At 42.4% G+C, this 1,107,698-nt stretch overlaps 133 protein-coding genes, 19 long non-coding RNA genes and 12 other non-coding genes across 308 annotated transcripts, besides 8 other annotated features; 85 read left to right on the forward strand and 79 right to left on the reverse strand.

The window, feature by feature from the left end:
- Positions 1-1,223: 1,223 nt before the first annotated feature.
- Positions 1,224-30,257, reverse strand: Sulf1 (Sulfated). Of its 3 annotated transcripts, NM_001275697.1 has the most exons (11): positions 28,527-29,225; positions 21,602-21,638; positions 12,645-12,851; positions 5,047-5,928; positions 4,506-4,832; positions 3,788-4,451; positions 2,855-3,717; positions 2,483-2,793; positions 2,209-2,406; positions 2,043-2,145; positions 1,224-1,974 (listed from the first exon to the last, which is right to left on the reverse strand). In NM_001275697.1, the coding sequence occupies exons 4-11, from the start codon at positions 5,811-5,813 to the stop codon at positions 1,863-1,865; spliced, it is 3,345 nt and encodes a 1,114-aa protein (NP_001262626.1). In that variant the 5' UTR covers positions 5,814-5,928; positions 12,645-12,851; positions 21,602-21,638; positions 28,527-29,225; the 3' UTR covers positions 1,224-1,862. The 3 variants fall into 3 exon arrangements, with proteins under 3 accessions (NP_001262626.1, NP_001262627.1, NP_524987.1); NM_001275698.1 differs by lacking the exons at positions 12,645-12,851; positions 28,527-29,225 and adding an exon at positions 29,993-30,257; NM_080248.3 differs by lacking the exon at positions 12,645-12,851.
- Positions 12,085-12,157, forward strand: tRNA:Phe-GAA-1-8 (transfer RNA:Phenylalanine-GAA 1-8). Its single transcript has one exon. It is a non-coding gene; the product is annotated as a tRNA-Cys (tRNA).
- On the forward strand, positions 12,372-12,444 carry tRNA:Val-AAC-1-1 (transfer RNA:Valine-AAC 1-1). The gene has a single exon. It is a non-coding gene; the product is annotated as a tRNA-Val (tRNA).
- CG44044 (uncharacterized protein) lies at positions 12,520-12,871 on the forward strand. The gene has a single exon (NM_001275699.1). The coding sequence runs from the start codon at positions 12,612-12,614 to the stop codon at positions 12,810-12,812; it is 201 nt and encodes a 66-aa protein (NP_001262628.1). The 5' UTR covers positions 12,520-12,611; the 3' UTR covers positions 12,813-12,871.
- CG6901 (uncharacterized protein) lies at positions 14,097-15,810 on the forward strand. Its single transcript, NM_142274.2, has 3 exons — positions 14,097-14,301; positions 14,362-14,534; positions 14,608-15,810. The coding sequence occupies exons 1-3, from the start codon at positions 14,145-14,147 to the stop codon at positions 15,733-15,735; spliced, it is 1,458 nt and encodes a 485-aa protein (NP_650531.1). The 5' UTR covers positions 14,097-14,144; the 3' UTR covers positions 15,736-15,810.
- CG17929 (uncharacterized protein) lies at positions 16,174-18,013 on the forward strand. Its single transcript, NM_142275.3, has 4 exons — positions 16,174-16,426; positions 16,486-16,658; positions 16,709-16,927; positions 16,989-18,013. The coding sequence occupies exons 1-4, from the start codon at positions 16,255-16,257 to the stop codon at positions 17,898-17,900; spliced, it is 1,476 nt and encodes a 491-aa protein (NP_650532.2). The 5' UTR covers positions 16,174-16,254; the 3' UTR covers positions 17,901-18,013.
- Positions 18,531-20,304, forward strand: CG17930 (uncharacterized protein). Its single transcript, NM_142276.4, has 3 exons — positions 18,531-18,826; positions 18,887-19,059; positions 19,121-20,304. The coding sequence occupies exons 1-3, from the start codon at positions 18,625-18,627 to the stop codon at positions 20,252-20,254; spliced, it is 1,509 nt and encodes a 502-aa protein (NP_650533.1). The 5' UTR covers positions 18,531-18,624; the 3' UTR covers positions 20,255-20,304.
- Positions 20,370-20,411: a mobile genetic element.
- Positions 29,625-32,670, reverse strand: SF2 (Splicing factor 2). 2 transcript variants are annotated; one of them, NM_001260210.2, is made up of 4 exons: positions 32,410-32,670; positions 31,911-32,280; positions 31,504-31,628; positions 29,625-31,444 (listed from the first exon to the last, which is right to left on the reverse strand). In NM_001260210.2, the coding sequence occupies exons 1-4, from the start codon at positions 32,571-32,573 to the stop codon at positions 31,336-31,338; spliced, it is 768 nt and encodes a 255-aa protein (NP_001247139.1). In that variant the 5' UTR covers positions 32,574-32,670; the 3' UTR covers positions 29,625-31,335. The 2 variants fall into 2 exon arrangements, with proteins under 2 accessions (NP_001247139.1, NP_652611.1); NM_144354.3 differs by having other exon boundaries at positions 30,809-31,444.
- A 329-nt stretch (positions 32,671-32,999) lies between these two features.
- Positions 33,000-36,511, forward strand: pad (poils au dos). The gene is made up of 5 exons (NM_142277.3): positions 33,000-33,228; positions 33,288-33,670; positions 33,726-35,546; positions 35,608-35,809; positions 35,871-36,511. The coding sequence occupies exons 1-5, from the start codon at positions 33,076-33,078 to the stop codon at positions 36,084-36,086; spliced, it is 2,775 nt and encodes a 924-aa protein (NP_650534.2). The 5' UTR covers positions 33,000-33,075; the 3' UTR covers positions 36,087-36,511.
- Positions 36,507-39,908, reverse strand: CG14879 (uncharacterized protein). 4 transcript variants are annotated; one of them, NM_001275700.1, is made up of 3 exons: positions 39,463-39,908; positions 37,738-38,210; positions 36,507-36,628 (listed from the first exon to the last, which is right to left on the reverse strand). In NM_001275700.1, the coding sequence occupies exons 1-2, from the start codon at positions 39,564-39,566 to the stop codon at positions 37,775-37,777; spliced, it is 540 nt and encodes a 179-aa protein (NP_001262629.1). In that variant the 5' UTR covers positions 39,567-39,908; the 3' UTR covers positions 36,507-36,628; positions 37,738-37,774. The 4 variants fall into 4 exon arrangements, with proteins under 4 accessions (NP_001262629.1, NP_001287363.1, NP_650535.1 ...); NM_001300434.1 differs by having other exon boundaries at positions 36,507-36,680; NM_142278.3 differs by lacking the exon at positions 36,507-36,628 and having other exon boundaries at positions 36,815-37,962; positions 38,056-38,210.
- Positions 39,909-40,085: 177 nt separating this feature from the next.
- Manf (Mesencephalic astrocyte-derived neurotrophic factor) lies at positions 40,086-41,483 on the forward strand. The gene is made up of 4 exons (NM_058097.6): positions 40,086-40,280; positions 40,357-40,481; positions 40,568-40,709; positions 41,099-41,483. Exons 1-4 carry the CDS (start codon positions 40,193-40,195, stop codon positions 41,263-41,265), a joined length of 522 nt encoding a protein of 173 aa, NP_477445.1. The 5' UTR covers positions 40,086-40,192; the 3' UTR covers positions 41,266-41,483.
- CG10311 (uncharacterized protein) lies at positions 41,468-47,697 on the reverse strand. 2 transcript variants are annotated; one of them, NM_001300435.1, is made up of 4 exons: positions 47,482-47,697; positions 42,771-43,041; positions 42,560-42,713; positions 41,468-41,912 (listed from the first exon to the last, which is right to left on the reverse strand). In NM_001300435.1, the coding sequence occupies exons 2-4, from the start codon at positions 43,011-43,013 to the stop codon at positions 41,812-41,814; spliced, it is 498 nt and encodes a 165-aa protein (NP_001287364.1). In that variant the 5' UTR covers positions 43,014-43,041; positions 47,482-47,697; the 3' UTR covers positions 41,468-41,811. The 2 variants fall into 2 exon arrangements, with proteins under 2 accessions (NP_001287364.1, NP_650536.1); NM_142279.3 differs by having other exon boundaries at positions 41,588-41,912.
- Positions 47,698-48,216: 519 nt separating this feature from the next.
- CG17931 (uncharacterized protein) lies at positions 48,217-50,148 on the reverse strand. Of its 4 annotated transcripts, NM_001275701.1 has the most exons (4): positions 49,817-50,000; positions 49,365-49,470; positions 48,927-49,293; positions 48,292-48,715 (listed from the first exon to the last, which is right to left on the reverse strand). In NM_001275701.1, exons 1-3 carry the CDS (start codon positions 49,821-49,823, stop codon positions 49,224-49,226), a joined length of 183 nt encoding a protein of 60 aa, NP_001262630.1. In that variant the 5' UTR covers positions 49,824-50,000; the 3' UTR covers positions 48,292-48,715; positions 48,927-49,223. The 4 variants fall into 4 exon arrangements, with proteins under 4 accessions (NP_001287365.1, NP_001262630.1, NP_001303489.1 ...); NM_001300436.1 differs by having other exon boundaries at positions 48,217-49,293; NM_001316560.1 differs by lacking the exon at positions 48,292-48,715 and having other exon boundaries at positions 48,822-49,293; positions 49,817-50,148.
- Positions 48,826-50,790, reverse strand: CG42446 (uncharacterized protein; the record flags this gene model as incomplete). Its single annotated transcript, NM_142280.2, has 5 exons — positions 48,826-49,293; positions 49,365-49,470; positions 50,176-50,325; positions 50,380-50,515; positions 50,575-50,790. The coding sequence occupies 3 exons, from the start codon at positions 50,788-50,790 to the stop codon at positions 50,306-50,308; spliced, it is 372 nt and encodes a 123-aa protein (NP_650537.3). The 3' UTR covers positions 48,826-49,293; positions 49,365-49,470; positions 50,176-50,305.
- Positions 50,791-51,010: 220 nt separating this feature from the next.
- On the reverse strand, positions 51,011-58,988 carry js (jiangshi). Of its 2 annotated transcripts, none has more exons than NM_142281.3 (5): positions 58,542-58,988; positions 56,199-56,348; positions 52,863-53,127; positions 52,684-52,805; positions 51,011-52,617 (listed from the first exon to the last, which is right to left on the reverse strand). In NM_142281.3, the coding sequence occupies exons 2-5, from the start codon at positions 56,283-56,285 to the stop codon at positions 51,178-51,180; spliced, it is 1,914 nt and encodes a 637-aa protein (NP_650538.1). In that variant the 5' UTR covers positions 56,286-56,348; positions 58,542-58,988; the 3' UTR covers positions 51,011-51,177. The 2 variants fall into 2 exon arrangements, with proteins under 2 accessions (NP_650538.1, NP_732134.1); NM_169716.2 differs by having other exon boundaries at positions 56,199-56,356.
- Positions 58,989-59,536: 548 nt separating this feature from the next.
- CG10317 (uncharacterized protein) lies at positions 59,537-61,215 on the reverse strand. Of its 2 annotated transcripts, none has more exons than NM_001144587.3 (3): positions 60,685-61,215; positions 60,499-60,626; positions 59,537-60,358 (listed from the first exon to the last, which is right to left on the reverse strand). In NM_001144587.3, the coding sequence occupies exons 1-3, from the start codon at positions 61,011-61,013 to the stop codon at positions 60,168-60,170; spliced, it is 648 nt and encodes a 215-aa protein (NP_001138059.2). In that variant the 5' UTR covers positions 61,014-61,215; the 3' UTR covers positions 59,537-60,167. The 2 variants fall into 2 exon arrangements, with proteins under 2 accessions (NP_001138059.2, NP_650539.2); NM_142282.3 differs by having other exon boundaries at positions 60,053-60,358.
- Positions 61,216-62,259: 1,044 nt separating this feature from the next.
- On the reverse strand, positions 62,260-63,460 carry lncRNA:CR45193 (long non-coding RNA:CR45193). Its single transcript, NR_125183.1, has 2 exons — positions 63,302-63,460; positions 62,260-63,229 (listed from the first exon to the last, which is right to left on the reverse strand). It is a non-coding gene; the product is annotated as a long non-coding RNA:CR45193 (long non-coding RNA).
- Positions 63,461-65,115: 1,655 nt separating this feature from the next.
- Positions 65,116-94,372, reverse strand: ss (spineless). Of its 3 annotated transcripts, none has more exons than NM_001170158.3 (9): positions 94,100-94,372; positions 92,522-93,004; positions 81,396-81,586; positions 74,665-74,789; positions 70,391-70,480; positions 68,763-69,267; positions 67,876-68,696; positions 67,049-67,765; positions 65,966-66,757 (listed from the first exon to the last, which is right to left on the reverse strand). In NM_001170158.3, exons 2-9 carry the CDS (start codon positions 92,575-92,577, stop codon positions 66,215-66,217), a joined length of 3,048 nt encoding a protein of 1,015 aa, NP_001163629.2. In that variant the 5' UTR covers positions 92,578-93,004; positions 94,100-94,372; the 3' UTR covers positions 65,966-66,214. The 3 variants fall into 3 exon arrangements, with proteins under 3 accessions (NP_476748.1, NP_001163629.2, NP_001247140.1); NM_001260211.2 differs by having other exon boundaries at positions 92,522-93,026; NM_057400.4 differs by having other exon boundaries at positions 65,116-67,765; positions 67,867-68,696; positions 92,522-93,026; positions 94,078-94,365.
- A 2,950-nt stretch (positions 94,373-97,322) lies between these two features.
- lncRNA:CR45630 (long non-coding RNA:CR45630) lies at positions 97,323-97,789 on the forward strand. Its single transcript, NR_125184.1, has one exon. It is a non-coding gene; the product is annotated as a long non-coding RNA:CR45630 (long non-coding RNA).
- A 17,879-nt stretch (positions 97,790-115,668) lies between these two features.
- tRNA:Thr-AGT-1-3 (transfer RNA:Threonine-AGT 1-3) lies at positions 115,669-115,742 on the reverse strand. The gene has a single exon. It is a non-coding gene; the product is annotated as a tRNA-Thr (tRNA).
- A 3,243-nt stretch (positions 115,743-118,985) lies between these two features.
- Positions 118,986-119,735, forward strand: lncRNA:CR45631 (long non-coding RNA:CR45631). 2 transcript variants are annotated; one of them, NR_125185.2, is made up of 1 exon: positions 118,986-119,735. It is a non-coding gene; the product is annotated as a long non-coding RNA:CR45631 (long non-coding RNA). The 2 variants fall into 2 exon arrangements; NR_167792.1 differs by having other exon boundaries at positions 119,030-119,735.
- A 1,627-nt stretch (positions 119,736-121,362) lies between these two features.
- CG31279 (uncharacterized protein) lies at positions 121,363-123,579 on the forward strand. 6 transcript variants are annotated; one of them, NM_001275702.1, is made up of 6 exons: positions 121,363-121,424; positions 121,479-121,623; positions 121,680-121,873; positions 121,964-122,389; positions 122,800-123,222; positions 123,305-123,579. In NM_001275702.1, the coding sequence occupies exons 2-6, from the start codon at positions 121,503-121,505 to the stop codon at positions 123,476-123,478; spliced, it is 1,338 nt and encodes a 445-aa protein (NP_001262631.1). In that variant the 5' UTR covers positions 121,363-121,424; positions 121,479-121,502; the 3' UTR covers positions 123,479-123,579. The 6 variants fall into 6 exon arrangements, with proteins under 6 accessions (NP_001262631.1, NP_732136.2, NP_001163630.1 ...); NM_169717.2 differs by lacking the exon at positions 121,363-121,424 and having other exon boundaries at positions 121,487-121,623; positions 122,797-123,222; positions 123,281-123,579; NM_001170159.1 differs by lacking the exon at positions 121,363-121,424 and having other exon boundaries at positions 121,487-121,623; positions 122,800-123,252.
- tRNA:Thr-AGT-1-4 (transfer RNA:Threonine-AGT 1-4) lies at positions 122,622-122,695 on the forward strand. Its single transcript has one exon. It is a non-coding gene; the product is annotated as a tRNA-Thr (tRNA).
- A 100-nt stretch (positions 123,580-123,679) lies between the features above and the next one.
- Positions 123,680-125,422, forward strand: Fntb (Farnesyl transferase beta subunit). The gene is made up of 4 exons (NM_142283.4): positions 123,680-123,863; positions 123,920-124,176; positions 124,239-124,910; positions 124,967-125,422. Exons 1-4 carry the CDS (start codon positions 123,765-123,767, stop codon positions 125,196-125,198), a joined length of 1,260 nt encoding a protein of 419 aa, NP_650540.1. The 5' UTR covers positions 123,680-123,764; the 3' UTR covers positions 125,199-125,422.
- Positions 125,423-125,580: 158 nt separating this feature from the next.
- CG14881 (uncharacterized protein) lies at positions 125,581-126,748 on the forward strand. 2 transcript variants are annotated; one of them, NM_169718.3, is made up of 4 exons: positions 125,581-125,755; positions 125,816-125,983; positions 126,038-126,249; positions 126,338-126,748. In NM_169718.3, exons 1-4 carry the CDS (start codon positions 125,647-125,649, stop codon positions 126,707-126,709), a joined length of 861 nt encoding a protein of 286 aa, NP_732137.1. In that variant the 5' UTR covers positions 125,581-125,646; the 3' UTR covers positions 126,710-126,748. The 2 variants fall into 2 exon arrangements, with proteins under 2 accessions (NP_732137.1, NP_650541.1); NM_142284.4 differs by having other exon boundaries at positions 126,038-126,748.
- On the reverse strand, positions 126,727-127,279 carry mRpS33 (mitochondrial ribosomal protein S33). The gene is made up of 2 exons (NM_079656.4): positions 127,043-127,279; positions 126,727-126,980 (listed from the first exon to the last, which is right to left on the reverse strand). Exons 1-2 carry the CDS (start codon positions 127,160-127,162, stop codon positions 126,759-126,761), a joined length of 342 nt encoding a protein of 113 aa, NP_524380.1. The 5' UTR covers positions 127,163-127,279; the 3' UTR covers positions 126,727-126,758.
- A 282-nt stretch (positions 127,280-127,561) lies between these two features.
- On the reverse strand, positions 127,562-132,343 carry ema (endosomal maturation defective). 3 transcript variants are annotated; one of them, NM_142285.2, is made up of 11 exons: positions 131,895-132,343; positions 131,702-131,841; positions 131,490-131,638; positions 131,290-131,432; positions 131,147-131,233; positions 130,295-131,085; positions 129,923-130,039; positions 129,394-129,855; positions 128,747-129,332; positions 128,475-128,681; positions 127,562-128,020 (listed from the first exon to the last, which is right to left on the reverse strand). In NM_142285.2, exons 1-11 carry the CDS (start codon positions 132,098-132,100, stop codon positions 127,705-127,707), a joined length of 3,204 nt encoding a protein of 1,067 aa, NP_650542.1. In that variant the 5' UTR covers positions 132,101-132,343; the 3' UTR covers positions 127,562-127,704. The 3 variants fall into 3 exon arrangements, with proteins under 3 accessions (NP_650542.1, NP_001262635.1, NP_001034058.1); NM_001275706.1 differs by lacking the exon at positions 129,923-130,039; NM_001038969.2 differs by lacking the exon at positions 128,475-128,681.
- A 181-nt stretch (positions 132,344-132,524) lies between these two features.
- Positions 132,525-133,689, reverse strand: Ttc1 (Tetratricopeptide repeat domain 1). 2 transcript variants are annotated; one of them, NM_001275707.1, is made up of 2 exons: positions 133,085-133,689; positions 132,525-133,030 (listed from the first exon to the last, which is right to left on the reverse strand). In NM_001275707.1, exons 1-2 carry the CDS (start codon positions 133,597-133,599, stop codon positions 132,754-132,756), a joined length of 792 nt encoding a protein of 263 aa, NP_001262636.1. In that variant the 5' UTR covers positions 133,600-133,689; the 3' UTR covers positions 132,525-132,753. The 2 variants fall into 2 exon arrangements, with proteins under 2 accessions (NP_001262636.1, NP_650543.1); NM_142286.3 differs by having other exon boundaries at positions 132,688-133,030.
- A 199-nt stretch (positions 133,690-133,888) lies between these two features.
- Positions 133,889-135,692, forward strand: CG14882 (uncharacterized protein). 2 transcript variants are annotated; one of them, NM_001275708.1, is made up of 2 exons: positions 133,889-134,059; positions 134,110-135,692. In NM_001275708.1, the coding sequence occupies exons 1-2, from the start codon at positions 133,970-133,972 to the stop codon at positions 135,382-135,384; spliced, it is 1,365 nt and encodes a 454-aa protein (NP_001262637.1). In that variant the 5' UTR covers positions 133,889-133,969; the 3' UTR covers positions 135,385-135,692. The 2 variants fall into 2 exon arrangements, with proteins under 2 accessions (NP_001262637.1, NP_650544.1); NM_142287.2 differs by having other exon boundaries at positions 133,926-134,059; positions 134,110-135,486.
- Pak3 lies at positions 135,689-144,503 on the reverse strand. 3 transcript variants are annotated; one of them, NM_001275709.1, is made up of 2 exons: positions 141,649-144,503; positions 135,689-137,816 (listed from the first exon to the last, which is right to left on the reverse strand). In NM_001275709.1, exon 1 carries the CDS (start codon positions 143,590-143,592, stop codon positions 141,841-141,843), a length of 1,752 nt encoding a protein of 583 aa, NP_001262638.1. In that variant the 5' UTR covers positions 143,593-144,503; the 3' UTR covers positions 135,689-137,816; positions 141,649-141,840. The 3 variants fall into 2 exon arrangements, with proteins under 3 accessions (NP_001262638.1, NP_732141.2, NP_650545.2); NM_142288.4 differs by having other exon boundaries at positions 137,428-137,816.
- A 670-nt stretch (positions 144,504-145,173) lies between these two features.
- CG10405 (uncharacterized protein) lies at positions 145,174-146,479 on the forward strand. Its single transcript, NM_001043252.3, has 3 exons — positions 145,174-145,862; positions 146,167-146,207; positions 146,281-146,479. Exons 1-3 carry the CDS (start codon positions 145,249-145,251, stop codon positions 146,430-146,432), a joined length of 807 nt encoding a protein of 268 aa, NP_001036717.1. The 5' UTR covers positions 145,174-145,248; the 3' UTR covers positions 146,433-146,479.
- Positions 146,480-146,733: 254 nt separating this feature from the next.
- CG14883 (uncharacterized protein) lies at positions 146,734-148,915 on the forward strand. Its single transcript, NM_142290.3, has 6 exons — positions 146,734-146,997; positions 147,082-147,401; positions 147,478-147,626; positions 147,684-147,888; positions 147,949-148,124; positions 148,192-148,915. Exons 2-6 carry the CDS (start codon positions 147,093-147,095, stop codon positions 148,343-148,345), a joined length of 993 nt encoding a protein of 330 aa, NP_650547.1. The 5' UTR covers positions 146,734-146,997; positions 147,082-147,092; the 3' UTR covers positions 148,346-148,915.
- Positions 148,916-148,961: 46 nt separating this feature from the next.
- Positions 148,962-160,345, reverse strand: CG42232 (uncharacterized protein). Its single transcript, NM_001144588.2, has 7 exons — positions 159,916-160,345; positions 159,632-159,853; positions 159,515-159,558; positions 157,715-159,357; positions 157,575-157,655; positions 157,145-157,519; positions 148,962-157,067 (listed from the first exon to the last, which is right to left on the reverse strand). The coding sequence occupies exons 1-7, from the start codon at positions 160,087-160,089 to the stop codon at positions 149,281-149,283; spliced, it is 10,326 nt and encodes a 3,441-aa protein (NP_001138060.1). The 5' UTR covers positions 160,090-160,345; the 3' UTR covers positions 148,962-149,280.
- Positions 160,346-160,780: 435 nt separating this feature from the next.
- CSN5 (COP9 signalosome subunit 5) lies at positions 160,781-162,088 on the forward strand. Of its 2 annotated transcripts, none has more exons than NM_058094.5 (3): positions 160,781-161,121; positions 161,175-161,751; positions 161,811-162,088. In NM_058094.5, exons 1-3 carry the CDS (start codon positions 160,861-160,863, stop codon positions 161,954-161,956), a joined length of 984 nt encoding a protein of 327 aa, NP_477442.1. In that variant the 5' UTR covers positions 160,781-160,860; the 3' UTR covers positions 161,957-162,088. The 2 variants fall into 2 exon arrangements, with proteins under 2 accessions (NP_477442.1, NP_001262639.1); NM_001275710.1 differs by having other exon boundaries at positions 161,175-161,745.
- Positions 162,089-163,282: 1,194 nt separating this feature from the next.
- Positions 163,283-166,159, forward strand: Gyc89Da (Guanylyl cyclase at 89Da). 2 transcript variants are annotated; one of them, NM_001043254.2, is made up of 2 exons: positions 163,283-163,437; positions 164,041-166,159. In NM_001043254.2, exon 2 carries the CDS (start codon positions 164,052-164,054, stop codon positions 166,053-166,055), a length of 2,004 nt encoding a protein of 667 aa, NP_001036719.1. In that variant the 5' UTR covers positions 163,283-163,437; positions 164,041-164,051; the 3' UTR covers positions 166,056-166,159. The 2 variants fall into 2 exon arrangements, with proteins under 2 accessions (NP_001036719.1, NP_001036718.1); NM_001043253.1 differs by lacking the exon at positions 163,283-163,437 and adding an exon at positions 163,494-163,713.
- asRNA:CR46029 (antisense RNA:CR46029) lies at positions 163,911-171,532 on the reverse strand. The gene has a single exon (NR_133407.1).
- Gyc89Db (Guanylyl cyclase at 89Db) lies at positions 167,792-171,752 on the forward strand. Its single transcript, NM_142294.4, has 2 exons — positions 167,792-168,255; positions 169,433-171,752. The coding sequence occupies exon 2, from the start codon at positions 169,509-169,511 to the stop codon at positions 171,516-171,518; it is 2,010 nt and encodes a 669-aa protein (NP_650551.1). The 5' UTR covers positions 167,792-168,255; positions 169,433-169,508; the 3' UTR covers positions 171,519-171,752.
- Positions 171,753-171,848: 96 nt separating this feature from the next.
- On the forward strand, positions 171,849-172,560 carry Dhfr (Dihydrofolate reductase). 2 transcript variants are annotated; one of them, NM_001043255.2, is made up of 2 exons: positions 171,849-172,022; positions 172,073-172,560. In NM_001043255.2, the coding sequence occupies exons 1-2, from the start codon at positions 171,943-171,945 to the stop codon at positions 172,539-172,541; spliced, it is 549 nt and encodes a 182-aa protein (NP_001036720.1). In that variant the 5' UTR covers positions 171,849-171,942; the 3' UTR covers positions 172,542-172,560. The 2 variants fall into 2 exon arrangements, with proteins under 2 accessions (NP_001036720.1, NP_732147.1); NM_169721.2 differs by having other exon boundaries at positions 171,916-172,022.
- Sdhaf3 (Succinate dehydrogenase assembly factor 3) lies at positions 172,543-173,134 on the reverse strand. The gene is made up of 3 exons (NM_142295.4): positions 172,962-173,134; positions 172,786-172,895; positions 172,543-172,729 (listed from the first exon to the last, which is right to left on the reverse strand). The coding sequence occupies exons 1-3, from the start codon at positions 173,041-173,043 to the stop codon at positions 172,559-172,561; spliced, it is 363 nt and encodes a 120-aa protein (NP_650552.3). The 5' UTR covers positions 173,044-173,134; the 3' UTR covers positions 172,543-172,558.
- A 241-nt stretch (positions 173,135-173,375) lies between these two features.
- On the reverse strand, positions 173,376-174,905 carry Der-2 (Derlin-2). The gene is made up of 3 exons (NM_142296.3): positions 174,550-174,905; positions 173,945-174,465; positions 173,376-173,888 (listed from the first exon to the last, which is right to left on the reverse strand). Exons 1-3 carry the CDS (start codon positions 174,634-174,636, stop codon positions 173,711-173,713), a joined length of 786 nt encoding a protein of 261 aa, NP_650553.1. The 5' UTR covers positions 174,637-174,905; the 3' UTR covers positions 173,376-173,710.
- Positions 174,906-175,247: 342 nt separating this feature from the next.
- Cad89D (Cadherin 89D) lies at positions 175,248-186,104 on the reverse strand. The gene is made up of 12 exons (NM_142297.4): positions 185,886-186,104; positions 183,399-183,718; positions 182,553-183,262; positions 181,533-182,493; positions 181,293-181,459; positions 178,098-181,208; positions 177,629-177,697; positions 177,279-177,515; positions 176,309-176,614; positions 176,070-176,225; positions 175,770-175,973; positions 175,248-175,705 (listed from the first exon to the last, which is right to left on the reverse strand). Exons 1-12 carry the CDS (start codon positions 186,040-186,042, stop codon positions 175,381-175,383), a joined length of 6,723 nt encoding a protein of 2,240 aa, NP_650554.3. The 5' UTR covers positions 186,043-186,104; the 3' UTR covers positions 175,248-175,380.
- A 2,394-nt stretch (positions 186,105-188,498) lies between these two features.
- Positions 188,499-189,641, reverse strand: Gr89a (Gustatory receptor 89a; the record flags this gene model as incomplete). Its single annotated transcript, NM_142298.2, has 2 exons — positions 188,499-188,675; positions 188,730-189,641. The coding sequence occupies 2 exons, from the start codon at positions 189,639-189,641 to the stop codon at positions 188,499-188,501; spliced, it is 1,089 nt and encodes a 362-aa protein (NP_650555.2).
- Positions 189,642-189,739: 98 nt separating this feature from the next.
- Decay (Death executioner caspase related to Apopain/Yama) lies at positions 189,740-191,732 on the reverse strand. The gene is made up of 3 exons (NM_058114.4): positions 191,355-191,732; positions 190,445-190,777; positions 189,740-190,139 (listed from the first exon to the last, which is right to left on the reverse strand). The coding sequence occupies exons 1-3, from the start codon at positions 191,683-191,685 to the stop codon at positions 189,877-189,879; spliced, it is 927 nt and encodes a 308-aa protein (NP_477462.1). The 5' UTR covers positions 191,686-191,732; the 3' UTR covers positions 189,740-189,876.
- Positions 191,733-193,451: 1,719 nt separating this feature from the next.
- Positions 193,452-262,045, forward strand: CG42342 (uncharacterized protein). 12 transcript variants are annotated; one of them, NM_001202305.2, is made up of 18 exons: positions 193,452-193,853; positions 203,646-204,858; positions 240,889-240,968; positions 241,315-241,422; positions 241,543-241,611; positions 242,296-242,349; positions 242,477-242,647; positions 243,043-243,148; positions 246,909-247,006; positions 255,744-256,106; positions 256,219-256,287; positions 256,353-256,448; positions 256,516-256,560; positions 256,621-256,683; positions 259,717-259,743; positions 259,822-259,875; positions 260,167-260,364; positions 260,926-262,045. In NM_001202305.2, exons 2-18 carry the CDS (start codon positions 204,132-204,134, stop codon positions 261,091-261,093), a joined length of 2,496 nt encoding a protein of 831 aa, NP_001189234.1. In that variant the 5' UTR covers positions 193,452-193,853; positions 203,646-204,131; the 3' UTR covers positions 261,094-262,045. The 12 variants fall into 12 exon arrangements, with proteins under 12 accessions (NP_001189234.1, NP_001138061.1, NP_001262641.1 ...); NM_001144589.3 differs by lacking the exon at positions 259,717-259,743; NM_001275712.1 differs by lacking the exon at positions 242,296-242,349.
- lncRNA:CR46030 (long non-coding RNA:CR46030) lies at positions 217,613-218,098 on the reverse strand. Its single transcript, NR_133408.1, has one exon. It is a non-coding gene; the product is annotated as a long non-coding RNA:CR46030 (long non-coding RNA).
- Positions 262,046-262,196: 151 nt separating the features above from the next.
- Positions 262,197-263,840, forward strand: CG14891 (uncharacterized protein). The gene has a single exon (NM_142303.4). It carries the CDS (start codon positions 262,213-262,215, stop codon positions 263,698-263,700), a length of 1,488 nt encoding a protein of 495 aa, NP_650560.1. The 5' UTR covers positions 262,197-262,212; the 3' UTR covers positions 263,701-263,840.
- Positions 263,841-263,860: 20 nt separating this feature from the next.
- CG14903 (uncharacterized protein) lies at positions 263,861-264,434 on the reverse strand. The gene is made up of 2 exons (NM_142304.2): positions 264,215-264,434; positions 263,861-264,082 (listed from the first exon to the last, which is right to left on the reverse strand). The coding sequence occupies exons 1-2, from the start codon at positions 264,398-264,400 to the stop codon at positions 263,909-263,911; spliced, it is 360 nt and encodes a 119-aa protein (NP_650561.1). The 5' UTR covers positions 264,401-264,434; the 3' UTR covers positions 263,861-263,908.
- Positions 264,435-265,224: 790 nt separating this feature from the next.
- Scp2 (Sarcoplasmic calcium-binding protein 2) lies at positions 265,225-274,345 on the reverse strand. The gene is made up of 5 exons (NM_079657.4): positions 274,246-274,345; positions 269,672-269,829; positions 268,003-268,055; positions 267,605-267,724; positions 265,225-266,076 (listed from the first exon to the last, which is right to left on the reverse strand). The coding sequence occupies exons 2-5, from the start codon at positions 269,727-269,729 to the stop codon at positions 265,753-265,755; spliced, it is 555 nt and encodes a 184-aa protein (NP_524381.1). The 5' UTR covers positions 269,730-269,829; positions 274,246-274,345; the 3' UTR covers positions 265,225-265,752.
- Positions 274,346-285,095: 10,750 nt separating this feature from the next.
- On the forward strand, positions 285,096-287,923 carry CG14892 (uncharacterized protein). The gene is made up of 4 exons (NM_142305.2): positions 285,096-285,984; positions 286,486-286,672; positions 286,734-287,414; positions 287,481-287,923. The coding sequence occupies exons 1-4, from the start codon at positions 285,780-285,782 to the stop codon at positions 287,734-287,736; spliced, it is 1,329 nt and encodes a 442-aa protein (NP_650562.1). The 5' UTR covers positions 285,096-285,779; the 3' UTR covers positions 287,737-287,923.
- Positions 287,755-295,543, reverse strand: CG10345 (uncharacterized protein). Its single transcript, NM_142306.4, has 7 exons — positions 294,970-295,543; positions 290,333-290,424; positions 289,238-289,750; positions 289,020-289,180; positions 288,680-288,960; positions 288,497-288,615; positions 287,755-288,437 (listed from the first exon to the last, which is right to left on the reverse strand). The coding sequence occupies exons 1-7, from the start codon at positions 295,004-295,006 to the stop codon at positions 287,982-287,984; spliced, it is 1,659 nt and encodes a 552-aa protein (NP_650563.2). The 5' UTR covers positions 295,007-295,543; the 3' UTR covers positions 287,755-287,981.
- A 4,358-nt stretch (positions 295,544-299,901) lies between these two features.
- On the forward strand, positions 299,902-302,007 carry NPF (neuropeptide F). Of its 3 annotated transcripts, none has more exons than NM_001275713.1 (3): positions 299,902-299,921; positions 301,457-301,736; positions 301,790-302,007. In NM_001275713.1, exons 2-3 carry the CDS (start codon positions 301,461-301,463, stop codon positions 301,820-301,822), a joined length of 309 nt encoding a protein of 102 aa, NP_001262642.1. In that variant the 5' UTR covers positions 299,902-299,921; positions 301,457-301,460; the 3' UTR covers positions 301,823-302,007. The 3 variants fall into 3 exon arrangements, with proteins under 3 accessions (NP_001262642.1, NP_001262643.1, NP_536741.1); NM_001275714.1 differs by lacking the exon at positions 299,902-299,921 and adding an exon at positions 300,440-300,510 and having other exon boundaries at positions 301,447-301,736; NM_080493.3 differs by lacking the exon at positions 299,902-299,921 and adding an exon at positions 300,440-300,510.
- A 93-nt stretch (positions 302,008-302,100) lies between these two features.
- On the reverse strand, positions 302,101-304,082 carry CG12783 (uncharacterized protein). 2 transcript variants are annotated; one of them, NM_001275715.1, is made up of 6 exons: positions 303,991-304,082; positions 303,608-303,932; positions 303,009-303,545; positions 302,807-302,951; positions 302,331-302,736; positions 302,101-302,266 (listed from the first exon to the last, which is right to left on the reverse strand). In NM_001275715.1, the coding sequence occupies exons 1-6, from the start codon at positions 304,022-304,024 to the stop codon at positions 302,232-302,234; spliced, it is 1,482 nt and encodes a 493-aa protein (NP_001262644.2). In that variant the 5' UTR covers positions 304,025-304,082; the 3' UTR covers positions 302,101-302,231. The 2 variants fall into 2 exon arrangements, with proteins under 2 accessions (NP_001262644.2, NP_650564.2); NM_142307.2 differs by having other exon boundaries at positions 303,608-303,945.
- Positions 304,080-305,073, reverse strand: CG10340 (uncharacterized protein). The gene is made up of 2 exons (NM_142308.2): positions 304,786-305,073; positions 304,080-304,729 (listed from the first exon to the last, which is right to left on the reverse strand). Exons 1-2 carry the CDS (start codon positions 305,028-305,030, stop codon positions 304,138-304,140), a joined length of 837 nt encoding a protein of 278 aa, NP_650565.2. The 5' UTR covers positions 305,031-305,073; the 3' UTR covers positions 304,080-304,137.
- A 917-nt stretch (positions 305,074-305,990) lies between these two features.
- Positions 305,991-307,836, forward strand: CG17562 (uncharacterized protein). Its single transcript, NM_142309.2, has 4 exons — positions 305,991-306,279; positions 306,336-306,846; positions 306,904-307,615; positions 307,675-307,836. The coding sequence occupies exons 1-4, from the start codon at positions 306,091-306,093 to the stop codon at positions 307,760-307,762; spliced, it is 1,500 nt and encodes a 499-aa protein (NP_650566.1). The 5' UTR covers positions 305,991-306,090; the 3' UTR covers positions 307,763-307,836.
- A 795-nt stretch (positions 307,837-308,631) lies between these two features.
- CG17560 (uncharacterized protein) lies at positions 308,632-310,560 on the forward strand. Its single transcript, NM_142310.2, has 5 exons — positions 308,632-308,738; positions 308,789-308,901; positions 308,959-309,469; positions 309,525-310,236; positions 310,292-310,560. Exons 1-5 carry the CDS (start codon positions 308,663-308,665, stop codon positions 310,377-310,379), a joined length of 1,500 nt encoding a protein of 499 aa, NP_650567.1. The 5' UTR covers positions 308,632-308,662; the 3' UTR covers positions 310,380-310,560.
- Positions 309,448-309,564, forward strand: mir-2494 (mir-2494 stem loop). Its single transcript, NR_048409.1, has one exon. It is a non-coding gene; the product is annotated as a mir-2494 precursor RNA (primary transcript).
- Positions 310,561-311,459: 899 nt separating the features above from the next.
- Positions 311,460-313,384, forward strand: CG14893 (uncharacterized protein). The gene is made up of 5 exons (NM_142311.4): positions 311,460-311,619; positions 311,679-311,791; positions 311,851-312,361; positions 312,421-313,132; positions 313,193-313,384. Exons 1-5 carry the CDS (start codon positions 311,511-311,513, stop codon positions 313,278-313,280), a joined length of 1,533 nt encoding a protein of 510 aa, NP_650568.2. The 5' UTR covers positions 311,460-311,510; the 3' UTR covers positions 313,281-313,384.
- A 32-nt stretch (positions 313,385-313,416) lies between these two features.
- On the reverse strand, positions 313,417-315,399 carry Ccdc114 (Coiled-coil domain containing protein 114). Its single transcript, NM_142312.2, has 5 exons — positions 315,078-315,399; positions 314,724-315,019; positions 314,085-314,593; positions 313,837-314,011; positions 313,417-313,774 (listed from the first exon to the last, which is right to left on the reverse strand). Exons 1-5 carry the CDS (start codon positions 315,300-315,302, stop codon positions 313,558-313,560), a joined length of 1,422 nt encoding a protein of 473 aa, NP_650569.1. The 5' UTR covers positions 315,303-315,399; the 3' UTR covers positions 313,417-313,557.
- Positions 315,400-315,919: 520 nt separating this feature from the next.
- Positions 315,920-330,453, forward strand: Fas1 (Fasciclin 1). Of its 7 annotated transcripts, none has more exons than NM_001144594.2 (15): positions 315,920-316,024; positions 316,651-316,898; positions 322,291-322,423; positions 322,505-322,671; positions 322,746-322,976; positions 323,044-323,212; positions 323,290-323,450; positions 326,228-326,382; positions 326,449-326,539; positions 326,604-326,824; positions 326,884-327,046; positions 327,111-327,258; positions 327,457-327,492; positions 327,668-327,793; positions 329,305-330,453. In NM_001144594.2, the coding sequence occupies exons 2-15, from the start codon at positions 316,794-316,796 to the stop codon at positions 329,307-329,309; spliced, it is 1,911 nt and encodes a 636-aa protein (NP_001138066.1). In that variant the 5' UTR covers positions 315,920-316,024; positions 316,651-316,793; the 3' UTR covers positions 329,310-330,453. The 7 variants fall into 7 exon arrangements, with proteins under 7 accessions (NP_001138066.1, NP_732164.1, NP_001262645.1 ...); NM_169724.2 differs by lacking the exons at positions 327,457-327,492; positions 329,305-330,453 and adding exons at positions 325,056-325,064; positions 325,768-325,776 and having other exon boundaries at positions 327,668-328,730; NM_001275716.1 differs by having other exon boundaries at positions 327,668-330,453.
- Positions 330,454-330,886: 433 nt separating this feature from the next.
- nonA-l (nonA-like) lies at positions 330,887-333,794 on the forward strand. 2 transcript variants are annotated; one of them, NM_001275717.1, is made up of 1 exon: positions 330,887-333,794. In NM_001275717.1, the coding sequence occupies exon 1, from the start codon at positions 331,010-331,012 to the stop codon at positions 332,900-332,902; it is 1,893 nt and encodes a 630-aa protein (NP_001262646.1). In that variant the 5' UTR covers positions 330,887-331,009; the 3' UTR covers positions 332,903-333,794. The 2 variants fall into 2 exon arrangements, with proteins under 2 accessions (NP_001262646.1, NP_536740.1); NM_080492.3 differs by having other exon boundaries at positions 330,887-333,455.
- Positions 333,795-334,286: 492 nt separating this feature from the next.
- Arl6IP1 (ADP-ribosylation factor-like 6 interacting protein 1) lies at positions 334,287-335,853 on the forward strand. 2 transcript variants are annotated; one of them, NM_142313.3, is made up of 3 exons: positions 334,287-334,590; positions 334,700-335,065; positions 335,230-335,853. In NM_142313.3, exons 1-3 carry the CDS (start codon positions 334,567-334,569, stop codon positions 335,431-335,433), a joined length of 594 nt encoding a protein of 197 aa, NP_650570.1. In that variant the 5' UTR covers positions 334,287-334,566; the 3' UTR covers positions 335,434-335,853. The 2 variants fall into 2 exon arrangements, with proteins under 2 accessions (NP_650570.1, NP_001262647.1); NM_001275718.1 differs by having other exon boundaries at positions 334,403-334,590.
- CG10324 (uncharacterized protein) lies at positions 335,754-337,686 on the reverse strand. Its single transcript, NM_142314.3, has 3 exons — positions 337,473-337,686; positions 336,702-337,423; positions 335,754-336,628 (listed from the first exon to the last, which is right to left on the reverse strand). Exons 1-3 carry the CDS (start codon positions 337,607-337,609, stop codon positions 335,856-335,858), a joined length of 1,632 nt encoding a protein of 543 aa, NP_650571.2. The 5' UTR covers positions 337,610-337,686; the 3' UTR covers positions 335,754-335,855.
- Positions 337,687-338,286: 600 nt separating this feature from the next.
- CCT3 (Chaperonin containing TCP1 subunit 3) lies at positions 338,287-340,660 on the forward strand. Of its 4 annotated transcripts, none has more exons than NM_001202307.2 (5): positions 338,287-338,438; positions 338,518-338,611; positions 338,670-338,731; positions 338,817-339,316; positions 339,383-340,660. In NM_001202307.2, exons 2-5 carry the CDS (start codon positions 338,578-338,580, stop codon positions 340,419-340,421), a joined length of 1,635 nt encoding a protein of 544 aa, NP_001189236.1. In that variant the 5' UTR covers positions 338,287-338,438; positions 338,518-338,577; the 3' UTR covers positions 340,422-340,660. The 4 variants fall into 4 exon arrangements, with proteins under 4 accessions (NP_001189236.1, NP_001189237.1, NP_650572.2 ...); NM_001202308.2 differs by having other exon boundaries at positions 338,287-338,423; NM_142315.4 differs by having other exon boundaries at positions 338,287-338,379.
- A 2-nt stretch (positions 340,661-340,662) lies between these two features.
- Positions 340,663-341,839, reverse strand: Mettl4 (Methyltransferase like 4). Its single transcript, NM_142316.2, has one exon. It carries the CDS (start codon positions 341,805-341,807, stop codon positions 340,728-340,730), a length of 1,080 nt encoding a protein of 359 aa, NP_650573.1. The 5' UTR covers positions 341,808-341,839; the 3' UTR covers positions 340,663-340,727.
- A 59-nt stretch (positions 341,840-341,898) lies between these two features.
- Positions 341,899-343,001, reverse strand: CG14907 (uncharacterized protein). The gene is given in 1 exon segment (NM_142317.3): positions 341,899-343,001. A coding segment is annotated over 1 exon segment (926 nt). The 5' UTR covers positions 342,942-343,001; the 3' UTR covers positions 341,899-342,015.
- A 126-nt stretch (positions 343,002-343,127) lies between these two features.
- modSP (modular serine protease) lies at positions 343,128-346,344 on the reverse strand. The gene is made up of 6 exons (NM_080515.3): positions 346,122-346,344; positions 345,145-345,448; positions 344,584-345,065; positions 344,213-344,516; positions 343,939-344,160; positions 343,128-343,881 (listed from the first exon to the last, which is right to left on the reverse strand). The coding sequence occupies exons 1-6, from the start codon at positions 346,186-346,188 to the stop codon at positions 343,374-343,376; spliced, it is 1,887 nt and encodes a 628-aa protein (NP_536776.2). The 5' UTR covers positions 346,189-346,344; the 3' UTR covers positions 343,128-343,373.
- Positions 346,345-346,471: 127 nt separating this feature from the next.
- Positions 346,472-346,597: a mobile genetic element.
- A 707-nt stretch (positions 346,598-347,304) lies between these two features.
- Ubx (Ultrabithorax) lies at positions 347,305-425,108 on the reverse strand. Of its 6 annotated transcripts, none has more exons than NM_080504.4 (4): positions 423,380-425,108; positions 415,938-415,988; positions 401,244-401,294; positions 347,305-349,755 (listed from the first exon to the last, which is right to left on the reverse strand). In NM_080504.4, the coding sequence occupies exons 1-4, from the start codon at positions 424,143-424,145 to the stop codon at positions 349,454-349,456; spliced, it is 1,170 nt and encodes a 389-aa protein (NP_536752.1). In that variant the 5' UTR covers positions 424,146-425,108; the 3' UTR covers positions 347,305-349,453. The 6 variants fall into 6 exon arrangements, with proteins under 6 accessions (NP_536752.1, NP_732173.1, NP_996219.1 ...); NM_169729.3 differs by having other exon boundaries at positions 348,443-349,755; positions 423,407-425,108; NM_169730.3 differs by lacking the exon at positions 415,938-415,988.
- Positions 410,809-420,641, forward strand: asRNA:PS4 (antisense RNA:PS4). 2 transcript variants are annotated; one of them, NR_190036.1, is made up of 1 exon: positions 410,809-420,641. The 2 variants fall into 2 exon arrangements; NR_190037.1 differs by having other exon boundaries at positions 410,927-420,641.
- A 7,698-nt stretch (positions 425,109-432,806) lies between the features above and the next one.
- lncRNA:bxd (bithoraxoid) lies at positions 432,807-463,871 on the reverse strand. 4 transcript variants are annotated; one of them, NR_002035.1, is made up of 3 exons: positions 463,537-463,871; positions 444,360-444,481; positions 432,807-433,473 (listed from the first exon to the last, which is right to left on the reverse strand). It is a non-coding gene; the product is annotated as a bithoraxoid (long non-coding RNA). The 4 variants fall into 4 exon arrangements; NR_002034.1 differs by lacking the exon at positions 432,807-433,473 and adding an exon at positions 434,593-435,393; NR_002033.2 differs by lacking the exons at positions 432,807-433,473; positions 444,360-444,481; positions 463,537-463,871 and adding exons at positions 434,593-435,393; positions 436,115-436,291; positions 442,283-442,891.
- CG31275 (uncharacterized protein) lies at positions 441,423-442,016 on the reverse strand. The gene has a single exon (NM_169732.2). It carries the CDS (start codon positions 441,953-441,955, stop codon positions 441,650-441,652), a length of 306 nt encoding a protein of 101 aa, NP_732175.1. The 5' UTR covers positions 441,956-442,016; the 3' UTR covers positions 441,423-441,649.
- Positions 447,057-453,189: a mobile genetic element.
- A 10,307-nt stretch (positions 463,872-474,178) lies between the features above and the next one.
- Positions 474,179-475,354, forward strand: lncRNA:CR44945 (long non-coding RNA:CR44945). The gene is made up of 2 exons (NR_125186.1): positions 474,179-474,422; positions 474,613-475,354. It is a non-coding gene; the product is annotated as a long non-coding RNA:CR44945 (long non-coding RNA).
- A 3,638-nt stretch (positions 475,355-478,992) lies between these two features.
- On the forward strand, positions 478,993-480,703 carry Glut3 (Glucose transporter type 3). The gene has a single exon (NM_080484.3). The coding sequence runs from the start codon at positions 479,030-479,032 to the stop codon at positions 480,551-480,553; it is 1,524 nt and encodes a 507-aa protein (NP_536732.1). The 5' UTR covers positions 478,993-479,029; the 3' UTR covers positions 480,554-480,703.
- Positions 480,704-491,281: 10,578 nt separating this feature from the next.
- Positions 491,282-491,885, forward strand: lncRNA:CR45750 (long non-coding RNA:CR45750). Its single transcript, NR_125187.1, has one exon. It is a non-coding gene; the product is annotated as a long non-coding RNA:CR45750 (long non-coding RNA).
- A 95-nt stretch (positions 491,886-491,980) lies between these two features.
- On the forward strand, positions 491,981-492,559 carry lncRNA:TS16 (long noncoding RNA: testis-specific 16). Its single transcript, NR_125188.1, has one exon. It is a non-coding gene; the product is annotated as a long noncoding RNA: testis-specific 16 (long non-coding RNA).
- A 5,336-nt stretch (positions 492,560-497,895) lies between these two features.
- Positions 497,896-520,731, reverse strand: abd-A (abdominal A). Of its 4 annotated transcripts, NM_057345.5 has the most exons (7): positions 519,603-520,434; positions 518,421-518,579; positions 517,817-518,319; positions 516,733-516,989; positions 513,104-513,151; positions 500,814-501,037; positions 498,309-500,743 (listed from the first exon to the last, which is right to left on the reverse strand). In NM_057345.5, the coding sequence occupies exons 3-7, from the start codon at positions 517,903-517,905 to the stop codon at positions 500,369-500,371; spliced, it is 993 nt and encodes a 330-aa protein (NP_476693.1). In that variant the 5' UTR covers positions 517,906-518,319; positions 518,421-518,579; positions 519,603-520,434; the 3' UTR covers positions 498,309-500,368. The 4 variants fall into 4 exon arrangements, with proteins under 4 accessions (NP_001247145.1, NP_476693.1, NP_001163632.1 ...); NM_001260216.2 differs by having other exon boundaries at positions 497,896-500,743; positions 517,817-518,579; positions 519,603-520,731; NM_001170161.2 differs by having other exon boundaries at positions 517,817-518,579.
- A 1,065-nt stretch (positions 520,732-521,796) lies between these two features.
- Positions 521,797-586,975, reverse strand: MSAmiP (MSA micropeptide). 2 transcript variants are annotated; one of them, NM_001414137.1, is made up of 8 exons: positions 586,833-586,975; positions 580,754-580,809; positions 567,257-567,276; positions 564,991-564,996; positions 549,793-549,830; positions 537,103-537,212; positions 524,450-524,472; positions 521,797-523,154 (listed from the first exon to the last, which is right to left on the reverse strand). In NM_001414137.1, the coding sequence occupies exon 8, from the start codon at positions 522,220-522,222 to the stop codon at positions 522,193-522,195; it is 30 nt and encodes a 9-aa protein (NP_001401044.1). In that variant the 5' UTR covers positions 522,223-523,154; positions 524,450-524,472; positions 537,103-537,212; positions 549,793-549,830; positions 564,991-564,996; positions 567,257-567,276; positions 580,754-580,809; positions 586,833-586,975; the 3' UTR covers positions 521,797-522,192. Both variants share the same exon structure in this region, with proteins under 2 accessions (NP_001401044.1, NP_001401045.1).
- On the reverse strand, positions 521,798-613,913 carry lncRNA:iab8 (long non-coding RNA:iab8). Of its 12 annotated transcripts, none has more exons than NR_048413.2 (8): positions 613,125-613,913; positions 590,305-590,766; positions 580,754-580,809; positions 564,991-564,996; positions 549,793-549,830; positions 537,103-537,212; positions 524,450-524,472; positions 521,798-523,154 (listed from the first exon to the last, which is right to left on the reverse strand). It is a non-coding gene; the product is annotated as a long non-coding RNA:iab8 (long non-coding RNA). The 12 variants fall into 12 exon arrangements; NR_048412.2 differs by having other exon boundaries at positions 613,125-613,809; NR_074018.1 differs by lacking the exon at positions 613,125-613,913 and having other exon boundaries at positions 590,305-590,514.
- lncRNA:iab4 (long non-coding RNA:iab4) lies at positions 540,686-547,179 on the forward strand. Of its 4 annotated transcripts, none has more exons than NR_002037.3 (3): positions 540,686-541,166; positions 541,214-542,158; positions 546,493-547,179. It is a non-coding gene; the product is annotated as a long non-coding RNA:iab4 (long non-coding RNA). The 4 variants fall into 4 exon arrangements; NR_002036.3 differs by having other exon boundaries at positions 546,493-546,873; NR_125190.1 differs by having other exon boundaries at positions 540,920-541,166; positions 541,252-542,158.
- Positions 546,957-547,024, forward strand: mir-iab-4 (mir-iab-4 stem loop). Its single transcript, NR_048416.1, has one exon. It is a non-coding gene; the product is annotated as a mir-iab-4 precursor RNA (primary transcript).
- Positions 546,957-547,024, reverse strand: mir-iab-8 (mir-iab-8 stem loop). Its single transcript, NR_048417.1, has one exon. It is a non-coding gene; the product is annotated as a mir-iab-8 precursor RNA (primary transcript).
- Positions 583,092-588,543, forward strand: lncRNA:CR43617 (long non-coding RNA:CR43617). Its single transcript, NR_048422.1, has 2 exons — positions 583,092-583,837; positions 587,554-588,543. It is a non-coding gene; the product is annotated as a long non-coding RNA:CR43617 (long non-coding RNA).
- A 3,980-nt stretch (positions 613,914-617,893) lies between the features above and the next one.
- On the reverse strand, positions 617,894-662,918 carry Abd-B (Abdominal B). 10 transcript variants are annotated; one of them, NM_169736.2, is made up of 7 exons: positions 634,464-634,955; positions 633,935-633,981; positions 626,609-626,786; positions 622,084-622,295; positions 621,798-621,999; positions 620,320-620,534; positions 618,349-620,262 (listed from the first exon to the last, which is right to left on the reverse strand). In NM_169736.2, the coding sequence occupies exons 4-7, from the start codon at positions 622,285-622,287 to the stop codon at positions 620,071-620,073; spliced, it is 813 nt and encodes a 270-aa protein (NP_732181.1). In that variant the 5' UTR covers positions 622,288-622,295; positions 626,609-626,786; positions 633,935-633,981; positions 634,464-634,955; the 3' UTR covers positions 618,349-620,070. The 10 variants fall into 8 exon arrangements, with proteins under 10 accessions (NP_996220.1, NP_001303474.1, NP_001303472.1 ...); NM_206498.2 differs by lacking the exon at positions 634,464-634,955 and adding an exon at positions 662,441-662,918 and having other exon boundaries at positions 617,894-620,262; NM_001316545.1 differs by having other exon boundaries at positions 617,894-620,262.
- On the forward strand, positions 642,589-644,452 carry lncRNA:CR46267 (long non-coding RNA:CR46267). Its single transcript, NR_133409.1, has 2 exons — positions 642,589-642,651; positions 643,059-644,452. It is a non-coding gene; the product is annotated as a long non-coding RNA:CR46267 (long non-coding RNA).
- Positions 659,362-659,395: a mobile genetic element.
- A 2,967-nt stretch (positions 662,919-665,885) lies between the features above and the next one.
- VhaM9.7-d (Vacuolar H[+] ATPase M9.7 subunit d) lies at positions 665,886-666,379 on the forward strand. Its single transcript, NM_142321.2, has one exon. The coding sequence runs from the start codon at positions 665,900-665,902 to the stop codon at positions 666,164-666,166; it is 267 nt and encodes an 88-aa protein (NP_650578.1). The 5' UTR covers positions 665,886-665,899; the 3' UTR covers positions 666,167-666,379.
- A 187-nt stretch (positions 666,380-666,566) lies between these two features.
- Actn3 (alpha actinin 3) lies at positions 666,567-668,477 on the reverse strand. Its single transcript, NM_080062.2, has 2 exons — positions 668,184-668,477; positions 666,567-668,128 (listed from the first exon to the last, which is right to left on the reverse strand). The coding sequence occupies exons 1-2, from the start codon at positions 668,299-668,301 to the stop codon at positions 666,585-666,587; spliced, it is 1,662 nt and encodes a 553-aa protein (NP_524801.1). The 5' UTR covers positions 668,302-668,477; the 3' UTR covers positions 666,567-666,584.
- Positions 668,478-669,120: 643 nt separating this feature from the next.
- On the reverse strand, positions 669,121-672,840 carry AhcyL2 (Adenosylhomocysteinase like 2). 2 transcript variants are annotated; one of them, NM_206500.2, is made up of 8 exons: positions 672,505-672,717; positions 672,321-672,381; positions 670,976-671,045; positions 670,159-670,825; positions 669,769-670,087; positions 669,462-669,705; positions 669,272-669,392; positions 669,121-669,205 (listed from the first exon to the last, which is right to left on the reverse strand). In NM_206500.2, the coding sequence occupies exons 2-8, from the start codon at positions 672,369-672,371 to the stop codon at positions 669,199-669,201; spliced, it is 1,479 nt and encodes a 492-aa protein (NP_996222.1). In that variant the 5' UTR covers positions 672,372-672,381; positions 672,505-672,717; the 3' UTR covers positions 669,121-669,198. The 2 variants fall into 2 exon arrangements, with proteins under 2 accessions (NP_996222.1, NP_996221.1); NM_206499.2 differs by having other exon boundaries at positions 669,121-669,392; positions 672,505-672,840.
- A 1,351-nt stretch (positions 672,841-674,191) lies between these two features.
- Positions 674,192-678,414, reverse strand: CG18622 (uncharacterized protein). Of its 3 annotated transcripts, none has more exons than NM_142322.2 (3): positions 678,211-678,414; positions 675,253-675,299; positions 674,192-674,777 (listed from the first exon to the last, which is right to left on the reverse strand). In NM_142322.2, exons 2-3 carry the CDS (start codon positions 675,263-675,265, stop codon positions 674,506-674,508), a joined length of 285 nt encoding a protein of 94 aa, NP_650579.1. In that variant the 5' UTR covers positions 675,266-675,299; positions 678,211-678,414; the 3' UTR covers positions 674,192-674,505. The 3 variants fall into 3 exon arrangements, with proteins under 3 accessions (NP_650579.1, NP_001287366.1, NP_001262649.1); NM_001300437.1 differs by lacking the exon at positions 678,211-678,414 and adding an exon at positions 677,217-677,532; NM_001275720.1 differs by lacking the exon at positions 678,211-678,414 and adding an exon at positions 676,809-676,927.
- Positions 678,415-679,271: 857 nt separating this feature from the next.
- Positions 679,272-679,566, reverse strand: lncRNA:CR45592 (long non-coding RNA:CR45592). Its single transcript, NR_125191.1, has one exon. It is a non-coding gene; the product is annotated as a long non-coding RNA:CR45592 (long non-coding RNA).
- On the forward strand, positions 679,496-681,101 carry MESK4 (Misexpression suppressor of KSR 4). Of its 2 annotated transcripts, none has more exons than NM_001275721.1 (3): positions 679,496-679,650; positions 679,705-680,136; positions 680,201-681,101. In NM_001275721.1, exons 1-3 carry the CDS (start codon positions 679,607-679,609, stop codon positions 680,565-680,567), a joined length of 843 nt encoding a protein of 280 aa, NP_001262650.1. In that variant the 5' UTR covers positions 679,496-679,606; the 3' UTR covers positions 680,568-681,101. The 2 variants fall into 2 exon arrangements, with proteins under 2 accessions (NP_001262650.1, NP_525017.1); NM_080278.3 differs by having other exon boundaries at positions 680,201-681,003.
- On the reverse strand, positions 681,016-682,560 carry EMC2B (ER membrane protein complex subunit 2B). 2 transcript variants are annotated; one of them, NM_001275722.1, is made up of 4 exons: positions 682,416-682,560; positions 681,866-682,274; positions 681,583-681,739; positions 681,016-681,520 (listed from the first exon to the last, which is right to left on the reverse strand). In NM_001275722.1, the coding sequence occupies exons 1-4, from the start codon at positions 682,447-682,449 to the stop codon at positions 681,272-681,274; spliced, it is 849 nt and encodes a 282-aa protein (NP_001262651.1). In that variant the 5' UTR covers positions 682,450-682,560; the 3' UTR covers positions 681,016-681,271. The 2 variants fall into 2 exon arrangements, with proteins under 2 accessions (NP_001262651.1, NP_650580.1); NM_142323.2 differs by having other exon boundaries at positions 681,144-681,520.
- A 99-nt stretch (positions 682,561-682,659) lies between these two features.
- Positions 682,660-683,658, forward strand: lncRNA:CR45221 (long non-coding RNA:CR45221). The gene is made up of 3 exons (NR_125192.1): positions 682,660-682,745; positions 683,149-683,185; positions 683,553-683,658. It is a non-coding gene; the product is annotated as a long non-coding RNA:CR45221 (long non-coding RNA).
- Positions 682,718-682,998: a mobile genetic element.
- On the reverse strand, positions 683,460-684,723 carry asRNA:CR45213 (antisense RNA:CR45213). Its single transcript, NR_125193.1, has one exon.
- CG31274 (uncharacterized protein) lies at positions 683,698-685,214 on the forward strand. The gene is made up of 3 exons (NM_169737.3): positions 683,698-683,862; positions 683,917-684,348; positions 684,413-685,214. Exons 1-3 carry the CDS (start codon positions 683,819-683,821, stop codon positions 684,777-684,779), a joined length of 843 nt encoding a protein of 280 aa, NP_732186.1. The 5' UTR covers positions 683,698-683,818; the 3' UTR covers positions 684,780-685,214.
- Positions 685,215-685,223: 9 nt separating this feature from the next.
- EMC2A (ER membrane protein complex subunit 2A) lies at positions 685,224-686,753 on the reverse strand. 2 transcript variants are annotated; one of them, NM_142324.2, is made up of 4 exons: positions 686,608-686,753; positions 686,087-686,495; positions 685,804-685,960; positions 685,224-685,741 (listed from the first exon to the last, which is right to left on the reverse strand). In NM_142324.2, the coding sequence occupies exons 1-4, from the start codon at positions 686,639-686,641 to the stop codon at positions 685,493-685,495; spliced, it is 849 nt and encodes a 282-aa protein (NP_650581.1). In that variant the 5' UTR covers positions 686,642-686,753; the 3' UTR covers positions 685,224-685,492. The 2 variants fall into 2 exon arrangements, with proteins under 2 accessions (NP_650581.1, NP_001262652.1); NM_001275723.1 differs by having other exon boundaries at positions 685,365-685,741.
- Positions 686,754-687,127: 374 nt separating this feature from the next.
- CG3534 (uncharacterized protein) lies at positions 687,128-690,131 on the forward strand. The gene is made up of 6 exons (NM_142325.3): positions 687,128-687,330; positions 687,735-687,856; positions 688,147-688,974; positions 689,033-689,254; positions 689,469-689,658; positions 689,718-690,131. The coding sequence occupies exons 1-6, from the start codon at positions 687,271-687,273 to the stop codon at positions 689,952-689,954; spliced, it is 1,659 nt and encodes a 552-aa protein (NP_650582.1). The 5' UTR covers positions 687,128-687,270; the 3' UTR covers positions 689,955-690,131.
- Positions 690,066-693,037, reverse strand: Sf3a1 (Splicing factor 3a subunit 1). Its single transcript, NM_142326.3, has 7 exons — positions 692,833-693,037; positions 692,546-692,710; positions 692,317-692,488; positions 690,793-692,255; positions 690,564-690,736; positions 690,332-690,502; positions 690,066-690,274 (listed from the first exon to the last, which is right to left on the reverse strand). Exons 1-7 carry the CDS (start codon positions 692,939-692,941, stop codon positions 690,173-690,175), a joined length of 2,355 nt encoding a protein of 784 aa, NP_650583.1. The 5' UTR covers positions 692,942-693,037; the 3' UTR covers positions 690,066-690,172.
- A 519-nt stretch (positions 693,038-693,556) lies between these two features.
- Irc (Immune-regulated catalase) lies at positions 693,557-697,890 on the forward strand. Of its 2 annotated transcripts, none has more exons than NM_001275724.1 (11): positions 693,557-693,833; positions 694,886-694,982; positions 695,150-695,483; positions 695,548-695,734; positions 695,852-696,033; positions 696,106-696,671; positions 696,787-696,958; positions 697,016-697,183; positions 697,258-697,375; positions 697,432-697,594; positions 697,765-697,890. In NM_001275724.1, exons 1-11 carry the CDS (start codon positions 693,758-693,760, stop codon positions 697,793-697,795), a joined length of 2,094 nt encoding a protein of 697 aa, NP_001262653.1. In that variant the 5' UTR covers positions 693,557-693,757; the 3' UTR covers positions 697,796-697,890. The 2 variants fall into 2 exon arrangements, with proteins under 2 accessions (NP_001262653.1, NP_650584.1); NM_142327.3 differs by having other exon boundaries at positions 697,765-697,841.
- Positions 697,891-698,950: 1,060 nt separating this feature from the next.
- Positions 698,951-703,215, forward strand: CG8907 (uncharacterized protein). 2 transcript variants are annotated; one of them, NM_142328.4, is made up of 7 exons: positions 698,951-699,057; positions 700,092-700,485; positions 700,543-700,587; positions 700,649-701,539; positions 702,142-702,514; positions 702,590-702,930; positions 702,999-703,215. In NM_142328.4, exons 2-7 carry the CDS (start codon positions 700,093-700,095, stop codon positions 703,092-703,094), a joined length of 2,139 nt encoding a protein of 712 aa, NP_650585.1. In that variant the 5' UTR covers positions 698,951-699,057; position 700,092; the 3' UTR covers positions 703,095-703,215. The 2 variants fall into 2 exon arrangements, with proteins under 2 accessions (NP_650585.1, NP_001247146.1); NM_001260217.2 differs by lacking the exon at positions 698,951-699,057 and adding an exon at positions 699,512-699,610.
- Positions 703,216-705,257: 2,042 nt separating this feature from the next.
- Pxd (Peroxidase) lies at positions 705,258-718,669 on the forward strand. Of its 3 annotated transcripts, none has more exons than NM_206501.3 (9): positions 705,258-705,656; positions 716,088-716,257; positions 716,315-716,521; positions 716,584-716,795; positions 716,856-717,600; positions 717,663-717,819; positions 717,881-718,250; positions 718,314-718,419; positions 718,478-718,669. In NM_206501.3, exons 2-9 carry the CDS (start codon positions 716,088-716,090, stop codon positions 718,581-718,583), a joined length of 2,073 nt encoding a protein of 690 aa, NP_996223.1. In that variant the 5' UTR covers positions 705,258-705,656; the 3' UTR covers positions 718,584-718,669. The 3 variants fall into 3 exon arrangements, with proteins under 3 accessions (NP_996223.1, NP_001262654.1, NP_001163633.1); NM_001275725.1 differs by having other exon boundaries at positions 716,321-716,521; NM_001170162.2 differs by lacking the exon at positions 705,258-705,656 and adding an exon at positions 707,187-707,258.
- On the reverse strand, positions 709,462-711,802 carry Adsl (Adenylosuccinate lyase). The gene has a single exon (NM_142329.4). The coding sequence runs from the start codon at positions 711,674-711,676 to the stop codon at positions 710,231-710,233; it is 1,446 nt and encodes a 481-aa protein (NP_650586.2). The 5' UTR covers positions 711,677-711,802; the 3' UTR covers positions 709,462-710,230.
- Positions 718,670-719,374: 705 nt separating the features above from the next.
- Positions 719,375-721,383, forward strand: CG5225 (uncharacterized protein). Its single transcript, NM_142330.3, has 3 exons — positions 719,375-719,418; positions 719,481-720,113; positions 720,226-721,383. The coding sequence occupies exons 1-3, from the start codon at positions 719,388-719,390 to the stop codon at positions 721,344-721,346; spliced, it is 1,785 nt and encodes a 594-aa protein (NP_650587.1). The 5' UTR covers positions 719,375-719,387; the 3' UTR covers positions 721,347-721,383.
- Positions 721,384-722,483: 1,100 nt separating this feature from the next.
- On the forward strand, positions 722,484-724,197 carry CG31268 (uncharacterized protein). 2 transcript variants are annotated; one of them, NM_169739.3, is made up of 3 exons: positions 722,484-722,529; positions 722,591-722,980; positions 723,046-724,197. In NM_169739.3, the coding sequence occupies exons 1-3, from the start codon at positions 722,499-722,501 to the stop codon at positions 723,927-723,929; spliced, it is 1,305 nt and encodes a 434-aa protein (NP_732191.1). In that variant the 5' UTR covers positions 722,484-722,498; the 3' UTR covers positions 723,930-724,197. The 2 variants fall into 2 exon arrangements, with proteins under 2 accessions (NP_732191.1, NP_001247147.1); NM_001260218.2 differs by having other exon boundaries at positions 722,591-724,197.
- Positions 724,198-724,269: 72 nt separating this feature from the next.
- Positions 724,270-726,727, reverse strand: CG4009 (uncharacterized protein). Of its 2 annotated transcripts, none has more exons than NM_001275726.1 (5): positions 725,475-726,727; positions 725,070-725,409; positions 724,816-725,011; positions 724,647-724,752; positions 724,270-724,588 (listed from the first exon to the last, which is right to left on the reverse strand). In NM_001275726.1, exons 1-5 carry the CDS (start codon positions 726,698-726,700, stop codon positions 724,507-724,509), a joined length of 1,950 nt encoding a protein of 649 aa, NP_001262655.1. In that variant the 5' UTR covers positions 726,701-726,727; the 3' UTR covers positions 724,270-724,506. The 2 variants fall into 2 exon arrangements, with proteins under 2 accessions (NP_001262655.1, NP_650588.2); NM_142331.2 differs by having other exon boundaries at positions 724,398-724,588.
- Positions 726,728-727,075: 348 nt separating this feature from the next.
- CG18213 (uncharacterized protein) lies at positions 727,076-730,885 on the reverse strand. 3 transcript variants are annotated; one of them, NM_001300439.1, is made up of 13 exons: positions 730,688-730,885; positions 730,420-730,555; positions 730,256-730,357; positions 730,029-730,188; positions 729,942-729,968; positions 729,711-729,876; positions 729,305-729,652; positions 728,413-729,237; positions 728,185-728,356; positions 728,026-728,122; positions 727,825-727,956; positions 727,620-727,761; positions 727,076-727,558 (listed from the first exon to the last, which is right to left on the reverse strand). In NM_001300439.1, the coding sequence occupies exons 1-13, from the start codon at positions 730,780-730,782 to the stop codon at positions 727,330-727,332; spliced, it is 2,631 nt and encodes an 876-aa protein (NP_001287368.1). In that variant the 5' UTR covers positions 730,783-730,885; the 3' UTR covers positions 727,076-727,329. The 3 variants fall into 3 exon arrangements, with proteins under 3 accessions (NP_001287368.1, NP_001287367.1, NP_650589.2); NM_001300438.1 differs by having other exon boundaries at positions 729,942-729,965; positions 730,256-730,366; NM_142332.3 differs by having other exon boundaries at positions 730,256-730,366.
- A 478-nt stretch (positions 730,886-731,363) lies between these two features.
- Positions 731,364-732,577, forward strand: Trm7-32 (tRNA methyltransferase 7-32). The gene is made up of 3 exons (NM_142333.3): positions 731,364-731,649; positions 731,705-732,387; positions 732,445-732,577. Exons 1-3 carry the CDS (start codon positions 731,529-731,531, stop codon positions 732,547-732,549), a joined length of 909 nt encoding a protein of 302 aa, NP_650590.1. The 5' UTR covers positions 731,364-731,528; the 3' UTR covers positions 732,550-732,577.
- bdwf (bedwarfed) lies at positions 732,578-733,818 on the reverse strand. The gene is made up of 2 exons (NM_142334.3): positions 733,352-733,818; positions 732,578-733,295 (listed from the first exon to the last, which is right to left on the reverse strand). The coding sequence occupies exons 1-2, from the start codon at positions 733,742-733,744 to the stop codon at positions 732,720-732,722; spliced, it is 969 nt and encodes a 322-aa protein (NP_650591.1). The 5' UTR covers positions 733,745-733,818; the 3' UTR covers positions 732,578-732,719.
- A 427-nt stretch (positions 733,819-734,245) lies between these two features.
- Patr-1 (Protein associated with topo II related - 1) lies at positions 734,246-739,103 on the forward strand. 2 transcript variants are annotated; one of them, NM_001300440.1, is made up of 5 exons: positions 734,246-734,370; positions 734,541-735,354; positions 735,585-737,113; positions 737,231-737,476; positions 737,533-739,103. In NM_001300440.1, exons 1-5 carry the CDS (start codon positions 734,332-734,334, stop codon positions 737,809-737,811), a joined length of 2,907 nt encoding a protein of 968 aa, NP_001287369.1. In that variant the 5' UTR covers positions 734,246-734,331; the 3' UTR covers positions 737,812-739,103. The 2 variants fall into 2 exon arrangements, with proteins under 2 accessions (NP_001287369.1, NP_650592.1); NM_142335.3 differs by having other exon boundaries at positions 737,533-738,350.
- Positions 739,104-744,688: 5,585 nt separating this feature from the next.
- Positions 744,689-761,090, forward strand: Dad (Daughters against dpp). 4 transcript variants are annotated; one of them, NM_001382177.1, is made up of 8 exons: positions 744,689-745,044; positions 745,734-745,856; positions 748,101-749,386; positions 755,398-755,451; positions 755,518-755,643; positions 759,153-759,368; positions 759,432-759,582; positions 759,652-761,090. In NM_001382177.1, the coding sequence occupies exons 3-8, from the start codon at positions 748,393-748,395 to the stop codon at positions 760,106-760,108; spliced, it is 1,998 nt and encodes a 665-aa protein (NP_001369021.1). In that variant the 5' UTR covers positions 744,689-745,044; positions 745,734-745,856; positions 748,101-748,392; the 3' UTR covers positions 760,109-761,090. The 4 variants fall into 3 exon arrangements, with proteins under 4 accessions (NP_477260.1, NP_001369021.1, NP_001014629.1 ...); NM_057912.4 differs by having other exon boundaries at positions 745,718-745,856; NM_169740.2 differs by lacking the exon at positions 744,689-745,044 and having other exon boundaries at positions 745,579-745,856.
- Positions 761,091-761,204: 114 nt separating this feature from the next.
- Positions 761,205-763,357, reverse strand: Ns1 (Nucleostemin 1). The gene is made up of 5 exons (NM_169742.3): positions 763,264-763,357; positions 762,314-763,199; positions 762,001-762,251; positions 761,527-761,937; positions 761,205-761,457 (listed from the first exon to the last, which is right to left on the reverse strand). The coding sequence occupies exons 1-5, from the start codon at positions 763,283-763,285 to the stop codon at positions 761,282-761,284; spliced, it is 1,746 nt and encodes a 581-aa protein (NP_732199.2). The 5' UTR covers positions 763,286-763,357; the 3' UTR covers positions 761,205-761,281.
- A 56-nt stretch (positions 763,358-763,413) lies between these two features.
- mRpS11 (mitochondrial ribosomal protein S11) lies at positions 763,414-764,477 on the forward strand. Its single transcript, NM_079658.4, has 5 exons — positions 763,414-763,676; positions 763,735-763,865; positions 763,920-764,020; positions 764,184-764,249; positions 764,310-764,477. Exons 1-5 carry the CDS (start codon positions 763,480-763,482, stop codon positions 764,415-764,417), a joined length of 603 nt encoding a protein of 200 aa, NP_524382.1. The 5' UTR covers positions 763,414-763,479; the 3' UTR covers positions 764,418-764,477.
- Positions 764,478-764,623: 146 nt separating this feature from the next.
- On the reverse strand, positions 764,624-770,627 carry Keap1. Of its 3 annotated transcripts, none has more exons than NM_176508.3 (6): positions 770,555-770,627; positions 767,259-767,575; positions 766,927-767,184; positions 766,185-766,867; positions 765,863-766,068; positions 764,624-765,798 (listed from the first exon to the last, which is right to left on the reverse strand). In NM_176508.3, the coding sequence occupies exons 2-6, from the start codon at positions 767,565-767,567 to the stop codon at positions 765,020-765,022; spliced, it is 2,235 nt and encodes a 744-aa protein (NP_788685.1). In that variant the 5' UTR covers positions 767,568-767,575; positions 770,555-770,627; the 3' UTR covers positions 764,624-765,019. The 3 variants fall into 3 exon arrangements, with proteins under 3 accessions (NP_788685.1, NP_650594.1, NP_732202.2); NM_142337.3 differs by having other exon boundaries at positions 770,105-770,627; NM_169744.3 differs by lacking the exon at positions 770,555-770,627 and adding an exon at positions 768,500-768,784.
- Positions 770,628-770,925: 298 nt separating this feature from the next.
- kuk (kugelkern) lies at positions 770,926-775,463 on the forward strand. 3 transcript variants are annotated; one of them, NM_142338.3, is made up of 2 exons: positions 770,926-771,038; positions 773,346-775,463. In NM_142338.3, exon 2 carries the CDS (start codon positions 773,379-773,381, stop codon positions 775,089-775,091), a length of 1,713 nt encoding a protein of 570 aa, NP_650595.1. In that variant the 5' UTR covers positions 770,926-771,038; positions 773,346-773,378; the 3' UTR covers positions 775,092-775,463. The 3 variants fall into 3 exon arrangements, with proteins under 3 accessions (NP_650595.1, NP_001247148.1, NP_732204.1); NM_001260219.1 differs by lacking the exon at positions 770,926-771,038 and adding an exon at positions 772,628-772,709; NM_169745.3 differs by lacking the exon at positions 770,926-771,038 and adding an exon at positions 773,070-773,189.
- Positions 775,464-776,194: 731 nt separating this feature from the next.
- GckIII (Germinal centre kinase III) lies at positions 776,195-778,670 on the forward strand. Its single transcript, NM_142339.3, has one exon. The coding sequence runs from the start codon at positions 776,480-776,482 to the stop codon at positions 778,406-778,408; it is 1,929 nt and encodes a 642-aa protein (NP_650596.1). The 5' UTR covers positions 776,195-776,479; the 3' UTR covers positions 778,409-778,670.
- A 291-nt stretch (positions 778,671-778,961) lies between these two features.
- Positions 778,962-782,620, forward strand: cal1 (chromosome alignment defect 1). Its single transcript, NM_142340.4, has 2 exons — positions 778,962-779,164; positions 779,222-782,620. Exons 1-2 carry the CDS (start codon positions 779,084-779,086, stop codon positions 782,078-782,080), a joined length of 2,940 nt encoding a protein of 979 aa, NP_650597.2. The 5' UTR covers positions 778,962-779,083; the 3' UTR covers positions 782,081-782,620.
- cher (cheerio) lies at positions 782,215-816,071 on the reverse strand. 10 transcript variants are annotated; one of them, NM_001275730.1, is made up of 19 exons: positions 815,895-816,071; positions 809,419-809,836; positions 807,623-807,983; positions 801,292-801,436; positions 800,896-801,231; positions 800,390-800,404; positions 799,430-799,521; positions 798,081-799,373; positions 797,636-798,022; positions 796,962-797,528; positions 795,691-796,495; positions 795,139-795,591; positions 794,938-795,073; positions 792,034-792,114; positions 791,670-791,760; positions 785,291-785,431; positions 785,058-785,227; positions 782,969-785,000; positions 782,215-782,906 (listed from the first exon to the last, which is right to left on the reverse strand). In NM_001275730.1, the coding sequence occupies exons 1-19, from the start codon at positions 815,918-815,920 to the stop codon at positions 782,722-782,724; spliced, it is 7,734 nt and encodes a 2,577-aa protein (NP_001262659.2). In that variant the 5' UTR covers positions 815,921-816,071; the 3' UTR covers positions 782,215-782,721. The 10 variants fall into 10 exon arrangements, with proteins under 10 accessions (NP_001262659.2, NP_001262657.2, NP_001262658.1 ...); NM_001275728.1 differs by lacking the exon at positions 800,390-800,404; NM_001275729.1 differs by lacking the exons at positions 800,390-800,404; positions 809,419-809,836; positions 815,895-816,071 and adding an exon at positions 813,080-813,364.
- On the forward strand, positions 811,147-811,490 carry CG34278 (uncharacterized protein). Its single transcript, NM_001104347.2, has one exon. It carries the CDS (start codon positions 811,161-811,163, stop codon positions 811,434-811,436), a length of 276 nt encoding a protein of 91 aa, NP_001097817.1. The 5' UTR covers positions 811,147-811,160; the 3' UTR covers positions 811,437-811,490.
- Positions 811,597-811,646: a mobile genetic element.
- On the forward strand, positions 812,259-812,769 carry CG42779 (uncharacterized protein). Of its 2 annotated transcripts, none has more exons than NM_001300441.1 (1): positions 812,259-812,769. In NM_001300441.1, exon 1 carries the CDS (start codon positions 812,275-812,277, stop codon positions 812,458-812,460), a length of 186 nt encoding a protein of 61 aa, NP_001287370.1. In that variant the 5' UTR covers positions 812,259-812,274; the 3' UTR covers positions 812,461-812,769. The 2 variants fall into 2 exon arrangements, with proteins under 2 accessions (NP_001287370.1, NP_001189239.1); NM_001202310.2 differs by having other exon boundaries at positions 812,259-812,514.
- CG45079 (uncharacterized protein) lies at positions 815,159-815,468 on the forward strand. The gene has a single exon (NM_001300442.1). It carries the CDS (start codon positions 815,171-815,173, stop codon positions 815,438-815,440), a length of 270 nt encoding a protein of 89 aa, NP_001287371.1. The 5' UTR covers positions 815,159-815,170; the 3' UTR covers positions 815,441-815,468.
- A 698-nt stretch (positions 816,072-816,769) lies between the features above and the next one.
- CG17477 (uncharacterized protein) lies at positions 816,770-817,620 on the reverse strand. Its single transcript, NM_142341.3, has one exon. It carries the CDS (start codon positions 817,610-817,612, stop codon positions 816,809-816,811), a length of 804 nt encoding a protein of 267 aa, NP_650598.1. The 5' UTR covers positions 817,613-817,620; the 3' UTR covers positions 816,770-816,808.
- Positions 817,621-817,665: 45 nt separating this feature from the next.
- Positions 817,666-818,544, reverse strand: asRNA:CR44238 (antisense RNA:CR44238). Its single transcript, NR_074026.1, has one exon.
- Positions 817,808-818,883, forward strand: CG31269 (uncharacterized protein). Its single transcript, NM_001104348.2, has 2 exons — positions 817,808-818,538; positions 818,678-818,883. The coding sequence occupies exons 1-2, from the start codon at positions 817,813-817,815 to the stop codon at positions 818,771-818,773; spliced, it is 822 nt and encodes a 273-aa protein (NP_001097818.1). The 5' UTR covers positions 817,808-817,812; the 3' UTR covers positions 818,774-818,883.
- Positions 818,884-818,893: 10 nt separating this feature from the next.
- Positions 818,894-819,802, forward strand: CG31265 (uncharacterized protein). The gene has a single exon (NM_142342.4). It carries the CDS (start codon positions 818,928-818,930, stop codon positions 819,726-819,728), a length of 801 nt encoding a protein of 266 aa, NP_650599.1. The 5' UTR covers positions 818,894-818,927; the 3' UTR covers positions 819,729-819,802.
- Positions 819,803-820,020: 218 nt separating this feature from the next.
- Positions 820,021-821,108, reverse strand: CG17475 (uncharacterized protein). Of its 2 annotated transcripts, none has more exons than NM_001300443.1 (1): positions 820,021-821,108. In NM_001300443.1, exon 1 carries the CDS (start codon positions 821,063-821,065, stop codon positions 820,199-820,201), a length of 867 nt encoding a protein of 288 aa, NP_001287372.1. In that variant the 5' UTR covers positions 821,066-821,108; the 3' UTR covers positions 820,021-820,198. The 2 variants fall into 2 exon arrangements, with proteins under 2 accessions (NP_001287372.1, NP_650600.2); NM_142343.4 differs by having other exon boundaries at positions 820,097-821,108.
- Positions 821,109-821,892: 784 nt separating this feature from the next.
- Positions 821,893-822,880, reverse strand: CG4053 (uncharacterized protein). The gene is made up of 2 exons (NM_142344.3): positions 822,114-822,880; positions 821,893-822,050 (listed from the first exon to the last, which is right to left on the reverse strand). Exons 1-2 carry the CDS (start codon positions 822,836-822,838, stop codon positions 821,978-821,980), a joined length of 798 nt encoding a protein of 265 aa, NP_650601.2. The 5' UTR covers positions 822,839-822,880; the 3' UTR covers positions 821,893-821,977.
- A 463-nt stretch (positions 822,881-823,343) lies between these two features.
- Positions 823,344-824,401, forward strand: CG31266 (uncharacterized protein). The gene is made up of 2 exons (NM_001144596.3): positions 823,344-824,143; positions 824,209-824,401. Exons 1-2 carry the CDS (start codon positions 823,367-823,369, stop codon positions 824,278-824,280), a joined length of 849 nt encoding a protein of 282 aa, NP_001138068.1. The 5' UTR covers positions 823,344-823,366; the 3' UTR covers positions 824,281-824,401.
- A 477-nt stretch (positions 824,402-824,878) lies between these two features.
- CG31267 (uncharacterized protein) lies at positions 824,879-825,965 on the forward strand. The gene is made up of 2 exons (NM_169751.3): positions 824,879-825,101; positions 825,268-825,965. The coding sequence occupies exons 1-2, from the start codon at positions 824,902-824,904 to the stop codon at positions 825,893-825,895; spliced, it is 828 nt and encodes a 275-aa protein (NP_732214.1). The 5' UTR covers positions 824,879-824,901; the 3' UTR covers positions 825,896-825,965.
- Positions 825,966-826,792: 827 nt separating this feature from the next.
- CG5246 (uncharacterized protein) lies at positions 826,793-827,877 on the forward strand. Its single transcript, NM_142346.3, has one exon. The coding sequence runs from the start codon at positions 826,887-826,889 to the stop codon at positions 827,703-827,705; it is 819 nt and encodes a 272-aa protein (NP_650603.1). The 5' UTR covers positions 826,793-826,886; the 3' UTR covers positions 827,706-827,877.
- A 697-nt stretch (positions 827,878-828,574) lies between these two features.
- On the forward strand, positions 828,575-829,547 carry CG5255 (uncharacterized protein). The gene is made up of 2 exons (NM_142347.3): positions 828,575-829,301; positions 829,361-829,547. The coding sequence occupies exons 1-2, from the start codon at positions 828,593-828,595 to the stop codon at positions 829,471-829,473; spliced, it is 822 nt and encodes a 273-aa protein (NP_650604.1). The 5' UTR covers positions 828,575-828,592; the 3' UTR covers positions 829,474-829,547.
- A 133-nt stretch (positions 829,548-829,680) lies between these two features.
- Positions 829,681-831,850, forward strand: CG5265 (uncharacterized protein). The gene has a single exon (NM_142348.2). It carries the CDS (start codon positions 829,789-829,791, stop codon positions 831,718-831,720), a length of 1,932 nt encoding a protein of 643 aa, NP_650605.1. The 5' UTR covers positions 829,681-829,788; the 3' UTR covers positions 831,721-831,850.
- A 39-nt stretch (positions 831,851-831,889) lies between these two features.
- On the reverse strand, positions 831,890-833,086 carry TwdlW (TweedleW). Its single transcript, NM_142349.3, has 2 exons — positions 832,980-833,086; positions 831,890-832,908 (listed from the first exon to the last, which is right to left on the reverse strand). The coding sequence occupies exons 1-2, from the start codon at positions 832,992-832,994 to the stop codon at positions 831,997-831,999; spliced, it is 927 nt and encodes a 308-aa protein (NP_650606.2). The 5' UTR covers positions 832,995-833,086; the 3' UTR covers positions 831,890-831,996.
- Positions 833,087-835,156: 2,070 nt separating this feature from the next.
- Positions 835,157-840,094, reverse strand: m-cup (mann-cup). 2 transcript variants are annotated; one of them, NM_001275731.1, is made up of 6 exons: positions 839,320-840,094; positions 838,097-838,419; positions 837,403-838,033; positions 836,802-837,345; positions 836,609-836,734; positions 835,157-836,546 (listed from the first exon to the last, which is right to left on the reverse strand). In NM_001275731.1, the coding sequence occupies exons 1-6, from the start codon at positions 839,574-839,576 to the stop codon at positions 836,322-836,324; spliced, it is 2,106 nt and encodes a 701-aa protein (NP_001262660.1). In that variant the 5' UTR covers positions 839,577-840,094; the 3' UTR covers positions 835,157-836,321. The 2 variants fall into 2 exon arrangements, with proteins under 2 accessions (NP_001262660.1, NP_650607.1); NM_142350.2 differs by having other exon boundaries at positions 836,134-836,546; positions 836,609-836,737.
- A 254-nt stretch (positions 840,095-840,348) lies between these two features.
- Positions 840,349-841,137, forward strand: Det (Deterin). Its single transcript, NM_142351.4, has 3 exons — positions 840,349-840,602; positions 840,680-840,859; positions 840,921-841,137. The coding sequence occupies exons 1-3, from the start codon at positions 840,453-840,455 to the stop codon at positions 841,050-841,052; spliced, it is 462 nt and encodes a 153-aa protein (NP_650608.1). The 5' UTR covers positions 840,349-840,452; the 3' UTR covers positions 841,053-841,137.
- A 131-nt stretch (positions 841,138-841,268) lies between these two features.
- Positions 841,269-842,312, forward strand: Smug (Single-strand-selective monofunctional uracil-DNA glycosylase). Its single transcript, NM_142352.2, has 2 exons — positions 841,269-841,649; positions 841,711-842,312. The coding sequence occupies exons 1-2, from the start codon at positions 841,338-841,340 to the stop codon at positions 842,239-842,241; spliced, it is 843 nt and encodes a 280-aa protein (NP_650609.1). The 5' UTR covers positions 841,269-841,337; the 3' UTR covers positions 842,242-842,312.
- Positions 842,313-842,542: 230 nt separating this feature from the next.
- Positions 842,543-844,453, forward strand: CG5292 (uncharacterized protein). 2 transcript variants are annotated; one of them, NM_001275732.1, is made up of 2 exons: positions 842,543-843,176; positions 843,233-844,453. In NM_001275732.1, the coding sequence occupies exon 1, from the start codon at positions 842,656-842,658 to the stop codon at positions 843,136-843,138; it is 483 nt and encodes a 160-aa protein (NP_001262661.1). In that variant the 5' UTR covers positions 842,543-842,655; the 3' UTR covers positions 843,139-843,176; positions 843,233-844,453. The 2 variants fall into 2 exon arrangements, with proteins under 2 accessions (NP_001262661.1, NP_650610.1); NM_142353.3 differs by having other exon boundaries at positions 843,233-843,789.
- Positions 843,677-892,812, reverse strand: Mur89F (Mucin related 89F). 2 transcript variants are annotated; one of them, NM_142354.2, is made up of 6 exons: positions 892,625-892,812; positions 877,769-877,832; positions 871,182-871,223; positions 860,557-860,718; positions 844,569-850,630; positions 843,677-844,489 (listed from the first exon to the last, which is right to left on the reverse strand). In NM_142354.2, exons 4-6 carry the CDS (start codon positions 860,681-860,683, stop codon positions 844,202-844,204), a joined length of 6,477 nt encoding a protein of 2,158 aa, NP_650611.2. In that variant the 5' UTR covers positions 860,684-860,718; positions 871,182-871,223; positions 877,769-877,832; positions 892,625-892,812; the 3' UTR covers positions 843,677-844,201. The 2 variants fall into 2 exon arrangements, with proteins under 2 accessions (NP_650611.2, NP_001262662.1); NM_001275733.1 differs by having other exon boundaries at positions 844,566-850,630.
- A 14,985-nt stretch (positions 892,813-907,797) lies between these two features.
- On the reverse strand, positions 907,798-913,756 carry CG31262 (uncharacterized protein). Of its 4 annotated transcripts, none has more exons than NM_169752.2 (10): positions 913,471-913,756; positions 910,020-910,129; positions 909,843-909,964; positions 909,613-909,773; positions 909,493-909,558; positions 909,385-909,436; positions 909,259-909,326; positions 908,791-909,204; positions 908,043-908,734; positions 907,798-907,989 (listed from the first exon to the last, which is right to left on the reverse strand). In NM_169752.2, exons 2-10 carry the CDS (start codon positions 910,112-910,114, stop codon positions 907,920-907,922), a joined length of 1,740 nt encoding a protein of 579 aa, NP_732222.2. In that variant the 5' UTR covers positions 910,115-910,129; positions 913,471-913,756; the 3' UTR covers positions 907,798-907,919. The 4 variants fall into 4 exon arrangements, with proteins under 4 accessions (NP_732222.2, NP_001138069.2, NP_001189240.1 ...); NM_001144597.2 differs by lacking the exon at positions 913,471-913,756 and adding an exon at positions 910,456-910,566; NM_001202311.1 differs by lacking the exon at positions 913,471-913,756 and adding an exon at positions 910,456-910,566 and having other exon boundaries at positions 909,830-909,964.
- Positions 913,757-922,934: 9,178 nt separating this feature from the next.
- beat-IIb (beaten path IIb) lies at positions 922,935-955,731 on the reverse strand. 2 transcript variants are annotated; one of them, NM_001170164.2, is made up of 7 exons: positions 955,579-955,731; positions 937,953-938,787; positions 930,375-930,589; positions 930,160-930,295; positions 929,595-929,728; positions 923,914-924,229; positions 922,935-923,587 (listed from the first exon to the last, which is right to left on the reverse strand). In NM_001170164.2, exons 2-7 carry the CDS (start codon positions 938,218-938,220, stop codon positions 923,442-923,444), a joined length of 1,215 nt encoding a protein of 404 aa, NP_001163635.2. In that variant the 5' UTR covers positions 938,221-938,787; positions 955,579-955,731; the 3' UTR covers positions 922,935-923,441. The 2 variants fall into 2 exon arrangements, with proteins under 2 accessions (NP_001163635.2, NP_650613.2); NM_142356.3 differs by lacking the exon at positions 955,579-955,731 and having other exon boundaries at positions 923,914-924,224; positions 929,581-929,728; positions 937,953-938,559.
- On the reverse strand, positions 944,263-944,811 carry CG44259 (uncharacterized protein). The gene has a single exon (NM_001300444.1). It carries the CDS (start codon positions 944,751-944,753, stop codon positions 944,556-944,558), a length of 198 nt encoding a protein of 65 aa, NP_001287373.1. The 5' UTR covers positions 944,754-944,811; the 3' UTR covers positions 944,263-944,555.
- Positions 955,732-955,959: 228 nt separating the features above from the next.
- Positions 955,960-956,503, forward strand: CG44257 (uncharacterized protein). Its single transcript, NM_001300445.1, has one exon. It carries the CDS (start codon positions 956,158-956,160, stop codon positions 956,302-956,304), a length of 147 nt encoding a protein of 48 aa, NP_001287374.1. The 5' UTR covers positions 955,960-956,157; the 3' UTR covers positions 956,305-956,503.
- Positions 956,504-960,971: 4,468 nt separating this feature from the next.
- lncRNA:CR44258 (long non-coding RNA:CR44258) lies at positions 960,972-961,709 on the reverse strand. The gene is made up of 2 exons (NR_125194.1): positions 961,432-961,709; positions 960,972-961,313 (listed from the first exon to the last, which is right to left on the reverse strand). It is a non-coding gene; the product is annotated as a long non-coding RNA:CR44258 (long non-coding RNA).
- A 12,767-nt stretch (positions 961,710-974,476) lies between these two features.
- CG31418 (uncharacterized protein) lies at positions 974,477-975,193 on the forward strand. Its single transcript, NM_142358.3, has one exon. The coding sequence runs from the start codon at positions 974,496-974,498 to the stop codon at positions 975,171-975,173; it is 678 nt and encodes a 225-aa protein (NP_650615.2). The 5' UTR covers positions 974,477-974,495; the 3' UTR covers positions 975,174-975,193.
- Positions 975,194-975,329: 136 nt separating this feature from the next.
- CG31419 (uncharacterized protein) lies at positions 975,330-976,103 on the forward strand. Its single transcript, NM_169754.3, has one exon. It carries the CDS (start codon positions 975,349-975,351, stop codon positions 976,063-976,065), a length of 717 nt encoding a protein of 238 aa, NP_732225.2. The 5' UTR covers positions 975,330-975,348; the 3' UTR covers positions 976,066-976,103.
- Positions 976,104-976,923: 820 nt separating this feature from the next.
- Positions 976,924-977,920, reverse strand: lncRNA:CR43489 (long non-coding RNA:CR43489). Its single transcript, NR_048423.1, has 2 exons — positions 977,677-977,920; positions 976,924-977,615 (listed from the first exon to the last, which is right to left on the reverse strand). It is a non-coding gene; the product is annotated as a long non-coding RNA:CR43489 (long non-coding RNA).
- Positions 977,921-978,469: 549 nt separating this feature from the next.
- Positions 978,470-979,500, forward strand: lncRNA:CR43490 (long non-coding RNA:CR43490). Its single transcript, NR_048424.1, has one exon. It is a non-coding gene; the product is annotated as a long non-coding RNA:CR43490 (long non-coding RNA).
- A 5,908-nt stretch (positions 979,501-985,408) lies between these two features.
- Positions 985,409-985,771: a mobile genetic element.
- A 24,914-nt stretch (positions 985,772-1,010,685) lies between these two features.
- Positions 1,010,686-1,056,801, reverse strand: beat-IIa (beaten path IIa). Of its 2 annotated transcripts, NM_079660.4 has the most exons (7): positions 1,056,448-1,056,801; positions 1,036,081-1,036,816; positions 1,023,177-1,023,391; positions 1,021,700-1,021,835; positions 1,017,915-1,018,048; positions 1,011,898-1,012,186; positions 1,010,686-1,011,805 (listed from the first exon to the last, which is right to left on the reverse strand). In NM_079660.4, exons 2-7 carry the CDS (start codon positions 1,036,262-1,036,264, stop codon positions 1,011,468-1,011,470), a joined length of 1,296 nt encoding a protein of 431 aa, NP_524384.3. In that variant the 5' UTR covers positions 1,036,265-1,036,816; positions 1,056,448-1,056,801; the 3' UTR covers positions 1,010,686-1,011,467. The 2 variants fall into 2 exon arrangements, with proteins under 2 accessions (NP_524384.3, NP_001287375.1); NM_001300446.1 differs by lacking the exon at positions 1,056,448-1,056,801 and having other exon boundaries at positions 1,036,081-1,037,015.
- Positions 1,037,426-1,038,917: a mobile genetic element.
- Positions 1,056,802-1,061,952: 5,151 nt separating the features above from the next.
- Positions 1,061,953-1,062,439, reverse strand: lncRNA:CR44256 (long non-coding RNA:CR44256). The gene has a single exon (NR_125195.1). It is a non-coding gene; the product is annotated as a long non-coding RNA:CR44256 (long non-coding RNA).
- Positions 1,062,440-1,065,514: 3,075 nt separating this feature from the next.
- Brf (Brf RNA polymerase III subunit) lies at positions 1,065,515-1,082,019 on the reverse strand. Of its 2 annotated transcripts, none has more exons than NM_142359.3 (7): positions 1,081,772-1,082,019; positions 1,081,342-1,081,710; positions 1,081,178-1,081,282; positions 1,067,799-1,067,948; positions 1,067,509-1,067,735; positions 1,066,526-1,067,453; positions 1,065,515-1,066,462 (listed from the first exon to the last, which is right to left on the reverse strand). In NM_142359.3, the coding sequence occupies exons 1-7, from the start codon at positions 1,081,842-1,081,844 to the stop codon at positions 1,066,326-1,066,328; spliced, it is 1,989 nt and encodes a 662-aa protein (NP_650616.2). In that variant the 5' UTR covers positions 1,081,845-1,082,019; the 3' UTR covers positions 1,065,515-1,066,325. The 2 variants fall into 2 exon arrangements, with proteins under 2 accessions (NP_650616.2, NP_001163636.1); NM_001170165.2 differs by having other exon boundaries at positions 1,066,228-1,066,462.
- lute lies at positions 1,070,626-1,080,947 on the forward strand. 4 transcript variants are annotated; one of them, NM_001260221.1, is made up of 6 exons: positions 1,070,626-1,070,817; positions 1,075,288-1,075,628; positions 1,077,584-1,078,105; positions 1,078,171-1,078,324; positions 1,078,392-1,079,066; positions 1,079,125-1,080,947. In NM_001260221.1, the coding sequence occupies exons 2-6, from the start codon at positions 1,075,334-1,075,336 to the stop codon at positions 1,079,660-1,079,662; spliced, it is 2,184 nt and encodes a 727-aa protein (NP_001247150.1). In that variant the 5' UTR covers positions 1,070,626-1,070,817; positions 1,075,288-1,075,333; the 3' UTR covers positions 1,079,663-1,080,947. The 4 variants fall into 3 exon arrangements, with proteins under 4 accessions (NP_001247150.1, NP_001247149.1, NP_001262663.1 ...); NM_001260220.1 differs by having other exon boundaries at positions 1,070,626-1,070,733; NM_001275734.2 differs by lacking the exons at positions 1,070,626-1,070,817; positions 1,075,288-1,075,628 and adding an exon at positions 1,076,573-1,076,935.
- On the reverse strand, positions 1,072,811-1,073,449 carry lncRNA:CR43196 (long non-coding RNA:CR43196). Its single transcript, NR_125196.1, has 2 exons — positions 1,073,185-1,073,449; positions 1,072,811-1,073,088 (listed from the first exon to the last, which is right to left on the reverse strand). It is a non-coding gene; the product is annotated as a long non-coding RNA:CR43196 (long non-coding RNA).
- A 164-nt stretch (positions 1,082,020-1,082,183) lies between the features above and the next one.
- Positions 1,082,184-1,082,855, reverse strand: asRNA:CR44160 (antisense RNA:CR44160). The gene is made up of 3 exons (NR_074027.1): positions 1,082,642-1,082,855; positions 1,082,439-1,082,567; positions 1,082,184-1,082,375 (listed from the first exon to the last, which is right to left on the reverse strand).
- On the forward strand, positions 1,082,276-1,083,702 carry sds22. Its single transcript, NM_142362.4, has 2 exons — positions 1,082,276-1,082,389; positions 1,082,463-1,083,702. The coding sequence occupies exon 2, from the start codon at positions 1,082,611-1,082,613 to the stop codon at positions 1,083,589-1,083,591; it is 981 nt and encodes a 326-aa protein (NP_650619.1). The 5' UTR covers positions 1,082,276-1,082,389; positions 1,082,463-1,082,610; the 3' UTR covers positions 1,083,592-1,083,702.
- Positions 1,083,703-1,083,953: 251 nt separating this feature from the next.
- On the reverse strand, positions 1,083,954-1,085,322 carry CREG (Cellular Repressor of E1A-stimulated Genes). 4 transcript variants are annotated; one of them, NM_001260223.1, is made up of 4 exons: positions 1,085,218-1,085,322; positions 1,084,498-1,084,943; positions 1,084,355-1,084,436; positions 1,083,954-1,084,282 (listed from the first exon to the last, which is right to left on the reverse strand). In NM_001260223.1, the coding sequence occupies exons 2-4, from the start codon at positions 1,084,939-1,084,941 to the stop codon at positions 1,084,173-1,084,175; spliced, it is 636 nt and encodes a 211-aa protein (NP_001247152.1). In that variant the 5' UTR covers positions 1,084,942-1,084,943; positions 1,085,218-1,085,322; the 3' UTR covers positions 1,083,954-1,084,172. The 4 variants fall into 4 exon arrangements, with proteins under 4 accessions (NP_001247152.1, NP_732229.1, NP_732230.1 ...); NM_169756.2 differs by having other exon boundaries at positions 1,084,498-1,084,948; NM_079661.5 differs by lacking the exon at positions 1,085,218-1,085,322 and having other exon boundaries at positions 1,083,960-1,084,282; positions 1,084,498-1,084,991.
- A 558-nt stretch (positions 1,085,323-1,085,880) lies between these two features.
- On the reverse strand, positions 1,085,881-1,093,197 carry Sur-8. 4 transcript variants are annotated; one of them, NM_169758.4, is made up of 3 exons: positions 1,092,826-1,093,197; positions 1,089,701-1,090,283; positions 1,085,881-1,089,462 (listed from the first exon to the last, which is right to left on the reverse strand). In NM_169758.4, the coding sequence occupies exons 2-3, from the start codon at positions 1,090,179-1,090,181 to the stop codon at positions 1,088,018-1,088,020; spliced, it is 1,926 nt and encodes a 641-aa protein (NP_732231.2). In that variant the 5' UTR covers positions 1,090,182-1,090,283; positions 1,092,826-1,093,197; the 3' UTR covers positions 1,085,881-1,088,017. The 4 variants fall into 3 exon arrangements, with proteins under 4 accessions (NP_732231.2, NP_001262665.1, NP_650620.3 ...); NM_142363.7 differs by lacking the exon at positions 1,092,826-1,093,197 and adding an exon at positions 1,091,993-1,092,136; NM_001275735.1 differs by lacking the exon at positions 1,092,826-1,093,197 and adding an exon at positions 1,091,993-1,092,136 and having other exon boundaries at positions 1,087,348-1,089,462.
- Positions 1,093,044-1,093,970, reverse strand: CG34279 (uncharacterized protein). Of its 2 annotated transcripts, none has more exons than NM_001104349.2 (3): positions 1,093,791-1,093,970; positions 1,093,598-1,093,729; positions 1,093,044-1,093,419 (listed from the first exon to the last, which is right to left on the reverse strand). In NM_001104349.2, exons 1-3 carry the CDS (start codon positions 1,093,885-1,093,887, stop codon positions 1,093,349-1,093,351), a joined length of 300 nt encoding a protein of 99 aa, NP_001097819.1. In that variant the 5' UTR covers positions 1,093,888-1,093,970; the 3' UTR covers positions 1,093,044-1,093,348. The 2 variants fall into 2 exon arrangements, with proteins under 2 accessions (NP_001097819.1, NP_001097820.2); NM_001104350.2 differs by having other exon boundaries at positions 1,093,598-1,093,732.
- On the reverse strand, positions 1,093,954-1,094,400 carry CG34280 (uncharacterized protein). The gene is made up of 2 exons (NM_001104351.2): positions 1,094,194-1,094,400; positions 1,093,954-1,094,122 (listed from the first exon to the last, which is right to left on the reverse strand). Exons 1-2 carry the CDS (start codon positions 1,094,381-1,094,383, stop codon positions 1,094,064-1,094,066), a joined length of 249 nt encoding a protein of 82 aa, NP_001097821.1. The 5' UTR covers positions 1,094,384-1,094,400; the 3' UTR covers positions 1,093,954-1,094,063.
- A 768-nt stretch (positions 1,094,401-1,095,168) lies between these two features.
- Positions 1,095,169-1,095,791, reverse strand: CG42823 (uncharacterized protein). The gene is made up of 3 exons (NM_001104352.3): positions 1,095,556-1,095,791; positions 1,095,312-1,095,497; positions 1,095,169-1,095,254 (listed from the first exon to the last, which is right to left on the reverse strand). The coding sequence occupies exons 1-3, from the start codon at positions 1,095,785-1,095,787 to the stop codon at positions 1,095,217-1,095,219; spliced, it is 456 nt and encodes a 151-aa protein (NP_001097822.2). The 5' UTR covers positions 1,095,788-1,095,791; the 3' UTR covers positions 1,095,169-1,095,216.
- Positions 1,095,792-1,096,729: 938 nt separating this feature from the next.
- Positions 1,096,730-1,097,193, reverse strand: CG42824 (uncharacterized protein; the record flags this gene model as incomplete). The annotated part of the gene is made up of 1 exon (NM_001202312.2): positions 1,096,730-1,097,193. The coding sequence occupies one exon, from the start codon at positions 1,097,191-1,097,193 to the stop codon at positions 1,096,753-1,096,755; it is 441 nt and encodes a 146-aa protein (NP_001189241.1). The 3' UTR covers positions 1,096,730-1,096,752.
- Positions 1,097,194-1,097,359: 166 nt separating this feature from the next.
- Positions 1,097,360-1,098,216, forward strand: CG42798 (uncharacterized protein). 2 transcript variants are annotated; one of them, NM_001275737.1, is made up of 3 exons: positions 1,097,360-1,097,451; positions 1,097,731-1,097,881; positions 1,097,933-1,098,216. In NM_001275737.1, the coding sequence occupies exons 2-3, from the start codon at positions 1,097,803-1,097,805 to the stop codon at positions 1,098,025-1,098,027; spliced, it is 174 nt and encodes a 57-aa protein (NP_001262666.1). In that variant the 5' UTR covers positions 1,097,360-1,097,451; positions 1,097,731-1,097,802; the 3' UTR covers positions 1,098,028-1,098,216. The 2 variants fall into 2 exon arrangements, with proteins under 2 accessions (NP_001262666.1, NP_001189242.1); NM_001202313.1 differs by lacking the exon at positions 1,097,360-1,097,451 and having other exon boundaries at positions 1,097,666-1,097,881.
- Positions 1,098,217-1,098,557: 341 nt separating this feature from the next.
- On the forward strand, positions 1,098,558-1,100,142 carry CG17283 (uncharacterized protein). The gene has a single exon (NM_142364.3). The coding sequence runs from the start codon at positions 1,098,564-1,098,566 to the stop codon at positions 1,099,959-1,099,961; it is 1,398 nt and encodes a 465-aa protein (NP_650621.1). The 5' UTR covers positions 1,098,558-1,098,563; the 3' UTR covers positions 1,099,962-1,100,142.
- Positions 1,100,143-1,100,300: 158 nt separating this feature from the next.
- Positions 1,100,301-1,101,522, forward strand: CG5860 (uncharacterized protein; the record flags this gene model as incomplete). Its single annotated transcript, NM_142365.2, has 1 exon — positions 1,100,301-1,101,522. The coding sequence occupies one exon, from the start codon at positions 1,100,301-1,100,303 to the stop codon at positions 1,101,411-1,101,413; it is 1,113 nt and encodes a 370-aa protein (NP_650622.1). The 3' UTR covers positions 1,101,414-1,101,522.
- Positions 1,101,523-1,101,789: 267 nt separating this feature from the next.
- Positions 1,101,790-1,103,362, forward strand: CG5863 (uncharacterized protein). The gene has a single exon (NM_142366.2). It carries the CDS (start codon positions 1,101,857-1,101,859, stop codon positions 1,103,042-1,103,044), a length of 1,188 nt encoding a protein of 395 aa, NP_650623.1. The 5' UTR covers positions 1,101,790-1,101,856; the 3' UTR covers positions 1,103,045-1,103,362.
- Positions 1,103,363-1,103,758: 396 nt separating this feature from the next.
- Positions 1,103,759-1,104,321, forward strand: CG42821 (uncharacterized protein). Its single transcript, NM_001038971.3, has 3 exons — positions 1,103,759-1,103,944; positions 1,104,003-1,104,155; positions 1,104,213-1,104,321. Exons 1-3 carry the CDS (start codon positions 1,103,770-1,103,772, stop codon positions 1,104,221-1,104,223), a joined length of 339 nt encoding a protein of 112 aa, NP_001034060.2. The 5' UTR covers positions 1,103,759-1,103,769; the 3' UTR covers positions 1,104,224-1,104,321.
- A 261-nt stretch (positions 1,104,322-1,104,582) lies between these two features.
- CG42822 (uncharacterized protein) lies at positions 1,104,583-1,105,289 on the forward strand. Its single transcript, NM_001202314.2, has 3 exons — positions 1,104,583-1,104,788; positions 1,104,856-1,105,008; positions 1,105,071-1,105,289. The coding sequence occupies exons 1-3, from the start codon at positions 1,104,614-1,104,616 to the stop codon at positions 1,105,079-1,105,081; spliced, it is 339 nt and encodes a 112-aa protein (NP_001189243.1). The 5' UTR covers positions 1,104,583-1,104,613; the 3' UTR covers positions 1,105,082-1,105,289.
- Positions 1,105,290-1,106,420: 1,131 nt separating this feature from the next.
- Positions 1,106,421-1,107,187, forward strand: CG5866 (uncharacterized protein). Its single transcript, NM_142367.3, has 2 exons — positions 1,106,421-1,107,037; positions 1,107,095-1,107,187. The coding sequence occupies exons 1-2, from the start codon at positions 1,106,428-1,106,430 to the stop codon at positions 1,107,154-1,107,156; spliced, it is 672 nt and encodes a 223-aa protein (NP_650624.2). The 5' UTR covers positions 1,106,421-1,106,427; the 3' UTR covers positions 1,107,157-1,107,187.
- The last annotated feature ends 511 nt before the right edge of the window (positions 1,107,188-1,107,698 follow it).

A 1,107,698-nucleotide genomic window follows, 5' to 3' on the forward strand; every position in this document is an offset into this window, starting at 1 on the left:
CGAGAATACCCGCTATAAAACGAAATACGTGCCTGGGCATAAAGTTCCACCATCAGATTGCCGGCAGGCCCCGTTTGGGAGTGCGATTCTCGACATTGTGAAATTTCAGCACGATATCTCTCTACTGCTCTACAGTTTGCGAATCGTAAAGTGGCTTGGACTTGTTGACGAGGCCTTGTTGCCAGGTATATATTAATCATGTGATCGTCTTGTTTTGTCGCATAGGCCACAATAAATACAAATTTACAGCTGATAGCTTCGTTGCTTGCGTACATTTTTTACACGATATCTCCACAAAACTCGCTGCAGACCGGTTTCCGAGCTGGCCCCGCTGCTGCTTCTCACCAGACGGACCGCTATCTCTCTGTTTTTTGATAACTGCGATAAGCGCATGTTCTCCGCTCGAGCCGAACTGGAAGCCCAACATCATGCCCCCCCCATCGATCCCCAAATGTCCGGACTGCAGCGGAAATTAGCGCGTCAAGTGTCAAGTGTGAATTTGCGAGGCGGTAAACATGCCTGACAGCCGATGAAAACATCTTGGTGGCTCAATTAGCGCCATCGGGTGATCTTATTTACATCTGTGCTGTTGCCGATGACGATGCCATAGATGCTCAGGTTATTGGGAACTCAACCCCACCCCGTTGTATCCAACGGAACTCACCTTATCAAGTGCGCATCACTCTCTCTTCGCCTTCGCTATCCGTCTACAGATGTTATCAAGACTATCTCAGCGGAGTGCACACACGATGAAGTGTGGCAAAATCGTGGGGCTAAAGGCTTAACGGCAAACGGAACAACTAATCTCTAATATTCTTGGCTGATAGGCAATATTATCATTTGAACTCGAGCTCTTGAACCATATATACCAGAGGAGTGCCGCCAGTAAATCATATAAAACAGTGGTATGCGATAGCCCAAATACAAGATGTGAGCAAAAAAAAAAAAACTTGTTTGTTCTGATTGAGGCTCTGATAACCGGTAGTGAGTAAACGTTATTTCCGAAATTGAACTTTCGTTTTATATGAGTAAGGATCACTCTTTTGAGTTAGAGAGTTGGCCATTAAAAACTAATTTATTTACATCCACTCATTTTTCAAGAACTACAAAGAATACTTGCTTAAAAATTCGTGCATGGAATTCTACAAAAATTATACTGCTATGCCTAAAAGTATGTTCACTTTTCCCAAACACCACAATAAATAATGGTACTAGGTTTGTTCGTGATAAAAGTTAATTCTTTGCAGTTTTATTGGATCGTTTTTTAATAATTATTTTAATATATCAATCTTGAGTGAATTTGATGACATTTATAACGTGGCAAATACAATATATTTGTTCGATTTTAAGCTGGACTGCTACAAAACGTCTTTGGGAATTCGGGTAGGGTACGGGTACTTAACAATTAGAACGTATCTAGTTCGACATAAATATGGTTTTAGTTCTCTAATACGCAATAACATTTTTCCGTTAGCATTGGCCAATAAATACAATTTCATTTGGGTTCGCTTTAATTTATAAAATCTTTACTACGTATGCTCAACTAATTTAACTTTTAACCAATTCGCTAAATAATTTATTTAGTTTACGTAGAATTTCGGTACTAAATTTATTTACAAATTAGGTGGCCTAGAAGCTAGTCAAAAATGTAGCTCTAACTATAAATATTGCAAGCCAAATGTAGCAAGGACTGTACTACACACAGTTTGATAAAAGAAATCTAAACATACGAATATAGATTAAAACACAGTCTTATTTATGTATGAAAACATTAAATGGGGCAAACCAAAGATTAGAAGCGGGCAAGCAAGGTACAAAGGATACGCATTGGATATGTGTGGTGTCTAGGTCCAGCCGAATCTTTAGGCCTGGGCTGGTGTCACAGAATGCGTGCGCAAGAATCTGGGGGACTGCTGAAGGGGCGTCTGCTTCCAGGGACGCCGCTTCATATGCGACTGCTGCGAGCCAGTCAATCTAAATTTTGAATAACAATTTGAATAACAGGATGCACTTGTGTTATGTTAACTGTAGTCTCTACTTACCTGTTGTATTTGGACAGCTTACGCCGCTTAATCGGAGGCAGTGCTTCCATATCCAGTCGTGGGCCTACGAATGCATAGTTGCCAACTGCGCCCGCGAGAGGAGCTGAAACCAGCAGGAATAGGAAATAACAAATGAGTTATCAATTTGTTTAGTTAAGAGGCTTACAGTGCTTTCGTTTGTTGTTGCGGTGCACTTGATTGATGGGCAGCAGTGGAGCACTAGATCCGCCCTCCAGGTGATTCTGGTGTCGCCGGATGCTGCAACTGCGTCCTCGACAGCTCTTCAACTGATCTAAAGCATCGTGCATGTGGGATCTCTCTCCAGGCGTCAGACCCGCTGCACGGTTTATCGTTTCAAAGCGATCTAATTGGGACGATAATAAAAATCCATAAATATTATTCCTTTATTTTTTTGCATTTTTTAAGGGGGGGCCTCTTACCAATGGTCAGGTTATAGAAGGTGATAAGGCCTGTGGTAAACTCGCAGTACAAAAAGTTGTGGGTGCCATTGATGGTCCTTAGGCAGGAGTAGGTGTTATTATTGGCGTTCATACAGAAGCAAAATGGACTGTCGTTCCAAAGGGGAGCCGTTCGCCAGTGCTGATTGTCGTGCGAGAAGCAGTTCATCTTCTCGGACAGACACTCCTTTTCCAGACGAGCCTTCTTAATGCGCTTCCGTTCCTTCTTGCGCTGTCGCTCCTCTTTAAGCTTTCGTCGTGCCTCACGCGCCATTTCCTTAGAGTCTGCATGGCTAAAGATGGAAAATAATATGTGAGATTGGCCGAATTATTCAATTCAATTGCTCTACTTACTTCTCGCCTACATCTGGTTCGCAATAGCATTCTGCTCGCGGTGTAAACCGATGCGACTGCGTTTGCTCCAATGAATCGAATGCGCTTGCACTTCCATATCCTTGGAATACTTCCGTTTGACCTACGACGTTTGATCTTGGCGTGCTGCTGATCTCAGTAAAGTAGCTCATGTTAAACTCTGGTCCGGCTCCACTATCCAGCACACTTTGATCATTACGCCGTCGGTTATCATTTCTTCTACCAGCGGCCAAGGCCTGTTTATTGCTTTCCCTCAACTGCTTCTTCATCTCCTTCAGCTTGCCAATCTTGTCCTTTAGAAGCTTGATCAGCATATCAATTTGAGTACGCGAAGTACGCCACGTCTTTTCGTCGTCGTATATCACATTTGAGCAGTTCACTTTAGCCGTGGTCGCATCCACGAAGCACCGATGGCCACCAGATTTTGTGTACTTTTCTCCCCGCTCATATGAGTTGCCACTAGAGTTGGATGCGTGTAGCTCGTGCTCGTTGAATTTAAGCTCCAAGATCTCCAGGGTGCTTTGTATCTGCTGAATGACCTGGGCAATAGTCTCATTGCTGCTTGCGGGCAAATCACGCTTGCTGCGATGCGTATGATCAACAAGTTGATCTACCACCTGGTGGAGATCTAACAGCTCCTCCATCTCGTCAGGTAACTCAGTATGGAACACCTCCCGCTTGTTTCGACGCCTTCCTGGGCCGTTATGTGTGCGCTTGTTAACGCGATGCAATCCAGCAGATGGGGCTCGAATCTTGGTATAGACTACTCCGTCGGGAGTGAAACAGGCACAATTACGTTGATATTGCTTCCGGGGCATCGCAGCCAACTGATGCTCTAACTGAAGCTGAAACAAATGATACACTTTATTATAAAAAAAAGATCTACCACACAAAATACTTTATATCTATATTTACATGGAATTTGCACTTGTGCTTCCGCCAACGTCCCTCCTCATTGACGCACTTCCATTTTTGCCCAGGTAGACAGTTTTTGAGTAGCGCCGGGTCAGAGCACTCCGAGTTAAGGCGCATCATCTTGGTTATATAAGGAGCCAGTGGAAGATCGTTGTTTTGTTGAAACTCCTGATCAAGCTCTTCATCACCCTCCTCGAAGGCGGCATCGTCGAGGTCATCTTCTTCCAGAGCTGCTGCTGAGCTGTCCATGGCACCATCACCGTCTACATCATCCTCTTCGTTGTCCGTTTCCACTTCCTCTTCCCCATCCTCCGGCTGCTGAGCGGTTGAGCTCATCAATGTGGCAGCGGTGCTGCTGCTCGAAACAATGGTGGTACTTTCGCCTGCTCCTTCAAGGAAATCTTCAAGCAGCGAACTGTTGGCCAGTTTCATGTTTCGCCTTTCAATTTGAAGGCGGGCACGAGATTCGGCTATCTGCTCAGCTGTCTCCCTCCTGCCGGAACTCTCAATGAGGAAGCTATCTGGCCAGTTGTCTCGCACAGCGCGATTTCTGCTCAGAAGCAGTGGCAGTATGCTGCGCCCATCCATATGCTGAGGCGTTGGCACACCACCCATATCCAGGAAAGTGGGGGCCAGGTCCACATTTAAAACAATCTCATTGACCCTGCCGTATAATTTATCATTAGCTTCAAGACCTCGATAAAGTCAAATTACTTACACCTTAGATGCCTGAATCCCTGGACCACGGATAAGGAACGGCACACGGACATCAAACTCAAAGGGAAAACTTTTTCCTTTAATAAGTCCAAACTGACCCAGATGATAACCATGATCGGAAGTGTATACTATATAAGTGTTGTCCAGCTCTCCGAGTTCTTTTAGCTCGTTATAAACCCGCTCCACGGCAACGTCGACACTTTGGAGCGTTTGCAGTCGCTTCGTCATGAGCAGATTGGTGAACCTTTTGTGAACAGGCTGCATGGGTTCCGTGACCCTCAGGATCCATTGCTTGTCCGGATTTGGGGCGTGATCATACGATGGAGTGCTATAAGTGCAAATTAAATGTTAAAAGCTATTGACAAAAAGAAAGAACAATATAATCGATATTCTTAATCATACAGACTGTTTGCATATTTAAAGAAAGAAACTTGCAAAACCGAAATAAATAAAGGAACAAGGATCGTTTCAACCTGTTACTTAATTATTAACGAATTAAGTTCAACTATTATCGGGTGTTAATAGTTAGGGTATTTACTTACTGATGGGTTGTCACATTAAAGAAGAGATGACTATACTGGGGAGCCGAATCCTCAGGGCCATGTGGTGCAGGAAAACTCATGGTGAGCAGCACTGGCTTCCGCTGGTTCTGTTGCTTTGAGGAGCGGAGGAAGGCAATCGAGTCATTGGCTATCAGATCCGGATAGTAGTCTTTAGCGTAGTCAAAACCGTGCTTAATTTTTTGTCCATTCAGGTTGATGCTGTAGTTGTAGTACTTGGAGTTCATGATCAATCCTCCCCACTCCCGCCAACCTGGTGGGATATAGGATCCATTGTACTTGTTTAGATACTTTCCGAAATAGCCGGTGCGATAGCCTGCATTCGAGAGGTATGTGGCATAGGATCGCGTCTCATGAGTGGCCTGCCACTGTGGGCTGGAGCAGTTGTCATTGTTGGTAAACACCATGTGGTTGTGGACGTACATCCCAGTCAGCAGAGACGATCTCGCCGGACAGCACATGGGTGTGGTGGTATAGGCATGTCGGAATTCGGCTCCTCCATCTCTAAGAAGTCGCAACGTGCGCGGCATGAAGTTAAGGGAGCCCAGCTCCACATCCTGGTCATCGGTCAGAATGAGGATTATGTTTGGGCGTCGCTCACGTGCGGAGTTGGAGTCCCGCGAGAATCTCTTCGCCGAATGGCTGCGTTTGTGGGAATGAGATCCCTGTTCCTTGCTGAAGACATTAAGCACAAAGAGGAGGAGTATCAGGCCGCCAATTATAAGGCGCAAACTGGAGTGACGCATCATCGTTTTAGGTGGGAATGAACGTAAGGCTTCAAGTCAAGGGCGCTATTCTAGCGCCTCTGCTGCCGCGCTCAAAACGCCAGCTATTCAACCAAAAGCTGCTTCATGTTGTTGTAACCTGTAAAGAGAATGATAGAATATAACTTTTAACTTCTTTTCGGCTTTTAAGGTGCAACATTTGCATAACCACAGTGTGGAAATAATTTGGCTTCAGAGTTACTCTTCCCCGCGATTCAAGCCAACTCAAGCATCTTTTTTGGACCTGATTTTGGCTGCCGGTTTTGCAGCTGCTTTGCAATCTGCAGCTGCTTTGCCTGCCTCGAAATTTCATGCACCAGTTGACCTCTACCCGAGTGCCCTTGGTACCAAATATTTGCCAAGATTGTTTGTCCAAGAGCGGCAAATCAGAGCGATGCACATTTTGTCCACTTATCACCGAATGTCGGTTACTGCCAGGCCCTTCCAACCACCCACTCACCTTTCGCCTGGTTTCTGGTGAAGTGTATTTTCGTCCTTGGTGAAATTTATGTGCCACTTGCCGTTAAGTGAAAACTGCATTCGCAGTAGCTTTTCCCTTATCCTGCGGTCCTGCGGCACATTCACGGAAATTTTCTTGTGCAGTTTATGCCTGCTTGGCAATGAGCTGCCATCCCAAAATCCAAGCAATCCACCACCCACTCAACCAGCCCAACTCGAAGCAGACTAAGTTGTGCGGGGGAAATAAAGAGGTTTACTGTGGCCGTTTAAGTGTGATTTATGTGGTCGCAGTGCCGCTGTTTGTTGCATTGCCAGTTCCACCAAAGGAACTAGGCTTCCACTTTAGCCGCTTCTTAAAGATTCGAACACCATGAAAGTCAAGACCTTCTGCATTCGGCAGGCCACTTAACGCTTTGACTCGACCTTGATGTGTGCCAAGCGATTCAACAACAAAAGAAAAAGATCGCTCTTCAAGATAGTCATAGCTTTCGAGGCTAAACTTTAAGGTCTGTGAAGAACTATAGGGCTGTTCTCTGTTCACCCTAAGTGTAATGATATAAGCTCAATATATTTCAAGAAATTCTCTCAATTTTGCAAGAACTTTAAGAAATATTCTGCTATACAGATCCAAGTCGCCTGTCCTGTTTTACTTCAAGCTCAGTCCCAACTTAACTATTGCACAACCACAATAACTTCCTGCAAAAAGTTTTCGAAGTAGAGTTTGAATTTGACATGCTCCAAAAAAAAAAAAATATGCAACACAAATAAAGCCACCAGAAAATAAAACTGGCAGCAACGATACGACGCAGGTTGCAACACAAATAGCTGATAGATGGAGATGCCCAACATCCGGCGGTGGATGCAAGATGAATTGGTATATGGATGGCTGGCAGGCAACTCAATGAGCCACTTGAGAGTGGGACAATAGAGAAAGCCCCCCCCACTCTACCGCCTTCTCAATTGCAAATGCAATATTTTGCCAGGCATTTTATTTATTCATGCTCAATTATGTTTCGTTCTTCCCTTTCCAATCGCAATCTAAATGTAGCAGATTTGCCATCGCAATTGCAGCCCAGCTTTTGTAGAACGAAGAAAAAACGAAGGAAAGCCAACTGAAGTGCATTCATTGTGAAAGCAGCTGGAAACCCTCATCCACTTGACTGAAGAAACTTCCTTATTTCTCCGAGGCTGCATTCGGACGGTTTGATGGCTGGCCCATGTGCAGCCCCAAGCAGCCAAGATGGAAACTAGTTTGGGTCAGGCCTGACCCAACAACTTCGGCCCTAAAAAAGGAAACATGTTTCTCGGCAAACAGACGCGGCCGAAAGAGCCCGATTCTCGTTCTTTTTGTGCGGCATCTTCCTGTCGCCTGCTGACAGACGTCACGCATGCTCAGATCGCATCGGTATGGGGATGGGGATGCTTGGAGCAGGAGGCAGGGACAGCCGGTTAAGAGCGGGCGGCCTCTTCGGTCTGGACCACAGTGAACGTGTTCCCGACTTGGCAACACCAGCAAACTTGTCTCACCAAACACAGCCGAAGGAGTCGAGAGATTGGCGGCATGCAGGGAGGATGAAAGCCAACACGATTTCCTGATTCATTCATGAATTTCATGACTTTGGTCTTGTGTCCTTCTCCTTTACTCCCCGAATCTTCAGACCATCCCACCTCAATTCCATTTTCTGCAACCTCAAATCGTGCCTGTTGCTAGGTGATCATAAAATTTTATTACCAACATTTGTAGGCGCAAGTTGATTTGAAAAAAATCTCTGTACATATTAAAAGAAACTGAAAAGCAAGCTCCGCCTTAAAAATGCTAGATCAATAGCTAAAAGAAGTAGCGCATTTTTAAGCGATTCCCAATCTGCATCTTATTATACGCCAGATTTTCAAAGTTGTCTGGTCACGGCAAGTCCAGTCCAATAAACTTAATTAATTTCGAAACCTCTGTAAGACGTGTCAATCCAATTGCATATCAAATAAGGCGAAGTCTCTTATCCAGCGTACAAAATGATTACACAGTCGACGTGAAAAGAAGTCGGGCGGGAAAACCAAAGCAGCCAGGAAAGGGAAAGCCATCAGATAAATCTCCAGATGCGACAAGGAAGCATTCAATTACACAAATCTTAGAGTCGAAACCGATTTGAGAGTGTGGAGTTACAGTAGCTGCAGACTCCTGCTCCTTATGAATATGCAAAAGTAAAGTTGAGTAATCTGACGGCCAGGCAAACAAATTATAAATTCCTCGTTATCAGCCCAGTTCCTGGTAATGACTGCGGATTGGAGCGGCGACTCATTAGCCGGCATGTCAGCGAGTCTCAAGTGGGCCAAAGATGGCGAGCAGGGTAGTCGAGAGTAGGGAGTATGGACTGTAGAGTCTAGAGTCCGGAGACCCGGGCCTACAAATGTGGAGCAGCGGCTGCGTAGGCTGAACCCCTGCCAAGTCCAACTTTGCGCTTAATTATGCAATTAACAAGGCAGCCAGGCGGCTAGGGATTGGGTCTGACATGTGACCAGTTGATGCCTTTTGCCGAGTCAATTTAACGCTTAACTAACTATTTAAAAGCTAACTCATGCTGCGCTGTGGCGAATGCATCATGGAACATGGAACGTGGAACGTGGAGCTTGGAGCAACTCCCACTCGCATCCGAGTGTTGCAGCAGCAGCAGCGTCTTCGTTACTGGCGGCTTTTCCGGTTCGATTTATGCATATTTAATGGGGGCCCCAAAACCTAAACTGAAACGCCTACATTATTTTGTATGTACATCCACAGTCGGGGTAAGAACGTGTGGCAAGTGTCACTCAAAGGGGGCGTGGCTGGGGTCGACTTGCGGTAAGCCAATTTGCGTTTTTGGCTTACTCAACTCCGCAAAAACCCAACATGTTGTGACAGTTTTGTAATGGACTTGAAATATTTAAGTCCGCTTTGGCCTGACACTTGAGCAGGTGATTATGGAGCTTGCATTAAAAGTAAACATCAAGCTAAAGCGGAGAAGTTTATTATTCAGGATGGCTAAAGTGCTCTTCGAATCTATTTGACAAAGTTAAAATATCATTCAGCACTCGGGACGGAAAATTATGAACTTATGCGCACACTTTAATCCATTTAAATAACACTGTCTCATATGAAAATAAAACTCGAGAAAGGCAAAATAATGTGCAAAAAAGAGCACAATGTGAATGAATTTGAGGCACGTTCCGAATTCGGACAGTCAGACGACAAGTGTTAGACGAGGAAGCCGAAAAAAAATAAACAAAATACATGTATATATAAATATACATACATATATGCGAAAGATCCAAACGGATCGGAGTGGGTTAGGAACGATTTGTTAATGGAAACCAAATGTCGTGAGTGAGTGCTTGTAGCGGAACATATTTAAATCGTGTTCCGCCGGCGCAACAATAAATTTCAATGGCAACAAATTGTTTGTGAAACTAAAGCAAATAAATCTTTTTGGCTCCTTTTTTTGGTACTTTTGCATGTCTGTTTGTCATTTTGTCAGAATTATAACAGGGAGAGTGACACCAGGCAAGTGTCGAGATTCACGTTTAGCTCGATTAATGGTTCATTCCCAAGAGGGCAACGCCCTGGGCGGGGCTCCGTTTTAAAGGTTTCAATTGGCTTTATGGCCGTGCCGCATTACCAAATGAATATTTATTCCTTTTTAATAAAGTAGCAGGCAAATTAGTTTTTAACTCAAGCGCACATGTCTGCAGTTATTTTGTAATGGAATCGCTTGCAATTTGTTTTACACACATTTTAGCAACTTATTTTGCAGCTGCTGCTGGCACAAAAAAAAAAAATCATAAAAACAAGAATTTATGCAATTAACTCAATTACAAGTTATGGTCAGAAGGCCCAAACCACTCGGCAAATGCAATTCGAAATCGCCAACAAAGGTTAAAAGCTATTGAACAAGCTCAGCTAGCATTATATGTATGTAAGTGGGTTGAAAATATCATACAATTGCTCTATTAAAGCTGCCACACAACGTCCTGCCCCTTCGCAAGTCAAAGGGTTGAAGGGCTGAAACAAGTCCTGTCGTTGTGGCATAAACAAATCAAATCTAATTGTGACCCACTTAGCCGTGTTCCACTGCAACACACACACACACTGCCAGCAAAAAGTCAGCTAACGGCGGCAACTTCACTCGTCCAAATGCATGGCCATTAGGAGTTTCGCGATGTAAAATTGTTGCCTGACATTTGCATATAAGAGATACCATTTGAGGGTAGCCTTTTTGCACGATGTGCTTGAAAATCGATTTTTTACACTCTGGTTTTCTTATCACAAAAGCTGGTTATCAGTTAAAAGACCTACACATGTACATACATGCCCAAAAACTATTATATTTTCAGCAAATTAAACACGCGAACAATACAAATTTCGCTTTCCCTTCACAATTGCTTTAATCTTCCCAGTTCTTATTGCCGTCAAGGTCTGGTCCCAAAATGAATAGCACCGAAAATAGAAATTCTAGCGAAAATGTTAAACATTCTCTTGACATATCAAAAGAATGTGTTCTCTTGTCGTCGCCGCTTCCCGCGCTTCGATTCGCAAATAGTTTGCAACAGAAAGGCCTCCAGGCCAGCACAAAATTCTAAAGTGATGACACACAGAACAACGAATAATTAAAATAATAATAATGCGGGGGGAAACAAAAAAAAAAAGCGGATCACCTTGGACCAAATGGACAGTGGTCAAAAACACACAAAATATAAGGCTTGTGGTCAGGCGATAAATCATAAACAATGCCAGGGCGGGGCGAAGGCGTGGGGCAAGGCTCTGCTCTGGCTCGGATTCTCATTCAAAGAATCTGCTTTCAAAAATGTGAATCATTACAAAAAAAAAACCCAGGATAGTAGCAGCCAACGATGATGAAGACGACGGCTGACTCAGTCGACTTCAACTGAGGCTCAGCTTTCAGCGCCGGGCGTCAAACGGAAGCCGCATTAGTTGCACACTCCCGAAGGCTCAAGCTGGAAGGTGCTCCTTCACATACATATGTATAAAATATACTTACATATATGTATGTACGTATCATACAGAGGATCAGGTTGTATGCCATCAGCGACACGAGTTCGCTGGACAGCAGATTTCAAATTTGATTGCTAAATAAAAGGAGGCTATTATTATTTAGAGCAAGTTTTCATCTTAATTTTCTATTATCACGAAATGATTTATACATTACGACAAAAGAGCTTTGTCAGCTTATTGCCTTATTTTTTTGTTTCCACATTTTTTATTTTAAACTTGTTAAAAGTTTAAAGATCAAAATATTGCTTCTGAAATTTTGCTAAAATGATGAACGCAAAATAATATAGCCTTGCCATGTGTCGCATACGCCTCGTTGTCATCGTCGCGGTACTAAAACGTATTATTATACTTTTTTGGATTGTCATGTATGTACCATAACGTAATAAAAATTGAAATTCAAAAAGATATTAAGGTAATTATTACACTCTTCTCACTACAACATATATTTTGTATTCAGCACACCTATAGAGAGAAATTTCCGCTGGTCAAACCCGGCAGCTGCAATAAGTCTTTGTAAAATTGATGTGGACTTTAGGACATGCAAGTGTCAACATACATTTTTGCAACTGTCAGTGATTGTGACAGGCTAAAAATGCAAAAGTAAAATGAATTCAGAGATTCATTTGTATGTCTTCATAAATGCGCTTTAAAAAAAAAGGATGTACTGAAAAATAATGTCTGTACTTTTAAACAGGGAAGGTTCAAATATTTTGGCAAGTACGGCAAATTCACAACTTTGATGTGAAGAATCCCGTGGCCGAAATAGCTCAGTTGGGAGAGCGTTAGACTGAAGATCTAAAGGTCCCCGGTTCAATCCCGGGTTTCGGCAATAATAATTTTTGCACAAATTAGGCAGAACTCGCATAAAAAAATAATATAAATTTTGGAATAATTTTAAGGCATAATACAACACATACCGTAAACACTGAACACTTTTTAATATTTGAACGATCTGATAGTTCAATAAGACCGTTATCCAAGTCTTATTTAAAATTATTTAATCACCCTCAAAACCGAAAAGCTGTGAATCCACCCCATCACGTGTTTCCGTGGTGTAGTGGTTATCACATCCGCCTAACACGCGGAAGGCCCCCGGTTCAATCCCGGGCGGAAACATTGGAAATATTTATTTTAATGCATTTCCCAAATTATTTTGCCTGTATAACTTAAATATATATATTTTGTAATGTGATTTATGTGTCACTTTTGTCGGTCACCTGAAGTGCTTAAATTGTATAGTAAGTTTGAGGTCTCCACTGGCAAACCTCCCCTAGATCAGCGGCATGCCAGAATCTTCGTCCTGGACTCGCACCTACCTCAACTGGAAGCGGGTGCTGTTCCTCTCGCTGAAGTGCGTATACTTAATGATGGTGGTGAAGTTCAGCCAGAGGTGCCTCGAGATGGCCTTTAAGAGCCAGTTTGCTCAGAGGCAGACGGAAAATGCACAAGTGGGATCGCAGAGCCGAGGAGAAGCACTCACTTGATGGTCACATGACGATTCCTATATGTCTCATTTGTAGGAGCTGCGAAGAAGCCGATAAATAAACAACAGTTGGAGAATGTCTGTGCGCTGTCTTAATACGTTTTTATTAGCCAAGAGATTCGCGTCAGGCTGTCGGCTATAGTAATTAGACTCCATTAGTGGGCTGGCAGACGTCGCCGCGTTCCACCAGTAAGCAGCAGTACAGAAATTTATGCAAAGTGCTTAGGAGCCATGTGCCACTCCAGATCTATCTCCATCTATAGCCATACCCATACCCCACCCCTACCCACACTCGTACATATATTCGTAGCCACATGTTGGCGCTCATAATTTTTACGCCATTAGACAACTTTGTGCATAAACTCATTAAAATGTACTTGAATCCCTCGAAACGAAATGGAGATGGGAATGCTGATGTGCCTGGATCTGAAGCTGGGATGCCTTGGCGAGGCGTTTGGCTAATTTGTCGAGCAGCGTCAAATGACAGGGAAAAGGCAACAGTCTGTCTCCCCGATGCGCCACCACTCGAATCCGTGGACATGTGGCGCAATTTGACAGCTTGAGGCGCAACAAGATAGATTGAGTCGCAAAGATGCTGGGCTGGCCAGACTGAAGTTGGGTGTGGATGGAAATGGCAATGTCAGTGCAGACATTACGCAATTTGAGACAACTCAAGCAAACACTCGAGTGTGGCCGCCACTGGGATGATTATGATTACGATAATTATTTTAAGCCTGATGAGTTTGTCGCTGTCTTGCTCTCTGGAATTATTATGCCAAACATAATGAAAACGATGTACAGGCGCTGGGGAGTCATCACGCAACATCCAGGTCTGGGAAAGTTTGGAAAAAGTCTGGGGAAAATTTTATTTCGGAGGATAGATCAGTGATTTACTGTCGAAAAATAGCAACGCTTTTTTATGGCATTTCCCACACGTGGGAAATAAAAGAAGCACATTTGTTATCAGTCAACATGATATCAAAAGTACCTTTTTATTGTTAAAGTCTTAAAAACCAATAAAGTCCAATGATATTTAAGAACTATTTTTAGTTTACCCAACCATGTTGACCACTCCAAAAGTTCCCATTTTCACTGATCATGAATCATATTCAAGGCCAAACGCCCAATTGAATTGAATCGAATCGAGTAAAATCGGTGAAGACACTAGTATCTATAAACTGATTATAATGTCATTTACTTATCAGCAAGATATCAGTATCGCCAAGTTCGGACCACCTTTTGTCCGATTTAAGCACGATTGTTGACTTGTAGTTGTCCCCAGTAACGAACGAGCTACCGAACGAAAAATATCGATTTTGTAAGAATGAGTGGTATGCAAACCACAACTGTGGACCCAGTACCCAGCCCCCCACAGGAAACCATCATCATCGCCACCGCGCCACCACCTGAGCCCAGAAAACCGGCTGTGACCACTAATAACCGAGGATACTTTACCCGCATCAATAAACAGAATTATGCGTCCTATACAGGTGAGAAAATTGGACTACATAGTCGAGAAGTGCATGTCTTTATCGACACTCTCTTTCCAGTTTTCTTCCTATTCATCTATGGTGGCATGGACATGGCAGCCAGCTTGGGCTGGAGTCAACCCTACAGCGTCCTCCTATTCACGGAGTACTCGTACTGTTGGTTTGTAGGTGTCATCATTGGAGCGCTGGCCACCACTCTCACCATGTCTTTTCTGCCCAAGCTGGTCTACTATGTAAGTTGAAGACGCGTTATTCTCAGTATGTATAGATATATATTTATATGCGTTTCCTTAAAACATTTTTTAGGTTTTTGGTGCTCTTATGCAACTAACTGGATCCATTATATTTACGGCTGCAGACTATTCCGCCTGCCTGGCGGCCCGCTATTTGGCCGGGTTAGGGATTGGCCTCATTACGGTGCCATTCCTCATTCACAATGCTGAGGTGGCATCTAACAACTTACGAGGAGTCAACGGCGGAATGGAGCAGTGCGGTCTAGCCCTCGGAATTTTCTTTCAAGTGATTTTTACTACGGAGTGGACTTCATTAATTGACTCAAACCCAAACGAGATCCATGGCATCATAGGGATCGTCGTCTCATTGTTTGGTTTGGCGATGACTGCCCTGGTGGTAGAGTCGCCAATCTTCTTTCTACGTCGAAATATGGAGAACAGGGCGCAGCAGAGTCAGGAGAAACTTTTGAGACATAATCCCGGTGGCGTTAGTGCAGCTCTGAAGGAGGCCAGAAGGTATGTGGCGGAGAGCGACAACCGGACCCTGGGGGAGGAACTGGTGGCCTCGGTGATGCCCTTCTTGAAAATGCTACTCTTTCGCTGCTTCGTGGCATTCTCCTTCTCTCTGCCGCTGACCATGTCGATCATCTCGAGCACCGCAGTAGCGGAGAAAGGACTCAGTCTTTGGCCAATCTACCTATTTGGCGTTCTTCGTGTGATTGGAGTAATGGTGGCTTTGATATTCCTGGACACTTTGGGTCGCAAGGCGGTGTCCTTGGTGGGCCTCCTTGTTATGGCCGGACTAATGCTCGGATTGGCGGGTCTATATGCCAACGTGACCAACTTAATTAGCTTTAACTTAATGACCTCAGCCTGCAATATCGCATTGGCCTTCCAGGTATTCGCAGGTCTCTTCGTGTGCAGCTCATCCGCATACATGGGCGAGGCTTTTCCCATGCGGGTCAAGTCGTTCCTGGTCGGAGTGATTGTCATCATTGAGCAGATCGTCCATATCGTGGTAATTGCCTGTGTAAGCTCTGTGCCCAACAAGGACTTCTTCTTCCAGTATTTTTTGGCCGTAGGCATTATAATGCTGGTGGGCATGATCTTCTTTACCGTGTCTATGCCGGAGACAAAGAAGATGACGCTGAGGAAGGCTGGCCACCGTTTTCAGAAGTGGTACGACGTACAGATGTACTAGGTCTAAGACTCCAGACTAATATTTGTTATTTACTCTCTTACTAATTTAAGTTAATAAAATAAGATTCGTAAACATATTTTTAAAGTGTCTTTCTGTGATAGTTATTATAGCAAAAGCATTTAATTCGAATAAGAAATAAAGCATTCACAGACACATATTTTTTCGTAGTTTTGTAAACATAAAAAACCCGAGAAGCTTTCGATAGAGAAACAAATATTTCAATGGAGAAATCCTAGTTCGATTATTTACGACTGTTTCTGGCGGAAAGTTTCAGCAGTTTGTCAAATAAAAAATCAACATTCTTATCGACCCTCATTGGGTTTTACTTTTACTGTCGGAACCACTTTAAAGTGGCATAAGACTATATTTAAAAGCTTATAAAACCGTACTTTAATCCCTTAGAAAATGTGTAAGGCACTACAATTGGTTTTTAGAACTCAATAAGTTCACACTTGTCCATCAAGTTGAGCGGATCGAAGAAAAGCCATCATACCGAAAAGTTACAGGAAGGAAGAAAGCATGACTATCGCATACGTAACGGCTGGTCCGGATCCTTCGCCCACCAAGGACTACGCGGAAGGATACAAACCGAATATACCATCTCGGGAGCCTTCGATCCAAATAAATTCATCCACCAGCAATCCAGGATCCGTACGGCAAATCAACAAGCAAATTAACGTTGCCTGTGCAGGTGGATATTGCAAATGAAGTTTCTGCAATTAAAGGATGTTACTTTCTTCCTTTTGTCAGTGTTCTTTCTGTATGTCTACGGCGGCATGGACTTTGCCCACAGTGCGGGTTGGAACCAGACCTTAAACACCACGGCCACGCAAGTTTTTAAATGCAGTTGGTTCATTGGAGTTCTGGCTGGAGCAGCCTTGGCCTCCTTAACCATGACCTTCCTACCAAAGTTGCCATTTTATGTGAGTGAACCGATAACACTTTATACACATCCAATACGAATATTATGCAGGTTCTTGGAGGTCTAATGCAATTGACTGGATCAATTATATTCACGTGTAAACCCTTTGATTACGGATGTCTTCTGGCCGCTCGTTACGTGGCTGGAGCAGGAATCGGTTTAATCACCGTACCGTTCCTTATCCATAGTGCCGAAGTGGCGACGGACAACCATCGCGGGGTTAGCGGATCAATGGAGCAGTGTGGTCTGGCCTTGGGCATTGCCATCCAGGTTTCTAATTTCTTAGACTTCTTACAAAAGAAATGTATAAAATGTGTTAATAATCTTTCAGGTTATCTATGATACTCAATGGGTGGATGACAAGGAAGCATCAGTTAACGAGGTTCATGGCATAATAGGAATTGTGTTCTCTATTATTGGTCTTGGAATGACAGCCCTCTCGATTGAGTCGCCCATCTACTATTTGCGCATCAAACAGAAGGAGAAGGCTCGCAAATGCCACGCGAAACTATTGGGAAGCTTTAACCACTCAGTGGATCAGGAATTTGAGGAGATTCAGCTTTATGTAGCGGAGAGCCAGAAGAGGACGTTTTGTCAGGAGCTACGGATCTCAGTGGTGCCCTTTATAAAACTACTGCTTTACCGCGGATTCGTCGCCTTCTCATTTTCCCTGCCCCTGTCCGAATCCTTAATCAAGAGTGCTCTTCTGACCGAAGGATTCATTTCCTGTTGGCCAGTGACTGTTTGGGGATTGGTGCGTTTGTTGGGAGCCCTAGTGGCCCAAGGATTCTTGGACAAGTTGGGGCGCAAGTTCGTCTCACTCGTGGGTCTACTCTGCATGGCTATCCTGATGCTCTGCATGGCTGCCTCCTATGCAAATCCGGCAAATGCACTAATGACATACTACATGTACCAGGTTTGGAGACTGGGACTGGCTTTTCAGGCATTCGCAGGACTCTTCGTGTGCAGCTCATCCGTTTATCTGGGCGAGGCCTTTCCCATAAAAGTGAAGCCCTTCTTTGTGGGATACATTATAGGCTTCGAACAAACGATCCACATCATTAATATTGTCGGATACAACAAGGGTTACGAGAATTTTTTCTACCACTACTATCTGTCAGTAGGTATCATTCTCCTTGTTGGCGTGGTTTTCTTTGGGATCGTTATACCAGAAACAAAGAAAACAACACTTCGGGAAGCTACCAAGCTATTCCAGAGATTGCAGAACATACGATTATTCTAGTTAAGGGAAATGAAAATTAAGTTAATAATTATAAAGAATCCCCTTTGATACATAAAAAAAATAAATTGGCAATTAATTTGACTTTGCTTAAACTATTTGTGAGTAAAAACAGGAACCTATATGTCACAAATTTTATTTGTTTACAAATTACATTTTTTTGGTTGGTACAAGACCGAAGAGCACTTTACTCGAAAAGTTATCTTTGACATTTGTTAATCAAATCAATCAATTAAATGGGATTGATAACACATTTCCAAGTATCTCCAACACGTCATCCGCTTATCCAGTGCAAATTAACTAGTTCAGAGGGTTTCTTATTTTTTTTTAGAGGTATATCCCAAAACGATGGCTCATGCTGAACTTTGTGCCCCTCCCCCAACCGACCTATTACAACAAGTCAGCCAGGACACCACAATGGAGTGAGTAACAACATTGGACTCATGGCCCTTGAATATTTCTGTGACTTTATCACGACTTATCGAGGCTTACTTCAAATGAATCACGGCCAGCGACAGGCCTACCGTAAAGCGGAGAACGCGAGTATCTACCAGCTGATAAAATATATCAATTGTCAGATATCTTTTTTGCTGATAGCTACTACTTACGCGGAAATATTTCATAAAAGCTCGCCCAGTCAGCCATTGGCCACCAATCCGAACGAATCAATCCAGCTCCTTGCAAGGCAAGGTAAATTTTGAACGCTGTTTATTATATAAAGCAAACTATGACGACCACATATGTCACTGCGGGTCCAGTGCCCGTCCAGCAAACCACATACATCACCACTGGACCCCAGCAGACCACGTATATCACCAATGGACGCCAACAACAACCACCACCGCCCCCACCACCAACCACGGTGATCATCACCACCCAATCGAACAGCCGATGGGCAACCCCTACTCAAACGCAATCTGGAACAGCAGGTAGGATCAGCAGAACTAAGAAATAATTTTATGAATAACCAAAATATACTTTAAAAACAGCTACCCTTCTCTTTGTGTATGCTGGTATGGACATGGCCCAAGGTCTTGGTTGGAACTTGACTGCCGTTTCCGCCAACACCCTGGAGTTCCAGTACAGTTGGTTTATTGGCGTTATTATCGGAGCTGTGGTGTCCGCCATTACATCAGCATTTCTGCCCAAAATAGTATTTTATGTGAGTCGAAAATGGTTGATTTAAGAAGATTTCCAAGACTAATATCAATGTTAATTCGCAGGGTCTGGGTGGTGTGATGAACCTAATTGACGCCATTATCTTTGTGAGTGCTCCATATGAGTACGAGTCGATCCTGGCCGCCCGATATGTGGGAGGAGTGGGCATTGGGTTAATCACTGTGCCATTCCTAATCCACAGCGCAGAGATCGCTTCGAGTACCAACAGAGGAACCTGCTGTGCATTGGAGCAATATGGTCTGGCATTGGGAGTGGCCATTCAAGTAATCTACGACTCACAGTGGTCTCAGGGATTGGGCATGACCATCAATCGAGTACACGGAATTTTTGGAATCGTTTTTACGGCCATTGCGCTGGGAAGTGTAGCCATCACGATCGACTCGCCGATCTTCTATATCCGCCAGAACCAGGAGCAGAAGGCACGTGCCAGTGTGAAGCAGCTAATGGGATCCTATTGGACTCGAGAGGCTGGAGATCGAGCCTACGACGAGGCAAAGCTATACGTGGTGGAAGGCAGCGCCCAAGGAGTAGGCGAGCAGCTGGGAGAGTCTATGATGCCCTTTCTCAAGCTGCTGCTCTTCCGCTGCTTCGTTGCTTTCACCTTCTCGGTGCCACTGTCATATTCAATACTGACAACCACGGAGCTGGTGGAGGGCACCCTGCACTCCTGGCCCACGATTATATTTGGACTTCTTCGTCTGATCGGTGCCCTGATCACCTTCGCCGTTCTGGACACCGTGGGCCGGAAATTTGTCTCACTACTTGGACTCATGTGCATGGCTGGATTAATGCTGGGCATGGCCGGAGTCTACGGGGACTACGGGCACATCTTCGACGATTACTTTATGTGGCAAGTGTGCCGTCTGGGCATGGCATTCCAGTTCTTCGCCGGTTTCTTCATCTGCAGCTCATCCGCTTATCTGGGCGAGGCTTTTCCGATGAGAGTGAAACCCTTCTTGATTGGCCTGATCGTGTGTTTGGAGCAGGTGATACATATCATTGTGATCGTCAAGTTTGTTCCCACCGCAGAGTTCTATTACACGTACTTTGTCGCTGTCGGAATTATTATGGTAATAGGCCTCGTAGCTTTTGCCGTTCTAATGCCAGAAACCCGAGGATTGACGCTAAGACAGGCAGGCGAACGATTCCGCCGGGTCCACGATGTCATGGCCTACTAGGTGGCTTCTATTTATTGTTTGTCCAATAAACTGTTGACCTTAAATAACTGATGCAGTAGTTTTTAAATATTTCATACACTGTACAAAATTGGAAGGCAATTTGGAGGAGATAGAAGGTATCTGATAGTCGAGGAACTCTACTACAGCTTTCTCTCTTGTTTTCCTACGATTTAACTTCCGCATGAGGAGTAAATGCAGTCGGCGGCTGCATTGCCATTTTTACTAGCCATTGAAACATATTTATGTCTTCTCAAATTTTTAATGCGGTTAATTCCCCCTTCGGTGAGCCACTGGAGACTATTTATATATGCCCTGCGGCTAGCAGACTTTATTTAGAACTTTATTATGGGCTAATTTATGTCTCCGCCAGCTCTGCGCGCTTCTAATCCCCACATGTGTTCCATTTTTGACACTTTGATGGCGCTTTTGTGGTGTTCGCTCGGATGCCGAACATGTTTGTTTAACTTCTCGCCGGCGGTTTATGCGTTTTTAATGCACTTCCTTGGATAAATTTTGTTTCATGCCCAATTAAACATTTTGGCCGAAAGCAGCAGCTGTAATTTGAATTCTTGGTATGAACATACACTTGTGAACAATGTATTCATTTCAATGGCCAACAAATTGAGGCTCGACTGAATTGTGGCAACGTTGCACTCACCAGAAACGAATGTCAGGCACTTACGCCGCCGGTCACAGAGGCCCATCAAGACAACAATACGGCGAATTATACGAATTACAATTCAAATGATCTTACAAGTGACACATCCATCGGCAACGGGGAAGCCGAGTTGTAGGGAATAAGGCCTTTACAGCGCACAAAAATGCGCATAAAAATTGCATTAAAATGCCATACCAGACTCGGCAGCCTAATGAAGGAATGGCAATAAAGGACAATTGCCAGCAGCAAAAGCAGCATGTTCCGCAATCACTGGGAAAAAGCTGGCGATGCCCTTAAATAGACGAAGCGAACCAAGCTGGGAATCCATTGGTTGCCCAATCGCATCGACCAAGTGCGTGCAGAAATGTTGCCACGTCGCTCGAGTGGCTTTCTCGATTCGGCGATTTCCCATGCCCCAAAGTGAATTAAATGCAGACGCGTGATTTTGCACATTAATTACGCGCAACCCCCATTTCATATCAGAATTTCCTGGGGGTGAGAGTTCAAACCGCCAGGCAGTGCATCGGATTCAAGAGCAGCCAGCCAAAAGGAACTCAATGGACAAGGCAACTGCATTCACCGAAGTGCGAAGAAACGGATTTTATGGACCGCAGCTTTGGTTAATTACCTGCTCAAAGGTAAAGCGCGTTGCTGTAAATTAAGCAATTTATTTTTAGCTTAAAACTCACCTTGGTTTTCAATATTTTCTTGCCTCTGCCAGTATTCCTGCAATTCAAAGAAACCAGAATTAAAATATTAACACCTTAAATGAGATGGGAAACATTGTAGCAACGAAGGAAAGACATCTGGAAAGTCTTATCATTTATTCATCTCAATTAAAACCGTCCGTGTTCCCCACTCAAGACCGGCGACACTTTCAAGAAGCCAACTGCAAAGACTGTCGTGAACTTTCTGCTCATTTACAACTGACACATTTGCACCTGCCTCACAGGCAAATGAGCGGAATGATTGATAGTTGGCCCATGGAATGAGTGACGAGTCCGTGACCCGGCCAGGAGTTTTCCTTAGCCGGGCAATTTCCATCTGTCAGCTGTCAGTTTTGAAAGTTGGCAGGCGCTGAACTTGGCATTTTAATTGAGTGCAAAATAAAAATAAGCTCAGGGAAAAAGAGAATGCAGCGGGAATGTAAATGCGGATGAATAGGCTTTCAGCTGATGGGCGAAGCAGGCAAAGTGGCTTTCAAGTAGTGTATAGCCACTTCGTTCAATTCTCTCAAGTTGCTTTCGAGTTAAGGCAAGCTTGTTTGGTTTTTATTGAACAAACAGCTGCCGCTTAACTGACTTGAGGTGAGCAGTTGTTTTCTTGTTTTAACGACTTTACTGCTGCCACGCTGCGTATGCGCAATGCACACCGTCCCCTTAAGAAGTTAACTTTTAACCCAGTTTTTTGTGGTTTGTTTTTTTTTGTGTTATCAGCAAAACCTTTCTGACATGCAACCAGGACCTTTGCGCTAACTTTTTACCTACACAACCTTGATCGCATTTAAATTGAGTCTAATATCGTGCGATCGAACTAACAACTGCACGCATTGCGTATACGCAGTGTTCGCAAATAGGTGGGCAAACAAAGTGCGACAGAAGTGAATGGGGGAAAACATTCTACGGTTTGTTTGCCTGCCTATCCGGTCCGCGTATTTACGGACTTATTTACATGCGAGACAGGCAAACAGAATAAAAGGGAAAAACATAAACTGTTTTGATTGCAGGTAAACAAACCGACCCACTGACTAGCTGGCTAGCCAAGGAAGCACCCAACTCTACGTTATTGATTGCTGTCCATTTATCATGCCGCTTGTTTATCAACAGACCAGAACTTTTGATAAGCGCCCAGAACCCGCTTCGCACCACCAAACTCCGTTTGCTGGTGTCATTGATCTTGGCGACTTCACACTTGGATACTTGTGCCGGACTATTGCGCATTTGCCCCCGGAAACGCACTCAGAAAATCCATATCAATAAAATTCAACAACAATTAGTAGTTTGTAATTGATAATAATAAGAACTTAGTTGAACTTTGAGTGATTGCACCCTTACTTGCCATAAATTATAATTACTTTGAACAAATATTTAAAATAAATTACGAAGTGCTAACAGAATTTTTCCCTGTGCACAGAAATTACGGAAAACAGGTAGTTGCATGGTGATGATTTCATGAAGTCAAATAAACAATGCAAATAGACAATCAATTCGTATTGCAGACAATAATGCTTTTGGTAACGCTTCATTGAATATCAGAGGGAAGAAAGGCTGGAAGTTACGCACCAATTACCATCAGTTGGCAGATTGCGAGAAAGCATTCCACCTGAAGTGAGTAAAAAATGTTTCATATTATCCATGCTAATGGAATTATTCCCATAGCTTTCGAGGCATCTAACAATTATAGACATTAGCACAACCCATTACCAAGCACTATTTCAATTAAAGCCCACCTCAAATGGCCTGTCATAAATCGAATAAAAAATGTTTATATGGCAAAAATAAATAATATTGAACAATAAACAAATCTACAAGCAAACTGACATCATATATTGAATCGCACGCAGAAAAATGTAATAAACGCCCGCGGTCAGAGTTGAGTTTTGATTGAATTTGAAATGGCGCATTCAAATCACAATTAGGAATTATTATTATTGCGATTGCTATTTCATTTTTTTATGTAGCTGTAATAATAATTTTCCATTGCATTCTTGAAAGCGACTTTTAATTGATTACCTCGCAGAGCATTGTAACCGATTCAATTATTCAGCAATTTAACAATTGATTGAGCGTTCTGGGCAGCGAGATTCTTTTATGGAAACTGGAACTGAATTGTTTGACTTATGTATGTTCACTATCCTTTGTTCTGCGCCTGTCAGTTGTCGTTAATTTTCCCGGTAAAGTGTTGGCCCGAAAAAGGGCAAAGAACAAACATGTTTAGGCCAAGAAAGAGCTTTTGGGTCGGACCTTGTTTTTTTTTACCTTTTTCTCTGCCGCGGACTTTGACAATATGGTTGCTATAACATTTGCAGGAAACAATGCCATGATATATTTTTGTCAATTCGTCAATGTAGAAATTTGAACGGAAATGACACGATGGAGTGGTTCCTCATATCGAAGAATGGGTTCACCAGAAAACACTTTCAACGAAACAAAATCCACCGTTGCCAGTGGACTTCTCACACAAACTACCTGATAAATTGAACGCGCATATGTTGACAGCAATACAAATGGCTTGAACAAAAACACACGGAATTCCTGGAAACGTTTTCAATTAGCACTCGATTGCAATTATTAAACATCGAGGAGTTCTGTTAAATGTGAACAAATTATTCATAAACATTAATAAATGCCTTCACCAACGCATCATTAATCATCAGCTGTGGTAGTTTGAACCTCATTTAGCCGGGATATCATTTGGACACATTTTTAACTTCATATTTAGATTTTTGGGCGAAGGGCGATTTGCCAAACCAAAATCGCACAAATTTATTGTTTTTTTTCGCGATTTTAATTGCTTTTCTTCGTATATGTACATGTGCGAGTGGGTGAGTTATTCGATTTTTGTGTTTGGTTTGTGAAAAACCACATGTGATTTTCCATTATTAATTTGTTTTCCACGTAAACAAACACGAACTTTTATTGATGTTATAAATGCGGTTCTTAGCGCCGTCCTTCTTTGGAAACGAAATCGCGAAAATGTGCAAATCGGAATGCTTTTAGAGCTGAGTGGGCCTGTGGATCAGGTGTCCGAAATATTTTCAGCAATTGGTTAATCATAATCGCATGATGTTTCAGTTCTCTTTGAACATTTATGAATTGTAGGCTAATCTAAATTCTTTGAGTATAGATAAAGCATGACAACGGCATTATTATTGTTACTTTGGATACATGTTTAAAAAGTATTTGGTTTTACGTTTGTTTTGAAACTACAACAATGATAGACAGTGTAAATATTGATCTGCATCACTACTATTTCAGAATGTTCACTATGTGTGAATGTGATCTTTTGCGGTGGATTTTCTATCTTGAAAACGATAAAAAATTTTAAATTGTTTACTTTTTCTAGGGTATCATTTCATTCCGTCTAGCAGTTGAAGACAATTTTCTCGTTTTGTTTTCTTTCCTTTGTTTGTTGGTGGTTTGCTCTTCTAGCCACACTGCCTATTCATTGCCCACTTTATCCTTTCTGGCCCGGAGTGGAACCAAGTCTGGGAATTGCACTGGGTTGGTTTTGCTCTCATTTTGCCTTTTTTCACGCTTATTATGTGTTGTTTGTGGTTTTTTGTTGTTGGCTTTATTTTGCACATATTTACTATAGGTTTGTGTACATATATATTTCTTTTCGGTTTAAATGTTGTCAGACAGGATTTTCCACTTTAATGCAGTCGGCGTCGCTGCCTTTTGGCGCATTCCTGCCGCACAGCTCATCATGGATCATGCTCCTTTTTCCGCCGCCTACCTCCTCGTCACCCTTAAGTTTTGGGCTCAGCTCAGCCTGCGTGCACCACTCCACAATCCGTGGCCGCAATCCTTCCTGCAGCTGCTGAAGCTGCTCCTGCTGCCGTTGCCACCATTCAGGTTAATGCAGTCTTTATTCATTTCATATTTCTAAGCGCATTATGTGCTGCGAGCCACGCTCACAATATTAGCAAAAATTATGTTAATCCCTTCGGGCTGGCTGGGTAATGCTTACTGCCCCGTCCTTGCGGCCTTTAGCCAGCAAACGGAGGCGCGTTAAATTATTTTAATAGCCGCTTACAATTACCAGGGCCAACCCTCTCGGTTCAGGGTAATGTTTTTAATGTTTGACGCGATTTGCTGGCTTTTCACTGGCGTTTTTAAACGCGCCTTGCGGCCAGACATGCGGCTAAGTCGTAAAATAGGACTACAAACCGATGGTGCACGATAAGTTAATGGTGCGTCTAGCAGAGCAAAGCTAAAAATAAATACAATTTACTATGCTATGGCTTTGAATTTAGTTATTTTGATGAAAAATATACGATTTAAGAAGTACATAGGATTTAATTTCTTAGACATATGGTCTAGCCGAAAAAACTAATATTAAGCATGCCCTATTTGAATGTCCCACCGCCGACCTGCGTCCGTCCAGCTTCCTATCTCTAATAGTTTCTAAAACTTTTCAATAAAACTTAATTCACTACTCAATTAACCCAAGATAGTGCGAGCTCGTCACCCATTGTCCTTATCAGTTTTCAGAGGGACAAAGAATAATTGAAATTGATGCCCCAGTGCATGTGTTAATTTGCACTTGCCTCACTATTATAGTGACATGCATAACCAACTGCTCCATTGGGCGTTCAATTTTCCATTCATAGAGCGAAGACAGTGAGTATGCAAATGCAAATTGAGGCGTTTAAAAACGCTTGCAAATCGCGCACCGCAATTAAACGGCGCCCCAAACGCGTGCCCCATGGTACACGCCTCCCGGCCGATTTTATGGCTGTATTTAATGCGAGCCATGTTTGACGGGGTATCAGCCCATATAGGCATAGTTTGCGGCTGGCTAATGACTCTGCGTGGGGATGGGGATGGGGAATCGCATGAATCGTCGGGGAATGGGGATGCAAATGGGAAATGTCGGAGACGCCTTTTCCACTCATTAAGTGGTGTTGGTCAACCAGTTCCGAGGACAGCATGATGGATTGCCGGCCAGCTGAATAATTCAGCCACCAATCGCTCATTCAGCTGGGCATTCATTCATTCATCCATTCGGTCGGCCCGTTGACGTATCGTATCGAGCGGACCAAAACCGAAAACTAAAACCGAATCCCAAACCTGATTGCGGTAAAAGGCCAAATTGGATCGTTCTCGTTGCCTGGTCGGTGCCTTGGGGCCAGCGTTAGTCATCGTCATCATCATCATCATGAGCCTTAGCCGCCTTATGCCGCTCCCGCTGAATTGACCGAATTAAAGCTCTGGGATTGCGTGGAGCGGGCAAACCAGTTCCTGGCCGCCACACTCCAGCTCGGACTGCAACTCTAAAAAGACCAGGAGAAATTGCCACAGTCAAAACAATTAGACAGACGGGCCAGACTCGTGTCTTCAACTTGTTGCCGCGGCGGATAAAAGTTGGTGTCTTATGCTGGGAAAAGTAAAAAGTGTCTAATTAAATGCTTGTCCAGACTGGCTTTGGAAAATACAAGGTACTTCAATGCAAACAAATCTGTACGAAACTGAAATACCCTTAAGACATACTATTAAATTTAAATTTTTTAAGCTTGTAGCGCATTTTTCAAGCTTTCGAAATGAATTCCCTGAAACTATGGGACACCATTTTTTGCAGAATTGCAGAGATATTATTTCTTCTATATAAACAAAAAATTATCTTATCTGTTGATGTTGCGACTTAATCATATCATCTAGCAAACAAATCTTTTGTTTTACTTCGAATTGCCAGTTAAGGCAAAAAGTTGTCTTGCTATTGGGTATCTGGTATTATTTAAAAATTCCCACAATTAGTCAGCAATCGGTAAATTTTAAGGGTGGTTTCGTTATACGCATTAAATTAAATTTCCTCCAAGCGATTAGTGAATGGACCCGGTCCAAAAGGCAAGGCACAACAGGCAAACAACAATTAACATAAATTGCTTACGCGATGCGGCCCATTGAGTGCCGGCAACAAGGGGTTAAGGGGTCACAGTTGCCGCCCGTCAATCATTCGGTCAAACGAACAGCGGCACTTGAATGGTCGAGCGAAAAGGGTTTCCCATTTCCACGGCTGCCAGTTGCCAGTTGCCAGTTTCCAGTTGCGGTTCGCTCCAGCGGAAACTTCAGAATGCACCTGTCGCAAGGCGGCGGTAGGTGTGATAAGCATCTCATCACAACAAAAGATTAACACGCCGGGGAGGACAAAGAGCAGAGCCCGGTCATATGGGCAGGTCTCCGATTAGAGACGCACAAGGGATTCAAACGAGCTGCCTGCACACATATGCACTGCTACAAATAACTAGCAAGAAATGTATGGAACCCTAGATACAATGTATACTCATAATACAATTAAACTGGATTCTAAAAATTGCTGCTGAATATGGATGCTTATTTTACACACATAATTGTATATTGATGCTAGGTGTTCCTACAGACAGCTCAAGTTTTCTCACAGTGGTTGCTTAGATGAACAGGAAACCGACGGGGAGGAGACCTTGAAGACCCTACGCAGGTTGTATTGCAAGCAGTTAGTTAGGTAGTAGGTAGCCACAAGGCAACACCTCTGGCTTGACAGATCGAGTTACCAAAGAAGCACCCTACTCCTAAGTGGGTCACATTACCAATGTCAAACGATCGAAGCCAAGCCTTACTTTCACTCAGGAATATTGAGGAAGTGCTGTTGAACAGTCGGTAGAACAAAGACCAAACAAGTTGGGATGCCTGATGAGGACCACAAACGACTAGTATCGCATGATTTGCTTGGATCAGTCGATCTTCCCCCCGTAAAACTAATTTCAAGTTATGATCAATAAAAAAACCTTTTAAGTTTCAAGCGAGAACAATGACTCCTAGGGGGAATTCGCTGATGCTGCGCTTTCAATAGCCAACTTTAATGATCTCAGCAGTTCCGTGGGCATGCAAAACATCCATAAAATGCACTTCTTACCTCAGGCTATATCTAAATATATATATATATCTGTTTAAACTTCCAGTAGTTGTAGTTTTAACACACTATTGCGATTGTGATCATGAGCGCTGTCTACCGATTATTTGGACACTTCAGCTTCTATTTATAGTTCGCGTCGTGCCGAGCGGCTTCGAATTAGGTGATAAACCCGGTAATTGGTTGTACAATCGCGATCGATTAATAGCTTCCTCAGTCCCACTGACTATCCCCAGATGGGTAGTACCGTCCGATCCGGTAGAGTTCAATAAAACTGGAGCCGAACAAGGCGGAGATAAGCTGGATACACCGCCACAAAACACAATTCATAAACGAAGGGCCGGCTATCTGGGCCGATATCTTCTCCTTCAGCTGTCGAAAGACTGCCCACGAAATTGCACTTTCCGAATTATTTGTTATTCATTATTACGTGGGTTAGCAATTTTGACATGCAATTCGTACTTTCAACAGGGTTTCTACGGGTTTTCCGAACTTTTGGCGCACTTTTCTCGTGTCAGATGGTTGGTTTAGAAATTCTACGCTACTTTTATTTTACAGCGCGCGTTAGCTTAGTACGTAAATATAAATTAAAATCCGTATGCGACCAGTTCGTTCCGTTCGAAATTATAAAAAACAACAAACACAGAGCAGTTCCCACGCGCGTCCGAACAGCTGGTGAATATTTTTTGAAAAACCCAACAACAAAATGCGCGTGTTGCTTATATAGTTTGTTTGCCAGTGTGGCCGTGCTGCAAAGTGACCAAAAATCGTTTTTCGCACAGAGAAATCTGGTATTTTGCGTTAAAACAATACGGTCATCATTGCCCTAATAACAGTCCTCTGTAAAAATCCATAAGCGGGAAGTTTAAAATTGATTCGGAATGCAAAGGTTGTGAAATCCAGAACAGAAGTCTTTCCTGCAGATAATACAAGCAAACTTAATTTGTAATCTTCATAAGTACAGGAACATCCCATAAACACAAATACCTGCTACACGAGTCTAGCAGTCTAATTTTAAGCTCATAATCTCAGCAAGATAAATTGCTAAAAGTATTTGATTGCACCCATCTTATAATGTTGTATTAAAAGCATGACATTTTTCTTAATTTTTATGAATATTTATTGTAAATGTGTATTTCATTTCAAAAATATGTTAGAACTATGGCTTATATGTTGATCGATAAGCAAGGAGAACGAGAGAACTGTTCTGTTCCAAAATTGCTGTGGTATTACTTTTTATTAGGTTAACGAAAGTTCATGCAAATGATGCGGGTGTGGGCTATAGTCGGGGCCTATGAATTTTCGCCCTTCTATTCAAAAAAAATGAAAAACAAAACGCACACGCGACAATCGCCACATTTCAGAGGCAACAATATCAATGGAGACGAAAGATTTGGGTAAAGAGTATATAAATTATAAACTAAATAACGCAAATTAAAAGTTAAATTTGATGTGGCAATCTAACATACCACAGAGAGGCGAGACAGAGGGAGACCGGAACGCATCGGATCGGACCAGACCAAGAACCACTATCCACTATCCAGCGTTGGGCGCAAGTCAACGTTGGATGATGCACAGCAAATCCGTGAAATGACAACGACAGGGGCGCGAAGGCCACGAAATACGCGGTTCCCTGGGTGAGCTAGTTTCTGAAGTGCGATCCAAAGAAGGCGACAACAAAGCGTGTGAGCCTGTCCAAGCGAATCCTAATCCCGACCGTTAGGCAGATGCCGAAGAAGGGGCGAGGCTCGAAGAGATGCGGCCGAGTCCGAAACTGTATGATTTAGTCCTGTCCAAGGGCAACGCAAGTGTTCCTCACCGTCAACGATGCCATCGACATTCTCCTCCTCCAAACATCCGTTAACCTGAACACGACCAAAGTTCACACATAAAATCCTTCAACAATGCGAAATTCCTGTCTCCTCCTCCTCCGAGGTGCGAGTTAGCCATGGGACACTGCATCCCACGTTGTCCTAGCGAAGGGCTCAGAACAATCCTAAATCCAAATCCAATCCTGATTACAATCAAATAAATATTTTCATATTTATAAGATCTATAGACAGGTCCTGCCTCCACTAAATTCAATCCAAATTTATCCAATCCACGCCAAAATCAACATCAAAATATCCTCCTCCACATCCATTAATCCTCATCCTCCACATCCTCATCACTCTCCAAACATAAACGCGCAAAATGGGGAAGAGAAGAAAATAAAAATTAAAGTATTAATAGTTTGCTTATCAATGTGGTTGACATTGCGTTGTGTTCGGATTTCTGTTTCTTTTCTTTATCTCATTACAAACATATTTATTCTGTATCGATGTTTCTTGTTTTCGTTAAGGTAGATTCTAATAAATTAGCTTGGAAAACGTGCAGCCAAAATAAGAGTTATAATATAATATGTAGGAAGCAGACTGAGCAAAGGCTCAAAAGATAATCAAAAGCAAATCAAGGAATGCCGAGTGCTTTTGGCCAAAGAGAATTCCTTGGTTTACAGTTGTCATTTTAGAACTGTTTTTGTCAAATTTTGCCCGGTGGATTATAACTTAAGAGAACATTTCTGCTTCTTAGAACGTGTGATAAGTTGGAAAAGCAAGTGTTTTTCTTTTTTAAGTATGTTGGCTTCGGTGAGAGTTCGGAACTTGACTGAACAAACTTGATTGGTCGTTGATTTCATTTTACAAATCAATTTACAATTGGGGTATTTGAGGGGTCTTGAACAAATATTGATTGGTATTTCCTAATATAGCTTGCTTTTCCTGTTTCCTGCTCATTAAAATATTATAGATTAATGGATAATGCTTGGTTGTGTTTAATAGTTAGAACGTGAGCGAGACCTGGAATAAGATTGACGTCGCACTGGGGAGTATGTGGGAGTGCCACGACGGCGCGGCCTCGACGAGAATGAGCGCGAACGGGATCTGTGGAGGGATTCATAGAATAAATATTGAAAAATGAACTGTGGTAATATTTGGTTTACCTGTCGCGGTAGTCACGGCTTCCACCTCCGCCGCTGCCGCCACCACCTCCACCGCTGCCGCCACCACCACCGCCTCTGTCGTTATCACCGCTATCCTCGCGTACGCGAATGTAGGCAACCTCGCCCTAAAGACAATAAAAATATTAATATCATTTGAATAATGTCGCCAAACTATTTTTCAAAATGTAAACAGGAATGTGAACTAGATGTTTATCAAATTGACACATTTAAGGGCGTAAGTGTAAGCATCTACACCAATATAACTTAATGTTATTCCTGAAATCATATTTAATTATTCCAGCCTGTGAATAATGTATGCTGACAAAATAAATGCAAAAGTAAATTCTCTACCTTGAAACCCGAATACATTTGAATTTTACAAAGTTGGAACTGGACAATTTACATACCTCATGCGATCGGAAGCGAGAGTCGTCCAATTTTTTGATTGCGTACTTCATGTCCTCGTGGCGCAGGAACTCAACGACGCCGGAACCATCCTTGTAAGTGTCCGCGAAGCAGACGTCGCCGGCCTCGCGCATGTGATCCTTGAGATCTTGCCACGATCCGGAGGCGGGCAGTCCAGTAACCATGACGCGGTACTGCGAGCGCTTGGCTGGCGGTCCGCGTCCGCCCATCCGTCCCCCACCGTCGCGGCTTCGGTCATTGCGGTTGCCGCCGCGGTAGCTTCCAGGACCACCGCCCCGCGGGAACTCCACGCGCAGACGATACCCATCGTAGTCGTAGCCGTCGCGCGCCTTCACCGCATCGTCGGCATCCCTAAATTGGGCCAAGAGGCAGCCGGAGGATATGGACCATGGTCAAGGAAGGAAGAGAAGCAGTTGTCGCGAATTAGTTGGGTGTCTTAGCCGGGGCGCTGGGCCAGCTGTGTGTATTCGCATTACTCACCGCGCATCTTCGAACTCAACAAAAGCAAATGGCGGCCCACGCCGATTTTTCAGATCGACGAAAGTTACTTTGCCGAACTTGTGGAACAGGTCCTGGATATCCTTGGTGCGTATATCTGGGGGAAGGTTGCCCACATATATACGGCACTCGTTGCGTGATCCCATTTTCTCCAGTTTAAATCAGACGCTTCGATCTATTTCGATTTTCAGAGAACTTATTTTTGTCACGCTCACAATGACAAATGGCCGACGCAGTATGACCGTTAGTTCGAGTTGGGTAAATCCCTTGGGTGCACAGTAGTTATCGATAATTATAACGTTGATACGAAACTATAGGTGGAAGTTTCGTTGCTTATATCGATAGCTACCCTGTAAGTACTTACTTCGCTTAGTTGGGAATTAGAATGAATAAGTTATTAGAATGAAATAAATTAAGAAGTTTGTGGAATTTCCTCGGTTAAAGGTTATAAGGCAGGGTAAACATAATGTCGTTCCTTTCATTTATATTATAATTTACCGATAGTTATTGCCAATCACGCCGAGCTGCAATGTATTCGCGCAGTGTCACCACTAAGCGTCGTTCAGTCGAAGAAAAGACAACAAATATTTGCATGTGCAATACACTAAACATAAATAGCATTTCGAAAACCACTGAGCCACCGGAAAAATGGCTGCGGCCGGAAGCAACGTTCGCTGCATTAACTACTACGACCTGTGTCGCATCTGCACGGACAGCAGCGATCACAAGACGAACATCTACTCACCCGAGGGACGCGCCAAGAATCTGAGCCAAAAGATACTCGAGTGTCTCTCACTGCAGGTCGTGCTAGTGCATCAATCTCCCATTACTTTTGGCTAACAAACCCATACTTCTTGCAGATCGATGAAAAGGATCGCTTGCCCAAAGTGGTGTGCGCCCAGTGTGTGCAGTTGGTGGAGCAAATCCACGGACTTCGCGCCACTTGCCGTAACTCACAGACCATGCTAAACAACTGTCTCAATATTCGCCCGGCGCCAAGCAGCGACAAGCTATACATTCGGGATGCGGTCGATGAAACTGGGAAGAGCCTCAGTGTGGCGCAGTCAGCTCCACCAGTTCCTAATGGAGCTCAGCAGTCCGGAAATCTCTTGAACAGCATAATCCAGGCGGTAAACATGCAGCCCCAGCAGCAGTACACCATAACGATGGACAACGGGGTACAGCAGCAGCAGCAGCAGCATCAAGCTATGCCGGAAGTTCAAATAAAAAGCGAAAGACAGACGTGAGTGGGAATTCACTTTCATGAAAATCATCTCAATAACATTCTATCCACTTAGTGCTTTGGAAGAGTTTATACGCCTCAAGCCTGACATCAAGATAACGCCGCTGGGGAAAAAGGAGCCCATATCGCCTGCCAAGCCCCAGCAGCAACATTCTCTGCAGTCCCAGACAGTAACGCCTACCATAAACCCTACTCAGTTGCAGTTACAACCGCAGCTAGGCGATCAACTGCAGCCTTTGTGGCAGCAGATTCAACAACTTCAGCTTCAGCAACAACTACAGCAACTGACCAACCAGCTGCAGGCTACCACACAGTACTCCGTCGCTCAGGATGATACGTCAAGTTCTGGCGACAGTAAAAAGCCAAAGTTGAACTTTGTGCTCTCTTCGCCTACAGCGCCCCAGTTCACCACTTCAATGCCGCAATTCGGTGGCAGTCAGCCGCAAATACAGCTGCAGTTGATGCCAGGTAGCGGAGGAGTGACAAGTGCAGGGACAGTTCCTGCCCAGACGCAGCTAAATGCTGCTGCCCTGCTCTCCAGCCTGGCGGGTCCGCAGTCGACAACCAACCTGCTGTCACCAAACAAGTGCTTTCTGCCTATCACCATTCGGGACGAGAATTCGGATCAGCAGATCGTGGCGCACATAGACACCAAGAACCTAGTGTTGCCCACGACATACCAAGTACAGATGAAACTTCAGCCTCAGCTGGCCACTGCGGATGGCCAGCCAATCATGCAGCTGACACCAACATCAATTCCGGCTACTCTGCAACTGACACCGCAAACATTGGGCAATCCAGGAAGCGCCTTCCAGGGCACTACGGTGACGCAAAATCAATTTCTGGCGCCGCAACAACCGCTTACCCAACTTCCAAATACGGCACAAGTGACCTCTCAGCAAATTATTAGATCTCCACATACCAGCACCACCAATTCGCAGTTGGTGATACGGAATGTGACCAATATTCCACCGACTCCCACCACGCCCACTAGCAGCAAGAAAGCCCCCACTTTTAAAACGCCTTCTCCAAAGCAAAAACCGATGCCATCGCCAAAGAGCAAAACTACTGTGGGGCCGTCCTCAGGTGGAAGCAATGGCACGTCCACCAACGAGTTCAAGCGATTGATAACCCAGACAAAGCCACAACCGCAGGTGAAGCAACAGCAGACCGCAGGACTCTCTGCGTCAGGCGCCCCGACAGCGACATCAGCAAATCAAGCAGCCATGCAGCGGCTCTCCTCGAATACAACGATCACCAAGGTGCCCAAGCAGCCTGCTTCTTTGCCGGCACCAGCTCCCACATCTAATCCCGCCAAACTGCCCATGCTGAACAAACAGAATATCACAATCAGTCGAATCTCAATGCAGACAGCGCCAAAGGCGCAAAGTAAGCCCTCTACTACATCCCCAACTCCTGCTTCACAGCCGATTCCTGTGTCCGTTCCCGCCCTAAGCCAAGCACAACCACCTCCGCTGGCGGCGCAGCATAAAAAGATCGTACGCAAGCCTCCTGAGAACCAGGACACTTCAGGGCAGAAAGTTAAAGCAGCGCGACCGCCGCAGCAGATCCTTCCTTCTCCACAGCAGGAAGGACAGAACGCGACCCATTCTGGGAGCGAAGCGCCCACAACTTCTGGCCTCATATGCCCCACCTGTAAGCGTGAATTTAAAAAGAAAGAACACCTCACCCAACACGTTAAGCTGCACGCGGGCCTGCGACCCTTTAAGTGTTCGGAAGAGGGTTGCGACAAGACCTTCAGCCGCAAAGAGCACCTGTCCCGGCACTTAGTATCCCATTCTGGACAAAAGATGTACACGTGCGAGGTGTGCAAAAAGCCCTTCTCGCGAAAGGATAACCTGAATAAGCATAGGCGGTCAGCATTTATATACATCTAGTTAAATTCAACAGAGATTCATAAATATCCTTTCTTTCAGAATTCACACGCAGACATCAACCGAAACCTTATACTGTTGCGATGTTTGCAACAAAAACTTTGCCACCAAGTTGCACTACGAGAAGCATCGGGAGATGCATAAGAAAATTCGACCGGAAAGCGCGGCTCCGGGTGCAACTGCATCGCCTGCAGCAGCACCTGCGCTAACTCACGTTCGAAGCAATGGTCAGGTGCCCAATAAGGTGAGTCCGTAATACCATTCATATTTTAAAAGTGCTAATCCGACCTCTCATCGCATCCAAGGCGGTTTTCGAAATCAAACAAGAACGTTCTGCTCAGCAGACGCAAACACAGCAGCCACCGGCCCAGGTAATGCATGTTGTGACTACCCAGGATCTGGCCGGAAACACAATAACGATCACACAAGCTCCCGACTCCAATATGCCCGGATCTCTGGCCAATTACGTCCAGCTGGGCTTTTCTCAGTTCCAGAATCCCAGCGCATCAGTCGCAAAGTAATTAGTCCTTAAGCTCGAAAAGTGAATCCACCTTACCTCGTATCCTAGTCCGCGGTCTATTCCAACATCTGGTCGCCAGTTCCTTGTATTGTATAGTTTTCGGTAAATTTTCCTTTTAATTTTCTTTGTGCAATATTATTTATAGCAAATTTGAAGCGCGTTTTCACGTTTCTTTTATTTCCTTAACTTATTTTAGTGTTATATGTGTTATTCTTTTTATCAGTAAATCGCAAAAGTTTTATTAGCATAAGTCCCTAGAGCGTTTGTGTAAAGATTCCTATTTTAAGGATAATTGTAAGGCATTGTAAATATCTGTGTATCTATTATGTATGTACAAGCTGTAGCTGTAAACAATGGTAAAAATACCTTTTTTGGGTGAAGAAAATGATTCCATTGCAAAAATAAATATAATGTATAATTTATGGCAAAAAAATTAATGTGTATTTCGTTTGGTATTGCATAGGAGCCTTTAGTTTTGTAGCGCTATAAAGCAGATGGCAGGCCCCAATGTTTACGCAAATATTTTTGGTAAGACTCTTCTCGCTGAAAGTATGAATATCAGACGGTTATTTTATTCCAGGGGTCGGCCAGATTTCTGAAAGATTTTCGAAAGAGCACGTAATTCTAAATCTACCATGCGAACAAACGAAAAACAAATGCAAGCATGTTTCCCATCGGTTTCCGAACAAAAATTTATTAGCATTTAAGAATACCAATTCCAATGAATTTGTGTTTACGCATTTAATTTGTGGAAAACGCACTTGTCATGCGATTTTTAATACTTGGCGTGGTCTGTATACATATGTATGTAGGTATTACAGGTAAAGCTAACACTTACATTGTAGGTTTACAATCTGAATGGAAGACTTTAGCAAGCGCGAAACAGAAACTCAAGGTGTATTATACATAAAATTCTTTGGCCTTACAAATACGTTTGCTATCAACTACAAACAAAGAAACAATTAGCAACTGCAAAGGATAGCAATAGGACATAGCAGAGCTAAAGTGACGTCATAAGACAGATAGCACCGAGGTGAGTGATATGTGACTGACATATATATGTATGTATGTAGTCCGTGAATGTGTGTTTGTTAATGCTGATTTGGTTTATCAAACAATGGAATATTATCAAACTCTTACGGCATCATAAAGATATAAGTGGAAAACGCTGCAATCCAGCAATACTATTGAAAATGATATTGCCTTATGTTGCAAGAAATGGGGCATAAAACCTATTCAAATGCCAATTAAAATTTTGAGTACTTTTAAAATTTTAAACAATTTAACATAGAACGTAAAGAAAACAGGTGTTTCAATTAAATTTTTGAGATTTTTGCAAATAAATAAATATTGGTTTAATACTGTTAAAAAACCACAATCATCTTGATGGGAAAATGTTTCTTAAGCCCACGATCAACAAGAACTTGTAGTCAAATTATAATGATACTCAACGCATTAACAAGCGAAGGAGTGAAAGCGTGTTGCTACTGCAGCGAAGTGATTTAGATGGGTGCGGAATCCAACAAACTAATTAAAACTACAGGTGAGGGGATTAAGGTCGTGCGGTGTTAGGACTAAGGACGCCCGCCACCGAACTTGAATCTATGCGATTGAAGAAAGAATGCATTAAATAAGAGAACATTGCGGGCTACCTTGGGGATCATGGGATCTTTGGGATTCTTCTCCCGATCAGTTGTAGCTTAGGGCAAACTGGTTGACCTTCTGTACATCGCCCCACACCTGTACAGCCTGGATGTCGGACAGGGAGAAGAGAGTCTCGTACTCGGTTATGAAATTGTGGCCCGAATCCCTACCCTGGTACACCCGCATCATTGAATTTGCGTAGTCGAAGGCGAACTCAAGGCAAAAGGAGGACTCTGTGGATGAAAGTTGGAGCGCCTCGTCAATTTCGGTTATAATGCGGGCAAAGCTTTCTGTCATATTGGGGTTCTTATCGCTAGCTCCTGTACCGTCGAAGATGTTCAGGTACTTCTCCTGGTGCAGGCTGCTCCACTCGCCGTTCCGCTTATAATTCTCGATAATCGTCTGTGTGGGAATCACCACCTTGAAGTGGTATGTGATGTTGTCCGTGCAGTCCGGACTGTTGACAAAGTTCACCGAGAATCTGTAGCGGAGGTAAACATACAAATGCTTGTTAAAAAAATCAGATGTATATGTCTCACTTAGGTGCTAATGAACTAGCTACTAGCTAAAAATTAACTTAATACGTGCCTAGCGACATAGTCTTCACTATGCATTTGATCAAAGGCGGTAAATAGCAAAGTGTGAATGAAGTAAATATGATATGCATATTTTATATTCAATAAAATCACAAGCACTAGTAGTACCCTCGCTTAAAGCGATATAACTTATCACATATCAGTGCTAATGACGTCGTTATTTGATTGTTTGACCCCCTCAAGCGCTTAGTCATCAGAATTGTTTAAATGGCACATGCTGGTTCGGTGAGTTTTTTTCTTTCGTTTTTGGGGACCGGAGCTCCCAGACATTAATAGTGAGTGTGAGTAGGCGCGAAAACGTGCAGCGCATTCAAGGAACGGAATTGGAATTTTCAGCGATTTATTGTTAAAAATCCGTTAGTCAAGCTATGGAATTTCCAGTAAGTTATGCCCCTTATCGAAATACAAGAGCTACTAGTGTCACGGAATATTATCATGACACATTTAGGTAGCTATCACTAGAACCTTATCGATCTAAAGAACAGATAAGAAATGTATTGTCTTGATTTATCAATTGCGTTGAAATTGTTCAATTAGAAACCCGGATTCTTGAGTGATGTAACTGATGGTTCTGATTAATGGACATCATTTGACCATTCATTCATAAGCTGATTAACAACTTCCCACCCTCAAGCATACATAATTCATGGTATTATTCTTTGCCATCCAACTGGCTTGTTGTTTTCTTCATAGCCGGCATCTTCAGCGCGTGTCTGATTCAATTTTAGTCTGGTGATGTCATATACGATGGACTTGATACAGTAAAACCAGACGACTACGTATACATCTGGCAGAGATTTCTTTATGGTCCCATCACCACCGCCTTATCGCCCTAATAGATCATAAACTCATAAGAGGTCTTTGGAATTTATAAAAAACAAACATCATCTGGCAGAAGAAGTATAAATTATTTAAATTCATGAGCCCATTTGCATGTTTTTTGTGTGCGCCATAAATTGTTCGCGAGTTTGGTGAGTATTTCGTCTAATCGGGTCACATACGTAAACGATTTTAAGAACACTATATTTATATTTTCAGCACGCAAAGAGGCAATTTCTCCACCTCAGTTCGCGGGAAGTGGCTAATCGATTTTCTTAAAGTTCGCGGAATTTAAACGCGAAATATCAAAGGACTCACTGCTGGGGATCCTGGAGCAGGTTGCCGCTGATGGACAGCCGGGTTACTCGATCCGAGGTACTGGCATTGGTGGGCAGCACGGCAAAGAACTTCACATCAGGCATTTTAAACGATTTATTATAATGGGCTGCTTCTTTTCCGTTTTATTTTTAGCAAGGTGTGTAATTGCAAATTTTATCCGGATAATTGTAAATACGTTTGCTGTGGCAGTTGCCAACGGTTACAATAACTCCAAATAGCCGAGGGAGTAGTGAGCACTTGGACGACTTGGTCAATACTGTTGGCGATTACACAGATACGGTGCTATATTAAGGGACTGGAAGAGGATTAAGTCCAAGACTACGTCACGGGCAACGTGCAGTCGAGCATATTTGCTTAGCTTTAACTAATTTAAATAATTCCACGACGCGCAGTTCCGTTCGCATTCGCGCGTGATTGAAAACTGAGCAGGAGTGCCTCTGCGTAAAACGGAGCAGCTGAGCGATCCCCACACCTGTTAGCCAGTAAATTCCGGACCCCGATAGTATGACCATATCGGTTGTTTTCCAATTTGAAAACGTGGCGCTGCCCCGCCGATAAATGAGTACTTTTATCGATGCCTGACCTATCGGTGAACACCCATATCTACGGCCACCTAACGCTAACAATTCGGGGACAAAATCAAATCGCATGCAAAGAATTCAGTACAGTTAATTAAAGTACGCTCAAGCACAGTCGAAGTAATAACAAAATGAAGACGTGGTACATGGTGGTAGTGATCGGCTTCCTGGCGACGTTGGCCCAAACGTCGCTGGCCCTGAAAGAGGAGGACTGCGAAGGTATGTGATTGGCCACGTAAGTGGTTGAGATGTTCTGGAACAGATTTTCACCGGGCTCCATTCTTTCGTTCCGCAGTTTGCGTCAAGACGGTTAGGCGGTTCGCAGATTCGCTGGACGACTCCACCAAGAAGGACTACAAACAGATCGAAACGGCCTTCAAAAAGTTCTGCAAAGCGCAGAAAAACAAGGAACACAGATTCGTGAGTAGCCGGCAAACAAGTGCCGCCCCCTCTCCCTCACTTCCTATTCTCTGGGAAAAATGATACACGTATGCGTTTCTTCGTAGTGTTACTACCTCGGCGGTCTGGAAGAATCCGCCACGGGCATCCTCAACGAGCTGAGCAAACCCCTCAGTTGGTCCATGCCAGCTGAGAAGATCTGCGAGAAGCTGAAGAAGAAGGACGCACAAATCTGCGACCTTCGCTATGGTAAATATTTTAGTTAGGAACTATACATATATAGGAAGTGTGGGTATACAGAATTCAATATGAAGCACCTAGCATTTCTTGGCAAAAGGAAAGAATTCAGGAATACAATTTCGCATGTATGCTTTACTATTATATCATAGCTTGTTAAATTATTTTGTGGTAACTCGCATAAAATTCTACATTTTATGAGATAGGTCTGTTTGTAAAATGAATGTTAATGGTTTAGATTATTAGAAAACGTTAATCGTCATTTACTAAGAGTCAATTAATCTAGGGTGTCTATTAGAAACAAAAACTCTTAACTTGGCTTAACATTTAGCTTTTCTGTCGCTGCTCTTCGCCTTAATATACTTCTATAAACATTTATTTATGTGGATTGTTCATTGCAGAGAAACAAATCGATCTGAACAGCGTGGACCTGAAGAAGCTGAAGGTACGCGACCTGAAGAAAATCCTCAACGACTGGGACGAGAGCTGTGACGGTTGCCTGGAGAAGGGCGACTTCATCAAGCGTATCGAGGAGCTGAAGCCCAAGTACTCGCGCAGCGAGCTGTAGAGCGCAGTCAGTTACTTGTGTAGTTACATGGAACACGCCCACTTAGCTAAAACAACAACCACATGAAACGCCCCCTACACATCCATATTTTTAGTTAATTTACAATTTTGATAGACTTTGAGAGAATTGAATATAACTATATATGCCTAAAGATAAAACCTATATTTTGAAATAAAAAACAACAAACACACAAGACCTCGTCCTCTCAAACGGTTGATAAATAGTTTGTTTTTATTTTTGTTATTAGTTTTCGGTTTTTGAACTCCTCTTTCACAATTACAAGTATTACGTACAAATTACAACAGAAATTCACATAATATCTGGATTAAAGTTTTATTTAAATGTTAAATACATAATTCCATTGCACTTAATGCCACGGGCCGCGTAAATTCGATGTGAGCGAAGGGCTGGCTCGCCTCAACTAAATTATAATTATTAGTTAGACATAATCACTAAAAACGAACATAGGAAGCTAGGATGAAGATGTGTGGGTGGTGGATTCAGCTTCTTGAATGCAATTTCTGATGAATAGTGCTCCTGGAGATTCTAGCGACGGTACGGCTGCTTGTTGTAACGACCGCGCTCGTTCTCCTCGGACAGGTTGGCGTATTCACTATAGACCACGCACCAGCAATAGGTCATAATCGCTGAAAGATGGAGGAGGAACATTGGGTTAGGGCATGTGCGCGCAAAAGAGTGCTGTCATTTTATATTCTACATGAATTGCATCCGATTTTACACGATGTAATGTAAATTGACTTTTAACTCGTATGTGGTTCATTTTCGGTAAGCACTTAATTTTTATCAAATTTAATATGCAAATTTGTAAAACTTGAAAAATATCATTTTTCAAAAGTAAAAAAAAAGCGAGGAATATATGTATAAACCTGAAGCATTCACAATGTGATTCGGTTCTTTAACTTTTATACCGCTGAATTAATACAATTAAATTTGTTTGATTCATTTAATGAGCTTATTTAACAATCGTATAGCTTTCCCAATAAACTCCTATCAAAGTTCTGCAGCTGACATTTCTACAAATGGCCTCAACAAGCCACTTTGCGCCTCATTTGCTTGCACCACCCGGCAAGTTACCTCCAAAATCCTCTAGTCTGCGGCGCCGGGGCACTTCTGTTTTCAGCACACGGGCAATCATGGCATGATAAATGCGTCTATAAATTAAAAACGGCTCGCAATAACCGTCATCCGGTGCTAAAAACCGCACATGGAGAAGTAGCAAGACCCCCCCCCCCCCCTCACCCATTTTTCACCAACCAAGAGGGAGTGCACTTACCGCAGACAATTAGGCCGAAGATCAGCCAGAGGACTCCCGTCAGCACGTAGCCGTCGATGAAGAAGACGATGCCCGTGTAGATGACGGAGATCAGCAGACCGATGGCAATCATAATGCCGAGGACCACCCATGGAACCATCAGGTAGTGGTTCCGCTGGAACATAGATAGATTTTTATTGTATGCATTTAATTAAATTAGCTGAGTACACACCTTCAGGGCACCAATGATCATGAGCAGCGATATCAAGATCGTCATGCACAAATTGATGACTAGAATTATCTTAACAATGTCATTGGGGATGAAGTCAAAGATTATCGTCTTGAAGTGCACCCGCGTCGTGAAGATCACCACGATGGTGATGATCGACAGGACTATCGCCAGTATGCCCGAGATAACGGAGCCATTCCGGGTCGATTGGCACAGACAGCACGAATTTAACAGTGGCTTCGGCATTTTGGCAAATCTATATTGTGATTACCAGCTGAAAATATTAAGAAACACAATCATCAATTTCAAGTACCATTTTGAACACATATAACTTAAAAGAATAAAAACACAGCAATAGAATAGTGAGTAAGTTCTCGATATACTCATGTAAAACTAGACAAAGATATGTTTTGTAACTTAATTGAAATATCCGAACTATTGCAAAAGTAAAGACAACCAATACTACAACATTAAAATTCCACAGTTTTACCAGTTGTGACGTCAAGCACACAAAAAAAATAAATGTTTATTAAACAAATGTGCTTTAAAAATAGAAGAAACAAAGAAAACAATGGACAGAAAGCGTGAAATACTTGAAAGACGTAAGCTTTATATTTATGGAAGCTCTAAAATAAATCAACGACACGAATGACTAATTTAATCGTACTATTCCTTCAGGGATTCGAGCTGGAATGGCAGTAGAGATGGCGAGCTTGGGAAAGTTTATATCATCGGTGCATGCGCACACGATCGGCGGAACTGGTACGAGTATACATATGTGGGTTGCACCCATCTATCCAGATAGCGAAATAGCGCCACCGGGCATTGTCATTAAATTAATCAAACGCTCAACGTGCCTCGGACCGGCTGCAGATTGATGTGGCGCATGTTGGCACTTGCAAATGCCGCTGCAGCTGGTTTGCATCCATTGGATGCGGGCACTTGTGTATCCATGTGATATATCTGATGTATACATGTGGCTCACGGCGGTCTTGGATGAGATAATCACATGCCAAAATATCTTGTCTTACATGGAAACGCTTTGAGTCATTATAGAAAGGCTGGCTGGGAAATGCCTTGGGCAAACAACTAAAGTTTAGCGAACAGATACAGATACATTTACAGATACCATTTGTATGTAAAGCCCATTTCCGCTGAGTTTCACACCTCAAACGACCTACAACAACACAGTGAAGAGATGCGAACAATCTGGGCAACAGAAGTGTTATACAAATTGCGCAATTATCAGGGGCGGCGGTGAGGGTGCGTGCCGAAGATCACATCACATTCTTTAAATTATAGCAGTTCAAAAACTTTTTTTTATAGTTTCGTCACAAACTGGCGGCGGGGCTCATAAACCGGACATATGGCGCATTAACATGCCGTTTACACGCGTTTCGCACGGGTTTTTAACTCAGACGATCTCCACGTTTGCGTCTGTTTATAAATGGTACCTCAATTGGATACAGATCCGAGCAGAAAGCATTTGTCTGGTTTCTACAACTCAGACAAACGTCTTGGGTTACTTTCTGCGGCAATGCGATATCGCTGTTTTGACCTGGTTAGAAGAACAAACCCAAGTAAAGCTAAGATACTTTAGACCTCGGCGAACAATTAGAGACTTCTCCATATCAGTGGAAAGGGGTAGACAACCTCGATATGGAAGCGATCAGCCCACTCATTCGTTTAATGGCGTTAATATTCGCAATGAACTCATCTAATGCTGACGTTGACTTCCGCTCGCCTCACACAAAGTGGTTTTACTATATGTATATATAGGCGTGACTCGCAGCTTTTGGAGTCAAGTTCAAGCCATGGCGTGGGCGACTCTTTCCGAGGAATTCGTGCCTCCACTTGACGTAGGCTTGGAGTCTTGGAAAGTCTTCTGACTTGACAAGTGCAACTGGGCAGTTGGACGTGCACTACGTAGCTGGATGGAGTTGCTTTGGGTCTGAAGTGTGATGGTGTGGGAGTAAAAGTGTGGCGGATGCTGCCGGTTTTGTGAAAGGTAAAGTTTGTCGACAAACAAATTAAAAGGCATTGGGAATGCACTTACTCAAGCATGAATTTTTGACGTTTTTCATGGAATACATCAATATTTTATATTTATTTTAGAAAGTGGCTTTAGAAAATGCAAGCCAAGAAAAGGAAAACAAAAAACATTTACCGCAGGCTGCAAAATTTGTGGGTCAGACCACGAAATAGTAGAATGGTCTCAGAACGTAGTCATATTGTAATTATTGTTATTACTTTATATGAGATAATAACTTTCAATAAAAATTTATAATACAAATTATTTTAACTACAAGTATTTACAATAAAATTCAAATTATAAAAACACAAGTAATCATTTATCGTATCCCATTAACCATAAGCTGACCCATTTGTCTAGTAAAGCGAAGTGAAATAATGCTCATATAAATCATTTCAATTGCCATTGCCTTTATGCTTGTGGAAAATGGGTTCGATCCACAAGTAAATGCTAATTTTCGTGTGCAATGAGCACGTGTCCAGCTTTTAAATATGTATATCTGACAGATACTTTTTTGTGTGCGGCTATTATCTGTTGTCGTGGGCCGCAAAACGGAGCCAAAGCCAATTATTCTCGGCTTTGGCTGTTGTCGACTTTATCGCCATTCGAACTTTTGTGACCCTGCTGCCCGCTGAAGCCCGCAAATCCACTCGGCAATTAGTTTGCGCTTCAACGCGTAATTAAGTTTGACATTTTTCTGCGCTACTTTTTGCGCCAGGCACAAAAGTTATCGAAAAGACAAAGTCATTTTGTATGTGGCTGGAAATTGCTCAATCTACAATCTTCGACAGAAAGTGGGAGCTCACTTGAGTGGCCGGGTCTGTTTTTTTTTTTCATTTATTTAGGTCCATTTGAAACCGGTAGAAATCGTTCTACCAAATTTGACAGGTCCAAAGCACGCCGCATTTTTGTTTTTTTTTTGTTTTTTTTATTTCTGCTATTCCAGCTCCCACTTGACTTTTTGTCTTTGATTTTTTGTCAAATTGGCTTTTTTCCGCGGCTTTTTAAACATTACTCGACTTGCCATATAAATCAATTAAAACCGTTGCAGCTGCAAACTCAATTGCAGCCTTTGAAGTTTCCGTTTGCCGAACAAGATTTTGTAATTACTAGTGGCAGCGGCGTCTTTTAGACGCAAGATACAAATGTGCGCGCATCCATGAGATACTTTTCGTTCTGTCGACACTACATAGTTTTCAGGGTCAATGAAGCCGCGACATTGGACGCGATCAAAAACTCAATTTTCGGGGATCTTTCGGATTTTGGGCTTTTCGTTTTCCCAGCCAAACGAAAGTTAACTCATAAACAGATCGCCCATCAAAATGATTCATATATAAAAACACGAAACACTTATTAATAGATCACAAGGTCGCGAGCAACTAGAAATCTAGAGAGTCGACAAAAGCGGTGGAACTTTTGGAACAGCTCTCACAATCTCTGATCAGTGGCTGTCTGGGGTCAGGAATGGGACTCCACCTTATGATTTTCAACACCTGTTCGTCGAGAATTCTACGCCCATGTGCCATCTCGTATGGCGTAGGTGTGCGAACGCCTTGGCTTGTTCTGCCAGAATATTTTTTGTCAAATAAAATTTGGTGGCGTTATCTGTTGCCTTGTAAATTGAGTAACCTTCACATTGTTCATTTTTCACTGCTTCCAAGTGGATGCGCGTCACTGAACTTTGCCAAATGTGGATGGATTAGAAACAGTTTTGTCTTGAAGACCGTTTATTTCCCTTTATAATTACTTCCCAGGAGGAGTGGCCACTTAAGATTCAATGAACGACGCTTTCATTTGGGGCTTTGATGTGATTTTTATGGTTCGCGACTGAGGCGAATAGCCAAAATGTGGCTCAGTTGAAATGTATGCCAGGCGCGCATATTACGTATACGCCCCCGCACACCTGAACACTGGGCTGGATGGCCCACTTATCCCTAAACTCGCAACGTGTTCAACTTGAGGTCCCCAAAAAGGCAAAGAAGAAGGCTTTCAGGTTGTCGCCGTTCGCAGACTTTCAATGTCAGTTCGCAATTCTGACATCACCGAGTGCATCGACTATATAGATCGCTATGCCTGCAGCAAACAGACTGACTCTGTTTTCATTAAGATGCATTCATTTTCTCTGCCAATTTGGGTCAGCGATCAAACAGTGGCATTATTGTTTTCCAATTATTTATACGCTGCGGTTTTCTCAATTTTACCGCAGCTTTTGCGGGCGCTCAGAAAAGTAAAAAAGTCAGGGGGTTTAGCTATCAGCGATCATTTGAATATTGAAATTACTGGACGGCCAGCCAGCAGCGACAGCTTAATGAAATTGAATATATTTTGTATAAATAAGCACATACAACCGCAAGGCAGACGAGCGCGCCTCAAGTCGGGTAACTGGCTGTATAGTATAGATAGGTATATGAGTATATGGCTACTGGGGGCTACCTACTCCTCCCACTCCTCACGCCGCCCTTCCCCGAGAAACACTTCTGTTTGATCACACATATGCATATGTATCCACCTCCGGGGGCCAGCTGCTCGCCTGTTATTTCAATTTCGAGGCGATCGTTTATCACTCGATTTGCATGCGACGGCGATCGATTGATCTCCCGATCCGCCCAATCGGCTGCCAACTGCCTGCATTTCTCCGCTGATAATGTCAGTCTCCTGGCAGCCAGCCATATATTCACTTACACTTTCTAATTTATTTTTGATTTGATGGTGCAGCACTGCTAAATGCAGTCGAGGGAAATCGATTTGATTCCGCTGATTCGGCTGCCTCCTAACTAATTATTCTCATATATTTGATATTTGCCTCCTCCAAGTGCGTAGCGTTTCGAGGCGATTTGGATCCGACGACTTGCGCGCGATTTCGATGTGAGTGCGACGGGTTTCACGGAGCGACTGAAAACGCGGGCTGCTGCCGCCAACGTGAGAGCCGACTCGCGATCGCGATTTTTCACATCTGCGAGCGTTAGTTGATTTTTCCGCTCGTTCTCGGCTAGCTGGCTGAAAAGTTCTCAAAACTTGGACGCTGTTTTTAGTTAAGACAGCTTTTGCGTGACCGGCAAGAAGCTTTCTCCGAGGCAGAAACAGCAGAAACCAGTTAGGCGTTTCGATGGCCCACGTTGCTCTGCTGTTCCGGCATGAAGATATCAAGCACTTGGTCAAACAATGGTGAGGCGATCTTCTACAGCGCATTGCACTAGCCAAGTCAAACAAATCAGTGGACGTTCTCATTACATCCGTGTTGTTTTCCTCGTTGAAGGAACTCGAGATTTCAGCCGAAGATACATCAGCACGCCATGACCCCATCTGCCTTTATTGGCCATGAATAAGACCGTGCACTGTGGCACAATGTATGAAGATCTATTCGAAAACAGATAGGTATTCCAAAAGATAAAAGTCACAGTATTTAAGTTTCAATGACTTAGTTTACCAGTCTTGCGCAAAATTCGTTGTTGTTTCTTGATATCTTTTCTTATACATAAATAAAATAAAATTAAACTAAAACTGAAATTTTATTTAGCAGCATGTTTTTTGTGTGCATCTGCCAGTCGTTAGTGGCCAGGTTTTTGGTCATTTATTCTGTAAAAGGTAAATGCTAGCAATCGACTTATTGGCATCTAGGCGATAGTTTTGTGGGGCAAGCTTTGGCATGCAGCTACTTTCATATTTATCAAATCGTGCCATTTACAAATATCCATATTCCATTGTATGCAAATTTCAGCATGACTCGAGGCAAATTAAATACCTCATTAGGTCATGCTTAAATCAGACCAGGAAGTTTAGTAGGTCGTATCCAGCGCCCTATTCATACTCCGATTTTAAAGATCTAAGGCTTATATTTAACATTCTTGAGCTATACTTATGGGGATTGCTCTGGGATTATCAATCTTTATATCTCTCTCTTCGGCGACCATATTTGCTAGAAAAGGGATTCATTAGTTAAAGTTAATTTTCGGTAGCAATCGACCGTTATCGAGTGCCATAATCTATATATATATTTTCGTCAAACACAATAACACATAATTGAGTCTTTCTGTCGGCTGCATATTATGTTTTATTTGAAAATTTATATATATACATTACAGTAAATAATTTAGTCAGGTAGGTGGAGAAATAAAATGTAAGATTACTTAATTATCGTACAGCAGCACTGCAAACGAAAATGAACAAAAACCGGAACAGAATCGAAGTCCTTGGGTGGCACTTGCTATTGCTATTGCTATGTCGCGTGCTGTACAGCCCGGTAATATCTATGCGTAGTTGTATACAATTCTCGTGAATTATGTATGTTGCTTCATGTACATTCTAACCAACTATCCTAGGTCCTTGGGCGAATCGGGGTCTTGGCTGACGAACGACTGACTATAAGCCTAACCTGTCCGGAAATGCAACCGGGAGTCCAGATCTCTATCAAGCCAGTGGGTTGACTATTTGCTTGTGCCCGCCGCAGCGGCCTCTTCCTTTTTTTTCTGCTTCTCCCGCATTAACTCAGCGTCCCTGCGTTATGGGTTGGTTTATTAATAATATTATATCTTATACATTATACATTGAAAATGTAAATCACTCACCTGGCCTTCCTTTGCTCCACGGTGAGGTTATCGGTTCGCTTTCCCTTGGTCAAATCCGCCTGCTTCTTCTGGTTCTTCTGGCGGGCCAGGTCTCGTTGGTTGCCGCCTATTAAATTGGTGATATTATAATTGGTTAATACGTGGCAGCTGGTTAGTGGCGCGTGCTAAATGTGATCTACATAATCTATGAGAGGTTAGAGGCGTTCACATGTCCTCTGCTTGTCCATCGATTTTTGCCTGCTCTATACGCGAAAACCCAGGATTACTTTCGGGTCGAAATTCTAATTCTCTTATCATATTTTGGAGATTACGATTTTGCATGACACTGGAGGTAATCCTAGTTAATTTGTTATTTAGACGAATAGATAGATATACATATGTATGTGGATCTACATGCACATTTAATACATTGTGCAGTATTAACAAAATGGCTTCATGATGCCCTTACTTACGTGTCATTTTTAAGGCTCCTTCTTGGTTCTCGACTGAAAATAGCTACAATTTTGATACACTTCTACTTTTGAGAGTAGTAAATTTAAGTTGTTTAGCGTTATATTAAATATTCCTGCTGCTTTTCGAGCATTCGAAGTTGATTTGTTTTTATTGAACGATGTGTCAAAAGTTGGAAGACACTAACGCGTTAGATGCGCACAGGCACTAACGCGTGGTAATCGATGGGCAGCACTGGTGTGCTCAAAATGAGCACAGCTGGTATATTTCCCGGGACTTCGGTTGATATTTAAAATATAATTTCATTGAAAGTAGATTTAAGCTAGTGTGATGTGTTTTGTACAATTTTATGCATGCTTACCATGACAAATTTTAAATGAATATAATATCCAACCGTCCGAGATCGACAATTTTCACCAAATTTATAAATATATATAATTATATATTGAAGTTTGAGATTTATTACACTACAGTAGTAATCCAGGCAGCAATCAAAAGTTGTACATAGAGTCTAATAAAAACAAATCTTATTGATTTTAAATAAATCTATCCATTGCCAACTGACCTCGTTTGTCATTGTTAGTGATAGCATATCGTTCCTCGAGATCTTCGAAAATGGACCTGCTGCTCATTTCATCGTATTCCCTTCTTACAACCCATATTTCCAACGTGCTCAGCAGCACAAATTTTGTATGGGCGCTCTTAAAATAACGAATTGTGCAGATTTAACCACCATATTTATTAACAGTATATATATTACCTCCTTTGGGTGATTTCCAGACCAAAGACCTATAGCATCCAAATATGATTTAATCAGCATTCGCCACACCCAATACATGTGCATGTCGCCAAGTTTCGGTATTGGTGGCACCGTAACTCGACTAACTAATTTTGCATCTGCGCAGTCCCCCATAATACTGTATTTTACTGATCTGAATAAATTTTGAAAAAACCGAAAAATTGATCTAAAAACCATAAAGACAGAAATATCATTACGGTGTGACTGCCCAAATTTCGAGTTCGAAAGTTTCAGTGGTGTCTCAATTTTAACAACTGTGAAAAATTGGCTATCAAGAGTTAATAATCAAATTTTTTAGGTTACCCCATGAAATATCTTAGCCTAACTCATAAAAGATATTCTTTGCATATAAAATTACACAAATGACCCACGACCACAGGCGAAATAAATCATTCACAAACATATTTGTGTAGTTTAATAATTAATCTGCGGATATACAATAAATGCGTGGATGCTTCACTCCGGGACTTCTCAGCGGAAGCTAATACTAGGGCTAGTAGCAGATGCGGATGCGGATAATGGGCGATGGGACGGACGGAGACGGGAATGGATATGGAATCAGGACTATCTGCGCAGGCAGGGCTCGCAGGTGCCCGGCAGAACGAACGAAGGATGGCACTCCGGGCACTTGGGGTTCTCTCCGAACCACTTAGCGCGCTGCTCGGGGATCTTCAGCTGGAACGAGTTATACAGATCGCCGTTGCTGGAGCCGGAGCCCCCAGCCGCTGCTCCTGCACCAGGACCATAACCCGTGCGCCCAATGGTTTCCAGCGGGAAGGCGTACTCCGGAATGAGGAATTGCTTGCGCAGATGGCTTATATCCGTGGAGCTGGCCACCACATCGGATCGCCGCTGTGCCGATTCCTGCTCCTCTTTGGGCTTAATGGATCTCGAGATGGCCAAACGATGGCTTGTGCTCGACTGTTGGAGCGGCGAGGTTATCTGGACTGGCTTCTTTTGATGGCTTCCAATATCGTTTAGTCGGGTGTTGAATACATCCTGCTTGCTGGTGACCCCGTAGTCTCCAGTGGTCTCGGGATACTCACGTCCATCCACACCAATGGGTGGGTCTAATTTGGGAGGCTCAAGACCGTTCGAGGGCACCTTCCATTCGTAATAGATAGGCGGTCCTTGGGTGGTGGCTATATCGTGGGGCACAAAGTCAACGAACGGCGGCAGTAAATCGTTGAAGGGCAACTGTGCCGGGCGCGATGGTGGTGCTGCAGTGCTGGTGGGCGTGGCCAGGCGGAAGCTCTGGGCCGGAGCTGGAGTCCGATTATCGCTGCGTGGCGGTACTCCGACCGTCGTAACCGTAGTTGGGTGTGTGGCAGAGGAGAAGGGTACACCGGCCAAGGTCGTCGGTCGACTCAGTGGTCGTGGAGTTGTGGTGCTGACCTCCTTGCGACTTGGAACAGGACTGAAAGGAGCCGCCGTTGATGTGCGCAGTGTGGTGGCGACTGCCGCGTTCTGGGTCTGGGACTCTTCTAGATTGTAGATGGGGTACACAAAGGGTGGCTCATAGATCTTGGACGGCGGCTTGATGAACTTGGTCAGCTTGGTGCTGGACTGTTTCGTTTCACGGAGCGGCGACTCCGCCGAGTTGAAGTCTGCCGAGGTGTTGTACCGTGTGCTGTGGCTGGTGCCCAAGTCATCCATATCATGCTCCTGGAAATTTGGCCGCCTGTTGTGCAAGGCCTCCTTCGGCCTGGCGGTTACCGGAGGTCTTCGAGTGGTTGTTGTTGTGGTGGTGGCACGAGTTGTGGTTGTTGGTCGGGTGGTGGTGGTCGCTCGAGTGGTTGTGGTGGTGCTAGTGATAATGGGTATCCTGGGCTTGGCCGATTGGGCACTGGGCAGCTCGATTTGCGGTTCATAGGCCGGTGGAAGGATCGTCCGGCTGGGTGGTGGAATGCGCCAACGCGTCTGCGATATCTGGGGATCCGATTTACCCGCACCGGCTCCTTTGACGGACTCATCACGTATCTGATTCTGGTTGGAAGTAAACTGCTGAAAGAACAAGCCAGTACAAATATTTAAGAACATAATCATTTCAAACTATAAAAAAACCGTCACCTTATATTGGCTTCTGAAGGACTCGCCGGAATAGTCGGGCGCATAAGGACGATCCAGAAGATCGGGTCTTGGAGTGCGCAAGCTGTTTTCCTCGTCGTTTACGAAGGGCTTGTCCCGCTGACCTGTGAAATAGATTTTGTAGTCAAATCTAATATGATACGTTAAGATATAATACAAACCAATTAGGAGATTGGCAGCATAGTTGCTCTCCGCCTTGGAGCAGTTCACCATGTACCAGTGGTCGCAGATAAGCATTCGCTGCTGGAAAAGTGTCGTGTTTGGGCAGGTGTAGCTGAACTGGCGACCCAGGCCATCGCACATGTGGTACACCTGGCAGCCCGTCTCCACATCCGCATAATATCCGGCTGGACGTCCGGCGCAGGAGAAGGATGTCTTCTGTATCAGCAGCGAGGCAGGATTCGTTTTTGGGATGGCATTTTGAGCCTGCAGGGAATTATAATAATCATAATTATTTCAATTAAAAAGATAATATTTATATTTAATTACTACAACCTTTAATTAATTTCTTAATTATGAATGCGTTTATAAATACTAAGAATGAAACATTTGATTCACATCTTAAACAAAACATTCTGGTCAGTAAGTCTCAACAGAAACTTCCATTGCGAGTTGTTTTGGATTTCTATTTGGCTTGTCCAATAGACCTTACACAACCTTTTTTGTTGAGAGATCCATGATTTCATAGATTGTTCGGAATGCTGGGAAAATATTTTTCACGGACTGAGCGGAAGCTTCTGCACATGTACATACATAGGTGTAGATCCAGTGGCAGATTTCGATAAGTCATTGGGCTATAATTTGCTACTGTCGACGAGAAATTTTTTCATTATAATTAGACACATCACAGGGAAACAACAACAATTTCCACAAAAACCGACTAAAAATAAAGTTGACATTTCACACAGCAGCACAGGTCGACTGATGCAAGAAGCCGTGGCACCATGTGCCAAGTTATGACATCGCGTCAATTCATCACTTTGGGCCCAAGTCAGGGCAGCATCCGAATCCAACCTGCGGTCTGGGACCCCAACTCCCAGACTGAAGCCCAAAATGTACACCTTATGCTTACAGCATTCACATTCCCATTCACATTCACACATGCTGGGCACGAGTATTCGCCGATATCGATCTTGGTGTCATTTATTTGGCTACTGCGAAAGTCTTGGGACTCCAAAAGCCTCCATCAAAAGTGGCCGATTACAGATTATATTCGGAAGCCTTCTTATCTCCCAATTATATCTCATAGATGCGAGTTCCTTTCACTCTGTCAAAGTTGAGTAACTTATGTTTAAATTTGAATTAAACTTAAGAATGTTTGTTCATAGTAAATAATTATTTAATTATGCAAGTAAAACTGCAAGAGACTGAAATTATAACCATAATATCTAATAAACAAAGCTATTGGCAATAAGATTTCAGGCCTATTCATTTAATTTTCGTTACTCGTAATAGGCTATAAAAAGGGTTTAGGTAATGTGGTCTTTTAAATACACATACGAAGATCGGTAATTGTATTGTCTCTAAATAAATTGAAGTCAATTTAAGTAGTTGGGCTTGAATGGGTTACTTATAAGGAGAGATGGTCCCCTCATACTAGAAGCTCTTTAAACCCAATTGATATTTCCCTTAGATGGAAAGCTCAATAGCTCCACAAATTGCAGGAGCTGGGGGGGAACTATCTGGAGTGTAATCATTCCTAATACGACAGGGAATCACTTAAGGAAACCCGATTGTGCAATCCCCTAGGCAGGCACAAGACACAATCCAAGGCCCCGTCTAGATTTCCATTTCACGAGACGGAGCTGTTTGTGTTTCTCATTTCGGGCAATTTGCCATAATTTGAAACGCTCTTCAATTTCATTTCGGGCATATTTACGGGCCGCACTAAAACACACATTCTGCGCCCAGTTGCCCACTCGTCCGTTACATAACAGCCACAACTTCATCCTCGACTTGGGTTTCGTTTTAATTTCTTGTATGCAAATGGCGAAAACAATCAACACACTATTCTCCCTCAGTTTTTGGTTTTTGTTGTTTGGCTGGCAGTGTGTGTTCCATTTCTGCAAAAGTGTCAGACGAGTCGGAAAAAAGGTCACTTGGTCAGCGGAGTCTTTTGTCTTTGATACACTAGTATTTGTCTCGAGACCTTTGCTTCTCCGAATCATGTGTATCTTTGCCGGCCTGTGTGTGAATTGTGGATTGGATGCACTCGTACACACATAGAATAAATTAAAAATGAAACAAAGCGTAAAGAGCGCAAAATTACAACATTTTCCGCCGTTGCTCAAAGAAGTGACTTGGGAAGTTCGGAAGGTTCGGTGGCAAACACAACGAACATTTGTCGGTGGTGCCTCCACTGGGGATCTTGTGTTGCAGAATGAAAGCCCTCAAATTAAAATCTGGTAAGCGTTAACTTCTTAAGAATAATATTATTACTACCCAGAATGACAGTGTCACAGATAAAAAATTAAACAAATTAATTGACAGTATTTTATGGTAATTTGTACAATGTATTCCATGGCAGCGGCACCCCATTGCTTCGCACTTAAGCATATACGTATGTAAAGATACTTTTCAAGTCGTGTAATTAATTTGTCATCAATCGATTCTATAAGATTTACACATTGTAATCAGATTAACAAGTTAATATACATAAATTTGCATACCTTGATTTTAGATTATAGTCATAATTCCTTTCTTTATGATTAATTTTAATTTTAATCTTTAAGATAAATTTCAAATGATTGTTGGGGTACATTTTCTATTTCATTTATGAATAGGAGTTCTTGTTGAAATAGATTAATGTAAGCTCATCAACGAATCGGTCAAAATATTTTAATTAAAACTGGAAAACAGAAAGCAAGTTTTCTTGACTTGCCTTTTAACTTGCAATTTATTAAGATACATACATATACATTGTATACAAAAATGTGGTATCTATTAAAAAAACGTAATTAGAATTTGATTTAAGAACCAATTTGATTTACCAACCAAGTTCGGTTGATATTCAATATTTTGAAATTGGTAAAGGGTTTTAATGGGCAGGCAATACTAATGGAAAGAATTTCCCAACCACTTTTGGCTAACACTTCTGAGACTCAATTGAAGGGTCACGCTTTGAATGATAATGATAGTCACAGTCTTAACGGATTAACATTTCTGTGGATAGTTTTATTGTTGAGGGGCAGGTGAGAATTTACTGTATATTAAATTTCGCTAAATACACTTCAGAATGATCACTAAGGGGAAGCTTCATTAGCATTGATTGTACGATATGTTTACGATATTTTAGCTATTAATTATTGCAATCTTCGGAAGAAAGATAATAAGCACCTTCCACGCTGAACAAATACGGCGTTTAAATATTTATACAATTCCGCAATTTGCATTTCAATGCTCTCTCACGTGCACATCGCATTCGCCATCGGAATCTCCGCTGGCATATCTTTCGAATTCCCCGATTGAGCCCGGCTAAGGGTATAAGTCGGACTTACCTCACTGGCCAAAAATAAAGCTGAGCAGAATAAAGCCAGGGTCAAAAGTCGCCAAGGCGTTGGGATAATTTGCGTTTGTGCCAACATTTCGACGATTGTTCTCTGTGGCACTGGGGATTGTTGGGAGGGGAGGGAACTCACGATGTTGAGCTAAAAAACTGAAAGTTATTAATATGTTATTGAATGGTCGCTGATCACAATTGATGGGAAAGTGCACGCAGGGCATATAAGTTGGCGCTAATTGCCTTACACAATAGCGGCTCGCATCTTAATACCCATTCCTTTCCGCCATCCACCCATAGCCATATGAAATAGTAATGTGTCTTTTGTTGCCAATCTTTTGCGTAACCGGGCTCTGTTTACTTTAGTAATAACTTTCCCAAAAATATCTCCTCATAGGTAATCACCTATGGGTGATAACAATGTGTCTGCTGGTTGGTTTTTTTATTTTTTGTCACTGCGAAGAGACCAGTTGAAAATTTTCTTCGCCTCCAAGATGTTTGTTCGATTCAACGCTTTCGTAATGAATTGTAAGTGTAATTTAAAAAACATTAACTTCTGCAGTTGGTGCCGCTTTATTGACTGACAGAATTTGCAACGCTGTCGCTGGCTCTTCCCCCGTTTCTGTCGCGACCTCCACCTACAATTCAATTGTGCGACCTTGCCACTTGCCACTCCGCTCCTCGCCAAAAAAAAAAGAAAAATATGTAGTCACACCGATAAAACTGTCAATCGCAGTCGCAAACAAAGCTCCAAAATGGAAATTGCACTTTATGACCGTTTATAGTAACCAAATTGGTCGAAATTGACTTGTCCGGTAAAGGCTCTTAGCTTTATGAATTTCCGCTTGGGTCAAGAACGTCTCCGGTAGTTTCATAACGTTGTTCCAAGTATGGTTAAAGAGTTTTATGCCTAGAACTAATTTGAGTCTCACTTCGAGGCTCGTCTTGCTATGTAGACAAATTCAAAGATTCCCAAGTCTTTGATTTAATGTTGTTTATATTTATAAGCCGCGTCATCACTCGTTTTTGACTCAAGTAAAACATAAGAAATACTGATAATGTCGAAGAGATTATGTAGAAGCATGAACTTGAATTTAATCAACTTAAAAGACTCTGAGGAAGGAATTGGTTATAAAAAGAATTGGATTTTTATGTTGCGCTAATGCGGTATAACGATCAAAACATTAGGCAATAAACTTTACTTTTTATGTCAGGCTTACACATATTTATGACTTCTTTTTGTTTTACTTTTCATGCACCTACATTGTTAACGTTACAAAAAAATGTGGTTTTAAATAAAAACCTACTTAGCTGATTAGAGGAAAATTGGCATAAATGACTTCTCCATGATTACTTTTTTTTCAAAGGAATTATATAGTTTGTAAGTTAACGAAAAAGATATAGCGCTTTCGTAATAAAATAATAATGGACAATATATTTCGCGATTTAAATGCATCAATAAATAAGGTATTAACATTAATAGATTCGCTCCGCCATTTAAACTAACATTTAAGTGTACTTTTGCAATTAAGTTTACGGGTAATTGAAATGTTTTTTTTTTTTTAGAGGCATAAAATGCCTAGCCATAATTTGCCCATAACAGTCGTCGTATAATTTATTAGGTTAGCGGGTCTGAGGAACATCATATCGCCGCCGAGCTGCAAAGTTCAATTGCCCAATAAAATCTCATACTTTTCAGCTAACGAGATCATCTGGCTCAATGCTAACCGCAACATTTGTGGCAAGTTGTGGCCAGCAGTCATTCGAGCCAAGTGCGTGTGGCAGCAGCAGTAGCAGCAGGAAAATGGCTAAAAACCAAAAGCGAACAATACTGAACTGGCATCTAGTTTGGCGGTTTTTCCCTGTCTTGACCTTTTTGACAACGAAAAATATTTACCGCTTTATCCTCCTCGGGTTGAACTCGTGATGCTGGTTGCAGTTTTATTTCTTGGTTGCTTTTTTCGCGGTTTTTTCTTCAATTTTTTCTAAGTTGCCTTGTGGCCAGTAAGGCGAAGCCTATTTGACATTTTTGCCAGCCATTTCCATTGAAAGAGCATTGCGAATCTAACTCGAAGATGCTCAAACGGCAAATAATAGCCGAGATGCAGCAACAATTATGCCAATTAGTTGGCATTACAGGTTGATTACGATTACGGCAGGGCCAGACTGAAGATATTTCGCCCAGCCATAGTTGGCATTTTTCTAATTGTTTTCGATTGGACCCCCCGACTGGATGGAGAAGAGGAAGTTATTAAGATGCAAGCACAAGATCTTAGATGTTGGGCTCGAGATGCCGATGTCGAATCCGATGTCGACTCCAACCGATCGGCGGTGGGCTCACCTTCGCCCGCGTCTTCAGTTGACGGAGTATCTTAAATTGTACAAACTAATTGTCGCCGTAGGTGGTGTGCTAAAATATATTCCATATGGTCGCGGACCTTTTCACACATCCGATGCGAGTTGGTGATTCAGTGCGATGTGATCTTTGCAAAGATCAAATGTCAGCAGCACTCGGAGTGCATCAAGCTCAGATAGCTAATGCAATTGCATTGGCTTGAAAACAAAGTCAAGAGCAATCGCGCAACGCCAGCAACCGAATTGGTTCGCATAAATTATTTGCTTTGATACTATATAGACATGCCATCAACACTTTAGCACATCATTTCACAGTCCTTTTCGAATGGAGCGCGTCTATAAAACTTATCCAAGTTTGTATCTTGTATCTGACGGTTCGCAATTCGCCCGATAAAACACAACCGCTTCGTTCGAAGTCGCGTCTTAAACTGAAGACTCCGAGTGCACCCAGCTCGGTTTAAGATTCCCATTAGGCCGCCCGCTACAGACCAGGTCTCTGCTGGAGAAGCGCCAAGCGGAGCTTCGTCATCGGCGCACAGTGGGCGATCCGGACGCCCACATGCGTGAGAGGAAATTCTGTTCATTTGTAAAGAAATCTACGCAAATACTTTCAGATGCGGGCAAATAATCTTGCCAAATGATGTAAGTTTGGAATTTAGCAGCCGCTTTTAGGTATTAAACCATATTAAAGCACATTATTTATGAGGCTGTATAAGTTGGTTCATTTTATGCCACTGTGCCAAAACTTCTCGGCCAGTTAACGAAGTTCAATCGGGTTTTTTGAGCCCCTCAGCCAGCGAAGCGTTTGCATTGCAGCTTCATTTTCAGTTTTTCAGCTTTTCAGCTAGATTCTCAGTTTCAATTTACCGTTAACTGCTACGTTTTCATTTTCATTGCACGTTATTAGCATTTGCAATGCCACCGTTTAGGGCAACCCTTCACCCACCGGTGTTTATTTGTCTAATTTATTGGAACGTTTACGTTAAAGCCACTTTGGCAGATGGGTAAGGGGGCAACAAAAGAAGTGGGCTAAATAGAGCAATCGAGCACGGCTAAAAGAGATCTGCACCAGATTGGGCGCCAAATTGTGAAATCATTTTCCCCATCTCAGATTTGCTCGATTCGGCTGGCTTTTTTGGCGGCATCGTTGTCAGATTTCTGGCGGCTGGGTTTTGTAAGCGAAGATTTCCATTTTCCATTTTCATCTTCGTTTTTCGATTCAAATCGTTTATTTACTCCTCAAAGCCCTTTTGTCGCGGAAAAGACAGAAAAACAGACAAGGCGGTTTGGGGCACTGAGGTTTTCATCGCAGTCGTGTGTTGCCCCATTCAGTTGCTGGATTTCATTTTCGATGGGCGTTGGGTTTCACCCATCCATTCCCCCTCCTTTCCCCTTCACCTTTACCACTTTAGCCATTTTCATTTTCGTGATGGAACTGAGAGGAAGCTAAAGTCGAGAGTGTCGGGAGTCAATCGATGGTTTTCTTCCTTTTTTTTTGGTTTGTTTTGTACTGTTTTCAAAAATAAAGAAAATAACACATATACATATAAACATTTTGTAGACCTTGTAACCTGGAATTTAGTTAGTTATCTCCTGGATACCTGGGACTAGCCTACGCGGACTTGGGGGTACTCGATCCATCCTGGATCCCCGGCTTTAGCTCCTGGTTCTTCATGTCCAGCGAATGCTGCTGGAAATCGGACAGGATGCGGCTCTCGGGGATGTCCGTCTCCACGCGGCTGCCCACTATGTCTATCTCGCTATCTTTTTTATCAAAAAATATGTCGATGATTATACGCACGCCTTTGAAGGAAACATTATTAATTTTCCGAAAATAATAGAAAAATGTAATTAAAAAAATTGTAAATAAGTTTAAGTTATATATACATTTTCTGTATGGGCTAATCTTATTTTTTATGTAAATTATTTTATAGTTCACCCACCTTTATTAGTGTGTCGAATTGTAGTTTTGCTTTGATAGGACCTTTCTACTGTATTCGGATCAGACGGAAGCTCAGTATTGGCCGATTGGAAGACTGCAGACTCCTTGTTCACTCGGAGGATACTCTCACTGTAGTTAGATTGACTGGTTAGTCGAGGAAGTGTAAAAGGCGCGCCTAAACTATTACTTTTCTTTTTCCTTGTCGTCCGACATGGACATGTTGCAAAGGCTACTACCGCCCTCAAGATCCGTCCTCTGGTTTTCCTCTGACATGGCGCCAAAGTAAAGGGACTTGGCCATCTCCAGTTCCTGGTTCTTTTGAGTGGCAAAGTTGTAAAGGTTGATCATGTCACGTACTCGAATGGGCGTGTCCATCCTTTTGCGCCGCCCTGTCTGCGGTGTTTCCGGTGTCTGGATTTCGGATGATGTCTGGAGCTCCTGGTCCCGATCGATCTCTACATCCTTGTTGGAGATGTTACTACAGTCGTCCTGAGGGTTGATGGTGTTGGTGTTCATGGTGTTGGTGCTTGAAAGTTTCTAGCTCTCCCTAAACAAAAGTAATTACTACAACTGCGTCGAAAGTTTCTAGTTGAGTTCAAGACTTCCGATTTTTCAGTTGTTCGAAAAGTTCTGATAACCTCCCGTGTATGTGGGAAAGTAGTAACTGACTCAAAATTCGATTTAGACAATTTCACTTGAATATGACCTTTACCTCAGGGAGATATTTTGATCGTGTGTTGTGTGTGTATTTGTAATACATCATGTGGGTTCCTGCCTGCAATTCGTTAGCAATTACAGTAACGAAATGTAAATGTAATTCATCTTCGAGCTGCCGAAGACGAATCGATAGAGGGCGACCTTCAGTGCGGCATTCGAAACCCGAATTCGATCGATCGGATGATTGATCCCACAGAGGGGGCAGTGATTGAGGAAGGTTTGGTGATTAGTGAAATTTGAGCCACACGCTGAATGCCAATGGAATTGTCTTAGATCGGATTTAATGCAAGCTTTTTTACTCATATTTTCCCCATTTTTTCGTGCATCAGTGTGTGAGTTATTAATATTTTGAAATTGGGTGAGCAATGACTTGCCGATGCCACAGAAGCAGCATTACCGTACCAGCAGTATCATCACTCGGTAGCTTGCCAGCGGACAGCTGGAGGTCCATTTGACACACCATCCCTACCAAAAAAAAAAAACAAAAAATCCGATTTTAAGGTCAATCTTAGCGCCAACAACACTCGACCACAGCTCAAGACTCGCAATCAGCGCTGATGGCGCGAGCAAGGTTTTCGGCCAAAAATGCAAAAGCTCTTATTTAAATTGTAAATAACGGGCGCCAAATCAAACCATTTTTTATGCTGACAAAACAAAATCAAATCATTGATGAGTTTTTCTGTCACATGTAGTTAATAAAAGCATGTACTGCGCGGCATTTCTAATCAGTTATTTTCTACAAAGAGAATTGTGTGGACCGATGTTAAGTACACATGCAAATGATGAGTTATGGTTAAATTAAAAACCATAATTATTTTTATTAATTTATAATTAAGTATACGGGCTCTACTTAAATTGAAGTTCCAAAAGCTTTATTCTTTTGTTCACTGAACTAAATTGACTAATAAATCTACACGAATTAAAGTTATCAAAACTATACTTTGCTCACAACTAAATTATTAACACAACAATTTTAATAACAACTAAAGTTTTGCAACGCAGAGGTTTTGCAAAACATTGTGACTAACGACGGCTTGATGAGATGATAATTCATTGTGGAGCCGCCAAAAATTAATTTGAAGTCGGTGTGGGAGTTCTGGGTACCCGTGATCGACATTCTTTGACTTATAATTCTTACATATCACGAACTTGGAATTCGATTCTCAGCTGCCCTGATCTGCTCGTTTGTGCAATTAGCCGCGATGTCAAAGGGGTTCACTCCAGTCATGGCAAAAAGAACAGTGAGAAGGTGTGGGACCCACAGCAGAATTTACACACCAAAATACGTATGTACATAGGTGTGTCATCATCATCATCTCGGGCTGTGATTCCATTGAAGGTCGGTGAGCCTCTATAGCGGCTACAAACATTTGTATCTGCCATTTATGCTCACTGAATCTTCTCTGTCTCTCTCTCTCTCTCTCTCTCCCTGTCTCTGTTTGGCTTAAAAACCCCCTGCTTTCCACCCACTCGGGCACTACACATGTTTAATTGCCAAATTGGTGCAATTCCACATAATTCATGCCAATAGTCGGAGTCGTTACTCAGGCAGTTCTCCTCTCGTAGAGCTGATTATTTGACAAGGTCCCCGGTTTTTGGTTCCAGTGAAGAGCTTTACGACTGAGCAAATAAAGGCTGCCCGTGGGGGCAGATTCACACGTTTATTAAAACTTTGTTCGTCGTGCTGCGAATTGAAATCGAAAGTAAAGCAGATTAGCGCTCATAATTGATAACGGGCGAGTCATATGGAAATTATTGCGTATACGTACAAGTTCAACGTGAAAAGTGCTAAAACGAAAGGTAAACATCTGTGTCCCAAACGACCACAGAAGTAATTCGAATGATAGCCGCATCCGGTGGTCACAAGCAAAGTGGAAAACTCGACTGCTAGCTGCTAGTTGCTACAAATTTGTCAAACCAACAATGCAGCAAGGCCAGCGGAGTTCGCAGAGTCTACTGAACGATGATGATCACGTTCGCGTCCGGCGTGCGGTCAGCTCTCCCATATCATTGACCTTAAGTGACGAGTATCAAGAGCAATGAATAAGCCAAGATTATCACCTTTGGCAGCATTTTATTGCACTTACACAGGCAGCCGCCAAATCGGATTTGAAGTTCAATTGCAAGCATTTCTGATGCTCGATGGTCCAGCTTCCTCGACTCCACTCTCCAATCCGATCTCCATCTCGATCTGCGACGGACCTACCAAGACGCCCATGGCACAATGTACAGCACGACAATTAAAGGTCATGCTCCAAAGCCAGCAGTGCAAGCAGTATCGGCAGCACAAAGATGGAACAAACAGAGAAAAAATTAAAAAAACGTTAAGTAAATCAAAGTAAACAAACGGCGCACTTTGTTAATTGTTGAATTTATTTCTATTTCGGTTCGAGTTTCTTTTTCTTCTGTGGCTGCAATCTATTAGAGAATGATCTCAAAAGATGCGTCAATCGAAAGACTCAAGACACGAACTGGACACCAAACAATAAAATGACCGTAACGACCATAGTTAACAAGCAGTATATTTGAATAGTCATTTACCCTGATCGAGGGGGATGGAGGGACTTGGGTTGGCTATTTATGAAATCATATTGACACTTTGGGCGCCTCTTTACATTTCCCAAGCAGAGCATGAGCATCGGCAATTTGTTGGCCAACTGCCATTCACTTGCTGCCTCGACTTCTGTGAGGGCAGGGGTTGTTCTGAAATGCCAAAAAGGTAGCATACACATCCATTGTTTCCCATTGCGGCTGGTAAACTACATAAGCTCGACCTTCACTTGGCAATGGCGGAGGAGCAGCTCCTAGCCTCAGGTTGCCCGGAGGGCACACAAGAAATACAAGTCAAGTGCTCGGCAGCCTCTTCAACAATAAAGCCATCAGATCGACAAATATCTTCAATGTGAATTTGGTTCAACGGTTCAATTGTATCGCACATAGGAACTGTTGTGAGTGATTAATTGGTTTGCTTTCGAGGCCCAAAACACACACTGGATATGTTTGGTCTTGGGATAATGCGAATGAGTATGGCTACAGAATAATTCATTTAATATCGAGCGTAAACAACGCAGCCCACATTGGATTGCTTGGTATTCAAGTCGAGTTTGGGGCGCTCCCGCTTCGCCGGATGATTATGCCTTTGTACTTCTTATTTAGTCTTTAAATCTGCGCCCAGCATCTGTTGAATGCTTTCCATTATCCATATTGCCAGGAAAATATGATTGTTAGGTGTCAATCATAAGTTTTGTGTGTCGCGTGTGTGTGCCACGTTGTCGTCGTCAATTAAAGGCAGTAAAGCCTCCAATTAAGTTTGGAGATGGTAATGGCTTGCGGTTGAATGGCAATTGCTCCATGGAAAATGGTGATTTAGTATTGTTGCGCCTTGGAAAACCAAGTGCTTACAGATCGGGGTGACGTCAGGCATTTATCTACTAAACGGATTATATTGTATTTTACGTAACCGATTACCAATTATTGAGAGCTTTATACTATTAGTGAAAGTTTTCATCAATTCCTGATTGCAGTCATTTTCAATTGACTCAAAAACCTGCTTCGCATTTCCTCTTGCTTTATATATATTTCAATTGTTTTAAATGCAAATAACAAAATTAACACAAAAAGTTACTTTTATGTAATACAAATGCTGCAACAGGAATCAAAATATTATGTTATATTATAGACTTCGATTCCAACGTTATTTCTGTTACCAGACTTTCGTGGCATATTTTTGGGGCTACTTTGCACATGCCATATTTGTGGCATACTCTTGGGCAAAATGGGCAACAGATCTTAATTGTTTGTAATACGCCGGTCTATTCAAATATACGTGTTGTAAAGGTACCTAAAAATTGTTACATGAATAGCGTTGGATCAAGGATGTTGAATTAAAAGACCATTAAGTGATTCGATTATTTTCTAGATTTATTTCGCTCTGATTGTTTTGGATAGGCGCGCTTTACGTGCACTCGGGATTCTTTTATAAATTTATAATTGAGATTTTATTAAATATTTCGTTTATTAGCTGACAGATTATCTACAATTTAAATATATGTTTTTGAATACATGATCAATCATCAATGCTTAAGCTGTAATGTTGGATAGCTCATACATTGCTGGTTACCAATAGTCGGTAGTACAGACTACCTACAGTAATGCCTGCCGAATTGCAAAATATTATACATAAATCTACCATCAATTGGTATCTCTTGTATTTTTTTAGTTTATAAGTAAATGTTTTTATGCGGGCGACTAGAAATTCCAAGAAAACTTTAAACATACAATACAATATATGTATGCGGGTATATCCGCTTACGGATTAATTTAGTTACTTGCTAAACGATAGGAATCATGAAAATTACTTTATCTTGCAATACTCGTTACGTCTAAAGTTCAATTAAATATGGATACAAGCATCTGTTATTCACTTAAATGCTACTTAAGCACTCTTAATCGCAACTGTTTAGGCATTTATTTCTCACTCCGATCACGAGTGTAACTAAAATGTAACTAAAGTTTGGCGCTACAAACCGAAGCCAATTGGATGGATCGTATTATGCTAAAACGATAAGTATAAGTTAGAGAAATCTTTGGTTGTATCTACAACTGAAATTAAATGTCGATGCTAACCGCCATCTACCCATCATGATTGCTTGGGATCAACGGGGATTGGCTTCGTAACTTTGTGCTGATTAAGGTTGCAGTACCCATACCCGATTCCCTGGAAGATTGGATACGGCTGTTTTGGATTTTTTGTTGACGGGCAAACCTAGTTTCACATACAATACAATGTATCTATAAATTATCACAGTAAAATAAATAGAAATTATTTCTGCTGCGGCTGCTGCAGTTTTCTGAGAATCAACCAAGGAGTGGGTGGACGAATGGCGTGCGCTGGCTATATCCATTCGTTGCTGGTTCAGATTATGGAAGATACGATAGTCATAGTCCACATTTTGGCAAAACTGTTGAACGGTTCCCTTCCCCGCCTCCTCCCTGCACATTCACTGGTTCAGTAGCGTGTTGGTCACCTCGGAGAAGGAGAGCAGCGGACTGCCATCGGCATATGCGCCTCCGGCCGTGGGCGGGGCATAAGCCAGCGCGGTGTGCGCCGTAATGTTCGCCGGATAGAGCAGCTGATGATGCGGATGATGCTGCGAGTGGTGATGTTGCTGCTGATAAATTGCATGTTGCTGCTGTTGCAGTGACTGTTGCTGCTGCAGGTGTTGCAGGGACTGTTGCTGCTTGGATGACTTGCGGCCAATGCTGCTGACGCCTCCACCCACCTCCTCGGCGCAAATCACCAGAGGAGCGGACACAATGGCCAATTGCTGGTATGGAATATCCGATGCTCCTCCTGCTGAAGCCGATCCATTCAGCAAGCTGCTGACCGCCGGCAAGGTCGTGGGCGAGCGGGACAATGCGACTGGCGGCTGCGGCGGCGGTGATCCTGATCCAACTCCCACCAGCTGGTGGTGCAGCGGGTAGCCAGCGAGCGATTGCTGCTGCTGCTGCGACTGTTGCTGATGATGGGTGGTGAGAATGATCTAGGGAGGATCGTTATGGTTAGTAGTCAGGCGAGAGAGCACACTTGGGTGCACTGAAGTGGGTTTCTATTGGTTTCAGAAGAAGGTGAGTGGTTGTGGGTGAGTACAGAGAGTGCGGGTGCTTCATTACTGGTGCAATCTATTCGTCTTCTAGCGGTGGCCGTGGTGCAGGTGATGCGACTGGGCCGGAACATGGCCACCGCCGCCAGCCGACGGATGGTGTGGGTGCGGATGCGGATGATGGTACGTGAAGTACTGCGAGTACTGCGTGTAGGAGGCGGGCGTCCATACCTCGCTGCTGTGCTGATGCGCCGTCTCATGGTGATGGTGATGATGGTGGTGATGATGCGAGTGCGGATGCGGGTGGGCGTGATGGTGTTGTTGCTGCTGCTGCTGCTGTTGTTGATGGCAACTGGATGGGTGCACCGCCTGCTGATCTGTGCCCGTGCTAGTGAGTGAGCTGCTGGGAGCGCTAACATTGGAACCAACTCCTCGCTGTGATTGTTGGAGCTGCTGCTGTTGTTGCTGCTGCGGAGAGGTTGTGTGCGAAGAGGCGGAGTAAAGGCCGGAATCATCATGCTGCATCTGGTAGCTCTCCGGCGTACTGGCACTGCCCGACTTGCCCGGCAGCTCCTTTGTTCCGTTCCACTTGGCAGCCGTGGCAGGTTCAAGATCGTTGTTGTTATTATTGGCGCTTGCGTAGCCCAATCCGTTGCCAAGAGGAGTGGATCGCTGTGGTGAGGCAGGGTTTCCGGCTCCAGTTCGACCGCCATGACTATTTAGCGGTACCCCACTCGAGTGCGTGGTGCCCCACATCAGCACCGTTTGACGCTCGTAGGGATCTTGACCCGCTGCTGCTGCCGCCGTTGTTCCGGCCAACTCAACTTTGGGGGTAACGCTTCCGACTCCGTTGGGCGTGGCTCCGCCCACAGGTGATGGACCGTCCGAGGAGCAAGATATCACCTCCATCACCTGGGGTGAAGATTTCGGCGTCTTCAGAGGAATTTGCTGTAAGAGGAAATCGAATTAGTAATGCTTGCAACTTCGTACTCCGATGCAAAATTATTACAATCTTTAAAGTTTTTATCGCTTATTGTAATGTTACTGACTTTTCGTACCTGTGGCGTAGATGTTGGACTTCCATAGCCACTGCTGTAGCCACTGTAGTACTTTCCAGTCTCTTGCCACTTTTCGTCCGCTTTGGAAGCAATGGCGTATCCGTCGTAAGAGAGAAATCCATTAGCTACGTAAGCTGAGGCTGGAGCGCCGGAGTGGGGATAATCCGTGTAGTAGCCACCGACGGCGCCCTGCAGCCGGTACTGATGGAAGAGGTTCTCGCTGACTGGGTAGAAGGCGTTGGCCGGCATGGAGCTACCCATGTATAGATTGTCCGCGGCACTGGCATACGGCGAGGTTGTGTACATGGGATTTAGGTTGGAGTAGGCAGCGGCCACTGCAGCTGCCGGATCGGGCAAGTACTCCACGGCTACAGCCGGAGCAGGGGATCCCACCTGGCCACCAAGTGGTGAGGTTTGCTGCGTCTGTGGTTGGTTCTGCTGCTGGAGCTTGCGTTTGCTGCGACAAGTGGAAAGGAAGTCGCGCAACTGCGTCTTGTAGCGGCGATTTGGACGCGTTGGCGTCACCGGCGGCGGCAGAGCGTGGGCCGTGGGGGAGGTGCTCGGAGGCACTACCAGCTGGTCCGCCTCGGAGAAGTAGGTGGACGCCAGTCCCGTGTCCAGGTAGCTGACCTTAAAGTCCATGGTGCGCTTGCCCAGCAGATCGTGGCCCTCCTCGTCCATCAGCTGGCGGTGCGTACAGATCACAAAGTCCGGCTTGGAGTTCTTGTAGACCAGGCGCGAGCTCGTCTGCAGCCATTGCCACTCGCCATCCTTCTTTTGGTAACGGTAGGCGATCATGCCAGAGGCACCCGTCTTCAAAACTATAGAAAATCAGAAAACAGAAGTTTAATTAAAATTCAACTGACGATGATGATCTGTATACTTACGCTCCTGATGGGCGCTGGCCACATAGGCAAGGTCATCGTAGTGCACCAGATCGTAGCCGCCCATGTTGACCAGCTCGGCGTCCGCGTAGCCCAGGATGTGCTTGCCGCGCTGGTCCATTGATACCAGGGAGAAGTCCAGCTTGTGCTTGGACTTGAACATGTTCTCCTTGTGCGGGATTTCCAGCAGGCTGGGCGGCCCGAAGGGCGTGCAGTAGGCAAAGAGGGCCAGCGGTGGCTCCTCCGTCTTGCGGTTCTGGCCATGCAGGACCTTGATGCGGCCACGGATGTCCAGGCGCAGGAAGCCGCTCGTGTTGTCCAGCAGGCAGCGGAAGCGGACGGTGAAGCTGCGCTCCAGGTAGAGCGCCTTGTCCGGCGCCAGGGTCTCCGCCAGCTGCATGCTGGACATGTCGGCGGGCAGGAAACTGTTCCACAGCAGCTGGCGCTGCAGCTCCTCGCGGTCCTCCGAGTGCACCAGTTCGTACACCGACTGGTGGACGATGTCCGACTGTGGAGTATTGATATATATATATTGGTCAGGGGTCAGTCACCTGGGGATTCTTATTGATTCTGCTCTCGCTCTCACGCCGCTTCTCGATTCTCATGCGCTCTCTTATTCGCCCGGGGTTTTTGGGGCGTATAAATCAAAATGCGCGCAAATTGAAAATGCGCCCCATGTTGGCCACAAATTGAGACATAAATTCTGCACGCGCCAGGAGCAGGAAGGTTCGCCTGACGGGGGCTACAAGGGATTCTCCCCATCCCTCCCATTCTGCTGCCTCCTTTTTTCTGCAAACACCAGAAAAGCAAACAAACCCAACTGATTTTCTCGAACGTTAAGCCGGGCTACGCTTTTAATTGAGCTGCCAAACGGGGCGTGGCATGTGCCGCTTTACACATTTACAACTAAATTCGATGGAAAATAAAAAAAAAGAGAAAACAAACCCGGGCGGATGCTAACTACAATTTCAATTTCCATTCGACAATAAAGTAGGCAAAAAACTACAATGAAGGTGTACCCCAAACATGCTGCCGAAGGAGCCCGAATTCAAATCGGAGTGCCCGCATCGGAATCAATCTGGCCACGCCCCGCTACTGCAGCTGCGGCTTCAAGGGGAGATTCCCAGCGATTGCGCAATCTGATTTTAATTTACGATCTGTCGGTCCCGCGAATCGATTCAGGTCCGTACCCTCTGAGCATGGCCAGCTCAGACAACTTGGCCGAGGACCAAAGTCTCAATTGAAGCTCCGGATTTGGGTCAGGCTGCCCGACAATCAGGTTACCTAACTCCTTTTCAATTTATCTCTTTAAATGAACTTGTTTTGTTTGTTCTTTTTCTGCTCTGATTTTAAGAGAATCATAATATGTTCAGGTGAAATTTACCATTAAACTAATACAACAAATTTGGGTAATGATATCTATTTTTATCCCGCTGGTGATTCTGGGCCAAAGTGTTTTCCTTTTCTCGGACCGCTTCCGCAATTCAGAGATTGACCCAAAAAAAAAAAACAGACGGACAGGGGTCTGTATGAAAAGCGTCGGCAATTAAAATCAATCAAAAAAAAAAAAAAACGGGGGCGAAAGAGAGCGGATAGGATAGTTCGAGGGGCTAGAGGCTGGTGGCACTTACCTGATGAAAACCCAAATAGCTCTCGATGCTGTGCGTGGCAAAGAAGACTTCGCCTTCGCATGTCAGTATCATTAGAAATCCATTTAGGGCCTGCAAAGAAATTCAAAGAGAAATGGTTGACGGGTCAAAATTAAATCAAAACTATGAATTAAATATATGTTTCTTCTTTTTGGTCGATTTACGGTGTGCCACTCAGACAAGTGGATAGATCCAAGAATCAATAGCTAGATGAATGAATCTTGGAGATGATATGTGATGGGTTGGCAAAGGTGTAATTACAGTAGCTGCCACGGCTCGTCATATTTTGTGAATGAAATGTTATTGATCGAGGCAGCCGGAGGCACTTCGATACACTGAGAGCAAACTACCTTCAATATAGAGTGGAATTTTATATAAATTCTTTCTAATAAATACTAAAAATGTGTGAAATACCAGAAATCAGCATTTCAAATGGAGTAAGCAAATATAACTACAGACATCCTTGACTTTAAGGATTGCCATGTATAGTGTAACAATATTATTCTCAGCGTTCTTCCATTGACCTGCACAGGGCCCGCCCCTTTGAATGAACTCTGTTTTGACCACATCAGGAGCTGCTTGAATGGGAGCCACGATGGCGGCGCTTAGTTGCGGCCAAAGTGTAATCAGTGCCTAAGCGGCTTATTTCATCCGAGCCACATGTATGTGTATGCCCAGTCCCGATCCCAGTCGGATCTGAAGTTCCACATCAAACACAACCAGGAAATGGCTTGCAATTAAATCAATGAGTTTCAACTGAACCGAGAGAAAGAGATGGAGTAAGCGAGAGTGGGGAGGGGATGGCGGTGGATTTTGGTGTAATTGCAGGTTTCCATTCCATTTCGCTCCCCTCAAAATCACCAGATGAGCCATTGTCATTATCTATTCGGATATGCGCCTTCAAAGACTTCGCGCTGCTAACAAGAAAATGAAATGTGAAGTAAAAAGCAGCACGAAAATCATGCAAAAGTTTTTAATACGACGCTTCATTGTTTTGTTTATTATTTGGCGCATTATTGTTTTTGATTGCATTTTAAAGTCGCGTTTTATGGACTGCTAATGGCGGCGACGCATGCGATTCTCGTCCGATCTCGACTGGAACTAACCGTTATTTAGACGGCCCAATCAGTCCGAGCAACGTGTGAAGTGAAAATGAGAAGGAAAACTGAAACTGAACCACCACTGGCCGCTCGAAAAGACAAATTTGCAAATGCTCCATTAGTGCCTCCGTGGCGGTGCGGTCGTAATTAATATAACCGAACTAAAAAAAACTAAAAAAAACAACAGCACCGCACATACAACAAATACGGCGCGTAATTAATACGGGCGTATTTAAATATCAATTTGCAGCCACCATATCGAGCTCCATCGAAAGGAAGCAGTCCCCCCATTTTGAGTCGGAGAAAAATGTGCGCGATTGCTGCTAATTACAGAGCAGCAGCAGCAGCAGGCGCAGGATTGACCGCAGAGGAACCGAGCGATCTGGAATCTGGAAACTGGCCAGAGATCGGGCAGAACAGCGGGTAACCAAGCCACTCCTTGCGAGAGTTGGCATTAGCCGACATAAATGCTAAGTGGCGTCATCATTTAAAACGCATCAACAGCCCGCAAGGATGTGGTGCTGCCATGGCATAACATACATATAGATGCTGCATGGATTGTCATCAGGCCACGCGGACTGGTCGGGCATCAATAATCGTCATAAAGATCTCCAACGGTAGCCAGTGAGCGAACAGATATGGATATGGAGAGGTTACTCAGATTCTAAATACTCTATTTCCAAGTGTGGATAGCAAGTTGATTGCTTCTCTTTTTTAACTAAATCCATACTTAAATTTGTTAATTTGTTTGCACAGATACCGCATAAAGGATATTACATTAAATACAATTTTAGTGACATCTTAAAAAAGGGTATCTGAAATATTGTATATGAGTCCTGCTAACGGGTTGTTGTTTTCTTTTTGTACGCTGATTTTTTTTGTGCTCATCTCTTTTCATTTCTTGCGGCATTTTACCTTTTTATACGGCCAAGAAAGATTTCTCCCCACAGTCTAATTGTTTCTGCGCCCCATCCCTTTCCCACCTGACGGCACATCGAGGCCTCTCTGTTGCTCCCGCAGCTACAATTTAGACAAGCTCATCTGCGGCGTCTTCTAATGCGATTTTAATAATACCCGCCCGTCTTTATAGTGGGGGATCCGGAGTATAGAGTCTGTGAGCGCGGGCATATGGTCATGTGTGTGTGTGTGTGTGTGTGTGGGCAAATCTGGCATTTTTGTTGTGAGATTTGATAAGTTGGCAGCGATTATTTTATCATTTCCTAGCCAGATGCAGGAAAGACCTTTGGTAGGGCGGGGGGGTATTTTTCAGAGGGGAGGAGCCTTTCTAGTTTGGCCAATTTGCCCAAGCTTGTCTAGATAATTGCTTAATAAAGCCCACCCCCAGTGGCAGAGGCAAACCCCCGCCAAGTGCCTCGCCAGTTAATATCTTCGGCGAATCTGCCGTCAAACAGTGTTGCATGGAAAGTTCAGTTCATATCATGTTGGCAAGCAAAGTGTTGAAAGTGTTTTACTTTCAGTGAAAACGGAAGACAATTAAATGTTGCGCCAGTGTGTGTGTGTGTGTGTGTGTGCTAGCCCTCAACTAAGCTGCGTGACAAAATGCCATTTTCTAATGATAATATGTGACCCATAATAAACAGGAATAGCAACAGCTGCAGCAAAAAGTAAAACTTCGCGGGCAACAGGTAACAAATACCCGAGGTATTAAAACTAAATATGCACACCTCACGACGGCCCCCTTTTTGGCCAAAAGGACTCTCTCGCTGTGAGACAGACTAAAAATATGCACGGAAATGCACAATTGTGCAGTTTTGAGTTCGACAATTAGCTGCAGCCAGGAAAAGGGTGGTGCAGTCGAGTGTTTTTTTTTTGGCTTGCATTCAAATTCACCGCGGGCCACCCTGCGTATACGTAATGCAGCCGAACACGAAACTGCAACGTGCATTGCCCCACTTGTGCCACATGCATATATATATGTATATGTGGTGCATACCGCATACCCGGGCGGGTGGTTACTTTGGTGGACTTTGACATTGAATTGTGTGTGTAGAGTGCAGCCGAAAAAAGCGGCATGTGCGATAAAAAAGGAGGTTGTTGCCGCTGCAAGTGCATGTTGCACAATTGCGTGTGTCTGTCTGGGCGGAGTGATGTGGTGGTGATGGTGGAGTGCTGGAGTGGTGCTATGGGGGTCAGGGGGCAGTGTCAGCTGTGGCAGCACCACTCGCCCGGTGGCCGCCTGCTCCAATGCCCGGTGAGCTATGTGCGCATTAAATTAAACTGTCATGACTGTGACAAGTGCATATGTTGGCGCCTCGGACAGTGCAACAAACAAATACACACCGAGGCACACATGCACTTTTAATTCAGCAAAAACATGCAACTGCCCCAAGGCGGCGACTATGGAGTGCAGCGGCTAACTGGGGGGAGGAGTGTGCTGTGCGACAATTTAATTGGAGTATTTTGGCGCATAAACTTGAAATGCATAATTTTTTATGTGTGCCCCACTTTGGTGCAGCTGTTGCACTTCAACATGATAACTACTAATTAATTGTACTGAAATCGTAAATCAAAAATTATTCGTATTGTGTTTGCATACGTGGACGTGAAAATGCTCGAATTAATTTAATGAATTGGCCATTACTTTGTTGATTGAATGTGCCGTGTAAACAATTTCGTTTTATTTTATAATTATCTATTTCTTTCTATCTATTGTATTTTATGCCTTCCGTAATTGGTTATTATTTGTAAATATTTAAAATAATTTGAGCAGCTTATACTAGACTGTAGATATAGATCAATTCCATATTGCTAATTTATGAGGGACATTGAAAACATTTCACTTCCTTAAATTGATCTGCTCTCCCGGTAAGAGCATGACCAATTTTCAATTAAGTTAATCAATTCCAGAACTTATTAATTGCAGACAATTACAAATGACAGAATATTAGTGAAGGAAGTGGATTTTCCCAGACCTTCACCACCGACTCTCTATTGCGTGCCCAGTATTTATCAATGGAAACTCTCCCGGCTAACCAGACGCTGATTGATTATTCCCCTTTACCCCCACCCAGTCAGGAAAACACACCACGTATCCTGGCCAATGAAGCCATCAAACAAAACACTGATGAAGACAAATCGGGGTGATTGAGAGGAGTTGATGGGGAAGGGGTTCTTTTAGCTGGACTCGGGACTCACCTGGAGGAACATATCACCATCCAACAGGCCGTGCTCGAAGGCGCCTAGTTCTCGTGTCCTGTAGCCGTCATGTGCGTGTATGTGGGGCAGGACTCCGTTATCCTCCTTATCCTTATGCATAACAACTGCAAGTCGAGAAGTAGAGAGGAATATATATATATTTTACAAACGTCAGCATTCTGGGATATTTTATTAACCATAAATATTTGATATTCACTTAAAAGACGGAATAAATTCGAGGAAATTGCTTGGCCATAAATAAGCCACTCAATTGTTTTACAAACCCACCTTCCTCGAGGAGGAGACGGGCTGGCATAACCATAGTAACTTCATAAAAACCCAATATATCATAGATATATATATATATACAGTGATGGGTATGTGCGCCTGTCTCAGCTCCCCGAAAATTCTCGTACAATAAATATTTACGGCTTTGGCAAAGTACTAAAAATTGTTTATGGTGTCATTGTAATATTTTATGAGAACTTTCGCCCCCCTTTGGACCCCCACTCCGTTGAATCCTTGAACTATTCACCCCTAGGACCGACGACTAGGCCGCCATTTTGCCTAGGAAAATTTCATTTTATTTTCCCCCACCCATTACTTTTGTTTATTTATTTCTTGGCGGCGGAGTTTTATTTTGTGGGAGCCGAGCGGGTTTTTTATAATAAATTTGTCACAAAAATTGATTTATGTACGATAAACGATAAAAGAAATGAAACTTCATATATTTTCACAATATTAGTAAAATGTTTTCGGGCGCGGAGTTCATTTCGGGAAGAGGGTGGTTAAGCTAAGAGTGTTGTCCTGGCCAAAAATTATGCCACGCCAGCTGATGTCATAAATTATGATTTTTATCAACGCAAATGGGTGAAATAAAAAACGTTGAAGAGAAATAAAACAGCGGCTTAAATAAAAACAAAGGCAACGTTAATTTACGCATGGCAAGCTTCGGGGAAAATTTCCCCCGAACTTTCACCCAAGTGCAACCCTTAAGCACATAAAAAAAATACTTGGAGTTTGGCTTCAATTTCAATTAGCAGGTTAGCATTCCAAGCCCCACTCCCCGCACACTGCCAACCACATTTTCCTGGCCATTCTGACCAGGTTTACCCGGCTGACCGCAAACTGGAGCTCCTTGTCGCCTGACTTTAATCTCGGCCTTTTTGACCTTTTTATCAAATTAACAAAAGTGACTCGCTCCCACTCAGGAGAAAGATTGTTCATTTTAGCGAGAGTGCGATAAAACAAATAGAGGCCCCTCCCACCATCGCCTAATGTGACCCAAACAAATTGCATCATGTGCGTGTAATCCTGGCGTGATCCTTTACAGCCACTTGGCCTAGGACGCGGTCGTAATTATTCATAATTTAATTAGGCTCAGTTTACATTCATTTCTTTGCTTGTCGCTGCTTTTTTATTATTTCTGGTGGAATATTTTAATTTTTTTGTACGTGCATAAACTCATTTAATTAATTTCAGCCAGGGGGATGGAGAGAATTGGGTTGGGTTAGCTTTGGCTCACTTTTCCGTCCGGAGTTTCGGGTTACAAAATCTGTCATGGCGCCCTTTATTGCACTAACATTGTATTATTACATGGCGTATAAACCAAATTTACGACAAATTCTCCGCATTTTCCGCAGCTGTTTTCCCCCATTTTCTCTGAGCCGGCGCTTCCATCTTTTAAAGGGACCCACCCCCCAAGAGTCGTTAAACGACCATCCACCGTAAACCACCGGCGGTGGATGAAAATCTTGTGCTGCGAACGACCGGAAAAGCGCAAAATCTCGGCTATCAGGGTGGGGCATGCAGGTCACAAACTCTCCGCACCGCTCGATGATGTACACACATAAAAATGGCGGCGTTGGAAAACCCCACCCAAATGGCCAAAGAGAAAAGCCAGACAGAGAGAAAGACCAATGTGAAAACAAGTTGGGAAATGGCAGAGGAAAAGCGTGCGCAGCGAGCGAAGAAGACCCGAAAGATTCTCGCCCTAATGACGTTGCACTGACGGCACCTCCAACTCTCGGACATTTTCCCCGCATTTCCTTCGCTTTTCCAAAGGTGGCGTCAATTATGCTTAGGCTGGAGCTGGAGATGGAGCTGGAACTGGGCGTGTCCGGCGCTGGTGGCACGGCTTGGCGCAGAATAATAAATAAAGTTTAAATTTTCTGACATTTTGGCAAACATTTTCCGTGCCGACAGAAGCAAATATGTCATGGAAATGTCAAACTCATCAGCGGATTTTATTGGAAAACTGACAGCCACGGTGTTGGTAATTCATATATCCCCAGGTATCCATAGCCATCCACCCGGAGCATCACCAGCGGCACCACCAGCAACCATTGGCAGCTGTCCGGAGTGACAGCGCTTTTTGGATGCACCCCTCCGCCGTTTTGGGTCAAAGGAAAAAGGTTAACTGGTGGGCGGGGATAGTTGGCTCGATACAAGAACTTGGTTTTCAGGTGCAAAGGGTGTGTGAAATATTGTTTGGTAGGGGGAATATTAAATAGGAGCCGATAAATAAGCTGTCTGCTTCGCCAGGATAGATTGGCATAAGGATGTGTAGATGGAAATAATAGACACATTATATGTAATGTGTACCAGGGTTTATTATAGGAAATAAAATGGTCTGCTTTTCCAAACATATTGTAAGCTGTGTTTGAATTTATCAATAAATTTAGTCAGGTTAACACAACATAAGTGACCGGTAATATTTTGGTTATTGCGCTATTGTAATATAGTAACAAATTTGTGTATCGTTCATATTTGTTCAACAGGAACTGATAGGAAAACTTTTATTAAGCTTGGAAAAACCAAAGTCATTAGAATAACTATTTATATCCCATAAAAAATCCATTTCGCCTGCTGAAGGTTTAGGTTTTAAAGAACGTACGTACGCAATTACAGAAAGAACCATTTTAAAGTAGCCACATCGTTTATTGGACTTTAAATTGAACTAGGCCTTTAGACATCGTATCTTTTTACCCGACGGCAAGGAGGAACTAGAGGGGGTGGCGACCTATGTAAGTCACGCAATGTTGTCTCCCCCGAGCAGTGCATATACATTATATACTAGTTTAAGCTACACTTGTGTGGGATATATGGAAACAGCTGAGCATTGGCCGGCGTGACAATGCGACGCCTTAGAGGAAAAACAAGCTAACCAGCCAAACCGAAACCAACAGAAACAACACCTACTTGGAGCTGGTAGGCAAGTGCATCGCCATCACCATCACCATCGCCTGACTGATTGCATGTCCGCCTGCGACCCATTCATTGTCTGGTTTTGAGCCCAGTCGGCAGCAGAGGGTTAAGGGGGCTGGATTGGGCCTTAACTGGAGCAACGCACGAAAGTCATGTTACAATGTACGAAAAATTGGCGAAATGCCGCTGGAACTGGCTTTACTATGTTTATAGGTTAAGAACTGAGCCTTGGCCTCATCCCACCCCCCTCGCATGCACCATGCTGACTTTTTAAGCCAATTGGGAGCAGCTGCCTGTAGGCAATTTTGATAATAACATAAATGCCTTGCTGCAGGAGAAATGGGGCGAAAAGAGACCTACGGGCCAGACGGGCTGACCAAGTGACCTTGTCGTGGCCAATAATCGGTGGGTGACTCGTATGCCTCCGAGCTTAGTTGTCCCATGTTTCAGGTGCCCGAATGCCTGCAATGCAGATTCATTCACAATATGCCCAGCAGGTTTCCACAGCACTGCCGCTTCCCACGAGCCCCCGAGAACCAGTTAAAAGAGCGCCGAAGGCCAAGTCATAAGTAATGGCGACATGATTTGCCAGCAAATCTGTGCGAAGAAATGTGGGATAGAGATACTTTAAGATGATAAAATATTGTGCAAATTTATATTAATAAGTCCTGGTTTATTTTTTTTTTTTATAATATCTGTAAGCGAATGAAAAATTTTTCCAAAGCCCACTAAACCGTGTTTAAAGAATGGCTAAAATCAGTAGCCCTTCCCTATTTATAAAAAATTTAATTCTAATTTTGTTTTGTAAAAGAGGAACTATATTTTTACGAATATTTAGATGGAAACTATTTTCTTCCAGTGCATTTTTAATCGTGTGTGGGAACTCGTTGGCTTGGCGAAACGCCAATGCAAATGTAAACGCGTTCCCATCTCAAGTTACCAAATCTTTGAAGTAGCTGCTCAATGGGATAGCAGAGCACTTGGCGGCGTTTCTTGGGAACTTAATTTGCTTATGGGCCGCTTTTTTACTACCATTTTAATGGCATTAGTACGCCAAGTGGGGGTTCGCTTTGGACAGGAGAAAACTGCGTTTAAAGCTTAGCGTGCTGCGCGCAGAAAATAGAATAGAATGAATAATAATCGTTAAAACAGAAGCAATCAATATCAAAAGGGTCATAAGAACTAATGTTGTTTTAGCAATTGTTTCAACATCTCCCCTTGCCACTTAATTACGCAACTCATCAATTAGGCAGACGTCGAACCCAGAGACAGGAGTCTTAACACCGAGCACCGGGCATTAAAAATGAAGAAATCGCGAGTCTTAACAATTATGGCTAGAAGCCGTAAGGTGGCCCTGGCAATTATGGACAGTTACCCCCTACTAGTTCCATCCCACCCCCTATTGGATTCGGGCCAAGACAATGGCCCATTAGCAGCGCGCTTTAATTATTTAGTTTGCGGCCAAAACCAAACCCAGAGATAGAGGAAAAAGCGCACAGAAAAGCACGAAAATACGGCAGAAAGAAAGAGACTAAATCACCGGGAGTGGGGCGGTCGGGCTGAAGGGGCGTGGTCGCCCAAAAAAATAGTACAACAAATGCAAAAACAAATGCCGCTGTTTTTTTTTCTCCCGTATAGAGAACATTTCCAGTTTGGTTTTGCTGTCTCGCTTTCCGTATTGTTTTCGGTTTCGGGTAGCAAAAGTTTTTTGCGCAAGTCAGGGTCAAGCAACTGCAGATGGGATCCAACACCCCCAAAACAGATATATATATACATACATATACCTATATATGTACATTGTCTGGCGAATACATGGCCAAGACAGCATCCTCCTCCCTCCAACCTAACTAGCTACCATCTAATCAATTTTAATCGTCTTGAGTGCTTCCGCTGGTAATCCATGAGCGGCACACGTCGCATTCGGACATTTGGATGCCCAGCAACCTAAACCGATTCCCATTCCCAGGTCTCAGGGTTCGATGGCAAACAAACACTAATTGTAAATTAAATGATCCCGATAATATCCGAGAACATCTATCTGGGCAAACAAACGAAACCGAAATGGAAACAAAAGCGTTGACCTCGCGCCGTGTTGTGTGACAACCCCTGGCAGGATAATAAACAAGGGTCGGGGGCAGGGTCCACTCACCGGGGCACACGCCGCAACGGTTCTGGTCCATTAACCCGTCGTCGTCGTCGTTGTCGTTGTAGCTACAACTTAGAGTGTCCTGCGAGGTTCCCCGAAAGAGTCCTTTCGGGGGATGCCACCGCTGGCAAAGGAAACTAATGTTTATATTGACTTTTCACAATGCACAATGCGGCACGTGGCCGGCTGGACGGTTGCTCCTTTTTTCTTCGTGTACATGTCCTCTAAGCCAACAGTTTGCCAGTGCAATTAACGCTGAACTCCGCTTGACCGCTAATTGTCAAAATATTTACTAAAGTTCTGGTACCTTTTCCCGGTCACTCTTCGATTTCGATTTTGCCACGTGGGCTTACATTAGACGGGGGCAGGATCAGTGTTTCGGTCTCAGAGGCGCTTCATTTCTGCACTGAAACACCATTAAAGCTGTCGTGCCACACATATGCCCATCTCCCCGCCGCATTTATCGCAAATGAAAGCGAATGAAGCAATTAAATATTTTCCTTATTTTCATTTTTTTGTGTTGGTCATTAAAACAAACGCGAAATGCCAACGAACTCGGACGGACGGACGAATCGTTAATCAAGCCATCAAGGCCCGAGAGTTTATTGCATTTGTTTTAATTAATTTAAATTATCCAAATATGCTGACCCCGCGGAGTCCTCTCTCCAACCCAACTGGTCAACTACCCCTAGGTCAAGTAAGTCTAAAGCACCCCTGAGAGAAGTAGATACATATGCTAGTTCCTACAGCTCCTGGCTTTTTCCTAATTCCGCTCCCGACTGACAAAGCTGCGGACATCAAACGCACTGGAGAAAATAAGTTATGCTTTCTTATAATTTAGGAACTTGTAGTCATTATTAAAAAGAACAATTTGGAAGTACTTATATGGTTTTTTTTATACAAAGTGGCTATGAAGTTCCATGAAAGATTCTGGTTTAAGAAGTGAATGTTGCAAGTTCTGTTTTCCGCACACCTTTGTAGTATGATTTTAAGATCTAAATTTTTCCCAATTTTTCGTGTGCTTTTTAGCCCCTAGTCACTTTGTTCTAGACCGCCCCACGCTGCTGGCTGCTTCCTTCCTGTTCTTTAATCCGTCAACAGCACGTGCGTGTGTTTGTCTGTCTGTCGGTCGGTTGGTCCTTTTCGCCTTTCGGGAGGAGAGGACCTCCTGGCGCGGCGTTGAAATTAGTTTTGAATCATTTATGAGTCATGTTGTTTAGGGTCTGGGCCGCAGTCTGACCAACCAAACCCAGAACGGGGAGTTCCTCAGGCCTGGCATAATCGATTTAATAGGCCGAAATTGCTACGCGCCGTATGTTGAGAGGGTGTTTTCCCCATATACCCAATGTACGTACATATATAGTGGACTAGCACTCACCTTGAAAATAACTTTTGGTTCTTAAATAACTAACAGACAGCCTTAGAATGCTCAGTCGATCCAGTTTGCTCAAGATGTTCTGCTCGAAGGGGAGCAGCGAGGCCAGCAGATCCAGCTCGGCGTTGAGGCGCTCCCGATGCCGCTTTGATGGATTGCTCTTTGTGACGCCATCCTTGGGCGGCGGCTTCAGGCTGGGGGTGAAATGAAAATTGAGGAAGTGAGTGAAAGGGAAATTCAAAACAATTTTCATGCATAAATGGAAAGTGGCTCCCTAAATAGAATTGAAACTAGAGCGTATGAGGCCTCGGCCGCGTCAGCTGGCGACGACGGTGGCGTGAACTTGAAAAGGTCAAAATTATTAATTGCACTTATCAGTTACCCGAAACTACATAATAACAGTCGCACAATGGACCTCAATATATCCTCCCCCAGATGGTACAACGGCCCTCGAGGATTACAACCATAAAACGGACACTCAATCAAGGGTGGGTGGGTTCGATTAGCTATGCCCACTTGGTTCTCTGATTAGTCGATCCGCAAGGAGTGGGTGAATTGCACAATCGATCCCCTTTGTATCTGCAGTGCGTGATAAGGATATCTTTAATGACCGGCACATTGCACTTTTAAATCGCTTTTCGGTTAGTGCGAGAAAATGTGCTGTTGACTCTACTTTTGTTTATTGAATCACAAATGAATGCTCAGTTTAGAAAATATAAAATATTTGTAAATATATATATATATATATATACATTTAAATATTTATACATATTCCTTACTGCATAACGAAAAGTCAATTTTTTCTAAATTAATACCTATATTAAACATAATTGAACTAATCGATCCACTTCTTCCTATGAATTAACTTATTATATTTCCACATTTTAAGTCCCATGCTTTGATTGCGATTCAAGAAAGTTAATCGGGCCTATTACTTGGCTCCACCTCTAACAGTTTCCATGAATCAAATCATAAACGGGAATATGCCCATATAGAGGCACAAACAAATCAGAAGTCGGACCGCAATCAGAAACCACTCCAATTAAATGTCATAAAATGTTCGAGGACCCCGCAAACCCAACCCAAACCGAAGACGAGTCAAAAATACCATTGTAAAGCCAAATGCAGTATGTGATATTATTATCATGGGGTTGTGCGGGACTGGAGCCGCGGAACTCATAAATGCAAAATCCGTTTATGATGGGACACGGGGAATGGAAAATGGGGAATCAAGAATCGGGCTTGAGTGGTGGCAATCTGGATTAGCTCGTGGTTGGACTGGGATTCAAGAGCTTTGCCGCTAATTCATCATTATCTCTGCCCGTAAGCGGATAAGTGGAACAGTTCTGCCGGATTGTCTCTATAAGCTCCATTCTCGGAGTTGCCTCTATCGGGCTCCACTTTATGTGTTGCACTGTGTTCTTTTTTTAATTGTTTTTTGTCTCATCATTTTCATTGACATTATTACATGGGTAATTGCGGTAATTAAATATAATTATTGTTGTAATTTATGAGACGACCCCCTTCATGGCCGTTCCAACCCTTTTCCCTTCGCGTTTGCGTGGCTTTTTTGTCACTGTTTGAAATTTTTTAGATGCTTTGTTTGCCGTTTGAGTTTTTGTGTGTGCTGTTTTTATTTGGAAAACTTTTTGCTCGACTGCACACACACACACACACACTCGGGTGGCGGAAAAAGGACGCGGACTGTTGCAGGATATTGTCGCGTTAAGTTAATTGGCTGACGGACCTCGTCCTGTACTTTTTGTTTGCTGCAGCAGCAGCACGTTCCCGGGTAATTGTCAGTGGCATGTCCGTTTGGTGTCACAAAACTGGACGACGACATGTTGCCTCAAATTGTCGCTGGCCGGATAATCCCCACTGCTGATATCGGAACAGTCCCAATCCCAATCCTATTATCGTGCCACCAAGGTGTTGTCCTGCAGGAGAAGGAATGCCAGCTTGTCGCCCGGCAGCCAAGGATAAAGAGATCGGAGATAGCAATTCCAGCAGGGACCCACTAGGATTCCAGTGGCTACGCAAATCGACGCTAAATGTGGTATTCTTTGACCCGAAGAACTCTCATCAAATCAATTCAAATCGAACGAACGCATTTAATGAAATGGCCAATTACGAAGAAATTTGAAAATGATCAGTGTCTGGGCAAAAAAGGATAAACGAGCGAACTTATAGCTGGACTTCGGCGGCATGATTATATTGATGAACGAAACCGTTAGACGCATCGGAATGCACTGGAGGACGCCAGTCAAGGCTGCGAATTAGCAAAGGGAATCGACATAGAAATAATTTCCAAGCCAGGCCAAATTGAGGCCCCTGCCAAATTGGGGGCAATGCGGTGTATTATTTTTTTGTGCCCCTCTTGCTCTCATGCATAAAATGTATAATTTTCTTATTATCTATATATGGCGAGGGAATGAAAAGGAAGCCAAATGGCAAGGGCAACAACAGAGGCAACGGCAAAGGATCAGAGGTAGGACGGCAAGTACTGGAAATAAAATTAATTCCATAAACAACTTTCCAAAAAGTAAAGAACTTTCGGCGGCGGTGGGTCGGTAAAAGGTGGCTCAACCTTTTGTCTGGGAGCCATAAAAACGTCGAGCAGGAGAAACACAGAGAGAGTTTAGAGAGGAATCCTAGCCAACAAAGGATATCTGCAGAGGTGTGTGTGTGTATCTGTATGCTTCACGTTCCTTGCGAACTTTCAGCCCCAAAAAGCCATTTTTATTCTCCTTCAGCTTTGTCGACATCGTCGTCCTCGTCCTTTCTATACATTTTTCCTCATGTATTATTTTCGCCATTTGCGTTGGTTCTCTGCCTTGCCACCCATCCCACCCATTCGGCATTTTTCTTCACATTTCTTCTTTCCTTTTCCCATTATGAAATGAATTGCTTTTAAAGAAATTACAATGCGGACGACTTTTGGGATTGGGGTTTCGTTTGCCGGATCGGAGGGAGGAGCCCAGGGATTGCGGACCGGGGTGATGGTGGTATATGTGTGTCTCGATTGGGTTGACACAAATTGCAAGGTCCAAGGCTGTCGTCTCGCCCACAAAACGCCAAAGCAAAGTCCAGAGATCTAGCAGATACGATATGAGCCCTAAATCCCGACGCACCACACCCACTGTTGTCCAGAGCGGTGGATATATTAAAAAGCTTGAAGCTAATATATTAGGCATAATCGCAAAAACTAATTAGAAGACTACGGTATTTATAAGAGCTATCTTCAAATCAAAAATTTAATAAATATACATATATAAGTCAGGACATATGTAAATTATATTAACTATAACGAGGTATCGGAATACTTAATAACAATGCCTAAACTATCTTTAGTCCATTGTAGCATATCAACCTCATAGGATGAAATGACCTAGTAACCCTTAATATATATGTATATATTTAAGCCTTGGAGCCAAATGCATTTTACTTAGCATTCGTTTTAAAATGCAAAAAAAAAAATAAGGGAAATCCCAAAACGGATCAACTTACAAATAATACAAAGTTGGGTGTGTTGTTTTAATTTTCAAAATTCTGCAAGTAAACAAAAACTTTCCTTTCGAATATGTTCCCATTTGCATGTGTCGATTGTTGCTTAATCCGCACGACGACCCTCGACCTCTGGCTTGGATTTGCATACGGAAGAGTTCAGCCGGCACCCCCGCTTCAAGAGTCCCACTTCCTCGTGCCTTTGTGATATGTTCATAAACAAATGACACGCAATCCTTTGGGGGGCACGTGAGTTCACGGCATCCAACTCAGCTGTCTACGCCTTCGGTTCGCTTCCTCGGGCGGCTTGCATGCAAAGCATTACGCATACGCAGCGTGTTCAGGTGGCTTTGGCTACCGCTGCTGTTGTTGATCATAACACGCTCAATTTGGCGCCAAAATCGCAGCAAACCGTTAGCAACTGGCACACTCATATACTCACGCAGACCAGACCAGACACTCATTCATTCATTCATCAGTTGGTAGCTCTTTTGACTTTGGCCTATGCGTGTTGGTCGAGAGCTGCGTGCCGCCACTGCACCTGATAGATGTGCCCCCTTGCCACCAAATCGGCGGCAACCCTTTCGGCACCTATAAAAACGCCAAGTAGCGTGTCCAAAACCGAAAAACTCTAAACAACACCAACATATTGTGGGTCATCACAGCTTACTTTTACTGCAACTAATTTGATTTTGCATACTCTTTAACAACCACCCACTTGTTGACAGAGAATATAGAGAATACATCTACATCCAGACTATAAAAATGCCAGACATACTCGTATCTAACCTGTCACAGTGGTATTCCTTGAAAATGTCACATTTAATTGAATTTACATTTCGGCATATAAAAATGTCAAAACAAAGAGGGCCCTATAAGAGCGAGGCTCGAATTTAAGCGCCATTTAGGAAAGCTGTCAACTGAGAAACATGCTACTCTGCTACCGTGCTGCAACTTTGGTCCAGTCACTTAGCCCCAACAGCCAGCAGAATCTGGCCACAAAGGTAGCCTCCTAATCTATGGACCACTTAATGGATCTGCGCCAAATTCACGCATAAATTTCAAGGCTCAGCATCCCAAAGCTGTTAAAATTAACGAGGAGCACACGTAGTCAGGGGTGGGGAGGGGGGAGGGGAGCTTCACAGTTTGGCCAACTCATTAATTTTGTCAACCCGAATGCGAGAAAAGTGAATCGAGAGGCAGTAGCTGAAACCAAAAGCGACTACAAAACGATCGCGCAACTCTGTCAAGATAACAAGGCGGCGAAAAGAGGAGAAAAGGTGGATCGGATTTGGAGGAGACCAAGTCGGAAGAGTGTTACACAGAAAAATATTATAATACTTACTTTAAATAATCTAACCAATAACAATAATACTTACTTATCATTAAACACAAAATCGATTCATGCGCATTAGGATTTCAAACTAATTGCACGAACGTTCAATAATTGAATTAATTAGTCTGAACTTAATATCAATATACAATATACTTTTGTGCGAGCCGTGTCATTTGTTTACAGTGCATCTGAACGAAGGCTGCGACTAAGAATCTCGGAAGAATCGGTCGCAGGCTCAGGTTCACGGCCCTCGCTAATCGTCAGAGGGGCACAAACACTTCTTGAATGGATTGTGAACCGAATTAAGTTGTTAAACGCATTATTTGCATATTTCGAATGCGGTGATGCCACATTAAGATGCCACAAGCAGTACATCTCCTCCACCCCGAGGCACTCGGGGCTCATTTGCATATTAATTGTACAAACAGAGGCGGAGGAATGTTCGTTCCGTTCGCTTAATGAAGTGATAAATGTTATCGATGGCTTTGGAGAGGCCGACAATCGCGTTTGATCTATGGGCCAAAGCGACAGTTTTCCCATCGCCAAAGTTTCGCTTCAGTTCGGTTTTCAGTTTATGATCTACCCGGCCAAAAAGCAATTTGTATCTACCAGATACATTCTTGCAGTGAGTACATAAAACTACGGTTATAACGACGGACAGTGTGAGTGTGCGGCCGTTTTTAGTTTTATGATTACCCCTGTGTCAAGCTCGGTTCCTTTCTTGGTTCTCGGTATACTTTTAGTTGTAGATGTTCTATGGGGCGGCAAAAGTTCCGCACAAGAATAACGTCAACTGTGCCAGCCGGGGGAACAGAAACTACAGGAACAACAGTAGCAACAGTAACAACAAGAGGACCAACAACAGGGGCTAAACTGTGGCAAAGGCAACTCATTTATTTTATCGATTAAACATTTTTGCGATTCGCGCAGCGGAATCTCTTTTGGTCTCTCACCAAAAGGAGCTCCAAAGCCAGGCCATGTGGGCATTTGGGAAAAAATGTATCTACTACTGACACACACACACAAACATACACTTGGGTAGCTAATATACAGATACACACACTCTCACACATACACAATCACTCGGGGGCGACATCAAAGCGCCGGGCAAAGGCAACTTTGAAAACCTTTTGACAGCTGCGAACGCCAAAAAGGAAAGGCGGCCAGGGATGGTGGAAGGGAAGAGGAGTGGTGGTGGGCGAATTAGGAACAGGAAGAAGGAGCGGGAGAAGAATAAGAAGAAGAGGGCAAAGACGAAGGGGCGGGTCCCACCCTGCCCTCTACGGTGGGCGCGGCCTTTGGATTTAGTGGGGCGCAGGATTGGGCCAAGAATGGCAAAAAGGGGCTACTGTGCGCTAATGATGCGCATTTGGCATTTTGGCCTCAATCATTTATCACCCAGTGAAAACGAATAATTATTAAAATTTATATCTGATTTTTGGTTTCCTTGGGCATTCAACCACATAAATAAAATGTAATCAAATAACACATGTCGAACTTCTTAATTAGGCAATAGGAGACGTCACAAATGTTATCTTAAAACATTAGCATTCAGGTTAAAATAATAAATAATTGTATATTTTAGTAAAATATATAACTCCAAAGTTCCAAATCCAAATAACAAATAAGAAAATAATATAATAATAATTCCCTATAAGGAAGAAAAGCTAATAACTTTTTGAGTAACAACGGTACATTTAAGAATACATTTACATATCAACAAATCCAGCCTAGTAAAAACAAATTAACGGTTTAGTTTCATCAATGATAATTTGATTTGTTCGAGCAGCTGAATAAGGCTAACATTTTCGTAAAATTCCGTTCAGCCCCCATTCTCTACAACAAAATGCCTTTTGTAAGCTCACTGCCAGAGTTAAACGATCCCTTTTGGGCCAGGGTTCTGGGTAAGGGAAAAGGTAACTGAAAGTATCACCTGCCCGGGCCAGATACCACCTCCTCGCCGACTGCAGCCCAAGCGACACCCCGCCCAACCCCGCTGCTCCTGGCCAGCCCCTTGGGCGCTCCACTTCAGCGCACACTCGAAAAAGCTGAAAAACACAAAAACTACAGAGAAATATGCAGAAGGCAACAGTGCGTCCTGGTTGTGGTCCTGCTGCTAGTCCTATTCCTCCTGCTGCTGCTGTTGGAACTTTTACTGCCGGCCGCACTTCGGTGGTGGATTTTAATGGAACGCTTTGGGTTAATACAAAATTCTTTTGTTTTGCTTTCGCTGACTAACCTGGGCTAGGCTCGGGGTTGGCCAAATGCAGGTGGTCAGCCGGGTATTATGGATTAGTGGATGGTGGACTAACTTATTGCTTCCCAGCAGTACCCCAGTTCACTGACACTAAGGCGATCCCTTCACGGAGATCCTGATCCGCTGGCCAGACGGAAAGTCCGACAAATCGATGGTTTTAGACCAACTAAATCGCTTGTAAGGCCGTAAGCACTTCAACACCTTCCAACATGACTGATGCGTTGGGATGGGAACTCAGCCCGAATAAATGGCAACAAAGTAGCTGCCCCAAATGAGACAGAAGACAGAAAGAGACACTCGAGGCACTCGTTTAATGGCTGATATCGGCGTACCCCTTTCTCCTGGCCAAATCTTTGGCCCACTGCCGCCCAGTTTGGCATATGGAGCAGCACTATTTAGGCTTCGATACGCTGCATTACGCAATGGTGTTAATTACTAACACACGGACACTAGGCACCCGGCGAGTAGGAGAGCTACAAATACTATAGATATGGATACTTTGATACTTGGATACCCATATACTTAGATACTCGGGTACACACACTGCCAGACGGATAATCGCCGGCAAGCAACTGAAGCGAACTGGCAGTGGAAAACGGTTAACCAAAGACGGTAGCAAAAGCATTTAAAGCCATTTTAGCCACGGCGTCCCCGATAGAAAATCGTCCATAAAAAAGGCAAGGTTTTTGTATTAAATGAATCGGTGAATGGTTATTATTATAAATTCAGACAAGACACTTTAAAAGTATTTTTTAAGGATATCCCCCGGCATATGTCATTCAACCCACATACGCGTATATCTGCCGATCTCCGACACCCCCATTCCTTTGTAATTAACTAAATAGAATAACCCGCCAGTCGGCCGGCTTTCAAGCCGAGATACTTTTTAACCCCATGTGAACCGGGTTTTGTGAGGAGGGCGCAGGCGCAACTAATGAGCAACCCACCACCGTAAGCCATGTGGTGTCTTCCCCACCCACCCATTCATCGCCCGCCGGCTGGTCAGCCCGTTTGACCAACATTAAATTGAGCTGCGACTTCCAAATGAATGTGCCCTACGAGAAAGAGGTCCTGGCCATATGGTCGTCGGATAGGGACCCTGAAACCCGTGCTCCGACTGAAGCGGCCAAAACATATGTCGCAGTGGACTGCGGTTTTCCACTCAACGATCTCCTGGCATGTGGGAACGAAACATTCCATATATATTACGAAGTGTAATTTATCAAAATTTTCACGAATTTAATTTGCCGCAAGGGGAGTGGGAAACTGAATGTGACTGGGCTGAAAGTTCAGTTACACAAAAAAAATAATTAACTTCGGACGGAGGAAGATGTAATAGATCCCTATTAGAAAATAGAAAAGTTAAATTACATATTTATGGACGTATATAAATGTATATAAATGTTAATAAATTTCAGCATGGAATAGTAACATCATGGACCCTTCTGGACATGCTTCGAGTACGAAAATACATTTATTTTACCCCCACTTTAAGCCTACCAGTCTTGCAACTCAATCAAACTGCATGAAAAGCGACTGCTTGAACTTTAAACCGCTGCAACACCAACAATCGCAACTGCAACTTGGCTAATTACCATCGCACCACAACTGCAGCTCAAAGGAGCATTTCAAAGGATACACCAGCTGCAGCAATCAATAACGAGGATATCCTCGCAAACCCCTGTACATAGCTGCAACCAGAACAACAATAAGCTCACATAGAGAGCATAAACAACTAGCTGATAATCAATAAAGCAAAAGCAGGACTGATATATCCATAACAACCAACAAGTGGAACCACCAACGGCGAGGGGCACAGCGATTCTAGGGGGAAGGATGGGGCACCGTTTTAGGGGTTAGGGGCAGCTCAGAACTTTAAATACTTGTAGTAATGGCCAACAACTCTCAGAAACGGATGCAATGGCTTCCAATTAAACTGTGCACTGAAGTCGTAGCAAGAACGGAAGGAAAGTAAAATACCGCGAATTCCTAGATCAGCCAGATAATAAATTGCAGAGCAAATATTAAGGTCGATTGAAATGAAACAGGTATAAACATAGAGAGAATAAACATTGTAATAAATACTAATTAAAAATATTACTTTATTAAAACCCGAACCGAAATCAACCAAGTTGGCATACAAATATATTTATTTTGGAACTTCCTCCTACCTGGCACAAACTTTGTAGTGCTGAAATGCAATTGAATAGATAAGTTCCTAATAAAATAGCTGCACGCAAACAATGAACTTGGCCAAATGTGCAGTAAGTCTATGCGTCGTATGCGTAATATTCGCTAGGACCTAGGGGTGAGAAGCCCAATTCAAAGGGCAGCTGCTTCCCAGCACTTGGGAGCTCAATTAAATTGCACTAAAAAACGGAGCCGCTTGAAGCTAAGGCGAGCACATTTTGATCAGTTCATTAAAGGCATTAAAATATAAAAACTATGATCGAGGGGCAAATGCAACGCTCGGCGCAAAACCCTAAAAGAGTGAGGCTCTCGACCTGCCACTCGAATAATTGCAGGTGTGCATTGCAGCAGGGAGAGGCAAGGTGACAATTTTGCGTCAGTCGAGCGAGTCAGAGTCGGTGTCAGCTTTGAGCCAGGCCCACAACCAGGTCCACGGGGTGGCACTTCGAAGGCCCTGCTGTTTTTTTTTCTTCAGCCAACTGCAGTAAAGCGTAATTGTTTTTTTTTTTTGTCGTTTTTTGTTCTTTATCAGACTAGCAAGAACAGCGAATTACGCGACTGCCTGTCGATGGTGAAACGTATTAAGTTGAAGTTTTACGGCGTAGTCGGGAACTTTAATAAAAACGAAATTCAAGGAGAAGGGGAATTAAATTGCACACAAGGAACTTACTCTGAAGTGCACAACGCCTTGTACAAACAAATGTTTCAGTTTAAGTTGGTAAAGTTTTAATAGAAATAATATCATAATAACATATAAAGTTATTATTATCTATAAGGTCTATATCGAAATCTTTTAAAACATCTAATGTAAAATTTTAATACTAAAGCTAAGCGGTTAATAGTAAATATTCCCCGTAGAGTATCTTTGAAATGGAGCTATACTGTTAATAACTGGTTTACTAATCCGACTACAACTAAGTAGACGAACATTACACGCCATATTAGATGAGTTGGATAACCAATCTATCAACTGCGTGCTTATCCTAAATAGATCCTGGTTCTTCGCTTTTCCGAAGATAATCTACGCAGACCTGAGCTGCCCCGTTCTGCACCCTTTCAAGACTGAGGCGCTGAAGCTGATCAGTGGCTCTTGATTATGGGGGTCGCAACATTAGCGATCGGTGGTCTGCACTTGGCGAGGGGGCGTGGCCGGGCTGCAGTTGCCGCTCCTCGCCTTCTGCATATTTAGCAGTGCTGCTCATGATAATGCGTGAGTTCTCATATATTTATATTGAAAACATTATGCTTTGTGCGGTTGCAGCAGCTAAGTACACAAAATTATCAGAAATTATGTGCACCTTGGGACAGGCAGATTCCGATCTCCCCCAGCGAACAGCCGGAGGGGCCGCCGTCATCGTCATCATCATCAGCATGACCGTTCATCATCATCTCCATCAACTGTTTGGCTACTGTAATTTCACGGTAACCTGCCCCGACATGCATAATGCAAATCAATTTGAGGCTATCGGGCGGCAAAGGGGGAATTCACCGCCCTTCATTTCATCCGAGGGCCAAGTCAAAAGTCAATGGCGATGGCAATTTGTCAACAAAGTGGCCACCGGATCATTAATAATCGAATCTGGGGTATTCAAGACCAGTAGCTACGGAGATTGATGGATCGTCAGCGGGTGGCGCCACAAGGTGGCAAGCTGGTAAGTGGTAAGTGCAGCCAATCGCATTGATTGAAATCTTTCAGTAATAACAGAGCACCCAAGAACCCGCTCCACAAACATTCCGCCTCCCGCTGTGCATTTATATCTGAATCTGTATCCGTATCCGTATCTGTATCTTGGGATTCGGATCGGTATTGGTTTGTGGGATTGGACTGGGGCTTGGACTCACCTCTTGCCGTTGCGTCGCCTTCGCTTGGTGGCGTAGACGGTGCCCAGCTGGCTCATTGCTAGGGCGGAGTTCGTTATGGTCGCCGTCGTGAATGATTTTAACTCTTATTATTTTTCGTATCAATATTTCGTTGTTGTCTTCTGCTGCCTTCTGCTCGTCTGTCGTACAGGTTGTTTCCTCGTCGTGGCTTTCTTATTTCGCTTTTTTTCCTTTTGTAATTGGTTTTTATTTATTGATTTGGCTTGCTCTGGGTACACACTCTCACACACACGGACTCGCACACAGACACAGCCAGGAGCTGAGTGCGATCAGATCCGCTGAGATCCTGCTGCGGTTTTCGGTTTCGGAGTTGTAGCCACGCGTAAATTTCGTTTTTTTCTTCTTTGTATTTATTTTTAATTATCATCACGCTTACATTTTGTTTGCTTTTTCATTTCTCGCGCTCCTTTTGTTTTTGTTTTTTATTTTTTTGTGTATATTGCACTGTAGTTTCAGTTGGTTAGAGCTAAATGAGGGATTTAATGCGAAACTGTGATTCAGCAATTGAGAAAGGCTGGGAATTTTGATTTTTTTTTTCATTCGATTGTGGGTTGTATGATTTTCTAAGGCGATAACTTCGGTTCAACCTAATAGATTTTTTAAGTAATTAGTCCCGACGGAGAATGATTTCAGTTTATCTAAAATAAATCCAATTAGTTTAAGTTGGCAATGTCATGGAGCCGTTGTCTAATACGATTTGATTTTGCCTTGCATTGTAGAATAGTATAATATGATATTAAGGCTTTACTTTATTTTGAAAATTATATTTTGGTAAATTTTGAAAATATATTATTCATAAAAAGAATATATTTAAATTTGTTTCAATTTTTTCTCACAAAGGACTAAAAAAGTATAACAGATTATGTTAGCAAGTTATTAAACATCAGAGTCAACCAATAGTGTTGATTAATTTGAATGGCACATTCTAGTCAGAAAACTGTAAAAATCCCTCAATCCTTTTTCAATTGCTTTCAAAAACGAGTTGTTGTTTGTGTTGTTTTGTTTTGATTCGAGTGGCTGCGATTTGCAGGTTATTGTTTTGGTTCTTTCGTGGCAACACTTTTGCTTTTTCACTTGCACTTTTGCCGTTTGTGTTGGTAGTGTTGTTGCTCGTGGGCTCTGGTTTATCAATGGGCGATGTTTGCGATGACGACGCATGCAACAGAGGAAATCAAAATCGGCACGGAACCAAAAGCGCTAACGCAAGAACGGCACGCAAATCATTTTCATTTTGCGGCACGATCGACGTCGACGTAGGCAGATCCGCCGGCAGAGCAACCAGAGGCGAGTTGTCAAAGTGACATTTTTCAGGCACGCACACACACACGCGCGCGTGGGTGTGTTGGAATAGTAAAATAGATAGAAGTGAATGACCGCCGGCGGTCTGCAATTCGCACACGTGACTCCTCGAAGCCTTTACAGAACCTCCAGTTACAGGGTATCGCGTGCTGCGTTTCGCTTTTGTTTCTGTTTTCGCCTCTATTGTTGTTGTATTGCCTTATTCGGGGGACACTCACGCACACACAAACACGCACGCACCTTTTAGCGGGATTCTGGCGACGGCGAAACAACCGTTAGGAGGGAGCAGCGACTGCAACTGCACGCGAGCGCCAGAAGCGAGTGAATGAATGAACAACAGTGCCAAAAAAACGGACAAACGGGCATTTGAAACGAGGCACAAAGGCGATGGAGCGCGCTCTCTCACTCGCACTCGGCGCGGTGCTCTAAGTCGCTATCTCTCACTCGCACTCTTTCAAACGTGACTCTGCTGCGCTGCGGCCACGTAAACGCTTTGAGATTCCAACAAGAACTGAGCGGCGCCACGAAACGAATGGAAAAACCAGTCCTGGCGGAACACACTGGCCATGGAACACGCGGGCGGCGTGTTTGGGGCCACTTCCAGTCGTCCTGGCAACGAGCGATCGCCAAGCGACGCGGTCGCGTGGGAGTGAGACAGAGCGAACGATGTTCCACTACCAACCGTTCCAGCGTCGCCATACGTGCGACTGGAAGGGAGCGACCAACCAAGTCGGTCTTGGAAGTGCTGCAGCTATCTCGTTCGCACCCTGTAGTTTCGTTATAGGGGGCGTGTTCGCACACACATACTACACTGACAGCCTAGTAGCGCCGACTCTTTCCAGCGCACTACCAACTGGAAATAGAAATTCGGGGCACATCGCTCATCTCTTAATTAATTAGGCGGTAATTAAGAGCTATCAGTGTTATCGCTCAATGGCATCTATCCGCCATACTCTTCTCCTATTTCAAACTTATCTGAGCCGGATTTTACCTCGTTTTGCCACTGAAATGCAAATTTTATTTGGTGTGACCAAAACCATTAAGGCCATAAACATGAGCACTCACTTCGCGCTTATCGCGAATGATTTATTCACATGTGCCACCTGACAACCGCAAAAGAACAAGGAGAACGAAATGCACACCGCTGCCCTGCACAAAACCAGAAATCATATTCCTACACCTAGACGGGCAAAATGTCCGTGCCCAAGAACCCGATTGGACAGTGTACGAGGCCCCTTTATCCCATGGCCCATATGCTGCGTCCGTCTTTGACCGCATGTCACAGATGGCGATGGAGATGCACTCGTCAAAGGTACAGTTGGCACTCATAAAGAAGTTTTTAATAAGTAATTGTAATTAACTTTAATAACAATCTATACAAGCTATTCATTTTGTAATTAATATGATTACTGTGATTTACCAAATAATTTTATGTTTATTTTTAAAAGTTGGCGAAATGTTACGTTATGAACTTTTTCCTTTGAAAACGTGTTGCATACTTGGTGGCGCTGGAAAGCCACAATATTCGAGCCCTTTCAATCATGCAGCCCATTGTAGTTCATTTGTGTGGTTTCCTAATTTGATTACTTACGTCCACTCTAATAAAACATTATTATTGTTATCGAATGACCACTGTAGAATGCCTTCAATTTCGAAAAAGCATTTTTCTTTTATTGTGACGTCAGCCATGTACGAAATTGTTGGCACTGTATTTGTATTGCGTGCAACTATTCAATGCCAAGTCAGAAGGCTGAAGAAAACAATATTTCCTCAGCTAGAATCTCCAGCAGTCTGGTGTCTCACTCAAATCTCGCTGCGTAAACTAAGGACAACAGCAGCTCCGAAGACAGCAGGATCAGAAGAATCGGGAGAATCAGAAGAGGATCCACTCCGAAGAATGAGCAAAACAGAAGGCAGCGCATGTCAATCGGTGGCACTAATAAGTGAGCTGAGTCGAGTGGAGTGGAGTGAAGTGTAGCAAAGTGGAAGGGCTTGCAACCAGTTTTGGTGCGTTGCAACTTTTTCCAGCTTGCAGCTTATCAATTTACGCTTCCACTTCGTAAGAGAAGTGCACAGTGCAGGTGCTTATTCCACCTCCCTCTAAATATTCTTATTTTGCACTGCCTTTCCTCTTCTTGCATTATCGCTTTAAAGTACAGTCATCAATTGATCTTTAAAATTGAGGGCCAATATTATGACCTTACACCTAATACTGTAAAAAATAGCAAAATATATATAAGAACTGAATGGATTTTTTAAATGTGCTTAATAATTATTTTCTCATTATTAACTAAAAAAATACATACAAAATATACACAATCCCACTGTATATGATAAATATTTATTCTGGGGTTTCTTTGCTGACTGCTTGCTCGTCCGACAATTTCGCGATGACGTCGTTTCCCCGATGAGGACTTATGAATGTTTTTCGCCGGCATCCTTAATGCGACTTTCTACTCTGGACCCACACTTCGCAATCTACCCCTCGTTTTGCCTAATTTCGTAACAAGTTTCTTATTAACTTGTTTTTGCTCGCTGCCTTTGCTCAGCAGCTGCCTGGTCACATCAATGTCACTGCTGATCACATCTAGACAAGCACTCTATATGGATCTATATAATTTGCCAATTAAGTAGGGGATAACCCTCCCCGATATATCAGACCGACAACATTAGCGGGACACAAAAGCCGCAAAACGATAAAAAAAAAAGAACCGAACAGAAAAGATACAAATGTTTTTTTTTTGTGCAGCTCCGCTGCTAACCAGCCAAAGGGTCATATACAAAATTCCACAGAAAGAAGGGAAGACCATTATGCATTTCCCCATAATGTTTACTCCGATCCATTGGCGGCGCCAATTAAATATAATTATTCTGTGTACATAAACAACAGCGGTGAGCTTAAAACAAGGTAAAGCCATAAAGTATAAATGTAAACAAAGTGCAATCTGGGCATACCTTTTGATTAGAGTAACGCAGGGAGTATCAGACCACGGAGAGAAGGGAGAATGAAATTGAAGAGGTTTCCCCCTGTTCATTATGTCTTAGCAATTTCAAAAGTATAAGTATTCCCACAACTATATTCATAACTTTCTAAAAGTAAAAAATATCCCTTACAAACGAAAAGATCATCAAAAGTCTCTTGATATCTGAAATAAAGCTATCGAAGAAAATATCTTTATCATTTTTAAGATTCTTATGAGATGAGGATTAAAGCACGGTATTTACCAATTCGTTATATCTGAGCTTGTACCGCCAAAACAATCAGCTTCAACGGGATATAGAACAATGTTTACCTTTTTCGAAAAATGCAACTGACCAACCGTTTCTCCAACCCTTATACCCCCGCCCACCTTGCGCCCGATAAGTAGCCGCAATTATAATTGCCGTTTGTGGCGGCCCAAAAATGGCTGCCTTTATGTGAGCTGAAAAAAACTCGTACACACTATCAACATGACAAACAAACGGGCAGAAACAAAAATGTCATTTTAGACAGAACACAGAACTCACTACACGAAACAACAACAAAAAAAGCTGAAAAATGCAAACAATGGCCGCCAGCAGTAGCAGCGGCTATAACAACCCGCGATCAATTGCGCGAGATAAGTGGACAACTCCGCCACCACCACGACAGCACCACCACCAACATCACCATCACCAACACCACCACCACCACCGGCACCGCTTTGGGAAGGGCGGCCAACCCAAACGACTCCCTGCCACCACCCACTGCACCGCCCCTTCGGTGCCCTTGCATTGCTGACATATTTCAGATTGAGTTTCCCTAAACAACCTTTTGTGGAAAACTGTTGGTGGCTGAAATCAGTAAGCTTGACAAGAAGGAATGACATCCTATATGCAAGGAAGAAGAAAAGGATTTCCGATTAAGTTAAAAAAAATTAATGTGGGAAAATCAATCAAAGCTGACCTCATAAAAAACCAACAAGTGTTGGGCTAAAACTTAATTTTATAATTGTATAATTTGACTTAAGCTATTTTTATTATTTAACGTTGAACTAGTAAAAAGTAAATTTGAAATTATTCACAAAGTTTTTCATTTTCGAAGGATTTCGGAGCATAGGTTATTCATTGTAATACATTTAAAACATTTTAAGCTTGTTTATAATATTTCTTATTGCGATTATTTCAATTATTATAGTGCCTAATTATTAGGTTCTCTTTATAATTACCGCTTCTTATTTGAGTTGACATTTAACGCTTTCGTAGAGTATTTCAATTCAGTAGCTCTCTGAATGGACGATTGCTTGTATAGATACCAAAATGTACATATATGTATATACCATACATATAGCTGTAGTTGATAATGTAAGCTTTTTGTGTGGTGGCTATGAGGGCACATTCGTGTCGCGTATTTGACACTGTCATTAGAGCTAATGCCAAAGCTGTGCCCCATTCCTGACCCATCGTATCGCCAGGTCCTATCCCCCGACTGTCTAATTATGCGAATGTCAATCTTTGTCGGCGTTTTAAGACTTTTACGATTGTACCGGTGCGATTTCCTATTCGACTGCCACAAGAGACCAAACAAAATGTGATTTATGAAGCGATCCGGCTAACGGATACGAGACGGATCCCGGCTGAAGAGCCAGTTCGGTTCAATTCCGCATCGGATGCAATGGATGGCAATGGTATGGTACGGCATGGTTTGGTCAAGCGGTATCTGAAACAGTTAATCGGCAGCAAAATTAATAAATCCGTTGAGTTTAATAGAGTTCAAAAAGCAAGAACGCACAGCGCAAAGCGAAAGGCATCGCCTGCTAGCTGGTCAGTGCCAGATACGCAAGTCGAGTCCCAGTCGCGGACTATACTCGCAGTTTGTGCTTTAGCTGGAGTTGGAGCTGGAGCTAGAGCGGAGCTGCCTTTGGGGTCAACGCCGCCGAGATGTTCCCAGAAAGATCAGCAAATGAAGATCTCAATGGGCTGGCCGAGTTGGCCCGGCTGGCTGCTCCTCGTCTAGGCAATGCGCTCAAATAAATTCAATCTAAATTGTAAGTTTGTTTAGCTGGAGGAGCAGGCCAAGTAAGCGAGTGGTGGATGGAGGGGAGGGGCCAGTGCAATAACAATAATAATAATAATGCAGCGAAAAGAAAGAGAGATGTTCGCAGGCATTGAACAGGCCAAATTAATCGACCGGACTCCGAACTCCAAACTTGAAACTCGAAACTCGAGAGCTCCATTCCAATGCGAAGCGCCTCTTTTGAGCCAAGCACAGCCAAACGGCCACAACTTTGGCTATTTTCGGGGCGCAAATAAGATTGATCTTTTGTAACTTCCATGCTGCTTTTCGAACGCTTCCCCGATCTGCCCTCCGCGCCAACCCTTTTCCAGCATCCAGCAGCGGTAATTTGTTATCGCGATGATTTATGAACCATTGGAGACTGCGACTCGAGCGGAGACGGAGTGCGAGGAGGGCGCGGAACGAGGGGGACTGCAGCTCGATTCTAATACCCCGGACCGCCCCAAGGCTAATCCAAACACTAGATGGCGCTGCCTGCTCCTTGATGGATTTGTTGCTCAAAAATGTGCAGGCGAGTGAGAGCCTTGGGAATAAGGATCGACTTTGGAGTAACCAGGTTTACAAATCAATAATAAATAATAAAGATATTATATCTTTACAGCAATTATAAACTAAACTCTTGGGATCAAAAACAGAATACTTAACATAGAACAAGAAAAAAGACTTAAAAAGACTTAAATCTAAGTCGTAACACAACTCAACAAAGAGTAAAAGTAGGTATATACTCTTTTAACTGAAATCTGCAGGGTATCCCGCGAAATCCCCTATTCAATTCGAGGCAAACACTGAGGAACCGCAGTTCGGAGGGTCCACCGAGTGCGATGTGAATCGCCTGGCACGTTTCCGCATTTTCCTGGCTCTGGATTGTGTGGCTGTTGCTTTAGCCAACATATTTATCCTCCGCCCTGCCCTGCTGCATCCTGATCAATGGCAGCAGCCGCAGGGCCGCAGAATGATATTGTAGCTCTATATTATGGAAGTATTTAAGGTTCTAAACGATTCAATCGTTGCACTGAGAGAAGTATCTCGACAGGACTTGCCCCAAAATCCCTCCACTCGCATGGCATTTCTTTCTGTGCAGTGTGAGCTGTGATGTCTAAATAGCCGTGGAGTAAAGGTACACGATTTTATTTATTCTCCAGATGGGGGCCAATACAAATTGCCTGGGTCCGGAAAACGAGTCGAGAGCAGGCGTGGGCGATAATTGAGAATTTATTCGATGCGTTCTGGGGCGACGTTTATTGGGCCTAAGTATTCTGCTTCCTGTTCGTGGCCCCAATCTCTTGGCCCTCGGCCACCTGTCGCGCCTGAGCGGCAACCATTAATCAGGGCTAACAAAAAGGAAAATACGTATTCAATAAACTGCTCTTAATGATAACCCCAGTTCTGTAATCTGTTTTAGAAGGACCCCGAATTGTCATCAAAATTGCCGCTGATGGAAAACACCAGCAGCCAAAGCGTTGTGGCTAATGGCTCTAAATAACAATGATTAAGTCGCCAAAGGATCCCCGCATCGTATCCCATTCGATTTGATTCGATCCCATCCAATACCATCCCATCGGATTCCGAAAAAAATTGGGAGTGTGAGTCAAGCTCCGCCGGCGGCTGCGTCGCGCGAAACTCGAGATCGTATCGGGAACGCTCCACAACGCATCGCTTCACATCGCCGAGATCCTCGAAAGAAAGAGGCGCTGGCCGGGCAGAAACCTGTTGACATTGATATGGCCATTGATATTGGTTTGGTATGGGTAATGGTATTGATATTGGTATCGCTATTGCTTCTCCCCTCCTTCCAACGCATTCGTATGTAGCCCCTGTTTTTGGCTCGACTGCAGGTGCGTAGTGCGATCGGGGGCAGCTACCGATCAGATAGGCATTTCATAAAGCTGCGATCTGTATGGTGTGCTCTTCTGAATGATTCACTCCTTAATAAGCTGATTATATCAACAAGAGTTGATTCGAAATTGTTATTGATTATAGCTTAAAAGGGTTCCTCTATACAAGTATTTTAATCATCAATGGTTAATTTAAATAAAATTTGGAATAATCTCATTTTAGATTGTTGAAAGAAACTACAAATAAGCTAATTCGTTAAGAAATCATTAAAACATGTCAAGGGGTATCGTAATTGAACTAAGATAAGGATTAATTCCGAAAACTACGCCTCTGCCCCCTCGTTTTTTTTTCGCTCTGAGGCCATGGCACACGTCTAGCAAAAGTCAGGGGCAAGTGGCCCAATGCCTCAACTCGCCGCAAGTGGACTTCACCTGACAGTGGCCGAGGTTCTCACGTTGCGAGGGAGTACGTAACCCGATGACTTGTGCATTCTTTTACGGCTAATTTAACCGATTAGCAACTTGTCCCCCGAGCATTGAATTTTGAGTTGGAGTCGGAGTGCTGCGGTCTGGCTGTCGCCCGCTGTCAGCCACTACATGGTTTCGGATCGTATCGTATCGTATCGTATAGGATCGGTTCGTTTTGGTTTGCTTTGCTTTGGTTTGGCTCAATTTGCTCTGGCTTGGCTGGCTGGGTGCGAAGTAACCCATATATTCGACGCCCACACACGTTGTCATTTGTGAGTGACACACACACAGAGAGAGAGAGAGAGGGTAGGAAGGGGGCAAGGAAAGTGAATCACTTTGCCGCGGGGTTGACTTGAATGCAAAATAGCTGACAAATGGCAAATTGCGAACGATTCCAAAATGGTCGAAGGGTGGCAATGAAGGGTGGTTGGTTGCCCTGATGATGGCCATTAGCCGGCGATTTGAATGCCCCTAATCATGGGGTCTGCTGGCCACCGTCTGTCACGCCTTTTTGGCGCCCACAATCGGACAAAGAAAATCGTTTAGGCAAAAAATGGAGTTACAAAAAAATAAATAGCTAAAAAAAACCGCAGCGAAACGGCAATAGAAAAACCAGAGCGACAGAGAGCGGGAGAGGGAGAGAGAAAAGTACATACAAATGACTGCAATTTTTCAACGCTTAAAAATCACATTAATTAGCGTTCATGTTTTGTGCACTTCAAATTGCGAGCGGCAGCTGAAAAACAACATATGAATTATAAATTATAAATTTATTCTCACTCCAATTATCAACAAAGTTAAGCATACGCCTAGTTGCACTTTCAGCAATAAATAATTGCGCCAAGAAACAGAGGAAAAAATTATATTTAAACACAACTTAAAATGCAAATTTCAGCATGCAAGCCGGGGCGTAGTAGTACGACTTCTTTCCCCTTCTCCATGGTCATCTCATTACCGTTGAAAGCCAAAAGAAAGAAGTATTTTAACTCGCTTAATTGCCAACTCAGCTGCAGGGGAACATGGATGGGAAGTTGGCCGTGGTGGTCAGTCGGCAAATGAAATGGTTTTGCATTTGCAATTGCCAAGTCGAAAAAAATGAATACCCAGAGATAAGCCCAGGCCACTTGGCCCACTTGGTTGATTTTCAACCTAAGCATTTCCAAAACAATATGAGGTCTAATGGAGAAGATGGATTGATGGACCCACTTCAATAACTATAGTTAATAGCCATCTATTTTTTATAGTCAAAATGCAAACTGAATTGCATTTGGATGCGAAGAACTAATAAATAATTTAGAAAGAACTTTATTATTTCAGTGCTTAAGCACCTTTTAATAACTTTGCATAGATTAGGATCATGTTTTCACTATCAAACTCCGACTGAACAGGCTTTGTGCTTTAGACAGGGCTGGGAAACCCTGCTGTCTGCAATTAGTCGGAGCATTTTAAGACAGCTTAATGGTTTGATTATCAGGTTAACCCTTTGCCAAGCCATTGGCCCTCTCTCACAAGCTTCTTTATGCATATCCCATTCAAATGATAATGCCGCTGCGTCGGAGGCATCGAAGCTGGCTAGGCGCTAAGCTCGATCTTATCGCAATGCAAATTTTAAAAGCATAATTCAGCTAATCATAAGAGGCCATGTCGAAATTTAACAAGCTCTCTGGGTAGGAGAATTCACCTTACCCCCTTCCCCAACCGCGGGCAACCCTGCCCTCGGGCAGACAGCAGACGGCATGCGTGTCGGGTTATGCTAATGCCGATCTGAGATCCCCGATTTCCCCCCTTTCACACACCCACCCCCGTCCGCCCGACTGAGAAATGCGAATTGAAGCCAACTCGAACTGGAGCTAAAAATGCAATTCAGCGAAGAAATTAATTTAAAAAGCGTTGCAATAAGAGCGGGCCACAAAAAGAAATTAAATAAAATGTGTAATAATGGAGAGAGACCCTGTTGGGTCCAAAGTCCTCCCCAACCTCCTCTTCACCTGTCTGCTGGCCTGTTCCCCCTCCGCGGTGCAATTCATAAATCATTCCAGAAATTATGACTTTATTTTTAAACATTTTCCCTCCTTTTCTTCTTCTGCTTCTTCATTTTTTTTTTATTTGCGCATTTTTATACGAATATTATTTACTGACGATGAGTGTTAGCCAGAAGAGGTGTGCCTCGAGTTTCAGGTGGGTCTCCCTATAAAAATAATTTAAAATTGTATAATGCATAGTACTTTATTATGTTTTAATTGTCTCACCGAATAGCCGCAATAAATAAGTATATAAGTCACTTCTCTCATTACATATGCAAATGCAAAATGCATGTTAAATAAAATTTTAGTATATACTACCAGAGTTATTACTTAGCTGAAAAGGAAAAGGAAAAGTGTGTTCACAAAAATAGTGAAGTTACTGAAACACCCCTATCCCAGCTTTAGGGCCCTCCCCCCTCTTAACCAAATCAATAAAGCCATTAACTAAACTGTTACCAAAACTGGCACGCAAATTTCCAATTGATCCATAAAACACTTTAGTCTGTTGACCAATTATCTTAAACAAATTATATTAATTAAAATGAAATATTACTTAAACAGTCTGAAGAAAAAACAAGTTCCACGACCTGACAAATTCTCGAAATTACTAAATAAATAAGTGATGGAATTTTTTTTTGAATTAATACTTGTCCGCCCTGGCAATTATATTTTATGATAACTTTGTCTTTCAAGTTTCCCAATTTGAATTGTTTGTCATAAACAATTTCTACGGTTAATGACGAGCAAGGACAATGGGGTTATACTTAGAAAAAAACTAACTTTAGTGTTTAAAAGCATTTACAAATTTATAAGGGTGCTTTTAATTTACATCTTACAGGAGGTAGTTTACTTTCATTTTATAAACCATCATGAATTCAACAGACCTTGTTAAGAATATACACCTAAAGTGAATTTGGCAGCATTCATTTTTGGATCCTGGTATCTTGTGTCCCTTATTATGTGGACACTTATCCTGTGACCCCTCCCATTGTCCCCGTTTTTGTCCAGGTAACACCAGCAATTTGCGCTGCATTAAGCAGCAAGAGCCCAATGTTTCGCAGTGGCATTTTCTTATCAAGATGCAGAGCTTTCGGTTCCCCTATTCCCGTAATAGCCCAAGTTCTCCGGACCCTTTGACGTGGTTAAATGTGTTTACACTCGGAGAGCATTTGTGGGGGAACCAAACTAGAATAATTAATAACTGGGGAACAGGGAACACAGGTACTCACACTCTGTTGTTGCTGTTGATGTGCAATTGCAATTGTTACCTTTGTTCCATTCTTCTGCGATGTCTGCACTTTGCGAGGCGTTGAAGTTGCATTGTTTTGGTCCACTCAACTTCTATGAGTGTGAGTGAGTGCGAGTGTGAGTGGATGGGTTCCACTCAACTTCCAGTGCTTGGAAAAAGTGGGAACTGGAACAACGCCATGTTGTTTCATTCGCTCACTCACTCACTCGCTCACACTTGTAAAAGCAACGACTTTGTGGGCGGAGCATAGCTTTTTCCCTTTGAGGTCGTGTAAAGTACGACTTTTTCACTTTTTTAACCGAAAAAAGTGAAGCCAACCGTTTGTTGTTGCTGCTTAATTACCCGACAATTAAGCGGCCGCCACAGTTCTTCATAATTCAGACACAATTAGTAAATAATTAAAGTTGACAATTGTCGCACACAATTGTTAATCTTCATCATCGACGGTGTTCGTTGCGTTTTTCGCTTTTTGCTTCTCTTTCGGACTTAAGTACACGTCACAACATTAAATAACATTTCATTTCGGGTCCGCACTTTTCACAAGTTCGTAAAAACTTTGAACTTCTATGGGAAAGACACGCATAGTTCAAAATTAACGTGCTGCGTTATGTACTTTCATTTCGGGCGTGGGAATATCGATTGCTATTAAAAATCATGGTATGCGTACTTAAATGAATCATCTACTAATAGCCGAATTTCTTTAAAAACTTTATTACTTAATGGTAAAATTACTTTACAAGTACTCTAAGTGAATTGTGTACATTTCCCGGTCATTTCTTATCTTGCCATGCCAAGTTTCCTACATGATGCAATCCCAAATCCCATATGACTTTGCCAGAATTTTATGGCGCTTATTCTCCTTCAGCTGTCGCTCGTTGGCTGCTCTAATTTGCATTTTGCATTATAAAAGCAACCAGCCCAAGAACAAATTAAGGGACAAAAACAATTGCTTATACGACATTCGCGTGTTTGGCCCTCCAAAGTTTTCCGCCTCCATTATTTTCGTTGCCAAAAAGAAGCCGCCGCCGTCGCCATGCAGACGACTACGATGATGGCAAGTCGGCCCAAACTGAAAAACTCACACTCGAAAACGGCTCTGAGTATGTATGATGGATTACAGCAATAATTAATTGCAATTAGCCGACGCCCGACTGGCAAATCTTACCCAACAGTTTTCCTAATTAGCCAATGGTTGTGCTCCACTTATTAGTTGGAGGCTGGGATAAGCGCGTGGAACGTAGTTATTTAGGTATTCGGTTTTATTGCATCGATATAGTCAGAATAGTCAATAGAATTATTAAAAAATGTAAGAATTCGAGACCATATATAAATTCATAGACCATATTCATAATTTTTATCTTAAACGTGTGGCTTAACTACTAAGTATCCGAATCGTAACTTCATTCGCGTACACCTGCGCTCGTAGGGTATTCCACTAGTCATTATAACACATTTGCTAATTAATTGCGGTTTTTTGCTTTAGTTGCCACCTGAGTTAGTCAAAAAAGAGCTTATAAAATTTGTCTGTTGGCCAAGACAGACTGGGAAGGGGATCAGTGGGATATGAAGAGATGGATCTAATGAAAACCGGTCATGAACATGTTGCCGCCAACTCATTTAAATTAGTTATGTAAATAGTATAATTAATAATTAAACGGCAGCCATCGCAACATTAATGTTTATTAATAAGTCTCTGATTAGGGTTTTACTAGTGGACTTGTTGTGGCGCCAGTAGAAAATATTTCATGGCGGAACTTGTAGAGGTTTCGGCCAGGAATTAAGGGAATTAATGAGCTGAGTTTGAGTGACAGGGCAGCTGACTTTTTAGCCCCCTCATTTTGGCTTCTATAGCGGAAACCGCAAAATATTGACGGTTAAGTCCTATTCGAAAACCCCCCGATAGGACCTCAATTTCGGTGTGGATAATTACACAGAAAATTCGACTTCAGGCCAATCATAATTTTCAATTTTTATTTCGCCTCATTTCGTTTTGTTTCGTTTCCCTTTTCCCTTAACCGAAAATTGAGCAGAACCAAGTTAATCCCCTACTTAGAAAGAGATAGATGGTCGAAGGCCCTTTTATAAATATTATAAAGATAAAAAATAACTTGCACTGCCCACTTTGGTGAGCTTCTCTGTCCTCTTTTTTCCCCTCTTATATAACTTTTGTGCCGCTTGTCTGTAATTTTCTTGTTGAGAGATTTTCTATGTGAAGGTTGTGCGCGGCGCTATCAAACATAAAAAAAAACCAGCCTTACAATGGCAAATATAATTTGCAGTTATGTGTTTATATAGCTCTGACATTGAGTCAGCTGCAAACTGCCGACTTTACCAACTTTGCCGACTTTCGAGGGGAGCACTTAACTTTTGACAATCGCCGACAGCGAAATTGACAGCGAACAGGAGTTGCAATCGCAGGAACTTTCGAGTGGGCCGAGTTGGGCCTCGTTCGCGCTATTTTGCACACTAAAAGGTGCTAATTGAACTGAAATCGATTGATTATTCACTCGGTATATGTACTCAGTCCATTTGGATGGATATGGAATAGATGGTCCGATGGCCCGATGGAAGGTGTGGAAAGGGGAGGGTCTGCTGGGAACGCCTTCGCTGACCGACTCTGCGCCATTAAATCGCGACTGTCACTTTAGACCAACTTGATGACACGCACATGGAACACAGCAGGCCAAGTCGCTGCCCTCGACATATCGATAACTGACTGACAGGGCAGTCGAGGGGGTGACGGGTGGGGGGGGGGGGGGGTATGGAGTCCCCAAGCAAGGGCGGGGGATCGAGGTTGTCGAGGCTGTTGAGGGGGTTTAAGGCAAAAGGCAGCCCGCAGAGGCGCATAAATTGTCCGCTGCCGCCAAGTGACGTCAGGTCAGTCAGCAGTTGCAGTAGGTGCAAGGATTGCGTGCAAAAATGCACTTCTGTCTCCCATCCCTCGACCCCCCTCCCTACCAAGACCCCCTTGGTCGTCCTTGTTCGGGCCTCGCGTCGCATCAAAATGCAAATAAAGCATTTCAAATGCCCACAGATAGGGAGAGTGTCTGGACGGAGTCGAGGTAAAAGGGTGACTGAAGCTTCAGGATCAACCGATTCGGAAATTCTGACTCAGAATATGTACTAAAATACCTAAAATGTAATATGTAACATACATGCATAAATTTCTTATTTATTATCATACAACTTGAGTGACTGTATTTAATGTAAAGTGATGATCTGCTTACAGCTTATTTCAAAATATATCCTAGGGTACTATAACACCGTTACCCGATGCTGTACTTTGAAGAATTCAAGTTGACCTGAGTGGAAAGAATTGCTCTTATAACGGTCCTGTAGTCTTCTTTCTTTCCTTTTAAATCGTTTCTGCAAAACATCAACAGAATGAGAAAAAAAAACATCAATTTGGTATCAATTTTGCTTGTGGAAACAATTTTGCTTTTACTTTTTACAGCGAGCGATTTCACCCGATCCTTCAGGGTTATTTCTGCAGCAAATTATAGCGAACTTGGGGGCTTGGGGTCTTCAGAACGATGCTCTGGCAGAAAAAGCAAAATTCAACTAAAGTTTACCATTAAATTCCCATTTAGGCTGTCAATCATTTGCGCTAATTTTTCTTGGCGGCTTCAATCCAAACGGAGCCCTCATTTCAGCTCCTCCACATCTCTTCCTCCGGCTGTCGATGGCTTCCAATGAAGATTAATTTAGTTTTGAAAGGCATAAGAGTTGTGCTTAAGCGGAATTTCAGCATCGCTTTTGTTTCTTGCCGAACCCAGGAACTAAGCAACGCTTGCGATGGCTAACCGATGGAGATACGGATACGGAGTGGGTCCCCAATATACCTCCTTCACACTCGATGTGTCGTCCTGTTTGACTAGCACAATTTGCCCGAAACGCTTTACACTTGTCTCCTTAGATCCCCCAGATCCCCCGAAACCGTTGGACATGAGTTAAGGTCAGCTGGCGGCTATGTCGATCGTAATCTGAGCCCGGCGTCGTCGTGATGAGCATGCAAATTCCCCTTCGGCCTTTTGTTTTGGCGTAATTTGTTAACAAGCCAAGGGAAAAAGGGAAAGGGGATGAGCATGTGGAAAGGGTGCCAAGATCTGCGATCTAGGGCGAGATAATGTTGGGTTTAATAAATTAAATCTTCAAATTTCAATCGTGAGGGGCACACAAGATCTCCAGGCTAAATAGCCAGTCAATAGCTTACTAATTTGTTCTTCATGCAAGCAAACCATAAGTAAATCAAATTAAAAACGAAATATGTTGCAAGAATTGAGATATAAATGAATAAGTAAATATTACTATTTTATGGTTATCAACAAATCTTACAGAAGTATCTGTAGTTTACCATTGAGAACGCCATTTTCCCGAGACCCTATAAAAGACGACGCTGAAGATCCCCATAATTGCTCCCCAAACAAAAACAGAGGCTGTGTGAAGGAGGGGGCAGGAGCTGCGGGGACCAATCAGCGGTGAAAAGATCAGAGGCTGAGGCAGCAGCATCGGCAGCCGTCGAAGCATCAATCAAATCAATTATTATCGACAATGGAGAGTTCGTGGAAATTATGTGCGGCTGGGACTGAAAGCGGATTCGGGGCGAGTTGGAGCTGGGAATGGATGTGGATGTGGATGTGGATATGGATGGGTACACAGTTGAAGTAGAAGTTGCAGTTTGACGTAGCCGCGTCTCAACCGTTGGCCGCCATTAATAAGCATCTTTGGTGGCGCATTTGTTATTTGATTGGTAAATTGTGATGCCACAGCCAAGATAATGTCCCCCGTTCGGTCTTAGCCATCCACCCGGTCCCAGACGAATGTAAATGGCTCCAGTAGGTAGCCAAGATGGCCGCCGATCGAGCGGCAGCGGCACGAACGGATCGGGCCAAACGCCAGACGGCTAACAATGCCAAATTACAGGGGAAACATCTGCCACATCGGTCGAAAGAGGCCCCCCAGGCTGAGTTTTGTGCGATTCCCGTCCAGGGTTTCCCATCACTTTTTGAGATCCCCTCTAGCATAAGTACTCTTATAGCAAATAGTGGAACTGTAATAATTTCATAACGAAAGGCAAGTAGTACACGTTCACTTAGCACACTGACTACTGCAATATGTTTGTATATATGTGAGTAAAAACTATTACATATTATCAATACCCCTTTTTATAAGCCACATGGATCATTTTTTTATCTCTACCAACTTCCGAATAGATATGCAAACTTCTCTCTCAGTTTAAACTTTTTTTAAAATGAAATTGCACGTAGTCTATTAATTAAATTTTACATTGCAATAGTAAGTGGAATTCTTTTCGTATTTTCCAGGATTACGTACCATCCCATATAGTTTAAAGACTTACAATGACATTCCGCCGGGAAGAAAGAAAGTTTGTCGTTTTTGAGAAACTGGACAAATGTCGCGGCAAATCCAAACAAACAATTCATCAAAAGCGGCGACAATTAAGCAATAAACTGAAATGAAATTCAAATGAAAAAATTTATAAGCGCCAGTTCGAGTGGAGGGGGTGGTGGCAAAAGGGTGGGGGCAAGGAATTGGAAAGGGGCTGGGGAGGTGAGCGATTATGGAAGAAAGAAGCCGACGCTTGATGAGCTTCGTCGCTGCAACTGCGGAAAGATAAATTGACTCGCTGATGTAGGCAAATGCACAGCGATCTGTTGGATCGCTCAGATGCTCTCGCTCGCAACAGGCGGCGACATAAATCATTGTGATTGACAGCTGCTGACCATGATAGTGGCTATGGGATGTTGGATGTTGGATGGTGACCGGTGGATGGCGGGGGTGTGGGATGTGTACTACTACCACTCCTACTGCCCGCAACCAAACTCATTTAAATTCCATTTCAATTGGCCGAAAAAAAAATAAGCAACAATAATGGAGCGAATACATTTCACGCGCTAATTACAGGGTGCCATCGAAAGACGAGGACTGGACACAGATCAATCATATGGGGATCTCCGATGTAATTGAAACAAATGCGCAGATGAACACTGAAATTATTTCATCAACACTGAGCGCCACGAAGATTAACGGGAATATTTGGTAAAATGCTGATCGACTACAAAATGACATGTAATATAATATAGGAATATATAGCTTTCAAACTATAAAATCATGCTAGCAATTGGGTTAAGCCTTGATTCATACATTAAGATTTTAACATGTCCGATAAATGATCGATATAATAAATAAATTGAATCTAATACGTTGAAATCGGGCATATTGATAATAATTACAAAATTCAGCTGTTCTTAGTACAAAATAAATACCAACATTTTGTTAAATTAATAGGCACAACACTTTAAAGATCAGGAGCAGCTCAAAACTTGCGGGAGGCATTCGAGAGGTTGAAGCACGCACACACTCCGATCGCCGGTACGTACAAAACTCGTATGAGTAAATTGTGAATAATTTCGTGTTGTCTCATCAATATAAATAAAATATTTATTAACAATTTGTTAAGAGCTATAAATCGCACTCAGCAGCTTTCGGCCGTTGCAAAAGTCAAATACAGCGAACCGAAAAACACACAGGGATGTGGCAGGGCTCCCCCAGAGTTTGGGATCCAATCGGAGCATTTTCGGAAAGTCGAAGAGTCTCTCACCAGGATTGGGATCCGCAGGCGTCTGCGGGTAACCGTGGGCATATGTGGAGAGAACTGGGGACCTGTGCCCCAGCTGCGGGGGACCTCCTGTGGCGAAGGCGGCGACGGCGGCAGCCTGGGCATATTAATTGTACGCTTGTTCAGCAAGCGGCGATTGCGTCCGGATCGAATCCAGTGCCACAGATCGACCAAATCGTACAGATTGTACTGATCCTCCATATGGGACCCTCTTTCGCAGCGCTATGCCTCTGCTGTTGGTGTCTGGCCAAATTGCTGCTATTTATGTTGGTAACTACCGTATAAACTTAGCAACAACAACATATGCACACGAGACATCGGTGGAACACGGCAAACGCTGAAATCAATATGTTCGCTAATAAATTGTCCCACAATATTCATTAAATTAAAAAGTAACGAAAAGTGTTGTAGCAGCCGATGGCAAACAGGAACGCAGCTGCCAGGGGGCTGAAAAAGCATTTGGGCGCAGGATCAGTTAATTATTTCTTATATTTTAGTTAGTTAGTTACTTAGTTACTACATACGTCAAAAAATTATCTTAAAAATTAAAAAATATATGGTAGCTTATCTAGAAAATAGGTAGAATAAATGGAACAATATTTAACTACAGTTTACTTTTTTCTTGAATAAGAAGAGATTTCTTAATAACGGAGTATAAATTGGCAAGAGTTTTTTAAGGATTATATAGTATATACCCACGTTTCAATATTAATAAATCCGCTCCTGTCTCCTCGCAGGGCGAAAATTTATTTTTAATTACGCAGCCCCAAACATGACACAAACAGCGACCGCCACATTCTGATGCCAATGCCCAGAACGATGCCGATTCTATTCACGAATCCAAGTTTCAATCCTATAGCCTGCAGCCTGTAGCCTGGAAATCTGGAGATCGAGGACGCGGCTGGAGATGAGACTGTGACTGCGCCTGGACAAGAAGACTGCGGATGGTGACGGCGAAGGGGAAGGGGGAGCAGGACTGGAATGCACTGCTGACTTTGGTGCTGACTCCTCGGCCTGAACTGTGCAAAATTATGACATGAACATGAACGAAGTCCACATAATGATGTTATACAATACGCCATCTTAGCGTAAACAAGGCGAAAAGCCGCGCCAGTGTCCCAGGCGCAACTCCACTGGGGACTGGCGCTTGTTGGCCCGGCAATCGTAATCCCATCCCATCAGATACCACTCCAATCCAATAGCAGTACCAATCCCACTGTCCGGAGGCACAGGACATGTGTTGAGTATTTGTTGTTTGCGATGCCCTTAGCACTGCAAATGGGCATCTGAGCTCGGCTTACACACACACTTTGTACACATGTTCGGGCTGTAGATCAATCTTTGCCAAGTTGGTAGTAATAGTAATAGTAGTTGGTAGTAAGTAATATTCAAATTGCTGATAATCAAAGACAGTAAACTAATCTAATTAACTGTTGTGAATGTCCCAAAACCTCAATAATGATACGATAGCAAAATGGCCCAATTAAAAACCTAAAGTGAAAAGCATCCATAACTAAACTTTATTGCATACTTAACCGAGAAAACTTCGAAAAATTTGGAATACGTAAAAATAAAACATAAAGGAGATAGTTTAATTGGTTGACGTTTGGAATAATGTAGAGTATGGAAAATTCGTTTTACCGATTTCTTACCTTCCTTTGTTCTTGCCCAGAAGCTGTTGTCAAGCCTTGAAGGCGCAGCTTTCGAGGGACAGGTTCCTGCGGCCAGTGGATTTGTGTTTTTATACTTTTTTGATACTTTTCTCTGAAAACGTATGGATTTTGGCACAAATATTTGTCGAAGAGTGTGATTTATGGCCAACAGATTCGAGCTTAAACTAGAGGTTAATGGCTGCAGTCGATCCTCATGCGAATGCAAGGAATGTAACCCAGTTTTCCGCTTTAATGATATGAAAACCGAAAGTCTCAAGAGGAAGAGCCCACTTGTTCGTGTGGGCTTCACTGTACGGGTGAGTGTGGGCGGTTTGGCCTTAGATACTTTTTCCGTAATACATAATGCTTGGTTCTTGACTGCCATTACGCTAAATATAGCAATTACAAGCCAATTGCGAATCACAAATGCCATTGAAAATGCATTCAACAAAAGGCAAGATCGCAGGGTTATGGGCGGGGGGCGGTGGGCGGTGGGGTATGGCTCACACGCACATTTAGACTCCATGAATATATGTACATGTGTGTACGTGTGGGCCAATGCATTCGAGTCCGTTGGTGTGCGTGAGTAATTGGCAACAACCGCAATATTCTGTCATTTGCTTCGAAATCAACGCAACAAACTAACGTTAAAAGGTTCTGTTTGAAAAGGGGGGATCCTACCCCCCACCGCTACTTCTCAAGCTCCCCCTCCCCCCCTGGTGACCCCTTTACATTGTAACGCAATGACAATGGCAACCTTCACACAGAAAATCGTTCATTAAGAAAATTATGGAGCTGTTATATGAAAATAAATGGGGGCAGGTCGCCGCGTATGTTATATGATGCGAAAGTGCTGAAAGCAAAACAGAAGAAAGAAAATGATTTAGGCTGCTCAGTTTCAAGATGGGAATAACGAAGGAATTGTTTTCAGGCCTGTGAAATCAAAAGTAATTTGAACTATAAATGTGGGTTGTATAGAATCCATCCTTAAAAAGCAATTATTTATTACTAATATATATACCGTAAGAACGTTTCATTTATCTCCTTAATATCTGTTATACATGTAAAATACAGAATTAAAAATTATTTATTTTTTATAGTTTACTAAAGCTATAAAATACTGAATAGAAAACTTTTCGACGAATTTGCTCCAATTGCTGTGGTATAATTGAACTATTAAATCACCACAATCACTGCACTTTATCTCTTATCAATTGAAAACATTCATTCGCATGTTATCCCACCGAAAAATCAAATGCCTCACATGAAAGACCCATGACTGCAGCCAGTCGCAGTCTCACTCAAATTGCCACTCAAATCCGAAAGCGAGTGGAAGTGAGCCACTGGAATCTGGAATATGGGTGGAGACACCTCGCTGCCTCTCGCTCTGCGCCGTATGGCCATCTCGTTCTTGCGGAGACAAGGAATCTCAGTCACAGCAGGCGGTGGCAGCAACAACAAAAGGCAAGGCGTCGCCCTGGGCAACAACAGAAACAACAAGAATAAACCAAAAATCAACCACGACAATTTATGAAACACAAAAGTGGAAAGCAACAAACAACAACAAAAAATCAAAAAGCAAACTTAAATGGCGACGACGACGAAGTGGCGGCACTGATTTTGAACGACAGAAGGGGTTGAGCCCACAAAGGGGTGGGGGTTTTCAGGGAGAAGGAGCTTGGAAGGGGACAGGACAAGAGTGGCAATGGCTGCGGGCACACACAGGATAATAAATAATTGCCGACATCGGCAGGAGACTTCGCTCAGAACGCTGGCAACATAATTTTTGCAGCCCAAACCTGTCAATGTACCTTCGCATCCGAGAGATGCACATGTTAGGCCCCTCGAGGTGCTTCCGCCCCAGACACTGGGAGAAATGTCGTGCTCTATCGTATTTATTAGAACTTATCGTTATCTATATGTAATGTTTGATGTAATTGTTGATTCTAAAATCTCCAGCTAATTAGTATCGAACTAAGAATGGTTTTCTTTTGCAAAAGGTTACCTTTTTTTCGGTTTTAATTTTTCTTTAGTGCACCTGAGCCGCTTAGCCATGTGCTGGATGCGTGGAAAGTTAATCCTGGATAAGCGACGCCTTTGACACTGACAGGAGGATCAGGGCCAGGAATACAGGGATACGGACAGAGGACCGACAAACAGCTGGCCAAGTGGCCAATTTCATTTTCAGTCATAATTCCCAGGGGCGGGGTGGGAAATGCGGTTGCAAGGTCACCCAACGCTTCTAGGCTAGACGATTGCAGCACCACCACTCCACTCCACTCCATTCCATTCCAGTTGCGTGATCCGGGTAATTATCCTACCCAGAGCAATCGATCCATCGATCGATCGAACGATTGATCTGCACAGGCAGCAGATCCGTGACATTTGATGGACATTTGCCGCCGCTGCCGTTTTCTGTTTGCCGTTTTCAGTTGCACTTCACATTGCGCCGAAGTGGATTGTGGTCAGTTGGGGTCTACTAATCAAATAGCCTGGGAGATCCAGACTTGGGCCTCCGCCCCACTGTAATCTGCTCTTACAGCCTTCAATCAACTCATTAGAATCTCAATTCCACAAGCTGACAACATAGCAAATTGCCATTGACGTTGCAATTGTGAAATCAGAAGCGTTTCAATGTTTAAATGAGACAATTTGTAGCCGCTTAAATGGTCACAATAGGTTGCAATGGAAAAATGTTGTAAATAATATTAAACAAGAATGAAGGCTGTAGATACAATGTATCAACGACGAGGTCAGGCAATAATTTATTTATCAACTGAAAAGTATGAATAGATAGGTTTTTTTAAGAAATGGCCTATATCATTAATATCTATGGGCATCTAAATTTTAAATATTTAATAATGGAAGGATGAAAATAAAAAATATAGCAACCACCGAATTGTGATAGGCCCCGGCGAGATTCGAACTCACGATCTCCTGTTTACTAGACAGGCGCTTTAACCAACTAAGCCACGGCGCCCATATACATTGCCCCTTTCAGAAGTACTTTATGAGGTTCCATATTTTGAAAAGTGGAGTACTATTCATGATTTCCATTTAAGATAATTAAACTTTGTCCATAGATACTTTCAAACTTCAACAAACTTAGTGATAATAGCTGATATGCAACGGAAAAAGGTACTTCCAACTTCCACTTAATAAATTGCCTCCACGCAAGTTTAAAATGTTGATAAGGTCAAATCTAATCTAAATATATTATCATCTATATTTAGATACAATAACTTATTATTTATATGCATAAGTATATTGAAAATGTATTTATTCGGTGTTTTTTAAACAAAGAACGAATTTCAATTAAAAGCATAGTTCTCTTGGATGTTTTTGACTTTTTCTTTAAGTTTGATTTACATGAATTACGTGAGTTTACAACATCGGTCAAACACGGAGAAATAAAATTACTAATGCTGATCTCAAATTCATCGGAATTTATGCACACCTCCGTATGTTTTTCTTGCACCTTTTTACTTTTACTATATCGTCGTAAAACCACAGCGAATCAAAATTTCATTTGCTTGTACGACTTGAATATTTATTCAAAAACGTAAGGATATTTGGGCCAAGTACAGTAAAGACCGCTTATGATAGGTAACGAATAATTCTTAACTGGAGAAATTGAAGAACTTAATAAGAATTAATTGCATAGAACTAGCAAAGAAATGCATCTATATTGTAGGAATTAGTGCTTGCATTTCAGAACGAAATGGGTTTTAAATGGGCTCCACTGCTCATAAGCATGCTCGTGTTTATTTGCGCAGGGTAACAATTTGAAATTTGGCTCAGGCTGCAATTTGGCGGCGTGTTTTGCATATTATCAGCTAATTTCCTTCCGAGATAAGCACTCTTTCTCCTAAACTCGCTGCCCCGCCATGAGTATAATTTATGCCCCACAGTTCTCCATCTTCTAGCCGCATTTCGAGTGAGTGGCTGGTTCTGTGCAACAAAAAATATTTATGCAAATCAAGCTGCGCTTTGTTGCAGCTCCTCCAGCCATATTTTATTGCATTTTCAAATATAATTGCGCCTCGCGTTGGGCATGAATATGGACATGGACATGGGCACATATTTCCACTTGGAGCAGCTTTGCACCGGCGATTTAATCTCGTTTAATTGCTGCGACTAAGTGCGGATATGTCGGCCAGAAGGGGGATTACTTGCAGTCAGCTGCCGGCAATCGAAATTGCATCAATGTCAAGCATGTGGAGCGGCTTTCGAGGCAAAAAAAAAAAAACACGCCGGGTTGCACAAAATGATGGCCTGCTGCACACCTTGTCCCTGTGCTCCGTGCTCCGTGCCCCTGCCCCAAAGATTTTCCGCATTAATATTGCAATTTTATGAAAACAAGAACATCGCTCGCCGAAAGGGCCGCGTCTCCCAGTCGCCGGACTCAATTGCACCTGCCCATTTAGCGCATGCCGCGCTAGTGACAAGTCATTTTGAATATTCCTGTCCAGGGTCCGCATGAAAAGGATACTTTCGAAGGATAATGCGAGCAAGCACTTGCCTTGAAAAGACTAGCCAATACTCTTTTGAAAGTAGGTGTAAAATAATATGGCTATACTTTATTTTAATCGTCATTACAATCTTTACAATTGTTCGGTGGTATATGAAAAATATTTAACTCTGATTAAAAATATACCATGCAATCCCTGATTTAAAAAGGTAAAACCATTTAACATCTAAATCCTAAAGTTTTTTATTAAAAAGATATCGTGGGATCCATCCAATACTCCATATTCTGAGTAGCAACTCCAATTTGAAAGTTTATTTGCATGTAACTCTTGATCATATTTGAGAGGGGAAACTGCTTCACGAAATAGAGTATTTCGAGTGTTTTTATAATTGCAATGTAATATGTAGTTAATTTCACTCCAGGGGTGGCTTTTTAAACTTGGTAACGCTGCCTAGATCATGTGGCCCTTCCGGCAAAGTGCCTGCCCACTTGGCTCGAAATTAATAACGTTATTTTCGCATTAGGAAGCAGCCATGACACGGCCAGTTATGAGCATTTCGCGTAATTACGCTAATTATAGTATTCATTTTCCCCACGACTCCAGCGGCTCTTGAGTACTGGCGATTTTGACAACCCCGACGATCGATGGCATCAAGGGCGATTAGCCAGCCACTTGAAGATACGCGTCGACCTGCAGCGCCCCAAGTTGTTGCAACTTGAGTTCGGGTTGCAATTTCAAAAGCGATTATGCTAATTGACCCAGTGAGCAGTGGCTCTTTGTAAAGGGACTCTTATCCAGCGACAGGGCGCAATTTTATGCAATTAATGCCGCAAATTCGGTGTACTTTTTTGTAACCGAAATGCCATCTAAAATGGACACCCTACGAGCTGCTTGCTCCATATAAAAAAATGTAGGGCCTCGGCCAAATTTGCATGGCAACAAAATATAGAGTACAATAAATATTTAAATTTTATTGCGCCCCTCGGCCAACATCCATCAGCGAAATTAGCAGCGAGACCGGGCGAAAAAAAATAAGAAAGAAATAAAACTTAAAAGCGTTAAATTTACGAGGTCTGCACAAAGTGCTCGACACATTTACGGGCCAAACATGGCCGGGCCAACTCTACGATTGGTCTTCTCTTTTGGAAACTCAAGTAGGTTTTTCATTTTCTTTCTCGTTTTGTGGGAGAGGGAGGAGTGGGGGGGATTCGCTTCCATTTCGCATGCGCGCGCATTTAAATTCACTTCCGTTTTTGCCGCAAATTATTGTGAGTGTGTGTGTGTGTGTCTGGCTTTGAGTGCTTTGTGGGCTGCCATAAATTCATAACTTTGTGGAAAATCATAAAAACAGAATTTATAGCTTAATTATATATGTACACTCTCGTGAGCGCGGAAAGAAGAGCCAAGTGCACAGTTGGCCTCAACTTGGCCATTTCATTTTCTGCATTTCACGCTGATGATTAAGTGCCGCACACCCTCACAGTTGCCTATACCAATACGTACTAATACAATTGCATGCATAGCACACTAAAAATATAAAATCAGCTTACTAATGTTAAAATTATTGAAATAACCATCATAAAACGTTATTTTAACTAACTAGCGTTGAGAATGCAAAGTCCAACAATTATAGTAAAACGAATAAGCCTTTTGGGTTACCGTTTAGTTTTCCCCCAACAACCTTTTCTTTGTAATTCTCAAATGGTTTTAGCCACAAACTTCAGGTGATATTTCTCCGAGTGTGGAAGCGCGGATTTTTCGCTAGCATTTATGCTTAAATGCGCTGCAATTGTTCTTAAAACGCTGCCAACCTGCACGCGATGATGGAAAACCTCAACGATTTCCATTTTATTCTGGCCGTTGTTTTTTTTTTTTTTTTTGTTTTGACTGCGGCGGCTGTTGCTCATAACTTACAATTACGTGCAGCATTTTCTTTTGTTTCTTATTGATTTTTCGTTTTCTTTTTTATTTTTGCACTGAGGCGAAGAAACAAAAAATTGGGTTAAGCTGTTTTGCATTTGCAGTGAGTCCACACGCGCCCAGATAGACGATTCCCACGATTCTTTCAGCCTCGCAGATTGGATATGGCCTGCAGGAGGAGCAGAAGGAGCAGGAGGAACAGGACCTGCAGACAGTTTGTCTATAAAGTTCTCCCCCGACCAGAAAATGAGAACCTCTTGCATAAAGCCAATTAAATTAAGAAATCTGATGCAGTCCGACGACAACAACACAAGCAGCAGCAGCAGCAAAACAACGACACATGGAATGAACAAAAAATCGAAAAGAAAAAACAGAATACAGAAATGAAATGATGCAGAAACGTGAATCACAGAGGAATCTCACTCCCACCTCCAGACGAGCATTTCAGCTCCATCCGTCTCTGTTGCTCCGTGCGGATGAGCCTGGCAATTGGTATTTTACAACAAACAGAGCTCGCGTTCAGCTTATTTAACATAAATCGAATGGCTACTGAAATACACCCGGTCAGCCAGTCAGTTAGCCAGTCGTCTTATCTCCTGACTTTGACTGCAGTTCTCCTGGCTGCCGGGATGTGTGTGATGCACTGCACCCGAAGAAAAGAAGCGGCTATTGCCGAAAACAAGTATACGCCACGTTGGAGGGCGGTATGAAGATATACCAAAACATGAAACATATAGATCAAATCAAATTTTAGATATAAAACAAAGTTATATTCAATTTATATATTATATTTATATAATTGAATACGAGTTTTTTATAAAATATGATATTATTATATAAGTTAAAAATTTTGCCTTTGTATTAACTTTGTTTTAAGCTTCTTGATATACAATACTACATTTTTTCATGTGTTTTGGGACGCTGAGCGAATTTCATTGAGTAAAGGCAAATGCAAAGGTAAAGCAAACGACCTTTAGAAAAATTGTTGAGGTTCGAGGAGTTGTTTGTGTCTTTTGCAGACAAATCACGACCCGCGGAGGAAGCCAGCCGGCCATCTAGTTGAAGGGAACGGTCAAGAGGGGATTGGAACCGATTTCACACCTCCTCCACACAGGAAAAAATCAAAAAAAAAAAAAAAACAAGACGGACTGACCCAACTAATAAGAGTCAGCTTCACAAAAAAAAAACAGAGGAGAAAACAGCAACTGCAACACCTCTCAACGGCGACAACAACAACATGGCATAATAAATAAAAGCCAAGTAGCTGCTGCTGCCTCGGAGTCTGGGTCTGCATTTGGGCCTGGTCTTTTGGAGCTCGCCTTGGAGTATGGCCTGGAGTCCGGACTCCACTCCAGCACAGCCACAGCGGAGAGTCTGCTGGGCCCTGTGATTTTCACAAGTTGATATCGCAAACACAAAATGTTAATGAGCAATTTCGAGATGGTGCGAAGTGATTTCATTATTTAAACTTTTTTTTGTGGTTTGCTTAGTTTTTGCCTTTTCCTCGCTGTCTTTGTCTCCGGGATTGGACAGAGGCTGGGGGTTTCTTTTTTCGGGCTTTGGGTAAGACTTTTATTACTGCTGCTGCATTGGGTAATGAAAGCGAAATAATTTTAATTGGCACTGGCTGGCAGCACTTTTATTTTGGACTCTTTCGATGCCAAATTAATTATTTCCTGTCAAATTAGTTTTGAGTTTCGGCATAAATTACGAGCGGGTCGCTATGAATATGCATTGCACTCAGGTTTCCTTATCGCCGCCAAATGTCACCTGTCGTGCGATGTCACGTTGGGTTACTTCAAAACATTGTTCCGCCGCATAAATTAAGGCCAGCAACGTTGATTAATTGGGTCGCGTTTGATGATTAAAACATAAATTGCAATGGATGCAGTAAACGTGGCCACGGATACTGCGACTACGTGTGCCCAGGACGAGCACAGTGTAAGGATATGGAAAGGAGCCCGTGTTAGGGTTGCCTGGCACTAAAATTACACTTAATTAAACAACAACCCATTAAGGATCCACATCGTGACGAGCCCCTCGCGCAAAAGTGAGTGGAGAAGGGGACTCAAAGGGTTGGAGTATTCGACGAATTTTATATGGGGACTATCAACTTATCCAGGGTCTTGCCACAAAATTGATCAGAATGTCAGAAAAAATTGTGAAAGCTCGTAATTCTAAAAAAGACTTGGCAAAGCTATCACACACATCTTTTGTATCATCTAATGACTCACGAATATCAATCATATGAATAAGTATATGCACATCTGGTTAGATAGGTCGTTATGAATATTATTCAATGCGCTAAAACTCTGTTATTTTAGTAACCAAGCAAATTCAGTCACAAAATGTTACAATACCTGCTGGTTTGCTTCGTTCTACTCATCAGACGCCGCACCGACGGCAGCCTGTGTGCCACAAAGTTCATAGTGCGCGTGCCTCGCGACAAGGACATTGGCTTGATCTTCGGTGAGCTGCAATTGCGATTCGCTATGATTCTTCGATTGAGAATCAGATCCCAACAGATCTGACCGTCACCAATCGCATCAGGAGTGACAAAAGGGAGACGCTGGACTTCAATGTCGTCTCGAATGGGGAATGCACTGTGAACACGACCCATGGGGAGCAGGTGCACGCGATGGGAAGGATCTTTGGCGGGGATTTTGGCTCCGTCGAACCGGGCAAGAGTGAAACTGTCTCCCTGGTCTGGCCCACTGTGGTAGGTCCAATGATCATTGATTCTTATAGATTTACACTTGCATATTGACATATTGGCATATGAAATTGCACATTCCACATTTGCTTACAGTCTCTGTACAACCGTGTGGGCAGCTGCCCCATTCTAATCTCAGCCACAAGTGCCCACGCTACGGATGCAGTGGCAACCGCGAGGCAGGTGCTGCACTTTGACACCCGCTTTGAGACCCTGGATCCGCACGGCAACAAGCTGCGCCGGCGGAAGGATTACAAGGACTGTCGCAACTGGGACAAGGATTACCTGCGCAACTGCACACCGCTGAACTGTGAGGAGCGTTACTTTGGGAAACGGAGCTTTTTCAATAGGGAAACGGAACAGTGCGAACCGGTGACTGATTGCTCGGCCCCAGGCGAGTACTACGACATCTTCAGCAACGAGCGCGTCGATCCTGGCAATTTCGTGTCCGAGGAGGAGCTGGACCTCATTAAGCAAGGAAAGTTCGACTTTAATTTTTTGGATTTGCGGGGGCCACCATCGGTAAATATTGTTAATACCAATAACTTTTTGTTTTTACCTTTTCTAAAATATTGAAAATCTGCGTGCGTTTAAATACCCATATCAACGCATTCTCACAGGCGCCATCTTACGTATTTGGCTTGAAGCTCGTGCACTGCTTGCATCGCAACAATGGGGTCAAGCAGTGCGTGCGTATGTACAAATTTTTTGTTGAGGAAGCACTAAAGTAAAGTCGTGCCACATGCGTGAATATGGCGCCGTGGCTTAGTTGGTTAAAGCGCCTGTCTAGTAAACAGGAGATCGTGAGTTCGAATCTCGCCGGGGCCTATTGGAACACGATTTGAGTGTGCCAGTAATATTTTTTCTATTATATTTTCTATTTCTATCAAGCTATTATTTTTATATACTAAATTAATCTTACCGTTTAGCAGCATGAGCCGAAAGCCAACAAAGCGCTTCCTTACAAGAAAAATACCAGGCCAACAAGGCACTTTGTCCATTCCAAGCATGAGAAGTCAGATGATTGCGACAATTTGCGTAAGCTAACCCTGGCCGATTTTAACGACTGCTTTCAGCATTTGCAGGATGGTCAGTCCGAGCCGGTCGCAGTTGAACCCACAATCGAGAAGAAAATCAAGAAAAAATCGCCATTTGAGGTGCCCATGCTAACGCAGCTCTATTACGACTGGTATCTTCCTTTAAGGAGCGATAGCTGGGGGGAAGGCGGAGAAATCGGTGCCATAGGTGATCCCAGTCCACAAAATGTCTCATCGGGATCGGAACCCCTCATCACGTGGATCGGCAAGCTGGATTGGAAGGGCTGGCTGTTCCTGATTCTCAGAGGAAGCTTTTTCGTGAGTTTGTGATGTCGGTGCCCGAACAATGTAAATTTATATTATACAATTATTGCAGATCTTATTGCTAATTGTGTTTCAGGTTTTCGCCACTCTGACGGCCTATTTTATAGTGTGTCTATTTGTCTATGGATTTATGGAACTGTATGGCTTGTGGACTAGTGACGATGCACCCGAGACATTTATGTTGGACTCCAGTTCTCAATCCACCGCCTACAATCTCGTCACCACAGAAAGTTTGATGTCACATCGATAACCGAGTTTTAAGAATTTTAAATGTGAATTTATGGTCTTTTTATAAATATTTAATTGTATATTACTGGCTTTAATGTTGGAAATAATGAATTATTAAAATGTAAAATTTTTTAATATCTAGCCAAAGGAAAATAAATCGAGTTTTTGTATAGGGAATACCCTAATCAAATAAAAAGCAGTGTTGCAAGTTGAATTTACATCACACAAACAAAAACCATTCGCTTAAAATTCCTGCTCGGCAAATCTTTTTAGTTTATTTAATTTAATTTAACCGGCTCGGAGTAGAAATGGGAACCGAGGAGGAGCTGATGTTCCGCAACTTCCAGCGCCTGAAAAGCTACATCTTCGACGACGAGAAGGTGTCCACCACCACATCCCGCGAGCAAGTGAGTAATCCCCGAATGTCGCCCAGGAAAAGATAAGAGCCGATGAATACTTGCAGCAAAAGACGGAGAGTTCGGTGGAGAAATGCTTCGACCGCTTCGAGCAGATAATGTTCACCGACCCGCGCCTCACCCAGATCTTCCGGCTGGAGCACCAGTACTACCTGGACGCGATGCTGAGGCGGCTGCCGTCCAATTACGAGTGCCTGGACAGCAGTCGCGCGTGGTGCGTTTACTGGATCCTGCAGGCGGCCCAGCTACTTAGCTTTAACTTCGACGACCAGACATTGAACCACGTGGTCCAGTTTCTAAGCAAGTGCGTCTTTGAAGGATATTTCTCTAATAGGCATCCTTAATGCTCCAATCACTCTTTCATAGCTGCCGTTCGCCGACTGGGGGTTTTGGAGGAGGACCTGGACAGTATGCCCATCTGGCGCCCACCTATGCAGCAGTGAACAGTCTGTGCATCATCGGAAGCGAGCAGGCGTACCGTGCCATAGACCGACCGACTTTGGTCCAGTTCCTGTTCAGTGTACGTGACTCAGACGGCTCCTTCCGGCTCCACGTGGATGGTGAGACGGATGTGCGTGGCGCCTACTGCGCAATCTCCTGCGCAAAGCTGCTAAATCTTCCCGAGCCAGTGATCAAGGAGCTATTTGCCGGCACTGGCGACTGGATAGCCCAGTGTCAGACATACGAGGGAGGATTTGGAGGAGCCCCTGGTCTGGAGGCCCATGGTGGCTACACCTTCTGCGGAATCGCGGGCCTGGCGCTGCTCAACGAGGCTGATAAGTGCGACAGGCAGGCTTTGCTCAAATGGACACTGCGCCGTCAGATGACCTACGAAGGCGGCTTCCAAGGGAGGACCAACAAACTGGTTGATGGCTGCTACTCCTTCTGGGTGGGAGCCACCATTCCCATTACGCAGGCAACGCTATCCGGCGTCGATAAGCAAATGGAGCACACCCTTTTCGATGTGGAGGCCCTGCAGGAGTACATCCTGCTCTGCTGCCAAAAGCAGAGCGGCGGGCTTATCGACAAACCCGGAAAGTAAGGGATTAATGCCAACATTGTGATGTTTTTTAATGTAAAACCCATATTTTCAGACCGCAGGATCTCTACCACACATGCTATACTCTTAGTGGCGTTTCCATTGCCCAGCACTCGGAGTGCGCCAGCAGCCCCCAGGTCCTGGGCGACACCATTAACGAGCTACTGCCTACCCACCCACTGTTCAACATCCCACCAAAGTCAGTTGCAGCTGCCAGGAGCCACTTCAGCAATTCCAATGACACAGAGTTCTTGGGGAAAGACAGTCCCAGCAAGGAGGAGAGTTAAGGCTTCAGGTCAGGAGGAGGAGCCTGCGTAATGAGGACGTTTTGCTGGTGGTTTACCTTTAAAGAACTAAACTTGGTTTAATAAATTAATCTTTGAAATATTGTATTTTTCGCTTCTTGTATAAATGTACTTATTGGAAAAGGAATTGATTAAAATGTTTAACGTTTTCTAAAAAATATTTATGTCATATATTATTTCGAAATAAAATTATTATGTTTTCAAATAAATTCATGTGTGATTTTGTACAACAACCCAATTGCTCATTATAAAAAAAAATGAGATGAAACAAATAACTTTTATAAATGTGGCTTTGAATCCGAAAGCTATTATTTTGCCCCCAATGTATTTCAGCACGTTTATATGTGAATGGTAAAACATGAATAGTTTGCGTTGTGAATGGCATTTTGGGACTGATTTCAAATCGCAGCTTTGCCTTCGCATCCTTTTTATGTTCTCCAGCCACAGGACATTGAAGAGGAGGACGCCTGCCCAGGGCATTGACCGCCGGGAGTACATTGGTCACCTGGTCGATGAGTATTATACGACAACCAACATCGGTAAGGTTTTTATTCACGTCATTTTGCCGGTGTGAATTCATTTTTGATTTTCATTATTAGAGGCCCAGCAGCAGGTGACTGCTAATTTGGCCAATTTTGCATACGATCCCATCAACTGGTCGCATCTCCTGGAGGCGGACGCCTTGGATGTATTTGTGGCATCGCTGGAGACACAGGATCAGCTATTAAAAGTGCACGGAATTGCGGCATTGTGTAACCTTTGCCTGGGTAAGCAAACATTTGATTTTCAAACCAACCTTGTTCATCATATTCTTATTGCAGACAAAACGGCTGCCAAATTTATCAGAGAGCAGCTAAAACTGCTAACCGGCCTCTTTGTGCGCACTGATCACCCGGAAATAGTACTTCACAGCCTGGCGCTCTTTTACCAATTACTGGAATTTGGTGAACGGACTGAACGGGATTTACTTCTGAGCCCTGCGGTGCTAAGGACGGTGCAAGAGTGGCGGGTCAAGGCCCACGATGAACGCATCGTTAAACTTTGTCAGTTGCTGCTGCAAGATTTCGCAACACGCACAGAGGTTGTCCAGCTGCAAAAGGCTTCCCCAAACGTTCCGACAGCTGAGCAGCAAAGCAGTGAAGCAGGTGCAAGTGGTTAAGCGGTTTTCCCAAAGCGATTTGGAGCAGTTTGCCCAGTTCACCGGCGACCACAACTACATCCATAGTCTGGAAACGCCCACCGAGGAGCGCCGCGTCCATGGAGCCCTGCTCAACGCGGTGGTGGCTGGTATAATGGGTACCCAGCTCCCTGGTCCGGGCACCGTGGTTCTAGAGCAGAATTTCAAGTTTCTGAAACCCTGTCGTATTGAGACCGACACCGTGGTGACCGTACGTCTGCTACAATCTCGCAAGATTTCCACCGTGGAGTACGATATAAGGCAGAACGACGAGGTGGTGTTCGCCGGCAGCGCCAAGTTGCTGACTCGCAACTAAAAAGACTAGCTTTGGTTCAATAAAAGTGGATGTTAGAATATTTATTTTACTACTTCTTTGAGGCCCGCTTGCCCTCGCCCTTCTTGGGAGGCGCCTTGCCGCGCAGCTTGCGCAGACGCTTCATCTCCTCCTTGAAGTCCTGGTGCTCATCGCGGAACAGTCCGTAGTCGCGAAGGTTCTTCATCAGCAAGTGCGTCTCCACGTGCCGCGGATACCAGTTGATCACGTAGTCCCGTTTGTGAATTGGTTCCTCCGAGAACATGCGAACCACCTGGGGAAGGTCGGATAAAACATGTTTACATTTTAATTAATAAATTTATTTCGAGAACATACCTTCATGGACTTCTCGTTTGTGGTGCGAGCCACTTCGCCGAAAATGCGATTTGAGAGGTAGTTCATCCGGCGAGCATACTGCGTGCCGACCTTAATCAGCTCCGTGTACTTGTGGGACATAGTTAATATTAGTTTGCTATGCTTTTCATGAAATAATTTAAGTTAAGTTTCTAAGTTTTAGTAAATTGCGGTTATGTCACGAAACAAAAACAAGCGACAGCTGATTTCCAAGTGCAGTTGGCATTCACACAAAAGGCCGACAATAGGGACATTCCTCAAATTTTAAACCTGTATTGACCGTTATTTTAAAGATTATTATAGAACATTTACTTGAAAACTGACTACAAAACAGCACTGGCGTCTATAGACAATTCAGTAAAATTAAAAGTAAAACCTTGTTATAAAAATGAACATATGCGAAATATAAGAAACCCACATTTTAGAACAATAATTTGTGGCTTCCATTATCGAAGGTTCAAAAAACATACTTCTTTACTAATATATATATAGACTTGAGCTCAAATTCGTCAAATTAGTTTTTATTTAAAATGAAAAGGAATTAGAGTATGTACCACCTTATTAGTCAACTGGAATAACAAAATTTTAGCAACAATCTAAGCATAAGGCTGCTTCCAATGTAATACTAAAACTTCTAGTCTATCTTAAACCGTCTCTATGGCCCCCCGTCGCCTGCCCTCCGATCCGCCAGTGGCCTCGTTTCCGTCGCTCCCAATAAAAGAAGTCTCCTCGGAGCTCTGCGTTGGGAGCACTTCACGGTTCAGCCCATTTAACTGGCTTAGCAGGGCGTTAGTTCCCCCCAGGGACGCTTCACGTGGTGAGCCGCTATGACCGGACAGCTGATCGTAGTGGAGCACGCGGATGGGTGTGTGTGAGCGGGAGGCAGGCGAGGGGTTTCCCCGAGAGTGCGGACTGTTGTTCCGTGAGTGCTGGAAGTCCTCGAGAGGAATCTCCTCCGACCTAGAATGAAAAAATATTACACATTTATTTATAACTCGATTAGGTGAAAATTAGTAAATTTTATAATTAACAAACACATAGAATAACGAGGACAGATAAAACTGGAGGGCTTAAAGGCATGCTATTCTTTGTTTATTTGTCAAAATAATATGCAAATAAATATAAAAATATAGGACAAACGATATCTTTATACATAATTATACAAGGTGGTATTACAAGCAAACTTAGTCAATCTTAAAGATTTTTTTTTGGCCAAGGAGCCAAAAATGTAGCAAATTTCGAGAATCATGTAAACAGCTCGATAAATTATAAAATAAACTTTTTGATGTCTTGGGCGTAATCCAATTAAAAAAAATAGAAAGACTAGTTTAGAATACTGCAATACTTTACAAATCTCAATTATAACAGAAACCATTCTAAGACTACAGAGCTAACGAAAATGTTTCATTGTTACCGCGGCCTGGGCATTCTAGGGCTGCTCTCCCGCGACCGATTTCCAGTACTTCTGGGCTGGGAGTTTTCCCGAGACTGCGAGGAGCTGTGGCTGCCCATGCTAACACTGGGCGATCGCTCCCGATCCGAGTGATCGGCCCTAAGATTCGAGCCCGAAGTTGAGCTGGGACTGCGGCGTCGGGAGCGGCCAGCGCTTTCATTTCTAATTCTGCGGGAAGACGCACAGATGAGGATGGAAATGAGGAACATGAGGACACACCGACGTGAACTTACCCTTCGATGGATCGATTCGGGGCCATCTGGGTTCGACTAACCCCAGCGCTATTGCTTCCACGCAGCACCGCTGCAAATCCCGGCACTCGATTGGCCGTGGAGAACATGGGACGGTGGTGACTACTGCGCGAACTGCTGCCACTGCTGTTACCACTTCCGCCGCTACTGGATGCGACCATTGTGCCACCAACAGCGTAGACGGGAGAGTCCATCTGTCCAGGAATCTCGATGAGTTGCGCAATCTGGTACATCTTCTTTTGTCGCGCCTTGCTACGACCCTTTGTCAACCTCTGCTTGGCAGCCATGCAACGGATGTGATCGTCGAACAGGAACTTAGCCGAGAGCAACGGAGTGCGGTTGTGAGTGACTCCGCCCCGGTGCACGGTGATGTGCAAGCAGCGCGAGTCATCCTTATCACCCTGCACCTCTACGTCCTGCAGAAAGCCAACGAACTTTGCCACGCCCCAGCCAAGCAGCTTTGCATCCGGCTCGACGAGAATTAGCTGCAATGCGTCAATGACCAGAAAGCGTCTTTGCTTGCTGCTGTCCTTGGCCACAACGGTGCAGGCTATTAGATCACTATTGTCTAGATGGATAATGGTTAGCCTTAATATATACATACATCATCGTAGGAGGAGTATACTTACTCAGATCGAGTACGTTCTCCACCTGAACCAGATTGACTACATTTGTAAGCGGCAATAGCGATTCCTTCTCATTCAAAAACTTTTGGCACGTGCGACGCAGCAGGAAGTAAACGCGAATGGCTCGGCGTGCCTTTTCCACCTCCCCGCAGGGAAGTCGTCGCGTAAAGTTGATTCCAGTAAGTGGCGTTCCCGTGGGAGGCAGTAGAATGGTGGAGTCCATGCACAGGAATTCCACGTTCAGTTGCGCCTTTCGCATCTCGTTGTATTCGTCTTCGAACAGGTCTAGGAAGATGTCCTCCGACTTGTAGAAGTTACGGATCACCACCATCGACTGATTGCGGGCGCTGAAGAGCAGATCCTGTTGTGCGGCGGTTATGCAGCGCGAATCATCCGAGCTGGGACGGGTGAAAGTGACCAGTAACTCCAAGGCAATCTCCACGGTAATCAACCGAATGCGGGACGCTTTAGGGAATTCAAATGGAATTATTAAAGAGCTAATGATAACCGGAGTTCGAACAGTTGTACATACATGGCTGACTGGACTGGGTGATGATGTTTAACAGATGCTCAATCAAGGCTGTCTTATAACTGAAGGCGCCACGGGTTGATTTTGCAAGAACCTGCTCGAACCACTCATTCTTGATGCCTATATGGAAAGGTACATAAAGATATTTATTAAGGAGACTATGATAGATGCATACGATTGATTAGTACGGGCAGTGGACGAGTTACATACCATCTGAACGGATTGGGACATGTACCAGAATGTGACATTTTCATTACACACAAAGAAAGCAATTAGAATGAAGCAAAAATGGGGTGATCAGAGCAATGGAAAGTTACACAACATTAGCCAAAAAAAACGTCAAATTGAGTTAAGGGAAATATCCATGAATATTACCTCTATTGTGCGACATAGCATATATGAGGCACAGCGACAGCAGGGCAAGGTAATCGTTTTCGGTGCAGTCCAAAGCATGCAGGACCGTGTCTAAAAACGGTTTGGCCATCTCAGCAAAGTCAGCCTTCGTTGAGGAAGATGACTTCTGCAGCAGCTGCTTTTCCTCGTCAGTTATGTTGCGCAGTTTAATCTGCTCCGCTTCAACCGCATCTGCTTGAGAGTCCAGTTCTGTGGTGGCTGGGGATGAGGACTCCACGCCACTGTCCTCGCTAAGGGCATAGCTGGACGAGCTGGACTGACCGGTGACTGTATCCAAGGCCTGTTCGAGACTCTCGTCGGGCTCGCCGAAGCCAGGCACAACCACCTCGCGGTGCTCAACGTATGAATTAAGAATCTCGGCTGCACCCTCCTTAAAAACGCTGTGGTCACCATTGAGGATAACCCAGGCCAGAGCGTGCACCAGAGGGGCATGCGAAACCACCAGGAAGACCAATGAGAGCAGGAAAAGGGCCACGATGGAGCTCACTCGCGGATTGTGCATCTCCTGTATGTCGATGTCCACATTGCGATTAAGCACAGCAGCTAGATTCTGGGTAACCACTGCCAGTGAGGGCGGGGGCGGAGCTGGTGTAAGTGAGAATATGTACAGAGGCACGAATAGCTTATGCAGCAAGTGCTCGGTTAACACCGCGTTCAGATCCTTGATTTCCAGTAGAAGAATGTCACTCAAATAATGCAAATGATCCAGATGCTCGGCAACCAAATTGGACAGCTTTTGATTCGATTGATGGCTGCGGATGAATTAAGAAATCAATACTATAAAACGAGGGACTATATTACAATAACTCTTACTCTATATCTGTGCGAACACAAGTGTCTAGTTCAAGAATGTGTTTGCCGATAAACCAGACCAGATTACTGAAATATGGAGCAGCCGTTCTAGGGAGAAAAAAATAGTTTAATGGAGCTCATGGGACTGAAGGCAAAGGTCGTACTTGTCTCGAATAAAACGCAACATGCTTGGATTTTGAACCTTGTAGACATTTAAGGAAATGGTGCGCACTGCAATTCTCACCATTGACTCGGGATGATTAAAGAACTTAATAGCCTCTGTATACAAGGGAAAGTCATTTGTGTGCTGTAAGGAATATGTCACATTAAATGGATGTAAATATGTGTTTTAGGCAATGCAAACCTCATTGTAAAAGAAGTGTATTGTGTGAGTGTTTAACTTTAGACTTAGCGTCTTTAAAAAAAGTATATAATAGCCCATCACATCCTCGTCGGAGAAGTCAAACTTGTGCACCATGATAGAATTTACATGGTTGTTGCTCAACAGATAATCTGCAACGTCATAGGAATGATTACGTCTACTGTATTATAGAAACTGTTGAAAATTGTACTTACACAGGGACGTCTCGTTGCGTATGTTCTCAAAGAGGATGTTGAGAGTCTGAAGGAGCTGCACGCAGACGAAACTCGAGCCTCCACTCTTTTGTCGCATTATGTGCAGGAAATACGATAGCATATTCTTCTCCAAGAAGAAGCTGTTGCAAATAATTAGATTAAGGTTTATTACATTGAGATGCTTAATACTCACTCAAACACCAGCGAGTCATGCTGGTCGCCCCAAATCAGGATCTCTGCGATGCAGCGCAGCGACTCCACCAGCAGGCCACGATTACTTTCCGACACGGTGGTGTTCTTCTCCAGAATGCTGTACAGGTACTTAAGGTGCTCCAGCGACAAGCGGTTTTTGGGCCGCCCACCCCAGGGTCCGCCAAACCAGCTGCGACTCCGGAACATGTTGGCAACTAGGATGGAATCAACTGGCCACGATCCGCCTGACTGCTCTCATATCAGGGTAAGGAGGAGTGCGGGAGCGCTGTTCTCTTGGATCTTTGCATGCACTACTGCTCACGGTCACGCCACTGGGTTGGCCCACAATAAGGGGGCACCTAATGCCTGCGATTGCACGAATCTAATATTGTAATTTGCGAATGGCGATTTTTTCCAACAAATTGCTCTTCTTCTTCACGGGGAACACAAGTGTCACAGTCAGCTGTTGCTTCCGCCCATATTTATGGTTATCGGTATCGAAGTAACAGAGATGACAAGTGGCTATTTTGTTGTGATTGCATGAGAACTGCGACTGGTTCACGACTTTTAAAAACCTCTCAAAAGAACCGTTTGAATTTTGTAAAACCAGACAGTAAAATTTGGAACAAACCTCATATATTAATAGCATATCACACCATGCATTTTACATTAAATATAATTAATGGATTTTTTTGGTACCGTTTGTTATGAAAATGGGTTCACATTTGCATATTCTACAGAGGTGAAAATGTACGAGAACTGAATTTGATACGTTTTGCTACAGTTTGACTATTATTTTACACATCATCCACGAATACGGCTTTATTTGTTGATCTGCAGAGCATTAGCTAGCTAGGTTTTTATTTAAAGTTGATGGAATACGAGCCCGTGTTGGGATCCTGTTGCATTTGGAAATTCTGTGTAGACAGTCCGAACGGTTTGAGTATCATGTTGCCCAGGTCCTTTAAGCTGGACATCATCTCGTTTTTGAGCTTCTCGTTGCGCTCGTTTATAATTGGCGGCAGCCGAATCTGAGCCTCGCGAGCCTCCTGCTGACCGGGATCGATCTCAGTAACTTTTTTGTAGTCCTCCAGAGCCTCGTCGGGCTTGTCTTCTTGCTCATAGAGCTTGGCGCGCCTGTAAGATGTAATTAGACTTTAGAAATTTTAAGGGAGATATTAAAATAAAGACCTTAAAAGCACCCTCACATACTCCGGCCACAGTTCTATAGCCTTTGTGCAGTCGTCGATGGCCGCTTTGTTGGCCTCCAGCTTAATCTTGGCAGCAGCCCTGTTTCCGTAGAGAACTGCTCGCTCCTTGGAGCTGGCCGAGGGGCAAATGTCTAAGGCTTCTGTGTAGGTCTTGGCGGCGCCTTCGGCGTCGTCATTTTTGAACAACTCGTTGCCCTCAACTTTCAGCTTATCGGCCTTTTCTTTGTTAGCTGTCAGCTGCTCTGGGCTGAGATCCTTCTCCCGTTCGCGCAACTCCTCAATGGTTAGCTCAGAGTCCACTGTCGTTGGTGTCGCGATGGAATCTCCACCAGCCGCGCCCTGTTCCGCTTCGTCATCCAACGCCAGCTGGTTTTGCTTCTCCACGATCTCATCCACGTCCTTTTCGCTCTGCCGCGTGCTGGTGGCCTCTTTTTCGGTTATCTCCTCCCCGATCGCATCATGGAATTCGTCGTCACTGTTGGCGTTGCCTGCCATTCTTTTTAAAATTGATCCTTACCGAATTTACTGGAGATTTCGGTTTGTTGTTCAGCAACAAATAAAGCTCCTCATGCTAACGATAACTGTGCATATCGATAACACCGATGTCGTACAGTGTTGACAAAGGTAGGTTTCTGATTAGGTACCTTCCCAAGCTAAGAAATGTTAGGTACAGATAATTTTTAAAACAAATAATTTAAGGATAATCCTTAATGTTGTATTTGGCAAAGATGAAGACCAATTTAAAATAAACATTTAATCTTTTACAGCTTCCCTTGATAAGGGAAGCTGTAAATAAACTCTTTCCAACACTACCGCTTGTTAACGATTTGACTGCTGCCCATGCGAATTGGTAAATACGGGAAAAATGGACTTAGGAGCTTATAAATTGAGTGAATACATCCCCGCCAAGCCGCTGGTCGGTAATCTGGAGTTGTGTTTCACGGACGAAGAGCAGGTGAGTTAGGAGCTACCGTGAGAATAGCCTTTTCAAGCCTATCTTTGTAGAGACCCACCGAAACATGCGGCCAACTTAAATGCTGCGATATTTTAAAGTTCCCATTCGCCCGCCCTGATTTCCAGCCAAGTTCAGTGGAGATAAAGGAGAGCAAGGTGCTCGTGTCTGCTGATAAGGCTACAGAGACAAAACGCGTGGTGGAGCTGACTCTGGAGTCCACGTTCGATTACCAGCCCGGGGATACCATTGGAATTTTGCCTGCTAATAAACTCGAACAAGTGGAAAGTCTGCTCCATCGGCTGGAACTGTTAGACCAGGCCGACACCACTTGCCACTTAAAGTTGGTGTTCAACTGCGCCAATAAGAATGCTAAGCTACCCGCCCACATTCCAGCAACTACTACTCCCCGGGAGATCCTTACCCACTGCCTCTCCCTTAATTTTGTTCCGCAGAAGCAGCTCCTCAGCGCCCTGGCCGGATTTACAAGCGATGACAAAGAGCGTTGTTTCCTGTCCTGTCTGTCCTCTAAACAGGCCACCGAGTACTACCAATCGCTGATATTAGAGCAAGGCCTGCTTTTCATAGACATTCTTGAAGTGTGCGTCAACTGCAGGCCACCACTGGCATTCCTGGCAGAGCACTTGCCACGGCTGCTGCCGCGACCGTACTCCATTGCCAACAGTCCCTTGGAGGCTAGTAATCGCGAACTTCGCGTTATCTACTCGCTGCTCAGCCTCAAACCTGGAGTCACAACCAGCATGTTGGAGGCGGCTGCACAGCAAAGCAGTCCGGAGCATTCCAAAAAAGTAGTTATCTACCCACGAATGAGCAACCTATTCCGTTACACAGAGCGGGATGTGGGCAGAAACCAAATACTTATTGCTGTTGGCACAGGTCTGGCGCCTTTTCTTGGATTCTTAGCCCACAAGGAAGAGCTTATAAAACAGCAGCCGCAACAGCCAAGCGGGCAATCCTGGCTCTACATTGGTGCCAAGACCCCAGAAGCAGTTCTTAAGCGTGAAAAACTAATGGAGTGGCAGGAATCTTCGTTGCTCGAGCGCCTACGGATGTGTTACTCGCGAGGCGAATCCCCCAGCTACGTGCAACATATGTTGGAGGAGGACTGTGAGGATCTGGTCGAGTTCCTGATGAAGTCAGAGACTGTGTTGTACATTTGTGCCGATGGCGCCAAGATTTCGCAGTCCATTGCAGGTGTTTTAAGTCGTTGCTTGCAGAAGGCTATGCATCTCACTGAAGAAGAAGCTTCGCAGCTGTTAAAAAAACTGAGGAAGCAGGACAAATACCGCGAGGATGTTTGGCTGTAATGGACAAGTCTTAGGTGCAGTCAAAATAAAAGCTTCATTAATTAAGCCCTATAAATAAATACCTTAATATATTAGTCGTTTGTAACTCTTACAGAAAATTTGAATTTTTAGTGTGTTTGTTGTTTTTACGTACGGTTAAGGTCGTTTATTTTCATAATTGAAAATAAGTGTAGCAAAGGAACCACTTCCACTGCTCATTTGAGTAGCTAATGTATGCAAGTATTTGCACTCAGATGTTTGTAAATCAATTGCTATTATTTTAACTGCAGCCTCAATGTAAATAATTATAAAACAGAAAGCTTTGGTCGAATAAGTAAATAACGATATATTTAACAACACAAAATAAAAATTACAGTGCAAGGTAAACTAAATACATACAATTGTGAGGGCCATCTTCAATGATCGAAGTGGATGGGGACGACTACGTGTACTAAATGGATTTGGGTCTGTGTATAAAATTGACTTAAGTGGTAAATTGCAAAATATATCTAAATAATGGTAGAATATAGATTACGACTTAGGTTTCAAGCAAATTAAACGTGCACACATAAAACATAAAACGTATAGTAGGGTTTGCTCTTTGAATTTAACCGATTGGTAAAGCGCTAATGTATCGTTATTGTTTCTCCGCTTCTCTAAATATCTAGATCTTTTTATTTATTATACTGTTTACGTTTATTTTGGCAAGTCGTTTTGACCTTGCACAATAATATGCATTTTGTATTTTATCTACGTTTAAGTTTAATTGAAATAGAGCCAATTCTTTTAGTGTATACTAATATAATTACGAATCGATCAAAATTGATGTCAGCTTCTTCTTTCTCCTATTCGTCCCTTTACATTTGCAATAAAAGTTGCGTATAAAAAATTATGCTACTTTATGTTGTTCTTTGTTTGGTTTCAAGACTTAAGTTCCATTTTACATTTACGTTTTTAATTGCAAATTTTGCGTTCGTCTTAAATGCGTTTGCGAATATGTAATGTCGGGTATGTTTCGGTTTCCAAAAAGGCAATCTAACCCCGTTTCTACTGCCCCAAAATACTATCCGTTCGTTGCCTTGCCTAATACTCATTTAAGCTAAACTAAGAAAATCAAGTATATTTTCGATTAATAATTAAGCTCTTTAAAAATTATGAATGCATAATTGTAGGCCAAATATTGGGATTTCATTTCGTATATAAAATTTAACTATGAACCGATCTGCAGCAGCAGCAATCCATTTTCCCTATTAATATCAAAATTGCAAGTAAAATATAATCCCTATCGGTAAGTGTATATATAACAGATAAAAAAGCTAACACCGGCTGGCGAAAGATCCTTGAATGCACTCCTTTTTTCATTCGCCTTCGTTGTGTTTTCGTAAAATATCTGTAGTCTGGCGACTAGCCCACAGATATACTTTTCGAATAGAACTTGTGGTGGTGGGAAATAGCATAAAATATCGAACTGAGAGGATAATGGAAAAATAGGTAGTTTAAACCTTCTTCAATATATTCTCTTCGGCAATTGGCATTGCTTATGATTCCCGTTGGGAGTAGGTTTAGTGTACGTATACCACTTCTATATGATCTATATAGTCTTTCTAGGGACAATATTTCAATATTTCACTTTAGCTTTGACACACACATTACGGCGTTAAATAACATCTCTATTGTGATAGGGGCTTGTATAGAATTACAATTTTCTTTGTGCGTATGGCAAATATCTCCAAGGAAGGAACAAGGGAATCTACTTTAATCTGTTCTTTTGTGGCGTTTGGTTAGTCTTACGTTTGTACTAATTAAAATGGAATATCGAACATTTATCCCTCAATCCCGTCCACACTGCGAATATCAGCTAATATACATACAAGCTCTGTCTAGCTGGCTCTAATTAGTTATCTGTTGCATCGATATCTGTATTCTATGGGAAATGCATAAATTGTGGAGATAATCTTGCTGTGTGTCGCTTGCTGCTGCTAGCTCTAGTCCTAATGGCACTTGTTACACTCATTTCGACTTGCTATATCTATCGCCTTCGTTTTGTTTTGATTTTTTTTTTTTGTTTTTTGGTAATGTACAACAAGTATTGCATGTTCTCTGTTAGGGTTCGTTTGCACTTACTGACTACGACGAATTTTATAAAGAGTCGCATAATGCTGATTTGATAAAATCGCTTAAATCACAATTATGTATATATACGGGTATATAAAGAGTAATCAAACTTATGTCCCTACATTTAATAATACAGTATCTATGTATATCATATGTGCGTGTTTGTGTGCGTTGTTGAAGTAAGCTAATTTGCCATAGGACAATCTAATCTAAGCGATAACCCCGCCCCCCTGCCATCGATGAACTGCTCGAGCGATGCGATATGGATCCACGGTTTGGCGACGGTTTCCTTCGAGTTTTTCGGCCCCTGCTCATCTCTCTGTCCTCGCTGACTCGTGCTGCAAAAAGAAGAGATAAAATCCTATGATTACTTATTGTTGTTAGGTATTCAGCTCGGTTTACTGCACTACAGAAGAGCAAAGGGGCAAACAGGGAACGGGATAGCGAATAATTAACACATCGACCTCTAATAATTGTCATCACCCTGAAATTCGTTTATGGGCCCAAGAATGTACAATTATGTGCACTGAAATATATAAATGGACTTGAAAATTACAGACTTCGATGCTTGCACTAAAATGTGCCACGAATACAAAGTATGTTAATTTAACACATTAAAGTGGTTCTTGCAGTTGGGAATATATAAATATAAGTCCCACAAAATGAATTCATGTAACATCATTAATTTGCATTTATATAAGTGAATACTAGCAAGTTAAGCTCATGGTTTTGATATTGTTAAATGCCATGTTTTTAATATGAGGTCGAGCACACAATTTGTTCGGGAAGCGTAAGTCAAATGAGCTAATCAAACAACTTTTTCCTTATCGGCGGGCCCCTTATCACCGCATTTGATATAACCAGCTGATAGCTGGCCAAAGAAGTCGTTAAAAATAGATCGCTACACTCACGACAGGTGAAAGGACCTTGGGTAAGGGGGTTCGAGGCCAGGTGAACTGCACATTATTAATAATAATGCATTATCAATCCCATTTTATGGCGCCCCTTTGGATGTGTTATATTTGGGGGGCATCTGCATAATCTTTTGGCGTCATTCGCCCGTTTTGTTCGACCGCCTTCCCCGCCCAGATATCTCTGTTGCTGAAAAGAACTATTGTTATGCCATGTGAGAGCGGAGCACGTCAATTATCAGCACAATAATTGGTTATATTTATCAGCATGTGAAGCGGCACCCGCTCCAAAGTCACGCTTCGATTTCAATGAAACACGGACTGTCGAGCTTTTTCAGTTTTCCCCACAATTTTCCTTTAACGAAACCAGAGATGAGAAAATCTTAATGCCCAGATCAAAAATACATTTTAGGTATTAGAAATTTCATATTATAAAATAAAAAATATTTTCAGTAACAGTGATACAACAATCTCTTGCTGTTGTCAGTTGTCTTGTCGAGCTAATAAGAGCGTGTTCCAGATGCAAAGAGGGTCAAAAGAAGTTCACGTGTAGATCGTGTACCATTGCCTGCGAACATTACATTGCAATCCACTGAGTGAGTGGCTCCGCAAAAATATATATAATTTTATTGCGAGTGTACTTGCACCGAGTACGTGTGTGTGAGTGGATGAGTATGTCGCAGGCATTGGAGACTCTGACAAAACATTCGTTGGCAAATGCTACTAAAGCCAGTGGATTCGGATCGGATTCATTATAATACACAACTTTTGCATTGTTGGTTTGCATGATCAGCGCGGGGGGTGGTGGGGTCGTTTACTAAATCATCCCCCCTTAGCGGTCGATGGGAAAAATAAGTCGCTGGCGCAAAGTAATGAATGAATCATCTAAAATTCCGCATAGCTACCAAACAACAACTTGTGTGTGTGGTTCAGTTCAGTAAACGAAACACTTACTCACACACGCAGGGAAACAGCCGAAAAACCTTTCGAGCAAGGTGAAATTATCATTCGACGGCGCCGTTCGAAATCGAACTATATGTGAGTGGTTTAGTCATTATTTCTGGGTCTCGGGGCGTCGCTAGACCATTTTCAAACGACTCTGGGGATTCATGAGGCCCTTTCACTCACTAACGCACAACTGGATGCACAGAGAAAAACCATTACTTTGTCTATTAATGTGGAATAGATAACAGTGGAAACATACTTTCAACGCTAAGGTACAATAAATAGTTATTTGATGTGCTAAATAAGCATATTTTGCAGATACTCATAAGTATTTTTATCAGGGATTATTCACAGGTTAAGCAAGTATTTGTTCAGTGTAGCCAGCTGTACTTTGCCCCAAGATCGAGGTTCCACGCCCAGAAGCCAGAATGGAAAACGAAGAGAATGTTTTAGTTTTTGCGCAAATTCCTGAGCGTATCCCTCCTTTCTCCCTGCTTCCAGTACTTGCAGAATTAAAGATTTCAATATCCGCAAGTGAGAAGAACCATCGCTATCTCTCCCTCACTCTCCCGCAAAACGGAAAGCAAAAGTATGCGCCAGTAATATAAACAAATAGAGAGCCTAGAGATCCGGTAGAAGTTGGAGAAGAAACCAGGGGCGGATCTAGTTGTGGTTTGCAAGGAATATTCCCCTAATGTTTTGGTAATTAAACTTAGCTTCTGAAAGTATCTTTTAATTATACTCTCAGTTGTCACCACATTAAAATATTTAAACCTACTGAAAAACTAGCCTCCAGATCCGCCCCTGGAAAATGCAGAGCCAGTGCATCACAATGCAGGGGAAGATGCAAGCCAAAGTGGGAGTGGGAGAGAGTAAAAATAGCGCAGCCGAGTCGCGACGTCGCCATCCCCCCTCTCGTTTGCTCCTGCCACAGAAGCAATTAAGTTGAGTAAGTGGGAGGGCGACCAAAGATGCAGAAGAACTAAAGAAGAGTGAGAGAGAGAGGAAGAGGCCGAAGAACCGCCATCAGAATCAATTATACACACTCTCATTCTTTGTGTTACACACACTCAGTTTGACTTTGACTCCACTTTCGCTCTCTCGCCACCCCCTCTCTAGCACTCTCTTTCTCGCACTCTCTCGTAGAACTTTCACGATCTATTTTTTAGCTTTGCTTATCACATTGGAAATGGACGAAAATTGTTCTAAGAATTTGATAAATTCCCCTCCGGTTTCTCTACAGCTGGGGGAATTACAATAGCACTTATACAGCATGTTGTACGCGCCTGATAAGGCCAATACAAATGCATTTCGCTGCGCGTAGGTGTTTTCGCTGTCTGTGTGCCTGAATTAAAGTTTTCTTTATTATGATGTATGAATATTTTTTGGCCAGACAAAGCGATATTCCAAACAGGAAATGCGAACGAGCGTGTTAAATTGCGTACTCAGTTGTTGTTTGTTGTTACTGCCGGAGCGGCTTCTTTCTTTTACTTGCTTTTTTGTCCATTGTCGGTTTTCAATGGAATGGTTTGTGCAAAAACCCTATACGTAATAGGTGTCCAAACGAATGAGACATAAACAATTGCAGCGCTAGCCAAGTAACGGTGTGTGCTCTCATGTAGGAAAATCCCAAACTTCATTATTACGGAGAGATGTTCATGGAAATGGCAAAGAATTTTTTTAATTCAGGAAATAATAATATTTTTGCTATACCAGAAAACTAAAAAATGTGTCTTTTATAATAACGCATTAAGTTATCATCATCTGGTTTTTTCAAATCATGTTTGAATCATATGAAACGAAGAAAATTAAATATTTGTTGAATAAAACATGAGTTTTAAGTATAACTGTTTGTAGAAGTGAATCATTTTTGGATTAAATCCAACCCCACTGGTCCCAGTCCATTTCTCTGATGGATGACTTTCTAAATCATATTAAGCTGTCTTGGCACCATAACATATTTGCTCTATAGGGCGTTGCAAGCAATTGACCGCGTTAAAGATTCCCTTTCCCAGGTATACAAGAAATAAAATTAATCAGAGACAAAAGCCTCGTGCACTTCGCAACCTTGATCGAATTTAATCTGTTGTTCGAACCGAAGTGAGTTACTGATTAAAAGTCCCAAGATAGGCAACTATCGCTGTTTTGGGTCTAGGTCTTTGACAAAATTTAGACAGCAAAGAGAAACTAACCCATCGGACAATAAACCGACAGCCTCTGTTTCCACATGTGCGATTGCGAAAAGGTTTCCGTTGAAATGGATATCGTTTCGCTTGAATAATGAGCTTGGCCAAATGGGCTACCTGGGACTTACCTGTTTTCGAAGGGGAGTTGCCGGGTCCTAGTCCTGCTTTCGCCATTTCTACGGTTGTACATACTACAAAGACTACGGTCAGCATTCTATTCCAGTTCCAGTTCCGGTTTCGTCCACACAAAACAAATTTACATTGAAAACTCATTATACACACGGGGCAGATCCCGAACCCGAACCCGATTCCGCTTCCGATCACGCGTAGAGCAGCCTGGCCGTCCGGTGATTGCATAGCAACTATACGTTGCGTCGGAGCACCTTCTTGGCCGCCTTGATGTTGGGCACGAGGGCCTTGACCTCGCTGCAGTCGTTGAGGAACGGATGGCTGAGCAACTCGTCGGCGGTGGCCCTTCGGTCCACCTCCACCTGGAGACAGCGATCGAGAAAGTCTTGAAGGTTGGGACTCAGCTTATCCCAGCTCTTGATATCCGGCCGACCGTTGGCGGCGATCAGGTAGAGGGCGCGGAGTGGAGTCTCGTATAGGTAGGGTGGCTGGCCTTCGATCATCTCGATGGCCATGATGCCGATAGACCAGATGTCCACCTTCTTGCCGTACTTCTTGCGCGTGACCACTTCGGGCGCCATCCAGTACGGCGTTCCCACCATTGTCTGGCGCTTCTCATCGCCCTCGATGTTGGCGCAGAACCCAAAGTCCGTCACCTTAACACTGCCATCCATGCCCAGCAGCACGTTGTCTGACTTGATGTCCCGGTGGATAATGCCCTTAGCGTGCAGAAAACTAATAGCGTAGAGTGTCTCGCGGCAGACGCAGGCAATCTGGCGCTCCTTCATCACAGTCTCGGTAACGACGTCAGTCAATGGGCCGCCATCCATGTACTCCATGACTACCCACAGTTGGTCCTCGGGCTCCAGAAGGTAGGCATCCAGAAAGTTTACCAGATTCTTGTGGTTGAAGTCCTTGAGCACTCGGATTTCTGTGAGTATGAGATCCTTCGAGGACTGGTTCTTCATATCGATGGTCTTGACGGCCACCTGCGATTCGTTCTGCAAATCGGCGGCTATGAAAACTATGCCAGAAGCTCCCTTGCCCACCTCCTGGGTGGTCTTGTAGCGTTCCCTTGGGTCATCTGAATTGCAAATTGCCCGCAGCTCAACGTAGATTTCGGCATCGGTTTTCTGGGCCCTCTTCTCCTTGGAGCGGCGCAGTATCGTCTCGTCGGGATTATCATCCGCTCCAGCATCCTGGGCCCCTACGGCTGGCTTGATGATGATTGTGTCTGTGTTGATCTTGTGCTGGTTGTCGGAGTCCTCATCTCGACGTATATCCGAAGTGCGTGAGAACTTCTGTGTGACACGAGGTTTGGGCTTGATTTGCGGTTTGGGCGGTATGGTGTGGGGCGATTTCTTGGGCGGTACTGGTGGAGGCTCTTGCGGTGCGGCCTTCAGCGTTTCGCGGTGCTCCAGATTGGTCTTGAGCTCCTTGAACACCTCCTCTAGGGCGTCCAGCGGCACCGTCGACTGCTGGCTGCTGTCGTTGATGCTGCTGCTGTTACTATTACCTGCCGAGGAGCCACAACCGCTGCTACTTTCCGTCTCCGTGGCCGTCGAACTGCCATCGTCGTCGGACTTTTCGGGATCCTGAGACTTGTGCTTGTTTTTGTAGTTGACATAGTTTTCTATCTCCTTGGACTCCTCGTGGATCACATCTTCGGTGATGAAGGGCTTGAAGACCTCGTTCTCTTTCTTCTTAATCGAATAGTTGTAGTACTTAACGGCATGGTAGGCAGCATCTGGATTCTTGTCCTGCTCATCGCGAGTGATCTGTGAGTTCATTAGGCGCACCCATGGAGCTGGAAGCCCCTCCAGGTCGCCGGTTTCCTGGTTGCGCGAGACATGGAAGTGCCGTTGGAAGTTTGTGGGTGCACCGATCTCTGAGATCGATCCCCCATCTCCGCCCTTCTTCTTGAACCACTTGGTGAAGCTCATTTTCCAGCGGCTTTCTCTCTCTTTATTGTATAAGAGTGTGTGTGGGTGGGGGGGATTTTCTTCAATGCGTTTAGTAACGCTCGACTTGGGAAATTCTAAACGCTCGGCAGATTTGTTGTTGTTTCGCGTTCGGTATTGTTAATGTTACTGTTACTCAAGCCACCACTCTCGCTCTCTTTCTCTCTCTCACTGAACCAGCCGTGAGTCATAAACACATGCACAAGCACGCACACTCGCTCGTTCGGCCTGCGCTTTGTGTATGTGTGCGAGAGCTCTTCTTATCTCTAACTGTAGCTGTAGTTTCTTTCGCTTTACGAAAACGCAGAAGATTTTCACTTTTTATTGGCCCCACTCGCTTTGCTAATTATTAATTTAGCTACCTTAATTTATTCAGCAATCACCAGTTTTCAATTGCTCAACACACAAAGGCGGACGCGGACACGAACACGCACACATCTCGAAGTCGGACACAAAAGGAGTGGCCGTCGCAGTCTTGTTCTTCCAGTGTCTGTTGTTGTTGCTGTTCTTACGCGGGCCGAAAACTGCCTTCCCGTATAGTTTTTTGTTAGCCCTTCCAGGCTTCCATAACTATACGGAAGTATATTGTTGATTTGGGTATATCTAAGCCGCTTTCAGAGCAACACTCCGAAATTAATAACTTCTTTGGTTTTTCCCTTCGCTTTGCTGCAATCGCACTGCTGCACTCGGCCTGCTATTGTTGTCGCACTCGCACCAATTGTGCCGACAAATGCGAATTGTGTACGATGTACACTCTTTATTTTTACTATTAAGCCTAAAGGTTAATTCGCGATTTTAAGCTGCTCTTTGCGTTGCAATTTTATGTTTCTTAGGATGAACCGAAAAACATCCGCGCGTGTGTAATTCTTGAAAATTGCAGACTAAGTGTGACCGCAGCTAAGTTGGGCGAGTATTCCACTGTGTGGCCTTTTATCGAAACATCGACACTTTTATAGGACTATCGATGCTGGTCAAGTGGTTCAGTATTTTTTCCAACAATTTTGAGTCGGAACACTTTAAAAATATTACAAATAATTTTTTATAAAATAATATAAATATTATTCTAAACGGCCATGCTACTGGATAAATGCCTTTTAGTATTGACTAACAAAAGTTTCTTATAATTTTAAGTATTTATAGACCCTCAACTAGTTTTAGTATATATAGGTTTCCAATTCTTCAAAAATCCGAATCCGGTAATTAATAGAACTCAGTTAAATAAAAGAACATTTAAACATCCATCTTACATTCATTTATATTTGGGTATTTTAAACCTCATATCTTGTGATCTTGTGATATCTATATATATATATCTTCTGATCTTCCCATAAGAATCGATTTTTTAAAAAGATAAAAACTACCTTTTTTTATCAAAATGGTTTAACCATTTCTGCATTTCCCCGATGCTCTTGCGGAAGTTCATTGCCATCGTCACCGCTGTAAACAGTAATAAAATCAGAGAATCTGGCAGATAGGCAACAAAAAAACCCAAGCGACAATGGCTAATTACGGGCAACGGAGCAGCTTCTTCAGAAATCGTGTACCCCACTAGATAACGTCCGTGATTGATAAAGCGCCATTGAATATATCGACTTACGGATTCCCAATGCTGGTTAGTTTCCACTCGTTCGCAGCGTCATGCAAAAGTGCCGAGCTCCAATTCCGTTTCTTCTCATAGCTGGGATCCTTGTGATCCTGGAAGCATCCCGCACAGAGGCTGCCGTCCCTCGGCAGCCGGACAGTCGGATTGTGAACGGACGCGAAGCCACCGAAGGCCAGTTTCCATACCAACTCTCGCTGCGCCGCCAAACGGTACACATCTGCGGCGCCTCGATTCTCTCCAGCAACTGGGCCATTACGGCCGCTCATTGCATCGACGGGCATGAGCAGCAGCCGCGGGAATTCACACTCCGCCAGGGCAGCATCATGCGTACCTCGGGCGGCACTGTTCAGCCGGTGAAAGCCATCTACAAGCATCCGGCCTACGATCGGGCGGACATGAACTTCGACGTGGCCCTTCTACGAACAGCGGACGGAGCACTCAGCCTGCCGTTGGGCAAAGTGGCGCCCATTCGATTGCCCACCGTTGGCGAGGCCATCTCGGAAAGCATGCCCGCCGTCGTCTCCGGCTGGGGACACATGAGCACCTCCAATCCCGTCCTGTCGTCGGTACTCAAAAGCACTACGGTACTGACAGTCAACCAAGAGAAGTGCCACAACGATCTACGCCATCACGGAGGCGTCACCGAAGCGTAAGCAGGGGAATCATACTACTTTTTTAAGTTCTGTTTACCCAAGAGACTATTCCCTACATATTATGCCATGTAGATTGAACAAATTAAGAGTTTATCTCTATACACAACTCTGCCTTTCCAAAAATACTTCTAATTCTAGAAGACAGAAGCCCCAAAAAACTCACGAAGTCACTCACTGCTTGAGCACAATTTAAAAATTTTCAAAAGGGAGTTGGTACTTGAGATACATCTCTATTTATTGTTCTCAAGTGTTTATTGGTAAGACAAAGCCAATTAATTCCCAATTTATATTATCTTTCAGAATGTTCTGCGCGGCCGCCAGAAACACAGACGCATGTCAAGGTGAGCCCAGATAATTACAATTACGTTTAATCGACATGTTGATAATGACACCGTGAACCTCATCATTTTTCAGGCGACAGTGGAGGTCCGATCAGCGCACAGGGAACCCTTATCGGAATCGTATCCTGGGGAGTTGGCTGCGCGGATCCGTACTATCCAGGAGTTTACACCCGCCTGGCCCATCCTACTATACGCCGTTGGATACGCCTGCTCACAAAGTTGTAGATTTTCAGCGGATTAAATGGAACTTATATATTAAAAGATTTCTGCATAAATTGGTTGATGTATTTTGGAATTGCATTTTATTTGCTTTGGCTTTCCTTAATTTTAGGGTTATATATAAATGCCCTATAAGCAATAATAAGTAGTAACATGTTAATATGTAAGTTCTTCTTTTCTTTAGTTCTATAATATATAATACTGCTACTTTATATGCTTTCACTTTCTTAATTTAAAAAAGCGCGCCCTAACCACCAAACTCCATCGATACTCAAACAGCTGATTGGGGTTGAAAGACGATAACGATACGTGATAAGCCCAAGCAGCGATAGAAAACTGGCTGAGAAAATGTACGCTCCTTTTTTGCGAAATTTGATTTGTGTTTTCGACGGCTATTATTGAAAGAATCTATTAGAACAGTGGCCCTTTGATATAAAGAAATCGAAGCAAACTGCGCGGAATAGAAAGTTTCAACACAATCAAAGAAACGGTGCATAATCGAAAGTATCCAAGGAGGGAGTGGCAAGTGGTGCACTAACGGGTGGTGGTGGCGGCACGCATTCTATTTAGGGTAAGTGCAGCTGAGTGGACACATAGACACGAGACACCTTAGACCAGCAACCTTTATGTCCATATATATATTTGCTCCACACAGTTCTCTGCTGAATGTCCTATTGGCGTTTGTTGTGGCTGGCGCTCAAAATGATTTACCAGCTGCTGTGCTGCTCCGTGAGTCTGATCTTCTTCTGCTTCAACGTATTCTGGCTCTTTTGCAACCTGGCCATCCCGTGGTGCACTCTTACCTTGCTCGTTGTGTGCATCGCCTCCAAGTTCGTCAAACTGCAACGAAGTCCCAACGAGAAGCGACTCCTAAGCCTTCTGAGTTCTCCAGAGGAATGGCCCAGTTACTGGCCAATCGCCAACCGGGCAGCCGGCTTTGATGCGCCCGAAAACTCCAAGGCAGCCATTAAGAAGGTGGGTGACGTCACGAGCCGGGTGGTTGGCAACACGAAAATCAATAACATCCCCTTTTCCACCCCCTTAAAAACAGTGCCTCGCACGTGGATATCGGAACGTGCTTCTGGATGCCGGCCTCACGTCCTGTGGTGAAATAGTCGTGGCTAACCCCACAAAAATAAACGTTGCACAGCCGCTTGTGGAGTTGCAAAAGCTAAACATCACGGAGCAACACCCGATGGGGTGAGTCAATCAATCAACTGGAAATTCCTTTAAATCGTTATAAATCATCGCACACAGGTCGCAGTACGAAGCGGAAACGGTGGCTCCCCTCAGGCAATTGTCCGATTTCCTGGAGGCAGAGGCTGCTGAGACCACAGTGTTTTTGCGTCTGCACGACAACAGCGCCAGGATGATAAACGAACTGCAGAAGTTTATGACTGCTGACGAGTCGTTCACCCAGCGCACAATTGTCATCAGTCGATCACCACTAGCGATTTACCAGGTGAAAAAAATTGCTTCGTATTATTCTATACTTGGGTTTTTACTCATTCCTTTCTTTCAGCTCCGAAAACTTAAGCCCGAAATAATTTGTGGCCTTTGGCACGAGACCTATTTGTCACTGGCCATCCTCAAGTCTTCTACACTTATTACCTCAATCTATGGCGCTATTTTTCGCAACATAATTGCACCCGTGATAGGAATAAGCGTAGTTTTTCTCAGCAAAGATGAGATTAACTTGTAAGCAAATATATAATTATTATTAGACATTATTAATTAGAAATTTGGTATCGTGTTTATTTTTCAGCCACATTGCCGATCTTTGGCGCAACGTGGGTGTCCGTCCAATAGTCTATATGGTTAACTCACCCAACGAGAAAAGATACTTCCAAAAGACCATGAAGATCCAGTACCTTACAGACTCGTTGCGGTCAGAGCCGCACCTACTTATGAAAGCCTAAGAGTCCTTCAGGATTTGAACGAACGATAACGACTTAGATCGACGCACACACATACACAAACTGTTTGCATTTAGCTGGCAGAGCTTAGCCCTTAAGACAAACTTAAGTACGCATGTGTTTTTGTAGAAGCTTTAGAAAGTATTATCCCAAGCTTACCGGTACCAGTGAAATGGAAGATATAATTTAGATAGTTTATGTGCTTTACTTTTGTTTACCTGAAGCTTTTATTCATTTTATTGACGTCCTAATTTATTGATGTTGTTATTTATGGTTTTCTTTTGTTTAACGACTCCTGTATTTGATACGAAAATGTTCTCAAATATTTGTATGATGTACTATATTTCTACTATGTACTCAACACAATCATATGCCTTATATGGTGTATGATTTTTGGATGCTATATATACATACAACAAGCTTTCCTCAATTCCCCTTGTTACCCGAATGTATTCCATCAAATCCCTACAAAATGTTTACCAGCATTATATGTATATGTCTATACCAAAAACCAGAATTAAAAACTACTTTTATTGTGATTATAAAAGAAAATAAAGATGATTGCAACGATTGATTTAAGTTCATACACCTGCCTCTTCAATAATGTGTTTTTCTTTTTCCGATTGGTTTACGAAACTTTATTATTTTTGGGGAGTTCTGATAATGTCTTAAGTGATAAACTATGTATATATATTTATTAATATTTTTAAATGCCTTAAATCTATTAAGGTTAGTTTTTGTTCTGAGCGAGGGGAGCCATTCCATTCAACGGTATCCCACCGAAATGGGTTGGATTAACAAGAGAAATTAAAAAATAACACGCCTTCATTAATTGATACATAAATGAATTTTTTTTACACAAGTTAACGTAAAATTAAAAACGAACTCAAAAAATTATACAGATTAGTACAAAGCTTATAAATAAAATAGATGTGATATTACTTTCGTCGTGACCGAGTTGCGCGCTGTGGTGCAACCTCACTGGCAGAGGTCTCCGGCGCGGCCTCGAAGTGTACCTTCCGGGCTCGGCCACCTCGAACTGACGCCGTCGATTTGGAGAAGCTGGCTTCGACTTGGGGATCTTCGGCGGGCTCCTCGGGTTCTACTGCCTTGGTGCCTTTTGCTCGACTGCGAGCGGCAGACTTCTTTACCTGTTCCTCCTCCTGAGGAGCCTCTTCCGATGGTGTTTTGGTGCGTGCTCCGCCTCGCGGCTTTTTGATGGGTGGTTGCTTCTCCGTTTCAGTCTCGACTTTGGTTTTGCCTCCCGCGCCGCGGACGGTCTTTTTGGCTGTTTTGACGTCCGGCTTCTCTAAATCGGTATCGTCGGCCTTTCGACGAGTTCCACGCCCCTTGGTTGCTGGGATCGGCTCATGCTCCGGCCCAGCAGCTTCTGTTGTTGATGGAAACTCTGGGGTGGGCTTCTTTGCCGGTGGCTCCTCAGAGTTCGCTGCCTTGCCCTTCGGCCTTTTCGGAGTCACTGGTCGCGGTGAAGAGTCCACAATTAATTCCAGGGCCTTTGCAGTCAGGTTGCGTACGCGGCGACTACGAGCCGGTGTCGGCATTTCGTCGTCCAGATCCTCCGTGTAGTTCTTGCGCGGCAGGTTTCGTCCTTCGCGTCGCTGCGAGGTTGTGGGCTCCGAAAGAGAAACTGTGTTGTCGGGTGTATCCTCTGATTTCACGGGTGGTTGATTGGTTACGGGCGAAGGTGTAACTGGATCTGGCTCTGGCGCCTTGCTGGCCAAACTCTTGGTTGCCGCTGGCTTGCGTGCCCGTCGCAGTCCTGAATGCGGCTTCTCATCGTCCGGTGCCTCCTCGTAGTTTTTACGTGGCAAGTTGCGTCCCTCTCGGCGGCGTGGAGTAAGTTCTTCGGCATCGGAGGCCTTCGAAGGGGAACCCGATGTGTCCACCAGCGGAGAAGCAATTTCGGTAGGCAAGTCCTGCAAGTCGATATGTCCTCTTTCCTCGTCTTCATGAGCTTCGTTTTTACGACCGCGACGAATTGCCGTTTTCTTGGCCGCTGGCTGTTCCTCATCGACACTCGCGGAAGCCTTGCGCCCTCGTCGAGATGGTGGTTTCTTCTCCGGTATGGTCGCTTCCATGTCTACACTTGGCTTTCTACCGCGGCGCGTTGTCTTGGCCGTTGGCAGTTCCACGACCTCGGAACTAGACTCCGCTGTGAGCTCGTCCTTATGTTCTGGCTCCATGGACGCCCTGCGTCCACGAAGCTTTGTTTTCGGCACAGCCAGATCTGCTGTTGGTAAGACCTCATCCTCGGTGGCTTTGCGTCCACGTCTGCGTGAATGAGAGGGAAGCGGAACTGGTTCCTCTGCTGGTGTCTTTTTAATCGGCCCCTCATCTGTATCCACAGTTGGCTTACGACCGCGTCGCCGAGTCTTGTTCTCCTCGCCCTCTTCTGGAAGTAATTCAGATTGTGCCGGTTCTGATTCTGTTACTGGCTCGGTTGCCTCTTCGATTTGCGCAAGGTGCTCTTCGCCGCTAGTTGAAACGGCTTCAACAGTTTCCGCAGAAGCTTTGCGTGCATTACGCCTGGTCTTTTTCGCAGGCTCTACAACTGGCAAAGATGGCTCCTGCTTTTCATCGCCCAGAGGTTGAGTTTCACGATCTGCTGGTGTTTTTCCCCTTCGCTTTGGTTTTTCTGGAACATCTTGGGAAACATGATCAGTGTCTAGAGAAGGCTTGCGTCCCCTACGCTTCGGTCTTTCAAGGTGATCTTCCTTAGCATGCTCCTCTACATTTGCGAGCATAAGTTCAGCTGATTTTCGTGGTCGCTTTTTCGGCATTTCTTGATCAGCTTGATTTAAGTGATCCTCTTGGACGGAAGCCAAAGCCGTTTCAGGATTATGTGCGTCTATTGCTGCGTTGACTTCTACTATATCTTCGGATGCCTTACGAACTCTTCGCTTTGGTCTCTCCTGCTTCTTTGGCTCCTTAGGCGCCATGTTTTCCGAAGAGACATTTGGCACATTATCGGGATCTTGTTCTTCCTTGGATATATTCAAAGTAGCAACCGGTGCAGGCTCTTGTGGCCCCTTTGATTCCGAGTGATCCGAATTCTTTTTGATGGACAGCGAAGGTTCCACTTCTTTGACTGGTGCTAAAATATCTACAGTCTTCTCCTTTTTGTCCGACGTCGTGTTCGTTTCCTTTGCAGATGCTTTTCGCGCCCGTCTTTTTGGCTTTATCTCTAAGTCGGCTACAATTTCTGTATTTGTGTTATCTATTTCATTGCTTGTAGTTGGTAAAACAACTGCTAACTTTCCATCTGTATTAATGGCCTTCAAATGATCTTCAGCTTTTTCTAATTTCTCGGATGCGTCCTCCGTTTCATTAGCAGATGCCTTTCTCCCGCGTCTCTTGGGTCGTTCTTTAGTGGTGTGTTTCTGGTTGGTTTCCTGCACTTCCATTTCACCTTCTAAATCGGCTTCCACCTCTGACTTAGTTGTCGATACAAAAGGCTCTCGGACATCTCGTTGCTCGCTGTTATTCGAATGAGTACTTTCAGCTTTGTTGGCAACTTCCAAGTCCGTATTAATTTTTTCTTTATTATCCAATAGAGTATCCGATTCCTTTGAAGATGCCTTCCTTAATCGTTTTTTGGGTTTGTCTATGATGATCACCTGTTCTGCATTTGACTCGATTCTTTTCTCAACTTCTGGCTCTGGTTCTTCTTCTAGGATGGGTTTAAGAGCTTCATCAGATTTATGGCCTGCGATTTCTTTCTGTTCGACATTTGCTGTGGTTTCAGAAAGTTCTACGGATGGAGTGCGTACTCGTCCTCTTCTTTTTTCTGTAATAGCTTCCTTTTTGTCCTCATCTACATCTGATGATGGTTTTCTAGCTCGCCCCCTAGATTTAATACTGTGATCATCTTCTTGCTTAGTGTCGCTTCCATGGTCTTCTATTTCCAAAACCTCAGCAGATGGTTTCCTCGACACTCTCTTTGGACGTTCAGCCTCAGTCGCCCCATCAGCGGAAGCAGATCCCTTTTTGTTCACTCTTTTTACTGGTTTAGATTCTTCTTCATGGGTTAACTTTTCTTCTGAGTTTGAAGGCTTGCTGATAAGTCCGGACATCTCTGTGGACTCTGGGAATATTGTTCGTTTGGAAGTTGTAATGTCTGTTCGTTCTTTACTTTTCGAGTCTGTTGAAGTACTATGAATAGACTTCTCAGATGGTTTGTCCTGGCTAGACCCAGCTTCATCTTTAACGGATAACAAATTCTGATCCGAATCAACTGCAGAAGTGGACTCTGTTTTTGTTAGAGATGTATCTCCAGATACTGGCTTGGTAAGTGTTCCGTCTTCTTGCTCTTGATTAGTATCTGGTTCCATTGGAAAATTGCCTTTTCCTTGTAAATTATCCGTAGAGTCTTCACCTTGACTTGTTTTTGTGGAGTCGGCAGATTCTTCAATACTGACTACTTCATGTGGCTCGTTTGCTGAAGGTACAACCAAAGAATTAGTAGAAGAATTGAATGGTGCAGGTTCTATTTTAGCAACGGCATCTTCGTGAGGTAAGACGATAATGGCTTCGACTACTGTTGATTCAGGTCCCTGGCCTGTAGAGCTGGAATTAGCTGGGTCACCTGGCTGTGGTTGCTGCTCTTTGACAATTTCCTCTGACATAATATCAACCTTTTCTACTTCACCGCCATCTTCAGCACATTGAAAATCTGCCATTGCATCAGATACGTCTTCCACTTTCGGAATAGGAAGCTCAATTTCGCGTGCCGAAGAAGCATTAGGTAATTCCCCATTGGGACTTGATGAATTTTTTAATACCGCGGTTTCTACCTGATTTATTTGTTCGTACATTTTTTGTGATTCCACTTGGCGTGGTGAAGAGTTTGCAGCGTTTAAAGTTGATATCTTAGGGCAGATTTCTTTTTCGGATGGCTCTTCAGATATAATTGAAATATGATTTGGTGGTTCAGTGACTTCATTTTGGTTAGATGACTCTTCAGACACACATTCTTTTACATCATTGTCTTCTATTACGATACCCTCTATAATGGAATCATCGTTAGGATCTTCAATTATTGAATCTTTGTTTAGAGGACATTCCTCAGCAATGCTTGAGGAATCTAACGAAATCACCTCATCGTCAGAATGATTTTGATTGCGATTCTCCGTTTCCTTTGTGTTCACCTCCATATCTGAATGTTTTTCGACTAAGACAGATGCTTCTGTGTAACTTTCATCTAAGCTCGAGGCATCTAATTGAATAACTTTATCGTCATTGTCCTTTTCGTCAGAATCCTTTTTGGGTATACATTCTGTGAATTCTTTTTTGTCCATCGAGCTAACATCTTTTATTTGGTCGGCATTAGATTGTTCTTTAAGCATAGAAATTTCTGTGGATTGATCTTTATCCTCTCCAACTGATGTACTTTCATCTAGTGTATCTTTCTCAACAATGATGGAGGCGTCTAAGCGAATCACCTCTGCTTTGAAATCCTGATTTGGTTGGCTGTCCTTAGGTTCCTCTAAAACAACAGCTTCGGATTCTTCCATAATAGAAACCTCTTTATTCTGGTCCGTTAGAGATTGATGAATTAGTGCATTTTCTTCCAGTGAACTTTGTTTAACTCCGCTCAAGGCATCCTCATCTATGTCTTCAAATTTCTCATCACTCTCTTTATGAGCAGCGATTTCATTTGATGATACCTCCATTGCGACGTGTTCTTCGACGTGATCGTTTTCATTCTGTTCATCAACTTGAGCGGCCTCATCTTGTGACATTGATGTCCCACGTAGACGAGTCTTGGGAGATAAATTCGTTGGTTCTTCTAATGAGCTTACATTAGCAAGATCGCACGCTATGTGCTTAACACAAGCGTTGTCATTCGGCAAAGCTTCCATATTTCCCTTTTCTTTACTTATCTCGGAAAGATCTAAGTCTAAAGAAGTCGTCGCGACTTCTTCTGAGTGTTCGATCTCAAATGCTGAACTAGAATTTCTTAAAGAGAACTCATCGATGCATATATCTACCGGCCCGCAATTTGTAATTTCATCCGGAGGAATTAGCTTATCTGTTTGAGGATTAGTTTCCACAACTGCATTATCCATTTTACTAACAGATGAATCCTCTTTAGGACTGGCTTCTATTGGATCTTTCTCCGCGTGTGATGTTTCGATGACTTCCTGGGTAGTCTCATCAGGTTTTGCTTTCTCATGCGGTTCTTCGGCTGGTGATTTTTCAAAAATTAGTTGATCAATTTGACTTAAATCAGGCACTATATCAGTTCCTGCTGTTGATAGTGGTTCGTCACAAGAAGTTTCGATGGTTGGCCTAGTTTCAGCAGATGGTGTTTCGACAATTACTTGATCCTTTTCACTAGAAGAAGGCAACTCATCAGGATGTGCCTCTTCTAAGGGTTCTCTTTCAGGCGATGTTTCGATGATTGGTTTAATAGTATCATCTGTTTTCGTCTCTTTGAATGCTTGAACCATTTCACTAACAGTAGGCAACTCATCAGCTTTAGCTTCTTCTTGAAGTTCCTCGGTTGGATACGTATTGGTGACGGATTGGATAGATTCATCAGTTTTTGTTTCCTTTAAAACTTCCATGACGGGATACGGTTTTACTTCTTGTTTAGTATTATCTAAAGTGTGTACCTCCTCACGTTGGATATTCTCTGAAAGTTCGTTGAGAGGCGAACTTTCGATGCAATGTTGATTAGATTCCGCATCAGTAGAAACATCAGGTTCTTGTTTTTGTTCCACAAAAGGCAAAGTCTCAATGGCTGGTTGAATGAGTTCCCCATCAACGGAAACCTCATTGGAGTTGGTTTCTTTTACAAGTTCATCGGAATGTGATTCAGTCAACGGTTGCTTAGACTCTGCGCCAGGGGCTTTTGGAGTCGGCGAAGTTTCTGTGACTGGTCGATCCGATTCTGCAGCACTCGAAACCTTATCTGGTTTGGTTTCTTCGGAAAGTTCTTCAGAGCGCTCAATATATGGTTTGGAGTTGTCGTTGTCGATGGGGTTACCATCACCAGATTTCGCCTCTTTTGCCAGTTCTTTAGAAGAGGATATTACGATTGGTGGTTCATCAGTATGCAAATCACTTTTATTGGATGGTAATACTTCGCCAACTGAACGATATAAGTCAGTAGAGGATTTTTCATCTGTAACTGAAGTGTCTTGGGCATCGTTTGTGGCCTTGGCATCTTCTTGATTAAGATTATGTTCAGGTATAGTTTTTTCCACACTACTGTCAAGGACATTAGTAGAATTGATCGAACTATCCACTGTTGTGTCTAAAGGAAATATCTCTGACTCTAGGATCGTCAATTCCACTGCAGATTCAATATTTTCATCTGAATTAACTGATGCGATATCTAAACTTTTCTCTTCTTGAAGTTTGCCACCTTTGAGATTTCGGTCAGGTATAGTTTTTTCCACACTACTGTCGAGGACATTAGTAGAATTGATCGAACTATCCGCTGTTGTGTCTAAAGGAAATATCTCTGACTCTAGGATCGTCAATTCCACCACTGCAGATTCGATATTTTCATCTGAATTAACTGAAGCGATATCTACACTTTTCTCTTCTTGAAGTTTGCAGCTTTCGAGATTTTGCTCGCAAGTACTTGCCTCAATTGTGGTATCTTCCACTTCAATTAGTGAAATTTCACTGATAGCACCCGTTTCGACATCATATTTACTTGAATTCTCATCGACAGTTTTGTGTTCCGTCAGATTGACAGATTCTTCAAGCTTGTAGGCTATAGATGGTTCCTGAGCACTGTCAGATTGTTTGGTAGTTCCTTCCGATTTCTTTGGCTCCTCTTCATCATCACTAAATACCAAGGGCTCAGTAAGGCCAACATTTGAGTCTGTATCTGAGCGATCCTCAATGTTATCAATAGGTGGATTGGTCTGGCCTAAAGGCCTCGTCTCATCCACGGTGACTTCGCACGACTCCACGCCCGAAACTACTAGTGCTTCGGAGAACATTGAGTCCGACGACTGGTCCAACAACTGAATTCCACTCATCTCGTTCGGGTTGGGCGAAACAGACCTGAAGTCGCTAAGATTGGGATTGGCATGCATGGTAGCTTTGTAGGTGGTGCTTGTCAGAGGATCCTCTAGGGAAGCGCTCGCTGTGGCTGTATGCCCAACATTCATCAGTGCCTCTGATGCCACTGTTTTATTCTGATTTATTGAATCCAAAGGATCAACTCCAGTCGCTGTGCTGATCGTTGTCACATTAATTTCTTCCGTGTCTTCCATATTGGCCCCAGTCGTTTCGGACATGTCCTCGAAAATCTTGTCCAAATGCAATGTGTTGTTCGTCACATTCAGATCGTATTCCGTGGTTGCCCCCAGAAAATCTTTGCGAGACTTTAACACTGTGCTAGCTGGTTCATTTGGCACCATGATATTCCGGGCGCTGGGCGTCTTCAGAACATTGTCCAGAGGCTTTCCTTGCTCCATGCGAGCTAGTGCAGTGCTTCTTCTATCGTGGTAAGGAGTCCTACCAACAGAGGTTTCTAATAGTTCTGCCATGTTTCCTATAATTGGTGAGGCAGGAATTTTCGGAGTGCGCATCAGTTCCCTTAGCCCTTTAAAGCGGGGTGTGCTGCAGCTTTTTGGTGTTTTCAATAAATCTCTGAGGCCGTGGAAATCTACCTTGTCAATATCATCATTTGGCAGCTCGTTGCCATAATTTTCGTCGTCAGCGATGAAAGATTTGCTATCTGTAAAAAATATAATTTAAATCAAATAAGCCATTATATTTCCATTCCATTTCATAAATGATATTGACTCAACTTACCATCTTCGGAACCAACTTCTTCCAATATGACTCCCATATCGCCCACAGATTCATCCACCTGAAGTTCCCTATTGGGTGTGTTCTTAATACGCAATGATTGGCGCGTTGGCGTGGACATTTCTTGCGTAAATTGCCGCTTGCGCCGGGGAGTAACAGCGACTTGGCTGTCCATTGCTGAACAGGATGCACGACGAGAACGCTTGTTGTCCTTCTCAGGTAATGCCTTACTGCTGGCCTCCATCGAGGATCGCCGAGTGCTTCTCCGTGGCGTTGTTGACACTGCCCTCTGCTCAACAGAATGACGGCGCAAGCTTCTGCGAGCCACGGGGGTTTCTGCACTTGGAGTTGGTTGGTTCTCTTTTTGAGATATCCCTCCTGTCGCAATAAAATAAAAATGTATTTTGGGAATTTTCAAATTTAAATCGCTTACCAGTTGAATTTGAATTACCAGTAGTACTCTCCAATGGCAGCTCTTCGCAAATACTTTCCTCGATTATTTTCTCAGAATTAGCTGTTACGGTTTTGGAACATAAGATTTCATAATATTTATTTCATATTATAGGTACTTACAATTCTTAGTTTGTTGAGGAATATTCGCATGAACCTCTTCGCAAATGTTATCCTCAATAACAGCATCCTCAAGTTGTTTGTCGATTGGAAGTTCACAGTCTTTTTCTTTACATTCGTCTTCATTTTTGCCGGTTTTCAATTCATTTTCGTCACGTTCATTCTGGTCGAGTATGACCGCATCTGGCTTAGGATTCATATCTTCCTGTGCATATTTTAACTCGCCTACCACATCAGATTCTGACCCGATCGACTCAACTTTGTCTTGGATAGGTGCAGGCTCTTCTGAGGTCACTGACGGAAGCCTCTTTTCAATTAGCGAGCTTAGCTGAAAGGATACATCATCGTCTACTTCCCCAGTTATGAGAGCTGTAACCGCTTCGATTGCCAATGCTGCGCCACTCTGATCGTTTCCTTGGGTAGTATCATGCAGTATAGTGAACGTGCGGCTCAGCTCGTCCTTTGAATCGTCCGGTTCTTCCGGAGTGGAGCTCTTGATCTGGGACACATCGATTTTTTTTTGACATGGAGATGACGGTTTAGATGATCCAGGCTTAGGGGAGCCACTTTTCGGCGAGTTAAGCGAACGACGTGCCTTGGCTACGAGCTTGTTGCTCTTGTCAACGCCGGGACTACGCTTGGCAGCCGCAAACGATTTTCTGAGCTGGGAGACCTTGTTCTCTCTGGGAGACTCCATTAGGGATATACGCTTGCGTGGCGAGGTCTTGGGTGCGTTTCCTCTCGTATGTCCTTCTCGCTGGACTGGCGTACGACGATGTGGATGGAATGGCAAACGCCGAGGCGTAGTCAGGCAGTGGCGACGAGCCTCCAGAAGAGATGTCCGCTTGGGGGTGGCTATGGGGGTGGTCTTATCTGGTTGGTTGGAGGCGATCTGCTTTTTAATGCTGGTAAGCAACGCTCGTTTCATCAGTGACTGGGGCGTTCTATTGGGTGTGGTGATTCCAGCCGGACGCTTAGGAGTTTTATACCGTTGCGAAGGGCTTGCTGATGGCGGGGTGTCAGAGTTAGTTATGTCTATGACTAATGGGGATGCATCTGATGATTCGTCGGTGCTGTCTACACTGATAGGCGTCTGTTTGGGTGTGAGCTTGAATCCAAGCGTCTGTTTGGGTGTTTGTCGTAGCTTTGATGGGGTGGTCAGGTCGATCAGGAACATGGACGAATCCCGCTTGGTTTTTTTTGAGGTGGATGGCGTGCTAAAGTCCATTAGATCTCGGCTGCAGCTGTCTTCGTTTAGTTCAGAGAGCACATTGCCCTTGGGGGTGCTGTATACGCTCTTGGGCGTGGAAACAGCCAAAGACGTCGTGGTGTAGCCAGGTTTTCGAACACATGAAAAGGATTTCTCGATCTTCACGCCAGTCTCGCGCGGCGAATAAGAGGTAATAACCACGTCGGAGATGGCGCACAGCCTTAGTAGCTTTTGGTGGCTACCTGGTGGCGTTGCGGTATTCTCCTTATTCTGCGTAGCCTCCAGAAGATTTACTTTGGGGGACTCGTAAGCTGTCTCCTCTGTGCTGCGCTGAATTGATTCATTCAGTGAGACATCCTCCAAGTGAGACTCACTCTGATCACGAGACTCTATAGAAGTATTTCCTTCGTCGTCCGAATTGATGCTGTAGTGAAAACTGAAAAGGTATAAGCAGAGATAAGGTTTTATGAGGACTATTAACAGGCAGACAACACATGCTTGCAGTAGGGACTTTTTCCTATTGTTGTTGCCCAAAGACATTTTAGGGGTTGGCCAGGTAGTCGGTTAGGGGTCTGCCTGCTGTTTTCACTTACTTGTGAACTGTCAGGCGTTTTTCGGCTTGTAGACGATGCGATTGCTAAATCAAATAAAAATGGGGAAATTGTAGGACTTGGAATACTGTACTATCTGGAACAGATGGCGGCTATTACCTTCAATGAAGGGCAGGAGTTTGAGGCCTGTTCGTTGGGCAATAGGCGTTCTGGGGTGCATGGGGCATCCTGCACCTCGGAGGTCTTGGGGAACTCCCACGTGTAGACCTTGTCTCGAATGGTAATCTTGCCACCGTGTAGCAAAGGACGCTTGCCTGCAGCGTGGATGGCCACGTCGTTGAGATGAATGGGGTCTCCGCTGGACTTGTTGTATATGATGACCTAAGGGCGGAAGAAGCAGTATGTTAGGGCGGTTAAGGGGGATTCCTGCCATCCAGACTCACCCTGCCGAAGGCATCGCAGTTTATTTCGCAAATTAGACGCTCCTCCTCTGGCCCCTCCAGGATGAGGTCGCAATTGTAGTAGGAGCCCACCTGGAAGGTGCGCCCTTTGGCTGCCAGAACCACGGTTTTACCATTTTCGTCTTCGTAGCGCAACCTACCGCCATCCAGCGACATTTTCCAAGCGGCGTCGCAAATGCGGCTTGGGTGCGGGGAAAACGAATACCGAAGCGAGCACTTTGAAAAGCCGCAAAGCTATTGGGAATAATACGGTAAATGCACGTACACAAAACACCCACAAACTATTCACTGATTTCTTTCACACTTTTCCACCAGACACTGTTTTTACGGCCCACATCACGAGCTTGCCAAAGTTAATTGTAGCGAAAACTCTGTGCAGGAATTTTTTTGCAATGGACGCGCAAGCCCTGCCAACCTGCTTTTAATGCGCCGGCTTATGCGTTACATTTAAAATTCGGGGTGCAGGAACTGACAACTTACTTGAATTAAAAGTGGTTTATATTATGTGATTATTAATAATGGTTAATCTCAAGAAGTGAAAAGAAAGATACAGATTACAGATACTGCGATGAATCATTTTGTCACTATGAAATAAGGTTTTAAGTTTTTTTTAGTCAAAAATGCTGCAAATTAGAGTGCGTATCGTAAACAGAAAAATTAAATTAAAAAACTTTCCTTGGTAAAAAATTAACGATTAAAAATACATTTTATTTATTAAACAAATAAATTGTTAATATAGATAAATTTTAAATTTTTTAATCAATATTTTAATTTCTTAACTTATAATAATCGATTTATAAAAAATATCGATTGTACCTTCATGAAATTGATTGTACAGATGGTACCGACAAGTTCATCTCTAGAATTGAGCCGGAAAACAAAAACTTGCAACAAAAGACTACAATTTTCGGCATAAGTACAATCACAATGGACTCCGACGCCGCACAAAAGACCTGGGAGCTGGAGAACAACATCCAGACGTTGCCCAGTTGTGACGAGATCTTTCGCTACGACGCCGAACAGCAGCGGCAGATCATCGATGCGAAGCCCTGGGAGAAAGATCCCCACTTCTTTAAGGACATTAAGATCTCGGCTCTGGCGCTCCTAAAGATGGTGATGCACGCTCGCTCTGGCGGTACTTTGGAGGTGATGGGTCTAATGCTTGGCAAGGTAGAGGACAACACAATGGTGAGTTATTGAATGTAAAAAAGGTCCTCAATTTATAAGTCATTCCCGTGCAGATTGTCATGGATGCATTTGCACTGCCAGTGGAGGGCACTGAAACCCGCGTCAATGCCCAGGCACAAGCGTACGAGTACATGACCGCCTACATGGAAGCGGCCAAAGAGGTGGGACGCATGGAACACGCCGTGGGCTGGTATCACAGCCATCCCGGTTACGGTTGCTGGTTGTCCGGCATCGATGTGTCCACCCAGATGCTCAACCAGACATACCAGGAGCCATTCGTGGCCATTGTGGTTGATCCGGTGCGCACTGTTTCCGCTGGCAAGGTGTGTCTGGGTGCATTCCGCACGTATCCAAAAGGTTATAAGCCACCAAACGAGGAGCCCTCGGAGTATCAGACCATCCCGCTGAATAAGATCGAAGACTTTGGAGTCCACTGCAAGCAGTACTATCCCTTGGAAATTAGCTACTTCAAGTCTGCTCTGGACCGCAGGCTCCTCGACTCTCTGTGGAACAAATACTGGGTAAACACACTGGGCAGCTCGGGTCTGCTCACCAACACAGAGTACACCACCGGTCAGATCATGGATCTCTCCGAGAAGCTGGAGCAGAGTGAGAACTTTTTAGGTCGCGGTACATAATGGGTCGATTTAGGAATTGTGCAAATAATTTACCCGCTTTATTATCCACAGGAACCGATGTCAATGAGAAGCGTTCGGAGGATAAGCTGTCCAAGGCCACCCGAGACTGCAGCCGCTCCACCATTGAACTGATACACGGCTTGATGGCTCAGATTGTTAAGGACAAACTTTTCAACAAGGTCGGACTGGGCAAATAGTTCAACACTAAAATTCGCAATGAATTTTAAAATGCATTGTGAATTTTCTTTTCATTTCCCTGGGAAATATTTAAGTAAGTCAAGCTTATCCAAAAGAAAAAGGAAATTATAAAACCGCCTCATAGGCTGATGAAAAAAATCTCAAACGCTTTTACTTTTAAAATGGGTTCTTTTTTGTAGAGAAACTGTTTTCGTTATTTATGTATTAGACGACGGAAGGCATAGTAAAAGTTGAAACTTTTATTCGCCTGGACGAAAAACAGCCGATCCACCATTTATTATATTCTTTCAGATAAACAAACCTTTTTATTGTTAAATAAAAAACGCTTCTGCATTTGACATTTATAGAATATAAAATAATTGGACATGGCGATAAAACATTGTCGAAAATGTGATGCTTGGGTAAATCAATTGGTCTAGAATTATGTAACCCGAGCCGGTCTCAAAGCAACAACTGAAGCCCACCGACTGAAACATTCCCTAATTGCTTCGGGATTTTTAAAGTAAATATTACACAGCCTGGTTAGCTATACAAGCCAAGCCGCGAATGCGTCCCTCTCATCAATCAAATGGTTTCATTATTTTCATCGTTTGGTTTATTTTACAACTTGTATTCCCCGATTGCGTGTTTGCCGATGGGCTCTAGGGTTTCCCTGACAGACCCGTAGTCTACTGTCTGCTCCTGGGAGCGAGAGCTACAAGTGAGATGTCAACGCCCTTCCAGCACGTGGCCCAATCAATTTGAAGGGACAGGAAGGGGGCCGCTTGCGAAGGGCGCTAATTAAATACGCTGTCACGTTTATGGCCGCTGTGAAGTATCAAAAAAAAAAAAGGGGGGAGGGGGCGCCAAGGCAAATACAAGTCCTGTTTAACCGTTATCATCACTCCTGCAAGGAATGCCCATTAAAATGTCAACATTTGTGTGCTTGTGCAGGATTTATTCTGTGGAATTTTTAAATCCTCTTAAATGTAAATGTAAATTGTGGCGCATAACAAGTCCAAAAATGCCACATCAAAAAGGGAGATAAACAAAATAACAAGAAATATTAACGCACTTGGAGTAAGCAAACGAGAACCTTTATAAAGATTTACGTGACAAAACCAACGAGGACTGCGTTTGTGCGTGTAAGTTATTGGTGGTAAGGCAATAAAACTTTCATTTTCAGACATTATATCGAAAAGTAACCGTCAATTGGCATCAACAAGGAGCATTGACATGAAATGTAACACTGCCAAAGGGGGTTAGACCCTCCGCTTGGCGAATGGGAAGGATGAGTCTACAACGATTGCCGAGGTGCTATAAAAGTCCCAGCGACGAACGACAGGCGCTTCATTCGCGTCCTGGATGCCAGTTAGAAAGCTTCCTGGATGCCAGTTAGAAAGCTTCCCATTCGCGATACACACATACAGTCCAAGCCGAGGGACGTCATTCCAGCATCTACAGCATCCTCCTCGTGCGCTTTCGTCCAATAAAAATCAAAGTAATAGCAATGGAAAACCTATTCTCCGAGTGCTATACGTGCGTTTAGTGCCTTGGGAACTTTAGCCAGCATATGTGCTCCTTCATATTGTGTGGGAATCTATTGAATTTTCAGTTGTAAATTTCAAGTTGTAAATAAGTTAGCAGAGTAATAGTGCATATTTAAAGTGAATCACAAGCAACGCGATTAAGGAAATTTAAAAACTTACAAGGCGGCGATTGAATATTAAACGGAGACTTTAAAGTGAAACTTAACCACGGGGACCTGTTGAGCAAAGCAAGTGAAATTTAAAGAAAAGTGTTGAGAAGTGGAATAAATTGAACTACTAAGAGAGATTCTTTTAAAGTCATGTTTTTAATTTGTTTAAATTTTATATGTAATATACTCAAAAAAAAAGGTTAAATTTATTTTATATGCAGATGGTAAATTAATTCTGATAGACACTTCTTATAACTTCTTATAATATATAATTTCTTATAATATATAACTTCTTATAAAGGAACAATCGAACAATAAATTGAGACAATGTATCTCGTTGTTTTTATTGTTTTATCATGTTTTCTTGTTATACATTTAATCGTCCATTGTTTTCCATTTTTTCAGAAACATAAACCATGTATGGAATGCTGTATGAGAGTGTGCAGCACTACGTGCAGGAGGAGTATGGCGTGGACATTTGGCGGAAGGTGTGTCACATCATCGACTGCAAGCACAATAGCTTCAAGACGCACCAGATCTATCCGGACAAGCTGATGCCGGATATCGCCGAGGCTTTGTCCGCCTGCACGGGCGAGTCCTTCGACTTCTGCATGAACTTCTTCGGGCGCTGTTTTGTGCGATTCTTCAGCAACTTCGGCTACGACAAGATGATCCGCTCCACCGGGCGATACTTCTGCGACTTCCTGCAGTCCATCGACAACATTCACTTGATTATGCGTTTCACCTATCCCAAGATGAAGTCGCCCAGCATGCAGTTGACCAATATGGATGATAACGGAGCTGTGATCCTATACAGAAGCAGTCGCACTGGAATGTCCAAGTACCTAATTGGGCAGATGACCGAGGTGGCCCGCGAGTTTTACGGCCTGGAGATCAAGGCTTACGTGATCGAGAGCCAGAATGACATCAGTGGAGGCACTGCTGGTCCCATCAAGCTCACGGATGGTCCCTTGACCGTGATTGTGAAGTATCGTCTGGACTTTGATAACCGGGAGTACATGGCCAAGCGCGTCAATACGGAGGCCCATCCCTCACAGCTCAAAATGCCCACCGTGAAACTGGATGTGTTCCTCGATCTTTTTCCCTTCACATTTGTGCTGAACCACGACATGAAGATCACGCATGCTGGTGAGAAGATCGTTGAGACCTGGATTATGCACAATCCAGGGGCCAATCCAAAGAGCTTCATTGGCACCCACGTAATGGACTTGTTCCAATGCCGTCGTCCGAAAGACACCACTATCGACTGGGATACCCTGATCCAGATGAGAGCCGTGCTCTTTGAGTTCGAGTTGATTCGCACGGGTCACAATCGCGCTGCCTACGATGCTGTCTTAAACATGGACTTTGAGAACTATGACGAGATGGACTTAAACGAAGCCCAAACTATGGCGCTGGCCAAGGCTCAGGAGTTCAGTGAATCCCATCCGGTGGATGATGATGAATCTGCGAGAGAGGATGAGATCGACCCTGCCACTGGGGAACGTCGATCTTCCCAGGGCTTGAGGTCCATCCTTTTGAAGGGACAGATGTTCTACATCAAAGATGTGGACTCGCTGATCTTCCTGTGCAGTCCTCTAATCGAAAATCTCGATGAGCTGCATGGAATCGGTCTCTATTTGAACGATCTTAATCCACATGGACTGAGTAGAGAGCTTGTGATGGCGGGATGGCAGCACTGCTCCAAGCTGGAGATCATGTTTGAAAAGGAGGAGCAGCGATCGGATGAGCTGGAAAAATCGCTGGAGCTGGCAGATTCCTGGAAGCGGCAGGGGGATGAGCTGCTCTACTCCATGATTCCGCGGCCCATTGCCGAAAGAATGCGACTCAGCGAAGAACAGGTTTGCCAGAGTTTCGAGGAAGTGTCCGTCATCTTCCTCGAGGTGATGAACGTCTATGATGAAGGATTGAACAGCATTCAGGGAGCTATGCAGACGGTGAACACTTTGAACAAAGTATTTTCCGCTCTGGATGAGGAGATCATTTCCCCATTCGTTTACAAAGTGGAGACCGTGGGCATGGTTTACATGGCTGTTTCGGGTGCTCCTGATGTGAATCCCCTGCACGCCGAACACGCCTGCGATTTGGCCTTAAGGGTGATGAAAAAGTTCAAGGCTCACGATATGGGGGACGTGGCTATTCGAGTTGGCATCAATTCGGGACCTGTGGTGGCTGGCGTTGTGGGCCAAAAGGTTCCTCGATACTGTCTGTTTGGGGACACCGTTAACACCGCCTCGCGAATGGAGAGCAGCAGTGATCCCTGGAAGATCCAGCTATCGAAGTACACCGGCGATAAAGTGCGCCAAGTGGGCTACAAAGTGGAGTCGCGTGGTACGGTCCAGGTCAAAGGCAAGGGCGACATGGAGACCTACTGGCTGCTGGAGGGTCCCGAGGGCTAGGAATAGAAAAATATTAAATGTATCTTTATTTATAGCACCATGTTCTGATTGTACGGCACCTGTGGCTCTCTTAATTTGTTGCAATAAAAGAGAATTTAGCTCTGCTCCTCTGACTTTTTGTGAAAGTATAAATAATACCTATTTCCTGCTGGTTTTGGGACAAACTTAATTTGTTTAATAATACCAGCTATCTATGTAGACAATAGACTCTTATTGAATACACCCTTTATAAGCTCAAGTTCTTATAATATCCTCCATCCTGCCTTTTCAATTACCAACTCCTGCCATTTCCCGCAGACAACCCTCATTTCGGAAAATCCATTTTTAATAACTTTTATGGGCGGTTTGCGTGTCACTTTGCACACCATCATCTCCAACCCACGACGGACCATCGTAAGCCCATTCAAACATACAGTAACCTCCGTTCGCCTCTTTCTTATATAAATTAAATTAAGTCACTCTGCGTGTCCTTAGCTCGAACGCCTGGACGTTGGACACTTAATTCCGGTGCAATATTGAAAATAACTACACTGAACAAATAATAAGACTTTGAAAATGGTTAAAAAAAAATAAAAATAAGAATTTTGAAAATATTCTTGTATTTTCTTAGTTTAATAAAAAAATATTTTTTGTCACAAAAGTTGATATCAGAACTTTTGTGTGTTGAGGGCCATCGTCATTAGTTTTTACTCCGTTAAGAGCTGTTTTTGTTTGATTATATTGAGTTATTTTCTTCGGGACCCAATGTACATAAATATAATATTTTTGTAGTTATGCAACGCGTGCCTGTCGCATCTGTAATTGATGGCTTTTTGAGTGGTAGAAGTATCTCCTTCTTTTATTCAGCCGGGCATATTATCGTCCTCTTAGTCGAATAATGGTCTGTCCATAAAATTGTCAACGTTTATTTAATAGACTAGCCCTAAAATCCGTTTCGTTTAAGTGGGACAAAGGCTTTTTGTTCGATGCTGTGAAATCCCTTTTAAATTGCTTTAAAACAACACATCAAATATGTGCAGGATTCAGGCTAACATGTGTATGTACATCTTTTTGTATATATAACTGCGTGAAAATGGAAAAGCATTAAGCACAGAGCCACAAAACCATTCCTCCATCGGGGAAATGGCAAACGGCCAAAGCGAAAAACTCTGTTACAATGATACATTTGACAGACGGTTTTCGATACTTCAGGGCTTGGGATATACATTCAAAGTACTCGAGTATTTCTAAATTGTAAGAAATGGTTCAGAAAATTAGAACAGCGTTTTATACAGAGAATACAATTGGAAAGAAATTATCTAAAGGAAACTAAAAGTTTGAAATTTTAACATTTGTATAAGCCACATATCTATTATAACTGACTAACCTAGTCGTCAGTCTATTACTAGGTGTTATTCAGCCCTGGTAAAGACCCAAAGGACAATACTTTCCCAGGACACCGCACACATATATATGTACATCGATGTGGGGGAGTGAGCCCATAAAAGGAAATGAACGGGGAGAAAAATGACTCCTTCGGTTGTGTGACAATGTTTTACTGTTTCGGAAGGAGACAAAGTGGCAATTGTGGCAAAGAGCATTGACTGCCGATGATGATCACGATGGTCAAACAGAGAAGTGCGTGTCGAAGCGCAGGCACGTAGGTCCTAAGTGGGCCGGAAATACAGCTCCAACTGCAACTTGGCTAGTGGGTGGGCTATAAAAGGCCTGACCGCCACAGGGGCACGCTTCAGTCGACCGACATCGTCCCGGCGAAAAGGGAAAGCTCCAGGGGAAACCGACGGTACCGACGGAACCGACGGATGCGAAAGAGCCGACAGACTCACGAAGCTCGTCTGTCAGAGGAAATCATGAAGCAAAAGCAAATCAGGCAGCCAGAAGCCAAGGAAGCAGCGACAGGCGGCAAAACAAATTTAGTGTAACAATAGCAACTGCCGACGACGCAACACGGAGTACGGAAAAGTGAGAGTTTGCCGTGGAGTGCGCGTATATATATGTACCCCGACTTTACGCATCCGGGGATGCTGTGCGTGTGCAGGCGTATATGCCTTCCTTAAATTATAAATAAGCGACTGGCAAATGCCGCGTGGATATAATTAAAACTCTTTCTGAGGCACAGACAAACGACAAGCGGCTCCGATGCTGGAGAACTTCATGCGATTCATCTAGTGGATTGGAACGAGCCGGAAAGCAATATAAGGTAGCAGGGATTGCTGGGGATATAATAAGCTAATTTCACGGTTCACTAATCAAAGAGATATATCGAGAGAAATAAGGGGATTTTCATACATCCTTAAGAAGGCAGTTCTTTAAAGGATTAGGAAGCAATATGAGAAGCAGAGGAACTACATCATTTAAGTTAAAACTTAAAGTTAAAGTTGCAACTGAGTTGGCCACAAATTATTACACTATAGTCCATTTAACTTTAGCATCCAATCCATTATTTATCAATTTATATAGATTAGGGTTCTCCCTGCCACTTTCAAGCTACCATAAATTACGAGCGATTAAATCTACGTATTGTTAACTTGAGTATAAAGGAGCAGAAGTTAAGCATTGCCTTTATGTTCTTTTTGACTACGTGGATTCCCTGACCATTAATCAAACGTTAGCATTTTGAAACAGCATTTTTATCCACTTTTTACGACCTTCGGCTTGTCGGAAATTTGCATGTTTTTTGTCAAAATTAAATACACTAAACTCAGGAAAGATGTTCGAGAATTTGTGGCTCAGTTAGTTAGTCTGAGTAGAAAAAAAATGAAAAACTGGCGTTGCCACCAGCGAATTACCGGCAATAGGAAACGGAAATAAGTTGAGCACAATGAGCTATGTTCCTTTCGCGAAGAACGTGACAGATTTGAAAGACCTTGATGTGGGAAATAGGAGGATTTCCACCGCGTGTCTGCCACATGAACTCAAATTAAACTGTCGGGGCAATAAATCAAATGCTACGGAGGAAAAGCATTGGGTGTTTTTGAAGGCTAGATAAGAGGATATACTCTGACGGCTTAAACATACACCAAATGTATGTCACCTTACATTAATTACGTGTTTAATGGATTTTAAATGCATGTCTCTAAAAATAGGAAACAGATTTCACGCATAAGAACAGCGACTGAATACAATTTAATTTTCACTCTAAGTAGTTACTCAAGACTATATCAGCGCAAGACTTTTTTATGTAGCATCCTAGCCTACTACCAATCACTTAAGTTGTGTACGAGTTTGTTGGCCTAATCCCTGACCCAACGCAACGAAATTGTCCTAAATCCTCCGGGGTACGAACACAGTTTACCTAATTACCAGCTCAGAGCGATGGAAAAACTTTGGCTAACCACACCCCTAAATATGTGACTGCCAACTTTGTTTCGTTACAGGATAAACTTTTACGAAGGCAATTTCGACGATAGGCAGGACTTCACAGGACCAAGGACATTCACATCCTGCCCCATCATGTACGGAATGCTGTACGAGAGCGTGCAGCACTATATCCAGCAGGAGTATGGCATGGAGACCTGGCGAAAGGTCTGCCAGATTGTCGACTGCAAGCATCAGAGCTTCAAGACACATCAGATCTATCCGGACAAGCTGATGCCGGACTTTGCGGCAGCCCTGTCCGCCAGCACGGGCGAGTCCTTCGACTTCTGCATGAACTTCTTCGGGCGCTGTTTTGTGCGATTCTTCAGCAACTTCGGCTACGACAAGATGATCCGCTCCACAGGGCGATACTTCTGCGACTTCCTGCAGTCCATCGACAACATTCACGTGCAGATGCGTTTCACCTATCCCAAGATGAAGTCGCCCAGCATGCAGTTGACCAACATGGATGACGATGGGGCTGTGATCCTGTACCGCAGCGGCCGAACTGGCATGTCCAAGTACCTGATTGGCCAGATGACCGAGGTGGCCAAGGAGTTCTACGGCCTAGACATGACTGCCTATGTCCTGGAGAGCCAAAATGACATATGCGGTGGCACAGCCGGTCCCATCAAGCTTACGGAGGGTCCTCTGACCGTGATTGTCAAGTATCGGCTGGACTTCGATAATCGCGATTATATGGCCAAGCGGGTCAATGTCATCGCGCATCCTTCGCAGCTGAAGATGCCGTCGGTGGACCTGAATGTGTTCCTCGAGCTGTTTCCCTTCACCATTGTGCTGGATCACGACATGAAAATCACACTTGCGGGCGAGAAGATTGTCGAGACGTGGATTCTGCATAATCCTGGAGTGAACCCAAAGACCTTTATTGGCAGTCACATATTGGAGCGGTTCAAGTGCCGTCGTCCCAAGGACACTCAGATCCAATGGGAGACCATTCTGCAAATGCGTACAGTTCTCTTCGAGTTTGAGCTCATCCGTACGGGTCACAATCGTGCCGCCTATGATGCGGCCTTGAACTTTGACTTTGAAAACTTTGATGAAGCCAGCAGCCTGAACGAGGCGCAGGCCATGGCTTTGGCCAGTGCCAAGGAGTTTAGTGCGGAGAACGCCAAGGAAGAGGCAGCAGCGGCAGCCACCTCCAAGGACGAAATCGATCCCGCCACGGGACAGAGACGCCATTCGGTGGGCCTCCGATCTATCCTGTTGAAGGGACAAATGTTCTATATCAAAGATGTGGACTCGCTGATCTTCCTGTGCAGTCCTCTAATCGAAAATCTCGATGAGCTGCATGGAATCGGTCTCTATTTGAACGATCTTAATCCGCATGGACTGAGTAGAGAGCTTGTGATGGCGGGATGGCAGCACTGCTCCAAGCTGGAGATAATGTTTGAGAAGGAGGAGCAGCGATCGGATGAGCTGGAAAAGTCGCTGGAACTGGCAGATTCCTGGAAGCGGCAGGGAGATGAGCTACTGTATTCCATGATACCGCGACCCATTGCCGAGCGAATGAGAAAGAGCGAGGAGCACGTGTGTCAGAGTTTCGAGGAGGTATCCGTCATTTTCATCGAGGTAATGAATATCTATGACAGTGGGTCCAACAACATCCAGGATGCCATGCAGGCGGTGACCACCTTAAACAAAGTGTTTTCGGCATTGGACGAAGAGATCATTTCCCCGTTTGTTTACAAAGTGGAGACCGTGGGCATGGTTTACATGGCTGTTTCGGGTGCTCCTGATGTGAATCCCCTGCATGCCGAACACGCCTGCGATTTGGCCTTAAGGGTGATGAAGAAGGTCAAAGCCCATGCTCTTCCCGGGGTGGCTATACGGGTGGGCATTAACTCGGGACCCGTCGTCGCCGGCGTGGTTGGGATGAAGGTTCCTCGATACTGTCTCTTTGGAGACACCGTTAACACCGCCTCGCGAATGGAGAGCAGCAGCGATCCCTGGATGATCCAGCTGTCCAACTATACTGCGCTGAAGGTGCAAAAGGTGGGCTATAAGGTTGAAGCGCGGGGATTTGTCAAGGTCAAGGGCAAGGGCGAGATGGAGACCTACTGGCTTTTGGAGGGACCAGAGTAGAACTGGAGACTTGTTTGTCTTGGAAAATCCAGGAATATCACCACTATGGTATTGAAATATAAAAAACATATTTTGAGACAGAAAATCTTGTAACCCTTTGGAAATAATCAGGCTCGAAAACCTCTTATATCTAATGTATCTAATAACTTTTTGGTAATAGTTAACGAACTTTTAATCCCCTGTAAAGTATATGTGGATCACTATAAAAATAAATTCAAGACACATTGTATCTAGAAATATTGTTTTCGTGGGAGTGGCGCGAAACCAACCTGAAATCTGACTAAGATCTTCATAAGCGTGTTTCGATAATAGGTAAGTAATCGAAGCTATCGAAATCGGTTCCAGCATTGCCTTGATCAGCTGTTTGAATTTTATAGCTTGGAAGATAATTTTCAAGCTTATGCTTTCTCAGTAAGGATTAAGGATGCTTCGATTCAATTTAATCGTGGCAGTTTGCGAGAATTTCGGAATCGGCATCAGAGGCGATCTACCATGGCGCATTAAGTAAGTTGGTAACAAGGATTGAACCGCAGCTAAAGCTTTTGTACCATCAGATCTGAGCTGAAGTACTTCAGCCGCACCACCAAGCGAACAAGTGATCCCACCAAGCAAAATGCCGTGGTAATGGGCAGGAAAACCTACTTCGGAGTGCCGGAAAGCAAGAGGCCTCTTCCCGATCGGCTGAACATAGTGCTGAGCACCACACTTCAGGAAAGTGATCTGCCCAAGGGAGTACTATTGTGCCCCAATCTCGAGACGGCCATGAAGATCCTTGAGGAGCAGAACGAAGTGGAGAACATTTGGATTGTGGGCGGTAGTGGAGTCTACGAGGAGGCCATGGCCTCGCCAAGGTGTCACCGGCTGTACATTACCAAAATAATGCAGAAGTTCGATTGCGACACCTTTTTCCCCGCGATCCCTGACAGCTTTCGAGAGGTCGCGCCCGATTCCGACATGCCACTGGGTGTGCAGGAGGAGAATGGCATTAAATTCGAGTACAAGATTTTGGAGAAACACTCATAATAAAATAATACACTGATTTATTTGCCTTGCGCATCTTCTACTCCCTTGGCCGCCAGCATCAGCTCGTATAGTTGGACTACTTGGTCGTCTTTCAACATTTCTACAGTCTTGGGGTCAATCTCTTCGCCCAGCTCTCCCTTGGGCTTGCCCCGAATCCCTAGTTGTTGGGTGATTGTGGACGCATATCGCTGCAATGGAAGATTTGCTTAGTATGGCGCCTTTTTGTTTATTACGTAAAACTTACGGCCCACTCTGTCATAAAGAGCTGTGCCTCCATGGGATTGCACTTGAGGTGTCGCCGGAACTCGTCCCGCACATAGTTATCGCCCAGAGCACGAAGTTCCGCTGGAAGTCCTACGGAGTACAGAAGTTTAGTTGAAATGCATGCAATTTATAGTAATAGGGAATTTTTCATCTTACCTCTGTGCAGTCGCAAGATCGTTTTGTACAGCAGTCGGACCCTCTGAGGGTGGGTCAGTTGGCTCATCAAAATTCTGGACATCCTGAGTTCATATCATATAACATACTAATACTATACTATTTAGCAGCCGGCTAAAAACTAAATACGAGCGAATAACAACTGTTTTGTCGCAGCCAGTGTTGGCTAACGTCAAATTGAGTTGGCAGGTGGCAACGTATTAAAAGTTTGGCGCGCATTTGAATTGTCACCTTTAAAAGTTCAATGCTATTTTCATATTATATTTAAGTTAGGCACTTCGAATTGAACCACACTTCCGCAAACCAAATAATGTAAAAAGAAAATGTTTTTTTCAAATGGTTTTTTTTTATCAATCCCCAAGCGATTTCAAGCATTTTAAAACTGCAGGTCTTTTTATATAATGATTTATTTGTGGCATGGTTTGTATATATATAATCATCACATGTGCAGTGTAGGTTCAATCTGTCGTGGATTCATCCCTTGGGGGTAAATTATAAATAAAAGAACATCTCGTATGGAAAATGAGCTCTGTTTCAGAAAACAAACCAATAAATGACATACACACACGCTCTGCACCAACTTTGGCTAACTATTGCACGCCTTTCTCTCACTACTATACGCCTAATTACACCAAGCACCAAACAGAAGGTGGCGGAGGGTACACAACATTGTTGTCATCGTCGTCGTTTTGAACAGAAGAACGTTTTAACAATCAAGTTTTCTAGTTTTGCTATTGCGGCGCGGCAGCAACAGGCGCCGCTCGATTCGCTGGCTCCTCATCCTGTCCATCAGCCGCAATCTCTTCCGGTAGCAGGGGCTGACCCTCTCCGCCCCAAGGAAATCCGCCAGGTCGATCCTCAGCAGCCGCCTGGAAGTTGCGTTCGATGTGCTCATTGAAGAGACGTTTCCTAAGGACAACAAGTCGTTATTGCAAAAGTTATATCCCAATTCAAAGTAAACTCACAAAAAGTAGGGGGTTTTGATCAGTCTGTAGCCGTTGGACAGTGTAGGATAGACGTCCTCCAGCACGTAGTAGATGTGGCCAACACCCATGCCGATGACATCCACCCACACGGTGTTTCCCAGAATCATGGAGCAGCAGAGGAGCACCCACGGAAGGTACGGCGCCTGGAAGTTAAGCACCCCGAAGAAATTCATTGGCACCAGTGGATTGCGTCGTGACCACACATAGACCAGCATTAATGTGAAGGCCTGGCCCAGGAACAACAGGTTGACGAAGATTCCGAAGAAGGTCATTAGCACGCCGCCAAAGATGAACATCATGACAAAGTCGGAGCTGCGTCCGCGGAAAGATCCGTCCTCCAACATTCGACAATATCGATATGTAAACACCATATTGAAAAAGAAACTGATGCCTATTGTGCCAAAGTACAGGAATGTGGTGGCCAAGCGCCAGATCTGGAACTTGCGCACAATCAGCGTGGGATTGAAGTAGAGCTGCAGCGGCGACACCAGGTCCAGGTGCTTAAAAGTTGGCAAAAAATATAATCGAAGATAATACACGTACACGTCATCCGCGATTTAGAACGCACTACGGGATACACTTACCACCGCCAAGGTGGTCAGCACGCAGACCGTGGTGTAGGCTCGTGTGACCACCGGGATCTCCAGGTAGAACTGCCGCAGGGCATTCATGGCGGCTCCTCCTCCAACGTTGGACTCAAAGTGTGCAGCTTGGCAAGTGGGTTGCGATTGTATCCTTTGGACTCTTCGCTTCTTCACTGTTTATTCACCTACAACCAGCGGCGGACTATCTCTTTTTGGTAGTCCTCTCACCGGATGTTGTGCACTCCAGGATTGAGACGTGTTAATGGATAGGGAACAGCGCTCGGGCGATGGAAAATAAATGGAACGCTAGCTTTTATTTTTATGACCAAGGTTAGTGATGGTACAAATACTAGTGACACTGGCGCCAGATATCGATAAGCCGTAATCGTGACACGAAACTTTAAATTAATTTTATTTATGTGGTTAACAGAAGGAAGAACTTAAGATTGTGTCGTCTATCGAAGAGTAGTTCATCCAATATTTGAATGGAAATAATATTTATAATAACAGATAAGTTCAATATGATTTTCACTTTGAAATCCATAAGCTACTATATGATCAGAATGAATTTCTATACTATTATATATTGTATTTCCATATCTTCAATGGGTTTATACTTAAACTGGAAATTAATCAAATTTTCTTTTGAGTTTTTCTACTGCTCAATTGATTTTCCCGGATTTCAAATATATCACTTTCTTTTTCAGAGTTGGGGGCTATATTAATTGTAACATCTCTCAAATTTATTGCACTTGTTTCTTAATATCTAAAGTCTATTCTAGGTTGACTACACTAAAAATTGCACTGCGTTTTGTCTAGCTAAAAAATGAACTAAAACAATGAATTAGATTTGCTAAATTCGAGCGGGCGGCGAAAGGACTGCTCCAGGTTGTGCAGCCGCTGCTCCAGGTCATTCATCGAGTTGCGGAGGGCGTGGCCCCGGGGACGCAGTGAAATCTGCGGTGACTGCTGCATGAGGTCGTCCTTGACCCCGGAGAAGGAGTGGCGCACGCAGGAGCGCTTCTCGAACCGCGTGTTCTGGTAGTGGGGATGGTGACTGGGGTGCTGCTGGTGCTGGCGGTGCTCACAATTGGCACTGCGACAGTTATGCGCCACCAGTGGCTCGTCCGTCTTCAGAGAGTCCTCATAGGTGTCACTGTTGCAATGAGATTTCAAATGTTAAGAAGGCAATCCGAAATAAAGCACACTCTTCTACCCACCTGCTGTCCGTATTTGGCTGGCGCAGCTCCAAGTGGGCCTTCGCATGTCTGGGGCATAAAACTTCCGTGTTGTTGCCGCGCTTAGAGCCTCCGTGCTGAAAGGAATCCGGCGAGGTCTCGTACAGCTCGCGGCTGCTCAGGAACTCCACACCAGAGTCCTGGCCCGTCGAGTGAAGTGAGAACAGCGAGGTTTCGTAATTGTTACTGTTGTGATGATAGGTTGCAGTTTAGTATGTTAAGTCTAGTTCATAACAATTGTGCCAAATTTGAAACCATATTAAATATAATCTATAGACTTACAGATTGTTAACGGGCTGACAGGCATTGTACTTCAGTACGAACGGAGTGCTCCCGACGCCCACAGCTCCATCGCCCCCACTCGTCACCGCCGCAGCCTTGGCAATGGACTTGGGAAGAGGAACGTCTATGTACTCGCGCTTTTGCTGTCGCTGTTGCCTGTTTCGGGGATGATGGCAATTAGTGTCCAGAATGGAAACACGTTTGACTAGACGCGGTCTTGACCACGGCCATTCACTCACTCGTTCAGGTACTGATGATGCTGCTGCTGTGTGGCCATCGCCTGCTGCTGGTGGTGATGGTGCAGCTGCTGCTCCAGTTTCTCGGTGGCGGTGGCCGTAGACTGCGTTTGGGCCGAGGAGCAGACGGACTCGGGCATGAAGGCACTGGTGGGTCGTTGGCTGCCCGTGCTGCCCTTGCTACAGCGCTGTGTGTGCCGCTGCTGCCGCTGACGGCGCTGCTTCTGGCCACGAGGAGATCCGATGCCAGCGATGGTATAGGTGAGACCGGCATCGGAGGCGGAGAAATCACGCTGAGACCAGAGACGTCTGCAAGAGACACGGGAAGAATTTGTAGTAGTTTTAGACGGCTCATATCAATCGTTTAAATCATCATTAAGCTCTAGTATAGTTACTTGTTTTCATTTTCAATATGTAAATTTATAGTTAAACCTGATCGTAGTTTCCTTTCAATATAACAACATAACTTCGAACATATTATTTATTTTTCTCTGTGCAGGATGAGCTGAGCTGATGAGATGACATCCCATTTGATTGGCTTTCCCATTTGGGATGTAGTTGCAGCGATGTCACACGATCTTCATCTAATTGCCTCAAGTTGCTATTGCTGCATTGTTGCATTTGATGTTGTGTTTGTTGCTTTTTACCGTTATAATTTAATCGGACAGGAAAGGCCCAATGCCAGCCGGTTTATGCAGACTCAGTGGCATCAAGCAACTTGGCCACGATCATGGCCATTAGCAGTAGCAGCAGCAGCAGCAGCAGCAGCAGCAACAAACACACCAACAGCAGCAGCGGCAGCAACAACAACGTTTGCAATTGACTTAAGATTTATTATCGGGCCTTTAGCTTAGGCTAAAACTATGGCTAACATGAAATGCATCTATGAGCTACATTTGAGCGCCCAGTAAGCAGTCTTTCGGTTGCAGTTGCAGTTGCACTTGCATGACACTCGTGCACTCGTCATTCATACCGTTTTTGGCGCATGCATACGTAGCAGCAGGCGGCTATCAGTGCACCCAGGCTGATCAGCGCAAGCAGAACCACCGTCACAAACTCCAATCCTCCCATGAAACTGGACGCGGAGGCGTGTGCAGGTCGGGCCAACTGCCCAAACTCGGCCAGCTCGAGGATGCGGGGCATGGGCTTGCCGCCGTCGAGTTTCTGCTGCTGCAGTTGCAGTGCGTCCAGTTGGAGGCCAGCCAGGGCGCTGAAAGAAGCAATTCAAGGCCATTAATTCGCATGGCAGTTCTGGGTCAATCGATTTTAGATGCCGCCCGGGGCCGGGAAGGGAGTCGGTGTGGGGAATGGGAGAAAACTTACTCCTGCAGTTGCTCCATTTCCATAATGGAATTCGTGTGCGGATCGACGGCATAGATATAGGCATTGGTGCTGCAAATGGAGAGGGTAGAGAACCTGTTAGGTGATGACACTGCAGTGTTTTGATGGCAACTAATGGCCAATTATGTTATGCAATGCGGTCAAAAGCTGCACATAATAATCAAATATGAGAGTTTAAACCTATACCTATAACTTGTATCTGTATCTGGTACTTAAAATAATTGGTTAGAAAGCATGAACGGATTGTTGGCAAGTTATCGATCCATTAATCTATATCTAACCATCTATCTAAATTAACATTTAAATTGGTGGTGATTTTATAAAGACGTTTATTGGTAGTAAATCTTCTTATGGTCTAAGCACCATGCCTAAATACTGCTTTTACACTGGCAGACTATCATTACATGGGGTATTGTTTTATTAAGACTACAATCGATATATAGTTACTTACGCAGGCTCTAGCCCTCCAGAATACGGCTCCAATAGTCTGACACGTACATCCTTGCCAATGGCATCGCTTAGTGCCTCCATTAGGCCCTCAATGCGACGCTCCACCTCGACAGGCATTCCGGCCACCACCAGACGCACCTGCTTGGCCTCATTGATGATATAGACGAACACGTTGACGATGCCGCTTCTGCCATCGTCTGCACCCATTCGATCTGTGGCCTTCACATCGAATCCGTAGATGTGTTCGGTGCGGGAAAGTTCTCCAAGCAGGCGAATATTGCCCGATAGCTCGTCGATGCCAAACAGGCGAGCGGGCTCGTTTAGAAGTCGATAGCGTATCTCGGCGTTTAGCCCCTCATCCAGATCGTTGGCCTCCACTCGGGTCACGGGGTATCCAAAGCTGGCACTTTGCGGTAGAACCGCCACAATCGGTTGCCCATTGCCTCGGAACTTGGGTGCATTATCGTTTTCATCCGCAATGTGGACCAAAATTCGACACTCGTTTAGCGACAGACCCTCTATTCGTTCGTCTACCACTGGGTACGAGACCCTGGCGTAGTTCCTAGCTTCCCGACTCAATCGATCCGCTCGAATCCTAAGTTGGTATCGGGATATGTGCTCCCGATCGAAGGGCTTGAGGGCATATAAAAGCATATTCTTGGCATCATATTCAAATGGCGGATGAGCATCCGTTTCATCCAAGCCCTCCTCCAACCACAAAGACCAGCGATAGTTCTCGGGATTAAGACCAGCGCTTAGGTTCAAGCGCATCACCTCAATGGGTGCTTCATTGTTCTCCGTGAGCTTAACCTCATAATAAGCGTGCTGGAATACGGTGACATTTGCTGGAGGTTCTGGTTTGGGAGTCGATTTTGGAGGATCCGTAACTGCCTGCCCCTGGAGGTTCACAATTACAATGGCTGTCGCGGATAAAGCTGGACTGCCCACATCTGAGGCAATCACAGACACATTCAGATGCTCATAGTCGTTATAGCCATTTATACGTGATATTGTGGAGATGGTACCATCCCGGGAATCGATTTGGAAGAGTGGTGCTTGCATTTCCTGATGACGAATGGAGTACAAAACCAGTCCATTGCCATTACCCACATTATCCTTATCGATGGCCGTGAGTTGCCTCACAAATGTGCCAGGCTGAGTACTTCGATCCAGATATGCCTTATACACCGGCAACATCAACGTGCGATCTGCCACACTTGGGATGAACTTCACCGCCTTCGTTTGATCGTCGTAGCCAATGAACTCCGGCCGATTGTCGTTGATGTCTAGGACATTAACTTCCACATCCACGCTGCTGGACATTCGCTGCATCACAGGGGCATTGTCCGTGGCTATCACTTGGAAGCTGTACTTGTCCTTCAGCTCCCGGTCGAGCTGCCCGCCGATCTTCAGAACTCCCGAGGCAGGTTTGATGGTAAATGGCAGATGGGAATCACTGAGCGTATACGTTATATTAGCATTCTCTCCAAAGTCCATGTCTATGGCGGTTAGCTGACCCAGCACACTGTCCTTATACTCCCCTTCTGGGGTATCGAAGCTATACCAGGACTTCTTGAACGTCGGCGCATGATTGTTGACATCCATCACAGTGAATCGCAGACATGTGGAATCCTTTAGACCATCAATATCCGTCACTGTCAGATTTAACATTATTTCGATGTTTGCCGACAGAGGATAGTTGACCGACAGCTCCCCGCTTAGTTTGTCTATTGCAAAATACTTTACTCCATGAACACGTAACATGGGCATTCCGGGTGTCCGCTCCACCTGCTCCCCTTGGAGCTCGTAGTGCAGTAGGGCGTTCTTTCCGAAGTCTTCATCACTTGCGCTCAGTTGTAGGACTTTCGTACCCACTGGAGTGTCCTCATAAATGGCGAACAAAGGACATTTGGTTGTCAAAGCTCGAACCATTCTCCGCCGGGACTTAGCTCTAGCTACCACTCCCAGTCCTGCACCCACAGATCTCTCTCGATCCACGTTGAATCTCGGTGATCCGGGAATGTGATATGGAGGTGGGGCTAGCATCATGGCTGCCGTTGCCTGAGGAGCTGTCATTCCACTTGAACTCTCTACAAAGTAGATCTCCATATCGGTGGTGTACTCACGGATCTCCAAACGCGAGTCCTTGAACACGGAGATGCGTTCAAACATCGGAGCATTGTCATTGACATCTGCCACGAGGACTGTGAGATGGGCATATCCCGAGAGACCTCCAGTATCGGCTGCTATGATCTTCAAGTTGTACAGCTGCTGTTTCTCACGATCCAATCCCCTCTTTCCCGTATAGGAGATACGGAAATACGGACCCGAACTGAGCTTAAAGTTCGTCTGCATAAAAGTGGTGTGCAGCTCCTGGTATTTGAACTCATCGTTCCATTGATCCGTCAGGTTGAAGATATTAAATGCCCCTGTAGTGGATGGCATTTTATGATGAGTAGAGTTTTCCGAGGATGTTCCATTTACGTATTCTATACTGAACTCGTCGCTATAGTCGCCTTGGAGTTGTACTCTGAATTCGGCATTGGGTCCCTCATCAGCATCCTGAATGAGTATGGCATGATTCATGGACAGTTCTGTGCCCACAACACAGTTTTCGTTGATCAAACCCACATAGGTAAGAGCATTGAACTTCGGAGCATTGTCGTTGACATCGTCCACCTTGATGTTCACCTGGTAGATCCCAGCTCCGCTCACCAGTCCTGTGCTGTACTCCACGATCACAGTTAGCTCATAGCTCGGTTGCTGCTCACGATCCAGTCCGGTCAAAGTGAGCAAAGTGCCATCCTCCGTGATGGAGATCTTGTTCACCACCTCTTGCTGGTTGGCAATGATGTAGCGAAGCTTTATATTCGCATCGCCCACCAAACGTCGTGGCAATCGACGCTTCGATTTGGAACTGCGACTCCTGTTTCGGCTGCGGAACCTACTGCCCATGGTAATATTGCGACTAGTTGGCTCCGATGGCATTTCTCGGTAAGTTCCCAGTTCGTTGTTGACCAGATTGATGCCATTCTTGTACAGCAGCTGTCCAATGATGCCACCCACAACGTTCTCCTCCACGTGAAAGTGGATTACGTTCATGTTGATCTCTCTGAAATGATGCAAATATGAAAACAATTATGTGGTGAAAACATTTAAATATTATGGTTTGATAAAAAGTAAAAACAATACTTACTCTATGACAGGTCTTAGGGGCACCTTTTGCTCCGGCTTGTTGACTATGTGGATGGTGAGATTGGTGATGAGTACACCTTCATCGCTGAGTTCAGCCGGCGAGGCTATTGTGGTCAGTGGAGATGAACTTCGCGACATGACAAGTGATTGGGAGGAGTTGGCAAATAGCTGAAAGCAGTAAACAAACAATAATGGAAATTTACAGAAATCCAAGATTTCAATGATAATGAGGTAAACTTACATAATTGGCCACCGCTTCAAATTGGTAGACTTTGCGTTTAAATTCAGATAACTCTCGAATGACAGTGATAATGCCGGATCGCTCCTCGATGGCGAAAGGTACCCCTTCCGAGTAAGTGTGCAGGAGGTCATACATTATTTCATCGCCACCTTCGTAAATCAGAGTGGTTCGCACTTGGCCCACTGAGGTCCCCAACGGAGTGTTCGCTCCCACCCAAAACTCGTATGGAGCACCCACGAAATCAATGGCCTGGTCATCAATGGTGGCATACACTTCAATAGTGATCACTGCCAAGGAGAAACGCCGCTCCGAGGGATTAGTAGGCTGATCAGTGGCCTCCACGAAGACTGCAATGCGACCCCTTCGAAGTGGACCACCCACATAAATAGTGCCATTCTTGTTGTCCAGTCGGAATGGGATATACCCACTACCCTTAGGTCGTTGCAGTTCGTATAGCAGATGGCCATTTGGACCCTCATCTGGATCGTGAGCGACCACCTGACCTATGACATAGCCCGTAGGTGCGTTGATGGGTACCTTAAATTCGTACAGATTTCCATGCTCAAACTTTGGCGTGTTGTCGTTCGTGTCTAGCAGCGTGATTTCTACTTGAACTTTGCTAGGTCCCGGTTTCTTCAGATGCTTATCATCTAGGTACGAAGGATTCCGCTCCAAGGCCTCCACATTCAGCTGAATAGATCTACGCTGTTCGCGATCTAGTAGGCGATCGTCACGCACTGTAATCCATCCAGTTCGGGAGTCGATTCGAAAAGCACCTGCCGCATCCTTGGTCTCAACTAGATTGTACAGAAACTCCGAGTTTTCGCCCTGATCCCGATCGACGGCATTTACCTGTAGTACACTAAAGCCAGTGGGTAGATTTTCCACTATTGAAATATTGTAATAATCGGCCTCAAACTCGGGAACATTGTCATTCAGATCCAAAACCTCTACTTCGATGCTGTTGATATAGTTCAGATAATAAAGATTTATTTGTAATTTGATTACTGTTTCACTAACCGTGCTAGAGCTTTCTTGAGGGGATTGTCCTTTTGTCGTGCCTCTAGCTGAAGGACAAAAGTGTTGCCCGGTAGACTCTCCTCTTCCAGATCAATTTCCTTCTGCAGATACATGACTCCATTGTGGGGATTCACCCGGAAAAGCTGTCGCTCGTTACCCGAAATAATGTCATAAACTAGCGAGGCGTTCAGCGAATCCTGATCGAAGGCCATTATGGGTGGAGCAAAGTATAGAGGTATTCTTATGGGCACTCCCGTCATCGGATAGAACTCATTGATCCTGGTGCGATAGACGCCTTCGGTGAACTTTGGCGGCAAATCGTCCACATCTCGCACGTTTATCGTGATCGTGGTGTTGGCCTGGTTGGCTGGTGTACCTCGATCCCAGGCGAATATTGGCAGCTTGAATTGCCTGATACCATTATCAAAGTCCAGTTCCCTCTTTAAAATCAACAGTGGCCGATGGGGACTCTTGAGGGCAAAGTATGGACTTCCGTCGGCCGAAAGTTGCTCTGGCACCGTGGACATACTGAAGTGCACCTCGGAGTTCGGTGTATTGGGCTTGTCGCGATCGAAGGCCTGGACTCCCTCAAAGATGATGCTCTCAATGGAGGTGTTCTCATCCACATCCACCACGTAGGGTACGTTGAGGAACTCCGGTGCATTGTCGTTCACATCTTCGATATACACAGTGATGGACAGATAGCTACCCTGGAAGCAGAAAGCCAAGTAGGGATGTTAGCTATGTATTAAAAAACTATTTAAAATATTTATGTAAAATATGTCAATGGAAGACTTAAAATATATTTAAGATATAGTTAGCACTATACCCATATGAAGTACCCACCTCCTCGAGCTTCTCCTGTTTGCCGGCGCACAGTATCCGGAACTTTAGTAAGTTTCGCGGCACATCCCGGTCCACCAGTCGTTCCAGCGAGCGCGCCAGGCTGACCACCAGCGTGGTGGCATTGTGCTCCGTTAGGTTGAAGTACTTGTGGTCTCCACTGGCATCGGCGCCTTTGAGGGCGGCCGTGGAACGTGGATAGGCCTGCAGCCGTAGGATCTCCTTGCCCACCTGGGCATCTTCGCGCAGTCGGATGAAGCGCACACCTTCGCTTTCGGCGGCGACGCCGTCGAGCGTGTGAAACGCACAACTGCCGGAGCTGGCTAAAAAGTGGGGCACGAGATTACAGATTACTATATATGTTGTGTGTGGGGCATGTAGAAGAAAAGTAAAACTTTGACAAATTGTCGCTGTTGTTTTTTATTTGGGCATGCAAATTTTTTCGCACACTCTGAGAACCGAAAACGGAAAAGTGCCAGGAAAACACAATTGGAAAATCACCGCACAGCGACGTGCGGACCAAATTGTGGGGCTCCCAAGGGGGCGGCATTTGTGGCAAAGGGGGCGTGGCAGAACTGGCGCCAGCTAACCAAAAACTTTCTACGTTTGTCGCGTGGCCCATTCAGCTGCGGTTTTCATGTGCAGTTGCAACACTTTTCCACATGCATTCAGCTGTCTCCCTGTCTCGGATTCTCGCCATCTCAGATGGAGGGGTCCATGTTGCTCACGGCCTGGCTGCAATCAGCCTTTGCAAATTATTTTCTGCTGCCTTAGTTCCCACCCTCATGACATAATTAAGCATTTTTTGTTTGCCCACGGCTCGGCTGTCTTTTGGCCCAATAGGCATCCCAGCCAAATGCGTTCCGAGTGACAAGAAGACATCGCGCACCACATCGTCGTCTGACTCGCTGACATTTCTCCGCGCTTCATTTTCTTTCTTGTTTTTATTTTTTTGTATTACTATTTTTCGGAAGATCTTCTGCAGCGGGAAATTATCATTGTTGCTTTCAGATGCAGATGCAGTGAAATCTTGGCCATCGTCAAGTATCTTCTACTGCAGCCAGCGACTTTGTCGGTCTTCCCTTGTCGTCGTAGGCATTGCTGTTTTATTGTTTTATTTGTGGCTTAGTTTTATTCCATTTTCGCTGTAACTGCTTCTTGCTATTGCCGCAGTTGTAATTTGAGCTGCAATTTCTATTATTTACTTGCAGTTTCTGGCTCACTTCGGTGTGAATTGTTTGTGTTGCAGGGTTTCACTTGTCAGATATGTGCAGCAGAAGCAGAAATTTGACTAAGAAATTATTAATCAGTGTTGAATTTGTGATTTTTATTAAAATAATAAAGAATGAGTTTCACTACAAATAATACAAAATAAATTGGAAAAAGGTGGTCTCGAATGTTGTGATGCGCCACAACTATACTATAACTATAACAATAAATGTTATCAAATTTCTTATTATGTTTTTATAAGCTGAACTATTTACAATTTCACGCTGTATAAATTCAATGCTTTCAACCTCTTTTCATCAAAATAATGAATTAATTAACAATGTATTCCGAAATAGTGCCACAAGTTCCTTCTTGTTATCCATTAGCTGTCTTTTCTTGTAATATTCCAGTTAAATGAAATATGGAGCCACATTCTATTAATTATGCAGTTCTATTCCGATTGCACTTAACACTTTCAAGACTTTTCGTAACGGTTCTTCAACTCATTTCCCACAACATAAATGTCATTCTCATTGTTCTCATAAAACAGAAATTATATGTAATTCATATCCACCATTCACATGCGGCCCGAACGCTTTAGCACTTGTTGACGACTAGCAACACTTTACCCATTCATACTTGGCTTCGAGTTTAGCCATCATCTAGAACATTAAGCTCAGGCGGTCATTCCAAGTAACACAAACAAATTAAGTTTTAATTAGAACATTGCCACACACTCACTACGCCAGCGACACTTGGGTTCCCAAGTCGGGTTATTGAGTTCACGGTGGGGCGGTCGCGGTCGGAGATTAACTAACTTGGCTGGTGGAAGGTGCAGGAGCAGGTTACCGATATGGGTCAGTTTGGGAGTAGATGCATGAATGGATGGATCGTAAAGTGGGTCAGCTGTCAGTCATTGCATAAACCAATTGACAGGTTGCCGCATGGAGATAATAGCTTAAAAAAAAAACAAATCGATTTCCTTGCACATTTTTCGCCAGCGCCTGAGGAAAAGCTGTCGCACCAGCATTTAAATTCGAAATTTGGGTTATTTAACGGTCTGCAAACGAGCCAAACAAGTTGCATGCGAAGGGGAAGGGGTCGAGCAAACGAAAGACTTAGGCGACAAACTGCGTCCAGCACTTGATTTACGCGAACCAACACATTAGCACTCAGGCAGAGAGATTGAGAGCTGGAGACACACACATTAGCCGGGAGATTTATGAACATATCCCGCCAACTTAAAAAGGCCATAACGGCTTTTGACCACTTGTAACTTGCCTTGCACTTGTCCCGTTTTCGCAGCTTGGCCTATTGCGATTAGCCCAAAAACTGCTAGGGGCATAACCCAAACGCATATGACTGCCATATCCTGACTGGCCTTCTTCTTTTGCGATATTTTCACTGAACTTTTCATTGGATATGCTTCACTATCCATACGCTCGCATCGCGCTTGCAACCGAAACAACCGACAACGCTAACACTTCGCGACCAACTGAAGCTATCTTCCCAACTGCAGGCTGAAAGCCGAGCGCGATGAGACTAGTTTTTCACACACAAGAAAACAAGAAAAGCCACGACAAGTGGCTGAGGAAAAGCGCTGGGAGTGAAATGTGGCAGGGGTGTGGAGTGCCACCGACAAAACTGAATACTGGGTCTGCGTATCCTTGGCTCTGTAGACTCGCTCAGAAACGGTTGCGCTACTATGTACTATTAGTTATTTCTTCAGTGCGTTGCGTGCTGACTGAAAGACAAAAGCCAGGCCCAATGGATGAATGAAAGCCAGCCAGAAAGCGAGAAACAAGGAAGGAAGGTCCAATAGCTCAAAAGCCAGCCGTAAAAGTATAAACAACAAAAGTGATTAACATAAAGCATAAACATGCAGTTCGCTGGGGCCGGTAGCCCTAGGCACTTTTGATGGTGATGATGCCCCATGATGGAGATGGAGATGGAGATGGTGATGTTGATGTTGACCAAGGTGCCGCAATGGAAAGCCCGAGCGAGCCAAAGTCAAAAATCAGACAAAACACGGACACAATATGGACAATATAGTGATAATCCGCAGTGGATCCAATATGAATCGAATGGAAACCGCTGCAGTTGCAATAAAGGCGTCCTAACGGGTCTTGCTTATATCTAAGTTTTAGCCGATGCGCCGCTGCCAAGAACAAAAGAATCAAGGGAGAGCCCATAGGCAGTGGAAAAATGCTAACAAGACTGCCGCGAAGAAAGGCCGACGAAGACGGAGAGGCTGAAAGACTGAGCAGCGTTTGCATTATGCGGTTTAATAGCTTTACATAACACCTGAGTGGAGACGAACGAAGTCGGAGCAAAAGCACTAGCTGCGACTGACCGACAGCCCACAACAACCTACGCAAGCCCATGCACTGGCAAAAAAAAGTGGTTGCCCATGTGGTATGAACAATATCTATTCAATTTAAACTAATTTAATGGAAATTATCCTAGATGAGGCGTTAAGATCGTAACCATTTTTAGAGATCAATTAACAAGTGAATACAGTTGTTACAATTAAAGAGTAATAGATAACTGTTAAGAGAAGTCGGTGTATATTTTTTAGTGCAAATGAAACGCTTTCAAAAAGATTAAAATAAAACATATAAAACGTTCGAACGTATCTCTTGCAGTGTACCAAAACCGATCGAGTCAGCAGCTTGGAAAATTGGCGCGTGCGAATGCTCCTGGTTTCTGGGCCCGGTTGTGGTTAGCCATAGCTCTTCGCTGGAAGAATCAATGCTAATCAGCGAGGGTTGTTCGAGAAGTCGGCGAGTGAAAGCAGGAAGACTAACGGTGGGTAAGTCGATATGCTAATCGTTCAACTCAGCCGACATATCAGATTACACATCAGTCATTCGATTCGAAGTGAGGCAAGCAGCAAATTGGGCATGCATCGTTGGGTTAAAGGGATTTCAAAACATAACAAATTAAATTGTACATTTGCATTTAACATTCCTTCTTTTCTTTTTAAGCCGCTGCCTTACACTACACACGTTATGTAACTTTCTGTTTTTTTGGCCTAAGCCAATGTCAATTAATGATCAATTATAGACATCATAATCTGCAGTTTGGTGGCAGAGATAAACGATTTCATGTTTTTTGACTGCAAATCTATTTTAACTAGTTTTTGGGATTTGCTGGCTCCGACTTTCATTTCCAGTTTACGCAATGGCTAGTCAAGTGACAAAAGCATTTCACAAATATCATATCAAAATTCACAAATGCGTCTGAACGCGCAAGCAAAAGCGACAAAAATGTATTGAATGGAGTTTATGTCCATCAATCTTTGTTTGATAAAATCAAGATTACACCGAATGCTTAGTCAAGACCACCTGCTCTACTTAAATTAAGTTTAAAATGTATGAAAATCGCAAAAAACGTAGTCCACACGCAACTTCAAAAAAATTTCGACGCTTTGATGTATTTTGTCTTTTATTCATGCTATTGCTAAAACCACAACAGATAAAAACAATAATGTATTCATTGAAATCCGATTGGACAAAAGGCACATTTTAAACTGCCCGCCCATAAATTGGTGTCAAAAGCTCCTTCTTCACTGCGTTGTTTGTTTTTGGAACTAAAAAAGCGCCATCTAGCAAAAGACAAGTTACTTCCAGAAACCACCACATTTTCCGTACTTGCTTTTTGGCGCCACTGTTATGTACACTGAGAAATATAATAAAAAATTAATTATATTAATAAGCAAATGGCTCGAATGCCTCAAACACACTAAAACGGAGTTCATGATTTTTAAATTATTTGTTTTAATTCAACAAGCGTAACATATAAGTGTATTAAAATACTATAGGAACTGTATATATATGAGTAGACTTGAGATTCATTTTAGTTTATAAAGCGAACTTATCCTAGGATTTCTTCTTAGATTTCACCATGATTTATATGCTCAAAGCTAGTCTGCAGAATAACCACTATGAAGTTCATCGCATACGAGACCAAGAAAAGCCAAAACGAGTTGTCAAGAATGAAAACGCCCAAAATACGAAACTTGACATTGCCAGTGGGCGTGAGCACAGGAAATGGAGTCGAAGCCATGGCCTGAGAAAATATCAACGAAAATTAGTCCCCTTACATTTTATTAGATTAACCCACCTGCTCCTGTGTCAATCCTTCGGGCACATATTCCAGTTGCAAGCATTTTTTTCTCAATTTAGCAGACCTCACCTGGCAAAGATGAGCAGCCAAAATGACTGCATATAGTTGGATGGCCAGGACTAGGCAGTTATTGGATATGGTCAGGGGAACTCCATGCAGCGATACATAGTAGGACATAAATGCGTATATATTGACCATTATATTAACGAAGCTGCCAAGGACCAGCAGAAAGATGCCCAGCTGAAAGAGCTTTACGAATCTTTGGATCAATCTCAGCCAGCTGTATTCCTTTTGCAAGAGTCTAGCCAGGTTGGTAGGTTCCTCACGCTCCAATTGGTTGTAGCACTCTAGCATTAAAAGAATTCCACCGAATATTCCGTTTCCATAGACACTGGCCACGTGCTGAAAGTAGAGTTGGACTCCATAGGCCACGAGTTGGGACCACGGCAGACGACCGCCGGCTCCTTTGAGAAATGGCACACTACATAACAGGTCGTAGAGGGAGAGTAGCAACTTAAGCCAGAGGAACAATGTGGACCACCAGCTCAGTCTCCTCCGACGATGCAATCTGGCCAAGTCATTTACCAAATTGGCCAACTCCCGGCGATTCCAAAGGTGGTTTCCCAACAGAGCTAGTGAAATGCAGACATCACCCGTCATGGTGGCCAAAGCGATTGTCTTAAAGACCATCGAGTGCCGCACATTAGTGGCCTCATACATGGCAGCACTTTTCCAGAGAACAAAGGGCGCCATTGATGTGAGTAGTAGCCATCTAAAGACCGCAATCAAGGTCATCCATCGCTGGCACCTGGCGACCATTGGCTCGGAAGTCCGAAACGGGGCCAAGGCCAAAATCTGCCAATATTTAAGCAGCAAACAAAGACCGCAGACATGCGGAAATCGCAACATTTTCCGGGCAACTGACCTCCCGGAAACGCGACTTCTATCTATTCACTTGTCAGCCAGTTCGCTATCGCAGTCCCAAAGGCACTAAGCCAATTCTAGATAAGTGCCATCGATATGTATTTCTATTAACAAATTGCAAACATTACGATTAAATGAAAGAGTTGTGGCGTCCCTCGTTCTTGACCCGCGGACTGACTCACAGTCCCGATTGGATTGTCGCTGATTTCGTGACCGGAGCTCAGGTCTTGGGCTTAACACGCAGCTGGAATGTTTTGGTCAGTGTCGACATAAAGTTGGGCATTTCCTTCATCTGGTTGAGGGCCTCGTTCTTCGTATTCGACTGGTACTCGTAGGCCACCTTCCGATTCACTGCGGTCAGCAGGCGGAGTAGCTCGACGCCCTCCGGCGTGGCAGCTTCGTTGGCGGCGGCCTGGTCGAGGACGCGGCACAGGCTCTGGATGAACCAGGAGCCATCGTCAACGTTACGGAATGAGAAGAATTCTGAAAGGAAGAAAGGAAGAAGTTACAATCAGGAAATATTTGAAATGGAAACTTAATAGCAAGATAAATATAGAAATTATATTCATATAGCCAAAAAACTATTTCTTTCTTTTGGACTAAGAACAAGTATCTTCCAAAATAGTGCTTTAAGTATGCATTAAGTATTCTAATTCATTGATAGGAACACAATCCTTTTCAACCCAGAAATAACCCGATTTGATTGACGTTCAAAGCTTTTCGAAGCCTGGACAAGTTTCAATTAATTGTGAAACTAAATATGATTAATACATTTTGCCAACACTCACTGTCGAATGTGGAGTAGAAGACGAGGATGTCCGCCGTGCTGGGAATGGCATAGGTGATGGGCTGAACGGCGGCAGCGGGCTCCGGGACCAGTTCCCTGGTCATCACAGCGAAGCTGGAGAACTCGACTGCCTTTTCCAGGTTGGCTCCGCGACAGGCCTGGATGAAGAAGAGTTTGGGTTTGTTCTTGAGCGTCTTGCAGTTGTCGCCGAGGAAGGGATTCCAAAGGCGCTCCACAGGATATGACATGTCCTTAGCGTAGACCTTGCCTTCGGTGCCGTGTGACATCACCGCCAACACAAAGCAGTCGTTTTGACTGTGATCCTCCCGAGCAACTGAAATGAAGTAGATTCACATCTTTAGTAAGTAGAAAAATAATTATAATAAAAATCGAGACTTGCTTCAAAACACTTTTCTCTTCAAAGAAAACTATACAAAAAGACGCGTTCCAATAATCAATGCACTATACAATTTTCAACATATAAAACGGTTGTTATTTTCTCAAAACAAAAAATATTTTTTTGCTGCCTTCGGATTGATCAGACCAACAGATTACTGTCTTTATCTCATAATTATTGCAGTCGTAAAAATAGTGACTTTGTTTTGATAATGATAAGATATACATATGTGTTTGAAATATGTCACCAGTTTCGATGGACACGATTGAGTGCAGCTAGATTTTGATGACTATCACATTGATTTTTAAGTTGCATATTAAATGTTTTCTCTTTTGTTTAACAAGGGAGTAAATATATTTTACTACTCGTAAAGAAAGACATTACCTCGTATTTACGGTGGAATACGAAAATAAACTTGATTCCGTTGGTAGATAACTTAACTTTGAGTACATATGTATGGTTCTGTGTTTTTGTCTGCCATTTGTTGCAACAATAGAACTCGTGGATAACTCACCCTCTTTGAGCGTGTCGTTGATCTCGGAGAAGGTCAGATCGTCGAAGGTGCGTACATCGAATCCGAATCCCTGCAGCGTCGCCTCCATGTCATCGCGATCCCGTTCGGTGCCCACGCGCTGCTTCTGTCCCTTGACATCCTTGTGGTTCAGGATTAGCGCAATGCCCGCTCGCGCGCAATTCTCGTATGTGTCCTCGTTGGTGGGGCGCGAGATTATGATCCTTTTGAGGTCCAGCTCCGATGTGGGCGTATGGGCGATCTTGGTGGCATCCGCCTTGTCCTTCTTGTGCTTGTTCTTCTGCCCGAAGAGCGAGAAGTCGGTGTCGTCCATTTCTGACCGTCCGCGCGCTTTGGCAGCAACCTGTGACTAAGCGCGATTGGAAGTTTTCACCTATCAAACGACAAAAAAAAGCTCTCGCTCCCGTTCGCCTAACATCTTATCTAATCAATGCAGCCGTCTTATCACCTTGAGCTTGCTGGGGTGGATTCTTCTCTCGCTCGCCGCGGTATTTTTCGGGCTCTTGCCCAACGTTGATTAGCCTGCTCGAGGGGAAGTTACGTTTATTGGTAGCAAAATACAATTCCCTTTGCCATTGCACCAGACAATTTGATTTCCCCGACGGGTTCACGCCCACAAAAGTGGGCGCTCGTCAGGGAAATTGGCAACTTCCGGCGAAAGTGTCGCTGCTACTGGGGATTTCTTAATGTGTTTTCAATAAAATTCAGATGCGCAAAAAAGCGGCAATGGGCGGCAAACTTTGCCACGCAATTCAAAATTTCACGCACACAAAGTAACGGAAACCGGAAATGAGTATGGCGTCCTTAAGTCGAAGGAGTACCGTTATAAAGTGTACCGCAGACTGAGAGAAAGTTCTATACGATTTAGTAATTTATTGTGTAATATTCGAACAGTTAGCTACGGGCATTTTAATGTGATATAAAAACAATATGTCAAAGTTAAGTTAGTTTCAATTTCACTTTAAATTACAACAATATAAAGAAATCTTTTATTGCGGTGCAGCCAAAAAATGTACCTCAGCGCTTAAGAGAGAGAAACATAAGAGAGAGCTGGAAACTTGTGGCGCATAACAACAATTGCGGCTAATTAATAAAGCTGCTCCTACGACCCTGATTGGATGCCAATTATAATTGATATGTAATTACAATTAGCGACATCAATATTTCTGTCAGCTGAAGAGCCAAAAAAAGAAAATGAAGAACAGTGGGTGGGGGAGCAGGAAAGTTGTTTAGCCGGCTTTTCAGAACCAGAACAATCGCCTTTGATTCTCGAGGTGCCTTCCACCGAAAGCAGATGTTGCCCCTCCAGTGACCTGAAATCTGCTCTTATCTTGCAGCTCCAAAAGGTGAAGAGAAAGGAGAGATTTATTGGGGCGGGATTCCGAAAATGCACTTGCTGCTGAATGCTCAAAATGAAATGATTTATCTGACGCACTTTTATGGAATAACAATGCAAAGTTTCACCTGAAATTTATGCATTCCCGTTTCTTATCTTTTTAAATTGTAGGTTCCCGGGGATGTAAATATGTATGTACATACATACATACATTGAAATTTGACACCTAAAGTTTTTTTAATACCTTTGTTATTAACTACATTAAAACAGTTTAATTTACAGAAATAATGTAGTAAACTTATTACATAGGTATATTGAAATCAATCAATTTATTTACAAAACTCGCAATTAGTGCTTCTGCTTATATTTGTAGTAATTAAGTAATTTAAACACTATAACTACGTAATTCTGAGGTCATTTCTGTAAGTGCAGTATACTTACTCCCACCGGTTGATCGTGTTTTTTTGCTGCTTTCTCCGTCTTTCTTCTTTTTTTACCTTACAACAATAATTATTTGTAACAAATTTAGTTGTTTTTTTCAAGAAATGACAAATTACTTTTACTATTTTAATAAATTGCTGCCAATGAATTTCCAATTAGACATATAACATATATAAACAGTTCCTTAAACTCTTAGCCCACTCTTTTAGTTGGCTCTCTTAAGTTCGATACGAACTCGAACTTGCTCGCTTCGAACATGAACCCGCTCGAGCTGAAACCGAATTCAAAACCAAAACAGCGACGCCAAAAGCGTTGTATATGTTGCCCAGTGCGGACGTGTTTACGTGTCGGACAAAAATTCGGGAAATCGGTAAAATTCGCATTTCTGAGGGTCTCGGGCTCCTATCCTCCGGGCGTGTGTTCTTCCCCCGCAACCTTTCCGTTGTCCTTTACATAAGGATAAGCGGGCGATAGAAGAAAATAGAAAGAAGGAGCCAGAATGTTTTGAGCAACAAAAACAACTTCAGTGTTGAATGTGTGCCAAGTGCAAGGAGTTGTAATTTATAGTTGCCGAAATTAAATTATGTTAAGTGCCCCACCAAATCAGTAAGAAGGTGCAGTGAAAAGGAAGCGGCACGAAACAGCAAGCGTGGAAAAGGCGAACATAAAGAGTTAGCGGAGCGCAAAAAGTGGAAAAAAGTATGGTACGTAGAAGGTGAACCAAACAAACTGTTTGATTATAATAAGCGGGGTGCATTAAATCTCATTTAAGACGTGTGCGTGCGCTTTGTATGCAAAAAGGTTGACAAACAAAAAACAACAACAAATTAGGGTGGCTGGTCCGGAGGACAAAAGAAACAAAAACCTTTTTTTTCGGGGCTGCTTCCAAAAGCAAACCACACACACACACGTACATATGTACGTACATGCAGAGAGGGAAAACATAGCCACACTGCGAAATGAAAACGAAATCAAATCAAAAGCAGAAAACCAACAGGCCGCCGAAAGGAACAAAAACACGAAAAAAAATGCTCGGCTAGCTTTTAGGCGAATGCCCTCGCAAAGCGCATAAAAAATAGATTAACAGGCTTGGCAGAAACAAAATAGAACTAAGAAAAAAAACATTGAAATTCTGACGTCGTCACAGGCTAAGCCTCTGCAGCCAAAAAAATAACAGCAGCATAAAAAACCATAACAACAAGTTGGGATGCCAAAAGTTGGGTGCTACGGTTATTGGAATACCGGGTACTTGGATTTCATTAGGCTCTGTGTCAAAAAAAAAACTTTGGGTATTTGGGTGCCATAATATTCAATTAAGTTTTTTAAGTGGATTCCTATGCACCTGTTTGCTGATCTCTTGGATAAAATACCTTTAAAAGGTGTATATGAAATGAAACTTTATTATGAATTTCTATGCAATTTCTATGTTAGCTAATTAAGACTTCTACTTAGGAGTTCTGCGAGTTGTTAACGTGAAACTCGATAACTTAAGACTTAAGCAAGATACAGTCACCAATTGGATTAGCTTATATGTGATAATAACGTGATGTATAAACATCTTCGATAGGTATTCTTCTTTACCGATTTATCTTTGCCCATGTATATAGACTGAAATCCAAGGTATACCGACATTAAGTTGGCAACCAACCAGCTGGCAAGGTAAAAGGCGGCGAAGATTTGTGGCTTCTTTTTTTTGCGCCCCTGCAAATGAAGTTGCAGTGGACATCTAATGAACCCGCAGCTGAATGCGACGCAGGCCCTTAAATTGCGAGCACACCTGAAATATTCAAGATACTTTATGGGAATGCCGCTGGTGGGCCAGAGGCACGCCAGTCATGCCGCACGATGCTCCAGCTGCCCCATCCTCCAAAGTGGAGGTGTAAATTCTGTAGCAGAAACATTCATTTATGAGCGGGCTAAGGTTGCGCTTTTGGCTGCTTATCCCTCGACCCTTTTCCAGTCGGGGCATTCATTCCCCTGGGGCACCTTTTGGCCAAAATCCCTGGAGGGGTGCTCTTACCCGGTTTTATGAACTTCAGCTGAGCAATTATTAAATATGCAAGCTTTTGTAGCTTTAAGATAAGATTGGGTGGCATTTGATGGGTGACTTCTCCTTATTTTTCGGCGAGCCCTTTGATGTTCTTACTTTTCGTCTTCTGTTGAGGGAGGGTGGGTGGCGAAAAATGCGGGAGACAGGCAAACACAAACATTAATTGTAACTGTAAATGGTGTGAAATGAGCGAGTGAGTGAATGGCTGAATGACGACATGAATGGATGCTTAGGAGCGGCTTGAACGAATGAATGAATGACTCTCGAGTGGAGCTGCCAGTGGCAGCAGTGATGCTCTCGCCTCTTTTCAGCACTGAAAATTGCGTTAAGTGGTTGTCATCGTTGGCCAGCGACAATTTTGATGAACTCAACAAAAACACTTGACAGCAGAGCCGAAGATTTTGGAACTGGGGACCAGGCCATGCAATAAACGAAATTATGACGCTAAATTGAACACTAAACGCCCAGTGAGCCGGGGCGAGAGATATATAGTAGAATCAAAGAATAGTCCAGGAAAATACATCAGTAGTTTGGGGGGCGAAAAGGGGTTGGACTGGACTGGAATGGCAACGGGATGGGGCATTCACTTTCAAAAGCATCAGCAGCAGCATCCACTCCGCTTCGAACCGTCCACATTTAACGCGCGAATGAACAGCAATCAGCCGAAATGGGGGATTCGTCGAAAAAAGGGGGCGGGTGAAGGGACTGGTGGGCATGGCTCTGGACCTGGACCGACCGGGAATCGGATGGGCACTCGGACTATTGCTAGCGTGCCAGCCGCCAGTCCGGAGGGTTCATTCAACAATAAAAGTCATGATAGACATGGCAATACGGAAATGCTATTTTTGGGGCTGCCACTGCCTTCACACGGGAATGGTCCACGTCCGCCCTGCGAGCGGAAGGTGAGAATTAAGAAATTAGCGTACACCCAGTATCCACTATCCAGTACCCTCTAACCATTACCCATTACCCATTACCCAGTCGGATGCCCCATTCCCCATCCCCCATCCAGGCATCGAGTGGCGAGTTGGAGCTGCCGGCTGGGAGCCGATGGAGCTGTTCGTAAATTGCCCGCCGCCGCTCACTTTAACTTAATTATATAATTTGTGAGACATCAGCGCTAAAAAAGGGAGACAGGCAGACCAACCAAAAAGGAAACATGACAAAGTTTGTTAGATTCGAAACACTGAAGTTGATATGCCCTTAAAAATGTATATGTTTGTTGTTCAAAATTTAAAACTAGAGAATTTATTGGGTAGAAAGGTTCTTTCAATTATACTGTTTAAAATGTATAAATAACTTGCACGAAAAACTATAGGAAAGTAGCTTATAAACACCTATACTATTTCATTTAGAGATCTATAGATAGATGCAATATTTTATGCATGTTTTGTTTATTTAGTTATTCCATATTTATCATAATTTTCTTACATCTTTAATGCTTCTATTCGGCAGCATATTCATTTATACCGGTTTGGAAATTAGTTCAGGGTAACGATAAATATCGTCTTCATAAGATGAGATGTTCAAATTATTGTTCATGCAAGTAGTCAAACATTTAATCTGTCCAAATATGAAATAATACCTGGAAAATCGGGTTTTGAAATGAGCACAACCTCATTGAAAAGGGATAACTAATTTAGTCATTATTCTAATATTCCTGCTTTAAAACGTATGAAGAAAGACCATAAAAACTCATTTGCAAAGTAAAGATACTTTTTGCTGGTAGAGGAGGGTATACGAATAAGCGGGCTCTGCGGGTTTCTGCGGTGCATTGCAAATTAAATGAGCTGAATGCATTTAAGCCCAAATCAGCGCAAGCCGTCGGCTTAGTGACGAGGACAAACTGTGTCTTAAGTGAGTCAGCAGGCATCCGGGAGCAGAAGCAGCAGGACGAAGCCCGCCGACTCATCGTAATGGGCGTTGCTGGAAAAAAGTAAATAATCCTTTAACCACAAAGCAATTATGCAACGGCAGCGACCACGTCGACGGAAAGGCGACATCTTGTCAGCCAGTGAAAAATTACCAACCAATGACGGCGACAGCAGCCGTATGCAGACGGAAAGAGGAGACGGATTTGGACGTGGACGTGGATGAGGATGAGGATGAGGACGTGAGGGAGGAAAGAAGGAAAAGGGATCCGATGGGTGGCTGGTGGAAGCCCACAGGTTGCAGGCAACAAATTACTTAAATGCCAAGCCGAAAAGTCTGTGCAAAAGCTTATGTGAAAATTTAAATTGACGAGGGACGCAGACGGATGAAGGCGGGAAATGGCGGAAACTCCGTTGGAAACTCTTTCCCTTTGCGGTTACCTTGCACTTTTGGCCGCAACGAACTGGTGGCACATACGATACGAGGCTGGGTGAGAAATGAGACAACATTTTATGGACCATCCAGTTCATTCGGTTCGGCATTACAATTTGCGACATTGTTGTGATGTTAGTTCTCAAAATAGTTAGTTCCTTTTAATGATTGAAAAGGAAACTAATATGTATTAGTTTTTATGTAATGGTGAAAGACCTTTTCAGACTTCTATCAATGGCGCTGTTGCGTCTATCATATAACACTGAATGTGTCCTTTCCGTTATTTAATCGGACGGATTAAAATGGTCAGCTTAATTCCCGGATTATCGATACTTTGAGTCTTGGGACTTATGGGCAGATTATCTCTGCCTGATGAGTAATGGTTGTTTCGGTTCTTAAGTAAATAATTTCTTGAGAAATTTGTTTGAGAATATGAGGTAATTACCAGAAAAATAAGTGCTTTCGATCTAAACAGAATGCTAGAATTCATAGCTCCTTTAAATCTATTTTAGTGTGCACCAGAAGCCAGCTAGATTTATCGACCATCCATCTAACTTATCACATCTCATTCACCTCCATGTACTCTCTGTCTCTTTGCCATTTCCCACGATGTGGGGAATGCTTTTCCAGCTCAGGTTGCATACTCATTGGCAACTCGTGCGCCTTTAGTGCAGAAGTTAAGCGCTTTTCTGTGCCTTCAGAGCCAGATCAGAGCGCAATTGATGGCCAACAGCTCAGAGCCTTTAACCCGCCTTAGCCGCAACATGACAATGCCACACAGAGAATGAAATGGGCAAAACCAGATGAGAAGCGGACTCAAAGAGAAGGAACGGGCATTTGGCCAGACTGAGGAGGAGACGGAGTTGGAGACCAAGAACGGCTGGTCCCCTGGCGAATGTCCAGCTGTGTCTGTTTACATAGCCGCAGCTCTTTAGCAACCCGTCTGGACAACGTTTTATGCTCTCCTCGTCCGAGTTTGTGCTTCAATTTGCGCCTCAGACGAGCGGGTGGAGGCGGTGGTGGCGCTGCGGGCTTGGCCAGTCCATTGGACGACCTTTCAACGGGGTCGCGGATTTACATTTGTTGCTTCTCTCGGCGCCAACTCATTCATAAAAACGCACGCAAAGTCAAGCGTTGCAAGTTGAAGGTTGCCCCGCCTGTGGTTTTTCCTTCACCTCCTCCTGCCCGCCGCACCACACCACCACACCACCAGACCCCATGGTCCACCACCCCACCTTTTATTTTAACCCACCTTGCACTCGCCTTCTGTGCTCCAGCTTTTATGCAGTTAAGTGCTTAGTTGCGTGTAACTTTACACTGTTTAACAAACTCGCTCACTCACCGCACAGTGAGTCAAAGGAGTTTCTGAAAGGAGTACTAGAAAGGGTTAACAACGAAGTGAATATGGAAAATGGGAGGGATCACCGGTTGGCAGTAGGCGACTTTTACCTCACTGAATAAGTGTGACTTTGTCGTGTGTGTGCCAGCTGCAAATATAAAGAGATACACAACAAAAAATTACATTACTATATTGAAATATAACAAATAATGACAAAATTAATTCCACTAACAAACATATTTATTCATTTACTTATTTAATTTAACTAAAATGATAAAAATATTGTTGCAAATGATATATTTCACTTTTATTGCTACTGCATTTTTTCAGTACACGAAAGGACATTTATTAGACTTGGTTAAACAAACCATTTGCAGGAGTGTGTGGGCCAAGAGTTAATTACGATTCCTGTTAAGGTTGTTAAGCACCTAGCTGCGTCAAATGAAATCAAATAAAGTGAATGGTGGCCATAAAAAGGGAATACCTGTGCAATGGAAGAGATGAGGTTAGAAAAAATCCTGAAGTGCGGGCAGTCGAAAAAAAAGGAGTGATGGAAGTCGGGTAGCCAAGTAAACAAAAGCAAACATTGCGTGCCAAAATTCCGGAAATTTTTAAGAGTCACAGCATGTGTAAGCTGGGTTTTTACAAGCAGACACACACACACACTTACTAAACCGCACCACTACATTCTCAGTTCTTGAGCAACGTAACCAACACACACCCACCCCATTGTATTCGTCTTCCGTCTGGGTCCATTCCTTGGTGCCATGTTTCCTGTCTAAGTGCTAAATTGAAATTCCAAAATTAAGTAATTTCTCCCAAGGGCGACTTCAGCTGGAAATCTTTACCAAATGTGAACGGACACACACACACACGCTTTCTGGAGCCGGCCACGCCCAGCAGTGTTGCAAAGAACGCCCCCAAAGAGGCAACAACGTAAACAGTAAAATAAACAATAGCAACAACAAGGCTTGCCAATGAATTGCACTAATAGTTTGTGTGTAAAAGCTGCCTGTTGTAAAAGCAGGCACATAAAAAGAAAATCCCCAAACTGTTTGGAGTAGCAGCAACCGCATCTACATGAGAACAAGCTGTAAAAATTATAGGGAAATAGCAAACGACGCACACATGACTATTTTGTTACGGACATTAAAGCTAACACCAAGATACCCAGTGTATCTGGTGACTCGCATCGTTTAATCCTAAACTAGAGAGCTGACATAAAAAAGTGCAGGAATATCTCAAAAGACCAGTTGAATGGTGGAATGTAGGCAGGACGTAAAATGTTATAAAGTATGCTTGTTTTATGAGGCTCGCAGCTCCGAACTTTTCGAGGATGGCATTCCCAGGAAATATATAGAATTAAATGGTCTTGTGTAGGATAATCTCATTTTCTTAAAACAAGTAAATATCGCTTTCCCCAAAAAAGGTTTATAATTGTTAAAAGTTCATTAACCGCAACTCATTCCTTTTAAATACCCTGCTAAAAATATTCAAATTCCTAACCAACAGCCAGCAGCCTGCTGGCGTGCAACTCTTTTCTTGGGTTCCTGCCAGCGGATCCTTAATCAAAATCGAAATGGTTCAACACTTTCTATGGTAGCTGTCTTCCAAAATCGAAAGTTTGCCAATTCATTCCATCACCATCCCGCACCCACCGCCCACCAGCCACCTTACTTGCAACATTGTCGTCCTTTCTTGGCCCTATTTCAGTTAACTTCAAGAAACTTCCCTACTTCAGCTTCCTCAATATTTTTCAATTTAAATGATGGAGCAGGAAAAAAGGGGCAGCAAGAACGGGAGAGGAAATGACGCTTCACACTGCTGAGCAAAAGGGGTTGGGGGTTACGGGTCCTGGCTGCCAAAAAAAAAAAAAGTGAACAAAAACTAGGAAAGGGAAACGAGGGAACTTAAACACTTCTTGCATTTTTCTTATGGCACGACAACTATTTATTGCCTCGCCCAAAAATCCAGACGAAGCTGTCAGGGATGCCCTGCTGTTGTTGGGCTTCTTGTCGCCTTGTTGTTGTTGCTGTTGCTTACTTCTGTAGTGGCATCAAGAAAGTTCTTTGATATTGCCGGCGGCAGGAACAACTTACACCTCAAGAAATGTATAATATTGCTTTGATTTTTTGGATGCCCATATTTGATAAGAACTAAAATGTATATTTGTATGTTTTAAATGCTAAAATAATTTGAAAAGATAGGAAACGTTTAAAGGTAAGGAGTTTTTACCTAGCAATTGTAAATACTTGCATTTAATTTCATATAGTTTTTCTAAGTGTAATACTTCGAAAGTTGGCTATTATGATGCTGACGTTGTATATTAGGGTTGGTGTTGGCTATGCTGATGGTCATGGTGATGATGATGATGAAAAATGCACATGTGTTGCTAACGGCCCGATTATTTTTATTGTTTATTTACTTTGATTTGGCCCTCTTTGCTCTCAGCTTTGTGTGCTGTTTGCCATCATCATTTCATGTTTTTATTTGCCACGACCGAACCGGACCAGTGGCCATGTTCTTATTCGGGTTATTTGGGTTTGGTTTGCGCATTTGTGCGTAACGAATAAATTTACCCATATAAATAAGGACAATAATCCCTTTGAATGCATTGCAATTGAGCTTTTTACAGCCATTGACTGTAACCCGCCCACCAATAGGGACACAAATCACACGCTCACACACACACACAGGCAGGCACACAAACACACGTATATACATATGTGTGGCACTTAACTTAACATTGTTGGATGGCTTAGAAAGCTTTGCCTCTTGGCCAGGATTCCACTACGTATTAGGAGTTCGGGTAAAACCATTTCAATTCCGTCTTGATTTGCATTTCAATTCCAAATCAAATTTTTCAATTGCCAGCTGGACGCACTCACCGACCCACCCACGCGCTCACACACACGCCTATCAGTATGTGTGTGCTAAGTGGCCGCACACACACCAGTGTAATTCAATTTGGCTTGGCAGGACGCACAAATGCATAGCATACTTTTTAGAGCTGCTTGACCGATTCGAATCTTCAAACTCCCCATGTAATTGACAAAAGCTGCGCTCCATGGAGCTTCTCGAAATTTGAAATCAATTTATTTTAAATTGAGTTAGCTGTCCCCAGAACGGGGAATGCCGGAATAGCATTAACCTTTGGCAGCTACATTGTGTTAAATCGAAATCGATATGGCAGAGATGCTGGGCTGGGTTATTCCAGTAGCCAGCCAATTGCAGTGTCAGCTCGAAAACTCAGCTCAGCCACTGAACGAACAATGAACAACCATATATGCTCTTATTTGTTAAATTAAAAGCTTCTCCATCGCCTTGCAGTTGTTATTGTTGTTTCCCGGCCAGCGGCGTCATCATCATCATCATCATGATGATGATTCTCATCCGCATTCTCATCATCGTCGTCTTCATTTGCCATTATTGGCTCCGGAGCGCACAAGACTTTCAATTAGTTTTATTAGGGTGTTCCAAACATTCCATTGACTCGAAATCAAGGGGTTATTCGGCGGGCGGTGGTGGCTGGCTTTGGCTTTGGATATCCATTGTTGTTTTCGACCCGATGCCGATGCTGCTTCTGTTTGATATTGGCCTTTTGACTTTTATGCTTTTTTCGGGTTTGGCGCAATTTTCGCTTTTTGCGATTGCGGCGGCTCCTGCCTTTTTGGTGATGTTGGTGCGGGGCCTTTTCAATGGCACGATTGTTTTTTGAGTTTTATTGGGGCTCCTCTTATTATTGTTTTGGTTGTTAAGCGCGTGATTGCGCAATGCCAACGCACAGAAAATACGTAATATTAGATGATTAAATATGTATGTATGTATGTGCGAAAGACTGGCCTGTGTGGGTGTGGAAATGTTTAATCAGCAATTTAGGCCGCATAATGAATCAGCTAAATAATAAAAAAATAATTGTACATATCTGCATATGTCTGAGAAAATAAGATTGATAGAAATAGAGCTCAAAATCTTCATTATCCCACCTTTGCTATAGCACTTATGTATCATTAAGAATTCCTTTTAATTATTCTTGAGTTATAGTTTTCAACTTTTTCGAAAACTTCTGCCATGGGCTACCATATTGGTCAACTTTGGCATACTTTTAAGGCTGTTGCATTTTTTTGTTGGTTCTTTTATATGGAAAACTTGTTAAAAAGTTCTCAAGCTCATTTCATTTCTCTAAAGAGCATTACAGTTTCGTTGTCTTCCCCTCCGGCAATCCCCATCGCAATAATTTCCACTTTATGACTTTTGTATTGCCAAACGCCACCATTCCTCGCCGATATCCCCTTCTGCTGGCGTTGGCATGTGGGGCAGAGTTGAAGGCAACAAATGTTTTTGACACGACAAGTCCATGGGTCAAATGCCCCTTCACGTCTTGTTGCTGCTGCTTCGGATGTTTTTTATTTGTTTCATGTTCTTTGCGTATTTCTTTTTTAATGCTCGTCGTCATCGTCTTTTTTTTTCGTATTTTTTGTCAGTGGCTGTTACTGCTACTTGAGCTAGAAAAAAGTTTTGTGCGAAAAGTTTCGGTTGCCCGAGTCTTGCGAGGTGCTTAGAACTGAACTCAGTTGCCGCGTTGGGTTCGCCTGGTTGAACTTCGTTGAAGCCAAGTCGGCGGTGGGTCATCCTCCGGCCGCCGAGCCCGGCTGATTATTGAAAATGTGGCGACACCGTTGACGGTCCAGTTTGCACATAATTCATGGGGTAAAAAATGTATATACGAGTTGCATCGTACCCTTAAGAAAAGTTTCGCCCAACTTTATTTTTCACTTTTCTTCTCATTCCATGTCGTTGCAGTTGAAAAGTGAACGCAGAGCTAAATAAGTTGCAATGTGAAGAGCCCTGAAAGGACAAGTGCGAACCGAGGAACAGGACTTGTCGACGACTGGCAGTACCAGCTGCCACAGCAGCGATTGACAGGACAAAAACAAAGCCCAACTAGCTGAGAGGACTTCGCGCTCGAGTGGCACGAGCAGCAAAAGTTTAGCGTTGTTTTTCCGTTCCATGGCCCACGGAAAACTGCAGCAGCAACGGGGCGCAATGTTCTGGCCAACTACCGCAGTCGAAGAATAGAAAATCACTCGAAGGCCTTGCCCAAATAAAAAGCGTAAAAAAGCAAGTAGAGACGAAAATAAACAAAAAAAAAAAAAAAAGGACAACCACTGCGGTGCAGCATATGTGCTTTTTTTCTGTGATGCCACAAGGACACAAGGACACTTCAAGTGACAGCAACATACGCGAGTTTTTCGTTCGTGGAGAGCCTTCCAACTAAGACGCAGCAGTATGCGCAAGCACAAAGCGCCGCCCAGCGGCAGTCCAAGGACAATGGCCCAGGACAATTCGCAATCGGAGCCATCGGGTGGTAACGGGGAATCACCCGCAGCAACAACAGCGGCAGCCGCATCCGTGGAAGCCCCACAGCAGAGTCTGCTACTGGGCCACAATGCAGCGGATGCCTCCGCAGCAGCAGTAGCTAGTCGCCTGGCCCCGCCCCCCTGTCAGCATCCCATTAACAACAGCAACAACAACAGCAACATCAGCAACAACAGCAGCAACAGCAGCAGCAGCAAGGAGCGACCTCGCCCCACAGTCCGGTTCATATCCCTGCTGCACGTGGCCAGCTACGTGCTGTGCCTGTGCGCCTTCAGCTTCGCCCTCTACGGCAATGTGCGGCAGACGCGGCTGGAGCAACGGATGCAGCGCCTCCAACAGCTGGACGCCCGCATCGTAGAGCTGGAGTTGCGACTGGAGCAGCAGCAGCTGCTCCACTGGCCCGCCGAACAGACCCAGGTCCTGGCCAGTCATCCCAGCGACAGAGACAGTAGCAATAGCAACAACGGCAGCCAGCACCTCGAGTTGCACGTTCGACGGGAGTTGCACCGTCTGCGACGGGATGTTTCGCATCTGCAGCTCACGAGACGCCAGCAGCGACGACAGGCAGCAGAGGCGGCGGCAGCAGCGGCCAGCGGAGAGGGAGGATCCGGAGGTGGGCAGTGCCAGTGTCAGCCAGGTAATATAATATATTCTTGATTAAATAAAAAACATGAAATTCAAATTTGATGCTCATTCCTATTTACAAACTCTTTTCAAATCCTTTAATACAAAAATATCTAGTTAGAACAAAATCTACAGAAGTTAAAGAAAGTAGTAAAATGAGAACAGTTACATATTTCCATTTCCATCAATACATTGATTATCCGCAATCTGTTAGTTGATAACAATTATGCTAGCACTTTACTAAGAATTGATGTAAATCTTAGTTTTTACGTTCAACATTTCGGTTAACCAACTAGTGATTTCTTTAAACGCTTCTACCTCTTTAATAAAGGACCTATCCCTTCACATTGGCGTGTCTTGTCAATATGGCAGCCACAATGTTGGCCATGAACATGAACCGCCTACATTTGCGGTCAGCGCGCAATTGGTCAGAAATGTCAGACACACGCACACTGTCACAGCTACACCCATACAGCCGTAAGTCAACAAGTCGTTGGGCCAGTCTGTGTGAGCCTATTGTGCGTGTTCGTGTGGTCCACGAAATTTAATTATTTGCGTCCGGGCCAAATTTATGGCAGTTTAGAGATTTCATTAATTGGAAAAGTGTTTTCCCCACACACAAACCTTATGGGAAAATTGAGAAGTGGAGGTGGTGGACTTCAGTTTTTCCCAATTTTCTCATCTACATTTTTTCCACAGCTTTTTCCTTTGCCTGCTGCCTGTCTCTGGTGACATTACCGAAACTTTGATTACTCGGGGATTAGCAGAGCACTTCCCGGCACACACACACACACACTCCCAGAGACACACACGCACATACATACATGCATAAATAAGCACTCGGAGAGTGCCAGTTTGCCTTGTGGTTTGCATAAATTTTGCTTAAAATACTTTTTGAAAACTTTTGCGACACTCTCGCGGCGGGATAAGCTCCCTGACCTTCTCTCGATTGTGTGGGGTAGCTGCAGCTCCTTGTTTCCATTCCATTCTGAAACTGCTCTGTGCCAGAAGTCTGCTTGTATTAACGCAATTTGTCTTGACATTCGCACAATTAACTCAGCCGCTAAGCTGCTGGACAAACTTTGTGGCTAATCCCACTGATTCAGATTCCCGCTGCCATGCATTGAGCATATGACGCATACGCAACGTGGGCCGAGAGGGGGCAAGAACCAGAACCAGAACCAGCGACAGGGCCAGGGCCAACAGGCCAGTAAACGCTCGTCGCAATTATTTAACAACTTTGCCAATTCCAGCGAAGGAAGCTGCAGACGAGATAGGACCAAAAGTTTTATAATCGATGCGCTGGCAGGTCGAAAGTTTCGCCCGCCTGGCAACGGTCGAAGTTTCTTTTCAAAGTCACTGCATATAAATAAATTTCACCCACTCAAAGCGAGAGGGCGAGAGCAAGAAAGACAAAGAGGCACTCCTTGCTAAAGAAGGATCCTCGATAAGCGCGTGCCAGGCGCCAGGACACAGCCTTTTCACAACTTTAATCCCCGCACAATAAATCAAAGCAGCTGCGGGAGGGCGGCTGCCAAAGGCTGAAGGACTTGTCACTTGCTTATCTGAGGCGTAGACGATGCGGCAAAGTCATCATCGCTTAAGCCAAGTTGTATCCCTGCATACATGCAGGCCAGGACTACCGAACACCCAATCTGCCGTTCAGGATCTCTCGATTGCCTGCGAAGTTCACGTCAAGGACGTTGCAGTTGCTGGCAAAAAAAAAAAAAAAGATAAGCCAGAGAGACTGCCGCATTCCGATTAAGTCGATTACTTTTGGGTTTCATCGACGTTTTCCTCCTCCGTTTTGCAGGAAAATTGATAAAATTAGTGCGACAGCAGTTGGCAGTCGAGTACCATGGCATTCGAGGAAGCATTAAAAGCAATCCCGCATTTTGGTAAGCGAAACGGAAGTAAGTGAACAGTGGCACACGGCACTCAAAAGATCCAAGGACTTGTATCTTACTGTGCAAAACTAAAGCCGATTACCTAGTTGCTTAAAAGTGCATAACTATTCGCTGACTGTGTCAATAAATTTATAAATCATTTCATATAAGTGTCAGCTGAATATATATCCGATTAACATGCATTGCTATGGAAATTAGAGCTTGAATAAATTAGTAGGAATTATTTTAACATAAAAAAAACATAAATGTAAATGGATGCATTTGTAACAGAGCCAGCTTAAAGCTAATTTCCTGCCACATCGCGCTTTAAAGAGCTAATTCAATTGATTAGCGGGACAGCATAAAAATAATTTAAATTTATTTCCCAGCGGAGTGTGATTTTACTGCGGAAACTGCAGCGAAACCAGCTGAAAGTTGAGCGCTTTGCACTTCTCATTTTTTATGAGCATTCTAAATTTTAGCATTCGAAATTTATGAGGGTCCCATGGTGCCACCACAAACACACAGGGACATGGCTGGCTGGGCTTGTCAAACTGCAAATGACATTTGGCCACTTCTCATCCACTCGCATCCTTAGCTGCCATCCCATTCCCGAAACTGCTGTTGCATCATTCGCTTTCAAGGGGATGAGTATCGAGTTCCAGGTTCCGGGTTCCTCGTGATGGTGGTGCTGGTGGCGAGGTTAAGGGTTGAAGCATCCGAGTTTAGGTAACGATACACGGGTCTACAGTCTGGTCCGGTCCAGTTCGGTTCGGTTCGGTATGCTGCCACTCTCGTTGTCCAGCTGAAAACCCTCAATTTATCATAGCCGAGCGCAAAATCCACTTTAGCAGCTGGGCCAGCGACATCGTTGGCTGCGTGTGACATTTTGCAAAGCCAAAATATGTAGAACATGCCACAGAGACACATCCAGATAGTCGAGGACACACAAATCCAGCCAGGAACAGTCGCACTCACGTAGCTACTCACTCACATGCTCGCTCAAAGCAGCAGTTAGGAAAATGGCATATGAACTATGGAAATTCCCAATTAGGTTTTAATGCGTACAAGTGCTTTTTATTCACTGCAATTTCTCACTGAACCCCCAGACTGCCACAAGCTGAAGGATGAGGCTGTGGATGGGAATGTGAAATCGGGATGGGTTTCTACTCCTGGAATTCAACTCACGATTCAGATTCTGGCTAGCTACTTCCAGCCAGCAACATCCCCTGTGTGTGTCTGTTGCGTTTATTTGCCAGTCATAAATTTCAATCACGTTGCTGGGCATAACACCGAGTGGATATACTCCATATATCAGCTATGCTCTCCTGATTCCCGGCCTTTCTCTGCATATGCTGTTTGGTAGCACCTGCCAACTCCTCCCTCATCGTCTTTCATTTTTTGCTACTGGCTGTCAGTGCACAGAGAAAAAAGAAAAAAAAGAAAAAGATATTAAATGATAAATCATAGTTATACGTGTGCCGTGACACTTGTGTTAAAACTCTGAGATCTTTGCAGATAAAGAGGTAAAGACTAACTAAAGACTAACTAAATGTTGCACTGAAAGTTGCTTAGCAATAACAATGTACAATACGTATTTAGCACACATTATTTGTTGATGGATAAGCCCATTTTTATTGTAACTTTTTAAATAAACCCCTTTCATTGACGAGGTGTGCAAATTTGATACGAGGAAGTGCTTCTTTCTCTGTGCACATGTGCCTGTGTGTGGTTCTTTAGGGCGTGTCGATGTGGCCGAGTGACAAAACCACCCATTGCCAGGTCCTTCGAGCGTGGCCACAGAGGCTTGTGCGGTTTTTGGGCTCAGACCCACCAAGCCATCGCACCACACCTCGATTGAAGCCCACTTCGTCCAGTATCGATTGTCCCTGCACCTCAATTGATTTCCTTCGTTTTCGTTTTCAATTTGCCACGGACATTTCTGTTTGTGCTCCTTGGGCTCGGGTTTGGGTTTACGTTTGGGTTTGCTATTGTATTTTTTGTGTGTTTCGGGTTTGTTTCGGCCGGCTGACTGGCTGACTGGCTGGTAATTTGTGACTTTGCGTGACTTTTGGCTTACCTGCGTTGGCCACCACGCCTTGATTGCCATTTAAATGCTGCGCTAATAGGCCAATAAACCATTTCGCTGCACAAAAGATATCAGCAACACAGCGGCAAACGAAACCAGCGCCAACAACAGCAACATTTATTAATTAGTGAGAAAAAATTAATGCGCAACTGTCATCATTACTCGTGCCCCATCCACAGGATCTGTGGACATTGGTGGCGGATATAGTTTGTTGTGTGTGTTCTTCCTCACACACCACCCAATAAAAACACCCACCCACACACACGCACACAGCAACAACGTTGGCCAGCGGATGCCACATTTGTTGACAAATTTATTTGTCGTGTGCCATGCTGACACGCCCCCGTCCGCAGATTGCCCCCCCACTTTTGTTTTATTTGTGGTCCCAGCCATCTCATCGATGTGCGTTGCTCGGCATTCCTTGGTGGGGAAAAATGCTATTAAAAATATCACAAGAGCCCAGGCGGACAAACTAAAAGAGAAATAAAATAAGGCAAAGTAAATTCATTGGCAAAACCACATACACACACACACACACGCACACACACTAAGAAAGAAGGGAAAAAATGAAAGCACAGGAAAAAAGGAATTTCATAAATTTCATCTGATTGCGCTGCAGATTTACGAGGATGTGGATGTGGTGCGTCTGACTTTTATTTTTGGCACGTAACGCTATTTTTTCCATAGCACTGAGATCATTTTAATGAGCCCAAAATGTAATTTGTCTGCCTGGAATCTTTTAAGCCTGTTAGCTGGGTGAGTTCATTTAAATTCAAGAGCGCTCAAAAGTTATATTTTTATGGCGAACGCGACTGGAAATATTGCTAACGAAATCGGTGTCCAGTGGTATGTAGAAGGTTGTGGGAATTGGTGTTAAATTGTGAAAAGCCATCGAACCGTGGGTGAGAGAGCTAAAGAGTGATTTTTATTGAATTTTATGGAGCACATTTAAACCGAATTCGATAAACTTATTGTATTTAAAACGTACTTTATAGTTTATTTACAGTTAGCAATTTTAATCTGGGGATTTTTAAGTTATTAAAAACGTATTTTGCAATGCTCTTATGCATTTAAAAGATGCTGTCATTGCCCATTTTAAAATCCAATAAATTAAATGCCCAAGAAGCATTTCATGCTGACACAATTTATCAAAGTAAAAATTCACTTCAGTTCTGGATTATCCCCATATAAATTTTATGGCTTTTAAGGCCGAACACTCCACGCTCCACATCTGTCAGTCGAAATTATAAATTTGAAAACGAATTAATTTATTTGAGACTTTATCTGCTTGTTTTCAAATTGGTGATAACTTAATTAAGGGGGCGATAAATTAATTTATTAAATAGGAAAGTGTGGTTGGATGGAAAATTAGGAACATTTACCATGTAATTCAGCAAGCGCAACACACACACAAGTCAGCTTTGTTTTTCATTATTCAACCACTTAGCTTAAATTTCCTCACTAATTGTCTATATCCACACTCTAATTTCCCATTAGCAAGCCACTTTTAGCATCTCAAATTAGTCTTCGAGTAAAGCTGCCACTGGCATTAATTTGACGATTTCACTGGCATTTTTTTTTTTGCGTTGGCTAAAACACACTAGCTGTTGGCCAAAAAATAACTTGCTAATTAGGTAACAAAACTTCGGAAAAGAGCGATTCGATGGGTGGAGCTGCCGCTGCTGGGACATGTCATCAATCACGTGGAATCCCAGCGACGTCCAATCTGACAGTCCATGTCCCTGTCTGTCTTCCTGTTCCTCCACATCTAGTTGTGCGCGATTGAGTTCAATCAACCGTCCAAAATGCTAAGGGTTCAGGTACAGATTCAGATACAGTTACAGATACAGATACAGATGCTTGTGTATAGATACTACTGCCGAAATATAGGTTGTATTTGTATGGCTTTGCAGCTGCGACCGGATCGGCAAGTGTCTGCATTGCTTTTTTGGCTCGACTTTGACTTCGTTTGGTTTATTAGCCAGCCGCATATGCTACAATTTTCCTTGCTGATTCGCTGAAAAGCCAATCCTGCAAAACCCAATTGAGAGCGGCTGCGTAAATATTTCAGCGGCAATCTGAAATTTATTCGACTCTTGGCTGGGCTGGCCAGCGATACAGTGGAGCACTTGGACTGGCAGACAGATTTCATTTTTATACATTTACGTGATTTTCAACGACGATTCAGCGAGTACGGCGACAACGACAACAGCAATGACGACGCACATGCTCCAATTTCAGCCGAAACTCACGTACGCAGCAAGAACTCCACCCGGGAGCCTGGGGATTGGGGATCGGGGATCGGGGATTGGGGATCGGGGAGCTGTGGCTGCTTTATGATTTATTGCCTTGACACTGCCTGCGTGATGCTGCCTCTGTGTTTCCAGAGCGGCCTCCTCATTCCTACTTCTCCGCCTCCTCCTACTCCTCCTCCTTAACCGCCGGCCAACGTTTATTTAAGCCATCTCTTTGTTTGTCCGACTGACTATCCGCAATACAAACAGACACTGGATGGGTGCTGGGAAAACTGGCACTATTCGTAGGCGCCCAGGATTTGTTGGGACATTCCATAGCACGCCATGTCCTCACAGTCCTCACATTTAGCGATAAATACAAGTTTTATGATGGATAATAAATGGCTTCATTCGCGTTGACAAATAGTCTGCCTTCATTTGTTTTTCCCACTGCCATTGTGTCTCCGCTGGCTTTGGCTTTGTCTTTGTCTTTGTTTACGTTTTTCCGCTTTTCCTTTCCATGATGCTGTCGCTGTTGATGAAGCCCCGGCTTCCGCCCGAGGTGGAGCCGGAAAAATAAGGTGGGATAAAGGGGGTGGGGCGGACGGCCGATAACGATGATATATGACGGTTTTGGGCGCTGGCAATCTACAGTCTTCAAGTTCGCGTGGCCAAGTGGGTGGATTATGTTTTCAGTATGGGATTAGCAATTACGCTTATAAATAGAATTTCCCTCGATTTATCATGAATTTTTTTTGCCTTTCTCTACTGCTGAAATCGACTAAAAATCCGCTAGCAATAATGTTAAACGCAAAAGTTTATTGCATCATTTGAAATTTGAATATGCCACCCAAATAATGATAGGCACTCCCTGAATTTATCGTGTATATATCTATGTGTGTGTGTCTGTGTGTCTGTATTGTCCCTGTGGCTTTTATAGCTAAATAATTTGGTTGCCTTTTATGCTGCATTCATTAACATTTTTCCCAGACAACCAGCAACCGAGTTATTCATTTTCAATTTTCGACTATTTATGCAAATGAACCAAAAGAGATCTGTATGCATAAAAGCCGAAAATGTCATCATTTTCTTTTTTTATGCCCGTTGAAGCGCAAAATATCACTCATACGCCCCATGGCGAGGCCCAAGTACGGCTCATTAGGCCGCAAGAGATTTCCACGCCGCATTGGCCCGTCTCGTTTATCTGCGCGCTGTCGTTCGTTTTTGGCTTTATTTTTGATATTTTTAATGTTTCAATCAGATGAGAAATGAAAAGGAAAATCGAAACCCCCATCAATGTCACGGGGTCGCTGGCAAGTCGTTTGCCTCTGCTGGCCCATTTGGAGTGTTTTACAATCTGGTAACACAATCTGCTTGTAATGATTTCCCTCTCCTTCTTCTTCTGGCATGCCAATGGGAAGGCGAAAATCAATCTTGACCGAGAAGCGGTCAATCGTATCCATTTCAAGCGTTTCCCTCAGCTCCATCTTTTCTGGACACTGGTTTTTATTCCCGTTGGCTTAGATCTTCTTCATTGGTGATTCGCCTGCTTAGAAATTAATTGCTCAAACCGATTTGGTGGCGTCGACATTCTTACAAATCACAATCGATCATTGTCGAATGTCCAAACGTAACAACAGAAACCTATATATATTAATCTTTGGAGAAAAGAAACTCACTCGCTCCGTTTTGTGTTCGCCCCGCTTGTGCATGGTCGAATGCTTGTTGGTTATAATTAAATTTTCCTCTGTTCTTGATTTTTTACATCTTTTCCCAGAAAATTCAATAAAATCGACTGAGCATCGATTCCCTGGCCGGGATTTGGTGTGGGGTGCCACAAAGTCAATAACCATTTCAATGCTACTGTGCGTGATGGCTGGGGCATGAGTAATTGGCCATCGGCAAAGGGATGGGGATGGCAATGGCAATGGGAATGGGGCTCTGGAGTAGGGTGACAACCAAAAGGAGCTGGCTGGACTGCATCGAAGTGGACAGGGCGAACTGGTTTCTTGCAGTTGATGTTGATAAATTATGTTCTATAAATAGTGAGGGACGAGGTATTGGTTTCCTTTTTTTTTTTTTTTTTTTTGCATATAGTACATATGCTGGGAACATAACTCCCAAGGTGTCTCGGTCTTTATCTCAAATTTTCATGGTTGCTTTGGCTTCAATTGAAATTCGATCCGGGCAATCTCGGGCAGATAAGACTCCTCCATTGGGATCTAATTTCTGAAGTGAAAGCGGAGAAATAAAACTAGACTTCTGCTGGGGGAATCGATTCGATGGGAAACTCAATTATCTGATGCCTCCTGTTTCGGCTGAGTGAACCGCATCAAAGAGAGGAGCGTTTTCCAATCGCAGTGTCAACCCTTTTCGGATTTTCTAATGGAGTGGCAACAATTACCTTTGGGGTGCTCTTTTGTCATCGCTTCCCGGGCCGAAGGATTCGTGGCGAAACTCAATCAAAAGTGTCGCCGTTTGTCAAAGTGTTGTTGGCCCATCCATTTCCCTTTTTACTCACTTTTGCTGCGCCCTTTTCGCCGGGCTAGTGCAATTAAGTCGAGCTTGGCTCTGTGGGTTTTTCCTTTTTAACTGTCTAGCCCCGTCGCGACGCGCCCTGTCTCGTCTCCATTCGCATTTGCATTTTGGCCCGAAACGCGTTTCTGGCTGGCATGCAACGTGGCTGGCTAGACCACCGCATCCGCGGCCTCTGCCGCACAATTGGAGCGCTTCCAAAGCGTTCCTAAATCTAATCAAAGTGCGCCTGGCTTGTCGTCGCAGTTGCTGTTGTCTCTTGTCGCCTGTTTACCAATCACTGACGCCTTTCTTTCGCACCCGGTCCTCGCCCCTGCCCCGCAGAGTGCCCACTCGTTTAAGCTCTTTTCCACGGGCTCACACCTCGGTCGCGGTTATATACCACTATATATATATATATGTATATACATAGTGGGTACGTAGGCCGATCGGTCGCCTTTTCGCCATTCAAATTACCGACGGCAACAGCAGAAACAACTGCTGCAACACGTTTTTCAAGTGCATGGCAGACAACACCTTTTGACATGCTCGTTGCTGCCGCTTGTCGCTGGAGTCCCTGTCATCCGTGTCGCATTGACCACTGTACAGTGATACTCTTCCTTTGGGAAAAGAGTGGATCTGAAAAGTGCTCATACTAAGCATTCAATGCTCAGAAGTCCCAATTGTATCAAACTTTAAATACTATTGTGCCCTCAGAAAGATCTTAAAATGTAAATTGGAGCTAGTGAGCTTCACATTCAAGAACTATTGTATTACCTTCCCCTAGAGTATTTATTGCCTCGACTTGGTGAAATGCATCCAATCATTCTTGTTTTCGCTGCATTTGCCTAGCGGTGACTGCAGTCAAAACTGCTATTGGGTTCCCTGGTTGGATTTTTGGGCCGTCTGGTTTGGCGGCTCTCCAGGGGCAGAGTCGTTGTCTTTTGGTGGGGCTTTGCGGTTTTGCGTCCGCCTGTCTGGGCCTTTTGTCACACTCATCTTCGTCGGACGTTGTCACGTCAATTTCATTGGAATTGCATTTTGGACGATGGTCGACGCAGAACGCATGCGCAACGCTTTTGGGAGGCGGTTCGGCTTAGGTGGAGCTGTCGGTCTGGAGTCCCCGTAATCCCTTGGCCACTCCTGTTGGATCGATGCCACGACCAGTTTGTCAACCAGTCGCCGGAGCAGCTTACAAATTTAATCAGCTTTAAGCGGCGGCTCTGAATACTTGGGACTTGCACAGCCAAAAACAAATCATATCGCATTCAACCGAATTAACAATATCAATGAATCAATGATCAAATTTAATGGTGCTTTGTTAAGATATAAAAGTGGGAAACACTGAGAAAAAAAATTGTTCCTAAAAAAATATTTTAATTTTTCTTGGCAAAGTAATGAAAATGATTGTCATTGATATTGAAGTCTACACTGATTTTTTGTGATTTGTTTTGAATTAAGCTGTTTTATAGTAAAAAAAAACTATTTTTTTTTTCGAGTGCAGCATTTTCTATGCTCCACTTGACGGAGACATTGTGACGTTGTTGGCAGCGGACCATTCATAACTACATACGCATCGCTTTCGGATTCCAGTTATTCACTCATTTCGTATGCAAGACGAGCGCTGCATTCTGGAGCATCTCGGAGCTGCACAGTGGTAGTGGTGGAAGCGGTGGGAGCGATGTTCCGGCACAGTGGGGCCCATTTGAATGTGCTCAAGTCAATGGGATGGCCGCCTGCTCACTTAACACCTCCGCCCAGTGCACTCATGCATGGCGCTCTCATATTTATTTATTCTTGGCCTTTTCACCTCGCGGCCTTTGTGTGAAGAAGCGTTTTAGCATCTCTCTGAAGAGCTGAGCACACTTTGGGCATAAACAGGGCAGCATTTACATAGTTAAACACATTAAGCATCAGCAAATGCATTTCGTGTAAGTGAAATGTTTATGCAAACAGTAAGAAGAACAGAGAGCGGGTGAGCACACATAGCCGATCTTGATCCACGTTCCACTGTGCGGCTGACTTCGCTCCACTGTGCCAACAACGCCAGAGAGTTGTCAATTAAAGTCAACACTAGAACGTAGCTGCAACAACGGCGATTATGGAGCCATAACAACGACGACATCGATTCCCGCCTTATCAAGAAAACAGAGTTGATTCATCTCTCGGGCGAGGGGGGAATATAAGGGGAAAGCAGGGAGAAAATAGAAAAGAAAAACAAGCGAGAACCTAAAAACAAACACTGAGAATCACATTTATTATGTTTAACAGACCCCCGATGGCGTCAATGCTCCAACACCTTCAACCCGTGAATGTCGGGTTCCAGATTCAGTTACCGAGATACAAAGATACGTTTTTATGGCGCTACGATATGCAGCTTAAAGTTGTCACTACAAATTGGTTGGGACTGCTATATATACATACATACATATTATGGCAAAGGTTCCAGTCTTTTCGGATTAAGATTCGGGGTTCTATTCACACACCCGGCTTGATTAAACGCCATAAATCTAAAGGGTTTGTCCCGAAAAATGGGCGATCTCTTCGAAAACGTTTTGTATCCCGCTTCAGTTCACTGATCTCCCGCCAGCTGCTAGACACATTTAACACTTTATATAATTTATTGTAATTTTTCTCACTCCATCGTTCCATTCAGTTGGCCTTTTTGTGGCGGGCTGTTGTTAACAAAACGTTTTCAACATAAACCTCGCACCTTTTTTCTTAAGACCTAAGACTTAAGACTCTCCGATGCGGCTCAGCATCGTCATTGGTCGGGAAGTGCAACTGCATCTGCATCTGCATCTCTATTGCTGCTTTGCAGGCATCAAACCCACTCAAAATTCAGATAATTTGTATTTAGCCGGGGGCAAACGAGTTGCGCAAGCTGGCAAGTTGCCACTAAGCTCTGGGATTGAGTAAACACTATGTTTATGCGTGGGCCGATCGTGATTAGCAGATAAATCAGGAGTGCTCGGGCGGCATTCGATATCACTTGATTGAATCTTTCGGTGTGTTGACCCTACTGGATGGTGCATACAGTTATAAGGGAGCTAGAAGATTTCGAGTGGGATAACGAATAAACGAATATTTTTAATCAACTTCAACCTGGGATTTCTGTTCTAGAGAGTTAATCAGCCAGCTAATAATATGTAAAATCTTGGTTGTTATCAAATTATATTTGAAATGAAATTGATGTTAAAATATTTTAGTTACTCTTTTTTTCATTCCTGTAGTGGCAGTAATCTTATTGCCAACTGGAGTGCGCTTAATAGTAAATAATTATATCTTTCTGTCCGTGTTTGCGGCTTGAGAAATAATCTTTTGGCAGCCAGATCAATATTTATTAAATGCTGTCATTTTAAGACTAACAGCACGGTCTACTTACTTTAATTCCACATTCAACTTAATCCAGTTGGAAAAGGAGTTAAGTTAATCGACCCGCTGACAGTTGAGCAACTGACCGGAAAATATTTGCCTGTCTGCAACCCTCATCACATGACTAATCCCACGTGTAAACACGTTTTCGCATTGGAACTGCATGGCTCTGCTCCTAATTGCCCCTTGTTCCGAGTAACAAGCTCCTCATGCCCAGCACTCCTCATCTCGTCTCTATGTCCCGTCTCGAATGGTTATTAGAACCTTGTTCGATCTCTATCGGAATCGGTTTGGTGCGGCATTAACTCTGTTTGCCTTTCCTGCTAAGCCGGCTCGCCATATTTTCCTTAGTCGCCCAAACCCTCCGGCTTACCTGTCCCTGTTTTTTCGCCAGTCTTTGTCGATGCTCTTTACATGTCAGCGAGTCTAAGCTGTGAGCAGACGACCGCCCTGCATCTCCAGTCCGCGTCTGCATTCTTTGCACTCGAAGAAAAATCCAAGTGAAATCTCTTAGCTATTTGAACCGAAATCTCAGTTGAGACAAAGAAGTATAACCGAAAAGATGATACTTATTCTTGACCAAAAAAAAAATCATTTCACAATAACTTATTGTATTTTAATTGTTCTTCTTCTTGCACTTTCTTCAATTACACGAAAAAGGTGCATTTTGTTTTTTTTCTGTTACCTGGTAATACCTTTTTATAATCCCCCGAGTCTCAGTTTCTAGAGCAAGATCTTGATTTCGAGTGTGGTTTTTTCCGTGCACCGTCTCCCTTTCGCTGGTAGCGCCTCATAGCTCCTTTCCGGCCAGCCCACCACATTTAACGTGGCTTCGCCTTTCGCCTTTTGTCTGCGATTTGTGTTCCTCCAGCGCCTCCTGTCTGTGCTCCGTTGTGGAACCGCCGCCTTTGTGAAAACTCGTTTGCATATTGTCATAATTTCTGCCCAGGCACACAATTCCATACTCCTCATCCGTTTAGGCGGCTGAGCTCGGGGTTCAGTTCAGTTATTCCCTTTTATTTTGTTGCCATTTGCGGGCAATGCTGCATGTTTATTGTTATTTTGATTGCATTTATTGTATTATTAAGCTGGATTGTTATGAGCTCTAAGCCCGGCTGCCTAGCAGCCAACATTTGCCATTTGTGACCTCCGCCTTTTCACAACCCATCGTCATCGCCATGTGTCAGTTTTGGTTTTTCGAATTCCGCATGTCTGGCTGCAGGGTGTAATCCAGAATCGAAGCAAATATCGATTGGCATATAGTAGCTAGCTAGCTACTCAGTGAGTGTTTTTGTCAATCTTTTTGCCAGTACAACGAGAAGGGGAGAGTGAAGTATGTGGATTACCATTCTGGGAAGAATATCCCGATTTTTGCTGTTCAAACATAATGAAAGTTTGGCATTATCAAAGGACCAATTTCAACGCTATCAAATTTGGCAATATAAAGAGGATAAAAAATGTAAAGCCGATTTTATTGCATGCGTGTGTGCGTGAGCTGAAAGGGTTTTAGTCTAATTTCCGTCTTTTAAAAGTATATTTTTCTGAATATTGCTTTCATATAAAATACATATATAACAAAAACATATCAAGGGCAGTCAGAACTTGTAATATATTTTTTATAAAACTATACATTTAGTTTTCATACAAATTTGTATATCTTTCAAATGCAATATGTGCAGGGATAATATTAATAAAATAAATATTTTACCGAATCTAATTGCTTGAAATTTGATAAAAGCTGTTTAAATTTCCAAACTCAATTTCATGCCTAATTAGCCAATTAGCTTGTGCCTATAAGATTAGAAGAGGTTTAAATAAATGTGTACACACATATGGATTTAAGCCCAAATGATTTCGTTAATACGAACAGTTTACGAATTTACACATATTTTGAGCGTTGGCTGCTTTAATTTTAAGATATTATTTGAAATTAACCGTGGCTAATAGCGTGAAATTGCATAATGGGTGCAGTCATTGTTGCAGCACATTTTCCAGTTTGGTACTCTGGGTCCATTGTGAATGTTTACTCCTCAGTTCCCTTGGTGCTCCATTGTTATCAGCGTTTTTGTTTGACTAACGGCCTCGGGTGTTTTGTTGTCACTTGAAGGAGCGTTTGGCATTGCAGCCTTTGGACCAGTGCACTGGTCCATTAGTGCGATCAGTCGAATGCTGCAAGCCGCAAGTATCTGGGGGGACTGGAAAATGCATCTGCATGTGCGGCAGCAACAGCTCGAGTGTGACGGAACCGAAGGTGTCGGCTTACCAAGAAAACAGAAGCAGGAAAAGAGCAGTTTTCGCTGCCGGAGGCTGTCATAAAAACCCGTTGAGCGTAATTAGGCGTGTTGTGCGCCGCGCTGTCGGCGGCTCCTTCAATGAGTCATGCACTCAACAGAGACAACATATCAATCCGCACGCACTGAAGGCCCATTAGGCATGCCATATGGGCGAGAGTACGGTTTCGAGAGTATGCAAATGTCCTTGGTTTACCATCTGCTAAACGCAAATGCTACGGAGACAGAGTTGCACAGCTAATTATTGATTGCAGCATAGAGAAGATATGCCGAAACTTTGAGGCTCCTCGCCACTGATTAGTGAACCCTAATTAAAACGGAGTTCACGGCAAAACAAACTCTTGTATAACTTTACGGAACGCCCCTGTGGCGCCTTTGAACTTGCAACCTGTTCATGTTTAGGCACTGCGAAAAATATCCTCAATACCCGTCAATGCATGAGTCACAATCGCTGCATGACAAATATTCATAGAAATTTGACAGGATTTATCAATGCAAAAATATTCTAAAGCTAGTACTATCGTTCTATCTATTGGCGGTAAATATTTAATTTTGTTGAATTTATAATGAACGAACTTCAATAAATAGATTATAATTTCCATTAAACCCTATATGTTGGGAATTAAAAATGTAATTGATTTAATTAAACTTGTACGATTGGCACACGGAGTACCACAATAATTTAAATAAAAAATCAAACCATTTTTATACCGTGTGATTCAGTGTGTTATTTGTGGGTGTGGCAAGCGGTTCTGTGTTCGGTTTGCTTTGGCAACTTTTTCCACCGAAAAACTTTTTGCTACCAATTAACGAAAATAAATTTCGCCGACATCAAGGTGAAACTATATTTCAATATTGTTTGTTTGCTGGGGGCTGGCTGTTGGTTTGATTGGAAAACGTCTGAATAATTGAAGTGGAAAAGCACGAACGAGTGGAAGCGATTGCGAATTGATGCATTCAAAAAAGGGGTAAAGTATTGTTTTAAAGCAGGCCGCACTTAAACTTCACCCGACTAGCTGGCAAATTAAGTTAATAACTATAATAGAGCAATTACCTGGCGGATAAGGGAGGTCTTCAACGCTAGAACCCAGAAAACCGCACAAAATCACACACAAAAAGTTGACAAAAAAAGTTTGGCCAACAAAATTGGTTGACTGTTGCATTTTATTTTTTTTTTTTTCTATTTTTCGGTAGAAAAACAAGTTGATAAATATTTAACGTACTTTTCTGGACTTTCTCAACAATCACGTGGCATGGGAAATTCGGAAAACTAGTTAAATATCGCCCAACGGCAAACCAAAGTTAACTTATGGAGGGCGAAGGGCGGGCCAAAATCGTAGTCCTTATTGATTTGCTCTCTGCAATTTGTTTGCACATAGTTATTGTTGTTATTGCACGTGTAACCTAGAAATGAAGACAGTCAACAGCAATAGCAACAATCACAAGACACGGTCATAAATAACGAAATTGTAAGTCGCAGGCGAGCATAAAAATAATGTAAAAAACGAGAGCGAACTGGAAAAGGGAAACGTTCGCCGGAAAACCCCACGAATATCAACTTGCCAGCCCATTGTTGTGGCCTTTGTTGCTGTGGCTGTTGCTGTTGTCATTGTTGTGCCGTTGCTCTTTTTTGGGCCTTGTTGGCCATTGTTGTTGCTGTATTTAAACAACAAACTGCTGCGCCTGCAGGTTTTATTTGGGCAAGAAAGCGAAAGAGGAAAAATAACTTTTAGCTGGCCGAAAAACCAGCACAGAAATTGGACTGACAGCCGGGCATACAGACATACAAACAGACGGACAACGACGATATAACACGAATTGGGGAAAATGCTACAAAAGTGGCTTGCTTTACATTTGAGCAAAAACAGCCCGGAGGTCCCTTTTTGTTTTGGCCTCTTTAATTAATTGCCAAAAAGTGAGTCGGACAAAAAACCGAAAAACACTTGTGGCCCCAGCAACAAAACACGGCCTGTTCGACCGGAAGGAAGTCAGTAAGATTGTGCACAAAAGGCCCAAACGCGCACACAGGCACAAAAACACATACACACTCATACATACGTATAGGCCACACTAAGCACCCACACAACGTAAGCCATTGCCATTTTGTAGCATACTTTTGTGCGCGTCTCTGTTTATGCGACTTGTAAACTTGGTCTTCTGTGCCTGGCCTTGTTTGTCCTTCCTGCGCTGTTGTTGTTCTTTTCTCACTTCCCTGCTGATTGCCGGCAACATATTTCGCAAATTGCTGTCAAAGTGTTAAGGAACTTGACTCGGTTCGGGGCCAAAAGGACCCCGCAATGAAGTCGAGCCCGGCAACTCCGCCCCAATATGAGTACGTTTCGCCTCCTCTAATTGCAGGCAGTCGTGAAGATGAATTGCTAATGGTTTTATGTTCTTCTTTTTTGTGTCTGTGCAAACAACAATAATAATTATAATCATGAGCCGACTGGGTTTTCATAGGCCGCTCTTACCGAGTTTCGAATGTCAGTTTGTAGCACACAATGGTAACCTTGAAGATATATGGCTACTGTGGTATAATGATGATGGAAAGTGTCCAGAATGAATGCTGATGAAGATGAAAGATGTATGTGGCTCGTCAAGTGCTCTTCAATCCGGCCTGAGTGTGAAAGTTTTCTATTACCATTCGGTGTATTTCTCCTACCAGTTGAGCAGTTTTTTTTTTTGCGCCCAGAGCAATCGCTCAAGTTGGATCTACCTGGAGTAGCTTCAATTAGTGGCAAATGCAAGATATTTTTCAATTAGCCGACGCAGGTTAGGGCAAAGTTACTTAGACAACGGTCGGGAATTACTGGGAAACTGGGAAGCGGGAAGACTAAGAAACCAAGAAAGTGGGAACTGCAGAGACAGCGCATTGGGTTTCTGCGGCTTTGGGCGTGCAATTAACAGCATCACGTGACCTGCAACCCAAGGCGGAGCACTCAGTGGCATGAAAAATGAAGTCGAAGCAGTTGAAGCACTCGCTGCAGGGGCCTCATCCTGATTTCCCCCCACCCACGAGCCAGCAACCTTCTCTAACCTTCAGTGCACAAACCACAACCTCCAGCTCAATCACGACCCGAATTGACTTTTGGGCTGCTGTGCATCATTAATTCACTTCAGCTGAAATTTGGGAAATTCGAATTGAAATCGACTTGGGGTTAGGGGAGATCGAGTCTCGATGGGAGAAGGCCGTGCCTTTGCGCCAAAAACCGAATGAAAATAATAAAAATGTAATTAACGCCCAGGCCATAGACAAAGTGTAAGTGGGGCAGGGCCGCATTGCTGTTTTCTTTGGCGTGTTTCCCTCCCTTTTCGGCTTAGGGTTTTGTGGGACCATTTGGCTCATTTCTTATACAATTAAGTGGCCACTGCTTATGGCCAAGGGGTCCGGAACCCCGGCGATGTCTGCCCTTCTTCAACTTTGTCTATGCCTGTCATGAATCTCATTCCGGGGCGTAGGCGGTCGTGGGCGTGGCCGCTTCGTTTCATACCCGCTGCTGTTTTTGTTATTGCTTATCTGATTATGCGGATGGCTGGTCTTGGATTCTGGATTCCGGATTCTGGACCCAGGACTACGGACTGCGGACGGGGTCCCGGGTGACACGTCAATGACAGCTCCGTGGAGAGTTCAAAAGTTTAATTACCAGTCGCAGTAATCAGTGTGTTTGGATAAATAAGTACAACAGCTAAAGCATTAGTAAAAGTTTGGGCAGATATAGCTTCTCTTTGCGGTACCAGTAATTGATAAAAATCTAAAACGAATAAGATATGATATTTAATTTAAACCAACAAATTTCTCGAATTCATCTGCGTATCTTTAGATTTGTACTTCTCTGTGGGGTCATGTTAAAAAAAAAAAATGATTACATACAAAACGCTGTTAAAGAAATGGAAAAAATGGAAACTAAAATATTATTCCTTTTTATTTAAGACTTGATATGGCTATATCTAATAAAATATATTTCCTTTTTATTTGCAGGTATGTTCTTTGGTCGGTGGTAATTTCTAAAAAAACTCCCATTAAATTGAGTAAGTTTTTATTGAAATAAAAGTTTCATTGGGTCATCATTTAACCCCTCTCGTTAATACAACAAGTATCTACCACATAGAGTAGTCTGCCCTTCTGGCAACACAACATTGGAATAAAATTCCATTCGTACCAATTTTTTTTGGCCAAATTACGTTCATGTGGGGGGCAGTGGTGTTGGCTTTCTGATCCCAACGGGCTGTATTGGATAGAAATAACGAAACAACACAAAAAGTTGATGAACAACAAGACAATGAACTATGTAAAACTTCTAGCCGCAGTAAATGGCTACAGCGAAATGGCCCTCAGACAAATTTTTCGCTCAGTGCAGAAGGGGAGAGGAATGAAGTGCAAAGGTAGGGGGAATGGACAAAGGGTCCTTGTTGCCCTCGGGGGAACTGGGCCAACATAACGTCCGCAGCGCCAAAGGAAGCGAACGATGGGGGCTGAGATACCATTCGGCTAATAGGGCAGCCAACAAAATTCGTGATGCGGGGAACATCCGAGGCAACAAACAACAAAGTGGCAACTGTTCGGCACTAGATAAGCTCCGTTGCATTGACCACTTGGATACGATCCGAATAGATTGGAGCTACTTGGCGTCCACTTAAGATACACAAAGCTGAAAAAGATACAAAAGTGGCCAGAGATAATGGAGAAGAGGACCTCAAGCTGCTGCTCAAGACTTTGGCAGGCAAAGAGGCAAGAAACACGGATATCGACAGATGGATGGGGGGAAAAACAAAAATTGATTAATGGATGCCAACGATTGAAAAACGACAAACACAAGAACAACAGAATCAAAGCTAGTTTATGGGAGGTGGGGGAGAAGCGATCCGATCTGTGGCAACATCAAAGTTGAGGTGCATGCCACGCGCCATGTGGCCCGTGGAGGTGGTGACCCCAAAAAATACAAACCAAGAAGAACATGAATTTGGTTGCCAATCAATTGAATGGGCCTTGCAATCTGCTTCAGACAAACGCGGGCAAGAATTTCGTTTTAAAATATGAAGAACATGGAAAATGATTTTAAGAATAGTATTTTCAATCGGAATAAGTAAATTCACACATTATTTTAAATAGTTAAAATATTTTATATCATCTGCTTTGTTCTTATGAGTTTTCTGAAAAAGACACTCCATACCAATTAAATATAGTTGGTATTTTGAAATACCATGTCCAGGAATTACTTAAATAAATAAAATGAAAAAGTTTATAAATGCTGGACATAACTGTGCGTGCCCATAAACCGACTTGCGGTTGCTTTTTATTGCACACTAAAAATGATCCACAACGGCATTGGATTGAATGCGATGCCGTCGTGTTGCAGTCCATCCATCTGTCCATCCAACCGGCTCTCCATCCATCCATCCATCCAGCCAACCATTTGTCCAGCCATCCATCTCGTCTGCTGACCCGACTGCAATTGTTTTGTTTGCTTTCATGTCTGCCCCGCAAAAAACACACACACACCCATCTTTTGCGTGAAGGAATTGTAGCGCAAGAATAACACAAACCAGCGACGACGCCGGCGTACTTAAAGTACGGCAAATGTTTGTGGATTTTATTGTGGCGGTATGGCGGCATGGCCGGGATGAGTTGTATAAGTCAGATGAGTCGGTTGCTGAGGCTGCATCCGAAAGTAAAGCCCATGAGAATGAGACCGAGACGAAGGCCAAGCGTCGTCGATGACGTTGATGAATTTCTATTTACTTTGTTTAATTTCTGTTTTTATTTGCCATTCGACGGAGCCACTCAGCAGTACGGAGAGGCAGAGAGCAGCGGGCATCGAATGCGGATGAAGAGGTCTGCGTGCAATTAACGCAAAGTGCTTCACTGTACTTCGATGACGTGGGTGTAGGCGGGAGGAAATGGGAACGGGTGCCAGTGATGCCAAAATCAATAAATAAATAATAAATATAATATTAATATTATTTATACAAAAATTTTACACAATTCGTGTTGTATTAAAGAAGATATATTTCACCGATTCATAGATTTTTACCTTTACAACGAAATATTTGTAATATTTTATGTAAATTACTTAAGAATTAAATATTTTAAGATGTCGAGTACGATTGGGACTTGCTAGATGTCCAATTAGTTTTACGATGGTGTATATGGCTAAAAAATTTCCCATTGTCCAGCTCCGATGGGAGTTTGTAAGCTGCAATTACCGTTCGCCTGTTGACCATTTAATTGATTTTGACGCCGGTCGTCGAAAAACATTGATGGCTTGGCCCCACCTCCAACTGTCGCCCTCTCGCTCCAACACTTGTTGTCCCTCTCTCTTTTGTGGCTGCAATTAGTGCAGTGAGCTGCAGCGTTTTCGATATGTGCTAAGTAAACCGTTGCAAGCCCTTCTCTATTTTGTTTTTATTCCGGGAAAAGTGACCTCCTCCAGGGTCAGTGGGAAATCTTAGGGCCCAGAGCAACTCTCATTTTTCTTTGGCTTTCTCTGCTTTGCTTACTTTTCGTACTTCCTTCCTGGTTACTTTGTTTGTCCAGTGATTAACTACTGCTAACTGCTTACTCTCACCCCTTTTTTCATTTATCCGGCTTTGATTTTCCGTAAAGAGAAGCTCATCCCACTTCGGTAATTATTTGCGAAACTTTTTATATACGAAGCAATCTGTTTGGGATTCATTTTTTGCTGGTTCCGTAAAATTTGTTTGGCTGTCGAAGTCAAATGAGGTTAAAATACGGATACCATACTACGGGACCGATTGCGGGACCGATTGAAGATATGGCCTAGTGTAACCCAATACAAAAAACAGAAACTAAATATCTCTCTCCGTTTTGATGTTATTAATTTTGGCCACAAAAAGGTACCATTTAGCCTATAGTGCAATGTTGCGCAAGTGAAAGAGCAGTGCGTGTGTGTGTGTGTGTTTGTGTGAGTTGGCCATAAAATATTTCAGCTCAAGCAGATAAAGTTACGTGCTCAAATAGATTTGCTTCTGCTACTGAATTTGCACTACCACATCCATCTTCTGTACGTTGGGAAAATGCCTTAGTTGGATAACCAAGCTGAAAAATGCAAATAGCGAGAAGTTCTAAAAGAAATCAGCTTACATGCGAATGAAAACTATACCAATTCCAAGGATATACATGCCATATTCATCATCCTTTGATGCTTATTAATTATGCTAACAATTTGAATAGCAGCTTTAATCATAAGTCCGCGCAAAATGTGGCATGCGAGCATTTCCCACTAATTAGTTTCTGGAATTTTTCCCCGCAAAGCACAGCAAAATCTACAATAACAAATTGTTGCCGTAAATCAATTGGAACCGAAACAAGGAATTATATGAGCCATATATATGCCCACAAAACGGTCCCATAACTTTCCGCGCCATTGCAAATGACTGCACCGCCCCCGATTCGTGTCTATCTATTGCGGACTACTGGTGAATAACTCACAATTCGAGCGGAGCGATTCATGAGTGTGCCAAATGCTGTTTGTTTTTCCCCTCCAGATTTGTTCGCCTCTTTGTTTTTATTCCGAGCTCGATGAAAATAGAGAGCGAGCGAGAAATGGAAAATATTTCATGGCAGCGATGAAAGCAAAGGCTGGCCTAGTCCTGCTATGGAATAACTAATAAATTGGCGCTTAATCAACTTCTGGGCCAAGCGAAGAGCAAAACAAAACCAAACAAACACTGGCCACATGCACCAGCTGCTACACAAAATGTTGCAAGCTGCACTAGGGATCGGGAAAAAATTGTGTATCAAGTGGAATTAATTTAACTCATGGACCGCAGTCGCACTCGCAGTCGCAGTCGAGGCGCCTCTTTCAGCATCTTTTATTTTAGATATGGAAAAAGTAAATAAAATGCAATCAAATTAAATGCAGCACAAACACATAGCGCCACTAGCAACAACCATCTGAAGTGGCAGCAACTTCAGCGCGCAGCGGCAGCGGCAACAACTGCGAGTGCACTCGAGAACAGGGCCAGAAGTTTGGGGATTGGCGAGCTCTGGCGCTAGTTGAGTCCAAGTGAAGACCACTTCTCCGAGCCCAAGTCCCGGCCAGCTCGCACCATAATCCACCACCACCCCTTTCGGCCTGTTGCTGCTCCTGCTTGCCACAGCGTGGTGCAACATTGTTGTAGTTACTCTACTCTAAACTTTGTGTTTCTTTCTTTTTTTTTTTTTTGCTGTCTGGTAGGCGCAGCGGAAGCAGGAAAAATAATAACAACAAGGCGCATAAATTTCACCAGCTTCCACCGCAGCAACAACAAACAAAAGCTGAAAAAATACAGAAGCCTAGACTAAAGAAATTATAATCACTGTCCCGCTGCCTTGGTAAAAGTTTAAAGTTCTTCGGCAGTGAAAACTATAGTTGTATATCAATTGAAGTGCCAACAAAATGCTGGAAACCATTTGCCAAGAGGATTGCGTGAAACTATTTAATTAAATTTGTCTTATTGTTATGTTAGAAGTTATAGCTGGAAATGAATATATAGAACATTGCTAAGGGGAACCAATGAAATGTTTGATATTGGGTCAGATACATTCATTCTAACACACGTTTATTAAATTTGTTATTTGTTGGTAAAATGACAAGTACATGTGCACTAGATCCCTACTTAAAAATATATATATATATATTTAAAAGATGATATAGGGGACTTTGAACTTCTCGTTTGCCACATCAGTCGACAGCTTCGCGTAGTTTCTGCTGCCTCCGCGGGTCTGAGTTGTATTTATTTTGATTTAGCAGGCTCCTTTTGTTGGCGGCGCTAGTATTTGGTTAATGATGATGAAGCGCAGCATGTTGAAAGGCAAATAAACAGCGGTTGAGCTGCAGCTGCTTCCTCACACACGCGCGCACACACACATACACGCATTCGCTTTAATTAAGCAAACATAGAGAATGTTCAGCGTTGCGGCTAAAAAATTCATTAAAACAAAGTTCTTCCCCCACTTGCTGGCGACTAAAACAGCGCGGAAAACGCTCCGAATTGCTGTGGGGTTCGCTGTTTTTCACCCAGTCGCCTTAGAGCAAACAAAACGCACGCGCGTCAGTCGCAGACATTTAATTTGCATAAAAAGTTTGCCACCCGAGCAGGACTACTCCCAAGTTCGTATCCTAGCCACGGGGATTTGGGTGGCATAGAAGGCCAGGACTTCAAAACATCTTAGGTCTTTGGTCCGTCGATCCTTTGTGGGCGTCGGGATTGTTTGACTGCGGCAGCGACCCGCGACAATGTCGAGTATAATGGCAATTGGCGAAATTTGCATAATGTTAATTTTAATTTGAAATTTGGCCACTCAACGGTGGCCCAGTCATCGGAGGACCAGCGCACCACATTTATCTCTTACAACGTGTTGATGCGGCACATAAAATGTTCAGCAGCTTGGACCCAAAAATAATAGAACTTATTACCCGAGGCCTAGGAGCAGACAGCATTTAAATTCGGATGGTAAAAAAATGCTCTCAATTGTCAAGTCAGTGTCTTGTTCATTTGAAGCTAGTATTACATTTCTTTTCATTCAGTCAATTTTTAGGTATTCTGTGTTATTTAAACAACTTTTTATTTACTCTGAACGAATAAGAGAGAAAAACTACTTGCTTTATGTCTTAAGCCGTTAAGTAAATTCCACACTTTAAATATTTGTTGAAGCATGGCGAGGAAGTATTTACCGAAACAAAATATTTAAGTCAAAGGACTTGAATTCCTTTGGTTGAGAAAATATGTTTTCAAATGTTAAGTCAGTGGCGGTGGTGGCAAATGAGTTTTATTTTCAGACAACAAATAAATTGAAATATTCATATACCAGAGCTGAGCAGAAGATGTTCAATTAAGATCTAATACGTGGGTGTGAAATTTATTCGACATTAAATAATAAAACACTATAAGACAATGAATTCTTAATTAGTGCAAACATTGCCATTGCTTTACTAATTCATTCGAGAAAACATTCAAGACATGAGAATTCAATTTATTCAAAGGCGGCAGCAAAGTCAAGCTTTTCCTAGACTGCACAACTGCAGTCATTCGGTCGGCGGTTGCACATATTTCCTTCCCCAAATTGCTGGTCTGTGGAATGGCCCAAATGCGATCGGTTATCTTTCAGCTGCAACCCATTGTGGCCTGTGGGCACTTTTTATTCGACTTGGCAGGCCTTGTCATAATGCGACTAGCAGTGGCTTGGGGTCATGTCGTGGCCACAGTCGGGATTTATGTGACCCGCTCTGTGGGGCAAGTGTTCCGGGCAGTTATGCCGCTCCGGTCGTACCATAAAGTGCATAATTGGCCTAGTCGGAGATTTATGCAGCTGCTGCTCCTGTTTCGGCACCAGATCCTGCTACTACTACTCCACTGGCCACTTGAAGCTGCATAATTAGCGCACTGGCACTTGTGCCTAATGACCCTGTTAGACACGGCCACATCACATTAGGGCCAGTCAGATGGGCCTTGCCATCTGGCAGGATGCAGGCCGAAAGGTCAACCTCCCCGCACACACACACGCGCGCGCGTTTAACAAGCGCCAATAAATATCATAGGTATGCATTATGTATGTGTGTGCAGTCGCCCATTCAGGCCCAGGTTCATGTTTCCAAGTCGAAGCCAAGTGCATTGCACTCGAGATGCCTAGCCCTGCTGGCAAATCATGCTGTCTAAATTTGTATTTATTAGACAATGCGCCACGGGGCGTATGTGTAATATGCCATGCTATGCCATTAGATGCATTCCAATCCAACATGACAGCCTCAGAGCGTGTGTGTGTGTGTGTGTGTGTGTGTGGTGTACTGGTTGTGTGTTCTCTCTCCAGCCTGTGGTTACAACATGACTAGCTAGCTGTGAGAGCTCGTGTGGGTGCGAGAAAGCCCGGATTAGCCACGAGATGCTCCAAGGAACCGGGAACGGAACAACGGTTCTATTGAACCCGTTTGAAGTGCCCACATTATCATATTCCCCGTTTCTGAGGGCCCGAGGAAAATCCAATAAAAATAATGAAGCCAGAGACAGTCCAGCAACAACAGCAGCAACAATGGCGTCGACGGGTTCAGAGTGTGCCATAAAAAAGGAGCTGAGCAGCGCATGAAAAATATAAAAAAGTTAAAATAATAGAAAGCTGCTGCTGCTGGTGCTTTCGCTGCTGCTACTTTGTGTGCATATTTCGCTGCATATTTTGACTCCAGAATAAATAGACTTTTGCATACGAGACTGGGAATGCGTTTATGTGTCTGCAAATGTGTATGCATGTGGCACATTCTCAATTTATTTACAAAACGGGTACCTCCATTACAGATTCGCTCTGTGGCAGTTGTAGCGAAACATATAAAATTACGAGAAGCCAAGTCAAGGGCGTGGCCCCATCAGGACGAAATATCACTGTATCTGTATTTAAGCAATCACAATCACTGCTGCTCTGCGGAATTCAGCACAGAAAACATCAAACATTTTGCGGTGAAATGGGAATAGAGACAAACACCATCGGCATCCAACCCATTCACACTCGATCACACACTCACTGGCCGTTCAATGGGCAAATAACATGTCAAGTCTCATTATATTTGACAATTCGAGTAACCACTTTCATTGGAACAGTGCTTCGGACAACAAGTTTAGTTAGGAAAATCTAAATAAAAAAAATCAAATTAAACTTCCTTTCAATAGATTGAGATTATTTTTATAAGATTCTTTTTCGACATTTTTTGTTATTGTTAAAAATTTACTACAAAACTGATTGCTTGATGTGCAGTAATGTGCTTAAAAAAGGCCAAAAACATTAAGCCCTTGACCTGAAGAATTTGGTCGAAACAAAGTCAAACCGAATCGTATGTGTGCAGTAATCAGCTTAAAAATATGGCCAGAGTCTTAAATCTGCGTAAAGGAAAACGTAATAACTTCAGTTCGAGTATAAAGCCCATTACAAAACGAGTTTACTGCCTCGTTGTGGCAATTATTTGCATGCTTATCAGCAAATGTGAAGGCATTATTATAAATTGGCGTTTAAACAGCCGTAGGACCACTGTGGCATTCCCAGCTTTCGCTTCATCGGCGGCCGGGGCATCGTTTTTATCAGTCAACCTGCGGCAATGTCCAAGCCATTGTCCCTCCGCCCGAGAATCCATCTACTGGTGGGGCTGTGTGTCTGCTAAAATGGCTGGCAATTTAGAATTTATGGCAGCTGCATGATTTGTATGATACGAACGTAAGCAGTTTGCACTCACGTACCAATGGGGGCATTCATTCACGCACACACACTCGTACATATAGACGAGACCAAAAGAGGAGCAGGATGTGGTGGCACAAAGGGTTGCCGGTATCCGCATCTGTATCTACGTATCTGTATCTGTGCCCCGGGCAGCGGCGCATTTGTCTATTTGAACTTGCGCTGGGCGCAGTGTGATCATTTAATTTGAATTCGCGTCTGACATGGCCGACGGCAAAAAATTAAACAACGCATAACGCGCATACAGATGCGAATGGACCATTTAAATATATATGTAGTCGCGGTATATTTTAGCCGCTGCTCATTTGCATTTGCCAGTGAAATTGGTTAATTTCATTCCCATGTAGCTGCCGCAGAACCGGGCGGCGGTGGTTCGCCTGTAATTTGCTCATTAAAGCGCCAGGACAGCTGCCAAACGGATGCGGCAGGATACTGGATGCAGGATGGATGAGCGTGGATGAGGATATGGATGTGCATGTGGATGCTTCAGCCATCAGGGCATCCGAACATTCAGCTGTTGCTGTCAGTGCATTGCATTATGCGCGTAAGCGTAAAACTTTCAATTATTTAAATTATGCCACACGAACAATGCCACAAGAGCTTCAAGCCGGCACATATGCCACCAAAAGCGTCAGCTGCAGGTTGTCCGTCTTCCTGTTTTGCTGCTCTAGTTGTTGTTGTTGGTGTTGTGGCCGATGCTGCCACTGCAACAATGTTTCCAACATTGTCGCCCATCGTCAGCTGCTCGTCTACAGATTCCATGTTACAAAAGTGCCGCAAGTTAAACGCATGTCGACACAGACCCATCCCTGTACACCCCACAATCCCCACATCCAATGCATCCCATTCCATACCATACCCTACCATGCCGTGCCCATCTCATTCCTGCAACTCTATACCACCCACATAATTCATTCATATCATCAGTGTTCGCGTAACGGAGGAGACATCGTCAGATGAATGATGGCTCCAACATATCGCGCATATCGGCAACATAACCATTGTGTAAATGTCACTTCATCTCATCCCATCGCATCCCCAAGTGGAAGCTGAGGTGTCAGCAAGAGGGACTGTGTTCTCCCTTCTTTTATTTATTGGGAATATTGCACACTCGTCGGGTATAGCTCGTCAAAAGAAGTAACTACTGAAGCGTGATCTGATAGTTTGCTTATGCACTTAAAGAAATTCAGATATTTATTGAGTTATTAAGAAAATAGCTTGTGAAAGTGTCTGAAATAGGGTCTTTTTGTGTTCAATCTCTGCCGAATTATATGCATAGAAATTTTTAGTGCTGTTGATTCATCATGATTGGAAAATTTTATATATATTATGTTATAATGTTTGAGCTTGCTGTAGTATTTTTAGAGTGATGAATAACCGTTGCTAGTTTATCTTCGGTGTAAATGTATTTTGGAATATTTGTCCTTGCTGAGACATGACACTTTGCTGACTGAAATAAAGGGTATACCGCGATCGGTGCAGAGCACAGGAACTGCAATTTGCAGGACTGTCAAACAAGTTGTATGGTTGGTTGGTCAGCCACCTCATCCGCCGACGCTGACATCACAATTAAGCCATAACTCATCGGGCAATGGCAATATGTGAGCTGCATTTTGTATTGTGCCAGTGGCTCGGTTACATTCCATTACGGCCATAAAAAGAGGCTTACCCCCATCGATGGTGTCGGAAAACCAAAAAAACAAAAAAAAAAATAATAAATACACAGCGAAGAACAGTGCAGAAATCCGTACAAATGCCACACACGAGCTGCAACAGGAAAAGGCGGCAGCCGACCAAATAAACCATTCGAAGGCGGTTGACAAAAAATGCACAGATTCAGATACAGATACAGATACGGCTGCCCATGCATACAGATACGGATACATATTGCCATTCATTGCTCCTCTGCCTGTTTCATATTCGCATGTATTTACTTTGTATCACTTGTCACATTTTTTATTGTCATTGCCCGCCGCCGTGGGTGCTGTGATTTTTTTATGGCTCATCTGGAGTAGGGACGGACAGGGATTCAGATCCGCTATTATTATTATTATTGTTATTATATCATTCTTCATCAGCTTGATTCGCCCATTCATTGTTGTGTTTATAAGGAGCTCAGAAATGGGAAAATATCTTTCATTACTTGTTTGGAGCTGTCGCAGCTGCTGAAGGGATTAATTTCTTGATTTACCCGCGGCATATACATTTATATGCGAATACACCCGAGCATCGAGAATGAGTGTTGCTTTGTTCTTTAGCCGTTGTCCCTGGCAGCCGTTGCTCCACCAAGACGGCTCCAATTCCCTTCAGCGGTCTTGCCGTTTTATATCCAACTGTGCAATTGCTTGGAAGCGTATTGAAAGTACCGCATAGCATTGAAGAGCCACTGGGAAAATATGCTAATGCCATTCGATCAGGACGGGACGCTGGTGGGGAGGGGAGCCATCAGTCAACAGCGTGTCAGACGCGCGGAAAGTGAAATGAAATTCTTATTTTCATTTTTTTTTTTTTTTTTGTTCACTTATAAGCGCCAAACACTTTCTATTGTTGAGAGGGCTTTACCATACCCACACCGCCCACGTATTTTTCTAGGGGATTATCGTTCCTCCTTTTCTGTTTTCTGTTTTCCACGGGGTTTTTCGTTTAAATTGTTTTAGATTTTGCCTCTGTTCATTGGATCGCGTTTTGCAGATACTCCATTGCTTATTTTGGACCAGAAATAACAAAACAACAACTTGCTAGGGATTATCCTTTGGATTTTCTATTAGTCCCGTATTTGTTTTCTATTTATTTGTGTGCGAAAATAAAACGCAAACAGAGAAAAAAGTCAAAGTATTAAAATCTCGAGGCCACTGATGGCGAATGCCGGAAAAAAGGGTTGGCATATACAAGTTTACCTTATCCGAAATACCGTTTACCAATTACTTAAACATAAGGTAAAACCCCGGGGGATTTACAAGTGTTTTTCACCGTTCGTGTTTTTCCGTTTTGGTTTTTTTGTCCTTTGGGTTCTTCCTCTTTTTGGTTGCTGTCCGCATCAACAGACCGGAGTTTTTATAAACTGGACTTTAAGGACCTCCGAAAATAAGTGACAACATTACCATCAAATCAAATGACTTAAAGTTTGTGACAAACGTATCAAATCGAGTGATTCCGCAGAGAAAGGACTTCAAATGTGATAAGCCCCTGGTATTTGTTTAATTTAATCAGATATTCGCATTTCAAAGCTATTCTATGATGATTCAAAACAAGTTGACTGCCGGATGTCCTAGTTGTCACAATGCAAATTATAGCCCGACACCCACTCGAAATGTGGTTTAATCAAATTGCATTTAAAATGCAAAGCGAGGAAGAGCCAAGTGTCGCAAAGAGAAGCGAAATGCAAATCTCTGGTTGGGAAATGAAAGCGCGAACGGCAGAGAAAATGAATTATTTTATTAACGCTTAACAAAAGCAGTTCCGAAAAACACTGCGCTCATAAATATCAAAGTGAAGTCAATTCCCCGCTGCTCTATTAAAATCACATTACGCATCGTAAAATGCCATTTAAATCATAAAAATTCCACATAAATTCATATAACAATAAAACATTAATTTTAAGCAAATAAAAAACGATGTGCCGATAAATCAAAGCAGGAACTGCAATAAATTATGCAATTTGCATTAAAAACCAAAAAATAATAAATAACAAACAGTAAAGAACAAAAAGGAGCAATAAGCAATAAGCCGCAAACAACAATATTCCGGTGGCAGCAACAAACCGAAGTGAAATGACAAAAAAATGTGAAGCTAATTTGTCAGCTTGTTGAATTTTATGGAGTGGGTGGCATTGGGATTGGGATTCAGTTTCGGATTCGGACTCGGATTCGAATTTGGATATGGACTGGAACTGGGATTGGGTCAGCCAGATGCCAACGAGACCACAAAGCCATGAAGCCGTCACTCAATCAGATAGCAAAAGCGAATTGAAAACCGTGTGCGGATAGTGATTGCAAATTACAATTAACCAAAGAATGGTTTTTTGCCAGACCCTCTGGTGGCAATTACCTATAATATTTATGGACAAACCGCAAAACATTTGTCGAGCGTTGCATTTACATGTGTAATTGCTGGGCGGGCTGGCTGTGCGAGTAAGTGCGTGGGCGTGGCTGCGCTAATTAATTGCGCCATAAGAGCCACCTGTTGCTGCACTCACACACAAACACACACACTTTAATTACGTATACGCCGTGTTGGCGGTCGTCAGAAGAATCGAAGGATTTGCCACTAATCAGCATTTCGGGCGTTTAATTAGAGAGGAAATAATGGCAAGGACGAGTGGACAAATCGATATGCGAGAGCAGGATTGTACAGGATTGGCAGCATATTGCTGCTATTCCATAATGCAACAGATTTGTCAGACATTTGCCTTCTGGCCATGGCAACAAACACACACGCAAACAGCCAGCTGCCAAACATTTGCACTTGTCATCCGTGTGCGTGTGTGTTTGTGCTTCTGTGTGTGTTGTCTGGTTTTCTCTCTTTGCCAAACCGCCAGGCATTTACCTCGTGCAAATGTGTTTGCCTGTAAATAAAACCAGGACCCAAGTAACTTCTTCCTGTCTTTCTCCTTCCGTTTCCCCTCACTCACACACACACAGACGCAAAGACATACAAGCATGCAGACACGCAGTGCCAATAAAAGTTTGTCATAATGCATTTGTCGAACTTCAGACAAAGCCAGAGGGCAACTAATTTGGTCCTGGCCATTGTTGATTATGTGCCAGCTATAATGATCTGGCCATTTGATGCTGCCATTTGCGGGGCTATGGTTACGCATGTTGCACATAAGACGTACATAAGTCAATTAAGGGGCATTTGTGTCCACTCGGGCGAAATAATTAGTTATGCTCATAGTTACCACTGCCATTGATTTATAGTGTAGAGCGAAGATTGCCCATTAAATTGGGCACCTAAATTTAATTTGACCTGTTGATAGGGAAACTTGTCTCAGTTTCTTGATTTATTGCTTAAACATTTACATACATGTGTACACACAAACTGAATGCAGAACAGGTTTTGCTCCTAATGAGCGGGCATAAATCAGAGAAACCCAAACGGGTTCGCCCATCTGATAATCACCAAATCATATTCAGCCAAGGGATTCTTATCGTTTTTTTTTTTTGTCTGCTGCTCTTCTCGTTGTCTGGGGGATAAAGTAGGTTTCCAGGAAGTAACCGAATCGCTCTACAATTACAGTCGCCCAGAATGGAGAGTGTGTTTGCTCCCGAGTCCCTGGGACAACATGAGACACTTTTGCGAACAAAACACCGCTGGCAAAGAAGACAAGCTGCAGAAAAACAACAACAGAGCAGGGCGATGGAAGAAGAGTTATTTTGCATGGAAAGTATCGCATATCAGCAGACGACAAGGACGAGCATAGCGAGCCAGGACGAGAGTCGCCACCCTTTTTGTTCGGATGTAATGTAGCGCCGCATTTTCCTGGGCTTCCCATGCGCATTCCGCTATTGTCCCTGTGCTGCAAGACGCATTTATTAAAGATTTACAGTGGCAACTCGCAGACAAACAACCAGCAACACAACATTCGGTCCGCCTTTTGGCATTTGAGCAGCTTGCATATTTCCCTCGTCTTTTGTTTCATTGCTTGCCACCACCCATCGCTGCTGGCTACGTAATTTCATTTGCATTGGAAAAGAGGTGGGAAAATGAGAGCGGGGGGTGGGGATGGGGAGCTGGAAAATGCGTGACTCCTTTGGGGAATGGCAGGCTGGTTGGGAAAACTTTTGCAGTTATGTCCGCAACAGGAAGGAGCACATCGAGCAAATGCTTTAAGTATGGTTACCATTTTGTATTTGGCTGCATTCTGCATTCAGCATTCAGCAAACTGCATCCTGAATCCTGCATTTGCCTGTCGCTGACGCACGTACGAAGGACACCGGGGAGCCAAGCCGGCGAGCAGCCGAGCACAAGGACGACACACGTCACGGCAAAAGTTAAAAGTTTGCCATCAATGTTTGCATTTCAAGTTTCACTCCTGGCTGGCAGTTCATTTTGCGCTGCACACAGACGTCCTTGACAGGATGACAGGGATCCTGGATTGCGGGCCAGCTGCACTGGCTGTTTCCGCACTTTTGTGCACTACTTTAAATGAAAATTTAATTTTCCTCTTATGCGTTCGCTTTAAGCACAGCTAATGAAAATGCTGAGTGGCTGTCTTAAAGCTCAGGAATTTGATTTCAGCCCGCAAAACTTTTCGCACAGCTCAAAGACAAGCAGCAGGTGCGCTTATAAATAAAAGTTTCTTGAGATTATTATGGGTAAAATATGCTTCGCAGCACAATATTAATAATAAAGTGTGCGTGAATCATGTCTTAAAATTGAGCTAGATCTAATATGGGAAAACTTTCTGCATTATTAATACTTTAAATTAAAAGAAATCGAAATGAACTTTAACTTGTTAAGAGTCTATACAACCATGTTCATTTCCTGCCTACCTGATCAATCAAATCGCTTGGGCAAATTACAAGTGAATCATTTCAACTCAATCCCTTCCAACGCCCACCCAACGCCAATCAGTCATTCATTCAAATCGAGCCCAATAGATGTACCCTTTCAGTAAAAAATCAATTGAGCTTTGACCACAAGCTAAACCGAGTGAAGTCTTTGAACCCCAAAATGCCAGCTTGCCCTGCTGTTTTTGCAGTCCTGAACTGCAAAACTCAGGCAAGTTGGCAAATTAGATGAATCTCTGGGAGAATGAACAAGCCCCAAGTGTGGCGGCAAAGTTAGTTGATGTTGCAGCCGGCGAAACTTCAATTCCCCGATCAGGTGCGGACCCATTTTGGTTGTCCTGGGAAATGGGGGATGAAGTTGGAGTCCGGATCCTTGAGTTTGCCCATCTTTCTGCTCACTGGGGTGTTTGCCAACTTGTTTAGCCGTTGTTTGCTGTACGTGTTGTCGTGGTGTTGTACGCACGTAAACGATGCCAAGTCGAGTATTTATTACGCTCACAACTTGACATAATTCCCTTTTTCTTGGGCGAAGTGGTTGGCAGGCCGATACTGACTGAGCTGATGCAGCACTTGAACTAATGCCATCGATATAGATTTATAACCCCGTTGTCACGTATGTATGTGGGAGTACGTTCAATTGCCTGCACCATCATCATTATCATCGTCGTCAGGATCAGGAGAGGCGGAAAAATACATTGGAGTCGACAGGACTGCCACCAAGTTGGGCGGAAGAGAACAAGTTGCGACTTAACAACTTCATCAGCTGGCTGCGCACTTAGTTTGGCTGACAGCCTATGTATATATATAAGCGAGTATATATTTTTGTATGTGCTAACAATAAGATTTCTTAGCGCATTAGGCGGCAGTATCAACAGAAGCGGGGAAAACACATCAAATAAATGCCATTAGCAGCCAACAAACTGTAAGCCAAAATGGCGCCATCAACGCGAAAATAATACGGAAAATGCGGCGTTAATGGCAACGATGATAGAATAGGTCGGAGTGGCGAGGAGTGAAAGCCGGGAAACCCGGATAAGAATGAGACAGAGGGCACCCATGTGAAGGCAAACGATGTTATGATTATTATGTTGCTATTAGATTAAGAGCAATTTTAACTTTTTCCGCTCGCTCACAAAGGCCTTCCGCTCGCCCTTTTCCAGGACTCATTTTCCCGCGCACCTCCCGCGCATTTTCCGTTACTTACATTCTTTTTTTTCGTGCGTCAACGCTTTCCGTTTGGCTTTGGCTTACGACACTTGACGCCCAAGTCCCTCCTTTAATCGCCATCCCCATCCCATCTGTGTAACTTCCAACTTTGGCACACCCCGCCGGACAGAGTTACTCCTTCATTGTTTCTGGCCCGGGTCTTAGCCACGCTTAATTGGTTGGCTTTTATTACTTGGCAAGTGCTGCAAGCGCATAATTTGCGACGACGAAGAACAGTGGGCCAACTCGAAGATTAGGCAAATTTCATGGATGGCTTAACGAAGCAGTTCCTGGGGTTTCTTAGCAGATCTATTAATTAGGATAGCACGAGACGACAGACGCTCGACAAAAAGTAATAGTCTATTTATCTTATTTATTTATGCTGAAATTGTGCACTGAAGTGATAAATAATATACGACGGAGTTGTTTAAATAATCTTCGAAATACTTAATAAAAGGGAATTAATTTTATTTAAAATAAAATGTATAATTTTGGGAATCTAGCAGGTATTCTAGAAACATTTACTTTACATTTGTGGTAAATATTCCCTATTATTCTGGGATCTTTTGCTTTTTATTTACCTCCATACTTTCATGTTCTCGGGTGCGTGAACAGAGAAATCTTTTTTTAATTAAATAAGCATCCGTGGATTAGGTGGAGGGGCATCACAGGCACCGGCATCGCAGTCATGCTGGCTGCCTCACTTCGCACCTTCAACATAGTCTGCAACAAGGCCACGCCCACGAGCGCCGCCCCCACCCATGTTACCACCCACCGACAGGAGGCGCGCGTGCCTTTGGTAGTTTGCGGCACCATTTTAGCGCGAAATGAATTTAAATTGTTTGCCGGCGTTTCCTGCATTAAGGGCAGCTTCCTTTCGAAGACCCTGCTGCTCTTGGTCTTTTTCTTCTTCATTTTCAGCGTAGAAGTAGAAAAACGAAATTACTTAATTACAACAATTATTAAATGGAACGGCCCTAAAAACTTCTAAGGGACGGTGGGATGGGGTTTCCTGTAGGCGACCTGCTGTTGCTGTTGTCTGTTAATTTAATTAAACATTTTCACACCTTCCGACTGATACATTGGACCATATAACAGCCATTTGGTGCCTGTGTCTTGGAATTTTAGGTGTTAATTTCCTGTTCCGTGAATGCAAAAAACAACAAGTGCATCGAGTCGGCTCTAATAAAAATAATTGCCATGGGCAGACTGGCAGGCAGCAGCAGTGGAAAATTACAAGACACGAAGGACCTCGGCTCGGAGTTTTATGCCATGGAAAATTGCATGCGAAATAATTGAAAAGCATCGACTGCAGCTTTGTCCTGCTCCTTGCTGCTCCTTTGGATCCTTTGGGTAGATAAAGTTTCCTCGCAGCACCGAAATAATAGCAGCAAAAGTGGTTGTAAATATTTTGTGCCCGCCATTCGCCATTCGCCAGCAGCTTCTCAGCCCGCAGCGTGACAAAATGCTGCGAAAAGTCATTTTTCAGCTAAATGAATTTGCGCCAACTGCGCAAAAAACAACGCCCAAAAAAGTATCTTAACAGCAAATGGGGAAATGGGGGATTCGAGAGGGGCAAAGAGATGTGACCCAAGAAAATGGCTTGCCACTGGTCGTCGCCAACCAGTTTCCTGTGGGTCAGCGGCAAGTTCAATGGGCAACTAATGAGGCGACCTTTAGATTGCTTTTCACTACTAACTTCGAAACTTTCCATTGCAGGTCCTCCAGGTCCGCCGGGTCCACCGGGAAAACGAGGGAAGCGCGGCAAGAAAGGAGATAGCGGCGAGAAGGGCGATCCGGTAAGTAGCAGTTGAGAACAGGAAATGGAGTCCATATGCTCAAGGAACTTCCAATTGGAAGTTGACACTCGGATTGCAAACATATTAACAAATTGTACACGACTAAAAAATGAAGTGTTATCTTCAGATATGGTTTCTTCATGTTGAGACTCCTTCGCGTTAAGTTAATGATTAGTATTTAAAGGCACGATAGGTCGACTAAAAAGAAAGATTTAAAAAAAACACAGCTATTACTTGAAATTGAACTAAAAAAACGTTTTTATGTAACTGGTATGTAACTGGTAGAAACAGAGGCTGGAGATGGTATTATTATTTAAGTTAACATTAAACATTTCTCGTTATCCAGGGCCTGAATGGCATCAGTGGGGAGAAGGGCGCGGCGGGCAAGCCCGGTGACAAGGGACAGAAGGGCGATGTCGGCCACCCCGGAATGGATGTCTTCCAAACCGTGAAGGTAAGTAGGAGTCCCAGCTCCGCCGCCACTTCCAGCTCTCGAAATCCGCTAAGGCTGCTGCAATTTCTGGCTACAAATTAAATAGAGTCTAACCGGATCTAAATTGCTTTGCATTCCTAGGGTCTGAAGAGATCGGTGACAACGCTGCATGGCGGCACGCTGGGCTATGCGGAGATAGTTGCTGTTAAGGTATTGCCACCACCCACTCATCAACCGTACTCTTTGCCACTTGGGCTCCCCTTTCTTTGTTATACTTTAGACGTTGGCATGGTCAAGACCATTTTTCAGGGGCCAAATGCAGATGGCCCAGAGATGGCAGCCCGTAGCATACAACAAATTATTTGCAACTTGTTGTCCTTGGCTGAATCGCTCGGTTTCTGGATTTGTCCTTCTGGTCCAGTCATCGTAGTCCTCTCGTCCTTTTACTTAGTTGTGTAGAGTTGTGTTTATTGTCTCGCTTAATTCTCGTTTGTAATGCTTTTAAGTTGTCTCCTGTCTGTTGTCCTGTTGTGCTGCTGCCTTGGCTCTTTTGTTTAAACTGCGCCATAAATTCGTTGCAACATCGTAGTTTGGTAGACTTTCCCTTCCCACTTTCTTTTCCTTTGGCAGCGGCAAGTTTTCGGACAGATCTCTTGGTAGTTTTTAATGGAATTTCCATCCTATTTGTTTCGTAGTTTTGAGTTACCCTTTAAGAACATTTAATTTGGATTATTTGCTTTTAATTTGGCTAATCTAGCTTTTGCAGCAGCTGAAACTAACTTTATTTTGATGATTTATTAACCATTGTTTTTGAATAACCCATTTGGTTTTTTAATATATTTTTATATTTACATTAAAACTTGTTGTTTTGGTTGGTATGGTTGACGCTGTAAGGACTTGCAAGAAGCAGGCGTCAATGTATCCGCTTCCACAGTCATAAAGCTGAAGGTGAGTTGTCTTGCACCTCCTTTGTCTCAGCATGTCCTGTGTTTAGTTTATATCCTGCACGAGCCCCACCCTCGGTCAACTCGACGAGAGATCCTGAGCTAATAAACATGTTTCCTCGTCCTCACAGGGAGAGCCCGGTGAGCCGGGCCCGCCAGGACCTCCGGGCGAAGCGGGACAGCCGGGTGCGCCGGGCGAGCGAGGACCACCAGGCGAAATCGGAGCGCAAGGACCACAGGGCGAGGCCGGACAGCCAGGAGTCGCAGGACCGCCCGGCGTTGCCGGTGCACCTGGCACGAAGGTGAGTTTTTGCCGGTGATTCACCGAAAATAACGTACATGAGAGAAAAGAAGAAAACCCAAACAAAAGGCGCAGATAAGGACGCACACACCCATAACAATAACGAGATTCTGGGGAGGAAGATGTCACCAGGATTAATGCATTATTTGTATCTGTTGGATAAACACGGCGACGACTTAAGTGACGCCCAGTGATTCGCTGCCATCCTGCCGGGTCGGGTCGTCCTCTTTTGTTCTGTCGACTTTCCCATTTACTTGATGTCGTTATGTTGGGTGCGGGTCTCGGGTTTTCCGCAGTATTTATCGTTTATTTATGCATTAAGGCTGTCTGACTCTCGGTTTTCCACTTAATTTCCACAATGACTCACTCACCCTCTGGCGGCTGACTTCTTTCCAGGGCGACAAGGGCGATCGAGGCGATCGTGGACTAACCACAACCATCAAGGGTGACGAGTTCCCCACTGGCATCATCGAGGGTCCGCCGGGACCAGCGGGACCACCTGGTAAGTGCCAGCTGAAGGCGCGTGTGTTTGTTTGTGCTTGCATCATCCAACAGCCACTTAACGCATTCGGATATACAGATACACAGATTTAGATACAAAGATACTTGTACAGCTCGGGCATCGATTCGATGGATCGTTCGATGAGTTTTTGAAGTGTGGCCACGCGGCTGCGGGTCGCCTAATTTATTGTCATCCGCAACTGGGAAATGCTCTCACAGCTCACACAGAGCATGGTCACATGGAACATGGAACCAATAGACCAAATGCCCCCATCCTCGATTAATAGAGCCATTGACTAGCGTGGTGTCCCATTAGATGTGCCTTTATTTTTGGTAGACTCGCCTAAATGGAAATCAGCGCGGCATCACTCGCTTTTCACATTTTTCCCCCGGTTTTTTATGACCTCACACATATTTTAAATATTTTATTCGATGACTCTGCCATATTTGGAAATTTTAAAATTTCGTTTTCCGCTGCTGCATTTTGCTATAACTTTTACGACCTTTGTTGTTTGCCCAGTTCGGACTTCAACGTCAATTAAATGCGCATAGAAATGTTGGGAGTTTGGAATTTCGCCCACAACAACAATGGAATTTCCATTCGGCTCGCTTTTATGATCCGGCCCCAACACATTTCTGCACTTTATACGAATTTAATACACGAAAATAGCCCCAAAAACATGCCGTTCCAAAATAGTTGAAACGAGCGCGGGAATCAAATACAAATCTAGTGATTCTCGTAAAAATTTGTAGACCCCGAGAACTTGTGGCACTGGCCGCAGTCGTAAAAATGCAACTTTATGTCATTTATGTTGCTTTTAGCGGCTCATTAGCATGACTACCATCGAGTTGGAGTACAACAATATGGGATTGGATGCGATAGAGTGGATTGGATTGGGTTAGTTCCCGACCTCAGTGGGACAGCTTGTACTATTGTTTTACTAGGGGCACTCAGTGCGTCCAATAAATAAGCAATCGTACGAGTTCAGGCTGATGGATGTGGTAGATGGATTGATGGTCCATAAAATTGTTGTCCGGCTGACACTGGAAATTTCTTTAACCAATTGATGGATTGCGGATTGATGGTGTTGATGATCCGTCGCTGAGGTTTTATTGGGAGAATAGAATTTTAATTTAATTTCGGTTCTGGTATTCTCTCTTTAATGCCCCACAATTACGCCCACTTGAAATTACGTTTAACACAACATTGATTGTCCATTAACCAAATTGCCTTTAAAATTAATTTATTTTAAATTACATTTTTATGTCTATGATGTCTTGCATTTAAGGACTTATCCTCGGTGAAATATCTGTTGAGGATAATGGCTTATGTTACTCTAATATACAATAACCAGACCAAAATTATTTTTTTTTTATTTATACAAAAGGTGTGAAAATCCAATGTGAATCGTACTTTATTTATTATTTAAGTTTTCCGTGATTGAGTACCCCTAGTGCCTTTGAGCATTCGTAGGTCAGCAAGCAACGCCATCAATTAAGCGCTTTGCTGCGGTTTGAGCAGCCCGCATCATTACGAGTACCCACGCCCATCTGCCCCTCCGCCCATCCACCCTTCGGTGTCGCCCCCCACCCCCGTGCCACTTACCCCTCGTCCACTGTCCCTCCTTTCCACCAACTTATCAGTGGCTGGCATCAAAGTGCTTCGATGTCGCAGTGGCATTTCGATGTGATTGCGATGACGATGCTCGTGTTGCCGGCCCATTGTTGCTGGAGTTCTTGCTGGAAGATCTGATGCTGCGATATCTGTCAGCAGTAGCAGTTGCAGCTTCAGTTGCATTCGATTACTTCCGCCGAGCTGTAGGCTCGAACTCCATCCACTTTTCCCTGGTGCGTTGATGGACACGAAATTGCAATTTATTTTTCCCCAAATTCAGCGACAAGAACCGGGCTACCCAGGGGACACTACTTCGGCTTGATTTGAATAAATGGAACGTCATTTGTTTCCGGCATTCCCAGCGTCTGGTCTCGACGGCTCTGCTCCGTTTGGCTTGGCCGGGCCATTCCTGGCTTATCTTATCGGGTCCGTAATTAGTTAAGATTTCTTTGTGTGTGGACTTGGCAGCCCATGGCAATTGGATGTGTCGCCTTCAGGCGGAAAATGCCGGTCCATTTCGTCTCGGCAAATCACAGTGCGGGCAGCAGAGCTGGCTGGCAAAAAACAAAAGCAATAGCTCCAGCTGTAATATCAAAAAATTCAATTTATTTCATGATTTATTTGAATTTCATTTCATTTGGTTTTTTGCCTGATTGCATTGCGTCTTCGGGCAGCTTCCGTTCTATGAAATTAAAACTTATCTCGGGCATTTCATCTGCCAGCGCAAACAAAATAAACACTAAGCCGCCCGACCGGCAATCCAATATCCTGTACACTATAAATCCAAAATTCAGCTTGGATCCTGACTGCTCTGGCTGGCTATAGTCTGTGTATATAGTTTTTATAATGTTTGTTGCAATTGTCGACTGAAATGCTTAACGTTGAATTATGCATGCATAAATAGAAAACTTCAGGCCAGACAATAGGGCTTGCGGACAAATGCTTTATAAACAAATGGGAGGCGACATCGGAGGATCTCTCTGTGCTGGCAGGACCGGTAAATTTATGCTCTCCGCAGGACGAGGTCCTTTTGCGTTGAACAGCAATTTTACGAACTTAATAAATTCACTATATCTTTCATGCCCTCGCCCATTTTGACAAGCCGCACAATTGGATTTATCTACGATATGAGACCCCTCCCTTCTCTCTGCTGTTGGCTGCGCAAATGGTCTGGTTTAATGGTCATGCCAAACAAACCAAAAACAAAAAAGGCAATTTCTCATTATTCTAACTAAACAGGTTGGTCGTCGGCCGCACAGTGGGCCAAAGTTCAGAATATAGCCATCGCGGCTTAGGAACAATGCACGCAAATTGAGCGAATAGCCCCGCGTTTAGCTAGATTGTAAATTCTAAGGTTCTTATGATGAGCGCAAATTGGATTTGCTGCAAGCAGGAGCTGGGGTGTTTGCTCCATATACACAGATCCAATTTCTGCCCTACTTCAACGGAGAATGCTAGTCCTTGGCGGTGGAAAAAATAAGGTCTGTTTTTGCAGATGCCAGCAAAAGTGCAGCTTATGCATATTAAATTGTTATTCTGCATCTGTTTGCATTCCAATTTCAATTGCATCGGAGTGACGTCGAAGGGAAAGTTATGGCAATGATAGATATATACATTGGTATATGTACATAGAATACCATTAAATGGGTCAAGTCGTTGACCGTCATTAGCATAGGATGAAGCTGGGGCCTTGAGCAATATTTGCCACCGACCATTTACCATTAATTTGCGACCACTGTGAACTCGGGGCATTTCATTCACTGGCGATAAACAATTTGCATTGCCAACTAAGCCCCGACCATCGTTAAACCATCAAGAGCCTGTCCGTCCCTTATCATCAACCAGTTGAACAAATTGCTGACCAAAACCAACAAAATCAGGCATAAGGGGTGTAGCGGGAAGGCGGCATTATTGAGCTCTCGGTGCTGTATAATTACAAAGACCACGCCCACTGTTTGCACAACACTTGCGGGCGGATCCGAATCTGTATCTGTATCTGTATCTGTATCTGTGTCTGTACTTTATATATATATATAGTGTGTATATCTGTGTATCTGTGTAACCGAATATATTCATGGTATTGTTTGCTCGCATTTTGAAATCTGTCACTAGAAGCGATTCGCTGAAATTAACATTTTGTGAACAGGTCCGCCTGGAGAACCGGGAGCTCGAGGAGAACCGGGACCCATTGGACCTGCAGGACCTCCCGGCGAGAAAGGACCGCGCGGCAAACGGGGCAAGCGGGTGAGTAATCAACACGCCACAAAAAGCTGAACAAAACAGGAAAAAAAAAAAACGAAAAAAAAAACCTGATTCCACTCGATTTTTAATTAGAAACTCAACGGCGCAGGCCGTAAATTGAGTTCGAAAACAAGAAGTGTATTATCATGTAAATTACTTTTGTACAAATGCGTGGGCGTGTGCGTTAATTTTATGCTAATCTGTAAATACTAGTGACGCCGCGGGTGTAAATATCCACATATATATGCCTACATAATATACCAACATAGAAGGGTAAGCCCGAAACTTGTCCTTCCGCATGGTTTCACCTGCATGTTGGCAGTCGGTGTAATGAGCATGTTTACACGGCTGCGGAGAACGTGTTACTTAAACTCATTACAGCAAATGCGAGTCCTGCCTGAGATACAGTTACCAGTTTTGTGTGGAGCGAAACTTTGACGAGCTGCCAAAGGGAGATACGAAAAATAAAAGTATATGGCAGATACTTATACTTCTGCCAACAACACCCCCCCAAAAAACTATGTATTCCGCCTGCTAATCTGGTCTCCAGATTTTTGGCGGCGCCTCCCTGGAAATACTTGTCCCATATCGAAGGCATTTATCTAGTACTATCTCGTCGTTATGGTTCTGCCCCCCAAGAAAATGTCAACAGTTCCTAAGATACTTAACATTTTTATTGGCACTCCAAGTGGCGGCAGCTGTTGCCGCCCTTTTGACGTGTTGATGGATGCGCGATTCTTTGGGGCGATGGCGGATGGAATTCTCATTTCATTTCGCTGCCTTTCTTTTTTGCGCATATATGAATATGTGTGGCCAGCACGTGTTTGTGTGCGCCATGAAAAATGCATAAGCGCCGCCGGCGAAGCTGCTACGCCACGGATGAGTTTCCTCGCATCCAGCTGGGGGTTTGGCTTCGGGTTCCATTCCATTCTGTTCTGTTCTGTCTGCTCCGCTCCGTTATGTGTTTATGTATTATGCTGCTCAACCAGTGCGCAAACATTTGCGCATTTTGCCCATTTTCACGTAGCCAACTGGTAGATGGGGGGTTCCAAGGAAAGCGTTCTGATTATTGTGCAGCAAAGTCAAAGTCACGGCAGCCGCTGTTGCCTTCGTTGTTGCTGCTTTTCTAAAAACGCGTAATGCCAAAAAGAAACGACGGCAGGCATTTGGCCAATACAAACCGACTTCCAATACGCCCAGCAGCGAAACAACAAACGGAAAACGCGGCGGCAACGTGCTGAACTTCTTTTATGGGTTCAAAGCCAGCGAGGGTAGATTCAGCAGTTAATGGCAAAGAAAAGCTTACCAGATAGTATGATGAGAAGCAAAAAGACATTAAAGAATCGAGTTGGAAATGAAAGCATGAGCGTTATCTAGAGAAATAGCTCTGGAAGGAATATTAATTTCATTTATATGAATAAACTCTTTAGACTTAATATATTAAATGTACATTCTGCGTATGAGCAAAATAAACAAATTTCTAAAGTTTTAAACAAAGAAAATCTGCAATAATTCCACCACGTAACAGAAGGCAAAAATGTCAAGCTTTCAAATGAATATAGACAAAATATTTCACTAGCACGTTGGCATTAAATCCATTTAAAGAGTTGAGCACAGGCTTTAGTAAGAATATTTAAATTCCAGTCCAATTGCGAAAGCTACACGTTTGCAGACAAGAATTTGGAATGCATTTTTTGTCCAATGGAAAATAGTTTTCCGAAATAAGAAAACTTATTAAGCATTTCATAAAACTTTTCAATCTTTCCCAGCTGCCAGGCGGCTAGCGAGTTTCAATGAGCCGATTATATTGAGCCCCCCGCACACTGGAAAGTTCCCCAATCCAGCGAGCTGCAGCAACGTGATGTCAAAACAAATGAAAGTCATAAGCAAACGGCTTCTGCCTGTGGGCCGACTTCTTTGGCAAACAAACAAAAGTTTCGGCAACAACAGATATAACTATATATTCGCACTCATGCGCCGCACCGCAGGCAGTGCAAGGCATAAAAAATGATTTGCAACAATTGCCGTCATCTTTGGTGGAAACGTGACGCCCTCCAAGCAGCTAGTTGATTTTTCATCGATCGATTTCCCTGCGAAAAGAAATGCCCCTTTATTCAGGCAGGCCTACGAAAATAATGATAATTATGTGAGTAGCTGGAGCTGCATCGGTGGGAATTGTTTCGCTGCATTTCCCAAATTTGGCCCATTGGGAGGTGAACAACACTACCATAATTAGTTCAGCAAATCGTAAAAAGTGTCTGGCCTATTTTTGAAAAACATATATCCATTGCTCGCTAACAGCATCTGGTTTGGCTAAAACCATTTTCCAATTTTTCTCCTGTTTTTTTTTTTTGTGTTATTGCCTGGCCGTCGGCGTCATAAAAAAAGCATAACGCAATTGCTGGCATTATAAATTTGACATGTTATTTTCGTCGCCTCGTCAGAATAAAATGCTCATATAGATTGCCACATACCAGGGGCGAGGTGTGGTGGTAAGACGAGGGGGGATTCTGATGACGGGTTGGCATATGAAATGAATTCGATGTGTGTAGTGAGGCGTGAGGCAGCATTGTACAAGAAGCCGATGATTTTGTGCCCTATATTCAGAGCGAAAACCAATGGGCAATGGGCAAACTAAGCCCAGTGACAAATGCAAAGTAAGTCAGCTGTCAGAAAAATCCATGAATAATCCGGGCAGCTACGAAAGTTAAATGCCCCTTGGCTATAGGGTATCCAAAAAAGATTTCTGCCCGCAGCACAAACATGAATTTTACGAGCGGGCATCGTATTAAAAATTTAAATTAATATTAAAGCGACTGTATCATGGCTCGATTTAGCAGTTGCAGATTTGCACTTTCCGCATCCATATATCCCGGATTAATAAAGTTGAAACGATAAGTCAGTTGGGGAGTCTGGATGGTGATACGGATGGTGATGTGGATGTAGGTTAGCTGACAGCAATCTCAGCCAGAAGAAACTGTTTGTGAAGCGTTTATGTCAAATTTATGCTAATGTATTTTACAATCGTTGCTCAGCCAAGGCCCATGTCAAGTTTGTTGTCTTTTGGGCCCTTCACATCAGCATAAATTTAACACCCCACCCGCGATGGCTTTCCTTCGCTTTGCTTATCAGCCAAAAAGTTTTCCCAAGCCGGCTGCGACTTTGTCTAAGTAAATGGAGTCATAAAAATTGCGAAAGTCGCAAAAAATAAAAGAGGAAAACTTGTCAATTCGCTACACGTCACACGGTCTCCGCCCCGATGGAAATGCGATCCCAGAAACTGTGCAGAAGAAGAGCTTGGCACACTTTCCTCGGCAAATCAAAGACTTTAGGTTGCTTACACGGAAATCCAAATGGGCCAGGACCTTTTCGTGCAAGTGTGTGTCTGTATTCTGTATGTATGTACATCCGTACACATAACTTCATGTCTGCCACTCAAAGGGTTCATCGCTGTGGCTGCCACTTGGCCAATTCGTTGGTTGTCGGGTGTTGCCTAAACGACGCAATAAGCTTAGCACTTTCACCACCGAACTCCGGATCCTGGGCTCATTGCCTGGATTTTCATTGCTTCAGCTTGAGTGGAGATGACTTTCTCTTTCACCGTTCCTTTGCCGATATTACCCGATTTTCTGATTTTCCGATTTGATAAGAGCCAACCAGCCCAAATGGCTCGCCAGCAATGTGGATGTGTGCTTACGTCATTGTTCATTGAAATATGCGCCGCATGCAAATTTCGCCTTCTTTGTGCCCAATTTTCCAATTTTCCTTGTCTGCGGCAATTATTTGCGGTCAGCGTCCATATATCTTATATTGAATGCGAGAGAAGGCCCGATTGTGTCCGGGCCTGAAAAGCCGGCAAAAAAAAAAAAAAAAACCCGGTCAAGCGTGGGACACGCCGCAGGACACGCGTGGGTGGGTACACATACATGGATGTACTACACATGTACATGCATGCATGTGGGTGTGCGGGTAATGTCCTGGCCCCAAGGGTGTGCGTAACTTTTATTTTATGGCCGCTGATGATGAGAGCGTTGCGGGAGTCACAAGAGCGATTGAATAAAGAAATCCGGGCTCACCCACGGAATCAGGAACGCGACGACAATGCCCTCTGACCCCCAATGCCCCGCCCACTGAACTTCCTTTCCTTTGCCATCCCACTCCCAATTTCAACCGAGTTAGTCGGCCTCATAGAAATTTATAGGCACGCGTGTTACATTGACGTGGGTTTGGGGTCGCCAGCACTGGAAATCCGAGAGGGGGGCTGGATGTGTTTGTGGGGTTTTGGGTGGCTGTTGGGTTAGGGAGTGAAGAATGCGTAATGAGATGGAGAAAGTGGGATGGGGAGCTGTGCATGCAAAAGTAGCAAAATTATACGAAACCAACGCGATCTGCCAACCTAAAAACCAAACAACCAACCACACAAATGCCAACTGCTGCCATCTTGGCATTGATGTGGAACTGTTGTCGTCGAATACGATGGCAAGGAGCAACAGCAACAGCAGCGGCAGCGGAGGCAAAACGACGAAATCTTTAACAACGATTTCCCTAAATACTTCCGAATTTCATACATATTACAATATCACGGCAACCGGAGAAACCGCAGCTACATTGTTAGGGGCGAAACGAAATCACGCGAAATTTTTACAAGAGGACTTGACTTCCTCCTTTTGAGCTTGGCACAGTGGGTGTTGCGAATGGAATTCTACACCCCAATGAATTTTCTATAAATAAAATATCTTCTCAAAAGACGAGAATATATGTAGGGATTTGATTTTGAAAACGACGCTTATAAACTGAAAATTAATGCTTTATGAATGACAAAGGTGGAAGAAAGGTAATTGGGTACTTTACTTTTCATTATGATAGTTTAGTTCATTCTTGTACTTCGAAATGCCAGTTATAAACTCAAAAGTATTCATTTATGAATGTCAAAGGTGAAATGTAATTGGGTATTTTACTTTTCGTGTTGATGGAGTTATGATAGTTTAGCTCATAATTGATCAAATAAAATTGCTTGAGCTGGATTTATTTTTCGGAATAAATAAAGATTTCGTTTCAGTGGGCTATTTAATACTAGTTCCGGAGCTGGAGTAACAAAGTTTATCAGTACTTATTTCATAACTTGGGAATAGAAAAAAAAAAAATGTATTTTTATAGGCCTGGCAGAGTTGGGAGATCGAAATCTGTAATCGCTTCCGTATTTGTAATTTTTATGATAGTTTTACAGTTTATCTACTCTATAAAGACTGTGTTGCATAACGAAAGCAATCTCAGATTGTTTATATTGCAGTTCCGCCTTCTATCGCCCAAATCGCCCATTGTAATCGGTATCAATGCGAGGCGGAACGTATTACGAATTTAATGCGCTCGCGTACTTCCAAAGAACTTCCCCTCGACCACCGTCGAATATTTTGTAAACTTTTGCGGCGAACGCGCAACGCATTACACGCCATGAAGTGCCGGGATTTTGGCCGGAGTTTACGGAGTATACGGAATATGTGGGTGTATGTGAGCCGGAAACGGGCTGCAAAACTTTCACCTCAGGTGGTGGGCGGATGGGATGATGGGCGGAATGGGACGCATAGTCGTTCAGTGCGCTTTTTTCCGCCATTTCCCGCTCCCACTGGCTGTTGTTATGGCTCGGGAAAAATATGAAATTTCTAAAGAGGGAAAAACTGCCGGAGAAAATGAAAAATTGTGAAAAATATGCGCGCACGCAGGGCACCAGCGGCACATGTTGTACTTGAAGGCGAGTATCCCGATGAGGTCCCGTCCTTCTGCCCCCTGGTACTACGACTTGGTCCTTCTGGTCGCCATCCTGCCATTCGCCGTTCTATCTGGTTCGCATTCAGCGACATCCGCAAAAGGTCGCGTCGAGATCAAAATGATTTTCAATTTAACGCGTTTACGTGCGGCCATTTGTCTGTTTTCCTTCTCGGGTTTCCTGCCAGCTTTAAATGTAAAAACTTCACCGGATGCATACTGGGAGAAATCCAGACGTAACGACATACCATCAGAGATGGGGCAATTAATTTACAATTACAATTTACATTGACAACTAAAACGTACGCAAAAAAAAAGGTGCTGCGCCCGATAGCATGCAGTTAAAAAACGCCATGACTGCGGAATTGGAAAATTCATTTGCCTCGTCATTTGTGCGTTAAATTGGAAGGCGTTTGTGCAAATATTTTCGATATTTACGCATAATTTAAGAGGACCTTCCCACTCAAATAGATATATCTACATATACTCGTATGTGACGGTGTTTGGGTGCTTTGAAAATTAAATTCTACCCGAGGCGCTCGCCCGCACAAATATTGATACATTCTAATGGATTTCCTTAGACACACATACTTACGCCCCCGCAAGCCGATTGGTTTTTGGGCTCTCGAAAAGGCAGAGGCTGAAACACAGTGCGTTTTTATTCTGATTTTTTTTTCCATCGGATATCGTAGTTAGACAGCTGCGCCAACATTCGTCCTTGCGAGCCGGGCCCCACAAACATCTGCCCAATTCACTTGCCGCTTTCCACATCTGTATCTGTATCTCTTATTTATGTTATTTATCTGCCTTATCTGCCGGCAGTTGGCTTTAAAAGCCTTTAAACCCCGACTGCGTTTCCTTTGGCGTTACTGGGTTTTGCGATCATCGATTTACTGGCCGGCGGGGAAATGTGGGCACGTAAGCCCTCAAAGTGTCCCTTAATTACAGCAGACGGCAAACGTTAAGCACTCGGCTTTAATTCAAATCGCTTTAATTGCTCTACAAATGGCCAAGGCAGAACGGAGAAGGAAACCCTGGTGGATTCCCCTTATTCCGCATTAGGAACAATGTGCTAAAGTTGCTAACAAAGCGCCAACTGACGCAGAAGCTGGCATCCTTGCACACACACACGCAGGAGGCACACACCTGCTCAGCAGCCACATGCAGATCAGAGCTCCTGGGGCAAAAAGAAAATGGCAAGAGGGAAAAAGTTGAAATTGGGAAGTGCATTTGCGGCGAAAAGGAAGGGACTCCTGCCTTACCGTCCTTAGACCACAGTTATCTTTGCCGCCTCGTCCTTTTGTCTGTCGCCATTTCGCAGGACGAACAACTTGTGCATATGCCAAGCCACATCCTGTCCGTATAAGTGTGCGTTAAGCGCTTACATTGTTATGCCTTCTCGCTGATGCCGTTGTCCTTATGCTGTTTTGCTGTTGTTGCCGGGTTTTAATAACTGTAAGTACGCCACTTCCTGTGACAGAAGAAAATGTAATTGTTGCACATGCCCGGGCATGCCGCAAGGAAATTACACTTCCACAATGACAAAGATATAGACACAGATACATATGCAAGTACAGTTGCAGATACAGATACAGGATCAATTGCGTAATGCCTGGATAGAGGTGAACAACTGAACGTAATGCATATGCACAATCAAAGGACTAACCGGATACTCTCAATCTGATTTCCTGCAGTACTACTAGGAGAGCAATTTTCCTTATTTCCACGAAGGACTCAGCTTTAATGCCAAGCTGAGGCCCATTTTATTTCCAACTGGTTTGGGGCCCAAATGCGATTGAATATTTCAGCAAACGACAAGTGTGTCTATTTACTTGAGCCACATGTGTAAGTGGTTTTCCGTATTTGCCTTTATTCCAGCCATTTTCCATGGCTCCTTAACATATTCCGCTGCACTCGTTGTTTTAGCGGGAGTTTCCCTTTTATGTCGCTTAGCATTCGCCTAATAGGGGTTTTTGTTTGGGTGCAATGCGGTCTGAATGCCCCCGCCTTCCAAAACTTTTGGTAATTTCCCGTCAGCCACAATGCACTGAGGAAAAGCACTTCATAGACAAGAAAGCCTTTACAATGAATGACTTAATAAGGCATAGCTACTATAAGTGTCTTCCTTAGTTATAAAAAATTGTACTAAAATTGCAGCCATTAAACTTATGAAACCTTTACCTTCTGACTATTCAGGCTAAATCCCGATTTAAGACATTAATTTCGAATTGCTTTACCCTGAGCAGTGCACGTTTAAGCCCCATCCAAAACTTTGGACTTTATGTATTTTTTGGGGCTTGCCTGGTTGTCTGTGCCTTGCAAATTTGCCCCGAAGCGTGCACATTAAACCACCAAAAAAACACGGCTAAAAAAAAGAGAATTAATTGTCTTTCGCAATGCACTCACTCACTTACACACACATGCGCGCACACAATGGCAAGGGCCAAAGAGCACCCACACACTCGAACGGGGGGCACTCACACATAGGCACTCGAAGCACGTATAGAAGTCGCTGTCGCTGACTTGACTTTATTTTCGACTCTCGTAAAGCCCCGTACGAGCCTGAGTTCCACGGGTTTAAAGATTTTCTATGCAGCCATTGTCTCAACGGGATGCGAAGTGTGGGCGACGGGGAGATGGTGGTGGTGCGATGGCACGGATGCTCCAACTTGCACTTAACACAATTTCGTGGCACACAAAAGACTTTCGCTGCGGAACAGCCACCAGAACACGCCGCACCACCACGAAAACCACCCCATCCCCATCCGCATCCCAATCCCAATCCTCTCCTGTGGGCGAACTTTTTTTCCTTACCTGCGAATTACGCGCCGCTTTTGTTTTCCCCATCAAAGCGTGTGGAACGAGCGCGTGCAACGCCTCGGGCGGTGCCACGTGGCATAAATTAATCTTCCCACTAAATTTGCCATCTTCTCTTCTCCAACCCTTGCACTCACACACGCACTTGTAATGCGCGCAGATATTCGGACCCGGAGGCACCAAAATAGACGAAGACTACGACGATCCGCCGGTGACACTGTTGCGAGGTCCACCTGGACCGCCAGGAATCGCTGGAAAGGATGGACGCGATGGACGGGACGGCAGTAAGGGAGAACCTGGTGAGCCAGGAGAGCCCGGATCTTTGGGTCCACGAGGATTGGACGGACTGCCCGGTGAGCCGGGCATCGAAGGACCACCGGGACTGCCAGGATACCAGGGTCCACCAGGAGAAAAGGGAGATCGCGGTGATATAGGCCCACCGGGATTAATGGGTCCCCCGGGCTTGCCAGGTCCTCCAGGTTACCCTGGCGTCAAGGGGGACAAGGGAGATCGTGGTGACTCGGTAAGTACTGTCTGAGTTCAGTTCTTGAAGGATGTATGCTATCTAGCTATCGTGACCTTACACCACAATCGGAATCCTATTTTGAGCATGAATAATCCGAATTCCCTTACAGTACCGCAAAATGCGTCGTCGCCAGGATGACGGGATGTCCGATGCCCCCCACATGCCCACCATCGAATACGTAAGCCACAGTATTTCAACCACCACCTTGTGGATTAATCCAAACTGATGTAATTTCCTTCGCAGTTATATGGCCCCCCGGGACCTCCAGGACCCATGGGTCCGCCAGGACACACCGGCAGTCAGGGAGAACGCGGCTTGGACGGTCGCAAGGGGGATCCGGTAAGAGTCAATAGGCCAGATATTTCCAGATTTGCATCTCTACATCTGTTTTAAATCTCGTTGGCAGGGTGAAAAGGGACACAAGGGAGATCAGGGACCTATGGGTCTGCCGGTAAGTGGCAAAATAGCGAAAAGTTTAGCCCGTAATTATAATGAAATAATATAATTGCAGGGTCCGATGGGCATGAGAGGCGAGTCAGGACCTTCTGGACCCTCTGGAAAGGCTGGCATACCGGTAAATTTCAATTGAACACTGGAAACCCGTGTTGTTTGGCTTTTATTTTGTTACATCACCAAAATTGGGGCTATTATCCCGCTTAGCTAATCGTAACCCTCCTGGCTTTTGTTACTTTCGTACTCGTGGATCTCGTTACTAAACGTTTTGACTAACCAAATTATGTGTTCTCATCTCTCTTTCTTTTTCTACTTGAAACAGGTGTGGGGCGACTACTAATACTAGTTAAAAGGCAGTCCCTATTAAAAAATATAACCAGCACTCATTGCGCCAAAGTCGAAATGAAATGCGACTTGAAATAAAACCATTCAAAACTCACGCACACGCACACCCACGCCAGAACACACTCATACACACAATCGAACAGCAAGTCCTTAAGATGAAAAACTCAATTTAATCAAAGCAAAACAATGTTCAAAGTTAAGAGGCCGCGCAACGCTTGTCAAATGTGCTCAGTTAACGTCTATACATAGATATATATAAATTTGTATATGACAGGCGTACTACTATATGTATATCAATTTGTACAAAACGCACCCATGTACAGAAAATCAAATTCGAAATAGCAGCATGTCAGTGCCGTGTAAGCAAATCAATTGGTTGCACAAGGCAAAGAACCGAAAACCCCCTCCACTCAACCCGCATGAGAAAAAAATTAATATTCATATCATTTAAAATGCCCCAAGAGTCAAATAAGTATTTATGTATACAATCAAATAGCGCAAACATACGTGTGTCTACAGAAGCGTATTTACAAACATCAATCAATCGAATCAACTAACACACACTTTGAACCCAAACCCACACTAACATGCATACTCACTCCCACTCCCACACAACCACACACACACACACACATCAAACAGTTGTACAACAAACCAACTAACAAATATGCAATGCAAATATTTTAATTGCATTTCATTCGCCGCCGTTCTATGCGAAGCAATTGCTACAGGAGCAGGAAAGCCGCTTGAAAATGCATAAATCATACGCACCGTGGTACGTGAAAACACCATGCGATGGGATGTACTGAATTTCAAGTGCTTCCCCGAGTGCAAAGCAATAATTTCTGGATTATGACGAAACCAAGTCGCAATCATCGGCAATTAGCCATAAGTGACTTAATTACTTGCTTAATCAGATTATTCTTAACAATTGAACCGAATGACTCCGTGCCACTTATGCTGCGTCTGCTCCTGCTGCATTTTGCATTGTCTTAGGTGCCGTCCATGGGCTATGTCTGAATATTCGAATAGAACTCGTTCATACAAAGCATTATTGCCAAAGCTTCGATGTGAAACACAAGGCTAAGGGCAGAAATCCCATAAGTGTTTGTTTAAATAAGGAATTGTGCTAATTAAAGGTGTCGAAACAAAAGAATTGTAAGATATTTTCATTCAGAACTCTCTTGATGTCTACAATTAATAAGTACAGTTTAGTTACTTATACGCAAGCACACAAAATCCACATAAAAGAGGTTTATACATACACGGTAACGTACTCTAATATCGATAACAAAGAGCTATTCAAACCAATTGTGCATATTTTTCAGTGTTAATGAACACAACTTCAATAAACAAGCAAATGTGCAGAAACTAGTTAGGCGAAAGATGAATTCTATAGTCGATAACTGATGCTTTTCAATTGAAACCCAAGCTTGAAAAAGCTTCGAAACTGGAGATTTTCTCCTGAAATGCGAAATAAAAAAACAATAAATACATAATCTTACCACAAGTATGTATCCTATTGGTTTCATGGACATCTCAAACAATGTAACGCAAAACAATTCTATTTATACAACAACAAAAATGAATGCATAAATTAAAATTTACGAGTAACTGCAGCATTTTCAATTTCAACGCTCAAACTAGGCAAAGGACGAATAAAACGGCCTGAAAATCAAACATAATCAATGCAAATGAAATAATGCCATGGAAATATGATAATAAAAGTATATATACGAGTATATATACTGCCATTTGACGGCCTCAGCCCTGCATATTTTCGCATAAAAGTTGAATGTGAATTATCGAATATGCAAATGGCAAATGGAAATGTTTGCAGCTTTAATGTTTACTCAAACGGCAAACGGCATCGAAAATCAGAAAGAATATGTCAATTTGTTTTCAATTAGATGTGTCTCGTTGTTGTAATAATCCCAAATGGAAAACAAAATACACAAGCAAATTGCATGTCAATTTTCATTTAATCCACTAAATGTCAAACAACCCCAAATGTGTACATAAGCGGTAACGGTAAAGAACGTAACTTAATCGTAATTAATTATTAATTTTTTCTATCCCTTTTGACCTCTCAACGTGTTTACTTGCATCTAGCTATGTCTTTATATAGATACTTGACATCTGTACTATCTCTAGATTCTCTCACTTAATAACTACGAACTCAACTTTCTCGATCAATAGGCTAGAATAATGAATTGTGTTTTTGCGATTAAAACCTAACATTAACTCAATAAATAACTATATCTTATATGGGTAGACGAACGAAAGGTTAAACCCCTAATAAGCCGCTAATTTTAAGTGTAAATTTGTTAATTACCCAATAAACATGAGGAGTTTGCAAACGGACAAAAAATATACAAATAAATATATATTTACGTGTATTTATGTCTATATTCATGCATATACCAAAATGTCGATGTTCGAGTGCATTATCCCACAACAAACAAAAAATGAAATATTTTTATCCGTGCTGCTGCATTTCAAATGTATGATTCGAATGAAATTGAAACGAATGTGAATTCTGGTAATCTGGTACTTTGCCGTGGCATGTGTGCGAACTCAAACGGCGAACGTTCGATGGAATGACTAGAATGACCGAATTGTATAATGGCTAAACGAAACTAACATAATTTTCGAATTAATTATGCATTTCCAATAAAGTGATGGTTTTTTACTAAAACAATGTCCGCAGGACATCTAATGCTTATTTTCGAGGCAGTATTTCCACTTCACGCCGCCGAGCTAACCACACGCTTTTCCCATTCTCTTGTTTTTCTTTCATTTGCTGCAGGGTCCTCCGGGCTTGGATGGCATGAAGGTATTTTCCGCAAAACAGCCGTTGATGTGAAAACAATATGGTAATAACCGATCTGTTTTTTGTTTTCTGTATTCGCAGGGCGCCCAGGGCGAGACGGGACACAAGGGTGAGCGCGGGGATCCGGGACTGCCGGTAAGCAACTGCAGGAATTACCTGCCCGTAGGATATTTCCGTAGAAAGTGCTCTTCTACTCCGTGTGGTCGCTAATTTTAAATAATACGTGTATTCTCTTTCTCCATTTTTATTGTTTTTACCTCTGTTTGCATGCGTATCTCTCTTTCTTGGCGTCGTTCACTACCTATATGCACAACTCTCGAACACCCCTCAACCACTTTCGACCTCTGACCCCCTGACAACACCAACCTCCCACCCCATTCACCCCGTTAAACACTCGAACACACCTCCGGATAATCGAAACAAAAGGGCACGGATGGCATTCCCGGGCAGGAGGGGCCACGCGGGGAGCAGGGCTCCAGAGGGGATGCCGGCCCGCCCGGCAAACGGGGACGGAAAGGAGATCGCGGTGACAAGGGCGAGCAGGGCGTGCCCGGACTGGACGCCCCCTGCCCCCTCGGCGCCGATGGGCTGCCGCTGCCCGGCTGCGGATGGCGGCCGCCAAAGGTTAGCATGCGTTATTCGTTATCGACTAAGAGCCATCGAAAATCCCCATTCCCTAACTCCTATCTTGCACAGAAAAAAACTAATAAATCGGGAATATATCTGTCATAGTCTCGAGTTTTGAATTGTAACTTTAAATCATAAATCCCACGCATATCTTGGTAGTTATTTTAAGAATCGAATTTTCTTTTATAAAAGATTTAAAGTTATTAACATTGGGATATCTACTATATCCTCTCGCCTTAGTGCTTCTTTGAGAAAATAAACTATTGATTTGCCTACTTGAATGGCCTACAATTTAAATAGCTCCTGAAGGATTGACTTGAAGCATTACATAATTTTTTTCTGTGCAACCCCAATTGGCTGTCGGAAAGTTGATCGTTGGAACTATTGCATGCACCACTCGTGGCCTCCATCTACTTGGTAGAGTATCTTGTTGTTGTCCAAGTTGGTTAACTAACTTTTGCTTTCGCACAAACACTCACACTCTCACTAACACCAACACACTGGGATACACACTCGCACAACCACGAACACACAAAAACACACGAATACCTAACACAGGAGCCAATCATCTCGACGCCCGTGCACAAGGATTATTTGCCCGATGTAACGCAGCCGGAAAGCAACACCAGCGATTACGAGCAGGAGGAGGAGGAGGACGACGAACAGGCGGAGGATAATGAAAACGAATATGATGAATATCAGGATAATTTGCATAACAATGAGTGAAAAAAGGAAGCAGTCAGCCAGCCCAGTAAATGGCAAACACAGGCGCATAAAGGCGAACAGACCCTAAGAACCAACGTCCTTCCTACCTACCACCATGCACCATCAACAGCAGAGACACCACCAACACACAGGCACTTGCACTGGTACAGAGACAGGCTCACGCACACCGACACAGACGACTAGTTAAGCATTTCCGATTTCCGCTACGAGTCCTGGCTCTGTTTCGCTCTGTTGACATTTGCAATTAGCGCTAACAAATGCCAAGTGGCTGCTGCGTCTAACGGTTCTGCAAAGTAGATGCTATTAGCATACTCTATCTCTGTCCTTAACCCTATTCCTCACTCACTCCCTCTGCCTTACGCACACGCGCACGCACACAATTATCCTTTGGTTTGGCTAACACACACGCTGGCTTAGTTTGGTGACGGGTCCTGGCTCTCTCTACCATTACAACCATCTCTATCACTCTCGCTGAAATTCGCTCATCCAACTGCGGCCGTTTCTGGCTGAACTTCTGTCTCGCCCCTAGCAGGAAAACTGGCAGGCCTGGCTCAAGGACGAGCTAAATGCGCTGCAGCATCCGCGCTCAAAAAACTAATTGCCAGCGACCACCCCTCGGCGGCTGCAGCAAAGGAGTGGCCCGGCAATATCCACATCCATCTAAGCGCTTTGGTTATAATTTTAGTAACTTGTTATTGTTAAATGTAGACATCGAACCGAGCTATAGCTGCTACATCCATTGCATAAAAACATCCTATCATAAGCACTGTATAATCTGTATCTGCATCTGTGCCAAATTGCTCCAGGTTGCCTCCAGTTCGGCGTTTCCGGCCCCTCGACGTCGCAACCTTTAATTATAGTTTTACCTTACCTACTACTATATAAATTGTATCCACTACAGCTGTATCGAATACTTTAAGCAAGAAATAAAACCAGCTATTTTTACAACAACAAAAAACACTATTTAAAACGAAAATTAAAAAATAAAAACCGATAAAATGAAATGATATTTTTTTTTGGAATGGGTCTTATAAGCACGGCTTTAAAAAACATGATATCTCACAGTAATCGGTGAGTTTCACATCTTTTTGAAATCAAAGTAAGCCCAAATCAAAAGCAATGTTCCGCATGAGGCCAGATATTAAAAATTTTTACATTGAGCGTGGTGTGGCGTACACCGAAGATCGCGAGGTTGTGCGACAGCTGACGATCTCCGGGAGTAGGCGGTTTTTGAAGTACCAGCTCCTGAAGTACTTCTCGATTTTCGGAAAAGTAGAGAAACTCCATTGGAAAAAGAAAAAAAGATCGGGATCGGTTCTTTTTTATGAGGCTACCCATGCGGCAAAGGCTTTGTATTGTACTAAGCACACTATCGATGGACATGATCTTTATTTACAGGCCAGCACCTCCTGGCACCCAACGCCGGTGGAGGAATCAGGAACTCTTTCTGCCTACGATCTACCCATTACCGATGACATTTGGTGGAAAGTGCTCGATTATCTATCACTAAATGAACGTCTCAACTTTGCCGCCAGTTGTGAAAGATTCCAGGCGATCTACGAATTGGATTCGCATCGGATCAATCATGTTCTTAATATGAAGGACGTTTGCACACTGACCCACCGGGTCATTAAAAGATTGATGCTGCTATCAGGAAAACACATTCATTGTGTAACAGGTGGCCCGCTTCATCCGAATTGGCCGTATTTGACCGAGTTTGTGCAGCTGTTGGGTGTAAGCTGTCCCAATCTAACAGAGCTAAGCTTCTTCAAAATTTCTGTCAGCCTAGCCCACATGACTCACCTGTTCGATGGTGCCAATGGGTTGATTAATATTACCAACATATCCTTGAGGCGTTGTAACCTGAAAGATGCTCACATTTACTGCTTGCAGATGCTATCGAAACTAAAGAGTCTGGACATCAGAGAAAACTTTAGTATTAAAGGCGACAGTTTAAAATCTCTGCCAATTTCCTTGGAGATTTTAAATGTTTCAGGATGCGTAGATCTGTCGCCCAAGTGTCTAATCCAACTTGCGGCCCTGTCGCATCTCCGCGAACTGCGCTGCCCTGGCATTGTCAAGTTTGCGAAAGATAATGAGCTGTACGGACGGCTCGCACATTACTGCCCCATGCTCGAGGTTCTCGAGCTTACCGACTTCATGAATGTGATACAGCTGGGCGGTCTGTCTCGTCTCCACACCTTGGTTATTCACTCTTCCGCCCAGCTTGACTACCATGTGAATAACGTGCTGCTTACGTCGATCGCGGAATCGTATTCGCTGCGCCATCTAGAGATTCTGGATTCTTTTGGACCTATGTCGGATACTTCCTTCGATCTGAGTATTTTCTCCCAGCTTAAAGAACTGCGGACCCTGATATTACATAATCAGAACTTTACAACGCTACACCTAATGGGATTGCAAAAACTGTCTACCTTGGAGTTTCTGGACCTGAGTGGCTCGCCCAATCTGTCCAATGAGGTCGTTGCGAAGTTGACCAAATCGCTTAGCGGACTGCGCCGGTTGAAGGTTGATTTCTGTCCTCTTATCACACGACAATTAACCAAGATCCTAGAAGGGAATCCTAAGCTTCAAGTAGACTTTTAGGTTCAGCTGCGGCTCAACAACAATGTTTTTATATCTATCCTGCTTTCTTTGTAAAATGTAAATTTGTATTGGCCTAACTTTATATTGGACCCGTTGAGCTTATGTAATAAAGTGCTCCGGTCATGTTTTTGACAGAATACAAAGCAAAAACAACGCTTTTCTTTTTCTTAAATTTTTAGTGTCAATAAGCATATACAACAATAATGAATTACTCTTTTAAAAGCTTAAGGTGCTTGACATATTTATGAACCGTGTCCTTAACATAAGGTTTCAAGGCGATGCAGGTTGGGATATTTTCGGGCTGTTCGATCCACAACTTGTGTTTAATCTCGTTCTCCTTTAACTTTTCACTGAGCTTGACCAGAGCACTCTCATCTTTGGCCTGAAAAAGTGTAATACTTTAATTCCATCTCTTTGATTGAAAATACACAAATATTAAGATTTTGAAAAGAAAGTAAAGTGTTGTAGAAGTCCTATGATATACATTATTTAAAATATAAACCCATTTCATTACCTCCAGCACCACTTTGTGCATATTATCCAGATCGTTCAAGTAGGCCACAGTGTCGGCGTCCTCGGAATTCAAGTGAATGACGGCGGCTGTGGCATGGCAACTCTGAGCGATCACCGCCCCCAAGGGCCAACTAAGGGCGGAACGCAAGTCGCTGCGAACTACAATATACTGTACAATATTACTCATGTTCTGTGAAATATATGAATTCCGAAATGTGTTTACTTTTTTTGAGTTAGGGATGTGATAAAAATGTAAAAATATCAATACATCGATATTTTTCTACAAATATTTTTATGGGTACGTATCTTACCAATGTATATCAACACTCAAATATTTAGATATTTTAATGCTCACGCTAAAAATAGATATAACCTTGACAAAATGCCGTAAATATATAAGCAACTGGTCGAGTAATTTGAATAGTAGCTTGGAAAATGGTCATCAGTGTGAACACCCCTTACGTAAAATGTAAAAATACGAGTACATTCGCAGCTTCTGCACCAGGTGGCGCCACTTCCGCGCGCGAAACCAAAACAGTTAAAACTGACATAGATGTATAATGTATAAAACACGGCCTTTTGTTTATTATGGGATACTGGTTTATTTTCCGGGAGCTACCGTGCTTTAAAATATACTACGAATAAATATAAAAGGAAATTAATGCATAGTAAATGGCACTTCAACCAGATTTTTCCAAGACTATGATTTTTTGAGGTTATTGTTAGGTAATGCTTCCTTAAAAGCATTCCACTACGCAATGACCTATTTCCACAACTAATTTACTCATTTTGGCATACGGTGTTATCGGTAGAGTATTAAAGTATCTCTCCATGGCGCTGTTCAGCTAAAAGCACTAATCCATAATTTTCATAAATTGTCTGGCATACATACGTTGATTGTATCGCACCTGATGCGAATGTATGGTATGTGTAAGTATGTTGAGCTTCGAGGCGAATTTACACACCCGCCACACCCACTAAAAAAAAGATATTTGAAGTCGAAAATGTTTTGTATAGATACTTTGATTTTATTATTGTAATTTCTTGGAACACTTTACATTTACATTTAAATTTATACGCCATAGATGCGAGACGATAAACGACGACTACACACACATAACAATTTGACAGTTTAATTGATTTAATTTACGCACCACATTGATACGGATCTGTGGGAGATCCTACCTCGTAATTGATATCATCGCTAGATATAGTCGTAGTTCGTAAAGGTACACTTTTGCATATATGTGTTTGTGTAGAGATACTACAGCTTGCACATTACTCGAAGCCTTGGTATATAAAATATAAATAGTTTGCAGACAGATTACGCTACTAAATTAGAACATTGAATTGGGCAAAATTTGAGATTCTTGGAGAGAAAACAACACTCAACTAACAACGACGGATCATCAAGTCGGGAGGGTTGAGATCTGCCTCCCCTGTCGACAATAGATATATAATATTAATTTTAATAATAATTTCACTTGTTGCATTTGTTCAGTATGTCCAGTATCGGAGCTGTTCTTATTTGGCTGGGTCTTAGAAACTGGTCTTTCCAAAAATGTAGTTGCCAGGCGCATTCACATCCTCGGCGGCGAAGTACTCCTTCCACAAGGCGGCGAACTGCTCCCGGGTGACCTCGCTCTGCCCCTGAGACATCTTCGCAAAGGCTTCCTCACACTCGGTCTTCTCCAGGCCATAGCTGGAGCAGACCAGCGTGAATTCGGTCACATCGATGCCTCCATCGTGCGAGGCATCCTCCAGGTCGAACATGAAGTTCATGTAGGCATTCTGCCAGTCCATCACGCTGCTGGGATCCTTGGCATAGGCGTCCCACATGTTGCACCACTCGTCCACGCTGACCTGGAAGAGCCATAATGGGATGAAGCGTCGAGATTGAGGATTAGGCAGTGCTCCCCGGACCCCCAGATTTATGCATGCATCCCTCCCCGTGCTGAAAAGACCATTAGTGGGTATCGCCTCGGGCGGAGATTCCCCATAAAACACGTTATGGTTGCTCTGGGGGCGTAATTTATGCCATCTAGTGATGCGATATTAACATTTTCTGCCTGCCAATACCGAACGAGCCAGGCAATTACCGCAACATCGCCTTGACCAACTTGGCTGACCACCTTCCACGGCGTTGTCCAAAGCCGAACCGAAACCGAAAGCAGTAAGGGTACCAGTTCCCATTCCATTAATTGTGGCCAGCCGTTACGTTTTGGCATGTTTTAATACGGCCATAAATAAACGCGAGGGTTGTGTCTGACCAAGTCCACTTGTTATGCCAATTGGCACTTCACCCCCTACAGAAATGAACTCTAAACAGCAATTCGAACAGACTGCATATTTCAATGTTTATGGCCGCCGACTGAATTTGCCCCAGATCCTTGACCCTCCGCTGTGTCGCCGAAAATAAAAGAGATGCGTCCTCTGGCCTCGACTGCAGCTCCTTTTCCGGCTAATTTGGGGCCGTGTCACGGCACGTGCTCCGACTTGGATTGCTGCGGAAAGTGAACGATAAATCTTAAGCTGACTGCCACAAAGGCGGACCAACAATAGCTGGGGATTTGGCATATTTTGGCAGAAAACTCCATCAAGTTCCCTGGCCGGTGGCCAGAACTTTTGTGGCTTCATAGCAGTCGAAGTTCCACTACCTCCAGTTGACTACATCGAGCTCAGTTGCGTACAAAGTGCCCTTAAACCAGTAAACCAGTAAAACCGTAACCCTTGGAATGCGCCAATAGAAGCCGAGGTTTTGTCGGTCTGACATTTCAATTTCTGTTCGCTTTGTATCGCATTGTTGCGGGTTTTGGTCGTCGTTTGTGTTGATATTGAACTATGTTCCGCCGGCCCGGATTATAATTTAATTTGCTGCACTGGCGATAGTGCGATTATGGCAGGGCCATTGTGGTGCAAAATGGGGAAACCTGCATCACGCAGTCTAGGAGACAGAAAGTTCGTCCTGGTAATGAGAATAAAGTTGGTAGCAAGTCGGCAAGTTCCCGGCTGGAATTCGGATTGGGTTGCTCAAACCATTCACAATTCAATTTCCGCCCGCTGGCAGGGAATTTGTTTACCCCCCTCGGCATTCCGCACCAATAAAAAGGCAAATTTATGAACGGAATTTCTCTTCCGTTTTTTGCGTTTGTCTGTGCAAAGGACATACCCACATCTGTATGCGTGTGTGTGTGTGTGTGTGTGCGTGTGTGTGTGTGTTTCTGGGGTGTCCTGCACAATTGTCAGCTGCTGCCACAATGGCATCGAGTGCAGTCCATGGATTTCAGCACTTTTGGCACTGACAATGGAGCCGCACAAAAACCCGAATCACTTGACATGTAGTTAGTTGCATTGCCTTTGCAACTCAGCGGGTGGAAGGAATGGAACTCACCTGTCCATCGTTGTCCTTGTCGGCCTTGGAGCGCAGGCCAGTCCAGATTTCCATCATCAGGTCGTAGGTCTCCTTGTTCTTCGGCGTGTCCTTCTGCCAGCCGCGCAGTTGGCAAACGCGCTGCAATTGGCAGAAACAATAACAGTCAGCATGGCACCCTCCAAATTGTGTTATCAGTTGATATTGGCAAAAACAGTGCATGCAAATGGGCAAAAAAAAAACAGTAAAAGACAAAAAACTAAACACAAAAACTGGAAAACATTTGCGCAGCTCTTTTGTTGATGTATGAACGAATAGTTCATATGCAAGTACCAGCATTTCTCGCATGCACTCTTCACAATATATTCACATTTTTGGCTTGCTTTCTTTTTTGCTAGCACCATTTCCGCTCCACTTACCTCGATGGCCAGCTCGAAGTCCTTAACGTCGATTTCGCCGCTTTGGTTCACATCTGTTGCGGCACGCATTATGCGGCATTGTTGTTATTTTGGGGGCAGTCAGCGTAAATTGCATGTTGTTGGTCCCGCATTGTTTGCATTGGTCAGTACGGCCCAAAATCCAGATCCAAACAGCGCAGGCGAGAAGAGCCGAAAAGAATGCGAATAGAGGAATGAACAATGTACGTATTTTTTGGCACCCAGCGACAAAGTTCCGGTCGGCGGTAGTGCGAACATCGACAAAATTGAACAGCCCAACTGTCACCCAGCCGCCACACGGAAGTCCTTGCAACACTCAGAGAAAACTATTCCTGGTATTGAGGAATCGCTCAAACAAATAAGATAATTCACTTTACAAAGGCCTTTCAAAAATGTCTTTTTTTATACAGCCTCATTATCTTTATTGGGAGCTGCAAAATGTATTTCTTTTTGTCCTTGTTTATTTACAAAATTAAATTTTTCTGTCAGTGCATTTATAGATTTCTAATTAAACCATACTAATATTTCTCTTACCCATAATTCCCTAATTAGAAAATAAATACCAGTTAATCTTCTTTGTTCACACTATCCTAATTTCAACATAGAAATTCTCATAATGCCTGACTGTCTTCCAATGAACATATTTACTAATGAGTTTCAATAAAACTAAATTTCCCCAATTATATTTAGGAAAGCTTCATTTCGTCTAAGCCATTCAGTTATCTATAGTCTTCGATTAGTGATTTTAACACCTAAGAAACTACTAGCTTTTTATCGCCAAAATAGTCGCTAAAATCATTAAAATAAACCCCCTTAGCCACGCTAGATTAATTTTTTGTTTATTTTAGTGACCATTTCTTTGAGTGCCATTTCCACGAAGCCCTGCGTTTGGCTTTTGGCCATGCGGGCGTACCATTATCATTCGCAACGGTGTGCAAACGGCCACTTCAGTGCCAGTGTCAAGTGTTTGGCGTTTGCGTTTTATGCCCTTTTTTTCGACGCTGCTCTTTTGTTATATCCTGACCAGCTGCCGCCGAAAGGCGGGCAGTGAGCCAAGTTAGCAGAGAACATTTTGTGGATGGGAATCAAGGGATGAGAGAACCGCACCGCACCGGTGAATTAGTCATAATTGAAATGCACTTAAGCTTTATCACACACAGTGTTGCCTACTTTCGTGAGCTCTCCACGAAAGTTGTTCCTTCGACATTTGCATTGCGTTTAAATTAATTTTAAATTGGCAAGTTTTGTTTGACTTCCCTGACAGGCAAACACTCCTGTGCATTAAACATGGAACGGAATACACTCCACGTATTTAAGTGGATTTCAAGCACTTACGTATACGCGATGCAATAGGACCACATTACGTATACGCGTTGTTTTTCACAGCACATATGGTGGTGCTTAAATCGAAAGTGAACGTCACGCTTATGTCTGTCATTCACGTTGCGATTTTATTATAGAAATTCTCATAATATCTTGGCCGTGTTTTACACTCCTATTAAAGCCGACTCCTCCACTTCGGCTCCAACCTAATCAAAGTTTTCCCGTCCCATGACTGGGATTTTCCCCTTAAAATGGACGTCACGTGCGGTTTGCGACTTGCAACTCCTTTTTTCCACATCGGTCATTCTTCATTCTGATAAATACTCACCAAAGAACACATTGAACAGAAAAAGCAGCTTCTTTTTGCGGAAATCGGAGATCGACATTATTGTGTTGGTTTTTTTTTTTGTGTGTTTGATTTACCGCTGGTTGTTTTCTTTATTGAGCTTATATTGGCTCACCACAGTTGCAACCGGAAATGGGGAACTGCAATGACAATGAAAAATACAATTAAACGGACATCGTCGATGGCAGAAAATGGCAAATGAAGAGTATTCGGAAACAAGGCTGCGTTTAAATTTAAAGTTCTTTCTCAATTAGGGGTGGTGCTGCCTCGTAAAAATAACAGTCTAGGAAGAAAAAAAATATTAAAACCAAAACTAGCAGAATAGAACCAGGGGCAGCAGGAAAACGGATTGGGTTAGCTCTAGTTGACTGGCTTGGTTTATGCCAGCTAATTCGGGCAAAGGAAATAAAACAGGACTGTCTAAGGATGCGAAAAGAGCGAAAGCGCTGTTGTGCGCAATGCAAATGCATCCTGGGGGAAAAGAGGCGGGTCGAGTGCCGAGCTAAAAGCGACACAAATGCAATGGCTTTGCCTCAGACAGCCCCCAGCCCCGCCCCCTTTGCGAGCGTGCGAGTGTATGCTTATGTGTGTGTTTGTGGGGCTCATGGCTCATTTAACCTTCAATCAGAAGCCAGTTGCAAGGCAGGGCCATGTGCTAAATTAGACAGAACTATATATGCATGCATGCATTGTGGAATGTATCTTGGCAGTGCAGACGCAGTAAACAGGCCCCCAAACATCAAAAGACCAGACCGGGCCATTGCCAGCGCTCAAAGCTGAAAGCCTGTGAAAGCCTTCGTGTTTGCATTAACTGCCTCTAAAAGAGTACCTCATATTCACAGCGTTTATGGGTGGCGTTACGCGAGTCTCAAGGGACTTTAAATCGAGTGCCGAGTGCTTTGCCAGAACCCTATCGGATTGAAGAAATTGAAAGAAATATAACGTATAAACTATATGTAATAAAATACATCTCCCGAATAGAATTTAAAGGCAGAACAAAACGCATCGTTCATGTTCACTATCTTTATTTGGAAGAGGCTTAAGTCATTGTACAAGCCTAGTAAATATTTGCCTTAGTTCATTTCGGGTATCCCTTACCCCAGAAACTGGTGTTTGTTTCGCTCAGCTAGGAGCCGCTAAGGTAGCCAAAGCATAATTCCACAACAGAGGGAAATTGCAGCGAGGATGTCAAGTGGAAAGTGGAATGCAATGAACATGACAACGGCAACGGTAACGGCAACGAGGATGCCGGGATGGCCAAGACAGCGTCGATGGCCAACGGCTGATGCCTGATGGCTGATGGCTAAAAGCGGACCACTTCCGTTTGGCAAAAATGCAGTTTGTCTCGGAAATGGAATTAAATAGAATTTCTCCGAGTCGAGCTTATCGAATTGGCAAGAGGCAAATTCAAATAAGACATCCGATCTAGGAACGGCGTAAAGGTTTCTGGTCAAGTGCGCGTAAATTTGACTCTTACTAAAGATAATATTATTATATTATTATGGCGAAAAGGTTGCCGTTTGTAAGCCAAGTCAGGGCTGAAACATGCAAGAAAATGGTGGGGAAATTGTTATTCTAATGGAAGAATTATCAATATTGGTTCTATTGCCTTCGGGCATCTGAAGTGCAGGTGAGTGCTGGCTTAAAAGTGGATTAGTTCAATTACAATTTATGAAAAACGGAATAAAATCAACAATATTACCCACATTTTATTTAAAATTATGTCATAGCAAGGTCAAAAGTTAAGAGTCAAAATAAATTAAAAAATAATCTGGCCCAGTATTCATAATGCTGTATATTGCAAAAATTCATAAGCTGCATAAGCCCTCCTTCCATTTTCCCTTAGAACGATTAATCTTGTGCAAAGCTGACTTTGGCAATGTTAATTGAATTCACAAATTTCGCTGTCATAAAGGTTAATTTTGACAATTATTGCAATAGGTTAAATCGCTTGTTTAATTAATAAATTAACGATGGCCTCAAACAATGCGGCAGCCGATGTCAACTTCATTTAGCATTTAATGCACACACATTTGCGCGCAAAAATCAGACTGTCACAGTTCATTAATTTCCCACGTGCGCCTCAATTAACATCAGGTGAAATTGGAGTGGTAGTATGTTGGTTAAAATAAAAAATGAATGCTGAAAAAATAATCCACATCTCAACTGGCTAAAAGTACACAAAAAGTGTAATATTCAATTTGGCGCCCTTTCCATCTCCATTGGCAATTGCAATTCCGTGAGTTTCTTTCCAGAAGGGAATGAAAAGTGCTTTTCAACTGAAATACAATCACGTAGCCAGGGGCATAAGGAAATTAATGTTTTTATACGGGAAAATACAAATCAATATGAGACCACTTGTGAAATTTGTTCGTCGTTTAAGACAAATGAAACCGTTTTCATACAACAGTTTGGAGCCAATAATATTCATCCAAAAATATTCATACTATTTAGTTCTGTTATATTCTGATATATTCTCTCCTAGCATAAATCTTTATATGTTTATAAGTTTATCAATGCAAATAAATATATATAAAAGGTGATATAAATGGTCTGCTTGTTCCAGGTCAATTGGAAACGGGATTAAGTTCGACTGGATAATCTACGAGCCTGCTAGCCAATGCATTGCAATGCAGTGAAATCACATTTCAGTAGCACTTTCGAAATGGCTACGGGAAATGGCCGTGGAAATTTAAAGCCTTTTAATAGCCTGATGTGCGTATTATTTATCCTCGCATTTAATAATTAAATATGCGCGCAAATTGAATTCATCGATGTCATTTGTTTTTCAGTTTTCCGCTGGGTTCCGCTTTGTAGGGCGCCGAGCACATTACGCATACGCCGTGTGGCGCGGAAGTTTGTTTGTCGCTGTGGCACGGTCATTTGTGCCGCCGCCTTCCCATTAATTACCAATACTCATGCGCCAATGCATAAAAGCCACGCGCTGTTTGCCACAAAACTGCGTCGGCTTTTGTGGCACGAGGCAACCACATTAACCAACATCACCGCCGAAGGCTCGTTAATTGGGTTCTGTTTGAGTTTCGCTTTCATTTTTCGGGCCATGCAGCGCAGCAACGAGTTTCTAATAATGGAAATATGGCGGAAATCCCAGACTTTTATCTCCTCTCCGGCAATTAATAGCCATCTGTGAAGTTATAAATTTCAATATGAAGACATCAATGCTTTAATTGCTTTTTTAGTATCGGCGCGCGAGATGCGAAATGGTTTCATTCGATACAGCAATTTATTGGGCAATCAAATTAGAGAACACCCTACCACTCGTTTATCAACACAATTTGATTTGCATAAACTGGTTCTTGTTTTTTGGTTTGGGCTGCAATGTGTTTATTATGCAAAATCTGAATTCCCGACAGGCGAGGGCAGGCAGGAAGCTCATAAATTATTAGAGAATAAAATGTGGGATGGGGTCCGAAAAAAATGCAGATAGCTGACAAATGTTAGGCAGTGCTGAAAAGTATGCTACACTCTGTCAGACATGCGATTGATCGATTTTCTGGACAAATTGTAGTAGTTTTGATTGCATCAGCATGCAAATTGGACAGTGGAATACGTATTTGGCCTGCCATTGGCAGGGAATCTACAACTCGGTTTGCTGATCCCAGCAGCAGCCTAATCCCCCCGATGACCAGATGACCCAATCGCTTTTCCAATTCTCACCCATCTTCATTCTCAATTCGAGTTGGACGATGGCACAGTTTTCAACCGTCGCTAATTACTTTTGCGCTGCCGTAAATTTGCGCAGCCAATTTAAAATAATAGACAATGCAAGTGGCGTCGCCGTTTGCTCTTTATCTGCTGATGCAGCTCCGGGAATTGTCCGTGGTCCGCTGTCCACTGTCCGCCGTATTCCGCGTCCACTATTTGCCTTTTGTTGCATTGTCCGGTTCGCAGTAATTTCGTGTAATTTGCATTAATTTACAGTTTGACAATTTACAGTTTTACAATTTACAATTTGCAGCCACCGAGGAGCTGTGGAGCCAAGGAGCTCACAATGAGCGGCCTAAGGCCACCGACGCATGCCTGGCCAAACAACAGGACCGAAAAAACAGACACAGGCTGGCTGACTGACTGACTGACTGACAGGACGAGGATCCTTAGAGCGGCAGCGTTCGCTTCTCCTTGGCTTGGCCAGAGCAAAACTTTGGCCACGCTTTCAATGAATTCATTATGGCCCTGACCAAGGTGGGGCGAAGTAAGAATATTCTTCCAGTTGTTAAATTGTCGAGAGGTTGGTTGTGTTTTTTGCAAAAGTACCTCCAGCATACCCTACCCCCACCTTTCTTTCACAAACTATCTGCCCACTCAAGGAAAACTGGGGCTCTGGTTCCTGTTGAGCCTCGCAGCTCTTTGAGCCACCCACTTGTGCTCGTTACTTTTGGCTTGTTCTTTTGTCGGTTTTGGAAATGGGCTTTTTCGAAAAATGTTGCGGCATTATTATTCTTGTAGCGGAAACTCTCAGCACAAACACAGGTGCACTAGCACTAGCACTCGCACACACACACACACTCACACACAGAGATAGACGTTAACTTTACCGTTGCTTCTAAACTGACTCTACACTTTCTGATTAAATTTTGGTACCCTCTCGAACTGGACTCGTCTGCTCGGCAGCGCGGTTGGCCGTCTTGTGATGCTCGTTGCCATCGAGTCAGCGGCTTTTATATGCGCTACTCGTCTGCGCCGCCATCTCTGCCAGCGTCGGCAGAACTCGAGCGCTCTGGGTGCTCTATGTCATCGCAGGGGCTTTATCTTATCGCAGTCGCCGTCTCGGTCGACTCTGCCGACGCCTCTGCACTCGTCATGGTGTGAGTGAGTGCTGCACCCGACACGAGCCTGTGTGTGTGTGTGTGTGTGTGTGTGCGTGTGTGAGTAAGTGTATGAGTAGATGTAGTGCATGTAGCGTGCTTTTTGGCCACCACGTGCACTGTTACGAGCCGAACATCGGCATCGCCGTCGTCATCAGCATGCGGCATATTTGCTCGTGGGTTTGTTTTGGGATTTGACACTCGCAGAAAACTCCATGCTGGGCGCTCTGGTAGCCGGAATGCACTTTATATTTTGGTAATTAAATGGCACGTCTTATCGGAGCGGCATTCGCATACAATGTTGGGCTCAGGGGTTACGACGCCTCGGGTGGCCAAAAAGACACTGAGGGATGTGTGCTGGCTTTCTCGTTTAGTTACTACCAAAATTTAGAACTGTTCTAGAGGTTTTCCTAAGCCAACTTTAAACGTTGATCGCCCTTTTATCGCAAAACTTTGTTCCATCGAAGAAGCAAAGTCTAAGCTGCACAAAAACAATGATAAAGCCGAAAAGGAGGCAATCTATTAGTCAACATAAATTACTAATTTACCAATAAACTATAGCACGCTCCCCATAATACAGCAAACGTATACTCGAAGATAAATCAACATAATAATTTCTTCTGGGAAATAATTCAATTAATTACAACTTGGCAAATAAACCCCAAAGGATTTAAAAGAAATTGAGTTTTGCTAACAGCACATTATGATCACGATGATGTAGATGAGACCCAATACAACATAATACTCGTACAGCATCCACCCAAATACATCGACATTGTTTGCAGTGCACCACAACATAACAAATCAAAATGTGCAAATGTTCTGGACAAATTTTTAGCATAGCCTTGACACACACACAATAAACTGAAGCACTCACACAGGCATGCTCTCCCTTAAAAGAAGGCAACACGGACACACACAAACACATAGGCTGGCTGTGGACTCAACTTGGCTAAAGTTAATTTGGCCCAAAGAAGAAGGCAGCCAAAACAGCTGCTGCAAGAGCAGCAGTAGCAGCAATATAAGGCACACTTGGCGGCATAATTTCTGTTGGCGCATTCAATCTTGTCCAAGAGTGGACCACCAACCGACGAAAGTGGCTAGAACCGAAAAAAAAATGAAAGCATTTTGGCCAAGCAATTTCCAGGCTGTCTGCTGGGTTTTTAATTACACAAAGCAGACATATACAGCTCATGTATTTCAGCTGTTAATTGTCAAGTTTCGGCTGAAATGTCGCTACCAATTTATCAAGCGCCTCAGGAGCAGGCTCCCCGTGCCTTTTTGGCCCACATCCTGTGCTTCTCGCCCAGCGGGTGTCCTGCAGCCTCTGCTTGTTCCACTTTCACGCTGTTCCAGCAGCAGCTGATGCTTATTGCAGATGACCGTTTTACCAATGTTTCGTTCCGGCCACCTTGATTTCTTTTTGTAAGTGTGTGTGTGTGTGTGTGGGAGCGACGGTGCGTGTTGGAGTGGGCAAATGTTTAAATTTGTGGCCTTTTTACCTCTTTGCATCTCAAGTGGCCAAAGGCTACGTCCTGTGTGTGTGTGCAGGAAACGGAAGCCGACATTGACACAGTTTGAAATTAACATGAGCCTGGCCAAAGACCCACTAAAATCTTGAATGCCTTCTAGCGTTTGGCCCCATTTCACAACGTTTAGCTGTCCACCTATTTCATGTAGTTTTTTTTTTTTTGTTTTTGGGCTTCCATTCCACGTCTGCTGCATCGCCTCTTCCCTTCATTTTGCTCCGCCGCATAAGTGGGACCACTAAACGTTCCGTTGTGGCTCACACACGAGCGGACGAAGTACACTGAGAAAAGTTGCTCCAAAAACCCAGTCGAGCAACTAGCAAAACAACAGTAAAAGGCTATATGATTATGAATATATAACAGTGGGTCAAATTGTATGGGAGTAAAAATCACAATTGGTACATTGGCAATATGACTTAAGAATCAATAAATTCATCGTTATGTTTTATCCCACTTTTAAATATATTAAATACCCCTCCAAATCAACAGAAAAGTTTCTTTCCTTCCTTTTAGTAGTAAATGTAAAATACGTAAATTAAAACTTGAAAACTAATTAATATTTTTAATGGTAATTGTAAAATCCTTAAAGTGTAGGCACATTAAAGGTGCACGGTAACGGCAAATTATTTGAGTACAGCAGGGCTGCCACCCAGGACCCTCAGCTGCCCTCCTCCCCCGCATATGGTTCAGCTGCTCCAGCTCCCGCTGGCCACCTTTGTGCGGAGGACGTTCCGTGCCAGCCAGCCACACACTCGTCGCTTACCTGCTCGGCAATGGCAACTTGATTAGACCAACATGAAATTAAGTAATTTTGCTGTATTGTTTAGTGTTCCAGCTTGGCAACAAAAGTGGGTGGTGGCAGATGGGTGGCCCTCCTCCGGTAGCAAATGGCAGCAATGGACCCCACAATGGCCACCGAGAACAAAGCGGGTCACAAAAGAAACCACCAAACAAACCGAATTTAATGAAAACATTTGTATCCCAGCCGAGGATGAGTCTCCGGCTCTGGACTCTATGGAAAGAAAAATAGAAGAAAATAAATCATTTATCTTGGAGCAGCGAAAAGTTTGTGAATCATATATGAAATTCCATTTGCACCCAGTGGATGCCACCGAGATAAGCTCCGTAAAAAATCAAGCACACGCTCAGCAGTATTTTCATATAATAGAGCTGGCTGATGCCGAATGCAAATCTCGTGTGCCATCATGGGCAACTTAAACCAAATTGCATTTACCTCCATTGCAGCAGCACTCACTGCCGTTTCGAAGGAATCATCTCATTTGGCATAATCAGAAGCGGAACACTTGTACCATGTGCCATGAATTCTCATATCGCAAATGGCGAGTAAAACAATTTGAGTGTTTCGGCGAAAGAAATTGCATATAATCCACCGAAAGTGGAATTCCCTTTGAATTTAAATGTGCCGCGAAAGGCGAGCAGCCGAAAAAACGTTAGGGCAATACGTTGACCCCTCCTAATTTCCATCTCCCAGCCAAAGGTCCTCCGTCCACTGATTTCACTGGGTGGGGCGTTGCAAATTGCGGCGTTTTGGGCTAGGACAGGTGAGCAAAGCGTTAACCCTTCAACGCCCCCGCCCAACGACCGTCTGGGCCCGAGGTGCTACCGTCCTCGTCCTTGCTGCTTGTGCAGCTCCTGCTGCCCGGGATTAAATCAGCTTGCCCCAAAATAACGCAAGCTTGTCATGCATGGCTGTGTGGCAAAAAGGGGGCGTGTCGTGGCCGGGTACCCGGTGCTTGTCTGTGTAATTTACTATTATTTTTTAAGCACTTTGCTTTTATGCTCGCCGCTGCTGCTACCTACGTACATACAAACATTTTTATTGTTTGTTTCATTTGGCATTTTGTTTGTCTTCAGCTGGGCGTCCTTCTGCCATTTCTCCCCCAATTGTGTGAAGAAGTGGTAAAGTGGCGGGATGGGAATCAACAAAGAGAGAGACCCCGCAGTTGCACGTGAGAAATTACACATGTCCTCCAATGTTTTCAACATTTCTGCATGCGATTGCAGCAGGAGTATCTGGATCCGTGTCTGTATCTGTATCTGTATCCGCCACTGCACCAGTATCTGTATCTGCATCTGTAGTCGCAATCGCATCTCTGACTATTTGTTTGTTCTCTCATTTCACTGTTTGTGTGTTTGTTTTTTGGGGGGAAAGCCATGGCTTTCTTTTTGGGAGGGCACACTTGTGTGTGCTGGCTGCCAGATTTATGTTTTGCCAAACGGAATGTGTCTCGTGTAGTTTAGTCGCAGCACTGGAATGCCCAGACCCAGATCCTTCGCATCCTTGCAGTCATGCCGAATAGCGAATTGATGACCCGAGATTTTCGCTGCAGTTGCAGATTTTCTTTCAGGCGGGCCAAATTCAATTTACCGCCGGCCCGGGAAAACGCTTGCGCAATTATTTCCACCTGCTTTGAGGATCATTGCGGAATTATTACATTTCCCACCCACAAAACAAAGGCTTACATAACGCCCTCAGCTTTCCACTCTTCAGACCGCATAAACTGAATTTTAATTTGACTCGCCAAAAGCCTGTCCACCGCCACTGGGATCACTTTTTTAGCCCAGCTGACCTTCCAAAGGAATTCGAAATTCTTTTTTGCTTACAGCCAGGAAGCAGTGCAAACAAAATACTAAATACATGGGAAATTTAAAATTGGCGCTCAGTGGAACGGCAATGCTCTATAAAAAGAACGATTTTGCTGGGTATCGTAGGCCTATGTAAACATTAAACAATATCTGCTATCTCCCAGTCAGCTGATGTGATATGTACTTGACAATTCGCAAAGATAGTGCAAGATTTATTTGCAGGCCAGTATCTTATGTTTGAGAAGCTATTTATGTCGAAATCTTTGCCATGGAAACAAAGCAACAAATAGTCATTCAAGAATAGCCAATGCTGAAATATATGGTTCAAATATTTTGAAATGGAATTTCTTATAACTAATTGACGGCATAACATATTTTGGAAATTTTTTTAACCAATCGCGTATTTGAAGCTTTTCCAACTATGTTTTTTTTGCAACTAAAATCAACATTGAAACATAATGGATATTTTATTGTCATACTCATAGGCTTATCATGTTTGAACGTTTTTCTCTCATCATGCGACCATTTGCATACTTTCTCTGAAATTGAGAGGCCTCTCGGAGGCTAAAAAAAATTTTGTTACCAAAAGGAATTCGGATCATTATTAGGAATATGTAAACAGTGTAGCAAACAATCCAGAGTAATGACAAGCCCTTCTGCCTAGCGATTTTGCCTAACATTTGGCCAATACCCGTATGCAAGCACATATGCAAAATAAATACCAGACAAACGGATGGTATAATAACAATTATTGCCTCGCCGGCCCAATTTTACAATCCCTACTTGGCTCGAATGTCGGGCGGGACGGGCGCAATGACAGCGGAAGCTGAAAATTTCATTGATTTTGGCAACGACTGTGGCGACGGAAGCCATGAAAAAGCCAGCAGTCAGCAGTGGGTCTCGACTTCTGTGCCAAAAATGTTGCAAGCGGCAGGCCAAACCAGACCGTTCCACTTGACTATGGTAATTTATATCTCCGACGACCTCGCCTGCCACTGAGTGGGTGTCCTTTTTCGGAGGGCAGGGATATGTGGATGAGTGGGTGATTAGGGGATTGGGTGACTGGATGACTGGGTGATGTGTGAGGTCTAGGCTAAGGTTATGACATGGCCTGGCCAAGCATTGCCAAAGAATTTTGGATAAACAAAAACTGCGGTTGTCTTTCTCCGTTTTGGGTTTTTTTTTTTGTACAGCAGGGCAATTGCCGCATTTGTATCTGAGACTGCGTCACTTTCACAACGAAATGTTTGCCAGATAAGAGCAATGGTTGGCCATGGGGGTTTCTTCGCTAACTGGAGTGATAAGTAAAAGGGGGGGGGGGGGTTCTCTTATCAGACCCCCGCGTAAGTGGACGTCATCGAGCGGCTGCTGATCCACTGATTGCAGGCTCATTTGAAAATCAAATTTGATGCAATTGCCTTGGCTTTTGACAGGCCTCAATCTAAAATGCAATTAGTAATTGTGCAGCCTCACTGTTATTGCTTTTCTTTGCCCGTTTTACTTGTTTGTGTGCTGGATAATTGGCTTTATCTGACTGTGCCATCTGCAGTGCGCCATAATCTCGGACCAGCATGACATAATTTTCGTATTTTATATCAACTCACCTTGATATTTGACAATCTCCCGGGGGAGTCGCCGATACGTACTCGCAATTCGCTTTGGGTTCAATCGAGTTCAAGCCGTCCGAATGCCGGTACGAATAATTTTCGACTTGACAAGCATATATCTCCGCTCACACAGTCGAGTCGAGTGGTGGTTCATTTACAGCTATTTCGCATCAGCGCCACATGGAAACCGCAAATTTTGCGCCACATAAAACAACCGCTAGAAGAAAAGCGAAGAAAAACGCGGATAAACCAAATCAAAAAATACAACAAATATCCAGCAAGAAAACCGAAAACAAACAAGAGGCCGCAACTTCCAGGCAGCGTGGATACACACATATATACATTTGTTGCCTTTTTTTCGCCATCCAACTAATTGCTATTAATAAAAAGAAACAGCTTCCAGTGCGACTAATACTGCCGCTGCCTCTGCAGGTGAGACGCTATTAGGCGGCATCTCCACATCTTGGCATCTTGTGTGGCCTGTTGGATGGAAAGCACTCCGGCCGATCGGAATGGCCAAAAACCCGCACCAAGGCCCGTACACAATGGGCCCTTAGCCACTGCTGCAATCTTGTTAGCCCAGATGTGGAAAGTCAGCGCAGTCCGATCCAGTCGCAGTCCCATTGTCTGGCGAAAAGAGAGGAAAGCTGGTTAGCCAAATGGGAGCTCATCTGTGATTATGTTTTTATGGGGCTTCCCACACCTGTTGATCGGACGGCATTCGGTGTTCGGTATTCGGAATTTCGTGGGGCAAGCTCCGCACGATTTGCCTGGATTCCGAACCATATACAGATGCACGTTAATTCAAATTTATTGCATTAACAGCCCACTAATTGTTTAAGTTGCCTGCAATCAAACACGCGCAAACACGGCCAGCGCACAAGCTCATAAAACAACGATTATGTTTGACGAAAGGCAAATACCTTTGCATAAAGGATGAATGTTCCTTTTTTTTAATAGAGCAGCCAAAATTAACTTACTTGTTGTTGAAACCAAAGTGGGCCTACAATGCCCACATTAAATTTTAAATTTTTTTCAATTAACTTTTATTAGTTTACTACATGCTCTTAACAATGCTTTAAGTTTGCCATTGAAGAGTTTTGCTCAATGACTTTAATTGTTGTAATTCCACTTATAAATTGTATACAGTTTATTTACTTTTAGTTAAATTATAGTTTTAAAATCAATCATGACGTATTGTGCTAAATTTCGTTGAAGCAGTATTTAAAACCACACAGTATACTATACCGGACAACAAGTAATTTATACACGTGGTAATTAGACAAAAAGTATAAGTGTATATTTGAAAAGTAAAAACAAACATTACAGCACCTAGTAAAAACTCAACTAGCTTGGCTCGGAATTCGGCAAAAATCAGTTGAGAACTTTCGGTTCCAGATGGGTGGCCAAAGTGAGACCCGCACGACAAGTACATTAACCCTAGACAGACTCCGAAACAGCAACATTTGCTTTCAAAGTTTGTCAAACTAATTACCCTTGAGCTTCTGCTACTGCTTTTGCTTTTGCTTGTGCTGTACTTTGCTGTCGCAAGTTTGTTACGCAAACTTAGGCGAAAATGGCTGATATAGACGTCAATAGCTGTAACCCCTGGCAGTTACTCAAGTCTAGATGAAATAACAATAAAACAATTAATTATATGGGCATCGACAAAGTCAAATTGCCTGACTGCAGAGTCTCTTTGTTTGACAAAAGCCATGCAAAACAGTTTGCAAATGCATGCGGCAAGCGTGTGGCATGCCATTGCCATTGAAGTTGCAATTTCAGTGGCAACAGCGGCATAAAACCCAATGCAACACAGCAACAGCAGCAGCAGCTACATGAGAGCAGCAAACATAAACTTGGAGATACAGGAAACACACAGCAACCAAGCCAAGGCAGTAGATAAATTTCAGCAGCAACAACATTGGTAGGAGCAACATCAGCAGCAGCAGCAGCAGCCGCAGCAGCAACAGCTGGGCAACCACTTGAAGCACTTTCGTTTTCATCTGATCGCCGGTCGGGTGGAAAGCGCCCGTTGGTTGTTGGTAATGTGATGCGCGCATCTTTAAGACATTGTAGTTGCTGCTGCTGCTGCTGCTGGCATGCAAATGCTGCCCGATATTGATCAGTTGAGTTGTCCGGCCTACCTTTTGTCTAATTGTCGAGTTTCTCGAACTCTTGCAGAGCATCCGCCGTTCGAGGGGCACACACGGATGTGTGTGTGTGTGTTGCCAGTGATGATGCAACGGCCAATTGAATAACAAGCGGCAAATGCAGCAGAGAGAGAAAAATTGCGTCCTATGCATCAGCCACATTCAAGGTCCCGAACCGCGATTTCTCCCGACTCCAACGACGACTGCGAATCCAACTCGGTTTCCAGCTGATCTACGTGCCCAGTTTGTCTGGCCTGACCAATTGGTACCGAGCGTTGCCGTCTTGACCCGCAAGGCTTCCGCCGATTGTCATCGCATCGGGGTTCAGAGGCATGCGTAAAAACTTATTTTTTCTGCCGACCGACTGCTTTACGATTTCAATTAAATGCCAAAGCACACAGCCATTATTGTTATTATTTTCGCAACACGGCGGGAAAGTTCCCACCAGACAGTCGCCGAGCGGTGGGGAACTTTTCTTCAAATTGTCTTCGATTGGGCAAGCGATTTTGGGATTTCAAGTTTCTGATTTTGATTATCCGGCGGGTACTGCTTCTGCTGCTGCAAGACAAGTCAGCGCCGTCAAAAGGCGCCTCTTAATTGAACAACAACCGAAAATGCCGAACAAATGCCAACGCCCACCACAACAAATTGACAGGCAGCGCCTTGGCTTAAATGATCAATCGGCTGCACAAACAAAACTTCCCCAGCCGCTGCCGTTGCTGTTGCACTTGGTTGTTGCTGCTGCTGTCAGTGTTGCTGGTGTTGCATTAACAACTTCCCCATTGGCTTTGTGTATGTTGCCGTGGTGCAGCAACAAGCAACATGACTTATGAGTTTGTGCATCAACACGGAATTCGAGTCGTAGTAGTTGCTGCTGCTTTTGAGGTTGCTCTTGCTGCAGATGTTGCTGCTGATGCTGCTGCTGATGCTGCTGCTATTGCTCTTGCTGCTGCTGCTGCTGCTGTTGCTGCCTCCGTCGCGTAATGAAAACGAAAGTAAATCGCTCTCACATAGAGACACTCACTTGCCCACCGGATCGGGCAGCCACACGCCACATCATTCACTCTCTGGCCGGTTGGGGGCAGACCGGAATTATGCGCATATTTTATACTAATCGCAATTAAACTAATCACTTGACATCTTACATTGAAACAGGCGTTGAATAGCTGACCGCTAATTACTCACTTAAATGGCACACATAACCAGCCGGGAGTAGGGAAAAAATGCACTTCGAATGCCGCAATGACACAAAGTGGCATTCGGACGGAAATTAATGGGTAGCAAAACAGATCGATCTGACCGGGCGGGTCCTATATGTAACCTATGTACACGTACATATATCGGAGACAATCCAATGTTGCACGACCTATATGTGCCGCCGTAGTTCGCATTTAAAATAGATTAGATAATTGGTGGAATCGTTCGTGCAGCGTCACGAATGTGAGATCAAATGGTTGCGCTGTCTTATCTAACATACTTATACTCGTATGCATCTTATTCTGATGTCGAAAACGAATTCATAGTCATCAATATTTCTCTCACAGCAGAATCGGCTTGCAAGCATGCTAAAACGAAAATAGAAATAAATAAATAATTATGGTAATGACCCACTTGTATGACTTAATTTAGCAATTACTACAGTTTTACATTTACTTGGCAGATACAATGCCCTGCTCGCATGCAATCAGCACTTCAAACTCGCGACTTGTTTTTGATACTGGGCTAATTTGTTATCCGTTCAAGGGATTGTGATCAACAAAACTGCAAAAACAACTATGGGAACCAGCTTCACAATATGCTAAATGGCGATTATAGCTTACATATAGTCGAAATCACACTAGCAATTATTCATTTAGTTTTTAACTATTCTTCGCATGCTTTTGGCCCCGTATCTTGTGTTCTATAAAATTATCGAATAAATAAATTATGATATTGACCGAGTTGTTTGTCTAAAGTGATAGTTTAGCCACTTCAGACTCTGAATAACAATTAATTAGAATAACTTCCAATTAATCGCCCATTTTTATTAATCACATATCGTGTTTGTTCAACGTTTTTTTTAATGCTAATAAGAATTTACTCAACGAGCAGGCAAAGGTTCAAAAACATTAATCAAATATAAAAGTAGAACATTTTAAATATAAAACCAATGTTAAACTATTGAATATGTTAAAAGCTAGAGCTCAATCAGGAAATAAATATCAAAACTACGTAGTTCATCGCCGTTCATCGTTATTATACACAACCATGGATGAATATGGAAATAAACTTGAAGTTATGAAATCTTCAGGGGTATTCATTATGCTGCATTCATTGCCCAAATAAAGCGAAATAATCACTATTTGCTGCCTAATTTATTCCCTTGTATTGCCGCTTTCCACGGTAAATGATTTCCGTGGGTTGAGCAGGCCCAACTTACCCTTTTTTTCTCCCAACGCCATCTCAGCTGGCCATCATCATCTATGTGGCTTTTGATTGCCCCCCAGCGTCCCGCTGTCTTTTCACTTTCGTTGGCTGCGCTTCTGTTGGCGTTGGTATAGGTGTTGTTGCGGCTGTTGTTGTTGTTGTTGTTGGTGGTGGTGGAGCGGGGGCATGCCACATCGCAGTCGACGGCGACGTTTGCGCCGCTCTGCCGTCGAAACGGTAAATGTTTGCTGGCAAACCCGAGCATAGCACAGTTGCATTTTGGCGCTCGTCCCCAGCGATTCGCACTCGCATATCTGGCGCCAAAGCACAAAAAGCCAAATCAAAAGCCGTCAAAACACCGAACCTTGCTGGTTGTCGCGCATGCGCACGCGCGCTAAACGAAATCGAAAACGAAAAGCAGTCAGTCAGAGTGACCGTTATTATCGTCGAGCCGCAGGCGTAGTCAGCATCTAAAGTCGTTATATAATCGAGAGTGGAAACTGGAGAGCCAGAGTTTCTGGCAAAAAAATAAAAAAAAAATAAAATAAACCGAAAGCACAGCTTCTGCACACTATTCGCCAAGTCGTCGCCGCCCAGCCATCGGACTAATTAATGCGCGTTCGTGGAAGGAAAAGTAAAGTAAAGCGAAGTTGGGAGATCTCGTAAATTATAGTACTTAAGGCCGGAAAAAAGCGCTTGGGCCGAGAGACGCGATCCGCCTCCGATCCCAGTTCCCGATCCCCGAGCCAGTCTCCCCGGAAAAAGAAAAACCCTCGACCGCCCATTTGAATGGCAGCGTGAAAGTGAAAAGCATCTGGTCATCAGCAGCAGGACAAAGCTGCAGATACAGATAGATTTACAGATACTATATAGAGATACGATCCGAAAACGGCCTCTGTGGGTCAGTCATGCGCGCGATGAGCAGCTGAGCTGCGCCAGCTGCCCGAGGAGCGGCCACCAAGATGATGAAGCCATCACAATCGCAATTGCATTCGCAGTCGCAAACACAGTCGCGGCCAAAGTCGCGGCTACAGTCGCGGCCACAGTCGCGGTCACAGTCGCTGTCACAGTCGCAATGCCACTGGCAGATCCCGGCGACAAGTACAGCGACCTTGAGCTGGCTGTGCCTACTCCTGCTGCTGCCCTCTTCCAGGCAGTTCGAAACGGGTGGGTAAAAAACTATAGAACTATAACGAAAATAGAAAAATTTAAATGGGTTTCCAAAGACAAGTTTTAAGAAGTGGATTATGTTATTTAGACTAACTTCTGCAAAATAGCATCTATAATCAAATTTTATATATTTTTATAAATTTTTACCGAATTATGTCATAACACCAAGTTTAATAAATTAATTTAGTTCCATATCTCTTACGCTTATTTTATACAAATGAGTTTTATATCGGAAGAAGTATGCTCATAAAAAAAAAGGAAAATCGTAAACTACAATAGATTGATCGATCACCATTCGTATTTCAACACCTCGTAACTAAGTTATTACTTTGAAAGGTGATGAAACTATTAATCAACTTTTTAGTAGTGTACTCGTACGAGCCAAATAAACCTGTAAAATAATTTTAACGAGACCAAGGGGTATTAATTTCTGAATAATTTGTAATAATCTTACTGACACATATGTAAACGATTATGGTGATTCTAATTTAATCGCAGACTGTGGATGTCGTCCGGCGCGTAGAGGTCCGAGGATCATTGCTGGAGCTGCCACGAATGAGGGCCAGTTCCCCTGGCAGGCCTCGCTGGAGCTGTTGCACCCCTCGCTCGGATTCCTGGGCCACTGGTGCGGGGCGGTGCTGATCCACCAGTACTGGATCCTCTCCGCCGCCCACTGTGTTCACAAGTAAGTTGAATCAACACAAACCCCATAAACTGGATTTTAATATGTGCAATACCTTACCCAGCGATCTCTTTAACCTGCCCATTCCACCGCTGTGGACGGTGGTTTTAGGCGAGCACGATCGCGATGTGGAGTCGGGCAACGAGCAGCGTATTCCCGTCGAGAAGATCGTGATGCACCATCGCTACCACAACTTCAAGCACGACGTGGTGCTGATGAAGCTTTCAAAGCCAGCGGATCTCACCAGGGCCTCCAATATCCGGCGGATCTGTTTGCCCTTTCTCCTAGCCGAATCGCCGGATCAGGCCCAGTCAGAGACAGTGTCTCCACCTTCATCGGCCGATGAGGATGTGCTAATCCAGCAGCTGGAGCTAGAAGATGTGCCCGAAAAGATCGATAACTTTCTGCGCAGCGTCCAGAGTCGTCGGCGCTATCGAAATGTCACGGCCCCCAGCATGAAGGAACTGATGAACATGAAGATCCTCAGCAGGATGCGTCAAGCGCTGGCGCAACGCTCCCCGCGCAGCCACAAGCGTTCGCGAAGACGCAACGATAAGCTAATGAAGCTGGGTCCTCGCCGGGATTCGGATGATTCTGCTGAGCAGAAGCACCCAAAAGTCAGTGATGAGCCAAAGGAGATTGCCTTTGTGGACTGCGTTGCCACGGGATGGGGCAAGGCCAACATTAGTGGTGATCTCTCCAATCAGCTGCTGAAAACACAGGTGCCATTGCACCAGAATGGCAGGTAAGTGACGTCTTAAGCCTGTGTACTCTTTAAATTGGATAATAGTTTACTATTACCTTTTTGCAGGTGTAGAGATGCCTACGGCAGCTTCGTCAACATCCACGGTGGTCACCTGTGCGCCGGCAAGCTGAACGGGGAGGGCGGCACCTGCGTGGGCGACTCCGGCGGACCGCTGCAGTGCCGCTTGAGCCGCGACGGGCCCTGGATTCTGGTGGGAGTCACCTCCTTCGGATCGGGCTGTGCCCTGGAAGGCTTTCCAGACGTCTACACCCGCACCTCGTACTATATGAAGTGGATTGAGGACACGATCGCCACCCACTGAATCAAGGATACGTTGTTTACATAGCTATCGACCTGTATTTATCGAGTGCAAGCTCAGCTGTATATTGCTTATTGTTACCACTCTAACTGTTGCCCTAGCTTATAGTTATCGTTAACTAGTACGTAGGCAAGGACGTTCCCTAAGTTGTTTCCGATGAGCACAATAATTTACACCGAATCTTAAGCCTAAATATCACAGTGTTGCCCCATCTTAATTAGAGGTATGCATTCCGATCCTCCGCTGGGTTACGTCTTGGCCATCTTGGGAATGAAGCTGCCGCCGCCGAGGAGCAGATGGTGCTGCTCCTCAGGGTCCAAATGAATCGATGGTTTTCGAAGTCCGGTGGCCAAACCGAGTCCAACTCCAATCACCTGAACCGCCGTGCCGCGTTCCACTTGATCCACCTTCTGGAACTGCCTGGCTGTTGGCCAAAAGCAAAGCAACAGGGCGCTGCACAGCTGGTAAACGCCGGCCAGCAGCATTCCCAAGGCAGCGCTCCACTGCAGCAGCGGGAAGCCCCACTTGATGCCATGAATGAGCAGACGCAGGGTCAGGCACAGGACATCGATGTTCAGATCCACCCACAGCAGCGGCAGGATCATGTTCTCGAAGGGCGTCATCATCCGATTGAAGTTCACCTTCCCCACCACCTGGTTGGCCTGCAATCGCAGGTGGGTGCCCTGCATCGGAGCTCCCAGTTGCTGAAACCCATAAAGTATTATTGAATTGACAAACTGGGACTACTTTCGATTCAACTCACCGGTTGCACCACGAAGGTGGAGGTGAAGCGCGACACATTCGGCTGCAGTCCATCGAATGGCTCCAGCAGACTGGGATCGGCATGCATGAAATGCGGATACGTAATGGCTAAAGGAATGTCTGGAATTGAGAGAGGGTCTAGTAAATACACAGTCTAATGTTGATTAAGGTCATCGGTACTCACTGTAGTAACAGGGTGACACATTGCCAACACCCTTCTTGAGGCAACGATTGTTCTTGCAGTAGCACGAAGAGTTGGCATTGTCCACCTCGCTGTCGAAGGAGTCCGGCTCCATTACGAACTCAAAGGCATCGAGGCCATTGAAGGTGGTGGTGCGATTGAATTTCACCGGCAACCTGCGGCAGAAGGTTCGCCTGTACAAAAAGAACTCGTCGTTCTCATCCATGTCCAGCGGAAAGAGCGTGGCATCATGACTGCCCCAGATGCGATTGCACATGGTTCCACTAAAAGAAAGATATAGTTATAGAATATTCACTGAAAAGGAAAGGCTTGCAGTAATTACTTGGTCTCCTCATTGTACTGCCAACCCTTGAAACCGCGTTCACCATTGATGCTATCCACGGTATAACCACGCGGAGCATCCGTCATTCTCATTCCATACTTGTCCTTGGGTTCCGGCAAGTTCATGTTGAACACATTGCTCTCATTTCCCTCTCGGAAGAGCTGAATTTATAGATATCAGTTTAAAATGCTTTTAAGACATTTATTATAAGACCTCACCTTCTCCATAATGCCAAAGCTGGAGAAGTCAATCCAATTGGGCACGAACCGAGAGGCCAGCTCTACCAGGTGATCCTCATAGCCCCACATGTAGTCGTGAACGCTCATTTCCAGCATGGGCTGCGAGTTCAGCTGCCTGGTAATGGCACTCAGACCCAGGGCGGCGAACATCGATAGACTTGATGCCAGAGTGGTCACTCCCATCAGTGGGATGTTGGGCGCCCGGATGCGATCGATCTTGGGATCACCCACAGATCTTTCTGGTGCAAAGACATACTCGCGTTTCGGTGAATACGTGATGGTATTGTTGGACTCATTGTAGGTGACATTGTGGTTGCTCAAGACCTCCTTGTAGACATAAGGACCCACCTCCTGGAGCTGCAACTTGGATGCTCTGCCCGACGTGAACTCATCCACATTGGTGTAGTTAAACATGTATACATTGATGTAGACGTCCAACGGTGGCAGAAGCCAAAGTCGATGGAGCAGGGTGCCGGGTTTCAAGCTCAATTGCTGAAAGATAAAAGAAAACAAATATTTATTCTAGATACTTTAAAATGTTGTTCAATATTACTTCTCCTAGAGAACCGTGGCAGTATTGAATTTCCATTGAATGCCAATGTTTGGCCTACAGAAAGACCTATTGTTTAGTTTTCGAACTTGAATTTGGACAATAAATTGGATTCGTCAATGAACACCATTTTCTATTCATAAGACACAAAGCCATATGTTACTTTTGCATTTTAAAGCAGTTTGCAATGGAAAATTTAAAAGAGTAAAAAATTCTATTTCGGAAAAAATACTACAATAAAGAAATCCAAATTAAAAGATATTTTCCTTATGAATCAAAAGATCAACGATTATACCGGATATCTTGAATGTATTTATAGACGCTTGTAGATCGTAGTTTTATTTAAATGATATCTACTAGTATTCATATCGGGGTAGTCAGAATACAAGTTTCATTTTATTGGCACAACGCTTACAATTAAGTGATTAAAGTCACTAATTGACACGACAATAACAAACCGATTTTACTCATATACCCCAGCAGAACTTTACTATTTCAACAGTTCCAAAAGGCATTGTTCTTACCGTGTCCAGGATGCTCTGAAGAGGATCCGAGATTATCACCAGGGAACCGAAGAACAGCAGGGTCATCCCGAGGGCGGCGCTGCGCAACAGCTCTGCAATAAAATAGATCAGCGGATGAGTTATGGTCATGTCAGCTGAAGTTGAACTGGTTTTTGGTGCGGTTCCAGTTTGTCGATAGCGTGCGCCCCCCATCATCGTGTCCATCGTGCCATTGACCTTGGTGGCAGATCGAAGCGGATAGGGTCGGCCGAGATCCGCGACCTGCCTCAATGGCAGGAGCAGGAACAGCGGCTCCAGGCCAAAAATTTTAATAAACAAAACGATGACAACCGGCAGACGACAGCCGGCAGACGATGACGATGCCCGAATTCGGAGAATTGGCGGTTCAATGAACGTTCTTCGATTTTATAATCACAAATGCGTCGGAAGGCGATACATGCTCTCAAAAAAAGAAATCGAATTATAACACACCAAAAATGCCAATAATTCTAGTTAAGTGCCCTTGCTCTGGGACATTTTTTCCGGCAATTTTAATATATTGTCTAAATTTAATGGTCATATTATTCGTTTATAGACGGCATTAGCAAACACCTACAGCTACCAACAGGTTTTTTTTTTTGCACAGCCACCGACTTTTTGGCATAAGGGTAAACAAAAAATATTTGTTTAATTTATGGTTACACCTTAAATAGCTTATTTCCCACTGTCACTGGCTTGCTTTTAATCGTTTTTAAGGCAACGGAATTTACTAGGCTGAAAAGTAAATTGCGACTGATTTTGTGTTTTGTTTACACCAATTGGATAAGAAGGCCGCTCCTAGAAAAGTCGATGAAATCCAGTTCCACTGACCTTGTTTGGAATATTGATTAAAAGTACGGAAGATGGGCAAGGCAATCGAAGCATATCAATCTAGGCTGCAATTCTCCTCATATTCACTTCAAGTGAAATCACTCATTTTACGACCGAAACACGTTTGTTCTCACCTTGCGCTAAGATTATTGTCTTTGCCCCGGTGAAATTCACTTCCGCACTCGAAAAAATGGCCGGAAATTGAAAGGAAATCAGCTAACCCAGTGCGCGTGGCCGCACCCAATTCTCCTGTGACCGATTTCCAGAGATCATGGCCGCTCCATGAAGAATCACATTGGGTATTGTAGGCGGTCATAAATCAAACTCACTATCGTAGCCCATTAATCGGTACAAATCGTTTAGCGAGTTCTCGCAACAAAAACAAAAGTAGAAAAGTCCCCAACTGTTTCTATGGAAGTAGAAGTAGTAGAAACCGAAAGCAGCGACCGATAGATACATAGATAGATAGGTAGATAGATAGGCGCACCTGCCAAGATCAATGAACTGGCTAGCACGCCCCTAACTCGCTCCAAAATGGCACGATCCCACAGCGTCTGCGATCCGCGGCTGAGATCGAAAAGCAAACAGCATAAACTCATTAACAATTTCGCTTTGGTGTCAACTTTGGTGTCATAAATAAGTTCAAGACTTCACAATCAAAACAAACCGCAATGATACATGACAAATTATGCATGGCTCCGATGAAACCAGAAATCCAAACATATTTCCCATTCATAGGAAATACGCATGTGCACAGGAAAAAACTACATTTCAATTAATATAATACAAAATATTATTTTTGGGCCAAAAACAATGACGTGTTCTTCATGGAAAAGGTTCATAAATACATCAAGTTTTTATATCTTGTGCTTATATGACAGTAAGAACAATGTATACTATCTGAAACTATGAACCTTTTCTCCACTCCTTTTGTCGTGTTAATTCCCAGAACTCGTTTTAAATATTGTGTGTACAAATATTGACAGAATATGTTCTTTAAAAGTGATGAGGTTTTGTGTTGTTAAATGTAACGATTTTTTTTTAAAGCCAGGTTGTCAGGTATATATGGGTCTTGCGATCTTTCCGTTCCCACTCAAAAATCAATTATGTGGCCTATATTTTCTCGCAGTGTGCGTTTAGATACTTATGCATATCCTTGCCTTGAATGTGACAGCCGAAATTCCCGAACTTAGGGCCCACCCATAAATTAGGCCGCACACAAAGCGCTCCAAAATTATTCTGCTGCAATGGAATGACCAATGCCAAAATGGACACGCAAAGTGGCCAAACGACACGAAAATCTCCACAAGCTGGCTGGCTAGCTGGATAGCTGGCTAACTGGCTGGCTGGCTGGCAAAAAAAAAAATGAAATGATTAAAATAAAGTGGAGCTTGCATTGCGCAACAATTGCACCGGCGAGGCAAAAGGCAAAGTCCGCTGCCAAATCGTCGATGACGATAGAAAGATTGGCGGGCCAAAACACACAAGACACGGACGGCATCATGAATGAAAGACGCTTGTGCTTGTCTCGATCGCAGCAGCTGATTCAGTGAGCTGTGAACTTGTTTGCGACAGAAAAACAGCAAAGCAGCCAAACAGCAACAGCAATCGGCTCAATATCAGTATCAGGCGGGATCGGATATATCAGTTAGTAAGTATGCGCTTGGCGGCTGGCGACTGCCACCTCTACTGCCTCTGCAGCGGTCTGAAGTTCAAGTTCGGTGCAATTCGCCGGCCAGCATTAAAAACCTGAAAATGAACCCAAGTGCACGATGCGGTGCTGGAAAAAATTATATAAAATACACACACACACATATACATATATACATACATATATATATAATTTTTTTTTGACCAGTAAAAGCGTCACATCGGAGCAGCAGTGCTGACCCACTGAAGTCAAGAATGAATTTGTTTTGTTTCTGACGAAACACCTTCGCCGGTTGACAGGTGTGTGTATCTGTGTGTGTGCGACTTCCGTCAAACGACAATAAATTAGGCAAATAGCCGTATGCTATAGCCGTAAACTATAGCTATAGCTCTGTAGCTCGATGCCGAGATTCGCACTCGGGTTTCCACAAGATACAAATAGAGATACAGATACTCTCCAGCCGCGCCGTGATGTTTCTGCTTAGCAGCATGTGGCGATCGACTAGCTGAATAGTCGAATAGCTGTTATGACGATGTTTGTGTTTGCCTGTGTTTGGCTAGTGATTAATCCCAGATCTGTCGCTATTTGCTTTTAATCATCGCCAAAACCAAAAAACCCAAAACCCTTAAATAGTCGCAGTCAAAGTCTCGCGGCAATTAGATGCCCGCCAATAAGGAAAAGTAAATATGTAGTTCGCCAGGTTTACAACTTCCCCGATTCGCAGGTGATGCGCATATGACGCCTATGTGATGCTGATGCTCATTCTCATTCTCATTCTAATGCTCATAACGATGCTGATCCGATTTGTTTAGCCTGCGAACGGATACTTTACACGAGCGATGTGATATTGTTATTGCTAATGCCCGGACAATGGCTGCTATTTGCATTGTTTAGCGGGCATTGAGCTGTATATCGTATTGATTTATGGCGCACTGCGGCAAATTAGTTGGCTTGGATCGAAGTGTTCTCGGTGATCTCTGCAAGTCATGCCAGCGACTCCGATTCGGCTTGAGATTCGAAGCCAGGGGAATCTGTCAGCATCTTGTCGAGCAATATCGCCTACATTTATCGTGGGGCCAATCTGACCCGGGCTGGGCAATCATCGCGTTCACCTTCAGTTTTCCCAGCGCATATGTATATGCTGATTGAAATCATCGAACTTCATGGTAAGGTAATACGTGACATTTTCAGTCACAACCGATTTCATTTCAAATCTTAATTTATGCAAACTTAATTGCACTACCGCTCAGATCCGTTAATATACACACACACGTATATACGCTTCCGAAGATTTAGCTAGCGGATGACTTTGCCAAAACTGGAGATACGGCGGTACTGGATATGTGGAGCTCCACATTGTACTATGTACACATATAAGCTACAAGCTGCTTACAATTAATCTCGAGTGACCCTACACAACTGACCTACAATGTATAGAACCCTACGCCCTTGGTTTCTCATTTGTCGTTATGCAAATCGGCCGATCCGATGTCTTGCCCCTTTTATTTGGTCTTTGAAAAAATGCTTTGGCCGACAGCCCAGATGTGCTGAGAAAAGAAAAAAAAAAAACAAATAAAGCGAATAACCCTAGAAAGCATTAATTAATACAATCTTAAGTTAAACTCTCTTCTCAGCCCGTATCGTTTTTATTTCGCTGCTAATTTTAGCTCACAGCTGTCGTGCCGCCAAATATCTACGGACTTTAGAACTGGTATCCTATCCCAGATATTTGCAATAAATTAAAACGAATTATTTACGCGTGCCGCCAGCTGTCAGTAATTCGGTAATTAGCATTCTAATTTTCGCCAGGAACGCGAATGGGAAGTTTCGACACCATTTTATATTGCTTTGATTAGCATGCACGAGTGTTTTAAAATCCATTGCACCATTCCTACTACATTTCAGCAATTTAAGCCGACTTTTTGGTCGACTTCGTCGGCTCAGTTTGTGCAAGAGATCTTTGTTGACATTTTTACGATCGCGTGGGGGCAGCAGCTCCCTTGGCGGCAAAACGGCGGTTCGAATTAACTTTTATGGGCCTTTGGCTTTGACCAATGCGGACAATGGTCTCCACATGGCTTAATTAAGCGCACTGGTCGCTTTTGGCCATTTCGGACTGGGCATACTTCATACTCACTTGCATTGCGCTGGTTTTTGTTGGTAAACAGTTTCATTTCAGCACCTAAAAAATTTTAGCTCCGGCGCGATCTGATTTTGATTTTGTATCCCCCTCCTTTCAACGGGTTGCACTTGATTGAACGGCTGGCTAGTTGGTTGGTTAGTTATTTATTGATTTATGACGAAAATCAATTAATTCCTGTGCTGTTATTTATGACAGCAAATTAAACTATTAACAGGTCGGTCGCGGTACGGATTGTGATAGTGATTGAAATTCCGATTACGATGGGATAAATTTGCATGGTAACCGCAGTAGTTTAATTTGTTTTGATATGGGTTTCCATATAAATGAATAGGTCGAGTGCTTGATTCCTGTCGATTGTCCACCCGAGAGTCCCGCTCCGACGTGATCCGATCTGGGCGTTAGCTGATACTATTGCCAGATTCTGATACTGATTCTGATTCTGCTTCTGATTGTGGCTATATCTCTGAGCTGGATCTGATGGCTGGGCTGGAGTCTCGCTGCTTTGTCTCGAATCGTACTGAACTGTCACGCACTTCCTATTCTCACAAATTTTGACAACTTAATGCGGCGATCTCGACTGCAGCGGGGACCTTTATATGGACTCTTGGGCCGTTCCCCGATCTCTCGACCGATCGAGTTCCGAGTGTCTGCCGGAGATCGGATCGGCTAGCAGCTAGCAGTTAGCAGTTAGCAGCTAGCAGCTAGCAGTTGGCTAGCACTAGCATCTCAACCTTTCTACAACCGGTCCATATTCAAGCCTCTGCTCGGGCTTCGGGCTCGGCTAAAGCGCCGCACATTCGCACGCTCGTTGGCCAAAACGAAAACATTGAGCAGCGTTAAGTCACTTTTTTTTTTGGTTCGGGGCTATGAACCCCAACCCTATGAATCCAACATCCAACGCCCAACACTCAACCCTCGAAAAACCCCCCTGGGGTTAGAACGATCATCAGGGGGATCGGCGCAGGTTGAGATGGGTTAGCCATTGTCTACAGGGAACGCTTAGCCGCAATTGTCATCTCATAAATTTAATAGCTCAAATGACTCTATTTAATCCGGCGGTGTGGTCTCTATCTTGGGCACACCAGACACGCACACGTGCTCGTGCCCTTTTCGCTGCCGGCCATAAATATGCATGAAGTTTAGTCGCAATTAAAAGCCATTTCTTGACGCAATTACATCCAGTTCTGATTCTTAGCAGCCAATAACGATTAGCTATTAACTGGCTGTTCTGATAATTGTCCGTCCGTTCGCTATTTAGTTCGATATTTATGACAGATCGGTGGCATGCCCATGCGATTGATCCGATCGCGCTGACTAAGAACAGTTAGCCGGACAATCGAGTTTTCCGATTTTCATATTATAACGTGACCTATTTTGCCCCACAGCATTCTCTCTGACCCTCTTGAAAAATAGCCTTTTCACGTGCTCAGCCCGCCAGACATTTGTCTGAGAATTGCCATTTTGTTAGCTTTATTGCCCGTCATTGTTTGGGGTTCTTCGGACTATTGGCACCGCGCCGACCGCTTAGGTGATCTGATCCCGAATAATAGAGAATGAGCTCCCTCCTAACTACCATATGGCATGTGTGTCGCAATTTGCCACCGATTTGCCGGACGGCTGTTGTTACCCGACTAATTGTTGTTTGTGTTTATGGCATCGCGAGGCACAATTATGGCATTGGGGGTATCCCAAAGTCCCATTTTCCAATGGGCGCTTTAATGCTTTCCCCAAAAGTTCCACGAGTTCTAGGTTTAGTTCGCAATAAAAGCTCATCGGGGAAAACTTTCGAGTCCTGGATAGAGAAAACCGGTCCTTTTCCGCAGGATTGCATAATCAGTTATTTAATAAACCTGTTGGCCCGCAATCTGCGAATACCAATACCCGTCGAAAGAATTGCATAGTCGCTTTATTTAATAATTCTATTGGCCTGTAACCTATTTTAGGTTTCGCCCCTAAGCACCTCCCTCTCATAAATCTAAAATGGACTATATCATAAACTATATCATATATAATCAAGGAAAACAAGTTTCTTATTCAACCTCATAAATACATTTTCCCCACAAAATAGGTGTAAAGAAACCTTTTTTCAGTCAAGAATGTTTATAAGAACTCACTAAGAGCTATTAAGATTTTATCGCGCACGCGTTTTCTTGGACTAATAAATTTTTTTGAAATTTTTAAGCTAGTTTTATTTACAATTTTCTTAAAACACAAGTTCGCTGACCTAAGTATAGACTTTTCAGACTGTCATGCATATTAACTCATAAAAACACGAACTTGCCGAACAAACTAGAATGCACTAATAAATGAATGAACAAATATCTTTTAATGTAAGCAAACCAATTAAATGTAATGTCTTAATAATAAATTCCCATACCTGATGAAAGCAAATTAAAAACGGTGAAAACCGATTCTATTTTAATTTCTTAGAACTCCCTGTGACGCTCGACAACTGACCCCTAATACTCCTCTGTCCCAATGGAAAATTCACGTTGGATACCACGGATCTGACTAACCCTTTGGATGTAGATCAATATTTGCCAGATTAGAAAACCAAACAAAAACATCCATACAAACACACACAAATAGATGCAAACTTTGTTATTAAGCTGCGAAATTTTAGGTACAATTATCATTTGGCTGCCAACGAGACTATTGTTTGGCGACCGTCGAAATGCCAATCTACCCATTGGCGAACATCCTCAAGGCGAGGAAAACCCCAAAAAGCTCGACCCCCATCAGATGTGATCGCTGAGCAGGCGATTTATTTGCCCATACTCCACACTAAAACACTGCCTTGCATACATTAGGCGCTCAATTACCCCCAGTAGTTTCCAACGAGCTGGAAGGGGCTGGTCGGATCATCGGAACGGAATTATTAGCATATACGTCAGGGAACTGACATCTCGGAACTGTTCCTTCAAAATTGGGGGCTGGCGTGCAAAATAATATGTATGTGCGCTGTGCCCACTATAAAACCGACACGAAATGTGCCTGGGAAAGTCGGAAAGTGGGAAGTCCCTACGTCTGAGATGCGAAAAACGCAGGCCACAACTTAAAGATTATAACTGTATAAAACAAGGCACTTTGTCGTAATTGCTGCGCCGCATCAGCCACAAGTTTTGTCTGAGCCACTTACTGGCACAGTGACGCTGGCAATTTAGCACATGGAAGGTGACAAAAGCCCTGCTAAGTCGCATCCAGCAGAACAATGAAGTGCATATAGGCGGTGCTGGGAAAACCCGAAAGACAGCCAGACTCGACTGGCACAGGCGGCTTTCAATGCGGAACATTCGACTGCAGATGTCCTTGAACCAGTGCAGGGGTTCCCCGGCTAACTACAAACTTGCACAGCAGGAAACTGTTGCAGCTACTTACTACGTATAGGTTAACCTATACTAGCTCTTGCTAAGTGTATGTAAATAGGAACACCTAAGTAAATACTGTTTGATGACTAAGCTGTATCTGAAAGTACCCCAAAGGAAAAGATGCGACAAAAATAACGATAATGGTTTTAATCCTTTGAATAACATGCTTAACATGCATTTCTTTAAGGCCTTAGAACTTATATATTGTATAAATCATGTGACACTCGGTCAGCAATTAAAAAATATATCTCAATACTAAGCTGAGTCACAAAACAAATATAATTACACCCAAAATTGCATTTTCAGAACGTTATAAAACTAATTAGTGGTTGTGTAAATGTCGACCTTTTAGATTTTGATCAAACAAGATGTTTATTGCTGTCGCGAGGCCAGAAAGCGAGAATAACTATAAGTGAGGTGTTATCTAAGCAATATTTTGGAAACAAAGTGTTTTAAGAAACGCTTCGAGTGTAAATATCAGATAATTGGTTGAAAAACGTATTTCATAAAACAGGACTATACATTTTAAGCGTTTATTTGGAAATATGCGTTAAATCTAACGACTACTGTGTGCCGTGTTACGAAAAACATTCTAATAAATTATTAATACTCGCAAAGGACAGACAAATTATTATACAATATATATTAATATTAATAATTTATTGCACTTTTCTCCACGTGGAGTAATGATAATCGTAATATAAAAAAAAGTGCAGGAAAGTTCAGGGGACTTCGGCCAGACATTGTCCGCTTCGCGGATGCTGTAATGAATGTCGATCGCAAGGTAAACATACGGCAGAGCTTTTCCAGTAGCCACCGCTACAGTATGTACCGCCTATCTTGGCTCCGATTATTAGCAAAAGGCTAGTGCTCTATATTGGCGGTCGGTAATGGAACTAGAACTGGAGCTAAACTCTCTAGCCGAACAATGAGGAACCAACAATGTTGGATGCCAATTAGATTTAAATATAAAACGCTACCGCCCGTCGCAAATGAATATGAATATCTAACGAGTTTAATTGGAGCGGTAATCACATCGACAGTAGCAGGGAGAGAGAACGGAGACAAAAATGAAAAAGAAAAACGCTGGTAAGTAAGTAATGGCTAGAGCGTTAATTAGTCAGAACGCTTATAACAAATATTAAGTTAATAACCATCCAGAAGAGCCAGAGAACCCGCTTCATGATGTCACGTTGTTGTGATACCACAAGCGAAAGCATATTACGTATACGCACCGTAGCCACTGGCAAGCAGATTACAGCAGTGATTGTCCGATTGAATCTCTATTGAAATGACTTAACCGCCTGACCCCAAATTAAATAGCAATGGGAAGTCGAGCAGCGCACTTAATACCTCATCGGGACGGGTGGGTCGCGTATCGTATCGTATCGCAATCAGCGTCGCCGTCTAAGCCAACAGTTATTAAACAATAATCAAAATACTATAATTAATGACACAGAGCCGCAGCTCGCTGACGCCAGCGAAGGCGGAAGGAGGATTGCAGCTAGGCAGCTAGTCAGCTAGTCGACCCAGGCTGTGAGCACGTAAATCAGAGAACCCAAACGAGAACGAATTCAGGTGGGGTAGTGGCAGGCACTATAATCCTGCTTATCGAAAATTTGTCATTTATTCAGTTATGCGTAATTCTGCTCCTGATAGCCCCGTTTTCAGATATCTCGTTAGCCAACTGTCACTATTTGTTAGCGCCCGCCAATCTCCGTTCTCTGTTCTCCGTTCACCATTTTCCATTCTCCATTCAACGCTCCCATTTCCATACCGCCCACCCACTTCGCTTGCCACTCCCACTCCCGGTGGCTCTTCCGTTCCAGCTGCTGCGAAAGTTTGAACGCGACAGCAGCCACATAATTAGCCTGCATATGAAAACATTTTAGAGGTTTCGCACGGTGTTCGTTTCGTTTCGAATCGTTTGGCCAACTTCCGTTCGCTTCTGCTCGGGATCTGGATGAGGTTGGAGAGTGGGCTGGTCGGCGATGATAAGCCGGGCACATCCTCCAGCCGGGGACTCCTATAAATACCTGTTGCCAATGGCTTTCGGCCAACATTTATTCACGGTCGCGTCCGCTGATTACACAGTCATACAGTCCGACGAACAATTGCATTGTGACACCGTTGCGCTTTCCAATACTCAAACTCCCAGTTGAACCAGGTAAGGGTTTTCTAACGGAACAACACCCAGGCCCGCTGCCCCGTAAATCACTTAGACACTTATGGTAGATAGATATATCAAATAATATAGTCAAACAATGAGCTGTCATTTAGAGCAGGTATGGCAAATAAAAGCGCTTTCTTAGAACTATTTTATGAGCTCTTTAGTACGAATAGGCCCTAAAACTGTGATTCATAGCCACATCCTTTCGGTGGGCGCAAGTCGGGTTTAACTAGAGGCTAAGTGCCTTATAATTCGCGTAATTCTCGTAATTATCGGCTTTATTTGCTTATTTTCCGGGCCGAAGTATGAGCAGCTTGCGTCAGTCCCGCCCAAAAATCATTGAGGGACCATAAGTGACGGCAGTAAGCTTGTACGATCACTTAACCGAGTTATAGCCTAGTTTTAGTCAATTAGCATACTAGATTGCCCGCTATTAAGTGAGGCCCTCCAAAGATCCAGACCCCTAAATAGGTCCCCGAGCGATACGAGATCTAAATTACTTAATATTGGTAGTTAATTCTAAGGTTTTTTTTTACCCTGTCATCGATTATTGTAAATGGAAAAACACCATCTAATTATAAACAAACATTGTTACGCTCACGTGTTTTACTTAACTATTCATTTTTATCGATTCTGTAAACAAAAAACTATTATAAATTACCATCGGTAATATGTGTGTACGTATTTGGTAAAATTATAAATCAAAAAGACTCACAGAAAATAACCGAAGTTTATTGTGTTCGCTTTTATTAGCTATTGCTAATTTTTTGCGACCTTCCCTAACTTTGCGAAGTATCGAAATGTTAGCATGCCTTTCGGATTCTCATGACAAATTACTAAAAGAACAGTGATAATTAAATTAAGCTTAACTGAGTTAAGATATTATATAGCTCTATAATGATACACAAAACATCCTACATAAACATACATTAGCCATTTATAGAACTATGTGCCAAACAATGCGTTGCATCCTGGTTGCCTGTGTGGCCCTTGCCCTCCTAGCCGCCGGCTGCCGAGTGGAGGCGTCCAACTCCAGACCTCCGCGAAAGAACGATGTCAACACTATGGCTGATGCCTACAAGTTCCTGCAGGATCTGGACACCTACTACGGCGACAGAGCCCGCGTTCGGTTCGGAAAGCGCGGATCGCTGATGGATATCCTGAGGAATCACGAGATGGACAACATAAATCTAGGAAAAAATGCCAACAATGGAGGAGAATTTGTAAGCATAGAATAACTGACTTTTGGGCGGAAAATTATAGATTTATGTTACAGGCTCGCGGTTTTAATGAGGAGGAGATATTCTAAATCCATTTTAGACGACCATGGCAACGTCACTAACTCATGATGATAGTTATTAGCATACGCATTTTTATTTAAATTGTTTTTCGGGGCAATAGTTTAACGTGCTGGGAAAGAACAAGTAGTTGCAGCTACAGAAATAAGTATTTACTCTAGTCTTGATGTCGGTTGAATAAATGAATTACCCCAATAATCGATGTTAATACTTAAATAAATGGTGCAAAGATCAAATTATGGTTTTCACTTCAGCAATATAAAAAATGAAATATACAGCTTGCTACCTTGAGTATACTACAAGTCGCTTTAATGAAAACCCAAAGACATGACATACTTGCCTACTTTTGGGCCGCGCTTTAATTTGGATAACATGGCTAAAGAGAGCAATTACTTATTACTTATTACATATTCCCTGAAGTCACAATGGCAAGTACCCCTCCATACAAGCGGCAACTGTAGGTAAAGCAATTAGAAATGGCATAACTTATATTCAAGGATCATTGGCATCGCATCTTACTCAAGGGTAGTATGGAGATCGCCAACAGGAAGAGTTCGCAGTTGTACTGGATCTTGGAGCCCACCAACATGGCCCCAAACGCCGCTCCGCATCGGCACCACATCAGGCTGATACAGAGGGCTTTGCCGCGCAGGTAGGTGGGCACGAATACCAATAGGGAACCACCGAGCAGCCCAATTATGATGCCGGGAAAAGCGATCAGGAACACGAGCGAAAAGAGCTGCAACATGTGGTTGGTGGCAAAGATAAGCAGAAATCCAAATGTCGAGGAGGCCACTAGGGAGAATACGAACATCACCTTCTTGTGCACGCAGAATAGCGATGCCCAGGATATGTTGTACAGCACTACATAGACAAAGCCCAGAACAAAGGAATCGTTGAAGCCCTTAAAGGAGTCACTACAGACCTAGTAAATTATGAATATGTTGATTTTTAAAAACGTTGGCAGACTAGTTAGCGGAGGTTTCTTGGCTTACCACGTCCAAGTCCGATTCAGTTTCAATAAACGGACCCGTTTCTGGAACAAAAAGTACCTGGCAGAAGGTCATGCCATTCGTGTTCCCCTGCCTCATATTGCAACGGTTTCGCATGGCCGTATACCAAATTCCCAGGCCGTGTGTCCTGTGAATTGTTGGAATCAGCAAAAGATAACGACCCTAGCCTTCAACCGATACTTACAGCAGCCCTAGGACGAACATAACCATGCAAACGCACGTGAAATAGCCGCCGTAGGGCTTCCGAACGAGGGGCATAGCATCGTCCAGCATGGAGCGAAAGAAGTTCTGATGCTCCTTCCGCCGCTTGACCTGAACGTGCTCCTGGTAGGCGAGCAAACGTTTCATTTGATCCTCGCTAAGAGTACGTCCGGTGTTCTTGCGGGATATCCACTCCATAGTATCTAAGCCTCTTTTCGTCTCACCAATCATTAGCAAAAACTTGGGGCTTTCCGGCAAAAGGAGCAACAGCAAAAAGGCAACCACACCCGGCAGAATGTACAAACAACCCAAAACCCGCCAAGGTCTTAGTGTCAAGGAGCCCACTAACTTCTCCTCAAACTCTATTAAGCCCGAGCTGAGAAAGAGCGTAGCCCACGCAGGGCACGAGATCATGGCAAAGCCAGTAAACATGTACAAGTGAGTTATGGAACGGACCATAATCCGGTGCGAACAGAACTCACTTAGGTAGGTGGCTGCCACGAAGCTTGGTCCGGCCACACTGAAGGAAAGCGTAAATTTCTAAGTGTACACTGTGGTCTTCGATCTCCTCATGGTACTCACAAAATACATGTGATGAAGCGCATGACAAAGAAGCCAGTGAATGTTACCGTAAACATTGAGGCCAGTGAACACAAGTTGCTTATAGTAATGGTCCGCAAAAGGGTCCAGCGCCGACCTTTCTTGTCAGTGATGTAGCCCCAGAAGTAAGAGGAGCATATAATGCCCATAAAGCCGGCCGCTGTTAACGAGGCCAACTGCGCCTCATTCATGCGGAGATCGCAGACGGCCGCCGGACCAATGATGCCCATGCCCATTGTTTCTTGGATGGTGAGCATCTGCAGGAGACCGAGTGTCACAGTGGCAAAGAGATGGACCCTTCCGAAACCTGTGGGCGTGAGCTATGCTTGTGCATGCAAAGCGTTTCTTGACTTTTGAATATTTACCAATATCTTCCATCACCGAATCAAAGTGCTCCATCTTGTGTGCATTGGCTATTAATTAGGACTTAAAATTTGCAAAACGAATACTGTTTCGTGTTTAATATATCCTTGTCGTGTTTGTTCTATTTATTTTGATTAAAATCGCAGGGCCTAGACCAGCTGTATGTTCTCAACTTCCTTAATTAGATCCATGTGCTTGAACTCGTCCGGCTTACGGGTAAAAGTGTTCAGCAAGCGCAGCTTGCCCTCGTCGGGCTTCAGGTAGAACATCTGCAACTCATTGGCCAGACACTGAGCCTCCTGGGCTGTGAGTACCTTAGTGTCGTATTCACCGCGCATGAGAACTACACCCTTGTCTTGGACCTCGGTATAGTGAACCACTGTGAGACACTCCGGAGCGTTCTCATGGTGCACCTGGTACGCCAAAAGCGGAGTGAAGTGCACGGTGTTGGCTGCGAACTGGAGCATGACAAACTCGAATCCCTCACTGCGGGGCAGTGGCAGCAGAAAGACGGGGTGCTCCTTGGCGCGCGCCATGAGGTTCTCGTACTGAGATGTGCTTAGAGTGGCGGCCAGGACCTCCTTGGTCTTATGGTACTCCAGCCAAATCTGGGAGACCTCTTCGGCGGTCTTGTCCTCAATCAGTTCCAGTTTCATGATATCAGTGAGCTTCTTGTGGGGCAGTTCAGCTGCCTGCTCAGCCTGCAGTTTTTGCTTGGGATTCAGAAGCTCGGAGTAGGACCTGGAATTGGCAAGGGATCAGCTATGGATTGTCTTCTGCCCGAATACTGAGCTTACCTGGCCTGGCTCTGCCCATCTTTGATGGGATTCACCACACGCTCCACGCGATCCAGGAACTCCTCAGCCGACGTCTGCTGCAACTTGGCAATCTTGCTCGCGTACTTGGAGTAGTAGGGATTGTCCTCCTTCAGCTTCTCAATGGCCTCCTCGGCACGTCGCGCGGCGGACATGGTGATTGTGCGGTTCGCCGTCAAAGAGTTATTCAGGAAAACGCGAAAAAGCAATTTCTTGGCGCATGCCATTTCCTCACCTCACATCAAAAATTATACAACTAGACAGCTGATTCTGATTGTCAATAAGAAAATCGATACTATATATATCGATAGTTGGCTCTAGCGATGGGCTATGGGCGCGGGTAAGACTTTTTCTACATCACATGCGCGATGCTCAAAATAATTATTATCTTTTTATTTATTTATTTTATTTTTGTGACACAAAATGTTAAGCTGCAGACCGTATTTCGTCTAGGCTGCCATGACGTTTTAAAACAAATCCAGTTAGCTGCTTATTTCAAAAGTAGGCAATTGCAAACATACATTTTTTACAGTCATTACTACTTTGGCGGAAAAACATAGGAAGTTGATAAATTTGAAATCTTCACAGTTTCAACACAAAGGTAGAGCGTTACATATTTATGTCGACATGTTCGCAAAAATAAGTATTTAAATTACACATTAATATTTTTTAATAAATGTAAATAACCGGTTATCTAATCATGAACTAATCTAAAACCTTCTGGGTATCATTTATTATTTATTTTTCAAAATATTCGTAATTTAATCTTTATATTTAGTTGTTTTCATCACTAAATTAAATGTTTCAATAGGGAACGACACTGACAGCCAATAAATTCTACAAACAAGAAATGGTTCGTATTTCATAATCTTACTTGAAATCCGTACTTAGACCTCCTTTGTAGCGCATTTGGTTAGCAAATAGGCTATACTCGATTAAAAGAATATGGAAATGAACATATAGGGAAATAAGACAGGGGTGCAGTAATAAAGTAAACTGAAGAGTTTATTTAAATAGCAAACAACTTTCACTACTTTTAGGAGCCATTACCCTGGCATACAATAAAATTGGAAACCAGATGCGTAAGTAAGTTCTATAATATTATTCGTGATTACCAGCCCTGGGTCTTCAGTTCACCGCACGGTCGAAAATTTTGTATAAATATCCGCAGTGAAATCAAGGTGATTTTCATTAAAGCCGTTCTTTGTTAAAAACGACTGCAACTTTTGCTTCTATCGGATAGACTTTTTTTCGCCGCCAATTCAAGCGTAAACCATACTTCTAAAAATGGATACGGATATTCAAAGATGCTTCCGGAGCAAAACGGTGTTCCTAACTGGAGCCACCGGCTTTTTGGGTAAAGTCGTTATTGAGAAACTTTTGCGGACCACAGAGGTGAAACGCATCTATGTGCTAATTAGACCAAAGCGCGGAGTTGAGATTAAGGATCGGATTATCACCTGGTCAAAAGATGCGGTAAGTAAGGCGATAGGAAATTTAAAAGAAATACTCACTCGAAAGGTGTGGAAAAGGTATTTGAACTGCTGCTGAAGTCCAAGCCGGAGGCACTTCAAAGAGTATGTCCCATCGCTGGGGATTGCCTCGACTTTGATTTGGGAATCAGCGAGAATGATCGAAGACTTCTGGCCTCCGAGGTGCAGATTGTCATCCATGGAGCTGCCACCGTGCGATTCAATGAGCCGCTTCACGTGGCCCTGGCCATCAACACAAGGGCCACCAAGCTGATGATTCAACTGGCCAAGGAAATGAGGCAGCTGGAGGCCTTCGTTCATGTATCGACCGCCTTCTCCAACTGCGTTATCTACAACATCAAGGAAAATTTCTACCCCGAGCATCTCAACTGCAGTTCCGATAAGGTGCTTGCAATGGCAGAGCTGATGAGTGACGAGCTACTGGACAACATGGAGCAAGCGCTCCTTGGCTCGTTTCCCAACACGTACACGTACACCAAAGCACTGGCGGAGGATGTGATCCTGAAGGAAGCGGGTGGCTTGCCACTTTGCATCTTCCGACCGGCAGTCAGTAAGTAATCCTTATTACGTACTCTGTCTACATCTTGTCATTTCTACCCTTACCCAGTTATTGCGGCCCACAAGGAACCCATCTCCGGCTGGATAGACAACATGTACGGACCAATGGCAATTCTTTTCGGGGTGGCCCGTGGAGTACTGCGCATTGCCACCATCGATCACCATGCCGAGGCAAGCCTGGTGCCCGTGGATTATTGTGCCAATTTGACTCTGGCCTGTACCTGGAAGACCATTGTGGAAGGTAACGAGATGGGAACACAAGAAACTCCTCTCATCTACCAACTGGCGCCCATTGAGCAGAACAAGATCACCCACGGGGAGTTCATTCGACATGCTCTCGATGGACGCACCAACTGCCCGCTGACAAAGATGATATGGTATCCCTTCATCCACTGCATCACAGTGCCGTGGCTCTTCCCCCTGGCAGCTTTCTTCTATCACACCCTGCCAGCCTACTTTTTTGACCTGGCTCTCTGGCTGAGTGGCCGGAAGCCCAGACTAGTAAAGGTTTACCAAAAGATCCACAAGACTCTCGGCATCCTGGGCCCATTCGCCTGCAAAAGCTGGCGCTTTGACATGCGGAATACGGATCACTTGAGGCAGCAGATGTCGGAGGAGGATCGAAGGATATACTACTTTGATATGGTCAGCCTCAACTGGAAGGAATACTTCGTTCAAGCTCTGCGTGGCATGAGACAGTTCTTGGGAAACGAGGCACCCACCCCAGAGTCCATTGCACAGGGCAAGAAGCTCATTAAGCGGTAGTTTCCATTGTCTTTTCTGTTTCTTACAAAGTGTATTACATCTAATTGTATTTTAGTTTAAAGCTGCTCCATCATATCCTGCAAGGTGTCCTTTGCTTTGTGGCACTACTAGCACTGTGGTCGTTGGTAAGGATCCTAGTCTGATTCAGCAGTACATAGGCAACCCACCGACTCACTTTCGTAATTGCGTCATGGAATTAAATAAATATATACAACACATAGACATGTCTTTTATTTAATTACTTGAATGGTGGTAGCTATAAGGTTTTTTCCTCACGAGCCGATCTAAATAGGTGCACTGAGTGACACAATCGATTGCATAAAGTATACGCAACTGGTTACATCAAGAAGTGATATATATACAATAGTATGCACCTATTATAATGTAATAATTTTTTAATTGAAATCGCTCTCTGGTATTCTATTGATCAAACCTTATTGAAATAAATAGGCCATAAATTGGTATATAAAATGTTATGATATAACATATATATGTGTGGTTCCTATACAGAATACAAGGTCTAGCACATATACGGTGTAGTCACGAGGATACTTATATGCGATTACGTAACGACTGATCGGGGACTTCTTACACGTGCCCATACAAAATTTATATACGCGGAAATACAAAGTCATCGCATGCAATTTATCATTTACCATTCTTGTTTACCATTCACACATATACTAATTTGAATTTCACGCAAGAGATGGCAGCTCTATACTAAGTCTCGAATCAACTTTAAAATTTTAAATTAAATGCACCAAGGTTATTTTCATTCGTAAGCAAAAATATAATTAATAAATGCAACTAGGCCTTTAATCGAAGCAACACAAATAATTATCTATACCCAAAAAATAAACTTTCGCTGAGTTTAGAGCACGAGCTCCTCCCTAAAACGGGAGACCATTGGGTGTCTTGAATATGCTGAACTCGACCTTTGTTGGGTGTAACTTATAGATTCCCAAATAAATAGAAGCGCTAGTTTGGAATCACTTTTCAGTTCACTGGCTCGCAACGCGTTCAAGACCCTTACTCGGAACAAAATGGATAGCGAGATACAAGGATTCTTTAAGAACAAGACCGTGTTCCTTACGGGTGGCACCGGATTTCTGGGAAAAGGTACCCCACTCCTCGAATCTTTTCGCAAGCTTATGGAGTGTGCTTTTCAGTGATCATTGAGAAACTACTGAGGACCACGGAAGTCAATCGGATTTACTCCTTAATTAGACCTAAGCGGGGAGTGCCTATCGAGGACCGAATCACAACCTGGGCAAAGGATCCGGTGAGTGATATTCAGTGCTAGAGTGACAGATGTGTCCTGACCGCTCGTGTTTCGAAGGTGTTTGAGGTGCTCCTAAGGACGAAGCCAGATGCCTTGCAGCGAGTTTGTCCCATCGCGGGCGACTGCTTGGATCCGGATCTGGGTATAAGCCAATCGGATCAAAGGATCCTGACCGCCGAGGTGCAGATTGTAATCCATGGAGCTGCAACCGTGCGATTCGACGAGGCTTTACACATCTCCTTGGCCATCAATGTACGAGCCACTCGTCTGATGCTTCAACTGGCCAAGCAGATGACCCAGCTGGTGTCCTTCGTTCACGTATCCACTGCCTACTCCAACTGCGTGGTGCATGACATCGCAGAGCGATTCTATCCGGAGCACTTGAACTGCAGTTCGGATAAGATCCTAGCCGTGGGTGAACTGGTAAGCAATAAATTACTGGACGCGATGGAACCTAGCCTTGTTGGCTCCTTCCCCAACACGTACACCTACACCAAAGCCCTGGCCGAGGATGTGATCCTGCGGGAGGCGGGCAACCTGCCACTGTCCATCTTCCGACCGGCGATCAGTAAGTGCACCAGATTGGGAATAACCTTCAAAAGCTGCAACTTAAATATTCCCAGTAATGTCCACTTACAAGGAGCCCCTGGTTGGATGGGTGGACAACCTATTCGGACCACTGGCCCTCTGCTTCGGCGGAGCTCGCGGTATAATGCGGGTCACCACGGTGGACCCTTCAGCCAAGATCAGCCTAGTTCCCGCTGACTACTGCGTAAATGTGGCATTGGCTTGCGCTTGGAGAACGGCGGAGATATCCGTACAGAATGGAAAGGTCACGACGCCCCCCATTTACGCGTTTGCACCTAGCGAGAATAACCTGATGAGCTACGGAAACTTTATCAAATCATCTATTATCTATCGGGACATCATACCGCTAACCAAGATGCTGTGGTATCCCTTCGTCCTGTGCATCTCCACCACATCCCTATTTCCGCTGGCCGCCTTCTTCTTACACACCCTTCCCGGCTACTTCTTCGATCTGCTGCTGCGCCTCAAGGGCCGGAAGCCCATACTCGTGGATCTGTATCGGAAGATTCACAAGAACATCGCCGTCCTGGGTCCGTTCTCCAGTACCACCTGGAACTTTGACATGACCAACACAATGGAGCTAAGGGAAGCGATGTCCAAGCAGGATCGCAACCTTTACGACTTCGACATGGCCCAGTTGGATTGGAATGACTATTTCAAGGCCGCCATGTATGGAATGCGTCTCTATATTGGCAAGGAGAAACCCACCGCGGAGTCCATTGCCAAGGGTCTGAAGCTGAGGATGCGGTGAGTTTCAAAATGACACTTTCCAATCGCTTTAAGTAACATAAAATGTTTGCAGCCTGAAGGTCCTTCACTATGCATTCGCATCCTCGCTGGTTGCTTTAGCTGGTTACATCCTGTATTCTCTGGCCAGACTTGTAGTTTAGTTTTCGCAGAGGGGCTAGATGTCCTCAACAGACTCAACGGTATGACATATTATTTTGATGCTTAAATTAATTATCAAAAATAAAATATAAAAACGAAAAACCTAGTGTCATTTGCACAGTGACTTGCAAAACAGCAGAGATTTATTTTAGAGACGAAAAATAAATTTGCAATCGACTAAATAAATACAGTTTGTTGTATTTGTAAATTTTTGGTACGGAGCCATCAAAGCCATTGGGATGCGATCCTTTTTGGCTTATTCTTCACCTTTCGATTCCTGGATCACTCGATATGATAAAAAAAAAGAGTAGAGCACATTTGTATGACTTCGTTAGCAACTTTTTACAACTCCTTTTAGGTGGATGCCTAAGAGTATGCTTTGAAATTTATAAACTAATTTCTAAGATATGTCGGGAATTTATAATCTTTTTCTACAAAATTTCTACAAATTTAAAAAGGCTTCCGTTCGTTGAAAATTTATTCAAGGACCCAATTTATTTTTGACAAATTTATTTTAAGCTTTCTACATACATCTATATTTTACATATCTATATTTTTTGTATGTTTCGTACGATCAAGGTATAATCCGTAAAAATGTTCGACTTAAGTTTTTTTCAGCGGTTTTTAAAATATTTAAATTATTTGGAAAAAGAGGGAAAGAGAAATATTCTTGTTTGGATCCCAAAAGCCGATCCTAAATATTACAAAACGAATATTTCCAGTCCCTGTTAACCTTTTCTTCAAATAAAACCAGGAAGAATATTTGTCATAATATCTGCATTTAATTTCTGAGTTACGCTAATCAAAATGGCGTGGAGAACGAACTTTCATTATTTAACAAAATTTCCAATTGTGCTGCAACAGTGTTTAAAGTAAAACAAACGAGCACGGATGACAGTGCAGTTCTCAAATCAGCCGAGAACCGAGAAATGCAATTCAACCGTAGCTGTGACTATTCATTAGGTATTTCAGGTGTATTTCATATAATTTAGCATACGATTGGCCGGGTCACTGTTCAAATGGCACTGCGTCTACCGTCGCAGCAAATATAAAAAGCGCGACCATACCCAATTGATTTCCTATTGAAGTGTGTCTTTAACTCGCAATTATCGCATCGGTGGAATTTGTTCACAATGACGCCGAACAATATCGTATCCAGAACGGAAATGGACAACGGCATCCAAGGATTTTATAAAGACAAGGTGGTGTTCCTAACAGGCGCCACCGGGTTTCTGGGAAAGGGTATGAGCCGAGGAAAGGAACCCACGTGAACTGTTTGTATTTCACCTACATTTTCCTAGTGATTATTGAGAAGCTCTTGCGAACGACGGAAGTAAAACGTATCTACGCTATGATGAGACCCAAAAGGGGAAAGGATATTCAGGAACGTCTTGCCATATGGCAGAAGGACCCAGTAAGTCAAAAGTTACAACAAGGTAGAGCCCCTCATAGGATTTGCTTTCACTTTTCAAGCTTTTTGAAGTCCTGCTAAAGGCAAAGCCAGATGCCCTGAAGAGAATCTTCGTCATCGCTGGCGACTGTCTGGACCCCGATCTGGGCATTAATAGGTCAGATCGCAAGCTCCTAGTTTCTGAGGTGCACATAGTCATCCATGGAGCAGCCACCGTGCGTTTCAATGAGCCACTTCATGTGGCACTGGCCATCAATACACGTGGCACCAGACTCATGCTCCAGTTGGCCAAGGAGATGCTTCAGCTGGAGGCCTATTTGCACATTTCAACGGCGTTCTCCAACTGCGTTATTTTTCGCATCGAGGAGAAATTCTATCCCGAACACCTGACCTGCGACGCGAACTCGGTTCTGGCCATGAGTGAGCTACTGAGTGAGCAAATGATGGACAAACTGGCACCCACTCTAGTTGGGAACTTTCCCAACACCTACACCTACACCAAAGCCTTGGCGGAGGATGTAGTCCTACGAGAGTTCGGCGATCTTCCCCTGAGTATCTTCCGGCCATCAGTCAGTGAGTATTCAATGTGGTTAAAAGGAGAGGATAAACTGATAAACATGGCTTTCTCACAGTAATTGCGACCCATGAGGAGCCTGTTTCCGGTTGGATCGATAATCTCTACGGACCCATTGCTCACATTTATGGCGTGAGCCATGGAGTCCTCCGCCTGACCACCTACGATAAAGATGGCTATGCCAGCTTGGTGCCCGTGGACTACTGTGCAAATGCGGCTCTGGCCAGCATATGGCAAACATCCAAAGACAAATCCCAACGAAATGCTATATCCCAGCCCGCCATCTACACCTTAGCTCCCAGTGAAAAGAATCTACTACTCAACACGGACTTCATAAAGCACTCACTGATCCACCGGAATGATTTTCCACTTACCAAGATGATATGGTACCCGTTCGTGCACAACATCTCAAATCCACGAATTTTCCCCTTAGCCGCCTTCTTCTATCACACTTTACCAGGCTATTTCTATGATCTAGCCCTGAGACTCTCGGGAAGAAAGCCTCGTCTGGTGAAGCTGTACAGAAGTATACATGCCAACATTGCGGTACTAGAGCACTTTATGAACAACAGTTGGCACTTTGAGACGAAAAGCACGGATCGGCTGAGAGTGATGATGTCTCCGGAGGATCGGCGATTGTACAACTTCGATATGGAGACTTTGGACTGGAAAGAGTACTTCCGGAAGGCCCTCTTCGGCATGCGACTTTACCTGACCAAGGAACCTCCAACGCAGGAATCTCTTGAACAGGGTCGGCGACTCTTTTATCGGTATGTTCTTGTGGAAAGATGTTCTATATTTGCATAAAATGATCTCATATACATTATTAGATTGAAGATCCTGCACTACAGCTTTGTGACCCTACTCTGTGTCATAGCTGGCTTCTTATTGTGGACGCTTGTCAGGTTATTTATTTAATCTAATGGCCTCAATCAGAACTCGAACTATTAAAAACCTTGGGTGTTCATTGAATAGACTGTAGTTTATAGGTTTAAGCAATAAACGGACAGTTTAAATTAAACAAATAAGATCGAATTTGAATCGTCCAATCGGATTTCCATTTAACTAGCTTGTTGTAAACTTCGGCAGCATGTATTTCATATATTTATAAGATTAGGATATAAGTTTTATCGGTATGTGTAGATACTTTGGTTATCATTTAATATTTTGGAGAAAAATGAATGCCTACTAATTCTTAGTTTTTAGTTTTCGCCGATTCCCGTATGTTGAATTTGGGAACACGATCCTTTCGGGCCAGTATTTTGTTGGAGTTATCCTCGATATTGATGGCGCTGATGATCAGGTTGACCCGGCGTTCAATGACGCCAATGAAAAGCTTCACATTGTGAACTGTCAAAAAGGTTTTGGTACTGAGCACATTAAGGATAGGAGCATCGTCACAGGCCAATTGTCTAAAATTAAAATGGAATTTGGTAGACAGTCAATAGTAAGGATATATACTCGCAGATTGCACCTGAATATATCCTCGATGCCCTTGAGAAGCTGTTCTAATCTGATGCTCAGGGTTCGCTTCCTTTCTCTGGTCTCCTCCGCCAGCTGCTCGATCCGCTCCTTCTCGGCATTTAGATAGTCAAGTGCCTCGGTCTTAAGCTTCAACTCCTTCTCGGTCTGCTCCGATTTCTGGCGCTCTGTTTGGATTATTATGTACAAATTTTAGTATAAAGACTAGTCTATAGCCTAATTCAGAATCCAACAACACACCTATTTCATCTTGGAGCTCCTGAGTGGAATCGTTGAGTACTTCAACCTCGTGACTCAGTTCGTTTACATAGTTGAAAAGGGCAAAGTTCTCGTCCTCCTGACGCTTGAACTGGGCCACCAGTCGGTCCGCGTCCTCCTCGCCGTAGAGCAACTTGATCTTCTCGATGATCTCCTTGTACTCCAGAAGCTGCCTCTCGTAGGTCTCCTTCTGACTCTGCTTCTTGTCCAGCTCGCGCTGCTCCAGCTCCGGATTGAGGCGCTTTTGTCCCTTGATGTCGAAGAACTTCTGCAACTTGGCGTCGTGCTCCAGGCGGCGCTGCATCTCGCGCATCTCCTGGATGTGCATTACCTTGTCGTTCTCGTTGCGATCCTTTAGGACGGTCAGCTTGTTGCACAGCTCTTCTCTCTGGTCGAAAGCCAGTGTCGACTGGTCTATGAGATCCATGATGAACTTCTTGCCCTCGTTAAACTGGGTTACCATCGACTGCCACATGTCATTGAAGTTTGCCCTGGAGTGGAGTCGAAACGCATTAGCTCAATTCGGTATAAAAACCTAATAATATGGAGAGCACCTAGTTGACTTTTCATAAACCTAGTGTGTATTTTATAGATTGTATATATCTAGCGAGAAATGCTCACCGATCCTGCAACATGTGGTTTATGGCGTCCCTCATCTTGCTGTTTTCAGTGAGCACATCGCTGCATTTTTTGTTGACGACATCCAGGCGGTTCTCCAACTTGACCACGCTCTTCTGCACCTTGCAGATGGTGTCCTTGTAGCAGTTGTCGGGCACTTCGTTGCGCCGCAGGGCATCAATCTCCTTTTCCATTTTCCGGATGTGGCCCTCCAGTTCCCAGAGATTGGTTCGCTCATTCTGGAGCACCCTCTGCAAATCCGCCTGCTGTTCCTGCAAAGTGCCCAGGTGCTTCTCTCTCTGAAACCGATGTAAACCTTTTATATGTGGCTGACTAGTCCATTAAGTGGATATCTACATTGGTGTTCTTTCGCGCATGAGTACCACCTTCTAGAGTCTTGATCTCCTCCTTCAGCTTCTGGTGCTCCACTTGCAGTACGTTGATCATGTGATTCTGCTTCTTCAGGCGCTTGGCCTTCTCCTCGAGGAGACCCCGAAGGTCCAGCTGGAGACCCCGATGCTGGCGTTGCAGCCTCTGCAGCTCGGCAGTTGCCAACTGATCCAGCTCGCTTTGGTCAGTCATCGTTATTGGCTTTCTGAATTCGGTCTTTGCAATGGTATTGTCAAAACTGATAATGATATTAATTTGATTTCAATAGCAAACAAGCGTTGCTGGTGGCAAGTTGCTTAGTAACGGCGTGGTTTATCGAAGACTTTTACCATTTACTTAAAGTAAGAAGAACCAAATAGGTACACTGCTTGTTAAAATTCAATGTTATCTCCTTAGAAAAGTAAAAAAATAAGTGCTTGAAAATTATAACCGGTTCAATTTGGAATAAAATCTTTCAAACAGTAGAGACTCTGCTTAGCGGAGTTATCCACCGCATTCTGTCGTTGCCACATTTTGCGAAACGGTTAAAATGATTATTTATGCTTTTAAACGAAAAATGAGAAAATTTAAAGCAGTCTTCTTGTAATAATAATAAGATTGGATAAACAGACATTATTATAAATCTGACACAGAAGAGCAACGCAGCGCTCGATTTGTACTAATATTTTACCTCTAACAAGATTCGGAAAAGCATAAAAAGCACATAAATAAGAGTCACCGCCAAAGACATGCACAAATAAATATAAATGTTAAGCGATTTATTAACAGTGCACAGTGTTGCGATTTGAAACATCGACAGCTATCGATAACACTCGTTATCGTCACCACACGCTCGGCTTAAACCTGTTCTCCGCTTTTCGTTTTAATTCGAAAAAAACGTTCGAGCGTGGCGCACGTTGCGATTCCTCCGACTGGTACTTGCTCCCCTTATATTGAAACTCTGTGGAAAATCTATACTGTGCATAGGGCATAACTCTAAAATAGCTGCACGGCCCATTTCGCTGCCCTTGCTATTGATTTACCACCGCGCTGCGTTCGTTTGTGTGTGCTACTTAAAGAATTTGTGTGTTTTCCAAGTTTGGTCCGTGGACATTGCATAATTTCTGCGGCGGCCGTTAATGTTAATTCCTGCAGCCCGAGTTTCCGAGAATTACGCAGAATAAAGACCAGAGAGAAAACTATAAAATCGAAAACAGAAAAAAGTGCCGCAGCAGCGAAATGCAAAGGCGCATAATAATTAAACACACAGCGACGGAATGAAGAAAAAATAATACACAATAAGCGCAGCTTTGTTTCTAGTTAAATTGCGTTTGTGTTGTGCTTGCCGATTCCTCGGTGGTCCGTTTTTCGCTTGTTGTTCTATGTGACATAACGGAACTCTGGGCAAAAGCGAACAGGAAGCAGCGATAACCTTGCAAAAACAAAGAAAATACCAAGGAGGACAAAAAGCATGCCAAGCATATATCTGTGAAATAATATTTTCTTTTCCGAGGAAATGCTGTTTGTCGTCGGCTAACTGTTGTTTGCCTTTGAATTGCAGATCTTAATCGTAGAGCAGCACTCACACCAGCACACGCCCCCCGCAAAACAGCACACACAGCCACACTCACAAACGACGTACACTGCCAGCGCATAAACAAGTGCTGTTGTGGTTGTTGTTGCTGCTGCTGCTCGTCCGCTAAAATGCTGAACGCTGCAGCGCTGCTTTTGGCGCTGCTCTGCGCCGCGAACGCAGCCGCCGCCGCCGATTTGGCGGACAAATTGCGCGATGATTCGGAACTCTCTCAGGTGAGTCAGAAGAAGAAGAAGAAGCGAATAACGAGAACGTGGAGGATGAGGAGGTGAAAGGAGGTGGTAGAGTAAGAGCACGAAGAAAAGCAGTAGCAGCAGAAACAGTTGGTGCAAATAACCGAAACACTTGTCCGTAGTCAATTAAGCCCCCAGCACCACCCACCAAACGTCGCCCCCCCTCCCCCCGCTCACCCTTGGGTACAGTAGGGATTGCCTGCCATGAACATTAGTAATCCTTTTCTATCTTTGCAACCGATTAAATTAATGCGAAGAGTTACACTTCGAATATTTGTCAAAAGTATGTTTGTTTAGGTATCCGTACGCGCAACATGTAAAATTTGAACACATTCAGGGGCTTTTATTAGTCTAATATATCATTTCGTTGGAAAAGTATTTCTTAACTGCCTACATTTTATACAGTAATCAGTCGCATTTTTTCTGTAGCCAGGGAAACTGCCAAAATTAAAATAACTTTTGTGTGAGCAAAAAACAAACTATTTTTAGCAGACATTTATGCGTTTAAATAATTTTTTCAGCCTTTTGAATATGTTTCATATATTTCTGTGATGCCTTAATTTCTTCTCATGGTCGGATACCTTATTGCAATGATAAAATCAATTTTTTATTATGCCTGACTTGGCTTTGGCGAAGTCAATAAATTTACCTTGCCACCTAATAGTGGCAACTTATCAAAGTTCGGCTGTAATTGTGCCACCACCCACAAGACGCCGCCCCAATTCGTTGGCCTTGAAAGGAAAAGCCTTGGTGGAGTGTGCGAGGAGGCGGGGCAGATCGGGCGGGAAAAAGGAGCCTGCGCAAGAGGGACGCACCCGCATTTGGGCACAGGTAGCGTAGCCTTCGTTCCGGCAGCATCGTCCTTGACCTTTAGCCATCTCACTTGTTGTTGGACTGCGGAAAATCGATGATGCTGCCTAAAATCCCTGGCGGCAGTTCAGGTCCAGCCGACCGCTAAGCTCCACTTGGCCACATTTCGTATGCATGGCGGAGTTCGTTATGTAAAAATGAAAAGCCACATAAATTAAGCCCAGGTCTGCTGAATTGGCTCTCCCCAGCAAAAGGCAAATGGTAGAAAAAACGCCGGCCGTTGACGTCCACTGCGCATAACAGTTTTATATTTAGTTTTGCCTTTTTACACCTTCACAGGCCAACTCACATACAAAGTACATAGAAAACAAAAACACATTAATGTGTAAAAAACTCAGAAGCCAACAAAGGTGCGCGGCTGAAATAACAAGAACAACATGTGTAATGAATTCAAAGGCGGGGGTTCAGTCACCAGAAGGGGTATTAGCATTACACCAGGAGAAATATATATATATTTTTTTAATATGTTAAGGTTTATGGTAGCCCATTAAGCCACATAACTTATACTCAAAAAATAGAATTGATTTGAGTGGAAAATAGTAACATAGTTCGTCTATTGTAATTGCTTTTATCTTATATAGTAGGTGAAGTAGTAGTTGAATACGCGTTTTTAAGTAACTGACTTGAGTCCCTGCTTAATTTTCTAGTCTGCCTTAACACTGCATTTAACACCCGAAATACACGCTGCTTCAAAAGTAAATTAGACTTCCAAGTAAAAAGAAAGCGTGTGACAGACTGTAATTGTTGCAGCAAGTGTCTCAGGGAAGTAGTTGCATCCACACAGAAAAGGCAACCTTTTCGAGTTACAATAGGCGAAACAGAGCGTACAACTAAAAAAAATTAAAAACAAGAAGGGGGACTCGGCTTGCTCACTTGCACCCTTGCTTTAGGGCATTGTAACTTTGCCCAGAAGTTTGCCACTTTCGGAGCAAAGCATTTCCGGCCTCATATCTGGAGTACTGCTATACATGAGGGTGGGACCATTTGGTCGCCATAAAAAAGTAAGGGCGGAAAGTAATCTTCTGGCATTTATGCAAATTAAGTGCCGTAAAACTAATGGATCAAAAAGTCAGGCTTGGGAAATCCCTTTTAAAGTTACTTCTTAAGACTATGAAATAATCATTTTATTAATAATATGTCGTATTGCAGGTAGCTGCTTTCAATCCAATCCCCTTTTTAAATTTTGCGATTTATATATTTTCTCAGTTGTATTTAAAATGTAGACAAGACTGGTTCAAAAGGGTATCTCCATCTTCTAAAGTCGAAGTCGGGCTTCTTTACTCTGGTGCCTGCACTTCTCATTACATGCTGATGGCTTAGATAAATGTAGGTTGCCTGTTTTGGTTTGCGGCTTACGGCTTACGGCTTGTGGTTTTGCATGGCAAACCACCGAGTTTAGGAGAGAGTTTCGAAATTAGCAGATAATTGAGCCACGCCGATCTGAGTTTTATATTCAACTTCTTGACAGCCGAAATGAAAGTACACTCCGAGGAACGAGCTGACCTCCTGCGTTTGACCCCCACTTCCTGTCGTGCGTCAGCCAACGTCTTGCGCGTTTTATTAATTTTAATTTTTAACCTTTGACTGATGCAATTGCAGTTGGCCGAGTGGGGGTGTGGACAGCTTGGGTTGACAACTGCGGGGCTGGCTGAACTCTGTCTAGGAACACTCACTCGTATGGCTCACGGCACAGAACAGTCCACACTCGCAGCATCATCGAATTCAATTAAATTTAATTTAAGATTTCAATGCGATGCCAAGGCGCGTTATTTGATATGCGACGAGCTCCATTACAGGCGAGGCGATGAATGAGCCACGACTGACCTTAATGGATCCAGATGCTCATAGACGGATCTCTGTCCGACGGAGCACTGAATGTGCACAGTTTTACGATCCATGGCGTGGGGGCGGAATGGCCTCGGAGTGATGCCAGTGTAGAACCCCCCATTTCGATCCCCTTTCCACTGCTGAACCGCCAATTAAAAGAGAAATGCTGTGCCCCAATCTCTCGATTCCGAACCGGAATCCGAAGTCGGGGGTTGAGATCGCTTTCGCTTTTGCTTCTGTTTTCTGTTTCTGCTGCCGCTGCAATTATCGAAAAGAAAATATACTGAACAACCGACATATGCATACATAATTTGTACCAATTAAATTTATTTATACAACATGCACTCGCCCAGAAGGAAACAACCTAACCCTCCTGCTCCGATTTCAGTCCCTAGTCCAAAATACGAAGCTTGGCTCGCTCTCTTGGCTAATTAGTTTTAATGGCTCCATTAGATGATGGAAATTGAATTTCCTCCAAACAGGCTTACCCTCTCATGATTGTTGTTGTTTTTGGTATAGGAATTAGTACAATTTTTGGCTACAAATCGAAAGAAAACAGAACAAATTTGAACTGCCAGCGGTTCTCTCTCTTTCTCTTTCTTTCTTTCTCTCTCTCTATCTCTTTCAGAGCACTGCCAAATCCTTGAGGCGCCTTATGCCAGTTAGGGTAAGCAGCAATTCCAAAAAACCAAACAGAAACACACGAACACAATTAAGCTATTGTAAATTTGGAACAAACTCAAAAGACATTGTAAATGTACAACTCACATGTTTTTGGCTTAATTTAGTTAACCAACCCGTACTCATCGGGCCATTGGCCAAATTATTGTTTGCTCCGCCGTCTGACTCTCACCCCTGATGTTCGTTGTTCGTCTGTGGCCCCAGGGTCATTGGCTTGGCACTCGGGAAAATCAAAATGCGCTTTTGAATAAACCCACCCTCTTGGGAGCACTTTTGGCGGTTGGGCGGCGAGTGGTGTTTGCATAGTAAATGAGACGCCCCAGACCGAAAGGGAAACTGTTTATCGATGACAGCATAATACTCTAACAATTGTATCAAATTTTCGGGCTTCCAAAAAAGGACTCCCCGGGGAAGAGCTGGCCTTATCGCGATGATGTGCCAAAAGAGCCGGAAACTCATTAAGATCTGTTCCCTTCCGGCCCGGCCTTTCATCAAATGCAAAACATTCGATAACGGAAATTTATGAAAGTAATTGCATCTAATTGTCAAAGGCTTCCAGCCAGAACCCAAGGGGGTTGAATTTAGTAAGGATGCTGACAGATGGCCATTGGAAAATGGCGGCCAAGAGAAAGTGTCGCAAACAATATCATTGCCTATTCAATAAAACTTCTCTGTACTCTATTGGCCATTATACCTGAACGTATCCCATATCAACCTGTGACACTGTGACATATGCCACAGCCATTCCCCAGGACCCCACTTAACAGCAGGGCACTCTCTTGGCCAGATAAGCGAAAACATTTCGAGAGCGATATAGACACCAGCAAGCAGTTCTGACCAAGCTGGCCAAGAAGACGGTGTAAGAACAAAGCGCGCTGGCGACTCGAATGTCCACGACCAGGACAACAACAACGCTAACGGCCCCGACAACTGACGGTCTCAAATTACCAAAAAGAAAATGAATGCAGAGCGAGGATAAAGTGTATTTACACTCAGGAAAAGGACGAAAATTCCTCAAAAAAAGAGTATTTCAATTTTAAGGTGTTAAGTTCGTTCGTTGATGTTTGAAAGGAATTCAAAGGCATATCAATATCAGTAAAAGAAATTACAAGTAAGGATCCCACTGGCAATTTAAATTTAAGCATATATTTCCAATTATGAATTGAATGGATTGAATGGACGTGAAGCACCTATTTCTAGGCCTAGCCACTTTTTTTTCGGTGTACATGCGTGTGTATTGGCGATGCCAGAGCATAGATATGTACAGCAGGCAGGGGAAATGGGAATGGAAAAGGGAAAGGACGGACTTTTAAACCCAAATTGCCATGACTCATGCCGGGCAGCAACGAAAACACGAGAGTCACACGACCGTTTTAAAGGAGGGCACGGAAAAAGGTGTTGTCCTCGGCAGGACACGCACCCACACAGGCACACCAAGACACAGATATGTCCGCAGGACCTCATAAAGCCGACTGGGAATGTGCAGCGGGGCGTGGCGGCCAGTGGTTCTCCGCCGGGAAGCCGCAGAGTGTGCGGTTGCATGTGGCCTCATATGGCAGGGGCAGGTGGTCTGGCCCGCCCGAGCAAATGACTCTGGGCCCGGTTTAGGGTCAGTGGCTGGCGTTTTGGGGTGGCTGGAAAATGCATTTTCACATCCCGCTCTCAATTGAATGACACACAATCCACTTGGGCGGCGTAACCCACCCAGAGGCTTACGTAATTGGTTCAATAAACCTTTTTTTTCTAGTACGCCGCCCTGGCATCACCACCAGGACATGCATAAAGTTGTTCCTCATTTTATTAGTTTGTTAGACGTTGCCATGGTGCTGGCCGGTTGCCGTTTTGCCAAAACCGCCCAGCAACCGTCTGCGAACCACCCCTTAAGGCACCCACTCCATCCTAGATCCACCACCCACTACTCCATCCCACTCGGTTCGATAAGATATTGGCAATAGAGCGACGCGAATGAGTGTAACGAACCCGTTTATCTTTGCAGTTCTACAGCCTGCTGGAGAGCAATCAAATTGCCAACTCAACGCTTTCGCTGCGCAGCTGCACGATCTTTGTGCCCACCAATGAAGCCTTCCAGCGCTACAAGAGCAAAACCGCCCATGTGCTCTATCACATTAGTGAGTTCAGTTTCAATCAGGCTGATTAAAAATAATAAAAATCAAAATAACATGACTCTACCCTCTGATTACTCTTTGCAGCCACTGAGGCGTACACCCAGAAACGACTGCCGAATACCGTGTCATCGGACATGGCCGGCAATCCACCGCTGTACATCACAAAGAACTCGAATGGCGACATCTTTGTGAACAATGCCCGGATCATACCCTCGCTCAGTGTGGAGACAAACAGCGATGGCAAGCGGCAGGTCAGTGGCCCCACATATGCATATGTTGCATTTCATAGAGTGATTGAACAACTCTCTTCATTACTTACCGACAGATCATGCACATCATCGACGAGGTACTGGAGCCGCTCACCGTCAAGGCTGGCCATTCGGATACCCCCAACAATCCGAATGCTCTCAAGTTCCTGAAGAACGCCGAGGAGTTCAACGTGGACAACATCGGTGTGCGCACGTACCGCAGCCAGGTGACGATGGCCAAGAAAGAGTCGGTCTATGATGCCGCCGGACAGCACACGTTCCTGGTTCCCGTCGATGAAGGCTTCAAGGTGCTTTTCTAGTTTAATTGCATTATTTGTTACGCATTGTAATCTCACTGTTGCTTTATGACTCCAGCTCTCGGCTCGCAGCAGCCTCGTGGACGGCAAGGTCATCGATGGCCATGTGATACCAAACACTGTCATCTTCACTGCCGCTGCCCAGCATGACGATCCCAAGGCTTCCGCCGCTTTTGAGGACTTACTCAAGGTCACCGTCAGTTTCTTCAAGCAGAAGAACGGCAAAAGTAAGATTGCACTAAAGACATACCATTTTACTAAAGGTTTACGAATGATTGTATGGTTGATATAATTTTACTTGCAGTGTACGTCAAGTCAAACACCATTGTGGGTGATGCCAAACACCGCGTGGGCGTGGTTCTGGCCGAAATCGTGAAGGCGAACATCCCAGTGAGCAACGGAGTAGTCCATCTGATCCACCGCCCGCTGATGATCATCGATACGACGGTCACCCAATTCCTGCAGGTATGTAGGGTGTTGAAGACTAGCATCCAGTGCAATTGTAGACACACAGACACGACACAGACAGTCCAAGAAACAAACACATAGAAACAATGATAGTGCCTGTGGCTTGTGATAAGGCTTGGCATTTTGATTGGCTCGGCACGCACTGAAAGATAGCGCTGGCGGCAGACCCGATGGGACTGGGAAACCAATTAAATCACTTGCCTGCTGCCCCAGCGAATGCTACAAACACATGAGCTAAACACATTGAAACATACACACTGATAAGCGGCTTTTCTTTGCCCTAAGTGAGCAGCTCCTCCAAAGTGGCGCCAAAGGGATAATATTTCCAAGGTTGAAGTTTCGTCGGGGCTCAACTGAGGGCAAAGCCAAAACCAAATAATCTTGCACCCAGAAACCACTGCCTAAACACATACAGTATAAATAAATAAGATCAATGCAGACACTAGTTTTCAGTATCCCCTAGATATATCTAACTAATACAAATGAAAACCCAAAAGACTGATTTTATTTGGAACTGAATTCTTGCTAATCTTGATGCAAAATTCCCCCAAAAAAGGAATTCGCTCAAAAGTCTGTATTCCGATTCGGTTCTATGTAAAATCAAAAGCAAAATTTTATTTTAAAATAATTTTTAAAATATAAATTTTATTTTAAAAAAATTTTGGGTGTAATGTAAGTATTGCCAAAAAGCTGAAAAACAAAAAAAAAAAAAACAAATCTTAAAGCAATGTATTTCATGTAAATTTTTCTATGAATCAGATTTTCGTATCAATATGCATTTCACAAGCAGTTGTTTGCATTGCAATTGCAAAAAACTGACTCAGTAGGGCAACGCGCTCAGAATTGGCCCTCGAAATTCAATACGTGATTTAGTCACCAATTGGCAAACACTAAAAAAAGTTGCTTAGGCTGCGCTTTGCTTGATCTGACCGAAATCGACCAAAACTTCATTCACAAAAACTTCCATTGTTCTATATTGAAATCGACCAAAACTTCATTCACAAAAACTTCCATTTTTCTATATTGAATGTATTGGTACTTTAATGGCGTCATGAACTAAGCAAGTGTATAAATTATTCCCATCATTGATTGGCTAAAGTTCTTCGATCCCTCGACCGCCGTGCATATCCAAAGATCAGTCATCGATCGCTCGCCATCAGCCGGCATGCTTTGATCATCACCGTAACCGTAGATGTATATGTATACACCAAGCATAAACTGATAACAAACCACCCACCCGCTCGATAAATAGTTACCCTCCTCATAGGCATATACATTAGAAACAGTGCGTTTCGAAACTGTGAGGCAAAGTGCGCCGAACAGTTTTGAGTCCGCACTGTAGAACGGCTATATCATTCGACCGCTCGAATCGTAAGCGCCTTCATATCGTGCTATCGTTTTCGAAATTTTCAAACTAGTTTTGTTGTAATTACGTGCGATACTCTCCTTTTGCTATTTACTGATCCATACCTCTATCCTTTGTTTCTCGTCACATGCCGAATAATTGTACTTAAAACTACAAAACACAATCCAACCCAACCACATATCGCTCGAAATTGAATCGGTGCACCCAAATATTGAAACAAAAACCAAAACGTTCAGTCGTTCAAGGTAAACAACAGACTCAAAATCCGATTTTAATTTTAAGTTGTTCGGTTTCTTTTGACTTGCATTTTGTTTTGCATCCCCTGCTATTTTAGCTATGCATGAGTTTATTACAAAAAATGTGTAGACCTTTTTTGTAAAATTAGTCCATTGGTTGTTAAAGTCGCGATGCCTTAGGGTCTAAGAATATTTCTTCTGATTTTTATTCACAAATAGTATTTATAGGATGTACAGCACTAGTTTAAATTTGCAAATGAAGCAAGTGCACATGATACTTTAAAGTTAAAGAGTATTTATCGTATGATGAGTTTACAGAAATTTTACCTAATTACTTAAGATAAACTTCTATTTTTTGTCGGAGCTTTTATATCCTTGTTTTATTTTTTAAATCATAGTAATGGAAATTATTATGATTCGCTGTAAATTGTTGAAAAATGCACGTAACTCAGTAACATTGTACATAATGGAGCCAAACCGTTTGCCTGTTCTTTGAAAAATGTCTAGAACAATGAAAGATTAAATATAATTCCCTTGTGCTTCATTTCAAACGTTCGTTTGTGGCGGAACAACTCGGGCAATCTGCGTGGAACCCAAATCCCATATTAAACAATATTTAAATTCAATTTTATTCGAAACTTGTCTTCACCAAATCACTTCGAATGAATATTGAACTATTTCTGCTAACACTCCGTTTTAAAAACTGATTTAGTTTATGAACGTAAGTAAACATCACACCAGCAGACAAAGAACAAAAACCACAACAGTCATCAGTGCAACGCTTTGCTATCAAATTGCCATCCAACCCAACCACCGTGCAAACAATTCAATGATTCGGTAGATTTTCCGTCATTAAATCGCATAAATTCAGCTGTGTTAAGTGAGTCATTAAGCGAGCATTCCCATTGATTCACAACTTAATTGGCCAGCCATCCATTCCCCCACCCAATATGTGTATAACTGGCTTACATTATAATCGGATATATTTCCAATTGTTGTATTTTTTTTTCCTAATTCTTTGTACTACTCCCAAAAAAAAAAAAACAATTTATAAGCTTATGCATACCCCTCTTCCATTCACCGTTTATTTATTTATATGCATTTTGTTTTAAGTACTTCAAATAGCATTATGATATATGTTCATTGTATTAATTTTGCAATCTATCTTGAAGGAGAATGCTGAGAACGGAGCTCTGCGCAAGTTCTACGAAGTTATAATGGACAATGGTGGAGCAGTTCTGGACGACATCAATAGCCTGACAGAAGTGACCATTTTGGCTCCCAGCAATGAGGCTTGGAACTCCTCGAACATCAACAATGTTTTGCGGTAATGTTGCTCAAATCGGGAAGATAATATTTAATTATCATAATAATAAATAAATACATCTTACAGAGATCGGAATAAGATGAGGCAGATCCTGAACATGCATATCATCAAGGACCGCTTAAATGTGGACAAGATCAGGCAGAAAAATGCAAATTTGGTGAGCTTTACATGAGCTTATAATCAAATGGAAATTTTTTACAAATCACCATTCTTTTCAAAAGATTGCCCAGGTGCCCACTGTCAACAACAACACTTTCCTGTACTTCAACGTTCGCGGTGAGGGATCGGATACCGTGATAACAGTTGAGGGAGGCGGCGTGAATGCCACCGTTATCCAGGCTGATGTGGCCCAGACTAATGGTTATGTTCACATCATCGACCATGTGCTGGGCGTGCCTTACACTACAGTTCTTGGCAAACTTGAATCCGATCCCATGATGAGGTATGTTCAATTTTAAAGCTTTATTAGTACGCTGTTTAAATTTTATCGTATTCCTTAAGTGACACCTATAAGATGGGAAAATTCTCGCACTTTAATGACCAGCTGAACAACACACAACGCCGCTTCACCTACTTTGTGCCCAGGGACAAGGGCTGGCAGAAGACCGAGCTGGATTACCCATCGGCTCACAAGAAGCTTTTTATGGCCGACTTTTCCTATCATGTAGGTTTTTCACCCTAAGCCTATTAGGCTTTTCTATTATACTCAAAATGTTTTGTAACCGCAGTCCAAGTCCATTCTGGAGCGTCATTTGGCTATTTCGGATAAGGAGTACACCATGAAGGATCTGGTTAAGTTTTCGCAAGAATCGGGCAGCGTAATCCTACCCACGTTCCGCGACTCTTTGAGTATCCGCGTGGAGGAGGAAGCTGGACGTAAGTATAACACATTGGATACCAAGGGCTCAGTTGCTTCTCCTTTCAATTCAAGTCGATTCGTTTCACCTAATTTGATTGATTCTATTGGTCTTCCCATACCGTGCTGCATTACTAACCGAACCTGTTTTTTTACAACTCTTAAACTAAATTTTTCGCTTTCTGCTTAACTAAATCTAATCGTTGTCCAATCAAAAGATCTCCATGATGAGTATGCTAGTCACGAATGGACTGGTGAGTGCTGCCGTTTTTCAAACCCACATCGCACCGCCCACAACGAAATCCTTGACCTGGCCATGTCCACCCATAGCTCGCTCATTGGGCAATCCACTAGCATTAACCACCCATCGATTGCATACCAATTTTCTATTGTCTAGTGGCTATTAACAACGATTACTTCCATTTGCAGGCTATGTGATCATTTGGAACTACAAGAAGATCAACGTATACCGGCCCGATGTTGAGTGCACCAACGGAATTATCCACGTCATCGACTACCCACTCCTGGAGGAAAAGGATGTGGTCGTGGCCGGAGGTAGCTATTTGCCAGAATCAAGCATTTGCATCATCTTGGCCAACCTCATAATGATAACAGTAGCAAAGTTCTTGAACTAAATGCATCCGATATGTAAAAACAAATCCAATCCAAAGCAAATGCAAATCAAACACAACAACAACAGTCGTCTACAGAACAAGAACCAACAACACTCAGTATCAGACTAACTTAACATCCACATGGATCTAAATAATCAGCACCAGTTTGTTGATACCGATCGAAAACCACAAGCAACCCAAACAGTATCTGTAATATATACGTCACAAGGAACGATCATCATTCCAACCCAACATGCCCACGTCCACGCCATCTACATACCCACATACACACACTCAGAAAAAAACGCATGCAGAAAACTGCCTGCTAAATTTGCTTTTGCATCGACAGCTTCTCCCAAAATAGCTGGCAAGAGAGACTAAGATAAAGTCGAAGAAACCCCTATGTTTAAGTATTAAACTCGATTTTCCCTCAAACGGCCTTATGTATAATATTGAATATGAAACTTTCTGTAAAACATTTTAATTTTATGTTCGCCCTATACTGGTAGCTTACGTTCATCAGCTCGCTATGTTTTAAGTTTAGACCCACACTGACATTGGTATCGTACCATGTAACAACTGATTGTGTTTATGATTTTAAGTGTACATTTTTTGTGAATTGCTTGTTTTAGTTAATGGTCTAATTTATGATTTATGAAATGAGTTATCTTAAGTAGAATGCGAATCTCATTGTACATCTCGAAAACGAAGAAGCTAAGCATAAGCAATAAGCGCATCACACACTCTCATACTCGAGCGCCCACACATTCCCCCTATTCCTATCCATAAATACATACAACATGTAACGAAACAAAGTCATTGTAAGATTTGAAAGTGTGAAATTTGATAATAAACTGAAAGTTTTTCATTTGAACCTTACTATTAAGAGCGGCAGCAATCTTGTCTCGAACCAATCGCGTGACCCCTGTAGGCCTAGAACTATATCAGTGTCGGACAAGAAATGTGCAACCAACAAACCCAATTATATGATATGCCATCCTGCACTTAGTTACTAGCCCCGCTATGCATGTGAACCCCCAGAAAAACCCATTCGCCCACACACACCAGCCACTTGGAGCGAGAGTAGCCACTGCAACTAGGTTAGTCCAATGTATAAGTTCCGAAACTGCCGACAACTACGAAAACTATACAGCATACATACAACTCCCTGTAATCTAAATCACTCACGGCACACAACTACAACTACAACTACATGTCATCATTGAATGGATTTTGATACCGATTTTAACTTGCATATAAACAAAAACAAGAACTAGACAACGTGAAGAGATTTTAAACAAAATTCTCCCTCGGTCGAGCAGTTGCATTTCAAACTTTGTACGTAGTTTAAAACTAGTTTTTAGTCCGACGTAGAACAACCCAATTGCTAACTATATACCAACTTTCTTTCTATTTCTCTCTGTCTCTCCCCCTAATGCTATGTACTTATAGGTTAGACATTGTAACTATTGTAATCAACCCAGTGCGTTAAACCCGAGTGTTAAGTCGAACAGTAACACAGAATTGTACTATCCCCAAATGAATAACTATCAGCCTACCAGTACACTGTCTCAACTCTCACCACCACCACCACCCACTTAGGAACTCAGTCGAACTTGAACTCGAAATCAAAGATCCAGTTGTGGCAGTCGCTTCACGTAGTTGCTAATTCCCAATTCGAACCGATCCTTTCCGAAAGTCTTATCTTTAGTATAGGTGGTTTAGTTTCATTTGGAGCCGTGCAGTGCCGTAGCAGCTAAGTAAAAATGTATGAAATGAAGATGAACACGAGATCGAAATCGTACGGAATGATCAGAAATCAGAAATAAATAATGAATACGCTAATGAATTGTACAAGTAAGCTTTAAAGAATTGCTGGAGGAGCGCGGATCGGAGAACTTAGAGGAGGGAGAACCGCATTGCAATCGCATTGCAATTTGTGTCGTAGTCAGTAGTTACACGTTAAGCGGCGTCTTAACGTGTAACTAGTGCCTTACTAAAGATAAACGCATTACCTTAACCTTTATACAAATTTACTCAAAACATACTTGTACCCCAAGCATACGTTCCGCTTCGAATGATACCCAGATATATATACGGAGTTACACCCCAAGAATACAAGTATAACTACAAATGATATTGCGCCACACGCTATTTACACCAAATACACCAAACAAATCGAGAAATGCATATTTTTCATATATTTAATTGTCAGAATAATATAACGTATATGTAATATGTAGTTTATTTACTGTAAAACGCAAGAACCTAACAAGTGGAATTTGAATCACATACAATTGATGTATATTAGCTATTGAGTTTCTAAGCAAGCGTTAGACACTGAAATATATGATTCAAATATATACAATATGCGAAACCAAGCAAACTATGGAAAACTGGAGTGCAAAAGAATATTATTCCATTTTATTTTACGACAAGCGCTTTTTACAAATAAACCGAATCCATTTAAATTACTCGTAAAGAACAGACAGATTATATTTAGCATTAGTTAAACTAATTATTACATGTACTAGAAAACCGAATGTCAACCGAGAATCTTCAGCAAGCTTGAGCGAATAATAAAACTTTAAAACTAACTATAAATAAATCGACCGTCCTTTTTTGCACTTAATCATGGGTTATGGGTGTGGAACCTGAATTCGTTTTACTTAAAAAATTTCACAATTACAAAGCCACCTTCCTGAAACATTTTGGAGTATGAATAATAGAAATTATAAAATGAATAACAACTGGAATGTTGCTTATTGGATATATTATTTATAGATCCTTAGTTACAGTATTGACTTTATTCCGCGAATACCCTTCAAAAACGTGAAATTTTTTTAATTTGAAAAATTCCGCTCGATAGTTTACTTACCCAATATTACAACCATTAAAACATCGATAGTTGTGTGAAAAATCGATTTTCCCGTTTTTCCTATTCTAAAAAGTGTTATACCATCAACATTATCGATTAATGTAACTAACTATTTTAAGTTTTATCTTTTCAACCCGGATATTTTAGGGGATTAAGGCAGTTGGAATAAACTCCTTTCTGTGCCTGGTAACATTTTTTTTCATACCTGACAGTTCCTCCAATCGGTGTTTTTTTTTCGCATAGAAAATTGAATTTGGGAAAAAGTATTTTTCGTTTGCCATGGAGGGCGCTGTTAAGAAAAACAGTTTGAACTCTTCGCCATTGCCACAACGCCAGCAGAGGGGCAATTCGACCAATAAGAACCTGGGCAAGCCAACGCCCCCGAAGCTAAATGCTGCCAGCGACGGTAATCCTGCCGAGAAAAAGGCAAGACTTGGAGGAAACACCCAGAACGGTGGTGGAGTAGCTGGTGGCGGCGGCACTGGCGGTGGTGGTGGTGGTGGTGGTGCTACTGGCGGCGTTGAATTTTCCAGAAATCGCAATCGAGGCGGCAACCAAAATGAAAACCGGCAGGGTTTCCAAGTCGCAAATAATTCACATCAAAAGCAGATTAACGAATCGCCGAAGCCGGCTGCGGGCAATGTGCCCGCAAAGAACAATGAACTCTCAGCTGGCGGAGGTGGTCAAAACCAGCCGAACCATAGTAACAAGGGCCAGGGTAACCAAGGCGATCAAGGAGAACAGGGAAACCAAGGACCGAATTTCAGAGGTCGTGGTGGTGGCCCAAATCAGCCGAATCAGAATGCCAACCAGGAGCAAAGCAATGGATATCCCGGCAACCAAGGAGACAATAAAGGAGGACAGGGCCAACGCGGTGCTGGAGGTGGAAAACACCAGCGTGGAAACCGCTCTAGGCGCTCTGGGGGATCTGGAATCATGAACTCATCAATGGGCGGCGGTGGGCAGCGCGGCGAAGACTTTTTCATTGCCCAACGACTGCTCGACATTAGTGGACCCACCCATGAGTTGCCGCCCATTGAGTTACCCACCGATAACAAATTCGTCGGACGCAACCGCTTATATGTTGGCAACCTCACCAGCGACACAACTGATGACGACCTACGGGAGATGTTCAAGCCATATGGCGAGATCGGCGATATATTCTCGAACCCGGAGAAGAACTTTACATTCCTGAGGCTAGACTACTACCAAAATGCTGAGAAGGCCAAACGCGCTTTAGATGGCTCCTTGCGCAAGGGACGAGTGCTGCGTGTCCGCTTTGCGCCCAACGCCATTGTGCGTGTGACTAATCTCAACCAGTTCGTGTCCAACGAGCTGCTGCACCAGTCCTTTGAGATCTTTGGACCCATCGAGCGCGCCGTTATCTGCGTAGACGATCGCGGTAAGCATACCGGCGAAGGCATTGTTGAGTTCGCCAAGAAGTCCTCGGCCAGCGCCTGTCTGCGCCTGTGCAACGAAAAATGCTTCTTCTTGACTGCTTCATTGCGTCCGTGTCTGGTGGAACCGATGGAGGTGAACAACGACAATGACGGCTTGCCGGATAAGACGTTAAACAAAAAGTCGCTGGAATTCAGACATGAGCGTAGTGTCGGACCGCGTTTCGCTTGTTTAAATTCGTTTGAGCACGAGTATGGATCACGCTGGAAGCAATTGCACGATCTCTTCAAGAGCAAACAGGACTCACTCAAGCGTGAGTTGAAAATGGAGGAGGACAAGCTGGAGGCCCAGATGGAGTACGCTCGCTACGAACAGGAGACCGAACTGCTGCGCCAGGAGCTGAAGAAGCGCGAGCTGGACAACGAGCGCATGAAACTGGAGTGGGAGATGCGTGAGAAACAAGCCGAGGAGATTCGAAAGCGGGAAGAGGAATACATGCATCGTTATCAAAACCAATTACTTCGCCATGAGGAGGATATGCGAGCCCGTCAGCAGGAGAACGATTTGCTAATGCAGGCCAAGAAACTCAACATGATCCTCGATCAGCAGGAGGGATTCGGAGGCAGCAACTCTGGATTCGAACACTTTGATTCCCCTTTTGAAGTATTTGGGAACAACAGCAACAATTCAACAATGGCTGGACCTGGAGGTCCAGATAATAGCGACGGAAACCAACACGGACACATTGATTCATGGGGACACCGACGCTTCTAGACACTGAAACCTATATAGATAGCGACGAAAACAATAGTGATCTCATTAGTTACGCATAATATCGGACATTTCGCTCGGCTATGCGTGAACAATAACATAAATAACAAATGGGATCATGCAAGCGAAGATGCATTCATCTCATTATAATATAAATTGAATTTATATAATTAACCAAAAACTGTTAAAAACGGTCTCAACAACAAATCCACCACGAAATATTAACACAAAAATGACAAAATCCAAACACGAATGGCAACTTACAAGATGTGCAGTATTTCGAAGAAAAACACCTGAACATAACCATCCATCATCCATTAGATATATGTAGAGACTACCTCCTAACACGATTAATTTTTGTCTATCATTCAAATTAAATATTGAATGCGACTGAAATTACTGATTATTTGGAGTCGAATATAGATAAAGAGCCTAATTTTTATAATCGTAGATTATACTTTGATTTATGAGTAAATAATCGAAATCGGACTTGCTTTTATTTCAATGTATTTCTCATCCCATCTCTGTCTACTTTTAATAAAAACGGCTCTAACCTAAGGTTTCACTGGGAATTTATGTTGGTAATAAATGTGTTAAAGCGGAAAAGTCGGAAAATGCCATCAGCTCTATTGGGAAATCCGGCAATAAGTTGCAAGGCTGTCCGAAAGGACACATTTCCGCCGGTATCTTCAGTCCCACGACGCTGTCCATATATTAGGTCAAAATGCAATCACTTGTTTAAACAAAAGAATTTATTTGATCAACAGAATGAACTATTGTATGAACCCTCCTCCCATTCACCCAACAATTACACAATTGTATTGTACCGAAGCAATCAAAGATTTCAGTTCAATTACCCGTGGTATAACCATCAATTTGAATTTCCTCGAGATGGAAACAGATGGAAACTCTTCATTTTGTCCAAACGTATATATGTATATATATATATTTTTTTGTAGCTTCGTTAAAGTTCATGATAGTTAAGTACAAATTTCTTTTGAAGTAAATTTTTAGCAATAAACTAAAGCTATTCCGTGCCATTGATATAAGAATTTAAGATCTATATTTACAACATTTTATCTGCATATAATACAAGATGTGGTGGCTTTGAGTTCATTATCTAAGTAAGCCGCTGTTGATTTGCTTGATTAACTAGCAAAAGCCAAAATGATGCTTTGCTTTCCATTTTTGTAGTTTCGAATTGAATAGTACGGCAATTTAATTTTTGATTTATGTATTTATTTTATTAAGCCATTTATGGGCTTTTAGTTCTGCTTATAAAAATCATGATATAGTAAATCAATATTTTATGATAGGATGCTGTCAAGATTTTAAACAAAAATGTAAGCCCAAATGTCAGGTGGCATTAGAATTTAGCATCAGATTTTAGCCAAATCAATACAAGATTTTTAATACAAACTTTTAAAACAGAGTTGTAAAGGGAAAAATTCGATAAGTTCCGATTGAAAGTGCAATCGCTGTTTGAGTGAAACAACCCCTGAATCAGTCATTTCAAAACGTCGATCAACGGTCACACTGCGACTTTGGCGACTTAAAAAACACCCAAGAAAATTGATTTTTCGCTCAAACCGAAAGCAACACCTTTGGGCATCAAATAGATTTCTCGGAATTGAACGCGCACCGCTAGGAAACAAAGAAAAGCCAGCATGGCAGCATCGCAGGTTGACCAGGTGAGCGAAGGGTGGAACTGCCGAAAGCTTTCCGGCCGGAAAACGGCGTCGCCATTGAAGCCCCATTAGTTAATATCATAATGATTCCTCATTTTCCGGCATTTTCCAGAAACGAGCACTTAACAAATTAAAGCACGACTTGGAGCCTTTCCGGACAGCCATCGTGGGAGCGTACGGCGTGCTAACCTGGGAGAAGCAGTACTACGCCGGAGTGGTGTTTGGCGTCATCAGCTGCCTGTACCTGGTGCTGTGGTACCTGGACTTGTCGCTGATTACCCTGCTGTCGCTGCTCGGTGTCATTAGCATTTTGCTGAACTACGCATTCCCCATGGTGTCGCGCCTGATCTTTGGCGGAGTCAACTGGGATGGCGACCAGGAGGCCAAGTTCGAGGACGTGTGCGGCCAGGTGTGCGCCGTCAAGGGCAGCCTGGTGGTCTGGTACGAGTACCTCTTCAACGAGCGGAAGTCCACAGTGGTGAGTAGATGCGGTAGAGACCGTGTGTGTATATGTATATGAAAACAGAGAAGCAGTTTCAGGGCCTAGTATGTGCAGTAGATCTTCTTCTGCAAGCTCAAGTGTAAATAAAAACTTCGGGTTCTATTATTATTTCATCTCACATTTATTCGTTTTGATTCCAGTTTGTAATCGTCATGAGTTTGGGTCTTTTGGCTATGGCCTGGATTGGAGCCATCATTAACAATCTACTGCTTATGTACTTGGCCACCCTACTCATCCTCATGTGGCCAGGACTACAGAACAAGGACATTTTTAAGGCCATCACCCAAAGGGCCTCGAAGATTATTAACGAGAAGATCCAGTGCGGCAAAAGGAAGCTGCAGTAAAGGAAAGCAACCAGATAAACTCATCACCATTTGACCAAAAATATAAAACATGCCTAAGTCATCTACTTGCCATTATGCACACATCGCATCACTAAATCACACATTAGGCGCATTGAATTTGAAACTATAAATATCTTAAAAGATAAGAGCAGCGCATACAGAAAAAAAAAACTCGGAAAACTAGCAAATCCGTGGTTCTGGCCCCATCACATCTCCTACTATAAGTTTGTAACATGTAAGACAGAAGTATTCTCGAAACGAGGCGTACGGAGAGAGAAAAAAACGCGCAACAAAAGACAAGGCATTTTTGTGATTATTTTGTGAGTTAATTGAAATTTATGATAATCCCAAGTAAGATAAAAAAAGGAACTTAAGCGTCTAATGAACTATATTTAAATAAAGATTTCAACTAAATAGATCAATCACTGACGGTCTCTTGACCTTGATCGCGTGCGGGACCTGACATGCTTGCTCCTCTTGGTCTTCTTTTTGTGCTTGCTGTGGTGACGACGATGGTTTTCACCGAGGCTGTCATCGCTCTCTAAGCTGGAGTCGTTGTCCGCCTTTCTCGACTTGTTCTTGGACTTCTTTGAGTGTTTTCTTGACTTGTGGCTGGATGATTTCTTCTTGTGCTTCCTGCGTTCATATGCAGAGTCGGAGTCGCTCTCGGTGGACTCTCCCGTATCGTCTGCCTCGTCTGAACTACTCTTTGTTCTTCTGGTGCTTCGGGGACTTTGCGAACGCTTTTGGTCACGGTCTTCCCGCTTCGACTTAGATGGGCTTCTGCCTCTGGGACTCGGCGAACGACGACGCTCACGTTCCTCGCGTTTAGATACAGAGGAGCTACCACTCCGCACATACTTCTTTTCTCGATCCACCTCCTCTTTGTTAGATTTGGCTTCCTTGTACGATTTTCGCTCGTCTTTGTACGTCCTGCGATGTTCGTCTTTGTACGTTTTTTTGTCTTCATATTTGTAAGACCTTTTATCTTCTTCCTTGCATTTCATGCGATAGTCTTCTTTACTAGATCTCTGGTCCCCTGGCTTCGAACTCTTTTGATTTTGAGCTTCATCCCGGTCTGATCTAATTTCTTCCCTGCGGTCTCTGTCCCTTCTTCCTGACGGATTTTCCTGCTTCACAATAATCTGGCCATGCTCGTTTTCATTTTTTTTGAATTCTTCGTATTTGGCAGTGTCTGAAAGTAAATGTAAAAGAAATATAAAAATGTCACAAATATAAAGGATTTGCATTTTCCAGGCTCCACTTACTTATGCACTTGCCATACTGAGAGTACTCCTTGCGGGATACGGGCTGACAAAGGAACTCGTTGAACGCCTCTTTGGCCCCTCCAATTGCCATTTTGACAATTACTCGCCCTGCATGGTCATCAAAACCTTGGATTTGGCCATACTGATCCTTCTGCTTTCCGCCCAGAATGCGCACGTACGCCTGCTTCTTAATCTCCAGTACCTCGTTCTTCTCCGGCTGGACCAGTAGAGCTTTAGGTTTGAGCGCCTTATCTGCTCCCAGGCCCATGCCTTTGGGTCGCAGAAAGGGGGCATCATCGATGGGTCCTGAGCCCTTCTTTTTTGGCGGTGGATCAACCCAGCCCATGCCGCGCAGCATGGCTAGGCCAAATTGTTGTATCGGTATGTTGTCATAGTCATCTAGTGTTGCCTCCTTGGCACCATCGAGAGGCAGTTCGTCTGCGCTTAGGGCGGGCAGGACAAGTTTCTGGTCATCTAGGCCTTCGGCACCGTTATTTTGGATGGCAGATATCAATTCCCGAGCTGCTCTCTGTTCCAGACTCTCCGTTGGACCGCCTGCGGTGACCTCTGCTATAGACTGAGCCACTGGAGTCACCTCCTCTGGATCCGGTTCCTCCTCGCCCAGCAGAACTGCCCGCCTCCTCATCAGACTCGCCAAAGCGGACGAAGTCTTCTGCATGCCTATCATTTTGATGGTAAGAGGAGCAGCTTCCACCTTTTCGCTAAATATTACATATGAGTATAAAACTATTTCAAGATATTTTAACTTACTCGACTGGCATGATTTCGTTTCCTTCCAAGCATTTTATCAACTCCACCTTGCTTTCCTCTTTCGGCTGCTTGCTGGGCAGAATGTTTGGTTTCTTGGACAATTTACTAAAGCCAAAAGATATCTTCTTGGCCTCCATGTTGTCTAGTTAAAAAATTAATAACTATTAAAAACAAATTGAAGCCGAAATGTATCGTAAACAAACAGGCCACAGCTGACTCGCGGTTTGTTATCGATATCGATAATTTATTTAATTTATGAAACGCTTACACTACACTTTTAAAGTATTTGCAAAACTTATTTGTTTTTCCATTTATATATAAAAACTACCATGAAATCCATTTAATACGTTTTGAGCAGTTTTATTGAATACAGCACAGGATCTTCAAATATTAAAAAGTTCGACGCTGTTTATGTAACTCATCATTCCAAGTAATCACTTTTCCCCCGTTATATTCAGAATATCCTCCAACATTTTCTTTTTCGAAGGTGATACAATTTTCATAAATTATATTTTAACTTCTTTTGAGTTTAGTTGGTTAGGCTTTTTAGGCTTCAAAATTTCCACATTTTAATTATGATGTGATAGAAATATGCTATATAACATAAATTTAAAATCCATTCGTAATATAAATTAATTTCCAGTATCACTTACACCGTAGAAAATATTATTTATTGTTACAAGTTTAATGTTTTGATTTCGCTTAAACCTCAGGGTGGAAAATTTAAAACCAAGTTAGGCGCCTTCAAAAAATCGCAGTTATGACGAATGTAATTCTGTGACATCGATAACAAAAGCTGCATAGTGTAAGTATACTGTTTCTCGATATCGATTCTTAAGAGAGCTGCTGCTTCGAATTGTGGAGAATTTGAATTAAACTTATAAGCGATCGCAAAAGTCAGTTAGCAGTAAGTGAGGAAAGAAAAGAAACTAGAAGAAGGAACTGGCAGAAGTAACTAACAAGCCGGTCCGCTCAATATCCTATCGAACCTTCTCGAATAATGTGTCATCGGCGGTTCTAACCTCACTCATTCTCTTTCAAACAGCGGCAGCGCCAGCACGAGTTCAATTGTTTTCACGCAGAAATAAATTAAACAGCCAGAAAGATGTTCGGTGGACAGCAGCCAATACTCGTGTTGAGTGAGTATGAAATTTGCACGTCGTAGAGCCCAATTGCAATCGAATTACCCGCCGACAGGTCAAAACACAAAGAGAGAATCGGGCCGCAAAGTGCAGTTGGAGAACATCCAAGCCGGAAAGGTATGCGTGACTCACATGTCTGGGTCTTGGGTTTTTGTGTTCTCGCGTTTTCCGACCATCTGTTGATTAAAACGTCTTTTTCCAGGCCATCGCCGATGTGATACGCACATGTCTGGGGCCACAGGCCATGCTGAAGATGCTGATGGACCCAATGGGCGGCATCGTGATGACCAACGATGGCAACGCCATCCTGCGTGAGATCACTGTGCAGCACCCGGCGGCCAAGAGCATGATTGAAATTGCTCGCACACAAGACGAGGAGGTTGGCGATGGTACCACATCGGTCATCGTCCTGGCCGGCGAGATGCTGGCCGCCGCCGAGCCCTTCCTCCAGCAACAGATCCACCCCACTGTTATCATTCGCGCCTATCGCGAGGCCCTCGAGGACATCGTCGGCCACCTGCAGTCCCAGCTTAGCATCCAGTTGGACGTCAAGGATAAGGCCAAGATGGCCGATGTGGTCAAGGCCTGTGTGGGCACCAAGTTCATTGGCAAGTGGTCCGACCTTGCCGTCAAGATTGCCCTGGACGCAGTCGAGACAGTGACGCTAAGTGAGAACGGCCGTCTGGAGGTAGACATTAAACGGTAAGAACGAAATTTGTTATGCATATTATTTTTGAATAAATAATTTTAACTTTGTTACTTTCACAGCTATGCCAAGGTGGAGAAGATCCCGGGTGGCGCCATCGAGGAGTCGTGTGTTCTTAAGGGCGTGATGATCAACAAAGACGTGACGCATCCCAAGATGCGACGCCTCATCGAGAATCCCCGCATCGTGCTGCTTGACTGCTCGCTGGAGTACAAGAAGGGCGAGAGCCAAACCAACGTGGAGATAATCGGGGAGCAAGACTTCACCCGCATGCTGCAGATCGAGGAGGAGTTTGTGCAGCGCATCTGCGCCGACATCATTGCCGTGAAACCGGATTTGGTATTCACTGAGAAGGGTGTCTCCGATCTCGCCCAGCACTATTTGCTGAAGGCTGGCATCACGGCCATCCGTCGGCTGCGTAAGACTGACAATCTGCGCATCGCCCGCGCCTGTGGTGCCACCATCGTGAACCGCACTGAGGAGCTAACCGAGAAGGATGTGGGCACGGGAGCTGGACTGTTCGAAGTCAAAAAGATCGGCGATGAGTACTTCACTTTCGTGACGGAGTGCAAGGAGCCCAAGGCCTGCACCATCCTGCTGCGCGGTGCCAGCAAGGACATCTTGAACGAAACGGAGCGCAACCTGCAGGACGCCCTGCACGTGGCCCGCAACTTGGTGCTGGAGCCACGCCTGGTGGCTGGCGGCGGAGCCGTTGAGATGGCTGCCTCCCAGCTGCTCACGCGCAAGCAGGTTAAGGGACCATACACGGCGGTGGCCCACGCCCTAGAGATCATACCGCGCACACTGGCTCAGAATTGCGGCGCCAACACGATCCGTGCTCTGACTGCTCTCCGCGCCAAGCACGCCTCCCACACCGGCGATGGTGTCTGCGCCTGGGGCATCGACGGCGAGTCCGGCGAAATCGTGGACATGAACGTGAAGAACATCTGGGAGCCGCTGGCCGTCAAGCTTCAGACCTACAAGACCGCCGTGGAGACGGCCATCCTGCTGCTGCGCATCGATGATATCGTCTCTGGATCAAAGAAACGCGGCGGCAACGAGCCCACCAATCCGGCGGCCATGGCCCAGGGTCAGGAGTAGTAGCCTGCGATTAACCACGTGTATTAATAATGCTTACTATCCTTTAATACTTAATTTAACACTCAAAAGAAAAAACAAAACAAAATCCCACACACGCCACCCCAAATGTTTAACATTTAGCTTCAGCCAGGCATCGTTGGCTTCTCTGGAAGAAGGAAACCCATCCGCCGGCCGCCTACACACAAAATTCAAATGCATTTGCTCTCATTAACAGTACACAAATAAAATTGTTAAAACTCATAGCTGCTTATAAATCCCTTATTTAATGAGGTACTTGTAAAAATTAAATACAATAATTAGGCGTAGCTAATTTACCTCCTCCTGGTTGCAATGTTCTACTTTACGGACTTCATATAGCCTTTCGTCCATCAGTTTGAGCACTTCTAAGCCAATTGAAGTGAAGTGGGGATGCAGATATCGGGCAAACAGCTCCAGGCAGTTTGGTTCCAGCTGGTCCTTATCCAACAGGAGGTGCTCCCTCAGCCAAGACAGCAGTGGTGGCTTGTGGGAATGCACAATGCTGGGCACGCTGAAGATCAGCTCGGTCTGTTGGATATCTTTTCCATAGTTTTCAGAAGCATCGGAGCGACAGGCCACGTAGAGCATCTCGTAAGGCTGCTTCTGGGTGAGATCCGACTGCGGGGGAGCAATTAGTTCATGGTCTGTGCTAAGTTTGTACCATCGGAGCTTGTGGAGCAACCGGAGATTCCAACTGGGCAGCAGCTGCTGCTCCAGGGCCAACTGATGCAGCGTCGAATTGGTGCACCAGATGGCCACCAGTGACCGTGGGTGCGTAAGCTTCGAGAGCGGTATGTGCGACAATTGCTCATTGCTCAGCATCGAGTATCCCAGCTCCGGCTTGGCCCGCTTCAGCCTGCGGATGTACTTATTCCGCCACGGAGGATCCAGCACGATGAGATCGTAGGCGGGCAGAAGTTGGTGCAGTAGTGCAGGCAGATTGTCCACATTGTGGTTGAAGAATCGGGATTGATTGGGAATCAAGTACACGCCACGGGATCCATCAACTCTCAGAAACCGCTGCATCCGTCCACTTTCGTTGGCTCCATGCAACTGGGGCACGTTGTAGCCATCCTCCCAGTGCCTCTTCATCGGTGAACTGTCCTCCGGTTCAACGGGCTTGCTCAGAAGCTCTAGATATTCATTCACTAAGTGTAAATCCTCCAAGGACGACGCATCTTCTACGCCGGCTTTCCTTTTGCGCTTCCTGGTCTTGTCTTCCTCAATGCCTTTGTCCGTCTTTTTGGCATGGAACTGGAACAGTTCGGACTTGAGCTTAAATTCGTCATATGCTTCGTTTATAAGTGTCTTGTGATCCAAGAACACTGCGAATTTCGAATCTTCAGTTTTCTTTTGCAATTTCAACATTTCCGATATTGAAATGTCTATCTGAAAATCATCCCTGAGTCTATCGATAGTTTTCCCAGTGCGCGAGATATTACAAAAATATAAAATAATTGAATACCGACTGAGTTATAATTTTACAATTCTCTAAGATGTAAGGTCATTAAAAACAAAGGTCTATATGCACAGTTAAATAAAGATAAATATCAAAGTTTTAATGTTATACCCACTACTAATAACGGGTCTTATTCCTGCTCAAATTAAAATAATCCTTTATATGGATTAACAAATCAGCATGGAGTTTTCGATTTCCACGACGGTTATAGTAGCTAAGCTCCTTGCTAGAATTTTCGGCTACAAATCTCAGCATTGTCCACATGTTCAGCTGATATTTGCACCGCAAGGGATTATGCTTTTGGTTTGCCTGGAGGAAGAAGAAGTCGGGTGGCGACTCTACGAGGAACTTTTTGGGATTCTAGATCCATGTATATCCATCTTGTACAGAAGCACTGACTCCTGTTTCAGTTTATCGGCCAGCCAATCCAGATTTGCCATAAGACTACTATTGACTTCAGCGCCATTTTGCAAGGAGTTGTAGAAGCAAATCGCTATATCATTATCACTGGCGTACATAAGTTCGTTCCAGCTATCAAGGCTTATATTCTCAACCTTGGGATCTCTAGCAGTGGGCTCCTCGGCTATCCCCTTAATCACCTGATCGCAGAAATCCCTTAGACTCTCCAGGTCGGGCAGTTTAGGCCCAGTGAAATCCCCAAAGAAGAATACCTTTCCAGTTGAATTTGCGGCGTATATCAGGGGAAATGAGTCCACTGTACATCCTTCGTCACTCCGAGAGAAGCTGAAGTCATCCTCATTGAAGATGAACGACTGCCACAGATCGTCCACGAAAAAGTCCATCTCGCCGCCAAGAAACCCAGGGGCAGCTAGTCGGTATACCACATCTATCCATTTGTCTAGCGCACCGATATCATCCGCAAACACATGAAGAACCACGAGGGTCGGTCGCCTGTGGATCTCCCACGATGATCGCAATTTTCCAAAATTGGGAAGTCGCTGCAGTCGGTCCTTGTATTTTTCGGGAAAAAAGGTTTTGAAGTTCGGCGGCGGCGGGTTGTAGCCGCAGTAATGTGCAGACATGTTTACATCATTCAATTGGCCAACCAAATGAAATTGCGGTGCGGTTGACTCATAATCAGCTGATTAGTCATAATAGTTGATTAAATACGATTGCAGTGGTGGGCTTGAGTTTCCGACTTATCGATAGGAATTAAGTTCGATTTTTGTTAGCCGGTCAAAATTTGAATCAAATTTCACTTAACCGGTATTGCTCAATAATTTGGTATTTCAAAATTTATGAAGTATCAATAAACATAATGTTGAGGATTAGAGGGTAAATAGCTTAGTGTGGCAATTGGCAATTGTCCTTTACAAAGAACTGACTTGAAATAACCTAATACACAATTGCCCTTTGAGATTCACCCTTCGCAATGTTTCGATAGAAAATAGGTTTGACGACTTAAATAAAATCTCTTAAAATAAATCTATTGTAATCACAATAAGTGCCCGGACTCAGGACCTAGTTTCCACGCTCCTGTTCATCGCATTCAGGATCATATCCTCGAAGTGCTGGATGTTGGTCATCACGGTCAGGCTGTGGGCACACTGATCTGCATTGGGTGCATTGCTGATCACCCCGAAGAGGAAGTGACGGGCGGTGTTCCAGGTGGAGAAGGCGTTGGTCGGCAGCTCGGAGGTGAATCCACCGCCACTGTCACCCTGGCAGGCGAGCGACTTGCCCTGCGTGAAGATGCAGAACTTGTCCGCCTGGATGTCCCGCAGATTCCGACGGCACACGGAATTCGACTTGGACACGGCCGGCACAAACTGGAGTTCGTGCTTGTTCTCGATGTTCCAGCCAGCGAACTTGCCCTGCACATCATCCGTGACGCTCTCCTTCTCTGCAAAGCTGGCGAAGGTAACGCAAATGGGCCGGATTACGTGGCTCAGCTCGAAGGGCTCGTCGAGGGTCAGAAGGGCCAGATCCTGGTAATAGTTTTCCGTCCTTCCTTTGTAGCCACTGCAGGTAATAAACCAGTGCTAAGAAACATGAAGGAGCCAGTTTCTTTTTACTTACGGTGCTATTTCTATGAGCCTCACATCCCGTCGCTTTTCTTCCGGAGTAGTTTCTCCGTAATTGCGATAGAACTTGGCCGCAATCACCCGGAAGGTGTCGTAGCTGTAGGGCAGTCGAGTACCCTCGTCGTATACGCAATGTGCGGCGGTTATGACTAGGTCCGGGGTGAGTAGCGATCCTCCGCACTGAAAGTGGTAGTCCTTCTCGTTGTGCCACACATATCTACACAGGGAATATCAATGAAATCATCGGGATGGATAGTTAGCAGACTTACAGTCCCACATGCCAGGGCACAACCGTGTTGTTGATCGTATAGCCGCCGGACGAGAACTGTTTTATGGGCGTGGCTAGCTGGCCGCAGTCCTGCTCGCATCGCTGGCGTCCGCGGTTCCAGTATCCTCCCTTCATGCACCGCATTTCTGGCAGTGGGCTCAGGGTCTTGAATCCGGTGGAGCAGACAAACTTCACTTCGGTGCCGGGCGGATGGAATGGTTTGCGGCATTCCACTTGCTGTCCATTGTGGGTGCACAAGGCCTTCGTGGAGTAGCCATCGAATTCTCCGGCAGTGCTGCAGTATTCTACGGAAAAGCAAGGAGTACATGTGAGAAATTATTACCAGGGAACGGGCAAAACACAGTCACTCACTCACGCATTTCGGGATTGTGGAAGTACTCCACTTGTTCTTGGCGCAGTAGCTGCTCTCCTCTCCCTCCAGCACATATCCCTGCTTGCAGGAGAATCGCACTGTTCCCCGGGTGATGGGTCCAGTGAGGACGCGGCTGCCGTCACCCGTCAGGATGGGCCTTTCGTCGCCAAGTGGCAAGGGGCATCCGAGCAGCTCCAGCGGAGTCTCAGTCACCACGGGTGTGGTCACCTTTTTGGTGGTGTTGCATAGCAGTGGTGCCTCATCGGATCCGTCATAGCAGTCGTTTTCCCCATTGCATGACAATGACCCCGAGATGCAGCCACCTGTTCCGCACTTGAAGGAGTACGCTGGACACTCCATGTGGCCGCACAGTTCCACCGACTCGTCAAAGCCCGTTCCATCCGCACAGTCGTCCTTGCCGTCGCACAGAAAGTTGCTCTTGTCCAGGCAAATTCCGGATGGGCATTTGAACTCATTTTCCCTAAAGGGGAAGAGAAGCAATTAATGTATCCATTCCTAGTCCTCATCCTGTTATCTACATTCTACATTTCAGTACTCACTTGCAATTGCCTTGAAGCCGTCGGTCGTGCTGCCGTATATCGTCCTCGTTGCCGCATCTCAACCTGGTCTCATCGGAACCATCTGCGCACTCATTGACTCCATTGCACCCAGCTGTCCCGATCACACATGCTCCATAGGTGCACTGGAAATAGGGCTTGGTGCAGTGCTGCCGCTGGGAGACACAGGTCAACGCCGTCTCATCGGATCCATCCGGGCAGTTCTTCTCGCCATTGCAGACATCGTACTGCGAAATGCAGCTGCCGTTGTCGCACTCAAACTGTGAGCTGTCACATGCCGCAAATACTTCAAAAATGATCCTTTCGATTATTATATTATAAGGACAATCGCGTGTTCCTTTACTTAATTGTTCTGATTGCGAAACCACATATATTGGAATCAAGTTTCATTCATTTAGAGCACTTTTACTTTTGGTTCTTAAATTTTTTAAGAGTAAGAGATTTGTTACTCATATATACTTAATATATAAACTACACTTTAAATTTAAGTTTAATGAAAACTTACGTTAAGTAACTTAGTAACTTTTCTCCCTACATTTACAATTTATGCAAATCGGCAGAAAAATTGATAATCCCTATTGCGCTTTTAATATTCTTTATTTTATTTTATTTTTTTCCTCATTTGATTATTGCGATTGTGTAATGTTGTATAGCTATTTTTCTTAGCATTTGAGTGGGTTAAGCTGCCTGTTAAAACTACCGCAGCTTAACTAAATTACCGCGTTTTTTATTATTTATTTCCGTAAACATTCTCTCTCCCTTCACACTTAGTCAGCACCCTGGAGTGTAATAAACAAACTGAAAATCGACAGAGATAAACAGATCGCGATTTCAAGATGAACCGGCTCAAATCGTGTTCTGAGAATCTCTCTTCGAGAACAACGCATTTACATATGTACATATGTACAGAAAGTGTTTATTTTCGTTCCATTTGTATTATCATTTTGAACTTTACTCACTTGTTCTGAATTTCAATAAAAGCGCGCAGAAGAACAATGGATTTGATAAAAACGATATTAGTTGCATAATCCTTATTTCTGATGCACTGTTATGCACTCGATCCAGGTGCACAAGGCAATCACATAGGTATGCCTAAAACAAGTGCGTGCTGATTAAAGTCGTCTGGAAAGCACTTGCCGCCGAGCTAAGAACGACTCCGACCGAGCTTACAAAGCGAACTGAGCTCCAATGTGTTCAAGCCGAATCTCATACCAATCTGAAAACACGTTTTAAGAGCACCTCATCAGTATCGATTGGAGTGCTTAGAGCTGCAGTTCATAATATAAGTCGAGTGAGTGTAGTATTTATATCTCATTTCATTCATCAATATCTATCGATATCGCAGAAAAATAAAATATGAAATTTCGTGTTCGCACTTCCACTAGTTGAGTATTGGGTATCTGATTGTCGGGGAAGTCGACTATAGCATTCTCTCGTGTATTAAACTTTTACCAAATTCATTTTGGAGACTTTTCTCTCAATGGTTTGAGTCCGCGCTAAAAGTGGGCGTTTAGCTAAATTCTTTTGAAAGAATTTAAGGAAATTAATTGAAAAATCAATTTCTTTTATTTTTAAAGAAGTAGTTTTCGAAATGTACCGATATCATTTTTTACATAAAAAGTCAGTCGTAAAAATTTATTCAATTAATAAAAACGCTTAAATAAAAATGACAATCTTATAAACACCAAAAAAAAATTTTACGTTTTTTTTAAATTCTCAATTTTTTTGGAAATTAAATTTTTTGACGCTAGTGCTGCCAGATCTTCGAAATAAGGATTGGCTTCCCCGTAATCTTTTTCAGATCGATATTCATTTCCATCCGTTCTACGCATAGCGTAAGATGTAGAAACTACGAAGTCTACATTACACGTGTGTAAAATATACCTTTACATTTGTATGGTTTGAATTTCCACTGAAAATTTTATTCCTGGATAGCACGGCAAGAAAAACTTAACGTTTTATTGGCTTTCTTGGAACAAGATACTTCCTAAGCCAAGAAAGTATGGCGCCAAATGGAGAATATTGCTATTAAAAATGTAGAACGAAGGACTGCTATTTTAAGAGTACCGCAAAACTATCCTTTCGAATTACCTACAATTCCGAAACCAACTATTTCACATTAATAATCCAAAGGCATCTTTTAAATTATTTAAATCGTTTTGTTTAATTTATTTGTTTCATTTTCCACATTCTCACTGGTTGCTGTTTGTTTTGTGTTTGTTCTTTTTACGTGTAGTTTATATTGATAATTTACAACTTACGGAGCTAACATAGAATGGCATTAAATTAGAGTTACATCGATTAAGTATGAACGGAGCCTGCGGGTCCAATCTTCGATCGCGGGGAGGGGAAATTACAAGTAGAAAATGTAACCGCAAAGTATCTGTAGGTCTGATCTGATCGGATGAAGTAGGTATATAGGAAAAGTAGTAGTCTCTTATGGATAGGCCTGCTCGGCCGAGGGTCAGAGAGTTTAAAGTAAAAGCCACTAGCAAATGTACAAGTAAGTAGCGATTATTTAACTATTTACTACGAATGCACTGGTAAGTAAGTAGTAGGTAAGTGGTCGGATGCAGTACTGTATGCAAGACCTCACCGAATCGTCTTCCTTTTACGTATATCTGTTGCTACGATAATCCACGTTTAAATATTTATGTATTGTATTTTAGCGTCTATTCTTGGTTTGCGGTGGCGGGGACATCCCATTCGATCCACGCATATGCGTTTAAAATCTATAACATTTAACTTATTCTTATTTACGTATTTGCATCTGCCTTCGTTCCGTTCCGCAGAATTACTCTCTTATTGTTTGTCCATTTCGACTCGATCCCCACATACATAAGTACATAAATATATATCAAGATTTATAAATATAATATATCTATAATCGAATCTTAGGCGGTAGTACGTATACATCTTCTGCAGGACCTCGTTACGAACGGCCCCAACTGGGACCACCATGGAAACTCAACTGAAGGATCAATTATCGGGACACACACACGGAGCGCCTTGTGGCTTGAGTCGAGCACAGCTCGTTGGATCCACTAAACTATATATATGGTATTGGTATCGGTATGGTATCGTTATAGCTAATCGGTATGGGTATCTCTATAGAGCGTACAACTCACGATCAATTAACGGCTCAAAACGAGATCAAAAGCAATTTCGCATGCAAGCGGGTAGCCCGCGAAGACTCTCTCAAACAACTCAGGCTCTAATTACACTGGGAGAACGGAAAATCGCAATGGCAGAACTAAAATAATAACACAACAATCGGATTCGATTTCTCATTGTTTTTTTTTTTTGTTTTCTTTAGATTTTTTCAAAACCAATAATTTATTTGCGTTTGCCGGGGCAAACGGTTTGTCGCACTCCTCTTCTCGCCGCTTCTGTCGGATAATCTCATAAACGCTTGTCATTAAACTAAACATAATAATAATAAAATTAGGCATTAATTTAATTTAAAAAGTAAACACACTACACATTACTTAAAGAAACAGCTTCACTCTAGTCGTTTGGGCGAGAACTAAACAAATTCGTTTACAAATAAACAGAGTTAACTAAAATTGCATTATTTTATTTAATAAGCACAAACTATACACATTCAAATATTCGATACTCCCGAAAACGTTTGTTCTTCGTGTCGTAATATGTTTACTTGGCTAACAAATTCTATTTATATTTAAGTTAAAGTTTAATAGTTTTCATTTTGTTTTTGCATCCTTCGTTACGTATCTTAAATTGGTTTAGAACATGTTTTTACCAAAAATTCATATCAACAGAATTTTGCTCGCATTCAACATTATAATGGTATACTTTCATTTTTTGTTTTCTTTGTGTTTCAATTTTTGAGTATTTTTCGCGAAATTAATTTAAACATAGCAGTAAGCAACAAAGGGGCAGGACAGAGGTTTCCATTTCGAGCGAATCCTCTTGAATTTTTTTTTCGTTTGGAACTAAATTAAAATTGTTTGTTTTGCTCATTTAATTCTAAGTAGGTTTATAATCTGCGCTCCTTCCACTACTTTTATTTACTTAGCCTAGTTAATTAGTTTGTAGTTTTGTTTCATTTACGTATTTTCGGTTGCTGCTCAAACGCTTGAAATAATTCCATTAGGTTCGATTTAGGTTAAGTTTCGTATTCGCACAAGTACCATCAAAATATTTAAATATTATTCATTTAAGTAAATAGTTCATTTGTTACAATATAGTTGCTTTGTATCTGTCTCCGCGTCATTTCGCCCAATCCCACATACACCCTACGGATCTAAGGATCTAAGGATCTAAGGATCTACTGATCTAAGTGTCCACCTTGGACCGCCGCCGCCGCAGCCGCTGCCGCCGCCGCCTTCTGGGCCTGCGCCTGCTTCTCCTGTTCGTTCAGCTCCTTGATCGCCTGGATCTCCTTCTTCAGCTTCATTCGCCGGTTCTGGAACCAGATCTTGATCTGCCGCTCCGTCAGGCATAGCGCGTGCGCCATCTCGATTCTCCGTCTGCGGGTCAGATAATGATTCGTGTGGAACTCCTTCTCCAGCTCGAGCGTCTGGTAGCGGGTGTATGTCTGTCGGCCGCGTCTTCGCAGACCATTTGTACCTGTAGATCGGAATGGGAAAGCATTTGTAAGTAACCAGATTATTAAACTTTTAATATTATTCATTTTGGACCTGCATCGACGAAATACATACATTTCATTTTGCAATCAAAAATATGTGTCTCATAACAGCAGCTACAAAATGCAGATATGTGTTAGGAAAACATTGACAAAGTGACTAAGTAGATATATATCTTTATCGATTTATTGGCCTAATTATTTATATAAATCGCCACAAAAGTGATTTAATTGGTTATATTAACGTTTAGGAGAACATGAGGACATCAAAATTTGAGTCATATTGAGCAGCAGTGACAGAGTGTTTTCGGGTATTTATATTTTGGCCTTTCATCGGGCAAATTAAATTGAAAAATTGCAACGAGCAACTCAACATTTGTTTGCTGTTCGCCGTTGTTATTTGGCCAAGTCGTAAATATAAATTCTCCTTTTTGCCAGCGATCATCAAGCAGCTCGAACGTAGGCCGCAATTGCCTGCAAAGGGGCCCAAATCGAAAGGAAAGGGGATCTCAGCGCAAAAAATACATTTCATCTTTACGAGTATCGCCGAGTATTTGCCAGTTTGCCAGTTTGCAGTTGCGGTTTTTGTTTCTGCGGCGCGATCGTTACTTTAAATTGATCGTTTGCCGCTGCACCGCCAATGTTGCTGCCGTGCTGTCATTGCATCCAGATTCGCAGTTCCACAGTTCCTCAGATACAAAGATACACAGATCCGCAGATGCAGCCACATTAAAATGAAAAGGAGAAACGTGCGAGCACTCGGTTGTGGCATTGCACTGGGGATATGGCGAATGTGGCTACTTAAATTGCAGTTATGCCAGATAATGCCCGTTTAATTGGCAACCTGAGAGACGAGATGGGGCAGGAGGAGCAGGGGAATCCAGGGGAATCCGGGGGAAGCCAGGGGAGCCGGGGCAGCCAGAAGTCGCATCAACATGTTGCAACAATGCCGTGTTTAATCTCTGATTTTAAATATTTATGAAGTTTAATTTGCCTTCAAGTGCAATAACTCAATTTCGTGTGTGTGCAAATGCACTGCAGCTGTCTCTGGCCCATCTCCCATCGAAGAAGAGGCCCAGACAATGTCTGATATTATCGAAATCAACCCATACCAAATCATACCACACCATATCAACCAACCAACCCACCCATTCGACCATGTTAACTTGGCATTTTGGAGACCAGGTCTTTCTCCTGGGCCCGAGCACAATGTTAAGTTAAATATTATGAGCATTTATTATGTTATAAATTTGGCCTAAAGGTATTAACAAATTTATGCCGACACGAAAGTCATAAAGTGAAAACGCATTTATCTTTCACTCACACAAGCACACACATGTGCAGCGTACGTAGCGATTGCAATTGTGTGGGTGGTGGAAATAAATGGCGAAAAAATTTTATAGACAATAAAAATGATATGGAAATAAAATGGCCAGGATGCAACAAAGAAATTATCATCTATATGGACTCGCTCATGCATGCTGATAAATTTCCTTAATGTGGCTTTATTTTTAAACTGCCTTGCGAGAATTATAAAGACCCATTTAATGTGCCAGAAAATTGGCCAGTGACAGGTCACAAGATTTGCGATGCGTCAGTTTATGGCAATTTGTCGGCCATATCTCTCAGAAAGTCTTAACGAAATGGTAGCAAAAATACAGGATCCTATTTTGGTAAATCCTCGCAGATTATTTGTTTAAAGTGCTGTTGGAATTTCAATTAAACAAAGAAGCTGACTCGTCGAAGAATTCCCAAGTAATTTCCGCGCCCTTCGCGGCCAAATAAGCAGCGCAAAAGGCTGTATACTCGTAAATAAATTTATTTGGCTCTAAACCTGTTTGCTGATTAACTTAAATCCCCGGCAGTCGTGCCAGCTTCGTGGCCTGGAAAATACATCACGCTGAGGCTTAGCAAAAGTTTCATTTTATTTAGGAGTTGCCGGCGAAGTAGGAGATTTTGCTTGAGGAGTACGTGAGCTTTGCTCGGCAATTCTAAATGGAATTTGTCACTCGGCGACCGACTATTTTATCGCAACTTACCGCCCCACAAAAAAAAAAAGGAGCTACGTACGCGTACGTACATATATGCAAAAATAAACTTTTTACGAAACTTTGCTTTGCCGCGATTTTTTTTCCCGACCACCCCTCCGAGTTTTCCTCACCCGTTTTAGAATTTTTTTTTCCAGTACTGGCCAAGTTTCCAAATTTATTATGCGAAAAAGTGCGAAATTCATTTTGCTGGCTCGCTTCTTTGCTTCTTCTTCTTCATCTGCGTCCTGCTGTGCTGTGCCATTTTCTTTTGTAGACTTTTGGAAAATTTTTGTGTATTTCTAAGTACATAATTTAAATGCTGGTATGTGCGGGCGAGGGGGTGGCACAATAAAACTTGGTATGGCAAGGCGCGAAATTTCTTGTAGATAATTTAAACGAGAGCGGTGGGTGAAGTGGAGTGGAGTGGGGTCGGGGAGTCGGGGTGTGAGTCTAGGAAATCTTTTTTCAGAATATTTATTCGGTTCCAGTCGGTTTTCCATGGGGCCTTTCCATGGCTTTTCCTTGGTCGCCCCGAAGATACATTTTCAAGGTTTTGTCGACTACGTCTTCGTGTGTTTTTTCTTATTTTTGCTTTTTTGGGGCAGCACAGCTGCGCCTGGGTCCCCAGTACGTGTTATATTTTTTAACTTAAATTCCTCAGGGATTTAAAGTTTTGACAGTTTACGTGTTTCCCATTTGCAGCGAACTTTGAACCGAAACGAAACGGAGCGATATCTATGCCCGTCCCGTTTTCGCCGCATATATCCGTCTCTTTCCGCCCAAGGGGAAGTGACTCACCCCCGGAGTAGGAGCGTTGCCAGCGGCCATAAATCTCCAGGTGACGGCGACTCCATGTTGCATGCGGCACATCGTGTGATCTATGCTTCTATTATAACTATTTATATACACAGATGCGGATACACGCCACACTACTACATTCACTACTTATACTTAATTCGATTTGGTTTTTCAGCCTTATCTTACTCTTACTCTTTCTAATTTATGCTTTGTTTTTGTCATCGTCACGTGCTATCTGAGTTGAGATTTTACCAGAAATTGGGGAGCTGTCCTCGGGTCTGATAAGCTGGAACTCGGATGGGGACATTCCTGGTATCTCATCGATACAATACTTAGATTACGGAGAATTGCTGAAGAAATGGGACTCGCTGCTGCCATTTATAACGTCTCAGGCCCAACCGGAAATTAATTGCCTCTATTTTTTCCCAGCAACAAGCCGTAAGGACACGCGGAAGGAACCCTTTTTGGAGGGAAAAATGGCCAAAAGGCGAGAAGAGCCATCGGTTGGCCATCGATTAATTGGATGGCTTGGCACACATGTGTCGCCCGCCCCATCCACTCCGTTCCGTTCTATGGCACGCATTTTATTCGCAATTTAATTAAATCTATTTTCGTGCGTGTTTGTCAGGGGCGTGTTCCACCTTGCTTATATGATGTACGAACCCACACACACAACTCACACACCCACCGACAGCTGCTAGATATATAGGGAGATATATAGGTGGATAGGTGGGTAGGGGGGTTCAGTACATAGATTCTCCCCGGATTCGAATTCGAGTGTCTATAAAACAATTAAATGCGTCTCAGCTCCGGCTGAGGTTGACTGCGAGACGGAAAACTAATTTTCCGCACTGCCAATCGAGGACCACTAAATCTGTCAATTAAATTGGCCGCAGGGAGTACGAGGCTCTGGGGACGGGGCTGGGAATGGGGGCGTGGCTGCCTTGAAACGCTCGGTGTTCAGACGTGATTATGGCCCCCATCGAATGACTACGCCTATGCCACATATTGATGCTTGCGGTGGCAAATGCGCAATTGAGTTGCAATTGCCAGCACAAACACGAACGCAATCCAAGTTGCAAGCAGCAAGTTGCAGGTTGCAGATACTTGCAACTGCAGCTGCCGGTGCGGTGCGGTTATCAAATTTTGAGATACACGTTTAGGGTGTGTGCACCCCCAACTTGGCCCAGTATCTTATGGCTGTCGCAGCCAGGAACTGAATTTTCAATTTTTCCCCAAAAAGCCAAATCCAAACTCACAAGGCAATCAGAGTTTTTAATTGCTTTACGGTGGGTAAGGACAGGCTTGAACCAAAACTGAATCTGCATCTGAAAGTCCTAGTTGCTGGTAATTGAGATTTTCCCTGGGCTCTTGCCGAAAAATGATGTGCCAAGTGCCGTTGGGATCGCTTCGATACGGATCGCGGAATTTGTGGCGCGTACAGCCTACAAAATTGCGATGCCATGGCGTAATTGCGGCCGAAAAGAAAGGGCACCTTTTGGTGAAATTTTTGGCGAACCGCCGATAAAATCCGCTTAAAGCAAGGGCTTATGCCTCACGCACCTTTTTGGTTTTATTTTACCTTTTTCAATTTTTGCTTCATGTGTCTCCCTTTATCTCAGTAATTTTGGCTTGCAAGCGCAACTCTCAATGGCCGCCTGATGATCTGAGAAGTGGAACGGCCTGGGAAACTGGTTCCACTCGCACGGGATCTGGGCATGGCGGCGTATCTTTTTACGCATGCCCAGGATCAAACGAAAGGGGCATCTCTCTCGTCATTAAAATAATTCATTGCAAGTTGCTCGCGGTAGCTGCCGGTGCAACAGGTAGCAGGTCGACTCGACTCAGGGCCACTGACCAGCAATCCATATTCCGATCCCCGAACGCCGGTTATGTGGCATCTTCCAGGTTTTGAGTTACGACTGGCCCTGTTGAGCTTGCAATTTAGCAGTAACAGTCTTACTTTCAGGGGGAAAACGCAGGACAAAGAGGGAGCTTCGAATAGTGACGAATGCTGGTGTTATAAATAACGAATTTGGCTTAGTTTTCTCTATCCATTCAATCCATCTACTAAACTACTGTGTATTTAGAAGAGTCTGAAATTTTCCAATTCTCCCTAATTAGGGCTTTCCCTTTCACGTTTGCGCTAGGCGTTACTTGTGGGCCGGCATGTCATGCCAATTAAAAGCCAATTTGTGTATGAATGAATAAATTCAACTGTTTATTGTCTATATTCAATGTGTTAGTTGTATAATAATGCCATCATCATTGGCACACCGAATCAAACCAAAAGATGGCTGAGTGACCCAGTGCCCCAAGCTCAGCCGTCTGGAGCTCAAAAACCCATGGCGCGTCGAAGCTGAACGCGGAATTTGATGTGGGTTTATCTTAATAGCTCAATTAATGAGCGATGTGAACGCCGCGGCACCCCTGTAGCCCGTTGTCCCTCCAAAAAAGAGGAAAAATATATGTGAACGCGACACGCCATTTCCATATTCACATAGACCCAAACCATCTAGGGTCCGCTAGATATACATATATGTACGTACGTACATATATACCCCAGCCAAGTGTGTGAGTGCGGAACGCCTTCCCATCGTGCTTTAACCTCGGCGTCATCATTAAAATAATCAACGACTCTATTTTGGCTCCGTTTCAAGTTCTATTTCCATTTCCAGTTTCATCTTCATAGACAGACAGATACGGATACAGCCACAGATACAGTCGCAGATACAGATACAAAGCAGCGACAGCTGGCGGAACGCATCGATGGGGATTGAGGAATAGAGATACGGATACTCAGACCAAAGTTTAACAGTTCAAATGCGAAGCACAAGCACAGGCATTTGTGGAAGATGCGAGCAAAGCGTGACCACGAAGATGAAGCTGTTCAATGGGGGATTTCGATTCAGTTTCAGTCCGGCAAAATCCCAAGACAGCCGACAAACAACAGTCTTGGACGTCGGAATAAATAAATAAGTGGCACGATGTCAAGCTGTTTCATATCTGCGGCGAACATCGTTCTGCCGGGCAATATATTCCCGATTTCAGAGCTCATTAGACGGAAACTAAAAACGCACAACTCACAAAATTCGCATAGAGCCACTCATCTGACGTCACCTCGAGTCCCCGATAATTATCGATGGGAGTTATGGCGCTGCTTGTGGAACGGAAATGTGCAACATTTCCGCTACTCACCCGAAAAACGGGCCAATAAAAATCAGCGCCAAGTGTCAAATCTAAATAATGACTCCCAAATAGGGAAAATGGCTGCCAACCCCGATAAGACTCGGATTGTTTATGCTTCGTTTTTTTTTTTTTTTTGGGTGGTGGGGCAGGCGGAAGGTTCTTCAAGATACAAATCGGACGACGGCGGCAGCGCCATTTATGTATCTGAGTATCTTTTAATTGCGCGAGAGTGCGCCATTCTGATCCGACACGCCCTCTCGTTTGCGATTCTGCTTTGGGGCGGCCTCTTTCTTCTTCGATATCGGTTGAGAAATCGACTCGAATGCGTTTTTAATTGCATTTTTTCGTAATCAGTTAGGGGTTTATTTTATGCCCCATTATATATGTCTTGTTGGTTGTGCTCTGTATACAACTGCTTACATAAATTAAAAAACATTGAATTACTGCTAGCTTTCTGTAAAATAAGGATTTGAATGGTGTAACTTACATTTAAAGTTACCAGCACAAAAATCACAGGTAAGAGTGTGTTCATTAAGGATGTCACAAGGTTCGTCTTCGTCTAGTCAAATTTCGCCAGCGTACCTTTGCCTAATTAATTATCGCAGATTCCGGTTTCGCCCAACACCTTTCCGTTTCGCATTACACGCCCAAAATCACGCCCCTTCACCCACTCACGCACACTAACTTACACATATGTGTCTATGAAAGGGGAGAAAGGTCAGGTGGGGCAGAAGAAACTTCATTAAGGGCGCATAAAAGTAAACAAGCGAAAAGTGTCGGAATTTCACACATAATTGGCACTTGAAGTTTTTATTTTTATTTGCCCCCCCTCAACTAAACGACAAACTTATGGTCCAAAAACTGTGCAAGTGAGATGGCTGGATTGGGGGAAGAGAGACGGAGATGAACATGGTGGTGCCATTCGGCGTGGTGTCGAATTCGGGTTTTGGGTTCGGTCTTTTGGGGTCACACCAGCTGCTCCCCGCCTGCTTTTTCTTTCTTTTCCACCGTCTGACAGAAAAAAGTGAAAGTTAAGAGCAACAATTTCTTTCTTTTTGCCCCCCGTACTGTTTGTTGTTTTTCAAGTCCTCGCTGCTAGAACGTGTGAAACTAACAGTTAATTTCAAAGTTGCAGTTGCCCACCAACATCCAACATTCCATATCCCGGAGTCCTGGATCCTTACCCTGCACCTATTCCTATTCCGATTCCGATTTCGATTCCTGCCGCGTCCATTGCGAGAGTTGCACTCTGTTGTATGTGTGTGTGTGTGTGTGTTAGTGGGGGTGTGTGTGTGAGGCTGCGAGTTTGTCGTTGGGAAGATTTATGCTCAAATTGCTTTTGCGCAAAATCGACAAAAACATCCAAAGGTGCAGAGGGCCAGTGAAGTGAAGACAGTGGGTTAAGTAAATATAGTAATACAGTTGACCGTAAGAAAAATCCTAACATTTGAAGATTTTAAAGTTGTGTTGGTTGAATTGAAAACCAGTTTCATATAAGATATTGTCCCAAAATTCTAGGGTGGTATAAAACTTCCTTACAATTTTTTTCTCCCCACTTATCAATTCATCCCATTGTACCTCGCACTGGGGATGCAGTTGGTCGATGCCGGGTGCCGCAGTTGTTGCCGTCCCGTTTCGTAATCAATAACATTTTCGCAAGTGAATTACTCGCCATTGTTTTGCCCATCCCTCAGACAAAGAATTTACGGCCCAACCGGGAGCGGGAAGATGGAAAAGAGGGGGTGGGGTTCAAGTGAAAATGGGAAGGCGCAAAGAAAGAAAGTGCTAAGGTTGAAAATTTTCATTTCCATTGTGAGTCGTCGCCTGGCTCTATGCTCCTTCATAGATTTATGATGGTTTATAATGAACTTGTAAAGTAATTATGCGCTGCGACGCATCCGTGTGTATGCGCCACCTTGCCCCACCGGAGAAACCGGAGAGCCAGCACTTCCTCTTCCACTTTCACCACCACCGCCATAAGTCAGCGCAACCCTTTTCAAAAAATGTCTCCTGTCGTGTGATTTTTGGTCCACCACCCACACAGCGTTTACGCTTGTAATTACACGCTTCATTGTTGAAAGGGCGCAGGTTCAGAAAGGAGCTCCCAAGATGGCCATGGACGTGCGGCGAAATAGTTTTAGGGGGGCTTAGGAAATCATTATAGAATGCAAAGTATTCATACAAAATTTGAAATTGGACACTCTGCTCATAGTTTTCCTTTTTTAAGCTTTAATATTGATTAAAGATAAGGAATAGGAGTATGTAAGTATTCTTTTAATATAGAGTGAATATAATGAATACAATTTATAATGATGCACATCACGTTCTCTGAACGGCCGACTACGCCCCTGGACATGGAAGATGGTTCCGCTGGCATCGAGGGTCTCCATTTTCCGTGTTGTTTCGTCGCCTCGCTCTGGTGTCGTATATCTCCGTTCTAATTGGGTTTCGTTGTGCGCCGTGCCCGCTAATGTCAACCCGGCTTGTTGTTTCCGTCCCAGCCACCCATTCTGTCGTCCTCGCATGCGTGCTCCTCGGAGGAAAGTCCTTGTCCCTGTCCTTTACCCCACTGCCCACCCGATTCTCGTAGCTTGCACATGCAAAAGACGATCCCCAAACTGCCGAAAACTGAACTCAGGGCCATTAAAAGTGGGCGTTGTGTGGGAGGATGTTTGGAGTGCTGTTTGAGGAAACGGAAACGTTGAGCTTCGTCGCTTCTTGGGATTCCTTCCCTATTGCGTGAGTGTGTGTGTGTGTGTGTGAGAGTGTTGGGCTCCAAGGAGCTGGCGTCGGGTGAATTATGTTGCATGCTTTTAGGTGATTTAGCCCACGTTTGTATGCACAAACGTCTGCAGGGTTTTGGTTTATGTTTTGTTTAACTAATATTTTGTGAAATCTTCTTGGGAAATTATGAACTTGGCAGGCTGCTGGATGGCTGACTGGCTGGCCACAACTGCAAACTTTACCCACCCATCCCCCAGTCTGGACAAAAGTTTTTCATTTTGCCCTTTGCCAATTTCACACTCTGCCAAACGCTGCAGGGCGGACCATAACTTTTTTGCCAATAGCCTGCTTAGGAATGAGAGGTGTGCTGAGGGTCCGAATTTGGGGAAAATATTGTGACATTTCTTGCAGTTTATTTAAAGCAGTCGAGGTGAAAAATGCACTCCCCACAAAATTGGCATATGTTTGTGAATAATAGTCCAAGGTGCCTGATTGTTTATGTTGTTTCTTCAAGGCACATATTTGTATTAAATTGGTATTTGAAAAATTACATTTTTTCCCGACTATCCGTCCATTTTATCGCCGATAATAACGGCCTGATAAGCTTTCCTTTCAGAATGAATGGAGCTCCTTCCGCCAGGCACGCTTATTAACTTAAGCGAATGGCGGCCGGCTGTCTGTCGTAAATCAGACCCCCCAGCCCACTTCAATGCGCCTGCTCGCCTGGATTTATCCGCCATCCAAACTGCGACATTTTCCCGGGCGGCGTTTCAAGTCTCTTCTCACATATTAAAAATAAGCAGAGCAAAACCAAAACAGAGAAAAAATCCCAACAACGTTTTGCATAAAAAATAAAGCACCGAGTCATGTGTGTGTGACATCATATCGTATATTGTCGCATGAATTTACGTGACCATATGTTGTCGCCGAAGCGCATAAATTGCAAGTGGGGCGCAGACGGCTTCTGGGCCTCAAGAGCTGCCCTAACCCTTTGCCACGCCCCCAAAGCCCCCATCCAATCTCCTCCAGATGGACCAGGACCGGGGGACCAGGCCAAGTGTTGATATTTCGTTCGATGGTCGTTTGACTTCTGCAAGTGCGAGGCGACAAAAAATGCGGATAAAAAATATGGGTGAAAAATTTATTGAATTTAATTTGAATGCGCCCAATGGCCCCCGCAACAGCTGGCACTTGATGGGGACTCACTATCAGTGTCAGTATCTGTATCTGTATCTAAATGTATATCTGCTACTCCATCCGTATCTGCATCTGCACATCCGCACATCGTATCTCATTCCGCCTTAGAGCCGAAAGCCTGGATCATATGAATATTTAAGCTGGCAGGCAGCCACCGCCTTCAAAATTTACCAGCCGCCATTCGAAATCGCCTAATGAAGCCGCGCAAAATTCGTTTTTAATTGCCATCGCAAAATCCCGAAGATGGCGGCGGGTAGAAAAATTTCGTTTTAATTACTGCCCCGGAATCCCGCCGGATCGCCGAGACCGAGAATCGAGCAGAAATATTGCCACTTGTGTTTTTTAGCCCAAGCTCGAGGAAGTCGAAAAAGAGACGTGAAAGAAAAAACTCGATTTTCCAGCTAATGGATGAAGGCAGAATTGTTGCTTTCGGAAGAGCAGGACCAGACCAGACCAGACCAGGACTGGTACTCGCACTGATACTGCAAAACCGAGAATGGGAATGAGGATAAAGACTGGGCCGGTACTCCGCGCTCGAGAGTTCGACATCGGCACAGCAGCCAATTAAAGGCATGACATAAATCCAGCTGTGACTTGTATTGGGTGTTTCCGCCTGCGGCCCACATTCTCCATTCCCACTGCTCAGTCCCCAGTCTCAGTTCCAGTCCCCAGTTTCCAGCTCCAGCTCCAGCTACCCATACCCAATCCCAATACAATTCTGCAGTTGGGCCGGCAAAAGACAGCGCCAAAATGTTCAAGATTGTTGCAGGCCCAAACAAAACGGAGAGCGGAAAAAAACGTGGCAAAGGAAAACTTTGCCCAACCAACCCATGCCGTTCGCTTTTCCATGCTCACGCCCGTTGTTTCATTTTACAATGTTGCCTCTTTATACCCTTACAAAGGGTGTATTGCGATTGATTCGATGTTTGTAGTCAGAATCATATCTTAACAGCAAACCAAAAGTATATATAACTAAAAACTATTTAGAAGCTGTGTATTTCACATATTTTCCATCATAACATTCCATAACATTTTACAATGGAATTATTGGAGAAATTAATTTAATTTAAGAGCATTTAAATTTCCACTTTTCCCACTTTCTTTTTCAGATGGGTTTGGTTTGCTTTTCAGTGTTTTTGCTGTCTGTTTTTTGTTGTATTATTACATTGTACGAGTATTTTTCTACTTGACTTGGCACCGACGCCCTCGTTGGCGTTTCAATTGTTGTACGCTTTCCTCTGCCAGTGCTTTTCCTTTTGCTTTTCCCCAGGAAAACATGCACTTCGGCACAACTGGCGAAAGAAACCGCAGCTTATGCTACCCCTCTTCCTACCAAAAAATAGGCAAATAAAATGTCAGTTCCCCGCGGGAATCCACATTAAAATTCTTGGGCGAAACACCCGCCAATTGCGAACTGCGAGTCCAAGTTAACTAATTTATGTCGCAGGACTTGGAATTAATGAATAAATGGCTAAGGCCTTAGATGGATGGTGTGGGCTGGAAAAATGCAAATGAGTTTGCAAAAAGCCCACCAAGGTAAATAAAAACAGTAAACATTTCAGAGCGGCGAATCGAATCGAATCGAAACGGAGAAGACAGAAGAAAAAGAAACATTGCCACACGCAATCTTGGGTGGAGGGCAATGAAAACTTTAGCTTACAAAGTGAAAATTCCGCCCCAATTCGTCGTGAGCAGCTGCCAATGCTCGCCCAGAGGCATTGGGCAAAAGCGAAACTTTTCAAAAAAAAAAAAAAAAAAAACTTACGAAAAGTTTTCAAGTTATGAGAGTGATGCCATAGAAGTGACATCATGAATATGGTAAATAGACCATCAAATTAAATATATACTTTTATAATTGGGGGGGTGATTGCCCTGAAGTTGGGGTGGAAATTATTTCCGTATTCATTTAACAAGCAGAGAAAATTAAGCTGGATTTGCTGGTGAATATTTTATAGTCCTCTGTTATCCTTGTCACTTTTTAAAACGAGTGAAATTAGTATTCATATGACAGTTTGAAAAACTGTACACAATAATTCATATTTATATACAGCTATAATGAATGAATACAGCTCTTGAATAGATCTTATAAAAACTCCGGATTAAAGTTATTTAAGAAGATTGGCATGAGCACCCTACTCAGTTGCAGATGGGTAGCCAATAAAATGAACAATCATAATTAATAATCACAATTAATATGATTTGTTTGCCGTTGCGAGGGGCGCAATATTATTTGCTGAGCATTAATCGTGGAGAGGAGGGTTCGGGTTCAGGTTCGGGTTCGGAATTTGGGTTCGAGAGATTCACTGGTTTCTCCAGAGCCCGCATTGGCAGTTCCCGCTCCCCCAAGAAAAGTTGGGCAATTAAAATGGTCCAGCACATGACGCCAATTGAATTGGAGTAGGGGAAAACTCGGTGGCCGATAAACGAAGAGAGAAGAAGCCAGTGGCAGCTTGGCATTATCTTTCGGCAAACAGACATGACAACGAGGAACAAATAAATCGCATAAAATATAATTATGGAATTTGTAGCTCTCAGCGGAGGGAGATTTCCGCACTTGATGGCGCGGGGGTGGCGGTGGTGTGGGCGCCTTTGTGGGTGGTGGCAATGCGGTTGCAGTGCCTTGAGTTAATACGCGAGTGTAATTAACTTGTGATTTATTGGTTTAAGTTTTAAGTAGCGGTCTCTGCCGCGTCTGCTGGTCCGCTTCATTTACTTTTCTTTTATTTTCTATTCATGCCATTGGTTTTATTCTTTCCCAGGAATTTTCCTTTTGCCACTTTATCCTGCACTTGTCCCCCGGTCCGGTGGTTCATTTTGTAAACTTTCTCCTGCCTGCTTTATTCGCAACAAAATGTCTTGGAGAATAAGGCTAATTTATAAGGAGTCCGCCTCTCCGAGTTATTCCGCCCGTCTGGCCACCGCATCCGCCCACCTTTAATATTAAATGTTACACCAGGGACACATTTCGATGAAATATTTCGTAAAAAGTGTCTACGAGAGAAAAATTTGCTCTCTTTCTGCTCCTTTCGCCGCCCGCCCGCCAAAGACTTTCCCATCCCCTTGCCCAACGCCCGTTTTTCCTACGGCTACGACTTCACCTTTTTCGGCCAGAGTTTCCTACCAGAATTTCCCTGGGCCATGCGTCTTGCTCAAGTTGCTGGCACAAAACTTTCTCCTTTCCTTCAGGGCGTCCTGCCACGCCTCTCGCGCCCCCCTTCTCACGCACGTGGCAAGAGGAAGAGGAAGAAGAGAGCAGCAGCCAAAAGATGCTGCCTTTTGTTTTACTCGAAAGGCGGCGCGCCAGTGGGTGGGTTTTTCGGGCCTGGCACACAGGCCAAGAATTATTACCGACCAAATAAGCGATATTTCTCGAGGGATGAATGTGCTTTGGTGCGTGTTTTATTTTATTTCGTTGAGTTACAATCCACCATCTAACGGTACACGCTTTTCCCTTCCGCCCCCTCGAAGGGTGGTGCTCGCCGGTTCAGTGGGCGGGGTTGTTTTGGATGGGGTGGTGCTGTGCGCATGGCCGCCACCGAACGGAGGTGCAAGGGAAAATGTCGAATGCGAAATTAAGAAAACATGGCAGTAAAATTGGGCAATAAATCATTGGGGGGCCTCAAAGTGTTACTTCCACAATGTACACAGTTGGAATTTGTTTAGCTACAAATTGTATAGATTTTGCAACACACTGCGACATATGCCGTTGGAGGAAATGGCGTGGAAAACTGATTGGCTTTATTTATAACCGGGAAAAATTGACTTTGCGGGAAAATGCGGTTCAAACGGCGGTAGTTAATTAAAATCAAAATAATTCATTGTATTTTTTTACAGGTGCTAAAAATGTTATATATGTTGTTGTTTTTTTTTTTAGCTTAACAAGGACTTTTGGCCTTCTCCATTCACAGCTTGTAAGTCTTGTGGCTCCACTGGTCAATCGAAAGGCAATCCCCGTAATCCCATATCGCTCACAGCTTTCCCATCCTCCGATGCGTGTGTGAGTGTGATTAAAATGGCGATATGAATGCATAATAATACGAAAGTTATGACCCAGCCAGACCCCGCCGTCCAGTCCGCTTCCCTGCCCGCCCGCTCGCCTCCTAAATCGGCGCATAAAACTGCAGCAAACTAAAGTCCTTCAGCACCCCCAAAATCCCCCATTCCCGGCCATCATCGCCGGGTGAGTAAGTGTGCTGAACTTTGATGCCGCCACATTCTATTCGCATTTGCGCTCCAACTACCTATAGCCATATATCTTAGTCGGCCGTCCCAGGAATATGTGTGCTGTGCACTGCGAAAAAATGTTGAAAGAACTTTCAAGAAATATTTTGAAAGTGAATGATACTTCAATATATGTAATATGTATAAATAATATTACAAAATTGGGAAAACGTTCCCTAAATCCGGCTCATTGCCAGCCCAATTTCTTTGAGTGTACCACAAGGACTAGGACTAGCAACGACTCGCTTCAGCGCCAGCGGGCCGCCTGATATTTTTTTGTCCGTTTGCATTTTGAGCGAGTCAACGCCGAGTACGAAGCCGAAAAGCCGTAAAGCCTTTGCCTGGAGAGTTTTCCGAGGGGCTGGGCCACGATGGGGTTTAGGCGCAGTGGCAAAGAGTGCCGCCCTGGAAGATTTATGCAGTTCATATTCACATTTTCCAAACGCCGCATACCAGAGACCCAGCATTCGAAACGCACACGGCTGCAGGGTGCCAGGGGCGGCGGGGTTTGGGGCAGTGGCAAGGGCAGGGGCAGGGGCAGGGGCAGGGGCATGGACAGGGTCCACCACGGACACTGCAATGTGCATATGTGTTCGCTAGGCCAGCCTACATGTGTGTGTGTGTGCGTTTAGGGGGAAAGAGTAAGTCCAGCCGCAATTGTTGGTGCTTTTTTGGGCGCAAAATGGGCGCTGAGCATTGCAGTTTGCAGTTTTTGTTGCTGTTAAGGTTTTGGTACAGTGGATGTGAAACGGTTTTGGGGGTCAAATAATTAACTATATAAAAATACCACCGATTAGATGGTAAAACTGTTGAAAATGTCCTTAACCAATCTTCAAGTAGAAAGACTGACAAATAATAACAAAATCCTTCTATTTCGGAGAATTTTAGCAATCAATAATTATATAATAATATAATTATAATAATTAGACAAGATACAATTTTTAATGGCGTAAATAACAATTTTAGATATAGTATCATTAAATAGGTCAAATTTGTTTTTCATTTGGCTCATAAAAAAATAATAAAATACTAAGAAGACACTGGATAGTATGTCCCACAAATGCGTTATTATAGACAGTTTGTTTAAAAAAACAGATAGTAACTTATCTATTGTAGCCTCTGATGCTGTAAATTGATGGCTTCCCAATCGGATGAGTATCCCACAGTGCCTGGTCGAGATCAAAGCCTGGCAGATGGGATGGCGCTTGGCCAGAGGAGTCAGAGTCGGGTCGGAGTCGAAATCGGAGTAGGAGTAGTAGTCTGGATGCCGGCTTTGGCTTTGGTGGATGACTGCAGGCCTGGCCTGGGCCGCCGCTCGTGCAAGTGCCGGAGCACACTGCATATTAAGTTATTGTATATTAGGTGTTAAATCAGATAAATTTTCGCATAATACCGCATACAGCACTCGGATTTTCAAAGATTAACGTGGCGCACACACTCACATGCATGCAGGGAGTCAGTTGTTGTGGCCGCTGGTTGGTGTATGGCGTATTCTGGATACTGGATACTGGATTGTGTATGGTTTCGGCCTGGCCAGAACCAAACCGAGCTAAACTGGGCTGTGGCTGCAGCATTTCGGAGCTGTTTTAATCATTTGAATGCTGCACATTGTTTTCAGGCGGGTTAGAGGGGTGCACTGCAGTGCAGTCTCTAAACAGTGTTGCAGTTTATTTGCATCGTGGACGATGGTTGTTTGTGGGCCTGTGCAGTCATTGATAAACTTTTTGCTCCGACTTTCCACATTTTCCCTGGTTGCATGCGAGCGCATCGGCTTTGTTTTCGTAGTTAACAGATTATTAAAGCGCACATAAATTTATGCAAATTATTAATTGCAAAAATCGCTCGCAAAAAATATACTCGAAAATCGAAGCCCATGAAATTGTCTGTTCGGGCTTCATTAAGGTTGGTTGGTTGTCGATGTTGATGTTGATGTTGTTGCACCCGGCGTTATTTAAAAAAAATAAATCGCAGCGTTATTAAACAAAAGCTATTGTGTTTTATGAAAAGCGCATAAATAAAAAAGGCAAAAGCCAGCTCTAGCTGCACAATTTATTATGACAAGTTGCCCTGGCACTTTTATCTCTGCACACACAAATTTCTGCAGTCAGCTAGCAGCACATACACACAACATATAACATATAAACGTATATATTTTTTGGCATTTATGCTGCTGTTGCTGTTGTTGTTCTTGCCCTCGCTCGTATTATACAAAATATATGCAATATAATGGTCACAAAACAAACCGTGCCCCAAAATGCCGGATGCTTCGGCAGAAAAACTAACTGGAGAACACAAACACACACTTGTGTGTAGATACCACTATCTGGCAGCAGCAAAAACTTGACCATGGCCAAGTGGATTTGACAAATAAGTTGGCAAAAATAATTCGCACGCACAGGCGGCCATTTGAGTTTAGTTTTAATTAGTTGAGCGTTCGAGGCTGCGGGCAAAAGCCATTATTTCAATGGTAGAGATGACTGAGAAAAGCACAGCAATTTATTCGATTTTAAATGTAATGTTCTTTTCAGATCGAGCTTATGTGATAATAAATGGCAAACAGTCTGAATTGAATTTATGGTCCATGCTGATAATCTGTCAGATGTCAAAAGATACCTGCTGGAAAATACTATACGTGCAAGCAACAACATAATTTGCAAATCCTTCAATGAAAGGCAATTCTGAATAAATCTTTAGTTTTGCAAAGATCTTAATACCATTTTTGGCAGCGATACTTAATGGAATTTTATCGGTACTTTTGATTTAGAGGTAGGCGAGCATTTAATTACAAAACTTCTAAACGAAAAACCCACCTTTTATGCGCCTGGCGATTAAATAAATAACCAGATTGAGTGCTTAAAAAGCAGAACGAATTCCGATTGTAAAGTCTTTAACTGAAATGAAATGCTTGTTATTCACCCACCCAAATGGCTAATCCAAAGCCCAGATGATTGAACGCAGCCAGGCAGGAGCGGTGAGGAGGAGGTAGACTTCTATTTATTATAAATTTGCAATTTAAGCAACAAGCACCAGCTACGGCGAATTATGCACGCCGAGAGGCAGCCAAAGTTGATTGGACTTGGCCGGGTATATTCGGTGCGGGGATAGGGATTGGGATTGGCGGTACCTCGGACAATTTACCCCGACATTGCATATTCCCGCTTCCTTCGCATGCGAGCACGGACCATGGCAATGGACGTGGACGTGGACGTGAACGTGGACATGGACAGGCGGCACAGGGACACGCTCCTGGGCGCGTGAAAAAAGGAACGAAACCCGATGACCATCGCAATGCTGACGGACACACGGCGAGAAATCATTATAAATTGTTCACGCTAAAAGAAAATGGTAAGCACTTCATATCGTTGCATTTATTTTTGAATGCCAATTGTTTTATTTTAAGGATTGAGATAGTCTAATGTTTATTCCCTAATATCACTTCTCTTAGGTCTGAGTTGCAATAGTATGAAAGTGGCTCCCTCCTGAAATGCAGGACTTGCATCTTGTTATTTTCCCCAGTGCATTTGGGAAAAGAGGGCGACTGGGACTGGTCAGCAGGTTGCTGTTGCTGTTGATTTGTTTTGGCCGGTTGTAGCCGCTCTTTCGCCGTGTTGCTGTTGCCGTTGTGCGCTTTCAAATTGCTCGTTGCCAGTTTGCCGGGTGAGTAAAACGATTACCCGCCGGCTAGGAGGCTCGCTTTTTGGTATGTGTTGGAACAACTATTATTAACTTGGCCGGCACAATGTGGTTGTTCCTGCTGTTGTCGTTGTTGTTGCTCTCCTTTTTTTTACAAGTGCAACGCTTTGCGGCCATTGTTCTGCTTTGGCTGGAAATTATTATTCGCATGCCAAAATGAATTGAGCAGCCGGCGGACGCAGCAGAAGTTTGTGCGGTGCATGCAACATGTTTAGTTGCCCCCCCTTACACATGCGTTTCAGTTGTAGTTGCAGTGGTCGTACCCTTGCCCCCCTGCCCCCTGGCCAACCCTTCAAATTGCCCGGTTATTAAGTAAATTGATTTTAAGTACGTTTGGAAATTATTTGCTTCTAAATGTTTTGCTGCCGCATTCGTCGCAGCTGCACTTGTCGATTTTGTCGCGATAAGATGGCCAAATTGATTGTTAACATTAAGTGCAATTTGTTGGATTTCTTTCGATTTTCACCGGAGATTACATAAATGCTAAGCGGCTCTATTGCGGATTAGTTAGCTGAAATTGAATCAATTTTCTTTATTTTATAATAATTTTTATCATAAGGCATGGGGTTTCCCATGTTATTTTATGATTGCATTAAAAATAATAATCCATGATACATATTTTCCCAACTGCATTCCATATTAATGCATTGCAACCTCTTAATGCTGCAGAACTTTCTTCAATTTTCCCATTCAGTGCATCCTACTATTTAAGTTAAAGCAGCACTTATTCCCGGCCTTGCCCACCACCGATTCGTATACATTTTCTATTAACTGATGTTAAATTTAATTTAATTTAATACAACATACCCCAAACAACATGATCGCAATGGACGCGCAACATGCGAAATGGTAATAAGCGACCGAGGAACCCAACCTGCTCGACATTGCTCCTCCATAAACAGTGCAATTAAACTAATGACTGTGCTTAGGTCCGATCTTCGGCGGTTCGGCTTTATGGGAGGGGATTCCAGATGCCTCATAGACATGGCCGAGACCACACACAGACTGCAAACAACTGGCCAAACCGGCTGAGATCGGCTTTTGGCACTTGGCGCGCATATGATTAACCTGCCGGCTAAGAAGACCACGTGGATTGGATGGAGGGCGACGCTCTAATGGGTCGCCAAAAGATGCAGTTGATGAATTGCCAGCGAAATGGCTAAATGGTTGCCAGGGCACCGAGTGCCACTAACCGGTTTCCACAGGGCAGGTAAAATAAGAAGCCAAGCCGGCTCGGTGGCGGCTTTAATGGCTTCCGCCAGCGATCATAGGAGTGAAATAAATGGCCAGACGTAGCCAATAAACGTCGCGCGTTATGCCCTGGCTCTTTCATCGCCTGGCCAGGCCAAATGAGTTAAGAACTGTGGACAGTTTCGGCCGATTTACGAGCAGACCAGAAAAAGGAGAAAAACCAGAAATGTTCGGATGCCGTCGAGCCAGAAAGAGCAGCAGAAAGAGTGAGCGGGAGGACATTCCACGCTCGTAATCATACAGTTTGCATTATAATAATATCTGTGCGCAATTTACGAAACATCTACATATATATAGATATGTATATATTTTGCCTAGACAGACACCCATCAATCATGGTGCGATTTTAAAGGAATTGACCTCTGTCCGTGCTCCCTGCCTATCCGAACCGAACCGAGCCCCTCCGGCTGAAAAGTGCAGCGACGTCCATGCTCCGTTGGAATAATAAAAGTAATCGCTCTTTACCCTTTAGGGTTAGCGAGTGCAGCAAATTGCGAGCTGAGTGCGCTTTTCTATAAGCATAAAAATTGCTATAATTTGTTGAAAATTACATTTTATACATAACCGCCGCCCGCTCGCCAGAGCCGCAATTTATTTCCCCTACCTTTAATCAATATGCGACTGGGCAACTGGGGGTACGGACAGTATGGCAGCACTAACTATTATCCAAGATGGATTGCTGTGAAGGGCTACGAAAGTACAGGGGCTATCATGGTGGATGGATGGATGGTCCGAAAGTCCGAAATTGGAGCGTACCAATCAAAAATATTGAAAGCCATTAGATCAAGACATCAAGATTGGTGAGTCTAAGCTTGGACCTGTAATTGCTGGTTGATAGTTCAAGGTTTGGATTTGGAGTCACTTTTGTGACTTTGTCTCCTGAGACTTACAAATAGCATTACTTATCATTGTGATTGCATTCTCCAGGTTCAGTTATCTCACTTTTTGTTTCGTTTTTTTATTATTGTCCAACATTAATTACCCCTTTCAGGCGTTTGTGCAGCATATGGCCATGGAAATTTATGCAAATTACTTAATAAAATGTTGTCAACAACAAAATACATTTTCAATAGACCAATGCGAGACCAGGGGCGTTAGTATTTGGCCATTTATGGTTTCGACAGGGTACACAACCCCTTCGATTGTCCACCCCGAAGTCAGGAAGGGATGGACTTTGGATATGATGGACCTGCTGAGGCAGCTGAAACACATTTTTCCACAACGGATCCAATTAAACTCTAGTTTTTTTTTTTCGTGTGCCCGAATCGTGTTTTTCCTCATAAATTGTGCATTAACCTGATGCGGCGTAGCGCCGTGAAGAATGGCCATAAATCGCGGGAAACTTTGCGAGCCACCCTCGGCCACTCACGTGCCACCCTCATCTACCGAACTGAGCTCCAGCTCGTTCATCCTCCGTGCTGCTCCTGTTTTTGCCTCCTTACGCTTCTGTGCCGATTTCAGCCGAAAGATAAATAATCTGATGCCGCTCCACCCAGACGCAGTCTCATATTTGCGGTTGCTCCTCGCCGAATCCCCGCACGAACCTGACTTCTTCTTGGCATTTTCGCAATAAAATCGTAATAAAACACATTGGTCACGTAATTTCGTTTGTCTGTGGGATTTTATTGCCATTTTTTCGAGCAATTTTAAATTGTTATAAATGTGATGGGCGACGCAGCCCGGACCCGTGTGTTTACTCAGCCAACCGCCTGTGCCGCACTTTGCGTACTTATATATTTATGATGTGGAAAATATCTCGAGAACTGCACGGCCTGGCTGGGAAGGGGGAGGGCGAGTGAAATCGATAATGATGATGGGGATCCGCACCGCATTTATCAGGATAATTACACTCGTCCTTGGTCCGTGGTCCTTGATTGCGGGGCCAAATGAACAGAGCACGCCCACGGACGGACCGACCGACCGACGGATTTTCCAGCCTTTTCAGCCCAACACCCTCTAAACTTTCACTGGCCAAACACCAAAACACCCGCACAAACGACAATTAAGCAACAAAACTTTGATAAATTGCTTCCTTGCTCGCATTTTATGTGGTTCAGAGGTGGCGGGGCTGCTTTACACTAATTAAGGGTCTCGGGGTTTCCTGCAAATATTTGTTATCTGCCTGCCACAAGCCGAAAGCCGTAAGCTGAAAGCCAAACAGGCAGCTTCCCCAACAAAGGGGGACAGTTTTGTGGCGCCACCGGCAACTCGGAATATTTTTGCTCCATTGAGCAAAGTTTGCCATAAACTCCGAATAGTTGAAATTGTTTTCATTTGTTCGAAACTCGAATGGCAAAACAATTTTTGTGAGCAGAAAAATTCGAAATAAGCATTTGTGTTGTTTGCTCAACTTTAACATTCATTTTACTTTCAAATCGGAAATGTCAACCTTCATTTACAGATATAGATACAGATACAGATACAGATTATTATGCCACAAGTCATTTGAATCTTTAAATTTACCATAACTCATCCAATGCATTTCTTATTTATCAAAATATTATATTATAATCTTAAGCTTTTCTATTTTATCCATTTTCTAAAAGCTTATGCATTTTGATGTCCCTTATCCCGCTATAATTTTGCAGCTCTTATGGCCTGTGCAAATATTTATTTATTAATAAATTTATTGGCCCCGCCAGCTATGCAAAATCCTTGCCAACGCATTCTTGACCTCCCCCGACGCTAATCCATGCGATGAGGGGAAAAACTTCGCTCGCCAATAAAAATGATAAAGTTTTTTGCGGAAATATAAAATTGAATTATTGCATGCAATTTAAAAACCAACAAAAGCTGACAGCAGTCGCAGCTAAAAGCCAACCAACAACAACATCGGGATTGCCAAAAAATTTGTCAAAATAATGGCGTCATTCTGCAGTGGTCGCCGCAGTGGATTGCTGCTTGGCTTTCGGATTGGAGCCCAAAATAAGAGGATTGGCATTTCGGGGGCGGTGAGCCGACAAAGACGCCACAAGGATCCGCCAGGACATTGGCACACACACACACACACACACACTCTCCAGCTGGCGACGCTTTGGTTTATCCTTTATCCTTATGCTTTTTTGCACATTATTTGCTTTTGCAATTCAAAGCGATTAAGTGTCTCCAGTCTCGCAACTAGCAACTCGCATCTCGGATCTCGGATCTGGAGACTCCGGGGTCATTAGGGGCGACATAAAACATGTTTTTGTTGCAGCGGCCATGGACTATGGAACCATATAGAATATATGGCCCGGCTAATGGCAAAGCCATCGAATAATTCAGCACAGGCCGAAGGGAAAAGGGCTTTCGCTTTAAGGCCATTAGTGCAGGCTGGCCAGCCCCCGAAAAATCTGAGGAATAAAAAATAAAACGAAAAAAAAAATAACACTGAGCCCATTTAATAGAGCAATTATGAGCAGTTGAGAGTCGTGAACAGTCGACCGATGTCGGCCATATTTCAAAGTGTTTGGCCGTAACTAATTAAGCAATTAATTTCCGAGCAGCGGGACCCGCAGCCGCCGCGGGGAAGTTCAACAAACTTTGGGCTTGAAAAATTATTTACAGGCAGCAATGCCTTGCCACCGTTTGCAGCTTCATGTGGCGTAATTTAGTGAAATTATTTATGTCCCGGGTCCACCAATACCACCAATATCGCGACACAGCATCGTGCGAGCCCGAAAAACCCTTTTTCACATGCGTGCGCCGCGCAGTATGCAACAATTTCTGTTTGGCCAGACATAAAACACGTTAAACGCCCCAAAAGCCCGGGGGTGTGAAAACTGGAATCAAAAAGCAAACCGACGCACACTGAATATTTATGATGCGATTAGCAAGAGTCAGGGGCAGCAGCTCAGGTTGCAAGGAGTTGCGGAACCGGCAAATTTACGTGGCCAAATAAGAAGGCTGCCAATTAAGGCCGGGAGCGCGGAGTGCTCGGCATGAATATGTAAATAAAAAGAGGTAATAAGTGGGTGTTTAATAACCGGATGCCTCCTACTCCGCCCCCTGCTCCACCGGCAGAACCACCGAAAAAGAAGCAGGTTGTAAAAAAGAGAGAGCCCACTTTGTCACCCAGCAAAAGGTAAAAAATCAGTAGGCAAGGCAACAACAAAAAGGACCGACCAAGGACCAAATAAAAAAAGAGAAAAGGTAGCTTGTTTAATTTGCGTGGCATTTGCAGCTGCCTGCGGCAAAAAGATAACGAAAATAAAACGTTTGTCGTCCTCGTCGTTCTTTTTCCTTTTTTCCTTAGGGGGGGTAGGCAGCTTCCGAAAATTTGTAGAGCTGTGTAAACTAATTAAACTAGTGCACAAAATAAATTCCCAACGAAATATTATAAAATTTAATTTAGCAAAAATAATCAAGCGCACTTTGATTAACTCCGACCGAGCATTATGTGTATTTAAATGGCCAGCATAAATACGAAGTGCATGCGGCGCACGGCACATTAAATTCATTAAAATTCAATTAAAAACTGCGAATCAAATGTGGAAAAATCGAATCAAAACTAATAATAATCGAGAGTTAATGGCACCGCCTGGACCGAGCGATAAATATGCTCTGCATGTAGCAGGGATCCGGGGGATTCGGCCGGGCATCCGAGTGGGTGACAATGTGGCCCCGGCATTTATTCATTCATTAAACGCAGACAATTAAGTGTCAGGAATTTTGCAGGACCATAAATTGTGCGGTGGGTTCAGTAGGCCAAAATGGGGCGTGGGCCAGATGGGTTGACATTGCCTTTTGTCAGGTCAGCTGAAAATCTACATATGCACCGACTACTGTCCACTGACCAAACAACTATAAAACTATGTGGAGCACTAGCTCCGCTCAGCACTGGAATGATGGTGGTGGGTTGTATTTCCGGAAATTTTCAATTTAAATTTTCCCTTTGTGGCGGCCATTTTGCAATGGCCGCGACTATTATGGCCTCGCAAAATGGTTCCCACCCCCAAAACGGAGAATCCGTATGAATCGGCAAGGGGGTTGGCTAAGCTGACAAACGGTTAATTGAAAATTCTCCAGAAATCAAATTAGGGAACGCCGGAAAACTATCCCGTTGATACGAGGAAAATATGGTCAAGGGATAAATTCAACCGGCGCACACACATTAATCTTATTTGGCCTCAGTTCGGCCAATGAGTAATTGGAATATTGCGTGGAAATTGAATTTAGCCTGATTTATTTGTCGGTCTGTTTGATCTTGTTACCTAAACAAGATTGTGTTAAATTTCTATTTATTCATCATAAAAGTATTCTCGTTTGAGTTTAATAAATTTCCATGGAAGATTTTACTTGGGACATTTGTATAAATTCTAATTCTATTACGTTTTAGAATTTGGAAAAATTTTAGTAACAAGCAGGGGTGCCGGAATAAATATCCAAATCGGTTTATTTTAATTTGGAAAACCGCTTCTCCTTTTTCAACTGCCAACCGCCGATTTTTCCCGCTTATCGATGACTAGGAAATGTAACTCATGACGTGTCCTACGGTTTATTTGCCACCCACCGTTCTGTTTTTCCGGATGCGGTGTGTGTATGTGTGTGCGAGTGTGTTTTGCTCGCAAGACATCAAATTACTTTCGTATGCAAATCAGCGGCTTTTCTGCGGACTTTTTTCTGTGCCGCTGTGCCACACGGCAGCCGACAGACGCCGTTCGAGGGAAAGAGAGGACAGATGGGCGGGGAAAGGAGCGGAAAAGGGACGGAGACAGACAGTTGATCGGCACCAAATTTATCTCAATGATATGCAGATAAAACTAACAAGTACCAACGTTTCTTTTTCATTCCGTTTGGCTTGAGCTCTTGCTCCTTTTTTATCCCGCCCTCTCTGCTCCGCTGCACTTCTCCGGAGGAAAAAAGCTGAGAAACTACATTAGCAAATAAATTTATTTAGCATTGCAAAAAATGAGGTAGCTAAGTGGCTGGCTGGCAAAAAAAAAAAAAAAAAAAAAAAACCAAGAAACGAGAAACCAGAAGGGATGCCGCATGGATATGGATGGCAGGGGTGTGTGGGTGCTATGAATTTATTTAAGATACTTATTGATTGGATTTGATTTCGGGCTATGGGAAAGTAAACTTGGGCAAATAAATTTAAATGGGGGCGTTGAGTTGAGTTGGCCCGGGGACTTCGAGGGGTTGTTGGAATTTGCAAGTTTTTCTGCTCTTGGGCTTTGCCCAGCACGCATGAGTAATTTTTCCAATTTTTGTTTCACATCTTCTGCTAATCCGGAAAATTGTTTTTCTCCACTCACCGCTGCTTTAACTGGTTGATGCGTTCTTTTTATTATTATACTTATTTACTCACTTTGTCAATGTTTTTGTTTTGGTTTAAGGGTGTATTAAATATTTGACACTTACCTAGAAAAGAGAAGAAAATAGTTTGATTAGTATTAGGCAAACAGTGAGTACAAAAAGTAGACATGCATATTTAAATAAGAAAATCTCAAGTTTTACCGTTTCAATTAGTTGCAAAGCCGTTTTTCAGCAAAGAAGATTTTAAACATAATTATTGCAAGTTTTCATTCGCAACTTTTGTGTAATTGCACAAAATGAAATAATTAAAATGAAAATACGCCCGTGTAAAGGTGTAAAGTAAGTTAAAATACCTTAACGACCTTTCTGTTAATAACGCAAAGTGCAAATGTTGCTGCTGGCCACCTGCAACTGCCCCACGGCGGCAATAACAATGTGCAACTGCAGCAGCAACTGTGCAGCACCGCACGCAATTTTCATTTTCCCTTGTTATTAAGTGATAATTGAATTTTTATGTCCCCAACTCGAGAGCTCCACAATCGGAGTTCCAAGTGTCGCAGCGAAAGGTGCATTCTGTACTGGGTACTCTGAACTGTGACCTACAGTCACCGGAATCAATTTCTCCAGCCATAAATCACAGGGTCATGTGCCAATTTCCTGGCAAATCATGTAACGCACTTTCTAAACATCTCAAAAGAAGTCGGAGGAAAACCTTTTGCCTTTTCCATTGTCTGACGGCTTTTTATCAGTTCGGGCGATATGAAAAATTCGCTGCAGCTGTTTTATGACCGTCCAGAAGTCGACCTTTTTTTTTTTGCCAACCGCAGACTGTGCGAAAATTATGAAAATTCATATTTCCGCACGCACTTGGCCGGGTAATTTTCCGTACCTGCTGTTATAGAATGACAAAAACAAAGCCAGCGGGCGGTGCGCCGTGAAATTTGCATGCGTCAATAGAATTTGGGAAATTTCGCAACAGTTGCCAAAAAATCGAAATTTGATTTACAACTGCCGCATGGACCATAAATCTCGACTCAAATATTTTGGTCGCTGCGATTTCATGCCTGTAAATTGCAATTGCATTTAATTCTGCCGACGATTTTTTCGGACCAACAAACAAAACAAAAAAAAAAAAAGAGAGAAGCAGACGAAACTCACACACATTTCATGCGGCTTCCACAAAAGGTAAGAGCCCAAGAGACCCAAACGACGACAACGAAAAGCAATTTACGAAAAGCACGCAGCGTTTAGATCAAAAGCAAAGTCGACGACGACGACGACAATCGCCATTTGCCAGGGGCGCAGGACCAAGGGGGTGTGGGGGACGGTCGATGGCGGGGGCATCTGCCTTGGACAACGATGCTATACAACGCAAAACACATCATTAAGTATAAAATTCTTAAAATGGAATTTTAAATCATTAAAAGGCAGCGGCGAAAAAAAGCCAGCCACGAGGAATTCGCAATGCGTTTGCTTTATTTGGGAGCTGCAGCAGCAGCAGCAGCAACATGCAATGGCAACAATTCCTGCTGCCCAGTCGCATTGTCCAAAATGCTTGAGGTTGGGGCAACGCAGCAGCAGCAGCATCAGCAGCGCCGGCATGCAGCGTTCTTTTTTGCTGGCCTTTTTACTTTTCCGTATACGTTGTTTTTTTTTTTTGCATTTTTTTATGTACACGCCAAGCCAAACAGCTTGAATGGAAGTAATGATGCTGGCCGAACGTCGCCGAAACAGAGTCTTGAGAAAGGCGCGCAGTTGGGCTGCATTTGCAATGAGTTGCCGCTGCAGCAGCAGCAGCAGCAGCAACAGCAACCCGCAACAGCAACGGCAATGGCAATCAGCAACATGGCCGCCTGAGCAGCAAACGAAGCTGAACTGCCATCGTTGCTTTTATCGGCGTTTTAGCTGCCGCTGCTGTAGCTGCCCCCTCCCAAAAAAAAAGACTCCCCTTGGAAACCCCTTCTCACAACCCCACCACTGCATTCTGCTCCTTTTGGTAACATGTTGCTGCCGTGCATTGCATGTTGCTGCCGCTGCACGAATTCTATGTTGCACTTGGAATTTGAAGTAAATAATTCTTAGCTGTTCGCTTTTGCTTTTGAGCATTTTGCAAGTGCCTGCTCTGCTCGTTAAGCATTTTGGGTGCGAGTTTGTTGCTTTTTATTTGCTGCTGATGTTGCTCATCATGCAGCTCCAAAAAAAAAAAAACGAAACAAAAATAAGGGGTAAAGGGAAAGAAAAGAATGAAAAGTGGTTCCGTTTCGTTTATCTCATGTTTTGGGTGCATTATATAAAACACTTTATGCGGAGATGCTTTTGAATTCTCGAGGAGTGAGTAAGAGATTGATAAAGTCAGATGGAGACGAATAGCAATACATACTGTGCATACTGTGCTAAGTAGCCATTTAAATGAAATATTTATTAATAATATACATATACTTTATACTTTTGCTTCTAGTGAACTGCGAATTTTTTTTCTGTTAGTTAGTTAGTGGTATTGGTAGTTTCAAATCATATCATTCTTTTTGTGCGTGGTTTCCTGAGTGACCTAAGATTTGTACCATTGGGGCCCGCATGGTCGATGTCCGATGATTGACAATTCCCCAGTCGGCGGAGCAGACAATGATCTCGCATTCGATTCGATTCCCCCACATCCTCCAGTTTTTCCCATCGAGCTGCCAGCATCCGCCAAATACTCGACATTGCTGGCAATCAGACAAGCCCAAACCAAACCAAACTAAACCGCTGTAAGCCATAAAAGGCAACCTCTCTTTAGATTTCTTCCCTGCTGTTGTCTGCATTTCGCCTTTTACTTTTTTTGTTACCTTTTCTGTTGTTCCCGTTTTGGCCTTAACTCCATCTTGCGACATTTGCGAGCAAATAAATTCAATTTGCTGCTGGTCAGAGGGGACTGCGACAGGTTTTTGTCGCATTTATCATCGCATCAGCAACGTCGGAGGATGTAGGATGGAGCTCCAAATGAAACGCCATTTACCAATTTATTTATTTATATAAGGCGAATATATTTTATAACCCGGAGCAAATGCAGCCAGCACTGTGGAATCCGTGCGAGCAAAAAATGTTGTATGAAGTGACCAAACTAGTTCGTTAAAATAAATTCGAGAGCCACTAACAATGTTGAGCGGACAGAAGGACGGACCATCGGATGGGATGCTGAATGTTGGATGGACAACATGCAACAGAACAGTAGGGGCAACATCGGAGTCCCCGATACCCGATACCCGATTCCCGGTGCCCAGTTCTCAGTTCTCAGTTTCCCATTCCAAAGTGGCCATGTATCGCCGATGTATGCGGCAGGGCGAAGATGTATTCCTTTTGGGATGTTTTTAATTTTTCTTTAAAGTCGTTAAGCGACGTCGCTCGTTCGTGGATGGTTTTTTCTCCTTCTTTTTTTTTTTTTTTGTATTTTTCGATCCGTCTGCCGTCCTGCTGGCAGTTTTCCCCTCACCAGACTCCTTTGTGTTCGCCTTCGTTAGCTGCCATTTGCTTCCTTTGCCTTTCTAATGGAGTTTCGCAGATAACAGAGCCACAGCGAACGAGGTCTGCTCCTGCATAAGCACACACTTAGGGGTTAAGGGGAGCCCCCCGAGAGGTGGAGGGCCGCAGCCTGAAAACTCGAAATGAAATTAAACCCTTTTCGGCGGCTGCTGCTGCCGCTGACGCTGTTGCAGCAACATGGCAACATGGCGGCTGGCTGCAAGAAATTAACATTATTGCAATTTCTGCAGCTTTAACTAACAAGCGCAGAAAATACACAAAAAAACGAGGGAGAGAGAAAGAGACTCCAACCTGCAGCCGATCTTGAATATAATTGAAGGAGCCTCGCAAGACGTGGCAATAAATTTAAAATCGTTTAGAAAATTAAAGAAATTGCTGGCTCGTATTTCCATTCCAGCTTTCCCATGCCCCATCGAAATGGAAAATGGAAATGCCAACAGTTGCGACTGGGAAAACAACAGCAAGGAGGAGCAAGTGGAGCAAAACAAAACAAAGCTGAAATGCGGAAAACTGAAAACTGAAAACCAAACAAAAGGAGCAGAAATGCTAAGAAGTTTTTGCCTCGACGTCGACAGGCGGCATATGCAAATTTTTTACCAGAATGCAGCTAAACTTGCGAACGGGCCAGAAAAAAGGGTTGGCGGTGCAAATACGGGATAGAGTAATGAAGATACTCCTTAAAGAATATGCTCCGCTGTTCATTGCCTTTACTTGAGCAAATATTTCAGCAAAAGCCTCCCGTTTTGAATAGCCAACATTTACTGACTCGTGATTTAATGTTGCGCTACCGAAAAGTTTTCTTTGTTTATGGTGAAACTTAAATTGGCTAAGTGCCAGAAATATCTTTAAATTATTCACCTACTTACATATTTACGGAAATGTTCCTTGGTGTATTTAAAGACATTTTATAGATCTTTGTTTGTTACATATTTATTATTATATTTATATTTCTGAGGTGTATCTTTATTTCAAACTTTTTGAACTCATTTTTGAACTCTTGATTGCATTCAGAACTCATTTTGCACTTAGTCTGGGCAGATCGGATTGGATCTTTGGGTTCTGTTCCACAGCACTCAATTCGTAACCCATATGCAGTTGATGCTTCTCGGTTTCGCGACTGCAGCTGCCTGCTGTGTTTTTGCTATGATAACAGACGGCTCCCATAGTCTCCACTTGGCGCACCCCACCAACCCCCCTTGGGCACCCCTTAACCCCATGCAGTTCGGTGCTAGTCCGTTTCTAATCTGTCTTCGCGTGCTGTTTGCTGTTGCATGCGAGAATTGCGAAACACGGCGAACATGCAATGCAATGCGATGTCATGTCCGATGTCCAATGTCCGGCTCCCTATGTATGGGACCTATCTGCCACCCAAAAAACCCCCTCACGAATGAACAACATCAACAAGGCTGCCACATGCTGCGTTGTTGTAGACCATATGCCCATCTCTTTCGCACTGCACAGATGCCTTCTCTATCGCGCCACCAAAAACATTTATGCAAATGCCTGCGCGCCATCATAAAATTGGATTTGGCAGCTGATTCTGATTCTGGTTTGGATTGAGATTTTGATTCCGAATCCGATTTGGGGGCTATTTTAGATCCCTCGCGAAAAATTACTTACTTAAAACACACATACACACATACATGTGTGCAAATAAAATTAATTTTTAGAAACGCCTTTCTATTCCTATTTTTAGTTTTAGTTTCCCCCTGGCATTTTCTGCTCACTTTGTGTCGTTATTTGCTTTATTTTTAGTCGCATTTTTGTCGCATTGCGAATCTCGCGCGACCTCCGTTTGGGCCGACTAAATAAATTTTGTTTTAAGCGTTTTCGCCACACTCCATATACAAAAGAAGAGCAGCTGCAGGGTGATACGGGGAAGGGGCTGAGGGGGCGGCACAGCACATGGAGCAGCCAAATAGCCAAAGATAATAAAATAAACAAAAGGTTTGCCGCCAACAGAGGAGCAGAAGAAGAAAACGCAACCAAGAAGCCAAAACACTCAGGCAAAAAAAAGAAGGAAAAGGGGCAAGGAGCATGGGGCAAGGGGCATGAGGCAGGCAAAGGTGAGTCGCAGTTGCTGCAGGTTTGCAAGCTTTATTTGTGTGTTTTATTGTGGGCATATCTCAAAAGCCAATCTTTTGCCAAGTCCGACAGCGATTCGAACTCTGGAATTGAGGGAGAACCAATTGAAGATGGAGCTCACATGTGTGTGTATCTTTTGTTCGTATATATGGGAATATAAAAGGCCGAAACCATGGCCTACATCTTTAACGCTATTGCACTTGAGACTGAAACATTAATTTTGTTACAAAGAGTAACGAGGTATTTTATATATTTGCACTTCTTTCTTTTAAATTAAGATTAAAAGATAGAAAGAGGAAAAGTTTATGCTACATATATCCTTAGTTTTGTTTGTATTTTAGAAGATTGTATTACACGCTATTAGGATTCATAGCTGCAGTTTTAGTTATTAATTATAACTTTAGATATGAAGAGAGTATCTTAATACTTCACTCTAACTCCTTAATGAAACTTGAATTTGCAGCTTCTGGCTGTCTTGTGATTTGCATTCGGCTTGTATTCACCTACCCCCAAAAACAATATCCACCATCTGTCTGCGTCCTCGTATGCAAATAAAGCAACACGCGGCGCAACATGCAACGTGCAACATGCAACATGCGAGTTGGCATTGCACGTTCCGGGAATAGGAATGGAAATGGCTGCGGACTGGGGCTGGGATTGGGAACTGGAATGGTTATGGGGGCATGCAGACCCCAGTTTCACTTCCTTTCAGCTGCCCCGTGTATCGAAAATGAATAAGAAGCTATTTTTACTTTTAAATCTTTGACCATCAGCTCCTCCTTCTTGTGCAACAAACTTGCAGCTTGCCGCGATGTCATCGAACTATGGACAAGTTTCTTTATGGTACATGGTAATTGATCGAAGAGTACTGCAGTGCATATTGCATAACCATGTGAGCAGTCTCTTAATCCTCGACCTAATCTCCCCCTGATGTCTGGACAATCTTTTGGCTCGACTCGTATGCCAAAACCAGGATCACAATGGCAATTTATGGGAGCTTTTGGGTTTTTAGTTGGCCGATGTTTAGCTAATACCTCGAACACTGCCAAAGATACTGTGGGATTTGCTTAGAACTCTCAAAATTTAAGTAACCACACAACGTGTACTTGCCAGACACCGAAATCCTCATGTGATTTAAGGCAATTAGCACATTACCACGTCTGGGTTCCCATTTTAAATGGAATAAAACAATGCAGTGTCAGTTGAATTTCTAGGAAAAATATAGCTCCCAACTGTTCCGTTAATTTTCCGGCGTAACCCCAGAACCGATCGGGTTTTATTTCACCAATTGGTAGGCAATTTTAATGCATATTTCATTTGAATGGGTGTAATGCGTGTTCGGCCACTCTCTATATATATGTATATTTCGGAGTTGGGGGAGTACTCCATATTGAATTATGATTTATGATTGGAACATGTTGTAGCTGGCTCAAGGGTACTTAGTCCATAGCCCTCTGAGTGTGTGTGTGTGTGTGGGAAATGTGCGCATATGCGCTAGTTAGTGAGACATTCAGTGCAGCGGGAGAAAGAGCAGGAGAAAGGCGGAGAAAGCGGAGAAGTGGTGGGAAGTACTCGAACATCGAAATCGACCAAAAATAGCGACATTTGTGTGCGGCCCTTGAGTAATGGCTGCCATGTTTCCCAAAAGACAAGGATCAAGGATGTTTCCATTTTCCTTTTTTAACGAAAAGCAAAGGAGGCAGATAGCAGTGATTGTAATTGGAGTTCGAATGACTCTTATGGCCTGACAATTATCTCCAGCGATAAGACATGGCATTTTCCGAGTCTCTTGAGGTTTATCAGTTTCCCATTGTCAAGAAGAAGCGATCTGCTCCTTGAAGGGGGATACACATTTTAAATCTAGGGGAGCCACGTTGTGTTTAGGAGTTGGTTTGTAACCTAAGATTTGGTTCCCCCTAGGAATATGCTTCGCCGGAAACTTGAAATGTTCAATTAAAATAGGCTTAACGGATATTTTCCCACATCATTTTACAAGAGATTAGTTTTGAATACAGATATATGTAATTAGGCATATTTGGATTTTTTTCGTATTTATAAATCTGAGAATATATTTCCATGCTGAAGCCCAATAAATAACCCCTTCAGTGAGTGCCGTGTATTTTAGCACCTGAGTGACTTTTATCCGCTGCCACTGCATATGAAAGACGAGCTAAAAGCGGAAAGGTGGGAGCCCATTTTAAAATTCCAACCGAGGCGCGACAAAAATTCACACATTTGCGTGGCTAGGACCGAATAAAAATCCCATTTAAATGTGACACTTAAAATGCCAGCGACAAAAATAGTGCCAGACTGCGGTGGATACAAAAACAATGTGAAAAAAAAACTTGGACGGAGGTGGAGATGGGGTATACTTCACGTGGCCAGTGACGAATTCGTGACGTGGAAGGACTAAAAAATGACAAAACCTTACATTTATTTGCATTTTCAAGTCGAGGGAAAGCATGGCTATCGCATTTTCCACCCTTTTCCTATTTTTTTTTCCACATTCACATTCTTCATTTCGTTTCGTTTCGTTTGCCCAGTAGTTCCTTCCTTTCCTTCCGTTTTGCGGTGCAGAAAAACATTTTCCACAAGAATGAGCCAACGAGTTGGCGACATTTACATATGTGCATCTGTGTGTCCGTGTGTTCGTGTATCTGTGTGAACTGTCATCGCGCCATAGAACTGTCAACTTGATGGTAATTTTGAACAAAGCCATGAAAGCGGCAAAGGAGTTGGCTAGCTGGAGGTTTCCTCTTGTTGTCTGGCTTTCCCCTATTTTATTTCGTGCTTTTTTCGGTTTCACATAGTGCTAAACAAGACAAAGGATCGCTGATGGATTCCATACAAATTAAATGCCCTGTTCTGCCGTATTTTCGGCTCAGACAACATTTCATTTCGAATTCATGCAAAACATTGAGTATTTATGAGGTCCCCTTCAAGGACGCAGGACAATTAGCGCCTTGTCTGAAAGCGTTTCCTTTCCATCTCGAGTGCTGTATCCGCTTGGGATGTGCAAATTACTAACTATCTCTGCTTCATCGCCACTGTTAATTAATCTCTTTTCTCTATTTGATGGTTGTTGAAAAAAAATAACAATTTATTTTTCACATGTGAGCACCGCGCATAAATCCACACAATTTATGCTTATTGCCAATTTATTGCGAGATGAAAAAAATGATGGGAAAAACATGCATCGAAGCGCCGGGCAGAGTTCAAACAATCAACGCCATTGTCCGGACCTCTCGCTTTATTTTAAACCGACTCCTTTCGCGTCCTGATATTGGAAAATTTACTATCGGCCACTGTGGCTGCAAAAAGTGCAAAAATCGAAATATTATTAAGTCCCAAAGCTGCACTTCAATTAAAATGCATTTTCGCAGTTTATGGGCTTAATCTCATAAACAATTTCTGCATTGTTGCAAATTCGCTCTCGTTCCTCGACGTTTTGGCATTGTTGATTGTCAGCAGACGGCAGGCAGAATATTTTGTAACCAAATAAAAAACATAGCATCAATGAAAATTGTTTGAGAAAAAACACAGTAGTGTAGAGTAGTAAAGGGACTTTTTGAAACCATAATTTTTGACATACTGTGCATTCATACCATTAATTGACTATTATTTGTTGATCCATTTGCTTCCATCTCTATTGAATTTAGATTTTGTAGCCAACTTTTTGGCTAATTAAGGTGGTCTAACCATCATTAATGCACCTGCCCCATTCTCCCACAAATATTCGCACAACTTTTGGGCCGACCCACCTTATTTTCCTACCTGTTTCACGGCTTGTTTTCGTATCTTTTAGCCGGCTGTGTTCCCTTTTAATAACTTTATAATGGCGTGTTGCATCACGCGCCGCAAACTTCGTGTGGACACGCCCCCTTTAGGGTAGGATGGGATGGGGCATACCCCACATGGCCGGCAAACAATTGCAAAGCGCGTGTTTTTTGCTGCATTTCGTGCGATTCTTTTTCGGTTATCGACGATTTTCAATCTATGCGCATAACTCAAGTGCAGCAACACCAGCGAGCCCGCATCATTGGACCGGGTCCGAGAGGCATATGAGCAACTTCCGATGTTGCTGTTGCTGCTGGGCGCTTAACTGATGCTGGACCCCATCAAACTTGGCAATAGGCATAAACACACACACTCACACACACCTCTCGGCAAACAAAGGAAGGCCAAAACAAGAAAAAAGGGGAAAAATCGGATGAAAAAATAGAACAGCAGCAACAGCGAAATAATATCGGCAACATTTTATTGCCCTCTGACCTAGAGGGGGTGGCCAGGGGGCCACGACCTGCTCAAATTTGACTCCGAACATCCTGCCGGACTATCGCAATCTCTTGCTCCTCCTCTGTTTTCCGCCTTATCGCCGACGTCAATAACCACCCACTGAAGTGCCCCCAAAAACCACCCACTATCCCTACACTCGCCACTCTTGCAGCCCGTTCATATCCTTGTGCGTTGTCTCGTTTTGCTGCAAAATTTACATCCTGTACTGCTGATGGTCATTTTACTGTTTCCGTGTGAGGCGGAGTGGAGTGGTGGCGGAGGGCGGGGTTTGGACCGGCAAGGACTCTTGGCCAGCACAGTGTGCATATGAATATTTTGCAGCAGGCAACAATAAAATCCATGACATCATAAATATCGATGCGTTGCCGTCGTAACGAACATTTTCGGTGCGGGCTTAGTTCCATTCATTCCGAGCGGCCCCGAGGGCTACAAAAGGGGGTGGCGGGCCTGCGACGGGGTCACACGATGGGGTCACGAGGGGATCAGTGGGGGATAGGCACACCCGCAGCAAGGCGCCGCGCGATAACTCGATAATTATGTCCGCTTTTGTTTATTTCGCACATCGATTACAATGCCGGAGTGCGTCCCAGGCCGACAGATTCCGGGGTTTTGGCCATTACGGATATTTCGGCCATTTGCAGAGGTGGCGGGGTCACCATTGGCGGGGGAGGTCTGCTGGTTGGGGCTTGGGCCAACGGCGGGTCAGGTACTGGTGCATACGTCACGGTCCCAACTCCCGTGGAATTTACAAACTTCACTTGCGGCAGGACGAATGGTTGGGGAAAATGCAAACCAAGTACACGGTGAAAACCAATACAGTTAAATAAAACTCATTTGGAGTCTAGTTTTGGTTTTTCATTGTCAACAGTCCTTTCTAATTTCAAGAGGGTCAAAACGACTCGTTTTAAGGACTATTATAATTAAATTATGTATATAAGAATTCCATGATTTCGTTTATTTGTACAGAATTGATTACTCATTCATTTGACTGTGTGGTTCAAACATCTCAGTCATTTTTTCCTTCAGTGCAGGGACTTTTCCCCCGTTTTCGTCCTTTTAGGTGTGGAGTACGTTGTCTGGCGTCGCTCGCTTCTCATAAGTAAAACGCTTGTGAGCAAAGTTTTATAAATTATCCTTGTGAGAATCCTTATTTATGGCGCGTGTGCAATTTTCATTTTATCGCAGTAAAAGCAAAGTTAAGTTAAGCTCCTGCCGCTCCCGTTTTCCAACTTTGGCCCACAGCTTGCAAATGGAGGCGTTGCACCACCGCCACCGCCGCCACCGCCGCCACCACCGCCAACAAAAACAACCATCAGCTGAGTCTCAGCTCGCTCTCTCTCTCTTTCTGCCCCGCTGGATGTATACGTGGATATAAATGTGCATATATCTCTGGCTCTTGCTCACTTTTTATATTTGCGCCGGCGAACTTCAATTGTTCAGCAGCCAACACAAACAATCGGGACACGAGGGGTCAAAGGGGCGGGCCGAGGGGTCGGCTTGGCTCTCAACTCGACTCGACTCTCGTATATTGCACAAATGTCTGCCCAACTATCGAGCGTTGCATTATGAGCCACTATGGGAAAATATTGCTAAAGAGTTCACCAAAACTAAGCCAATCGATTAAAAGAAATCAAATTCGATCTATAATTATGAATAATGTCGACATCTAATTTTTCCATTGTGTTCATTTTGAGTTTCGAATTTTTATGTCCTATATAGTTATAAAATTTTGCGAATTTAAGAATTTTTATTTTTGTTTCTTGCAAAGTATAAGTATAAGTACAAAGTCATCGAAATTTCTTAGATTTAAAGAAATTTTATTTCTTTTTAAGCCCTTGAAGAACCACATTCCCGGATTTTAAAGCCCCACTGTTCGTGTCTCCGAGGGAGGTGAAACCTGGAGGGGGTTGTCGGTACGTCGGAAGAAGATCTCTCGTTGAGCTGCCAAAGTTTTTTATGGCCTGCATATGAATATTATGCGCTCGAGTATAAAATGTTGTTGGCCACACTTCCTACGTTTCACTTCCTGCACTCGACTCGAGCTGAGCTGCATCCTCCTCCTCCACCGGCACACACACACACACACACTCCGCACATACACAATCTCCATACAATCTATAGAGTATGTGCACATCTATCTGCAGTCGTATCTATACATCTCCACAGATACAACAATGCACAATGGCAACAAACACAAGTGGGAATGTATCTTGGAGATGCGAACTGCAAACTTTAAAGCTGCCTTTAACCCGAGATTTCTGGCCCTAAGGCGGCAAGACAAGAAAATGCGAATAACAGGCCAACAACTTGAAGCCAAAAATCCTGTCAGAAGTTTTCTTTGTTTTCCCTGCGGAGGGAGGAAAAGAAAGCCCCACCATCCACTCGATGTTTGTGTATGTGTGCAAAAAATATTTAGCTGGCAAAGTTTTATTGGCAAAATCTGTTTATGGCTTTTGAATTTTAATTAGTTTACATTATGTCGAAATGTTGCCGCTGCCGTCCGTTGTTGCAACAATGGGGCGATACCATGGCGATACGAGCGGAAGAAATAGTGTCCTGGCAGTCGAGAAGAGTTTTCATTACTATTTGTCTGCTGCCTTTCCGCACAGCAGCCGCAGCCGCAATTTTATGCGCAGGATACAAATGTACATGAATAACTAAGCAAGCCGGCAAAAGGATTGCACTGGCACAAGGGGCAGGGTCCTTGTGCTTGTCCTCGTCCTTTTTCTGTGTGCTCCCCAGGATCAGCGGCAGCGGCAAAGTTTGGCGCTCTCGCCGAGACGTGCCTTGTAGCAAATTTTAATTCGACAAAAACATGAAACTCAAAACAGTTATTGGGATGTTGTTTGCCTGCAAGTTTTCATTGAGTTTCGGCTGTGTGTTTGTATTTGCCAATGTTCAAGGATGCGGCTCTTGTGGCTGGGTCCTTATTTTTCAAAGGAATTATAAAATTAGCTGACGCCTGCCAGTATTAATTTGGATGCCCAAACTTTGACTCTGCGTTTCTTCAATGGGCAATCGTAACATAAATTTATAAAGCGATAAGATGAATGATTAGTACTAAAATAAGACCAATTATTTGAATAAAATAAATAATTCATAATATTAATTTTCGTTTGCCACACAAATTTCCTGTTTGAACAGAGGCTTAAATCATTTTTCATTAAAAATCAAGATGTGCGATTCCTTAAGCAATACTTCACTTAAAATCAAGTTGAAATGATTTTAATGCAGCTAGTGTGTCGTTCAGTAGATTTTAAAGTCGAAATCGCCTAAACGGCTGCTGGTAATAGAATTTAATGATGGATTGCTTCACGTATTTGGCGAATCGCTAACGATGTTGCAGCTGCAATGTCGCCAAAAAGGAAAATCTGTAGGCCAAAAATGGAGAATGTGCCTCGCTGACGAATGGCAACCTTTTCTCTTTGCATCGTCAGCCTCCAGATTTGATGCAGTTCAGCCAAGCAAAGGCATGTAAAAAACACAAGAGGAACTGACTGCAAAAAAAAGAAGCGAATTAAATGAGTGCTTTTTGTGGTCGCAGCTTTTGTTTGCATCGGAGTGTTTTTGCTACTGTTTTTCAGTTCATTTTCAAATCGTTTCGTTTGCTTTGTATGCAGTTTTATTTTATTCATTTTTCACGTTTCTTGCTGCTTTTGCTGCTGCTATTGACGTCGTTTGGGGGCTGCAAATGTGCAATTAAAGAAACAGGTTACACGCCCATAAATCTTGAAATGCTGGCGACGTCGTCGCCATCGTCTCAGCAAAATGCAACCACAATGTTGCCGCTGTTGCTGCAGCAAAATGTATTCGTCGTATTCACATGTCTTAATGTTGACAGCATTTTTGTGATTGTCTGACTTATTGCCAGCCGATTGATGACAAATAAATTACGTGCACTCTTTTTCCTTTTTCTCAATTTTTTGTGGTTTTGCTGGCTCTTTTCTTAGCTTTTAGCCGGCGTTTTTCCATTTTAGGTATCTGCGCTGCAGTTGCTGCTGCGTTAATGGCCTGGGTAATTGCTTTTAATTGCCATTGTAAAGTTTTTCGCATCGCAACCAAAAATGGCAGCGGCCCTGACCACTTGACTCAAGTGGCTGCGACAGATTGGCGGCTTTTCGTCGCGATTTTCACTGCTTTTCAGCACTGCCTAACTGGCGCCATGATTTTAGCAGTGACTGCTTCTGATCGATTGGTTGTCTATAAATAGGCTCCACACTGCTCCACTTGCCTTCAGAGAGATCGTTAGGTTAAATGTCTTGCCATGACTGGCAAAATGTCTAATCACACTTGGCTTGTACAGAATAAACAATAATTAATTTAAGCAGATACCTAGCCATTATATATGGGAAAATGCGTCTTTTTTATTACTTCTGAATAACAAAGATCGACAATAATATGCAATATTTTTAAAGAAAATTGCTCGGTTTGTTAGGTATTTAATTTAATTGAAATACTTAATTTATCACAATTTAATTACATTGTTTGAAAATAAAGGAGTATCGGGCTTACTGTTTTATAATTTCTCGTTTAAACTGCTTATCGATACTCAGACATTACCGCGAACAACTCAATTGCCCGATTCCTGCCATGATTATAACGAATAAATTTTAATTATGCGACTCACGATTTTGTACACAATTTGAATTGGGTTGACAGCGACCGACGGACACGAAAAAAACTCGAAATTTTTATCTTATTCAGCTGATGGAGGGTTTCAGGTAGTATCCGAAAACGTGGGCCCCGACAAAATACTTATATACTTGTGTTCCAAAGCATACGGAGATGTATCAAAACAGAAATAAAAATATATAAAAAAAAAAACTTGCAGTCGACATCTTTATAAATCGCTCGACGCATAAATCAAACGAACTTTTGTTTTCGAATTTTTGTGGAAATTCTGCGGGCGTGCAGCGATTGAAATCATCGTTCGTACACTGAGCGAATTTGCATGTTTTTAGTGTTTCTTGTTGTTGTATATGGGTGCCGTTTCTCTGCGGTTCGTTAGTTAACCCGTTTAACATTTTAAACAATCATAGCGAAAATCACGAAGTCCTTACTCCACGGGTTGCCAACTGCGGCAAAGGAAATGATTGCATTTAAAATTCAAACTCGAGCGCGGGTTGAAAAGTAAAAAAAAAAACAGCATAAGGAAAAAAGCGAGACCAAGAAGGAAAAAACAAACAGCTGAAGTCGGCACAAAGCCATGTCGCCATCGTTTCGGCCATCTCCTCGACGTTCTCAGGCCCAAAAGACCCCAAGTCGGCCATTTAGGCCGCGCCAACTCAACGGCGAACGGGAAAAAAGTCAACAACTGAATAAAAAACATTTTCGAATACAAATGTTGGCATTGCATAACAAACGTTTTCTAAATGAGGCTAACTAAGCAGTCGGCAGCGCCGTCGACTGCGGCACAAGCAGAGGCGTGCATATGTTTGAATTGCCGATGACGATGGCTTTTTCCTGCCTCCCTCTTAACTGTTTCGTGTTTGGTTTTAACCAGCTTTTTTCCCCCTCCGTGTCATGGCTTCCAACTGCTGGTGGTCTTTGTATAGTTTTTATCCACTATTTCGTTTCTTTTTTTTTGCATAATACGACCACAAAACTAACGGTTAAATGGCTGGACGGCCGTCCTGGCCAAGGCAAATATTTGATTTGGTCTAAAAGTTTTTCGTTTGTCGCCGTGTATCTCGCCATTCTCCGTTCTCCTTTCGACATTTCTATGACTGATTTAATCAGCAAACTTTGACAAGAGTCAGGAAGTCAACCGTTCGCCGTCCCTCATCCCGCTTCCTACGTCCCCCCACATATTTCCCAGTTTTCCCCCTATTTTTCCCTTTTCCGCCAACTGACCTGTGCGCCGTTTTTGTCGACTCAGGTTTTAGGGGGCGGCAGGGAGTGGTTGGGCCGACGAGGCAGAATTAAATTAATTAGAAATCTGATAAGACTTCCACTCGAATTGCGCCTTAGTTAATTTGCTTTTTTTCGCTAAGCCTCGACTTGTTCTTGGCCACATGATACCTTTTTCGGCCTGTTTTCTATTTTTTTTTTGCTTGCTGGTTATATGTAGAAATTATTTCGTATAATTTGTTAAGTATGTATATATTAATTTAATTCTTGGCTTTCCAAAAGAATACATCGTCGTCATTATTTGAAACCATTAGGATTAGGATTTACTTTGAAAGTCTTAAGATGTACATAACTAAATATAAACAAATTCTCTTCATTTTATATCTTTTAATAATCTCAAAAGTTTGACGAGTTACTTAAGGGGCAACTTACTTTTGAATGTATGGTTATGTTAATTTATGTGAGTTCATTAGGTCGCTGTTTATTTAGCAGGATTATACTGTTATAGTTATTTGACTTCCACCTTTTTATTTAAATACATATAACGACGACTTCCCAATACCGTTAGGGACTGAACCTCCTGTGACTTTGTTTAAATTTTCGAAACTCTCGCCACTCATCAGGTGAACCTCCTGCGACTCTGGATGCAATTTGCCGCATTTACCTGCTGCTATCTACTTTTTGACTTTTCGGCTTCTTGTTATTCTTTTTTTCCACCACTGCGACGGCTGCCAACTGCCGGTGGGCCCATAAAAAACTGCCAAATGCACTGGCCCATCTACCTAAATGGCAGAGGATTGGGCTCCGGATCGCGAGGGCAGAGGTCGCAGGACAGCGTGTGTTCTGGCCATGTCCGCTGGCCTGTCTCGCAGCATCCTGCATCCTGAATTTTCAACGGAAGGCCAAATTAGCAGAGATGCCTCCGCTGCAAGGCGCGCGTTTTGTTTACGACGCCCGGCACTTAACATTGTACTTTTTATGACCTCGTAAAAAAACTGCACACATTTCTCGCCGATTTGAAGGCTGGGTGGAATAATTTTCGGGGAAAAACACCGACCTTGAAGGCGGCGTCAAAAAGTTAATGATCACCATCGGCTCTGGAACGATTTTTTAATGTTTCTCATGTGTTGCTCAGCCGCACACATAAAAAACGGTTCCCTAAAAAAAACCAAACTACCAGAAGACAATGCATAAGTCAAGGATAACTCTAACGATTGTTATTTGCGATTCAGTCGAGTTCGAATTCGTGCCGCCTGAGAATTTACAACGATTTCCCGCCGAAATTCGCAGAGAAATATCGTGTCCCGCGCCACATTTCTCATCCTCCTGCGCGGGCACGAAAATCTTGTCATGATCTCTTCGAGGACACGGAGCCACACGATCGGATGCCCAGCTGGAGCTGCAGAGTTCTCACATGTTGGCCCGAAAGGGTCAGCAAGGTCAGCTGGAAGTTAGCAGTCGTGGTCGTGTCTCCTTTTTTTGATTCCACTTTTTTTTTAAGCCCAAACACTCGACTCTGTCAACCTCCAAAGATAAAAAATGTGGTTCGACGTTTTCCCGAAATGAAAGAAAATATAAGGTACAGGTTATTTAAAAATTAAGCGTGAACATAAACTGAGAAAGAACTTGTAACAACATTTACATTCCACAGGAAACGTTTAAAACTGTTTTAAGCTAATATATTCTACTCTTCACAAAGTAAAAAGTTCACCCGTTCTAATTAAAGCTTATAATGATAATCCCTTATTTCATTCTAACGATGTAGAAAGTTTCTTTCAAGCCTTATGAACTAATACCATTCATCAAACCTTAAATCCATAAATATATTCTCCCGGACCAATTATCACTTCTGGCAGGGCCATGAATAGTATTGGTAATTTATTTTCCCCGCCGGCCACTTCATTAAAGTCTTTGGGAAAACATTGAACAATAAATAAGGGGGCCTAATAAATCAGCGAAATGTGACAGAAATTTGATAAAAACAAAAATTTTGGTTTAACTGATAATGCCGGAGAGGGTAAAACAAAAAAAGCAACGACGTGGGGATAAATGTATAAGGACGGAAGAGAAGAAATACAGCGTTTTAATAAAGACTCATAAATTCCGCTGGCGACGACAACAAAAGCGACAAAACGACTTTGGACTTGCAAGATGAGCGCTAAAAATAAATAAAACTATTAATCAGGGCCAGCACGAAGAGGAAGAGCGAATAAAGATGGAAGTGAGTTTCAGTTTTTCCACACAGCAACAAAAATATCACATTTATAATTATCGCCTTTTTTGAGAGTAAAGTTTCTTACCCTTATTTCGGCTTAATTACCACATTTTTCAGATTGTATTGTATAATCTAAATAAGTATTTCTATTTGGATAGTAATTTAATAATTCTATTAACTATTTAGCTAAATAGCTCAAGATATACAATTTTTACAGTGCACGGGGGAAAATGAACAGCGTCAGCGAAGCGGTCGTAAATAATTTTTAAAACAACTCTTTTTGCCAAGAAAGAGAGAAGGCAGCGGAACCTTGCGCGGTTTTTCAGCTGCTGCCAAGAAGAAAAGCCAAGAGTTTGCCTCTGGAAAACGCCAAGTGCAGTGCAACAGGAAAATCCATGGAAAACAGCAACAAAAACGATAGAGAGAGAGCAAGCAAGAGAAAAAGGGGCGGAAAAGAGGAGCGGAGAGAGACGGCCATAAGAAATGCCACTTTGCGAATATTGTGTGCCAACTATAAACACTTCAGAGCGGCCATTAAAATCACAGTGAGAGAGTGAGAGCGCACTCGCTCAAAGAGCGAGCGCGTCCAGTGAAAATCGGAATGAACACGCAAGAGCGAAAGAGCCAAATGAATAATGGCGGTTGCCGCAAGACAAATAACCCAGCCCCGTTCTCTCTCGCTGGCTGCTGCTGTCTTGCTCTGTCGCGGCGCGCTTATATGCTCGCCTGTTTTGACTTATGTGAAATAAATCAGCAGCCGTTGAGTAGGTGCCGCGTATGTGTTTTTGCGTTTGTGTGAGTGTGTGGAGGGGAAGTGCTCACTCTCTCGTTTCTCGCTCTTTGTCGCTGAGGAATTAATAAATATTATTTTTGATCAACAATTCACAAGTAAATTAGCGCGGTACAGGTAAAGAGTAATACGGCTTTTACCCAAGTTTTTAGATTCACTTCGCTTTTTCAGCGGTGTAGCAACAATAACTCAATACTTTCGGGTCATAAACCATTTCCTTTGTTTGCCAAGTGTCCAGAAATACACATAAAAAGTATTAAGCACGTCTTTAGCTGCGCGATTTATGTGAGAATCGTATTTCTTGGCTGTTTTTTCTCACTTTTTTTCAGTAGTCAGCCTGCTACTTTTAAATATAATAAATTAATTTTATTTTCTACACACGCGACGCGGCGGCTAGTTCTTCTTCTTCTTCTTTATCTTTTCCTATGCTTTTGCGCATGTTCCGCAAAATAAAAACGATGGAAATTACTCAGCTGCAATAGTCGCATGTTTTACGAGGGCTGCACAATTTATGGTCATTAAATTGTTAAAGAGAGAGAGAGAGAGTTTGAAAGAGTCTTTCATACAATAAAAATAAACTAAACTTTATTAACCAGCTGGAATTTCAACAAAAACACTCATTAAGAGGTAAACAAACAAATACAAATGGGGAACAAATCAATAGAATGAAGAATTTAGCAAAAAAAAAAACTCGAGTCCTCATCGATTTATTTATGCGGGAAAACGACTCGAGAAGTGAAAAGAGAGCAACTTGAGTTGCCATAAAGCACTCGTACTCACATTCCATCATTATCAGCTAGGTTTTGGAATTCAAATTCGTATATGGGTCATTCCACTGGGAATAGGCTGCGAAGAGAAGGAGTGTCCAAGGAGAAAGAGCTAGAGAGAGCGAGCATAAGTCAATTATATAATCGGCAATTGAAATTCAGTTTCTGGCCTGTGTTGTTGTTTAAATTACAGCCGACACCTCATCAAAACGAGTGTTTTTCCACCCACGCGTTGCGGCATGCAATGCATTTTAATTCGAAATCCAGAGGATGTGCCCGCGGAACTCGATTTTTGTAGCCCAGTGTCAAGCCAGCGATCCCGTAAGCTCGTCTTTTGAGCCAAAAGCTTTGCCTTTTGCCCTTTCCAGGTACCCGGGATGGCCGACAGATGGCTCGTCGTTCTTAACCCTCTAAATACCGCTGCCCAGGCACTTAGAAAAAATTGGCACCTTGTCTATACTCAAAAAAAAAAAGCATCGAACAAATATTTTACCACAGCAATAATATAAATGGTTTGCAATTAAAAAACGTAATTTTTTTTAAATAAAGGGTTAATTCGTTCATCGCCTTATCTTCCCAGATACCCAAAAGTTGTTTAAGTGTGTTTGTATGTTTGTAGCGACGGCCAAGCCTTAGAAGCTCATTTTGGTTTTTTGGGCTTCCAACACGCACAACAGCGTCATCATCAGCAGTTTGCGAGGCAAGCGGGGCTCAACATGCGTATCACCATACCAATAAGAAAAAACAGAAATCGCATATATCCGCCGACGCTGAAAGTTTATTTATGAGTTCGCTGAGGTGGAACACGCATATAGCATTGGTAATGGGTTATCTTATTGTTTATAAAGATTTAGGAACTGTCACAAGTTGCTGACAATTAATAAAAATCTTTAAAATTGTATATTCATTTAATACAGTTAGCTAGGAAATTTTCAAAATATTGTCATATATATTTATTTATATATATATTTTTTTTTTATAAATATCAAAAATTCTTTACGATCGTTAGTTGCTTCAAATATTTTATAATATGTGGAATTTGATTATATACTATATGTAAGAGTTAGGGAACTCGCTGGTTCCTAATATGATATACTCTTGGTGGGAAATACTAAAAAAAATAATCATTGGCCGCACCTCTCTTGGGGGTTTCACCTATGGGGCTTCGATTCGAAGTCACCGAAAGGCACAAAAACGTAATGGCAATTATGATTAATAAAATATGGTAGATTATAGACTTGAGACTCTTTGGGAAATGTCAAGAGCCCAAAATGGATGCAGAGAAAAGAAGGTCACCGACTATTAACTCGGTGATTTTCGCAAGTGTACAAGTTAGTGGGTGTTACCCTGCAAATGTGTGTGTGTGTGCATTTGAAGGCACAATGATAAATGTACAAAGCAAAAGGCAAAGAAAAAATAGAAATTGGGTGAATAAATAGCACAGATTCCGTTGAGCAAGCAGAAAAAAAGGAACTCGAGGAGAAAGCCGGCGCAAGGCAAGTGGAAACAAACAAAAATTTCGCCGTCGGCGAATGCGAAAAGGACAAATGGCTAAAAGCGCGAGAGCAGAGCATAGAAGGCCCAGAAACCAGAACCCGGAGAGCAATAAAACCAACAAACTCCGAGTAGAAAGCCATTTATCAACTGCGAAAGGAATTCGGTGCGGAAGGCCAAAAACCCAGTTTTTGTTCTGGGAAAAGCTGGGGAAATGGAAATGCGAGCAAACACACGGTCAAGATGCGAGTAAAATTAAATGGACTTTTCAGATCACGGCTTTTAATACATCGAGCTATAATGTGCATTAAAGCTATAATGCTATAATGAGCATTACTTTTATTTGCCCTTTTAAATATACTTTTAGTTTGAAACAACAATAGTAAAACATAGGAATGCAACTCAAACTTAAGTATGTTTTTCATTAAAAAATATTGATTTGAAGTATACTAAGTTCTAGAAAAAATTCCTAAACTCCATTGTAAATATTCGACATTCCTATGCAGTCGCATGAACTCGACGCAAAGGCTGACCGAATTCGAAACCACCCTAGCCGCACGCAATGGAAATAAAAAACTATCTGCCTTAGGCCAGCGACATAAATAAATAATATTTCTTATTTTTTTGCCTGTTTCTGTCGCGTTGTGTATCCTAATGTGTTTGGGTGGCGGGCGGCGAAACAAGGATAACATGACTGATTATGTAAGCGAAAGGAAACGCAGTGAGCCCAAACAAAAGCGTACAGGCAAGCACATTTGGGTCCTGTATCTTTTGGCATTTTCCGGGCTTTTTTTTTGGTTGTTTGCCACAGCAGGTTGAACGCCAGTGGCAAATACGCACACACCCACTTATTGTGCTATGCGTGTTTTTGAGAAAGTGGCACAATTTTTACTTTACGAACGCCTAATGTAATAAAGCCCGCCCTCCCAAAAGCTGGATCCCAGGATTTCCACAAATGGATGGCCTGCGTTTAGCATTCGCAGCGATAAAACCGAAGGAGCAGCATCAGAAGCCATAGAAAATCTGAGGTTGGCTGTCGGATGTTTGCCATGTGTGCGACTAAAGGTGGCCCAAAGCGGGGTCAATGGCCATAAATCAAACCGAAAATTATACGCATTCATCTGCTGAGCTGGCAAAAGAACGAGAAAAATATCTGCCACATTGCCTGCGGCGAGGGTGGAGCTGAAAATGCTCGCATTTCCCATTTTTGGGGGAGTTTTTCGAATGGCGGAAAATATGGGTAACTGTGTGAAAGCTAATGGCCACCAAAAATCGATAAAAGGAGAACAGTCACTTGGTTTTATTTCTGTTTACCTGACGAACGAGTGTTTTAATTGCGCGCGAATCGAGTTGAAAACGAACGGCATTCAAATATTAACTCCGTTGTTAATTGCAAACATTTTTATTCAAATTCGGTGGCCATTTATCATTCATTTAAAGAGATTAGGAGAGACCGATTAAATTAGCATTTGTAGGCTGGCTTTATTAGCCATCAACAAAGTGCGAATGTGCTATTATAAACTTAGATGATTTCATTTTTAATTCTATTGCTTACAAACAAATAATAATAATAAGCATTGATTTTTTATTGGGCATTATTTTGTATTGACACTAACCCTGAAAACTTGTTTTATTTTCTTGTATATTTTGAAATGTCATTCTAGAGTCTCTGAAACCTCTAATATAAGAATATAAATGGACTATAACCAGTAATTACTGTCGAAAAATACACTACTTTAAAGTCAAGAAGAGAAAAAGGTAAGAAAAAGTTCAAATAACCGGTAACAGAAAAAATATACATGTAGGTATACAAATATATATACACAAGTATAATAAGTGTTAATAATAATACGTTGAAAATGCGGCATTATCAAAGGACGTTTGAAGAGAGAGAACAGGAAAGCGATTATTTATTTGTGTTTTCATGTCGAATTTTGGTATTTGACCCTAAGAGAATGGATCTTGTTCAGCGAGATGTATTGTACAAGTTTTTAAACTAATTTAAAAAAAAAAATGTTTCAGAAATCAGTATAACAGAAAATCGTGTATTTTTTCTATATATGTATACTATTTGGCAAATGAATTAAAATGATTTAACGACGTACGTTTATCCCTGTAGAAGTAAGAATTAGAATATATCTGGGGACTTCCACAGTATCTGCATCTCCGAGATACGTTGTTGGCCAGTGGCCGTGGAGCAGTTCAAAGTAAGCTGGCCGCCAATTAACTAATTTGCCAAGTCTCTCTCTGAGGGGCAATTAAGAGGACACGACCAACGACCAGATAGGGAAGTGCACTCATACTGGGCCACCAAACATGTACATATATATACCCACGTGAGGCACTTGCAGATAATTCAACTTGTTGCAGTTGGAATTTGTCCCCATCTCAGAGTTTACCTGCCCCGCTCACCTGGTGTCAGTGTCAGAAGTCAAGCGAACTGATAATTGCAATGGAACGAAGTGGATCGAAATACCGGAAATGACAAAGGGAAAACTTTCTGTTTGTCATGAGGCAAGTAATTGGTGTGGGATAAGCAAACCCAAAGTAAAAGTATTTCCAACCTGCCGAATTACGTTCACCAAATGGAACAGTTCATAGGCGGATTGGGGGCCAGAATTTTCCAATTGCTTCGTTTCATGTTTATCCGCGAAGTGGCGCCAAAGTTTATCAACAATTCAACAAATTAAGATACTTTATTGCACATTATTATGTTATTATTGTGAATTGCGTGCCATTTGCTTTCGTTTCGTGAGGGGGAGGGAGAAGAGGGCGCCGACGCGTCGATCTTGTCGAGACATTAAGACATTTGCTCCATTCATGTTCCCCCCGGTTATAAATAGACCCCGCCCGAATGATAATGAAGCCTACTCCAAAGTGTGTGCAAACATCTGGCCAACAAAACGATCAAAGCCGCACACATCGGGGAATTTACATATCTCGGTAACAAATCTTGTATATTTACTTAGTTACTGGGAATAAAAATGTATCTTTTATAACAATTTACAATATAATTGATCTAATTGATGGGAATTTGTATGGATATCTTAATCAGAGCAATTGAGGATCTACAAAGGTGGTTATTATGATTTTAAATTGTAATTGATTATAAAATAAAAACTGAGGAGAAAGAAAATCTATCTACGGAACATGAATCTTTAATTATTATATATTAATATATCTTCTATAACAAGTGTCCTAATTTAATGCGGCTGACTTGTAAAATTAGTAATTTATCCTGTGTAATAAATAACTAAAATATATCCAACATCTATTAGCTCTCATTTATAAACGTAAACATCCTTAGTGCCCACACTCTGCAACATCTGCCTTGAACTGGTCTAATGGATTATATCCTTAAATGGCTGACAACAACCGCTCCAGAAACTCCTCCCTCCGAAACTCAGACGGAAACATTATCCAGACAAAGAAGCATTATTGTAATCGATTGGATTTTATTCTATTAGCGTCGGCATAATATACATTTGGCCCCTCAAAAAACAGCCACCAATTTTCCCTATATGACAAAAAATAAGTCAGGAAAATGTGGAGTGGGACACAGAGAGAGTGGAAAACCGCATTCGTAGGAATACATTTCCCGCCATAGACTTTATTAATTTTCTAATGGATTTTACGTTTTCTGCAGTTGAAGATTTCAACATTTCAGATAAATATTTATGCGTGGGGTTGGGTTGGCTGGTAGGTTGGTAGGTTGGGTAGCTATGAGGATATAGATACGAACTTGGAAACGTACTTGTTGTTGCCACTGTCGGCGACAGGACTCTCCGGGCTGTGTCCCTGTTTTTTTATGGACAGGAATTGATTACGATTGGCAAATGGCACTCGGTGGAAGGATGTTTTGTTTATGTTTGTGCCGGTAATTTATGCTATTGTATAAATTGCCCATAAACATATAGGAAACTGCAGAGGTTGCTGGTTGGCCGTCTGTCGAGTGTTTGGTTAACATAACTAAAAACAGGAATTAACAGCCTTTCGAGTGCCTAAACGGGCAAAGTAAATTAAATGTGTGTTTAATTGGCTGTGCGGGGGAGGTGCCACTGTACTATACTGTGTGACTGCTGCACCACAGTGCCACTTGGTCTTTCGTGCCCCGGGGCGATTCTTGTCAAGTGCAGCCTGCTGAAAAACTGCTAACAAAATGATACGCTTTGTAAAATTCGCAGTCAGGCATCACCATTTTTCTCGCTGATTTTCTTTGCGTGCCAAGTGATACTTTTACCCGATTTTCCTCATTGGGCGGTGGGTGGCTTTAATTGCACACCAAGAGCAAGGAAATTGTGTCTCTGTGTGTGCAGTGTTTTTGGTTGTTACACTGGTATGTAGTGTACATATGTGTGTGTGTGTGTGTGCTTTGGCCCGAGTTGACAAACTGAATAATTGGCAATTATTTTGGGCAAATTTTACGAGCTGATAATTTCACATATTATATGTACAGAGTTGCATAACTTATTGGACCAACACCTATTTTTCGAGGCATGCACATGCTGAACTATGACAGACACTGAGATACAGATAGGTATGTATGTACATGGGGATTCTAGGGGTATAGTTGGAGGATATGCACACAACACAGAACTTACTAGATTTATTGGAATTTGAAAGTATCGCTTTACCTCTCGAACTCTGGCAGGAGACGCTTCCTTTTGACTGACACGAAATGAAGACAAACGGGATGATCAGGATGATGGTGATGTGATGATGTTGCAACACCAACAACAGCAACAACAACCAAACGCAAAAAATCAACGCAAAATTCAAAGAAGCTCGGTTCAATGGATCCGGAGTTTTTGGAGAATTTTGGAAAAATGCTGGACATTTTGGAGTGGACGGGTTTCGGTTTGGTTTGTTTTGTATGTTTTGTGTGTATGTCGCTTCCGAAAAACATGTTTTTGTATTGGATTTCGGGAATTGCAATCTCAAAATCAAAAGAGAGATGTTCCACAAAAAAGAAAAATGGCTTTGCAACGCATATCGAATAAGTGAATAAATTATGTGAAAATTCAAAATGGGATTTTTCACAAAAAAAATCAAATTAAATCATAGGCAAAACTATAGGCTAAGGGTTTACAAAAAATATAACAAAACTTCGACTTACCTAGCCAGTCTGGTAGAAGTGAGCCCGCAAGAGATTCTGAGTATCTCTTACCTGGAAAAAATAGAGAGAAAACGTTTATAAAGGTCCAGGAACGTCATTATGCCTCACATGTTAGTAAATTAATTTAAGCAGGGTTAATGTAATAAACGTAATAAAAAATAATAATAATTATAATAAAAATATTAAACAAGGACCATTTAAATTAATATTATAATAGATTTAACAAATTTAAATGTATATAAATTAAATTAAATTAAATACTTAAAATATTAAATATCATAATTAGTAGAAAACTTAAAAGACATAGGGAAAGTATTGATTTCAAAACATAAATATAATAGTATTAGGAACACTTTATTAAAACGGAAAGCAAATATGAAAATATTAGCGAACATTTATAGGAATACAACGATATGGCAAAGGTTGAAAACTTCCACTTTGGTTGTAAAATGTAAAAAATAATAATGTTTAAATTGCCGCGCCGAAACTATAAAAGCCACATGACTCGCTAAACAGAGAGTTTTTCATAAATTTGAGGCTGCCGGAGGAATTTCGTTTATGCGCATGTAAATAACCCCAGGTAAATCATAATTCTAAGCTCAGCCCGGGGACTGTTGTCCCATCACGCAGCGCTCTCTAATGCTAATCTAATAACTTTAGCCGTCTCAAGAATTTATTTGCCTCAACAGCAGCGCACAAAATTATGCACGGAGGGCAGACCCTAATCCTCCGGCCCGAGGTAACCGTGTTCCCGGCGGAAGACGTTGGAGCGCGTCAGGTGTGCGCATTAAAAAGGAGACCTCCTTCATCCCTAGCAACCTAGTAAATTCCGTACAAAGTTTTAAATAATCGAAAACGACAAGACGCACTTGGCGAAAAGTTGAAGCATGTAAAATTTGCATAAATAACAACTAAATGCAACTTGGCGCTGGGCAAAATGTTGCCAAATGATGAATTGAGCAGTAGACAGGGAAGGCGAACAAGCAGGGTAATTTTAAGCCAGATAAAGATACAGGAAAAGCTGAAATCTCTTAATAACCAGGTTGTTCTTCAACTTTTTACGATGAGTCATAAAATGAAGGAATAAAATTAAAAGATGCTGCTGCCAGCTTAGTTTAAAATATTTAGTTAAATTATTTATATACTTGAAACCAATTATAAAGCAGTTGAAATATATTTTAATAGAGACCTTTTCATGATATGATCATATGACCATCAAAGTAAAATTATCAAATCTCTTTATTTTATTGCTAAAGGATGTGAACAATGATTTGCTGAATAAGCAATGTGCCATATTTACTGGAGCTCAACAACGTATCATTTTGGGTGCAATGAAACCCATTTGAAAATATGTTCTCTGCCATGGTGACAATCCACCTTCATTGTAGCTTGCTGGCATTTTGGTTTTTGACTTTGAATGGATTTTTCATGAACTCCGTCGGCATCCCACCCAACCCCAATCCCAGCCCCCCCTTTTGCATACCCCTTTGAAAGTTGGCAACTGCAGCCAACTCAATCGGCGCGTCTCTGTTGGCGTCAAAAATGGGCGTAGCTCAGAAAAAATGAGAAATAAAATCAGCCAGGGGAGGAATCAGGCCGAGGAATTTTGTATTTTCGCTCTGTCTGCCGCGCTGTTGTATGCAAATAAATCAGCGGCGCCCCATCATATGTCTCCGGATCGAGGGGGTTGGACGAGGGGGATTGGCCTGCTGCAGTGCGCAAAAACATATCTCACACTATTTGTCATGCTTTTAGATACTTTTATTTTAAAATAAATTGCAAACTCTTTTGCGACAGTCGCCTGTGCCCGTTGCCCGCGCCCTCCGCTATATTTTATAATGAAAATCCGCGACATGTGCATGGTGAATGCAGTGGAAATGCAGCAGCACAATTTTCACATTCGACTAAATTTATCGCGCCAGCAGTTCGGGATTTTCCGAATTGGAATAAATGCGCAGCAGCCAATAAATAAGTTTAATTAATGGCCGAGTGTTGACTAATTTTTTGTTGCCACTTCCCCATTGTCATGTCCTTTGTCGTTGGATCTGCTCCATTGACGGTTAATAAAATTAGCCAAATTTACGTCTCTTTACCCATTCGGCCATTAACAATGACCATCCCCAAAACCAAAAGCCCAGAGCCCGCAGCCCGTAATCCAATCTCATACCATCTCGAACCCTTCCGATTGCATCCCTTAGATGGGCGGCGCAATCTGTTACTGGATGTGCCGCCAAGCGTGAGAGAGTAAAGTCCCTTTGCCCGGATTTATTATTTTTACAAGATAAATGCAACATTTTACATTGGAATTTACGGGCGTGCGCCGAAAAAAGCCACAACAAAAACAATGCCAAAGGCAAAAACAAACAGTGACAAAGTCAAAAGTTGCGGAACAGTGGTACATACATACATGTATTAGTGGGATTAATGATTGAAATATATATAACAAAATATATTGAAACTTTATTAGTTTCAAATAACGATTGCAAACCATTTTAAATAAAACAAAAATAATTTAAAGGAAATGAGATACGATTTGACAATTTATGGCAGTAATATTAATCATAAGTCATTTGTTAACAAAATTATTTAATTTTTTGATTTCGTTCAGAAGATTCTAAATTGACCCACTAATTTTGTAACCACTGTCCGCTGAGAATAAATTTCACGTGCCAACAAGGGACAGGAGTTGAGGCAACAACACCAAAAACAACAGCAGCAATGGCCAGCGGCCTTTTGGCCATTTTCGATAAAGCACATTTAAACAAATGAAAATCCTTTAAACGAGGATAACACACAGAGAGCACGTCCATGGTCGGGTTAACCCCATGACTCCAGGAACCCCTGGCAACACCGGAACACCATAGCCCCCCCCTTTCGAAAACACCCCATTCTCGCAACGAATTCACTTGAGTGTGTAATTGTGTATTTATTTGCGTTATTTGACAAAATATCAACAAGCACAATCAATCCTCAGCAGTCAGTGGAGTCGGCCATCCAGGGAGTGCGACCTCCCATTCATTTGGACCCCCGTTTAGCCCCTTTTAACCCCTCTTCTGCTGCAAATTGCAAATGCTGCCATATGTCTGCCAGGGTTGCCAGCCAGAGAAATCCATTTAAATTAAAGCTGAGTTGAGCTGCATTCGAAAACGCATAAATATCGGTGTGTCTCCCCGAGTGTACATATATACATATGTATATGTATGTATGTATGTACGTTTGTATATTTGAATACCCGCCAGATCTGGCTACAAGTGTATATGTGCGTTGTGAACTTTCAATTTGAGCTGAATTCAAATTTAGACCAAGCCGGGGCAATAAAATGTGAAAAAGAGAGAAATAGAAAGAATCGATTGTTGCTCCTCTTTCAGAGCCAAACTGAACTTTGGCTCAATTTTCGCACAAATTTAGAGACTGCAAAAGGCAAACAGGACTCTGCAGATCCTACAAACGGTCTATGGGGGGCGCACAATTGTATCTTATGCAAATTTACCTAAATTAAACAAAATCTTCGAAAACAGAAAAATAAGTTTCGAATTTATAGGCGAAACTTGTGTATCGAACCTAAGTAATGGACGCAACTTCAGGCCTAGACCTCGCAGGACCTTCTGAAATGCCAGGACCACCCATACAAATACAACCCCTCATCCCGTCCCCTTTGCGAGTGTATTTGCGAGTGGGTATCTGAGTGTGTGTGTGTGTGTGTGTGTGTGTACAATGCGACAAAGACTTATGGTTTCAGTGCCGGAATTAGAAGCTTTCTCTGCCTGCATTTCCACTGAACACCGAACACACTGCACTTGTTGTTGCCGCCGCCGTCGGTGGAACATTTGTCGTCCTTGTTGCTGCTGCTGTTGCCCGTTGCAAAATATATTGCAAATAACTCTCAATATATCGTAAAATGTCTGCTGCTAGTACAGTAAATATGCAAAGCTCGTTTAGCGCAAACAGTTGGGGGTTTATTGGGGGTGGTGTGGAGGGTGGTTCTAGGGGGGTGCTTGGGCGAGTTTTAGCCACTGATTTAGAGTACTGGCAACTTTTGGTGCTGGCCAAAGAAATGGATTCAAAATAAAGCCCCTACGAGTGTATAAGCGTATCATTAATCATGACCATGACAAAAGTACACTGAGCGTTAAAGATCATTAAAATTTAATTTTTTAAAACTGTCATGAAATGATAATGAAAATATTTATTTTAACGACACTAAACAAATGGTTTTAATTTAAATGCATATTGAAATCTGTATTGATATCTTATAGATTTATAATATTTTTTTGTCGCTATTTTCCCCATTTTTATTTTGAATTAATGTTGTTATACCAGTTTTTTATCCCGTAAGCTGACTTTGAATAAATGGGTGGTATTTGCCCCACTACCTCCGAGACCCACACAAACTGAATAGGAAAACATATGGCATTTTGCGAGTACATTGACGATGGGTCGCACACTTTGACAGTTAATTTTGCAATTGTATTTCAATAACAATAAATCTGCACGTACCACATAAAGTGCGCTGGTGTGTGTGAGTTCGGTTCCATGCAATTGTATGCAGCTGATAAAGCCTGTAGGACCAGAACATTTGGCGCAGCAGCTAATACGGAATCTAATTAAATTTTAGCTGCACTACGCACGCCCCAAACATCTGAGTACATGCCAAATGGCACAACTGCACTCCCGTTGCATACACATTGATCAATTAACAGACAATATTTTCATTTCGCCAATGGGTTAATTTATAAGCAACTGCACGGCGTTTCCCCATTTCACCAGTTTTCCAAAGGGCTGGCTGAGGTGCGAAGCTGGTGATTTTCTAGCTAGATAGATTATCTATAAGTTCAAAAAATGCAAAAAATTGGTCACTTGTAATAAGTTTAACATTTAAATAAAAAAAAACCAATACTAATACTTATTAAATATATATGAAGAGGAGACCACCACTTTTGATTTTTAATAATTTTTTTTGATTTCGTTTGATGCAATATATATGTTAAGTAAAGAGTGATCAAAAAGGGGAAGGTTCGAACCAAATTTTTAATGGCGCAAAATCCGGGAAGCAAATAAAGAGACAAGCACGCGACTCAGCCGCATGGCCGACAGGTGCTGCAATGGCCGCCCGTCCGATGCGGACTCGCCCCTCTCTGTCACCAGTCATCTACCCCTCTCTTTTTGCCGGCAGGGGGTGGCTTGGCCCATCCCTTCGCACCCTTGCAACTGTTTCCTTTCGTCCTGCCAGCCTGCACATGTGTGTGTGTGTGAGTGAGCTCGTGTGCTTGTGTGATGGCATTCCCTGGCAGTCGAGGAATGCCAAAAGTGCACTTCCCTTCTCTTTCTCGCCGCAACCACCACTCACGCTCTCTCTCTCTCTCTCTCTCTCATTCTCTCTCCGTTGGACTGCAATTGTTTTGCAAAGAAGTCCCCTCGAACCGTGTGCTAAATGTCAAGTTCAAATGGCAAAGTTCTTCAAATGAAATGATGCTGGGTGCCGGGAACTGGAAACCGGAGTTTGCAGACGGAAGTGCAACTGGAATTGTTGTCCCACCTCGGCTGCACTTTATGATCTGTGAATTTGTTGCCAATTTGCAATTGTTGCTTTAACCGTTTAGTTAATTTGGCTTGAAAGTTTTGCCATCCTGGGGGTAATTTCGGATATGTTGCCTAATGGAGAGTTGGCCACTACAATATGTTTGGAATTTGACATTCTAGATAGTGGGATTTTTAGCCCTTCAAAAGACGGCGTTTTCACTTGGTAATGTTAATGGAAACCGTTTTTGTTTTTATTGGTCTTATAACACAAGCTCAGAGCATTTTAATTTAGTTTGCTTAAGACTTTCGTTTAGTGTCTACCTATATGATACATCTTAATTTATCAGAGCTAATAAATTTCAAGGTAAGATAAGCTACACACCTTTTAGAATGTGCATTCTCGTTGACCTTTGTTGACCCTTTGGGGACACTTTGCACCCTGCGAGTTCCCATTACAACGGTTTTTCTTCTTCCAGAAGTGGAAAAAGTGTTTTTCTGCACACCAAGGCAGGGACTTGCAAGAACGAGTTAGTGTGTGTGTCTTCTACTTGGGCGCGTGTGTTAAGCTTCACTTGAATGTGATTTATGTGATCCGTTGCAAATTTATGGCCCCAAGTTTTGTTGGCTCACACACACCAGCACACTAGACCATGGGCAAAACTCTTTCTGGGCAGAATTGCCGCGTGGTGCGCCTTTTGTCCCCCTTTTACTGTTGTGGCTGCAATTGTTGCCGTTGTCAACGTGCCTCCTCTTTCCCGTCCCCATCGCTTTCGCCATCCCTATTTTCCTTTCATTTCCCCAACCCAGAAGCTGCCAAGTGACACAAACAAACAAAAGAATGGTAAGGAGTGGGAAACCTCTGCAATTGTAGTGCATACAACTAACTATTTTCTATATATTAAGCACCCGGCACTTCCAGCTGCAGTGGCGCCTCCGGGCGGCCAAGAACCCACAATGATTGAATTGTCAACTTTGCTTTCATTTGGGGAAAAAGGAGATACGAACAGGGCTTACATTGCACAAAATATAATATACTATTATATTTATTTCTTGTTGAAAAACTTTTGACATAAAGTTCGAATTTAACCAAAAATATTTATTGCATCCTAAAAATGCGTAATGGTAATATGTAATATTTTTGTATTTTAATAATGATAGATATTTGTATATTCCCAATTATGTGAACATTTTTTTGTGCAGAAATCTTTGCTTCTTGCTGGTCACTTGGCTGCTCAAATGCGCGGTGAATACTAAATATCTGGACTCGCTTTTCGCATGCCCGATTCTCCTGGGCCAATGTCAACTGTTCCAGAGAGCCCCCTCGTTTCTCCACCCAATTATGAAATTGTTAAGCGTCCGACGCGTTTGCAACTCTAAGTGACATTTGTGTGACAGACATGTGCGCGGCGTGCATCCGTGAGTTTGCTGCGTGACACACGTGCTCTGAGCCGCCGGCATACTTGCTCCACATCCACGGTAATCCTATATATTAAACAGATCTGGATTCATCAAAATGTAAAAAAAGCCTGGCGAAATTTCGCCTCACAGGTCAAGTGATTTGTTTATGGGCAAGCCGAACCTCAACGGCTGGCAATTTGTTGTGACATGTGTAAGCGGCACGCCGGCAACGACCAACAACAACTCATTAACCCATGCTGAACTCTGCAGCCCCCTTGGCCAACTGACAGCTACAAAATTGAGTTAGTTAACAGTTTTATACGCCGAGGCGCGCATTTCGCGTGTTTCCGCAGGAATTCAGATACAGATACAGATTCGAAGACGGTCACCGGACGCTCGCCGGTCGTCGAGATGCAACCGCAGCGAAACTGAAGACGGTCGACGGGACAGATAACACCCAAGAGTCTGGCTCGGGATCCGAGTTACCAAGACCACGACCAAAACCCGGGTCCCAGCAACAAAGCAGCCCAAGTGACACTCACAAAATCTGACAGAGGCAGCGGCTTTACCGAGTTGGTGCACTTAGAAAAATGATTTAAATTGGTTTTCCAATATTTCAACTTAATTTTAAAAGCGAAAAAACCGTGTGATGAAGCTTGGAATAATGCATATACCGAATTATGAAAATCAGTTGTGTGTGTTTAAAAAAAGGATTTTATAATTAAATGGTCACTGTACCATTTTTCCGCAGTGCATCGTTGCTGAGTGACTTGCGCGCATGCGCAGCCGTTTTGCTTTATTACAAGGACAAGGACTGGGCCCAAAAGGGGTAAAAGGAGTAAAGAGAGCGGCTCGGAGCGAAGGCCTGCCAAGTGACACATGAAAACGAAACGAAAATGACAGCGGCAAGTGACACTTGGCCGGCAGCAGTAACAGCAGCTCAGAGGATCGCCATGGCGGTGGGCAGGGGCTCAATCTGACCATTGTAATTTCATTTGTAATTAGCTGAATGCTGTACGCGAGCGATCCGCTGAGTGTCGCATGGCACAGTGGGCCAAAAATGCCGGGGGCAATGCCAAAAATATAAAAGGAACAGAACAAAAAAATCGAGGGAGCCTGGTGCGACATTTTGGTGCGCCGAATGCCATATTTTATTTCCATTGCCAAAAGTGTCATGTTACAAAGATTTATGGGCGCTGTCAGTATGCCGTCTCTCTCTGCTGCTCTCTATCTATCCCTCTCTCCCTCTCTCGCTCCTCAATCCAGCTCACGCCCAAAAATTTGGTCATGTTTTGTGTTTGTGTCACAGACACAACACAACAAACTTGCGCATAAATACCTAAAAATACTCTGACCAATTCCAAATGCATCGAGTGCGATAAACAGGGCCCAAAATACTTGGCATACGACTTTTGGCCAGTTATCAGTTTCAGTTTGGATCGGTGATTTACTGCCGAAAGTATTCACAAAACAGAAAACTACCTGTTCTATTGATCTGAGGCCCTAACAGACCCTAACTTTCTCTTCCATCCTCTAGTTCGAATGTTTGGGCTGCTCAGGTGTCAATACACTCGCCACCGGCAGCCGCAGAGGCGTCTTGGTCTCCTACTCGAATCCAATCCCAACCTATCCGATACCATCCCATCCAATCCAATCCGTTCCACTCCCCCTTCTTCCTGACCAAAAACCCAACTGACAATGACATATTTGGCTGGCACTTTCATCGCACGTCCATGTTAATATGCTCAAGATTTATGGCCCCAGCTGACAAAGGAAATGGCATTCTGGCTCAATTGTCGTTGCTGTTGTTGTGCACATCCATTTTGTTGCTGCAGCGGAAAGTTGCATAATTTTTATGGACACTCGTTAATAGATCATCGATTGAGATTACAGGGAAACGCTCGATTCTGGTTCGGTCCTACTGCGGTGGGTCTGTCTCCCTACAAATTTCTCATGAAATCGGGGGAACGTGATTTTGTTGTCAGTTCGGTTTGGATTGGTAAAAGGGTGGGGCGGGATTGGTATATATCCAGTAAAACAAGACAGCAGTAAAAACAAATTAAAACTGTTCCTGTTAATTTGAAAATATATATGCTGAATATATTTTATCAAATTTCCTAACCAACGTTTGAAAATAAAATATTTTAATTTTAAAGCGGCATCATAATTTTTTATAACTTCGGATATCTTACAAAAGCTAACATCTATAAGATATAACACCCATACAGGTAAATCCAACCAAGTCTCTTATCTGAGATTTCCTAACGACTCCAGATAATCTTAACTGGTATAACAATCTTCTTTGCCTCACTAACCTTGGTCTAATCAGAAGAATTATCTCACCTCTGCGGACTCCCATTGACAGCTGCGAATATCGTAAACGGTCTACGATTACCTGTATTGTTCCAATTCGAATAAAGGTGAGATTGAGATTCATTTCGCCGAGAGCAGATAAATTTACTCCCAAAGCAACCACTAAACCGGCTGAGCGAAATGATGATCGATCACCAGGTGAGCGAAAGAGAGGAGCCAGATAAATAGAGAGAACGCGCACAGAGAGCAGATGAATAAGAAGCCGAGAGAAAGAACGATCGCATACCTGTGCAGTGAGCAAGCAACTTATTCTGTGAATCAGGTGAAGATCACTGAAGATTTCCAGCCATCTGACATTTCCAAAATGGGTTCACGCACGCACACCAGCACACTTGTTCCTATGGGCGATCAGTCACTTGTTTCTATGAGCGATCACCACCAGGTTCATTTCATTTGCCCAACGGTCGCGGACATTGTCATGACGTTTGCTCTTTTTTCGGGTCTGCGCGATCAGCTGATCATGATGGCCGCCAAAAGCAGGTTTTCAGCTCAACCGAGCATTATTAATCATAAGCCGAAAGAGAGGGCACCTCCAACAGAGTGAGTGGGAAAGACAACAAACGCTTTTCAAATACCACAAAATTTATGGCTTGAAGCCAAGCCGACGGCAAGCAGTCCGCGACATGCACAAAAGTCATTTATTTCGCGGACTCTGCTTTTTGACCTAGAAAATCATCGGTAGTCGCTGCGATTCCGATTCGTATCTCCCAGATACACACGCACTTCCGCTGCCGCCGAACTCATAAATTATCTGCACTACTTTTCCACAAATTTCAAACGGGAACAGGGGGGGACCAAACTCCTTTAGGGTCTCCGATTTCAAATCCCTAACTCGCTGAAAGTCCTGCAAACTATAGACCCTTCATTTGTACGCTGACCAACGCCTTGAACGGATCTTACAGCTTTCGCAGCCGTGATCTTGACCAAGATCGAGGCCAGTTTACCGCCGGCATTTCGCGATCTTAGCAGCGCGTTCTTTTGTTTTCCTATTCCCCCCGTTCGTATCGTTTCTCGTGTGTTTTTGCTGATCTGGAGCAAATTGGTTTTTGGCGGTTAATAAATTTTCAAATTAATTGACTAATTGCATACCTACAGCGGAGCAAACAGAATGGCAATAAAAGTGAATCGAAAGAGAGCAGCCGAAAAGATACGGATGTAAATTCCGCGATAAGACGGGTTCCAGGATATTTGAAGCCAGTGGCTCATCGCGAGCAAATATGGTCACTACTCCCCAAAGAGGTGATTCCATCTACGATGTATCTGTTTTTCGAGTTCCAACCGTTCATTAAGTGTAGCTAAGCAAACAAACTGCAATTCCAACGTGTGTTCACTTTGGATCAAAGATTCAAATGGACGTTTTAATGACACAATGATATGGTAAATTACGCCAGTGTAAATGCTATTAGCTGTGGCCTGTAATCACGGCTGCTAAAAGGAGCTTAAAGTGTTTTGCTTTGTATGAGTAGTGCTTATTGACTCAATATTAAATACACGGTGTTTTGAAAGATTTTGAAGAAAAGAAATTTGCTCTATTCGAATTTTATCATTGTGATAAACAACATTCTATATTTCTAATAATATAAAATATTATCTTATTTTCTGAGCTTCAGTACCAATAATTAGCACATACTTTGCCAGTTCATTCAGATCTCCCCAAAGTGTTCATTACGGCAATGAGGCCAAAATTACTAATTCATTAATTGAAACCTGCCTCAGTCCGGTGCTGACCAGGCCACGCCAGATGTCCATTGGCTCTTTGCTCGTTGGCGACACACGCCACGATGTCCTTGCCAGGGCCACCCCCCCCCCCTTTCGTCCTGGCCGTCCTGCAGATGCTGCAAATGCCAACGGTAAAAACGAAAGTGCCCTGTTGCCATTTTATGAACTGTTTCTGCTCCGTTGGAAAGAGTACAACACTTACACTTGCCACACACAAAGTGCTCCCCAGTTAATAATTTCGATGTGTGTAAAATCAAATTGCCAGCACGTTGCGAATGCGGATGTGTGAGCGGAGTATCTCTCGGATAACATGAGTGCTGTGTGTTGGGCTAATTTGCCAGTGATTTGAAGCCCATCAAATTAATGGTAGAATTCTTCTTTGAGTTTTGCTTCGGGAATAATTTATGCATAAGCGTGGTGCGACGATTTTTGAACTTTCTTTTTCGTTTCCAGCATATGTGGCATTTTCGCACTCTGCACATTCTTTTATTGTCTATTTTTTTTTTTTGTTGGGTGTGCCAGGACGGACATTTGTCCGTATTGCAGGTGCTGTCGTTTGTTTGTCTGGACTGGGTCTACTACTCTTTCTCGTTCTCCATTTCTCCTTTCTCTACTGGCTGTTATTGTGTAATGTCTATGAATATGAATTATGGAAATTGCAGAGCCACAACGACAAGGACAACGACCAGCGAACAAGAGCCTGAGTATTCAAAATACTCACAGTCGCATTTGGCACAATTTTTTGTTGGCCATTTTTTGTCATTCGCTCGCGAATTTTAAAACTCTCCTGGGAGGGTTTTTTGTTGATTTTTGGGGGCGGTGTTTCCGCATGTTTGCAGGCGATTTTTGAGGTCGTTGGTACAGTGACCGAGTTTGGTTTTTTATGGATTCGATCTATTTTAAAGGTTTGACTGAAGATTTGTTAACTATGTAGGATGATCAGGAATCCTTGCTTGAATGTCTAGCTACCACAACCTTATAAAAAATATAATAAACAAATTCGATCTTTTTCTGCGTTCATCCTGCAACTTGAAAAAATCCCACATAAATTCAATTAAATCGAACACCGGCTCTGGCGATTCCAATATTATACAATCGAATAAAAAATAAGGAGCTCTCGTTTGCCCTCATGTGCCACGCCCACTGCGTCGGACATCCGCCGCTGACATTTACATTTAATGCTTGCAAATTTAACAAATAATATTCAATTAACAATTTGAATATGAATTTATTACAGGGGTGCCGGCCGACGGAGGCCGAACCGCGCGTCCAAAGTGGTAACAACTTCGACATCGCCAATCGACATGTGAGGGGAGGGTTTTTAGCGGGAAGTAACGAGTTGGCCAAGTGGCCGACTTGTTTACCCTGCCACCAGCAAACACACAAGGCGAAAAACAGACCAAAAAAAAAAAACAAAACAAAAACAACCACGCTGAAAACAAAACAAAGCCGGGGAGGCGAAAAAAAGTTATGTGAAAAAGGTGGGAAAATGCAAGCATTGTTAGCCTTTTGGTCAGGCTAAAAGGTAACGAAGCATGCAGCCACTGACGGATAAACGGACAAACGGACAGCTATACGGACATTCAGATGGAGGAAGCCGCGCAGGAAGCACAAGGAGCATGCCACGACTCCTGGCAGGCCGCACATTTCAATAATTATTAACTGCAACATGCTACATGCAACATGGCCACATGGCCACATGCAACCTGCAACGCGCCGCACAGTAGCAATACACACACAAACATATAGAGTAACTAGGGGGACCAGCAATTATCAAAACTTGTCCAAATTGACATTTTTTCCCGGCCAGCCAGGTGGACGCACATGCATTTTAGAGTTGGGGGTGTCAGCCCGTTGGCCATTGCATTTTGGCACGTTGCGGATTTTGAAATGCAAACACGGCATTTAATTCTATTAAGGCCGCTATTTAATTATCTCTTGCGGCCACGGACCCAAATCGCGGCTTTCAATGTCAGAGAAGCCGGAAGAGAGTGGTTCCCCTGTTTCGATCCAAAGACCCCTCCCCCACAAGTTGCCCCTTAAGTGCTGGGCATAATCCACAGCCAGAAGCTGTGGGGCTTATCGGTGCTTATCTGTGAGAGTCAAAAGTGATGCCACACGGTGAAAAGTGGAAATCGAATTCGGCTTTAACTGATCGATTGTTTAATGATTAATTGCTTGAGAAATTGCATTCCCATTTTTGTCATGCAAAATAATGATGTATCAGTGTGGAAAATTTAAAGTTTATGTATTCTTGCAAGCTAATCATTTTCTATTTCACCAGATCAGAACATCTTGTTGAACGACACACTTTTCTCTCCGTGCACAGTTGGTGGATCTTGAATCTGGGATAGTTGATCGCAGATTCCCAAGTAGCTGCCCACTTGTTGCGCCTGTGCCAACATTTAGCTACCGATTTGCGCGAGATTATCAATTGAATATAAATAATAAGTGGGAGCGAAGTAGCTGACTGAGCAGCAATCTGGGTGGCTCAGCTTTACTGATGGCCCCGCAATTTTTCGCCCCAATGCTCCGGTAACAATGTATGTAATTTGAGTGGCCTGCCCGCAAAAAAACCAAAAAAAACTCAAGACCCGCGCTGATCAGAGGGAGGCATCCATCCCCAAGTCCCCGGCTTTTCCCTCGTTCACGTGTGTAATTGGATTTTAAGAAGTAGCTGCGCGAGACAAGACTGATTGATAACCTCGCATCAAAAGGTCCCAAACAACAGGCTGAAATAAACGCCTTCAGTGGCTCTGGGGCTTTGATGTTCGCGTTCGGCAGCGAATATCTTAAGAGGATCAGATATAGACGAATTTGTGATACACTGAACTAAATGGATGGGATGCAAATATTCTAGTAAATTAAATATGAAAAAAGGTATGAAAATTCCATTATAAACTTGCGTTATCTTTAATCGCTGTATGCATTATTTTAAGAACAATTAATACAGCTGTAAACTGCAGTCGATCAGCTTTATAGAATTACATTCTATTAATGAAGAAGGTCGGAATATTTGCTGCATTTTTATATTATAATTAAATTAATAAAAATTCATTAATTCATTTGAATGCTCCAGCAAACTCAGACAATGAATAATGAAACCAAAAAAATATTATTCAAATTCATATTTTATCTGGAAAGCTGTTAATTAACGAAATTAACACTCAAAGTGCAGGGTATGCAGGAAAAACACGCAATTCGGCTACTTGATCGTCGGCGGGAACGAGAGCCGATAGCACGAGGTACGATAGGGAAAAGGGAGCCGCTCGAACAAGGCGTCCAACCGGGCCAAGATCTGGATTTTTTCTCCCCCTGCCCATCCGCCGTGCGTGTTGGTCGCGTTTGTTGGCCAATTGAATTGCCATGTTTAATATTAATTGCCAGCGGAGCAAGCAGCTCGAACATGGCGAGTTCCCTCGACTGGAGCGTAATCATGGGACAGTGAATCAATCATTTCCACACGCGGCCCCCAGGTTTTCCCGGTCCACCCACAGACCCGCCCCATTGATTCATGAATTTAGCACACCTTAAAGACGAATACTACAATATTTTAGCCACCAACACCATAATGGGATTAGTTCTCTACGGTTTGTTAGTGGACCTGCTCTACACTCTATACACTATTTTTCGGAAAACTTAAGAGCGAATAATGTAACGAAATAAAAGTGGAAATTTTCTTACCCATGTCTGTTGATATGCCGCCGTATTGTGTTAAATCAGATCTTATCTTACCTGAAAATGCAAGCAAAGCGGAGAGAAGAAAACGTTTAAAAAATGTGAAATCAAAATTGTTTGCTCTCAAGAGATCTTGAGATGCAGATGGATGGTGTTTGGACCATATGGGGGTACGTGGGGATCTGGTGGTAGGGGATCGTAGGGTTAACCAGCCGCACGTGTTGCGGAGCCGGTTAAGATTTGCCAACCAAAGCTTTGTTGTTGTCGATGGAATATTGGCAACTGACTAGAGAAATATATATATATAAAGGTACAAAAAGATAACTGATAATTGGAATCAATTAGAGGCACGCAGATTATTTGGATCTACATTAAACATTGCTATATTAGATAACAATATTCAATTAAAGTTAATAGATCGATTTTAATTATTTGTATGTAAATATAAATTAAAAAACAATTAATAAGTCATTCTCCCAGGTGTAAACTATAACTACATTCCTTCGAATAACCCATTTAATAATCAGTTTGGCGAAGCAGATAATTCATTTCAAGAAGGGTGTTGTTTCAAAGCCACTCAAAGTGCACTTCATAGCTCATGATATCTCGTCTGGCACTACGAGAGTCTTTCAAAGTTTGAACTAGGGCTATCAATCGCGGCATTATCGCCTGTTTCTATCGCAGTTTGCTGGATGTCTCGCCTTTTTCACGATATTTAGCGTCGCCTCAGCTTTGTTTATGCCATGAAAGTGCAAAATGTAAACAATCCGAAATGCCAACGCCTCGAAATGGGTCGGTGAGGGGGCGTCGGCAGCTTGCCGTGGAGGTAAAAGGTAAAAGTATAAAAATATGATTTAATGGCAGCGATAAAACACGTGTGTATTTAAATATGCGCGCCTGGCGCCTGAGTAAACGTAATTTCCAGCTAACAGACACAGAGACAGCCGAGTGCCGCACACAGATACTGCTACTATGTGGCCATCCAGACGCAAAGAAACAACAAAGAAAATATTAAATTAAAAAAAAAGAACAAGAAAACGGCCAAAAACTATGAGGGGGGGTAAAGGGTATTAAATTTGACAAACGCCTCGCTTTCCGCTCTGTCTTTTTTTTTCATTCTTTCTGTAAATGAAAATGGGAATTATGAAGGAAAAAAAGAGGAAAACGTCCAGCCGCCACTTTAGACAAATTCAAACAAATGGCTGGCAAAAGGGGGGATGCTGAGTGCTGTTTACATGCGACGCGACTTGTAAAAATTAAACATTTAGTTTGCGGTCTTGCCCCCTAAAAACTGAGCTCATGACCCCTCCCCACCAGCAAATTTTCACACCTTTTCAATGGGAGAAACTGATTTTTATGACTCTTTAAGGCGGCGCACGATTCGTTTTTGTGGCGGATTAGCCGCCAGTTGCATAAATGAGCAATAGAGAGAGAGAGAGAGAGAGAGAGATCTCCGGGAAAATGCTCTCATTTTCCGGCTGCAGCTTGCGGCGTCTTTGGCCTTTTATTGCCCATCAAATGGGCTGATATAAATCTTAATTGCCGACCCAAATAAATAGACGCCAAGAGCATGTGGCATGGAGAACTTTGAGCAGACCATCAAATCCAACAGAATGCAACTTGAACATCCGAGCTATTCACTTTCGAGTGGAAAACTCGTTAGCTATTTAGCATAAACACTTTCCCAGTTTGACCAGCAAACTGATAACAACTGGCCGGCAACAACAAGTTCGAGAAGTTGCAGCCAGAAGAAGTCATTAAGGAAACATTAAATTGACATTAATGTGGTTCCAAAAAGAGGAGGCGAAGGACTCAGCAGGAGGAGCCGAAAGTTCTGACCAAAGTTCTAGTTCAGATAAATCAAAATAAAAATCTATAAATTATAGTGTAAAAGCAAATGTTTGGAGAATGCTTCGAACCAATCGATGACCCAACAACGAAAAAATATATTCCAAGCTGCCATAACAGTTACCCACATTTTTGGCCAAGGCATATCTCGTAAATCATGAAGAGCTGGCCAAACAGGCTCTTGAGAAAAGGTATCAACGAATCCGAGATGCCCTAATTTTTTGCTACAGAGTGGGTAGGGGAATCTAGTTTGGAAAACATGGGAGTTTCCTTATTAAAACGTTGTTTGTCTCTGATTAACTTCTTTATTCATATAAAATATTCTTACATATAGCATGAACAGACGAAAGAAGTATTTATGCTTAATGATCGTCAAGCTTGTGAACATGTGGCTTTGTGCCTACACTGGAAAATATAGTTTGTTTCAATATTTGTTTCTTATTTTAAGGGCATAAGTAATGTGTCTTCTTAGGAAAGTAAGTTTTGGTCTTTAATTTATAAAGTTAAATTTTTTCTCTCCAGTTCTATTGGCCGAGCCACCTGAAGCCGCTCGACTGGACAATTGTGAACCTATTAATCTTTGTCTTTTTAGTCTTGGAGATTTCTATCTTAATTGAAGCTCATTATAATATGCGTTTCCTACGATGCGGCGTGTTTGTTTGCTGGTAGTAGCCCAACTTCTGTTACACAACCCGAAGACAGGCGATATTCAAACGAGATGGAGATTGGGCGACTGGGAGACTGGTGGGCAGCTTTTGCACTCGGAGAACTTGGGGCCGTTGGATTGTGGGGATCAGATCGCAATCAGGCCGAAATCCCGGCAAGAGGCCACCACCAATGAATTATTAATAATAAATAAATCATTATTAAAATCAAAATAATACGCAAATATGCATATTATCGGAAACAACATGGAGCGTTTTGTGTACGCGCGTGTGTGTGTGTATTTGTTTCTTTTCATGTTTACGCCACTTTCCCATACAGACACACAAGTGGTTATAATGAATGATTTGTTGTTTTATAATAAACACGGCGAGCGTCGAGCAGCAATGTTGGCGTCTTCCAAGTGGCGATATGGCTATGACGTAGCCACCAAAGGGTTAATGGAGGGGGTCTTCTGCTTCGGTAACTAACGTCTGCTATATGCATGTTCCCATACTCCCCCGTATGTACACATATCACCATATTCTCGTCCCTTGTCCCTTTCCCTTCTGGCATGGCTGCGCTCTATCCATCTCTCTTTCACCCCTTTGCATGTGTTTTTGGCCGGGCCGTGTTGTTGTTTTTATTAGGTATCAAAAACACCTTAAAACATGATTTTGCAACTGCCACGGGAAGACGTCCGCACAGTGGGCCCACAAATATGAATAATAACGGCTTGTTCACATGGCATTTGTATGTCAAAGATGATGATCGATAACGAAAAACTGCCAATGTCACCATACGGAAGAAACTCACTGTACACTATACTCTAACAATTATTGCTTATCTGCAATCGGTTCTACATGTATAATAGTTATTGATCACGAAATTATTTGAAAAATACAGCACCTAATCATTTTTAATGGGATCATTTGTGGGAGAACGAATGATTTTGAATTGATACTTTGAATTGTAATAAGTTTAACAACTTAGCGCCGTAAATTGTGTTGTTAAAATTTATTTCATATTTTTCAGCATTCACACTGACGTTCCAACTAATTGACTTTTTTATAATACAACATATATTATTTTATAATATATATACTTATTTATATATATATTTCCGGTAGTCAATTTTTTAGTAGATTAACTGTTATAGCCTGTAATGTTTTTGTATGTATTTAAATTTTAAAGTGCTTATGGTTTCAATTTTTTTGAATTAAAAATCTTAGCATTTGCCCATTGCAACTTCGAGGGCTTCGAAAAATACGAGGGAAAAGCCAAAATTGCTCCTCGCCCTGCAGCTCCACGTTGTTGCCGTTGTTGTTGCTGCTGTTGTTGTTGGGCCATGTGTCTGGGCCACTTTGTGTTGTCGTCGTTGGCGACGTCGACGTCTTGCAACTTTGGTCTCCTCGACCGCCAGTCGCAGTGCGAGTCCAACGACTTGAGGACTGAGGACCGCCAAGGTGCTTATTAAATTCCTTATTTAAAAATACATTAAAAAATGCAAGAAGCTGCCCCAGAACCCGAAAACCAATCCCCGAAAAAGCAAAATCGATGCTCCAGAAGGGGAGACGACTGGCAAGGGGCATTCGCATCCCTAGCATCCGCCACAGAAATTGCGATGCTCACAGGCGCTTTGATTTGTTTCTGATCTTGCTGAATTTTGCATTCTGCGCTCCGCGAAAAAAATGATTAAAAGCGCGCGTTGAAAGGTTTTCCTGTGTGCGTTCGCTTGCACTTCGCCATTTACATAATCAGCGGCATCATCGACGCACTTCCCCTGGCAATTAATTGCATGTTGCAACGGCAACTGTTGCCCGACATTTGAACTGCACAATTTTGGTGTGTCTCCTGCAGCCCACAGCCCATTAACCTTGCATGGATATGACGTGCCCTCCTCGGCCCTACGTGTTCCATACAATTGCAGGTAGTTGTGTAAGTGTATATGCTGGAATACCAGGCATCCTGATAATTACGTCACAGCGTGAGAGTTCTTTCCTCGGTAACTGCGGCAAATATGAATTATGATTGCACCGAAACGTGTCAATTGACCATCCGCCCAGCTATTCTCAAGGTCATTGTGGGACAAAAAAAAGTAACAAGCCGCAACAAAATCTATTTATGAGTTCGAACTGTGCTTACACTGGGAAAAACTTGAATCAGTATTGAATTCTTCATAAAATCACATTAATAAATTAGCATGCGACTTTATTACACAATGTATGGATTTAATTTTTTCTATTCAAAAGAGAGACTATGAATGATGTTTAAGTTCATAAGTGATATGTAAGTTCAAAATATTTGGCTTTGCTTCGCCAAAATCACACATTGCACATGTTTTTTAATAAATTAAATATATTTGTTGAATTTGTTAAATACAGCTGAAATGATTTTCCCTGTAATTTTTCCCTATAATTTTCTTCCTGTGCCACGTTCGAAATTAGGCGACCGACAAATTTCGGACAGCCGCAGAACTCGGCCATAAACCACTTCGCCGACGTGAACCTCACACACCGGCCCGGGCAAATAAAGCAAATTTACGAATTTATGTTGAAATTTATCGATAATGACTTAAAAGCCTTCAGGACAATGATTTAATGCCCTCCGCCCGCCGCTCGCCGTGTTCGCACATACAACAAAACAGCGGCCCAAGAACAACATAGCAACGCCAACTGCGACTCCAAAGGCCAGAAAACTCTGATGTGGGTTTTTCAAATGTGAAGCCATGTTTAGATACGATAAAATTGAATTTGGTTTGCATTTGGGGCCTCGGATCAGCGGCAAATGATCGATGATCGCTGGAAGTGTGCGCCGATTTATTTATGACTTGATTTTCCGTTGCGATCATCAGATTTAATCAGTTCGCTCAGAGCAAGTCGCTTAAAATTAAATTATATTCGCATTATATGTTTTGGAGTAAATCAAATCGGCGATAACAGTGACAAATGGCAATAATGCGGATCTAGCGGATTAGAGATAAGGCCATATACATATATATTTATATATTTTGAATTCCAGGTCTCAAGTTCGAAAAATTCATTCAGTCTGAATATCGTAACTGCCAGATCGTCTCGTTTTCTTATAAGAAAAAAAATTTAAGATGAAATGTTCAGGTAAACGTGTCCGATCATCTTCAGGTAAGAATGCATTTGAATTTCTTAGAGGGAATGTTCCACTAAAGATGTTATATCTCGCAGAGATTGTCTGACACACTGGAAGTGTTATACAAGACACCCTGTATGAAGGGTTTTCGGCAATGGTGTTTCTTTGGTCTTGGCCTGGCCAATTCATCACCGACACTTCAGACTGGTCAGGCTCGGCGCATAAATTTCATTACCCTGATCATCTTGCAGAACGGATCGATCCGATGGAAAACCTGTCGCAAGGCTCTCGAATTTAGTTCAACTTTAATTGTTTTTTAACCAGCTCTTCGCGTTGGCTATAAGTGAAATTTGATTGATTTTTGAAGGGTATTTTGCAAGCTCCCTTTTATACACAGACAAAAAATATTAGCGGATAATACAAATAATTTTTTGAGTCTTTCGAACAATTAAAAAAAAAGTAATAATTTGTAAGTTAACAATTTATTTAATTTGAAAATAATAACTTGTAAGCCCTCTATTTTCCCTATTTCTTTAGTGCCAGCTTGAGTGCAGTTTACGTTCGATCTTCGAGCACCTAGACCTCCTTCGGCTGACCTACTCTTGGCTTTGTTCTTGGCCCAAACGGCAATCTCGGCCCAGACGCAAGCCGTTCGCCTCGCTCGGCTGGTGACTGAAACCCGTGGAAAAGTCGAGCGGTGAGGGGCTGAACGTAATTACATAATGGCGTAGTTAACCGTAATAAGCGCGACTTCTGCGCGCAGTGTGTGTCCTGAAAGGATTCTTGCCCTTTCTCGCCGACTCCTGTGGCTGCCTTTGCTGCCTTTTGCTATTTCTTGACTTCTCCGTTGCTATTTTGCAGCTCTTTTTAAGCCGCATGCCATAACTCACGCTGCTCGTTGCCGCTCTCTTGTTGCACAAATTGCAGCTCACTTGGGCTGCCAGCGCTGCAACAATTACCGCCGAGCATCATTAAAAGCAAAGGTGACAAAAATTAGTAAACAAAGTGTTGAAAATTATGAGGCAGACGTAGCGCTGCAAGGTGTCGCGGAGCGGAGCAGGTGAAATCGAAGGGTCTGAGCTGGTTTTTTTTATTTTTTTATTTTAGCTACTCATGGCTCTTCACTCGATTTAATCACTCTAAGCGAGATCACAGCCATAAAATCTCGCTTAGAGTGATTAAATCGCTGAAATTGGCGGCCAGCGAATAAACTATGGCCACGCAAATGGGTGCCTTTAAATAGAATTATTGGAAAATAATTTTGAGTTAGCCAAGGGGGTTTTTGCCTTTTTAACACTTAATAAATCTAAAATACTTGTCCTAATTTTTTTCCTCTGAAGAATATAATTTTACTATTTTTTATTAAAATTTTTAATTTTTTTACCAAGTATTATCACATCTTTTTTTCTAAACTTTTCAGCCAATTTGAATATACACAATATTAACTAGGACTGTTTTTTGGCTTCCTATAACCATAATACATTCTTAGTTTTTGTTTTTTTTAAATCGCTTAAAGTTTTTGATTGCCAATAAGGTGTTGTGTCTTTTCCCTAAGAACCTGCCATAAAAAGGTCTGTTCTGCCTGCTTTCATATGTCTTACATTACAAGTTGTTATCTGTTTTTCCCATGATCGATTCGAGCTCTTCATTATATTGCCTTACATGTTGACTTGTCTGTTAATTGGAGCAGAGACGGCAATTAATCACAGGATGACTTTTGTTGCCATAGCTGCAATCTGTTGAGCTTGATAACAACTGGGAAAACAACAAAGCTTTGGCACTGCAGGGATGAGGACAGAAGGGATGGGATTTCGGGGGACTTTCAGTGGACTTGTGCTGCAGTGGACACTCACTTTTGGTCGGATCTTCAGGACACTCACCTGCGATAGCCATCCAGGGGTAGAATGTGTGATTGCTGGCCTGGTGTAAACTGCTGGCGGCCGCCGTTTGGGCAGCGGCGCCCGAGATGGTGCAATTGGCATTCCAGGCAGTGCCCGCTCCGGCCACGCCCACGCCGCTCTGTACGCCTCCGGCGTTGCCGTTGCCGCCGCTGACACTCACATTACCGCCGGCACTGCCGCCGCGATGGCTAACGGGACTGCCGCCCGACGTGTCCAAATAGCCGCCCACTCGGGAATCTGGGGTGCAGGCGGAGGGTCTAACGGGCATACCGCCCGCCGGATTGTTCTGTCCGTTTGCATTGGCCGCATTACCGCCATTGGCATTGCCGGCTCCACCTGTTCCGCCCGCTCCGCCGCCACCACCGCCTCCGCCGCCACCCCCGCCGCCATTCGAGCCGCCCGTGTTCCAAATGTCTTTGTAGCCATTCACCGCATCCGCCTTGATGTTCAGGCAGTCCTGTTTGTAGGCTCCGGCTCCATCGCCGTATATCTTGTTGCAGGCGGCCGTGATGCTGGCATCGTAGGGCGAGTCCTGGGTGGTGCGCTGCAGATGGTGGTTGGCATAGGGACTCATGCCCAGCGAGAGAGGGAATCCTCTGTACGCGGCCGCCGCTGCACTGGCCGTCTGGTCGTGGTGGCCACCGCTGCCCATTGCCATTCCGGTGGCCTGGTGCGGATGGCCATAAAAGCCGGAGGCCTGTTCAAAGTACGAGTTCATTGCGCTGCTGGCGGTAAGAATCTTGGCGGTGCTCCGTCTGAGACGGGCTAAAAGTCGTTGGGGGCTTGACCGATTTCACACGAATTGGTTTCCAGGGATCTGCGATTTTTGGCGGATTTTATTTGAGTGTTTCCTCGCTTTCTGTGCTGTTCCTTTGCCTCCTTTGGATTTAAACAAATTTTGTTAAACTCTTTTTAAAATTTATTTTATATTTTCACTCCAAGTCTTTGTTGATTAAGTTTGGTTTTATATAGTTAAATATGTCTTATTATTTGTAAAATATTCTTGAAATTTTTTCTCCTTTGTTTTAGCACCAATTTGAATTTTCTTTGTTTCAGAGTAACCAATTTGTTTTTCACTTATTTAAATATTTATAAAATATTTTTCTGTTTGGTAAATATTTATTTCAAAAGTTATTCTTTTTATTGCACTCTCCACGCGGGTCGTTTTAAATTTATTTAAGCACTAATGTTTATTGAGACTTCAATCTTAATAATCTTTAAATTTTTTTCCACAATTGTTTGTACGGTTTCACAAGTGTTTCGTATACTTTGTTGCGTTTTGGTTTCGGTTTTTAGCCAATTGCACTTTGCTGTTAATTGAATTCGAATTTGAATACTTGGATTGCGCTTGCCTTGGCACTATCAAAGGCTCGTAAGCGTTACGATTATTACTATGTTTATTGTTATTGCAATTATTATTATTATTTTTATGGTTTTAACGATTTGAACGATTATTAGCCATAGTGCTGACCGAACGGGCGCGAATGCGTCTGCTGACGGATTTCCTCGAATCTGGACGCCAATCTAGTGGAAAGCGACTTTTCCGCGCGGCATTCACGGGCGGACGCGTGGGCGAGCGGTAAAGCGCTGAGGGCCAATAATAACAATAATGCCGCTGATAATGTGGATAATAAAACAAAGCGCGCGCCTGTTATCCAATCCGTTGCCATCGAACGAATGTGGCACCAAATCGCAGTTGCCAGTGTTTTGACTTTGCTCTGCCGACTCAACTCACTCGACTCGGCCTAAAAACGAGTGGAAAACAGAAACAGAGAGCCAGCGAAACGCTCAAAACCAGATTGTTTTTGAGCGCTCTTGCGCTCTCTCTTGAGTGTTCGTTCAGTTTAAGTTTATCGGGGTGGGCGCCTCTCGTTCATTCATTCGCGAGGAAGGAAAATGCGCTCGCCGCGGGAAATTCATCATGGAGGAGGGCTGATTTTCCTTCAACTGAGTGGCGAAAAACGCTCGACGGGCTGCCCGCCAGTTGCCAGTTGCACGCCAAACGATGCGCATCCCGTATTTGCTCGGTTTTAGCGCACTTATGACTACAGTTTCAGTTCCCAATCTTTGTGCTAGAATATGGCTTACGCAAATTATTTGTATCTAATTCTATTCAGTTTAAGCTGGTCATTATTTAATTGTTCAATATTTTGGGGAATAATTTGCACACAACGAAGTGCAAAAAAGTTTTTGTTTTAAAAAATATATTTATTAGAATAGTCGGAATATTGTAATTATTAATTTAATTTCTATGGAAGTAAATATCGTATAAATTGTTTCACAATTTAGAAAAATATTAGTAAATTAATCGTTTTTACCTTTACCTCAAAAACTATAAGCTTAATTCAATGTGGTATGGCATAAAAAGATACTTATCACTTAAAGGCTTTATTAGGCCTTTAAAAACGAATTATAATATATTAATGAAGACATTATTTTTTATTTATTAAAAGTCTCGTGTTTAGCATTAGTTTATTGATAATAAGTCAACCCCAACTCGGCATTGTACGGTAATAGAAGCCAGGGATCCGGAAAATTTGTGTGCTGCGGTTTTCCTTTTCCTATTCAAATTCAAATTCGCATTCGAATCCAAATGTTCAATCCGTTCGCCAATACTTTCAATGGGATATTAATGTCAATGTAAATATGGTGGGAATTGATGCTAATAAATTCATATGCATAATGCAAATAGATCGGGGTCTTGCAGACCGAGAACGCCGCGCCATTCGCGAAAGTTTCGCAAATATTTGTCAAAGTTTCCACATTCGCACAAACGGCTCGTAGATTAAGCCAGAAACCGACGGCGACCAAACAAAGTTGCTTGCCACAAGTGTTTGCAAAATAAACTTATTATAAGAAGAAATTTACTTTTCTACTTTTCCAACCCCTGCTCGCGCCATTTTCCGCCGACCAAATTTTCGGTGCCAAGTCTTAAAAATCAACAACAAGCGAAAGATACAAAAACTTGCACAAAACACAGATACGCACCACCACATACACACACACACACACACACTGACAAACACTTGAATCACATTCGGAGACGCGGCGACATTTTCTAAATATGCGACCAAAAGCCCAAGGAAAAGCGAAGCCAAAAGGCGAGAAGACCCAGAGCAAAGCAAAAGTAAAGTAAAAATCGCAGTCGCAACTGCAAACTAAATATCGTGAGTCGGGAATCCAGGACCCAGAAACTCGCTATCCCGCATTTGGGACCCAGGGGAAGGACACGAGTGCGAAGGACTCGCGGGGATGACAGAGAAATAGCCTCATAACCATTTGAAGCCATTCGAAGGCGCATAAAAGGATCACAACAATCGCCGAAATGAGCCATAATGAGCTCGTAAAAATTTTGCTACCTAATATACTCGGGAATCTTACGGGTACGAGTATATTCAAACTTGCTACGTTATGGTGGGGTATGCAATGGGGCAGCGCCAGTTCCCCTCTGTGGCTTCTGCTCCTCTCGTTGCTCTCGTTACCTCCTGCAGGAGCTCCTCCTCCTGCAGAAAGTTGGAACCCGCAGTTTTGTTTTTGTTCGACATCGATGATTGTTTTTTCCTCCGTTCTGCATTCTCGAGTTTGCTGCTCGAGTTACTGCTCGATTATGAATTGATGTATTTTAGTTCTGAGAAATCTAATTCTTCCAGAAAATGGAAACGTTTTTGTTGTAGAGTTTTCACCAATCCTATTAATTTCAAAATTACGATTAAGATAAAAAGAACTTTTTACTTAGAAACTAGTAACATCTCTCAATAGCAGCAGCATTTATTTATTTCTTTCTTCTGGATGTGTAAACACGTTTTAACAATGGAAGCCCCCACCACCACGCCCACGCAGCCCGAAAAGGGAGGCATCGATTGTCTTGGCATAAAGTCGCAATGAGATTGTACGATTCCCGATTCGCAATTCGATTCCCAGGCATTTGCATACAAAGCGATCTCATTTTCATATGGCCACCACCAGCGCCCCCGCTTCACTGTCATCGGTAGCTTGTTGCAGCAATTTACGAGAGCTTCCGTTTCGCGAAAAGGGGGATTAAATGCAAAGCTCACACCTGTCCAAGTAGCCTGAGGTTGACCAGTTGCCCAGTGGATATGGACAATGCTAAATGTGGCCAATTAGCCCCGAGGCGGCCGAATCCGTGGCCAAAACCTGACTCCTCCTTCACACCAACGCCTTGATTGATGGCCTCCATCTCCGTTCACCATTCGCTGTTGAGAACTGGTGCAGGGCAATTAGACAAGCCGTTTAATTGCCACCTTGGCAGCTCGTTTGCCTTCTCACCCGCTGTTTTATTGGCCACAATCGCTCAAATCGAGCGATGCCATCCGTATGCGTGCGATGGGTGCACCCAATCTAATCATAGTCCAAAACAGATACATTTGCTCCAGGTGGAAAGCAGGAAAATCAGGGGGGAGCCACTTACGCAGCTAATAAAGCAGCAATTTGGCAGCTGGAAGCGCCGGCGCTGACGCCAGTCCAGAAACATCAAACGGCCAGTACCAGAGTATACTAGTTGCCCTCCTCCATTCGAGATCAAAGTTTTCGTGGCCCCGAGGTTTATTTACACAGAAATGTTCAACAAAATACTGCCTGCACTCTCCGACTTGTTTACGTATTGTCTATAAGGATTTCGGCTGTGTCTTTCGGCATTCTTCTGTTCGATGCGGCTCGGCACCTGTTAGATGGTGCACTGGGGAAAAATACTTAAAAATGGCCATAGCTATAAGGAAATAATATTTAAAAATACATTAGTTCTTGCTACATCATGCAGTTATTGAACAAATTCGATTTTAACAAGTGCTTGGAGTTTCCTAAAACTAATAATCCGTTTTAATTGAATAACTTAACTGTTTCTTACTTTTTTCTGTGTGAATTTGGGTGGTAATTTGAAGGGGCCTATCTCAACGCCCTCCAAATTTATCACCCCAATCGTTCAGAATTTTCAAAGTCAATACGCTTCGCTGTCGGATTCTTGGTCTTTGATGAGACCGAAGCCAAATGATCGCGAACCACGTGGTGTCGACAAGTTAATGGGCCAACAAATGGCAGAATTTGATGCATTTGTTATTAAGGAATCTTATGTTGCTACTGATTAGTACCACTTATCAGATTTCGGAACCTTAGTACGTTTTCTTATATCAATATTTTGATGACGTTTTTATAAAATACAATAGGTTTTTTATTAATAAAACAATACAACCTCTAATTTTCTTCGAATTCTTATATGCTATTTTCACTGATATTTTTTTTAATTGGGGTCTAAGAACTTTTGTAAATATTTATGCCAATAATTATTTTTGAAATAAGCCAAACTAAAGCCTGAGAAGTTTGAAATAAAGCCCCGCCCCCAAACAATAATAGCTACCCATATAGTGCGACCTCCCACACCGACGCTTTTCCGAAAAATTTAATGAAAAATGTAATCCACAAAAAAAAAAAAAATGAGCCAGAAACAATGAGTGAACGAAATGGACCAAGGAGCGAACAGAAATGAAACTACCGGGCGCACTTCCTCTGCAAATTTGAATGGCCCCGGCTACAATGGTCATAATGTACGCATGGATTAACCAATTACATTGCAATTTTAATTTGCAGGCTGGCGAAATTTTATTGCGAAATTGGCGGGAGCGCAAAATGAAATCGGCGCGCCGCGAATATGGAACGCATTGATAAGGAAATCCTGAGGGCCACGCAGCGTGTTTTTTGGGCGCGTTTTCGGTTTGGCTTGGGGAGTGGCAGTTGACCCGAAAGCAAGGGCCATGGCAAACAGAGATGCGAATAAGAGCACAAACAGAGGTCCGAATGCGCAATGCAATCCAACGGATTTAAGTTCTTTATTAACACTTAATAAATCATAGGAGGATGGCAGAAGGGGTGGTGCAGGATGGCGCTCCAACCGCTCCTGGAGCTCGTTTTCATTCCATTGACGACGCTTCGTCGGCCTCTGGAGGGGAAATGGTGGCCATAAAACTAGCGCCGGCGGACCGAACCGAGCTAAACCGGGAAAGGGCCGTAAATGCTTGTCCATCCATCCACCCATTCATCCATTCATCCATCTGCTGTCCGACTGTACGGCACTATCTGCCACATTGCGACAGTGTCAAGCATAAATCCTCATCATAATTCAAAGCATTGATCATCGCCTCCGACTCCCATTCGAATGGCAAAAAATGACAAATTGTTTGGCGCTTGCATGTGGCGCCTGCCCTTTTGCACGTGTGTTGCCAGTTGCCAGTTGCAAGTTGCAACTGCAACTGCAGTAGCAGCAGTGGCACAGCCAGCAACAACAGTAGAAATTGCAACGGCAAATGCAACGTGCACAAATAAAATACTCGTAAAATTGAGCCGACCGCTGCAGAAGCAACGGAAAAAATTTTCCTCTTTCATTTTTAAATGAAAGTTTATTATTGTTTTTGCCTGACAAGATAAGGTAAAAGTCGTAAAATTTTATTATGTATTTATGCATTAAACATTCTGCATTATGAATTTAATACGGAATTATAAATATTTGCGGATTTAAACTTAAGGCCTATTTGTGTGCAAGTGTCGTCAAATTCAGGTGAATCGATTGGAGGGAGAAGTGCGGTGCACAAAGTTGAATATTTAGTGCCCATTCATTGTGGGCACAACCATTCATTCTATTTAAGCCCGCTTAAAATTAAACATGTGTCAGTGCAAGTCGAAAATCGAACAGAAAACTACAGTTGAGCTAGCAAAATCAATAGGAATTTGAATTTGGCTCATAGCGTTTGTTTTAATCGAAAGTTCTAAAAAAAAACGTTAACATTTCGTTCACCTTCAGGCCAATTCAATTTTGTTAATATAGATTCTCATCTTGTTATTAATATATTTTCGAAGGGACTTATATATATATATTATAATCTATATTAAAAAGTAATATTAAATCGCATGTAAAATTATGTTATTATTAATTAATGAAATTATAGCAAATGTTTCTTTGCCTTGCGTAGAATTAAACAGATACAAGTTATAGTTTCAGCTGAAATACTGAAGTTAAATATCCTTGAAGCTAGTCATTTAGGCAACCATTAAGTCTCATTTGAATGTCGTTCCACCGTTAGTTGAATTTATAGGACGACTCGCGACCTGGACAGACAACTCGATGCATTTTCCAGCTCGAGTCCGCTGGAAAATCAATGAACGCAAAAAGCCCGGCCTACGGACAAGACATACAAATTTTCCAATTAAGCAGAACACGTTTCCTAACGATTATTTTATACAATCGAATCGAAACGAAGCCAATTAAGACTATCGACGACGACTGCCAAAGCGATTGCGTTAGTACGAATAAATCGTGAGGGGATTCCAAAGCGGGCTCCTTCGATTTGATGAATTAATGAATAAGTTGACGTGCCACCGACTGACGATCCACCGCCGGCTGTCAAATGCGACCCAATGCACACCCAAGGGGCAGTTGCAGGGGCAGCTTCAGCCGCAATGTGCAACAATTGGGCGTGCATATTCGTTAGCGAGTGCCACCAACGTTGGCGGTGCCGGTGGTAATTGAGGCGTGTGTGGGTGGGGGAGTGGCTGCCATTGCCATTGCAGCTTGACGAGCTGCAACGCTTAAAATGTTTGCAGATTGCATTCGCGAGATACCAATGCCAGGACAAACACGCAGAAAAAAGGATTTCAATAGACTAAAGCAAATAAATGTATTCGCAGCACACTTTCTTCATTTCAGATATGTAAGTGTCCTCATGATAAAATAAAATAATCCTTTTTTTTCCAAAGTCGTTGGTTTTAATCGAATTACCAACTTCCTAACATATCCGTACTTATACTCAAACAATATGAATTGTGGCTTGCAAAGTATGATAAGTATCAAGAACAAGACTTTTTTCTGGGTGTACCTGGGATGGCTCAACAATTGCGAAGCGGGCGATTTTCCATTTTTATGCCCAGCATTTCCACAATTCAAATTTGCACACAAAGTGGCAATTGGGCCCAAAACCGTTGCGAGCGCCTTTTATGGTCTATACAATCAGAGACGTACATAGCTGCAGACGGAGCTGCAACCGGCAACAGCCAACTGCCAACTGACGACTTGCAACCGCTCGTTGAGCGGCGAGGCAGCAGCGCATAATTGAATCGAAGCGCTCTTCGCGTTTCTTCAAATGAACGTCAATTAAAAATGCATCATAACCGCCCCCAGCGCCATTCCATAAACGCTGGCTTAATTTATTCCCCATCGGTGGGCCGGGAAAAACGGCCGCAGCGATTCTGGCCATAAAGCAAACCAGTCCCAGGTAATAGTTGCGTATTAGTGTTATGGCACCCCGCCAGCCGGAACCCGATATCCATTACCATCCGATGCTGCAGCCAGGTGGAGTGCCACCCATCTGGTCATCTGTATGCATGTTATGGCCACACTCACGATAGAAACTCGTACAATATGGACTTGATTGGCAGATCGGCCTGATGGATTCGTAACGTGTGTCTAAGAAGTGAATTATCTCGGGGGAAATTGATTGAAATTGATAAGCAGCCATTGATTCGCCAACTTTGAGCATGCAAAATATTTAATCAGATCTCAAAGACGTGATATTAAGGGTCATTTGCTCCGGTCGTTCAAATAAATATAATGTTTTTGGATGAAGAATATGTGCACTTTATTGGTTTCCATAAGCTGTTGTTTACTTTATGGGACTCACAAGTATTTAATGATTGAAAATATAGGTTATCGTTTAATTCCCCAAAATCATTATAAATAAAATATAAATCTACTTACAGCTATATATTATTTTGTTAAAATATAACCTTATATTTCTACTCGAATTGGTTCCTTTTGAAACATAATATTTCTGGCGATGAAGTGCAATTGTAATTTTGATGTTCATATTACTGTCATTGGGTCCGCCCATTCACATTACTTACCACCATCAATATCTATCTGGCAAATGGCTTAATTAGAAAGTTTTCAAGTGTTCAAGTTGTCGTCGTTGAAGACTCCGTTCGCTGGTCTATCCGTAGGACATGGCTGGGTCTGGTGCCTCCGCTCCACCCACACCCTTAAAGTTGGCCAGTCGCTGGATGTGGCCCACTAGTTCGGGCCAAAGGCAGCCGGCTTTTGGCCTTCCTACCCCTGGAGTGCAATCATCGGCGCCTTGGCGTGTTTGTGTGCAAAGCAGTCATAAAAATTACAATAAACAATCATCATTTCGATCCGTTTACACCCACTTTGCACGTTTTCGCAGGCCGTGGAAAGTGAAAAAGGATTTCGCTCAGGCTTACACCGCCCCAGCTAATAATGGTGCACTGAAAAAGAAGCCTTCGATTACTTTACACTACATTCATAGACCCTTTGAATGGGATTATTTTATTATTATAAATATATTAAAAAAAATATATATATTTTTTTTGTAATTTCGTATATTTTTAGGATACAATTAATTGAGAGGCTTTATTTAAAATCAAATATCCTTTCCGCAGTGCATGAGGAAGGAGAGCGATGTTATTGGGCAGCAACTAACAAGTAGGCGAAATCCGCGCAGCACGGCACTCAAACAAAAGTGCTCAATTAGTCGCCCTCAATCCGCAATCCTCAGTCCTCCGGATTAGGATGCAGATACGGGAAAGGGAGTTTTAAAATGAAGAGCTGCCAACCACCGCATGCAAATGGTCGGCCAATTGTTTGATGAATTGCGGCCAAAAGTCAAGGGTTCATTGCCAGGATTAGTAGGTAGTATGGTTCGCAGCAAATGTCTTCATTGTGTCCGACGAATTTCTTTGGCCTGGTCTCTTTCGCTCTCCATTGTTTTGCTCTGTTTGAATGGCATGCTTTGCATAAGCAGTTGGTTCACAGCGATTTCGGACCACAATTGATTTCTGACCCGTAATGAGCCCATACCAGGCACCACTGAGCCACTTTGCGGTGGATTAAGCCATCAAGTCGCAAACAAATTTTTACCGCGGCGCCTTAGCCGTTTGTTTTGGAGGTGGGAATGCGGTCATCAAACCAAAAGAATTATGACCGGAATCGTGCTGGGGATGGCTCGGACATCTTGCCTAAAATATAGCTGAATGGAAAATATAAACAGAATAAATTGGGTATTTGTTTCTTAAATATCAGTGAATTGCAACTTGAGTCATTGAGAATATATATTAATTATATATACAGGGATAGCTTACGCTATCTTTTCTTTCATGTTTACAATTTAAAAACAAATTACCATTTTAATATAGGCTTATGTATAATGATTAGCTTATGTATAAAACTTCGCAAAGTAGAAGTAGATTATATTATCTGAACTATTCAGAACCACCCACAACGAATCATATGTGACTGACATATGTCTGGGATTAGTGAGCCTTAGGGCTGGCTAATAAAAAAGCAAACATTGAAGTAGTGTGACAAGATGCGATAGAACCTGTTGCTGCTTTTAGACCTCGTACCTATGTCGTACCACCAAGTAGAGAATGAAACCATTTAAATTGTCGTAAAATAAATTTTATTGGCTCGTAAAAAGAAAAACCGGCAGTCGGCAATTAAATGCTAAGCAGAACAGAGCGGAACAAGATAGAATGGCATTTTAACAACTATATAAACAAATTGCGGTTAATACCAAAACACAGGCCGAAGTTTTATGTTCTTTTTACGACTTGACGCCACCGCCACTTGAGTGGCTGAAATCCGATGGTAAAAATAGTCTTCTGAAACTCACTCAAAGCGATCCGAACGTCCTCAGTCTCAGCATCCAACCCAGTTGGTTCGAGTGTCCTTTGTGATCCTGAGTGCCTCACTCAAATGCGTTTTCGTTCATTTTCGGCGTGAGTGAGTTTCGAGTTTGAGTCGGCGGACTTTACGACCTTTTTACGATCTGTTAGTGTGACACGATGACAATCAATATAAGAGACATAAAACCCAAGTTCCGTGACGTATGCCATAATTATTGTGATATCCCCTTCGTGTAGATACAAATGCTGATGGCCCATAGACATCATTACTTTTACGAGGTGCCTCGGAAGCTGCCGCCGTTGGTTTGATGTGATGTGATGAGATGCTCCTCATGACGCTGATGATGCCCGAGGAAATGGCGGTAAAATTTTATTCGAATGCATTTGCCTTCGCCGGGGCTCAGTGATTGCATATGGCAACGGCTTTTATGGCCTTTTAACGATTTGTTTTGACGTCGGATTTGGCCAGCATCTTGATGAGCACTTCGGTCAGGTCGCAGCTCGTTGACGCCTAGATTTACGCACTGCCAGAAGTTCATTTTGATGGCTTTTATTTTGTTTAGTTTTATTTGTTTTCAAAACCAATTTCTACCCATATGCCAACCAAATGTAAACAATTTCTCCCCAACTATTCCACTAGTTAACTTGGTTGATAGCTAAGGAAATCGAAATAATGTAATATGAAATTTTTTTGATTTTAACCCAGGAGAAACGATTTATTAAATATTTTCTCGATCATAATATAATGTTAATAAATAGAAGGAAATATTTTAAATTCTAGCCGATCACAATCTATAATTATATTTAAATTACCCTTTAGTTACAGTATTAGTATAGTTAAAAGTATTAACCCATTTGTAAATTGCTTTTTTGTTGAAATATTCAATTGAGTTATCGTCTTGCGGAGCCGCCTCTTAGAGGCGTCTGTTTTCAAGATGGAGGCCCTTTAACAGTCGTCCCGTTTTTCCTCCAAAACGGACGCTTCACTGACAACATGTGTGGGGTGTCTGCCTCTGTTTGTGGGCCAGTTCAACGGGTTCCTGTTTCCAGTGCAGTCGAATACAGTCGAATGCATCTGAAGTGCACTCTGGCCGGGTGTGTGCGTGTTTCTATATCCAGATATGCGGTTATATTAAATCATCTGCTTGTAGTAAATCATGGCAGCGACTTAAGAGGAGCGGGTGGAACCACAAGTACAGCACCGGCACAGGCATATGGCACGAAAATGAAGTCATCTCGGTCCAATGGGAAGTGATAATGTGCTTTAGTGTAAAAGAAAATGGATTAAATAAATGAAGTTAATTTCATACATTTAAATACAAAGAATTCTTTACACAATAAGACACTCAAGAAGGGCAATGCAGATACAGGAAAATAGTTTCAGGCGCCTCTTACTGACAGCCAAACAAACACTACCTCAGCTGGAATATGTTTTTGGGAAATAAATCAAAATTCTCATATTTGGCAAGGATGAATGCGGCCCGAATCGGCTGGCGCAAAAGAGAAAGTTTGTGGCCCTTTTGTTTGTCTGGGCATTTGGCCATGCCGGTGGTTTTGTTATCAGATGCTCGAAGGCGCGATCATCCGAATACGGAACATATACACGTAGTACCTACTGAGGGGCACCACCAATTTTACAGGGGATTTACGAATCCACCGTGTAACGAGGCCCATTCGAGATCTGGGCTGCATCTGAGGCATATTTTTATGATTTATTACCAAGGCGGCTATAATCGAATAGACAATACCTGGGTGTCCTTTTTAGGCTCGTCGGAGATGCGATAACAACGAGTCAAAACAAATCTCCTAAGGTCAGCCAAAAAGTATCTTTCGCTTGGCATTTTTTACGCTCTCGAGGACATGTTGAAAGGAAGCATTACCATTTCCATTCCCATTTATGGCACCAATATTTTTTATGACACATTTTTATGATTTATGAATTGATTTGGTTTCGACTTTGGGTTTCTTCCTTACAATCTATACCTTTTTTGTAGTTTCGGGAAGGCGGCCTTCGAGTCCTGGGAGAGTCTGGCCTCAAAACGATTACCGAAGCATATTGGTGCAATTATTAGGATCACCTTCGGCGGTGCTAGGTCATAATTGTTCTCGTGAAATTGGGCGTTCTAATGTGACATGTTTGTGGCAAAATGTCTGCGAATGCTAATAAGATCGATAATAATTATGCGAGCAAATAACCGAATCAATACATTTCTCGAAGAAAATTTGCAAGTTTTTCTAATAACACATATCCATCAACTGAGGCAATGATTAATACCACAATTTTTGCATGCTAGATAGATTTGGATTGTTCCTTCGAGAGTTGGGTATCCCAACTGTGGTTTCTTATTTTCAGAGCCCCTTGGTCTGAGTCACTCGAACAGTATGCGCTAAATGCAAAACCTCTCTGGCGGAGGGTAATAAAAATTGAAAATTATTTAACCGACAACTCGACATGGTCTGCTTTGGAAATCTCTAGTGTTTACGTTGCGAAAACAATTGAAATCATAACAATAAAATCAAATTCGAAATTTGCGAGCGGTGGGTGGATAGGCTGATAGGGAGTTGGTCGGAACGATGGGGAGTGAAGTGGAGCGGGCCAATCGGCAACCAGTTGCGTCAGAGCGGCGATGTGAGAAAATTTCCAGCACAAGCCCAAATAAGCAAAGGTAAATGGCAAATGGGTGAAATGCTCAAGAAAATGAAGCCAACGAGGAGCAGCGCCAAAAAGCAAAGACAGTGAAACGAACGAAATGGCCATAAACTTAAGCCAAAATGCTCCCTCTGATGGGAATGGTTCCCAGAAGGGGGTGAGAGGACGGAAAGGGGACCTAACCAACCAGTTCGGCAACGCGAACTCCGAACTTAATCGAAACATCAAAGGAAGAAAGCCAGCCAGAGCTACAACAACAATCAGCCAACAGCCAGAAACTTATTAAAAACAACAAGTGCAGCTTGCTTAGCGAGTTGGTCAAAACAGTTGGCAAAGGGGGGAAAGGAAAGACATGGAGGGTATTGGTGATGCCAAGTTAGCTACCTATCCAGATATGTAACTAAAAGGGTTTTGGGTGAAATGTAAAAATTTTTATATTAAGTTGATTACCGTCAACAAACTAATTATGGTTATAACGCATTTAAGAAATTTCAACTTTTCTCATCCCCGTTTTATATTTGTATGGTTTTCATACAAAATAAAGTAAATAATTTGATAATATAACAGTAATACATATGTAGTTTTTTGTTTTATTTTCTTAACGCTATATTGCCGTAGTATTAGTCTTTATAACTTCTCTTAATAATATTTAAATATTTTTAATTTATTAAAAAAAAGTTGACAAATTTAATGCAGAATGCGTTTTGATTATCTTTTTGGAAATAATTTTGATCTGGCTTCGGACTAACACTTGGCTGCACTGGGGGGCATTCGTGCTGTTTGTGCAGTGGCAGCACGTCCCAACCGACATCGACAAGCTGCACTGAGCGAAAATATCAGTTAGAGGGGAAGCGCTCGAAGGGGGGCACTCAAAATGGGCACTTTCGGTCGCAATAACCACGACATTTACGATTATTTTACGGCCACTAAAAATCAAAAGTGTAATTTACGGAACCAAGCCAAACTGAACCGAGACGAACAATGAGACGGAGAAAGGGACATCAACACGAACAGAGACAGAGACGGCAATTGTCGACCGTAGAGCGATGGAACCGTTTCTGTATCGGTGTTGCATCAGCTTAGATGAAGTTGAATCCATGGATATAGGGAGCAGGATTTCGGGGCGGTGGTGGAGGGGTCTGTGTGGAGTGGGTGGTGCTCAATTGCATGATGGGCACTGAGAGGCCCAAAACAAACACAATTCCGTCCTGAATAGTAAATGTGGCATGCAAATTTTAAACATTCACTAATACACGTTCCAGTTAGAATTAAAGAACTGTTAAAATTGAAGAAACATAAAATAAATAAATAGGTGATATACTTATTTCGCATTAGAATCAAGGTTTTAAAAAATATCTGCTTTTATTGGTTTGCACTGCACTTTACCGAGTCTTGGAGCCCTGATGATGGGTCGAGTTTCAAATGATGGGTGCTGGAGATGGGAAGATATGCTCCAAAGAAACCAGTTGGTGCCCGACTGGATGGACATTGCCGGCAGCCAAATGAAAAGCAGTCAATGCCTCCTCTGGTTCCTTTCTCTGCACTTGCTGGCTGTCTCTGTTATGGCTTGGATCTTTCTTTATTTTTTAGTTTATTTTCTGCCCATCACATGTGCAACTCGAAGCCAACAACTTCAGTTTGCAGCCCCACCGCCCACTTCCCCTGATTGCGATTGGTGTTCTGTTTTAGCCGTTTTAGCGGATGGCGATGGCTGTATGCTGCGAATGTCGAAAGCGCATCGCGTTGAAAGATGATTTTCATGTTTTCCCCCCTCAGCGTGTCCAGTGCTCCACCAGTTTTGAGCTGGAATCGTGGCCCTAACGATGCTCAAAGTGATTTTGTTGTCTTAACCGCATTTACTGACATCTTGATGCTTTGATTGCCCCGATTTTGAATGGAATCGTTTGCACTGCAACACCCGCACTTGGCTTTATGCCCCATTGCCATTATCGTCTCTGGCAAGTCGGGGAAATTGAATTGAAGTCTTTGATTGGCAATATGCTCCGTTGACCCCTAAACAAGTTGCCAGTCGATCGTAAACCGGAGCGGAAAATGGGCAAATAGGCAGTATCAAGAAAACACTGGAATGTCTTATTTAAAATTTAATAATTTAATTTAAAAATTAAAAATGGTTGGTTGGAAAGGAAGTAAGTACGAAAACTAAGGTTGGTTGAAAAGGAAGGTAAGTACGAAAATTAAAGTATATTGATTGCCAAATAAATTCATGAAATGGAAATAATTTTATATGAATGAATTGAAGGGTTTCACATTGAAGTTTTCATTGGGGTTAAGTAGTATTACTAAAAAAATAACATGTATGGTGGTTAAAGATATTAGTTAAAGCGAGCGAAATTTAATTTAAGTTTATTTAAACTTAAAAGCAATGCAAATTTATAAAAAAGAAATTATTTAATATTCATTTTTAAAAGGATTATTTATATTTTGGTAATTTTTTTGTGTTTAAGAAAGGACGTAACAAGCTAAAAGCGAAAATATTCGCCCACCTTTTTTAATTCTAACATTTCATTTAACATATTTATGTTATGTAACATAGAACAACTTCAAAGGAGTAACAGTGGCTCTAAAACTGGACCGACAAGATGACTCTAAAACTATGAAAACCGAATCCATAGATGGCGCATGCAACTCAGTGCCGCCATCTGACGTAAGAAATATGCGTTTCCCACCTATTTTCCGTTAATATTTAAACGAATTTATATCTCGTAGCTTTGTAGATTTATCTTCTTCCGGTTCTTTTATATTTTTCAAATCTTCACTGATCTAATTTCGAAATATTTACAATATTTTTTTTTGGCTTGCTAGCCTCTGCTTTTGTTTGTCTTTGGCCTTTTTGTCAGATATCGCTCATCCGCCGCCCCTTAAGCGACGTCTGCGCCGGAGCAAGTCGAAACTGGAAATGTGGCGCGGTGGTTGAACGAGCCAGAAAAAATCCAGCATTTCATCACCACCACCAGCAAGAAAATGGGCTTGGCCTTTTCGTTTGAGTGAGTATTTCGAGGCACTCATTCTCCTCGATTCCGATTCTTCAGGTTCCTCTCACTCTTTTCATTTTGATAGCCCGTCGGCGCAAAATGTAAGAAATGGCACGAGAACTTCAATTCATTTTTACAAAATTGTTCTTTCTTTAATATGAAAAGATTTTTACTTAAAAATCTTATAATTATATCATGCACAATAAGATTTTCCATACATTTCTACGTTTATAAGCTGTTAATCTACTGTTAAGAATGTGTATTTTCATGAAAATGGTAATTGTTAAAAAAGTCGATACAACATATGAAGTGACCGAATTTTTAATGAATTACGTTTGTATATTATATATTGTACTGTTTTACAAATGCAAACCGAGAAAAGATGACTTAAATTTTGTTTCGTAGTTTTCAAATACATCTTTGAATAAAACTCATGACCATAAGTTGATAACAACTTAGTAGATATTCAACAGTAATTGGCAGATGTTGCGCTTGAGTATTCAACACACTCGATGCTTTTGCCGTGTTGCAACTTCACTTTCAGGTGTGCGGCACAACTTAATTGAATTCATAGAGCGTGTTGGCACACCCGTACGGTGAACACCATGATATGGGAACGGTAGCCGCTTGACGACTTCATAAAATGTGATGTATGAGCAGTTGGCCGTGGACATCCTCTTCACGATGGCTTGGAAAACGTTTTATTCGAATTTAATTCAAAGTGTTTCAAATTGGCCCGGGCATTGATAATTTCGCACGAATAAAGTCGTCACCGGGAATAGACCGTGGAGTAATTTCATTTCACGCTGCCTCAAATGAAGTGCGCAGTTCTGGGGGGAAAGCATCGCTCAACCTTGCCACCATCGATGTTGGTCCATTGTGCCCCGAGACATAGTTGAATCAAGTTTCAGTACAAATTTGTACAATTTCATATTTACCCAGCACCACAAAACGACGCCAGACAATGGAAACTGCTTAAAGATAGCTGCCGGGGCACAAAGCACCCCAGGAGCGTCTCGTGGTGATTATGAACTCGGGTTGAAAGCCGGGTAAAAAAGGGCAGATAAGTTATTGTTGCAACCCCTGCAAGGGATCCGTAAAAATAGGACAAGATATAGATACACTCGCACACACATTCATCTGCCCGGAGGGTGCGTCGTAAAAATGAGTTACGAGTCCTGCCATTTTAAATTAAAATAGCAGGCAGCCTCCATTGTGGCAGCAAGATGGTCGAAGCAAAAGGAAAAAGGTCAAAGGCCATACAATTCCACCCTGAAAACCCAATCCAGCGGACAAAATGGTCATGTTGACAGAAGTAAATCTCTTGAATTATCGCATTAGATGCCGCATTCTCACAGATAGATTCCAGGCCCGATGAAGCCATATCATAAATAATCAGGATCGGAAAGTCGCTTGGGCATTATAAAGGATTTTCGAGCAGCCCTGTTGATTTAAGAATTCTTCCTGTGTTTGCTTTGCATTTGAAAGGGTTCAAGATCTTGGCCACCCCATTTTGAATGTTTTAGTGTTGATCGACATTTTACTTTCAAATCCTATTTGTCTGTATATTAATATTAATTTTAGGCGAAGTTTCTTTCCAGCCTGTTTAGGCCCCAATTTTAATAAAAAAAAAAAACAATTTAATGTTAATTCGCTAATATCATCTTATATTTTTGTTTGATATTTTTCTGCTGTCTTCGTAACATTACATTTTACAGATTTTAGGAACCAATTTCCTAAAAACTTGACCCAGTTGTAGGAAATTGTTTCTAAAATTTCTAGTTTAATTTTAGGTTTTGCAGCAATAACTTTGTATTTCTTCCGGAATCGTTCAACTCGCATGAATCGTTTGTAGCATTAGTCAGTATTGTCATTTCATTGAACCACTGTAATGGTGAAGTACTCCTCTGGGGCCACCAGATACTCGAACTTGCGAGTGCCCAGGCGCATGAAGCAGAGTTTGTTGGACGGGTCAATGTCCCGGACTACGCTTTGGCAGGTGCTCACCAGGAGTCCATGTAAGTGCTTCAGGATCGCCTGGGCACTTGTGTTATCGAAGGATGTTTCGGCCACCGCATTGGCTGTGTTATCGGACACCACATACCCAATAGTATGTTCCGATAGAATGCGATCCACGATTGTTCCATTCTGGTGAATCACCTTCTCGAGAATGCGATTCATTATTTTAAGTGTAGATATTAACTATTTTTTTTTAGCTTGCGACTGTTATTAAGATGACTTCCCTGTTGAATTTTTAATACAGAAATGAATATTTTTGAGATGATCGATTCAAATATAAAAGTTTGGTTTGACTTTTAAGTCTCAGCACTCTTTAGAAATTAACTAACACATTCCCGCACTCATAAGTTGATATATACTTGCATTATTAATTATGCAAGCTGTATTAAAAGAAATTCATGCAGGCTTTTTAATTTTCCAATAATGTTTTTGAGTACATCAATTAGGTCCCGTATAAAATGAAAATACCCTTTTTCGCTTTTCATTTACCTCATTTTGAATTGAGCCTCCATGTTCGATGGTTTTTAATCCGATCTATAATTACAGCACGAGCCTATTCCTATCGCGTTGATTAAATAAGTGTTGGTTATATCGCAACAGATGGCAGTGGGGTCGAATAAATTAAACTTATCGAAGTTCCCTTATCTCGCTGCGGCCCTCGATCCCCACTCCCCCTGGAATCCCCAATGCCATTGAACTTGCCCTCCAATTGGATCTGAATGCTCGACGAGGTCAGTTCGAATTACTGCACACAAATACTGATATTCCCGCCCAAGTTCAAGTGGTCGCGTGGCTGCTACGAGTTCCTCCTCCCGCAGGCAACCTCATCATCAAGCCGTTTTCATTTAATTTTCATGCACATTTAATGGCGTCTGTTATTGGCTTTTAACGAGATTTTCACTCCACCCGCTGTTGTATTTTTAGGTATCCGTATAATTGACTTTTTGACTTTGAACTGCACTGTCGCAGGTCGTTGACTTGCCGCCGGCTACTTAAACTAATTCCAATTGCTAGCTTAGCTTAAAGCCCACTTAAAACCCTATTCGACTCCCATAAATCAGTGCTAACTGTGGTGCAAAACTGAATTCTGGCGGGTGTTTAGTATTTAGTACAACACTCATCAGAGCCACGCTCATCTGCATTCAGGGCCCCTGTCTGCTCAACTCCTCATCTGCCCATCTCCTCGGGAAGAAGTGCTTGTCGGACAAGTCCAGAGTGCATGTGGGTGCCCGGGTATATACCCATATTCCCGGATCGACCCAAAATGGCCACTCGAGCGCCCACAACGGCCATAAAACACTTTTGGACATGCTGTTGGCCCAGCAAACAGCTCTCAACTCTGGTCCGCTTTTTCCCTCTGAGCTGGTCAATAAAATGTGCATAAATCCGGATGCCGTTCAACGGCAACCCAAATCTGGACGTTTCTCGCCGTCCAGGAGAAGCCTTTGCATTTATCGGGTCAAACTCAAAGTACAGTGGGTACATTTTATCGCATGCACTAACCATATATGCTATAATATTCTATATAATATAAAACCTACCGCACATTTTGTAAGTGAATTTATCACAGTTTTTCTAAATTTTGAGATTTTTTCCACTACGATTGCAAAGAATTAAATTTTTAAACAGCATTTCCCCCAAACCTACTCCCCTTTTAGTCATGATTAATGGCCGCCAAATGCAAAACGAGAGATTTGTGGCCCGGAAAATGAATTGTGTCCAAGTTGTGCCTGGAGCCATTTCAAACTATGCAAAATGCATGCTCGTAAATCCCCTGAGCCCAAGTCGGACTATTTCACTATCTGTGGGGCCGATTTGGGCTTTGGGTTTTGGCCACGGGCGGGATTAGGCGGCAAACGCTTATCCGAAAGCCAGATACTCGGCACTATGCCGGCACCATAACTCATTTAATTAGATGACTATCGCTGTTTGGGCATAATTCATCCACCAATGGACGATACTCGTCCAACCCCCGCGAATAGCGATGAGGTCAAAAGGTCGGGCGGTATCAAAAACGATAAATAACACCCAAAGAGAATGAAACTTACGAAATGGTAAAATTCTTTCGTTAATTAGAAAAACCAGCAAACCAACTGGCAAACTGAAATTAAAAAAAAAAACTCACAAAGACCAAAATACAGGACATACGGGGACAATTTGAAAACACTTTCTCTGCCTTCGCTCCGGAAAATGCAAATGAGCTACTCGAGCTGGAATTCAGGCCCTTTTAGAGTCCGGTCATTGGCCGGCGGTCAGTTCGGTCAGTTCTGGAACGGTGTATCTCGATATCTGGTTTTTTTGCCGTCTGCTTTGGCCCCTTTCATTTGTGCCACTCGAGCGGCGAAAGGGACACGTCGCACACACATGGCACAAATTGGCCGAGGGCTTTGCCTTTGTCCAACTGGCCCAAATGTATCCTTTAGCCACCCTTTCCTTTACAGGCCCACTGACACAATTTCTCGGCTCGCATATCACCAGCATCTGAAACCCAGTTTTGATTACGGACTCCGAAGCTCCCATAAATAATGTACAACACACATATAATACATGCTACATGTGGACTCACCTCAACGCGTTCTGAATTTTAAATGTGCCCAAAATGGAGAACAGTCCTCTGGAGTTGTGTAATATTTGGTATCCTGGAGTGGCAATCTGGCGGCCGGACTGGTTATTGGCTGTGTGAGTGCTCTGTAATTGAAAATTAAATGGAAAGTGTTAAATGGGCTCGGAAATTAATGAACCTATTCTAAGTGAACTAAATTCACATTCCATAAATATATTTATGTTTGGTTCAAGAAGACATTAGAAAATATTCCTTAGAAAAATTACAGTTTTCGGTAAATTTAAAACTACTTCTCTATAATGTAAATTAAAATTTATCAATATATATATAACTCAAAAAGCGACAACCCACTCACAAAATGCATATAAAATAAGGGATTACTCATTAACACATGATTGCAATATGTTTAACGACAAATTGTCGAATCGATTCATTTGAGATGCGCAGAGAACAATAAAACTGTGAACTTATTGCAGCCCCAAATTCGTAATCCCATTGATAAATGACATTATTTGCTTTTCGAATTTATGTTATGGACTTCTAAATAACAACCAATTTAAGGTATTTATCTTTAAGAAGCGTAATTTCATATGCTAATTCCCATGGCAGTTGCCTTGCTAATTTATGAAAGCGGCAGGCATGGCCACAACCGATCTGGTTTCGACCAACAGAATCGAAAATATACTACCCGGCCGAACAATGCAAATTTTTATTAGCCATGAAGTCAGCCATAAAAGCCATTTCAAACCGCTCAAAATTGTTGCCCTGCACACGAGTACAAATTGTTAGAAGAGGTGCAAAACGGCGCGATTTAATATATCTCCCAGACTAATTTTAATAACTTCATGAGACTCGTTTTCAGCGCAAATAAATTTAGAATTTAATAAAAAAAAAACCAACAACGTATTGAATATCAAATTTCAGCAATCTTAGAAGTCGAAGCGAATACGCTTGCCAAAACAAAGGAATTGAATTCATTTAATTTTATGATCTCAAAAAGGTGGGAGATGCTGGAAAAAATTACTTTGGGCCAACAACAAAGGCGCACACACACAAAGGCCATTGAAAAGATAAATTTCTTAATTTAAATTCAGAGTCAGAGTGAATTGAGTTTTGTTCGTTTCCACCCTCAAACGATTTTCATTTCCGTTACAAATGCTTTTCAATTTCGCCCGTACCAAATTCAATTTTCAAACGTTTTATTTCGACAACGTTTTGATTTAGTCGCGCTCGCTTTGAATATTTTACGAATTGGCCGCATCTTCTGAATCTGAATCGAAATTGGGTTTGAGCCACCATTTTCTGGCTTTGTGCGCTTGTGTAACTATGGAATATTTATTATTTAAATTTTTCGACAGCGAGTCGGTGGCCCTAAATCATGCGACAGGCTCATTCAAAAACAACCAACTCTCGCGCCCAAAACACTCGCATATATTCGTAACTTGTGTTGTTTTTTCGACGCATGATTTAGGTGCAGCCATAAATTCAATTTTAAGCTTTTTGGTATTTCATTTCGGTCTGGCCGGGGATCTGGTTTTTGGGTTCCGACTTTGGGGATACGGGTCGACACTGGGGATGTGGTATTGGCGCTGGGTCTCGGGTCCGAGGCCAAGATAAACACTTGACAACGTGCTAAGGCCAGCACTGGCAACGCGATAAGCGCATAAATATAGCCCCCCGTAATAAATTCAGCGTCACATTTGACGCCACGCCATCGCATCTGTGGACCAATGGACTACACTTGGGGGTTTTCGGGGGCACCACTGACACTTGGTCCTCCAGAGCCATTCTCGACCTCTTGGCTTAACTGTACCATGCATCATCCGTGGCACTTTGAAGGCAGCATTAAGCTCTTCTCTAGCCCTTCTCAAGACAACTTCTGGCGACTTTTGTGTGACATTTTAGCATGTTATGTGAAAATTTATAGGGCAAAGGCAATATCGTAGATCTAGCAGTTACATAGTTTATGTCCTAATATATAAAGTTATTAAAGGAATTCTATTGATTTCAGAAGAGAAATTTTTGAAGCTTGTTTAAGATTATGTTTTCGCTTAGTGTGCAAAAAAACGTAGAAACATATCAATTCTATTTTTGGCTGTAGCAACAAAAAAGAAAATATTATTTATGTGAATAAGCCAAAAAAAAAAAAACTGTAAATTAGCGGCACCCATTACAGGAAATTTAAATTAAAAAAACATATTTTAATCCTAAGAATCGATTGTGAGAACAAAACTCACTTAAAATTTCTTTCAGTTCGACCGTAAGAGGTCTCCCAGCTGGTCAACTGTTGTACGAGTGCTTTTACCATGCCATAATTGCTTGAAAGGACTACGCGAAATATATGACATCTGCGTTGATGGAACAAAGGGCGGTGAGGAAGAGAAAGAAAAGGATCGGAATCCTGCAGCCAGCTATTCACGGCAATCAAACAGCGCGGCACACGCGGCGAAAGGATGCAAGGCAGTGTGAGAGTGCAGAGTCCATTAAAAGGACATTCCACGCCGGCGATCCACATGTGTCCGGTCGAAAGGACGTGTCGTGCCAAAGGGACACCTCGGCTCCTTGTTTGTTTTTCCTCCGCCGTACGTCTCATATTTTCTTTTTATTTTTAATTTTTGTAAATTGAAAATTGTGTGCGGATGCGGATGCAGCATTGCGTGGCAATTACACAAGCCCTCTCCCAGAGTCATAAATTCAGTCTGAATAGTTGTGATGCCTCACTGCTTTGACATCATTGTAATGGGGTTCGCAAATAAGAATCATATATACACTATTTAACTTCATTTATTTTTTCATATACAAAAATCACGTCTGATCGCTATGACCGCAAAATTACAAGAGCGAAAGAAAGAATACAGTTCAGTTCAATTAGCATCGATATATAAAATGTTAATCCGCTGTTAAGACAGCTGAAGCACCGGGTGACTCCGCTCATAATCCGTACATGCCGCCCGCCAATGCGTCGTCCAGCATGAAGGCTCCTTGTGATTCTTGATCCGTGTGTTGATCATAATTATGTTGAAATCGGAAGTGGACAAAGCTTTGTGATTGACCTCTTTTGAATGCCAGATTTCGTCTTTAATGTAACCACTCTGACTAGCGAGTCCGATCCAGGGTGCAGTTCGACGACTCGGCCTATAGTCCATTTAGCTGGTGGTAGATTATCATCCTTTATAATGACTAAGTCGTTGATGTTAAGATTATCTTTGATTTGGCACCACTTTGGCCGAGTTTGCAAGTGTGATAACCAATCACGAGACCATTGAGACCAGAATTGTCGCGTCATGTGTTGTTGTGCGAGAAATAGTTCACGCAAAGGCTTATTATTCGGCCGACCTTGTGGCGGTGCCAGTAGTGCGTCACCAATTAAGAAATGTGCTGGAGTTAGTACTTCTAAATCGTCAGGGTCGGCGGTTAGCGGGCAAAGTGGACGTGAGTTCAAACATGCTTCAATCCTGATCAAAACTGTAGTAAGCTCCTCATACGTCTGCTTGTGGCTGCCGACGATCCGTTTAAGATGATGCTTCATTGCTTTCACGTTTGCCTCCCAGATGCCACCAAAATTGGGAGAATATGGAGGTGTGAAATGCCACCTTGTCCCATGTTGACATGTCGATTCGTTTAGGGCTGCCTTGCAAGTGATGGGCTGGTTAAGCGATGTACTCGCGCCAACAAAATTTGTGCCGTTATCACTATACATATGTTGAACTTGTCCTCGACGTCCGGTGAATCGCGTAAATGCTTGCAGGAAGTGCTCTGTTGAAAGTCCAGTGACGGCTTCCAAGTGGACCGCCTTGGTTGCTAAGCATATAAAAATGGCTACATAGCCTTTGTAGGTGGTTGATCCTCGTACACGCGCGGCTTGAAGTTCAATCGCACCAGTGTAGTCAACTCCTGTTGTAATGAACGGACGAGTTGGGGGGTTGACTCGATGTAATGGCAAGTCACCCATCAATTGCTTCGCTACGACTGGAGCTACCTTAAAACATGTGACGCATTTCCGGATGATTCGCCTGACTGCTTGTCTGCCTCTGGGAATCCAGAATTTGTAGCGTATGTGAGCCAGTGTTAATTGAGCGCCGCCATGTAGAGTGAGCTGATGAGAGTGTTGAATTACCAAATCTGTAAATAGGTGACAATGAGGTAATATAATTGGATGTTTTCGAGAAAAAGAGAGATTTGAATGCTTGAGACGGCCACGAATCCTCAAGATATTGTTGTCAAGAAACGGTGTAAGATTTGAAAGTGTGCTACGGGGTGGTAACGGCTTGTTCCTTTTAAGCGCTTGGATGTCGGCGTGAAATGTATCGGATTGTGCAAGGCGAGCTATGCAGCACAGGGCCTCATCCAGCTCGTCAGGAGAGAGTGATCCGTGACTTCGTTGTGCTCGAGCATGAGCATTGTGGCAGAATCGTAACATGTATGCCGTGACACGTAGCAGTTTTGTATACGACGAGAATCGGTCAATAATAGAATCCTTTGTGTCTGACAAGGTAGTGAAGGCTCTAATTTTTATGGATTTGGCCTCCAGATCCCGTTCTTCTGGATTGAGCAATTGTGATTGCGTGTTTGGCCAAATATTGTGTGGTTTGCATAGCCAGGATGGGCCATGCCACCAAATATCAGGTATTTGGCTCGGTGGTAAGCCTCTGGTTGCGCAATCTGCTGGGTTTTCCGATGTGTCTATGTGGTGCCACTGAGCCGCTGAGGTGTGGTCGAGAATGTAAGACACTCGGTTGGCTACAAACGTTTTCCACCTAGTAATGTCTCCTTTAATCCAGTGCAGAACAATGGTAGCATCGGTCCAGTAAAAGGTAGATATATGTGCATTGGTCCATCGGTTATTCTCCAGCACCCATTTGGTGAGTTTGGTAGCTAATACTGCACCGCATAGCTCAGTGCGCGGTATTGTTAACGGCTTGGTTGGCGAAATTTTTGATTTTGCGACGATGAGCGTTGTATAGAAAGTCCCATCAGACTGTTGGGTGCGTGCATACACTGCTGCTGCGTAAGCACTGGAGGATCCATCGCAAAAGGTGTGCAGTTGTATCTCACTACTAAATAGTGGCGTAAATTTGACGCTGCGTGGTATTTTGATCGTCTTAACCTTCATTAGTTGCTGTCGAAATTGTTGCCATTTGACGGCAATGGTGTTGGGAACTGGCTCATCCCAATCCAGTGAGGTACTCGATCCGTCCTCGCGATATTGCTTCGCTAGTGTGATTTCTTTCAATATAATCTTTGCTGAAATTACAACTGGAGCGATTAATCCAAGAGGATCAAATAAACGTGCTATGGTCGATAGGATTTCTCGTTTTGTTATACCGGCTGGAGTATTTGCTAGTAATTTATAAGTGAAGCAATCTTGCTTGGGCAACCAGTACATACCCAGTGTTTTGATGGTGTCCGCATTGTCCCAACTGAGGGATGTCTGCTTGCATCGATGCTCGAGAGGTATCGTTGCCATCAGATCCTGGTCATTACTAGCCCATTTTCGTAGCTCCATGCCAGAGGATTTTAAAGCTAGCATAGTTTGCAAACTTTTCCGTATTGCTGCCTCTTGTGAATGATCGCCTGAGAGAATGTCGTCGACATATATCTCATTTTTGAGAACGTTGGATGCCATAGGATATTTTGTCTGTGTGTCTTCAGCTATTTGATGGATGACTCTTATAGCTGTATAAGGTGCAGACGCTGTTCCAAACGTGACGGTAGTTAAGCAATGCTGTTTGATGACTCCATCCGCCGCCCGCCATAAAATCCTCTGGTACTGCGTGTCATCAGGGTGGACATTGATACAGCGATACATTCGTTGTATATCGGCAGTGAAAACAAACTGATATTGTCTCCAATTCAAGAGAACGGCTGGCAGATCATTTTGCAGCGTGGGACCTACACATAGTACATCGTTTAACGATCTGCCATTTGAGGTCCGGGCCGATGCGTCAAAAACGATACGTTGTTTTGTGGTGAGGCTTTCTTCTTTGAAAACTGCATGATGTGGTAGCACGCATGATGCAACATGCCGACCGTAGGAATCCGTGGTTATGGTTGAGTTTTCGCTCGTCTCTGCCAACGTGATTTGACCTAGTTGAAAATATTCTTCAATTCCTTTGCAGTATCTGATCCATTTGTCTGGGTCCCTTTGAAGGCGCCTTTCGAGTTGAAGATATCTGTTCAGGGCGATCTGATGAGATTTTCCGAGCGTCATACTGGGGTCAAAGTTCCTCTTGAATGGCAAACGGACTTGATAACTGCCGTCTGGTTGACGTTGATGGGTCTGCTTAAAGAAAGACTCGCACCATTGATCTTCTTTGGAGAGCTTTGGGCGTTCTGGAACTGATTCTACCTCGCAAAATACCTTAAGCAGCTCTTCGGAGTTTATTATGGCATGATTACATCGAATGTGGCGTGTAATATGCGTGTTGCCAACATTGCCTAACAGAACCCATCCGAGTTGAGTATTCTGCGCTATGGGTTCGTTTGGCAAGCCAATCTTAGTTCCAGGTAACAAGAGTTGTGCCATAAGGTCGGCTCCAAAAATGATATCGATTCGCTTGGATCTATAATAATAGGGGTCTGCGAGCATGAGACCATGGATATGACTCCAGTTTCCTGCTGGAAAACTTTGACTTGGCATGTGTGATGTCAACGTGTTCAAAACATAAGCATCGTCGACCTTTAACGAGAAATTTGGGTTAGTTGCTGTTTGCACCGAACAACTTACGATGAATTTGCAGCGTCGTCCTGAATCTTGACCGACTCCGGTGATTGAAGTGCGAGTTGTGCTTCGGGAGAGCTGGAGAGACTGTACAGCATGCTCCGAAATGATAGTTGCTTCCGATCCTTGGTCAAGAAGCGCGTTTACCGTGGCCTGGCATCCTGTCTGTGTGTTACTGAGTACAACCCGAGCTGTTGCTAGTAGTACCTTTCGATGAGTCATAGATGAAGTTGTAGTTGACATGCACTGTAGAGTCGGCTTGGCATCTGAACTGGCTGCTGAACTTTGGCATGATGTCGAGGAGGGTATCAGCGTTGGCTGTGTTGCTGGAAAATGTAACATCGTGTGATGACGTTGACCACAATGAAGACAATTCTTGTTGCTGGGGCAGCTTGCTTGTGTGTGCGATTTTCCCAGGCAATTGAGACACAATTTTGCCTTGCTGGCCACTTCCTTCCGTTGGTAGCAATCCATTGAAAGAAATTGCGGACATCTTCGAAGTATGTGTAAGTTGCCACAATGATAGCAAGCGGACGCGGAAGCACCCGACCTGGTGTGGGCGCTGTGCACACGCACGCGTTTAGTACCGTCTGAAGTTTCATTTGACTGTTTCATGCCGCTGCACGCGTTACGGCTTTCAATAGCGTCTAACGTAACAAGTCGATCATTGAGGAACTGTTGCAGATCTTTGTATGAAGGAACGTCAATCTTGCTGCCCAGATGATGCTCCCAAGCTGTGTGAGTGTCTTTGGGTAGTTTGGTTGTTAGATAATGAGTCAACCAAAAATCTCCTCCCTGTAGTGGCGCCTTGACGGTATTGCAAGCGGCAATGCAGACGTTGACTGTACTAACCATAGACCGTATGTCAGCAGATTTTTCTTTCGAAAGATTCGGTAAGTTGTAGAGCATGTTCATGTGGCTGGCGAACACAATTCGTGGGTTGTTATATCGTTGTAGAAGTGTGGTCCAAGCGACTTCATAGTTTGCTTCAGTTAAAGCGATTTGGCGAATGTCGTTGTCCAGGCCTACTGGTAATGCTTCCTTTAAAAAATGGAACCTTTGAATCTTATCCAGACGCTCATTATTGTGAATTAAGCGTAAAAATGCATCATGAAAACTTGGCCAGTCCGCGCAGTTGCCAGAGAATTTCGGAACTGGTAATTTTGGCAGTGGTATCCGTACTTCCTCTACATGTGTTGTTATTGTAGAGTTAGCTGATTCGTTGTGCGTCACTGTGCCTGGATAAATTCGTTTCTTTTCTTCGGCCACGAAACAGTAAACTTCCATGCCCAGGTCTTCGAATTGGCTGATTGTATTTTGTTGCTTATACACACTTTCTTCGTAGTCTGCCATGCATATAAGTGTGTGATGCGCCTGATGAAATTCTTTGTTAAACTCGTCGATTTGATTCAAACGTTTTTCGAAATATATTTCCGTTTTCCGCGCACTCGAGTCTTTTTTCACATTACTGAACAAGCGCTTCAAAGACTCAATGCGGTCAGTTTGAACTCGCACCAGTTGATCAAATTTCGACATTGTTTATACTGACGTTGCTCCACTGTATGTAATATGCACAAATGCTCGTATGTTATCGGTGTTCTTCTTTGACGTCTTGTTTTTTTGAGTTGGCAGAGATTCCGGCAAATCTAACGGAATCGAAGGGCAACGGGACTTAGCTCTGTCGTGATGAGAGCGAGCGCGAATGTTTGCGTATACTGCTCTGTCGTGATGAGAGCGAGCGCGATAGAAAACGTAGGCACGGTGATTTATCTGGATGAAGCCGACCACGAAGATAAAATTGCCAAACAGCTTTTAGCAATTATTAATTATGATTCTTATGAGCAAGGTTCCCCTCATGGGCCACCAATGAATAGTTGTGATGCCTCACTGCTTTGACATCATTGTAATGGGGTTCGCAAATAAGAATCATATATACACTATTTAACTTCATTTATTTTTTCATATACAAAAATCACGTCTGATCGCTATGACCGCAAAATTACAAGAGCGAAAGAAAGAATACAGTTCAGTTCAATTAGCATCGATATATAAAATGTTAATCCGCTGTTAAGACAGCTGAAGCACCGGGTGACTCCGCTCATAATCCGTACACAGTCCTTTGCCGGGAAAAGCAAAAGGAGTAGCGTGCTACGGGGGGTCTGAGCCTCCATTCGAGCCACTCCGAGGTGGCCAAGTGGCCGTGCAACATTTCATGTCGTGTTTACACTCACTTCCCAATCGCTCCCTCCCAAGCCCCTTAAAAAATCCAGCAAAGAGGGTCAGGATATTAAAAACTGCAATTAAGTACGGCCAGTGCCTCCAGTTTGCCAATTACCGCGAGAGTTGTGAGTCGATGCGACAGGTTGCGGCCCCGCTTATTTATATTATTAAGTTTCTTTTTTATAATTAATCATTTTACCTTTCCCGCGTCCGCAAAACTAGCAAGTGCATTATTTTAACCGGGCTCTTGAAAACAATAATTAGGGTAATACGTAAGCTGCTTTTTCATTATGGTACCCTTCGTTCGATAAATTATGGTAAATTTCAATGTATTCGGTTATTAAGGGAAATATAATGAAACGAAAAAGTAACGTTAAAACTAGATTTAAATATTTTAAATATTTTATTAAAAAATTAAACATAAATAAACTTCCAATTCACTAAAGAAATATAATTATTTTAATTTATATATTTTAAGCAGCGTCGAAAAGTAAACCCCAAACAGGACCACCCAAGTATCGAGGCGCTAAGAAGGAACCCAATCATATTTCGAGTTCTTTGACCCAATTCGAATGCATGTGGCCGATGGAAATTTAAAATGGGCAAGTTGGCAATTTCAATTTTGAATTTGCCAATTAAATGTTTATCTCTAGCTAATTACCGACGCCTTTAAGCTACAGAAACAACAAACAACCGATGCCGGCATTATTCAATTAAAAATTGTTGCTGTTGTGGGGGCTTGGTTTTTTTTCCCTTGTTTTTGGCACGCACTAAACCCCATAAAAGTCATAAAAACCCGCATAAAAACCATAAAAACCATAAAACGAAAATGAAAAGAATCTTAAAAAGCAGCGAGCAACAAGAAGCGATGAATTTCGAGAGAGAGGAAGAGGAGGTGGAAAACAAGTTTAAGGTGATTCCTCATTGATATGGAAAAGCACTCGCAACATGTTTGCTGCTCTGGCTTTTCCACTCGCTTTTCCGTTGGCTTTCCCTTTGAGTGGAAGTTCGCCTGTTGCCTTGGCGCTCTCTTTCGTTTTCCGCTTCTTCTCCCGTGTTCTTTTTTTTCAATCAGTGCCCGAGCACAATGATTTTTATTTTTATGCGCCAACGTAACGATCTCGTTTCCACTTACTTAAATCTACATTTTAACTGCCTGGCACATTTTATGTCCCCTTCTAACAGCCGTGCGGTATGGAGAGATGCGCACGCTCTTTTTACGCTGCTCTCTCGCTCTAGCAACAAAAATACGAGTTAGAGAGAGTCCCAAGCGAGAGCTTTTCATAGCCGCTTTTGCAAGCTGCCAAATTTTCACTGGGCAATTAAATCAATACTAATTAATAAGCAAACATGGGCAAACACAACCAGCGAGAGAAGAAAGAGCAAGGCGAAAGAGAGCACCAAACAATTGAGACAAACCATTCAGATTCAGCAAACGATTATGAGGCCATCTCAGTCGCACTTAAAACGGCCATTACGAACGACAGTTATGGCGACGGAGCTGCAGAGGCAGCGACTGCGCCGCGACTGCGGAGAGAGGGAGAGATACGGTTAGCCTTCTCGCTCGGATCGCTCTCGCTTTACGGCGCAGCCATTATGGTGCGCGTAGTCTTATCTGTATCTCGCTCTTACGCACGTCAGACTTGGAATAGCCCTCTCTCTTTTTGAGTTATCGGCACTTTGGTTCTGCCGTTATGGCTTCCGTGTGAAGGGGGCGTGGCCTAGAGAGCAGTAGCATTTCGCACTGGGGTTTTATGGCTCATTTTCGGATTTTGAGTGCGTTCTTCCGCCGCTTCTTCTTCTTTTTCGGGCTTGTATTCGTGTTTTGTATTTTCTAGGGTTCCTTCTTTGACATTTGCCGTCGCTTGTTTGGATAATTACTTGGATTGTTATTAGATTGTTGCAACATCTATAAAAGGGCCGTAAAAAATATTTTTATTTCGCTTTAAGTGATTTTTAGTGGCCTTGCGGTGACAAATTGCTCCGGCAACAGAAGATTATGGACCTTATCACCGCACTTATATTGTTGTTCTTAACTTTGGATGCACTCATAAAAAAACTTGGTCATGTATAAAGGCTCATGAAAGTCTCGTTTTAAATATTAATTTAGGGACAATAATAAAACAAGTTTTTGTTGAAAAAGATATTTTTATCTTGGGTTGCATATGCAACAAATAAAACCTGATATTTTTAAAAGTCATATTATATTTTAATAAAATAATATATTATATTAAAATATAATGTATCTATGAGTCAGTTCTTTTTTTATCTTAATCTTTTTTCATCTTTATATTTTTTTTTAAAATTTATTAGTTTTACGTTGCCACATATTTATAAAAATAATTATTTTAAATATTCAACCTGCAAGTTTTTTAAGAAATTTTCGAGTTACTCTTATGAGATAATTCACGATAATAATTTCCACAAACTGCTTATAAAAGCTAATCGGCATATTGAAAAACACCATAAATTGTGCGATTCAGTTTCAGTTTCATTGCGATGGTATTGATATACCTTTCGCATACAAAAATAGTTTATTTATTTCGTTTTCATAAGACAAACATAATTCTTTTTGAATTCGACAAGCGGGCAGCATAAAACCGAAAGGAGAGGAATACGTCAGATAAAGAAAAAGCATTTAACGAAACTGTCACGGTTTGGGGACGTGAGTTCCGTGATTGGATTGCCCAATAAATGTTTATTGAACGTCGGACAAATGCGTATCTATCCTCTGAATGTTTGGCGCTTTATTTTGTTTTGGTGTTCTTTTTGTGAAAACAACAGTTGGGTCTTTTTTTGGGGTATTTTTTTTGGGACCCAGCTGGCGGGAAAACAAACAAAAGACACGTTTTGAAAGAGAGACAATAATGAACAGAAGCAGCAGAAAGAATGGCGGCAAAGTTATTTTTATGAAATTAATATTGAGTGCTGCGGGACCATCCAAGTCCGAAATGGGTAATTAAAATAATAAAAGCATTTTTTGACGTTGAATGCACTCGGAATTTTAATTAAAAAGTCGCATGGGGAACGCCGATTGTAAATTCAGCAAGGCGACATTTCAGAATCTCTTTGTAAACAAATATTAAGAAAATATTTTCTTTCGGGCAAATGCGTTTTTAAGTAGCAGCTCCGCCATAAGCGATCCGATATATTCCGTTTGCATGGCATCCCATTTGATTTAATTGACTCGCCCGGTTTGACTAATTTTGTATATTTTTCCTTTCATTTCTCGGCCCTCCATCAACGCTTCTCCAATCGCTATCCCATTTTACCCCGGCAGCTGTTCGGTTCTCCAGATACTCCTCCATTCTGGTCCGCTTGTGGATGTGTCCCGGTAAATTTATGAGACTTTTTCAATGTTTTCTTTCTTGTCTATTCCCATTTTTTCGTTGGTAATTTCTTTGAAAATGTGCGACTTGTCATTCGGCAGCATTATTTCCACCCCCTCCTTTTCTCAGGTCAGACATCCCGTTTCCACTTGCCCCTCTGCCTCCTTTCCTTAATTATCTGTTTTCCCAATGCCACTTTTTATGCTGCACCTTTTGATTTGTGTAACCGTGTGACGGCGTTCCATGTATTTTTTGGCCATACCTGTGTTCTTTATGTCTTTTTTACGAATTGCCATTTACGCTGAATAGACTCTGTCCGCTTCAATGGATTTTTTTTGTTGCCTCAAGGTCAAACGCGTCGAAGTGAATAACGTGTACCGGTGCTATCTGTTGGCAAAATCAAATGTCAAGGATATAATAAAGAAGTTGAGTAAAGCGATTTATTAAGATTTTTAAATGGCTTCGTTCAAATTTTAAGCAAGGGCCTAATAGCATTATATCAAGAAAAAATCGAGTACTTTATAGAAAATATGTGAAAGTCAACAAAAATCTTAAGTTGCGACAATTTCCATTATAATTTAATTGCAAAGTAAGACATTCATTCAATTAGATAGATAAACCCTTACAATAACGTATTTGTATTTGTACTTCGATGCACACATTCCGAACGTGGCCACAATAAAATTTTCTGAAGCAAGAAATTTATGTTTGTGTATTTTGGCAAGTATAATTTATATTAAAAAAAGTGCTATCAACTCGCTTTCTTGACTAAAATATATATCTTTTTTTTATATTTTGCGAGAAAGTCCAGCGAAAATATCATGGCTTTTAATTTTTAAAACCATGGAGAAAACCCATGGATTTAATTGCATTCATTTAATTTTGGATCACTTTGCAACTGCTCATTGCACTTATTTGGTCCGCAGTCGAGTGCATTTTAAAGAGGAACAACAATTACAAATTATATACATTTCGCATTGGCATCCAGGATGTGCATGTGGATCTCACCGGCGGCCATCTACTTTCGTCAATTACGAAGGAGCAGTTCGGACGCAAATGGAGATGGAGATGAAGTCCGGGCAGCTGCCCGGAGGCCAAATTATCCGAACGCCATTAAAGTCATTAAAGCCATTATTCGTCGAGTAAAACGTTTAAGTGAAAATACATCTTCTGGATGTGCATGTGCATGAGGATGATGCTGGGGATCCGCTTGGGAAGCGGATGGGATGTAGATGAAGATGGGTTGGGTTCAGATGAGTTGGCGGCACCGACATCCACCAGCGACAAACGCACTCGGCAGTGAGAGAATGCCCGATTCCCGGATTCCCAGATCCCGATCCCTCGGGTGACTCTGTTATTAGCAGCGTTTTGGTAAAATGAGTTGATTTTAAAGAAACTTGGGCATTTTTTTAATTCATACTCGGTACAGAGGCCACACACATATAATTTGGCCGATTCTGGTGCTCAGCGCGAACATTTGCTTAAATGGAATTATCGATCAATAACCCATTGGTACACTTTGGAAAAACTAAACTTTAAAGCATGTCACTGAAGCACACACTGAATTCAAGATAAAAATATTTTTAATGTTTACATTACATAACATTGCATTACCATTAAATAAAACAATTTAAAAGTCTTTGAACTTTTCAAGTCACCTGCAATTTTTTTTAAAAGTGTGATTTTGTTTTGCTGCTGCGTCAGGCTTCATCGATAATGGTGGACCACGTACTGCCCGTCCAGACCTCCGCACCCCTCCGATTGTAATATAATCCATTTGACTAAAGAGAAACTAGAGCCCCACCACATCACGAAAGGAAGCTGCTGCTTTTGTACGGACTGGAGTGTCAGGTGTTCGTGTTAAAATGCCAACTAATTTCAGTGTTTTGGGCCAAGAGCTGATAGCCAGGTTGGCCGGCCAATCGATTCACTTAATCAATGGGGCCCGAGCACTGTGCTTACATTTTTTGGGTCGCAAAATGAAAACAGAACCATTATATGCTCATACTTAATACTTAATACGAGTATTTAAGCACAAAAAGTTGTCGCAGGAAATGGCCCTGAGCTGCAGGGCCAGGTCCGATGGGTGGGCGTGGTCAGCGTTTTGTGGCTATCGCTCTTGTCCATCTTGGCCAGGTTTGCACACGTCCTCGGCCTTTTGGTTGCTTAGTCAGCGCGCAGCGAATGTCAACGAATTTTATTATTCGCAACCTCTGTCAGTATGTATGCCTCTTTGTTAGCGGAGGCAGTGTGGGTGGAACGGCTGCCTAAATTATGATGCACGGCCATGATAAAGTGCCAACAAACGTCACCAGTCCACTCGCAATTTCCATGCCATGGAGCACTCTGGGTTGAACGCCTTCGTCGGGGCAATGTCTCTCGATCTGGCAGGAACTACCATATCTAAATACTCGACACTGTAGACACCAGCCCACGAAGGACGTGAGCCGACGATTCTGCATTCAGTGAAACGACTATGATGGCGTCAGCCAAAAGTGGCCATAATTTATAATGATAAACTAGGGACATATATTGGCTGAAAAGAAGTGGGATATCGAAAAACTCGTAAGGTTGATTAATTCGATTTACAGGTATTAGTTTGATGATGACAATAAAAGCTTTGTCATTTTTATAAAATTACGAATTGATTGCCTTACGAATAGCTAGGTTTATTTATGCAATGGTAAAAGCACCGCTATTTTCAGTGTGGAAAGTGTTTTTCAGTTAAGAAAAACCAGTGACGTTCTATGAAGCTACACATACTACACAATATTTTAATTTTTAATGTATTGCTTTCATAGTTTTTAGTAATAAATATTCTTAGAATTGGTGTAATGTAAAATTAGTTATAAGTCACGCACTATTCCTATTCAATCAGCTTAATTTATTCGCCAATATCTCTGCAATCTGAAGTTAATCCAATTGAACACCTCCGATTCTTCTATTCACTATTCAAACCAGCTGTAAAAGATTGAAACCGATTGAGGGGACGTTCGACGCATTAAAGTGGTATCAATGGGCCATCAAAACTGTCTGTCGTGTCAAATCACAAGTCATTCGGTTCAACTAGTTTCTGCCCCCTGACTCGGGAATTATGAAATATTACGTATACGCCCACGACAGCCAAGCCATAAATAATACGAAAAACTTTATAAAAACTTTTCGTTGCGGCTTCGCTTTTATCTTTTCAAAACACACAAAAATGTGGAAGTGTTTTTGTTGGTGAAGAACACAAACATCCGAAAAAAACAAACAAAGAAGCCAATAAAGCTCCCCCTAAAGTAGCTCCCCAGTGGAGAGGCATTCGTCTAATAAATTATTTGACAGTAAATTTGAAATTATCTTTTGAAATTTGAATTGCAGCGCATTACTTAAGCTTGCATAAATAAACAATAACACAATTGAGTAAGTCTGCAGCAACAATAAGCGAATAAAAAGAGACTAAAACAGAGGAAAATAAAGCCGCAACACAGAGGACCGAATAAAAGGCCAAATAAAAAGCAACATTAACGAGCGATTCAATAGGCCCATTAAATTGGAAGAGTCGAGCCGCCGTCTGGACGGGATCGAGTAAATATGCACAGAAAAAAATTAATTATTAGCAGAAGTGCAAAAAGTCATGATAAATGCGTTGTATAGAAAATAAATACAATAGTTCAGAAAAATGTCTCCTTTCTTAAAAGCTAAGCAGATCATTCCCACGTCTCAAAATAGTAATACCTTTTTTTTTGTGTGTGTTGGAATTGGGGAAACACACTTGAAATCGTATTCGAAATAAGAAACTCAAGGAGGAGACATCACGATCACGGATCATTCCGCCCTTTCAGTGCTCTTTGCATATCATTTGGACCGAAAATTTATAATTTCATTGAGTGGTTACCGTCCCATCGGTTCGTTTCATTATTGAAATTAAGCAATTTGGCGTAATTTAACAACACTTTCGATGCATAAGTTTGGCCGTTGCCATTTCGAATGATAACAATGAACCACTGCCAGACGGGCACTTTTGTGGGACGGGCTGGTTGGGAATGGTCATCCAAATCGAAATGGGTCTGCTTTTTTTCGGTTGCCAAATGACCGACCAGAGCACCGAGTGTCCATAGTCACGTCATTAGCTCAATTGTTCGCTTTTCATTGTCCGTGGGCCTCTGTCTTTGGCTTCGCATTGTCCGAACCGTCTGAAATGACTGAAGTGTCTGGTTCCTGGCCCAGTGCATCAACACGTCTTCTGTTGGCTTAATAATGGATACCACGCACGATATGGATAAGCCATACAGCGCGGGTAATGGGGCCCTTTGTTGTCTTTAGCTGACTTCAATTAGCCGCAAGTGCACTTGGTTTTTTTTCGGTTTTCAGATAAGGATCCGCGACCAAATGAATGCACATACATCTGTTGAAAGTTGAAACAATAGAAAGCAATATAAAATGCTTTTAATTTATTATTTAATGCATATTTTCTCTGCTTTTTTCTGTAATTCTAAAAATAATTAACAAGTAAATAATTTATTCATTAAGCTAAGCTTATTGCCCGACAAACTTTACTAACTATAAAACAAATTTTGGTATCTTTTATATAGGATTAGTCCAATTTAAGAACTTTGTTAATTTCCTGTCCTAAATAGACCAATTACTGGGCATACGCTCCTTCCGCCTTCTTCGCTTGATTGTCTTTTTATGGCGATCAGACATAATTATCCTTATCAAATCAGAATCGAATCGCTCGCACAATCCGCCCGGATAACGACACGTAAGTCTGGCCAACCTGCGGTGTCTCCTGCGGCGCCACTTTTGTTTATAGCCCTTTTACGGCTCTTTCAAGTAGTCACGGGAGTACGGAGGAAGTTTTTACGACGCTGCACTTGAACCACATCCGATGCGATCCAGTCCGGCCCAAATAGCGGTGTCGTAGAACATCTCGTCCTGGTGGCATTTCAACACGTCGTAAAATCATCTGGCCGGCTGTTAGAGCGGCTTTTACGATCTATAAAACGACCGTAAATCGCTGGGGTGCTGACTGCACTTTCGCCTTCGAATCAACTCGATGATGATGGCGTTTAATTGCCGAAGAGCTGATTCAAGTCCACGGACACCAAGCCATAAAACCTGAGCGTTTGCCAGGGGCCAAAAGAAGAGGAGGGCTTCGAGCAAATCGACGCTTTGTTTTGTTTACGGCATTTGTCGAGTAGTAAAAATGTCGTAAACGAAATTGTTATGAATTGCGGCAAATTAAATAAACATCAAATGCCAAACGCTTCTGTTCGAGCTTGTTGTCTGTGGTTTTTATGTCTTGGCTGTTCATTGAATCTTTATGTCGGACCCTGATTTCCCGGGTGTTTAAAATGTCGTTAACCAGTTCTGGGATGATTTACGGTCTCAAATATTAAGTGGTTACTTCCCAAGTCAAAGTCTCGTTGAGCTTTAGCTTAAAGTTGAATTTTTAGCAGACACTTGATATCCAAGCTATGGGTATGGATTCCGCAAAGGAATCTCGAACGACAACGACCAACACGAAAGAAAAGGCTTTTCGTTTGCTTCTCTTACCTGCAAAGCATGAAAATGTGACCCCAAAGAAAAAATTATATAAAAAGCAATGAAAAATCCGACTGCAATCGGAGATAGCGATAAAGGGTACGAGAAGAAGCCATAAAGGAGACAAACAACAAACAGGCCAAGCGGCCAAAAAGACTCAACGCGAAGCCAAAAGGCCAACTGCTGACTTGGTCCAAGCCAATGCTTTTACAGTGGAACACAATAAGTGGGCAAAAATGGTCTTGAACTGAAAAAAATAATAATTTTAAAATATATAAATTACCAGATAGTGGTGAAGCGCGGGAGAACTTTCAAAACTTGGGTGTGTAATTAGTTGTAATTTATTAATAAATAAATATTTTTTAAAGGTCTAACATTTTAGTGTTTTATTTTCCGCACATTAGACATCGACACAAGACTCTTCCTACGTGACCCATAGTATTTTGTATTGGGAGCAGGGGTGCCTTGGCTTTTTCTACCTAGCTATGTGCCGTATCGGGCCAGAACAGGCCAAGCCTTTTGATCGGCCTGAACCCTGCTCCGTTGCCGTTGGCGGTGCTGCTGTTGTTGCATTCCGGCATAGCAATGACCGCAACATTTACTGGGTCTGAATCTGAAAACTGGCATTGGGATTGCGATAGTGTTGGTCGTTTGGAAAAGAAGCGAGCCAAGAAAAACAACACAAAGGAGGCAAGAAAAAAAAACAGGAGGTTTCATAATGGCTGCGACATTCATTCGCATTCGTATCTGTGCGGTTGTATCCGTATCTGTCTGTATCTGTATCTGTGTGGGATGGCCTGCAAGTCGCAAGATTTAAGATTGTCAACCATGTTGTTTATTGGTCTCTCAAGATTTGTCGCAGCCCGATCTCGTTGTTTTTATACCTGGAGCGGGTTTAATTTTCAGTATTTTTGTTTTTCAGGGGTTGGGGCCATCCAGACGGAGCTGAGTTGCTTATTCCGCGGAATTACTCAAAACGCTGAGAAAAATCTGGGGAGCGATAGGGACGCGAGAAATGCTACCCAGATGAGATGCCCTGGCATGTCTGTGGTTTCGTCGTCTGTGATTTATCTCCACCGTTTCTTAGTCCCTTCTTAAGTTGTTTTTGTGTATTAAGAATGCTTGTGAGCTTCCTTCGAATACAATTAATTGAAAGATGGACGCGAAGAAATATAGTTTGAAATGACTTTTGAATAGCAAAATGGCCGTTCTAATCATAGCGGTTACAAGCGGTAAAAAAATTAGAAGCTTATATGAGTATAACCACAAAATAAATGCCTTAGAAAATATATTAGAAAATAAATGCTTTTTAATGGACCAAGGGACATACATCTAAGGAAAGGAATATATTCAATGGAGAGGCCGTTATAGAGGTACTTACATGTTGTTCTGAAAATATGTGCAGAAATATTACCGTAGAATCCTTTATTCAATTCATTTGCTGAATTATTGTTAACCCCCTCTACTTTTCGGTTTTTTTTACTTGGCAAGCACATCTTTAACACATGGACCCATTTCGTTGCATAGGATACACTACACTTAACACTTTTTCATGGATAGCAGCCCATATGCCATTTATGGCATATATTTTTATCATATTTTGCACACATTTTAACTCATTTCGAATTGCTGGCAAACAGAATATTCTCGCTTCCGATGCGTTTTTTAAGCCGATCCGCAACGTCCAAGCACCCGGGAACTGGAACTCATACTGAGTGTTTACAAAACATCAGCCGCCGATCCCTGGAGATCCTAAAACATGCACGGATCCTGGACCGCATGCAAAAGGGTCACGGATGTGGGCATTCGGACGGATTTGGACACGGCCAGCGTCATAAATCATAAATTTCCAAAGGCTGTTGGTAAAAAACCAAATCCGAAACGGTTCGCCACGCAACGGGAATGCGCCATAAAAAATGTGTGTTGCCTTTTTCCGCTTAAAAATTCGCACCAAGGTCAAAACAGCCGTCGGCCATTAAAAAAGGTGCCTTCGCTCACCTTTATGAGGGCTAAAAGAGACAGGAATAGATACCGCGGTAAAAGATCGCTCATTAGCAGCAGCTGCACTTGTGTGTTTTCAATGAGGAACCTGACGACCTGACCTTGGACGCAGTTTTTTATTAGCCATGGCAAAAAATTATGATTGTTTCATATTTTCTTAGATCCTGTAAAATGACGCAACCTGCTAAATCATTTTTAAGGGAAAAATCCTATATTACCTTGAGCATTCACCAAGGTTTTTCATTTAATTTGTTTAGACCCCCCTTAACTTGGCTCAATCCCAGCTGCATTTAGACCCTCCACAGATTTTAACAACCTCCCCTATGTCGTCCTGCGAAATTCGGGATGTCTGCCATTCCGAACAGGCGTTGCACGAACACGAATATTTACACGGACATGAAAACATTTGCGTAATTAAATTTATTTTATGTAGTGTCATGTTTAATGGAAAGGGGGAACATCTACAATAGCTTGTGCGCAAATTCATTGACAACAAATTTGGCAGAAATGTATAAGAGAATTTAAGCCTTTACTTTGGTCTTTGGTTCCGATACGTTTATCTAAAACTGATTAAATAACAGAATAGCGCTTCTTAATAGTGTTTTCTACTGTGCACAGGGATGCAAGAAAATTAAATATTTTTGTTCCCAATTTGGCTAATAAACACGGCTTTAAAACTCCCAAAACCATTTCATGTCGCCAACACTTTAAATCTAATAAAACAAGGCGGTTTACATTAAATTCCAAACACGCACACCCATTTTCACATATGGTGACTGCATTATTTAGGTGCGTGGTATTAACTTTAATGCGATAACCTATCCGATGGCCACCAATCAAAGCTCATTTAGAGCGACGGCGCATAATTTTAAAATGTGTTTTTTGCACTTCGGCCCGCTTTATTAGCCTATTCATATCATAATTAATCCTAAACACGCAATTTGTGCCAAATAATTACATTTAATACGACTCCTCCCCGGTCTGCGCTGCATTGCCGGGCAATTTGCATTGAAATGCTCAAAGTGAAATATATGGCGGCTAATTAAAATGCATTTTACATTCACGTGCTGCTTTTCGCCCAGTGGTCGGCCATAATGGCGAGTGCATTAACAATTAGCTGACCGCATCCATTGGGCTCCTCTGCAGCGTGACCTCCCATCTCGTATTCCGCACCCCCATCCATCCCCGGTAACCTGATCCTCTTAGGCAGCCTCGTATCTCCGGCAGTCCGCCCACAATTCCACAGTTACAAGTTCCACTCCTTTCCAATTCCCTTCTGGCCGGCAGCAGGACAACTGAGTGGACAGATTTATGCGGCCCGGCTGCCTGGCCTGTAAATCTCTGGCCCCCGGCTGCAGGGCAATAAACACGCATTGGCCCACGACAGCGCCCCACCCACCGACGGACGCACCACAGACAACACCCGGAGCACCACCAACAACCACGACGCCCACCTTGAAGCCCCGTTTGACCAGCTTCAGATTTGGCCCGCCAAAATCTCTGGCCTTAGATCCACAGGGAAAAATTTAAGACCCAATTCCAGAAAAATGAAAAACTGAAGTTCGCGTAGCGACAAAGCGCAAATCGATCTGTTGCGAAGGCACAGAATGTAGGCGCCTTCGTAAACGATCGTGGTGAAATATTTTCCCTAAAAAAAGAAATAATAGATCTATTTGACGTTTAACGTGTTTAGGGAGTGCTTTTGCTTGTTGCCAAAAATTAATCTCTATTTACTTTTCATTTTTTTTTCTCCGTGTGCTGGCCAAACGGCGCAACCAACTCCATTACATGAATACGAAAAAAATATACCTACATATAAATAAAAATATATGTATACATGGTGTTGTAGGCTGTTGTTGTTACAAGATTTAATTTCGTAAAAAAGTTACTCACGAAATTTACGAGGAGTACATGGCGTGTGGTTGCCGACTTTTCCGCTGGTGTGGTTGTGAGTTCGCATAAAGTGTTGCCGCCGAGATTTATGCGTCATGAATAAACCCCAGGGGGGTGGTGGTGGCCAAGGAACAGCTCCAACAATACCGCCAGCACCAACAAAAACAATGTCGCCACAGACTGGCCCGCCACAACTTTGGCAAAAAAAAAGTTTCTCCGCTCCTTGGGGCAACTCAAATGTTCCCAATAAATGAATTCCGTTTACATAAGGAAATACTTTGGGCCTAAAACAAAAGCAAATATCGATTAACTCATACATTTATTTATTAGAAGGCACATAAATAAACGCCTTAACTTGTTTTAAGTTGATTGAAATAGAAATCCGTTTGGGGGCTACTTTCAAACAGAAAGTAAATATTAATTCGTTTTATAATATTGAGAAGTGCGCTGTAAGGAATCCTTTCATGGTATGTCTATATATAAATATATATATTAAAGTGGGTTCCAGTTTTTGCTAACCAAATAAATATAGGAAAGCGTAAGGCAATTGATTGGAAACAAGTGCAGCTGATACTTAGCCAGAGATTTATCCACGAGATCCCTTAATTTTCCGCACTTCATCTTGAGCATCGAACGATCAAATATTTGCAACACGTTTTGCGAATGGTACAAGCCGAGTACTTTGGTAATTGAAGAGAGGCCTTAAGATGGAGAAACAATTGTATGTGGGGCAAGCAATTTATTGGCCTGGCTAAATCAAAAGGATCTGGGGATTGGCCCGGACTCTAGGGCTTGGCCTGGACCGACTCGTTGGCAATAATCCAGTAGAACGCCATAAAAGCTGTTTATGGTTTCGCGCTCCTTGTACGCCATAAATCGAGCGGGAAAAGGAGGAGACGCCCTGGTTGCCAAGCTCTGGAGCTGAGATTCTGAACATGGTCCTCTGGTTCCGACTCGATTCTGTTTCTGGGCCAGGAAGCAAGGGGCGCGGAGCTAGTGGCCGTGGGCTGCCAAGACAGGCGTATATAATTTAGTTATAAAAATAACTGCAACAGCGCTGTAAGATGAGATCGCCTGTAATGGCAGGATCCCCAGGTTTTGGCTAGAACTCGCTCCGGGCTCCGACATGAAGCGGCGTCATAGTAAATTAAAAATAAATGAAGTGCGTGCTTTCCATTTTCCATTTTCGCTCCTATCGCGCTGCACTGCACTGTGTCTGCGCCGTTGAAAAATTTCGATTAAATTATTTATCAGACTCTTTGCATCGCCGCATCCGCGATTTATGCGCGGTAGCAAAAATGCGATTCGGATTCGATTTTTCAGCTGCAGCGGCTGCCGTGCGAGTAAAAGCCAATTAAATATTTTTATCAGTAGATTGCAATGCGGATGAGTAATTTTATTATTTATGGCCTTTTCGACGCAAAAAAAAATAAAGGGCGAAAAATAACTGAAATTAAAACCAAAGTGGAGTTTCCATTTGCCAGACCCACATGCTGCACAGAAAAAAGAGCAAATAGCTGGATTAAATAATATCTTTAAAATATTTTTCAAGTGTGTCGCTTTGTCGAAATGCAAAACAAGAAACGGAATACAACATGATCTTTCAATAATCACAACAATTTATTAAATGAAAATTTAGATATATATTTTTTAAATTATTTCTGTTTATTTTCTGCCTGTGTGAAATGTTTGATGCGCCACTTATAAATAATCCTTGACACAAATGCAGTAGCGAATTGAGGGGTGTGGGGTATTCAAACCAGCCATGAGTGTTGAATAAACTCTGTCAGACAAATTAAAAACGCAAATGTTCCGCCACCTCTTGTACCATTTGGATATCCATTTCCATATTGCACTTCTTTCCCGTGCAGCTGATGCTTTAGCCTCCTTTATATCCGTCTGGGCGACTATTATTAGAAACATTTTGCAGATATTTATGCGGCGCGTGACGCGTTGTCTCCCCCTAGTGGTGGGCTCTTCTGGTTCCCCCAGTCAGTGAAAAAATCGCCACCCATGGCCATGGCGTTCGCGTTCCCATTTGCATAATCGCTTTCGATTCCTCGCACGGCCCGCGCCTTAAATGAGTTATTTGCGAGGGGGTCGCCAGTCGCCCGCCATTCCGCCCGCCATTGCCGATTCGATTAGTGAATCAATAAGGATCTGCTCTGCATTCTAATGCGATTTATGGTCGAACGGATCCCAGAACCTGGGCAGATTGTCGCATAATTTTATTCCAATTCTGATTCGTTTTTTATTTCGCTGAATGGGAATAAAAGAATTTAAAATTGGGAAACCAGGGGAGCGACGGAAGTGTTATGGGATTGGTAATTTATCCGAAATCAGGGTGAAATATTGCTGAACCATGGTAAATGATACTGCCATTTTTTTAGCTATAAGCAGTTGTGGTCCTTATTTTTCCTGAAAGTCGGTGGAAAACAAAACAATAATAATTGAGGGGTAAGAACAGGCACAACCTTGTGATATTTTAGGTGTAAATCTCTACTTCTTAAATTGATTTCGCAGATAATAATAGATCAGACAGAGTAACCGGCCATCTTACTTCCAAAGCTAACTCATACATACAAATGTATGTACTTATGCAATTCTGCGATTGCGATTGCGATTGCTTAAGGCATTACTGCCATCTGTTATTACTCATGAGCACACGATGATTGCATCTAAAAGTGCAACTGATGCTATCTGATTACTAATTTGCAAGTATTATTGCACAGACTCAGTTAATAATTAAGTGTGGATGATGTGGTAAGGATGCCAATAATTGACAGAGTGATGCAGGCCGTTTTCTTGTTTCAGCCTATGAATCTATAAATAAATATTTTCTTAAGTTCAAATCAAATAAGTTAAGCACATTCAAACAGAATATTTTCAAGAATGCATGTTAAAGCTCGTTATTGAAACGCCTCATCCAAACGAATATTAAGATGCTGATGTTTTCCATTGTTAAGCCAGGCAGAAATGTCATTTCGCCTCTGAGATAAATATTCATTACATTATTTTTAAGGCCAACTCCCACACGGAGAGATGACAATCCAGGAATGAATGCCCGGCGCATCGGCACAGCGGATATTTAATTAAAACATTTTCGAGCTGATGGCGGATGGTGGTGAATTTACGATGCCGTTGAGGCGGGATCATCTGGGGATCGGTTGCCGGATTGAAGCTGGCTGAAAAACGAGCTGCGTTACAATTTTGCTGATTGCGCACAATTGCAAGAGATACAGATGCGATTTACATGCAGCCATACGGAAAAACAACAATAGCAATCAGAGGAGCCTCGCGAATTTATAGTTCACTCGCAGCGCAAAGCCAAAGTTCATAAAGTTTCATCAGACTAAGGCAGAAAGGCAGGAAAGGTTTTAGGCCGGGTCCACACAAGGCGCATGAATATCGGAAAGTCGAAAAGACGACGGCGGCGAAGATGGCGAAAAATATATTTCGCAGAGAGCTCCTTAAAATATGCAAATGAAGAAATAAATTTGCATCCCTTTTTGAGCTCATCACACACTCGCACACCGATGCAGCATTGGCGTTTCTATGTGTGCTGCAATCAGCTTATACACAGAAAAAAATGTTTGATGCATTGTTCATAAGTTGTTTATATTATTCTAATATTTAAAGATTAAATATGTTGTATAAGTGCTGCTACTTATGTTAAGCATCTATAAAAGATCATATTTTATATAAACACTTATTTTGCCCATTAAGAAAGTCTGGAAAACACTTTAATCAGAAGTATTGAAAAATGTATATATATATTAATAAAGTAGTCATAGGTTTCTTCTGATATGGTATATTCAGAACGCTGTGATTATTTTCGTGCTTTTTTCACTCTGCACAAATACATTTTCATGGAAGGAGTTCGGACTCACGTCTCGGGCATAAATAGCACTAGCATATTCAAAGCCTCCAGAGGCTGCCGTGCTCGCCGCAGAGTCAAAAGATTAAGACACAAAATTCTTTATACGCTAAAGCGCAAATAACATTAAATTAAGCAACTTTTTGTGCTCTCCCCAGAGGAGCAGTTCCTCTGTCCGCCTGCGAGGCTGTGGACGAGGATGAGCATGGAGATGACGGTGGAGGGGCAGGAAACGAAGCTGGGAACCTGGAGTCGAGCCAAGGCTAAAGTTTCTTGCGGTTAACGGTAATTTATGCATTTCGGGTTTTAATTCTAAAATTGTGACTCACAACAGGCGGAGGCACTTCTTCTGCGGACCGGAGTGTGTTCACCTAATGGCTTTGGCTTTGTTCCGGACCGGCATATACCATTTCATACGTGTAGCAATTACGGAATTTGAGTTTAAAACTTTTACTTTGCCTGCAGAATGGCCAATTGGATGAGCAAAACTTGAGCTCACTTTACACGTATGCAGATTGCGGTTGCTGCAGAAAGAGGACATTTTCAAATCCTATTGTTCCGGCTGAGGTTAAGAAACACTAGAGGATTAAATCGTAGCTGGTTCCGTGGATTCGAGCATTATCAAACTTCTGCAATACTGAACCACCGGAAAATATAAAATATATTATTATATTATATTATATTAAATTATGAGAAACAAATAAATTCTATTGTACGTGGATATTGTAGCACACCACAAAAGGGTGTTGTTTATTTGATTTTCCCCCTACAATTTAATGAATCTCTAACTTACGACTGATTGGTTTGCACTCACCTAACCGATTACCTATTTATCAGCCGATTTCAGTCCGTTTAGTAATGTCGATATTCATTACGTCATTGAACTCCTGACGCGAGGCACATTGCCGGGCAATAGCAGCTCATTAAATGGCTGAAACCTCGCGGGGAACACCGGCAATTCACTTAAGAGGAACAGAAACAATGGAGCATCTCCGCCGCCAACTCTCGACAGGCCATAAATGGCAGCTAAGCAGCAGAGTTATGGCCATCGAGGCTGCCTCCAATTTGCCACCAAGGATGCGAAAGACCATTAATGGAAACATGTGCAGTGGCCGGGTCGAGGTTGGGATGCTGCAGTGGGATCCACGTTTTGAAGTGCACAGAAAAAAAATTATAGATGAAACTTTCAAATTGCTTGTTAGTAGTAGTAGCTGGAGGATTTGGGATAATAAAATATTTTATTGTTATCTTCTCATCAGTCTTCCAATTAGGCCTAAGCCCAAACTGATCTTAGGCTATGCGCTACTCATAACTATTTTTCGCTGTGTTACCATTCCAGTTCCCAAATGGCGTGTTGATGCCCTGCCAAATTGGCCGGCGACTGTAGAATGCGTGTGAGACGGTCCGAGATGCATTAAATCATGCATTAACCATGAGCCTGGAACCCGCTTTCTGCTGCTCAAGACCAATTTGGCAGCAATCCTTTGTTGCCGCAGTGCAGACAATGTTTTAAACATCGTCTGGTTGGAATGAATTTTTATTGGCTAGCAGGTTTTCTCTGGCATTTGTCAGGGAGTCATGAATTTTGCTCTGTCGGTGGGTGGAAGTATCATATCTACCATCCCGATAATAACTTAATATGAGTTTTTAATCCCGGTCTGTTGTCCTGCACACGGCGACAACCCCAAATCCACTCTGATGATTAAAAATGATAAAATTGTTTAGTGCCGCTGGCAATGGGTCTCACGGGTGCCCTAAGCTGCTATACACACATTATAAAATGGTCGCCGGGATCAGCGAAAAGGGACAGGACGTGTGTCTGATTACGGACCCAGTTGTCCTTTCGTCCGTCCATTTCGTTCTTAGGTCCTTGGTCCTTGGTCCTTGGCCCATACCCATCCGCATCCGTAAGCAAACAGGAAAATGTCAAAATTTAAGCTCACCAGTAGCCATGAATGCTTAATTGTGTCGCATGTTTCTGGTGCGAGTAGTCCAGGAGTGGGTTCAGTGGCTCGGTGGAACGTAATTAAAGCCGGCTTACGGTGGCCATATATGACTTGATGGGCTGCTGAAAAAGGGTTCAAGTCGCAGGGTTGCGTGCCGGCGCTTTATCAACCTGATTTGCGAGATTGGATTTCAGCCTCACCAGCCCGTGGCTTATGTGGCTTTATTGCGGTCTTAGCGGTCCTGTGGTTGTGCTCCAGCTCAATGCGTTTGTCCTCTGAACGAATACATATTTCAACAGAGTTTAACAAATTAATTCAGTTCAAAGTTTCGCAACTTTGCACGATTTGGCCCGGCTCCAGAAATGGAAAAGAGGCGGTTTCTGACCGAAGAGTATGGGACGCACATTTGGCCAAATATCATTTTCTTGGCCAAGTTTCCGCCATAAATTTACATGTCCAGAGCAAGAGAACACTAAAAATTAACGAAATTGGCAAAGAAATTTGGGAACTTTTCCCTAGATAAAATAATTTGCCATTAAAGTCATTACCATTTTAAAAAAGTGTATTGTTTAGTGGATTATACTCAGTTTCTGAGCACATTAATTAGGACTTTACCGTAACCGTTAAAGCTCAACTGGCTGGCTTAAAGCCTAACCCTCCGATGACTCCATCTCTGCGCCAATTCACATTCCCCGTCTATCGATCTCTGCCCTCCTGAAATCCCAGTTCCGAATCCTTTTGTTCGCCGGCAGAAACGAAATGACTAACGGCAGGCCAAAAATAAAAGGAGCCCGTTTCGTGATTCGTCTGCGTTAATCAACTGGCTGGAAAGGTGAGTCCGGTGCTGTTAGCCGTATGGGAACAAAAAGCCGAAAACAAGAGGTGGAGAAATGGGAATGCGAAACCAAACACGAAAGTTGACATCACGGAGTAACGAATATGTATGTGCTTTTGGCCTTTTGTTTCGCCGCAGAAGTTTATTTCGAACTTTTCCCAGGCAGCGGCATGCGAGAAATGCGGTCGGTCTCCCTTTTGCCTTAATGGCCCAAAAGGACAAAACGTGTTTTTAATTACTCGTACTACGGAGCCCCCTTCGCTATTTACGGGCGACATTATCCGTTGTAAACTTGCCTTTTAGCCGGAAAAAGTTTTCCCGAACTCGGAAAACTGTGGAATTTCTGGTTGCACTTGCCAATGGTTGGGAATCGCAAACAGTTTCGAAGCGTTCAATGGCGCATTAAAAGTCGATTGCCTCTGCCCTATTCCCTCTGACCCTGGATTTTGCTCGCGCCGATTGGACGACTGCCTTCGTAGCCATAAATTCAATTTCCGCGCCATGAATTCCAATTCCATTAATTCCACTAAATTGACCCGCGCGCCATCTAGCGGCATGTGGACGCACTGCGGCGCGATGGGGCGGGCCACGCCCTCCTTAGCCCGCCGACCCCCTTCACTTTCCATCCAGACCACGAAACCTGCCTATCTGCCATGGCCAGGAAAACCTGTTTTCGGTTCGGGAGCGAAGTTCCTGTTGAAACGGGTTAGGAGCCCCAAATTCTAGCCAAAATCACAAATAAATTTTAAAAATCGCTTCTCTTAGTTTACTTTAACGATTATCTTTATTTCTATACATTTTATATATTAAGTTAAATTTGGAAAATTAAATATGGTCAATAAAGCATTAAAAGTATTTAAATAAGAAAAATAGTGATATATAAGATTCTGCAAATACTGATTCCTTAATTTAACACATGTTATTTTTTACAAAAAGTAAAAAGTTTTTCCAGGACTTGACTAAAAAATTTAAATAAATTGAAAGAATTATTCGAGTTCAACTGGTGGAACCAAAAATACCCTCACAGTCCTTGAGCTGATACAATGCCCAAATCATGAAGATGGTCTCCCCAGACACTTCGCTTTGGCCATAACAATTACAGCCATAACATAAATTGCCGCAGCACCCAAACACAATTAAAATAACTGTCATTGTATTGGCATTAAATGTCAATTTAAGCGAGTGCGTGTCATTCGCGGCCTGTACTGCCCATCATCCCCCTCCAATATACATATACTCGTATCGCCTGTGTTGAGATTGGAAGTTAGGATCGAAGTCAGTCGTCGCCTGGCAATCGCACTTCCGTTTCACTCTGCGCTGCACTGAATAAATATTTTCACAGGACGCCAATTCGGGAGTTTCGGCCGCACATTCAATAGATTTTCATCACTTGCACTGCGGAAAATTAAACAAACATCCCCCAGCTGAGCCCGGATTTTTCCGGGGTGGCTGCTGTCACCATGGACCGCCATGTTGGCATCGATTTTCCATGCTGCTCCGTGGAGTCTCTGGCATGGCGAACAGGATTTCCTCTTCTGCCCCGCCGGCCGTGTAGATACAGATACGAATGCTGAAAGGCAGCCTCCTGCGGCGGTCACCCATTCAGTTTCATTCAGCTGCACACTCGATCAACCAGCTAGTTTGAAAAAGCCACAGTCTGGAGCAAGAAAATGTGAATATGCCAGATGGACTTTGTTTTGACTGTTCAGAGATGGGTATGTTTATAAATCTATTATTGAACCTTTTTGTGATCCCTTGATTGACACTTGAATGCTGTAAATTATATATTAGTGGTTTGCAGTTACATAAATATTTTCTATAGACTATTTCTAAACGAATATATTATTATTATGAACGACCCAATATACACTACACGTATGCTCATCACTCTATTGAAATCGACAGCAAAGCTATCACAATGCCTACACAGCGACTCAAACCCCCAAACACCCCTTTTCGATCTGAGGTCCTGGCGAGGGATCATGAATCAGGCGAGTGGCCATAATTCAGCCGGCAGATAAAGCTATTACCGCCATTCCGGATAAGTGCGCAGTCGGCGCAGAACGCTAGCGCTCCAAGCGGCGCTGTCCCCGTTAGATTAGAATTTAAATCCGGTGGCAGGGCCCAACCACCCACCAATCCACCCACCAACCACACACCACCCACCCAGCAACCCTGCTCTCGCAAAAGAGCGAGTACAAAGGACGCGACTCGCTAGGCCATTAAGGATATCACCCCGAATGGCCGGGAACTCCGGTTTCAGCCGTCCTGGATGGGGCATCGTTCCAGGCGGGTGGTTTTGCCCATGGTGCTCCTTGTGCTCCCCGTTTCCTGGACAGCGCAGCTTAATACAAACATTGAATAAATCTCATTGCGGCGTTTATTTTAATTTCTACGTAAACATAAACTACGAGCGCCAAGGGAGCGGTCGTCCTTTTCGCGAGATGGTGATTTCACGCAGCAGGATACACAGACAGGACACCGGGACACCAGCTCGTTCAGTGGAATTTATGCCATTATATATTCCAATATACCGAGCATTTATAATTTCTCATTTTAATACGTACGAGTTAAGCTTTTAATTAAACGCTGATATGAAGTACATTGAAATTTATTTTGAATCAAGACTTTAAAAATATATATTGTCTTAATGTAAGCAAATTTTAAAAAATTAAATTTAAGATAAATGAATCTTTATTAAAATATTCTTAAGATTAAATTGATATTCAATAGTTCTTGAAAAATGTAAAAAAAAAATTCAATTGGTTTTTATCCCGAAAATATGTATATCTATATATGAAAAGATTATTCATGAGATTAAATCCAGTAATTTAAGATGCCATCTACGAATCCATTCCCGATACATATTTCATTTGACTGCTGACTTTGCCTTTCAGGAATTTGTTTGCTACATTTGCATGCATAATGACCAATTAATATTTACCAACTCGGTGTTTGCGACTGGGACACCGACAACCCGGACACGTTCGATAACCTTTTCGTACCCAATTGCAATGTTACCCTAATGAACTGCCGCCACTCGAGGCCAAAAGATAGGTCCGTGGCACGGAAAAGGGGCGGTTGGCTGAAATCAGCAACTTAATGTTGCATTTTATCGCCAAGACGCTCTGGTTCCCTCACCTTATCGCATCCAAGGCAGATGAGTCCGGAGCCGAGTTCCTCCCCTCTTCGGTGGTGGGAAGATGGGAAAATGGGAACGAATTCGGCAGCATGTTTGTATAAATTTTTTATAGGTAATACACTTAAGGAAACGACACTTAGAGTCATCATTACAAGCGCTTCGGCTGCAATAACAGGCCATCTTGCACATAGTTTTCGCAATTTACTTGATCCCCGGCGTGCGTCCTGGATTAATGGAGGGGTGGCCGGGACTGCTCCTGGTAACTGCTGGCCTCAAGTGCCCGAGTCAGTCGATTAGCCGTTTTAGGCAAACTTCGGGCCGCAAGCTATGGCGTTTTCATCATCCGCTATTGGCCATTAAGGACACCGGTGGCAGGTTACGAGCTTGATAGAAAATATGCCAGAGTTTTAATCTTAAAGAGGGGGCCCGCACAGTTCTTCCTTGATATATTTTCCAGACAAAGATGTCCAGACGGCGACTCCTCGCTCTACGCCCCGGTGATTTCGAATCGCCTCTAATAATGCAATTGATTCTTGATTTGCACTCTCCATTTCGAAATTGGCCGCCGGGATAGAGGGGAATTGGGAAAGAGGGCGGACGAACAGTCGCGAGGGCAACGTGCGCATTCCATAAATCCCCGCTTCATTTTCGCTACATTAAACGTCAAAATATGAACCCATTTGTGAAACATTTTTGCCGCTGCCGAGCGTCCACAATGCTAGTGTAGTCCATGTCCATTATAACTACAAAAACAAGGGCGACGGCAGCAGCAACAACAGACGACGCCCTCGCCGGCAGAGCAATATTACGGCAATAACGAGACGGACAAAAGGAAAACTAGAAAACGCGGTAAGGTCCGCGGATGGAAAAGCCATCCTCGATGGTCGACCTCTGAGTGGGCTTTTTCTGAAATCAAACAAACTCATATCGGACATAAGAGAAACCGACGCTAGCTTAGTTCTTTAAAACTTTTTAAAGATAGGCAAGCTCGAGAAAAACTTGTAATTGGGGAGATCGAGCGAATATGCTAAGAGGAGGCCGCTGTAGTACAAGCAATATCATCTTCTTATTCATGAATTTCCGGCGGAACGAGTCCGCTGAGTGTCATTCCCGTCGTTGTCCTCAATCGAAAAGAGGGACGCAATCGAAATGGAGTCGATGAGATGCGCACGTTCCACAAAAAAGCAACAATAGCATCTCATATGAGGCATGCAGCAAGCCAGTCTCCGGGGGCTTTGACTCCCGCTGCAATTACGAGTATTTTTTAACTGCTTATTGCGTTTTCGTCCTTCCCATCCAAACCCCCAGCACGGGCAGCCATTGAGGTCCGGATATGAGTGCCAGCAACAAGCAAACAAGGACCAACAACTGAATTTCATTCGATTTCAATGCGAAAGGGGATCTCGAGAGCTCGCCAATAAAAATTAACGATACACGCATACCCAGTTCACGAAATGTTGGCCTTTATATAAAGTATCTTATTTTTTGTTTTTTTTTTTGCCTTGGTGGTTGGTTCGAAATTTCAATTTCGTTGAAAACTGAATTGCGCTGTCAAGAGGTTTCCACACTCCTACGATTTTAGGTGAATGCTTAAAATGAAAAAGGTTATAGCTTTAAGTTTTTGCAGATAGCTTACGTTCAAGTTCCTTAGGAACTATAACATACTTTTTACTCTATAGACTCTGTGCACACACATAGCTTTAAGACCCTATTACCCAAACCATATAAGCGTGTCTTTTTCAACGACATCACCACCCGAAATCACAACATCATTAAAAATCGCTGCTTCACTTTTCTCAATTAGCCGCTGTAGTATCGTAAGTCTGAGACTAAAATCTAATTTAGTTCGATGGGAAATGTTCCATAAGGCAACGGAAGCTTGCTTCCCCATGATTTTTACGCACACCAAAGAAAACCTTGCACCCAAAGGAGGTCGTAACAATATTTTCACGTTTTTCCCAAGTCCGGAATGAGTTTTTGAAATTTATTTCGGGTTCCGGGTGGAGAGAAGGGAGCCATCCAATCCGAAATGCGGCCTCGTGGTGAGGGCAACCAACAGGCGAGTGCCATTATTTTGATACTCAGGGCTATTAACGTTAATTTTCGTTAGTTACGTAATACGTATTCGAAAGCACCTTACACCCACACACAAATACCAGGCCATATACATATATATCGAGTTCCATTACGGAAAATCCCCTTCCCGCTCTCCACTTTTTCTTGGGGCCAGAGCAAGCATCCACCATGCGTGCACATGCGATGTGTGGAAGAGCTTAACCCCACACCGCCCCAGTGTGCCCATCAGAATCCTCATCCCCATCCTCATCCCGCCACCTGCTCCTCCGCTTTTCCTGCCATTTCCCGGGTGTCTCAGTTTGTCCGGAGGCCGATGGCATTAAGGAGATTTACGAGTACATGATTTTGCATGTTCGGTGCCCCCGATGCCATTTAGATTCGCTTAGGTACATTTTCATCCTGGCACCCACACACGATCCCCGCTTCATACATATACGTATACGAACGGGTACGTGTGTGTATTTGCGTACGCATTTAATGGCCCATTAGTGCTATCAAATACGCATAAATATCTGCACTTTGCCAGAAGTACACCCGGACAGATATCCGTGCAAATTCAAAACACAGCATCGGATGCGAGTTCGGAATAAATACCCACCCACCCAAAGTCCGGGTGTACATGTGCCCATGGGTCGGGAGCGAACAAATATTTGCAGATGCCAGTTTATGGCCGACTCGATGTCCCTTTTGAGCTCAGTTGGGCGGTACGAGGATTTGGAAATGCAATATTGTAAATTGCGAGCCCACAATCCCCTCATTGCTTTGGGCTTTATACTGGGATATTTTTGCTGGGGATATCATAATGAGACGTATAATTACTGGGTTTGCTTTCAGGTTAACCAAATGTTTGGAAAGTGCTCTTAAGCCCATTTTCAACATTCAAGACATTTTTCGCATATATTACCTACCCGCCCTAAACTGATCGTGTTCAACATTTTATTTTCAATGATCAAGTTAACATCATTGATAACCTAATAAAATTTACTCATAACAAATTACGAAGAATCATTTAAGACCATTTTACACCGTAGTAGCCCAAACGAAACTGTCCTTAAATTTGGAAAATTGGATTCTAAAGTAGTTGTATTTTTATTTTTAATATAAATGAGGAAAGGGGGAATTCAAGATGCGGAACCGGTCGAACCCCCCCAATCTTCGAGGAAGAGTGGCACATGGTTTGCAAAGAGGCCGTCTGAAATGCCAGAGAGGCATGTAGAGAGAGCTCCGGTCCGCCAAAAAATCAACAACGTGGGTCTCTACAAGGCAACCTTGTACAGCAACATAGGATCCTTTTTCTTTGGCATAGCAGTGGGCTGGTCAGGAACTGCGGAGAGGTCTGTGATGGAGCAGCACTCCTATAGCTTTCAGCCCACGGAGTTGCAATGGAGTGGAGTTTGCATATTGCTGACACTCGGAGCGGCTCTCTGGTGTCTGCCCATGGGACTGATGGTGCGACTCTTGGGCTGCAGGCGTACCATCCTCATCCAGTTGCTGCCGAATTTCCTGGGATGGTTCCTCACGGTCTTCGCCCGAAGTGTTCCGATGCTCTATGCCGGCCGCTTTTTCCTTGGAATGTGCGGCGGAGCCCATTGCGTGGTGGTGCCCATCTACAACGCCGAGATCAGCACCACTAAAAAACGAGGGGCCATGGGCGTAGTGTTCGAAGGGGCCTGCATTTGTGGGGTGATCTATAGCTTCGCAATGTCCCTTTTCCTTGAGCTGCGTATTATTAACTTCGTGAATCTGGGCCTGCTTGCACTGGGCCCACTGCAGATTCTCATGCCGGAGTCGCCGGCGTACTATGTGGACCACGGTAACATTCCACGGGCGGAGGACTCTCTGAGATTTCTGCGTGGCCAGAAGTATGATACCAGAAGGGAGATCGACTTTCTAACACGGGATCCCACAGAAAGTGAGCGGGAAGTGCGCCAAGGACCGCTGCTGGGCTTCAAGTACAAGAAAGTACGAAGAAGTCTGGCGCGATCCTTGGCGATCGCCTTGCTCCAAAAGCTGTGTGGTGCCCTGATCTTTATTTTCTATGGCCTCAATATGCTGGATTGCCTAAGGATTCGCCGAGAGTTTGGATTGATCTTATGTCTGGGATTGATTCTAGGTTTTTTGGCTTGCTTTTTTCTGGTAGATCGGTTGGGCCGTCGTCCGCTGCTGATCTTTTCCTCGGCTGGAATCGTTTTCGTGTCCATCTATCTGGGATTGCACTTTAAGGTGTGGATGACGATGGGCTTGACCGTCATGTCCTGGATTGCCCTCTTCTGCATAGCTATTTTTGTGGGCTGCTACACCGCCGGAGTGGGTTCGCTCACCTGGGTGCTTAATGCGGAGCTTCTTGTGAGGCCCATGCGACCATTGGGCTGCTCTATTGTCTGTGCCTTTAACTGGCTGACCGCCTTCTTCGTCATCTGCTGGTTCGGCAGCCACGGGGTCAAGTGCCAGCCTTACCTGTTTCTGCTGTTCGCCATCATCGCGTCGCTCATCCTGCTCTTCTCGCTGATCTACATTCCGGAGACCAAGAAACTCTCCTCGGCCAAGATCCAACAAAGACTGGGCGGGCTTATTAACCGGCCAGCAGTGATCACATTCACATCCAGCAGCGACTCCTCGAACGCTTAGTGTTTGAGATATCAAAGAAATCCCAGTGATGCTTGTAAATGGTCAAAAACATTAAATTAAATGTAATAGGTAAAGTTATGAACTGTGTAGCCCCATGAGGGAAGTATAAAGATGAATGACTGATAATAACTATACTATTTTAAAAGGTTTAATTGGCATGAGTTTATCTATAATCCTATATACATCATGATATTAGCAAGTTAATGAGAATATATATCTATTTGCTGTACTTCCTGCCATATTTGTTGCTACATTGTCTTAATCATTACTAAGCATTTACTTATTTATGCCACTTGTGTGGCGACATTTTTCTGTTTTGCGCACTTTTCCTTGCGCGCGTAATTAAAAGTTATGTTTTACACTGTAAATTCATTGGCTGTGCAGGCACATTTATGAATTTATGCGCTGTGTGTGCTGAAAGCTGCGCCAAGGCGAACACAAACTGGGATCGGGTTCCACTGGCGTTCTGGTACGAGTATAAATATTAATTTGCATTTTGCCACATGATTTAGACGGCCATAAAGTCCAATTAATGAGCCACTGCAACTGGGTGCCTCATTGAGATAAATGGCAGAGAAGGGGCTGCGATGGCCGACATACTTCGTCTTGATCTGCGGCATTGGTATGGATGGTAAGTGGGCCGATTCGCAGTGGTACTCTGCGATCATCTCGCTTTATCTATCCGCAATTAATTAAATTGAATTCAAATCGACCCGAATACCCCGCTCACCTGTCCGCCGTATAAGTATTAACATTCCCACGAGCGGCGCATGCAAATCGGGGTTGACATTTTGCGGCAAAAATACGAGTCACCATAAAAATAGTTTACGACTTTTAATTACGGACACAGCGTGCGGTCGCCGGACAGAAAAAAATATAATGGCTGAGCCTTCTCGCCATTGTCTTTCCCGGACTTCTTCCTGGCTTATTTATTGGGGTTTTAAGCCTCCATTTTGGTGGCTGGTCCTGGGTATTTGTAAGTCCAATTCCCCTGAATTATATCTCAATTCATTCCCCTCAATAAATTTGATAAATTTCTCATTTTGCTTACCTGCCCGCTGGGATCTTCCGATCTCCGATCTCGGATCGCCACGCCATGCCGCCGAATCGTAAATTTGTGGAGGACTCCGCCATATGCTCCCAGTCCCACAGGCTGATTAAAATGTTCAGCTCGGCCTGTCTTGGGTCTCTCGGCCGTTAATTATGCACGTCCGGGGAACATTTAAATGTATAATTTCTTAAAGTGAAATGGAAAATTAATTATTCGAATGTGCGCTTCGAACAAAGGCAGTCCGAATGGAATTGTAATGAGCTGCATTCGCTAATTGAAATGACATTTTAAGCTCGCATGTGTCAAATATTTAAAACTAAATCGAATTCCATATTAAAGCTTTGTTGAATAAATATTTTTAAGGCATAGAGAACTCTTCGCTCAAGTTAGAAATACAAATATTTGCTCGATTACTAAGATTATTTTCTTCAATTTATATAATTGTCAAGTGTTGGTTTTAGACCAGTGTCCTATTTGCACCTTTTAACTTAAGCCATTTAAAGAACTGCTTTTGGCTTGCACATACAATTGCTTATATGCGAATGTATAAATCAGCATCTGATAAACCCTGAAATACACTCAATTTATGTGCGGACCAACTTAATTTCGCCCTGAGATGCTGGCCAAATGGAAACCCCTGGAAGGGGTCCAAAGTTAAAAAAAAAGAAGCCAACAAGAAGTTGCCACTAAGAAGCGCATGTGCATAACCGCCCATTTGCGTGGGTGCCGACTTTTCCTTGGCTGCGCTCCTGCGAAAAGGATGGCAAGATGGCCAAAACTCGCAGCCAACGAAGGTGAAACTGGAGTCGAAATCCACGAACGTGGCTCCAGCTCGACGGCAAAGGCAAGTCGTCGTATTGATTTTAGTGGCGCATTTACGCGCGATTATCGTTTAGTCGGCGATGCCCGAAGTATTACGAGAATTGTTATGGCCACCGAAATGGCTCCAAACGATGCTCCAAGCAATTGCCAAGAACGAGTCTGAGACTGAGACGATATCGTCATCGTCTTCGGCTTGTGGCCACCAAAGAAGCTGAACCAGGAGCTAGACAACAGCATTCTTGGCCAAGTTTGTGGATGGGAAAAAGCTCAGACTGGCAGCAAAAATGCTCATCTCAAATTTCTTTTGTTCAAAGTTGCCGTCGGGCGATGGCTAATTTCTTGTTGAACCACAAATATTTAAATTAAATGGGAGAACAGATTACAACTTGGGCTTAATTAAGTGTTTTACCAATCCATTTTTAGACATACGCTTAAGATAATGAGAGCATTTGTTGTAGTAGTAGTTGCCTTCAATGAATTCATACACCGATACATTTTTCGATTTTCCAATTGATAAAAACTGTCGAAAAGGTTATGAAAATGTTTTAATCTCCAGATTCAATCGATCGAACCAACGAACATGGAAGCCTAATGATAAAGGACCCATGGGAAAAAAGGGAGAAACGCAGGCGCTCAAAAGGATGCATGAAAATTGCTTTCATATTTCAGGTGATAATGGTTTCCTTATGTGAATTTACAAAACATTAAAGCTCCTGGCGCTGTGCTGCTGCTGTGTACGGGGTATACATAATTTGGCCAAAAAGCAATTCACGTTAATGGTGCAAAATCCCAAAAGGATAAGGCGGCGAAAAAAGTGCACGACCCCCCTAGAAATCGCCCTTTTTTCGCCGATCCCAGCGAACGGAAATGGCGAAGGGACATCCGAAGATACGGGCACGATACGCGATTCGGGGGGCGGGATTTGCAATTTGCGATATGGGAGGAAGGACCTCCAGCGCCCAGCCCCCAGCCTCCCGGCATGGCGACGCCAGTGCCTCGTTGTTTATTGTAATGGGCGTTGTACCGGCGCCGCAGGACGAAGGACCCGTCCCCATCCGGCTTTTTGGGAGCTTCGCTCCCTGCCAAGGATATACGAGGTCATAAACGAGATTAAGAACGCTGCTGGCAAGCGAAAAAAAGCAACAAAAATGAGCAGTTCAAAACCAAGCTAGTGGAACCGGGCCAGGTACTTGCTCCTTGCTCCTTAGATTCGATTTCCTTGTATTGGTCTTGTGGGAAATGCCAAGAATAATTTCGTGCATCTTTTTACATCTTCCACCCGCAGTCGCGTGTATTTTTTATACTCAAGCAAGACTCAAGGATTTCGACTTAACCTTCGAGACAGGACCTTCCTTTAGAGCTGCATCTCATACCTGTTAGGTTTTTGCCGTTCCAAGTGCAAACCTCCAAGCTGGTGATAATAACCGTGAAATATGAAATCTGCAAGTACTTCGTTCTCTTTTTATGCCCTGGCAATTAACCTTGGTCGAATTTTTACTGGCCGCATCCGTTGCGGTGGGTTAGTAAGTGCAAAAAAGTGAGCACCTTGTAAAAAGAATAGAGGCACATTACAATGAATTGTCCTTGGTTTCACATTACCGATTTTAGTTCGGATTTTCTGGAACACAAGTGCTGTACTTTTCAGCGATTTCAGCCAAAATATGACCTTTATCAACTAATTTATGTTATATTAAATATTTCATTTAAAAATGATAATGATTATTTATTAATAAGGAATTTGAATCCCAGAGTGTTTGTAATACCTAGTCCAATCCAATGTCAAGATTTTGGCGTTTTTAGTTAGCTTATGACTGAAAGTTCTTCTTACCTCCTTTAAAGGAACTTTTTAATGGGTTCGCATGCTAGGGACAACATCCTGTTGCATACGTAGTGCCACAAGCTAAGTCCTGCCGTTCAAATGTTTATCTTTCAATATGGAGCGTCGTTAAAATAAAGGCAAACGCGTTCTGAATTTCCAACCACTTGAAGACGCTGAAATTAGACAAGTCCCTCCCAGAGAAACTGTAACAGCTGCAAAAATTAAATGCAAATTAGAAAAACTCTCAAAAACGCAATAGCATTAGTCTCAGATGTGAGAAATGTGATATAGGAATGTATATATAACCAACCCACACCAAGGACTCAGATAGGACAATTGCGGCTGTGTGTGCGAGCGGGCAAGTAATTTTTCTTGAGAGACCCCAGCAGAAAAAGCAATTTAGTAAGCTGCTGGGACGAGATCTTGGTTTGAGGAGGGGGGGAGCGGACGGAAAGCCGCACAGGAGGGGAAGGGATGTGAAAGAGCAAACCCAATTTCCTTCCCGGCCAAATGGAATCCGCTGGCTACGTGCGCCCCAAGAAGCGCGCGCGTCTTCCCAATAAATCTTCTTTACGAGCGCACACTCTGGCAACAATGGCCGTTCCACCACCCTCTGGCACACCAACCCACCGCCCGCACCACCCACTTGCTCGCCCACGGAAAATGAACCTAAGCAAACTATCCGAATGGCATCTCAGACCCTAAGACGATGCTGCTCCCGACAAGATGCACAGGAAAAAATATTTCACACTTTGGATTTTTAAACAATTTCATTTATTTAAAAGTACATGCATTTCGATTTTAGAATGCATACATTTTCTGTAACGGTCTAGATTGCAAAAACAAATAAATTATTATTATAAACTGCGACCTTTAATGTGGTACTAAAGTATTTTAGCCTGGGGCCTTCAGTGGGAATTTAAAAAGTGCTATTCGAGTATTAAGATCGATGTAGGTTTACAGTAAAATGCATATTTATTGAATCCTGGTATGGTTTTTGTTCCGTGTAGAAACAGTTGGCTGCCAAGAAATGCGGCAAAAAGCAAACAATCGGCCAAAGCGAGGAAGGCGCCTTTAAGGGTGGGTTGCCATTCCTGCGATGGCAGCCAGCCATCTTCTCCTGCGCCATCGTGCCCCGGCACTCAGGAATTCCGCATAGCCACCCCGGGAAGTTTCCTGCCGCCTCGGAGTTGGCGGCAGCTGCCTCTGGATGCGAACGCACGAAATGGAAAAAAATGGCATTTAAGAAGAGCGAAACGAGAAAAATAAGGAGCTAAACGACTTTGGAAATTCCATTTGAGCAAACAACAGGCAGCTCCTCCCACGCAACCCCACCCCCTCCCGAAGAAAAGGAGGCTTCGAATGGGAACAAGTGGAACCGTTTCCGTCGGCTTTAAGTTGGTTACTTAAGTCCGATTCTTTACTGTCTTTTACAAAGGCAACCTTAAGATACTTTTTCTAAATTCTTGTACAATTGTGAGAAACTGTATTCTCATTTAGTTATTTTAATATTAATGGTTTTCTATTCCCGATCAGAAAGTCTCATTGTAGAATACGAGGTCTATGATAAAACTCCAGAACCATTCATATGCATTTATATAAATATTAATACATATATCGGGCAAATTCATGTGCATGCATCTGTGTGCGACAGAGCAAAGGAGCCGCAATAATGCAAATGGAAAGAGACCCGAGCCATCGGCATCCGATCCAATATTTGCGGCAATAAATAAGTTTAATGTACAAACTCCGTGCATGCAAGAGAATATTAAAAGTGAAAATTATATTCTGCCAGAAGCTGCTGCCAAGCACGCATATTCAAACCAATATCTCCGACCACCCAACGCCCACATGTGCGCTGCGCATTTGCATAAATATAATTACGGAGTGGAATATTTAAAATTGCGTACAGTTGGAAAAATGTTCGTGCGCAAATTGAAAATATTAGTCTGCAGCCGATTAATAGTCGGAATAGTAAAGTGCGCTAAAGATCAAAAACTGATTCAAGATTCCATATTCCCGATTTAAATGCCAATGATATTCTGCCTAATCTAGCTATTCCATTGCATTAGAAGGAATATGTAAAAAATATATCTTAAATATATTTGTTATTGACGGTGCAGGTCGTTTTTGTGACCGCCTCCAAGTCCATGAGAACCAAGAACTCCGAAGCATTTGGGAAATTTGGAAAAGCGCCACACGCAAGCCAATCAAGCGGTAGAAAGAAAGAAGGAAGCGAAATGCCTGAGATTCCTGCCCTTTTTGGGAAGGTGGAGTCGGAGCAAGGCATTCATATTTATGCCTGGCCAGGACATCGGATGCTCGCACATCAGCTTCGATGGAACACCCTGCGTACGTGTTAATATCCTTGAGTCGCACGCAACCCGGCACGGCACCATTGTAAAAATAAAATGCCATTGCAGTTGATTTTCAGGAGAAGGGTATTCGGGGCGGGAGCAGTGCGATTCATGTGGAAACTGAGGAGCTCCTGTTGGGCGTGGCAGTTGCCATGTGGGACAAGTGGTGCGTATTCATTAAAACTTTATAATCACCAAACATGTACGATACGTGATTCGATTGCCAAGTGCCTGGGCCATTTATCGAACATGAACCTTCGAGGAAGGGCTTCAAAAGGGAGGAGCCATCCACGGAACATATGGGAAAGTTAAAGGCTTTCGAGCAGATCCAATCCAGATCCAGATCTTGATTACTTTTGAAATAGTTCTGTATCTTAGAACAGGCGCAGATAGTAATTTTGCGTATTATTATAATTAAAAACGTTTAATAATATTATTTGTGTCTTTCATTTTTTTGACTAATGGGCATTTTTAAACAGATCGAAACTGAAATTCTTACATGTTTTTTATAAGAACGAGCATATAAAGCAAAATTGTATACAAATAATATATAATAGACGGACGTTTAAGCAATGTCCTTTAAAATCATCGATCTGTACATATCGTGTTTACATTACCCAAACTTTCCAGTAGATTGGACCAAAATTTGGTTAAGGCTTATTTCGGAAAACCTTTTTGATTAGGAAAATTCACACTCGCTCACTCCTCCAATTGAATTTAAACTTTTGCGATTGGAGTGCAAACTGCGGACGAAAGGCGCACCGAAAGCGAAACGAGGTCCCAGCAGTTGTGAAAGGATCAACAATTGCAATCGAGAAAGGATTCGGCAAAAGAGCTTCGCCCGCCGTTGAATGAATCCCCGAAGCGGCTTTATGCGCAAAAGTTTTGCTTGTTATTTTTAATGGCCGGCAATAACCGTTAAATGTGTCGACCGTCGACTGTCGACTGTCGTCGTCGTCGTGTTCAGCTCCTTTCTGCTGCTTCCAGCTCCCAGTTGCTCCCAGTTTCAGGCTTCACTGCACTGTCCCTGCAAAGGCAACTCAGCAGAATTCCCCATCTTCATTTCGCTTTCGGGGGAAGGGCTTGTGGCAACTCAACTGAAAATTTCATTTCGTTTGGCCAGAGAGATCCGCTTCGCAGCAGCTCCGAATGTGGACGAAAACTTTTTAGACTTTTTGTCGACTTTTCGCATTTTTAGTTGCGGCCAAGTGGAAAGTGCTGCCTCAGCAATGGGCGATGGTGGCAAGTGGGTGCCGCCATGTGGGTGGCAGGCTCCTCAAAATGTTAATTTCATAACCCGAATCGTGCCCGACTAACTGTAGTTTCATTTATTTGTGTTCTATGTAAATTCCCAGAGCTCACGTACGGCCTTCGCGATGGCAAGGTGGGTGTGGCCCCCCGCTCTGTTTTTTAAAAATATTTGAGAATTCTAATCAAGATCCAGTTGGGGCTCACCGGCCAGAGAGCCAGAAGAGCACAGGAGCATCGCAGCTTTCAAGTGGCGCAAATGTCGTGTTGATTCTTTTTTGGTGGCATTTTAATGCCCTGGCGAATGTGCAATTCAGAGACCAATTAAAATGAGAATCATCCTTTCGCTGCATTTCCCCTTTAAAATTTTGAATGGCTTGCAAGGCAAATGTTGTAAATATTATAAGAAACACTCAGGGCTGAGATAATGATATTCATTAAATTTATGATCGAGCTGTACTCTACATTTACAATTAATTGCGAATTAATTGATGACCATTTTCCAAATTGCCTAATCAACCCAATTCTAGAATCTCATTTAAATTTCATTCCCGGGTGGTCGAAGATACTGCCAAGATCAAGCCAAGCAACATTAGTCCGAAATCGAACAAATATGGCTCGAAGAGAAACCATGATCAAAGACGCCATTCGGAGGATCGTAAAATGGATTTACGACTCAAAAGTAAAGACAGCTGAGGCGGCTGAGAAAGGCAAACTCGTTTTGGGCCACACCTCCGATCGACCGTTGGCCACCTGGAGCTGGACCAATGCAGAATTCGGGCCATTAGTTAGTCGTTGTGAGTTTATTTGGTAACCGGCACTGGAAACGACAAAAGGTCGTAATTAACACAGAACATCGCGACAGCGACGTTTTTAAAACCCATCCGCGCCATAATTAATTTCGAGCATTGCAACGTGTCAGCGACATTGTTGTCGGTGCTGTTGAAGTGGCCGTGTTGTGTTCATTAGTTCAGGTAGAAACCACTTCGACATCGCGATGATGAAGTTGACTACTGAATTTATCGTCGTCGGAACGAGCAGGTTAACCGTCGCCCATCTGATTCGTATCTACATTTCTGAGTGGGCGGAAGGTTCTCATTTTCAAGCTAATTAACATCATTCTGATGACGTTTGCTATATTGAAATAAGTGAATGTAACATTGTAGATATTTTTCATTTGCCTTGAATTACAACTTTCCCTAACACTTTTGTGAATCCGTACTCATATATTTTTAACTAAAAATAAATATTCAAATTGAAACAAGTCAATCATACATTTGCACATGTCTGAAAATGTAAATTTTCTACATGTCATTTTTAAAATAACGGACTTTTCGGAGAAAATGTTTATTTAGTATGTTGCCATCTTGATTTTTAACGATGTCGGGCGTTGCCAGTCATATTTCTACACATGTGCATTCGACTTTAATCAATAATCTCACTTATAACAATCAGCAATTGTCAGGTGTCCTCATTAGCAAAGTCGAGCAGGTACCCGAACCATGTCTTTATTACATTGAAAAACATAGAATGGATATGTAGTGAGTGTAAAACTGTTGACCAATCGAATGCCTCCTAAAAATAGGCATCATTTATTTTACTTCACAAGGACTCGCTCATGCCTAAAAGTATGCAGAAATTTGTTCAACAAGTCTGCTTATGTGCACCCTCTCGCGATCGGTGGCATAACCATTCGAGGATTCAGCTCTTGAGCTACCTGCCGAAAGGGGCGCGGCAACCTTAAGGGCGACATCTATATCTCGCATAGTGTGCAGAACTGCTTGTTCCTAGTCAGATATTTAATTTCATTTGAACAATCCCAGTTGATTTCATAGATATTAAATTCATACATTGGTATTAAGTTCTCATAGGTTTTTTATTTAGTTGACTACACATAATTTGAAATCCTGAACACAATATGTGAGATTTCCAATATTAAAACGCTATATGTATGACTATATATGACAGTTCTTTTTATAAGTAAGTTGAAAATGTACAGTAAATAATCTTTTTAGGGGCTTCGTTATCATCACTTAAAAATTACTCATGATTTCATAAAGTTATTTTGTAATTCAATTTTGGATGAGCCACTCCCTTTGCCAAAAGGAGTTAATTAGTTGTACACTCATCTCCTTTAATATTTCCGAATTATGTATCAGCTCATCAAAACGTGCACTTTATGTGTCCGATTATAACCTCGGTATGCATAAAATATAAATAAAACCCATATGGAGTTGCGAAATAAAATCATTTGAATTGCTTTGCTGATTGTATCTTGAAAATGCGCGAACTGTATTCGCTCAATTTTGCGACTTAATTTGTACCTCAATAAGTTATGTCAGTTTAAATTGTTTATTTCCCATTCAGTACCCATGTATACAATGTCTTGTTTCATCTGGAACTGGTTCTATCGCGTTATGAATATTTATATTTCGCCTTTAGATATGGATAAAGCGATCCCATCGATAAAGGCAAAGTACAACTAAATATGTGAGGTAAGCAAATAAGTAATACAACTTTTTGATTATTCAACGATATTGGTATCAAGTTTAAAATGTGTCCTTTGTAGTTAATGTGTTTCATCAAGTGCTTTCACTAAAAAATATTTAAACAAGGTAGTTAATAATAAATAGAATTTCAACATTAATGTATGCAATTTTAATAGACTTTATTAATGGAACAGTTTCATTACAAATCTGGGGCAAAGTTTTGATTGACGGATTGTTAAAATAAGTTATTCCCGCATACAAATATAAAGCATTTCATGTGCGGAATCACAAGTTGAAAGACAAAGCCCGCTGAGATGCAAACAAGTTTGGCTTATCTGGGCAGATAGGGCTAATGGCTCCTACGGCATTTTGCTTTCTTCGAATGATTCTGTTACCAAACTCGACCGCTCCGCTCCCTCCACTTGTATCTGTCGGATGCTAAGTTACAACGGCCAATCGAGACGACAGCTGGGATGTGGAGCGAGTATTTCAGTGCTTTAAATGAGCTCCATAAAAATGATTCAATTGGCGGTTTGGCTGAAATAAAAGCCGCCAACGGTTTTCGGTGTTGTCGGCTCGGAAACAAGTTTACAATTCGAACCAGGCCTTGCAGTTCGAGTCTGTGTTTCTGTTTCGGTCCGAGTCTGGCTAAATGCCGACTTATAAGTATAATGCGCCTTCGATAAAGACGACGACAACGACAACGCCAATGCGAAATGTTAAAATAAAATAAATTTATGTTACAATTAATGGCAGCGATAAATTTGTGCCTACGACATCTTGCGGTCCATAAAAACGATGCAGAGAATCGGAATCGTATCGAAATTGAGGGGCAGGGGCAGGGGCTTTGAGGCCCAATGAGATTAACACATAATCAAGCTAACATGCGCGACATTTGCATATGGAATTGAATTAAATTTAATCCGAATTGAATACAGCCTCACAGAAACAAGAGAAACACGGACGCGTCAGGAACAGTTACAGACGCGATTTAAAATTTTAATTAATTCGAGCGCCGAGCGCAGGAAAACTTTTCCCCAGAATTTCGAAAATGAGCCATACCAGCGCGGTGCCTTCCTCTGTGAAAGGGTTAAGAACTGTAATCCGAAACCGCAACGCAAAAACTTTTGTGGCAACACACTTCCATACCTCTGTTTATATATATATATATATATATGTATATGTATAAAGGACGGCCAGGAGACGAACTGAAAAGAGCAGGGTTTCTGAGACAGCAGTGACACAAAGTTGAGTCTGGGTCTCAGTTTGTGGTGCAAGTTTTCGGCTTGTGGCCATAAATTATCACAGACAAAGTCATTCGTTCCATTTCGAGTGAAGCGCGCATAGTCAGAGGCGGAGACCCACGATTGGGGAGGGGTAAACGGATGGGGACCGGGACTCGGGAATTGGGCAGGCTTAGGCGCAGTGCACCTGGAAAAACTGGGAGACCGAAAGTGATTTCTGTCACTTTCTATACACCATCTATACATTAATAATGATAAACCTTTATAATTAATAGTAAAGCCGCTTATGAAAGCGATTTAACAAAAAATATATCTAAACCACTAACATTACATGGCTGTAAAAATAAATTCATTTTGTTTTTCAATATATCATATATATTTGGTACCTAACATTGACATTCGACTCCGTTTTTAAATTTAAAAGCATTGAATTTGCTATAGATCTGGATAATATTAACTTTTTCCAGTGTAAGCATGTGGTCTGAGTCTACGGTGCGGTCTCATATCTTCGGAATCTCCATTTCGTTTTAAATTAAAACCGAAACCGAACTCGCGCGGAGGCGCACAGTCAGAAATAGTGGAATCAATGGGGAGGGACGGAGGAAACGGAATACAAAAGACCCCAGCAGACGAGACAATGGCCAAAAGCAAGATGGCCCATAAAGGGGCTACAAATAAGATAAATTGCATCTTTGGGATCAAACGCACAGGTAGAGAGGCCCCGACTTGGATACATAAAAATATGCACATGATGGCCGACTTCAGAACAAAATGCGGGAGATTCTCGGCTCGAATTGCAAGTTACTCCGATGAGAGAGCCCAGTAATCCGAGCAGATCCCACCTATGCGTGGAATTTGGTGTGACTCTATCTCTAAACTGAAATCAACCTTCTATTGATTCGGGTGAAAGAGCTATCCGACCACTATGCATATGCATACCTCTGATATCGACTTCATCGGCTCATAGAAACTGGGCAATATCTGCCGCCATATCTGTCCCGTTTAGTGCTTTTCATTGTATCATTTTTAAAGGTAATCTACATATCAAATAAATACAATGCAGTGAAAATAAACACTGATAAAATTCAATTTGGAGATTTGTTTCGAAGGTATGAAGAGCGTTTATAAGCTTCGTAATTGGGCTATTTAATTTATTACTTATTTAATCAGCATATCAATTGTTTAAAAGTATTTATGTTATGCATAAAGTGCTAGCAAGGAACGAGGGATTAGAAATGAAAATTTAATATACATTTTCAAAATGTGGCCTTTTAGAAATTTATTATGGGTCAGAATGAGGTCATCGTGCTTAAAAAAAATTATCTAAAGTTCTTACACTAGTTTTGAACCAGATTTACATCATTTTTAAATTAAACGTAGCACAATTCCCATTTGCATGTTTTTCAAAGTGTCAAAGTTTTAACAAATATTTTGATTGGTATTAATTAAGTTTATGTGGACGCAAATAATGGAATTACCAAATTAGCTCTCTACTTAATGATTCATCTTATAAATTGCACTTCGATGGCGTAATTTCTTCGGGGCACACGCCTCGCTCATGAAATCCCCGGACATAGGAGCATCTTCAAGGAGCTCATACGCGTATCTGGCCGTAAGAGTTCGTTTTATGAACTGTTTACCGCCGTAAAAGTCAGTTTAATGTGCCGTCCGCAGTCATAAGTGTCGCCAGTGATGGCTGGCGCTGGGAAATAGCGGAAATTGCCGAGGTGCCGACTGCTGAGGTGCCGACCGAAATCTTCGTCCAGGAACAGAAACAGAAGCTGGGCAGGATCAAATTCGAGAGGCGTTGCGTTCCCAAGGAAGCACTTGGGATCCCTACTGCCGATGGATGGGCGACAGTTTATCTTCTGTTTACAGTCGTAAATGCCGTTCAATTGCCAGCCAGTCGGCCGATATTTGTATGGTATGGTATTTCAAATGTAAAATGCCCACGGCAGACAATTAAAATTATAACCAGTGGTGGGTCAGAGATCACGGCCGAGGAGTGGGGGTAGTGGTAGTGGCAAGATAGAAGGGTGGAGGACGCAACCAACTGCCATGTTTGTGTGGAAGGCAGCACAATGGCCGCGTCTTGTTGTCATCCTCGCTCACCACACTTTACGACTTTTCCTTAATCTGACAGATACGTCACGGCCGCTCCTCGTATCTTTTCCGCTCAGGTAAACGAATATCTATCCGAAAACTCCTTATTAAATATGATTGTATTGGGTGAAAGTCAGAAAATTCGCGCTGACATCTGTTCAAGTGGCTGGCACAGGAGAGCGGTCGCTTTCAAAAGGGCCATTGCATCGCATAAAAATTATGAGAACGGTTAGTTGGCACAACAAAATCGATAACAACCAAGGGATTAGATATGGAGGGGCAAGCGATTTCCCCGAAAAACGACTCGTAAATTGCCTCAGATCAAAACAATTGGAGTCGGTGCAGGACGAAATGTTTATTGCAAGAGCAGTTGGCAAATTGCGCTCCCTGCTCCTCCAATGATGGCGAGATGGCGATAACCGGGGCAATTTTCAGCTCAGCAATATTATGCAATATAAATCAGCAAATGGCAGCGACACTCTAGCTCCCACCCGCCTAAAATGGTGGCGGGTGGCCAAATCCACCCAGCGGATAAGGCAAGGTGGAGGCCTCGGCCGGCGGGGATGGCAACTTTAATTCGAAATGATAACAGAAGTTCCGAAAATGTAACAAGCCACCGTGAAAGCGAAGGGAAACAAAGCCGACTTCTGGGCACCATTGCTCGCACAGTGGTTCCGCCTGGCGGTCACATGCTGCTCGGTGGGTTATGATATGGGTTATTTTAAGGCCATCAAGGACAGCACCCGCCATTTAATCGGTCAGTTATGCGGGTTGTCAAGGCCAAAAAACATATTTTTAAACAAAAATTTTCGGAGGAAGTCTCATACAAATGTTTTTGAAATATTAAGGAAATATTCCTAAAGGAACCTGAAGTCTATTTGATTCGAATCGTTTTGACTAGGAAAATATAACCTATTTTATATGTAGTCAGCTTTTGATATCCGATGTGGTATTACGCTAAAATCTTTACGTATATTTATTTAATAATTTTGTAAATATTTGGAAGATTAACTCCATTAATATTTATTAAATTGCAACATTTTTGTGTTATTCTTATAACCATAATCCCAAATATATGTATATTAGTTTTCACAAAAAGCCTGATATGAACACCACTGTGCAGCCAACAAGGATGGCTGCGTTGTACCTGAAACCAATTCGACCTCTCTCCTCCATTTCCAACATTCCATATAAATTAGTCTCGTGGGTGCAATTTTATTAAATCAACAAAAATTTGCAATGTTGGCAACGTGTTTCAGTCTCAGTTCCAGTCCTAGTCAGTCCTTCAGCCCTTGTCCCCGGCATCCGAGGGAGCACTAAGTAGCCGTGCTGAAACTACCAACCTCGGGGTGGAACGTTGGGTGGATGTCTATGGGACTGGGTTGTTTTCGGCTCTGGGGTACTCGTATTAAAAAGATTGTGTTCCATTTGAATGCGGTGCACATTTGTCGGTTGGTTTCTTGGCGGATTATTATAATATATTGAAGATCGCTTAGTTGAAATTTAGTGTTAATGCCAATGGGGTCTTATGAGCGCAATAAGAGCGGCAAAATGGCGGGGCAAATGGCGTTTATTCACAGTTTCTGCCTTCTGAATTGTATTCTGTCGACTTCTTTCATTTTTTGCGTTGGTTAGAACAATTTTGTGAACATTTGTGCCTGTTTCAAGGTAATAACATTGTCTTGATTAGATTCTATTTCTAATCTTGATATCTAATTTGAAATATTCAAATCAATCTAGCGCTGAACTCTCTGAGTACCGGGAATCTAATAGTCTTCACTTTTGTTTATACTTATATTCAATACAATCGAAATTCGAAATTAAAATATGCAGAGTGCAAATACCTGAAACCTTTTTGGAAAAACGTCCATTTTACTCTCCGCCTACCATTTTTAATTAATTGAATTGAAAACTTTACTTTCAGTTTCCCCTGCCGCACTTTAAATTGAAATTGAAAGGGAAAATTGTGATAAATGAGTGCCCTGGGCTTTAAAGCAGCGTTAGGCGAGCGTCGGGTGAAAAAAGCAGGCAAAAACTCATTTCGCAGTGTTAATAAATTATGATGTAGCAGCGCGGCGGGATGTGAAATTTTGCAACAAGAGATAAAGGTGGAGAGAAGACAACAGCGGCAGAGGCATCCGCCATGTCCATAAAGGCCTACCCGGATACATGGCCAATTTTTTCCGGCGGAGGCATGAAAAAGTTCCAGGGGATAAAATCAACCTGTGCATTCGCAATGAGCTGTGAGCAGTGAGCAGTGAGCTGGGAGATGTGACATCTGTGGAGTGGGGATGGTTAAAGATATCAACGCATCTGACTCGGATTGGTTTTGGGATTGGGACCCTTTTTGCACATGTTAAACAAAAACACCCTTCGCAATGGATTCCCGGGGTGGGGACGCCATCGAAACGGGGTGTTTTATGCGTTGTTTTATTTATGCAAAATTATGTTTCAATTAAACGCAACGCACTCGGTAATTGGCCGCCATTTTGTAGGGCTGAAAGCCAGAAATCCTGAAATCCTGAAATCCAGGACGCGGATGGCAACATCTGCGATGAGCTGTAATTAGGCCTCGCATATGCCGCAGCATCCACAATTCGAGTCGCGGGGCTGGGACGGAATTTAAAGTAGGATCAGGGCGTTTGCGGCTTTGTTTGCCCTGTCAAAATATTGTAATTCTTTTTCGGCCGGGCTCAGTTCGCTAACGAATTTGAATGCCATAAACTGGCAGAGTTTATGTGCGATTTGGCATTAGAATTACACGGCCGACTAAAGCCATCCGCGGTTTTGGCGATTCGCGTAGCGGCGGAAATACAGTTGTACAATATGAATAAAACATGTTGAGTTTAGATCATGGATTGGTGGTTGCAGCCATCTGTGTGATTACAAAACTTAAATAAGCAAAAGTATATCAATTGAGTGATAATGTATAACCAGCTAAATTTTGATTGATCCAACCAGGTTGTGTTATTCCTTTGCTCTATGTATTAATTATATAATATTTATTAATCAGGGGACAGTTTGCTTTAAATGGTTTTGGCAGAGTACATGACATAAAATATATATATCACGCGCTGCCTTATCGCGTCGATGATCGCCTTTTGGGGCAGTTTGAGCGACGCAGGAAACTTTTCCAATAACAGCATCCAAATGTGAACTTATGCCCGGCCCGTCTACGTGCTCGGAATGGCGAGCGGCGACATCCGCCGTGAACCCAATAAGAACCCAGCCAGCTCCCATTTCCACCCACATGCCCCATCAATGGGGCAATCTTTGGAACGCCATTCTGACGTTTTCGAAAGTTTCTTTTATTGCATACATGAGCCATTTGGTTGCCGGGGCTTCCGTTTCCGCCGCCGAGGACTCAGCTCGTTGACGCTGCCATTACGCTGTCGCAGCTCCAAAAACAGGATGGGTGTATCGTCTGGCCACAACTTTCTTCGACGGGCTAGGATTTGTACCCAGTCCCGTCTATCCCCCTCGTTCGGTTGGTCGTCCTTCGTCCTGGACGCACATGTGGGCGTGCCGAAAATGGCGTCGTTATGTGTGCGCTTATTATCATAATCTTTTGAGTTGTTGGCGCATTAATTAAATTTAATTAAAGGCGTTCTGCAACATATCCGCATACGTGGCTATGCTGCCAATTGCAATGCCACATTTCGAATCTCCCTTTTTCGAACTCTAACCCCAATCTCTTCTGCGACGAGGCATGAAATCAATTTGCGCAAAATAGCATTCGTTAATTAATATTTTTGCCAGCGACATTAGCAAATGGGAATTTATGCCTTGAATGTGAATATATTAATCTATTGAATGGATTTAATACTAAACACATGCTCCGATGTATGCCACGATTCTTTGAAAGTATTCATTACATATATCAAGCTCTATTGGGATACAAATGTATGCTTGGTATAAGTAGAGTATATGCATTAAATAATTTATGTAGTGATTGGGCTTAAGACGCGTTATTATTAACACTCAAGACCCCTTTTTGTAAAAGGCATATGTTTTTCATTGAATTTAAATTCTTTATCTACTTTATTCCCAAGACAAGATCCACGAACAGGGCACCCAGTCCTCAATCAGATTCACACAATGCATTGGTTTTATTTATTTATTAGTTCTTCACTGCAGTTTTTCGCTTATGCTTACGTTATTTTTAATTTCCCTTTTTTTCGGGCTTGCTCATAGTTTCATATTTATTAATCCCCTTGGCTGAAATCTGTTTGCATGAAAACGAAGTATGCTTTCTAGGTTTTATGCATTTGCTTAACATAAATAGGTGTCATGCAGTTTTATGTACAAATACGATGGCAAATATTTTGGAGCCCGTCGATCGGTTTCGGTCGGTCTAATATTAGGATTTTTTAGGTTCGAATATAATTCAGTTACGTATATGCGGGTTCTTGAACTATCGCAATCTCCGAATATTTTCGGCTGAGTGAGTAAACTTGGTTGGTTAGTAAATAGTATCGCCTTGATTCTACGTATATATGTTCTTTAGACATTAGCTAATATTAAATTTGATTTGAAGTTTTTGGACCTCATCGAAAAGGTCAGCGTATGGATGGGTTCTCGTTGCAGTTGCTTCCCAGGCGGAGTAAAACAACGGTGTTTTTAATTTTTTTCGCATTCATTTTAAAATCGCATAAAATTATATAATACACAATTCGTCACAACTAAACTTAAAGTAAAATTAACAGAAGTTTTAGCAGTAGGGTTCAAACAAAATATTGATTTACGATCTAATTTGCTAGGCCGTCCAAATAAGACTAAGCATTTAACTTAAATCAAACTGAAACGCAACAAAAACCAAAACTGAAGCGGGAACAGGAACAGAAGCCACTCAGTTTCCTTCAATCCGGTTGTGAAACAAGGCAAAAGGTTGTCGCCACCCGGGAATATCACTCGACCAGTGGGACTTGAAAAACAAAGGACAGTAGGATAGTAGGGATCCCATCGAGAAAAAACATGAGCGCTGGTTGGGGATGCTTATTTTTGGTGGTGTCTGGTTTTGGGCAAAAGGTGACTTTTACTTTGACTCGACTGCTTTTTGTGTTAACCATACTAGATACACATACATTTAGGTGTTTATACATACACATGTTAGATCATAGTTGTATATATTTGTAATATATATTCATATATATTTGTCAATAATTGTTTATGTAAATATGCGCTGTGAAAGCCATCCACTTCGGTTTTGTATAATAAATAGAGTTTCTGACTTTAATTCAACTTGCAATCCGCGAGAGACTACGCTAGGTAAATTTTATTTTGGGAAGTTTGAAATCTACGTATATGGGTTCTGCCAATATTTCCATTTTTATAACTCTCCCTTCTTGGCCTTCATTCGACAGTTTGTTTGTGGTTGCAACCTTAAGCTAATACGTATTTCAGAGTTTCTTTTCTGTTTGTTTTTTTTTTTGTAGCTTTGTAGGCCTTTCAATCGATGCCTATTTAGTTATTTGCTTATTGGTAGTTAATTTAAAATTTTAGTCACTGGCAAACGACATTTAATTTCTCAGCTCCGTCTTACTCCATTTCTGTTTCATATCTCATTATTAATATTACGTATTTGAAATCGTGATTATGCTTTTAGGTATGTTGCATACCGTTTGTTCTTACAACTGGTATTTATGGAAATACTTGCGCAATTGTTTTGCGTACTTTACTTTAGCTGCTTAATTGTTTACTTGCTCTCGAGTTAAGATTAATATGGCATTGAAGAAATCATTGTATTCAAGCGTTGGCATACAACGAAAACAGCAAACACACAGTAAACACATCACTTAACAAAACATTGGAAGAGGGGTTTTTCTTTTGAAAACATAAACATAAATTTCCAATAAATAGGTGGATACAAAACGTACGCTCTATAACTCTATAGGTAAGTATCTTTAATCTGTAAGCATATCCATATATTTATGTATTCATATACCGTTTAACATAGTCGAACGTGGCTCTAAATATCGAACTAGGTTATCCTATAGCAGTCGCAAATAATTTTACACTCGAATCCGTCGAGTTGCCTTCCCCAAAACCACTTCCATTGAAAGTTGGTTGATGGTGGGCAACGGAGTTCTCTGACTATCAAAAATCGCTCATTTCGTCAATATTCATTTATATAGATCGCGTCTCCTGCTAACTTCTTCCTTAGGCCTTTGCCGCTATTCTAAGTAGTTCAAGTTATCCATTAATATTACCGAATTGGGCCCGTTGGCCCAGAGACTCTACACTGGGGGTTGAATTGCCGATTTAGGGGTTGCAAAAGCGAAAGTATGGAAGAAATGTCGAATACACAAATTGCCACTGGAGATCTGGAAGGGAATCGCATGCGTTGCTCTATCAAATAGACAACTACAATTGGGGAAACCTCAGAAAGCGTCGATCCACAGCAATAAAACCCGGTCCAGTTAATTGCCTCTAAGCCATCGCACCCAGCCATTTGCGTGTATGTATGTTTTTTGTAGACTTATGCAACTATTTACTATGTAAAACTTTACGTATTTTAGTTATCGAGTTTATCTTCTGCTTGCTATCTCGCGCGCTACACAGACGAGGAGACGAAAAATAACGCCGGACGCTGATCCGGGCGATGGCTGCGGTGGTGGTGCTAGTGGTGCGGCTGGTGGAAGATTGGCTCGTTGGCTCGGCTGGGCGATGGGTGGTTGTCAGCTTAGGAGTTGACTTTGCTGACCGCCTTTAGCAGGTCGTGATTGCTCTTGTCCAGGGCGCTCATCATGCCCAGATTGCCGCCCAAGCCGCCACCGATGCCCGGCCCGATGCCGCCCACTCCGACGCCCACGCCCATGCCAAGGCCGAGCTTGAGATCGTTTTGACCTACCACCGAGTGGTGCAAGTGGCCTGGATTGTGTGCGATGATCGAGTGGTGGTCCTGCGGCTGTTGTTGCTGCTGTTGGTGCTGTTGCTGCTGCTGCTGTTGCTGCTGCTGTTGCTGTTGCTGCTGCTGTTGCACTTGCTTGTTCTGCTGGGCGGATTTCATCGTCTCCTGGGCCTTCATTTTCTCCTGCTCCTCTCGATCGCGTCGCGCCTTAAAGGTAAATTAAAAACGGAAAGCAAGTTAGTTAAGAGTTTAAGGTGCTGCGGAAGGACCAGCTCACCTGTTCATTTATTTCCTTGACGGCTCGTAACTCCTTCTTCAGCTTCATGCGACGGTTCTGAAACCAGATCTTGATCTGTCGCTCGGTCAGGCAGAGGGCATGTGCGATCTCGATGCGCCTTCGCCGAGTTAAGTAGTGGTTGAAGTGAAACTCCTTCTCCAGTTCGAGGGTCTGGAAGCGAGTGTAGGTCTGGCGACCGCGCCTTCGTGGACAGCCGTTGGGGCCTGCGGAGGAGAAAACGGAGAAAGTTGCGTCAGATGTTTGCAACGATGTTTAAGAAGATGTTTTTGCCTTTTTCGGCAACGCCTAATGAGCTGCTAAGACGGTGTCAGACGGTCGAAAATGGTACTTTGGCCAGCTGCAACACATGTCAGGCGTCGACACATGATTTGTGCTGGGGTATGGGGGTTTGGAGGTTGGGGGCGTACATTTCTGAGCTGCACTGCGAATGTCTGACTGCAAATTACGGGAAAAACAAACAGATTGTTTTAACAGAGAGAGAGAGAGAAGGGAGTGATCTGATGCTAGAGCTGACGTCAGCAGCCGGCGCCCCAGGACGTCAACACCCCGGGGTCCATTGCGGACCTGATTCAACTGCGGATTGGCATCGCACGCAGTGCGTGAAAGGGTGAAGCTACCAATACCGACACCGACTCGCCCAGCGGCAGGTCTCGCCCTGGTGGCCAGCAGCCAGCGCTTTTCCCCGATTTTCCCCGCATTCCTTTCTCTACTTTCTTGTCTAGTTTTTTGTTTCTTATTTTTAGCAATTTTCCATGCTACCTGTGCGAATTTTTTGCGCGACGGTGTGCGGAGATGCGCTCGGAATGGCACAGGCTCCGTGTTTATGTTACGGAAATCAAAAATTCGCTATCTACAAATTGCTGTCCCAGTCCCAGCCTAACAGCCTCTCACTTATACCCGCTTGCCGTTTTATGGCTTTCATGTCTCTTCTTTTTTGCACTGCTGCCTTTGTGCCGAGTTTTCTGGCAAAAGGTTTTCATGTCAACGGCAATTTTTTATGGTTTGCAAGTTGCGACTTTCCAACGGTAACTGTTCAAGCAGACAAAATAAAAAAGGGACAATTTTTACGTAATATTATGAAAGGTGCAGAATTGTATATGTTGCTCGGCTGCAGTTGTAAATCATTGTGATTTTTTCTAGTTTCCGCTGCATTTTTTATGAGACTGAACAGTTGGCAAAATATTTACGGGCGAATAAGGCCGTGACATTTGAATTTACCTCAACCGATAAGAAGTATTGGTGATTCACTGGTGGAAAATACAAAAAACCCCAGCTCCTGTTTTTCGGATGAACGGAACAGTGATGTTAAGAAAAAAATTTATATGTATGGACGCCGAATGGTCCCAAATGTCTTAAAATGGAAAAGAATCGTTTTATTTAATTTCATTATCCGATAATTAAATTCAAATTAATCTTTTAAATTAATTTCTTGTTAAACAAACACTATACTTTGCTTTTAATTTAAGGAGAGCAGCAATAAAATGCGAAAAACATTGTTACTGGAGTGAACAGGAAACAGTGTAAAGGGAAGGGGGCAATAGCAATTTCAATTCTAATCAACCCCCCTTTCCCGTTTTCCCCCTGCTATCCTGTGGCCAGGAATACCAAACTAATCTAAATTATTTACACGCTACAATGAGCAGCTACAATTCGTCCCATAAATCACGACTCCCAGGACACACGCGCCCCTAAACAAGATTTACGACCCCCGCAATGGCCGCCAATGGCTAAGCGCAGGTGCGAGCGAGATGGCTGCTGGCTCGCAGGACGGAGTGATGGAATCCAACATGGCTGCCGCAGTGTCTGCCTTCGCACAGGTAGACACACACACACACATTGTCATAGAGAGAGGGAAAGAGCAAAACGTCGGCATGGCAACGCCTGAGTTTTTTCTTAGTGTGAGTGGTGAGTCGGCGCAGCCAAACCGGAATTGCGAAGAGAGCACTCACACGTGGATGTGAATGTGGATCTGAGCGAAAAGGAGAGCGCTCACTTTGAGTCACGGCCCAACTTTGTTATTGATTTTCCAATGCCAACTGCAGTTCCACTCATATCGAAAACTATTCGGAAAGCCTTAAATCCGCTTGGGAAAAGTCTAGAGTCTAAGACGGTTTCAATTCGGGTTTCGGATTTGAGTGTTTAAGCGAGCGGCGTTGTGGGGGACTTTCGAGGGTTCATTGATCTTTCTAAAAATTATGAAATCTTTATTATAAGCAGAGTATGGAGGAGCTCAGTGAGAGCCAAAGGAGCAGAAGAAGATAGGTAGAGGTAGTACAAATATTACAGAAATGAAAGGTATTTCAAAAAGCGTTAAGTGTTGATTAGGGTGAATGAGTTTCTATTGTTTATATACTGCTTAAAACAAAAATATTTAATTGAAGCGTTTAATTAGTAAAAACAAATGAAATAAATATATTTTAATTGCATTCATTAATAACATGCGTCAATTTGCCCCCTGGTGAGTCATTAAGTTAGATTAATCTCACAGAGTATTTATAAAGCAAAAATACCTTTGAAGTTTTCTGATGTAAGCAATTGACTTAAATTCATGGATAAGAAGTGGGTTATTGGTTGAATTTCAATTACACACTCATCGTTAAATTAACTTGAGAGCTTCGGTAGATTTGACAAGCGCTTAGCGGCTATCTTAAGTTTATATTTTCGAGTTGAGGTGGCCGGTCGAACCGGTCCGTTGCACAATTACTAAGGAAAACCATTTTCCAATTAAAAATCAATTAGCGCGCCATAAATCGTGGCTGCAATTGAGTGAAGCGACGGGCGGGTAAACAAAACAGCCAGGCGGAAAATCGAGCTGAGGGCAGAAATCTGTTTCGGAATCGAAGGAAATTCCAGACGCGGTGGCGTTGGCGTCCAAAATGGGGCTGCCCACAATGGGCAATTCCACTGTATACTCTACGGATTGGCTGAGGAAATCCGAGAGGTGACAAAAAGGCCAGGAAAGCCGTCCCAAGGCGCCGCTGTCAACGGTGCGAATGGGCCTGGGAATGGTTATGGGAATGAGAATGGGAATGGTTATGGCACAGACCCGGGACAGCGTCTATAACAATGACATTAACAATTAAAAATATTAATAATCATAAACGTAATTGTTCAATAAACAGCGGCGCGTATAAATAAGCACAAAAACATACAAAAACGAGAAGCTGAAAAAAAAAACAGCGCAGACTGAAACTTATGATGACATAAAAATCATAAAAACAATTCAAAGCGTACAATAAAGATACTCACACACACACTCAAAGGGGGCGAGCGCCATAGTTTGCCCAAGTATCTGGCACTGTGTGTGTGTGGTGTGAGTATCTATGTGTGCATTCGAAAGTGGTTCCGTGGGGACGCTGACAAGTCTTCGAGTCTTGTTTATCAAGCGACAAAAAAATGTACAATAAACAAACATTTTGCCGCACAAGTATTTCGTGTTTAGTGTTTGGCTCCTATTTTTTCTATGCACCCATCCCTTTCTAGCGTTCTTGCTTTCGTTTTCGGTAAATAATAAACAAATTTACATATCGCTTGACAAAGAACTTTGAAACATTGTTGCGTGCTTTTGCTTCAGCGCATTGTTGTTGTTTCAGTTGCCGGCAATTAGTTTGAATTTGAATTCCTATTCCTATCTGGTTCAAATTGTTTGCCGGCAAATAAATTTCATGATTTTGCTGCTGTTGACCATTCAAGTTTTGTGGAATTGGAGAACTTTTCCCGCCTTTGACTTGTTTGTTGACTTTTGGCGCGCAAATTCCGTTGTGTATTTGTCTTCGAGCGGAATTCGTGAGTTTTCGTAAACTTTATGGGACTGGGTGGGTAAAATTAATATATTACTGATTTAGCACTAAAATTTAAGTATAATTTCGTACTCTACTATATAGCGAATTTATACTCATGTAAGGCATTTAATTGTACAAATATATTTTAACGAAATTTGTCAGTAAAAGCACATTTTGTAGACATTTTTACAGAATTTTGTACGTAAGCAAAAATTGTACTGCTTAAGTATGAAGATATTGATGTCTTTTGTAGACATCTTTATCGAAATCACGCATTTTTGGGTTAAAATGTTACAATTTTTGAGGAAAAATACATTCATATAAGGAATAAGGCTTCCACCAATGTGTACGCATATTTATGCCGTCGTATATTTATCTCGTTTTCTTATTCAAGAGAGAAGAAATTTCACTGGCTGGCATATGTTTTATGCTGATTTGTTTATATTTGGTATGAATTTTCGAAACTAACTTCCCGGATGGCATGTTGAGAGATATATAAACAAAGGGCAGACGCAGATATAGCAACATGCTCTGAAATGAGGAATATTTTTGGGGTCGCGAGAATTTAGTGATGGCTCAACAAATTCTCTTCTCCGCTGGTTAAGGAAGTACATCGTTTTACGGAGACGATCTTTCAGGCATTTAGCGCAAATTGCAATGTACCTCGGGATAAATGAGATCCCCAGGGAGCTGTTTCTATCGCCCATTCCCGGCCCCAACTTCCAAGGATATGCAAATGCGTGGAATTCTTTGAGCGACGACGAAGACTAATTAAACTTTGAAAGTAAAGCCGCTTAAACGCTATTCCGACAAGACTCACGGGCAACATCTGGCGCTTTTGTGTGGCTTTTAGCGAAAAGGGGGAGGATGGGCAGGATGTTCACGAGACACAGGGTACACAGGATACTTGGGGGAGTGGCAGGTAAGCGCCGCCATTAAATTGCGCTCATTCTCGACTTTTTGGGGTGGCTAAAACAGCAGCTCCTGGTTGCCATTGCAAATAATTTATGTTTATTAAATTTATTTAAATTTAATCAGTCTCACAGCCATTTCGTTCGCCAGAGAGGAAAAGTGGGTGGTGTCTTGTTTGCGGAAAACCTGGCAGCGGAAAGCCTGCTTTACGGGGGAGTCTTCCTTCTCTGCAATTTATGTGCAGCGCGTTGCCAATGTTGCTGTTTGTGCTATCAGATCTGCCACGCCCCTAACTCCGACGTCCCATTTCCCCTGCTAATTGTGTGCTTAATCTTGGAAAATATATGGCAAGCTGTCGCTGTCAGTTGTGTTTCGTTCTGTTCCGCGGGCAAAAGTGGAGAAAATTCCTGGCAAATGTTGCAAATACACAGGCTCCTGGGGGATTAATATATTCTCATCAAATATTTCACGCCATTATTGAAATTACTCCTCGTTTCTGTTTTAACGCAAGAGAGAAGTATTGGGGTTGAAAGAAATTGTGTATTACAATTCGCAATTAAAATGGAAAAGATAAGTAGTTCCTCCAATTTGGATTTTATATAATTAACGATAAGTTTTAAAAACCATATACGTATTAAAGCTTTATCAACTCAAAAACAATGATTTTCATTGGGAAATCTTAGGAATTTCGTTTGTTTTTTGAGTCTTATCAAATTTTTGCAGGCATATGTCTAATGCTAGCCAATCTCCTTCGAAAAATACCTTACCGATGCATTATCGAATGTATGGAATGTTCTCATATGTTTTTCCCATTATCTCGCCAGATAATCATTTGCCAGTTCCAAATATTCGAAATGCGCCCTGTATCCCAAAAAGTGCAGACAGCCCTCAGCTCTGACTCAAACCAGAAGCCATGGTAACTCAAGCCAACATGGTAACAGCCCGAGTTTTCTTTTTGCACAGAGTGAAAACGAGACGGAAAAAGAGGGAGTGAGAGAGGTAGAGAGAGCGCAAGCGAGTGGGATGGCAAATAACGGCAACGGCAGCCATTAGAGCCATTCACCCTTACTGTCTTTATGGCATTTTTAATCTTGTGGGTGGTGGACGGCACAACCATACCGCCCATCGCACAACTCCCCACCGTCCCCTGGCATTTTTTGCACGCACTGCAAACACGAGGGTGTGATAAGACAAAATACCCGACATAAATGTGAAAAATATATGGCCAAAAGTGAAAAGGGAAAACGGAAGAAACCAGCCGCAGAATGTATGTGTGGGGTTGGCAGAAAGCCGTGCCAAAAGGAAACCGGAAAATCAGACTTTTTCTGGGCCCCCCTTCTTAAACCATCGCGGCGAAGTGGTTCCAATAAATTTGTTGGCCCACCCGGAGAGAAAGGGAGAGAAGAAGAGGAGTTCCGGGTGGCGAGCTGGAGCCCAACTAATTTTGGAAGGACGGACAGCTGTGGAGCATTTGTAGCGATGGCCTATAAATGGCATTAGGCGTCTAGAATTGGTAATCCGTAAGATTTTTGCGAACGGCGTCTGTTTCAAGCGCTGTTCCAGGGAACACGTGTCGCCAACTGACCGCAACTCGAGCACCCTTGTCCTATCTGTTTCTGGCCGCTTTTCTATCTCTGTCTGTTCGCCGCAATTTAATTGCAAATTAAAGGCGTTTAATGTCCGCCGCCTGCGATTAAAATCGCCGCGAATCGATGCGACACAATCAACGGCCATTCAATGATCACAATGAAGTGGCGCCAAAGAGACTCCATCTGTATGTGAGTGGAATTAGTTGTCCGTATCTGTATCTGAAAAAGTATCTGTATCTGACATAGCTGACATTCGGTCGGTGGTCGGGTTCATCAACACTTTTTGAATCCTTTGTTAGGGGTTCATTTCGGACGATAAATGAAGACAAAGGGTACTGTATAGCAAAAGTTTCGTTTGGGACGTACCATACTGGGTACTCTTCTGAAATAGTTGCAATCATTTAACCATTACTCAAAATTTATTTTAAAGGATTTTACTTTATATAAAGCTTATTTGTAATGCAATTTCGATTATGAATATATATATTGTAATGATATGATTAAATATTCAGTTGAGCATTAAAATTTTTATCTTTTCACAACCTTGCTTGGCCAAATACCTGTGAAGCCTGTCTAGAAATTCAATACAGCCATTTAAACAGGATAAGGGGTACCAAAAAGGTTCTGAAGCCGTAACCCATCTGCAATTGGCCTCGTCTAGCCCTTTGGACGGCTCATTGGGTTTGGCGTTTTGGGAAAGGCGAGGAAACTGAATTGAAATTGATTGCCTTCATTGGCTGCCACCGCCGGTTTTTTCTTTTTCTCCTTTTTTGTTTCTGTGGCCGTTTCCAAGTTCATTTGGTCGTTCTATGAACCTTGGCAAGCATTATATCGACTTTTATTGAAAATACATATAAATTGAGCCAACTGCTTTCGACTGAGAACGCATTTTGGTATTGTTTCTTCGGTGTTTTGTTTGCTTTGGTTGGGTTTTCCTTGCCTTTTTCGTCTCATTTTCCCAACTCTGTTCATGGCCCAGTGCACACGGATCCAAGCACTCGTGTATATACCTATATATACATATTCCTATTTGGTAAAAACAAACACGAACTCCGGATTCCTATTCCCATTCGAATGCAGAACTTGGGGGCAGATGTCGGTCATAAGTTAGATTGCGTGGGCCGACTTGAAACGATGACGTATTAAAACGCCATTCAGTGAAGCACCCCCACCCATATCGGTGTCCCCTCTCTAATCCCCCGCACAACTTCCATCAAACGAGAACGTGACACTTAAATTCGTATAAAAAGCATCGATCGATCGATGCGGGTTCTATATTTACCTAGGCGTGCACATAACTCATGCTTATCCCCCTCGTCTGGAAATTTCATTATAATGCCCACAGAAAACCCCTGTTTAGTTTCCCCCCGCGAAATGCCAAGGTGTGGTCCTGTGGGCTCCTGAGAAAATGTCGATGCACCGCAGACCGCAGAAAACGAACCTCACCTATTAGTGTTTCCAATCTTGAACTTCCCTCGAAATTCTCTTTGGCTGACAAAGCTGATTAATGGCTCACACACACACGTACAGTTTGCCTTTTGTTAATGGCTGCCAGAGAGTAATTTGAGGAAATGGTGGCTGTTGCTGTTGCATTGATCCCAGATGAAAGGTTTTTTGTCACCTACAGGTTTTTATTTCCCCCAGTGTTCGACCCTTTCAAGTTTGTTCTTTTCACAACTATTACAACGAAGCTATGGCGGAGGAACTCCAATCACCTGAATTGCTTCATTAGGTGAGATGACTGAGGGTAAGAAAGGATTCTCACATCAGACAACAACTGGAAAAACAAGTTATTCGAGGGGAAGATACCAAAAACACAATAGGCACATCGTTTCCTTCATTCCCTAAGTGAAATTGAGAGGAAGTTCTTCAGAATTGTAACGTTTAAAATTGTCACAGATATACTTATAAGTACATATGAACAATATTTAAAATAAGAGCTCACAAAAAATTAAAATTCAAATTATAAGAAGGATCTACTTAGAAACATCAAAATTCTACTATAAATAAATTCCTTTCCTATCCTAAATACATTCTCATCCTCAAGAAATGCGGTTACCTCGTTGCCACTTACATTACCCAACGATTATGGCACATCAAAGAGTACTGAGTGCATCATAAACACTCTAATCTCGCAATTAATCAGAAGAAATAATAAATTTAGCCGCTAGAATAGAACAAGGGTGCATTAACCGACACCGCCAGCAACTTGTTTAATTCCGCGATTAAATTAATATTAACTACTCTCTGTCTTCAAATTTATCGCAACAGGATGGTCGGAAAATGCCCACAGTCACGCATTGCACGCGATACAGAAAATGGAAAACTCGAAAAATGTCGCACGCCATAGTCAAGTTTTAAATAAAACTTTTGTGTAAATTAAATATTTAACTTAATGGAAATGGGTAAAGTTTGCCTAATGATGTGCTTGTTTGGACTCACAAATGTGCACTGTGAAAAAGAGTGCTACCAAAATAAATAACGGCTAATTTAAGAACAGAAGATAGAAGATGTATCTTTAACAATATGAAAATATTTCAATAAACCTTATTAATTACTTTTTTGAAAACTATAATAGCAAGCTTTATCAACTTTTCTGTCTGTGTGTCATGCATGAAGGGAATAAACTTTGATTAAGCGCCAGCGATGGACTGGGATCGAGTCGGCAATTGTCTGTGGAACGTGTGTGCTTTTAATTTGATTTTGTCTGGGCCAAATTTACATGTCTGCCGGCCCACTACCACTGACGAAAAATCGCGCCAGTCTGGCTGCCATTTTGTCGTTGTCTGTGGTTCTGTCATCCTGTCGTGGTGCTCCGCACCGGATCCTTGTAATCCAAACCCCTTTCGCCAATTCGCGCCACTTGGGCATTAAAACCGCAGATTAACAGCCTCACGGGGTAGTTAAAAAACGGCAGAAACAACACAAAACTCGGAGAAACGTGTCATTTCGAATTTTCCGCCACCGCAGGCAGAAATAATAAAAAAAAAAAAACAAAAAAATAATACAACGACCGAAAACGTGCCGATAACACGGTGTCGCACACTCCCCATCAGAGAGAGAGATAGCTTGGTTGAAAAGAAAGAGAAAGAAGTACCAAATGTAAATACAACAAGACCAAATAAAAATGAGGAAAACAGAAAACACAGAGAATCGGAAATTAAACAAAACCGAAACGAAATGGAATTCGCTTATCGCGCCTCATAAATTAACCCTTGCCAGCCGTCGTCCATGTTTCGAGCGAGATAGCACCACGTATGCAGACAGAGAGGGATGCTAAGTGGGTGGGGGGTGCTGAGGGATCTTAACCCCAGTGCGGGATCAACGATTATCTGCCAGAGGCGGATCTTCGCGCCCCCAGAATCCCCTGCCAATGACATTGATTGCCGCCAACAATTGAATTTAAACATTGATATTGCATTGATTTCTAGCAAGACCAGTTCAAATCCCAAGACAAAGCATTCAATTCAGAAAGAGACTCTTGCCGGGCGGGCGAGAAAAGAGACTGGCCCAGAGATAGAGAGGTCTTTGTGGCAATAATTCAATTCCCCGACTGACGAGATTATCGCGAGCCGCAATTATGGCTTGTAAAATTAATAAAAATAATATATTTTATTATTCCATTCGCGCCGATTTCGCTGTGCAAGGAATGCAAATAAATCGTGCCATGAAGATAGATAATAGCTTTGTGGACTTTGAAAAGAAATGAGTGATTTGTTTCAGAAAAAAATCAAGAGCTTTTAAAACTGACCATAAATTGTAGGAGCAAGCTTACAAATTGCAGTAACAACAATTCAAAACTGTAATAGTTAATTAAAACTGCCGAAAGAAATGTTTTTTACTGTATGCAAAACTTACACATGTTTGCGTTTGTATTGAAGGACTTGTATGTAAGTTTGAATAAATTGAATTAGCAATTCTTGAGCTCTGTGAATGAAATATGATGACTAAATAATATTAAAATTTAACATAATCGGTCTCTTACGACATTTTTATGTTATTTGCTTTACAAATTATTAATTGTCGTGGGAGCGCACCTGGGGAATTACATTATATTACACTCACACTAGGGTTGCTGTTTCAATTTCATAGGAAAAGTGAAACAAAACTAAGCTGATGTAAGAACTTGTAAAATTCAGCTTAAAGAAACGCTTTTGTCGTCCGATCTTCTGATTGTAATCTTATACCCAACCAAAACTCGACCACAGCAATCTATGCAGAATGGCAACTGGAACTCGGTGAGTTAATTACTTGTCAAACAGCGGCTGTTAGTGCTGTAAATTGCCCGAATGACTCCGCTCAACGCCAATGCCAGTGATTTATTTACAAAACAAACACCAGAGGATCGCCAGTGGCAAAGGGGAAGTTCAGGGGACTTGAAACCGCTCGAATATCAAACGATCTGTGACGCCAAAAGCTGAGCCGTGGCACGTACTTCTGCGGTGGCAAACTCTGGCACGAACGCTCCGATTTCATTCCAGGTCCAGAGACCACATAAGAAATACCAAAGACCAGAGGACCAGAGGCCTCCACACCATAGTACCAGCAAGGCAGATTGTTGGGCCATGTGCCGCAATGTTTGCCCAGTGGTCGAGCCCAATTAAACGGTTCGCAATTACATGCCACACCAACAACAGGGGGTAGGCTGTTAATGTCACTAGGGGGACCACTACGCGTATGCGCAATGTAGGGAGTTGAATGGTTGGATTCATTTTCCAATCGATAAAACATCATTACGATTTTTTAAGTTGTGAGCCAGGCTTGGAATTATTGTGAAATACGAACATAATATAAATAAGATAATATAAATAAAGGGAAGAAACAAATTTTACAAAGTACATAACAATTATTTGTTATGCAAATGCAACGACTGGGTTAATTAGTCATTACGGTCAACACTAATTGTTAATTACTATTAGAAATTCTGGGCCCACTTTAATCACGGAAATAAGCCAAGCAGTGAAATAATAAACACACTTTGGTTCCATATTGTTATTCGACTACATGCCCCTAATTCGAGCCGCGACTAATGGGTAGCGCCATTAACTCAAGTGAAATGGGCATATACATAGATGGGATTGGGATTGGGAATGTGAATGTGAATACCGATTAATGACCGCCTTTTGTAACCAGCAATTGACAGTGGCTACTCGTGTTTGCGGCTGCCCTTGTCGACTGTCGAACTAATTAAACGCGATGGTGATTCGCCAAACAATCAACGCCATTATCGGGACCATAAAACGGGGATCGTTCGACAGTGGCCGCAACATTACGATCGTTATGCACGGCACAAGACCATGCGTAAAATCGTAAATAGATCATAAAACGCCCATAAAAAGACGTTTAACGAGGCCCAGAACAACGGACCCATCGCAGATCGGCGATCGTACAAATCGATCAATCGAGAGCCCGTCTTTGAGTGAGTTTTTCTGACATCGAGATCGACTCATTAGGTATTCGCCCAATTGTTATGGACAACAGCAGCTTGCAGTTTGGGGGGCCCCAGCATTGGAATTGTGATTTACGATCTTGGTCGGGTACTTGACCGGCATGTTTGAGTTATCGGTGCAACTTTCACGGAGTTTGCTAAATCAACATAGAAAGCGAACAGTTGCCAGACGTCCAAACCTTTGGCTTCAAAACCATTGGTTGCTTTGGATATTAGCCAGAAGATGACTCCGATAAACAATGAAATTATACAATGAATAAGACAAGGATGTGAGAACAAAGGTTGAGGGATTTATGACAGGACAGCAGGAGTCATGTGACGGCAGATTGCAGGCTGCATTTTACAAAGAAGGGTTTCCTTCAGCGGGTGAAAGTCGCTGGGTTGAGCAGGTAAATCATATTTTTCAAGGCCATCTAGGCAGGCTCTAAAAAACAGCATTTTCCGGCATATTCCACGGCCGATTAGTGAAATAACCCATTGCTTCAATGTCAGTCGGGATATTAACTTCAAGGGTTTCCGGTTAATTGCGGTACTTACCGTTGAAATCGCCACAAACGACACGCTCGAAGGGGCTTCCCATCCAGTCTGAAATTAAAAAAAGGAGGAAGAGAAAAGCAATTAATTTTCGGTTTTTCTTTGAGTTTTTTTCTAAGGAACTAAGGAGTTGTGCTTCTCATATGTGCTGCTAATGCGAAATTCCGCGCCAAACAGCCTTGAGAGCATCCCGCTGAGTAATGGAGCGTCGATCCCTCAAATCATATCTGTCCACTGCCCCCTCGGACATTTGTGCCACATGGCAGCTTTCATAAACCACTCAATCGGGCCGTTTTCAATTTAGTTGTCAGCGCCAGCCACAAAAAGCAGCATTAGCCGGCCCAATGCAGTCGGCAGTCGGCGGACCACCGGCCGAGTGAACCTCCGGCCAGTTGGACCGGCTCCACTTTAAGTAGACCACGATGGTCGGCCTGGAGGAGGAGAAGATGTCGGCGATATCGACGGAGATATGAGGAAAATACTAGTCAAGGCACTGCAAGATGGAGGGGAGAATGATGATGCGAGCCAACGACCAGACGGACTCCTCCTAATTAATAAGCAGATGAAGCTGCTCGGCATCGTTGGTGCATTTTTAATTAAAATACACAAATTTCTGGTCATTCGCCAGTCGTTGTTGCCACTTTATTTGACACACGGAAAGACGGACGGACGGGGCACAGACAATCTCTAATATGTGCAAAGATTTTGCAGGCCGAGACTTCTTTGTCGCACTGATGATTGTACAATTTATGGTGCAGACGTTTCTTATCTAGCCAAGTCAGTGTTCTGACTGCACATGGACGAAAATACGTTAATAGATACTCGGACCCATAACAAACTTCTAATATCAATATAAAATTCCAAAGTCTATTGTGCTGAATAACTAGGAATGTATTTTATAGGTTTACATTTCTGAAAAAAATGTTTCTTCAACAAGAATTTAATTATTTTGAGTCAGTAAATATATCCACGGGTTTTTAGAACCCACTGCACGTTTTCTGTCAGTGTGCCTACTTCTTAACCTTTTTGTGTCCACCTCCTCCTTTCTCCACGGAGCGTGCTGAGTTTGCGAATTCTCAATGTGGATAGCGATGGGAAACTTGCCATTTTCATGCTTTGTCGGGCTGCGCTTTTCCAGATAATTAAGAAAAGTTAACCTCTTTGCTTCTTATCAGCATAATCAGGTGCAGGCGCGCAGCTCTACTCATTTTCCAGCTTTTCCTGCGATTTCCCGCTGCTGCCCCCTTGGCAACATTGTTGATGTTGTTGTCGGAGTCGGTGCAACGATGTGAAAATGAAAATTCATTCAGACGCTTTGGCGTAAAATATTAAAATTCATTAGTTAAATTGCATTTGGCAAGCATTCAGCTGTAAAACGTTGCCGTTGTTGCAGCAATGGTTGTTGCAGTTGCTGTTGCAGTTGTTCATGTTGCCGGTGCGTCCGGGTCTGGGTCTTGGTCTTCGTCTGTGAGTTTTTTGGGTGGGTTCGCAGGCTTGGCAAAGTGAAAGCCAAACGAAAAGACTTTTCCGAAGGAGGCGAAGCGATTCTTGTGCAATCCACATGCAAGTGCATGGATATAGTGCCAAAACACATGCATATATACTTCGTACGTATGTATATACAGCTTTATGTACAGCATGTGCATTTAAGGAGTGGTGGATAAAGGGGGCTGCGTCGACGTGTCGCGCACTTGGCTGCCATAATGGCGTCATGCTCGTATTTACTTTCATCGCCGCCAGTCGCGTCTCTATGATCTCGTTGACAATTTTATCGCCTTGGCGCTGTGAGCGGGAGATATGCAAAATATTTCATTGTGCGAAATACCGTTTATCTTCCCAACTGGCCGATGCTTCGGGTTTTCTTTTCACCATCAGGTTTTGCCTGCAGAATGTGTGTATCTATTAGCTGGCCGGCCAAATACATAGGTGTGTTAGCCACATATTAATATCTTTCGGGGTATCGACGAACCAGAAACCCACTAAAATAGAGGAATGGATTTTTAATCTGCATAGATTAATAGGAGCGCTGGTTATCGATTTATTGACACCCAAATCTGGTCAAATATGTAAATTATGCTGGCAAAAAAAAAAAGACCGAGAAACTTTTGAACCTCTTTTCTCGATGATTTTAAGTTCTAATGATTTGACAAAATATACCACTTGATAAACATTGGACCCTTAAGCACACTACCTTGTTATCTCGTATTAATGCCATTATTTAAACTCTGTCTGCTAGATCGTCAATTAACAATTACTTATACTGTTTAATTAACATGCCTATGCCGTAAATTCCGCGTAAATCCGTCGCGCGATCTTTTTCTATTACGACGACCGATGTGCAGTCCATAAGTCAGGCCAATTGACAGTCTATTCATATGGTGTCTGCCATTAATCAGGAGGCATTCAACCCGCGGGGCAGAATGGAAAATTGAATTCGTTCAATTTCTTCTTGTGCAGCGTGGAAATCGAGTGGCCTGATGAGAAATGATAAATAAATCTGCTGTGCAAAATGCGCGGAAAAAGCGAGCGGATCGCGTAAATTAAACTGACCCACATAAATTTGAAGCGAGTTCGCCCGTACTACGTTAGCCGCATAAAAAGAGCGGCGGCCAAAAAGTATCTGTATCTGTATCTCTCGACGGATATGTGGATTTTGTATGCGCGGGGCACATCGCAGTGTTTTTTGGTCGGCATTTTGGGCTATACGTTTGTCGGTGTGGGGCAACCTTGAGGCTATTTAAATTACAAATCGACGCCAAATAACACGACAGACAAGAGAAGCATTTCTCAAACTATTTTCATTTTTATTTACTGCCAACTTTTTAGCTCTTCGTTCATTTCGTTTACGGATTCGAATCGCCTGGAAGACTTATGCGAAATAAACGACTTGGAAGTGCTCCGCAAAGTGTTCATTACGAATTGGAATTGTAGGCGAAATGGCGGTGCAAATGGGAATGCTATTGGGGAACGTTTGCGCCACGTTTATCTATTGTTTATAAAAGGTACGCAGCAACCATTCCAAATACTACACTTGGGAAATTTAATTCGATAATTCGACTGGACGCTTTTTGTTAGGTCATACAATTTGTAAATCAGTTCGAACCTGGTTTAAGTCTACGGGTTGTTAAACAACTTAGCTGTTTAAATTTTTTAATTATAGTATTTAACCTAACATAGCGACTAAATAATTCAATCCAATATAAGTTCTTACAATTTTTTATTTGATTTTTTGATTTCAGTGTAAGTGGCCATGATTTATATGTACACAAAAAATTTTAAGAGATCGCTTTGTAGATCTTGAAGGCAATTTATTCTTGATTTAAGACGATATACATTCCCTGAAGTGCACGGATTATTTCTGATTTTATAATGATTGGCATGATATATAGAACACAGTAGATACGATAGACAGACTCTTAATTTAAAAGACTGATTGATTGGCTCAGTGTGATAAACTTGTATTGGGATATGTGTGATTCTCAATTCTAAAAATCGGATAACTTTCAAGATTTATCAAATTTGGCACTCACATTCAGATCCGAAGTCTTTCACAAAGAGTCCGAATCTGGCAGTTATTTTTTTACTTATGTATAATATATCTCCGCACTATCGAGTATCGAGTTTTGACTCACCTGTAAGCGTCATCCAGGGATACCTGGGCAGATCGGCGATACCGGCTCCGCCCGCTCCCCCTGCCCCTGGCATCACGCCGGAGGCGGGCTGTGTGCAGGCATTTCCCAGCGAGTCCACGCCGATCGCGCCGGCACTGGCCGCGGATACCGCGGATGCGGCGGCTGTGGCATGTTGATAGAACTGAGCGAACTGTGCAGATGCCGAGGCAGGTACGCTCATCGACTGGTAGCTGTTCATGACAGTGTCCGTGTACCTGCTGTGGGTGTGGGAGAGAGAAAGTAGCCATTATTGTTGGTGATCCCTGCTCTCATAGTACGTTCCCAACTCCAGCGCCCGTACTAAAGTCAAATGCTAATGAGGTGGCCATTTGCATGCCCCTTTCACCAAACTGCGGTTAGCTCTAATTGCACACTAATCCCGAACACGCCCACGCACAGCAGGGTTCACTGTACATGCACATGGAGTGCCCATACAGTAGTACTAATATGCAAATGGCCGCAGCGGAAGGTCAGCGTGCGTGCGAATCTTGTGGCCGGCGACAAATTGCCAGCGGCCACCACAGGCTGCTCTAATTTTCCGACTTTATGGCCATTCAATATGAATGGCCGGTGGCCGAGAGGAAAATGGACAGAGTCCCAGGATCCGAGACCCGATAATTAGAGCGCATTCGAAACGGATTTGCGGTTTTGCAGTGTTTGCAGATTTTACTGAAGGTCTCGACTGGCATTTCCGCTCGCCAAATTGAGAGCACGCGAAATTAGTTCTTGGAAGAGCTGAGTGTTTCTTTTTTTTTGTATTTTCAACCCCGGAAACATCTTCTTAAAGGTTTTGAAGCCAGGTAAAGCTAATGGTCATACTAAATTTGCATATATTTTAAAATATGATACTGTCTGAGAAGTTCTATCAATGCACTCCAAATATTTGAATATCATATTAGATAGTATAGATCATTTGTCATTGACTTTATATTTGCACTTCCTATTAGGGTCATTTAAGATCATTTTACTACGATTGGACATAAAACCCATCCCGATTTATAAAAATCTGCATTATCCCATACTTAAACAGGGCAATCTATCTTACCTGCACGACTTATCCTCCAGTCCGGTGAAGCCGGCCATTCCGGAGAGCCCTCCATGGCTGCTAGGGTGGTTAGACACGTACGGATACATCTTGCTGGTGGGGATGGCAAACGAGGAGCTAGCCGCAGCGGCGGCGGCGGCTGCAGCAGCAGCGACGGAACTGGCCGCGGATGCGGAGGCGGACGCGGATGCGGACCCGGGAGAGTTGTCGTTGAGGCTGCGGTGTAGCGAGGAGCTACCGGATGCCGAGGGCGATGGGGAGCAGCTGCTGTCGCCCGCTTGAGAATTGCCCGCTGACGGGGGCGTTAGCAACAGTTGCTGGTGGGCGTGTCCGTGCGAGGCAACTGCGGCGGCGGCTAGTTTGCTAATGTGGTGTTGTTGCTGCTGTAGCTGAAGAGCGGCCGAGAGCGAGGAGTATTGGTGGTGGTGTTGCTGCTGCTGGTGGTGCAGATGTTGCTGCTGCTGGTGGTTCAGGTGTTGCTGCTGCACCTGTGGGTGGTGCTGCTGGAAGGGCGACGATGAGGAGACGGGTGAGTGGGGCGATTGGCCCAGATGTTGGCTCAAATGGCTCGGCGATAGGGATCCTCCGCTCAAATTGAGATTACTGTTGTTGTTGCTGCTGCTGCTTGGACTGCTGCTGCTATTGTTGGTGTTGCTTGTGTTGCTTCCAGCGATCGTGTTGCTGCTGTTGTTGTTGCTGCTGCTGCTGGCTGAAACGCTGGCGGATGCAGAGGCGGCGGCGGCGGCTAGGGCGGCGGCAACTGCTGCAGATGACGAATTCGGGGGGGTGGTGGTTAAGTGGTGCGAACTGATAAACGGCTGGAACTGTGGATACTTTGGCAGCATACTATCGAAAACAAATTTTGACATTGCACATATTTTGCTCTCTGGCCGAGGATCGGATCTTCGGAATTTCGTTTAGTCCACTTGTTGTTCTATTTTAGTTTCGGAGATTTCTGAGTTCGAATGATTTGGGTTCTTTATCTGAGTCGTTTGGTTAATGGCTAGATTGAGTATTTCGTTTTATAATTTAAAGTTTCCTCTTTGTGTGACTTTAACAAATTTTGTTTGAATTCAGCGTGGAGAGGAGCGCTTTCTAGCCATAATAAAACAAAAGTTCCGACTACTTCTGTAAGCACAACCTAAATCTTAAACTTGAATGACTTTATAATTCAACACTGTGAGAAATAGCATTTTAAAAATATCTTTTTCTTTAACTTTTTCATAAGATTTACACAGCAATTTAATTTGTATCAATGTCTATTAAAATTTACTTGTCTTTAATGAACATCTCCCGTCTCTGTATTTAACTTTTCTACTTCATAATCGAATGCAAACTACATTGGACTTAGTATATAAATCACTAACAAAATTAATCGAATTAAAAGGTACTAAAAACAAAAATAAACTTGGCGTCCAATGTGATAAACAAGAATTAAAAATGGCAAAACAAAAAATATAACATGTTTATAAAAATTACTCGGAAACCATAAAAAGAACATTAACCAAATTGAATATGTTTGGATTGAACATAAATCTTTCGGGTAGCATGATACAGAACTCAAGTGAAAAAAATATATAATCCAAATGCTTTATATATTTTTCAGCTAGATTTCCCTGCCAGTGCCAACGAGTTAGTATGTGGGTTACTTTTACAGTACTATATGAGATGGCCAACAGTTAGTACTTTTTAGATAGAGTTAGTGAGACAGAATTCGGAAACTTTGCCAGCTGCCCGACTTTAAGCTACTTTTCTCGATTCCGAGAAGTGAAATGCATTTTGTTACCTTTCTCAAGTTTTCTCTAGCGAACTTTTGGCGAGCAGCTTGTATTTGCAGCTTTTCTGTTTCTGTTACTTTTTTCGCTCGAAGCTGGCGAATTCACAACGAAATTTGTTAAATTTGCATATGGTCTCGGGTTGCGTTGTATTTGCAGCTGTGGCACAAGTGTGTGTGTCGCATGTGTGTGTTTGGGGTGTGTGTATCTTTTATTTGTTGTAAAAGCAATTAAAATGCGGTCATCAATTACGCGGAAATTCGAATGGACGTCGTGCCGGCGGGATTTCGTACGTGTGATTTATAGGCGCGCGATCTTTTTTAATGGCACTCTTGTATTTTTATGGCAGAGTGAGTTTCCTGCGGCTTTTAACGACTTCTCAAGTGCGTGAGTGTGTGTGTGGCCGGAGAAATGCTTTCTCCCAACGTTTTGCTTTAATTACTTTGTTTAAAATGTCATAAAACACTTTGCAGGTAGAACTATCGAAGTCTGGAACGGAGAGGCGAGAACCTTTTTACGATGTCAACTTTATGTCTTTTTAATTTTTACGAACCGCACACAGTGAGTTATAAACCATAGTGTTTTGACAGTTTTTTCGGTTTTAAATTTCACACACAATTTTATTATATTTTACGCGATCTATAACATTTAAGTGACAATAAGCCGGCGGCCGAAACGGAACAATAAACACGGCGAATCGGAAACTGAATCGTATTGCCGCACTACAGTCGTATAGTCGTATAATCGTATAATCCGAATCGGAATCGGAGGGCCGAAATTCCAAAGAGTGGAGAGCTGAGTTCCGCAGACACTACTGCGCGCCACGATAATAAATATTATAATAAAACGAAATTTTTAAAAGAGTATAAAAATTTCGTGTAATTGGTAATTCTTGCTGCCAGCGCGGGCAGCGGCGTCGACAGAAACGGCGGCAGAGCGGCAGCGACTGAGGCGCTTTGAGTCGTTGGAGACTTTGAGTTTTGTCTGTCTACGGAGGGGGTTTTCCTTTATATTTTTTGTTTTCTATTTTTTTTTTTTTGGGGAGACCGCTTTACGCGCGAGAAGAGAAGCGAAAGCAAAGCCGCTGCGAAACGTCGAGCGTTGTGGCGTTACGAGCAGCGAAACGTTTATGGCGCAATACAAAAGCCATGCGAGCGTTCTTATGGGCAACTGGATGCTGAGTTTGTGACAATTCATTTTGGCTCACTCCCTGACTCAACGTCGACTGCAGCAGCGGCGGCAATAAGAAAGATGGCAGCGCAGCCAGTTCATATGTCTGTCCCGCTTTTGCTCGCAGGCACTCAGGCCGAGCACCGCCGCTGTTCTCTCTCTCTTTCCCGCTCTCTCGCATGATGGCCGCCTCGCTGCTTTGAGTGAGTAATTTCCCGATTTGAGTGCCTCTCCTAATTTCACTCTTTATAACGTGAGAATGGAAACTATTGGAGCCCCGCTTTGAGTGCTATGCTTTTTAAGTGTTTTATGCTTTGTTTGGCAAAATGTTATTGTTGATTAAATTACCGTGCATTATTCATTTTGAGTGCGCTGCCTTTGAGTGAGCGTGTTTCAATACAAATTAGACAAAATTTATATTTGACTTTTTTTGTGGAATCACCCTCTTGTGGTGTTTCAAAAAAAAAAACCCTTAAATTTCTACAGATAAAAATGCCGACTCGGCAAAAAGACAGCACTGCCTCTTCTTTTTTCGGCCACCGCCTTTTGTGCGCCTTTATTTTCTCTCTTTTCTGTTGTCACTGGAATTGCTGTTATGACATTTTTATGAAAAATTTCAAATTTATGGTTGAAATTGGACAACACACAAGCATTTTACTCATGCCTCTTCTACTATTGCTCTCATCCTCCTTCGTAGCGCAAATGTGTGCGGAAATAAAGTGAATCTGCAATTTCTTAACTTTTCTACTTAGAGAACTTTGCTATCTGACATTTCGAAGGATTTTACACAGAGAGTTAAAAAACGAAAAGAGGCATTGTGAGTGGAATTCAATTTTTTAAGTCTTACCAAATATTCCAATACATTTTTTGTTGGTCATTAGGTAAGGAATGTAATTATAAAGTTAGGATTCAAATAAAAAATTTTTTAGCATAGGCTAGACTTGATAAGTGAAATTAGGACATCAGGTTTCATTTATGAAGCGAACGTTCTTTCTAAATATAGTTATGTTAAAAAAATCAGTAGAAACAATGTTATAGTTTTTCTATATTTATTTTTGTATTTTTTATTTAAATCATACCACATCACAACATTTTCTTATCCTTCAATTAAATAATTTTTAGCCATTTAACACTCATAAATTAACCTTAATAAACAATTTCTAAAGCATAACAAATTTATTTAAATTATTTCTTATTCATAAATCTACCAGTTAATGTGCTTCCTACCTGTCTATTTGTTGGAATACGACTCGTGCTCAAATTGGATTGCCAACTCTTTGGCTATAACAATTGAATAATTGATCCATCAGCGGATTGGCTAAACAATCAATTTTTGGCACACTGGCTTCTTAATTCTTTAATGACCAAAGGTGTATTACGGTCAAGGGGGAGAAGCAGTAACGGCGTTAATGGCCAGAGAGCGCTTTAAAATTAATTGCTCATAAATTCTAAATTAAGCATTTTGCCACACTTTGGTTTCTGCTTATGGGTCATACAGCGAGTGCGAATGAGTGGATTTACTCATGCACTGAAAATATAACTGGTAATTTTATTTTGTATAACCTTTGATGATGCAAAATTCGTATTATTGTAACGAAATAGTATTGAATTAAACTATTTTTATGACATATTACTAATTTATACATGATGGAACATTTTAAGTAACTAAATTTAACTAAATAAATTCAAAATGGTTTTTAAATAAATTAAAAAGTTCTTTAGGTTAATTCAACTTGTTATAGAAGCCCGAAAAATGGTTTATTGCTGTGATGTATTTGTAATTGAATATTATGTCTAGCCGTCCAATATTTTAAAAGAGAAGGGTTATTATTTTTCAAGTGTACTGCTGCCCAGGTACTCAGCCACTCACAGCGGGCCGTGATTTACTGCCCTTGCCCCGGGGTTATGGGATGTGGACTATAAGCGGTGGGCCCGTGGCAGGTGGGCCGCCCAACGACCGGAAAAATGTAAAACGCCCATTTTGATAATCAAAACAAATAATAAAACAACTTCACACGTTAGTCTGACACAACTACTGGTGCAAGCAACACAACAACAGCAATAACCAGCGAGCGAGCCCCATTAAGCGATAATAACCGTAATAAACATATAAAAATTGAAACGGTGGGTGTGTGTGGGGCGGCAAAGAAATGCAGAAAAAGTAAATAAATAAAAGAATCGTAATTTCCAACAATAAAACACTATTTTGAGTTCCCAGGGATAAGTGTCGAGTTTCGGTTGAGTCAAGTTGCGCTGCGTTCCGTTGAGTCGGTTTTCCGACTTCGGTGGTGGATTGCGTGGGTTATTACGTGTGATCCTCGGAATCGTTAAACAAAAGCGGAACAAACCATAAAAGCAGCTCCGTTTGTAATCTCTCGAGCGACAGGTTGTATCTAAAACAAAATAGGTATAAAAAGAAAAAAACTCTTGTAAAACATAAACGACATGAATAAACTGTTGAATGGGTAAATAAAAATTAATAAAAGTAGCGTAATTTAAGTGGAAGTGCGAAACAAATAGTTATGATTATTATTGACCATTCTTTTTGTCAGCATTTTATGAATATGATTATCAGAAACTAGTTTACATAGATTTTTTTTAAAAACAATATTTTTTCCTGGACAGGAAATTGTTTCCCTTATGTTGTTGCTACCACTTAAAATAAGTATCACTTTAAACTCACATTCAAATTACAGAAATTTTGTTCTAAGGCCGAATTCTAATTGTAAACAATTTATTATGGTATTAACAATATATATTTCAGTTATTCAGCTTATTCTATTCGATTGCCGCATTGAATCGATTACTGTATTGATTTCATATAGAACTAGAATGCTGAATGCTATAAACATACTTTCACAGCACAACATGGTATCATGGTTACAAACACTACACAGTTATAGATGCATTCATGTCGCACTCGAAAATCCATTCATTTAAAAAGCTGCCAGCCAGTTTGTCCTTTGTTGGTTCCCACAACCCGAGAACTACTATGGCCAATGCGAGTGCAATCCGGCGCTGAGTGCGGATCGTAAAAGCCGCTAGAAGACAGGAGTAATTGCCCATAAAAAGACTGTAAAGTATTTCGGCTCAGAGGCGAGTGGAGGAGTGAGTAATGAGACCGGAATCAATTGTCACTCGCCATAAAATCAATGGCATTGAGTGAGACTCGGCTGGAGTGAAAAGTGTGGCTCAGTGGCAGTGGTGGAAATAAAAAGTAAAAACTCACTGCACATCAAGTTCGTTCCCTAATTTGATACACTTTTATAGCGTCGGTTTACGGCTTGTTTGGCGGTGGTTTCCCCTCCCCGGATCGCCACCGTCTGACGAATGAGTTCTTCCGACGATTACTAAATGCCTTCTCACGCAATCATTTTTTAATCCCCGATGCGGTCGGGTTTATGGGTCACCCCGAATCTGGGTCTTCGTGTCATCGTCATCACCACCGCGGCGATCTCGAGTCACCTTCAAATTACTCAATAAAATATATACGAGTGCACACCTCATGTCCGCTTGTCTGGCTGTGTGTGTTTTCCTCTACATTTATTGCTGTTTAATTGCACTAATGATATACTGACTCGTAAATGACGCAATCAATAAATACACATGTTTGTGGGTTACGGGACAAAAAGTCATAGCAGAAAGATATTTAGGACTTACGTCTAGAGGATACAATTTTGTAACTCACCATTTTTGCAGAATAATTGTTGTCTAAAAATATAAAAGAAAATTTTTATTATTAGAAGAAAACAGGACAATGTAGATTGAGATGCTAATAATAAATTAGGACACCAACAGTTTGTTATAAAAATTTTGTTAGTGCTTCTTTAAGTATGTTGACGATTAAATTTGCACCTCTGTTATAAATGTTATGATTTTCATTTCATTATTTTCTTACAAAAACAATAAAATTAATTATTTAACTTAATAAAGCCAAAATAATAAATTTGTCTCTGAAATAATAAATTTTAAATTAAGTATCAACGTTGATTGATGTTCTATTTTTATGTAGATATGTACGGAATTAAGTGTTTGCACATAAAAGAATCGTCTATGTTTTCTACCTATTTTTCTTCTAATTTCCGAAGGTCTAGAAAGTAAATTAGTATCTCCCCCTAATGCTTTCCTTGGCCGAGGCTAACTGACTGAAATCCGACATCCCAATCGCTGTGTTTTCGTCATCGCCCGGGATGACGAGCGTGTTTTATAGGCCTCAACAAGGTATTAAAACACACGCATACGCCCCGTTGGCGAGGGGAGGCCATTATGATACCTGCGGCGGTGGTTTTTCAGTTTTCCAGCTTTTCCGCTTTCCCTCAGCTGGAAAAAGGCGGGAAAGCGTGCAGCACGGGGAGGAAGCTAGTGGTCCTCAGATGGTATCTCGCTGCCGACTCGAGAGATGGGCGATGATGGGCTCGCTGCGAAAGGAGATTTCAATATCATAAAAAATCGTATTAAGAGAATCTCATATTGGGAATCGTAAAGTTTTTACGACCGTTTAATGGACTCTTGCAGTAAGCGTGAGTATTTACGCGCTGCTTAAAAGCGGTAAAATATGGCCAAGTGGTGTTGTGGGACAGCAGAAAAGAAGGCGCACGCACCGCGAAGGATGCGGATATACATAGATAGAAATGCGAATATGCAGATGTTGCAGATGGAAAGCTTCAATTAGAAACAAAAAGCAAGTTGGCCATCCAATTATTACCGGGAAAAGTCGTTAAAGGCCAATGCACAAAGGCGACATCTGTTAGCCGTCAGCAGAAGCGATTGACTATTCAGAGCACATTGGCGCCATCTGTATTCCGTTCGCTGAAGCGTTCAAAATTTATAGAAACATTTATAGAAACTACTTTATTATTTCAAATCCTTTTTTACAATTAAGGATACAATAAATTTAAATAAGACAAGTGTAAAAATGTTTGGACGGGAAATGGAATAATATTTTATAATACCCAGTAGTTATACAGATCGTGTTTTTAACTTTGGAAGCATTCAAGAGACAGCTACTTGCACTATCCATAAACCGATTTTTATATTATTAATCTTAATAAAAAAAAAATTAAGTATAACGAATAGAAAATAGAATAGAAATAGTTCGCCATACTATAAAAAAAGAACCAAAAAAATAGTTTACATATCTGTGGTTGTCCAGTCGAGATGTTAACAGGATACAAAACGGAAAATTATCGAAAGACAGAGAAAGTCAAAGATCTCGAAAGAGATCGCGAAAGAGAGTTCCTGCAACGATCGGCAGTGCCAATAAGTGGGCGTGGCCCGTGATTGGTTAAGACGCAAGAAACGGACCTTAGGCCTAGGAAACATGCTTATGCAGAAATGGACTATGTACGTTAAAGAAGAAGCCGAGTTATGGTAAGTGTTGTAGTGACTTCAGTTACAGTTACTCAGCATTTAAAATAAAAACATATTACGTCTTCAATAATTAGTAAATAAAAAAATATTAAAAAAATTGGAAACTGTTATTATAAAAGGATTAAACAAAGTTAAGATCAGTTTTTCATTGTTGTCAGTGGGATACATATTATTTATTGCCATTTATGTAATATTTTATTTAGCTCAAGAAATGCTTGTTTAGAAATAATCAAGTATTTTTTGGAATTCATTTTAAAACTGGCAGTATACTTGCAATTTAAATGCTTCAACGATTTAATGGATGTCTGGCTGTTTAAATAGGAAATAACCTAAGATGGGCGAAGGAAAACAGCATTGTATCCTATTAGGAACAACCATTCTATTAATCATTACTTTCCGTATTCAATCGCAGACAGTGCAATCGATTCGGTGAATCTTGTCGGTCTAGTGGAAATCTCAGCCCATGTCACCAATATGCAGCTCGGTTAACTTGGCTGATTGAATGTCATTCGTAGGTGCAGTCACGTAGCATCCTACCTATAGACTTTGGGCTAAACAAATGGTGGAATTATGGTGACAACGACCCGACGACTTCATTAGACGCGGCCATCCATCAGACGGTGGAAAGGGTTATTTGACTGGTGGAAAGGATTTCCTACAATTTCCACCACTCGGATAAATCATGCGCCCAATCCCTCGTTGTGCACTGTGAAAAAATTCCAATACTGTCTGTATAACATTTAAAGAGATTTTAATGCTTTTTCCAAAAACTTATAATACTAACAGCATGTTTGAAAACAACTCTTTCTTATTCTTCGTGATCTATGTACTCCCTTATCGTACTATCCCCCAACACCGAATATTCTAATTCCATTTTTTCCGTGTATACTGTCGAATAAATCAGAAAGTTTGAGCACTGCCGCTCGTAAAACGGATTCCGTCGAATGTTTGTTAATTATGGTTTTGCGTAACTCTCTCATTCGTTTGCCCCGGGTCAGAACCACTCGTGAGTGATTTGTATTTGGGCTCGTTAAAGTGTCCAGCGGAATGAAGTGCTGGCCAATGAGTTTCCTCTCAAATGCGGCGGCACGATCGCTGAGCATCTTCGTCTATTCCCGCAATTCCGTGGATGCATCTCCGGAAAAAGGCACGTTTTTCAAACGCAATTTGCAACAATTTAAAGATTTTTGCGCCAGCTCCAACGGCCGATAGTCGAATTGCCAAAGATTGCTTAGGCTTTTAATGGGCTCGTTGGAAGGGCAAATGGCCAGGGGCGTTTGGTAAAGGGGGAGTGGCGCTAATTAGGGGGAAACTGAGAAGCGGAGAATCGAAAGCGCCGCATCTGGTTGCGAAATGTGAGCGATTTAAGAAGTTTAACTGGCGTCTACAGAGGGAACAAGAATTTTTTTATTAACACGTTGAATTGCAAAACAAAATAAAAGAAAAATTCCCTAAAATAACAAAGCGCAGTGCGAAGGAAATGGAGAGTGATCATGATCGACAGATAGTTGCAATTTTACTGTCTTAAGTCGTGGACTTTGGTCTTCATTGGCTCAAAATTGTTTAAGTAGTTAAAGGACTGAAACCGTTTTGGGTTTTTCGTTACATTTAGAATAAATAAACCAGAGATCTTTAAAAAATTTATATTTCCAAAAGTCTAAAAGCATATTTATGTTATTGTTATTTTTAATGGTTTCACAAACCCTTTAACACGCTGAAATAATTATTGTTGTTGAGAGTTAATTAAACAGAGAAAATAAGATCAATTAAATTAACGACAGCTTAAAATTTGCTTCGAGAAAATTTTAAATTATAGATGAAATTCCATTTCATCTTATGTATAGGCATTATTTAAAAGTTTGACAGCTTTGTAATCATATTAATTAGTTTATTTCGCTGTGAAACTTTTCATAAAACAGGCTTCATTACAAAGAGACTAATTGGGCCCATAAATCGAGTTAATTTCGTATAATGTAAGCATTAAGAGTGAATTGGCCCCTGCGACGCTAATTGCTGAACTCAATGCGATGTCAGCAGTATTTGCATGTTTCTGTTTCAAATTATTTCCGAATCGATTGGACAAAATGGGCATAAGTAATGAGAGGACTTTGCAGCGCTCGGATCTCCACTTAACTGTCCGGTGGGGGCAGAGACACTCAGGTGACCTTTGGCTCCACAATGAGTCTCTGTAGAGCTACCGACAGATTCACACGAACGGATAGTGGTTTCAAGGGGATTGGGTGGGGATTCCGTAAACCGGATCAACCACTTCGGCGATGCAATGGCGCAGGCAAATGGCCGTGATAAGAGCACCGCCTCTTTGTGTTGTTTCGAATTCTTTTGGTTTTCATAAATAGATTGAAATGAGCCTTTGGCAGGGCGAATTCCATATCATCCCTTCGACTGCGCACATCTCTTTCCGACCCTGCGCATTTCTCCCTGACTCAAAAATCCCAAAACGAAAACCCGTTTTTACACCGTTAAAAATTCCATCCAGATATTGTACTCCATTGGGTTAAAAAAGGAAAACATATATAAAAATTTAAAAAAATAAGCATAGTTTAAAATTAAAAAATCATTTTTTTCTTCAATCTTTAGTCTGCTAAGGTGTGTAACTTATTTTCCAAGTGCATTTTCTTTTTTGACTCATCCATGCGGTCATCACGGAGGTCGAACTCTTGCTAGTCCAAATGCGTTGTTTTTGTCATTTAATGCCTGGGTCATAGTCATCCGATTATCGATTGACCGACTTATTGCTGGCCTGCCCGAGGAATCAAAGAAATTCCATTGGAAAATTGAATACCAATGGCTGGCAAAGTGTGGAATAACTTATTGTGAGATTAAAGAGCGAGCACCTTATAATCATGGTAGCATCTTACACAGCAACTATTTACCCCTTTGCATATACTCCATAAAACTATGTATAATAACCTCCTGGGAACCGCAGACCTGGTTCCCTAATTTCTCCGACTTACTGGCGAATTTACGTGACGCTGACACTTGCTATCTGGAGCCATAAACTCGGGTGCCTTATCATTGCCGGCAGCCATTAAAAGGGAGTTTTACTGTAGGACTGACCGCGACTTTAAAGCGAGCGCACAAAAATTATGCGCACAGCCGGACATAGCGACGGTCCTCCCTTCTACACCGGAAAAATGTACTTGAACTTCAAATTCGCAAACCGTTTTTCAGGAGGATTAAAAAAATATATAGTTTTAATAGATTTTTAGTTATATTAATCCTATTCTGGCACTTAAACCTCTTTAAATATTTTTAATTTTGTGAAAACAATTTATAATTTATTTTTTCCTTAGTGAAACCTTGTGGATATTGTCCATTGCCCCTCAGGCGAAACATGAAATTTATGAATACCGCGACTTGGCAACTTGGATCGAGTCAGACTCCCAGTGCAATTATGCTGCGGATTATCTTGGCGAAAATAAATTGGCCAGCGCTCGCGGCTTAACAAAGTCTGCCACTGGGCAATGGCGGTGGCACCTCCGTTTCGGCGGCTACATCGCGTGCCACACATCGAGACGTGATTACGCCCCGCTAGCAATTCAGTTGGCCACATTATGCATATGCATGTGGATGGGGAGCGCATCACTTAACTCACCTCAACGGCCATTTAGCATACTTTACAGGTGCTTTGCGGAGCGATTGAGACGTCTCGCATAGACGGTGGAGAGCTTTGAAGACTGGCAGACAAATAAACAGATTTTACGAGGAATATGGCTAAGCAAAACTATAACTTTAAAATGCAAGTTTCGATTCAAACATGCGTGTTACAGATCCTTTCCACTGAAAATCTGACAATCCGAATCTGGTGAATTCGGGGACACAACAAGTAAATGTCGAACAAAATGTCTAGGTCAACAAAAATCCTGCGATTTATGGCAAAATGCAAATGGTGGTTATGTTAAGTCAAATTTTAGCTTCGCCATATCAGCAGTTTTGTACTGTGGTGTGGAACTCGTTTCCATATTCATTAGATACACAGCAAATTTTTCACTTAAAAAACAAAGGATATTTGAGACTAGGCTTCTGCGCCTTGAAATTATCTTTTATTCGCCCAACAATTGCGCGGAATTGCGTGTTTTCACTCTCGGTTTCCGGTTATTCTCGAACCATAAATCACAATCAAAAGGAGCAGAACCACAAAAGGTGTGTGTACGCCCTTCGTGACTGAGGGAGTGAAGGAATCCAGATGGACTTCCGAGTCCTTTCTTCCACCGCTGAAGGGTTAAACTGTCCAATTGCGAAAAGGGTCATAAAATGCCGGATTTTTGTTTCGGGAACCCCGGGAGTAGTGACAATAAAATGGCAAACAAAAGTCGCAGGGTGACCAGTTCTCGAAACCCCTTGCCCAGGATATGGTAAAAATATGGAAGCGGTCGGCTCAACAGAATGTCACACCACGTTGTCGCGTTTTACGACGGCCGCTCACCTTTTGTTTGCCAAGTTTATGGCCACCGGCCCTCCGTCTTTCCCTCATCCTTTGCAGCCGAAGTCCGCCATTTAACCGCTTCACTTTCCTTGCCATAACCAAGCCGACTGGCAGCTGAAAATACGGCCAAAATAACGATTGAAACACGCCGGCCGTGTTGGCAATTTTTTAATTTATCGATTCGCAATAGTGTTTGTATTTATAATTTTAAAGGAAGAACAAAAACTTGCTCACCTTGGCCACAATCGTCAACCGGTTGCATTTTTTGGCAAATCACTATTAATAGTCTTGACCTTCACGAATGTTTGGTGCGTAAAAAACTGCATTTGCAGAAAGGATATTCCCTGGAAAATGGTTAACAGGTATACAGCTGCACCTAAAAAACACAATCGCCCGTCTAATTGCGCAACTCAAGGACTCTAAAACGCGGCAGGACTTGTACTGTCTGTAATGCAGCCCGTGCAATTCGCATAACCCTTAATGTAATCCGGTAAAGGACATGAGGACGTCCTTGAATCCCAATACCATTCTACTGGCAGAGATTTTAAAATACCTTGTACGTTGTTTTTTCCTACTTATAAAAGATATATTTTAAAATCATAATACATTTTCTGTATATACAGAAACATATGTGCATTGCGACTTGTTTATGTTAAACATATTTATTATTCGAATTGTGGTTTTTGTCTATTTGAAATTGTTTATAAAACCTTAAATATTTCCCATTATTAATAATGAGAAGGAATTTAAAAATGTTAAATTAGTTCACCTAATTTAAAGCACTTGAGATTTTTAAGGTGAACAAATGGCTCTTTGGTTCAAATTAATATTGCTTGTTCGATCGAAATAATACGGTAATAAATTGATTATAACTTGTGCTGTGAAACCAAACCAACTGGCCAATTAAGCCCAATCAAAATGGAAACAACCGTAAAAATACAAATAATAACGAACGTAAATGCGTTATTGGGCAATTCTACGAGATCGCAACAGCTGAAGAGCCGATCGGCAATCTGAATCAGAATATAATTTCGGCTGGCTCGTTGACAACGCCTCACTGTCCGCCAAATCATTCATAATTCATTTTGTACGCCGCATAAATGTTTTTACTATCAATAAAAGCGCAATCAAATTAACATTAAACTTATTTCGCTGTGTTGGTGGCTCCTCGACGGGATCGAAAAGCACGTAATTATTATAAAATATTCCGCCATTCCGTTGGACCATCGCATTCTTTCACTTGGCTGGGTCTGCCGTGATTTCTGTTTTCATCGTTTGTTGTGTCAAAAAGCTCCGAAATCGTATCATTAAAAATAGAAATTGGCTGTGATCTGTGTGGGCACCATCTTTTCTAGTGATTTTAAGGTTTTCGCATTCGCTTTAATTTAAATCGTAAATGTGTCGACGCCACAGAGCTTGTTGACATTATATTTACAATAGCAGAAATGTGCAATAAAATTAAATGAACGGCTTATGTAAATGTCGAGTAATTGCGGACGGACATTTGCTGAGAAAAGCACGGCGAAACGAGCGTTTCTGCCATTTTCCATTCGGACCGGCCCTGAAAATGTGTTTCCCTAATTAGTTTTCTGTAAGGAACCGTTTCTATTTTTATGCCAGTCACATGCCCGTCGAAATAGTCTTACAAATGGTGCACTACGCCTGACGCAAAGGGGTATCATCTAGAATCTTAATTATTTATAGAAATGCCACATAAATCTAAAGCGAAAAGGAAGAGTTTGTTAAATTAATTATTCATTTTACACAAGATCTAAATCTCTCTCTTTCCATTTGTATCTAACAAAGGAACTTGGAATGTAATCAGTGCTCTGCTGAGGAATGCTTAGTTTAATCAGAACATTTTTGGAAGTGGATTTCAAATGAACTTATGCTAATGACATTACTAAGTCAAATACAGCAAAGCAATTTCTTTAAATACTCTATTTTGTGTTTTATTTTTTCCATAAAATATGCATAGTTTTAGTGCATTCCATACCAGTGCATCCCGATCTCTGGAGTTATTTGTCTGGAGGTGAGCCATTCCAATTATAATCCAATCGAGAACCACATCTGCAGGTGATTAATCGGAGCAGTCGGCGTTCCTCGAATATCATGAGAGCAGTACCAATTGACGGCCAACTATGTAGACGAGCTGCCTTCATGGACAAGTGCATATGGCATTGGCATTGGGCTGGAACGACGGGTGGGCGGTGGTATATACATATGTGCACCTCCACTTGAGCCAGTTGCTCATTACACTCGACTGGATAATTACGAGCATTTCAATAAACAAGCACAAGAACCGTGTGCTCGAACTTGGCTCGAGCTTGGCATTATGAACTGTTTCCGAACTGCGCGCACATAATACCATATTTCAAATTTCAATTAAGACCAAGTGCTGAGAGAGCCGTTCCCCTTCTGGTTTTCCCTTCGAAACAGCCCACCAATGGCAGCTTTCGGTCTGTTGATCTTTACGTTTCCTATTTGACTTTTGACTTCTTGAAATATAAACATTTTGTTTTATGGCTATCGATCGATTTCCCCCATTTTCGGCCTAAAAGGGACTCAAGTGCAGTTGCACTAGGCCTGCTGCATTGCCAAATCCTCTTGATGAAATGTTCTCTTCCTCCAGCCCCACATTTTATCATCCGTCTCTTTTTCCTGAAAGCCAGCGAATTGGATTTAGCTGAGAAACTAGTTTAGCTTTGCATTGGAAACAAGGTGCGGGATTGGAGCTCATCGGATATTTTTTTAATAAACCATAAAAACGTTTCTAAAGTGTCACACTCAAAATTTGGGCTGTCACATAAATATCAATGCCTTAAAACAAATTCCAGCGATTAAAATCTGAAAATGGACAACAACAAAAATTTGACCACCTAGCGCATTAGAGGCTCGATTGAAAAACCCGAAATTAAAACCCAGTCTCGAGACTGAGTGGTCGTCTGTGAGTTCGTATCTATGGGATACAGATACCAGTCGGATTACATTAGGCAACACTTGGGGCTCGAAGATACGGAGAACGAAAATCATTTTAGAATAACAAACCCAGAAAGCCAACACAACTCGGTGGCCCTTTTGCGTCAGAGAAAACAAAGAAAACGCTGTTCAAATTTACATTCCATTCCGAAAGAGTTTCTGGAATGGATTTGGGGATAGCCGAATCTCCCTGTTGACTTAGGCGGCTCCCGGTTCCATTCGCTCCCCGGCTCAAACAATATTTTGCATATTCCATCGATTTTTCGACTCCGAAAAACGAGTGCGCATAATGAGCGTGCAAGAGAGATGGCTTAGCGCAGAGAGAGAGAGATGGCATTTAACTGGGTGTGTCTCCACCGAGAAAAATAGATGGAGATACGGAGGATACCAAATAGAAGGAAGTTTGTCGCCAAAGAGGATAATTTAGTATCGATTCCACATCATATCCATGTCTCCGCCGCAATTTCAAGTCGCTTTTCTAGCAAATCTAAGTTCCCGGCGCATAAATCTCGTTAATTTATGAAAGATGCGTGCGAAATGCCAACAAACTAACTCGCCAACGCCCACGATCACAACCGCACCACCCACCGCAACCACTCTGCACCACTACACCCTGCACCGCAACCACTTCGACTGTCACGCGAGTAGCTGTTCTGCATATCAAACCGAAACTCGAGAATGCCACAATGCGACTGCACTGGGAAAAAATGGGCTTAGACTTCCTCTATAGAAGAAATAAATAATTTTTGAGTTTAATTTAGTACACATTATGCTACTCATATTTTCACTTTTAAGCTTTTTAAAAACAAATTGCCTTCGGTTTTTCGAGCATGCATGCGAAGTATTTTCATAATTTCCTATGTAATTTATTTGATTTATAATGCACTTGTAGCTTTTTAAACTTGTTGTTATTGGATTGAGATTCAAAGTTTTCTGTGTATGGGAGTGCAAGTCCGCTTCCAGGTCTGAGTCAAAATCCAAGTGCCGGGCCATGGTTTGGACCCAAGTTCGTTTGGCTCTTGTCTCGCTGACATCTTTCGATTTATTTAACTGTCCATTTCTGTCGCACTTCGACTAACGATTTTCTAGTCAAGTCTGCGTTCGGTGGGCAAATTTATTTGCCTTGCCCGACATTCCAACGTTCAACTGTACGAGGGGGAAAATTTATGCAAATATCTGGCATATTGATACTGTTATGCTTTTGTAATGGAAATACCTGCAATTACCACTTGAAGTTCTATTGTGTAGTGGCGCTGTGAAGAGCAATTAACGCAAATTAGTTTTCCTCTTCGAGGAAAACTAAACAAAACACCTTAGGGAAAATAAGTTTATTTTTTGTGTTGAAGCATAGGCAAGTGGTTTAATTATTTAAAAGGAGAAATTTATTACTCGTTAGAGATAGGTAATTTTGAATTTTGGTTGCTTTATGAGTCAGACAAATATTGTTTTAAATTTCTAAAACTTTCTTAATTTACTAACAGTAGGCATTTCAGACTCTTAAAGGTATTGGCACATATATATAAAATTTAATCAGATATGTATGTTTCACAATGCAAAATGAAATATTTCATAATCTAAGATCACATTAAATAGCACTTTACGACAAATATGTGACAATATATTGCAAACGGCTGGATTGTAGAATAAATAACTCAAAAATCATAATTTCTTGCTGTTCTTGCATCTACAGACCCCATTATCATCATTATTTTTCTGTTCGGCTCTAAAGTAAATAATAACACTGTAATTACGGAGAGTAATGAGCTCATATGCGGGTGCAAAAGTCATTGATTACTTATAATGGGCGATTATTATTTATATAGATGGGTGTTTTTGTGCTTTTCTCTCTACAAAAGTGAGATACTACCAGAGACTACGATCCCAACGCTGTGCTCGTCCACAAATGAAATGAAGTCATAAAATTATTTAAATCTGTACTTAAGTGACAATAAAGCACATTATGTACATTTAACGATAAGCGGCCATTGCAGATGACGATTTGTGGAGGCGATTTTCAGTAATAATCAGACTGACTTCAACTCAAATTAAATATATACACATATAGAAATACAGAATTTAGCCCCTGTATTGTATATGACACTGATTAAAACGACAATGTACTGCATTTGGTCGACACGGTACCTGTAATCCATAAATTTCGAATGTTCGCAAATGCTTTAAGTGCAGTGCATTCATAATTTATTTATTATTATAATTTTTTCGGATTACAAGCTTTTAGAGAGCTCTCATCCTGGATTAAATGACGCAGGTGCGGCTAATGGAGTTAATCAGTGAGCAGTAGGGTGACCCGCAAATGGATAAAAGAAACAAGATTGTTAAAGAAATGTGTACTTTAAATAACTGCTCGATGAACTTAAAATATAACCAACATTTTAATAATCGGTCAACATTCAACAGCAGACCTACATAGAAAAGAAATGAAATGAATTAAATAATTGACACAGACAATCAAAATGGTTACCCAACATATCAAACATACGTCTGAAGTGCATCGCCCTAATGCTACGCGGACTTATACATTTCTTGATGCTTTCGTGTGTGTTTCTTGAGATCCCCAATAAAAATGCGTGATTATGAGCATTTAATGCAATATATTAATTACCTCGCCTTCGCAATCCGATGGCGATGTCGGATTCTCCCGGTACGAACGCCCGCCGCCGACCAATCGAGCAGATTAAAAACTGGAATAACGTCTCTGTCCGCATGTTCTTGGTTGGAAATTGTGGCGGATATTCGAGCGAAGGCTTCGCCAATCAAGAGGTCGGAACTCTGCAACTTTTGACGGCAAGGTGGGCTGCTCTGGTGGAGAAGGGGGGGTATTTCGACCGGGGTCGAGACGACACATTCGTTAGCCAATTTACGAGCGACTAATGGCAATAACGAATACACTTTATGGCCTCATCCGTAATCGAAACGCAATGAAAACTGCACAAATCGTGCAATTTCTGGGCGGCTGAGCAGCAGCGGTCGCTGGAAATCATATTTATGCGGTCACCATTGCTCTTCGAGTGACCATTTTGAAGCCATTCGCAGAGCAGTTGACAAATTAAATCATAAAATCGATGGCAACAAAAGCGAAAACAAAGGCATGCCTCGTAAAGTTTTATGCATACTCTCGTGAAGAATTCCCATTTAATGTCCGCCGAAGTTGAGCTTAAAATCGGAACCCGCGCACTCAAATTTTCGGTATTGGGTAAAACCCGACGGCTCGTACTTATGGCCATGTTAATGGCTTTTTAAAGCGATTATGCGAGACATTTTAATGGATTGCCCGAGCCGGATTATGATCGATTCATGCACTGGAGCCATTGGCCGGGATTAAATCATTATGCAATTAGGTTTTGACTTTGGTTTCCTCGCTTAGACAAAAGATTTTACGACTTCGGTGGCTGGGCGAGCCATAAAGCGAATTTATTTAAAACTCTGCAAGATTTATGCATATTTGATTTAATCTCCGACTCCGCTCATATTCATATTAATATCAAATGGCAATAAAAGGCAAATATTTAAATTAGATTACTAACCCTTTGTTGTAGCTGGTGCCCACTTCGCTGGCTTCGCGGTGAAGTGTAGTTTTTATAGGCGTAATCCACAAATGTTATAAAAACACACAAACACACGCGAAGACGCAGATCTGAAAAGAAAAGAGAGGAACCATATATTAAATTTTTTTCGGTCTTTTTTAAGCACACATAATTGTGTTTTAAGTTTGGGTAAAATTATAGCTAAATACACCCTCAGGCGGTATTATTAATTAATATTTAAATGTTGTATTCATTAAAATTAATTTCCGAAAGAATTCAATCAAAACATTAAAAATTATTTAATCCCTTCGAATTTTTGAGAAATTGTTTAGAATAATTCAAAGGCCGAGTGAAAAACATATTTTTTAAGCTCTTGTATTTCTAATTGATCTTCGAATTACCCCACATTTAATAATTCACACTCCCTTGCGCTTAAAGGAAAGGAGTCCAGAAACAATTTTAATTTCGTGATGTTAAAATAGGAATTACGGGGTTTCCCATTTGGTGGCAACTAATTGAACCCAATTCTAACCAAACCAGCTGCCTTTGCAGGTCGTCAGGTGCGCCCAACGACAAGTTCCCAGTTCAAATTCGGTTTTTTCTATTTTAATAATAAAAAGCGAAGATGTCGAGCTTGGAAAATCAATTCCGACAGTGTGTTGCAGGTTTAAGGAGCGCCTTTTCTCCGGAGACCTTGGTCTGAGTTTCACTCAAAGCGTTTTGCTCATCGGCGGAATGAGTTCTCCCCCGGCGACCACTCGCATTACTTTTTTCTTTTGTGGTTTTCTCTGGAGCCCCAAGATTCCGGCACACAGATCCCTCAAAAAGTCTCCAACGCTGACCGCTCAGCAGAATCGGCATAAGTTGCAGTCGCTGCTGACTTTGCCGTCGCAGTCGACGCCTGCGCTGCGCCACTCGCCGTCTCGCTCCCACCAAAATGGCCGCACTAGCCTGCTTTCGCTCACCCTAACGGCAGCCTAACCGGTGTGCGAGTAGATCAGAGAGATCCATTTGCCATGGGCGCAACAGGGTGCACACTATGCTGCTTCCCAAGTGCCACGCCCACGCGCCCCAAAAACACTAGCTCCGAGAAACTGCCGACAGTCGGGCGGCGGCGGTCCGCTCGCGCCGCTTTACGCCCGCGTTTGCCGTCGCGATTGCTGATGTTGCTGTCGTCTTTGGATGTTGCTTGGAAAGCTGATGCTGTTGTAACAAGATGTTGTTGCTGCTGCAGTGGTTGTTGTAACTGATGTTGCTGCAGCTGCTGCTGTTTATAAATTGTCCATTGTTGCTGCAGTGTATTTGTGGTTGGTTTAACTTAAGTTCCTGCTTATCTCTGCTGCAATTTAAACATCGAAAGATGTTGCTGTTGTACCTGTTGTTGTTGCAGACGTGTCTCATGTTGCTGCTGCCGTTGCTGCTTTTCAGAAGTGGCCTATTGTTGATGCAGCGTCTTTTGTTGCTCGCTTAGCCCAAGTTTCAATGGCTTTACTTATCTTACTGCAGTTTAGACTTTAAGCGATGTTGCTTTTGTTGCTGCATTGCCTTTAGTTGATAAGTTTGCTGCTACTCTGCTGAGATGGCCTTTGTGTCTTGCTTATTATTGTTTCTGCTGCTCTGCTCTTTGTGAAGTTGCTTTTGTATAAATGCTTATATCGGTATTGCTACTGTATGAGGCAGTATAATATTTTTTGTTTTGGTCATACTATGGTTGATATTCTTTTTCAGACTGGTATTTCTCCCGTTCATGATAATTGCTAATTATTTTATGGAAGCTAGTATATGCTGCGACTGCTAGCTGTCTGTGTTTCCTGTTTCTTCTTTAAACTTTGCTATCCTTTAAGCTGTCTTGACTTTAATATTTGTTGCGGTTGCAGCTGTGTCTGGTCCTGTCGTTTTTGAATCTGTTATCAATTCGAATGTTTGGGGAGCGTGCAAGGCTCTTAACTTGAAGCTTGGCAATTTCCAGTTGATTGGCTGCGCTTCTCGAGATTTTCGATATATCAAGACGAGGGAATTTGCATGCAGAAAATGATGCTTTCTGCCAGCCAGGATACTTACGACCAAGAGGAACCAGGAGCAGCTGCAGCTCGGCCATCTCCATCAGTTGGCCTTATGGTGCAAATGGCCGGGCTTGGCGATGCGAAAAGTGAAAATGCAGTTTCGCATAATTTGATCCCTCCCCAACCCCCTGGCATATTGCTCTCTGTTGCTGCTGCTGATAGTTCTGGGTGCTGCGTCCCGGTACTGAGTCCTTCATCCTGCCGTCTGGTGGCAAGACAATGCCAGTTCTAATCGTAATCATGGTTGCAATGTAATGGCAAAATGCCAAGAGCCTTCCTCCGCTGCGCTCACCTCTCTCATTTCTGCTTCGGTGGTTGTCCTTCGCTGGAATTGCACTTTTTATGGCATTGCAATTAGGGGTAAGCGCATCGATGCACACACACAGATACAGTCAGATAGCGAGGTAAGGGTGCAAGGGCTGCGCACAGCTAAGGGTTGTTAATTATCTACTGAGAGGTGAACAGCAGGCACCCATACCAAGGCAACAATTATCTGAGAGTTCTTTACTGCAACTTCCCAGAATGGCAAACAAATAGTTTTTGACATAACTTGGGCGCAACGTTATTATATGGTAGGATATAGAATGAACTTATTAAAGAGTTTACCAAATCTTTAAGGATTCTTTTGACAGTGTTTCATGAAGAGTATTCATACTAATTAAGTGTTTTTGAGCGCATACCAAATATGATACAAATGCTTATAACTAAAGATACATGACCACGATATTTTCAAATTCGCGGCTTAAAGCAAATAAAATAACAAAAAAAATCAGTATTTGTATAATATTTTAAGAACTTTAGATTTCATCTCATTCGAGTTAAACTCATTGTTGGGCTGGTTTCCAAAATTCTGTGAACAAGAATTTTTAATATAAGTCAAGTGCCGAAGTGTGTTATCAACAAACAATTTATGAAATGGGAAAACCCACAATAAAATCCCCAGGGCCAATTCTGATCCAAGTCAGAGTCGAATGCAAAGGTGAAGGGGCATGGTTGGGACGGGGGAATGGGGTCGATTGGTCCACTGTCGTTGTATTTGCGCATTGTGCAGGAAAGTCATAAAAATTTCTGCTGTCTACGTTCGAAATGAATGGGGAGAAATGAGAAAAGGCCGCCACGCTGTTGGCTTTTCTTCTTATTTTCCGGGGCAGACCGGCGAGGAGTTCTTGTAAAGTTTACGAGCGCAAATATAATTCAAATGGTCGTTAATTGCAACAACAGCGAAAGAGGCTCATAAATGGATTGAATACCCGCTTGGGGAAGTGGGCGGGGTTATATACTTACAACCTCCCCCACCATTCAGCAACAACATAAAGCTAAGGCAGCTGGGACTGGAGAGCTTTTTTGCAGCCGGAAAAGCACAAAAGCAAAACAAAGGCCCAAGCACGTGGTGGGGATATTTCGATGGCTATATTTCGAAATTTCCCGATTTCGATTCATCAAGCGTTACTCTGGCTTGGCCTAAAAGTACCAAAGAGGTTAGATTTTCGACTGGGCGTGTTTGTGTGTGCGCCCCAGGGAAATTTCGAAGCACGTGCGTGTGAGTTGCGCATGAACGGTACACCAACACTTTCGAACAGAAACCCCTCACAGATACTCCTCACACAGATACTCTACTGTACTGGGGCTACGATATCTGTGAGATACGCACAGATACGGCGGCAGCGCCGCCGGCGTCAAAGTCGACGTCGCTGCCGGCGTTTGAGAGACCGAGCGGCGTGCAAGAAATCGTCGGGCAACGGCTTCAAATGAACGCAAAACGTTGGAAAGCAAACAACCGCAAAAAAGCCATCAGCTAAAAATAAAACTGCAACTATCAAAGTGAATCTGTAGAGAAAGAGTGATAGCTCAGTGTGCCCAGTGTTTATTTAATTACTTATTTAAATTTGATTTTCAAAATAAGTTGTGATTTTGGTTCGTTTGTTTGTTTCCCCATTAAATCGCATCGCGGAACTGGTTTGCATTTTGTATCTTTTATCGCTGCAGTTCGTTTATGTGTGGGTGAGTATCTGTGTGTGTGTGGATGTCAGCCTGCACTTGCAAACCAGTTTCATGTATTCCCCATCTATTCCATCTCTTTTTGCAGATAAAAGTGAATGAAACCCTAACGTTTAAACGCCGCCATAAACACCAAATAACAAATTTTCTGGCAAACATGGCATGTCACGGTCCCATTTAACGTGGAAAATCGGCCCAGAAATTCAACACGACGACAACTTTTTCGACTGTCCCAGAAAGCAAATATGTAAAGTGTATTTGTGTGCGTGCCATTGACATTGACTTATGGTCATGAAGGGGTTAGGGGGGACGGGTCTAAGGGTGGGGGTTGATGGCTAAAGGGGGGTCTCGCCGCTACGACAAAAACTTGGATTCTCTCGTTTCTTTTTTGTCTTTCGTCTTCAACGCACATTTATGGTTTGTTTTGCTCACACACACACTCAAAAAGCCTACGCAGCGGCAGAGAGGGCACAAGCAGCAGAGAAAGAGACGAAACATGTCTCGGATGATGATAAACGCCTCTCGTCTATTTTGGCGGGTCCATGAATGAAACAATTGCCTCGAATGACTGACTGCCAGACAGATAGCTAGAAACTGCCCTTACGGGGGGCAAATTGGGGTATTTTGGGTTTCGGTGACTTTGAGGGACCGGGACCTGAGGGCCCGGAAAGCCGACAGCAATAAACACTGTGCTACGACAAAAGTCTGATGAGACAGACCATCATGATGCTCATCATCATCGGCGATAATAATGATTTTCATTTGCACATTCCACCCGTTTCGCTGTTGCCGGCTTCCAGCATTCAGATTCAGTTTGCATTCAGTGGGGCAGGTTATTTATGGCACTTTTCCTATCGCCACTCACTGGGGTAATCGATTTTTATTGGATTAATATTGCTTTCCGCATGATTTGGCCTTCTTTTCGTTATCACTTAGCAGGTTTCTTGACGCTGAGGAGTGGACAATGACTAAAACTCAGTCATCTGGAAAAGCTGGTAAGTCTTAAGTGTTTCCTTTACAATTATAGTAATGTGATTCAAATTAACCAGATTTACTTTAAAATTAAACATTTAGCTAAGAATTTGCATATTTATTAATCAAATGGGTTAATGTCTAGAACAGGGTTTCTATATAATATTGGTAGACCACTTATTTATAGTCTTCTCTTGTGAATCTATGATGATTGTTTATTAGGCATAACGACTAGCTTTAAGTATTTATTACCATTGCCTTGGCCTCAAGTTCCAAGAATTTGGAGAACCTCGCACTCAGCCATTTTCCCCTCCCTGGTTCCATGGCGAATGGGGCGTATGCGCAATATGTCTGCGCATCCAGTATTCGACCAGAAATCGGTCAAACTGCCACCTGGCTACTTATTAGCGGCACTAAATCAAATCAGCCTGCCCGGATAGACAGATTTTACGAGCGGTGCGCCAGTTACGAAGCTGCATTTTTCACATGCGTATAAATCAATCAGGAAGGACCCCGACATTGGGCATCAGCCTCTCGGGCCAAAAGGTTCGAAACTCGAATTCAGAGGTCGTTCGCTGAACCTAGATCAGTTACCAACTGCACCAACAATGGCAGAGCAGACGACAGTCATAAAGTTTAGTTTTACGACTGCGAAACGCATAATTAAGCACTCTCACCTACACGAATGCATTCGCCAGGGGCGGTTTTCGGATTTTGCGTCTAAGAATCACACACACACGCATGATGACCCACCCCCTGAGACAATGGCTGCCAAATGGCAAACAGCCCTCTTGTTTTTATAACCATTTATCCGAGTTTTGATTGCGATATTCGGGATTTCGTTCTATGCGAACAGATGCAGGCGTGAAGCATCAAAAATGGCACATGCAACATATGCAGAGGGAAACAGTCTTCACTCGCTTAAGTGAACTCTAATTGATTCTGGGAGTACCAATATGATAAACGATTGTACCTCTTATATTTTTTAGCACTTTTAATTAAAACAAAGTGTTAATTCCTAAATATAACGCATAAAACGCATACGCTTACCAGGCTATGATAGACCAATTTTCCTTTTCGATAATATATGAAAATAAAATCTGTCTGCCTTATAATATGTACAGCCAAGGTTCCGAGACAATGTGACATTGTCTGAATGTCGGGGGTTGTTATTCGATTATTTTGTACATTTCGACCATTGCCCCACGGCCTAATGAGGCTGCAGAAATGCCAAAGATGCGAGGAGGAATTTACATGTGTGGCTAACGCCCCGAACATTAAATTAATGCCCCCGGTCAGTCTGGCCTTGCGAATATTATCAAATCGTTGAGCTCGACTTGAACCGTGGTCGTCGCCGCTTCGACTTTGAATGCATAAATTGCCGGCAGACAGACTGTCGGTCTGCGGGGTTCTCTAATTTGGCCATTCGAATTGCAGCTCAGACAAGAGGCAATCGTTATGGCAGCTGCTGCTCCATGGAGCATAAATTGCACACTAATTGTGTCCATTTCAAGGCGTCGCCTTGTGTTTTCACATCCAGCCCAGCCACCCACTTGGCCGGCCATTAGTCGTTTTAATAAAACAAAATAAACTAAAATACGGTGGCGTACTCTGTGCGCAAGTGTCGTGGCCATCTTCAACCTCAACTCAACTGGGTCCAAGTCTGGTTTTCAGTCTCTGTCTCTGGCACTTCACTCCTCCAACACCCTCGACTTTTCCGCTGGCGTGGCTGTCGCCATCGCCATCGCCTCGTGTTTAGTTTGGGTGTGAAATCTAATTTGAAAAGTTTGTGTAGTCATTTTGATGCCGGAGCGCACTCAGCAGCATATGCTACCCACCGCTCGGGTTTTCTTTTCTAATTTTGTTTGCAAGTCATTGACGGCAATATAGCCCGGTTCCACCAAAACCCCAAGACCCTCCGCCCGATTTCAAACATCTCTGTCCACCGGCTGTGGCTCGAGAATTTTATAGGAACCGCACCGAGCACATTTGCCAGACATTGAACGTGAGCATTCAGAAATTTAAATTAGAATTTCCAGCAAATAGTTTTGAAGCAGGCTCTAGGAAAAAGGGAATGACATTTGTTGAAATAATTTTATGACTATCAGGATACAAATGTGGGATTTAGAATAAATAGAACACCGACGTAAAATGTGCCTTAAACTATTATCAATTGCTTTTACGTCTTATAGTTAATATGCAAAGAATTTATTTTAAAAGAGTTCCTTCCTTTTTAGTTACTGTATAACAAATCTAAGCTAGGATTTTACAAATCTAAAAACTAGTTTGATGTAAATCAAAAATTTCAGACAAAGAACATATATTTTTTAAATAATTGCCCATATATTTCATTTTTAAAGCCGAGACCAGAAAACGTTCTTCGTCTCGCCGCAAAGTCAATTCGAGGTGAAGCAAATTTGAAAACTAAATTAAACTTCAATTCCTGGGACATAATCCCCGATGGGCGATAAAGAAATATACTTCACGGAGGGAAAAGAATGAAATAGAACAGAGCAGAATAATTGAGGAGACAAAATAAAAAAGGTGGAAAAGAAATGAAAACTCATTTGGAAACTGCGCCCCAGAGGTGGTGAATGCTCCCAGAAAAGTTTAGAAATGTGCACGGCTTCCATGCGTGGGTGTGGAGTGCCTCGGGATGAGGATGAGCTGTGGAGCGTGGAAACAATCAACTGAAAGCGTTGATGGTGACGACTGCTCCTTCTTGTGGTCCATGGCAGGTATAACCGCAAGAGGGACTGGGATGCGGAATGCGTCTGCTGGCAACAATGGCGCAATGGCGTCTGTAATTCCAAGCAATTGTTTCCGTTCTCTCGCGACGCTTTTGTCTGTCCTGTTTCCCTTGGTGTTTTTGGTCCCGCCCAGTGGAGCGTGCATTTAACATCACTTGCCGCAGAGGACTCATCTGCAGCTCCAATTCCAGCATTTTGGCACCTTTGGCCGGAATGGCAACGATTTGCCATAAAGTCACGTACCTTGATATCGGGCGATTTGGCGAACTAGGATTTCTGGCAATGGTCGAGCATCCCTCGGCTCGTTGGCTCGCCAAATTGTCGCACATTCTTAGGGGAGTCCAGGTCCCGAGTATCTTGACTATCCCCAAAATAACCTGATACCAAGTCCGCCCTCGACGCTCGTTATGCGGGCGGGCGGCCGTCTGTTTAGCACATCCCCCTGTCTGTCCGCTGGGAGTCGACGTTTTGCATTGGAATTTGCTTTGCCAAATGCCGCCATTTAGGGTTGTGCCAATAAAAAAATGATATTTATGGTTGTAACGGCCGTTCTGTGTGTACGCCCTCCCCACATCGAACACCGCCCTAACATCACCCTCCCCCAACGCCCGACAAGCCCATCCGAAAACTGGCGGTCAGAGCATGCAGAGACATAAAGACACGGGCCTAGGCACAGTTGGATTAGGTAGTACAAATTTTACATAAAAACGGTACACGATTTTATTCAATAAGATAAAAGAATTTAGTAATTTATATTCTTAAATAAATACAGTATTAAAGCAAAAAGTAAACATTTGTATCAAACGTATGTATTTTAAGTATGCCACCTAAGTTAATAGATTATTCACGTTAAGAACTTAACTCTAACATTTCAGCTTCAACAGATGATACTTATCAGTATTTAAAAACAATTTTCTATGTAATTTATTGAAATTTGTTTGTCCATTGATTTTTCTATGGAAAGTTTAGTATTGAACCACTGTTTTCGAGGGTTGCCACGGCACACAAATGAAATCTCACAGGCATAACGAGCTCATGACTCTTTGCTGGCAAGGGTTGGGCAGAAAAAAAGGAAGTAGCACAGAAACAGGAGCCAGGACTCTTACACACACAGACGGCCACTGACATAGGCAAATATATAGTGGCTGAGACTTGGGCACATACACATAGAAAAATATGGCACGTACTCCACGAAAGCCATAAGTTTACGTTTTATATCGGGCAAACTGTGCAATATTATAAATTTTGAATTTTATCTTGGGCATTAGATTGCCAGAGAGTTGCCTGGTTGGCTGCGAACCTCTCAACCTCACTCCCAGTCTTCCGCCGTATTTCCCAGACTTTGTGTGAGTTGGGTTGGATGGCCGACCGCCCCTTTCTTGTTAGGGATTAAACGAAAGGACGTGCTCGAGGGCGCAAGTAGGAGCTCCTGGCGGATGGGGCAGGTGGGTAATGGATGGCAACAAAGGGTGATTATCGCGATTGGCGAAATAGTTGAGCTGGGGCTGGGAATATTAATGCCAGAGGTATCTGGAAACTTTGTGCGTTGTCGTAACTTCTTGAACTTACTGTTTTCTTTTCGCTTTCCTTTCCATGATATTTTCCAGGACCAAGGACATCCATATATGGCGGAATAGAAGGACACGTCTTATGTGACAAGTGCTGGCTAAACGTCTGTGGTTATCGCAATCATTTTCGATTTTCGGGCCCCATCCCTGTTGAAAAATCAGCCGGACAGCAGCAACCACCGAACACAAGACACAGGACGACCGGAAGTGAGGAAAACGCTTGTAAAATCGGTCGCACACGAGTGCGAGCGAGACACGAGCGAACGGGCCGAAAGGAAACGACAATTACGAGGACACGCCGGCTTGCTTTTCTGCTTTTCCTGTCTGCTCCTTTCAGTTGCGGCCGTGCAATCGTCGGGTCAACAACGCCGCGTGTCCGATTTCAATCTACAAATTAGAATATACATCTTTACATCTGGATATGGTTTCATCTTTATCTGCATTTGGATCCGCGACGACGCATAATTTTCAGCACTTTTGAATAATGGCGATTCTGTGCGACCTCGTAAACGTATACTGAATGTATCCTGAGTGTATCCTATCCGGTATACCTTCAGTATACGTAACACGAGAGAGCACTAACAACGTGGGATGTGAAACACTTTTTAAGACACCTTAATACACGTAGCACTTTGTTATATGGTCTTACACTTTTTTAAATATCTCGACTTATAAATATATAATTTAAATATAAATACTTTAATAAATGCCCGATATAAAGTTAAAAAATACTTTCGAATTTTACTGGGTGTCTGGGAAAGTTTCTTGGCACGCAACCTGTTGCTTTTGACCGTGGGACCAGATGGATGAACAGCTGATTCAAACTTCAACAAGCGGCAATTATTATTCAGCCATGTTATTATATTATAAATTAACACTGTCTACGACAAATGAAAGATTATAGATAAGAAGGATTACAGATTAAAAACAAAATATACATATATTTTATGAAGTATCGAACACAGAAAGCCTTTCATTTGACTTAAGTCAAAAGTAACAATCAGGTACACGCAATTTTTTTTAACGTCCATAAATCTCTGTGTCATGAAACCGCATTTAATATACTCATTAAATATTTTAGCTGGTCTCTTCATGGATTTTTCAACACACCGTAAATTATTTAAGGAAGCAATAAATTTGGCTTGCGTTGTGACAACTTAATATTTTTAAATATATATTTATACATTTATAAATACATTTTTTATGAATGTTTTTAAGTATGTTATATGATAAGCGAAGCGTATTTCGACGGATATCAAAAGAAAGTCTAGTATTATGCTTACAACAAATTCTACATTTTTAGTATAACTATTATAAAGACATTAAATAATTTTTAAACAAAAATTAAAATCTTTATTGAATAAACCAAATAACAGTTTTTAATCTTAACTTTTACAGAGCCCCTGGCGGGCATATGAGAAAACAACACAGCGCCCTCTTTTGCGCTATTTCTGTACTAGAAACTTTCAATGCGCATAATCTATTTTCACGGAAAGCAAATTCGGGGTTGAAAATTGGTTTCTTATAAGAAAGGGACTGCGAAATATTGGCAAATTGAGCGAATTTTAACATTATACGATACCAAAAAATTTTGGTATTTTCAATTAGAGTTGGGTGCAGATTAAAGCATATGTATATTTTGTATCTATATTTTGGGTCTACTTTTCTATCCTTTCAGCAAAGAGTAGTTTAGTTTTGATTTTTAGATTAAAGGTAAAAGGTATTTAATATTCAAAACATCGGCAGACTGAAAAAATATTTTGGCCTCTTATTTTTTTTTTTTGTATCTTCAAGATGCCGGTGTTCAAGCCGTCGAACCTCAGCTGGAAACTTGTGCTCAAATCGAGAATACAAAGTATCTCGGAGATACGCCAGCACGATGAGAAGGAGGTGGTGAGGGTATATGGCAAAGAGGGCACGCAACGAAGGAGATAACGAAACCAAACACGAAACTCGCTCGACAACAACAAGCAAATGAATTTATGAGCATGCCCAGCTCTCTTTTTCTCTTCTCTCTCTCTCTGCTTCTCCGTCTCAGTTTCTACTGTTCTCCCTCCTGCACACTTCTATACAAACAATATCGTATTGAAATATTTCAACAATGGCCGCTGCGAAGGAGCAGGCAAAGCAGAGAGCGAGAACATTTAATTCGGCCATATTTGATTTTGATTTTGGACATGCTGTCATTGCTCTCGATTTTCGGGGTGGGTTTTCGGTATCGGTATCTCCAGTGCGTCTGCTCCGTTCATCTTTGTACATTTGTATCTGTATCTGCAGCCGGTTCCGCCGGCAAAATGAGATGGCTTTAACTTTAACCTCTGGCGCAATTTCCCGGCTCATGACTTTTTCGGGCACAATCTTGGCATGTTAATCCCTTATTAATTTTACGATCTACGCAACTGGGGAGCTGTGGTTCCAACACGTCTTTAAAGACACATAAATCAATTTCATATCGCCTGGAATTGAGCCTACCTATTGTATATATTTTTCCAAAATTAATATGCAACGAGAGGCTTATTGGGCATAAATGGCCATCGATTAACTATAAAATGGTCGATTTACGATTGCGACCATAAAATCTTGATTCGAGTTCGACTAGCAAATGGCAATCGGAATTGGAATCGGGCTGGGTTCTTTTCTGGCGCTGGGACCACATTATCTATGAATATCGCTAGTGGAATTTATGGGCGAGTCTAAAGCTGTCGAAACTTGATTTACGACCCATGAGTCGACAGCGAAAAGTGAGTAAGATATTGACGGAGTGTTTCACAAAATACCAGCCGTCCCATACACCTGTCCTTAAAATGATTGAGACTCCATTAGCTTTCCAAGCAAGTGGGCATAAAATATATACATACATATGTATTTATAACGCCTTCATAACAAAGCGCAAAATTCCATGTCTGGTAACGGTTACATTAGGTGAGGAGTGAATTAATAAAATGCATTCATTAAATTGCCTTATAAGTATCTTGTATACTTATAAGGTGATTATAACATTATTGATGGTTATTAAATTAAAGCAAGACGAGATAAGTTATTAGATTTAGGCCCGCCGAGGTTTAAGCCATTTCCTTTCATAAATCGTAATTAGATGAAAAATAAAACCCATTCTAAGGTTTCAGTTTAATAGTGTGCCCTGGAACCAAGCCATTGCAAAATGAAAGCATTATTATGTTGATAATATCAAGCGGACATTTCGAATAGGTTCGCATCTTTATGACGCCGTGAAATCTTAATGAAAATCAATAAAGAGGCTGGATTGGTACCCATACTCAGATGGTTAATAAAGCGATTACTTATCGGGTTTTTATATCAATTTCAATTGGTATTACTTACGAGGGCCCAGAGTATCCATCTACATGTCCCTCGGAGAACTGCAAATAAAGACGGAAGGGATGGCATTAAAATCTTCGCGTGGCTTTAAAATTATTCGAGTTGAAAATTGTCAATTAATGCACTTATTTCCAACAAGACTTTGGCCGATAAGGCACATTGAACCCGGGGGACTGGCATCAATTTCAATAACTCGAAGGCGGAGATTTTTAGGCAGCCCCGCCGGGGATGGGGTAATTTATGCATTCTTTGTTCTGTCTACATGTCAGTCGTGATATTTCATTTAAAAAACAACAAGGGAAACAACTCAGAGTCATATATAGTATGTATATGAACAAACAAGCTAAACGTGCACTTGACATGACAGACAACGCGAAGGAGAAAAATAATACAGAAACCGTGGAAATGGGCTTGGGATTGGGATTGGGTCTGGGATTGCGATTGCGGTTGCGATTGCCGAGTGACCACAGCGTTCAGAATATGTTAATGCAGTCAGTCGCCCATAAGACATTCGAAATTGCCATAAATAATGAGCCCAGTGACAGGCGTCATTTTCGAATTCCTGCGGAGGCGATTCCATTCCATTCCATTCCCGGCGGATAGGATGCGTCATTAGGCCCTAGATTGTATGGTGTTGTCCGGGCCAAGAATAGCCAAAACACTCACGTCATGCTGGAAATCGGGGGTAGCGCATATAGGGGCTTATTTTTGCGACCTCGAAATCATAATTCAGGATTTTATGGCCTTTTAAGTGCCATTAAGTCAACTCTTTCCTCGCCCGCGGCGTTTTGCCGAGGCCACTTTCGATTTTCCTTGAACATTCGCTGCCGGCAATTAAACATTTTGTAATTGCAACTCTTTGACGTAGCAGAACGGAACCGAAACGAAGCGATCCCAAGCGAAAAGAGCCCGACCATCCCAGGCGATTTGTGATTTTTTAGATTTTCACTCTATTTGCGGTGCTGCGCCCACACAGATACTGAGATACCGAAATGTGAGGGCAACAGCAAATTCAAGGCACTGCGGCCGTTAAAACTGCTTTATGGACCCTAAAAACGAAAGCGAGAGTCTCGTTCAAGGAGGAACATGTGTAGGGCTTCGTTTTCCCATTTCCACTCGCATTTTACTCGGCCGGTCACGCGGCAGAAGGATTAATATTTTTATGGAGCACTTTTCTGGCTGTTTGCTAAATTTTGCAACAAATTGTTTTACGGCTCGCGGGAGAGAATCTTTTTCATTTCAACCAGCAAAAGAACGAAAATCCTCCATGTAAGGATCTTTAATAATTCGCAAGATACGCAATTTTTATTTGAACATTATAGAAGTGAATGGTCTCGGGAAAATCTAATCCAAACACCCTTCATTTTGCACAATAATATAGGAGAAGTCTTGTTAAAAAAACGTCTAATAAAATTACGATAATCCTAATATTGCAATCATGTGGTGCACTTTAATATTTCAAACTAAAAAAAAGTGACTGCCGTGTTATGTACATATATGCCATTCATAACATCATCAAAAAAAGGCAAGAATTTGAAGTCGTGGCTTTCTAATGCGATACGAACCCAATATCCCCATAGCGAAATGTCGAGCTAAATTGAAATTTATAAACATAATTCTGATATTCTTAAACAGTTTTTAGATTACCTGACGCAATCTCATTAGCAGACGACTTTCAATGTTAACTGAGCGATTTCTATGCAAAATTGGTTTTGAAAGTGTCAACGAAACGAGCGAATTTAATACCCAGCCAAACAAAGGAAATATTAGCTATCAAATTCTGCGGATCAAGCGTGCGAGTGAGAAAGCAGTCTGACTTCTGTTCTCACCTGTTCTAGGAAGCCACTCCGGATTCGAAACCCTTCATATCCCCCGATTTCGATCTCCCTCGGCGACGGGGAAACGGCTGCCATTTATGCGGTTCGAAAGCGCCTAAAGTAAACATTTAATTGCGCCATTAATTGCGCGGTAAGTGTGCCAGATGCACATGCTCGTGCTGAAGGGGCTTGGGGGCTGGGCTAAGAAAACAAACAAATTCCTGTTGGTTTGGTTAAGTGCCCAGCGGTGCACTCGAGAAAAGAAGCTCCTCTCCACTCCGCTCCTCCGGAAGACCCTTACCCGCTGACTTTTACGAGCATTGGAGTCTTCCATTAAGGCGCTCCGGGCTTGTTTCCCTGCTTTCTCCGGTCCTGATCTTCCATTTTCCCCACTCTTTTTCCCAGTCGCCATTTTTCTCCATATTGAAAAAAATTATTAGGAACTCGGCATGATATTTCTTAAAAAATGTTCTGGATCCAATCATAAAATGTTTTAAAACCAATTTCAAGCAATGATAAGAATGAATTGCTTGAAGAAAAATTCAGTTCAGCCTGAAATGTAGAATTTTTCTCAGTGCAACGCGGCCATCACCTTGCATCCCGAGTTCCAGTCGCTCGGCAACTTCTACCGCATTAACTTTGTGTGTTTAATGCGGAAAATTATTGTCAATACAATCGACTTTTTATGATGCTAAAGCTGACAGTTTTTGTAGCTGTTTCTGTTTTAATATTTACCCTTTAGCCGTTTCCTCTGATCACGGTATTCACATGATCGGGCTGCCAGTGCATTCCCATTTTCTTAATTATGATTCAATTAATGATGAGTAAACAACCGCTACTGGCCAAAAATCCGAAGAGTTTATGGTTTTTGGGAACAAAGCATAAATATATCAATTTACATATTTTTTAGTTTAACCGCAACATTCTTATCGTACAACTGAACACATTTGTGAAAGTATTCAAATTAAAAGACATTTTATAAAACCAGGTGTAAAGCCAAAAAGCACTATTTACTATTTGCGTCAAGATCGAGCCGATTAAGCCGAATTCCATTTGCCAAAAATGAAACGACACACGACGCGCCGCCTGGCGCCATTAACTTAATCGAACAGAAAACCAAACAAAAACCAAAATTAACATTAAGCCCTTCGTCGGTTTGGTTTTCTTTTGGGACCGGGGGGGGGGGGGGACTGTTTCAGGTTTTCGGACTTGGGTTCCTCAGCCGTGCTCTCTGATCAGCTAATGAACGCCCTAGAAAACCTGCACAACCCATGGGAATGTGGACTCCCGAGTGGGTGCGTGTGTGTTTGCCAATTTAAAATTCTGTGGCGTAAGCGCAGGAACCCACGATACTCCACCTTCATCCCCATTTACCAGGCGAACTACATTAAATTTTAGAAAACACAAAATGCGGCTTTCCGTCTTCCCTGCTTGGCAAACAATTTCACATAAATTTACGTTGAATTACAACCAACAATGTGTGCAAATGCACTGGGGGAGTGGCCGGGATTGGCAGGGACGGGGCTTTTTACCAAACTTGTGACTCGGTCTTGTACTCTGCCATCTTTTTGGCAAGCCAGAAAATGTATTCCAGACACGCATCGGGCCATTTTGCAAACGTGCCACCGAATGAGGCTCAACTCCGGACCCCGTATCCCTGATCACTGAGCAAACACACAACCGCAACGACATCCGCCCAACCACTCAGAGGACCCCAAAAACTTTCCGGCTGACTTTGCTTTTATTTTCCTAGCCCGCTTTCCCCATCTCGAAATCACGAACACAAACCGGAGGACAAACTTTTTCCTATTTTTTTTTTTTTTTTTTTGCAAAAATAAGTAAAGTTTGAATTTGGCAAACATAAATTACTTTTGCGGCTCTATTCGCTGTCAGGACCACCTAATACCTTGTTTCAGAAAGGCATAGATCGTTTAACCTATAATGTAGGATGAAATATTAAAAATTCTATATCTAGACATCTCATTTAATAGTACAATTTTTAAATACATTCAATACGTAAATTGAGAAGGCTTTAAAAACACATAGAACTTATTTCTAATAAATCATTTAAATCTAAATAAATATCTTTAAAGCCACAATTTTTATTAAAATCATCAAAGTAATAAATACTTTCAGCTCAACAGATGTTCTGGATATATTCGGTTCTATATTTACCAGAAAAAATTTAATAAATATTTTCAATATTTTAGAAAACTTAAGTAAATAGTTTTTTTCTGTAAGAAAAAGTCTTGTATGTCGGAAAAAAATGGCACAGCGCCGATGGAAACCAATGCCTTCCTAAGGACAAGAACATAGTTTTCCACATTTTTTCCTCTACGTTTTTTTTGTACATTTTATAATCGCGACCGTTGAAAAATATATGAAATAAATAAATAATAAAAATACACTGGCTGGGAGGAGGGTCGATAGCAAGTAGGAGTGGAGTGGGTGCGGCCCAGAAATGCCATTTGCTGCCTCCCTAAACTTTTTCATCTTATTGCAGCTGTCGGACTCGAGGTACTTTGCCTTGGTAACTTATGGATACGACGGAAGAAGGAGCAGAAAGGTGAGCAAATTGCCAAACGGGTATGGGGCTGCTGCCCACCTTGGGAAGCTGGCGTGTAATTTGTATCTAATCTTGCCTCATGTTTATATAAAAGCAACGACAGCAGGGGAAACTATTTGCTCCACACAATTTCTGCAATATGGCGATAGCTCTGCCAGGAGGATGAAGTCCTCCCTTCGTCCTTCTGCAAGCTTGGAGCCTGACTTGGGTCCGGACAACGGAGTCTAAGTGAAACTACATACATATATGCATGGCCAACTGGGGCTGTGGCTTTCACAGGCAGCCAACCAAAAGGGCGGGTGGTTTTTGGAATTTTAATAAAATTGCTGCATTGCCAACTAAAGATAGATACTTTTCGTGTAATTTACGATGATGGTGGAACAGCAATGATGGCGAACGATAGCAAAACGTCAAAACTATTTCGAGGAGCAGGAGATGTAGAGAAGTAACAGGGGGACCTCACCATCTAAAGTTGCCACATGGATGCCTCGTCAAGAAATCAGCGATGGTAATCAGCTTTAAACGTTAAATTTCATAAGAAAGTGTGACAGTTTTACTTTGGTGATTGTTATAGTTTGGTAAATGAGCAAATGACATACGCTGTTAAGTTTATTGAACTTTAAGATTATTAGTATTGCGCATTTGAAAATATTTCTTTACTTTACCAGTTTAAACTAAAGGGAAAACAATTTGTAACCATAAACTTTGAGTCTTGATATTATCTATCTATAATATGCTCTCTCATTCACATAATTTAAAAAAATCCTGTTATTAACCCTTTCTTCGATGCAATGCTGCTACATTTCATAAGCAATTACTAGCAGCTTTGTTTTGAAAATTTATACCTATATCTGGGACGTAACCATTTACCTAGCGATTTCCCATTATCGTTATGAAAGTTTTCCTCCATTGACGATAACCCCCATTATCCTAATTTGAAGCTCCCTCTGTGGCAATTTCCCCATGTGGCAAAGTCGCATTTAATCAGCCAACTTATGTCGTGGAGCACTCAGCTCATCCGAACTGGAGCCGTGTCCCTTTGACAGAGCTTGGCTTATTTATTGATGAATTCAACGGCACGTTGACACGAAACCCCACCGAAAAGTGTGTGGGAGGGGGTCGCACGAAAGTGGCTTCTTAATTTTACCCAATTGATCAATTTCCTCCTGCCGACTGAACGAATGCATATATGCATGCAGATGGATATGGCTGTGTCCGCCGTTGATTGGGCCACTAAATCGAGTCGAAGACCCTAATCATGCAAGCGGGATGGGGTCCTGGGCCAAGTTAATGTAATTGCAGGGCGGTAATTGGACGTGGGTGGATTCATTTAGCGCCAAATTGGAAGTCCATTAAGAGACGCACTTTTAATTACGCGTGCGGCGACCAAATTGGCCATCGAGCTAGGACCAAGTCGCAGGACACTTTCCAATCTCACTTGATGGCTACCTGGTGGAATAGATAGAGGGAGAAAGTTTCCCGGTTACCTGCATCAGGTGCCCAGCCGCGAACGAGTTGCGAGACCCTTTCCCGAAATTCCTCAAATTGCGAGGCGTAAAATTTTTGTTTTAACCAAAACAGACACACAACTTTTTGCACGGAACAGAGGCGCATATTTCTGTATTATTTTTTATGATATGCGGCATAAATGGATTTTAAAATGCTGCCAAACAGGCAGCTGAGACGCATTGTCTTCCCGACCCTTTAGTCCCTTCAATGGAACCCCGTCTCCGTACGTCTCGTCAGGTTGGCAGACAAAGGGTTGCAGCTAGATGACAATTGTTGCGATTCCCCGGCACAGGATCATAAAAAGAGTAGGCCGTAAATCAAAATCAGAGTTCGTTCTGCGCAAAAAGTGAAAGTTGGGAGCATTTCACCGCCCCTTTCCTCAAGAGCTGCCATATTGAAAATGGCCACCCCATTCACCTGGTGCCTCGCAAAACGGCGAAAAGAAGGCGGAAGGATGTGGTCGCTTCTGGGGTGGATTTGGTCTTAGCCCCGGCATGTAAATGTATCGTTTAATCCTTGTGATGGCAACAGTTGCCGTTGTTCCCATGGAAATCGGTCCTTCATTAGATAAACCGCAACAAAAGGATCCGGCCAGAGCCGCCCATTTTGCTTACCTATTTATGAAATGCGTTTTACTTTTATTCCACTTAATCACAAGATGCTATTTACTTCGGGGAGACTTCAATTGAAATTTCTCTCCCCTTTCTAAAGGGCGTGTCCAGGGCTTCTTTATGAAATGGCTTACAAGATGGTAAACATTTACCTTTCGTTTCACAAATGGCATGTTCTGTAAAAGCCGTTTTAATAAATTGAAACGAAAACAATTGAAGCCCCTTAATATTTTGCGAGTTGGCAAGAAAAGGGTGGTTTTGTCTTAAAATTGAATTTATTAAAACGGAAATATTGGCATTAATATGTTGGATAATTGATTAAACAAAATTATTATATGACAAACATATACATAGGTGCCATTACGCTTACCTCCTAAACCAATTTTACTATAGCGACAACCATACAATGGATTATATATTTTAAATTTAAGCCCTTGAAATACCTTCAAATTGTCATGGGAGTCACTTAATAACATGCATGAGCCGATCGGATATCGACGATATGGTTGGTGATTCGACTTCGGAGAAGTGGTAAAGAACCTGATTGATTTACTGCACTGTCCAAAGTGGCTGGGCGATAACCAAAATGGATGCGGTGCATTCCCAATGCTCAAAGTGCCAAGAAAATATTAAAATTCAATGCATTTTAGGCGGGACAGAAAACGTACCGAACCGCTTCATAAATTTCCCGATGGAGCTCCCCAGAGGGAGGAGAAGGGGTATTGCCTGAAATCTGTTAACGTTAGCGGAACATGTGTTAATTTTGGGATCGTTAAAATTGTGCCACAAGATATGGCGATAATGAGGACGGAGATTGAGTTCGGTTTAGAGCTAGCATAAATATTTACCCGATTCCAAATGAAGAATATAACAAAACACCAAACAAAGCCTCCGACAAAGTAAGTAATTTATTTATTTTGAAATATTTCAAGACACGCTGTTCGGGAAGATAAGAGACAAGGGAGTCGGGTGGGGTCATTGTCAGCTTGGATTTTAGTCACTAAAATACGAGCTGAAAATATGAAAATGAACGGCTAGAGACCTGACCACCAGGAACGACAATGCCATCGAAAATGGTTTCGAAAATATTGAAAACCAGTTTTCTGCCGAATTTCACTATTGGTGTCTGTTTCTGTGTTTTGGACGGGACCACTTGAGTCTCAAGTTGACTTTAGCCTGCCGTCCCCCATGCAATTAGATCAGACACATCGCTCATTCTGAAGTGATTTTCCTTCGGGGCGGGGAGAGCAGGCATAAAACTGTTTCAAAACGAAACGAAATGAAAAATGGTGCTATACGAGTGGCATATTTATGCCTATTCCGATGTTGGGAATATCAACGAGGAGAAGGAGTTATTCCCGAGCACAGAAACCGATGAATGCAGCAAGCTTGCGTGTTGAATTTCAATGGCGGACGTATCCGTATCCCAGCAATGGGTGTCCAGGGAAAAAGATATATCGCAGATAGAGAAGTCCCACATCGGGCCGATCCGACCGTCTGATGTACTTATAACAAGAGTCAAGTGCGGGCCCCATCGCATCGCACTGCGTCGCCCATTTTAATGCGTTCCTTCGACAGGCCATGAAAATATGCCGGAGATTTTTAAAACGTTTTAATTGAAGCCCCACGCAGCAGACAATGTGTCTGTTTTTCGTTCCCGAGATGCAAAAGTGGCCCGAGACAATTAAAATTCTGAACGCATTCAATTTACTTGGAAGCCTCTATGCTTCCTCCTCGAGACTCGCACATTGAAAATGGCGACGGCAAAACCAATCTTGATAGATTCGAATATTGCCATATTAATTCGAACGTCATAGGTTCTATACGTGCGAAATATGGGCAATTTGTATATTCAAATAGTTTATGCGAGGAAGCGGAACAATAACCACGTTTTATCGTCTTTTAATCTGTGGGAAAAACATTTACGATGTTTTCTGTGTCCAAATGCTTATTAAGATTTGTTGACACAAATAAAACACTAGACTGGAGCTAAGATGGGAATTCTGAAAGCCATAGTAAAGTCGTAAAGTTTAAAACCCTAAACATTTCGAAAGTTGCTTTGTTGCCGGGACTGGTTATTGCACTTTAAGGAGCGTTTTATTCAAAATCAGTTCATAACATGGACCAAAAGTGCGGCGACAACGTTTTGAATTCCGCTCGGAAAGGGAAGAAGTTCTATGGCTTACTGGGTAAAGCGGATTAAACTTTGATTGTCCCCAAAAGTTATGTGATAACAACTATAATCATAAAACTTTGAAATAAATGTGTAACTTATTCATTTGCAGATTCATTTTTAAAATTTTTGATTATTCTAGAAAATTGCTATTTAGGATGATTTGTATGTGTACTTTAAAACAGAAATAGATTAAATAAAGTTCTGCTATATATGACATTTTAAAAAAATTAATATGAACTATCTTGGGTATACCATTTCGGAAATAAGACAATTCCATTTTAAAATGTTAAATATTTGATTAATTATACAATATCAATATATACAGATAAACTTGAAATGCACGAGTTCCTAGAATGAGTAGATATTAATTTAAATTAATCCCATGCTACCGCTGGGATTATTAGTATATAAGTTGGGACTTAAATTATGTAAATTGTCTTGTCAAAGAATTTTTATGAACGATAACAATTAATAATAATTAGTATTTAAAAAGGTGTATTTGGCGATTTTGTGTATATTAAAAAACATGACGCACCTTACGCAAATGAATGAACATTGTCATTAGCCGAAAAAAGTGTCGCCATATTTGTGTTTAAAATACAAATTATAATAATCAAATAACCATTACTCAGAGCTTGCCTGAAACGGGGCGAGGAAAAAATGATTTCGAAATCGCTTATGAAATATAATTGGCTAATTTAGCAAGCCTCAATATAAAGTATAAGCATTCAATTTACGATCTGAGTCAGCCGGAATCGAAACAGCATTATTCGCCGGAGATAACGAATGGCGAGTGCAGAACGTCCTTTAGCGGAGTGCTCCGCCAACAGGTTCGCGATAAGGCGGGGCCATTAAGAGGCACCTGTCAGTGCGACCCTCCCCGCCCACCATTGTCGTCATAAAGCGTCAAGTTTATGCCGAAAATTGAAATTAATATGCCGTTCGATGGCTCGATTAAAATGCGCTAAACGAAACCGGCAAGTACGGGGCAAGTATGACTCTATATATGTATGTACACATGTATGTGTATCGGGATCAGGGCGTGGCACCTGAAATGCTGTAAAAGCCAGCTGCAGACTTAAATTGATTTAAAGTTTGCTGCCTTTTCAACGACAGTTCAAATGCAAATTGGCTGGTCGACCGGCCGTTTTCCGTTTTATTGCGAATATTAAATGAAATTAATGAAATTTTCTGCGCCATAATCCTTTGCAAAACGCATAAATTTGCTCATTAAGTGTGCGCAAATATTGTATGTATCCGCTCCGCTAAAAGGTCTATATACTTTATATACTTGTATTGATTTTTAAGCTCAGATAAATAAGCTCAGAGTACATAAGCGACGCCCAAAAAGCCCAAATGTAGAGCTTTTTCGAAATTAAACAGAAAGTCGGGTCTGCAAATAAGGGCTTTTCTGGGGAAGAAATAAATTATATCTTAATAAATATATTTTAAACTTAACTCAGACTTAGATTTATTTTATCACTTATTTTTAAGTGATTTAAATAATTTAAAAATTTATTTGTTACATAAATTTAGCCAATATCCAAACCTTTTGCGCTGGCGCCCCCTATTGTTTTTCTTTTGCAGCTTATGCTTTGCTGACAACCCACCAGAGGACGCTCGCTGTTGGAAACGCATTACGCACACTTACAACGCTTGGGTTTCTCATGTGTTAGTGCGTGAGAGTAAGTGAGACAACAGGCTTATTGATGTAGTCTTCCTCCTTACACATAATACATGGCCGCGCGACAAAGATGGCAACATTGATGGCTGCCTCTGAAAACATGGCCTCTTTTTCCGACATTGTATCTGTGTGACGTTTGACTGCAGATGCGTTTGTGTGGGTAGTAAATGTATCTTCTGCGTTTAAGTCGATTTTGTCAACTAAATTTGCGCTTTGTTACCCCTGAAAATGGGAGCTCATGCGCAGTATGCAGCTGGTGCGGAATTTTTCTAGATTTTTTTTCGGTTTTTTCTGCTCTGCTTATCAGTTTATTGGACTGTAGTTAAAACTTGCATGCAATATTTAATGCGGGAAAATGAGAATGCAAATTTTTGTGAAATCTCTTTGACATGTACCAAAATCCAAGTGCCTGACTAAATTAAGTTTTTTTTTTTTACCCCAAAATCAAAACTTGATCCCAGCTATATGCGTGACACGTTCGCATTATGCTGTCGAAAATTGTCACATAAATCAATCATATTTATACAAATGTCCCTGATAGCCAAACCGCCCGCCACCAGTTGTTGACAATATGCTAATTAGCTTCGTCTTTGTCTTGCCTTTTTGTCTGTCCATGCCCACGATAAGCAGTTGCTGAAAACGTGTTTTGGCATTTGATTAGTTGCGATATGAGCGGCGGCAGAAGTTCCAGGGAGCCACGCAGCGAGTTCAAAATATTTCCAAACATGGAAGGTAATTCTGCCGGCTAACGACTGGCAGCCATGTCATTGGTCGCAGGTTGGTAAGCGTAAGTATCTTTTCATGCCGATGGATGTGGAATTTTATAACATGGGCATACGGACTGGGGCATTTGCAGGTGTCAAATGGCGTCCGCAGCTGGGGAGCGTAAGTGGAATACTCAATTGGTCGGACACTACATAGTGTTACTGTAAAATAATTCATAAACTCAAGAACTACTTTAAGACCGGTTTCTTGTTATTAAAATAATCATACACAACGTTCATAAATTCTATCGGGGCACGTTGAATATTTTTTTTTTTTAATTTATACTCTTTCATTTATAAAAACATTCATCTTTTATACATGATTGAACCCATTATAGTATCGTAAAATTATATTATTAATAAGTTTAATAAAGTCAACTACACTTAGGTTAGCTCACCCGTAAATAAACAGCATTTTGACGGCAATACTCAAGGTTTCTGCTTCACAATAAACGTAGCATTTGAGTCTAAAAAGTTGTATGAAGTGTAGTGCAAGTGTTTGTCTGCCCTGACAAAATGCGACATTAGGCCAATAAAACGGCGCTTAAAAAGCAACATAAAGCGAGGAACGAAGGGGCAGCACTTTCATTCATAAAATCGCAGCCGCAAGACGCGCTTTTTATTTCCACGAAGGGGCTGTGGAGGGGGTGTAACCGGCTCGCGTGTTAGTCGCGCGCCTCACTTTTATGGGAACCAGACTCTGAAAAAAATCAAGAATATTCCAAGAGCAAGTCCAAAGACTCTGGGCAAGGCCTGTGTTTCTACGGCCCACGCCTCGAATATGGAAACGATCCAGTCAGAGTCTGAGTTTTCGTCTGAGATACAGATACAGCTTCCGGCAGCGACTTGAGTTTAATAGGGCCATAATAATGCTTTATTTTTACTGTCTCATGTGTGAGTGTGCCAAAGTGTGTCTAGGTGTCTGGCAGTCGTCTACCGCTGACCGTAAAATTTTAATATGCCCGGTGACGGTGCGTTCGCAGCTCTGGTTTACTCCTGCTCATCTGCGTGGCGGTCTAAATCAATCTGCGGCACCTTTATGGCCGCTTTATGTGGCACACTTTTCACCTTGACATTGACCAGGTCGGTCCTCCCTTTTGCCTCCGCAACGGTAGATGACGATGACGATGACGAAGACCTGCCCCAACGTGTCCCACATGGAAAGTGTCGTAAAACATTAAGTGAGTGATGAGCGTGGTTGCGGCAGCGGAGCATAATCCATCATAAACATTTTTATGGGCACTCGCATTTGGCCCACTTCTGCCCCACCCTCCCCTCGATTGGCCCTGCCTACTGCCGGCTTTTGTTGGCGGCAGTAAAATTCGTTAAATGCCCAACAAATTGTTTATTATAGCAGTTTGGCAATAAATGCGGCTATTAACTCATTTTAGGTGTTGCCACCGCACTTTTCTGTTCGTCTCTTCTTGGGAGGTCCAAGGAATGCGGCTCAAGTGACGTCGGTGAAGGAGTGCCTCCCGATTTTGGAGCGGGGAATGGCAGATGGATCAATTATGACCATTATTTATTGTCGAACAGGTAGCATTGAAAGTGAAATCATTCATTTGCACATCAATATTTATGGATCGCGGTCGTTATCGTCAACAATGTATTTTTGGAATATTGTTTATAAAGAAAACATTGATAGCCCAATCATACCATTGAATTGTTAAAGAGTATTAATATAAACAAGAACGTCGGAGGTCTTAATTTAAACTGCAAATGAAATATATCTTAATTACAATTGTAATTAACAGAATTTCTGGCGTAATAATTCTTTAATGTTTTTAGATAAACAACTTGTTGGATTAGATGAGAACTGCTATTTCACTGACAGAGTCAGGCTCGTGGCCCCTAAATTACGACCACGACAGCCGTATTCATTAGCATGCTTTGATGTCATACATTGAATGTATTTATACATTTGCCATAAGACGTTTTTTTCCCCCAGCGTAGAATGCCAAAAATATAAATATGTATTTTCAGATATGCCACACATGAATATGGGTGGGTGTGTGCCCCACAGATACTCGTATCTGATGGATACGAAAATATGTATGTTTGTCTTTTGTCCGTAAATGTTTAATCCCAGCGGAATCTGCTGTCCCCTTTCGAAATTATATTCCTCCTCTGACCCGTTGGACTGAAGGGAAACTTTGGAACCTTGGAACTGGCTGAGGACCCCATTATAAGGGAGTTGAATGGGGCCATTTGTGTATGGGCTCCACAAGCAGAGTCACATCCGCACGAAGATACACACAATTTGGCAGGCGAGCAGTCCGAATGAGATGCCCATCCTCTTCGGGACCCGAAAAAAGGGCGGGCCAGTTTCCTAAAGAATGCGTGTTTATTTATATCTCCGGCGTAATGTGCCGGCGATGTGTCACTGCCAACGCCCCCCTCCCGTGACCTAGATGCCAGATTTTGGCTGACTGCGGATGCGTGTGAGTACAAGGGCTTATATCTATGTGCCGTGCTGTTTATGGGGCAGAACGCACAGATAATTGCGTCGTTGCCATCCGTGTCTTAGCCCCGTAATTAATTCTATTGGCTCTGATTGGACTAAATTAAAATGATCATCGCTCGGGCCGGGCCATGTCAAGTCGCTGAGATCGCGTCGATCGATAGGCGAGCCAAGTGTAAATGCTAATGATGCAGGCCATCAAGTGTTACGCAGGCAAAGCGCCAATGCACAATGGGCTTAAATAGCCAATGCCAGGTAAAATTTATAGTTAAATTTTGTTTGCGAAATTAGTAGAAGAAATTTGTATTAGGAATTAATTGAGATAATGTTGTTGGAAAATAAAATGGGATGATTTAAACGATTGCAATATTTTATAAAGTTATTCAAAATATTAAAAAACTAACATATTTTCAAAAAAGCATACATTATGATACCATATATTGTTGTAAAGTAATAAAATAAAATCGCCACTACCATTTCAAATTAAATTGCTCAACCAATTAAGCATTATGAACTGATATAGAGAATTGTTTTCTGAACGAAAAGCCATAGACAAATCACTTAACAATACCAAATTACTGGTAATTTATCAGTGGCTTAAAAATCTAAAGTGCAGAAAGGTCATCCAATTTTAAATTCCCAATTACTGGGCCCACGGTGCGGCCATTGAAGTGACGTCGACCAAGAGCTACAGAAATATACAAAAACCGAATGGAGGGAAAGACCTCAGAGCAGACTAATGGCCCTGGAGCTTTGGTTTTGCCTTTGGCATGGCGGCATAATTTCTGGCAGTTTTATCGAATTGTGGTTCTGGTTCTGCCCCGAATCGGATCGGATCGGGTCGGTCTCTCCCTCCCCACCCCGCACTTTTGGGTCTTGGCCTTCGTTGAGCACAAAACTCATTTAAATTCAATTCGAATGTGACATTTTTGTATTTTCTTTTTATTTTCTTGGCTTTGTTGCTGTTGCTGTGTCCGCTGGCATTTTGGGACTTTGATAAATGTCGCAAAGCTGTTCGGCGGAGGAGGGCGAAGTCACTGAACGCTTAAATCGAATTCCGATTCCACCTTTTCAAGCGTATTTTTTTTGTTTTTCCTGATTCTCGATGTTGTTTTCCTTTCGGGCAATGTTGTTGTTGTTTGTTCTTTGTTAGCTTCCATTGTTATCCAAAATGGCTGCATTATTTGTACAGACTTTTTCATTTCAGACACCCGTCCATGTGTTCTTTGTTGGCCTTTTTTGGGGGGAACTCGGTCTGAAGACGCTCAGGACGTGATTCATGTGTGTGGCTGCTGCCACTGTAACTGTCGTTTATATTGATGGCGTGTATTTTATTTTATCGTGCATTCCTGTTGTAAACACTACCAGAGAGTTTCAGGACCAGAGGACCAGGAGCATATGGCCAAAGCCGCTGGTCGAATTGCTCTTCCCCGTTTCGTTATCGTTTCTGTCTGATTGTTGGCCATTTTCATAAACACACTAAATAAAATTCATGGGTTTCGCGCTTATTGTTTACCTTACCTTATTCTCCCATTCCCTTCGTGTTAAATAACCAAAATATTGAATATGCTTAGAGCAGCTTAAACGGGTTAAATCGGCTTGGTGACAATTACCTGAAACTAGAATAAGAATGAAAAAAGGTAAATAACATTGTAAAACATGGTTATTATATTTTCTTAGCTATATATAGCCCTACATTTTGATAATAAAAATGTTTTTTTTTACATGCTACAATCATTTAAGAGTTTATCATTATTATACACTTATAATATGCAAACCAGCATGGTATGGCACCCATTTGCATAATTCAATTTACCCTTCGTATAACTTAAATCTCCTAAGCGAAGACATGAAAAACATCTCATTACATTGTGCATAATTACAATTGTACCCTCTTCCCTTGAATTATGATAATAAAATGTAAATTCAGCTGGTGTCTTGACCGTAAAAATCTATTAAACAGCGAGATCTAGACGAAGAAAAACACTCCGCCAGACTAAAATCCTTTCCATTTTATCCTTCATTTCCCCACGGAAATATCAAGAACGAAAAAAAAACACGAAAACGAAAAAAAACTGAGGGAAAAATATAAAATTAGTTCTGGCTAAGATTTAAAATGAAATAAATGTGCGATGCAAGGCTGCGTCCGGATTTGTAAACCCTGGAAACTGAAAAGAGCAAAAAACCAGGGGAGTCTCATGTATAATTAAATTAAGCTCCGTTCACTGAGTGGAAAAACTCGCCACTGAAAGTAAAATAATGTAAAAAAAAAGGTAAGAGTTAAGACACCTGCTTACTAACCGACGATTTTATAACATTCGTTAGTAAGTGCACTTTGATGTTAATTAACAGAGGCATGCAACTTATCCAGATGCATCAAATAAGATAGATTTCCATATAGAAATAAGAATAAATAATTAAATTCAGCTACCCATTCAAATAATATGTTTCGCAGATGACTAAGTCTTAAGTCCTGGACACGACAGAAAAAATCTGGCGAATAATTGCACAAAGTATTGCAACTCACTTCACCTTCTGGTCAGTAAACGGGTCCCACACAACAAATTTGCGATCAACAAGGGCAACAAAGACGTATCAGAAAAAAGATTCAACGCAGAAGTGGAGAATGCCAGACAAATTTTATATAAATAATTCATTCTTGTAACGTGCAAAGCTCGTCGACAGCATTTCAGTTAATTAATGAAACGCATCCAGGGACCGAAGACAAAGACTGGAATTGAAGCTGATTGCGAGTCTGAGACCGAGACGCAATTGGGGCTAAATGGCCCCAGGCGGGAATTTCGGAGGAGCAGGAAAATTAATAACAGACGAAAGCGCCAGCAAGGACGCAGGATAAAGAGTTTCGGGCATGAGGAGGAAAGTGCAAACAACGTGAGCTCCTGACCCTCCTGTGACGGTGGTTGCAGCTCCATTTCCACCACCATTAAACGTGGCTCACAGATTCAGATACAGATACACACATGGCTGGCGGGAAACACCTACCCACCCCTTCCCCTTTTGGGAAACCCACGGTGGTTGCTTGCCAAGCGCAAAATAAGCCAAGCGATATTCAAATTTTCTGCAAAAACTTTACGAAGCGCATCAGGCAGCAACAGGACTGCGGTTGGGTTTGGATTTCGACTCGCCGTGGGGTTAGTAGTGGGAGGTCAAAGGTTGTGGGAGGCGGAGATGAGGGCGCGGCACGTCACGAATTGCGGCTCAGGCATTAGCTAATAGTCAGGCAGCGGAAAAGTTGAAGCTAACACAAAAATAATATCGCAGCATGGGAGTGTTTCATACGAATCTTGAATGCCCTAACGAAATCTATCATTAAACCAATGTATGTGTAAAATGTAAGAAAAGATAACACATTTCCCTTTAAATCGTTTAATAATATATGTTTATTTTAAAAATATATCTAATAAATTTCAGATTATTAGTCAATTTACAAATATATAAAACCTCTTTAAATTATGCTGATATCTAAATGGGTCATGAGTCTTGCAGCATCAGTAGTTGATATGCAATATGTCCGTTAGGGTATAATGACAGTCCCACTCCGTTTTGCAGCGAGGCGTTCATTACACAAAATTTGCATTTAGACGGAAACAACACGGCATTGGGTGGGGGAGGAATAAGGTAAAGTGGGAGGATTTTTGAGAAGGCAGCCCAAAAAGTGCACTTAACCATAACTCACGCTCGTGACATCGCGAAATTCTTCCATTAGTTTCTGCCGGAACTCCCCTTCATCAGCCAGGGAACTTTGGTTGCATACGAAATTTGAGGGACCCATCATGGCATCGCCATTGCTCCATCGGGATTATCGATGCATCATCGTCATCATATTATCATCGATGGGGAGATGAGATTCAAGTGGCTGCTGTCGCTTGCGGGTAAATCTGTGGATCGAGGGGTGGACGTCACTTGGTTGCTAATAAACCCATCGTCTGCTGACTTTATCGCCTGCCAAGATTCAGACAGCGGCTGACTGATTTGCGAGCTACTGGAATGCAAATTGCAAGCGAAGTCGAACAGAGAGAAATGGCTTAATTATATCTCGATTCTCGATTCACCTGCTGGCCGAAAGCGCAGTTAAATATGCTAATTAATTCGTTTTTGATTTCATTTTATTTATAGCACACTAGTCACCCTGTGAATTCCCCTTCCCCACGAAAAATGAGAAAGAGAGCCCCAAATTCTCTCTTTCGTCTTGTTTTCTCTCTTAAATGTTTGAAATTCGTAGGGTGGCCGGAATTTCGGGGGTTAAATAATATAAACAGCTGTTGTTGAGGGTTGGTTGTGTTTTGTGTTTGCGCTATTGTAGTTCTATTTTTTACGAATTGCACAAGTAAAATAACATGGAAGTCTAAAATGTAAATTTATAATCTGCAAAGAACATTTTTAAATTAAATTTTAAAATGTTTATTGAAACTACAGAATAAGCAAACAATAATTAATAACTAAATCAAATGAAAACTTAATGAGTTATGACATTTGTATTAGTATTTTTATTAGAACCCCAGATACAATGTTATGTTTCCTTCGAGTAATCAAATGAACAATACGAGATATTATATGATTGTCAAGCCTTTTTAACGTACTTTGTTACATCGGTAATTTCATTCGTTTTCGCCAGTTCTATTTCCCTGTTTCCTTCGATTGCTGCAAATCAAATTGGATTTCTGAAAATGCTTTCAACGATTGAATGTCGCCATTCGCTACCAACTTCGCATCGGATTCTTTTCATGGGGCGAAACAATTTTCGATTCAATTATTCTGAATGGTTGGGAATGTGCGGAGGTGTGAGGGAATGCGAATTCAAAATGCACACCCCGATTTAGCTGGCAGCTGAATGAAACGTGCAATCAGTGGAGGAATTTCCAAGCATTCCGTGCTGGTCACCATTTTTGTTAAATGCAAAGAAACTTTTGAGAGAAATTCTCCTAATCAAAATGGTCGTTACTCCTTTGCAGAAGGTGTGGATAGTTCAGTCCGCTGCAGTAGCGAGTGCGTTGGCCCCGATGGACCTGTCTGGACTTCAGTCTCCTGTCCCTGGGTAAGCTCAATTGAACTTAATTCCATCGAACCGAAACAGAAACGAATCGGGCTTAAGCCAAGATCCGAAGCCAAGTTGGCCAGCACCAGAGGCAGGAACGTGTTCAATTTGCGCTCATGAATGTTTCAGCATATAGTTATTGGATTTAGTTTCGGCACTTGCCACTAAGCATTTCTGCCATCTTCGCCTTATTCCGCTCCAAATTTTCTTTTTCTGCCAGCTTGCAGAGCGTGCACAAAATTCGCAAATAAGCCAAATGACGGGCGAAAACTTTCATAAGGCATCAAGTGTGCGGCTGCGATATGAGCGCCAAGCGAATATATTAAATATTTTATGAAAAGAAGAAAGTTTTTGATTTTCGTTATTAAACGGAAAGTCTTTGGTAACTTGCGGACTTTGAGATGCTAAAAGTCGGTTTATCAATAAGAAAGAAATTGCTTTAAGAAATGCCGTCATTCCATATCCTAAATCAAATTTAAATTAAATAATATACCGGCTAAGTCCGATGTAACTAAGCAAATTATTATTCTAAAATGGTGAATACCATATGAGCATCTGTTTTGAGTCGCGAGTTTGTTGAACTCTGCCATCCAAATGGCCCATCAATAAGCCGATTGAACCAATTGCCCAGGTATCTCCAAGCAAATTGGGTCAGTCGACTACTACGCCGATTCTGCTGGCCATGACCATGAAATGGGAGCCACAGCAGCAGCTAGGCCATAAAAGTGACATAAAATTCCCTGCGACGACCTTGGGAAGCAGTAAAATTTTTAATGACTCTCACTTTCTACGGCCAACTCTCGTAGACCGTAAAACTTCGAACTGTGACGAGCACAGCAACACACACCATCTCACTTGAGCATCGTGGAAGAAAGAAAGCGAGAGCAGATCGCCTTGGTTTTTTCGCCGCAGAACTGACAATGGGCCCACTGTGCGGCCATTATGTGAGGACCTCACTGGGCGCGTGTGAGTGTATGCGTGTGTGTCTGAATCCTTGTGGGCGGAGAACCCTTGCCTTTGTGAATCGTTTTTTATGCCCGACCTTGTTTTATGGCCCCGAGAGCCGCGGGCCTGGCTCACTGACATTGAACCGAACCAGAACTCAGAGCTCAGAGCTCGAGCCCATCCCTTTTGTCTAACTCAACCCTTTGCAAAAAGTGCGAGCTGGAGAATAACTAACGATAATTGCACGCAGGTTGCGCCTAATTTAGTTTCAAGGTCCGCTGTTTTTCCGGAAATTATCATTTCATACTTTATTGCAGCAATGTGGCATAGGCAAGGCTCATTTTCGTAATTGGCTCTTAAAAACTGGAAATAATTACACTCAAGGCAGGCCCAAGAAATGTGTTCGTATGCGATCGCTAAGAAAAGTGAAAGGCAGCCCAGAGATCAGTAAACAAGACACTTTTTCCACATGTAAAAAGTAGTAATAAGTTAAGATAATACTTAAAGCCAAGAGTTCCATCCCATTTTGATAAACTATACTACCACTTTTTCTATTAACGGATTCTCTCTTATTTACACACTTACTATATCCCACAATTTATGTTTCCCAGTCTGTCAACCTCTTATTAATTAAGCCACCCATATTTCATTACATCCGATTAAGCTGTCAGACACCTGTCTTCCGATTTTCCTGGCCGCCACATTGGCTTTGTGCATTTGCCGCCTCCGTCGACCAAGTTCGGAAGTGGAATGGCTTCTGTCTGCTGATAAGAATGTTTGTTGAGACAACAAAATGTCGAAAACTTTTAATGAGAAATGTCGCCAGTGCATGCGGTGCGTTTCCATTTTCCCTAGGTACCGCCTCTAAACCACGGCTCATCCACCCCGCTCATCCGCTCCTTTCGTCCCACCGGCGTTTTGGCGAACTCGACAATTTTCGTTACGAGCGAGCATCTTGCCAAAATGAGAAAACTTTTGCCAACACCAAACGTGTCGAGGTCCCGAAATGTGGACGCAGATGGAGTTGGCAAATGGAGGAGCAGTCCCCGCCCCGCGATTCCTTACTATTCGGTCCACCGACCGAATACCAGCAAATGCCCAAAGTAAATCTCTTTCGAGTGGCTGCAATCCCCGTGGACGTTGTAGGTGTCGTCTGCCTCCACCGCTCGCTTTTCCTCTACGTAATTTGCACAGCAGTTGCAGCGAATCCGGAATCTGGATAAGGATGCCGGACACGGACATGGAGCCGAGAGTCCGTAGGAATATACACCCCCAGGAAAAACTAGCCAAGCCGGTACCCTTATAGGCACTTATTCTGTGCCCGTGCTCTGACTTTTCCCTTATTTGTGCACAAGGCAACGATTCGGAAGAATGGCTTCGTTCCCATTCCGCATGGATTTTCCGGAATTTTTTGGGGGCGGATAGGAAGTCCCTACAGTCTGCTGGTTGCCATTTCCGGACGACAGCCGTTGCATTTCAGCCAAGTGACGTCCTCTGGCTGTACACAAAAATACACTAAAATATATAAGATAGCTCGTCGTAATTGTAAATTCCAAAATTGTGTACTATTTGAATTACATTTTATTAAAAAATATTTAAAATATTAAAAAAATAAGTGCTTTCTATTTAATTTTGTTTGAACAGTTTAATTTTTTTTTTCCCCTGAAGAAGTTCCTTTCATATAATTCGCTCAGTAATTTATGCATTACAGAAATGCTAACTAATTTATTAATATATGTAACCTTAAACGCTTATTTTATTATTTTAAGCTTAAGACCACTTTTATCTGGCCGCCTTGCGTGTTATTGTCTAGTGTTTTATCTTCATTCCCCCGATTTCTCACAATGCATCGCTTTGTATATAGGTAAGTGCCCCAATTGCCTGGATGTTGACTTCTATTTCGGCTGGAGGAGCACACCTAAGTGTGCCCACAAAAGCGAGGCAAACAAAAGAACCCAAACAACAACCCGGCAAATATGAAAATATGAAGAAATTTATTTATGTCTTCCATGTCTACGCCTGTTTGTTTTCGAGTACTCGAATTTCGTGAATGTCATGGCCCGAGACTAAACATAATTCGCTTGGGCGCAAAAATGGGAGTGAGTCTTAAAGGCGACTAAACTCGAAGCACTTGAGCCGGCATATCTTTTTAATTTGGACGAGGAAAGTGTTGGCCAATATTTTGGCCTGCCAAACTTTTCTTTTATATCCCCAGCAGATTCGGACCGTTCTCGGTAACATTTTGTCAGTTTGTCTAATGAAATTCGTCTCCTCGGCCATGTTGCCATATTGCCAGAACTTTGGCTCTTTTAATTATTTCCGGTGTTCGGGGTGTGTGGTAGCTGTGGGGCCAAAATCGACTTATCAAGTCGTTCGGGAAGGAGCACAAAGTGCACGCTGGGATGCGAATTGAGCAGGAACTGGATGCTATATGGAAGTCCGGGCCAAGGGGTCTCCATAAATCAGCGGGCAGAACGGCGAGGAAAGCCAGCTGGCAATCGGATGTAAATCGAACACTTAATGGACTCACCTGCTGGGTTGGATATCATTGGATACCCTCCCCGTTTCCCGGGGGTGATAAATTTGCATGCATTATGAGCACGATATAAGTTACGAACTTTATTCGTGAATTAAACGTGAATGAATTAACGTGACTGAAATATTCCATCTTGGCCAGGAGGAGCCCGGACATGGAATTGGAATAGGAGTTGGAGTTGGAGATGGAGATGGAGATGCAGTCGGAGCGGGGCATTTGCATAAATGGCTCTTGTAATTCCAGCTGGATCCCTCCTCGGAAACTCCGAGTATGGCTGTGTGAGTGCATATAAAGAAGTACGTTTTATGCAATGCCTGAATTAAAATAAATTCTGCATTTCAGTTATGCAAATTGAATTGCGTTTATTTTCAAATGGAGATACGCAAACATGGCCACTCGCCGAGCAACTCTTGAAGACTTTAAGATTTACGAAAAGCAAACCTAAGTTCGTGGCTTGAATAAATTCTGGGCGCCGCCAATTGTCGCCTCAATTAGTCAAGGCTGCGAGTCTCCATTCCAATGGGTCGGTGGCATTCACCATTAGCATTTGTCAGCTAATTGTCAATTAGCTGGTGCCAGTGTGTGGTCCGCAATACAGCAATTTGCATAAATGCCAGCAAACAGTAAGGCGGAACTGAAAAGAGCGTATTTCAAAGCGAGCTTGAAGTGCCGTCGGCAAGTCGACCAAATTAAATTCGGTCCACTAACAACTATGAACAACTATATCTGTAAAATGCTTATTAAATTGTATTAAATTAATTTAGATGGAGCCCTTTGCACTACAAAATACTATTGAATATAAATTGCGGAATGTTAAATGTATCATAAGAAAATATAATAATAGAAAACACAGCGGATTAAAATGTGGAAATATTAAAATATATCTTATAGAAATGAAAGAAATGTTTTAAAATGGAACGATTACGAAAGTCTTGGTATTGGGTAAAGAAAAATATTTAAAGCGTTCCAATACTTATTTTATGTTATTAATTTAAAAATATTTTAATTATGTTATTTATAATATGGTTTATTAAATGTAATAGCTGGTAGAAATATTTTTATTCAAGGAAGCCCCAGTTGAAGATGACTAAATCCAATGCGTTGATGGTTCGGGGTATTATCTATGAGTATAGAGATCCCCGGTCTAGAGTCCCGAAGAGGCCAACCGAGTTTCAATAAATAAGTGCGGTTTCTTGGCCTCAGATACGGGCTCTGAGGCCAGGTCTGAATGAGCGGCGGTTGGGGGCGGTACGAAATGCGCTGGTATTCGTGCGTGCAGTGGTGTGCGTGGGCGACGCAGCTGCCGCCGCTGTCGACGTCGACGTTGCCACGCCTGAAACGCCACTATGCGCATGTGCGAGAAAAGGACGCACAGCGCTTCGAAAGTATCTGACAAATGTGATTGCCAGATAAATCCAAGATGGCCGACCGGCAGCTAAACCCGATTTGCTTTGCCGCAGCCATCGCAAGATAAACGCACGCGAGCGCCCCCTGGCGGACTGCTTTAATCGGCCGATTGGAATTCGTCTCCCGAGGCTGCAGTTGCAGCTGAAGGATAACATCAATGTAAATGTATCTGGGTATCTTTGTATCTCCCACTGGGCAGACTGCCGGTTCGGCCGGCAGGCGGCGCTCGTGTGCCGCACCCGTCGGAATTGCGTCAGATATCTATATGTATGAATATCTTATTAGAACCATCGTTTCAATGGCCGACGACCGAGTGGTGGAATACGCGGAATCTGGTTAACAATCTTGTTTGTTACTCGACAATTACGCAAGGCGATTGGACCCGCCGACTGAGAAGACATTTCTCATGATGATAATTGACTTGAGTCGAGGATGCTTGGAAGCTATTTTCGTTGGGGTTTATCCATAATGGGCGTAAGGAACTATATAACTTTGAACAGCTTACGTTCTAACATGGACATAACTTGGGATGTGTCAAAAATCGATGGGTGCGCTAAGCACGCATATTTGGGGATTTCTCTAAGTTTGAATAATAAATAACCATGAAATTGATTCTTAATTGAAGGACTAAAATTAACATGACTGAGAATTAAAATCTATTAAAAATCATGCATTTCTTCTATTAAGGGTATACCCATGATAAAATTATTTTTTAAGAAACTAGCATTTCTTTTTATAATTAAGAGACATGACATAGTTCTTCTGGAGTCTTCTTTCCTTCTTATAGACACATCAGCTACCAGTTTAGAAATAAGGTGGAAAACAACCGGGAATCCACTTAGAGTTATCAGAAGCACAGTATTAAGGCGTGATATGAGGAGTGCCGTTAAAGGTTGCATCAATGTGTGTCGAGGAAATGCATGAAATAATTAATGAATGCAGAGAATGATCTAAAAAATGACTCATTAACCCAATATCAATTTAACTAATGTCAGAGCTACGTCAAGTTAAGGCTTAGTTGATACAAAATGTTTTTATTTTTGTTTAAACTATCTTAAGAAGCATCCCTTGAGAACAGCAGTACTATCAGTTAGCTGGGTGTAGTAAATCATCCAATGAGCACGGTCAGAGGAAATCACATAAAATAACCAGCAATCAGTAATCAGGCAAGACAAGAAGGCCTGGGCGCCACTGATGAAGGGGCAATACAAATAATTTGTAATCAGTGGCGTTAACAATGCGAACCATAAATTTCTATTGACCTCTGTACCCCCGCACGGGGAGTGGATTCAGATCGAGGGCAACCCTGCAGCGATGTGAATTATGCAAGTGGGGCGATAAAAGCAAAGCCCGGCGAACTGAATTTATTGGATGCCATCCACTCATTAGCATCCAAATGCGGAGCGCGAAGACGAACGAACTCATTAACGGCCTCAGTGTCACAGCTCCATCCCAAGTCTTCCAGGTCCGTGGAGTCTGCTTCCATACTCCCCATTCGACGACATCCACGTCCAGACCTGCTCCGTGGCGCTGAATAAATAACAAAGTGACAACCACAAAAAACGACCACGGCCAAGGTGGAGCGGGAAAAGCAGGGGAAGTGGAGGTGGGCGGGCAAGACAAAAAATGTAGCATAATTGAGCTCACAAATCACCAGGCTGAGCAGGCACACTGAGAAAAATGTATACGAAATGCTTTTTCCAAATTCTACTTTTAAGTTATAAATATATCTCAATCAATTACATTTTAAATAGACAGATAAGACTTCCTAATGTCTTTTGGTTGCGTAAAAATCACTTTCGTAATTTATTCGATAGAAATCTTTTAAAAATGGAAAATATATATATAAGATAACAATTAAAACTTTCTTTAGTAGGTGTTGGATTGATATCCACAATCAAGAACTTAAAAAATATTTTATTATTTTCAAGTGCACAGAATCGTAGAATCGAAAAGACAGAGGCCCCAGGCAAAGTCTTTGCAGCAGCCGGCACAAAAATGAACACGGGCCAAGTAAATTGAGATTCTTTAAATTTATGCACATATTTTTTTCAGCAGCAGTACGTGGAGCCACTTAAGCTCCTCGACGGCCACTGCCCTGCCCCGCCCCGCCCCTCGGGGGCCGATCAATTGAGGGCGGGAGGAGCAGCAAATCTGGCAGGGAGTGCAGAGAGCTACCAAACCACATCCGCATCCGTCTGCCATTCTGGTTGGCTCCCGGTGCCTGGCCATTTGGCTGGATGTGGCCAACGACGGGGATGTGGATGTGGTCGTGGCTTTGGACAGGCTGGATGTGCGCAGCTTGGCATATTGATGAACCGCAGCAAATTGGCTCCACGGTGGCATTGCCAACTGGCGGAGCCACCGCAGCAGAAGCCGCTTCTCAAGCGCCGCACAGTGGATATAAATAACAGAACATGGCATTGAAATAGGAAGAATACATTTCTTTACAATTTTAGTTAGAAAATAAATGTACTTTAATGGAATTATCATTCAATCATTACAGCACTTCAATAAAATTTTGTTGGTATCAAATATTTTTGAATAATATTTTAAATCAAATAGAAATCCATTGAACATTTTCAATTTCATTCATTTATATCACTAACCACTACCAATGTCCACATTTTCAGAGTCACGGGTATGGCACAACTTTTTCTAGCCATTATACTCCAGAAAAAATTGTAAAAAACAACCGAGAAAAAACAGAAAAATGGGGAAAATAAAAGAAAAGGAATTGGGGAGACAGACACACTAAAAAACATGTTGCCAAGCCCAGCATTCGCAGTCGTTGCCATTTGAATCCGTATCTATCCCTGCAGTTTTGTAGCTGGAGCTTGGCAATCTGCCATCATTTGGCATAAATCCGCCTGATAAGGTTCCTCGATTGCTCCCCAAAGTTTTTGGTGCGCACTAAGCCACACAATTTCTACTTGCGACGCAGAGGGCGTGGACCGGGTGGCTCATAGTTCATAGTTTGTGCCCGCAACTACTTACAAATAATATGAATTTTTCAAACAGTTTGCGCACTCCCCACGGGCTGCGCGGAATTCTGGCCATATAACCAGAGAGCAACTTGGATTGCCCCGAAATGTAGCCATTTCTATGCGAGCATATCGTTTGGGGGAGTCCTGTAATCTGAGTTCAACGCTCGAACCCCTGCCCCCCCCCCCCCCATTATGAGCACCATTCTAATCTGAATCTTCCCTACTCACAGATTGGCGAACATTACGATGCAGCACCGCAAGTTAATTGTCCCTGCAACGAGGGTCATCACTCATATTTCATGGTTTTTTGTGGGGAGAAATGCCACAAATATTCTGGGAGCAGTGAATGGAAATGAGAGTTAAATTAAATTATAGTTTTTGCAAGGCAAATTATTATGCCACAAGACTACTGCAATTTTTTGAACAAGATATTGTTGCCCCATAAATAAAAATTAATCTTTAAAATATTAGGTCACATAAATCTAGACAAACACAAGTTCCTTTTGATAAATATCTGGTGGCAAAGTTGTGCCCACTTAAAAACAAATAAACCAGCGCTGCAAAATAAAAATGAGAAGAAAACTTGTTTGCGCTTTGTTTTCTTTATTGGGTGCATTAAAAAATGTAAATAAATGTGCCCCAGCACGCATATAGTCGTACAAAAATAATACACCCAATGTGGTGCTCTATGGTGAGTCACAAACAAACACAATTGTATGCAGTTGAGACCCAAACAAATTTCAGTTTTTTACACATTTATCTACTGGGTGTGCGAGGGTCACAAAAAGAGGGGGCGGGGTGCTGGTTCCATGTGTCCCAGCCTAGCATATAAATTTAATTCCGACAAGAACAGATTTTTGCCTCGATTCAGGCTCAACTCAATTTTAGGTTACGTGAGTGAGCGGGATATTCGTTTTGTTCTTTTTTTTTCTTCTGCTGTGCGCAGTTCAGTTCTCGATTGGATTGTTTCTGTGGGAGAGGGAGGGAGGGGGAATGGCCGCCACTTTCAATGGCCGCCGCATCAGGAGTCGCCCTACCTGTGTGTGCGTGTGTAAGCATGAGTGCGACGGGGATGCAGCATGCGCACAGGGGTCGGAGGAAGGGAGACAGAGCCAGACTGCCATAGTGGTTGCTACTTTACTTGCGCCCACTGTGGCTGCTACGTGAGTTTTCGATTCGATTTCGGAAGGGCTATCTTGGCACCTAACGGAATTTGAATCCACTTGGAAAAACAGTAAAATTTGTCAAATAATTATTATTATTTCTCAAAATAAAATATATATAAATATTTTTGAAAGATTTTAATACCTCAATGCTAAGTATGGTTGTCTAAACATAATATCATAGAATATATTGTTTGTGAGCAATAATAACAATACAAAGTTAGGTGATTAAGTAGGATTCTAACAAGTACTACTTTTTTAATCATCATTGGGAAAACATTTAAATATTTAAACATAAGTAAGTTGAAATCGATTTCTCCCTGTGCATATGTCGAAATAGCTTCTTCATTCAACTTGAACCCGTTCGGTGTGCAGCTGTTTATGGCTGCCCTCACCCACCCACCGCCCACTTCCAGCGGGCGAGCCGGCAAAAGTTTGTTTACGGTTCGTAGCTGATTCGACTTTTGTTGATGCTGATCCCCTGTAGATGTAGATGCTGCTGGGCTTTGGTTGTTTAATTAGCCGCGGCCTTCGGAATTCTGACGCAAATAAATCAAAGGCGAAAGCAGAAAAGAATTTCCCTCAAAAATTTCGAAATCGCGAAAAGAGAAAACAAGGAAAACAAATGCACTCGAAAAAAAATGTTTTCTAAGAGTAAGACTTAGAAATTTCTAAGTGTGTTTGAACACTGACAACGTAATAACGCTGGCCCGTTTAAGTAAAATTATATTCAACAATTTTTATGATATTTCAACAGAAATGTTTAATGTTTCAGTGGCGGATAGAAAATTTCATATTCATTCTCTGCTCCCAAATTATAAATATTTCACTTGGGGCGAAACTCTTTATCTAATCCCCCATCCGGAAAGCACCAAAACAGGTGAAGAAAGACCCCAAGGTTGTTTGGCAGTTCCAAATTGGCAGCACCTTCTGGCACTTAATGAAGCCAGTGCCGAACCCTTCGCCCAAGTGGCCATTCATTTGGCAACCCTTACCATTTCACCGACGGACTGTCTTTGCAAACTCAGTGGGCTTTTCTAATTGCGCATCTTTAATGTAATCAAGGCGGTCCGGAGAGCCAAAAGACCGTGGAGAAGCTTGTTCCATGCAAATGTATCTGAGAAATTAGTCAAATTAATTCAATTTGCCCGCGCAATTGGAGCTTGCAGCACGGAACGCTGATTAAAATTTCAAATGAACATCTATCTATCTATACATATTCCGCTACTCTGAAGAAGCAGGGGCACTTACATGAATTTGCCTGGTGCAGACGTAATTTCATTATTTATTTAGAGCCTTTCAGACATGGCTAGCCAAATTGCTGTTTTGCCAACCCTCCTCTACAAAATGTGCCTAAAGTTAGTGTTCGATTACGTTTAAGCTACATATGTGCAGTCGCTAAAATATAATAATATATTTTAAATACAATACATGTACAATTTAATTCCAGGCATTAGTTCATTTCACTTAAAGTGGAGTGTAAAAAACTATTACACTAAAACTGTTTCGCCAAATAACACACAATTTTCTCTGGTTTCAATAGAACTTTCACCATCTTCTCCGTAAGTTAAGTTTTATTTCTGCTATAACTTTTGAAGTCTTATTGCTGCCTTATCTATTTCCACCTGTTCCAACTAAAGTTTTATTATTTTCATTTTCGCCAAAGTAAACAATATGCCGGCTAAGTTCACTCCTTCGAAACGATCTGGGGACCGTTTAATTAGGTTTGGCAATGGCATCGATGACTGTGCAGGTAGGACCAAAATGAAGAGGAAAACATTTAATTAAAAAGCACAAAAGGCTGGCAAATTGCAGCCACAAATAAAGCAACCAATTGAAGCGAGTGTGGCAGGCGTTTAATGAAGCAGGAACCGAGACTTCGCACACAGACGAAAGTGGGGCAGAATAAACGAGGTATTTATGTGGCGTCTCAAGACATCCGCCCCAATCCCCGATCCCAACAACCAGACCAAGTCCAGGTCGGGTCTTAAGTGAGAATGCGAGTGTGGGGCAAAAAGGGAGGGGTTCCTTCCTGGGCGAACTAACATACATAATTGACTGACGGGATAATTTACTTCCGTGCACTTGCGTGTTTATTAAATTTCTGGGTTTGTCTCAGGGCATTGATTCCTTGAATGGCAGCTCCACAATCCCATGAGCTGAGCTCGACCTCAAGCCAAATTCTTGATATTGCGTAACCGCATGTAATTACGTGTATTCCTCATTAGTTCGAAATCGTGACTGACTTTAGCTGGCTTCCCCGAATTTTGCAAGGCAGTGGCACAGTGGAAGAAGTTGTAGATCAACTAAATAGGTATTAATACTACTAAATAGTTTCCAAAAAAAAGTATATATTCTTGATCGAGTACTTGGTTTATTTTTTAAATGGAATACTTAAAGCAAGGTTGGAAAAAACTAAAAACTCGTTTAGCAAGAATGAGTAATCTTACATTGACTTAGTTTCGCTAACAAGTTTTAAATTTGATAAGAATAGTATTTTTGAAAAACCCGAATGAAAACACCAGACGTGATTGTTTTACCGATGCCAATCCATTGTGCAGCCATTGCTAATATCTCCGGATGAAGGAGGCATGTGCTCTAAATAACCGAATGCACAGGAAGGGAGTTCTAGGGGGATTGGGGATGCGGTTCCAGCCAAGTCACGTTCGTGGGCCAACCCATTTACTTAGCTAAGCGACGAGGGTTGTTGTGTTGTTGTACCTGCCCACGCAGCCACCGCCTGTCCAAGGACCTCCCACCACCCCCATTGGGAGATTCGCACAACTTGTTACTCGGCCGCATGTTCCTTTTCCAATTGCGATTCCGATTTGACTTGATGGAAATCTTTGAGCTACACGTTTCCGTTCTTATCGTTGAAATATGGAAATTTCGCCATTTATTTGATCAACTTTTGCCATTTTCATATCGAGCAAGGAGAAGATTTGTATGCGGATGTGAAAAATAAATGGCAAAAGGTACAACTTTGGGTCCCAACTATTTCATATGCCGCACACACACATGCTCGCTTCTTCTCCTTTTGGGATTGTAATATAGCAAAAATCATGTTCGTAAATAAAAATGGTAGCTGCCTGGCGTATTTGAACTGTTTGGGTAGGACCCCCTTCTACTATTCGCTGACTTTTAAGCTGCACCTGCGACCCAATTCAATTGGATAGTTCTACAGTCGGCAGATGGAGTTTTATGCAAATTGTCATTATTATAACTTTTATTTGGCACGCATATAATATACAATATATGAAATATGTTAAGATGGAGACTCACCTGATGCAGCTGCCGTCGGGTTAAGTCCTCGCTCCAGGGGTCGATGTGTAATCAAACTGGAAGGGCATAAAGTATATGTTATGTTATATTAAATAAGCAAATTAATAATGCAAAAATAATAGTCTAGCAAAAGGTTTATAAAATGTATTTTCGGAAACATCAAAGCATCAGCAACTTTATTTAATTTTAAGCCACGTGAAACTAAGTTGAAGAGTTGTGGATGTTATTAATATTTTAAAGAACGATCGATGGAGTTGCTAGGAAAAGGGGTTACTTCATGGCAATAAGCCTCTGCTCATGTGTGAGTTTTCCTATCGCCTACGCTCCATTTCCCGACTTGTGCAAGTGGACTCATATGTAAAACACTTTTCACAGCCGATTACATGGATTACACAACACAAATGGCCGGCCAGGACCCAAGTACTCCAACCCATTTGCCAGTTGCCGAAAAGGACGTTGCGATTTATGCCGGAACACGCTCCTCATTATTATTTCACGCTTATCATTTTATTTCAATTCATTTCAGCACAACGGCCCACCGAACCCCAACCCATTAACCCCTGCCTGCCATCCCAGAGTGCGCTTTCGTGTTTGCGGAAAACAGGAATACAATAAATATATAGTTGCTTCCCGGGGATTGGACTGCCACTTGCCACTCACGCAGGACCCAGTTCCATCGAGGGATATTTATAGGGAGATGCTCGAGATGCATTCATATTCCACGGGGTCCAGTTGTGGGTCTTTCGTGCGCTCCATTGCCCTCCGTTCATTCGATTATGCCAACATATACATGGTATATGCTTTTATGCTCATATAGGTCGTGCGCCCTTTGCCACGCCCCCTCCCACTGTTCGCCATTTTACGCCCATCGGGGACCATCGAGTCGAGTGTCGATGGTATTTGTTTGTTTTTGCCATCAGCCATCTGCCCCCGTTCTCATCAATTTGCTTTTCTTTTTTTTTTTTGCTTTACTCATGCCATTCTGTGTGCTTTTTGGGAAAAACTTTTTAGTTTCCTTGTTTGATAGACAAACAGACGGCAATCGACCGACCTCGAATTCCCCAATGGAATATGCTCGTGTGCATAAATTCTGGCGAAATACATGTCTTCCTTTTCTGCGGGCGAAATCGCTTTCATTTTCATAATGAGCCGCCGGAGACGTAGCCATTTTCCCGGAGAGTGGCTGCCACCAGGTCCTCAAAGTAATTGGCCGCGCAACTTGTAAATGACAAACATGTCCAGGCCAGAGTAATGGACTTTTCCCTTTAGTTTTTCCCTCCATCGAGTGTCTGTCAGTATCGAAATTCCATAAAAGAGAAACTTTGGTTCATTAATATTTTTTGTTTTCCGAAGATTGGCTGCGCGCGGCAAATGGAGAAAAAGAAAAATGTTCCATAGTATATGTATTTCCCCGACCTCCTTGTGTTGATTTGTTAAATTCACTCCGGTTTCGATTTATTTATGTAGCCTCGTTGTTATCGTAACAAGGGTCACGCTGAAACAAATCTCCGGAGAAAGTTGAAAATTTTAAAAGGGAGGTGTCATCTGAAATGCCAGGGAACTATTTCGAACATGGAAAACAACAGTTTCAATCAGGTCATGTACCTAATAAATGTATACGTATATATAAATTCCTTGAAACATCCACTTAAGCTATCAAAATGTAAGCTCAATATACAATGTAAATTAAAACAGAGGCTATAAATAATGTTTACTTCACAGAAGTTCCATTAATAGTTCCTTTCCAGTTTAAATTTATAAATTTATATTTATATACCGTTGGTCCTTTTGCAGAAATGTAAAATAAACCTTTAATATTTTCTAACCATTCCAGAAATCTGTAAAATCCATAACCCCTTCTGCCTAATAATATCCTGCCGCCTGCTGCGGAAATGGAACGTCGGAGGCTATCTCCGGCTGTGCCCAGTGGTCGAAGTCGCGGAAGGGAATGGAAAGGGGTTTTACGACTACGGGACTCAAAGGTACCTCCTGGGACCTGAGAGTGCTACGCTCTGAATGCAATTACCAAAAAAAAAAACAGAGACACTTTTTTGGTCAAAATGTGAAGCGTCCCTAATATTCCGGGAAAAGTGAAAGTGCTGCAGCAGCCCCTGTTTATGGCAGCCATATAAATTGCAATTTTCAGCGTTCTCTACTTTTTGCTGTTGTTGCTACACTACGCACTATATCGAACGGGTTGGGATGGGCATATGGGTCTGTGATCCGTATCTGCAGATATGTATGTATGTATGTATGTGCACTGGATGCCACATGCCGACAGGCAGCACAAATATTTGCCATCGTAAAGCAATCTGCCTCAGCTGGCCGGAGTCTCTAAACAGGCTGTCTGTTATGACAATTGAATCCGCGCCGTCTTGCAATGCGATGCATTGCATTATAACAGTTCCCCAGTTGACCATCTCGGGAGTGGATGGGAGTGTCCAGAGTCGTAAAAATTATGGAAACCGAATGCGAATCCCGGGCACTTGATGGCGGCGCATGGCGGCCATTCGAATGGATCAACGAACCCGAAAATAACAGATGCAGATATGCAGCGATAAGGTCGAACAATTATCAATTGCGATTGCTTCATTCGAATCGAAATGGAGCCTCCGTTTTGGGGCTGTCTCACCCGCCTCCAACTCGTCAAACTGGTTAACTGATGCAACTTGGCCTGCCGCTGGGCATAAATTGCAATTTACGGTAAGCGGCTCGGCTTTGGCTAAATAATTCCCTATCTTCGCACCAGAGGGAAGGAACGGGTTTCGGCAGTAAGTTAATATATTTTATACTCCTTATTACTGGAAAAACGAGTGACTTTCTCGCATGCAGCACTCACATATTCGCGAGAGCATTAGTTTCTTAATTAATTAACATATAGACAATTTAAAAACTCGTTAAACTAATTTTCTTGAGTGAAGTGAGTTCTACAGTAGCCGCTGATACTGGCAGCCATTTTTAGTTTGAATTTATGGCTGACATATTAATTAAGACGATCTAAGAATTAAATCTAAAATGTGATCTTATCTTTATCACTCAGATTCACACAGAGAGAAAGGCTTTTCAAACCAAAATAATGCAGATGTAAGTATATATTATATATATTATGCAGTATATTATATAAAATTATATACTTATTTGTTGCAATATAAATGACTATTTAAAAATATATGAGTTAACTTTAAAAATTTTTTAATGTTTTCTTTTGATTTCTTTGATAAAAAGAATTCTCTTTCGTTTGGCAACACATTGGATAGAAGTAGCAAATGTTCCTACTCCTTACAGAGTCGTTTCGCATATTGCCAAACATCCTAGTTTAGTGGATTGCTAATTCAGCCTTTATCAACCATCGCGTGTGGCCTGAACCCAAAACCAGTTTCATTTCCCCCGTTCGACCTGCAGCCCGTTCACATTCCAACCACCCATTTGCCCACTGTAAAGTGCCCACTGTGCGCATGTGCGGGATTTCGCGTTGCCACGACCCATGGGAAATTGCTCGCTTTTCCACCGCCAAAGAAAATTCTGGTACATGACGCCACACCGAAAGTTCTCCCTAGAATCCACACCATATGGCAATGGGAGTGATGCGCACATGTGGCCTTTGAATATTTGAACTTATCTGTGTCTGCCCGCGAGTATCTGTATCTGAGTGTGTGTTTCTCTGGCTGTCTGAAAGGAGTTGAATGCAACGCGGTGGCCACATCACATCATGGCGACCCAGTCATCGACTTCATCATCTTTGGGGTTATGGCAAGGAAACTTCTTAGCGTAGTCGGTGTATTGGGGAGGGCAAAATGCAGCTCGTGGATTTCCCAGTTGCTGGATCACTTGCTTTTATACTCCCGATAAGCTGCAGCTCAGAAAAATGTCAACTTTCATCAGGCGACGTCTGTCAGCCAATCAGTCCGTCATAATTTTCCCTCCACTGAGCTTTTCCTTGCTGCTTAGCTAGATTAAACTAATGCAAATACTTTTGAAACTTAATAAAGTCAATGCGAGGGAAAATATTTTGCTCGCTGCCAAAGAATATATTTCTCTTATCGTTTCAATTACTGGGTGCATTAGAATGAGTGCTCATATTACTAATCACTGATTTAATATTCGAAACTCAGACATTTTAGTCTTATCAATGGAAACAATTCGATTATGTCGGCATAATTTTATGTTGAGGTCACCCATTTTAATTTATGCTCTTTCTTATAATTTGTTTCTTTTTTGTTCACCCTGGCAAGCTACAATTTGTTCAAATAATATAACGTCGTAAAAGACATATCATAGACAGCTTTATTTGTTATTTTTTTATGTTTTTTGAAAAAAAGGCTGATAAGATACTTAAGAGCAACAAAAAATGGAACATTTGGTACCGTTCAAGCTGTTTAGCTTGTACTAAAGTTATTAGATAATGTTAGCACGAATTTTCATTAGGTAGCAACATGCTATAACATATTTTTAGTTGTGTAATCGCTAGAGTCACTCTGAAAAATTGTAAAGTAAGTTAAATAGACCGAAGAGGTTCTTAACCGTAAACTTAACCGATTTACGCTGGGCAGATCAGCATTAGTTGCAGCATTAATTTAATGGCCGATAAATGGAATCGGTGAGCTTGGGTGCTCGGCAAATGGCCAAGAACACGTAACGGAAATCTGAAGTCCGCCCCTCGCTTTCCTTAGTTTATCGGCGCGTGCTTTGCTTACAGCACATTTGAAAAGTCCCCAGTTGAAGTGGGCCCGTGGAGACCAATTTATATATATCTAAGAAGGAGGTTGGCTCCGAACTTAGTACGAAACACGAACTATGTGGGCGTTCCGGCCGGTTGAGTTGGCCAAGAGAGAGGAGGTATGCGACTCAAGCCCATCCCAAGGAATTCGCAGCTCCTTTCTCCACTTCCGACGAACGTGATTTTCAATGTCGTTTCCCTTTTGTTGTCGCTGAACGGAAAATTATGATGCGAAACGAAAAAGCGATGGGAGCGAGTACGAATACGAGTTGAGAATGGAACCGAAGGTGTATCTGAGGTGGTAAGGAGGGGCTGCCAAGAAATGGTAAAAGGAAAATAAGAAAAACAAAAAGAAATCGCAATGGTCGAACAATGATGATGATATCTACACGGGAAGAAAATCTTTTAAACTAAAATCATTATGATCCATGAATATAACAGCTTCCAGATTTATTTATTTTACGCACTAATTTATGTAAATTGGAGACTCTTCTGCGATATGGCTATTACCATAAAGGGATATTTATTTTCAACTTTTTTACTTTTTACTTTTCAAAGTGTAATTTCCCTTGCTTCGAAGGAGAGGCATTGAAAGTGGAAGAACTCAAGGAAATCAAAGAATAAAAAATAGAGGGGCAAACAACAAAGAGCTGCAGGCAGAATGCCAGAACCAGAAACGAAAACTAAAGCTGAAGCGCTTTTAAACATTTGTGAGATACTCACGCAGGCACGGATACAGATACACACGCACACTGGCAGCGGCAAGTATTTGAAGTCTCCTAGCCTCGACTTTTTTGTTTTTTTTTCCTCGTCGTTTAAATATTTCATTTTGTCAAAAAAGAACCGACCAAGGAATGCACCGAAAAAAAACCAAAAAACGGGAAGAAATGGGGAAACGAAAGCAGCTGCCAAAGCTTTTAGGTAAATTAAATAATTTTTTCTCTTCTGCTGTCATTTTAGACGGAATCGGAATGGAAAACTGCTGGGGCAGCACGAATAGTTTAGTTTATTTTAGCCATAGCTCAAGAACGACAGCAGGAGCAATCCATCAAAAAAAAAAACTACAGAAGCATTTTTGCTTAATTTATGACTTAATAAACCCAGTATCTTTCGCCGCGGGATGTCCATGTTAATCAGATATTCTCGGCGCAGCAGCTCCAAGACAGGTCGATTGAAATATGGCCGCAGCGGAAATGCTAAATGGGATTGGGCCTGGGTCTTGTATGGAAATGCATCCACATACCCATTCCCATTCCTTTTTCCCTCCGCCGATTACCAATTCACAATTACCATTCCCGACATTGCATGCTCACCGGATAATGTCAATCAGCGAACATTCTTCATTTTTGTTTACTCACTCACCTTGGGGCGTACTCCATGCTTGTGGTCTCTTGTTTGTTTTCAAATTTCCTGCCTGCTGGCCATTTTATTTATTCAAGGAGCGAGACTATTTTATACCCGATCGCAGACTACTTCAGGGAGTTAAAAGCCGGTACCGCGCACTTCGAATGGAGATTGGCTTTCAAATAAACATTATTTCTGCTCGCTGGAACTTGGCAGCTGCATCTTGGCCCGGCCAACGGGCAATCGATTGGGCAGGCCGCGTTTGATTCGGCCTGAACAATCAGGGGCCATAAATCATAATTGGCAAGCAATTTGACCGGGCCATTGGAAATTGGCTCCATAACTACTAGGCACAAATGCATTGGCCATAGAGTGCTCTTAATTGAGATAAGAAATTTATTCCGGCCTGGTTCCGACTCCAATACGAAATTAATTGGTTCCGATTGCAACTGAGCGCAGTCAGAATATTTATAATTATTAATTTAAACATAAAATTTACTGATAGGCTTGCTCATTCTCTACTCTATGTAAAGAGGGTGATTTGTTGAATCTAATAGTCAAATAAGGTCCATGGCATGTAAACCAGCAGAGCTGCTTAAATATATATATACTTGCTTATAAACATGCAAAACGTATAACACATTTTCTGATACATAGTCAACTGATTAAGTACACCTTTGATAATAACTTATGAAATCCACATTATTTTAATGCAGTATCTCTCTCCGTTTCCCTTTAGGCCATAAATCCTCCTCGATGTCTTCATTTTCGTGTACATCCATTGGGCGGCCATTACAACCACAATTGACACAGTGATTTACGGCAATAAAAATTATTCACCTGCACAACCAGCCAACACACACATGCGAATCGGAGGACTACACACCTGGCGAGGAGGGGAAGTGGAGGATTTGGGACCGCAGGCGACGCTTTGTCATAAAAAATAAAACGAAATTGTCGTCATTTTTATGACTCCCTACCGTGGGCCCGGTTAAGATTGAGATTCCAGCTTTTCGGGCAGTGGGAAGTCGTATTTTAGGCAGCTCCTTAAAAAGTCACTTGAACGGAAAACGCAATGTAAGCCCATAGCCATTGGTGACTAAGGAAATACAGAAGCCGGTGAACGGTAAAGCCCCAGAAGCTTTGTGGACTTTTCTTTTAATGAGCTGTCAGAATTATCATAAAGCAATTAAACGCATTTCACACTCATAACCGTAGGCAAGTATTCAATCCACACGCACTGCCACGCCCCCCAAAACGATTCCACCGCCCCTTCGGCGAGCCGTGTCTTTGCCACTGACACTAATTGGTTGCTTTATGGCCCAGTTAAATCGTAAAACTCAAATTTTATGCTTTGTCACTGAAACGATTATGACGTCCGTTGCTCGTCCTCGTCGTCGTCCTCCCAAGATCCCTCGATTCTGCCGTCAATCCGGGAATCCCGTCAAGTGGCTTCATCTCCGGCGTTCGTTGCCATAATGCCCCTTGATTTATGTCTCTGCCCGAGTTATTTGCGCCAATTTACAGATTGATTTCGGTCTTAAGATTTTACTGTCCCCTGTTTATTCATCGCCTTTTGCACCTACTTAATTTGCCTCTGCTTCTGGACCTATGCTTTATTGCTGTTACCAAGTTGTGGAATCACTGGATACCAAAACTTTTGCATATCTTCGCAGGGCTAAAACGAAACCAGTTTGCCTTTTAGGGTATGAACCGATTTTGAACCCATAAAAATTAAGGAGCGTATTAAAATTTCAGATAAACAAATGCTGATTTGTATTTATTAATTATTAATTTAACCTAATTTATGTCTTTGCAAAAAAAAATTGATGTAATGTTACTTTAATCACAGCTTAACTACAGTTTGTGTTGAATAAAGTGTTTATCTCTGCACCAAATTAATAAATTAAGAAACACCCCGACTAAGCATAAAATACCATGGTTTTGATGATTTAGGTATCACAGAAAAGTAATTTCTCCAACTCGTGAAGGTCGTGCATAAATTTGACCCCACCACTCGGTGTTCGCTCTATTCAAATGTGCGAAGTAAACAAAAAGAAATATATAAGAAACGAAAATAAATGTTTGTGTTCGGCTCCAATGTATAGGAGCATTGTTTCAACAACAAACAATGCGATATATTTAAACTATTCCACATGCTGGTGTGACTATATGGGTGTATTTTCCGATCGGATTGATTTGTTTATGTGGGTGAAGGCGCGAAACTGTGACGAATGGAACGGCAATCGGGAATGGAAATGATAATTAACCGCACCTTATCTCAAATTGCTGCCCTCGATTAAATGCTCCTTTCATTCGGCCTTGCCCCTGGAAATTCTCATTATAATTTCACCTATAATTCAATGAGATCGAAATATACTCTGATTAAGATGATCTTAAATTAAATCCAACTGCAGTGAAGACACGAACCCCAAGGACGCATTTCCAATTGGGAAAGAAACCCATTGGTGCAGACTTTGTTCAACATTGTTGTTGAGCCGTGCGATTGCCCCAATCATTCTTATCAGCAAAAAGCAGAGCTGTGCCATTGTTTGATATTTTGCCACCCACAATGCATCCAACTTTGTTGCCAAGTGAGCGAAAAACTTATTATATTTCGCCCGCACAATCCCCTCAAAAAATGAATGCAAGCCCAAAAAAACAAAAAAAAAAAAAGACGAGAAAAAGAACAGGACGAGTGGCAAAAGCTGGCAAAGCAGCAAAAATCGTAAAAAAGAAAATTGCATTTCCCCAAAGCAGCGAAACTTGCGCAGGACTTTTGAGATTCTATTAAATTCTAACAAGATTTCAAGCTGTGTGGCGGGGGGAAGAGGAAGAGAGCGGAAAGTGCAGCGCCCAATAAGCAAATGGCAGCTGTCACGGGGAAGCACAGAGAGTGCAGAAAGGGGAAAAAACATTGGGGCATATCAACGCGCCAAAAAGAAAAACAAAAAGAGCGAGGTAGAATGTCGCTCAAAGAGCGACACGTGAACAGGTGCAGTAGTAAATATAAGCAAAGAGAGTTGGAAAGAGTATTGGCTAAGAGCGACCGCTCACTAACACATAGATAAATTAAGAGAGACGTGATAAGAGAACCGCACGCACACCACCGCAAAATCCAATTGGAAGAGAGCGACTGCTTGAATGTATTGGTAAGCAAGAGAGCGGCTAGGTTTGATGGTTTGATTGGAATTCAGTTGCCGTTCGAAATATTTTTGATAAAATATAAAAAATTAATTCAGAGGCTGAGGCAAGTCTAAAAACAATGCTTTGCCTAAGAATTCGTAGCTTTTATAATTTTTTTTTTAATTTTGAAATTAGCATTTTATTTTTTAAATGATTCTCCAATTAAGCCAACTGGTTTCCAACTCTAGCGGTGACCCTCACCTTTTGGTTTGCGTACCGACTAAGTCCGAGCAGTGCTGCGCATCCCTTTTGAGCCTTAGTATACCCATCTCGCTCTTAGCCACCCCTAAATACCGTTACTTACCCTGGGCAACTTCCTTCGTCCGTCGGCCTTTGTTTCTGCATTTTTTTTGTTTTTGTCTGGGCGACGACGCAGTCGCAGAAAGTCCCTCGAAATTCCTCCGCTCCCTCGCTCGCTCACAATCCTGTTTTTTGGGCCTCTAGTTTTTCGGGGCCCCGAGTTTCGGTCGCTCACGTCGCAAGAACTTCACAACAGACGACGTCGCAGGTGAGTGGCGAGCAGAGCAGCATGGAGCGAGCATGGCCGCTGTGGAATACCGCACTGTCGTAGGCACGAGCGCGAGCGAGAGAGGCCAAGAGCACGCTCTCTTTCACATCCATGATGGCTGCCGCTGTCTCGCCTCTTCTTCTTCATTTTCAGCTCGGCCATCATGGGGCTCCATTAAATCCACTGCCTCTTCGCCGGGAATCCGAATTGCCGACATTTTCGATTCCGCCGACGGCATTTTGTTGGGCATTTTCGGGGCTGAAAAGAAATGATAATGTTGGATTTATTTAATTATGGAAAGCTATTTTATCTATAACTCGCATACGAAACTGATGTTCTTGGAAAAGCCTTGTTAATACTCTAAAAATAATAGTAAATATTAAGACGGAAATTAAGACTTTTATCTTGTTCATAAATAAATAGACCTTTGTAGACCTCTTACCGAACCCAATAATTTTTTATAAGCTCGATTATAAGGCTGTTTTATTTGATTTAATTTTTTAGATTGTGTAAACAGAATTATTTATGATTCATTAATGCAGTCCGAAACTTTCAATTTTAAACTTTAGTCGAATCCAATTTAAAATAAATCGGCATTTATTTTTAATGGCAGACCGAAACACTTTAGCAAAACTATTTCTTCGGGATGGCAATAAACAGAGAGAGGAGGAAAGTGTCCAATGAGATTTCCATCGCTGTCAAACAAAGGCAGCGACGACGCGCGACGCCTCGTTGACATTTGCCAATAAAAATAAATAAAATACCATTTGTTCAGGAATCCGACATCGTCCACACAATTCCCTTGCCCAAGTTTTCTAGACTTTTGGCCACGCTCACCGGCGGCAACTAAAAATAAATGCCGCCTTTTAGTCGAGGCGATCAGGGAACACTTTTGGGGGCGTGAGGCGGTTCCCAAGGGGAAGGAGTAGGTGTGGGTGGGGAGTGTGTGTGCGTTGCGCATTTTAATACAATTTAATGCCCCATCATGCGCCACCTCGACCTCCACTACGGGTAAATTCCCTAGTACACCCGTCAACAATCGAACGCGATAGCATCAAGCTTGGACCTGAAGCTGGAATTGGGATCGAGATTGCCTGGATTCCTGGGCCTGCCCAGAAACCGAGTTTCAGCAGCACTAGCAAAGCCTTATTTTTATTGGAAATCGTTTATCCCAATAGAAAATTCCCAGCAGAGACGTGCCTTTGGTTGAGAAACAGGCCATGGAGAAGTGAGATACAGTGGATTTATACTCACAGTTTCACCAACTAAATAATATTTATATTTAACAATCTTGCATAAATCAAAAATTGTTATTGGAAAATGCTAAAAAATACATTAGAACTAATGAATGAAACGATTAAAATATTATATTAATACCATAAATAATCATAAGTACGATAACTTTAACATATAATGAAAAATTAATTAGACCGAGATTAAATGAAATTATACTACACTACCGTTCCGCTGCTAAATCAAATTTTGATGTATAAACCATGTCTTAAGAAATGCCGTCACAAGCGGACTTTTGTATTATTAATGATTTCTGGAGAAGTTTCTAAATTAATTTATAAGGAAATAACAGCTTCGGCTCTAGAAACACTGCGAAATGGTTTTGAGCTAATTAAGTTTCCCCTCAATCCGTGCCACTGTGTAGAGCATTTAACGCCCCCAACTCGCTTTTGTTTTTGGCCTGTCATTTGAGTCACAAACGGCGGAATTAGTTTTCCGTTTCGTTGGCATTTCAGATGCCGGGCATTATTCCGGACCCATCCTCCCTCACATCGGCATGCGTCCCCATCTACAGAAGCCCCATCCCAACGATTTCGATTCCCCGTACCCATCTTCTCATCATTATGCGCTTCAGAGCTTTTCGGGATTTTCTACTTCATTGCTATTATCGGAGCCCAGTGAATGGCAGTGTGTTGGATGGGGTTATGCCGGTCTCATCTGAAATCACACTAATTTGGCTCGGGACTAGCACCGCCCACCGCCCACTTAGGCGTGTGTAGTTGTCGTTGGCCCGATTTTATGATGATGAGTTCAGAGTTCGGGCACGTTGTGCATTAATCGCATCACTTTATGTGGAGCTAGAGCTGTCCGGACACTTGGCAACCAGGTTTCCAGCTGGGCAAAGAGTTCGATCCACGGCGGATTCCCAGGGATTCCATAATGTCCTCACATAACAGCGATAGGCCGTAAAAAAAGAGGTCAAGCCAACACGACCCTGGAACAGATTTCAGACGAAAACGAGAGCAGTTCGATCAAATTTATTGCTGCCGACTGACCTTCGCAAACCGGCAGTCGGGATTCAGGATTCAAATTTCATATTTCACGGCCTTAACCGGAGCGACAGGATTCCCTCGCTCGGTTCGCTCGCTCAGGGCCAATAAAAGTATTAATGACCATAACAAACGTCTTTGTGCCGCAGTTGCAGTGGTTGCCCCTCGAGGTCGTTTATCCCGCTGCGTATTTGGTGCGCGCAACTCGTTCGGGATAACATAACAGCCCGAAACTATAAGCACTCCTATGCTGCCCGTTCTTAAGGCCTTTCTCTTACCCTTTGGTGCACAGAAAAAAAAACTTTTCTCATCTGCTATATCTTATTTTGCATTTAAAGGAGTTTTACTCGTTACTTGGAGGTCCCCTTATAAATAGAGTTTCGCAAGGTAAACAGTAACTATAGAGATAGAGTTTTGTACTGTATGTATCGTATTTGTAATTTAGTTTGAAATAAAATATTTGTATCCAACATATTTAAGCTAGGTTCTATTCCTAAAATTCTGTATGCAGTTTTTTCTCCGTGTGGCCTGCTCAGTTTTCCTGTAACGTATCGAATATGTTTCTCGATTCAGTCGCTGGGGCTCATAACGGGCCTTGAGTTATGCGAGGCTGGGGCCCGAGATAAACCCGTTCTCCCTCCCTCGCTCCCGACTTGAACTCATTTAATCCATGAAATGGGAATGCTTTAAGTCGCTGCTCCCTGGTTAGAAATTCTATTTTATGCTTGGGTTCCCATCGCCATCTCCATCTCCAGCTCCAGCTACATCGGCATGGCCGTTGCCATCGTCTGCCAGCGATTCAGCCAGCCAAATGGCGATGGCATCTTGCCATGCAATTCGAGCCGGGGGCGTGGATGTGGCCATGGATGTGGATGTGCCCGTCGGTGGGTGTGGCCATGGAGCCCCATGGATCCTTCTTGCTCGCCTGAATCGCGCTGGGTTTCTAAGTTTTTTCGCAAACGATTTTATGCATGCGCTACACCGTGCGAAGTTACATTCAGTTCTAAAAAACTTCCTACCACACATATTATGGAACATTTCCGAAGCGATTGATTCCTCTGATGAAAAGAACCTAATCTCTTTCGTTCTTAAAAACTCAATACTAAAAGTAATTGCTTAAACAAATGTTATCATTTAAGGGGTCCTTCTTCCCTACTGTTCGCCGAGTTAATTCCAGTGTATTTGTAATTTAAGCCAGAGAGCCAAATGTGAAAAACTGAAAAAGGGCAAAAAATGTGATGTAAAGGAGAAAACAAGAAAAGAAAGGCGAAAAAATAAAAGCTGCTTCTCGACGACGACATAAAACTTGCAAAATAAGTTTCGCATGTTTCAGCCAACTCAGGTAAAGAAAAAAGGGGCCAAAAGCAAAAGGGCGGTCGTGGATTTGCCAAAGGCCAGATGATGAGGGGCGGCAAAGGGCTTTCGGTGCCTTGAATATGCAGCAAATATTCTTCAAACGGCTCTGACGTCGGCTCCGTTTTATATGCGCTGTGCTCAGAGGGCGGAATGGGGTCCACCCTCCTTAACAGCTCACTCCCTGGCTTTCACCTTTTTTCCCCCAACCATGCACACATCCAGGTAAATGAAAAGATGGTCGCCGGTGAGCCAAAGGGGGCGAAACACGAAATGTACTCCAATTTAATCAAGAATTCTATTCTGTAAATTACTTGCACAAAAACTGGAGGCAACGGAAGGTCGAGTGGGGCGAAATGTGGACTGGGAAACAGACCAACCGCCTTCTCTTCACAGCGCGAATTTCCATTTCATGTTACAGGAGCGTAAGAAGAAATGGAATTACCTGTAGTTGGATCCGTCAAGCTTAAGTGAGAAGGGGAGGCATTCCTGCAGAAAAAAAATGAAGTACATTACTCGAATGGATCTCATTCATTCTGAGCTTAGAATTTACATTTTGTAAATTCCCAACTCCAGCTATTCTTAGAATCTTGTTCATTTATCTTTAAATAGAAAATAAACAACTTTGATTTTCTTTACAAACCAAAGTGTTCAATATGATTTCTCCCCACAAATCTACTTTGTATAACAAAAATGTAAATTTAAACAACGTTTTCTCTCAGCTAAACTGACCATAATAAATACTAAACTAATGGTCATAATCAGCTTGATAATTGGAGATGTCTTTGGGTATTTCCATTAAATGAACGTGAACACAAGCGACAAAGATCGAACTTTGGGATAGCAGGTGGAAACGACTGTTTGCGACCTCAGAGCAACGCCTGATTTTTATTCACACTCTTGGGCCAAACTAAGCGCTTTAAAATCAATTATATCAATTCCCCCACAAAACAGAGCTGCCCATCCAAGCCTGTAAAAATATGCCTGCTCCCCGATTCTCAAGATGCATAAATTGATATTCGAATACTTATGCATTCAGTCCTCCGCCTCTTAACGACTCAAGCACAAGGCGGGCCCATACAAATAACGCAGGCACAAGATGAAGTCACAAGGGAAAATGCGGCCAGAAAAAGATGGATGGGTATGGGGATGAATGGCCGGCGTTGTTATTGAAATAAATTATTATAAATAAATACGCCAGTCGAATTTATGAAGTCGTAGTTGTCGGCTATGACGTTATGGTGTTTTCTTTCCACGAGCTCTGTCCGTTGCGCTGTCCGTTCTGTTTGTCCGTTGAGGGGAATCCAGTGCCATTATTTTTGTTTATGCCCGCCGGTGGAGAGGCTCGGTCCAAAAACAACGTGGAGCGCCGTTAAAACAAACAGCTTATTGCGCCAAAGCCAAAGGGAGTTGATGTTGGATGATGATGAATAACGGTCAGTTCGAGTACGAAGTACATATACATACATATATACATAGAAGTCTGGGGCGCCAAGGGCTGACATTGATAACTGAAGAGGTTGGATGGAGCGGGCCGACTTTTGAATTTGTTTATCTTTCGTTTGTCAACATCATGTCGATTTCAGTCCGTAGCCAGCTTGTTTATTTGTTTGCCTTCGATGCCTGTAAACATTGTGCTGCCAATTGAATTCGTTTCAATTTATTTACTGCACAAGAAATGAAAGGAAACTTTGTTTGCGCCAGGGGCGTGGAACCGAACTTTATGGCAGGGCTAAATAAAAATGGGCGGCGGAGCAGGAGGTGACAGTTCAATTAGAAAGCGGCATAGGCCGAATGCCTAAGCACATTCTATTGGAACGAGTATGGCCAGCTACTGCTGTTGTCTTGGCCAAGAGCGTTTGGATTTCGTGGTGACAGGACGGGGGATATTAATTGCGAGACAGGGGGGAGACAGAGCTGGGCAATCATTCGGTCGCCCACTTTTTATGGCACAGAGATTCAAATAGTTTTGAACTTTTCGCATCTTTCAGGATTCTTGATGCTGAGCCAAAACTAGAAACTCCCATAAGAAAGTTTACGATGCGAACAGAGCGCATATGTAAATACACAGTGGCGAATCGGAGAATATGCTCCAAGGGGGCCCGGTCCTCAATTAAAGGCCTCTTAATTGCCAAGACCATTGGGGAAACTCGTCGAGTTTCCAGCAAATTTACTTGGAATTTAATCAGCAGTGGCAATGAGGAGAGTACGACATCTTGACAAGTGCTTTTTGTTTGAGGAATGGGGGATTCGAATTTGAACCCTCGTTTTATTTGAACCACAAAGTTTGTTGACCAAGTGGTTTGTGATTTTAATATGACCTGGCCCCTCGATATTGAGTTTTTCGCAGTGCAACATTGCAAAGGGCTCGCTTTCGTTGGCAACATTTCGCCACGCTTCCTTGGCAGCTGGAATTGCTTTGCCCAATAATTCGCGGCGAAATTCTCTTAGCTCCAACAGTGCTGTCAGCGATCTGTGGCTTTTACGAGGTCCTCTTCCTGCCCCGATTTCCCCCGTTTTAGCCAACATATCCCTGCGCCAGTCCTTGTTCGCGTTTTAAGCGTCGTGGCAACAAAACTGGAAATGCAACCAGCGCGAAATTGCTGCAGCAGCAGCCCCACGAGCAGCAGCAGCAGCAGCAAGAAGCCAGCTCGGGAGTGGCTAGAACGTCGGCTTGGAACGGAACGGAGGACAAGGATGAGTTGCAGCGGGAACTCGACCAGAGGCGCCAGTTGGCTAAGCGCATATAAAAAAGTTTAGCTGGTTTAAGGTGGGGCTCCAATGAAATCATTTACAGCTGCAGCCAAAGGAGCTGCCGAACCCAGTGATGAGCTTGACACTGGTCAACGAAATTTGGAAAGCAAACGTTTCAAGAGTAGGTAACAATTGAATTACAATTTTTCTTCTAGCTCAACCCGATTGCCGGACTTTTTTGTCCAATATAATTCCAAACTGATTTAAACAGATTATACGGAATTTGACTACATCTATATACCAACACTTGTTAAATAGTGCCAAGACCACTGGCAAATCAATAGCAGAAATAAAACCAAGATAGGGGACAAGTCGGAGATCTGCGGGTTGAAGGAGAGTTAGATGTCGTTGACAAAACAGCAAGACATACATACACACATACATACATACATATATGTGTGTGCATTGGGCATGGGCGGTGGCGGGTGGGCGTGGCATTTGTCGTGACTCGGTGACTTATTACTTTTCATGCTGCTCTCGTTTCTTTTGCGCCGGAGCTTGTTGGATGCTGTCAAATGAAGTCGTAAAAAGATTGGGCAAAAAACTTTTTTGTGGGCCACTCGCAGAAATACATGCATATAAAAATGGCAAAGTTGGGATTAGTTTCATCAAGGATAAGCCAAATGGCTGGACATGCCGGGCAGCCGGGCAGCCGAGCAGCATATAAACGAGCCAAGGAATAAGGACTCGGGCATCCGTATCCGTGTCCATTTCGTGTCCCGTGTCCTTCTCAGCATTTTGCTATTTGCGCGGAAAACTTTTTATGCAGTTGACGTCGGTTGATGCCGGTAGTATCCTGGGCAGCATTACGTAAATGCTGAATTCCCCCCAAAAACCAGAGGATATGTATGCTTGTGCCACCTTTATGGACGCACCATCTCGTCCCCGGGAAAATGTCATCTAAGCACGTTTGCAGGATCTGCATAATTTATGTTTGCATGTAGGTACGGCTGCTGGGGCGGATTACCCTAGAAAATTAGGTTTCCCATTTGATGGAGGACGCGGAGAGTGTCGCTCGTATAAAAATCCAACACGACCTGGCCGCCATCTTCATAACTCCGGGAGTGGTGGAGCGACACGTGGAGGTGGTTGGGTAGCTGGATAGCTGGGTGGTGCATGCCCAAATGAATTTATATATATTTGTGTTCCTGTTTTATGACTAATATCTCGGAATATCTCTGGGCAAGGAAGCAGAGACACTATCCGCCGCCAGCTATATCCCCACCTCCACGGCGTGCACACACGGTGGCATATTTTGCAGTGCTGTGAAAAATAAAACAGCAAAATAAACCCGGCCAGGCAACGGGAATAAAAACAAACAACAACAAAAACAAGGGAAAAACAGCGAGAAAACAAGTATTAAAATTTGTTTTTCCAACATTTGTCAACGATGGTGCGATGGCGATGGCGATGACACGGGCTGACGCAAACCCAGCCTGCCACTGGGCATCCGAAAGTTCCATCTCCGCCCCAACGCCCCTTTTCATCACGCTGCTGATTCGCCTTTCGCCTTTCGCCTATCTCCTGATCCCTGGGCTCCTCCGCCCCCAAACAATCTCTATATCCCCGCGGTGTGTCATTGTCGTTGTTTGCATGTGACGAACTCTCCAAGTGCTCGTTGCCACCTCCAACGCCTTTCGGACCCGTTCTCCACAACCCAGGAGCCCACGGGTCGCATCCGAGACGCACAGTGGGATAAATAAGTTGCTATTCCTCATAATTGTGTTTATTGAAAATTATATATATAAATGGGATTTACATAGTAAAATCACAAGATTGTATGACTCTTGACGAGACTTCGACTACTTTTGAGTGCTTACATATTTTTAATGAAATTTTAAATAATCTACCGAATCCTTCATTTTGTTCCACTGTCTTTTCCCCGGCGGCGGTTTGGGACCGCCGCACAAGTTGCAGCTCTGTAGACACCGCGTGTACGGGTTTCTGCCTCGCTCCGGTTGGTCTGCCACTTGCCACTTGGCACTGGGAACTGGGAACTTGGGCATTGGGACCTGGACTCGGACGAGAGCTGGGACGGGACGGAGCTCTTTGCTTATGCATGTCGCATGAGCAATAACAATATTTCCTCCGCTGTCGCAGTCGCTGCTTATTCGTTTCGATTTGCTTATTCGCATTTGGGTTTTAAGCTTTTTTTTTTTGGTTCTTTTTTTTTTTTTTTGGTTCAGTGTGGATGTTTTTTACGTTTCTCATTCGCTTATTTGCAGGAATCATGATATGAACGGACACGGGGGAGTGAGAGTGGGAATGGGAACACATGTATTTGGCTTTACAGCGGGGGAAAATGAGAAAACAAAATTTAAAATTTATGTACATATATGTATATTCTCATTCCTTATTCGCATCCAGACATGTGTGGGCCGGCAGTATCTGTATCTGTCTCTGCGACTGTGACTGAATATGTATCTTGAATCTCTGGATCCGTGCAGTTCGTGCATATAGCCCTTCCCCGTTCCCCAAAATCATATCCCCCATTCCCCTTCTAGACGCTGGCATATCATAACTTTCTGCCCCATTCTGTTCTGTTTGTCATAAATGAAATCCACGCGAATGCGACACGTTTCGCTGATGTTCAATGTTCGTAAATTGAAAACAACAAAAGCAAAATATTGAAATTTTCGCTGTGCCCTGAATATTGAGTTCGGGTTTTTCTGAAAATATTACATGGGATGCGAGCGGCCATCAAAATTCGTTGTAAAACTACCAACTGCGGTGGCCTCCGGAAATGAAAAAAAAAACGAGATGACGCTAGTCTACAAACTTGCTGACGTGATAAAGGGATTTACTTTTGGCCAAGAATTAAATGCAGCACGGGGTGGGAAAAAAAAAGTCTGAGAAAATGTTGAACACGTTTAATGTGAACATGATTACGTATTTTCTTATATACATTTTTGGTGAACTTTAGAAAACTTAGCTATTAATTATACTTCGATTTTTACCTTAAACATAGAAGGTAAACAACTGTATTCACATCTAAAGTGATAGTTTTTCTCCCTTGACGAAATTTGTTGTTTAAAAAATCACATTAAATAAATGGAGTTCTCGTTTAGATATTACAACACTTGATGTCAGCAATGCCGGCACTCTGATTCTGAGTCAATAATCCCTGACCGGGGGGAAGCGTTACATCAGCTGCCCGCATTTCAGAACCCCATCACGCACTGCCCCCACTGACTCTGAAATGGTCCCACTTCGCCATTATCGCAACCCTTTGATATGTGAGAAGCGATTGGCGCAGACCGCTTATAGAAGCGAATGTCCCGCTAATTGAGCGCTTAGCCGATTGCATTCGATTCCCATTAAGAGGCGCAGTCGCAGAGCCGCGAGCCGCGCTCGAATTAAAATTGAATCATTATTGAAATTCGTTTGTCTGCGCTCCGTCCCTTTCCGATCGATCGAATCGGGCCGGGTTCATTAAAATGGATAGCGATGGCCGTTAAGCGGAGGGTTAAAAAGCCGTCCGTCCGTTCCACTGTCTGTCTGTCCGTCCGTTCGCGAGTTGGGCCAATGGCGTCCGACTGGGCCGCAGAGTGTTCATTTGCATTTGGCAAATTGTAAAAATTTAATTCGCATATCATGCGCGATAATCAGAGACGTGCATTATAAACCCATAAAATCGCAAAGCGCTGCCATAAATGTGCGGTAGGGTGATGTGGGTATGGGGAAGGGGAAGGGGCAGGGGCAGGGGGGAAGGCCGCGCCAATTGTCGCATTCGGTTGGCAGCGTCGATAAATATCCGTTTATATGGTAATTGTCACCGTGAGCTCGCTTCTAACTTTCTGCCCGTCCGCCTGCAATTTGCATTTCTGCACAGCTGCGAATGGCGAACTGAATATTATGCAGTCGGTATGGCAATGGCATATTTATTTTATTGCCCCGGTATCGGTATTCTGTAATCCCCGCCCGGCCTTCTTTAAATTTCGCATTAAATCTAGGACCAAAATGGCGGCATAAAATCAGTGCACAGCGAAAAACCAGGTATTATTTTTTCTAATCACCATTTGCAAATATATTATTACATTGTTATATTCTTGTAAGAAAATAAAAAAAAAATAAGTTAGGATATCTACGTTAATAAAGTAAAGTAATGAACCTATGATTAATACTAGTGAATGTTTTCTAAAAGTGGACAGGTGTGCGAGGTGATGGACGAAGATGGAGGTGGATTTTCGGTTTAATTTTCATGTCCATTAACCAAGCAAAATGGATACGTTCGCCAACGAGCGAAAGGATAAGCGAACCGGCCAGGCATGTCCTGAATTTTGATAGACCGAAATTTGGGGCTCGAAGCTGAAGCCAATGCGGGTATAAATTCAAATAAAGTTTAACGAAGCCCATCCGCAGCCGGAGTTGGAGTAGGAGAAGAAGAAGGAGTTCTCGGGACCGGGACTCAAAATTGGACGCGAAATTGTGATTGGGGGGCATGGCGGTAGGCGGCCATGAAAATTATCAAAGCGTGTTATTACGGGCAACGGAGCGCAACGCGATGCCAACTCAAGTGGCTGCCTTCGAGAGGATAAACACGGAGCTGGAAGTGGATCTGGATGTGGATCGATGATGATGGAGAGGACGTGAGGGTGAGCAGCAGCCACTTGTGGTGGCTCCGGCATACATTTGAGTTTCCTTTTCTTTTTCGGGCCCATCACGCACGCAAATAATCAAATGGAACGCATCAAATTGGTGAAAGGGATAAAAAGTACAACAAAATGGTCTTCGATTTTTAAAAATACCCTTTGCCTCCGTCCCTTTTCCCCATCCACTTCCGCCCACTTTAGATTTCGTTGAGTCAGCCCACGGAATTTTGGCTAAATTGCTGCTCAGGTTATTCCTAAATGCAATCGGGGATCGGAAGTCTCAATTGCCAACAGCGTGCACGGTGGAGCTATTTCTAACATTTTCAAATATCAAAACGTTTTCAAAATTATTTGTGGGAAATTGTAAGTTTATACATATACATTTCTTGAAATGTACTGTTCCTTGATATAAAGAAATAATAAATAAAGACTTTATAAGTAATTTTGATCAACTCATTTTGATTTCAACTGAAGTCTACTTACACGAATTATATGGAAAGGTGTCCATTTATTTTAAAACGTACCCCACTGTTTCCAATTTCCACCATTTTTCACGGCCCGAATGGTTTTCCATGGTGCACGCCCATCTAATAGGGCGAAATGGGCGGAAATCCACGTGAAGAAGGCCCACTAGACGGGTAAGTGGATACGAGTGGTGACCCCGAGAAACTCCATGAACTTCTTGTATGCCCAAATTTGAGCTCCTCACGTGCAGGAGATGGAAATGGGAACGCGGGACGGATTCGGGGAGTTGGGTTTCAATTTATCGCTCTGCCATCGCTGGATAAATCCCAGGAGCGGTTTTAGGGATTTTAAAAATAAAATTTACGGATTAAGTTATTGTTCGACGTACGTTAGCATGCATGCAGGGCTTGCATGAACTCCTGGGAAAAATCGAGAGGGGGCGTGACGGTAAGGTCGATTACGTTTTACAGCGCAGCATAAAAGTTGATTGAAAATGCTTATTAGATGCAAGATTAGATGCGATATGCATCGCAGACCGGCGGACCAGAGCAATTCTATTCGGGAATCAGAGGCGAGCATAAAACTCTGCAGAAGCTGCGACGTGAGCAAATTTGGCTCCGGTATAAAAATACGCCCCGCATTTGGGGGCGGGCGAACTTAATTGAAATGTCGTGGCGAAAACTGTAAAGTTAAGTTCGAAAAGCCAATGACGAAGGAAGGCCAAAAGGTGCGAACGCAAAAATTATGTATACAAAAATTTACAGCCGGCAGGTAATCTCATTAAGCCCGGATAATATTCCCACTCGGCGTGCGTCAGACCCAAGTTGAACATTCTTTTCTAGACCCGAGCACCCTTCCTTAAAATATATATAAATAAATAACCACCATAACGTTGGCCAGAGGGGAAACAACAAAATCATTTAGACCGCGCCGAAGTCCACAAAAAGTTGCTTTTGATAACACGGCTCATCAAAATTTTTAGCTACAAGAAAAACTTTTTAAAACAACAAATTTAAAAGAAAATGCCACACACAGCGCCCTCCTCGGTTGACTAGAACCCAAATCAAGGCCCTACAGACCCAAAAAAAAACCCATCTAAATGGTGAGTCCACAAAATTGTAATCGGAGAATAACGATGAGTGTGGCGAAGTTTGGTTACTCTACGATGATGAAAAGATTTTATAATTTAACCTTTATAATTATGACTTGAAAAACTTTTACTTCTATTAAATAAGACATAAAGATAAGAAAATTATTGTAAATTTTTCATAAAAAACTAATGTAACTAATGCAAGGCAGAGTATTATTTTTAGTCATCAGAGGACAAGACGAAACTCGTGCCTTGCCCAATTTCATTAAAGATTCATAACAGAACAACTACCAAAACTGAGCAGAACCGCACGAATTAAAGCAGATCCCACAAAAAAAACCCCCAAAAAACAGGACCCAAAAAGCGAAATATTCTTCTTTCCGGCTAGTTCGCCAGTCGGATGTTGGCTGTGTTGCGGGTTCCATCAGCAGTTAATAAAAAATTGACCATTTCGGGGCAGCGGCATCCTGGCAAAAAGTTGAATGGGAAAAGTTTCCGGCCTAACTAAAAGTGCGAGTTTATTAACCGCAAGTAATTTCACCAAAAATTTCAGAAAATATTCGTTCAGAATTCTTGAATAACTTGCCTTTAATACAAAGATATATATCGATTCTTTTATACACAAGTGAAATTAATTTACAAAAATTAAAGCCCATCCCAAAATATGTTTCCTAATCGTAAAATCTTTATTTCCTGTTGTGAATGCTTAATTTCAGATTTTGAGTAATAGCTTATTAAAATGTATGAAAAACACTGAAGGTGTGACTTGACATTTCATTAGACCATTAAACAGAAATAAAATGTATTTACCAATTAATTTAAAACAACACAAGTTTTATGATGTTATCGTTGGAAGGCAATATTCAATAACTGCTGGCCCCCATACTTAATTTTTTTTATTTCAGTAAAAACACTACTTGTACACTTAAAAATATCTGTAAATGTTCAAATTTCAGAGTCAATGTCAACCAAATGACCTCGAGACATTCTTGTCTAGAAAATGCCAAACAAAAAATGACGACTTAAAATACAATTTTCATTGGATTAAAATAAAGTATTATAAAATCAATAATTTTGTAAATAATATCAAAATTATTTACTCATATTGTAATAAATGAAGGAATACCACAAAAATATTTTCTTAAGATGCTGAGAACCACACATTACGGTTCTATTATTTTTCAGTGCACCCTCGCTAGCTGTGAAAACTCACCCCCTTGTGAAAACTCTCTGCCGCACGTAGTCGCTGAATGTGGCTAAAAGTAGAGCAGCATTCGGTGGTGGTGGTTTCTCGTTCTTGGTCGCATCTCGATGGCCGACCCGGTTCCCTGTTACCCCTCCCCTTGTCATTCCATTTTCCATGGCTGCCGTGCGTTGCCATTGCCGTCGGAGCCAGAGTATCTGACAGATACACAGATACACATCCGTCGGCCGCCACAACGCATGCACAGTGCGGTGGCTTCTTGGGCGTGGCTGGAGCTGATGTGGAGCTACATCTATCTTTTCGACTAGTTTATGTAAGCGGGCTGCTTTCGGATGGGCGACGATTGATGCAGGATTTGGACGGATCTGTTTTTGGGTAGCAGGGCCAAAGCCGCTGAATGATGTTGAACGGGCGGCCCGGGGGCGCATTTGCCTATTTGCCGTAATGCCTGTCCCGTGTGTAATTTACGAGCAGCTCGACGTATGCTGTTGCGTAGGTTAGAACGGGGAGTACAGGGAGTACAGGGAGTACGGAACACGGGACTCCGGCTGCCGGGCCACGGATTTATGGGGGCATCATAAAACAATTAACAAGACCAAAACTCGTGCCACATAAATTTCTGCAGCTTGGCTCGTGGATTGCGGCTTGTGTTACATTTCACAGCGCTTATTATATCACACAAGAATTGGATACTGGTGTGAGAGTGGGTGATGCTATGCTTCTGCTTTTTTAATGCGACGGCCTCTAACAAAGTTTCTGGCAAGTGAACGTGCATGTGTGTGGGATTTGGCCAACCGCTGACTCCGCAGGTGAAAGCCCCTGAAATGGCGCATCCTGTACCGCTCCCCCATCCTAGTCCCCCTGCTAACCCTTCCCTTTCCATATTTTTCGCCCGTGCCTCGTCGCATATGCAGGCTATTACATGACAACGCGGAGGAAATGAAAGAATACATTTATAGCCATACAGAAGTCAGCGCATTGCCGACAATGGGAGGAATTGGATGCCAAACGTATTGATATTGAAACAATCAGTTAACTAAAGTTGTCAATTAATATCTAAAAAGTTACCATATTTTTATCATAAATAAATGACACATTCTATTATAAAAGCTTTAGTCACATTTAATACACTTTAAATAAAATAAGAAAAAATTGAATTAGAAACATATGCTAACATGCTGATTTAAACTCAATACTTCAACACACATTCTATTATAAAAGCTTTAGTCACATTTAATACACTTTAAATAAAATAAGAAAAAATTGAATTAGAAACATATGCTAACATGCTGATTTAAACTCAATACTTCAACAGATACTGCCATTCTGAATCTGATTTTTCGATCAGCACCCATTGTGCGATTTCAGTTAATTTCGTAACACTCAAACTGCCAATGGCGAATGCTTAAAAGTGAGCTCAAACCTCGTTTAATATTCATTGCCGGCTTCTGCTGCTGTTGCTGTTTTTGCTCCTGCCGGGAAGTGGAAGTATTTCGGCGGGGCTGTGGCTGCAGCAGGTGCTCATGCAGCTTTTTGTTCCAGCACCTGACAATATTTTTTTAATGACAACGATTAAGACTCCGCCCTGTGCCCCCCCGGTCGCCGCCACTCGATTTAATTAAGTCGTCGCTCTGCTCCGCTCGAGATGGGCCACGCCCCTTCGGAATGCGAACTCGTTCCTCGATGGGCGGTTGGCATTTTTTGCTGATTCCATTGCTTACCTAATCTCTGTTTGCACAGCGACCTCCCCAAGTTGTCTTTGCCCCGTCAGCATTTCCGAGTCCTATGGGGTTAAAAGGGGTTAAAGCAGCACCGCACGAAACGCACACATTCATTCTTTTGAAGTCACACAGATGAACGGGGTGGGGAGCCATAAAGATACACTAACACACACATGATGGTGGAGGATACTGTCAACATGTTTGTTAATGCCATTTTGGAATTAACAAGTTCTGCCAGATAAACTTTAAATTTCATTCCAGGGCCGAGCTAGAATTGGCATGCGTCTTTTGTGTGTATTGGCCATAAACTGCGTATGTTACGTGGCCATATCCTGCTAACACTTTAAAGCCCGGGCCATTTCGCCGACGATTCTTTTGAATATCGCTTTTGGCCACTACGATCGCTGATCACCCACTTTTAGCTCGGTTCGTCTGCTATTCGGTTGTGTTTGAAGCCATAAATTTATTTATGATGCCATTAAATCATCATTATTGTCCAGGCGACCTTGAGCCCGTAGGCTGGCGGGGCAGAGATGTTTTTTTTTCTCACCCATTTCGAGACACATTCCCTTTCTTTTCATTTCTGTTCTCATTTCATTTCTTTTATTTGCCTTTTTACTGTTGTCGCCTTTTAATGGTGCGTTTTCCTTTTAAGCCTTCTGCTCTGTTTGTGTTTGCCCGTCACTCTTTATTTCTTTCTTTTTGCCCTTGCCTTAATTGGGTCAGCGATTCTGTGATTTGACTCAGCAAACGGCGAGCTAATTGCTCAGAAGGTTAGCAAGTCGAGTTAGAAGTCTTAGATGTTTGTAAAAAACAATGTCAAGCTCTTAGGAAATATAATTTCGTTATTTCCACAGCTGAATTTTGTTCAAAATCCAGGTAAGGTTTAGTCGTTTTTAATTGCAATTAGTATTTATGTAAATATTTATAAAATTTGTACAATAAACTTGTTATATCTGATATTCTTATATTTTTGTTAAGGAATAGCCTAGCTATACAAATGTTTTTGCTAATTTCATCTTATTTCATTGACAATGATATTATTATTAGTCCAAATAACAACTTATGTTTTCTTGGAATTCGTCTTCTAGCTACCTGCCCCATTCATAATTAATAACGCAGATATATTCAACTAAAAGTGAACACTAATTGGAGCAATTTTCCCATGGAGACAAAAACGGAAAGCGCAGGGACTCATTGGCTTTTACTGCGGCCCGATATGAGTTTTCCGTGCTCTCTATTTTGTGGATTGTTTTATTTTTGTTGCGAATTTTCAGGCTGATAAAGCAATGGAAATGACGCGCACGAGTAGTTTTGCTTTGACTTTCCTTTCGCCGCTCGGCAGACACCATTTTCTTGGCTGTTTGTGTAAGTTTTCCATTTGGATAATGGAAAAAGGCCATTTCATGCCATTTGGCTTACTTTGGCCAGCGGTCGGGGGCAATTCGAAGCGCACTATTTGTAGAGGCTTGCTGCTAAGTGGGCGCGGCGCCACATCTAGCTCCACTTGAGCCATGCCCCAAATACAGAGAGAATCATATATTTTTTTTAAGGAAATACGAATAACCTTCCTGTATTAACAAGCAGAAATTCAAAAAAATTTTACACCATTTAATTAAACAATTAATTAACTTAAACAAAACGTTTGCATTATTCAGAGAATATCAAACTGCCCATTGTTTGCCGGAAAAGAGTCGCATCTCTTAAGAATTAAGTTTTCTTTTCTGTGCATCGCTAGAACCATTTTGAGAATGGTTCTTCTGCCCACTCCTCGATGGGGATGTGTTTTCCTTTGCTCTTTTTACATTTGCAAAATGAATTGTAATGAAGTGGAATGGGGCGTGGCAATGGCCGCCCGTCGAGCGAGTACACCAACAATAAAATCATATTCGTCGGGCGCCAGCCATAGCTGGCATATAATTTTTGCACAAAAAGTCGTTTACAGTGTCTCATGCGCTCCACTTGCTCGGGGGTTCAAGATCAGAAGAGGGGGTCGCGTTGTTTGGCACTGCTTTTATTGGTGTTATTAGGTTGAAAGCACTCTAATAATGGTCGCCTTCTGATGTGGGGCACTTAATGGGTTTCAGGTCAGCAGTCGCATAATGCGAATCACAGATTTCCAGCGGAGGACGAGAGTCCAGGCCCAAGGACCATCATCGAAAGCAGCCGATAAAACTTGATTACCAGCGGCTAGAGAAGGGTGCGCGGAGCCAGCGGATCGTATTGCAAATGGAGCAACATGCCGCCATTCGGCGATTTCAATATTTTGTAAAAAAAAAAAATATAATATCATTCTGCTGCCATTCAACTCGCGATGATAAAGCGCGTAAATGAACGCGAATTTATGGCTCAAACAAGTTTTTCATTGGCTCCGAACGAGAAAACAAGTCCGTAGCACTGTGGATAAAATCTCAAATTTGTTTAAGCAAATATCGCCCCTGGTGGGTCACAAATTACATGGTTCAATTTACAAGATTGCCTTAACTAGGGGTGGTTAGTGAGAGCGTATTACAGTTACCAACCTACTTTTTATATTTGCAAGTTATTATAGTAAACATATTATATTTATTAACTTCGAATTAGTAAGAATCCAATGAAAATCCATAACAGAATAGAAATGTGAGAAATGTAAATTCTAACAATAGAATTCTCATAAAGTTAGAAAAACAATAAATTCGCAAGCTAAAATTGGAATTTCTTTGTCATTTCCACTGTGCCAAAAACCTCTTGTTTTACACAAATGAATTCTTAATTTTATTGATTTCACAGTGTCTTAATTAAAGAAAACCGTGTGTGATGATCAGATAGAGAGCGTAAATCCATAACACCTGGATTTGGCATTTAAAAAAAAGATGGAGTCACAATGCGTGTGGCAAATAATAAGAAAATTCTAAAATATATTTAAGTGCAGATGGTTACTCGTACGCATCGAATATGATTAACTTAAGAATTTATGACTTCCTCTCGATTAATTTGACAAGCGAATTATGCCCACTGACGAGGGTCCTTCCAAGAGAATCTCAAAACAGAGTGCACTTGAGAAATCGGCAATTGAGAGAAGCCATTTGTCAAACATGTTTTGATATCGAAAAACGGGCATCATGGCCTCGGTTTTCCATTTTTGAATTCCCCATTCCTGCGGCGGAATCCATAAAGATTCGTGGACAAGTGCCGCACTTGAACCGGGAATTTCAATTGGTAATCAGTTGAGGTTTTGATTTCTGGTTTGTTTTAGAATTCCAGACCCGTTGCCATCCAAATTTATCGGCTACTTGACTTTTCCAACGAACCTCTTCCTGATGTCTCACTTGAAAGTAATATTTGAGTCTTTGGCATATAAATTATAGTTTTGCCTCCCGACTTCGACGGCTGACAATTTGTTTAATTAATATCTCATTCAAAATTTATATTCCCCGTCAAAAATTTCTACCTTTAATAGTTTGGCACACGTGTTCGGTTTTCCTTTGACGAGTTTTCCAAGCTCAAATTTTTATGTAGGCCATAAATCAATTGGAAAAACAAGCGATAGCAACCAATTTTAATTTGTGAAATGGATGTGAGTTTGACAAAGCTTCCATAAATTATTATATTCGGAATGAGAAATAGTATATGGATAAGATGACATCTATATGAGCTCATTATGGAATAAGATGGAATCTTGTTCCTAAATCTGGTTGGTCTGCATATTGGAGGGAATTTTCTTCAATACTTTGAATGCTGTTTTGGAATGCTTCCTACGGCATTTTTCTGCTCAGAAAGCAGAAATCCGAAATCGACGTCAACGCCAACCAGCACAAACACATTCGAATAAGACTCACTCACACAGTGGCAAGCTGTGCAAGGCATTTGTGTTGGTGAGCAAGCGAAGAGTTCCATTCTCTGCTTCGAAGTACGAAGAGAGAAAGAGTACTTTAAATTTCCACATTCCCGCCTTGCAGCGCCACCTGGCCTTGGTAATGTAGAACTAGGAAGGAAAGCACCAACACAAGATGTCGCTCTCCGACAGTGGACATGTCGCGTAAAAAATGTTCGATAACTTTCAATGGTTCGATTGAACAGACAATAAGTGTATTTAAGACACCAGTTCTTATATTCAAAAATCCTAACAACTCACATTTAAATAAAGGTTAAGATATAATTACATTTCCAACATTAACTTGATTGTGCCATGTCATTATCTCTTTTCAAAATCTTTCCTTATATTATTGAAACGGATGAACGGAAGATGTCTGCATATATAAAAAATGTTTTCGTTAATATTATTTCGTTTGATATAATTTTTCATAAATTATAAGACATACATATATGTACATGAAGCATATGTAGACGTACATTTTTATAACAATAACTTTCATTATAAATTTGAATTCTGCTTTGATAACAAGAGTACAAGTTCTGCAAGTAGAAGTTTATGGTATTTGAGAACAATTTTTAGTTTTAAAATAATGAACCCAGGACTAGAATTATGACACCGTACACACCAAGAAAATGGCCACGCACTGGTAGCCCAAAGCCCGCTACACCTTATTTGTGTCGTTAAGCACAAAATATGAAAAAAGTTAAATTTACAAAGCTAACATTATCAAACACCAACACAGATTAAAAACTATATAGGTAAACAGGAGTGTAAACATACGATTATTTATCATTTACTGTATAAAAAACTTGTAAATTATATTTCAATATATGTATGAGCAAGAGTCGAAACAACAGCTCTTTTTAACATTTTAGCTTAAATTTTTCCTTGAAAAGAAATGGTTGCAGTTCAAATTTGGATAAAAATAAAACAAATTTGTATTAAAAAACGAATATCAAACATAGAAACTTAGAAAAGTTCTTCATTATTGTGCCTTCTTTAATTATCTGCTCCGTTTGTCAACCTTTGTAATAAAATAATAATTTACAAATTTGAAATTTGGGGAGCAGCATTCCCTGTTTCCAATTTGTAAATAAATTTTTAGTTTGCCGACGTAATTTATATATGTAATGAAAAAAGTAATTTTAACAAATATACGTAACTATAACAACCTAACTTTCACATATAATTGCTAGTAGCTGAGTTCAAAACACAAATATTAGTTTTCAGTTATTTTCAGAAAAAAAGACATGCGGGCACTAGATATTCCGGGAACTGTCATGGACATCCGATATCCTAAGGGTTCTATTCAATATCCAGCTCAGTCTGTCTCCTTTCCACCTCACCGCGGACAACAAGGGTCGATTTCGAAACTCACCACGGCACGCTAAGCCCGTGGTGAGCTAACGGCTCTTGGCTCCGCCCATTTTATAATGGCCTCTGATGGCAGAGCGGCACATGCGCAGTACCAGCGAAAATGGTGGCGAAAGCGGACAGAGAAAAGTGGTGGAAGGAGAAAACTGGCAGGGACAGGATTTTCAGGCTTTTCCGTCGCTGATTTTCATTTCGATAAATTTATGCAAATGAGCTGGTGCGCTCAATATGGAAACGACTACAGTCTAGGCAGGCAATTAAAAGCGGAATGGCTTTATGATATCTCATGGGTGCCGCGGCCTCCAACTCCGGGACTCCAACACCGGGGCTCCAGCTCCGGGAAAAATGGAGGGACCGACTGGCGTTTTATTGTCTCGCTGCAGCGCATTGCAACATGTGGCATTAATTATGCGGCGATAATGTCTTTCTTTGTTGCCATGAGTTTTGGCCTCTCTTTTATGAAAGTGTCGGAATAAATTACATTATTTTTGGGCCGCCTGTTTCGCGGAACTGATAAGAAAGATGTGCCCGGGAACCAAACCCTTAAGCCGATATGAACCGAACCGAAACCTAACCCACATCCCAGGATTCTCTGGGCCCTTCGATTTTAATGAGCGTAGGCGGTGGTGACACGCTTGCCCTCATGTGTACCGTACACATGTCTTTCCATTTATGTTCTTCTGAAACATATTCCCATTAATTTTCGCCGCCATTTGCCGAAGGGGTCTCAGCACGCGCTTTTCGTGGGTGGATGACTTTCCCCCATTCGAGCAAAAGGGGCCAATTAAATTGTGACAGAACAGAATTCCACACGTCATCAATTATGGGTTTTATGTATTCATTGGATCTTCGATTCGAAGCGCAGGAAGTACCATATGTTGCAGTTACATCATCGCCCAACTCCAGCCGAGCTGCTCTAGTTTCTCCAAACCCTTTTGTTGCATCTCCGACCGGGAATTATCCACGGTCTCGAACTGTCCATTGTTCGGACCAAAATATTTTGAGGCCCGAGCTGCTGTAAACTGTTTATGATGTGGTCATAAATGGTCCGCCTTCACGCTTTCCCTGGGTCAAAAAATTTCTACGCCTTGAAACTATGTCTACAAGCCCGTGTGCCGGATTGTCATCAGCATAATCCTGCCGATCTTGGCCGCATTTTGCATCACCCTCACCGCGGGCCTCTTTTCGCACTTCCATAAATCATTCCGTCCAGCAATAGAACCCTTTCACCGATTTTTACCTGTCTGACATTCAAATGTTTTCATTCCGGAAAATGTCAGTAATATATTCATTCGAGCGGGCGTCCTTTCTGGAGAAACACAAAATAGTGATTTCTTTCCAAACCAAAATAGCATTGGGAGTAAGAAAGTGCTTTAATAATACGTGACGCGTACAGAAATTAACACGTTATGCCGTTTTTATATGAAAATTGGTTAGTTATTTGTTGTTAGTGACGGTTTGGATATCACGGTGCTTTGGATGCGGACAAAAATTCAATATAAAAGGCCCAAATTAAAGAATAATTCAAAGTTTTGATAGTTTTCAGCCAGAAAAGATCAATCGTTGAGATCAAGACTCAAGTGTTCAGTACGCAATAGTTTTTTGACAACATATAATAACATTGTCGGAAAATTAATTAAAAACAAACGAATTGAAAGCGTCGTTTCGTTTTCTTTCAGTAGGTTTCAACATAAAACGAGTTCCTATTCATTTATTTTCAAAAATATATAAATATTGGAAGCCTCCGCTTCCCTTTATGTTTTCACTTCAATTTTTCAGAAATTGTTTAACGAAATGAAAAAATTACAAATTGGGTTTACTGCTACACCATTCGGATAGCCTTAGCAGTTTTAAAACATTTCGTAAGGCCCAATATGTGTATTTAAAAGGTGGTTTAGTTCTAGCTCTAGCTTATTTCTACTTACCGGAGACATAATAAGTAAGGAGCTCTTCAATTAGCAAACTTTGAGGCGGTTTCCGTTCCTCCGGTGGGCCGAGGACTATGCTCTAGTATACATATTTTAGCAGCACCATAATTCAGGGCCGCTATTTACGTCTCGTGTGTCAGAAGCGGAGGCCACAAATCACTTTAATTGAAGTCACGCCCCGCAAACTCAAGGGAGCCGGTCCAAAAGCTACACCACTGTCCCTTCAGCTGCCAAACCGCAAGGCGGAAATGCTGGTAAATACATTTTTGTCCAGGCTTTTCATATCCAATATTTTTCTCAAGTCGCACACGCGAATTTGTAATCCACATTCACAATTGGCCAACCGAACGCGCGCGGATGCGGATTCGAATGCGGATGCGGACGCGGGGTCAAAGTGCTTGTTCTTTGTCATTATTATAATTAATTTTGGTATTTTTGGCAACAAACGATGCCGAACCGGCTCTTTTTGATTTACAGCCACTTCTTTCATTTTCTTTATATACTTTGGGTAGACTTCTCGTATACTTTTGGGTTCCCATCTGCAGCGTTTTTGGCTTTTGTTGTCGGATTGGTGCACAATTGGTGCAACGCCGCCGCCACCGAAGACAAAGGCCGTGGCTCCGGGACCCACAGTCAGACTTCGAATGCGACTCCAGGAACTCCAGGAGCTCCGCAGGACAATGCCCACCGAACGGGGAGCAGGACGAGTGGCAGCAAGTAATCGTCGTTTGAGCTCCGGGCGACGCGACGTCGACCTGATGGCAAAGTGTCCAAAAAATAATATTTGCTGTTCACTTTGACACAAGGCGCGCTTGGGTTCGTTCCGTTCGTTTCGGTTGCAGCGCAGTCGACGCAGATACAGATATATAGATACATAGATACAAATATACCGAGGTGGTTGTCGAGGAGATGCCGGCGAGGTTGTGAGGCTCTGAGGATGCGAGGTGAGCATGGCACAAAAACAGAGAACTCAGAACTGAGCATCGAAAACAGAAAACTGAGAATCGAGCATCGAGCAACGAGCAACGATAGACCCCAGAAGGGCAAAAGTGGGAAGGAAAGAACGCCAACCAGAAGGTCGTAAACCCGGGCAGCGCTGCCACGATGGCAACACTTGCGAGAACGCCAAGGAAATGAGAATGAGAATGCCGAGCGAAGACCCAATGCCAAAAGATGAAACGCCAAGAGAAGCGGCGGCAAAAGGCAACGCGGTGGATCATAAAACGCGCGTGTATCTTTCCTCTCTTTCGTCCGCAGTAGCCCCGTCTCACTCGCTCCACGGACACAAACCCGGTGAAAACAACCACCCGAGAATCCGACACATACACACTCTGGTACATACTTACTACACCGACTCATGTCCAATCATTTTATATACGCCATTTGCTGTCTGGCGCAGATACATTTGTATCTTTATGTGCGAAACAAGTCCCAGGCCCAGGCCCAGGCCCGTTCCGTCGCTCAACCCGAAAACTGAATCTGAATCCGAAACTAAACATAGACCGAGTTTTGAGCCAGAGGCTGACGACATCGACGAGTCAATTTTGAATTCCAGTTTCCCAGCACGGTGGTTGTTGCGGGCTCTAATCATTTGATTGTTATTCCTTCGGCATTCTGCTCATCTGACTTCTTCAACCCCCAATGGCCTCTGAATCCCAACTGGGGTTCGTCCGGGCGCTTATCTTTTGATTACCAGATCGAATCGTATTGAATTAGGTACATATTTTCAGCCATCCTCGGGCACTTTGAGACAACTTTTTACCATTACCCCGCATATGCCGCGAATTCGACACGGATCCCTCGTGTAAAAGGTGTTCTAACCAACAGCAGATCAAATCCAGATCATAAGTGATGGAAGTTTACAACAGTATCTGCAGAACCCCAATATTGCTAGAAAACGGAGAATTATGATTTCTTAAGCTTCTTTTGAAATTGGCCACTTATGACAATTGGCTAACGAAAAAAATACGATTTTTTAAACTATAAATACACAAATATGTTTATCTTGCCTATTCAAAAGTTTCCAATAAAAAATCGTTATACCTTATTGTATACCAGGATTCACTTGCGTCTCAGTTCTATACTAGTTTAATATTCTTCTTCAAAACACACGGAATGAAATTAAACGAAACTTTTTAAAACTTTTATAAACTTTATATATACAAGCTTCAAAAATAAATGTATCAAATTTATTGAATTTCTAAGGGCTTCAGTTAGAAGTTCTCAACTGAGTAAAGGAGACATTTGTGATCATATAAAGTATATTAGTTCTTGATTAGTATTAACAGCCGAATCAATATAGCCATGCCTATCCCTCCGTCTTCCGTCTACTCACCCTATTAAAAGCAATTTGAATTAAACTTTCCGAAAAGTCATTTTTACTGCATAAGTCGGAAAAAGGCAAATCGGACCTCTTTATCACATATAAATAATGAAAAACTATAAGTTATAAGTTATAAGCTATAAGTCGTTATTTGCCAATATATAATTTTAATTTCTTCAAAATCGGACAACTGAAAAGAAACAAAAGTTTCAAAGTTTTTGATTAAGCGGTCTTCTAAAATACAGCTTTATTTTGGAAAAATATATTATATCCATTTTAATTATATGTAGATCACTACCATAACATATAGGTGAGACATGAAATCTTGGAAAATTAATTGAAAATAATAAGAACAAAACACAAGTTTCCTATGCTGTCTTATGCTGTTTTTTCGGCTTACACGTATAAAAGTTATTTTCTTAAATATATAATTACTTCAAGGGTACCGGCTTGATGAAGCTACCTCCGGTTTCCTTCATATATGAATAAAGAATATAAAGGTTAAATTTATTAAGAAATGAGTATATTTTCAGAATTAATTAGGTTCTTTTTCAAGTTGTCCAGATATATTTCAAAATTATGCTGTCTGTTTCGGAATGATATTAATTTAATTATTTCTAAAAATTATAATTGTATATATGTATCTAGAAGCTCGAAATGTATATTAATAATTAAGCACTTATTTAAAGCTTTATTAATCAGTGTGAGCCATAAGAATAATAATAAAATTAACAATAATATACTAAATATTGTTTTTAAAAAAAAATTTATGACTCCATTTTATGTCGTTTTTAACAGATGGAGCACAATAATGTTCCTATATTTACCAAGTTACAGCTTTTTTCATTATTTTGAGCAACAGAAATATATTTTCGATACATTTGGTCGGAAAAATGGAATTTGGCATATAGGTTAATTTTAAACATACATTAAACGTTAGTGATTTCGGCGCAGGACCTTTTCTTTTCCCATCTGTCCATTTTCGTGCGCAGTAGATAGACACCACAAATCCAGAGAGGTTCAATCGATTCATTTTAAAATTCTCACACCAATAAAACTACAATTTGGTTGCCGGAGGTGGGTTCCTTCATTGGACACAACCACCCACCGAACCCATCCCCAAATTCCACCCAAGTGAACTCAACCCACCGAAAGCTGTTCGATGGGTAAAAGCGTCCCCTTGTACATAACATAAAAAACGCATGAGACCGAACAGAACCGAGCCACTTTATCTCAGAATCAGCGAACGTTCGAGGAGGGGAAATGGCAGTGTTTACATAGCAGGGTGCATTTTATGGTACATTCCTCCCCGAAGCCTCTAAGCTCAGCATCGATAAAAACTTATTTAAATTTATATAGGTATATACATCTGTTCGCTGGAAGGTACATACTCCATGTATCTATATGTGCACTTATCGGGATTCTCCTTTTGACAACCCCTTGGCAGGGGTTGAATACCACTTGAACAAACATTAGATGGCGGGCATGCTTTTATGGCTCAAAGAGAAGGCAATTATCGGGGAAAATATTTCATTTTGATAATGAGTTGCTTTCAGATACAAACAGTTTACTAGAGTTTACATCTATTTGAAATGTAATTAAAATAGGTTTGGATCCTTACCTTTTAAACAAATTGAACAGATTTTCAATAAAAGACCCTTAAAGCTTTTATCAAAATTATATGATAAGAATATGTTATCTTATTCTTATATCTTATCTTATCTTAGGTACAAGTAAAATTAAGGACCATAAATGCAGGTCTTATATATTTTAAATGCAAATTCAAGGCAAAGTTTTAAAAACCATCTGTCCCTTTCAACTTCAAATTGTCCGGTTAAAATATTTTAACAATGATAGCGAGATTTGACATAATGTGATAACACCGAAAATTCGATAGTCCGCAAATTTTCCTACATAAAAAGTATACCATTCTAAACATTTAAATTTTAATGGACTCTACTTATACAAATATTTACAAATATTGATTTTCAAAAAATAAGCAATTGCTTCAGTTTAAAAAGTTTTTCTAAAAAAAAATATATAAATAAATTTTTTTTTAGATGTTAAGCAGATTATAAGTAGGCTTTGCAGCTCATTTTAAAATGATATAAAGCTTTCCCCCAACTACACGTTCTTAACATAAAAGCTCTATTAATTTGTCTGAAAGTGATATACGATGCTCATTAACTGAGCAACAAATCTTTTCCAATTTTCGAAAGTTCACCAAGCCTGGTTTTCCAACGCGCATTGTCATTAATTTAAATGAATGCAATTAATACAATGGTTGGGGGAAATAACCGAAATTGCAATAGTGCCATGCCATTCTATCAATCATTTATAAAGATCACACTTTATGCCCCATAAAATTACCTACCAATTGACCATTGCAGAGAAGCGCAGTTATAGCTCTTTGGCATTAAGTAAAGTCCAGAAAAACACAGTTACATAATAATTTATTTATTCTTAAGACATATGCCGAAACAAGACTATTAATTCTAGTTTTAATTTATTTAAGCGCTGTATTACAATATCCGTGTAAAAATACTGTAACAAAAATCAGGAAACGCAATAAAAGGAAACAAAGATCGAAATGAAATAATTCAGAAAGTTCTGTTCTGTATCAGATTTTTATATTTTGTCTGAGGAAGTGGCGATTACGAGCTGATCCCCTACGAGTAAGTGCAGTACATACGTATTTTGCTTTACGTTTTGTACGAGTACGAGTATCTGGATGTCTATGAATAAATTCGATGGTGAGAGGTCGCTTGCGATGTGGTAGCATCCTCCTCTTTGGTGTACTTACCGAAATAATGAATGAAAAAATAGAACAGTTGTGGAGGATATCCAAAGGATATCGAAAATGGTGTTGTACGGAATGCGGAGTAATGCGAAGTAATTGGGATATTTTGAATTGTGTGTATATTTTTGCACTTCTGCAACTTGTTGTATTTTATTCACAATAATTAACTTTTTAAAAAAGAGAATTGCTAACGCTAGATTAAAATTCACTAAACAAACTATAATCGAACATAATCATAAACATAACCGACTTTAGACTACAACTTATCGAGGGCTCGAAATAATAATAATACAAGAACATGAATAAAGCAGTGGGTGAAATCATTTCTTCATCAAGTATGTATAGGCTAATTATACACATATAATGATAGGCATAGGTGTAGGTGTAGGTATAGGTATAGGTTAGCATAATATAATATAATGCTCGGGGCAAAACATTAACAAAATCGATAATTACACAACACAACTAAACTTAGACTTAATATCAGGATCAAGCGGCGTCGATACACATGAAAATATATGTATGCATATGTACGATTACTATATGTACTATGTGTATGTTATATAAGTAGCTGTTACGGTATGCTAATTACTCCTCCCCGACATCTCCCCTCCATCGTTTTCACACTCGCTTACTTCTGTTAAGTGTGTATCTTTTAAGTTTTTGTTGCTTTAGCTTTACGAGTAGTTTTGTTAAGTGTTTTCCTTGGTTTAAGAGTTAATTTAATTCGAAAGCGACTTCAACTATGGGGTAAACATGCACACACTCATTGAAATTTTTGCAACTTACAATTAACCATTTGCTAAAATCGAATCCGAGTTCATATTATACAAATATTGAATATCTCTGCGTGTACGCAATATACATATACATATATCTGATGTAATTTAGTTATCGAGTGCTCGCTTCGGCCGGAAATCAGCGCAATGTCTTAGTTTATATACAGGAACTTAGAAGGTATCAAAGGACACGACACGACGAACATTATACGACAAAATTTATCCTAGACTGCGGAGTGTGTCTTCTTGTTTGCGGAGCTGTGAGGGGTCCGAAAATTGTTAAACAATTTCAATTTGTGTTTCAAGAACATTTATCTGGGTCTAAAATGTGTTCTGCTGCTCAGCCTAACTCAGCCGCCTTGTGGCCGCTCTTAATTGGATAGGTATGGTAAAATCTACTACTCGAACGCGTGTATTCATAATTTATGCGGGGTTATATTCACTGACGTTTAAGTATATTCATATTCATAATTTATAGTTCGGAAAATTCATAGTGCTCGCCTAGGCTAATGAGAGCGTTGAGAGAAATACGTACATACATATATTTTCGTACAGTTGCGAATTTCAAGTGCATCTGCTACTGCTGCTGCTTACTCTTCATCTTACTCGTATCTATATTCAACTACCGAACTAAGCTGCATTATCGTGTTGGGGCTTGGATCTCTGGGATCCGTAGAACTGACTTAATAATAAACTGCATTTGCATCAACGTCGGTTGGTCACACATCAGCGACGCCTGCGCACTTCTGGGCAGTTGCTCATCCACATCCTTGCTCCTCATTGTGGTCACATATTCCTATCCCGCATGCTAGAGATCTCTGGTTTTTGTACATTTAACCGACTGAACTCGGCCTGGCTGGAATCGCCCTTCCAATCGCTGGACTAGCATGGAAAGTCCATGGCCAGCTCGTTCTTGATTAGATGATGGTGATTCGGATCGGACATGGGGTTGGGATTCGAGCTGGGGTTACCCGAACTCGGATTGGCTAACTGCTAGTAGGTGGCAAAGCCCATGGCGCCAGCGCTGCTGTTGTCCAAGGGTCACTGGTGCATCTTGGCGGCATGGTGACCCATGTTCAGGCTAAGGTTCAGGTGGTGGCCGCTGTGGTGCTGCTGGGTCGCCTGCGCGTGGTTGTGGTTGCTGCTCGAATTGTTGTTGTTGTTCTGCTGATTGGCCTGGCGCTGTGAGTTCTTCTTGTTCTTCATGCGCCGATTCTGGAACCATATCTTGACCTGAAAGGAACGCCTGTTTAATGAATTCAGTTCAAGTCAGTAGGTTTATGGACTCACCTGTCGCTCGGTCAGCTGCAAATTTCTGGCCAATTCCCAGCGCTTTTGCTTGGAAACATACGCATTGAAAAGAAACTCCTTCTCCAGCTCCAGGGTCTGGAACTTCGAGTACGGCTTGCGCTTTTTCCGGACGGACACCTGACCGGTCCACTCGTGCAGTCCGGGATTGGGCGTGCAAGGACCCACTGCTCCCACGGATAATCCACCAGAGGCTCCTGAAAACATCATCAAGTAATGGGGTTAAACTACATGGTTAACTTCATTAAACCGCAAGTGCGGGTGGTCCGATGGTTTTGTTGCTCGGTGTTCGGTGCAATATCAGATCGTTAAGTTTATAGAGCAATTACGGAAATTGTTTAGCAATAAGCGTAATACGAAATTATTCAATTCCTCATTTATGGCCTCTTAATTGGTGCGGTACGGGGAGCGGAGCTCCGAATTGGCATGAGGCCCATATTCACACTCGAGTGGATAACACTAAATGAATACATTCGTTCCCGCTCATTGGCCGACCAAATGAAGCAATTAAATTAATGTTGAAATAAAGTGACAAGTTGGATTTATTTTAATTTAAACGCTAGTTCAGCACGAGTGAAGAGCTTTTCGAATCTAATCTGATTTCTTCGATTAGTCTTGGTAGCATTGAACAGTTAGGACAGTTAGGTCAGATTGGAAATTAATTATCGAGCCTAAGAGACCTGAATTCCAATTGTAAAATTGGCTGGCGAGGTCACTTAACTGACATATTCCGCCATAATAACGAGTCTTTACTATGGATACCATGGATACTACTGGGAAAATATGACTAGTCGACAGATACAATTCTGGCAGTTGAAAAACACCTGGTGATAAGACACGAACATAAACAGGCAACCCCATAGAATGCAAACCCCAATGACTTTCGCACCCACATAAAGGCGTAACGCTAGCCAAATAGCGAGTATCGATTTATGGGCCGTTTTGCACTACGCTAATTGAACGACAAACTTGACGGTTTCGCAATTTGCTATTTCAACCGATACGACGACGAAAAGTCTAGTGCACATAGGAAAATCAAATAATCTTGAACTTTATATTGTAGGATGCTTAATATTTTAGGGCTGTTTAAATAATTGGCTTGGCTTTTAGGAAAAAAAATAATAGCACCATATAAAAAACACTTCCAAATAATTATCGATTCATTGGAAAATTTGACGGTCTATAAATATATATTTTACAATTAAAAACATTTAGGTGGAATTTGAACGCCTCTTTTTAAACAGAATTTTGAATTCGTATAATTTTTCACTTTAATTTAATTTCATATGAATAACCAAATATTTTATTAAAAATTTTAAGAATTGTAAACAGTAAATTTTTAATTTTTAATCTTTAAAATTTCTCCTCCCAAACTAGAGTTGCAAGATGCTCAAAATTATTTCCAGTGTGCCTAACCTCGTTACCCTTAAGTGTGCCGACTCTGGCCGGTCTGGACTCACCTGAGCTGGAGTAGTTCTCGCTGGGATAGCCGCGCAGGCCGCCTGGCGAGGAGTAGGTGGGCGGCTCATAGCTGGACGTCGATGTGCCCTCGACGGACTGTCGGGCGGCGGCGCTCACGTGGCGCTCCGCTTCGTTCATGTAGGCCGCCGCCGCTGCGGCAGAGGTGGTCTGATCGGGGCGGTAGTTGGGGCCCCAGTACTGCTGCGGGGGAGAAATGAGGTCGGGTTGGAACGAAGTTGCTTACAACTGATGTGGAGGCGTGGGTGGCGCTGTGGCCATACTTACACCAACCGGAAACTGCGTTTCTGGGTAAGGATAGGCGAACATGTGCTTGCGGTCGTAGTACCCGGAGCCGTAATGCTGATTGAATCCCTCGTCGTTGTAGGCCCAGTGTGCCGTGTGCCGCTTGACCGCCGCCGAGGTGTCCGTCTCGAATCCCGGACCGGCCCGGATGGCGGGTATATGCAGTGGCGCTAATTGTATGGACATATTGATGTCTGAAAGTAAACGATAAGCGCAGATTTGCTGCTGTTAATATTGGCACTAGGGCTGGTAAGTCTAATTTTAACGACTGTCTATGATCAAATCGACCTCCTTGATCATTTGGCATTTTATCACTTGGCGTGGCATTTGTGCCTATAACCCTTAGATTGTTTGTCGATGTCATGGATGTGGGTGCATTCACACCTCGTCTATATATAAATCTGTATATTTAACACGTGTCAACACTTAAGGTAATAAAATGGTTACCATAACGATTACGTTTCAAATCATCGTTTAATTTTTTTTTTTGTGTAAACTCTTTAAAAAAAAACCAATGCAGTTTTGAAGAACTTCAGTACACTCACAAACAATATTTTTAAAAATTTTTAATTTCCTTACAAAATTAAAGTTGTTACCACCCTGCAATTATATAGTCTATAATGATAAAACAGACGCAAATATTTTGAGTAAATAAATTAAATGCGTGACGATTCCTGGGAGAGTTAAAGAAAAGCCTTATCAGCCTTGAAAAACGTGCTGCAATCAGCACAACTGAAACGTTATTGCAACTGGGGGGAAAAAAAAACAAGTGGAACGACCCCGTTCCCAATTTAACGTCCCCAATTTATTTCGAGAGTTTTCCAGTTCAGATGTAGAAAATTTCAAAAAATATATTTCCCAACGATCTTTGAAAGCCCATAACCAATGGAGTTCCAATAAGAAATCCGCTGGTTTTCAACCCCAAGGAAAGTTATATTTCTGGGACCTCACCTTCCTTCTGAGAACTAACACTGGAGGGAGAAACACTCGCCGTGGTCGGCGCAACGATCTGCGTCTGGCCAGGAGCAACTGCAGCATTCTGCTGTTGCTGCTGCTGCTGGAGATTCGAGGAGGCGCCGCTGGCGACACTGTTCGGGGTTTGTTGCTGCGGCAGTTGCTGGTGGTGGGGCGATGTGAGATGTTGCTGTTGTTGGGCGGAGGGTCCAGTGGGTGTTTGGGCAGGACTGAGGGCGCCGGCCACCGGTGTTGTCGCCAGCTGTTGTTGCTGCTGTTGCTGCTGCTGTTGAAGTTGCTGCTGCTGCTGCGGAGCGGGGAGGTGTTGCTGCTGTACGGCGACAAGTGGCACAGGCGGAGGATCCTCGTACATAACCGCATGCGTGGGCGTGGAATGTGTGGTGGGAGTTGACTGCTGTTGCTGCTGCTGGAGCACCGAGGAGGGTGAGGAGGCGACGACTGCATGTTGCTGCTGCTGTTGCTGCTGCTGCAGGTGGGGATGCGCGCTGTGGTGATGGCTGGTGGTGTGGAGAGGCTGAGGCAGGTGGTGGTGCGCATGGTGATGCAGTTGCTGCAGATGCTGCTGCTGCTCCTGCAGATGCTGCTGCTCCTGCTGCTGCTGCTGCTGTTGCTGCTGCTGCAGATGGTGCTGCTGCATGACGGGCAGGGAGGGATGCGCCTGGGGATGCGGATGCGGGTGCGGGGCGGTGGGTACGTGGGTGTGGGTGTGTGTGTGATGCCCCCACCACGCCCCGGCAGCGGCGTGCGACCCGACTGCCGAGACATCGTGGGGGTCGTAGAGAGCGCACGCCAGCGGGATGGTTGGGGTTTGGGGGAGGGGTGGAATATTTACGGTTATCTTGGACGCGTTGCACTCGAACTGCGGCGGCGAGGATAAAGGCGGTGCAGTGGGGTCGATCGCCTCGACCCACCGACCTTTCTCTGTCTTTTTTTTCTCACTCCTCTGAGTGACGCCTTTCTAATTGTTTAAGTCTCTTTATATTTTTTTCGCGACTTAATAATTTTTATTTTTAATATTCAGAGCACCTTTACTCGAGTTTTGCCCCTTTTATTTGCGTACCGCACACGCACACAAACGTCCGTCAGCGGTCACACGCACACGCCGACTTACTCACACACGCACACTGCCTAAAGAGCGGGCGAAGAGAGTAACTTTGTTGTTGCACAGGGGATCGAATCAGCTTGAATTTCACAGGGTGCTTGCGGTCGTCAGCAACTCACGCAGTATTTTCAAATTGGCTTTTTTCAGTTTTCATTCGGTCAATCCAATTTTCCAAAACTTTTCCAATTTTTCCTTTGTCAGTTAATGTTTTCTTTTCACTTTTCTTTTTTTTTCGGTTGGCGTTTGTTTTTGATTTTCTTCTCTCTTTTATAATTATCATAAATAGTTTATTATTTGTGGGGCCTGCAGTCGTTGTTGTTGCTGCTGCTGGCGTTCGCTTTTTATGTTGCTGGTCATAAAATTTGATTTTACGACCAAAACAAACAATTAAAGGCAATGTTTGCAACAGTTAACAAAAATGTTATTATTTCTCCTCACAACGCCGGCGACACGATGTTTTGATTGTGTTTTTTGTTTTTTGATTTAATTTTTTATACGACTCCAAAAACGTTTCTTCTTTCAGTTAAATTTTTCGAAAATGTTCAACTTGTATTTTTCGAACCGTTCGAACGAAACACTCCCAGTCGAATGTGAATGTGAATGGACGGCGAGTACGAAATCGTTCAAGTCCCAGTCCTCGACGAAGTTGCAGGGCCGCTTGCCTCGGCTGTTGTTGTAGTTGCTGTTGTTGCTGCTGGACGCCCGCGCGCCTTCCAACCGAACAGAGCGAAGCACAAATCTACACTGACGGCAGCAACGCGCACGGCGACAACATATCCACATCGCTGGCACGGCACACCGACAACACAAGACCAAGACCAGAACCAGAACCAGCACACGAACACAAACTCTAAGCGCAGCGGCGCCAGCCCGCTCCAGTGTGTGTGTGTGTGTGTGTGTGTGTGTGTGTGTGTGTGCCTCCCCGTCCGTGTGACTTGGAAGAGAGCGCGGACATGCGCATGTTGCACAAGCACTCAGATTGATGGTGGTGGTGGTTGATGTTATGTTGATGGCAGTTGGTGCGGCTCTCTTGTGGCGCGTTATGCACACGTACACTGTATACAGCGTCTGTGTGGATCCCAGACTGTCAGCGAGTGTGCGTGTGTAAGTGGGGGGAGCCGAAGAGAGTTTTGGATGTTGCTGGGGGAAATAGCACTGTTTCAACTAGCGCCTTCAATGAGGTAAAGATGGTATCGCACTTCGACTGGGACTGGCTCTGGAATTCGCTGAGCTCAGCAGGTGCTCCAAGTCACAGGGGGTCATCGAGGGCGAAACACACACGCACAGTGTACGTGTGAAGGCATCCGCTCTTCAACGAACAAAAAACGCTCTCAGACTCACCGCCCGCTCTTACTGCCCGATTCTGGGGGCTGATTTGAATACTTAACACGCGCGCACCACAGCGCCATCTATGTCCGAGATTTCGATGGAATGGGGGCGGGGAGGCGTGGTAGATGGCACCACATTGTGTGTAGTTAGTTGGCTTGTTGTTGGCGCTTTTTATCGATTACCACAACAGCAGCAACATACAGAAAAACTCACTGCATAAAGACCATGGATCGCGACCAATTATACGAGTCGTCAAGCGCAGTGACTAATTAATGCTAATTAGTTAAACAAATACATGCGTGCGCCAGTTCAGTCAGCAAATTATGACAGCCCAATTGTTAGGAAACCCCGGGTCTCTTTTCACCCCTATCTCAACATCCTTTCTCCCTTTTGGCTCTTCTACAGATTCCCCTCCTTGTCTCACTTCCAAAGGCAGTTGCCAAATTTTACGCTGCAATGGACAATTATGGGAATTTTATGGCAATTGCCATTGGAAGAAAAGCAAAAGGCACGCAGTCGAGGCCAAGGAAATGTTAACAAATCGTAAAAAGGATGCGATGAGAACAACTCTCAACCCGTTTGACAACAAAATGTATGTACAATCGCATAAAAATCCATACTTAGCAATTACAATAATACATTTGAGCAGGGGCTTAAGAAAATGTCAGAAGTCATCGCGACTGGAGACGAATAATATTATTTCTTATGTGAAATCAGAACATTCATTTTTAATTTTTCACATCACGCATTTAGTTGAAGAGTCCAACTGCTTACATAACAAAGTTGATCAAGTAAACCCCAAAAAAACTTCAAGAATTCTACTTATAATAATACAAAACTTGTAATTAACTGCCGCAATCTATTTCCAAAAATAACTTCTTCGATTGAAATTATTATTCAACTTTTTTATTTATAAATAGAAATAAAGTATGATTGACATTTTTCCTATTGAACCACTCTGCTAACACGCAGAATTATTTTAAAGGGATAAACTCTCTGCACAATAGCATTTTATAATTATTAGTAGCATTTTAACGCCTTAATATTACATATTTAAATACATATCTGGCTTAAACCGGACTAATTATAATTTTAGCTTACCTGTGGGATGGGAACTGACGCTGGAGGGAGAAATGCTCGCCGCTGTCGGCGCAACGAGGTGGTTTTGGCCGGACGCCACCGCTGAGATTTGTTGCTGGGGTGGTGCTTGGTGGGTCTGCACCGCTGCTGAATGGGGATGGATCTACTCCACCGGTTTGCTCACTTCCAGTGACGCGTTCTGCAAAAAAAAAAAGATGCAGAAACTTGGTAAGTAAACCACAGCAAGGGCCATCAATAAGGACCGCCTGTAACCAGGCGCCACTCATCATCGCTGGCTATTTTCTCCGGCCTGTAAGGAAAAAAGTAAGAAGAGCCTAAAGATGCCGTCTTTATGGCCGGCGCAAACGTCTTGTTTGCATTTGACACCGCGCAGGTAATAATGCGAGGCTAAACTGGCAGCCAACCAGGGACGAGGGCAGTGGTAATAGGACGCAGGATGAAGGATGAAGGACGCCGCGATTTCCCGCAGGGACAGGGCCTCAAGCCGATGCGGAAGTGAGCGCCGGCTCCGGATGAGAAAAGGGAAAGGAAATGGGAATGGAAACGAGAGTCAAAGTCAGATTCGGAGTCGGAGTCAGTAAGACAAGAAGACACGCAGACAGCAGCGACAGACAGCCGTCAAACACGTCGTAAAATTTGTTTCTCGTTTCGCATTTGCATTGTGCAACACACACAGATACACACTCGGATCTCCCAAAGGCGGTGTCAGGGTCAAAGTCAACTCCTGCCCTTCGACTGTCTGTACTTTCATGCCCAAATGCACTCCACTCGACTGCACCCCACTCCATACCAATCCGGAGGAACTGCGGAGGAACTGGCTCCATGTGTCCCTCAAGAGTTTCGCTTTCGCTTTGATCGTACTCAGCTCTCTCGTAAAATCATTTGACTGCAGTTCCTGGACGAGGAAAAAGGGAAATGGGAAACACAAACGATTTGTTCGGACTGAAGGGGCTTCAGTGTCTATAGTTTTCATTCATATTTCCTTCTAATAGAGGCAAATACGTTGATCAGTGCCATGTTCATAAGCTATTGCAATTAGAAATAGACTTTGAGAGCATTAAGTATATTTAGCCCTGAGTTGCATTCGATTTTATTTACAAGATATGAACACAAATAGTTCTTAATAGAACAATATTTCCTTTCTTCATGACAATACAAAATGAAGATTGGTTATTAAAATATTAAAAAGCACAATGACGTCTTCCTGCTCCAATTCCCAACCCACATTATCGTGGGAAGATCGGTTCGGTGGGTGTCACACTTATAATGAATAATTTGTATTATTGTCACCAACAATAAAGCCTTTCATTGGCGTCGCCTCTCCTTTCCTTCTTTTTTGGAAGAAATAGAGCTATAGCTATAAAAAGAATTTCTTCCATTTTTAACGATTCACCAATTTGAATAAGTTAATTAACAAAATTAATATTCAAATGGGTTTATGGCCGAAATGGCGGCTTATGGCTTCATTATGTGTGTGACCGGTCCCAGAGTCGGGCTAAAATTTAAATTCGGACAACAATAAACCTACCACAAAATATATATAATCTTCTTGGACAAATTCACATGCAATATTTCCGAAGAAAGAATCGAGACAATATGGTTAGAGGGAAGTTCATTGGCCAGTTGCCATAAAAAAAATTTCGGTTGTTTGTGCGCTGTATTTTTTGGGTTCTCAAATTCTCGGGTTCTCCGGCCGGAGATGCTGCGCGTCCGAATTAAATGAAATGAAATAAAATTAAATTCATGTTATCCAATTAGACACAGGGGTCCCGCACCACGATCGTTAATGATCTTTCTCCCAGCTAATTATGATACGTCTCGGCCAGCTCTCGGCACCTTTAATGGCCCCGAATATCTTTATTCTCGGAACCCTTTTTTCGCTGGACCCGCACCGTTTTCCCTGTAAGCCAGCCAGCCAGTCAGCCAGCAACCGGAGACGAATCACAGATATACACGGCCCGATTCCGATTCTAAGTAAACTGAAAAACTAAGCTCGGATTGGATCGAGGCTCTGGCGGTGGCGATAAGGTGACTTAGCGGCATTTGTGACTTTTCCAAACAAGTTTTTCTCATTCCTGTTTGCGTTTGATCGTGGAAACGTGTTCTGGGGGATTCTTACGAAAACAGAAACAGCAAGAAGAACCAGCCAGAAATTGGGCAACAGAACAGCCGACAGAATCATCCCAGCGAGAAATACAACAGATACAAGAGATACAAGATACGAGATACACACACAGCGAACTCATCCCATTCCGGGCCATAATTAGAACAAAGAGCGGACGGAGCATGGAGGGGCTGAAAAATGAAATATCGTGCTGACAGCTTCCAAGCGAGACATTTTGTGGAAAGTCGTCAGGGGCAGCCATGTATCTGTATCTGTATCTGTATCTGTATCTTTTTCTGAATCTGTATCTGAATCCCTAAGATGTGTGTCGGCTGCTCTCATTCCCAACATGGCCACCGCCCCTTGCCCCTTTGGAATTTGTTTACCCATCGTTTCCATTTTTGTATTTTTTTTTGTTTTTGGCAATATCCCTTTGGGACGCATCCATTGTTGATGCAATTTATGATCGAGAATTGCTTTGTTTAATTATGTACACAAAATGTCATTGCTCTTTGTCTGGCGCAGAAGTAATTGACGGTACTGGCACATTGTACAGTTTAATGCCCAACTGTTTGTAGAACATCTAAGATGTGCCATAAATATGTCATCGGGCTGAGTATATAATAATAGAAATAGCTTTCAAGATTTTAACTTAGATCTTTGTTGTCTGGCGCGTGTTTTTGCTTAAAAGCTTCTTTAAAATTCTCACAAAAAGGTTGATCAACCTGGCCACCACCCTTGAGCACTTTTTTAAAAGGGTTAAAGAGGGCTAACCTTTTTCATTTGGGTATCAATTACAGGAGCACTAATTGAGACCCCCCAGTTAAATGACAAAATGTGGAAGCCACAATTAGCCATGATACCCCTAAATGGCCGTTTATCGTATCTGGCATTCATTTAAGTTTAAGCACCTGAGAAAGTGCCGTGTCTGTAGTTGAGCCATATTTTAGTACATTAAATCTAACTAGTTAACTGCCTTTTATTGCCAGCAAAGCGTTTTACGACAGACATATACGGAGCGAAAGAGAACGAGACAGCGACAGAGCGCGCGGGCCACAACTCTTTGGCAAGTGAAATTGTATGTAGATTGCATTATATATTGCAATAAAAATAAAAGTAAACACCCCTAAAATTAAAACAACACTTTCGGCCACTTTATGGTGGGTAACCATAGTCAGCGGTGGTTTTCAGTCTGAGTGGATCGTAGTGGAGCATGCAAGTGGCTCCGAGTGGTTTTATGTTCGGAATTAAGTCGACGGAAAGTTGAAATACCCGTGTCAGGCGTTTGACTTCTGTCTGCTCACTGTTTCAGTTTTTTTTTTTTTTTTTTTTGGCTTTTGCAGTCACATAAACGGCGCTGGATAGCTCCTTAAAATCGGGCATTACTTTCACCTTCTTTGGCAGACAAATCCACTCCTCTAGCGACAGGCGACGACCTTGGGGCAACTCATAAATTTAATTACAAAGGGCTGTGGGGCCTGCGACAGTGGTGGTCATAAAAATAGACACATTTGCAGTCGAATTGCTGCCTTGCCGCTTCCGTTCAATTCAAATTCTACTCAGTAGCCACTCAGTTGGCCAAAATCGACGGCCATAAAGTGGCCAGCTCCTCTGAACTTGAACCACATATGCGAGTGATGTCTTTTTTAATGGCACTTATTGCGCAAAGGTTCTCGTGCATCCTTGGATGCTTGGTGGATGAACTCCCCAAAAAAAAACCCAATTGATCCTTAACCCATTGATGCAGCTGGTCAATGGGACAGACGCATCTCTTGTTTGTTTGACAGGCTTTATGGCCAGTGGGCCAAAGTGTTAATTGCCCCGCTTCGCTCCAATAAGGTGTTAATACCATATTTATGGGCATTAAATTGGCCACCAGTTAAAATTCCAGCAAACACGACGAGACACGAGTTATGATGTCGTTAGGCTATTTGATGGCGTCTCAGCACATCCCCACATATTTGTACTCTGCCATCTGGGAGTGTGATAAAAGAGCCGGGAATTTTATGGCGAATTAATTGTCACAGAACGAGAAATAGCCCGAATCAAATCGGCCGGAGATTTGTGCGTGGCATTATTGCATGTATGCAAATCGATGCGAGAGGTTTTTCTACTTTCAACTTAACGAAATTGAAGCGCAGCAGCCTTATTTAAGCTTAGCCAAAAGCTCAGACATAAAACCCCGTCATTGCCCAAAAAAAAAAGGAAAAAATAAAGTGAAATCATCAATTCTGTTTTTCCAGCTCTCCTTTGCTGTAAGAAAATTCACAGCAACTGCCTCATTTACATAAGCATAATTTCCACATAGAATAGTTACATAGCTAAGCAGCACAAAGAGATATAGACACACGCACACATACAATATATATAAATGGAGAGATTCAGCAGGAGCCACCCCTTCGCTGCCCCTTCCGCCCAGCCTTCCGACATGCCTGGCAGCCAAAGTCAGCAAAATATTTATTCAAATAGCGTGCTCGTCTCCGGCTCCCTAAAGGTTAATTTCAGTTTCGCTACATCAACGGCCTCCACCCAGCGCACCACCCACACAACCACCCACTTCCGCTGGCTGCCAGAGTTTTTCGGCCCAAACAACCCCCACAAAACGACAGGCGGTCGCGATAAGTAAAGTCAAAAGCATTCAAGGATAAAGGAAAAAAGGACCAAAAGACAGAGGGAGAAAGTGGCAAAGAAGAGCGAGCGAGATGGCAATCGTGGGGCTGGGGTGGAAAAGTGGGCGCCAACGCTTGAGGGCGTCTCGGGAAAAACACGAAACGAACCACCCCCAAGGACCAAGGGTAGCCGAGTTTGAAAACACTTTTGCTGACGTTGTCGCTTGCTGAACACACACACACAAACTCCGCATACACCCACACAAACAAGGACGAATGTTGAGGGGGTGGCCATGGGTGGCTGGGCTGAAATATCGATCCCTCTTGGGTCGTTGCCTGCACTCAATGAGTTCTCAATTTATTTTGTGCCTTTGTACTCCCCATATATATATAGGTTTTGTATCCTGCAGATAGACCGCAAGCAAACAATCCTGAGGAGTGAAAAACGCAGATATTGGGGGCCGCATGGATACCTATTATCGCATTCCTACACAGCAAATGACAACTGCCATTACCTTTTATTCAGATACGCTGCCATCCATGCAGACGTTATTAATTGAATTATAAATTTAACTTTTTATTGTTGTCTCTGCTCAGCTGCAGGTTGCCTGCACCCAAAGAACTCTGAAAACGATCCAAAGACTACGTGATAAGCCTGAAAATGTTAAAAATGCCCGACGCTCCCGAAAAATGTTTCTTTTTCCCTCGTTTCCGTGGAATGCCTGCTGACTAACATGGCGAGGACCTCAAGCTAATTTTCATTTGGGTGCCGGGGGAAGAAGTAAAATAAATGATGCACAGTGGGATTAGCTCACAGAAATATGGCAAGCAATAAACAAACTTTAGTTCTCTGAAATTCGAGTAGGAAAACAACTTTTTCCAATCATAAAAAGATTTTAGTCACAAGGACTTCCCTTTTTGAATATCCACATATTGATATTAGTTTATATCAATTCATTTTTGTGATCATATCCACTGTCCGCGGAAGGGAAAAAATACCTAATTCCCCATCAGAGCGCAGCTCGATTAGCCAACGGAGGAGAAAAGAGATAACAAGTCGAACCGGTCCGTTGGTCCGCTGGTCGTCCAGTCCACCACTCCGCCAGTCCATCCCTCCGTCCATGCGTCCCATGTTCCCCTGTCCAACGGACAGACAATGAGAGGAGGAAAAGACATGCGAGTAGAAAGCCACATTCAGAAATTTAATAATGGCTGCACAAAAGACAGCACGAAACGCGTTGACGTGCACATATTTTATGGGTTTTATACAGGCACTGGCAGCGTACAGTACGGGTATCTCGTATCCGAGTATCTGACGGATGCACATGTTTCGCCCAGTCGGCGAGGGAGAAAGGTGAAACGCCGGCAATTGAAGCTGCCGAATGAAGTCATCGAAAAATGGCCACCGGCGGCCTTTGCACTCACCGAAACCCAAAAACTGTTAGTCGGGGAAAGCAGAAAGCAGGCGGGCAGCTCACCTGCCCACCTGCTTCCTGAGCGACCTGCTGCTCTGCTGCTCGGCCGTCCGACCTTCGATATCCAAGCCCCGATCGTTAATATGGCGGCTATATAGGCAGGAGTCCGACTTGAAGTCCGATTTCTGCCACCGATAAACCCTGGCAGCGTGTTTTCCTTACTTCTCGTTTTATTACTTCATAAGTGGAACTTGGCTGCTATTTTCTTGTTGTCGTGCACGATTTCCCCTTTGTTCTGGGGAAAGTCGTTAAAAATGGTACTTCTTTTGGATAAGCCACATACGCCCGGTTTTTTTTTTCATTTTTTGGGATAGGGTTTTGCGTTGGGAAAGTCTGCCAAACAATGGGAATGAAGTTGTAAATGTCAGGACTTGCATTGCTTAATCGAGGATGCACCTGACTCTATATCGGAGTGCAGATGGCGTCAGTCTGGAGCTGCAGCCTCTTCAGGTGCACCCGAAAACAGAGGTAGTTAGACGATCGTGGGTAATTAGTCCACTTGTTCGATTTCTCACGGTCATAAAATGAAGTCACTTCAATTTTCGAATGAATTCATTATCCCCGAATGGGGACGACACCCAAGTGGTCAAATCCACTCATAAGCGACTTTTTCCACGCTTTTGTGATTTTTGGCAATTGATTTAATGTGTCATTCATAGATTTTTATTGCGTCGTTTTATTGCCGTCTTTAACTTCCGATTTACCACAATTGGCCCGCTCGGACACTGTCCTGGCCGCCCAGCGCCCAACACCCACCGCCCCCGGACACGCCCACTGCGCTCCAGGGTCCTGTGTGTGGGATCTTAACAGGGAAATCATGTACTCGCCGTACTTTACTTTATTTATTGCCATTTTTAATACCGCCCGCCTCGCCAGCCTGGACACTTTAACGCCCTCCGCTTGTCGCGAATGCGGATGGTCGTGCAGGGAGGGGTGGTGCAGGGGCAGGATCAGGGGGCAGACCACTTTATGTTACAATAATGCTCCCCTGACGCTGGGCACAATCGAATTGTCTCGGACATAAAAATCAAAAGGTATTTCGGTTGGACTCTGGAATCGGGCCTTTTGCATGGCATCGATTCGGGCGGAAAACGCCCTTAATTATGGGGATATTTTACTTTATTTAATTTCCACTTACCAGCTTTTTATTGATACAGTTATTTGGGTAGTGCTTTTGGTCAAAATCTGCAACAGAAATAGAGAAAAATTACTTTATGCTACATGGGAAAATAAATTTATAAAGGGTATCGAACATATATTAAGAAAATAATTTCATTGCGCAAAGTTTTTTCTATGTCCAATTATAACATTATTAGAAAGAAGTAAAGAATTTCAATACGGTTTACGTTTTAGAAAAAGGGTTTGTATCATTTCTGATGAAAAATAAACTTATATAATATACGTTTCAATTCCGTTGGAAATGGAAACTATCCATCATCTATAATATAACTAAAACTATTTTATTGGTCCATAAATTGTCGGGGAAATCGCAAAAATAATTAGGATCTATTAAGTTATTAACCATGCAAGTTTTCCTTTGTCAAGATACCGTGCCTAATATAGTGAAATTATATTGCGCAACGTCGTCAAATACTTTATTATATAATAAATATTAAAATAACGATTATGTCAGCCAGCACTCATTCGAATTGAGATGCAGAACTCACCGCCTTTAATAATTCTATGAACTGTGTGATAAGACCAAAGGAATATTTCACCCAATCACTTAATAATTTGAAACGAAATCGTCGAACTCATAAAAATCCGTTGGGTAGCCGTCATTAAATATCGGCCCGGAATTATTTTTCAAATGCAGTTATAAATATTTTTGTGTGCTCGGACTCACAAAGTAATGAACTTTTCAATACGGGAGAATTTAAAATTCCATTATTTACGGCCACTGGTCAATATGTTTAATTAATCGGCATTATTTTCGAATGCCCCCCGCACACACTCGCGCACTCGCCCCTCGAATTGGGGATCGGTTTTTAAAAACTGGATCGGGAACGGAATCGAAAGCAGGAGTGGCGATTATTCCAGGCGTAGGACGTCGATGGAAAACTCAAAGGCGGGCGGAATACAGACAATTATTCGACGGAGGCGCGAACGCGACATGCGCATGCGATAACGACTCCGAAATTGTTAGAGAGCAACTAACACTAAAAAATTAAATTCAATATTTTGTTGTTTAGACAAAGCCGCAGCGAATGCGAACGCGAACGCGAAGAGAGCCGATCTCGCAGTTCCGATCTCCAAACCGCCGAACCCGAGCGCCACACATGGGAGGAGGGGCTGTCCCAAGGGGGGGGGTCTGTTTCACACAAAACATTTTTTTTTTACTTAGTATTATTTTGGGTTTTATGGCCCCACTGGCAGACAGAAAGAGACACAAAGACGCGAACAAGTGAACATTCAAATGGGAGCCGCGATCGCGGAGGGGGGTTTTTCGTTTATTTTTTTTTTCTCATTTTTTCTGTGGAAGGGAGGGGGGACGGGGGACTCAACGATCGTACCGCCAAAGTTCAAGAAGTATATTTTTCTGTTTTTGCCTTTTTTTACATTCGCGCCGCTTCCCTTAATTTTAATTATAACATGCTGTCTGCGAGTGTGTGCATCCGTGTGACCGCGGCCATTTCCAAAGCCACTCACTCACACACACACACACACGCAAGAGACACTCGTCGCAGTATGACAAGCCCGCAATTGCTCGCACATAGCACAGACCACATACCACAGAGCTTATGGCCTGAAGCGTACACTATATAGAGCCAAGTATTCGTATTCGTGCAGTGCCCATTAAGGCCGCTCGAAGGCAAACTTTGCACATCTCGGCGGACTTTTCGGTTGGCTGCCACAGCGGCGGTGGCAAGCGTTGCGTGAAAAGTCGCAAGGAAGAGGCACACCGAAATAAACCCCAGGAAACAGAACGTCGAAATAAATCACGAGATATCAGTTCGTTGCTTACATATCCATAGACTTATTTAAGATTTCCTTACCCAAATATTTATATTTTAAATTTGGGCCAAAACATGTAGCATTAGTAACCGACAGCATTAAACAAATATATAATTAATTCTCCAAACATATCGATATTCACTTGTCCTGACTTTCAAAGTTCATCTATGTATTCTTCCATATACTCTCTCTTGATTTGACTTTATAAGTGATTTCGCGTGCTCTTAAACTAAATGAATTTGATTTATTCAGTAATATTTCAATTAATCCCCCTTTCACTACTCTTCATAGCAACTGACTACCACTCATGAGATCTCTTTAGTTTCCTATTTCGAAACTTTTTCTCAGTGAATCGGAGCGGGAGGAGAAGGGAACACTACGCTGCTGCTTGATGGCCCATTCAGTTGGCCAAAACTCATTTGCATAGGGGCCGGGCATTAATGGCCAACGTTCTGGCCGATTCATGAAACCCGAGGCTCGTTTGAATAGCAAATAGATGTGCCTACCAAATGGGAAGTTGCGATGGGAAGCTGTCTGCATTAACTTAATCCGAAGGCTAGTTAGTACGTTAGTACTGGCTGAAAGAAAGTCAACTACTAGCCAACTGCGCTGTGTGACTGTAATTTGCTGGGGGTATGAGTATGAGTAGGGGTAGGGGTATCGTAAAAAACGTAAAAACGTCTTCGGCATCCTGATTCGTGCTCCCAAAACCCGTTTGTCCGGCTCTTGGCCTGCCAATCAAATGCAAACCTGTTTCGCGTCAAGTGCGAAAACAAAAAGCCAGCTTTGAAATTGCAACTAAACTGAAAATCAAGTTGAGCTTTAATTAAAAACCTGGAAAATACAATTAAAAAATACCCGCCAGCCGCAGCGGCAGCAACCTGTGCAATTAACAGTGGCAATCTGCGGAAAAGACATAGTAAGAGGGGGATAGGGGATCGACAAAACAAAATTGTAGAAAAGTCTTGGCCAATAGTGATGTGTGTAATTGGCCAGCCAACTGGCAAGTGGCATAGTCTGAGCCAGAGGCTGCACATATCTACATATATTTGTATCAGTATCTGCTGGCCGTGAGCAGATGTACGGACACTGATCGCCGGACCGGTGGACCGCCTTCCCCCCCTACCTCTGCCCACCACTCGATCGACGGCCTTGGAGGCTGATTGCCATATTACCTGCCTTTGGCCCTGGCGCAAACCGACGAGAGAAGCGCGTAACGAGCGACGGCTCTTTGCTTTTTCGAGGAGAAGTAATAAGCGTGTTTCATAAATTGAAAGCTGCCGCTGCCGCTGCTGCTGCCTCTACCGCAAAGCAAAACGAAAAAAAAATTATTAAGGCAAGAGGGGGAAAAAATACAGAAAAAAAAACGCCATTTAGATTGCAATCTGGAAAGCGTTCGCCTCAAAAAATGGCCGTCGCACACACGAAACAAAAACTCGGCCATAAAACGCTTCAAAATTGCGGCTCTGAGCCAGAAAACAAAGCAGCAACAGCAAAAAAGAAGACTACAGAAGCAGCACACAAAAAATGCGAGTAATTATTTTTATTAAAGCAAAAAAAAACGAGATGGCCAACGGCTGTGATTATGACCCCTGTACCCCTTCAACTCGCCTTAGTCCACTTTCTGTGCTGGTTTAATTAAGTTGGTCACACTCGGTGGGGAAAAACAAGTTAGAAGAGGGAGGGGAATAAAAAGTACTTACTGAACCACTCTCATGTAGAATCTCCTGACTTAGCATTCTACGCAGAAAATGGAAGTTGGATGAGTGATTTCAGATTTAAATTTTCAAACATACTGTACTTAACCTTCCTAAGAACTCACATATCAGGTGTGTGCTTTTATATTAAATGTATGTTTTTCACTCTTCTTAAAATGAAACAATTACGAATAAATAGGAACAACCACCTTTGTGTCCATTAATGTATAGAACAATATATGGCATTTAGCCAGCCCATTTCGTTGAATTATTGAATAACACTATTCATTCACATGTTTCATTATCATGTTCGATAAGACACCCCAGTGCTATGCTGCTCTTTAGACCCTAGATTAATGAAAAGTCATGGCACCACAATTTCAAATCACAGAAATACCCAAAAACACATATCAATTGGGAAAATACGATGATGGCTCAATCTCCGCTGGGCAAAGCAACCAAGTAATTAACCATTCAGTGCGAAGAGGGGGAAAAGTGCGAAACTATGCGGAATATGCAACTGAAACAACAGCCAATGGCAGCAGTGTCGAAAGGAAGTCGAAAGCGAACCGAGTTGGGAGGAGCAGTAGAAATAGCAGTTTTTCATCCACCATAAATAATGTTAAGCGCCACGGCTGAGAGAAAAACATGCACGGTCCATTAACTTTTTGCGGAGTGGTTCGCAGAGTGGTGTGAAGGAGATTCTGGCTTCCACGTCATATCACACAGAAAACAAAAGAAATCCCCTGATAAGGGAATGAAAAATATATATTTAAAATTTATACTAGAAAAGTCCCATATATATTATGGAAAATCTTAAATGTGATTTTGCAAAACAAAGATTCGACTATGTTTTCAAGACAAATTTCCTATTCCTTTTCTCTAAGTGCAACTAGTCGACCTCGACACCAAAAGCCACCGCTTTACCGACGATGGGCTGACATTTTGAAAGCTACGCGAGATTTGTGGCCCGGGGAAATGTGCCGCAGTGGAAAAGGCCAGAGGGAAAACAAGTTCGAAATTCAGTTTTTACTTTTTGGTAACATTTTCATGGACTCCGCACTCGACTGGGATTGCTATTGTGAGTGTGCGTGAGTGCCGGAGCCAAAGGTTGAGTTAAGGTTAAGTGGGTTCAGATTGGAGCTGAAAATAGACCTTTTGGCCAACGTTTCTGCTCTGATGCCTGACCACAGGCTAGCAATTCCTTTTATTATTCATATTATTTTAATTACGCTCGCCCGCTGCGCTGCTTCCTCTCAATCTTAAGTGCCAATAAAATTAATTGTGGAGCGGTTAAGACGCCTAGGATTGTGCATTTAGTTACAAAGCGCGGATCATTAAAGCTGCATCAAACAGTGTGACTCACACGGCGATCGTGTCAAGTTCGCAGTGCCTAAAGGTTAAGTGCAGAGATGAGTTTTGAACTATCCGGGATTGGAATGCAGCACGAAGAAGATAAAATTCAAATCTTTTTATCACAGCACTCTAAATAGTATGTGTTTTATTTTGTATTTCTTTTTCCGACGGGAATAATACATTTGGTGGCATATTTGTTTTTAATATATCAGAAAAGTCAATTACTTTTTGTAAAATATTAATATGAGCTCCTAACGGCGTTGATCTTGCCATGTAAGGTCCGTGTATTGATTGTTTTTTAAATCAAATGACTAAATGTATATTTTCGCAATAAAAATGTACAATGTTGGGGAATAATTGTAATGTGTTGACATTATGTAACCGTGTCTAATTATGTATTTCTATCCTAATATTTCAATTTAGCTGAAAGAGTTTCCCTTAAAATTTTTTCAGGCGAGAAAAGTGCAGCAGCTGCCTGAAAAAACAAAAGCAACGAAACACCGGGCAAAGCAGCGCAGCCGGCGTCGACGTCACGAGTGAGCGGCAAAGTCACCACACGACGGAACTCACCTCAGCCGGCCATAATGGCTATGGCTGAAATGAGTGCAAGTGAGTAGGCGATACGGCGATCGTCAAGTGAGAGCGAGAGGCAAGAGTAATGGCGGCGGCATGGCGCCGCAGAAGAGCACTGCCCACTTTGCGAGAGCGTGAGGGAGATAGTGCAGCACATGCACTGTGCAAAATGGATAAAAAAAAACACCAAAACCCTAATAAAAATAAACGCTTTTTAATTGCCACCGATGAATCAGCGGCGAAATGTCAAAGCAAAGAGTAAAATACCAAACAATGCCGAAAATGCACAATCAAATCAGAGCCCCACGCCTAGTGAAATTATTGCTAATATAAAAATATTTTGTTGGCTCGTAAAAAACACAAGCAGTAGCGCAACGGTGTGTGGAGGGGGAGGAAGCTCAGTCTATACCACCAAAACGCAAATACAATATTTTAAGGTCTAATTTTTTGACGAGTTTTTAAACGATTGTAAAACTCTTTCCTCCGCACACTCTGAAACACAACGGGCTTTCCTCGCTTTTACGATTGCGAGGGCCATTCATGTGTTTTGGGCGAGTGAATTATGGGCCAGTCGCAAAAGACAGTGCGGGATGGTAAATGTGTATAGAGTATGGTATCTTTTATGCTAGAAGCCAGTGTGACAAAGCCGGCTAAACTGCGAGGCGTTTATTACGTGAGTTATGACACCTTCGCCAGCCATTCTGGCACACAACCAGACAAACTATTAACAATGCCAAATTAATTGCAAAACAATAAAAGCCGCACTGAATACTGCATAGAAATGAGCGATTCTGATTACGATTTCGCATGGGATCCGCATCGTCAGGTAGCCCTCGTAAAAATGGCAATTACAAAAATCACAACAAATCATAAAAGTTTTTTTTAATTGCACGCTGAGCGGCGGCTTTTGGCATTTCCCATTTGCCGTGCTGCCAATCATCAATCAGAGTGCGGTCGGGCCATCAATCAATCAATCTGCACGATAGCCGCAAAGTTTATTTAATAATCAATTCGCAGTGAATAAATTCCAGTGCATATGTATATATGAGAATACGACTCTAAATAGGGCCTATTCGACGATTCATTCCATTGGCGGTCGGAGCTATCGAGGTGCTAACAAGGTTTTGTTTTATGAACCAACCCATAAATACACTTGTTCTACGCGCTCCCCCGCTCGCATACACGAACGTATTGTAAAACAATTATCACCTGTTGCAAATTATTCGGATTTTATGCCCGCCGCGTAATATCAGTGGCTGCTACGCTCCGACGTCCGCTCCACCGCCATCCGCTCATAAATACTGCAGAGACATCATAAAAATGTTTGAAGCACCGCCGACAACAACAACAACAACAGCAACAAGAACAGCAAAAACACCGAGCCCCATAAATCCTGATTATGGTCTCTGGATTTATTGCACGTGGCGGGCTGCCCAAAACACCGATCGCCCTTTTGCACGGAGGGTCTGTGGGATTTGTGGGATCCAAGGGGAGCCGGACATTTGTAGCTACAAATGTTCCCCCTTTCGCCGAATCAAAATGCACTCAAATCAAGTAAGACTGCCGTCCGTGGATAAACATCCAAGTTTTATTTATTGATATTGAATATTTTCTGGGCTCTGCACTATTATATTCACCATGTGACTATTTCCTCCGACATTTTAAATTAATTAAACCATTTAAAAAAATTTTATTAATCCACTTAGAATTTCAGTTGTAATCACCACAACTAAAATGTATTTTTACATAATAAAATTTATCTTACAAAATGGCGTAAAGAGATCAATGAAAAATGCGCATTTTTCAGCTGCCAAGTTCCACAAACAATCAATAAATAGCATTTACAATACCAATTATTGACTGCATTATTGCGTTTTCATTGCAGCCATCGGACCGGTAAACAAACTTGTTTCTTTGTCCAACTCTTGTAAATAAAGTCGAACATTGTTTATGGAAACATTTTTGGACAAATAAACAGGACCAGGTCGCTGAATGCAAATGAAACGATTTAATGTCTTTGGCGTTTTGGCCAGAGCTATACCATTTCTGGTTTATTTGCCTGCCGGCAGTGTGTTCACCTCCCGACTGGCTTCTGAACGAAAAAAAAAAAAACGAAGAAAAAGAAAACATAATATGGACAACTATGCTGAAAAACTATGGAGATGCAAAGGAAAGCCCAATGGTCGTTTGTATGGCACTCTGACTAATCAGGCAAACGGGCGACTGGGCCCAAATAAAAAGTGACACTTTTATAGGGCACTTCGGAATGCGCCGCGGGTTGTCCAGAAAGCACTCTGGACCATGGCCTACGCTATATGGCATAGTCTATAGTCTATGGTCGAGCATAACCAGACGCATTTGCATTTGCCGCCGTACTGGTGGACACGACATTCATTTGCATACATGCATGCATCTGCCAGATGCAAGCCAAAACATCCGCGGCCTAACGAGGCAGGGACAAAATGTAAAGGCGTTTTATGGATGCGCAGAGTCAGTGTCCGAAAAAAAATGAAACGAATAACTGAAAATTGTAGAACGGCCACCCTGCGAACTGTATCTGTATCTAATGGATGCGAGAGTATCTCGAAGGCGAGTATCTTGAAAGAATTAGGGCATGGACATGGGCATGGCCTGCACGCGCACCAAATCAAAATATGTATTTGTATATTTATACAACAGAAATGTCAAGCCCGGAGAGCCGTCCTCTGCCCCCGATTTTGCTCCCCGTCGAGCTCTATTTGCGTCCAGTTAACGCGACCGGGTCATAAAAAGAAAGCCGTCCGTGCGACGGCCCAAAAACGGTACAACTCTCGCCGCGAGCTGAGATTCAAATTTTCCGTTTAGCATCCCAGTTTCCCCTCTGAACAATTCGTTTTATGATTTTATTGCATTTACGCATATTGCCCTCCGTTGTCGATGTCGAAGTCGATGCCCAACTGATTTATGGTGGCGACGGTTGGACGAACCGAGAACTGGAGAACCCTTTTCGCCCTTAGTCTCATTCCCAACCCAAAATTGTACCATGCTCGGCATATTCAAAACTCAAACAAAGCCGAAGAGACCGTGAACAATGAAATTAGAGCAACACATTGAGGGTGACTGGCGAGATAGAACGGGTCCATAGATATTGTACACAAAAGGATTGTTTGCTTATGTAACTTTCTAAAATATACTCCCACTGCTTGCTCTTTTTTGCTCCGGAGGCTGTTTCAGTTGTAAATTACACTGCACGAGGGGAAGTCAGTTTCTGGTGAGTTTTGAGAGTCAGTTTCTGGTGAGTTTTGAGAGAGTTAAAAAACTGAACAATTTTCAGATGTAATAAAACAAAAAGGTAAATAGTTAGTTACGCAGAAAGAAATCCTTATTACGCAGAAAGAAATCCTCATTACAAAATTAAGCTTTTTTATTAATATCATACAACAAACATATATTGTTATTTCTGTGTGGGATACCAAAAATTTTTATATATTTATTGAACCTTTCTCCATTCAAACGTTTTATTACATTTTTAAATAAGCATACTTACTTCATCTTACGATTTCTTTAAAGTCGATAACAATGTGATTGTCTAGACTTCAAAAACAAATTCCGTCTTAAATTTGTAAGGGGTTTTTATCGATTTAAGTAGTTAATAGCAGTACAACCGCCTCCCAGCAGCCCGTAATTATTTGTTTATTTCAGATTCGGCTGAGCTCAGCAAAACTATGTGCCAACTAATAACTACAAAAACTTCAAATGCCATCAAACCGAGGGCATGAAAAGTTTAAAGAAAAGATAACAAAATATAAAACTACCTCGACAACAACAGTCGATGAGGAGGAGGTCCGAGATTCGAGGACCGGCGAAGAAGCATAAAAAATTCAACGAAAACACTGGACAAGATGGGATGGTATAGGATTGGGAATGTGGTCGGGGTACTTCGAATGGAGTGGCTGCCCAACCTTCATGCCTATAAATCCATCGAAATAATGGATCGGATAAGAGGCGCGCATTCGAGATGAGTTCCAGTCGCGCCGTCAAGTGGGTTGAGTGCCCACACGATGGCCATTCCCATTCCCATTTCCATTGCCATTCGCATTGCCTGAGATACAGATACAGACGGTTGGGCAAATGAAAAGATTGAAAGATGGGGCGATGGAAAGACTGGCTGGAAAGAGGGGCCTCATCCTCAATCTTCGCTGAGCCACCGCAACGAATGGGCCAACGAGATGGGAAGGGGCTGCAAATGGGGCCGGCATTGGGTATATCTGGTATCTGGCATTATCTGTATCTCTCGGATACACTTGGCTTGGCCCAGCCCGGCCTGGCCGGTTCAACGTACGTTCCATGTGCAACGCCAGCGGAAATGGCAGCGACAAACCGAGAGGAAAATGGCAACAACTATGGCGCATCGAAAGTGGCTTTTAACCCCTGTTGCCCGACAGCCGCCATCTGGACCATATGCCGCCATCCCAAAACCTAATCCTAACGCACGAGCGTCGAAATCCCTAACCCACCACCCGAGCCAACCTCCTTTTTGGCCTCATCAAAAATTCCAAATACGTTTCAAATTTAATATGTGCATTTATCCCGGTCGCCGGATCGCAGTTTCCCCACTGATTGCGAGTGGTGTTCGCTTCACTCCTTGGCGCTCCTTTATGGGGCTTAAATATGTATAACCCGGGGGCTCCGTACGTGTCTGCGTTATACGTAATATTTCGACTAAAAATTCACGCCCTGCGTTATTCTATCAACACCTCCGCATTGTTGTTGTAGTGTTCACCCCTTCCCGCGGCTGGAAAAACGATGGCGGCCTCGCATACGAAATGAGATTTGTGGCAGCCCAGCACGAAGTTTTCGGAGTTTGGGCCCCAGGATTTTCTGGCGGGGATGCGGTGCAATGGGGATTACGGATAAGACCCGGACCGGGCTTACGTGTCAGCTGTGTGGCTGTACACGCTGGCATAAATACATATTTCATATGTATTTCGTGCATATTTCGTTATTCATGCTCGTAAACTAACCGAGCTCGGCTTCAGGTGCATTTTACAAAGTCATTAGCCCAGTAATAACCATATTGATGTGAAGTCTTGTTTATTTTTATTTAATCATATGTCAAACATGAATAGAGTTGAGAAATTCAATTGATTGAAATAATCGCTGATAAGCAAATCAATTACTTGTATATCAAACTGGGTTTCTCAATTCGAAACATTTTTCCATTTTTTAAATAATAAAAAAAACGAAATAATGTATGCCTTTAGGTCAATCTTGTATATTCTACGTCCTTTTGATGCAATAATGTATTAATGAAAATATAAAAATGCATATGTACACAATGATACATAGAAATTATCTAGGATAGTACTCGACAACTTATTTGGTTTTATATTATAAAAGCAAATTTCTTAGTTCGTGGGAGTTATATTAAAAATAATATATATACTTCTTTTATATCCTTCCTAGTGTTAAATGAGAAAATAAATTTAAAAAATATAAATTTTCCCACACTTGTGTCCCTTGGAAACGTAAAGCTCATTAAACAGATATGTGTGAGTGGGTGGCTGACTGGAAATTGGGATTTCCTTTCACATGCCACATTGAAATATATGCGAAATGCAGATGAGCCTTGATTTCAATATTCAATTTTAGCCAACGGCAGAGTAAAACTTGACATTTTGAGTGCCGCCGGCAAGCGAAAAACCGAAAACCGAACAAAGACCACAAAAACAAAAAAAAAAAAAAAACCAAAAAAACAGAATTATAGTTCGTGTAATGAAGTTATTACGAGTCTTAATGTTGAAATTTATGCGCGGCCATTAAAAATCGAAAGACACGTTTTTCGAATATTTTAGCTTTGGCCGTCGCTGTTGCCGTCGCATAAATTAGGCGACGTGACTTGTTTGCGCCGCCCGATAACGAACCCGCTTGTAGGCCCCTCCACACCTCCATCCCTGAACTCCCTACCCAACTCCGCTGGAGGAGTGGCCGATATCGGCCATGATATGGCTGGATCTCTGGATGAATTTACAATGCAAATGCGCTGGCTCAGACTTAATCGAAATGCGCGCAAAATGGAGTCGAAGATGACACGTTCCAACGGAGTGCAGCATTTTGTGCAGGCTTCAAGAGAGCTGAACTTTGTTGCACGTTGGCGGAACATATTAATTGCATTTTATTGGCCTGCGACTGCCGACTGACTTTGAGCTCTGTGAGCCCGCGATTCTGATTCTGAATTGGAATCCGACTGCGGCTGTTTGCAATTTAATAACGCGCATTAAAATCACAGATTTATGGGCAACACGCAATCTGATTTCACGACTGCGACCTGCAATGACGATGGCTTGAAAACCGCACATTGGATTGGCCCGGAGCTTTTTTAGCCCACATGCATATGGATGAGATGGCATTTTCCAATGCTTTTCCTGCCATTTCCCCCTTCCGGCACTCCTTTTCGAACAGCTGTCGGGGGTTAGAGAGGCCATTAAACAAACGCCGAGATAATTAAAATATCTGAAAGGCCTTCCTCGTCTTCGGGAAATTATTCGCTGCAAAACGGCGTTTTGGCCAAAATTCATTAAAACATTTTAATTGCCGCCATTTTGTGACTGGGCCGGCAACTTTTGTTTCAAATTATTCGCATTCCAGTTCAGATTCCTCGAAAATGAAACACAATTTCGAAACCCTTTTTGCCCGTTCCCCCTACGTAATCACTCTGACACGCAACCCACCCAGCAACATCAACCAAGTCGATTTTAATTCCGATACCCAACAGAAGTATCCTTTCCCCCGGCGAACACGCAATTTAAAACAGGCCTCACGCATCTCCCAACCACACGGACACACCCCATTCGCCAGGGGTTCGTCCTGTGGAGTTGGAGTTGAAGTCGGAGTATTTTCGAAATGGGATTCAAGTGCGAAATGGCCAAGGACTCCCCCGCCATCCATCATTCTTGCTTCGCAGTCGCGGCCCCCCGTTCGATTGCGTAACTTTTCCTCTGCGTAAATGTGTAATTTCCCCAGCCGCCGCACTCTAAATTTAGTTAATGAACATTGTCGCTGTTGCGTTTGCAGGAAGGGAAAAACCGGGAAAACTCCCTGTCCCTGGACCTGAAACTCAAACTCAAATTGTGGAAACAGCCCCCTGAAAACTCTGAGATGGATGTTATGTATGTATCCGACTGACATGGAAACACTCACGCACGCACATTTTTGAAAGTAAACAAAATTAGACATGATTATGTTTGTGCCGGGGGACATAAAATAAATTGGCTCCCAACTAATCCCGTCGTGCACGTGGAGTTGACTTTCTTGGGTTTTCTCTTTTGGTCTACGAGGATTTGGAGGGTAATGTTAAAAGTTTCCTCTCGTTGCGGACAAGTTAAAAATTGAAAAGATATAAGAATGAATATAGCAAATAAAATTGAAGTTTTAAAGAAAGTACTGAAATACATATACATACATGTTGTTTAAAAAAATCCGTTTGGTTTGCAGTTAGTATTCAGTTCTCAATATGAATAATTGTTTATATTCATTTTTTGTTTTCCCGCAATAACTTAAGAACAATCATAATAATAGTGTTAGTTGCTCAATAAACTACAGATTTATTACAAAATAAAAAATGTATTAAGCTTAAACTTTTCGTAATTAAATTAATTACAACAATTAATTACTACCGATGTAAACACAAGATAGGACTTAAAATTAGCATAATGTGATTTAATTAGATCCATTACAATGCAATAAAATAAAATGCTGAACTTTCAATGCAGCTAAACAAATTGACGTTATATTTTTAAGTGCTTAAATTTATTTTCTACAATAGAATAGATATTTGTTGGCATAAAAGAAGCAAAACACAAGATTCGGCAAAGGTGTGTGCCGCACATGTACAACTCTATAAATATTCATATGTGCGCGCTTCTAAGCATTTTCAGAACCCATCTGGCAGTGGGGAAAAGCCAATTTAATTTGGGACAGTAACGGGAGAACTTGGGATGGGGCACACATATAAGTGTCGATAATAATAATAATATGTAAGAGCTACTCAGGGTCGCAGCTACACCATATGGGCCCTGTTCCCGGCGGAAGTCGCGTTCGGCCAAATGTGGAGCAAATTCTGGCGATTCTGTCCCTTCCACAGAATTGAGGAACTTGTGCCGGCCGCGTTTTCCCAGGGAATTCAGTTGGCGGCAAATGGAATTGCGAATGGATATGGAAATATTTGCGATCGGGTGCCCCATAGTTGTTACGTTGCTATGCCAGAGAAGTTCTCGGAAGACGAATTTCATCTGTACGTGCACTGGCAGTTTCCCTTTTCATGCTCGTACCCATTCCCATTCCCATTCTCAGTCTTGTAGCTACATGCTTGGGTGACTCCGGCTTCCTTCCTCCGCAGAAACACGATTTCAAAGGCATTTCAATGGGACAACACGTCCCGCGGGGACCAACGAGTCAACTCTCGAACAATTGCACTCCAAATTGTCCAAAGATAAGAGCCAACAACTGGCACTCGAGAATGGGGATGGGTATGGGTATGGGGAAATGGTTGTTGTCAAGCGACTATGACTCCACCCCCGCCAGCCATTCTAGACCGACATCTTCATATCTGCCTTGCAACATCTATTAATTACACATGTTCTATAGCTTATCAATCAAAAAAGGAAATTTTGTAATTCCTAAATGAGAACTTGCTTTAATTTCGGAATTCCTAAATGAGAACATGCTTTAATTTCGGAATTCCTAAATGAGAACTGGCTTTATATTCTGTATTTAGATTTAAAAAATAGGCTAAATAATGTATATTTCATATTTCAAAGGTCAGTCAATTATCTTGGATTTTTCGAGCTCGAATTTAATGATGGCACTTACATTTATGGTGCTTTCATCTTGATTTAAATGTCAACTTTAGCCCAGTAATTGGTTAAGCCGTATATTTCGTCTCTTAAATTAAGCATTAACACACAAACATGACATTAATTTCTTATTTAAAGGTTAAGCTAGTGAACCCAAAATGATGTGTAGAAAACCCCAGCAATAACAGCAAAATCTGAACTAAACTTAATAGGTTCATATTTTAATTTAAAATGTTTGAAATTAGTGATTAAAAAATGACATTTTCCCAAATCTTTGAACAATTTTAACAACTGATTTATTATTTTATGTTATTTATTTTGTATGTTTTTTGTGTCTTAAGTAATCGAAATGTTACTAAGAAATATAACGCACTCTGTTGCCGATTCGGCGCACTAAAAGGATAGCTCCCAATTCACAAACCTAAGCCCGTATACAGCTCCCCTACCGGGGAAGAGACGAACTACCAGCATTTTAACTGCCATGACTCGGTTATCTCCGAATATAAGAATACGCGTCTTATACGCACACTCCGTCGTAACGGGTTTGAGGTACACTCTTAAAAATGTAACCTTTGAATAAAGTTCTCTATATAGCAATAATAATATATAGAAAATAAAATAAATAAATCTCTCAATCAACGTATTTAGAAAAAAAATCAAAGCATAGCACACCTTACATTTTAATTGATAAAATAAAAAAAACACAATCACCCCATTATAATATATTAATTGACCAAGGATGACAGATTATTGATATTATTTATTGTCAACTAGCACTCTCATATTTCCAAGAGCACACCTTTAAGACACACTTAGAAAAGTCGAATTCAATTGAGTATATAATTATAAAAAAAATTAAAATATATATTGTCATATAGATATGTATATATTTGATTTTTACTTAGTGCACCACCGTTTTTCACTGTGCACAGTGCAAGTATGGACACACCCCCGATGGTAAAAGCCACGGCTCGAAGCGGACCATCATGGCCGCCGTTCGTGTGAGAGATTGGTCGTTATGGCCGACGCCGCTTAGCGGATTGTATACTATTTTATAGTACGCATGTCGGGGGCAGGACCCAAATTTTAAACCGGCTATTTGACTGCGTTTTAATCAACTCGGGGTTTTTATGAGCAGCTAGCCGAACCGTAAATGCCGGGCCACCTTGCCGCGATTAAGGGATATTTATGAAATTATGGCCGCAATTACGTTACCACAATGGCTTAGAGGTGAGGTAGCCAAGTGTAGAACGCCAAAGCCACACGCAACTTCGATGGCCATTCCCCGTTTGATGGCTTGTGATGGTTCTTGCTGCCTGACGACTGTGACTGGCGCTAATGACTTTAGTACCTCCCATAAATCCACACAAACAGAACGGCATTCATTGAGCGGTTGCGCTATTAAGTGCGCCATCAACGATGGCGCTCAATTGAGGAGATTCCTCCATAAAACGGCCAAACGGCAGAAAGGCAGGAGTTCTGCTCTTGCCGGGTCGGAATGCACTTAACACCTGATCGGTAATGAAGTCCGGTCACTGTGGTTATGTGTGGGTGCTATTTTTGGTTAGTTTAGTAGGCATTTCCGAATTGGAAATCCGATGGCGGAACACGTGTAGCCCTTGGCCCTGCCATTAAAAAGATTTATGAAATCGCAGTATTTCCTTTCAATTTGTGTATTCGAAATCATAATCCAATAGTGCTGCGGATTTCAAAACTGTTTCCACGCAATAAAAACTTATCAGCTAGACATTTAACAAGATTATTAGTTTTAAAGATTGAGTAATTAGCTTTATGTACATAATCAGCATCTATAGAGTACTCAGAATTTTTTGGTCAGGTTGAGTCTTGAAACTTTTTAATTCGAAATAGAGGAAACACTCTTTTAGGCAATGTCAATTTATTATGTATAAGTATTTTAATGTTATTCGTAAAGGCAAAAGTGACTAATTACGTTATAGGTTCTTAATAAAATGAGAAATAAAACATTTGGGGCGCGTTAAAATTTTTATTATTTCTTCTAATTTCTTCTAATTTTTTACACAAAAATCTAATGTTTTTTCTCAAGGAACCTTATTTTTTTTAACACTGTTAGAGGTTTCAAACGAAAATGTTTTTCAAATGGCGTTCTACAAAATATTACTATTTTACCACACAATACGATTATTAAGGAGCATTGCAGCATTGCATTAAGAAATGTTAGAATTGATGTTCTTTCTCCATTCGAAACTGAACCCATTTTAAAATTTTAAGAACATGCGTCTTGGTCATTATTCAATATTTCGCACAAGAACAGCAATGAGTGATGAATGTTTTGGAAAACCTTGAACACTTAACACCTTGTTTCTGAATGGCCTTGCCGCAGTTGCAATAGTTGCTCGAATTGGACACACCTCTCACGTCTGGCGATTTAAATAATGATGGACTGGTGTTCTTGGCACTTACGTGAGTTTATATGACAGATATGTTTCTGCTCAAATCTGCGGTTTCTGGTTAGTTTTGTTGAACGAATAGCGCCGGCGGTTTGCAGAGGTTTGTTTCGCGAAATGGCTGCTTCATGTTTACACGCGCACACCTTTAGACGGTAAAATATCAGTTTGAAAAGGGGGGGCCTTTGGTAATTGCGAGGGGAGCTTAATAACTTGGCCGCTTGGCTATTGATTTGTTGTTTTCGTGGCGCTGTTTCGATTGCTCCGCGCGCTGCGGTCCGCTCTACACTAACAAGAAGTTTACGACCAAATGCCATAAAATGCGATGTAAAAAGTCGACGAGGCTGGAAAATGTGTTTTCCGTTGGACCCCCATTCCACCATCCCCTCTTTCAGTCATCTCGCTCGCACTCGTGCGCATGCCCGCAGGCCCTCTCCGTCGCACACACGCACACCAGTGCGTCGTGTGTATCTGTGAGTGCCAGCGTGCAACTGTATTCGTACACGTTTTGTATCTGTATCTGCTGGTGCGCCTGCCATGTGTATCTTTTTGCTGTTGTGTATCTCTAAAATAAAATAAACCATCCCTCGTCTGCCTTCCATTCTCATTCGCAGCCATTTTATTGCTCTCTCGCTTTGTCTCCTCTCCTTTGTCCGTCTTCCTTTGCCATCTCCACTACCCGGACAAAAGAAGAATGGGAAAAACTACAAGAATTTCTAATCAGCAAAGTCTTTCAGCATTTTAAATGCCAGGGATATACTCGTACATATCTGTGGTATTGTCTCGTTCGAAAGCCTTTGGGATGCTCTTTGGAATTACAGTTTCGGACTTAAGATTCTTGGGAAGTTCGTTCTATTGCAAAAGTCATTTAACCTGCAGCATTATGCTCGGGTGTTCATCCCACAATTGGCTTTTATTTTTAGAGCGGAATTATTTAAGGTGGCTTCACCACAATTAAAGCACAGAAATTTTATTTTTCTGACATTTATGTTGCAAACATTATTTTGCAAAGTCGAGATATACATAGAGGTACCGTTAAAAGGTAAAGAGGCACCTAATTTGCTGTGTTCCTATTAATACTATTTAAAGCCAGATCAAATTAGATTTTTTCGGAATGAAAATGTTAAACTTTCCAATTTATTTTAAAATTAAATTAAATGATCACTTTTTTTCCTTCTTCGGCGGAAGTAATAGTCGTTCCTCATGTTCTTGACATTGGATTCAATATAATTGTAAATATATATCTAAAGTATGCTTGTCTTCTATTTGGCTGAACTTAATAACGAAAACATGTCACTTAGGCCCATGTAAAAATGCAATCAACAGACTAAACTGTTTCCCAACTGAAATGGATATTACAATTTTGTCCACACAAGCACGTGTGTGTATCTCACATTAGATCCCCGAACATATTACAAGATGGTGTAACTTTTGGGACTTGCAGGCGACATTACTTCGGCTGAATGCTAATGCAGATTCCCTTCCAATGCGCGCGAGGGTTGCGATTTTAATGGCTTTCCCTTTCTCCCTTTTACGAGCCACGGAAGCGGAAGCAGAAGCCGAACCCAGAGCAGGAGCATCACCCCCAAAACCCAAAAAAATACGTAAAGTCCCCAAGCGAAGCCCAAATGCTCGGAGCCCATTCCGCTTGTGTGGCCTTTTACGAGCTTAATTCGTTTGCCACCCCCAAAAAGTTGGGGGTGTGCAGCGCCATTTGCGGAGCAGCCCAACCCCCAAATACGGGGCCACAGCAGACCCATTATTATTTTACAAAATCCGAAAGTTAATCATGCCAAGGGCTTCTCTTGGCTTGCCTTTTCCTGCACGAAGAGAAATATCATTTTTGAGATACATTTTACATTTGTTAGAACCTTCGATTTATTAAAGAAATCTCAATATGTACGTATGTGTGGGAAGAATCTGCGGTAATTTAATATTACTGATACTACAACTTAGATAAATAATTCAAGAAAAATTATAGTTTAAATAAGCATCTTCTATACTATTCCTATATTATTTAGTGAAATATTTTCTGTGTGTAATGGACTATATTTTAGCTGCGGGATCTGCGCATTGCGGATGTGGCTCATGTTGCCGGGCAGTAAAAACCATTCATACTCCCTTTTCCAATCCGCCCAGTTGCCTGGATAAACAAAGTTTGGGATTAGAAATACCCCTCCATCGATGGGGGGACACAAATGCGAATCTGTTGGCATTATTTCCGGGACAATTAAAAATTCCAAATGCCCCGCAATCGGACTCTGAGATGTGGAGCGCCGCTTGGGGTAGCGGCCATCTTTATGATTCAATTTATCTTTTTATCAATTTGCTGGTCACTCGCTGTTGCTGGTGGTCCGCCATCCAATTTCAATTTAACGAGTACTTAATTTGAGCAAGTGTTTGCTTGGCTGTAAATATTTATGGCCATCGTATGTGCTCATTTGGCCCACTCGTCCGTCGGCTATCTCCCTCTATCTATCTGAATGCGGAGCGTTCCATAACTTTATTGTTTTATTGCCATTATTATGCATTATTTTTATTGGCATAGTCGTAAATGAGCGAGCACCCGCGTCGGCCAATTGGGCAAACTGCAATTAGCTAAACGCTTTGCCCCGCCTAATTAGATTCCGTCCCAGTGGCATGTGGTCTCCGAATTGATCAAATGTCAGGGCAATCAAAATAATAGCATTATGGCTTTCATTGCTGCGCCGCCAAGCAGAACGCCCAGCTTGCCGAAAGTCGATTTGAATTAACAATTCTGGCCCAAATTGGGTGCTGAAGTGGGAGATGGCCTAAAGTGTTACTGTTTGATTGGGCTCTAAGCTTCAAAAACTTTTGGTAGAAAGACAATGCCTTAAATGAGGTCTCTTAATTTGCATAATTATGTCGCATGATTGAAATTAAAATATAAGCTAGCACTGTTGACATTGTACATTTTAAACATTTTTTTCATGGATGAACATCATTCAAATATAGGTAAGCATCACTTTGACAGCTAAATTTTGATAGGAGACCAAACAAAATTACACAAGTATTAGCTAGAATTGCTTCTACATGAAGCCAAGAATAATTTAGACACTTTAAACTAATTTTAAACTTATTTAGATTTCGTTAGTAATAGTTCAAACATTAAGATTCGATTGCTTTTTATTACACTTATCGCCTTTATTTAAGATGTGTTGCTGTCGAAAGAGGTCACTTACCGCTGATTAATTCAAGTTTAAGGAACAAGATAGTATTTTAATTTTAGTGTTTCCGTTTTTGACTCCAGTGATTTTTATTTTTGATTTTTTATGATCCAGCGAAGTTTCTTCATATTTTTCACTTTACTAATACGTGACCTGCAAGTCTGATCTTTCCACTCAACTCGTCAAATTTATATTAGCATCCGAACTTTTTCACTGAATTAATCGAATAATCTGTTCAATAATTTCAGTTTTGATTTGATACTTGACCGCGAATGGTATTAATTGCGGGCATTGATTGTGCGGCGATTGAGGCAGATTAATCCGAATCGGGACTGGGATTAAGTCGGCGGTACTAGTGCTTTATGGCTGACACTCCGCGGTTTTAATTTCGACTTTATGCGGCGATGATGACGACGACAATGACGACTCGCGGTACTAAAACGCCATTGTAAAGTGGTAAATACTCGGGCGGCGCACCGTAAAAAAACGCCAAGCGCCAAAACCAGAACAACAGCCTTTAAGAGGTATACACACACACGCACACAGATACTCTGGCCTGCTGGTGTGTGTGCTGGCTGGCTGTGTGTGTGCGGTATGGGGCACGTGTGTGCGAGAGTGAGGCGAATACGAAATCACCACTTTGCGCCGCTCTGCGAGTGGAAATCTCTTGCTTTTCGGCTCGTACGCTCTTTCTCTCTCGCTCTCGTGGTTTCCTCCTGACCCCCAGGACCCCAGGACCCCTGCACCCCCCTGGCCCCCTAGCCCCATCGGGTATAGGCGTAGAAAATTGAAAATTCGAATTCGGTCGACGTGGCGGCCTTTCGTGGGGAATAGAAATGGGGAAAAATTGCAGAAGACACCCCGATGTGGGTAACAACACCTGACACACACATCCAATCGATAAAACCGAACACCTTTCCAGGTACTAAAGCTCAGCCTCAGGAGCAATAACCGAACGCAAAGGTAAATTAAGCCACGACGGCCACTAAAAATCTCAACTAATCCGGGGATGGACGAGATTTTGTAAATAAAATAGTAAATCGTAAATCACTTGAGTTTTTGAGCTATCTTTCATAACGAAATAATGTAACTTTACGTATTTCAATTTAACTTATCATTGTTAGGCTGTTAGCAATGAGAAAAGTAGTTTCGTTGATCGTATTAATTATGAAAGGAATTATGAAACGTTATATAGAATCATTGAAAACAGTTTAATAAAAAACAAATTCCTAGAACTGAAATCTAAAAAAAATATATATATATTTCAGTCGAAACATCATTTAATCAGAACGCCAAACTTGTTTCATTTTTCACTTGAAATTACAGTCTTTTCAAATAATTCCAAATTCAAATGCAATCTATTTTGGTTTAATAAGAATTTGTTTTACGTCATAAAAGATGAGGAGAAAGAGAGGGCTACGTGTCCCTTTTGAGATTTTGACAAAACAGTTTGAAAACAATTTCCATAATTCTTTTTGGTTTGATGGTATCCAAATTACGAGCCAATAATTTTCGATTCGATTCAGTGAGCCTGAAAATATTTAGCAATCTGCCCAAATGGCCTCCGTCCGCCTTCTTGCTAATACATAATTTGATATTTTTCCTCCCGAGCGAAGAAAACTCCCCCAAAGGCAGTCAGCCATCTTGAGCGGACATTTTCCGATGGTTTGCTTTTCGTCTGAGTCAATGTGGTGGTTCTGGGGTTCTGTAGCCGTCCTTTGGCTACTGTATCATGTCCTTGCTGACAAAAGACGGCTGCTAATCGGACTGGGCGATACATTTAGGAAATTGTGCACCATTTCGGCATTTTCGCATTTCAAGGGAGGCGGGCAAACATTTACGACTTATAAATTATCGTTGTTTTTCCTTTAGTTTCGCTCCCGGCCGCAGGACACCCAGAAGGACAAGGGAATGGGTGTGACCAGTGGACTTAGCCCAGGACTCTCGAATTCGGACCCGGGCATTGGGCGCTGCTGATTGTGGAGTTGTGGGACATTAAGACAGTGACAGGCGCAATTTATGGCCTCCGCAGTTGCTGGCCACAGGGCTTGGCACTCATTCTCCTTGCCTGCCAGTCGCATTCATTTCCGAGTGCGAACTTGTACACTTGGGATCCTGGACTCGGGCTTGGACGTGGGCTTGGTCCTCGCCTGCAAGCTAATCTGCAATTTGACTAATGAAAACTTGACCTTCTGTGCGGCGAACAAAAGCCAGCAGACCAAGTAAATGCTTCAATTGAAGCGCATCGCAACCGTCGTTGGTAAAATCCCAAGCTCGCTGGCATTGAAAATTAGAATTCCCAGAAAGATACGGCTGAGTTGGGTCAACTGGAGCATGCTTCTTGGAAACAAAAATGTTGTTCTGCAGGTAATCTATTTAAAAATATTATTTCACAATTTAAATTGACAGAACGCATTCGCTTTGCTTTGGCCGAATAAAGAACATTAATATTTCCCGGTATCTATCTCATCTGCAGAACTTGAACATATTTCAACATTTTTTATTTCACTTCACACTTCGAGACTCAGCATACTCTCTCCTCCCAGCTTCAAACCATTAAATCTGTTATGCAAATTACGTTTTTGATTTTTTAAGCGCGCTATTAAATCTAGATGGTTTTATTATAATTTGTTTTTCTCCATCTTGGTGGGGTTCTTGCCTGTGTATCAAAGAGCTGTTCTAAAAACCCATGGCAATGCATTTGACATCAGCTGCCCGAGAGCCATTTTAATGTTGCCGAAAAATGTAATTTCCGTCAACGTTTTTTTTTTTTTGCCTTGCCCATAAAAGTGATGCACAACTTCATCGGCTCATCAGCATTAAAATTGAGATGGGCTTGGATGGCGATGGCGGAAGAGGCAACAAAGACGCTTGGAAAATGTCACAGTTAATCGAGCGGAAGTGAAACCGTGCAAAGCAAAGGGTTTAAGACCGATATCCTTTTAACCCCTTCCAGCAGCACTTCGAATATCACTCATACGCCCCGTGGCACCGCATCGAAGATGAGCAGGCGAACACTATTCCACCGACGGCCGTTCTGGAAGCAGTGCTTAGTTTTAGTATTTTGTTTAATTGGCTATAACCGTTTTTTACAATCGAACGGTCACTAGGAAGCCCCATCTCGCCCATTCCCTTGAAAATGAGCGCTGTCTGCTATGCCGCCCCTTCGTTATTATTTACTCACTGCAGTAGTTAAAACTGTTGTAGGTCTTAGGGCTGGTACTTTTATGGAGTCCGCTTAGATTGTAACCAAACTGTTGTTGTGGCCCATTCGCGAAACGAAATATTATTGACGATCCAAGCTAATTGAGACATAAACTTAATTTGATGGCTGATTTCATAAAAACGACATCGAGTCCCGAATCAATGCAACATCAATGTGTTATGAGAATCCGAATTGCGTGAGCCGTCGGCACTGCTGAGAACCTTAATTTACATAACAAAATCCGAAAAGAATGGGGGAACCTAGTAAGTGAAGCGGGCTCGTTATGCAAATAAACAAATGACTATTCACATACATTTATTATCATGAACTGTTAGGTCATAAAACAAGTTCATACACTTTTTTGGTCATTTTATGACGCCGACCCTAGTGTTTGTTCGTCAGGAAAGTGAATGCTCTGATTTGACATTTGTTATGGCCCAATGAATACACCTACTGACTCATATACCCAACAAGTTCTTTAGCTTAATGATTAATATGATATTTCTGACACCTTTTTCTCGAAATTATAAAAGCAAATGCTCTAAAATAAAAGCAATTTAATTGCCAGTGGACAAGTCTAGGCTCGGCTTTTCTATTTTAGAAAGCCATATCCTACAGATTGTGGCCTGCTGTGAAAATGATGGAACAAACTCCGGATGCCTCATCCTCCAGCACAATCTCATCCTGCATCGACTTTCAGATCTGCTGGGTCCGGATGGGTTTGCTGATGATAAGTCAAGATACTCACGGTTGAACAAAGGGGCTATAATTTATGTAAATCCGAGGAGGAACCCAACAACAGCACCAGCATGACGTTCGCCGAGGAGTCGTGTTTCGAGGTTTGGGGTCTGGGGTCTGGGGTCTGGCAAAATGGTGGCTCATTTGTCGGTTGTCTCAGGGAGATCTGGAAAAAGGGAGACCAGACCGTGGACTCTGGATGGCGGGATGGAAGGTTGCTGGACTGCCCGAGCCTCGCCTTCAATTACAAACACATAAATTCTCATTTCCATTTGACACATGACATCCCATAAAACTTGTTAAAAAGTACGACCACAAAGGCCCAGCCTCTCGTTTTCTCGGTCTGCTACGGAGATGGGATTGGAATTGGAATTGAGATTGGGTTCGATTCGATTGGATTGCGGTGAAGCAAGGAGAGAGTGGCGGAGTACGCACAGCAAACACTGCATCCAAAATGGTAAATTCTGCTTCACAATCTCAACGACCCCTTGGCCATAAAAAAACCGAGGGTTCCCTCTTTATTTTTCTTTACGGACGCCGAATGATATCAGATTTCTTTTCATTTCTGTGCCTTTCGTTTCGATTCGTTTCGTTTTGGCTGTGACTGTGAATGTGCATTTCGGTACGGAGATGAAGTAAAATGGCGGAGTCGCATTAAGCGCGGCCTTTTATGGAGTCCGCCCAAAGCTGCGTACAAAGCGGGGCTCATTATATAAATCTCATTGATCCGCCATTAAAAGATATACTTTAAATGCCCAGCCGCGGGGAGTGCAACAAAGACGAACTCTGCCACTTAATGGGCTTGGCTGCAAAGTCTGCAGCACTTACGTTTCTAGGAAAGTGTTCGACAGAGATTGGGGCCGCTGTGTAAAGCGATTAAGAAATGCCCAAAAGGAAATCAACTATTCAGCTACCAAAACTCAATGCCAAACAAAGTATCTAAGCGGCCAATCTACGCCCAAAATGGCATTACCGAGCGGGGTAAGTTTGGAATCCACTTTGTGACAGACATTCGCATAAGCTCCTTAAACGTTTGATGCCATAAAAACGAAATTGACATTTTCGCAAAGTCCGTTGCTGGCAATAAATTTGCTTCTTTCTGGCATTTCCGTTTATTTCTACTCATTTCTTTGGCATTTGCAGACAAAAGCAGCTGCCAACAATGTAAGCAGTACATCCCATGGATATATGTTTTGCCGTTGGGAGAGGGTCACTTTCGAGCCGGCTTTTACGAGTCCACGTAGCCAGGGATCCGTCTCCGACGATTTGGATTTACGAGGACGCTTAGATTTCGTGGACAATGGAGCAGAAATCGTTACTGCCGCACGTGGTCCGGCGTGGTCCGCCGGCAATTGTGAAAAACGTTTTTCGATTGCTATTTTGCGCGGATATACGGATTTGGATATCCACCAAGAAACTGAAACCGATCAGCGACCGCTGGACAACATATGTTGCACACCGCTGAGCTCGCAAGCCGCACTGATTTGCATCCTTCGTTGGAAAACGGAGTCACACCCACGCAATACTTTTGACCTTGGGACGACCACACCGCTCAGCACTTTAAATAAAGGACTCAATCTCAACTCTTTTCATAGCCTCCAAATTGCTTTAGAAACCGGATCGTAATGGCAATGCATTTGCTTCAAGGACACCGTATATCCTTTCATTGCGCAATGTTACGCTCGATCGACGAGGCCGCATTTGGGCCAAGGTCGTCCCTTTAATGTTGATGCTAGATCGTAAAGATTTGCGGAGTCTCAAATGGAAATAAAGGGGTGCAGTTGTGAAAGGGAGATTTTAGTGTTTATGCGAGCACTTCGAAGAGTAATTTTACCGCTTCATTTATGCTAGCTTAATATTTGCTTAAGCGTTATTTGGCATTAATGTTAACAAAGAATATTTAGATTTAATTTTCTTTAGCTTTGATTCATCTTATGTAAACCTTTTTTAATTTTTTTTTATATATTTTAAACTACAAGTGCATTTTAATTTCTTATGTGTAACGTCCATTCAAAATTTAAAAACAAAAGCAATTAAACAAATCACAAAGGATATAGCTATTTTATATACATTTAGTTTTAAACAAAGCTTTAATTTTAGGGGAAGCTACATCAGTTGAGCATAAGATGAGCATAAGTTAAAATTCCGTTATATTTCTATAATAAAAGTTAATATAGCAAAGAATTTTTTAGACTTATATATTTGGACAGAATATTTTCGGTTCTGAGAAGTGGATGAGAAATTTACTGCGTTTCGTTTGCAGTTATACCCCAAAGCAATGGAGTTATGGTTATATCCAACAATTTCTGTCGGGGCTTCCAATTTCTGGTCTCAATTAAAGTAAATGCTTATATAGTATTGTGCATTTTTTGATTTGTTACGTGATATAAAAATAACTTCAAGTCAATAAGGGAAAAGCAAATATTTTTAAACTCGGTAGCATATGTGTGTGCGAATAGTGGATACACGTACATACATATTTATGTGTACGGTTTTGAGTCGTGGCGGCCATCATGGATTTAGACTCCGCCCCTTTTCGAATACAGTCTGCTTTTCCTTCTTATATTTTCTGCGCAGAGTCTTATACGACGCATTTTCGTTCGCTAGGTGGCGCTAGTAGAATTAGGTGGGAGAATTTGCTTTGTACGGTGGGTGAAATAGCTAGATGGTCTGTTCACTAGACTAGGAGGGTGCACTCGCTAAAATAGGCGGGAAAACATTTTACATTAGCTTCAATTTAAGTTTGAGAGTTATTCAAAGGAGTTTGAACTTTAATTTGTATTGAGACTAAGCTGTTGTAAAATTCTGCAGTATTATTTTAATACATTTTGAGATATACTCGCCTGCAGCACCATTTCTATTATATAAAATTTTATAAGTTTTCATAAGTTATTATTTCGAAATAGTCATATTAAGAAATATTGTTATAGTCATATTTATTCTGTTCAATTTGCTAACCAATGGTCTTTTACATCTAAAGGGTAAACACTCTTCGGCATTCACGCATTCTGCTGGTACATTTGCACGGATCTGGCAGCACTGTAGTGTCTGCACGCCATTATTTTTTCGACAAGCCCCGCCCCATGTCACAAAGAAACGGTATAAAAATGTATCTGTACCCGTATGAGTTGCAACAATGTGCGCAGCCATTAGAGACACAGATACGAGCCCGCACTGAAACACTCATGTAGCGATAAGGTGGTGGAATGGCAATGGTTGATAGATAGATAAAGAATATCAAACTGAGGGGTGAAAAGTGGGGTTGGTGAGCGTGGCTCCATTTTGTGGAATTGGATTAAGCGGCAGCGGTTCTTAAGTGCCGCCATTCCATTTCCCGTTATATTTGTCCGGGCTTTATGGCCGTACGTGATCTTGGAGAGCAAACGAAGGTCCATGGCAAGCCGTGGGAACTTCCCAGATGCCATAAACGTCGAATGGCCACCGGAAATCTGTTTCATCCCTACTATGTTTCCTCAACGAGTGGTTCGTCTTGCTGAAGATTGCTGCAATAGTATCACGCACTGGCAGATAGTGGAGTCGAATTAAAAAGGACATAAAGAAAGGCTATGATAACATTGTCGTTCTTAATGGGACATTGACTGAATTAAGATGCGTGGGAAGGCATGCTGAGCAACAGTCTTTCAATGCTAAGCAAATAATTTAAATATTAATTTTGCGGAATTGGTGATTAGCCTTTGAGCCTTGTACAGAGATCTACTCAATTATAGCATAAGCTTTGATTTTTTCTACACATTTAATATTAATATTATTTATTACATTTTTAACATTAAGCGGCATTCTTAAATCAATACCATCTGAAAACAAGAGATTACACTAAATGGAAGTATTTGCTTTTTATAAACATAATTTAAAGAGAATTAAAAAGCATGAAAACTGAACAGGATTTTCAATAATGGTTAACTCTAGCTTAAATATTTGATCCTAGCGTTTTAAATTTAGCATTAATCAAAAATGTAGTATTAAGAAAGCAACATCTTTTTTAGTGCTGTGCTGGCATAGCAATTATTTTCTTTTATTATTAAAGAGCAATTATTTTTCGAATTTTTTGAAAACTCTTTTACGGCGGACACTAAAAAAGGCAAAAAAATGGTTGGCGGAATAAAAGAAAAATATTAGCAAGAAAAAGGTTTTTCAATTTAACAATTTATTTCTTAATAATATTATTTTTAATAAATTACCTAAACAAGTGTCGAATATCGGATCATAACACGTTAAACAAGATAACTAACAAAATAAGGCTTGAAAAACCGCGTGAGTATCAACAGTACGACAGTTCAGATGCGTTTAATTTCCCATTTGTATAAAAAAAAATTATACTTCACTAATGTAGGAATGCTTAACTTTGAAGGACCACATTTTAGCTCCATGTATACGGAAATTGTTATTCCGGTGAGTGATTTCTTGTTTATTGAATAATATTTTAAGATATTAATGTTTGTAATTACTTAAAGGAGTGTATTTTTATTAGTTGACTTTTATGTTATCCCTTCTAGGCATTTTTAATTTAATACATTTTTTTAACGATTTATATAATTTATGCTGTAACATAAAACATGTTGTTTTAAATAAATGTTACCACGATTGTTGAAGTTTATGGCTAAGTTTTTACTTGAAAACTTTTAACGATACTATGATGAAAAACAGTACTCACCCCAGATTGCCTGGCACTCGAATCAGTATATTATCATTTATAACAACCGCACAAATACAATCTTCCGAAAAGTTACTTGCCGTCGGCTTGCAGTTACTAAATGCGATTAATATTATAATTGGCAATAAGGTGCAATAATTGATAATGGCGAGATATTTGCCACCGAATTGACTAATGGGTTCTCGGTTTGATGATGGCTATAATTTAAAGCATGCAGTCAATGGGTCTGGCGCGGAATGTTTATGAAAATTGCACATTAAATCTTTGTTTTGTTGCCAATAGTCTGTCAATTACACTGTTATAGTTCCCGTTGTCGTTGTAAACGCTTTGGTTATTGTTGTTGGTTTATTATTTTAACACTTTCGAGCAAGAGCGCGCCGGCGGTGGCCAAGTGTTAGAGCCAGTTTTTGGTTTTGGAGTCCGAGGTGCGGAGCGTCATCGAGTGAACTGAATGGTGTGCGAGTTCTCCGCTGTCTGTGAATCGCTGTTAGTTTCCAGGAATCGCAATCGCATGGCCCACTCACACTCACACTCGCACTCACACTCAGAAATACACAGCTCGGATATACGACGCCGACGCCAAGAGTCACCCAGTGCGATGCCAATAAGGCTATGGTTATGGTATGGGGTATACCTATGGCTATAGGAAAATCGGCAACAACAACGGCGACCGTGACGAACGCTCGCTGGCCGGGGTCTAAGAAAAACTTCGACTTCGGCTTCGGCTCTTGGGACCATAAATAGTAGATAAACAAATAAATAAAGCGGCATGGGGAACCGCCTAGATATATGACGGGCATATATCTTTTTTTTCGACTCGCACCCGCACCCTTAAAGGCACACGCTTACCCCATCACAGTATTCGATACTCTTCGATTTCGGTTCCTGGCCTCATTGGGGTTGCGGCTCCGCTTCGTTCCAGATACATAAATTCGCCGGCGACAGGAATCAACCACCGACACCGACCGTTGACGCCCCCGCCTTAAATATCCGTATCTATATCTGTATCTGTAGCTGCGCAGTGCGCCCTGCAAATCGAAGCAGTACCAGTCACTTGTCCCCCAGATACAGATACGGATACACTGCGCGCCACGTCGAAAATCAATCACCTTCGACAGATGCATTTTATTGTGCGCAGACTCCGATTTATGAGACAAACTTTTGGGGTGGACGCCCACATATCGCTCGGTCTTATTTACTTTCCCAGCGCTTTGGCTCATAATATAGAGGGCATTAATTCTCAAATGCTGCCAGATAAAGGACGACCTGCCGAATTAAGTTTGACCCTCAATGAAATCGAAAGTCTTTAATCAAGACTGAAATAAATGCAAAAACCGTAGAGCGTTGAACCAGGCAACTTTTTTTCCCAATATTTTGATCAAAGGCTACTAGGGACATAATTTATGCTTTCCGGTAAAGTTATATAAAGTTTTTTGGCATTTCAACTTGTATGCGATGTTTGGTATGATTACAATCTATAAATAATAACAGTCAAGTTAGGTCAACTTGTACAAAACGTTCTTTAACTGAATACTGCGTCTTGCAGTATTTGATAACAGTTTTAAAACTTAGTTTACAATAAAAGCAGTGTTGATTTAATATAAATATCTAATCTGATAATAAATATAAGGATTCAATACACAACATCACAGATATTATGATATCTTAAGATAGGGTAAATGCACTTTACAGTTTATAACAAGTGGGTAGTGATGTTTGTTGATCAAAAAGCGAAAGTGTTTTCCGTAATAAAATCCTCTTCCTGTCTACAAAATGTCAAATGTGGTTTTGGCCTTATGGGCGATCTAACTGGAAATGTGTGTGTGCTAATTCGAGAGCCAACAAAGGTAAGGAACCAGACCTCTCACAGTTTGTGTTCCAAACAGAATACGGACACTTTTCCATGCCGTTCTTAAGGTCCAGAGGTGGAGTACTGAAAGGAGTGAGAAGGGGCCAAGCGGTACTGGCACAGCGCCATCGACATGGTCCAAAGAGCCGACTCGACGCCTCGCCAGGTGTGTTTACCTGCGAAATGTGTTGCAAGCTTTGTATTTTGGTGACTCCGGACACTTCCTTAAGCGGTGCTAAGATGAAACGCTAAGTGGCTGCACAAACAACGCGTGCTGGTGTCGTACGACTTATCCAAATTGTTCAGATTCTCTCACTCAGCCCATCTATTTCAGTTACAATAAGAACGAAGGACAGGTGAGCTAAATTTAAAGTTTCTTTTAATACTTGTCAGATTGACTATGAAATGATATTTTTTAAATAATTAATTTTTTCTGAAAAACATTTCTAGTATCAATGAAGTTAATGTTGGGCTTTAATTTGTGTTTGAGATTATATATTGAACTTAAATGCCGAATCAAATTTATTTTGTGGTTTAACTATAACCAAAGACGTTGTGTGTTGGTGGGACTGTGAAGGATAACTGAAGAAGTTGCCCTCATCGAAACCTATTCAAATCAGTCACGCACTTCTTGTGCACCCACACTGCTGGCGAAACGACTTCAAGTCAAGTCAAATATTTTGACGGTTTGTCAAAGAAGTGACACTACAAACCCTCACCGGAACCGATAACGCGGTGCCCCAGAATTTGGCAGCATGGTTTTTGTTTCGGGCTCGGTCTGAAATCGGTTTCTTCTTAAATGCCGACCGTGCTAAAGGGGAAATCACACATTTAGCCCGATTTGCATTTGCTTGCGACTCCAGATCCGAGGTACCCCTGTCCGGTGATTTACGATACCGAATCGATCTGGCACCGAAACAACTCGGTTACTTTTGAGCTGTAATACCTTACCAGTTTTTAGTTTCTGTCGATGGTCGATGTGCGAAGTTGTACTCCGAAGCTGGCTACTGTATTTCACTCTCTATAAGACTATAAGACTGGTTGGCCCCCACATCGGAACGGAATTAAAGATGGCCATTGCCGCGAAATAACCGCTGACTTGGCACCGGACGTCTTGATACTTATGGCGAGAAAATGGAAAATTCGATGTCGCCATTAACATTTATTGCTACTTTGGGAAAACTCGATTACACCACCACCGCACATCGCGCACATTGCATTGCCGTTGCACAGCCGCCATTTTATGAGACGCGCCTGGGCACTTATGGCATCATCAGGACATCGCGAGGGGATGATCCTGGGGAGGATGGCAGGATAACTGGAGAGCTGGCAGTCTCGTAAAACGGATTTTGCGCTTAGTCAGGATGCGTGCAGCAGTTTTATGGACCGCTCCAGCACTCGGAAAATGTATACAGTTTTCCATTTACAGCCATCGCGCTCCACTGCGCCTGCAGCCTCTGCTGTTTGCCATAAAATATCGAAATGTTCGCAGCCATAAAAGTTTATGAGTGCAGGCACCCAAATTGGGATTGCCCAAGCTCCGAGATCCAGGACACAGGGTGGAAACTTGTCAGAACTTAACATCCAGCCAGCTGGCAAACTCTCCGGAAATGGATAAGCACGTGGCATTCATGGTCATCACCGTTTTCTGGCTACTATTCGCCATCATTGGGTTCCTGGTGTCCTACCGATACGAGGAGCGTGGTCTAATCCGGTGCTGTGTGATCCTAACGGCTGTATGCTGCTACTTGGCCTGGATGGTCACCTTCGTGATGCAGTTGAATCCACTGACCGGACCGCGAGCCAAACAGAAGATTATCCTCGGCATGATAACCTACTGGCCCAGGTCCATTATCCACGATGAAAAGGACCCATAGAAAAGCCGCAGATTATATATTTTTACATGCAGGCCTAAGTGTCCAAAATGTTCGTGTTTAGAAACCAATCGTTTTAAGACTATCTTCTTGAAAATAATTGCAAAACTTTCTGTGTCCCCGTCGCCAATCGGCTTTTATTCAAGGCCATATATTATCGAACTATACCAAATCAAATATGCCGCCGGCTTTGGAATAAAATATTTATGTGTTATTAAATGATTATTGCACGTTTTTATAAGTAGCATGTGTGAAAGGCCTATAGAGAATCTATGAATTCATTTGCCGTCGCTGCAGAAGCTATAAAAATGCATAGCAAAAATAATCTAAAATTATTTTGCTTTTCTGAACGTTTTAAAATATATTTTATTGTAGCTATGAAATATACGTGTACAAAAATAAAAAAATTTCAATTTTTTACTCATATATTTGTATCATACATATCAAGATAGCCTTGCAGCTCCTCCACGAAATCGACGATCTTCTCTAGGTTGGGACGCCCCTGCCGAAGCTCCCTAATTAGATCGACGGAATCAGAAACACCAATTGATTTGGCCACTTTAATGCCATATGCTAAGACTTCTTCGGGCTTCTTTTTGGCGAGGTATGTTTTGTCAATGAGGTCGGGAAGATAGGAGTGGATGATGGCGCACAAAGCACGCCCACTAATCCATGAGGCACTAAACTCGTACATTGGAATTCCGTACGGTTTAACCCTCTCTTGGCACCAGCGGAGCAGGCTTAAACGTCGATCTCCGAATGTTTTTCCCAGGTACTTCGGCACCGGTGCTGTAGTGGAAGAGCGGGACGCCACTTTGTATTGAACTGAAGGCTCACAGGTTAGCTGTAACGATTTTGGCTGTTTCTTCGGCAGAACCGGGATCAAACTCGTATTGGGCATAACAGGATTTGATTGGGTGCAGGGCTTGTATATCTTGTCCCAAAATAGGTCGGTTGAGAAAGAAACCGTCAGTGGGGGCTCTGGTAATGAGGGAGTATTACTTTTTAAACAGCTTGGTGTTGGTTCAACTGCACTGCTAATTTTTCGGATCCATCTATCTCGGATCGTAGTTAAGCTGCCATAAAGAGATTTCATAAGGCGGCTCAATTGGAAGTTGCAATCCGGAAATTTAAGCGTGTTGTATTGGGAAAGAGCACTCAAGGCTTTATCAATGACAACCAAGGTATCCTTACTGGCATCTGTTTCACTCTTATTTTGTAATCCAAATTGAAGTTCTCCTTTACCAAGACACAGCTCGTCCATGGCCTTTCTGATTTTACTCATTTCAGTCTTGGCTCTCAACTTAATTTCTTTTTCCTCACTAAGGCGCTTCTTTAGACCCATAAGAGTTTCCCGTTCCGATTGATCTAGCTTAAGCGACTTCCATACAAAACTGGTCCTAGTCGATATTCTGCCTTTTCTCCGCCCTACTAGCACACTCCAACTTTTCTGTGGCCTAATCTGATTACTTTCCCTTATTAATTGATTGCTGGCTTTCTTCAATTTCTGATACTGTTCGTTGACGTTCTTCAACTGAAACTTGCAGTTGGCTAGACATTCTTCGAGTGCCTTGATGCGATCCTGCTTCTCAGCTAGTCTATTTTCCGCTGCCCTTTGATTTTTACGGGCCTGAAGAACCAAAGTTTTCTCCTTCATTATGATTAAATTGTGGCCCATTATTTCTAGCTCCTGCTTTTTCTTCTCATTTTTCAACATTAGCCGCAATTTATTCAACTCACAAATGGGACTTTCTTTTACTAAAGTTTCTGTAGTGGTACAAGATGACTCTTGGTACGGGAATCGCGACACTGAAAGAGATTTCAAGGCCTCCTTGACAATACACTCCAGTTCAAAAAGAATTGTATCAACGTCCAGTTGGAAGAGCGTTTTATTCACTTTATTTAAGCCTTCTTCAGTCTCAAGTAGTGTCAGGACCATAGACAAGCGCTTAATGTACCGAGTACCTACTCAAAAATATACGTATTTATATAATAATTTCACTTTGAAAGATTAACTTACATCGTAACAGAACTAAAGCCTTCGAGGATTGTTCTTGATTCCCGGACTCTTGACTTTCCGCAAATGTCTCCCTCAAGGACCTTGTGAAAAGAATTACCTTCCCTAAACAAATCTTCATTTTGCGAACTTCTTTTCGGCTCCATTCCCCGTTAGTCGCACCTACATGGGTGTCATTCTTCAAATCGGACTGTATTTCTTTTATCTGGCATACGAGCTCCTTTAATAACGAACCCATGGCCAGTGATAATTAAGTGAACGAAAGTGTGATCAAGTGTGTTATTGTGTGGTCAAGTTAAAAATCATACAATTTCTATCCCAATTTGACATTTCAAAATATAGCTACTGAGAATTTTAAAGGTATTGTAAATAGACTTACAATGTCTGACTGGTCAGTACTAGCATCTTAATTCAGCTTTAATGTTTTTCGAAAAATACTTTTTGGTTCCTATTATTTTATGATTATTTTATAATTTACTGATTATATATATCATATATTATGATATACTTACTGATATGTAAGTCCCATGTAGATATACTGAGACGTGTAGAAACTTCCACGTAGAATTTTTGTATTATATTGGAATCGAATAAGTATGTGTAAAATTGGCTTTAGCCAAAACACGAACCATAATGCTACATTTTACAGAATTTGTAAGTTAAATTTGCCTAATTGGAATGGACTTGAACCAATTGAGACTGATAAGACAATTATAATAATTATAATAATGTTAAATATTTAATAATTTTAATTTAGGAGTAATACCTACAATTAAATTTTCAAATAATTATTTAAAATGTATTTAAAACGAAGAGAATTTTAACTTCGGGTAGCACCAAGCAATTGGTATTTCTCTGAAATCAAAATGAAAAATTTAAAATATGATGTGTTGTAAGAAAACAGTGACTTGTATGCTCCCAAATTAAAACCATTTATGTTAAAATGTATTTTCATATATTTTCTAAATAATATCAAAATTACAGAACGAGAATAACGGGATAAAGCATTAAATACTGATTAATATCTGCAAATGAAATAAGTATATTATTAACTAGAGTGCAAAATTGAAAGGGAAAGAAGGGTAACCAACCTGTAGTAATTGGCTTTAAAAGGCCCGGCCTTGTTTAAGCCCATAAACTTGGACTGCTCATCCGTGAGCTCCGTGAGATGAGCATCGAAGGTGGCGAGATGCAAACTGGCCACGTATTCATCTGAAAGTATTCATTAAATTAATTTAAATTGTCCAAAGATTTCCTTAGCTATTTTAACTAAGAACCTACCCATTTTCTTTGGCAGCAGGTAGACATCCGACTTATATCTTCCTGGCGCTGAGAAGAGTTCAATCAGGGCCAAAGCCTGGGTGGATGAGGCCACGGATACGACAAAGGACGAAATGGTGGAACAGGACAAATTCACCAGTCTTCCCTCGGCGAGCAAAATGATCATCCTGCCGTCCGGCCACCTGATGTGATCCACTTGAGAACGGACACGCTCCCACGTTAGCTCCGGGGTATGCAAGCCATTCTAAAGTGGGTTAAAAACCTTTTGATATATGAAGGCCACAATGGAATCACCCCGAATACATACCACATCAATCTCCGAGCAGGAATGTCCCATATTGCAGAGGATACAACCATTCTTCATGCGATTCATGTGATCCCTGGTAATAACATTTTTGTTTCCAGTTGCCGTAACCACCACATCCACCGTCCTGATGACCTCGTTGAGCCGTACCACCCGGAATCCATCCATGGCAGCTTGTAGAGCACATATGGGATCCACTTCCGTAACATAAACAATGCATCCTTGGCCCTTCAGGGACTGGGCACAGCCCTTTCCCACATCACCGTACCCACAGATCACCACCTGCTTTCCGCCAAACATTATATCCGTGGTGCGTTTCAGACTGGAAGAGAATTATTAGAAAGGACCAGTCAGAGATAGTACTCTTCCTTAATCATGAGTATCTATGCTCACCTGTCCAGGATGGAGTCACGACACGTGTAGAAAGTATCAAACTTGTTCTTGGTCACTGAGTCGTTAACGTTGATGGCCGGAACAGTAAGTTTTCCGCCCTTTGACAGCATGTACAGCCGGTGCACCCCGGTCACACTTTCCTCCACGATGCCCCGAATGGCCTTGAAGTAGTCGGGGTACTTCTTGAGCATAAGGTGCGTGGCATCGCCGCCGTCGTCCAGGATTAGGTTCGGCTGCCAGCCGTCGGAGTAGATGGCCCTGTCCAAGCACCACCAGAACTCCTCCTCCGTCTCTCCGCGCCAGGCGAAGATCGGAATTCCCGCCTCTGCCAGAGCGGCGGCAACTGCGTTTTGTGTGGAATAAATGTTGCAGGCAGCCCAGCGAACTGTGGCGCCCAGTTGGACGAGGGTCTCGATCAGCACTGCCGACTGAGCATTGACGTGGGTGCATCCGACGATATTGGCACCCTTTAGGGGCTTCTCATCCTTCGCTCTTTTCCTCAGAGTCATGATGCCCGGCATCTCCGACTCGGCGATCTCGATCTCCCGCCTTCCAAATGCACTCTTCGAGATGCTCTTCACGCAAAAGTCAGTGCCTCCGGCGGAGTTGCGCTGATGGTTGTCCTTCGGGGAGACGTCTTCCTCGTCGGAGCTTCCGGTGAAACAGGCTAACAAAGAGATCAAGTGACCATTAAGTGAGTTCAATCGCAAGAGAGAATATTGAAATGGAAAACAATGATATCCTTTATGCTTCATTATAGATAGATCATGTAAAATAATGCTTTACATTACATCTTAGTCATAGTTATAGTACTTACTGGAACTGAATGAGCAGGTGGACACATCAGAAAACCGCCGAGCTTCAATACTTGACTTCTTCACAGCAGTCTATTGTATAAAAAATAATAATAATAAAGTTAAATGCAATTTAAATATTTATGTGGGATAAGCTTTGTTAACATTTTCATCTGGAGACCCGCAAATTGCTTTGTTTAATCGCGCGTATAATAATATCTAACAAACTAAAAGATAGACTCTTTCGAATTAACATAAATCATGTTATACAAAAGGGAGAAAATAATACAATAGACTTATTCTATTTTATCTATAATCAGGTGTTTTTTGCATATTTTAGCATCACCTTCTCGTGTTAATAACTACAAAATATATTTGCCCACATCTAATGAATTTGATTCCACTCCCTTGGCTTAGTATATATGTATAATATACCGCGTAATCAGGGGTAATGGATTCGATTCACAAACCCATGAATTTATTGCACTTTTCAATTAACAAATTGCCATCGAATATAAAGCATGCAAAATCGCACATATGTGAGTATTATTGGGATTGATTAATTCTTGATGGAAAACCTATTTGAAGGCGCGACTTTTGCGTCGTTTCCAGCTAAATCCAGATTTAAGTGCAGAGAAAAGCCGAAGCAAATACATTCGCATACATTGGTCACTAATTGGCATCGTTTAGCATACCGGCGATAATTCGTCGCGCCAATTGATTTCGAGAGATATGAAATCGCGAATATAGATCTATAGATCTACAATCCAGACCTACGTCTATGGCCTCCCGGAGTGTATGTAAACAGTTGAGTTAATGAAATCTACGACTGTATACCGTGGCCTATTGTGCCTATTGTTGTTTACGTTTCACTGGCCATATGGAATAAACATGCACTTGTATCTACAACATTATACCTTTCCACTATCTACGCATGACCCCAGCAGATCAATAATTTGATTACATGTTGAAAGTCTGCAGAGCTAATAATGTAAGATTTACTAGCATGATTTATGGCGGCCATGTTAAATATGTGTTTTGTTAAGTTCATAGTTCAAAACTGTGATAATTTAGTTCAGCTTTAATCAATGCTGCTTTACTGAATTTTTTACTCAATCACTTTCACCAAGGGTATTAAACGCTTCGAGGTGAATGTATCGCTTTAATTTATTGTTCAGAGAACGTCTTTGGGCGCTTTGTTTGGTTGTCGCAGTGTCACGTGCTGTTTTTATATTAATCGCCAAGTTCAGCGATTGAAACCAGTTGTGGGAATCTGGCCAACACACCTACTAACTTCAAGTGGCTAATAAATATTCACTATGCTGTTTCCTCCCATGGTTATATGTATGTATGTATGTATGTAGTTACCTTATCAGCCAGACTCAGGTCGGCAAACGTTGTCTCCGGCATTTTGGCCATTCTGTAGGCGCTGCGAGCAGATAAAGAATAAAACAAAAAGTAAACCAGCAGTTCGAATAAAAACAAACAATCAAACAAACTTATTCAGTGTCAGAACTTATTCAAAACGAGCAAACGACCTTCGGAGACTTACACTTAGACGGATCCGAAACAGGTTATAAAGTATGCTCGGCTTTGTCGCGTTTTATTCCGACTTCTTAAGTTCAATGCAGCTGAGAGACCGACTCTTATCATCCAGTGCAAGTGCTGGATGTCACCTAGTCTATGTATATCCTATATATGTTATCTCCTATATTTCGGCGGAGGCACAACGTCTGTTCTGCTGGAGATCTCCGATCAGACTAGATCGTCCCGCGTTTCGAATTCAAACGAGATCGCCAATCGATCGATTCCGCTGCCGGTCTGTTTGCCTAATGTATTTGTATCTAGAGCGATCTGCAATCTGCGATCTCCACGGATCGTCCGCTCGCGACTGGGGCACACAACACACTGACTCACTGCACCGGGTTTATTGGGAGGCAGCACGATCGTGTGGAAATACAGAAATACGGCAAGTAAAAAGCGAATAGGAAAAGAAAAAACCAAAAACACAACAAGTCCACGGAGCGAGTATCAGCAGCGGTTCAAATAAAAGATCGCCACATTTATGAGAATCTTATCACGACGCTGCCTCTTATCTCGGCGCCCGCCGCCTTCCCCCCCCTTATCCCTCTTGTCCGCTTATCATAATCACAACTTCACCCCATGCAGTATTCCTCGGGAGATTACGGAAATCAATTTAAGCTCTGACGTAGGCAAAGTGTCCACTCGGATGAGTGAACTTCATTATGGCACCTACATAGCTTAAGGTTGAAGTGCACTCTAAGTCGAGTTGAAAGGCTTGACATAATTGAAATTAAATGTGAAATATTTAAGCAGAGTAGGTTCTTATCGCCACAGGCACAAATATAGGAAGCTAAGTACTCTGGCCCTTTTGATGCGATCCAATAAAAGGAATTCAGCCCTAGAAAAACGTCACTCTTATCAAGGTTCACAAAAAAAGTGTGAGGTAATTATCATTAATTTTATAACGGCAATGTATCATATAAGCAATATCTGCAAATGTTATGAGACCTTCTCTTATAAAACAACAAACAAAACATTCTCGGAACTATGTTTAACACACACAAAAAATATTTAATAATTTGCGTTTGCATATCTCAAGACAAGTCATGAGAAAATATAAATTAAGAGGTATGTTTTAAAACTCAGTTTAATTTTTTTTGGCTAAACACATATTAGATGAAAAAATGTAAACAAACATTAGAACCTTCTTTCTTCTAATTAGTTTTTTCAATTAGTTTTTCAACGTAGTTTGGGTGTTTACAAGGGGTGGGTCGTAAAGTTTACTTTCCAACGTGCCAATCGGCCATTTTTAGCCATCGTTGCCCAATGATTTGATAGCAGTGAATTTTATTGAATGCCTGCGCGCTTTTAGCATGGCCATAAAGAGGGAAGAATTTTAATCAAGGCACCGAAACAGGGATTACGCCATCAACCCTCATCGCATGTCCTTGCGAGGGGATGCTCGTTAAGGGATGCAGCATCTGCGGTGGATGATTGTTACCTTAAATTGGTGCAGAGCTCCAGGGGTTGAGCAGTTCATAATGTCCATTCGAAGGTCTAATTGGTTGCTTTCAATTCCGAGTAGTATCTGCATTGTTCGTGATAAACATTTATTATACCGGCTTCTGTTGAGAATTCTCGTGATCTTGTAATCTCCTTTTATTGCATACACCAGATACGACCCTTTGGGGACCCAAAAACAAAAGATACAACTTCTAAGGGCAAGTATTTCGTTTATTCCATTAACTATTTTTGCGATCTTTCATAGGACTAAAATTATGAGAATGTACACGTCCTAAAATACAATCCACATTCCATAGTTCGGCTTTAGCAGTCACTGTCGCACTCGTATTGCACCTAGAGTTTTTCCAACTCTATCCTTATAAAAACCACAGGTCCTATATACAACGTACGTACTATATACAAATAGTTAAAACTACGCTTGCTTATGTACAAGAGTCTACTTAATACCGTCCGGGTACCTATATACAAGAAGCCGGGCTCTTGAGGCCCGTTTTTTTTTTTTTTTTTAAAGCGATCCCACTTTCTCCATCAAATACCAGGGCAGGAACACGGAGACGGCCACCACGGCAACACAAGTTGCGCACATGGCCACTGTCGCCGAGAGATTGGTCATCGAGAAGTGATCCTCTTTGTCATCCAGCTCCTCATGAGGATGCCTCTCGAACTCCAGGACCTCGACGTCGAAGCGAAAACGGACTTTCGACTCCGGAGAGTCCTTGCGCCACACCAAATGGCCAGAGGACTCGCGGCGCTCCAGGCTCCATTTCGGATCGTGCACTAAGAGGTGAAAAAAGGAAAAAGATGATTAGATATTTAGAAAAATAATAGAAGGTCATAAACTTTCTTTTTTCAGTGAATTAAATGGGTTTTAACTATTCATCAATACGTATATATGATTATCTTCTGTATTTAATCTTCTGTATTATTTCTGCCTTACAGACAGAATGATTTGAAAAAACTTGCAATGCTATTTGTTATATATATATTTTATTTTTTTTTTTTTTTAATCAACGAAAAAGTATTTGACAAAACTTTGTATACAACTATTCTACATTAGATAGCTAAATTGATATACCCATAAGTATGCTATAAATAATTTTCTTGAGCATTGCGTCAATCTGATCGTGACATTTCGATTGAAAGTGGTAAAACAGCTATTTTTAAAATTATTGCTTCCATATGAAAGCGATCTGTCTACAAAGTATTATATCCACTCTGATGAAAAGTTAATTGATTTAATTTAAATACTCACCTGATCCAGTCATTCTGCCGTTTTGGGAGTTAGTTCAATTCGAAACCCTGAAATGGCACAAAAAATATCATTGAATAAATTAAGTGAATAATACTGCTCATATAGACACCGATTAAATGAAATGTTTGCTATTGCATTTCGGGACAATTCTGAGTAATCAAACGTTCTAGGTGAAGTACGACCAACTAATTAGCATTCCAGGCACACGATCAATTAGTGCTCACACTTCCCGACATTTGAAATTAAAATGGAACACGGCGGCTAAGTTGCTGACCCTGTCCTTCCAGCGCTCAAATGAATAAATTGGTCGCTATAATTTTCCATATAATGAATACATTTTATTTGATATTCCATTAACCCGGCTAGAGTTCGCATAGACTTTAGTGGCCTGAAATTCCGGCCAGTTAAGAACCTCATACATGTACATATGTATGTATTGACATGTGGGGAAGACGACACCTGACTTTTTACTTATCCCCTGTTCGCACATTGATTTTATTGTGTTGTCTTTTTTGTCATAAGAAAAAGTGGGAAAAGGGAGGGAAAAACAAAAAAATCAATCACGCTGGACACTTTGTACTGGTGGAAAGTGAGTTTTTATCACATGGGGTATTTAAGTAATCAATACTTGTAAATATTGCAAATTTGATAAGCACTAAACAAGCGGGTGACCACGAAATTAACAAAGAATTGCTTATCTAACTCTTGGACTTTATTGTGTCCATTTTAGCATTATATTTTCATCATTGCTTTGTGAGAAATTATTTCCGTGAACTTGTAAATTTACAATTGCGTAAGTTCCTTGAACCATGATTATATATTTTTAATAAAAAGATAACCTTGCCTTCACGCGGCTATCCGAACGATAGGCTTTCAATGGCGAGAAACAGAACGATAAGTGATGAACTTTAAATTAATTTACCAATATCCTTATCTTTTGGCTCTAGTGTTTTGACTAATATTCAAATATCGAGGAAGTCACTGTGGGATAAAAACATATGCGACTGGATGACGCAAAACGGGGGAACAAAACATAAATAAACGCCAACAAAGAGGCAACAAACAATTTAAAATTTTTTGCGTAATAATTTCGAATACCCTGGTACTGAACAATTATTTTTTTAGATTGCTCTTGCAGTTGAAATAGGGAAATAAATCAAAATTGGCAAAATGAAAATATGAGTATCCGATTGTGTTTGAAGAACATAAATAAGTCAGTGCGCCCCGCTGTTAAGAGGTATTCCAGAGTCGGTACACATGGCTCGGTTCGTTTTTGAATGCGGTTTTTGCATATTTAACGTGAAGCTCGTATTCCGAAATGACATCGAGAAAGGTCGCAGCGCCAAATTAGCATTTCACGCATTGTAGACCACTGCCCTTGAAATCCGGCATTACGACAGCTTACAAAACCGATTCTCCCGGTTCGAAACGATCTATTTCATTATCTGGAGACGACTTTCAATATCCAGCACAGCATTTGGTGACTGTGGAAACAAAACATATTTGCTCATTTGGAGAGCACTTGGTGCGAAAGTGCCTAATATTTACCGACTCACTTTCGAAGCACTATACTGGATTGGTCTCTACTCGGACCGATCAGTTTTTTTTAAGATTTTAGCACCTTTCGCCACCGAAAGATAAACTTCAGCGATTGCCGCACTTTCGACACGGAAAGTGATCGTTCTATGGCGATTTGCCAGTCAGACTGGGCTTTTTTACTGGACTTTGGTCAGCGATTCGATGTGATTCTTTGTGAGTGTACAAGTAGTAGTACACATATCTGCAATAATACACCGCTTACACACGATCGTTTTTGCATGGCATAAAGTCCCCTACGATCCGGTGTATTGGTGTTTTTAATTGGTTTTCCTATTTTTGTTGCTGCTGCGCTCCGATAAGATTCACAAAGAAACGGCAACGTCAGCTGAGCACTTTTAATCAATGAACTCACACAGCTCACTCACACTCGTCTCACAGATGCCCATTTCCACTTGAGTTCGGCCACAGTGGTCCCTCGCTAGTAGCGACCCCAAATGAAAAAGTGTCACGGCTGGCCTTCTTGGTATTTAAGCATTGTTAGCCAAAAACCTGATTTGGCCAATGCCATTTTTATGCACATCCACATGCACAAGCCACGCTCCACTGTTTCACAGTATAGCCGCCAAGACAGTAAAATAGTTAGTTAGTTTCCACAAGTGCGAATCGCGCAATCCGACACAAATCGGCATTCAAATTCACGGGGAGGTAAACACGCGCCTGCGATAAGAGTAAAGACCTCTTTCGTTGGTACTGATATTGATGTACGATTGTATGTATGCATGTATGTACGTATGTATGGTTTGCTGTTGCTCATCGTATGTTGTCAGTTAATCAATAAATATGTGGGGTCTGTCGCACAGAAAGAAATTATGCTTCACTAAACCAACTAATCACATTGAAAACGAATTTGGCTTAGAGTAATTTATCCGAAACCTGTTTTAAACAGTTTGCCCTCATTTGATGGCGAAGAATTAGTTACTTGACAACTTGTGTGCGAATATAAGTATTATAAACAACTGTACAGCTTAAAAATATACAAACTGAAATAGTAAAATTAACAATGTTAAGTGATTTTTGAAACGTGTGATAATTGAACTATAATTGTTCATGAATTGGAGGCAAATGCATATGAATTATTTTTTTTTAAATGAAATACAATTGTTTAATGATGTAATTTTTAACATATTCTCCACACAATAGTATAATATAAATAAAATTTGTTGTTCTCTTCATGGCACATTAGTACTGCAGCTATTGGATTTTTCCCTGTGTTACAATCGATTGGATGGATGGTCGTTGGGGGGGGGAGGTGGTGCCACTGGCAATCCGAGTAATCAATAACAAACTAAATTTAGTATTTGCTATGCTCGCATGTTCAATTGCATATTTATGTAAACCCAGACGTGGTTTTGTTATTACCGCTGCGATTTGCAACTCGAGGCCAAGCGCCGCTCGAGAATTGGACAACAGCTGTAGTCGTGCACCGCCACGAAAATAACACTCGCACACACTCGAAAAGTCGATTCAACTCGATTCGACTCGATTCGGATCGATCTTGCTGAGCTTTTGCCGCGTGTAGGCCGCGCCGAACTATTGGGGTCTAGAGCGTGGAGCTGACTGCCGACAACTGGCCCACTCGCCGTGCTCCATTCCAGCCCCAGCGGTACGAGACCAGAGTAACATAGTACCAGGCAGCTTTACGAGCGGTATTTCAGAGAGCGAAAGTCCGCCGGGGGCTCGCCCCTCCGAGTTCGACTATAACGCCTACTAGTGCTGCCGTTTGGTCTCTTTCGACTGCGAGTGCTCGTGGGTAAATTAACTTAATGAATGAGTGAGTGATTCCAATCGAAGCTTGGGGTAAGAGCCAAAGATGTCAGCCTAGACAGTTACGATCAGTGTGTAAGGTGTAACTACAGTCAAGCCTCTGTAGTGAGCATTAATAGTAAACTTTGATTAATAGCAAAATAAACATAACTTGGGCCGTGCTGTAAGACTAGATTAAAGTCACATAATCAACATATTTTCACGTTTTACTTCTGTTTCCGCCTGCATGTCGAAATCAGCACAAGCGGTCAACTTACAAATGAACAAACAAGTAAATAAAAGTGATTTATATTACAAGGAGCTCTTATTAATTATTAGCAGCGCAATAACATGGTCCAATTGTTCCCAGCCACGTAAGGTAATACAAAGTTCCTGAGTTTGATAAAAGAGATAAGAAAGAACACCTTAAACCCTCTTACCAAACGTACTCCTAACTGGATAAGTAGTTCGGTAAACCAATAACTAAATAGTATACCAAGCGTTCAGCAAAACTAACACACCATCTCCGTAGATAATTCCGTGGAAGAGTATCAGCATCAACAAAGGAAAAACAATAGAGATTTCTTCCTCATACCTTACTTTGTTGTTCTCGACTTGTGCATTTACACTTACTAATCTGAACGAGTAATTTTACAGAGAAAAAAAAACGTTTATTTATAAACTTATCTCAAAATAAGGAGGAATTGTGGCAGAAAAGATTCACTACATGTTTACATTTCCAACAGAGCTTTTTTCGAGTGTACTTTGAGTGCGTTGGGTGATTGTGACCACCGAGATGACAATTGTTTCAATACACTCACAGATATGGGTATGTGTTTGCTTGGGGAGCGGAAGATCCAGATAATCTGCGCGGAGCGAGAGTCAAGTGTCATTTTTCCCTCAGTCTACCACAGACGTTGGACCAAAATAAATACCATCCGACGGAGTCCCGATCCCGATTGGAAAACACCAAGAATAGGAGCTGCTGCCAGTTATGTAGATCTACGCCGTTATGTCTGGAACATCGACCTCTGAACGCTCCAACTCCGAAGACAGGTAGTAGATAGGCATTCAAAAATCCATGTAATGACCAAAATACCCCGCTTCCAGCCCGTTGAATCCCTGCCTAACGGAGGTCCTCAGGAATTGTGCCAACATTCAGTCGCTGGAGAGCTTGAACTACGAATATAACGACGTTTTGCTGACCGAAGACAACGTGGGGAAGATGATTACGCCGAATCCGTATTCCTTTAGTGGCAACATTTCCATCAGCAGTTGTCCAAGTGAAGATGTATCATTTTCGGAAAGCATCCTAGAGGACAACGGACGCATTTCGCTGGCCTATGAGAACCTGAAGACAATTCCGCGGCGACTGGCCGACAAATTCGCAGCGCAGACCAAGTTTCTCGATTTGAGTCACAATGATTTCCGAAACTTGAGATTTCTCTCCTTTTTCGAGGATCTGGACACTTTAATCCTGGACCGCAACGTAAACCTGGACATAAACACTTTTCCTTATTTGCCGAGCTTAAGGATCTTGTGGTGATTACCCTGAATCTTGCATACATGGGTCCACGCAATAACACATATTCTATTCGTCTTGCAGGATCAACAATTGCGATATAGCAAATATAACCGATTGGATACACCGCATCGAACGGCACTGTCCTGCGCTGGATCAGCTCTCTTGCATGGGGAATCCTGGCATCCGCACAGTTTTCGGGGGCCAAGGACCCCGCGAGTATATACTACAGGTGCTTCCCCAGCTAAAATATCTCGATGGACTTCCAACCAGCAGGAATGCAGCTTATGCGACGCTGTCTTCCTCACAAGGACAGGGTCCGGACTCCACGAGCAATTCGGAAAAGCCTCCACTCGCATCCGCATTCACTTTCAAGGACATCATCCGTCCAAAGTATTCCAGAAAATCGCACAGCGGACGGATGTTTGGCAACGGCTCCTCCACAAACTGAAGTAATATGCCGAAGGAGGGAGGGGTATTCCACTGATTGCATTCTGTCCCATTGTTGGACTATTTTTAACCGTCCGCTGGATTATCAGCGCTGCCCTCGCTGCCCTGCAGTCGTCGATTGCACCTACAGTGCTATGCAAGTAAATATGCATATGGTTATTGCCATGTACGTATATAAATTTGCAATTGTATGACGATGGACACGCACAAACCTAGTGAGAATTAATCTAGTGCATTAAAGCAATTTTTACAATAATAAGAGTCAATGACCTCAGCGAATAGTCAAGTATACAATAGGCACCATCTTCAGAATAAATGTTCTTCGACTTATTCTGAATGTCGTTCAGTGCCCGATTAATTTTACGGATGTAAGCACATGGGCACGAGTTAATATTGCTTAAAACTTGAGGCCAAAGATTAAAATTATGATTCAAAGTAACCAGTTCATTGCGTTTAATCTAAATTTATTACAGGACTATTTTTGCCTACCTCAATAATAAATGTTTTTCAATGCCGTCAACAATACTAGACCACCAAAAACAGTTGCTTGGATGCACTGACTATAAAATTGTTTTTACTCCTATTTCTTTAATTGTTTATCTATGTAACTTGCTTAAAGAACAGAAACTGGAAACCCACATCTGAAAATATTTGGAACCATTACATTCTGGCATCTATTGCACAAATTTGTAGTGCTTATGTTGGTCAATTCGATTTGATTTCCAGGTTTCCAAAAGCAGCCTCCAAGGGTACAATCGTTTGTTTAGTCAAAAGTTGTTCGAGGGCCCACTGACTCAACTTTTGCAGCTCCTTCCGTTTGGAGCTCACGGCTCGAGAGTTGTCCAAATGGTTGCAGCACAAGTAAATGCCATAAAGGGCCCTCAAGTTATGCGGATTAAGCTTCAGGGCCTGCGAATAGTAAGTGCGAGCCGATTCCATATTCTCGACGCCACCCTGAAAGAAAATTAATTCATAAGATGGACTTCATTACTGGTTAGTGGGCTTATATAGCTCACCATTGTGTATCGTATTTCTGCCAAACGCTGGTGTATTAGATGGCTATGCGGATTGTGCAGCAAAACCTCCTCCATGCAGAAGGCAGCTTTGCCAAACTCGCCTTCAGCCAGATACATGTTGCACAGCTCATGCCATGCCTCCTGGTCAGACATAAACCTGAAGGAATATTAAATAGTTATGAGATTATCGTACATGGTAAGATAAGTAGTTGTCTAGCAACCGGATGCCGGAAACTAATTTGGTTCCGTTCTTCCAAAAACACCATGAACTTAGCTTTCTTACTTCTTCAGATACTCGTTGAGCTCCTTGATGGCCTCCAGGCGACGACCACGGGCCTTAAGGATGGCAATCTTGCGCTTCCTGGGCGCGGCATTTGTCTCGTCCTTAGCAATGATTGCATCCAGGACCTCGTCGGCCTCATCGTACTGCTCCAGGGCCTCGTAGCGCATCGCTTTGAACTTCATCACGCGCAGGCTGCCCGGGAACTCGAGGGCCAGCTGCTTGGTACACTTGGTGGCGATGTCAAAGCGAGCCGTATCCAATGCCGCGATGATCACCTGCTCCAGGATGAGATGCCGCTCGTTGCCGGTCTTGTGCACCTTGTCCTCCAGCACAGCAACCCACAGCTGGACCACCTCCTCGCTGTGGCGACCCGTCTCCTCGCGCCATGTTCTGAACTGATCGCGTACATCTGGAAGGATGATCATACGATTATGATACCGCACTTTTCATTCATGGCCCCGTTTTTTGGGTCCACGGAAACCGGGCGATTGGGAGCAACCCACTGACGTGGTCTGCACCTGTTTGAAGCCGGGAAAAGCCAAAAACTCACCCGACCAGCTCATCTTCTCATAATCTAGCGACATATTCACTTAGGCGCACTTAAATATCTCATTAATTTAACTTAATTTTCCAATTGTAATCTTTAACTGCCGATTTCCTTTCCTGGCAAAATAAAAGTGTGGCAGCATAATGGGCCGTTAGATTATACCAAATAACAGTGGCGTGGCGCTGCCAACCTACTTTTTGAATATCGTAAGACTCTACTCTACAGTTACACAGTATGCAGGATTTGTTGACTAGTTTGTAAAAGAAAGCGTTTCCGATCCAATGATGTATATATATCCTTTCCTCTCATCTGCATACATAAGTAAACGAGAAGGTGATATAACTATAATAACTAGGTCATTAATGAATACGGTAAAAAGGAGCGAACCTAGGTGTTTCCCTTGTGGTATGCCAGATATGGGTACAAGATGGGTACAAGTAATAACATTTTTGCAGAGTACCCTTTGCGTTCTGCCATTCAAATATCTTAAAGTCCAATTCAAAAGATCAACCGGAAAACATTATAAATTTAGATTCCTATTGGATAATTAAGGAAGTCATATGGCTTACTTATGTTAGTATATATGTATAGTCACATAATCAACATATTTTCACGTTTCCCTTCCGTTTCTGAGTGCACTCGGCATACGACACAATCGATCAACTTAGCTCTATATGAACAAACAAGTAAATAAATGTGATTTATATTACAAGGAGCTCTTATTAATTATTTGCAGCGCATTAACATGGTCCAATTGTTCCCAGCCACGTAAGGTAATACAAAGTTCCTGAGTTTGATAAAAGAGATAAGAAAGAACACCTTAAACCCTCTTACCAAACGTACTCCTAACTGGATAAGTAGTTCGGTAAACCAATAACTAAATAGTATACCAAGCGTTCAGCAAAACTAACACACCATCTCCGTAGATAATTCCGTGGAAGAGTATCAGCATCAACAAAGGAAAAACAATAGAGATTTCTTCCTCATACCTTACTTTGTTGTTCTCGACTTGTGCATTTACACTTACTAATCTGAACGAGTAATTTTACAGAGAAAAAAAAACGTTTATTTATAAACTTATCTCAAAATAAGGAGGAATTGTGGCAGAAAAGATTCACTACATGTTTACATTTCCAACAGAGCTTTTTTCGAGTGTACTTTGAGTGCGTTGGGTGATTGTGACCACCGAGATGACAATTGTTTCAATACACTCACAGATATGGGTATGTGTTTGCTTGGGGAGCGGAAGATCCAGATAATCTGCGCGGAGCGAGAGTCAAGTGTCATTTTTCCCTCAGTCTACCACAGACGTTGGACCAAAATAAATACCATCCGACGGAGTCCCGATCCCGATTGGAAAACACCAAGAATAGGAGCTGCTGCCAGTTATGTAGATCTACGCCGTTATGTCTGGAACATCGACCTCTGAACGCTCCAACTCCGAAGACAGGTAGTAGATAGGCATTCAAAAATCCATGTAATGACCAAAATATCCCGCTTCCAGCCCGTTGAATCCCTGCCTAACGGAGGTCCTCAGGAATTGTGCCAACATTCAGTCGCTGGAGAGCTTGAACTACGAATATAACGACGTTTTGCTGACCGAAGACAACGTGGGGAAGATGATTACGCCGAATCCGTATTCCTTTAGTGGCAACATTTCCATCAGCAGTTGTCCAAGTGAAGATGTATCATTTTCGGAAAGCATCCTAGAGGACAACGGACGCATTTCGCTGGCCTATGAGAACCTGAAGACAATTCCGCGGCGACTGGCCGACAAATTCGCAGCGCAGACCAAGTTTCTCGATTTGAGTCACAATGATTTCCGAAACTTGAGATTTCTCTCCTTTTTCGAGGATCTGGACACTTTAATCCTGGACCGCAACGTAAACCTGGACATAAACACTTTTCCTTATTTGCCGAGCTTAAGGATCTTGTGGTGATTACCCTGAATCTTGCATACATGGGTCCACGCAATAACACATATTCTATTCGTCTTGCAGGATCAACAATTGCGATATAGCAAATATAACCGATTGGATACACCGCATCGAACGGCACTGTCCTGCGCTGGATCAGCTCTCTTGCATGGGGAATCCTGGCATCCGCACAGTTTTCGGGGGCCAAGGACCCCGCGAGTATATACTACAGGTGCTTCCCCAGCTAAAATATCTCGATGGACTTCCAACCAGCAGGAATGCAGCTTATGCGACGCTGTCTTCCTCACAAGGACAGGGTCCGGACTCCACGAGCAATTCGGAAAAGCCTCCACTCGCATCCGCATTCACTTTCAAGGACATCATCCGTCCAAAGTATTCCAGAAAATCGCACAGCGGACGGATGTTTGGCAACGGCTCCTCCACAAACTGAAGTAATATGCCGAAGGAGGGAGGGGTATTCCACTGATTGCATTCTGTCCCATTGTTGGACTATTTTTAACCGTCCGCTGGATTATCAGCGCTGCCCTCGCTGCCCTGCAGTCGTCGATTGCACCTACAGTGCTATGCAAGTAAATATGCATATGGTTATTGCCATGTACGTATATAAATTTGCAATTGTATGACGATGGACACGCACAAACCTAGTGAGAATTAATCTAGTGCATTAAAGCAATTTTTACAATAATAAGAGTCAATGACCTCAGCGAATAGTCAAGTATACAATAGGCACCATCTTCAGAATAAATGTTCTTCGACTTATTCTGAATGTCGTTCAGTGCCCGATTAATTTTACGGATGTAAGCACATGGGCACGAGTTAATATTGCTTAAAACTTGAGGCCAAAGATTAAAAGTATGATTCAAAGCAGTTCATTGCGTTTAATCTAAATTTATTACAGGACTATTTTTGCCTACCTCAATAATAAATGTTTTAAATTATCCGGTTTCAATGCCGTCAACAATACTAGACCACCAAAAACAGTTGCTTGGATGCACTGACTATAAAATTGTTTTTACTCCTATTTCTTTAATTGTTTATCTATGTAACCTGCTTAAAGAACAGAAACTGGAAACCCACTTCTGAGAATATTTGGAACCATTACATTCTGGCATCTATTGCACAAATTATTAGTGCTTATATTGGTCAATTCGATTTAATTTCCAGGTTTCCAAAGGCAGCCTCCAAGGGTACAATCGTTTGTTTAGTCAAAAGTTGTTCGAGGGCCCATTGACTCAACTTTTGCAGCTCCTTCCGTTTGGAGCTCACAGCACGAGAGTTGTCCAAATGGTTGCAGCACAAGTAAATGCCATAAAGGGCCCTCAAGTTATGCGGATTAAGCTTCAGGGCCTGCGAATAGTAAGTGCGAGCCGATTCCATATTCTCGACGCCACCCTGAAAGAAAATTAATTCATAAGATGGACTTCATTACTGGTTAGTGGGCTTATATAGCTCACCATTGTGTATCGTATTTCTGCCAAACGCTGGTGTATTAGATGGCTATGCGGATTGTGCAGCAAAACCTCCTCCATGCAGAAGGCAGCTTTGCCAAACTCGCCTTCAGCCAGATACATGTTGCACAGCTCATGCCATGCCTCCTGGTCAGACATAAACCTGAAGGAATATTAAATAGTTATGAGATTATCGTACATGGTAAGATAAGTAGTTGTCTAGCAACCGGATGCCGGAAACTAATTTGGTTCCGTTCTTCCAAAAACACCATGAACTTAGCTTTCTTACTTCTTCAGATACTCGTTGAGCTCCTTGATGGCCTCCAGGCGACGACCACGGGCCTTAAGGATGGCAATCTTGCGCTTCCTGGGCGCGGCATTTGTCTCGTCCTTAGCAATGATTGCATCCAGGACCTCGTCGGCCTCATCGTACTGCTCCAGGGCCTCGTAGCGCATCGCTTTGAACTTCATCACGCGCAGGCTGCCCGGGAACTCGAGGGACAGCTGCTTGGTACACTTGGTGGCGATGTCAAAGCGAGCCGTATCCAATGCCGCGATGATCACCTGCTCCAGGATGAGATGCCGCTCGTTGCCGGTCTTGTGCACCTTGTCCTCTAGCACAGCAACCCACAGCTGGACCACCTCCTCGCTGTGGCGACCCGTCTCCTCGCGCCACGTTCTGAACTGATCCCGTACATCTGAAAGGATGATCATACGCTTATGATACGGCACTTTTCATTCATGGCAATTGGGAGCAACCCACTGACGTGGTCTGCACCTGTCTGGAGCCGGGAAAAGCCGAAAACTTACCCGACCAGCTCATCTTCTCATAATCTAGCGACATATTCACTTAGGCGGACTTAAATATCTCATCAATTTAATTTAATTTCCCAATTGTAATCATTAACTAGCGATTTCCTTCTTGGCAAAATAAAAGTGTGGCAGCGTAATGAGCCGTTAGATTATACCAAATAACACTAGCGTGGCGCTGCCAACCTGCTTTTTGAATATCGTAAAGTCTAGAAATGAAGTCAGAGGTAATTTTTTAAAACTTTTTATTATAAAGAGACTTCTAAAGTTAAGTTTTTCTACATATACCTTGTTTCCGATATTTGCAAAGTTAATTAAACTGTTAATACTTCTGAAATACTTGTAGGTCCTTGAAAAGGATTCTTTAATGAATTATTTTACCATGCATTAATCTTATTTTGTCCAAACTTTGTGCATTGCTTATCCATTTTAACAGATTTCTAAGTCAAGTGCACATTTGAAAAGCGCGCCAACGAAAACATGAAACATGATAGTTTTTCTTCCAGCGACGGTCACACTAACAAATCAAATAATTGTGGTACCGTCAACAAAAGCCAAGTCTCTCGTGCTCTCCGGGTATTAAAGCCGTGGAATCGGGCAGTGCCGCATGCGGTGCTGTGTTTAATTTCCCCAACTCCCAACAGATCCGGAAGCAGTTTGAACATGGGTCCGCCAAAGCAGCTGAAACGAACCTTTCTTGGCTTCGACTTGAGCACGCAAAAGGTGAGAACTGGAACTGCCTACGTAGTATCTTTGCATCTGAGATGTGGAGGCGTCTCCAAATCGACTACATCTGGGCCAATTGCGTGCGAATGGTGTTACTGGAAAAGGTCAAACGGTACTCGGGAACTTGAAACACGAACTACTCTTATCAGTTGCGGTGACCGGGGCTCGATTTTCGCTTATCTGCTAAAGACGCGAGCGCCAACCGATTTAACTATTATGGTTTGATTATTGAAATTCATGTTCGGAGGTATTGGCCCCCGACATTATCTTAATAGAGCCGCAATAACTTTCACAATCCCTGAATGACGCTGGCGGTGACTCCTAGTTGCCCTCTATGTTTGATCGTTATTTTCGAGGTGTGTCTCCATATCGCTAATTGCTGCCCCATTTACTCCTCTCAGCTCAAAGCCGTCCTGCTGGGCTCCAGTTTGGAGGTGGTTGCCGCGGCTGAAGTGAAATTCGACACCGACTTGCCGGAGTTCCGGACCACCGGTGGAGCCAACGCTGGATCCATCAAAAATGAGTGAGTCTGTTTCACCACTATCCATTACTCCAATTGAAGATTTTAATGGGATGATTGTTTGCGTAAAGCAAATAGGGGGATATATTTTACGTTTTTATATCTTGCGCTGTGGGGTATTTGTCCGATAATACTTAGGGCCCTATTTCATAGCAGTTGTTTTATTACACCACAATGGGTCTCTATCACTTCAAGTTTTTTTTAACCTTCCTATAACAGGGACCATATATACAATGGGTACTATAAAATATATATGTGCTAACCTGACTCCACCTTTACTTGTTCTTCTTTAGATACTTTGTACAACCAGTGATGTGGGTGAAGGCCATGGACATTGTCCTGGACCGACTGGTTATGCAGCAAGCGGATCTTAGCACCGTAGCTGCCATCAGTGGCTCCGGACAGCAGCACGGATCGCTCTACTGGTCCAAACATGGAATCAACACGCTGCAAAACCTCGATTCCGAGAAGTTCCTTCACGCACAAATCGACGACTCCGCCTTTGTGGTAAATCGTACTCCGATTTGGATGGACGCCACCACCACCAAACAGTGCCTAGAGATGGAGATGGCTGTTGGTGGCAAACTTAACATGGTGGAACTGACGGGCTCGAAGTGCTACGAACGTTTTACGGGTCCCCAAATTAGAAAGATATATCAGCAACGCTGCCACGCCTACGAAGAGGCCAACCGAATCTCATTGGTCAGCAGTTTTATATCATCGCTATTTCTGGGCTCCGTCGCTCCAATTGACTTCAGTGATGGTTCCGGCATGAATCTGCTGGACATCCGCAAGAAGAACTGGTCCAAAGAATGCCTAAATGTTTGTGCACCCGATTTGGACAAGCGCCTGGACATTCCGGTCAGTCCAAATTCGATTTTAGGCAACGTCTCTCCGTACTTTGTGGAGCGCTTTAGTTTTTCGCCCGATTGCAAAGTGGCTGCTAGCACGGGGGACAATCCTTCGGCGCTGTCTGGAATGTTGGTGGGCAGCAGCTGGCTTACCATTTCCATGGGCACAAGTGACACCCTAATGATGAGCTTGAAGGAGCCGCTAAACTGGGAGGAGGGTCATATACTCTGCCATCCAACTGAAACGGAAGAATTCATGGGCCTTCTATGGTAAATTATTCCTGGGACATTATATCTTAAAATTAGTTTATTTAAATGTCTTTTTCAGTTTTAGAAATGCTTCATTGGTCCGTGAGGAAATGAACAAGAAGACAACCGGCGGCGATTGGGATAAATTCAATGAGTATCTCGACTCCACGCCCCGTGGAAACTTTGGGAACATGGCCGTGCACTTTAACGACATGGAAATCATTCCCAAGGCGCAGGGTATTCTGCGATGGAACAGGGAAATGGATCCCAGTTCCCCGGACGCGGCTAGGGGTGTAATCAAGTAAGTCTGATTGAAAATTTAGCTGTTTTAGGTCCGACATGAAAGCAATGACTCATAATCAGTTAACAGACATCTGTAAATAGTTATTTTTAGAAATGACTTTTTACCAACATGATCATGTTTTTTGTCGTTTATACTTTTTCTTAATGCCTATTTCCCTTCTACTGAATTCTTTAAAATGTATAAAATATTCCTGACCTCTTTCGCTTTATAGATTCAGCTCGCCCCAAATCGAAATTCGAGCCCTAGTTGAAGGTCAGATGCTGCATCACCGGGCTGTGGCTGAAGACCTTGGCTACAAATTCGGACCCGAGACACAAATCCTTGTCACAGGAGGCGCATCTGTTAACAAATCAATCCTGCAAACAATTGCCGATGTGTTCAATGCTCCCGTCCATATCCAGGTTAGTTCATACCAACTGTTTCTCAAGTGCAAGCAATTTAAGCAACATGTTTCTTGCAGGATGAAGGATTTGAGGCTGCCCTACTGGGAGCCGCTTATCGATCCGCCTACGCTCTGTACCTTCAAGAGGCAGGTGATGGGGTGACGCCTCTCTGTTACCGAGATTATATCCTAAGTCTGACAAGTAACAAACTGAGCCTTGTATGCGAACCACACAAGGACAGCGAGGAAATCTACGCTCCAATGCTACAACGATATCGCGAAATGGCGCGCGTCCTGTCCAATCCTAACACATAAACTCTCCGAAAGCCCAACGTAACATTCCAGTTTATACTCCGTACATTCACAAACTGATTCCTTCTTAAACGTCTCCTGTAATTGACAGAACTTAAGTGCAATTAACAAATTCTGTGATTGACGATTTATTACAAATTTATGCGAAACCATATACAAATAAATTTTTATATATGGCCCACTCCTTATTGTGTCTGGTATGCCTTTAATCTTTGATCCGCCTACTTTTTGCGTCCACCACGCTCCTTGACCTGTAAATGCACCGTGGTTCCGTTTACCAGATTGTAAAAAGCCATGGTATTGCTGTCTTTGAAGAACATTCCCTGAAGGATAGATGTTATTGAAATAATAGTTTTCGAAACATTAGTTGTATTTCTTACCTCATAAAATATCTTCTGCTTGGCCGGTGGCATGCCAGTTTCGTCCTGCAGCTTCGTCTTCAGATTGGCAATGGGTTCAGAAAGTGCCATGGTCACGGCTATCATCTGTCCATTAAGCTTCCACTCTGATTTGTCGGAATTGGGTACCAAAACCTGAATGGTCACAGGGCTCTGAAATAATTTAAGATGGGTTATATACCAATAGATAGCCAGATATCAAAATCAAACTTACCTTGTGGGTGGCAATAAAGTCTGCTTCTGGAATCAGGTTGTCCTCGCTTCGAATCTTTTTAGAAGGCGGCTCCTCCTCCATTATATCAACAGGTGGAGCAGGTGCAATTTGCTGAGGGATTCCACCAGGCTGCATGTTCATGTAGCCTCCACCACCAGCTCCAAAAGGCGGCTCTGCAAAATAAAAACGCTAAGCCCTCGACGAGATTTGCATACTATTTGTTACTTACGCATCATGGTTGGACGCAGTTGCATCAGCTGCATCACCGGTTGAGGCTGCTGCGGCGGGTGATGGTGGTGCGACTGGTGAGGTGGCGCCTGCTGATGCGGTGGATGGTGATGATGAGGATTATGATGCCCGTGGTGACCACCTCCGCCACCTTGGTGGTGTTGACTCTGGCTGGAGTGACTGTGCTGCGACTTGGTTGACGGCTGCGGCGGAGCTGAAAGCGTCGCCTTGTTGCCCACCGGTTTGGGGCCGATTTTCTCCTTCTCCTCGTCGGGCAGCAGTCCCTTAACCTTGTGGATTTGATGAATTTGTTCCTCCAGAGTGATATTTGCACGTGCTGCTCTCGTGGCCGCCTCCACGCTGGACGTGTGTCCGTCCCAGGTGACGCGATCGTCCTTCTTCGTCTCCTCTTCGCCGAGCTTCTTACCAATGACGGTCTCCTCGTCGCCCACACCAAAGATATCCGTACGACGCTCAGCCAGTTGCTTGAGACTCGCCTCGATGGCAGTGCCCGCGGCGAACACATTGTCTTGATTGATTTTCTCCACAGTATGCTTGTCTCGCTGTTCCACCCAGCGTGGATCCAATAGACCGATGCGCATGTGCTCCGAGACCTTGGAAGCCGGTATTTTCTCTCCTGTAATCGGCGAGATGAGATACTCATCCGTAGGCATTGGCGCCTGCTTCGGTTGCGTTGCCTTAGGATCGTATTTCTTGACCACCACTTTGTCGTGGGTGGGCGGCAGCATTGGCGCAACAGATGGCTGCAACTTAGTGGTTGGAGTGTCCTCATCACTAGAGGCTTCGTCCATGTCTTGCACCTGGGTGTTGTCTCTCTTGGGGCCAGTCGGCTGGCCATACGACGATACGTTCTTCATTTGTATACCCACACGGTTCTCCATTTGCGAGAGTTTCAGACCGCTGTCCAATAGGTTGTTAGCCTGGGAGTCGCCCTCGTCGTCCGACTCGATCTGCATTTCTGTATCGCCCTCTTCGTCCATTAGACGCTCTTCCATTAGCACACGGGCTCCTACCTCGTCGGGATTCGTGGGTGGCGGGAAGTTGCCCGATTCGAATGGCTGATAGTCCACCGTCTCCACCACCACAAAGTCATGCCAATCGATTTGGGCATAGGCCACGCGCTCCCTTTCGATCTTCTCCTCCTCACGGCGGCGTTGTGCTTCTTGGTGACGCTGCCAGTTGGCCCGATATTTAACCTGCTCCAGCACCTGGTTCATGCTGCTCCTGCCCGGTGCGCTCTCGGAACGCAGTTTGCCCAGCAAATCCTTTGGAGGTATCAAGACCTTGGTATACTGCTCCAGCAACTTGGTAAAGTACTGGAAGAGCGAGTGCTGGGGTCGCAGGAAGTCAAACTGAAAGTTACGCTGCTCCCGGCTCATAAGATTGGTCAGAAACTGTCGGCCGTTACGGGCCACAAATTGAGCAGTTAGCTTCACAATGTCCCTGAAAAGATATGCAAGACAATAAGACAGCGATTGGAACTTCCTGGCGAGTGGACACTTACAAATCCAGCGCCGAAATGGAGGGCGGATCGGCTATGAACTCGAATTCAGGTGGAGGTTCCTTTGGTACGAACTGCTGCTCCACCACTTGCTTGAGAAGCTCTTGCTGGCGCTGTTGGGCGGCACTGGTCACCGCCAGCTGCTTCATGCTGGCAAGGGCAGTGATACCGGCATCTGAAACGGTCTCATGTATTAAGAGGAAGTATTAATGGGAAGTGAACGAAAACATACCATTGCCCTCGCGGAACTCGTTGACCTTGTGTCTGTAGTATGCGTGGTAGGGATCTCCGCCATTTAAGAAGTTAAACTTTGGATTGCCCAGCTCATTTTGGCGGATGCGCGCCTCGAATTCCGGTCCATTGCGAGCCACAAAACTGGCGGTCTTGTCAACGATATCTAATAGTTAAAGCTTTGATAACTGAGTATGGGAAACGCTAAATGTGTATTAAATGAATGTATTTTGAGTAAAAAATGGCTAAATTGAGAAAAAAGTTTGTTTTCTTTTTGGCAAAGGATGCTTCTAACTTCCGGCGGCGGATAGATAATCCCAATGATTGGACCCGACATCGACTTGGGCTGATCATTGCCGAACTGCTCCTCGTTGGCTTCCGCGTCTAAAGTTGCCATGGCTGGTGAAATCGTCCTCTTTTATTGATAAAATCTGATTGCTTTTTGAGAAATGAGAAAACGCTTGTTTAGCCGAAAATTAGAGGTGGAAGGAATAGGGATGGAACAATCGTTGGACTGTTGCCACCGCCATCGATAGTTTTCTTACATTCATGTAGTAATGTTAGGGTGACTCAATAAACGAACTAGTTTCAAGCCGGAACTAGTGAACCACTGGCTCAGCCTATCGATTAATTTGGCGCTGGATTTAAACAATCTGTCGGACAAACCATCAACTCAGGCGTTAATAATGGCTTATAAAATCTTTACATATATATCAGTAGATGGACGGACAAAGGCGTGGGCAGAACTGAACCCCACGGATGAGGTCTTTATTTGCATATTATGTTAGTGTTGGTACGGCTTTGTACGGGTGGCTTGATTCACCAAGCCAAAACAAAAATAACATTTGTTTACGTTTGTACGACTTTATTCATTCGCTGAGAGAGTCTGCTGCCAGCACGATAGCCAGATGATGATGATGATGATTATCCAGATGATGAGGTTCCCTTGTGCGTGATAACGACCCGACTCATTCTCATTCTCATCGACTCGATTCTGTCGAGATTTGCCCCCAAGCTCAGTAGTCTACGAATCGCTGAGCCGTCGACACGGTTTAATTGGACTGAAAGCGCGGATTAGGTCCGATAGAGTCGCAGTTCGGATCACTTCCTTATCACAAGCTAGCGACGTGACTTAAATCCCATTGACGTGCGGGTATTTTGTGAATCACAACCGGTGGCTGAAAAATCCGAGTTCTAGAACAAAGACACTGCAATGGGTGGAATTCAGTACATCTGCCTGCTGGCTTTCATAATAGGAGCATCATTATTGACAACAATCGATGCTAATTGTGAGTCCGCTAGCAGTATTTAAATTAAACTCTGTGTTTATAGAGACATTTTGGTGTCAAGTATCTCATTCTCGTGCTAATTTCTTTTAAGAGAGCACAGTCTTCTTCGTGTAGAAAAGTAGACCAAATAGAGGGAAACCTATTAATTTTATAGCTTGTTATTCGGTTTATTATGATAATAAAAACTTTATTGAAGTATATAAATATTTAATTGATAAAGCAGAAAGACATTCGTAAAGCGGAGGCTGGTCGTCTCACAGCGATAAATTTCCACAATCACTACGCACTATTTAGCCTGTAATTAAGTACAAGTATTAAAAATATATACAGAAATGGGAAACTGTTTTATTGATCAATGTAAAATGTACTTTCCACTTTCTGCGAGTGCTCAAGCGTTATATCATCATGAATGACTGCATTGGTTTTTACCAGGTTTTCACATTTGTTTATTGTAATAAACATTACTAAATTGTTACATTCAAAAAACCCCATTTGCATATACTTGTTGATAAAGATTCCAATAAATTCCAAAAGCTCACCCCAAGGTTCGCATATATGAGGGCTTATCGCTGAATAAGAATTCCCAATCAACAATTGTTTACTGATCGGATCCAAATAGATTTCTATAAGCGTGAGAAATAATTGATGTTTATTTTTCGAGTAAGATGCAGAGATATTTCACTTGAATTAGCATACTGTATTCAGGTAAATATCTCTTTAATAGGGTATTCACACTTTCAATAACAATACGACTGCATAGAAACCATTCACAAAAGGCCATTTTTTATGATTGTATCGTTACCTTTGATATAGTACTTTTAAATTGTCTTGATTAATGTGTTGACAAGACAATTTGTGGAATATTCCAGAACAATTCAATTATACCGTAGATATAAATCATGTTTTCTTTAAATGAGTCAATTTACTTAAAACGGCGCCTAGAAATTGAGATTCCCAAGAGAAATGATGATAATGAAAATTATAAATTAAACTACCCATCTGAATAAACTTAAATTTAACCAATTCATTTGTATCATTTTATGAATCTTCAGCGAGCCGAGATGTTAATGCCGAATTAAACAGGATTCCTGCTTCGAAATGGTTGCAATATGTAGAAACGGCGTTGGACTCAGTAAATAGGCAAAAGCGGTTTGTACAACTGATTACTTTGAAAACCAGTTAACTTTAATGACTTACGCTGATATGTTTAGGATGTGACACTTTTCTGCTGAACTTGGTGCGCGACTTATATTTCCGTATTCGGGCTTAAATTTAAACATTATATTTTACATAATATTACTTAACCATTTTTTCAGACTGGAGGACAATCTATTAGGTTCCGATATCACTGTTAAGAACGGCAGCCTTTCACACGCTCAACTTCTGGATACTTTACCAAGCCTAGCTTCGAAGAAGGACAATAAGCTCGCCCTGAAGATCCTTAAGTCCAGCTTGCTCGTTTTCAACAGCGAATGCCTGCCTAATAATATCGATGGAGACAAGTGCCGCAGTTACCTGGAGCAAAAACCACTTCCGGAGGGCAGTAGCTTGCGAACTGAGTGTGAGAACTCACTCAAGGGAAATCGAGAGGGTCACTATGCTTTCAGAAGGCTACTTGGGAGCAGCCACTACAGGAACGGTTTCTATCAGGTGCGATCCGCTCAGAAAAACAGGATGTAGAAGATGAATTAAATGGTTTATATGGTATTTTTAGATGTTTCCCAATTCCGGAAGACGCGAAACAGTGCCGGCTGCGTGGTCCATTAGTAAGGAGCTGTATGAGCCCGATCACATTCAGATCTCCAAACAACAAACCTTCGAAAGCAATTCCAATTTGGCCCTCCCTCAGTGGGCTCAATTTGTGGAGCATGATCTTAGCAAGCCGGTGTCGCAATCAATGAGTGAGTTTCATATGATGACCTCTTCCTTTTGTACTTAACATACTTAAAACCAAAGTATATCAATTTATATATTTATATTGTTAAAATTGTTTCAATTAACGATTTCTCCGTTCCCAGGCAATGGAGCCCCAATAGAGTGCTGCAGCCGTGACCAGATCAACCTTCAGCCGCGTCACCACCACCCGGCATGTGCTCCGATTCTGTACCAGCCCGGTGGGAAATACGACGTGCCCAGCTGCCTTAACTATGTGCGAAGTGCTCTGGCCGTGGCTGATTGCAATTTCGGTGGCGCCGAACAAGTAAGAAGAATTCAATTGTGAAAAACCATGTAAAAATATCACTGATTGCTTACTTCTATTATATGTATGTAGCTCAACCAGGCCACGGGGTCCTTGGATCTATCGCAACTCTATGGTTTCACCGCAGCGGCGGAGAGAAAGTTGCGTGTTCTCGAGGGCGGTTTGTTAAGGTCAACTCCTCGTGGAGAATTCGACAACGCCCTCCTGCCCATCGCCACCGATACGGAAGGACCATCGTTCTGCGCCAGGGCAACAATTGGTGATGGCACCTGCTTTGCTGCCGGAGATTCGCGGGTGAATAGCAGTCCGTTCTCCATACTGATCTACACGATCTTCATGCGCAATCACAACAAAGTGGCTGCCGAGCTGAAGCAAAGGAATCCCCGGTGGAGCGATGAAAAGCTCTTCCAAGCTGCCAAGGCAGTCAATGTGGATATATATCGTCGAGTGGTCATTGAGGAGTGGCTGCCAGAGGTGCTCGGCCAGAAGATGTCCAGTGAGATTAGGAGAAAACAGCCTAATCGTGCTTTGGAGGTCTCCAATGAGTTTGCGGTGGCTGCCATTCGATTTTACTTCTCTATGCTGCCCAATGAGCTCCTAAATCTGACCAAGGATAACGTAGTCTACGGTACTGAGAAGTGAGTGTCACAATCTGATGAAGAATAAATTAAGAAATTCATTTCCATATAAATTACTAATACGACAAGTTGGCCAGAATCTTTAAACTTTTAATAACATTTAACTTTCTTACAGAAACAACCAATATGTGTTTATTAGCAAGGAGCTACCAACTAAAAACCTTTTTGAGCTCAAGGAAGAAATCTACAAACCAAAGTTGCAGTACACTTCCCAAAAGTTGAATAACATCCTTGAGAGTTTGCTCAATCAGGAGACCATGAAGATGGACGCTGCCTACTCCGGTGGTGTAAGCCAAATGATTTTGATATTTTATAGCTTCTGAAATTCATTTTTTAACTAACAGGTCGTCTGGCACAAGGACACCAAGCCAACCCATGCCGATATTTTGGCCTTCGATATCCAAAGGGGGAGAGATCACGGTCTGCTGCCATATTATCGGTACTTGGAATCGTGTGTGTTGTCCAGACCCGTAGAAAGCTGGAAAGATTTTGAGCATTTCATTCCCAGTGATGTAGGTCTTTTATTTATTTATTATTTATATTTTAATTTTTTTTTAATATAATTTTAAAATATTCATTCAACAAGGTCTTGGATAAGCTGAAAACAATATACGCCAGTTGGGCTGATGTGGACCTCATTGTGGGTGGTATTTCGGAGAATCCTGTTCATGGATCCATTGGCCCCACCTTCAGTTGCATTATCTGTATGAGTTATACTGCTAGCAAATGTATATATATCACTCAATTACTTTTCTTATAGCTGAGCAATTCGTACATGTTCTGAAACAAAACCAGCAAAAAGCTGTCCAAAAACACACTGAACTGGTGGAGCAATATCGCCACTTCAATGGAACCAAACTCCTTTGCCTGAATTCCGGCCTTTCAGCTGTTCCCCAGAATATCTTCCAGTTGCCATCGGCCAGGTTAGTATTGGAAAAAAAATCATAATAGATCACCTGTCACTCGCTTGAGTCACAGTCCGTACACAATTTGATTCACATTTGATATTATACTGAGTACTGGAGTGATAAGCTCAGCAACCAAAATTATCTACAACCTTAATGATTGTTTTTTCTTTCGCGTTTCCTTACAGAAATCAAATGGTCTCTTGTGAAGACGTCTAGAGGTTGACAAAACAACGCTGCTCACATTTAAGATTGTTTCCAAACCAAAAAAAAATATATATAAGAGTCAAAACTCATTAAATACCTCAATCTTGATTCTTATTATCTTATTGCTATATTGGTTGTTAACTATACGTTTTGTCTAAGGGAACATCGAATTACAGGTAGAATTACATGACATAGACATGAATTTACAGATCAATTGTGTCTGGTTGACACTTTTGATAACTCTCAATTCAGAAGCGGATCGTTAAAGTCACGCAATATTACTATACTCAAAGTTGTTGCAGAAAGTGTTGCGGACAGTGCGGTACGTGTATTTCCATTTTCAACAATTCCCATTTTCAACTGTAATGAGGGTCGCTTTTTTCTGTTATTACGTGAAGTAGTAGTCATTAAAAGGCAAGAATGTCACAATTTGCTCCAATAAAAGTTATTGGCCAATAAACGAATAAAATAGTTACCCCAGACCCTAAGCATGATTGTTTTAAAGCTCTTTATTTATGATGAAGGACTTTCTTAAGTTAGGAATGATTCATAGGCAACATACAAAATACATGATATGATAATACGAGTAGAATAAGATATAAAGTAAGTTGTATGTAGATTTAATTGATCGAAATTATGCGCGCACGTCATGACATAAGTAATTTTCATTTCCGTTTTTTGAAAAATAGTCATCAAGACGTTTTTAATGATTTCTGTAAAGATTAAAACAACCATAGAGATGCATTTTTGCGATATAAAACTTATACTTAAGTTTTATTCAAGAACACTTTCACTTTTTCGCCAATCAATAATAAGCTATTTAAGTAATGTGTTAATGGAACTTAAAGAAATTCCTAGTAATTACTATCTTTAATTGAAAGTAAGATTTGTTGTTGGTAACAGGGTCAACTGCTGACCATTTCATACGATCCCACAGTGGGCCGATATCAAAATCAAGGCCCAAGGGTAGCAGACTCTCTCATAAGGAATGGTATTCGTATTTGTATTTGTTGCTCTGCTTCCAGATAAGATTGAAAAAGTGCCTATGAGCACCAAGAGATAAGGCACACTTTTGCTTTTGCGATAACGCACCATCGCAATTTCAGGCAATCAATTAATGAGCCAGCTGATATCGCCGATTCCCATTCCCTTTGGGCCAGCCAACGTCAGTTAGTTGGAGTTGGAATTCGATTCACAGCGGGTCGAGAGTTGTAGATCGGGTCGAGAAAAAAGAGCAAATAAATAAATAAAGAGCACAGTGGGCAGCACACAAGGTAACCAATCCATCGGTTCTTCTAAGCCCGTAAATCAACATACCAACGATATGTCTCAGACATCTGTATCTTAGGATCTGATGTCATGCCAGTGAAAGCAATAAATAAATCTCGAAACACGGCGGTAAATAATTGACCCACAATCACGGCCTAAAAATACGCGATTAACTCTTATATTCGAGTCCTTATGTAATAAGCTGCCATTAACGATTGCTTCATGAGCGAAGAATTTCCTGGCTTGTGATAACTGCAAAACAGAAATAAAGTAACGCCAGCAAACTGAAAAAGCAAAGCAATCGCAAACACAGTGCCAATTGCGTTTATCTAATCGGACAGGTAGCTACCACACAGGTGAAATAGGTACTCTCCTATGTACATATGTACACCTATGTACTTCTAAATGCAAAGGTATCTAATGGTAGCCATCTATCTGATTCGCATTGCCCATTGGGAATCAATAGTTTACCAGAACGCTTTGATTACACACCGCCGCAATGGTCAAAGCAGGCAATAGGACCCTGAAATACTTCCGACCCATTTCGGTCAAGTATGGGTAAATATCAAATATCAAGCGTGATAGACAGGAGGCTATCTCATAGATTGAAGCATTGCCAACACCTGTCTATCATATACCCGTATACTTAAAGTGCCACTTTGGAAATTTTCGGTGTTTTACTGTTTATGTTAGCATAACATTCAAACAAAGAGATCTTTTCGTCCTTGATCTGCATTTATAGTGTAAAAGATGCAGAACAAGATAGAAAATTCTTTACTATTGAACTATTAAAGTTTAACCTATTTTCCTTGTATTAAAAAGTGTAAGAGCAACTATTACTCATCGTCAATTACCTCTATGTCATGCATTAGTTGCAATGTAGTGTTATCAACAAAACAAAAAGAAGGGCAAAGAATTGCGCAGTTCATATTCTACAATATGTGCGCCTGAATGCCAAACTTTACATGGAAACAACCAATAAGTGATAAAAAAAAAAAAAACTATAGTTATTTGGAATGCCCATTTCCCTATTTCTCAGGATGCCACAAAACGGCTACGAAAATGGAGTCCCTGGCGGGAATCAGGCAAATGGGCACTACGACGAGGTCAAGCCCACCTATGCCCTGGAGCACTTGGCCACCTTTAAGCTGAAGAACGAGGCTGAGGTCAAGCAGCCGAAGGAGAAGATGAAGCTTCTGGTCGAATTGGAAAAGACCGGGGGCATTTGGCCGCACAAGATGTTCATGAGCTTCAATGGGCAGTGGCTGGTGATGCTGGACAGTGATATGAAGGAGATTGAGAACTTTCCGGGGAGCCTGATCACGGAGCCCACGGCTTTTATAAGCGATCATCCGCAGGAGTCATTCAACAATATCCTCATTTTCTCAGTGCCCGGAATCTCACTGGGCAATACCGAAATGCACATCTTCCAGGTGAGCAGCCACGATTTTTCAGCACTTTGAGATCTGTAATAATTAGATCATTAATAGGTGGCCGATGTCAGTTCCGTGCTCTTGGTTGAGGATCTAAAGACGGTGAGTTGAGTTGAATAAATAGATCCCCGATCTATATAATCCCAATACCACGATTTCTCAGCTAAGCAAGGGAACCCCTGTGACAGTGGATCGCAACAAGACGCCCATCCTGCTGCCCAAGCCGGAGAGGCCGCAGAACCAGCAGGCCAAGGATCAGTATGGAATAGCAGCTGCTGTGGCCGGAATAGCAGCCGAGAAGAATGCCATAGACAAGGAGCAGACCGAGAGGGATGTCCAGGTGATAAACCACTGCTTCGAGGACATCGAGCGGTTCATGGCCCGTCTTCATTATGCCGCCGAGGCGCTTAACGAGCTAAAGTTGCGCAAGGAACAGCATAATCCCCACGGTGAGGGACTTTTGGTCCTGAGATCGCGACCACCAATCGAGAGCGAGTTCCATGACATTTTGGCCAAGGCGAAACTGGCCCTTATATACTCCGTTCGGCTGCAGAACCAATTCACCAAGCCCGCCGATCCGGTGCACAATGTCTTCATATCGCTTAAATCCATCGTCACGGTTTGCAACGATATCTACGTGGATGCGGGTCTGCCGCAGGCGGTACTTAATCCCCTCCTGCGCCGTGAGACCATTGCCTTCCTCAATGGCACCCTCGACTCCAACGAGATGCAGCTGTGGCAGAGCCTCGGTCCCAACTGGACGGTTCCCAAGGATCAGTTCAAGGATCACAAGAGCTCTTATCATCCGATCTTCTACGACGATTGGTCTCCCGATTGGGTGGTCGATGAGGAGGTGCCGTACCTGGCTCCTGCTCTAAAAAAGAGCACAACGCCTTCGCCAGTGCCGGTTCCCATGCCCCCGAGTCCAGGTCTAGGAAATCGCACCTGGCTGAGTAGATTGGAGAGCCGAAATGTCAAGATCGCCGAGGTTACCTTCAATAAGTCGGCCACCAACGATAAGGAACTAAAGGTTACAAAGGGAGAGTATTTGGAGGTAAGTACCTAATAATAATCGAAAGGGGTTTTAATGTCAGTTCTTATCATTCAGATCTTTTAGCCAAATTTATCCCAATTTCAAGTTCCTTTAATTAAGATTTGCACAACATTTAAAACGACTTGCTTTTTTAATCGTTCGCTGACGTATGAATGTATGTAAGAGGCAATTATTTTGGGTTACAATACAGTTTTGTAAATATATAGGAATGTCCACGTGTGAGAACTGAATGATTTGAAATCTTATAAGGCACAGGTCTTTTACTTTTATATTAATCTTTTGTTTTGGAATGTTACTGATATAAAAAAGCTTTAGATAAGTATTGGTTGTGAAGATATGAAAATTCATTGCCGGTAATATATATGATTCAATAATTTTAAATTCAGGCATTTGAGATGTCTTACCAATGAGAGGTCAGTAACACTATATCAATACAAAAACTTTGAATGCAATTACTAAACATTGATTATATTTTTAACTTTATACCATGTTTACTATACATGGTACCAATCTTATCGATTCCCCAATTACGCGATCTTACCTTCATATCACCATGATAACAGACCTTATAATAACTATCATATAAATCGTCTGATTCCAAGATTATCGATGACTCCCGCAACTGGTGGAAGGCCCGTAACTCGTACGGAAACATTGGCTACGTGCCGCACACAGTGCTCACGCCGTACAACTTTGAGCCCGGAGTAAATGGCCGGGACACGGAGTCGCTGGCCTCAATGGCTTTGACGGAGAACGGCGGCGAGGAGGCCATTCCTCCTCCGCTGTACCGCAACACAATGGCCATGTATACCGCTCCCGTGGAGCAGCCGGCGGCCAATGGCAAGGCCATGCAGCGCACCTTCTCGATGCCCAACGTGCCCGTTCCACCACCGATGCCTCCACCGAGCGATAGCCAAACGCCCACGCCCAGTGGCACACTCAAACGCAACATGGCGGCGGCAGGAGCACTAGCAGGTGGGTACACTAGTAAATTAAAAAAAATAATACAATATAATAATGATATTTGTATTTATCTCATTCGCTTACCAGCCATGCGGGCCCGCAATGATTGCGAGGCAGATGATCAGCTCTACTACATGCAGGGCGACGTGCATGATGAACTGCGTCTACTGCAGCAGCAGCGAGAGAGGCGCAAGGACCTCGAGATCCTTAAGACGCCGGAAATCTTCATCACCCAGAATTCAAAGCCAAGCGAGGTGGAGGAGTGGCTGCGGGGCAAGGGATTCTCGGACATCATTATCAAACGATTGCACACGCTATCCGGCGAGGAGATCTTCGCCCTATCACCGCACACCATCGAAAGTTACTTTGGCCGGCGGGAGAGTCGCCGCCTCATTTCCCAGATCGTGCTGCAAAAGAATTTCTGCGAGGTGAGTTCTTGGACATATCCTCACCTTATCTAATCTAATCGAATCCATTCCAATATCCAATTTTGCAGTACAAAACCATTCGATCATCGGAGCTTTCTGCCAAACTGGCACGTGCTCGCCAAAAGGCCGATCAGTCCAATGGCAATCCCAACGAGGTCTTCTAAGACTCCCAGTATCCCGAGTTTTTTAGCCGGAGACCAGAGAGACAAAAATGCTTCAGATGCCATTAATTTATTTATGTGTAATAATCCTTCATTTATGTTAAACAGTGTTCATACGTATATTAAAAAAAAAAAAAGACAAAAATGGGTTTGATTTATATGCATTTAGTGTTAACATCTCGAATTGATTATAAATGTAATATAGATACTTTATTTAAACACAAATATTTATGAAGTGAAGAAATCATATGATTTCCTGTTTAGAAACTTAACTTCCCTAAACTCAAAAGTGGTATGGCATGATTAATTAGGCAAGAATATGTTTATCATTACAGGAAACTTTGAGAACTGGTTATGGAACAGTCCTAATGAAACGCTTATTGGTTAACCCAGATACCTTATATGTCGAACTCCAGTTCGAATTGCAGACTTCAATCAAAAGACTTACGAAATAGCCGAAATGAATTGGTTTTTTCAATAAACACGATGTTCAATGTTATGAAGAAGTAATAGACGTCGATTAAGAGTAATAAGTGATAATCTTCATAAATTCTGCTTCGTGAGTGCATCCTAAAAGTCAAGTAAGTGGGCGTTTCAAACCGGTAGGGGCGTGGCGTGTTATTTACCTTTTTTGTGAACACATTGCGGGGGAAATAAGTATTTGAAAATGTAAGTCACGCGTCTGTTCACCAGACAAATCGGATTTGTGAAGTCACATGTTTCAAGGCTCCAACCGGTCTCTTGTTAGCCTGGTTATTTGGCTAAACATATGTAGCTTCACGTGTACTTACTGTCTAAAACATTAGAAATACAACATTTGTTCGATACAGATACAGAAACAGTTTCGGAATTTTGATTTTTCGAGTTTGTCCAGTTACAAGCGATGACCAATTGTTTCGCTTTCTGCGGCGGTTTTGCCAATTAGAACGAATTAATTTTGCAATTACGCGAAACGCACAAAACAGGTCCATGGGTTATTTGGGTTTAAGAGTCGATCAAATTGAATCAATTAGACACAAATCAATTTATTTGCAACGAACAAACAAAAAGCAAACAAGTTATGACCGATACCTGATTTTTGTCAACCTTTATTACGGATAGGACTTTTAATCGATCTGTAATACATTTGACAGATCCAATTGTGTGTGAATGTGACGTATGTAATGATAGGCTTTTTTGCTTAGCCATGTTTAACTCTTTCCATGCAACTTTGTCGACTGCACATTTTACGGCCAGGTAATGCTGACAGATAATTACAAACTGTTTGGAGATTTGGTAATACGATTGATTTAGACAGCGGCAAACATTCCGGGCCAGAAATACTTTAAACGCTTTTCTTGTTTGCTATTAGGTGCTCTCATACCAATATGTGCCTGATTTTGAAGTCAAATAGCATTCCAAACTTTAAATCGCAAGAAGATATAAAAGAAGCCTTTGAATTGTGTCGTCAAAATTGTTTATAAAAATTTTAAAATACTTCTTTTTGCCAACTACAGCGTATGCATTTCTTAATTCCCACACGAATATTGGGGTACCTTTTAATGCCAAGTAGTGTCCGCAATTATGTGCATTAAGCTCTAGGTCGGCCCAAATGTTTAATTAATGAAACAATTAGCCGTAACGACGGTCACGCAGAGCCGGTGACACACAACATAAAACCAAGATGTGGATTTTGAAACATTTTCGAAAGAAAAGCTTTCTAGGTCATGCCAGCTGCGGTGTGCCCACATTACATAGGTGGGCACTCAGAAAGGTCAGCGGGTCGCCGATGGCCGATCTACTCCGGAGAGCAATAAAGACCAATAGCAAATAGCATTAGGCACACTTTACACTTGGCTAAGATAAGCAGTATCCTGGCCAAAAGCGACAAGTGTCCGAACATAAATTACATAAAGCATAAACGCAGCGACGTTTTCAATAGCGCCATTAAATTGGAGCAGAGAAAAAAAATAGCAGCCGGGGGAGCCTTTGATTTACACACTCGCTCAGATGCAAGTACAGTGCAACCGGTAGCCTGGCCTGCTCTTACCAACACAACTCTCCGCGGATATGCGGCTCAGAAACGTTAACGTTAAAGCTAACGCTAACGCTAGCGCTAACATTGGCGCATGCGCCGCGGCGCAGTGGATTCGATATAAAAGGCCCAAATTCAGCGGCAGCGCAGTTAGTTCGCCTTGGGCCTTGCCACAGTTAACCAAACGATCCCGAAACCGTAGCATTCAAGTGGAGCCGCCAGTTAATCGTCGACGGATTAGCACTAAGCCCTCGATTTTTGTGGGCAGGTGCAAACCCAATTAAACGGTGAACTGCAGTTTTCACGTCAATAGCAGTCGCGAAAACCAACATAATTCGCAGCAATTTGCTCACCTCAGCGTGGAATTCGCGATTGCGCACTCCAAATTGGTGGATTGTAAAAATACGGTGTTTGAGTATCGCGAGGGAATATTCCTCCGCTGATCCCCCCTTCACCAAATCCATTGGCAATAAAAGTGAAAGAACTACATTGTATTCGCAAACAAACTGTTGATCAATCGTCTGGAGAAAGGATATTCGCTTCAAGCTATCGTAAGTACAAAAAGTGCGGTAATGCAACTTAATAGCCGCGAAAATACATGGCTATTACACAAAAACGTTTAAAAACAGTGAACATGAACATAACTAGACCACAAAAGTGCGTATCATCGATATTAAATTTCTAGGAATACCTTCACGTGTTTAGATTTAAAAAATTAAGTGTTAAACGAGATATCACCCCAAAATTTAATTGTTTAAAGTTTATCGGTTATTTGCAAGTACACAATTTTTTTGTTTTGGAAAGCTGTTCACTTTTATTAGCTGAAATACTTGTTCGACTTTTTGTGTTCAATAATACCAATAAAAACAGCAAGAAATAAACCAGATTTTTCAAATCAAATTTTAATGATTTAATCTACATTTTAAAAACCGCAATCAGCACAGCCAATTTTATTTGAACTAAAATTAGGACAACAACAATAGCCTCGCATTATGTTGGATTACTTTAATGGATTAGAAAAGTTGATATCTAGTTTTATCTGCAATCAGATAATTATCAACTCATTAGTAACTTAGGGCCCAGTGATCAACAAATTGCTAACATAAAACCCAAACCCAATAATTTACAGTAATTACCTGTATTAAATTAAACGCCATAAATGATTTGCTGCCAATGTCAATTATTTGTATCTGCAAGCTGCAGCTTAACAATTTCAACTGTATGAATTACCTTAATTTGTTTAAAGAAAGGGCACCCTGGTAATAAAATCATATTAGGATACCGTTCATGCAAATGCATATTTCTGTTAACAGCTTTGGTTTTGAAACGAAATGAGACTTTCAATTAATGGCCAATTATGAAGCACAATAGCTCTGCGTACTTAAAGCACATACCGGTTTGCAAAACTGCTCTAAATTACACATTTTAATATAGATTACGGTCAAGCGTTGTTTTTAAAACCACTCGAAGCCGTTGGCGGTAAACAAGTGACCCAAAGCATTGCGTTGAAAGTAACAAATCTTTTAATTACAACCAAGACAATTATTTTGAGATCCAAAGCGGCGACCTTCAGGCTACCATTGCGGGTCTTTCGACAAAGGTTTCCATTCAACTAAAATCTAAAAAAAAAATTAAAATCATTAAAACCAAAATCGAAAAAACCACATTGATCCGGCACCCGCAGTGGCCTTTTGAATGCCTCGAATTGATTTCATTTTACTGCATTCTAACCAAGTCCGGTGTTTTGATTCGGCTTTCAAGTACTTTGATATAAATCTCAGGCTCTTGACAGCCGAGATATATGCTCCATACTATGGACAATTCATTTTCCTTTCTTCTGGCCATCAGGCATTCACTAAGTTATTCAGCTAGAACATTTGAATCAATCATTCGAATCAGGTTTTCGATCGTCCGTGACTTATTACGTGGGCTTTACTTTCTCTATCGATCGGAATCTTTTAAGCTCGTTATGCAAACGCAGCCAATATTGTTGTGTATGGCGTATGGCTTATGGCTTAATACTTTCATATATTTCACACTGCATCCGACGACTTGCCGCCATTCACCTGGTGGTCTTAAGTCTTGACGGTTATGCTATTCGAACTGCCATTTAGCTGGTAACCCAGAATTCATTTACGATCTTTGGGTCGCAGGTATGTAAATTTGCACAGGCGTCGCTGGCAGGTCTTGTTGTATCCGTCTTTGTCGGTCGATCTCACATAAAATTAATTTATTGTATAGGAAATAATGAGATCTGCGCTTCGAGTCACGACACCGCCATCCAACAATGGTAGATATTAGTTTTGGGAACTATCGGCTGAATGACAAGAAACACCAGACTGTGCAACTGCCACCCATTGCAATTAGTTTAGTTGCACATAATTGACAGACATGCATAATTCACTTCTGGTGTTCAATCCAGCTAGTTAGACCAAGTTATCCAAGTTATACACACCCATACGTTCCAGAATTGCGTGAGCAAACTGTGGAACCACCCACTGAAGAAATAGAAACTTAAAAACTTGGCCAACTCCAAAGTGAATGAATTATATGTACTATCCTAAATGATCACTGCACAGGTTGAAAGCCAGTTAAGACCAATATATCTACGCATCGAGCGTCTAAAAATAACTGGAGTAATCAATGTACATATGTATGTAGCCACTGGTCACCTAGAGAAGTGGGCGTTTTTACGGACGTTGCACCCAATCTCGTGCATAAGTCGGCTTGCCAAATCGAAGGCGGTATCTGAAATGGCTTGGACCCATGACTTCATGGCAGACAGCCCGGCGTGTGCGCAGTCCACATGGCGGATTTATTGGCCCAAGAACCACAGAGCACAGCACAAGCTTGGCCAATTAATGCAATTACCTGAGCGAATTAAACAATAGCATAATTAATTAGCTGAGGTGCTTGTGGAATGTGGCTGATGACCACAGACTTTCAAAATACTTTGCTATTCACCGCAGTCAGCCTTTATCACTATAATTATCATCATATGGAGATCATGTTTTAAATGGTAAACTTCTTTATCGAACATTAAGTGCTTAACTTTTATAGATGCCTTAGTAGCCAGCTATAAAAGCATTTAACGCGCTTGGCTAAATATTTAAATTCCTTTTGCATAACAGATTGGTAACGATTACACGCTTGGTAATGCCAGACGATTTTCGTGATTTCCATGACTTAATCCCCACTGCAGTCTGCAGTCGACCAACATCGATTGTTCCAATTGATCCAATCGAGCCAAAACCCAAAGAAAGCGATTGTCTATTCGGGTCCAACCAGTTTTGCCAATTTCACCCGGGGTGCATAATGTTTACCTCCATTTCGTAGTGGCTGTCGGTTTCAAAGTCAAGGTCTCCGTACTCCCCAAACCGATCAGCTTGCAACGGTCAACGGCAGCAGCAAGTAGCAAGTAGCAAGTAGCAAGTGGCAAGTGGCCACATGGCCCGTCCATAATTGGCGTCCATTACCACTTTGGTTTGTCTGCAGCCTCTAGTCGGTTAGTTAGCTGATTCACGGGGCGTCTGTCACGACTTGTTCATGAAACTCGAGATTGGCTTTCCCAGCTTCCTGCCATCGCAATCCTACAAACGTAATGGTCATAATCCCCCGGCTAGAAGGTCGCGGACGATTAATGGGTCTGGGAAAATGTGATTCAATAAGGGCGGCGTGTCTGTTGAATGATGGCGTGAAAGCATATCCAGAAAAACGAGCCGACATTGCAGTAACACAATTTTCGAGTGCGATACACTTTAATGAAGAAATTATATCTCGCGTGCCGAACGGATTGTCTTCGCTGTAAACTTCCGTTTTCGAATAGCTCTTGCAAGAGTTTTCCCTGCTCTGGTTGGCATTGTATTATTGTATTGTCACTGCCGCCACTTTGCGTGTTATTACATTAGTTTTAATTGCAGCGAGCCAATACAACAGCACTACAATATTTAACCAGGTAGCGGATCATAAAACATCTTGTCACCGGTGATTTCTTTGTTTTTCCATGTCGCGACACTGAGCTTAATTAGTCGAGCGGCTTGTTGCCACTTCGTTCATACAAGTGCGGCACACGTTCGGCTCATCATTTCACAGGCAGCAGTCGACCAAAAAGGAAACTTGGAGCCTGTTGTCGTCGTGTTGATTAAAATGTTATGGCTACCAAATGCAGACAAGCAAATCTATTAGCAGCTAATAAAACAAGCTTGAAAAGCTAATTTTAGCTGTTTCCGTAGTGATTGGAATTGCTTTTCAATAGATTTTCACCCATTTAAACTAAGTTTACTTTCCCTGCTTAACTATCAGATCATAAAGTTTGCAAGCCATTTATAAAATGTAAAATTATTACACAAGTTGCATAGTTTTTGACCTATACGACTTAATATTTATATTATATTTCATATTCATTTACATAGTTCAACCGTTGAGTTAATAAACCCATTGCAATCTGATCTGATCTGAATGCAGTCAATTAAATGTGATAATCCATTTAGCAACAGCGAGACATTGCTGGTTAGCAAACCAGTACACTTCGTACACTTACTTTTATGGGCTCGTATACTTTTATTGTGATATGATATTTCATTTTTCATTAAAAACAATCTTAATTATGGAAACAAGATCAAAAGCATAAGATATTCGGCTGCTTAAAGCCAGTAGCAACTGTTTAAGAAATGCGCTCGCTAAGAAAATTCTCAGCACTGTTATGTTTTATATGTAGTATAATATAATTAAAAGTAAAGCAAGCGGCATGAGACCCGAAGACCCACTGTGCCGTGGCAGCATTGGAGTCGTGATATGTCAGCCCGAGTGGCGAACGGGAAAGGCACAGGCGGCAAATATGTGTATATGTTTACTCGGATCAAGAACGTCGACTCGAGTTCGATTCGAGGCTTGTGGTTTTGTTTTTCGATTTTAGCCTTTAATTGTAAATAAGCTGGCAAAAATACAAAAACAGAAAGACAAATCACGCCGGGGGTCTGCTTGCCATCGACCCAATGAGTCTAAAAGGTGATAACGTCGACTGCATCCAGTGGCTGACGCAGTTGATTGGGTGCGAATGTGTGTGTGTGTGTATTTTACAAAATCAAATTCAGTGATTAAAACAGGGCAACATAATGGGCTAGATCTAGATGTTCAGTTTGACGTCTTGAACGTTCTTCAGGGCTTCGGAGTAGCGTGCCAGCACGGGTTCCACTTCCTCCTTGACGAACTCGCCCACTTGGTCGCTGGCACGTCCAGTAAAGGTTTTGGCATCCAGTATGGTGTCCAGTTGCTCCAGGATGGGCGAAAAGTAGGGATCCTTTCGCACTCGAACCACGAGGTCGTTGTCCTTGCCATGCTGCTTCACCTGGGCTCCGGCCTCCTGGGACAGCACGCGAATCTTCTCGTGGCACACCTGGCGATCTCCTCCCGCCTTCACCATGGCCATGATTATGTTCTCTGTGGACATGAACGGCAGCTCTTGGGAAATGTGCCGTTCAATCACCTTTGGGTAAACGACCAGTCCCTGCGAGATGTTCAGCAGAGTAAGCAGGGCGGCATCTGCAGCCAGGAAGGCCTCGGATAGGGTCAACCTCCTGTTGGCAGAGTCATCCAGAGTGCGTTCCAGCCACTGAGTGGCATGTGTATTAGCAGCACTGCTGAACAAGGTGATGAGGTGACGGGCCAGGGCGCAACAACGCTCCGAGCGCATAGGGTTCCTCTTGTACGGCATGGCCGAGGAGCCAATCTGAGTGCTCTCGAAGGGCTCCTCCAGCTCTTTGCGAGAAGCGAGGATGCGCAGATCGGAGCACATCTTGTGGATGGTGGTGCCGAGACTGGCAAGCGCGGCCACGATCTCCACATCCACCTTTCGGGAGTATGTTTGACCGGTTACCGCATAGGCCTTCTTGAAGCCAGCCAGTTCGGTGACCAACTGATCCAGCTGCTTCACCTTCTCGCCATCCCCATTGAAAAGTTGCAGGAACGAGGCCTGGGTACCAGTAGTTCCCTTGACTCCACGGAAGCGCAGGTCCTCTAAACAGCGGGACAGCGCGCGTTCGTCCATGATCAGATCCTGGATCCACAGGCACGCCCGCTTGCCAACCGTGGTCAACTGCGCAGGCTGGAGATGGGTGAATCCCAACGTGGGCTGATCCTTGTAGCTCTGGGCAAACTGGCTTAGACGAGCTATCACGCTGGCGACTCGTGGAAGGAGCAGTTTAAGAGCGTCCCTCAGTACAATCAGATCAGTGTTGTCGCCCACATAGCACGAGGTTGCTCCCAAATGGATCACCGGCGCAGCAGAGGGACACTGTTTGGCAAAGACATGGACGTGGGCCATTACGTCGTGGCGCGTAAGTCGCTCCTCGGCGGCGGCCGCCTCAAAGTCGATGTTGCTGATCTGGAGCTCCATCTCGGCAATCTGGGCATCGCTGATCTCTAGTCCCAGCCTGCTCTCCGCCTTCGCCAGCCACACCCACAACCGGCGCCAGGTGGAGAACTTGTTCTGGTCACTGAAGAGGAACTGCATCTCTTTGCTGGCGTACCGGGTGCTCAGCGGCGACTTGTAGCCCTCGTAGTTGCTAGCCATTTTTGGGTATACTATGTAGGAGATTATGGACTATAAATCACAAAAACACTGGGCCAATAGTGCGTAATCACAAGGGAAGAGTCGGAAAACAACTGTTGCTTAATTGAGCGATGTTCTCACATGTGGCGGGGCAGTGTGACCGCCTTGCGATAGGGCAATAAGAAATACCATACGCACACACTAATATACCAAGTTCTAAGTGGACCGTTATATTTATATTCAAACAGCGGAACCGGAAATGAGCTAATTCGAATTTATTCAATGGTCTATATATATTATATTTAGCCCAGGTTTAAGGTTGTTAGGGCATAAATATAATAGTAATCTTTTTTCATAGTATGAATTTCTAGGTTAAATTTAAAAGATTTTCGAAAAAAATTTCCAAGCGATGTAACCGTGCCATCATTTACAATTAAATATTATTATTTGCGATCTCTTTAGCTGTAAGCTTTATGATTTTAGTTGGCGGAAAGAACACACATTCTATAAAGTTTATGTGGTAGCCACAACATAGGCTTTTAAGTAACAGTTAAATCCAAAACCAAAAGCCAATAAAAATCTGCTTAGTATTGACTCACGTTTATTGTGCTATACGATTAAATGACAACGTCATAAAAACTAGAAATAAAGTCACCATCTATAACCAGATAGCAATAAATCAAAAACACAACTTTTGGTACGCACAAATGTAAAATAAAAAGCTTTTAAATACGAACTAGTTTTAAACATAGATATCGCGGTCTGTAGACTGAAATGCAAAAATCGAACTGACCATAAGATAAAAATCAGATCTCAAAGTTTGTCAACGTAGTCATATTAATGGACAGGCCGTAAAAAGTAATTAAAATCGAAAAATGTCAAGCACTTTGTGGACAATTTTAATTTGCATTAGCCAGAGCCAAAACATACACAAAATGACTAACCAAAAATAGTGACTACTTGGAACAGAACTGGTTCGACGAAATCGGTGCAGTACAGTTAAGAATCAATTAGTGCATCGCATCTAAGGCGATTGCAAATTGCATTTGGCACGTGTGAAAATATCCAAATAGCTTCCAAATTCAGAAGACAGAAAAATTCGCCGGCCAAATGTCCAAGCTCCAAGATTTCCAAGTGCGTAGGCCTAGGCACAAGATCTCGATCTGTACTCAATACCCCTGAGATCATGTGATCTAACTTAAGTTTCGTAAATCACCAGAGTCTTTTGGCTATAAAATTGCATATTGACGACACTCTGACAAAATGCTGGCATTGGCTTGCATAAATTGTGATTGAAACGACACATATATTTTGTAATTAACGCGCGGATTTCTTGAGTTGCAAAACTTGGGATCCCGTACAAAAAACTAAAGAAATACCAGAGCAGTGGCAGCTTCTGATGGGTCCCGGTCCCATATTCCAGTTTTGGGTGCCCGACGCTTGGGACACTTTCCTTTTAAATGGCCATTTCAATTAGTGCTTGTTACTGTATCGGTCGGACAAATCGGAATGTCCTCGATTTGTGTGCACGCCACGTAGTCGCGTTTTTCATACCTATACCTCCGCCAAAAACAACCGATTGCAATAATGTTGTCGCTCTCCGGTTATAGAGCAGGTCTTATATGGTATATAGTTGGCCATAGCCAGCCAATAAATCAATCACGGCATCACCAGGCGTCCCATGCACTATTTTACACTTTAATGATCACCAAATAGCTCGGGATATGAATTCGTTTTTAATTAGAAGTCGTTAAAGTCGTAAAAAATTTGCTCGCGTTGGCCAATTTCGTCACTCGATCTGGCCAAACTTGCCACGCCTTCTATGAAAGCTCATATATGGGTGCACATGCACCATTAAAGTGCATGGCTGCATAACGTATGGTCTATGTCAATCATGAAATTAGCCAAAGATAAAAAACTGTGCAGACATGACCAAAACAAATCGAGCCCTTTCCGCTCAAATGACGTAACTTTTCCATTGGCCATGTGGTTGAAAAGTCCATAACTCATTATTCGGTATGCGCCCATAACTTTGGGAAAGTCAATCAAAACAAAATCATAAATCAAAGTTCGCAGCCATTTAAATTGTAAAGCAAACTAGTTTCAAAATTGAAGTGCGCGTAAAATATGTTAATGTTGTGGAAAGATCATAAGGTTAGTCTAGCCAATTCTTTTGGTATACAATTTACGCCAGCCAGTAATAACTCAATTGTTATGAAATTTTGGATTGAAGCAATTTATCTTTAGAAGTTGGAGTAAAAATGGATTAAAAGTGTTAGTAAAGGTAAATAGGAAAACAAATTCAGTATTTCTTATTTTACCCTAGTGCGCAAAGAAATTATTTAACTTAAAAGATAGTTTAATTAAATAGTAAACAATTCTCAGATACTAAATTACGATATTGTTGTCAAGTATTAAACATTTAATTAATTCACTCATTTTGCTGTTTTACAACTTTTGTCATCGTTAAATTGATTTATTTAAAATGCTCTTTAACAAAGTGGGGCAAATTCAAGAACGCGGCGCGCTAAAATTATATGCATGTATTAATTTTTTAGAAAGGGACTGCATGGCAAATTAGAATATAATAAGGCGATCAAGCGGTTCTTGTGACCATTATAGCCACGACATGTCCGTCTAAGCGATTCGCAGATCGCCCAGATCTTTCAGAGGTTTTTGTTATATTCTGCTACAGATTTCAGCGATAGCCAACATCAGATATATGTATGTATGTTATATGTCCCAGTCATTCGTGTCTAGTACTTCTCATTAAGGCTGAGACCAACAATGTTGATGACGGCCCTGACCAACGGCTGCTGTTTAATGTGCTAACTTTAACTTGCATATGGATTGGATTGGATTGCCTTGGCGTGTCCGCCTGAGACTGCAATTCAAATTTAAATCGAGACTCGAATGCAGCACTCTTTTCTATTGACAGGCGGCGATGTCGGCGTTGTGGTTTTAAATCCAGCCAATCATCGGTTCCAATCACCCGTTGACCCCATTCGAATTTAGAAGCCCCAGAGATGCACTCAGAAAAACATAGGAAACCAATTAGTTCTATTACAAAGTACTGATGCATCTCAAGACATTTTATTTTGAAATATTTAATAATGGGTTAAAAAAGGCATACAAATAGGACATTAATAATTTATCATTTTAAAGCCTATGGATTTGTCAAGATAGCTGATGCCCCCATGGGTAGTTCATATTATATATGATTTATTTAGATCGATTTGTTCAACTACAATAATTATACAAAATTCATTATCAACAAATTAATGAATAAATGTATTAATTTAGCAAGGGCCACTTTAACCCCAAGTGTAGGCGTGGGTTTCCTGGATAGGGCCACCGCCAATCGGCCGATCAATTTGGATCCATGGTCCAGGAAAGTGTAAGACTCATGGCACGAACTCGAATTGTTGTCTGGTCCATTGTTCTGCACGGCATGCAATTAAAACATTGACAGAGGGGCTGCCTTTGTTTTATTTTCTGTAGTTTCTGGTGGCGGATGCCGATGGTTGCGGATTTGCATGCAGCAGGCAGCTGGCCTTTTGTGGAAAATGTTGGGAATGAGTTGGCTTAGTAGTCGGCAGAACGGGGCCGCAGACAAATTCATTATGTAAAGCTAACCATTACTGTCGATTCGGTCTGTTTACATAAGTAGCCTGCAAATTGGTCAAATATGCCGATGCCATGAAACAATTATGAGACTTTTCACGCTTTTGCGCGCCTTGAGCACACGAATCTGCATCTGAATTGCATTCATTGTGCTCAGATTTAAGCTCGGGGTTGGGTTTGGTGTTCGGTGTTCGGTGTTTAAAGTATGGGGTTTAGGCCGAATACCATATAGTACACATAATACCCAGATAGCCGGGTCTGAGCAATGAACATGTTCGTACTAAAATGTCGCAATAAATAATAATGAATGCGCACCAAAACGGTGATGAAACCTGTTGTGACCATATGTGAGCCAAAGGAGCCGGAGTCCAGATCGATCGGCTGCCGCAAAAAAATGCAAAACGTTCCAGTTGTAGTTCACTTGCCGTCTGCAGCCGGCGAACATGAAATGTGTCCAATGTGTCCAACGTGTCCGAGTCGGTAGTGTTAGCTTCACGTATCAGTCGCTGGGATACATACATACAATGTATGCTCTTTTGGCCACTTGCAGGTGCCTCTGCAAAAAATTCGGTTTTTATGTGGGTTACCATACCAGCACCACTAATGCTGCTGAATGTGTTAGGAGTGCTAACAACTTTTTCCCATGTTGTTCAGGATGCCATATCCATAGATTGTAGATGGCAGTAAATGGCGGAGACCTTGGTCTACAGTATTCATGATTAATGTGTCTTATTTTGAACAGGAAAAACAAATTCCTTAAGTCAACTTTAAGTATTCATTTATATACACTTTTCAATTACAATTTTAGATGATAAGGGCACGAGATCTTCTGCTCTTGGCCCTCTTGGGATTCATCTCTAGTGCACTTGGCCTAAAAGTTTCCTCTGGCTATCACATAGTCCACAATCAACCGCAATCTTCTTTTCCCAACTATCATGGCTTTAGTTACCTACAAGGATCAGCTCCATATGTGATTGGGTACGTTTTTTGGAATATTTCTTCTTTTATGCTCTTATGTAAGCCATTAACTTTTAGGAACAGCCTGCCGACATCTCCGGCTCCCCAAAATCCGTTTTCATCGCCTGCCAGTCCGCCGGTATCAGCTTATGGTTACAGCTTTCCCACTGCTGGCAGGGTGTCATGTGCTGCTCCTCCGGCAGTTTGCGAAAAAACGGCCTATCGCACTTTGGATGGATCCTGCAATCATTTGGAGCAACCGGGCTTAGGAGTGGCTAATTCCAAGTAATTTATCTTAAATATTATTAAGCTATGCAAGTGTTTATATGATTATGTTCCTATGTTAGGTATGGTCGCTTGCTGACTCCTAAATATGCCGACGGTATTTCGGCACCCACCAGATCCGTGACAGGTGATGAGCTGCCCAGTGCTCGTCTTGTTTCCCTGGTGGCTTTCGGAGAACAGGATGTACCCGATCCGGAGTTCACGCTGCACAACATGCAGTGGGGCCAGATCATGACCCACGATATGAGCATGCAGGCCGGTGGCACTCAGTCCAGTAAGTAGTACATCTCTAGCTAGATATATCCCTGGATAAAGTCGCTTGATTATCCAACAGAAAAGCATCCCACACGTTGTTGCACCGACGATGGTCGCCTGATTGGCCTGGACACCGCCCACAAGACCTGTTTCGCCATTATTGTGCCACCTCACGATCCGGCTTACTCCCAAGTGGGCACTGAGTGCCTCAACTTTGTGCGCACTCTGACGGATCGGGACTCGAACTGTCAGTACCAGGGTGGACCGGCAGAGCAGTTGACGGTGGTCACTTCGTACTTGGATCTCTCGCTGGTATATGGCAACTCCATTCAACAGAACAGCGATATCCGTGAGTTCCAAGGAGGCCGGATGATTGTGGAGGAGCGTAACGGAGCCAAGTGGCTGCCACTCTCTCGAAATGTGACCGGCGATTGTGATGCCGTTGATGCCAGTGAGGTGTGCTACCGTTCCGGAGACGTGAGGGTCAATCAGAATCCGGGACTGGCCATTCTCCAGACGATCCTGCTGCGCGAACACAATCGCATTGCGGACGCCCTGTCGGCACTGAATCCACACTACGATGATCGCACGTTGTTCCAGGAGGCGCGAAAGATCAACATTGCCCAGTATCAGCAGATCAGTTACTACGAATGGCTGCCCATCTTCTTGGGTGGCGAGAACATGCTGAAGAACCGGCTGATCTACAAGGCTCCATCCGGAAGCTATATCAACGATTTCGATCCCAACATTGATCCATCGGTGCTGAATGAGCACGCGACGGCCGCTTTCAGATACTTCCATTCCCAGATTGAAGGTCGTTTGGAGTAAGTGCCTATTTACTATTATGAGTTAAGAACATTTTATTAATTTTAAAATTTTTGTGCAGTCTACTGTCCGAGCTGCGTCAAGTTCTCGGCTCTCTGACCCTCAGCGACTGGTTCAATCGTCCCGGTATTATTGAGGTTGGAGATAACTTTGATTCCCTGACCAGAGGACACGCCACGCAGCCCGAAGAGCTAACTGATATCAATTTTGACCGACAGGTGGGTACACAAATAACAAAATGAGACCACCTTTCTAACCTCTCAACCTTTCCTGGCTTAGATCAAGCACTTCCTGTTCAGAAGAAACATGCCCTTCGGTTCCGATCTGCGTTCCCTGGACATTCAGCGTAATCGCGATCACGGTCTGGCTTCCTACAATGACATGCGGGAATTCTGCGGACTGAGACGTGCCCACTCGTGGGAGGGATACGGTGATCTAATAAGTCCACCAATTCTGGAAAAACTTAAGTCGCTATACCCGAGCCACGAAGACGTGGATCTGACTGTGGGCGCCTCCTTGGAGGCGCATGTGGCCGGAGCTTTGGCTGGACCCACCTTCCTGTGTATCCTCACGGAACAATTCTACAGAACCAGAGTGGGCGATCGCTTCTTCTTCGAAAACGGAGACAAGCTCACTGGATTTACTCCTGGTAAAAAGAACATTTCTCCTCTGACTATTTTAAATATTAATTTATTTATGTCTAATTTCGTAGATCAACTGGAGGAGCTGAGGAAGGCCAGTATGGCTCGTTTGCTGTGCGACAATGGCAACCACATTTCATCCATGCAGCCCGAAGCTTTCCGGACTGTTTCCCATTCGTAAGTTTAAATTGATTAAATTGGTTATTTGGAAAGTAACTGAGCTCTGAAATTACAGGAATCCGATTATACCGTGCTCAAATATTCCACAAGTCGACCTCACCAAATGGATTGATCAAAAGCTATATGCCACTGTAGATCCGTCTCACTACGGAAAGAAGTAATCCGCTGCTGTGGGATCTATGCTTAACTAGTTGAATACAAATACATTTAGCTTAATCAATAACATAAACGTAAATGCAAAGCCCCTCCCCCCCCCCCCCCCCTTGTATGATAATGTCCCAAACTGATGTACAGAAATAAAGCCCTTACCATTTAAACAATCAGCTTTACTTTCAGTGACCTGATAATGTTTGTAAGATTTCACGGAAATGAAAAGAAGTCAAGGGCAAATCCCAATGCCATCCAGACCCGACCCCTTCTTATGCAATAGGCCCGGATAAAGAAATGCCGGGTCCGAAAACCTTTACACTTTCGTTGACTTTGGGATAGCTCCGATTCATCGGGGTTAATCATATGGAGACGCGCGACCGAGGTGTGAACAAGTTGATAGAAACGGCCAATTAAGAGACAAAACTCTTTTTTCTGCCATTTTTAAGTCATGGTTCATTCGAATCGTAAAGCGAAACAATCGGCAACAGAGAATGTGTTCTTTTTTGCATATGTCTTCTGTTTTCAAATGGAAGTTAACATATTAATACTTCAGAGGCGGTTCACTTTTGGATTGGACATAAATTTACATATATAAGTTTAGAGAGAACCCAGGATGATAGCATCATCGCGAACAGGTTTGCATATTTTCCGAGAGATTTGGCAAGCAGATTTCTGAATGGACATGATATAACGGTTCTAGTGAATCTAGATTAATGAAAGTGATTTAAACAAAGTGTGCATACAAGATTAAGAGTTCATAATGCGGTATAAAAGTGATCCGTCCGCCGGAGAAAGGCAGCAGATACCATTTCGCCATGAGGCTGTTCGCAGTGATTTTTTGGATAGGTAAGGAATATGATTCAAATAGGATGGATCTGATTTCTAATTGGGATTCATTTCCTTTCCAGGCTGGGCCTTTGGCCTAGCGAATTCCAAGAACCCGAGTGCCGAGACGGGCAGACTGATAGCATCTCTACAAGCTGCTCCGGCTCCGGCGCCAGCACAAAGTGTGATCTACAAGCTGCCACCACAGCACTACTATCCGCCACCACCGCCGCCGCCTCCGCCTCCGCCACAGCACTGCAATTGCCCGCCAGGTCCACCGGGGCCTCCTGGACCGCCGGGCTTACCAGGAACGCCTGGTCCGCAAGGTCCCAAGGGACACACTGGGTCCAAGGGCGAGCGAGGAGAGAAGGGAGAACGCGGTCACTACGGACTACCAGGCCAACCAGGTGAACCGGGACCTATTGGTCCACCGGGACTACCAGGCCCACCCGGTCACAAGTCGGGACATGGTCACCATGATCATCATGATCACCACCATCATCATCCAGCGCCACCGCCACCACCTCCACCTCCGCCTCCGCCGCCTCCACCACCACCACCACCACACTCACACCCGCATTCACATCATCCCCACCCGCCGATCGTGACGCCACCAATTATAGTTCCCATACCATTGCCACCGCAGAAAGGTGAACATGGTCACCATCATCACCACAAGGGATCCAAAGGTCCACCCGGACCTCCAGGCCCACCAGGTAAGAGAAAATCGTTACTCATATATATCACAACGCTCTAACAGTGAAAATATTGAAAGGATATATTATAAGTCATTTTCCAAAATTTTACTGAGTATTTAATCTCTTGCAGGAACGGGACCACCGGGTCCTCCAGGACCTCCAGGCACTACGTATCCACAACCCCCACCACCACCACCACCACCGCCACCTCCACCACCATCGTACCCATACCCACCGTACCCGTATCCACCACCTGGTCCTTATCCGGGACCATGGATTCCTCTGCCAGTGCCAGTGCCCTGGCCCTCAAAGGGACATAAGGGGGATAAAGGTCACAAAGGAGGTCATAAGGGAGACAAGGGCGGACACCACCATCACTATTATCCACCAGGACACGATAAGGGAGGCTACTATCCGTATCCACCCCACGGTGGCCATGGAGGCCATCACCATCCAGGCCACAATTATCCAGGCCCCTATCCGCCACCATATCCACCTCACCATCCACATGATGGCGGAGACAAGGGTTATCACCATTATCCACCCCACAATCACGGAGGGCACAATCACGGGGGACACAACAACCATCATCCACCTCACAATGGAGAGCACAACCATAATCATCCCCCTCACAATCACGGAGGACATGGCCACCATCATCCCTCACACAATCACGGAGGGCAGGACCCACATAATACACACCCCCACACTGGTACACACGGAAATGGAGGACACAGCCAAACTTCACACCACCAGCACCCCCATCATCATCAACCAAAACCCACTAAGCCAGAGGGTAGTGGCGAGCAAACTCCACGGGATGATCTGGACTTGCTAGATGAAAATGTGGAGATTGTCGAAAACATAATTGATGAAAATGATAACGAAAATAATTTCATGGAGGGCGAGGAGGAAATGTCCAATGAGCCCAATGACTTGGAGACGGAACCCGAGGATGCGGACTACGGCCTTGAATATGCAGATAACACAGTGGAGAATCCCGAATCTCCGAGTGGCGCTGAAGAAATCGATGATGAGGATTCAAGCTATATGGTACCAGAAGGAGATGATGCGATGGAAGAGGACCATATGATGGAGGACCAGATGGACCCAGTGAATATGATGGAGGATAACGCACCTATGGATGGAGATGCAATTGAGGAGCGAACCAACAAAGGTCCGATTATCCTGTCAATTGGAACTCCTCGAAATCCCTTTCACATTTACGCCTATGAACAGTATAATATATAAATAAGCCAACACCACGAGAAAATAAAAAAATAACATTAAAATATGAGTCTTTTATGGGTTTTCTAACAATTTAAAAATACTACTTTTTGGGTTTCATTTAGAGATTTTGATACAGTTAATAAAATTTAAATGTTTAATAATAAACAAAAGCAGTGAACCTCTGTAGATTTCCGTATTAATAAGATCATCTCGCAGAATTCGTATAGCAAAAAATTTAAATGTATAAACAATAAACTGCGTTATTGTTAGCTGTCAAAATAGTTCCGTTGTTCTTGGAAATGTCTGCGGCTTTGTTAGATTTTCTATAAAATAACAATGGACAAAGATATGAAAAAAGTGAAATCATATTGAAATAAGCTATTAATTCAATGACAATCGAATGAAATTGCCAACTCAAATCATTTATCAAAATACAATGGTAAATTGTTGAATCTTATCAGCTAGGCAAGTAAAATTGTTTGTAATATATGTATTTAACTTTTGGCAGATATGAAATTAATAAGTTCAAATGTTTTCAGGTATTAGGTTGATTAAATTCATTAATAAATTTCTTTGTCCATAAATTAGTTTTGTACGACTTTTTAAAGCATGCGTGCGTCACGTTGATCCAATGCCTTAAAGTCTTGAAGAATTTTGAACGTCATATTAAATTTCACTATTTAAAAGCAATTTGTATGATAACGATAATGAAGAAGATAAGTCAGATCGTCCCATTTTTGCGGTATTCTTATTTTATTGCCCCGTAAATAAAACAATGGGGGCTGAAATGGAACAATCAATGCCGACATGGAACCAAATAAATAACTAAAGAAAGTTAATAAAACTTGTGCCATAATATACATTTTAATTCTTAAATAATAACCAAACATTTAAGCCCTAATTGTGGTAATCAATTTAATAATAGTATTAGCACATCGACAAAATGGAATAAATCATTTTTCTTGAGCCTCATCGAATTCCATGCGTGTGTATCTGGACCAATCTTCGGTTAAATTTATGCGAAATCATTAGGCTGATGAGATCTGAGATTTGCGATTTACATTTTACGTGTTTCGCATTAACCCATTAAAGTCTAGACCAACTGTTCTTAAGGTCTATATAAGAGATGATCTAAGACGAGCAGGTGTTCATTCACGAATGAGACGTCTTGAAATGAAGCTGCTCACGGTTCTGCTGTTCATAGGTAAGCCGAGTTAAGAAGATAGAACCTTAGAACATTACTTTACCTGATTCTTGCATTTTAGCCATCTCAGCATTTTGCGAGGGATCATGGCTGCTTTCCCCAGTCAAGCCGGTTGAAGTAGAATCGCGGCCAAAGACAAAGAAACCAGCTCATAATAACAACAATCTGTACTATTACAGTCCTGAAGCGATAGATTCTTCCTTTTACTACGGCTTTCAACCCAATTGCCAATGTCGCCCAGGCCCGCCAGGACCTCCTGGGCCACCAGGAATTCCTGGTCTGCCAGGTGTAGAAGGAGCGCCAGGAGAAAAGGGGGATCGTGGTGACCGTGGAGAAAGTGGTCAAAGGGGTAGGCCGGGTAAAACTGGATTTCCGGGACCAATTGGTCCACCAGGACTACCTGGACCACCAGGCCGCCCTGGCAAATCTTCATCGCATGAACAGAAACAAGGTACAACCATTATTTACTTGCCAGCAATTCCAGCGGACAAGCCGCCAAAAATGGAAAACCCACAGGCAGCAATGAAAACCCACCACCCGATAATAGAAACGACATTAAAAAGACAAACAAGCCTCGGGCACCGCAGCTTTTGAGGGCAAATTCCGATGAAATTAAATATCTCAATGTTAGTCCGCAACTGGCCCAAAACCACAAAAACCGAAATCGCAAAAGTCAAATTACTTTCGCCCATTTCGATCGTCAGAAAATCAACCAGAGTAACAAGATAACAACTTTGACTAAGAACTTACAAACAGTGACCAATTCCCAAAAACACAAAACAAACGCTCCAATGCGCCGAAAGCAGACTCCTAATCGAAAGGTAATTAAAAATACAACTACTGATTTAAGCAGTTCAGATCGTCAGTCAGTTAACAAAATGAAGGGCAACAATCTTGGCGAGAAAAACATATTGACTGATGCAAATAACAGCATGAATTTGAATATCAGCCACGTCGGATCCCAACAAACGAAAAACGTAACTAAAACTGGTGTAAAAAGTAGTCAAATTGATGATATACCAATACCAGCCGATGTATCTGCAATAAATTCTTTAAACAAAGAAGTAAATTCACAGATATCTAATACTACATTGCAAAGTATCATTCTGGAAGAGACGACTCTACCGAATAATATTAAAATAACAGATGAAAAGCTAGATCTTAACAAATTAATAACGATTACCGAAGAGGCGCCCGATGCGATTCATACAACAACAGTTCAAAATGAGACTTTAATGAGTGAAAACGCAGGTGAAGCACAAGCCACAGAAATTCCAACTGAGGAATTAGGAGAAACGACCACATATAATATGTCCAATGATGAGATAGATGAGTTCAGGTTTCACGACATTGGAACCCACATCGAGCACCGAAAGCCCAGCGACAAGAGTATCAACTGAATCTGAAGAACCCACAACTCTTGTGCCGGATGTTACATCAAAACTGAGAAACGATGAGGAACTAGGATCACCAAACACTGAAACTACCACAACAGAAACGGCAGAGACATATCCCACAGAGGAACTACTTTTCGATAAAGAAGGTCAAAGGTTACCTTTCACACCCACTGAAACTGAGTTCGCAATCCCAGTTGCTGTTCTATTTGATAATACGCCTACACAAGCAAACTCTACTGTCTAAGTAAAATAAATAAATAACATTAACTAGAAGAATGCATTATCTTATTTAAATGGGTTTTTTTTTATCAAAAACATACCTTGTTAGATTTAAAATACAACTAAAGTGGTACACATTTTATTAAAATACTTTTTATTACCCCGAAACTTATTCGTAAATATCAAATAAATATTTGTAATGGTGTCATATCTTTTTTAACTGCGTCACATGATAAAAAACAAATTCCATTTCTTTCTTCTTTCCCAAAATGATAAAAATGTAACTAAACAAAAATGTTTGCATCTTAAAGAACAAATTGAGCAGTTCAATTAGTTTCAGATACATTTGCTAGCAAAAACACTAGTGAACAAGCTGAGGCCTGAGATCCTGCCATTTGCTTAGATCGATTTGAGGAATAAAATTGCAGTTCAGTAGTAGATTACTAAAAAAGGAAATCAATTTAAAATAATATATAAAAATAAAGATATTTGTATACTTACTGTGAATTCGGGAAGACAAATACGTTTGGCTGGATTAAATGCAGATAGTTGGCATTGCTGCAGAACAAGCTGGACAGGCTCACTTTCCGGATCTCGGCCAATTGAGCTGTGAAAAATAAAATTGCATATTATTATTGCATTTTATTACATTATTATAATTTCCACATACCGCGCGAAAAACCTCCTTCGTTCTCCCGCTCAAAGAAGAATCTATCGCCACGTCGCGTGTTAAGGAACTGTTTTCCAATCACACACAACAAAGTTGGTCCGAATAGAGCATCTGGGACATGGTACTCCAAGGTACCGCCAACACCAAGTTCCACGTCATCCGGAGTGGCGTACAGTCGGCGCAACAGCGATATTTTCTACACCAATGAAATTTTAGTGCTTTGATCTACAATAATCTTGATCTCAATAATCTACCTCTCCGGGAATTTCGTGAGCGAAATCCGCCCAATCGACAGCTCGTCGCAGACCACAAAACTCTCGCACATCGTTGTAGGAAGCCAATCCGAAGTCTCGTGCCCTCTGAATATCTATAGACTTCAGATCCGAACCGTATTCCTCGAACTCCTTGCGGTTGAAGTAGTGCTTGATCTCCCGATCAATGTTCCCATCCGATCGCTTGTGCAACTGGGTAGCCAAGCCTCTCAACAGGGCATCGAAGTTGTCGGATGTGTCCAGTAAACGAATAGTCTCTGTACGGTCGAGGAAGTCGCTCAGGCGCATGGTTCTATTAGATCTCCGATTGGGGGCAACCAATCTGTGAAAGTTATATTATTATTATTATAAACACATATACAAATACTAATTAAGCCAAATACTTACGAAAACCATCCGGGGATTTGGGTGTGGGCGTATCTAAAGGCGGCAGCAGAAAACTCCGCATAGGCAGCAGGATTAACCGTCTCGTCGTAGTCGTTGACATACTCGGTGGGCTCCACTGGATAAATCAGTCCGTTCAAGTAGGTATAGGTGCGACCAACGAACAGTGGAAGCCAGTCATAGTATGTGATCTTCTGGAACTGCGCAATGTTAATCTTGCGTGCCTCCTGGAAGATGCGCTCGTCACTATGATCGGGATTAATCAGCGCTAGATTTTCGGCCAGACGATTGTGCTCTCGGACCAACAGAGTCTGCAATAGGGCGATGGTGGGCGAGAAACGATTCCGAATGTCCGGTACGATGTAGCACTCACTCTTGGCACCGCACTCGCCATTCTCATTTTGGCTCACCGGTAGCCAGTGTTGTCCGTTCGTGTAGCTGGTCTTCAGAAGTCCGCCCTTGAACAAGCGGACCTTTCTGTTTTGCGAGGGATTGTTGCCATAGATGGAGGAGAGATCCAGGTAAGCAGTTGCCACCGTTAGCTTCTCCGGTTGGGGTTCCTCAACCTTTGGGCATATGGCATCCGCATCCGACACACTGCGTGCAAAGTGCAGACAGGTCTTGCCCGTATGGTATGCGATGGGACCACCACGGGGCAGGTTGATTGGCAGACAGCGAGGATGACGCGGCTCGGCACAGCAATCTTGAGGAGCGCCCTGTGTGCTCAATTGGCTGATATCGTGGGCAACAAACTGGCCCCATTGCATGGCCGCCATGGTGCGGAACCTATCGTTCCTCGTCTGCTCGCCGTACAGCGACAAGGAGATCAAACGGGCATTCGGAGCCTGTTCCACTTGGCGAGGAGGCAAAAGCCTACGATAGCGCGAAACGGCAATTCCAAACTCCGGATACAACAGATTGTTGCATGATCCATCCAAGGTTCGGTAGTGCAGATTTCGAGTATCATTCAAGCAGTTGCGAGGCGGAACTCCACATCTTAAAGGTTGTTGGGAGGCAGAAGGCTCGGCCCAACTATTGTGAACATTGTTGCCATTGTACTTGGGCATAAATTCTTTAATCAAGGCATCCAAACTTCCGTCACTAACTCCTGGGCGAATATCAAAAGAACTCCGTTTGGACCTGGACAAGGAGGGTTCCATTGCCGAATACGGACACTTGGTGGCCACCGCCACAGACAGCACACTCAACACCACCAAAAACACTCTCATAGCACCGACGACACCACAAAGCACAATGCAGCACCAGTAGCTGGGTGCCCATATATAGATCTCCGCCAGTTGCTGACCCGCACGATCTTCGAGCTCTGGAGACGTGATAATACAACGCGAAATTCTTGGTATGATTGACCAGATTGAAGAACGTGCAGAAATATGCGAGCATAATTTCCAATATTCGGAAGCTCAAACGGTGGGCGAATTTTATAAACAAATAATGTCGACTGGAACGTGTTTACCGCTCGGACAAAAAAGGCAATGGTTCTTATTAAATGTGGCTGATATAAAAAGATTACCAGTAGTGCCATTTTTGCAGTAATCATGAAGAATGAAAACGCATAAAGATAAACCATTAAGAAGAACAGTAATGAATTCTGACTCATTTGTATTTTTTTTTTTTTGTTTTTGTTGAATAACCGAAGATCGCTTCTTACATAGATATGTGTGTAACATATGTTATATTCTAAACTTATAAAAATAGTTTGGCTGGCTGCAACACAAATAAATTAAATGGAATGGTTTTCTGTTTCCTTATCCAAGAGTTAACAGGATTATATTAAAAATAATGCTTATAAAATATAAACAAAAACTCCATTCGCATTAAAATAATGGGAAAAAGTCATTCACTTCTTTGATTTTACCAAAAAGTTTTTAAGGTCTGGTGGCATCGTCAAAAATGAATTAAAGACTGTCTTCCATTTATAATGATGCGTACAATATTCCATGTATAAAGATGAAGCCTCTTCATTATCAATTAAAGCTTCCGCGTGAATCTGAAGTCTTTTTAAAATAAAGGAAGAGCTGACAAGAACCATTTTGGGATACTCCGAGTCGACTTCTGGACAATTCACCCTGTTAAGATAATACATTGTCACATCTTTATACTGTTATACAGCTACACATCTCAACTCACATGATATTAATATATTGTTCTATAATGCATCTGATTACACAAAGGCTTTGACGATATATTTCAATATTTTTAAAATGAATATCATCCGTTTCGGTTAACTCAACGAAGTGCACAATATTATCGGTAGAATGTTGTAGAAAGCCTGTATTAAACAAACAAAAACATTTTCAAACTAGAACGATTAACATTTTAAATTTATACAAACCATTCAATGCTAAAAACATCGAAAACTTAAGTACTCCCAGAAAACGTGTCTCGTCCTTTTCTTCGCAATGCAAGGCGAGAAAACTATTGTACGTACCGTATAAGATGGTCAAATTAAGTTGCAGATTTACATCTATAATATTTTAGGAGAGTAAAAATAAATTAAATACAATCATTAGAATTTGTATAAAATAACTCAAACCTAGTCGAGACTCTATCCAAGCTGAAAGATTCTTCTTAATAGCGGCGATGAAGGCTTTATTGTGTCGCACAAATTCTGGTGATGGCATTTTTTCAAGCTATGCGAGATAATTAAAAGAAAAATGAATTATCTGGTTTAAGAAGTTTTTAAATTACTAACATTTTCATATTCGTTTTCAATACTTGTCGAAAAATTAAAATCTCCGCGTCGTGCTAAATCCAATATTCTACTTTGATCACGATACCTAGCAAAATCAGGGCATATCACTAATTCCTCGCCTTTATGGACTTTTTTAGCTGTCACACCAACGACTTTTCCATTTGGTAAAAATCTGAAATTTTCGTAAACATCTTAGTGTGAACAAAAAATTAAAAGATCAAAACTTACATGGCTTTAATATTTTTCGTCCCACAATTCTGCTTAAAAGCTTTTAATGTAACACAAAGCGTAGATTTTAGTTGGACGGTATTTTCTATTTTGTGAAAATATTGATAAACAAATTGCTGAAAATATTTAGCAATATTCGTCAACAGCTGGCAACGTTGTGATGTGTTAAAAATTTGAAGAATTTCGTTTATTTCTTGTTCGGGCAAAGTATCTGCACTTACGAGATCTTCAACAGCTTCAATTTCATATTTTTGCATGCAAATAGAATGTAGCCTATCAGCAAAACGAAATATCGGACTATCATTTGAGAACTTCTCTGGATACTCAGGTTCGATCTCTGCTAGACTATCGTGAACGTTGTTATAACAGTCTACGAAATCTGTAATCGCATTAACTCCATAGTAACTGAATACATTTGCGCTTATACGATCAGTTGGCATCGGAAGAATACCACAATTTTCGAATTCATCATTATTTTCATTCATGGCATCAATACCTTCACGTTGTCTGTAGCATAAGTTATCTCGCTGGGAATTTAATAGAACGTGGCCACCCAAACGTAAAAGTATAGCTGCCATTACAGTAATTAAGTCTGTTTTCACAAGAGCCAGCAAATAAAAATATTTCTCTGCGAGGCGCGTGTCATTGTAAATAAAAACCGACAAACGAAATGCCGTGGTTACGATTTCTGTATACTTTTCCCTTGTCAGCAGGTTATAATCTGGCGCCGTAGCAAGGAGTTCTCCAACAAGATTATAAGTTTTCTCCTCTTCCTGGGCATGCTCCAGTATAAAGGTCCAAGCATCTCGGGGATTGCTTAATATTCTGAAATGGGGAAAAGAAAGTCAATTTTGATATATAAGCATGTGTTTAAAATCTACTCGTTAGTTACCCGCCATCCATCGCATAATCTACTATAGCCGGAAGAATATATTCCCCTGCTTCGCAAAACAACCGAAACAGCATGTTAGCCTCAAGCATTGGGATGAGTCCAATTTTATATCCATAGCACTCGTACTGGTGGACTTCTGCATCTGATTTCATACACGATTTTGAGCAATAGGATCTATAACGACAGTTATCACAGGTGTATAGCTGTTGCTGATGCACTCCACACAACTCGCAGTTCAGAAATGGAGCACTAAACTGAAAGTACACAGGATTCTCCACAAGAACAATTTCTCCTTTAGGCACATCGCATGAAGCGAAAACTCCGCCAGATTTCTCAATGGATTTTTCGCTATAAGGGAACATATGAATTTACTAAATGTATTGTACATCAAACATTCTTTACGTACGAATAATCACAAGCTTGGCTGGCAAACGGAATTTTCCGAGTAAGCTTAAAACCCTTAAAAGGCACAAAGTTCTCGGTTTGAACTTTCTTGCAAAACTCAACATTTATTCTAGCTTGGTTGATTCTCTCTTCATGTTGCTCTATAAGAGCTAGAAAAGGACTAACTTCTAGAAAATATAATAAAATAATTAAAATTAAAAAGAAAATTCAAAACAACGCTAGTAATACTCACCACTTCGATCGGCTAGTGTCCCATCTTCTAAAATGAAAGAAAAACAGCGATTTATAGAAGATCATTACAACATATTATGCAAATTACCAATGAGGCCTTTTACAACTGAAAGTTTATCTTTCGATGCTTCATACTCCCGATTCACAAAAAGGCATATACAGTGAAGTATCTGCGAGATTATCGTTCCCTCCGCTGTCTTGAGAGCTGGATCCAAAGACTCGTAATATAGTAAATCATTGCATGCGGTCTAGAGCAAAAAAAAAGGGTTGTGAACATATGATGTAGATGTGTATTCAGCTGTGAAGATGACATACCGTATTCTGGTTATTTTTTATGTAGAGCACACTTCTGGCCATAATCGCATCCACGCATGTAGGGGAGGCGCTGGGTGCGCGGCATATAATTTCGTCCAGACTCTGCAAAGTCTGTGTTCTGGATTACAATAGGGTTATATATCATATCAATAATGTGGATATACCATCTTCAACACTGTAGGACTTTTCATATTCATACACTTCTTGGAAATGTTAAGGCAACCTTCAGCAACTTCAGAAAAATCGAGAAAAACTTTGTCGGTTGTTTTGCGCAGAATCTTCAAGAACAGCTCGCATTCTCTGAAATTGTAAATTATTATTATTCTATAATTATCTATCTATGAGCATTGCAGGATCCTATCGCAGGACAACTAGGATTTCGCAATATTGCAAAACCTGCGGGATCTCAGGACAAGTGGGCCTGTTACTCACATCAGGTTACGTGGACACATGGCCTCGGACATCGTGATATATTCAGAGGCCTCGGGGCGAGGCTCCGACCCCATATACAATGGTATTCGGTGCATAATTACCACTTAATTTTGAAAAAACCTCATCAAAGCGTGTTTTGAAGATCTCGCGGTAAGAATGTGACCGCATTGCGCCGCCACAAAAATCGACAACTATTTGATATAATATTTTAGTGTTACCAGAAGTAAGCAATCCAATTTAGTTATCGGCTTATAAAATATTATATAATAGATAAAATATAATAATAATAAATAATAAGTAGAATATTCCGGTGTCTTTGGTCCAAATCAACTGAATATCTTTATTCTGTACATTTCGAGATAACCAAAATATGTTACTTTTATTATGCACTCATTTTTTACACCTTTATTACCAGCAATTTATCCTATCGATGGAAAAATTCAAATTAAAATTTTTAAATAAATTTTTATATAATGAATCCATTTTATTTTCTTATTTTGAAACAATTGAACATAGAGCCCAACCGAACCTTGGGCTCCCAGCATTATTGCTTTGTGCTTATGTTTTCTTCGTAAAGCCTCCGTTCGCCGCGGAGCCACTATGCTGAAAAGGAACCAGTTGGAACTGACGAACCACTCGCTCGCATCCCTTCTTTGTCGATATATCGATAGGCTGGCCAATCGTCTAACTTACAAAACATAAATAACAACTACAATCTCTTACTCTTTGGCTAGTTTCTGCACATGACACCATATTTTAACCATTCTTTTTACTGTTCACGTATCTCAAAAAGAACAGTTATATTGTAGAGCATCCCTGATATTTCATATATTTATTTACAATGGGGAAAACATCAAAGGACAAACGAGATATCTATTACCGACAAGCCAAAGACGAAGGCTGGAGGGCCAGGAGTGCCTTCAAGTTGCTCCACGTGGACGAAGCCTACGGAATTCTAAATGGTTAGATCATTGAAACTACTTAGGAACAAAATATAACACACTTTTCCATATATAGGTGTTCAGCGGGCAGTCGATCTGTGTGCTGCTCCTGGCAGCTGGTCCCAGGTGCTCTCTCGGAAACTCTACGATACCTGCGAAACGGACGATGAAAAGTCCGCTGTTAAGATCATAGCCGTTGATCTGCAGGCCATGGCCCCGATCCGTGGAATACTCCAGCTCCAGGGAGATATCACAAAGCAGTCGACCGCCGAAGCAATCATCGGTCACTTTGGTGGAAATGAAAAAGCCCAGCTGGTGGTCTGCGATGGAGCCCCCGATGTCACCGGGGTCCATGAAATGGACGAGTACATGCAGCACCAGTTACTTGTGGCTGCTCTCAGCATTGCCACCTGTGTGCTGGAAACTGGCGGAACTTTTGTGGCCAAGATTTTTAAGGGAAATGCCACATCGCTATTGAGCTCCCAGATGCAGATATTTTTCAAAAAATTCGACATCTACAAGCCACCGAGTTCGCGTCCTTCGAGCATTGAAGCTTTTGTGGTTTGCTCCGATTTTTGCCTTCCCGAGGGCTACATTCCTCAAGTGATTAACCCTGCTCGCGATGATATACGGCTACTGGCACAGAAAACAGGGTCGGAAGTAAACCGTCGTCTAGTTCCTTTTATAGCCTGTGGAGACTTAAATGGGTTGAGTGATCCCGAAGAGGGCAAGACTTCCTCCTCAGATGAATCCAAATCAGTAAGTGATGTGCCTAATACTTTGCTTTGTTTTTTTATTCAACCATCTTTCCCACAGAATTTAGAGTATGTTTACGATGCTGTTATGGACGACGCATCTTATCCCCTGGAATTTAAAGAGATTCTAAAGCAAGTCTATGATGAACAACGCCATATTATCTAAATATTTATAAAATAAAACCAAAAAAATTAAATTAAATTTGTATATTAAGTGGGCTTGGGCCAAGCTAAAAGAAATGTGATAAAATTAATCAAAATATTGAATAACTTAGATTATTTAAAGATTAGGTTATTAAGACTACCAAGATATTACTTAATTTTGTGCATATCCCGTTATTTGAGCGACAGCTTTTTTTGCTCGATTTCCAATAGTTTCTTTTTCAGTTCTATTTTCTCAGCCATTAACTGTTCAATTGCCAAGTGATGTCGCTTGTCCTCGTACAGCTTCTGCTTGTACAGGACAAAAAATTCATTGAGTGCAAGTTGAACGCTGTTGGCGGTATCGTGCACCATTTCTAGGTTATTGCTAATCTTGTCAAGCAGTGTGGTCTCCTCCTCCGCCAGTCGACTGCTGGCCAATGCGGCCCGTTTGTTAGATTGCAGGTAAAGCGGGTCAATGTCCGTTTTGTTCTCCTCCGGTTCGTAAACGTACTCGGCGGAAGTCTGAAGGGCGCCACCATCTTCTTCCGGGACCACATCCTCTACTTCGTCCACATCAAATTCCGTGGTGGAATTCTCATGCATTTCATCGTCGGAGACCTTCATAATAATCTGACTTACATCCTCGTTTAATCTACACAGTGTGGCTATTGTTTCCTCCGACGAAGTAAGACTGGTGCCAAAAGGCATGTTCTGCATCTCATTCTTTTCCACCTTTCTCAGGATAAACCTCTTCCAGTCCTTTAAGGCCTACAAACAAATCAACTTATAATGCAAGCGGTTAGAAAAAAAGTAAGTTAGAATACCCTTCTCCAGGTGGCTATATCTTTTCGCGGCGGACCGTGGCTATTAAGTTCGGATGACAGTTCCTCCCACAGCGACTCCAGATTGCCCCGTGTTTCCCACGTCGGATTCTGAAGCAGACGCGGATGTTTCTTCACGAATTCTAACAATATCAGCTCTTGCGTTGAGTTGCGCGGCTTGGCTTTGTTCCGGTCGATGGCGATGGTGGTCTGCGGCTGGAATTTGTACTTGGAGTTCCGGTTGAGTCCCGATGTGGGGTGCATCCTGTTCATGTGCTTGCTTAGATTCGTGGTGGTCGTCTTGTAAGAGAGCTTCGCCTTGCAGATATTACACACCGCAAACGTGTCGTCCACCGCCCGGAAAAAGCACCAGATCTCGCTCGTTTTCCGCTTCATTTCGACTAAGTTGTTTTGGAAAAGGAAACAGGCTCGTAGTTCCGTCCAAAGCAATAGTTCAAGAACTAGTAATTTAGGGATGAGCTTGCGGGCGCTGATTTCAAGTTTCGAACTAGTTCAAAATATCGAATACATTGAAGGAGTGCAAATGCACCTTAATTAGGGCAGATTTTTCATTGATCAGTAAAATCTAATGTTGTTGACTTATTAACCAGTCGTGGTAAGTCCCAAACTGAATAAATAAATATGCAACATACGAAATTTGGCAGTGGTTAAATCATCATTTTTTTCTAACATCACTGTAGCAAAATGCAAACTTATAAATTTAGACAAATCTTCAGTCGTTCACCTATTGAAAAAAAACGTATGAAAAAAATATATATTTTAAATTTGCATGTTAATTCCAACATTTGTAATATGATAATATTTATATGCGAGCGAAATTGATGTATTGTGGCGATAGTCAGAAAACCATCGACGTCAGACTATCGATAGTACCATCGATATTTTGACAGCTATACTGCTGAGGTGACAACTTGTCACTGACAAGTCATGATAATTTTTTGTAAAGCAATAGATTTATCGCCATGGATGACTCGTTTTTCGGCTTTGACACGAATCTACCGGTAAGCAGCGGTCCCGACATTGCGGCTGCAATATCCGGGATAGCGGGCCGCACAGGGGTCGGCAAATGCCCAACGCACACTTTTCACTCGGCAAATAAGGGGGCATCGAAGGCCACCGGGGGCAGAAAAAGTAGGAATGTCTAATTTACTTGCTTCAATTGTTTCTCCAGGACGAAGATGGTGGCGATGGACGCATCGTCGAGGCGGAATACGATGCCCTCAATGACGAAACCTTTGGATCCGCTATAAATGGCGACTGGGAGGAAGCCCATGAGACGATGGTACGCCTGGGCGGGAATGGCGAAAGGGTGCGGAAGCGACCCGCGGAATCTAGTGGAAATACGGATTTTGCCGATCAGGGAAATGGTGCCTTCCTGCGACACGCTAATCCGCTATCATCGGCGCCCTCTTCAAGCGGCTCCACTCCGGCCCCTTTGAATGCCCCCTTCCGACAGTCTCGTCACATAGGGGACTCGGACTTGGAGCTAAACATTTCCTCCATGAAGTTGGACGACATGGACCTGTCCTCTTTCACCACTGATAGCGAAGCCGGTGGGCTGAGCAACCGCATTAAGCTGGACTCCGGGGTCTGGGGATCACAGCCGTTTCCCAACAACCAACATTTGTTCCGCGAGCCTATGCGCAGCGCCTTCAAGCCACAGCAGCAGCAACATCAGCAGCACCAACCACAACAAATGAAGCCACCGCAGGAAGCGAATGCCAACTTTGCACTGAATCCACAGCCTTTTCCAAAAATTACAACTCTCGAGGATATAGAGCGCAATATGATCATTCAGCAGGCCATTCCGAAACAACAGCAGCAGAGCCAGCAACAGGCGGAACGCAAAATGTTTGATGATTTTAGTCTGGGTAACAGGCAGCAGGTGCCTACACCAACCATGTTGCAGCAACAGATGTTGCAGCAGCAGCATCATCAGAAACAACAGTCGCAGCAGCAGCCGCCACAACAAGCGCAGCACAAGGGTAATTATATATTAAAACTAAAAAGTATTGATGCATACAAAAACAGGCCTCAGTATTTAAAAAGAAAACATGTCCAACAAAAAGTATAATTCCTAAAAATATTTATTTCTTACGAATCTATTTTTGGGGACAATTTTTAAGACAGATTTAACCATTTAAGGAACAAACTTCAAGTCCCTGATAGATTTCTGCGACATATGAAAATAACACCATTTAACAATTCATTGCAGTACCCCCTGGCTTCTTGGGCACGCCGCACACCTCTCCACCGAGGCCAAATTTGGGTTTCCCCGGACCCGAGCTACTGCCCACGCCATCGTCGCAGCAACAACTAAACGGTATTGGTGGCAACCGAGTGCCGCCCGGATTTATTTACCCGCAAGGTCTGCCCGGGAATATTCCGCAATTGCCCCAGCATCCTCTAATGCAGCAGCACATGCCGCACAACTTTCCACTGCCCGGCGGCAACCAGCGACCTCTACCCAATCCACAAGCTCTGCCCACGGCCCTGAACAATTTCGCGATGCATCCAAGCTTCAATGCGATGCGCGCCGCTGGAATCCATCCAGGGGCTTTTATGCAACCTCCCCATCCGCACCAGATGCTGCCACCGCGAATGCCGCCGCACCCGCTGCAAGCTGCCACAAGTCTATTAGGTCAGCAGCCACCGAATTCCATGTATAACATGTTCAACATGCGACTAGTGCAAGAGATCCAGCAAAACCATCCGCTGCTTCAACAGGCTGCTGTTGTACGCCAAATGCAACAGAGCAGAGCAGGATCCGTGGCCAGCGATCGTCAGAGATCGCAGGCGCAACAGCAGCAACAAGGACGACGTCCAGATGGTACAGGAAATTACCCGCTGGAAGAGTACGATGAATATGCCAACCTAATGAGCACGCGCGACAAGCACTGGCTAATCGGAATCCAGCTTTCGCAGCTGAATACGGACACGCCGTATATCGACGACTATTACTACACGGTGTTCAGGGAGCGCAAGGCCCAACAGAACGGGCAAATGCGCAACAGTCAGGCGCACAAGGACAACCAGTTGAATCATCCGCTTACTCAGCCACGCGGCCATGCGCAGCTTATTCTCGTACAGTTGGGCAACAAGAATGGTACTCGCAATGGACACGGACGTGAGCGACGCAACTCGGAGAACACCAACAGCACGTCAGGCAACACGAACAATGGATCAGGTGGTAACAACAACAACCTGACAGGCTATATATTCTCACCACTGAAGTTCGAGAACTCACTGGGAAAGCTACAGTACGGAAGTGTGACAGCTCCGCGAAAAATTATCGATGCTGACATTATGAGTGGTGAATCAAATGCCGCTGCTGAAGCCAACGCAACTTCTTCATCAAAAAGCTCGACTCCGCTGCCCACCTCCGCGAGCCATGATGTAAATCCCAGTAGCATGCGGAAGTCGCGACACATTTTGCTTCTGATTGAAACACTGTATCGCTATCTGCTGAAGTTGGAGGATTTGGAAAGCCCAGAAGTGATGGCCACCATTGAGCTGAAAAAGAAAAAGGAAGCCGAACGGATCGCAGCCCTTGAGCAGCTGGAAATGGCCAATAAAACGCCCGAAGAACGTGCTGCTGAAGCCGCCAATCCGCAAACCATGAATCCGCAACTAAAGAACAAGTTCAACTATGAGGTAGAGACGAAAGCTGCGTTGGTCAATAAATTAAAGGCAGGTCTGGCCTTCGACAAGGTTATCGCCATGATGAATGTGCGCAAGGGAAAGGTGTGTACTTTTTCTTATACTAATTTTAACAAGTGCAACCAAATAGAATTCGATTTATGTTCTAGTGCTATACGCATGAAACTCACTATTTTATTTAAATCAATCTTTCCTTTGCAGATACTTATTAGACGCATAATGCCCTTTATTGCGGATCAAAGCATTCGCTGGGTCGTGTGGAGCGGCGTCTTCTGTTCCCTACAAACAGTGGTGAAAAAGGACAAGGACGACGTTGAAGGCGTCTTGTACGCTCTTTACCCAGAGTTTAAAAAACACGTTAACAAAGCTACTTTCGAACTCCTAGTGAGCATTTCATCTGCTATTACGCTGAATGACAAGAAACTTGCTGGAATTTTTTGCAGTCGCGTAAGTTATCCTCAGTATTAAGTAATAGATACGCGTACTAATTATTAAATTGGCAGTTTGGAATCCTTTCGCTGGTTGCCCTGATACTTCGCGCCGAGGAAATCTACGTCTCGCGAACTGACGCAACTCTTAGCGAGGAGAACAGGCAAAAGTGGCGAGAATTTCTGGCACAGGTTGCATCCTGCCTCAATCGCACTATTCAAAACCAGACCATCTCGGCAGCCATTGAGTCGGATGCAATTCAGCCACTTATGGACCACTTTGAACGGTTTAAAGATCTTAAACTGGATGCACTCTTAGCATTAATAACTGAAGCCAGGCATCAAATTGATTAGGTTGCTTTGACGGATTTTCATTTAACTTGATTGAAGCGTTTCAAATAATTGTGAAATTATATAGCCGAGTTCACTTTGCTTTACTCAATTACGCATATGTTTGTATAGAATATGTATCCAAAACTTACATATGTACGATCGTTTTTACATTTACGCATACTACACAAAAATATTGATACAGGGTATAAAAATCTCATACTGAAATTGAGAAAGTACTCGACTGTCAATAAATTTTGATAATAGTTTGTTAGAAACGTTCTTTTATCCAAAATTGTGTGCACTGTACAAGAAAGGTAGAGAGAGGAAATCATGTTTTATAAATATAATATCGAATGGTAGGTTTTGCTCATTGTACATACTTATATCATTTTATATTCGATAAGGAGTACTTTTCCGGCATTTTCTGTAGAGATTTATAAAGAATAATTCACCCCACAAATTATTCTTTTTTTTTTTTTGTCATCGAATTAACAACTGGGCTCTCCTATATCTTGTAATCACGATTGTAAAAGGAATATCATAAATACGTTTTAAAATTTAAAAGCACCGATTTAATGCGCGATCCATGCATACTCATTTAAATGTGCATCCTTAAGTATCTGCTTATTTTCTGGTATTTGTAAATATCGGTTTAATGAAATTTTACTATACTACCTTTTGGGTTTCATTGAATCAAATTTGTGCAAGACCCATTAAATATAGTCGAGACATTCAGCATAAATGTGTACTAAATAATTAGCATTGTGACAGGTGCAGCCGTATTTATTATAACAAAATGATCAAAATTGTGATACATTTTGACTTTTAAACATAAACGAAGTTCCGATGATCGGAAAGAATTAGTTTAACACACAAATACAAATTTGAAATTAGAAAACAGCAATTTTCACAAAACTTCTGTAACGCAACGGATAGATATTTGTTGTAAAAATCCGTTGTGGAGCATTTTAATTTTATTTCGTTTTTAATTGTATCTACACCATCATTCAATGTTGTTTAATTCATTTTTTTTATTGAAATTCATGTTTTGTATCTGAAAAAAATTCTACTCGACTGCAAACGTCTTGCAAATACTTTAAAACTATGCTTTTTTTTAGCAAACAAGAGTCAAAATACGATAGCTGTCTAAGATTGCAAACACATATACAATAATTGTAGTTTAATTTGTATTTATCACATACAAACACTTCAAACCTTTTCCTATAAATATGTTCGCTGATTCAAAAGTAAATTTTTTTAAATTGATATAATTTCCGAGAGTATAATAAATAAAAAATACCATTTCACAGAACACACCGAAACTAAAACACCTTATTTTTTTGGGGGGGTTTTGAAAAAGATGATATTTAGTTTAGTAAGCAGTCTGATAAAAACACATTAGTTGTCCATTTCAATGATATTTTATTTATGGATTTTTTTAGCTTTCCTTCAAATTTATTGATTTGCTTCCAATTGGTGTTTACGCTTGTGCTATTAAACGGTTTTTCTTCTATAATAATATATTAATCATTTGATTTCTATAAACAATTGTGCCGGGGGGGGGGGGGGGTGCATCATTAATGGCGAACGTGTTTTGTGTCTGTCTGTTTTTGTTTTTGGCGCAGAATCAAGCGTCGAAGTGTCGGCAGTTGCCTGTCCGTAAGGGACATTTTGTTGTGCGGAGGCGCCAAAGTGCGTAACAAGTGGCGGCGGCGCGCTCGGGAATTGTTGCAAATTTCTGAGTCGGCGACGCCAACCACTGGCGACGGTCACCAAGACGACAACTTGTCGGCAGCAGTCCGCCCAGCGCGAAGGGATGCGAAGCCCACTCTCCCGATCCCACCCCACACTGGCAGAGAGCATGCGGTACACTTGGAGAAATAATGTGACTTCAGGGTTAATTTTTACTCTGCAATTCGAATGAGCTCTTAAGTTATTAGGTTTTGCAGGAAAATTTTGATATAATAAAATAAAATAAATTATTCATTAAGCTGTTATGCATTTATTCTTTAAATTCACAAAAAAATATTAAGCAAAATTACGTTTATTTATATATAATAAATTATAATAAGTTCCTCAACTAATATCCTTGCACGCCTAAAATATGTCGATTTCGCATAACCTCCCCAATTTCTCCGAGTGCATCCAAAGGCTAGACTTAGACAGACGATTGTGGCGACCAGTCGCCCGTCGTTGCTTCTTCGGCGACGGCGACAATGGCACGACGACAGGCAGGAGGACAGGACTCTGGCTCTGCCGTGGAGCGGAGCAGACAGTGCCGCAGTTCTGGGCAGGACCAGGACTCAGCGGATGCGGATACGCAGAACTTTGATTTGCGAACGGGCCAAGTGTGCGCCACTGGGCGCCGCTATTATTGCCATTGCCACCAATTGGCGCGCCAAACGCCGCTGTTCTCACAATTAGATGCGAAAATAGCCGGCGCGTCGATGATGACGAGTTATTGTCGCGTCTATCTGGTCGTTGTTTTTGTTGACAACCCCACAATTGGTTCGTTGGCGGCAGGAGGGGATCGTCTTCAATACGCTTCTACCAGGGAACCCATTAATGTAATGTGCTGATTTAACTGATCCTGACATACACACAGCCAATGTACTATGAATCTGTTGTTGGGGCGAAGATAGACTTTGATCTGGACAACGTGAGGTATGAGTAATATGCGAGGCCTATCTTGGTCTATTATTTAATTTAGATTGAATTAGATACATTGAATAAATATCGCACGAAATCATCATTTTATTTGAGAGCTAACAAGATCAGCGACCTACGGTGCGACCTCGTTAAATTGGATTTAACCACTTAATTACCGGTTAATGAGCGTCGGTGTCTTGATTTCTCCTTTGACTGGCCATTAGGTTGTGCAAACTTTCCCATCGCAATCGGAGTGTCTAGGGCTCGCTGTGCGGTTTAGGCCAACTTCGGCCGCCAGACGCCATCGTCGCCGTCGCCGGCAGCCAACATTTGAAAAACGAAATGGCGCGCAGATAGGTTTCAACTTAGACCCCAGTGCGACTAGACCAGTCGCCTAGTGACGCCAACTAAAAATTTATTTACTTACTACGTCGTACTTTTTGCAGATCCTAGACATCTTTCCATTTAATAGGGTTTCTTAATAATGCGTACAGTTATTAATCCAGATGCGTTTGAACTGACAGCCACTTAATAACTTATTAATTCAGAATTTTCTATTTACATATGTTATTTGCTTATTTATGTTTTCATATTAATATTCGAAACAATCAATTATGCCGTAAAGGAAAAAATTATGTTATACAAATATGGCAAAAATAAACGTACTATCCAAGTAAATTATGAGTCCAATGAACATTTGTGAATTAATAATAAAAAGTCCTTCTCAAGTTGCCACCGGCCACGGGACGAAGCGGTGGCCAAAAATCAAAACAAACAAAAACCAAAACATCTAATGTGCCCGCCGCAAAAAAAAAATGGATGGAAAGACAATAAACTCGAATGGCCACAGCGACATACATCTGCATACAAGTGCCAGTGCCAGTTTGGTGCATGAATGGCTGGCGGGGACTGGCAATGAGTCAGAAGGATGAAGGACGAGTGGCGTCGGCGTCCAAGGAGATGGACTGGCTCGCAAGCTCGATTCGGTTTCAGACGGCGGCGGCGACGGCGCCTTGTCCAATGATTCTTCCGTGCCGCCGTGGTGTCCGCATCCATATCCGTATCACTGCGCAGTGGTCGCAGTCGCAGGATTCCCAGTGCGCACCAAACCGGCGGAGCCCACTAGCATCGTCTATAAAAGGACGAGTCCTGCTACGGCCGGCGCTTAGTTGGCTTAGAAATGCGCCAAAGGAAGCGTCCGCCAAATCGTGACAGTCGAATAAAAACGCGCGCTATACAAAACCAAATTTCAAAAGAAACATTTACACGCAGTTACAAATAATTGGAAATGACACAAAATCCAGGAGGTAAGACGCGTTTAAAGCCTTGGATAATCATCAACGAGTTGTGAAACTGATTTTAAACTTCACACTCAATCAAATTTTGATAACATTATGTGTATGTTTTCTAATTTTAGTTAAACATTTTTTTAACAGTGTTTTAAAAACATATTTAAAACGTAGATCTTAACAAAAACTAGCGTGTTATAAAAATATAAGACTGTAGTTTCGTTGTGAAGATAGTCAAAATGCGAAAGATATGTGAGTTTGTTATCTCTTTGGCTAAAACAAAGAACGCTGATCAGAATTAACAGGTAAGTCGATATGGCTTTCAAGAGCTCAAAGGCCAGACAAATTCTTCCGACTTGAAGGGACACACACGCTACTCAGATTTATCTCTTTTGAATGAACTCTCGAAAATTAGCTTATGAAACTCAAAACCGAGGGCAAGAGGGACAGCAATGGGGTGTATCAATGGATAAAAAAGGCTGGAACTCGTTAAGGGGCAAACAAATGCCAAGGAATTGCACAGGATAAGACGATGATGAACGATGCTAAACTGGTTTTCAGATCTGCCAAGAATTTCTTCAGCTTTGAGTTTTCTGAAGACAGAGGAAGTCGGCTGCTGATAGTGGATTGCAGCAGATTCGCAGAGAATGCGAGTGAAGAGTTTTCAAGGATGAGTGGCCACCCAAGTGGACCCCTGTCAACTGAACAATCATTCAGAAATTGCAGCAAGTCGGCAGATCAAGTACTTAACCAACTTATTACCTTATTCTGACACGAATGTGGGAACTTTTCAAGAATAAGTTGCGAATTTTTTTTTTACCTTTTTACGAATCAAGCGTTGTTTTTCAAAATTTGGTGGTCAGTAGCCAACAAACTTCCGAGAATTCTTCAGATAGCAAATTAGAAAACCTTTCTGAATGGTCCAAATTCCACAAGTTCTGTCGGCATTTAAAAGAGTCGAATCGGTAACCCGATACTTTCCAAACAACAAAACTCGTAAACAGCCGAGCGAGCTAAGATTTCATAGGTGACCATCTACTATATCACCCAAACCATATACCATACCTCTTCCCACACACAAAAGCCATACACATATTTGTGCTTATCCACGTTGTGCATTTGTTTATAGTTAAATGACGTAACTTTTAATAAGGTTGACTGTTGCGATAGACACGTGTAAAACTAACCACAATGTAATATCTCCGATGTAGTTTTAAAATGGCGAAAATATAAAGTAAGCATTTAGTTTTAATATATACATTCGAAATACCTTTTTCCCAATATTATGCTTAAGAGCAATTGGCTTAGTAGAGTTGCAATATTTTTATATTCTAAGAAAAGGGTTAACCATAACAAAGGCACTGCTGAATAATTGAGGCCCTTTAAATAAGATGCTTTGTGGGACGCTACTCCTCGCTGTCGTATTATTTGTTTAGCATTTGCGGAATGTCTCTGGCCTCATAAGAAAATAATGTATTCAAACTCCTGCCGCCGTCCTTTCCGGAGTTAATACCCATGCCCCTCCACGGGGCAAGTCAGGGGCCCGACTCTCGCTTATTTAACGCTCACGACGCGATCAAATTCCTCCTGCCAACATCGCCGGTTGCCGGTTTCACTCCACAAGTGGCCTGTGTTCCCTGTTCCCGACCTATTATTATCGTAATGACGGGAGCCTATTTGCTTTTGTGTTTTCGAGTCGTCCAAACGAGAGACAATTATGTATTTCTACTGGAACTGACGAACCAGGGTTCCTGTTGGAGCGTCTGCTTGGCACTGTGAAAAATCTGGACGTGATCTTGTGTTCCTTACACGTTTAAGTAATACCGGTTTTAAATTACAATAAACTACAATAACTAAATTCGACGTTGCCACTGTATTGCACTGTACTGTATGTCATAGATGAACTAAAGGTAAACTTATATTTATTATTATTTAGAGAATTAGTTATAGTAATAACGACTGTAAAAAATTTTAGCATAGATAATTCCATCGACTTTTCTCGCAGTGCGGTATGCGATCCTCGCTGCGCGCTTTAAGTGTGTTTCTGTGTGTGTAGGGCCGCTGCAGGGGCGCCACTTTGTATGGGCGTGTGTGCGTCCGTGTGTTTGGCAGACATGGGCAAGGCAATGCAACTGATATGCCCTTGATCACAACCATTCATCACATTTTGCGGCAACCAAGACCGCGCTAAATGTCGATGTTGCTTCCTCAGGTTCTCCGCTCTCGACAGCATCGAGGGAGTTGAGTTTTTTGGCAACTTCAACAGACGTATTTAACAGGGGCTAATATGTACTGAGAGTTTTTAATTTGATTCGAATTAATTAAACCTTGTATGCCTTTTAAGCATTTACCTTTTAAGACATCTTAAATAAAATTTTAAGGTACATTAATCTTTTTTTAACTTAAATTATAAAATGCTCATACTGAACACGGCTTTTCAATTATAAACATATAGTTATAGATTTCTCCTATATTATAGGACAGCTTAGTATTTCCCACATAATTTGTCTAGGAAAACTTATCAATTTTTGAAATTACCGCGTTAGCCAACACTATTTCCAACGGCACTGCCAGCATGAAGCGAGTGTGGGTGTGCGTGCGCAGGTTGTATCTGTCCGCGGAAGCGAAACGAAACTCACCACGCCATAGTAGCCATCCAACGGATGCTCTCCACTCTCAGATGTCTTGGATTCTTTGGTTTAGCACTTGTAGTAGGAATGGGAATGTGAAAAATATGAAGATATTTTAACAAGTCTTTTCTAATTAATAATAAAACTGAAGTTCTTATACATTGTTAGAACGGGAACTTTATGTATGATTCTAATTTTACAATTTCTTGGTCTCTTAATTTTTCTCTCTCTCTCTAAACCTCCCTCTCCCAGGCGCTCTCTCAGGCGTTTCTCCCACGTTTATTCCCCACAGCTCCAAAGACTATCAATCCGCACAGTTAGCGCTTCGCTCATTGCCCCAACAATTTTCAACCGCGTCGCTTGTGTGTTCTTTTGCCGTTCGAGAAATCCAAATCCGAAAGATATCAACGAAAAGATGGATACTTGACGTATTGCCACGAGAAATTTTCCGAAATAACGTTATTTGTGTTCGAGACTGCTAAATGATTTTTGGGTTAATTAAATGACAAAAAAACGCAGTTCCTAAATATCGGACTTTTTCGCCTTTCCCCGACTCTTTTTTCGCAACATTTACGGGTTTTGTTTTTGTTGTTGTAAACGCGGGCGTCGTAAACAACAAACAAGTGCAGTGAAGTTGTTGTGCGCTCTAGAACTGAAATGTGAAGGAGGAAATACATAGAAAAAGTGTGAGTGCAGCAGGCAAATCAATTGAAGTGAGAATCGAAGGGGATTGGAAATCGTCAGGCGAAAATCTTTTATTTTTGCTGCTTGCTGTTATGAATTCTATGCATTTGTTTGTGTTTGTGTGTGCAAAGAAAGAGCGAGAATTCTCCGCCCGGATAACGGATCTTCGATCTCGTTTGCGTGCGTGTGTTTTGTGGTTGTGTTCGTGTGCGAATTAAAAATCAATGAGCATCGGGGGGAAAATGCGGGCCAAATAATAAGTGTGTTCAAGCTTTAACTGAGCAAATAACAGCAAGAAAAGAAATGCAATTGTTCGCCAGCCACGTACACACATTGTACCTGCACTGGCCCATACAAACAAACAAACGTATACGTATATAGCGGTGGTAGCGACGCCGGCAGAATCAAAGCAGAGCGCAAATCGCAAGCCAACAAAAAACACCTTTTCCACCACGTTAAAAATTGTTATTGTTTTCCGGCATTCGGCTACTTCAACATAATATTCAACCGAAATCAACACATTACTCGCACCTTATTAAATCCACACAAACGTACACATGCATAGGAAAAAGTGACTGACCAGCAGCAAAAAAAGAAAAAATCGACTGCGGTTACCAATCCAATAACAAAAACCCGTCGGCACGTGTTAAACAAATTCAAATTCGTTGCTAATAGTTTGTTTCTTCTGCAGTAAATGTAAATACAAATTATCAAGTGAACCTCTAAACATATCAAATACACCTACACATATCAAAAAGTAATACTACATAAGGAAAGGATTAAACGGAAACCACCTAACAAAAAATTTTAAACAGTAAGTACCTATTTCCACTCCTTAGAACTCAAAATCAAGCCGATTTGAAGAGGTGCACTCGTGATTATGCAAAATAGCTAAGTCAACAAACAAATGCTTATCACTCATTAGCGTTATTTAAGTTTTCATATTCAATATTTTCTGATGCGGTTTCGAAGATAATTTTATATTTTATATAATACCGAGTCGCGAATATCTGTTACCAAATCGCTATAGTTTCCAATTGGACTTACAATTACTCATGCTTTCATTATCAGAAAGTCCATAACTACGTATGTATATATAAATATACATATAAATTTGTAAACGTGAATTTGGAAAAAATAATCACTCAGCGGGTTTGAATAAAAATTCTTGAGTATAGACTGTTTTCAATTGATTGTTAAATGTGCGATATATGGCTTTTGAAGTGTTGATGTGCAATTTTTTTTTTTTGTATTGGACTTGCTCTAAATACTGAATTTTATGAACGTAAACAGCTCTCTCTATTGTTCACTGGATTACACATCTTTCATAGTTTTAAATGTGGAAGGGTTTTTGTTCCGGCTGACTCAAGATTGGTAAATATTTGAAAGCAAAAGTACGGTGGTATCAATTACTTTGCAATTTTGAAGCTAAAAACTGTGGTGCATACATCGCACATCATAAATAATTTTAGATGTATGTCCATATGTAAATAATTTATTTCTGTCGCTTTCGCATTGCATTTTTTATTATTGACAAATATTAATCGTGCAGTTATACGGTTTATGTGGAGGGAATGAAGGATCTTATAAATTGATTCCTATTATTAATTATGTTTCTGTTCTTGACAAAATAAGTAAAGTCCTAAGATTGGTCTCATAAGATAATGCTACTGTTTAAAACATACCTTTTTTTGTTTCCGATTGAAAAACTCAGATGCATTCTGATAAGTTCTAATTCAAAGCTAGACTTTAAGAACGCTAAGTTCTCGACTTGATGACTTTTCAGAAGAGTTTCGAGAGCGCCTTCAATTCTAATTCCCACCACACTCGCACTCTCTGGTGGTACGTACTCTTTTGAACCACGGCTGCGGTAGATTATTTCATACTCACCTCAACCTTAAATTGTTGATTCTTCAACTTGTCAAACCGGCTGACAAACCGACCGTCGCGTCGCTCGTCCCTGTCCGTGTGTCTGTCTAAGGTGAGCGTGTGTTGGTGTGGCGCCATTCCGACGACGCCTCTGCCGCCGACATCGTTACTATTATTTCTTTTATTACGTCAGTGGCGCCAGGCATTTCCCTCTCGCTCGCACGCCCGCCGCCCTGCCTTTTTTTTACTCTGCACGCAAGCATTCTGTATGTATGAGTGAGCGAGAGAGCGCGAGTGTGTTTGATGCGGTGTGTTGGTGTTGGTGAGCGTGCTTGTGGGGCTGACTCGTAATTTTGTTGCTGTTCGTCGCTGCTGTGCTGTTTTTTATGTTGTTGCCGTCATGCCGGCGGCGCCACTTTTGTCGTCGATAAGGAGCGCAAGAAATGCCAGCAACAAAATGGAAATAGTCGCATGGGCCACACACATACACAAACACAAGCGTATTTGGGCTGTTAATTTGCGGCGCTCTCCCGTTCGTTCCCCCTTACCAATCGTTCCCCCTTACCAATCGTTCCCCCCCACCATCGTCCGTCTCTTTCTCGCTGACAGCTGATGCTGCCGCACAGATCTTTGCATATGCACTGGCGTCGGCTGTCCGTTGGTGAAAGAGGGCGGGGAGGGGGTATTACTCACTCAAGCGATCCACCACTAGATTCCTTGCCTGCCACCAGGGGCGTAGTCTGGAAATCGAAAACGGGGAATGTAGCCTTTTTATAGGAAATGTGGCACATTCAAACAACACTACGCTCATTATTGATTTGATACATACATATGTATGTAAGTATGCACCTGCATATGTGCTCAGAGGGTTTAATAAAAAATAAAGCATTATGATTTTGGTATCTTTCAAATCAGATTCATCTACATACATATATTATTCTATTCAAAGAAAACAAAAAGTAGCAATATAAACATTGAATTAACAAGCCGATCGGTTTAGCTATGTATGTTTTGGTTACATCTAAATAATACAGATTTAGGGACCAGTTTAATTATGTTTTGAAGATTAGGTGCAGGCAAACCCCTCTCTAGACTCCGCCCCCGCTTTACTTAACCACGAGTGCATTTAACGATGCTCGGAAGACCAATTAGGCCAGTGACTAATCATCGTACTCCTCTTTCATTGCAGAGTGCACACCACTGGACAGTACATATCAAGCCCGTCGAAAGTATACATATCAACGAGTGATACGAGAAGTATAAAACAGTTTGACAAGTTCCCAAGTCCCCTGAATCCCTCGCCCGCCCCGAAATAAGTTCAAGTTCCCAGACACCCACCCGTGCAATCGGAGTAGCTAAGAAGAACACAAAGTGAACTACCGTGACTAGCCGGCCCCGTCGAGTCCGCGAACCAAGTTAGTCAACTACAAATAATGCGCATACAATAGGATCGATGTTACCGCAAAACTGTATGTCCCTCCATGATATTCCCAAGAGAAAAGAAGGTGTTATGGCGTTATGCGTCCAGCAACAATCCGAGCAATGGGGTGTCAGCAGCACCGCCCGCTCAGCCACCACGGCCGCCTCCCCCTCCACATCGACCCCGCCCTCATCAGTGTACTCCAAGCTTTGGTTATTCCTGCAACGAAGAGGACTCCTTGGCAATGCGACAGACGCCGCTGCCGCCTTACAGTTCGATAGCCTGCGGGATGGACTGCTCCAGCTCAAACTCCAGCTCCTGTGGCCAGAGTTTGAGTCTGAGTCAGGGGCAAGGCCACAACAACAACAACAGCCATCCGTACCGCCGTCTGCCAAATCACATGGATGTGTTGCCGCCGCCTCCGTCAGCGTGCGACCGCTGCTGTACCGCTCCTGGTTACAGCTGCGCAAGCTCCTGCGACGATATGTTGATCGACGGAAGCGATCTGGATCAGGATCGGAGTCCGGATCAGGGACAGGTTCAGCCGGTGGACCGCCGGATGATAAGTGCCACCACCTTTACGACCATGTTTCGGAAATGCTGCGGCGGCGCAACGGAGTCCACCAGCGGATCCACACTTACGATTCCAGTCAGCACGTCCAGAGCCACCGCTCATCCTCCCCAAACGCAAGCCCAGAATGGCAAACGATTTCGCGAGGATTTCGAAGCGCTAATGAAGCAACTCAAGCGCAAGCAGAGAAACGAACTTCTGCTTGCAGTCAAGAGTCGCCTAGATCCGCCGACCAAGACGCAGCGCGATGTCGTGGAACCCACCACCACCACCGCACCCACCTACCTGCAGTGCATCCTGATACCGTGCAAAACGCAAACGGTTTGGGAGCCGCACGTGACCGCCAGTCGCCTGTTTTTCTGGCGGGAATTGTGGAACGCCAAGGAACTGAAGCGACTGCCCACTTGTCCCGCCGCCCGCGACTGCATCTACATGTGCTGCAATCCGCTGCATTGGTTTCGCATCCTGCACCAGCCCGAAACAGGTAGGACCACTGTACTGCTGCCACAGGGATCTACTTCTATAAAGTATCCAAGCTTAAGACAAGAATATGTTTGAACATAGATTATGGGACGTTTAAAATCATTTTAAGATGCCACTTCAGAACTGTAATCGATTCCCAATGTACATATAATTCGGAATCCAATAAGTTAAAATGTGCACCTCCAGAGCGCTAGACATTGTTTTTACTTATAAACTTCGCTGGATAAATAAAAGTATCAGATAAGTTCTTGGAAACTTCAAATTGATCGATTCCGGTATCTAAACCGCAAAAAGGGTGCAAATTGCGTTTACACTGGACTTACATATGTAGATCGATCGAAAATTCATTTGCAATTGGTTTCCCCCCCAATAAATTCGCACCTTATTCGAATCTTTATGGCGGGAGGAAAAGCAAATAGCAATCTAAGCGCCAGCTGTGCCAATACTCATGCCCACCACTGTAGGTGAAGGCACACAGACACACACACTAATGCACTGGTTGTGTGGTGAGCATGTATTCGGTGGCGCCAGGGCACACAGACAGGCAATCCTTTCGCATCCATACGAACATGCCGCTGCTCGCCAATTTTGTTTTTTTTATTTTTCGCAAACAAGCATGGGCTGCACTCTGCAGTGGTGTGGTTATATTCGTACTTATGAGTGAGTGTTCTTCAGTCTGGAGAGCCAGAGCGCAGCCAAAAGAGCCAGATACAAGGTGCATCTGTATCTGTATCCGTATGCATTAAACTGAATTTCAAGTTCCTGCACAGAAAAGAAAGTGTAAAGAAAATGATCAGATTATAGAAATATACTTACATATGCTTTTACATATCAGCTTGTCATGTGATGAGTGCAATTTCTACATTTTTGCACGTACAATAACGTAACTGAACCACAATTACCATCGCTGTCCAATGCATTTGCTATCTTTTCAGTCTCAAAAGACCAATTTTAAACACGATTGAGTTATTTGAATGCTGTTAACTGCGCTGCTAATTTTTCTTGAGAAGCAGGATGCAGCATGCAACATGTTTTAAACGTAACAATTCCAAGATGTAGGCTAGTAGCACTGCATTATTATTTCTTTCTGTGTTGGCTCACTGTGCGCCGCCGCCTTGACTTTTGCCCAGACGCAAACATAGACACCACAGCGCACTCACACACCCACCGGATCCACCGCTCTCCGGCTCATTAATTCCGCTTTATCACGGCCCACACACCACACTCGAGCACCAAAACACACACACACGCAGACACGTGGTGGAGCGGAGAGAGCGGCGGAGAATGTGCGTGAAAGCGCCACGCAAACGGTCGGCCCAACATGACGGCGACTAAATTCTTTTCAAAATAATTTGCGTAAATTTAGAAACTGGCGCCAGGAAATAATCAGGCGTCGTCGCCAACGCAAACGCAAAAGCTAAAGCAAAGTCGGCGGAGTCCGTTACCCATTGCCCATACCCATTACCCATTACCCGTACTCGTTCAAGTACTCGTCCAATCATTCGAAATACAGTCCAGCTGCCCTAAATCAAACGATCGAGGCAAATAAGCTAAAGGAGTTTAGGAAAATAAAAAAATTCTGAGACCACCATTTAATCAATAAAAAATTTTTTTCTAAATAATTTTTTAACTCGAGAAAAGCATCTATTTTCAATAGAAAACTTTTTTAAAAACTTAATTTTCATAAATTTCGTTATGAAAATAACTTCCTTTTGGATTTTGTATAAAAACGTTGCCTACTTATGGGCGTTTGCCCATACCGAAAAATCCTGACAAATTTTTGTAGGTAAAAGAGCTAACTACTTTCTTAATATTGAGACATTTCATTTTTTAAATATTTCTTCGATGAAATTTCCAACAATACTTGATTTGATTTGTTTGAGACGCTTCACTGTAGCTGAGGCCGCGGCGCATCCGTCGCCACCAGCTAGTTGGCGCACCGTTTAGAGATCCCATTCGCACTATGTACATTCGGGCAAATATCGGAGCATGTGCATGTACATCGTACATATGTGCATTACATACATGTGCGCTTTCCGATTTGTTTGTTTTTATTTTTAGCACGCGCATGCACACACTTCGTTGGCGTATCAAAAATACGTAGACATACCAATTGCATCCGTAGGCATTATACATACATCTTTTCTCATGCTGATTGAAAGATGCGCCATGCACTTACATCGCAGAGCTAGCCTTTCATCACGGTTTAAAGCTATCGATGAGTGCCATTTATTTATAACCCAGTTGCCCGGGCAACAGATTTACTGGCCACATTGAACGTTATCTAGAACGTGCGTATCACTCGGCCGAGCTTACAACTGTATGGCCACATGGATCGCCGTTCTAGTGCTAATCTAATCGCACTATTATATCAGCACTAAACTGCATGCCTGTAATACATCATCTGTGTGCGTTTTCATCAATTGGCGATGGTGCCTATATGTGGAGCTTTTTTAACCTCGAACCCCAAACAAAATCCCAATCTTTTGCAATGTGAAGAATTTCTGCTGAAGCTACAATAATTTCACCCATCGAACTCATCAGTGGAATATTATATAAAGCACTAATAGAAAGAAGCACAAAATTAAGATCGATGAACGGCCATTCTTATCAATGTAGTAAAACTATGTGTACATTTTATTTGATGTTAATTGAATCATAAAAAAATAGTCCCAATTAGTATAAGAATACATAAATACTTTTTTATGAGCCATTTTATAAATGTAAAATAAACCTTTAATTAGGGGAAGACAACAGCAAAAGAAATCCAAGCGAGATTCTAAGATTGCGAACAAATTAATTAGGAAATTGCATACGTTTACTTGTTGATGTTAAACTTAATAGCGACTAAGATTAAGATCACCACTTTTTCGCCAGCAGCTTCAGAGTCTTCCCCTAACCGATAATCACTGTAGATGTGATGGCAAAAAGGCATGTCTATACCGACATTCCTGTGCACAAAACACAATCTTTTGGGAAACATGAAGACTCTGTTCGTGCCGGTCGCCAGATACATATACAGATACAGATACAGCCTCCCTTACCTGGCCGCACTTACCTGTGCCACTTAACCAGCGTGCCTGTGCAACGGGCCTGTGCACTGGCAACTGGATGAAGGCAACGGGCAGCGGGCAACAGGGAACTGGCAATCGGCAACAGGCAACAGACCGCTTTCTGGCTCTCTGGATTTCTGGCTGCCTTCTGCTGGCTGTGTCATCGTCGTCTGGCCGGCGGATGGACGACGTCCCGACAGTGACTGGTTTTTTAATGATGGCGCCGAACACATTAAACAAGTCGATAATGTTATTCCATCCGCATCGGTCGGGGAACACAATTCCAGGAATTGTAACGACGAGTGGTCCCGCGACCGGTGCTTTGGTCTTTGGACATCGCAGTTCCATTGGCTCTCCGACTCCGACCGATTCCGCCCGACTCCACCGACCCCAACGTCCCTGCCTCGCAGCGAGGCACCTATAAAAAGGATCATTTTGCGTGCCTCTGCCCCATCCATCCATCCGATCCCATTCAGAGAGGTGCGGTTCTTGGCCATAAAGTTGCACTGCGCCGTTGAGGGTTTTTGTGTGTTCCTCTGGAGATCGGCTACAGATACATATTTATGCTGGCATATTTGCGCTGGTCGAAATCGTTTCGGGACTATTTAATGATTTCGATGGAGGGAACTTGACTAATTACGTTGTATGCCTGGAATAGCATGGAGTTCGGTTTTACGCTTATTTTAATCATTATGTCAGGTGTGCTGGAGGTGAGTTTAGGGTGAAACGCAGTTACCCCTGTGTACTACAAGATATTACCTAGTACTTATCATCGAACAACATACATGCATATATGGTTTAAATGCATAAAAAACTGAAAAATTCTTATCAGAACTGTTTGGCTGATTGATACTAAAATACCCCATACGTTTTAAAATCCATTCTAAATAGGAATGGGGAAATCTGGAGCATGGTCGACAAACAAAGCGGTGTCCACTTTATGGAATCGCCTGGTTTAAATTTCAATTACTGGAATCTGACTCAATGGACTGGTACTCTTTTGCCCAGAACCCAACACCCAGAGCCGTAAATATTCAGTTGCCTATTCCGCCGACTGGTCATACGATCATACGATCCATCAGCTTGTTGACGGCGTTCTGGAATGGTCGGTTCTCCCTTTGGTTTCAGTTTCGGTTTCGCTGTGCCGCTCGTTTTTTTGTTTTTATGGTTTTTTTTGTTAAGAATTGTTAGATTTTCGACGTTGGCGTCGATGACGCGGCCGCTCGTAATCAGGTTTAACTGGTACATTGGGGCTTGGGGACCGACGTTGGCGAATCGCCACGATCTGGGAACATTTGAGGCGATTCGAGTCGCCAGGCGCCGTTGACGAGGCGCATCAAGCGATTTATGCGCCGTCAGAATACCAAGAGCATTACTTACTGCAGATCTTCTACTCCCATCGAAATCTGGGCTCATCTGTTGCACCTTGATTGCCACTTTTGGACTTTAATGTGCAGTTATTTTATGGCGATTTTTGTTGACTGAATATTAAATTCTCTCAAGTGTATCGCATAGATATGCATTCGATTGGTTGGAAGCTAATCAACGATATTTGGATGCAAAGCCGATTTGCTTTATGTCTAGTTTAATTTACAAATTGCCGTGCCCCTTTTAAATAACGATTTGATCTAAGGGCTTGTATTTTGCTGATATCATAAAATGAAAAGCTTACAAAGTTGTTTATAGTAAATCTTATTATTAACCCGAAGTGGATCCGTTGCATAATAATTTTTCAGAGTAAAAATAGGATAGGTTGTTTAACTTGTTCCATTTGTATTAAAGTTCTGATCTGATATTATTAAAATATGTTATATTCATGGCGCACGGTTTATTATTTTTTAAGTAATACATTAATGCAGGCCATAAAATGTTAATGCGATGCTTCATAAATAAGTTAATTTATTTAATTGAATGAGAGGTTCGAAATCTGGCAGGTAATTCATTGAGGCCTTTGTCTGCGCCCATCTCAGTCACCAAAAACGACCTGTTCCGTTTGCTTTTTTGGGAGTGAATTGAAAGAATGGGAACGAAACGGAACGGAGTAGGATGTAGAATGTAAGCGAGATTAAATACAGCGCCATAGGAATCGGAGATGGGAGCTGGTATCTACCAGCGATCGGAGATCGCCGCACATCAAACGATTTTTGCGCCAATAAAAATAAAATGTCCCCCAGTGGGGCTGCCTGATATGCAAAGATTATTTATTTTTATATCGCCGCGCTGATGTTTGGCTTGCTTACGCTTACGCCTGGGTTTGTTTCGACTGCCTATTCTTTCTTTGTGGTTTTTAGTTTTTCTGGCCTTTATTTTTGTTTGGCTTTGTTGCTCTCTCTCTCTGTTTTTGTTTCGCTTTATTTGCTGCTCAAATATTCAAACACTAGTATGTATTAGTTTTGCGAACCATGATCTCATCCTATATGCGCCCCGACTAGAAGACGCGCATTTATAACTCGAAGTTTTCGTTAATTCGAAAGGGTTTGTAATCATACACGTTGCTGTCCGAAATGAAACTTGGTAAAAGTGCATTAGGCCGATAAGGTTGAGATAAGAATTTTCATATGGTTTAGTCAGCCAAACTATTTCATTAACATGGTCAATTTACTTGATAACATTTCGAATTTTTAAACTACCGCAAATTCATGCATTTCGATTGAATCGAGTTATTGATAATGGCATTGTAGAGTTCTTTACCTTTAACTCTTTCTAGCAGGTTATGTTAGTGTGATCTTAAAAGAGCAATAAATAAATAGCTTAATGTGCTGTTATACAAATTTGTTATATAAAATGTATCAGTCTTCAACATCTTATAGCGTACTAATATTTCTAAGACTATGGAGATTTTACTTGTTTATCATGCATCTATTACAAAACTAATAATACCATTCATACAAGTGTACCGTATGTATGTACGTATCTCCAAGATATCTAAAACTATCCCCTCTCTTGTCTACCATTTTAGAATCCCCAACACCGCCGTACCAACGCTCAAAAATGCTGAGACTGAAAGATGCAGGTAAGCCGGCTTTTCCATATACATTTTCGATCCGGGTGTATTAATCAACAAAACCAAATCTTGCAGATTTCGAAGAAGACTCGCAGAACGATGCAAAGTCGGCAGCGCTCAGCACGTGGAGTGCCGAAAGCACCAGCATTTCGAACATCTACAAGCCGGCTCTCTACGAGTCGGTTACCACTGATGGAAAAGGTGAGTTTTGTGCCCCAAAATCCCACTCTCTTTTGCCTCTCCCCCGCTTATCAGGCGATTGGGAGAGAGCACATAAAAAAAATCCATTTTCATTTGTGGAATAAATTCGAGGTATTCGAGGCATACATATTTCATTTTGAATCAAACATCACAACACTGCCTTAATAACACAATCTATTTACGATGTTGAAAAATAGTTGATGAACTTACAAACAAACCAAATAAAATGAAAATATATTTCTAAATGATATTGTTTTCCATGTAACGATATTTTTGTTCGGTGTAAGAAAGTGGAAGAGAGCGAAGTGCTGCGATTATTTTGCCGTTTAGGTGTATTGGGGCTGGTGCCCGGTAGTGGTGTGTGTGAGCGGCGCTCTCTCTGGCGGGCCAGTTGTTGTTGTATCGTGGCGCCAGCTTGCCGCGTCAGGTCGTCACTTTCTATATTGATATTAACTTTTAAGCGAAAACAGCAAAAACGAAATGAAAATAAATAATGAGCGAAAAACAAACACGGGCGGCGGCAGGCTGAGCGAGAGAGAGGGAGTGAGCGCGGAGAGCGAGGTGAGTTGGCGCTCTCGATGGCGCCACAATTTTAATGCTAACTTACAAGAGTGCTTGAAAGGGGGTGCAGAGGCGGAGGGGGTACAAGGGGTCCTATGGGGGCTATGATATCATTCACGGCATTACCATTACCCGGCGACTGAGACGGCCCGTGAAACTGAAACTGGCCAGAACTCACACATGCATACACTCATTCGTGTGTGTGTGTATACCATCGTCCATTTAGCTTTTTTATGGCATTGTACTGGCGACGAAACGACGGAAAACTATTACATTTAAATGGACCGTTAAGTTGCGGCTTTACGACGATTGGGTGACAGGCCAGTTAAAAATAGATTGAAATTTCGATTTGATTGATTCCCATCACAATTTTGTCAAATGGACATTGTTGGCATAGTCTTTGAACTGAGAATGATAGTCTCGAACGGCCTTCTCAAGAATTTTGTAATCAATGATGGGATGATGTTTTAAATATTATGATGGTTAATTAGGAAAGCAAAGGTACTTAGATACATCATCAATATAGTATTAGTTGCAGAACGTCGATAAGTACTATGGAATGTTTAAATCGCCCACATAATTTCAGCTTTCTTGAGCAATCGATTCAATTTCGTAATTGCATTACTGCAACTTCATCGCCGTTCGAACTCGGCCGAAATGGAGCACACACAAGTCGGGCATCCGTGTTTCCCCGAAGGCAACACATGTGTGCCACCGACAAACTTACAGGCCACTGCCTCAACCCACACACATGTACACAGATTGAAGATAAAATATTCTAAATTTAAAGATGATGTAGCAGCCCGTGGATTCGGGCATCTAACACAAATGTATGTACATTTATGTACCTACTTACATAAATATTAGCAAGGGGAATCAGCAGCCATGAAGCGGCGCTACGAATTTACAAATGTGTAGTACAGGAAAAACTGCAGTAGGTAGATCTTTCAAGCAGAACCCTCCTCCAGCTTAGAGCTCTAAGTGTATACATAGCAAATTCTCACTGTCACAATCTTTAATTACCAATGTAAATCGCAATGTTTCACGAAATACTTAAATACAATTCAAATGAAATATCTCAATCTAACCATATTAAGACAACAATTCTTAAGAATCATCGATCCATTAAAATTATTCAAATATTTCTATTTCCCATCTTCAATTGAAATGCCAAAATAATTTATTTATTCAAGGCCAATAATTCGGAAAATATGGCACGTTAAGTGTAATATATGAGGCAGAACCTGTTGAAATTTCTACGTAGATATATTCGATTTCATTTGAGTTTGCACAATGAGGGTGCCAAGCTGATTCCCCAATTTTCCGATTCACCTTTCGCCTGGATCAACTCAACTGGCCCACAATCTTGGCGAGCTGCTACTCTCCCAGTTGAGCGAGCGAGGTGGCGACGGCTGCCTGGTGGGGTAAACAATTTTTCGTGGCCATGGCGAGACGCGACGGAATCGCCGGCGTCGACCTAATTAGGTAAACATCGGACAGGCGCCACTTGCAGCGTCCAACGCCCCCGCTGGCCCGCTCGTTGCCCGCCACTTGCCACCCCATTCGACACATTCTTTGCCATGCAAAATTTTAAAAGCCGTCTACGGATTTATTGCGATATATTTTTACTTGGCGCCACTAGCCGCGCGCCTGGGCTTGGCCTTTAGCGCCTTTCGGCCTTTTCATTTTCCCTGCGATTTTCCTCGATTTTCCGCTGAATCGCTGAGCGATTGTGTAGATTATGTGTGCCGCCCAATGCGCACAGCACATTTCTCGAATCGGCTCTGGCCGTTCTGGCCAACTGCACCGCCGCTGTAATCGAATATCGACCCGCTTGCATTGTTGCCATTGGCAATTTGGCCACCATGGCGTATGCGCGATATTTGCACTCTGTTGTCTGACAATGCTCTTTATGCCATTGTTGATTGATAAATTCCCAAGACGAGGGTGTGTTAATGCTGACAATGGTAATGGTGTCATCTGAAGTAGGTATTTACAAATATATAAATACATAACTACAGATACGGTGGCGTATACGCAATGTTAGCATTGTCTCGCTTTACGACTGCAAACGTTAAACTCAGCGCATTTTGTTTACTAATTCCGAGGCATTCGTAGGTATATTCATTCAATTAAATATAAATTTTTAATTTTATGAATGGTTTGGTTTAATGTGGACATAAATTTCAAACAATTTGTACTCAAAGCCCACGCGTTTTCGAAAACTCTCGTCAGCAAGGATTTCAAATAAAGAGCGGCACTTGTTTCTCACTTTGTTATTGGCCCGACCGACACGCGTTCGAAATCGGAATATACAAATGAACCCATAAACAGACTCTGTGGGTTTGTGCACTAATATATGTTCATATATACACACAGCCAGCCGAGCGGGCCGATATACATACATATGCGCAAATGAATACCACACACATACAGAATACGCGACGCCGGTCTGTTTACGTAATGCCCTGGCGCCAAAATTATTACCATTTAAATGTCTGAGCACACAAGTGAGTGTGAACGTAATGTGAATGTGAATATTTGAATGCGAGACTCGCTGTATTCTGTATTTTCAAACGATATGGCGATATATAGCGCTTACTCCCCCGATATCGCTTGAATGTTATGGCAATTTTAAATCACATTTTATTGGCCGGCGAAAGAGTTATTACCGCTTTAGCTAGCAATTTGTATGCGGGTTACAAGATTGCGATTTGAATAATAGTTATTAATGGGAATAACTTTATCGCAGGCATCTTTATGAATTTAATGAGTTGACAATCTCACAAATAAATAAGCAACTTAACTAGACATTGTAAATTCATTCATATCTAATCTTTGCAGTAGCATGTACATACATAATTACGATTTCTTAAACTGTTTTTTGGAATTATTATTATCCAAATAGATACCTGCATCTACAGCATTGTGTTTTCCTTAAATTTCAGATCATAACATCAACAGTCAGGTGTGGTGCCAAATCGCCTACTGGGAGATGGCCCACCGCGTCGGGGAGTTCTTTCACGCCAAAACGAATGCAGTCAATATCTACACGGATGGGATTGTGGCCAGTGAGGTGGACAGCATGTGCCTACGTGACCTCACACCAGCAGGCAATCAGATCCACTCGGTGGTGCCAAAAGCGCGTCATACGGTCGGATTGGGTAAGAGAAAAGGATTTACTAACGTGAAAAGATATATTAATCGGAGTCCGGTCCGCCTCACAGGGGTCACATTGAGTCTGGAGAACGGCGATGTTTGGATCTACAATCGTGGGAATACAACCATTTTTGTCGATTCACCCACCCTGTCCGAAAATCTGGACCGAGTGTGCAAAGTGATGCCGGGCTATTGTCTGAAGGCCTTTGAAACCAATAGGTAAGATCCGTCAATAAAGTTAACCAGTTGTCAAAGCCTCTTATGATGTATATTTATTCCTTTTCGCAGGGCTGAACTTCTGAGCATGAGAGATCACGGACATCATCCCATGGGACCCGTCGACTACTTCAGCATTAAGATCAGCTTTGGCAAGGGCTGGGGACGCGACTACAAAAGACAGGATATCATGGGCTGCCCCTGCTGGCTGGAGGTTCACTTTAGTCATCTGCGGTGACAGTACCTGATGCTGGCCCGTTCGGCAGGACCTCATTCGGCATCCCAGCACCTGGTTGAGCCGGGCATGGGATGCGCCTGCGATCAGGTGAGCAGCTGGCGATCGCGCCAACTGCTGCAGAAGGCGCAGAAGCTGCTGACCAGGCTGTGCAGGCAGGTGTGCGCACTGACGGATTATCGTCCGGCGAGGACGAGATGGCGTTGTCTGGCGGGCAGGAGATCGAGCCGCCAGTTAAACACTAAACAACCAATAATTTGGAACAACAAAGGACTGCAAAAGAAATCATTTTAAATGTTAATATACATAATTACGAAACAAGTTTCAATTACTGCTAGTAGACACATCGAAATTAATTTTAACGCATCTGAGTCGCATTAAGAGAGAGAGAGAGCAAAGAGAGAGAGAGAGAGAGAGAAAGCGGTGACGAGAAGTCGTAGCGAGTCGAGCCGAAATACATAGTAATTGATTGTTAAAAATACTTAGCAAAAATTGAAATCCTGTGATTCACTCTATATATATACACATGTAGGACGTACCGATGCAAGGGGCTAGAGCTCCATTGCCAGTAGCTATATGATATGTATAAATATTTAATCTAACATACATACTTAACAGAAGGCACATCAGGGTTAATAGTTTTGAGAATGGCGAAAAGTCTAGTTACGATGCAATACATTCAAAAAGCCACTACATTTTCTATGCGACGTTTTTAGAAGAAACCCAAGCCCATAATTTATACCCCACCCAAATGAAACCAAACATCACTGAAATACAAATCTGTTCAGTAGAATCTGCATAGATCCTAGGCTAACAAAAAAACACCATTAACAAATTCAATACGGTTTTAGATTCTAGCGCATTAGGATCCAATCGGCTTTAGAAAGCACACGTCATGTTCGAACATTATTTGTTTTATGTTGATATTTTGACTGTTTTCGTTGTCATTATTACGTACATTCATTGTTTAAATTAAAAAATCTGTCATTTGTCAAGTGTATAAAAAGATATCACAACACGATACTTACATGAGCTGAATACCATAGAATAATTTTATTTAAATCTGTAATCACTTTATGTCCATTGACGAAGCACCAACTTCGTTTGCATTTCCAACAGTAGCAAATGCGAATTCGAGGAACTGGTGCTCTATTTGAAATCCGTGCGCTAGATGATCTTTAACCCCTTACCAAACCAAACTGCATGTAGGCCATCCTAGAATCCCAGCCTTGTATGTATTTCGTTCTAAGAATAAATGCGATCCACGTTAAACATTTACAATATGTTCATCTTCTTTGAGGGAATACAGTGAAATACCCAGTAGAAGGGAACACAATTGCGATTCTGAAATGGATGCAGCCATCCTTCCAAAGTAATAAAAAGTTATATTAGTTTTTCAGAGACATTACACCTTTCTATATTATAGTGTACTATCTACAGATTTAATTATTAAAACTAAGGCAGAATTTATTCAATCACATAGTCCTCATCAAAATCGTATTTTTCTGCCTTGGACGAGGATGGACCTAAGCTAAAGCTATCCAGAACGTCTGTAATTTTGGATATTTTCTTCTCGTTGCGAACATTCTGTTTCTTTTTTAGCTTTTGCATCTGCTTTATGCCTTTATTCAGTGATTGGTTTTCTAGAATTTATAAATAACACAGCGTTAATACATTTTTATGTTCCATGGTAATGGTTTTGATTTGCTTACCTTCTAGGAGTAGACTGGGATCAACCTTCTCCTTTTCCTCATCCAGTTTTCGTTTGCGACCCTTTGCGGGCTTTTCCTTCTCGTCTATTACCAAACTGGCAGTTATTTTATCTGCAGGTTCGGCTTCCTCACGCGGCTGTCGAATCTCTAAAGGCCCCGTAGACGTTATCTCCATAATGTCATCCGTTTTCACGGCGCAATGCTCTAAGATTTCCGTCTCCATGGACTCAAAGTTCTCCACATCAAATTCGCGAGCCTCTGAGTGTACTATCGAGGCACTTATATGCACACTTTGCCCTTCCTGAACTTCCGGAGGCTGTGTGCAGTATTTAATTTTGCCCGTGTTCCAATCGTTGAGAACGCTTCTTGCTGCAGCCACAACATCTGGCACTCCCTTCTTTAGAAATTTGCCTATAATTAAGGTAAAGAAATGGATTATTATCATGTACAGCAGTAAGCATTCATAGTACTCACCCATTCTGGCTGCCTTTTTGGCGAAGAATTCCTCAAATGTGTCGTAGTTTGTAATATCGTACATCGTACAGAAGTATTCCTTGCTGGCACGCTTCAATACGCTCTCGGCAATGGTGAAAGGATCCTTTACATCGCCCACACGCTGTGCATTCTTCAGAACTGCATGCGAGTTTTCACCTCCGCTGGTAAATACGATTCCAGGACAATCGATCAGTTTGATTTTCGAATCCAGTTCTACTTCTTGCATTGATCTGCAAAAATAAATATATATCGTATAAGTTCGAGGTACTATAAAGGATAAATATGAACTTACTTGGTCACTCCTGGCGTGCTGCCCACCATGCAGGACCGGCCGCGGGTCAACGAGTTTATGATGGAGCTCTTGCCTACATTAGGAATTCCAACGACGCCAACGCGAATCGAGGTCTTGATGCCCTTGTTGCGGCAGTAGTTGCCCAGCATGGACATAAGCAACTCAGCGCCAATGCAGACAGAACCCTGCATAGCCTTCTCGGTTTTCATTTCGCGGAGTTTGCGGCGTCCCAGCCGGTTGGCCTGATCCTGTGTGGAAGCCTTGAAGGCGGTGACAGGTCCGCTGCGACGGAAGTACTTGATCCAGTTGTTCAGATTCTCTCGCGGCACCAGGTCGGCTTTGTTGAGCACCAGGACCAGTCGCTTGTTGCCCGGAGCACCGCGAACGGCGCGCTCAACCTCATTGCAGCGGGTTCCCAGGGGGTCACGTGCATCAACCACCTCCAGGACAACGTCGGCATTTTCTATCACCTTGCGGAATTCCTTGAAGTACTGCTTCAATGACTGCTCTTTGGTCACGGCGTTCTTGTACTTCTTTTCGTCCTGATCCTGGGCATCGTTTTCGTGCATTATTCCGTGCACGGTGCTCCGCATGTCTGCATCCTCGACCATGGACTCCAGCGTCTTGAACTTGTTCTGTTCGCGTTCCGCCTTAAAGGCTTCGCGGCGAGCCAAACGTTCGGCCTCCTGACGTTGCTTGGCCTCCTCCACCTCCTTGAGGATGTCATCCTTGAAGGGACAGATGTTTGGGATCTGGATGAGCTTCTGTTTCTTGCTACCCTTCTTTGGATTCTTCTTGGCTGCGCGACGTTCCTTTTTGTTGTGGTCCCGCACCTTCTTTTCGATCTTGTGCTTCAAGCGACCGGTGAGCCTCTTGGATTTCTTGGCTGTGGATTTTGACAATAGATGTAGAGCTTCATTTAATGTATATACATATATACTATTACTTACTCTTCAACCTTTTTAAAGCCATTTTACACGAGGATAACCGGAATCAAAACCAACTTAAAACAAGAACACGTGAAAATAGTCTTCTTCTTGACTTTTTGTCAGTCACCACGAAGCGTGGCCACTTGTTGTGGCGTGCTAGCCAACACTGCCAGTGTTGCCAGACTGGCAGTGTGATGTAATTTGGTTTTTGTGAACCCTCTGCGAAGTAAATTAATAATGTCACTGAAAAGTGTATTTCTAAGTGCTCTTCGGAGTATTACTATGCCCGCTGTGCCGCTCCAGACTTCTAGGATACACACGAGCGCTTGCTGGCGGAAGGCGGAGGACCGCAAGGAAATGCTGGCATCTTTACCGGCCAAAGACGAAGGAACCGTGGGCGAAAAGACCGTGGACATCGACACACTTATCAACCGGTTGGAATTCAATTTTACATTTGTAAATAGTCTTGAATTCAATTAATTTTCCATTTAGCAAGGCTAAGTTTTTCCCGGATGCCAGCACCGCCAACACGTTATTCAATGGAATACCCTTCAACGAGCTGCCCATCTGCAACATTCGCGTTTCACCCAACAACACAATTATTTCCGTCACGGATCACAAAGGTGGGTCATCTGGAACGTTACTCTAACTGTGATCTAAAGTATCCCTCTTTCCAGGAGTCCTCCGGCTGATACGATCCTGTGGAATTGAGGGATTCAAAAACACTCGCAAGGGAACCAACATAGCAGCTCAAGCTACAGCGGTTACCATTAGTGGAGTAAGTCATTTCCACAAGAAACAGGTTTTACCAAAGTAGGATGGTCAAAAACTACATAGAACATCGAGATAATCTCCATTATAGTTGTATACCATATATGCATTTGAATAGTATAATATGGGCATAGAATCATTTAAAACAAAAAACTTAAATTGTATTTCAGAAAGCCATTGAATTGGGCTGGAAGACAGTGCGAGTAAAGGTTCGTGGTCTTGGCCCTGGAAGAATGGTATGTTCAATACTTTTTGTCTCTCATGTCACTTAAAAATAATTAAATGTTTTGATTCAGTCGGCCATCAAAGGACTGCAAATGGGTGGGCTGAACATCGTTTCCATTACCGACAACACACATGTTTCCTTCAATCCTCCAAGACCCCGAAAGCAGAGAAGTCTTTAATGTGCAACTTGTTAAGACAACTTGTTTAAAAGCAAAATACACAAATAGTCGTTTACAAACAAATACGAAAACAACAGTTTATCTTTCTAATGGAATAAATAGCACTGTCACGGTGAGTTTTATTAGGAAGATATTTGAATATGGCCTTTTTGTTGCCACGGCCAAAGGTTTGCACAAGATTAATAGCAAAAAGATTAAATAACTTTGTAAAATATGTTTGTTTTATTTTTCTTAAATTATTTGCTTTCTTTTCTTAAAACCTATTTTGGATGCGCATAATTCCTCTTCTTATCCTACGTTAAAAAAAGTACAATACGCAATCTATCAGTTTGGATACCTACAAAATACGTAAAATACGAACTTTCCTCCCACTAATCAACTATTAACCCTAATCAATCTTTTTAAAATGGGCTGACGAGCGCCAGTTATGTTATGGATGCCATAAAAACGGTTTGACTAATTATCACCTAGCGAACACACTAGTAAGTAATATTACAATGGAATGCTGCTTCTCAACATGGAATTCTAGGGGATACGATCAGGCTTTGTACAATGAATGATGTTTTTGGTTGAGGCTAAGCGTGAGGCTCGGATTCGTATTGTCATGTGGCTGCGCTCGTGAGTTTTCGCAGGCGACCTTCGATGTGATGGTGAAAAACTTTCGCTGCTGTGCTAAATAAACATTCTTTTTGTGCTTTTTTTAATTTATGCCGCATATCATTAGCATTTCTCTCATCATCTGTGAAAGACGCTGGTGGAGTTCTTCGAAATCTTTCCTGCATTCTGGACCAAGGACAGTTTGGATTGACTAGCTCCTCGGATCTAATGGCGGGAATTTGAAAACTATGGTGTTCTGCAGGAATATATGGTTTTATATCCATTTCCGAGTCACAATTGTTGCAGCCGCTCATTCCGTATGAAGTATGAAACTGCATATTGGACGCCGTCCCAGGATAATGTGGACTCCCACTGCCGTACGTGTTTTGTGGTGTATGAGCATTCCTTTCCCCGTTGTTACTTCCATCCGGGTGTGGGGCGTCACTATCTTCGTAGTCCATAAACGTGGTGGAACACGCCGGCTGATAAATAACCGCCGACGCATGACCCGATCTTCCCGATTTTAGTGGTGTTCCTGTTGTCCACGTATTTGTTCGTGGATCGTAGACCTCGACTATGGACAGAAAGTTGTTGCCATCGAATCCACCAATGGCGTACAGTTTTTCGTCCAGCGGAGTCAGCGAGAGAGCACTGCGTGCGATTTGAATTGGCGCAACCATGTCCCAGGTATCGTTTTCGGTATCATAACGCTCCACGGTGGCTAGTTGACGGGTGCCATCGAAGCCACCAACAACGTAGATGTACTGGTTAATTGCAGCAACACCTGATAGCAATTAAATCGGAACTTAGTTGGAAATTAGATAACAGGATGCGCCAGTCATTCTTACCCGCTCCACTGCGACCCGTTTGTAGTGGTGGCAAAAAACTCCACTCATTGTTCTCCGGATGGTAGCACTCCACGCTGGCCAAGCGCTCGTTTCCATCGAAACCTCCGATGGCATAAAGCAGACGGTTGACCACCACAACACCCACTCCCAAGCGCTTGGCATGCATCGGCTGTACAAGAGTCCAGCGATCCAAATCGGGGTCATAGCTGCAAGAGATTTAAATAAATAGGGTTTGCTAAACTATGTCGATAGAATAAACAACCAGAAAGGCTTTGTCAAATTAATTAAACTATTATCTATTGAAATGATGAACACTACTTACTATTCCACCGTGTTGTGGTACTCCATGCCGGCGGACCCGCCTACGGCGTACATCAGCTCGTCCATCACGGCCACGCCCACTCGATGGCGTGGCACGGACATGGGAGCGCACGGACGCCATGTTTCGGTGACTGCACTATAGCGATCCACCCAATCCGAGTCGTAGGAAGATCCAATGTTGTTATTTCTGCCTCCAACCGCATAGAACTTGCCCTTGAGAAAGGCGGCACCCAAACCAGATCTTGGAATGCGTAGATTTGCCAGTGTCGTCCACGTCATGTCGTCTACATTGTAGGCCTCCAGAATGTCCAGTGAGTGACGAAAAAAGCCACCGGCGACAAATATCATCCTTGTGGTGTTGGGGGTTCGTTCCTTGACTCCTGGACACTTGTGCAGCGTTAAGTCCTTAAAGATCTTGGCCAAATACTCCCGACAGGCGGGCACCTTTCGCAGAACATCGCAGTTTTTCATCTGCTCCTTGAGGAAGTTGGGCGTAAGGAACTGACAACGGACAGCGCCCAAAATGTGCTCCATTTTACAGTGTCGATTGTCCTCGTCGTATTTCACCCACTTTAGCACAGCGTTGTAAACCTCTCGCTCCTCCTGCACATTCAGTTCATCCCTTCGTATCAGGGCAATCAACTGATATGCCGAAAGCTGCAGGAATTCCTCCTCTTGGCACACCTTAGGGGAACTCAGTAGCTATAGTTTTGTGTACTCTTTTCATATCGTAAATAGGTTACCTGAGTGAAATTTCGCTCAATAAACACATTGGCCTTCTTTTGCAGCTCAACACAGCCGTGTTGCTCAGCAAAGTGGGCGATGCCAATGGCATTCGTGGGATCCAATTGGCGCTCCAGAAAGGCACAGCAGGCATCGATTACGTTTGGCACTTGGAACATGGTGGCCGCGGGCAGGAGTTGGCACACCGTTACCTCGGTCACACGTATTTGGCCGGTGTACATGAAGTAGAGGATGCGTGACATGGCCGTGGGACACACCTGTAACACCGAAACGGACGAACTGTTCATCCATTAAACCAACCAATTAAGGGCCGCGCTTGAGCTCAACTTACCCCTTGGAGCTGGACGCGCGACATCTCCGACTCCTTGAGTCCCCCCGTGAACATGGCCTTGAAGTAGGGCGATGCCGCCGACAGCACCACTTTGTGGGCGGGAAAGAGCTCCTTCTTCACCTCGAGTACCACGTCCGTGAGCATGCCGTGCGAACGCATCATGTACATCATCTTCAGGGCCTCCTTGGCGTAATTGGACATGCAGAAGGTCATGTCATCATCCGTAGCATCGTGATCATCTAGGGTCGAGTGCGCCGATCCGAATCGACCACCGCATGAGATGGAACAACTTTCCGAAGTGTTGCTCATCTCAGCCTCTGGAAAATCGAGGAATAGATCATATTGTAATTCCAGGACATATTTCAGAAAATATTCAATTAATTTTAATTATTTAACAATTAATTTAATAATAATTAATAATTATATTAAATAGTAATTAATTATTATTAATTATTATTAATCTTAAAACCAATACACGCCCTACAGTTGAGCCCTGTAACCCTTGTACCTCGTACCTCATCCATCGCAAATAGATCGACAATCAGCGCGGGCTATTTATTCTATTTTATTATCTAATCTGTTATGAATTTGCAAAAAAATTAAAAATGGCACTTTAAAGAAATCCTCCAAGTGTGAAATGACGTACTATATTATGGATATCCAAGATAACCGAAAGGTTAGATACGACCGACCTTTAATACGTTCTAGAAATTAAAGCGGTCATTTATTTTGTTTTTGAATGCGAATAAGTTGGTAAGTTTATGAGTTGGTAATTTGGTAAATTGGGCTTAAAGATTTATAAGCTCTCGATTAGAAAACTAAGATAAGATTAAGGTAAATTATCTGTTTATTTCAAGAACACTCTTTCGAATGGATACTACATTGCCAACCGGAATTTGCATTGTCAACACAAACCAGTTTCTTTCGCGATAATATTTCAAATGTCTCTAATTATTCAAACGTCCAAATCGAGCAATGCAACCTGGATAAGTGCCGTTTCACTCCATTAATTTTTATCATCTCACATTCAACTACAAGTGACTTCACTGTAGCACAATCTGGAATCGTTTTCGCCAATCATTGTGGGCTGTTTCAGAGAACTTGATTCGCAATGCGCACCGTCATGATCAGTGGTTTCTTTTTTTTTTACCAAAAGCACGCGTAGCGAAAATATCTGGCAAACTTGTTGCGAATTGAACTGTAGACCCAAGGTCAAATCCAGAACTTTAAAAAAAACCAACCTTCTGGGCGGCAGGGGTATCCCTTGTGGTTGGGCATGTCGGAGATGTGGGTCTCATATTGCATGGGCGAGTGCATTTGGGTTTGCATTTTGGCACTAATCTCGGATCGATAGGGATCCTTCACAGCTTCGTTAGTTCGGTAGAGATAGTTTCAATAATCAATAGTTTCGCAAACAAAGACTGAAAGTCCGTGTGAAAATGAAAGCGCGCGATCAGCTGCTTCTCCGCAAATCCGCTCCGGCGATCATGCGTGTGCCGTGGAGAGAGCCCGTCAACTGACTGCCGTGGTCTGCGTCTGCCCAGCCACAGAGCCCACCGAGACTTATCTCTCGCGGGGATGGTGGCGGAGTGGGGGGAGCGTTTCAAAGAGCGTTATCATGCTTACATATGTGTGTGTGTGCACACATGTGCCTGAGTTCTATGTGGCCCTTCCAGGTGAATACACTCCGTGTTGTGGCGATAAAAACTATATAATGCCATGAATGAAACGCACGGCCCGTGGGCGGTTTTTTGGACCGTAACGATGATGCTCACAAATCGTAACCGATGGCAAACATAATTGTTTACCATGTTTACCAGCAACAGGTTTTTGTATGGAGCCTCAGGCTACACAGCGTTTGCAAAAAAATTACGCGTGTCATGCAAGCAGTTAGGAATTTCGTTTTGTTCAAAAGATAGCTAAAATGTGTTCAAAGTCCGTGCCAAATGAACTATTGAATACAATCAAAACAAAAAGCTAAGCTAATTTCGTATGCGCATATCGTGGAATATGTTTAAAAGAGATTACGTCTCTCTATTTTTTATTGCATAGTATTTTAGTCATGATCGGAGTTCTGTCTTAAGGGAATTTCACAACATAAATGGCCATATACACAATATTGTACGGTATATCCGATTAATCATTGTTACCAAGCTCAATTGAAAAGGCAATAAATTTTGAAGTATCAAGTCATGTTCCCAAAACAATTTCAATTTATGAACGCCTTATACACATGACGATAGAAATATTAATATCACTGATACACACTTAAAAAAATTTTTCGCATTAAATGAAGTAACTACAATAATGAAATATTTTTTTTTTTCATTTAATAATATTAAGACACAAAACCCTTTCAAAGATTATCCTTTAATTTTATTATTTATTCTAGAGAAATGTTTACAAAACGTTTAAAATTTATCGTATGTTTTTCTTATCTGAATCACCAAATTAAAACCACTACATATGTACTACACAAATATTTTTGTTTAATCAGATAAGGGCAAAAGGGACTTCCCCCGCCAAAAATCCCATATAAGTATTATGGCGAATCAAACGTACTTTGGAAAATCCACGCCCTTTAATAACATTAGTTCATCAAAGTGCGGCTTTAAATTTCCGCATAAAGTGACGCTGAGTTGGTTGTTGGTAAATGAATGATAAAGGCAAAAACTGGACGAAATAGTGCCGAATCATGCTGAAGAGGCAAAACCTTACACACTGTCACAGTGGTACGTCGGTGTAGGTGAAAACAGCAGCGTAATCAGCACGGATGTTGGGGATGTGTGTTTGTGTGTTTGCAGGTACCGTTGAACTTTGCTTTCACATAAACAAATATTACTCACTTACATTGCTCTCCCTGGGGCGACAGCTGTCACCCTTGCACACACGTACGTACTGTACATACTATTTACATACATACACACACCCGCACTTCCAACGCCATGTGCCAAACAGCTGATAAAGGCCATTGAAACTGAACTCGAAAGAAGGCCACTTAAAACAAACCACTTTGTTGTAAGAGATTACCGCAATGCAGGACAAACATTTACACTTTATCACCAGGGATTTCAAGATCTCACAGATACTTCATATATTTATGTATATAACCACGTAAATCGGCTGGGAAAATACACCGTTAATTTCTCCCTTTGTTTCATTGAGGTTTTCACATGCAGATAAATGTACGATCGTAGACAAATAAAAGGTTTCCCAGCTGGAAACTAAACTATGCGAGGGTCATGCACTTTTTATGCCTTTTTTGCACTTTGTATGTTTTATTTACTGCTACTCACATCTGTATTTATTTATTTTGCCACTACACAACGATTTTTTCTACTCTTCTTCTTAAGGTAAACATGCAAGTGCTGGAAAACGCTCGACACTGAAAGCATGTAATGACAGGAGTTGCCAGATGTCCAACCAGCTGGTGGATATTTATAAAATAAATGGTATACATGATATTAAACCACATTTACAAACAATTTTAATTATTACAACTTTAAAGTTGGTTGTACTGTTTCACTATTCTGATAATTTTTTTTTTTTTTTTTTTACATATAGATGTAGAAATTCCAAGACGTGAACCATCGTGACTTATCGAAAGCAAAACGATGATCGGCAGCACGTGGTATTTCTCCGCGTGGTAGCTAAGGTCCCACTAGCGCGTTGGTTATAATTTGTTTGTATCGGCGTCGGTTGAATTGAAATCAGTTAATTTGTCGCAAAGTAATTTCTGTATAAGTATTAGCTGTGCTGCTAGAACTAGAACGCTACAAGGTGGGTGTGCTTATGTTTATATTGATTTACAAAAAGCTAAAATACTGCTGGTTTCGATGGGCACTGTCTGCGCATCCTTTTTGTTGCGGTAGGATAGTATAGCATACATACATAAATTTGTGCGCGTACAAAGGAATAATTCAAATGTTCAAAATGTGCGCAAAATATGAAGCAGCAGGCGTTAGAAACATCAGTTTTATTGCCCTGCAAAAGGGCTTTATTGCACCCCTCGCCCAAGAGCTCACATTTTTTTTCCTTTCTCCAAACAAATTATCGCCAATTGCGGCTGTCGCGCCGCCATTTTAAAAAACGAACGCGGTATCAGCCTCCTACAATTGCATGGTACAGTGGTGGCAAAGCATAGTGGACCAGGTCAAAAAACCTGGGATGTCGAAATATCAAACTATAGTTTATTTTTGTTTTCAATTATAAGTAGCTTGGAGAAGCATATCTAAATATATAGTACATACAATATTATCTACTGCAGCGTTACATCCTTGAATATCGTTTTCTGTATACAAATAAATAAGAGATTCAATAACACAATGGTAGCTATCTAAATATGTCTATCAAAATAGTAATGTTTGATTCAGATTTCTCTAGTCAAATATTTATTGCTTTTGTACTGTATGCAATATTTTGGCGCGCACTGTATGCCGCCTTTTCTTGCCCACTCACAGACAGTTTGTCGCTGCACATGTGTGGGTTTCTGATTTTTTTGTACTCTTCCTTTTGTTTGTTTTTTTTTGCCGATCCGATCGCAGCTTGTTCAAATTGATTAACTAGACTTGGAGCAGAACCGCCATTAACCACTCGACCATATAAAGAGGCATTTATGCTCGAGTTTAATCAACTCCGCGAAGCAAATATCAAAACAAACGACGAAAGGGCACTGCAATAACAGTGATAATTCCGCATAAAAGAGGGCTTGGCTATAAATACATGTGTGCCACACACTCACACACTCGCATCTGCATGGCAAACCTCGCAAAAACATTCATTCTCTTCATTTCTCATTTTTGCAGTCTTTCGCTGCAATTGTGTGCATTATTTTTTATGTATTTTGCGCAGCATCGTTCGTTGTCCGCAATTTTTCAGCATTCGCATTTCCACTTTCTAAAAACAAAATAAAAAGAAACCCGGTCAATGCAATTTCCTTCTAAGCGAATTCCCCGTTCCCTCCTTGCCCTACGTTTCTCTTAAATAAATGCACCTGGGTGCAACTAGTTTTGATACCCTCACAACAAGTATTGAGGTATACTGATCACAAAGGTATATTGAAACAAAAAAAATTTAAAGATACATATTTATATGACATTTTTATATGTTTCTCGCGCATTATTTGTTTGTATCCAATTTATTATTTATTAGATAACGTTTATTAGTCTTAAATTAGTAGTCAATATTTCTACTCAACAAAACCCACAAAAGTCTATAATCACAAAAAATCAGTCAAATGCCATTTAAATAATTGGTTAGAGTATGTAGCAATCCGGATAAAGTAAAATTGAACTTTCGCATTTATCTGGCATCGAGCTGTCTGGGAAAATTCCATCTCTTGGCATTCTAGACGAATTTCTTCACTTCAGCCGTTCTTACCCTTTCGTGTCATTTCACTTGCAAGGCGAGCGAAAACGGAAAACACACTGGGGCAACCAGCTTTGCGTGTTGGTCTGTATTTGTTAAGTTTGTGTCTCAGTTTGTTTTGAATGCATTTAATAGAACGGAAGCCAGTTAAAAATATGGGGGAAGTGAAAGCCACTCAAGCAGAAACAAACAAAAAAAAACATAGTCAGCGAGCAGAAAAACCGAAAATTCGAAGCAGAATTTTTTGAGCGAATTCGAAATTTAGAGGTAGAAATTAGCATATGGTTGACCGTTTATTCCCGGCAATTAACACATCCTAATCTCTGCACATATGTCCGTCATAAATGGCAGCTGCATCGGCAGGTAGATTGTCCATACTTCACGTACCTGCAATGAATAAGATTCCCCGTCTAGCTACTTAAACCGGGTCAGGATGAAGATACCTTAGAGTTAAGCTTCAGACTTGAATGTGTGCGGACGTGCTAGAAAATCAGAAATAAAACGCTTAGCGTAGAAAATATCAAAAACTGTGATTACATTCCCATACTGAACAGCAAATCTGTGGTAATTGGGTGGGGGTATTGATTTCATAGCCGGTTCTCGCAAGGAATGTGGTGTAAACAAACCGCAAATCAATTCGTGTTTACTTTTTTGTTTTCGTTTTCACAGCCCTCTGAAATCAACGAATAAAATATTCTCTTTGTTTGTGCTCCCTTGCAGAGATCGTGCAACGCATCGAAGGAAACCCAATCAATGTTAAGCAAAATGGCTAGCAACACAAGCGGCGGGGGAGGTACCACTTCAGGCACTGGAACGGGACGTCGTCTGCCACTCTCGCTGAGCGGCGGTTCCACCGTCACGCGCTTGCAGCAATCTTCTGGCAGCAACGGCCGCTCAAATAGCCCCCAAAATGGGAACAAAAAGATCACAGAGTCATTTTTGCCGGTAAAAAAGAGCAACCAACCGCGGACCACTTCGACTGGATCCACCGGATCCAGCCAGAACGGCGTAAGCAAGCCCACAAATGGCAAAGATAAGTCACAGAATGGCAGCTCAACAGGCAAAGACCAGAAGGTAGAGAAATCTAAAGATAAGTTGCCGGAAAAGAAGGCAAAGGAAGTGGGTGCCGAGAATAAGGATAAGGATGGCGCTGCCGAGATGACAGATATGGAGGTTGTGGTCGAAAATAAGCAAAAGGAGGTGGTATCCGAAAATAAGCAAAATGAGGTGGTATCTGAAAATAAGGAAGTGGTATCTGAAAATAAGGAGGTGGTATCCGAAAATAAGGAGGTGGCTTCCGAAAAAAAGGTGGTGGTAGCTGAAGTTCCCTCCGACAAAGACGACAACGGAGAGACCAAAAAAGATGATGCTACCGTTGAGAGTACTGCTCCTGCTTCTCAAACGCCTGCGGATGCTGCGGTAATCATCGATGAAGTAGTGTTTATTCCCGATCTCAGCACTCCTACTAAGGATCGCAAGTCTACACGCAAGTCGGGTAGCCAGCAAAAGTCACCCATCAGCAAGGCAAGCAACGCTTCGCCTGTCCAGAAGATAAAAACCGAAGCAGTTTCTTCATCGACATCGGGCTCTTTGACTCCACAAGAAGATGTCGATATGGAACCGCTACAAGTGGATGCCTCTCCCATACGCAGCGTCCACGGCAATTTGAATGCCGTGCCGACGGCTACATCCACGCCCGGACGCAGTCTCTTCAGTTTCCGTGGTAGCAACAAGCAAAGCACCGAGGTAGAGCTGGCTGCCCAGACTTCCAGCTCGCCGGCAGGAACTCCGGCTCGCACTTTCGCCCAGATCAGCGGCAGGCGTAGCATACGACCCATCGACTCACTGACGCCCTCGAAAATAGGCACCTACAGGTGCGGGAACAGCGATCTGGACACCTCGAACTGCACGAACGCAAGCATGAATGCCACAGTCGGATCAGAGATCCCCAACAGCTCGTCATTTTCATTTTCATTCTTTGGCCGTGGCCGCAAGCGTGAACGCACTCCCCCACCACTGACGGCCTCTCAGTCGACCAGTGACCTGGGCCACGACGTGGATATGTCGCCGCCAAAGCGCGCCCGCTTCGACTTGTTCAGCCTGAATTTGGCTTCTCCCTTTAGCTTGCTGCGCTCGAGATTCTCCAAGGCAACAATCGGTACTCCGACCCGTCTGCGTCTGGAGCCGAACAGTTCCGGCGTGGAGGAGCAACATCTGAACACATCTACGACTGGCGTACCAGAAGAGGTTGATGTGGAGGAGGAACAACCGGCCGAAGACGTGACCGTTGGTCAGGAGGCCGGAGCGGAGGAAATCCCCGCCAAGAAGGATGTCGAGGATAAGAACGTCAATGGCCAGGATGGCGACAAGGAGTCCAGCGATGGAGAAAACATTGACCCTGTTGTAGAGGTGGCTGATGTTGCCGCGGTCGCTGCCGAGGGCCGATCCATCTGCTCAATTATGTAATACAACAGGCCAGACCACATAATACCCTTCCCTTAGTTGATAAGATTGTCTTAGCATATCTGTTTCACCCTCTTTGGTAATTTATGTTCTGACGTAAAGTAACATGTTAAGAGAAAGTTTTATAGCTAGGACTCGTCGGGTCGTTTTTCGTCAGGAAAATCACCGTTCTGTCACAGATTCCTTGCTGGTTGTCTCCTCGCGAACTCCCGGGTCGCAGACAACCACCGACGAATCTGACGATCTGTACCCAGGCAAAAGTGGGTACCAACCGTAGAAAACCCATACTTGTAGTAATCTGTTTAAGAAATTTTTATATAAAACACATATTTGTGAAAGTCTTTTCGCCGAGTTCATGTATTGTTTCGCTATATCAAAAGAAAAAAAGAAAAATGTAACACATTTCATAAATAAAGTACATTAAAACGAAATATCTGAATTTTTGGTGTATGCATGGGTATTGAAGGCACTGCGATTTTCTTTTTCAGATATAAGTAACTTATGTGTTTTATGTATTAAAATAACCCATCAATTGCGATATTAAGCTTAAAGAAAATTATTTTGAATGATGTGAAATTGAATCCTTAGTGATGGCGAAAAAATCATTTTAGTTGCATCGTTTGGAAACCAGTTGTTTTTATTTATACTCGATAACTACATCCATTTACAATAAACTAAAAATGAGGGACTCGATGTAAATTCATTCTGCAACATTAAGTTTTTAGCGGGTATCGATGCAACGCTTTCCAATATTCAATATTATGTGGCAACGCTGCCAAATGGGTTTTGTAATTACAGAAGTGGGTAAAGAAATAAAATAGTTAACATCTAATATTTATATATTGTAAGCTTTGACACAAGTCGAATAGGAAAATAAATGAATAAGTTAATCTTATTTAAGCTTTTCGGAACTGCTAACGAGTTAAATAATCTTAGGGAAATTAATAACTATTATATTAGTGAAAGAATAAGAATTGCTCTGCCAGAGTTAAGAAAATACATACGAATCGTGAAATAAATATTATTACAATTAAAATAAAAAATTAATTTTAATATTTATTTTTCGGCTGGCGGCTCTAATCAACAGCTGGAAAGATATCGATATCGACAGGAGAATATCGATATTCAATCGGTATTCGATACTGCTGCGATACAGCAAAAAAAAGAGAGATTTCTCGGATTAGATGAGATACCAACGAAAAAATTATTAGTCAAGTGCCCCCGCAGAGTAGTTCAGCCACCAAATAGCCCGCAGAACAGTTCAGTCCAGTTGGGTCCAACACAAGCCAGTCGAGAGCCAGCGGAGTAACAAGGAAACCCGTGAATCCAGAAGGAGGTGGAGGAGGAGAGCCAGAAGCCACGAAGTGGGAAGTAGAAACCAGATAGGAAACATGTCCTGGACGGAGAAAGTCGATCCAGAGCTCATCTTCACCAAGCAGGAGCGCATCGGCAAGGGCTCCTTCGGCGAGGTGTTCAAGGGCATCGACAACCGCACCCAGCAAGTGGTGGCCATCAAGATCATCGATCTGGAGGAGGCCGAAGATGAGATCGACGACATCCAGCAGGAGATCATGGTGCTGTCGCAGTGCGACTCGCCGTACGTGACGAAGTACTATGGCAGCTTTCTTAAGGGCACCAAGTTATGGATCATCATGGAGTACCTGGGCGGTGGATCCGCCTTGGACCTCATGAAGGCCGGCTCCTTCGAGGAAATGCACATCGGGATCATATTGCGCGAAGTGCTTAAGGGCCTGGACTACCTGCACTCGGAGCGCAAGCTGCATCGCGACATCAAGGCGGCCAATGTTCTGTTGAGCGAACAGGGCGATGTCAAGCTGGCGGACTTTGGAGTCGCTGGCCAGCTGACCAACACCACATCCAAGAGGAACACCTTCGTGGGCACGCCCTTTTGGATGGCGCCCGAGGTGATCAAGCAGTCACAGTACGATGCCAAGGCGGACATCTGGTCGTTGGGCATCACGGCTATCGAACTGGCCAAGGGTGAGCCGCCCAATTCGGAGCTGCATCCGATGCGCGTGCTCTTCCTCATCCCCAAGAACAATCCACCCCAGCTGACGGGCAGCTATACCAAGTCTTTTAAGGACTTTGTGGAGGCCTGCCTAAACAAGGACCCGGAGAACAGGCCCACGGCCAAGGAGCTGCTCAAGTACCCGTTCATCAAGAAGGCCAAGAAGAACGCCTATCTGATTGACCTGATCGACCGCTTCAAGAAGTGGAAGGTCTCCAAGGGCGACGAAAGTGAGACGGAGTCTGAGAACTCTGACTCGGACTCGGACGCCAAGCAGGGCGGCAGCAGCCAGGATGAGCCCTGGATCATGACCGTCAAGGGCCTGCATATCAACAGTGCTCCGCGGGCGGGTGTCAACAGCTTCCAGTTGCAGGAGCACGAGCTAACCATGCAGAAGCTGATGCAGACCACACACTCGCCAGCCGGCGGTGGTGGCGTGCAAGCGTCCCCTGCTGCAAATGCATTATCGTCCTCTGTGTCCGCCGTGGCGGCGTCAGCTTCCTCCGTATCGGTCATTACAGCCAACGAAGGTGTCTCCTCTGCATCCGCCCTGCCCCCCCAGAACAGTCACGTCCACAACCACAACCACAACAACATTAACAACAATAACATCAGAAACTTGAGCAACAAGCATGCCACCACCACCATGCTGAACGCAGCTCCTCCGCCGAGCAGCGTCACAAGCTCGTCGTCGGCCAGTGAGCTGCAGCAGAAGCGTTCCAGCTCGAAGCCGGAGCTGCGCCAGTCGCGATCCGCCGCCCCTCTGGATCAAGTAGAGGATCGCCGTGCCTCTTTGGGCCTGCCATTGCAGTCGTCGGTTCCGACTCCATCGACGGCTGAGCAGCAGCAACAGCGCCGCAGCAGCCAACGTGAATCATTCCATGCAAATAACGCCGCGCTGGTTGCCAGCTGCAGCAGCAGTAGCAACAACCACAGCCACGAGGAGCATGTGGCCACCAACCATGCCAGCCATGTCAAGCACTCTGGGGCGGGACAACGCCTAGTCCAAACGAACAGCGCCTGTCTGAACAACTTCCTCTTCCCCGTGCTGAGCGACATCCAGCGAAAGTACTCCGGCGGAGGATCTGCAGGAAGCGGAGGATCAGGCGGCCGTAACATAGGCGTCGGCAGCGACATCGGCGACCTGAAGTCTGTGTTCGAGCTGGCCGAACGTTCCAGTCCGGGAGTGAGCGACCTATTTATGAAAGAGCTGATCCACATGCTCGTTCCTGGTTACTCGGAGACGCGAATCAATACGATCATGGACCGCGCCATACGCAACCGCAAGTAGCTGGCGAAGCCGTAGCAAATTCCGATTCCAAGCAGCCTATTTTAATATATACACAACTTTATTAACGACACCGAGACAACACAAACTGAAACGCTGGAGCAGACATATTCCGACATTTAGTGGCCAACAGAGGACCGGGAGCGATGTACATGTATTTCAATTGAACAGTTATTTAAGCATATAATATGTATTCGTTTGTTTATCTGCAATATTAATCTAATGTAAAACATATATAACTTCAAAATAAAAACCCCACAAAAATAAACAATTCGATTTTGGCGCGCTAATGCGAACTTGGCATCATTGGTGACTCCGAGTATTCATTTGATCTGGCAACGCTGGACGCTAGCGAAAAATGCAGTAAATAAAAAAATAAATAAATTGAATAAACAGGATATCGTTAAATAAATAATAATTATAATCAAAAAGCCGTGCAAATAGAACATCAAAACGACCTTATTGGAAATGAGGAACCCAAGTTTTCTATTTGTTTTATATAAATAAAAATGGGACGTGTTTAGTTAAGTCGCGTTTTGGTGTATTTTTTGGCGCCTTGGAGACGGTAACACCAGTGGCAACGCCATTTTTGTTGACTCTTTATTTTTGTGTTTTAAGATTTCTTTTAGTTTTTATAAATTTTAATCAAGTATTCCGTGAACTGATAACTACATAACCATGGCGAATGCGGTGGTGGACGAGGAAACACTGGAGGCAATGGTCTACGAGCGCTCTAAGGCCTGGTCCAGTAAAATGGCGGTGAGTCCGTAGAAACCCAAGTGGCGTCTCTTCTTGATGGACGATATTGTTTTATAGGATTTTGCCAGCCTGGAAGACGGCATGGAAATAGATGTGGCCGAGTTCGACAACTTGTTCCACGGCGAGGACGAGGACCCCGACCTGGATGACGTGGCAAAGGAGGCTGTGGAGGACAATGTGCCCGACGAGGCAAAGCTTGAAATGGGCCATATCAACGCCACCAGCGTTACAGAACTGACACTTATACTTTGCGCCAATGAGGATAACGAGGCAAAGGCGGAGATCGAGGAAATCCTTAATCAAACGGTGCCGGTGGTCGAGGAGCACAAGCGCAAGTGGCGGGAGGCGGGACTGGATCGCATTCTGGACACTTTTGATGAAAAGCAGATCGAACACCATGTGGGCCGCTGGATGCGAAGGCACAACAGCGTCTACCTGGAGGCCTCACCACCAAAGTACCTTCCACCGCACCACAACTCAATCTCAGACGAAAGCGACGAATCGATGCACTCCATCGACACGGCTCGCTACATCCAGCAGAGTCGTCGGCGCAATGCTCACATGACCAACAAGAACATGACCACCATTAAGATGTACCGTAAACACTCTCACAAACGAGACGAGTTGCGGGCAAAGTACGCCTATGGTGACGAGCAGGAGCATCGTCACCACATGCAGGCCGTGTTGCTTCGCCGACGTGAGAGGGAGCGCCAGCTTGCATATCTGGCGTCTACGCCGATGCAATGCGTCTACTCCAGCGGCCATCATATGAGACGCAAGAATCTGCGTAAGCGGCGCATAAACTCCTGGATGTTTGACTCGGCATCCAGCAGCGAGGAGGATACATCATTCGGCGGCTGCGACTGCCACTCCTGCCGGAGGCATTACGCTCTGTCTAGAAGTGTCTACCAGTCCTGCCCGTACGGCAGAGGTCAACGCGAGTATCACCACCGTCAGATGGCATCTCGAACCATGCACACCATGCGCCGCCAACACACCTTCGATATGGAAATGGACTTGAGACCAAGGCTGCCAGAGAACGAGTGTAGTTGCTGCAATAGTGACCGCCTATGCTCCAATGTCATTCACATTGCCAATAGCTCAACCGAAGAGTGGGTGGTGGAGAACAGAAGTAATCATTTGACCCAGGAGACACAGGAAAAGACTAGGAAGCAAAAGCACCAACCGATGGATGCCAGGAAAGTTAGTCATCAACCGGTATGCTCCAAAGGTCACGAACAAAAGCCACTGAGTTCGAAAGCTACCTCTGTTTCCAAATTGGTCTTATCGAAAGAAAAGTATATGCAAATGTTTGATAGTGAGTCTTCCGATGAAGATAACGCCTTGGCTAAAAAAGGATTGCTATGCTGTTCGGATAAAAAAAAAGGAATGACATTTCCAACTCCAAATGCCGCTGGTAAGATTACCCATCCTACTTCCTCGGCGAAGAAGGCTATAAGAAAAGAAGCGCGTCCCAATGGTTTGGCACAAATACAAGAAGAAGGGCCGACTGCAACGAACTCTCCAATTGAATCCACGTATCTTCCAGTTGCTCATATGAAAAGCGTATCTATTGACGGATCAAGTGGTACATCTGCAACATTTGAATCTCCAGCAAAGAAAGCGCCTAAGAGGGGTATTAGGGAAACTTCACCACTCAACGGAAATGAATTACAGCAGCTGATATCAACAATCCCTATAGCTGACGAAAAGGCATCGAGTCTTATGGAAAAAGTGGATAATTGTATTGGAAGAGAATCTTTCGACGACAGAAATAAGGATTTCATGCACATGGAGAACTCATCGACTAAGACTGCCGTTGAAAAGTCTACCAAACAGAAAAGGGTTTCTGGTAAAAAGTCCGAAATTCCAAAGAGTATTATTACTAACAACGAAATCCTGGAAAAAAACAGCACTGAAACCTTATCTGAAAAACAAGTTGCAGCTAAGGCAAAAAAGCAGTCAGTTAGAAAGACAGGTGCGACCGGAAAACCGTCTACTTCGAGATTGAAAAAGTCAGAAAAAACGAAAACAACTTCTTCTGTGACTTCGACTTCGAAGTTAGAGCAAGTCAGGGAAGAGGAGTCCGATGTATCATCAGAAGTACTGGCAAAACCTAAACCACAATGTTCAACTACGGCAAGCATTTTAAAGCAAGGTGGTGATGGGGCATCAAACTCGGAGGATGATCTGCAAATAGCCCTGGCTATGTCGAAGGCCACCTACAAGGAGGAACAACAGAAGCGCAAAAAAACGAAAAGGGAGCCATCTAATAAGCAGCCCCAATCACCTGCAGAGAAATCAATGACGGTATTCAACAATCAAAGCGTAGCGTGCAACTCCACAGCTCTGGCCAACGACACGGCTTGCTACCGCGTGCTTCCCAAGAGACGAGGAGTCAAGAGGGCAGCCGCTGTTAGCACTACGGAGGAGAAGACAGCGACGAACAGCTCGAGCTCCCCAACGAGCAGTTTGGAAGAGATGGGCAGCCCCACAGGCGGGGATCCTGACTGCACTGTAGTTACATCTACCACTGGCTGCGAACCGCCTGCAAGTGAACGACAAGAGATTCCAGCGACCATCAAGATCACCAAGCGCGGCATTCTGCTGCACAGCCCTTCCGCGCCGGAAGGCGCCAGCTTCACACTGACCGAGCAGGGACTCGGAAAGATTATTGGAGAACGTTGGGCCCGCAAGTACCTGAAGTACCACATCGGCAGTCGGAGCTTTGATAGCCGACACTCGGTTTACTATCAGCCGACTCCCCAACTCGCCGCAGCTCTCAGTGCACCGCAGGATGCGCAGAACATCGGGAACATCTCGGGCTCAAGTGCAAGCGATGATGACATCTTCGAGCAAATCAATCGATATGGAACGGTGTACAGCATACTCGAGAATAATTCCGGTGACAAGTAATTAAGTAGTTAGGTTTCATATTTCAGACCTATTTTTTAAATATATTAGGTTCATGTTTTGGTTGTACATGACGGATTTCTTGGTGGTGTTAAACACGTCCTTGCAAAAGAAATTATATAAGAAAAGTTGTATTTAGTTCATTTTTTTGTGTTTTGATTTATTTCACGTAAATTACATGATCGATAGTGATAATAGAAAACATAATACGTCATAATCATTTTAATCATCATAAATTTTTCGCTTAAGTATTAAATAATTGTTTAAGAGATTTATTCGCATTGCAATAGTAATTCTTGTGTGTCGAAGTTGTGCTTTAGTTCGTTTCCATGAAGTCTATCAAAATTCATATCGGCAATTGTTAATTTTATGTATTCACAAGAAAACAAATAAAACGTAAGATCAATTTAAAGAGTGAAAATGGCGCGTCGAAAAACAGAAGCTTCTTCCTTCCATGTATGTACAAATAACAAAAACTTACCTAAAATATGATGATAAATCAAGAAATTAAAATTAAACAAAGAGCGTTATGATGAAAACAAGAAACACACGACTTTTGACCCTGGAACATGCGCGCCCACACACATACACATGCGAAGCATATATCTACACGTACACATATGCCTGGCCGGCTATATAGCGCCCTACACATCGATCTGGAATGGGGAGCCGGGTATATGCTCCTCGCCCCACTTGATTAGGAGCACGTACTGGCCGCGATCGCGCACCAGATACTGCACATTATAGTTGTTGTGGCCAGCGTGCTTCACGTGGAACTCCTCGCAGGGTCCCTTTGGTCCGTACATGCCCACGTACAGGATGTTGTTGCCTTTTAACAAAAGCAGGATATATTATAACATCAAGTTTAAAATGGGTATGAATATTACTCACCCGCATCGGTGGCGCTGATGCTGAACTGGTTCTGCTTGCCAATGTAGGCCTTCTTCAGGCCCATACCCTTGGACACCACCTTGCTGGCATCCGACTTAAAGGTGGGCAGATGGACGCCCGTGTTCTTGCCTCCTTTGGCCACCTTCTGCACGGTCTCCACGATCACCGTGGACGTCTCCTGGGCGCCCTCATCCGCTAACTTGTCGCCGGTAGCGTTCACCTTGAATGGCGAGCCCACGATGTGCATGTTGTTGTACTTGACCGTGATGTAGTGCTCGCCGGGCAGGAGCGGGGTGTAGCGGACCTTGTAGCCCTCCTCAACCTCTGTGCAGTCCATGGCCACCTTGGAGGGTCCATCGATGGAGACGGCCAACGTGCCAACGCCGGCGTTGCAGGTGTTGATGATGAAGTCGGCCTTGTGTCCAGTCTTCACTTCGTCCAATCCATTGCCGCTGGCGTGCACGGCAGCTGGATCGGCCACATCCTTGCCCACCTTGATCCTGAATGGAGAGTCGGGTATGTGGACGCCGTTGAACTTGACGTGGATGGCATGGATTCCGTTCTCGCGTGGATAGAATCGCACCGAGTACATCTCGCCGTCGATCACCTGGATGAAGCAATCATCGTCCGTTCCGGATGGAGCCACAATCTTGGCATCCAGCTCACCCTTGGCACCGTTCTTGCGGACCATGAATTGGTAGGGAGCGTCCGCCTGGATGTTACCCTGCGGGAACTGCTGAACCTCCAGCTTGTGGGCATCACCCGCATCCGGGGAGACGTACACCTTGAATGGTGAGTCGGGTATGTGGCGATCGTTGAATTTCAGGCCCACGCGGTACTCTCCCGGTTCGGTGACCTTGTACGACACATCGCAGCTGCCGTCCTTGCGGTCCTTAAACTCGATGTCAGCCTTGCTGGGACCTTCCACGGAAATGGCCAGGGAACCACCGCCTGCCTCGCGGGTCCACACATTGAACTCGGCCGCCTCTCCGACAACACCTCGCTCCAGACCAGAGCCTCCAGCCTTAACAAGATGGCTGCCGGAGTCGCGCAGTGGTCCCACGGTGAACTGGAACGGTGATCCGGGTATGTGCATCTCGGAATAGCGCACCGACACCGTGTGCACGCCCAACTCCTTGGGCACAAAGTGCACTGCGTAGAGGCCATCCTCCACCTCTTGGATCTCCGCATCCTCGGTCACGTTGCTAGGCGAGGTGACACAGGCGGCCAGATCGAACGAGGTAATGCCCGGCATCTTGAATGTCAGCTTGCACTGGCTTCCGATTTCCGTGATTGGAACAGCATCGCGCTCCCGCTGGATCTTCTCGCGCTTGCGGTTGCTGCCCTCGCCGGCAACCTTGACGGTGAAAGGAGAACCCTCCACGTGGTGATCGGCGAACTTCAGGTTAACAATGTAGTAGCCCGGCTCAGTGGGCTTGTACGAGATGTTGAGAGTACCGTCATCCTTATCCGTGCACTGGATCTCAGCCTTGCTGGGACCCTCAATGGAGACCGAAAGACCACCGAAGCCGGCGTTCCTCGTGTCCACGGAGAAGATGTTGTCGGCATGGGTTTGACCCTCCTTGAGGCCAGTTCCGCTAACCTTGACCTTCTTGGCGTCGCCCACCTCGCGCTCGCAGACAGTCACCTTAAATGGTGAGTTGTTGATGTGCTTGCCCAGACGCTTCACCGACACCAGATGCTCGCCAATCTCGCGGGGCGTGAACGAGATGCCAATGTTGCCAGTGGGCATGCGCTTCAGGAAGCAGGGCTCCTCCAGGCCACTGGGCGCCTGGATCGAGGCGTTCAAAGCGCGCAGATCGTCATCGGTAATGTCGCCGGGCATGGTCACTTCGGAGCAGGAGCCAACCGAGATCTGGTTGCGCTTGCGACCCTCGCCGGTGATCTTGGCGAAGTACGGCGATCCCTTGATGTGCTTATCGCCGAAGCGAACGGACACCTGGTACTCGCCAGGAGCAGTGGGCAGGTATTGCACAGATACAGTGCCGTCTTTGTTGTCATGGTAGTTGATCTGCAAAGTTGGTATTTATAAGTAAAATGTTTGTGTCCTGGCAAGGATATCTCTTACGTCAGCCTTGCTGGGTCCTTCGACGGCCATGGTCAGGCCACCGGCGCTGGCTCCCTTGGTGGAGATGGTAAAGTTGGCCGGCTCACCGGTGACTCCGTGGGTCAGGCCGGGTCCGTAGGCAGTCACATAGCCGGAGGTGATCGAGTCAACGTGGAATTTGAAGGGAGATCCTGTTGGAAAACGAAAATTAGCATATTTATATTTTTAATACCTTAGATTTACTATCTATTTACCTTGCACGGGTTCTCCGTTGTATTTGACCACCAGCTCGTGGGATCCCTCCTCACGGGGATCGTACTTCACCGAGACGGTACCATCACGGTTGTCCTGGATCACGGGTTTGTCTACTTTACCGCTAGGCATTCTGACTTCAGCTAGAAGGGGATAACAAGTAAGCAAATCATTGTTAGTTGTCTTATTTATTAAAATTATTTTATTATTATATTATATTATAATAAAAATAAGCATTCTTTTTGTAAACTATAATGATAAATGGGAGAAAATCATCTAAAACTACTAGGATAATTTACGAAGAGCTAGTAAAGGAATCCAAATTTTCAAACCACTTCCATTATTCCAAAAAAAAGTACAGTAGACTTAAAAATACAGCCGATCGAAAACTGTATTGGATACAATTTAATGGATGTGTTTTGTATACTCTGAATTATGTCACTGAAGCATTTTTTAAATAACTTGCGTGGGCGAGCGCCACAAGTTTGAAAAAATCATAATTTCATTTTTATGTTCTTCGAATATTTGTGCCATTTTTTATTCCACAAAGTCTATTTCTGTTTTTTGCACAGATCGAAGATCGTGTTGTTCTTGTTGCCGTTGTCCCAGCGAAAAGTAAATTAATTGGACCGAATGTTCTTTTCCTCGAGAAATTCCAAAAGTTTTTATAAGTTTTCAAGCAGGATATCATATAACTATGGAACGTTCTAGCTTATTAGACAATTAATCATTCGTATTTTCACAGCACTCCACATACTTTTCCTCTGCTAGAGAGACACACCCACAAATATATAGGTAAGCGAAATTCTCGGTTGGATGAGTATCCTTGTTTAAAAATCCTTTTCCACTTGGTCGAGACCTGGAGTCCAAATCACTTCTCAACTGAACGAATGCTGCGCATCGACTGAGTGGCCAGTAATCTTTTGGCTTTCCAAAGAAATTTCCACCAACGCCTACAATTGCTTTTATACTTTCCCACGCCATCAAGCTAGAAAAATAAAAACAACATCGTTCCTGAATTCCGCTGAGGTCAAATATAGGACACTCTTCTTATGTATTTCCCACTCACATACATATGTATGTACGGGATCCACATAGAACATAGCATACCACATCCATTAGTTTTCACATCTCTCTTACCCATCCAGAAGTACATATATATGTCACAAATGCATAAAACCTATTTATATATCCATATCTATCTACCTATGTGCTGGAACTATCAATATGGACGAACTTTATAGTGGCGCACGTGTCTGAATTTGTATTTAATTCCCGATATTTTTAAAATCGGGAAGAGGTCTTATATACAAACGAAATTCCAATGGTTTCTTGCTGTCAAAATGTCATCAAGTAGTATATACATACTATGGATCATTAGTTAGAAGAGAAGAGTTTGTTGTTGACAAATAAACAGTTTACTTAAGTGAATAAAGAAAACAGTGAGTCACCTGAATTATTTAAAGTACAATCAAATTTATTACCAGTTAATTATAGATATTTGCTGACACCCCACATAAACATTGTCGTATATTATGTTTTATTTAAAGAGCATTTTATTTTCCAAGAACATATGATGTCGAACCGATCATAAATATGTTCAAAGAGCCCACTAAGCCTCAAATTTTCAACCGAATTATATTCCGCTTAGCTTTGATCAATCAGAATTAATGTGTATTTTTGCGGCCAAAAGCCTAATCAAAAACAATGACGAAAAATACAGATAAATCAGAGAAAAGTGTCGCGTGCCTGGCGAAAATTTAGTTCAAGGCACTAAACAAGCAAACTAAACATTTCAAAAAACCCAAGACAATGGTTGCCAAGGAAAAATGTGGGCATGTCTTTGAAGAATCTGCCAAGTGAAAAATCTGCATTTTATAGCCAACTTATGGGCGACGAAAGGTAAAGAATGCAAAACAACTATGGAAAATATGCAAAAAACGCATATTCCAATCAAATAGATACTTTGAATAATTACTCAAGCATTCGTACTCAGCTGTTGTTCGCCTTTTTGAATTTAATGATTTGTAAAATTGAAAAAGGAAACGCAAAATAGTTCAAATCAACGATAAAATATAGTGTCGAGTGCGGGCATTTAATAAAAAGAAATTCCTTTCGAATAGAATGTATTAAAAAGTGGCTGCCAAGACAACTTTATTCACTCACAAGCACCCCGATCACGCGAAAAAAAAAATGAAAATATGATTATTTATGTTTGAACATTTGCTGCTGTCCGTCGTCCAACGCAACTCCCCTCCTCCGCTGCCCTCGATCAGATCACCTGCCAGCGCCGCCCATTGAAGCATGAGATACGACTGCGACAGAGGATGGGAATCGGAATGGGAATGGGAATGGGAGGACGAGGATGAGGCGGTGACCACGAAGACTCGCACATCTTTCGCATCTAATGGACGCTGGCAATACAAATGAAAGATTTAATGACTCTCGGGCCGCAACGGGCAGGCCAACGATATTTTCGATACATCAGCGAGAGTTTGCCATTTGCGCATAACAAATAACACTTTTACACAGGCCAGCAGGCAACTAATACTCCCAATCGCAGAGTATTGACTTCCATAAGATTTTGAACATCGAACTATGAACTCAAACTCAAATCGATAATAAAGAACGACTTGCAAAGCCAAATCCTTTGGGGCTATAATTTAAAGTTACGAAGCCTGGTAGATACGTGTTAAGTAGTTTCACTATTATATTACCACATTATTTAAATTATTTTATATTATTATTTAATAATATTTTATTAACATTTCGAATTGAAAGGGTTCAACTGCTTTTTAGTGATTGGGTTTGCTTTTATTCGATATCAATTAAATATGCATCTATATTAAATCTTTAAGAAAGGCGCATATAACCACTTGATATCTATTTACAACCCAAGAAGAGGTGAACAAAACTTGGCAACTGAAAACCCGCGATGATCAGTGTAAGCCATCATCATCGCGGTGCCTTCTTCTACTCGTACGCAACCATTGAGAAATTGCATGTGGAGGAGCCAAACGAATTTTACGCTTTGTTGCATTTTCTGATAATAAATCATAGAAAATAATTTGCAGACAAACGGCCTGCGGGGCCACTGAGGAGGACGACATCCATCCGGGGGACTTTTGGGTAATAATTCAAATTCTTTGCCCAGCCTGCAAGTGCTTTCTGTGTGGGCCCGCCTGGCGCTTGACCGCGCTTTGAATTGAATTGAATTAAAAATATGAATGTGAATGCGAGTTTGAATAAAAATTTGGTGTCAGTTTTGTCATTAGCACAAATGAAAAATTCTTGGGGATGTAGTCAGGATTTGGCGGTGGCTGCATGTGACATCATGGACGTCATTACGTTTGGCAAAGCGTCAAGAAACACAGGGGTCTCCCTTTGAGTTCCAGGAAAAGTACGTATGTTCTCTTACTAGCGGCTATTACCTTGATGTGTTACAATTGAAAACGATGATTTGAAATTCAATGGCATAAAATCTGAACCATTTAGTCCTTGGTTCTCCGGTATGATCGTCTCATTGAAGTAAACGTGCGTCCGTTCCGGGTGATCGCGCTCGGATACGGTCACCTTATAGTATTGCGGACGGAAGAAGTACGAGTGATCGGCCCAGGTGGCTGGCGGCGTGGGCGCTTTCTCTGACAGCCAACTGAAGTGCATTTTCCCGTAATTCGGTGTGAGTTGGACAAATATCAAGTGTTTCGATTTTAATCGGCAAGCGCACGCGTTTGGTTTTGCAAAAAAAGACACTTAAAATTTATAACAATTTAATTTAACAACGAAACAAAAACTTTCTGTTCGACTGTTGGCTGAGCAAACAGCAAGGATATGCCGGAAATGATCAAATGACAAGCGATATTCGCATCAAATTCGTTACATATCCTTGCTGGCCAAGAGTTGGAAGACTGAGATATTCGAATTGAATTGGAAAATTATTGATTTGGACACTCACACTTGGGCAATCGACTAGAAGGGTTATATAATAGTATTAACAAGCGAAATTTTGGGGCTCTTTTGAGCGAATGTCCTGCACTGCCAAAAAGAGAGAGTCCTGCCGATCGATTGCTGTGCACTTGAGTTATTCGATTTATTAATTCGATGTCATTCGACTGCGAACGGATTGTGTTTTCTTTTGCTGTTTGCTAATTGGTCAGCGACGGTTTGTAGGTACACGCGTCTCCACGTCCCGATTTCAAGTGAACATCGACAGTTCCAAATCGAAATTAAGGCCAAAATATGAAAGCACATCGGTTCCTACCACCGAGATGCGTCTGCTGCCGTGGCCCAAAAGCAGCGCAGCCGCAGCGCAGCATCCCACACACATACCAATATTTTTGGGGGATTTTCAAAAATATGGCCGACTGCTATGGGGCGGCAGGAGAGATCTGACCAATGGACGACATATGAAAGATAAAAAGATAGAAAATTGGAAATATTTGCCATACGCCCGAATCTATGTGGTGTACATATGTACATATTTCATATACAAGTATTAGCATAAATTTCTGCTCGATCTTGGTGTGGGTTTAACATTTGCCACTTCGAACGATTCGAACTCGAAAGGTGCAAAAAAACAGGGCGACTTTGGGTCAAAATCATAGGTATACAGCAGCACCTATAGCTCTTTGGTTGTGAATGTGCATGGAAGATGGCTGGCGAAATGAAATTTATTACTTATTGCAGCTCAGACGACATAGAATTTATTAATATTTTACCATTAAATCGGCGGGAAGCATTTAAAAATAAAACGAACAAACATATAGACAGATCTATATTTTATTTTATGGGCGTGAAAGCAGCGATCCGGCCATAAAACCCATAGAATACAAATATAGTCTTGTTGGTATGCCGAAAATGTGTTAATCATTTCGATTCTATATCCGTATTATGTCGTATTAATCGTTAAAGTGCAAAACATTCCTTTCGATGAGCCGCACGCGTTTATCCAATACTTATGTAATGGCTGTTGGCAATGGCAAATCGTTTTGAAATTGCAAATTGCAAATGGCCAGCTAGCCAGCTAGCCAGCTAGGGACACAACTGAAGCAATTGCCCAAAATCAATCAAATTTCTGTTGATCTTTCAGATGACTACTTGGCAGCGATTATTGACTAATCAAAATCTACATACACACGCTAGCGAAAATAAGTGTGCGATTGGCGAAATTTCCAGTTTATAGAGACTGTCGATTTCGAATCAACCTGGTCGTTAGCTGTTAATTAAAAATACTCTTGCCCCTTTCATTTGACGGGCAATGAAAAATCAATGCAACAAATGCGCAACAAATCTATGTCATTTGGCCAAAACGAATCATTTACAATAAACCATCTTCAAAGCAAATGGAGCGCGGCACAGAAAGCTAAAACCCACAACGAGGCGTGGTCCAGATTCGTATGGTACAGGGCAAGAGCCACCACCAAATGAAACGTGGCGCGGCTTGTGATCTTAATGATGATCGGGAGTAGCCACTGCCACCCCCCAGTTGCTCATCCTAGCCCAGCCTAGACCAGCCCAGCCTAGCCAAGCGACAAAAATGCTTGAAAATTGCATGGAAGCGTGAAAAATCGACCAAATATTTGCACGGAGAGGAAAGTGCAAAGTGATGTTCATTGATTTGCATGCAGAGGGTGGAAACCTCATTAATCATGTTGAAAATGTTCATTAAATTGCGGTGCAGCGATTTGCAACTCGTAAATCGCTCGTGGGTACAAAAATGGCCAAATAAATTTAGGTAATTATCAGATTTATATACACAAGTTGAATACCCAATTACTTTCCCACGAGTCACAAGTGGCCAAGTCAATGAACGTGTCGGAATGGAAAACAAAAGAAAATCCCCCCTTGAAAAGTGAGATGAAAAATGCCAAGAAATGCAGCCAAAATACTAAAGACCTCCCAGAATTCAGAGATCAGCGCTCAGAGAAGTGGTATTGTCTAATTAAGTTGTCGCCTGTCAGCGTTTAGCCTGATAAGCCGTCACTCGCCCGTCCATTTTCCCCCATCCAAGATTTGGGTGCGATGCCACTTGTCCATGGTGTCCCATCCAAATGCGCCGCATCGCAAATATGTAGTTGGATATTTATATATCTGTATACATTTCAGAGATTTACGACACACGAATATTTTTGTCTGACAATAGCATCTATCTGATATGCATACGTATTTTCCTTGGCTGCGCTAGATTCTTGCAAATATGAGATACATGTTGCTCGCCTAAATGGCGCATAAATGTTTTTTAGATTAAATAAACTAATATACATTGTGGTTTAATTAAATGCATCGCTATGCACGGCTAGGTGTCTCTGCTTGCAAGGCTTTAGTTTATAATTTTAATATTATTTTAAAGATACATTCAGTTTGCTTTTGGTTTGCACATACCTGTAACGTTGCCGCCTGTTGTGGGTAGTGGTAATTTCTCAAATGCTACACTGCGATAGGTGATCTCAGATTTTCCGTTGACAAGCTCGCTCTGAAAATGTTAGTATTATGCTATTATATTTATGTATTAGAGCTTAATAAAGTTCTAATGTGATATGATTTTACGCAAATAAAGTTTAAAACTCAATGCTGATCGTCAGTCATGATGTAGTAATGCTTTGTTCCAGATAACCTATTTTATTTAACATTAATTTACATTCAAGTTATTAAGAAACGTAGAAATCTATCAATACTGATTGCGCTTTAATAGCAGAAATTAAAATTCATATAAATTTTAAAACTTATACTAAGACTAAACACTTACCTGCGTAGTTTGCTGCACCACTTTGGTCGTGTGCTCCTCGATGTATTCAGAATGCGAGTATTGCTCGATACTTTCGACAGCCTGAGGTCAATGAAAATAAAATTGAATATTAAGATCGCCGAGTCTTGTTTCGATGGTAAACTCGAAATATCTAAAACAAACACACACTCAAAACCAGCAGCCAATAGATCATTTGCGTGGCAGTCTGGAGAATGAGAAGAATTTCCGAAATGGGTTACTACAATACTTCGGGTCCATTTACTTTGCACTTGTGAATATTGAAGAACTACCGCATATAGGGGAGATCTGCTTATTATTAAAACTGGACGCACTGAGTGATATGGGGAAACTTGAAAGTGTGAAACTATGGGAGCAATACACAAATGAAATTATTGGAGAGGAAGTGAAATTGATTGACGCGGGCACGATTGTGCAAAAGAATTTCCACAATTGCAGCTATTACATAAGCAAATAATTATATTTATATACGTTGTATATATCGAAATCATTTCGTATCCGTGGCCAAATCGAAAAAGTCAAAGATACAAATCGCTATAAAATATTTGAGCTATTAATAAGAAGTACGCCAATGCACGGCCAATCAATAGACCAGCAAGGAAAATCGAATTGCCAGTGGGCGACAGTTTGCAGCTCCTCCTCTACATCTGTATATGAATATGATTCTGAATCCATCTATCTATCCATATAGTATAGTGTTGTATATGTAGCCCATTGACGGGAAATCCATCTTTGCCATCAATTCGTTTGTGGGCTAGGGAATGATGTGGGCGCACTGAGTTCCATCACTTCCAGTTACCGATGCGACACGATCACGACAACGACCAGTACAGGACAATCTATGACTAAGACTAGACTAGATCGGCTAGCTAGCTGCTGCCACTAGTGTCGGGCCTCCGGTCTTCTTCTAGCCACACTTTATGGCGCTTCCACTGGCGTTGGCAGCAAAAATCAGCACAGCACACTTTGCGCCATTTTCATTATACATAATTTTATTTTCCTATTTTAATTACTTGCGATTTTTGTGCGCGCTAGCTGGGCTGGCTATACAAAATCATTTTCATATGCATATATGCAGTCGTGGTGCCAGGCGGCGTATACTTGATTTTGTTGCAACCTGCCGAAAGCATCAACGGCCGACCAGAGCAACTATCACAGAAACAGCGGGTAGAACATGCTGATTCAGCGTGGGATGTCATCGTCGCCCCTCTTCCCGAGATTATTGGGATGCTGCTTTTATAGACTGCAGTGGCGTAGATGAAAAGGCATTGGTACGCTTTCGACGCCACAGTCTAAATTTAAGTCTTACGGAACACCCTGTATCAACAAAGATGTCTAAGATGTTTTGGATTTGGTTATTCCTTCTAAATACCTTAAAAGACTGCTATTTTAATGGCTACTTTGGAATGATTTCTGAGCTATTTTAATATTGCAGGCAAATATAGAACTGGGACACAACAATCTAACATATACCTGCAATAAAATTTCATCACTAACATGTATAAATCATATTTAGATTGATAAAAACACAGAACTTTGCCGTGTCGCCACAATTTATACTACATTTCTTCTATTTAATAGCAAGTGTGGTTTCGAAAGTTTAAAACCAACAAACATTAATGTTCTTTTGTGTGCGCCAAAAAAAAAGGTGACATATTCCATAAAGAAGTTACTTTTGGCGGAAATAGACGCCAACAAAGTTGCCCTTCTCACAAATTGAACAATGTGGGAAAAAATTAATTTTGCAGCCAGCTAATTGTGCAAATCTGTTAAACATCAATTCTGCGCGAAAACAACAGACAACTCAATTAATCTTGGGTTCACGACTCGACCAACATTATTTCATTTTGGGCACCATGCCCGAAATCCCCGACCATTTCAATCCCATTGGGAGGTGCGCATTGTTCTTGTGGATGTCAGGTCCCATGATTTTGGCCCAGTATTTATGACACTTCATTTTTCAGGTTGTCAACGCAGGTAGCGCATGGTGAATGGATTCAGCATTTTACTTACAGAACAAACCACTTCTGGCTGAAAGAAAATTGTAGGCAAGTGCAAAGTATAGGCTCTACGTTGGTTAGGAATATTGTTGTTAAATTAGCAATTATTTAGAGATTAATTAACATTTGTTGGTAAAATTGTGCTTAAGCGTTAAGTTGAAGTATGTGGTTTTCAAGACGTTGTCGTTTCGTTTTGTTCGCTGTGTTAAGTGCATTCGAATCAGTCTTCAATGAAATACAGAAACACACAAACAACTTACACAGACTATGGCTAGCTAGCTTACAAACAAAGAAGCGTTAAGAATAATTGTTCATTAAATGCATAATGTAAAACAAAGCGCATTTGGCAGTGCAGCATAGCAGAAATAATTTTGGGAACGAAACAATTTTCATGCAATTAATTTAAAATTTGTTGCCATAAAGGTTTTTGAGCGTATTTGGTGGGCAAACCAAAAGTTGTTTCTTTCGTTTTAGTTTTTTTTTTTATTATTTTGGAAGTCATGTTTTACAATGTTGCACTTAAATCGTATTCTGTTGTTTCTTCTTCTGATCACTCTTAGTTCTTATGTGAAATTTGTTTGTGTGTTGTTTGGGGAAGCCCAATTAAAATTTACACAACAATTTAAAGACGATTTGAGGAGTCGCACGAAACACAAACACAAAACAATGACAATGGACTTGACTATAAATATAATTATTAAGAGGCGGCTGAGCTCTAAACAGCTTCAGCCTGACTTAAATGACTAGAAAAACGTTAAAGTATATATAAGAATTAAAATAATTGCTAATTTTCAACAAATCCCATTTGTGACTAGACTAGATTTGGCTGTGTCTGTTTTGGTTTGATTAAATCAAGAGTTTCGAAAGAAAATGTAGTTCAGGCTACCTTGATGGAGAAGCTGCCGTTCGGTATGTCCTTGCCGCCGAACTTTACGTTGATGTCATAATCTCCGGGATCGTTAAGGGCGTACAGAATGTCAAAGAAACCATCCTTTTCGATCACATCAATGTCCACAATTTCGCTAGAGTCAATGGACTTACGTTAGGCAAACGGACATATAACACCATAACCAAATGCAATCCTTACCTGCCCGCCTTATTGGTGATCTTGCAGGTCACCGCTCCATCTCCGGCCTCACGAGCATCCACTTTTAGGTGCGATTGACTGCCCGAGGTCTGAATCTTGGGCGCCTGCTCCACCAGTTTGCATTTCTTGGCTTCGCCGGTGGGGAATGCTTCGAGTTTGAAGGGTGAGCCCTCGATCTCCTTGTCGCCGTACTTGATGCTGCACTGGTAGGTGCCACACTCATCTGGCACAAAGGACACCACGTACGTGCCGGTGGACACCTCCTCCAGGCGCGGCTGCATCGCCTTGCCCTTGGGGTTCTTAATGGCCACATTGATATCAGCCTGACCGGCTTGTTTTGTATCGATTTCAAACTCTGCGGGGAGGGAAGCAGGCGTTTTCTTCTTCTCATTGACACCCTTTACCTTAACCTTGGTGGGTTCTGATTTCGGGAAAACGGTCATCACAAATGGACTGAAGGAGAAAAGTCATTTAACAAATTGAATTTAATTGTTCTCGGAATGTACAAGTCTACAAATACTTATTAAAATAATCGCTCGATTGGCCACTCACCTGCATGGCACTTCAACCTCGGAGAACTTCACCTGGCAGGTGAGCACGGAGCCAGCCTTGGGCGGCACATAGTGAACCGCGTAAATGCAATTGCCCTTGTCTTCCACGCGTAGATTGTCCACGGGAATACCTTCGGAGTTGGTCAGCTTAACGGCAATGCGGCCAGGACCAGCCTCGCCCACATCCACGTTGAAGAAGGTGGGCACACTTTCGCGCACCTGGCCGTGCTCGATGCCCGGACCGTACACCTTCACCTTGCTGGGATCCACAGTCTCCTCGACGAGCACGCGGAATGGAGAGCCGGGTATGTGCTTGTCCGCAAACCGAATGGTAATGTCATACTCTCCTGGATCAGTGGCCAAATAGTCAACGTCGCAGCTACCGTCGCGATTGTCCGTGCACGTCATTTTTGCCTCCGAAGGACCCTCGATGGCAAGCGAAAGGCCACCATTACCTGCACCCTTGGTTTCCACGGTGAATTTGTTTTTCTGATTGGTCAGTCCTTTTTCGAGGCCTGGTCCGTAGGCCTTGCAGCGAGCAGGATCACAGCCGCTCTTCACATTCACAACAAACGGAGATCCTGGCACTGGGATGTTGTCGTACATCAGTTCAATGGTGTGGCGGCCAGCCTCGAATGGAGTGTACATGATGCGGAAGATGTCGTCGGTTGGACCTTGGACAATCTTGCTTGGCAACACATGGCCCATTGGGTCGAAGATCGCACAGGACAGCTTTCCTGAGTCGATGTTGCTGCCCACCTTGCTCATATCAACCATGAAGTCCGTGGCCGCATTCATGATCACACCTAAGGAATATCGAAAGTTAGAAAGGTCCAATAGGTCGGCAAAATTATATACGTTAAGGTATAACATCAACAACAATAATGTGCAGTTAGTTATGATGGAGCAAGGTATTTTTTTTTACCTTTACGTAAAAAAATAGAAAAAGTAAATTTTCCCAATTGATAAAGCAGCATTCATTAATTTTTCTTTTGGGGCAAATCATATGGTAACTTAAATTTGTTTGATAGGAAAAAGAAGAACAGTAAATCGATTGGCCCTCAGGCACTTCCCATCATTTCAAATTAGTGGTTTATGGTTTAGTTCAAATCAAACAAACACAAGGGACAGCACAACAACAAAAAGGCATGGCGAGGCGATTGCAACAGGCAACCTTGGTCAGGTTGTGAGTAGAGCGCAGAGGATTAGAGATGTTCGGCAGCGGAAACACTCGGAATTGGCAACTGGCAACTGGAACTCCTTATAGCCTACCATGCGGCTGGATGCCGATGCCGCTGACGCGGGTATTCTTCAGATTCGGTACCGGAACTATTAGTGGCTGGAAGGGCGAACCGGTTATGTGCCGCTCGTTGAACGTTATGTTGACGGTATAGTCGCCCGCCTCAGTCGGTAAATAGGCGACGTTGCAAGTACCATCTCCATTATCGCGGCAATTGATGGCCGCCTCGCATGGACCTTCCACTGTCACTCCCAATCCGCCCTGTCCGGCGCCACGCGTATCGATCATAAACTCGGCCGGCTGGCCCACAATGCCACGTTCCAGGCCAGGTCCAAAGGCTTGCACCTTATTCGAATCACTGCCCGTGAGGCACTGCAGCCGGAAGGGCCGTGGAGTGATCGGGGTGCCCCCAAAGCAGATGCTTAACAGGTACTCGCCCAGTTGGGTTGGCGTAAAGTTAACCAGAAATCCCTCTGCGGTCGGTATAATGTGGGCCTTTATGCGATTGCCCGATGGACTGGTGATGGTTACCGCCAAGTCAGCTTTCGGCAGGCCATGTGTTATAATCCGAAACTGCTGCAAACTGTTCAAGGGCGCGGCTTTGGTTTTGGATGAATGAAATTATGATATGGACTTAGACCATGACGCACTCCAGACGTACACTTTTGTATATAGTAATTTAGGTTCCTATCCTACGAGTACTTACTTGGCTCAAGTCCGTCCACCTTGATCTTAGATACATCCACCGTTTGTTCCACGACGACCTTCTCGCCCAGGGGAACCCTTTGGCCACCATAAGTCATCGTAGTGGTGTAGGCACCTTTGGAAGGCGGAATTACTTCCACGGAGTAGGTGTTGTCCTCGTTATCGATGATGCGGCACGGTACCTCGATCTTAGTTTCCTCATGAATGATCTTAACCTTCAGCTCGGCGTCTCCAGCCTCACGGGCGTCCACATTGAAGTGTGTGGCTGCATTGGGGCGCACTCCAGGCTGCAACCAGGGTCCAAAGGCCTGCACCTTGGCTGCATCAACCGGAACTCCGACGTAAACACGATGGGGTGAATTGGGCGTAGAAACTCCGCCATAGTTAACTGAAATGTTTATATTACGTTTTGCTATTGCTCATTACTTGCTTTTAACAAGTCTTACCTTCGACGGTGTGCGGAACTCCAGAAGTAGGAGTATAGGTTACCTTCTTGGTCCCATCTGGGTTGTTCTTTAGCTCCACGGGCAACTTGGTGCCGAACACATCCTGAACGACAACGTCCAAGGGAGCATTTCCTGCCTTGCTGGGGTCCACGGTGAAGCTGGTCGGCTGGTTAATGGTCACACCATTCTTTTCCAGTCCAGGACCACTAGCCTTGACCAGCTCGGGATGGAAATCGGTGCGTGGAAGGATCTGAGCGATAAACGGCGACTTGGGGATGTCCTCATTGTCACACAATATATGCACGGCGTACTCTCCCACAGCGGTGGGATGATACTTGACCAGGGCAGAACCATCGCCGTTGTCGTGGCACTCGATCTCGGCCTGCGAAGGACCGGCCACGGTGAAACCGAGGGCGCCAGTCTCGCCATTGGTCTCCACTACAAAAGCAGCTGGGTAGCCGATAACGCCGCTGCTCAGTCCGGGTCCATAGGCCACAATCGAGGACTCCTTCTTGGGACCCACCTTCACCTCAAACGGAGACTTGGCCACTTCTTGGCCAGCAAAGGTCACCATGATGACGTAACGGCCTTCCTTGGTGGGATAGTAGTGGCACTCGTAGGTATTGCCATCCACCTTCGACTGCATGACGTTCTGGTTCATGCCACCAGGACCAATGACGCGCACCTCTGGCTCACCCTCGCCGGCTCCCTCGGTATAGATCTTGAAGTCGGCATCGTCCCCGACGCGAACGCCCGTTGCCTGGAGACCACGTCCAGAAGCGCGAACTTTACGCGCATCGGACAACGGAGCCACCTTCACAGGGAACGGACTGTTGGGGATCGGTGTTCCAGCATAGAAGACATTCACCGAGTGCAATCCCTGCAGAGCGGTCACGTACTCGCATCGCCAAGTATCGTTTTCCAGCTGACGGACTTTGGCGGCCACAGAAGTCTTGTGGTTAGCCGGATCGATGATAATCACTTCGGGCACTCCGCGACCAGCATCCTTGGCAAGAATATCGAAGAAGGTTGGCTTTTTGATGGTAACACCGTTGGGCTGTATTCCGGGCCCGGTAACTTTCACCTTAGAGGCGTCACCAGCATGACCTTCCACCTTGACGGGGAACGGCGACTTGGGAATGTCGCGACCGGAGAACTTAACGGCCACCTTGTGCGAACCCTCGGATTTGGGTATGTACGAAACTGTATACGTGAGATTCTTGTCATTGTTGAAGCGCACATCAGCCTTCTCGATCTCTCCATTGGGTCCCTGAATGTCAACGTCCACAGAACCTGCAGATAAATTATTCTTAAAATGTTGTAACTCAATTGGAATTCTGAAAACTTACCTTTGCCAGCAGAGAAGGTTTCGACGGTAAAATTGGCTGGGGCACCCACCACAGGACCAATAGGCTCAATACCAGGACCATAGGCACGCACTCTGTGGAATGAGAATGATTTTGGTCACTATATATTTACTGATTCTGGGAAGAGCTCTACATAGCCAATTATGATACACTGGACCATTGAATAGCGTTTAAAGGCTTTTGCAGAATAAGTATTAACGTCATTGAGCATGGGCAAATAATCTTATTAAGGAACAACACTAGCAAACACAGTTTTATAAATATTTTGAAAACATTCTTGTGGGTGGCGCCACTGTGTTCTACAAGCGGTATATTACAGAACTAATTTCAAAAATGTTTATTGAAGTATACTTTTTGGATGTAGCTGTTTTTGAAGCCATATATCATATCAAATTTTAAATACATAACATTATTATATTTGGACTCATCTACATATTGCTTTATTGTATTATATATATTTTATATCACAAATATATAAACATATCGGTTAATTACAAGAAGGCAAAACTATTTACAATTCCCAAAACTGTAATTAATACAAACAAGTTTCGGAAAAATCAAGTCTGATCACCACACAGCTTCCCGACTTGTAATCAAAAAGCAGTAAATTAAATCAGCGTCGGCCAAGATGAATGCGTTTAGTGAGCGCTAATTGTAGAGAGCAATAAAAGCCGGCAGCCAGAACAAGAAATATACAAACAGGAAAGCAGCGGCGTTGAAGTATCCATTAGATACGGATCGCTCTGGGCTAGCGCAAAAAGCGGAGAGCAACAAAACAAAAGTAGCCGAAACTGGTGGAACATTTAAATCACAAATACCACAAGAAGTCAATAAATTAAAAACCGACAATCAAGCGGATAACAACGTTGGCCAAAAAGAAGTGGCAAAACAGATCGGAACGGAAAAGAAAAGAACGAGAGGAGACATGCCGAAGAAACTTACCGCGGCGGAGGAATGCTGAGTTTTGCATTTTGAGGCGTTTAATAAATATATATATATATGTGGGTAGGTAGTTTATATACATTATATGTATACGGTGCGGATAGGGAAAACAAGAACAATATCCATACATTAAATATGTTGTTCAATAATACACGGAGAAAAAAGATATAGAAAGATAAAGAGAAAGAAGAAAGATAGATAGAGTCGAGAACAGATCCAGATAGATGCATTAGCCTTAAGAACACACGAAGATAGTATAAGGTACAACTTGAATTTGGAATAGAGTTCGGAATAAGTACAAAGCTGGACTTATAGATCGAACGAGGAAGTAAAACTTTTCTAGCTCGAACCGTAACCTGCCACATTTCAGATACAGAGAACCGATTTTATATCGTTTTCTGAATTAACTTCGTTTGAACGAATCATGTTCAACGTTTGTTTTGAAATATGTCAGAGCAAATTGTTCAAGTTAGAGAAACACCGATCTAAAAGGCACTTGTACTCACCTGTTGGGATTCGTCTTAGGCCTCAAGGGAGCTCCAGTCTTGAGCTTGGAGTTGGGGTACTGAGACAGATAGGTCATCATAGACTGCTCATCCACGTTGGGATTAACCAGCTCCTCGGGCTTGATCAGCTGGCGCACGTTGAGCCAGTCATCGGCCAGGCCCATGGCCTCGGAGGCGTTCTGCACGGCATCCTTGGGATCCCACAGCTCCCAATCGGGACAGAGACCCGGAGCACAGGCGTCGACAAGGGCGCCCACAGCCTTGCCCGTGGTCCAGTCGTTGGTAAAGTTGTTGATGGGCAAGTCGGGTATCTTGGCGTGTATCCAGTTCAACAGGCTGCCAGCGGAAGAGTGATTTAGTGCTGGGCAATAAACCAATTGGGTAGGCGTCACTTACCGCTGCTTGGGAGTGTGGCCCGAGCCGTTGAGCTGCTTGTCGTCCTCGCCATCCCACATGGGCATCGATATCGAGTAGTGTAGAATCAGTGTCCATATCAGACCCAGTATCAGTTTCAGCTTACAGTCCACAATGTCCGACGAGTCTGCGGAACGGGGGCAAGAACAGAGATTGGATTACTTTGTTGGTCGGGTGGAAAAACCAGAACGGGCACCGGTACCAGTCGCATGTACCTAATGTGTCTATTAATTGTCCCGACAACCTGTGGCAGCCACTGCAACGACTGCATGCCTCATCTGTCACTGGCAACACTTTGATGGGGCTGCTGCAAACCTGTTGCCATTCGACAACTCGCCAATTATGGTCAGAGATGTCTGCTAACTGTTACAACTACTTTGCCTCCTGGTCAAGTTCAGGGCTTATTATACACGCAATCAACAGGTCTTGCCGGTTTTCTTAAACACCGCCGTCGACCTTAAACTTGGCCAACAAAGCCTGCGCTTCGGACGGCTCTTCTTTTGTCATGCTAAACCGTTCAGAGATAGTCGGAGTTTATTGAACTTACGATAATGGGATCTTTTTAATAGCGTAACACCGCAAGGTGAAAGGCGTGGGTATCGTTCTGATTACCTATCACCGATTAGTCAACACCTTGGCCCTCGGCAAATGCATTTGACACGCACTGAACCATGACGCGAATGGAATTCCTCCTCCATCGTGGGGAAAGTTGCCACAGGGAAAACTCGGTGGCCAGCAATGGTAACCGAATATGCCAAGTGACGACGGACAACTACGTCGTTAACTGACGTACTAGATGTTCTACATTTCTTTGTCTTTACCCGCTGGGGCTTTCTAGTAGACTCCGGGATCGTTTGGTGCTTTTTGGCCTGCTCAACGAGCCGTTAAACGATTGCTGATAGAGCCAGCTCGCTTACCACTTACTGCCCAACACCCGCGCAACAGCAATAACCACTTTTTGCTAAAAAATTTGCAATTTGGCTTTGTTTACTTGAGTAGCCGGCCACTTGAGGCCAGTGGACAGCGAAACCGGCTGGATGGGTTGGCAAGCAAAATGGTCAAATGACTTTGCTTTGTTGGTCGCTCGGTCTCGCCTAAAAGCCATCAAATTGCCAGGCCATCTTTGCGTTTGGCCGTTTAAAATACTTTTACGGTCGACTGATGCCTTGACAAATGAATTAGCTGCCAATCTTTAAGCCCAGCCCGATGACATATTTATGAAAAATACATCGAAGACACTGGCGCAACAACTCCATTTGCAAGGCGAAAGAAAGCAGCAATTAAAACGGCATAGAAAACTAAATAGCCAGAAATGATTTGGCTAATTAGGCAGCAGCCGGCGTGCCGATTGGCGAGCCTCGGTAACTGTCTTGGCCAAAACTCCACATCAACTGGATGTCTTTGTGGAGCTCAAACTGGTTGCTTGTCAACTCCAAGAGCCAAACGTTTGTTTTTGGCACGGCAGCGCGAACAAGAAAATGTGGTGTAAATTATATAGAAATATGCTAATGTCTGGAGAGGAGAACGAGATGCCATAACTGTTATAGGAATATGCAATGCATATTAACCAGGCAAACTCCAGTCGAGGGAATTTCAAATCCATACATATGCATAAGTGTGAAGATCGCGGAGAACGAGCAAAGAGTTTCTAAGAACAGTATTCATTCGAATGGGGAAATGTAATCCGTCTTTGAAAAAGAAAATAGCTCTTGGGATTCAGAATGGATGCATGATCTGGCTAATATGGTAAAGGCTTACATGAAGCAAGCATTCTTGGATTCCGTTAAAGGAAACTAATTTTGCATTGTATACTGAGATTCATAGTTGCAGTAAAAATAATTTTATTATACTTCACGATTTAGGTGTTATTTTTGGACTATATTATATACAAAATAATTTAGTTTAGTTATTTGATTCTAGATTCTCAAGAAAGATAAGGAATAGTTTGAATTATAAACTCTTATTACTCTTCAAGTGTCACTAAAAATGATCAAACGTAGTCATACTCGAGTTGGGTCTTTTATAATACTGACACATACTATTTCTCCATTTTAATCTTATCTGACAAGAGATTTTGTCGCAAAAAATTATATGACGAAGTTATTATTCTTTGTGTACAAATTTCTGGTTAATAGAAGGCATTTTTGTGTTGAATATAAAATAATGAGTCAATCTTAATTATGTTTTCAGCTTATTGTTCTGCACAAATAAGAGATAATCTTTAAGTAAAGAATCTGTATAATTAGACTCAAAACAAGAATGATATCCCTATAAGATAACTTTATCTATTGGTAGTGTACATGGTGTTGCTCTCCTTCAAACGAAGAAGATGCATCAAATTTCATTAATTTACAGAACTAAAGAGTGGAAAATATCTGCGATCCCCCGTTTACAATCCATCATAATTTCGCTGTCATTGTGCACAGCAATTGGATATGTCCACCCAAAACCAGAGGCTGAATCTGGAACCCAGAGCTGATGCTACAGAAGCCACCAATCGTTTGGCCATGTCGAATGATGACTTGACATGATTTATGTGCAACGATTCTCGCTTCGATGCGGCCACAGAGTTATTATGATGTTAAGTGCAACGGCAGAGAAGTATTTAACATTCAGATAACAAGAATGCTGAGGCTGCAGCACCGAGTCCACCGAGGCCGCAATTCCCGGTTAACCGGCTTGGGTCACCAGACACGTTCTCCGAGCGGCACGCGCATACCAGAAATCCGAGTTGGAGTCGGAAAAGCAGCCACGATACAATGAAGCGTCTGGAAAGATTTTCCGAACGGAACGGAAAAACCAGTTTCCGTTCGCTCCGAGGCTAATCATCCAGACGCCTAACTGTTGCTCGGCTAATTAAATTAGAGCCAATGCAGGGCTAAGCCGCAAAAATCGTTGACATCGCTTGGAAAGTGGGAGCCTGAGCATGTGTGTCTCAGAGTTTTTAAGCCGCTCAAAAAGCACCATTTTGGGCGCATTTCTGATGTGGGTTGTCCCACATTCGGTTGCCGTCGAAAGCGCCGTGTGTTTTTCTTAATTTTCACTTGTTTTTTTTTAGGGTAATTGAGTCGGGGTCAGACCAACTCTCTAACAGCCAGCTTTTGCTAATTTAAATAATTGACTGACTGCCGCGCTCAGGGAATCTACGTAAACATTCCGCCGAGTTAGTAATGATGTTCATAACGCCTTAATCTTATCACAAGTGCCTCTGAAGTGTGACGAGAAATGGGCATCATTGCTATTTCCAGTCCATGGATCAGAGGGTTAGCCTCGGCTCAACGGTGACGTGTCCGGATCGATGGCGTCATTTTGAGACATTGCAAATGATTTATAAAAACACCGGTGAAGTACGTGCCGGGTGATCATCATATTGATGTTTGGTCGTGTCATTTTATGAGCAATTCAGCTGAAATTCAACGGAAATTTAGCTGACACTCTGGACTTGGCATATTTCCTAACTATGGGCTGAATCACAAGCTTAAGCATTTTGGCTTGGGAAACGGAAGCTATTAGCACGACCCACAACAAAGTGTTTGACTAATTTTCCAAAAATGTTAAATAATCTTTATTTTGGGGTCTATGTTTTGTTTTTCGGTTTGACTTATGCTAACCATCGCAATCTAATTAAAAACAAAATATTGTTAGCTGGAATGATTACAACGTTCATGAACAATTTATCAAGAATGTTTCTTTTTTTTTAATTTTTTAGACCAGTACTTATGAATTGTTGAGCATTTCAATTATGTTGATGACTCCCTTGGTAATCAACACATCATGGGTGAAATCACAAAAAAAATGAACAAATTATTAACAAGCAAACAACAGAAGTAAAATTGGGTCAAATGGATGATCATCGAGTGGCTTCCATTAAGTGAAATATGCATTTATGTGCCTGGAAAAATCTTCGACGCCCTCCATAGATGATTTTAATGATGTTCGAGTGATGATGGCGTCATCAATAACAATCAATTGGCTGTGACAAATTGAGCCTGAGTTTATAGGAACCATTAGGTTGACGCTGCTGAAAACCGAAGTAATACGGTTCCGAACAACTTCAGCCAAAATCCAAAGTAAGCCCGATACCCAAAAACCAGATGATGTCATGGAGAGTCAACTGAGCGATTTTATCTCTACTTTATCCGGCACGTATTAGGTTTGTTCTTCCCTCTGTTTTGTACTTTTAATTTTGTTATTTTTATTTGTTTTTTTCTGCTGCTTTTTTTTTTTTTGCAGTTTATTGCGACCGCCCGAGAGGCTTTATTATTATTTTTGTGGATTTTTTAGCGCAAACATTTGTAGATACGAACGGCGGCGCTCCATGGAAATCTACATGCCCACTTGGAGTCGGAGCTCTGGACTGAAAGACAAGCTCTTGAGCCAGCAGCTGCGTGGTTTTGGGCACAAAATTCGACGCAAACATAACTCCACAAAATTTCGGGCTAATTCAATTGACAGCACAAAAGAGGAAAAAAGCGGCTTGGAAGAAAATAACCGAACAGAAATGATCTGTTGTGCGATACAGTGGGAACCCAAAAATGTTGGTCTGCTAATGCTTTCCAAAGCCGAGAACAGAAATTTCACACGGAAGCTTTCACTGTACCCAATTTAAATCGATTAAAAACCACATAATTGGACAGCAGGAATAGGTGGGGCTTGTTAAATTAATTTACTATGTTTTCTTATAAGTTTCGCATTTGTTCAACGATAATGACCGAAATTGGATGCGTTATCTGTTTTGGGAATGTTTGCCAAAATAAACGGGCAATTAATGTTTGCATTCCCGTGAATAATGCTATTTAGGCAAAACTTAGTTAATGACTAAGCTGCTTAAAGAGTCGAGTGCCTAAATGAATGAATTACCTCTCCTTGCAATTAAGTTTTGGCAAGCCCGAAATTAAATCGCGAAATTTGAGTTGCTAGCGCTAAAAATTTAGGGGATAGATATGAGAGCGCCTTATCGCTAACCCAAGTCCAGAATGAACGATTTTTTATCGCAAAAAAAAAAAAAAACGAAAGTGCTGATAGCTATAAAAATACCTTCGAAACTGTCGATTGTACATGAAATTCGTTCAAAAATGTCTCGGACTTGCATTTGCTTTGCTCACAGTTAAACGAACGAGTTTATTTGGCTTTCATTTTATTTGTATCTTTATATTTAAGGCAGCTCCCCTTTGGGTCGATAAAAAGTGTCTGTAAACATATCTGTAAACATTATTTACCTAGCTGTCAATTATTGACAAACTGAGTTTTTTTTTTCTAGAACGTTAAGATACTGAAGTTGTTTATCTGTTTTATATGGGGCAGTAAGTCCTCACTGGGCGATTTAACTACGAGTATGTACATATTTCAAACGTTCCGAGATTGTTGGTCTTATCAATAACGTCACGGGGTCATTAGAATGCGCACAGGGTAGATGATTACATTGTGAATGAAATGTAATACCCGTACGCGATGGAATCATACATCAACTGAATGCCTCAATGACCGACGGATGCTTGAGTTAAGGCCGCAATGTGAGTCATAAAATCCGGCATCACATGCTCCTCCAGCTGTATAGTTTTTAAATCAAACTAATTAGCATTGATGCAGTTAGGTGACCATTGATATCGGGTTGTGTTACGCTCGTGATTTGGCAATGGAAATGGTCTTTGAAAGCGATAGTACTCTAATGAAATTAACCTTCCAAATTGTCCACGCTTCGTTGGTGCTCTCTTGTTTGAAGGTATATAAACTTCAAAGTCGTTGCAAAAATTTGCTTCGACTCTTATATAGAAATAGCCGTATATACCCATCCTAAAGGGTACACAAGTCAGTAGATTACGTACCGTGCAGGTACTGCAAATTGGTGAGCACAATCTTGAATTATGCATATAAATACAAATGAAAGTAAGACTCGCATGAAGCTGGCGCTTTGAATAAGCGCGGCAATGACATCATTTTGTTTTGTAGTCTGGAAGCGAATCGTTAAAGGCACACATTTCATATAAATAATACAACGGATCCACATGGAATCGTGAGGGATTCAGCGGGGATCAGGGGATCTGGTGTTAACCCGAGACTCTTGAGGCGTTGGCGGCACATCTTTAGTTGACTTATCTCTCCCCATTGAAAGAGCAAATTATGCAATTTTCAATGGAAACATTTTCGATGGCCAACGATGCGAGCGCATCTAATTAATGCATAAAGTTGCTTTACGACCGCAATTGTGCGGTTGCTAAAACTATTAGAGATACGTGGGACCCAACCCAAGCTTAATCCAAGAATTCTGGGAATTTCAAATTCAAATACATACACACATGTGTGTCTCACTTACCAATATTAACGATTTTGATACCCTCATCCTGAAGGAATTTCAGGGCCACCGAGACGTTTTCCAGTTTCTGGCTGCGGAATGTTGGGCGTTTGTTGTATTTGGGCATTCGCTTCTGGGACAGCACTTCGATCAGGGCGATCAGTCGGAGGCCGTCGGACAGGTCCGTCTCCAGGTTGTTGATCGACCGATCGATGGTCTTCAGGTGCTCGTTGGCCCACCGGGTGAAGGTGTTCTGTTGGATCTTCTTCCACTGCGCATCCTCGGCGAGATCGCGTTCGGCCTCCATGTCCTCGTCAAAGTTCTCCTCGTACTGATCCGCCTGCTGGCCCTCCTGTCTGGCTGGCTGGTAGTAGTCGTTCGTCTGTGGGTTAGCGATTACGCAAATATCAAGTTAGCCGGGTTTACTAGATTTGGATGGGTGTGCCGGTAAATGGGTGTCTTGATGACTGCGTGTGGGACGTCGTTACTTCGAAAATCACTTAGCAACTATGCAAGAGCGATCTCCATTAAAAACCATCAAACTCCACTCCTGGTGCTAAGAAGCAAATTGATTCGAATGGATCTGATCGGATCCCACTAGGTGTGGCGTAGGCCAAGACTTGTTCCAGTTGCAGAACTTCACTGGAGTGGACTGTCCACTTTCCACGCATGTCGCGCAACGAAGCGGCTATCAAGAATCAATGAACTTTCGAGAGCAGGCGACTTTGGAATACGCTTCTCGGGGTAATTCCGAACTTTTATTTGAAGTCAAACTTTTCTATGACTTTCAGCACGTTAGGTTTCTTCAAGAATAACAATTTTTATTTTGAGGCTGAAATATCTTTTTCAGAGTAACGATTGTGGTATCTTTTAAATTGTCTCTGGAGTTTATTGAAATTTATTATATTTTAGAACGTTTGTTAAGTGATGAAATGATGAAGATAATATGTAAATAAACATTTGAGTGGTTCACATTGAAGAACTCCGTATTTCCGTCAAGCTTGCGAGTTGCCCTTATCTCTTAGCCGGCGAAACAAGTTCCCAGGTAACTCCGCCTAATTCATTGTTTACCACCAACTTGCCCGAAAAGTTCCCGAAAAGGGTATACAGACAGAAACGCCGCGAAGATCGAGCACAAAGCGGAGTGATCAGAAGGCGACGGACAAGGGAGCAAAGCGGAGTTCGCGTGCCACACACAAACCGAGGAAACCACCGAAAAACCAACAGAAATAGAGAAGTAGAGCCCCCGCGGCCCCCCCTCACAATTGTCTGTCTGGGCCAGGCCAACAAGGGGAATACGGCTAGAAGAAGAAATTAGAGTGAAGTGCTCGAGTGCGCAGCGTGTGAAGTTCATTAACATTTTCATTAATTGCGAAATGCCGCGACAAAACGCAGTGTGAACTGCAGCACTTACAAAAACTACAGTGAAACGGTGCTTAGATAAATCATATATCTAATTTCTGTACATAGTAGTTGGTTGAAAAAGTTAACTGCTCTATTATCACTAAATTTGAATTGTCCAGTTCTGCATTTATAGCTTCTAATGTGTAGCATTCAATCCTTTAAAAAAAAGGTGTTTCTCAGAATGATAAACTCCTAGGAATTCCTAAAAATCTACGGTTATCTTTCATTCTTTTCAAACGTAAAATAAGGGAATATTTTAAAGACTTCGATTAAGGGAATTTGATTTTTGAATTTGATTCGCGACAATCAATTTTCGAATGACCGGGAGTTTCCTGAAACTTCATCATAGTGAAGTTCGCCTGTGGCTCACGCACACTGCCGCACTCTATTCGCACACACACACACACACACACCTGTTGATGGCAAACGTCGTAGTGTGCGGCTGGCTGTTGGGCGTAGAAATGTAAGTTGCTAAAGTTGTGCTCCAAATTGTTATTGTTGCTATTGCTGGTCGTATAAACACACGCGTTTTGCTGATTTTGCTGCGAATTTGGCGCGTTCTTTCTGCCGTGACTGTTGCTGTTGTTGTAGTAGTGGTTGCCCGTATTACTGCTGTTGTTATTGTTGCTGAGGAATATGGTCGCCTGCGTCGTTTGACCGTTTGTATAATTCGCGTTTTGCACCAATTCACCGCCGTGCGTTAAATTTGCCGATCCGGGACCGTCAGCGTTGTTACTCGAGCACGTACCACCGTTAAATAAATTCTTATTTTTAAACGTTGAAGTTTGTCGCCGATCACCGGCATTCGGATCCGCCATATCAGCTGATTTGCTGAATAAAGAGAGGGGCGAGAGAGCGGCAAACAAAAAATAAAACAAGAGAGCATTTTCTTTCTCTTTAACATTTTGAGAATTGTGTTCTCTTAAAAATGTCTTTTTCTCAGCCAGCACACAAAACCAGTTTTCGAAAGAAAATTATTAACAGATTCAAGTTCAGTTTCAGTGTGAGAGCGTAAAGTTAAATATGTATATTTTATAACTTATAAGAACTTCGATATGCCCCAAAGTATGCACCAATAATAATCGGCTTTTCAAAGAGTGGTTACCCAAAATAAAGTTTTTTGTTAAAATATAACAGGTTTATACGACATTATTCCATTCCATTCAATTTTTCTATTTCAATTCCATTATGTTTTTTTTTACTTTATATTTATTTAAAATTTTAAAAAACACCCAATATTAATCTGCCATCAAAACAACATTAGTAGCATAAGCGTAAGCTCGGAGCGATAATAATATTACCCAGTAAATCAGTGACTAATAAACCAGTCATAGAATAAAACGATTCATTTTATTCGTTTTAGTGCACAAAAGCCATTGGTAATGTTTAAAAATATTTGCTATTTTAGTCGGCAGCATTACCATTCGTATATATGTATGTAGTTATATTCGTATATATAGGGGGGCCAAGCCCTGGAATTCTCAAATCCCGACCCTTTTTCAGAACGTGAACCCAAATAAAGTGACTCATGATCCCCTTGCACACCCACACCAACGCCCATGACCAGGGAAGAGCAAATAATTCTGGTAAATATTTGGCATATTTGAGGATTGCTTTTGGCAGTGCCTTTTAATTCCACTCCCCCTTTTTTCCGCCTGATCAAATGCAAAAACGAAAGGCAGAAGCAAATGCACGGCGTCGGCCAGACAAGTGAATGAGCCAAGCAAATGGGGCTGACAACCAGCGACCTTCTCGATATGGTTAGGAATTGTTAATTTTAGCCAAATGAGTCAAAGTCAAAACGGGTAGCTATGTACATACATATGATGAGTATGAGTAATGTTGTTTTTTTTTTTTTTTTGGCTCTGTGGAGTCCTTCGCGAAATTCCCCAAGGGAGTTATCCTTATAAGGCACTCACTTTCCTAACCACACTACTCGCCAAAAACAAAGCTAATCTATATCTAGACAATAAAATAATTCCATGATTACGTTCTCTGATGTTTGCCCAATTGTTTCTTTTAATGAGATTTTTTACTCTTGTCATGGAAAATAAATTTTTCGCAATTGTCATAATATTTGACTAGCCAAAAAGGAAAAGTATATATTCGCGAGGTTTTGGCAGTAAATTACCACTGCATCTACGGAGTTATCAAAATGAAGTTTTTCGCTGTTCTCTTCCTCTTCTGCGGCATTGTAGGATTTGCCATGGTTGCTTCTACGTCACCCTCTGCGGACTATGATTACGGATCTGATTCAACTACGGAACAGGACACTACCGCCCCTGCATCTGACACTACCCTAGCTCCCTTGGCACAGCCTCCATGTGGCAGCGGACCCCAAGGACCCTGTGGACAAGTCCCTCCCCCACTGCCGCCCTGCGTGGGAGGTCCTGGTGGCCTTTGCGGCAAGAAACTTTACTTCTTCTACTAAATTAATTCTAACTAGGTTAATTATTCTGAAGCAATAAAGTGAAAAAAGTTTTAGACCTATCAATTAGCCATTTTTAATGATTTACTCAGCCTTAAAATTATGGTTTACCAAGCGTTAACCAATGACATTTTGCAATATAACTATAATTATAAATAAAACAAAGAAGAGGAATGTAGATTTCTTCGACTATCTGATACCCGTTACTCAGCTCTCGATAGTTTATGACGTAAGAGTGGGCGAGACATCATTTTAAAACCAACTTGCGCTGCGTCTACTTCTATAGAATCATTATAATTATTAATAATTATGCATAATAATAATAGCAATAATAATAATACTGTTAACTTTTTAGCATTATTGTTTCCGAGATCTGTTAGAATAAGTTATATAAGTTAGAAAACGATTTCTTATAGCTTTTAGATACTTTTAAACAAACCTAGTATACCCTTATACTCTACAATTAACGAGTATAAGTTGACGATTAATTTGTTAGGTAAATAACAAAGCTCTAGCTAATGCTAATGTTCCTCATAAACTCAGCTTACGATTTAAAATACTTTAAATAATTAATATAAAGCACTTGTTTAAGAAAATCATAACCAATCCGGTTAAAACGTGTACTGTATATTTACACGTGCTAAACATTTGCCACGTGTACATTTATTTTTGGAAAGGCAAATTAGAGTATTTACTCAACTGTCCTAATCCATCACTCCATCCACCATTTCATCCATCAAATCTTGCAAGCACTTGTGTTAACAATTGTTCTGAAGTCTTATTCGTATATAAGGGCAAAATATGTTGAGTGAAATATCAGTTTCGATTTAAAGTTAGCAACATGAAGTTTTTTGCCATCCTCCTCCTTTTGTGCACCATGGTAGCTGTTGCAATTGCCGCAACAACAACAACAACAACGGAGAACATTGATTGGGGTTCTGCAAGTACAACTGAAATACCGGCAACAACTACAGCAACTCCATGTGAATCAGCTGACGCCAAGAAATTATATTTCTTTTATAAATAATATGGCTTCAAAATATTCATATTTTTGAGTAAAATAAAAATATAGAACAATCCCAAAAACTTCAAACACCTAAATAGCACTTCTACAAGGTTCAATGCGTATAACAATCGTATATTTTGGACTCGAAACCTTCACTACATTCCACAAGGAAGTGGAGCTGCTCGGGGACAGCTGGCCATATGGAACAAGTGCGTCTGGCTGAGGATACCCTTATATGGAAATAAACATTTCAAATCGGGCCAAAAACGGCGGCCAAGTGACGATGAATACGTGAGGCGCCACTTGCATCGCTGGGGAATCGCATGAATCAGCGTCGACGAACGCCGCCAATGAAATGCTAAATAAATTTGCACTTCCATTTTAATTAATTTGAATTTATTTGAAACTAAAATTACACCCAACATTTGCACAGCGAAGGCGCAAGTGAGCAAATTTCGACCGCCCATTGGACTAAAAATAAATTGACAAATATTTAGTTTTTATGAACAGGTAATGAGAACCACATGTCCTCCATTTTCGTCGTGAATATATCGTGGAAAATCGTGTGGGTGAAATGCAACGTTTGCCGATCGGATAAGGGCCACCCTAGGCCCACAAAACAACAAAAAAAAAAACTCACTTTTCTGGACGCCATATCGATGGTTTTTCTGTTGGTTGATAGGGATCGCTGTCGAATGATCTCGAGTTGTAATACTTTAGTGGGGGTGCTTAATACTGAACACTTGATGGCCCGCTAATTACACAATTCCTGGCGTGGCGAGCACGTTTCTCTCTAAAAAAACACAACACAAACACGACTGGCAAATCCTTCGTTTTTTTTCGTAAACAAATTTCAGAATTTCTTTCTTTTGGTTTTGAAAATGTGTGCACGAAATGCGCGCGTTGCTTTCGGGTTCTTTGCTACACGTACTCGTACTGGCCGCGACAATTTCTCAACTCGACTGAGTTGTGTGCGCCTCCTTGCTCAAAGTTTTTATGCAGCCAAATGCTCGCCGCTTATTGCTCAATTTCTTTATTATTATTTTCTCAGATAAATCATACAGACGGGGATCATCTTAAGTAACTCCCTAAGCAAATATTAGGTAACGCTTATAGGTTATAATTCCAAAAGATACTTTCTACACACTCCTACTGGTTGACAGATAACAAAGGTTTGCCTTCGATTTTTTCTATTATTATTTCAAGTTGGAAATGAAATTAGAATACAATATTATTATGTATATCATAGTTATAGTATAAAATATAAAATTGTGGTTTGTATTTTTATTTTTTTCAGATCATATTAAATAAATGAATACATTTCTCACAAGTTTCTAAAAGTGCATCCTCGTCTGTCAAAGGTCTTCAATACATAATTTGTTCAATATTTATCTCGCTTCATGTTTTGTGTTGTGTTTTTGGTATTGCGTGTGACGTTGACTCGGCGTCGCAGTCGCAGTCGCAGTCGACGTCGACTGCACTCTTGACTCTGTTTGGCAGGTTTTTGGCGACGCTACCACATGAGACCCCCCAGTCCCCACCCACCGCTTGCCCCGCAATCCCCCCCCACCCCCTGCAACTCATCACAAATGTGATTTTCGACGCGCAGCTGATTTTGTTGTTATTCTTTTCATAGAACTGGTTGCCGTCTTTTGTGTTTTATGTTTTTGCTTCAATCTTCTCTGCTGCTGGTCACAATTGAAAGTGCCTCCTGCAAAAATGATTGGCTTTTGGCCATCTCTGGCGGTCGCCCCAAGTACATTCCGCATTTCCCCGTCATTTGACTCACGAGGCGCTGATAAAGAATCCCAAATCGGGGGATCGTAGAACCCGTAGAACTCTTAAATGAAAAGCATATGTACAGTTGTATGTTGTTTATTCTTGTGAGATGACTAACTAGCTCCGGCCAAATCAGCTGTCATAAATTCCTCGATTTTATTTGGCTTGAATGTTTATGCTCGTTTGAAGATAAAACGCAGCAAGAGCACGCTAAATATATCAAACAATTTTATTCTGATTATCTGATTTCAGTGCTATCATGGCGCTTAAAAGGGGTTTTAGGAAGTCTTAAGTGATCTACCAAAATCAATCCGTAAAATAAAATTAAGAAAACTAAACTATAGTCACCATTTTTATGAACTTCAAAAAACCAGTAAGAATTTTAAGATCTAATTATGCTTAGATATGAAACACCATTCATAACAACTCTGTACTAACATTTCTCAAAACCTATTTAATTTCCGTGTGAACGCGCAGCGCGTGTACTTTTAAACAAATTTTATTTTTATTGACCATCATTATTCATGGCGTTTGAATTAATTCAACAGCTGCTTGGGCTGTTAAAATCTCTTGTTGCGCATACGCCCCGTTGCCGTCAAGTAATTTCACGTGCCAACGCTTTATTTAGCTTTTCCCGATTCGGCACTGTTACTTGGATATTTAGAAAATAATTGGAATATAATAAACAATGGCACAGTGGGCTTTCAAATGAATCATACAAAGTCTTCTGAAAATTTCAAAATTTTTAGATACAACAGCTGGTGATTAATTTGGCAATAGAATATGAAAAATAAATATTAGTTAAATATTAGGCTTTTTATTGAATATTTGGCATTTGCCCAACTGTTTTAAGGTATTATTTCTTTAAACAATTGAAAATAAATAAGATAAGAAGTATATAATTGATAAAATTGTATCTATCGTTTATTAGTTTGTATTAATGCCGGCTAAAATGAGGTTCTTAACGATCTTTGCGTTGTTTTGCGTCTTGGCAGGCTGCTATTGCTCTGACTCAACTACGTCATCCGGATATTATTGGGACCCATACTCATCATCTTGGGTTCCGTACGGAGATTCTACCACATCGTATCCCTACTGGGAGGATACTACAACATCTGCACCTGTTGCTTCGTCAACTTCCAGGTCTCCATGTGATGGAAAAACCCAAGGACCCTGCACAAATCTGCTAAAGGGTGCACAAAAGGTTTATGTCTTCTATTAAAAAATCACTTAAACGTGTACGCCTAGTTAAATAAATCATTTGGGAAATACATATGCCGGGTCCCCTTAGGTACTATACCCCGCAGATACCCCAGGTGCGGCAGAGCATGCGATTGAGGCTAAATAAAGATCAGAGGCTCTATTAACATCTGGTGCCCGACAGATAAATGCACTTTACGCTCTCACAACTGAACATTTAATGGCTCTTTCTTTGGGATCCAGCAAAGAGGCCTTTCATCGTCTGAATATATCACGAAATGGCAACGCCTTGTACGCAATATTTCAAACTGAAATTCACATAACACAAAATATTCTATTTTATTTTTGGTAATATATTTATTCGAACGGTTTTTTTTTGGCCGTATACTTTTAGCGCAATATTCATCGCTCTTGGTAAGAATGTAAAATACATTGCAAAGTCGTTTTGCCTTAATTGGGAAAATTATTTCACATACTTTGGCATTTTCACTGGATTTAACATAATTTTTTCCTCGACTTTGCACAAGTTGCGAAATTTCACTTGTTATATATTGCTGTATATATAAAAATATGAGCAAGACACGCGTCTACATATAGCTCACGGATTGCGTATACGCCGCGTATTCCAAGAAAATTCGAGGCCCGCACCGCACACGTCCAAGTCAATACAGCAACTGAAAATCTTTTTCAAAATGCCAAGATACAGCCCACAACTGAGAGTTTTCCCGGTTGTTTTTCCCCCATCTGAACAGCGAGTGCCGATAGAAATATTTTCAGAATTTCCATGCGCCGTGAGCGATTTGTGTCGAAATTTTTCTCACAACTCAAATCATGACTAAGACCACGTCTGTCTGGGTCTACCTGCTACCAATTAGATCAGGACGACACGTGTGACCAGTGCGACACTTCTCTTCTTCCGAAATAAATCAGAAAACGGCGGGTGGCTGAATCACTAAGACATTCCGGCTGTCCGACTGAACGGACTCCTGGCTGTGGGCCAAGAATATCACTTGCCTCCAGAAACATTAAAATAATTCACCACTCCCGCCAAAAAACAAGTGAACTACAGCAACCCAAGTAATTAAAAAAATAGAGGATGCCCCGTACAGAATGATCCCTTACGAGTGACCCGTAGAGGATACATCCTGCCCTTCGTTTTCAGTTCGACTTGCACGCGATTTGTTAGCGGCTTCTTGGCGGCTTGGTGGCGATTTGTGTGCGGCTTTGGTGCGGGTTTTATGCGGTTTTGGTGCATGTTTGGTGATATTTGATACAAGGCTGGCAGTTTGGGAATTATCTTATGTTTAAATGGCTTAATAAATTAATAAATTATTTACAGCATTAAGGAATTACATTATGAATTGAGGTTCTTTAATGAGTTCAAATGTTTTTATCCATCTATTGTCTGCTGGTTGACCTGTGCACATTTGCCATTGCCACTCATCGTTTGTCGCATCCAGTCGCGGTAGTACATTATATTCATGAATATATCAGGCACACCCTGGGCGCAGGGTACAAAGAAGTTGAGTATGCCCACCAGGGTGCCCTGGTGAACTAGAGGACCTCCAGAATCTCCGTGGCAGGCTCCAATATTTGCCTGACGATAAGCACAAATATGGCAAGGTCCCAGTTCCAGATCCTCGTAGGCAGACATCATGGACTCGCAAGCCGGGGAGTTGAGGTGTTGCTGCTGGACACGCTGCAACTGCGATGGCAACGACCCCGCCGCTGACTGAGATCCCCATCCGGTGAAAACCAGCTCCGAAGCTCCTCTTGGAAAAGGGGATGTGGGTAGTTCAACCGCCTGAGTTAGTGCGTTAAAGGTAATGCTCTCGTTCAGGTGGAGCAGGCCAATATCATTCTGGTACTTGGGACTGTCATAGTTGCAGTGCAGGTAGATGGCGTCTGGGTAATAAACAGCTCCTGGTTCCGCATAGCGAATTGTACCAGTGGCCACTTGAAGTCTGCTAGTCGGGTATCCTTTGACACAGTGACCAGCCGTAATTATCCATCGGTCCGATATGATGGCACCACCGCATAGGTGACTACCCAAAAGAGTTTGGAGCGACACCTGGTAGGGGGCATCTCCTTCAGCTGCATTCTGGCCACCCACAATGAAGTGCTCCAATGCCAATAAGTCACAGTAGAGTGAACTGAACACGAGAATATAAAATAGGAAACGTGCAAGCGACATGGCTGAAATGCAATCGCGGACTGAGCTAGTCTGGTTTTACCCTTCGCGATTTTGATTGAACTATACGAAAGTCAAAATGGCCTGACCAAAGGTTCCAACAATCGCGCCATAAACTGATTTTTTATCTGATTCCGATAAATGGTCAAGAAGGCAGCAAGTACGACTGAAAACTTCATTAGCTGACCAGGGCCAGTAACAAGATGTCGGCAGTGGTTTTACTTATTTTGTTGGGTCTTTCGGGACTCGTATCCATAACAGCCATACGAATCAAGGGAAACTCAACGGATGGTCGGTTTTACAAGGATCAACGGATCATCGGTGGTCAGGCAGCTGAGGATGGCTTCGCTCCCTATCAGATATCCTTGCAGGGAATCTCCGGTGCCCACTCCTGTGGTGGTGCCATAATAAACGAGACCTTCGTCCTGACAGCCGCTCACTGTGTCGAAAATGCCTTTATTCCATGGCTGGTTGTCGTCACGGGCACTAATAAGTATAACCAACCAGGAGGCAGGTATTTCCTAAAAGCCATTCATATCCATTGTAACTACGATAATCCGGAGATGCACAATGATATTGCCCTGTTGGAATTAGTTGAGCCAATTGCTTGGGACGAGCGCACTCAGCCGATCCCGTTGCCCTTGGTGCCCATGCAGCCGGGTGATGAAGTAATCCTCACTGGTTGGGGATCCACGGTCCTCTGGGGCACCAGTCCCATCGATTTGCAGGTTCTATACCTTCAGTACGTTCCCCATCGCGAGTGCAAAGCCCTGCTGAGCAACGATGAAGATTGTGATGTGGGTCACATTTGCACTTTTTCGCGGCTGGGAGAAGGTGCCTGCCATGGAGATTCCGGTGGACCTCTGGTCAGCAATGGTTACCTGGTGGGACTGGTCAACTGGGGATGGCCCTGCGCAACAGGAGTTCCGGTAAGTGATCGGAAATCGTTTTTGTTAAGGCAATGAACAGCAGAATTTTGTAGGTGAATTTCATAAGAATACTTTTCCATGCCTCTTGGAAAACATAAAGATTCTAAGAACCGAATCAGAATTTTTTTTCTGTTTTCAGGACGTTCATGCCAGTGTTTATTTCTATCGTGATTGGATACGCAATGTCATGAGTGGGAATTCAAAGTGCACTGGGTTCAGCTCCAACCAATCCTAAAGGTTCCGTTTACTGTGACTATCATAGTGCACCATAAAAAATACTAATTTATAAGGCAACGATAAAATTGCCTCGATAAGCAGGGGCCAGTTAATAAAGTTTTGATAGCGAAGAAGTTAACGTTTAGTGTTCAGTACTTGGTCAAACCTTCGAGATGAAGCTGCTCCGTCTAAGCCTTTTAATTCTCCTAGCGGTGAAGCCCCCAAATCCCTGTGAATCAAAGCGCATAGTTGGCCCCTTTCCTGCGGGTCAATCTGGCAGGATAAAGGGTGGCGAGGAGGCTGAGATCGGATTTGCTCCATACCAGGTGTCCCTGCAACCCATAGTGGGCTCCCATAATTGCGGTGGTGCCATCCTAAACGAAAACTGGATCATAACTGCTGGACACTGCGTGGAAAATTTCATTCCCGCCCTGGTCAATGTGATCACGGGCACCAATAAGTGGGCAGAGCCCGGAGCGATCTACTACACCGCCGAGATCCACAAACACTGTATGTACGACCAGCCTTACATGCATAACGACATCGCCCTGGTGAAGCTTACCGAGAACATCACCTTCAATGAGCTGACACAGCCGATCGCTTTGCCAACTAGACCGGTTCAACTCGGCGAAGAGATCGTCCTCACGGGCTGGGGCTCCGATGTGGCCTACGGGAGTTCCATGGAGGACCTGCACAAGCTGACCGTGGGCCTTGTTCCTCTGGATGAGTGCTATGAGACCTTCAACCGAACCAGCAGCATGGGTGTGGGTCACATCTGCACCTTTTCGCGCGAGGGTGAGGGCGCCTGTCACGGCGATTCCGGTGGTCCGCTGGTGAGCAATGGCCAATTGGTGGGTGTGGTCAATTGGGGACGACCATGCGGTGTCGGACTGCCCGATGTGCAGGCCAATGTGTACTACTACCTCGACTGGATTCGCAGCAAGCTCAGTGGCAACAACAAATGCTACTACTAATTTACTTACCAAATTGAATTAGTAAATTGTTAGAAAGATTTCAGAGGAAAATAAAGAAAAATTAAGACTATTATAAAAGTGGCCTTTTGAAATGTGGTTTATTATCAAGTGGAATTAAAAAAACCATATCTAAAAATAACTCCACTTTTTTTTTGAACGCCTTCGCTTATCCAGGCTTAATTTGAAAACACAATTAACAAGAAAATATAGACTCATAAATTAAAGGTCAAATTTACTTACATATATGAAATTATAGTTATGAAATAGAAATTAATAATAAACCATAAAATATGGGTAAACACTCAAAAGTAGATATAGAAATCTATATTGCCTGACTATCTGAGAAGGAATACTAACACGATTTTCTTATTGTTAATCTGCCATTGATTTTATTTCCACAAGTTAGTCACCGTACATTCTTACCTAATCAAAATTGTATATCTTGCTCAGCATATCGTCGTCCCCTTGGATCACAGGCTGGGATAGTTACTGGCATAGCAGTGACAGTTGCTACATGGTCCCGAGATCATGCTTCTGATCCATTCCAGATAATAGTACACGTTGGCGTGACTATCGGGAACTCCAAGTGCACAGGGATAACCCCAATTGACCAGACCGTAGAGTACTCCGTTGTGCGTCAGCGGACCGCCGGAATCGCCATGGCAGGCTCCTTGTCCACCAGTCGTCAGTGTGCAGATATGACATGGACCGTTCGACGGATCGTTGTTCATTATCTCCTGGCAAGTCGAGTACACGACATGCGTGAGATAAGCCTTTTGCAGTATATCGGGCGTATCGCCCCAAAGTTCCGTTGAGCCCCAGCCCGTGAGGAGCAACTGCGTCCCATTTGCCACCGGAGCTGTGGGCAGCTCAGCCGGTTGAGTGTACTCATTGAACTTGATCGTATCGTTTAGCCGAATCAAGGCAATATCATTGTGGTAGTCGGGACTGTTGTAGTTGCAGTGAATCCAATGCTCCTCCACGAAATACACGGCATCCGGCTTTTCGTACTCCACAGTTCCTGTGATCACTCGCAGATAGGTGGGGTTATAGCCATATACGCAGTGGGCTGCCGTCAGGACATGGCGTTCGTCGATGATGCATCCGCCACATATGTGACCTCCGTACATTCCCTGCAACGATATCTGGTACTTGGCCTCGCCCAACTGCACATCTTCGCCATTGATTACGCGATTCTGGAAGTTGACTCCTTCCGCCTTCGAGATCCACTCCAGCTGATCCTCACTAAGCTGCGCCAAACGCACGGCGCTAATGGGCTTATAGCAAGTACAAGCTAGCAGGATCACCAGGATCTGCACAACACCCAGTCGAACCATAATGGTGGTGGGTGCTTGACTTTCAATGCGACAATTAAGCCTGCATATGGGCAGTGATTTTTCTTTTATACTCGAACGTTTTATCGTAAGTCTTGGGGTTTTATCGTAAATCGAAATCAATGTTTCCGCCCCAAGTATCTATGTCATAAAGCCTGATATCGTAAAAAGATATAGACGCACACTGATTATCATTTTGTGACAGGGCAATCAATGTCAGCGCCGTCATTGGATAAGAATAATATCTAGAATGGTCACTTGCTGGATATTACCACTGGACTTTGTAAAACCGAGGGTTGCATCTATTACCATCCACGTCAAATATCTAAATGATATATTGATTTGATCAAGCAAGTCGTATTTTCCAATATCATATTCTAATTGAATATATTTTTAATAAGGTTTCAAAAAATCTTGAATCTTTTAAAATCATCTCATTTTTGGAGATGCCGCCAGCGGTTGTTTGCAATCAGGAAATTTCTCTTTACCATCTTCAAAATTTACTAATTTTTTTTAATGCATACCTAAAAGTCTAAATAAAAGCCGATCTATAATCTGGACTATACATTTTGATAACGGAAATGCAACGAATTGAACAACAACAGTATTCTTAGTTTACGAGATGATCCATTTGAATTCATTAAAAGTAATTATCACTATTTATTACATTAGATTAGGCCAAATAATTTCACATATAACAAACAATTTTTCAGCCCTAGCATGACATTATCTTATGCCATAACATGTTAGCAAACAGTTCCATAAAATTGTGATTGCCCATCTAAAAGCAGGCAATGACCACATGAGTAAGGGTAAAAGTTATCAGCGTTGCTTTAGTCAATACATTTATTTCACATATTTATACAAAAATACATCATAATGATGCCAGTTAATCGCTCTCTCCTTGTATCTCTTTTAGTTAACACGATTCTTGCATCCTGAATGAGTCCTGCGGATCCAATCCTGATAGTAAACCGTGTTGGCATACCTAAAAGGATTGACAATTGATTAATTCCCACCTTTAAAGGGGAGTGGATATACACCATCTTACATGTCTGGCATGCCGACGCCGCAGGCTCTGCCCCAGTTGACCAGGCCCACCAGTTTGCCCTCCCACATCAGTGGACCACCGGAGTCTCCGGAGCAGGCACCCTCGCCCTCTCGCGTAAAGGTGCAAATATGACCGATGTCGATGCCATCGTGAAAGTCCCATCTCTCTCTGCACTCCTCGTGTGCGATGATGGTCAGGTTGAGGGTCTGCAGATATTGCACTGTGGGATAGCTACTTTCCGGAGCACCCCATCCCGTCAGAGTGACCGTGGAACCCGCCGGAGGTTGCTCTCGGCTCAACTCAACGATCTGGGTGCGATCATTGAATATAATCGACTCGTTGACATGGATCAACGCTATGTCATTATTGTAGACATAGGGTATGTCGTACAAGCAATGGACTAGGGCCTCGTCCGGAAATAAGGTCTGTCCTGGCTCCAGACGATCATTCGTGCCCACTATAATCCTTAGATCCTCGATGCTAAAGTCCAGTGCACAATGACCCGCGGTGAGGATCCACTGTTCGTTGAGAATGACTCCGCTGCAGATGTGGGTTTTCCAGATGGTCTGAATGGACACCTGATAAGGTGCCACTCCGTCCTCCGCCTCCTGGCCACCCACAATGCGATTGTCCAAAAGTTTACGATTGTCCAAACGCTTTCCGCGCGTGACGTCAATGGAAGTGCCCAGCAGAAGCAGCCAAATCAGAGACAAACGGACAGCCATCATCCAAAACAAATATTTCCGAGACGAGGGACAATGCCGGACAGCGCGAATTAATGACCAGCAATGGAAAATTGTATGACCCAACTGAGCGTTTTTATATGCATTCCATATAAACCTATTTTATCGCACATCGGGAGTTGGCTCACTTGGGTTTTTTCGCGGCCAACTGACCACTGGCCAGCAATCTTTATGGCCATTCGCAGTCAGGTATCTTTACGGCTGCAAGGATAAAACCCAATCGGTAAAGGCGGAACGTCCAATTGGACCTGGTTGCTCATAAACCCATGGACTTGTGTGACACGGCAAATCTCGGCACTCTATAAATGCACCGGTCGAACTAGCGAGTCAGCTCATAATGACCACGGCCGCAATGCCGCATATGCCACTTATCGCCGTGTCCAGACCCATAAACTGCCTATTATCCAAAATTCGACCAAACTGGGCGATAAGATCCGTCCTATGAAGTGTAATTTTAAGGTGGCCCGGCTGAGGGGTTTTAGTTTCGATTGTACCGCGCATATACCAACCATGACAAATAGGTGGAATCTTACGGTGCTGCTGGGTCTGACTCTGCTGGCTCTTCAGGGGCCAACGGAAGCCATGAGGATGCGAGGAGAACCACTTCCGGGTTTGGCCAATATCGAGAGGCATCGCTCCACCGAAGCTGTGCCCCAAGGTCGTGTGATCGGTGGCACCACCGCCGCCGAGGGCAACTGGCCCTGGATAGCAAGTATCCAAAATGCATACTCGTATCACTTGTGCGGAGCCATCATACTCGACGAAACTTGGGTGCTCACAGCGGCCAGTTGCGTGGCGGGATTGAGGCCATTAAATCTGCTGGTTGTGACTGGAACTGTGGACTGGTGGGATCTGTATGCTCCGTACTACACTGTGAGCCAGATCCATGTGCACTGCAACTTCGACAAGCCGCTGTATCACAATGACATAGCCCTGCTGCAGTTGTCGTCCAAAATCGAGTTCAACGATGTGACAAAGAATATAACCTTGGCGGATATCGATGAATTGGAAGAGGGGGATAAGTTGACCTTTGCCGGTTGGGGCAGCTCCGAGGCCATGGGCACCTATGGTCGCTATCTGCAGGAGGCATCCGGCACATATCTGCCGGTGGACGCATGCCGGGAGAAGTTGCAGAACCAAGATGATGTGGACCTGGGTCATGTGTGTGTCCAAATGGACGCGGGCCAGGGCGCCTGCCATGGCGACACTGGCGGACCGCTTATCGATGAGCAGCAGCGCTTGGTAGGCATCGGTAATTGGGGTGTGCCATGCGGACGTGGCTATCCGGTAAGTATTCCGCCTATATCGAAGAGTAATATATGTATTTATTGCCACCTATTATTATCCACTAGGATGTGTATGCGCGTACTGCCTTCTACCACGATTGGATCCGCACCACCATGAATGGATGTACGATCGCCTAGTCATGGGTACCTCGTATCTGTGCACTGAGAGAAATGCGGCTCATCATGCGGCCAGAGATTTTAAATATGACAAATATATTTTAAAAGCACTATTAAATATGATTTAATCATTAAAGAATGTATATTTTTTCTTATCACTAATACGTTTTCGAATCTCAGTTATTTCTGGGCAAAGTATTTTTAAGTATGGGATATTTAAGCTCAGTTCTACTTGCTTAAAATTATTTGTTTCAGGGTTGGTGTTTAAAAAAATATTTTTTTTGGTTAACGTTCTGAATTAAGCATATATAGCCTTTATCATAGATTTTAATTAAAATAACCTTATCTAACAATTTGTTACCTTATGTAACTGAACATTTTTCATTTTTTACCCAAGTGTATGTACTGGCAACATGATTTGTGTTGATTTGCTGATTTATAAAAAGATATGGGATTTTTACGAGGGGAGAATTTGTGGGTTTTGTTCAGGCTGACCATGATTGAGATTGCAATACCTTTATGGCGGCTCATTAATATCACGCCAAATATCTAATATCGTATACTGAATATCGTTTATTGGAGCTTAGTTTCTTTTTAGCTGCACTGCTTTGCAATTAGTCCAACTTCAGCTGTTCGTCCAAGATGTCTTACCAAACCGGAGCGGTTTCTACACTCGTCCTCGTCCTGTTGGCGTTATCCTTTTCGGAGGCAAGTTTACGCCGTCGGGCCTTCACTTCAGAAAAATCCGAAACCGCGAATAAATTTAGCTCCCGAATCGTCGGAGGAGAAGAATCCGATGTCCTGGCGGCACCCTATCTAGTCTCGCTCCAAAACGCCTATGGGTAATTAACTTATCCTTATTTATGTTATCCTAGTTTCCCTATTGGTAACAATTACTAACGTATTACCACAGAAATTATACTATTTTTTTAAGCAATATATTTTTTTAGTGTCTTAAGTAACATTTTATTTTGAAGTCTAAATAGTGAATTATGCAACTCTTTTAAGTAACCACTTTTGTGCCGGCTCCATTATCCACGATCAGTGGGTCATCACCGCGGCTAGTTGCCTGGCTGGATTGCGAAAGAACAACGTGCAGGTGGTGACCACCACCTATAATCACTGGGGATCGGAGGGCTGGATATACTCCGTGGAGGATATCGTCATGCACTGCAACTTCGACAGCCCCATGTACCATAATGACATTGCCCTGATCAAGACGCATGCACTATTCGATTACGATGATGTCACTCAGAATATCACAATCGCTCCGTTGGAGGATTTGACCGATGGTGAAACGCTAACCATGTACGGATACGGCAGCACGGAGATCGGAGGAGATTTCTCATGGCAGCTGCAGCAGTTGGATGTAACCTATGTCGCGCCGGAAAAGTGCAATGCCACGTACGGCGGTACTCCAGATCTGGATGTGGGTCACCTTTGTGCCGTGGGAAAGGTGGGAGCCGGAGCATGTCATGGAGATACCGGAGGACCCATCGTTGACAGTCGTGGTCGCTTGGTGGGCGTTGGTAACTGGGGCGTTCCGTGCGGCTATGGATTTCCCGATGTTTTTGCCCGCATTAGCTTTTACTACAGCTGGATTATATCAACGATTAACGGATGTGCTATTTCCTAAGTGCAAAAATTCGTATCAATTACTTTTATCCTGGAAAAATAACTTTATTCAATAAAATACTGTAAAAATTGTGGTACGCATTTTCAATATCGCCAGACGAACATTTTTATATTACCTAGTTTATTACGGATGTTCCAAAAGATACATTGTCTCCTAAATTATGTCAAAGTCCAAAATCCAGTATGTGAAACAATTGATTAACTTGAAATCTTGATAATCCCTCGTCCAGACGTCTGCCAATTGTTGTAATTGCGGGTGATAAGTAAAACGTCAAAATTTCATTGAAGCCATAAAAATGAACTGGTTTTTCAGAAACAATATAATACACTACCAAACCATGACACACAGAACTATGTCTATACAATATATACTTTTTTAGTGTTTGATAAAAAACAAAATAAGTAATAAGTAAGTAGGTTTCCATATCGAAGTTATCTAATTTATTTTTATAAATCCTTTAATATTTGTTGAAGATTGTCCTATCTATTCCTTTAACTTGCCTACCCTAAGGGTATGCCGACTTCAGTATCTTCAATGGGCCTTCAATCATTTCGCTATTATTCCAGGTGAATTTCAAGTAAACTTCCATCCGATTACGACCCTATCAACCGACGACGTCTGAAGATCTGCCTAGCACAACTCGAGTTAGCACAAAGTCCGCCCCCGTTGCGTATGAGTAATATTATTACGGTCGTGTGCTAGTTGTCTATCACTCTCAGTCCAAATGGCTATAGAATTCCCCCTATCAGGTTACTATATACGGGCTATGGAAATTGTCATTATCGAAGCTTCCCCCGAACTGAGACGCTTATCGCAAAAAATATTTAAAAGAAACTCTTCGAGAGATAAGGAAATTTTGCACAGCGCTATAAAAGCGATTTTGGTGCCAAAAAGTGGGCATTCCGCTTACGGAAGTTGAACACAACACAACACTACAAATTACAATTATTACAATTAATTGAAACAAATATTTCAAGATATTTGAGCCAAAATGAAGTGTCTAGTACTGATCAGTGTTTTGGTGATCCTGTCTCAATGTTCGGCGAAAAGCGTTAAGATTCATCGTCGTCACCAGTTAAATCATCATTTGGGCCATGTGAAGCCCGAGACCCGTGTGATTGGAGGTGTCGATTCCCCCACTGGATTTGCTCCCTACCAGGTGTCCATCATGAATACCTTTGGCGAGCATGTTTGCGGTGGCAGTATCATCGCGCCACAATGGATCCTCACCGCCGCCCATTGCATGGAGTGGCCCATTCAGTATCTGAAGATTGTCACCGGCACAGTGGACTATACGAGACCAGGAGCGGAGTATCTGGTAGATGGATCGAAGATCCATTGCAGTCACGACAAGCCAGCCTATCACAATGACATAGCGTTGATCCACACGGCTAAGCCCATTGTTTACGACGACCTGACTCAACCTATTAAACTGGCCAGCAAGGGATCACTGCCGAAGGTGGGAGATAAGCTAACGCTGACGGGATGGGGCAGCACCAAGACCTGGGGAAGGTACTCCACCCAGCTGCAGAAAATCGATCTGAACTACATCGATCACGACAACTGCCAGTCTCGAGTGCGAAACGCCAACTGGCTGAGCGAAGGACACGTGTGCACCTTCACCCAGGAGGGCGAGGGATCTTGCCATGGAGACTCCGGCGGTCCTTTGGTTGATGCCAACCAAACCCTCGTCGGCGTGGTCAACTGGGGCGAGGCCTGTGCCATTGGCTATCCGGATGTGTTCGGTTCGGTCGCCTACTACCACGATTGGATCGAACAGATGATGACAGACGCTGGTACCGCGTGCTAAAGGTCCAAAAGTCACCCGTGGGGGTACAAAAGCCAAAACCGAACAAAAATAGCAGCTGCCATCTAATGGCTTCTGCAAATTGATCAAATTAGACTGTAAATTTTATTACTTAGATATCAAAGATATCATAAAATATTTATGAACGAATAAATGAACAATTGCGCTTCAGTTTAAATAAAAACTTTTTCGTATGTCATGTTCTTTAAGGCGGGTGTTCAATTTTAGCACTTCTCCAAAGCCCAGTCATTCGTATGATCCATCATTATATTCAGTTCTGAGAACTGAGTCAACAAACAAACAAGCGCCAGTTAGAAAGAAGTGGGATATCAGAAAGTATTGACTATCACCTGTGGCATTACTTAATGTAGAGATTAGACTCGAGTATGATTGACTATGGAAATAAACAATACCTAAGTAGTTTTCCAGCAGGTTCTCAAATTATAAGATAATTAAATAGAACTGATTGAAAGACTACTTTGATTATAAGTCGATTCAAATTTTTAAAGAATTTCTTTAATGTTTTCTCATATGTCAAAACACCAAAAATTTTGTGGAGGGATAATGTCACTTAGTTGTGACCTAGATAGTACATATATTTGTTTATTGGATAGGCTTTTAATGTAGTTAAATAAACAGTTTAATTATCGCCTTGTTTCAAGTTCCTGTTATGTAAATTTAGAGTGAATCGTAGTTATCAGAACAACCTTATTTGTGCTGAGTGGTGGTTGGTTGCCTAGAATGAAGGGTTCTCCACTCAGCTGGACTTTTTCAACCAGATATTGGCTGCGAAACGTGACTGAACTCGTAATTGTAAATCGCAATTTACCTATAAGATACGTTTACAGAGGTGTTACGATATTCAGTAATTCAAAAGACAAGGAGTCGTTATGTTGCTCATTTTGTTACCACTTGTTCTGTTCACTTCGAGTGCCGCAAGTCAGATCCTATATCCGCCGCAGTATACCAAGAATCGCATTGTGGGCGGGGAGGAGGCTGCCGCAGGTCTGGCACCTTATCAGATATCCCTTCAAGGAATCGGCAGTGGAGCTCATTCCTGTGGCGGTGCTATCATCGATGAACGGTGGATTATAACGGCGGCTCACTGTACAAGAGGCAGACAGGCGACGGCATTTCGGGTCCTAACAGGCACACAGGATCTGCATCAAAATGGATCCAAGTATTACTATCCCGACAGGATTGTGGAGCATAGTAACTATGCACCACGCAAGTATCGCAACGATATAGCTTTACTGCATCTGAATGAATCGATTGTGTTTGATAATGCCACTCAACCGGTGGAACTGGATCACGAGGCCTTGGTTCCAGGATCCCGACTCCTTTTAACCGGTTGGGGAACCCTCTCCTTGGGCGGAGATGTTCCCGCCCGTCTGCAGAGTCTGGAGGTCAACTATGTGCCCTTCGAGCAGTGTCGAGCTGCCCACGACAATAGCACTCGGGTGGACATTGGCCACGTTTGCACCTTCAATGACAAGGGACGCGGAGCGTGTCATGGAGATTCCGGTGGTCCTCTGGTGCACAATGGCAAGCTGGTGGCTCTGGTCAACTGGGGACTGCCATGTGCTAAAGGATATCCAGGTAATAATAATTTAATATGCGTTAAATACATATTAAAGCTCATTTACTATATTCTACAGATGCTCACGCTTCAATTTCATATTATCACGACTTTATACGCACTCACCTAAGTCTATCCAAAACGGACAGCTCTGAGGATATCGAGGAGGAAATGATTGCTCTCCAGGATTAGTGACAAGATAGACATTATAATAACATTATAAAAATCTTTCAAACTCTGAAAATATAAATGAAAGCTATAAAATGAAGCATATCTAACGATAATTTTTACACATTTTTAGAAGAACGTATAGTGCTGATTACATTAAAATGTATAGTTTGTATTAAATTATTTTAACTAATGTAACTGATCAATGCAAACTGGAAATTTACTGTAACAATGTGGCTATTTTTGTAAAAATTCGTAAAAATTATACATATATTTGGAACACAAGTAAAGTGCGCATTGCACTTTTTAGGGTAATTCTTGAGAACCGCCAAGGCCGACATGAAGTTCCGTGACAATGGAAAGGTCCTTTGGAATTTCGCAAGGATATCGGCTCTGCAACAGACTCGATATACGTTCGGCAAAAAAATGCCAATTGCCAGCTATAGCACTGCCAAGGATAAGCCTAAATCCGATCAGCCAAACCTTCTAAAGTATCATGTCTTACCTCTTGAAGAAATCCTCAACCGCTTCATGATTACCGTACAACCATTGCTGACACCCGAGGAGTTCAAAAAGCAAGAGAAGATTACTAACGAATTCCAGAGGAAGGAGGGCGCTAAGCTACAAAAGCTCCTCGAAGAAACTGGTGAACAGGAGAAGAACTGGTTAGCCCATCGCTGGCTGAAGGTTGCCTACTTACAGTTTCGGTCGCCAGTGACTTGCTTCTCCAGTCCCGGCATGACCTTTCCCAAACAGAAATTTGAAAGTGTCCACGAATTTGTGGACTACACGTCTAGGGTTATCTTCGGTTTGGGTGAGTTCAATGACTTGGTGCACGCCAAAAAGATTCCGATTGTGAAAATGGGCAAGAACGAGCTGGACAACAGTCAGTTTGGAAAGGTTTTCGGCACATGCCGGATACCGAGAAGGTTTACCGACGATATCGTCTACAATCCGTGCTCTGATTATGTGGTGGTTATCTACCGGAATCACTTTTATCAACTGAAAATATACGACAAGGAAGGAAAGCTTATAATTGCACCATGTCTGGCTGTTCAACTGGAGGAAATAATGGCAAAGGAAAAGGAACCGGGAGTTCCTTATGGAATCTTGACCACCGATTCGCGGGACAACTGGGCCGAGGCATACGAACACTTGTCAAATACGCCCCGTAATAGAGTTGCCCTGAAAACCATTCAGAATGCTATGTTCACAGTGTCCCTCGACGAGTGTACCAGTCCAAAAGAAGGTCGAGATGCCGAAGAATTGATCCTTACGCTGATCCATGGAAAGGGCAGCAAGTGCAACAGTGCCAACCGCTGGATGGATAAGACAATTCAATTGGTGGTAAACCCAAATGGACACGTTGGATTCACCTATGAGCACTCACCAGCCGAGGGCCAACCGATCGCAATGATGATGGACTATGTAGTGAAGAAGATGAAGGATGACCCTAGTTATGGGGAATGCGGATCGGAAAACTTTATTCCAGCGAAGAAAATAAAGTTCTGTGATGTAAGCAAATGCGTGGAGCAATGGTTGATAATCGCGCAAAAAAACGTGGACAAACTTGTCCAGGACCTGCAAATGAAGGTTCTTAAGTTCGATTGCTACGGCAAGGATTTCATCAAGAAACAGCGACTTGGTCCAGATAGCTTTGTTCAGATGGCATTGCAGTTGGCATTCTTTAAATTGCACTATGAGCCAGCTGCTCAATATGAATCGGCGCATTTGCGCATCTTCGATGGCGGCCGAACCGAAACCATCCGTTCGTGCTCCAATGAATCCCTGGCTTTTTGCCACGCCATGGATGATGTGAGTGCATCAGCTCAGGAGCGGGCTAGTAAGATTCGCGAGGCAGTGATGTGCCATCAGATGTATGCGAAGCTGGCGCTTCTGGGAAAGGGTGTCGATCGTCACCTCTTTGGACTTAAACTAATGGCGGTGGAGAACTGCCTACCTGTTCCGGAGTTCTTCTCTTCGCCAGGATATGTAAAGTCCACGCACTTTCGAATGTCCACTTCGCAGGTGGCCACCAAATATGATGCCTTCATGGGATATGGACCTTCTGTAGAAGATGGATATGCCTGTTGCTACAATCCCCGTGAACATGACATCATTTTGGCCATATCCGCATGGCGACATTGTCAGGCAACTGATCACCAAAAGATCGCCAAGGCGCTTGCGCAGTCCTTTGCTGAAATGAAGGATGTACTTGAAACATGTCCAGCTTCAAAAGACAAGCCGCCAGAGCTTAAGTGCAAGTATTGAATGTGTTTTCCTAGAACATACTTTGGATCCAAAAAAATTCCTCTTATTCCAATAATACGTTCGTTCAGTTTGGAAAGCTAAATTCATTCCCATTTAGTGGGACTTATTAAAGTACTATTAATCACTTCTTAAAATCGTCATCTAGTTAAAATTCAATGGTTTTTTTTTTAACAATTATATTTTAATACGGATTTGGGTAACATTGGCAAGCACTTAAACCTAAGTGGTGTTGATGACAGCTAACTAGATCTGGATGTGACGAGCAATGAAGAATACTTAGAACTGGTTCGCGGGCAAATAATGATTGCCGATGGGACCGACGCCAGAGTTTCCGGCACCGTTCTCCGCAAATTGTCCCTCTGAATGTTGCTGCTGTTGCTGTTCCTCCTCCTCCTCCTCTGGAGGATCCAGGGATCCCACCACCGAGGTGATGGGGGCCACACCCTCGTCGGTGATGGTCGAACTTCCTCCCAAAGTATCGTACTGTGACTGAATCTGCCGCTGGGCATTCAGAGCTTCCTCTGGAGTGCGGTACTTGATGAAGAACACCTCCGGCTTATTGATGTGCTGTGGCGCCTCGGCAATGGCATCCTGCAGATCGGAGGCGGTCGTCTTCTTGGCCAGCACATAGACCACGGTCTTCTCCTGCTTAAGGGTCTTGGCCAAGTTAAGAGCCGCCGCGCGATTGGTCTGAGCCGGCGTCTTGACGAACAGCACATTGTAGTGGTTACGGGGCTGCTGGGCCAACTGGTTCAGCTCGTCCTGGACCTCATCCTCAGACTCCTCGGGCGCCGAGTGGATGAAAAAGTTTTTGGTCACAATGGGACGCTTGGGAATCCTGACACGCGGACGAGCGCGTCGCTGCTGCTGGATGGGAGCGGTCTGGAAATTGACGGGGAAGCCGGCGGGCATGGGAAACGATCCGGCTGTGGGACGAACTGCAGGCTGGGCAGAATGGAACTGGCCAGCGGGCGGGAGGTAGGGCAGTGGGAGAGGTGGAAGCACCGGGTGCGAGGATTGCTGGGGCTGGAGCTGCTGCTGCTGCTGCAGTTGCTGGTTCAACAGGTGGGCCACAATGGGCGGTTGCTGTTGCTGCTGCTGCTGTTGGATGCGGTAGTTGTAACCCGCCTGGGTCAAGCTGATGTCAGCCTGGCTGAGGCTCAGGCACATGGCGCCCATCAGAACCGTCTGAAAGAGAAGCAATCATTATAATCCCTTGTAATCCAATTGGCATAGAGGTAGTCCAAGTTCCAACGCACCACAAATATCTTCATGCTGCCGCTTGGGTGGGTGTCTCTCTGCTGGTTAGCTGTCTTAAGCCGGATGCTCCCTCGCTGTCCGAGTTTCTTAGTGCTGTGATGATGGGTCAACCGGGCACCTGGCCTTTTATACCAATCCACGGGCCCAACTTGTTTATAATCGGAAACAAATCGTGAAACAGCAGCCAACACAGTTGCAACAGTCGAGGGGTCATAAAACATTTGTTATGCGTGGCGAAGAGGTTGTTCGGATTCATTTGGCTGGGTGGCAAGTGGGCTTTTGTATCGACTTTACATGGGGTTCCACAAAAGTCGAGCGAGAGGAAGCCCCAACAATGGGTGATACAGATACGACAAAAAAAAATCTGCATTTGTTGTAAACAAGTTAGTCGAGCTGTAACTATATCATTTTGAACATTTGCCTTATAAATATAATATATATTAAGTGTGCGTTCACTCCAAGCAAGTATCTAATACGATTTCAGAATATAAACAAAATTCAAATAACTATTCATTCATCAGATCCCTAGTAACTATACTAACTTCAATCTCAATATTGCAATTAATTCATTGAATTTGATTATAGATTTATATTTAGATTTTTTCATACAGGCAGTAAAAACATTTATTGAGAAACTACTTAATCATTTAATTGTAAATATAATTAAAATACCCAAGCATATCCATGGCTGCCAAGTGGACAATCAAATCGTCGTTTAAATTAATACAAAAGTTTTGTTTAGCTTCGTAGTTTTTGCAGATCAGTTGAATGTCCCAGAGTAATATGTAAATATTGATGACGAAGATAGGCGGACGAGGTTACTCGACCGACTTAAAATGCACTTTTGTCTACGGGACCATTGTCTCTATTTTGTTTTATTGTTCGAAACCTGAGCTATCAAATGGAAATTGAAAATTGTATATGCCGGGGACTTCAGTATTTCGCATCAGTTTTGGTCTGGCCCAAGGTCTAGGTTTTTGTCTCCATTCGATGGGGCGTAAGTGTTGGGCGATATATTGTCAGCTTTAAATGTGCCAAATTGAGACAAAATGATAGTATTGAATTTGAATTGGATTTCAAACTAAAAAAGTGAAGGTAAATAACCCCCGATCAAATCGAAAGCACAGCGTATCAAATGGATATGCCAGCTTCCAGCGGAAATTAGTTGTCATAACAAGCAGATGCATACGGAATACAAGCAGATATAGACCTTATAGGGCTAATTGGCAGGTCTCCATACTAATGGAGTGAATGTGCAAATGGTGTAATATCGAAGCGGAGATAGCAAGCTTTGCTGCTTCCTTTCCAATTTGGACTTACACACTTGCCACTTTGCCACCTGAGATATATTTCAAAATCTTGTGCATCCGACAGGGTGCATCTCATTAGCCGGGTGAAATTCTGCCCACAAATCAAAATAAACCAGCCAAGGGCAACTTGGCCACCAGATAATGAGTTAGCCCACATGTTTTCTGGTCGATGCCAAAAAAAAAAAAAAATGGTTTTCAACTTTCTCACGCCAATTTCGTGAGCCATGAAAAACAGTGAAATGGAACCGAAACTATGTTCCCTTTTTGGGCCATTAAAGATGCAAAGATCTGTCAAAGAAATATACGATAAGTTGTTTTCTGTTTGTAATGGGAAACCAAAATTACTTTGTCATTAATTAATAGATCTAAATGCATTAGTTCAAAAGTAGCAACAAGAGAAAATTACAATTTTAAATGGAAATAAAATGCGACCATGATTAATGGGTGCCAACTATTGCCGCACTTTGCATATTTTATGCAAAATGAATAAGTTGCCAAAATCTATTGAATGCAAAACACTCGGTGCGCAGATTAGTCAAAGCATAAAAGTGAATGTTGACGGTACACAAATTATGATTTGCGTAACAAAACTATTTTATTTTAATTTATTAATTCACACCATGAGAGATTTTGACATAGGCTACCTTTGTCCATTCCTATGCATAGCATTAGCAACCGAATCCGAACCCAAACTACATCCACCTGCGAATCCGTATCCCAAATCCATCACATCGAAACGATTGGGCGATAAATGCCCCTGCGATCGATGCCTACCATCCATCCGGTCGTAATAAATGCATTTTTAATTATTGGCCTAAAAATGGTTAAAAATTAATTATGGGACACCTCGAGCTCACAACTATTTTCGGATGACCACAAAACCAAAGAAAATAAAATGTTTTTTTTTTTTTCAATAAGCATGTGTATCGAATCATGTTTTGTTTTTTCTACGCTTAAGCTGACAGTTTTACATGGGCTGTTGAACAAATACTGACAAATGATTGAGGATCGATTTCCGACATATTTTAATAGGATAGTTTCTTATTCGTTTCAAGTATAAGCAACATAAATATGAAATTTTGATAGGTATTTTTGGATCCTTTAGACACCCAATTAAATGATATCAATCAATTTATTGACAGTAAACTGTTAACTATTCAATTTATTGATTAGACTGGCGTTTTACTCAAAATTAGTTAGATAATTATTCGATCCGGCTTATGCAACACGCGTGCTAAACGAACTCAAGCCATCGGTCTCACAGAAACGATTGTTAAAATACTTGCTGTAGGCCAAGATAATAATGTTAAGTATAATGACCCACACATAGTAGTACATAGGTCTAGAAAGCGCGGCATTCATAAGAAGTTAAGGGACAAATGCTGTCGAACAGATTCGGTGACTTTGGCCCTCTCACAATTTGCAATTCACATTCAGCTATCGAATTCGATATTAGTGGTTCAACAAGTGTTCAATTAGTTATTCTAGTTGCGTGTATATATATATATGTATATGTTTATAGTATGTTTAGTTTATGTTTCAGGCGTAATTTTGTGTATTTAGATAATGTGTAAACTGTATTGGCGTTACAATGAGTTGCTCTCTCTAGGATCTAATAATCAAACAGCAGAGCAGAGTTTGTTAAATACTAAAATCCGCCATCCGCTTTGTAAGTTCTCTAAAATATTAATATTTCCGATACACTCTATATATATATATATATAGTTTTTAATATCACGTTCATCGTTTACACTTTTTGCTTGTTCTGTTACAATATTTGTTCTGATTTTGCATCTATATCTTCTGAACTCAATTGGAGTATTAAACTACGTAGAGCCGATTTAACAATAGGTATATAGATATCTGTATTTAATATATAGAGCGAAACAAAGTTACCGACACTGGTGAAATTTTGAAAATTCCATAAGGAGGTAAGCATCCTAGGTTGAAACGCCTTAATTTAGACAAGACATAGACATTAAACACATATCCGGCTTCGATTCAGCTTTTTTTTCCAGCTAAACTATCTCCTTACGGTTCGTGGTTTCGCACGAACTTCTCGAGCTGCCTGTGCAGCTGATTGTGGTAGGGTATCCGGTGTTTGCTTATCGCCGTGGCCGCCAAACACTGCAGGGTTACAAAGTTGAGCAGTGGAATGGTGCTGGTGGGATTGGAGGCTATTAAGTCGTAGGGCCGCTTGTCAGCGCGATTCGGCTGATCGATGTCACCTCCGCACTTGAGCAAAAGGTGAACAATCTGCGGGCAAAAGTTGAGCATTAAATAATTGCATTGTTCAAGAATTTGAATGCCTCCCTTACCTCATTGTCATAGTTGTATGGCTGGCAGGCCACATGCAGAGGAGTGGATTTGGCTTCGTTCTTTGTGTTGACATCAACGCCGCACTGGATGAGCAGTTTGATGACATCCGCATTGGGGAACACAGTCTTCTGCGAAAGAATAAAGAGGATGTTCAATAAGAATGTCGAATGGCAATTGGTAGCATCTACGCACATCGGCAAAGTTGTCATCAGTGATGTAGCCGCTCTTAATTACATTTAGCCGAGAGGCGCAGAGATGGAGCATGGTGTCGGCGGTGCTGGCACTTCGCAAGTTTCCCACCACCACCGCTTCGTGGACCGCCTGGCAGATGAGTTTGTTCTGCGCCTCCGTGTGGACGGTATTGATCAGCAAATAGATAAGGTGAGCCAAGCACCTCATCACCCGGTCGTAATTCTCCTGCTGTCTCCTGAAAACAGGCCTCAAGAGCAGCAGATGCTTCACGACAATGGCGCTTTCCGACAGTGTTCGAAATACACCAAGCACATCCTCGAACCTGGGCAGCACTTTATCCTGATGGACAAACCTTGCTCTGGCATCGCTTCTTATATGACTTGAGTTCTGGACATGCAAGTCCAACATTAAACGCACCAGCGCCTGTGCCGCAAAACAAGTTTCAAAATGCAGGATAGACCAGTTGGATACGCGCACTTCGAGCAGAAAACGCCACAGATCAATGCAGCGTTGCAGCTGGAGTGAGTCCGCATACGAAGCACCCCTGAATTGAGAGATTTGAAGTTGGGTGTATTATGGAAAATAATTGATTTGTAATCACCTGAAAGTTAAGCGGAAGAGCATATCCTTATGGGTCAGTCCCAGAACACGCTCGCAAATAAGTAGGCTCTGCGTCCGCATTGCATCCATGTCGGTGGCAATGTTATCCAGCTCCTCCAGCGTACTAAACTCCACTGCATTCTCGTAAGCAGTGCGCAAAGGAACCTGCGGCTTTTTCTCTATATACGGTGAATAAGCTGCCCGGATGTGGTGCGCCATGCGCCAGTGCAGGATGCACACCCTCGACTCGTTGTGCTCATCGAGGAACGTGGATCCCATCAGCTCGTGGGCTTCTGCGAGCCTAGCAGGCGTGTAGTGCAGCTGCTTTTTCAAGAAGTCGAAGATGTGATGTGCTCCCTTAAGGCATGCAGTTCGAAGGGCATCGTCACCGTACCGACTCCTGGCATATGGGTCTGCGCCTTGCTCAATCAACAGTTTCGTCGTATCCAGCCGGTGCTCCTGGATTGCGTAGTGGAGCGCCGTCTTGTCCTGAATGTCCCTAGCATTAATGTCTGCCCCCTTGCGCACTAGATACAAGCACAACTGCACCGACTGCACCGAGTTAATCAGGCAGGTGCCGCCATTGATGTTGGGTCGCTTGATGTCTGCTCCGTTTTCAACCAGGAACTTGACTGCAAGGTTAGGCAATGCATATTGATTATGATAGATTAGCTTTAATATTGTAAACGTCTCACCGATATCAACGTGGGTCATGTAGCAAGCACTTCGCACGGGCGTCGATCCCGAATCGGAGGTGGCATTGATGTCGCAACCGATACGTACCAGGTACTTGACCATGGACAACTTCCCCGAAACGACGGCCGCCCATAGTGGCGACACATAGTGAAAGCTATTGTCCTCCGGCACCTCGAAGTGGCCCCTCTGTTCGATGTTCGCCTCGCAAATGGTGATCAGATACTCAGCGATGTCCACGGCACCTCGTTTACAGGCGATAAAGAGGGGCGCGCAGCCATTTCGCTGCTTTCGCACCAACTCGCGACGAGAATCGCGGGGTAGCCTGAAAGGAGATAACGAATCGATGTAAATAAACTTTAAAATAATTATTATTCTTCGAATATTCTTCGGAATTTCTTTCTGTGCAAGGTAGGGTAGAGAATCGGAAGCTCTTGATCAGCACGTGCAGGGGCAATGATTTTGTGACCATTTGTTGATAAGATCGAGCTTTCAGCCGAGAATTCACACATTTGAATTTAATCAGGTATTTGTGATTGCAGAAAATATTTGGATGTTTACAAAAGCCTTAAACCAATGAAGCTATATATATATATATATATATATATATCAAATCAACAGGACAGTCATTTATCTATTATAAAATCTGCTTAATGAGGTAATCAAATTTCGAGAACGATTATAACATGTATAATACGCAGTATTCGTAAGTCTATAACGAAAGATTAAGTTATGAGGTGCGTTGTTTTGAAAAAGGTGGCTTCCCTATAATTTTAATACTTTATTTATCAGTAAAGTCAGGCGATTCGATTAGTTCCATTTGTCCGTCTGTTTAATATTGGTGTTTAGAGGTAATCATAACAACACTGACCAAAATCTTTTGTAGAAAAAGTTTAAGAAATGAATTGTTTCTACTTATGGAATAGTTCGTGCAAAGGACCTTCGTCTAGGGACGCAAAGACAGATGGTGGCATTGTAAATTATTTATTATAAGTTTCAGCCAAATGTTGTTGCTTTCAAATTAGCAGGAATTAAAGTACTGTATCCCTAAGATGGAAGTCAAATATATGCTGGTTTCACTGCAGACACTATTATTATTGATTTAGGAAAACCTAGTTATTGGTCATTGAAATGAAGAATGGTATGGAATGGAGCCACGGAACCATTTAAAGGACTTGTTCATTACGAAACGCTCTACACGTGGAAGCCAATTACAGGGACATACTTTTCTAGTTCGTGGCGCAGGTGGCGCGACAGCAGCGAGTCCTCCTGGCTGCGTTTACATTCCTCGATCAGGTCGTGACTGAGCTTTGTTAGCTCCACCTTGGGACTGCTCTGCTTGCGTTCGTTGGCCATCGATGGCCGTGCGACTGACTGCTCCTGCTCTTGTCGGGTATTGAGCTCCTGATCCTGATCCTTGGCTTCCAGAACCAGATGCAGCTGCTCGACCTGTCGACGACGGCTGCCTTCAAGTGAGCGCATTGCCAGCGCACCGTCTCATTGCCAATTGATGGGTGGCTGGCTCTATATCCTTTGCAGTGGGTGTAGATGGGTGGGTGGTGGATGGTGTATGGCCTCCTCCCGGATGTCCTTGGGCCACTGCCCCCTTGCGAAAACGGTGCGGCAGTGACCTACTGAACCCACCAGCCTGGGCTACTTAATTGGGTTGCTTATCGCTGCTCCCGTTTTTCAGCCCAAGGCCGTCCGAACACTTTCTTTTTCTCTCTCTGTATCTCCGCTTGGTTGCCTTTCCTTCTTCTCTTCGAATCAATTTCTATGCAGCGTAAAACTTGGGTGCCTAATCTATGGAGTACCGGAGGCGATACTCGCTGTTCGCAATTGCAAAGTGCAAAACAACAAAAACGTGGGCGGTGTGTGTTGGTGTTTGGATCACGGTTTACACCATGTTTTTCCGTGTTTCTGTTTATAAATAAAAAGTCAGCAAAAATCTTAACGTCAAAACAGTGTGTACACAACTGGGGTATGACAATAACTGAAACAGCTGCTGTAACAGACGACTGTTGGCCATAACAGTGGGACAGTGCTGCCACACCTGCGCATTCAAAGCCTGGCGCTCACGTTACATTAAACATTGTTTAAAAGTAACCGTTTTAATGGAGCAAAGGAACATTTTAAGAGTTTTATCCGTACTGTAGAAGTCTCTATGAGTGGCATAAAACATTCTATTATATTTTTAAATTCTTACTCGGATATCGATAATAACCGGGCTTACAAACTATCGATTATTTTGGTTTTATATGGCAACCCTGTTTTTGAAGGCACAGCAACAACGACGCGCTGTTTGCGATAAAAAACCCAAAATAAGTATTTCGCTTTAAAACTGTTTATTAAAAGGATATGGAATCGCCAGTGGTAAACGAAGTTGCAGCCAGCTTGGGCGGTGAAAAGCTGGAGGTCTTTCGCAAGCTGAACCTCCTGGAACAGCATCGCGTGGAGAGCTACAAGAGTTGGCCCTTTCCGGAGACCGCATCCTGCAGCATTTCGAAGGTAAGCAAGTCGCTGAGATTTTTTGAATACCCAAATGACCATCTATATTAACTGCATCTATATTCCATGCACCACAGATGGCCGAGGCGGGATTCTATTGGACGGGCACCAAGCGGGAAAACGACACTGCCACTTGTTTTGTGTGCGGAAAGACCCTGGATGGCTGGGAGCCCGAAGATGATCCGTGGAAGGAGCACGTGAAACATGCACCCCAATGCGAGTTCGCCAAGCTATCGTGTCCCGAAAGGAATTTAACCGTATGTTCCCCATGACTCCCGAATCCAGCTGGCATCCTAAACTTGTGTATAATTCTTGCAGGTATCACAATTTCTGGAAATTCTTGGAACCGTCGTTAAAGGCAGCATAGAGAAAACCTGCAAAGCCTTCAAATCGAGCTTCGTTCGGGAGAATGAGAAGCGTCTAGATGAGTTTACGCGTAATCAAAAATAGAGCGCTAATTTTTAAACCTTAAATATACATATATAAAACTCGCTATTTATCAAGATTTTTAATAAAACGCAATGTTAGTCCATCGAATGTATTTATAAATTAAACTGTAATAGGATTTTTTTTTAATTGCTTATTTTAAACCAATCTGTCTCGTGTTCAATTTAAAAACTTCAAGGTCGTATATGGTCATACTGAGTCTTCTATGTGGAACAGCTGATTAAAACCAAATCCAATGCAGCTTTTAAATCCTGCGATTTGTTGTCCTGTTCCGCTGAAGCAAACGTTATGCTGAAGCGCAAACTGAACCAGCAAAAATGCAATCTGGAGATTGGGGAGCCCACTAAGACATCCGCAAGGCAGGGCAGTACATCGGAATTCTTTGATAAGCCGCTGTGGCTTAAATTCTACGAAACCGAAGTCAAGTTAAATGAGGCGCTGGAAAAACTGAATCCTCCTGAGAGCACACCGTTCATCTACAACCCGATAGTATATGCATCCCAGCTGCACTGCGACTATTTACGTCGCTATATGGACGGTCCCAAGAAGCTGGTATTTGTTGGCATGAATCCAGGGCCCAATGGAATGGCCCAAACCGGAGTAAGAGCTTAATCTTGTAGATTATCCGAACATATTGATACATTGACGCGCTCTGCTTCAGATTCCCTTTGGCAATGTGCGCACAGTAAAGTTGTTAATGCAGCTGGCTGGTTCGGTGGACCAACCTCCAGTCGTGCATCCCAAACGTCCAGTCGCTGGCTTGGATTGTCGGATTGAGGAGCCCAGTGGTGTGCGTTTGTGGGAGCTGTTCCTCCGACTGGCTGGCAGCATGCAGACCTTCTCCCAGCAGTGTTTCGTCCACAATTTCTGTCCGCTAGCTTTCTTTGGCGCAGATGGCAGGAACATAACGCCCAGTGAAATCAGAGGAGCTTACAAAAATCAGCTAGGAGACCTGTGCCTGCACACCCTGGAGGAACAACTGAAGCTCCTCCAACCCGACGTGATTGTGGCCGTTGGGGAGTATGTTCACAGCGCACTGAAGCGTTCAGGATATGCCAAATCCAATTGCGTTTCGGTGCTCCGACTGCCGCATCCTAGTCCGCGTTCTACTAATAATACCAATTGGCCCGAGAAGGCTCAAGCATTTTTGGAGGAGCACAACCTAATCCGATTCATGCGGAATGAGGCTTGAAGCAAAAATGGTCAATTATTTAGATAGTATTTACATATCTGTATCTGTACAAATACATTCTATGTATATATAAGGATATTACTGCACATACTATAACTTTAAAGCTCTACATTTATAAGTGAGTGGCAAAAGAGAATACATTATTAATAATTTCAGTATTCTATTGAAACAGAATTCTCTATTTTATTTTGAGATATTATTTATTTGCGGGGAATACCCCAAATACAAAAGGTGACTTCGCTTTCCCACCGTGACCGCTCGTACAGTGACCGCTCACCGTGACCGCCAGCTGTTGCGCAGTGCTGGAAAGTGCCGCCTGAGTGAGAGCTACCCATTGTTTTTGTTGACCTGGTCATTTCATCTCATCTGTTTGCGGCTTTTCACCCAGTTCGCCCGAGTCTATTTCCATGCCAAATGGCCGCCTTCATGGAGGAAGCGTTAGTGGAGGCGAGGCGGGCACGTGACGCCGGCGAGGTGCCCGTGGGCTGTGTGTTCGTTCATGGGGACAAGGTGGTCGCACGTGGCGGGAACGAGGTGAACGTCCACCGGAACGCCACTCGCCACGCGGAATTCATTTGCATCGACGCTATCCTCGCCAGCTGCCGCGAGAGACGTCTGCCGGCCCGCCAGCTGTTCAGCGAGATCACCGTGGTGGTCACCGTGGAGCCCTGCATTATGTGCTCCGCCGCCCTGCACACTCTGGGCGTCAAGGAGATCATCTACGGCTGTGAGAACGATCGTTTCGGAGGAAAGACGGTCGTGGATGTGGCCGCCGTCGTTGGCCATAGGATCGAGATCACGGGCGGTGTGCGGGCGGATGAGGCGATGGCTCTGCTAAAGGATTTCTACAAGGGCGACAATCCGGCGGCACCGCCACAGGCCAAGAAGAAAAAGTAGGATCAATTGTCGAGGCCAAAAGCGTGCGTGAAGAAGGGGTAATTATAAACCTAAAGAATTTGCTAGAGAGAACGATACAGTATTGGTTTTTCAGGAGCATGAATGGAGTCAACCACTGATCCTCAAAGAAGTAGGAAGCTATTACAGTCATTGAAGTAATATTTAAAGTATGATAAAACTATAGAAAAATAGTAGAATGCAAAAGTCTACGTTTTCGTAAAATTCAATTACTTCCAAGCCTTCCAAAATCCGGAAACGAGCAGATTACCGAAAATCCGAAGGCAAACCTCTAGTTTACTCATTATTTCAGAGGGAACAAGCCAAGAAACGTATTTATCTTATAAAAGGAATAGTATTCCGTCGAAATCATCGTGAAATAGAGAACGAATTTCAAAAACGCAATCAGAAATGAAAGTAGTTAGAATACATAAAACTACAATCGCATAAAGAATGAAAACATTAGTGCTCCAGTCATCTGCATCCTGGAGGCATACATCCGAAAGTAAAATAAGTACCACTGCATCATTCTTCGACGATTTCTGTATATGATTCAATTTATTATAATCTTTAAGCATAGTCTAAGATATATTGTATATGGCGTTCAGAACGTATGTTTTAACTCTAAGCATAAATACAATTACTGCATGAAAGCTACAGCATTTACGTGTGTGTAGTGAAGGCTGTGCCTGTTTCCACTATAGGAAGACTACTCAAAACCTTTTGTTTCCTTTTCAAATGCGTAAAGTGCAGTCTCGCTAGCAGTCCGACACCAAGAATCTAGTTTACCCTCCAACAATCGAAGCAATATATATTATAGAAATATATGGTTGTATTATAGGCTAACTTGTTTTAAGTTCCCACTTGTAAGATAAATGTCGGAGGGCTGCACCCGTGCTTAACCTAATGTAATTTCCCTACGTCCTAAGCTAACTCTTCGGTTCGATCGTTTGCTGCGCCAGCTTATTGCCTCGATCGCAATCAGCTAGCTGCCAAGCTGGCCATCAAGTGCTGGCGCAGCAAACGAACAATGGCGGGCGACTAAGTGAATCTAGACTAAATCTAATTAAATGCGCATGCTGCGGCGTCTATGGCCAATGTTGAGCCACTCCAGCGGCACGTTTCCGCCCACATTGTAGGTGGTGGGCGTGCAGTTGGGCAGCTTGCGGGCGGGCTCGCATCGTCGGCTAACGTTCCAGTAGGCGAATCCCTGCGGACAGCGGTGGATCTGGCCTTCGATGCGACCCGTCAGCTCCGAGAATCCGCACTTGACGAACAGCTGGCCGCACTGGTCGTTGTTGAGCGCGAAGTGACCCTCATCCGGGCAGAGCGGATCTGTCGTGCTGATTTGAACCTGTTGATGGTAAAATAATTAAATTGTATTATTTCATTATGGAATGTAGACTAGACTTTACAATTATACGACTTACCACATTCTGAAGTTTCGTTTCCTCTTCAAACGCGTTGGTGGTCCTCTTCATGTCCTTGGAGCACTTGTCACCTGCCGGTGGCTTGCCACAGCTGCAGGACTTGTCTTGGTAGACGGTTCCGTTGGGGCATTGGAATACCACGATGTTAAGATCATTGTTATCGGCACTTTCGCTGCACTGGTAGAACATGCCGCACTTCTCCGGATGCCGGCGGAATCCAGTGGGGCAGACGTACACGTTCTGACCTGGTCCGGTTTCGGGACAAGGAGCAGAGGTATTGGTACTGGGAGCAGGACTCTCCGTAGTGGTAGGCGATTTTGACGTTGATGTTTCTTCCCCAGCTATGGTAGTGGTTTCAGGCTTGGGTGGTTTTGTAGTGGTTTCAGGAGTGGCTGTGGTGGTTGTGCCAGAAGTAGTAGTAGTGGTTTCGGAGGCTACTGTGGTGGTGGTTTCAGGAGACGATGTAGTGGTGGTTTCAGGAGCCCATGTTGTGGTGTTTTCAGGGGCCTTTGAGGTGGTTTCAGGTTTTCCAGAGCTGGTTGTACTCTCCGTCGTACCAGGTTCCGTAGTCGTTCCCGGCGTGGTCGTCTGTCCCGATGAGCAATTGCCAGACACCTGATCGGCGTAATTGCAGGTCTCGGTGGACGTGTCCCAAACAGTTCCTTTGCCGCACTTGAAGGCATAAACCTGATATTTGCCGTTTTTGGCTGCATCCACACAACGGTAATAGCGACTACAGTCCTCGGGATCTGGGAAGAATCCCTCCGATGAGCAGTTATAGTTAGGCTGTGGCTCCGGCTGAAGAGTGGTTACTGAACCTTCAGGGGTGCTGGATTCGGGACTTTCCGTGGTTGTTGTGGGTTCGGGTTTTTTTGAGGTTGTAGGCTCTTGAATTGCATCCGTGGTTGTGGAAGGTAATGTGGTCGTGGTAATAGGTTCGCCGGTGGTAGTTGGCTTATAGCCAGGAGTTGAGGTTGTAGTTTCTACCGGAATCGGCGTTGTTGTTGGATTATAGCCCGGAACAGACGTTGTTGTTGGATTGTAGCCCGGAATACTTGTGGTGGTGGGTTCTTCAGTGGTCGGCTTCTGAGGATATTCGGTTGTAGTGGGTTTCTGGGGCTTCTCTGGAGTAGGCTCCTCCGTGGTGGTCGGCTTCTGAGGATATTCGGTTGTAGTGGGTTTCTGGGGCTTCTCAGGGGTAGGCTCCTCCGTGGTGGTTGGCTTCTGAGGATACTCGGTTGTAGTCGGCTTCTGCGGCTTTTCTGGTTCCTCTGTGGTGGTTGGCTTCTCCGGATATTGAGTGGTCGGCTTTTGAGGTTTTTCTGTTGAAGGTTCTTCGGTGGGTTTTGTAATGGGTTTTGTCACTGTGGTGGGCTCATCCGTTGACTGCGGAGTGGTGCTTCCGGGATCCTTGGACTCTTCACTTGGTGTCGTAGTGATTGGTTCAGCGGGTAACTTCGAGCACCTTGGTATATTCTCCACGTAGTCACAGGTCTGAACTTCTTCATTCCATCCCGTGCCCTTGGGACACGTAAAGTTGTACTTTCTGTAGGAAGCTCCAGCATTGATGCATCGGTAGTATTTCCTGCAATCTTCGGGATCGGCCATGTATCCCTCTCCTGTGCATTCCGTTCCAGCTGGTAGGGGTTTCATAGTGGTTGTAGACGGTGGTTGCGTGGTGCTTTCCGGACTTGTGGTTACCGTTGATGTTTCAGTTTCCGAACTCAATGTTGTTGTAGTGGGTTGAGCTCCTGTGGTCGTGGTGGGTGGCAGTCCAGTTGTTGTAGTCGGAGGCAAGCTAGTAGTTGTAGTGGGAGGCAACCTAGTAGTTGTTGTAGGAGGTAAGTCTGTGGTTGTAGTTGGAGGTAACTCGGTTGTTGTAGTAGGCGGCAATCCTGTTGTTGAAGTGGGTGGTAAATCAGTGGTGGTGGGTGGAGGTGTGGTGGTCGAGGACGTAGACGTGGCCGTTGTTCCATTTGTTGCTGGCTCACAAGGCGGTTTTGGAGTGGTACTTTCAGTGCCCGTACTGCAATTGTTGAAATTGTGGTTGCAGGTCTGCAGATCCTGATCCCATACGGTACCAGCTCCACATTGGAATGGAATTGAGGTGAAGCCGCCTTTGTTGTTCCTTACACAGCGGTAGAATTTGGAGCAGTTGTTGGGATCAGCCATAAAGCCCTCCGATCGACATTTGCCATCCGTATTGGGTGCCTGAGTAACAGGAGATGTGGTTTGGGATGATGAAGCTGTTGTTGGAGAAGAAGTGGTTGGTCTGGCAGTCACTGGACGTGCGGTAGTGGGCGGACCTGTGGGTCTCGACGTTGAAGTTTGGTCAGAAGGTCTAGAAGTGCTTGCCGTTGTTGGCCTGGAGGTCGTCGGAGTAGAAGTTGTAGGTGGAGCAATACCACCGCATTCCTTTACTGCCCACGCATGATTACAGGCCTGCATCTGGGCATCCCAAACAGTGCCAGGACCGCAGCTAAAGGGTACCATATTGAAGCCACCTCTGTCATTATCGACGCAGCGATAGAATTTGGCACAATCCGATCGATCGCCAATAAATTGTCCATTAACTTTGCAGGTTTCAGATGGATTTGGTTTTGACGAAGTCGAGCTGCTGCTGGAGGAGGACGATGAGGAGGAACCTTGATTATTATTATTGCTTGATGATGATGAAGACGATGTTGACGAAGATGTCGATTGATTTCCAGAAGAGTTCGAGCCGGAAGAGGAGCCACTATTGGAGGATGAGCCTTGATTCGATGAGCCACCGCTGGAAGAAGCGCCACTGTTTGACGATGAACCTGTATTGGAGGAGGAGCCACTGTTGGAGGATGATGAACTGGAAGATGATCCACTGTTCGACGAGGAACCACTGTTGTTTGAGCTACTCGAGGAGTTGCTGGTGCTGTTAGAGGAGCTTCCGCCTTGGCTAACCACCTTTTTGCATTTGAGCGGCTTGGTCTGGATCTGATCAGGATGGTTACAGCTGTTGGCCTCAGGATCCCATAGCGTGTTTGGAGGGCAGGTGAATGATACTTTTGTAAAACCACCCTTACCATTATCCACGCATCGATAAAACTTCGAGCAGTTTTCGTTGTCAGCCAAGAAAGTTTCCTCACTTTCACATTTCTCTGCAGGTTTGAAAGGCTTTTGTGTAGTGGATGATGATGTCTGGTTAGATGATGACGATTGATTGGAGGAGGATTGATTCGAGGACGATTGGTTAGACGAAGAACTTTGATTTGAAGATGATCCCTGATTTGAGGAAGATCCTTGATTCGATGATGATCCCTGGTTAGAAGAGGAACCCTGATTAGAGGACGATCCTTGGTTCGAAGATGAACCCTGGTTAGAGGATGATCCTTGGCTCGAAGATGATCCCTGATTGGAAGATGATCCTTCGTTGGAGGAAGATCCCTGGCTAGATGATGATCCTTGGTTAGATGACGATCCCTGATTGGAAGATGATCCTTGGTTGGAAGAGGAACCCTGATTGGAAGATGATCCCTGGTTGGATGAAGAACCCTGGCTGGAAGATGATCCCTGGTTAGATGACGATCCTTGGTTGGAGGACGATCCCTGGTTAGAAGAGGAACCCTGATTTGAAGATGATCCCTGGTTAGAAGAGGAACCCTGATTTGAAGATGATCCCTGGTTAGAAGAAGAGCCCTGGTTGGAGGATGATCCCTGATTGGAAGAAGATCCCTGGCTTGAGGATGATCCCTGGTTGGAAGAGGAGCCTTGGCTGGATGATGATCCACTTCCATTGGCCATAGCCTTGCATTGCTCCTTTTGCACATCTGTTGGATGGTTACATCCCTTCGTATCTGGATCCCAAACCGTTCCAGGGGAGCAATCGAAAGGAACTTTATTGAAGCCACCGCTACCATTCTCTACGCATCGATAGAATCGGGCACAGTCCTTCTTATCAGCCAAATATGTTTCCGTATCTTGGCATTCACCATCGGGATTAGATGGCTTTGTTTGAGTGCTCGTGGAGTTATTATTTGAGCTTGAGGAGCTTTGGTTGCTAGAAGATGAAGTCGAGCCTTGATTGGAGGACTGATTGCTTGAGGATCCTTGATTACTGGATGAGCCTTGATTGCTGGAAGATCCTTGATTGCTGGATGAGCCTTGATTGCTGGACGAGCCTTGATTGCTAGACGATCCTTGATTGCTGGATGAGCTTTGATTGCTGGATGAGCCTTGATTGCTAGACGATCCTTGATTGCTGGATGAGCTCTGATTGCTGGATGAGCCTTGATTGCTAGAAGATCCTTGATTGCTAGACGATCCTTGATTGCTGGATGAGCTCTGATTGCTGGAAGATTGATTGCTTGATGAGCCTTGATTGCTAGATGAGCCTTGATTGCTAGACGATCCTTGATTGCTGGACGATCCTTGATTGCTAGACGATCCTTGATTGTTAGACGATCCTTGATTGTTAGATGAGCTCTGGTTGCTTGAGGATTGATTGTTGGAAGAGCCCTGGTTGTTCGAGGAGCTACCACTAGATTGCTGTCCAGAGTTGTTACTACCACTCGAGGAACCCGATTGAATGTTGCACTTCTTCTTTTGATCCTCAGTGGGCAGATCGCAGACCTTGTCCACTTGGTTCCAAACGGTACCGGGACCACAGGTGAAAGGCACTTGCTCTAATTTTCCGTCTTTATCTTGGCGGCATCTGTAGAACTTAGCACAGTCCTCTTTATCCGGAATATAAGTATTTTCATCCTCGCACTCGGTGGGCACGGGTTTATTAGATCCACTGTTGTTTTGGCTGCTTGAAGAAGTCTGATTGCTGTTTGAGCTGGAGGATTGATTGTTGTTGGAGGATTGATTACTTCCAGAGCTCTGATTGCTGCTGGAGCTTTGATTGTTGCCAGAGGATTGGTTGCTGCCAGAGGATTGGTTGCTGCCCGAGTTTTGACTGCTGCTAGAGCTTTGGTTGCTACCAGAATTTTGAGAGCTTTGGTTCTGATTGTTGCTGGAGTTCTGGTTACTGTTTGAAGATTGGCTACTTCCCGAACTTTGATTGCTGCCAGAGCTTTGGTTTTGGTTGCTGCTGCCAGCATTTTGAGAGCTTGAGCCTTGATTGCTGCTAGAACTCGTGCTAGATTCCTGATTACTGCTAGATCCCGAATTGGACTCCTGGTTGTTGCTGGATTCCGAGCTGGACTCCTGATGGTTGCTAGACGTGGAGCTCGACTGATTACTGCTGCTGGATGTAGAGGACTCCTGACTTGAGCTGGAGTTGGATGTAGAACTGGATGTTGAACTGGAACTTTGAGAGGAGTTGGAGGAACTGGTGGACGAGCTCTGTTGACTGCTTGTGGTTGAGTTCTGGTAACTGGTCTGCGAGGACTGTGTTGACGTTTGGCCGGCGTAATAACCGTCGTTCTGTGGAACAGCTTGATTGCGGCATCCTCCGTTGGCACGTACGTCAAACATATGGTTACAGGACTGAAGGGACTCGTCCCACGCCGTGCCATCTGAGCACCGGAAGCCGATTTTGTTATAGCCTCGGCCGTTCGAGATGCAGCGATAAAACACGGTGCAGTCGCTGGGATCGGTCATGAAGCCATCATCCCGGCATATTATGCCATCCTCCTCCGCTGATCCAACAGCTCGCAGGGATGAGGAGCTGGAGAAGGATATGACAGAGACACCGTTGAGACCAGCCAGACCGTAATTTGTGGGCAGACGGTGGGTCGACGCATAGGTTCGCAGCTCATTGGCCGCAGGTGTGACGGCCAGGTTAAGCATCGCATTATGGTCATCCTGTCCGTAGTCGTCCTGCTCCCATTTCTCCATGCTGTCGCCATCCACCTCGTTCACCTGGTCAACGCACTCATCCCGCCCAGACATCGCTGGTGGCAAACACATGCGCAGGGTGCGGGAAAAGACCGCGTCCTCCGGACAGGCCAGCAGATAGGGTTGGATGTACTGCCCCGAACGCCGCTCGCAGCGGTAATAAATCCGGCAATCGTAGTCGTCCGCAAACAGACCCTCTCCAGGGCAATAGAAGGCCACGTCTGTCTGGTCCATCGGCGATCGTATGTCTGCAATTAAAAGGAAGTGAAACGTCCTTAATATTTGGGATTTTAAAACATGGTGCCACCAAATTGTCATGTTTTAAAAACAGGAAAAAGTTTCTAAAATGGTCTAATTCAATTCAAAGAATATAAAAATAGTATGTTTGTTATTGCAAACCATAAAGATATCAATTTTATGGTGCACTTACAAAAGCTTGATTGGATTGCAAATTGAAACATTAAACGAATCGATTTGACACCTTCGATGATACAATAAATTGAATAAACCTTCATATTCTTTCAATGAAATAGTGAAAAATGCACTTCTGGTCCTTTCCCTAATTTGTTTTCGAAACGAAGAGTATCAATCTGCAAATTAGCATACTTCTTTTTTTTTTTTAAATATATGGCCAGGCAATTTGAAATCGCCCGCTGGAACAAACCATTGAACTGAAACTTCCTGTCACAAATTTTGTCGGCTGCATATATTACATATATATTACATATATGAGTATATAGTACTTGGATGTCGGACACAGCTATCTACATATATTTTGCTCAATTTCGTTTGACATTTTCCGCGCTCGTCTTTCGTTTTTCGTTGCGGGATTTTTCGCGCTGTCAAAATAAAATTGATAATTTATTGTCATTCAATGTGCGAGAGTCCTCTTTTTCAATTTTTTTTGTCCTGGTTTTCTTGTTGCTGTTGTTGTTGTTGTTTGGTGGTGGCATACGCAGACTTTGCCTTCCAATAAATTTAAATGCATTTATGGCCGTTACAGCGGAACAAATTCATTTTCAAAATGAATTGTGAGTATGTGTTTTTCCTTCTGCATGCTGTTTTTTTTTGTATCCAGCTCTACAGATTTTTCCTGCTCTTTTTTCCAAAGTGTTGTGGTAATAAAGAAGGCCAGCGGGCTGTGAACATGGTAAATGCGCGGCTTAAAATTAGAGCGTTTCTAGGCATAAATTCACATCAGTCAGTGCCTAATATATTTGATTTCTTTTTTCCTGCCTCCCCCAGCCAGCCACGATTATCAGAGTGTATAAGCCATTGGCCAATGCTTTATGGCCAGAATGGTCGGAGGCCATATATTTCTTATGAAAATTGCCAAATTTAATGGCCATAAAATTTAATTATAGCAAATGTGGTTTGCCAGCAAGGGCGAGAATATTTATTGCAGCAAAAGTGTGTCAGATTGACGAAACATCCGTGTCAGTTGGTGAACAGGAAAGGTTGTACAAATTTGTTAGAAAATTAATTTGATATAAATTGATTGGTAAGAATTTACTGGCCAATATGAACTAAATCTGAAATATTGAATCAAATTTTAGATAAAATAATGGGGAAGTAATTATATCTTCAAAAACACTTCCCATGAAGTGTTTAAATAATTAAGTTACACTTAATTCCTTATGACCCCCAGTATTTACACGCCCATTTGCAACATTGGTAAAGCGCTTAAATTTTACATGTAACCTTTTGCCCGACTGCAGCCGAAAATCCAGCAAACTAATTTAATAGAACGCCTCACAGCACACGGCTCTTGGTCCGCAGCCCCCTTGGCAAACAAACATAAAGTTTCAATTTGTACACGAAAGCCCAAAAATGCTAAACCCATTACCCAGATGGCGGCGAAGGTTGGGGCATGGAGCTTGGGGCATGGAGCGCTGAAGATGTGTGTGCCACCAAGGATTCGCCGTCCTGCAGCGTTGAGGGAAAATTGACCGTTTTACGATTTTAATTATATATGATGTGTACTTTAGAACTTATGCAAAATGAAACGAAAGAAGGGGGCGCGGCAATGCGACCGCAAAGTTATGCGTGCTCCCTTCCACACCGGAAACTCCTCGCCCAAATCTATATGTATATATTAAAGCATATATATATATATATATATGTACACGGTGTACAGTGTTCCCTGGCATCTGCCAACCGGGAGCAGGCGTAACATGGTTAGCCACAATCTGACCGCAGAGCATGGCCGCAGATAGTTTCGGATATGCCATTGCCATTGCCAGCACCCATCGTCCAGAAAACACCCATTAAACCGCCCGAAAACAGGACCCTCCCCCCGCCACCTTCCCGCTTCCATGTTCCATGCCCCTCTTGCATTAAAATTTCAATTTTCAACATTTAAGCACGTTACGGTTTACGAAAATTTAGTAATAAAAGCATGCATAAGTACACGTTGTGAACTGTGTGCAATTCGCTCATTTACCTATGTCTTTTTTTTGCCTTTTTTTTTGTCCAGTGTAGGCATAATTTTCGTGGAAAATGACAAATAGTGATTCGCATTTTTCACTCTAATTAAATATTTAGTGAGCGGTTCCATCCTCGATTAAGTTTGCTTCGCTGAGCAGCAGAAATGTCTGCAATTTCCATTTTCATTTGATAAATAGATGTCCTTCTAAATAAGCAATTGTAGTCCTTACTTTTAATAGTTGACTGTTTTTGGGGCATTTTCACAAAATGTCAACTGGGGCCTTTTGAGCGTTACATTGTCGCTTTGGGCCGTTTTGTGGTCGTGTATATTTGTTGCAAGGAGTCGCAATGGTGCTTAATTAGTCATTAAAAGTTTACTCATTATATTCAGTGCCCCATGCTGCGGCCTTGTTTTGATACCACTGCCGCAGGGTTTTGCAATTTAACTGACTTAGATATGAACTGAAGGTGTGAAAAGGGAGTTGCTGAAAATGTAGGTACAATTTGGGCGAAATTATCAATCTGAGTAACAAATAATGTTGAAAAAGGAACCAGCTTTTTATCCCTTTTTGTATATTCATATATTTTGTATAATTTTTAGTGCTAAGATGTAATCTCTACTTGAGTTCTTTAAGTTCAGATGTATTTACTGTTTTTCGATCTGAATTCTAATGCTCACCATCTGGCTAAATGATTTTACTGACTTGATCCCATTACTTGGCTTAGAGAGTGCCATAAAAAGGGGTAATTCGAATGTCAGTTAGCAGTCTGACATTAGAAGCTTGTCGCATCCTTTAATATCCTTAACTCCATGTCTGTTTTTCTCCATCTGCTCTATCGCTATCGCTATCCCTGTCCTGTCCTGTCTCGCTCCATCTGGAAAACTCCCGAGGGCTTTGTAGTTGCAAGTTGTAAATATGATATTTGGATTTTTGAGCTCTCGCCCATCGTCGGCAACTGGTAACTGGCAACTCGGTAATTTCATTTGCCTCTGGTGGCATTTTACGCCTGTGCCTTCGTGTTGAAACGAGCGAGTGGACGTACGTGTTGGCCGGATTGTCCGGATGGTCAGGATTCCGGAATAGGGATATAGTGGAAGAGCCGTATTTTCATTTCAAGTACATGTTTATGCCACGCCCATTTCATTCAGTTCCGCCTGCTCCGCTCAAATTTCATGGTGGCAAATGACCAGCTACAGGAAATTCAATTTATTATGCAGCCTGACAGTTTTTAGCCATTCTCTCTCTAAGATGACAGCTTTTTCTACTGCTCCAGCTTAGGCACTGAGAAAAAATTCCCTCCTATGCCTTTGCTACAGAAGCTGAGAACGCTAATGAAATAATGGTGTATGTTTTATATAACATTATAATAATAATATTAGTTTCAAAAACACACATCGACGTAGGGCAACAATTTAATATATTTATATGTCATCGAATTTTTTCTCAGTGCTCTATGGCCCGATTCTGTGCTACTGCTTTCTGACAGCTTCAGTGGATGAAAATGAAACAGAAAATAAAAATGAGTGAACTTCTCGCTAATTCTGGCATCTGTCGGGCTTCATTTTGGAGTCTCCTTTGAGTTTTTTTCTACTTCGGCACCGATTTCGAATGCGATGCGCCAGATGCATTTGAATTTCGCGCTGCGCTGCGCTCGAGCAAATTTTTAATATTGGCAACGTCCTTGAGGACATCGATTGTTCGCTAGGATTTTCGTTTTGGCCAGCAGTTCCAGTCATTACTCATACGCAGCGTGTGACACAATCGCCACTATGCATTATTCATGGCGATGTGGCTGCGCTGGATAAACTTGTCGGAGAAGCTGACGACAGCTGGCAGGAAAATGTTAAATATTTAAATGCCTTTTACCACCCGAAACCGACTCCCCATCTCGCAACCATCTCGCTGGGAATTGCCTTTAACTAGAAGCAATTAATTTGAATTTGAACTATTTAGAGGCGCCCGCACTCATGGCGAGGAGGCGTTGCAAATGGGAGGGTGGGTATCTGGGTCCCTAGGACCTACCATCCTGCCGGTAAATTAAGCATAAAGCGCTTTTAGTTACAATCACGTTCGTCTCAATTAAACTACATTAAATTCAATTAGCAGGCAACAGGAACACGAAATGAAAGCAACATTGTCATTACGGTTTCAGGCAAAAGCATCTAAGGTACACTGGAAGAACAGTTTGAATGAATAGGATTCACTAAATAACTTATATAAGACTTATGAATCGATTGATGGCAAGGCTCAAACTATAAGCTATTTCCTAGCCAGACGACTTGTATATCAATAATTATCAAGCGGTATTGTTTATGTTGCCAATATTTTCTTCCAGTGCAGCAACGATAAGAGCATCGTCTTTCTGGCCAGGAAGAAAGGACCCAAGACGCAGGACATCCAAGAAGGTGGAGGCAAAAATCTAGCGATGGCCTGACTGACAATTGACTTTCATTATTTCTTACATTCCTGGCTGCATTATTGAGGCCTGGTGCTGGGCATATTTGACAGGACGAAGGAGGTCCTTTGTGGAGCGCTCTCCGGGCCCTCTCAGGCACTGCTGCCGTGCCGTGTTAGTTTCCCAGTGTAATTAAGTTTAATATTTAATTTAATTGCATAAGGATACACGCACACAACTACTACGAAAACGGTCCACATAAAAGCACACGCGCAGAGACAATGTTGGCCATTTCGCTACTACTGCTAACTGAAATTATGATGGAAGCAGCAGCAAAGGCTTTTACAGTGCTAAGTGGGCGGCGCAGTGGGCGGAGCCACAAAACCCGTAAGGTGAAGGTCAGTCCATGGCTTCCTCGAAAGTGGAACGTGCTCGTCTTAGCCGGGAATTAACTGGGTGTCCGGTTATCCAGTCCTTTCGGCCAGTTACTAGTCACTTGGCCTGGCCAAGTTACTTCATTTGGCACTGCTGACCTCCTTGGCGCTGCATTATTATCACTGGAGTTTTCCTGCCCGACTTATATTATGTCCTTGCCGTGGGATTATGGCGTGTTAGCAGGTAGTTCGTGGCCTCCACCTGCCCCAAAGATATATAGGCGTATATATATATAGCGGTGATCTGGCGGTGAGTTGGTCATGTAATGAATTGTGTGCCAGCCAACCTGATGTTTTGTTCGCTGCTCAATTTGCTCAGACAGTTAATCACATTGCGTGAAAGCTAATGTCATTAGGACGGCTTCGTGCTCCGCTTACACACCCACATACTTTGTGTTTCTTTCCTACGGCATAACGAATAAATTTCCCATCAAATTCTGTGTCGATACCTCAAATTTCGTGGCTTTAACGGAGAAGTTACATATTTATTTGACCGACATGTGCGAAAATTGTTTGTCTTGACTGATGCTTTCCTTCGGTAATACAAACTCGTTTTAATGGCTAATAAGTTGCGTACATTTATTCGGCTTAAAGCAAACGAAAGTTTTTCCCAAAGTTGCCTTAAAGGAGCCGCACATATGCCAAAGAAAACCCCATACCACGAACAATTGATCAACTTTTCAGCTATTGTATTCGTGTATCGGAGAGTAGGCCGTCACCCTTTCGTTCCACACCCCTTACATGCCCATAGTTTGGCTATACTGCAACAATAGCCCCCGGATATTGGGCGTATAAAAAGTTACATATGTATGGCGCAAATTTAGTTGCCAATTGGGGGAGTGTGTTCGCTTGGCCCCGGGGTCCTCAATTAATTTCATTTAGGTAGTGGTTGAGTGGCGCACAAGGAGGCTCCCGGCTATAGCTAAACACATCCAAACAAAAGAGCCAGACACACACAATATTTTCAATTAAGCTGCTGCAATACCAGCAGAATAATAACAATTACAACATGTACGAGCACAGCTAAAGCTAAAGCGAAATTGTTTAAAGGAAAGGAGTCGGTGGTCCTTTCTTGGAAATGCCTTTCCGTGTGCAATTCGTCGTTTCTGGTTGAAGGCAATGAACCAAATTAAAAAGCTTCTCCTTTATTTTAGCTTGATTTAATTAACGCAGCCTTCGTTTTATATCGAAAAGTTTAATAATTAACGAGAGAAGAACATGGATCTAACTTGTCAAATGTGAAATGATTTGTATCAATAATTGGGCTTTTTTTTAAATATATATATATATATATATATATATTTTTTTTTTTGAAAACATATTGCTTTAAAAATTTAATGACAAGTAGAACATCGTGTAAAATTTCAAAGTCCTCGGCCCTTTTCACTCCTTTCAACGTCAACCAAGGAACAAGCCACAATTGGATGTGGGAAATAGGTGATGTAGGTGTACATATCGCATGCTCAAGAAAGTGAAGACGCTTGTGCTGAAGCAATTACTGAAATACACGACAAACGAGTGGGGCACAAAGTTACATAGAGTCCTGTAAATGAATTGCTGACAATTAGTTGAATTTGTTGGCACAGTCAGCTGTGGCAAGCGGCAAAACTTGGAGTGCGGCAATCAAAGCAGCTGCCGCTGATGAGACCCCAAATCCTTGCCCACTGTTGCAGCAATTGGAGTTCTTCTTGTCCTGTTTATGGTTATGTCGGACCAAACTTTTTTATTGCATTAGTTTTGTGTCAATAATAATAAAACATACCAGCGTAGAGCGACAAGGAACTAGTGCATCTTTGGCTTAATTTTATGTGACACTCAGGTGGTTCAATCAAGATTGTTTATCAGAAAACAAATACAAACGTAGATATATAAAAACTGCTATATTCTTGACTTTCATACAATTTTATATTTCTTTTCTATTTGGCCATACAGCCTTCCAAGTTTAAAATTTAAATTGAGTTTGAAGAGCTGTAGCTCAACACTTCCCATCAATTAAATATTTATATCTTCCGAATAGGTCATTAACATTCATTTAGCTAGCAAAACAATGTCATGAATAAACAATTAAACCTTTCGACTGTCCCAGGCAGACAGTGAACTTCTCGGGCAGAACAAAAGCACCACACTTGAGAACTTTACGGAAGTGCTTTTATTCGCTACTTCTGCGAAAAGAATAGAATCGCAGCATCTTGGGTTTCAAAGTTGGACAATCAAAGAGTCAACAATTTTCTATAAAAATGCCAACAGCCCGTCGCAAATTGCAATTCAAGCTATGCACGTGTTAATTATTTATGCCCCTACTACTTGGCCAAAAGAAATTCCATGCCCGGTACGATAAATCAGTTGGCCATAAGAAGCTATCGCCTTGTAAATTCCACCTCTTGCGCAGGAAAAGAGTTGCTAGTATAAATTATACAAATTATTATTTAACTCCTTGCTGCACAAACGACAGTGCGTGCACTGGGAGATGTTAGTAAGAGAAAAAAAGTAAGATTTATAAAAATGAAAAAAAATATTTATGGCGTATTCAAATAATATACGAATTAATCCATGAGATTGGAGAGTATCTATTTATCAAAAAATATGATCATAATTAACTTGAGAATTTGTATGATATTTGAATATTTGTTTTCTGTCTACTACTACTTCTTGGCATGTGACTGGATGCTTGGTCTTGGGCCAAAGTTATGCACAGACAAATCGCTTATTTAGATTAGAGCTGACAACCGGAGTGGGGGAAATCTGCTGCAGAAGCAGGCAGAAAAAAGAGCTTCAGAACGCAGGCGCGGATACATATGTAGATTCAGATACCTATATCCGCAACTGGTTGCAAGATCTTCATTGCGTTTAAATTTCAGGTTTGCTTGCTTAGCTAAAGGAGGTGTGTTTATGTTGTTCAACAGGCTAACAAACTGTCTACTTAGGTTTGAGCTCAGCTAGGAAGTTATTGTGGGGCGAATCCGCTGAACACCGGTGATCATTTTCAATTAGAGACCCCATCGCGGGGCGTGATTTAGAAGCTGTTGTGTGTAAGACGGTAGCTTGTTTCCGATTATGGGATAAGTGCGGGAGCATCGTTTATAAAGCCGAAGCTAACGAACCAATGACTCGAAGCACTTTGCAGATTGTTGTTAGATGTTGTTCGTAATAAATGAGGCGGCTCCTTGATGGAAGGAGCCGGTGTTGTCTAGACTTGTGATTGCCAAACAGCAAGTTGAAAGTAGAAAACTCTCTACCTGACTCGGCGCATTTGTCATAATAAAATTAGCATTTGCCTGGGTCAACAGGAGACGCAGAACGGCAGGACAGCAGGATGGCAGGATAGCAGGCCAGTGACACAGGATGCACAAGAACTGGGGGTGGCCGCAAAGGCAAAACTTGTCACCGTGTTGACAGACCCGCCGACTAGAGAAGGAAGCAAATGAACAACTTGAAGGTCCTGCCTTACGTTAAGATCCTTTTGAAAAACAAGAAACTTATTTCAAAGAGCTTTGGGTGAAATTTCAACTTAGATTGTAGATGTTTTTAAAAACGTTGCATCTAAATATTATAAAAGAGTATTAAAAAATCGTTAACGGTATCAAAAATCGGCTGTGAAGGATGCAATGCCGTTTCCTGTCTGGACGATAAGCATTCGAGTCGCTCTTACAAAATATTAACGAAATGACCAATTCAATCGGAACTCTATTAGCCGCACATTCGATTCTCACTCGCTGCTCTCGATTCGCTTTAAATGACCAAACAAATTGCATTGAATCCCTCAAATTCCCAAAAAGAAACTACAGAATACTTCGACTTGCCAGCGGCGATATTGTGCTGACTAAACGGAAAGAGTCCGGCATGTAAAGCGAAATCAAATCACGTACAGTGTCCGTTTCGTTACTGGCCAATATCTGCTGGCCAAAAATTCACGCAGCTGCAACAAATCAAAGAGCAGAATTCTGGCGACCGGGCGCACCGACTGCTGTTTCAAGTGCTAAATAAATTGAAAATTCTAAAATTTTAATAAAAATTGTCGCAATATTGCAATAAAATTCGCATGATTGCCAGCCGTTCGTTTCTTCGATATGCGGAATTTCTGATTTTTAAACCGTCCACTGGTATCACGTGCAATTCTGCTCCACCGTCAACTGAAACACCGTTTTGGTAAATATAATATACATGTGTGTATGTATATATTTGATAAATGTACATATATGTGTGTGTTGCCTGATTTTTTTGACTCTGCCACTTTGTGCATTTCAGTTGATTTGGGGATTTTGTTGTTGACTCCGTTTTTCGAAAAAAAAAGCAGGTGGAAATTTAATTTCGTGGAATGGGGATCTCGTTTTCGTGTGATTTGATGCTGATACTGCTACTGAACTATTTAAGTTTGGTTGGTAATACTATTTGTGCTACATTCGATTAGCAATTTTTTTAAGAATATCATCAAGTACATAGTAACTTAAGATTTGTTGAATTTTCCAAAGAAAATCGGTAAAAATTTACCAAATATGTATTGAAAAAATTAAATTATACCAAGACTTTATTAGAATATTTCTCTTAAAAAAATCAGTCTGCCATATTCAATGATTTCTTGCCCATGCACAGAAAATAAATTTAATTGAATTTTATACGGTTTTTAAAGCGAAACTATCGGATTAATTAATAATATTTATGTGCGGTATTCGATGCACACGCCGAAACAAGCGGAAGGCATTGTTTGCCCGTTCGATTTTGACAGATACATAATTAGTTTTTGTACAGCATAAGGCCGCAGGTGCCGTTGCTGTTTTCATTTGTCGAATGCAACCGACTATATAGTATACGTATGTATAAATATGAGTATTTTTTTAAGCCACAAAAGCTATCTATGCTGGCGCATTTTATGCGATGGAGCTGCGAATGAATTTGTATAAATGTTTATGGATATTTACCTCGGGCGGCGGCGGCGCCAATGCAAAAGCCGAATAGCAGCAGGCGGCAGAGCCAACTGGATGTGGATGTGGATGTCCTTGTCGCCATTTTGTCGAGCTGTGAAAATGGCGGCGTCTTTGGCGCCATTGCGTTTCTGCTTTGCCAAAAAAATGTCACAACAGCTGCAAAGAGAGTGTCGAATAGAACGGATATAAGTGTTGAGATATTTGCTTGAAATTCCCCGTCCCAGGGCAAAACAGTTTGATTTCTAAACGGCACTCGGTGAATTTAACGAAAAACATTTACTTTCAATTAGATTCGGTTCTCCCCACCCTGTTTTAAATTTCCCGCACTTCACAGGCAACGTAATTTTTCGCACCATAAAACCCAAATCAATTTCGCTAATTAGCAAATGTCTCGAGTAATCGGAAAGAGTCCGTTGTAGGAGGTGACTATGTACACTGGGCAACAAAATAATTAAGAGTAATGAAAATGAATAATAAATGCTAAGCGAAAGGGAAAGCATAAACTGGGTTCGCCTATGTATGTATTTATTATAATTACTTTTTCTTACTGAAGAAAAAATATATGAAATAAACTAAGTCGTATTGTTAATTAATTGCAAGCAGGTGCTATTTTCAAAATTCTTTCCATAGTTATATAATTCCACAAAAAGATTTAAATACAAAGTTCTTTTGATAGTTTTAATAATCAAAAATATATTATGCATAAACAATAGGAGAAGGAGGTTTTTCCCTAAAGGAATGTAAGTGCCATTCCCACCGAGATCTGGGAAATTAAATTATGCGTTTGTAGTGCGAGCAGGAAGGTGTATTGCATGAGGAAATGTCCCCATTTTCATTTCCACTTCGCGACAACTTTTTGCACCCCCTGGAAGCCATCTTCACGCCTCGTTCGGTTTCATTTCCACGATTTCCATGCTCACATTCCCTCGTCTTTTGTCTCCGCCATTTAATAAGTTAATTGTTACTGCTGTTGCACTTTTGCAGCTTTTGAATTTATGATTAGCCACAACCGCCGAGCGCTGCAATCAGAAGCCAAGTATTTAGCGCTGCTCAAGGACTGAACCCCCAAGATGTGCCCACTCACACTACGCTTCTAGCACAACCATTACACCACCAACCAACCATTCGCCCATTTCGACCATTTTGAGTTGGCCAAGTTTACTTTAAGCCAGCAGTGACAGTGCCACATAAATGTCAACTGCTGCGGTCCTGCTGCGCTTTATGCAGTCCGACTTTTATGCATTTCTAGTGCTTCCCCTCCGATACGATTCATGGCTGCCAAGGACTCCACATAGTCCTGTTTCGCTGTGCCGCAGGACCCCATCTCTCCATCGCTTCTTGACTCGTCCGAGTCATTATTGTCGTCTGCTTTTTTCACTGGTCGCTGTAACTGCTGCCTGACTTTGTGTCAACTCCATAATTATAGTTTCTGCAATTTTCTTATAGTTTTTGAAACAAAAAAAGTTTCAATGAGCTGGACACAGTGGTTCTAAATTGGTTGAGTTTTTGTTTATCAAAATCAATTTTACTTTCAAAACGTAAGTATTTTAAATAGACAAACAAAAAATATACCATTGATGGCTCTAAAGTGTGGAGTTTAAAGGCAAGGTACCCTCTTTTAGTGATCAATGATGGAAAATCTTTCAAAGGTTAAACAATTTTGATGACCCAGTGCTAGTTACGATACCTGGTATCTCCCAATTTCAGTTGTACTTAAAGTGCATTCTGCTTTTGTTTATTCTTAATGGTTCCGAAAATTCTTAATCCACACAAAGCCCACGGTTATAGAACTTAAAGTTGCTCTACATGGAGTGTGGCAGCAGCCATACACATAAAACTGCAGAGATTCTATTAACCCAAGAAATTATGAGAAATGAAAACTTATTACGAGAAGTCATTAAAATTCAAAGAATTAAAACTTGAAAAAGTAAAACTGAAAATGAGGCAAAGCCAAAGCGTTGTTGCCACCGATGTTGCTGCTTTGGCCCTCTCTCTATATATACAATATATATATATAGTAATATATAAGTTTGCGAATCGGAAAAGTCGGGCAGCCGGACAAAAACTGTCGACGACTTATGACAAAGCCAAAGGGGTGGGTGGGGTTGGGTTTTTCATAAGGGGATAAAGAAAAGGCAGTGCCTGCGTCACTGGCAGTGCATTTTCCTCTTTTCAAGTTTCAACTACTTGGGCGGCAAAGGAAAGTCATAATTGTTAATGGGCTTTTGGCTTAAACGAATTTTTACTGCGAAAATGCCTCTGCACAGCGAGTGTATAATACTGAATGCTGTTTAAGTTTTAATTAGATTTTTAATATCGCCGAATGTGAAATATGGCTGGCGCGGTAAGTTAGATTAAAAAACCTCCCTATGATGGATGTTAATTCATTTTTTTTTTGTGCGCAAATGCAGTATGATTTTTAATATTGAACCTATTTATTATCATATTTTTTGTTGTTTGCCGCTGATTGTGTCCTGTTGTTTTTTTTTTCTCTTTTAATGCACGCCCGGTTTAATGAGCCGGCTATTAAGGCGCACCATCATTACGCAATGTCAGTTGGCGCTTTTATCAATGTTTCCTGTCAGTTTCGAGAACTTTGCGCCGCGTCACGACGTCACGAGTGTCAGCGGCAGCGATTTTCATATTCACTCTGCATTTTTATCAGCCATTTGCCGACTCATTAAGCCAACGTCAATGCTCCGCCGACCACCTCCCATTATTTCCCCCGCGGGCCAGAGATCTGATTCTCCTTGATGATGGCTTGGCTGCATTTAAAAAACGTCATTGCCGATTGAGTTTTACATGCTTTTAATTGACGTCGTCATGTAATGAAATTTAATTCATACTGCTCGCCATTAATAGTAATTCATACTGATGGCAACGCTATCTCCGCCCAGCAGGAAGTCTAATATATATAACTGTTTCAATATTTAAAACTTTGTACTATAACTATTAACTTTAAACTCACAAACGTGAGAGAAGTGATATTCGTTTTGTGGTAGCTACAAGAAAAGTTACGTTTAAATAGTTTTAATACATTTAACAGCTGGTTAATTTGTAATTTTTCTCTGTGTAGAGAATCTATACCTCAACTTTACTCCAGACAAGTGGACATGAATATGCAGCACGTGAGCCGACGCTTGAGTGCGATGCATTTCGCACCCTTTTATAAGCATACATAACTATATATATTTATATATATTTAATGTAAAGTTTGCTATAGAATAATGTCAGACATCGAGCATGACAGTCGAGTGCCGGACAACTTGAAAATTGAAAAGCACTCATGTTGTCTATTAACTAGTTGTGTGATGTTATTTTAGCTTGTTCACATTTTCCGTTTGGAATTTTCATTTCAAGCCAACACGAATTGCACTATAATGTACGATATTAACTGGCAGGAGAAAAGTGGTCAAAAGCTCTAAAACTTTGCTGCGAAAAATTTTGAATATAGAGCTGATAATATCATAATTATAAACAACTTTCTTTAAAATTGATTGAATGCCATTATCTTGGCATTCTCATATTTCTATAACTTATCTTCTTTTTTAATTCAGAACTTTAATTAATCTCAATATGCATTAAAAAACGCACTCAGTTTCAGTAGCAAATGCAAATGAGAATGAAGCCAAAACAAGTTTTGTCCGATCAAATTAAGGCGAGATTAACAGCCAATTAATGCTTAAATTATTTAATGGCCAAACATTTTTCTGGCCATTTCGGACAATTCTGGTTGCGGGTTTTTAAAGTCGCGTGCCCGCAAAAATATATGTGTGTGTGTCTGAGTGGTATGCAAACAAAGTCGGGGGAATAAAATCGGCTGTCACGATTTCAATGAAAATTAAAAATCCCAGCATGCAGTGAAACGACGGCCAAAAGCATTTTAATTAAAGTCGACCAGCGTCACATAACGGTCTAAATTGTTGTTCGCACACCAAAAATATTAATTGACTTTTCCGCTGGCCGTCGCGACGAGGCGGCCGAAAACATCATTAACGCAAATATAATTACGTGACAATTCGATGCTTTGGCCCGGTCACAAATCGCAAATCAAAAAGCGAAATTAATTATACCCATCGCAGAACGCAGCGAAATCGAGGCGTGCTGAGCCTCCCAAGGGATCAATCAGTGCAAAGTCGCGAAGGTAAACAATGAAGCTCCGGCCTCGGCAATCCTGCAAACATCCTGCTCGGTCCACAATTCCCAGTGTGTCCAGTCAGGCGAGGTCTTTTGGCGGCGGAAAAAAGGGTCGCCGACGCTGTTTAACTTTGAAAAATTAAAATCCACTTGGGTACCCAGCCCGTAACCCCCGACCGTAACCCCTCGCCAAAAACCAACAGCAAAAAATACCAGTCCGCGGATAGTCTCGCATTTTTCAATGGCCAAATAATAAAGTCCCCAAATGTCAGTTGGGAGTTATAATCTGTTTGCCGCTTTTTCATGGTCGCCATTTGACTGCCTGGCAGTGAAAAAAGGGGTATATTCTGTATTTGGCTGAATACAGGATGGTAGAGCTCATAAAGATGACAACTTCATGGGTGGGATTATCTGCTTAATTGATAATAATAAATCGAGTGCTCCAACATATAGTTTGTTTATAATGAGAAGATAGTAAACTTGGCAGCTTTTACAAATGATGAGCTTAAAGTTAATCATTGCTCTAAAAAATCGTTTATATTGTGGAAAGCGCTTAGAACTTATGAATTAAAATTTGACTACTTTTTTCAAAATTATAGGGTATTTCCATAGTCGACTGTCTCATCTTGCTGTTCATTTGGTTCTTCTGACAACGTCGATTAAATGAAACGTAAATTTGCAGCAATTACGAGGGTAAATATGCATTAAAATAAATTTGCATTCAATTATTTTTTGGCACATCAAAGTCTGATGGATTCATCGAATTATCTTGGTGCGGATTTATCATTGTTATTCGTGTTTTTGATTTCTCCGTTCACCATAGACCCTAATTACCTGTCAAAACAATGGAAAATTAGATGCAAAACTTTGATGTTGTTTGCTGTTCTTGGGCCCTTTCAATAAACCAATTTGTTATTCGATTCGGCGAGGTGTTAATACTACAATGCAAAATTCTTTCGGTGACATCTCGTTTATCAACTTGAAGACATAATCTTCGAATTTGGTTTTGTCTGCATATCGGTGGCATTGTGTTGGCATTTTATGATAAATGGCTGGGAAATGTGGAAGCGGATTTCTGGCTTTTGTTTTTCCTTCTTTTTTTTTTGGTGTTTATGGTGCGGGTGTCGAGTGGAAAGCGGCTTACAAGTTGTTGATCTAAGTTTTGGCCAAAGGAAGAACGGAAACGGAAAGTGAAACATTGCCTTTGCTAACCTAATTTCCAGAGCTGTTATCCCGACTTTTTTCTATAAATAATATTCTCCGCTCCGCTCCGAACATGTGCCTCATTTTAAATAAACATTTAGCATTTTCTCTGTGCATTTTTCGGTTTCATTTCTTCTTGATATTCCTGGCCCTGTTTTGCATACATTTTCCCAGCGAATTAAAAAAGCGCACAGTTTTGTTGGAGATAAGCTACTCAAAGATTTACGACCATCTCTCTCTCTCGCAATGTTGTTGTTGCTGTGGGAAATTCGGTAGCTAAAATAGGGAAAAGTGGGAGGAAAGTTGGGCATAAACAAGGCCAAAGCGTTTCCAGCGATTTGGCGTGACAAATCCGGCACGATTTTGGAGCTATCCGTGACAGACGCAACTTTGTCGCAGATTTATATGCAATGTCAGTGGAAACGGTTTATCACTTTGGCCTAGGCCTGTTCGTACCTTTTTGATGATGGCAGCCCCAGCCCAGCATCGCAATCCTTGAAAGATCCCCGGAAACCCCACCGAGTTTTGGGCCAAAAGGTTGAAATTTTCCAAAGACAAATTCCCCGTAGATTTAGTGCAATTTCATTTACTTTTGTCTTCGCATTTAGTGAGATTTGTTAGCCAGTTGCTTAAGTCGCTTGTCAGATGGGATGGTTTTGGGATAAGTTGGGCTTTCATTTCACACAATATTTGATGGCCGAAAAAAAAGGTGGAAAACTCTAGACTCTTTTCTGAAGAATTTCTTGTGTTCTGATGCGGCGATTTTATTTTTAAATTGCCTTTGAACAAGTGCCGAGAGCGTTGTCCTTAACAACTCCTCCGGAAGTATGGGCATTTTTCCTCATCTCTGGACGGCTTTACTTCTCTGTATATCATTAGTGGGCTTAGAAAACTTTCTTTTGAGGGACAACACGAAAAACCGCTTGGACAAACTGCCCTCTCATTCAATCTTTCAGCATTGGCTGTTTAAACTTTTGGCAACAAGCTTAGGCAAATTTACAAATTCCTAATGATGAGCAATTTTAATTATATGCCCCAAAAGCCAACATATGTGCACTTGGCGAATTTTAATGAATGAACTTCAAAGCTTCATATTTAAATCAATAGTAAATAATAAATAAAATATAATACTAAAAAATAAATACAAAATAGTTGAATTTGCAAACATATTTACTTAAACGTTAACTCTGAGTTAAATGTTTAATTAATTGTTTCTTTTTTATAATTAATAGACCTATTAATTAATTCCTCCACTTATGAATATACTCTGAGTTTTCCTAATTAATCTTTAGGTTAGTAGGTTTTTCGCAGTGGGCTGATACTCATTATATTATCTGCTCATTCTGCCGTAGACCTTTTTGATGTCAATCACTCAGGCGCTTAAGGAGCTGTCATGCCCGACTACTTCCAATAGGAGTTCGCCTTCGAAGGCGCGGTGGTTGCGTCTCTGGCGGCGCCAAAAGAATTTAAATTAGCCAAGCCAACTGCCAATAGACGTGGCTGAAAAGTTACGCACTTGTCCTCGCCTGACTTTCCTAATGAATCATGAATTTCTCGCCATTATTGCTCCATTTTTTTTAGCTTCCCGTAGCTTTGTTTTGCTTGGCGTAATAAGCGTGAAACTTTTTGGCAGTCCAAAAAAAAAAAAAAAATGTTCTCTTGCTGATCTGCTCTGCATTTCAACCAATTAGTTGGCCTGTTTGTCTAGATTTTTTGTTTTGACCCAAAAATAGGACAAAAAAAAACATGCAAAACGAGTGCTGATTGACAGTCTGAGGCTCGAAATCGTTGCCAAGTGACGAGGGGCACGATTGGCGATAGAAACTCCAACTTGGCCTCGGCATCTGGCAAAGCTTGACTAATGCCTGATCTCTTTCGGTTCTTACACTGAAAATAAAACCCACCGACTCGAAGTGCTTAAGTAGTATAAATGAGCCTAGGAACATACTATTTTTCAAAGCCAATAAAAAATGTAATAAAATCTTGTACAGAAAACATAGCAATCAAATTAAGTTCGTTTTATTTCTCGGTGCACCTTTGATTTTTCTTCGCACACTCGGTTCTTTTTGTACCCTCTTAAATTGGGCAAAGTTTTTTCCGTCAGCGATTGAAGGACTTGTCCACGAACACGCCCCACACACTTAAACACTTACACACGCCCATTCAATTGTCGTCCTGAAGTTTTCCTGTCGCATTTGACGTGCGTTTTATATGTTCGTAGGTGTAAGTGCTGCCAAATGACAACTTACAACTTTGAGCAGGTATTTTTCGGGTAGCGTAGCTTCCGCCAAATTGAATGTAATTTTTTTGCAGCTTTTATCTTTATTTAATTTTAAATTCAGCCATTAAATATCGATATTATATAAGATCGAATTCTTTAGTTATGATTCCTTATGAATTAATTATCTCTTGGTTGCAAACTTAAATACCAGAGAAAAATGAAAAGGTTTTTTAAAACCATAATCCATTTATTTCGATTTAATCAATCAAAATCAATCAAGGTTTCCTTAACTCATTGTCAATGAACTGATCTTTGTTTCTTCGTGTCACCTTTAATTATTAGAACTAAGTCGAAGAAGTTGGCAAGGTGAAAGCCATCCAGACAATGGCCAAGTGATTTGCTTAACTGGGCGGATCCTTCACACTTCAACGAATTGACGGCAAGTGGATTAGGCCTGTTAATGATGGATATTCATTCTGATTTGGCGCGTCGAACTTCGAACGCTTCCGGAACCAAGCAGCCAAGAAGCCAATGTTTTTATGAGCCACCAGATTCCACCGAGAAGGTGACAGTTTTTGTCAAAATCGACATTACGTATGCGGAAATCGTTCGCGAACATGTTGGCTGACAAGCGATACGAATATATTGCCGTTTGCCTTTTGTCCTACCAGCACTTTGACGTGTGCTGCTGGTACAACAGGGCGTATGATTTTTATAAATGCCGTGTAGCTGTCGCAACAGGAGAACCAACTCACAAAAGGCAACCGAAATTTGGTCTTTTTTCTTTGCCGTCCCGTGAGTGTGTTTGAAATATATCCCGGGACCTTACACAACCAGTGGCAAATTGGTAGTATTACAATTAAAATATCTCATACTGAAAATAGCTTAGAACACTTTAGTAGATATTAAAAACGCAAATTAAAAGAAGTTCAAGACTCCCGTCGAATAATATTTATAAGCATTACTCTAATTGAATGTACATATAATCCTAGTAGCTTGACTTCAACTGTATGTACGTAGTGCGACGACTTGCTGTGCTTTTTTTCGTTTCCAAAATCAATCTGGGCCATGTTTGAATGAATTTTGCACGGCTTCTATTTTTTGCCATAGAGCTTCGCCCTCTGCCCCTAAGGAATTTCGTCAGCTGCCCAATCAATTGACTTTTGTGTGGGTGAGTTTGGCGTTTTGTCATGCTGCTTATTATAAAAAATACCAGGAAAACTGATTTGTCAAGGCCATAAAAATATTTGCTCTCATACAGCATTAAATGAGCATTTTTTCTTTATTGCACGTGTGTATATAGTTCCCATTGGATGATGGAGCTAATGCTTATAAATAGGGGGAAATAACATAATATGAAGATTGAAGGTTGGGTAAACTTTGGTGACTTGTCGGATTTTTTGATGTCTGCAGGGGAATGCTGTCGATTAACTTGATTATCACGATGAAGGGGCAAAGATTATTCGAGTGTCAGTTATTGGGAATGGACTAGAAGGCTGCTTGCTATTGAATAACGACAAACAGTAGGGAACTGAATGCCAAACTGATTGTTCATATTTGCCAACTATTTTTGCTATTTGCATTTTCAATCAATGTGCTGGCGATGAATGAAAACAATATCGGTATCAACAAACGACCCTGATATAGATATCTGAAATGTTGGGCAAACTCCCAGGACTATGCACTTGGGAAATAATTATTTCAGCCGGGGTGTGCGATAATATCTATTTAATGAATATTATAAGTTTAAACGTTTAGTTATATTTTTTTTTTTAATATTTTGCCACTGATGTAAGGTTTTTATTGAATTTAGTTATGTTTGGTTACTACTCCTTGTTTTGAATTCCTTAGAAAAATTTGATTTTCTGCATAGAAACAGTTTGTCTAAAATAAACCAACATAGTCCTGGACACCTTTACTATGTTGATGTTTTTCGAAGTGCAATCACAAAAACTGAATGGCAATGTGCAAAAGAAAAGCTTCAAGTTATGTTTGTTTGCTGAGCGCTGGAGAAAACTCTTCAAGCACGAATGCCCCACAGTCACACGTTCAAGATGCCGAGAGAGCAGGAGAATTTTCACTCGGCACCTGTCTTCAGGTGGGATGTGCTTCTGTTCTGTTGTCATATTTTCATCACACTTCAGGTGTGAAATAAACACACATGTGTGCATATAGCTTGGTTCCTTGAAGCTGAAGGAACTTCGTGCCGCCCGGAATATTTGCTCACAATCATTTTCCTGTTTTTTTTTTATGCGACTCAACAGCTTTATTTCGCCCGGACAAACTTTAACGTCAGTTGATGGTTAAATTCTTGGTCTCCCTTCACTTTGCACCGTTGGAAATTAGTTTGGGTTAAATTACTGCCTGGTCTGTGCTTTGCATAACTAATCATTGGATCTGGGCAGCGACTTAGAGCCAAGGACTGTGTCAAATTAAATGGAGAAACAATATACTCTTTATTATTATCAAGCCATCGATTAGCAGCTGTAGTGCGGGGTATATATACATATATTTAATTAAAAAGTTGTAGCCCAAACCAAAAGGAAGGGCAAATATTTGCATGGAGTTGTGTGTAATTCTACCAAACATTGCGTAAACACAATCAGCCACTTTGGTACACACACACACACACAGACAGAGGCTCACACGAACCCTCATCCAGACATAATATCCGTTTTCAATTGGAAGGAAAACCTATTAGAAATTATTTCCCTTCACTAAATATTTGCTCGATTGTGTGCGCATCTTTGTTATTGTTGTTAATGCCATTGTATTCAATGAAACGTTCCCAGAGCCAAAAAACATTTCCCATAATAATTGTCAGTCTGCTGCCCCTTACAATCACAATCCCTTTATTTGGTTAGATTTTAAGCCTTGAATTTTCGTGTCGGGTCAGCCTGCGTGTGTATGTTGGGCATACATGGCGTATGCGTATTGTTGACTTAGTTGATTGGCTTAAGGGCGTGACCTAACCAATGCTGGAAACAATAATTGTCCGAATTCCAGCTATTTGCTAGTTGCCTTAGTTGCCCCCTTCAATTAGCCCCAGATCTCTTACCTTTTGGGCCCGCAACCTTGGAAGTTCTTCAGTTTCCGACACCTGAAATATAAAGGAAATACACTGATGAGTTCTCGTCGTAAAATTACATGTTCCGTTTAATCAAGTGGCTTGCATTAGACACTGTTTGCTCGCAATTAATAACCAAATCAATGAATGGTATTTTCGTACACTACCTGCATTCTACCCTTTGGTATGCTTCAATTAATATAATTCTGGTTTGGTTTACGTTTTGCTTGTGGCCAAAAATCGAATTTTTCACCACAAATTTCTGGCTCAAAATGTGTACACTCTTCTTGGAAAGTTTTTCGCCTGTAAACTGCAGTTGGAATATCGCTTTTTCGGGGGCTTGCTTTGTTTTGGCCCATTTTTTGTGCCCGCTTGTTTATGAAGTGTCCAAAAGTGTGCGCTGGCCTGGCTGCCTGTTTGTTTGCCTTTCATGTTAATGGACTTTACGCGCACATGGACACTGGCAGACAGGAGCAGCAGAGCATCAGCGAGTTTTCGTGAACAGCGGTTCCCTTTTTTCCCTTTAGCAGCTAACTTTTTGTGGATGGAATACAGACATAGATAGGCATGCATGTATATGTGTAACTACACAAAAGAAACAGTTTATGAAATGCGAAACTATACCTTGATCCCTTACTCAAAATGGCTACATTGGAGCTCTTGGAGTCATAAAACAATAAAGTCATAGATACTTTATTAAAGAAGCCCAAGCCCAAAGGTCAAATTTTGTTCAGTGTACATATATGGGTGGCACAATATATGCATTGGGTTGCCTTGTTCGCCCAGCTGTTGCCGTTTGAATTTTTCGAAAAACTAACAGCGTTCGGTTTTTATCGATGGTTTATCGTTTAAAGTTTTCCATCAGCATAAATTCTGAAGCGTTTCATTCCAAGGCCTTGGGCAATGTTTCATTAGTTTGTGACGTGACAATGTTGCGTATACTTAATATTTATCTATGCGTCTTACGAGAATCGTAAATAACCACGAAGACACACACACACACACTCACGCGTGCAACATGCTGTTCGACAATTATTTGTGTTGCTGCAACACGCTAAATAAACACTTTTTTCGTTGGGCTGAGGGAGGGAACTGAGACACAAGTCAACATAAAAATGAAATACAAGGCAATAATATTTGCTCAACATGTGTGTGTGTTCCAGGGGTTGTTGCCATGCCACCCCCACATTTGTCTTGTTCGTGCCCGCATAAGTAGGCAACGATATGTGTTAGCTGCGAAAATGAATAAACTTTTTCCACCTTCGGCCATCCAAAGCTGCCTTTCATTTTCAACACCCCGTGCGATGCGATTTTTCCAATAAAATACTTTTCGAACTGCATCTCATTATGAATTATTAAAATTCTTTGCCCTCAAACTATGTGGCCTGCAGATGTTTCGCTTTTCGGTTTTAATGGGGCAGCGAAACTTTCGCAGAAACTGGAATAATAAAGCTTTCATATGCATATGAGTGTATATGTGGGAAGTACAAACATTAAACACGCAGCCATAGGTTTGGATCACCAGCCATCTGGCGCTATAATGAAATTTCTTTAATGCTCCGCTGGCACACATTTAGCCAGCGGTCAATTTTGGTGCAAATTCTGCACTCAGAAAAGAGCATAATTTATCTAATACATAAATATTTTTGCATGATTTATAGATAGATAATAAATATTATTGATATTAGAAATACATATTGTCTTAGAAATACCAAATGGGGGAATAAATTCACCCACGTTGGTAAGTAAATTGTTTCAAGTGTCAACGAACTGCAGTTTCTGGCACAATTTTTAATTAAAACGCACCAAATGGAGCTTATTTAAAAGTTGCGATGACCGACCAAAGGTGATGAGCAACGCAGCGACCTCGTTTTGGCTTCTGGATGGAGTTCGGGTATTAATTTGCTGACCTATGCGAGGGCGAAAGTTTGCCAACTCTGCCCGTTGATGCGTTGCTATAATGTCAAATGGATCGAAGTCCGAACGGGGACGGTGCAACCGTGCAAACAGCCAGGCGGAGTAGGATATAATAACGGTTATCCGGCAAACAGCGTGACAACTGTGTGCCATATAGCCCCCATACCATCCAAGCCATCCAATCCATCCAAGCCCCCTGGCTGAATGGACCATACATATTGCCATTTTCAGCGACCTATGCAATTCGCCGGCCTTGTTGACATTGTCCGGCAACTGTCATCGACTATCGGGTGAAAATATTAACAAATACTCCCCATATTTGGGACAACAAGAGTGCATATCCCCCGCTAACAGCATTTGGGATCATTGTGCATGGATCTGATGGCACGAAGGACATTGTTTTCTGGCCATGAGATTGAGGGCCTGGTTCAGCAAAAGGGTCCATCCCCATACGTTTGTAAATAAAGCTTTTTCTTCAAAACTATAAGGATTTAAAGTTCAAAAATGTAAATTTATTTCTCTCTACACGTGCTCAACCTGCTCAATTAAACCGGAAAAAGCTGAGTAGCAGGAAACCTATACTTCAATTAGGAAAAGCATTCAGTTAAAAATTTTGAAGCCCTTTGATCCTACAACAAAGTGAACTTTTCAGTTTACTTCAAGTGAATTTCACTAACTCCCTTACCAATCAAAAACAAAAAATAAAATCTATTTTTGTGGCTTTTTGCTTACTCATGCAGTCGGCTTTTTCATATGTTATACCTATCCGCCCTCTAGCTCTTCCGTTTTCCGTTTGAATTTTGTTAGATTTTATAAAGTGCAATTGCGTAAAATAAACTTGATATGTTTATATTTGTCTGTCATGCATTTATATCGGGGCTGGTGGCCTGTTTGTTATTTTTCAGTAACATTTTAAGCGGAATTGGAATAACTAAAAAAGCATGCGCAATAGATGTTTAAAATATGTTTTTTTTAACTCTGCATGAAGTTAAATTAAAGTCCTTTGATTATTTTTCTTTGGGACAAATTTAGTGTTCGTAATCGGCCAACAGAAATTAGAAGGGAAAAATAATTTCCATCTGCAGGAACTAGCTTTCCCAGTTCGATTACTTGCAATAAAATTAAGCAATCCAATCGAGTGTTTTATTGCCCTGGCAGAATGTTTATCATTGCCATTTTCCGACTGTCATTGCAATTAACAGACAATTTGATTGGATTTGCTTAGCATTTCATTGCATTCGGTTGTTTATTTTATTTCACATTTTGACAAATAGCAAATTATTTATTTTAAAGAAACTTATCCGAGCAGTCTCTGTTAAATTTAATTATTGCTGCATTTTTCAAGACCTCTTTCGTTTAAGAATTTGATATTTATGGAGTGTGGCAAAGCGCAGCGGAAGCGTCAAATTGAACGGAAATTGGCTTAAAAATGACAACAAAAATGCAACAATGGCGGCCAAAAACAATGCCAATTCAAGTTGTGTAGCCAAATATTGTACACGATAGCTGCTCTTTTTGATGCCCTTGTTCGCCGGACTATGTCACTCATATATATACATATGTATGTAGGAGCAATATCTATTCATGCGAAGTTTACTTTTTCGATTTTCATTCGGTTTTCATGGAGTTTTGAGCATCGTTTTTGCATTTATAATTTTTAGTTGCATTGTTCCTTCTGTACACACACAATTTCCTATTAAATATGGCAGCATTTTTACGTCTCGTTGATTATTTTCGCGGTTGGTTTTGTTTTGCATATATATTCTGCACATATATATGCTTTGGCGGCATTTCGTTGTTTTGGGTCCATTTTCCGCTTTGGCTTTTTAGTTGCGCTTCTGGTGGCCGCCCCGTGTGGTCAGTTTTTGCTGCTCTTTTGGCCGTGCTGGGCATTAACTTTTGCACGTTACAAGCTTAACATTGATTCTGCGGATACGCGCGCCATCCAGCCTCCTCCCATTTTCCCATATTCCCCTTTTTCCCGATTTCCCAGTTTTCCCCGAGTACATGTGCGCCGTGAGCCGTGTGTCCAGCTCTTCCGTAGGGCATCATTTGCACAAGAATTGCAAAAAATGTTCGCCGTCCGGCCGCCTGGCATTTGCAAAACAAAAAGTTAACTGTCATTTAGACCCCCTTCATGTTTGGCTTTTAAAATAACCAAAACGATGTTAGTGTTGTTTCTAAAATGATTTAACATTGCAAAATATATATTTTTAGCAATAAATTGGGAAAAATATATATTTTTAATTTTTTGAAATGTTAAAATGATGTTTTTAATTGTTATTTTATTGCTGGGTAAATCTAAAATCTTAAAATTGAATACAAATATATGTGTAAAGGGTATATTTTGACTCAATGTAATACTATTATTGTCATGATTTGATTTAGCAAAACAAAGCTGTGTGCAATAGCGTATGTGTGATATTTAAACTGGCTTATTGATTTCAAAAGCTAAGCCCTCATTCATTCAAAATTGCTGAGTCTGGCCAGAAAAATGGAATTAACAAAGTGTTTGGCTTGAAGTTGGCCAAATAAATCCCTTTGAAATATGCTCGACTCTTCTCGGCTCATTTGATGTTGGCACTCGCCGGGAATGCTTTTTTCGGAAACGGACTTCCGATCCTCTCCAATCGTCCTCCTATGTTTTTCAATAGCAAATACAATCCAGGCAGTTTCAATTGCCAGAAAAGCTTCAGCTCCACCAGCACATATGGATGCGCTTGGTTCCGTTTCCGGTTCTAAATATAGTTATTTCTGCACTGCTGCCAGCCATGGAGCTCTTTCAAGCACTTGAGCAGCATCAGCCACCTGACTGACTGCCAGTCCGTCCGTCAGTCTGGCATTCCGGCACTCAGTCCACGTCCACCTGGAGCCATTTCCAGTCCCGGCAGCAACTGTTTGCTTACCCACGGGTTTGTCGGCACGGAGCAAAATTGTATGTAGATTTCTAACCAGGTGGAAATTAGCACAACTAATTCGGATCGACTCCAAATGATGCGAAATGGTTTATAAAAATTTGCAGCAAAATATTGGCAATAAAAAAAAATGTTATGTCCTTTAATTCTTTAGATATTTTGGGACTCCAATATTGTGTTGCTGTATTCATTTATAATATATTGTGTCATTTACTTGTAAAGCTTATTAAGGGAGTTTGAATCTTTTTTATTTTAAGTTATATACTTTTAGAGTTTATTTAAAACATAAAAATTTTTTCCGAATGTAGATAGATATGCAACCCCATTCTTTATACGTATCTCACTGCACTGTGTGTATTTTTGTATGCAAATAAGCAAAATATTTTAACAGCAATGTTTTTTACGCTGTCGTCTGGGCGGCTGTTTGCCAATGACTTGTTGATTTTACAACTTTTCCAATTGAATGAGCTTGGAAGAAGGGGAGAACTCATGTTTGTGCCCGGAAGAAAAGTGATTTTCACTGTGACACTTTTTTTTTTATTTTCGATTATCGATGAAAACGTATGAGCTTAAATGCAAACTGTTTTCCTATTTGCACTCCAAACATATAATCCGAATGCAACTCAGTCCGCGAAGGAGTTATAAAAACATATTGGATTTTGACGAATATCAAAGGGGAGCACGTAGAGCGCCGTGAAATTCCGTCAGCTAAAAAGATGAATTGTAAATGTAAATAAATATCCAGATTGGCGACAGCATGCCCTCATTGCATCATTGTTGTACCGAAGCTTTAACCACAAGTGGGTGGGGTTTTGGGCCTCGTGGAATTTGCTTACACAAAGCATCACGTTTGGGAATCCCAAATAAAATTGAATGAGCAAAGTGGCGGAGAGAATAAATAATAAATAAATATTAGGAGTGCATCTGGGGGGAATGACACGATGGATGTCGATGGCGGATAGCTCTATTCCTCACTCGTGTTGTTGTCAACAACTTTTGGCACTTGACACTTAATGTGCATCATTGCGCAGCTGACAATTTCAAGCCATTTCCGTGGTGCCAGCCAAGTCACTGCCACCACATCTTCTTCCTCGACTTCTATTTCTATTTCAGTTTCCACTTCTGGCTGGGGCAAAGTTTCCACTGTTCAAGTTTTGCATGGCCATATAAAAATCGAATAACAAATTGCTCACAAAAGCAACTGCAACTTCAACTCCCGAGGATGGGGACATTTTCTGACATTTTTATGAGCAGCTGCAAAAGATTTCTGGCGTTCGTTAGATTTTTTCTCTGCACTTCCTTTCCTCAGACTTGTTTTCCACTAGCAAAATTTGTTGTGCGTGAAAAGTTCTCACAGGATGAAGATAGAACTTCTACATGTGACTGATGGTGAGCGTGATTTTCGGGTTTCCAAATGTCAGCCGCAGACTCACCGCTCTTCCTTCTGCTGATTGACAAACATTTTGTGGTTGCGTGAAATGTGAATGCGGGAAATTCAATTGAACGGCTGCCCTGGGAAATTCAGTTACCTTTTTGGCCAACACAACAGCTGTCGCTAATTTACAGCCAGGCAAAACTTTTCCACCTCCATATTGCCACATATATATCGCTCGAGTGGGCCCGAACTTTCAATTAAGCTCGAAAGGACACACACAAGTTGGCTCCTTCCACGACCATCGCATATTTCAATAAGTTTTCAAACTCAGAAGCGCCGCGCTAAAACAACATAATTCATACTTAACTCACCGAAACAGTTTCCCCCGAAAAGCGCCGCCCAAAAAGAAAACTGTGCAAAATGGCCAAGGGCTAGCTGCAATGAAAAATGGCAGAGCGAGAAATAAAATTGCATTAGTGGTGCATACACGGAGCAAAATCGATCGGGAAAATACATGTGCTTAAGCTAATGAACTTTATTATAAATAAAAAATATATCAACATACAAACTGTGATATCAATAAAATATAATTGAAGTTGTTGGATTCACAAGTAATGTTATTCTTATGAGTGGAGTTTACAGAGCAATCAAGAATGTAATTCGTATTTATTTATATATTTTTAGACATTTTCAAAATGATTTTATATTTTGAATCGTTTTTCTTGTCGATTTTATGGCGAATTCGAGTGTCCTTTCGAGTGTGCGTGTGCTATAAGTTCTGAAAGATGTAGCTGCGCCTCCTCATAAAACGAAATTAAATTTATGTACAGTTGCAAAGTTGCCAGCAAATGGCGGATGGGTGAGGGCATAAAACTTTCAAAGGCAGCCGGGAAGTGGATCTAAACACGCGGCCAGCCCATCCTGGCCGTAATTCAAAATTCGAGTGGCAGTCGCAGTTTCGGGCAGTAAGGCAACCGCCAAAGGCGCAGGATGCACGGGGCAGCACTGCATCCTGTTTTTTGTTGTGGGCGGGATCTGTTCACGCTTGTTTTCACTTGGCCAGCATTGTAGGCCTGTTCAACCCACTCATCGCCCCGCTTGCAACCCGTAAGACCCCCTGGAGTCGCGGGAAAACTTGTCCATGTTGCCCGCGGGAGTTTGCGGTGCTGGCCACCTTTGCTTGTCAGATGCTGCAGGCAAAAAGCTGGCAAATTCAGCAATCGCAGCAGCAACATCAATTGTCAGCTTCAGTCTTTAAGGCAATGAATTGAAGCACCTCCTGTAAAGCTCTTGCAATTTTGAGATTTCATTATTTAAGGCCAGTTCTATATAAAGCGTTCACGAACTATGTAAACTTTAAGGAAATCAAACAGTTCAGTCGTTCGTTTTAGAGAGAGAGCTATTCCAAGGGATTGCCTTTCATCTCAATCTCCTTCATTCCGCCAAACAATTGGTAGCATTCTTGGCAGTTTTAATTGAATTTCCTGTATCAATGCAGTATTAGGAGATCAACAAAAATAAAAGAGGACAGAATAAAATAAAAATGGCTGTTAACGCTTAAGATTTCATTTTTGCTCAGTCAGGGAAAACACACATTGTTGATTAAGCCCCCAGGAAATGTCCTTTTGCAACACAACTAAAATAACAGCTTAAAGCTGACCATTATTTGCAACAAATTGTTTAGTTTACAGCCAAATGCTGGTCATACAAGTGCATGTTATAACAATGTGAGTAAATACTCTAAACATAATTGCAAACAGAATGATAGCATAAATATATAGAATGATGACTGCAAAATGCTAACTAAATTTGTATTAATTATTGCTTTTTTTAATTGCATGTTTGGTATTATATAACTAAACGATATTCAACAGCTTCAAGTTTGGTCGATAAATTATATTTATTTGAGTATCGAAATGAACACAAAGTCCCTTTAGGTGCCACAACTGCAGGCGATTCAATGAAATACGGCCCGGCAGTTGGATATGTTCGGAATGGATATGAACACGTGCACTGAACATTGTATTGGTTGTTCTGGAAAAAAGAAGGACTCAAAGGAACAGGAGCATGAGTCCAGGACCAATTCGTGTGTGTAATTGCCAAAGGAGAGGACTACGGAGCCGTCTGTATGGGAATTATTGATAAATTCCAATGTATGCCAGTTGACAAACATGTTGTTGTTATTGGGTCCCTTAACCAACTCTCATCCAGGGACGTTTCAATTGTAATTACGTTTATTGCATTGCTTTGGCTTTTGGCTACGACTTTTTCCTGTTGTTTCCCCATTTCCCCATTCGCCCTTCTGTTGTTTGTATCATTGACTGACTTTCGTCTGGGACGAAGAGAACAAAAAATGAGTTTCAGTAGGCAATCTCGCAGATACGCATACGGATGCGGATGCGAATATGTACACTCACACAAGACACCAGATACACACACACGAACTGGCACGGCATATTTCTGAAATTTTGTGCATGCCATGTGTTCGACCAAGTATGCAACGTTCCATAATCGAAGACTGCGATTTTCACGTAGAAAAATCCAAAGAAAGTACTCGTACATAGGTGACCTAGGAAATGCACTGCATTCGCTGGCCAGCACAATGCAGAGCTTTGAATACTAAACAAGAGCCTTTAGTGAGTTGTAGAGGAATTTTATTTGGTCTCTTGAACCGCAATGACCCACACGACTTTGCAATGGAAATACAATTGGGGCAAGTCAGTTACATGACACTCCCTATACAGAAACAAAAAGTCGGGACTACATGCAATACTTTCAAATTATAGCTGCTAGCATAAATCACTTTTAAATTTTAAAGTTATTTGTCATCACTATACAAAGGTAGTTCTAATTATATAAAATTCTATTATATTGATATAATAGTCATTTTTTTTCAGTGCTTCCGTTCCAACTATAGCAAGGGTATGCGAGAAGCTTTCTTTTTCCTGCCGAAGGTCCTGGGAGCGGGCACCTTTTTGGCATGCAGGCCGCAAAACTATGCGAATGCGAATGTCTGTGCGTCTGGCTGCCATGTGGCATGCAGCAACAGTTTCCTGGACTTATGTGGGGGTCAAGAACTGGACTTGGCTAACTTCCGGTGCAGCTGTAGCTGGGATTCGTAATCCTCGGCAATCCCTACTCGGGATGAGATTGAATGCCTGCACTGAAATGTGAGGTAGCCGTGAATGCAGACTGTCAAACGGTTACAGGATACAAATATTTCGTGATGCCATTTTTTGATATGGACTGGCATGCATTTTCCATGGAACGATTTATGTCTTGAGCCCCCAGGTGTGTGCTGGGCAAATCAAAATGCTTTTAAAAATTTTATCTTTGCCTGGGCATAAAATTTTAATCTGGCTATATAATATATTTTGACAACTTGCTTGCGACAATGCCAGACGAATCAGAAAGTTTCTGCCGGGCCATTTGTGGAATTACATTTAAAAATCGTTTACTTTTGCATGAGTGCCCCCATTGGGGGACACGACCGCTTCTGGGGGGTCAGAGGGTGGCTGATGAGTGGGGGAGTTCTGGGTGTTTATGCTGCAATGTGTTGCAAACGCACGTAGCAATCGCATGGCACCGGAGCAATCCTTTTGGCCAACAACATTGTTTTTCTTCATTTTACTTAACATATGAAAAATAAATTCGTATACCGCACGCTCACACATTTATTTATATATACACGTAGCGGTTTCAAATGGTGTTGGTACACCAAGGAATATCCAGAAAAACATAACTAATTTGGTTATGGTGTTATGATGGGTTTAGCTTTTGAAACTTGTACGAAAATTAAGCGATGAATCTTTACATCTCAATGTGCGTTACAATAGAAAGACACTGGAAATGTTGATAACTTGTAGATGGTGTTAGTTGATTTTTGAATATATATACAATATTATTGATTGTTAAAGATATTTTTCTTCTGTTGGAATTTTATCTGGTAACTATGAAGTGGAAACCACTTCAGATGCAAACTCTTGGCCAAACTCTTGGCTCAAGTAAACGCCAGTGAAACAAAGGCGACCGGAAAAGAAAAAAAATGGTGAAAGAGCTTGAATCTGTTTGTTTGTGTTTGTCAGCAAATTGTGTGTGAAGATGTCAACAAGCTAGTTAACTGCATTTGATCTGCACTTTGCGTGGAACACAAACACAAACCCCCATCTTTTGGTGTGTGGGAATCTATTATTGCTGAAGCACATTTTCGCTTTGCAGTTATGTTAGTTTTTCTTGGTTTTCACAATTTTCCCGGCGCTTTTTTCTCTGCTCGCCAGCGCTCACGTCGCTTAATACTTGGCTTCATGACGATAGTTTTCCTCGCACTCCTCTTGGGTTTTTGTCTTTCGGTCGGGAAATGTTGTCAAAATGACAGAACATTTTGCTGAAGTTTAAGTAGCATGAAGTGGGGAAATGGGTGAAACCCCCACGCATGTGTGCGTTTTGTTTGGCAGGACTTGACACGCCCTGTCATTTCCACAGAATTTTCCATGGCCTCCCCCTTACCACAGAATTGCCTGAAATACCAACACAGAAATGGGCTAGATTTCGAGCTGCTCTTGAATACAAACGTACGTGTACATAATATTCCATTCAATTATTTGAATACATTTAAATCCCAAGTCGGTTTGAATTTACCGTCTAATTCGGCAAACACACTCCAATTCCATCTTTATGCTCTTAAATGATATTTGCCTCAATTAAAAGTCCAGAATGGCAGTGAACAGAACATGTATGCTATATTTATATCCATAAATTGAAATAGAAACGCACTCGACTTTTAAAAGTCAAATGCCTGCAAAGTGTGTGCGTGTGTGAAACGTGTGCCAAAAGCCAAAAATTATTGCTCCCCAAAAAGGAGATTTTTGACCGAAATAAATTTCGAATGCAAAACTATTTAATAAGCATCAGACTGGCCAACCATAAATAAATAAAGGCATGAAAATTGCATGCTCAAAAATACAGTGAGCACTATTAGCACTTAAGGCTGAATTGAACAACAATTGTTAAATATAGTTTCAGTTTATGTATACTCCGTATGAATAATTTATATGATTAATGAGTGGGCTTTTAATACTAAGAGCAAAAAAAAAAAAACAAAAGAACGTGTTCAAACTTTTCGAACAAGAGTCAGTTGGCGGATTTAAGCAAATATCCACTGTATTTGCATAAATTCATGTGCTCTTGCTGTGGAGTAAAACAAATGTGATGTTGTACTTTAAGTTAAAGCTTTTAATTGCTTTGTTTTTGCAAGCATGAGTTATAACAGAGCGGAGAACAAGAAAAAACAAAGCCTAAACGGAAGTGTCAGTGGACCACTGCTACTCCGATGTCTGCCCAACTGAGCCGGCCAACAACAAGCTGTTTGTTATGCCCTTGTCCCTTCCCTCCACTCACCAACCCTTTTTAACCATTTCTAGTTGGCCAAGATGGGCAGCAGAATTGTATGCGGCAAAAAAAAAAAATAGTTATCAGTTAAATACATTTTACTAAGACAGAAATTGAAGTACTAAGTTAGCAGGATCGCAGAAAACTATTTCAAGACTATCTATTATTCATTAATGTTTATATATTGAATATCTATGATACTAGCACATCTTATTTCTCTGAGTGCATGGTCGCTCTTTCGGTTGTAATGAATACGGTCTCGTTAGATTTTTGGCGTGGTTTGGGAGGCGGTTCAGACGACTTATTTATGCTTACGAGAGTGAGCTCGTTCGTCTGCCGTTGTCCAGCTGTCCGTCTGATTTGCATCTTTTCTGCATGCATCCAGACACAGACGCACACTAATGCACAGCAAACACACACACAGCTGGAGCAGCAATTATTGCATTTATGAAATTCAGCTGCTGCTTCTGCTGCTGCAGCTACTTCACAGACACTCGTCGGCTTTAGTATGTGCCTTTCGGATTCAGAGCTTTGGACACAGGGTTTTCCTCCGACTTCTTTTTACTGCTTTCATACGCTTTCTTTGGGTATCACATCTGCAAGTCGATATTGCGACAGCATCAGTCTTATCATTTTCAGTTAAGGGGTCTAATCATGTCTTAGGGGATACAATTTCTGGACTTTAGCTTTGTACTATCTTTTTTGATAGATTGAGCATTCAAAGGGTTGAGCTTTAGAATAAAAGTAACAATTATTGCTTCAGAATAAACCTTATAATCTTATAATAAATTTAATTTTAACAGGATTTTATAAAAATACGATTTTATAAGAAATACTAAATGCCCAAAAGGGTATGCATTTGATTCCTGACTTCGATTCAGGAGACTGTTGTTAAATTTCGGGAATGCGATTCGCATGGGAATGTGCTTCTTCGGCCACAGCATTGGCAATTATCATTGGCCCAGTCCCCAATCCGCTCAGAAGCACCCAAGCCCAAACCCCAATACGAATCCGAGTCCACGCCCATTGGAAACCAGCCACTCCCCGCTCCTCGCTGGCCCATTCAGTTTGCGGCTTGGACTTGCGGCAGACAACCCGATGGCCCCCACTTTTCCCCTCTTTAGTTGAGCGGCCCTTGGCCGGGGTCATAATTTCTGAAATGTTTTGACTTGCATTTGCCTTTTATGCTGATTTACTGGCTGTTGTGGTTTTGTGACAAATCTGTTTTGCTCACTTCTGATGTGATTCTCATTCTTCTGCAGCGCCAGAAGCCCGAAGCCCCAAGCTCGATGTCCGATGCCCGATGGCCGAGGCCCCCATTTCCCCTCGATGTGCGGCTTAAATCTGCCAAAAAGTTTTATTTCAAGCAATTTAGTTTTGCATTTGTTTGACTTGCTTAATTTGCATACATGTATTTGGGCCATTTCGGTGGCGGGTGTTAAGGCAGATTGTGTAAGGGCGGAACAATTTAGGCCGCAGTCATTAGGCATAAATCAGTGTCTGTGGAACTCATTAAATCACGCGGCATGCAATGGAGAGGCGTGGCTCATGGCCTAGGCTCAAAAACGCCCCTAGGATGTATATATATATTTTTTTGCTGGTTTATTGTGGGCTCAGGAGCAGTCCCTTTGATCTCTGACTTGGGTGAGTTTTTGAGTTGTGTATCAAGAAAAGCAAAAGTTGCACAGAAAGAAAAGAATATATGATTGTTAAACTAATTTTAATAGATCAAGTATCTACCCGGAACAGCCAAGATAGCTCAGATACATTCAGTTATAACTGAACCTATTTCTTGAGACCTCAATACAATATCTTTAGAGCATTTTTTCTTTACATGACGATTCTCTTTAAGTTCCCTTGAGCATCGGCATTTAATTCAATTTTAGCCATCCACACCTGATGCTGGCCGGACAATAAAAGCCTTAGCAAATCGCTTTGGACGCTGCTAATTTATTGGCCAGGCTTTAATGATGATGATGGAGCCCGAGTTGGTCTTAAAGAGGGGAATGTAACAATGCAACGAAGCCCTGTCCCTAAGGGCATCACGTAGACCATCCAGGTGCTCCTCAAGGTCGTATTTGCCCTTCTGTCGTTGCAATCTCATCGCGGTCATAATAAATTTATGCAGGTACAGCCTTTGCTCCTCTGGTCCATCGGTTCGGTTCGCTTCGGTTCTGTTCTGTTTTTCTGTTTTTCAGCTTTTCAGTTTTCAGTTTCCCGGCTCTGAAGAAGTTATAAAAGCCATAGCCTGCGTGTGCGATGGGTGTTAATGCCAGCAAATTGCCGGCGGGTAATTGTCGTTGTCGGTAATTGTGTCCATGTGGTCTAAGAGTTGTCTCGGCCGGTTCCCCTTTTCCTTTTACCACTACAATGTGGCTCATTTGTGCAGCAAAAGAGGTTGCAATTTCGTTAGCGTTTTCAGGAGCCGGGGACAAATCATTGCCATCGGGCCAGAAGTAATTGGTCGCTTCGGACTGCACCCCAAAAATCCACTTCGCAGAGACTGATGGTATTGTCATAATTGCGGTCGAGGCATCGGTCTTTGCATTTTAAGCCCCTAAGTATTTACACATCGTTAACTCTGAATTACTCGGGCTATAGGAATATATATATATCGAGTGGTCAGTAAGAGACCGATTCTTCGGGTATTTTTTGTGTCATCTATTTTTCTTGTGGCTGCCAACATTCCAACGTAGATTTAATAGCATATTTTATACCGTCTCTTCTCTATCCTTTCATGTCATGGTTGAGGTTTTTTGTGTAATGAAACCGCAATTTTATGACCCATGGCCTTGCATATTCTTGGGCGATTTAAAGCGCTTTTAAATCCCATAGTTTTGCATTGATTTCTCTTTTATATGATTTCCAACTTTGCCAGCCAGCCAGCCAGCTAGCATTCAGCCTTCACTACTCTTTTTGCCACGCTCTTTATGGGATATATTTTTTAATAACATTTTTTACTGACCATATATGGGTGTTTCACAGTGTGTGTTTGTGGAAAATCGGAATTTGTGGCATCTGCGCCCTTGTGTCCTTTCAGCCCCCCGTTTCCCAGTAGTTATGTGCGTTTTATTATGTCAACATTGGACCATTGTTCATTGGGGAGCTCACTGGGATCATCATGGCAGGATTTTGGGATGAGGGCGTGGCGCCGCTCCCCTCGTCTGTGTTTTTCTGCTATTTTTGCGAATGTTCCAGGCTTTTAGCTTTGATATATTTGTTAGTCTGACCATAAGCTTTGTGTAATAAAATTGTTGCATTTTGAGCCCGTAATTGTTCGTTGGTGATGGAGTGCATTTTGATGAGGAAGATATTAAATTGGACAAAAAAAAAAGGATTTTAAGGGTGTCATGACTTAATCAATTGTAATAAAAAATCTTCATCTAAATATCTCTGAGAGCCAATTTCCTTGCCCATACTCCCTTATTTACACATCATGCCGGAAATTAAAAGTCTCCTTAATCTGTATGTTTTTCTAGATCCCAAACGATCCATTTGTTTGGTCACTCATGTCGGTGGACATAAATCCGAATGGGGCTGTGACAGAACAGAAATCAAGCTTATCGGCCGACTGCCAAAGTCTCCATTACCACCTGTGCCACGCCCACCCCCAGCCAAACCGCCCCCTTTGTAAGCCAGTGCAAAAAGTAACAAACAAACAAATGGAAGAATCGAGTAACTTAAATGTCATGCTGAGGGAAAACATGAGCAAATCTGCAATTTGTTTTATGTAATAGATTAAACTCTGCTTCAGCTTTTTTACACAGACCAAAAAAACTATTAGGCAATTATCTTTCTTGAAGATAATAAAAATTAGTGCGACAACTTGATATTAAAATTGTAATTAACCTGTGAGAGCTAAGAACTAAGTCGTTTCAAACTTTTAGATGCTTAATCGAACTGATTGCACATAATTTATCTTACGGAATCATCCTTGAAGTAAAATGTTCTTGCGTAATTTACTTGGCCTTTTTTACCAGCGGTGTATCCGTGCGGATGAGTCCAAGTCCTGACCCAGGCCAACTGCCAACTGGCAATGGCACCAACTTCTCCACCGCCTCCGCCCAAATGAAATTGAAGAAAATTGCATTTGCACGAGAGACAATTTCGAAACAATTGCAAAACTGTTTGACATGCCGCCTCCAACTCTCCGCCGCCGGATTCCACCTGGATCTGCCCGATTCCGATGCCGATGCCGATTCGCAACCTGTGCGATGCTGCCAAACAGTTTAGCAGGTAATGCCTTATATCGATATCGCTCCAGAGACAGGGAGATGGCTACGGATGGGAAACAGGCGGACGGACCCTGGGAGAGCCAACTGACTTGGCTGGCAGTTTTGATGCAGTTTAGTTGACTATTGACTGCCGGGCGGGGCCAAATTCCCGGGTCCGGCTCAAAAACTTGAGGTTGGGTGATATCACGTCAGTTGCAGGCTTCCACCGGCTTCCATCGGCTACCACCGACTACCACCGGACTCGTTCACCGACAGTTTTTGGCACATTTCAGCCAGATGAAACTGGAGCTGGAGCTGGAGCTATTGCTAAAGCTAAAGCCAAAGCCAAAGCTGTTGCCCAAGGAGAAGCCATTTTGGGCTTTTTGTCCTCGACTTCCGCTTCCTCTTCCGTGCCTGCACTTCCGATCCATGTGTCCATGGGCATTGGCTATAATTTAGTTAAAGACAAAACGTCGCTGTGTCTGCAAAATCGAACATGATGCCAATGGGCCAATATTGGCTCCGTCAATGGCAGCAGCCTGCAGTTCGTGTGTGTTTGGACATGGAGCCAGTCCATTTTCGGTGGAACCCACTGAAATTGGTATTGGTATCTGCATAAGGCCAGGGACTGGAAATGGGACTTAGATAGCCACTACAACTGCATCTGGGACTGGTGAAAATATGTGCGAGAAGGCTTTTTACACTGCTAAAAATAATGGCTTCATAATGAAACATTAAACTCAACTGGCAAGTGTATACGATTAGATAATTTGCAAGAAAAGTAATGAACAGAACTAAAATTTCCCAATAAAAGCAGAGAACAATCTAAGCAAGCTAACTAATAAAATCTAACATATAGGTTAGTTGCGTAGTTATATTCTTAGGTAAGACAACCCAATTTTGGTCAGTGCAAAGGGCTGGCCCAAATGGAGTGCCTGGCATGCCGGCACATTGGCTCCTGGGCAGTTGTAAAAACGGCCAGTCAAGTGCATAATTACTTAATTTCCTCCTCGCTATATTTCGGCCTCACATGGCCAACAGTTGGCTCCTGCCCAATTGCAGATAGGGAGCACAGGAAGCCTAGGAAGCCACCATTCTCTAGCCACTGGCCACCTTTCAACCTTTTCATTCGGCTAATTTTGAGTCCGGCTACCAGGGGAATTTCTCGGCTCAATACAAAACGTGTTTGTCTTTTTAGTGTCGCATTTGATGCCACACAATCTCGTAGATTTCCCCAAACGGAGCCACTCTACTAGCGGAAAACTGTAAATTTGCACAATGACAGGCCTTGAGAGGCATTGGAAAAGGGGACCCTGCACGTAGTAACCTCATCTCACAAGCGTACCACAATAACACAAAAATTGACAGACAAAAGCCAACGGCTTGAGCAACAACCCTCGGACTTTCGGACAAACAGGATAGCATGGTCTTGGGTTGGTTTGGTATAGGATGGGATCCGTTGGTGATGCTATAACACAATCGGGCAACGGCGTCCCAGAACCGTTTCCGACTTCTCCGGGGGGCAACCCAAATTGTCAAAGCCAAGTTAAGACCTGTTTCAAATAGAGGACCACGTGTCCCGGTCTCGGCTTCACACTTGTCCCTTCCTTCCAGCTGGAGACTTTGTGCTTTCACATCGCTTCTGCTACAGTGGAGACTCTATATTTGTGATCCCAAAATATGTATTCTATATAAAACACATATTTATATCTTATAAACGAATGTAGAACTGGAAAACTAAAGGCCGTTGTAAATTTCGTGGAAAATTATACTCTTCTTTGGTTGTCTAAAAGTTTAGCCCAGCTTGAATGTATTAGATAAGGGCTCAAGAACATGGGCAAGACCTGGGCGAAGGTTTGTCTTGGCCTGGCCTACACCTGTTGCCAATTGTTGTCTGCTACTGCTGGACAGCCCGGCAGTTTATGTTTATGTTTATGTTTATGGCCTGGCCAACAAGACAACCTCTGTGGGCTTCCGCCTAGCCAAAGATGTAGTGTCCACAGGATTTTGTGCATTTTGTTTACCTTTTTGCCGATGTTACTTTTTATTTGTTTTAAATAAATTTTACACGGAAGCTTTTATGTAAATTTTATGGTAATTTGGCTGGCAGATTTGCTCGACTCTGGTTGCATAAGTTCCTGGGCCCCAAAGCTGTTGCTACGCAAATAGCCAAACAGAGTGGCTTGTCTGCATAGCACTCGAAGCACTTCAGGCCACAAAAGCTGATTTAAGTGTAACAGTTTTTATACCGATTGTCTCTTACTTTGATTTCTGCTGGTCTGCTGGAAATGCTGATTCATGGGTGAAGAATGGCCTGCGAATCACTTGGATTCTGCAGAAGTTTCATTCTATCTGAGCCGGGCGATCAAACGACTTTCGCCCATAAACAAGGTGCGCTAACACAGTTACAACTGGGCTTGAAGATACATTTGTATACAGTGGAATAGATTGAAAATTAAATTTATATTTCATTGCATGTATAAGGATCATTTAGGCTTTAAGCATATCAAGTTGCTATCAATAGTTTCAATGCTGAAATATTTGATATTCAATGTAACTAAGTTACAGTGTGCACTGGGCATACAATTTATTGAATAATGTAACACAAAAGTAATTTTTAATAATTACATTTTTTTGTACCGATGATCATAAACTAAGCACCCTGTCATAGCTGCGGCTTTTTATTGACATTAGCTCATTTTAAAGAGTATAACTTTTTTCTCAGTGCGCACCTGTTGGCGTGTGTGCTTGATGATAATGGCTTCATCTAATCGATTATATCATTGAGTGAATCGCGTGCCTTTTAGAGTTCAAGTTGAAGTCGAATTGTTGCTTAATTCGAGCGTTTTGCTTATTTGTCTTCTTTTCTGCGATTGTGTTGGCCAACTTTGTTTGCTTGCTTCTTTGGTTGCTTGTTATTTTTTCGTTTTAGTGTTTGTTTGTTTGATTGTTTGCCTTTTCGTACGCTTGGGTTGATTCTAATTGAAATTGCATCATGAGTCGGTGAAATTATGTTTTTGCCTTGGGGCGGAGAAAGTTTTTCAAGCTAGGCAATTGAAGAATGTGCGAAATTTGACACTTTGCGCAAATATTTCATTCCGATTGATTATACAAGTTTGGGATAATTATAGCACCAGCTATGATATCACAATTTTCGATACTAGGCCAATGACATAAAAAGCCAAACAATGCATTTACGGCCTTACTTAATTGGCTCGCTTCTATTGTAACGGGCTAGTTTTCAACTTCGTCGAGGAGATTCCAATTCATTTGCATAAAGCAAACGAAATATGCAAATTCCTTGGGCAAGGGACCCAGAAAAATAAGAGAACCTGACCACTTGACTGGCACAAATCATGTTTACACATGAGCAGCGGCCACTTCAGGGCTCGTCCCCATTTGGCCGAGTAACCCAAAAGTATCTCAGCCCCCATCGTTCTTATTGGCAGATAATTGACACATAAAATTAGCATAATTTCCGAGCAAGTGAACTGGCCAGATAGCCATCGGAATGCATAATGACCGGCGAACGATATCATTTCACTTTTCTTGCGCTCTTTTTCGGACTTCTCGCTTCTTAGCTTGTGCAAATATTATTAATATGTATATTTGTCGCCGGCTAATGTATGGAATTTAAATTAACAAATTTTCACAGCATTTTTGGAGCTTGTCACAGTGATATTATCTATGCAGATTCTTGAATCCGAACCAAACTTAAAAGAACCGAAAGCTGTAGAAAGTGATGGGATATTTGTTCAAGGGTCACATGGCTCTCATTGTGGTATGAACTGATAAAAATATTTTGAATTATGAAATATAAGTACATAATGTTTTGTGATGAAAGTTCTAAGAATTGATTGCTAACGTTTGATTATCTTAAGAATCCTTGAATAAACAATCACATCCATCATACAATATCAGTAAAATATTTAAAATTCCTTAGATTTCATTCCTCATAGAAGGTTTTTAAATATATACCATTGATTTGTTGCTGGGAAATAGTGTCCCAGCAATAATTGCATTGATCATTGTCGGCGAGCGTTTTATCTATTTTGCCCGGACTTTGATGCATTGGATTGTCGGGTTTCGGCCACGCCCACACATAAATCGCCGCGGAAAAGAGTTGTCAACGTTCGGCGCTGTCAGTGTTGTCCTGGGACAAACAATTTAATTTATGAGAATCGCTGCAAAACTAAAGCGGAATGCCAAGCAAATTGACAAAGTGAGCATTTAAGGCGGTGGGAAGAGGGAATGCAAATGGAAAGGGAAACGGAAGGTGGGCGGGAAGGCACGGACACGAACACGGACCAGAAGTCAAGTTGAAATGCAGAAGGAAAACGTCCTTCGATTGAAGTGTAGTGCTAGTGTGTGAGCCTCCTCCTTTTTGCCTTATCTCTCCTTACATTTGACACTTGAGTGCGCTTTGCCAGCTTTTGCTGTTGTTGTTGATGTTGGCCAGTTTGCGCAACGAATCAAATTTAAATTTCTTGATTGTCTGCTCGAGTGGCAGGCCAAAGGCAGTGGCTACTACAAGTGTAACTGGGGTGAGAGATCCTTTTGCGATTTTGCGCATAATAATAATTTGAACAACGTGACTGGAATTGATGACTGGTCAGCGATGGTCGCCACTGTTTCTATTCCTTGCATGCACGAGAAAAAAAGTTCACAAGGATATCTTTTAGCCTAATTTAAATGTGACCTAACTTGTCCTTCGGCTCTACTTGAAAAATCCGCGTATATTGTTCTAAGAGTTCTTAGACTTATTATGTTACATTAAAGTCTCTCATTTGGCTCTAAGAACGCTTGCGCTTTTGTTTGCAGTGTACTGACAAGTGTCGCACTGGGTCCGAGTGACTGATGGACTTGCCCAGTGACATGGCTAAGACGGGAGGAGTATGGATTCCCCGATCCCCCGACTCCCCTAAGCTCGTTATCTTTTCCACATTTTTTAGCAGGCTTGCTTCTCGATTTTTTTCTGTTTCAGCTGTCAGCGCGTTCGGCGCAATCTATGGGCTGTGTTAAATGGAGCAAAAAGTGTTGCCCGGAACAATGGTGTCAATTAAACTTTACATTGTTACATTTAAGGCGACTGACTGCACGGTGAAATGGCTGGCGACCTTCAGAATTGAATGCGTGAGCTAAAAGTTTGCCCTAAAAAGCCCTCAGCCCCTGAGTGTTTGCTATTTTCTGAGGTTTTGCATCCGTCCCTTTTTTTTGGAGCTGGCTGGTCATTTAGTTTGATAAAGGTTTTGGGAGCACATAAAAATAGATTAATGCCAACCGAAAAAGAGGTTCCCATTCGCAGTTCACAGAACAATCATTTGTCTGGTTTGTTTTCGGTTTTTGAGTGGGCAAGCAAATGATATTAAATAGCCGGCCCTTGAACTCATTGAACAATGGCAAAATAATTTCAATTTATGGTTTTATATTTTATTTTAATAATTGATTATATTTATGCATATTTTTATACTTTATTGACCATAACTTTGCCAATTTTTGATTCATGGATCTGGTTTGAATCAAGTTTATTAGCAGTTAAGGCAAAAAAATGTTTGTTACGTGTTGTATTTTATGGATTGTCAGGTATCAGTTTATGCACCTCTGCTTTTTTTTTTCAGCACTCACCACTTTCTTTAAGGAGTTTGAGTGAGGTCCTTATTTGTGAGTTTGATTCTCGCGTCGTTTAGCACTTTCTTGTTTGCACTTCAACTTTCGTGTGACACTTTTTCACATTTGTCTTAATCCTGCCGCCAGGATATAGATTTTCAGGGGGCGCTGCTTGAGTCGGCGCACGCGTAACCGAATCGTGAGAGTTTTTGCTACAATGGTCAGTGGAGCCGGGTTCTTTTATACCCTCGTTCTGAATTTCTTCTGCCGCCGTCGCTAATGAACTTCATCATGAGCTTCCACTGCCGTTGGCGACTGCGCTGCCAGATTCTGGGCTCGGCAGAATTCGCGATCTTTTTGCTGTAATGAAAGCCGAGCTCCGACGTCGACGTCGCTGCTCGCGTTTGCGGCATAAATTGTAAGCGGTTCGCTTCATTTTAACCCATTACAGTCAGATTCTAACTTAATTGAATCGACAATCCTTAGTAAATATTTTGATATTTAAAAGAATGCATTAAAGAAACCTTTAGTTTTAATAGCATATAATAATTATCTTACTAAAGTCTAGTAGGTTTCTTTTAAAACTCGTTCAGTTTTGGTAAGATCAGAATCATTTCATATACCGTTCTATTATGTTTTGCCAATTTTTTTTTATAATATTAAATTCTTATGTTTAAATTTCAGATCAGATCAGTTAGCCTAATTACAATAATACCTTACAGTGTTACAACCGGCATCAATGGGTTAAGCGGCAGATTCTCAAGACGCCGACTTCGCTGCCGCTTTTTGTCTTTGCGAATTTTTGCCTTTTGCCAGCCGGGCTCTATCTCCCTCCCTTTTCGACTTACAGAAACCAGAATTTTCTACCAAAAAAACGCGGCCCAAAGTACGCGGCTTCTTGTTGTTGGTCAAGCGGGCTTTTTTGGCCCTGTCTTCTGCGATTGGCCAACTGGCGAGGAGGGCCCTCAGCTGTTTTTTATTTTTTTTATGTTTTTTTCCCCGTTTTTGTTCGTTACTCACTTTGCGCGTTTTTTGTTTTGTTCGCTCATTTTGGTTGATTTATGCCGGAAAATATTTGTTTACTGTTTGTCAGCGGCGAATCTGGCAGAGCAACAAGTGATTCATGGACCTTTAATTAAGCCAGAGTGTTGGCGGTTTTATATTTATCGGTTGAGAGTTGCTCATTGAATGCAATCCCGTTGAATTTCTCACTTCCGTTCGTCAGCGAAAGAAAATGTTTCAATTGACAGGATTTTCCCGGCTTAGAAGTATGCCAGCCAGCAAAATCATTTGCCATATCAGCAATGAACGTGCTGGGATTTTCGCCTTCTTTGACAGAAATTGAAATCCTCTCGTCGAATTTTGTCGTACACATAAAGATAAAAAAATGCTTAAATTTATCTGGGTGAAATTAATTCCGGGCGCTCTACGGTGAAAGCTTTCTGCCTTAGCATATATATTTCTTATTGGTTTTGGTTTCTTTCCATTGAACCACTTCCGCATAAAATTTAAATTCGGCCAAGATTTGTCTTCTTGCCGTGCCTCCCCCGCAAAGTAAAAAGGCCGAATGATTTCAATATCGGTGTCAGGTTCAGCGAGCCAAAGTTGGGCGGATTTAGGCCGAGTATCTCTGTATCGCTGTTTTAGTATCGCAGTATCTGTATCTGCGTAAGATGCCTAGCACAGGTGTTGGCGCCAGCAGGCGCACAGCTTGAACTTGGGTTTTTTTCTTTTTTTCTTTCTTGCTTTTCTGGCAGTTTATGCGCGCACGTGATTTGCATTCGCAAATAGCCCAGACATCGAGTGTGCGTTTGTTTGATATACAAATGCTAAAATAATAAATTGCCTCGAATTATTGGCACTTTCGATGTGTTGATAAAAGGAATGTGTCTCGGTAATAACAATAATAATGCGACAACGACATCAGCAACATCTTTCCCCCGCCAGCAAACTGCCCAAAAGCATATCGTATCGCATCTTGTTGAAATCCCCCCGCAAGGCCATAAAAATATTATTATGATTTTCAATAATCACATGCATTAAATTATCATAATGCGAACATTTTCAATATTTCCACGCCTCGGCAACGTTGAAAGCTCGGTTTCGCCTTGTTTGCCGCCACTGATTTTCCAATTTGGACTGCTGAAAATTGAAAATCCCAACACAGTCGAGGAGGGCTGCCAAACAGATGAGCTGGGGCATTATTTTTTATGAAAATTAGTTAGCAGGATTTGAGGCTAATTTTTGCATTGAAATATAGCGGTTTCTGCATTTTGGCACTGAGAAAAATTTAGAAATACGAAATCTGAAAGTTACTACAAATTGCATTATGCGATACTTTTGTATAATACAGAATTCAAAGCACTTAACTAATTGAAACAAATATACTGTTGAAATTGAATCACAAATTACATTTATGACTGGCCTTAGCTTTCTTTCTGATTATCTCAGGTTTGTCAACCCGGTTTTGCGTCATCCGAATCAGAAACTTCGCAATAAAAAGCCGAAAATGCTGTAACCCAATTTGGGCCAGCCTATAAACATATCTTGTTTAAATGTCTGCACAGAACAGGGAATGAAACATAATAAAAAGTACAAATAAGCGAACGATTTCTAAGAAGAGAACACTTCTTACTCCGCAGAGGCCGTACAGCTGACGATGACGCATCAAAAGCGGCTTTCTTTCGGCATCTCTCCACTCCACCGCCTCTCACTCATCTCCGAAATACAAATAAAAAATAAAATTAAATCAAAATAACCACAAAGGCTGCCCACAACCTGCCAACCTTCTAGATACAGTTAAGTAAATTTTAATGTTTTCCTTCGCTGAAACCACTCGAGACTTACACAGACAGCGCAGAACAGCCCAAAAGCAGAAAATAATTCTTATCGGGAACTAAACACTTGAGCATGCGAATTTCAGAAGGGCCCACACACATGGGAAAGGCCAAAAAGTTCGAGCTGTCTCCAAATCAGTACTTTCACCATCGCCTGACGCCTTAAATGCATGCTGATGAGAACCGAGATGATGACGTTTACGCCGGCCAATAGAAAGTTCTTTACCCAATTAATTGGCCAAAAAGCAAATAAAAACGAAAACAAAACGAACTCCATACTTGGAGTTGTCTGGGCGAAACGAAAAAAAAGGGATCGGAGGGGGATTTGGTCAAGGCAGGCCATTAAAAGTAAATCCAGTGCAAGAAGCTCGCCGGAACGCAGACAACATCTGAATTTTTATAAACTTATCGCCGACGTGCCCAGTGCTCAGTTTCCCCGGCTCATTGGTGCTGTAATTGTTTATTGTATTCTTGTTCAGTGTTTTTTTTTGTTTTTTTATTCTCTCTGTTATTTTTTGTAATATATTTTTTGTGGTATGTTGTTTTGCAGCACCCACTCCCTGTCGAAAATTCTGTGCCAGTGACCGAGAAAAATTGGTTTTGCCGGCTGTTCAGCCATGCCGACGCCTTTGGCGATTTTTGGGGTAGCGAATCTCCTAGATACTCGTACTCGCACAATTGCGGACCAGCTACCAGTTTGCTGATTGATTTAGCCAGAAATATTTCGCGCTCTCGACGTCTGAACTTGAGCGTTTTTTGTGGCTTTTTTGGGAACGGTACAAACCGGTTGCTGCTGTAATTAAACCCACCCAATGAATTTATTTTGATGTTGCTGTTTTTTCTAGGGAACAAAACGATCGCAAACAAAGCGGTGTAATAAAATGTTGAAATTGGGCATTTCTATGCTTTTGAAAATGGGTAAATTTTGCAAGCATTTGGTATTTGACACAGTTTTGTGTTATTCAATATTAAGTAAGAATACAGTTGCTATTGGAAAATATTTGCAATCACAGACTAATATAGAAAATAATAATACCTTAAGAAAATAATACTCTTAACATTTAATCTTAAATGCAAAGCTGTTAAAATATTGTTAAATTTGGTATATGTTGCTTACAACTTTTCGTTTCTTATTAGTTTTATAACAGCAGGGAATCCAATAGTTGCCCTAACCAAGATTGCAATCAGTTCTCCCGCCTAACTAGGCAATATTCAAATCGTTCTCCAAATGATTTGCTAATTCGAGCGCTTTAAAATCAGACTTAGAGAGAGCTTGCTTGTTTGGCTCCGTAGGTTCCCCAGTGGATGTTAATCAATTTGCCAACTGACAGCTTCGAAGAAGGCAACCTGATGACCTGGCGATGATAGGGGTTCCAGGTGGGATTCGCTTCTGTAATTTGCATATATGGCTTTCGATCCGATCAATGAGTTGCGGGGGTCAATGATGTGGGGAAAACGTCACAGTGGTTTTTTGCGCTTTGCTTTTTATGGCATAATTAATATGCATCAAATAATATGACGCATTGATGCTAATTTCTTTTGTCTGCTCGGGTGATTGCTTCATTTGACTTCATATCCTTTTATTCTGACCCATCTCTTTCTTCGCCCGACTTAAATATGCAGAATGTAATTTGCATTTAAATCACTGTGTGTTGGATGCGATATGTTTACTTTCACTTTTCCCCTAATTGATTGGGTTCATAGGTGAGAGGGTAAATGTGTCTTTAAACTTTAAGTACCTAGAGCTTGTCCATAACTTATCAGCGAAATCAAACACAGTGTCTACTTAGGGCAAATTACAGTAATTTGAGCAACATAATCAAGGCGTTTGCTCAGGTTGAAATCTAAATATAGACACAAAAGACTCTAAAACACCAATTATGAACGTGGTTGTTGTGGATGCAGCTAGCGAAAATGTTCAGAACGCCTGGAAGACGATGATGATGTAAAGAAGGAATGCCGAAGGACAATTAGCGTTGGTCAGAACCAAGAACTTTAACTCAAAATCGGACTCCCTTGCACTGGGAAAATCAAGGGAATAAGGACTTTAGAACAACACAATATATAAGATGTATAACATTTATTGAATACCATTAAAGTTAACAATACATGTGTCCCTTTCAAGTACTAAGCATTTACTTTCTTAACATCCAACTTTAAAAATGAATCAATTCCGTTACATTTTCATAAATATATTAAATAATATATACGTATAAATACTTTTTTACGTTCTAAGAGATCTTCTAGATGGCTAAAGTTTCCGTCAGCCGTCTTTTTCCGTGTTCTTCCCAAGGGAGCGATTGGTTCGAGATCAAAGCCCATAAAAGGCGCAGTCTGAGGCAGCATCTGTATCTAAATTTAGACAGTCCCACTGCGCCGGCCACGTCCATCCCACCAACCACTTGGACACTTCCTGTGCCTCCTCCTCCTCCTCCACCGAGTGGGTCTTCTCCTCCGCCTGCTTTGGACGCAGGAGCAGGAGCAGGAGATGGAATAGCTCAAGCCAGAGGCGCAGGGAACGTCAGCAGATGTCATAGATTGTCATAGTTAGCTGTTGCTGATGCTGATTCCGCTGCTGATGATTCTGACGATGATGAGGGCCCGAGGACTACAGCGAATCTACTGGCGACATGGTCGCGAAGTGTCGACGAGTGTTTGTGGCATTTCCGCAGTGCGGACGGCTAACTAAATTAGCCAGCTCCGCCCAGTTGCAGTTGCATGGCCGGCTATAATTAGATGAAATCATTAAGTTTTCATTTGCTGGCATTTTGTGATTTCATTATATTGTATTTTACGGCGCCTTAAAGCCCCATTTTACGAGCCTTATCTATGGTGAGCATATCGCAGTATCTTACAAGTGGCTTGAGTGCATATGAAATGCCTGTGTAAATGGCTGTCAAAGCGGCTTTCGTCTGTTGTCGGTTGGCAGGTTGGCTCCAAAGTGGGATTCTTTTGCCAACTCGACTCGTATTTTGATTCTCCAGTTGGGTGTGCAATAAAATTGTGGCCTTATCATAAAATGGAAATTCTTATGACTGCCGATCTGGGCATTTTAGCAATTTTAGCATTTCAGCATTCTAGCATTTTGTTTTGGTCAGTGGCTTTCCAAATGAAGCGGCATTGAGAATTAATATCCTGAGTGTTGTATTTACGATACATTTATATGCCCTAACACGCTTGTAATTTGCAAAATTAAACATTGTTATGGCTTATTCGTCATAAAGCAGAAGGTTTTGCAAGGACATTCGCCATCCGGCGAATATTAATTACTTATATACTAGGCTTGGAAATTGTCAAAGGTAAATTGCCCCGGCCCATTACCATAACCCGAATAATTTAGCATACGTATACGTGTTTTTTTTTGCCCACAATCCCTTTGCGTGCCAAGTATTACTTAATTAGCCTTTCGCTTTAAAATGTCCTCATCTCATTTTGGTTTGTCCTATTTCAGTTTTTTTTTTTTTGCTGCGTACTTCGCGTGTTTTGCGCCTTGTCACAGCTATTTTTCAAATGCTCACCGAGGAGTTGTTTGCAATTTATTAAATTAAATCATATTAAAACGCGACCGGGCCATGCTGTCCGCCCGACCATAAATAGAAATTATGACACATTTCGTGCGGACACGGAAGCCAAACATCTAATGACTGCTTATTAATTAGGAGAAATTCGTGTGTGGTTGCGGATTGTGGTCCTTGTTCAGACCGCACCATAATTTGGTTACCTAATGTGAGCAATTCCCTTGCCCTTCTGTATCTAACCCCTTATTCAGTTTTTCCCAAGATAAATGACCTTTTTGTAATAAAAAATCGTTTTTAACAGCTGTTGGTTAAACTTATCACTGGCCAAGTGCCTTGCCTTTGACTTTGCATCTTTAACTTCCTATTAGTTTGGAATACTGGCCTTTCACTCACAGGTTGACATGACAACAAAGTTCAGTTGACTTTATCAAGATATTTCACCTTCAATATATAAATTTTAATAATATTGCTCGCAATTTTCTACGTTTTTCTTTTCATTAGCTGCACTCAACTCATTTTCCATGCTGTCTGGGACTTGAGCTTCGTCGCTGTGCGGCAAATATTTAAATTTATTTAACTTTAATAAAATATTGTACCGTGCAATCCATGATCAATCCAGGTGTATGGGCTGCATAGAGAAGAGTGTTGCATAGAGAAGAGAAACACCTTATATGCAATAATTTCTACAATTATATGCATTACGTACAATTACACATTCAAAACGTTTAATTAGACATTGAAGTAAATGAAGTTTGGCTTTAATTACTAGGTACAATAAGAACCATACACCTGTTATTCCTGTCGCCACTACTTCTCATTTATCCCATTTAATGACATCACTTCTATGGAAAAACGACAGCTATGAGCTCGGCTTATCCCTTTGCGTTCGCTGATTCTTTAATAATGTTGTCATTTATATTTTCAACATTACGGACATTTTTGTCGTCCTTATTGTCAGCATTCATTATCCCGTTCGCAATAATGGCTGAAGTGTTATTTGTGTGCCTTTCCTCAAAGTGTGCGGCTGTGCGGGAAGCCTTAATATTTTGTAATAATTTCCAGGAAGCAGCGGGTCCCTTTTGGATATTTTTTTACGCAAATACTGCAGACCATGTCCGGCCGACATATTAAGTGAGCCATTATCATTAGTTATATGCGCGTGTAAATGATGGCCGAGCCCCACACTTTTGCCGAGTTAATGTTAATGAGCCGCAATCACATCAGCATCAGGGTTCAGGACTCAGAACTGAGGTCTCAATGCTCACTTTTCAGGACTCTGGCCGGCGGAGAGTCAGCAAAAATTGTTTGTTTGTTTGTTGTTTCATTTTGCGGAGCGGTTAATTTTAAATTAATTAAAAGTTGTTTGTTTGCTATTTTAATGGGCAGCGTTTGAGATATATAGCAAGTTGAGCTGCGACAGCGCAAAAACTCCTGTAGTTCGGAATTCATGGGATACCGTGAATTTAATGCAGCAGTTGAATTCATGGATACCGTGAATTTAATGCATCAGTTGAATTTAAGGATTTAATTTATTAACAGTGTTCAATATTTGGGTATGAAAAATAAGGTTTATTTCGCATAAACGATTTCATTCATTGATGGATTGGAATATCTTTATTCATAAGTATTTCGCATACTCATCGTGAGGAACGTGAGAATGATCTTTAACTGTAAGTCAACGCAAAGAGCCTTCTTATTCAGCCACAGTCAACACTTGTAAGATTGGAGGTAACGGCGAAAATTTCATCCCAAATTATGCACACCGTTTATTATTAAAATCAATTTGCATATCTGGGGAATTTTTGCCTTGTTGCTCATTTTTTTTGGTAATTACGATGACACTTCGGTCCTAAATATGCCACAGCGTTCCACTCCCCTGCTGGGACTTCTTGCCCCCGTTCGTCACTCTTCACCCCCCTTTTCGATCTTAACTGGACAACGCCCGCACAAAGGATCATAAACAATAAGAACAGGTAAGAGCAGGTGGGTGGCGGGTGGTGGTGAGGGAAAAAGCACCTTTTGCTGTATTTGCGCTCATTTATCATGCGGCAAAGTTGTTAAGCAGCATTTTAATTTTTTAACAGTTTTGCCGGGGCGCTGAAACAAAATGTTTTTGTGTGTTTGTTTGTGCGGCCAAACGAAATGCATGAGACAGCTTAAGTGAGCTGCGCTGCTGCTACACAAAAGTGTGCGGTGGGCGGTGGGCGGCTGGGCCAGCAGTTGCGGCAGGGGGCGTGGCAGCGGGCAAAATGCGGATGTGGATGTGGCAAAAACAAAAGGACTGCCAGGAGTCGAGTGAGCTGTTTTTGTCTCTGGGTTCGTTGCTCGGCTTTTAAGTGCAGGAACGAGCAATGTCCTGGTTTATCCACACACTCTGGGAAAAACGCTGGCCAAAAAGCAGGTGAATTATGATTCAGAATTTCTTATAAGCGACCACTGGCATTATAAAACGGGTGTTTCTTTGATTCGGCTCTGTACTCATAAAAGTAATCTGTAATTTCCCATTCAATGTATATTAATTACGGGATCATTGTTAAATTGTTTATATATTCACTAGACAGGATTTCCAAAATAAGTGCTTCTCGGCTTCCAACTTTATAAATAATAATAAAATAAAAGGCAAATGCAGTTTATGATTTCATCTCACTTTACATTTAAAACGTCAAATATAACAACAAATTATAATTGACTTTTGTAGAGAAAACTATTGTATTTAAAATTTTTAATTATATACATTTTTCATTTTATCATTTTTTTACCAGTGCCAGCTCCAACTTCCCATCCCGAGCACTCGAGTTTTGTTTGCTTGTGATGAATGACGCTGCATTCGGCCGAGTTTTTGTTTTCGCCACTGACAACCTACAAGACATGAACATTAGCACCCGACATGAGGTGACCTTAATGGTTTTATGCAAGACGAAAGGATTATTTTGTTGTGTCTGCCACGGAGAGCGGACACTTTGGGAAGCCATTGTTATCGCCTCTGACACTGAATGCTCATTAATTTGTGCTCCTGTTTTTCTTTTTTTTCTTCAGAAGGATACAACTCAGGCACAGGAAATCAAATCAAAGCCCGAGCTGGACATTATTCAAAGGACATTTTGGGGCCACCGACAAATGCCGATCATTTAAATGAGTCATTGTCATTTTAAAGTCGCCTCTCGAGCACACACATCTGTCGTCGATTTATGTGCAGCACTTTGCACAAGACATTTAACACCTGACCCAACTGCCCCACCCACTGGAGTTATCTCAGCTCGGCGCCAATCAGATTTTTCAAGAGCACCTGTGCTGCAAACTTGGCTATTTCCGAAGGACATTCCATATAACAACAATAAAATAAATTTGGTTGTTAAGAAAGTGTAAGCTATATATTATATTATATATAAAATATATGTACATTATATTTTGCATTTTAATTACACCCTATGTGTAGGAATTTACATAGCTTATTATGTGTTTGTCAATTTGGGTTAAATCCTTCTAATGAAATTGGAATCACTAGCTATTTACAATTTTTGTTGGCCATCTTGATTTGGCTACTTTGTGGCAACACCGATCAGGATTCAAAGCAGCAGGAGCTGGAGCAACTAAACGCACATCAAAATAATTTATGATGCACATCAGCCGAGCAGAGGTTCGTGTTGCACCGAGTGGAAAACACCTTGCACACGCAACGTGTAGCAGTAGCCAGGTGGGCAGTGGGTCGTTCTGGCTACAACTTCGATGTCCATTTTGTGGCCATAATGCTCGGCCATAAGTTTTGCACAGCAAAAACATAAACAAGCTAAATCAAGTCAAATGCGCTAATAAATCTTGCAGAGCGTCCGAGGCATCGTCGTCGTTCTCGTCATCGGAGTGGCTGTCGTCATGCAAATGTCGGTTATCTGGAATCTATACACTTTAAACTACGAAACGGGGAATTGTACTGGTAATATTAGGTAATATTCAAAAATTCATTTAATCATGTTAATCATATTATTACTTTCTTATCATATTGATTCAAGGAATAAGAATTAATAGCAAATGCTGCATATTGTATATTTATCAATTTTTTTTTATGTGTTCAGCACCCTGTGCTTGCATTTTCAATTGTATTTTTACACCCTGCGTATACTTGATATTAAAAGCCTTAACAATTTAAGTTGATTTACGCTGCAGAGCAAAAAACCCAAGTTAATTGTGTTTGGGGACGAGTGACCTTCTAATTGCTGAGTAGCTCGCTCTCTAATTGAAATGTGCACGCATAATTAATTTCGTCCAGCAAGAAATTTAATTGTGCTTCCGCAGAATCCTCCGAATCAATTTGAATGCCAGTGCCAGCGTTGCTAAAGTTATCATTTCTTCGCGGGCGACGGGAATGGTAGCCCGAGGTTTATTATTATTGTTGGCACAGCGGCTATTCAAGCAGTTCGTTTCCAAAGACAAAAACAATCACGACGGTCAGCGGACGCCGAAGGAACATTACTGGAACTTAGGGGAAATCTGCAAGGGGAAACAGCTTAAGTCATTTCGACAGCGAGTTGTGTAATCCTTTGCCGTTGCTGCCAAGGAATCGGATCTGATTTCCATGTGTTTGTGCCCCAAATTGCTGCCAGATAAACGGTTCAGGCTTAAATGGTAAAACCAATTTATTTGTATAATCTTTTTAGAAGTATATAATGTTAATTGAACGCATACAAAATATTTATATATATTTATACAGATACAGTTCTTTATTTCTTCCTGGAACTGTGTATTTTGTCAGCATTATTAAGTCCTTGTTGTGTTCATCGTTACCTGTAAATGTAGAAATGTAAATGCAATGCAAATTTAACTTCACAAGCTCTTTTCTTCCCAAATTCAGGTTAAGTCAATATTAAAGAAGAATATTGGAAAAATTCTTGGGCAAATTGGTTTGTTTGTCATTCGTCCCTTTTGAATGAATTGCTTGCGCCTTTTAAGTTGTTTATTTTTTCAGATAAATGCAGTTCACACATCCCAGAGTGAAAGAGTGAAACAGAAGTATCTGAAAGATACACGCTTGGCAACCAAAGCTACGCTCGCAACCAGTTGATTTGCTTTTTGAAATTCTCGCACGTTTGACGGCAGCCGCGACTCCTATAAATTCATCATTTTATTTAAAATTTCACATTCGCTGACAATTTCATGGCCTACGAAATGTGGGCTCGATTCTTTTGTTCTTTCACTCTCTCTTCATGCACAGCGAAAAATATGTTTAATATGCAAGATCTTTATCTTGAAACAAAGAAGGTTAGGTATTAGTTTTAAAAGAGTTTCAGCCATGGATTGTATATGATCAAATTGGAATTGAAATATGGAAGCGAAATACTTCGTAATTTATCAAGACATACATATATCTTTTTCAATACCTATTTCTCTACGTATGCCCTCTGGAACATTGTTTTTATCTAAAGTTGCTAATGATCCCATTATCACTGGGCATTGTTTAATTCGCTCGGCAGGCATGGAAATATTTGCACAGTTGATGCAAATATTTCTTTCGACTCCGTACGGTCCTCTCTTTCGCGCCAGGAGGAAACCTTGGCACTTCATTCTGATGCCGCACCGCGTGATAAGTGGGTCAGTAAAACGCGCGCCGGCACAAAATAATAAAATAAAAAGAAAAAAAAAAACACAATATAAAATAAAATAAGAAACGAACCGAAACTGAAATAATAAAAAAGTGTCACACCTGCTTCTCGGTGGGGGGCGTGGCAGTGGGGTGGGTGCTTTACATAAATGTTATAAATATAATAAAAATGTTATTTACACGCTTTTGAAAAGAGAAAGTCCAGAACGGGGCACGCGCACATACGAGGCATGCATTCATTTACTTTCGCATTTGGGTTTTATTCCGCGTTGTTTCGTTTTTGATTTTATTTGGCCAGTTCACCCCTTTTCTTTTCTGGGCTCGCTTAATTTCGAGCAATTTATATGTGAGAATTTTTCGGGGTAGATGTTTGTACATGGGCAATAACACAGCTTTTATGGCCAATTTATGGACGGTTTTTTTTTGTTGTTGTGCCGGTTTGTCGAACGTGCGTTAAATTTGGCAACTTGACATTCGGGTGTTCTTTTTCGCGCGAAAGTTCTTCATAGTTGGGATCGTATCTAGATACATGTGTTTAGATATGCCCGTTTTACAGTTAGGTCAAATACTTTACGTCCCAACTGTTTTCTTTTCTCACGCCTAGTTCTTTAGATTAAGCTGCGAAGAAGCCATAAATAAACTGTTATATAAATAGAATTAACTAGTGCCGAACTTAACTTTTAAATAGTAGAATGCAGATACACTCTTTTTATTAATAAAATAATATTACTGGATTTGTAAAGAAAAAGGATATATACTTATTCCATATTGCAGTCTAAGTTATGGAAAACAATATATATTTCTATTTTTTACTGAGCTAAAAATTTACCCTAGGATTACTAAGTTAGAGTAGAAAACTTAAACAAGAGTGTGTGAAATTTAGAAAACGTGTTTTTTAAAGGTTAATGAACCTTGGAATGGGTGCGAATTTTTATCCATTCGCCGCGAAATGCAAACAAACTTTATTGAAACGGAAATGCTTGCACATTTGCATATAGAAAATTGACAAATCTGCGAACTTTATTTATTAGAATATTGTTAATTCTACAATCAATAAACAACAGACAGTTGTGTTGACATAAATGCAAACTGCCAATATTGCGAGCTTCTTATTTATTTTTTTCTATTGACCTAGTTATTAGAGAACAGCACACGGATATATATCAACTACGTAAAATTTTAAATGTATACAGATGGGTTCAATATTCTGGTTATGACATTATAATTCAACCAAAAATGATTTATAGTAAATCTTAAGAAACTTTTTAAATTGGTTCAAGACTAAAAAGGGCCCGAAATTAGCTGAGCTGACAAAGTGGAATTAATGTAACGATGTGCTGCTAACATTCATTAGTTCTAGCCTGATTTCAACCTAGCCTAATTGAAGCAGACACATCCAGCGTCGTTGACATCGCTTTCGTTTTCATTTTCAATTCCAATTCCCAAGGTCGATCCCGACCTACATCCTGCTACAAATAACTCGATGTCGTCCAGCTCCCGCCGATTGCTGTGGATTGTGGATAGTGGAGTGCTATAAATGAATGGGCAAAAAACTGTTGCACATTTAATGAAGGCGCCCCGCCGCTTCGCACTCCTTGACAGCCGTAATTTATGCTCATCTACAGACCGCACATAAGCGGCACATAAGCTGCGGACACTTGTCCACGCGATTGACAACATGACATTTTGAATGCGAAACGCCACTAGTCGGCGGACAGGAGTTCCCGGACAAACGGACAACGGACAGCGGACGTGGGCCAATGGACAGGAGCAGTTTGCAGGGGTAAAATATGACAGCGGGAGCAACAAAAAACTAGCATCGATTAAAAAACAACCGCTACGTGAGCTGCAAGCCAATTGACAAATCAAGATTTGCAATGTGCCGGGCCACAGGGCCCATCAGTTCGTTGCGTTTTTCAAGTTCTTTTCAGACCTTAGAAGCGTGTTTGAGCCGCTGGCACGCGTTCCATTACCATCTGCCGTCCCCAAATGCACTGAAATTTATAAAGAATGAGAACTAGGAAATAGGGGGTATCAGCAAAAAAATTGAAGCAAGAACGTTTTTTAATAGCGCAGAAATCTATTAGTCTTACTCAATGCACGTAGGACCCTTTATTATATACATTCATATTTATTATTATTATTATTTTTGATATATTTATTCTTATTTGAGTTTCCAATTTAAATTGTTTTTCGTCCTGTGCAAATGCACGTCCAACCAACAGATTGACAAATTCAAGCGGAAAGTGTCCAACCGTTTTGGCCTAAAGTCCCGATCAATTCACTAACGGTTTTAGGAAAATGAAGCTGTCAATTTGGCGGTGAGAACTGCAGCAGATTTTCACCAGTGGCTCAGTGGTGCGATGACGCGGACTCTCGGACATTTAGCCACTGCCAGTTGCCAAGGCTCTCAATTAGCTTACAACCGAAATCACTTAAGTTCTCATTGCCTGTTGGGCATAAATTCTGGGCAAAATATGAGTGGATGGCATGGCTAATTCGTGTTGTTGGTCTTATGGCCTGCTCAGCATGCAAATCTCGTTCGCAAAGAAGTGGGGCAAAAACGAAGTTACAAATGTTTTTCTTTAGTCATTTTACATGCTCATTTTGGGGTATATTTGTATGTTAAATGACGGTTCATTTTTAAGCATTTTACACATTTAAAATGTAAATACTTTTATAAACTATAATTCATAGATTAAATGAGCCTTAAGATTTCAGTTCTCCTAGATTTTAGTTATTACATAAAAGGGGTACTCAGTAGTCTCGACTTTTTTATAGGCTTCTCTCTTTTTGGCATTTATTCAAATTAGCCTTTAAAACAAGCAAAAGCAGAGCATTACGTTCACACAGACAGGCCTTTTTATACAATTGTATTTATATATTTAACTGTTAAGGTTTCACTGGTCGTCCGATGTGCAGATGCGGCCTAATTTGAATGCAGCAGGCGTCGGCGAAAAGGGGAGCGGAACGCCAAAGATGCTTAACTTATTATTGATATTATAAAGAACATTGTCATGGCGAATTGGTCAGTGAATTGGTTTGTTCAGATAATGGACTTGTCTGCTCAACTTGTCTGAAGAAAGCAGGCAGCTGAGGGCTTAAATTAAATGCCTAATTAAATGTGTGCTTAAAGTATCATTAAGTTTCATCAAGAATTTCAAACCAAATTGATAAATATATTTGCTGATAATAACATTCAAATTTAAGCATTTAATTTCATGCCACATAAACATGTATCTTAACGTTTGCCAACTTTAAAAACGTCACTTTATTTAAATTTAAACGGATTTAAAGAGTGCCCTAAGGATTTCAAAGTAAATTACAGAACTTATTAAACAGAGACAATCACATTGGAGGTGTATTTATTGTATTAGGCTCTCTTCAGTCCTCTCATTTAAATTGCGACCTCTGAAGCATTCCCTTGGAAGAAATCTGGAATACATTTAATTCAGTTTTCTCAAGTTTAAAATAATCTATATACTGACCTATGGATCACTGGGGATATAAGTTCAGCATGAAGAGTCTTGATATCTGCAGGCTTAGTTATCAAGGATACTAATGCTCCCACCACAACTGCTGTGACGACTCCAATGGGACTAACCCAATGGTAAGATAGACGGTACAAAGGAAACACTTGATCCTGATCCACCCAAGGGTCTTCGGGTAGAGTCACATTTCCCACACACTCCTTCACGGAAACGGGAAGCATTCCAGATTTCAGTTGACCCGATGCTGCGGCGATCTGCGATCCAAATGAAATCCATCCAGCCAGTAGGACACTAGACAATCCACCGACCGCTGTGCCTATAGTGTTTGCCCATGGAAACAACATTCCTAATGTGAATACTCCAAAGGAAGTGCCTGCCGTTATCGAGGATATCGAATTGCAGACACTCAAAATGCCTCTCAAGTGCTGTAGTAAGAATACTATAAGAAAGGCTAAAATTCCCTGGAAGATAATGCATGTTTTAATCAGAATCGTGGACTGCCTTTCGCTAGGCTCCATCTTGAAAAATCCGCGAACTATATCTTCCAGGAAGACCATTGAAACCGTATTGAAACACGAGGAAAGTGAACTTAGGCCTGCTCCGAATATTCCGGCTATAAACAGACCAGGCATTCCGTAAATATGGCCAACACTTTGAACCACAAACAAGGGCAAAAGTTGATCGTCATTCTGAAAAATACTTATACTTATACTTAATACTGGGAAATTTAAAAATATCTACCCACCAAAATCATGCCAGCACTCCGAGGATCGCAGTCCTTGTATTTCGAGAAAAGTAGCAAACCCATAAAGCAACAAAGAGCGATAAAGATAGACACTCCAATGGTGAAGATGAATGAAGCCTGTCTAGATTTCTTCAGTGAAGGTAGTGACATATATCGCTGCACCATATGCTGACCACCGGCATTAACTGAGGTCCAGAATGAAAAGCCACCGATGAGAACGCTCCAGACTGTATGGCGAACATAGGGAGATGGATTCGTGTTGGCCAGCATCAATCGTCCACCCTGTTCCGCGTCGTCGAATACAGCTACCAAGCCATTAGAGTAGTATATGGCCAAAAAGGCAACCGCAACCAGGGAGAGAAACATAACAGCCACTTGCCAAACATCCGTGTGGACCACAGCCTTCAGGCCACCCTGCAATACAAATCATATAAGTGTCTAAGTTTCTAAGTCAAAGGAATGGCTTACCATAAATGTGTAGGTGACGCAAGCGAGTATGATTACCAGTCCAATCAGATGGGTATTGAGACCAGAAACTAAAGATGGGATCACACGTTAGTTAAATCTTAAAGTTATTTCATAGATACATCTTACCCTGGCTTAACGATAATGCCGGAACATATACAATGAATGGCAAGTAAGTAAGCTGCAATTTTTAATAATTTATTATGTTTGAAACGCATAACACTAGAATTAACTTACAATACCAAAAACATACATAAAAGATGCTGTGGTCCTAATAATCGAGTTGAATCGCAATCCCAAGTACTATAGAGTACAAAATAGGTTAAATATTGTTTCGGATATTGTAATTTATCCGACCTCGTATGCAGATCCAATTTGCAGAGCTGAGTACACTGGTAAGTATACATAGGAGAAGGCTATTCCTTGAAGAATAATGGCTACGATAATGAGATAGTACTGGGTGCCATAATGATAGATCTCAGAGGGAGTTCCAATGATGGAAGTTACCCGATACAAAGCTGAAAAAATTTTGTAATCATTATTTGAATAGTTAATAATCCGCATATAAGCTTACCTGCCTATAAGACTGATGGATACTGGGATCACTTTCATATTTCGAGAACCCATAAGATACTCATCTATCTTCTCAGATCCAAAATTGGTCCTTCTATTGTCTTCTGAAACACTTTTCTTGTTTTTATGTTTTTTCCTTGAAATGAAGGGATTTTACTTAATTTTTCAGGATGCTTTAAAAACTCACTGACTTTAAGGCACCGAAATATATTCCCGTTCCCGTGGATAATAACGTCATGGCCACTAACACTAAGTAGTCCACTGTGCCGAATCTGTAGTTGTCCATAATATTTCTATCCTTCTGCAATATTGTATTCTTAATATTATTTATGTTAATTATATAAATAAGTATCAAATTCATGAAAATTTCCCATTACGAGATTAAAGTAAGCACTTTTGTTATATATTGTACATATGACGTTTAAACAGTCACAGTCCGATTCCTCTTATGAGTGAAAATGTACTAAACCGAATCTTCTATATGTTTAACAGCCCAGATCCACGAAAGAGAATAGTGAAACACGCATATGATTAAGAAGGAAATAAATAACAACGTGCTCGAATTTATAGCGTTTGTAGCAAAACAAGTTTCGAAGATGCTCAATAAATTGGCTGTCATGGAATTACCTATTCTGTTGTTTTACTAACATGAGATAAATAAAAGTTTTAAGCCAAATGTTTGTTAAAAGCACATTCAGTTAAACATAAAAAATGAATTAAATATTAATTACTATTAATTTACACCTAAACAGACGCAAGTGTTAGGTTTCAATTGGTTTTCGACACTGACTTCGACTTCCAGAATGGAAGCAAAAGAAGAGGGGAATGCAAAGATTTGGAATATGGGAAGTGATGGTACAGTTAGTTAAAGATACGACTTTGCAAGTTACAGCGATGAGCACATAACTAGTTGCTTTATGGTGTACATTAATCGCAATTAGAATTAATTAAAAGAAATTAAACGTTATGGTGTTGTAGCTATGATAAAAAATTAGTCAGGTGCTTTTATATTAGAAGAAGGTAACATAAAAGTATTTTGTTTAAATTTAAAACATTTAATTCATTGTTTTTGTGTCTAAAACTGTGCCTTGCACAGTTGGCACGTTTCAGGTTCCAGTTTAGTCAACCCAAAACCAGTTCGCGAACCCGACCTATGGCGTTAATTACGTACTGCTTTTTGGTTGCCAGCTTAGACAATGTGACGCCGAGGACAAAGTCGCCTGTCGCACCAACACCCATCGTCCTTCGTCCTTCGTCCTGCGTCCTGTGTCCACCTTCGATGGCACATCCTGCATTTGTCCTGTAGCCTGGTGTCGCCTTCGATGCTCGCTAATCCATTACCAGCGTCATTAATCTAATGAGCTGGTGCTGCTCGGCGCTCCTCGACATTGTTAGTTGGTGCTTGCTGCTCGGCAATTGCCAATTGTTGTTGCCACTGGCGGCATGTGTCGAGTTGCCTGTGCCTCTGCATTTGGCCATCGATTCGCGCCCCCCAGTTTACTTACACATGTCAACATCATGGCCGCCGTCCATCACCTGATCCCCCAATGTGTTAATGCATGGATATGCGATTGTGGCTGCCCCCTGAACCCGTCAGCCCTTGGCCCTCATTCTGAATTACTCCCTGATATCCCCAACATCCATCCATATATCCTTGTCTTTCTCAGCAGTGTTGCTCGTTTGTTTGCTCGTGGCAATTAACTTGTGCTAAACTGTTATCAGCTTGTCATTCAATTGCGGATTGCGAATACGACGCATGGAGCTTAGGGCATTACCTTTCACTAGCTTTTGGTTCTCCTTCATCGCTACAATGAACAGGATAATTAGAACAACAATTTAAAAGAAAGCCACTGAATTAAGGGAATTGTTGCACTTTCTTTGAGATTTTTAAGTATTATTATTTTGCCTTTGATGAGCATTTAAAATAAATAACTAACCCTATTACGAGTTGCTAAAATAAGACAATGAATAAATTATAAAAATCTTTGGGTAAATTTTGCTAAAAGTGAATATATTTTGGCGCTTCTGTGCTGAAAATAAATTGCATTTCCTGTTTCGACAAACATGCTAATGTTGATTGCGTAAATTCCTTGCACACATGCAGCAGCCAAATTCGACACTTACTACCACTACCGCCCTTCCTGCCAAAAGTTTCGCATGCCTCGGCAAAATATTTTGTCGCCAGGAGCATTTCTTTAATTTAGTTGTAACTCTAAATTTCTCTGGCTTGTATTTGCACGTATATTTATGTGTTCTTTGCCAGTTGGTGGCATTTACCCAGTCTCATGCGTTCTGTACATTGGTTTTAGCTGTTGGTTGGGCTCAGGGTTTGACTCTCCTCGTTGTTGCCAAAAGTTTTCGGGCAGAAGAAACTTCTCGTCGGTCAGCAAAACAAAGGCGCAAATTACAATTGAAATTTTTGTCGAAATATAAACATGCAGTCGAGCATCTGTAGCAAAAATTCAGCATTTATCAAAAATCGTTTATGGAAGGTTAGATTTATTAAGATTGAAAACTTTACCTTGATGAACGTGTTTATTTATTTATTCCTTTAAAAATGGACTCAAATTGTTTGTATGAATGACAGTTTTTAACGGATGGAAATGATAAGTCTTTTAATTCCTCAATTTTGTTATTTACTTAAAGCTCTACTCTACCAGAATTCTTACTTAGATATGGCGATTTTTAATGCATTTCAAGATTTTGAATTGCGAATTGTATGCGTTCATAAATTTAGCACTTTAAATGTGTAGATACATGAATATGCACATACACATAACGAGATACAGTTTTTTGCGCTTGTGGTGTTGCTGCCAAGCATTTCCGCAATGGTCCAACGCAAAATTGGAGCATATCCGGTGTGCTCACAAAAGACAAAACAATTACAACAACAATGAGCGCAAGGAAACAAAAAACACAAAATATAAATAAAATAAGGCAAAACAGCAGTACCAAAAACGAAGACGGGAACAATGAAACGTTCTCAGCTACATATTTCTTGGCCAACTTTGTTGCAGCTGCATTTCGCCAAAGTTTCCAGAACTCAAGTCTCGATTTCTTTGATGAAGCAAAAACAAGGCGAAACCACAGCCACCGCAGCATCAGAGTTGAATCCGTGTTCAGCGTTCCAGCACCTCCCGAAAACATCCTCAGCCGCCCAACCACCCAAAAGTATTCCCATTTTCCTCCAAACGTAGTGAAAAACAAAAAACAATTACAGCAACTAATAAAGAAACATTTAAAAAGGAAAAGTTTATGCCAGGACCAGTACTGCGCTAAGATTCTTTGCTTAAGGACTCGGACCCTGGTCCGTCAGCAGTTTTTCTCAGCGGTACATGAATAAGCAATTAAAAAGTTGTTATTAAAATTATTATGTGAAATCGTAATGAGAGTATAGTGTTCTGCACAGACAAGTGCCGCCCTGCAGGGCATTGTTAAATGTTCTGTGGATCCTGCACTTTTCAATCAGTTTTTATCCCCTGACCGCGGAGTTCAAGGTTGTATTGTATTGTATATTATAGATAAAAACATTCGAAAAATTTTTATTTTCATTCTTTTTTTATGGGTCATTTCTGTTATTCTGTGGAATTTCTTTTTGTTAATCTTTGCTTACAGATAATTTTTTGTACTTTATATACGTACTTTATATAAGTGTGCGAAAAAAGCGATTGATTATTTGCCATTATATGTAAAAGCTTGAAAATGTAATGGCTGTCCTGCGGTCACTTATCCAAACTTTTTACTCGCTCATGTTACGTATACTTAATTTGAGAGTATATCGCCGCGGGGTCGAATTGTCGGAACTCTGGCTAATTGCTCGTAATTGTTGCCGGTTAAAACCTTTGTGAGAGAGTTCACTGTACCGTCGGGTATCGCAATTGATACGTTCAAAAGGATGTCAATGCCAGGACAGGTCGCCACTATCAACCACGCTGTTTGCTGTCCACTGTAGTCGGAGTGCAACACAACCTTGTGCCACTTTGCCCCTTGAAAAGCCAACATCTAACAACTAGAATGCCACAGCCACCGACAAACTGACTTTCCTGTCCCGCTGCATACCAGATGCAGATGCAGATGACGATGAGATGCCCAGTTGCGGGTTTCTGGCATTTTGTTTATTTTAATTAGTGGAAAAAATATGGCGCAGGGCACGCAATGAAGTGCTCCACTTGGCCAACTCGCCTCAATGCGTTCCCAACAGCCGCAGGTCGGCGCAACAATGCAGCTTTGTTGCGCGGCAGCACAGGAAAGCTGCACTGTGAGAAACCAACCCCCAATAAGGGTTCGAGTTCAAGGAATTAGCCACAAGTACTAGTAAGTATTGTAAATCTAGTGTATTAGTATGCAGAAGAAGTTAAAATATAAGGGTTAAGCCCGCGGTTTTTTCTTAAGTGTATGTCAGACCAGGCATGAAAGATGGCAGATGCGTTGGCGCTTGTGGTCCATTCGTTCCTGTCTGCTGATGGCGATGGTGATGCCATCCTAGATGCCCCAGTCTCCTGGACGGAGTCAACCCATTTCCCCTACCCATAACCCTACCCTCCCTTCTCCGACTAAGAGCACATTGCCGTAATGAGCACACCGCAATTTGTGTCGTGTGCTGCGGGCCGTTTGCCATTCATTTGGTAAAAATAACAATTAAATGTTTTCGCAGTGGCCTCTGCCCGGGAACTGGACTCGGAGATCTTATGTCCCTTGGTTTGGGCCAACAATTCACTTTTGTTTTTGGCCTTGTTACCGCTCGACTGCGGCCATAGCCACTGCTATGAAAATAATTGCTGTGCAAATATTCTCCTAAATTACAACATTGTGTATTTATTTTAGTTGGCCTGGCGAACAGACGCCGCCGGCGGTCGAGTGAAGAGTCCTGAGTTCCTGAAGAGGTCCTGTCAAGGCTAACGCAGGTTTTCAAATCGGACAGCACGCACTGAAGAAAAAATCGCTCAGATCTCTTAGCAACATAAACTCGAGCTTAGACCAAATGTTTTACAATTTCTTAAACTTCTTTAGAGTAACTTAGGGAATTAGGAGCAGAAAAGCAACGTAATCAAGTAAGTTGCTTAAGATAGCATGTATATAAGAGTTCTATAATCAGAGGGATTTCTTTCACAGCACCTCCCTCTTAAAGACTTGAAGCAGCCAATAAAGCGGCCACCAGGTTCGTTGCCACACCTGTTTGCATTGGCTCCCCATCTGCTCAGGTCGCACCACTTATTATGATGATGCATATTCGGTTTGCACCACCATCGGCAGCGGTAACAGCAAGAAGCACCCAAACGCCCCAAAACGGGGCAACTATAGCCCGTGTGGGGCGGCAAACGAGCGCAATTTTGTTTATTTCCGGCACAAAATAAACTTTCAAGGATAAGCAAACTTTTTGGCTGCCACAGCCGCTGATGCTGATGCTGCTGCATCCTTAAGCAAATTTCATGAAATAATATTTTAGTGGCGCCAGGGGCAATATGTGAAGTCGTGGCGCACACATCCGCCAACCCCTTTCCCGCTGCAACCGACGGAATCCACAAAGCCACCAAAAACCCACCCATCACCCACACATCACTTCCTTCCTTGCGAGGCAACCGTATAATATTTTTAAGAGCATTTAGTATTTTATGCACCTCTCGTTCGAAAAAATCGCAATTTATGCGGCTTGGGGTCTTTTGTTTTTTGTTTGTTTTTTTTTATGTTCTATTCCCCCAACATTTATACAGTTCCCTGGCTGGCCAAACATTGTTCAAGTCTTGCAAAAATATTTATCTGTCTACATTTTGTAGGTGGTATGGTATAGTAATTAAAAGCTATCAAAAAATCAGGGAACTAGCTCAGTAAATACGGCCCAACAGCCTAAGTAAACTTATTTCGGTGTGGAAATAGCTATACAGTAGCCTACAAAATACCCTAATATTTGTCTGCTCAGAAACAATTAATTTGCAAGGGTAAACTACGCATTTTCATTTCATTTCCTTTTTTAGTGTCTCTGCCGGTAGGTTGGCTTAAATATTCAGCAGCTTGACTGATATAATTCCAATGCTACTGTGCCGTCATCATCAGCGCCGTCTGCCTCTTGAAGCATTTCATTTGCCAAATGTGTAGTGTGTTGTCACATGAGCACCACCTGCCAAAAACCACCCAAAAGCCATTCAATCCACCCGAAATGCTCACCCCCCCACCAGCCATTGTGTAGTTCACACAAACTTCCACTTTTGCCGCCCTTCGGCAACTGCAACGCATGGAAATTTCTCTCTGCTAATGAAGTGTGATTGAAATTTTGTTAATTTGCTCAAGTGCTGTGTGTGTTCTGTGCTTGTAGAATTTCTTATTTACATAATCTCAAGCATTTGCCATGAATTTCTAAAGATTCGCTTAATTGAATGTAGAAATAATTTGTAAGGCCTCCCGTAAAGTTGCTCGCATAATTTTCCCATTCTTTTCAAAAATCAGGAAAATTTGGTTCTGCACTTCTAATCGACAAAAGAAATAAACTTCCTTGAACGGGAATTGTAAGTGAAAAAGTTTTGTACCCTGAAAGTTCGTTATTAAAATATATACTCGTAGTTGTGATGCTTAATCTTTTTCCTAACTTTAAATCTGTATTTCTAAAAGGAAATCACCTTTGGCAAAATACGTTTCGTTTCTTGAACAAAAGTCATGGTCGTCGCTGGAACCTTTTAACGTGCTCGTCAAATTAAATTTGACAGTGCTCTATTACGCAATTTTGTGAGTGAGCAAACCCGACTTTAATCGAATAAAATGCGTAAATAAAATTTGGCCAAAAGCTCAGTGGAAAAGCGGAAGCAAACCGCAAATAAAAAGGACAGAAGCCGGAATGGAGAGTGTGCAAAACACACTAATATTTTCGGAACAAAAAGTAAATAAGAGCAGCAGGAATTTATTTCACATTTTTTTAAGGTAACACACGGCGAAACGAGGAAATAAAAAACAATTACGGAAGGCTAAGGACTACAAGGACAATGCTATATACACACAGGCTGCTATGCAGGACAGTCGCGGAAATGAAGTTATAACCATTGTTGTAGCTCCTCTGAATTTACTGCGGTGTAGAGAGTTTTGCGGCGAATGTTTTCTTTCAGTTTTTTGCACTACTTTATTTTCTTGCTGGCTGCCCATTAGGTTTCAAGGAAAGTTTCACCGCTTTTCACTGGCCACGGACACCATTTGGGCTTCGCACATTTTCAAATTGGGTATCAAATAGTCTAGAGTCGCTGGCGGCAGCTGCTGCCGCTGACCAGGATAAATTTATAGTCAACGGAAAGGCGCGCAAATAAAATAACATTGACAATTGGCAATTTTTCAAAGAAATACTCCGCAATAGCAATTGCAATTGATTTAGGCATGCCAAGAGCATTTGCGCTTATACATTTTGGTCGTGAATCGCATCTGAGACAAGACCGCGCACTTTGCATGGCAATACCAAAAGTTCACCGTCTGCACTTTAAGAATTCCAGTTTGCTTTGGCAAATTAGTTTCGTATGATTCCCCAGTTTATTTATAAAGTTGACTAAGCACTTTAGTTTAGTGGAATTAAATCTTTAGAGGCAGATTTCAGTTTTTAAAGATTTTTTAAAGACAATATTTGCAAGAACAATAAACATTTAATATATACATTTTTTTATGAGGTTTTTGTTAGAACGACTGAAACTATTTTGGTTAGATATAACAACACATCTTTTGATTGGCATATATAATTTTGTGAGTGCAACCGCTGACATTGTGCGTGGTAAATTGCTCCAGTCCAGCATCCAAGTGCAGCTGCAACTGTGTTGAACTTTAGCTGAAGGTTAGCCGCCAACGCAGCGGCGAGCAAACAAGGAAAAGCAGGAAACGGGGACATTTCAACGCGGCAGGTACGTGGTGTTTTGGCCCGAATCTGTGAGCCAAAGTCCCCGGCAATTGCCACGCATTACACTCGCTGCAGTGCACTTACTTTTGCGGAATGCTTAATTCATGCGTGCAACTGTGGTTGCAACGTTTATGATGTGGTTATGTTGCATCTGCAACTGGGATGTCGCTGCTGTTGCCGCTGCCGCTCTGGATTCTGGATTCCGCTGCTGTCTTCGTCGGCGGCAGCGTGCTGCCATTGTTTGCTAGGCTGGCACACGGCGTATGCGTAATGAGCTTACGTACCTGCATGCAGGTGTGTTGCCTGTGTTGCATGTGCTGCTGTTGCTGCTGCTGCTGCCGCTGCTGTATTTGTCGTGCGTGTGCATGTGCACATGCCACAATTAGGCATTCTGACTGTGGAATTTGCGTTCAAAGCAGACAACTCTCGAAACTACGTGATGCTGGGATGCAGCTGCACGTTTAAAAAAGGGGAGGTGTTTGTTGCAAATTGCACCAACCCATGGAGTAAGTTGCCCATAGAGAAAGTCCAAATAGAAAATATTTATAAATTTAATTTTCCCACTATTGCTGTTTGTTTTAGTTACACGTAGATAGCAATATACTATTTAAACTGTATATTTAACCTTGTACCTTCGGACTAGACCAATTTTTCCTCTGTGCAACCGCTCTCTTCCGCCAGCAGGTGTGCAAATTGAAAGCTTTAAAAGGCCGCGGATCATCAGTTGTTGCAACTGCAACTCTCTTGGCTCGCGGACCTTTGGTTTCGTTTGGTTGACAGCTTTGCGTGCATTAACTGTCAACACTTGTCGCCGGACGATTGCATTTCAACAATTATGACAAAGTGCTGGATGAAATTCAACTTTTGTCCACGGAGATGCCATTATATATCGGTTAGCTTGCTTTCGAAAGGGATTTCACTTTGTCCAGTAAAACGAGCATTATGAAATTTTACCCTTTTTTTAAGAAATTACAGAGATAAACAATTTGTAATCTTGGGATATGAGCATGTGGAGTATATTAATGAGTTATCATTTATATACTTGAAAATTTATGTCTCATCACGATTTGTTAGGAAGTATTTAATATTAAGAGTACAAACACCAACGTTTTATTCAGTATTAAGGGAAGTATAAAACAACATTTTTTCAAGATTTTATTATCCCACGTTGGAAGTTAAGTTCTGTTCCTGAATGGGGCGACCTGTATTCCCCACTGGTCATTCATTTGTTAAACTGTTGATTGCACTACATCTGCACATCCCTCTCCATCGGCATGTCCATCACCATTGCAGTCGGAGTTGGAATCGGAATCGCTGGTTCCCTGGCGAGCTGGCCCACAAGTGCTTTTCCGTTTGACAGGTTGCTGATGGGCCGCAAGTCCAGCGAGTTTAAACGGCGCTTAAAGGCTGCGGCTTCTGCGGCATCTGGGAGCGATCAGGGCTGCGTTTTTATCAGCGCATTTATGTCTGTTTAATTAAAGTTCCATACATACATATATGAAGTGGCCACTTGTGGAGCGGGATATATGTACATATGTAATTTAAAATTTGCATATAGCGAAATTAAATGCAAATTACTAGAGCAAATATATACAGTGATATTTGTATGCAGCCAACGCAAACAAGCGACATAAATGCCCAATTTCGGTTTATTAAATTACGTTTAATTTTTGCCAAACAACTACGAAATCGGTGTGTGTTTAAGTATATATTACGCTAGCTGGTTCTGATGATAAACATTTTCATTGAGGATATATATCGGTTTTTCGTTGTGCATGTTTCTTTTTTACAGGATAACAATTAAAATAAATTATGTTAGGTAATTAGCTGGCTAGCAATTTTTGGCATTGGAATTTATGTCGTGTAATTTCTTGTTTGGACCGGAATATTAATTAAATTTTTAGTTTTTGCTTATTAGCTATCATTTTATTTCACCCATAATTAATTTCGCCTTTGTGTTGCCACAGCAAATTGCAATTAAATTCATTTCCACAAACTGAGGTAGTCACAAAATAAAAAAAAAGAGCGGGAAAGGAATCCAGCGAAAATTGCGTGAAAAATATCAAAATCAAATTGTGTGCGTAAATAAATTGAATTTTGATTGCCGTTCGCCAGGTTTGTTGCAGCACTAACGAAGCTCCATTGTTGCCACGCCCACCAACTCGCTGCCATCGCCTCCTGATTACACAGAGAAAAAATCCCAGGCAGTAACTCATCCAGGCTTTATTAATGACGATTTGTCAGCGGAGTGCACGTAGGAGTGCCGAACAATATGCAATGTAAATTCGTGCGAAATTTAATTTTCCCCAATTCAGTTGGTTGGATTACATAAACCGCCACCCTTCGAACTCATGCGTTTCTATCAACAGTAATGAGCATAATATTAGTATAAAGAAATCATAGTTGATTACATTTTTTCAGTAAATAAACATTTGCTTAAATGCTGTTAATGAATCTCTTTATTAAAAAGTGGAAACTAATGCTAAGAGTATTATTAATTTCTTTATTAATCCGAAAAGCCATGCTAGAATTAATCTAAAAATCCTCGTTTATAAGCAGCTATTATATTGGCCGCAACTGCTTTTTCATATATGTATTGTACATATATGTATCTATGGGTTCGATTTGAGGTCGAAAGTTGGAGCGTGCCGATGTGAATAAAATATTCATGGCATCAATCGGGTCCTGACACATGCCCTGGAATCCAACCACGACAATGGCTGGCCAAATTTATGCTAATGTATGGCCTAGCTGAATTACCAAAGTTGCGAGTGTTGGCCATAAGAATGGATTCGCGTATTAAAACTCCATATCCATATGTGCATAATCCTTAAATTTTGTGTCGTACAACAATTTGCAGGCTTAGCTAGGCATTTGGAAATGGGAAATGAATTCGCTCTGTTTTAAGCACTAACGAAGCAATTGTGTGATCGAAACAGTGCCAGGAAATTCCGAGCAAGAGGACGAGGCATTGGCTTGCCTTTGACATATTCGCTGGGTATTAAAAGTCAAATTCAAGTGGCTATGGTCAAATGCCATGAACTCTGCCAGACGAATCAAATTCGTTGGCCAATATGTCACTCCATGTGCTCCTTTCCGGCTCGTATGCCCCCAAAATTTCCTCTGTTTCCTCCGATATTCTTCGCCTTTTTTCCAACTCCTATATCTCGAACGGTGAGTGACTCCGGCTGTTACTCCAGTGATTATGGCAATTTATTTGGCCAACCGGCAATTGGTCTTTCTGGATCCTGGGCCTCTGTTTGGACTCCGTTCTCTCTGTTGGCCATTCACTTTTATGGCTATATTGGCTGGCAGCTCGGTCCAGTTATTTGGCAGGCTTCAATTAATTAATTGACCTGTAATGAGCTTCCCCCCGACTGACACTGAGTGGGAAACGAGAACTCAGCATGTGGCCGTGGAGCAATAAAAATAGGTTCTTATACCCCCACTAGGCATTTCACGAATGCCTCGTATTCTCTTTTTAACGTTTTTTAGTTCAAATATTAATTAGTTTGTTCTTCGTTTCGAAGAAAGCATAAATGTTTATTCTTGTGGTGTATTGAAGAATATAAATCAATTAATTCAGCAATTGCTGGACATTTTCTCTTGGTACCATTAGCATTTGAATGTACTGCTAAATCTTTCAACTTGATTAAAAAGAGACGACTTTATTTCTTAAACCCCATAATTTTGGATAATGTTATCATCCTGACTGCCCTATAAAGCGTATCGCCTAACAATGCATCACATACACTTCCCCTCGACTGTACCAATTTGGGCTTTAATGCTGCGGCATAAATCATTTTTCCGCAATTCGTTTCAATTGCATAAAAGTATTTTATGCACTGCCTTCTTTTGGCTGACTTTCAGTGTGTGTATAGCACATTTTTTTTGGCTCTGGGGGGCGTGGCCAATGAGGCGGCGAGCGGAAGTGCCATCCTAGCCGCCGTTAACATGCATTTGCCATCTACCATCAGGCATTTTTACCCACTAGCCAGCAAACCAATGCCCGATACCCAATAGCCACGAATCTCGCGTTTTGGCCCCCGGCCAGTGGAAAAGTAATGAAAAAATGCGTTTGCCAAAAAACCAACAGCACCATGGCGAACGGCAACTTTGTGGCCAAGTGGAGGAGCAGTAGCTGATTTCTGCCCACTTATGCAGGCATCGAGGCGAGCGAGTGTGCGGCAAATAAAAACCAGCTCCAAGGCGGCCACCGCAGAAGCGGAAACGGAAATCGGAAACTGTGCAACTGTGCAGCGGCAAAGCAGAAGAAGAAGCAGCGGGAATGGCAAAAATAGGCGGCACAAGGACAACAGCAGGCGGGCCTGGGATGGCTATAAAAGTGTTGCAATTTATGGTCAGGCTAGATGGCGCCCAAACTCGGTCCTCGCTTCGATTTCAGCACAGCATCATGCAGGGCTGACCACATTTTAGAGTATAAAAAACTAGCTAGAAACTGAAGTAGATGATAGAGGGTATTCGTTACGATTTGATGTGAAGATATTTTATTTTGAAATTGGAAATATGAATCTAAAATTCTCTTTTAATGACTTGTTCTCTCCTTTTCTCTTAAAAATTAGTTTTAGTATGATATTAAGAGAAGCTGCCGACTGTATACCATTTTGTTACCATTTTTAGCGATAAAAAGTCTAAATTGGCATACCTGATTTTAGCCTTTTGGCCCTAGAAAGAGTTCGAGTCCGAGGCGCGGCAAGCTTAAGTTTCTGGCTAATTGATTTTGCGATTTTATCTTTTAATGACTTTTCGGTAAAGTGCAGAGCTAAAATTGCGAGATGTTGGCCCCTGTATATATTTGATTTTAATTGCATTAAATACACTGCTTGCCGATATGCCCTCGCAGCAAGCAGTTCTTTAACGACGACGGCCTAAAACTATGCAACAAAATTTTACGAGAAATCGCTGTGGCGCTTGAAACCGCGCACAAAACGCGTCGAATGAGGAAAGTCGTAATATTTTGCATTTCAATTTTCCTCCATGGGAAAATACATTTGAATGCAGCTGAACTTGGCACTGTTATTTAAATATATCACTTCAATCTGCCAAAAATGAATTCAAAATTTAGATCAAGGAACATCTGAGAAAACGATTTATTGGCACATGAAATAAATAATCATATTAAAACGACCGTTTTACCGATCTAAGTCCCAACAAAATAAGGAGTCACATAAATTTGATTATTTTCGCTTGTTTATTCTGGTTTGAATGTTTTTTTTTTTGTTTTGGTTTTGGTTTTGTCTTGGCATTGGCATTTCATTTCTGTTGCTTACACTTTTCTGTTTTTCATATTTCTATCGTTTCAACGATTTACATTTTTTAAATTACTTAAACATTAAGTTGATATTCGCTTGGGTTGAAGCTAAATGCAAATGAAACATTAATATTTTATCCAATATTTTATGCATCATTAAATAATCCATTAATTAACAATTAGTCGCGTGTTTCTGTGTATGTGAGCGCGTGAGTGTGAGTGCGAGTTCATTTAAGTGTATCCGTTCACATCATTAAAGCAAATATTTACAGTTACGTAGGGTTTGTGTGTGCATGTGTGGTCTTAACCGGGAATCACACGGACATGTCCTGCATGTGTATAAATTTAAATTGCATTCGATACAGATAAATAATGCAGTTTACGGCCGAGGGCTCCCTAATTTCCATCGCAGCTCGATAAGCCGACACACGTTCGCATTCCAAGTCCATGTCCCCAAATTCCAGCCGACTGGCCCCCGATTTAGCTACCAGTAATTAGTTGGGCCAACGCAGTGGGCAGGAAGATGGCCACGACCCCTGCCGATCCCCGCCAATTGCTGGGGCCCGAAGATGTAGCGAAATAGGTCTCCAAGAAGCCACGCAGTCCGGTTCCTGATGACAGCGTCACTGCAATGGCCAACAAATGCATTTTTACAGAGAGAGATTTAATAGCAGTATAATTTACTTAGGAAATAAAAATAAATATTTTTTTTTTAGGTTCTAACCCGATTTGGAAACACTAGATATTTCTTAAGCTCATTAGATAAATTAAAGAAGTTTTATATAATAATTTGAAAAGAAACTAGATCAAAGTTAGATAAACAAATTGAAAAGAGGGATTCTATGCTGAGCGCTTTTAAATTTAAATCGTCTTTAAATCAGTTTGCTTGTTTACGGAAATATTTTCTTTTCAGTGCTTCGTGGCTGTCGGCAGTTATCCTTTTGAGGCTTACCTCTGGCCGGCACCGGATCCTTTTGCGGTGTGCCCAGCTCTATTTCCTTGTACTCCTGATAGAGATCGCCAATTTGCGCCGTACAACGCAGGATGAGTCCTCCGCCTCCAGCGCCTCCGCCGCCGCCACCCAGGTGCAGTGCGTTCGCCAGGCCATTGCCGTTGCCATTTCCATTGCCATTACCATTCCCGTTCCCATTTCCATGGGCACTGAGCCCAGCCACAAAGTGAGTCGCCTGCAGCTGCAGCTTCAGACTGAGCCGGGATGCAATCAGGCTGTCAACCGTTCGAATGTACTGCGTTTCCTCCGTGCTGACCTGTCGCAAAAGCAAAAGAAAATATTAACAGATGCTGTCAAGAAAAGAGTCAAGCTTAACGCTTTTTTCTTAGATCTTGACTTCGATTGACTATTTTATATATTATCTTTTATTAAAGAGGCACATTTCTACTGCAGGACACAATTTTTGCTGCAAATACACATCAAATCAATCGACCCACTTTAACCACAATATTTTGAGTTTTTTTTTCGTTTTGCATACTAATCGAATGCCAGTACATGAGCTAAAATATGATTTAAATTATTCATGGTGAGCTTCCAGCAGCAATTGCAGTTGCAACTGATTTTCTCTTCCGCTTCCGACACACACCCCTCCCCTTCGTCCTTTCACTCCCTCAACCCTTTGCGTCGAGTCCTTTCCCACAAGTCAGAAAATAATGTTGCACCATGCAGGCCGAAAGGAGAAATAACAGCAGCAAAAGGGAAAAAAAACCAAAAAGAGTGCTAGAGTTTCGCATCGAGTTTTGTGCAACTGCATATGAATGGCAATTTGTCGTCTGTCCGTTTCTCCAACTCGTTCCCTTTTCTGTCTGTGCATATACAGTGTGTGTGGGGTTATTGCAAGCATGTTGCACTTGTGGCCATGGCTGCTTGCCAGTGACCAATCCTTTGACCAGCTCACTCAGAAAAAAACTACTTGAATGTAAAATTCAAAATGAAAATAATCTCTATTATGCAAATGTGAAATTATTGAGATTGGCGTCATACTAATTTGGTAATAGTCACATGCATTGACTCATTGCGCGGTAATTTTATTTCAAATGCAATTGAAACGTTTTTTTCTTTAGTGCAGCTGAGAAGTGTGCTGGGCTTTTTGGCCTGGCCAGGAAAGTGCAGTGGAAGCTGCGAGGCAAGGAAACGGACACTGAAAGCGAACGAAGCGAACGGACATGTGCATGTCATATTTTTGTTGTTGCTTGTGGCGAGTTGTTGGCCAAGTAGTTGTTGTTTCCACAGTTGTCGTTACGATTGTTGTTGCCACTGGCATTGCCATTTAAAAACGAGTTTTCAATGTTACACACAACTATGGCAACAACAGAAACATCAAGAGACACTTATTCACTCATCCGCCCGGTTGGTTCGCCTGCCTTTTCCGCTCCCTACAAAAGTGTCCGGCATTTTGTTCGAGTGTACGCCAGTGTGTCCGTCCGTGTGAAGGCTGTTTGCCGTTGAAAACTGTTTAAGTGATGCCTTTTGAGGAGCGCTGAAAATTTCATTTCCGCCATGACACCAACAGCAGTGCCTAAGCTTGACTGCTGATGTGAATATTCTATGCTTATACGCATACGTATGTACTTTGTATATTTTGTATGCATATGCGACACTCCGGTGCGAGCTTTCCGCTTCATTTGCCTGAGTTTTCCTTTTGCTTCGCACACAATTTCCTTTTGGCGCGAAAAGAAAACTCTAAACTGCCGTGCAATGCTTTTAGTGCGCAAATGGCGCATCGTCCATTGTTGCAGCGGGAAAAAAAGATGGCGGGAAATGCAGGCGCCATTTTGAAAACGCTCGTGCTGCCATTTCCGCTCTACTGCATGTCCTGTTGCTGATTCATATCCTTAACCTCCTGGTATCCCGACCCCTCGCAAAGTTCACATGACAACTTGGGCTTAGCCGACGAAAAAGATGCGACGGAAAACTCGCCGGCAATTTAAATACAATAAATATGCATTTCATTTCCACTTACAAACTCATTTGGGCGCCATTTACTTATGCATGTATTTTGGCCCCCTTCAAGACAAAAAGGTGTAAGATATAACGGGTTTCGCCAGAATTTGGGTCAGCTAAAAGGGAGCACTGAGAAAAATTCTTAAAAATGCAAGGCAATTTGAATATTTGATGGCAAGCTTTGTAGCCCAATAACATATCTGATTCTTACATCCCAAAAATGCTATTTGTGCAAATGATTCAGACTGCTTTGATTCTAAAGGTCTTTGAGCCCGGGTTTCTTAACACCAATTTTCCCCTGTGCAGAGGCTCTCAAGGATCTCTTCACCTTCATTTCCCCACCACTCGCCCACAACATTAAAAGCAAAAGCGCTTTATTGCCGAGCGCTCGCTGGTTTTTTGTTGTTAGTCGCCTTTTAACCCTTTTTACGAACAGCTTCTCACCCAAACACACACACTGCCCCATTTTGTTTTGGGTTTTGTGCGTTTTTTGGCTTATCCTTTTTATTTTATTTGAATTTTATTTTTATTTTAATGCTGGCAGAGGCAAAGCCCAGACGCAGCGACATAAAAAGTCATTTTCAGTTGGCCCCGCCGCTTCTTTCCGCTCGTTCCATCTCTTTTCGTTTGCCATCCTCCGTCTCTTTCTGGGACTATGTCCTATCTCGCTCTGCCGATTTAATGCCGCGTAATTTACGAGACACTCTTAAGAAGCCAAGCGCTTTAATTAAGCATGTGGCTGAGGCAGCGACCCGAAAGTGAAAATACCCTCATATTTCTTGTGATTTACCTTTACGGCATCGAGGACCCTCAACCTTCGACCTCTGGGCAATTAAATGAGCATTTGGCATTTGCTGGCCTAAACATTTTTGGCCGGAAAATTGTTTTCAAACAAGAAAGTTTGCTTGCGCTTGCCTTTTCGACTACTATATGGCCAACTTTATTTTGATGGCCTGGCAATTAATATCGTCTCGATAATTTCTCCTAGATGGGATTATGTAAATTGTGTGGAAAATAAACACAGCCCGTTTTAATATAAACAATGCGAAATTGCATTTTATATGTTTCGCAAATTATTGTAATTGTGTGGCTTTGAGTGAAACAAATATTTCTGCCCCAATTTAGTCCCTTAAATTCCGACTCGGTATTATCGATTTATTTGAGACAGGGGCATCCATTAATCATGAGTAAGCCAAGCTTTAATTATGTCCTTAGTTTTCTATGCTCAATAAATAATTTATCAAAAATCGATGGCCGCACAAATCCGCACGTCTAATGGCCAGACTCTGGCCCTAATCTCGACTAATTCCCTCGATTCACCCACATAAAAGAAACACGGTTGGTAGAGAGAGAGAGAGAAAAAAAACGACTAACGCACTTTGAGCTACTTTTTCATTAATATGACAGAAACTTTTTAACAAATTATGTGAGTCGTTAAAGTTTTTGTTTCGCCCCCGTATAGCAGTGGGTCACACACATGTGGATATCGCATTGGGGATTCGGTCGAGGCTTTAATCTCCAACTCAACACGTGCTGGGTCAATGCTTTCAGCTCGGAATTATTTATGGCACTGTTTTGTGTGACAGAGTATTATCCCTGGCCTTCTATCTAATTTAAAGAGCGAGAACAGCTCCAGCGAGCAGATCATAATTCAATATCAAAAAGGCATCTACTGCTCGGGCATATGAAACTAAATTGCACGGCCATTGCTACCGGAATGGATGCCATCCTTTTGCTATCCCCTTGTTGTTTTCTCTGGTAGCATAAACATTTTATGCACGTTAAAATATGTTGTACTAGGAATGAAAAGTAAAAATACGAAATATTATATTTTATCTATCGGTGGATTTGCAACTAATATCTAATGCTTAGCTACAATATGATGAAAGCCCATAATTAATGACTGGTTCTCTTAACCATTTCTTCCCAGTGTAGATATAAAATTTTATGTGACAGACGGGGAGACGAGGCCCTACTATTCGCAATCCTCAAACACAGCGGCGTACTTTTGTCTCGGCTTTTGTCATTAGTTGGCTGCGAAGAAGTCTAGATAAAATGTTAAACGGCCTGCATGTGAGCGCTGGTAGCATGTGTGTGCGAGAGCCCAAAAAAGTAGACTACAGGAGACAGATATAAAACGACAGGATAAGACACACACACACACACACGCATACTAGCATACCAGCTTGGAGTCTGGAAATAGAAAGAGAGAAACAAAGCAAACGGACAGAGGAGGACACGTTATGTCTGATGATGTGGGTAGACATAATATAAAAATTTATGAAGCGTTTAATAAGTTTTCTTCTTGGATGTTTTTCTTTTTTTTTTTTTGCTATTTTCTCCATTTGCCCGCACCCTGGGAAATCGTAGAAAAGTTGAATTCGTTCAGCGGGCGTGTCAACTGAAAATTTGTTCATCTCGTAAATTCATTTAAAAGCCGTTGTCCGTTGTCCGTTGTCCGTCGTCCTTTGTCCTTTGGCCATTTTGTCCACTGGCCCGTCCGGCAATTTCGTTTTTGCCACAAGTTGAACGTAATTTATTTTATGTCTCAGCTATGATTAATAACATTTCGAGCAAAGAGGAAGCAGAAAAGGATTTCGGGGTTAGGTCAAAAAATTTGGATCTGGGTTCGCTTTAAAACGATTGCCGGAAGCATTTCGTTGTTGATTTATGCAACTGATTAGCGGCACTCGCAGAATGGATGCAGAAATGGAAGCGCCTTCAAATGACTAATGATCTTAGAGGCTTATATCGTGGCAATGTGTATAGTTATCCTAGCAAGAAGATACAAGGTGCACAGTATCAAAAGCCTATGCTGAATGAAATATAACTCTAAGTATTCGCAGATATATAACGAAGTAATTAGTACTGAAAGTGAATCAGAATTATGATACATCTTTTACATAAATGTTAAATATTAAAATTTTTAAGCCAAATGCATAGCATATTTTAAAGCAATTGTACATATTTTATACTTTAAGCTAGACTTCTTTGTTCCTATTATCGTGAAGATTGCTGTTAAAACATATATATATGCAGATGACTTGTTTGCTAAGCCTCTCCTCCATATCGTTATGATAAATGACAAAAGAGGAAATCACGGCATCAAATCAAATCCTGGCATACAACCCTTTTTTGCTTTATTGACTTCTCGGGGCTCTTAAGGGTATGGGTATGAGGAATATCCTGCGGTTTCTTGCTTGGGCTCCGACTTGAAATTTTTAATTAAGTGGGTAGGATGAGACCCCTTGTAATTCAGTCGCTTGGCTCTGATTAAATTACACAATATTCATAAATAAAGAACAAATTTTGCGAGGCACGTCGCCCTGGATTAACCGAAAGCCACACATGTTCCCAAAAAGCAGTGGTGGGCGCCATTATGCAGGATTTACGATGCCGTTAGGCAAGTCAAAGCAGTTTAATTAGGCAAATCCCCTACGAACTTGGCCCAAACATCTTGAACCACCCAGACATTAATTAACAATCAATGCGCGGCATGATGTAAAACATTTTAATTGCCGATTGTAAAGCACTTTAGCCCAAGGCTATGGGAATTTACTTGGATCAGACTCTTTGGATCCTGACAATTATTCGTATTGTACACTTGTACATTTGTTTCAGCTTTTAATAAGCCTTTCAAATCCCTGTTTATGCTTCGAATACAAAGGAATACTTACGGGAATATTGTTGATGGTGAAACGAAGATCAGCTCGAGGCCGAGATGGCAAAGTACTGCAATTTGCACGCAAAACATCTCCTGGTTCGTATCGCGAGTGTTCCGTAAAAAGCTGCGGTCGCTTCTCCGGAAATTCTGAAAAGAACAATATATAAACATATAAACAAACATATAAAAATATAAATAATTAAAATCATCGGTTCAACTCTGAACCCACTAGTTCCATAAAATTAGAGATTACATTGAAGTCTGAGTGTATGCTGATTTGTGGTGTTAGACTCTTCTAAGCTTCTCGATTATACTCGTTGCATTCCGAAAGGCGTGGAACAGTTTTTTTGTTTAAAGAAAATGCCATACCCTAAATACCAGTTACCCCAGAGTACAAGAGTGTTCAGGACTTTGGTGGGTCCTTAATTGCTGGCAGCGGAGCGACAAGGACCCGTCGTGGACCATTGTTCGCTGCACTTCCCAGTCACGCCTTTGCCAGCGACTAATGAGACACGATCTGTTTGTCATTGTCAGATACCCGTGAGCTCCTGTCAGATACTCGTGGCGCAGATACTCACCCACAACTTGCATCTGGGCGAAGGCTGTGGCCGTGGAATAGAGCGGGGCATCCGCCGTAACCTCGCAGCTGAATTGTCCGGACAGGCCGAAGCTAACGTTGCGGATGAGCACGGTGGTGGCATTCGAGCCGTTCTCCTGTGGGAAAATTCGAAAATACCGAGCCCATTCCAATCCGTCAAACAATAAGCCGAACTCCGAAAAGACAGCAACTTACGTCCACTCTGATGCCGGGGAACTGAAAGACCTTGGTTGGCGGATACTCGCCTGGTGTGTAGCGGTAGAATTCCATCTGGCCGCGGTAAAACTTAATGGAATACAGGGGCGCCTCCACCAATTGGTAATCGCACCGCAGGGCCACAGACTGACCCCTTCGCACCGCCGGAGGCTCCACCAGCAGATTTACGTCACGCAGCGCGGCCTGGCCAAAATCTGTAAAGGAGTTGAGATTTATTCAAAAGGGTGCAGCGCCATGAAGGTTGAGGGTCTGTAGAACAGTGGGAAAAATTCTTACAAAATTATGATACATTAACAAATCTGTGCGGTGTGGTATGGAATTTTGCATTGCTAAGTATAGTATTCTTTTATGACCTGACAGGAGATTGGTGCTTGCTGACTTTCGGTAAAGACTCAGAAAAAACATAGTTTTCTCTTAGTGTAATCTGTAGGCCACCACATATATGCCTTAATTTAAAAGGGAGATCTGCCGGCACCCTTTGTTATTTTAAAAGCCTTCGGCACTGGCTGAACACACTGGCATTTGCATGGCCCGTTGAGGAGCGTGGAGCAATATTGCATCTGGCGACAGTGGATGCGGCTTCCTCATCATCGTCGTCCTTTTCTTGGCTCTCACACATAAGCCCCATGGTATTAAGGATTGCAGCCGCTGAAAGTGCAGCACACTCTTGGGCGCTTAAACCCTTATAACTTTGCAGCCAGGCCAAACAGGGAAACCATCTCGCCGTAATCAGTGTTGGCCACTTCAGACTTTCGGTTTGGCAACTATTTGCAAGTTTAACACTCAAAAACATTAAATATTAAAAGTTTACGTAAGATTTCTCACATTAGACTTCAAATTTCATTTTAAGCAAAAAAATGTGTAATATATAAATCAACGTTATAAAAATCTGTTAAAAATGGTCGAATATTTGATGAGAAAAGGGACTAAATTGACATAACCATTTCTGATTAAAAGTTGTGAAAGAGTCAACAAGGGTTCTGGAAATAGCTGATTTACTTTTCACCACTGATCTTCATTGCTTGGCCGTTTCGCCATTCCCGTTTTCTCATTTTCCCGTATCCCATCCCATTTCCATCATCGTCATCGTTGTCGATGATGGCAGCAGGCAGCCGGCAAGGCAAAGTTGACTGACTACATCAAAAAGCAATTTTCCATTTGTTTTACAATATGCCCGACCCCGCCGCTTATCCTGGGCACCCACACATGGCCACGCTCACGAGACAGACACACAGACACAGTTACAGTCACTGACACAATCACAGCCGTATGACTTCGACGTGTGTGTTTGCGATGAGAGTGTGTTTGGCTTTCCATAAACTCGCAAATCGTTTAAGCCGCATTACGAGAAGTTGTAAACCTCTTTGCTGCCATTTTTTGCTCCTGCTCCTAGCTGCTGTGTCCTCGCATTGCTATTTTTCCGCCTGTGCTTTGTTTCAAATAGAAATCACGATAGGAACGCTGCATAATCGATGCCCATACACTGGGAAAAATTAAGTCTCAAGCGAGGGACGAATTTATCGGCATTTTCATATTATACTATGTGGCAAGGAGGTAGATATAAAACTTTAAATAAAGTTGCCCAAATCTAATCCATTTTGGCTTCTTGGGGAAATATACTTTATCCAACTAACTGATTTTAAATTCTTAGAGAGATTTTCTGATCTCTCTCCAAATAACTTCTGGATTATTTTATAAATTCGACATACATCCAGACTTGTTTCCCAATTCAGGTGTAATTTTCTACCCTCAACGTCTCCTCGTCCTGCCCTATAGGCGTGGCTCAATATCCGCTCGACGTGAGCTTGTTGCTCTTACTACAGTGCTCCTGCTGTTTCATCTTCATTTTCATCGACAGCTTCCTGTGTTGTGTTGTCTTCGTTTCACTTTATGTCTACTATTTTTTTTTTCACACGCCACCCTGTGCAGTTTGAGCATTCGGCCATTTGCCTTTGGAAATTAGGCCGGCTTAGCTTTACAGCCGCCTGCATTTGAAGTGGCTCCTGCCGGCTCCTTTCACATGGACGTGGCATATGGCAAATGCCGATGGTGAAAAAAGCCACTGGCATAGATGATGAATTCTTGTCAGCAGTGATTTCGCCTGCCGACTGGAAGAACTTTATGGCCCTTCGATGGATTGCCAGGGATCTGTATCAACTTGGGCCCAGTCAGCCGGCAGCAGCTTAGCCCGATTTGCAGGCAGTGGAAACGCGGCGGGCTTCCACATAATGACCTTAAATTTTTCGATTGCCCTCAACGGGCTTATCTACCTCCCCTCCACAACTTACCACTGGCCCATTAACTTTTATGCAACTTTGCCATTGCGAACGGGTAAAAAAAAGCGTTGGGGAAAAACGAGAGGAAAATTGTGAAATATGTGCAGCTGTGATCATAAAACGTTTATTGACTGCAAAATTCAATATATCATGCATTCACCATTATGACAATATGCAGTTGCACAAACGCTCATATATTTACGCAAGTATGCATGTCTGCGTGTCAGGGGCGTCGTTATGAAGTTTTGCTGGCCAAAAACCTTACAATACTTTCCTTTGAATATTAACTCTTTTCGTTCGAAAAGTAATCCATTATGTTGACTTTTGGATGCACCTTCAAGAGCTAGGTGAATTTCTTTCAAGTCCTGACTGTAGTCTAGTCCCCTTGGCATCTTTATGACTACGCCACTGCCATGTGTAGAAAAACCCGCACACTCATAAACTTTAGCAACGCCACTCGGCCAGATTTAGTTACAAATGAGAGTGGTAAATGCAAGGGGGTGGGCCTTAGAATGGCTCCTTTTGGTCCTTTTGGAGGAAGTAAAATGCCGAGGGGGACCGGGACCAGCTGTTGGTAAACTAAAGCCAGACGAACTTTTCGCAGACATGCGAATCCGGGGCACTCCAAGTGAATGAAAATCGGTGGAAAAAGCGGGAATGTGCAAGCTATGTGATGAACTCACTTGCGAGAATTTATGGCTAATATTTTTATTGTCATAAAGACAGGCAGACGTGAAGAACAAGAGAGCGATAAGACGGAGGAATACCACCAAAACCAATTTAACTTATTGCGCGAAGATCGAGTACGTTTTTAAACTAGTTTAACTCCATATATTGAGTAAAATAAACGTTTTAGCACATTATGGTTTTTTTCCATCCTCTTTAATGTATACTCTTCATTTCCGAGTACTGGTTTGTAGGCTTCGCTACCCCAAAAAGCAAACCATTTTGTGAAACAACCCACATTTCCTTTTCAGGAGCGAAAATTGGTTTTTCGGATGATACAACCTACATCCAATAAATGTTTAAAAGTTAAACAATTTACGACGTAAAATACAATAACAACATTTTACGCATGAATACTTCATGTAATTACGCGTGCCCGAAAATGAACAAAATTAACAAAAATATAAATCGCGTGGTTGCACACAGACAAACAGGATCAAACAGATACAGACGCCTTTGGGCCAAAATATGTACGTATGTATGTGTGTGTGTGTTTCAAAATATATTTTCTGTGGCATTTCGCGATAATTAACGCAATATTTCAGCTGCACAAAATACTAAAAAGCCCCAGCAATAACGTATAACTTTTGCCACGAGCAAAAAATGCTCGCAATTATTTAGCATAATGCATAAGCAACTACAACGGTATATATTAGAAAGAGAGTGAGATGGAGAGAGAGAGAGAGAGAGCATAGAAATATTTGCATAAATTTTACACAGCCAAATTGGCGTTGAAATTACATTTGAAGTGGATGGCCAAATGTTTTAGGGGTTTGTGGAGTGGTCTACGGTCAACGTTTTTGTAGACAAATTGGCGCTGTTACAGTTTTGAAAAGTTTCTGACATATTTCGCTCGACCCACTGTCCGAAAAAGAGCGAAAGAGAGGGCGCTAAAGTTTGAGAGAGAGGGAGATACAGGCGATGGACAAAGCCGGCATGATATAATTATGTGTTGAATTATGAATTGAAATGCTGAAAAGTTTTTATAGTTTTTATGCGTTATGAAAACTTGCCATTCAACTAACATTTTTGGCCAACATTTATTGCTAATTCCAGCAGTGAGCACTGTGTCTGAATACTTTTAGAGGATTTTAATGGACTCAAACTCGTCATTACAAATTATATTTGCGGAGCGAGCAGAGAACGTTCATAACAATGTTTTTCTCGATAATGTGGATTAGGGAAATGCTTGAATTGTGATTAGTTATGATTCATATTTTCGGAAGATAATTCAATCACAAGTGGTAATGTTTTTGTTTTCGAACTGAGTGTAGAGAATATTAAATAATTTTATGAATAATTTTGACCAAAATCTGATTCCTCAGCGCGGATATACTTCATTTACTTCCTGTTCGTCCCGTTTTATAAATGTATTTCTGCATTCGAGTAAGGCCTTGTGCCATCAGTTACGAGTTCGTATCTTCTTTAACTATACATGCATATGTGGGACTTTTATCTTCGACTTTTGAGCTTGGTATTTGCATGCGGCCAATAAACATAAAAATGAATGTCAGCCATGTGGGCGACCATTGTTGTTTGGGCCTGTAGGAGATGCCACTTCGATTGCCTCATGTCATATCAATTCAATTATATTTTATATCACACAGTTGGCGCACAAAGCCGGAGAAAAGGCTCCATGCTGCTACCATTATTGCTGACAATATACTTGTAGTATTATAGTTTATGCTTCTCTTTTTGTGGTTTATTATTCTGTTCACACATGTGTGTAGTTTAATTTAATGAAAGCACCTTGAGAGGCTTCAATCGATAATGGCTCTAACCGATCGGAATTATTCGCTTTGTTTCGAGCTCAAGGCGTTGATTACCTCGGCTGTTTTGTGTAAAATTGATTTTGTGGCTAATTGCCCGGCACACACAAGTTGCCTCCTTTTGGACTAATCCCTTATTTTATCCCCAAACATCAGACACACACGTCCAGGTAAACAAAGACAGCCATTCCGCAGGTGAGGTGCGTGTTTGGGTTCTGATAACAAATTGCAGCGAATAGCGTTGGGAATTCGGTCCGATGAAAGTGCGGTGATGAGCCAGAAATAAACCACCGCACGAACCTTTTGTAATTAAATGTTGAAAGCAATTTCACGCCCAAAACCGATTCACGCAAGCAAAAGGGTGTGAGCCATGTCCCTGCTTCCCCCCATGCCCCACCGTGTGCATCCCCTTTAATGTTTTGCGGTGCTTAAATAAATTTCCACAAAATGTGCGTAATTAATGCGGAAATCTCGGCAGGGATTCTGTAAATCACTAGCTATCAATTTGTCTGCCCTGCAATCGGCCTAAGTGAAAATATCACTGCGTTTTAGATACAGTTAACATGTCTAAAATAGGTGCATAATGTTCAATTGCAATTAAGTCGCTCTTAAAGCGGAAATTAGTTTATATTTTAATGAAAAGTGAACCATATTCTATCTTGAAATGTATTGGGACTGTACTAATTTTCGGCAAGTGTTCGTTTCGTCGATTGTTTGCAATTGCGGTCACCACCATGTTGCACGCACAATCTGACGCCTTTCGGTTTTCTTATCGACTGGCAGTGTCCATTGATTGCAGTTCATTAAGCACGCGCAGGCTCACGCATTTTCCATTTCCCTTCATTTTCCACCAACCCCGTTGGGTCACCTTGCTCAACACCCAGCACCCACTCCATTGCGTCGACACCTGATGACTTGGCTCATTAGCTGGGCATCCCGTTCGCACCTTCAGGCACTTGACCATGGCCAGTTGCGTCCTGGATGTTGGACGCTGGAGTCCTCGCCCCTGAGCTGTGCATATATTTTCATAATATCCCCATCTCACCTTCCATTCACCAGCCACTCCTTAAAGCCTGATTCCGCATCTTGGGGCCATTATTGTTGATTGCTTATTCATGCATTCAGTCATTTATTCATATGCCTGAATCTTGGGCGTTGAGAACTTTGCTTGTTTGCCTTGTTATCAAAATTAAACTTTCCACTTTCGGTTCTAAGGACTCGTCCTTCCTCGCTGATATTCCAATCATGGCCACCGAAACTAGCCGAAATTAATTGCGCTGCTCGGGCTGAGTGCTGTTTATATTTTAAATTAATTATAAATATTTATTTATCCTGATTAGTTAAGTGGGCGGTCGGACTGCCTGCTCGTCGGGGGGGCTTAACCAAATTGATTTCGGTTTATTTTAGCATTGGCCAGCGCTTTTGCGGGGCCATCGATTACAAAGCGTTGGCTTTAAAGCCATCCGACCAACCAATCAGCCAGCGGCAATGGAAACTCAATTGCAAGCTGTCCATTACTCTTGGTCCACACTGAGCGGGAAATGCGGTTTAAGAGGAAAATTCTAGATCTAGATTAAATCGAAGCCAAGTTTTGATAACGAACATCGGGTTTCTGGCTCACGGAAAATGTAGTTTATGTCTAATCACTTAAGATGCGCTTTTTCTATGGCTAATATATGTAATATCTATTAGATTAATTAGATAAAAGCAGTGCATTGCTGAATATTAAATATCTTAGGTTCTTAAGCAGTGTCCCCCCTTTTCGCTCAATGTACTCGCATCAGACTCCGCTGCCTTGCTAACCGGATCCATTTTTCCCATCCTGCTGTCTTGCTTCTCTTTGTGGTTTTCTATAATTGATGGCAGCATCAATTCCAAACGAAATAATCAAGCCATACAGGAGGACCACGGAGGATGGGCAAGAGGGCTGGCCACGAAAAAAAGCAGAGCCACAAGTGCAGACGGTACAGTGCAGCACATTCGTGTATGGCCGGCTCACGTAGCCCGATTTGCCATGTTCCTTCGCTGCATACTTTCGTGGGCCAAAGTTAATTTCAGGTTTAAGTGGCAGCAACTGCAGCTGCTGCAGTCGAATTATTGAAGCCAAGCAAAAAGCGAATGGAACGTATGGGACGTAGGGGGAGGGGCAAAAACGTTTAAATGAAAAACACGAGTCAATTTATATTGCGCTGACGTACCGCCCGACATTTTCCAACACCCCCTCACCCAAACTCGACTGCCATTTAATCTTCTTCCATTTCTTGGCGCTATTTTCAAATGTTTTTCTTTGCTGTTTAGCCATTTTTTGCTGCTGTAGCAGTTGGAGCGAAAAAAGAACCCAAAAGCAAGCTTTGTGTGTTGGTTTCCTTTTTTCCGACTGCCCATGTGTGTTTGTCTCTGCTGTTTTTCCTCTCCCTTCTACTTTTTTTTTCCTTTTATTTTTTTTTTGGTAAAGCTGTACAGAAATCTGCACAAAAATGCACGGAAATTCATCTTGATTTGTGTTGAGCGTTTTTATTTATTTTTTTCCGACTCCCCCCGTGTATATCTTTTTCAAGGGCTAAAACTGCAGCACTTTTTTTTATTCAGCACATCTCTATATCACTTTGGTTTGGCGGTTTGTCTTCTCCACTTTATCCCCAGCGTTTTTTGTGCGAGTTTTGCCCTGGGGGCGTGGCGCACTAAATCAGAGACATTTAAGCGCGTTTTGTTAAAAGTCACTTACTGCACTCGACCATGGCTCATTTGCCGCCTTCCACCACCTACCTACATACATATGTACTTACCACAGAAAAGGCACAGTAGCAGTAGCCACTGGATCACGTTGCTGCCGTAGTTGCAACTATAGTTGCTGCTGTTGCTGCGGGTGATTTTTGTGCGACAGCAACACCTACGCACTGCCGTTGTCGCAATCTCTGCTGATGGCAACATGTGACTGTGCATTTCCGCGTTTTCCAGCTTGCAGCTACAGTTGCAAGTTGCTGCTGGTTGTGCTGCCACTGCTGCTGCTGCTGCTCTGAGTGATGTGCTAAAAGTTGATAGTGTCTGCCACATTGTCAACGCGCTTGGACACTAATTAAGTGCGAAACGAATGTCTGCTTGTCTCGGCAAATCCTTGCTAAATTATGCTAATTTATATTATTCCCAGAGACAGACCGCTTGTGTCCGTGGTTCGTTGGTAATTTATACGAATATATTTTTCAAATATTTCTCAGAGTTGGCACACACTTTATTACGTATTTCGATTAGTTGTTTGTGAATTTTCATTTATATTTTGCACGTCAAACTCAAACTTTATGCCCGCCACTATTTCGATCTCTTTCCTCGCGAGATATTCTGTCTCTTTCATCGCCGCGATGCGAACGCGTCACGCAATCGTCAGAATTGCGACTGAATGCTCGAATGTTGCTGCTGTCCGTTGGTGTTGCTGCCGTCAGTTGATGTTGATGTTGCTTTCGCCGCCGCTGCTGTCGCTCGGCAACATGTTGCCTGGAAAACGTCGATGGCTGTTGTCTTGCAGTTGTTCTTCCGCGAAAATGTTTGTCTTTTGACGTTTATGGGGGATTTTAGTGCGCCTCCTAATTACTTCATATGCTGCTCCAAAACTACGAACTGCAATGTCTGGAAGAAGACGGAGGAAAATGCCTCAATTAGTTGTTGACACAGGCAGAAATATTAATTTTATTGCTGTCTCGTAAAGTGCACAAAGTTACAAATAAAAATTCCAGCGATCGTCACGTGCCGCGACCCTTTTCCGGATTGATTTATGCGTTCAGGGACCCGAGATAGCAAAGTATCGCGACCCCACCCTGCCCAATGACCTTTCCCCAATCGGCGGGGGACTAATTAGCAGGCCGTCCACTCGAAGGCATCCAATTTGGATTTGGTTATTTCGCCGGCCGCCAGCAATCGGGTTTTGCATTATTTACGACTTTCCCCAATGCTCAATTATGCGCTTCAATGCAGGAAGCCGCACATTTGCCACCAGTCCTTCAAACTACGAGCATGCCCCTCACCATCCAAAAAAAAAAAGAGTTCTTCTCTGCTCCGCTTCCTGTTTTGGCATTGTTCACCAATTGTTTCAAAAACAAAGAAGGGCATTTTGTCCAAGGCGCACGTAGAGAAAAGGGCCACTACCTAAATTTCCTATTACTTTCTATAGTGTTTTATTAATCGCTTTTCGATGTAAACTAAAGTTAACTGATGACTATTATTAATGTAAACTCCAATAACATAATTTTATAAGTAACATGTTGATGTGTTTTCAATTAACAGAGCTATATTTGCAATGATAACATAACATTCTAGGAAGAAGAAAATGTATAACCTCTGCAACTATTATTTACCCTGTTACCGTTTGCTTCTACTAACATGCTTTTCTCTCAGTGTATGCAAAGTTTGGCTAATTGCTGGGGCAGCATCAGCATTGTTCCATGCATTTCCAGCTGACGGAAAATCGTGCGCTGAAACCAAAAATCACTTCCGCTTGGTCATTGATTGGTGGGTGGGGCAGGGGTAGCAGTGGGTTAAGCCCAGCGGTGGGTTAAGGGGGATATAGGCCTGCACTTCACACATCATTTCCTCTGCTCAACATTTATTATGCCATTTGTGTGAGACCGAATTGTCACAATTAGTCGAGAGGCGGGTGCGAAAGGGATGGATGTTGCGGCTCTATATATAGACCGTTTCCCCCCTGTTTTTTCCACGGCACTTTCCTCCACTTTTCCCACTCGTACTCATACCGAAGTGCCCTCCGATTCATTTATAATATTTTGTCATTGTCTGGCCGGCGTTGCTGCATTTTATTAATTTGTTTGTCATATTTTCACGTTTGTTTATTGATTAAAATGTGTGCACAGGCGTCTGACATTTTCTGGTTGAGCGATGGGTTGAAAGGGGAAGGGAATGGAATGAGATGATTTTGAGTCTGCTGCCAGCCGTTGTTGTTGTATCTGCGGTTCTTTCTGGCTGCTGTAAACATGTGTTGCCGGCAACATTATCACTGCTGTTGCATTGTTATTTTTATTCCCTGTCTGTTTCCACCAACTTCCCCTTCCCCCATCGCTACTCTTCCCTGTAGCGAGAAAGCCCCTGTCTGGTATTTTAAATAAAACATCATTTTTTGTAATTGTTGGCTCGGCGTGAAACATTCTATTGCCCCATCGCTTTCCCTCCCAGTTCTTTTGTTTACCTAGGCTACAGTTGCAAACATTTTCCTTTTCCCCACTTTTCCCCAGCTCATCCCCGTTTGTTTGTACAAATTATTATGAATGATAATTTTGTCTGTCGCATTTTTCATGCATTTTCCCCTCTCTGACGCTTTTATGGCCAACATTGTTGTTTTTATGCCTGTGGCTTTGTTTTATGAATTTTATAATTAATTGTGTTTGACATATTTTATATGCTTGTGCTGCTTTCGACTTTTTTGTGCCTAAATGATTTTACAATTTGATTGATTTTGCCTAATATTTTGGCATTTATCTTTACTGCGAAACACTATGGACAGGAAGGTGATTTTACAATTTATTTATAACATGCCATTAAAAGGTTAAAAGCCGAAAAACGCAATTGTGGTCTGCGTTCATAGCTTTTGCAACTAATGTTCTGTCACCGTCAGTGTATTTATTATAAATATTTTAAATCGAACTTGGTTCTCAAACTCTTTTATAATTAGTAATAACTTACATATATGAAAAACTACAAAAGAACTGTGAACCTAGGCAAAAAACTAATACCAAATGCAATTACGTTGCATTTATAATTTTGGATATTTTGAAAAATTAGCGCTGTTGGCGCATTCCAACGCTTAATTTATAAAATATGTGACAATCAACAATAAGTGTATGCCAATTGTATCCGGCCTACAAAAATAAGGTTGAAATGAAACCAAAAACAAGCGGCTTTGCCTTCCTCCATCTGAATTCCCTGTTTCCCTTGTCACTGTATTTAATTCTATTCATTTTAATTAGCTCTGATACACTTATTGAGTTTAACCTCTGCAGCCCAAACTAAAACAGTCAATGTCGTCAGGACGAGAAACATTTGTATTGTAATTGTCGTTTGGGACGAGTGAATTGCCACATATGTAACTGTGGCTGTAAGCCACTGTCGCTTGTCGCTGGCATATTTTGGCCAAAAAGACAAATGACAAAAGACAATTAGCTAACTGAAGGCAGGAAGCCTCTTAGACATTTGCCTGTGCGAGTTGGTTTTAATTAAAAGCAGATTAGCATTGCGCGTGCAGCGAATTAGCGTGGGAAAAGCCAGGCAGCCAGCCAGTCCAGCCCACCATCACCCACTTTTCACGAAAATTATTGTTCCCCATTTTTTGGAAAAGCGTGGCATGGCACTGAATGGCCTGGGCACTCAAACCCATCCGCTTGTTACCCCATTTCAGGCATCTCGAGCGCATTTGTCTGGAGACATTGACAATGACAGCGGCTCAAGAGTTGGCTGTACAGTACACCCCCCCTGCAAAACACACATCCGCGTGTCTGTGTCTGTGCGAGGTTACTGTCTCAGACAATTGCCGGAATAAAGCCAACGCCATTTGGAGTGCTGGCTCCTGGGCTCGTGGCTTCTGGTTCCCTTACATTTTCATTCCTGCCAGCGCGGCTCTCGTTACTTTTAATTCCAGTACTTGAATGGAACATTTTTATGCACGCTTCTCGCATGCAACACAACTCGAAAATGGGGCTGGGAAAGAAGGGGGTACACTGAAAAAAGTGGATTTTAAATGCGGTTTTGTCAGGATACAGGATGTGTATCTGGATAAATTGAATTTGATTAGGTGTAAGGGTTGCTAAATCTATTAATTTAAGATCAATAATGTGTTTAAGCACAACAATGGATAACTAATATAATATAATTAACTACAATGAAAATAATCCCTATTGAGAGGTAATGAGATTTAGTTCCATTTGTCTCAGTCTTTGTATATGATGATGGGTTGTGGCTAGTTTTAAGCCTCTCATCTTATCTTCGATATGCATTTACTATAAATAATTAAAAGCGTGAGCCACACATGACGTTAAGTGGCAACGAATTTTAATTTTTGTTTCTATAAAAAAGTATTTCACAAGTTTTTAACTTAATCGATAACAAAATATTTAGAATTCACGCACCTAATTAACATATTCTTCTTTAGAAGGTTTCACATTATGTTTTTTTTTAATAATTTTCTTAACTGAAGCACTATTTTCGCTCAGTGTGCGAGTACTCCTTGTTACTCGCCACATCAGTCACCGCTCACTTGACACATTTCGCCTGCCATGACGCAATTGGCACGAAGACATGCCCAGCACATGGGCAATAAAAGTTGCCGGGGAACTCCAGTTGCTGCAGCTCCTGTTTCTGCCGCCTCTGCTGATGACTTAAATATAGCTACAAGTTTTTCACACCAAATTGCCAGAGCGTCAGCCGCCAACAAATTGAAATGTTGATTTCAAAGTTTCGGTGCTCCAACGGGCCATCAGCTGTCAGGTGAGCATGAGACCCAGATGGGCCAAAGTCCCTCGGATTGTCATAAATCTGTCGCTGCTGCAGTCGATGACATTGATCCCGGGGGTGGTGCTTTGGAGGTGCCACATATTCATGGTGCAGCGGAGTTGTGATGTCATCGGCGGTGCTGCGGCATTAAGTCAGCAGCTTTTCCTGCTTCCCGCGCGGGTGGAACATTTAATTGCCCGCTCGCTGCGTTCGCGCCAAGTCAAAGATTTTCACATCAGCTTAATTACTGCGGCAGCTACGTTAACCCATCGAACGCCAATAAAAGTGAGAAGCAAACTGGGACATGTACGTGCTATAAACCGCTGATTACCTTCGTCTTTAATAAACCAGAAACTCAGACTACTCCAACTAACATAAAAAAATACTCTCTTTAGTTTTATTTCAAATCGAATATATCGCACTTTAAAATATTTTACTAAATATTAAAAGAGTGGTTAAAATGAGCAAAGTTGTAAAAAAAATAGTATTATTAATTAAAAAATTGAGAAAACAATCACTGAATAATGAGCTTATACTTTATTGCTATGAATAATTACATTTTTTTCACATTTTTTTTTAGTGAGCTTGCCTTTGGTATTTTCCGCACAGAAATTCTTGGTAATCTCATCAGATTAAACTGTTATTCACTCTATGAATTTCTGCTCCTTGAGCCGTTTTCAATGGGTTAAGCGTTGGGGCTAAGTCAGCGATTTCCGAGCGCCGATTGGGGGCATGCAGCATCAGAATGTCGGCTGCACTCTGCTGCACTTAATTGCCGCAGAAACGCATAAATGCGCTTTTATTAAATGCGCTTTAAAATTGATTTTGCACGCCCAATGATCGGCATGTGGTTAACCCCTACCCCTCTTCCCGACCAAACAAGCCGCCTTTAATTTAACCCTCTTCATGTGGCAAACTTTCCCACATTTGCGGTTCCGTCCGACGCTGAGCCTTTTGCATGAATGGCCTTTATTCATAATCATATTTTGTAAATTCATACGCATTTATTTTTGCTTTTCGCCTGTCTGGCTTTTGCGTTTTTCCGCTGATTTTGCCTGGCAACTTGACTTTGAATCTTTGCGCTGCTGGCTTCTGTTTCCACTTTTGATGGCCCGCGAATTAATTAAAAGCCCCGCCCCGAAAGTTAAGTAAAGCGCGTGCATTGTGTTGTTGCGGCTGCCACGCCCATTTTAGCATCAAATCCGCGATTCGCCGAGCGTGCGAAATTTATAAATGGCCCAAAGAGGGCCACCCGAAGTGCTGCTGAGGAACTTTTGAGCTGAGTTATTCTATGGTTTTGCGGAACTTGAGTCGCAAATAGGATTGCAATGGGTCTGCAGGCTACCCCCTGCCCTTCGTTTGGCCATCAAAATTTCAGGAACTGATTCCTGAACTCGGTCCTCCAGCTAATAACATTTGGCCTTTTCCGTTTCCTTTGCTTGCTTTTTTCTCTGGCAAATCTCACACAAAATCCAATTACGTAACGGAAAGAAAACCCCGACTAAGGTCGAAATTCACCCGCACACCCGCACACCCACACACAGCACTTGAAATCCAATTTTCATAATAAGCATGAAAAAAAAAAGAAGGACTAACGGATGCGAATTTAATAATAATATAATTTCGGCACAATTATCTCAACAAATTAAGCCAAACCGCCGAGCAGTTCAGTTCAAGTGAGCAGATCTAACAGGCTCCTGCACCACCCAGCTGTTTTTGTTGGCCTATTTGGGTGGTGCTGCTGACTCTTTTTGACCCACAACGACAGCTCATTTTGCGGGCACATGGGCCTGAGGTCGGGCCCTCGTTCTATGTAATTAAATTGAAATTTCAATATTGCGAGTGGCCTGGCCCTCTCAGCAGCGATGGGTTCGAAGGGGAAGCCAAGGGACCAAGTACTTTCATCCACGAGGAAAAGCCCGCAGGAGCAGGAGCCTCCCGTAGCCGGCGGGAATCCGGCGGAGTGAGCCAACCAGCTGTCGTCGTCGTCGTCGCGTTTGCTGGAACGCGGTTGATTTATAAGCCGTGGCCAAAAATGCTCCAAAATTAAAGTGTAATTTATGTGGCAGCCTCTCGCACATCCTGCGGATCCTGTTCATCCGCCAAGTGCGTGCGTTGGCCGCTGCCGGGCGACCTTGCTAGTTGGCTCACAGACCTAGGGACACGTAGAAAAATACATAAATACGTCCGGAACGAATTAAAACCCTAAGCAAATTGCATACATTTGAATTTACTTATTTCGATTTTGGCATTTCAATTTATTGGAGCATGTAAGTTTGCTAACTTAAGACTTAAGGTAACTTTGACTTCTTTAAGATACTGCAAAGCAATTCAAACTGCCAGCTTTGGAAGTACATAGTTGTTAAATTTTCCGATTTTCCACAGTGCACGAATCAACGCTGTATGTGAAAAAATGAAAATACTTGGCGAGCTTAATGTTGCCTGGCCAACTTTGACCCGCCAGCACATCACCTGGCACCCAGCCGCCCAACCACCCAGTCACCCACCCGAAAGTGCCCCACCCATACGCAAAGTGTTAATGTGTTTATGGAGCTGGTGACTTCGCCATACGTCCGTGGACTGGTGAAGCCTCATTCCTTGGGCTTCCTGCCGCCTTTCGTCCTGCGTGGCTTCGAGTGTCCTTTGCTCTTTTGCGCCGTTTGCCACTTGAGTTATTTAAATTGCGTAAGTGGAGCTGGCAGCGAGGCCAGAAAAAAAAGATTGATAAAATATGTTAATTGCGCCTGTTGTACCATGGGGCACAAGTATCTGCACCGGCGGCAATTCTTGCATGAAATTGTCGCCAACAATGCTGAAAAGTTAATTTTCTTGGCATTCTGTATCGTGAATTTAAGGCGTTTTAATTATGTTTATTGCATACCTCGCGACTCCAGTGCCGCCATCGTTGCCATGGGAGTTTCTTTGTTGCCAAAGAGTCGGCACATCGCGGAGTGTATCAATGGGCTTCGTAGCCCTGATCTTCCGACCACCTGACCACCTAATTAGCCCAATTTTCCGCCAACGATGGTCGGCACTTTCAATTGCAATCAGGCATCGCTGTTTGCGGTTTGCATTAAATGAACCTAATGGCTCGATTCGAAGCAATTGATATAACTATGCTAGTTAATATACTAGACTACATTTTCTGATATGCAAATACTTTAAAATTAAATGGCGCTTAACTGGTTTTTAAAATTCTGAAAAGCAATTATTCGGTATGCAGTAATAAGGTAGCTTTACTAATAAGGTACCTTTTTGTTGATGCCAATTTCGAAAACCTCAAGCAATTAGTCGACCACAATATGCTCTATGTATATAACGATTTATACCGGAATAAACTAAACTTTGTTGTAGAACGTACTCTGCCGGCAGATAAATTATCCCCAATGTTTAATGAGCAATTGTTCAGCCACAGCGGGCGCAACGGAAATGTGAATGTGTACGTATATATGGATTTTTAGGAGGCTGGATAAACTATCCCCAACTAAGCCATAGCCCCAAAAACCGAACCGAACCGAACCAAAGTTTGCCACCCACCTGCTGTGCTGATTGTTCTAAATAACCAGAAATTATTTCAATTATAACTCCCACTCGGCTCCGTGGGTGGGTGAGTAATTCGCCGACATAAGGCAGGAGGTACCTCCTGCTATTCGCATTGCCTTGTACAACATAATTGGTGCGCCTGGTTGTCTAGTTCAGGCTGCTTTGTTTATCAGGCAAGTTTCGGGACCCAAAAGTTGTTGACGGGAGACTCTGGCAAACGCCACTTCCACAAAAGTGTTCAGCTATTCGCCTAAGCCGGAAAATATCAGCAATTCACTGAGAACACGTCCAGCTTGAAGCGCACAACTTTTCTATGAATTTGAGAATTTAATTGATTGAAATGTTATACATAATTAAATGAAAAATTCATAGTTTAATTACAAAATTGTGGTCTCAAATGAAGAATATTGTATTAGAACGGATATTGTATCTAACTGAAGATAAAGTAGTTCTGCTTGTGATGCAATTTATATAACTTAGATACCAATAAGTGATCACTTTTCCAAGTGCAGCATTTGCACAAAATTAACAATTTCAATTCGCTTGGACCTCTTTCACGCTTGACCCACAATCAACACATTGCTTAGCTTAACCTTTGACTCGAGCACACATACGCACACATACGCGCACTCGTTGGCCACACATGTACACGCATTCGTGTCCTTTCTGAACGAGAAGTCCTGCTCCTGTTCTGTTATTGGCAGCCAATCGAAGGCAGACCTTTTCTCCATCTTGTCGGCAATTATTCGTGAGGTTTGCATCTGTTATGCTTCGTTGGGGTCCCTAAAAATCGAGAGTTACATAATCAAAAGCCAGGCGGCTGGGGCAACAAAAACAAGTTACCGATTCGGGGCATCTTTTATATAGCTTGACTTTTGCCAACGATCCGAAGCAGGCCAAAAATAAAACTTCCGACTTGTTGTTTTTTTTTTTTTTTGTGGGTGTTTGTGTGTATACAGCCTTTTGCTCACATGTGCTTAGTACAGCATCGGTAATAACTGTGGCTTGAAAAGTGAATTTATTGAAAAGCATAAAAATCATTTCATAAATATTGATATAATTCAAAACTCCTTTAGAAAATGGATCTGTACGAAGATAAATTTATGATTATATTCTTTTTTGTCTCATACATACAATAAATTTCTATAATTTAATACGTATCAAATTATTTCAATTCTATGCTAGAGATATCTCTCATTTCGGTGCTATTTGAATGGCGCCAGCTGTATTTGCTTTTATGGGTAAAGTGCGTGTGTGTTAGTGGCTTGTATATATCCTTCCTGCTCCTTTCCTGCCGTCTTTGGCTTTTGTTGACTCAATTTCCGTATTTAATGACCCGTTGCCAAATATGCCTGAAATTTTCAAACCAATTTCAGCTGCTCTGCACACATAGTACATATATGAGGGATATTTTGGTTACAGTGTGTGCGGTTTCCTGATTGAGTCTATCCAAAATTTAGAGGTTTTCCACTTTAAGAAGGCACATTTACGGCCACTAAATCAAGATAATACATTATACGGAGCCCAGGGCAAATGTAAGGGCTTAAGGGATCCTGCTGGAATCATCAAAACATATTGCGGCCGCTAATGATTTCGATATCTTTGGCACTACCAACGACACAAACACCCATCGGTATTAACCGATTCTCGGACGTGGAATGGAAGCAAATAACCGAAATGCGATACGCAATTATAGCTTAATCCCAGGCAATAATCAAATGCTATAACCTTGTAAACAACAATAAGCAACATGTGTGTCTGTGCGTGTGTGTGTGTGTGTATGTGGGTGTCGCATTGCTTTTAATAATGGCGCATAAATGTTTTTTAACAACGCCAAACAAAGGCAATCACAAAAGCCCCACAGAAAACCAAACCGAACCGATCCGAAACGAAACGAATAACGAAAATCAAAGGGGAGTTTGAGGACTGCAAATTGTGGGCAAAGCCTCATGGCACATAAACAACAATAAACACGCTTGTCGACCTTTACCACCCAAACCATGCAACCCATCCATATACTAGCCCCATTTGACCATATTATTGGTTTTAACACCGGAAGAAATGCAACTAATAATGTCATTAGATCTTTTCAATAAGTGCTTTATGGTAAATGCGCTACTATCAGGGTGGAAATTGGAGTTCTTAGTCCTTAATAATTAGTCTTTCAATCTTTGTATGCGCATTAAACGTAATTTTAGAAATTGGGAATTAAATACATAAGAATGCACGATTTTCGCGCAGTGTAGCATCGAGTTAAGTGAGACAGCGACTTTGGCATGCATGGGACGTCGTCGTCTTTTGTCCCTCGGACGACTCTTGTTTTCAATCCTTTGCACAAATAAAGTTTTTATGATGGCTATTTGTAACCTTTTTGGATTTCCCACCGCCGCCTCCGCTTTTCCACTTTTTCGTACTCAATTCGGCCTAATAGCGGTTAGATCCCTTTTTTCCCTACCCAGCTTTGATTTAAAAATATGTTTTATTCTTCAATCATTTAAAGAGAATGCGATTGTGTCCCCTTTTAGACGACTTTGTTTGAAAATTATTTCCACCCGATAACGTTGTCATCGTCTTTGGCGGTCTTCTCGTCCTTTTGCGTCCTTGTTTCGCATTCCTTTGAGACTTTTTCCACTGCCATTTGAGATGTTCGCAACAAATGCATTTTCACATTTCTGTGCTGCTTAAATGTAAATTGCCATTTAATACTGTTTTTTCTGGTCATTTATTTCTACCTTTAGCTGTCTGAAATAATATTTGTGTTGTGGCGCCATTTCAATTTTTTGTTAATATTTATTTTGACGCTTAAATACATAATTATTTGGTATTAATTACTATTTATTTTTGTTTGGCTGTCTGAGTGCCCTGATTTATTTATTAATTAAATTCCAGGGCAGTTGTCCATTTTAGTAGCTTGTTTGTTTTCGTTATATTTTAATTATGCGTTTACTTTTCAAGGAAAAGCATATACATATATGATTTCACGAATCCTTTATTACGAAAATACCTCTTTGAGCAGCAGAGTTGTATTATCAACTTTTTATGCCTGGCCATAACTTAATTTGAGCATTAAGCCAAGTTTTTTCTAGGCCACCTACGTCGTTTGAGGATGTCCAAATATGTTTATTTTCTTGGAAATCGCTTCTCAAAGGAATTTATGTGCTTATATGTGATAAATTTTTTTTACGTAATACCAAAAGTTTTTAGCTGAATGTACATAATTTGTGACGCTACATAAAAAGAGACTTGTGAAACTACTAAAAAGTAAGTTGGCATGACAACAAACTAACTAGAAACGATGAACTCGTAGCCAAATGAATGAATTGTTGTTAACTGGCATATCAAAATGTGTCAATAAAAAACCATAAAAATATGATTCAAGTCGTGCGTGATGAGCAGAGATCACAGCTTTTCCCCTCCTTTTTTCAAAGTTTCTGCTTTTGCTTCATCAACGACAACATGAGCATTATTCTCATTCGCATTTGAATCGTATCACTGTGTACGTCTGACATACACATTGAAAGAAAAGGAAGATACAGGACACTTCAATGACGTTCAAATGACGTCTTAATTAAATTGACCACAGTATTTTCTCACTAAAAATAAATTTTTATCTTATAATTCCAATTTTGTAAAAATTACAGAAGCCAAAGTATAAATGCTACTAATATTTCTAGTCTTAACTCCGAAACTCAAAATCATTAGTTGTTTTCATGGGTAAACATTTTTCCAGTGTACACATACTGTAGCGTGTTTGTCACACATATCCAATAAATTTACATTTTTATCGAAAAAGTTTTTCCCTGATGTTTTGCTGCCGCTGCTGCTCCACCAAAGCGGAAATATCAAAAATAAATCTCTGGCTTGTTTCCGTTGTTAGAATGCGAATAACAGAGTCTAATGCTTGTAATTGGCACACACAGTTACAAGCCAACAGAGATGGAGACATACACACACACACACACACTCACACAAACATTTGAAACAAAAACATCAATTTGCGACTTTTAATGGCATCATCATTGACTCAATCAGCAGTGAAACTTTCATTTGCCACACATCCAATCTCTGTCAGATTCGAGGACGTAATACCAATGACAACCACTCGTCGTCTGGAGCTCACGCTTTCCAATTTTTGCTTACACAATTTTTATAATTCCAGACAGTTAAGAGAATCGCAATCAGTTGTGATTTTAGCTCTCATTTGTTATTTCTACCTGACCAATTTAATTTCGCAGAACCCATTGTTTACCTGTCTGCGGTGACCCAGACATTCTTTGTCGATTTCTTCTGTATCAATACCCAAAAACTTTTCTTCGATAGCAAATTAAATGATTTGCGACTTGTTGAAGTTCACCCTTTTGAAGGTCGCTACAAGCTGCTATTTTACGACTCCCTTGCGATTGCTGTAAGTAGGCCAACATATCCCTGAGACGCCAACTTTCATTTTGCCAACTTCGATTTTGTCGTTCTCTTGTATTGAGCATGTACACCAGTGATGCTTAGTAATGAATTAAAATGATAAAATAGAAAATAGTTAACAACATCAGAATCTATCTATCAATATATTTAAACAACTAAATTGTTAAATATACTTTATCTTTGGTGTGTGGGTAAGCACATTGAATATTTTTTATTCCTGATAGGAAGTACTGTTTTGTAGGCAAGTACAATGCCCCACTTCGCATCTCTGTTGCACATCGTTCTGTAGCGCTAGCCTTTGGAACTTTATTGCCCACTGTCTTGGTCTGTCGGAGCATGGTGCCTGTCAATTCCATGCTCCTGCATTAGTCACATGGATCTTCCTGTGCCCACAGTCCCACTATGCCACGATACCCATTACCCCATCCAAAAGAAGAACACTCCCCGACAGTGCCATTCATTTGGCCTGTCATTCAACCATTCATTGCGGGAAAACTTGCTCAGTGCGTCATGGAAACTGGCGTGAAAATGGTGTGGGGAACATAAAGAGTCCTGTTGTTTTGCTCCTTCTTCAAACGAACTCCTTGGCTTTTCATTCATTGCGTGGGCGTGAATGAGATGAGTGAGCCACACGAAATGGATAGCCCTGGGTGGGCGAACAACTCTCTGGTGGCCAAGAATCAGTTGGCATTTGATGGATGGCGACAGCTGAGGTCAGCTTGCAAAAGAGTTAAGTTTGGATGATTCAAATTGATGAACAGAAGAGAGACCGTTTTTAAATATTGATAATTTGCTATATAGCTTTTTATTTTAACAGATATTAATCACTAACGTAAGTTTTTCGCTCTGAAATTATTTTCATACACCCTTAACTACTGTGCAGAGTTTCCAATAACATTTGATATCAATAACTAAGGTGTGGAACTTGGCGCAATCTTCTGCGGGCACTGGCCCTTAACAACTTGGAAGCAGCAGCTTAATCAGGGCATCAGTGCAAAAAATCGTTATATGGTAGGGGAGAAATTAAAAACACTCATGCATAGATAATACCCGAGTCGTGCGGCGAGGAGTTTACCTAGCTGCCAGGAAGCCAAGTCGATAAGCCAGTCGCGCGAGGGAAAATGTTGTTAGGAGAATGAAAAAAATCCGAGGAAAAGCTGGAAAGTCTGGTCATATTTACGTTAGCTTAAATCGCACCATGTGTCCGTGTGTGCGAGGGTGTAGTGGTAGTGTCAGGACTTCGCCATGCGTTGCAAATTTCTGCAGCTCCTGGCTGTTCGTGCTGTTCCCAGCTCTCGAATAAACTAGGCGGCCACAGTGCGTATGAGTTATGCAGATAACGCTCAGCGCAGCTCGAAAGCGACAGCGGCTTTCTGGGCGACCGCAGAAAGTGTTTTACTCAAAGGCATCGTAACTCTTCTGCGGTGCTTTCTTTTTCATTTTACTCAGCCTTCTCCACCGGAGCTTCTTTCACACAGAGGAAAAATGCTACCAAGAAAGTGGTCTTCAGTAATTAATAGGATTAATATTGTTGCATAAATTCGAAAATATAGTATACCTTTGCCAGATTATATATTTATTTGATTTTACAATATATTTCTGACTTTTCAAAACCTTTTAATTGACTTAATTATCTATTTTTTTATGTGCACTATCATCTTGCCTGAAACTTCAATTTCAGTATCAGCGAAGCGCGCTGAGTTATTGGCAACTTGGGAAGCGCGAGGAGCAAAGGAAAAGGGCTTGGCCTGACAAAAGTTTCCATCTCTGTATTATTTTTGAGAGATCATATTTTTTTATCTGCTTTGCCAGCGTAGCTGCTCAAATTTAAATTAAAACTTCGGCACTTTTGCATTTTATCCCTGACTTTATGACTTTGGGTTAACATGGCAATGAAGTGATGCGCTGCTCAGCTTGTCGTTTTGCCCATTTCCCAGGAAAACAAGGACGCTGGTATGCGTGTGAAACTTTGTGTCGGAATTTTGCGATTGTAAAGCGTCAAACGCTTAAAACTTAAATAGTTTTCCTCCTCTTGTTGCTACGTTATTTTTATCATTTTATTTTCGGCGAATGAAAACGTTTTTGCTTTTATCGCCCAAGTTTGAGGACTTTGGTTTTGCATTTAAAAAAAGTTTGACTGCCAATTTGGCCCACCCCATAGCCAATCTCCATAAATACTCTGCCCCGCTTAATTTTATTAAAATTTTGCATATTTGTGTAATTTAAAAAAAAAAATAATTATGCAACGAACACAACACATTTTCGGTAGTCCCGAGTCGAAGTGAAAGGTAGAAACACAGGAGCTGCACATGTATGGTAAAAAGATATTATCCTCTCTTCTATTTTAAGTGATTAATTCCTTAGCTTGGTTTTCAATTACCAGAATTTAAAAAAAAAAAAAACAATTCAAGGCCCCACTTTCGGCCTCTTTTATGCTGTCGTGAGTACCATCTACTTATCTCCACTTTTATCTCACTGTAAATAGAGTAGCAGGTGCTTCAGCAAATTTTGGGCAAACTGAAACTTTATGCAATTGGGCAAATGTTTTCAACAGCATTTCAATTTGCATGTGGCCTTTTGGGCCACTCTGGACATTGGGCAGTGAATATTTACACATTTGTCATGGGCATAAGCATGAGCACTTCCCAACCAATGACCACCGACCGCATTTAGTTTCGTTGTTGATTAAGTGCCAAAGTGCAAGTTGAGACCGGGAAAACTTTGTCCTCGGTCTTGACCGGGCTAGAGCTGGGCGCTCTTAACAAAAACAAGATGTTCGGTTTTATCTGGCACCTTCCTGAAACATCACTCCCCTGGCACTTGCGCCCACAATTTCACAGCTCCGACACAGAGATGTGCGGGACCAACGTGTCGTATACTTGATTTTATATGCAAAGTACTTGCAGCGTTTTATGTGAGATTCAATTTCCCACACATCTCCGCCCTGCTGCTTATGCAAAATCAATAAGGAGCATGCGTAAAATGGGGAAAAAGCAGAGTGCAGGAAAAATATTTACGCATGTCAAAGGGGTTATAACACCTAACCGGTGTGTCTGTCCCCCGGCGAAATCGAATCCAACTGAACACAAAGAGCAGTACAAGTACAAAGTGATGCGATGCGGCGTGATGGCTCCATTTCGTGAAAGGAGTTTGGGGCCATCAGAAATCAATTTCCTGTGGCGCCAAAAGGGAAAGCGTAAAACTTTTGCCGAAAAGTTAAAGCCAAGATGAGGGAAACTTCTCGCTGCGCTGGCAACTTTTACCTGTCGCTTTCGCAATAAAAACATTGCCAGCTGCTGCCACAATCCGTCAAACAATCAATAGTTTGATTAGGTTCCTTTGCCACATGTTGACTTTAAGCGAAAAATTAGCCCTAAGCCTCCCAACGAAAAACTTTTCCGCCACCCCTGCCACAACAAATAAATAGAAACAAACAGAAACAAAAATGAAGGAAAAATAAAGAAACTTTGAACTGTTGCCGGTTATCTGTATGGGGGGGGGGGGGGGTAACTCTCATAGAAAACTTTTAGATACAAAGAAACAAAAAATAAATATGTTTAGAGATAGAAGGGGCATACATATGCTCACTGCCCGTGGCGCTCAAGTTGACATTTATACGAGCATGCAACAAGAAAAACAACTCAAAGTCACAAATGGCCAAAATATGCACATAAATTTCATTTCCGAATAAAAACAACAAGTCGAAGCAGGCGAAACTGGAAATGAAAATGGGACCGGAAAAAGTTGCAAATGTGCAGAGATAAGCGCATGCTGCAAAACAACATCAACTGGCGTACTGAGATGTAATGAAATTAAACAAATTGCCGGGCTTTGCTCCGGTTACCTGCCTTTTGAATCATTGTCAGCGAGTGGCAAAGTTTTTCCACCTCATACCCTGACAAATCCCACGACACACAAATGAGTTGTCTTGCGGGCGGGGCCGGGTAAAAAAGGGAATCTCGGGAAATACTGGAAAGTGGGGAATATAAGGACGATGCTGCTGCACAGCAAACGACAATTCATGTAAATTGCTTAATTTATTAGACTTTTTCAGGGAAAAACAGGCTGCCCCCAGAAAGCTTCCTGACTTTGACAGCGTCGCGACTTTGGCTTAAGTATTAGCAATTGTTGTTGCTGCCGGCTTTTTTTTTTCTATTTACGCTCCGCTACAATTTCCTGACGGGCTTTTGTCTCGGTGGAAAAAAGTTTCACAGCATTTTGCCCTGTTTTCCTTCTCATTTTACTTTGGTTCTGTTCGTTTCAGTTCGGCTTGGTGTTTTCTGTGTTCTGCGAATTTGTTATCTTAATTCATGTCATTTAAAACAGCGAAAGAAACGTAGAAAAGTCTGCCACCATTTGTTTCTAAATAAAACTCATGGCAATTGAATTCACGATGGAGGGGGTCTGCAAACTTTTGTGTAATACGCGTACAGATTAAAAGTTTTTTTTTTTATTCCTGGCACATATAGCGAATACGCCGCCTGTGCTGGGATCTCGTTTCACGTTACGCATTCGCCTCGTTGGCCGACGAAGAAAACGCGGAGCGGGGCGTATTCAAGCCGTGTCAGCTTAATGGCAGCATTCATACAAATCACAGTGGCCCGCCCGCCGCTTCCGGGCTGCCATTGCACTTTTCAGTGAGCTGCCTTCTTGTTTTCCATGTTCTTGTTTTCGTTTTTTTTTTTTTTTTTTTTGCCTCCTCGAGTTTTTGGGGGGCTGAAGCATGAATTTATACGTCAGAAATTCAAGAAAATGCACAGGAAAAGAGGCGGAAAACAGCGCGCCAGCAGAAAGTGCAAGAAAAGCGCGCCACACTCACGAACACTTGGAAGTATGCGAACACATGGCATTACTACAAAAAACTAGGTTACAAGTTGCAACGTGAAACCTAGACGTGATGTCTGAATTTTTCCTGAAGCGTAACACTTTAATTTTCAAGGGACATGCAGACTTGAAACATACCTAGTTTTGTTGAAAATTCCGTTAGGCTTTCCTTTCAAAATTCCCAATGCAGAGTGCCCGAGTTCGCTGATCACTCGTTTCACGCGTTTCACAATTACGCGTCGTCACTCGGTTTTTCTTTTCGTCACACTTGTCGGCTTGGCCAGAACTGCTTCGCTTTGTTGGTTCTTTTCAACTGGCAAACGATTTCTTGGTCCCCGACATGTCTGGGATTTTCCGGAATTCGCCGCATCAGATTCGGCATAAGAACCGAACTTGCATGCCAGAGAGAGAGAGAGAGAGAGATGTCGGGGATTTTTCCGAGTTTCGAGTTTCTCTTCGCCGGTATAACAGTTTTTCATGCTCCAGTTTTTCGTCCTGGCATCTCTGTGAGAAATTGTGTCATTAGGTGCATTTGTTTTCGTTTTCCTGACCAGTCCCAACTCGCACCACCCACTCAGCCTCGCAAACCCAACACCACATCCAGTGCCACTCAACCCTTCCGCCCCTTCTGTTGTTGCTGTTTATTTGCTTCATCTTCATGCCGTGTCACTTTTCGAGTGCAAGTGTGTGTCAATCTGGCGCCGCTCATCTAACTAAATGCCAACAATTATGTTTTGGAGTCTCATTAGTTGCAACTTAAAGTGTTCTAATGTGTTGCCGTGTGTGAAGAACGATGCCGTTAATGATGTAAGCGGCAGCTGTGAGTTGGATACTGAAAGCTGGAAATTGGATGCTGAAAGCTGAAAGCTGAATACCGAGTGCCAAAAGCTGGGTGGGCAGACGGATTTGGGTGCCAAGAGCCAACAGATGCCAGCGAAATCGAGTCAAGTGGGCTCTGTATGCCCGCACACATATATATATTTTTTGGGGTCGAGTTCGTGCCACGCGGCGTTTTGTTAATTGGTATTACCTGACCTACACTTTGAAAAATGCTATATGACCTAATAAAATGACGTTCAATGATTATTATGTTAATGAAATAAATTGTAATATAATATCGACTGTAATCGACTTGTTAATCCATGTTAAATAATTAATGATTGCTCATGATTCAAAGTCAAATTTTTGTTATCAACTTTTTATTTACTTCATCGAGGGTTACCCGTTTGATCTGGACTTTAATGTTGCATTACCCAACATTAAAGGCAGCGCATTTTTGATTCTTTGGTGCGGCAATACGAGAATGGAAATTTATATTTTCTCCTGTGCCCGTAACCCCGAAAGGACCCGATGACAATGCCAGGGCGCTGAGTGAAAAACAAAGCGAGTGGCACAATATGGCACAACTAATCACGCTGACGCTGACAGAAAATGCACTAAACAAAGAGCCAAATAAACCGACGCCCAGCCACACCGAATACCGAACGCCATACGCCATATGCCATATGCTATACACCATATCCCACCGGAGGGGGTCAGGCCATAAAAATCGCATGCGAGCGGGGGCTGATTTAATGAATACCCGGATCCGTGTTCCGGGGGTCCGAGAAAAACGGAACCAGCGCACACGGGTTACCAGGTTGGGTTCAGGTTGCTGTCGGAGCCAACTAATTTAAGCTGCGCCTTGTTATAATTACGACGAGCGGCAACAAAGCTGTTGGAAAATGATGCGCACGTGACATCCGGCATGGTTCTGCCGCCGTCCGTCCGACGGTCGGTCGCCAGTGAAAAGGCGAAGGGAGAAAGCCGGAGAAGGCCACGGAGCCGGGAAAATCAACCATCAGGCAACAGTGAAAGCCACAGCGTCAAAAAAAAAGTAAGTACGCTGGGTTAGACGAAAGTTACGAGTCTCAGATACCTGGTGATCAAGTAAATAGTTTAAGCCACTAAATGACTATAAGTCACTTAAATCATGTGGTATTTGTAGTTGAAGAAAATAAAGATATGTGATAAGAATATTTTTTTATAGATGACAAGGAACTATCGTGGTGGAACTATTTAATGGATTATGTTAATCCATTTTTTACAAACTGATATGCTAATGAAAAAAAAAAAACCATTTCCCAAGTTTCCCTGAGAACTAAATGATTACCCCACTTAGTTTTAGCCTTCTTAAAGTTTTTCTTAGTTCGTTTGATATATGATAAGTTCGGTATGGCCCTGTACCCAAATGCAATGCTGGGTATAAAAACAAAGGCCGGGCCAACGAAGTCACACGCTCCGAAAGCAAACAGAGCAAAATGCAGTCTTTGCGGGTGTAAAATAACCAAGCCCCTGCTGAACCTGTCCCCCCGCCAGTTTAGTTTTTAGAAAATTATGAGAGGGTGGCCAGGGGGCTTTCTGCATTTTTTATACAATTTTCTGGGATTACTTGCACTCGGCGGCGGGAGCGGGACTCAAGAAAATTAGTCGCGCTTTTTCGCTCGCGTCGGAAAGGAATAAAAAGTGCAGCCAAGGAGCGAAGTGTAAATTTACTTCCGCTGCAAAATGTGGGCGTGACAGCTGACGGGGGCGCTGGGCGTGGTAGTTAGGTGGACGGACACGGCAAAAAAAAAAGAATGCAGCTTTTTCTAATTAAGCGTACGTGCAACTGTCAACGGCTTCAGCTGCTGAGGCAGCGCGCTCTTTACTTGTATAACTTATTGTCGTTGACAATAGTCTTAATTGAAAAGCGCCAAGCTCACCGGCTCAGTACGTTTATGGGAGTGGGAGTGGGCGTGGCAGGTGTAGAGCGGGGCGAAAACCCAACTCCTAAGCTCACCTCTGACAATTCAATCAACGCTACAAATGCTGACTCGTTTATTTTTCAAGACGCCCCTAGCAAGACAGCTGAAATGGCACTGAGAAAAAATTAATAGGATTTTATCGAGCATAGGCCAAATCAGTAAGATACATTATATTATATTATAAACATCAGTATTATACATTTTTATATTCACACCCATACTGACCTAATAAGTTGAGGATAAGGAATAATTTTAGAAATATAAGTTATAGGTACTAATACTATTGTAAATTCTTGTCTCAGCATTTCTCACTGTAATATTAAAAAAATAAATATTTACCTTTTTTTTTTTAAATTCCAGCTAATAATTTTGTCTGAGTGAACAGCTGTTGAGCGAGGACAGCTTAGCCGGCATTTGTCTTTGTAAGAGCTTCTTGCTCGGGGCCCAAGAATGAACACTCGTCTTGGCCGCCACTTAGCTGCTGACCAACTGCAACTTCGGGCCGAGAGTGGCGCGGCATGGCCCTAATTGAAGTTCTCATTGATGTTGTTGCTCTGGCGGGGTGGTAGGGGGCGTGCCTGGAGGCGGGTGGGTACAAGGCGGATGCATGGTGGAGCTTTGTGGGTGGCTGGCATAACTCAGCCACATGCTAAATCAAGAAGCGTCTCAGCTCGGAATCCATTTCCCATAGTCATGCACTGGCAGCGCACATTTATCAAGATGATGGCACATGCACAGTTTACCTGTGCGCCATAAATAAGTAAGGCATCTCTCGGCGCCTCGTCCTTCTGATCCTTCGAGAGCGATGCAATCAGCGCCAGCAATCCCCCGCAGCCACGCCCCCACCCCGCAATCACCAACCGTCTGCGAAGGTGGCGGCTGCAAGTTTCTTAATTTTCGTTTGCCGTGAATTTGCTCACACATTCACCGAGTTTTGCGCCTACGTCTGGCTACTTTTTATCCTTTCCCTTAGAAGTACTGTACACAGTGGGAAAAAAGTGACAATGATTTGCTGGGGCTACTCAAAAACTAATCGTAAATGTTATTCCCTGGGACCATAGGAAATTAATAATTAATATGGTAATAATAAAGACGATTGTTGCCATAAATGAATAATCGAAATGAAATTAAAGTGCTTGCCTGTATTTTAGATAATTTGCTTGACTAAAAACTTCATCACGTCGAAAAATCAACAAATAGAAACTAGAAATTATGCTTATTAGCTAATTGAAGGCGGCATAAGTAAATATCATTTATATAACTAATGGTTGTTTCACTGTTTACCCTTGATCTGGAGAATATCCCTGATTTTGGGAGTGCACTCCCGTGAATATTGTTGTGCAGCTTGGCGTAGCAGAAAATCGCTTAAGACGCTGCCGTGTGCAAAGTTTACCCCTTTTCGGGTGGGCACTTTTAGCCCCCAGTAAACCGAACTCCCCACCTGGGTAAGTTTTACAACTGCGCTTGCCTCAGTCATCAGTTTTGAAGTTGAAGTTTTGCCGGGTTTGCATCTCTCGCTTTTCCGTATATCTCTGGCTGCCTTTCCGTATCTTTCCGGCTCAACTTCATCGACATCGTTTACTTTTCGATTCGTTTCGTTTTGCAATCTGTAATTACGAGCAGCAGCCGCTTTTGATGCTTTTTCGGTTTAACTTTCAACAGCTGCCAAGGAGTCTCCATCTCCGAACACCCATCCATATCCGTGAAGCCTTTATCCCCCGATCCACCGACTACCCACGAATTCTCTTCCACCACACTTGAAATATAATCGACATTGTCGATTGGCGCGTGTGTTTTTGTGTTTGCGTTTTGCGTTTGTGTTTTGTGTTTTGTGTTTTCTGTTAGTTTTGTTTTGGTTGGCATTTCTAATGCCTTGAAAAGGAGTTTTTTGATTGCGTCTGGAGGAGAGGATTGCATATTTCATGATGATGTGCCGCGCTGTTTGCGTTGATACCAGGCTGCTTTGTTTGCCACAGAAAGTGCGTTTCATCATTGGTTGGTTGGCTCATTAGGCTGCATTTGATATGCATACGAAAAATGCGCCATGGATCGCCCAAGAATCCTTTGACTGACGCTAATTAGAAAAGTTTGCCCAATCACGGGTAACACTTCCGCTTTAACCCTTTTTTTTTAAACTTTGTTTTTGCCCGCCATTAACGCAACATTGACGCTAATAGAGTCGGCGACTTTATCGAGGACTTTGGCAATAAGAGTTCGCCAACAAGTTTAAAATTGTCTGCATGCCTTTCGATGGCCGTGGAAAAAAGGGTAAAAAATCAAGGCGCAAATGACGGTTCACTTAATTTGCATTTAATTACAAAGTTCTACAAAGACCCCAACTGAAAAAAAAAATCACCCTCATTGCCATGCAAATATTTTCACAGATACCACGCAAAAAGTATAAACAAATAAACAAATGCTCGCATATCATATCATTGGTTTAGATGCTTATGTTTAATTCGAAAACATTTCATATATTCATTGGGCGGGCCGCACTCAAAAGATTAAAAAACATTTGATGTTGGATAAAAGAGAAATGAGGCGAGTCATAAGCAAAGTTTTTGCGACCGCAGCACAACGAAAGCATAATGTGCGTGAAAATCAGTTGATAAACAGCTCACGCAGAAGCTCTAAAACATAAAACAAAATCGCCATACAAGAACATCGGAGCATAAATGAAAAGCATCAAGTTAAAACATGAATCCCGCTTAAATATATATTGAAAAAGTTTTGCTTATGATTTTTTTATAGGGCGGGCTTCTTAATGAACTGAGTTCTCGATGCTGCGGCAACAAAGGGCATTCCGAAATTAGCATTAGCACGCAGCTCCACTTCCTTGACCCACATTTTAGTGGGTACCTCCAATTCGACTGACGTGCGTGAACTTGCGCATTTCGTGCACGTCCTACTCGTGTCCCCACTGCTCCTGTAACATCCCATTCCCACCGCCCACACCAGCGCATCGCCACGCTCCTTCCAGTGGCGTAGTGAATGCTTATCAAAACCATTTCGGGAGTTCTTGGTGCCTAAATATGTTCTATATATTACTAAGCTCTTTTGAACAACCAATATAATAATAATCTTCCGCTAAAAATTATATATTAACCATGACATTAAAAAATAGTTGTTAAAAACCATCTAAAGCATATATCTTGAAATCCGTAGTATCTTTTAAAGCATTAGAAAATATTTTGTTATTATATACTTTTCATCGTTGCTGATTTGCCACGACGCCTCTGCACCATGTGGCTCGTTGAGTTGAGTTGGCAAAATGGAAGCCATTAAGCGAATGGTTTCCCGCTTCTTTCCCAGAATGAATATTTTTATGCTGCAACTTTGGGGCCAAGTTCTCATTGGAGTTTTGATTGATAAATGTATTATTTTTATTGCTGCCGCGCGCTTTTTCGCTTCCATTTTCCACTTTGGCCCACTGGCTTTTATGGTGCCACCTGAACGTGAGCCGCAGGACCTTTTCCGCTTCCTTCCACGGCAGTTAATTTTCAAATTAGCTGGACCGCTCGCGAGAGCCTTTTAATTACAAATGCCATGGAGGCATGGCGGTTGGCGGTTGGCGGCTGTGGAAAAATGAAAAAGGCAAGGGGCGGCAACAAATGTCTGATTAAATAAATTGACACAAATTAAAAGAATACGCTGCCATGGCAACAATTAAATCAAAATTCTTGAGTGGCAACACAGCCCACAGGAGACGAAGCGGAGTGGAGTCTGTCGTCGCTTTTGATTACATAAAAAACAAGCTAATTACGTGAGGCAGCAACAGCAAGGAGCATCCATATTAACCATCCTGCGCTAGCTTCTTTGATGTAGGGGTGGGCCGACTTACTTTGCCATATGTTTTAATGTCAATTTCCATTTAAATTAGCTGCCTGCCTGCCAGGCGTATCCTGCATCCTCGTACCGGGATCCTGTGGCCGAGCACTCCGTTCCGCAAATGATTGAATGCGTCGCGCACGGCTTCATTGTCGTCTTGGCTGCGAGTGCGATTTACTGCGAATTTTAATTATTTTCGCATATGCATGCCGCTTGTAAACTGAGAGCGAATAACGCAAATGAAAATATCCACTTTTAATGGCTGCGTCGATGTCGAGGGGCGATTGTTGGGATAATGGAATGAAATAGCTGGGTTCTCTGCACCTCGAGCGGAATCCAGGTGTGCACTAAGAAGAATAACCTAATGAAAGCATCCAGTTAATGAAACCAGAAGGAACATATTCTTATTTTAATAATTTATTATATTTTATATAAATTTACCAAATGATATAACTTAAGATATTTTGATTTGACCATTGTTAGTCGACGCTGCGTTTAACTAAAAATTTTGATTAAAAATCTCCTGCGACTCCCTCAGTTTTTTCCCAGTGTTTCGACCCTTCATACCCTCCCGTTTCGATTATAATATATACGCAGTGCATCATGCATGGGCCCCAGGAATAATCGACGAGGCAATGGAGCGTGCTATCAATCGATTTCAATGGTAATAACTGGCATAGTCTACTTCTGTGCGCACGGCTACAATTGCTGCGGCCCGGGCGTGAAAGTTTTTAATTGCCCGAATCGACTCGACTTGACCGATCCGGATACGGATCCATTCTGGTCCGGTCCGGACCAGTCCTTGGCGAACGGGAAACTCAGCTGGCGCGCAAATCATAATAAAAATATGAAACAAGGCCAAGCGCGGTATTGTAATACGAGCACACAATTACCAACGTGGGCTCCATTGGCCACTCGTTCCATTTGAAGTGCATGTATTGTTGAAGGAATTTCGGACTGCAAAATCCAGAAGTGCCCAGCCAAAAACGCTGCGTATGAGTAATGAACTGAAAAGCCACACGAACAAAACAACTGCATTAGAACCGAATGCAAAAAGTTTATTCAACAAATAATTAATTTGATTTCGGGTTAGTTGTGTCAGTGGTGGAAGCACGCAAAGGCGAACCTTAATTAAACTAAATAAATTAGCCAGCACACACAAAAAACTCAATGGAACACCGAAAATGCGTGGTATGATGATTTAAAAACTATTTTGAAGGCAAATGTGCAAAGCTTTACGTAATGGCCACGTCCTTGTCCATAGTTGGTAAGTTATTCGTTGTGAACATTTTTCTAGAATTTAATAATCGTTATACAAATGCTTGGTCAATACATAAATCAATGTTTATTTAGATACTAAATGCAATGTCATGGTTGCATATAATTTTTCTATGATATATAAATCAAAACTTGGAATGTTCTAAAATATAATACATTAAATTTAATCTACTAAGAACACAAGGCCTATCTATTTGTATTGATTTTGTTTAGTTTGGAGATGCATTTAAACTGAATTTTGTAATCTGAGGAGTTCTTTCCTTGCTAAAGTTTTATGAATGGTACTAAATGGCAATGCAGGTTGAACATAATACACCCAAGACTACCTCCCGATTTTAGCGTTTTCCTGAAAAAGTAGCAAATATCAGCAATAAGCGGGATCATAAACTGACTGGCGATGGGGAAGGCCTCCTGGCTCATTGTTATGCCACCGGCGTGTGGCTGCCGTGTTCATGCTGACAAATTATGCCGTTTTATGCTTTTGTCGCCAACTCCGACGCCCACACTCGCAGCGCCCAAAACACCGAAGGAAAAACACTGACATCCTCACATCCTCACATCCTCATATCGCACGCATCAAGATAAACGCACGCATGAGAGACGCAGCCCGCAACTCGACCCCAAAACCTCCGAGGACCCGGGGCCTCCATGCGGCGTCTTGTTTGCCACCGAGGTCTGCCCGAGTTATTGTGCTGATGATGAGGTTGGACCAAGTGTGGGCCACCAGTTCCGAGTTCCCTGGGGCATTTCCGGCTGGGAAAAATATTATGGATATACGACACGAGCAAAATAGACGTGCAAGTGCACTAAAGAAAATATATTGTTTGTATTCATTTGCTTTCAATTACTTAACAGAATACAGTTGCATATGCAAAGAAAGGCAGCAAAGTCTTTGGTTCTTATATCCCCCAGTCTATACCTTCCGCTCGCCAGTTTTTTTTTTTGCAGTGTATGTGGTTGGCAGAACTCATCGCATCGCAGGACCCGTTAATATTTTAGCGGCGACAAAGTCAAAGTCAAAAGTACCTCCAGCGACAATGCGTAAACAAATTGACAGCTTATAAAAACCTGGACGTCATGTGCCGTCCTGAAATCGTTTTATTATGCCATCCAAGTTATGCGCGCCAGCCGGGAGATTTTGTTGCAAAGTCGGGGTAGAAATTAATAATTAACAGCGGAGAAAACGTGGCCATAATCTGCAGCATATTCGATCCTGAAAACACCCAAACTATAATAGTTGACATTACTCATCTGTGTCCCGGTAATCGAGACGATTGTCTCGCTGATTTAATTAAACCCCCCCTTCGAGCCTTTGAGCCTGTAGATTATTTAATATCGCAATATCATTAAGCGTATGTAGCGGAACTCTTATGTATATGCATACATATGAACTGAAAAAGGCAATCCCAAAAACAAAGAGCTTAATTGGTTGCGCATTAAAGTGTTTCGTTTCAGATTAATATTATGTTACGTTGCAGGTGTAACAAATGAAACAATTCACTGACTAGCATATTTTCAACATTTTAAATCGTAGGACGTCTTTAACATACATATGTATATCTGCTCAACGGGTCCCATTGCAATTTGCGCCATCATCCACTGGAAAACCAGCTAGTCTTGGGTCCACTTTGATCTCGGTAACTATTGACAAAGGCTGGGGGACCCAAGCAAATAACTGGGCTGCCATGGGAAATGCAAACAGATTTCCAAATGGAAAGGCAAATAAATAAATCGCGCGTGCTACCTGCCCGAATACACTTAGCCCACCGAAATCTGAATTCCCTTCCTGCTGTCCAAATTGTAGATTATACTGTGGTTTATTATTTATATTTCGGGACTGCACCACCACCGCTGCTGTGCATTTGAGGGGTGGACAAACAATATAAATCCAACGCCAGTTTGTGTAATTTAATACGTTCCGCTAATAGCGTTCAATGACAAGCGATCCTGACAGTTTTCCGGGCGCGGCATTTGATTTTAGTTGCCGCATCAATTTTTCATGGTTTAAACAAATTGCTTGCTCATAATTCGCGTAATTATGCTAAAAGTCATTTGGGAGCACTCATGCGTATTTATGCATTGCAATATGATTTTTAGCACATCCACGAATTAGTTAAAACTATGCCGATTCAGTTGGGAAAACAATTGATGTGATTTAATTGGAGCACAGCAGCGGCACAGTTCATCGACCCGCGCAGCAGGCAAAATTCTTCGATTCGGCGTCAAAATATTTCGGGACCCTTTTCATGTCACTGACACTCGATATTGCGAATAACCGCAGACGAGTCAAAGTCTTTGGCTCAAAGGACGTCTAGACGTGTGCGTATGAGGTTTGACATGATTGGTAAAGGATTATGTAGCACGGCCTTGTTATGAGAAGCGTTGTTGCTAGAGTTAACGCTATTGTGTTGCTATTTGTTAGATTGAGGTCATGTCATGAAACTATGTTACCCAGTGATTCTGATCTCTTACATTTGGTATATAAAGTCGTACGTATTTTAAACATAATCCTCTTTAAGCCTTTTAAACGTACCTCTGAACTTTTAAGAAAATTACATTTTGAAAGGGATGTTTCCCATGGAATTTGGGTCACATAAACTAGTGCAAGATGCACTGCACTTTAGATGGATATACTGAGCAATTTGATAGATCAATTGAATGGAACACTCAGCCCTGTTTACAGACGGGGTTGATGCGGCCATTGAATTGATGACGCTTCATCCAAGTTGTCTGCTGGCAACGCATTTGTTTTGGGCAATGGAATGCTGGCCCATTTATTAAATAGGCTTGCAAATGTGCCTGCTGCCCAAATGTATTCGTTCAGCTCGGTTACTTATCAAATGCGCACTTTGATTTGTTGCCCACCGAGCAGAACTGGCCACAATCACTTGGTCCGAGGGATCGGGACTTGGTTTCTCAGCCGCAAGCTGTTAACCCAAATAATTATGGCTTCATTAACTTTATTGTGTGTGTAAGTGGTTTTTTGATAAAGCTACTGAGTTATAGTCGAAGCACTTGTGCCCACGCCCCCTCAAGCCGCCGCCAGCAAATTAATTGCTGCGAATTGGGCCGCCCAAATGAACAGAAAAAATCGAAATCGTTTTGCTAAATGACACAAATTTAGCAAACATTAAATTGTGCCGGATTTGGCTTTTTTCTCAGCGCCTTTATTTATTTTGCCAAAGGGTTTTTGTGTAGCTTGGTTGTGTGTGAGTGTGGAATTTTCAGACGACTAGTACAGGGTGCCTCAGGATAGCCCCTTGTCTCCAGTTTGGCAATAACAAGATATCTTTTCTACTGTATTTCCACTGGAAAAAACGTATAAAATTGAAAAGAATTTTGTCACTAGGAAAATATAGTTATGGTTAGTTATGGTTAAAAATTTTGAAAACATTATAGCGATCCAAAATAGGAATTGCACTTAAAACTTTTCTAATTTTGGTTTATATTTAATTTAACTATTTGCAAGCCAACTCAATAATTTGCCTGGTAAGTACTATTTAAGCTTTGAAATTACCAAACTGAATATTTATCTTCCTAATTTTTACCTGTGTTGGGACCCTAAAAATTCCTGTGGCGCTGGTATAAATTTGGCAGGTTGCTGTGTACGAAAAAAAATGCATAGGAAAAATATCAAGGTAAAATGTTATATAACCGAACAGTCTATGCGAAACGCCCAGCAACAAGGACAACAACAAACAACCGCACTATTATTTTTAATGGCCAAACATTACAAGCCACGTGGGCTGGATTGGGCTGGGAAAAGGAAAACGAAAGCGGACATAAAAATAAATAAGAACAAATTGGCAGGCAAATGTTTAGTTTGTGGCAACATGTTGCCAACTAGCCCGCTTCCCCCATCCCTTAACAACTTAAAAGTTGGCTGTATGTCGCCATCTGCCTATCGCAGTCCTCTGGCCCTCCACATGCCTTTAAGCTATTTTATAATTAGTCCCAGCCATGACAAAAAGTTTTTGGCAAAACAACTTAAGGCCCCAGCATCGGGTCCGTTTAGCCAGCCAACCGCACACGGTGCACGTGAGGAGTCCCAAAAACACCCGAAGCCAAGAACCGCCAACAATGAGCTACTACACTGCACGCTTTTATTGTCGTTGGGACGGCGGAGCTGGTGGCATTTATTTAACGTCAAATAATTCACAACATATGTATGCCAAAAAATCTGAGTGCCTGAAATCTGGAAAGTTTCCCACACGCTCCACTGAGCCCAAATTAGTTTGGGGAGCGGCCAAGTACTCGGCGAGGCTTAGCTTTTGATTTTTCCCGAGGGCAGCCGCCACCACCTTCCACATGACACTCAAAACACCATTGCCAAATAGAAAAAAATAGTGGTAAGTTTCGGCTATTTTTCAAATTATTGCAATTATTTTAAAATTTTAAAAAATTTAATAAGTCCAAGTCCAGATATGATGTTTTTGCTTTTTCTATTAATCATAATTATTCAAAACCATATATGTCATGCTCACGTAAATCATTTAAAATAATCTTTTATTAAAAAGGAATTATATCATTAGCAAATCTATGTTCAATTACAAATGAAATTTCATAAGCTTTTAGATTAAGATTTAAATGGAGCGCTTTTATAGGCTTTCCACAGAACAATAATAGTATTTTTTTGAGTGCACAAACTCGTGGCTAGTGAAATTTTGAAAACTGCTCAACTGCTAATTGGCTGTGGTCAAGCGATGCCCCGGGCTTACGCTTTTTTGTAATTGCTGCAGCTGCGCTTGGTTTTTGGCGTTGGTGAATCGCAATGTAAATTTAGATCTAGGCAATATCCTTTTGTAGCAAAAAGTATTAAAAATCATAACGAATTATGAGGGATTTTGCAATTTATATAACAAAGCTAATAAATCATTTGAGCGGACTTAAAATCACAAGTGATTTTACTATTAACAATTTACAAGATTATTTCGTTTCCTATTCTACTACTTTTTTTCTTTTGTTAACTTTGTATGAAGTTTCCACTTGATTTGGTTACATGATTGCGATGGCAAATTAAGTGGGGCAAACTGATCAGTCAAATTGTATCCGGATTTCGGAATCGAATAATTTAAGAAATGCATTACTCATGTGTAGTCAGTTCTCTGTTTACGAATAGGGCAAGACTTCGAGAAAAAAATCCGTTGGATTGGGTTGGGTTGCCCCTAAGTGCACGGAGTCCATCAAGTGTGTCAAAATTGCAGAATACCTGCAGCAGAGAAAAGCTTGCAACTTGCAACCTGCAACCTGCAACTTGCAGGCTGCAAACTGCGAATCCAGGAATAATCCTACATAGTAGTAAGCCATGCATGGTTCGCAAGGGCGGGTTTGTCTATATAAATTGCAACATTTCATCAAGTGCTAGGTGATTACGGAAACGTCGGAAGAGACGAGGGGTGGCGAGCACTTCGAATGTGATTACGTGTCTTATGAAATTGAAAGGATTTGAAGGTGCAAAAGAGCATTAAATTACAGTCTTCCTTTTGCAACAGCCAGTAGCAAGTCTTGCAGCGTTTTTCCTCAACGTTTCCATTTCCACACAGACAGATGCCAACAAGTCTTGACTTTGCTACACCCCCGAATGGATAATGTATTATATAATTTTTGCATTTCATTAAAGAAATTTTCAATTTTCTTCTCAATTAGGTAGCCACGAAACTTTCGACTATTTGTCTTCGTTTAGCCACGACATTCTGTGGGCCCTTTAGTGTGTGTCCTGTCAAAGGGGAAACTTGAATGTGAATGTTGTTTACGCATATTAGAAGCCTTTGATTGAAACTTTTTGGCATTTTTTGTCGGTTTGAACGAGCAGAGTAACTCACTGCAAATTGCAGCCTTTCCTTGCAGAAAGCGATAGGAAATTGCTTTGCCTTCGAAAACTTTTGTCGAAGACAATTTCCTATAAATTGCCAATTAGCAAAGTCAATAATTAGAGAGGCTGCTGTGATCTGAGCGAAAACGCATTCGCAACGGAGTGCCGGCCAAACTTTATGCAAAAGTCGACTTTATCCGTTCGGTTACATTTTCGATTCTAATTATAGTTGCCTTGTCTAGGCTCTCAGTTCTTGGCTCCTCATATCCTTGTTCCCCGACAAACTTGTGCTGCCTCGGCAAAAGTGGTTTTGCATACGGGCACTCGCCTCACATGCTGGAAAAATTGATAGTTTTGCATACTGTACGCTTATCCCTGCCGCACCCCGAATACGGCTGCAATATCCTTTAAACTATTTCCGCTTGCTGCTGCTGTTGTGTGCGAGCGGAAATAACAATGCATCGAGTGGGAGTCCCTCTTAGGGAGCTGCTCCTCTTTCGCCAGCATCCAGCTCGACAATCCTGTGCAGCCACAGCAGGCCCCATGTGTTCCGTGTGCCCCATGTGGGGATTTATTTGTCGAAAATCGTCTGGCTGGGGCGATGGCATCTCGATGGGAATCAAGTGGCTCGGATCTGTGTTGGCAATTAGTGTGTGATTGGCAACTGTACGGAATTCATAAACAGTCGGGAAGGACACCTTGGGCGGCTATCAAGTTAAGCCAACTGACGCCGAAATTATAAACGACCCCAGGTAGAGCGAACTCCGAGCTAAATGAGACTACGTTAAATGGATCTTGCAATTTATCCTAGAAAAGAAAATAATTCAACAGGACTTTGTGCAGAGATGATTTCACTTTCGAGAAACTTGTACAGCTTAAATTAAGTAATGGGAAAAAGGGCAGTTCTGATAACCGGAATATATCTATATAAACCAACAAACCAAACCAATATATCTGGAAATGTTTCGAGCTCACTTAGTAGAACACATATAATAAATATCTTATACTAACTAAATGTAAATTCCACAATTACTTCTTTTAGGAAATTGGTATACTCCTTCTACTTCTTTTCTCTCAGTGCTTTGGTAGTCGGCTACTAACTGTCTATCCATGGCTGAAGCTGGCGCCAGTCAACCATTTGGCTAATTGTCTGCATTTATCAAGCGCCAAACAAGGCAGCGCAAAAAAGCGCATAGAATTTATAACAATTGTTTTACAATTTTCCAGTGACAAAGGAAAATCACTTAGAGGCATTGTCGTGTGTCTGGCGGCGTTACTTTTGTACTTGTATTTTTGGCCGCGGCGCCATTCCTATTTAATATTGTGGAAATTAGAGCAGCAATCTGGCGGAAATATTTAGCCAATTGGCAACATAATTTAAGGGCAGTCCCCGTTGCAGGGGACTTGATTTATGCTGCAGCCTTTTCTTTTCCCTTAGTCGCTGACTTTTCCTTTTTTTTTTTATTTGGACCCTCCTCTTAAAAGTTTTCAACTCACATGTGTGTTGAGTGTGTGTGTGTGTGCAATTGTGCACTAATTTGCAGTTAGTTTAATAAATTTTCCACTGCGCCACATGCGTGTGCGCAAAAGTTTGGCGAGTGCGGGTCGCAAACTTTTAATTTCTTGTTTGGCAAGCGGCATTGTGTCATAAATTTTTAGCGCTTCACCGGGCAGAGGAAATACACGTAAAATAATCTCTGACGACGTACTCCCATATTGATTGTAAGATTTTTCTCGGTGCACAACGAACCAGTGTGTGATAATTGTATTGGTAATTATTTCCACTTGCTAAAAGAGGCCTAAGCTGGGCTCATAAATAAAATCCAGTACGCAGCCAAATGGCAATTAAGTTAAGGAAACAGTCGACGCTCGATAAGAAGGTTGTCGCTTTTTCCCCGATTTTACTGCTTTCCTATGCAAATGAGCTGCAATCAGCGAAAAAATACAGCAACGAGTGCAAGGGCCATAACAATGGCAAAATGAAAGAAAAACAATGTTAACACGAATTAGCCAGAAAGTATGCAGAGATGCAAGATGGCAACAGGAAGCGGATGCAATAAACTATACACCAGCAGCCATAAAAAGGACTCCCAGGACGTGCTGCCCCTATTGAGAGTCCTTCGAGGAGCTGCAGAAGCGGAAAGTGTGCACTGTGAGAAAAAGTAACAGGTAGAAAAAGAGCTAACTCTTATATTTATCGCTTCTTAATGTAATTACTGTTTACATAAAGGGCAGACTTATATTTTTTGTAATGTGGTATATAATATTAAATAAATTCGATTTTCGAAAAATTTGTTTTCTGTGCTGGACGAAAGCAGATTGCAATAAAAGCGATAACAGCGCGTGCGAGGAAAAACAGGAATTAGTTGACAGAAGAGGGCGCCTAGAAGTGGGCCACTTGGGACGGAATGTCTTAGCACTTGACACTCAACTGATCCTGATCCTGATGCTTTCCTATATGCCACATTCTCCGTTCTGATGTGACACATTTCCAGCTATTGCCACAAGTCAGACTAACGATATGTGACACTTGCCCATACACGAGCACACGGACGCACGCACAAACACTTGCCAACAAACATTGGGATTATGCAAATGAAGTAAGGAGTCCTTTGAAATTCATAAACATTTAATATTTTATGGAGCATTCATGAACATTTAGGCGGCACTGCAAGTGTCGAATATATGCGTATGTATGATGTGTGTGTTTGCAAAAACAATTGCCGGTTGTTGCTGCCATTGTTTGTTGCTGCTGCCTGCATGTTTATTTGTTGTTTTTTCACCAGCACTCAGGGCAGACCACATATACATATGTAGACGTGGTATATCTATGGAACTACACTGGAAAAGATAATTGGAGAGAGAGAGCGGGTAACATAAGATTGCTGAAATACATCTAAAACATGATCATAGTTGCTATTTAAATATACTAAAAGCTAAGAAAGATTCTTTTCCAATTTCCAGCTAGAGAGCTAAATCTTGTCATTTAAATTTCTTGCTGTGTATTTTCAACTATATGAATATCAAAGTGTTTTGCATGAATTTCATGTGCTCCATTGGTGAAATTTTACTTGTCATTGTTGCGTGCTGAATAAAAGATGAGAAGCAGTAGAGCTTGACTGCCTGGAGAAATTCCAGGTGGGGGCATTGGAAAGGGGAAAATCTGGGGGATTATCGCCGGTGAACTGCAGCTGCTAATCACCCAATTTGGTTGCACGATTCAATCGGAGTAAGAGCAGTATAAAATGGAATAAAATGAGGGCACAACTGCCATTCACGCAATTAACTAACTTGGCCCGAATGGCACTAAAGCTTTTATCTTATTATCCCGGCGAAATACCCAAAGCGCTGAACGCTGAACGCAGAACGCAGACTAGGCAACACAAACAAATGAAGCCGGCAAGATGGCAAATAGTCAAAGGACCGCTGGAAAAACAGAAGGCAACCGAAAATGTCCGCAGGACCTTTGGCAGTTCAAAAAAAAAAAAAAAAAGAAGAAAAGGAAAACAAACCGCTTCCACAGCGGGAAAAGCGCATTATGTCCCGCCTGCCCATCTTATTTACCCCCTTTCACTCGTTATCTCTCTCCTGTGGCCGCTTTGTTATTTCGATTTTATTCTCTAACGATTTTCCGCCTTTGATTGCGCACCTTTTTCTAGTTTTCACTGTTCAGTTTTCACCTCTCCAACGAAGCGACCGGGTTATAAATATGAGCAAACATTTCGCAAGATATCCTTAATTAAAGCAATTTCCCTTCTCCTGGAAAAGGACGAAAGGACGCTGGAAGAAAGACGGTTGCGTGTGCACTGGCTGGACTGAAATTTGCAAAAAGGACAGCCAAAGGAAATAAGCTGCCTTGTCCTCGCCATAAAGGTGCGACCGAAATACACTGGGACAATGACCTGTTACGCACACTTACACGCTGCCACAGATACACACACACCACCGCACACCACCGCACACTCGGGACCACACCCACACCCACTTCCACACACACTTACAGCAGCACCCACGGGGCAAAAGGGTTAAGAGCGAATCTTCGTGTGGCCATTAACATGAAATTTTTAACAGGAGCCGCAAGCGAGAGCTAGAGTTGCCAGGGTTGCCAGGATTTCGGCGGGGTCACGTGCCACGCCATTGTTGCCGCACTCCCCTTATTACACCATCTCAACCTACATCTTTTGTAGTTGTTTTCATTTTGATGTGCTTTCTAGGGTTAATTCAATGAAGTTTTTAAAGCTTCTACTTAATCGTTTTATACTGTTATGATATGTCGAAGTCAATTAATAATCTGTTATTTCGAATATTTCAAATATTAGAAACCGCTCCTCTTTTCCTAACACGAAGTACAATTTCTTACAAAATATACAAAGAATAGTTAAAACATTTTGCTGAAATATGCAAAATTTTTAATAATTTCATAGTAATGCCTTGAAAATGATTTAACCCCATCTAAACTATTTCAACCTTCGATCTTCCCTTGGTTTCCCATTACTTTTCGTTGGGTAACCAGCCCGTGAAGTAAGCTTCCTCTTTATTTTTAACCAGCAGTCAAAGGAGAAAGGCGGATAGCTGAAGAGAAGAGGGGGCGTGGCGTCGCATTGTTCGTAAGCCCTTTTCCATGGTTCCACGCTGCCCCTTCACGCTCCGCAGTAATCCGGCGCGTATGTCCTTGCACAACATCCTTTCCATTGTTAGCGCTACAAATACACGATGCTGAAGGTGCGCAACGAGTAAAATACCAACAACAGGCACAACAACACTACAGCCCAGCAAGGAGGAGCATGGAGGAGCAAGGAGGAACAACAACCATCGAAACCCCACGCACAATAACAACAACAACAACGGCTTATCCTTGGCGTCTTCGACGGCGTCGCACAGGATGCGTCGCTTATTTATCGCATTTTTATGTGAAATAAACGATTCGGAATTGGCTACGTAAAACATTAATTTTATTGTGGGGGAAATTGAGATTGCAGAACGAAACAACAAGCCCCAAAGAGAAGCAAATGGCCCCAGCAACACCTTGAAAGTTTCACGTGTCCTCCAATTGATTTCGGTTATTATTTCACCAACTACTGAAAATCAATAATGTTCCTATTTAAAACTTTGAGAGCTTGCGACTCCGAAAAACGAGTGTATGGTACAACGAGAAGTTGATGTAAAATGTGCTAGTTACCTATTAATTTGTTTGCCTTACTAGAAGCTTGATGCATATTATATATATATATATGTATATATCTAAAGCGTATTAACTTTAAATTTCACGGGAGACAAATCGATTTCCGGGATCATTAAACACAATAAAATACTGTAGTTTAAAACAAGCTGAGCAACAGGAAAGTAGTAGGATGGAGGGGAATAGATCCCTTGTAGTGCTGGGCTTAATACTAATTTTAATACAACTTACAACTCCAACTTCAACTCCAGCTCCAACTCCACAGCCTGCTGGAGCCGAAGAAGCTCCAGGAAACAGTACTGCAGAGGCTTCCAAATCCTCCACAGCGTCTAAGTGCAAGTCAACTGAAATTCTATCCGAAAATGGCTGCGTGGATCGCGAAAACTTCCTCAACAAGATCGTGATGAGATCGTGGAGGGATGAAGGCTTTGAAAAGGCGAAGGCCAGAGCTGGCCTGGTCGATGGCGTAGAGTGCAGGGATGGGGAGTTGAGGACTGCATTTGGCTGCTCAAAGCCACTGTACCCACCGCACGTGGACGTAAACCGGGTGCCAGTTCACCACAGCAGACTAAATGGCGAACGGATTGTTCACGACAAGGGTATTTATAAACTCTATCACCACGTGGAAGATGTGGAACAAAAACCGATTCGAAAACCTAGAGTGGTAGGACCTCCGATAACTGGAAACAAGCGCCCACGAAAGTACGTATTCTTGCCGGGAAGGAGTATTGGAAAGGGACACACATGTCGGGCTAATGAGGTCCTGGGAAGAAGGAATCGCTGCATCCATAGGAAACGGTTAGCTGGCCAACGACAAAATCAAACAATCGAAAACGAACAGAGTCAATAAATTGTATTACTAGTATTATCAAAAGTTTAGCTTAATAAAAACTTTAGGGCTCCCTGAAGTGAAATCCGAAACTTTATGGCAATGCAAAACAAATTAATTTCGCAGTCCATTTAACTCGTTACACTTTATTTTCTGTAAGATTTTCATTTCAGTCCGCTTCCTCTTGCACCCCAAGATGCAAGTTCACCGCTTCTTCTGCGGTCTTCTTATATACTTATTTTTAATCTGTAGTGCATTTTCCCAAGATGAAACTAAGGTACCGCCCACTGAAACAACTGCATCGCCAGCAGCAAGTGTAGCAGCTGAAGAAGCTCCCAAGAGTAGTAACCCAGAAGCTTCAGGTTCATCCAAGTGCAAGTCCAATGAAATTCTTTCCGAAAATGGCTGCGTTGATCGCGAGAACTTTCTAAACAAGATCATGTTCAGATCCTGGCAGGACGAAGGCTTCGGCAAGGCAAAGGCAAGAGCTGGCCTGGTCGATGGGATAGAGTGCAGGGATGGTGAGGTGAGGACTCCATTTGGCTGCTCAACGCCACCGTACCCACCGCACAGAGAATCAGATCGAGTCCCAGTGCACCACAGCAGCTTGTACCGCGAGCAGGTGGTGCACTCCAATTACGGATCGGCACGTAGCGTCCATCAAGAAAAGGTCAAGATCGAAAAAGGAAAAAGGCAGCCATACTTGGGTCCCCCCATTTCGGGGCATAATATTCCCCGAAAGAATTACATCCTGCCGGGCAGGCTGCTCCGAAGCGACCGTCAGTGTCGCCCATATGAGAGCCCCGGGAAGGATGGGCAATGCCATCCAAAGAAGGGTAAAACGGGAAATTACAAGCACACAAACCACGTCTATGGACTCCAATTGAGGCATCGACACGAAGCACAAGGATAGAAACTCAACTACTAGTTCAAACATTATACTCGGCTAATAAAGAATTTTCAAAAACCTGGTGTCTACTGTGAGCTTGCCATTCCTCTGTGGTTTCTTTCGACTTTCTATAATACAAATGCCCGAAGTGAATATTATTCCTACAAACTCTACTAACTCTTGGCTCTGGCAGCCAATAGGGAATACGTTTTCCAACAATGTTCGACAAACACAACCCAAACACATATGGCTATTATGGACATTTAATGGTCCTTCACCATCGAGCCCTTGACAAATTTAATTTAATTTTATATTGTGTGTGCTGGGTTGTTTTGTTTTACGACAGCATGCCCTTTCTTGGGGCCCATTGAGAGCAAATTAGTTGCTCGCCTTAAGTCCGAGCCATTGACAAAGGATTAATTAAAACAGATAGATGAGTGTGAGCTGCGTTAGTGTGCGTATGCTTGCGTGCATGAGTGTCTTTTAAGGATAGCATTATGCTGAAAACATGGAAGGGGATTATGAATATAAAAGCATAATTAAATGGGATTTGCGCCTTTGGGTTGGCTTTTCTTTTCAATGGAGGCAACACTTTGAAATGGCTTCGTTGTGGCAATATGGATGGCTTTGACATGCTAATTAGTTAACCTCGCACGCCTGTGCGTGTGTGTGAGTGTGTGTGTGCCAGTGCGTTTGGCGCCACATTGCTCATACGCCGCGTTTGACAGACCCCAGACGCGCAACCAAGTGGCTGCTGTTCGCTCCGAGCGGTGCCCAAAACATGATGAATAGTTTTGCAATAATTACATTACACGGCAGTTTCAAGCTCGGCCAGCCCGAAAGAAAGTCACACGTGGCTGACGTTTGGATCGAGCGGAAACTCGGACGGCTTTCATCCACATTGAGGAAAATGTATATTTATTTTCTTCATCTTTTTAGAATTATTAATAAATAAAAATAAATAGTTACAAGAATATCTCAATATAGAATCATTTAGAAATCGATCTGCGGTTTTCCCAGTATGTAAAACAAAATGCATGCCATATTTAGAAACTTCCGTCTCCAGTAATTAATACTATGTTATTTTACCTCTATGTGTAAATGGCACATCAATGAGCATACTGAAATGCAGATGAACGCGGCGGCTAGAAGGGCATTAATCATGTTCGGAGGTAATTAGCAATTAATAACGTTTCGCAAACTGTAAATTTATCGCCTGCTGATCCGTCTTAGGAATTTCCCATCATAAATTACGTTTTCCGGAATGAATGAATGAAGTGAAAAATGATCCGATGGCCATCAAATGTCTCTTGCCATCGAATGCGACTTCCGTTTTATTCCTGTTGACATTTGGCCCGTTTTAAGGATTTGCTTTTGCTCTCTTACCAAAGAGAAGATTCTTTTGCATATGTGCAATATAGAAATGTACAAAGCCGGCATCTTTGCATCTTGTCATCCAGTCAAAGTTAATATGATTGATGGCTTAATCAATGACTGCTCTCATTGCCGCTCAGGAAATAACTTTGATTTCTTAACTGAAAATGCCTTTAAGCCCTCGGGATTGCAACAGTAAGCTGAATAAGAAATGTACAACGTAAATGACTATGGCCTAAATATGGTAATGATCAAACTTACTTGAAAGGTATTAAGACTTGACCATATTGGTAATTTGTCAATATTTTCAAGTTTGTTTACTTACAAAAGAACAGTTATTAATTGTATTAATTTGAAAAAAGTTGTTTGGTTTATTTTACACATTTCACGACTGCAATTCAATCGACTGCGCCACAAAAGTATGAACCGCCGCACACTTCGCATTTCGTTCCTATTACCAATAAAATATAGTCTTGGTCGTAATACCTTAAACCATTTAAGTCGCCTTCAGCCGGACAAGTGTCGGGTGAAATTTATGGTTTCGCTGCGAGAACGACGCGTGAAATTGGCTCCTAATTGCCGCGAATGAAATGTCACAGCCTTTGGCAGACTGAAATCTAGAGGGAGGTGTATGTGGGTATATGTATACGTATATTCTGGGATGATGGGGGAAAATCAAGCGAAACTCATTTCGATACACTTGAGTTGATTTGTTTGCGTGGCAGAGGCAATATACCATTCTATTTAAAATTCGGCATGGATTTGGAAGTGGTTTGGCAAATCTTGTCATAAATTCCGCAGCCAATTCGAATAAATCAGTGCAGTGATTAGTGGTCCGGTTCACTCTTATTTATTTATAATGCATGCATAACGACTTTATTTATAGCCGCGAAACGAATCAGTCATGTTGCAACATTGCCACTTGCAATCGCATATATTGATGCCCTAGCGTGTGTTTGCTAGAGTTTATGCGTCAATGCACCTGGCGAAAAAAGTCGTACATGCGGCACTTACAGCAATGGAAAAAATGCGAGTCGTAATATATGCAAAAGGGACACTGCACATGACAGTGGCACTCGTTTTATTTACACGACAAGTGGCAATTACAAAAATCCGGTGGCAGTCACTGCTCATTTCGCTGCATGTTCGAGTGGCATGAAAATGTTGCGATTTCCATTCACATTTGCCCCTCTGCCACTGGCCACTTGAGAAGCCATCCACATATAAATCCGATTGCTTCCCTATAAATTCCGATACATATTTCCCGATAATTGCTTGGCTTTGATTTGTGCTCACTGAATATGGCTTTGAAGATTTGGGCCTTAATTGCTTGGCATACATTTCTCTTGACCAACTATTTGGCCGAATCCAATGAACAGCAGATGCAGCCCTCTTTATTGCCTTATTGATGAAATTGTTTACATGTGTAATTAAGTTACCAGTCCAGTAAATGTGTTGATGATGTGAACAAATTTATTTGCCATATTATTTGCATATGTTTAAGCCGAGTATTTTATTTTTTACTGCCCACCATTATGGTTATTGCTATGGCCGAGATTCGCTGGATGCCGGACATTGGCTCAGTCCGCTCGTAAATATTTATGCTGCAGCCGTATTGTTGTCGGAATTAAAACGGCAAACATGACACTCGAAAAAATAATAAAGCAATCAGTTAAGCGCAGCTACTGGACGGGTAATTATATAAATTGTTTACTTATGCCAGCGGAACTGCCTATGTGTTTATTCTGTTTATTTATATTCTCGGCCTGAGTGTGCAAGTGCAATCAAATTTTATGTGCTTATAGTTCTGCTTAGCATTAAATTAAAATACGTACCAACGTTTACAAGCACCTCGGATGATGTCAATTGCTATAAAAACACGCTCGTAAACGCTACGTTACGCATACGCCATGTTGTGCAAGAACCTCGACGACCACGACGACGTCACCATTTTGCCTAGATGTTGTCAAACATGGCCAGACAAGGAGCGCCGGACAGAAACACCTCACTCATTGGCCCAACCAGTGCACTGGTGGCACTAGATGGGAAACCTCATGCTAGTGATGACAGCTTCCAGCTGAATAGAAAACGGAAGTCATTAGTTATTATTATAAGGATCTTGTTATATATGTTAATATTTATATATAGTGTTTAAAAGTGCCTTTTAAACAGTGCTATTTGAAATAAACTATTCTGACCAGTGGTACTTAACAATTATTTATAATTATGTCTGAAACTATTCAAGCCAGGATATTCGTCCTGGCTAGGCTCTCATCTCTGTTCGATCCCTACGCTCCGGTCCTTGTTCCATTTTGTAGTTGGATTGCGGGCGTTTAAGAGCTCGTCTCTCTATGGACACTCACTCACATCAGAGCCTCGTCGCTTGTCCCGGACTCCGTAGTCGGTATTTTGTATTCCGTACTACGTAGTCCGTGTTCCGTGTGGCTGTGCAGATAATGCTGATGATTTTGATGTTCGTGTCATTGTCGTTCGAAAGCGTTATGCGTGACGAAACGGAAGCTCTTAAAAGGCACAATGAATAAACGCTCGAAATGAGGCCAAAAGCCGCCCAAAAAGCATACCCCGTACGACTGGTGTCTGATTTCTGGCAGGCAGTGTCCTGCGGTTCGCCATGGCACATTAAGAAGGACACTGGCTGTAAATTCTCCCTGTTTTATGCGCATTTCGTTACGCCCTGATGCCGTTGCCGCTCTTTCTTGGCCGGAAACTCCGGCTCCGACGATTCCGGGTCCAAGGCAATCGCCACGCCCCGCAAATATTTCCGTACGAAAACAACCCGGTGGTTGGGGCATCATTATTTTAATTAGATGCGAGTGTGCCCGGTCGGATGATGGCGCTGCGTCAAAAGGATCGCGGGACAGCTGCTCCACATTATTTAATTGAATTAAGCCAAAACCTCTGTCAAGCGCCGAGCGCCAGGAGTATAATGCATTTTTAATTTCCCCATTTCTAAATTGTGCTCGGGAATATTAAGGTTCATCGAAATGAGCTTCATCTAAAACTCTTTTATACAATGCAGAGTATAAGTTCACATAGTTCAAGTACTGTAAATCTGTATATTAAATACATCCTGTAATCTAGTACGCTTGATATCAGTTTAATTTATCGCAAAGCTAAACTGTGTTCCAAATATTTCCCAGCTTCTAAATGTATACCCCTAAGCTGTGTTATGTAAGATAAATGTTCCACTGTGCGGCATTAGCATAATATATAAGCATAATTTACACATATTCGCAGCATATATTTGGGGCAACCGATCCAGCTGTCAATTTGCGTAGCTGCCATTTAAATATCAATAATCCCTGTGCCCGTTGACCGAAGAGCCATTGCTCACGCCATCTCTGGCCAGGACTGAGACATATTGTCCGCAGACCACACACTCCCACCTCAGCGGCCGTAAAAAATCACCGACGGACGTAGTCTATCTGTCAAATACATCAAATCTTCACCCCTCGCTGCCCTGAGCAAACATGCCAAGCCAAGCGGAGCTGAGAAGAGCTCAGCCGAGAACTGAGCCAAGTCTGAAATGTGTATATCATTTGGATTGATTGCTGGGTCCACACAGGGGCAACCCATGTTACACTCGAAAAAAAATACTCTGGCCACTAGGCCACAATTAGGGCGTTCTCCTATAATTGATTAAACAAAAGATCATGTATCTGACCAAATTAATTTAAATTATATTTTCAAAGGGAAATAATTTGTATAAGCCAACTCTTCAGATAATACTTACAGTTTAATTTAAGAACTAAAAAACGACTTATGTATTGTTTGCAACAACAACTTATATACAATATACACAATATTTTGTTGAGTGTAAACCAGAGTCCCGACTAGAGAAGTTTTGGGTTGAGCATGTGTGGTGTAGTGTCTTTGTTTGCGGCTCTCGGCCTGCGTTTGTTTTGTGAGTGGGTGGTTGGACTTGCGTGCGTGGCGGATGTGTTTTCCGCTGGGCGAGTCTGGTGGATGGGTGGCGTGGGGCTGAAGGAACTGGAGGAAGTGGAAAACTGGTACCGGAAGGTGCAACGCCGGCCACCAGACGCCATTGCGAGGCGGCGTCTTCTGGCCCGCTTGTCACACTCAGTTTGTCGACGCGTGCAGCGGCTGATATGAGTTATGGCCCACTGGGGAGTTTGGCCAATGGATCACGGCTTAAAGCTGGCCAAAAATGCAACCGGGTGAAATGATCATCGCGAGCCGCAGGCGACAGACCGCAAATAAAAAGCCATAAATAGTCAACTTGAGGCTGAAGTTTCTGGCTCGCCTTGGCGGAACAATGCAACACACACAGCACAACACACATGACCCTCCACTCTGAGCTGGCGAGGAAGCTCGGGATGCAGAAGATGTCGACGAAGTGCAAAGCGCTTCAAACGATTTTCCGCAAAGTTGACTGCCTTCTGCAGTGGAAGGTGTTTCGAGTGTGCACCGCCGGCGTCACGCCCAAAACAACCACCTGGCCACACCCACACACCAAGCCGATTGCACGGAAAGAAAAACTAAAAATTGCGTTTTATTTTGGGGCTTAAATCTGTAGTTTAAAGTGAAACGTAACAGAGTCCAGATTCGTTGGCTTTCTTTAAACTGAAAGAGTCTCAACACGCTGGCTTTACAGAATCCTACCAAAGATATCAAAAATTAGATAAAAAAAAGAAAGACATTTCTTTCCCAGTGCAGCTAACATTCCGCGTGTATCCAATCTTTTATACAGCGGAATGGGTCGTGTGTGCTTGAATGTTTACTGTCACAACAGCAGCGACGGCGACTGAAATAAAATTCTCGCCAAAAGCCTTAAGGTATTCCGCACCAGCAAAATATGCGAGTTTGTAAGACCGACGGCACAGAGAATGGAGTTGAGCTGGAAAAGCGATGGGCGAAGACGGAGGGCAGGACATTGGGGAATGGGTCGCCAACTTCACACCCAATCGCGGCAAATTTTTGGCAACAAACTTTTCTGCGAACTGAAGGAGCAGCCGGAAAAGCAGTAAAACGAACTAGCCGAAGTTGGAGTCGAAGAAGAAAAATCAAAAACACTTTAAACTATTATTCAAGAGGCTTCAATTCATTAGAAAGTAGTGATTTATATTGCAAGCTTTATTTTGATGGTATATTTTAATACAAATCTAATTTTCATATGCATATACATTTATGGTCAAAAATTATAAAGAAATAAAGCTCATTTTTGTTTTGAGTGCAGTTCAGAGCTGAGTCAGTGGAGTGTCGGAATGCGAAAGCGAAGTACTCGTGAATGTGGACGAGGACTTTGCTGCTGTGCCAGAAGATGTGCGAAGTGCTTTCCCGTGGGCGTAGATGGTAGGATGCCAGGATGGGTACGGAGATATAGGTGCGCCGTGCAGCCAGGACGAGTGGCGAATTTATTGCCCAGGGAAGCATATCGTGGCCCGACGTCTCCCGAGGATCCTGATGCCTTCGCGGGGGCTGCAACATGTCGCAAAGTTGTCGAAGCAGGGAATAAACTTTGCGAACGGGCGCTCTGAGAAGTTCGGCGTCCGAGGAGCACAAAAAATTAGGAGCTGAATATGTTTTAGTGGCGCTACAGTGCTGACAGTTCTGTAAAATATACGCCGCGCTCATAATTTATATCAGTTTTGTTAACTCAACGTGACTGCGTCGCGGGATCTCGCCGGAATAGGCTGCCAAATGTCTGCCGGAGCATCTGGAAGACTCCCAGTCTCCGTTCCCTTACTCCGACTCACTCGAAGGCTGAGCTTCTGACTCCCTGGATACTTTCCACGGAGTCAAGAGCAACGGCCGCACGTTCGTGCAATTAGCCAAATGGCCCCACCATCTGACATATTTGACTTCGCGTGCTCTTTGGGACCCACTTTTTGGCTAGACCTGAAACTGGGCTCACCATTTGGCAATAGAAAAAGCGCACAAATGTACGATAATAAAAACAATGCAAAAGTAGATTTTTATACTAATATTTTAACTATTAGTGTAACACCATTCTAGCTCTTACTTTTCTCAAGTAAACTTATGAACATTAACGTTATTTTACATAATCATTAAAATAAACATAAACTGAAAAAGCTCAGATATGGATAACAATTTTACCTTAATTTAATTTAAATTTTCGCAGCCTTAGCGCTTGCAACATTTTAGCTGGTTTAGCAGGTTTGGAATTACACACACCTGGCGGATACGTAACGCAAAATACTCATTCAAGACAGAGAGCCGCAAATGCCAACGGTCTGCCCCGCAATAACTCAAATCCCAAATGCCTGCCATTAGTGGTCTGCAGCAGAAGCCCCCTCATAGTTTTTGTTTAATTAACTGGCGAGCTGGGAGCCTCAAAGAGGGGAAAACCTGAGAGCATTGTTAATCCACTTTGAAAACTCAAAATGCTGTAATCTTTAAATGTGTGGGGTTGTGGAGAACTGAAAGCTGACCACAAGAAGAGCCGCAGCCCATAATGACAAAAGGAGATTTTCCACTTGCCGTGCCTCGAATTTCCACTGAATCCTTAAAGGATTTTATATTTATTGCACTGGCATCAAAAAGTATATGTCAACATTGTCTGGGAACTATGAAACACATGTAAAAAATTTACCCCATTTATTCCACAATATTTATGAACCAAAAACTGACAGACAATAAAATTTTTAAGATTTCAAAATGTAAAATTATTATAATTATAATTCTTACTGTAATTCGTGTTTTAAAATAATTGCAATATATTAAGACGACAGGATGAAACCATTGTTACATTACTGTTCTCGCCACGAATTTCACTTGGTTTTATTCGCGCTAATCAAATTACTTTAATTAGCCCATTCTGGTCATTAAAGTAAGCGACAACCAACTCAGGAGCAAAGATTGCGAGTTTTGTTTGTGTCCTGGGACTCCATTCGACTGTCAATCAGAGACGAAGGAGCGATTTCGATTCGAATGATGGGAAATTGACAAAATGAAATCAGTCATAAGAATCAAGAGCAATGCAGCAAGGAACAATAACAATAAGAGTAAATCTCATTATTCTTCATTTGATTTCACATTCGCAGGCTCTCGAGAATCGAGGCGAATCGAATGAATCTCGCCTTTCACACGCAGCTCACATCGGTTCGTAACGTTGTTTACCACCCGCCCATTGTTGTTATAAATTTCAATTAAATAAAAATCAAATTAAATTATATGATGGCCATCGACGATGATAATGAAAATGCCGACGATAATGATGATGATGATGATGATGGCATGGCGATGGATATGGCGTGCAGCCGGAGATAGCCAGGCTTGGCCATAATTGAAATCTTCAATGTGCTGATTTTAATGGCCACACAGTCATTGCAATTACTCGTACTTTGGTACGAGTTGGTAGTCCATCAAAGATCGCCTGATTTATTGCTTTGTCTTGGGCGACTCGCAGTAATGAGGCGGATCCCTGGGTTAATTACTCTCTATAGGGCCAGAGTTACGTACCGATTTCGATTCCAATTCCGATTCCGTATCGATTCGCAATCAGGCTGAGAGCCCACTTAATCGCTCGCCTTTTGTGACATGCAATCTTTGTCATGTTTTCGTTTGGATTTTCAGCTGGGCCAAACCCAATTCGATTTTGATTTGATTGCACAAAATCCTTGTGGGGCACCATCGTCGACCATTTTTCCCTTTTAATCTTTTTCATTTTGCGGCCACAATTTAGTGCATTTTAAATTGTTTGTAATGTCGGCAATGACAGTTGATGCTGCCGCTGCAGCTGCAGTTGTTGTCATTTCATAATTTGGCCCAGGCGACCGGGTTTTCCCAGCTTTCCCGGCATTTCCTTTCCCTGCTGCTGGCAAAGCGGGCAAACAAAGTTGACATTGTGCCAAGTGCAATTAATATTTGATTGCGCGCTAAGCAACTGCGTTTGACCCGCGCCGCCGTCAAGTGTCAGCAAAAGCATAAAACTAGAAAACTGCGTTTGAAACTACTGTTTTCTAAGTTCCGAAATGCAGTCACTGAATTTACTGCCCATACTATGTACGTGGCACTACCCTTCACCGTGATCTGAATCTTCATACAGTGGAAGAGCAGATCTCCAGGCACACCAGCAGATATAGTGATAGACTAAGACGACACCACAGTATACTTGCTAGACGCTTACTCCCTGCTAGGCCTCTAAGGAGATTAAAAAGGAAGGGTTTCGCCAAAACACTTGGACAACCCTAAAGACCCCCTCGAAATATGAGACAAAGTTGTAAGTCCTCACATGATTAGTGAGAGGTTTGGTTTTATCTTTTATATGTTAATTGCGCTGTTATGTTACTGTTATTGCATTGTATTGATTCATCGCTTCTAAATAAATAAAAAAAAAAAAAAAAAAAAAAAAGTCACTGAATTTATAAGAAAATCTTAAAATCCCGATTAAATAAACTGCGATCTTAACCCGTTCCCTCTGACTACTTCATTGGTCGGCAACAACCAAATACATTCACAGACATTTTTATATTTTCAGCTGTTACGTTGATATTATAAGCGAATGAGTTAGGGTCTTTTGACCACAAACTTTTTCATTAAGCTGTGGCCGGAAATTATCTCGTCGCATTAACGCAAAACGCTGCTCGCTCGTAAATCCCAACCCATTCGGTTTCCCCCTCCATCCAGCGGACTAAGACTGCCATTAAAGCGTGATGGCAAACTTTTGCATTCGGCTCCAAAATGAATTAAAAACGATTTTATAGTTGCATCAGCATCAGCAGCGCAAAGCTCTGGGAAATGTAGATAAACATGAGACGACCGAGTGCAGAACAATTTCAGGAGTGCCCAAATCCAGAGCTAAGCATAAACAGCCTTGTACAGCACCAGACTTCCCCGGTATTTCTGGTGGCTCAGGCACGCATGCCATTTGGCAAATGAATTTCCCTGCAAATAAACAATTGTGCTGCTGCCGCACTGCCAGGACCTCCCAATCTCCGCCTGCAGCTCTTTTCCAGGTTGCAGCAGGTCAGTACTGGCACAGAAATGCGAGCCGAATAGTTTTGAATTCTATACAGACTACAAAACCAGGGGGCGCAACTAAACAACTCTAAATATGACCGCAATAAAAATTACACCTTTATTTCTGATTTATTCAGCCTAATAAATACCATAAAGATTTTCAATTCAATAATACTAATACAAAATTACAATTTGTAAAAATTGAGAAAGTATATATATATTTTCAAAATGCGAAACTAAAATTGATGCCTCCTAGTTTGGGAACATTAAACAATTTAGCTAGAATTTCTATTAGTGTTCATTTTTAAGGCATGAAGCTCTGACAATGCGCCAACCTGAGCTGCCTTTGCATCTAAGCTTCACAGGCTGCTTGATGTATTAAAGCAGCGGCGTACGTGGCGTATGATTTATATATGCAGTGCGCAGCAAATGGGTCTGAAGCCCGGGGAACTTCCCAAAATGGCGTTCACTTTGCAACCAATTACGGGACTTGTCGCCTGGCCAAAGGCCAAAGCGTTAAGCACAGTTCCGCTTTGATCCAGGGCCGTTCAATTAAATAAATGTCAGGACCAATAGCGTGTCCCTTTTTGCGACGTGTGGGCCGCGTTAATGATCAGGCAGCAAAGGTTGTTTTTTTTTTTTTTGTTTTGTTTTTTTGTGTTGTTTTTCAATGAACACGAAAAGAGGTTTCCTGGAAAACTAATTACAGAAAATTCGCCTTTGGATATTTTCACCGGAAAATGCAGTAACGATGCAAACGCAGCATCGGCGAGTTCAACAAGTTGCCGCGGGGAAAAAAACGAGACTGCAAACAAATAATTTAAATGCTTGCCAGCATTCGGTTAAAAACGGAATGCAGCTCCGTTGAACTAATTGTTAAATCAACGATAAAGAGTAAAACATTCCATGCAACGAAATGAAACGATGGCAAAAGGCAAATTCAAAGGAGCAAAAATATTTTGTGCAAAGGGGGCAGCGGGCATTTAATTCGCATACAGAAAAGAGGATTTGGGATTTCGAGTCGAGATTGTTGCAGACGCAACTGGAGTTGCTGTTTCTCTGGTTTTTGCTGCCACTGCTGCTGCTGCAGCTGCTCCAGCTGCTGCTGTTGTTGCTGATGCTGCTGCTGTGGTCTTCCTGCCGTTATGCTTTAACTAAATTGCGGTGTTTGCGGCCAGCTGCCGCCCACTGCATTGCACTGAACTGCCACGCCCCCTTTTAATCCCCGCGCATGTGACTGTGTCTGTGTGTGTGCGTGTCGGTGTGTCGGTGCGCCGGCAACAAACACTCAAACAATTAAAAGTAAAAATTCTGCAAAAGTTTTCGCATTAGTTTTGCGTTGATGATGCGCTCCAAGTTGCCGCCCGTCGACAGCGGCTACAGAAATTAGCAGCAGCAACTAATGCGCATACGGACTGCATACAGCAGCGGTCATGAGAATAGCAGTCGAAATAAAAATAATTCAAATATTATAATATAAGGTCTATAAAATTAGTTCCTGTGAAATATAATAAATTTATACAATTTCACTTGATATATTTACCACAGGCTAATTTACATATTTTACCTAAGTACTGTACAAAAATTTCTAGAAAACTATTAATAATATTTTATTTTCTTTCCTTCTTATATCAATGCTTAGTTTTTCAAACTTACCAGATGCGCTAAGTTCTTTCCCCATCTCAAATACTCCTTTCAAGCGTTTTACCAAGGCTGCTAGTGCCACTCATGAGCGCCTTCATTCTCCTGACCGCAGCTGTCCCTCGTGTGTCTGCGCTGGTGGATGACGCTGGGGAACCCCAAACGCGAAGCCAAACGCCCTTCTGAACTCGTTCGCCTGTGCTTAATGCGGCGCGTCAGTGCCAAGTGTCGCGGTTGCAGAATAACGCTTCAGTTGGCCCGCCCGATTTCGGCACTCGGGCAGCATTTTCCGCCATTTTTGTGCTCCTGGCAGTCGTTTCTCCTTTGGTTTTGCCCGTGTTACCCTGTCCTTCCCCGGGCTTTCCCGCTTTTCCGCCGCCCAACCGCAGCCGCCAGTCTTAAAGTGCCCCGGGCTGGATGCCTGCAACACCTGAAGAGCTGCTGGTTTTGGATGAGGTGAACCAAAAAAGCGGTGGCCCAGGCATTTAGAGCGCTGCCAGCGCTCGCAGAGCGTCAACTCGACGGAATGATCGATCTATTGGCCAGCCCGGTTCGTTTTGGCCGTGTCTGAGTGGCATACGCAATGATGTGGCACAGCGCATGCTGGGGATGCCAATAATGCCAGCTTGGCTGGATCGGAAGACCGGCCAATCAGCACACGCCCTACTGCTCCCTTGAATCGACAAGTCGACAAACCACCGATAACCACCAAGGAGGCCCTGCAGCCAGACCTTTTGTCCTGCTTCAATTAGGCTAATTAGATGTAGGTAAACATAATTGGCCAACTAATTTACGATTCTCTGGCCAGATGCTGCTGGACAGATTTCCGTGTGATTTGCGCCTGCACTACGAAAAAAAAATCAATTCGAATCCAAGCCATTAAGCTAGTATGAAATAAAATAAATTATATATCATGTATCTTACTCACAATGTGAGCATTCTTCTGTCACTATTCACATTGAAATCAAATGATGACTAACTATACCCGTATAAATGTGGATAGATTTCTCCGTGTATCAATTTAATACACATGAAGGAAGGGAATACTGGGTCTTAGCTCACGTAGCAATCCATTGGACACACAATGACACATCGATGACATTGACAAATTTTAAGATTAGTGTCCGACAAGAAGGGCAGCAAACTTCATTAATTTAATGACAACAAATTGAGTACGAGTTCGGCAGGGAGTCGAAGATGGGCATAAATCGCATTGCACATTTATGAGGGAGCTGGACCAAAACGGGGTTTGTAATGGGCTCAAGGCCCATAATTATGATAATCGAATGTCTCTTGACAAGGCCAATCGGCAGTTACTAATTGGCCATATTAATGCCGACACGGCGACCTGCTAATTGCCGACTTGGTTTTTCGCCCTAATATCGAGAGTTTTTCGGATGCGATTCAAACGGTTCGAAAGGCGAAATAATTTATGACTTTACGACGCGTAGTAATTGCAAAAGTTTTAATGAATTTTAACTATTTACGCTACACGTATGAGCCATTTCATATTTGGCTTTTGCGCACAGAAAGTTTTATTGCCATTTGCAGCGCTGATTTTCCGCTTTGAAATGCGCTCCCAGCTAAATGGTATACCATATATATATATAGGAATTTCCCGGTGAATGGGAATGCAGGGGGTTGAAGTCGGAAAAGACGGCCTTAAATGCAGTTAACGAAGCGTTCAAGGTTACCCATCGAGGCAGTCGGAGCATAAAGAACACCGGGAGCATGAGTTGCACTTCAAGCAGGCAAATTTATTTCGCACGACTTGTGCAAAGACATTCGCACAATGTCCTGTAAAAGTGGACAAGGACAGGATGCTAGGCCTGTTTAAAGGATGAGCAGTAGGGATAGAAGATATACGATTTTTGACAACCAGAAATACTTCCCTGAAAAATTGCTTGCATTTTAAAGAAAGTTTTAAAAGTATTAGAATATTAAAATAGAATTTAATTCGTCGTACAAATCATATGGAAAATTAAGCCATGAGTTTAAGTATAAAATATTCGATAAATTAATAAGAACAACAATTAAATAAATATTTTATTGATTAAAAAATAAAAATAAAAACAATGATAGAGTAGTAAAAGCAAGGCATTCCGCCCACTGTGCCACAGAAACTCACCTCACCATTTTGCGAGTGTCATGGCCATATTTACGTTATCATTTTTCCAGCATTTCATTCTGCGAGTCACGTTGCTGTCATTGCCTGCTGAACAATAAATATGGGCTATGTGGCAGTGTGGCAATGGAATATAGCCCGGTGGGTACTGTGCCACAGCTTGTTTGGCCAGCGATTAAATTGACCGCTGCAAATTGTCACAAGTGCTTACCTAATAAAACGTTATCATATTTCATTGATTTCGCCCTTTAATTACCGGCCGGCGGCATGTGTAAGCCATTTGAGCTACGGTCTGGAATTAGGCGATGTAATGAGCAATTTGCATTTGGCCTATGAACATTCGAATTGGCCAATTGCGCTGCGGCGGCTCAATCATTAATTGCATTCGGGGCCTGGGGAAAAGTTTTTGTCAGACGTCCCCGACAAACTAATTTAAAAGTCGAATAGAATTTGCAAGTATTTCGCCAGATAGTTTCTTTTGCACTTCCTTTGTTTTTTCCTCTTATTTTTTCAGTTTGTTCTCCTTTTTAGTCGAGGAACTCCCAGAGGAGCAGAGCAATATGCAAAACTGCCAGACAGCTCGATAGATGGATAAACTGGCAGGAGGAGCCAGTCGGGCGGACAGGATCGAGGGGATTGGGGATTGGGGGTCCAAAGTCGGAACAGACGGCTAGATTTGCGTGTCGAAAGTTGGCTGGCTGGCCTTTTAAATTGGCGCTTAAGTTGAAATTGATTCATTTGGACAACGGCAAGCCCGGTGGTGGTGGCGGTGTCCCGCCATTCCGAACTACTTACATGCAGCGGCGCGATAATTTAATTTATTTTCAAACTCAATTTCACGAATTTTTTTCGCACGCTCGCGCTTTTGACTTGATTTTGTGCATCTCTCTTTTCACTTTGCAATACCCTAGCCGGGTGTATTATCACTTTACGGAAGATTCAGAGCATTGAAAATAAGCTGTCGTGGTATCCCATTTATGAAATTAAATTTAACTTATATTAAAGGCTTACATACGTATAGAAATATATGGAGCGAGAATAGAAGAACAAATCCCGTTAGCAGATTAAAAATATCTTAAGCTAATTTATATGAAAAACCAAAAATCCATTTCATCATCTAAAAAAAATTGTATTCTTTATTTTCTACTGCCCTTTTGAGATTTAATGAAGTAACATTTCTCAGGCGACCTAAAAGGGTGCTTCCTAATTCGATAACCGCTGGCCGTATCCTTCCGTTTCCATTTAACGTTACCATGCTGCCGAACCCAAACGAACCGAACTGACTAAAACAGAGAGTGGCAGCGAGAACAGAGATCCGGGACTGGACTTCATTATGTTCAACCGGCTGTCCGGCGGATTGCCCAACCCCGGCGCCAAAACACCATTCCGCCCCATTCGAATGCCCGTAGAGAAGTGGAATTCACGCTAAAACAGTAAAAATTGCATTGTTTTTCCCGGAAAAGTCGGGCTAGGATGGGACTGTGTGGAAATGTGTTGCGCCGCTTTCAGACGAGAAAGATCCCAGCAGCAGCAGCAGCTACAGCAGCAACCTCGAAATGGAAATATTTTCATTCTGATTTATTTCGCCTCTCCTCACCTGGCAATTAGTTGACACTCATTGAGTGGGCCTTGAGCTTGAGAGGTGGCCTGCGGCTTTCCAGGGAGTTGGCCAAATTGAATTTGCCACTCTTATGCAAACACACATTCATCTCTTGGATGCACTTTTCATCTTTTCATCATCGCCGCGCACTCGGGTATAGTTCTCAAATGAAAGGGGTGGCAGTTCTGAATCACATTTTCGGGAAATCGACCTGAATGCCATTTGCCATTGCCATTTGGCGTTTGTTGAAATAGTTCACTGGTTTGGTGTAATTAAGCTAGATGCCCGTTTCAATGGGCTTGAATTAGTCATTTGAATCAGCTATTGTCCAAATTTTTATTGGCTCTATTTGCATTTGCCGCAAATTTGTTAGTAATTATCAAATATAAATATGATCAAAACATTAAATGTCAATAAAATATCAACCTAAGATTACAAATATTTAGAATAGTAGAATAATTAACATAAATTTATATTGGCAAACAACAGCTTATCGCAGCCAAAGGTTTTGAGTTCCGCTAACAACAATTTTATCAATGTATAAACGGATGGAAATGCATATTCCTTATGCCTTCTGTAAAGTTAAACAGATATTAAATAACAGCAAATGAAAGCATAAAGCATTACTTAACTTGCGGCAACGGCTGTTAACGGTCAAAACTTCTCCTTTTTTGCACTGTCTTAGAATTTCGAATAAAGCGCCGTGACCTTTCATTACAAATACTGTGCAGGTAAAGCAAAAGAACGCAAAAATCCAAACGTGCATTTCGGTTTCTAGAATAAAATACATAATAGTACCGGGGCTTATAGTATACATATTACCGATTCTAATTGCTTTTAATTGAAAGCCATGCGTGAATAATAAAAGGTCAAATATGAAAGAAAGGTCATTTGCATCGTAACAGACGTGTTTATAAACCAGTAATGAAGTAAATCGATAAATTTTAACAAAGTGTGAACGTGTCACTTCGGGGCGGTAACGTTCAGAAAAAAAACTTGCACATCATAGGCGTTACTAAAAGCTTTTACTTCCTAGACTTTCCAGACAGTTCATGAGATCCCAGGGAACATACGGACAGACAGACATACGAACAGATAGACATACGGACAAGGCCATGGCGACTTGTCTAGGGATCCTCAATGAGAATATATATACTTCAAGGCATCTATTATACCCTTGCACTACGAGCAAAGGGTTTAATTAATTAATTAGGGAGAAGTGACTTAAAGTGCCGCAAGAATTTCTAGATATTTATTGAATGTCATTCCTTAAAGCGTCGCGATTATAAAAGCTTAGCTGTGTGTACTTATTTTCGAGTTTGAGTTCGTGTTTCTGTTTGAGTGTGAGACACTTAAGTCCGTGTGATTGATTGCCTGTAAAATATATTATATTCGCGTATTAAATTTATTGACATTCCCGCGCAAATAAATCACGACTTGGTGTGACATGACAGCGCATCGGAAGTGAGGAAAGTGGCGAGTGTCTGCCAAAGGATTTTCTCGCATTATCGCAACGCAGAGAGTTTGGAGGTGATTTCCCCACTAAGCTGAGAATGACTTTAAGAGGGTTCCTTTTCAGTTTGAATTAAGTTTGCGTAAACTTATGATGAGTTTCGATTCGTTAAAAACTTGATTATGTTAGGTCAGGTCATGGACTTGCATAAACATACTTCTAACCGTTAGCTAACTTTCTTCCATTATTTGTTTTAATAGAATTCCACATACAAAGAATGTACGGCCACTTACTGGACACCCCAAACACCTTTTCCTAAATGCACTGAAACATCGTTTACTCTTTTTTCGTTTAAATATATATGCGTTTGATTTCCATATCGTTTTATGTGCCCTAAGTTGATCCTACACTCCTTAATATGTACTGCTAAAATCGAGAAAGAGAAATAACTTTGTGCAATTTTTCCGAGTGCTTCTATTTTCAGCTTTGACTTGCTGAGAGCCGCAAAGTCCGCTGGCGGCAAAAGGCAAAGTAAATCCTGGAAAATGCTGCTTCTTCTGGCCAGGCTTACACACTCGACCCAACTCTAGATGCTGTTTGTGTTGTTGTTTGGCAGCATTTCTGAGCAAATTAGATTTGGCAACTTAAACTTTTCTATAACTTTACTCATGTAGAACTTAAGCCTTTTTCGTGTAGTTTTCCAAGAATTTCTTATTAAATTAGCTACTTTTTCAAAAGAAACGAACCCGCGCCACAAGCGGCCAAGGAATAAAAAAGGGACCCAAAAATATGTACGAATTCTTGGGGTTCTGCGAAATTGTGCCCCTGCAATCATGAGTGAGTTTCGGATGTGTGTTGATGCTGAAAAGTTTACTACACGATTTCGGACTCGGACACACGCAAAAGTTGCAATGACAAGAAAGCCTCGACTTCGAATTATCATCAGCATTTGGATAGCGAAGTTTTGGCCCAAATTGAATAGCTAATTGATTATGTAAGCCGGCAGCTCGGAATAGACTTTAAGCAGATGGCTCGCCCTCGTTTCTGGCATTTTTTTTTTTTTCGTTTCTGTTTCTGGAAGTCCTTTGGCCAACTTGTCAGCGGTGGCTACTGCCTGCTTTTTGGCTTTTTGGCCATGGGCCAAGCCAAAAGTGTCCTGTTTTGTGGTATGATCTTATCTCAATGCCTGCACCCAACAACATTGTGTTGTCACCGGGCTTTGTGTGTGGGTCGCTATGTTTCGGGCTTGTCATCTTGACTTGGCCATAGATGTGGTAGCTATGGATGTGCCTTGTGCCTGGTGCTCGGTGCCCTGTGCCTGCCCCCTTGGCATTTTCCCCTGGGCGTTGGCACAATTTGGCTGCAACTGCTTGGAAAATGACAGAAACTAGAGAAACTACAGCTGGTGCCCCGTTGTTGTGGGTCAGAATTTAAGTTGCAGGCGCACTTAGGACGCATAATGATAACCCTTGACTTTCGCAAAGGCAGCAACACAAAGCAGTACAGTGCGGAACATAACAGAGGAGCCGAGTACGAACAATCCGAACAAGTGGGCCTAACGAGTGAACAGCTTTTTATGCGTGAGCCACTGACTGGCAAATGATGTCAACGAGAAGTTGCATGCCCCACACAAACGGCAGACTGGGGCACATCAGCAATAAGAATTCACTTACAAAAATATTTAGATTAAGGAGTACAATACTTTAGTTACGACTCGTAATAGGGTTTGTATAATTTGGATAATATAGTATTTATATTTATCGTCTGGTCATAAAAGTTAATTCTCAGATAAATTTTGTCGAAATTATACTTATACTATTTTCTATGAAGTAAATCATTTAAATTCGTTTTAAATACATATATTTCTTCAGTGTATGCGTATGCCAACAGGCAGCAGACGCTCAAGTGCTTTCAGGCATTGGCAAATACTTGTAAATCACAACACAGGCCAACGAATGCGTCATTGCGGTGGGATGGCTGGCCTTGTAGGTGGGTGGTTGGGTGGTTTTGGTGGTGCGTGGCATGCCTAAAAGCATGCAAATGCCTTTGTAAATGGCGCTAATTTGAGTGACAGCCACAATTGCCAGCCACTCGACGGCATCCGCACAATTCTCGTCTCGAAGCCAAAGAAAGAATAACCACATACATGCAATGCCATTCGTTGGCTTAAATTTAAAATCAAGCACTTTCGGGCGAAAGGCGTAAATGGTTCACATTTAGGAGTGTAAAAGGAGCTCAGTTTCGGGTCTTAAAAAAATGAACCGACTCAATGGCATGCCATATAATATTTTATGCTGATAAATTGCCTTTTTTATTGCATTTGCTTTTGAGTGAAAACATTTTCTTGGCTGTGCTGGTAGGTGTGGGTGGTAGATGCTCGATGGGGGTGGCAGGTCAACGGTCCCGCCGAGAAATATGGCAGTGCTTGAAGAATTACACTAACATATTTCGTGAAATTTTACTTTATTTTTTAAAACACTTATTCGGCTTTATCGAAATATGTTTGTATGCTAAGTCCTCTATAATTTATTTATAGGAAGTATATCTGTGGCTCGCTAATATGTGGCTTGCCCAGCCACATCGTAGTTTTATTTCTCAGTGTAAACCTCCATTGACTCGCTGCCTCCAAAAGGCAGCTGGCAAAAGGCAGGAAAAGGCAAGAGGCGACAGCCAAAGAAGCAACCGCCGCATTTCGGGTCGCCCTGGTCGTTTGTTATGTAGCTGATGTTTGATTATTATGTTTGATGGCATTCGCCAGTGCTAGGTCCTGGCTTTGATGAATGATCCAACACTTTGCGGCAGGCAGTCAAAGGAGATGGAAACTGGAAGCTGGACGCTGGAGACTGCCAACTATCCGCCGGAGCAGCAACAACTTGTCCGGCTTTCATCTTCATGTTTCTCCAGCTGCGAGTGTCGCCGAACGTGAACGGGTTGGGTTAACCCTTCACAATAACTTCAGCTGGACAAATTAAGAAAATTGAGTATATTATTTGTTAGTTGGCCACTTTATTTTTGAACCATTTATTTTTATTTTAATGAATAGACAAACTAGATAAAAATATTAAAGCCTCATATATAAGCCTCATAATAAATAGTTACCTAACTGGGATATATAATCACCGAGTAAAGCACTGCATTTTACTATTAATTTTTCCTTTTTTATAAACGCACCAGCTTAAGAATCGCTTGCCCTTAAAGATTGCTTTCAGATTGGCATTTAATGGGTTAAGCCGCCATTTGCCATTTGGCAGGCGGCAAACAAAGCAGAACTGAAATACAAAGCGACTGAAAAAGGACACAAATGCAATAATACCCACTTTGAATTCAATTTACATGCCAGTCCACACACAAAGGCACAAAGTAAATGAGCAGGGCAGCGCAGCGCAGCAGTTGCAAAAATAACAATGTTCCTGCTCCCCAAAAGCCAAAGCTCCAAATCCCTGGCCCAAACCCCCCGCTCACCCCTCGCCGGCCTTTAAGCCCCTGACGGCGCTTTGTCCAATGCTACTTAAAACTAACTTTTGAACAATTCCAACAGAAACAAAAATAAGCGAGTTGAGCGGCGAACTGCCGCCACTGACAACGTTCGTTTAACTGGCATAATGTGAAGCGTTTTAAGCGGTCGGACCGGGTTAGCAAATTAATATCACTTACGTTTGCATATCTATATAAGAAAAATTATTAAAAAAATAAAAAACGTTTCAAAGTTTATATTGTTATTTATACAAGCTGTAGCTTGATAAATTATAGAATTTTAAAGACAATCTGAAACAATGCTACTTCTGTTAAACTACCAAATACTTAGCTACGATAAGCAACAAGAGCCCCATTCAGCCTACTTAAAATATTTGCGCGAATAAAATAACCCTTAATCTTGGCCAGCCAACCCAGAAGCCATCGCAATGCTAAAACTAAAGCGACGTGGTAACCGATGGTAAATGATTGCGTCTAAAAGGTGGCTTCTAACGTACAGTCGAGTGTCCTTTTTTGCGCCTGGTTAGCTAGAGAAATTTAAATGGTAATAGCATTTGCTTTGCCATTGCCATTGCCAGTTGCCCTTGTTGTTGGCCACTTGTTTCAAGTGACCATCAGGGCAACCTCAGTGCCCTTTTGCACCCTTTAGCCATCCCGATCCAGTCATCTGCGGTCAGAAACGCTAAGCGACATTTGCAGTCGAAAGCTGGAATTTGTGTGTGCGCGACCGTGCTTCTTTTTTTTCAAGCCCTCGAAATAAACGCAAATTGTTTTGGCATGAAATATGTACAGTTAATTTTCAATTTAACCGGAAACTCGCTGCAAAGCGACACCCATTCGTCCGAAAAATAAAAAAGGATCGAATGCAAGAAATTCGCGAACTGAACCGACTGACATTTTAATTGCTGCGGCGTGTGACAATCAATTACGGGGTCACTGCAAGCTGAGACGCTTTCTGAGGGCTTTTAAAAGCCACTTAAATATGCATTCCGAATCGGCGGGATTCGGGGGTCCAAAAACAAAAACGGAGCAAAAAGTGTGGTGATTGAGAGATGGGGGACAGATACACGACCATTCGCAGTCAAATTGACAGCAGCTGCAATTCCAACTGCCACTGCATTCAATTAAAAAAACTTCATTTGTCCGGAGGTCCTGACAGCACCCATACCACTCGCACTCGCACTCACTGTCAGTTAAATGCAACAACAGCAATTTCAATAAAAATTTGATTTATACGGTGGGTGGGCCGCATTAAAGTCGTTTATTTTATTATCAACAACGGGGTCGGGCATCGTAAACATAATTTTAAATTAACGACACGCCGCCAGGGCAAACAAATCGCAGCCAAGAGCCAGCCTGGCGTATGCGCAATATTACATAGTTCCTGCTTCCACCATATTTTTACCTTACTCTTCGCATTGCCTTTTAGGTTTTGCCCCGTTTTCTTCATTTTTCAGCGCCACTCTGCCATATTTCATGTTATTTTTGCTTAGGTGGAATCGCCGGGAAATTATAATGGAGCATAAATTGCGCTTAGATGAGAGGCCAGCAGCAATCGCAGACGCGGCCAACAATTACTGCAGGCCAAGTGCTCATTTAGGCCATAAATAAGTAGCTGGGCGGCCACTTAAGATGTGGTTGGACGCCAACAAAAGTCAAATAAAATTAAATGGTTATTCATACATCTTCCGGGGACATTGAGACATCGAATGTCGGGGCCAAGGCCGCTCAAATTGAAATATGAAAAGTAAATCAACTCGTTTCGGCCTGCGTGATAAATAGGCCCGAGTAAACAGGTCCAAAATAAACAACCATTTAATCGCACACATAGATTCCAATCGATTTGCTTTAGTTTTTAGCTTTATTATCGTAAGAATATTAAGCTTGATATAATAACAATTCAAGCCGATCAATGTTCCACCTGCTGCCGTCGAGAGGATTTTATACTAACCGGATACCAGTTAACTCTTAAGGGCTTAAAACGAGCAAGCAAACAATAGAATCCCTGGGGTAATTTATGTAAAGAGCAGTATTTATGCTGTTTCACACATTTGCCTGGGCCATTTATTAAGTACCCCAAACGTGACTTGCAGATAAATCGCTCATCATTCGCCGGCCTGGGAGCGTGTAAATACGAGCGTTTAATAAACTGTTTACGCAATTATTACGCATACGCCGTGTGTTCCACATTCATTAAGTGCCAGCTGGTCGGTGTCCGAATGTGGCCTATTTCTTAAAGTTGGAAATGAAATAAGATTTTAGTAAATCCCTAAATTTGTCACATAAACGTAATACATTTTTACTAAATAAAAGGGTAAGACTTAAGTCGAGAGTTTCTCGAACTCAAAGCGGCAAAAGCAGCTTAATGTTTTCCTTTCATAGATCGAAGCATTATGAAAAAGCTTTTTTATTAAGTTTAACAGAAGTTGTTTTTCCTTCACTTTGTATAGCATTGCAGAGCTTCCTTATCGCATTATGCAAATATTCAATAATTTAAGAGTATTTCGATAATGAAAGTGCTGGCAGTAAAGCAAAAGGGGAAGACTTCCTTGAATACGTGGCCATCGCGGAAAATGGCGCAAAATGTGCGTATAACGAGTTCCGCTTTTCATGCAAATCAATGCACATTAAGGGGCGGCAAATGAGCCAGGTCTTTGGGGGCGTGGTTAGCGAATAACTCCTGAGACGATACCGCATTGAAATGCAAAGCACGAATCGAACAAATCGCATTTATCCAGCAATAAGAGCATTCGCTCACCGGGATCCATTTAAATTATGAGTTGTGTTGTATTTCACACAGCAGCTGATTCAACACAACTTAATGCCCATGTTTAACCCGTGTCGTGCTTTATCTGCATCCGATGCACCCATTTCTATCTTAGTACCCGATATCAAATGCCAATGAACCGCCACAAACTACGGCACGATATCCGCTTCCTTGGCCTAAAACTGTGTGTCAATAGCCTACAACAATGGAAACTTTAGCCAATAGCCGAGTGAAGTGATAATGGTAACCGCTACGATGAAATTTTTAGAGTTTAAGCTTAACTATGAAATAAACTACCATCTTTAAAATGAGTTTCTTTGTATTAAACTAATTTACAATTTAATGGTTCTAGTGAGAAAATTTTTCTATGAAACTTAAAAGAGTTTAAAGCTAACTAAGTCTAGTTCATCTAGGCAGCAAGAGGCACAAGGCAAAGTTCAGAGCAGAAAGAAATGGTGGCTTAAAAGGTAACGAAAAGGAAGGTGCTCAAAGGACTCAAAGGATATTCCGCGCTTTTGGTGTCCATGCAACAGAATACCTTTGCGCAGTACTAGAGATCTCAAAAACGCCCTTCAAAAGGTATCTTGCAGTGGAATTACGTATACGCCATGTGTGGCGACTGGAAACAAATTAACAGAAACATTTTCCGAGGTGCTAAAGCGCAACAATGCATGCAGTGGAATTAAGTCTCTAGTTTCTCGCTGCGGCAGCCATAAAACTAAGGACACAAAATGGCAAACAGTTGCCAAAACAGCCAAAAATATGTGTATATATATATTGGGGCTGAAAATCAGAGACGGGAATGTTGGCATGGGATTAGCAAGGACATTGTGTGCACAGCGCCTCCCTTGCACTTTCCGGCAAATGAATTGCTATGAAGTGCGAACTGCTGAATGCAAAAAAGGATGAAAATCAGTGGCCAAAAGAAAACGATGGAAAGTGTTTGGGTCTGGGTGTGCACAGAAATCCCAGATCAGTTAAAGCTAAACCAATTTTTGAGCGGCTTGTGATTTTGCATATCAAAGTCATCAAATATTTATTACAAAATGTCAGCTTGTTGTTCCCCAGACACATGTCACTCCCACAGATACTTGCGGCTGATGCCTCTATCTCCTCCTCCTCCATCCCACACATAGTGTCTATCCCCATCCTATACATTTTCTCCACTTTCCATGGCACAAATATTTATGAATGGCACTTGAGCTGCAGCTGATGACGGGATTGCTGGCAGCTGGGAAAATGAAAACGAAAATGAAAATGAGAAAAATAGCAACTAAAATCTCAAAGGGACATGCAAATCGAAATGCCAGCACAAAGGCAGCGGGCCAAGATAAATTATTACATGTTAATCGAATTCCTCGAGGATTCCTGGGTCTGTGACCAGTGGGAATGAAAGGCTTTCAAATCTGACTAGTAAAGCTGGCTGACAATCCTGCTTTAACTTATTTTCGGTAGTTGGGTAATTGAAAGAATGCCATCCAATTTCGTGCACACTATACGCTCTTCATCCATTAATGCCACAAAAATGCATTGTATCCCTAATCCAAACTCCCTGCCTGAGCCCCACAAAATTATCTCGGCGAGAAGTGTAATTCCAAATTTTACACCTGCCTGGTGCAGCGGTTACCAAGGCCAAAGGACTTCAGTGCAGCCACACAATCCAGTGTCAGCGCAATAAAGTCCATAACTCGCCGCACAACAACACGGCACACAACAAAACACAGGCCGAAAACGCTGAGGATGTGAGACGGCTTTTTGCGATGTTAGGCGGCGGACGAGTGGTTTCCACGGGCATGCGATCATAATCCAAAAAACGTAGTAAAAATTCCAAAAACACTTCATGTGTGAAGCACTTTTCACATGCGATTTGTGTTGAAAGGCGTCGTGGGACATTATTTAAAGGTGACAGGCGACACGAGATCTCCAGCGAAGAGAATCTCAGGCAGTGTGCCACTATGTTTTGCTAGGCCAAACCAGTCGTACACTGCAAAAAAAGTGACACTCTAAGCCATGAAAGAGTCTGTCCATTTTTCAACCATAACAATACTCCTGTTTTTTAATTCTTAACAAAATTCATAAGGTATACGTATTTATTCAGTACCCTTTAATATAAAAAGGTAATTCATTTCAAGCTTAACTTTTTATATATATGCAATCTTTTTGTAACCTTTCTCGTTGCAATCATATTTTTGCTAAATGAAAAGAAATACTCATAATTTGAAATACAAAGCCTTGATTTCTGATATGGTTTCCTGGGAAAATGTCTGATGGGATCGATGCAAGTCTTCTCATTCACCGTGTAGCATGATTCGCCTTCGTGTTGTCACTGCCATTTTCCCCCAGTGAAGAGCTGAGTGTGCGGCGTCTGCCCCCAACCCGCCTTTCACTTTCCACCTGCCAGTCGCAGGCAGGTGAGCGAGGCAAAGTTGGACCAGGTTGGTGCATTCTAGCGCTCACAAAGGTCACTTAGTCAACGAGCAACTATCAGGGCAAACGATGCCGTGCAGCTGCAGGTGGATGTGGACGTGGTCGTGAATGTGGATGTGGATGTGAAGGTGGATGGGAAGGTGGAAGTGGAAGTGCGGAGGAGAAGATGCTGAAAGCAGGGCAGAAGGATGCTGGGAAGCTCAGATGCCGGGCGCTTGTCAACTTGAGTGAAGCTGCCTGTCGGTCCACCAGTCCTGCTGTCCTCCTGTCCTCCTGTCCTCCTGTACCGTAGTTCTGCTTCTGTACGCCCTCTCTTTTTGCACATTTTTCCATCCTCAGGTTCATCCTGCCCAGGCAGGGCTAAGGCTAAGTGCTTGTGGCATTTGTTGCCGCCCCCGAAAAAACTAGGAGAGGAAAGTGGTTAAGGAAAATATTAAAGGCCGCATGCGAGTTTTAAATTTGCTACACTGCACTTTTCATTTGCCTATGCAAATGCCGCTCGGTTGCACGCTGCAAGTTGCAGATTTGCATTTGTTTGCTCATTTGAAGCAGCCATGGAAACCGAAATGAAACCGCATCAGCTCGACTTTATTAGCATATTCGCCCACAGCAAACTTTCGGCTGGGAAAGCAGGGCGTGGCAGGTCGAAGGTGAGGCAAGTGCACAAAACCAAGTCAAAGTGTTTATTGCCGAGTATTAATATCTGTCAAGATGGCATTTCTCGGCTGGGCTGACAAGTCTCGCAACTGTCTTGTCACTCGGCTTGTGGCATCTACAGCGTTTCGCTTGGCAGACAAAGTCAAAAACTCGTCCTCGAAAAACCCACTCTCCATGTGTCTAACTTTATTAATTCACTACGAGCCCTGTTCGGGGACAGATTCTAAATCAGTTCAATGCCCGGACTTAGCCCGAAATCTATGGGCACCCGTTTGTGTTAACACGTGCCAACTAATAAAATCTTTATATGTCCGGAACCCTGGGAAAAGGATTGAAAACCGATAAAGACCCCGGGCCACGCACACAAATACGCTCAAAGTTCAATAGGGCTACACTTGAAAAAGCTAGAAGAGCCTACGTCAAATCGGAGGATGATGTACTTTTAGACATATGAATCTTACAATATTACATCATCAAATTGGCTTAAAATACATTATTTATTTTTAAACTGTATTTTTTGCTGTCTATCTTTTCATATTGTGTCCCTTAAACTCCGATTCTAATATTTTTTGCATTTACCAAGAACTTTTTTTAGTGTACTAGTGACCTTGCAAACACCGATATTAACCCTTTGATATTTGTTTGCCATTTAATTTATAAACTGAATTTACGAGGCTGGCTGGCATTAAAAACAGCACGCTTCAGCAAAATCAGAGTAATTTGGATTGAAACCCATATAAAGCCGACAAAAAGCAGGACTTTGCTTACCCTCGATAACTAATGTGTTATTTGACGATTATCCCCGTTGGCTGTTTGTGTATTCTGTGTGAGCCGAGCTTCGACTTCCTTTTCCGGTTGCGAATTGCGGCTCTCTCTTTAATTGAAACTGTTGCTGGTTTATGGAAATGGCCGCTGTTTAATCACCGAAGCCGGGTTCGTCCCCGGAAAACATATCACAACAATTGAGTGTGCAACGCAACACTAACCAGGCCAACGGACAAAAACGAAACGTGGTCAGAAAAGTTGAAACTAATTATGTTAAAAGCTTTCGGCTGAGCCACGCCAAAAATTAGCGAAGTACACTTTTCCGTCGCCAAAAGGGCAAGGGGGCGTGGCAGCAGCATAAGCCGCCCCCCGGAGTACCTAACCAAACATGAAGGGGAGCATAATATGCTAAATTAAATAAAAACACGCGACTAACGTTTCCCTGCCAAAAGGTGCACAGTGGTGGAAGAATCAACTTAAAGCCAAGGTAATCTTAAGCTAACAAAACAAAAAATTAAATAAAATTTAAAGAAACTGTACGAACAAGCTTAACATCTTTAACGTAATAAATGCATTAACGCATATAAAACTAAAAGACCCATACAAAGATACAAATCAATATATTTTTATGTAACATTTATTAAAAAAGGTTACAATTATTTTGTAACAAAAATTGGTAAGTGAGATAATCTGCTCTAGATTCATAATTTTACAACAAGGGCAAATGTCAAAGGCGACAGAAATTTTGTCAGACCGCCAGGACACTCCGAACTTTAATGAGCTGTGGCCACAGGACTGCAGAGACCTCTCGACGATGATTTTCATAAATTTAATTTGCTCTCCATTCCCCCAAATGGCCGGCTTGATGGCCATACAGCAATTTGCATTTTAATTATACAAATTGAAGTCGGTCCGGTCCGGCCAGAGACTTATTGAACCAGATTAAGGAAACTAAGTGAGTCAATTGAGGAAAAACGAGTACGTGCACGTCCCACAACAATTGATTTTCCCCTTTGTGAAATCAAATTCCAGTTTTTGGGGGCGAGCAAGGAGCAGCGGTGTGGTGTCAAAAGCAAATCAAACTTTCCCCCGTGTGGAAAGATACAAGCTCGTGCCCGACCAAAAAAAATTTGCATGCAAATTAGCAAAAGGGCAAAAACAGAAATTCTATTTTATTTAATTTGTATTCGTTTTAGTTTCAGTAGCAAGTAGCCAGCAGACGGCAGTCCGGACGGATGCAAGACACAGACGCAGTTGGCTAGTCGACTTCCACTTCATTAGTTTGAAGTTCTGCTCAAAAGCAAATTTTTCAACTAGTTTGCCGAGGTTTTTGTGCAGCGCGATTTTCTCGGTCGCCCCCTCACCATTTCACCCAGTTGGGGCCAAAATGCAAACAAAAAGAATTCATTTTGTAGTACAAAAGAATTTCAATTGCAGTGCATACAAATTACTTTGTGTAAACTTTGTACAACTTACTTGTGCATCTACTTGTGCTTGGGAGATGGAAAATCACCAGGAGATGGGACTGGATTCAGGACTCGCGAATGTCCTAGCAACATGTGGACATTGGAGTTCATAAGCTCTTTGAGTTGAACAAGGGATGGATTACATTTATATATACAGTTCAAGTCCTATCCTGATAATCACGATTATTTGGATACTATTTCAATAAACCAAATACTCAATCGAAAAAGATTCAAACATTTTTCAAAATGTTATATTTCATCCATTTGACTCTACTGTTGTATTTTCCCCAGTGCAGTCACCAAATTTGCAACTAAATCGAAACAGAAGCCGGATTCCATGAGCAACGGCAGCAAGTGTGGGACTGGCAAACATATGTAGACGCACTTAAGCCAACTCACACACCTAGCAGGCATAAATCATTTATTTGCAAATATGCATATTAAATATTCTATAAATTTATTGCCCGGCAGGCGCATAGGCCATAAAACAAAAGCCAAGGCAGGCCAAACAAAACCTTGTCAATGGACCCATGACCCGGTCACTTTCCCGCCCCTTCCCGTTTCCCGTTTCCCGCTTCCCCTTTCACAATCCCCCTTTCCACAAAGCCGCAGCCATAAACAACTGAACACTGCAGCTGCTTGTAACATGTGTTTGTCCACATACACACACATATATATATATATATCTGGGTGTTTTGGCATTGTCGGTGTTGCACATTACGGATATTCTCGTATTCAGGGCCCAAAGCATTTAAGCATTTGGACTGGCTGGAGCTATTTATTTTATTTAACGCTTCAAGTGCAAAATGTTTCTGCAAGAGATGCAAATTTATTGGGCCTTAGCTGACCAGAAGGCCTGCGAATGCATTTGTGTCTCTGTATTGGGGGTATAAATATATAGATGCAACTATGCGTGTGTGCAATATGGGTAAATGGTGCCTCCCAAAAGTTTGCAACAAAATCTTCGGGCAAAAAGTTGTTTGTTTCTTTCTGACTTACTTTCAGCCGGAAATTGCGTTAAGTGTCCACTTAAGTTTCATACAATTAACTTTAACTTAGACTTTGGCAACTGCAACAGAAACAGTTGCAACTTTAAGGGGAACGGCAACTTGTTGGGCATTGCGCACAAGTTCAACGACTTTAGTTTGTTGCATTTTTACGAGGACGCGAATTTGTTGTTCGCTTTTGCATTCGCCGAATTAAGCCAGAAGTTTGTTCCCAAAGTAATTTGCCGTAATTTGTTTGTTTTGTGGCCCGAGCACAGAAATCATTAAAATTAAATTAGTGCACAAATAGTTGCCAAAGCAAGTGGATAGTCAAAGCGAGACAAGTTATTAAATTTTGAGCTTTCCGGGGAAATGGAAAAACAATCCCTTAATACTCCCCAAACTGGAGCGAAAACTAATAAAAAAGCCAAACAATTTCGTAGCTATTCGATGGAAATAATGAAGAACGTGAGGCATTTGCCGTCTCTGGTTTAGTTGGCATATAAAGAACTCTTCCCCGCATGCAGGGCACATAAAAACAAATTTTATGACAAAAGTTTCGTCCTCGTTGTTCTTGCAGTGTGCGAGAGGCGACGAATGAAAAACCAAACAAAAGTGTAAATAAATACAAAATAAATTTGATGAAAATTGTGCAGAAAAGTTCATTTAATATGGATTAAAAGTTTTCTTGTTGTCTGGGCGAATCGTGCGAACTGGCAAGCGAACTCCCTCGAGTTGCTATCCGTCTCTCCACGGCTTAATTCGATCTGATTTGATGGGCATGGGAACTTGGGAATGGGCCCAGAACTGCTTTATGATGATTGGCATTGGCATGCGAGACCACTGTCACCAGTAATTGGATTTTTAAGCAGTCGAATTCCGGATTTCTATACGAGCAAATTAAATTATAAACGTATATATAGCAAGTTGGCAACAGTTATCCTTGACTGGAAGTAGTGCTGCATAATTCATTACAACTATGTGGAAATTTCGATAACTCACAAGTTTGGAAATTTGTGCGCAAATTAAATTAAGCTGTCACTGCCCATGCCACACACTTTCCCCACCCCCCATCCCTGGCGCTTTTCCCTCCCTTTTCCTCACGACACTCAGGCCACAGAAACTTTCTTTGCAAAGTGTCAAGTTTCAGTTGTCGTTGTAGACGAAATTATTTTTTGAAGTTTATTACACGAAGGCGTGCGCGTGTCCAAGTATCTCCCGCCCAAATATATGTACATATATAATCGCAACTCCCACTCCAAATCCAATTCTGTGTCGTATGTGATGCTCCCCGGTGCTTAGAGGTCGTTGACCAGTCCGGCTCGGAGGAGTCCCCGAGTCCCGGACTTTGGCCAAACTTTTCCACACTCATTTGGAGCACTTGTCCGGCGATGACAAAAGTTGTCCAGCGCAAATTCAATAAGGCGGCACTTTGCATAAACGAGGCAGGTCCGGTCGAAGTTTTTAGCTCGGCCCGAAAATCTAAAATGTTAAATGTTAATTTAATGAACCCTTTTCTCCAAGGCCTGAGTGCGAAATTTGACTAGAAAGAGTTTCAAGAGCTTACCTTTTCATGCTAAAGAATGCAAAGGGGGCTTGCACACACTGCCGAAAAAACTGGGCTCAATGCAAATACTCAAGATAGTTAAAACCATATAACTACAATTCTACAGAGATTGACATCATCTCCATATAGCCAGCTGCTGCATTTCCGGCCGAGCCCTTTCATTTGTTACATATATCGTATATTACACATTAAGGCGAACTTCCTTTCCGACCCATTGTGAGCGGCACTCAAGGAATTGCCAACTGACAACTGGCTTTCAGTCCGCCCGAAGGCATCACATCTCATTGCACTGTTTATTCATGAGGCTGCAACACTTTTCTTAATAAGTCTTCATGTCCCCCGTTCATTGTAAATTGTCCATGTCCAGTGCGCGATGTCCTGGGCCCGTTGGAAGCTCCTCCTCCACCTCGGTGGAGGCAATTCCGATTCCGAATGAAAATGTCCATCTGGCATTGAGGTCCCGCATTTCGCCCATTTGCAGTTATGTGAAAAGTGTCACATCTGCCGCTGGAGAAAACAGATGTGGGAGCTCAGTCTCGCATTTATTTATTTGCATTACGTCTACTGCCTACTGCATCGTGCACATTTGTGATAAAAAGCAGGCCAACAGGCCAAGTAGTTTCGCTGTTCACTGTCAATTTAAATGAGTTCGAGGCGTGCCAAATCTCCCCCGGGCCACAGGATGGCAAAAAAAGCCCAGAGACTGGACCGCATCGATTATCGGTGCTGCATTGTCACTTCTCGTATTTATTGTGCACTCATGCTGCCTCATTTGCGTTTTGCTTTAAGTGATTGCAAATTTGCTCGGCGGCAGCTTTAATGCGGTCCGAGACGAGTCCTTGCTCTATTAATCAGAGCATTCATGCACACTTAATGCACATTTTCGTTAATCACGCTCCGTGCGCATGAAACTCTTTTCGTCAGCACAAATATTACCATTAAGCGGCGATAAATATCGCGCATTCGCCGTGTGCGCGCCACGTATACTTGAATTCGCGAAAACCCCACGGGGACACCTCAATCAAGCTTAAAAACCCTGCACTGGCAATTAAATGGTAAAGTATCTAATCTTTGTAAATATATTATCAATGAAACTCAGAGATGCACTTTAGCTTGCTGTCTAATATTTTCTTTCAATATTAAGTAAACACTTGGTGTAGTCCATAATTCTGTTTAAGTATTTTGCAGGAATAATCTTCATGGTGTTATTTCCCACCGTGCATCCAGGATCCTGCACTCTGCTCTCTAAGCCCAGCTCGATGATGCTAAAGCGAAAGTCAAGTGACAGTCCCCCGGGCGGTGGGTAACTATAAATTTGAGCGCGAATCAATGGAATCAATTTACCCTGCTGCTGGCCAGTGCAATGTCTGCTCTTTGCCGGAGTGGCAGCCAGAGGGATCTGCGACGGGTAACCGGGACGGGATTCTAGTGACGGTGAGGCGATGACGCGACAACAGCGTTAGTTGGCCATTTGAAATGCACACTTGACATCCTGCGACACGCAGGTCGGGAGGATAACGCGGGATATCATGAGAAAGGCAAACAGAGACCTCCGCCAAACGTATACAGCGAGCGCTGGGCAATCGGGAATTTGGAATGAGAAATCAGGAATGAGAAATCGGGAATCAGGAATCAGGATCAACCACCAACGAACGGCGATTGTGGCAGGGTTGAAAACATCATAAATAAATCAATTTGTAATTCGATACGAGTAGCTAATTGATTTTAATTGTGCTCTGCGGTCTGTCAAACTCAATTTGGTTCGCTGCTCGCTGTGAGTTGCGGATTTTTGCAGGACCTTTCGCAGGCACGTACTCGCTGCCGTCTAATGGCACGTAAATAAGCCGCGGTCCAGTATCATCCGAACGCAGGACATGTTCATGCCTTTTCCATGTTGCTGCCATCTGCAATGCAAATTAGTTGACTTCAATTAGCAGGCACTGCATCATTTTGCTGCAGTCCTGCCAGTGTTTCGCACTGTTTAGGTATCGAAAATATTGGGCCGTGTCCTGCCGAAGATACTCGTATAAAGTATCTAATTGGCCCTTGCGAAACACATTTGCAATCAGAGGGCCGAGGGCCAAAACATGCATGGGCAATGTGGACTGAATAATGACGGGATCTTGTAGCGGCTTTCGGGTTTGGCTCTTAATTAATAGATTTATAGTGTTACTTCATTCGATGTTTTAAATTGAAAATATTTGAAATTCTTCTTATAAGGCTCAACAAACCGAAACGGAGTTTTTCATGCAGGGCCAACTGACGAAAGTAATTCCGCATTACTGCTTCTTAGCCTTTTTTAATTGTCTGAAAAATATAAATATGACTACGTTTGATTCCAGAATAAACATATTGTAAAAACTGATGCTTTGTGAGCGTTCAATTGGATTAGTGAAAAGAGATTGCATATTTGAGATTACCTGGCAGAAGGTCCTTGTCGAGTCAAGGATTTTCCAAATTTGCAACCGACACAGATCCGCATAACTTCAGTTTGTATTTTGATACATTCTGTTGCCATCAATTTCCGAATGGTTGCCATTATTTTGGTGCTTGTTTGTTCGCAATTTAATTTAAATACACAACACAGAACTTTCCAGACGCTGGGCAAACGAATGGAAATTTGAATGTATTTTTATATTTGCTCGCCTTTATTTGCTAAAATATTTTCTATCACGCACAACTCAAATGTTTCTTTCGCCATGCAACTTTATAAACAACAACTATACGCATGTTTTTGCGGCAGAGCTGGGGGATCCTTATGTATATATACGCAGTACAATTATTTGTGATAACAGACAGAGGAGAACGAACCCTCTTAGAATAGGAAAAAGAAATAGAACGACTTCTCTCGGCCGCAATTGAAAAGAAATAACAAAGCGCGCTTCAATAATTTCGGAAAAGCTGCGGGGAAAACTAGGAAGCACAAAATATAATACAAAATGCGCATGCAGAACGGAAATGGCAAAAAACGAAGGAAAAATGCAGGAAAAGCGGAATGGAAGTGTGCATTGCATTGTACTAGATTCCTTCTTCTATATTTCTTTCAGATCTTCCGCTGCGTAACGGCAAGTTTTTTCACACTTTGGCTGGCAAACTAAATGCAGACAATAAACAGAAAGGGTGGACTTCACAAAAAAAAAAAAAAAAAACACTTCTTTGTTGCAAAAATGTTGGGTAAGAATTCTTAACGCCAAAAATCAACAGTGAAAATTTGTTGAATCGGAAAATGCCTTGGGTCACCGGTCAGAAAACCTAAGTAAATTGGAGGAAAATGGGGAATATCTTAGAGTTAGCACATTGACCTCTTCAGTTTCTAGTTTTCCTTTCTACTTACTTTTATCGTTGATTCAGATTTCCAATAAAAGTCCGAAAACCTTTAAAATTAACACACATTTTATTTAATTTCACCACCATTTACAATATGCCCATACAAGGCTTTGATTTATTTACTTTAAATTAAATTAGTTTAATATGTTTCATTAAATATATTTTACACACATTTCCCTTCCCTCGGATACACACCTTTGATTTCTGGCTTTGGTTTGTTATGCTGCTCTGTTTATTTTTGTGTTATTTTGCACATTAAAAGTAGAATCAGTAATTTCATGTACTTAGCATATTCTCCCTTCACTTTACCTCGTTCGTGTAAACATTTATATTTGAATTGTGTATGTCCTGCTTTATAGGTTTTAAACTCTTCTGTTCTGCTGTCCAACCTCCAGTATTCTTGTCTATGACTAGGCTAGTTTATAAATGTTTGCTTAAACTTAATTTGTTTTTACTCTTTAGCTCGCTAGTAGACGCCACATCTCAAAGTGTGGTTTTTGGTGTAAAATAAGAGTTAACATGAAAAGCAGTCATCAAACGAAAATACTTGAAATCAACGAAATGAGGGTATTCTCTAGACCTGTTTAAATAATAAACGTTGAACTAATGGCTAATGAATTTGTATCTCACTGAGAGTTCTTCTGGCCTTCTAAAATGGTTTATTACCGCTAGAATGACTTCAAGTATGTTCAAATGTGTCGTGATTAAGTTTTATTCAAGCCCTTCGTATCGCAAGTTTTGATCACCTAAATACTTATTAATTGCCCAGGTCTAGCGAACTCCCCCAATATATTTCGAATTACTTAGGGCTTTAACTAACTCGTAACACACGCCTAGGCCAGACGCAGACTTTCTGTCCGTGATCCTGGCCAGGCCAGTTGCTGTCTGGACGCCTTGGAGACGCTGCAGCTGGACACAAGAGCTGGACGCTCCTTGGGCTCCCTTCGCTCCTTGGAATGTTCCATCGAATGTCCGGTCTGTGACTGTGGATCCTGGCTGCTGGCATCGCAGGGCTCAAATGCAGCCTCAATTAGCCGGAATAAACTAGCCAGCATGGCCATTATAAGCGGCGCCATGTAGACGCCGGGCAGGAGTCGCGATGCCGCCGATGCCGAGGTCGAGAAATACGAGCTGAAAAAGTTCTTCAAGCTCGTGTCGGATGAGAGCGTGACTGCAAGCGGGAAAGCGGAAGAGACGGCGAAAAACCGGAAACGGAAGTCAGTTGGATCTGGCGTAATTGACTGGCGGCTATCGTACACTTACCACGTGCCGGTACCGGATCCTTTTGCGGAGTGCCCAGCTCGATTTCCTTGTACTCCTGGTATAGATCCCCGATTTGCGCCGAGCAGCGCAAAAGTAATCCGCCAGGATTCGAATTCGGGGCATAAACCGGTCCTCCATGCCCGTAAACCGAGTTCAGCCCGTAAACGTTATTGTAGATGGCCGGATTCACGCTGGAAAAGTGAATGCCCTGCAATTGCATCTTCAGCGAGATCCGCGTGGCAATCAGATTATCAATGGTGCGAATGTACTCGGTGTCCACATGGGTTATCTGTAAGAAGAAAAACATCACACATTACAACTTTATTTATTTATATTTCTGCATTTCCGTATGTGCTTAGTCTCATATAAATATATTGCAAGATTTTACTTTAGCAAGTTGGTTTTTGGACTCAAATAATGCACAAACAAAAGAATATATTTCATATTAGTTTAATTTATTCAAAGCAGTTTGGTCTTGCACTGAAAATGTATAACGAACTAAAGTTTAAGGATATTGAAGATGCTTTAAGCCTAACTTTATTCAAAAACATTTCATTGGTCCGATCACGGAGGAATTCTATGTACGTTTGTTTTATTTCTATGTTTATTTCCTTAAATTCTTCGCTTTTCGAAACTCCAATCTTGATTTTCTTGTTTTTCTCAGTGCTCGGGGAAGCGTATACAAGGGGATTATAATTTTAGACTGCGCCTGTTTATTTTACGCTCGCAAATGCATTTGCATATTTTAAGGCGCTCGAGGGGTCTGCGGCGAGGAGAGGCCTGAGCATTTGGCAACGTTTAGCCCTCACGCTCGTAATACTTTTGTTTGTACTTCTCCTTTTGGCCGTTTGGATGGACCGAGCAGAAGGAAAAAACTTTTGCCAGCCAGCATCTTGTCGCCATTTGCAAGTTGGCACAGTTTGCCAAAGAGCAGTGGCGGCGGGGGAGCGCTTTTCCAGGGGGGTTATGGGGTAGGAGTATCTGGGTAGTCAGGGGATTTGCCACATGTGCTGGGAGACACTTCTGTATGCATGGAAATTATGTATCAAGGAACTTTATCTGTGTTAATGCAATGCAGCAAAAAGCAGCGGCGTCTGAGCACAACACAAACACACAAAAGGATGGAAAAATGAGTTACAAACTTGGCCCGACGGAAACATGCCCTTCAAATAAAAAAAAAAACACCATTACCAAGACCATCATATTTATAAACCTAGCTTGCAATGCAGCCGAGTGAAAGAACATTAAAAAATTGAAGAAATCTTAGCTACAGAGTAAAAACTTCGATCGGAAAATAATATTTTTTTTCAAATGCTAATTCATTTTCTGGAACTTTCTTAATTTTTTGGACCACATTATACCCTATCCTCTCCAAATTCACAGAAAAAATCCGGATGCCCACACAATTGCGCACATTAGTGGCTACAAGGACAGCCGGCAGAACATTGGACATTCTACATGAAAGTGGGGACATGGACCAGGACAGGACAGCACAACCAGCTAACTAAAAAACAGTGAGGGCCAACACTGCGTGGCATTTGACGAAAGTTTTCGCCAGTTTGGTGCAGGCCTTGCCAGCTTTGCAGAGCCTTTGGTTCGGCGAATTCCTTTGCCATTGCCGTTTGGACTTGTATTTCTTATGCGCCATTTCTGCTTTTCATTTGGCGTGCATCCGTATTGGTCCGCATCCGCATCCGCATCGTCATCCGCAGCCGGATCCGGATCCGTTTCTATATCCCAGGCCACGTCCATGTCCTTGCTGCGTAAGTCCACTTTATTTGCGCCAGCTCTAAGATGCTTAAACTTGCATTTGGCTTAAATGCTGCCAGCAGCTCCTTCATGCGAGAACAGCTTTTATGCTTAATGGCAGTTATTTAGTGCAATTCACTGTAAAATTGTTGCCATAGGAGAATCTGCCACTCGCCATCGCCATCGCCAAGTCTCTTTCCTCTGTGTGTGCAAAAGGATTTGCGCTTTGATAAATAATTTTCCCCATACGCATGTGCATGCCAAAAAGCAGATGTTTAAGCAGCAAAAGTTCTCCTCCACTTCCGTATTTTTCTTGCCAGTTTCTTTTATTTTTTTCAGCTCGGCTCTGCCCTCTCTGCATACGAGGAAAATTATATATATTTTTAGTAGTTGTCTCTGTAGAATTTAGGCCCAAACTTATGTGTGAAATTCGGCCATGGTTGCAGTTCGTGTTTCAGTTTAGCAGCACTTTTTGGAAATTGTCAAAACTAATGGAGAGTGGGTGCAAGATAAGCCAGAAATAAAGCTACTTTATGAGACGCCTCGGATTGCATTTGGAACCCATTCGAGTAATCTGCCTTTCTTTGTATTTATTGCCAAAGCACTTGCACTTTTGTTTTTAGCAAAGTGCTCGTTTCTGAAAACTGTTACCTCTACAAGAAGAACATAGAATATAGGTTGAGAAAATACCAACTTGGGATAATTTGGATATCGTTTGAATGTTTTAGTTTATTTTATGGCACTTAAAGGTAATCCTAAAGCCATATTCTCAGTTTCTAAACCATTAAACTTAAAGCTTGAAAGTAAATAATGCCATATTAAGAGAAACCTAAAAGTTATGTTCATTTCAATTATTTCCTCAAACTCATGCCGAATTGCATATTTTTGTGTATTTTACTGATATTTTTTCTTATTTTCTTGGATAAACTGATTTCGCACGCTCAAATTCAGAATTCATACAAGAGCTTAAGAGCTGACCTCTATTACTTTTACTAGCAAACTATATTTAGAAAGTAGACTGAATAACATTTGAAATTCGGGTTTTTATCCATTTTTTCTCCCATGACACTTGGTCTGCAGGCATAAATTTTCATACGTTCGTTGAACCGAAGCCCTTGTGACTCCGCCCTCTCAGACGATGCAAAAATACAATAAATATATTTTATATTTCATCCAATATAGTGCACAATTTGTCCCCTCATCCCTGCGCGTATGTATGGGTTTTTGTGTGTACAATGCATTGCCAGCGTATCAATAACAAATAAATTGTGGATAGCACTGCAATATCTCTGCAAACGGTTACTGGTAACTGGAAGCTGGTTTACTGGCTGCCAAGAGTGCGCCAAAGTATGGCGTATACATGGGATGACAAAAACTATGGCACAAAGGAGCTGCCAACTGCTGGATGCGAAGTTTTTTTCAATTTTCCGCTAAATTTGGCAGGGCTCAAGTGCTATTTGTCTTCATTAATGCGAATGCGCCTAGGACTTTGGCAAGCGTCCCTGCAAGATTCCGACGTTCCTCAGTCCGTTCGTTCAACCCTGAAACCCTGATGATGGCAAATTCTGCGTGGCATTTTTAAGCCGACGCCAAATGACATGCAGCAGTTATTAATTGGCAATTTACATGCCGAATGATTAATGCCTGGGCCCCAGGGCGGAAACAGCCAGGAGACCGAAATGGAGCCACAGCAGCAGTCTTAAACCGAAGGCACATATGTCACCGGGGTGTAAAGTTAAGGTGCACTCGCGGCCAAAAGAATAGCTCGCTTGTGTCGATTAAATTACATACGTTAATGAGGGAAAAGTAAGTGATGTATTCATTATTCTAATTTGGTTCGATATTTGATAGAAAATTGTAATAGTTTATTTTCTGGAAACTATCTCTCTTGTACACCTTTAATGTCCTTAAATTTTCTTGGGCACGAAAACTTCTCTCTCTATTTGAGCCATGATATGTTGACCGCTGCTGTTCATGTGTGGGAATGGTTTTCCGGGCCTTGGGAGTGGGTGAGTTTTGGGTCCAGACCTCTTGCAAATTACTCCTGTGGCATTTCACCGCAAAAACTTTTGTCAACAGAAAGTTGTGGCTCCTTGCCGGCGCACCTTTTAACGTAAACTTTGCAGGAAATGTCGGAAGTGACTGAGTGTGTGTGCCAGGGTGTGTGTGTTTCCGACCACCGACACACCCGTTCTCTATGCCCCCTCCCTTGCCCGGACCATGTTGATTTGCACAGCATGAAATATTCATTTGTTTCCTGTGATCGGCAATTGTAATATATCTTCCTCCTGCGGTATCGTTTTCTACTCAATTTTAGTCAATGTCTGCCACGTTTGCTTACTGCTTGTTGTCTCTCAGCCAATGGTTGCCATTGGCTGCCATTGCCAAAAGTTCTCGGTGTCCTTGCAGCTCCTTGTGCCCCATCTAGACCCCTGCAAAGCCCAGCATCATTGGCATTTGGAGAGGCATTGCCGATAAGCTATCATTTCATTTCCAGGCAACACAACCCGTTTGAATATTCTCCCGAAAAATTCCCCTCCGTTCCGGCAGCGAGTTATTGCGGTGAAAATGATTTGAATTCATTTATCATGTTTAATGCGAGATTGCCAACTGCGCTTCTGGAATGTGGCAACCATTTTTCAACAGCATTGACATCAGTACAGCGTTTCGCAGACTAATAGAGAGCCCTTCCTTAAAGAGGATTTATGTTAGTAAAATCAGTACGCTTGAAAACAGCAGTTCCAGCTTTATTCAATGAAAAGAGCAAACTTAAAGGCTTTTCGGATAATGAAATATACAACTAACAAAGGAAAATGTTCCCATCTATGCTTTTGACTGATATTTAAGATTACTAAAATATCTCTAGAAGAGTATGTTTTCTTCTATTTAAGTTCATAGACAGGTACCAAATATAATCCCATGGAGTTCACACACGCACTCGCTTGGTTAGTTTTGCATCCCGCATAACATTTTCCCAACCGCAATCCAATTGGAAGCTTTTGTGATAGAAAATTATGCATTCATACTAAGCTAAACCCCAACCGTAAACAATTTTCCCAACCGCTCAGCAGGACTCATCTTTAGCATAGCAAGCATAGCAGCTTGAAAATCAAAAGGTACGATTATGCAGTTGCACTGCCTTTGAATGGTGAAGTAAAAAGAACGTGGGCAAGCTGTTAGGCACGTGGATTCGGGATACACAGACTCCTTAGTTTCGAGTGCCTCTGGCCCAGACAACTACCCTTTTCAACCGCAAATAGAGCGAGCAGCAGTGGCATCGCCTTGACCGATTCTGAACCTGAACTGCTCTTGACATCGGGGCCTGGGTCGAAATTATAAGCAGGAAAATAAGGGGGAGCGAGCATGTGGCATGCATATTCATAAAATTGCACTGGAACAGCTCGCAGGACAACAATGGCAGCACGACAGCAACCAAAAGTGAAAATCCAAGGAATGACAGCCATGAGAGTTGGGAAGGCGCCGTCGCACAGATGTTACTGCTCCATATCCTCAGTGTTGAGGTACTAGCTTTTTATATAGATTTCTTATAGAAAATACATGAAAGCAAACACGTAAAAACTAAATTAAATTTAGTTTTCAACTTCTTAAATATGTGGTATGGTGAAAATAAAAATATCTTACTGCATCTGCAATAAACATAAATATTCATAATATAATAAATTGATTATATTTTAGCGCAGGTGAATAAACTCTGTCGTTTACAGTTACAATTACATCATTTCTAGCTACCAAATTTGAACAGCACTGGCACTGGCGGGATGAGTGTGCTACAGCATAGAAATCTGTACTTCACAGTAACTAAATGACAAAACGGGCATTCGGGCCACAGATGCGGCAGACTCTTCCTCTTTTGGCCTCCTCATATGCATTGTTAATACACATGACAATCCTCACGCTCGCAGGCAGGCTGTGAAATTGCGCATACGCCACGTTGACGGATGGACGAGCCCCCCAAGGCAAGTGCTGGTAAAATAAACCACAAAAAAAAAAAGAAAAAACAAACCGAAGCAGAACCCTTTTGATTAAAGTCTTGTCCTAGCCCATTTTCATGTTCATTTCTCAGCAGAATAGACAAGCGCACTTCAAAGGATATGCTCGACTAACACGAAATAGCCGCTAACCCGCTGTCAGATTTGTATTCCGCTCTTCCCGGGAACATGAAATAAATTGAAGAAGACCGGCCGGCCAGGTCCGTAATATTTCATTGGAGTGATTGGGAAGTTGAATGTTGTGTTGCAAGTACTCACCACCATGTTGTTGATGGTAAATGTGAGTTCTGCCCGCGGACGCGACGGCGGTGTGCTGCAATTGGCCCGCAGGACATCGCCGGGCTCGTAGCGTGTGTGTTCCGTGAAAACCTGCGGACGCTTCTCGGGCAGTTCTGAAAAACAGGGAGAATAATAAGTTTAGTTGCTTGCTTAATGGTAGCCAGTTTGTAAATGTTTGATAAAATCAAATAAATTAAAAGTATGTTTTGAAAACTGAGATTCAATAAGAAAATTTGCTTAAATTCCTTAATTAGTCTATAAACGTAAAATATCTTTCAAAGAAAGAATTCAATTAAATTTCTGGGGTATGAAAGATGACAGTTTTGGGCGATTTCGCTTTGGAGTGCAGGAGAGGGATCAGGCGTATACAATTCAATTAGCTGACCCACCCGACACAAAACACATTAATAGGCGCATAAGTGCAGTCGAAGACCAGGGGACCCTTCAATCACAACCGCAAGCCGAAGATACTGGCCCTCGCCACGCCTAACTTTTTAATTAAGTCAACCGGGATGGAGCCTGGATGGGAAGGACTACCACAAGACCCGGGGAGAGAAACAAAGTAACTAATGAAGAAAGTAATTTCCATGACAAAGGCGGCAGCAACTTTGCTCTTTTTCCCGCCCCGAGGCAACTTTCTGCTTTCAGGACCTCTGTGTGGCTCGCTTCCTAATCCCCATCCGCTTTTCTCTTGGCCGCCTGCGCTTTTTGCCTTGCAGATTTTGACCTTTTTACGGGCCAGCATCGAATGCCTCTTTGCCGGGCTTTTGCTTCGCCTTTGCCTTTGCCTTTGAGACTCCGCCGTCAAATTCCCCCTAATGAGGGTCAGTCTGCGAGTGCACACTGTACCAAAGAACTACAGCTTTGGACAGAACACATGAGCAATCCTTCAACAAGGATATTCAGTTTCATGTATAAAGACGTCATTACAATTTGTGAAAGTGAATGCATTTTTCTTCATCTCAAGGGGCATTCTTTTAGCCGTAATGTTGGATAATACACTTTGTTTGAAAAACAATAACAACAATAAAATAATAAAAAGCACTTCATATTTTCTGTAAGGAATTTAGTCATCAACTTATTTATCTCGAACAGTGTAACTCCGTGCCCTTCGAACTTAATTTAGCAGCTGACCAGCCTACTTTCCACTTGGTTTTAGCCTCGACTCGTGTCATTAAGTTATTAAACTTAAGGCTGCCCAAATGTTTGCCAACTATAAACTTTTGACTCGGGCCAGCCGAAGAAGAAGACGGGCTGTGATGGGTGCTGTGACTTAATGAAAGCCCGAATTAGCATAACTTTTGGGGCCAGGCCACCCATTTCCAAGCCCTCTCCCCACTTAAAGCGCCCGCCACCACCGTGCTGTCCTTGAAGCAGGCTGAATGCCTTGAGTTGCCCGCATCGCAAGGACAAAGTGTTTATTTTATGTGCCACGCCGACGTCGAGACGCAGGCCTGCGTTCAACCTCCTTTCAGTGGGCTCCTCGCCGGATCCCTGGATCCTTGGGCCGCAATCTGATTGCCACTTGAGCTCATTAACACACGATTAAACCTCAGAGTTATTTACACCGAGGACGACGCGGCTGCATAAGCGAATGGGTGCGCACAACTAAACCTGGCCAAAAGCAGCCCGCTGACGCTAACTCGATGCATAAAACATCAGGCGGCCAGCCATCAGAAAAACTATGCGCTGAATCGATGAAATTAAAGCGCAAGTTTACGCAGATGAGATGAGTGTCAGTCGTTAAAGTCAAGAAAATCTGATTTACAAACAAAAATATAAGATGGAGCGCTGAGAAAAAACGTGTGCCACAAATTAAGATGGTTCTTGAGCGGACTGAAATCCAGATTCAAACATTCAGAGAAAAGGTTCAGGGAAGTTAAAAGTGTACTAGCCAGTGATATCTATCTTAGGGTGAATACTTTTCCCATAGTTTTCCCTCTGTGTAGAAACAATATGGTGTCCGTGGCTGTTTCTGCCTGCTGTTGGCTACAGTAATTTATTGTTTAGCCGGCAAGTTATTGGGGTTTTAGTGTCGACGACATTAGGCCTAAGCCGCAGAAGCCTACAGCCGAGAACCCAGTGAAACGAACTTACAGAACCCGCAAAATATAGATACTGAGAGGGAAACCGCCAAAGCCCGAGGTTTGAGGCTGCTGGGCTGGTAGGTTGTCAGTGTGTCAGTTCCCAACTGGCTTATCCAGCATTGATGTATGTTTGGTGGTCCCAAGGACCGAGGACCCACGACCAGTGAGTAACCAATTAAATGCCGCAGCTTGTAATGAAACTTTAATCAGTTTGGAGGCGTCCTTGAGCGCGGCCTCATGAATTTAAAGTAAATACACAAATACACGATCAAAGGCTTTAGTCCCCAGATGCTAGTTACGCAAAAGCGGCCAATTAAATGGGCTAAATGCGGCGTTAAATATATAGTAGACGGCTGTGGTGGTGAGCAAAGGCAAGGCGATGGCAGGCGGATCCAAAGGGAAAGGAAAAGGCAACGGCAATGGCAATCTAATAAAGGCCAGGCCAGAACGGCAGACATCTGAATGTTTAATGCCGGGCAACAAGCAGCCAGTGAGCCAGTCAGTGAGCTATTAACCCAGACGAGCTCTCAATCAAACACACGCACAAACACAGCGGGCTTTCCCCCCACGGAAAGAAGGACCCTCGATTGGTTTCAGGACACGCGGGGATGTGGCAAATAAATCCTGCCCAGCAAGTGGCATAAAAATCAGCGAATAAAGCACAATTTAGCTGTCGGAGCGCATTTCTCAAATGCTTGAGGCCAAGCGGATAGAAAGATTAACTCCGACGAGCGCTGAAGCTGCGCCATCGATTTAGGTCGCATTACGCATACGCCCCATATGGCTGCCGAGCCCCACACAAAACAAGTACAAGTGGAGGCCACATTGTTGTGCATCGAAGGGCATGCACTTGGATACATGGATAAAAAGGTTCCGTAAGGAGCAGCACACACTGCTCGACAAAGCGTATAAAAAATATTTTATTTTTATCATTATATCTATGGAAGACTTCAGAAATCTTTTGAAGAAGAACGTAGAAGCTTAAATTCCATTTCAAATATTTTAAACTAACAAAATTACGAATTTTACGAAGGCTGTATATATTTAGCCAAATAAAATTCATAGTGTATCACTTTTGCCAGCTGGCAAAGGCTACGCAAAGGGCAAATAATTGTTAAGCCGAAACGGACTGGCGCTCATTGGATTTCATGACCCTGGCACGCTGATTAAATCCGTAATTCAGAGCGCGCGGCTCCACGCTCATTTAAAGCGCATAAGGCCGTGAAATGCGTGGAGCACAGGTAAGACTACCAAATGACCCCCAGACAGGTGCCCCAACCAGAACCACCGGGGACCACCTAACCATTGAACCAGCGCCTCATTGCCGACAAACCCGCTTATCTGGCAAAGACGAAATGGCCTGTTAATGACGCAATTTTCAGCGCAAAACTTTGCCAACCAGCAGAAACATCTGCTGCGACCTTGGCCCCGGCCAAAAACAAATTGCCAAGAAGGCGAAAAACTTTATCTCCCGGTCGAAAAGCAGCCACAGGATTTGGGATTCTGGACTGTGGATACTGAACTCAGCCACGGAACGCTGACCGACGATCAAAGGCGAGTAATGTCAAAGGCTAGCCGAAATAGCTGATACACTCACTCGCCCGCCCGCTGCTCCTTTGAAAGCTTTTAAGCGCACTTTAGGCCAATTTGGTTGAATCAGCTTAGAGCCAGACTTACCAACAACTTGCATGGTGTCCACTGCGGTGGCGGTTGAGAAGAGCGGGGCATCGGCGGTCACTTCGCATGAAAAGTTGCCAGAGAGACCGAATCCCACGTTGCGCAACAGCACCTGGGTGGCATTGGAGCTGCTTACCTGTTGAGCAGAAGAGCAGATGCAGTATTTAAGCGCGATTTAATACAAGCGATATATGCAATTCAACACAAATAATGGTAATGTGAAAGTTTGCTTTACATATCTAAGCCTTTCTCTGATCCTTAAGTCTCTGCGTATCAAAGAACACACTTTGAACTATTACTATGTCAAACAAGCTCTGTGTAGTTTTACTATATTTCTAAAGTACTTTGTGTTTTCCTTTTTACCAACTAAGAAGTAATGTTATGCCGGGCTCGGAAAAACTATAAATCGACACCCACGTGCCATCGCTCAGCTGTCCGCAATCTGACATCGAGTCCAACAAAGAAATGCACTTAAATTTATTAAAACAGCTTAAAAAACAAACAAATACAAACTCAACCACCAGACAGCAGAGCAAAAGGAACGACAAAAATTGCCTTCGGCTAGGTAAAATAAAAGTTTTCGATGACAAAACTCTAAAAAAAAAAAGAAAGCAATGCACCCAAATAAAATAAAAAGGAGAGTACACACAAAAACTAAAGATAAACTCGCTGGCACAAACTCAATAGCCTGATGAAATATTTAGCCAGATTCGGAGCAACTTTATCGAAGCAACGAAATTGCAGGGACCTGCCAGCTCCCACTACCCCACCGTCGGCTGGATAAACTTTTTCAATAATCTAGCCAAAGTAGAATTACCCCATCCGAGACTCAATTCTCCGACCTCATCCTCGTCCTCATCCTCGTCCTCAGCTCGTCCGCATCTCCAGTCAGCCACGCCCACTCTTTGCTCGGCAAATTGCAGTTTTTGCAGGTGGGCGACAAAACTCAGACGCAGAATGCAAAAATTTAAATGAAATTTTTGCCGCAGATAGCCGCGCGTTGATAGCGCCCACAAAAGCTGGCATTCCGACGGCAGGCATCCTGGCGGCCAGGTGTCCCCTGGCATTTTTTGAATAACCGCCAATAACAATAAAACTGCCAAACTGAATATGCATGAGCGGAAAGTTTAAAATATACAATATAAATAAATGCAGTGTGCGCGCAATTAAGGACATCAAAGTGGAGCCTCGTTGGTTGCTTCCTTTCAGACCGACTGAGTCGCAGTGACCAGCCAAAAGGGCAGGGCTCAGAAATCCGCAACGTCTGGCGATCCTGGAAAATCCATTTTCTACACAAGTTATTGTAGTTTTATCCAACTTTTTACTCACTAAATAGTCCGCTTTAACCAACCAACTATTTACTATTAACCAACTATTCAACTAAACATATCTTAAAATCATTTAAATTAGTGTATCTCAGTGTTCGGTTGCAAACCCGAAACTTAATAGATACTTTGTAATTAAAATGCACACTTACATCCACGTGAATGCCGGGGAATGGAAACACTTTCGTATTGGGAAACTCGCCGGGCGTGTAGCGGTAGAACTCCAGCTGGCCACGGTAGAACTTAGCCGAGTACAGTGGAGCCCCGTCCAGGTCGTACATGCACCGCAGCACCACATGCTGGCCCCGTCGCACTGCCGGTGGTTCGATTATTAAATTGACATTGCGCAGCGCGCATTCGACGAGCTCTGAAACGAGAAGATTGAATGGGGGGGGTGTTGTGAAAAAACGCTGATGGAATTACGTGCGAACGCAAAGCCGGGGGGATTCCAATTTAGTGTATTTATTTTAATAAATTATTGAAATATTGTCCGAAAGCGGACTTTCCTGCGACACTGATAACACATAATCCGGCGCTTAACTGCACCGCAATTGCTTGCATTTCAGTTGCAGGCGTTTGCTGTTGGCATTGGTTTTCGCGGTGTTGGGTTCGCCGGCGGCCAAAATGCTTAAAATGGCATGCAAATATGCTGAAAACTCAATTTAGTTGGTCAACTTTTTTCGATACTCTCATATCTCATATGGGGTCGTCGCGACAATATGTTGGCTTCTATAAGCTTTCCAAAAAACATTACCAATAGATCAATATAATTCCTTAAACTGTTTGTATCATTGGCGCTCTTAAACTATTTTATTGGAAAGTCAACAAATCTACATTAGAATTGAAATAACATTTAAGAGTATTTAAAATGTCTGGCAGCTTGTTTTGGTTCGTGTTTCTTGTCAATTGATTGTCATATTTGGTGCTTAAATGATTTATAAATGTTTTTTCAGACTGCGAAAGCTTGATAGATTATGGTGGAATTTTGCGAGGCCAGTTATGTAAACGAATATTACTAAATTAAAACATTATACTAAAAACCGATGTCCATTTGTAAGCCGAAACTAAGATAGCTTGCAACTGTGTTTTACTGGTGGTGAAAAATAAAATTCCAATAGAGTGTCAAACTAAAATTGAATATTATAAGTCATTGAGGGTACGTTTTTTTTTTTTATTTAAGTCGAACGCTTAGCCAGATTTATGGACTTCGGGTCCGAGTTTTGGCCGACCTTCACTTACTTGGGCAATTTTCTTGCTTGCTCGCCAACTTTTATTAATTACCAAACAATCAACGCCAATTTCCGGCAACTTTATGACCGCCCATTTCAGAGTCGTTTGTCAACAAATGCGTAGCATAATTCAAGGCGCACAGGCAGTGGAGTGCCTCTCCCTCTAACCCACACCGGTCCCAATGGCGCTATCCCGCTCTGGAACTGGTGTTTTACAAGCGTTTGCCACCATTTCCAACATAGCCTAACAAGGCACTCAAAAATTTTTTATATCTTATTTGGGTCACATTTCATGCGGCTCTGCCCTTAAGAATAATGGCACATAATTTGCGGCTTTCCCAACAGTCCCTTTGTGGGTGAGAAGTGGGCGGTGAATGAGGGGAAAGCGGGAAAGGCGGGAAAAGCCGAGAAAAGTCCGTGGAACGCGTGGTAAGGATTCGGTTCCTTGTAAATCTCTCGCGAGGCGAATAAAATAAAATTGTTTTCATTCTTTTTCTACATGCCAGCTGTGCGTAATTCATTACCTTCGGGAGTTCTTTGCATATCGGGCGATATCTTCGGCGACTGCATGGAAAATGCCAGGGAAAATCAGCATGATTTTCATTATGCCAATTCCGATGTTGAGCTGCCCTTTAACATTTACTCTATTTGCAGGCTGTAAAATGAATTCTTGCACATTGACCTTAATGACCAGCGGGGCCTGCCAGGATAATTGGCCCACCGCCTCTGTGTCCTGGCCAGGGACACCGGTGCCTGGGCAACAGAAAATTGCAAAATAAAGAAGGCCGGGAAATTATATCGCATTGTATGGACTTTATATTACTCTGCAAGAGTAGGAAAATCCCAAGCAATCTTGTTGACAAATGTTGAATTTTTGTGTGCCTTTATTCTGGGCAAAATTCCCCTGCACTTTTTTAAATGAGCCTCAGCAAAAGTTATATACCCCTAATCTGTGCAGGTATTGCGTTGCAAGAACACCTGCCTTAAGTTAAGCAGTACCTTAAAGTCCTTGCTAGCCGCATAAATATTTGCTCACTGGAATCGAAAATTCCGCTTGTTTGCCAATTGAAAATTGGAAAGTGTAGTTGCCGGATCCCGCCCGTTGAGAGTTTTCCCAGCTTTCCCAGTTTTCCGAACCAAAAAAGCAGCAGCAGCAGCAGCAGAAGCGGCGAAATGCAACCGCAAATACTTGCTTATTGCTCGGAAAACTTTGCTTGTTAGTGTTTAGGTGCAGGAAGGTGCAGCAAGAAATCATAGCACACGGCCGGGTGCTGGGGAAAACCTGGGGAAAAGCAACAGAGAGCAGCCAAACAATGTCTATAAATCCACACGCACACTCGAGATATAGTTGGAAAGGTAAAAAGTTTTTGCAAAAGTCACATATTTGTTCGATTCTGCTAAGTGCCAGCTTACAAGTGCCTTGTCCTTATCCTTTTGCGATTTGTTTACATGGCAGCCAAAGTAAGGACACAGAAAAAAAACAAGCAGCCCACCTTTGCTGGAGTGAGGAATATCGTTCTGGATTGAATATTTGCTCACCTGCTAAATATCAATGCACCTGGCTTGTTTGTTTCCATTCCCTTTGTCCTGCTCGCTTTCATTTTCCCAGCAAATGCCCTCCACCTCTTGTGCCAGTGGACGCTTTTCACGTTCTTTTCACAGCACTTTCCCGCCCTGTTCTTATTGTTTTCCAATCTAGCCGGAGTGCGTCATTCGTCGAAGCCGCAAGTGATACCAAATTGAAATTAGTTGCCGTTCTTACCGCCCTTGCCAGGCGATTTGGGAATTTTTGCAGAAACTGCAGTGAAAGTTGGAAAATTTAATGCACCTCTATTCAACTTTGATAAAAATAAGGAAACATGATGAAGTATTATCTGAAGCTTACCACTTTTTAAGTAAGCTTTTTAATTGTTACGCAAGATACCTAAAATAAGATCTAAATTGTGCTTTTGGAATCTGTATATTAGCTTTAGTTTTGAACTGATCGATTCTCTTTTGTTGCGACTTTGGAATGGCTAGTCAAACACTGCGCTTGCTTACGGATTCCTAAGGTCCTGAAAACATGGCAGGACCCAAGCAACCGTGATGGCGAATTGGAGTGGGTCGATATGAATATCACAGCATAATAATTTGCAGAGTCGCTTTCATATCAAGGGAGGCCGAAAACAAACAAGTACCAGGCCAGCAGCTGGCATGTAATATCTATGTGCATTCATGTGTACGTGTGGGTGGCTTGTCTCGGTATTTAATAGGCTTTTGTTGCAGCTTTCCAATGGAAACGGAGGCGGTGAGTCCCGTTTTGCTCCTTGGCTTGTTTGCCATGTATCTCCCCCCAACCACTTTGCCGCTCCTGTTGCTGTTTCGGTTTCCCACCAGCGTCCTTATTGCCCGACTCCCAGCTCATTGAAAGATTTATCATTCACCAGAAATAGCAGGTTCTCGGAAGGGAGTGGGTGGCTCGGGAAGAGATTGGCGCACTGAGAAAAATCGTAGTAGGAAAATGCGACTTTATTTTTGAAATGAGGTCTCGAGAGTTCGGAAAGCATAGCTTTAAAAATGTCTACTTCACTAACGAATGTTAGTCTTCCTTAAAATGAATTAGGAAGAACTAATTTCAAATATAGTTTTAACAGTATTATTAGTAATGACTACGTAATTTACTTTTAGCTGTTTTGTGATGTTCATCTGAATGTAATTAAATTGCAGTGTTCCTCAAATGACGAGCCACCACCTGTCCAGAGTCCTGAATCCAGACCGTCAGTGTTGACACAGCCCACATGGGCACCCCATACACATGCATAATGGAATTTCTAATAACTGCCACAGCTACCCAACTCAACTGGACTGAAATCGTGAAAGGAGGACCTGAAGACCATAAGACCTGAACAGGAGCAGCCAAGCCTTCCTGCTGGGTCAACAGCATTTAGTGACAATAAGCGTGATGCAGTTCATTTGCTCAGGCGGGTCAAAAGCGGTTGGTTCGTGCGTCAGTTTGCTTTTGGCCAGGATTGAAATAGCTAGCTGGTAGGATGGCCAAGTGCACTTAGTCAGGCATCGGCGAACATGCACTTCAGCAGCGAGAACACAAATGGCAGGGCGACCCCATCCAATCCGAGGCAAAGCAATTTAATTAACATAAAAAACGCAAATCGCACAATTCGAGACCATAAATCAAAAGCCCGCACACGCCCAGCACTAAACTAATGCCTTGGAAAGAACTAATACGGTACCCAAACTGGAAAAATGTCTGGCAAAAAGTGCAGTCGACAAGAAAAAAAGGGGTAGTCAAAGGGGGCTGGGACAGCGAGCCGAGCCGTGGCGAGGAAAAACTAGGAAAAGCGCCTCTAATGAAACCGAAAATGCTAGTTATGGTTTACGATACCCGGCTCTAATGTGCAGTTCTGGAAACAAAGTTGGACTCCGAGAAACATTTGTTTTTTTTTTTTTCGCTGTGCCTTTGTCACAACGTCGAAGGAAAAACAGCGGGGGGGCGGGGGTGGTGGCAAGGGCCCAACCCAAAGCCACATTCAAATCGGAAACATAAGCGTTACAAAAACCCAAACCGAGACCGAACCCAAAACCAACCCGTTCGTGACGTGTCCAGCGGGCATCAGCCTAACAACAAAGGAGCAGCATAATTTAGTTAAAATTCCCTTTGTCCACGGGGCGTGGCACACCTCGCCAAAGGAAATGAAAAATGCTGATTATGAAAACGCCAACTATAATTTGTTGTGTGTTACGGCTGCTAAATGAGCCGTTGGCCGAGTTGGGCTGGGGATTTGATTTGGATTTCACAATTCTCATTTCCTAATTGCTTGATGATTAAATTCAATTACGAATGACAATTTAATTATGTGTTGGTTAATCAAATATCCAATCGAGTGATTACACAAAAAATCGAAATTATTTAAATTACACAGTATTTAATCGTTTGGGTAATGTGTGTTAAAAAGTTCAATTAACATCGCAAGCTTTTAATTGATTGCTAGTCGCTTGCCATTTTGATTAATTTTTTTTTAGAAGACCATGGCCCTTCAGCAATTTATAAAATATATTAAAAATAAAAAAAAACAAATAATTAAAATAACTTATATGAAAGTGCTGGAATTATAAAAACTGCGCAATTACATGTGTACATTATAATACAATTGATTCCGCCAGAGGCACTAACTAATTTAGATTGCCATTAAATTCGATACCATCAAATGTTTAATCCACCATTTTTTATAGGCTTTAATTAACAGCACAAGCCCGTTATTGATAACATTGCGCTCCAGCCTTTTACCACTCAATATTGTACATTTTTTAGGAACTTCGCCGCCACTCGGCAGTGGTTTATAAAAAACAAAATCCAGACTAACTCGCACTACCCCCTGGGAGGAGGCAAGCCAAGAAAAATATATATGAAACGAAGGAAAAACACTTCTTGTCTGCTTTCTGCAAACAGACATTGGACAGGGCAAACAATAGGAATATATATGCGATAAATGAAAAAATAATAACAAACATTAATCCGAGTGTTGCCAGCTCGAGTGGATGATGGCGATGGCGCTGCTGCTGATGATGATGGCGATGATGATGTGCCGAAACGGCGTCCTTTAACCCCGCCATCGTACCGGTTTATCCTTGCACTGGCGCTCCTTGGTCTCGAGATGGTCTTTCGTTATTCTCCGCTTCGCACAGAAGCGCTAAGCAAATAAAACAAAAAGGATAACTGTGCAAATATTGTGCAGACGGCTTGGTGCGCGAAACTGGAGACGGGCTGGGGGGAGTGGTGAAAATGGCAAACACTCACTCCTAAAAACATAAATATGCATGCGAGGGCGTTTGTGTTTTTATTTTCCAACGGGTGACATTGCAGTGCTCAAAAGTTACTCGGATGAATAGTCGACGCCCATTTTAATTTGCTCTACTCCTTAAGCAGAGAAAGTTACACTGTCCCACAAATAAGGACTGTTCAATATAAAAATATCTTAAGCAAACATTTTCTTTAGGATTTTAATACACAAACAATAATTTACAAGTTAATAATAACCAATTTTTTGGACTACAAATAGCTAGATTAGGTTTGGATTTTAATTACAACTCATTACTGCTTATCAATACATTAAGTGGAATAGTATACTGTCTTCATCCTTTTAAATTTCTGTTTAGCAAGTTCTTGTGTAGTGCTGAACATGACAATAATTTTTGTAGTGCACCGATCCACATCTGCTGGTTCGTATTTGTTTAGTTTGTTTTCAGCTTCTCTGGCCCTGCTCACTTGGCGTATACGCAACGCCGGAACGCCGAAGACTGCGAATACGACTCAATTGAGGCTGGGCAGCAAACATTTTGTTATCTCGGCACCAGCATCGATGCCGAATGGATTTTTAGTTCAGCAAGTTTTTCGCAATTTTTTTTTCTTCTTTTTCCCCCTTGCCCAACTGCGTTTTGTGTGTGCACGCCGACTGGGTTTCCTTTCCTTTCCCCCAACAAGTATATTTTTTCCCGGCGCTTTTCTTGTTCATTCAGTTTTTCCATTTGGCCCAGTCGGAGCGTCAGAGCGCTTATCTCGCATGCCGCATCGCGAACTGCTTGTAAATAGCATTCATGGCCTGACACTAATGGAACTTTTGACCGTTTGCGCTATCCGCTGCCCATTTCCATTCCCATTCCACTGGGTCCGGGCCAGCCCCGCCACAATTTCCACCACTCCCGCCGCCCGACCATTCCATTCCATTCCAATTGCCCCCTGGGCCCGTGTCCGCTGCAGGGACAAAACTTGGATGCCATTCATCGACTTCGCTATCGCTTTCCTCGGAGCACTATTCTGGTACCCTAAGTCTTGATTTAAAAAATAGGATTTGGAATAGGTCCATGATCACCAACCTATATGGAAATTTGGATTGAAAACATGATTTTTCTTTCGAAGTTGGTTTTGGGCTTGAAAATAATAAAGGAAGAAAATAGAAAATAGTTTTGTAAAAAAATTGCACTATGCTTACTTATATTCGAATTAAAAATAAATTAAACAAATTTTGTGTCTTTCTAAAAATGAACTGTAACTGAAATATGAACAGTACGAAAAATTCGTTAGTGTACCAACTATTTTTTGAACAACATTTTTGTGCTTCTGTTTTATGGGAACCCAAATTCGCACAACTTCGCTTCTTTTTTTTTCCAAAGCCTTTTTCTTTCATATTTCTGTTTTTCTTTTTTGGGCTTTTTCTATTTTGCTGCTGGTATCAATTTTGCGAGCCAACAGTTTGTCGGGTCTTTCAACAAGTCGTTTGTTGGCTGTTCTTTTGGTGGAAATGGAAAAACCTGATGCCCTGAAAACAAAGCAATCACCTGTCACGTCTCACGAACGAATCCTTTTGATTATGGGTTGAAATCTATCGCTATCTACCAATATAAAACTGGAAAGCTGGCTAATTAGCAGTCGATGGTCAATATTTGTCAATCGCAATTCCAATTTAACGCCAACTCTACATTGCAATAAAAGGTAAAATGAATTTACCCACGCCAAAAGGTGCGACACAACTCTCTCTTTGATTAGGAAATTAATCTCAACGCTGTTTTAAATGCAATTTTCATTTTGAAAAAGGATAGAAGGTATCAAGGGTGGGAAAATCGGCCAAAATGGTAAGGCAGGCGATAAGCGACAATGGCATTCGGAAATTTCATTTTTGGTAACTAGATCTCTCGACGCAGTCACACAAATGTGGTGTCAATGGGTTGTGTGGCAAATGCAAGGGGTGGACTGTATCCATTTCGTTTTATGTTTACAATTTGGCATGGTTTTTGTGCATTCTGATTTATGCATAAATTGATGCTACTAGTTGTTTGTTTGCCTATTTATTTTGGCTCGCTGGCAAAAAGCGCATTTGCCATGGACATCCTGTCCGTTTTCCCGTTTCCTGTTTCCCCGACCGCCATCCACCATTTCTGGCTGGTTTTTGGTCATGCCAGAGATTCAGTGGCAAAAACATTCATAATTTTAATTAAGTCATAGAAACGTGCTGCACACAAAACGCAGATGTACTGCACTGTGGGAAAACATTCGTTCTTAATATCAAAAATAATATTATTTTCAATTAAAGCACTGTCGGTATTCCACTTCAAATATTATTTTACTTAAGAAGAAAGGCAGTTAATGAGCTTTTCTCAGAGCTCTAAGCCCCTAATGTTCTACAAATATTTGTGTTCAGTGCATCCAAACCAGTACGCTTAACTTTTGTGTGCGAGTTTTCCCGCCAGCCGGCGGACGTGGGTTTTTGTTTTGTTTCGAGTTGTATTTGGTTACGATGCTCACAAAATTGCACTTGAAATTTATCCCCGAGCCTTATTAGTTATTTACGCAGCAGGCGCGTTCTCCGTAATGTGTGAGTGTTTGCTTTGTATGTGTGAATGAATGGCTCTGTGCAAAGGACCCGGCGGCATTTTTGGCCAAAAACCACCCACCAACACCCAATGCCCACCGCACCAGAAGGATCCCCTGCTCCAACCCATTGCAGATTTATAGCCTGCAGCAGTTTTTAGTGTTTTCCCTTTGTTTCGCCCTACGTTTTGTTTATTTGGTTTTGCTATTGTTAAAAGTTTATGTCGTTTTTGTTGCGGCTGTTGCATTTCGCACACACAGTTTCCCTGGACCCTGCGAACAACAAGTTTTTGTTTTTCGGAGGGAGTGGCACTGCCAGAAATACCTAGGAAAACAAAGTGAAAATAGAATAAACTGAAAAAACTGAAACAAAAGTGTGGTATTTTTGGGTGCGCCAGTTGCGATTTTGTCGTCGTGATTTGTTCCAGATATTTTTTTGGCAACGTTGCTTAATTAAACGTGAACTATTGCCAGATGGAGTTTAAATATTAGAATTTTCTTTTTCCAATAATATGCAGACTCAGACTAGTATCACAACAATGCCGAGGAATGCATTAATATTTTCCCCTCAACCTTTTCTGAACTCTGTACATAAATTGTGTTTACATTAAAGAAATAGATTTAAATTCAGTAATGTATATTTAGATGGGTATATATATATTTATATATATATGAACAATCATTAATTTTGCCTTTATTTTCATTTCAACTGGTTCATTTATTCGTGGAATTTTCCAATTTAATTCGTAATAATCGCCATGAGCTCGGTTCAAAGCTCCCCCTTTTGCTTGTGGCTTCCGAAGTTTCCCGAACTTCTGCATTAATACCAATTTGCACTTGTCAATCAAGGCAGCACTCTGTAGCCAGAGACCTACAAAACTTCTAATGAGCCTAATTATTTCAACTATTTAGCCAAATACAGAGACGCACAGACACAGCCAAGTTTTCTTTGGGGGGGGAGAGTGAAGAAAGCATTCCAATGCTTGCCAAATTTTGCTAATGATAAATAAATTATGCGACAGCAGCCGCACAAAATGCCAAGCCACCGACCCTCCAGACCAGACCAGCCAACCACCCAAAGAACCACAGCAGAAAACAAATAAACTCACTTTGCAATGCCAAAAGATAAGTATACGCCCCGTGGTATAGTAGTCCTGCGGCCCCAGCCCTTAAAACATTAAAGCCCGGGGGTGCGTGAATGGTATCGCATTACCGAAAGCAAGCGCACATGCGTTAATAAACAAAATCTGTTGCTAATGTACAAAATAAGTTAATTATGGCAACGCAAATGCGAAAATGCGGAACTCTCTGATGCTGGCGACAACTTTTCCAGCTTTTGCAAATACTCCCTCTGCGTTTCTTTTTTTTTTTTTTGCTGGCTACATTTTAGCTTCTGGTTAGAATCGTGAGTATATATACTCGTATATAGTTAGATGTGCACTTTTCCTGCACCCAGCTTTGTTCTTTGTACGCGATAATTGCGTTTTATGGCTGTGGCAAGCAAACAAATAAACAAGCCGGCAAACAGACGAAATCGTTGTTGGGAATGGGTGTGCGAACATGCATTGTGGGCTCACATGCTGGCAGTCACGCCACCGAAACAAATAATTACAAATTGCATTAATAATAAACAAATACAGACGCGGGTCTAAGCCTGATTTGCGAATTCGATTTACCTTTTGGCAATTTTTGCGTGACTAGCATAATTTGTTTGGTGGCCGAAAATTTTGGCCCAACAGCGCCCACTCGTATGCCGCTGGCATTTTCGCAAGTACTGAACCACAGGAAATTTACATATTTTATTTGTAATTTGTTTCCCTCCTGTCAATATTATTTTGCAATTAATATTTCAATGATAAAACCGTTGCATCTGTGCAAGGTTCTTGGGGAAAAAGGTTGCACGTCAGTTGAAGTTCCACATATACTGTCGGAATAATAATTCGGCTGAAAACCCATAAATCAACCAAAGCCTTAGGCCTGCAAATTTCTCATTTAATTAGTTAATCCAAGTTACTTTATATTAACTTAAACAATTACTAAATGGTTCAACATTTGGTTTTCATTTACTGACTAACAATTTAAAACAGGTGTCGGGTATAAATATTGGGTATTCTATAGTCTACATCAATTCGACCTCCGAAATGTATTTTTATTTGACGCATTCAAGTGAGTATTGAATTTATAGTTGAATTGCATTTTGTTATTAGTGAGCAAATGGGGAAATTGATTACGAATGTCCAGCGTTGGTTTACCATCAGTGTGCTCATGGGATTTATGGTATTTATATGTCCCTGATTATTATGCACTTTCGGTAGAGCATAAATTGATGGAAACGAGTTTACATAGTCGACGGACCATGAAAACCATCCACACCCCCGATTCCGATCTCCCGGAAAATCAAATTAAATTTATTACTAATCCGCACAGCTTTCTATGCACTGATTTATATCCACACTTCTTTTTGGGCGAATGGTTATGGCCTACAGTCCGTCGTACATCAGAACAATAGCAGCCCGTTTTTGGTTCTAATTCACTTTTACTAATACACCACTTTGCCGCCAACCCCAGCCCATTAACCCCATCCATTAGCGACGCTGCCTCCATTTAATAGGGAGCTGATGCCTCAGATTTTCCTTCTGCTGCTGCGGATGCAGATCTTCACAATGCCGTGAATCGGAGTGCTCTGGATTTCGGGCTGGAAAAGACCTACAACAATGCACTCCAAAGAGTCACGGATCTCGGCACTTCAATTCCTACCCCAACTCCAATCGATTTCTCACCCCTTTCGCCGGCTGCCGAAAAATCCACTCCAGTCAGAGATGTGTAATATTTCTGGCTCCAATTTCAAGTTTTATACATTCCTTAAAATAATGGAGTAGTTTCCAAAGTTTGTATTTTAGAGCGGGAAATTATTTGTATTCTTCGATGTATCACAATATAACAATAGCCACTAAAAGTTATTTTTAGGCGAGTACCATGTTCGTATGTGGCCTTGGATTTTCTTTTTGAAAACGCCTGGAAAAGGCCGAAAAACATCCAAAACGACTGCACTGATTGCAAACGAGGGAATGTTCCCATTGAAATGCTGCTTAAGCTGTTCATTAGCAGCGGAGTAATGGAGCAACAGTCTGACACAGATTTGCTTTGGCAAGTGCGGATGGCCCCCGCACTCGCCAAGCACCCCTGTATATACTCAATTCGATTCGATCCGCCTCGATTCGGTTCGATTCCGGGCGCCATAGTGTTCAGTTTTGTGGCCATGGTGACACGGCAGCCGGGGTCATTAAAAACTTTTTACAAGCATTCGGCATCAGCATTAGCGCTCCTCGAAAGTGGAGTGTGTGTGCGGGATGTGATTCCTCTGTTGATTGCCATTGACAGCGAGACGAGTGGATCCCATGGCACCCCTTCCCCAATCGTACCCCTTTTCCTCTGCCAGGATGACACCTCGCCACCGCTTAGGACCGCCTATCAATCCCTTTTATTGCCCGGCACTCTCCACTTCCCACTCGCCGGATCTTTGCCACTTCGTCAATCAATTGGCGGCTGGGTATCGCAGTCGATGTCCCTTTTATTTGTATTTTATTATGCCAAAGTGTTGTTTCGAATGTCATTTCAAGTATCGATTGTTTGTATCTACACTGAGAAAAAGTTACAAGACAAATGTGTGTCGAGAATGAATAGTTCGGAAATTACTAGACTTTTGTATGGTATTTGATATATTGGATTCTAAAAAGTTAAGTTTCATCGCCTTGTTTAAATCCAATAGGTGAACAATATATTGACTGAGAATCGATCATTATATTTTCTTCATACTAAGATACTATTGCTTGTTTATTACATGGTGCGTATCTATTCTAGAGTGTGTGTTTTACGAACTCTTTTAATTTCCGACTTTCATTTGGAAAGGGTGGAAATACTTGGAGATAGAGTCACATTCGAGTCACTTAATTGAGCAGCCGCAGCGTCCGACTTGGCAAAAAATAAGTAGAGCAGTCAATTGAGTTGGAGGTTTGTGTGTGGTTGACAGTGCCCCAACCTCCCAGATGCCCAGATACCACTTGAAAAGGGATGACAGATGGGGGAGGGGTGCTCACTGGCGATGCCTGACAAATACTTCATTAAATTGAACAAATGAAACTCCTAAAGTGCGTTTTAATGGTCTCGAATTTGTCGCTTCGGAAAATAGTTAGGATGCTGCACAAAGATGCTTTATGATTTATTGAAAACCTAGAGGATAAGCTAGAGGATAAGGGCTATTTTTTCCAAAAAGTAATAGGTAAAGAACAAATTTTACATTATGATTTCTTTCGTTCCTGACATTAAGCATAACTTGTATAGAAACATTTTTGCGAGCTACAGCTATATTTGTTTGATGGCTTTGCAACCCGCACCTTTGATGTTTCCCGATTGGTAAACATTATCATTGGCAATATAATTAGACTAAACAAATGGCAGACTTACCCATGCTCAGAAGTAGAACGCCGAGTAGCAGCAGGAGGCATCTGGCTGGAAAAGTCCGGCAGTCGGATTTTCTGTGGCTCCGGATCTGGCGATGTCCCGTATCCGTGGCCCTTTGGTGTCCCATTTTGGGAATTTCGCTCAAGTCGCCGGCTGACAAATCTCCGCAAAGTTGCAACTCCAGCATTTCGAGGGGGAATATAGTATTGCGACGCGTGTCGGCAAAATGTCTTGCATTTGTGGCAAAGACAATTTAATAAACACTTCAACGCCGCACGCCGCACTGTCTGTTTCTTGGCACTTTTTGGGGGGGTTGAATGGGGATGGGACGGAATATGCAAATTATTAATGCTCAACTGGCAGCGGTTCGGTTTTATTTGCGCTTGGCAAATTGGCTCATAAACAAAATGTCTGCACTGCGCCCTGGGAAAATCGAGCTAAAGAGCAGCCGGATAATTAATAATTTGCCCGCGCCGCAGTTTTTCACTTTCACTCAAGCTGGCTTTCGATTGGCACTCCACGAATTTGCACATTTCGCTGATTGTTTATACATTTCCATTTCCGCCTGTTAATTGTTGCACGTCCCCGACCTTTTTCGTTGATTTCGAAGATTTTCCTCTGGTCTTGATTTATTTTTTCTTTGATTTCAGACGGCACCCATTTGGTATCTGCCAAGTACTTCACTTCACGCACTCATAAACGTCCCTTGTGTCCAGCTGTTTAGCTCCCCGGAAGTGCTCTGCAAAGCGAAATGAACAACAAACAAAAATTTAGTTATTGTGTAATTAAATGGAGCAGCCGTCGTCCCCCAAAACGCAAGTATTTGGCATGTAAACAAACAGTGAAAACCGCACCGCAACACAACGCAACGCACATCCGAATCTAAATTTTCCCGGGAGCGACAATCCGCGCCTACGACAAGTTGACAGACGACTGAGGAGTTATCAGGACGCTCCCCAAGAACACACCCCGAAAAACATGAAGACATGAAGACTTGGCCTGGTGTGACGTAGCGCAGCGTTAACATTTCCAAAATTAGCGCGCTGGAAGGGAGGTGGCAGCATGTTGCTGGAACCACCGCAACATGTTGCCAATAGCAGCAAGCAGCACGGGGAATCTTTCCATATAAACAAATAAGGCTTTATGCTACTCAAAATTATAAATAAAAATAAAAATCATAAAATCATATCTAAAATAATCACAGTTTGTAGGCAATATTTAAAAGACAAGCTGGTTTATATCTTTAAGAAATGTTTCCTATATTTTCTAGTCATAAAATATAATTTTAAACTTACTTTATTTTTGTACCATAAGAAGAAACATACTTTTTCAAGTGATGTGAGTATAGTTTTTTTTTTTTTTATTTTACTTTGCTTTTATTTATTGAATCTTCTTGTATAAGAACTAACAATAAGTTTAAAAATCTTAACTATAACAAGTATTTTTTGAACAGTTGTATTATTTTTCCAACTGTTCTATGTTTAAACGGCCCTAATAATTTATTCGCTGGGTTGGTAGGTCCTTTCGCCGGAGACGGGAACGGCTGCTGAGCTGGATTAGACCTCGCGCTAGGTGGTTGGGGTGCGTGTGAAGCTACCAACGTACCACGGTGCCCCAGTGATGGTTCTCAGAATCTTTGATTGTGCTCGCTGAATGATGTCAATATTGCTGTTGCTGGCATTGCCCCATAACTGTGAGCCATAGGTCCAGATTGGTTTCAATATAGAATTGTAGAGCAAGACCTTGTGATCTAGGCTGAGCGGAGAACCAGAGTTGATGAGCCAGTGTAAGTTGTTGGCTTTGAGTTTAAGTTGGGTTTTTTTGGCTTCAATGTGCCTGCGCCATGTGAGTCTTCTGTCTAGGTGTACTCCTAGGTACGTTACCTCGTCTGCTTTCGGGAGTGGTATGCTGTTCAACAAGAGCGGAGGACAGTCTTGTCTGTTTAGCGTAAACGTCACGTGCTTGCATTTTTGCTCGTTTACTTTTATTCGCCAGTCAGAGAGCCACTTCTCAATGTCGATGAGGTACAGTGCCAACTGTGCTGTAGCTTGGATAGGGGACCTTGAACGGCTAAGGATAGCTGTATCGTCGGCAAATGTGGATACCGTTAAGCGACTATTTGTAGGGATGTCGGCTGTATAGATGAGGTATAAGGTTGGCCCAAGAACGCTGCCTTGGGGGACTCCAGCCTCAATTGTATGAACAGTGGAAGTGGCAGTGTTGCACCGCACTGCAAACTTTCTGTCATAGAGGTAAGACTTTAGAAGTTTGTGTGTGCTTTCGGGTAGGGATGTTTTAATTTTAAACATTAGGCCGTCGAGCCAGACTTTGTCGAATGCTTGGGATACGTCTAAAAATACTGCTGTACAGTATTCGCGATATTCAAATGCAGTTCTTATTTCCGTTGTAATACGATTCACCTGTTCAATGGTTCCGTGGCTTTCGCGAAATCCAAATTGGTGGGCTGGGATTATATTGTGGTATATCAGATGTTGATTAAGTCGGATCAGCAGGCATTTTTCGAATAGTTTCGAAATGCATGAGAGTAGACTTATTGGTCTGTAAGATGAAGCGACTGTGTGGTTCTTACCAGGCTTTGGAATCATTATGATCTTCATCATCTTCCATCGTTGTGGAAAGTAACCAAGTTTGGTGATGGCATTAAAGAGCTTGGTTATGTAGCGAACTGCAGAATGTGGCAGCTGGATGATCATTTCCGGTGTTATAAGGTCGTAGCCGGGGGATTTTTTCGGGCTGAGATTGTCTTTGATTATTTTAGTTATTTCTTTAGGACGAAACACAATTGGGGTGTGTTGCTGATGGCGGTTTACGGGATAGGAGTATAGGAGTGAGTATAGTACGACTACGTTTTTCTCTGTGCATTCTCCAAGCCAACTTAAAAGTGATACACAATAACAAATCATGTGCAACAGAACCCGAAATGCAAACAAACCGAAGAGCTGAGTTTAATTTAACGAGTACAAAGTGAGTTCTTTGTGAGCCTGATTTTTTGTTCCGGCTAATGAGGCTGTGCACAAGTGGCAGGCTCTTCAGCCCCATGTGCACAATACTAAATATGTGAGCTTAACCCTTTCAGGGCGACTGGAGGATGCGGCCACTTAACCCGTTACTGTTACTCCGCCACTGTTTGTCCTCCGCCCTGCGGTCGCTGCTCCGGCGTTTTGTTTATTTAAGTTGCAATTACTTTTCGCCACCCCCATGCAACCAACAAATTTCCCGGCTTTCATTGCTCGCTGCTTTGTAAGACTTCGGGGGGAGTTGGCATTGGGTGGGGGTGTGAAGGTTGCCCCTACATAAAGGAAAACACAACTAGATCCACTCAAGTGCAATGACATCATGGCAAGCATTCATAATGCTCATTAGCCGACCCCTTCGGCCCCCTGCATCAACAGCCACCCGGTGGCCATGTCAAAATGCCATTTTTATGTGGCACACGCGCTGCACTCTTTTTCTGGAAGCTTATCGATGCTGCCGCCACTTCCATTCCCGATTCTGTTGTGCACTCGAAGAAATACTATACTTGAATCGTAGCAAACAGTGAGAAATGGTGCAACATGATTTCAAGTCATATATATTACCTTTAAGATATGGATATCAATAGCATTGTTGATATTATGGTAGATTATAAGAAATGACTGTGATATATTCACACTTTTTATTAATAAATAAATTCTAAACCTTACTACATGGTATAGTAGCACATAACGTATTTTCCCTCAGGTAAATGCCATAATTTTTCAAGTGCACCCACTTGGTTTTTATGGGCGGCATGCAGCACACCTCGATTAATGCATATATATCGTGGAGTAGGGAGCGAATAGAGCTATATGGAGCTATATGCCCCAACAACATGCCCATGCACTTAGCAGTTTTATTGTATTGTTCGTCCCGATGTTGGGGCGACTTCCACTTCCATGCTAGTATACACGGCAACCCCTTGACAAACGCAACACGTGCGATTTGAGAATTTTATAAAAGTGTTTATTGGCCTCCTAGAGATCGTGTTGTTGGCCCTGCTCCCCGTTTGGTTCCACTTTCTACCCCAGAAGCGGGAACACGCTGACATTGACGACGTTGACAAGTTTTTAGTGCTCCAATGAAAATTAAAACACATAAAAATGGCTGAGAAACCGCACAATTAAATGGGCGGATTGGCAGATGGCCAGGATATTGGGGCGTTGAGGGGCGTCGGTCCCCTGGAACATATGGGTGTGTATTATATGGTTATGTTGCCTCTATAAACGGTTCGAGTACTCCAGTTTTACGGCGGACTCAAGGCCAGGTACTTCAACACGGCTAAATTGTCCACTGGGTGGTGCGATTAATGTTTAATCTAACAAATTGCTTGCGTAATATGCAGCTTGGGATTAACTAGTCAATACAACATTTATCCTTTTTTATCAAATTTTATATAAGGAAATCAAATTCAACTATTCATCTGCTTCAAAAATATTTACCCCACAAAATAACTTCAAAGAAACGTTTTTTAATTGAAAAGCAAGAGAGATCAAATGGCAGCGTGTACCTGGGGAAGGCCACAAGAACTCCACATATAAGCCCTCAGTGGTTTTTGTCAGTACATTGGAAAGTTTCAGCTCATATCTGTGTCACATTGGCTGGCAGCCATCATCTCATTGCCACTGCACATTGTTGCTCTATTTAAAACAGACCCACACATGCAATCTAGCACCTTGTCAGTCCATTGTGGCAGACAATTTGGAATAGCTATTGGAACTGCTAGCACACGTTGACATCGCACCACAGAGAGTCCTGTCTGCACGGCTGCCACCGCCTCGTCCTGCCCCTCGTCATCGTCCTTCGTTGCGCCGCCCTTTGTCACACCGAAAAATGCAAATTTCTTGACATGGGCAAGTACAAGATAATAATTCCCTCACACATAGCGACTGCCAAGTGGGAAAACATTGCACTGCAAAATATAATGTGAACTAGGAAATGATATAATAATAATAAAAAAAAAAGTAATTTGTTTTATTTAGTATCCTCTAAGAAAATATTTAATTGGGATCTAAAAACTATAAAAATATAGCTCATTTTAATTTCTTGTACATATTTGTATTCCTTTTACTTTCAGTGTTCCCCCGATTTTTCCGCCCCTCTGCCATGTAGAGCCCTCACAATTTCCGGTTGCTACGGAATGAATTCAATCTTTGCGGCAGTTCTGCAGTATCTTTGTCACAGCCGAAAGCCTCGCTGTTGGAATTTATGCGTTACCTTGGTGTCAATTAAAGATACTCCTTATGCTGAATAATTTGATCGGAACAAAGGCATATTTTCGTTGACGAGTTTCAATGTCGCCGATTATTGGTCGCTGTAATGGCTACGGTAATGGCCATAACATGTAATGCAGAATACGACCCGCAGTTAAATTTGCATCTGGAAATGCATCCTTGGCACATTAATCGATTCGCCCGGCGGGCCAAGAGCGATTTCGCTTTGATTAGCGTTGCACAATTATACGCTGGCCGTAATCGAATGCAACTGTAGCTGTATGCGAAACCCAAACCGAATCTGAATTTGAATCCGAATTAGACGGCAGTTGGACAATGGAACAATCGCCGGCGGAATGCAAATGTCACATTCTCCACCCATCACTCCTCATTTTGGGCCAAATGGGCTCATGTTGGCCATGCGTGTGGGCACCTTCTTGCATCCCGATTAAGCCCAAAACCCTTCGCTGTTTGTTTCAATAAATAAATTAACCATCAGGGATCAAAGCGGAAAAGCGGGAGTTATAGCAACAATGGCCGTATGCAAATATGTTAATGTGTCATAAAGAGCGCAACATTTTTTAATTATGCACACTTTTAATGGTCGTAATTGCAGTTAAAGCGCTACAAAGCAGGCTTTAATGCAAACTTAACAACTGGCCAACTGGCAAACGGGCTGCTGAAACTGGAAATGAAAATGGTTAAAAAATTGAGCAAACAGCGGCGGATGTTCAGGTTGTGTTAAATGTTGATTTATGGCCAGGAAGAGCCAAGCACAATGCCCGACTGCGAATTAAATTTCCATATTAATGCGGCTGCCAACTGAACTATCGGGAAGGGCCAGTTTATTTAGCCGAGCTTCCTTTTCATCTCCATGAAGCACCAAAAGAATTCCATCAACTCGAGTCGTCCTTGCTGCAGTGCCCCTTAAAAACCGAAATGAAACAAATTGGAATATGAATTTGAATTTTATTTGGATATAATCCGCATTGAATTATATCAAAAGTTACAGTCCCGTATGATAATCATAATGATAATGTACTAATAAATGCGCTTAACTACAGTAGGTTGATCTTATTTTTCTCTGTGTAATTCTGAGTTGTTTTACCGCACTTTGACTATTTCTGGATACTGTCTGCCATTTTGCATGGACGGCATAATAATCATTGACCTTTTTATGGCTGCCTCGCGCGCCTTTTAATAAATTGAAAGCGCCGAAAATGTTTACTTCCTACAATTGAGGCCTCGTCGACAAAGGGAAAATCAATGTTCCAATAAGTCAGGGCCAATAACCATTCAAGTTGTCGTCATTCCCCGTACTTTTCCGCTTTCCACGACAACGGTGGCTTTGAGGAATTTTGAGTGAGGTTCGGGAAGGAAGATACAATTGAATTTCAGTGTTGGCAATTTAATTTCTTTTGTTGTCAGCGGCATAAACATTGATGGAAGTGCGATGAAGAGGTGGTTGGGAGTTTTTGGGAGGTGGGCAGTGGTGGCAGGCAGCCTTTGGCCACGCCCACACTTTATTGTACTGTTATTGTTGCTGGCGTTTCGGTGACAGCAGGACAAAGGCAAGAACACGCTGGGATATCCGGCATACAAAATTAAACAAACAATGACAAGACAAGAACTCGGCCGGGAAGCTGCGTGCGAAGACGGGAGAAGAACTGACCCCCAAAGGTTAAAGAAAATTTCCGCCACCCCAAAAGGGGGTGTGAGAATGGGCAAGGGGGGCTTGCGTTGAGGGAGTGGGCGTGTCTGCAGCTGCCACTGCGGAAGTGTAAGACACAGCAGGCGCTGCAACAATGTGTATACCACATAATGACACATGGACCAAAAGGGAAACGAAAGCCGAGCAAAAACCCATCCGAGCTCCACTCCAAGTAATATAAAAGCAATTTTCCCTAACATGCTCACACTGAGCAAAGGAAAATGGGGGTGGTGTTGCTGGGTGAGTGGGGGGGGGGGCGGAAAGCAGGGCAAGGTCACGCCTTGTTGACCAAAATTTCACTACAAATGAGTACCTATTGTGACCGCTGTTGACACAGTGCGAGTCCGAGACTCTGGGCCACAAGAACTCGGCTCAGTCTCACGGCAGACTGCACAGAAATGAACTTGATTTTCCACTGGAAAAACTCAAGCTCAACGTTGCCAACATAGACAAGCACACTGGGAGAAGAATTAGGCCAAACACATATCATGTGCAATAAGAATTTATTTATATTTTTCATATCCATAAAATAATGTATATTTAATAGTTAGATACCTTAAAATCAAAAAGAATTCAATCTATTTGTGCATTGCTGTTGAGATATTTATTTGAATAGTACTAAAAGTCATAATTGGTATATAACCCTTAACTAAAAATTCAAGTGAAGATAAATCAACATACTACAAGATTAAAAACCTTAACGCGTGTTTTTTTTACAGTACATCTATTGTTTCTCACTGAAGGCCGAAGGAGCTGTTGATAAACCGACTCTGGGGGTTGGCTGTAAAACAATTGTTGTCGCTCGCTACACATTTTCTGTGGCCAGGACGCTTGACCCAATAAGCCCGGGGTCGGGTCGTGTTTTAAAAGAAGCGGAGAGCAAGGCAGAAAGTACGGAAAAGCAGGCATAAAGCCAACTGAAAGGCCAGCCACTTCATGAACAACGGCAGAGCAATCAAAGCCAACGAGGACTGGTAAATTTACCACCTTTACCACCTGCAGAACGGCAGCCAGAAGTATCATGCAAATGAGTCCCAATCAATCTAATCACGATGCACAACCCCACTGAATATGTAAATAATTACGAGACGAGTATTTACATATCCCAAGGAGGAAGTCAAATCAATTTAAATGTATCGCAAATTCGGGTAGCCCAGGACCCACTTGAGCAGATCATTGAACTGATTTTCCAGGAACGTCATGATTCGAAACTAACTTAGGATGGGAATCGAGTACACCTGGATGTTCAACATCTTTTCTTGGTACATATTTATGAGGCAAAACGATCCACTTATAAAATATAATAATAATAATTATTTAAAAATATTTTGTATCGTTTTTTATACACAGAAATATGTCAAAGAGAAAACACGTTTTTATATTTCTGATATTCATTAATTATTCTATGATAAATGGAACGAAATCTCCCCCAGTTTCTCTACTATTTAACCTGAGAAACTAAGCTCCAATTTTGGGTCCTTGTCAAGGAGATGCCTAATGAGCGTTAGGCCGCCAATCTTCTGACTTTGTGACTATATATATGTATAAACAACAATGGCGCCATTAGCGTTGTCGTCAGTCGCCAGTGTCTCCCCGCCCTTTTCAACGCCCCACTTTTCGTGGGCGGATGCTAGGTTTCCGGGAAATTGTCGGAAATGGCATTTTCAAAACGAAGATTTTGTTAACCATCCCATCGACCGTTCACAGCAGCCATACATTGATATAACGACCCAGATGATGATGATGATGATGATGATGACAAGCCAGCGATGGGGTGGCCAGTTGCCTAGGCCAGCTGTTGTTTGTCCAACTTTAGGCTCAGGTAAAAGGCCGACAGCAAACAACAGGAGCCAGCCACTACACAGGCAGAAAAACCTGGTTAATACATTAAGTCAAATATATTTATGGCCGTTTAATGCCTCTTATTCGAGCCATAAATAGCCCTCTCCAGTTAGTGCTAGTACATCAACTATAAGTCTTAACACGAATGCTCAGTGTAAGAAACATAAATAAATGCAATAGCAGGCTTTAAGTCTAGGTCAGGAAATGGCGAAAGATACGCGCTTAAGCGGCTTTAAGACGCTTGCCCTCTCGTCGGTCTGACCTCTGAACTCAAAGCCCAAAACTCGTCTCTCGACACTTGGGCAACCACTTGTCGTCTAATGCAATCACAGCAGCCAATGCCACTGCAGTCGGGCTTTAAGTGTCAAAACACTTACTTAATGGAAATTACTTGAGAACCCTCCCCGCCACTCGACATGGCTCGGAACATCCATCGATAGGCCAGGCCATCTCAACTGGGGGTGAGCAATCTCGATGTGGAGCACTGGGATAGGAATTGGTAGCCACTTGAGTGTGTCATGTCCGCACGATTTTTGCTATAAATCATTTAACGGCTATGTGCCGGAAATGTGAGACATCCTCGGAACAACACTGCCAAACATCCCCCGAGTGCCGCACCGTGCCAAAAAATCCACTCAAAATCGATAATTTTGTATTAAAATTCGAATTTTATTCCAAGACGAGAGATAATCATTCAGTTTTGAGATGCGTTACATCAAACATTTTTTTGTTGTTGATAGAGAATGAGTATAAATGGTATAACGGTATAAATGTATTTATTTATAATTAAAGCTTTTAAGCTATATTAGGGTCAGTACTGGAAGATGCCCACATTTACTAACAGTGTAGGCCAGCAGATGCGAATTTCTGCCAATTGATTGAAGCCAGAACACAGGATTGCTTAAATTTTTCACTTGCTCGTTTTCGGCACTAATGTCACCAGCACGTAATGCGAACGTGTAGAGCTCCATCGCACGACCACGCCCCCAGTACTTTCCCATTTTCCGCCCACTCAGCGTGCGAGTGTGTGCTAGTGTGCGTGTGTGCCTAGCAATTTCAAAATTGTTGTGTTCAATCAGAGCCGTTTTGCCAGAGACTTCCAGGGACAGCTCGTCGTCATCAACATCTCTGGAGATAGTGGGGAAAATTCGGGGAGAAATGCACGGAGAAAGTGAGACGGAGTAGAGTGTAGTCACGTTATCGATGCTTGAGCAAAGCTTGTTGAACTGCGAGTCCGGCAGTTGATGTCCAAAGTTCAGATTGCCGGACTTTTGGTCTGTTTGCCATGCAATCGTGGGGTATGTTTGATGTTTATTAGAATCTGTGTCGGTAGCTCTTCAGTGGTGGTCGCATCCCAAACCGATCGAACAGGGGACTTTAAAATGTTGCCACAAGTAGTGGAGTTTCTAATGGAGGAGTTGGGGGAGGATGGCTTAACCAATTCATTCTTTTAAGAAATCATCGCGAGATCTTTATAGACTACATACCTTAAAAGAAACGTTTATATCATTTAGAACTGCCCAACCTCCGAAGTTATGTTTGACCATATTTTTGTTCCATTACGTATAATAATAATTTTCAGTGATTTTTATGCCCCCAAATTGCATTTATGGCAACATAATGGTACAAATCCCATTAGTATTTCATTCCAAAATGTATGCACAACCCATTGACCTAAAAACACAGTGGCACTCTGTGAAATATACGCAAAGGTTACACGCAAAATGCATAAGAAAGCACCGAAAACTTTGTGCATAAATAAGAATTGAGAAACACGGAAAAGGATAGGAAGTTAGGGCAAAAAAAAAATGTTTGAAAGGAGGCGAGGTCCCAGGTCAGGTCAAAGATAATAATAATAAAAAACCGCTCAAACATGTTGCCAAAAAAAGAGAAATGAAAACACAAACAACAAGAGCAATAAAGTAGAAACAAAAGAAAACACAAGAAAGTGCGAAGGAAGAAACTTGAAATCTTTCTTCTTGGCCGTTTTCAGAATTTTTTATTTTATTTTGCGTGGAGTTGAGTGAGTTAGCGTTGGCATTTGTCAGTTGCTAGCTGTCAGCGCTCACTTCCTGCCACGCCCCTTTTCGCCACCCCCTACACCCCCGGGGTGTCCCCTCTTTTTAACCTTTCGGGTAGGGGCAACCCAGAGAGTCTGCAACTTGCCGCAACTTTTAATAAACTTGGCAAGCATTTTTTCTTTCAACCATTTTGTTCCGCTGGTTCAAAGGTTACGCGCAAACACACACACACCCATACACACTCCCTAATTTATATAGATACGTAAAATGGGGCAAGGAAAGGGAAAGAAAAAAACTGTGGCAAAGGGAAAGTTTTACAACCAAACTCGAATTGAAGCAGTTAAATGCCGTATTGTTTTGCAAAATACTTGACCGTGGAGTGAGAAGTTTTGACCAACAAATTGTCAAGTTTTATGCACGGCCATTTGGCGAGATTTTATTTTGATGTCTTCTCGTTTTTCATGCGATTTTTATTGCCTCCCTGCGCGCGTTAGCGTCTTGATCAGGAATCAGCAAATGGAAATGGCTATTGCCATCCTTAGGGATCCTTAAGCAAAGAACCCCGAAGAGAAGCCACATTATTATTGCTGCCGCTTCTGCATTAGACGCTAATTAGTGGCAGCTACAAAAACAACGCCTCGCAAATTAGTGTTGCATAACTCCAGGCGCTGCAAGTGAAATATTTGCACATTTGCGCAAGCAAGCCACCAAGTTGTTGCAGACACATGCTCGCTGGGGTGTGTGTGTGTGTCCGTCAAACACGGCGTGCACACCCACAGGCAGACACATTCAATTTACACTCAGAGAAACGGTGTGCATCGATGCGAGTAGCTATATAAAATATTCTTTTTGCTGCTTAATAACTCGTCTCATAGAAATACAAATACTAGCGGCTAATAGTAATTATTATTATTTTTTTAATTTTGGACTAGAGTTAGTACATTTTACGCTCAGTGCTGCTGTGTGCTTAGTTCCTCCTGCTGATGTGGCAGCCGCTGTTTTGGCGTGTGTGTTTTTGCTTTGCTGCGGTTGAGGCTGCCAAAACTTTCAAATGAGACCCGCGTGTCGTTGCAATTATGTTCAAAATAGCATTACACCTTCACCACTATGAGAACAGTAGAACCTATTTGCACCCCACCGTTGCACACAGTTCGTTGCACTAATTAAAGAAAATTCCACCGCAAAACATCGAAGCACGAAGGGTGACTACAGGGCGTAAGCGTCATTCATCTGAACAAAAGCTCAAACATTTGCATAAATTGTTGCACCGAATATAACTAGAAGTAATCTATTTTCTGCTGTGGTTGCTTAAATATTTGCACTCCGTATTCAAATAATGTGAAAGAAAAACCCATGGAAAATACAAACTAAAATGAAGAAAATCCAACCAAAGCAAGCTCGAGAACAGGCAGTCGACATGACCCATTCATTATTCATACATTCCAGGCTGATTTATTTATTACATATTTAATTTGCCTCTGTCTGCGTCTCTGGGGGCCAGCTGTTGCTTTTATCTGGGCATAAATTAAAAACGATTGCAAATTTAACAAAACGAACATATGGAGATACAGGAATAAACCTACAACGATGTTTTTCTTGCCGTGTAATTAGGGTTTTCGTGAAAAAGGGTATGCCGTTTTTAGTAGAAAACTCAACAAAAAATCACTTGCACTTATCCATTTCATTAAACTTTAATAAATGAATATTAAAGCATAGTTCATTTAGCTTGCATTTGCCAACTCTTTGAAGTTTTCCAAAAAAAAAGTAGAGAATTTAAAATAACATACTTATATTACATCTGTCAAGCGCTACACACTACACTACCGACCTATTTAGATCTACTTAATAAAATTATCTTAGCAACAACGCAAAGGTATTTCAACCCTCGTATAGCAATTTTTAAGCTCTTTGGTTATTTTTCGTAGAACTTCTTAAAAATGCCGACATTAGCATACATATTTCATATGGAGAAGTACATGTCTAAACAATGGCACCTTAATAAGCAGCCATCACCACAACGAAGTCTTGTTTGAGTGAATTTCAATTTTTCCAAGTGGGTTACCCATTTGCCTCCATCGTGAATTTCTTTGATGTTGAAGTCCATGTGTAGTTTGAGTGGTGGGATCAACAAATCTGGCTGGCACCAACATTCAGAGAAGTGGGGTCTTTTTCAAGTACTGACAACGACTAGTAGATAGATGGGTCACAAGTTCAACACTCGGCGAAAGAATCAACTGCCGCCATTCAACTGCTTGGCTTTCATTTAATAATTCACTTTCATTAGCGAGGAGTGAAATAAAACTGTACGACCGCAACTTAATGAGAGCACCCCACCTACTCCCACGCACCCACCGCCCACTGACATCCGCCCACCGCCCACCGCCCACTAGCACCAGTGTTTCAGGCTATGTGCCACGCCCCGCTCATTAAAAGTAACCAAACTGTTGGGGACCGCAAACCAAATGACGACAACAACAGCGCCGTCTACAAATAGGGCCAACAACACGTGAAAAGCGGCCAAAAAGGCAGCCGGCAAGGAGCTATCTCCTGCCAACCCCAACCACCCACTCGGTATCTGCCCGACTTCCTGTTCACGTTACAGCTATCAACGCTAATGACAAAAGCGCGCAAAGTTTGCATTTACTTGGAAAGTGAAAGGACACTAAACATGCCCACAGGGTGTGTCCGGCACAAAAATCACAAAAGAGCATAAAATTAGCGAACGATGTCGCTCCTCGTCCTTTCCTGTTTATCCCCCTAGAGCGAGCAAGACTTTGTGTCCTTGCACGGCAAAAAAAAAATGTAAAAGAAACAGACACTAAATCAACAGTCTAAGATCAACAAAGTCGGTTTTAATCAAGATTCGTGGTATGGACACCCTTAGGACGCCAAATGCTTATTTTTCTAGGTAAGTAAGGATCGCCGAAGCTTGAAGTTTGAAGCAAACTCAAAGAGAGATATTACAAATTGGTTAAGTTTAAATACTTCCGTTGGGATGGTAACATTCTTCAGATGTTTTTCTTCAGTGCACTCATTTTAAATTTCCCCCAAACAAAAACATTGGCGGGTTGTTAGTGGGGTAGTGGAAAACAAGGATTGGGGACAGTGGCACTGGCAGAGTCCGAGTTGGTGGCTCCCTCCTCCCAGCGCTCCCATGATGAATTCATGCCATCATTTTGCTTGTAACAAAACTTGTGATTGTTGCTGTTGTTTCCGAGCTGTGTGGGGCATGTTTTTTTTTTTCGGCGGCTACTGCGTCCTGATTTTTCATCCTCTAGCCCAACAACCGAGCAACCAGCCAACCCACCGACCACCGACCGTCCATCCATCCATCCATCCACCCATCCATCCATCCATCGCACTTACACGAGTTGGTCATTAGCTACGCCTGCCAGCAAATTATTTGGCCGGGTGCGGCAATGGCCAACCATATTGTTGCTGTGGTCTCTGTCATTGTGGTTGTTGTAGAGGCGGTTATGATAAACATCAGTGCAGCATCAAACATCGGGGGGGGATTTTGGGGTACTGGGTTTTTGGTATCCGAAATTGGAAATTCGGCGTGGGCTCTATGCAGTGGAGAACGAGCTTTGGCGTGCGTCTAATTTTACAGATGGGTCTGGCTTGAGTTTTGTTCCGCAATTTTCATGTCAAGTACTTAAAAAAGTTGCTGGCCAAATCATCGGGGAGTCGTTTGGGTGCACGGAAAAAAAAATGTTGATATAAGGCTCATGCATGAATAATATTTACACTTTATAAGTCTAATACAGAAAAGTAACCTTGCAAAATCCTGAAATTTATCTGACGCACGTTATTTACGCACCATATTTTCTTGGAACTTTTTTTTACAGTGTGTAAGAAAAGGGAGCCACTGGACAAATTGCTTTAGCCATGCAACATGCTAAAAAATTAACGCCATTTTTTTATATTTTATTCAGTTAATGTGCGGGGAGTGGTATCTTGGCAAATTACGCGAATTAGTGGGTGGTACGACTGCCTTTCACAGAGATAAGGTTTTATTTAGTTCTATTTTTCCATGATTTATTAGACACGCTGTTTTAAAGCAAACTTTAAGAGCGATGCCCATCTATAATAGTACTCATAAATAAGTGACTAAAGTCGATTAATGACTTTTTTTCCATGGACAGACAGATGAAATTATATACGTATTTCATATTAGAGCAATGCAATTTCATGGACATTGCGCATACGCAAGGTATGCCCGATTGGATCGCATATTAAATTGAATTGACTAACGATTTCTTTTGGTCGCCGTCACTCGTATAAAAATGTAAATTTTTCTTTTATTGTTCCGAGATTTATTAGATGAAATGTATGTGTCCCAAAAACTGGGGAAACTGCTGATTTGCAGGGATTATTCGGCCAGCAAATGTCGAGACCATACATCTGCCAAACATATCCACTTGTACACTTGTATAGGTAGGTGTGCGGTGCTTTTATGTAGCACCCCACGTGGCACAGTTTTTATGTCTTTGTGCAAAATTTATGATCGTTGCTAACTGTTTTTATGATTCTATTTTGATGATTGTTTTGGTTTTTCGGTTTTGCCGTGACTAAGCCCTTGGCTTAGATTCCGTTCCGTTTTCCAGCCGACCAGTGAAAACATAAATAAAATTCCACTCCGCTGGCGGTGTCAGATTTGCATTGTCTCGTCGCGTTGCTAGGGATTTTGGGCTTTGAGCATGTGTCTGGAAATAGATCACAACTCAATCGATTTTCCGCGGCCGGGTAAACAATAAGCCCGGCGTTATAACAAGCATAATAGAAATGTTAACAACGGCACGTCCTAATCAATGGCGTTTCCGAATGGGATATGGCGTGGCTCCCAACGAAAATGCCGACAGGCTGTCCATCTGCCCAGAAGGCAGATAAATTGACAGATTCCCCACTTTGGTATGCCAGCAAAGTAGTCTGGAAATTGCATAAAGGCATGATTTAATGAATTTCCGGCAATAAAATAATTTAATTTCAGCCTAGTCGGCGGGCGACTAGCTGCCTCATCATTAAGAACGTCAAGAGGCTTTCGAAAAATCCAAAAAAAAAAAGTGCGCAAATCTCCGCATAATTTAATAACGTCAAAGTTGGGCGGGCGCCTCTGCTCCATTGCTTTTTCGGCTAAGGTGGTTGGGCTGCGTGTCGCATAATAAAATGCCAGGCAGGCTGACAGGAGGAAGACGCCTTTTGGCCAGGATTTTCTTGGCTCCTCTTACATGGCAGCCTGGCTAATCTATGAGATGTGCTGGCTGCCACCTAAGCCAGCAGCTTTGATATTTCAGCATTAGCCCCATTAAAGTCAACATTATGAATTTTAATTTCGTGCACTTTATGCGAGAAGGGTACACCGGTCGGAATGGGCTGGAAAATGGTTATGATACACTGTGCATATTAAACGATAAACTTTTAAGTACTAATTTTTTGATAAATAAACTTTAAGGTATATCAGACAACGTGTCCTAAACAGTCCTGTTAAGGAAGGCATAACTGAGATAAAATTATACTATACTGAAAGCGAACATCTGGACTCACTGATAATCCATCCCAATTTTGTTTGATTTGTCCCTTATTTCCACATAAAATATACGGATATGTAGTCATGTTTCCTAAATTTTCCTCTCTGCAGCGGTGTGTCAAGCTCAATTAAGTGCGAAGACTTGTCAAGGACGAGGCTGCTTTCAGGACAGCCAGGGCATCCTGCAGTTGTCAGATGCTGCTAATGCCACGCCCACTGCATTGGCAGTGAAAACAAAGCCACAGATAAAAGTTGAAAGGCATCCGGGGGCTTTGGAAAAGGGAGAAGGGGAAGCAAAAAGGGGATGTCAAGCAGAGTCTCGGCAATCGCCTTACAAGTGCAATGTCAATTTGTGCACAAAGGGATAATAAGGATTTATGTCAAATGCTGGCGCTGTTTGAGTTTTGCCAATATTTTCACAGATGACTACACTTGCCTCAAGTGAAAATAAAACGCGGCTTAAGCAGCAGTCGCAAAAATAAAATAAACCCACCAACAATATTCTGGGAAAGGACAGACTCGTGTTTCATATCAGACTTCACTGGGAAAATAAGGTAATAATTCGGATTGAAATGGGATATGCCTAAGGATTCAAATGTACAAATTTGTTTGCAACATGAATATCTAAAACGCATTCATTGTGAAATTTAAACAAGTTGGTTTTTATTTATGAAAGGTAATCCGAAAATAACAATTGGTAAGTATGTATTAATGGTTGATAAGAATATGAATAATTTTTCACGAGCACTTCACAGCGCTCATAATCTCAGCTCTTAGCCATCGAACTTTGCACTCAGCCACCTAATGGCTACTTAACTTATTAATTTCCTGTATTAACAACAACCTCTTCGCAAGGAGCTCTCATTAAAACTGCATAAATACACCAGCCAAGCTATCAGAAAGCAATTTTGCCAATAGCTAGCCCCAAAAACCGCCCTCAAAACTCACTTGAAAAGTTTTCAACTTTCCGCCGACAGCAGCAACAACAACAACAACATAAGCAGTAAAGGAAACACTAAGGATACAACAACAATGGGCCGAACAAGCGCAACTTTTTCGAGCAGAGAGCTCAGAAAGTGCGCTTTGATGCTTTTACAAGTTTTTAGTGATTTTTTTATGTAGCCCGCTTTTGGGGCTACACACACACACAAACATAGAGTCGCCCAAACGCAGGCACACATACACACACACACACATACACACCGACAGTCGAGGGACCACCGAAAGCAATCAGTTTGCGGTACACAATGTGGAAAAGGGGATTCCCCCGGCTTGATAGAAATCATGCTGAGTTGTGAAACGTAAAATTGAATTTACTCTGCCGCTCTGCCCACATTACCCCACTCACACCGAGATTTTCCATGTGGCCGACAGTTTTTCACGCTTTTCCCCACCAATTGTGAGCGGGACAAAGTCTGCTGACTGCGTCGACCCGTTCCAGTCATAAATCATTGGGCATTTGCCATATGCAAAGGGCTATTGCTATCACTAAGTCCGGCATTAAACTCGGCTTTGACTTTCATTCACCCAAAAATATAACATGTACAGCTGCGTCCAAAACCCGAGTTATAGTTGGTCAAGAGCTATAATAGGCACGAATCTTTTTATTTTTGCTTAATCAAACTTGGAAATACTGCCAAATTTTAATTCAGATTGAGATAAGGATTCTTTTTCCCTTAACTTCTAATCCTTTGCTACTAATTCTTTTACCACTAATATTTCAAACAGCACTGTAGATTTTCTCACCATCGATACCCTTATCAAATGTACAACGTTTTCCTGGTAGGTGAAATTTGCTGGTTTTGCAAAAACAAAAGCTAATGATTTAGTCTATGTAAAATGTATATCTCAAGCCAAACTCTGCATGTAATCAGCTTAAAGTAGCCCAATGGAAGTGATTCAATTGAATCCGGACGAGTGGAGTTGAGTGAGTTGTCGACTGTCTATTGTTGTCTGTTCGGTTGAATTGTTCATGTAACTGTTGCGGTCTTGGCCATGTTTGCAGCCATTCCTGTTTATTTAAATGTAATTAATCTCAGTAGAGCTCAGACTTCGGACTGGCCGCAGATCCAGCTTTATCATCTCATTTGGATTCAGGTTGGGGCTTAGGCAATTAGTTGCCAGCTAAGTGGGCGCTGTTGAAAGTGGGCGGGGCCAGCGGCTCCTGTAAAATCTCATTTCCCTCGGCCCGGCAGGATAATCCTTATTTGGCTCTACAAGCCGTTTATGTTTAGTTTTTGGACCCTCATCTCCAGCGCCAGGGGAAATGGTATCTTCATAAACAATATAGATAAGTGAATAATCAGCAGTGGCCCACAGCTGGATGTTGAACAAGAGATGAACGATTAGTTCTGGAGCCCACTCATAAATAAGTTGTACTTCTGCAAACACCTTTCTAGATGTTTTAATTAAAAGTGCTTGTTTCTTTAAACTTGATTAAACTTAATTATAGCACACAGTGTTGCATCAGTATATAGGATTAATATATCTATTTTTTATTCATGGTGGGGAGTTTCTGATTATTCCATTTAAAATCCTTTTCCTTGCGTTCCATTTTTGTATCTGAAATGATTTTTTGCCAACGGTTTTGGCTTTAAAAGCGAACGCAATCTAACCGGCCCCAGTGTAATTAATCCAATTTCGTTGTGCGATATTTCACACTTAAAAATCAAACTCTGGCAATTTGTTACACTCCCTCGCACGCACCCGAGCACCCGAATCTGAACCAGGAATCCAACCCAAGCCCAAACCCAAACCGATGCAGAATACGAGCCAACGATACACATGAGACGACGCCGCTTGAAGCGTACTGAAGTGGAGCAAATGGTGAACGGAGATGGGGCGGATCGGATCGAATGGGATGGGATCGGGCGGGCGTTTGGTTGGTAGTACGTGAGCCCCGCCAAAAGTTGCGCAAATAAATGGCAGTGAAATTTTATAGCACACTTGATAATTTCAGCAATAATTCAGAGCGGCTAATCACCGCATAAATAATCTTAAGGACAGCCCTGCTAAGCTCCACTCGCCACAGCAAGTACATCGGACCAATGCGCATATATGCGCCCGATTTATATGTACTCGTATTTATTTGTCTACTTCGCACTGACTGTGCACAGTGCATGTGACGGTAGAAACAAAAAACAAACTAGGGGGAAAAACATCCAGAGACACTTGGAGACAAAAAAAAAAAGAACAGAAATTGAAATAGGAATAGGAATATATATGTACTCCGATATAGAGAAGTGATGGCTAAGCGGCGGAACAGAGAAGCAAACACGGACCAGCAGCATCCAAAACTCATGAAATCGAGAGCTCGCTCGAATGGAACGTGAGCGAAATTTTTGCTAACGAATGTTGACTCTGCCAAAGTACTAAAATCAAATAAAGCCAACAGCTACAACCAAAACAAAAACAGCAAATCAAACAAAATCAACAATCACTTGGTAGAAGTTAGCCCAAGTTGATGAAGACAAACGCTGGACTGCGCCAAACGGAGACGAAGTTTTCGGACAAACTATTCGGTCATATTACAAAAAATTAATATATAGATATAGAGCATCGCCAACTTGTGGATCAGTCAGTATTTAGAAGGAGCAAACAAAAGCCGTAAATCCATAAAATTAACTTTCAGCTGGCAAGTCACGGTTACGGGGTCCCAACTCAAGATCCTGTTTTTGGTATTGTCTGACTGTCAGTCTGTCAGTGGAAAAACAACGAGGACCACAAAAATGTAGGTTATACACATACACACACACACAAATACACAAGCTCACGCATACACACAAATAAAATAGAAGGAGATACATTGCGTATACGCCGCATGTGCCACGCGAATAGCGGAAAAGAAATAAAAGGCAGAAAAACAACAAAATAAGAAATTTAATGCGAACGCTGCGTGAACCGAAAGTTTAAAGCCAACCAAATGGCAGTCAGGATGGCAATAATTTGTATAACTTTATGACGGCACAGGATCTAAGACTCCTATGCCCCCGAAAAATTAAACTTGCTTGAATAATTTACCAGCAAATTCGCAGACTCCAACTCCAAGCGTGGTGGTATCACTTGATTTTATTTTTCGAGTTTAACTGACGCAATGTTTGAACACTTTTCAACCTAAGCACTTTTCCTTCGAATTGTTTGAACTTGATTATATCAGCGAGCTTTGCACTTTAATGTATTTCCTCTATGGGGCTAACATTCACTCTCATATTTCCTTGGGTGTTTTTGTATTTTTTTCTTATTTTTTATGATTTTTGTTTTTATTTTCCGCACCAAACAATTCGCTGGCCAGGCTCGTGGAGCACGGCGATGGCTTCCACTTTCCACTTTCACTGCCAAACCGACCGTTAAATTCAACGTTCGCCACGCATCTGACTGATTTGCTCGCTGGCCATCAGATATGCACGGAGGCTGTGTACACGCACCCAGAAATCGGAGTCGGCATATTTCGTCACCCGAACGACGTCCTCGCCTCCATTCGTGGGCATTCGTGGTCTCCGACTCTCGTTTCCGGACGGATTGTATAACACTGGGCCGTGATTTTGAATCGGCTAAGAGAGAATGTCCCTGGAATTCGCCGTGTTCGGTGCAAGCCTTTCTGAGTTACCTATGGTCATGGTTAAGAGAATTATGTCTGTGAAGAGAATCTCGGAATCAGCTGAGCGTAGAACAGTTATCTGGGCGAGGGAAAGGTCCTTCATCGTCTGAGGATAATAGTGGGAGCAGACTTTTGAAATTAACAGCTGTTTCTGTTGAAGTGCGCAGAAGCAGATTAGGTATAAAAACAGTAAAAAATAGTGGTAACAGAACAAAAGCTGGTTTTTGATAACCGTATAGATAGTAATATAAAGGCAATCAAGATTCGCATATGCACTTTTAGTGCGAAAAGTTAATGCATTATAATTACATACCACAAAAAAACGTGAGAATCATCTTATAGTTGTTCCATACTATTTTAGCGCCTTAATTTCGTTATTTTTATAATGAGAATGTTTTGAATTTGCCAAGCTAATGAATTTCCGAAATATTAATCCCAATTTACTATTAATTATGCAAGTGAAAATGGCTGGCAGTTTCTCATATCCAATATTAAGTACCTTTCCCAGAACGATGCACTCATAAAACAGTTCCATGCCCCCCAACCACCCAATCACCAAAAACTCTGTTCGCCGTTCTCGGGGCACTCAAATAAAAATGATTGTGCGAAAGACGTAAAGCAAACAGCCAAGTCACAGATCAATATAATGAACCACCGAAAACCAAGCCAGAATCCGCAACAAATTGCCGGGGAGTCGGAGGCTAACGCTGCAGTGGCTCAATGTGGATTTTGATTTAAGTTTTAGCACTGCCGCGCACTTATCGAGCAATTGAGGAACAGGAACTGCGGGGGACAGGGGATGTCATATGCGGCATTCCAATGAGAGCCGAAAGTTATTTGCAATACACGAATACGAATACGAATCGATACGATATGGCCACCCAAAGTTGATATATGTGCGGCGAGCTGGTATCATCCCAAAGTGCACATCATGATTTTATTAAATGGACTCTGATGTATTTATTGTCCAGCAACAACGTGACTTGTGAATTGATTTCATTAAACTGAAAAAGTTAACAAAGCATCGCAGCTCGGCCCCGGCAACATTTTTTGGACAAAGTTGCCCAGATACCCGGATCGCCGGATAGCCATAGCCATAGCCATGGCCGTGCAGTCCGGCCGTATATCGCCATATAGATAAATATTTTTTTATAGCAATATGTGCGAGTGTGTGCTGGCTTAAGGACATCTATCGTTAGTGGCCAGGAGTGGAGACGAAGGATGAGTGAGCCTCAATGACCAATGGCAACAGCGGCGCGCATCGAGCGTGGAATATCAATGTAGTCGAGTGGCCAGGAACGGAACCATCACCAAAACGAGCACCATCCAAATTCAACCAACTGGCTGCCTGCCTGACTGACTGACAGACTGACCGAATGTCAGTGTGGTCCTGGCCTGCCATCCTGGATGGTTCTTGGCCCGAACTGCTTTTTGTTGACCGCTGTTCGCCACAAATTGCCAAATTGTGTGAGTGTGCGGCTTTGGCTTTGGCTTTCGATTTGGCTACGGCTTTGGCCAGTTTCATTTTGTACAAATAATGATGATAATGTTGATGCGGCTGTTGACTTAACGCACATAACGCTGATTAGCCACATAGTCCGAGAAAGCAATAGCATTCCCCATATGCTCTGGGTCTTAATTGAAGTGATACCAATTTAGCCCCAGATTCCAGAAATGGTACGCATATATAATGTATTCCACGTCCTATAAAATGCTAAGAAAATATGTGAGTAGTTCATATCATTCATATCGCACTTATATATCCTTTAAATTGATTATATATTTTATAGTTTTCTATAGAGTATATTGTGTAAAATGAAACAGTTTTGAGACTCTATGGGTAAGATAATAATTGCACCTGTCAAAATCCCCATCCACTTTTCTATACTTATTTTCTCTTGGGATACCCTTGGCATGCGATTGCACTTAAACAATTTCTATTAAATGCGCTTTTAATTGCAGTCGAGGGTATTCTTGAAACATTTCAATGGCAACGACTCCGGCCAACGCGGCGTATGCGCGATGCTCGAATAAAAGCTAATTTCAGCATTAAACAAACGCCGCCTCTTGCCCTTCTAAGCACTGCGAATTATACTTGAATAGCGAAGTGAAATGGGAAATGAAAAATTGCCAAGTAGAATGGAGAATGTTTACAGCGGACAGACGCCGCCACGCCCCTTCACTCAACGAACTCCCACTTTCTCCTAGCCGCTTCCTTTCGCTTCTAGCCGCTTTGCTGTTGTTGCATTGTAAGTTGTCCTGTTTTATAAATGTTGGCGGCAAGAACCACTTACATGAGCCATTTGCATCATATTTCTGTTGTCATTTGTTGACATTTTACTTGCCTTGTCCTCCCAGCATGTGTGTGTGTGCAGACACTTAATGTGCAGTCATTATTTTCCAAGAAACAAGCTCAGTAGCAAGCCAGCGGAAAAACAACAACATGACTACAAAAACGGGGGAGCACAGTGCAAAGGCAAAAGGCAGCAGAGCAATAAAAAACCAAATGTAAAAACGTTTCACATATAAAGCGGAAAACAGCACTGCTGGAAAATTCCGAGCCTTGGGTTCCGAGAATTAATCTATCTCTATAACGTTGAAAGTTTAAGCAAATTAGATTACTGAAATAGTATTGAAGTACCTGATATAATAAGTTCATTATCTAAAAAATAGTTTGATTTCAAAAGAGTGTATATGTTTATATTTTCACTTTTGCACAATGCACTTTTCTTCAGTGAAGTGAATAAAAATATGATGCCACCACCCACAACCACTTTGACAAGCGAGCGAGAGAAAGAGAAAGGGCGAGAACGGGAGACAGAGACAGAGAGGCCAACAGCGAAGGAAATGAGACAGCAGCGGCAAGGGTTCATCATTGTTTGCCTTTGGCCTGGGCCCAGAACTTGGCTAATTGCCTCGGCCCCGACTATCGTTTTTCACCAATCAGGCGAGTGAGTATTAATTAATTATCTTACCATATGCCATGCTGCATTGAAAGCAGAATTTTCGCTGATTTTTATTTAACTTTGCACGCTAATTAGCGTCCATTCTGATGGCATCCTTTTTTGGGGGGGGGGGGGGAGCGGGGCAGTTTGGCTGGGCAAGGATATGGCCAGGATCTGTCTGTCATGGCCTGGCAGTTGGCTCAACTTCAGTATGAAGTTTTTCTCATGCTTTTCTTGGATTCGAGGGTGCTAGACTAAAGTTTGCGAATAGAAGTTTATTCAAGTTTAGTTGTGTTTCCATTTATTTAGCATTCCCTGATTGACAGTTGATTTATAGTGTTCATCGACACCACACAAAATCGACAAACCTTTAATAGCAAAACCGAAACAATCTCACAATCATATTTAACAAAAAACTTTAATTCAGAGTGCTATAATTAAATTTACCATTAACGATTCCATTGTTTTCCATATTTTGGCTTTTTTAGCGTATATCTAAATGGATTTGAATTTAAATTGGGAAAACTGAATTCCACATGCAAAAATACATTTATTGAATTGGGCCAATTCTATTCACTTTTATTTGAAGCCTAATTGACTGGATGTTCATTTTGGAGCGAACAAAAAGCAAATTTACCTTAATAGTAGATACTGGCTGTATTTTACCCAGCGCTACATGTAAGCTTTCCTTTCGTAAGCTGATTTAAGCAGATTAATGATTTTTTTAAGTCTTTCATGAATATAACTTATAATTTTAAAACCATTTTTTAAAAACTTTCAGCTTGAAGAGTTTAAAACTCATAGTATTCAGAATAGCAATTGATATCTGCGTTTGCGAGTCTGCGTACTTATTACAAGTGGTTAGTTAACTCGTTTAATAATCAGTATAATGAAAATATTTAGTTTAGTCCCTAATCTGTTTAAATTATATTGAATAGAAAATGTGCAGTGTAATTAGGTTAAATTAACCCAAATTGCATAACCAAAATATGAAACAAGTCTTGAGCTAATTAATCAATTAAAATAGCAAGTAATTGCATAATTAGGTTACGAAATAGCATGCAAATAAATTGCAATTGTTTTCAAGTGGAATGTTCTACACACAAATATCTATTGTTTTTTATCCAAAGTGCACCCTCGGTAATAAAACTAATTGAACATTACATCGCCAAAAGGGTGGTGTAAACTTCCATTGTTTTTTTTTTTTAGACACAATTTATGAGTTGAATGCATGCACTTATATGTATTTAATTTGAATCGCAGCGACAATTAACTAAGTGGCTGTCCAAACTTTTAGCTAATTTGGCTTGGCGTCTGCCTGACCCCAAAAATCGGCGACAAATTGTTTTATTTATTTCGTTCGGTCAATGGCGGCGCCAAAAATCCGCTTGTAGTGCACTCCACATTTTCTTCGGTTTTTTTGTGCCCCATGATTTCCCGGCTGATGTTTGCTCGACGAGATTTGGTTTTATTATCTATTAGCAGGTCAAATTACGATTACGGCTGCTCAGTTACGCCATACGCTGCCCGAGGTTATTAAAGTCGACGTCGCTTATCTGCCCCAGCCATAATGCTAAATATGCTGGGTCCTTACACATTACGCAGTGTTGCCCTTAAATTTCACACTTAAATAAACAACTTCCAGGCTGCTGCCGTCGCTTGTAGCCGATGTTGTTGGCTGTTGACTGTTGGGGCTTGCACTTGGCCAGGTCCGGGTGCTTGGCCTACTTGGGCGCCCACAAACTGCTAACTGGCGAAAAGTCGAGCGAGCGGGTGGGATGGTGTGGTGCGATGGGAGGACTCGGTGGCGGCAAGAATAACTCCTGAGTGGAGCACGCACACAAACACGCATAAATTGAACAATACCAGGGCTCCAGGTCCTGGCCTCTCAGCATCCCCATTGCCGGTGTCCTTATCCCTGCACTGAGAACAATCAACAAATATCAAGGAGATTCAAGCGTAATCATTAAGCTATCAGCTCTTCAAAATGCACAATATTGAAATACTTTATTAATAAGTACATTACTTAGTAAAACTATTTACATAATCCTGTAAAACTATCAGATTGTAACAGTGTAGTTCCATGACACGGCACAGAATGAGGCACATATTATGTGCCGATGGCATCTGGTGAGGGGTTGGTGGGGCCTTTTGCTGGGCGAGGTGCTGCTGCGGTGTTGATGATGATGGGGGGGTAGGGGGGTGTTTTGGTCGACGGTGGTCGAGAGCTGCGAAGTTATGAAGGGGCGGTGGGGGGATTGCTTAAAGTGCTTTTACTGCGCTTAATTCGCATAATTAATTTTGTTAGTAAACTTCGGGGGCTAATACATATTTTGCCACCGTTGATGTTCATGTTGCGATGTTGCTACCATTGTTGTTGTGCTGCCTATTTCGCGGCAAACAACCAACTCACGCAGCTGCTGTTTATGTGTGCTGTGTGTGAGCGCCCGTCCGTGCATGTGTGTTTGTGTGTGTATATCTGCTTTTTCCGTTTATGTTTATTCATTGAATTTATGACATTATCGTTGCCTACTTTGCAGCGCCAAGCCAGCGTGCATATGTATGTATATGTATGTATATTCATGCATGCATGCTTACAGTTGCGGTCAAAATAGTAGGTGATTGCACGTATCTAAAACAAAGAAACCACCTTTAAAGGCGTTTACAATGCACCAACCAATTATGCTCTCAAGTTGTTTAAAGTTCCTCAAATTCGGTTGAATTCGTTTATACAATAAAATGTCACATGGCCAAGACTACTAGTTGGCTGACTTCAGTTGCATATGTAGATGTGCTCGTAATGGCAGTTATCCGCCTGAGTGTTTGTGTATATGCGGAGCCTGCAGGCCAGGTAATTGCACTTGTGTTTTGCAATCACAGCCTTGCCTAGTTTGCCAGGCACTTTATGTTCAATGCGCTGCCGGCCATAGATGCATACGTACAGTAAAAATCCACTATGACGCTCCAACGCAATAGCTTAATAGTGCACACTTTTTGTCCACACCCAAAAAACATAGATTTTTGAATTAGCTAATCCCGAAATGTATTAAGATTTAAAAACTTCTATCTCACTTTTATGTATTTTATGAAGTACATCCTGTAACTGCGTGCTGTGTTTTTATATTGCAGCTTAATGGGGACTGTCAAGCGTTTATTTACTTTATTATTGCATTTTTGCATGCTGGCCCAAATGTGCGTGGTTTATGGGAGTGTGTGTGTTTGTGTGTTTGGGCCAGGACGATTGGAAATTGTCTGTTAACTGCCACTGCATCGTGCAAGGATGTGTGACCATTGGGGCGTGCTTCCGCAGATGACTGCAACTTGCGCTGTGGCACTCACCTGCTGCTGCTAATGTGCGGCGGCCATAATCAGCAGCCACCGAAAGTTGGCCAGCCTGGCACCCCTTCCCTTCGGCATCTTGCGGCCAAAACATTGGCCAAACATCGCCAGCGATCCGCTGATTGGGCAGGCCGTTGCCATTGCCAACACAAATTGTGGTCGAATGCGCCATTGACTAACTTACTGCTTTGTTTAAGCTAGATTCGCACAGGCCTATGCTGATTTTAATCAAGAAAATTTAATATACAGTGACACAATAGTGTCACAAGATAAGTGTTTCATTAATACTCAGAATGGAAGCTTGGCATAATTCAAGTGCCTAAACATGTTAAGCAATTCTTTATTTTGTGGATTGTTGATTTACAAAAATTGGTACTTTGGAAACCAAAAAAGTAGCAGAGGAGCTAAAATTCAAAGCTATTAAAAGTATAATTTTGTCCATTGAAACCGATGTACTAACCCACTTTAATAGACCAAAACAAATTACCAAACAAAGCATTTAGCGGCTTAATTAATGGGCACGCAGAGAAAACGCGTTTTAATTATTCATCGGGCCGAAATAACACTCGACAGCCAAAACACAACATAATTAGCGCATAAATTAGCTGCCCCACATAATATTAAATCACGAATCAATTGCAAAATCGAAGGGTAGCTTTAAATGGTCGCCTACTTGTACAGTAAAACTGCACTTAATGCAACTAATTTGCGGGCCAGTTGGACCTAATTAATCAGGTTTCCACTGCTTAATGAACATTTAAATAATGGGCGTGCCAGAAATTAGTCCTGCCTGCGCGGGTCATCCACTGCGTATACTTAATGCAGCGCACTTTAAGCGTATTAAACGCTTTGCTCACTCATTTACTCATTTATACATGGATGTGCGACCCCTTCTCCGCCTGACCAGCGTATTCAACAGGCACCCACACACAACTTATTTTAATTAAACGCATTATTTTCGCATTTTCGGTATTTGCCTCTGCCGCTTTATTTGTTTCCACTTATTAAATACTTTTCAAAATGGTCTCCAGCGTCGCCAGAAGTCCACCGAACATGGCAGCCTGTGGCGGCTGTATTTAATAATAAAGCAGCCAAATCCGCAAATAAAGTGTAAATGATAAAATTTTTATTGAGAACGAAGGCGAGCGACGGCGGCGGAAAAAAAGTAAATCAACAGATAAAAAAGAGCAGCCAACAAAATCCGCCAGAACTGTGAAATAACCTCAGCTTGGCACATTTTTAATTAAACTGCATTAAAATATATGGCCAGCATGAGTTCAATATATGCCATATATTTTATATTGAATCCTAGCCGCAAAGAACTTTTTTAATTAATTAATACGCCGCAAGTGACAGTCGACGCAACGTTGAGAGTCAAATTGTTGCAAACCGCATTTTTGACTAAACGAAGACAAGACTACAAGAAATATGCAGAATATTTTATATACATAAATTTCTCACCTTTTTTTTACCTTTTAGTAAATGAAATATATAATAACATTTGCATATGAGTATATATAAATCAGAAGAAAGTGCGCGTAATAGCATAAAAATGATATCATCAGGGATTAATGTGCTTAATCGGGCGATTATCCACATCAGAAGGCAATCGGGTAAGGACGACCCCCCTGTCTGGCACAACTGGCTGTTCCCAGCTGGGTGCGCATAAATTAGTCGCACTGACCAGGAAACTTCCAAGTGGCTGGCCAAGTCAAGATGTCTACTAATTGCCATTTTACTGTCACATTTGCTCTGGGATTTACATGTGCATACATTTCACATTATCGTTGCAACTTGGTCGGCTAAGCCTGTTCCGGGAAATGGCCAGGACCACGCCCCATCAGGACTCGACTCTCGAGCGGTTCGTGTGCATTTTATTAATAATTATCCTTTGGGCCGGCTGTGGGCTTATGCAAATTAGCGAACGGGCATTAAGTGCAGTTAACTTCAGCCAGCTTCGGCAGCCATTTGAAAGCTGGGAAAGCTGGCTGTTCCCAACTTTACTTCCGGCATAAATTTGTTGAAAAGTGAAATGAATTACATGTTCTAGAAGCAGAAAAGTTGCAGAAACATTAGTTGGAATGGGGAAAAAGTTTAAAGCGAAAGTTAACTATGCTTATTAAAATGGAGTCGATAATTGCCGGTTTTTCCTTTGAGTATAACTTTGTATTGAAGGAAGAGAAGTAAAGTAGGGTTCAGAATATTTATATATTATTATTTATTTATATATATAAAATGCCAAAGGTAATATATATGTAATTAAGAGTTTTTAGGTTACTTTACATGCAGTATAATTTATATTATACGGCTAGTCATGTACTTAATCTAAGACAGAGACAATACAGTTTTCTAATTTGTTCAGAACGCAAAACGGTCACAATTGGCAGCTCGTAGATGAGCTCCAAGAAACCGCCCCGAACTATGCTATATTTTATGGGAGCACTGATGCTGACTTGCTGAACCGTAGGCAAGTAAATTAACACTAATTACAACATAATAACTATAAAATCGTAGAGACAAGTGCCCGGCAGACTCAACAGCTCATTGCCGGGCACTTGCCACTCAACGCGTTGGCCGTGGAGCCGGGCCAAGTTCCTGGCGGGGCCAACAACTGAGCCGAACTGAACAGAACTGAACTGGCCGCCTGCAGCGACGGAGAAAGGCAAGCAAAACAGAGTGCAAAACATGATTAAGAGTGAAATATTTATTTGCAGCACTTGGAGGCGCGCCACGGTAGCGCCAACAATTAGAAGCTAGCTACGAGTACCAGCCAGAGTGTTCGGGAGCACCGGCTCAGCGCCTGCCCGCGCCGACATGGCTTAAACATGTAAATGGCTGCAAGGAGGAGGCCATGATTTAATGGCCTCCACGGCTAAGGAGCCCAGGAAATAGCGCGACGGCAACAAGTGCACGGCCCTTAATGCTTAGTTTAATTGTATTACGAGTGGGTCGGGTACTATAAAGTCTGAGTGTATATATATACTAAAATGCTTTAAACGCTAAATGCGAGCTTATGCCTAGTATTCCTCCTCCTCGTCAAAACCGTAGCCGAACTCATCGTCGTCTCCGCCCGTGTTGAGCATGTCCTGAAGAGTGGCCTCCGGTTCTGCCTCGGGTTCGACGTCAGGATCATCAGCATCTTCGTCCAGGTCATCTGGAGATGTAATGAACAGATTAACTTGCTGGCAACATGTGTTCTTTACTTGATTTGACCCACCTGCTTCCACCACAACTGCTGGCTTGGTCTCCGCCTGCTCCACATCAGCAGCTTTGCTGACTGGCAGACCCACTTCAAGTTTGGGACGTTTCCTACTGGGTCCGGGCAGATCGTAGGCTGCCCTATTGCCCCTACTCTTGGAAGCAACAGGACCTTCTTCCACTATAACCGGCTGATGCTTCAGCTCTTCCAGAGTGCTCGGTTTGGTATCGGCACTAGTTGTGGGAGAGTCATCCGTCAGCCCGCCCATGCCGTCAGTCAGGGTCTTGAGAATCTCGTAGTTGATCTTACTGGAGATCTTCTTCTCCTGCAGCATCTTTTCAATGGCCTCGCCGGCGGTGGAGGAGGGACCAATGACTTTCTTGCGTGGCTTTCGCTTCTTCCGCTCCGGCTTTCCCTCCTCGCGTTCCTTGGCCAGCCGCTCGTCGCGTTCCTTCTGCTCTTGCAGATACTCGGCATTGAGGTTCTTCCACATTTCCAACTTTGCCACCGACTCCTCCTCTGTCAGAACGTACTGATCCAGTTCGTCGTCGTTCAGATCGTCGGTGATGAGTTCTTGTTCTTGCGGCTGCTTAGCCTTTTCCACGTCCTCCAGATCGCTCTGGGTCACCCTGCAAATAGCCTCGATATCCGGCCGCAGGCCTTCAATCCCAGCCACCAAACCACCCGGTTCTGACTTCTTCACGTCCTCGTTCTTGGCTATCAATTCCTTGATTACCTCTGCATTAGATTGTTCAATGAACTGCCTGGACTCCTCCAGTTCAATATCCTTTTCCGAGCTGCTATTGGGCGTGCTTGGAGAGCTCAGTGGACTTAATCCCTTACCCTTAGTCAGCTGACGGTAAACGGAGTTTGAGTACTTGCCTAGATCTTTTTCCAGATGAGCATCAATTTCTTTTTGCAATTCTGTTAGCTCATGCTCGCCCATCTTGAATGATTGTTTAATTAGATTTGTAAATGCAACACATTTCACAAATACTTACATCTTTGATTCTCTCACGATCCTTTTTGCGTGCTGCCTTAAAGGAAGGCGGATCCTGTTCGCGCTCCAAGTCAACGGTCATGAACTCCTCCAGGGTTAGCCCTCCCGAGGGCGTTTCAGCAAACTCCGAAAGACGCTTTCGGAGCGTTGACTCGTGTATCTTGACCACACCTATCACGTCCAGCATGGTGCGACTAAAATCGTGCATCCGGGCCGCAATCAGCAAAGCTTAAGGTCGAAAAAAATCCCCCTCAGACGTGGCTATTCATTTCGATTTCACGGTTCACTCACCTGCTCCACAAAGGCCAGTGGGTCGTCGTCCCGAGTGCATGCAGTCCTTTTTCATGCGCTGGACAATCCTCAGAGCCGTCATCGAAACCTCGTGCGTTTTGGCACCCAACTGCAGTCGGTTGGCAAAACGCATGATGTATAAACACGGGTCTGTAATTATAAATCCAAAGAAAATAAATATGCGGAAAGAAATATCCTAAAGCCTATGGTTAACAGTAAGATATTAATTGATAAACACGGAAAATTTAGAAACAAATTAGCGAACAGTAAGGCTAATTTATATGGTTATAAAAATAAGATTTATTAAGTAAGTCGAACAGTAATAAACAGAACATAGAAAGAGAACATTCACTAAGGAATAAGGTCATCATCAGTCGAGGAGCACTACACCAAGCCGCAGTTTCGTAATAAAATCTAGAGATTCCAATAAAATATGCCAACTGCAAGAGCATCAGACGAAGAACTTGTTCGCCGACCTTGAAGCCGGGTCGGTCTAGCCAATGAAACCGAAAACATTCAATAACCGGCCCACGTCTCCATGGACAGCTGCCGAAATAAACAATCTTGAACCCGAACTTCAGGTCCGATATTATTCAATTCATTCAACTTTTACATGGCAATGAGAGGTGCAGAGAGCCGCTGTGGGAGAGTGAGCACACAGAAGAGTTTAAAACCCGAAGAGCCAGAGATTTTCTATCATGCGATAAGTTTTGCTTGTGTGCTCTCTGCACGAACATCACGCATCCGTCACGTAGTCCCGCCAAAGGTTTTGGGCCATTCATTGGCCTATTAAACCGATAATTAGCTATATTTGAACTAGATGATAGACAGGCCCTGCCAAGGAAACCCACCAGACAACATGTGCAATTAACACTTGGACCAGTCATTTCGGACAGACAAAATAAAACAAAAACAAAAGCCAAACGCAAACTCAAACAGCAATTAACGCACAACAAATACGTAGAAAAAACAGTGCGAAACGCATTGGAAAATCAAAGCCAGCAAACACTCGACCTTGTCAAAGTTATTTGCCACTCTTTTTAACTAAAAATGTACAATTTGCCTACAAATTGGTCTGGAATATGTGGACAAGACAGAGGATTTTCTAAGAGTTCCACGGTGGCTCAGCTGTATGGTGGTCACTGGAGTTGCACAATTTCATTTTACATAATTGTTAAAATAATTATTCAAGATAATGACAAAATAAGTGGTAGGCCATATCGGCTTTTATTATTCATATAATTACAGAAAAGATACTTTGCTTTACACAATTTAACTCATAATAAAGTCGAAAACATAGCGGAGCAATTTTTGGTAGACAGCTTAAGAAACCACATTGAAATACTTATACCACACACCGTTCATTTGAGCATAATTTTTGAAGCACTGGTGTTCATCATAAAACAATGATAAATAAATATTCAAATCTAGATGCACTAAATGCAAAACCTCAAATATACATCTCATACCGAAATTCTTTGCCCTAAAATGTCCGATTATAAACTTTGTACCTCAATGAGCTACATTTTATTCATCCATCCACCCGGAGGTTAGCACATTATCCCGGAACTCACTGCTAATCCTTTGCCCTTCCCGAGCTCCCGAGTCGGTTGTTTGTGCAGCGCCACTTGACACACAAAGCCAGATGCTGGTAAACGTCAACCCCTGCTGGTCGAGTAAAGGGGGTGGACTGTATGGAAGATGCTTGTCAAAGTCTCGCCAACTGTGCTCCTCAAACAAAATAACACAAAAAAAAAGGAACTCCGCAAAGGAGGAAAAAAATTATTTATTAAACCCTAATGAATGGGCACATTTGTGGAGGCCCAGAAGAGGCGGTCCTCAAACTCTGGCGCCCCCTGAAGCAGCCGCTTGGCCACCGCCCCTGCTTTTTGTTGCTACTGCCGCTCGTCGAGTGGTCCACTTGAAAAATGATGCCGCTGATGCGGTGACTGCGAACTGTGATCGGAAACTGTGACTGCGACTGCATTGACCCTTCAGCGCAGCGCCCACTCATCTGCCACAGCTGTTACTTGAGCTGCTGCTGATGGGGGCAGAAACCGTTACTGCTGCACTAAAAGAAATATATGCTAACTTCAAATCAATCTATGGCCTTAAGATATATATTATGTGGGCTCCCTTCCATACTTAGTAATAATATAGTATTCTATAGAGATTTACTTAATATATGAATTATTTATTAATTGGATTATTTTTAATTTAATTTGTTTCTCGCAGTGTTATGCTTCGCTTTTTGACAGTTGCCAACAGGGCTGCTGTTGCTAATGGTTTCTTAATGTTGCCGCCCCTTGTCGCAGCCCATTTGCAGCGATATCCTGCGAATTCTGCAACTGCAGCTAGTGAAATTATTATTATTTAAACTTTATTTTTGCGTTTGTCATGACAGCAATTATCATTCTGATTGCACCGCCGGCTGTCCCCCTCCTGCGCCGTTGATTACTTCTGCATTTGGCGAAAAACGCCAGCGATTTGGGTTCGAGTTTTCAAGTTTCCCTGCCGCCGCCACAATTAACTGCGTTTTGCCGCTTTAATTGTTTTGTAATTGACCAAGAACGCGAGATTAATGGGGAAGTGAAATCTGAGGAAATGTCGCGTACCAGAGTCGTGCAAACAAAACCTAAAATTAAGCGAAAACCCATTCAAATCCAATCGTCGCATTTATCGCATGCAATTTATGTGACCGTCTCAAGGCGAGCGAATGAAAACCGAAGCCAAAGCCATATAGTCGATCGTGGTCCGATCGGCTGGCGAGTCTCGAGTTGCCGGTTTTGGAACTCAGTTGAAAACCTAGTAACTCACTACGAATTCGTTCGTTGACTCGCGCAGTCGCAGTCACAACCGCCAGTCCGTCGAGACGAGAAATACAGCCAAAATTCAAAACGTGGCCGGTCGGTCGTCGCGCATGCGCAAGACAAAAGTAAAAAAAAAATATATATATTCAATTAAAATCCCTCTATGTGTAGGGACCATTTCATCAGTTGTCAGCCAACAAATTACAAAAGTGTGTATATTATTCGCCTGATGTCTTGTTAAAGTAATAATAATCGTTGACAAAGTGCGCGTAGCTCGTTTGTTTGTTCTTCTGTTGACGTTTTAATTTATGTGCAATTTTGTGTTTTTTTTCACTTTTTTTCATCACTCAGCTGACAGCTCGGCGTGCCGGTTGAGCGTAAACGAATGTACAAAAAAAAAACATGCGAAGAAAATTGCTTTGAGTGAAGTGCAAATATAAGCGGGGGGGGGGGGGGGGGTGCATTGAAAAAATCCCCAAAAATTCCGCACAGATAATTGCTTCTAAGCTCGTCGATCGGTTTTGCCCCCAAAACACATTCTCACACCTGTCACGATCATCTTCCCAGCTCTCTCTTTCTGTCCCTGTCTCTGTTTACTGTGTATCAAAGTCATCGAGTTTGGCTGCGGATAAACAGGTGCTGTGGTTAATTAATTGTGCCAATGTTTAACACATTAAGTGCCACCCGGAAAGTGCTTTGCAATGCTAAGTTCAATCAGCGAATCGAAGAATTTCGCTGCCAATGCCACTGCCACAGCCGCTTCATTAACTGCAACCAATAATGAATATCTCTCGAATCAATAATGAATGGTTGCCTAATGATGGACGCCTCCATATCGAAATACAAATATAAACAGTCTGAGATCTCAATCAGGGCTAAAATCTCTTATCAGACTTAGTGTGGCTTAGGTAGTTCCGCCGTGTAATTATCCGTTAGCTGCACTCTCGGTTAATTGCCGAGCATTTGGTTGTAATTTACTGCTCATAACTATGATTTGTGTTTAGAGGCGCTGCTTTTAATGACAGCCTCCCCCCTCCCCCTCTTCCAGGTTTGGGGCTATTTCGAAAATACTTCAATTTAGCGGGCAGCCAAAGTCCCACACTATTTCGTGTTTGTATTTCGAAACAAAGTAAACCTTAGAAAAAAGCTCATAATGCCCCACCCAAAAAGAAGAGGAAAGGTTGGGGAAGCAAACAAAAGACTAAACGTCGAATTCGCATTTAGAATTCCACTCGAAGATCGCTCAGGCTGTAGGCATGAGCACTCAAATATTAAGTAACTCGATGACAATTTATAAGTTTCGACTAATATATATGCAGAATAGGAAACGAAAACGGGTTTCGACTCAAATATTTGACAAAAGAACCAAAAGTCGCCATAGCCACAGAAACCGATTTAGAATTCAGCAAATCATTGTGAGACGAAAGACCATTGAAATGGGAATTTTTCTGGGCCAAAAAGAATCGAATGCAAATAACAAAAGTAAGAGATTGTAAAAAAATGTTAATTCGTCAAGTCATTAGACAAAATGCAACATGACTTACCAAATAATTTCAAGCAATATGAAAAGTGAGTGAGGAAAACTGCATGTTAATGTCTATAAAATTATCCGCAAATTAAAGCGTCTAAAGCCACAGACGCTGGCTGAAAAGCTGAAAAGCTGCAACGCTGAAAGACTGAAAAACCAAAAGACAGACAGACGGTCTGAATAATTGCGAAACAACCTAAGGGCACTCGAACCGAGGTCCAAACTCACATGAACATGAACACCTCAAACAAAAGTCGAGACTCTCAGAAAATGGAACTCTGAAGCTTGACGAGAATTAGACACTCTGGTCCAGAAATATGGCCAGATGAGACGTCAAGCGCAGCGAATGCAAAATATTCATAGAACTTAGCAATTACATAATATTATTGTTTTTACAATGCACAGATTTGAGAAATAAGAGAAGCATTTTAACATATTCCAGATCATCATTCTTAATCCTTTGTACACAATCTGTGCAACATGCATTTTTGACCCCAATTTTGGCTTATACCTAAAACCGAATACTTTTATTTAAATCGTTCCTTGAAACCCTTATCAGATTACAGAGCTGCAAATCGCCGTAAAAATACAAAACAAAAGCACATAAAAAATGTACAAAGTTAGCGAATTGGCCAAAAACCAAAAACAAAAATCAGACAAGCGCGAACAATTTAAGTGCAAAATCGGCAAATCAACGAGCTCTTTTGCCGAAACACTTGACCGACTGATCGCCCCATCGACAGTTCGAGTGCTTTTGGCCAAGAGTTCGACAGGTTATTTTGTTTTTTATTGGCCACGTGAGCGCTAATGTCTGGCAACTGCGATGTGAGGGGCTCCAGAGGTCGATTGCTTTCGCGGCATAGATTTTATCCAGAGAATCCGAGAGCGGGGCGTTCCGGGCCTTATGACGCATTTGGTTAATCAACTAAATGCGTGGCAATTGCAAAACGGCCTGCAACAAAAGGAGCTCGTTAAAAAAGGGCCGCAGAGTAATGGGAAAACAAAAGACTCGACGACATATAGTGACTGCAAGAAAAGAGATACAAACCCTTCATTTTATTTCAGCTTTTTGTACGTTTTTCTGGTTTGCTGTGATCTTGTGCATGTGGTTGAGTTTTATTTTTAATTTGTCTTTTCTTTTTTTTTTTTGGCAAGCATGTAATGAGGAAATAAAAATCGAAAGTGTTACGCGGGCGTTGCTTTGGGGTCTCCCCTTTGCCACCTTTTTTCGGTCAGTGTGCGGCGATTGAGATGGTGGTGACCCGAGACTTGGCCAAAAAGTGGGTCGCACCATTTGCAATTAAAGAGGCAATGAAAAGTGAAATAAGTCCCGAGCTGAGGAAAACAACGACGAATCGTACAATTGACAAAAGGGCGCCCCCAAAGTTAATGCAAGCGGCAAATGCGAGAATCCACCTTTATACCGAAAGTGCATTGGCAGGGCGGAAAATGCGCATTCCATCCATACGAAAATCAGCAATCAGAACTTAAATTAAACAAGCCGAAATTTAAATGTGGCTGGAAAATAAGAAAAATAACAAAAACCCACAGCTGATGAATAATAAACGTGACTCGATTGTTAAGCCATGAAATTAATTTAGCATAAATTGTTGTGTGTTTTGCATGGCAACTAAGAGGGCCGAGGGGTTGAGGCGAATCGGATGGGGTTTCGGGGCAGCAGCTGCCTAGAATTGTGAGCAATTTGTTTAAGTGTACATACGAGTCAGAAAATTTAAATAGTACTATAGTTCAAAGATCATTAAATAATAGCTTTCCAAATAAAATGCCTACAAAACTTAGAGCCTACGTGCTAATAGCTAAAAGTTGAAAATTATTTCAAAAACATTAATTAATCGCTGGAAATCAAATTTATTATTTGACATGCCAAAACACCAGATTTCACCATCAAAATATTTGACAAAATTGTATCTAGCGATTCATTTATCTTGACCATTGTGTATTTATTCCGACAAATAAGTGATGACGCAGCAGATTGATAAATTCCTGATCCTAAATTGCGATGCAAATATTCTCCATTGTTGCGATACCTGTTATGCAACACAAATATGCTACTGTCATTTAAAAGATTGTCATCAACACGAAAGCCGAAGAATGTCCAAACCAATAGAGTTATACTAATTAATAGATCCGCTGACCCAAGTATTTTTCCTATCAACCCAAATTGCGTCAGTGATGAGAAACTAAAACCAAAACCCATTTAAGCCAAAGATCCAACTCATTTTAGCCCGAAGATGTGCCGAAGCATGAAGAACTTCATTAGGCGTCGACGGCAAACTGCATTGTTTAACGGGGGCGTGGCTGCGGGGGAGTTCGAAGTAAATCACTGTGACAGGTGGAGCGGGATATATTTATCCATGTGGATACACATATATACACCTACTTGTTGATTGTGGCAAAGACAGGCCGTGACGAGACAAAAAAAAAAAAATGAAAATAAAGTGAGAGAAGCAAAATTATGTCCATGTCTGTCGCCGTTTTGTTTTGGTTACGGACTTCGCCGTGCTGCCAATTAAAAGCAGCCGCTTGCATAATTTCCGCTGGCAGAGAGTCAGGTGCAAGAGTTCTCCAGTTGACCCAAAAACCATAGGTCTCAATGGGTGGGGGTCACAATCAAATAAAAAAAAAAAAAAGATAAAAAGTAGAGAGGGGCTCGACTTAATTCACTTCCTGAAGCTAATAAAATGCGACAAATGCGTGCGGGCTGAAGTTGAAATTGAAAATGGTCGTGGTAATGGAAATGGAGAAGTGAAAGTGGAGCCCGCTATTGGCCATTTTTCATACGACTGTCGAGCCAAAATTGATTCGAAATTGTATCATTTATATCCATAAAAATCAGATTATGTTACATATCAAAAAAATTACTATTGCGTCCAAACTAATGGGGGTGCTATTACAATTTGCGGTTAGCTTTCAACAAAAAAGAAATTACTTTTATCTCGCTGAACTGAAGTGCTAAAACTGAGAACGGCAGGTGGTAACAATCCACCCACTTTATAAATTACGATATTTAAAATTAATTCTACGCATCAATTATATTTCCCTGTAAAAATAAGCTATCCGACTCATTAACTTATTATTAAGCAAGTAGTAAACGGAATTTTATATAATTTTCCTACATTTTCGATTGCAGCCGGAAGTAGAAGTAATGTGAAGATGAGCCCGCAGCTGACCGTAAGATGATCGAGGCCTTTGCGAATCATTTCAGCAGCCATCTGGGACGCCACCTCTTCTACTGGGCCATCGAATCGAGCAGCGCCACCTCGGGTAACTACGGCCTCAACCTGCGGCTCTCCGAGCTGATCAACAAGTTCCACGGCCCCCTCGAGCGGGGAGTGCAAGTGCTGGACCACCTGCTCACCCTCGAGGAGGACGATTTCGCCGGCCACTGGGGCAGCGCCTACGCGCACAACTATGAGCCGGAGTACGCCGCTCGGGTGCCGGAGAACGAGGAGCTGCCGCCTCCAGAACACAGTGAGTTAACCTAAAGCCAGTTCTCGAAAGATTTAGATATAGGAATACTATTGGTTTTATCAGGCGAGCGACAGATTTCCGATACTCCAACCTGGGCTGTAGTATGAGCAGTATGAGTCAGAAACTAACTTAGCCAAAGGTCAACAACATGTTTTTTATTTTTCGGCACACATCTTCGATCCGCTGCCGGTTGGTGCTTCTGTTGGTGGGGCTGCTGCAGAAACTGGTTTTACTGTACACGAATGTGCTAAGAGATAAACAAACCTTGACAAGTAAGCTCGGTGGCCGAGCAAACACATCAAAATCGATTTCAAGTTCAGCGATATGTTTCTTCATAATAAATATTCGCGGGCCAGGCAATAAATAATAGTCCAAATACGATTCGGACATGCAAATACCGGGTAAAGTCCCCAACAAGGCTGATCGAAAAGAGACAGAGGAGACTTGTAAAATAAAAGTTTTCAATTCGGAGGTGGTTACACACAGAAAAACATATTAATTCTACGGACTGAACCTTAATGAACTTTGTGGGTGGAGTTTGCATTTTCACGCTGGAAAAGCTTAGATAAATTGAAAATGCAAATCTAGCCCACAATTAATACGGATATATGTGATCGAAAAATGAGAACTTTTTAGACTTTAATTGAAGATCCTCTTTTTCTGTGTAGCATAAGCCTCTTGAATCGGCCCTATTAGCTCCCACACGTACGTATTTTTATGGCGCGCCATGACGGAAATACATATTAGCACCGAGTGGCCGTGATATAATCAAAATGGGTTGCGAAATCCACAGTTGACGTATTTCAGCTAATTTAAATTCAAAACAGGCGCCCAATCGCTGCGCTAGCCAACACTGGCACATAGAGTTCCGCAGCAAATTGGTGTGACCAGCTGGCGAAAGGCCACGACTTAAACCTTTTCAACACATTTCCCATTCGTTATACTCAGCTGATTCGAATACAACACTGCTTGGAATCGCTTTCCAGCCCTCGAAAAATACTTGTATATTCTATTCTCTGCAAAAAAAATAATAAAAAAAAAACGGGGAAAGCACAGCAAAAATGTCATACGATTGACTTAAGTGAACGCAAATGTTTGATCAGCGAGCACTCGACTGAAGTCTGACCAAGTTTCTGTGCACCGAATAGCACTTTTCCCCGCTATGGCCAGCAGCAGCAACAATTCCAGTTCCACGGCCAACAATCACGGAGGCCACAATCCGCTGAACCGCCTGTCCCTGAAGTCCGCCGGAAAGCGAAACCAGGAGAGCATGTCGCATTCCCAGCCGAACGGCGGCTGGATAAACGGTAAGGCGGAAAACCCGGAGGAAAATCAACGAAGGAGCCGACTGTTCTAGGGTTGGTCGTGAATGGGGGGGGGGGGGCACGGCAGGTGCACTGCGTCTGTGAGTTATTGATTTTTCACACAACTTAAGCAGTGTCGCCAGGGGAGCGGGTGGTGGTGGGGCTGGACGGGAGGGGCGCAGTCTGGCAACACAAACAAAAACAACAGTGTCCCAATACGTTGCTATTTTGAGACGCTCCACTTTTAGAAGACAGTGAAACTTCAGGAATAAGAACTTCAGTTTTGAATTTGAACACAAATAATTAAAACCCGTGTGTAAAGCTTACATCAGCCTAGACTTTTATATGCTCAAAGATCAAGGTTTATTATCAGGGCTAGAATATGCTTAAGTCATGATTAAAATATTAAATACAGTTTGACAGGTACACACTGTGCCTACACAGCAAGGCCCCACTGTACCTGGGGTGCAATAATTGTGGAAAAAGGGGAGACCCTGGCATTTGTTATTTATGATGCACACGCAGCGGAAGTTGCACAAATGTGGCCACGCGTGCTGCTGATTCTGAGCGAACTGGGTGGGATCATTAGAACAGCGATACGTAACCCGTTTAGCCCAAATATTTAACCATTTTCCCAAAACTCATTTGCAGTGGAAACCCTGAACAATGGCAACGGGCTGCTCCACTCGCCGCCCCACAATCACCAGCAGCAGCAGCAGCAACAACAGCGAGGCGGAGGAGGAGCATCGCCAGCTGGAGGCGGAGGAGGTCCCTCTGCCGCAGCGGATCACAATATCCAGATAACGCAGCCTATCAGTGCTCCATCCTCGCCGTTGGCTTCACCGGGCGCCCTCAACAGCAGTGGCAGCAGCAGTGGTGGTGGTGCAGGAAGTGCCGGAGGAATCTCCGGCAGTCCCACCGCCTTTTGTCTGCCCTCCAGTTCCGCAGCGGCAGCGGTGGCTGCCATTTCCGCTACGCCCACCAGTGGGAGTGGATCGTATGTGTGCTCTGCCGGAACCAATTGGCATTTCGCAGCTGTGGCAGCATCCAACGCCATCGATACGGCTGATCCCAACTGGCAGGCCAGCAAGGCGACGGTCCTCGAGAGGAATGCAGCCATGTTCAACAACGAACTCATGTCCGATGTCAAGTTCATTGTGGGCGGAGAGTTCGGTAAGCGTTCTTTTACTTTCTTTAACCAATCAAACAGCATTGCTCATGACCTGCATTTTTCACAGACATCGATCCCATTCAGACCATTCCCGCCCACAAATATATTCTCGCCACGGGCAGTTCCGTATTCTATGCTATGTTCTATGGAGGACTGGCGGAGAACAAGCAGGAAATCAAAGTGCCTGACGTGGAACCCACTGCCTTCCTAACGTTGCTAAGGTAAGATATCCACATCCCAACCAACCAATCGGAATTGTATATATTTACTCTCTATGATTCCGCTTAGGTACCTTTATTGTGATGAAATCAAACTGGAACCTGAACACATTCTGGCCACGCTCTATGCAGCCAAGAAGTACATTGTCCCGCACTTAGCCAGAGCATGCGTCAACTATCTGGAGGTGAAGTTGACGGCAAAAAACGCCTGCCTACTTCTCAGTCAATCGCGTCTGTTCGAGGAGCCCGAGCTGATGCAACGTTGCTGGGAAGTGATCGACGCCCAGGCCGAGATGGCGGTTAAGTCCGAGGACTTTGTGGATATTGATCTCAAGACCTTTGAGTCAATTCTTTCGCGAGAGACACTCAACTGCAAGGAGATACACTTGTTCGAGGCGGCCCTTAACTGGGCAATGAACGCCTGCGAGAAGATGAGCATCGATGACACGCCGCAGAACAAGCGCCGGCTGCTGGGACAAGCGCTGCACCTCATCCGCATTCCCACAATGTCGCTGGAGGAGTTCGCTAACGGCGTGGCCCAGACAGGCATTCTTTCGTCGCAGGAGACGATCGACATGTTCCTGCACTTCACTGCCAAGATGAAGCCCTCCCTGGGCTTTCCCACACGCTCCAGGGCGGGATTAAAGACCCAGGTCTGCCATCGCTTCCAGTCGTGCGCCTATCGCTCGAACCAGTGGCGCTACCGCGGGCGCTGTGATTCAATTCAGTTTTCTGTTGATCGAAGGTAAGTTCTATCTAACAAATGGTTATTGGATTAAGGTAATTAAAACTGAAAATTTCAGAATTTTCATTGTGGGTTTTGGACTGTACGGCTCGTCGACTGGTGCTGCCAACTACAACGTAAAGATCGAACTTAAACGCCTGGGCCGCACGCTTGCAGAGAACGACACCAAGTTCTTCTCGGACGGATCAAGCAACACGTTCCACGTCTTCTTCGAGAATCCCATCCAGATCGAGCCCGAGTGTTATTATACCGCCTCCGTAATTCTCGATGGAAACGAGCTTAGCTTCTTTGGCCAGGAGGGCATGTCCGAGGTGCTAATGGGCAATGTGACATTCCAGTTCCAGTGCTCGTCGGAGAGCACCAACGGCACCGGAGTTCAGGGCGGCCAAATCCCAGAGTTAATCTTCTACGGACCCACCACAGTGACAGCAATGAGCTCGCCCACCAATTCACTGTGTCCCACGCCAATTGGTGGCAGTTCCTCCAATGCAGGAGCGACTTCAACCGCAGCAGCCGGAACAGCTGTTCCGAATAGCAGCAATGGATCTGGCAATAACGCCAACAGTTCTGGGGAGGATGGCGACGGAAGCACCTGATGCGCACAGCTCTATTGCGCCGAGTGGCAGGGAGCCTGTTACTACCGCCAACAGCAGCAGCAACAGAGGAGACCAACACAACAATACAAAACACAGCAACCGCAAAAGATACAGATACAAAATCGAAACTCATGGGTTTTCAGTGCAGCACAAGAAAGTAAATTGGAGTTTTAGGCTCATATATATATATATATATATATATATATACCAAGATAGTAGAGTACTCTAGTTTTCATAATAGTCCTATATATAAACATATATATACACGTCAAAGCATAGACACATATATATACACCTCGGCAGTGCGTTTTAAAACTCCAAGACGATTGTCAGTACGTGATCATCTCAAAAAAAAAAGTCAGCCGATGCAAGTCAATCGATATAGGAAATTTGCTATAATTGGAAAGTTTCCTTCGATATCCCAAGTATGTTAAGCAAGTGAAATCAATGGTTTTGCAGTTCTAAAACGCACTGCACATAGTCTGTTGGTAATGCATATAAAGATATTTTCAAAATCGAAAAAGTTGATCATATACACTCTTAACTTTATAGATAAAGATTAGTAGTTGACTCGAAAACTTAATACGTTCCACGACTTAAGAGGGCGGGATGGGGTCATATGGACGCTAATAGAGACGCATAGATACATGCAATAAGTGAAAATCGGGCAATCAGTCAAGCTAGCGTTAACCAATATTCTAAAGACAGTTAAAGGGAGAGTGGACAAAAGCTAATACGATATATACCAAACATATTTTTGCCAGCATATACCTAACATATACACACATCTGATCTGATAATGATAAACTATAGTCCTAAACACTTCGAGGGAGAATAGGCCATGTTAATAGTTGCATACGACGAATTTGAAACCCAAGTTAACCAGTTAACGAAATAGCAAACAAAAATGAAATCAAGGGATCTTGTACGAGATGCGCACAAAATCCCCCCTACATATATATTCAAATATTAATCTTGTAGTACGCATTATATCTATTTCGTAGTTGTTCCATTATATCTCTCATACATACACAATATGCCTTTCTACTGATACTAAGCCCCGTACTTCTCCTGTGCATTATTATAGCCTGCTGAGCGCAACAATCAGTTTTACGTTTGTATTTCGGATTTCTTTGGAAATTGTACTGATTTTTTGCTTTTGATAAGACAATTATGGTTTTTATATACATATATCTATATAAAATGTTATCCTGTATTGATTATGAATCTATTACCATTATGTACTTTAATCAAACAAAATACATTATTAGATTTTTGCGAATTTACTTTCTCAGAGTTGAAGATTTTGGATATTTTGACATCACGTAAGTAGTGCATAAAGAAAACAGGAACGAGTAGAGTATTGTTAAATACCTGATAAAAGGAAAGCAAGCAAATCTAACAAACCCAACAAAATATTTTTAAAAAAACAAAAATTAAGAGTGGAGCTATGGCTTGACTTGACTGTGGATTGGGATTTAGGTGTATAGTTTAGTATTCACAACGTTCACTCACCCAGAGAAGGTATGTTGATACAAAGGGCATGCGATAACTTTAAGTAGGTACGACCAAGCTCATAGGAACAGATTTGCTGTACGTCGCTGATGTCGATGAGGAGATCTGTGAAGATATGAGCAGTCAATAAGCTACTCTTTAGGCAAAATGAATGCACTACTCACGGGAGGTGCCCTCTGTCCTGCAGGTCATGTACACGCAAGCGGCGTAGATGTGGGTGCTCTTCCTACCGCGGGTCAGATGCCTACCCAATGCCATCTTGAAGAAATTCAGAGCAGTATCTGCATAGTGCTGGGATAGCTGCAGCTGCTGGCAGAGTAGTGTGATGTCCTTCTTGGCCTTTTTGATGGTCACCTCGCGGGATTCGGTGCCCGATCCCACCTGAAACTTGCCGTAGCCATAGTTGGTGGCACCGCCCGACGACTCGGCGGACACAAACTGGCCAATTGCGGCTGCTCCATGGCCAACTTCCTCGAACTGCACTTCGGAAACAATGAGGGAATCCTCCAATACCGAGCCGCAGTTCATGCAAACTACAGTGAATGGGTGAACGTCGTTAGTGTCATGGATATGGGTCCTTGGATGTCATTATACCTCGATCTCCGCGAGCATTGTCTTCCTCGATCTCGTTGGATCCGCAATTGCGACATTTTAGGCCCGTAGACATGATTGTTTGTTCTTTGCTTTAATAAACACTGCCACCTGCAACGCTTCGTTTTTATCCGTTGTTTTGACAGTTTAAACTACTTGTTTGCTGTCATTTGAAAGCCATTTTCGAGTCTTTTTTAAACAATTTGCAATTTGTTGCCAATTGAATCAACACGCTTGGAAAACATCTGATTGAACCCCGCCGGCGTTGCTTAACACTGATGATAGAAGAAGAAATGCTAGAGATGCGCATTTCTCAATCAAGAACGACATTGGCACAACTGCTTGAAAAACTTAAAAGAGATATTAAAATTGTAAAAATTACGTAAAGCTGGTTCCAAAAATTATGTTCTAGTTTATTTGGCAAATTATCAATCAATATTTGTTTTTCATTTACATTGGAATATATAATAATACAGGTTTAGCATCGTGTTCTTAGGTGCACATCTCTAGTAGAAATAGTGTTAAAGTGCCGGTAAGGTGACTAAGTATTTTGTTGACATATTGAACAAGTTGGACCAAAAGGAGTATACAGTCATCTTGGACTTAACTTATAAATATTAAGTAAATATTTTAATACATATTTATTTTAAATTTACATATTTATATTTACCGTGTGTTCTTGCTTTTGTAACAGTGTCAAGCTTTGACGTCATATTTAAAGAAAGTCACCCCACTTTGTTCCACCCTGAGCAGCGGAATAAACAACAAGTCAAGTCAGCGTTCAATTTTCGAAAGTCAACTTGAATTAAAAAAAAAGAAAAGCCGGTCAAAATATATCAGTCATGGGCGATGCTGATCGTGCGATGAACGAACCAGAAGCCGCGAAAACTGTGTCCGGAATCCAGGTGATTCCCGCCGAGGATGTGGCTTCCATTGAGGATATAATCACAATCGATCCGGACTGCTACGAGCTTGATCTGAATCATCGCCGGATCGAGAAGCTGGAGAACTTCGAGCCGCTGACTCGAATCGAGCGCCTGTTTCTGCGCTGGAATCTGATCAAGAAAATCGAGAACTTGTCCAGCCTGAAAACACTGATTGAGCTGGAGCTGTATGACAACCAGATCACCAAGATTGAGAATTTGGACGACTTGCCCCACCTGGAGGTGCTGGACATTAGCTTCAATCGTCTGACGAAGATAGAGAACCTTGACAAGCTGGTCAAGCTGGAGAAGGTCTACTTTGTGTCGAACCGGATAACCCAAATCGAGAACCTGGACATGCTCACCAATCTGACCATGCTAGAGCTGGGGGATAACAAACTGAAGAAGATCGAAAACATCGAAATGCTCGTGAATCTACGACAGCTCTTCCTGGGCAAAAATAAGATAGCAAAGATCGAGAACTTGGACACATTGGTCAATTTGGAGATACTCAGTCTACAGGCCAATCGCATTGTAAAAATCGAGAACCTTGAAAAGCTTGCCAACCTCCGCGAACTCTACGTTTCGGAAAACGGAGTGGAAACCATTGAAAACCTCTCGGAGAACACCAAATTGGAGACCCTCGACTTGGCCAAGAACCGGTTGAAGGGCATTGCCAATCTGGAAAAGCTGGAACTGCTCGAGGAGCTGTGGCTGAACCACAACGGAGTCGATGACTGGAAGGACATTGAGCTGTTGAAGGTGAACAAGGCGCTGCAGACCATCTACCTGGAGTACAATCCGCTGGCCAAGGATGTTCGCTACCGCTCCAAACTGCGCGACATACTGCCGCAGCTGCAGAAGATTGATGCCACCCTGTGCAAGGTGCCCGGTACCTAGATGGAACCACTGTAAACCCCTTGAAAGACTAATCCACGGCGTTGCGCCACTACATTTATATCGATTAACTTTGAAAAACTGCGTTTAAAATATACATACAAATTAACCACTAATGGTTCTATCTACGAATTGGTGGGTGCAGTGATTTAGTTTGCTTTCAGAAGAAGGTATATTTGGATAAGTTACTCAAAGCGTGAAGTTTACCTAATGAGTCAGATAAATTATCCATCTAGGCTACCGCCTAACATATAAAACTAAAAAGTATTTTATATATACACATAAATAATGTAAATTGAATCTAAAAAGATGAAAACATTTTAGTTAAACAATTCTGGTTTCTCTTAAACCAAAACAATACATTTCAGTATGTCAGAGTACATTCAACGGAATGTATTTTTATTTATATCAAAGTTATTGTTCTATCGATTGAAATCACAGAGCTCAACTGATAAGTGGCTTTCATAAAGGCCTTTGTCTTCATTCTTTCCCTTTGTGGCAGACATGTTGTGCAAATATGCTTATCATTTCATTTTTTGACAAAGTATATGAGGCGTCAGTTGGATTGCTTTTGGAGGAGTTCATCAATTCGAAACAGCGTAATAGTCAGAGGCGCTCACTTTATGAGGACCTCCATAGAAGTCCAGAACAAAGATATTGCTAATTTCCAGTTCGCAAAGGTAGAAATTGTGAGCTGTAAAAGAAACAACGTATTTATTATTAGTACATACATATCGAGCTCTTAATGAGGTTCGCTTTCACCAACCTTTTACCCAATTGATGGCAGCTGGATGACGCCTCACATAGGCATCCAGCGATGGCTGATAGCTTTTGTCGCTAGGATCCATCTTCAAATGAGCCAAAACATTCTTAATCCATTTTAAATAGGATTTAATTCATTTTTCATACCTTCTTCACCTGTCCACTGATCATGGAACGGGCACATGTAGGCTCCATGGGATCCTTTCCGCCCTCCTTGCATCTTAGGGTCTGCTCGTCACTGAACAGGAGTGTGACCTTGTTGTCCTTCTGCCAGTCGGGACCAGTGAAGTCCAAATCGGTTAGCAGGAATCGAATACGTCCAGTGGACCTGTTATTAGCATCGCTGTCGTCGATGGAGATAATGTTGACCATGGGATACCCCTTCACCCGTTCGTTGGTGGAGAGACTTCCCACAGCCGCCCAATTGGCGCGATGGACCAAATCTCTGGCGATCTTGGCGTGATTTAACTCTTGCTCTCGCTTATATTCTCTAATTATACGCTCATCTTTCCGGCGGGAGTAACCGGAAGAGGGGTCCAGGCTCACGAGGGCCAAAATCAGGGCGAATAGTAGGGAGTGAAAGGTTTTCATGGCTAGACTGCAAGTATAACGATGCGGTTCTGAAAGATCACTGAACACTGGACAGCTGACGGGTCAGCATTTATGGACAGGGAATTCGCAATGACTGGCTTATCTTCCGGTCATCGTAATCGCGTATAATCCGCACTTTTAGTACTCTCTCTGATTCACGATGTAGGCCGTAAACAAAGCGGACTACGGATAGCGTTGACCTTTTACGCCTCTTTCATTTTCTCTGTGCGCCGCATTCTGCCAGTAATGCCCATATATATATGTATTTATGCCTACCTGGAGGATCTGGACTAATGGCCCCTGTCGGTACTTCTGCTTTGCGATTTGTTTGTCAACTGACTGGGCTACTATTGCGCCTTTATTATCACCTGCTTCGAGTACAAAGAACCACAACCAGCTGTTTTCAGCAGGTACCTCGGATGCGGTGGGGTGTATGTGACGCATATGTTCGTGCATTTTTCTCAGTTCTTCTCAGTCTCTCAAAAATCCATTAGTGTCTTTTATTACAAGATGATTTTAAATGCGCCCCATTAACTGGTTATTTTGAGCACTTAGTCAGTAATGTATGCAGAAAGCAGCGATAAATTGTAAATAAAAACGAATATCTAATTAATTAAAGTTTGGACTTTAGGAATAAGAATAATGTGTGTGGTAAATTTTAACTTTCAAAGAAAACAGCTGCCGTAAAATTAAATCACCATTGAGATTAAATAGTTTGATGTAAAGGAAAATAAAATTTAAGAATTATTTTAACAAATTCCTTTTGGGTAAATTGGCAAGCCGAGTAAAAACGTAACACCAAACTAGTTAGCCATTCGTAGTCCGAGGGTACCAACCGAGCGATCATCCAATAACGGTGGCATACAGCATTGCCAGCTTGAATAAAGTAGACTGCTATAAAACTAGGCTCGTATAAGCAGATCTTGAGCAGAGATTGGTGTAGTTTAACATTTTGTTTTCTTTTATTTTGCAAATATGTAGGTATGCTTAAATATGATTTTTGTTTTTAGGAGTATCATTATGCTTGACTTAATCATCTTTACCATATAACTTGTACATTTCACTTTCATTTAACTTGACCTCAATTAACATTTATTGTTTCTATTTGCGATTGGCTCGAAATTTCGCCAAACTCTGGTTCTGAATATCCACCGTGTGTGTTGTGTTTTCATTATTCTAGTGTGCGATTATTAGTTTAACATTTATTTGTATTTCTGTTACATTTACGTTTTTTATTTTTGTATATTTTGTATATACTCATTTTTCTCATATTATTAGACAATTTGTGTTGTAATTTAATTACGTTTGCCAGATTAGTTTACCCTGCCGCATACAGTTTGTTTGAAAAATATATGTACATATCTCATGGAGTCCTGAAATCAATATGTACGCGTAGATCTCGAGTGTTTTCTCAAAAAATAGATGTGTAAAAGTTGATCGTACGTGTATAGTGTAAATATGTTTGTATGGATGTAAAACATTTAAAGTTAGCTTCGTTGATTTATTGATTCTTTAAAGATTTCTTTAAAATGTAAAGCCCATTTGCGTTGCAATGTTGGGGGGAGTTTTTTTAAATGGTATTTTTCTCCCGTTTTATGCTTACGATATAAAAATAAATAAATCGAATTTGTAACTTCTTTTTGAGCTGATTCAATGGAGTAGTACCATAATGGCAGATCGGAGCTAAAAGGTGCCGAATAAAAATGTTTTGACAGCAGAAAACTGTAGTTATTCAATAGAAAGATCACTTAGTAAATAAACCATTAATCTCTGTTAAATATTGAATTGTTTTGTTATCGCGTCAGAACACTTTCTTCATCCTTTTATAAGTAGTGTCTAATCCAAATTCACTAGAAGAACAGCAACTCAGAGTCCATGTTATCTCTAGATATCTTTTGTGCTTATCAGTTAAGTGGCATGATACAATATTCATTTACGTCTAGCTCTTTTTACTTGCCATACAAATATCGTTGATTATGGTTATGATAACTAAATGCATTTAAATCATCTTAATATTCATACAAATCAATTACAGACACACCGACATTAAAATAATAAAGTATACAACGTTAGTTTTCTCTAGTTTAATGCCATTAGCCCAATGTGCAGAAGGCTCTAGTACTTTACGTGGTTATTTTTAGCTTAGACTAACATACAAAATGCTGCACTACCTTACATTTGCGAAAAATGTAAGCTTGCCTGGAGGAGCCACAAAAAAACATTTGCAATCTTCTTATTTAAACAAATTACACGCAGTTTAATACTTGTTGCTTCTTTTATGCGCTTGCTTTTACAAAATACGACTACGATTAATGTGTATACAGATTAATAATTTCTTAACCACTTTTTGTTTTTAGTTTTAAATTTTTTCAAACAATTCCTTGGCGCTTGCGTTTTTTTTTTTTTGTTGAAGTTTTGAACGTTAGGTTTTCTGCATCCTTGACCAAAAATAGAACAGAAGATTTAAAGCTTTCAATTTACTTTCGATTCGTTTCGCGTGTTACATTTTTGACTAGCTTGGAAGCATGAGTTAAATTAAAACCTAAAGTGCGGACTCTGAAGTGTGATTGAACACAGAAAGAATAAAAAGCAAATCGGGGCAGTTTACAATACGCGGGACATTGGTATAACGTTTTAAAGCTATCGTTTGTCAGCCAACGCACTCCAGTCGGTTTAAGGGAGTAAGCCTAAGTAGAAGGTTAAGCAATTAGAATCGCTTTGGGGAAAGTAGCTGATATCAATTAGATATTAATGTGCTTTGTCAAATAATTAAAATAAAAAAAAACTAGAATCTTTATCAAGCTTATACCGCTTTAGAACGATTTCAACTAAAACACCTATCTATCATGGCTTTCTCCCTTAATGAATGGTATAAAGGATGGGGACGGGATCTTGCCCGTTAGCTGAGATCGCACCGTTAGCGACGGTCGCTGCTTCTGGATGCGGATCCTCCTGCTGCCGCTGCTCCTCCACCACCGTTGCCACCAGCACCGGGCGCCTGGTTCACCGTCTGCAGCTCGTACTGATAGTAGCAGTCGCTGCCCACGTAGACGGTGCGCCAAACGCCGTCCACATCTCACATCTGGCGGTATGGTGAGTGCATCTTGAGCCACTGCAGCACCAGCGATGGCCCGCCAGCTTGGATTTCTGGCGGAATAGTGCTCAGCGGGCACTTGTCAATGTTCAGATATTTTAGATTTTGACACAAAGCCAGTTCAAATGGCAGCTTCTCCAAGCCGGGATTCTGGTTGATGTACAGATTCTCAAGGCTCTCTAGCGAACCAATCTCCTCGGGCAGGAACTGCAGGTTATTCTCGCTTACAGACAGGTGAGTCAGGTTGCCCAAGTGGCCGATGCTACGCGGCAGCATGGTGATTTGATTGGTTTGCAGGATCAAACGTTGGAGCTCGTGCAGCAGGCCAATCTCGTGCGGCAGCACCTCAATGCGGTTCTCCTCCAGGTCCAGTATTCTTAGCTTTCGCAAATTTCCAATTGTATTCGGAATCTTCTTGAGCATGTTGTTTGACAGGATGAGTATCTCAAGGTTTTGCAGGTTCATGATATCATCGGGCAGTTTCTGTAGCGCATTTGTGGCCAGATTCAGCTCCACCATGTTCACCCAGGTGCCGATGTCTAATGGTAAAGCCGTCAGCATGTTCTCCTTCATGTTTAACTTGGTGAGACCCTTGGCCCTCGAGAAGATCCCATAGGGAATCTTATCGATCCGGTTGTGCTCCAAGTTAATGCTATAGACATTGGTAAACTGCGCTGGACCGCCAGTGGGATAACTTGCAAACTGATTTCTCGATAGAGTGATGGTGGTTAATCCGCTTAAGCTGGCCAGCATGCCGTCTGGCAGCTGGGTTATGCCATTACCCTCCACGTTGAACTCGTCCATGCTCTTGCAGTTTTTCAAAGTGGCCGGCACGCTACTTAATCGATTGTATCTCATGCCCAGCCGCACCAGGGATTTCAGATTCCCAATACTATCGGGTATGTCCAGCAGTTCGTTGTGCTGCAGGTCCAAAGCGCTGAGGTTTACACAGTTGCCGATGTCTTCGGGCAGGTGTTCCAAATGGTTGTGCGAAACGTCCAGCGTGGTTAGGTTCACCAGCGCGCCGATGGCGCTGCCCAACTCCCGGATCTTGTTCTCTCGCAAACTCAACATGGTCAGGTTGACCAGCTGGCGCAGATCGTCTGCCACGGCGGTGATTCGATTGAAGCGCAGGTAAAGTGTGGTCAAGCTGCGCAGACGGTAAATCACGGGCGGAATCTCCGCCAGCTTGTTATGCCGCAGATCCAGCACCTTCAGTTGACTGCAGTTTTGCAGGGACTCGGGCAGCGAGGTCAGCGAGTTCTCGTTGAGCGCAAGGTTACGTAGGCTCACCAGACAGCCGATTTCCGGCGGAAGTTGACCGATCTTATTGCTGTACAGATAAAGTTCCGTGAGATGGACGCACTCCTTTACCGTGCTGGGGATCACCGTGATCGAAGATTTGCTCAAGTCCAAGCGCTTGATGCCTGTGGGGAGCGTATAAAATCATTATATGGTTGTATGAAGTTATTAACTTAATTCATCTTATTAACAAATTCTAATTAGTAAATGAAATTTCATGTATTGACTAGCTTCTATTTCAATTCTGCTAATTATGGCCTTAATATATATATTTCCAAGTTAATTTTGAACTCGGTGGTAAGGGACAAAGCTTTCTGCGCCATGTTTCTTATTTCATCAAGAAAAATATTAAATTGTACTTGCCTTCATCACGACAGCGCTGCAGCGCCTTGATGACATCCTGGTCGGCCTGGATGGGCTTGCTTTTCTTTGTGGTGGGCTTGGGCTTGTTGGACTCCGGATGCTTGACGGTCACCATTTTGGGACGCGTTTCGGGCGGCATATTTGCGTTGTTTTCGTTGTGAAGGTGGCTGTGTCCGTTGCTGCCAGTCGGCTGTTGTCCACTGCCGGTTGATCCAGTTGCTCCTCCTGCTCCGTTGGCCGGACTGTTGGCGTTGGACAGCTCCTCCGTTCCGGCGATCGCGCCTGCTGTGCCCGATCCTCCCGCAAAGCAGAGTGTTGGGGCCTCGGCGGATCCGTTGCTGGTTTTGCCGCCGCCGCCGCTGTTACCGCTGCCTCCGCCGCCTTCTGCTCCTCCTCCTGGTACTCCGCCGCTCCGCTCCGCCTGGCCCGTGGATGATAACGATGTGGTCGATGCCGTTGCGCCCGAGGAACACAAGTTCATAATTTTGCCCAGCTTTGCGGTCGGCGGCGACAATGCGTTGCCCAGAAGTGTGCCCAAGCAACAGCAGCAGCAGCCGCGGCCGGAGGAACTCGTTGCTCTACCCTGCAATGGGAATATTGTGATTACAATGCCGAAATTATGCCACAAACGTAATCTCTCAACGAGACAGTAACTACAATCTTTGTATTTCATGTTTTCCTGTGTGCAATCGCAGAAAAGGGAAAGTTTGGAAAACAGTACGCGCAGCCGTTTATGGCTGCACTTTATCAATTCTGCGTCAGCCGGGCGGCAATCGCATCGTGCGTCATCGTCATGGTGCTCCCACCCACGCATTCCCAGCTCCACCCTGGCCCATTTCCGCCCCTCCCCCCTCTCAGTCCGGCTTGGTTACTTTTGCTTTTGTTTTTGTCAACCGCCGTCGCTCCTTATTAACCAGTTGACCATAAAGTTTTCAGAAACCCTACACGCAAATCAATAATTAAGCATTCCAACAGTGACGTCAAAATAAGGCAATCAAAAATTGGTCGGTGAGGATTCTGACTACGAAATACCCAGTGTGTGCATGTATGATCTCATAAATACATTTCCTGTATAATTGTAATCATTACATTGATTTTATGTAATTTCGTATAATAGCAAGTTATCTTAAGAGACGTGATCGAAAAAGTTCCATGTGGTAAATTCTAATTTAATTGCTGGAAAAGGTACTTCATGGTTACTCGGCTGACTTGTAAGTTGCGATAAGAAAGTAACTATTCAGGGAAAGGCTGATTTGAATACTAAACAAATATGTACTATAGATAAGATTAGATAAGCATCACTTGCTCCGCGCTCATTAATTAAATTAAATGTCAGTTAATGAGCTTAAGCTGCTGATGTGATACTTTAAGAGCTGTCAATGCCGCGGGCCACGTGCAGGAATCGCATACCCCGTGCCGCGGCCAACCAGCAACCTTGCCACCCACCACCCACCGCCTACTGGCCACCACCCACCACGCCACACACGGAACGTTCCTGCTATTTTAGCGGCAAATGTCAAGGTCAGCGAGAGGGGGCGTCAGGCGATTCCTGGAAAAGCCAGAGCCAATGCCACAGTCAAAGGTTGAAAGTGCACCGCAATCTGGCCATATGAAAACCATATCTTGGGATACCGGACGCAGCGTAACCCGAACTGGATTCTCTTACTGAAAGCAAAAATTTGGAGACACGCTTCTCGGATTTCACAGATTTAGCATATGCGAACAATGCACAATTTTGAGTGGCTGCTCAAGTGGAAGATACACGGGAAGAAAAGTGCAGATAACAAGATCATTACTCATACTTGAAATGAATTTTGTAGATTTTTCTAAAATTCAATCTGGAGGGAAAATTAAATATAAGCTAGCTTTCAGCAAAATAAGTAAATAACAGTGCGCTTTATGCTTAATTGAGCATTTTCGAATAAATTTTAGTTTTTAAGACCTTTGAGTTACAAAAATAATTCTCTTCGATAATTTTTGACGTGCAAATTCTCTAAGTATAGGCGAGTTTATTCGACTGATCCCGGAAATCGTACGCAGCTTATGATAAAGATACATAGATAGATAGAGGCGACTTGGCGAACTGAAAGTCTGATTCATGGTAAATTTCCATTTCTTTGATTGCCATTGCACTGGAACCACATTGTTGTTGTTGTTATTGTTCATTCGCCTTGTTTGTGGGCGGAGAACCAAACACAAATCGGCACAGATACACACTATGGACACACATATCTACAAGGCGCACCAACGTTTGTGGCAGCAACAGCAGATCGCGATGATAGCACAACTTACTGTTTTCACTTAATGTGCCATTAAAACGGTCTCCTAACGTTCTTTGCCTCTTTCCGCCGATCAGAACACTACTGCACGCATTATTATATTGTTATTATTCAATTTGCACACTAGAGCTGGAACACAGTGCGATTGCAACTTGATAACATCGATGCTTCGACTTTCATTCGACTATCGATAGTCAATTCAATATATAGCGTGTTCATACTAGCCTCACAATAATTAAGTGAGATCGTTTTCAAATCCACACGAATCATGAAAGCTGGGATATTTTTTATTTCATTTCAGAAGGAAGTTACAAAGTTATTACATAAATTATTACAGGGAACCTAACAAAATAGTTTCCAGTGCTATTATTATCGATAAAATCACATGTGTTATGAAAAGATTCTAAATTAAAGTTCGATCAGCAAATAAACCATTTTACAGGAAGTTTGCACAATCTTGATTATTTTTAAATAAATTATGGACAATAAATAACTGTAAGCAGACAACTGTAAAGAAAGCTTTGCAAAAAGCTCCTGCCTTGGAGCTTTAAAATGTTTTTGCCTCAATGTATACAATGTTGAGACATTTCACGAAAAGTATGCGAAAACTATGCTTAACTGATTTTTAATTAACAAAAGTAAAACTTTTTTGATTTCATATGTTGTTTCCTGAATAAACAATAGCAAATGCTACATTTCGAGGTCACGTAAGCATATATCAAACGCCAAAATATATGCAACTAAACACACGCATAGATTGTTATACATAATTTACGATACGCAATTTGCTGACATTGCAACGCGGAAAATAATTAGCAACAATTCCACAGATCAATAATAACCAACCTGTTATTGAATAGCGAAGCGAGAAAACTTTTCAGCCTTCAGCGCTCAGGAAAAGCACTCGTGTGTAAGTAGTTTATATCCTTTGTGCTGCTCCTGCCTTCCCAAACAATTTTTGACTTGTGGCTAACAGCTTTGATTTTTCACTTTTCCCAATTCTTTCGGTTGAATATCACTGCCACAAACAAAACACTTTTGGCCTAAGCGTTAACACTTAAACTACAATTTATAATAATTTATTAGTGCGATTTAAAACAGTAACGATGGCGTACAAAAAGGATGGATTTTCCGGGAAAATAACGGAGGAAAACTGGCGATTTTCGTTCGCGGAGGTGACGTGACGCGTGCCTAGAGAGTTCAGAGTTACACATAAATACAACACTGCTGGCTGCTGGTATATATCCTGCCCGTTCGCATCCACGCGCAATTCCCTGCGCCTTGCATCGCGTATACGACGCGTGCGCCGTTGACAGCTGGCGCCCTCTGGCCGCAGACAACAGCACCCAGCAGCTTTCATATTTCGCCACTAGATGTCCATCCCTAGAAGTTCGTCGTTACTGATAAATTCACATGCTCTCTCCGCTATTATGCGATAATCTGCCACAGGGATAAAGAAAATTAAATTGATTTAAATTAAATTGATTAAAATAAATAAAATGTGCTTAAATGCTTTGCGTCATTAATCATAAAATAGTTTAAAATAGTAGCTTTAGAGGTGTGATAATAAATGGTAGATCGAGAAGTATTGTCTATGGCTGCAGTTTTTCGGACTTACCCTTCTGGTACTTGCAGTTGTACATTCGCATCACACAACTGCTGGCAAAGGATCTTAGGCACCCATCTAGGACGTCCAGGGCACACACAACCCGATATCCCATGGGACACACATCATGGCACTTTTTGGGAACTACTTGGACAAAAATGGTCTACAAAAATACCTGGGCAGATAAGGGATTTATCGGACTTACTACTCAGGGTAAAAAGCTGGCCGCCAACTATTGTAAAGATCCCTAGAAGCACACAAATGAGAAGTATTTTGTTGCCCAACGTGCAGACAATTTGCATTTTTACTATCCAACCGTTCGCGCTTTTTGCCAGTCTCGCATTAAAATTTAATTCCACAAAAGTTTTCAGAGACTGTAATAAATTTTACTTTTTATTTTTCGCCCTGTCAATTGTGTCAATATTTATACATTCTTAAAAATATTCAGCTGCTTCTTCTGCGCCTGGTAATTTTCCCCCTACCGTCTGCATTCCTCCGAGTCGCGTGTGCATCGACCTGTTGTATCTTTTCTCCACTCTGGTGAAATAATTTTTATATTATGTACATAAGTATGTAAATTCATGTCAGTTTTCCATTTTTTCTCTTACCCTCCCGTTTCTGGCAGGCATGCAAATGCATTTCGCAAGGATTCCTATAGGTACAGCGTATTTCCCTGCCATTCCTCACAGTTTTCCCGCAAAGGAAATTAATTCCGATTCTCGAGCAATCATTGTTACAGTTCTGTGATTTCGCTAGATTAAGAAGAGCCAAAAAAGCGATCAGGATGATCAACTTCATGTTGGGGCGAGGGCTGGTAAAGTGTTTCCAGCTGCTGTTTGAAATTAGTTTTATATCTGACCAGAAGTAGGCCAGCCAATGAACTCGATTCGAAATCCATATGTCGCTTGAACAAAGGTTTCGATCCCACACGCAGGTGTATACTTTTTGCACGAGTTTCCGATAATAATGCTAAGAAACATTGCAATTCTTTAAAAATATAATTACAATAAAATTAATTACGGTGCACTTTTAGGCTTTTTTAAAAAATAGTAGCAACTGAGTAAATGTTAATATTAAATTTAAGCCGATGTCTATTTTTCGGGCAAGCTCAATTTAAAGTAAGCATTTTTGAATGCATTTTAGATTAGGTGACAACGGTAAAGTACGTCATATTGCCATATCTTAATCCTGTTAGGAAAATGAGCAACCAACTTATTATCCTCTTAAAAGACAACGGCATTCAGTCATTAGAATTTCATTCGAAGTTATAAAAATCTCCGATTCAAGCAAATCTCAGATCTGGAACTCCATAAAAACAAGCGAATGGGAGAAAAAGGTTTTTAAGCTCATGATTATAATGAGTAATTATCATCACGTGCCAGATTTTTTAGGCATATAACTACAGATAATAAATATCCAGCTGGGCAATCAACCTTTTGTTCTCTCAGCTGTTCAAAGACGTTCTTATTTTTTTATTTAAAATTTTTGCATGGATTTTAATCGACTTGTTTACTAGACCAATAAGTTATTGTGAGTTCAAGGTTTAAGATAAAAGACCACTTGTACAAATACAAAATCATATTATTTAGCTTGAATTTATTGGAAAATGTTTTATTATTTATTTTAACATTTTATGTGCACGATCCTATACGTGGTTCGTTGACATAGGCTGCAAGTATCAAAAATGGCATAATAATGGTCTAGAATGCTATACAAATGAACTCACCCTGTTCATTACGGCAGGCATACATGTCTAGTAGACAGCGACTTCCGAATGACATGTCTCGACCTCCGGTATTCCCATTACTGTCTGTATAGGGAAACCATGCGCAGACCGGCGGAGCTCCTCGGGAACACCACCTTGGACAGTAGATCTCCTTCGTACACTCTTCCTTTGTGGTGGCTACCATGGCTAGAGGCATAATAAATGTAGAACCACTTAATTTAGAATTAAATTCAGACCAACTTACGTGGCAAGCAGCGATTGGCTCTCATGCAATTTTCATTGGCAAAGATGCAACCGTTTTGAAAGACCCGACAAACGCGGTCCACCACTGACCAGACCAAATCCTTGTAGTAGGGAGTGCATCTTGCTCGAAAAATACACGAATTCGAACAATCCGTTGTCTGGGCTTCATTGAGATGGAAAATACCACCCAAGAATAAGAAAATTAATGACAGGTTGACGATCACGTTGGGCATGATGAGCACAGGCGACTGAAACGGTTTTCGTGCGGCTTTTATGTATAAATATTTGTGAACAATAACTTTAGTGCTTTGCTTTCAACCGCTCTCAACCGTTAAATCAATGTATAATCAGGTGCGAAGATTATATATCTCCTGTCAGGAAAAAAATTTTCGATATCGGTGCAGATAAACTATAAGCATTACTTACTTGGGGACACTGGTAGTCAGCTGAAAAAATTATTGATTTTTCGCACTTAGGACGATCGAAAGTAGGGCGTCCCATAGTGAATAGTGGGCACAAAAGGCCAAAGAGCGCAAAAATCCAAAGGTGCGTTTGGGTTTCCAGATAATAATAAATACTACGGGTGGTATCGAGCTATTTGTAATATGTTGTGAATATGTAAAAGTCATGTGGGAAAGATATCTTCATCAGCATTTTAAGAATCGTCTTTTCAAAAGTCATTCCTGCTTCTCGCTTATTACTTTTAACGGGAAAGTGAAATGTAAGCGCAATTCTACGCTTTTTGATTGACTCGGTCTCGCGAAGGTGTATTAATTCGGCTAAAAAAAAGGCAGCAAGCAAATCTCTGAACCCCACATGTAATAAATCTTTGGCTCTGTCAGCTTGGCGACACCGCGTGCGTATCTCGTTGGCCAACTTTGCCGCCCACCCGTCGGCCAACTTCGATTTGGCCCGGTCCGGTCGAAAAGACATGACAGTCGACAGGTCGCAGCCAAGTGAATGGGAGCTCTGAGTGTTGGGAGCACGGAGAGCTGCCACTATTTAAGCTTTATTGTGGCACCGAGAAAGTCTGTTTGAAAATCGCTCAGAAAAGTACTCAAGATCTTGCATCTTTTTACGTTCAAAAATGTGACACGAAGTGTTTGTAGCTTATTTTTATCAACAAGGCCTTCGAAAAAATTAATTGCTAATAAACTTTCTAACATATCTTTGTTGAAATTATATACATATATTTTATTTAGGGGATAAGCTTCAAAACCGTAGCTTTTTTACCATTCTTCCTTCCCGTCCTGAAGTCCGCCTTGTAGGTGCGAAATGTTTTCCGATTGAAAAGGCGATACACACATCTACCTGTTTTTGCACGGCATGGGTCATTGTTATTATTAAAAGCCTTTAAAACACGAACATTTCTACTATTTTTAAGACCGTTTCTAAAGGCCACTTTGACAGGTCGTCCCGTTCGGCGGTCCTTAACAAGGAATACAACATTATGTCGTTTTCTCTCTCCAGTTCTCTTGGGCAGCACATAGTATTTGTCTTTTGGGTACAAATATGGATAGCACTTTTTACATGAAGATCTGCGGGGCTCTTGCTGGGCCCTACCGTAGTATTCTGGAATTGGTTTCGACACCTCATTATCTGCATGGTCACTAATGGACTGACCGAGTGTCAGATTCATGACCGCCAAGAGCATCCACACCCACACAGCGGGCATGACCGACTTTCGATTGGAGCTGCAACGATCTCTTTGGGGAGTTCAAGTGGTGGCCAAACCGAATCGATTTGTGCTGGAAACGGATCGCTGTAAATTGAAATTCAAACATATAATTGTTAGACCGGGCGGCACGTTTTCCATTCAGACATAACTGCCATTTAAAGTGATCCCAGCAGAGTGAGTGAAGGTTAAGGCGGTTCAACCAGTTCGGCCATATGATCGGTGGGTGTAAAATATTTTTCGGATTGCATAGGTAATGGATGCTGAACTCCATCACATTCAAAAAAGAGTTGAACTGTATTCATATTTATCTGAACACTATTAAACGTTAATGAATTTTAACAGCTGTATTCAGAACCAGTTCAATATACCTAATATATATGTATTTATATGCCTATATAAGCTCATCAGGTTGTCACGATCGTTCAGAATGTATCTCACATTTCTCCAAAAATGAACTCGCTCATTGTAATTTTTGGATTTCTTTTTATCTCAACTCAGATAGTCGCAACAACCGAGTCGGAATGTCCTGAAATCTGTCTTGCAATTTACAGTCCGGTCTGTGAAGAAGCTATGATAAATGGAAAATTGGTTAGATGCTTATTCAGTAATAGCTGCGAAGCAGGTCGTAGCGCATGTCTTCATGAAATAAGTGAGTATTTTCATACACCGAACACATTTATTTGAATGGTTTTTCTTGCAGATTGGCGCCAAAAAGAAGGAAAATGTGAAACTTCACCCGACCACTTATGCCGTCAATACCTTTCATCTAAAAATATTACTTCAAAAGTAAGCTAATTCTTTTTATAGACTAGACTTATGACGTTAGTTTACTTACCGAATTGACGTAGGTCGCAGAATAAAATATGGTTTGGCATATGTGTGTTTCTACTATGAAATTATTGTCTTAATATTGTCTTATTTTTTTGCAAATGATATTGACCTGTATTTACGAAATCATTTATTAAAATTTAATATATTTTACAAGTTTCATTTATTTATTTTTTTTGTTATGGAAAGCTGGTTTTTTGATTAATATACTGATACTGCGGAACTTATGCTTTTTTGTTGAGTAAGGTCTTTTATTATTTATGAACGGAGACAATGATATTTTGTGTTCTAATTTTAGGCTTAACTACCATGTGAACCGTTTTGCATATGTTGTTATTTGCTTTTATTCCTTCGCTTTCTGGGGAAATGCAAACATTCTAACAGCTGGTTTCCCCAGTGACCTTGACTAGCAAATTTTCACAGAATACGGGGCTCTATAAAACCCATAACACCCAAATTATTAGGGTTAGTAGCAACTAAACTTTCTCGAACAAACGCGAAGCATGCGGTGCAGGATCTTGGTGCTGTGTGCATTCATATGCCTCCTTGTAATTTTGACCGAGGCCAGGCAGAGGAAAGTTAACCATTCCGCTGATAGAAGATCATTGGCAGTCAGAAGTGGACACAGGAATGAGCGGAGTAGTGCTCTTCATGGAAGAGGATTGGCTGCACGATCAAGGAATCAAAGGAAACGCAGATTAAATGCTGCCAAGAGAAGCAGGAGGAAGCGTAACTTGGCTAGAAAGTCAAATCGGAAAATTAGGGCCAAGACCGAGTCAATCGTTAGAAGTGATTCTAGTTACGCTACTTTACCATTGGACTTCCAACAGAACTTCGTGCGAACCACCGACAACCTGCGATCGGAGAAGGCCTTTTTGGCCAATCGATATGGCTTTAGTTTTGCCAAAAGTTCTGGAACGGCTACTTTGAAAAACACGGCGAACATGGAGTATACCTGCAAAATGAACATTGGTACACCCAAGCAGAAGTTCACAGTTCTTCCGGACACCGGAAGTTCGAATATTTGGGTGCCAGGACCGCATTGCAAGAGTAAGGCCTGCAAGAAACACAAACAATATCATCCGGCCAAGTCAAGTACCTATGTTAAGAATGGGAAATCCTTTGCCATCACCTACGGTTCGGGTAGTGTGGCAGGAGTTCTGGCCAAGGATACGGTGAGAATAGCTGGGCTGGTTGTGACCAATCAAACTTTCGCCATGACCACCAAGGAACCGGGAACCACTTTCGTGACCTCAAATTTCGATGGTATACTAGGGCTGGGATATCGATCCATAGCGGTGGACAATGTGAAGACCCTGGTGCAGAATATGTGCTCGGAGGATGTGATCACCAGTTGCAAGTTTGCCATTTGCATGAAGGGCGGCGGCAGTTCCTCTCGAGGTGGTGCAATAATCTTCGGCAGCTCCAATACAAGTGCTTATAGCGGATCCAATAGCTACACATACACTCCGGTGACCAAAAAGGGTTACTGGCAGTTCACTCTGCAGGACATTTACGTGGGCGGCACCAAAGTGAGCGGCTCGGTGCAGGCCATTGTGGATTCCGGAACTTCATTGATCACAGCTCCGACGGCCATCTACAACAAGATCAACAAGGTCATCGGATGCAGGGCTACCTCCAGCGGAGAGTGTTGGATGAAGTGCGCCAAGAAAATACCCGACTTCACCTTTGTCATCGCGGGCAAGAAGTTCGTCGTCAAGGGTAACAAAATGAAATTAAAGGTGAGGACCAACAGAGGCAGGACAGTCTGCATATCGGCGGTAACTGAAGTTCCCGACGAGCCAGTGATCCTGGGCGATGCCTTCATCCGGCATTTCTGCACGGAATTCGACTTGGCCAACAATCGCATTGGATTCGCTGCCACTACGTATTCCACTTAGACTTATCTGTATTAACTTATAATGCAGCTGATCTCGCATAGACGATCATTTTAAATTGTAGTACACTTGTAACTTGAAGCTTCCTGTTCCTATGTAACTTCTAAAATTGTTGTCAAGTTAAATCATTTTGCTAAGTATGTATATATAACTTTTTCATATATTAAAAGTATTCGTTTTAAATAAAAATAGCTAAGATGCAGAACCATTTGAAAGCTTTCGGTCTATCCATTTACCTAGTTAATTACCTCGCCCAGCTGCAAAGTTACGTGTGCGCAATTCCAATTGTAAAGCTTAAAATTAAGAGTAATATTTTCAGTTCTGCAAGTAAATTCATAGAAGATGCTTCGAGTTTTGTGTTTCTTGCTCGCGTTTCTGAGTTTAGTCTTTGCTACTCAGAAAATTCTGAAGGTACCGCTTTACGTTAGGAGAAGTTTCAATGAAAGTGAAGTCTTCCTGGCCAGAAGTGCAACCGAAGGAGGTGAAACACTTCAGCTTCAGCTGCTGCTACAGACGCACAACAATATGGAATATTATGGGACAATAGCCATGGGAAATCCTAGGCAAAACTTTACTGTGATCTTTGACACGGGATCTTCGAATACGTGGCTACCCTCTGTGAACTGTCCGATGAGTAATTCGGCTTGTCAAAATCACCGCAAGTACAACTCTTCTCGATCAAGTAGTTATATTCCTGATGGAAGAAACTTCACACTGCGATATGGGTCGGGAATGGTGGTTGGCTATCTATCGAAGGACACCATGCACATTGCTGGAGCTGAGTTACCCCATTTCACATTCGGCGAAAGTCTGTTCCTTCAACACTTTGCCTTTAGTTCCGTAAAATTCGATGGACTAGTGGGCTTGGGCCTGGGAGTCTTGTCCTGGTCCAATACGACACCATTTCTGGAACTTCTGTGCGCACAACGATTGCTTGAGAAATGTGTATTTTCGGTTTACCTCCGTCGAGATCCGCGGGAGATAGTCTTTGGAGGATTTGATGAATCTAAATTTGAGGGAAAACTGCACTATGTGCCAGTAAGCCAATGGCATACGTGGAGTCTTCAGATATCCAAATCTTCAGTGGGAACTAAACAAATTGGTGGGAAAAGTAATGCCATTTTGGACACGGGAACATCACTGGTTCTGGTGCCGCAACAAACATATCATAACCTGCTGAATACCCTATCAGCTAAGCTACAAAATGGTTATTTTGTGGTGGCATGCAAAAGTGGATCTCTGCCAAATATCAATATTCTCATCGGAGACAAGGTATTTCCCCTAACATCCAGCGATTATATAATGGAAGTGCTTTTGGATCGTAAACCAGCGTGTGTTTTGGCCATTGCTCCCATTAACAGGGGATTTTGGGTACTCGGCGATATCTTTCTGCGCCGATACTATACGGTTTTCGATGCTACAGAAAAGAGGATTGGATTGGCTAAGGCCAAGTAATTGATAAGTACATAAAGTGTATATATTACCTATAGATGTTATATTTATTATTAGACTGTGTGACAAAAAAGCCATTCCAGTTACATTAAAAGTATAAGTCTATGATATTATTTCAAACATTTTTAAATTCCGAATTGTTTTTTATTAACACGAAATCATTTGCCAATGTACCACTGTTCGCACAATTTAATTGTGTAATTGCCAATTGCTTTGTTTATTCAATTAAATGTACTCGCACTATTTATCTCTACTTTACGCAAACATTGAAGTGCGTTCAACCACCACATTAACCAATTCAATTTGGAATGCCAGACGAATTGGGCCATTAAAGTGCTCCATTTGCAGGTGCTATAAAACAATCGCGGCCAGAATCTTTGTCAATTAGTTGGAAGGGGCTTTACAAACGGTTCGGATCGATTTGAATTCGCCTGGTCGGGCCAGTGATGCACTGCCTCATTTCGCTGTGGTTGTCCCTGTGGATCTTGTGCCTGTTTTGGGCGAAGTGCCAGGGCCAACTGATTCGCATTCCCATGCAATTTCAGGCCTCTTTCATGGCCAGTCGGCGTCAACACCGTGCCGGCAGATCATCCCTCTTGGCCAAGTACAATGTGGTTGGAGGACAGGAGGTAACGTCAAGGAATGGTGGCGCCACAGAAACGCTCGATAACCGATTGAACTTGGAGTACGCTGGACCCATTAGCATTGGATCGCCGGGTCAGCCTTTTAATATGCTGTTTGACACCGGATCTGCCAATCTCTGGGTGCCAAGCGCTGAGTGTTCACCGAAGAGTGTGGCCTGTCACCATCATCATCGCTACAACGCCAGTGCCTCGAGTACCTTTGTTCCGGACGGTCGGAGATTTTCCATCGCCTATGGAACTGGAAGTCTGTCGGGAAGATTGGCCCAGGATACGGTTGCCATTGGCCAATTGGTGGTGCAGAATCAAACCTTTGGCATGGCCACGCACGAGCCGGGTCCAACCTTTGTGGATACCAATTTCGCGGGAATCGTGGGACTGGGCTTCCGGCCAATAGCTGAGCTGGGAATTAAGCCATTGTTCGAGAGCATGTGTGACCAGCAGCTGGTGGATGAGTGTGTTTTTTCGTTTTATCTAAAGCGCAATGGCAGCGAAAGGAAGGGTGGAGAACTACTTTTCGGTGGGGTGGATAAGACCAAGTTTTCGGGATCCCTAACCTACGTGCCCCTCACTCATGCGGGGTATTGGCAGTTCCCTTTGGATGTCATTGAAGTTGCCGGTACTAGAATCAATCAGAATCGACAGGCCATCGCGGATACGGGTACATCTCTCTTGGCAGCTCCTCCCAGAGAATACCTAATAATTAATAGTCTCCTTGGTGGCTTGCCCACCTCAAATAACGAATATTTGCTCAACTGTTCTGAGATCGATAGTTTGCCCGAAATCGTGTTCATCATTGGAGGTCAGCGATTTGGCCTGCAGCCCAGAGATTATGTAATGAGTGCTACAAACGACGATGGATCAAGTATTTGCCTATCTGCTTTCACCTTAATGGACGCGGAGTTCTGGATTCTGGGAGACGTTTTCATCGGTCGATATTACACCGCCTTCGATGCCGGCCAACGGCGAATTGGCTTTGCCCCAGCAGCTTGAGTTTTTCTAAGTATCGTTTATGACTAGCAACAAATATCTGTTCTATTTAATGACAAAGCTTGGACATGAAACGTGGCCGTAGAGAAATCACGAGAGTTGGTTATAGTGAGGAAACACAGCTAAACCAGTTAGTGAAAACAAAAAAACAGCTGATCAACCCACGTTCACGTTTGGTATATTATTTGATTAGCTACGGGTATCCCCTACTGAGAGATATATATGCTATATCTGTACAAATGTAAAATATGTTCTACTTTTAGATATATTTCACGAATATTTAAAACTTTTATAAGTTGCCTGCTTCGTTGACCTTGCCTTAACTTTACATTTTTTTATTATTTTATCAAATCACTAATTGTACCGCTACAATTTATTAAATAGTAATCAATAATATATTTAAATATTTTGCTTAACTTCTTTTCTTTAATTGATATTTACAACAATATTATAATTAAATGTATTGTATCGTAATAAGAGTGATAGCGTGAGAGCCCAGTAAACTCTGATGAGAATCGTTTATATATATGTATGAGCTCTCTTATCTTTGTCTATTCATTTTAAATCCACGAATACGTGTGAATCGCGTATACAAATAATATTAAAATCACCGACTATTCTGCATATGCTCACACTGAAAAATCCCACTCAGTCCCTAGAATCGCCAAAGCTGCTTATATAAAAGAGTCTCACGCTGTTCATCAGTTAGTTATAGAAATATATTCAATATGAAATCGCTTTTCTCTCTGTGCCTGCTGCTCGGACTGGCTTTAAGCCAAGTTAGTGCTAGTTGCCCGGAAAGCTGTCCTGATACGGAGGATGTGGTGTGGGCCCTTGGAGGCGGATGCAATGTTTTTCGCAATAAATGCTACTTCGACAAGGCGAACTGTAATCCAGATTATGGTGCGAACATATTATTAGCCATATAACTTGATGTTTGATTACTAATCAAATGTTATAGAGTTGACCATCACAACAAAGGAGGAGTGCCAAAAGCTGTGCGCCGATGCTTGTCCTGCAGTTTATCAACCCACAGGTGGGATTTATAAGGGTCAGGTGCGGAATTTTGGCAATGAGTGCGAGAAGATCATTCACACTTGTCGAACGGGCGAAAGTAAGTGATTCACTTAAAAAAAATGTGTTCCAAGGCTAATTCTATGTGTTTTTACAGCTTTCGTATAGGGCTAAATACTTTTATAACTGACAGTCCTACACAAAGAATGCAAATATAGAGATTTTCTAGTTCTTGCCCTTTTTTCTTTATGTATAATTTGGGTAAGAAAAATCTGATGAAAATTAAATGTTTTTAAAGTACGATTGTAAATTTTTTTTATTTATTGATAAAGAAGCAAACAATGGGACACCACAAGCGTTTTTATGAAGTGTTATTTATGTATGATATTAACAAACAAAAAAAACCCCACACATCTGCCGGTTTCTGTTATTTGAATAAATTAAAACCGATAAAGATTTCTGAAGACGTGCCTCCAAGCTAACAAAAACATATGTATATATAAGTGGAGGTGGCAAACGATCTGTTCAGTTCATTCCAAAACTTCGAGGCCTTTAAACATGAATTTCTCTCTATATATTTGCCTTTTGCTGTGTGTGGCTTTGAGCCAAGTTAGGGGTAACTGTTCAGGCGAATGTCCGGATACGGAGGAAGTTGTTTGGGCTCTTGGAGGAGGTTGCAATGTTTTCCGGAATAAGTGTTATTTCGACAAGGAGAACTGCCATCGAAAGCCAGGTGAGCAGTTTCTTATTACAACTTAATAAGAATTAATCAAACGAATATTATGTTGATTATATAAAAGCCTTGACCATAACGACAAAGAGGGAGTGTCAGAAGCAATGCGCCGACATTTGTACAGCCATCTACCAGCCCACAACTGGAATCTACAAGGGCGAAGTCCTAAACTTTGGTAACGAATGTGAAAAACGGGCTCACACCTGTCGTACTGGCCAGAGTGAGTTAAACTACATGTTTAGATATTACAGTTGACTTATTTCCCTTTATTCAATTTTACAGCTTTTTTGTAAGCCACGCAGAATGTTTTAAGCGTGAACGAAAGTAAATGAACTTTTACACCTAAATCTATTAGTTGTTTTTATCTATTAGGGCTCTTTGGGGCCTCAAGCATGAAACCAAATATCGAAGTCGTGTTTGCGTAACAAACAGCCAACAAGTCACGTAGAAATCAAGCGAGTGCGCTGAATAATATAAAAGTGTTTTAGTCACACCCAGTTTAAAAGATATGGTAAAAAACTATTGTTTAATAATAATAATTTTTAAAATTCGCTTTAACATAATATTATAAATATGTAATCCGTATAAATTTCATTTTGTTTGTGTTATATAAAAATGTACATTTATATAATATATGGCTCAGTATAAATATTATTCATCCTATTAATGGAATAGCACATATTTCGTATCTTATTATATTATATTAAATATTATTTAAACTAATTAAAGATAGAAAAGCGTAACTCCATGCATGTCCAATATAATTCACTAAAATTATCCACTTCTGTTGACCACGTGACGTTTGCTTTGGGGTTTTAGAGTTACAATTACCTAACTTCAATTAACTAATATAATTACAACAGAATAATACAGTAGCTTAATTACTTACATATTATTTGTGAAGTCCGCGAGATAGATTTAGTAGCACTTTGTAAACAAATAAATCTAAATAGATATATATCTTCTTCAGTGATCCCTTTCTTAACAGGAACTTAACATTTTATTTTAATATGAAACGTGAATAAAAAGCTGAAGAAATATGGTCACAATTCCAGTTTATGAGATTATTTATATTTTGGGTCACACATTTTAAAATAAGTTTTAGGTACATAACAGTTAAAACACTTGTATACCTAACATTAGTCGTTTCCAAGTAATCACACCTGTTAAATACACACATTGTAAAATAGTTTACTTTTAATATTCCGTGACTCTAAACTACACGTCCAGTCACACAGTCTTTACTAGAATCAGTTGAGAATTATAGGGCAAAATCAAAATAAAAATATTAAAAGACCATTATATTTAAGACCATTTGTAAAGATGTAAGCATGCGAATGGGTTCAGTCAACTCGGGTTGACCTGAGGGTTTAGAATTCAGAGCTCTAGGTAAAGAAACTCCCGAGTTGAACGTTCCTAGCCTGCATATACCACAAGGTTGTGATTTATGCCCTGCTTGAGAGTATTTATATTATTTAATTAGCTGCCCACTAGTGATGCTATTGCGGTGCTTATCTTTTAATTAATTTCTAATTAAAATGGGTTTCTTATTAAGTTTAAATTATTGGACTCGGTTTCTATTGTGCTCTGGGTATAAAACCGAAAAGGTTCCTGTGAATCAGCATCAGTTGAAGAAAATATGGCTCTGCGTTTCGTTTTCTTGCTGAGTGCTTGGATGGTCCTTGCCCAAGGATCCTTTCTGCGCAGATCGGATATTATTATCTTAGAAGCGAAGGTTCCCCAGAAAGGATATCTGCCTGTCGAAGATGCTTCAGTGCATCAAATCGTTCCTAACGAGTCATTGTCTGCAGGAAAAGAACATCAACATCAACGAGTACATCTGTATCAATTTCAATCGCATCCTCACGAGCACGGACCCCATTATCACCTAGAAGGGCACCATCACCTATCTGAGCCCCACCATCATCATCAGTTGTCTGAATCGCATGATCCTATCCACGGATCCCCTCAGCACCACTATCATGGTTCACATCCTAACCAACAACTCGAGGCACCATTTCAAGAAGTTCATGGATCCCACCATCAGCATCCAATCCACCACAACCATCTGGAGGCACCATATCACGGAACTCATGGTGTTCATCATCATCGCAACTGCCACGCCACCATCCATTGCCCCAGGGTTCATAGTCCAGCTTATGCCACCGATGGTCATCTCTGCTACAGGGTGGAGAACTCCTGCGCACTGGCCGTTTTGAACTGCCTGCGTCGCAATGAACTTAAGCCAGGTTGGTTATAAACATATCTAAAACATTTTCACAAATGATATTATTGTTTAATTGCAGTTTTGAGACACATCGGTCATCACGAATGCCATCGTCTGCCCAGCGCTTACAGGGCCCACTAATTCTAAGCTCAAGATAACTAAATATAAATATAAATATTTATATAAATATAGATATAAATATCTAATATAATATCCTAAGTTGTATTGTTTTCTTTTTCTGAAATATAATATTGTCAAATGAAATAATTTTGTTGTTGTCGGTGTTGTGTGTACTATTTACATAAATCTGGTTGTCCTATGTATGATAATCTTATGCATAAACCTATATTCGGAAGCCTAGATCTTTTAAATCTTTAAAGATAGAAGGTATTTAAAGATATGGTATCATTTACCATATATATAAAACAAAAAAGGCTAGCCTCCCCTCAGGTCCTCCTCATATTAATATCAGGGCCATTTTATGCCAATCGAAACAACTGTAACTTATTAAATAGATAACAAATTAAAATGCATTACAAAACAATCAATATTAAATGCCTTAGTAGATTTTCTCGACTATTAGATACCCATTACTCGTTGCCATTTAAGAATAAACGCCTTAGTCGATTTTCTCGACTATTAGATACCCATCAGTCGTTGAAGTCTGGCTTCAGATATAGATC

The sequence above is a fragment of the Drosophila melanogaster genome, chromosome 3R, assembly GCF_000001215.4.
Source record: "Drosophila melanogaster chromosome 3R".
NCBI lineage: Eukaryota > Metazoa > Arthropoda > Insecta > Diptera > Drosophilidae > Drosophila > Drosophila melanogaster.

Coding starts and splice junctions, on each gene's coding strand:
- Sulf1 (NM_001275698.1), bottom strand. CDS start 5,813: ATGATGCGTCACTCCAGTTTGCGCCTTATAATTGGCGGCCTGATACTC. Junction 3,718..3,787: donor AGCACAAGTGCAAATTCCAT/GTAAATATAGAT, acceptor CATTTGTTTCAG/CTTCAGTTAGAGCATCAGTT. Junction 2,407..2,482: donor CTTCTATAACCTGACCATTG/GTAAGAGGCCCC, acceptor CGTCCCAATTAG/ATCGCTTTGAAACGATAAAC.
- CG44044 (NM_001275699.1), top strand. CDS start 12,612: ATGCCAGAATCTTCGTCCTGGACTCGCACCTACCTCAACTGGAAGCGG.
- CG6901 (NM_142274.2), top strand. CDS start 14,145: ATGCAAACCACAACTGTGGACCCAGTACCCAGCCCCCCACAGGAAACC. Junction 14,302..14,361: donor GAATTATGCGTCCTATACAG/GTGAGAAAATTG, acceptor CTCTCTTTCCAG/TTTTCTTCCTATTCATCTAT. Junction 14,535..14,607: donor TGCCCAAGCTGGTCTACTAT/GTAAGTTGAAGA, acceptor AACATTTTTTAG/GTTTTTGGTGCTCTTATGCA.
- CG17929 (NM_142275.3), top strand. CDS start 16,255: ATGACTATCGCATACGTAACGGCTGGTCCGGATCCTTCGCCCACCAAG. Junction 16,427..16,485: donor AATTAACGTTGCCTGTGCAG/GTGGATATTGCA, acceptor TCCTTTTGTCAG/TGTTCTTTCTGTATGTCTAC. Junction 16,659..16,708: donor TACCAAAGTTGCCATTTTAT/GTGAGTGAACCG, acceptor AATATTATGCAG/GTTCTTGGAGGTCTAATGCA.
- CG17930 (NM_142276.4), top strand. CDS start 18,625: ATGACGACCACATATGTCACTGCGGGTCCAGTGCCCGTCCAGCAAACC. Junction 18,827..18,886: donor AACGCAATCTGGAACAGCAG/GTAGGATCAGCA, acceptor CTTTAAAAACAG/CTACCCTTCTCTTTGTGTAT. Junction 19,060..19,120: donor TGCCCAAAATAGTATTTTAT/GTGAGTCGAAAA, acceptor GTTAATTCGCAG/GGTCTGGGTGGTGTGATGAA.
- SF2 (NM_001260210.2), bottom strand. CDS start 32,573: ATGGGATCACGCAACGAGTGCCGTATATATGTGGGCAACCTTCCCCCA. Junction 32,281..32,409: donor GTTGAGTTCGAAGATGCGCG/GTGAGTAATGCG, acceptor GGCCCAATTTAG/GGATGCCGACGATGCGGTGA. Junction 31,445..31,503: donor AGCCGTGACTACCGCGACAG/GTAAACCAAATA, acceptor ATCCCTCCACAG/ATCCCGTTCGCGCTCATTCT.
- pad (NM_142277.3), top strand. CDS start 33,076: ATGGCTGCGGCCGGAAGCAACGTTCGCTGCATTAACTACTACGACCTG. Junction 33,229..33,287: donor TCGAGTGTCTCTCACTGCAG/GTCGTGCTAGTG, acceptor TACTTCTTGCAG/ATCGATGAAAAGGATCGCTT. Junction 33,671..33,725: donor ATAAAAAGCGAAAGACAGAC/GTGAGTGGGAAT, acceptor CTATCCACTTAG/TGCTTTGGAAGAGTTTATAC.
- CG14879 (NM_001275700.1), bottom strand. CDS start 39,566: ATGCCTGATGTGAAGTTCTTTGCCGTGCTGCCCACCAATGCCAGTACC. Junction 38,211..39,462: donor CTGCTCCAGGATCCCCAGCA/GTGAGTCCTTTG, acceptor CCTCCGCTACAG/ATTCTCGGTGAACTTTGTCA.
- Manf (NM_058097.6), top strand. CDS start 40,193: ATGAAGACGTGGTACATGGTGGTAGTGATCGGCTTCCTGGCGACGTTG. Junction 40,281..40,356: donor GAAAGAGGAGGACTGCGAAG/GTATGTGATTGG, acceptor TTCGTTCCGCAG/TTTGCGTCAAGACGGTTAGG. Junction 40,710..41,098: donor AATCTGCGACCTTCGCTATG/GTAAATATTTTA, acceptor TGTTCATTGCAG/AGAAACAAATCGATCTGAAC.
- CG10311 (NM_001300435.1), bottom strand. CDS start 43,013: ATGCCGAAGCCACTGTTAAATTCGTGCTGTCTGTGCCAATCGACCCGG. Junction 42,714..42,770: donor TGATCATTGGTGCCCTGAAG/GTGTGTACTCAG, acceptor TCTATGTTCCAG/CGGAACCACTACCTGATGGT. Junction 41,913..42,559: donor CTTCGGCCTAATTGTCTGCG/GTAAGTGCACTC, acceptor TCCATCTTTCAG/CGATTATGACCTATTGCTGG.
- CG17931 (NM_001300436.1), bottom strand. Junction 49,294..49,364: donor GTGGAGCAAAGGAAGGCCAG/GTGAGTGATTTA, acceptor CCCATAACGCAG/GGACGCTGAGTTAATGCGGG.
- js (NM_142281.3), bottom strand. CDS start 56,285: ATGTTGGCACAAACGCAAATTATCCCAACGCCTTGGCGACTTTTGACC. Junction 53,128..56,198: donor CTTTATTTTTGGCCAGTGAG/GTAAGTCCGACT, acceptor AATTCCCTGCAG/GCTCAAAATGCCATCCCAAA. Junction 52,618..52,683: donor CCTTCAGAAGCCAATATAAG/GTGACGGTTTTT, acceptor TTGTTCTTTCAG/CAGTTTACTTCCAACCAGAA.
- CG10317 (NM_001144587.3), bottom strand. CDS start 61,013: ATGAACACCAACACCATCAACCCTCAGGACGACTGTAGTAACATCTCC. Junction 60,627..60,684: donor GACGACAAGGAAAAAGAAAA/GTAATAGTTTAG, acceptor ATCTAACTACAG/TGAGAGTATCCTCCGAGTGA. Junction 60,359..60,498: donor AATTCGACACACTAATAAAG/GTGGGTGAACTA, acceptor TTTCCTTCAAAG/GCGTGCGTATAATCATCGAC.
- ss (NM_001170158.3), bottom strand. CDS start 92,577: ATGAGCCAGCTGGGCACCGTCTACGCCACCAAGCGAAGGCGACGCAAC. Junction 70,481..74,664: donor ATGGTGATATGTTCCTCCAG/GTGAGTCCCGAG, acceptor ATTTCTTTGCAG/GCCCTAAATGGATTTCTAAT. Junction 68,697..68,762: donor GGCCAGCGCCCATCAGGAGC/GTAAGTATACAG, acceptor GATTTTCTATAG/TTTTGAAGACGGGTGCCTCT.
- CG31279 (NM_169717.2), top strand. CDS start 121,503: ATGTTACAATACCTGCTGGTTTGCTTCGTTCTACTCATCAGACGCCGC. Junction 122,390..122,796: donor ATTTGCGGGGGCCACCATCG/GTAAATATTGTT, acceptor CTTACCGTTTAG/CAGCATGAGCCGAAAGCCAA. Junction 123,223..123,280: donor TTCTCAGAGGAAGCTTTTTC/GTGAGTTTGTGA, acceptor CAATTATTGCAG/ATCTTATTGCTAATTGTGTT.
- Fntb (NM_142283.4), top strand. CDS start 123,765: ATGGGAACCGAGGAGGAGCTGATGTTCCGCAACTTCCAGCGCCTGAAA. Junction 123,864..123,919: donor CCACCACATCCCGCGAGCAA/GTGAGTAATCCC, acceptor GAATACTTGCAG/CAAAAGACGGAGAGTTCGGT. Junction 124,177..124,238: donor GTGGTCCAGTTTCTAAGCAA/GTGCGTCTTTGA, acceptor ACTCTTTCATAG/CTGCCGTTCGCCGACTGGGG.
- CG14881 (NM_169718.3), top strand. CDS start 125,647: ATGTTCTCCAGCCACAGGACATTGAAGAGGAGGACGCCTGCCCAGGGC. Junction 125,984..126,037: donor ATTGTGTAACCTTTGCCTGG/GTAAGCAAACAT, acceptor TTCTTATTGCAG/ACAAAACGGCTGCCAAATTT. Junction 126,250..126,337: donor AGGCCCACGATGAACGCATC/GTTAAACTTTGT, acceptor ACGTTCCGACAG/CTGAGCAGCAAAGCAGTGAA.
- mRpS33 (NM_079656.4), bottom strand. CDS start 127,162: ATGTCCCACAAGTACACGGAGCTGATTAAGGTCGGCACGCAGTATGCT. Junction 126,981..127,042: donor CAAACGAGAAGTCCATGAAG/GTATGTTCTCGA, acceptor GACCTTCCCCAG/GTGGTTCGCATGTTCTCGGA.
- ema (NM_142285.2), bottom strand. CDS start 132,100: ATGTTCCGGAGTCGCAGCTGGTTTGGCGGACCCTGGGGTGGGCGGCCC. Junction 131,639..131,701: donor ACGCAACGAGACGTCCCTGT/GTAAGTACAATT, acceptor ATGACGTTGCAG/ATTATCTGTTGAGCAACAAC. Junction 129,856..129,922: donor CACCCAGTCCAGTCAGCCAT/GTATGTACAACT, acceptor AATTCCCTAAAG/CGTCCCGCATTCGGTTGATT.
- Ttc1 (NM_001275707.1), bottom strand. CDS start 133,599: ATGGCAGGCAACGCCAACAGTGACGACGAATTCCATGATGCGATCGGG. Junction 133,031..133,084: donor TATGTGAGGGTGCTTTTAAG/GTCTTTATTTTA, acceptor TACATCTTACAG/GCGCGCCAAGCTCTATGAGC.
- CG14882 (NM_001275708.1), top strand. CDS start 133,970: ATGGACTTAGGAGCTTATAAATTGAGTGAATACATCCCCGCCAAGCCG. Junction 134,060..134,109: donor GTTTCACGGACGAAGAGCAG/GTGAGTTAGGAG, acceptor CTATCTTTGTAG/AGACCCACCGAAACATGCGG.
- Pak3 (NM_169719.3), bottom strand. CDS start 143,592: ATGAGCTTCACCAAGTGGTTCAAGAAGAAGGGCGGAGATGGGGGATCG.
- CG10405 (NM_001043252.3), top strand. CDS start 145,249: ATGCAAAAGTGCCGAGCTCCAATTCCGTTTCTTCTCATAGCTGGGATC. Junction 145,863..146,166: donor CACGGAGGCGTCACCGAAGC/GTAAGCAGGGGA, acceptor ATTATCTTTCAG/AATGTTCTGCGCGGCCGCCA. Junction 146,208..146,280: donor AAACACAGACGCATGTCAAG/GTGAGCCCAGAT, acceptor ATCATTTTTCAG/GCGACAGTGGAGGTCCGATC.
- CG14883 (NM_142290.3), top strand. CDS start 147,093: ATGTCCTATTGGCGTTTGTTGTGGCTGGCGCTCAAAATGATTTACCAG. Junction 147,402..147,477: donor CCAAGGCAGCCATTAAGAAG/GTGGGTGACGTC, acceptor CCTTAAAAACAG/TGCCTCGCACGTGGATATCG. Junction 147,889..147,948: donor CACCACTAGCGATTTACCAG/GTGAAAAAAATT, acceptor CCTTTCTTTCAG/CTCCGAAAACTTAAGCCCGA.
- CG42232 (NM_001144588.2), bottom strand. CDS start 160,089: ATGTCGCTGGATGGCGGTAGGTTGCGCTACGAAGACGAAAATGGTAAA. Junction 159,854..159,915: donor ACTGCGATGCCTTCGGCAGG/GTGAGTCTGGAT, acceptor TTCCGCCCTTAG/GTCATCATATACAACAAGTC. Junction 159,358..159,514: donor AAACGCCTGACAGTTCACAA/GTAAGTGAAAAC, acceptor ATACCTTTTCAG/TTTTCACTACAGCATCAATT.
- CSN5 (NM_058094.5), top strand. CDS start 160,861: ATGGACTCCGACGCCGCACAAAAGACCTGGGAGCTGGAGAACAACATC. Junction 161,122..161,174: donor AGGTAGAGGACAACACAATG/GTGAGTTATTGA, acceptor ATTCCCGTGCAG/ATTGTCATGGATGCATTTGC. Junction 161,752..161,810: donor TGAGAACTTTTTAGGTCGCG/GTACATAATGGG, acceptor TATTATCCACAG/GAACCGATGTCAATGAGAAG.
- Gyc89Da (NM_001043254.2), top strand. CDS start 164,052: ATGTATGGAATGCTGTATGAGAGTGTGCAGCACTACGTGCAGGAGGAG.
- Gyc89Db (NM_142294.4), top strand. CDS start 169,509: ATGTACGGAATGCTGTACGAGAGCGTGCAGCACTATATCCAGCAGGAG.
- Dhfr (NM_001043255.2), top strand. CDS start 171,943: ATGCTTCGATTCAATTTAATCGTGGCAGTTTGCGAGAATTTCGGAATC. Junction 172,023..172,072: donor GATCTACCATGGCGCATTAA/GTAAGTTGGTAA, acceptor TTGTACCATCAG/ATCTGAGCTGAAGTACTTCA.
- Sdhaf3 (NM_142295.4), bottom strand. CDS start 173,043: ATGTCCAGAATTTTGATGAGCCAACTGACCCACCCTCAGAGGGTCCGA. Junction 172,896..172,961: donor GATCTTGCGACTGCACAGAG/GTAAGATGAAAA, acceptor TGTACTCCGTAG/GACTTCCAGCGGAACTTCGT. Junction 172,730..172,785: donor TCTTTATGACAGAGTGGGCC/GTAAGTTTTACG, acceptor CTTCCATTGCAG/CGATATGCGTCCACAATCAC.
- Der-2 (NM_142296.3), bottom strand. CDS start 174,636: ATGAATGCCCTGCGGCAGTTCTACCTGGAGATCCCGGTGGTCACACGA. Junction 174,466..174,549: donor TGCTGACCACCTTGGCGGTG/GTAAGTGTATCC, acceptor CCAACTTTTAAG/CACCTGGACCTGGTGTCGCC. Junction 173,889..173,944: donor ATCAAAACCCCCTACTTTTT/GTGAGTTTACTT, acceptor TGTTGTCCTTAG/GAAACGTCTCTTCAATGAGC.
- Cad89D (NM_142297.4), bottom strand. CDS start 186,042: ATGGATAGTGAAGCATATCCAATGAAAAGTTCAGTGAAAATATCGCAA. Junction 181,209..181,292: donor CCCCTAAGACCTGTCATAGA/GTAAGTATTGTT, acceptor GCATCATTTCAG/AGAGATCAACATGAACGTAA. Junction 177,516..177,628: donor GAAATGGAGCAACTGCAGGA/GTAAGTTTTCTC, acceptor TGCTTCTTTCAG/CGCCCTGGCTGGCCTCCAAC.
- Decay (NM_058114.4), bottom strand. CDS start 191,685: ATGGACGACACCGACTTCTCGCTCTTCGGGCAGAAGAACAAGCACAAG. Junction 190,778..191,354: donor CAACGACACGCTCAAAGAGG/GTGAGTTATCCA, acceptor ACTTCATTTCAG/TTGCTCGGGAGGATCACAGT. Junction 190,140..190,444: donor CTTCTACTCCACATTCGACA/GTGAGTGTTGGC, acceptor TCTTCCTTTCAG/AATTCTTCTCATTCCGTAAC.
- CG42342 (NM_001202305.2), top strand. CDS start 204,132: ATGCGCAAGCACAAAGCGCCGCCCAGCGGCAGTCCAAGGACAATGGCC. Junction 256,561..256,620: donor AGGGACCTATGGGTCTGCCG/GTAAGTGGCAAA, acceptor ATATAATTGCAG/GGTCCGATGGGCATGAGAGG. Junction 259,876..260,166: donor GCGGGGATCCGGGACTGCCG/GTAAGCAACTGC, acceptor TCGAAACAAAAG/GGCACGGATGGCATTCCCGG.
- CG14891 (NM_142303.4), top strand. CDS start 262,213: ATGTTCCGCATGAGGCCAGATATTAAAAATTTTTACATTGAGCGTGGT.
- CG14903 (NM_142304.2), bottom strand. CDS start 264,400: ATGAGTAATATTGTACAGTATATTGTAGTTCGCAGCGACTTGCGTTCC. Junction 264,083..264,214: donor TGCACAAAGTGGTGCTGGAG/GTAATGAAATGG, acceptor ACACTTTTTCAG/GCCAAAGATGAGAGTGCTCT.
- Scp2 (NM_079657.4), bottom strand. CDS start 269,729: ATGTCGATCTCCGATTTCCGCAAAAAGAAGCTGCTTTTTCTGTTCAAT. Junction 267,725..268,002: donor ACTTCGAGCTGGCCATCGAG/GTAAGTGGAGCG, acceptor TGCCAATTGCAG/CGCGTTTGCCAACTGCGCGG. Junction 266,077..267,604: donor ACAAGGACAACGATGGACAG/GTGAGTTCCATT, acceptor TGGCTCTTCCAG/GTCAGCGTGGACGAGTGGTG.
- CG14892 (NM_142305.2), top strand. CDS start 285,780: ATGATGAAGCCATCACAATCGCAATTGCATTCGCAGTCGCAAACACAG. Junction 286,673..286,733: donor GCCGCCCACTGTGTTCACAA/GTAAGTTGAATC, acceptor TACCTTACCCAG/CGATCTCTTTAACCTGCCCA. Junction 287,415..287,480: donor CCATTGCACCAGAATGGCAG/GTAAGTGACGTC, acceptor ACCTTTTTGCAG/GTGTAGAGATGCCTACGGCA.
- CG10345 (NM_142306.4), bottom strand. CDS start 295,006: ATGAAACTGTTTACCAACAAAAACCAGCGCAATGCAA. Junction 289,181..289,237: donor GCTTTGGCATTATGGAGAAG/GTGAGGTCTTAT, acceptor CTATAAATTCAG/CTCTTCCGAGAGGGAAATGA. Junction 288,438..288,496: donor CCACCTTCGTGGTGCAACCG/GTGAGTTGAATC, acceptor TATGGGTTTCAG/CAACTGGGAGCTCCGATGCA.
- NPF (NM_001275713.1), top strand. CDS start 301,461: ATGTGCCAAACAATGCGTTGCATCCTGGTTGCCTGTGTGGCCCTTGCC. Junction 301,737..301,789: donor CCAACAATGGAGGAGAATTT/GTAAGCATAGAA, acceptor TTTATGTTACAG/GCTCGCGGTTTTAATGAGGA.
- CG12783 (NM_001275715.1), bottom strand. CDS start 304,024: ATGGAGCACTTTGATTCGGTGATGGAAGATATTG. Junction 303,546..303,607: donor CGCTTCATCACATGTATTTT/GTGAGTACCATG, acceptor GCTTTCCTTCAG/TGTGGCCGGACCAAGCTTCG. Junction 302,267..302,330: donor GATCTCCATACTACCCTTGA/GTAAGATGCGAT, acceptor CTTTACCTACAG/TTGCCGCTTGTATGGAGGGG.
- CG10340 (NM_142308.2), bottom strand. CDS start 305,030: ATGGCATGCGCCAAGAAATTGCTTTTTCGCGTTTTCCTGAATAACTCT. Junction 304,730..304,785: donor GATGGGCAGAGCCAGGCCAG/GTAAGCTCAGTA, acceptor TGCCAATTCCAG/GTCCTACTCCGAGCTTCTGA.
- CG17562 (NM_142309.2), top strand. CDS start 306,091: ATGGATACGGATATTCAAAGATGCTTCCGGAGCAAAACGGTGTTCCTA. Junction 306,280..306,335: donor TCACCTGGTCAAAAGATGCG/GTAAGTAAGGCG, acceptor GGTGTGGAAAAG/GTATTTGAACTGCTGCTGAA. Junction 306,847..306,903: donor CATCTTCCGACCGGCAGTCA/GTAAGTAATCCT, acceptor ACCCTTACCCAG/TTATTGCGGCCCACAAGGAA.
- CG17560 (NM_142310.2), top strand. CDS start 308,663: ATGGATAGCGAGATACAAGGATTCTTTAAGAACAAGACCGTGTTCCTT. Junction 308,739..308,788: donor CACCGGATTTCTGGGAAAAG/GTACCCCACTCC, acceptor TGTGCTTTTCAG/TGATCATTGAGAAACTACTG. Junction 308,902..308,958: donor CAACCTGGGCAAAGGATCCG/GTGAGTGATATT, acceptor CGTGTTTCGAAG/GTGTTTGAGGTGCTCCTAAG.
- CG14893 (NM_142311.4), top strand. CDS start 311,511: ATGACGCCGAACAATATCGTATCCAGAACGGAAATGGACAACGGCATC. Junction 311,792..311,850: donor CCATATGGCAGAAGGACCCA/GTAAGTCAAAAG, acceptor TCACTTTTCAAG/CTTTTTGAAGTCCTGCTAAA. Junction 313,133..313,192: donor GGTCGGCGACTCTTTTATCG/GTATGTTCTTGT, acceptor ATACATTATTAG/ATTGAAGATCCTGCACTACA.
- Ccdc114 (NM_142312.2), bottom strand. CDS start 315,302: ATGACTGACCAAAGCGAGCTGGATCAGTTGGCAACTGCCGAGCTGCAG. Junction 315,020..315,077: donor ATGCGCGAAAGAACACCAAT/GTAGATATCCAC, acceptor CATCGGTTTCAG/AGAGAGAAGCACCTGGGCAC. Junction 314,594..314,723: donor AACCACATGTTGCAGGATCG/GTGAGCATTTCT, acceptor ACTCCACTCCAG/GGCAAACTTCAATGACATGT.
- Fas1 (NM_001104344.2), top strand. CDS start 316,794: ATGCTGAACGCTGCAGCGCTGCTTTTGGCGCTGCTCTGCGCCGCGAAC. Junction 323,213..323,289: donor CAAGCAGAAGAACGGCAAAA/GTAAGATTGCAC, acceptor TTTTACTTGCAG/TGTACGTCAAGTCAAACACC. Junction 326,540..326,603: donor GGCAGAAAAATGCAAATTTG/GTGAGCTTTACA, acceptor TCTTTTCAAAAG/ATTGCCCAGGTGCCCACTGT.
- nonA-l (NM_001275717.1), top strand. CDS start 331,010: ATGGAGGGCGCTGTTAAGAAAAACAGTTTGAACTCTTCGCCATTGCCA.
- Arl6IP1 (NM_142313.3), top strand. CDS start 334,567: ATGGCAGCATCGCAGGTTGACCAG. Junction 334,591..334,699: donor CAGCATCGCAGGTTGACCAG/GTGAGCGAAGGG, acceptor GGCATTTTCCAG/AAACGAGCACTTAACAAATT. Junction 335,066..335,229: donor ACGAGCGGAAGTCCACAGTG/GTGAGTAGATGC, acceptor TTTTGATTCCAG/TTTGTAATCGTCATGAGTTT.
- CG10324 (NM_142314.3), bottom strand. CDS start 337,609: ATGGAGGCCAAGAAGATATCTTTTGGCTTTAGTAAATTGTCCAAGAAA. Junction 337,424..337,472: donor AACGAAATCATGCCAGTCGA/GTAAGTTAAAAT, acceptor TGTAATATTTAG/CGAAAAGGTGGAAGCTGCTC. Junction 336,629..336,701: donor TCAGTATGGCAAGTGCATAA/GTAAGTGGAGCC, acceptor ATTTACTTTCAG/ACACTGCCAAATACGAAGAA.
- CCT3 (NM_169727.2), top strand. CDS start 338,578: ATGTTCGGTGGACAGCAGCCAATACTCGTGTTGA. Junction 338,612..338,669: donor GCAGCCAATACTCGTGTTGA/GTGAGTATGAAA, acceptor ACCCGCCGACAG/GTCAAAACACAAAGAGAGAA. Junction 339,317..339,382: donor CTGGAGGTAGACATTAAACG/GTAAGAACGAAA, acceptor TTACTTTCACAG/CTATGCCAAGGTGGAGAAGA.
- modSP (NM_080515.3), bottom strand. CDS start 346,188: ATGCAACTAATATCGTTTTTATCAAATCCATTGTTCTTCTGCGCGCTT. Junction 344,517..344,583: donor CACAATCCCGAAATGCGTGA/GTGAGTGACTGT, acceptor GCTTTTCCGTAG/AATACTGCAGCACTGCCGGA. Junction 344,161..344,212: donor GTGCCCTGGCATGTGGGACT/GTAAGTCTGCTA, acceptor TTCCCTGTGTAG/ATATGTGTGGCACAACGAGA.
- Ubx (NM_080504.4), bottom strand. CDS start 424,145: ATGAACTCGTACTTTGAACAGGCCTCCGGCTTTTATGGCCATCCGCAC. Junction 415,989..423,379: donor TCCTGAAGATCCGACCAAAA/GTGAGTGTCCAC, acceptor TTGCATTTTCAG/GTAAGATAAGATCTGATTTA. Junction 349,756..401,243: donor ACTTCTACCAGACTGGCTAG/GTAAGTCGAAGT, acceptor TCCGATCTACAG/GTACAAATGGTCTGCGAAGA.
- CG31275 (NM_169732.2), bottom strand. CDS start 441,955: ATGAATCGCATTCTCGAGAAGGTGATTCACCAGAATGGAACAATCGTG.
- Glut3 (NM_080484.3), top strand. CDS start 479,030: ATGAGGAAAGGGGGAATTCAAGATGCGGAACCGGTCGAACCCCCCCAA.
- abd-A (NM_169733.5), bottom strand. CDS start 518,685: ATGTCAAAATTTGTTTTCGATAGTATGCTGCCAAAGTATCCACAGTTC. Junction 513,152..516,732: donor TCCCTGGATGACGCTTACAG/GTGAGTCAAAAC, acceptor TTTTAATTTCAG/ACTGGATGGGAAGCCCCTTC. Junction 501,038..513,103: donor CGTTTGTGGCGATTTCAACG/GTAAGTACCGCA, acceptor TCTCCTCCGCAG/GCCCCAACGGCTGTCCACGA.
- Abd-B (NM_001316543.1), bottom strand. CDS start 623,713: ATGCAGCAGCACCATCTGCAGCAGCAGCAACAGCAGCAGCAGCAGCAG. Junction 622,296..623,052: donor TGTTAGTTCTCAGAAGGAAG/GTGAGGTCCCAG, acceptor GTTTACTTTCAG/ACATCAATATGTCCATACAA. Junction 620,535..621,797: donor CGAGAACTACTCCAGCTCAG/GTGAGTCCAGAC, acceptor TGATGTTTTCAG/GAGCCTCTGGTGGATTATCC.
- VhaM9.7-d (NM_142321.2), top strand. CDS start 665,900: ATGGATAAGCACGTGGCATTCATGGTCATCACCGTTTTCTGGCTACTA.
- Actn3 (NM_080062.2), bottom strand. CDS start 668,301: ATGAAGATTTGTTTAGGGAAGGTAATTCTTTTCACAAGGTCCTTGAGG. Junction 668,129..668,183: donor GGCTTTAGTTCTGTTACGAT/GTAAGTTAATCT, acceptor ATTTTTGAGTAG/GTACTCGGTACATTAAGCGC.
- AhcyL2 (NM_206499.2), bottom strand. CDS start 672,371: ATGGCCAAAATGCCGGAGACAACGTTTGCCGACCTGAGTCTGGCTGAT. Junction 670,826..670,975: donor CACCTGCTCATTCAGTTCCA/GTAAGTACTATA, acceptor TCTCTTTGTTAG/CCTGTTTCACCGGAAGCTCC. Junction 669,393..669,461: donor CCTGCTGCCAAAGAAAATGG/GTAGGTTCTTAG, acceptor GAATACTTTCAG/ATGAATACGTGGCCAGTTTG.
- MESK4 (NM_001275721.1), top strand. CDS start 679,607: ATGTCTGGAACATCGACCTCTGAACGCTCCAACTCCGAAGACAG. Junction 679,651..679,704: donor CGCTCCAACTCCGAAGACAG/GTAGTAGATAGG, acceptor CCCCGCTTCCAG/CCCGTTGAATCCCTGCCTAA. Junction 680,137..680,200: donor CCGAGCTTAAGGATCTTGTG/GTGATTACCCTG, acceptor TTCGTCTTGCAG/GATCAACAATTGCGATATAG.
- EMC2B (NM_001275722.1), bottom strand. CDS start 682,449: ATGTCGCTAGATTATGAGAAGATGAGCTGGTCGG. Junction 682,275..682,415: donor TGAGAAGATGAGCTGGTCGG/GTGAGTTTTTGG, acceptor TCATCCTTCCAG/ATGTACGCGATCAGTTCAGA. Junction 681,521..681,582: donor CAGAAATACGATACACAATG/GTGAGCTATATA, acceptor ATTTTCTTTCAG/GGTGGCGTCGAGAATATGGA.
- CG31274 (NM_169737.3), top strand. CDS start 683,819: ATGTCTGGAACATCGACCTCTGAACGCTCCAACTCCGAAGACAG. Junction 683,863..683,916: donor CGCTCCAACTCCGAAGACAG/GTAGTAGATAGG, acceptor TCCCGCTTCCAG/CCCGTTGAATCCCTGCCTAA. Junction 684,349..684,412: donor CCGAGCTTAAGGATCTTGTG/GTGATTACCCTG, acceptor TTCGTCTTGCAG/GATCAACAATTGCGATATAG.
- EMC2A (NM_142324.2), bottom strand. CDS start 686,641: ATGTCGCTAGATTATGAGAAGATGAGCTGGTCGG. Junction 686,496..686,607: donor TGAGAAGATGAGCTGGTCGG/GTAAGTTTTCGG, acceptor TCATCCTTTCAG/ATGTACGGGATCAGTTCAGA. Junction 685,742..685,803: donor CAGAAATACGATACACAATG/GTGAGCTATATA, acceptor ATTTTCTTTCAG/GGTGGCGTCGAGAATATGGA.
- CG3534 (NM_142325.3), top strand. CDS start 687,271: ATGGGTCCGCCAAAGCAGCTGAAACGAACCTTTCTTGGCTTCGACTTG. Junction 687,331..687,734: donor TCGACTTGAGCACGCAAAAG/GTGAGAACTGGA, acceptor TACTCCTCTCAG/CTCAAAGCCGTCCTGCTGGG. Junction 687,857..688,146: donor GCTGGATCCATCAAAAATGA/GTGAGTCTGTTT, acceptor GTTCTTCTTTAG/ATACTTTGTACAACCAGTGA.
- Sf3a1 (NM_142326.3), bottom strand. CDS start 692,941: ATGGCAACTTTAGACGCGGAAGCCAACGAGGAGCAGTTCGGCAATGAT. Junction 692,711..692,832: donor TCCGCCGCCGGAAGTTAGAA/GCATCCTTTGCC, acceptor TTTAACTATTAG/ATATCGTTGACAAGACCGCC. Junction 692,489..692,545: donor CGAGTTCCGCGAGGGCAATG/GTATGTTTTCGT, acceptor AGACCGTTTCAG/ATGCCGGTATCACTGCCCTT.
- Irc (NM_001275724.1), top strand. CDS start 693,758: ATGGGTGGAATTCAGTACATCTGCCTGCTGGCTTTCATAATAGGAGCA. Junction 693,834..694,885: donor GACAACAATCGATGCTAATT/GTGAGTCCGCTA, acceptor ATGAATCTTCAG/CGAGCCGAGATGTTAATGCC. Junction 695,484..695,547: donor ACAGGAACGGTTTCTATCAG/GTGCGATCCGCT, acceptor TGGTATTTTTAG/ATGTTTCCCAATTCCGGAAG.
- CG8907 (NM_001260217.2), top strand. CDS start 699,552: ATGGTCAAAGCAGGCAATAGGACCCTGAAATACTTCCGACCCATTTCG. Junction 699,611..700,091: donor CCCATTTCGGTCAAGTATGG/GTAAATATCAAA, acceptor CCTATTTCTCAG/GATGCCACAAAACGGCTACG. Junction 702,931..702,998: donor TGCAAAAGAATTTCTGCGAG/GTGAGTTCTTGG, acceptor CCAATTTTGCAG/TACAAAACCATTCGATCATC.
- Adsl (NM_142329.4), bottom strand. CDS start 711,676: ATGGCTAGCAACTACGAGGGCTACAAGTCGCCGCTGAGCACCCGGTAC.
- Pxd (NM_206501.3), top strand. CDS start 716,088: ATGATAAGGGCACGAGATCTTCTGCTCTTGGCCCTCTTGGGATTCATC. Junction 716,522..716,583: donor TTAGGAGTGGCTAATTCCAA/GTAATTTATCTT, acceptor TTCCTATGTTAG/GTATGGTCGCTTGCTGACTC. Junction 717,820..717,880: donor ATATCAATTTTGACCGACAG/GTGGGTACACAA, acceptor TTCCTGGCTTAG/ATCAAGCACTTCCTGTTCAG.
- CG5225 (NM_142330.3), top strand. CDS start 719,388: ATGAGGCTGTTCGCAGTGATTTTTTGGATAG. Junction 719,419..719,480: donor CGCAGTGATTTTTTGGATAG/GTAAGGAATATG, acceptor TTTCCTTTCCAG/GCTGGGCCTTTGGCCTAGCG. Junction 720,114..720,225: donor CGGACCTCCAGGCCCACCAG/GTAAGAGAAAAT, acceptor AATCTCTTGCAG/GAACGGGACCACCGGGTCCT.
- CG31268 (NM_169739.3), top strand. CDS start 722,499: ATGAAGCTGCTCACGGTTCTGCTGTTCATAG. Junction 722,530..722,590: donor CACGGTTCTGCTGTTCATAG/GTAAGCCGAGTT, acceptor CTTGCATTTTAG/CCATCTCAGCATTTTGCGAG. Junction 722,981..723,045: donor ATCGCATGAACAGAAACAAG/GTACAACCATTA, acceptor GAAAACCCACAG/GCAGCAATGAAAACCCACCA.
- CG4009 (NM_001275726.1), bottom strand. CDS start 726,700: ATGAGAGTGTTTTTGGTGGTGTTGAGTGTGCTGTCTGTGGCGGTGGCC. Junction 725,410..725,474: donor CAAATCCCCGGATGGTTTTC/GTAAGTATTTGG, acceptor TAACTTTCACAG/ATTGGTTGCCCCCAATCGGA. Junction 724,589..724,646: donor TTTGTCTTCCCGAATTCACA/GTAAGTATACAA, acceptor TTCCTTTTTTAG/TAATCTACTACTGAACTGCA.
- CG18213 (NM_142332.3), bottom strand. CDS start 730,782: ATGCACCGAATACCATTGTATATGGGGTCGGAGCCTCGCCCCGAGGCC. Junction 730,367..730,419: donor GTCCTACAGTGTTGAAGATG/GTATATCCACAT, acceptor TCCAGAACACAG/ACTTTGCAGAGTCTGGACGA. Junction 729,238..729,304: donor GATTATGCGATGGATGGCGG/GTAACTAACGAG, acceptor TCCCCATTTCAG/AATATTAAGCAATCCCCGAG.
- Trm7-32 (NM_142333.3), top strand. CDS start 731,529: ATGGGGAAAACATCAAAGGACAAACGAGATATCTATTACCGACAAGCC. Junction 731,650..731,704: donor AGCCTACGGAATTCTAAATG/GTTAGATCATTG, acceptor TTCCATATATAG/GTGTTCAGCGGGCAGTCGAT. Junction 732,388..732,444: donor CCTCAGATGAATCCAAATCA/GTAAGTGATGTG, acceptor TCTTTCCCACAG/AATTTAGAGTATGTTTACGA.
- bdwf (NM_142334.3), bottom strand. CDS start 733,744: ATGAAGCGGAAAACGAGCGAGATCTGGTGCTTTTTCCGGGCGGTGGAC. Junction 733,296..733,351: donor ATATAGCCACCTGGAGAAGG/GTATTCTAACTT, acceptor ATTTGTTTGTAG/GCCTTAAAGGACTGGAAGAG.
- Patr-1 (NM_001300440.1), top strand. CDS start 734,332: ATGGATGACTCGTTTTTCGGCTTTGACACGAATCTACCG. Junction 734,371..734,540: donor GCTTTGACACGAATCTACCG/GTAAGCAGCGGT, acceptor TTGTTTCTCCAG/GACGAAGATGGTGGCGATGG. Junction 735,355..735,584: donor ACAACAAGCGCAGCACAAGG/GTAATTATATAT, acceptor AATTCATTGCAG/TACCCCCTGGCTTCTTGGGC.
- Dad (NM_057912.4), top strand. CDS start 748,393: ATGATATTCCCAAGAGAAAAGAAGGTGTTATGGCGTTATGCGTCCAGC. Junction 755,644..759,152: donor GGTTACCACTGATGGAAAAG/GTGAGTTTTGTG, acceptor CTTAAATTTCAG/ATCATAACATCAACAGTCAG. Junction 759,369..759,431: donor GCGTCATACGGTCGGATTGG/GTAAGAGAAAAG, acceptor TCCGCCTCACAG/GGGTCACATTGAGTCTGGAG.
- Ns1 (NM_169742.3), bottom strand. CDS start 763,285: ATGGCTTTAAAAAGGTTGAAGA. Junction 763,200..763,263: donor GGCTTTAAAAAGGTTGAAGA/GTAAGTAATAGT, acceptor CAAAATCCACAG/CCAAGAAATCCAAGAGGCTC. Junction 762,252..762,313: donor AGCACGCCAGGAGTGACCAA/GTAAGTTCATAT, acceptor TTATTTTTGCAG/ATCAATGCAAGAAGTAGAAC.
- mRpS11 (NM_079658.4), top strand. CDS start 763,480: ATGTCACTGAAAAGTGTATTTCTAAGTGCTCTTCGGAGTATTACTATG. Junction 763,866..763,919: donor TTCCGTCACGGATCACAAAG/GTGGGTCATCTG, acceptor CCCTCTTTCCAG/GAGTCCTCCGGCTGATACGA. Junction 764,021..764,183: donor CAGCGGTTACCATTAGTGGA/GTAAGTCATTTC, acceptor ATTGTATTTCAG/AAAGCCATTGAATTGGGCTG.
- Keap1 (NM_169744.3), bottom strand. CDS start 768,587: ATGCAAACCCAAATGCACTCGCCCATGCAATATGAGACCCACATCTCC. Junction 767,185..767,258: donor CGCGCGTCCAGCTCCAAGGG/GTAAGTTGAGCT, acceptor TCGGTGTTACAG/GTGTGTCCCACGGCCATGTC. Junction 766,868..766,926: donor TTGAGCGAAATTTCACTCAG/GTAACCTATTTA, acceptor AGTTCCCCTAAG/GTGTGCCAAGAGGAGGAATT.
- kuk (NM_142338.3), top strand. CDS start 773,379: ATGTTAAGCAAAATGGCTAGCAACACAAGCGGCGGGGGAGGTACCACT.
- GckIII (NM_142339.3), top strand. CDS start 776,480: ATGTCCTGGACGGAGAAAGTCGATCCAGAGCTCATCTTCACCAAGCAG.
- cal1 (NM_142340.4), top strand. CDS start 779,084: ATGGCGAATGCGGTGGTGGACGAGGAAACACTGGAGGCAATGGTCTAC. Junction 779,165..779,221: donor CCTGGTCCAGTAAAATGGCG/GTGAGTCCGTAG, acceptor ATTGTTTTATAG/GATTTTGCCAGCCTGGAAGA.
- CG34278 (NM_001104347.2), top strand. CDS start 811,161: ATGAAGTTTTTCGCTGTTCTCTTCCTCTTCTGCGGCATTGTAGGATTT.
- CG42779 (NM_001300441.1), top strand. CDS start 812,275: ATGAAGTTTTTTGCCATCCTCCTCCTTTTGTGCACCATGGTAGCTGTT.
- CG45079 (NM_001300442.1), top strand. CDS start 815,171: ATGAGGTTCTTAACGATCTTTGCGTTGTTTTGCGTCTTGGCAGGCTGC.
- cher (NM_001275730.1), bottom strand. CDS start 815,920: ATGTTAAATCCAGTGAAAATGCCAAA. Junction 799,374..799,429: donor AACCTTCTCTGCTGGCAAAG/GTAAGTTTTCAG, acceptor ATTTATCTGCAG/GTTCTGTGGACGTTGACATT. Junction 796,496..796,961: donor CATCGGCATCCAGCCGCATG/GTAGGCTATAAG, acceptor GATATTCCTTAG/GTGTGATCATGAATGCGGCC.
- CG17477 (NM_142341.3), bottom strand. CDS start 817,612: ATGTCGCTTGCACGTTTCCTATTTTATATTCTCGTGTTCAGTTCACTC.
- CG31269 (NM_001104348.2), top strand. CDS start 817,813: ATGTCGGCAGTGGTTTTACTTATTTTGTTGGGTCTTTCGGGACTCGTA. Junction 818,539..818,677: donor CCTGCGCAACAGGAGTTCCG/GTAAGTGATCGG, acceptor TTCTGTTTTCAG/GACGTTCATGCCAGTGTTTA.
- CG31265 (NM_142342.4), top strand. CDS start 818,928: ATGAAGCTGCTCCGTCTAAGCCTTTTAATTCTCCTAGCGGTGAAGCCC.
- CG17475 (NM_001300443.1), bottom strand. CDS start 821,065: ATGGTTCGACTGGGTGTTGTGCAGATCCTGGTGATCCTGCTAGCTTGT.
- CG4053 (NM_142344.3), bottom strand. CDS start 822,838: ATGGCTGTCCGTTTGTCTCTGATTTGGCTGCTTCTGCTGGGCACTTCC. Junction 822,051..822,113: donor GGCGTCGGCATGCCAGACAT/GTAAGATGGTGT, acceptor CAATCCTTTTAG/GTATGCCAACACGGTTTACT.
- CG31266 (NM_001144596.3), top strand. CDS start 823,367: ATGACAAATAGGTGGAATCTTACGGTGCTGCTGGGTCTGACTCTGCTG. Junction 824,144..824,208: donor CATGCGGACGTGGCTATCCG/GTAAGTATTCCG, acceptor ATTATCCACTAG/GATGTGTATGCGCGTACTGC.
- CG31267 (NM_169751.3), top strand. CDS start 824,902: ATGTCTTACCAAACCGGAGCGGTTTCTACACTCGTCCTCGTCCTGTTG. Junction 825,102..825,267: donor TCGCTCCAAAACGCCTATGG/GTAATTAACTTA, acceptor AACTCTTTTAAG/TAACCACTTTTGTGCCGGCT.
- CG5246 (NM_142346.3), top strand. CDS start 826,887: ATGAAGTGTCTAGTACTGATCAGTGTTTTGGTGATCCTGTCTCAATGT.
- CG5255 (NM_142347.3), top strand. CDS start 828,593: ATGTTGCTCATTTTGTTACCACTTGTTCTGTTCACTTCGAGTGCCGCA. Junction 829,302..829,360: donor ATGTGCTAAAGGATATCCAG/GTAATAATAATT, acceptor TATATTCTACAG/ATGCTCACGCTTCAATTTCA.
- CG5265 (NM_142348.2), top strand. CDS start 829,789: ATGAAGTTCCGTGACAATGGAAAGGTCCTTTGGAATTTCGCAAGGATA.
- m-cup (NM_142350.2), bottom strand. CDS start 839,576: ATGCGCTCACTTGAAGGCAGCCGTCGTCGACAGGTCGAGCAGCTGCAT. Junction 838,420..839,319: donor CTGCGCCACGAACTAGAAAA/GTATGTCCCTGT, acceptor ATCTCCTTTCAG/GCTACCCCGCGATTCTCGTC. Junction 837,346..837,402: donor CTCTTCCGCTTAACTTTCAG/GTGATTACAAAT, acceptor CTCTCAATTCAG/GGGTGCTTCGTATGCGGACT.
- Det (NM_142351.4), top strand. CDS start 840,453: ATGGAATCGCCAGTGGTAAACGAAGTTGCAGCCAGCTTGGGCGGTGAA. Junction 840,603..840,679: donor CATCCTGCAGCATTTCGAAG/GTAAGCAAGTCG, acceptor CATGCACCACAG/ATGGCCGAGGCGGGATTCTA. Junction 840,860..840,920: donor GTCCCGAAAGGAATTTAACC/GTATGTTCCCCA, acceptor TAATTCTTGCAG/GTATCACAATTTCTGGAAAT.
- Smug (NM_142352.2), top strand. CDS start 841,338: ATGCTGAAGCGCAAACTGAACCAGCAAAAATGCAATCTGGAGATTGGG. Junction 841,650..841,710: donor ATGGAATGGCCCAAACCGGA/GTAAGAGCTTAA, acceptor GCTCTGCTTCAG/ATTCCCTTTGGCAATGTGCG.
- CG5292 (NM_001275732.1), top strand. CDS start 842,656: ATGGCCGCCTTCATGGAGGAAGCGTTAGTGGAGGCGAGGCGGGCACGT.
- Mur89F (NM_001275733.1), bottom strand. CDS start 860,683: ATGGCGCCAAAGACGCCGCCATTTTCACAGCTCGACAAAATGGCGACA. Junction 850,631..860,556: donor TGGCGCCGCCGCCGCCCGAG/GTAAATATCCAT, acceptor TTTTAATTGCAG/ACATACGATCGCCGATGGAC. Junction 844,490..844,565: donor AAACGAAACTTCAGAATGTG/GTAAGTCGTATA, acceptor TACCATCAACAG/GTTCAAATCAGCACGACAGA.
- CG31262 (NM_169752.2), bottom strand. CDS start 910,114: ATGGACAACTACAGATTCGGCACAGTGGACTACTTAGTGTTAGTGGCC. Junction 909,965..910,019: donor ATATATTTCGGTGCCTTAAA/GTCAGTGAGTTT, acceptor CTTCATTTCAAG/GAAAAAACATAAAAACAAGA. Junction 909,205..909,258: donor GCGTCACCTACACATTTATG/GTAAGCCATTCC, acceptor TTTGTATTGCAG/GGTGGCCTGAAGGCTGTGGT.
- beat-IIb (NM_142356.3), bottom strand. CDS start 938,220: ATGTGGCAGACACTATCAACTTTTAGCACATCACTCAGAGCAGCAGCA. Junction 929,729..930,159: donor CGCCCAGATGCAAGTTGTGG/GTGAGTATCTGC, acceptor TGTTCTTTTCAG/AATTTCCGGAGAAGCGACCG. Junction 924,225..929,580: donor ATTCCCGTAAGTATTCCTTT/GTATTCGAAGCA, acceptor GCGACAGGTCAG/CACGGAGGAAACGCAGTACA.
- CG44259 (NM_001300444.1), bottom strand. CDS start 944,753: ATGAACAGGATCCGCAGGATGTGCGAGAGGCTGCCACATAAATTACAC.
- CG44257 (NM_001300445.1), top strand. CDS start 956,158: ATGCCAACAATTATGTTTTGGAGTCTCATTAGTTGCAACTTAAAGTGT.
- CG31418 (NM_142358.3), top strand. CDS start 974,496: ATGGAGGGGAATAGATCCCTTGTAGTGCTGGGCTTAATACTAATTTTA.
- CG31419 (NM_169754.3), top strand. CDS start 975,349: ATGCAAGTTCACCGCTTCTTCTGCGGTCTTCTTATATACTTATTTTTA.
- beat-IIa (NM_079660.4), bottom strand. CDS start 1,036,264: ATGCTGGAGTTGCAACTTTGCGGAGATTTGTCAGCCGGCGACTTGAGC. Junction 1,023,392..1,036,080: donor CGTTCTACTTCTGAGCATGG/GTAAGTCTGCCA, acceptor TTCTCGTTTCAG/AGCTCGTCGAATGCGCGCTG. Junction 1,021,836..1,023,176: donor TCCCCGGCATTCACGTGGAT/GTAAGTGTGCAT, acceptor TCTGCTCAACAG/GTAAGCAGCTCCAATGCCAC.
- lute (NM_001260221.1), top strand. CDS start 1,075,334: ATGATCGAGGCCTTTGCGAATCATTTCAGCAGCCATCTGGGACGCCAC. Junction 1,078,325..1,078,391: donor GCCTTCCTAACGTTGCTAAG/GTAAGATATCCA, acceptor GATTCCGCTTAG/GTACCTTTATTGTGATGAAA. Junction 1,079,067..1,079,124: donor CAGTTTTCTGTTGATCGAAG/GTAAGTTCTATC, acceptor TGAAAATTTCAG/AATTTTCATTGTGGGTTTTG.
- Brf (NM_142359.3), bottom strand. CDS start 1,081,844: ATGTCTACGGGCCTAAAATGTCGCAATTGCGGATCCAACGAGATCGAG. Junction 1,081,711..1,081,771: donor CAATGCTCGCGGAGATCGAG/GTATAATGACAT, acceptor CATTCACTGTAG/TTTGCATGAACTGCGGCTCG. Junction 1,067,454..1,067,508: donor ATCGTGAGAGAATCAAAGAT/GTAAGTATTTGT, acceptor CAATCATTCAAG/ATGGGCGAGCATGAGCTAAC.
- sds22 (NM_142362.4), top strand. CDS start 1,082,611: ATGGGCGATGCTGATCGTGCGATGAACGAACCAGAAGCCGCGAAAACT.
- CREG (NM_001260223.1), bottom strand. CDS start 1,084,941: ATGAAAACCTTTCACTCCCTACTATTCGCCCTGATTTTGGCCCTCGTG. Junction 1,084,437..1,084,497: donor TCAGTGGACAGGTGAAGAAG/GTATGAAAAATG, acceptor GCTCATTTGAAG/ATGGATCCTAGCGACAAAAG. Junction 1,084,283..1,084,354: donor TGCCATCAATTGGGTAAAAG/GTTGGTGAAAGC, acceptor TTTCTTTTACAG/CTCACAATTTCTACCTTTGC.
- Sur-8 (NM_169758.4), bottom strand. CDS start 1,090,181: ATGAACTTGTGTTCCTCGGGCGCAACGGCATCGACCACATCGTTATCA. Junction 1,089,463..1,089,700: donor GCAGCGCTGTCGTGATGAAG/GCAAGTACAATT, acceptor CGCTCCCCACAG/GCATCAAGCGCTTGGACTTG.
- CG34279 (NM_001104350.2), bottom strand. CDS start 1,093,887: ATGCAAATTGTCTGCACGTTGGGCAACAAAATACTTCTCATTTGTGTG. Junction 1,093,733..1,093,790: donor CCAGCTTTTTACCCTGAGTA/GTAAGTCCGATA, acceptor TTTTTGTCCAAG/TAGTTCCCAAAAAGTGCCAT. Junction 1,093,420..1,093,597: donor CAACTGCAAGTACCAGAAGG/GTAAGTCCGAAA, acceptor TCCCTGTGGCAG/ATTATCGCATAATAGCGGAG.
- CG34280 (NM_001104351.2), bottom strand. CDS start 1,094,383: ATGAAGTTGATCATCCTGATCGCTTTTTTGGCTCTTCTTAATCTAGCG. Junction 1,094,123..1,094,193: donor TGCCTGCCAGAAACGGGAGG/GTAAGAGAAAAA, acceptor TTATTTCACCAG/AGTGGAGAAAAGATACAACA.
- CG42823 (NM_001104352.3), bottom strand. CDS start 1,095,787: ATGCCCAACGTGATCGTCAACCTGTCATTAATTTTCTTATTCTTGGGT. Junction 1,095,498..1,095,555: donor AGCCAATCGCTGCTTGCCAC/GTAAGTTGGTCT, acceptor TTATGCCTCTAG/CCATGGTAGCCACCACAAAG. Junction 1,095,255..1,095,311: donor TGCCTGCCGTAATGAACAGG/GTGAGTTCATTT, acceptor TGATACTTGCAG/CCTATGTCAACGAACCACGT.
- CG42798 (NM_001202313.1), top strand. CDS start 1,097,683: ATGAACTCGCTCATTGTAATTTTTGGATTTCTTTTTATCTCAACTCAG. Junction 1,097,882..1,097,932: donor CGCATGTCTTCATGAAATAA/GTGAGTATTTTC, acceptor TTTTTCTTGCAG/ATTGGCGCCAAAAAGAAGGA.
- CG17283 (NM_142364.3), top strand. CDS start 1,098,564: ATGCGGTGCAGGATCTTGGTGCTGTGTGCATTCATATGCCTCCTTGTA.
- CG5863 (NM_142366.2), top strand. CDS start 1,101,857: ATGCACTGCCTCATTTCGCTGTGGTTGTCCCTGTGGATCTTGTGCCTG.
- CG42821 (NM_001038971.3), top strand. CDS start 1,103,770: ATGAAATCGCTTTTCTCTCTGTGCCTGCTGCTCGGACTGGCTTTAAGC. Junction 1,103,945..1,104,002: donor GAACTGTAATCCAGATTATG/GTGCGAACATAT, acceptor CAAATGTTATAG/AGTTGACCATCACAACAAAG.
- CG42822 (NM_001202314.2), top strand. CDS start 1,104,614: ATGAATTTCTCTCTATATATTTGCCTTTTGCTGTGTGTGGCTTTGAGC. Junction 1,104,789..1,104,855: donor GAACTGCCATCGAAAGCCAG/GTGAGCAGTTTC, acceptor ATTATATAAAAG/CCTTGACCATAACGACAAAG.
- CG5866 (NM_142367.3), top strand. CDS start 1,106,428: ATGGCTCTGCGTTTCGTTTTCTTGCTGAGTGCTTGGATGGTCCTTGCC. Junction 1,107,038..1,107,094: donor TCGCAATGAACTTAAGCCAG/GTTGGTTATAAA, acceptor GTTTAATTGCAG/TTTTGAGACACATCGGTCAT.